Raw genomic sequence first — 1,153,433 nt, 5'->3', positions numbered from 1 at the left:
CTTCTAGCTCACTAATTGGGTTAGTGTATCCTTTTAAGCAGAGGAATAATGAACACTCTTGTTTGTAAAGGAATAGCCTCGTTCGCATGCAAATACGGGTATTCACACAAATCAGCCATTCCTCAAACCTCCTCAGGAACAAAAACCTTTCTGTCTGAAACCGCAGGAGCAGCAGATAACAAGGGGCCTTGATATGGATAGATCAAACAGCCATTTCAAATTCCTGCAAATGTTCATGAATACTGTTGTTCAATATTCATCCAGTTCTGGCTTTTCCTGCATTATGGAAAAGAAAACAAAAAGTTAAAATAGGATGTAAAAGAATGAAGAATATGAAATGGTTGCAATTTCCAAACCAACTCATGTATTCCGGTGTAGTACTTTTCAGGTTGTTGCCTTGTTTTTGAAAGACAAATGATTACAAAAAATAAATTATGTAAAAATACTTTTTGGAATTCATTGTTTGCTCAAATTGGACCCAAACAACTGGTCCAATAAGCAAGAGGTAATCCGTAATTTCAGATGCCTGAAAATTCGAGATACACAGTATCTAAGCAGATGAGAAATAAGAATTGCCATCTGACGGTTTATCAGAAATTCTTTGCTGATTCTCCAAGACCCCTGAAAGAATGAGTTATGTCCTCATCTAGCTACAAAAATAGCTGTTTAGCCATAAAGTATTATACAAAAGTAAGTGAAAAGAAAAGAGCCTTGCAAAGAGTGACAGCTCCAAGGGTAACTTGGCTCCCTTTCCTCACTCTGTTTTTATAGCTGTAGGAATTCCTTATTACTTTTTCTCAAGCTGTCATCAGAGCAACAGAACCCGCTGTTATTTGGGTTTCTCTTCTCTTCAGATGGAAAGAAAGGCATGTAATAAAGGCAGGTCATGAGCAATGGGTTGTAATCTATCCACAAAATGGCCCCGCCTTGCTGTTTGTTCCCTTGTATTGTGTTCGAACAGACTCCCAGTAAATATGTCTGCTTCACATTGATCATCTCTGATAGTAGCATCCATAATAGCTGCTCCATCTTGACAGAAAAATGGTAAGCACCATTGTGCTCTGATGTGTTTCTCTCTTTCTACAGCCACTGCAAAACAAAGCTGTTAATTTATCTGACGAAAGACATGATGGTGAGTGTTATGTACTACCCAGATGTTTCCCCACTGATTTCTTAAATAGGAGCACATAATTGTGATGATTGGGAGGCCATCAGTTCAAACTACTTGCAAGCAAAAGAAAAAGAAGACCTCAGCTTACACTTTCACTGTGACAAGCTTCTTTGCGTGAGATGTCTGTCGTTCTGCTCACTGTTTTATAAACCTAACCAGTCAAATAATTCCCCCAGTTCTTCTCCATCTGTTTTCTCACAACAGTGTTAATGTTCACTTAAATAAGCATAGCAGCATTAACCTTTTGAACTCTTTGTCTCTCGACTCTGCTCAGATCAGATTTGTGGTCTAGAAAGTTGACTCTTCCCTTAACTTTAACAGATTTTCTTATTATCCCCTGCTGACCTGTAGAGAATTGCACTGGCTCAATTCCTGAGGCACCTACAAGTTTCAGATGGACTCAACCTCCCTATCTGATTGCCTGTCATGAGAAGTGTGAGTGGTATGCTTTTTATTTCAGCTTATTCCCTTCCTCTCAATAGATATACTGAATTCTTTTGCACTCTTGTGCTGTACTTTTCAGCAGGCCCTGCATATTACATTTTCATTCACAATGCAAAGACCACTTCAGAAAATCTGTCTGTCTTCCAAAAAAATTTTGACAGCACACATAACAAGTGCATTAATATGTGCTTTATACAGATCTGATTTTACTGATACTGTCCACAGTAAATTGTATATGTTGCATAAGCCATTACCTCTGTGATTCAATCTTTCTATTTGCATAAGCACTATTAGTACTGATAACTAAAGCTGATAAGTTAGGCTTAGATAGAGCAAAATGTTGACAAAATGGCTACTCTTCATGCATGAAAACTGTGGAAGGAATTATGACTATCTAGAGTAAAGTTGAAGCTTTGGAAAGTGCCATTCAACACAGAAGCTGGTAAGTAGCTAAAAGCATAAGCACATTAAAAAACTAGCCTGGATAAAAAAAATTACATGCATTGGTGAATCTCCAGTAACAGTCCAGGTATATATTTTTAACCAATACTGCAAATATGACTAAGGTCAGCCACTTTTCGCTGACAAAGGTTGATCTCTCCTTTCACTGACAGCTGAGCTAATATGAATTACATCACATTAGCTGTACGAGTTATCACAAATCAGCTAGCCTGTAGTAAATTGGGGTGAACTCTAGACCAAGAAAGGGGTTTTTAGATAGGTTTGGTGGTGCTGTTTGAATTATGCTCAGGCAGAGCCAGAAATATAAACACTCAGAAAGCTATGGGCAAAGAGCTGAGGTATGACCTTGGGAGAGTGTTTGGGGGGGAATATAATTGGAAGGGATGCTTAGAATACAGAGCAAGGAAGCTGCTACGTGCTCAATTTCTACCCTGTTTGGAAAACACACCTTTGGTATAATTTACAAATGAACAGAAATAAGAATTTGTCTTTGTCATCTGAGGACAATGATCAAAATAAAGGCTAGCACTAAAAAGAGAGACCCCAAGAATGTGGTACAATGCATAAACAAGTAGAAGAAGAAAAAAATACTAGGATCTCCCCCCTTTTAGTGTAATTATCCCACTGTAGCAGTTTATTTTCTGTGCCCTAGGGTTTATGCTCTTGTCTCTCTGTAGCCTCTACTGCAAGCTTCTCCCCTGACCCAAGATGGGCTTGTTCTGCTGAGAAAGAGCTGTGAGAAAGACTGTACAGAGATGAGAGGCCAAAATTACAGAAAAAGTTGAGATTGCTTAAGTGGGGTCATCTATAACTCAAGGATTCAGGAGGGAAAACACAAGCTTAGACAGGAAAGGGCAAAGCCAGGTGCATGGAGGTTAGGGTGGTGAGGTCCCAGACAGGAGTCCCAGGCCGAGCTGTCAGTGTCATCAGTGGAGACAGTGGCACCTCCCCAGTGCTATGTGGCCTCTGGGAGAGCTGTGGGGGTCAACCCTACCCCTTCCTGGACAGCACTGGTCCAGACAGCAGCAGCTCTTTGGTTGCCTCATTCATCAGGGTGATGAGCATGCAAGTGCTTAGCTTAACATTTATTGATTCCTAGCTATCTTCTGTGTGTGCTAGACTGTGAATAACTGCTTTACACTGTTTCATTGCACATGTTATTCTTGCTGAATATTTTTGCATTTCTCTGAAGATGCCTGAACAAGCCAAGGAAAGAGGGGCCATAAGAAAGACATGGAGCAGAGAAGGAGCAGTGCCATGACTTTGCTGTTAATCCAGCATCTGCAGTGTTTCATGCAACAGGACAACAGGGCTAATACACTGCAGGAGCACCTGCTCCAACCTCAGTACTTACAGACCCCTGGTATCTCATGTCGCCCAAGAGATCCTGTTGTAGACCATGCCGATTTAATACCACTTGCACAGACTAGTGGCACAAATGCCACAGTTTAGCCCCTAGAGTGCAGAGTACAGTCCTCCCCTATTATGCATAGCTGCTAAGATGCGAGTCAGAAAGCCATTCCTCAAGGAGCAGCAAGACAGCTTGCAGACTGCCATACGACTCTCTGTTGGAGCAACTGACAGGGAAAATCAGACACCAGTTAACTGAGGCACTGATCCAAAGCCCCTTTAAACACCTCGGTGACTCTCTTGAAAATAAGATGTAGGAGCTTTTCAAAAGATTACCCTTAATCTGTCACAGTGTGCAAAACAACTTAATACATTTATCATTTTTTTTCAGCTAGTGAATTCAAATGCCCCTGTGACAATTCAGCTAGCAAGTCAAACTCCTACACAGCAAATGTCTGTCCCAAAATTGCAAAGGGTGGGTCCTTTCGTCACTGACTTGTCCTGCACACTCCAGGCCTCCTATCAATGGGAGTTTTGCCACTGAATCAAACAGCAGGAGCACTGGGGGACCACTGGTCTTTGTGTCTCCTTGAAATCTTGGTTTATAAGATCGTGTTTGATCTAGTCACCTCTCAAGCACCAGCGGAGTCGCCCTCAATCACCAGTTCAGGTCAACAGACACGAGCTTAGTTGTTAACCCAGACTCAGCGCACCATGGATTTTAACCATTTAACAGCTTTTCTTCCCATCTTATGCTGAAAGCTCATCTTCTCAGCAAAGCAAATGAGCTGTCTTTTCCCCTTTTAGTAATGATGGTCAGCTTGTGCTTTAAACAAGAACTCAGGCCTCTGTCAGGCTTGTGAAAATCCTTGAGATACAGTGCAATAGAAATCTGTTTTGTCTTTCATTTTATATCCTGCTTCCCAGGAAGTATCAATATTTGCTTTTCAGCCATACCGTTTGGATATTAAGGTATTTCCTTCACCATCTTCAAAAGCTGATTATTCTAATGCAGCTCAGGAAAAGTCTAGTATTTGCCTTCTTTCAAGTCAGAAATACACAGAGTTTTATTTTTAAAAATTCTGTTAGATCATTCAGTATTAGATATATTCAAACCAAAGTCACCTTAATACTAAAAATCAAATTGACAGATATTAAATGCTCTGGCTAGTGACTATTAAAGAGCACTAGTTGCTTTGTAGTAGTGCACATTTCTCAGTGGCCAGATATAATTTTGAAGTGCTTATTACCCATCTGAGCATGGAATTTTTAAATACCTTGTTCTGTTATATCCATTCTATTACATCCATTCTTTCAGCAATTTCCTTGTAAAATTAGATTTGTGCTAGGTTTTTCTCCCTTAAAGCAGTGAACCAGAGAACTGCAGTAATTTCTATTGCCTCTCACGCTGTATTTAACCTTATACATGTATTAGATATAGATTAACATCTTCTCTTGGAGAAGATTATGTTTCATAGAATATGGCAGAGTTTCATTTAAAAAAACAGATCAATATATCCTTCATGCTTTAGAAAAAATAAGAGGGTGTTTTCCCTCACAGGCACAATTCTCAAGCTTTCAGTGTTCTCCCTCACAGGCACAATTCTCAAGCTTTTCCAGTGTGACTGGGCTAATGGCACTATCATGATCAGTGTTTTTACAGCATAATGAAACCTAGTTGAACAAAGTGGCTTTTTTTCAGTCATATAAATCACTATTTGCAACCTACTAAAATGTGACAGTATGAAACTTTTTCCAAACTAACAGATCTCTGCGGATTTAAAAATTTAATTTTGAGTTCAAGAACACAATCTCCAGGAAAGAGGGGATTCCATTCTGGAAAATTTGTATAAATTGTGGGGTGCAACATTTTGTCTCCTACCAAAGAAAGAAAGTGGGGGAGAAACATAAAAGCTATGTAATTTCACCAGGCACCCTGCTAGGCTCCCCTGGGGTTCCCAGGCAGCAATGCTGGCTATACACAGATGTGCTGTGCTCTGGCCCAGATGGACACAACAACCTGCCATGAAGCCACGGTAGTTAGACCAAGCCCTTATATTCAGGCCCACTGCGAGTGCAGTGGGAACATAAGGCTGTCTCCAAATATGCCGATGAAGATACGCCAGCACCACGTAGAGAACTAATTGCTGCGTAGGACCAGCCAAGGCAAAGCATGGTGGGGCTGGTGGATGCAGAATGACACAGGAGGAGTGGGGCAGCTCGCCTTGGGGGAAACTGGGGCCATGAGGACACCACTCCTCCTCCAGCTGCAGCTCTCTCCTCTGCTTGGCTCAACCTCCCTTGCTTCTTGCCAGGCACTGCTGCTCCATATTTAAGGTTTCTGTGCTACCGTGCAAGAAGGGAGGGAGGAGGGCACTGGGGAGAGAGGAGTGGCATGACAGAACCACGCAGGTATTTTTCCAGGTGAAGAGTGAGGGGGAGAAGAGTCTATTTGCCCCAGGACCCAAAGCAGTTCTCAGTGTGGGCTCTAATAGCACTGCTAGAACAACCAGACCTGCAAAACATTCGTAAATGCAAGGGTTTATTTTTCTTTTTTCTTTTTTTCCTTTTATTACTTATTTTCTCTTTCCTTCTTCATTTTTTTCCTTCTTTTCTTTCCTTCTTTTTTCTTTCTTGTTTTTCTATTTCTTTCTTTCCTTCTATCTTTCTCTCTTTTCCTTTCTCTTTTTCTTTCTTTTTGCCTCTCTCTTTCTTGCTCTTTTTCTATGTTTCTCTCTCTCACAGACACACAAAGACACACACAAACACATGCCACTTCTCCAGAGAACACCACTCTACACTTTAATGGCAAAAAGCACCAAGGACTCTCAACAGCATCAAAAACAGTACTATTGCTCCACCAGTTTAATTCAGAGATGCTCCCTATAGAGAAAATGCTATTTTTGAAGCATACTTACTTGAAGAGTTCATTGCAAAATAAGTTAGCATGTGTATATATAATATCAGTTTGGGGGCAGAAATTGTCTGAAAACAGCCCTTCTAAACATTCACAGGCCATGCAAAACATAAGGAAAGTTGCTGCTGACAATGATTGCAGTAAACCACTTTTTCTTTTGCTTAGGGTAAGCGTGCATGCAAAGGTAGTTTCTTCAGAGTAACGGTGTAAATCCACATCCTCACTTATCTCGCAGAAATATTCATAAAATCAAATCCTTTAATACAGTGTTCAACTACTGACAGATCCTGGAGGGAACATTATCTTTGTTTTCTGATAAGTTTAGAAGATTTTATTTTCATGATCTTCAGTCATTATGATAGTACAATCTAGGCACTAAATTTGATTTACAACAACATAAATTATTGCAGATACAGAAAAAAGTACAGAGGGTAAAAAAGAGAACATAATTTTAATAAAAACCTGTTATTTTACTGTTTTTTAGTAAAATTTCTCATTTCAAAATTTTTCTACTAGCAAAATATCTAGCCAAAATATTTCATAAAGTTTCAAAAAAAATTTCATTAAAATAATACACATTTTATTGGGGGGGTGTCAAAAAATTATGTCAAAATTACATCCTTTGAAATACTTTTAAAGAAGTTATGAAAAAAATCAGAAGTACAGGCCCAAGTTTAATTTTTACTATAGTAATGCAGCTTCCTCAGAGGTGTAAATTATTGTCAAAGCTAAATAAAGATTTTTTTGATTGAAGAACAAAATACCAGCAAAAGGAAGTTACAATAATGTTCAGATTCAACACTAAGAATGAACCGATCTAGAATTACAGGTCACACAGTGCTCTGCGCCACTCCTGAAACAGCAGAGGTATTTGAATACAATTTGAATTGAAAGGGTACTTTGAGGTCCTTCCCATCACTGCTTTTCTGTAATGCTGTGGTCAGAAACATCCATAAAACCACTGCTCCAGGTGACACTGTACTGTCTTCTTGCCTGGAAGACAAATTATGCAATCCTAGTACCAAGTAATACAAGTACCTAGTACCAATCCTAGTACCAAGACAATCTTGGTATTGTCTCATACTGTCACTTTCTTAATTTATTGAGCTGGAAGAGACCTTGCTAGTACATTCTACTGTAGTGGGGCAAGATCTACATGATGATGTGTGTTGTCCTAAACTCTACACACTAGATTCCACAGTCTATCTAGGAGGCTATTGCAGACTCTTTTGGTTCTTGTAGCCATTCTTTTCCCTCAGAAATTGTGAAGGAATATGTTTCACATCTTTCCATCAGTGGGTGATTGTGAGCAATTAATCACCAGTCTCTTTATAGCATCTTTTACACATTAGAAGACGTAATCATGCCCTGCCTTAGTCTTTCTTATTTTAGACTAAGCAAAACCAATCCACATCATCACAGGACATCTATCTAATCTCTTATGTTTCTTGATACTATTTTAGGACTCTCACCAGTTTTTCTTGAAGTGTGATAGCTGCATGTGGAGTTGAAGCTTGGGCTGATGAAACTTAAATACTAATGGGAAGCAAATAATTACCTCCCCTTTCATGCATACAATACTCCAATCAGTATATTCCTGAACAGGATTTCCTTTCTTCTTTTTTAGTAGCCATACAACAGATGCTTCAAGATTTTGTATTTGATGAGTGCTTGCTGTAGGATGTCACAGAGTCCTGCCATCATCATTCTGCAAAGAGCAGTGTGGCACAAACAAACTTTCTGCAGATGAATCCAGGGCTCTTGAGATGTAGATGCTTGTGTGTAAGTGGGTCTTGTCCTAATGTGGATTTGCAGGTGTCTGGCATGTACACTAGTACCCGCAGAATTTCTCCTGACTGCAGTAGTATAGACATAAATATTACTAAGTCCTATTAAGGTACAACAGATATGACCCAAGGTAGCCTCCTGCCTGCTTTCTTGCATGTTAGTCACCAGCTATTTAATCCCTTTTTCATTTTTATTCTTTTTTTTTTTCCTTTTTTTTTTCCTCTTCTTAGGCATAGCACTTTATGCTTATCTATACAGGCTTTACTTCACAAATTTCTTTTCACAGTTTATCATAACCATCCGAACGCTACTTCTGTTGTCCAAAGAGTTTGCACATTTCTTAGGTTATATCACTATAAAATTTCCTCTTAAATCCAAGTTCTTAACTAAACCAGGAAGCTGAGCCAAATCCAGGACAGACAAGTCATCATCATTTACCTGGATAACAAGTATTATTAACAAGTATTAACAACCCCATGTACGAGTACAAGTTGGGGGCAGACCTGTTGGAGAGCAGCGTAGGGGAAAGGGACCTGGGGGTCCTAGTGGACAGCAGGATGACCATGAGCCAGAAATGTGCCCTTGTGGCCAAGAAGGCCAATAGCATCCTGGGGTGTATTAGAAGGGGTGTGGTTAGCAGGTCAAGAGAGGTTCCCCTCCCCTTCTACTCTGCCCTGGAGAGGCCGCATCTGGAATATTGTGTCCAGTTCTGGGCCCCTCAGTTCAAGAAGGACAGGGAACCGCTAGAGAGAGTCCAGCGCAGAGCCACGAAGATGATTAAGGGGGTGGAACATCTCCCTTATGAGGAGAGGCTGAGGGAGCTGGGTCTCTTTAGCTTAGAGAAGAGGAGACTGAGGGGTGACCTCATTAATGTTTATAAATATGGAAAGGGCAAGTGTCATGAGGATGGAGCCAGGCTCTTCTCAGTGACATCCCTTGACAGGACAAGGGGCAATGGGTGCAAGCTGGAACACAGGAGGTTCCACATAAATATGAGGAAAAACTTCTTTACAGTGGGGGTAACTGAACACTGGAACAGGCTGCCCAGAGAGGTTGTGGAGTCTCCTTCTCTGGAGACATTCAAAACCCACCTGGACGCGTTCCTGTGTGATCTAGGTAATCCTGCTCCGGCAGGGGGATTGGACTAGATGATCTTTCGAGGTCCCTTCCAATCCCTAACATTCTGTGATTCTGTGATTATTTGCAGATATCAAAGCAGAAAATAATGTTTAGTATGACAGTTTGGGGCTTCGAAGAAACGTTAATGGTCATTGACCATGGTTTTTTGGAAGAATTATGTTTGCACCAATTAAAGAGTCAACAGCCATCAAGTAAGGAAAAGCATAAGGGAAGATGAAATCCACTACAAGAAAGATAACTTCAAATCCTGGCAAGAAACTTGAGGACCTGAACAGGAGGAAAATCTAGTGAAATAATAGCAAAAAAGCAGCAGAGGGAATTAGAGAAAGACATCCTTAACTGCTGTGCCTCATTTGTTTCAAGTTGTTTCTATGGTCACAGAATAAGAAGGTCAAATCGGATCAAATAAAGCAGGGCAGAACTGAACAGTACAATTAGGCCATAGTCAAAAAGCAATTACTTTTCCATCCAGTAGAGATTGCATGTTACTTCTTGGAACTGTACATTTATTATCTAAATAATAGATACTAGCCAGTGAAGCAACTGGGAATGAATTAGGGAAAATCAGCTAAAAAGCCACTTGGCTCAATATTATAACATTACAATTTATATTAAAACTCAGATAAACTTGAAAGTTGCACTGGTGGGTCTTAACCCATTTATTCTAACTCACCAAGAGTCTAGAGAAACAAAGAAAGCAACACAGCACTAAAATAAAATAGTACTGGAAAGAAATTATTTTTAAACTACCAAGACAGATAAAGCAGCATTTCCCTTGCTCTGTACTCTTTGCATTTCAATCTTTTGATATTGTAATTATGATTATGATATATATCCTATCCTACATGGTGTTGGTACATTAGATAACTTTAACTCTTTATGGAGTCTTATTTTTACTTCATCATCCTTTATCCCAGTCATATATTTTTCCCTATTTTCTTCACAGGACGTGAGATGTACTTCACAATGCATGCAGTCTTCACATTTTTGTCATTCGTATATCTCTCTATAATAGTTCACTAAATAAATCAACTATTTTGCAGTGCTGAAGCCAGTCCTTGGCTGAACTAAATAACACAGCACTGTAAATACAAATGGAGCTTCCTAATATATCCTGCATGAAGATATAACTTGGTGTTTGAAAAGCTATACTTGTCCGTACGGATTCTTATGGATATGTTACCCTTAATAACATATCTACATTCAGCATGGCAAGAATCAGCATGCAGCACCTGAAAATCAGTAAGACCACTCCACTACTGATGGAAATAAAGACCAAAGTAGCATAAGTCATCCCCCCCAGTCAACAGCTGTTTTTCTTCAGAAGCCCAAATTATTCTGATATTTACAGCACACCAGTGGCTACCAAATCCAAAGAAAGTTTAGTAAATCATTCCAACATCGGAGACAAACCATGCCATGATGATACTACCTGAGGTACTGTCATCCCAAGCCAGCCGTATTTCTGCACTGCACTATCACTTAAAAGAACTATTCTGAACCAAAAGTAATTCCTTCAGCTCCATCTGCCAGCCCTGGAATCAAGAGGGTTAAAGAAGCTATAATTTATTTCTACCAAGTGAATAGAAAATTAGGATCTTTCACTTTCTCTCTTTCTCATGCAGCCCTAAGAAAAAAATTATTTCACTGGAAATTATGATTTCATCAGCTGAACTGAAAATCAAGAAATAGACCACTTTAAATATTCACACCATCTTGATTAAAGCAGGTGTCTCCAAGCCCTATTATTGCAAAGTGATTGTCAGAATTTCCATTGTAAATCTCTTCCCTCCTTTTCAGTGGTTTTATACTTGTGCCTTGGCTATGAGAGCACATTCCAGGCTGGAATTTAGGCTGGCTGATTATTAAAGAGAGGAGAATTTTCCTTTACAAATTATATTAAAAGAGTTGTAGGACTAATAAAATGTTGGCTTTTCACTATGGGGGAAAGGCAGGGTATGTTTTTTATATATTACATATATTGATCCAAAACATTAACCACAATCTGGTAGAGAAAACAGAGCTGAAAAATTGTCACATTTCCCCAGATGGCAAAGGAATACTCCGACCTGGCAGCCCGTCATCCTACTTTACTCTGCTTCATTTCCTGCAACTCCTGGAATGGAACAAACGGCGTGGGACAGAAAGGGATGCAAATATTCTCTCTAATTACAGAAATCACAGGTCTCACTATGATACCATGTCTAGTCTTTACTAGGCTTATTCTCCTGATACCCTGTGAAGTACAGAAATGCTTTTGTTCATTTTGTAAATAAGAAACAAATATAAGAGATTTTAACCCAGTAAACTCAAGGTTGAACATCAAGACAGCAGTCAGTTCTTTTCTTGTGTTCAGTGTTTAGGTTATATTCCCACTAATAAATTCAATTGTCCCAAGAGACATACCAAGAGGCACACCTAGGCACTGAAAATCAACTGTAGATGCTCTTAAGTGAGTATCAATGTCACAACAGCCTGTGACATGTTTTTGGCCTATGCCAATTAACACCTTCCCAAGCAACTCTTGGGAATGACTCAGGAGTTAGCACTGGCCAGGGACTATTCCTAGCAGGGGAGAAAGAGAGTTTAACAGCATTGGCATTAGCCATTCCCTGTCAGCTGGCCAGAGAACAGTCCCAGACATGTTTAATTTACTGCTACAGAAGCAGCCAAAATGGTCAGCACCAGCTAGTACAGTGCATGGAAGCCTCGTCTTTGTGCTGAATTACGCCCATGCTAGGAGCAGCCTTTCTCAGCTTTGGGTATAAGAATCCCCTCTCTAGCCGTCATATTCTGCAATACTTCACCATGGCTAGAGTGTGGTCTTTTCTCCTCTTTCCATCCACATTAAGGTTATACACTGATTATCAGTGTAGCAGAGATTTTTAGTGCAACTCTGATGAGTGAAAATTCACACTTATTGATACTTTCATGGGAGTAGGATTATAAGTGTCCAAAGGAATTGGCAATAAGACACAGACTGCTTTTTCTGTGCCCTTGCTGTAACAACATTTCATAAGTATTTTATTCTCTTTTAGTAAAGATTCAGTGCTACACGTCCATAAAATGAAAACATGTGTTCTCTTTAATATGCATTCAGAGTGAAAATCGCTTCACTCACATAAAACCTAATAATTGGACATTATGTAGGGAAAGTCTGAAAAAAGAAATGAAGTCTCCTGTGAAGTGACACTAAAGATGTTTCGCAGTCCTGACACCAGCCACAAAAATGTCTAAGCCATCATCCTCCACTGGCTTGAGTGAACACTACATTTTCCTTATATCTCCATGCAAAAACTTCTAGGACACAAATCTACTTCTGACTGAAATAAGAAAAAAAAAGATAGTGTAAGAGCCTATTATTAATAAAACTCATTGTTCATTTGTTTATTTGAAAATTATTTTCAAATACTGTTTTTAATTATTAAGCCTGTATGTGATTAAATGGCATTGATGACATCAATTTAAATGTAGATCGTTGTTCAACCCTTTTTAAATCTCTGGAGTCACAGAGGAGAGACATGAACAACTGTTTCCTAAAATCTAAGATGCACACTGAAGACTTCTCTTCCTCCAACAAAGTAAAGGAATCAAGAGTTGGATTATTTAATACTGGGCACAACTGCATGCATCAAGGAAGGAATTTTTGGTTTAATTCTGGATTCTGTATACACTTTGGTTATATACCCTTCATTTTACATCATTTAAGCTTTAGCATCCCAACCTACAGACCCATCAATACTGGTGGGAGGCTTTTATCATTCTAAGGAGGTTGAGCTAAACACTGACTCAAAGACAGCTTTCAAAAGGAACAGAATGAAATTGATGTCAAATTCAAGCCTACAATCAGCTCCAGAAGACTGCCTATTTTTTTCTTCTCCCCTTTAAGGTATATAACAAGTAGTATTAAAAGTGCCTTAATGTTTAAAACACAGATCCGTTTCAAACTACAGCTTTCAAATTAGAGGGCTGCAGATTCTATAATGTCATTGAATTCTTTTTATGATAACACTGTGGAAATGTTGAGGTAGCAAAAACTCTCAGTAGGATTACATCCCGGCAAGAAAAAAAGCAAAATGCCTGAAGTGATCCCACTGTGTGTTAATCACATAGTTAATTTGTTAAATTTGCATTTCATTTGTTTCTGTAGCTTCTCAGAAATATTATTGAAAAGGAGGTTTTTTTATTGTTTTGTTTGGGGTTTTAGCTTTTTTTTTCCTTTGTCTTCCAAGAGATTCTGCATTGATCAATCTGTTTTATGTCCGCAACTCTATCATAATTAGTGAGTGAGTATGTGGCTAAGTAGGAAGAGTTAATGATAGGGCATAGTCTTTTGTGTATTCTCTTGTTGTGTAATTGTTGCTTTTTTGGGTTCGTAGGTTGCATGCAATTTGCTTTGGTTTTGAGCTTATTTTCTTGTGAAATTGCTTTAAGATAAGCCTCTCTCATGATCTTTTTTTTAGTCTTTCTTCTTTGATTAATTTTCACCCTCTTGATTTCCTTATTTTCATTTATAGCAAATGATTGGGGTGAGAATCCTAATATGGGGCCAGCTGGATAATCCGGCTCTCTTGCTCCCCCCAGCTACTGAAGAAAAATAGCAATAGCAATGTCATAAACTCTGAAATGTGCCCATCACTTCTCTGGGCAGACACCTCACCGAATTAAAAACAATCACTTTTGAAAGAGAAAAATATTTGCACTGGGCCTTAGACACTCAGCAACAAAAAATTCCTGCATAGCAACAACTTCGACCCCATCGCTAACCTAAAATAATACATCAATCCATAAGAGAACCTAAAGCTAAACCAAGCATGTCTTACACAGCTTCTTGCAACCCACTAGAGCCAAGTGTAAGTACATCCTCGGCTAGATCACAGTCCATCTAAAATGTAGGATGTTGCAAACTCCTTAGTGTAACAGAAGAGAAGAATTGATATGTGAAATAACTAGGACATGAATTGGTTAGACTTCTTAGAAAATATTGTTAAATGTCATTCAAAACAGGCAGGCAACTAGTCCTTGGTTATGCCTATGGAGTTCCTCTAGAAGTATATATTTCTTATTACCCTTTGCCTGACTTAAAGGATCAGTACTGCATTTTGCATTGCTTGAAAACTGCAACTACTTTTCAAAGACAGCTCCAACACACAGCATTATACAATGAATTATCCCTCAGGTATGGATCAAAGCCACACTGGTTTTGATTGGACTAGGGTCTTGGACCAAATATTTGGCAAAGCAGGAAAAGGAAAAATAAGTGGTAATGGCAGACTCAGTGTCTCCAGATCTCACAGAGACTTCTGATTTCTCTTTTTTTTCTCTGCGGGAGCTATCACATAACCCTGAACCTTTTTTCAGACAGACTAAGAGGTGACATTTGCATCCCTGATTCATTGCGACTACAGGAATCTTCTTTGGATAAATACAGGGTTTCATCTTTCAGTTATTCAAGACTTCTCTTGCAATTAGTTTCACTACTTCACTCACTGACATTCCTTCTGACACTCGCATTTCACTAATGGATCAGCAATCTCAGTTTCCATAGGCAGAACTGTATTCCCAAACAAAAATCTTTTACACTGAGGAAACCTTCAGAAGATCTCACCACTCACTACTTCATCTGGAAAGGACGAAACTGTTGAACTCAAGTCTCCACTCAATGCCATGGCATCTCTCACTCAAGGGTAGGGAAAATGAGAAAACAATTTCCTTCAGAGGAAAGAGCAGAAGAGGTCCATCTATGTGTGTATGGCATTCCTTTGTACTTGGATATGACATGTGCCTGCAGGAGATGATACCCTCTGTTAGGAGGAATCTTTCAATGATCTGAAAGGAGACTTAAGTGAACAGCAAAGGTCTGACAGAGGCCCTTGGAAGGGGATAGCGAACTGAGAAAAGTGCAGCAGGGATTTCACTAATACAATCTTTTCCCAACTTTCTAGGAAGAAGGTAAATGGTTTGGTCTTTGTACTGTCTTTCAGACAACACCATCCACCATGAACCACCTGTCTTTTGCTTTGAAAGCATGGGAGGGGGGGGTTAAGGCTACAGTACATTTTCTGACAGATCTATTTTCCAAAACAAACATACTTAGAAAATGAACATGTTCAGCAGGCAGAGGAGAGTTTGCAAGGCTGTTTTCACTTTCTCAGAATGAAACAAGAAATACCTACTAGAAGCCAATGTAACAACAACAGCGGGCCACTATCTCAGGGTCTGGACTGTAAGGTGGAAAGGAACGTTAAAAACTGGCTGGATGGCCGAGCCCAGAGAGTGATGGTGAATGGGGCAAAGTCCAACTGGCGGCCGGTCACTAGCGGTGTTCCCCAGGGCTCAGTTCTGGGGCCGGTGCTGTTCAATATCTTTATAGATGACCTAGGTGTAGGGATTGAGTGCACCCTCAGTAAATTTGCAGATGACACCAAGCTGGGTGGGAGTGTCAACCTGCTGGAGGGTAGGAAGGCCCTACAGAGGGATCTGGACAGGTTAGATAGATGGGCCGAGACCAATGGCATGAGGTTCAACAAGAACAAGTGCCGGGTCTTACACTTCGGCCACAACAACCCCATGCAGCTCTACAGGCTGGGGGAAGAGTGGTTAGAAAGCGGCCCGGTGGAAAGAGACCTGGGGGTGCTGATCAACAGCCGGCTAAACATGAGCCAGCAGTGTGCCCAGGTGGCCAAGAAGGCCAATGGCATCCTGGCCTCCATTAGGAATAGTGTAGCCAGCCGGCCTAGGGAAGTGATCGTCCCTCTGTACTCAGCACTGGTGAGGCCGCACCTTGAATACTGTGTCCGGTTCTGGGCCATGCACTTCAAGAAAGATGTTGAGGTGTTGGAGCGAGTCCAGAGGAGGGCGACCAAGCTGGTGAAGGGTCTGGAGGGTCTGACCTACGAGGAATGGCTGAGGGAGCTGGGGTTGTTTAGCCTGGAGAAGAGGAGGCTCCGAGGTGACCTTGTTGCAGTCTACAACCACCTGAAGGGAGGTTGTAGTGGAGTGGGAGTCGGCCTCTTCTCCCAGGCAACTAGTGATAGGACAAGAGGACATAGCCTCAAGCTTCGCCAGGGGAGGTTCGGGTTAGACATTAGGAAGCATTTCTTCTCAGAAAGGGTCATTAGACATTGGAATGGGCTGCCCAGGGAGGTGGTGGAGTCACCATCTCTGGAGGTATTTAAGAAAAGACTGGACACGGCACTTAGTGCTATGGTCTAGTTGACAGGGTGGTGTCAGGGCAATGGTTGGACTCGATGATCCCAGAAGTCTCTTCCAACCTGGTTGATTCTGTGATTCTGTGATATGTGGAGTAATAAAGTCGTCTTCTAGGTTCAGCACTAACATTCAGTCTAGCTTTTAGCATCAAAGCTGATCAACGTCAATGCAAATTTCAAAACATGATGCCACATTTTACTGCAATGCTTACACAGTGGTTGTAGTATCCCTGGTGTTTCATCCCCTTTGGCCACATCCAGATTGGAACCAGGAATAAAGTCCTCTCTAATTTTGGTTGTGACATGGGTCCCTGCCCAAAGTCACAGAAACAAATTCTGATTCTAAGATGTCAAACTCAGAACTAAGTTTTGATTTTACAGTGTGGCTAGAACTCAAACTGATGGAATAATTCAGGCAAACCCCACATAATCAATCAAATGTTTAAACACCAATCCAACCTTTTACACTTGGGCTTGACAAAAATCCCTACCTATCAGTCCAGATCCAGAGTATTCTATAAAAGGGTCCAAAAAGCTTTCCTTCAATATTCTTGATTTGTGAATGCAAAAGATATTTAAAAGAATCAGAATATCACTTTTAGTTATATTACCCCAAAAGAAACAAAGCCTGATTTATTTAATCCCCTGTTATTATCAGAACTACCCAAAAGAATAAAAACAAGGAAAGAAACTATTTGTCCATGTTCATAGAAAATCTGATTAAGGAAGGCATTTAAAAAAAAAAAAAAATGAGAAAAATGTCACATTTTAGTCTACATTGGAAAATGTCCTACAATATCAATAGTAGCTTCACTATTCTAATCACTCAAAAAATGAAGGACTTGCTAAACAGATACATTAGGAGAAAAAAATGTGTTCCAGTAGTGTCCACTCCTTGTGAACTCATATCTGTTGTACATAGAAGACAATGCCCTAAAGAAAACTCCTAAAAAGTGGTTAATTAATATATAAACCACAAATGTCTGAGTATCATAAATATTCAAGTAGTGATGGATAGTGGGATAAACCCTGAGTGCATGCCGTAAGATTTTCATCTCCATAGCTATCTTGAGTTGGATATTTACAGTAAATTACAGCTGCACATGCTTTACTCCAGAGCCATATGTTTTATTATTCAACCAGATGTAACCATAAAACTGTTTTATCTATTTTGTGGTTCAGCCTAGTACTAATAAAATAAACTACAAATACCTGACTTATAGCTTTGCTGGCATTTTTGCACTCCAGTGAAGTGCAGTGCCAATGCCTCATGCAGTGAAATTGATCTAAGAAAATCAGATGTTCTTCCCATTTCTTATACTTTCATAAGGACCTTAAATATTTGAACGAACAGTGTTGAGCTGTAATTTGTTCTTTTATTGTTTTTCATCACATGGACTATCACCATCACTGATAGTTCATTTTTGTTTCCTGCAGATTGGAAAGGACATTGTAAGTGGCTTGCACTCTGTCTTGGCATCTACATCACTGATTTTCCTTAACCATTACAGGGCAGCATCAAATTACTAAAATAATCATATATCTTAGGTAGGATGTATTTAGTTACATAAACAAGATAATGTTGCAATTAACAAGACATTCCTCTCTTTTTTTTTAATCTATCACATTAAACCTTGGACAAAAGAATCAAAAAGTATGAGTTTGTCTTGCCACTATTTTGGGATGAACATTCCTTTAAGCACCTGTGAAAGCTGTCCTATGTGCACACACAAATGTTTTCCGTTTATGTTTTCCATTTATGTCAGGTATGTTGGAAGACAAATTCAGCTTTCATATCACTGTTTTTTCAAAAAAAAAGTGTTCTCAGAGGTCTTAAAATCCTATTTTTGGTGTGGAATACAACCATAAGCAACACAGTATATAATGGGGGTAGAGAAGACATAAAGAATATTGTGAAAAGATCACAAAATACAGCCAATTTTCTAAACAATTTTAGATACAGTGCTGGCCTTAGGCTAATATTCTCAGTCTTGAGGTTGTCATGGACATCTGTTAATAAGTCTCCGTAGCCCAACAACATTCATTTGACTCTCAAAATGCATAACCGTAGCAGACTAATGAGGAACTGAATGCTGAATGTTTATCAAAGAGTACTCTCTTCCATTCCATCCACCTCTTGCATACTTTCAAAGAATTAATCTATTTTAAAAAGGGACTCTCCCTATTCTATGGTCTCAATTCAATCTCTAAAACAGGGGATTAAATCCAACACTCTGTAAATTGAAATTAAAGTGGTTTTGGTGGTTGTTTTTCAAGCTACTCTGAGTGTTAATTGGGGTAAAATCTGCAGCTTCTGGATTACCATTCACATTTTGATTAACAGGGGAGGAAAACTTTGCCAGAAGTACCACAAGGACTAAGGAAAATTAAGTCTTTTAACCTTTTCTCAGCATAGTAAGCAGGTATCACTTAGAGGAACACAGGCAATTTAAAATGCTTTGGTTGTTCTACACACAATAATGAAGAAAAAACAAAATACTGTATCATTTTTTACTCCTCAAAATCCTTCAGATTTCATTATGATTGATTAAAAATAATTGAGCAGATGTTACAGGCAGTAATGCTTTTAAACCCTTTGTGCTTAGATTTAAATTTGAAATAATGCAGATAAAGGAAGTGTGAAAGATTTCGTACCATGGTCCCACAAGTATTCGTAAAATATAAGTGCTGTTTAGACACTTTCTTATGCCCGATACTTTATCATTTTTATGTTGCTGATGAAAGGATAAGGTCTCAAGTGTGAGTTCCTGTAATAAACACATTTTCTTTTGGCTCTTGAGTCATAGACAATGTAAAAAGACATTTTCCTCGCAAAACGCCAATATTGTGAACATCTGGTTCATACCCTTCTTAACAAAATTTGTTCCACTACTCTATTACATATAAACATCTGTCATTTATATCAAGCAGTTGACAAATGCTCTATCCCGAATTTTAAGAACTGGCATGCTAGATTGTTAAATATCTTTTTTATACAAAATGAAAACTTTGTGTTGAAGACTGAATCCTATTTAACAGAGGTGACTTCTTTATCAAATGAGAAACGGGTTAAATTTATATCAACAGTCTTAAATTTTCTTTCTCCTAACAACTGTATGTGATTACTGTAAATCACTCTTCACATAAAAGACAATTATGTGCTACTGGGTGACACTACGTGGATGCCGTTTAGTGAATGGCTTTGTCTACTCAAAAGACTGAAAATTTTGAGAAGTTCCAGAATCTCAGAGTTTTCCAGATATTCATGGTTAGAGAATTAATTTATTTAAAAAAAAAAAAAAAGTAGTTTTCTGCCAGTGTTCATTGCTAAGAGGTTGTTTTGTTCGTCTGCTTTGTTCGGAAGGGATGTTCGCAGCCATTCGGACAAGCAATGCATTCCAGGAAACATTCTTCCTCCAGAGGTGTGGAATCATTTCTGCCTCTCCTTTTGGGACTTAGAGGCCCATGAAATCAAAATCTGGGGCAGTTCTCACTCATTTTTGTAGTGCCCCAATGACTCTTCAAGCACAAGGAGATCATTAGATTTTCCTTGAGGCCAAACAGCTGTTGTGTGGTCCCCTCTGTTTTCAGGAAAGACCTCTTCCACAGCAGGATAGGACAAACTCTCAGGAGGCTTCAGCCAGAATCGCCACAGGATCCTGTCTCCTTGAGTATTTGAAGTTAGAACTGGGACTCAAATTGGAAGGGTTTTCTGTAATTTTGTGATTCATGACTCCAAGAAATTAATCCAAAATCTATGTATGACCTCCAAAACTAGCTGTATTGAGTAGAGTACACTATTAAGAGCAAGTCAAGATGTGTAAATGAGGTGTCTCCTTCTCTCCATTGACTGTACAGACTAAACAGAAAGTCACCTGGCAACAATTAATAGAAAAATGGATTGCATTTCCTAAATGAGGTGCATAAAGTGGGCAGTCTGCACCTGGCTGTACGAGCTTTAAATTTGCCATCCTTATTCACAATGTATGAAGTATTTTTCATAGCTTTTCAGGACAGGCATTGAACAAGACATTTGTAACTAGCTGAAAACAAAGAAACCCTGTGATTCACTGCGAAAAAGGATATTTAGTTAGATGCATGACAGAGCCAGAGGCAACTTCAGAGCTGCAAATGTAATTACTGCTGGCCAGAGGCATTTGCTTTTCACTTTGAAAAAAAATGAAAAAATAGTCTGCTCTGATTTGTCTGATTTCTCTTCAGAGAAGAACAGCATAAAACATGTTCAGTCTTAGGAGATCTGGAAGATCCTTCTTCAGAAGAGAACAATTTCGAAAAGGTCCCTTTACCTATATGTCTAACATGAAAGAAGATAATTTCGTCCTCTGCCTTCCTCCCGCCTTTATTATAATAGGCTGAACATTGCTTTTTCATTGCAGTACGGGCTAAAAATATGGAGCAATTTGATATGCTGCCTGTACCGACATTGAGAAAGCCAAATCTTGTGTCCTAATGAAATCTATTGCAATATAAAAACTGTGTGTTTATTAATAAGGCAGAACATTATTAGATTTTCTTATTGAGCTAGAGCATTTCAAGGCCGTTTGGGGCAGGGAGAGAGAGCAATGCCTTTACAGTACATTCTTTGTTTCCTTAACACTGATCACCTGTCATACTTGATTCCCACAGTGGACCTTTTATAGCAATTTGCTATTCTGACCTTTGCATACATTTTTTGCAAGCTTTACTCTGGGACCATTTAAGCTGGGATGGGTGGACATATGCTGAGGAGGGTAGCAAAGAGTAGGGAAGGATTACATTTCAGTTCTGAATGGTCTGCATCTCTTGAACCATTCATCAACAGATTCCCTAACATTTGGATTTTCAAAAGGTGATGAATTTTTGTGTAGAAAAGGGTATTTTGTTGGCTGGACTCCACTGAAGCATACTTTCAACATTAACTCCCTATTGGCAGCAGTTTCTGCTTATGATTTTTTTTAATGAACACCAGTTTAAACTGGGGTAATCACAATGTCTGCTGGAGAAAGGTTAAACCCTAGCATATTTTAAACAAGCCTGACCCAACCAAAGCTCATGCACTGCAGATGGTAACCATGAAAAAGGATTTTTTTGAGTGTGGGGGTTAAGTCTATACAGGATATGGTTAGAATACATGGGGGAAATTAACATTTTTCCATTTCTTTTTTCTTCCTGTTACCTCAGTTCCCCATCTCCCTAACCACTGTATGCACCCACCACTTCTGTCTCTCTGACCTCCTTGATGTCTCCCCTTTGCCTGTGACCTCTTCTACTCCTACATCCCCCACTGATCTCAGTTCCTTCATGCTCAGTTTACATCCTCTCAATACCCTGATCCCACTGCTCTTCATCGTCCCCCAAACATATGTCTTCTCAGCCTCCTCACACATTTCCGTGGTTTCCTAAATCCTCCCCCTCACATCTCAGGCCAAACAGATGGAACCAGAAAAGGAACACTTTCTAATTAAAAACCCCCAATTGTAAATATCATATATTTAACAACTACTCATTGAATCTCCCAGAAATGTCCCTAATTAAAACCCCTTGAAAATACTGAAAGGTCTTCCTTACCAAAGTCCACAGAACAAAGCCAAAGCAAAGTTGTTATGTTTATTATTGATGTCATGAACTGAAAAGGCATTTTTCATTAAAGTTAAACCATAACCAAATATCATAGCAATAGTAATTTTTATCTGAATTTTACCTCGCTATTCAGAATTAAATTTAGAATATTTACTATGTAGATGTGATGAAGTTTGGGAATCAGCAGGCAATCAGCTTTACAAAAGGACATCAGCTAAACCCCCATTGATAGAGTCCCCGTATCATTCTGCATCTGGTTTGCATCAGTGTTGCATTTCTAATTAGACCTTCCCAATCTATTTGTCAGTACCAGTCTAGGAGCGACAGGGTTGAAATATTTTTTCTATAGAGATATCTGTCAGTATTTCATGTATTTTGGTTTAAAAGAGGTTAAAGCAAGCATGGATCATAACAGAACAGTGAAATTCTCTTTGGGAATAGTAACCATTACAAATTGAGGACAAAATTGAATAGGTTAAGCATTAAATAGGAAGGGATAGATCCTCAGATAACATAAATTGTTATTGTTATTCCACTGATGTCATTAAGGTTGTATTGATCCAACCCTGCTGAGAATATGCTGAAAAGTGGTACCATATCCTGCAGGCAGAAGGAATACCGAAAAAACTATACCTGCCCCTTATCAGAATCCACTTTGCTTACAAAAGAGTGTTATTTCTAAGTAGCTTTATATTAAATTTTATTCTTGTGAATATTTTTCTCTGAGTTACCTTCAACTCCCTTGGAGCCTTTTCCCTTTGAAATGTAGGGGGCTCAGTGTTTCATTATTGCAAGGAACAATAACTTCATGCAATTTACATGTATAACTAAGCACTTGGATTTCAAACCTCAAGAGTACGGTATTGGAACAGTAGAAGTTCCTTCTTGAATACATAACCCTTTTCAATTATACCTATAGTGACTCCATTTAGTTAAGAAAATAAAGCAACACTTATTTTATTTGCTAGTATGCTATTTATTCTTTCTCCTCCTTCTTTCTACTGCAAACATCTCTCTATGTACCACTCTGTTTAGTAACATTAAGAGATAAGCCTGTGGAGGCTGGAAATCCTGTCTCCAGGATGGTGAAAAAAAGGCTACAAAGGACTCAAAAGGGGCTGCAAACATGGAGACCAGAGATGAGCTTTCTAATGTATCAGGCATGTAATTGCATTAATTCAATACAACGATTAAAGAGCTTTGAAGAGATGCTATTGCCTCATCCAGACAAATTCTGATTAAGCAACAAAGGTGTGAGAAACTGTTACAAATCAAAGATTGATAAGACATAGGTTGGGGAACAAAATAGTCTGGGAAGATTTAGAAAAGATATTTAGTGGATCTGAGGAAAAAAGAAAATATGTTAGTTATAAGTTGTACAATAGATTGTTATGTAGCATTACAAATTTGTCATTAAATGCATACTTCAAAGAACACAAAGTGACAATGGATAATTTAAAGATTTTATTTAAAAATTATTTTAAGTAAGAGAAAATAGATAGTTCAGTTGCAGTTCAAACATCAGCTTCTTATACCTCTATCTTAAATATCTAAATTTAAACACTGATGAAATATCAGCTCAACTTCTGAAAGATCTAAAATCATTGGTGGATTTAAGGAGGTATGATAGGGCCTGTAACACATAGCATGATTAGCACCATAAAACCAGTGTTCACTCTGAGCAGCCATATCACCCCAATTTGATTTTCAGGGCTTCAGAGGATTTATCATAATTAGATTTCTTCCTGGCTACAAATGTCTTGCTCAAAATCATAAAAAGCAAGGCAATACATTAAGCCATTCAGTTGTATAAAACTCAATAACTTAGTAGTATCACAAGTCCTGAAAATCAACAGCCAAGCACAGGAATATTGTTTCTGATTCCCTTTCTTTGCTGCTTGTGTTCAGATTAGTGTCTTGTTTTGAGAAGAAGTAGTCCAGAAACAGAATGAGGAAAGGTGGACACCTCGAGTAGCCAAGATATGGCTGTTGATCATAGTTTCTGGTACGCATGAAATGGCCATGAAATGGCATAGGTCTCTGGAGAAGGCAACGTGAGGCTGGTATGCTAGCAAATAAGCTTTTCATTGCCTAGTTTTTTATGGATATAAGTTCACTGGACTGTATATTAATATGGAGGCTTCCCAATACTTCTCAGCAAATTGTTCATATTTTTTAAAAGGTATTTTAAGGATTCAACAGGAAAGGGCTACTGCATAAGGGAGAGAGGAGTAGGCTAAATCATGATGAGGGTTTATGAGCAGCCACTGACATAACAAAATGTATGTACTAGCAGCTGCTACAGGTGAACATTTATATTCCAGAAACAGCAGCTTCCCATCATAAGCTTGTTCAAGAGTTTTCCAATGGACAGTTTCCTGGTTATACAATTTTTCTTGTGATATATAGTTGTAAAAAAATACCTGGAATCATGTTTCTTCTATTATTTATTTTACAAATTTCCTGTTGCTTCAGATCTTTTCAGGATATGCTCCTCTAACAAATGAAGTGAACCTAAACAGTAGTTTTTTGAGAGTTATCCATCAGCTACTACTGTAGAATTGTCAGGTTGTGTTAAATTCTGCACCCTTTCTACAGGAAGATGAAGAAAGTGAAAAATATCATGATGTAAAATGAGAATACTACTACACAGAAGGCCTAAACATGAGCCACATTTGAAACTGTTCAAGGAAGCCATTTTCTATGCCCGTGTTAAAACCCTGTGTTAAGCCAAATACAGCTGGGATGTCTTTCTCAACACATTTTGGCAATCTGAATTAGATGTTCTAACTTTGGCCAAGCTATATCAGACACCAGAAATGGGAAACAGGTGACAGAGATTCCTCTATGTCCATTCTGTGGTCATCCAAAGAACAAAAGTCTAGTTTTGACACCTGCATAATTTTAGCACTCTCAGAACCTCCCCACATTACATCCACCCACAATAGCCTAAGAAGCTTCTCCAGTAGCGGGTGTTTGCAGTGAGACAGCAAGTTTTCCCTTTCAGAATCTCCATCCTGTTTAGGGAATTCCCCCAAAAAACATCACCTTCACTCCCCCTTTTGTCATTTTTCATTAATACTGTGTTGCAGCTGAACTAAAACATAATGCTAATAGATTCCCATATACCAACACTCACTGAAAGGACAGGCTATGGCTCACTGAATGAGCACTGTTGCTTCCTACACTATAAGTGGTTTCTGGCCTATTTTAACATCTCTTCCAAGTAGCGGTCATGTTCCTTTAGACCTAGGACCCAAACCATGCTTCTTTTCTCACAACTGAAAGGAGCATAGCATAAAATAGCATGGCTGCAGAGTCCCAGTCATTGCATAGTTGGTGTTTGGAGTTCTTAACATTATGTTTATCCCCTGAAATTGCTTATATTTGGAGCTTTCTTGTGCTTAGAAGTGCTAATCCCACGGCTTAAAAGGCTGTATAGAGGAATATATGCTTTGCATATAATTATTCTCTTCAGCAAGTTGCCCTGTCAATGTTACAATGTTGAGTCCTCAACACTCTGCATAGAAGTTTTATTAGTATCTGGACGAGTAGCTCCAGAAACAGAGTAAAATATCTCTTCTTAGTGTTCTGTTATCTGTCTCTCTGGTGTGTGAAGGGCTAATTTCAATCAATCACCTGTAATTTTATATTTCCCCACTGCATGCCAAATATCTCTTATTGCTCATTTTTTGGACTTTTGGACTGGGCAAGGATGTTGGTATTGAGTAGATCAGCAGTGTGTGACAGAATCCCTGGTGTAGGGAGGAAGAAAAAGAGAATTATGTAGTTAGCTGTATTGGTCTGTAGGTTTCCATTAAACAGATGTCTCTGGCTTGCTATCATTCACTGTAATTGCAGTGTCTGGAAAGTTGACTTTCCCTTGAGACTAATCTATTTTAAGTTCAATGGATCAGGGAAAGCTTTTGAAAGACTTGTAAAATTCTTTACACTTGACTTCTTAAGTCCAGGGAAAGACAATACTGTGTACAATATGTACTTCTTAGTCAAGAATTTATTAGAATATTAATTTGAGACAATTTCTTGTGTGAATTTCCACAGGCAAAAGCACTCATAGTGGAGCACGACACACACATACAATTATATAAACACTAATTGTTTTCAGAGACTACATTTAGATAAATTTAGCTGTTACAGTTGGAATTGTATTCTTTCTATTTGTTTATATTTCCCATGTTTTACCATCAGCTCTGGCAGAACTATCAAGGCAGTCAAAAGCTGTTGCAGAGAGTATCAGACATGGTCCGAAGGAAAGAATGTTACACTTTATGACATTTTTGGCATTTTGTCTAAATACATATGGTATAAATAGGACTAGCAGTCCTTTAGCCCTTCTTGAGGTTCATTTCTTCACTGAAATAACTTGGAGAGACTATTAGAAACTTATCCCAAAAATCTCAGAAGAGGATATCCATTATGCCCTGAATCTCTAGTGGGCAAAATGTCATCCTTCTTGCCTAGACATTCAAACTATGGCAACCACATCAAACACGCAAACCAAACAACAATGGGAGAGGTGACCTTCCAAAATCTCATTTCTGTGGCTGCTATAATGTCTGTGGCTACTGTAACCTCTGTTCAAGTCTCAAAATCAACCCAAGATTCATCAATACATCAGTGGCATACTTACACCTTACTTACTCCTCTGAACATCACATAGCTTAAGATAAGAGCCCTACATTATCTTCATGGTCAATGGCAATAGAAAGAAAGCACTGGTAAAAAAAAACAAGTGGTTTAATTTCTTTTATCAAAAGCCAAGAGTGATCAACTTTGTGGCTTTCACTGAAAAAACCCATGCCACAGGGCATGTACTGTTCTTGGCCCCATAGCATTGCCTACACAAATTCCTTCTTGAGAGAGGGAGAGAGAACAGCTGCAAGTAATGCTTGGTATGCACGTTGCTTAATGCATGGCTGGAAGGTGCATATTTGCCCTGTAAAAAGAACTGTGTAAAAAATGAAAAATATTTGCTTTCAGTCTTCATCATGGAGCATGCTCAGACCTTTCAGACTCTGTCTTGCTTCCGTTTGTGGGGTTGCCTAGGAATCCCATATAACAAGAAGCTAAGGGGTATTAAGAAATCCTGGTGTTAAACAGGTGCATAAATAGGCAGTGAACTACTGCATTCCAGGTGATAAGCTTTGAAAAGCACCCAGTTTTCTTCTGAACAGCTGTGTTCAGAAGTCAGGAGCACTGGAGTTACCCTGTGCCTGGGTTCCTTTCTCTAGCACCTCAGGTTAAACTCAGCACATATATCTGTTTTTGAAAGAAGGAGAACATTATTACACTCAAAGACTGACATTAAATGTGAACCTCTGAACTCTAATTTAACAAAAACCTAATGTTCCACCTCACCCACTCTTAGAAAGCATCAATATACACCCCTCCTTTATGGGTTTGCAGGAAGAAAGGGCACTGAGATCTTCCCCCCTGAAGGAATGCAAAGGCACAACACTACCTTGCACCAGTGGTCTTGCAGAATACTCTATATCCCAGTGTAGGTTTGCTCTACACTCAACCTGGAAAGGGCTGCATGAGCATGTCTGGCAATGCCCGAGCACGCCCAGCTGCCCATCTGCTCTGCAGTACCTTTGGCTGCTCCAGAGGCTGAACTTGCAAAATGGGCAGTAGTTGAGTCTAATAGTGAGGTCACCGTACGGACATTTTTTTTAAGGCCAGTGTCATCAGTGTAGACTTTGCCAGTATTTCACATGGCTTATGACAGATCATGGTAGGAAAAAACACGTGCCCACTACATCAGCCTTGGGCAGTGGTATCAGGCTCCCTGTTATATCACTGGCCGTAGAACAGGAAGGTCACAGCTGAACCTCAGACCCACCATATGATATAATATCAGGCATTACTGCCATCAAACTATAGCAAGACTGTACTTGCATTTGTGGTTTGCATGAGAGAAGAAGTCTCCCTCGTACTCCTGTTTGGGTAGACACAGATTATACACATTTGCTCAGTCTGTCCCTGTGTTCCCACCAACAGTGCCTCATTGCCTAACACAGCTCTGGTGCTGATATTGCTTTTAAAAGTATTTTTCTACCCTGTTAGCATTAAACATCTTGTGAGATCATTCTTTCCTCCTTTTCTCTTAGGATTGGATCTGCTGTGAACTCAGCAAGTTTCTCCATATCTGGCTGTGCAAATAGGAGACTTTGAAGACTGCTGATTCAAGAAACTGGAGTGATTGACTGGAACAGCAGTACAGTAATAGAGGGAATCACTAGGGGGATGTTGAAGCAGACAGCTGTTATATTATTTCGGACAGGCAGTTTTCCTTATAAATATTTACTGTATTGAAAAACAGACAGCTATTTTAGTAGTGATCTGGAAAAAATTTTGAAAAATTACTGGGATTTTCCCTGTGAGACCAACATCAAAAGCAGTAACTGAATATACTTATGGTCCAATATTGCACAAAATTTGGGCTCAACCTGTATTCAGACAAAACTTCCAGTGAAGTACTGTATTTTTAATGCAAGGAGTCAATGTGACTTTTGTTTGAATAGACATTTCAGGACTCCCACATATTGTTCACAAATTTTACCCAACCTGAGACATAGGCCTGACAAAAATGGCCAAATATTCTTCTGACGTAAAGGGGCCTTCATAGTCCTCACCGCAGCTGGCTTGATTTACACCAGTGGAAGATTTGATCTGGTAGTAGGGATCAGTAAATTTATTAAGAAATCATTTAAATGCATCCAAAATATTTTTCTGAGAAACTACTGTGACTTTTATCATCAACTTCTGAACATCTTAAATATAATAAAACATTTCTAATAGCCGCACCAAACAATTACTTGAAAAAAATCACACTATGAAATTTCAATAACTTAAATATTTGAGTGCCATAATTTAGTTGCTGCTGTTGTTGTTGTTGTTGTTTTTAAATTGGCTCCTTCGTTATGTAAAATGCTGTACCTATGAGATAATTGACTTTTCCATGTAATTAAACCTGCAATTAAAAAATTGTTATCATCACTTAAATAACTGCTTGGGAAACAATTCAATGAAAAGACGAGCTGAAATCGAACGAATGGTCTTTTCTCAGAGTGTGAATAACAAGAAGGTTTCATAGTCTGTCAGTCACAGTACCAGCAAGCTTGTCTTTGAAAGCGCTTCCATTTTTCAAGCTGTTAGAGGGATTGCCATAGATCCTGAGGGCATAAGCCTGAAAGAAAGATCGTAATTCAGCAATAGGAGGTCTGCTTATCTCACTCAACAGTGAGCTGGCAGAGGACAGGGACCCACGCTTTGTTTACACAGGGAATAAACAGCATACCTTCTTCGTGCCTGAACGGGCTTTCAGCCCCCATGGTACAGAGGTGCTGGATGGAGGGAAGAGACTGTGAGGAAAAAACTGTGTGTATGAGTGTGTAGGTGTGTAATTAGTGGGGTTATTCACACCTTCAAAAAAGAAAAAGGAATCTGCCTCGTCCTTACAGTATCCCTTGATCTCTTTGTTAAACTGTATTTGTAGGTTTCTATTGAAATGCCATTCATGAAATACTATTCAGCTTCCCTTGACTCAGAAAGAGGGAGGATGGTATTAAGTCACCTGTATGGTGAAAGGAAAGCTGTGACTCAATTTTATGTTATTTCTAATTAAACAGAGATAATTACAAAAGAGAAGTGGAAAATGGGAAGAAAAAAAAAAAAGGACAGAGAAGAAATTAGATCCTATTTATAACACACATTTCACAGGGCTGAATTCTGCTATGCCTACTTATCCTGAATTACTCTTCCACCTAGGATAGCCCCATTGATTTCAGTGGATTGGTCTACTTGCAAAACATTCCTCTCAAAAACCACAAAGGTGCAGGAGAGGTTAAACTGATTATAACAGGAGTGTGCTGATTTATTTAGTAAGAACTGATCATTTCATCCTTTGAGAAGAAATGTATTTAAAATCTAATTACAGTGGTATATTTTAATTTGGAGTTACAGGTGACACTCGCCAAGTAGAAATATGAGTAATTACCCTAGTTGCCTGCTACAAAGCCAAGAAAACCAAACCAAACAAAAAGAAGTCTTGGCTGAAAAGGAAATATAGTAGAAGAATTTAGACCTGATACCACTATTGTATCAAACAGTGATACACTTTTGACTTTGGCTTCTGATTTTCTCTACACATTTGTAAATAGCTTCCTGTTTCGATATGACAGGAAAATAGACTGAAAAAAACCAATTTATTATATTTAAGTGCATCAGTTTTAAAAATGACCGTTTACAAGTTACAAACTGAAGATAGAAATTAATTATTTTCTGCTACCTATGGTCCAAAAGATAATCTGACTTGAACATACTTTTAAAGGTCTTTAAGAATTTAACAAAGTAAATATTTTTTTTTCCTCAACTGTTTTTTTTACCCCATCAAAGCTAAATGAATGTAAAGCAGTTTTAACTGTTTTAAGTAATCAGCTTGACTGTCTCAGTTCTTCATGAAAGATAATGAGGTATATTTGATCAGAAGGTTCATTAAAAAATGATTACATGAAAAAAGGAAAGTCATTCCAAACAGTGCTGTTAATTGGAAAAGATGAGTTGACGTATGACTGAAGTTTGGATCCAAGTTCAGAGTCAAAGAAAATGTGTAACAATTTGTTTTCCCACGTGCATTAGTTTGTGTGATGTTATGACATTAACAAGTCCCTCAGTTATATCAACTTTCATTTCACTGTGTGATGTTGAAATAATTTACATTTTTTGAAATTACATTTGAGTTTCTGAGTATGAATTACCCAAGAAAGTAATTGGCTGTTTAGAAATCAATGTTTCTAATAACGAAGCAAGTGTTGAAATATCACATTTTCCAGCATCAGTCATATTCTTCATATGATTTCTGAATTGAGCATGTCACATCACTGATGATATCTTATCCCTTTAAAATTGAATTAGAGTAAAAATGGTAGCCGGAGAAAGCAATTATTTTTCATGTTTCATCTGCATAGCTAATGTCATCAGAGTAACAAATAGTATGCTTTCTTTAACTTGTCATGGGCGAGTATTGCTTGAGTAGCCCTACAGACCTCACAGAAGCCACACCTCTGATTAAGATATACAGAATTAAATTTCAGAGGAAAATTTCACCATTTCAGAGGAAAGCAAGCCTTGTCTTTTAAGACATAACAAAAATCATTGCTGTAATAAGAACACTCATAGCTTAACATTTAAGATACCTAAATGCAAGGGAGAAAGGACAATATATAGGACTGCTCAAAAGGAGATCTCCACTGAAACCTATAGCAAGATTTCAGCTTATGGAGACTGGAGTGTGTCATGAACATATGCTGAATAAAATCTTCTTCCTCAGCAAATTACATAGCACTTTGGAGTACAGGTGGGCAATAGGACTGGGAGTTCCTCTCCAAAACCTATCCATCTGAAACACCTTGTCAGGACAGAATGAATAGCGTATCTCTCTCCATTGCTGCAGAGAGAGTTTAAACTAGACTCCTCACTTCTGCACAACTGATGGGTGAAATGAATCCTGAGTGCTCTGGACTCTGTGCTCTTTTTGGGGGTTTTGCAGCAAGTCACCAAAGTTCAGGTAACTGCTCAGGATCTATAGAGGATAGGAGAATAAGTTTGCTTTTAAAAACAGTCAAAGCTTTAACTTGATCAAACAAAGGTGTGAAAGTACAACGTTTCTTGTGCAGAATATGTGTTTGATTACTAGAAAAGTAGATTACTTTTTTAAAAAAATTGTATCAGTGGCGTGCATCAGCTGTCTGTTAAATGTATGTACCTGAAGGTTTCACAGGGCTGTTCAAGGCTAACTTACAAAGTAAGTTGATAAAGTAATTAACTACTTTAGAAAGAAATGTTATTAACTGCTGTGTCTTTAAGAGATGGGAATGTATTCTTTATCGGGGACTCTAATCAAGGAGCAACAAAGAAAAGCACTGTGAAGATGTTTGTTCTACCTTTTTCAAGAAGTTGTACCTTATGTAGTTACAACTGATAACTGCGAAGTAAGCAGTAAGAAATTAGGTCACTCGTACTATTTTTCAAGTTAAATTCTACAGGAAATAAATTCGATTCTAATGCTTTTAAGCACCTGGAACTTGATTGTTCATTGCCTTGCCCTTGAGTAAGGGTATTTTTTGAATGCAGTTTGTACAAGGTAATGACAATGCAAGATACAAGAGTGTGAAGAGTTCAGTCATTGCATCCTAAAGCTTTGGATCCGAACCAGTCTCCCTATAAGCAATTTTCTCTCCCAGAAAATTCAGAGAGGGCATAAATATTATTAAACAGGCATTAGACAGAAGAATGACTTACAGATAGAAATGGTACTGTTGAGACTTGTTTGATGAAAGCAAAAAATATTGATGGAATGTATCAGTTGATGTTAGTTGCACCACCAAATTGTGGACTATATTTTTATAACTGAAGCTGTTAAAAACTTTGTTGGGATCCAGGAAATCATTAAACATCCTGAGACCCTGATTCTATAAAGAACTACTTGGTATTACACTTGCTCAAAAATAGTTTCTTCAGAGAAACATCTAGACAGTGCACCATTGTAGGCTGCAGATCCTCTGAAAAGGCATGGTGCACTGAATATTAACACCATTTCACACATTCCCAAGATGTATGCAATTACCTCAGGGAGAGGAGCTGGGAATGAGAGGTCTCAAGGGCTTAGATAATGACATAAAATAAATTGCAACGATTACCCATGTATTTTTCCAAGAGACATATTATTTAAAACCTGTCTAGGCTTTCGAGAATGAAAGACAGAGGAATGTCCACTTTATGAAATTGCTATTAATGTGTGACCTAGAGTTGAAGACAAGGTTAATTATGGGTTTTTAACAGAAGTATCATTCTGGTTTAATATCAGTACCCAGGCCTTAAATATTGAAGTAAGTCACATTTTTCAGGGACAATTGCCTTTGAATGAAGAATGGCGGGGCTCTGATCTTTGCTGACCCTACTGACTCCTACTGTGTAATCCATAGCAACAGCGTTGCTACAGCAACTGGAGAACACGTCGTAAAATAGGAAAAGACCATGAAATCTGATGTCATACTTCCATGCGATGCAAAATTGCAAATAGTTTATTAAAGCACATTTATTAAATGATTGATATATTGTATACAAATTATAGGGGATCAATCTGAAATGAACAATCATGCTGTGACACCATAAAAAAGACTGGAAGGCAAGCCAATTTTACTGGACACTTTAGTGTTCTCGTCAAATGTTTGGTGCTTAAGACAATTATCCTCAAATCGTGTGCATCTTTCCTTAATTTTTTTGTTCTCTCAATCTTTTTTCTCTCATCTGGATGTAGTAGGTGATCAGGTACAACTAATCTAATCCCATACAGTTATTCCTAAATTAAATGGAGAAGAAGATACAACTGTAATCAGTACTGTGTGAATGACAGGGAATTACTCAGGATATTGTATACAGAGTTTCATTTTGCCATGTCTATAAGCTGATTTTTCCTTGGGTTAGTGTACATCCATCCAACCAACACGTAATTTACATGGATGTTTACAAATACAACAGATAAACTGGTAACATTAAATTATGCTTTCTGACAAAGAAAAATTATTTTTGATCACAATATGCTTCAGAACAAAAGCATAAATGGCATGTTATAGCTTTTAATCATAAATACAAAAAAACTAAGCAATAAAATATAACACTACAGAGGCTGAACTATCAGCAATTTTTAAAAGGCTATGTTTTATCAAGAACACAACAAAACAATCTGACAACAAAAGTCCTATTCATTAGAAAAAAGTTCTTGCTGCTCAACTCTCACAACATTTGTTAATTAATATAACTTTGCAGTAAGCTTAAGTATGTCTCACTGAATGGATGGATTGTGCTATACATATTATAATAGGCTCAGTAGCTACATAGCACAATGCAGGAAATTTTTTAGAAGGATCAGAAGGACTTGCACTAATCAATTTCATACAGTTTTTTTCCCATGTTTAACAATAGTCAGAGCTGAATATTTCAGAAGAAGCTGTAAGACCCTTACATTGTGTGTAACCATAGATTTCTATACCATAAAGCTAAATTTCTGCCAAAGCACAGATGATGATCTACCTATTTCCTCGAGCACAAGGTTTGATGGCTCCTGTAATTTGATTCTCTTTTGTTAGCACAGCTATTCAACAAGGAGTGTCTTTCTCTGAAAGTTTTGCCTGTATATTAATAGCTTGTGATGCTATGCTCTACTGCACATATTATACGGTAGACATTTTGCCTCCATAGGAGACTTTAAAAGCATGTTAGTCCAAAATATTAACCTTACCGACATCTGCATCTTTAAAGATGACTTTTTCAAACACAAAGTTCAAAGAGATGCTCATACAATCACAAAGTCAGGCAACAGTGATCCTGTTCTTACAAAGTCTTAAGGGGATAGAAAGGTATGAGTTGATATATGCTCTTTGAATGCCTATATGATGATCTCTGCAAAACAAGAATGTTATTTTTCCATTTCTTTTTTGATATTTTAAGGCTGTTATGTGAAAAAATATTTTTTTCTCTAAAATTACTTGCTTTTTCACTAAACATATAAAAATTGATCATGCACTTCTAGAAGTATTTTTGCTTTCAATCAACTAACATTCATATTTATGGCTCCTGAAAACAAAAAAATATAATCTTTTCTTTTTCAATTAAAAGCTAAAAAAAAACCCAGTAATTTATTTTAAAAAATCATTACTACTCAACCAGCTCTAACATTCCTATAGTTATCTGCCACAGAAGTTTCATTGAAAACACAAGATTATCTTTGTAAACTAATTGAAACAAGTCAGCAAAAGAATTTGACTTTATGACTGAAATTCTAATGCTGACACCAGATTTAAACTGCTTGTGAAATCCAGCTGCAAACTCAGGGGCATAGAATTAAAAATATATCTATCTACTTTTTTGGGGAGGGGAAAAAATAGGTAAGATATTGACAGCCTTGGTCTCCCTACTGAATTATACAATTATGTCCACTAGCCAGTAATATAGGAAAATCTTCTGGGAGATCTGTTTACAGGAAAAAAAAAAAGATTTTTCCATGTCCATTAGCTGTAATTACAACAATACTTCTTCCAGTGGGGTCAGTTTCAGAGTTAAAATAGAAATTCCTTCAACAACCTCTTTCCTTCACTTTGACTCTAGATTTCTATAGGGTCTGGAGCCCTTTTAGCCAGGTAAAAATATTGCATTAAACTGAAATTACAACATTGTTGGAAAAGCAGGAAGTTTCTTTTAGGTTTGCACTGGGAGGGGGTTTGGGGTTTTTTAATAGTGCTTCATTTTTGAGCATCTCCTTTTGTTTTGCAGTAGAAAGGACAGCGAACGAGTCCTACATCTCATTTGTGAAGGACGTCACTGAAGAAAGTATTGATGTGCCTAGCAGTCAGTAACAGCTGTTCTGGCCTTTGGGGCAGGTGTGATCTAGAGCGTGATCCCTAATCCCAGGTGGCTACCAACCCCTGACTACAGGACTGTCACTCTCCATGGTGCACCCTATAGAGAGGGCCCCTGACCACCCAAACTGGGGAACCTACTGGTGTGTGTGTCAGCACCTTTCCTGCTCACATGCCTGGATTCCTTCAAAGGGAAGGACACCTCTAACTAAAATACAGATACAACCAGGATGATTTAAATGCTTGCCTAGATCCTTTCTTGTATGGACTTCCAGTTCAAGAAAGCATTTAGCTTTCTTGTTTCCTCAACTGAGATGATCTGAGACAGTCCTGAACAGCCTTCATCACCCTATATAACATATAAGATCAGGATTTCAGTCTTCCAAGCTCAGCCGTCTGCCATTTATTTAAATTATCTCCCCATACTTCAGATTTTCCTGACAGTCTGATGAGAATTATCCATTTTGCTTTCTTATATCCCTGGACACACGCACATGTACACGCACACATGCACTCACGCAGGAGGTCAAGCACAGACTCTGGTACTGGGGACTGAGCAACCTGGCCTAGAGGAAAGGTGTCCCTGACTGTGGCAGGGGGGTTGGAACTAGATGATCTTTAGGGTCCCTTCCAATCCAAACCATTCTATGATTCACAGGCAGCAGCAATACCTAAATTAAGAAATACATCCCACCTCTGCTCCTTCCAAATGCAGGGCAGAGTCTGAAGATCTACTGCTTCATGCGACTGATTTGTATAGTCTGCAACCAGTAACTCATAAGCTTTATTTTCTTTACCTGAAATACAATTAGTCACAAAACATCCTATGAGGGTTAAACTATTTTCAGTGGTTATAGTTTATTTTATGGATTACTTTTTGTCTATACGAGTTTCTCCCTTTTCACAGAGGTCCCCTTCCCTGTTATGAGTAGCATTCTGTGTGAAAAGCAAGCAAAGCTAATTGTTCTGCCTGTCCCCCTTATGTTTCCTGCTCCACTGGCATCAGGAGGAACTTTGCCATTAAGCTCAGAGGATGTTGGATACAGCCCTAAACAGGCTCATGTACTGCAGTAACATCGTTTCCTCTTGTTTTCAGTGGCATACCTTGTTCTTTCTATTAATGTCCATCCAACACATGAAAGCCTGATTGAGTCAAGGCAGGTTATAGCTAAAAAGAACATAATCCCCACTAGCAAAGTTTAAGGCTGAAGCTATGACCTACTTTAGCTAACAAACAAAACGGGCTTCACAGGTGTCAGAATTCCACTGCAATCAACCACTAATATTTGTTTTGCAAGAGTGAAATAATAACAAAAGCAATTTATCTGTAAAATGACAAGTCGACTCTTGCCAGTTTTGTGTTAAAACAAGAGACTTCTGTGGGGATTTTTGAATATATTTTTAAACATGAACTTTTAATTCTTCACATATGTGATATAGGGAGGGAATATTTATATTATTTGATTGTTTTATCTGCTTTCCAGGCTCAATTATTTAATCAGCTGAAAAGTTGGAAAATATTCTTATGACTAAATAACTTCATGTTTATAATTCATTTTATTTTTTTTGCCAGTCCCCATGATACCATTCTAATTCTGATAATGTTGATAGAAGAAGCTGGAAACATTTACATTAAGTTATCTAATAATTCTATTTATTCAAAGACATTGTCAAATATATAAACCACTTGCCAATAAACTGGCATAATAAATATACTACATACCACATAGTTCTCTTGCACAGATAGATCCTAATCTTTTTTTTATGTGTTTTACATTTCACAGATTTATATATAGCTTGGTTTTGTATGTAAGCATTGGTTCTGGGAAGAACAAATCATAAATAAATCAGATTCCTATTAACTGTAAGATCTTCAGAGCTGACAATCTTGTTCTAATCTGTGAGAGAGGATGTACAAGAATGCTGGTGCTGGTGTACCAATAATAAATAATTATCATCTCCAGTTTCCTTGCATTTTCCCTATTTTGTAACATGTTGTTATCAAATAGGCCTGCTGAATCAGAGCGAGTCTTTATCTTTCAGGCTATGTAGGTAACTTTGATTTTTTGCAGGCAATTTTTGTGGCAATTAAATTTTGATGGTCTGTCAGACATGTGTAGCCAGTAATGTAATTGGCTGTAATTTTAAAAATAATAATTTTTGCTGTTCAAGTAGCCAAAGAAAACAAAGAAAGGGGACAAAGGGTTAAAATTTGAGCCAACTGCCTTTCCTCAGGAAAAGCCTGTAGTTGAGACAAGGGGAAATAATACATGAGAATCATTTGCTCATTCTACATATAAATAAAGAGAAACTTTACTGTGAAAACATTAGCCATGAGGTTGCTTCTGACAGATGTCCTTACATCTTGATTCCATCATCAGTCCAATGTAATGTTTTTGAGCTCTACCTCATTTCAACATATATTTACTCAGAGAGAGGGAAGAATGACAGCAAAATGTAAAATTCAGAGTTTTTATTATAATTTTAGAGTACAGAATAAGCAGATAGCTGTCCTCCAAATCATTACCCAATAGTGCTGGGCAAGAAGCAATCGCAAGATTTAATATGTGCACAAACGTTTCACATTAAAATCTGATAGACTGTATAGCACCTCCCAGTAAAAGGAAAAGGAGGGGAAAAGAATAATAAAACGGTGTGAAGGGAGCTATAAATTGTTATGCCTGTGTTTACTCTTGATTGCCCCTCTATATTCATAAGAACTCTGACCCTCTTCAAGCGGCTGCTATTTTTTGTGACAGTGCGTGGCAGAAGAGACAGTCACTGCTCCCACTTGAGGTGACTGGATCTTTGTTCTTCCACGTTTCTTTGTTCTGCTTTATATGGTTTCACTTTAGCTATAGCACCCTGAAACAGGAATAAGGAAGCATTCCCCTTCCCAGTATGTATGTATACAATGTATACGAGCCCCTCTACTCCTTAGCTTAGCGCAGCCCTTCTGTGCTGGTTTCAGGTGGATGAACCTTGATAGGTTTTAGTTATGCCCATTGGAGTTTGCACTGAAAAAGATGTGCTTCACTTAACACAGATCTGCATGACTCCTGCAACATTTTATCACATGCCACACTTCAAAAAATTAAGAGTTCTCCACGTCTCCATATCACATGTGGCTCTCAGGGCAAGAGCTGGTTTGTGTCTCATGCAACAGAAGCATCTGATTGTTCAGGCGACCCTCACTGGCTGTGGCCTGAGGGAGTACTTCAAGAGGAGCAGATGCTGCTGACATTTCTCATCTTCTCCATCTCTGCAACACCTTGGAGTGAAGATCTACAGCTACTATGAGAAAAGGGGTTTGGATATTTCCTACTGAAGTCTTACCTTTACCAAAAAGAAACCTCTCCACCACACTGCAGAGAGCCCAGAATTTACCTTTGCCTCCTCATGCTCCACAGGGTCAATGATTGCGCTCCCCATCTTTTCATCTCTGCTGTTCCTTTCATGGCAGAATACAGATTAAAATCCTCAAATACATGCTTTTAAAATCGTATGAGCAGATCTTCCCCACAGCTTTTTTTTTTCCTGTTTATTTTTAATGAAGGTAAAAAATACGATCGTAAGTGTGATGTTAAGGAGGAAAAATCCTGCTGTGAGGAAAAAAAAACAGCCAGAAAAGTACCCTATTGTTTGTTCCAGAAGGATCTTATGGAGGTGACCAACTTCACCTAACATTGGCAGAGGCGGGTTAATTATTTTTTTAAAAAGTAAAAAGTAAATCTGGTTCACAGTCAGCTCCACATGCTGTTTATGAAAATCCTGTCTCACTCATCAGAAACTCATTGTTTAATAGCTGTGAAACAGAGCTTAAAGAAACATCATTGATTAATATGGTACAGACTAATACAACAACCTCCATTTACGTTAAGCGTTCAATGATTGTTATTTCAGATATTCAATAGGAGTCTGGAAATGACAAAATGAAGACATGCTGAAGATCCAGATCTATATCTCTAGGGATCCCTTGGACACCCCATTAGGCTTTCTGAGATGCAAAGAAGGAAAAAATAAATTTTGCCCACTCTCCCAAACAGAATAACCAGAAGAGGATCTCAAGACCAGAAGTTGAAAATGAAGTTGCTATTGAAGTTTGGCTCCCCAAAGGGATTTGCAAAACATCCAAGAAGATAGAAATATTTTTGTCATCCTCACAACGAAGAAAGTCAGAAAAGCCACTGTTAATCAGGAGGTAATGTAATTCCAAACACGCCCTTTAGAATACTTATACTACTACTGTGTTTAACAGTGATGTATGATTTTGATTGCCCTGACTATGTGTAACCATCCTGAGTTTAAAAGGCTTGATTTTCAGAGGATGGAGCTGAGGCATTAGAAACCACTAGCTCAAAAATCTCAATTTTCTAGCATATACAGCAATACCTTAAAAAAATGAAGTTCTGCCATCTGAGACTGCTTCCTAATTATCTCACTGTTCCTAGGGTGTGGCTGCTCAGAACTGAGTTCCCTGAAGCACAGAGCTATCTGGACTAACTTAACCTAGTTAGCCCAGGCATCATTACCACTCTAGTGGCAGCAGTCTGAGCTAATTTCTCCTCCTCAACAGAGCAAATTGCTCTAACTTCAGTGGAGATAGTCTTAGAATAAGAAATTGCCAGTTTCTGTAGACATGGTGTACAACCTTTCCTTAAAGTCTGCTTTTATGGGGGAACAGTAAATCATCATTAGCATTTGTGTAATACACCAGGGATTTTTCAAGTGATGACAGATTTTCAGGTATGAAATAAAACTTTTTTGCCCATGAAGGGATGAGATGGTGAAGAAAAACTGAACATTTACAAATGTTATCATTCATGGTACTGAAAGATCAAGTAGCAGAACTAAAGAGACAAGCAGATGCACTTAGAAAAAAATCAATGCATATATTTCCTTGATGACACATGCCTGGTTTTAGACTCCACAGAGGTGACGGGAGAGGGAGGCCAGCTGCGGGGTTGGAAAAGATGAGTGAAACAGAGATAAGGCACAAGAGAAACAGGATAATATAAAAGATAATGGTTGAGTAATTGTGAAGATAGATATTAAGAGAGGAAGGAAGCATGGCAAAAACAGTGAATGCAGTAACAGTGTCTAATATATCAAGTATTAGATATCATAGATGGTGAATCAGAAGTTTTAATACAACATTTGAAAATAAATAAGAAAAGAAGTGACAAAACAATGTAATCCAAGCTAGAATATTTTTCACTAGTGGCAAAATGAAAGCATAGAAGGGAACACTGAGAAAGAGAGAGGCATTTCAAACAAGAAAAAAATGGAAGCAAAAACATTTTGAATTTTTTCCTTTAATTAAAGTTCATCTTTATTCTTTTGTCTCAGTCAGCAATAGTTGTTACTTGTCCTGGTTTGGCCCAAACCAGGCCAATTAGTCTTAGAGAAACCAAGGTCACTGCTAAATTCCTCACTGCTTACGAGTGAAGAGCCGAAGGGGGGTCGCACCTGCAGGGAGGAGCAGGGAGGAGCAGGGAGGAGCAGGGAGGAGCAGGGAGGAGCAGGGAGGAGCAGGGAGGAGCAGGTGACCCAAGATTGACCAACGAGGTTTTCCATCCCATACACGTCATTCTCACTTTCCTATTTATCACTAACCCACTGCCTCCTGGAGGGAGGGGCCTTCCTGTCTTCCACTGATTGGTACCAGCTTTGCCAATTCTCCAATTAAAAGCCTGCAGGTGTGATGGTAGGGGGAGCTACTGCATTTTCCCTTCTGCCCGTGCTGGGGGGAGCAACTCTGCCTGAGGAGGATTTCCAAGCTCTCGATCTTGGTTTTGTATATATTTGTATATATTTGATTATTTCTATTATTCTTATTATACTCTGTTTCATTACTATAGTTTATTAAAACTGTTTTAATTTTCCAACCCATAAGTCTCTCTCCTTTTTCCCTTTCCCTTTGGGTGGGGGGGGGGAGGGTTAACAGAGAGCATCTGCCACAGGTTTAATAGCCGGCCCAGCTTTAAACTGTGACACTACTTATTACTGAATTATAAATTTTTTACTATATTTTTTTTATTATTATTATTACAAATACGTGTTCAGTTATTAGCTGCGTTTGTTTCACAGGCACATTGCTGCTAGGAAGCATTTCATAAAGACTACTTTTTTTAGTAGTCTGTTTATCCCTCACGTATTGGCCTCCCATAGGTGGGTAGGACTGCACAACCTCAGCAAAGGACAAGTCCGACCAGGTAAACACTTCACTGTGTGACACACAATTTCCATTAAGACACCAGGACGTATGGCACACCTTCATGGCCAATTTGTGTCACTAAAAGTGAAAGGAGAGGTACTCAAGAATAAGTAGAAGACATGTCATGGAGAAGGGCTTGTTCCACAAAGCCGTGAAAGGAGAGGTACTCAAGAATAAGTAGAAGACATGTCATGGAGAAGGGCTTGTTCCACAAAGCCATAGCCAGGGAATATGTCTTCTAGTGGGAGTCCTTTTCACATGGAGCCTGATGAGAAGATACACTCCATCTGTATCTGCACCCAACATCACTAATGCTCAATGCCTCCAGGACGATAGCACAACTGCTGTGGTATCATTGCACCAGCTACAAATTGCGGAGCGTGACTGAACTGCTTGCTCAAAACACAAGATGTGAAAGGTGCACCAGGACTTTTTTCTATTACACCTCTTAGTGAACTTCCAAGAATAAAAACCAGTATGATCTTTATGGATGTGATGCGCCTTGCATTGCAGGGGAACGAGGGTGGCCACCAACTAAAGTTCTACTTCCAGCTTAAAGTCTAATACAAGACCTTGTCTCCAGCTCAGATCCTGACTTTATCATTATGCAAAGAGCTGTAATTAAATGCACCAGAAACCATGGCCCCTTATATTGAATTAAATAAAAAATATCATGTCATCCATGAATCAATCTTATTGAATTTTTAGCTAAGATATAGAACAGAAATTGTCAACATGTGCTATGAGAATGTTTGGTTTTCCAACAGAGAAGTTGATTGCTTGTTGAAAGCAAGAAAAAAAATTACTTATGTAAGTTTTTTTGTCTTACTCTTTTCCGTTCCTCACTAAAGTAAAAAAAAGAAACAACATTTTTTAAAGAAAAATATTTTCTTGATCTAGTTTGAACTAGATCTAGTATGGAGTTATTAATATACAAAAATAAGAAGGCAAGTAGTGAAATTAGCTCGTTCTTTTTCATATCATTATTACAATCACTTTCTTGGTAGCTGCTTCTCACAGTTAATTTAGCTGTAGATAATACCAAGCATGCAGGTGTCAGCTGCTTTTTCTGAAATTTCTAAATGTTTTCATTGTATTGCTCACACTGAAACTACTGGATAATTTGGTCCTGCACACCATTCTGAAACTCTGTAGCAGCCATTGTTTGTCTTCCATACAAATGAAGCTTAAGCATCATATTACCATGGGCTTCACTCACTGCAAGTTGCATTTATAGTAAAGGAGACAGAAAGTTTAGTTGTTTGAAACTACAGACAAAGCTGCAAGTTTTCCAGATGAAAAGAACTTTATCTTAATAGTTAAAACTCACATCTGTTCAGAGGACCACGCCAGGTCCTTAAAATTAATTTAAGCCCTCATAATATTGCTATGAATTTAAGCAATAACTTATCACATGAGTCTTGATCCGGCTCTAGACCCAGGAATGAATTTCACCTGTGGTGAGTGTTGTGTGAAGGGAAAAAAATGTATGAGAAAGATTCCACAGAACTAAGCAAGCTGATAAGTTAAACAAGAGGACTGGCAGAGAGCCTGCTATGATTGGTCATATTGGATAAACAATGTGAGAAAAGTAATCTGAGATATTTTAAAAGCCATTCTAAATCCTTACCTAGAAACAAAGGAGGGATATACTACACTTGCTTTGTGTTAGCCAAGAAGGAGTGAGGATATTGTTCTTCCATTCATGCCTTTGTTGAGGCTCTGAATTTTCAAACGTACTGAATTAAAGCCAAAGGAAAATCTGAGCTCTAGAGATACAAAACAAACCAGTGATAAAGGAAAAGACTGTATAATAGGATAACTATTAAATACTATTTTCCACCAATTAATATCATAACAGATACAACTCTAACAGGATTAGAAAAATACAGTTTGACATGGTATCTCTGTGATATAGAGCACAAAAAAACAAGGGCTATAGCTGAAGCAAACTAAAAATGTTGAGCTCTATGAGCTGACCAAATAGATAAATAACTATCAAAAAACCAAATATTTAATGCAGGCAGTAAAAATCTAGTAGCAGATATCTAAAACCAACTTTCAAAGGCTTCATTGATCTAGTATTCAAGCTGCAAGGCTGCTATTTCACACCTTGTCTGTGCTGCCAACTTCTGCAGGAATTTATCTGCTTACACAACACGAATACTTCATGTCTTTATGCACCTGACCACACAAACTACACATCCAAATGCAGGTTGTACTTTCGTCTTCAAGCTTTTAGATGTGATTGGTGCCTGTAATAAATAAGTGGATTTGAAGTAAAGGTTAAATGAATTATCATATTTATCTGGGCCTCTGAGCTGTTACCAGGCCTTCCACAGGCTAGCACTGTGCTCAGAAATGCGTATATCAAAGTAAAAGTTTAAAGGTTTTATATAGAGAGAAATAATCAAGTAATCAACCAATGCATTTGCTAAGTCAGGTGATAAAGACACTTTATCCTTAAAAGTCAGGATAGAAGTAACATGGTTTGTAAAATCCTTTATGAAACTCAGGAATGTTGAGGGTTTTCTTTAAAACTTCATCTTTCAGTGGGAAATGCAATTTAACTTAACAAGGTAATATATATCCTTTTGAATGACCTGCCTTTTGTTTTACAGTGACATCAGATATTCTGACATAAGACTAGAGCCAAGTAGAATAGAAAGCAGATGGGAACTCTGGGTAGAAAATGAGCAGATTTTGGAACTGAGGTTCACACTTGCAGGTACTCAAATATGGATTTCACTTCAGGAAATACAGCATACAATTACAACATAACTGTCCATACATTACTCCTGTATGGCAACTGTATTTCATTCCTCTATTATGCATGATTTCTGAAACTAGTTTCAAAACTGTAGTCTAGAAATGGCTTCATTCCAAGTCACTGTGTGTTGGATATTACTGAATATAACAAAGCCCAGTTACTGCTGAATATGAAATGGCTGTTATTCATGTATTTGCTGTGCTAGTGACAAGCTTACCCTAAGTTTGTATTTAACCAAAGCAAAACGTGGTGTGTGATGCAAAAAAAACCTGAGCTAATTAATTATCTGAAGTTTATATGCTATCAGCAGTGATAATAAAATGCCTTTATTCACACTTAGAGAGGCTGCATCTTACTGCTTAAATTTAAAGCAATATTTTGAGGGTGTAATTGTGTCCATTAGATAGAACCAGAGTCATCCTTCATCCTCCTGTACCTGAGCAAAGCTTGTAAAAATGAGCTCTAATTAGAAAAAAAGTGTTGCAATCTATCATAGACTGAGTGTACAGACCTTCTGCAAAGTTTGAATGCGTAACATGAAATAATTATAATAGGCTACCTGTTTTTATTTATTTTTAAATATTCTGCATGCTTTTTATAAATGGCTATTGTTCTGAAAAGGAGCAGTTGTGACATATAGTCCTCCTTTTTTCCCCAAGTATTAATTTAATAAGTTTTAGTTAAATACAAGCATATAAAGATTACAGGAATGTGGACATGAAAGTACATACTGTGGCACATACATGCGCACACACTATTTTTAGGAGAGGTTCAATACACCTGCAATTGAATGATAAGGTCTAATTTGAGGGTTCTAATTTCCATCTAATTTGAGGCTAAACCAATAAATAAATGACACATAAGTTAAGGTAAAATTACATACACACTTACTGGCCCAAGCTGTCTTTTCCTCTCTAGCAAACCATAATGCTCCACAGGGATAACAGTAGTTAGCTATTTCAGCCATGTGCAATGGATAAAAATGGCTGAATAAATATTTCTGAATGTTAGTGTTTAACTTGATTTCACCATATGCCACAAGAGCTTATTGGATTTAATTATGACTCTGCATCAGAAAAATTAAAGATTTTAAATGTTCCAAGTAAAACTTTCCAGAGTTCTCCTAAGGGAAACCCATTGTCATTATTATTATTTTTTGACAGGCCCACTGTGTGAAACAGACTTAGCATATTACTCCAGGACATTAAATTGCTCGGCGGAGTAAGTGCATTCCCCTGTCAGTGTGTTGAGTCATACAGCATCTATGCAGGGTTTGCAAAATTCCTTTCTCTCTGGTAACCTCTATGACCCACCCCAGTGACTAACTGCAGCCTTCGCTGTGTGGGGTTAGGATACCTCCAGGCTTTCACTTTGAGGAGCTTTTGTAAACTGTTCTTTTAAAATCTGAACAACGCCTTCACAATTATGAAGTAATCCAGGAACCTTTTCTGCCTTTCTAAGTTCTTGCACAAGAGCCTAGTGTCAATGAACACATGTGCCTACATGAGCTCTATTACAAAAAGAGATAAAGATTACAATTGTAGTGTTTAAGATGACCTGTGATTTTCTGAATCAAATCTGACACAGATATGCTCCATGCTAAAAGTTGCAGCTGCCACTGGCAGATTACTAAACCCTGGCAACTCAACAAACATTTTCATTTTAATTGTACCAAAATGATGACCCAGTTCAAATCTTCCCATTTTCATTTTCTGAGTTGGAAACATCGGCTGATAATGCTGTCAGTAAAATCAGCTGTCCTAGCCACAAAACTGATAGCCCTGGGCAATGGTGCCTTCTTCCAATTAGCACTTTGCCTTGCAAAGTTGGTCCATGTGTAAATTGGCACGAACACTCATTGAGCTAAATCAGATGAGACTAAACAGGCAAACACGTGAGAAGACATGGTATTTATCCTGACCAACCTGCAAAAATAAACTGAAAAAAAAAAGGCAACCTTTTTTTTTTTAATAAAACAGTAGTAAAACAATCTGCCCAATAATTCTGCCTCAGGGAATGGGCATGTGCACAAAGGTACAGACTTGATTAGTTTGGACTTGATTTTTCAAAATAAATGTTCAAATACAAACCTAAAGAGGAAAAAATTATATACCATCATCTAATTTTTGGCTGTGCATGAAAGATACAAGTTTAAAGCATGAGACATAAATGAAATTACTTATTTTTCAATCTGTTCTTTCATTTATATCCTTCTGAAATCACACAGTATTTTCAGTGTGAGCACACCTAAAAAATGAAGAGACAAAGGGAAGATAGTGGTTCCGTGCCTATCCACAATAGTTGCATATTGCCTTAAGGAAAATAAGAGATATTGCACAAAAAGTATTAATAAAAAACAGCAGCCACAATCCTCCTGTAACAGCAAGGTAATGTAAGCCTACAGCCAGAAAGCATTGAAGGGCTAGTGAATCACATGATTAGTCTTGTGGTAATGTATATGTGTTTCCTTGAAGCAAGGTGGCACTAATATATGCTACTGTGTCATTTTTGGTACTAAAAAAAAGAAATTATTTTTGGAAAATATAATAACAAAAATGTAACAGAATAACAAAAAGAAAGAAATATTGATCTGTTCTACACCAGGTGTATATGCTACTACAAAATGAGTAAGGAATCAAATATATCCAATAGAATAGGACTACTTTCTACCTTCCCAGCGCCCCGGATCTTAGTGGTCAAAAGCTTCAGGATATTTCTGATTAGCCGAGACCAGAGTTTAGTATCTTTATGCCACACCCTGTGAACAGCCACGCTGATTTCAAGCTGCCTGTACAGAGAATAAGGAACTAAGAGGACACGAGGTGGATTTCTACAGAGCATTGCTCCCTGTCTACCAGCGTTCCCCTCTGCATTTGTCCTGCTGGATCTGTACAGTGTTGCCCTCACTTACCAAATCCACCCCATCCTGCATCCCAGTCTCCCTTCTCGTCCTTCTCTGGGAATACATCCCCTCTGCACTCCCAGCTCTTCAAAGTCCTAATCTCAGGATGAAACTGTTCCTTGCCGCAGCATTGCACTGTGATAACTGATGATGAAATAGTTGTCTGGTGTGACTGTTTTTCTGGATTCCGCTTCCTTTCCTGAGGCCAGCATTAGTGGAAAAATCAAAGTGATTGTCATGACATTTCTTATTACATATATATACATATTTTCAGGTCTAAGATTAATCAAAAGTTGTATTTTATATATGATTTCACTGCAAAAGAGGATTTTTAGGTTTGGTGATTTTGTTGTTTGTTTTTTTTTTCAAATGGCCAGCAAAAGGGCACTCAGAACATGGACATCTTCCTTAGCTACTCAGTAGCATTTTGCATTGGCATTTACAAGACACATTTACACTTAAAATGGCACAATGTTTTTCCTTATTTTATTAGTCATTATACTCCTGGCATTTTCCTTCTGAACTTTCTCTTCTAAAAGTTTCCTCAAAGGCAGCCAAGTATGTAAGTTCTCTTTTATTTCTTAATTCCAAAAGGGAATATGATAAGTGCCTTCTCTGCTTTTTATTAATGCATAGTTTACAGTGGAGATAATCCACATGATCCAAGGAATAAAAACACCCACTTCATACAGGTGTGTGGGCATGGCTGAGTTTCACTGCACTGCCAGAAATCTAACACAGGCCTTGGGATTTATGCTTACTGGATAAATATGCAATCCTTCAAATGATTTTGATCCAATATATCACTAATTTATAAAAGTAAATAAATAAACATAAAGCTGGCACTTGCCACTTTGTACAGTCTGTGAAAAGCCTTGGTACAATAATGATTTATCTTGCTTAACAAGGGGAAAATAATGCCTAGTACACAGTGGTTAACACTTCTTATAAACCTTTAAAACAATGGTTTTTTGCTCAGTGACAGAAGAAATCTTCACAGGTTTTCGCACAAAATCTCTAAGCAGCTATCCAAGATCTGCAGTTTTTTCCTCCAGCATTCTTCCTTCTTCTGTTTGCTATTCTGCTTGGCTCCACTCTTATGTGTTAATATGAGGTGCCTTTCTAAAACAAAAAGTTTAATCAAAAGCATATAAATTTGCTGATGTGATGGTATATCAAACACAATGGCTGCTAGAGCAGGCTTTAAAGAAAACCCACAACATTCTGTAATACCTCAAGCATATACTGCACTGGAATATGTGTGTGCTTCATTATTGCATCTCAGAAGCAAATTCTCCGTATCCTGACATAAGGAGAGAATAAAAATGAAAAAAAAAAACCCAAACAAAACCTTGAGTAATAACTACTTGTTTCCTGATCTGACCTGGTTCGTGCGTGGTACTGTCTCTCCATCTACTCCTGGGCACCTGCTGCTCTGGGAGGGGTTATTTGCTCAGGTGCAGCAGTGTGTGAGCACAAGGAGCCAGCTCAGGCTACAAGGTACTGTGGCGCTTTTTTTCACCTGGATCTGTGCCCTACAGAGTGAGCCTTCTTATAACTAGAAATATTAGAATACTAGCATATTAACCTTAGGTAAAGGCTGTTCAAATGTGGCTTTATTGTTTCTGGACAATGGCTCCAAGCATTCATGCCACACGATACCTGATCAAACAAATATGGCCAGATCTATGTTGCTTCTGTGGAGTCATATCTGGCTTTACATCATGGCTGTACTCATGTTTGACTGTACCTACTGAGGTCTCAAACCAAGGTTTCCTTTCACCTCACCAGACTTGACCTTGTGTGTGCATGGCACATGAGAAGGAAAGACTGGTGACTACCAGCAGCCAGTATTGTTAATAGAAACCTTATTTCCTGATTCACAAAGCAGCATAGTAGTCTTTTGACACTGCTCTCTCTCATCTTCAAATAAAAGTCTTGGAAAGACAACTTCTACCCATTTATTTTAATACATTTTAATCTTGTGCCTTACTTGGCCATGCTTATTTAAACTTACTCCACAAGTCCTCCCATTGATGTTATTAAAAAGTCAGCATACAGTGATCAGGCTACTTTGAAGATCCTTCCTGAAAAAAGATGGAGCAATTTTATCTCTATAAATTTTGTCATCTCATACAGATAAAAAGCCTCTTCAAACAAATGCCCAATAGAACAGGTATCATAAGGAATTATGTGGGCAGATAATGATGTTAAATTATTATTAGTACTGCCTTTTCCTATTCCTAAATTATTTCCTATTAAGACAGACAAATAATTTCCCCCTTAACAAATGTCAAATAATCTTCATGTTAATAGATTTCTAAAACAGAGGTTCTCACAATATAAGCATCATTGCAAACAATGCATGACCGCGTGCTTTGGCACACAACAGGAGTATCTGGGTGTCACAAGGAGTGCCTACAAAACAGCAGGCCTTGGCAGGGCGCGGAGCGATATGTGGGAGCACACTGGAAAACTGGGGAAAGGTTTTTTGCATAAGATATGTGTATAGCAGTATATAAGTGCATGATGGTTTTGGTAACTCTCCTCCATCTTCTATTGTTTACAATTCTCCATTGCTGTATCACATTTCTCATCAGACTGCAATACTTCTGAGACAGGGCTTGTGTCTAGCTGATCCATCTCTAAGGCATCTAAGATACTACAGGGATGTCATAAGTACATATTTTTAATCCTTTCTTCTCCCTAGTCATATTCTCATCTCTGTTTATTAACTGCCACTCTTTAGAAATCCTGGTCTTGAAGATTTGCAGCTTCCCTGTTTCTCTGCGGTGTTACATGCTGCTTTCAATTCAAGCAACTGAATTAAGTCATGAATTGCACTGAATGGCACCCAGCTTCTCTCTCTGGGCTTTCACCTGCTTGCTTCAAGGCAGAAAAAAAGAGCAGTTCTCCCCAGTCTGCAGCTGTAGGCTAATCATCTCTGGTCTGTCAGCAGAAAATTTAAAGAAATACACATTTTTACTCCTTTTTTCTTTTCTTTCGAGTAAACCACAGGCCAAGTATTCTCCATTTAATTTTCAGTTTAACCCCACTGACTTCAGAGCCTGTACATAATAGCTGAATTTAGTTGGGTAGATTATGATCTACCTAGTTTGCCTCCTCGGGCACTAGATGGGGAATTCTTGCACCAAATTTGGATCTCTGGATTCCACTACAGAAGTCAGACACCTAAAATTTAGGTTTGAGCATTGCCATGCCTACAACTCTTTCTGCACCTGGGGCACAGAGACCTACATCAGCTGTGCCTGAGGCTGCTTTTCCCTCCCACACCCCTTCAGACTGAGGTTTCCTGCCCCACCGTAGCAAATAAATGAATGAAGGGTAATAAAGACACAAGTCTCTCTTTCCCTCTTTCATATTATAAATGTTTAAGATGGCGCCTCTGATTTTAGGGGAAATTCAGCCTCTTTTCTAGGGATAGAGTTTTTCTATGAGCAGGACTTTGATAAGAAATTTAGATGTATTAGCAAGATAAGTTTATTATTCCTCTTCACATCAGCAGGAAGAAATTAAAAAAACAATTAGTTCAATAGAAGACAGCTTCCTTTAATGACCCACTTAACTATGAAAAAATAAGGTGACCCAAAGTTCACACCTGGACTCTTTGAATACCACTAAAAGAAGCATATGGAGCAATGCTGAATTCTCTGTTGACCTAGCAGTAATTTTATTCGTGTTGCCATGGGGAATACACTGTTCATTAATTAGTTTATTTATCCTTAATATTTTTTTTGCATTAGCTTGTAAATAGATATTTCTAGGTTAAATCAATCATTTGTCAAGGATCTGATGGGTCAGCCATGTCCTTGTCAGAGAAAATGGTTAACACTGCATCAAGCAGACAAAAATTGTCATCTCTGCTAATGGAAGAGAGAGAGGAATCTGTCTAAATCTCATGGAACTAATTCTAAAATAACAAGACAAACCAGGGGGACTTTCATACATTTCTTTTCCACCTTGTAGTGGAGAACTGAAAGCATTTGTAGACAACTAAGCAACTCAAGCCTATGGAAAAGACATATGGCATAGGATACAACATGTGATTGCCTGGATGCAAAATACTGAAGACATCTGAAAATGTCATCTGTGAGTCTTGACTGTTGGTGGGAACATCTCTCACCGAGAGCTAAGCTTTTTGAAGTGCAAGGCCTCAGCTGTTTCCTCCGTGCTTCCTGCTGACATCCTTGTCTTTGATGCCAGCACCAGCTCTGCCTCTTTTAGGATAAAGTACATGTCTTTAACATGAGGATAGATTTTCTTTATTGAACCTTAAACAATGTTTTTCTCTTGCTCTGTTTTTCCAACTATTTGTAATGTCCTTTGGTTTAATAAATTCAGGGTTGTGACTGTTAGAAAATAAAAGTTCCCCAAATGCTCCAGTGGGATGGTATTTTCTTCAGTTATTGTACACTTTGTAAAAATGTCCCTGCTGCCTGACCATTCAGTATAAGCCAGCTCGTTCTGGCTCTTAGTGGTAGAAAATGCACAAGTAAGTTGAATTCATAAGAAATGTTTACAGCGGTCTTCCTTTCTGCCTCTCCTCTTGTTGAGAAAAAGAAGGCTATTGATTTCCTATTATTTATTTTCCGCTGTTCTAATTTTAAGACCATTGTATTACATGAACCTCGAGGGATCTAAAACCACAGTGCTGAAGGGGTTAAGCAGGTTTTTAAGCAAAGAAAATATGTGTCCAGACTTGTTGAAGCTTTTAAAATGCCATCTAAAAATCAGTGTATAGGAGTCAGCCCCAGCTCAGCTACTGAACGTAGAAAGCAGTACTTTGACAAGAGGACTTTGTTGTTCAAGTACTCTAAAAGTGTATTCTTAAACATCTGAAGCTGCGAAAGCTGTACGGCTGAGACTGTTCGTTACAGGAGGAGGCAGGGGATGGCAAGCAGCAGTGGGATCAACAATGTAACACCTGTTTTCTGACCTAAAGTGACTAAGAAACTGAAGATCTCATCATCGGCAGCCACAGCTCCCCTGCAATGTGATCTCCTCTCTGATATATTTGTCTAATGCTCTTTGTAGGCCTCCTGTAGGCTCTCACTCCAGAAAACAATCCCTCTGAGTTCTTTCTTTCCTTGTAGAAACTGGCAGAGAGACGAGAAACAAAAGTACGAAAGACGGCAAATGGATCTCGTTGGGGGGAGCTCCTTTCCCCTTATAATGACCAGCCAGCATGCCTGTTGCTCCAATGCAGAAATTCAAGTTTTTTGTCTTTAAAATCACCAGGCGCCTCCTAGACCTCATGGATTTCCTAATTTTTCCTCCATTTCCACATTATAGCATTCACGCTTCCTGCTACAGGGGTCCAACTCCAACAAAATGTTCCTCAGTCTGCCAGAAGGATTGCTTATAAGCACTGTATATTTGTTTCAGTCCTACGCACCCCTGTACATTTTTTGGTGCAGACGTGTACGAAGTCAGTGGGAATTATGCCTGCGTACGCCAGAGCTGAATATGGCCCTAGATTTACTGTGTCATCCAGTATTTGTAACACAATAGCGTTTGTCAAAGTGCCAGTGTGAAGTGCAAGTGGATTTCAAACAGCTGTAGTGCTGCCATATGCTGCCCTTTGGTTAAGCCATGACTTAAATTTCAGCTTCCCATTTAGACCAAAATTTGACAGATTCATCTTTTTTGGATCCTCAGAAGCAGTCAGGCTCTTTGCTGTGCCTTTGCTCTTCTAAATCCTTCAGATGGGCACTGCCGACACCTCCCCCTGACATCGGACCCAGCGGGTGCCTTGATTTCTGAAAAAAAAACAACCTCCTGATGGAGTTCACTGTCTACTATTAATGAAATGTGTGGGATCTCAGCCCAAGCCAAAATCTCAGAGGAGAGCTTACAAACAGGCACATTGCCAGTAAGACTTGATCGCCTACTTAGGACACGTGCCAAATTGGGACAATGTAAGGGTTAGAGCCCTCAGACAAGATTTAGGCTATGTAGATGGGCTTGCAGTCTCTTCTGCAACATGAGCCATGCCCTCTGTGTTAAAGGGGAATTCCCTAAATGTCAGATTTTTTAATATCTTTGATCCACCTCTCTTACTGAACAGCAACAGGATAATGCCACTGCACATTACCGGCGAGGCTGGCCAAGCAGGGTTAGAGCCTGAATCCCTAGACCACTGCTTCATGAATTTTAGTACATTAGAGGCTCTTCTGAGCAGTAGCTGTTCAGCTACCAAAAGTGATAAAACTCCAACAGAAAAGAATGACGGACTCAAAATACCTGGCAGGGCACTAACCAGAAATCATACAACCATCTCTGTTCTGAGTCACACTGGCCATGTATTTAAACCCAGGACTCCCACACCCCTGGTGAATGACCTAAACTGGAAGGCAAATGCATGTTTTTAGATGTGATGAAGATGGTGACAGTCTGGCTGCTAGCAGGAACCCTTAGTATGTGGGAAAGGATCCAGCTTTTGCTCAAAGTGTGGTCTGTCTGCAAAAGACGGATTGAGAAATAAGGCAAACTGTTAGTACAGGAGTGATTCACATGGTCTGTGAGGAGAAAAATTGATTCAGAGGCCTATTTGAAAAAGGAGTTTTATGCGCCAGGTTGTAAGATACAGAGACAGAGTATTCAGAGAAATATTTCCCATTAATGTATTATGAAGGAAACATCCTGATTTTGCTGTAGAGAAACATAGCTAAAAATCTGTTAAGCTTTGTGACTGCAGCCACAAATATAATCCTCTCTTTCTGGATAGGATGCCTAAGAGGTGCTGAGCAGTTTCAAATCCTACTACTATTAGTGCAAGCTTAAAGTGCTTATCACTAGCCAAGGTGTTTTACAGGAGCAGTTTGCCACAATGCTGTGGACACAATAACTGGCCGTGATAGCATCCAAACTGTTTCATGTGCAGTTCCTCCTCAGCTCTTCTAAGATTACACTGTAGGAAAAAGGCATGCAATCTTGACTAGCAAACTATATATATTTCCCATCTCTTTGTTTTTAAAGGATAAAGCAGAACTAAGGGAGAGTTCAAAGTACAGAAAAAAAAATTGTTTGGGGCATGGGAAAATTCACTAAATGGAAACCAGCTGAGGAGCATGGGTACCGTAAGAGTGAGAATGACATGAATGAATTTTTTTTTAAAGGTAGAAATATGCTAAAAAGCGATGGAATTTTGGAGTTGATTTCTCTGTCTCAGAAGAAAAGAATAGAGAGTTTCAAAGGTGGAAACCTAAAAATTGATCAAAGAAAATACTCTTTCATATGATGTGTGATTGAACTATAAAACTCACCTCCACAGAAAGCCACTCAGGCCTAGAACTTAGGAAGATTAAAAAAATCAAATTTGAACACTGATTAGGAGTGCTTGGAGTTCTGATTTTTACCGTTTTTAAAGAAAAAGAACTTGGTACACTCAGCAATTATGTTTATCTTAAAGTAGCTGGCAACAGGTAAGATTTCTGCAAGAGCCATTATTTGTAAAAGACTTGGAAATGTTACTAAATGGGTCTTATATTTTACAGTGATTTAATTGCCACCTCATTCATGGCTGTCAATTGGTTAGTCATCAGGGGCCAAATTCTTCAGGGCACTGAAATCAGTCAACTGCATTAGCAAAGAACTCCATTTCAGGTTTAAGAAATCACGTTTGGGTTAAACACTGTTCTAGGAGCTGGCACTAATGTTAAGTGGAGCCATCAAATAATAAATAGGGGGTGTAAGCTTTCCCAGACCTCCTTCTGCGACCCAGAAATAGCCTCTCCTGAGAAGCTGGTGGCCACCCCTGGGTCTGCAGAAGATGCTGCTGTGATAGTCGCAGCTGTTTCTTCCTGCTTCCATGATTCTCACCACCTGTGCAGCTTCCAAGGGTTTAATTAAGCTGCATCCCCGTCATTGTTCATTTCTTGTAAAGCATGGCTGGCAGAGCACTCAGCATCGGTGCAGCAGACGAGCTAAGGCACACCAAAAACCTTGGATCAGCCCCCGCGTGCCTTCCTTACGCAATCAGCCCACTTCCAAGAAATGTTTTGATTTCCGAATGGTTGCTGCCACAGCTGCGTGCAGGGAGTTGAATGAGCGAACACCATCACTCGGAGCTTCGGCCCTGCATTTATCACACTCTCGGTGCCGCAGCGAGGGCCGTGCGAAACTCCCGTCTTGTGCAACACGGAGCAGCCCCCCCCCTTTGAGAAGGAATGATCAAAGCTCTGGGGACTGAGGCCTCGCCACCTCCTCTCTACCTCCCTTCAAAAGCCTGAGCAGCCCAGGGTAATCCCTCACTGCTGGTGACTGAAAGAGAGAAAATACAATCAGTCCTCATAACTTTTGCAAGCAGAGATAAGGCCTTTCTGTACCAAGGTGTACTGGTGTTCCGATCTGTCAGTAACATGACATAACTAAAATGTGACGCTAAGACATCTCTCAGAAAACTGATGCAAAAATAAGTCTCCCAAGTCTCCTCTGCATGTTTGTAGGCACTGGTCTATTAATGGTGTCTTGAGTGAAGGAACACTGTGGAAACGTTGAAAGCAGCCCGCTACACAGAAAAACAAGGGTGTTGTATAACTTGATAAATATAGTTCTGATGCTATCTTTGAAATATTTAGGCTGGGTAAAAATGCAAAGGAAAAACGTCTGCTGTTTTAAAACGCAGCACTAGAAGGGGGTGAAGGGGAGCTGGCAAAAGGGATTTATGTTTCTCCTGCAGAAACAATGTCTCGGTATAAATCCCTTGTATTGTGTGTAATCACATAGGTTACACGTACCAGTGGCCAAAGCATCCAGACTTCAGTTTTATCACTGCTCGTCATAAGAGACTGAAAGGACAAAGCTACGTAAATAAGCCCCAAGTTGGCTGCCACCAGGCTGGTGCACCGGCAGTAAAACCAACAGCACTTTCTGCTTCTCAATATTGAGCTGACTTAAGGAAACAAAACAAAACCAAATATTGGTTATTGCCAAAAGTCATTCTGTCTTTCAAATATGCTCACTCAATTTTGAGCTGCAGACCAATCACTGTTCCTTAATTCTGCTCGAATGATGCCTTCCAAAGTGAAATGCTTACACTTTTCTGAAAAGGTATTTTGATAGATTTAATTTTTTTTTTAACTACAAGAAAAAAGACAAAATAACCTACAATATTTTTAGCTTAATGTGTTGATGAGTGGAGAAGTAAAACCAACCAGATTGAAATGAGCTATATTTAAATTGTATTTAGGAATTTTACTGCATGCTATTTTCCTTCAGATGCAATAGAATAAATACAAAAAGGAAGAGATAAAGCCACATAAAAAGTCAAACTAAAGCTGATTGGAAAATACGGGGCTTAGAAGAAAACACATTCTTGGTACAAGGACTGTTCCTGTGTTGCATCTGAACGTTATTTTTTTTCATGAAAAAGTTGTCACCAGCTGAAATCCAGAGCCAGTCATATAAAAAGGAGGAAAACCTAGGGCAACATTTGAAAAGAAACTTTCACGGTAAGCAACAAAAGCTTTGTCCAGGAGTGAAACCTTATCTGGGAAGATACGAAGCCCCAGAAAGGGCTTTGGGACTGACAGGGCTGGTGTACTGAGCCGGTGGGTGACCAGGGCATGGCATCGGGGGTGATAAACAGGCTGAAGGAGAGCACCCACCATTTTCTCAATAGTGGAAATTCAAAAGATGACCTCCAGAATCAGCAGTATGAATCTTTACAGCTTGAATGCTGGTTTGAGGCCTGGAAAATTCACATGTGCTTTGTTGGCTATGTACAAAAAGAAAACATGGCACATAATGAAGGAAAGAGTGTGCAGCAAAGGCAGCACATGCAACTATTTTTAACTCTTACATCATCATTTGGGTTTCCCCAAATCTTGAGATTTGTCAGAGTGACACACAGAGTTCTTTTGCATCTTCTTCTGCCTTCTGGCCTCACATCTTCCAGTATTCCTTGCGGTGACGAAGGCTAAAATACTATTGCTTCTGAATAATTACTAAATTGTTCATGTGATCATATACTTCCAACAGCTGAGTTTAAAGAAAGCCAACATTCGATATTTTGATCTAATTACAAGATTTGGAAATACCGTGAAAGTGGCATGTGGGGATGAACAGAAAATGTAATAAAAGCAGACAGCTGACCTGCCAGTTATGCATATGGAATAGGCATATTGAATGCAGGACTCGGAAGGAATGAGTTTAAATATTAGAAGAGAGGACAAAAAGACACATTAAAATGTGAAAAAGTTTTATTATACATTTGATAGTAATCCAACCTACTTTTAATTAACAGATACAGCAAACTGCTGAAGATGTTCAATAAAATACAAATTATATTTTTTATGGCCTTTAATAGCAGTCTCTTATAAGAGCATGTCATTGTTTGTATGTTTTTGAGTACAGTCTTTATAATACTCAGGACAACACTCTTATAAAGCACTTTCTCATAGCTAAGAGGTATAATAAAATCTGGATGAGTATTGCTTATTCATGTGCAGTTCCTAACTGTGATAAGTAGGATCAGATATCAAACTGAATTATGCTAATTTATATCCACTGAAGATCTGATCTAGAAGCAACCATTACCCACCTTCAATGGATTCCCCATAGTATTAAATTGCACTTCCTCAGCAGCCTAAGCATATGAGGCTCTGTCAATGCACTTATGAAACACAAGTCCTATTCCAGAGGTTATGACAGCTATGCACAAGGTTCTCTGCTATATAGACTTTTAACAGTCCTACAGTTATTCAGTTCTTGCACATCTTTGATCTCTTTTTCACAGGATCCCAGCTTGCAGAAAACACTGAGTTCTGGTCTCGGTCCTCCATCCCACGCAGGCTCCTTCTCCTCTCAGTGTCTAGCAGAACAACCTGGCCTGATCTCCTCACCTGCTCAAAACAACAGCCAATGCTTATCAAATGCTACGCTGCTTTGCCTTTCCTCTGTCAACATTGTTCTCTGCTTGCTGTTACCTGTTTTCTACCGAAGCCTTTACCAGAGCTGCAAAGACGCTGTCTCTCTAACTACCTCCACAGCTGGGCCTGTCATCTTGGCCTGATTTCTCCCCAGAATTTTGTCATTACAGATGTCCCCAAGCCTCCTCCTCGGGAAGTCACTGCCCTCTCACACACCTTCCCTCTCGAGTCCTCTTCCCTCTGCTCCACAGGCCTTTCTCCACGAACAGTCACCTCCAGCTCCCCCTCCTCATCCTCACTGCGCATGGGCAGGCTCTTACCGCTGTTTCACAAGAGTCGCCAGCCCCTGTTTGCCAGCACCTCACCCATCACCGGCAGATCCAGGCACAGGCAAGGATATTATCTGCATGCTACTTCCAATAGGAACTCCAGTTCCACCATCAGCCCCATGATTTTATCTGTAGGGTGACTCCTATGGGTTGCATTATGCCTTAATTAAGCATCAAAGTATTTCCGTGAGTCATGTGAAAGACAGATACTATTTTATTTCATAGATGATAGCTCAATCACCTGAATCCAGCACCATTCGGATTATGAATGGCACAATCATGAAATACACTGTGGCATATCTTCCAACACTCATCTTTTTCCAAATCAAATATTACTTGATTTCTGATCTGATGCTTCATGTAATGACATGCCAACTGTATAATGAGTATGTTTGGTGTTCTTAAACCCTGGGCATTTTCCCCACCAAAATTTCTATTGTGGCTATGAAGATGGAGAGTATCTTTTAGAAAGACTGAGTTTTCATTTTCCTTTATATTGCTAACCACTACAAAATTTTAAGCTTTTCTGCAAAAAGAAAATTTACAGTGCTCATAGAATCAAAACGAGCATACTGCTGACTGAGTGAGCATTTGATCAATGCATCACAGCAAAGCTAAAGAGAAAGGCTAAAGGAAGAGGTATAACATTTTAAACCTAGGCAGTAACATCGTTATGCTTACTTTGTGAGGCACCATTTTATGTAACAGATCCTTATTCCACTCTAGATGGATAACAACTGTGAATTATAATTTTATTTTCCACTTAGTGGAGCCTATTGACTTGGACTAGTTCTTGCCAGGGAACCAGTTTCATGATAAAGGCAGTAAATTCTGATTTTGTGCTTGTTTGATAATTACTAGTGCAGTGTCAGCAGCAGTGCAAAATGCAAGTATGATCTTTTTTTCCTCTGCAAGTTATAAAAGATGGGTTATAAGTCAATGACTTTATGCTGAGTGTCTAAGGCACATATAATTTACTAAAATGAGTTTAGTAGACTCAGTGGAGGCTTCGTTACATTTGTGAAGGTGTGTGTGTATTAACCCAGCATCCTTGTCCCCAAGTGTGACTATACAGATAGTTACACCGGCACCCATTTCCCCCCCCCGCCAGTGGAGACATCGTTTATAGCAACACTGTTTTTCCCTTATTGCTGAAACAGTGACAGAAATAGGTGTGTGTGGGTGCCAGTATACATGCTAGTTATAAATATAATATTTATATAATTATATAATATGTTTATCGTAGATGGAAAAAAGCGACACAGAAATGAAAATGCCATGTAAACTTGACACTATCTAATTATTTTTCTTATCACCATCTTCCAGCATTCACCAAGGCCTAAAATAAAAACAATAGCCTTAGCCTTAACTAAGCGAGTCACAGCTCTAACAGATGGTTATACTAGACAAGCTTTTAGCATAGACCAGACCCAAGCACCTCACAGCCATTAATGATGTGGGGACCCTCATGACAACGCACTGACATGAGCAAGTGAAACCCCCCGTGTGCAAGCACGAAGCAGGGAGTGAAGTCTCAATCCATCCAAGCGCACGTGTGCCTCTGAGTACGCAGCACTACATCCTTTTAAGTGGCTCACAGACGTAAATGCAGGATTAGGCCCAAGTGATTTACCTGAGAAGTCAGAGGATGCTCACATGCTCCACCATGGGCACTTACGCCTTCTGCTGGACCACGTAACTCTCCCAAGGACATCCGTAGCAGTCAGGAGGTGAACCTGGGTACCACTGTGTGACTTTCCCTCTAAGGTCAACTTCCAGCACAGATTCTGTAAACTGGACCTATAAAATGAGCTCCTGCAGCAAGAAGCCATGCTAGCCCAACTGTTCAATAGTGTCTAAGGCTTTCTCTAAGTCCGGATTCAGAATACTTGTGCCATTGCAACACATAGTGCCTTTGCCATATAGTCATTTTTCCCTGATTATTCAGAAAAGAAAAAATAATTTGAGAAATGGGACTTGCACAACCAATGCTATAACTAACTGCCTTTCTTCAATGAAAACTCTATGACAAATTGGCACCCGTTGTTAAAGTGACAAATGCATCTTTCCCCTCTCTAGACCTTCCCACCTGTTACTCCATGGATGATCACACCATTTACATTCTGCTAACAAACTGAAAGGTGCTTCACTTTCAAGGTGGCTGGGCCTTGTCAAAAAACAAAGGCATCATTTATTAAATGAGAGAATTGGTTATCCTAGTGAAAATTAGAGCAACAGAACCACAGATCTTGTATTAAGGCTTGTGTCACCTGCACATGTTGGCCCCCATCTCCCTTAAGGCACAGTAAAGCAGGGACAGGACAATGCATGGCCCCACTGAAAGAACCAGCAGAGATGTTTTGACATTGCAGCATTTCCAGTCCTTCGCCATTCTCCCAACATCTTCCATCTCCTGTCCCTTCTTGCTCAGCCCTGTCACCCCAGGCTTTCCTCCTCCTCCTCAGCAGCAGCAGCAACAGCGCCCAGAAGGCTTCAGGTATATTTTTTTCTCTGGCTCTGCCCACAGTGTAAATCCACTCTATAATATCAGGGAATTATTTGTGTGGTTATAATCTCACCTCCAAGATCACCCAGGCAACCTGGCTACTGCACCTGACTGAAGCTCACTGATTTCCAAGGGCATAAGACCCTCGCGTGTTTTTTAAAATCTCCTGATATATGTAAGAGAAAGTCTGGGAAAGAAGTAGGTTAACAAAAGTCAGTGTATTATAAGGAGCTAGCTTTCCTATAAACCACTAGCAATCAGGGTGGAGAGATGGAGGGAGGAAAGAGAGACAGAAGAAGGGAGGGGCAGTGAGAGGCAGTCCTGGTTGCTTTTTTGTTTATTTTCACCTTTTAAAAAAGAAAAAAATGGCAAAACAAAAGAAGAAAATACTTAGAAGGCAAGGTTTCCATAGGAAAAAAATATTTTATTTTTTTAAGAACAAATTCAGTTTGAAACAGATGTGGAATGTGATTTTCATAATTTTCATTTTCTGGGAACTAATTGCAATGTGAAACTAAAGCAGATTTCAAACTTATGACCGGCTAGTTTTAAAACAGAACAAAACAAACAAACAAACAAACAAAAAACAAAACAAAAAAATCCAAAACAAAGAAAGAAGAAATTATTTATAACTCAAGCATAATACTGTGTTACTTACAAACTGGACAAAGAAATTCTTAAATAAATATTCATGGTACACAATTTCAGCACAAATATGCGGCAATTTGGCAACCTTTTATACCATTTTTTTCCTCAATACAGTGCAAAGGGGAATGACACTGCCTTTAAACAAGCTGTAGCTAAATACATTGCAAAATTCAAATTTTATACAAAACATCTTGCTCGGACTTTATAAAAAAACAACATTGCTCTATATACACAATCTGGTTAAGAAAAGCCATTTTTGTCTTGTTTTCATGAGGGTTTTTTTTTTTATTATTTAAAAAGGTGAATAAGGCTACTGTAACACCCCAAATCCATATACAGTAAATCTGAACCTATTTACAGCATCGTCACTTAGACATGATGGTGCAAATTCCAAGTCGGGTGACTGGGGATGATCATACAAGCAAGGCATTTACAGTAACTTCAAAGCTGGACCAACGTCAAATAAAGGAACAGTTGGTAGATTGTCATAATTCTGCACCAGACACAAAACAGACGCACAGTACATTTTTTTTTCAATTGGTTGCAGGTTGCTCTTGAGCAATTTGTCTGATTTTTTTTTCACAGTTTAGTACATAACTAGAATGTAGCCAACTGATGAAGCATAGATTTGATTTAATAAAAATCAGTATCAGTAAACCCATCTTTTCCCTTCCTCCCCTTCCCCCAAAATAAAATCTTAATGACTTACAAGAGAACCTTGTATGGATGGATTCACAGAAAGGAAGGGTTGTTGAAAGGAATTACATATGTACTGTAGTTAGTCACCATGGTAACCTTCCACCAAACCATGGGTTGAGATTTTTTTCTTTTGTTTCTCTCTTTTGGACTGACATCCCAACACCATTTTCAGGTTCAGGAAACAGAGAGAGTGATCATTTCTATGACAGATTCTTTTTTTCTTCCCTTTTTTTTTTTTCTTGCAGGTGCTCACCGGAGTTCTGAGAACCCCAAAATGCTGTTGCTACATTTTCTTTCCAAATCAGAAAGCAAAGTGTTACCATAGTAACATGACTATGTTAGAAATGTCTATTTGCATAGCACATATAAAAGTAGAGTTTTTTTATTTCTTCCCCAGGGTGGGAGCTTTAGGGGAATAGCCATGCTAAAGAGAAAACTTTAACCTGAAAACCCTCCTCTACAAACCTCAACGAAATCTACAGAACACGTCAGTCATAAGGCAAGGGAAAACACAACACAGAAAATAAATGCCGGCACACCTTGTCATTGTTAAATACGTGATGCAGTAACATTGATTTCCTGATATTTTGGGCCTTACATTTCGTAGTTTTCTCTTATGAGATGCTTTGGATTTTTTTTTAAATATGCTCTCGTTATTTTTTGATGGTTGATGTTTTTCCCAGAAGCAGTTCCTTTTTTTTTAAATGTGTGTGTGTATATATATATGCATATATAAACATATATATGTGTGTATATACATATGTACACACACACATATATATATGTAAAACGATGACAAGTTAAGACTATTTAATTGCCGCAAATGAATTTCACATGTTCTGGTGTAGATTCTGTGCAATCTCAAAATACAGCAAAAAGGAAAACAAAACAAAAAAGTAAGAAAGAATGAACAAAAGAAAAACTCTTACTTTGTATCCCTTGTGTTCTATACACCTATTATAAATAAGACATAGCTTCCTTCTCCATCTCAGTGTCATAATTTATTTTATTCTTACAGACTGCAAGAGGTTTGCCATATGTGCTTTAACTTTGCAACAGAGCACCAATGAACTGCTGTGTCAGTCACAGTACCTACACTCACTGTGCAGGGAGACAGCACTACAATAAACCAAAGCGTCAAAAGGCTCAGTCAGAAAGAAATTCTGTCTTACTTTTAGAGATGAGAAAGATTGTGGGTTTTTTTCTTTCACAACTTTACCACTGATAGAATTACAGCTCATTTGACCCGTTGGCTTATAATCATCTTGGTCAGATTTGGCTCTCTGATATTTTCTTAAATGCTTTCCCTGTGTTTAGTATAGTGTGATAGTATAGCAGCTGAGTCTGCTTAAAAGTCATCCAAAGCAGACTACGTTTTTGCTACAGCTTCAAAGCTGTATATTTTATTGCCAGTACCACAACAGCCCTGCCCTAATATATCCTCAGCGGCCTGCTATTGTCTTGTCCTCTCCAAGCTTGTTCACTTACTAACAATACCCCTTTGTTCTACTGTATTGAAGGTATCATTTTTTTTCTGCATACTGGTATTTGATAACCATGAATTCCTTCAAATGCAGCCCTAATCCACTGCGTATGTTATTGTGTTTCCTACTGGCCTCTTAAAACTTAGCATACCAAATTGCTGTGCTACCTAAATGTTTTTTTTTCTTTTTTTCTTCCCAGCTTCTATTTTTGAGGCAGCAGGATTCAATTGCAACTGCAGTCACCCCTTCCCTCCACCACCCAGTCCTGCTCTTGACTTTGTTGACACCCTAACTTTTTGGCTGGAAGGCTCCTTACCATCAAACACAATTTCTATAAATGCATTACCCATTCAAGTGAGGCTGCTGTAGCAGATGGATGGAGCGTGGATCTCCAAACATTAATGTTCCATTAGTGATTCAGGAGGTGGAGTGAAAGGAAATCTTATGTGAAGGATGGCAGAGCCCTGCATAACAGAAACAAATGGAACAGTGACGGACTAAAAGCAAGAGAACTTTAACAAGTCTTACTTGGACACCAAGGTCTGTGTGACAAATCCAGTACGCACTGAGAGACACACACAGTCAGAAGATTGCATTTCAAGCTTGATATATCCTAGAGCACCTTCCCAGGATACCTAGAGCTATTAACATCCACGGATCACTCCATCTTCCCTTGGCTTTTGTACATGCCTGAACGCCCGCAGCACATGGCTTTGAGGATGATGAATGTAACAAGAGTACAGCAATCAGAATGGGCATCTTCTACATTAAAGTCTTCCAGCTTTCAGTGAACACTTATTCACTGAGATAGGATTTCTACAGACTAGGTAAGCTGTCCAGCTTGCGTCGGCTCCCAGAGAAAGAGCTGTTGCCTTCTCCCCACCTGTGCTTGAGTCAATGCTAGCGCACAAGGCGTCATCACAAACCCCAACAGAAAGCATTTGACCAGTGAGTTTCCTCTACGACTCCACTGTACCACAGAGTTGGTTGTGTGTTTCTCAGACCTTGTAATAAATGTTTGCTGGACTCTGAGGAGGCATCTCTTGAACTATGTACACCGGATGTCCATAGTCGCCGCTGACCTTTTCATAATGGGGGCAAAAGACACTGTCTGCAGTCCTTAGAGGAATGATAATGTCACTGGGCTCAGAACCATTGTTGTTGCCACTGCGTTTTGGGGTGGCTAACGTACTAAGTGAGAGAGTTGTCGTGTGTTGTGGGGAATGCTTCCTGTGTCTTCTCCGGTACTTCAACAAAAGAACCACCAAAGTGATGATGATGACGATGAAAATGATGCACCCTGATGCAATCCCTGCAAATAAGGCCACCTCTGAACCCAGTATACTGGAATGCCCAGCCTTACTGCCATCTGTGCTAGATCCTGGAAAGAACAGAAATACAACAGACAAAAGTTATTGCCATCCTGCGACCCGTTTACGCTGCTTAAAAATGTGTAGAGTAAGCAAGACTGGAAGAATTAACTGACAGCTGAACTTTGACAAACCAATTACCCTGTTAGATAGCTAAATGCAAACAGCCGAAGTCAGCAATCAATATTAAACAAGACTTTGTGTCTGTTGGTCTCACTTTTGTGCTGCTCCCAAACCACCCTGTTTCATACATCATCATCCATCAGCAGCGAGGACTGGCACTGACAAGGCAGCCTTTGATGCACACCGCATCTTTTAACAGATGCCGGCCAGCCCCGGGCAGCAGAGAGGGGTGGGATAGGACTGCGAGGGGAAAATAACACAGCGAAATGACAATTCTCAGGACAACCAGTACTGGTCAGTGTCACACTGTTCTTCTGCTATTTTATCTTTCACATACTGATTTAACTTAAACCATCCTTAGTGCCTCTTTATGTGGACTCCTCTTACTTGCACGTGAAACAAAGGAGCTTGAGGCAGTGCAGGAGATAGGCAAAATGGCTATAGCATACATCTGTTTGTATTAACTTATATTTACCTAAAAGAAAACACCACGTATTTGGCAGTCAGGAAAAGCTCATGTGCTGAACAGCCTGTTGAATATTTGGCACCATCACACTGTCATATTATTTGTCACAAAAATTAAATTAGTTTTCACTTGCCACTTTCTCACTTGAAAATTTGAACCGACTTCCCTCTCCTGATGCTCACTCACAGGTAGAAGAATACTGCAGATGCTACACCCACATTAACTGTGAACTTTTGCTACTGGAACCTCCGTAGGAAATGGCTGAAGCCTGCCCAGAGACCACCATATCAAAGATTCATTAGTCCAATAACTAATGACAGAGCTAGCAAGGAAAACTTGCAGCCATTTTCAGGAACCCCAGAATCAACTGTCAGCAAGTTTTGCTTTCTGGCATTCCCAATTCACTGAATTTTCCTCCAGAGACCTTGGGTCTTAAGAGTTAGGTTTTTTCTTGTTCACCTACTCTCTGAAATGCACCCTGAAGATATTTGTTTAGAACCACCTGTTTATCTTGTTTAGATAATTATTTAAAAAAAAAAAACCTTTAAATGTAGTGAAAGACCAGCCGTCCATGTGTAGACTTTATATGGTCAGTTAAAAGATCAGGACATCAATTATAGATGCCTTGAAATAAACTGTATAAATGGCTGTCGAGAACCACTTGATAATGTATTATACGGGAAAAGAAAGACAGAAAGACTCGTTCATCTGCCAGAGAACTAAATGTAAGGCAGCATTTACCATCATAAAGCTGCTTAGCGAATGTCCTATCCAAAAACTTTCCTGTAAGTGAGTGATATTCTCACAAGATGTAATTAACTTTCACCGCAGAGTGGAAGAGGGGAGAGAGCAGCCATTGCCAAAACTTGCAGCTCCCAGACACTATCCACTGGAGCACCAGAACTGGCTTTTGCTTCATCTCCGTACGAAAACATTTGTTTTTCTGGCACTTTAATGGTAAAATAAAATGCGTTTGGGGACAAAGGAGGAGACTCCGCCAGAGCCCTGTCCCAGGTGCAAGCCCCGCTGCACCTACCTGAGTGGTCCTTCACAAAGGGGCTGGTGGTGGAACTCTTCCCGTTGGTGCCAGCTTCCTGCTCGGGGCGCTTGGTGGGATCTGTGTGCCGGGGTAGCCCCGCCGAGTTGGGATCTGGGGGAGAGAAATACGATTCATGCAGCTTTGGCGCTTGATGGTACGGAGCCTTATAAACCAGCTCTAGGTACCTCGTCAGACACGAATGGTTTTGAACAGAAGAATCTTTATGCAAAGGACTGGGAGATATAAGAATGTAATTTTCCTTTTAAAGCAAAATGGTTACATTAGTTATTTCAGAGGTTTAAATTGTGAGGCCATCTGCAGGAACTATAGGGACTCCTGTAATTGGCAAGAAAAGCTTTGCAGATGACATTTCAGTTTAACTGAGGAAGCTGATTGACTACTAAACCAACTTCTACTTAGAAGAATAATTCTTTCTTTCTGCACAATAGGTTATCTATATGTGAAAAGAGACAATGAACAAAAACCCCTCTGTAATCAGAATGCATAACAAGCAAACTACAGAAATATTAGCTTCCCTCCTTTCATGTATTTTAAATAATTTTGAACAGCAGAGTTGTGGCTTTTGTTTTTAAAATAAAAATAAAAATGACTGAAACACACTATTCCCGGGTGACCTTTCCTTCTAGGGATCTCTCCAATGAAGAGATCTTATTACGTTAACGCTCCTTCTGCAGAAATCTGTCAGTAGCCGAAGAAGAGAAAATAGGCTTTGCTTTCAGACTGTAAGGGAGGAATGACCACACTAGACTCGGTTGGCTCTCTGCTCTAAACTGCTAAAAGAAGCCTGAAAACTAAAAGGACACCAAGACTGATCAAAGTGATTTCATGAAACAGCAGATGGTCTTTACCTTGTCCAACTTTCATGAGGATCTTCATGGTTTTTGTCTGGCACACCCCTCCCTCCTGGTTATCCAGGCCCTCCAAAGACCCATTTGATGTTGCTGATTAAAAATAAAAGAAAAATAAAGAAAAAAAAAATAAAAATCAGGAAATCAACAGGCAAAGTGATGTGAACATGAGTGTCTGAAAGTAGAAATCTTTCGATCTACCAGGACCTGTTCTTGTTGCTCAGGATGACCTATGGAAAGTCGTGAAATGTTGAAAGCTTGCAAAGGAATGAATACATTGGTAAGCTGTACAATATATACAAATGGAGGAAGGTGTTATTGAGGTTTCAAATTTACCCAGCAACCTTTTTTTCTATGCACAATTGACTGACTGACTGACTTGGATGAAAACATAGCACCTTGCTAAAAGGTGATGGAGTCAGCTGAAAAGGAAGCCCTGGCAGACTCAGAGGAGCAAAGCACTGAAAATTCACCCTTTTTTTTTTTCCTCAACAATATCTTTATAATCACCACATTACACCTGTTTCCTCTATTACAAATCTCCTGCTGGAAGAAGTGAACGCATACAAAAGACCCAGGTGAAAGCTGAGATTCTGCACTGATTGGAAAACCATTTAATATTTTAAAGTACAATCTCACTTTTCTCAGCATTGAGGAGCCTCCACGGGGGCGGATGGTTGGGGAGGAAATACGCTCTATTCTCACAGAAACCTTTTAGCTCGCCCAAACAAACGGGTGCTTTCCCCTGTGTTTATATTGTTCTCGCTTATCTAGGTGCTGGCTGGAACCGTGCGTCCTGGCGCAACCCCGTCGCAAGCTGACACTGCAACGCGATTTGAGTGCAAAGCACAACTCCCTTGGAGAATCCAAAACGTTGAGTCACGGCCCAGGGGTGTGCCGCCGCTGCTGCCCAAGCCAGCTGTTGGTTGCAAACCCCCGACAGCTGCTGGAAAACTCTTCGGCAACTCCCCAGCTGTGGGCATCGCTGCCACGCCACACCGCACCAGGCACTGGCCATGTCGGTGTGTGCGCTGGTGCCCCAGCCACGGTGGCAAAGCTGGCACATCCACCAACGGTGGACTCCAGCTTTGCTATTTAGAGAACGCTTCAGGTGTTCTCCCACCCCGGTTGTCCTGGGGGTGGAAATTTCACCATCATTTCTTGGAGCTGTTTATCCAAGGCCCAAAATGCAGGTACGAGCGGGTGCATGCATGTGCGCCGGCACTGGGCCACCAGCTGGAGAAGACAAACAGAAAATAGGAGATAACGGAGCTTGCTGCTTGCCATGGCTGTGGTGAACTGCTTAAGAAGCACTTTCCTGACTCTGCCCCTCTCCTTTCAGCTCGGGATCTAATTCAGCCAGGGCTTCACACTGTTCGGATCTTTGTTTTTAATTCTCGCTCCTTCTCTTTCACCTTCCTTGGGGATTTTCTTTCAAATGCAGCCTATGTGTATTTCCTTTTTCCTTCACAATGTCTTCCTAGCCCCATGGCAGTATTTTTCTTGCTCTAATCTTCTCTCTAGCCGTAAAGATATAAACCCCATACCGCTGAACCCTGCTTCCTAGCCTTTGATCTACTTCTTGTTTTTGTTCAACTTCTGCCTCTTTTGTGACTAACTCGAATTACAGCCACCATACAAACTTCCCAAATTGTGCTTTCTTTTCCTAAAATTCCGTTCTCCTCACACATGGTTCCTCCCAGTTCCTCCTCTTGCTCCCTCCCACCCTGTAAAAACATGACAATGGCCTTACGTGCAACTACTTCTTTTTTTTCTAACTTGCAAAAAGACTTTTTAAAATATAAAAGCGCACAACGAGTAATTTAAGATAAAAGCCAATCTGAAATGTGCCACTGCACTGCCAGGCTCAGAAAATAATGGAGACATATAGTTTTGTTTTCTTTTGTGTTTGTGGGTTTTTTTTTTTTCCAGAGGGAAAAAAAATCAATACTAAGAACCAGTTCTGAACATAAATCAAATGTGTCTTTGCTGAAAGTGTTTTTTATGACCTATTTGCCAATGTACCAGCACAAGGACAAGGAATAAAAAGCAGTAAATAGAAATACCAAAGCTGAGCATCAACTGAAAGTACAACTAATAAACACTGACTTTGTCTTGCGGTTTTTGTTATTCTTCGTTTATTTTTTAATCGAGGCGATGGGGGCTCACATCTCCTTAAACACCTTCTACTTGATTTTAATTGAATAGAGTGCTACTTCTTCTGAACATCAATGCCTTTTTATTCTTTAAAGGCCTATCCATTTAACCCACAGCGCAGGAGACCTCAATAAGATGTAGAGCATGCAGTCTGACCTCAGTACAGAATAAGAAAGTAAGGGGGCAAAAAGGATGCAAAATTACTTCAAATACAGTCTCCAAATGGGAAGGCCCAGATGTACAATGAGTCTGTTTGTGTGGCTACGCGAGCGCAATCTGTCTCGCTTGCTTGCTAAAAGGATGCTTGCACAGCTTTGATGTCAGATGAATGAATTTGCAGAAGTATTCACTTTTTCCACAGTTCTTCAAGGGGTTTTCAGATAGCCTATGTTATAGCTCAGAGTACAGACTGCTACATCCCAAGGAACGGGGAATTTTCAAAGAGGAGCATTTCAGTGACAAAGCAAAGTTTCCATCTCAGCTTCTCCCTGTAATTAAACCGACAATTACCCAAGGCCACTGGAGGAAATTATTTCTCAAAATTCATTAAGACTATCGAAATATAACCTCACATATCCCTAGTGTACCAGGAAGAAAGTGTGTAGTTTTAAACACATCGTTTCAAGCTTTGAAAAGCTGCACAGAGCAAAAGAAGTAATCTGGGACATCAGAGAAAACACAGTTTCATACCACTAATGCCCCTTGACAGTTTAGTGCGCAGAAATCAAGCGAGGAGCGAGTACAAAATATTCCTCAAACACTTGCCGCTGCCTTTCTATACTGATCTCCAAATGAAAATTATACCCGCTATCATGTAAGCTCCTCCACCACACTCACACTTCAGCAGGAAAGTGACCCTGTTACCTGGAGCTCTGCTCGCTCTGAAAGGGTACGTCCAAAAAAAAGTGTCTATGACAAAGAGTTTTGGGTATAAACACAGAAACGTAACACAAATTCCTTGCATCTAAAATGCAAACGCTACTCTTTGGTGCATTTATATGATCAAATTTTAGACCTTCCATCCAGTTTATTTTTATATACATATATGTAAAAAAGAACAGGTTTGGGGGGTTTTATATATATGTCAAAATATGGATATATACTAGAGGACATTACTCACACATGAAGTACCATACATGGCCCTGTGCTAAGATGACTAGATACTACTTAAATATTAACATTAATAAACATAGTTAACGATTAATATAAAGTTTCTCATGAGTATCAAATGTTCGCAGGATCCACACTTTGCTTTATATTAATAGAGCAAGACACAGGAAACTAAAAGTAAATACAATGTTGCTAAACAGGTAGCAAAATATTTTAAAATCTGTTTGATGGATAGGTACCTCTGGTTTTCTGAGACCTGTCCTGTTCCACTGGTGTCAATTACAAAACTAGTAATTACAGTGAAAAGCACGCTAAATTATTCAGTCAACCATTTATCCACATCTACAAATAAACACATAATAATTGCCCTAAAATCCATTAATTTTAAGACTTTCTGACAAAATCATAATAATTTACAGGCAATGTTTGCAGCAGTCAGTCAAAAATTATGTTTGAGCTCCGTATAAATACTGTGTGTCTGCATTCCTTGAATACAACAGCAGCTGCCATTTTATAAGGAATATAACTTTGAGGTTTCAACTTTCAGAAGAACTGACCTCTTACGGAATTACGGTTAAGAGCCTGCTGATACATACTCACTTTGGAAAAGCTAGTATAATACATTTCAGTTTCATAAAACGCTGCCTAACATATCATCTCACTCATACAAGAGGAAATGAAATTATTCAGATCAAAGAATTTAATTCCAGCTCTGCCTTCCCTTCTTCCAAATATATAAATTATTTTTTTAAAAAAAGTAAAAATGGGAACTCATGTAAATCAATGTATGATGTTTTACATTTATTTGCTTTTAAAACTTCACAAGTGCTGCTTACTGTATGAAATGCATTAGTCATAAATGCAGAGGCAGGGAATCAGCGAGTGAAGCAGAGTCAGCTGACAAGAATAGTTCCTGGCTATGATTCTTATACAGTCCCCATGGAGAGGAAGTAATATTACATTTTAATATGTCTTCATTTGATTGTTGTTATTACTCTGCCTCCCAGGAGGCCAAGCCACTGCATGGATCTTGGCTGTTTTCAACCTATCAGGTTGGTAACATTGCTCTAATCAGATGGAGAATTAAGCTCCTGGATTTGTGCCTGTATATAGCTTTTCATTCACAAAGAGATTAGAAATGAAGGCACAGTCACAAAAATCCAACTTACTTCATTCCTAAAAACACACATTACAAAATGAAAAAATGCCATCACAATTACTTAAAGAGAAAACACCATCAGACAAAAATCTCAGCTTCTTAATTCTGCCACAATTATTACCCATACTTTTATGTTTTAGGATTATAAAATACATTACCAACTTGTAAATTAAATGTCATATCCTTTGAACCAACACAACTTTATAACACATTTATTTCTAGAGCTTGAATATGAAACGGACTGCATGGCTGAAGAAAGAAATTATGATCGTCATACTTAATATTCCTGTGAAAACTAAATGGACTTTAAACCACAGACTGTAGGAATGAATGAGTGATGTCAACTGATGGTTGAGGGCAAAATTGGTTTTGTCCCCCCTTAGCGTGCTGGATGATACAAGCCATTTGGCAAAAGACATATCACTGATGGAGTCATGAAGAATTAATTGCTGCTCGTGTGGATCTGTTAATAGAAAAATGAAAATTACAGGTTTCTTTGAGGTAGACCAGTACTACCCAACAGTAGTGATTTTCACCTTTTTTTTTCTTAAATACTGCTTGAATTCAGCAGCAGAAAACAGGTTTCTCAAAATCAGAGACAAATAAAATCAAATAACCCTACCCATCTCCACTTTTCCCCAGCTGTGCTTAGAAACAGCATGGAAAAGCCTAAGCAGAAGCAAAAATCCACGAAAGCTTTAGATCCAACAGTAGTAAGAAGTTATTCTTAAAACAAAGCTGCACTTGATCTCCTATGCACTCACAGGATTACTAAGTGCATGTAAAGCTTTTGAGGGTTTTTTCTTTTATTAAGCAATAGAATACTATTTTGGCCAGGCATCGTGTGTTTGCGCTTTAACTGCTTTCATCTGCTTTTGGTCCTTTTAATGACTCTCTTATTAAAGCACCAAATAAATAATTCTTTTTTCCCATAAATTATCTAAATTTATGGGACAGGTTTAAGAACATCAGAAATCACACACTGAGAAACCACAAAACAACACGGAGGTTGTTTCTAGACCAGCCAGGGATGAAGAACAAGGCAGCTGAGGTAATAGAAAGAATATTTTAATTAAATGAAATTAAATTCTTTTTTTTTTTCCCCACTTAGTAGCAATGCCAGATCTGCATGGAGATCTGAAACAACCAAAAAAAATTGTTCAGGCCACTCACCAAAGAACAGGTAGCTTGGCAAACACTATATTGGGTGAGCTGCAGAAAGTTTAGAGAGAAGATAAACATACTAATCTCATCTACTAGCAACTAACGGTTTACCCTTGCTTGTAGGGACAAAAAATGAGACTGACACTGAAACCTTCACTTTTTAAAAAAATGAAATTGTCTTCCAAAATTTAACTATCAGCGGTCACAAACCTGGACCGCAACTGCTAAAACTTGAATGCATTGTGAATAGTTGCATTGTGAATAGTTGCACAGAGTACTGTCAACGTGTTGTCTGTGTTTCTATTTACAGACTGGAGACCTCTGTTTAACTCTTCGTGCTTCAGCAATAACTTTTCTACTGATCTTATAGAGACAAAAAAGGGATCTTTAATAAAAATTATAAAAACCTGCTGAATTTGCTCAATTAATATAATATAGGACACTGAGACAGTAATGAATAACGTATAAAAATGGTTTACCAATAATTTTGCTTTTTTCTAACATGTCTGTTTTTTCATTTGTCCTACTTGCAAAGTCAAAGTGGCAGTAGAATTTTGAGGAGCTTCTCATCCTAAAGACCATTGAGAAACTCTCATTCTCTCAATCATATTCCACACATTTCTTCACATTAAGATAGATTTTTTTTCTTAAACTAAAGCTTATGGAGTGCTTATAAATACTCTTGAAGCCAGACTTTTTTCCCCTCTATCCACACATGAGGCAAAACTTCTATATGAAGGAAAGGACCAGAATTCTCCCTTCTTCTTTTCCAGTTCTCATCCTTGCTGTTTTTTAAATTAAGTCCTATGTTATATGTCTCAGGATTTATACCTAAACAGGATCCACAAATTATATTCTGCACAGCAAGTACGCAGCAGTGCCTTCCCCAGTCAAGCTAAAACCAGAATAAAATGAAGTAAAATAAAAAACAGGCCTCTTCTTGCCTGGAAGAAGGCAAAGGCTCTGCAGTGAAACTTTGTGATTCCCTTTTCTAACCACGGCTCTAAAATGTATCTTGTCCACACGTGAACGGCGTGACTTGTGGTACTTAGATGGGACTCATGATATAGGGGTCTTTACATAATTCCCCACAAAATTCTCCACTTGCTTTCATATGTCGAGAAAGGGACAGATCTTATTACTGTTCACTTTTTCTTCTGGGGGGTGCAATGTGGAGGACAGAAGCAAGACAGTCAGTTCGGTACTGTAATATACCGTGGTATATACCAACTGCTTAATTCCAGGCACACCTCTGGAAATCTCTAGACTCTCCTTCCCACATCTCATGTCGTCCGACTGAGAAGGACCGCCCAAGTATTTAACACAAAACAGGGAGAGAGTTCTTGCGAACTACATTCAGAATGATTCTCTTAATTCCAGGGAGATGTGGTATCATACAACAAGAACACAGGTGGTAAAAAAAAAAGTCCTTTATATCAACAAAGTCTTTCCATAAACGGAAAAAGAGCCAGTGAGCAAGATGGAGTCAGAGAGTATCAAAAAAGCTGTGAGCTCCAACTGGTTTCTGCTGCCTATCATTTTAAAAACAGCACCACTTTACCTCTGGGTTAAGGAATACCATAGCTGAAGTGTACTAAACAGTAAACTATTTGCTGAATTATTATCCATTACAGAAGGTCACAGCATCCACCCACCCACAACAAAATCCTACTTGCTTCACTGCTGTCAAGTGCCCCTTTTCAAAATTCTGTTGGAATGATTTAGAGATCGTAAAAGAAATAAAAAATAGAAGCATCTCAATACTGTACCACTATGAATGACAATTTAAGTCTTTCATTACAGTTAAGCATTTCTAAAAGTATTTCAGTTCTATATTTCACATACTTTGAGAAATGTCAGATAATGATCTACTGCACACATGGTTGCTTCTAGTTTACATAAACAAATTATATATTTGTGAGCGCTGAAGTAACTGTGGCAGATGCAAGCCCACTAATTATGATGTACTCTGTATATATCAGAAAGTATGCATATAAAACAGATTACTAGCTAGTTAACTTCACCAACCACAAACAAGTATTTTACGTAAGTTCTTCCTTTCTCCTGGCACACTACTGGCAAAAGCCTCTCATGGATGGGGAGAAATATCTCCTCACTACCACAGCAAGCTTTGCTTAACAGTTCAGCTGAACAGAACTAATAGAATTAGTTAGCATTCAAGTTACACTGATTGGTGCTAATGACAAGCAGGCTTGCTGGAAACAAAAGCAGAAGCTTTAACATTAAATGAGGACCTATTTTCTGTATCATACAAACTCAACACCATTCTTCAAGGATGTTCATCTGCTGTGAAAAACTCTCTGGTTTCTGTCTGTAGCACTTGGATAAGAACGGGTTATAGTGAAAGTTCATATTAAATAAATAACAAACCTCTTGCTCATTCTACCATCACTAATTGCATGCAATGATATTAATGACCCAGTAATTGCTATACGAGTAGCACTGAAGTGGAAAACATCATTTTGAGGCAGAGTTCATCTCTAGGTGGTAGGACTTCACCAGTGACTGAGTTAATGCCCAGCGACAGCTTAGAATATAACACTATAGATGAGAAAATGTGCCAGTCTCATGGTTATAACAGTTTAGATGGACATGATGTTATTTGCTTTGACCACACAGAGTCCAGCAGTAACCCCAATAAAGTGCCACAGTCAGAGTTTGCCCTGTAGATGAACCTCATTCCTTTCAGGGGAGATGCTCTGTACTATAACAATCTAGAGCAATTTTCCACATGTTTGCTTCAATAAAAGAATACCTTCATCTCCTGCTTTTACATCAAGCACAACAAAAGCGTGCTTTATTGCAAAACACAAAAAGCTATTTACATCATCTAACTATCCTTCAGCAACACAGAGTTTGGCACCTTAGTACTGAGATCAATTATGATGCTACTGGATGACTGTGCACTTGGCAAAGATGATCAGAAGTTAAGCACTGTTTTGATTGCAGTACGCTTGTGTTTGTGTTTAGAACTTTAAAATACCCACAGAGTAAAACTTAATGAGGGAACATTGCTGAAATAAAGCAATCTGAATTTCCAAGGTGCTACAGGACCTCTAGTTCAAATACTTGCCATAAGAAATAAAGGGGTTTAGCTTCTTTAGAAATTATTACATAGGCACATCTCAGTCCCTTTTAAGAAACTCCGATGGGATGGGTATGTTAATCCTCCAGTGTTTGGAATTTTGAAAAGTCATAACTAGACAGGAGAACTGATACTTTTAATAATGACGTTCATACAGTTTTTAATATTTCACTAGTGTTTTAATAGTACAACATTATTAAGGTGTTTTTTTTTTATTTTGCAACACAAATTATTTAATTAATGTCTTGAATCTGCTACTAAATCTGCTGTGGCAGCCTCTGGATGGCAGATGGAACTGATTTCCAGCACAGGCTGAGGCCAAACACCTGGAAAGCAGCTTTGCAGAAATGTTACTGGGGGTCCTGGTAGACATCAAGTTGACCATGAGCCAGTGACGTGCCCTTGCAGCAAAGGTGGCCAACAGCCTCCTGGGACGTATTTGGCAGAGCAATGCCAGCAGGCAGAGGGAGGTGATCCTTCTCCTCTACTCAGCACTGGTGGGGCCACAGCTGGAGTGCTGGGTGCAGTCACAGGCTCCCCAATACAAGACAGAAACGGACTTACAGAACACGGTCCTGGGCAACTTCCCACAGCTGAGCCTGCTTGAGCAGGGGCTTGAGCAGGGGACTAGAACATCTCCAGAGGTGTTGTCCAAACTCAACCATTCTGTGTTCTGCAATCAGCTGCACTGTTGTGGTCTAATGCATTTACATGCTAACATGAAATACTTGAAAAACAAATCCATCTTGGTTTCCCTGGCAGGATTCGGATTCAGACTTCTGTTTGTCTCACAGCAGCTCAGTGAGCACATAAGGACAAGTCTGCTGCTGTGGTTTAGTTATTTTTGCTGTCTTCATCTACTGAACGGAAAACAGATAAATCATGCTAACAAAGATCTGAACATGCTTTTCAAAACCAGCCTTATCAGCTTAAGACGGACTCTTCTCCAAGAATTGCTAAGACTACCTTAAGCCTAATCCTGCTTTTACTCACAGAAATATTCGCATGATTTCCTTGGGACTGAAAAAAAGCAACTGGAAGACTGCCCATTAGGGCTTAGTTTTATAGTTTGATTTATCAGAAATGAATCCTGAAATATTCTTCCTCCAAAGTTTCCAGGATTGACTAAAGTCAGGAAAGAAAGTCCAAACTGGCATTTAACCCTGTTTTTCGACCATTTCAACCCTGTGTTTTAGCTATTGTAGTTCTCAGACAAAAGTACATTTCCCTCCAATCCAGCTACGTGAAGACTTTAACGAGGTAAACAATTTAAAATCAATTTCATTAAAGACTTTATAAACGCTTATGCAGTTCCTGGTCTTTTATTTTAGGACTTAAAATACTGTAATAAGTAATAGATATAATACAAGCAACTGTATAAAATAAAGACTGATCGTCCCACTTGATGAGATAAATGCTCAACACCAAACTTAGGTACAAAATGAAAGTTAAATGTGTTTCAGTATGCTAGTACACTTCTAAGTTTCAGTTTAGACAGATACTTTCCTCATAGCATGTCTCCCCAGTACACACCCCCTTGATTTAAATAGTTAATCACACCCTGCATATAAAGCATAAAATAAACACTCAACCCAACCCTCTTCTGCATGTAGTCCTATTAAGGATGTACATGTAAATTTAAGAACATATACAACTTGTAGAAGATGAGGGTTTAAGCTGGTTTTTTGCAAAGCACTTCAGGTGTCCCTTATTGTTGATATGTATGCTGTATATATAAAGACTTCTAAGTGAGAATATTGTATCCTTCTTTGTGAATGTACTGTATTTCCAGTATTTATAAATTCTTTATGAGGAACTAAAAAATGAGAAAAATAAATACTGACTAAAAATATTAAACAGCTTCCTATGAAATTTTAAAACCTGTTTAATTCATGAATATTTCCTGCATAATTCTTTCTTCCAGTCTGAATAATTATTCTTCATTTTCATCTGCTTCCGTATCTATTTGGAATACTTGGGGGGTATAAGGGAGGATAAATGTATTTTTTCACAAGATGCCATCAATTAACAAACTGGGCATTCCTATCTTTCATTTCCTTCCCTTAGGAACAGAGAAATAATAACAGATTTCCTGCTGAACTATCTCTGTCTACTTTAAAGGAGATAAACGGTCAGTATTGCCTAGGTAATGGCACCGAATATGAACAAAGTCCATCAATCTAAAATAGCCTTATTCTCTTACAAGACCTGTGTGGTCTGGGAGAAAACCCCAAAGGACGACGACTCCATTAATCCTGTAGGTCTTAGACTCTGATAGAAATCTGAAGCTTCACAGACAGTGATTTTTTTTCTCCAATATTATTTGTATGAGCTGTATTTATATTCAATTCAACAAGAGCTAAGTGGTATTGCAGATATATCCCTTAAAAGACTCTCAGCAAAGTCAAAGACTGACCTCTGGATATTATTTTACACTAAGAAGAAATCATTTATCTAATTTTCTGAGGAAGGAGGAGGAGAAAGGAAAGAAAAAAACCTGATCTTTGTACAACGGGAATCAGGGTGGCTATTATCACACAGGCTTTCATTAACACCACCACCACCAAAAAATAAATAACAATAGATTCCTTGACCACAAAGTCTTTAACAAAAAGCATGGAAAATGACATTGTTGCAAAAGAAATGGAATTGGAATTTTGATACAGTTTTTGTCCTGATTTTGGCTAGTTCAGACTCAACCTCCAAACAAAGGAAAACCTACTGTTTCCTTTCGGGTAGCTCTCGCATTTGGGAGGTCACAGGGGACTGCGGACTGAAACCTGCGTCAGAGAGGTGTCAGAATGCCCAGCCAGTCTGATTAGCCAGCACTTAAAACTGTTTGGTCAGAATACTAAGATAACATTTGGCCATGCAAAGAGATTTATTCTTCCCAGCTGGGCCTTATTTCAGGGCACAATTTATATTGTCCTTTAATGTGTTCTTCCTCAGACAGTTATTGCCCTTTAATTGTAACAGAATGACAAAGTGAAAACATAAAAAGCCTTGTGATTTTTTCAGACCCAGCTAATGCTGAAGTTTCAGAATGACTGTTTCGATTTTAAAAGCCACAGTACTGTTAAAGCAGTTATCCAAAATGCAGTGCTACTAGCCAGTATAAACCTTTAAATCAGTCAGGGACCAAATATATGATTTTTAATTTAAGCCAGAGATCAATTATGTAAGTGGGTCACTTGAAAAAAGTTGACAAAATAACATTTAAGGAAAGTTGCGTGTTCCATTTTGCCAATGTCAAAGCCAATGAGCATCATTAGCTCAGCAAGCTTGGTTAAGGAGGTTGCAGGCAGAGCAAGTGTTTTAGATGAACCTTTTCTAGGACCATCCTGTAGCCCTTTCCCCAGTCTCAAGCCATTCTTTTACAAATTTCAAACAAGACTCATTGCAGGGGACTTATCTTTTAACACTGATGATGCCAGCCCATAATCTTCATTTCACTTAAGCAAAAGAAGAGATGAAGTGAGCAGAGTATGTGCTTGCTTGGCCAAACTATCTCAGGAGCATGATGGTGGCTCGAAGGCAAGCAGCACTGCTCCCTTCCCTCCGGCACAGCTTCCCAGAGGCTTCCCCAGGGCGCTCCCTCAGTGCAAACCCAGGGCACCACAGTGCTCTCTATGCTCTCTGACTAAAGGCCAAGTTTGTTGGGAAGGGTTTAGGATAACTCCTGTTCACGGAAAGTAACCATGTTTGACTTATTATATATGCTTTTACTACTCTTAACACGTCTCCATCCCACACAAGAAATGCTGCATCTAAGAGGTGCTGGAGAAGTTACACCACGACCCAAGTACTTGCAGATCAATCCTCTAGTACTGAAAAGATACTCATTGCTCGTTCTGAGCAATCCACAACAGCAGAAAATTATACTTCTTTCCCTAACCATGCAAAGACATAAAAAGACTTTTTAATGCAAACATCAGAGTTGCAAATCTGCACACCCTTCTTCTGCTTAACTTTGCCCTTCGCACAGATATTTATGTTGTTGGGCATGGTGTATCTTCCTTCATGCATCTGATTAAGAATTTCCTTAGAGACTTATGATATGTTAGCTAAATGGTCACATATTTTAGGATAATCTAACATTAATACTTCTGAGATCTCAAGTACATTTGACCTTCTCCAGTTCTGCTGAAAAGAAATCAGGTAGCTGTAGGAAAATGAATCTATTAATTTCCTAGGAACCAAAAAATTGATGATAGCAAAGAAGAGAAAAGCAAGGACACTCTGTTACATCATTTATTCACTTTCACAATACCATTCAGTATCATCTTTCCAAGAACTGCTGCTCACAGAATTAACTCTTTGGATCCTGATACTCACACTGAGGAATATTTTGCCAAGAAATGGATTAGACTATTTTTGGACTAAAGTACCATTAAATGTGAAAAGAAGTATCAGACACTCATCTACATTTTTACTTTTTTAAAAAATTGTGAATTTTGGCATGAGAAAAGTTGTATCTTTCACATGCTTAGACCTAGGGAAGCAGTAAGTAGAACAGATCTCCTTCTGCTATACCTATCACGAATACATCTGGATGATATAAATATTATGGCTTGAAGAATTTCTATACAATCACATCTCCCTAAAGGTACACAGGGCTCAGGAAGCTGCTTCATCCTGTGGTATAACTGCTCATCCCAAAATGACTAAACCCCTAATCTGACTAGAGATTTTACTGTTTAATACAGCTCCACAAACCACATATTATTACCTTAGAAAAACAAACTGTGGTTTCAAATAATGGCAAGATGATAAAGGTACATGATGATGCACAAAACATTTAAAGGCCTGACAAGAGCCTGTCAGCATAAACAGCGTGAGACTAGGCTGTAAACGCAGCCATAGCGAGCACTGCAAAGATGCTGGGCTCAGTAAACTCCCGTCTCAGGTTTGTTTGATGCCCCTTAGTCAAGGGAATACAAGATCCTAAAATACTTCAAAATCAAAAGCTGGCACATAAAATGCATCGTTGCCTTCGCTTCACAGCACTCTCACCCCCCACAAAAAACCCAACGAATCAAGAAAAACTTAAAACTCCCAAACAAACAGAAGGAAGGAAGGAAGGAAGGAAGGAAGGAAGGAAGAAAGGGAAAAAGGGAGACCCACTACATTCCAGGCCTGTGCACACCTGTTAAATTACAGGTCTGCGAACAGGGATGTATGCAAATGATTTATGGTCTGATTTGCATACATGATTAAGATGTATTACATTACTTATAAAAATGACAGTAAACGTCCTGACTACCAGAACCTGCATCTGACAAGGCTGTGTCAGACCGTGAGCTTTTGAACACAAACTGTTAAAATCCTATCTAGCTCCAGTATCTCTGTAAAATGGTGTCCTGGCTGAGCCCTGGCTTAGTTTTCTAACCCTCTTAGTGTTTCCGAGATTGACATCACCGAGTTCATTGTTTTCTCCCGGAATGATAGAAAAGTGAGAGTTTTAGCTTCAGGATGGCTGGATTTTCAGGGTTGTGTTTTTTTTTTTTTTTGTCCGACCTATTAAAATGTATGGGTACTCCTGCTGCAGCTCGGTTAGTATGCTAGCAACGTAGTGATAAATTAGCCATTTGTTTATGCCAGAATAAGCAGGGAAAGTAATATCCTTAGGCACTCCAGTATTACTGCAAGGCCAGTGTGATTTTTGAGGCATTAGGCTGAAGGCTGAGCAAGTTCTTTCAACCAAACTATACTGTAATCTTCCAGGAAATGCAACATCTATTATGTCTTATTGCTATAATGAAATAATTATACAAAACTAATGAAAATGAGACATATTTAATAATTCTCTGGGTAAATCCATGACATAGATATGACAGAAGTGACAGGGTATCAGAAAGGTCCATTTGTGCCCATAATTTTCAGGTGATAATTTTAACAGTGCCACTTGTTCCACTACAGCTGGTCTGCTGTGGACGTTTTTAAAAGCAGCACTAAATACTGAACTAAATATTTCATCATTAAAGCCAGCTATTTGAGCCTGGTCATTTTTACGCTACACATTTTCACCGGAGTTAGACAACTCTCTCTCAACATCTAATCTTGCAGCTTTTACCCTGGTAAGTCTCACCGGATTTCAGTGAGAAGTTTGTCAAAGTTAAATGCTGTGAAAGTGGGATCGTGTTTTTATATACCCCTTGACTAAACAGAGAAAGCACCTGTATCAAGTGATCTTTTTGTCAAACCTTAAAAAACAAAAAATAGTGTTTTGTATCTCCCACAACTGTTATTTAGTAATTTCTACATTTAATATTTAATACAGTGAATTCTTACATAGTTTCTGTGACATACAACTTGTTTTATACACAGTGTGTACCATTATGGATAACTGGGAAGTGCGCATTAATTCATATTAAACGCACTTCCGTTTCCATTTTAAAAGTACTTGCTCAGAGCAGTTGTAAAATTACCAATATTTTTAACTAAGAAATCAATAAATATTTAAAGTGGCAGACATTACATGAAATAGTTATCAGTCCTCCAATTTTCAAGGAGGTGGCAGAAATTAGATGCACCAGTACCTAACTTCATTGTAACTGCCAAAAAGCCAATGCACAGAATTTGTCCATCTCCTACTAACTGGTGATCCTTGCTTTAGACTTCAAAAGTCCCCATGGGGCTAAATGAGATCCACAAGGCACAGTATCACAATGACAAAACCTAAGCTAATGTAAATTATTGCTGTACTGCTGAGGTCTCAGCTTATGCTAACTCCTGATTCACATCATTAACTTTACACATCATAAGTAATTTGAATCACTAAACACAGCAGTTACCTCCAGACTCACTTTCAGCCACAAATCCCTTATCAGACTAAGACTCACACAAAGTTTATACTGTTAGACCAGGCCTGTGTCACGCACATTATTTTTACAAGTCCAGGACCACGAAAAAGGAGGAAACTCAAGAACATGCTAGTCTAAGTTTTGCCCAACAACCCTTCTAGCTACTGTATGGACACAGTAGGTATGTGTTGCAGCTATGCATGCTCAGCTAGAGCCCACCAGCAACCCTTGTGGGAAAATTACACTGTCAAAGTTGGCACCAAAGTGGCCAAAAGATCACTGCAAGAATCCCTGGACCACTTGGAGCGATGGCCAGCCATCTCACAAAGGATGCCTCAGCTCAGAATGGCCAGGACACCCTACTCCTACTCCTGGCGTAACGGCACCTGAGGGCAAGGCCAATAGCATGGCACATCACCAGAGCTGCGAGCAGGAAACACATCACTGTTTAGCTGCACACAACATTCAATGTGAATACAGGACACAATATTGTGCAAAAAGGAGAAGCCCTTGACAGGCGTACAAGTACAATCTAACCAGGTTTACACAAACCAAGGAAAAAAAGAGACAGAGGCCCCCACAGAAGTCAGGAATAACGTTGAAAATATGCTAACAGTAAAATATTTTCAGAGAAAAAAATACAAACCCATTCACATTCTTCTTAGTTTGCTTATAATGTACAACAGAACATACAAAAGAACAAACAACTATATTTAAAAGAATGAACAACTGATATTTTGAACTTACATATGACGTAATAATCTTTGTTCTTCTGAAATTCCAGGCCCCAGAGATTAGGACTGAACTCTTGAAACTTGATGGTAAACTTAACATCTTGATCTGGCTTGGCACAGTTGAGTAGAGGTGTATTGTCCTTTTTAATAGCACAGCTATCTGCTTGGTCTTTATCAACCATGTAGACCTTATAATATTCATACGGGCCAACAGTTTTAGAGTCCACCTTTGGGCATATAATATCCAGTTTGTCTCCTATCTGTGGATATAGTACCAATCCTTGTCCAGGAAGGAATCTAAAACAGAAAAAAAGGCAAGGCGGGGGGGGGGGGGGGGGGGGGGGGGGGGGGGGGGGGCGGGAAGAGAAAAAAAGGGAAAATGTGAGACACTCCATAAAATCTCATCCAGAAAAGTAGCAATTGCAGTGGACAGAAAGGAACAAACACAGAGTTTCCAAAACCAAAATGACAGACTGAGAAAACCGGATCTTAATAGTTTGGGCCTGACTCAATTTAATATCAACAAGATGTTTATTTAGATCTTGGAAATTACAGATGGATTGAGTTTTATAGTCCTTACCCAAGTTTTGGAAACTCTAGTAGGTTTTACGTCTCTGGCACGCACTGCTCTTTCTTCCACATTTGGCCATTTACAGCAGTTGCTACAATGTCTGATGGGCTACAATCCTGTTTTTCTGCTTCGGTAACATTTCTACTACTCTTGCACATATTTTGCTAATTTTGGACATGAGAGAATGACAAGAATAATCTTTCAACTCCCCTGAGCAGTCATGTGGGAAAGGAAACATCTTAGACTTTAAGAGTTAACAACATACTAAGATGTCAATTGATATTACCAGTACAACACAAAGGAGCATCAGTCACTCACCAGGACCATGCTTATGGACCTGGGCTGGACAGAGATCTACCTGATCCAAAGACTACACAAGCTTCTGACAAAATACTTTTCCAAGACAGTGTGACCGCTATACTACAATGATTTCTTCTCTTCGTAAACTCCACCGTGACCATCCTTATTTTACCTTTTTCTTTCTTGTGCTACAAGTGAAACACAGATGTGCTTTTACCTTAGTATAGATGAACACTTCTTACACAAACTGGCAGTGAGCTTTAATATTTGGGGTTAGACTCTATATTGTATCTTTCCTACTTGTATTAATTAATAGGCAAACTTCACCACTTCTTCATGAAAGAAAAATGTAAACAATTACTTAATAGTATTAATTCATCCACAAAACGAGGAGCCTTGTTCTCACAAGGACAAAAGCCACAGCAGGTTTGTTTCTTTTTTTTCTCTGTAAGATATATTTCTTCCAATTACAGCCAAGAAGTGCGTGTTTTAGAACTACAGCCAACCACACAACGTCCTCGAATGCACAGACCTAAAAGCCTTTCTTTCCTCGTTCTCCTGCCTGCCAGCCTTTTCCAAAGATCTTCCTTAATGGAGGAGAGGCCTGAAAAAAACAACTGAAACAACTGCCGCCTAATGAACACCCTTCTCCAAGTGCTAGCATTTAAACAGCACATGTAGTACATCTAGCTTATTCACAGGCAGCCTTCCTGGAAACTTTAAATTAGAGTATTAAGGCCCAAGCAGAACAGAGCTGTAGGCGCTGGTGACCTCCAGCCTCCGTCTTGGCTAAGGGAGCCCACCAGCACACAGTAGTACTGGGGGAGAACTTACTAAATTAGAGAAAAGGATGATGCAACGCCCCACATTTCGAATCCATCATTTACAACCACTTGCTCCCACACAATGTGAGTTTATGATCTGTGCTAATTGAGCGGGATTATTTTCACTCACAAAGCCTGTGTAAGAATTATATTTGTTGTGAAGCAGCACATAGCAGGACAAAGACATGTAATTACAGATTTAGGGAAAAAGAACAATGAAATGTTATGGCAAGAAAAGCGACTGTTGATGTATAAATCACTGCGCTCTTTTGTGTCATGCAGTGTAATTTCCAGACTACAGAAACTAGGTTTGGCTACAGCTGTTCAAACTGAGATGCTCTGGAGTATGGGGCGAAGCTACACCTCCTCCTCCTCCTCCAGTTTTCAGACACGCCAAAGGAATACAGTGACTATCACCTCCGGAAAGCCGAAATAGTGAAACAAATGGAAAGGCGGAAATGCATCCTCCTCGAAGTCACTGGTCTGGTGAGGGATGGCCAAGGGAGAAGCCAGCTCTGCAAGGGTGCCAAGGACATGGTGGGACGAAGACCCCTGCCAGCAAACATTCCCAAGGGAGCAGCACGGATCCTGGCTCAGGCTCTCCTCGGGGATCGACTCTGACCATGCAAAAGCAAAGGGACAGAGTTTCTGAGCGAACCTCTGTCACCTGTGACTGACTTCACCACCTGGTCTGACCACAGCCCCATTTTACTTTGCTCCTGTGCAGCAGTGTTGTACAAGAAAGATGAAAATGACTCGTATTGCCCCATTTGCATGCCAGGACAAAGGCTGGTCACTGTATGATTCCACCACTGCAAATATTTCTTCTTGCCAGTAATTCTTCTTCACGTAACGGGAATGTGTAATATGAAACACATGAGATTTCTGAGGAACGGATCTTTGTTTTTAAATTAATCAGTTTAGATTACCATGCATAAATATGAAATTCATAAGCTTAGAAATGCTCACCTGTCTGTCATTATCAATAATATGACTTAAAAAGCTGCCCTGACAAACAAAAACTGCTGACTCTAGTTTTAGATTTTGTGTGTAATGAAGCAGCAGTGGTATATGTTCTCCATGCAAACTCCAAGCGCAAACAGGATGGGTTCAGAGACGCTGTGCCAGGCAATCCTCAGAAAGAACTACCAGAGAGAAAGCACACTTGTGTGCCTTGGTTAAGTAGCCAGGAATTGCCCCATAAAAGGCAGAGGACAGAACCACCCCCAACAGACAGCTCAAACACATTTTACAAGAGCTTTAAACTGACGCAATCGTTAGACTTTACAGCAGTAAAGTAAATATTCCCGCTATGGCTCCAAAGTCTGTACAGTTTGAGAACCAAACTCAGTAAATCTCCTTCCACTTGAGTTTCTGAACTTGTAGGATCTAATGCTGACAGGATTAGGAAAGACAAAGGCTGAAAATGAAAGGATTAATCAGAGAACTTGATTGTATTTAATTTTTTTACACAGTTTGCAGTTTTGACTGTGACCTTTGCACGAAAGATATTTTTTCAATTTACTTTCCTTATTTTCTTACAACAATAAAGCAAGAATATGGATGGAGAGAATAAAAAAGTTTCACTTCATGCATTTCAGTTCAACCACAAAACTTACAGCGGCTGATTAGTAGTAGGCATGATTATTATCCCTGCATTTGTATAATACTTTTGCTACTGTATTTTCACAGAAACTTCAAATAAATCATTCGCTGGGTACTAAGCATTTTCTGAAGCTATTCATTAAATGTCAGGAGGATTAAGACTACTGTTTTATGATCCTATTTTTGAAAACCTTATTATCGGAAAAAAAAAAAAAGGACAATGTACATTCAGCCTTGATAGTGGTTAACAACAGCTTCAGGATTAATCCTGAATCTTTATTTCTGCAAGTTCTGCTGTAGCCTTAAGCATTCTGGGGTCACATCAACACTTATGAAATGTCTGCAGAATGGCATCTGTAAAAATCAAGTTAATGAACTGGCTTCAAAAGTCTGATCAGAATGTGCCTTTAACTAATTAAAAAACTTTTTTTTTCCCCAAACAGAAATATAATAAAAACAGAGCAAGAGGTTTTCAGAATCCTGTGACTGGTCCCGAGGAGGCTGCGTTACTCCAGTGGATGCCTGGAACAGTGACATGCTCTTTGAGCTGTCAGGACAGCGACAGCACTGGAACCATTGCCTTCTGTAAAAAGCTAACTTTCTAACTTTCTGCTTTTCAGCTCCAAATGTTCTTTCCTGGAAAACCTAAGTACCAACACAGACCCCTGTACTCCAACAGAAACTTAGGAGAAAAGCTTAGCGAGTTTCCTGACTCATTTCTGTCAGCAGTCAGATACAGTGAGACTAAAGCACTTAAAGAATCTTGCTCACAATTAATAACGCTAGTGCTTACTGTGAGAAAGCACAGAAAAGTATATCATGTACAGTAAAAGCTGCTCGATGAAATTCACGCGTTTTCTGTCTGGCACTTTTGGATACAAAGGGCATTTTTACTGTCAGCCCAAAATTGGTGTATTGTGGGTGACATTTGACATCTGTGCAAAGCCCATGCATGTGAATCCCTCCCACACGTCCAACTAGTCATGCAGCTTATCAAATAACAGCAACACACAGAGTTCCCAAACCTTTTTAAAAATAAGTATATCAGACCAAAAATGCATGTGACACATGAACAGAAAATAGGAACAGAGTAGTCCTTTCCCCACTCCCACCAACGTTACAATAATTTTCTGTACCATACTTATTTTAAGGCCCAGCAGTTCCCGGCACTAATGTACCCTTACTGGTCAAAGTCCTAAAGAAGTTAAATTTGATTTTGAAATTTTACAAAAAATAAAATTTATATTATACACAGTTTCCAACTAATTTCTTAAGAATCTGCTTCTTGTTTAGAGAAACTCAGCACATTCAGCCATATTAAATTATAAAGGAGTTTTCCTTAATGATAACCACTCAAACCTACTTAATTTCATAATAGTAAATTCTCAAAAGAAATAGAACTTTATCTGTCAGCACTTTTTCACTGAGAATATTCTACTATTCCTTACTACACAGACATTTCTGAAACTGTAAAATTATCAAAACATAAAATTCTTAGAGAAATAATCTCTTAGAGATTTTGTTAATCAGTACCGACTGATGTAAAAAATGTGTCGTCATGCTTTTCCCAACTTGCAAAACTATATGCGTACACACATACTATAAATATATATATGCACACTTACAGAATCACAGAATCACAGAATGTTAGGGATTGGAAGGGACCTCGAAAGATCATCTAGTCCAATCCCCCTGCCGGAGCAGGATTGCCTAGACCATATCACACAGGAACGCGTCCAGGCGGGTTTTGAATGTCTCCAGAGAAGGAGACTCCACAACCTCTCTGGGCAGCCTGTTCCAGTGTTCGGTCACCCTCACCGTAAAGAAGTTTTTCCTCATATTTATGTGGAACCTCCTGTGTTCCAGCTTGCACCCATTCACTATATCCTAGCAATTACAAAATTAAGTGCAATTTTAGTAACTGTTAGTACTTGTTGAGAGTCTTGTATATTTAACTGGGGAAACAGTGCCAAATTTCTGTGCTTTAATACCTTACCTGAACTAATTGGTGTAGGCAGTTAGCTTAAATTAATGTAACAAAAATAACCCTAAAAATGTGAACAATCAAGATGCTTTTTAAAATGCAGCCTGAAACCTTCTGTTGGGGAATCCTACCCACTTAACTTTATGAAGTTTAACTACCAGCCTGACTATAAAGTTATTCATTGAAAAGTTTTATTAAGGAAATGTCATGAATACTAATAACACAGTATGTTAGTCCATTACTTGTACAAGTGCAAACTGAAATGGAATACAGAATAACAATCCATGTACAAGTCCTTACTGTTTAAAAAGAATGGTTATTAAATAGTGTATGTATTTATCATCTGGCTTTTGAGAAAATAACAACATTCATATTTTGAATAATGTTATATCCACAGGAGAAATATTTAAGCAAGGCAAAAGTTCTACCAGCTTGATGCAAAACAAATAAAAGTTCCAGAAAAAGGTCCTAGTGATTTCTGTGAAGTAGCAGTACCCTAATCACAGCCAGCTGAATGACATGTGAACCAGTTTACTGATTCCCAAAGACTTTCAACTGAACAAAATCCAAAAACGTAGACCAGTGCTCTCTGAAAGGGAGTCCTTTGCTCCATACAGTTTTCACACTAGTTTCTGTCATATTCAACATCACATACAAAGATATGCCACGTGGATATAAGGTATACACCCAGCTGTAAACCCGAAATGCTTTTTTGCAGAAGCAGTGATTTTATAGGGCTGATCTCACTCCAGTTTAAATGGATTAAGTGAACACGAATTCAATGAGAAGAGGATCAGTAACTGCTGTGGAACAGACAGAAAAACAAGCTTCATCAAAAAAGATTAATGTGGAGTCTGTGTCTCAAAATGGGTATGGAATTTGGTTAAAAAGAAAAGCACTACTCTACTCTGCAAGAAAAATTACCATAGTTTGACACAGGAAGACGACAGACTGGCTTTATACACAGACTAGCAAATGAAACTTTGAAAACAAAAGTAGTACAGCATTTCATATTATTAAAATTCTTTTAAGTCAGTTTTGGAAGCTACTTCCCTTTGGCAGTGCAGTATTATTAAATTATTTTAATATTATAACAAAGTTTTACAGAACATGTTAAATAGGCATGTTTTTGAATTTAAATAAAATTTAAGAAGTTTAATCTGCTGACCTTTATTTATATGTAACATTTTTCCATGCAGTTAATGAAACTATTAATGTAAGCAATGGTTTCTTGCATTAATAGGACTTGCAGGACAGAAACCAAATGGAATTCAAACAAACAAATAAATTTATTCATACTCATCCCTTAAGATCTTTAATGGTAAGTACCACATTATATAAAGCCAGATTATAAAATATCATAACAGAATTTTCTAAAGCTGCAGCTCTTGTATTTCTCACTTCCATTGGAAGGGATGAACCTCTTTTCAGGGCTCAGGCTCTTCTGCAATAAAACCTGCACCAAGCCCATAAATGCTTTGAAACAGTCCCCTGAAGCTGTAGCTGATCTCCATCCTGGGGTTTGTGGTACCTCCTTGTCCTCCCCCCTTCCTCACCTCCAAAGGAGCCCGTCTTCTTTTGGACTACTCAGGGGAAATGCCTGCAATGCACTGAAAAAGGGGATGGTCAAGGGTTTACTTTGTTTTAATCACCACCTTGGATACAAAATGGTAGCGATGCCATCATTTCGTGTGTCTCAAGTAGCCACCATGCAAATGGACGCCTTTCTTGGTGGCTTTCCTGGACCTATTCTTACTGAAATCGATTGCAAAACTTCCATTGACTTCAGTATGGCAAAACAACGCAATATATTTACTACTGCAATCTTAATAACTTACATAAGAATGATTCTGCAGCATTAAGATGCTTTCTCAAAATTTTAAGCAGACAGGGAACGAGGAGCATTTATGAAATTTTAGCTGTTTCGTTTAGCAATTCAGCATGTTACCTTTTGCAAAATACTAGAGGAAAGCATTTAAAATACAAAAAAGGATTTTTAATAGGAGTAAAATGAGGATGGGCTGAGAGTGCATATACTTCTCCCCAAAGGAAACATCCTTTTGCATGGGCCTGCAAGATTTGACAGTCAAATTGTACCATCACATCACAGTCCTAAAGGCACAGAGCTTCCACTGCACAGAGAGACACCCACAGACACTATGCCTCTTCAAACACGTCAGAAAATGCCCTGACCAGTCTCCTAGAGAGATGTGTCACAAGTTTCCTTCACCAAATAACTTATGTGACTATTGCTGTTGCAGAGATACAGACACTCACTTCTTCGCTCCATTCAGCTTAGGACAGTCACAGGTCTGAAGGTGCCTTGCACTTGAGAGAGCACAAAACCTGCAGCTAAGACGTGATATTTGGCAAGAGCTGTACCCCTTTGACTCTTCACATATATGGAAGGTCACCTGCAACCTGGGACCAAACACATCTTATTGCAGACAATCTCTCCAAGAGAAAAATCTGGTTCCTTAAAAGCTGTGATGTACGAGGTTACAGATGTGATCTCATTCTGTGGAAAAAGTAAATAAGCCAAAGGAGGTGCAGCAGACTCTCCTTTGAGGCTACCCCAATCCTGGGCTCGGGCAGAGGCAGCTGACTCTGCAGTTCCTGTCCAGGGGATCACAGCATCTCGGGGTGACCACAGACTCGGGGGTGCCGGAAGCCCTTCTTCCCAGCCCACCCCGCCGAGCAGAGGCAGCGCCCTGCCTTCAGCCCCGCAGCACGCAGCTGCCAGAAGGGTTTTGCTGTAAGACAGCGTATCTGTTTCAACTGGACACAAGAGATGGTTTAGTTTTGCTGGAAAGCTGTCCTTTCCCTCGCTTCTTGGCTCTCACTCGCAGAGCAAAGTAAAAAACCCGCTTCACAGCTAAAACCTTCAGACCAATTTGTGCTTTACCCCTCTGTCCCCAATGTAAATCCACGGTGCGAAAATGGATGCGCAGTCTTCATCCCATAAAAGGGAAGCACATTTTCTCCTGCCTTAAAAAAACTCTCTGAGAGCAAACACCTATCTGTTTGTTTTTTCTCTACAATGGGAAACAAGATCTGGGCTTTTTGCACAAGAACACGCAGACTGGCTTAGAACATTTCCCACACAGGTAAGGCTTGAAATGCTGAAAAGATGTACGATTCGATTTTTTTACCAAGGTTGACAAAGGAATTTTTTTAAAAATATAGATTTTGTTTTCAGTTTTCATATATGACCTCCACATAAAGCACTATTAATAGCAATTAACTTTTGTATTATTGTGCAGAAAGCAATTACTGCTCTGCTAGAAGTACTTAAAGCACTAGAGAATTCTGATCCATTTACAAAATCAATTCTGGTTACCACAAAAGAACCACTAATGTGCTTCAGGAGAGTCTCCTAACTAAGGGAAAAAAAAAAGGATGGATATGACCAAAGTTCTATTTTAAAGTGTATTATATTAACATTTCATCAGCATTTACAGAAATATGAACCCTCACAACAGTGCTGGACTTACTCAGCTTCAGCTAACAGGGAATCACTCCTCAAATCATTGCTTGCTCCCTCTCTCTCATGAACAAGCATGGAAACACGCACAGGCGCATTCTCCTTTTTATTGCATTTCAGCAGAAACATGCTTTCTACGTAGAGTTCAAAAACTGCAAGTAGCAGCAGTGGAGAGTAGCAGCCAATCTGTATAAACTGCTTATTCTGAGGAATTTCTGAAAGAGAAAACACTCAGTAGGTGCACTGTAATTAGTTGCTCTTTCTAGTTACCTCTTGACAAATGATGCATGCGGGTCTGAATGGGAGCCCAACGTCTTCACCCATGCCACCACTACGCCCTTTAGTACTTCAAGCAGAAACCCCTAGCCTCAGCATTCTTTTAATTTTGTTTTTCCAGAAACGCGGTGCTGGTAATGCACAACATGAGAACCAGACATGATTAGCAAAGTTGGAATTCTTTCAGAAGTGCTTCATATAGCTATGTCCTAAATATATCTGAGGAAAGCTTCCTGCCTTCGATTCCTTCCAAATATGTAGCATGTTTCAGGACTGGGTTAAAGGACAGAACATGTAAATACACACAGCAAACACTGTTCCCACAATGCTTAACGATACGCTTTGGCAACATTTGTAAGCCTTTCAAACAGAAGATACTCATGTGATCATTATTTTAAATATGGGAGATTATAAACCTATTGAGAAATGCAACTTTCGCCACAAAAAATACCCTCAAAAAATAAACTTTTTTTTGGATAGCACTTTACTGCCCCCTTTTGCACTTCAACATTAGAACAGGTTTCAACACGAACATACATCTGAGAAACACTGTGAAGATATGGGGTAAGACGACAGGGCATCATGTTTACACACTAGTAGAATATCAGGCACTGCTTTGGGGACATCTTCCACTTGCTTACACTGTAAACAAATGAAACATCTAGCTTTTATTGTCCCTAATCTTCCACGGAAGAAATCAGTAATGGATGGTTTAAATTACCATTTTCCATTTTAATCTGCATGTATATGGGCAACTGGGAAAGAAGGGGATATTGCTCATTAACACTAGCTGTCTCTCTAGCACAATTGTCTAGAGCAAAGATCATCTGCAACTTGAATTTTATTTTATTCATCAGGAAGAAAAGAATGACAAAGGGCTTTCCAGTCTGAGGCCATTCATGTGTTAGCAATCCCTTAGCTGAAAGGATGGGTGTATCCTTCAGAAGAAAACTTCACAAACTGGCAGGCAAGAATATTTTCATGATAGGTGAAGACAAGAAGCCCAGACATTCAAATACCCTGCAAGCCTACAGGCATAAACCTGTTCTGCAACTCCTGCACTGCAATTAGAGTCAGTACAGAATCCATGTATGTCTGTGTGTGTCCACATATATCTACAAAAGGTAATAAATCTATAGTCTAGTGGCCAGTTATTTACAAAATACTAATTCATTATGATAGAGCCAGAGGGGGACCCGTCCTGCCCCAACCCTCAGCTTCCATTTGACAAAGTCCATGTGCTGCTGTGTACACTTATATTTAAACTCAATCCATTTTCCTCTGTCATCCTACAATTACAATACAAGTCACAATAATATTAAATTTCACTGCCTACAGCATTGCACAATTGAACCATTACTGTAATGAAAACTGACTCCCTTTGATATTAACACTGGTGTTTTCTCTCATTTGCAAGCCATGAAATACAGGAAGAGACCAATGTTGTTTTAATTAAAGAATTGTTGTTCAAAATATGCTACTGGGAGTATTAAAGTAGTTCTTTGCTCTCGCAGCAAAGATAATCAGGAATTTATATGGTTTGGATTTTTTGAAAAAAATAAAAATAAAAAAAATCTGTGCCATGAATTCAGCGTAGCACAAAACCACTGCTCTACCTGACTTGTGCTCACAGAGGCAGGGTGTGCCCAACCCAAGAAAGATGGCGCTTTGTTGAAAAGATGCAGAGCAGTAGTTAATATGGAACAGAAAGTCAAACCAAACCATGTGTGCTTCTTACACAGGTCACTAAAGCCTTTCCTTTCAGAAAGCTAACAGAGAGCAGTTGGCATTTGCCAAAGAACAACTTTTCAAAAAGGGCACTGTAAATCACCAGAAAGAAACAATAAAACCAGATTGTTCTGTTGCTGTGCTATTCCGTGGTCTTCTCCACCGTTCCTATTACAGAAACAAATCTTACATGTCAGCCACAATACAAGGATACCAACCAAAGTTCGCAGTTTTCCTTCTCTTGCCTACAATTTGTTCGCACCTGTACAGTCTTGTTCCAAGACATGCTCCAAGAAAAGTCTATAAAAGAGGGCGGGGACTGTCTTGTTCCTTGATGAGACATTAATAATCGGTGATTATATCTCAAATTCAAAGAAAAAACTTCAGCTGCTTTGCAGTTGTTAGAAAATATATTATTGCATACCATTTGCCTGCATAAGTAAACACTGGAAGCAGAACAAGTTATTAACTCACAAATTTCAGGAAAAGTTATGCCAAATCAATAACAGCATTGTATGAAAAACTGAACCTATTTTGGCAAATCATTGCTATGCAAAGATTTTCAGAATCCAGTTACTACTCTCTACCACTCTTATACCACATCCTTTTTCTATTTATATTAAAGAGACAGTTTTCAGATGGGAGAAAATTACCTTGAGCAAAAATCCAAATGGGAGATCTACAGTCAGCCTGCACTTGCATCTCACATTAAACCCAAGATTCAGCCACTCGCAAGTGTGGAGATTCTATGTTCTTACATTAAATACAAACTTTTCCAAAGTTTGTCTGACTTTCAGAAGCAGAATAAAACCGGACGGCCACTGCCACCTCCAAGGCACGAGTAGTATCTGACCTACCAAGAAACAGCTTTTGGCCCGCTGCAGGTCTGAGCCTCTCTAATTAAGCTAAACTGACACTGGAGTAGTTTAAAAACTCCTGTAAAGGCCTAGAAGTGCATTCATCACTGGATCAGACATTCCTGCCCTGGGTGGAAGAGTCCATCATGGGGGTCTAGCCGACAGCCGAGGACAGGGCGAGCTCCAGCCACTCCACTTTAACTCGCTGACTACTGGCAAGCTACACAAAAATTAAGACTCATTCCAAGTGCAGACAGGGCAGTAGCTTCTGACATAAATTTCCAATATAAAAAAAAAGTAAGGAAGCTTCACAGAGATCTGTATTTGTCCAACCCCAAAAAACCTTTTCACTCTGGCCTTGATTCAAGACAGCTCATCCTTAAATTCGTCGCGTTTCAGCAAAAATATTCGGCATTCAGCACATGTTTAACGTGAGCTTTTCAGAACAAGGACAGTTTCCTGAGTCAGGCCCTCGGAGCATCGTGCAGTCTTGCTCACCTTGCTGTCACACACCGATCCACAGAATGGAAAGGACTACAACAAGCAATAAATTTATGAAGATTTGGCTTTTGTTTTTTCTTCAAAAAGTGCCTGAAAACTGTCTGATATAAAGTAGAAGGAATTAACGATTACCACTAAAAATCGTCTCTCTTAAAATATTTAACACTCAGACTAGTAATCTTGCCTGCCAACGTGACCTTCCCTGTTCAGCTAATCTATATAGCTTGGAAATACCTTGGAAAAAGAAACCTCAAAAAAACCTAAAGGTCAAGTGTTGTGCAGTGATTAAGCTAGACTGCTTCTTAACTAAACTGAAATTAATTAAACATGAAGAAAGCAATTGAAGTGTGGACAGTGAATGCTATGGGATTGCAAATCCTCAAAAGGAGTCAAGATGTTCCCAACTCCAAATTTACACTTTTATCCAGTCAGGTATAGAAACCAACTGCTGCTCAGGCAGTAGGTAAGCAGATGGCAAGCACCAGCAAAAATGAAAATGTGAAATGATGCACCACTCAAAGAGTCAGAAGCACAGTTATGTGTGCTTTCACCAGTGCTCGATGCATAGGTTCCTTAAACAAACTGCTTCAAACTTGCAGAACATCAAAAGCCAGATGGGCCTTCCTGAATGAATCCACAGGCAAGGAGCCAGGATTCCCGTTTGCTGCAGAAATAGGCCTGGACTTGATTTGAGTCTTCTCAGCTCTGACAGGCTGAAGTCTGGCAGAACTCCCAATCCAAAATAAAATAGCATTCAATTGCAACTGGGCTTTAAGTAACAACAATAATAATAAATTTGAAATCCCTCTTATTAGCTTTAATAAGACATGCACTTCCCTTTACAGTGCATTGTGCATCTTTCCCACCACTGTTCTTTGGTTTGGGTACCTAAGTAAATGCACTATTCAAACAAAAGCTAATAAAACAGTGAAAAGTAATGTGCAGCATCACAGATTTTTCAGCCTAGTGTATCATTCCACCATCTAACCTATCCTCCTGTGTAAGACAAGCCATATAATTCCTCATTTTCTGTTGACACATGTAAAACTTGATTATTTTTTCAAGTGTACACAGCTCTGAATCCTACTAAATAAAATTTTGTAAATCCTATTTTAGCCATTAACCACAAGACACATAAAAAGAACACTATAGGTAGAAAACCCCATCTTATAGTTATGTATATGCCATACATCAGGAATGATTCACCTAGCAACCTAATCCTCTACCAGCCTTTATCTTTTTTGGCTTGGAACCTACATTTAAAAACAGAAGAAAGCATAGACTATTACATCAAAGTTTAAATCAGCTGCATTATAATTGCCATGTTGATACCGCAATAAACACTGGGTGTTGGCTGGCCAGGATTGCCAAAAAAGATAGAGGTCCTGCCCTTATTCGTCGTCTTTGACAATGTTTATAATCACATCAAAGGAAAGTTCTCTGCATCACAGTTAACAGGAAAAAAAGAGAATCTAGATGTTCTGTTTCCTCGAGTAAAATGATAGATTTTGTTCATTATAAGAAAATTAAAATTTTGCCTATAATGTAAAAACATTCATAATGTAAAGCCCTTGCAGGCTAATGTAATACTCGCTGATGTCACTGGAGGTATTTTCATGGAGTTGAACAGGACCTAGACAGAAACCTTGAACACATTTATCTACTTGCAACTAGAAATATAAAATACTAAATGACATTTCAAATATGGAGTTTAAAATTATCTATTGTAATTCTGCATGTAAGTCTGCTTGAAGACTTTTGAAAATCACGCTCAGATTAGACAGGAATTTAAAAGCACAAAAAAAACCAATAACAAATAATTCAAAATTACACTGAAGACACTGCAAGTTTAGGGAACTCATGTGTGTATGCTTTATAGTTTCAGTTTTGAATATCTATCTGTCCTTGAGGGCAGAGAAGCAAGGCGAAACTGTTTTTTGTTCTGCCATTTTGTTTTCATACTTGGCTTTCAAAAACATACTGAGTGCAATGTGCTTGTTTTCTCAAAGCCTCTCCACTGTTTTGTGTTTGGGTTTCGTGGGGGGTTTTTTCCCAATTAGGGAACGTTAAGTGCAAATTGCAAAACCTCTGTGTTTTTAAGTACATCTTCGAGTTAATGTATGTCAGAGGGGAACCTGCAGAGGATGCTGTATGGGAACAGGGAGACCTGGTGTGCACTGCCCAGGATGTGCTCCGTGAAGGGCTGCCCACTCCTTTCTGGGCCCTGCCAAACCTACCCAGCCTTATCTGGTACATTTCTGAAATGTGACATGGCAGGCAGGTTCGAAAGCTAAATGTTGGACAATGGTGGGCAAACAAAGGACATCGGTTTTTGCATTATTTCTTTAATTACTTTAACCCTTGTTCGAACAGAAAGCATAAGGGCAGAGTAATTCAGCTTCCCTCTTTGTCATTTGCCTGCCATAAATATGCACCAGTCTGCATTTGAAAAGCTGAAGGAGGCCGCAAGCTTGCTGGACATTTATCATGCTCTGTTCCCTGTTAACAAGCAAATACTTTAGTTGAATGGCCCATTAGCAATCATTGTCAAATGCAGAATGCAAGGTGCTTGGATGTGACCGGCCTGTAAATCAGAGGGGGGTGCCCCTGTGCTCTGGAGAATTTCAGCAAATGAATTGGATCTTTTAATATAGATTTGTGAAGGTTAAGCTGCAAGAGAGGAAACGTATCTGAGCACTTCAGGCCCCGTATATTCTGCCAATCTGTTCAGCTCCCTATATGCACTTGTTTATTTTTCATTTGTTAAATGACATCAGCAGCTTGACAGTTTTGGGTTTGGAGTTGCCTTTTCAGTCAGTCCAGCTTACTATGGGGTAGGATAAGAATGATAAATTCAAGCATGTAATTAACATCTTTCTAAAAAGCCCAGAAAATGGAAAAAAAAAACTTTAAAAGTGTCCAAGCCACTGCCAAACAAACAGCATGAATTCCATTTTGCCGAGCTCATCCCAGGCTCATTCCCACTAAAGAAAGACACAACTGTTATTGTAGGCTTCGGTGCTTTTTCCTCTTACGTCTAGACTCTGCCTAACAAACGCAGAGTGCTTTCGTTTCGCCCCTTAGCAAACAAATGAGCAGGCAATAAAGTAAATATTTCTCGTTTGAATCGTACCCCTGATTTGCAATGTAACGCTGACTTTAAGTTGTGGGTGTTTACGGTTGTCAGTTAGGTAGAAAAGCCAGTCTTAACTATTTAGAAGGCCCTTTAAGAGAAAAAGCAAGGAAAAAAAATCCAAGTAGCTGCAGTAGGAGAGGTATTTTACTACCTTTACAGCTGCAGATCGTTTAAAATAAATGACAAAACAATGGCTAAATTGTCTGTCGGCTGAACTCTAGGGGCTGACAGCAAACTCATCCCAATGATTTTAAGTTGGCGCAGAGAGGGGGGGTGTAGGCAGATGCTTATCTCATTCATTTCTAGATTTCAGCCTGCCTTTTGGAAATAAATACCACCTAGAGACTAAGCCAGATCAATTTGGTTATCTGCAGCTTTACTGGTGAATAGGAACGGATCCTGGTTTTGTTTGTGTTTTTTTTTTCTTTTATATTTTTGCAGGATGGGAAATGCAAGAGATGCTGAAGTATCACCTGGCCAAGGCACAGACAATGCACCGTGTTTATATGTTTGCTGCTCCCATGGAGTGCGAGATGGAGACCACAGCCTGAAACACAGCTGAAATCAAAAGGTCTCCGTTTTCTTTCCAGATAACCCCCGTCCTACCTATCTGCTCTGTTCTCTGCTCCTTGCCAGCATGCTCCTGCCCGAAGCCCAAATAGATTAAGGCAACAAACCCCAAGTGCAGCTAATTCTTCAGAAGGGCTGCTGCTAGGGCAGGAGTTAACAAGGAAAATCTTCCACACCTAACAATTGCACCCACCTCGAGTTTTAATCGGTCCCCATCTCAGCAGAAAGCAGCAAATGAAATCTATCGTTACCATATTATATGCCACCAATGAGCAAGAACTGAGCAGCTTTTTTTTTACTGATTTAACCATCCCAAGCCACAAGTAGGCCTTTCATACTTTCTAATCCCGGCCCCAAGTCCTGTGCGGTTCTCACATAATACCTTACAGCCCGGAGCAAGGCCCTTAGTTTCTAACACCCCTTTCACAGAGACGTGTCATTTCTAACATCAAGCTAATCTATATGTTGCCATGGCATCACCCTTTATCTGCCTTTACATCTTATGAACTGCATGGATTTACCACATTATTTTTATCTGAAAGACAGAAAATGGTGGTTTTATTGCCATACAATCAGATTACTGCTGCTAGTTTCTCTATGCCTTTTTACCATACTTCAATCAAAAGGGATCAGTTTCTTTATACTCTGCCCTTGATTTACATTACATCTGTAAAGACCTAGTCTGGGTTGTAATCCCCTTATTAACTATGACCAGGGTTGATTTGCCTAAAAATAAAAGCAAATTGTGTCAGACCTTTTCACTTTGTTTTTGATTCGGAACTACAAAATGGATTACTAAAGAAATCTTCAGAGTTCACCCGGCCGTTATAGTGCTGAATTTAAAATGAGAATTAAACAAGTTAAACATGGGAGCTGTGTCAACGGTTTTACATTTTCCATCATGGGAGAAAGGCTGAACTTGCGTTTGTCTTTGTGTTTCTCGGGCTTTAAAAGAGACAATGAAGCCACAGGAGTTTTTCCAAGCTCTTCTAACACTGTCCATTTGCCATCTTCCCTTCCTCTGCTTTTCATGCAACTCCCCCCCAAACTCTTCTCCCTTGCTGCTCCCTCCCTACCCCCCCAAAAACTCCCCTAGCCCAAGACAGCAGTATTCTGGTTAAAAGTCTATATTCTGTGGCACTGCATATTTTAATCAAAATATTTCAAGCAGTTTAACATTCCTATTTAAGTTTCCACAACGCCTCACAAAGAATGAGCTCATAAGCAAATCCATGTAGATGTATGATAAATGACCAGAAAACAGGTTTCTTATGTCGCAGCCACGGCAGGCAGACATAGGCACACATGAATAACATTTTAATCACTATTTTTTACTCAGAAGAACACTTTCTTCTCATGTGCAACAAGCAATTTTCAAGTACTGCAGGTTTGCACGATGCACATGGAAGACCAGATCCTCAAAAAAAAAAAGCCACCCTGGTCTGGCTGCTGCGCAGAGGCTGAAAGGCCTTCTTCGCCAGCCTGTCACAGCAGCCACCTCAGGTCCACCGCTGACTTCCCTTTACATGGCTGAATTTGAGACCATCCTGAGTATCACACCTAAAGCAATGTGATCTCCTTACAATAAAACAGGGAAGAGTAAAAAAAAAAAAGGGGAAAAAAAAAAAGAAAAAGGGAGGGAGACATTCTTGTGTGTGGGAAGAGGGAGAACTTAAGTGATTTTAGCTTGACTTTTAGTCACTGCCTTTCTAAAGGCAATTACTTTATTAAACGAAGTGAAATAACGTAGCACAGCTTACAGATAACATGTTTTAAGATAATTACTATAAATAATACAGCAGTTATACTCCACATATAAAAGGCTGGGGAAAATAACCAGCTCTAGAATTCGGCCTTCAGTTTGTTCTGAATTCATTTTGCTAGTTCACTTGTGCTTCGGAGACCTGGCTACAAACGCTAGAGATATCAAATGGACTGGAAGCCACCACTCAGCTCCTTGTATTAGCATGCCAAGTGTCAACAGCTATGTTTTGGGTACAATTTAGGAGCATGTGTTTAAATCATTTTTAACCTTCCACTCCTGTTTCTTCAGCTTGAAGCTGTAATTGCTGAGGTTAGAAAGTGCAGTCTCATGACACAGGACTCCCAAATAAATTCTTGTCTAGCTGAGAAGCTCCCAAACATGTTGTGAGATATCGTTTTAGCAAGCTCTTTGTGCTCCGGCTGGCTCTCCTGTCCTGTGAAACAACGGCTGTCCATTACCTACAGTTTATCATCCTGACAAAATGTGAGGAATGTGGATGTGAAAGCACTAACAATTCCACCCCTGGTGCTTTCGCCTTTTTTCCTCTCTATATTAAAACCGACAAGATTAACCCAAATGCAAACGGCAGAGCATAGTTCAAGGGGCTATTCAATCGGTAGTGAATTGCGCATTTGTTTACCTACAAAAATAAGAATTTCAGATACAATGAGAAGCAGACTACTTTATATGCTACTGAATAGACCATTTAACAGGATCATCAATTGTAGTTTACTTTATCAGTTTCTGACATTTTAGCATTCATTCAGAGGCGGGCTGTGAAATATCCCATCTATAACTGGTTATCAGAGAGAGAGAAAAACAGCTATATAATCTAACTTAATCAGTGTCAAAGGCACCACTAGTGAGGATAACCTTCCACATGTCACGAAGGGGAACCGCTTTGCTCACCGGCCCGTAGCACGCAGGGAATCGTGACATATAGGCATAAGCGATGGGTTTTTTTGAATGAGATTTCTCTACCGTTTGACTCAAAGGCACCCCACAAGCAACGAGGTACTGTCCTGTGTGCCAAAGGCGGTGCTGAGCCCTTGTGAGGTGAAACCGAGGTAGTCCCCTGCTATCTATATACATTGTTTGTCTTGGCAAAAACAACAGAGGCAGAAAGTCCCCCATTAAAAAGTGTCAACAGGAGCTAAGTCTACAAAGTAATTTTTCTCTGTGTTTTCAAGATCATCATGAGATCTAAGGTTCTTCAGATGAGAAGTCTGTAAAGTCCACAAAAACCCTCTGCAACAATGATGTTTAACCTCCCAAGCAATCAAGTCGCAGGTATAATTATGTATGTCACTTAAAACACACCTCTTGTCATCTGATCGAGGCAATGAAAGCAGATCTCTAAAAAGGGAGAGAGAGGGAAGGAGCTCTGTCTTCAAACAGCTACCGGGTGCTCTCCGTCCCAGCCATCTGCTAGAAATTATAACCTCCAAACTTCAGTGCAAAACCAATTCAGTTTATACGTTCACCCTAACCTAAAATTTATTATTTCATACTTTATATTAACCGGGCTAACAACTTCTCCCAGCATTTAATTGCCTACCTGTTCAGCAGATTTATGTGTTGAGGCTTTCAATAGAGTTAAAAGCACAGCTTTTCTGAATAAATTAACCAGTACCAAAGATAGTTATTACTTTAAACCTAGAAAGGAGCTTTCTTATTACACTACAACAAGATCCATTCAGCAGCTTACTTCTCAAGCTAACATTCAGTTTGAATCCAGAGCGAGGACAACCTCGTCTAAGGAGAAATTATTCAGTATCCTTCAGGCAAACAACTGTGACAAGAATTAGTAAGAAATCCTGCTCAGAGAAGCGGAGCTGTCTCACGGGCAGCAATATCGGTAATGCATTTGTAAGCTTCCTCAAACTATGGGCCTCCAAGTGGCCTATAAATCACTAGCCCCAGCAATTGAAAAGACTAATTTTAATAGTGTACTTCTTCACTGTGGTGATTAAGCCTCAATGAATCACTCAAGAAAACGCAATTACATCAACAGCAGAACCTATTTTTAAGCGTGCATTTAAGTTGAAAAAGTAATTAGATATTATCGTTAGATCTACCATTAACAACATCCAAACCTTTTTTGTAATCAAATGGTTTAGAATTAGCCAAATGGAAACACAACTTGTATTTGATAAAAGAAGCGTCTCCCCAGGCACTGTAAGGCGGGCTGAATCCAGCTGCTCGGATACTTTCATGTCCCTAATGGCTAATAAAAGCTATCAAGGTAAGTAACAGAAGCGAAAGCAGGTGGGAGCCGGCCGGGAGCAGGCCCGAGCAGCCGGCTCTTCTGCGTTGGCAGAGTGACCTCTGTAGGCATAAACCCATCGGGGCCGGGGATGCAAAAGCCTTCCCCTTCCTACCAAGGCTGAGCCCGGCCTGTTTTCCACTAGCACACCAGGCCCAGTGATGCAATGCAACCCCGGCTCGTAGCCTTTGACTTTCAGGACTTCAAATGGCATTATAAAGCCCACTTCATAACAAGCCAGGTCGCTTATTCTCAGATGTCATGTAGGCTTTAACTGTGTAGCATCATAAAAGTGCAGAGCTAGAGACTGGAGCTAAACTTTATTTTAACCGGCTTCCCATCTGGTGCATACAGAAAATGATCATTTATCATGCAATGCTAGGAATAAAAACACTGAACCGAGCAGTCCACAGCATTCCTGTCAGTTTCCATTTTTTTTTTTAGATCAGAAAACTTTTCTGTAAAGAATCTTACAGAGATACAGCGAATATGTCCATTATTGAAAAACACTGGGAGAAATCTACAGCGACTTTTTCCTTCAGTGGAAACAACGGTAGGTAATGGTGACTGTAAAGCAAGACTACTTGATAAACTTGAGATGCTACTCCTAATTCAAACTTTGAAATCTTCACCAAACTCCTGGAGATCCTGCCACCTACACAGAATTAATCCCTGATCCAGGAAATACTCTATTCTTGTCTCATCACCACCTAACATTTCCTCTAAAAAGTCCCCCGGGAAAACAAGACATGTACTTACTGGATTTAATAGGAAATTCTAAATTCAATTAACACAATGCATATGGTTTGCTTTTAAATATATATAATCGAAGATACAGCGTAAGTTAAAAGAAATTACTTTAACCCATTTCTGGTGTAAAACTCATTACAGACTATTTCTTCCTACTGTGATTTGTTTTCTAAAATAGTGGTTTTCATCACAGAAGTTAAAATGATTTCACAACTGAACAAAGCCAACTTTTATTTTGCATGTCAAAATGAAAGGGGACAGAAAGAGAAGCACAAATAGTTTTTCATCACTAACGCAGATTTCTCTTCAGAAACACGGTCCACTTCCCAAAAAGCTCCTCTTCCCAAAGAATTTTGTATGTGTAAGTGAATAAGTTTTTTAAAGGATATGCTTCTATTTTAAGAGTGTGCTTCAATAGTGAAGTCCTGGGAACGCATGTATTTTTCTGCCTGGGTTTGTTAATGAAGAATGACACTAAATGGTTGTGTGATGGGTAATGCTTAGTTCATTACTCACTGACATGTGCCTTGATACCATCAACTCCACAAACAAATTTAGCCCTGTTATAAGCAGATGTAACTTCGCTGAAGTCAATGGGATGAGTTTGCATCTGCAGACGGAGAAGTTGAAGAGTATCACCCCTTCCTGGCAGCGCACCCCAGCGCGGCCCGGCTCCGCCGGCCTCCGTCGCTGCTCCGACCCCGGGGAAGACGGCGGCTCCGCGGGAGCGGAGCCTGGACCCTCCGAGCAGCTTTCAGCCTGCTGCCGCCGCTCCGCTCCCGATCCCCCTCCCGGGACCCTCCCGCCAGGGGCAAGCGGCGGCGGGGCAGCTCCGCTGCGACACGGACTACCCGCCCCGGGAAGTGCCAGACCCTGCTGCCAGCCCAGGCTGAAGTCCCCGGCAGCCGCCGCTCGCTGTGTCCCCCGCCCCGTCCTCATGGCTCCCGGAGGCCGCGGCACCGTGTCCCCCCACCCCCCCAACACGCACCGTCACGGAGGGCAGCGCCGGCCCCGGGGGGAGGCGGCCGGCGGGAGCAGGATGAAAACTTACTTGGGGTTGGAAGAATTCCAGTAAATGGGGTCTAAAACGATGGACCTCGCCAGTGCAGTTCTGCATAAAACCATCACGACTCCCCAACAGTACTTCCAGGCGGAGGCGTCTCGCCTCCGCGCTGCCATGGTCGCAGGCGGCACCGAGTCCCTGCCCGGAGCCTCGCCAACTCCGCCGTGCGGCTTCCCCGCACCTGAGCAGGAACAGCAGGGTGGGTGCCCGGTATCCCAACAGCCGGGACGATGGATAGGAAAGAAATAATTAAAAAAAAAAATAAAAAAATCACACGCGAAGGGTCGACGATGCACTTGGCGAGAGCTGCAAGCAGATCTACTGAGTCATGTGTGCCATTCGCATGCAGGGAACTCTCCTGCGAGGTAAGATCCAATCTACCTCCGAAGTAACGACAGCAATAACAAAAACGCAAACGCCTTAGTCCTTCCTCTTACTGGGGGTCTCCCGGCTGCCTTGGAAGATGCCACTCAAAACTGCCAACTCCCATTTGGATCCAGTGCGCCATACACATTCACAGTGTCTAAGGCTCGCGTGAAAAGGAGTAAAAAAAGGTAAAATAAAAGAAATGGCAGTGGGAGAAATAAAAGGGTTGGGGGAAAGGGACACAGCCTCGGCACGAGGCTCCTCCTGTGTGTGTCTCACTGCTCCCTGCAGTTTGCAATCCGCACAAGCACCAGCCCGGGCTGTTTCGGGGAGCTCGGCAGTAACCGCGAGTCAATAAATCCACTCCGAGAGTCAGCGCCCCCGGTCCCGGGGAGGCGCATCCGCAGGGCTCCGGCTTCCTCGGGGGGCACCGCTGTCCTTGTCGCCAGCAAAGACCCCGGAGCGGAGCAGGGAAAGAAGGGGGGCGAAAAATAATAATTAAAAAAAATATTAAAAAAATAAAAACAGGATGGGGGGGAGGGGTCGCAGCGTCAAAACGTCCCTCTCTCTCCCGTTGCGAGATCCGCAGTGCGCGCCGCGGCGGTAGGAGTAGGAAAGCCGGGCGTGGGACTTGCGCGGCCGCGCAGCCCAGCACGGAGAAGAATGAAGAAGGAGCGGCACCAGCCGCGGCCGTTCCCACCGCGGCACCTTCAACCGCGGCGACGCCGCCTCCGCTGCTCTGCTGCCTCCACTACCAGTCCCCGGCACAGGAGCGCGGCCAGCAGCAGCGCGCCGCCGTAGCCATATAAGCGCGGCCCCGCCGCCTCGCCGCTGCCGCTCATAGGGCCGCCGCCGGGCCGCCGCGCTGGTTGGGCGCCGCGCATGTCACTTACCGCCGGGGCGGCGGGCGGGGCCACGCCGAGCCCCGCCGAGCAGGGCCGGCAGGTAACACCCCCCGGCCCCCGGCCCCGGCCCTGCCGCGCCGCGGGCGGCCGCCGAGGTGAGGGGAGAGGCCGCTCGCTTTTAATCACTCCGGGGGTGAGCGTGAGGCGCGGCTGGCGCTGGCGGGGGGAAAACGGGGAGAAAAGATAATGCAATAAAATAAATCCAAAAACCCTCTTTGCTAAAATTGAGTGTTTTACAAATATGCTGCCGTTTAAAGAGCGGGGAGCAGCGGCAGGGCGGTGCGGAGCTCCCCCGCACCCTCCCCGCTGCTGCAGGGCGCAGCCCCCCGCCCGGGAGAGCGCGTCTGCCGGCGCTCCGCCTCCGCTCCGCTGCGCGGGGAAAGGCCGGGTCTCTGCTGGCGCGCAGCTCCCAGCGCAACTTTCAGCGGGTGCCCTGCCGTGGGAGGGGGGGGGCAGGGGTTTCCCCCACGCTCGGTCCCGACTGGCCCTTCCCACGCGGTCTCTGAGTTGTCAAAGTTTATCTGTTTGCGCGACCATTCGCCACGGGCCGCCCCGGAATAAAGAGGAGTTGGACACGCGGAGCCCCTTCAAAGGGATGCGGGGCGGCGGGTAACTGGGGGCGCTGAGGCCGGGTGCGGGTTCCCTCGCCTTTCCCCGGCGATCACTCAGCGCCTCGCCCTTCCCTCCGCACTTTGCGGGGAGGGGGGGACGACAATTTTCGGACCCAGTTCTTTTTCGGACCCCGCGTATCTCGCCGGCACCTGGCCCTTTTATTTCATTTTATTATTAATCTCTGTCCGGAGGGAACTACCTGCGGGCAGCGCTGGAGATGCTTCCCCGGCGGGTCCGGAAGGCCCCGGAGGGTGCGGAGGGCGCCGGGGGGTCTCCGCAGCCCCCGCGGGTGCTCCCGCCGCCGCCGCGCCGCGCCGCCCGCCGCACTTCCACGGGGCCACAGCGCCCACTAGCGGCCAGCGCCGGCCCTCCGCGGGGGCGGCGGGGGGAGCCGCCCCCCTCGGCCGTGCCGTTCCCCTCGCCTCCCGCCCTGCCCGGCGCCTACGCCGTTCCCTCGCAAAAGGCGCCGGCTGGTGCCGCTGCCCCGGGTGGTGGCACCGGGCCGGGGATGCGGCACATGCGAACGGTCCACGCCAGGAGCTGTACCGTGGCTAAATACTGGTTGTAGAATGTCATGGTCGCTCCTGTAAAATGAAGGGGGTTACCGAATTTCTTCCAGTAGGGATTTCTTGCCAAAATAGCATCTGCAGAAAGGATTAAAAGTTAAATCCCAGAAAATGACGGCGCGCTCTCTGTCATTTCCGTGCCTTTCAGTTCAGGCATGCAAAGAACATACTACAGAAGACCGTAATAAAGAGCAAATTTCGTATAATTTTATTCCCGAAGAAATATGGGCATTTACTTAAAAATCGGGTTAGCGGTGGTGCTCCTTCGGCTTTTAGACGAACACAAAGAAGCCCTTATAAGGAAAACTACTGGCACTGTAATTTATTTCCCTGATCAATTTGGAAGAAAATGATCTCTTCCCCCCCCCCCCCCCTCCTTTTTTAACTCACCCGGTGTTTCAGCCCCCGCCGCCCTGCCTGGCAGAGACCGCTCCGCTCGCTCGCAACAGAAGGGAAAAGGGATTTGAGGCGCGCTCGATGCCCCATAGATTTTGTGTTAATTGCGTTTGGTAGCTCTCTAATGAAATCTACCACTCAAGGAAACAAGGAAATCAGTTTGCTTTTCACACAAAACATCGAACACGTTTTAAGTAAACTGCTTAATTAAATCCAATTTGCAGGGAGGAAAGAATTGCAGATCCGGCGACGCAATTTGGTAGAAAAGGGTCCGATTCCCAGGACGGAAACTTAGCACTCAAGTGGGAGACGGAGCTTGGGTATCTATGCACATCGAGGGGCATCAAAGGAGAGCTTCGCCAGTGAGGGGAGGAAAGGACTGAATTATTAAACTTTTAAACAAATGTGCGGTGTGTATCCAGTCGTGAGCCAATGTAAACACTTAGCCTTGATAAATGCTTCTAGCAACAGAGACGTGTAAAATAGGTTTACCTCAATTTTGTGATGCTGCTGCTTCTGTTTGTTTTAGAGCAAAAGGTTACGAGCGGTGTTTTGTAAAAGCTGTGAGTAAACTGTGACCTCTAACTCTCCGTATCCTTGCTTTAAGTAAACCAGAGGAAATGAAGAGCCCTGGTATTGTCTGAAAATATCCTCCTGTAGCTAAATATATCACTCGACTTCTATTGTCCAGCGGCTAATCATTTCACGTAAATACAGCTGTTTTACTCTACTCTCCAGCAGCCTATTCACAGAATCACAGAATCACAGAATCAACCAGGCTGGAAGAGACCTCAGGGATCATCGAGTCCAACCGTTGCCCTGACACCACCCTGTCAACTAGACCACCACCCTGTCAACTAGACCATAGTATTGATACACACTGTAGGTGTACAAAAATCCACGTTAATAAAATCACTTTTAAGTAAGAACCTAGAGGAAAACGGAAACTTATGTCCGACATAACTCAAGCAACAAAGGTTAAGACATCCAAAGAAATGCGGGTTCGGCGGCTACTCCGCTGAGGTCACCCTTTTGCCCGACGGGCCGATCCCTGCGGCTGGGATCGGGGCGGGGGGCGCTTTCTGCGCCGTGGAGTTATTTGCGGGGCAGGGGCGGGAGGCGGGGGCCGGGGTCGGGCGGGAGCGGCGGGCGGCGCTCGGAGGGGCCGCGGCGGCGCAGAGCCCCCGGGCAGCCGCGGTGCGGCCGCGCTCTCTCCCCGTCCCCGTCCACCCCTCCGCCCGCTGCACCGGCCTCCAACTTTCCCGTCCGACTTCCGAGGAGCAGCAGGAATCGCCTCGGACACGGAGGAAAGGTGAGAGTACGGGCTGGGGAGGGGGGTTTGAAAGCAAAAAAGCCCCCAAATATTACGAAGTTAGCAATGGGCTTCGGGCGCAGTGGCGGCTTCTCCGGGGGCTATTTCAGGAGGAGGTCGCGGCAGGTATTTCGGGTGTCGCGGGGAAGGCGGTTTCCTGGCAGATAAACCGGCCGGGGACAGGCTGTTGGGGGAGGAAATCCTGCCGCGGCCGCGGGAGCGGCGCCGCCGTCCCCCTGCGCCCGGGTGGCCCGGCTCGGCGGGCGAGGACGGACGGACGGATGAACGGGGCCAGCGAGCAGGTGAGACCTGCCTTTCCCTCTGCCTTGAGGGGAAAACCGGGACTCTGCCATTTGCACCTCTTAAACCTTTCGTTCCTGTACTTCAGCCGGCCTTACAGCAAAAATCGGGTTTATCGCTGAATAACCCGTTTCGGCTTCTTTCCGACAGGGATGTCGGCAGTAATTACATAGACAGTGGCTCTGAGCCTGCGAAATCTAGAAGAAAAAGGCTGCTAATCTGAATGGATTCAGGATCGTGCCCACAATCCCTGTTTCTCTTTTAAACATCAGTCTGAACATCGGGAATGAGAATACACAGGACATGAAATTTTTTATGAAGTGGAGAAGCTCACCGTCATTCATCATCACTTGAAAATTTAACAATTTTGAAAATGGAAAAGATACAACTCAATAGATACAATTACTGCTAAATTTAATAAAGACAAATGATTGCATGATTGACACACTGATTTAAATGGATTGTTTATTGTTTGTACAAAAGGTCAAGTGTGCTGGATACTTGAAACAGCTCCTTACACACTGTAACAATGTATTTTCTGCATTTACGGAAGAGTGAGTATTATCTAGGTGTAATTTGTCTTTTCCGTGTCTCTTTTATAACCATAATTTTGGTTAACCATAGCTTCTTACAAAATGAGCTTGGCTCTTCCTAAACACAGCCATAGAATTCAAGCAGCCTCATAATAAAAATCAGAAAAGAAGTTGGTACCTCCTAACCATGCATTTTAAACACTGTTTGACTTATTTTTATACCAATACTCAGTATCACTCTGTGAAAACAAAAATTCTTACATTAATCTGTGGTCTGCGATGAGATATGTGGGGTGGGAAACAAGACCCAGGATCAAATCTCTGCTACATGACCGGCTTTTTACAAGGGTTTATGTCCCCTTGTGCAGAGCTGACCGCTGAGCCAGTGTCACCCTTAGCTCTACCTGTCAGTCCAGGAAAGATGATCAGAAGCGTTCGGTTGTTCAGTATGGAAATGTCAACAGAGGCTCAGCACTCTTCAGTTCGCTAACAAAACAGTGGGATGGGAAGAGGGGGATACCCTGAAATGCAGGCATTTGGTGGCACTAGCACAAAACCAGAACCAAGGTGTGTGAAAGTCACGGTTCAGGCTCCAGCTGGACTGGCCTGTTGGTCCGAAACTGTACCAGCCCTGGCAGTTCGACCATATCCTCCTGCCTTGGAATGAGCCTTAGGCACACAGGCAGCTCCACAGTTCTCTTCTGAAATAAATTACCTCTGCAACACAAACTAAAAAATGTTTATCAACTTGAATTTTACCTGAACTTGCATTGAGTTGAGGCCCTGCAATAAAAGAGCTAATCATTTCCCTCCTGTTTGCCAAAGGGACAACACATCCCCAAATACTCTGAAAACGCTTTATGAGACACTTCATGCAGCTAAAAGTGAATCACAACCAACACCTTCATATTTGGTGTATATGCAAAAAATGGCACAGAAACTCAAAACAACTGTAAGAGGGCACGTTAATAGCATCAGAAAGAGGGGTTTGTGATCTTCAAGGCAGCAAGGGCAATAGACAGGGTGAAGCATATGAGGTGGCACAAAGCTTAAGAGAAAAGGAGAGACAATGAAGATAGATCCTTCCTTTTCAAGACAAGATAGGAGCAGATGAAGTATTGATACTTTAGTAAGATCATACTGATATATCTGTCTATACGTAGGTATGCAGTTGCTCAGCAGCTTAGACATCTCGCCAACCTGTCTCTGGTTTGCTAAGCTTCAAGGACACCAGCTCTCCAATACATCGCCCAGCGGTCAGCTTTCCACTTGTGCTTGGAAAAATGATGATAATGAACACAGGAAGTTCAAAGGGCAGTTTAACAAATCTCCAAAGTAACAGCACACTGCTAGGATACTGCTGTAAGGCCTTCCGCTGTCTCCTGACTCTGCCAGATAGATGCATTGTTTGGTAGTAAAATAGTTCTCCAGGACATTTCTGAACAGGGGTTAGGAAAACTTAAGATCTCTTCTGTCATCGTATAAGGGAAATGAATACTGCTCAAGGCAGGCGGCAACAAAAAATGCATCCCGGGGTGGGGGGAGGGGGGGAAAAAACCCCACCACACAAAAAAACACAGAACAAACCAAAAATTCTCTAACCATCATTTGGAGTTGAAACTTCAAACTGTAATGAAATAAAAATTAAACGCCCAACACAATTTCTAACAGCCATTTCTCTAGGTAGGTTAACATCCTCATGTAGACTCACACACACAGCTCATACTCAGTTTCATCACTACATAAACATCTATGTTTTAACCTACTTCGCATTAGATAAGTATCAAGTTTTAAGGGAATATAAGAACATATCAAATTCCTATCATCAAATGTCACTTTACCCCCCTCCCAAACTGTGTGCACCTCTCTTTTCCTAGAAATCAACAGTATCCCTGAAGTTCTAGTCGTTTTAAAAAGAAAGAAAACACCAGAATAATGCAAATGTGATGTCCACCCACACTGGGTCTACAAAAAGCTATTTAAGAAATACAGAATGCTTTAGGACAGTAAAGAGACAGTAGTGTCTGCCAACAGACTTTTGCTCCAAGAAAAAAAAAGAAACAGGTAGCTGCTTTTCCTTTTTTGAGGGCAAGGGGAAGGAAACACAGGTAGGGAAGAGTGGAGTGGCAGAAGGGGCGATCTAATTGTGACAGGACAGTTTGTGCACACAGTAGTCCTAAAGTCATGACTGAAAACAACCTCTCAAAGTCTAAGCCTACGCAACCTTAAGTGTAAAGAACAAATGCTACTATTTAGCAGCAAATTAGGGACGTAGAACAAAATGCTTGATACCACAGCTGCACGCATGAGAACTTAGCTTCTTGCTTTTAGAAGAGGAGAGGAAACAAAAATGCATAGTTTTGAGTATTGACTTTTAATAGCTTGTTTCTCATAAGGGAACAGGGGATGTTTTCTGTTTTAGAAATACAGGTATCGGTTGAGCTTTAAATACAGCCTGCTCCTGCCAACAGGTCATGTACATCAATTATTTGGCTTCAGCTTTTGTTTTTATGCATTAAGCAACCTTCAACCTTCTTTTGTAATACAATATATAGACAAATTTAATTACAGTAATAGTGTAGGTATTTTACTGTCTTCACATTTTTCTTGACACACTGGACAAAGTGATATACAACAGTCTGCCCCCCCAAGCCCATGTTTCATACAAAGCAAAGTGTTTTCGGTGGCACACTCAACTTGCTCCCACATTTAATTTGCCAAATCTACAGAAACAGACCCTTTGGGAGTGTCAGGAATTATTTCCAGCTCTGTCCAGTGACATTCAAATGCTTAGGCAACTACTGGTAACTTTAATTTTCTGCTTGCTATAGATGTTGCATACCAATAGGAAAAGGAAAGTTTTAGAACTGGACAAGCTATAGTAATCCAGGTTTTGGTAGGAGAATTATATACAAAAAGGGGACTTTTATATATAGTTTTCAATCTGTAGTTTCATTTTTCAAAATAAAACCTGTATATATAAATGGGTAACATTCAAGATCTGTATAGGAATAACAGTTGCTTTTCTGGCTAAAACAGTGTATTTAGACAGAATCTCACTTTCTGTTTTTCACTTCAAGTATGCTAGCCAGTCCAGTCCTTTGGGAAAAAAACTTCCGTTTTTAAATCCTTTAGGATCCATCAGATTCATTATATGGTAATGACCTTAACTTATACAATACACTATATTATGAGGTAAAGTGAAGGGGATTAGATATCGAAGTATTGGTCTGGGTGCAGTAAGCCAAACAGCTGTTTAAACGTGATACTACAGCTGAAATAAGTCTCTGTCAGAATAAAAACCTACATTCATGAAAACAGCAGCAGCCATCAAAAACATTCACAACTGCAGGGATTTTTTACTGTGTGTAATTTTGCATCATAAGTAGGAGAAGCCACAATAATAGTTTAAAGCAAAATTTAAAAAAAAATACCACTATAGTCTTGAATTTAATAATGTCAGTTGTCACTTATAGCTGTTTATAGAAGTGTACTAAAAAAATTTACTTAAACATATGAATTTAAGACTTTCACTTTATTCAGCAAATTGGTTTATTTACACAATGGGGAACGCTGGTTGAATGCTGTCAATGTAATAAAAACAAATCTAACAGAGACAATACTGAACTCTCTCTATGTATTCATAGCAGAAATGACAAACTATTTCCTTACCTGTATCAGGAACATCAAGCGCAACAATGGGACAGTATCATAGGACACTGATTTAACAATAAACCACAGAGGTCCAGTAATACTATGGCAATTTACTCATGTATTTACTGACTTTTTTTAAAAAAAAAAAATAAATTAAAAGTCAGCAATACCCAGTACAAAGTTCTGTCAATTATCAGAGTCAAACTCTGATGAGTAGGTCAGTAAAACCTTATCAGATCATCCACAATTCATAAAGTGACCTGATCTGCTTCAGACCACTAATACAGAACTAAAATTGTTGAGAACAGATTACCCTCTAAAAGGCAACAATGATCTGATAAGGGTTTAACTTAATGGAAGTTTAAAAAAAAATTACGAGTTGCAGAGCACAGCCCCTATTATAACAAGCTAACTTTCCAGACTTTCAAAAAAGACCCAAAAAAAAAAAAATTGAGAGGGGGAAAAAAAAAAAAAGAACACTTCAACATGAAGCTACCATACAAAGTTGGTGGTTTTTTGTTTTCCTTTTTTGTTGTGTTTTTTTTTTTGTTTGTTTCTTTTTTTAAAGAGTTCAGAGTTGCAATTTAATCCTGGCTTTTTAGTGAGAAGGACAGTTTTGGCCTAGACTTTCCTTTGCCCAGGATAATTTTTTGCTCTTCCTTTTGCTGACGTTGTCTCTCTTGTTCTAGTTTCATCCTCTCCTCATGAATCTTTCTTTGTTCTTCAACAATTCTCAATTGTTCTTCAGCCTATATATGAAAATAGTAGAATTTAGGCCAGCATATTTTGTAGTCATGAAAGCAACTTACAAGTCTGTATTAACTTCCAAACAGGTCCAATCTTGCATAGGTATGTAAGCAGTTCTACCTGAGCTAGATGCCATAGTTGGTTTCAGTGAAACTATTTATAAAATGGTTATTTGAATTGAATTTAGAAGAAACACTGAAAACTTTCTACAGCTAATGTATTGAAATCTTGAGTGCTTACATGCGATGTTTTTCAGCATTGCTTTGCGAACAACACATTACATTTTAAGAACTCAGTGTATATACAGAGAAATTTCCATGACACTTGTCATGTGTCAGATGAAGGCACAATATAATTAAGTAACCAACCTTCAAACAGCGTCTCCCTGCTCCAAAACCCATTAAAAACCCCTCCTAATTCAAAACCATCTTTAGTTGATTTGTGACAAGTCAATCGTTACACTGACTTATGGTTCTTACAGCTCTTCCAGTGGTCTTCCAAAGGTGCTTATTTTGTTCATTACATCAGTTAATACTTTACACTTTCTGTTTGTCCTGTTTCCACCATATGAGGTTGAGAAAAGGGTAAACCAGAAAGAGATCTAAAGCAGACGTAGTTCAAGCCAACAGTTCTAAGCAGCATCATCTTTACCTGAAAAAGGTGTAATTACCTGGGTAACTGAAACCAATGGAGTTCAATCAGCATTTAGAAGCAGCTTAGTTTGGCTTATTATTAATTGATTAGAATCAGCTAAATCATATTGAATGTCCTCATGAGGCAGGCACCTGCTTAAATAGGGTTGGAGACCAACATCAGCTAGACTTTCATAACTCAGATATCTTAAGCTTGTGCTGAAAGTCCCTTTCAGCAACTGTATGTATCACCATTATACTAGCCTCCAATCCAGCTTGTACTTGCCCCGCTCAACAAAACAGAATTAGTCACGTCTGTTCTGTGAACGTGTTTGCAAATTTACTTCAGCCCTCCCTGTGAGATATAGTTAAAAATATACTTTTTAAATTCTGAATGCAGCTATCTTCCTCTAAATTAACTGCACTTGAACTATTTTTTTCAGACTAGTGTTACTGCTACACATCTGGTCTTTACACTCAAGGGAAGGAAAGCAACGCTACTGACATAATCTGCAACAGACAAGTTGAACTCTAGAAAGGGTCGATTTGTTTAATTGTGTGGTAAATCAGGCAGAGGGACCTGTATCCCCCTACACAAGGGTTAACTACATCTTCACATACCAGTTTAGCTTGTGCTTCTGCAATTTTTCGGTTATTCTCTTCTAGTATTCGTTCTAGTTCCTCACGCTTTGCACGCTCTTCTTCCTAAAGGGGAGGACAGGGCATGATGTTAGTAAAGTAAAATATTCATTTCTGCATGTTCACTAATCTTTCTCAGAATTCTTTTGTGAACTGACTTAAAGTGGCAGCTTTACAGCCACCTATTTTGTCTCACAACAGTAAATTGTGCAGCCACTAAAACTGGTTTTCTAGTACTCAATTTAAATCATCCCGCCCAATCCAAACAGCAACCAACTAAACCCTCCCTAATCATAGCATCCTGACAATTTATTACTAGAATTTTAATATCACACAAATCAACAAGGACAACTACAAAAACTGGATAGTATTTACCAAATTAAAAAGTAATATAGAAAATATAAATAAAGTGAATAGTTTGTCTCACCAATTAAGTATACCTACGTATTCTTTACCTATACTCCTTTAATCAGCATTAAAAGTTGAATATTTACTGTCTTGTCCAGTGTCCTGCAGAGTGTGCTCCTCGGCTGCCATACGCGCCAGCTTCCTCTTTAAAATGATTTGTACTGTTAGCTTGGCAATACCTGCATCAGCAGCTCAACCATTTATAAAGAAACAACATACAAGGAAGGCTGAGCTGAGGAATGCAGATGTTTATGATAAGAAGGAACAAAAATATGTAAATCATTCCTAAGGCAAACAATTAATAAGAAAAATACATTTACTGTTAGTGAAAAATACAAATGGTAATCCATACTTCATGGAGCTATGGGCTTCTTTCATGGGGAGAGTGGACTTAACATTCAATATTTTGACAATTTTAAGACAGCTGAAACTGTCATTTGCAGTCTGAACTTGAAATTCAGGAGTCCAGGGAAGGCAAGATCAGGAAATAAAGCCTTGTAATTGTTGTTTTCTTGGTGAATTTTATGGAACTCTGTTATGCAACTCATAAATATGAAGACTGCATGGAAGTTTTTGAGGTGTTTCAGTTCACGTAATATATATCCGAATTAGTTAATATTTGGAAGATTTAAAGTTAGCCAGAGGTTTGTGTCTGTGTAAGAAAAAAAAGTTAATACGAACAAAGCAAGCATATGAAGAGAAAACTTCTTACTATGACTAGTAACCAGCTACTAGCTAGCACACTTCACTCCAGGCATGGAAGTTTACTCTGTGTTATAAAGAACTGATGGGACTTCTCCACATCACATTGACAATAGCAAAAATACTTAAAAAAAAAAAAAAAAAAAAAGGTCATCCCTCTGATCAAATGAAAACTTCTATACACAAAGCATTTGCTGACTATAGACTTCTAAATTCAACTTAAATTATTTCATAGCAATGTCTGAATTTGCAAAACAAGTATAATTTAATATTCTTAATACTTGTTGTAACTCAGTGTTCTGTGTTTTTTGCTTTGAATTTAAAGATGGGCGACAGACAAGTCACATTTAGTATGAAGGGGAAAGCTTCATTGCTACTGTCTTTCCTTTTGTAAGCCAATCAAAATATTAATTTAAAATAAACTGTGTAGGAGGTACAGCGTGAAAAAGGCATTTGAGACTTATGACTATTTAGCACAAATTTCCTTTACATTTTAAAGTCTGTCTTGAAATTTCTAGATCCTGGAATGATTGGTGCAGGCAGGCATCAAAGCCTTTAGTAGCAAATTACTGTCTCACAGAAAGACATTTTCAGCTTCTGCTCCAGCTGCTGATTAAAAGAAAAAAAAAAAAACCCAAGTCACATGTTCAGCTTGACTTCAGACAAGGGCAACCTGCTCTTTTATAACTTCTAGGGAAAAAAAGGAGTTGTTAGTAGTTATTAAAAATGGATATAATGATTTGGACACAGATCCTTCGTGAAGACGTGGATGGGCTTATGCTCGAAGTCCCAGAATTAGTCCAATGTATGCTCAACGAAAACGTTCATTTTAAATGAAGAGTAAGAAACCTATTTGTTAAAGACAGGTACTGCAGCTCACTGCTGGACCCTGCTTTTTGCCTGGCTGAAGGCAAAAGCCTCTTACAGTCTAAGTAACAAAAATGAAACAAATGAAGGATACATAATTACAGATTTTCAATACCCTTCCCCAAAAATGAAAGGACCGCTGATAAATCCTGCAGCCATGGCAAAAGTTTCAAACAATTCTGAAATGTGTAGGTCAGTTCCATTAAAAATCAAGTATCCTTGTTCAGTTTTAGGAGAATAACTGTTTAAGTATCAGTGAGCTCCTCTGAATAGGCTAGAAATTAAGTTTCGCAGCAATGCAAGTTTATACGAGAAGGGAATTAGATTTGCTGTATTCCATCTCTTTGTGAACCGAACAGGAGGCACAAACCGACACTGAAAGTTTTGCCATGGACTGTCTCTACTTTCCAAACGACCGAGCGTTACCTCTCTGGCTTTTTGTGCTGCAAGTTCAGCTTGTCGCTGTCGCTCGAGTTCTTCGAGCAACTGTTTTTCCATGATGCGCTTAGCCTCCTCCACCCTGCGGAGAACCTCTCGCTCAATCTCATCCTTCCTTTTCTCCAACTCTTCTTCTACACGTTTAGCCACAAGCTCTTCCACTCTTCGAGCAGTTTCTTCCTCTATGAGTTTCTCTTCGATTTCTTGTTGACGACTACAAAATGCAAACATGAGGATTACCTTTTTAATCAATAAAGAATGGTTGCACTAAAACAAACTCTTTCAAATACACAGCATCAGCCACACTACTGTATCACTTTTAAACAGTTTTATATCTTATACACATGCAGGTCATGTATTTAAAGAATGTTTTGCCCTACATTTAAGGAAAGTGAATATTCAGGCAATCAGTGTTCCTATCACAGGAAACCCATTCAGACCATACCATATCTAGCATCTCTCCATATCTCAACACACTAAGCTTAAGAAGACAGCTTATTATACTACTACTTGACAATTTTTAGGGGGAAAAAAAGGAAAAAAAAAAGATGCTCTCCAATTCTGGCCATCCTTTACCCTTCAGGAATTTAAATAGTCTCAACTTTAAGCCACACGTAGCAATATCATCTCAGAAAACCTTGTCTTAAAGCCACCACCTCAGAACACCAAACTAATCTCTAATAGAAGACACAAGCAATAAAATTTGTAGTTTGAATATTGTAACAAGAATTCCAGGTATTCTATCTGTAATCTAGTTATCCCACCATTTACCTTATCAAATATCAAATACCTCAGCTCTCCTTAACCTCTTTATTGCAGCACTCTGTTCCTACCATAATTATCTAAAATAAAATATACCAACACCAAGCGCTAAATAAATCCTCACAACCTTTACAGTTTTCCATGTTCTGAATTTTGGAAGTATTTTCAAATGTCTTCTTGTGTTTATTTTTGTTTAGCAGCAGCATTATCACTTAGCCTGATCACCGTTTTAAGTTTTCCTTAAAAAGGATACAAAAAGATTAGGTCAATTTGCAGGTTTACTACCAAATGGAGAAAAAAAAAAATCTTCCAGGTAGTAATCACTAGTACAATATCACAATTAGATATCCAAAGACCAACAAAAGTGAATACTGTATAGCTATGTTCCATATAGTATTATTTATTTAGAATTATTATGGGCTTTGTGGAGAAGGTTGTTCTTTTTAACCTTGAAATTGAACTTTCATTTTAAGTATTCTGTGAAGTACGGAACAATCTTATAAACTTGTCTTCTGGCCTGTCAGCACCAGAAATCCATGATTTAGAATAACAACTACTGTTGCAATATCCTAATATCCTGTCATTTTCATAATGTTTCCATTTTCTTATTTATCTTGAAAGATAAATTTTATTTATATTGAGAGACATAAAAACAACTTTTTTTTAAAAAAAAGAGAAAAACCTGTTACAGGGTTTACTAACTTTTAGATTTCCCACTGTACAATTTGCAAACATGCAATAGGAGACAATAAAGTACTGATTACCAATCTAGATAAACACATGAAATACCGAGGTTAAAGGCTCCCTAATTCCCCCTGTTCATGTATCTTCTTTTCAAAAGTGTGCTGAAACAAATGGATGGTCTGTCTCCTTCAGTAAAAAGTTCTGGAACCTCGAACTTAAACATTCATCCCCACAAGACAGATTTTATTCTTACATTCCTCAAGAGATAGCAAAGTTATCCAGTGGCATGTTAGGCCAGCATTCACTTTTCCTAAAGCAACACAAAATATCTTGAGGTAATTTTTTTTTCAGAAAAACAAAAAACCAAGACCATCACCATCCAGAAAAACGCATCCACTCCATTCTGTTCGTGTGTCTCTACCAAGCCACTAGCACCTACAATCCTTTTTGTATGAAAGGCAGGGGAGGTGTCAAAAGTTTAAAAGACAAATTTTTAAACACCCTTTATGTACTAAATACCCTTTTATTTTTAAAGGTTTTACTTCCCTCTTAGGAGTATTTATTTAGCAGCGAGTACCCTCACCATCCTGTACTGATACAGTTTAGCATACATAAGAGGCTGTTCTACATAAGTAATTTTTCAGATAGCTCATATTCACGTGTTTTATTCAACTATTTTAGCTTTACGTTTAACATCAGGGAAATCAAGAATAAAAGCTAGCTAATTGAATAAGATAGTATATAGTTACAAAAAACCTCCTGACACGTCTAAAATAAGTTTTCAAATATCCTCAGCAATTGATGATGTACTGAAATTAAGCACTGTGCCTGCACGTTTCATTCTTCTCACCCCAACAAATTCCATTCAAATTTAATTAAACCAAGCAAACATATCTTTTCACATTCATAGTCAATGACAATATTACAAATATATAGTAACTGTTCAGTGTAAGCAACCACATCTCTTGAAACACTAGAAACAGAAAGAAGTGAAATAGAATAAAGTAAAAATTCATTCTCAAAGTTAATTTATAAGACCACCTTGTGCCTATGGATAAAGATAATATACTTCCAAACGACGGCTTTGAGTTCATCAAGAAAATTAAATTATAAACACAGATATACATCTCAGTGATTTGTTCTGTAGTTTATACCAACTATTCCTAGGGGTTTTTTTTCAAATCGCATGAACATACAGTATTTTGTATACAAGTGTAAGCTTATCATCCTGACCTACTGAGCCATGACTCCAGAAAAACAGGTAAGTCATTAATGCAAAAAATTTTTAGTATACTCCATTTACTTCTTAAAGACTAATATTAGAAAATCTGCAGAAAAGAAACTGCTTACATTTCAGCAGATTTCTGAGGGAAAAAAAATGTCATATTTGCAAAGCTTTTGTGGAAAACTAGCATCATAGGAAAAGGAAAAAGTAGAAGTTAGGCTATGTATTAAGATTTGAACAGACATGAGAAGAAAGTCACTTTCAAATATGAACTGTCTACTAGTTAATTCAGTCAGCAAGACTTTCGTTCCTACACTAAGTATATAGTAACATATATAACATATAACACAATTTACAGATGACTTACTCAAATACCGTAGTTTTCCATTCTATTTTTACAGCTTTTTTTCTTTTTGAAATTTAAAGTGTATTCTAGAAGCATCAAAATTCTATACTAAATCTTTTCCAGTATTCTTTCTCCCTCCGAAGTTTACTATTCTGTTGCCAGTATCACTCAAATGTCATATTCCCTGTATACAGACTTCATGAGTGTATATATATGAGTATAGAAAACTTACTACAGAAAACAGAGTTGAAATATATGTTGCTACATCCAATATCACTGAATGAACTCAATTTGAGCACTCCACAGCAAAAAAAAAGTGATCAAATATTTTAGAGAAATTATTTAAAGATTATAACCACTTCATTTTCCACAGGCACTCTAACAGATTCTCTTTCAACTTCTAAAGCCTAGACACAGACTAACGATAAACTTCTCCACTAAGACTAACACTGTTTAATATTTGAAGTTAGATAATATTTATTTTTTGCGTAATATTCTCTCTCTTCGATCTTTAAATCCATTTACATAATATTTAAAAGAATACATACGAACTAAAATAGCTCCAGAGTACTAAGACAAACTATTCACTGTGTTCTCAAATTGCAAAGCACACTCCAGTCCTTTATGCCCGATATGCATGGAATATTTTTATTAATAAATAAATAAAACTAGAAACCACAAAATCAGGGTCAACAACTCAAACAGCCTTCAACATTTTCACATGTGTCTGTGTTACTGTGCAAGTTTTTGATGACATCGCTGCCAAATTCTGAAGTCAGCAAAGGACATTATAGAGAAGCAAAAATGAAAGTGACAACTCAGGATGATCAAGCTTTCTGAAATAAAATTAATACTTAATTAGAACAATATCGCTGAAATAAAACTGAAAGCTCCACGTCAGAATTAAGAGAACTACTTGGCTTCACAGGTAAAAACAAGCGCTATTTCTGGATTCAGGGCTCCAATGAGCAAGGGTAACATTCAAAGAACAAGAATCACTTTATCACAACTGTTAAACCGTTGTTATCTCTGCTGCATAAACGTCTCTTTCATAACTTAACAATATTGCTAAAGCATCTTAATGCACATCCAGCGTTCATTAAAGCAGATTTTATCTGTCTCTGTAGACTTTATAAATAACCACATCCCCACGACGAAAACTGAAAAAGGTTTCAAATGAAACAAGTCACGGGATCTCACTGTCCCATTTGGCAAGAAAAAAACCCCAACCCTCACAGCTAACATAATCGTTGCACAGTATGTCTTAAAACCCCAAGTCGAACAACTCCTGATGCCTCCGCCCGCCGCGCAAGCAGCTCCACACGCAAGGGCGCGGAGGGGCAGGCCGTGCGGCACATCCGCGGCACAAAGCCTGCGGGGCGCGGAGGCCTCCACCGCAGGAAGGCGTTCCAGAGCGGCGCAGGAGAGCAGGGGCAGACCGGCAGCGTGCGGGACGCCGGCACCCCGAGTGGGCGGCTCCCCACGCACCTGAAGCAGCCGGGCTCTAGGAAGGGGACGGATGGCGGGAAAACGGGCAGGAATTAGGCCTCAGCGAGGGCCTAAACGCTTTCATCCCAGTCGCAGTGGCCCTATCTGGAGAAGGAAGCCGCCGAGATAAAGGCACCGGGGCACAGAGCACCTCCGTTCCTCCCCCTTCCCCCCCCCCAGCTCCGCGAAGCCCCCAGCCCAGGCCCGGGGCTCACATTTTCCGCTGCCGCTCGAACTCCGCTTTTTTCTCCTCCTCCTCCCGCTTCTGCTTCTCGTCCAGGCTGCTGCGCTTGCTCACCGTGCGCCCGAAGATGTCGATGCGGTCGGGTGGGGAGGAGGCGCGATCGCGCTCCCGCTCCCGGTCGCGGCGGGAGGAGGGGGCTGTGTTGGAGCGGGAGCGAGAGCGGGACTCCCGGCGCCGGTTCCGCTTGCTCTCCCGGGACTTGGAGCGCTTCCGCGCCCGCTCCTTCTCCCGGGAGCGGGACCGCGATCGGCTCCGGTTCTTCTTGGTGTGCTTGGAGCTCTTGGTGTGCTTGGAGCGGGACGAGCTCCGGCTGCGGGACCGACCCATCCCGGCACAGGAAAGGAGAGGCCGCGCCGGCGACCGCCCGACCACCCCCGCCCCCTTCGCTAACAGCGCCCGAGAGAGGTGCGAGGAGGCTCTGCACGCATCAGCACCGCCCGGGCGGGCTCCTCGTCCGCTCCCTTTCCACCGCTTTACGCTGTGAAGAGAAGGAGCAGGCCGCGAAAGCGGGAACAAGTCCGGACGCAGGCAAGATGGCGGCCCTAGCAGAGCGGTGACTCTCCTCTTCCGCCCCACAATGCACTACGCCGCGCTCGAGCCGTTTGCACCCCTCCCCGCGCATTCGGCGTCGGGCCGGAGGAGCACGAAAGCACTCGGTTATGTTCGACAGCCAATGGCAAGCGTCGCTCCAGGAGGAAACCCCGTCAGGCAGCGCTTCTACTTCGCGCATGCGCACAGGGTACGCCCGGCGCGCAGCAGCCGTAGCCGCCGGCGTTTCGGGGTGGTTGGTTGGGGCAGGGGCTAGGTCGGGGTTAGGCTCTCGGGGGTCAGCCGGTGGTCGGGGAGCTGCGTCGCTCGCCGGTGTCCCCAGCAGTGGCACTGCGCTTGCCGCGCCGTAGGCTCATTTGCCATTAGTGTAGTGGGGCCTGTCGTGCTTCGGCCCGGCCGCGGTGCGGGCAGGGTCTTAAAGAGCCGCAGGGTGGTGGGCTGAGGAGGGAAAGGTGAGGGGGGCTGTAGGCATTTGGAGGTCCATCCAGCCCGGGAGGCCGCCTAGGGAAGCGGCCAAGAGCCGGGCCGGTGGGTGCAGGGCCGCCTGTGGGTGTTCCCCCGGTGTCCCCGCGTTTGCAGCGCAAGGGCTGCCCGCGGGAACGCTCGGTCTGGCGGGTTCCCCTCGGCAGGTTTCCCTGCGGTGCCCTGTCCGCGCGGCTGCGGCCTGCGTGGGCAACCCCGCGTTCGCCCACGCAGGCTGCTGCGTGAGCAACCCCGTTTGCTGCGTGGGCAACCCCGCCACGGTGCTCCACAGACGAGGAATTACTTTAATTGCAATTTTTCAAGCTTTGATTTTTGTTGGGGGGGGGGGGGGGGTTGATTGGTTGGTTTTTGTTTTGACATAGAGGACAGAGGGAATCAAGGAAGTCATGAAAAACCAAGCCCCAAATAAACTGAAAATTAGTTTTTCTGAGTCCTCTGTTGAACCACATAGTCGCTGGGATCTATTTTGTTGTAGCTAATCTCTAACGTGGTGCAGTGAATGGCTGATTTGACTGTATTTAGGGTGACTTTACCCATACATGTTATTGTACTTTGTTAACAACAGGTAGAATCATAGAATGGTTTGGGTTGCAAGGGACCTTAAAGATCATCTAGTGCCAACCCCCCTGCCACAGGCAGGGACACCTTTCCACTAGACCAGGTTGCTCAAAGCCCCATCCAACCTGGCCTTAAACACTGCCAGGGAGGGGGCATCCACAGCTTCTCTGGGCAACCTGGTCCAGTGTCTCACTACCCTCACGGTAAAGAATTTCTTCCTAATATCTAATCTAAATCAAGCCTCTTTCAGTTTAAAACCATTCCCCCTCATGCTATCACTACATGCCCCTGTAAAAAGTCCCTCTCCATCTTTCCTGTAGGTCCCCTTCAGGTACTGGAAGGCTGCTATGAGGTCTCCCCAGAAAAATGTGTGTAGGCAAAGGAAGCAGCTTTGGGTCAGGTGGAGAGTATGAACTAGTGGTTCAGTAGGCATGTCCGTATCAGGTGTTTATCCCAGTTCTGCCGTATAACCATTAGTCTTTTCTGCCGTAACAAAACTTGCAACTGATGTTACTCGATTTCAGGTGCAAGCTGTAGATAGTTAAGCATGCTCTTTACTTTCAGTGGAAATTAGCTCCTTGATATCTTTCACAATTTGTGCTTTTTTTAAAAATAGGTATACTTTTTTAGTAAGTTTAAGTACATTTTGCAAAACATTCCTTTAGTCACTGGACAAAATCCAATCTCATCTAAAGGTCTTTTCATCTAATTCTTTTGTCTGACTGACTTGTCTTACTTTTCTTGGAGGACTTTCTTTTGAAATTGAGACTTACTTTAATTAGTACCAAAAATAAATAAAATTGGAGCATCTTTCAGACAGACCACTTTGCAAGTAACAGCAGAGCAATGCACAATGTGAAACCTGCATGGCAGGAATTCCAGAGTCACAGACCCTGGGCACACTTGTTTGTCTCTAGCCCTGGAGAAGTTCATGCAACAGGTAACTAAGGAAGTTGACAATCAGACCTTTTAGCTCTGGACCAGGTAGGTGGGTTTCCAGCTGGCATTATTTCTACAGCAACTTGGCTACAATTGAGTACTGGAGCTTTTAAATTAATATCATGCAACAGGTTCCACTTAAATGGTCTATCATAATTTTATTAGTACTACATTCCATATTGGATGTACCAAACCTGACCTGGAATGTAGGAGAAAAAAAAAAAGGGACATAACTAATGGTTTTACAGTCGGTTATAAGTATAAAGGAGTTTTTAAAATATTCACCATAATCTGAGTGTTGTCCTTGGTAAATCACTATTAACAGAACCTATATTTAGCACCTTGGTTGTCTGAAGAAATATAAGTTTGAACTGCAGAGTTATATTCCTGTGTAGTAATACTGATTCATCAGAGCCATAAAATGCAATATACAATATTTTATGAAAACGCTTCATGATGATGGATTGCATGGAATCAAGAAATTATATAATTATTATATAATTATATAATGAAATAATTTTCCCCGATCCATTGTTGTATTCCTCCATTAATAAGAGCATGAGATTTTTAATACCTATACTAGGTTAGAGGTTATTACTCCATTTACTTTGTTATTTATGAGGACTAAATTCTGGTACTTCTGGAAAAAGTTCCTTTTCGTCTTAAAAAGTACATTCCTGAGAGCTGACAAATTGGTAGAAGAACATTCCTAGCTGTGGTTTCTTTTTTACTTCGAAGTCTGGTAGGATTTTTTATCCTATCACCTTGTTTTTCCCAGCTTAATAGTAATAACTTATTAATATTTAGGGCTTTTTTTCCCCCGTTGTAATTACAATTGATATGGAATTACAGTACCAAAACAAAGTTTTAATAAAGTCTAAATTTAAGAACCTTGCTTCATTAAATCATTTCTTGTTTTCAGTTAATTGAAAAAGACGACGGTCATTTCCCATATCAGTTCTCTTTCAAAATTTTCAATATTTGATTAAACTTGTGTAATTTTTTCTGGATTAAATAGTATTAGAATTTTTGACTTTTTAATCACATGTAAATCCATGTGTTGTTCATGGTTTGGTAGCCGTACTTCATTTCTGTGCACTCGTGCTTTTGCATTATTTTTCTCCATTTTAATATATCTCAGTATATTAAAATGCATCATTTGCTTCTTAAAACAGTTGCCTTAGAGTTAGAAAACACCTTATTTGACAGCCAAATGGTGGCATAATTAAACGCCTCACCCTTCTTTAGCTTGGCTACTATCATCACATGAAATCTCTCAACCCGTAGGCGCTTGGGGGTAGCCCTGTGGAGATACTGTGTTCTGATAATCACCAGATCATACTTGCTCTCACTTACACCATCACTTTTGTCATTGGCTGAGTCAAGAGGAATCTTGGGAGATTAAAGGTGGATTATGTTGGTTTGTGTTAGTGTGGTGCAGCTGGATGTGAGATCTTTGTAATAGGTCTAAAATGGAAGAACTCTGGAAGATAAGCAGAGAAAGAAAGCAAGAGCATGATAGGATAAGGTGTTTGGTATATAATTTACTGTCATCTGGCGTAGTCTGGCTCACAATAGTAAGACGGCAGGAGTAGCGCAGAAGAACTAAGTTCTTAGAAGGGAAAAAAGAGTGGTTTAAATGTGTGGTGGTTCTTTCAAAGTAGCTATTTCACCCTGAGTTTATTACAAGGTCAGAAACTATGTATACAGGGTTTGTTGTGGTTTTTGGTTTGTTTTTTTTTTTAAGTATGAGTCAGTGCTGTGATTCATGTCACATAGATCACAGAAGCTATGCAGGTGTAGAAGTTGTATTACTTAATCACTCTTTTTTTTACACCTAATGCCAAAGTTGTTTGTTTTGCTTACCCATTTTCTGTCAGCTGCTTTGTTTCTCTTTTAGCAGTGCTATGGAGTTCTGAGCTGCTAAGCTGCAGAGGTAGGGAGATGAAGCATTTGGGGAGACTAGCAGAACAGCTGTGAGGAAGGCATGGCAGGAGCACGGAATGGTTGGCAGAAAGGGAAGTATCTTGTCTAAAACTTGAGAGAATAAGTTAAAACTTGCTGCTGCAAAGGACCCCTTTGAAAAGAGAAAAAAAAAGTTTAATTGAAAGAATGGAGAGGAAACCCTGGAGGGAAATTAAATAAATAGAAACGGTTTTCACATTGTACCTATACAGAAAGGCTGGGTAGATTGTATACATAAGTATAGTTATTAGCTAAAATACTCCTCTTTTGCATATGTTCAGATGATAATCATATTCATGGAAAATGAACAATTCTGTACAGAATGCTGTTGGAAGTGTTTTGTAATTTGGATATGAGAAAGCACAGCTTGAGTAATCAGGACTAGTGTGTGGATATATGATAATAAAATTAATTTAAAACAATATCTATTTTCATTCCCGTGTGGATTTAGTTTTAGAAAATAAATAAAATTACCAAATAATGATCAATGTGAGAATTTGAAAATTACATCAATTATCGATGTCAGAGGACATTTTAGGATCTTTATTTTGTGTAACTCCACTTACCACTTTTTTGATGTTTGGACTACTTTCTTCTTTCTACATGAAGAAGGAAAAGGAACGTTCATTTGCTTGCTTTGTTCACATTGTGTAGTCCATTTAGGTCCTAAACAAAAGCACTTGAATACTATTAGAAGTGGTGAATAAAAGTTTTGATCATAGCTTAAGACACTGATCTGTAAGCTGTGTATCCATAGTGATATGCCTTTTTGTCATAGTGAATATTTTTTAAAAATCATTGATATTATATGGAGTATGAAAGTTTAATGTCACATATACGTATTTATATCTGGACCTAAGACTTGGTTCATTGAAGACTGACGGTAATAAAAACCCAGCCAACCTTTTTCAGCAGCTGCATAATCATGGAGCTACTTTAACTCTGTAGGCATATTCTGATTTATCTGAAAGACTTCATAGCAGTTGTAGTGTTTGGTACATGTAACTAGGGACTTAAGCCAATCAGAAATGAGTTGAGGTGTTGTCTAAGTCCATGAGGGGCTGATCCAATGTGAATACTTGGATAATTCCTTTAAAAAAAAACAACAACAAACCAAACCGGAGTAGCAACAGACACTGTTATTCAAAGCCAGGTTGCTCATGATCCAGTGGTTAGCATAGAGGTTAGACTAGTTGGACGAGCAAGAAGATTGGATTCGGGTGTGTCCTCATTCATATCAATGTCTCTTCCTTCCCATGACAGTATGTTAATGACCAGGCCAGTGTCTAAGGTGGATGAAGGTGAGAAGGGAGTTGGGGCAAAGTCGCCTTCTGCTTCCTCAGTTGAAACCAAGTGGATTTCACAAAATACAAAACAGACATGTTCAGATGCAGTGGGCAACACTGTTGTAACCTAATGACTGTGGTACTCTGGAAGGGGGGGAGCAAGTTGCCTTGGATTTAGGTGTCTTAAAAAGACTGGTTTTGAATTCTATTAAATAATCATGAGAAAAGAAACAGGGTTAATCTTGAGAGCTAGAGCACAAAACTTGGCAGGTGCTGTAACTGCCCAGGTGTTGCATAACATGCCCCCTCCCATGGCAGCTGTTTCAAAAGGGGTGAGGCATGCTCAGTTCTTCAAAGGCTACTGTAGGCACTGCCCTCAGGACAGGACTCCAATTTTTGGCTCCTAAACAGATGAAGATGCCACCCTTGTGGTGCTGATTCAGACACCTTGGCTTTAACGGGGCGACAGCCACACCTTCCTGTACGGCATTTCCGCTTGGCTTGGTGGCTCCTAGTTAGCATGTGTATTTTATGAATTCCTAATTCTTGTTTAATTTTGAAAAACTATTTGGATGAAATACAGGCTGGGAATTTTTATATCCAGAATATTTTGCATATTTTATTTGTAACCAGAATTTTTCCTGTTTTTTTTTTTCCCCCAATTTCTTTAAATACACGAATATGTTTAGCAGTACCACTTTTTCTGTATGAATATGAAAATGACTATGAGTGATTACTTTTTTTTTTTTTTGAAAAGTAGGCAAGAAGCAACTTGTTTATGATAAAATAGGGTTGCAGGTATGGGAAAAGCATCCTGCCTACACTTAAAAATTAAATCAATGTTACAACAATTAATGGGAATTGACCCTGAAGCATTTTTGAATGTTAACAGCTATTCTGTTAAAATTTTATCAAAAAAAAGGTCAAATGAAACCTTTTTCTTTTTTTCTTGCCACCATGCAAACTGATAAACTTTAAAATTAAAATTTGTACACTTTAGTTGGCAGAAAATAGCAGTTATTACTTTGCTAAAATGTTTTGTTAAAAAGTATAAGACAAGTATGCTGTCTATATGGGCAAGCCAGTTTAGCAGGAAGTCTTCTGAGTGCCAGATTCTGCCTCCTGTATTCACAAAAGTAGCGCTTCATTTTGCAAGTTGATTCATTAATTCATTTCCCTGACTAGCTAGGTTAAAGGTTGAAGGAATAAAGCATTTGGGCATGATGCAATTTTATTATACAGTTTAATTTTAACAGAAGCTTTTAAACTTTTTTTAAAGTTTTTGTGAAAATCTCATTAAAATAGCAAAAGCTGAGAGACTCTACTTTAGAGGTCTTTCCTAATGATCTGAAGAGAAACAAAATACTAGAGAGAAAATAGACGTTTTGAAGTCCATCCTTCTGGGGGTTTTTGTTAGAATGTCTCTTCTCCACTCTTTTTGGAAGACATCGAAAGCGTTGTGCCATGTGTTGTTTGACTCTTAATTATTCCTCATGTCCTTTATTCCTAAATTAGTAGTACCTGTCTGCAGATGATCTGATAACTTTTCAACTGCAATGATAGCAATTGTGCAGGTCAAACTGAATTGTATTTTCATGAGTGATGTGGCTGACTTTGTTGTCCCAGCTGATGATCTGCCACAGAGCTATAACCATGACTTCAGCAATACTAGAACAAGGCTGTCTTGATTGATCAGAAAGCTCTGAACACTGGCCACCAGTAGCACACGTAGCATCTAACCCACTGCTTACATAGTGTAGTGTCACGCTGTACACAGCTATACACTCTGTAGAGTCTGTGCACAGTGTATTTGATCTGCCATCAGCCCTGCTGTGCATTCATTTTAAAATGGGCTTGAGGCCTTGTTCATTTGGGTCTGTGTCTAAGACGGCAATGTGTCAGAGCAGGCTAGGCTTCCAAATGCATGGAATATCTAATGCCTGTATGTACTTTCTTAGAGATATAGCTGACATCAATGTATATGTGGTTACTGGTCACTGATAGTGTTTTGTGTTTGATACAAGTTTGATAAAGTTGTTTTCAGGTTTCTATCACAGATGCTAATTGCAGCTTTATGAATTCTTGGGATATAATCTCGGTAATGTGGGAAATTAAGTAAATGTGGAAGGGAATGTATCAGTCTTTCTCCTTTATCTCTTATTTGCATAATTACCAAGTTTTGAATGGATGAGGCATATCCTTCTATGGTTTAAACCATTGCAAGACATAGTATGGTGCTATATTTGTGTTTAGAGAGTTCTTTGTATTTTACTTTGCGTCCTGGTTTTGGAGACAGGGAAGCAGCTAAGGAAGAAGAAAAAAACTGCCCGTACAATGTTCAAATGTTTCAAGAAATACTATATTGAACACCACTTTTTAAAGTCAGGCACTGCTGATTGTGAATAAGGGTGGCAGAACACGGTTGTAGTGGAAGAACCAGTGAATGAGTCTACAGTAGTATTTCAGCTAAGATAAAGGGTTGTGTTTTAGCTGTTGAAGCAAATCTCTTGAACATCAATTTGATTGCACTGGGGTGGTTTCAGACTGGGTAAACTGTGTTCTTTTTGGATAAGACAGTCTAAAATAAAAACTGAAATATGGTAGGTTCTGTTTGAACATAAAGAAACACTTTTTTTACTGTGAGTGTGACCCAGCACTGGTACAGGTTGTCTGGAGAGGTTGTGGAGTCTCCATCCTTGGAGATATTATGGACATGGTCCTGGGCAACCAGCTCTAGGTGGCCCTGCTTGAGCAGGGCGGGTTGGACAAGATGACCTCCAGAGATGCCTTCCATCCTGAACAGTTCTGTGTTTCTGTGAAATCAGGTGATGTGTTCTAGGACTCTATTTGCTATTGAGGTTTCACTCTGCAGGACTAGTCTAGAGCTAGTGGAAAGTAAGGCACTTCCCAAAAGCATGTGGCATGGGCATTTGGTTTTCAGCAGGCACTGTCTTAGTTCACAGACTTTCTATTGCAAAGTGCTACTTACTAATGCAAACATAGCCACTAACGTCGCATAGATCTGATTTAGTGAGTCCTTTGGTGTTGGCTTCTTTGCTCAGAAGCACACAGATACTGCAGAAAGTGCAGACCAGAAGTTGAAACAATTAGTTTGTGTATTGGATCTATACATAGCCCCTTAAGCCATTTTTTTTCAGGCTAGAAGACTGATATTTGGCTGCCAGCATCTGATAGATAGGCACCAGGCCAGTCTGAATGTATATAACATTGGAGTATCTAGCCAATCTGAATTTGTAGACTTTCTTGCTAGTATGCTAATGAGTTAGCACACCCTAGACTCTTTTCATTTAGCTCCTCATTGGACAATTATATTTTCTTTCTGGCTTGCTAGAGGTAAGTAGAAGAAATGAGTGGGGTAAGGTAATAACTTGAGGTTGAATGGGACTGAAGGCATGGGAAGAGATGAAAGTATTGCACTAGATGGTGCGGGGGGATGTGTGTGGATTAGGGTTGGTATGATGAAGGTTCATCTGCACACTCAAGTCCAGAGCTCCTGCTGTGTGTATTAGGCAATGAAATAATGCACTGACATGCTCTAACTGCTCAAAACAGGAATCCCAGGGCAAAATGCCATCCATGCTTACTCGCCCCGCCAGATAGCATTGTCTGCAATTTTTTCTCAAGCAGTTTCTGCAGGTATTCAGTCATGGTGGTGCAGAGGGACCTGGAATTCTCTAAGAAGCTGTACTTCAGGAAAAGGTGACTTTGCTGCATCTGTATAAAAGCGCTGCTGCAAAGAGCAAATGTGAAAAAAGTTTGGAGCTTCCCTCAGGCTTGCAGCCAAGAGCAGGCTTGCAGCTGATTGTGAGACATCTGTCATCAGCAGGAGTTGCCAGTAGTGGAGCTGGGGGCTACAAATGAGAGTGACAGAAGTACACGATGACCTAGTGAAAGAAAAGGATTTTCTAGGACAAAGGGTAGTAGTTCATGATAAGAAGGCAAAATAAACTACGTACCTGAAAGGGGACGATCAGGTAGGGGGGCGTGGAGGGGTAATTAAAGAGGACAAAACCACACCAAGAAATAAGCTGTGAGTGAATAAGAATGGGGACAGATAGGAAAGTGCATTCATTGGTGAGAAAAGAATGAGGATGGTGAGAAAATAAGTAGGAAGTGAAGAGCAAAAAAGCAAGGAAATGAAGGATGCAAAACCCCAGAAAACACTCACTGCATTAACGAAAGAAAAAAAAAACCAGAAATGTATTTTTGATACTACTTTTCTATATGGTCTATTGCTAGTGTTGCCAGAATGAATGTTAAACAGTTTAAATGGAATGGTGCCTGAGATGAATTCTCTTCAGCTGTACATCTCCTAGGCAAATGTGTGAGAACTGCTGATCTGTTCGTCTTGTTCAGATCACATGAATGTGAACACAGCAGAGATTTGACTTGGTGTCCCTGTCTACAAATACAGAGGCGGGGGGGGGAAATGCAAAGAGAAAGCCTCCCCTGGGAAGAAAGAGAGTGATCCCATTATAAATGAGAGTCATACAACATCCCTTCTGGAGGCGTGTTGAAATTTCCCATGGGAGGAAGAAGAATAAACAAAGGTCGGTATTAACTAATAAAAGAAAAATAGTTGGCAACCAAGGAAACAATAATTACTTGATTGCAGTGTCCTGCAAAGCTAGCAACAGAAACAATACCAGTTTAAAGCAACAGGCCAAATGCATCTCACTTGCAACCCTGTCATTACTCCAAGGATGTGTTTGCCTTACTGGTCTGAGAGTTGTGTTTGCCTTACTGGTCTGAGAGTTCTGTTTGCCAGCAAAATAAATATGCCCTGACTTTGTGCCTTTTCTGCTTTACTCTTCTTATGACCACAGTGTTCCCGAGGGTTTGCTGTGTTTAACTCCATAACACTGTTGTGAAGCCAGTGAGGAGTTGCTGTTATCTCTGCTTCACAAATGAGGAACAGAGCCTGCAGGAGAGCTGTGCTTACAGCTGCACAGTTTATGGTGGGCAAGGGAGTTTCCAAATCACGGACCAGTACCTTTCTTTGCTCACTTTCTGCGGTGGCAGAAAAAGTAATGGAATATTAATACTGGGAGGGCATGTATAGTGTTTTTTTCTTGAACAGTGATGTTTACCTACCAGGAAATAAACAAGCAAAGCTTGCTATGGCAAAAAAGATAGCCCCGAATCGTGACTTCAGCAATTTCAAGAAGAGATCCATATAGTCTTGAAAAATACATTAATGATGAAATATTTATGTTTGTACAGCAGCAAGACCCTATTTAAAACCGGTACAGTTTCATTTTAAGTTCAAACTGGCAAAGCCTGTTAAGGCCAAATTGTAACAGGCATTATTACTTCTTAATGGAGAGGTGTGTGGTGAGCTAGACAGAAGGAAGCTCTGGTCATGTTTCCAGTCTGCCTGATGATACAGTCACAGTCCCAACTGCACTTTCTCAGAGGTAACCTCACTGAATGGCACCATCTAGTTTAGCTTTATCACAGTGCAAACAGTTGTTCCACATTCCCAGTGATCTTACCTTTACTAGCAGCGTATAGCTGAGTTGTGGGATGATTTGTTCCTAGTTCAATGGGGGTTGCGTAGAAAACACGGTGCTATGGCAAGTATCACTTTCTCAAGCCCAAGTGCGTGCTGGAAGTGATTGAGAGGCAGTACTCCAATAAGAGTGCAAGTCAATGCTGTTGGGAAGGGTTAGCTTGTGTAATGTGAGCTCAGTCCTCTTTTGGCTAGAGAATGGAAGGGTGTTGGATGTTCCCAGTTACAATTACTGCCGTTCTATATGGGCTGTAGCACACTGCTTTTCATCTGCAGGAAGACAAATCCATCTGGCTAGATCTTCTTTCCTGAATATTTATTTTCCTTTGTTTCAGCGATGCCCAGTTCTTTCATTCGCTATTAACATTAGCGCAGGTCTTCAAGAGCTTCAGGGTCTTCCCCTTTGCTTTTTTTACTGCATCTTTGAATCTTTCTTCTTTCTCCTGTGCATCTATGTTGGACATCGCTACCCCCTAAATGAGATCAGTCTTTTAGGCTTGGTACTTCCTATTAGAGTAGTTACCTTGGAGAACAGAAGAGAAAGAAAAGCATCACTTCGAACTCTTGAGCTTTTTTGTTACAAAAACAGATTATAAAACTGAATAGCTATTTCATGAATCATCTTTTAGAGCTTAGTTGTAGCATAGGAGTAAAAAACAGACCATGCAAATTGGTGTTTCTAATACTACTATTTTTTTATTATGCTTATAACTTTTTAGGTATTTTAATATTAAATGTATTTGCCTTATTGAAAGAAAGCCAAACCTGAAACTAAGTTGATAGCTGAAGACTGATAGTGGTTATTGTGCAGGAACCCTTTCATATGTCTGTGTATGAAACTGACTGTGTTTCATTTTGTAGTGTTAATTTATGACAGGAATTTATACTACAAATGAAGGTAACTGTTCTTATTTCTGACATCGCTCTGCAAAGTTACATATCAGCAGTCTTTTCCAAAGAGGTTGTAAATTTATCTTTCATTAGACATTTGTATGCAGCTATTTAAAAATGTCAACCTCCTGAATTAGTATGAAAGCAATCAGTTCAAATATGCTGTTTTAAACAGTGATCTGAAAAACAGCATGTGGAAATGAGAATTCCTGAAATAGTTTCTTTCCCTTTTCAGTGACTGCCTTGCTTGTAAGAAAAACACAGCCACATGTTAGTTTTCGCTTTTGGTTTCCCTCTGTGGAAAATGGTTATAACAATGCTTCTCAGTCCCTTTACATTCTTTGAGATATGTGGAAGGAAAATGCAAGCAAGTAATTTAAATATTTTATGATAGTTCTATATGCAGTTTATTTTCCTTTGTCCATAAAATATGCTTGAAAATCTATTTTCTTCTTGCCTGTTTCAAGATGGGATAAAGAGTTTTCCCTATAACTAGATACTTTGGTTAACACTTTTGAATTGAAAAGACCATTTTAAGAGCCCCAGATAGACTCACAGGGGTTGGCAAAAGATTTGCACTCCTGGTTGTGTATGTTGGATGGTGGTCTAACTGCATTAAAGATGAATGCCAACATGATTGTATAAATATTACATTAGCATGCCCTTCTAAAAACAGTCTGCAAGACACCCTTGGATTGCCCTACTCTAGAATTCATAAGCGAGTATGACTAAAATAGGAATAGCCTAAATATGTATCTATTTACATGTGCGCTCAGAGCTCTGGCCTGAGTACTTTGTACACGAGGAGATGCTTGAACAGTCGGTTCATGGTTTCGGTGCCAGTAGATGGCACTCGAGGGCACTTTCCCCAGTTCTACAGGTCCAGGATCGATAACCAGGGTGTGATTGTTGCGTCTGATTTCTGTCTGAAGTTCTTTGCATGGTGTTCTTAATGAAAGTTAAGACTATGTTAAGCCCACTGCTAAAACGGGACCTAGGGAACTTGCATTTGAAAACTGCCACCCTGTGAAGGTGAACTGTATTTTTTTTTCCCGCTGAGGATCACCATCTTCATTGCAGTTCTCAACACTTGTTTTGCTTGTGCAATTTTTTTAAAGGGTAGACGGTTTTAAATGAATGCATCCATTTGAATGTATAAAAGGCTGCAATGAGAAGAATTGGAATGGTACAATTAGAGGAACTCTGCTTCCCATTCTGAACAAAAGCAGTGTCGACAAAAATCTACAGGAGTAGGTCAACCTTTGTTGAACAACATTCCGTTTCCTGTTTTATGGGCGCTACACTAAGCGCAGTCCCTTGCCTTTGATGGAAATAAATGCGCTGTTTGTCAGTCCCATTGGAAGCAGAATTCTTGAATGAGCCTAAAGTTCCCTTTTATAAGAAAGCAAGTAAGTAAGAACAATCCTTGGTGACTAGTCTGACACCTGTTATTACTGGTTTATCAAAGCCTTCACCTATTCCATGTGGATAATGGAGTCACTCTGTCCTTAACATAATTATTAGTCTAGACAGGAGATATGTCAGGTTAATATTTCCAGAGAGCAGGGTTTTCCCCTTTAAAACCAGATGGTGACTTGAATCATGGGACTAAATCTGGAACGTGCTCCTAAAAAGACTACAATTTGGTCTCATTGGCAAAGGTTACTATACTGGGAACCACTCCCAGAAAAAGAAAAAACATGAATCCGAAAGAAGCTGTTTGATTCCCTGTGGAAAGGATCTAGTGAAAAAGTCTTAAGAACAGCATAGGCTAAAGGTATTTTACATTAACCATGAGTTTCATTTCATGTTTGGCCTTGGCCTACTGCTGTACAGAAATTACCGTACCCAAATACCTGATTCATTTCTGGGAGTGTCAGATAGTGCTTTTTGCTGAACTGTAATGAAAACCATGCATGATTTGATTAGATTGTTATTTTTCCAGCTTGTATTGGATAGATAATCTGAAACAAATGCCTTCAATTTGCCCTGAAAAGAGAAAATTAACTTTGCAATGATATTTTGGCCATGATGACCTCTTCAAAGAATGGTCTCTTAAAAAAAGTAGAGAGTGTAATTCATGCCTCATTAGCACTTCTTATAATACATCTTCACTCATGACTTACAATAATTCCTGCTTCAAAGCTGTTCTGGGAAGTCAGGAAATTTGCAAGATAGGGATTTCTGTGCTTATATCTGTACTGAGCTGAAAAGCTGGGAAAGGTGGTCATTCATTTTTGGTTACGGAAGCAGAGTTTATCAAAGAAAGCTTCAGATTCTTACAGAGTGTCTGTGAGCATTTATGTATCTAGCTAGCACTGGTGAAGTAAAGAGTTGGTCAGCATTTCTTTCCAAGTGGAAACTTGGCATGTAAATTCTCAGTCCAATTATTTTTGTATAAATTTGGAGACAAAGCAGTTTGTCCATTTTTAAGTTTTATGGGAGATTTTTTTATGGGGGGTTTTTTATGGCTTCGGATGCTTTATTACATTCCTGTTACAGTGCAGGAATTCATTAAAAAGAGTTCTTCATTAAAGGAAAGTTTTCAATACATACTGTTAAACTGTGATTTTTTTTTTTTAATTAGAAAGTAGCTACTGTGCACCTTATCTTATTTAGTGTATAATATTATTTCACAGAAGCTGCCTTATTACGGAATGCTTGGCACTCTCCTGTCAGTGATCCGTAAAGTAAAGGACTATATTAAGGGTTAAGTATGTGAGAGTAAGTCTTCAATTAGGCCTATGCTAGGAAATGCCTTTGAAGGTAGGCTAAGCTCAGATAACACGTTGCAGCGTTATCTAACTTAGACATTTTCCAAGCTAAAATCCAGGAGATTTTTTTTTTGTGTTTCGTTGATTTACCTAGCTGGCATCCATTCTCAGTGCCCATCAAAATTAAACTTGCCTAGTTAAGCTAAGTTAAAGAGTATTAACCCACACCTTCATGAGGGGGGAAAAAGTGAGGTTAGCTCATGTGTGGACCCACTCACAACTAGTCTTGAATCATTTTCTTAATCTAGATAAACTATTTCTTGTAAGAGACAGTAATAGAATGTAATAGACATTGCTTTAATATCTCTAGAGTTCTTTAAAACTATTTCAAGAAGAAATAGAGTATGCTTTTAAGGGTGCTTTCTGTCACTGAACACTGTTGCAAGATTAGATCCTCATAAATAAAAAATACTGTAATTCTATGTACTTGAGTATGCCAGCTTTATATGTGCTGGTAGTTGGATACAAAACATTTTAAGACATTAACAAGGTAAAAAGATGTAAAAACTTATATTCCATATAAAGCCTAGAAATTCACAAGTAAAATGGAGTATTGTCCTACTTGCTGGTCACGGTTCTTTGTGTGATAAAACCCCTCTTAAGCAATATCTCCACAGCATTAATGTTAGAGCGGAACCACCAGGAAGTTAACAATTCACAGAAATAAGCACTTTTCCCTTTATTGTCCACACACTTGAATCTATGATTCTCTGAAAAGCATATTAACTTCCTTGATGATGAAATAACTTCATCATTGGGTTAAAGTAATTTTTATTTATAGAAACAAAGTGTGTTTGTACTGGCAGGTAGGTCTGTAGATACAACAGCATATTTAAAGTCTGTAGACTTTTTCCTGATGAGAGCATTTTCTTTGCCCATCTGATTTCTGTGCTTCATTTTAATAATGAGTGATAATGGTAGCAGCAGTGACAATGAAAATAATAATGGATCTTAATAGAAATACAATGTCTTGCTTCACAGAAACATTTGAAAGCAAGTGTATTCAGTGAACAAATGCAGTCTGATACTCTGTTTTATAGTACATGTCTTCTAAATACACCCAAATCCTTGTGAAACTGGGGAACTTCAACAGAGGATGGGTCTCAGAAAGACAGGTATGATGATTGACTGGACATGTGTCTTTACAGCTGTTGTTAATAGGCTCTGTAGGTACAAAGACCTACGAGAACAGCATTTTGAATGCTCCTACTGAGCCGATTCTTGCAGAGACCAATGTTTACCCTCAGTCCAAGGTGGTTCTGCTCTGGTCTAATGTCAGGGAAACACTTATAAGTTTGATGATGACTCCAGCATTACTACTTAAGATGCTGGATTTGACTGTTCCAAATGCATTATTGCTATTATCATCATCATCGTTATGACGAGTTCAAAATCAGGCCTCAGACTGAGTAATCCTGTACAGTTCCAGGGAAGATGTTGCAGGTGAATGTCTGTCTTATCATTCTGCGGCTGTCTTCCACTCCTCCACCCACCTTCTTTTTCCTTGTGTATGTTAGGCTGCCCTAGTAGAAAATGAAGCCAACTATCTTGGGTTTAGGAAAGGCAGAGGCTGTTTTCACTAACTCAGACCCAGAGAATATATTTTGCAGCAGAGGCATATGCCACTCATCCTAGAACACTCTCCTTGATCTTTTATAAAGTTTAGTAAAATTTTCCTGTAAGTGAAATGCTTGGGTTTGTAGTATATTGTCTCGTAAGCATCATTATAACATCATTTAAGCCCTAAATGAGCATCATTTCAGCAGGATCTCTTCCAGCTCTGTGATAACTGCATTCCTGAACCCTCCCTTGGCCATTGCAGCCTTACTGCAAATGAAAGAGTGAGAGAATCTTCACTGTGATTGACATCAAGAAGGGATCATCTCCCTGGGGCAGTGACTGTGGGTGACTCACTGTTATCCTTCCCTGCTGGACTGCAAATATGTATAATAATAGAGCTCTGTGAGGGGAGAGACCTTCTGGCAGTCTGTTACTTTTGTTAAGCCACGGGGGCTTCAGATTTTCTTGTGTAATCTTACAGTCGTATCTCTGAACTGGGAAACCCTGGTGGAAACAGAATTATTCCAGTGAAGTGATTCCCTTATTTGTAAAAAATGTAAGAAGAATACAGTGTGACTGGAGAGATTCAATATTTTATGTAACAATTTCTTTAATAACAGTTGTAATGTAAAGCATGTAACTTTTAAAAAATCTGTATTAGAGTCATACTGATTTCTTGTGAAGACATTTAAGAACAGGAGCATGTTAAACATCACAGAGTAGGCAAGTTCATTACACAGAACTTTGTTCTTGGCAGTCATCTCAATTAAGGAAGGGAGTTTGTTGTTTCTGAGGATGCCATTTTAGAGATGTTTGTTGCAATATGATAATTTCCACAAGAAATGAAACCTTTCTGTGTCTTGGCTGTTGTAGCTGCTATTGGACTGCTGGTGGTAAAAAGATGATGAAGTATTTTTCCTGAAATCATTTTGGTTTTGTAATAATACAAAATTATAGTGATTTCATAGGCCTGCTGTAGAATCAAAGATTAATTAATTGGTTTTGTTTTATTGGGATATATCCTAATGCATGTATCCTATATGAGTAATAAGTTATAATAGAACTAAATATGTCCCTTAAAATTCAAATATTTCTGAACAATTTGTTTATTTTTGTTATTGTTTTTAATATTAGTTAATTGATGCGTAGCTTAGGAGATTTAACTGTTACTTTATTCTTAGTTTAGAACTTGGAGTGGAGAAATTCTCATCTAACTTTAGGGGTCAATTGAGTCCCCTAAATAGCTGATGAGAAGAGATGGAGACCTGCTGAGGTCCTGTCCCAGGAAATGTATGGCAATGTAAGTGGGAACCATTATCCCTGGCAGCTGCCTGTCTCTCTTTTGCCTGGGGGGAGGGGGCGGGGGGTTGGTGTCTACACAACTGCCTTGAGGAACATCTTAAGTTGAAGTTTGAATCCCTCTTCAAATGCACAGAAATCAGGGCACCGGTTTAAAAAGTGCAAATTTAAAAAATAAGAAATATTTAGCTCTGGTTTTTTTGTTGTTTGGGGTTATTTTGTTTTTTCCTGAATGTGTAGAGTTTATTTTTTAAATGCTTTTTAGAAGTTTCATGGGATAGAACCTTTTCAAAATTGAACCTGAGGGGTGTAGTATCATCACAAACCCTGGGGGCTAAGTTTTTAGGAAAAAGATATTAAATATCCCATGAATCATGATGAAATTGTGAAGACTGTCCGTACTGGTAGGTAGAGACAGCTTTTTGATTGACCATGTAACTGTGACATGTTATTTTTGTCCTCATTGCTATCATTCTTACTGATACTAGTGGTGTTCTCATTGCTGGTAGTAACGCATTGTTGCAGACCTTATTAAGTTCAAGGGCAGTTGGACTTTTTTTTTTTGTGACTGATTCTGCAAGAAAAGATCTCTTGTGAAAAAAATGCCCTTTATGTGATAAGGTTTTTGTTTGTTAGTTGATTGGGGAAATTTTTTTTCTTGGTCAAGCCTTGTGTCAAGCCCAGAAAGTGTCTGTTTTGCAACCTTTAAAATCTCAGTAGAGCTGTAATGTTACGAGTTAAGTGTATTTAAGGTTTTTTTGTCAGGCTTGCTGTATAAAAAATGTTGCCTCTTGTCCATTCATAATGGAATCTAGAGGGAATTAAGCAATAATAAGTACATTAAATACATTTGCACTATGGTATGCAAAACAGTTAAACCAACTGATATGCAGCATGAAAGACTGGCTGAAAAAATTACTAAAACATCTCTGAAGGTATTTTTGGACTTCAAAAGTATTGTAAGGAGATACACAGTACTACTGCTGAGAAAGATCACTGTTGCTGAACTATATATTACACAATTAATTTGTACTTTATGACATATCATTATTTTTAAGTGCACATCTTGGAAAAGCTGTTTAAAAACAAAACCAAAGAAATGCAATAAAAGTTCCCATCCAGTGTTGTCACCAGAGCTGAAGGTCTAGTGTAGGTTAACTTCTACTCATAGGAAATGATCTGCAGGGAATAGAGCTTTATCTCAATGTCCTTACCAATACGGCTTTTTACTGTTTCCTCTATTCTTGTGGAAAGCTATGACACAAAGTACCTATCTGGGTCAATTTTGACTCTCATTTTATGATTGGAACTGGTAGAGGAAATGTCTAGTGTCCTTGTTCTGGATCTATGCAACTTCAGGTGATACTGAATTTCTCACTGATTTCTTCCTGTGGTGGATGGTGCATACTGGAACCACAGCTGTCCAGAGCGGGAATGACGTGCTGTGCGATTTCACTTGAGTTGTACGTTGAGGAAGCCACCAAAGTTAGAACAGATGTGGGACTGCTTTGAGGGATTTTTCCTCAAAATTACCTATCTCCAGAGGCAAGGCTTTGTAAGAAAGTTTTCACACAGGACCTATAATAAATCTTGTCCTGTACATTTTATGAGGGGAAAGGGCAATCCAAGTCCAAATGTAGTATATCTATGGCATTTTTTTTTTCCACAAATAACCCTAGTGATTGATGACTTGAACTATGAAAAGAGAGTTGGCAAGCAAAATAAACTAAACAACGTCATGGTTCTGTAAAAAAAAAATTTAAAATGGGCCAAATGACTTTTCTTTGTATAATTTTCCTGTCCTTACTCAGAAGAAAAAGTGGCTTTCACCAAGAAATATTTAGTAACTGGGAGAGGATAGAAGACCAGAGGGCTCTTTTGTTATCCTTTATTACAGTTCTTTTTGGAAGGTATGAAGGACTCATTTGGTAGTTGTTGTGCTTCTCTAATTTTTGTTTATTTCTGGAGATGGAGGCAAGATTGCTCCTTTCTTTAACACTGCTATGATTGTCTTTCTTGCTGTACTAACCTTTACATCTTTATTCCCTTATGGCACTGTATGTGGAACACGAAATTCATGACTTAATATGCTTCCATATCCTCTTTTTGCCGTTGCACTCAGAAACAAATAAAATTAATGGGTTTTACCCTTTCATATTTAATTTTCTTGTAGATTTACATTGGCAGAATTTTGCAGAGGGTTTATCTACTTCCAGGGTTGAAATTTGCCATTCCCCTGAATCAAAATGAAATTGTTTTCCTTCATCTGTTCGCAGAAAACAAATAAAGAGGAGGATGTTAGATATGAACACACACAATTTCCACTCTTATTTATTAACTTTAAGTCATGAGTGCATGGCCTGCTTTACATGGTAATGGAGTTAATTAAGAATTTGGCTATTAAATATAAATCTTTTCTTCCCATTGGGTGTTCGTAATTTCTTTTCATTTGTACAGAGTCTCTACAGCATTGTAAACAAGTGAAAAGGAAGGAAAAAAAAGAACTTTTAAAATAATGATATCCTACTTCTGTGCAGTGTAATGCTTCTCAAAGAGTTTTAAAAATAAACGTTTTCAGTTGCGAGGAGTGTGCATCAAAACTGAGGAGCTACATAAATATAGTTTCAACCCACCTTTCCACTCTTACTGAGTGGAAATAATGAAATGGGTCTGGGCAAGCCAGTTCCTTAGGAGAAAGCTGCAGAATAAGGAGCTGCACGACCACAGTCCCCACACTGTTGTGGTGCGATAGACTGGCAGTGTCAGAAGCATTTTGCAATACCACAGATCCTCTTGTGCAGTGAGGACCTGCTCGGGAGCCAGTAGGTCATATTTAGAGCACCTTTACAGCTGCCTTTTTCTAGGAAAAACTCAAATGGCTCAGCCATAAGGAGTACTGCTATTGCTTCATTGGTGACAGCTGTCTAGCTGCTCAGTCAGCAGTGCAGCAATGTGAGATGGAAGTGAAGAACACCTTTTCCAGCTGAAGCTGGGAAATGTCAATCCTCTGGCCAAGCTGGCGTGGAAGCTGCTCTGCAACTGAACTCTGGGGATAGTAGTATGGTGCAGGACAGCACCGCTTTTTTTTTTATATATATAAGGATTCTATGGCAGAGTCACCAGTGCTCAGGAAATCTGTCTGAAAACATGTCTAGTCTTACCATGGGACAGTCTGGTGGGCTGTGCTGTGCCATTCTGAATCGGAAAGATGAGTGCTACTAATGCCTTGCCTTTCCTTCAGCACGGAAATTAAATAAAATGTATGTATTTATTTGCTTTTATGCTCTGCTTATGTCCAATATGTGCTATTGTCCAAGTTGTAGCATGGCCTGGTGCTACCTAATGCATGGTATTTAAGAAGAGCCTAATTCGGGTTGCTATCTGTATATTTTTCTTAGGTAGAAGCTCTTTTGGATTTTTTCCCCCCCCAGTAGTATATTTTCACTGTGCATTTCAAACAGTGATGAACAATATCTCCGATTACTCCACACAGGCTGTGTCCCTTCAGAATGTATTATCTCAACAGGGACTCAGTGAAAAGAAAGCTATTTCCTTGTTTTCTAGCAATAAGTCAATGGACTCTTAAGAGGACAAGCTTTGCGACAGATGCAATTCTTAGGCTATGAGCAAGCAGAAGATAAAAGAGATCAAAAGCTTCAAATTCTGATGAGAGGGAAAAAGCTGCTGTTAGCAAGGGGCCAAAAGCTATAGCAACACAGCTATTCTCTAAGAAGTGAAAACTTAAAAGGAACTTTTAAAATGTGTATCAAACAAAATCTAGTGTATGTTCTCCGTGGACAAAGGAGCATACGCAGGCTCACCACTTTCTATCTCTCAGTGAAAGGTAAACAAAAATCTTGTTTGATTGGTCTCTTTTGTATTTACCTAGTTACATAGAAGACAGTGGGGGAAGGAGCAGCTTAGAAGCTGGAAGGACTGTGCTCAGCAGAAGTGTTTTTATTGTTCAGGGAGCTGAGTTTTAACTGCTGGGTTGAATTGGTATATAAAATACAGCTTTGCAACAACTTAGGTTTTATTAGAGAATTATATTTCATTTGATCACAGTTCTCTTTTTAAGGATTCACAACATTAGCTGACCTAAACAGCAACTGAAGCTGAGGGAGGCCACTAAATTATCCCTGGTACTAAAGCAGCATTCAGGCTGTCATTTGAAGTATCTCGTATTTCTTTCTTGCTGTACATAAAAGCATTTACTGCAGAGGACTTTGAGGTTTGTTACATTAACAAACACATTAAGTTCTGAAGATGAAATCTATCATCCTAAAAACATAAAAGTAATTATGTAATTCATTTACATTTAGATGTGCAATCATATATAATTTGTGAGTCCTTATAGTCTTCTGTGCCTTTTGTGCAGAAGCAGGTTGTTCTTACATGCACCCAAGAGATGCAGTTCTCATCAGTGGAATATATGCTGGAATTCAGAGATACCGCTTCTCACACTGTTCTTGTAGGCAGCATTAGGAATAAAATCTTTTAGTGCAACGATGACACAGAAGTATTATATAGTTGTGACATTTTGTTCTCCCAAATTTTAGTTACAGTCTTGTTTTCTCAGGGAGCACTGTTGCCAGGTCGTTTTTCATTCTGTACAAGGGAATAGTGGAAACTACTGTGCCACTGAGGTCCTAAATTTGGAGGGAAAATTATTCTCAATTAATTGCCTTTTCCCATTGAGGGAAAACATTTCCCAGTTAATTGCAGAGTTTAGGCAATGGTAGTTGATTGTGGAAAGAGATTTCGTATCCAAGATAGATACATGAGGATGTTACCAGAGGTTCACAAGAACTTCTGCACATTGTACACAGAGTGGGAGAGATAGTGAGCTCTGAAATATTGATTAGGACTCTAAACCCATTATGCTTTTTTTTAAATTTTCTTTTCTCCATTTGAACTGGATTAGGGGATGCTGCATTTTTTTGCACCCTTTTCCTCTTCCTAACATAAAATACTTTATAGCTATGTGTCTTCTGAAACACTTGTAAAGCCTATGCATGTACAGGTACACACACCAAAAGTCTGATTAGAATTTGGTAAATACACGTAAGAATTTTTTTTTTCACCCTCACATATACATGTGTTCACCTAAACCAGAATGCATTATTATTTGAGACTGAGTATCTCTTTCTCAGATCACAATATATTTTGTTGGTCAGAGGTTCAACATTAATAGAATGATAGAATGAGAATGACAAATCTCTAAGTAGGTTTTTGGTTTGATTTTTTTGTTTGTTTGTTTTTTTTTCGTTCATTTCATTCTACTCAAATGGCACTGGACAAATTAGGCTGCTGCTTGAGGTCCTTTTTTGTTACTTCGCGTTGTACTACCACAATCCCAAACTGTTCCTTAAGCCTTCATAAACATAGCCAGACCTTTTATAAATCCTTAACAAAGACTCTCACATCATCAGCAGGGAAAGTGATCTTTTTTTCCCGTTCTGATATCTGTATGCCTTCTACAGCAGTAATCCCTTAATTTAATAAAGATAAAAATGCAATAGCTTGGTTAAGTAATACAGGACACATAACAACATTCCTGGTTTATCTGTCTGTTTAGCCTTATTGATCTAATTACAGATTAATTATCCACATGAGTGCACTAGTCTTCTATACAGTATGTAGATCCATTTAAATCTGCATTCTTCTAAAACCTTTGCAGAAAAAAAATGCTCATGAGTCAAATGTCTCACTGGCATTCATGGTCCAGAAATTCTTAAGTTCATTAATTACCTTGGCTGAGCATCCTGCGTGGAGCAATTTCATTATGGTGATCAGCAAACAGTGCCCTTTATTAATCCTGCATTAGCCAAATGAACTAACTTGGGATTCAGAGTCTGAGACTTTCCAAGCCATGTCTTAGGCTTCAGAGTGTACAATATGCAAGACTGAGATGTTGGACTTGCAGTGTCCTTCACTAGGTTTCATATCCCTTTAACATTATCTGGGTAACTATAGACCGTGGAGCCTTCCTTACCTAGCAGTACAGGAGATGGTCTGCTTTATTTTAATTGACCTAATATTTGTTTCAATCTGTCTTGTATTTTGGGCTCTCCCCACCCGCTAATAGTTAACAATTTGGTCACAACCCTACATTTCTCTATATCATGTCCTTTTTAAGTGTCTCACAAAAAGATCTTAATAGTATCTTCGTGAGGCTTGGTTATTCTTTTAATTTTAGTCCATTTCCTTTTACTTTAATAGGGAAAATATATCCTGTGGCTTTGATCAGGATTTAAGATGGTTTTATGTAGTACACAACATTCAGCAGCACTTCATTTTGAGACTCTTCGGTACCTACTAAGTTCCAACCTACCTTCAGTACCTAATTGCCATTGTCGAATTGCCTTCAAATCAGAAGTTTTTCCTTCTCACGTCATTTTGAGTCAGGTTCTTCAAATTTGGCTAGAACAAAAAGCTGTGTATTAAAATTGCTGGTTTGAAATAATGTTTGCAGTATTAATTTTTCTTTTTGATGGCAAAAAGAATTTACTTAAATTCTGACATACTTTTCTCAACTTTTTCACCTCTGCTTTGTTTTTGTGAGTGGTCACTGGAGTAAGCTATCGTCTGAGTAGCACTACATATGGTTTTGAGGTATGGTACTGGAGATTATTATTCGGAGTAGCCCAAAACAGAGCCAGAGACTGAAATAACAGTTAAGCAACATAGATGATCAAGTGTAATGCCTGGGCTCCCTCCCTAGCTCTCCTTTAGTTAGCACTATATGTCCATCTCTTGACTTCAAGGGATGATGGATGTCTTTTTTAAAGATCTCTTACAGTTGAAGTAATGAATTTGCTGAAAAGGTAGCTATTAAGAAACTTTATAAAAATTTATGCATGAAATCAGTCTAAATAAATGCTGTGGTCTTTCCTAGCTTTAATATGTATGAATGTATGTGTAATGACTGAGTTGTTAGCAAAGCATTCTCAATAATAAGGATACTTTATATTTCTCTCTGAAAGATTATGATTCCTATATTTCACAGATATTTTTGACTACTTAGAATAAGAAAACTCCAACTGTTCTGCTCTCTTCCATGTAGCTATAGCATTAGTGTTTTGTCTATGGGGTTATAAAATTGCATATGATTATCCTTGCCTTCTCTACACTGTCCTGCTGGGCTGTACTACCTCCTAGATGCATTCAATTTTAACTTAACTGTTGTGGGGATATAGACTGCCACTAAAGAAACAGGGATATTTGTCCTCTGTTTCCTCCAGTAGTTCAGTATTGCAGATGTTCTTCCTTTTCATGCTTTTTGTTCAAGTCTTCAATTCACTACTGTTTTCATCAGCTGTGTAGTTTGTTAGCCTATTCTATGTCTTATCTTTAATGTCCAAAGGCATTGTTTAACTTTTAGTACAGTTCCTGGGTTGTTACAATGCTACCGTTTGTATTTTCCAGGCTGGAGAGTTTTGTATCTATGGCTTAAATCATGTAATGACTTATACATGCCTTTTATACAGTGGAAATTGTTGCCATTTCAGTGGGAACAGTCACAAGGTACTAATTTTATGGAGTGACGAAATTTTGGTAAAAGTTTACCAGTGGGCAGCATTTTTGATAATGAGAAAATATATTTCTGTAGAGCTGTAGCTTCCAATACTAGAAGCACTTCTATCCTACTGTGGCTTTTTTCTTTATTTGCAGTTGTAAGTTTCTAATCCAATATATGAATACTCCTCCGAGTAGCTATTGTTTTTGAAACACTGCAGTGGGTTTCTGATGAGATAGATGGGTAGTAAGCCTAATGAGATGGAGCAGACCGTAGTGGTGCCACTGACTTCAGGAGGGCCAAGACCGAGCCCCTGAACTTTAGTGGCTCAATGAAATGCTGCTGCATACCCCTGCCCTTTGCCATTTATCAACTGCACATTCTCCAAAGTACCTACCGTCTTGTGCTGTGAACCAGGTAAGTACCCAGGGTGTGGGTAAGTGGCCAATGTAATTGTTGCCAAGAAAAACTGGAAGTCACAATCCTTTCTCCTTATTCTTTTGTACCCCTGCACCAATTTCTAGCCATATGGTTCCACCCCTTCCCTCGTGTCAGCTTTTTCAGTAAGACAACTCGTCTTACTAGTCTGGCAGGAAGCTAGTCAGGTTTTCTTCTGCTATATTTTTCTGCCAGATTAGTAAAATGCATTGGCTTGCCAAGGGATCTGATGACAGCTTACTTTCCATACTGACAACTGTCTGAGAAAAGAGCTCTGCAGACAAACTGTGCATCATCTCTGAAGCAAGCTTCCCCACAGCCCAACTTCTTCCCAAGAGCCCATGAGCTCAATACTGGGGAACACATTCTGGATGTAAGTAGAGGCCAAACACTGGTCTGCGAGATGCTTGGTTAGAGAGTGCTGTTTTCTCACTGGAATTTCCCTTGTGGAGTGAAATCACTTACTTTGGGCAGTTGGATAATCAGAAAAAGAGATCTCATTCATCTTAGAATCATAGAATCATTTTGGTTGGAAAGGACCTTTAAGATCATCGAGTCCAACCATTAACCTAACACTGCCAAGTCCACCACTAAACCATATCCCTAAGCATCACATCTACATGTCTTTTAAATACCTCCAGGGATGGTGACTCCACCACTTCCCTGGGCAGCCTGTTCCACTGCTTGATAACCCTTTCCATGAAGAAATTTTTCCTAATATCCAATCTAAACCTCCCCTGGCACAACTTGAGGCCGTTTCCTCTCATCCTATTGCTTGTTACTTGGGAGAAGAGACAGACACCTACCTCACCACAATCTCCTTTCAGGTAGTTGTAGAGAGCGATAAGCTCTCCCCTGAGCCTCCTTTTCTCCAGACTAAACAACCCCAGTTCCCTCAGCCACTCCTCATAAGACTTGTGCTCTAGACCCTTCACCAGCTTCGTTGCCCTTCTTTGGACTCTCTCCAGCACCTCAATGTTTTCATTGCAGTGAGGGTCTAAAAAACTGAACACAGTATTCAAGATGTGGCCTCACCACGCCAACTACAGTGGAACAATCACTTCTCTAGTCCTGCTGGCCACACTGTTTCTGATACAAGCCAGGACACTGTTGGCCTTCTTGGCCACCTGGGCATACTGCTGGCTCATATGCAGCTGGACATCGATCAAGACCCCCAGGTCCTTTTCGGCCAGGCAGCTTTTCAGCCACTCTTCCCCAAGCCTGTAGCAGTGCATGGGGTTGTTGTGTCCGAAGTGCAGGACTCGATACTTCGCCTTGTTGAACCTCATACCATTGGCCTTGGCCCATCGATCCAGCCTGTTGAGATCCCTCTGCAGAGCCTTCCTACCCTCAAGCGGATCAACACTCCCGCCCAACTTGGTGTTGTCTGCAAACTTACTGAGGGTGCACTTGATCCCTTTATCCAAATCATTGATAAAGATATTAAACAGGGCTCATTAAATACTGAGCCCTGGCGAATACCACTTGTGACTGGCCATTAACTGGATTTAACTCCATTCACGACAACTCTTTGGTCTTGGCCATCCAGCCAGTTTTTCACCCAGCAAAGCGTACGCTTGTCCAAGCCATGAGCAGTCAGTTTCTCCAGGAGAATGCTGTGTGAGACTGTGCCAAAGGCTTTACTAAAGTCCAGGTAGACAGCATCCACAGCCTTTCACTCATCCAGGATGTGAGTCGTCTTCTGGAAGGAGATCATGTTAGTCAAGCAGGACCTGCCTTTCATAAACCCATGCTGACCAGGCCTGACCTTGGTATGAAGGTCAGCCCCGAGGGATACCTGTTGTGTCTGTCTTTAGTGCAGTTCTGTGCTGCCTAGAGCTGAGGCCTGTAGGTGCTAAAACACCATTAATTTAGGGAATATCTTTGGAGGGTTTTTGCAGAAGAGGCTTTTTGCAATGTTGCCTGTCTTTCCTGGAATCTGGTGTAGTGCAAAGCAACTTAGGCCTGACTCTACATGAGTAGAGGTTGCTTGAAGGAAGAGACTGTCCTGTCTACTGCTACTGAGTGATTTCAAGATGACTAAGGACATTAAGGATATAGTTTGTGGCTGGCAGTGAATGCCTGTTCTTCAGCAGTGACAAGAATAAGGAGAGCAATGTATTTGCTTCAGAAAAAAATGCAAGCACAGTATGATTTTATTATTGTTATTATTATTTTGGAGAGTATAATATATTTCATTTTGTATTTAACTTCTAATAGACACTCCCAGAGAACTGTGATTCTCCATCATGAACTCAATTTTCTGTCCCCAACATATATACATACAGTCCTATCCCTTATTCCCTCCAGACTAAAGAGCTATGTTCCTGCATGCTGCTGTGATCTATTCATACTGATCCAGTGGAGGGTCCTGCTGTGGGGCATCTGTGTCCTTAGACACACGCATGAGAAATTATTAGAGAAGGCACAATGTGTAGGACCATCCTCTTCAAGAGGTCTTTAGGCAAGCTGAATTTGCACATGGGAGAAGACTGAGTCTGTAGGGTGTCTTCTTGCTGCCCACTCCTGTGTTGGCACATGAACAAATATGCCTTATGACTAAGGAGCCCAGACTATGGCCAAAGTTTCCTCCTTTTGTTGAGAAGTGCTGGCAGCTACTGATATGAGTCAGACAGAGAATTTTATGTAGGTCTTATGCATGCCAGGTTACTGGCACACAGATGGTGGCATGGGGATGGGACCAGCCTAGGAATATCTTGCTGGGTAAGGACTAGTGGACAAGTACTGTACCTGAGGGTGTGCTGACCTAGGTACGCTCTGCCCATGGTGGTCTGAAAACACTCCAAGAGCCTGAAGTGGAATAGTCTACTCCATTGTAGTGCCATAGCTGAGACCCTTTTCAGGAATAAATCCACTGTGGAAACGGGCAAAGAGAACGAAAAGTACATTCCCGAAACAGAAATTTTCTGGCTTTGAAGGAAAGTGTTTCTTAGAAACTCTCATACGAGACATCTTGTAACACTCCACAGACAGTGTGGACTGAGTGAAGACTTCCCAGTGGGGAAGTTTCAGGCAATCAAATTCCAGAATTTCAGAATATTTCACCAGGCTGGTCACCAAACTGACAGCCCAAGTGTGGTTCCTGGGAAATGAGTCTTTTAACAGAAACACTTATTTTGCCTTTTTTGAGAGGAAGAGGCTTTCCTAAATGCTGAAAGTAGTATTCTGGTTTCCTAGTCTTGGTGGAATCAAACCCTTTCAGAATAAAACTAACAGAGTTTTCATTTGAAGATCATGTCATGAGTACCTTGAAATTTCAGATAAACATCTTGCCTCTTAACTTGTAATCCAAAAAGATCACCATTTCTCATCAGAGTGAGGTTGCCGTTTTTCTCATTTTAGGTGACATCAGCTTTTTGGAACAGAACTAATTTATCTAGAACAAAAATGATTTATTTTTTACAGCAATACAGTCTTTATATTTTCTTTTGTTAATTTATCAGCAAAGCTCCCATTGTTTTTTTACTGATGATAAATTACACTTTTTTATGGAGTGCCGACACATGGTAATTTCCTTGTTCCAATTTCATTAACTTCCTGGTAGTATTGTCTGGAGCAGCCAGATGCTGATGTGTAATCCAACTGTTTCCCTAGTATGTGGGAAGCAGTAAACTTTTTGTTTATCTAGTAAACAGTTCTGGCTATATATCTTTGGCTGTTTCTTTCCCATGGGCAGATTAAGATTGGCATAAACTGTATTCTCATTGGCACCATGTAGTGCCTAGAAACAGGGACAAAAACATCCTTAGACCTATGTCGCTAGTCTGGTTCACAGAAGTTGAGTGGCTTTGTTTTGTTTTTAAATCTGTCTGGGTTATGTTATTTTTGCATATAATATATACATGAGCAGTCTCTGAGAAGCTGGAACTTTACAGTTCATTATAAAATCAAATATATTTTTCTAGAACCTTACCTAAAATCTTCTGCAAAAGGGGAATATTAACATTTAAAACTGATGGAATAATATTAAACAAGATATAGCAGAGAGACATTTTCTTAATTCTCACAAATATATAGCAATTGCCAAGTCAAAAATAACAATCATTCTAAGTGAGTGCTATAAGAAATAGTAAGGCATTTTGCATCTATTGCAAGATTATAAGATTAAAAAAAGTTATTTTGCTAAGCATCAACCTGTATTTGGGTAAATGGATGGATTTTATATCAAATCTATAAAGAACTATTTCAGATTAATACTTTTGTTTTTGAACATCTCTTTCAAAAAAGTTTCATAAGGGTTTTTGGGCTAGTCTTGAAGGGGTTTGAAGTCTTGAATTACTGTTTTTATTGGTGTAGCCAGTAATATCAGGGCCATAATCAATCACCTATGCATCATATTTGTAAGTTGCTGGAACATTTTGGGATGAAATATCTTTGTTTTCCTTAAGATTAGTTCAAAATACATCAAAATCTGGCATTTTGTCCAAGTTATTCTGTCAAAGCTGGATATTTTTAGCAGCAAATATGAGTAGCTATGAGCAGCTATTGCAATAAGATGTGTTTTCATTTTCTAAGTGTTGAAATGGTTACTTGAAAAGAGAGGGGGAAAAAGCAATGCATTGTTCCTGGTTTGGAATTTCTTTGCTTTATGTACTTTGAGACAAGTTTTATGAAAGACCATGCTGATAAAAGTTTGACAGTGCCACTTTCACCAAGGTATCCTTACTTGAGCATTCTCGACCAGAGTTACAATTTGAAATATTTATTTTTTAATTTTTAAGCTTGCTAATAATGATTTTTGGAAGTTAGATCTGAACAATTTGAATTTGAACTCCTGAATTATATTTGCAGGACTGGCGTTATCTTATTCTGTGATTGTGGAGCGCCCCTTTGCTTTATTTTAGCTGGCTCAGAAATAGGCACTCTAATCTTTGCTGATGTGACCAGATTGAGATTGGCATCCAGGCTGATTTTTACAGAGCGTGGCACATTTATCGTGTTTCTGTTAGATGTAGCAAGATTGTGAAGTTGTCTGCAACTATATATAACTATGTACGCAATATAACTACTTGCAGGTCTAGATTCAGTACTGAGGCATATATAAATTAGGCACTGAAATTCTTCCATTTTGGGTGCCCAGATATGTGGTGGGCCAGAATGTGCAGGGAGATCCAAGTGCCTTAGGAAGATAACTGTGCTTATGCAGTACAGTTTCCATTACTGGCAACTATAAAATGGGAGCAGGAGGGAAGAGGGAGAATCATTATCTGCATGAAAGGCCACCTTGGAAGAACGTTAGGTGGACTTTAGAGCTTGGGAGTTCTTCTCAATTTGGTTTAGACATAGCCTCTGAGAGTCTGCATGGCTTTGCAGAGGGCTTCCAGAGCTATGAATTAGAAAATAGCGAGTACAGTGTTATATTTAAATACCTTTCTCCTCTATTGACTGTTTCTGGGCTGTACGTAGGCACCTCCATCAACTTGGGATCCAGAGTTCAGAAGCCACTTCTAGGAGATGTTTTCCACATATGACTACTGGAAGCAGCAGAAAAGAATTTGCACCATATTTTCTTAAGTTTGTAGGATTTTAATGACTTTTTATATTGTAGCCAGTACTATAGGATTCCTTGAAGACTCCCCGAAGCAGTGACTGAGGAGCAGAACTCCCCTGTCCTGCCCACTTGCTTTCACTTCCAGGATATAGATCCATCCTTCTTGGCTCTCTTTCTGATACTCTGAAATTCAGAATTGTTACTGCAAAACAGGATGAGAAGCCTGAGAGTGCTCTTTCTTGCCCAGATAAGTTTAACTATCCTGACAGTTAGGTGGCAGCTCAATATGAAATTGCTGGTTTGTACCTAGGCTTTTGCATTGGCCTATATTTTGCTTCAGATACCTGCATCCTCCCTTGGACCTCACTCATAATTTTGCCTACAAAGTGCAGCAAATTGACCTACGGAAATACTGGAACTGGTTTCTCTGAAAGGTAAGTTAGTCAGGCTGGAGTATCTCCATAACACAATTATACTAATTCTGCTAATTTGGATAGTTTAGTTAGTTAGCTATCTTTAGATGGAACTGAGCCATAAAGTGTAGAAGTATTCTGCTTTATTCAGAAATTTTGAGATCAGAAGCAACTGCAGTTCTACCAGGGCAACTAGAGCAATACCAAAACAGCTATTACTATGTCAGTTCAAAATTTATTGCTTGCAAAGTAGTTATTAGCTTAGTTCGTAAACTGTGTGCCAGAATGGGCATAGCCAATGGAATTTTTTACTATTGTTTCTTCTTGTTCCAACGACGAATAATAACCAAAGACATTGGATTTAAAGTTTTAATAATGCTTTGAGTTGAATTTTTCATTTAAAACATTTATTTATAGGTAAAAAATGCTTCTGTGTCTCATAAAAGTAGTAGTCATGAACATCAGAGTTACATGAACTGATGTTTTTATTCAGCTCCAAGATATTTATCAATGATATTTATACACTTATTTATACAATTATTTGAAGTGCGTTTGGTGAAAAATGTAAGGTATTGCTTAAAAGTAACAGCAAGAGGGATGAAATCGTTTTAATTCCGATAGTAAACATGTTACTGGAAGAAAAGGGCACATTACTTGTATTAAAAATAATTACTACATTAGATGCAGATCTTTCAATTTTACTGCTAGAAGGTAAAATTAGGAGACTCACATACTATAATTTCTAATCTGTAGATATTTTTCCACAAATTTAATTAACATTGACTGAATCAGACCTTGTTCTTCTAATCAGATTAGCATTGCAGGTTTTTTTAAAATTTCTAATGGCAGGAGAGCTGGTATCCACTTCTCATCTATTTTTTTTTTTTAAATAATAAAATTTTATTATGAAAATAATAACTGGAAATAACAAATAATTACTTTATTAAAATCTTCATGCAGCTCCTGCTTAACAGTCCAGTCCTGTAGGAATTTATTTTAAAATGCATAGTCTTCATTTAAATGTGGTCCACAAAATGGATCTGATTAAAGCCAATGGAACTGCAAATCTGAGTGTTTTTTAAGTGTTTGTATGTAAAAAACCTCCTACCTATAGGAAAATTGTCATACTGACTGTAAGAAATTATGGTTTCTACAAAAGAAAAAAGTTCAATGTATGGAGTAAATTAGACATCTCGTAGTTATCTTTTTTTGCTAAATGCCTAAGTAAGGCTTAATTCAGGCACGTTAGTTTGAAAGTGTTTATATAATCTCTCTTTTTCTCTCAAGATCATAACACTGTCGTACATATCGAGCTATATGCCTCTGTCTCATCTGATGTTGTGGTGGAGTTCAGCATCTCTTCCAATTCTTGTGACAACAGAGGGAAATAAGGTGGTTGGAGCCTGGTCTTTGTGAGGGAACGAAGAGTGTGGGGGAGCTGGAAGAGAAGCTGGAGACAGTACCAGATTGAATGCATAAATCTGCTGAAAGTTTTGCATACACACAATACAAAGGCAATTTTTGTATTTTTTTGCTTCTGTTGGCTGGTCATACCAGAACAGAATAAGAAAATGAAGTCCACTGGAGCCACCTTGCATTTCCCTGTCAGTTGCCTTTTTTTTTAATAAAAAAGGAAAAACGTTTGCTGCATGGAAAGCTGTTTTGCAAGCAAAAGGGGATCAGATTAGAAGGTCATAATAGAACTGAGGAAAGGATCTCAGAAAATGCCCCTTTGCCAAAGAGCGGTATTGTCAGTTACCTCTCCCACTATAAAATTCTGCTGTCTGAGGAAAGCTGGAAGAGCTACAAGTAGTGTTTTAATCTGTCTTCAAGCAGTGGGTGCCAGCAAGGATAGAAGACAGCCAGCAGTACGTTTTTTGTTTTTAGACTTTCTTTTCCGACACCAGCTGGCACTGAAGCACTTGATGCATTTAACAGGCAGGAAGGATAGCTATGAAATGGTTTAAAATAAGTTTGAGGAGTACTGAAATCTGTGTAAAAGCTAAACATATGAAAGATGTTTCTATATTTGATAGGAACTGTAGATGAAAAGCCAAGCATTTGTGACTGTTTAGAGGTTGAACATCCTCAATTTTTAGAGGCTGAGTCCCTGGTGATAGGCCAGATTTAACTGCAATCTGGAAAAAAAATCTCTAGAAAATGTGCTGTTGAGATATTCAGAATTAACCCTTGGCAAAGCAAGCGCAGTTATATTCCTTGTTGGTTTGGGGATATGGTTATGACTTATAGGTATGCTTTGCTTGGTTTTTGTTAGTCCTTGTTCAGTGCCCTTATACAAATATGAAGTTTATTAATTATGTTTGTGGGTAAGATTTATCCTTACTTTGTTTTGATGTCTTCAAATGCTGTGGAGGGTCTGTGCAAATTAACACATAGAGAAGGGCCGTTTTGTTTAACAGTTTTTTGGGACTTGAATGCTTTGCTGTTACTCTGCACTGTCTAGCCTTTCCATTTTGGAAAATGAGTGTGAGAAGGTTGTTCTATAAATCTAAATAAAAGTTGTCTCAAGTGGATAGTCCATCTTGGATGTATTCTAGTCTGGCTTTTAGATTTCATCTGGCATTGAGGTTATTTGTGTCTCTACCACAGTTACTGGCAAATTTTGATCCTTGTACTTATGCTAGATCTCTCAGCTGCTGATATGAAGGAAAATTCAATTTTTCCTTTGAGTGATTTTCATATGTACATTTGACTGCAAGTGTGCAGGAGACTTATAAGACCGAGCTTGAAGATATTTTGTTTGGCAGTAGCATATAGCACGCATACATATAAACTGAGGTTTACATTTGTGTCAAAATAAGACACACCCATAGTTCATATCAGAGGTGGTTCCAGATTTCCAGCCAAACCAGCAGATTCACATCACATTTTTCTGAAAATCCCATCATCAAGTGTAGAACTGTCTCTCTACTTTTTGGACAAAAACCTATTTTTTTTAAAAAACTACAAACACAACAAATTTTTATGCAGTCTGTCACCATGATAAAAAGAATCACATGTAAAACTTGTCAGATAGACATGAAATGTGTAGAGATTTGATGGTGGGCTGGACTGAGAAAGCACTCCAACAAAGTTTGAGCAACATTGGCAACTTAAGTGAAAAGGTTAATGTTTAACTGTTTTTTAGTTTTGCAGTAGCTGGAAGCAGTACATGCAACATGCTAATTTGTATGAGCAGTGTGTATGAAAGAACATCAGCAGGTGCACAGGTAGTTAACTTTGTACTGTATATGAAGGGAAAGTTATTTGGTGGAGATGGATAATTCTGTACTATCAGCTTATCAGCAGGAGGTTTGAAATGTCATCCCACCTTTTATATTTCTCACAAAATTCAAAATTAGCATTCTCAAACTAAGGAACAGTTGAACAATTTTATGATTATGTAGAATAAACTATTAAAAAAGTTAATAAGGGCAATTAAGATAATCAGTCATCAGGACTTATGAGCATTATTTTTCAAAAGGAAAATATAATGGGATATAGTAGTAACAAATGTATTTTTCAAGTGCTTATGTTGATACTTGATTGTTTTTTCTGATTCTTCTTCTAAGTGTGTCCTGATTTAAATTGCAGAAAAGACAGTTAGACAAGACATATTTAAGGAATAAGGCATATTTAAGGAATAAGTTATTCCCCCCCATTACTTTCAGCTATTAAGTAATAGTAATATTTGAAACAAATAAGGGTCTACAATAAGCTATGCCCACAGAGCTGTAGATATCACTGATTTTATGGGCTGGTAAGCGTATATGGTAAAAACCTGGCTAAGAATATTCCTCACCCTTTGTACTATTGTCTGGTGGATATGAGTGAGCTGAAAACTAACTGATAAATAATGGAGAATTTTTTTGTAGGCATCCTTAACTAATGTAGATTTTGAAGGCTTCTTGTTTTTTTTCGTATTAAGCATTGAGTGTTTTTCTGATGTTATTGCAGAATGGCTTGTGATGTGTGAGAAAGGGGAAGACATGATGTTTCAACTTTTCTGCTTTAACTTCTATTGCATCTTTATTTGCAGTGTTTTATGAGACTGCAGTCATCTTAGCCCCTTTTGGTGGTATCACTATGGTGTCCTGTAAAAATCTATAACTGGTTTAGGAAGAAGAATGTTGAACAGAGAATGTGTTTCAAGGGAGTTGAAACAATACGTTCGTTAATGGAGGGAAAGCAAGAGAATGTGCTTAGCATAAAAACATGAAAATAGGAAACTTGGCAAACGGTACAAGGCATCCGTATGAAGTTTTAAGTAATGGCATTTGGCACTGTAGTTTTCGGAACTTCAGACAAAACACTTACTTACAAAAAGAGAAAATTACCACTTTTTGACAAGGAGGGGAATTTGAACTTTGAATTAACAAGTGAACTAAAGAAGGATAATAGGTGTGAATTGAAACTAATTGGTGTTTCAGATCATTGAGCTGCTTGAAAATAACATGTGTGGTGAGAACTGTAGAAGTTAAGTCTCTCTTAAATGCCTAATTAAGCACAGTTCTGTCCTGCACGGAGGTCAAAAAATGTTATGTCACTTGCTGCTTTGTACTCAACTGACTGATCTAAATGGACAGTCAGTGAAAAGATTTAGCTTCTGTGTGGTAAAGTTCTCCTTCTGATTAGGCTGAGCTACTGGTCCAAGAAGGGGTGATGCCATGAAGCATACAGCATAAAGATGGGCACAGGTATAATCAAAGTTGTCCAGAAAACATTGTGTAAATCAGAAGGAACGGGTGGTTGACACAACTGGTGAGCATTTTCAAGTGTGTGATTAATGTGGGTGCAGAAGTCCTGTAGCAGGGTGTCTAAATCGGCTCAAACCCTGTGGCCTGATTTAAGCACACAGATATTTGAGTTAGGATATGACAAAGATATTAAAAATGAATTTTTCGCTGGAGAAATATCCATTAAAAAGCATGGAAGAACCTCCCTTCTACTCTCTTGAAAAAGGGCTGACAGTTGATTAAACTTATGTAAAATAAATTTGACAATTTGACATGTAAGATCCTTCACTTTCCAATAAACTATTGAGTTCATTGGCCTCAATCCAACAGAGAAAACAAAATGTGCAGAATAAACACTGTCTATAGCAGGTGGAGGTAATGCCTTATTATACACAAATGCTGTTTTATGTTGTGTAATCTGGGGACAATTTAGCAGACAATTTTGTACTTAGAAAAATCATGGTTTATGCAGAAAAGGAGAACCACGGATAATGAATTGTCTACATCTGAAAATACCACACTAGATCTGAAACACATGTCCTACCACATTGTCTTACGATTTCAAAAGCAGAGGAAGGAAGAGAGATTATTAAATTTAACTTCACTCCCTCATATCACTTTAAAACAGATGTTTAAAACCAAAAACGTATCCCTTCTTTCCAGTGTTTATTCTTAAATATTTTGGTACTAATGTTTTGTCATTGAAGACCAAACATACAGTGGCCCTTATTCATCATGCAACTAAGAAAAGCCTGTTGTAATTTTGTGCATGCAAACCTCAGTTTAACTGTAAAAACAAAACAAAACAAAAAACCCAGAAAAAACTCTGCTGTGTGCGTATGTGTGAATGTGTGTGTGTGCAGGTGTGGCTGGTTGGCTCCAGGGGAAGCTCATCCCTGAGGCTTCCCTTGCCCAATAGTTTTTTACCCTCAATTCCACACTATCAAGTGTCGGTATTTTCAAGGGAATATGAGTTAGCTGAGGTGTGAATTATACATTTAAGAAGTCAGGAGTCATCTGATGTATTTTTTCAACACCAAAGCATACAGATCGTGAGCAAAGGGAAACTTACTGAAGTTTTCAGACTGCTGACATTTTGTGCAAATGAGTCAGTTGTCTTCGCATTCCTACAAAACTGGAAAGGCAAAATTATGTGAAAGGTAGGAGCATGGAGTCCAACAGACTTGACTGGAGTACTAGAGCCTACATCACTGCATCACCAATAGATTACTGCAGTTCTGTGTTTTCAACTTTGAGATGTAAAGGAAGAGGAAACAACTAGTTTTCCATGAAACATGTTTTGCTGATTTCATACAATTTCATAATTATCAGCAATAGCACTTTTTCTTCCAAGTGATTTATAAATACTGACTAATTTGTTCTCACAATTGTCACAACAATCTGGATTTTAGTCTCTCAGAATAAAAAAATGTCACTGAAGACAAGGAAACAGAGTCAGTCAAATATTAAGCAAAGGGTTCATTTCCTCTGTGAAGTCATCCTCAAAATGGCATTAGATCTCATCTGGGCAGTCCTTATTTCCAGTGTAGGTCTAGTCACTAGGCACTTGTTCACTTGCTCATTTTCTGTGAAGCTGGTTTCTCTGGAACCTTATTGCCAGAGGAGAGAAAATTAAAAGAAAAAAAAAAAGAAAGAAAAAGGAATCTTTCCATTGTTCATGCAGCTGGTTTTGTAAGTTTACTTCAGCTTTGTTCCTATCCTTTTCAGTTAATGTTTTGCTCTGCATATGTTCAGGTGGAAATGTTTATAGAAATGATCTTTTCTTCAAATTTATTATTATCTTTTCAAGTGTGGTATGTGTAAATGTTATCCAGAACTTTCCATTCAGGCAAGTGCAAAATAGCTGCTCTTTTTTTCTCTGTGGCATCACAGAAAAGAAAGATGAAGGGATTGAATGAGATGATGCAGCCATGCTCAGCCTGAGCCCTTAATGCTCATCAGAAGATCAGGCAAAGGTGTCCAAGGCTGTGTTCTCCTTCACAGCCAGAGACACCTGGGCTGCATTCCTCAGAGGCAGAGGTTTCCCTACTGCTCTCTCCTGCAATGGCACGACTGTACTGTCACCGGCTCCAGTTATGGCTGCTGTCACAATTGAGCCTGCTGATTGGAGTGGGACTGCTCATGGAGAAGACACTCTTTGTAAACATGGCTGATAACAGTGGGCATGAAATGTGGTAGTGTTGCTCGAAGACCTTACGCGTTGGTACCAGATCACCTTAATCTTCTTTGGTTGGTAAAGTCTCATGGAAATGTAACACAATATATGACTATGATATTGGAAGTCTCAGAGTGGTTTTTGCTTGGAGTGCTGTTCTGAAACCCCATGGATAAGTATTTTTTTTCCTGCCCTGTGCATGGTGTAAATTAACTCCATGAGTAGTGTTTCAAACAAAAATAAGCATTTAAAAGCTTTTTTCTTAGCAAGTGCTTTCCACAATGTGACATCTCCTGTGTACATATCCATGTAAATGTAATGGGATGTTTAGCAGTCCAATTTCCATTTTGCTTTAATGCTCATTTAATAATCACAAGAGCTTTACTTTTTAAACATTTGCTTAAATGCAAATATTAAATATTAGTGAGGTTTTAATCTGAAAAAAGTGTAAGAGCAGTTCTACTTTCATTTTACTCCAACCTTGTGTTCACCTTGCAACTATGACATAGGGAAGCCTGAAACATTATTAGTAGCTATAATTTGTGACAAGCTTATCTCTGAAGAACATCACATGAAGCCCAAAATTGTGACTTCCTATTGTCCACAGGACAAAGAGTTATACCCATTCACTAGGGCAGGAGATGGAGATGGCTATTAAATAGCAATGTTTCAAGGTTTTATAAAGCTACTGTAAAAGATTCAAAGCAGCTAAAATTTTTAATGTTTATAGAATTTGTTCAGGACTTTAAAATAGAAGGTGCAATTTAATTGATGTCATGCTAATACAAATTAGCAGTTTTCAACCCTTCTTCCTGAAAAATGAGGTGTTCTTTAATAATTGACTGAATTCTCCAGCACCCGCTACCTCTGATACATTGTAAGTTATTGTCAAAAGATGACCAGAATACAAAGCCACTAAATATTTCATCTTAATGATAATGTATGCTGCAAAAGGTTTGAACTTTATATCAAGCTTTGAATTGACTTTTGATAAAAGACATACTGGATTCTCTCTCTCTCTCTCTCTCTCTTTTTTTTTTTGCACATTAACTTTGTGCCAGGAGCAGGGGTCAAAGCTAGCATTTAAGTTCAGACTTTTCTCTATTTATTGCTAGTAAAATTGGGATATCAGGGGATTTATTTATTTTTATTGTAATTTTTAAATGTTGTCTGGATCAAGTTATCTGGACGTCCATAAATCCATGGGCCCTGATGGGATGCACCCGCGGGTGCTGAGGGAGCTGGCGGAAGTCATTGCTAGGCCACTCTCCATCATCTTTGCTAAGTCGTGGGCAACGGGACAGGTGCCTGAGGACTGGAGGAAAGCGAATGTCACTCCAGTCTTCAAAAAGGGCAAGAAGGAGGACCCGGGTAACTATAGACCGGTCAGCCTCACCTCCATCCCCGGAAAGGTGATGGAGCAACTTGTTCTTGGTGCTGTCTCTAGGCACATCAAGGATAGGGGGATCATTAGGGGCACTCAGCATGGCTTCACCAACGGGAAGTCATGCTCAACCAACTTGATAGTCTTTTATGAGGACGTAACCCGGTGGATAGATGATGGTAAAGCTGTGGATGTGGTCTATCTCGATTTCAGTAAGGCGTTTGACACGGTCTCCCACAGCATCCTCGCAGCTAAACTGAGGAAGTGTGGTCTGGATGATCGGGTAGTGAGGTGGATTGTGAAGTGGCTGAAGGAAAGAAGCCAGAGAGTGGTGGTCAATGGGACAGAGTCCAGTTGGAGGCCTGTGTCTAGCGGAGTCCCTCAAGGGTCGGTACTGGGACCAGTACTATTCAATATATTCATTAATGACTTGGATGAGGGAATAGAGTGCACTGTCAGCAAGTTCGCTGATGATACAAAACTGGGAGGAGTGGCTGACACACCGGAAGGCTGCGCAGCCATTCAGAGAGACCTGGACAGGCTGGAGAGTTGGGCGGGGAGAAATTTAATGAAATATAACAAGGGCAAGTGTAGAGTCCTGCATCTGGGCAAGAACAACCCCATGTATGAGTACAAGTTGGGGACAGACCTGTTGGAGAGCAGCGTAGGGGAAAGGGACCTGGGGGTCCTAGTGGACAACAGGATGACCATGAGCCAGCAGTGTGCCCTTGTGGCCAAGAAGGCCAATGGCATCCTGGGGTGTATTAGAAGGGGTGTGGTTAGCAGGTCAAGAGAGGTTCTCCTCCCCCTCTACTCTGCCCTGGTGAGGCCGCATCTGGAGTATTGTGTCCAGTTCTGGGCCCCTCAGTTCAAGAAGGACAGGGAACTGCTAGAGAGAGTCCAGCGCAGAGCCACGAAGATGATTAAGGGGGTGGAACATCTCCCTTATGAGGAGAGGCTGAGGGAGCTGGGTCTCTTTAGCTTGGAGAAGAGGAGACTGAGGGGTGACCTCATTAATGTTTATAAATATGGAAAGGGCAAGTGTCAAGAGGATGGAGCCAGGCTCTTCTCAGTGACATCCCTTGACAGGACAAGGGGCAATGGGTGCAAGCTGGAACACAGGAGGTTCCACATAAATATGAGGAAAAACTTCTTTACAGTGAGGGTGACCGAACACTGGAACAGGCTGCCCAGAGAGGTTGTGGAGTCTCCTTCTCTGGAGACATTCAAAACCCGCCTGGACGCGTTCCTGTGTGATATGGTCTAGGCAATCCTGCTCTGGCAGGGGGATTGGACTAGATGATCTTTCGAGGTCCCTTCCAATCCCTAACATTCTGTGATTCTGTGATTCTGTGAAGTTCAACTAATTAGATGGGTTTTTAAAGAGATGGATGGGATAAATGTCAAATGTGTTATGAGTCAGTAGTTTAAGTGAAGCATGTCCTATTCCACTGAAGTCAAAGCTAATTTTGACATCCCTAGCACTTTGGAAGTATTTTGCTGTACTCAGCTGTGCACTCATCTGTGTCCTACCCAGCTATGTGCATTTATTAGTCAGAGAATCGGCATTAAACACCGGTGACATAAGAGGCACATGTCTTATCATAGGCAAATGGACTGTAGTTCAAGGCAGTTCAAAATGTATTTCCTAGTTGTCGTGATTGACTACAACACAAAACCAGGTATTCCCTGCATGTCTAGAGCTGTTTCTTCTTTTCTTTATTTTTAAAAGGAATTTCAGAAAAAAGTTGTTCAAGCTTAACATGGACAAGTCTCACCAAGTTCTCTTTCAAGAGCATTTTACAGTCACAGTCCCATTGTCCGAAGTTGCTTCTGTATATGAAGCAGCAATTAATTTATGCGCATTTAAAAAAAAAAACAAACTGAAAGTAATCTTTAGGGCTGTAGGTATTTTTGCTGATATATTGCTTTTTTCCCCTTTGTGTTTATTGTATGCTTTCTACTGTGGAATTGAAGTCTTACAAAGATACAATGCGCTATGCAAGCTTGAATTCTTTTTTCAGTTTATAAACTTTTTAAAGAAGGTGCTGATTAATCTTGCAACATAGCAACAATAACTTACCACTCACGTAGTTCTCTCTTTTGGAAGAATTTCCAGGAAAATGACCATGATCTCTGCTCTTTCCAAACATGGGTATTTGCTCTTAAACATTGTTTTAGGGAATAAGGCCCTGCATTTGCCCCAAATAAGGTGGTTAATTATGAGTGTTCTAAAAATTAACTATTTTCAGGCATCTACTTAGTGACTGAGTTATAACTTAGCAGAATGGAAAAATTATACTGTTTTGTTGTATTATTGCAAGGTCTAAGTGTCAGTAATGATTTTTTCCTCCTTGCACTGGCCGTTTGAGATCTTCTCTTAAGACTGGTCATGTTTGAAACAGAGAAATGAGTTCGGAGTTTGAAAAAAATGGCAATCCAACCATTTGTATGCTCCATGTCATACTTTCATCTTTTCAGAAACTAAAATACACTTTACTGTTACTTCCTTCGGTTACCTGCATTGCTTTGGCACCAAGATGGGATGGTTCTAGGGCTTTTTGCGCCTTAACTACAGAAATGTGGACCATGATGGAGTCACTTACACTGAAGCATCAATGAGAGGAAAATGCATTCAACAGCTCATAGGCTTGAGCCTTGTGGAACAAATAGAATTTGGGCTTTAACTCCACCTTCATTAAAGCTGATGTCAAAGTTTTTGCTGTCTGGAGTGTTACAGGATGGTGCAGAAAGAGGAAGTTTGGGACTGAAGGATGATGCAAAGGTCTTTGAGAGGTAAGCAGGAAGTCTCAATCATGGAAAGAAAGGAGAAATGGAAAAAAAAACCTCAGAAAGCACAAAATATTGTTTGCTTTGCAATACTTAACTGAATGAAGCTTGGAAGCTACAAATTTACTTGATCAAGGCAGAAAAAAAAGACTGTAGAGGATGTCAAAACACATAAGCTGCAGCAGATCAGTGGATGTGCAGCTGCTGCAATTAAGCTCTTTAAAGGGCATGTGTTAAGTTGTAGAAGTTTGAAGACAGAAATGTTTATTTTGCACAGTTATTCACTGTGCTGGCAGATGAGCATGTATAGCACTGTGCAAACAAGTGCATTTTCTCTGTTTGTCCCAAACATTGACATGAGTGCTGCGGGTGGTGAATTCCTTCATCGCCTGGGGTCCGTGGGAACAGGGAGTGAGGGTCCTGCCTGTTCTCTCAGCAGTGGAAATGGAGTATTTCTTGCTGTCACCAGCACAGTGACAGAGACTGAGTTCTTCTCCACGTGCCTTAAGAGAAGACGTTTCTTACCTCTCCTTTCTGTCTGTGCTATATACTACACCCGATTGCAGAGCAAAGTATGGTAATGTAATAACATTCATCATAGTATATTAGTTTGGTATACACATATTACATTCAAATTACCTTAATAACTTCAATCAAGTCTGTAATTAATGTAAAGCATTAAAGAATGCATTTAAAGCATTACTGTATGGGTTTTGTTCAAGTGTAAGCAGTAGAAAGGAGATGGAGGAGGAAGGCAGCATCAAGGTTAAATTCAAAGCTTCACTGAATGAACAAGTCCTGATCTTCCAAATATTCCTCAGATGTTTCATTATAACCGCTAACAGTAGTCCCATTGCTTTTCTCAGGGTCATTTGTGAATTTGAAAGTACAGCAATGAAGCATAAAGTCTCAGGATGAAAAATGGGAGAGGAAAAAATAGTGACCCCTTCTTTCAGCCCTCTGGCAAATACATATTTGCTGTTGGATATACTGAGCACAGCACGAAAGTCTCTCATGAGAACTTTGTGCGAGGAAATGCACCGTGTCTGCCACTAAAAGAGAAAAAGAAACATGTCATCACTCCAAGTGGTATTGATTAAAACAATAAGGATTTCCTGGTGCCAACAGTTGAAACAACTGTGTGAAAAGTAGTGAAAAGGTATTACCGTATTGTTGCAGCTTTCTCAGGAAAATTCCAAATAAACCAAAGGATTCCTGTCAATATTTGTATAAGGAAACATGCTGCTGCCTGATTCGGAGGCACTTCACACACATGCGCACGCACACACACCCCCCTGCATGCAAAATTCTTGAGAAACTTTATTACAACCGCACAAAAAAAAAGGACACACTCAGAGTTTGGTGCGCTCTTTCTTATGCTAATATTTACAACATCGATCTCTTATTGTCAGTGTTTGATCTACATTTCTCCCAGCTCCAGTCAATGGAAGGCACAGCTGCTGAAACCCCATATTGTGCAGGCAGCGTGCCTTTGTGTTCTGCAGCTGGGGAGTTCTCAGGTCCACAATAGAAAGTCTGAGCACACTAAATTAGGAAGGATTATTGTTTCGTTTATTGACTACACAAGTTTAAAACAGCAAGTATATCGTTTGTTTCATGTTTTATTTGTTAGGGTAATTTTCACCAAAAGCTGGGCACATGGACACAAATATAGGGCAGCTGTACTTCCAGCCACCCCAGTAGGAAGAAAATTACAAACATTATTGAAATGAAATTGGATGGTTGGTTGATTTCATGAGGCACAGCCTCCCACCTGCCTTCTCCCAGCCATCCATTTGTGAAGACTTGCTACAGGACTTTTTTTCATCTTTTTGCATACAAGTTCCTTCCCAATAAAGTGTTTATCCTACTGTACAATTCATTTTAAGCGAAGCTGGTTTTACGGTGGAAGGGAAGACAAGTGAGTTCAATTTTTGAGCTCAGTTCTCTAAATGTTTCTTTCATGGAATGGTCTATAGAAAAAGGAAGGCAGCAATTTTAGCTGGAAGCAAATATCACTTCGGACTAACAAAAAAAGGGAGGGGAGAAAAGAGAGAAAAATCTATTTAACACTTTAGGATATAATGGTATTCAAATAATATATTTTTCTGCCATTTATTCAGTTGTGAAGGAACTCAGTGAATAATAATAGCTGCTGTCAAAGATATTTATATTTAAGAGGGTCTTTATGTAAAACCATTTTTTCTTATCAGGAGTGATTTTTCTCCAGGAGAAGTCTGCCATCTCCTAGCAACCGATATGGCTATCTTTTTTAACAGACGCTGCAATAACAATGGGTGCCTAACCTTTATATGGAAGCATTTGCACATGTACAATCAGAACGCTTACGAATTCAAAACGAGTTGTTAAAGTGCTCCAAGGGAGACACTGGTTACCACTTTGTCTACTAGGCATCTTATCTACCCAAGATTTTATAATGGCAACCATTTTAACTGTATCTGAGTACCTCCCAACGAGCTCCAAAACTAAATCTGCAAATGACCCACACCTTAACTTCCCTCTCTCTTCTCTCACAGGATGCAAGGGGACTCATTTCATTGTTCAGGTTTTATTTCCTTCTCTCTTTTTCTGATTGTGTCGCTCCACTTGCGGAGCATTAGCATCACTTAAACTTGCTAGGTAAAGAATTCTTTAGATTTATAAGTGTAAACGGTAGAGCACAAAGACCTGTATCTGCAAATGGATAATTAATTTTAAAGGTACATGACTGTATATTAAGTACCTCTGGCTAAGGGTAGGTTCTTCCACTTTCTCCACTTGGCTGTTTTTGGACCATGCAGATTCAGAAGATTTGGACAAGGGGAAAATCTGTCTAACTAACTATAGCATGCCCAGGCTCGTTTCAGTGATTCACGCCTGCATGCCTTAAGACTGGTCTGGATCATGAACACCACATAACACCAGGAATGATCTCTGTGAAAAAAACAACCATGCAAAAGTGCGTGTGTGTGGTACCCCAGGAAAATGTGAGATCTAGCTGCCATGAGCTCAGAGCTCTCCAGGATGTCTCCGCTACTGCCCAAAGGCTGTTCTGTAACACGTTTCAGTAAGAGACCTTCCAAATTTCTGCTGTTTTGCGGAAATAGATACAACCGTTGGCTTGGAAAGAGGGAGCAGCAGACTGAATGAATCTTTGGGACATATATCTGATACATGGCTTCTGTTCCTGCTCCTAGGGCTGTTAATATCTTCTTAATATCTTGAACCATTCTTGAACAAAATACAAGAACAGTGTTTGCAGCAAGCATGTTGCTGGTGATAGGAGCAAATGAAACAAGAAGCTGTGTCGTTCCCATCAACAGCATGACTAAACCGATAATTTGTTATCTATATACTACAATGAGTAAACCAGATCCAGATCAAAAGAAAATGAGGAACAATTACAAGTAAATAAAATAAAACTTTCCCTTGAAATCCCTTCTATCAATTAAGTACAGCTAAACATTGAACTCCAAAACCCTCACCCCCAAACCTGTAGCTTAAACCCCTATTTAGCAAATTCATAGGAAGCTATGACAAATCCCCAGGTGTGATGACAAACAGACCATTCATTAAGTTTCTGCATTCTTCTCTGATCCCAGTTTATCCTCCTCCATTCTGCTATTAATTCAATTCAAAAGTGATGCTTAATCTTCATAGCCTGAAAATAAGTACATTTTTTTTTCATTTGTGGTTGACCCAAAATTTGTTTGAAAACAAAACCATCTTATAGATGCATTTTTTGCTCAATATGTTTGAAAGCTGGGGAATAAAATGGAAATCATCCACTGTGGAAGAGATTTTGCTTTCTTGTATTACTAATAACATTTTGTTTTTCTATCTCAAAACTGAAATTTTTACAGTCAATCTGCTTTATATTCCCTTTGCCTTTTCTCCAATTTTTAGCCAACCACAACTTCTTTTTGTATACATATGGATATTCTTTGTTTAGTGGTTGAGCATTTTCAGATCTTTTTTCAAAGCAACCTTCTAGATCCTTCCTTTAAGTCAGAATACAGAGCTTCTGTTTCTCATTTTTGATATCTATCTGCAGGCATTTCCAAGTTGATATAGTAAGGTCTCTGCTTTTGCCACAACATTGAATGTTGTCCGTTATTGATGCTCTCTCCTGAATTTCCACTGATGAATAAAACTATTGTGTTTGTTTATCTACAACTTTGGGATCACAATTTAGACGTTTCCCTATAACTTTACAGATATAGATATAACTTTCATCATATATAGATAGCTTTCATCACAGAGGCTGGGTGCTAGGTCAGTGGAGTGCATTGAAGATGTATCAATACACACAGGTTTTGGACCCAGAAGTCGTTACTTTTAAAGTACGTTTTAACTTTACAAGTTTTTACATAAATCCTTGGTGGAAAATGTGTCTCAGAGGAAAAAAAAAAGAAAACTCCAAAATCTTGATATCAGGGGAGTAAATAGTAGCCAGTGTTCTTTGAGAATCTGATGCATGTCATTTGAGTGCTTAACCACAAATCTTTAATTTAGTCCTACTAAGATTGTTCATTCATTTTAGATGAATTTCATTCACTACATGAGTTACAGAATAATAAAACTGGTGAATAATTTTCAGTGGATAATTTGCTTCTAAAGTGCATTTGACAATTTTAGCCTCTTTTTCTGTTTGTGGAATACCAGCCAGTGCTGGGAGGCGCCTCTGTTTGGCCTCACATCCTTATGTGAGATAAGAAAGGATGTCCTGGGTAATGGGGAGCAGTTATGACCTCCTGGGTAACAATTCTCTGCTATTGCTGGCAACCACGTTGTATAATTCCTTTTGGAAACTTACCCAGTTTGATCTTAAAAGTAGTTAAACTGCTATCATACTTCTCTGGCAATTAGAAACCTCCTAATTTTCCAGTCTAATCTTACCCAAGACTGGTTTTTTTTTTGATCATTCTTGGATGAACTTCTTTTTTTCAGCTTTACTAGCTCTGTCTTCTCTAGAGTATACTCGTTTCTCAGCATCTGGTTTGCTAAATTAAGCAAGCCTCATCTAAATCTTGTTTCTATTCCCAGGACTATCCTAGGAACTCCTTTTTCTACCTCTTCAGACTTCTTACTTGTATAATCATCTGACTTAATTCAGCTATTTTTTCTAACTTCAGAGACCAATCATGAACAGTTGGTAAGTATTTAATAATCAACATTCAGTATTGGTTTGTCTCAAGTATTGTTTTTATTCATAATCTTTCTCTAAGCCTTTCTTTTTATTGTAGCTTACCTGAAATCTATTGATTTTACAGTATTCAGTGGGCTGAATCCAATTCATAATAAAAGGATAGAAATTGTCCCGTTGTTTTCTCTTTTGAAGGTATAATACTTGCAGAATTACCAGATGAGTAAAATCAGGTAATTTTAGAACAACTTAAAGATTTTTTTTCTGGGTCATACATGTCTTGCCTAGGGTTATTACTCTAGAAATCATCCTGTTGTGAATTTATGAGGGGTGATGATTCAAAATATATACAATCTACCTTTCTATGTCTAGCATGTCCTACGTCTATTAAACCTTCGTTTCAATCCTTCTGCGTGTTCTTCTTGTTACCTGCTATACAACTGCTAGGCAGCAATAGCTGGATGAATAATTCCTGACTGTTTTCAGTCATATTTTGGTTTTACTTACAAAATTAACTTCTTTGCCGTGTTACTTGCATGTGTAGCTACTCTATAATTAGTCATTTCCTTTTCAGACATCTCAAGTGTCGCTACTTGATTTGAAGTTGAATGCAGAACCTTGCAATAAATGAGGAAAGAGCTGCAAAGAGGAAATGTGATTTCTAGTGGCAATCTTGTCATTAGTAGATCACAGACCAAGGCATGGTTTGCATTTGGCATATAGGACCACAGGACAAGAGAAGGTTGTGGTGCTGAGCTGCAAACATAAAGTGAAGACCTAAATAAGAGAGAAAATGAGGCAGAAAGCAGTTGTGCATGGTTCTCTTGCTGTGCAACACTTCTTGGATCTCTGACTTGTAACTGATGTTGTCCTTGCTCTTTTCCTAGCTGTTTGCTATAGCTGCTTGCTGAACCAAGTTAGATTTTATGTATTTTATCAAAAAGGCAAAGGTGAGAAGATAATTAGCTGGTTTTCGTGTGTAATCAAACAAACAAGGTACCGTTTTTTATCAGTGATCAAGAAAGGTTTTGATGAAGGGAAGATGCAATTTTAAGAAAACTATTGTGCCAGTAAATGCTGAAGGTCAGACTCTGCAGGTGAGAAAATCGTATCTTTTTCCCAGCTGAAAGCAGAGGGAATGCTGATCCTCCTTTCCTGTCTTGGGAAACATTGCTTCACTGGAGTGTGCTTTCGTGGTTGGCCGGTGTACTGAGAGCTCCCCCTCCTGTTTCATTATACATCTAAGTGCTTGCAGATCTCACACCTCCAAAACACAAATTTCTCATGTCTTCCATTTTTTCTGCAGTATGACGTACCAGCGCAGAGAACACTTTTCATTAGCAACAAAAGGAGGTCTGAGGACAATCTCCTCCTTTATTGGATGTGAGGGGAAACACAGTGACAAAGGATGAGGAAAAGCCTGAGGTACTTAATGCCGCCTTTGCCTCAGTAGTAGTAAGACCAGTTGTTCGCTGGGTACCCAGGCCCCTGAGCTGGAAGACAGGGACAGGGAGTAGAATGAAGCCCCCATAATCCAAGGAAAATGGTTAACGACCTGCTACACCACTTAGACACACACAAGTCTATGGGACTGGATGGGACCCACCCAAGGGTACTGAGAGAGCTGGCAGAAGTGCTCACCAAGCCACTTTCCATCATTTACCAGCAGTTCTGGCTAACCAGGGAGGTCCCAGGGGACTGGAAATTAGCAAATGTGATGCCCATCTACAAAAAGGGCCGGAAGGAGGATCCGGGGAACTACAGGCCTGTCAGCCTGACCTCAGTGCCAGATCATCTTGAGTGCCATCACGCGACACGTACAGGACAACCGGGTGATCAGGCCCAGTCAGCATGGGTTTATGAAAGGCAGGTCCTGCTTGAGTAACCTGATCTCATTCTATGACAAGGTGACCTGCTTAGTGGATGAGCATAAGGCTGTGGATGTTGTCTACCCAGACTTTAGTAAAACCTTTGGCACCATTTCCCACGGCATTCTTCTGGAGAAACAGACTGTTCATGGCTTGGATAGGCATACTCTTTGCTGGGTAAAAAACTGGCTGGATGGCTGGGCCCAGAGAGTTGTTGTGAATGGAGTTAAATCCAGTTGGCGGCCGGTCACAAGTGGTGTTCGCCAGGGCTCAGTGTTGGGGCCAGTTCTCTTTAGTATTTTTATCAATGATTAGATGAAGGGATCAAGTGCACCCTTAGTAAGTTTTCAGACAACACCAAGCTGCGCAGGAGTGTTGATCTGCTGGAGGGTAGGAAGGCTCTGCAGAGGTATCTCGACAGGCTGGATTAATGGGCCAAGGCCAACGGTATGACGTTCAACAAAGCTAGGCATCGGGTCCTGCACTTGGGGCACAACACCACCATGCAACACTACAGGCTTGGGGAAGAGTGGCTGGAAAGCTGCCTGGCGGAAAAAGACCTGGGAGTGTTGATTGATGGCCAGCTGAATATGAGCCAGCAGTGTGCCCAGGTGGCCAAGAAGGCCACCAGCGTCCTGGCTTGTGTCAGGAATAGTGTGGCCAGCAGGACTAGAGAAGTGATTGTCCCCCGTACTCGGTGCTGCTGAGGCCACACCTCGAATACTGTGTTCAGTTTTGAGCCCCTCACTGCAGGGAAGACATTGAGGTGCTGGAGAGAGTCCAAAGAAGGGCAACGAAGCTGGTGAAGGGTCTAGAGCACAAGTCTTATGAGGAGTGGCTGAGGGAACTGGGGTTGTTTAGTCTGGAGAAAAGGAGGCTCAGGGGAGACCTTATTGCTGTATACAAGTACCTGAAAGGAGGTTGTAGCGAGGTGGGTGTTATTCTGGGTCTTCTCCCAGGTAACAAGCGATAGGATGAGAGGAAACGGCCTCAAGTTGTGTCAGGGGAGGTTTAGATTGGATATTAGGAAAAATTTCTTCATGGAAAGTGTTGTCAAGCAGTGGAACAGGCTGCCCAGGGAAGTGGTGGAGTCACCATCCCTGGAGGTATTTAAAAGATGTGTAGATGTGGTGCTTAGGGACATGGTTTAGTGGTGGACTTGGCAGTGCTGGGTTAACAGTTGGATTCTATGATCTTAAAGGTCTTTTCCAACCAAAATGATTCTATGATTCTATGTTTCTATGATTTTGTGAGAATGGAATTGAGACAGGAGTCACAAAAATCTTCCCGCTGTAAGCTACTGAAGAAAGTGCATAAGAACGAATTTTCAAGAAGTATAACTAGGGTTAATGATGTTTTGGATTGTCTGATGTTTCATTTTTCAAGGGTCCTTGCAATTCTTTTTTCCCTGATGAAATTCTTCTGGAAAACTACTCCATTAGTTCCTCATTGTGAGTGAGAAGACAAGCTTTTTTTGCATGATTTTTTTTTCTCACTGAACTTATGTGGAAGACAAGGAAATAAAAAGAAAATTGTTACTTATGTCTGAGGATTTTAGACATATGTATACATTTTAAAGAAACTTGTATGAGCAACAGTACATCCCACCTGAGGGATGGCCTTCCCTAATCTTGTTTGTTTATATGAATTCATGTAGAGCGAGGAAGGAGTCAAGAGTTTTGTTTCATTTCTTTGGTTGGGGTTTTTTTTTGTTTATTTCCAAAAAGGCTCTGTTTTTCCTGTTTACCTCTGCTGGAGTGTCTTTCGTAGCCTTGCAAGAGATTGAGGCAACCTTTGGAAAGTTGTGGGAATGGGTGGATTGCAAAACAAAGTTTTGGTGACACGAGAACTCAGCAAATTGTCGCCTGAGAGCTGAGATAGGGCGCCTGCGAATCAGCACCGATGTCTGGAAGGAAGCAGGGCCTCAGGAAGGATACGGTGAGGCTGGGGCTTACAAAGCACATTGTGTCTTGAACTGAAATTGAGACGTTTCATTGCTTTAAGATTGTGTTTCGGTTTCTCTGCAGAAAGAAAGATTATACTTTTTTGCTTTAGGACTGCTACTTCAAGCTTGATAGTCCATGTGAGTTTCTGGCTCCTTTGTTGCTGTAAAGTAAATAAGATCTGAAGACGCCAGTGCATCCCAGGTGCTGGAGACCTTAAAGTCTCCGACTCTTATGAATGAAGGATCTGCTTTAAAACAACCCTATTTAAGGATAATTTCTCTAGTGAATCGCACAGAAAAAAAGTTATTCACATGCTCTGAAATGCTTAGCTTTTAGGTGTGTTTCCCAGAGGAAGCACTAGTACAGTAACTACTACTCTCCTTCTCTTACCTAGTTCACCTTTTCCTACAACTCCAGCCCACCCACAGGCATCGCCGGCTCGCACACAGAAAGGAGTGTTTCTGGAGCCCACTGCTGCAGGATTGCATAATTGCTCATGCAATTTAGCCAACGAGGACAGGAGAATGAGACTACTTCACTGCTGTTGTGAGTAGCATATGCAGAGGAGTTATGGCTAAATAACAGCAGCAACAGCCAATGATGCATCTGTATTTGGCTGGCCACTCCAAGGGACAAAAAGGAGGATTTTTTCATACTTCTTCATTAACGTAAGCAATTATGTGTTGTCTCTGCTGATTGCTATGTACAGATTACAGATAACTTGGGGCAGAAAACTGTGAGAAGAAGGTAAGAACCAGTGAAACAGAGGAAGAAATATGCTGGAAGGTATCTTTGTGAGGATGAGAAAGAGGAAAGGGAAAAATGAGATCATTCAGGACCTCTTCCTATCAGCCAGGATTAGGATGTTAGGGGGAATGCTCTTGTATATTGCTGTTCATTTGTCTGTTTGTTTGGATACATAATCATCGTCCATACTATTGGATACAGCCTAGGCAATAAACATTTCCTATGGTTTTAAAAGCCATAACACAGATGATGTAACAATGACACTTGTTTTTTCAACTTTGTGATTTTTCGTTTAAGGTGAATTACTAGAAATGTTGAAACTGACTCATGGTTTCTGACTGCATGCTTACTGATATGGGTTCCAGTACGATGGATCAGCCACAGCTGTGTTTCATGGCATATGGCAGCAGTACATACTGACTTCATAATTTCTTTAAGCAATAGTGTCATTTAGTTCCTAAAACCTTAAAATTTGTAACATAGATTTGCATATATTTTACAAGAAATATTTTACATTTTCATTTTTAGTCCTGCAATTAGTTACTCTAAAAGTGTTAGTTACTTGAAAAGTATCTCAAGACACTTTCAGCAATCTCAAACCTATACAGATTAGCAGAACATTCTCTGTGTGTTACTTGGACTGAAATTCTTCATATTGATAGTAAGGAATGACAGTATTAAGGCAGTTCAGTTAATATTTGACTACTGTCTGTGTTTTTTTACCACAACTATTTTTCTTGTCACACGCTGCTGTAAATCTGGGCAGACATATATACTCTTGTAAAAATAAAAACACTTAAAAATTTCTAAATTAGGCATCTAAAATAGCAAATGTTAAGCTCTTCTTATGTATTCCATTTTACTTTCCCAATACATTTCCTAGTGAAAGAAAAAAAATTGAATAGCTTTATTAATAAATTTCATGGTATTCCTGTATTATGGGAACAATATATTCTTAAGCGCTCCATGCATCTGAAATTTGTCTTTATGTGGCCCATTTATTTTAATTTAGGTCTGTCAGTGGAAAAAAAAGAAGTAATTAAACTTGTGACTAGCATGGAGAAACTTTTTACATTCTAACACTATAGCTTGATACCCAGTAGTTTCTTTATATTTCTTCCAGTTGTCAGATCAAAGTCTCTCAAGTACTATAACTCAGCCACGCTTTGATTAATTACTTCACACAATGAATTTGCAAATTATATTTCTGAAGTGATTTATGTACTTTTTAACTTCAATCACACACACCCTCCCCCCTGTTTTGTTGTTTGTTTTTTTTTTTCCTATTCCAATCTTTATTCACTAATGCAGTCAGTCCACACCTTGGAAAAATATTTTTGAAAAAGAACTGATGTTATTTTGTGCTTAAGAAATTGGTACAGGCAGAGGTTTCCAGTAAAGACAGAAATCTTACCTGAACAGTGCAATTAAACAGAGCTATAAGAATCATTTAAATTGCAGTCACCCACCAGCACTCCTAGTCAGGTCTTCAGCCTCAATGCTTTGTACAAATACATGAAGTCCCTCCCCAAAAATTCCCAGCTGCAGGTTTTGTCTAGGCTGGGGTTTTGTTCAAGATAGGGCTACTGGAATAGCCGAGCTAAGGCAACCTTTAAAATACATGTTCAAACCAAACATTTGGTTACTGTAGTTAGACATTGGTAAATAGTATTTAGGGAAGTAATAACTTGCCTGCACCAGTGAGTGCTTGAGTTTAATATTTACATTTGTGGTTTCATTGTACAGACTCACATGACAGACCTCTGTTCACATTCAATACATTTGCATTACATAGTGGTATCTAATCTCTGTTTAGTGGTATTGTGTTTATAGATATAAATATCCATGCCTTCCCTATGATTTGATCTGACAAGCTTCTGAAGGAGTGCTATGAGGTTATTTCTCTCATTACCCCTATCTGATATCCTTAGCTCGGAATGTTTGATCAGGGCACCCATTCGCATCCTTTAGAAGTCACTTTCGTCTAGATGCTGCTTTGGTTTTTTATTCAGGTATGAACGAAACAAGGACAAGTGGGTGGAGGTAAAGGACCAGTAGTAGGGTCCTGACTGCAGACTTGTGACTGAGATACTGTCCCAAATACTATTGTTCCTTGTCACAGCTGCAATGTAATTATTTTGTCCATCCGTATAAGAAACTGCACAGAACGAAATAGGCTGAAGTCTTGCAGACTGGAAGTATTCATTCACTCCCTGGCTTCCTTTGGAATTACACTAATACCTCTCCATCAGACAAAACCCAGCTGTGGTTTGGGGAGTAGTTCACTTTGAAGGTCCCTCATTATAGGAAAAACAGACAAGATTTCAATAAATTTGTTTCTTTGATGCTCCTGGCAACCTTTGCACTCTCAAACACCCCAAATGCTTTCACATCATGCCCCAGGACCTGCAACAATTTCCTTAGTATGTGATGCATAACTGCCATGTTGGTGGACAGCACTGTTGATCTCACAGTATTTTGAACACTTTGAACTGGAAAAAAACATGCACGTAAAAATGATAATAGCTGTGTTTTAGGGCCACCAAAATGGGGCAGAGCGGAGACTCGTAGCAAATGCCATGCAGTATGGAAAAGGCCAGTCTAGCCTAGGTGAGGAGAGCTGAGTAGAGTATATGAAGGTATGCTGCAGCACCTGACCCAGAGGTGAACCATCATTCCCCAGGACAGATGCATTTAGATATATAGATACAACACAGTCAGAACAAGCTGTGTAGCCCAGAGTCATGTCTCCAATGACAGCTAGTAGTGGAGGCATGAGGTAATGGGTATACATTTTAATAAAATTTAGAGTGATCCTTCTCCTTGTGTGCCTTCCCTGTCCTAGCTTGCTTGTTCTTTCTACCTTCAACTTTAAACAGACCCATTACTTCTGGGTCTGATCCTGAACATTGGTAGAGACAGGTCTATTTCTATTTGTCAGCAAACATTTTTCAGATAAATTTTCCTGGTCTTTCTGAAACTCTGTGATATTAAAAAATTTTGAAGGAGTTTCAGGAGACTGAAACCTTTTATGACTCTTGTGCAGAATAGTTTCCTATTGTATTGACATTTTTGCTACTGAAATGCTAATGTCATCTAAAAAACAAAACTTGGACATATGCCTTAACTGATATGAATAGTACTTGTATAGGAATACCCTTTAAAGAGTGCTTAATTTGGTCACGAAAAAATCAGCAGAGGAACTGTAGTTTCTTTAGTTTAAGTCTTGCCATAGACTCATTTAATATTGTGTTCATGGCACTTGTCAAACTTTATTTTAACATTAATATGGGCTCAGCCTGTGCGCAGCTGCACAATGTTGTTATAAGACAGTCATAGCATTGCCTCCATTTTTTTAAAAAACAAATCCAGCTGACTCAGACTGAATGCCCATGGTCATAAAAAGGAGTCTACATGTGCAATACGTTTTCCCATGACTCTCCCAAAGGATACCAAAAATACAGATCACAAGGTTTTTTCTATTGCTAGGTCCCAAATCAAGAAATATGAATGTCAGCAAGCTAAGTGCCGGTTTTGCATGAAATAATAGAGTCATAGGAAGGATCCTTAAAAAATGAATAGGTAGATTTTTACATAGGGGCCATTATAAAATCCTCTCTTTATGAAAAGAAAATTAGTGTCTCCATTTCTGGGTTGAGACTTGAGAAACCAGTGGACCCAGCACAGTAGTAAGGCATTTTAGAATGCTTATTACTACAGTATCAATGTGTCTCATGTATTGAGGCAGGAAGTCCAGGTGTGATGTTCTTCAGCCATGTAACAAGTATGTCAAAAGATTACTATCATTGCAGAATAAATCAAAATAAATAATACATTCCTGGAAGGACCTCATCTTTCTTAAAGTAGGATTCATTCATCTTGTGTTTGTCTTTCATCATGTTTGTATGTATCTGTGATGATCTTTGTAAAGGATCTGCTGGGATACATGAAATGTACTTCCTTATAAATAAAAATGAAAAGATCCAAAAGTAATTATTTCTTTGTATCTGTTATTACCTCTGTTTGTGTAAATTCCTCTCTTGCTTGTTAAATATTGTCAAATCTACCTAAACGTATTTTGTTTTCTCGCCCTGCTACTCCCAATAGCCTGGTAGACATTTTGCAATAGTTTATAGTTTAGCTTTTAATTTAATTTATGTGGTTCTCCCCTTTCAGTTTACAGGTTGTTTCTTAGTAAAGGAAATATTCTTAATAAAAAAGATAAATACCAAAACTAAGACAATATGCTAAACCCCCCAAATCTTCATATGTAATTCATAGTGATGTTTTGATCTAGAAAAGTAAAAGAATAGTGGCAGAAAAATCATTGATATGGCCTGTCATATTACAGAGTAAGAATTATTGTTGTTTATATTGACATTGGAACTGACATTAAGACCTGGATTCAAAGAATACATGTGTCCTCAGTTTTACCAGTTACAGTCCTTTTCCCGCAAAAGAGGTGTTTGTTAGCTCAACTTTTACACATCCTTGTTTGTCTCATGACATGTAGCATGTAAGGTTTAAATGCATGTGTAAACCTCTGAAGATTGATTCCTTGATGGTGAGAATGTCTCTTGACAATTTTCAGCATGTAAAATTAAGGTCTTGCATAAATCTCCAAACTGGAGTGTGGTAAATCCAAATTAGAGTTAACCATCTTCAACATATAATAAAAATCTCTTGAATTAATAGATCTTTATCCTCCTCAACAAAATTTTATTTCTTATCTTCCCATCAGAAGAAAGTCTGATGAGATGCCTATTACCCTAGATTTCATTTTTTAAAAAATAAAAGGTAATATTCCTTTTGAAACATCACCTAGCTGGGAGGTGAGAGACCAGTTAAAGCAGTTGCTTTTATTTTAGTTTGGCTTTTCATATGCTTACTGTCCCCATTACCTTCCCAACACTCCCATCCTTGGGAATCGTGACCTGATTGTCTGTAGGAGCAAATCAGTAGGCTGGAGAATTAAGACCAGTTTCTTTATTTCAATAGCAACATCCAACAAGAAGTGGCTTCCACATTTTTGCCAGCACAACTATCAAACCTGAGGTGTGTGGGAAATATCTGTTTTTACACATGAGGATTCTCAATTGGTTTAAATTGGCACAGTGCTGCTGAAAGGTTCTGTGCTGACTTAGACAAGCTGAAGATTTGTCTGTTCTTATCTGAAAAAAGAAAACAGATTTAAAACTCAAAAATATGAGCACACACTTATTTGTGCTGAACATGTTTTTTTATAATGAGTTACCAAAATCCTGCAGAAAGGTTTGTTGGCTGCCCCCTCAGCCTTAAGTGCTCTTGAATACCAGCGGAAAAAGTCTCTGTCCGTGATGGAGGAAGCAACTTATTGACAAAGCAACTCTTCTCTGAAGGACCAGAGAAAATAACCCTGAAACATCTGGTTTCCGTTTAGACCAGAAGCCCAGAAAAGTTGCCTTCCACTTAATTTCAGCATTTAGGATATGCAAGCATCTATTCTTGTCTGGTTTCCAAAAGAGGTGAAGCTGCTGTCACCATGTTGCCTGTCACATTGCTCACTCTCATTTTTCTCTTCTTAATGACTTTGGAACCCACTAGCCAACTTCCAAATCAGGCAGAGATGTAGATGTAGGAAAGATATGGACTTCTTCAAGTGATTCTTGAAAACAGCAGCCAAGTAGAGAACCTGCTTAATGCCCTCAGTGAGGATAAGGGATGGGGCATGAACTCAGGCAAAGATCAGAGAACTTGGGACAAGTATGTTATGAATGACTTAACTGGAGAGGGGAAAAAAAAAAAAGCTAAGTAAAACAAAATCTTCCTAGTCACTGTTTGTAATTTTTTTTTAGAGATCAAGAAACCTACACGTGATGTTACTCCCAGCTGACAGGCTGGTCCTCTGATGTCTGATAAGGCACAAACAGAGACTCAAGTTTTCCCCACAGTTAAGACATGCGATTGTCTTTCTGCTGCGTGGACTACCCATTATATAAAAAGTATATATAAAAATTATGTTGCTGCTTTATTCTAATTCAGTTAAAAAAGAAAAGAACCACATGATACAAATCTGTTGGAAACTAGGCTTTTGGGGTTTGTGGTCTCGCATTAGATCAAGAGGTAGGTGTGGGTCAAAATTAGAGGAGTTCTGTCCATTTGGGTGCTTACAATAATGCCTGTTTCAGGATCTCTTAGTTTCTTTATGTTTAGCAATTTAACTGCTTGTCCTTATTCAAATTACTTCCTAAAGCATTTTCTCTGTGTTGTCTTTTAACATTTAACCCACAACATAAAATGAATGAGATATGCATATTTATAATCTATTTCAAAGCTTATCAATACCGATTGAACTGTTGTGGCCTTCCGTGTAAGCGTATCCTTGCATGCGATGAGGGACATTAGGCCAAAACCCATTTTCCTCCCATTTTTGCTAGATACTACAGAGAGCTTTGGACATGAACTGCATGATTAGACTGAAACCTCATGGACTCTGGGGAGAAAGGCGGAGTAACATTAGACTGGAACAAAAAATTCATTTCTTGCTGCATTATTAGTCCTTTCCCAAGTTGTGGATGTTTTTTTGCTGAAATTAATACAGCTCACTTGAACAAGGCTGCTCATATTTTCTTGCCTTGCAGTTTTTACTTCTTTACTTCTTTGTCTCCGCACATTTTCAGTATGCTTAGGCAAAGCTGAGGCATTAATGTAAGAAGTCTCCAAGGACGGCACCCCAAGGAGCAGATTCCCTTCTGTGTACCAGCAGGGCTGTGTCTCGAGAACGGCGGGTGGCTTTAAGTGACTTGTCCACTCTGCTGCAGCACTGGAGCTTGCATGTTCCCAGTGCCGTGCGGGGGTTTCTGCCTTCCGTACTGAGAGGAGAAAAAGCAGAAAAAGGAGACCCCTATGCATCTGCAGTCCCTTTCCATGGGCTTGCTGTCTTCCGTGGTCTAGCCCAAGGTATGTAATCTTGCTGTATGATCTGATGCAGAATGCAGTTTGCCTTCTATTTCCTCATCCATATTAGGATATTATATCTTCTTTTTTTTAAATGAAAACTTCAAATTGTGGGCAAATCTGGGGACAAGACACCTTTCTCTTTTCTCTCTTTTTGCGTTGTTTCCCTGCACATTTTTTCGCAGTTTTGTGGACATAAACAGCCCTTACCTTGCCGCCCCTGCCTTTTTGTTCGCATGCATTGCTCTCTGTCTTGCTCTGCTACAATTGTTTGTGAGACAGAGCAAGCACTAGACTAGGATAAAGGAAAAATAACTTTTCTTCTGTGAGAGTTTTGGGTTTTGTTTGCCTTTTTGTAGACCTGGGTGGTTCTCTGACCTGACTCAACCATGCCCAGCTGAAGGAACAGATGGGAGGAAGCTTTATGGTGGAGAAGTAAGGAGACATTTAAGTCAGCCCTGCCTCTGAAAGGGATGTAACCACAGTGTTAGAGGAGGACACTGAGCACTGTGTGCCTGCACTTGTTGAATTTACTGAGAAATTTACTGTGAAATTTATCCTCTCTTGTGATGGACAGTCATAATCTGGCCTTTATTGCACCAATGCCTCAGACTGGGAAAATATTTATACAATGCTGAGCAAACTTGTGATTGCTCAGAAGGTAATTGCAATTATTTTCTCCATTATCTATTAATCTTTAAGCTCCTCCATGATATCTATTTTGGTGTCATGAATAAAATAAAGTGGTAGGAATGAGTGAAATTTCCTGTGTATGGACAATAAATACCTGCTTTGAAGGCCTTTATATTCAGATCCTGTCCCTTCTGTAAAACACTCCCCATGGTATACCATTATCTTAAACCGATAAAGAGGAAAATGGTATTCCACGCACATGTGAGCTAATAACAACTGGCATGCAGCACATAAACACCGCAGTGGGTCATACTAAGGCAGACTGGCAAGCTGCTGTGCTAGCTTAGTTTCCAAATGCCTGAAGATAATTGCCCCAGTATATCCCTGCAAAACTTACAAAGAAAAAAATAAGATTATCCCAAGCATGAAACTAGCTGGAAAATTACTCAGCAGTGTTATTGAAAACTCATTTTACCTGCTGTGATATTTAGCTAATATGATTAGCAACATTAAGACGGAGACTTTTGCTGTAGTTTGGAAATAGACTTCAACCTACCTATCATGGTGGGAAATTTGTTTTGTTCTGTAACATATCAGCGTTTCCTGCCTGCATGAAATCTCTTAAACATCCACCTCTACTTTCTTATATCACTAGTGTCAAGTTCAGTACTGATTAATGTGCAATATATAGTTCAGAACCTCCACAGTCAGTGAGAATGGTAAGAACAGTAAGAGAACCATTATTTCAGTAATTAATTACATGGAGCAAAGGTGAAAATATTTTAAAAATTACTTATATTTACATGCACAAAATATTATTTTCAAGCTGGGCTCTTTTTCAGGCTTTTGCATAGGTGAAGTCTTTTCTATTTATATGGCTATATAAGAAGTTGAAATACTGATGCCTATTTTTAATAAGATATCTCCCTTTTCTTGAAACTATTTCCTTACACTTCAGTCCTCACTGACCATACCATCTTCCTGCTTAATTTGGTAATACACTTCCCTCTTTCTTACAAAGTCTATAATAATATCAATGATCATAATAAAATAATATCATGTAACTATAGCACCTGGGGCCTGCAGCTGTGACAAAGACCTCATGTGGTGAGATCTTTGAAAAAAAGCACAGAACTGGAAATTAGTTTTCCCTTTTACAGTTTCTCAAGAGAATACGTTGTAAGACAAGAGATAAAAGATAATGCACACTTATGGGGAGACTGCAAGAGAACAATGATATCAAAGCATGTACGTATAAAGATTAGACTATCTCTAAATGAGGTAGTGTCCACTTTGGTAATTTAAATACTGTAGCATCTACTAAGTTGAAGATCAGGGGGTTGACACCTTTTTGTAAAGTTTTGCAGGTTCAATTAAATCAAGTTGCTGAGAGACTTGCCCAGTATTTTTTGAGTATCTGCAAATGTAATGACTCCACAGCCTTTCTGGGCAACCTGTGCAGGCATCCGGCCGTCTCCATGGTACATTTTTCCCCCCTTACATCTAAAGAGAATTTCCTGGTTTCCAACTTGTGCCCGTCATTTCTCACACCATCAGTGCACCCCTCTGGGAAGAGCCTGGCTCTGTCATCTGTCATCTCTGCATCCTTCCGTTTGGCAGCTGCAGAGAGCAGTAAGATTTCTCCTACACCTTCTCCACTCAAGGCTGAACAAACCCAGTTCTCTCGGCCTCTCCCCATATGCCACATACTCATCTTGCTGCCTCTCCTCTGGAATTGCTCCAGTCTCTCAACATCTTTCTTGAAAAGGGGTGCCTAAAACTGGAGAGTCCAGATGCAGCCTCATAAGTGCCAAATAAAGGGGAATAAACCCTTCTTTTGACCTGCTGGCTACAATTAACTACTGTGCATAGTGGCACTGCTTCAACAGCATTGATTTGAGACTACCCTTATTTTGAATAATCTGTATCCTTGTGGTTATAGCATTCTCTAGGAGAGATGATAGTTGTGGATATGTATTTTTCCAATAAGGGAGGCAGCTGAATCTGGGTTTTATCTTAAAGGGAAGCAGCACACTTTGTGTGGGTCCTAATGCTGTGTGTGGGTGCTAGGCATTCTCTGAGAATGCTTATTGGATCATGATGTCAAAATAGGTAGAGAAGCATCTGGTATTTTTATTCTGATCTGGTTTAGGTAAGAGGAATGTATTTGTTGACTTAGTCCTGTGAAAGCTGAGATACCTCTGTGCATTCTGGACTACCACTAAACTCCAAGTACTTACCAAAGGAGTTTAGGTAGCTCCAGGATTAGACAGCAGCTGGAAAAGGCTTTTCAGAATACCACATCTTTGTCATATGTGCCTACATTCTGCTTAAATCCAATGTTTGACCTACCTCTGATTGCTTTCAGCTTGCACTGCCCTTAGGGATGTCCCAGAGCACAGCTCATACACAGGTAACACAAGCTTCCCTCCAAAAAGTGCAAAGGAGTGAAGATTGACTATACCACATAGTCAATACATGCATAGGGTCAGGTAAGAAAAATATAGTATTTAGTGTGCCTTGAGGCTTCCCAACATCTTAGGGCACTAGGCAGCATCTTTCCAAGTGCTTCTAAATAGTAAGCCCCCCATCAATTTTTGTATATATTCAACCCCCCTCCAGCTTGTTTCTGGCTGGGTCTCCCCTTTCCACATGGAGCAGATGTACCTGTGCCCATGGAAGCAATGTGGTGTTGCTGACAAGTTGCAGCAGAAAAGAGCGTGAGCAGGAGCAAGTCTCCAGCTTAATACTCCCTACTTTGCATCCCTTTCCTTCAGAGCTGGGATGATCCACTGCTGGCACATGCAGAGCCAAAGGCAAGGTTAAAAGCGAGGGCAATGGTGCCATGGGTACATGCTGCTGGGGCTGGGGAGCCTGTTAAGCCTTGGCAAGATGAACCATTCCCAGAGCAGGTGCTTAGAAGGGTGGCTGTGTCAAGGGCTCTGAGATAGCTTAGGCTGGCCACACCACTCTGATGGCTAATGTGAGATCAAGTGAACTCTTTCAGAACAGGCCAGGATTTTAACAGTCCCACAGTCTTCCTCTCAGTCAAGCTCTCTCACGGTATAGTTGTTTTTCCTTTTGAATAAACCAGCATTGACTTTAGTAACACACTTTTAATTTACCTAAGACTTTATCAATGTTATCAGCTGGATCTTAAAACAAATGCATGTTTTTGTATGAAATTGCATATGATTTAGTCCTTTATCTTTGCTCTAAGGAACTGTACTGACTAAACAGAAACACCGGTCGCTTATTTGCTGCATTTTTATGTTACTGTCTGAAAAGTTTTGAAGGGCGGACCTCCTCTTGTCCCTTTGCTTCAACTACAGGCAGGAAAGTGCTTCAGCAGTAAGTCACGTTTCTCTTGTTTACTCTCATCAAGACCTTTCTGTTGCGTAATTCTTTTGTTTTCCACTGTTGTAATCTCTGATGCACATGAATCTCAGACAATGTAGATGACCCGTGTGGGATGCATGAGGTTCTCTGTCAAGATATTGTTGTCCCTTGCTGGCTGGGATCCAGGTTTAGTACTAAGCAGAAAAAAAAGAAAAAAAAGAACAATGGAGACAAATTTAGATGCTGTTGGGAAAAAGAATCCAGCACACTGTCCATCCCAGCCCTTTGAAGCGACGCCCACAAAGCAGTTTCCTTTGACTTTCTCAGGGATTCCCAGATATTCACAGTAACTTATGCAACCAAAGCAGACACCACCTGACTAACATTTGGCTAACCCTTTGCAACCTCATTCCAAATGCAAGCTATGAAACAAAGCTTGGTGTCGTAGCTCAGAGCCTCACTGTGTGCGCACTGAACACAACTGGAAACAGCTGGAGTGTTGACGTTGGTACCAGAAGTACCAAAGCAAATCGGACACCTGGCTGCACTGAATTCTCTGCACAGCATTACCGGCGGTGCTCTGTAATTTTTCTAGTACAAGAGCATCCACTAAGACTGAAATTCCTGCTAATATCTCCTTGAAAATACTGTTAATCAATGACTTTGTATACCTATTTATTATTTTTATTAATAGCTTAGATACATAATTGTCTTTCAAAGGCCCTGTCAACATATTATTAGCTAAACTGATCCCTACATCCAATTCTATAATACTAGTATTTCTATATAGACGTGATGTTTAGCTGTTTAAAAGGAGGAGGACATGGTGCTTGCACTAAGCAAGCTTCTTCAGCCAAATTCTGGGGGCTGAGGGAGGCCTTGTCCCCCTCCATACCTTGTGCTTTGTATTTTTCTTGAATGGCTCCTTTTTTGAGGGCTCTTTCCCTATGTTTTGAAGATTCACATTCAGTTACTGATGAAATGTTTTTCTTTGGAAAGAAAACTCTGTGTAACATATATTTTTGAGTGGTATATGCCCATTCTGTATTTGGGCATATAATATGGGCACCTTAAGTAATGCAAAAGAATGTTCCTTTTTCATTGTGTGCTTATAAAAGTAAAACCCTGAGTAATGTAATTTTTTTGTAAGTAAAGCTGTACATAAAAACAGTATTAAGTGCCTTGACTTACTGGTAAAAAAGCAAAAGAAGGGAAAATTTCAGTTTGTCATTCAGACACTCAAATCACTGCACTAAAGAGTAGTAGGGAATATTAGACTGGTTTGGTACCATGTATGCTGCCATAACCACGAATATAATGAATTTAGATACTGGCAGACTACAGGTACTTTCATTTTTTCATTAATTACATTGTTTTGCAAAATGTAAGTGTAATTTTCATTTACATGCCAGTTCTCATCCAAGAGGATGCCGTAACAATTTTGATCTGCTGACAGAGGCAGCCCAAAGTAATGTTTGCCAATGCATCACAAGGCTTTTATTTGTTTTGACTTTTTAAAGTTGTAAAATGTTGTTTTGGGTCACATCTCATGAGTTTTTGTCTTATTAGTTTAATTGCTTTGTCCTAAAATGATGGGTTTTTTTGACAAGATAACGTAACTTTCATTTTAACATCATGTAATTGAAATATTTGTTTTTTTTCATTTCAAAATGATATTTTGGTATACAGTTTAATTTTAAGATTTTAAAAAATGAAACCATTTTGTTTCATGTAAAAAAATATAATCCGGTTGCAAATTATTTTCTTTTTCTTTTCATTTTTTCACAAATGTATAAAAAATTAATTATAAGTAGGTCACAAATTTTCTTTCTGATTTAATCAGAAACTAAAAAAAAAAAAGTACTTTCACCAGTCCAGTCATAATTTATTCTTTAATACACAGTTTGTCTATGGGCAAAAACCTCTTTGGGGTGAAATCGGCATGATAGGATTGGGTTTGAAGGAAGGTGGTATTTTCCTGTTTCTCTCATTCTGATGTCAAATCATGTCCCCAAAAAAATTTCCATCATTTCATAGAAAAATATTGGGGTGGAGAGTTAAAGTGAAGAGCTTGAATTGCGTCCCACTTTGAAAGTGAATGAATAACTATCAATCAATCAGAAGGGTTGTAGCTGGAGTTCCAAGCTGGCAAGCTATTTCAGCACACACCAGTCTTCAAGGATATCAGCAGTACCACAAGACTCATAAAATGATTTGATACCTAATTTGGTGAAATCTGAAAGCTTTTCCTGTGCAGATGTTTTGGTTATCTGACTATAATAAGTCTTTGACCTTAACCTTGGTAAATAGGTATTGTGCGTGTTTCAAATCAGTGTGTGTGTATGTTGTTTTCATTTTATTTTTAACTTGAATGCCTATCATTTAATACAAACCTATGTCTTTAAAAGTATCGAACTTTATTAATCCACTTAAAGGCTTAACCACCTATAAAAATGTACTGTGTAAATTGGACTTTTTCCCTTCTTCAGTCATCATTGCCAAGCACATAAAGCTAGGGGAAATTTATGCATTTTGACCATCTCTAAATTGTTAGAGGCCAAACCAATTTAAATAGCAATCAGTGACCAAGAACACCCTTTGCTCTCTGAAGTTTTTTTTCCTTGACATTCTAATTATTTAATTCAAGCTTGTTACATTCAGCTCTGCTGGATGCTCTGCAGTGTGAATTCATTCTGCCTGGTTTAATTTGCCTTTTTCCTCTAACATTAGATTGCTAGCTCTCAAGATGAGAACAGAGCACTAACTCATCACTGCACAGTAGGAGCAGAAGCTGTTTCTTAAAATGTTAAAAAAGATAGGGTGATCCTTTGGATTTGATGTTTGGGACAGAGTTTTTGTGCCTAGTTTAATTGCTTTCCAGGCTAGGATCATTATCCCTAAGTTTTCCCACTTGTAAGACTGGACTCCTCCCATTTTATAAAGTGTTTAGAGGTCTTAAAAAAACCCAAACCAATATGTAAAGTTTTATTATATTAATTTTTCCCTGACTTCAGTTGAGTCAAATTTTGTTTCTGAGGTCTGTGGAGACCATGAGATCTCTGGATGTGGTGATCACAGTGGAAATGGGAAGGAACTCCAAACATATCTGAAGGTTATTTTCAGAAATGGCATTTCAGAGCAGGCTGGAGAGACAAACATGTTGTTCTCAAAATCTGTAACAAACCCAGCTCACTGAAAGGCAGCATTTTCCCTAGTTGACAGAGGCATTTAACTCTGGTGTCGCTTTTACTATCAGTTATTTCATCCCTTGTGCACGATCTGGTCTCTGAAGTCATCACTGGGAAGAGGTAGAAAAATCTACTACTGGGCAGTTTTTTTATGTCTGTGTCACTCATGAGGTACGTAATGTCATATCTTCTATATGCAAAAGATGCATCTTTCATGGCAAGATAGCTCTTCTAATGTCTTGAACTGTCCTGAACTCATTAGAGCTTTTGACTTGTTCCAGCCTTCAGATTAAAATGGTTCAGGTTACATCATTTTAAACTGCATAAAGGGTCAAGAGACCGTATCATTTCAATGAGGCCACCGTTCATTTGCTTTGGCTCAGGAAAGCCAGGGGATGAAATACATATTAATAGTCACAGTTTGAAAGAAGGATTGCAGCCTTGGTATTACAATGAAGCGAAACATTTTGTACATGATGCAGCAAAACAGTCACTGGATTTTTGCCAGTTTGAAGGAGGTAGAGAGGGAGAGAGAATGAAGAAAAAAAAATAATTTAAAAATGCACCTGATACCTAATGCTTTTTATTTAACTTTTCATTATGGGGAGAAGCAATATTTGCTTTTTGCTTCATGGAGTTGAAATCAGTCCATTAAGAGGGTGGGAGAAAAGATTAATAGGTAAATTCAGCATGCTGACTCCTTCACGTAGTTAATGTGCTTAATCTTACCTAGGTGATGAGCTGCATTTGCACTGACAATGAGTGGAGAGAGAGGAAGAGAGGTTAAATATGTGGTTCGGGGAACAAAGTTAATCAAAGCATATTACAGGATTTTACAAAAAACTTATATTACTGTTCATTTAATTTAGTCCTTGGGACAATTACATCCCTAGTGTAATCTCATTAAGCTAATGAGATCACATCAGGGATGAATTTGGCTCTTGTATTTGAAGTTCTAAAATGGTGGTGTTATCATAATTTTCTTCTTTGCTTAGCATGCGAATGAGCTTTGGAAGACTGAGAAAAGTGTTTTTAAGGATGATGGATACCAATGAGATAGGGAGGATGGAGAGTAGAATATTGAACTAGTTCCTTTTTAACTCTCATTGTCCTTGTCCAAATAATTATTTAAAGTTTGTTTATTAGCTTTGCAATTCTATATGTGGAGAAACTATTGCCGTCTGAAATTCAGAGTCTTAAAGATGTAAGGCACCTACTTCTCCCTAAAAAATAACCAGGTTGACCTTTAGGCATGACTGACACCCTCAAAGTCATCCTCAGCTGCATTGATCCGCTCCAATACCTTGTCAACATTTGAGTGTCTAAGCATACACAGCTTGGATGGTGTCTTTGATAGACACTGTGCCTGCTGACCACCCCACAGTATGTTTCCTAACTCAAATAAAAGCTTCCCAGCCTCCAAAATATGGCTACTCAAATGCACCATTCATCTACTTCTGTCTCTTGTGATCTTGATACATAAAACATACACAATATACTCTTCTTCTTCTGATTTCTGTTTTTTGTCCTTGACAGTAGCATGTTCAAGTTGACTGTAACAAGCTGTATCCAAGTCCTTTTGTTTGATGACAGGACTTCAAACTGAACTTTGTGAGAGCTCCAGCCATCAGGCTGTTGGAGTTTCATTTCATGTAAGTGATGAGGTAGTCACTGGAGCTGAGACTTGCACGAGCATCTTGAGGAAACAGCAGGTCTTTCCATCTGTGGTCCAGAGAGCAAAATGGAATTCCTCTAACTGGAAGAATGACATGGACCAGTAACATAATATTCAGTAATAACTGCTAAGGGTAATCTCTTATAAAGTGAGTTCAGATTACTGCCTCCGTGAAGTTACAAGAGAGATTATTTAGATTCAAGTCTCTTAAGGCACAGGTGAGTGATCCAAGAAAGCATCTGCTTGATGATTTCTCTGACTTACTGTGGTTTTCCACTGATAGGGAAAACTAGACATAAAAGCCCTTAGAGTAAATTCATGCCTGACAATCTGTCTCACTGCAGAGAAACATCGGCCCGGTGCTTCACATGGATCATGTCAGTGTGACAGGGGCATAAGCATTGAATCTGAATATTACTGTTGTTAAATTGTGCACAATCCTTCTTAGCTAGTTTTTGAGGTATCTGTCTATTCCCATGTTTAAGGGAAAACAGAATATGGCTGCAGTGTAGCAATTCTCCAATTGTCCGTGTTTGCCAGAACCAACAAGCAGTCCAAAGATTTCTGAGAGTTATGCCAGCAAATCAAATCTGCCATATTTCTTTGGGGTTAGCTCAGTAAGATTCCATATAAAATAAATTACATTTCAACTAAATTTATCCTAAAACCTACACAGTAATAATCCTTCAGCATTTTGGAATTACCCTATATTGCTCTTATTTCTCAATAAATCTGGGAACAGTTAAAAAATCCCTGTAGATTTTTTTTCTGATAATTTCCCTTAAATATTACAGGAATTTTCCAGCTGAGATATAACAACATTATTTCCTTCCAGCCTACCTTCTTGTTCTACTCCAGCAGACTCACAATGAACACGTTCTCAGAACGCACAGCCAGCTGCACTTTCCTTTTATTACTTATGACAATCATCAGAGTGCACAGGAGACATTTATTTTTTTTTCCCAGACCTTATTCTTTATTTGTCATGACAATGACACAATGCTCAAGACCTTAATGATCTTATACAATTTCATTTTTGCTATCAAGAATAGTTCAGACACATATATAATCCCCTCTCTCCCCCTTCCTCCTTTTCCTCACTAGTGTGCTTTTGAATTTTTCATCAAGATGTGTAAACGTGTCATTTTTCTAATTATTTTGATTTTTACCTGGTATTTTAATTTTGTGCTGTTCATTTCTGTTTCAGTCTAGTGCCTCTGCTATAGTAGTGAAGGAGGTTAGGTTATATAATCTCATTCTTCTGTTCAGCTGGATTTTGATCTTGAGCAAAGCTGGTTAAGCTTTGGAATGTCTATTCTTTGGGAAATTCTGAGATTTAATTTTTTTTTTTTTTTAAATTCCAAAGTTGACTGAAATTTTAATCAAATAATGGAAGACTGACGGAGATGCTCTGCTTAGAGACCATTGACATATTGCGCTCTGATTCAGACCTGTAATTTTTTTATTCGAGTTTTGACTAAAAAAAACCATGATATTATGATATTATCAATATTTTCTATCAGAATTTTTTAAACAAAACAGTCCCTGAACCATATTTCCTCACACCTTTTTTTCCAGTAAATGGAACAGCATTTTCTAATGTAAGAATATAATTGTTGGAAGCTTCTTACTCTACAGTGAGGCTGATAAGGTCTTGTGAGGTGTAGAATTCAGTTGAAGTCATAGCAGCCTAATCCTAATTCAGGAGGCACCTTGGCCCCGGGGAAGATTCGGGGGAAAGAGCAAGGAAACCCTGGTGCTGTTTTGCAGGCAGGAAGGCTCCTGCCTGGACGGGGCGGGCAGGACTGCTTGGGACCCTACTGCTGTCTCACCCACCCTTCCCTGCTGATCCCAATATCGGGTTTAAGGTACTTAAGTAAAACAAACAAACAGAAAAAAGAGGTAAAAAGGCATTCTTGGTGCTCAGATAGTGATGAGAAGGGGAAAAGCATACTATTGCAAGCCCGAGGGAGAGAGATGGTTACCGAAAGGTGGAGGCAAACAAAAAGGCTGAGTGAAATTTGTGTCTGTTTGAAAGGTGTTTCTCCTTTTTTTTTTTTTTGTGACATAGCAGTGAGAGGGGAGTTAAGAGTATGGGAACATTTTATTTTGTGTTACTGAATTCAGTAGCCTTTGTGGGTTTCATTTCTTACAATAATAGATGCTTCAGTTTGAATGCTTTAACATCTATGAGCCTCCCAGTAGATGAAGGAACTTTGCCGTCATTTCAAACACATCACTTTTATGTTTTTGTCAGACGGTTACAGTTATTAACAGCAGCATTTAAAATTCACTCTCTTCTTTGAAGAAAGCCCTGACTATAAGATAGAACAAATTACAAGTAGTATGTATAGTGTAACAGTGTTAAAACTGCTGTCAGCATCCCAACGTGGCCATATGTCTGACATAAAGTACACAAAAGAAAGTGTTGAGGGTTGGAGCACTGTCTAATGATAAGCAGGCCGTTTAAACAATAAGCCTCTCAAGTGAGCAATATACATTCTGTTCTGTTTTTCTTACTTTGTGCTGCTTTAAATCAAAGTCCACGGGTCTGCTCTTGCTGGGAGGTTGGACATGTTGTCTGAAAGTAAATAGGCCCTCTGCCAAGTAACTAGAGCTCACTCTTGGTAAAGGAAGAACATTGTTCACTAAAATAGTTTGTCTTTTGATGCCAAAGGAAATCAAATTGTAATCAAGGGCTGAGAACGGACTGAAGTCATAAAGGCTGGCTTGCCTCAGACTTTGGCAGCCTCACTTGTTCCCAGGCATATTAAATATAATTTACGTTTGCAGAGGGGAGAGGCTTTATTGCACTGGAAATTTGTTTTAAATAACACTTAAGTGAAACACTGTCAGGGGCAGCCAGGGATATACTTCCACTGTCATTTAGGCTGCTGAAAATCCAGAATATGTTCATGGGCTTTACCAGATTTGTTCTGAATTTACATCTGTGTAAATGGATATTTATGGTCAACGTTGATAAAACAATCACATTTTCCAGGTTCTGGTCGCCCATGCTGAGCGGAAAGTTCATGATAAAACGCTTACCTCAGTTACAGAAAGTGTTTATATGTTTTTCTTCCATTTTGTCATGCATGTGAAAATTCACAGTAACTATGAATAATCATCTCTGGATGAAAAATCATGAACAGTGTATTAAATGGTTGAATCAATTCTGTCCTTGATCTGCAATGTATGAAGTGGAATCAATTTTACTGATAATTCCTGGGTAAAATGTTAAAGTTTAAAATCTGTACTTTGTAGTTTCCCAAAGTAACTTTAGGAACACTTCAAAATATTTTTTCTTGTTTTTATTTTTCTAAATGAAGTTTATCTTTTGGAACAGTGAAACTTGCTTTTATTTCACCACAGAATTAAAAACTAATTTAAAAATAGCTTCTCCCAAGAAGTGATAATTCTACTTTTCAGCATCTTGCTCATAAGTAGCCACCTGAGGGAAAATATTGTTTTAATTCTTTGGACACTTTTGGACAAGAAATTTTTCTTCTAACCTGATGCCATAATGAACACACATCTGAAACTTGTTTTACAAATTTGCACTGAGTCAAAGCAATGGAATCTGACAACTAAAAAGTAAAAGGTCTTCCATGAACATCTCATTTAAGATCACATTAACTCTTTTATTTTGCAGCTTTGTCACATTGCATATAACATTTGTCAGCAAATCCAACGTAGTTCTATGTGTACTATGTAAAGGGAAATTTGACCCTAGGGAAAATCATAAAGGATAATTAAACTACAAAAGAAATGTTTGGGTAGCTGCTGTCTTTAAAGAGTGGGTTTTTTTGTTTCAATCTTTCTGTTGGAAATAATATTGAAACAGCATGCTTCCACCTTAAAATGGCAATATTTGAATCATTTTGCACAGCTTGCCTCTGTTCAAGTAACAGTTGACATTTAAAGCAATTTAAGGTTAATTCTGTCAAAAGACTGGGCAAGATTTTAGCTCTTGCTGACTAATTTGGAGGTCCGTTGCAAGATTTTAAGAACCTTAAGCATATGTTTTCTGTGTCTCAGTGCTTGAGGGACCAAAATAGGTAGGCATCTGTCTGTGATGTTTCTTGAAGTCCTTCCCCTGTCTGTGAGTGTGTTTACCTAAGGCTTGATGCCTAACATCTAAACGACTAGCTTAATGCCCAAAATCTGTCACTTCAGAGTAACTGTAACCTCATGACTCAGATTTTTCTGGAGGCTCCTTTGAAACTATGTGTTGTTCATGTGTTCTGTACAAGATATCTAATTTAATTTGACTCAGGGTGATGGGTCCTAATAAGAGGCAAGGTGTCTAGAAGATATGACCTGTGTTTTTCACCATTGCCTGAGTCCTTGTGTGAGTCTAACCCAAGGCACTTAACAATAGCTTGATGAAAATATAAACACCACCTATCTTTTCCTGAGGCTGGAACCCTTCCTTTTCCAGAAGGGAGGTAGAATTTAAATGCATTATTTTCTGAACAAAATTGATTAGATTGCACTATGAATATTCAATAATTTTAAGGCAAAATACATGATATTGCCATAGATAAGCAAAATATCAGATTTTATTATGAAGAAATGAGAGTCAATAACTGCAGAAATTCTGAAAGTACCCTTCCTTATGATTCAAAGGTCTATTCTGAGGGGAAAATGACAGGGTAAATTTTTTTTTTTACATCACAGCATAAAAATACCAGGACTATCAATTGTAACCCATGGCTGCCTTTTTTCCTAGCTGTACACATTTGGAAGATATATGGTGAGGGCTAAGAAACTACAAAAGACAGAAGGGTGACTGAAGAAGTAAATGCTATGACACTCAGACATGAACTAATCTTCCTAAGCCACAGGCATTCGTGGGGATTTGACAAATTGGTAATCACTTTAAAATAGTCCATGTCACTGAATAATACCACATGAACATGGAGCATGGGCTTTTGAGACCAATAAAAGCCAGACACCACTAAAAATACAATCAGACTAGGAAGACATTCCAAAAGTAACTGGAGAGACCTCAGGACGTGTGTTCTCCTAAGTGCAGGCAGGGATTAAACTGCTACGTGAGCTTGCATCTGTGGTTCCTGTGAAGATCTGCAGCTCAGATGATACACTCTGAAGTCGGGGAGATGCTATGAGACAGCCCCATGCTCTCTGAAGAAGTCCACACAAAGACCTTTTCACAAAGTGACTTCAGGATCCAAGTGTGTCTTCAATATTCCCGTCTCTAGCACTGCACAATCCTGTATCACACTTTTCAAGTGCCCTCAAACTTTCTGTTGCTTTTCTTTTCCTTCCCTTTCAGTCAAACAATGTGGTATAGTGTATTCAGATGTTAATAGGACCATTTGTGTATTTCTTGAAATAGGAACAAACAGACTGCTTTAAAAGTTTTTACTTTTATATATAGATAGGTATATAGAGATGATTATGCATTTGTTATGTTTTCTGCCTTCCCTTTGTATTGTCTTGTAAGCATGTCATGAACTTGATCCTTTATTTCTGAAAACAATAGGAGCTGGATGCTGACTTCAGGGGAAGCAAATGAAAGACCCATCTCTCCATTGTTGCAGCTTTCTTAAAAAAAGAAGTTGAGGCTTTCAAAGATATTCTTTGAAATAAATATGCGTATTGCAAACAAAATAGGAGCAGAAGGACATATTTCAATGCTCAATCTATAATTGCTATCCCATCCGCCCATAACCAGCGTAATGCTAGGAAGCAGGGAGACAGATATAACAGCCCAGCTGAGTGTGAAAGCAAAAATGTGCAAGAGGTTCAAAGCTTGTAGCCTGAATCTACCCCCCCGCCCCGTCACCATTATCTTGTCTGTAGATGCTCATCGGCAAATCAACTGTCAGTATCCCACTGTGTGTTTGGGAACTGAACAGCTCACAGTTTTTCTGCAGTAGGAAATTGGTCCTATCTAATTCTATCATCTTACACTCTTCTGCTGGACTTGTTTTATGTCTTCTCAGGAGACCCAAAACCAGTCAGTTCAAACTTAACAACTGTTCAAATTGTCATACGCTTTTAGAGGAGATGTGAAAATGAATGTGTGCCAGAATTTTGGTTGAGATTGCAACGAAGTTAACTCATTTTGACAAAGAGATACTCCCCCTAAGCTTCTTTTACATGCTAAGACTTGGTAATATGGGAAGAGCACGGTTGATGGGGGTAGAATTACTAGCTTGTCATCTTAACAAAGGACTTCTGGAAACGTGTTCCCTCCTCAGGAAAGGGATTCTCCTTCATGAGGTTTTGTCTCAGAAAATGTACGAGACTGTGTCCTGGTTTGGCCTAAACCAGGCCGATTTTCCTTTCAGTGATTTTTACTTTCAGCTAAGTCTCCTTTAAGTAACTGCATTTTCTGAAACTAACTGCATGTTTTTGCAGACAGTGTCTGCTTCCAGGACTGATAACGCTCGAAGTTTGTAGTTATCACTGAGGCACCGGTAGGGATGTTGTGCAGAAAGGCTCTTGCTGTACTTATTCTTGAGAGAAACCAAGGTCACTGCTGAATTCCTCATTGCTTACGAGTGAAGAGCCGAAGGGGGGTCGCAGCTGCAGTGGGGAGCAGACAGGGCAGGTGACCCAAAATTGACCAACGAGGGTATTCCATCCCATACACGTCATTCTCGGTATAAAGTGGGGGGATCACGAGGGTCTCCGCTCTCTTTCTGCTATGGCCGGTGTCCAGGGAGGACTCCGTCTGTTTTCCTGCTGCCCCCGATCCCGATCCGTGCGTTCCTGAATCCAGCTCTCGACCATCGCTAGGCCAGGCTGGGCCTTCCCGGAGCCTGCCCTGCAGTGCCGGTGGTGACGTGGCTGAACTTCAGGGGAGCTCAATCTTGGTTTTGTATATATATTTGTATATATTTGATTATTTTTATTATTATTATTATACTTTTTTTTTTTTTTCCCATTATTATAGTTTATTAAAACTGTTTTAATTTTCCAACCCAGAAGTCTCTCTCCCTTTTCCCTTTCCCTTTCCCTCTGGGGGGAGGGGGGGGGATAACAGAGGGCATCTGCCGCAGGTTTAATCGCCAGCCCAGCTTTAAACCGTGACAGACTGTTACAGCAGAAAAGTACATAAAAAAATAATGTTTTAAGATCTGTAATATTCATATAATTCATTCTATATTATTTACTCAATCGTAATTCCTAAGTAAAGAAACTGCTTTTCATCAGTCAAGCAATCAGGTAACATAGGCCCTGTAGTGATGTCTCTGATTAAAACCACCTGAAACTCATGTACAGGTATATGTTTGTGTGGATGTGCATACATCTGTATTATGCCTAAAACCATACACCTCTCTAAACACCAAGTATAATTTCAAATAATTTTGTTTAATTAAAATGCCATTCAGACGAAACAAGTGTCTGTTACTTCTGCTACAGGAGCAAACACTTTTTCTTTTTTTTTTGCATTTGTCTGTGTTGGAATTAAGTAAAATACAACATCCCAAATCAGCTACACTGCAAATATCCAGTTTATACAACTTATAGAAACCATAAGCAGACAAATTTTGGTTTTAATCTGTTGAAAGTCCAATGACATGAAGCAGTGAAAAAAAGAACAGCCTGGCCTTGCTATAGTAAAGGAAGCAGTGATCTTGGTAATACAGCCCCGTGATGCAAATAACTGAATGATTTCAGCCAAAGTAAATTTACAAAAACAAACAACCAACAAACCCAAGCTCAAAATTCTCACTCCAGATCAGGTGTTCGTTACAAGAAATGTCAGAAGCCATGTCAGGCAAAGCATAAAAAATTCAAGAGACTTATTTTGGAATGCTGTCAAACACAAACAAGAAAGCCTATTCAAAGGCAAACGTATCTGTTTACTGTAATGAATTATAATACTGGCTATTCAATTTTTTGTTCAAGCTCAATGGTCCTAAAATAAAACCCCAAACTCTCAATACAGATTTCTTTGCCCACATACATACAAATAAATTTAAAGCTATATATTTTACTCATCCAAGCATTTGCCCGTATATATTTTCATTTTTTAAACACTACCGTTCAATTGCTAAATGCCTTGAGTGTGATGAATCTGGGTGATAAATAAAGGTTTGCAAAACTAGGGAAACTTCTGTAGCAAAATTGTCCACTTTTCCAGTGAAAAAGATAAATAATAAGAAAAAGACTTTTAACAACCTCTTAACAATAAGTCCCTGTGACGCAAATATTAATGAACAATGAATGGTAGCATTTTTAGGACTCTTGAGTGAAACCATTGAATAGTACCCACAGATAGTTTTTACCTTTCTCTATGATAATGTAGACTTTTGTATACCTTCTTATTGTGTACAAGAGATTTATAGTTTGTCTTGTGCTTTGCAGTTCCAAAAGAAGAAACAAGGCAAAACAAGCTCAAAATTCAAAGAAAAAGGATAGCATGTTTTCTCTACTGTATCAAGAAAGGATGAATAACTGTTGTGTACCTAATATGCAGAGACATCTTAGTATAACAACATACAGCTTAACTCCTAGAGTCCTTGTTATTTAATCCATTTAGTTCTGCCCAGGGATCACATGAATTTATGGAAACCCCCTGCTACCCTCTTTGTTGACTTCCATCCCTGCTGGGAGATCCCCATCTGCTGGGAAGTGAAACTCTGTCCTGAACTTTACCTCATTTAACAGAGCGCCACATGTAAATCCAACTTCTTCATTTATTATTTTGACAGAGCAGATGGCAATGGGCTTTTAAAAGACTGTAATGTTGCTTAAAACCAGCTATATTTGTAGAAATAATAGTTTCAGCTGCTTGGATTCTAGTGCCTGATTTTTAGGAAAAGAATCTGACACAGGCAATTAAATTTTTTAGCCATCAGTACTTAGTGATGCATCATAATTTAGCTGTTTTCAGAAACTCATATTGTGACCAAATAATCATTCATTAAGACAGAAAATACTTTTTTAATCGAAATTTGAGACTCGTGTTTGGTGGCTGATATGAGTGACTAGTTTTCTAATAGCCTTAATCACTGGAGTATTTCTTTACTTGTTCATTTAAGCCCATTAATGAAAACGTATGATGTTAAGTCTAATATCTACTAACCCTTGATGACTGTTTTGACTTCCAGCATTGTCCTATAAATAACTGTGAATGACATGCACTGAAAATCAAAGAGTATTATTTCACTGTGATTAAAGAGAACAGGTTCACCCAAGACTTCCTTTTCATCCAGTAAGACCACAGAGAAATTCATTGTTAGCTTGAGTCAGATGTAATGTACTTCAAAATGTCTTGTCCTTAAAAGTCTTACCCTAAATGCATAATGCAGGCTTTAAGAATAACCTGAAAACTCAATCTCGGCCACTGAATTTGCTTATAGAAGGCACGTAATGCGATAGGGAACATCATGCACAATCACAGCGTCCTGGACTGGAAGACTACAAATACCATAAATTACTTGTCCTCAAGATCCAGTCTAATGGTTTGTTCATTCATCTGTTTGTTTGTATTCAGTGACATCTGAAAGGATTTTTAGCCATGAAGAAGGAAAGTAAACCTTAGTTAGCCAGTGCTGACTATGCTTTTCTAACTCAAAATATCAGCTAACTTGATGCTGCATAAAATTCAAAGAGCATGTGTTTAACTGATACAACTGGGATCTTTTGTTATGTTCTTCTTGGCCATGAACCTTCTGATCATATTATAAGTACTATGGCCAAAGGGCACTGGTTGTTGGCATGACATTTGTGCTCTGTCATGCAATCATGTCATCTTGTATGGCAGCTTCAGGGTGAGACCTCATAGGAAGTGAACAATCTGTGTTCTTTGCTGTAAATTAAACAAATACCTCTAATATGGACTTCCCTAGTTTTAAGTCAGGTGTTTTATGGTATTTCAATCTTGTGCATATGCATACACCCACAGATACTGTGGTTCATAACAGATTTTTGCCTTTCTGATGATAAATAACACTGTTTAGAAACAAGGATGTCTGTCCTCAAAGGGCTTTTATTGTGAACTGCGCAGACCTCCTCTGCAACTACACTGGTCAAACTTCTGTGATACAACACCCTGCTTTTATTGATCATCTGGACAGCATTATACCAGAAGGGGTTTTTCTCAGTGTAATTTCCTTTAATAGACATTGTATAATATTTAAAATTTTAGTTCATGTATTGGAACTTTCTCAATCTTTAATACCATGCTGATTTTCCTTGATTTTAGTTTCAGATACTTTTTAAGATTCTTGAGTTAAAAATTAAAACCTAAGAGCATCTCCTGCATGAAAGTCCCCAGGAAGATAATCCTGGTGGCAAATTCCTTTGCAACAATTTCTTGCAATATGGTATGCAGAAAAGTGATGCACCAGAGTAAAAGCCAGAGAGCTTCTGTTCTTATGTCATAAATCACCTAAGGAAAATCTAAAGAAAATTGGAGTCAGGCTATTCCTGCTTTGACTATAACCTCAGGAACACATCTCACCCTTATCAAGGCAGCTGTGATGGAAAGGGCATCAGTGATCTTATCCTGCCCCACTGCTGCTGCCTATAAAAGTGACAGGAAATCAGTGGATAATTACTGGGTATGCATAACATCATCCGGTTGAGAAAGTGGTCTGCAGTGGGAGGCAGTTCGAGTAGTATGAAGAGCTGTGAGGCCTGGGAAACGGAAGACAGACGAGTCCCGCTGGTGCAAGATGTGCTGGTATCAACGTATGCTTGGCTCTCGCTGGTACAATCTAACTGTGGTTGGTTTATGAGGAAATAAAAATGCTTGCCCTTTCTTGTGTTTGAGAGCCCGCAGACTGAACTTGAGTAGGAAAAGCATTTTCACTCAGTATGAAGAAAAACGGTGGAATCAGGACCTTAATTTTTTTCCTAAATTGTCTAGGATTAGAATTGTCTCCTTCTTTGTAATTTATACTTAAAACAAATATAAAAAATGCAGCACATATCATTTACATAAAGAGAGAAATGTAATCACAAATGAAAGTTAACACCGCATGGAATTTAAAGAAAAAAAAAAGAAAATCCCCAGCGATTGCACAAGGATTTAAAAAACCCCCGTGTCGGTAAGCCAGCTGCTTCTTTTTCTGACTGGTTGTGTGTAGGCAGTTTATGGTATTTCGGTAATTCTGGCCTTTGTTTAACTACATGGCTGTATGTCAATAAAATGAGAAGTCTAAACAAGGAAAGCAATCATTCTGTGTACAGCTAGTTAAAATTCATTGCTAGGAGGGAACAGATTGCCACAGGAAAGCCCTCAGCCTGTCCATCTACTGGTACCGTACCACCAGCAGAGCTCCTTTTATTCAAGCTTCTCCCTGTGGTTGCCTCCAATTCTTTTGCAAATCTTCCTCTCTCCTCACAAATTTATAGCCCATTGACAACTTTCTGTGGCTGGCTTGAAACATCTGGGTAGCAATCCTTCAGTCTATGTCCTGCACCCTTCTGTTGAACAATGGCGCGCAGGCCATGGGCAGCGCCAGAGCGAAACCCAGAAGGAAGAATGGAGCTGGTTAACATGTATATTCATTACCCGTGCTCAATTAGGGGGTGAGTGAAGGTGGAGGAGCTCAGGGCCTTACTTTGTCAGCTTCAGAAAAAAAGTTCCTGTGATTGTTACATCATGTTTCATTAGACTTATTCAGTTTAAGCGATGCTAATTTCCTCCTGGTTGTCAGGCCTATCACTACCAGCTGCCACTTTTACAGGACATTTTGCACTTAGATTCAGGCTGAGCTGGTTGAACTCACGTATCCCATATCCCGAGGCCGTCGGCATGACAGAGAGGGAAAAGTCTCAAAAGAGCATCCGCAACTCATTTACAGGAGTTTTACATTTAAATTAATTTGATGGATTTTAATAGAGAGGGTAACTTTTCCTCAGAGTTTTAAAAGCATTAGATAGCTGGGCTAAAGCTCCCTATTGAACTCTAAATTTAAATATTTTATAAGAAACACCTGTATTTCTAGAGACTTATCTGAAAATCTGTGTCTTTCAGTAGAGATTTTTTTGCTTTAGGATAACCAAGCAATGTGAGAGAAGGGAGGGTGAAAGGAACCTTTTCCTGCTTTTTTCTAGATAGCATAATCATGCTAGGAGATAAAATTAGGAGATTTACAGATGCAATAAATATTCTTTGGGGGTTTTTGTGGGTTTTCCCCCCCTTATATATGTATACCTGAGGGTGTTTAATGAAGGGCAAAGGAAGAGATAGCATATTCTTCACTTGTATTTATGTTATTCAGTGTGTAACTGTTCCTAAATGGCACATGCTAAATCAGAGTTACTCAGTTATTTTATTGAGATTAGCTGGATCAGACTGATATTTGTTTAACTTTCTCATTGGACCAGCCAAATGCTGCATGTCATGTTCCTCACTGTGAACAGTGAATGCAGGAGATACCACAACTTACAGATCTTGGTGAATTCTGGGCAAAATTTTGCTCCAGATCTAGGCTAATACTCTTATTTCAGTATGTCAAGTTTAGGTACTTAAATTCTATAAATGTTGTTGGTTTTATTGTCATTATGTTCTATTAGACAGCTGCTGGATTAATTTTGCAAATTTTGGGCAGAGATGTAGAGTTGAGCTTTTTTCTGAGACTGGAAGATGTAGAGCAGCTTATCAAAACATGCTCATGCAGATAGGTTCTCTGAAAACCTCTTCCCCGCTCCCCCCACCCAAAAAAAAAGAGGACATCTCTCACTGTAACCTGGACTGCATCATCCCTTGCTGAACTTTCTTCCTAGATTAATATCACATCTGCATCAGGGTAACCCACTTCATGCTGCTGTTATGGGAAAATAGGTCTGTGACCTCAAAAGACACACTTCAGATCCACCCAAGTGGCCAAGCGGTGGTAGGATGACATACCAACCTATTATTACCTGCAGAACAGTAAATATGTCAAGTGATGAGGCTGATTCAAAGTTAGTACTGATGGGACAAGAACTTGTGAGATAACAGACAAACGTGTCTGAACTGTTAAGCTATAAGTGTTTTTCTCCATCATTGTACTGAAGAACAATGATGGCTGTTAGTCTTTTTTTACAGAGGACTACTAGCAGGTGCTGTAAGTCTCTCCAGAGAGCCTTGGTACAAAAATAATTAACTGACTGAGACAGGAGTTTGAGCACACACACAATTACTGTGTGTCATTGCAGAGAAGATAGTGTATATAATATTAGTTGGGATGGGGAAATGCTTCAGTATTGAGTATCAAATACTTAGAGCAAATCATTAAGACTCAGTCTACAGTGCAGGAAAACACCTTTCTTTAGGAAAGAATAATCAGTTTTCAGTCATTGTCAGAATAGAAAAACTTGCTAAATTTACTGAGAAAATTGTTTCTCTGTCTCTAAAGAAAATATGCATACACAAATGTTAAGCCATGCATTACTTATTGGAGAGTAGGATGAGGTTATTATCGAACAAAATATAACTCATATTTAAGAACATGATAGAAATCCTGACTTTTTAAAATACTTTTTGTAGAAATGTGTTTTCACACTCAATATTGTCATTATTTTGTCAAAAAACATGACAGGCATTTAAGCTAGAATAATAAGTATCCGTTTTCAGCCAAAACAACTCTTGCAAAAACATACTAGCAGTATATTTTTAGTGCTAATTGATTAATAAAAAACAATTTTCAAGGCAGTTCATGTGTTTAGTAGCATATATAAATTACTGTCATGGTTTAAGGCTGGGCCGGCTATTAAACCTGTGGCAGACACTCTCTGCTAACCCTCCCCCCCCGCCGAAAGGAAAGGGAAAGGGACAAGGGAGAGAGACTTATGGGTTGGAAAGTTAAAACAGTTTTAATAAACTATAATAATGAAAAAAAAAGAGTATAATAATAATATTGGAATAATCAAATATATACAAATATATACAAAACCAAGATCGAACTCCCCCGATATTGGCCGCGTCAGCACCAACTGCAGGGCAGACTCCGGGAAGGCCCAGGCTGGGCCTAGCGACGGTCGAGAACTGGATTCAGGAATGCACGGATCGGGATCGGGGGCAGCAGGAAAACAGACAGAGTCCTCTTTGGACATTGGCCAAAGGCTCAAGCCGCAGAAGCAGCCCGAAGCAGCATAAGCGGCCCAAGCAGGCAGAGGCAAAAGCAACAGGCCAAGACCCTCGTGATCCCCTCATTTTATACTGAGAATGACGTGTATGGCATGGAATACCTTCGCTGGTCAATTTTGGGTCACCTGCCCTGTCTGTTACTCCCTGCAAGTGCGACCCCCCTTCGGCTCTTCACTCGTAAGCAGTGAGGAATTTAGCAGTGACCTTGGTTTCTCTAAGAATATGTACAGCAAGAGCCTTTCTGCACAACATCCCTACCGGTGCCTCAGTGATAACTACAAACTTTGAGCGTTATCAGTCCTGGAAGCAGACACTGTCTGCAAAACATGTAGTTAGTTTCAGAAAGTGCAGTTACTTAGAGGAGACTTAGCTGAAAGTAAAAATCACTGAAAGGAAAATTGGCCTGGTTTGGGCCAAACCAGGACAATTACACATGAATGAATTCATCTCTTAAGAGAAAGCAAAGGTGTATGTTTTAGTCCCTTATTGAAATCCTTCAGTAAATACCTGCAAGATACATATTTCATTGGTTGGCATCTGTCTACGCTTTAAACAAAGGGAAAAACAAAGGAAAAAGAATTCCTTGTGGCATATCCCTTGAGGACTGGGGAATTTCTTTCTTTTATCTATTGTGGGTGTAAACACTACATTTCACCCTTCCAAACTAAAGCTTTTGCTCCTGAAATTAGAGATACTTTGCACTTCTTGTCACATCCCAGCTCTCTGTGAAAAGAGGTCCTCTAAGGATCTTCTACTTATCTTGTTTTACTTTGAAACCTGTTCAAAGGAAAGAAGAAAGATCCCACTTAGCTGAGTTAGCCTGAGACTAGATCATTTGGTTTGCTTATGGAAAGGCTTCCCTTTAAAGATAAGAGCCCTTAGAACATATCAGATAATTTGAGTTAAACTTTTGGGTTGTATGTCTTACTGTCGGACTAAGTACTTCCATGGCTGTCTGCTCTAACATGTGAGCACATCACAGTTACTCAGTTTTGTCATTATAGCATCCCAGTGAGATAAGAAAATGTCTTTATTTTTTTTGCCTGGGGAACTGAATCACAGGGTACGTGAAGAATCTTGCCTGAAGTCAAATGGAAACTCTGTGGGAAGCTCTGTGGTTGATACAGGGTACTAAAACTATGTCTGGTGTCCCAGAGCAGTGCTGTCTCCACAATATCAACCTTTCTCTTACTTTTGTCAGCTGTGCTAACACCTAGTAAATGCCTTTTGTTGAGAATCATGTCCAAATCATGCACAGACCTGAATCAGAGGCAGTGCTGATTAGATAGAGGTACAGCATCTTAAGATAATACTTACATTGTGTACGGGCACTTTGTTGTAAGATGTTGAATGCTGTGCATTCTTTAATGATGTGACTACATATTAAGCACTTAGCCTTATGAATAAATCTTTGTGGCTTCCAGGGCAAAATAAGAGAATATATTCCTTTGAAGTTCAGACAAAAAAATTAAGTTAACATGTTTTATCAGATTTTTGAGATAAGAATATATAATGATTTACGGTGATTCTGCTGATTCACCTATCTTAAATTGCAATAATAAGATGATTTGTCACTGAATTTGCACTGTTGTAATACAGCCTTTCTGGGATCAAAGTGAAAGCATCTTCTCCAGTGAAGAGGAGCAGGATCCAGAGTGATGATCCTTCTCTGCCCCCAAAAGACTGCAATAACGTAATTCTGGACTAACTTTTCCTGTAGGCTTAGCAAGAGCTGGTGAGAGCTAGGATTGACTCTTCAATGGTGCAGATTTTTTTTTCAGTTTAAGTGGGACTTGGATATCATCTATGGCAATCCATGAATTTAATTAAGAGAAGCTCTCTGAAGCAAGTTCTTTGTTTCCCCCTGTCTGATGCAGTTACTAGTAACAATGAGAAAGGGAATGACAGGGTTTGAACTGATCTAGGTTTCAACAGAGCAACATCTGGTGCAGAAGCCCATCCCTGCTCTGTTGTCCATGTGAGATACATGCTGAGGGAGAAGGTGCAGTCTATGTTCTCTCCTGGGCTGCAGCTAGGGAGGTTACCAACGTCTCTGTATGTAGTGACTGTGGCTACTGGTGATGCTTGTGCTTGTCACAGTATTTGAGTAAGGGTCTGTATACTGGAATACAGAAAGTGCTACCCAAATGTGCAGCCAACCCCATGAAAGTGTCATGACATTGGAGGAAAGGCTCAGAAGCGAAATGAAGTACTGGCATTTCTGTTCCGGTTTGGGGAAAGATTTGAAATCTCCGTCACTGGAAGTGGTTGTGCTATTTAATAGGAGTAGCATAAGTGTAGTGATACTGGTTGAAGTGTGCCTATATTTATGTGTATATACACTCATATACATATATAAAAATATATATATACAACTGTACTTTAATTTTTTTCTTGTACTGTTCTTCCATACTTAGAAAAACAAATGTCGAATTGATAGTAGATAATATTCTCCTACACTGCCTTCGGAGTCTCACTTATTCAGGTAGTTAGATAAAAGTTATTTCGAGTGTAAGTAAAGTGTCATAAACCATCTTCTCCCATTGTTTTTCTGTCATAAGCAAATTGTTTATTTGTGCTAGTAGACTTTCTACTTTTTTAACATCGAACTTGTGGCAATTATTAGCTCCTAGGCTGACAATGACAAGAGCATTGTAAATTTTTGTTTAATGAAAGATTGCTTTCCTAGGCTATTTGTCTAACATTAGGCACTGGACTGAGTAGTCAGGTTGTCTTGTTTCTATCCTTGCCTGACTGCCTGGCAAATGTATTGATTTTAGGATTTCAGTGTCTAGTGTCTTATGCTTCATGTCCAATGCCTCCTGTGCATTTCCATAATCTTTCTGGGGCAGTTTAGGTGACACAAGCTGAGTTTCCTAACATTGTTCTGAATATGGCTGTTGTGGTTTAATCCCAGTCAGCAACTAAGCAGCACACAGCCTCTCGCTCACTCCCCACCGGTGGGATGGGGGAGAGAATTGGAAGGGTAAAATTGAGAAAACTTGTGGGTTGAGATAAAGAGTGTTTAACAATTAAGAAGAAATAATAATTAAAAAGAAATAATAGTAATAATGATATTGTAAGGAAAAGAGGAAAAACTAACAAAGAGAGAGACAAATAAAACCCAAGAAAGACAAGTGATGCAAATGAAAACCATTGCTCACCACCAACTGACCAATGCCCAGCCAGTCCCTGAGCAGCAGCCCCTCCTCACCAAACTCCTGCCTAGTTTTATTGCTGAGCATGATGTCATATGGTATGGAATTTGGTCAGTTGGGGTCAGCTGTCCCAGCTGTGTCCCCTCCCAACTTCTTGTGCACCTCCAGCCTGCTCACCGGTGGGGTGGTGTGAGGAGCAGAAAAGGCCTTGATGATGTGCAAGCACTGCTCAGCAGTAGCTAAAACACCTCTGTGTTATCAATGCTGTTTTCAGCACAAATCCAAAACACAGCCCCATACCAGCTACTATGAAGAAATGTAACTCTATCCCAGCCAAAACCAGTACAATGGCCCTGTAAGCAATCCAGATACCCCACATGCAAAGCAGAGATGTTATGAAAGTTGCCTTAATGAGCTTTAACTTCTGATACTGTTGTACTTTCCTCCACAGTCTCACTCAGATCCTTCAAAAGCGCCACTGGCTTCAGATAGTTTGTGGCTGCATCATCATCTCCCATAACACAGTAATTCCCAGGTAAATGAATTTACCCACTGTAGACTTGTAATGAATGCTACATACGATTTAACAAAATCAAATACTTTTGAGCATAACAGCAAGACACTGCAGTAGGTCTGTCTACCCTCAGGCCTCAGTTCTGAATTACAGCATTTTTTCAGGTTACACATATGAGAGTGTGATAAATTATTTACTGAATTAACTCTGTTCTGGCTGCCTGATTTTTCACAGTGTGGAGAAATTTACAGTGATGTCAATGAATGCAGGAGATTCTTATAATCTCTAAACATGGAACATTTGTGTTAGGCTTCAAGTTTGTAAAACTCCAGTTACTGATTTTTTTCCCCCTACATTCCTACTATCAAAATAGACACTGGACTATGTTTTCTATATTGACATGATAAATTAGACCTGAAAAGACAATTGAAATATGCCAGTTTTACACTAGTTAAGGATCTGATTCAGCAAATAAAGTAGAAAACATAATCTGGAGGTAATACTCAGAACAATATCACTCTGCAGAGATATTTTTGAGTGGATTTGTTTAGCCTATTTTGTGCCTGCAAACTCTGCATATAGATTCAAAGTTCTGGGAAGTTGCAAGGGAAGAGTTAGACGGGAGGCTTACCTAGTACAAAAGCAAAATGGCATGAGAATTCCTCCTGCGCAGCCACTAGATACCAGAACCTGTCGTGCAATAGTGATTTATTGTGGGAAAGAATGAGAAAGATTGTGTGTATAAATCAGAGTGTTAGCTGAGTTGTGGCTCAACTTCAAAGCTTTCACACTTCCTTCCCTCTGCTTTTTACTCTATTCTACAGCTTCTTTTCCCAGTGAAATCTGTCTTTCTCCTTCATGTATGCGTTACTCAAGGTCTGCCTTCTGGAGTACTTTAAACACCCCTGATTATAGCCGGGGTTTGACCTTTTGCTTTAGATTCTGTGTAAATATCAATGTCCTGCTTAGGAACGTTATAGATACTCTGCTGCACTGGGCTGAGAAGCGCCAAACTGCTTTCAGAGGGCAGCCTCCGTTGCTCTGAGACAACCTAGGGTCATATGATAGGGTAGCCATTGAAAAAACACGAAACAAAACAAACAACTTAAAAATGAGGCAAAATAAATAATGTAGCTTCATGTAGCACCTGATATCCAGCTGTCTTTGCCTCTGCAGATGGACTTGGCAAAATGCCTGAGCAATAACTACCAAAAAGATTTTTCTAACTTTTCTTAGGTTAAATGAACAAACTACTGAAAGAAAATTGTTCACTTGTTAGAGAACAACATCAAAATATTAAAGTGGGTAATATCATGATAAACAAATACTGATTTTTTTTCCTTTACCTCTTATTAGACTTCAGTGACTTCAAGGTTAGTGTAGGAGTAGTTTTTTTGGTGGGGGCAGGAAGCAAGTTGATAAAGACTGAAGGACTTCTGGAGATGGAAGAGTGATTTCTGTCTTTTCTGTCTTTCTGATTTTTAGCAAAGGACAAACTAATGAATGTGTAAGCATGCAACCATGACAACAGTGCAGGAAGAAAAAGCCTCATTACCTGCAAAATTGCTGAAATTACTGTTCTCATAGGTTTCCACTGAAGAGATGCTGTTTTCCCTAGACTGAGTTTCTGTTATTTGTCCAGACTGTGGACTTTTTATAACTTTTTTCGCTTTTCAGCTCTCTAATAAACACTTACCCAAACAGCTGTGCCTGTCTTGAAACTCAAAGTTGTGGTTGCAAGTCATAGAAACCTACCTGTGAAAACTTTAGTTGTGTAGTTTCTAAGCCTGGGTTTCGTCAACATCTGCAAAACTCGCTCAGGATGCTGTGCCAACCTGGCAACCATGCTGATGTTGATCCACCGTTATTAATTGTCAACCTAGCTTGGTTAGAACTGCTTCAGGTAAGCCTGCATGAACTGTAACATCATCTTTGAGTTGCGGTATAAGTATGTACTTTGCCACAAGTTCTGCCTGTTCACTAACTGCTTCCCGTTGATATGTATATGGTGCCCAGTACTGAATGAAGACTCCAAATTTTTGGCAATAGTCCATGGCTTAGGGGGCTATCTGCTTGTCAGAAGTCCTTACATACAGAAGAAACCAAAGTAACTTTTCATTTGCTTTTGCAAGGTAGAGGGGAGTTATGGGTAGATGATCTTTTATCTGTGCACTTTCGCATTTAGTCAAATCTTTTGCAGAACAGCTACTGTTTTAGCCTTCTAGAGAGGAGTGCATGGCATGGTCTTTCCAAAGACCATAGTTTTGCAGATCCTCTTTTGTTCCTCTGCCATCATAGAATAGATTGAGTTCAGTGATAAGGCTCCTAACCAGGGACAGAATCATAGAGGTATTGAAGGGACTTCGGACCATAGAAATGAAATTACTTGTTCAAAACCACACAACCAGGAAGGAGCTGTGGATGGGACAGAACAGAGAAGGTTGTTTTGGCACTTTGTTTGCCCTTTATCACTTGTAGGCAATTCTATGAGAAGACATTTCAGCAAAAATATGTTTGCTACCTTTTTTTTTCTTACTTATTTGTCTTTCTTCTCTGTCTCTACTCTCTGTATTCTCATTCGGCTGCACTGATGCTATCAGACTTTGGTATATCTCGATCCCATTCTTGTCTAGTAATTCTCAGGCTGCCTGTATGCTATATCTGTGAGCTGAATAAAGCATGTCATCTTCCAGATCATAATTTAAAACCTTAAATAAAACTCAGTGTGACACTGATCCCTGCAGTAATTCACTGGCCAGGTCTCTACAGGCTAACACATTGCCATTTATCATTAGGCTTTGTTTACTGTACTTGCTTGACCCTCATTTCTACCATAAAAATCCTATAGATCAGGCACTATCTGTCAGTAATGAGAGTTAAGACATTTAGCTCATTGCTGGTCAGCTCAGTACCTTTATGTCCTTCCTGGAAATCGTTGCCAAAAGAAAAGGTTAAGAGTTGCACAGTAATAAGGTTGTAAGATACAGAAGGACAGCAATACAAGGGGGAGGAGAACAATAACAAGGAGAGCTGGGAGAGCTGAAATAGTAGAAGTTTGCTTGAGAGAATAACATCAGTGGCAATGACATCAAGAGGAAATGGAAACAGTTATGAGAAGAAAAAAGCAGATCATTAGAAGAAGAACGAAGTGTGGGGCATAAAAAGAATTCAGTATTGTGTTCAATTAAACCTGTGTTACACATCTAGTCAAGACACTTTTTCAGAGGTTAAAAAGAAAAGAGAATTGATTGGATAACTGTATTTAACAGCTGATACTTTATTTCAGCTAAAATAAAAAAGAAAAAGAAGGACGCAAAAAGTCTCTTGCATTACTTGTTTGCCTTATAGATTCTGAATTACAGAGGTCCAATAGATCTCAAATGGAAGAGTACCCCTGTATGTCACCACAGGCCTGAGCTGGGGATGTGATTGCTTAATATAGATAATCTAATATTGTGAACTGCATTAAAGATATCTTGGGATAGTCATTTAAGGAGAAGTTTGTGTAATAACATTTGTCACTGTATTCTACAATATTAAAGAAGAGGCATATGTTGAATTATTAAGCTATAGTTCTCTCTTGAGATGTAAATCAGCTGAAGTTTCAGTTCAAATAAATCTTCTCCAAAACCTCTAAGGGCTTCTCTTTTCCTCCTGTAGTCCTCCCAATTCAATTGCATTCTTGTTTACCCTCCAAATTCTATTCATTTATGCTGATTGTTAAATATCCTCTCCCCATTTCCACTAACTACATCATTATCAGCCTTACCGCAGCAGGACCATTTATCCTGTCCTTTACTGTGCTCTCATATTACCAACCCTCCTCTCCTCTGACTACTGACCTTCACCTTCTCCACTGACTCCGCTGTCTTTTCTACTGTCAAAAGCTCCTTCCCTCTTTATTTCTACATGATCTGATTTTGACTGGATTTTACTAAACCTCTGCTACGTGTCAGGTGATGAATAGTGAATCTGAAGATTTCATGTTAGTGAATCCTCAAATTTCTTGAGTCCTTCTAAAGTGTGCTTTGTGGTGATGATATGGTTTGGAAACAGTGAGAAAGGCTGTAATCTTTTTTTTTAATTTTGTATACTATTTTGATAGAATTTGGAATAAAAAAAATATTAAGAGGGGAAAAGTCACAGGCAAATGTGATGAATTTTCTGAGGTAAAGAAGTGAAAGCAGAAGGACTTTTGTTAATTGAACATGTTTTTATTATTTTATCTTCTTTCATTTTTCCATCTTTTCTTTTTCCATGTCCTCTCAGTTTTCCCACATATTTTTCTTCCCTGCCATAGAAAAAATGAATGAAGTGATGTATCACCATTTGGGAGGTTACAAGGCTGGGAATCCAGATCTTATCAGTGCATTGAGCTACTCCCAGAATTGAACAACAGAGTTTTTCCTACCACGCAGTTACAGCAAAGGGGTTTTAGGAGATCTCTGTGGGGTATGGTGATCAACTTTCTCTTCCAAATAACTGTCTGAAGCTTTAAGCATTCCTGCAACTTTAGGTATGATTTTGTTTAGGAACAAAAATTTAGAACAGATGTTTGTTTTTTTCTGCTTCCTTTTCATAAAGGAACAACTTACATTTCTCTATACACAGAGCAGCACAGAATCACTGCAAACCTCTAAACCAGCAGGATGTGCAACAGGCTGGCATGACCAAGTGGGGTGCTGCTTCTCCTCAGCTCTCAGGGCTGGAATGGGGATCTGGACAGTGCAGGAAAGCATGGGAAGCAGTTATGCCCACCATCATAATAAAAAGGGAAAAGAAAGATCTTTTCTCAACTCTTTCACCTGAACAGGAACTGGCAACAGTTTCGGTTTATATTTTTAGGCTCTTACCAGTGCATGAGAGTCCCTTTGCTCCCCCGTTCTGCTTAAATCAAGAAGTCAGGCAAAGGTCACCAGTTTTATGAACTGTATCATGCTAAGAGGGCAGGCATCTAGGTGAAAAAAAAAGTCTGAAAGTGAACAGATGAAAATAATCAAGATTTAAATCCTCTCTCAATGTGGTAAATTCTGTGGGTCAAGCTAGCGCAGCACTGAAATGGGCAGGCGTGGAAGCTCACATTTCCCTGGGGTGTGACTAGCGCAACTCTAAAACAACACATATAATCCCAAAGTAGTCATAAAAGAACACTCCTCTAAGTATATGAATATTGTGTGAAGAATGTGTCTGCTTTATGGGGTACTGTTTCTTAGTCAGACACAGTCCACAGTGTGGAATATCATGGTGCTAATGCACCTCTCTCTGTTTTGCAGTGGAAGCTTAGTGACATTAGTGGATTATCCTCTAGTATTTCTAGATGTATGGGACAATATTTTATTCAGCTGTTTTTTTTCCCTGGCAATAATGGAAAAGGCTATCTGAGTGCTCCTTATTTAAGGCTATCTAAGTGCTTACACTTCAGCAATGTACTGCACAATAAAAAAGTTTCTTACAAGAACTTGTGATACTTTTCTGTCTCTAGATAAGTAGACAGTATTTAATTGCCATGATATTTCACAACACCTTATATTTACCAGCCAGATTTGCTTCTGACCCATGCACTGATGTTCCAGGTTTTCCTTTCAGGTAGACTGGAGCGGTGTCTTTGAATTAAACAGAATTGGCAGTGTGCATTAAATACAAACAGCAGTTCTTCATATTTGAACTAAAAGAGAGAGCACAGGTTGGTGGGAATTTTGTGTATCAAGAAAAAAAAACAAAGCCTGGCCTTGCTGTATAAACTTCCACTTCAAAAAAGAAAACCCAGAAAGTGAGTAGTTTGTTACAATCAAGCGGAAAGTCAACAGAGACTCTTGAACTTTTCCTGTTTTTGTTGTGTCTAATGTCCAGCAATTGGTTGAGACTAATAGCCAGTTTCTCAGGGTTACATTAATACTTCAAAGAATTTGACCAAGCCACAACTGAAAAATGGTTTTTCCTTTTGAAAATGTTGATGGCAAGTTTGATTAAAACCTTTTATTCCTCACAAACAACTTCTGCAGTTAAATAACCCTTTTATTTTGGACTTGTTTAATTTATTAAAGTTTCATCTCATCCGTTTACTTAATGAAACGATTTCTTTGCAAAGGTTTGATAGAAAAGAGAGTCTGAGATGCTTAAGTGCAAATAAATATCTGTAGCATTAAAACCTTTACATCTACTTAAGAGCAAACTATTATTTTGAGCTGAACATTTACCAGATGTCTAAAGGAAGACAGGATTCTTCTGTCTTGGTCTAAGTTTCTGTGGAACTACTGGAACTTGAGATTATTTTTACATAACGAATGAAAGATAATTTACTACTCCTAGCATGATATCTTCTCTTGGATTTTTAGCCCTGCCTCCGGACTTCCTTATTCATACTCTAACTCCTAACTGCCTTAATATGTGAATGCAAGATTCCAGTACTCATTAAGGCATTAACTTCTGTCTTCAGAGAGATTTTAGCAGCTGAAATGTGGACTGTGACAGAAATTATTTTGAAAAATGCTTGTAAAATTGAATACTACAGTACTGAATCATTCTATTTCTTATCATTTGCACTATTCCAAAAGCACAGGGAGAAAGAAAACCACCTGATCACCTTAACAGAGAATTTCTCTGCCATGCAGAGTTTTCCAACAAACACAGTTTGTCTCTCATCAATAGTTTATCTCCATACCAGCAGGTTTCATGTTAAATGAGTTGTCTGCCTGCACCACTCAAATGGGGTTGCTCCATGTTCATGCAGTTGGCCCTGCAATCCCCAGCTGCTCATCCCCTCCTCTAAACCCTCCCTTCTTTAACAAAAAGCATTAGGAACACACCTAGGTGAAAACCAGTATAGTTGAAAGAAGGAAGAACAAAAGGTTAATTTAACCTGGGACTTACTGGTTGTCTGAATAAACATGGTGTTACCACAAGGAAAAAAACAGCATGGGAGTGAGAAGTGGTGACTGTGGTGATGGAAAGTGCAGACTACTTAAATCAGTGGAAATGCTGGGTGAAAATGATAGTTGAGTTACAATGTAGCTTTATTCTGTGTTGAGTGTTGGCTGTCCTCCCACAGTCATTGCAAATCTGGTATAATAAAACTCTGTATCAACATATGCTAGCAAATTTAACAGAAGTGTGTTCATATATCCACTCCCGACCTAGGCAAACTTAAACAGTATGTGACCTGGCAATGCACAGGGCTCGTACAGGTGGGTTTGCAGCCTCAGACTTTTTTTGTTGCCAGTGTGCTCAGAGTTCAGGAGCTGCAACCATCTGTCTGGTAGTGGCCTCTGTCCCACTGCATGCACTGAACATCGGACGAGTTAAGCATCCAGCCTGCAGTTTTGTCTAGGCATCTCATGCTGTCACTCTAAAGCCCCGTTGATTCAGGTAATGTGTTAATGGCACCTGGTACAGAGATTTAATACAGAACATAGATAATCATGTTCAGTTTGCATATGCAAATATTGGTCACAAAATAGTTCCTCAGAAAGATCATTTGGATTTCGTTCCTAAAGCATAATGGCAAAACATGTTCATACTGAAATAGTATATAGATGTTTTGGTTTCAAATGCTAATTCAATTTTTTAAGATCTTGTCAAGTAATTCTTTGAGTTATAGAGCGTAAAGAAGAAATACAAAATCAAAATATGAACATCCATATAATAATAGAGCTGACAGAATGATCAGTTTATGAAAACAAGCAGCCTTCCTGACCTTTCTAGACACACCATTTACTCTGCTTAGTTTTCATTCTCATTCTTATGCCATTACATGGTTTCTGCAATGCTGGGGAAAAAGCCTAGCTTTTCTGAACAGCAAGCACTTTAGATCCGATATACCTTATAAAATGGACGTAAATATATGTCAAGTGGCAAATAACTTTGGGGTATTTAGATCACATTTGCTGCTTAAATTTAAGCACATTCTAGTGATCTAGTACTCTGCTGACCTCTGGATAAAAAATACCTCTGTCTGAATACACCTTATTCCCAATATTGTGAACAATCACGTTGCTGTTTCTTACAATTTTGCTTTCACCATGTTGCTCTACTTTGATTTCCTCCTATTTTTCCTGCTGACATACACACACACTAATGGTTGTTAATATCCTTTCTAGAAACTGAGTCCTGGTTACATTGCTCTTCAGGTAATCGCAAGGGGTAGGCAGGCATGGGACCATAAAAATACAATCTTTAATCTTAAGGACTTCCTGTTCGGGAAGGACTAAGTGCAGACCAAATGGCACCAAGCGAACAATGTGACCTGCACTGACTTTTAACATGAATAAACAAGTCTGATTAAGAGTTATTCACTGCTAGATATTCTCAGCAATTCTGAAAGAAAAATAGTAGCTCTACTGAAACTGAAATTTCAGTTGTTTCCACTAGAATCAAATAAGCCCTGCTCACAGGAGAATTGGAGTGTTGGATTTCCTTTCCTCAGTTAAAGAAACAGAATAATACCTTCCCACTCCCTAACGCTTGCACCTCGTGATCTCTCTCTCTTTCACTTACAGATGCACAACAAACGGCATGTTACTTTCTGGCTCTGTTATTAGATTTACTCACAGAACCAGAGTGTTGCAGTAGCCACCTTTGAAAGATTCTCCTTTCAAAGCTCCTCCTCTATGGGTCACATTTGAAAAACCGTATCTGTAGGCTTAAAGCCAAATGATTTTTAATTGCTTGACTTTACCACATATAATGCTAGGCATTTTGTTTGGAAATTGGATGAAGTCAAGTTAGCTTTGGTTCCCGATGCTCTGTTGAGATGATGAGCACGAGGCTTTATGCCAAGGGAAAGCTGATCTGAGTAGCACAAGGAGAAATCTCTACTTTCTTCCTGAATAATGTATAGCCTGCCTTCATTTTTGCTATTAAGAACATGAATTCCATCTCTATGCTTATTGTATTTGCAGGTTTTTTTGTATTTAGCTTTGCTAAGAAGGAAGTAAAAAGTGGGCAAAGCTTTATCACAACACAGAAGTCATGCCTCACTGACAATTAAGAATAGATAGGCAGAATGGTCAAAAATTAATTTTACCCCATAATTTAATTTTGTAGAGCTGAGATTTTTTCCAGTCAATTGTTGGTTAACCCATTGGTTAAGACATTCGTTTAGTCAGTATTTGGTTAAAACATTCAGATATAGTTTTGTTATTCATATTGACTGTGATGCAGGATTTGATATTTGACATAAGCTTTCTCTTCCCTTTTTAGCTGGAGTCTCTCCTGACAATGTGACATATCACAGAAAGACGGTGTAAGTATGTTTTTTGATACAGATTATTCAGATCCCCCCCCAATTTTTATTGTAAATTACAGGTTTCGTCAGTTCAAAGCTTGGACTACACAATTTCTGACATTCCTTTGTGCAAGAGTTATGCCAACATTATTCCTCTAGCTATCTTGCCATCTCTCAGCCTATAAAATAACTAACCAGGATGAACTATCTTGGCATTTACTTTCCTGCCTGTAATGGATTTTGTTCAAAAATAAAATCAACTCATTTTCAACAGAAAAAGAAACCCCAACAAACTCACCTGAAAAAGTAAAAAGTAACCCCTCAGAATTGAAGTTAGGCAGAAGACATTAAGAATGCTACAGTATATGCCAATTTGCAGGTGTACTGCAGGTATGATTTCGGTCATTCAGGGCTGCACACATGCTTTTTAAGGTAGGACTGGATTCACAGTTGCTTTGAATTCCTTTTATGTGATTAAATTGAACCTAGCTGTCCATATATATATTTTCCCAAATATCACTGTTCTCAGCCACTCAATTGTACAGAATCGAGCTCTGTATTTTGCAGAAATTTTGTATTCTGTTTTTTTAAATTAATTTGAAAGTTCTAAACCTGGTTACTCTCAGGTAAATACACAGTCCATATGTACTCTAGTATTAGTGGGAATAGATGTGCTTTCATGGACCTAATTAGAATCTGTGATTTTGCATTTCATGGGTTTTAAATATTCTCAGGCTTACTAGATGCTTTCAAATCTGATTAATATCTCAGTGAGGTGGAAGGTTGTTAGTAGAGAAAAGGATGAGAAATGCTTAACTTAGCTTTCAAAATTAGGCTCCCACCACTGTTATTTAAGCTATTTTTTTCTGTGTGTTTAATGTTAGACAAAACCAGCTTTTTACTAAAATAGACTGTCCTTGTTCGCGTGTCCCCTGATACACTCAAAGCAGCTTCCTCTCAATTTGGAAAAGCCAAGACTACACTTATCAGAAAAGAGTAAGGCTGTGTGTTTTCCTGTTGTGTCTTTTTTTAAAAAATTTTCTTTCTTTCTTTCTTTCTTTCTTTCTTTCTTTCTTTCTTTCTTTCTATAGATAGCTTGCTTTAAGCATGAGGTAACTGTAATGCCTCTGATTTAGGATCAGGTATTCACAGAGCAGCAAAGATTTGTTCAAACTTAACAAGATGCACGGTAGTTTTAAGACTTTGAAATGAACTCAGTGGATGAGTTTTATTTCATGTAACCAGAAGAAATCTCTCCCATGCAAACCACTGTCCCGATACTTTAGAGAAACAGGAAGCAATTTTCACAGTTCATTCACGCAACCAATGAAATGTGAAATAGGTTCCATGGTTAGATGAGAATCCTGGATGTTCTCTCTATCTCTGGGTAAGGCAATCTTATTCCCAGGGCATTAGGGTAAGGAGATAAACACAGAGCAAAAAATATTTAATAAGACCAATGTTACTGCCTGAATAATAGAGGGAAAATGAAGGACTACCCAATGCTTTATATTCTTATTTACATCAAGGAGGTGCTACTGAACATCTCTGTTGCTGAACAGAAAAAAGAATTGTTTTGTTTCATCCAGATTCTGAACAAGTAGTCTGATGTAAAATCAGTGGATATACATATAGCACAGCAGATTATAACAGTTATCACCTCTTGTATAGCAGAGACTGTTAGAAGACTATAAATCTTCATGCAAAAGCAGATTGTTGTCAATGTTGCTACAATATATAAATAAGGTTCTAAGGTGGAAAAATACATCTCCTTTCCTCATCAGAATTTCATTGACTTAAATGAGGCAATCTGAACCATGCAAATGCATAGAATCATCAGAGGATGAAAGCTAATTAATTTTTTAAAATAGGTTCCCCCCTGCCCTTATAGTCATTTTGACTGACACTTAATAGTTAAGCCAGTCCATTTGTTTCTTAAGAGTGAAGTTCCCACAGCAAAAAAAATACAACACAATAGTCTGTGCTGGAGTCTTGTGGGCAAGTGCAGCGAGCATGGAGAAGTTCTGATGAGTCTATTGAAAAAGCAGCTGTTTCTGCCTTCACTTCTGACCTGGTAGTGCACTCCGGTATAGCTGTGTTCAAAACCCTTTCACTCTTTACTCAGTGCTGCTTGCCATTCAGTGGGACAGAAGCAAGACCTTTACATTGGTTTTAAACTACTTCAAGAAGCAGATGCTGCAATTACCTTTAAAAGCAATAGCTAGATGGACCCTGAATAGTGGCCTGTTTTTATTATTGCTATCTGTCCAGGGAGCACATTTATTGCTAGCAATCAGTGTTACATCTTCAATAGCAGTTCATCATTTTTGCTTCAGGCTTTTGTGTGTCCATATGGCCATGTGTGGGGAATGCAAAGAAGAACAAATTTTACTACTGGATTAGCAGTACTTGTCTTGCCTTTTAATTTTACATTGTGGTCCATTGTGTGCGTACCATAAAATGAAGCAATGTGATTGAACCATAAATGATAGCCAAACCGAAGGAATGCCTCAATCAAATACTACATCTCTGGACTTGAAAATTAACAACATGGTAATTATAGAAGGTCTATAGAATTGCTGACACAGATGGCTTGGAAAATAATGTATAATTACCAAAGTATAAAATGTTCCCAAAGAGTTACACTAAGGGTGGTGCAGATTTCTTCACTTGTTAAATTTGTAATATACAATTGGTAGAGCTCAAAATGATAGGATTAGGAAAGTAGGGCAGGTATTAATAAGTGTACAACCTCTTTCCTTTAGCAATATAACTATTACAGGATTTTGGGTTGCCAAGTATTCTCTGAAATTGGCATACTCATCTTCAGTGATGGTGTCTCTTCAAAGACTTTCATGGATAAAAAGTTGCCATGCTCATGACCCATAGCTTCTCAGATTCAAACATTTTGATTGTTTGTTAGTTTTGCAAGTGGCAGTGAACAACTAAGGACTGAAAGATTCAGGACTAGCTGATATTAAACACAAAATAAATTCTGTGCTTGTTGAGATCCATGTCATTTCATTAACTTAAAGTGAGATTTCTCAGATATTCAAAGGCTGGATGTGCTGTACTATAATTAACTTTGTCAATGCTCATTGGTAAGAACTATGTTATATATTTTTTATTTTAATAGAAAAATTTAGGAGGGTCTATAGAATTTTTATGGAAAAGACAGTTGTTTTGTGTTGGAGTATTATGCCAGGTTTTTCTACTAAAATAATTTGAGTGGTGTATTTTTAATCAAAGCCCAAGCCTCTTCTTTATTTCTCTGAAATTCCAGAAACAAAATTAAAAAAAACCAAACTGTCTCTGACTTCTCTTCTGTGACCGATCTCACAAACTGCAACTCATAAATTACCTAATCCAAAGAACTGAACATCATCCCAGTTTTATTGCTCTCCTTATTTACTCTTAGCTGCATCTAAAAAAAAGTGATGTACGCAGTAGCAGTGATGAGTAAACAGCAACTAGATTTTAATAATGCCTTGTTTATCAGCACTGAAACAATAATGACAAATGGTTATTTGTGGAAACACATTACATTGTGGATGTTCAAACTAACCATTGGCACAGCATTATCTTGAGTTACCTGTGACTGGGGAAGAGGCCTATCTAGAAGCAGAAAAACATCTTTTGCTTTCAGAAAATAGCAGTTTTGTGAATGAACTTTTCAGAGAACAATTTACTGAGGAACATATGGGATCGCTACAGTTATATACCACAGCTTTATATATACTACCCAAATTGTAGATAACTTCACTCCTTCAGAAGTGCTGCTCCTCGAATTGAAATCTTCACATCAACCAATTCTTACACCCAGTGGTGTAAGAAGTTACTGGGAGCAAGCTGTGAAGATTCAGATGTTGAAAAGCTTTTGGAGGAAGAGAAACTTATGGGGTATACTTCTCCATGCAGAGGTGTAACATGCACTTGTGCTGAATCGAGGTATCTTTACAAATAACCCACAATTTCCAGATGTTAAAATACAGTATTTGATTTTGCAGTGTGGGGAAAGACAAATGATTTGATAGTGGTCCACATATTGCATGTATTTAAAGAAACTGAACCAGAGACGCCAGTCTGTGCTCTCCAACAGTGTTGTTCAAATCCCAAATAGGCTATAAGATTTTAGACCAATGGCTGCTCTTTTGGACATCTTTGAATTATATGTGTCAAAGGAATACTGAGTCCAGGAGACCAGGCTAATCCGAAATAAATCCCCTGAGTAGACGGAAGGGCTGTTGTACAGATCTGATTTTGTTGCACGGGTTTGATCCCATGCAGGGGTTCGATCTACTGATCTGTTTTTATTACACCAAATTACTTACTAGAAGACATACCTTTAATCAGCATTAAATCAACATTAAATCTGCAGTGCTAATATTTGATGCAGTAAAATCACTGAAAGAATATGTGAAGAGTGAGGGAACATTATCTGGGGTTTTAATAGCTTGGTGTTAAAGTATTGCCTTTGAACTTCTGGGAGTTAGATTTACAAATAGTTTTCACCTGTAAGTTACAGCCAGTATCCAAGATTTTGTATTTTTCAAGATCTGATGCCAAGCAATAAACTTTCCCCAGTTTATTTGGTGTGACGTGAAACTCACTCTATTTTGTAGAGAAAGACTGGACTTGCGCTCTCAGTCTAAATAACTACTTGTGAAGGACAGGAGGTTGGAAGTAAATACAAACCTGTATTATAATTTACCTACGATAAAATAAAGAAGAAGAAATTATTGATAAAATAATAATTTTTAGTGTTTTTGAAAATCAGAGTCCTGTTGCTTAGGTGAGAACCGATTGTTTTTAATGAAGCTGTATTTATTTAACCAACTAGAGGTCTGGTCTGTGTTTTTTTGCATTGTGGTAATGTCTGTCAGCCCAAGCAAATGCCAGTTGTGTGAGAACAGCTCAAAACAATTGGTTATGTAATTAAAAAATCTGTACATCAGATAAAAATCTGTACATCAGATAAACAAGAAAGATTTAAAAAAAACCCCAAAAACAAGCATCTGGATTTTACACCCACTAGAGTACAGGTTGTGACTTTGCTAAGAAAATGAAATTCCCATAATAAAAATGTAATTTTGGAAACTAATAAATCAGATTTTTTTTTTCTTGGAGGTTTCTTTCAATGGCATATTAATTTCTCTGTAACATGCACCTCCACTTCTTTCCTCTCAGAAAATGCATTGGCAAGACAACCTTTTCCTCTCCTGTGGAGTTTGACTGACAGGGCGCTGCCAAGGAAAGAAAATGATTTTCAAAGCCTGACCTCAGAAAAAACATTTCTTGTACTCTCACTGGACTTTTATTGCTTCAGGTGTTACAGGAAAAACAAATCAACTCAACTGCTCTCGTTCTTAATAAGACTATTATTAAGATACCCAAGCATAGCTGATACTGCTCTTCCAAACAGACCAAGGAACTCCATTCATTTATTGATGCACTCTCCGTGAAGGGATTATGTTTCACTCTGTTTGAAGGACCTGAGAGCCTTTATTATTTTTGTTTGCAGAAACACTGTGGTGCACATGAAAGAGACACAGAGAAAAAAAATCCTTTTTTTGGTGGGGGGAGAATGGCTGGAAGTTGATTGCCTCTTTTTTTTTTTCTTTTCCATTTGAAAAAGCTTCTTGGATGATTGATTTCTGATTTAGATTACCACATCCTCCCTGCTCCCTGTTCTGTTTACTGAAATTTTCTAGCTCCCTTCTTCAGCTGACATTCAGGATATTGATAAGGTTAAAGATAATGACTGAGTTGCTTTAGTGTCTGGGTAGAACTCCGAGTCTAGCTTATTTTGATAAAGTTTTTCCTCCCTGCCATCCAGTAAAGACAAAGATTTACCTAGGATTACAAAAAAGAAAAACAAACACCAAAGGAAGAAAAGAAAACCTCTCTCTTTTAGATTCCCTTTCACCACAGCTGTTATAAGTCCCTGTATAACAATATTTATCATGGAAAGTAAATGTAGCACTTAGTGGAAAGACTGTGTGATTTTATGAGGTATCCCATGCATGGGGCAGAAAACGCACAAGTCAGACATCGTATTTGTCTCTGCAAGCAAATATGCAGCTCCTGGGACACAGCAAGTATGGACAGCAACTGTGTCCAGGCCACGCAGCTCTGCGGAGGCTGCTCAGGTACATGACCTTCTCAGCATCCAAATACCGTGTGAGATCTGTGGGAAAAGGGGGAGGAAAGCCTCACAGGGGGTTTATGGGATCTGGAGATCACAGTAATTCTCCAGATTGGGCCCAATGTGCTTTCAGCAAGCCTGGTTGAGTTACTAAGCTTGAAAAATTGTCTATTCCATATATCTGTATGCAAGTACCATGTTTCTTCACCCCATTTTGAAAGTAACCGAATGGAATATTTATGGCCTAATCCCTTTCTCTTCACTTAAGACTTGGAAAATCCAAATTGGGGGCTCCATTTATTTTGGATTGTCAGAAAACCATTATAATAAGGAGAATGTTTTTCGCACTAGTACTGCTGAAGTACAGTAGTTTGACTTCTTTTACCTAGCTTAAATTGTAGCTGCTCTCGTGCTTTCACTTCTGCCTTCTTTCTCAGCGTGAGTCAGCCCTGAACAAACGGTTAATGACAGCTGAGCAGGATTTAATATAACTGGAGAACGGCATGAGTAGCACAAGAAATTATAACCTTTGCACTGTTCCACCTCTATGTCTGGCATGACGGGGGATTTGCATTTTTGCTGCTTGCCAGCAAGCACTACAGGCTGCTGACAACTGTGGAAGGCCAGGATGCTCCATCCAGCCACAGATACCTCTGTGGATACTTCCATGCTAACTTTGTTTACAATTTAATTTACCTCTGCATGCAAGGCATTCTGCAGGCATGTTAGAGATTTGCACAGTAAAGCAGGTGGTTGTATTTTGGTAAGTAAAGGAGATATTAATTTAATCAGTTATACTAGATCCCCTGAAAGAGTGAGGTGTTGTGTAAAATTTGCAGTCTCTGCCACATATCTCTAGTAACAAATAAAACCAGAAAGAAATAAATTTTATTTCCCAAGGAGACTGCAGTAACTTGACACGACTTCTAAGACTTCAGTGAAAAATAAAAACACCTTTGGTTTTTGTGTATACCACTTTATTAATAGTGCAAAATGTAAGCCATTAAAATATTACTCAGCTTACTAATACATTGGGCCTGATTTTTCTTTTGTTTACTATACCTTTTTATGGACAGAATTTCCTAGGTTTTGATAGTTTTCTTCTGGATTTACAGTGTGTAATATAGCATAGGGTCATGACTTTTACTGTAAAGAGTATATTTGCATTTAAAGGAAGTCTTTACAGACAGCTATTAAGCTAAAGGTTATAGAGAAAAAAATAACAGTGAGTGTTGCTTAAGCTAAAATAGGACCACAGCAAAGTGGAAGAGGAAAGATATTTTTAGGCTTTGAACTGCTGGCTTTCTTCCTGTGTCATGATTCCTGCTGCTCAGACCTGATGGTTTAGACTGTCTGACAAAGAGATTTGATTTTTTTTCACTCCAGTTTTTAAAGTTTTCTTCAAGATAAGGTCAACTTATTCCTGCAGTTATCTATTTTGATAGCAATGTAGAGAAAAACAGTAAGATATGGGAGCATGATAACCTAGCTGAGATTTCAGAGGATTCTTATAAACATAACAAGGGGTAATTTGTTCTGCTTTCTGCTTTATACTTGGTGCACTATAAATCCAAATGTGTGATGCCACCCCCAGCTTGGAAAGAGTGGAGGTAGTTTTGGTGTTTCTAAAAGATAATAATAAGAATAATATGAAATAAATAACAGAGACAAAGTTTCTGCGTTTCAATTCAGGTTCTGCACTGCTGAGTTTCACTAGTAATGTGTTGAAATTTTCCAGATTCTTATTGACTTCTAATGGAATTTAAGGTTCTTAAGAAAGCTCTGTCCTTTATATCTTTAAAGATCATTATGGAGTGATACTCATTCAGAAGTGCTAACATTCTGCTCCAGATCTTTATTCTTGATGGCAGAAAAAGTGTCAGGGAGACCTGAGGAAAACCACAGAAAAAAAAAAAAATTTAAAATAATATATGAAGCAATGCATGTCTTTTATGTGAACATTATGATGAAAAATATCAGCTTTCTCAGATACACGTATGGATCAATCTCCTCGTCAAAGCTGTGAAAATCATCTTAGATTCTCTCATATCAACAGTATGAGGCTGAGAATCTCTCCTGAAATACAAAAAAAAACCCCACCACTGTAAAATTTAGTTTTCCACAGAAGAATGTTTAATACCCTATTGTTTAAAGACAAAACCCTTTGTTTGAATCATATTCTGACTTTTGATAGATAATATGCTGTGCAAATTAACTTCCATATTGATAAGCACTTAAAAGAAGGTTCTCATTACTTGAACAAGAATGAATCCTTTTTTGATCTCTTTCTTTTCTGAGGACCAGTTATGTTCAGACTTTACTTTTCAGACATAATACATTTGATTTGGTTGGTATGCCATAGAGCAGAATTTAATATAACTATAATTAAAGAAAAATAATTTAATTTTGGACTCTCTAATTATGAACATTTTGCCATCTAAAGGTTCCAGCTGATGCAGTTATCCATGATTTTGTGTTCAGCCGGTATTGATCATTTGTTGCAGTAAGCTTAACTTCCATGGATTTGGTTTTGATTTTCTTTTCATTAAGCCTTAGCAGAAAGAAAGAATTCACTATGAACACACAAAATAAAATGGGGAAAAGCCCTATAAATTATGACCATGTTATAATAAATATCTAAATTTGCCTATTGAAAAAAGGGGCCATAATTTCTCATATAGTCTGAGAGGATATTTTGAATAAGTAAATAGTTAATAGCTAGATTGAAGAGAGTATTGGAGATGACACTGCAAGCAATTATTCTGCCTTAGCAGCAAATGGATCTAGATCTTGAATGTGCTGGTGACTTCAGTTCATGAAAGGTTAAATGGCACATTGCCTTCAATGGTTACAAACTGCTTTCATGTCTATCAATCACCTATTTTCTTTGGAAATAGTGTTAGATCAGTTGATCAAAGTCCTGGTGCAATCATTTCTTCATCTACAGAATTCTGTTTATTACTAAGATGTTGCTTGATAAACGTGTATAATCAGTTTTATGTGTTTTGCCTCAGATCCACTAAAACATTTAGATGTGTTGTGCCCACTGACTTCGAGAGCCACTGAATATCTTAAAGATCAGAATACTCCAAAAGAAAACTTTTAAAATGAAAACACTATTATTATCCACAAAATATTCTGTAGCTAATTATTATTTTTATAATTTTCATAAAAAATACATCCACTCTTTTCTATAAAGATCCTGTAATATGGCAGTTTTAGATAACAGTTTTTGTCTTAGATGGGCACTCAGAATACTTGAGACTCCTGCAGAGGATTGGTTGTCTTGGGAAGAAAGTCTCATAACTTTTCACATTGGGAAAAAAAACCCGAACACCTCACCTATCATAATTCTTATTAAAGACTAGGCTGTATTTTAGTAGTGAACTCGGTGGCTAGTAGAGGTGCAGTGGTGGAGCAGAAAGGTGGGAACACAGAGGAGATTCCTCTCTTTATATGTGAAAACAGGGCTGCAAAAGGAAAACAGTCTTCTTCCTTTCATGTAGCAAGCAGTTTATAAATCAGTGAAAGGGAGTTGTGGCCACTGTATTTTCACCCTCTTTGCTGCAATGCTTTTTCTTAGCTTCACTTAGGAAAACCAGTCTGTAGGCTTCCTAAATTAGACGAAAGAAGGTAGTCTGACCCCATGCACAGAGGGTGTGAGAGCACAGCATAAACCAAAAGCTGAGTACTGGACAAGACTCAGGAAAAAGTCCCCTTGCATTTTGCGTTTAGGACCAGAAAAGTGCATTGTCAGAGACAAAGAGCTGGGATAGATGAACCACTGGTTTGATCCAGAAGCTTCCAAATAAATTGCAGGACAACTCTGAAATAGTAACTTGGAAACATCTGCTCTGGCAAATTCACCTGTTGATGGCATGGCATAAAACCTGCATGTCCTTTAAAATTACTTCAATTATTAAGATTTTAAGTAAGATTGATAACTAGCATGAGTCATAACAAAGTAACAAACTATGTGTCTAAACATATTTTCCAAATATATGTCTTATGGCAACTGTTGTACAGACATCTGATGAATATTTTTGTGGGGATGAGAGAACTTGCAAGCATAGGAAAAATCCTGAGGCAGAACTTGGGAGAATTCGGATGTCTTTGGTCAGGAACTCAGACAGAACTGAGTCATCTGGGACCTACTGCTGGGGGGATTTTGCTGCTAAATAAGAATTTAAAAGAATTGGACTAAAATTGTGCGTGGCAAAATAGGAAAACTCTGTAAAGCTTTACAAAATCTGAGGAATTCCCCACAAAATGATGAAAAAATTATCTTACCTCAAAAAACTTTTCATTCCTAACCACTTTATGCCTGTGCTCTTCACTCCAGCCTTTCAGGAAGGCTAGAAGGTGAAACCAAAGATGTAAAAATTACAATCCCTATGTTTAAGGGGCATTTTTGACTCACAGTGCTCATTACATTTCTACATTTTTTCCTGGTATGTCTGCCCAGAGGAGAAGCAGTAATCTGCCTGCTTTGTGACAACTGCGCTCCAAACATTGCAATGGACCTTTTGATTCCCAATTGTGTGCTCGTGGAAAGAAAGAGTTCCTATGTGATGGATCTGAATGAACAGCCTACCCCCTCCCCAGCTGTATCTTTGATGGGAGGTAGTAAGTGCTGTAGAGTGTGCCTTTGCTGGCCAACACAGGCACGAACAAGACAAGCAGCCCCTTAGCCACCCACCCAGCCAACTTAAATGTCCTCTGGCGGAAACTATATAATGAATTTCTGTAGGAAAAAACTGTCAATAGATGAATTTGATTCCTTTTAGAGGAGTGTATAAAAGAAATCCACTCTTGGCCAAATGCAAGAAAAAAATTGACTTCTCTCTTCAAGAGTTTATCTATTCATTTGATTGTCTCTTCTAAGTGAGCTGTAATTAGAGCTAGTCCTCTTCTAACCCTTGTGCTAATGAGGCTTTGCTCATTTCTATTAGTGACAGTACATTGTATTTTAATAAGGATCCCCTGGCCTGGCACGGCAGGACCTGCAGATAAGGGGAAGGAGAGCAAAAGGAAATGTAAAGAAGTGGGATCAGCAGGGGGTCTCCTTCTTGGCACTGGGCTCCACAGGAAGGCGCTGGCTAACTTTGTCTTAGAACTGTCATTTGTATTAACTTCTAACCCATCACCTTCTCTGGTAGGCTAGCTTTACTCAATGAAGCGGGATAGATCCTTGGCTTGGCCTCTCTGTCCCCTATTTCAGCAAACTCAATACAACACAAAAGGTTCACAGGGGAAGCATTTGGGGAGATGGTGTTAAGGATAGGGTCAAAAAGAGCTTTTAACTCATCTTAACATTACTGTCCTTTTCCATTTCAACTCTTATCTGCCCATCAAGGCTTTCAGTTTGCTCACTCATCCATTGCTAAAAAAACCCCACAAAACGCAAAAAGCCTCCAAATGGAAATTATACAGGTTTTGAGATATGCAACACTTCAGTCTATACCTGCATGCTTGCTTGTGTGTTTTCTCTCTGTATGGTTTTTTCCCTGCTGATTGATTCCTGGTTGGATCATAATTCTTTGGCTGATTCCACCTTCACGTATGCTGATGCAAATTGATGTAATTTCTTTGCCATTCAGAGAAGTTAGCAGGGAAAAGAGAGTCAAGCCTTTTGTATCTTCTGTGTAACAGTCTTATATCTCAACCAGAAAAACCCTTTCTAATGAAGTCTTTTCAGAGATACTGGAGGCTGTTAGAATGTGACAGATAAACAGCTCCCTGTATGGCAGAAGGTAGAAAAGCATTATTCTTTTTTGTTTAGTTCCTATCAATGACTTCCCAGAAGCCCTAAGCAAAATATATTTCTTACTGTTAGTACTTTCAGAGCCTACCTTGGGATCTTTCAGACCTCCAAGGACATGATTCTGCTCTGCCTCAAATTCCAGAATATTGTTTACATGTCAGTGAAGTGAATGCAATACTTTACTATTTTCACTCAGTTTGCCGCCCACCTCTCCTTTTATGCATATCTGTAAATGCCCTTACCAAAATGTAAAGCATGTAGGAATCCAAGCCAAAAGCCCTCCATGAAATACTGAGACATGTATCAGATGTTATTTACCCCTTTAAATAACATGATATGCTCAGTCAGCATCCTTTCTGGTCAGTCATACATTACTGACCACCTTCTTGGAGGAGATACTGTTTGGTGATGAAGGAGTTGAACAGACAGCATGCCACCTGTTATTGTAGACAATTAGGATTTATACAGATATGAGATATGAGTTTGTTTATGTTAGCTCAGACTCAAGTTCATACTCAGATTATTAGCTGAAAGCAAGCTGGTATTTTAAGATCTGCCCCTGCCTTGTGTGGTCATGACAGGGATGAGGCTGGCTCCAGGTAGCTTGATCACTAGCAAGTGTGTTCTCAACCGTAGATGCTTTTATTTCCTCAGCTGACTAGCAGGCAGTCCATGGCCTCCACCATCACCTAGCCCAACCTTCCACTGCTGTCACAGCATACTGTCCTTCCCTGAGCACCAGCGTGAGTCTTCCAAGAGGAGTCCAAGTTTCAGGTGTCTCTGTGGAGCATGAGAAAAGGTAGACTATCTTAGGCTAGAAGATCTCCAGAGCCACAAAATGTCTTTTACTGGCAAATCAGAATATATTCAATGCATGTACATGCTCTGGGCCTTTGAACTTTTCCTGTTGTCTGTAGCCAGCTCACACAGTCTTCTTTTCCTTTTCCTTGGCTGTGCTAGTGACCTGCTGTGCCAGCTACCTCAAACTGGCAGTGTGTGTTCTCTGACTGGAAGGCGGGCATGGTGCAGGATCTTAATTCCCTTAACGGAGGTGTTAGCATGTAACGTAGGTCTGATGCTGATGCATATACCTCTCCTATCCTTTCTGCCACTTCCCTAACTCTCTTTCACGTCATTCTCCACCTCCATTCCACTAGAAACCACTAATTCTATCCTGGAAGACCACCCACCACACCTCTGGCCATACCATGGCCGTTCTTCCCATACAGAGTCCAGGTTCCTTTAGGAATAGTGGTTGCAAGGGATACTGAATAGATGGCAATGTCATGAAGGTGGTTTGGAGAGGAAGAGCGTAAAAAAGAGAGAAAATGAGGCAACAGGTTGTACAACAAACTGTATTTTACCCATGGTTGTTACAGAAATTCTCTTTTATATCTCTTGCAAAACAGCAGTGTTTCACGTGGTTTGTTTGGGTTTTGTTGTTGTTGTTTATTTGTCTTTCAGTTCATTACACTACTGTATCTAGGCCAGTAACACAGGAGTCAGAAGTAATCAGAAGTGGTAAAATATTATGGCTAAGTAGTAGCAGTGAATCTATAACAATACTGCAGTCTTCAATACTGTGGACTTTGAATGCCTCAATGTTTTTTACATCCTTACCCCCACAGATTTTCCTTAATGTTTTCTTTGTCTTACAGCTGAAGAACAGATAAGGATTTCCAAAATTATTTAGATGTTGGTCTAATGGCAGAGCAAAGTTTAACCTCATTTAACTTCTTAGTGGAATTATCAGACCTCACTTATCTGGCTGAGTTGGTCACATAGGTATCTATCAAGTAAATACGGATAAGCAAGCACCTAAGAAGGCATAGAATTAGCTATCTGAGCACAGAGCTAAATGGGGGAACACAGTTAACACACTGAAGCAATTGTTCTGACCACTTATTGATTCACAAAGTAATTTTGTGCATACTTTTCTTCAGTCACATGCAAGACTAAAGAATAGACTTGCCTTTTGGTGGAAGGTTTGTAGATAAATGAGTTAAAAAGCAAGGAAAGAATTAATTATTTTTATGGTTTTAGCAACTGATCTTCCCAACAGGCTAGAAATAGGTTCCTACCCCTGCCCCCCACCCCCTGCCCCCCTGCTCCCATTCCACTAGGCTCTTGAACTATGAACTTACTGCTGGAGCTGGATATCCAAGACATACCAGCCGTTTGTTTCTTTGCTATCTGCCTTAGACCATATCTTTTTGCTGTGGTAAGTTATTTGAAGTGCTTGATATAGTTCAGTTTACTACCTTTGTGTTTAGAGATTGTATCAATGTTAATGTCTATGCCTGATGTCTCATTTACTGATGGGTGGAAAGAACAGTTCAGACAATATATTCAGCTGTTCTAGAGAAAGGGAATTTCATTAACTATGAGAAACAGCACAGACACAGCCCTCACTCTTTATTGTCTGTCCTTGTCCCAAAGAAGAGGAATCATGAGCTGAGGAGAAGAAGACTGCCTGGAGCACTGGTATAGGCGTGTCACAGGGAGGGCTCTTTCCCTTCCTCTTTCTGTATTAGGGACACTCCTGCCAGTGAGTGTGACATGCTTAATTTCATGAAGAGTGGTGTAAACTACGTGTCTTTGTTAAGAAAAAATGGTTTCTGATTTCCCACAAGAGAAAATACCCCAACCACTTACATGGAAGTAAGACCAAGCCTGATGTTTCTTTCTTTACTTTTCAATACATACCTGAATGTTGGTCTTGTCCTAAATAATATACAACATTTTCATTGGATTTTAATTTCCTTAAAAAAGTTGGTTTTGTGTTGTAGAAGAAAAAATCATGCCTCGTAATTACCAAATATACTTTGACACTTGTATATTCAAAAGAGATGCCAAGAGATAGAAGTCTTTATCTATGTGACAGCTACTGCCCAAATTGGGAAGAACGTGTTACTTGAATATGTATATTTAGTTCAAGAATAATCAACCATTTGCTCTTTTGAAGTCCTTTACACTTTACAAGCTTTCTTAAAAAATCAGAGATTTCAGTCTCCAGAACTCATGTTTTATGAGTCAGTGAAATCTCAGTTCTTTATTTTTGTTACTTATGTACAGGATAAAAAGTATTTTTGGAAAATAATATTCTAATTAATGTTTGATTGCAAAAGCACAAAAATATGCTACATGCGAAAGTCCATTAACTTTTAGACTAATATCTCTTTAAGGCTTTTTCTCAATTAAAGTGTCACAGCTGTAGTTTTGTATTTCCATCTGTGTAACATTATATTAAAAAGTTACAACATATTAAAATTTTAATTATTAATGTAATAAAAAATACTGTGCGACTGTATTTCTTAGTTTGTTCTTATTCTTAATCAGTGAGGACATATGTTAATTCTGATGATTCTTCATATACAACTGAGTTTAAAGTACTATAGAAGAGTCTCTAATGACAAGATTGTGGGGGAAATTTAATTATATTTTTTTTTAGCCTTTAACTTTTATTTCAGCATTTGTCTCCTCAGTAACTAATATATGCTGTAATCTAATGTATTTGCTTACCGCATTTTAATTTTGGAGAATCAATAAAATTTGAATCTGCTAAATGCTAATAAGAAAATTTATCATTTTACTTTGCCTTCAGTTGTAAAAATAAAGAAGACGATTACTGTTGTTTAGTGCAAAATTTGACAAACTACAAAGTTTTTATAATCAAAGACTTCTTGCCCTTAGGTCAAAGTTGTGTGCTTTCTTAAGTATGTTTTTTTGTGACACTTGTTCTTTTTCAGAAAGAAAGAAGGTAACAACGAAGATCTTTGAAAAATCATTTATCAGACTACAAGTCCTCTGGTGTGTTGAACAAGGAAGAAATCACTGAGGTAACTTCTGCCCCAATGGATCCCAGATCCAAAATCTTCTTTGTAAATAGAGCCTTTCATTTGGTACAACTGGATCATAAAGTGACATGTTTTCCCCTAGAATTTAGCCTAAAGCCTCTTCTGGTCAGATTAACTCTGTTGTATTCAGCTGCAGACCTGGATTAACCCCTAAGAAACTCTGTATTGTTTCTCTTCATTGCATATATCCCCATGTCTCCTATTATCTCCTCTTTACATCAGACAAAGTGATACTAAGTTTAATCCATGATAAGCTTTTTTTTTTAGTTTTGTATATCTGTTAAGACTTCTTCTTTGACAGTTGTTTCCCCTTTTAATGCAAACAGCCCATCCAAATAGAAAACCTTGTCAATAGAATTTGCTAACCTGAAACACAGAGGAGATGATAGTTAACAGGAGAAGTGTCCTTGCACGGACAAAGATGCAAGTGCTAATCCATTGTCCTTTATTGTTGTCTCTGTTGTGAGCAAATTGAAAACACGTACATGTATAAAACACATAGTTCTTGTGATAGGCCTACTACTAGATTGTGTTTTTCAGTGAAAGCCTGCCTGATGTGAAGTTTTATCAACGTAAAAGTATCTCTTTTACTATTTTTTAAAAGCTTTTTTAAAGCTGTTTTTAAAAACTGCTATGTCAGAAATAGTCTCTGATACAACTGACAGGAGGAACTGGACAGGAGCCGTGATGAAAGCAGTTATAAAAGTGGATGCTGGAGTAAGGAAGGGAATGGCATTACTTATGTACCTACCTAACTCCCTGCTTACTAGGAAAAAAATGTAGAAATAATATAACACGGGTCACATTTTTGATTTGGATAATACAGCTCAGTTTGGTCAGTGGTGATTTATATAACAAAGGACTTGTTCCAATATTGCTATTATTATATGATGATATAATATGACATATTAGCAAACCCAGCACTTTTTCAACAACTAGCTAAGATCCAAGGAAGCTTCACTGGCGTCGTCACATGAGTTTTGCTGAGGTCTCTACAAAGCAGTGTTCTCCATGGGGTAGGGTTAGGGCTAAACAGAGATAATCCTGTCAAGACTTTAAGATGTTTTCAGAAACTCAAACCAGGGCACAGTACAGCAGATTATCCCCTGGCCTTTCACCTCCAAGGCAAGCAGACATGGTATTGAGAGATGAGACATAACATTTAAAAGGCATATATCAGAAGTTTCTAAACTGACTGGTATTAGCTCTATTCCTGCAAGTGTTTCCTGCAACCTTTGGATGGCACTGTTATACACCTGGCACAAATGGCCTGGATTTATGGTCTTTCTGACCCCCTCCATAGCTTTGTAGCATCACTTGTAAGAGAGGTTTCTTTCTTCTGATAATTTCAAAATGGCTTTTGTTTAGCATTGTTTTGCTTTTACATTTAAATTTCACACTTACATTTCAAAAAAAGGAAAAATTGGAAACTTATTGTCACTTTCAGGTTTTGTTTTTTTTAGAAATGAAAATAAAATATTTGGGAGCATGGGGAGGCTGTAATTTATATTTTTTCAAAACTCTGGTTTTGACCAAGAATATTTTGTCAGAAATTTTTTAACTATTGGTAGTTCTTACTTTGAGTATATTAATAGACTTCAGAAAGAATATCTCTAGAGATCTAGCACAGAAAGATTGTTCTGAAGCTCAAAATGCAAGATTGTAATGTCTCCCGTTCTTGTCATTTCAAGTTTTATATGTTGTCATTAGGTCCTTTCTACTATTTCCAAACCACTTACAAAAACTCTGGAACTCAATACGTAGATGACATAGAATGTGAACACACAACTAACTTACAGAGGGCATGGTCAACAGGGAAGAGAATACATAGTTTCTACCATAATCTACTTCTGTCTTGATTAGTCCTACATCCCAGTGCACTCTGTCAACCAGTTCTATTCAGGGACACCAGAAGACTTTGGGGTCTTCAACAGGAGTTTAAATATGGAGAAGTCCAGCTGTGGAGCATATTTCTTCCTGAGCTCTGGAAAGATCATCTTTCCTGAATTTACAAGATAGTGACAAGATGAGGTTGTTATCACTGACAGAGCAGTGGAGAAGAATAAGAGAAAAGCAGATCAGTAGAGAGAGGTAAAATTGTACAAGCTTTTGATAGTGTGTTGTAACGGTGTTAGTCTGGCATAGTGGGAAGAAGAAAATCATGTCACACTTCCAAGGAGGTGGGTGTGCTTCTCAGCTGATAAGCTGATCTGAGTTTGCATGGACTGAGTTGAGAAATACCTACCTTAGGGAGAACATGGTGCTGCAGACATCAAGGTGTGACATGATGATGGCTTGAACTGCAAATGGCAGGGTGGAAGAAAGCATTATAGAGATGCTGAGAAAAAGGACAAGTAGCTGGATTTGGATGCTATATGTAATCCTTTCAAGTGTGACATTCTCATAACAAAATATATGAAAATCCTCTTTCCTTGAAAAAAATTTTTTTGTTTGGCAACCGACTCTCCTCTTTCTTTCATGTTAGCTACAAAAGAATTAAATAACCATGCAAATTTATGAAGCTGCCTCAAAGGAATGTCTCTGTGCTGCAGCTTGTACCTCCATATAGAAATTACAGTACTGCTACACTTCACTTTTTTTCAAGGGTTGTGCTAATCACCTCGGTGATAGGGTTTTCCTAAACTGTGTTGATGACAATATCAATGCAGCTGTCAAAAGTTAATATGTTAAAAATTGATAAAAATAAATTTATGAAAAAAAACCCCAAACATCAATGGCTGCCAGACTCAACTCTATGGAAACTTTGCCTTAAGGAATTCCTAATCCTTGGATTACTAGAAATTGGGATGAAATGCCACGGTAAGAATTGTATTATCCTAAACACAATATTATCTACTAGTGGTCATTGGTGGAGACAGCATACCTATGTTAACTAAGCCATTGATATGATCCAGTTTGGCTGCTCTTGTTTTCTTGCTCAAAAATGCTGCATTAGATACATGTTACAATTCATCTAACAGCTGGTTTGGTCATCTAAAGTATATGTATTGATTGAATTTATGTTGTGATAGGCCTGTGTTCTACAGTCTCTTGGTCCTTTTATTGATTGCTGTATTTGTAAAATGATCATGTGCAACTGTAAAATTAACACTGATAAATTTACTAGTCAATTATTAAATTGATTTTCCAATGTGTCCAGCACTCTTGACCTGATCCACTTTGATTTGTGCTTAACCTGGAGCATGTACAAGTTACATTGCTTTTCCACAACAGGGCTTTTCAGGATCTCAAGGTTCTGCAGAGACTTGTTTTGCTGGATCAGCAGCTGAGGTGATCTTTGTTTGCACATCAAATTAAGTTGTTATGATTAAGCATTTTGTTGGATTAGGGGCCAGAATGCACCCATTTTACTGGATCAGTCTTCCAGTTAGCATGGTATGTGTTGTAAACAAGCTTTCAAAAACAGGTGTCTGAAAGTTATGATTATTCCTGAGCTTGTTATTGACATCACCAAATATCCATATCCTCCTGAAGTTCAGTGTTCTGAAACATACATCTGGGACAACATTCAGAAATGTCCCACAGGACTAAAAAGACCATTTTGAGAAATTAAGTTTCCTATCACGAAGTCAGTTACCTAAAAATTGAAGTCACATATATGTGACATGGAGAAAAGGTATGAAAAATTGTAGGAAGCATATGTACATCCTCCTAAGTGAATCAATGCTTCTGGAAGTTTCCTCTGAGGCACTGAGAGTACTCTGTTCCCACTGAAATATCTGTTGAAGGAAGAACAACAAAATATTAACAAAATATTGAATGAAACCTTATTTTAAACACATACCTTGTGGATGCCTTTGAAGATCCTTTGAAAAAGTGTGAAAATCAACAGTAATAGTTGCTGTAGTAAAAAGTAATATAGAAGTACTGATCATTTTTCTTGTTACACTCATTAAAATATGGAACGTATTGCTCATATCGATGGAGTAGTTCCCAGTGAAGGTTCGTTTACAACTAGAAGATTTTTCTTTCAATGGCATTTAAACTATACAGTTTCCAGCTGATACTCCTCTAAAGCAGTTCAGACTTTGTCTGTAAAGTGGAAGTTTGTCCCCAAGCTGAATGCTTTTTTTCTCAACTGTATTCCTATCTGTGTGTAGCTTTCTTTAGCCCTTTGTAAACTCCCTAATTAATTACATGTGAAAAGTTGAAAAGTAACAGAAACAATACCCTTGGTGTTATTTACCATTGATCTTGCCTTCCACCTTCTTCCTTCTCCTTCACCCAGAAAAGTGACTCCAGAAAGAAAGCTACTGTTGTCTTTATACCATCATTAACTAGACTCATAATCAGATGAAAAGTAGTGTCTTTCAGGAAGAAGTGTAGATGATTCTGCCCAAGAAACAAAGTCACTCTCATGACCTATAGAAGACTGAAGAGCAGATTTCTGTTAGATCTCATTGTTTAGTAGTTTGACAGACATTAGCAGGGAGTTGTTCTTTGCACATGTCTGTCTCGCTGGATGCATTATATCCAGGCAGTGGACATTAATCTGTAGCATGGACTTCTGATCTTTGAAGTAGTTACTGCTTTGTAAATTTACAGTAAACAATAGCAGACTCTAAATAAACATGAAAGGTGTCTTATCCAATCCAGTGATGGACACTAAAGGCACAAGAGTTTGACACCTCTCATCCAATTGGTAACAAAAGAGAAATGCCAGGGTCACTGAAAGAATAACAAATTTGGATTATTGTAGTTTTACAAAAAGACTTGCTGCCTGTGCCAATCTCTGGATTGCTGTTTTGAAATACCTAAAGCTCATCTACATTGAAAAAGATCTCACAATAGAGGAGAAAAAGACACTATTTTGGGTAGCAGAAATGATTCACACAGAGGAGATTACTCTTGATTGTGAAAATTATACAGCAACATGTTCCTTGTCTATAAATCAGTACAGAAGTGTAAAATCGTATGAATATCAGAACATCATACCATTATCCCATATTGCAGTGAAATGGGTCACATATCTATGGGATTTTCAGAGGCATTCACTGATGTAAAATCTGTGTATCTGTAGCTAGGTGGGTCCGGGGCAGGAATGAGGAAAAATCCATCTTTATGTAATCGTATCTCAATAAATACTGTGCATTAGTAAAGGTGTACAACTGTAAATACTATGAATCGACAAAAGTTGTCTGATAGCATAAGCAAAACACTGAGCTTTGATTTTACAGCCATTTTTGAGAAGAAAATTGCTTTAATGGAAGGTTGGCATGCACAAATTTTATACCACTATCATTACAGAATCACAGAATCAATATGTTGAAAGAGACCTCTGGGATCATCGAGTCCAACCTTTGACTTAACACCACTGTGTCAACTAGACCATGGCCCTAAGTGCCACATCTAGTCTTTTCTTAAACACCTCCAAGGATGGTGACTCCACCACCTCCCTGGGTAGCCCATTACAATGCCTAATAACCCTTTCTGTGAAGAAATTTTTCCTAATGTCTAACCTGAACCTCCCCTGGTGCAGCTTGAGGCTATGCCCTCTAGTCCTGTTGCTAGTTGCCTGGGAGAAGAGGCCAGCCCCCACCTCACTGCAACCTCCTTTCAGGTAGTTGTAGAGAGCAATAAGGTCTCCCCTCTGCCTCCTTTTCTCCAGACTAAACAATCCCAGTTCCCCCAGCCGCTCCTCATAAGACATACCCTTCAGACCCTTCATCAGCTTTGTTGCCCTCCTCTGGACTCACTCCAGCACCTCAATGTCTTTCTTGAAGTGAGGGGCCCAAAACTGGACACAGCACTCAAGGTGCGACCTCACCCGTGCCAAGTACGAGGGGACAATTACTTCCCTAGTCCTGCTGGCCACACTATTTCTGATACACGCCAAGATGCTGTTGGCCTTCTTGGCCACCTGGGCACACTGCTGGCTCATGTTCAACTGGCTGTCCACCAATACCCCCAGGCCCTTTTCCACCAGGCAGCTTTCCAACCACTCTTCCCCCAGCCTATAGCGCTGTATGGGGTTGTTATGGCCAAAGTGTAGGACCCGGCACTAGGCCTTGTTAAACCTCATGCATGGTCTCAGCCCATCTATCTAACCTGTCCAGATCCCTCTGCAGAGCCTTCCTACCCTCAGGCAGATCAACACTTCCACCCAACTTAGTGTCGTCCACGAATTTACTGAGGGTACACTCGATACCCTGAGGTATTACTGAGGATACAACTTTATACTGCTAATGCTAAAATTTTAAATCCCAGAGCATGATTATAATGTGTATGCGTATGTATATACTCATCAAATGGTCCCTTTATCATTTTAGTGAGGATTTTTTTTCGAATACAGACTTGTTGGGTCTTGTGGTTCCTTGTGAATGGTCCAGAGCTAAGCCAGGATGTAAGGGGAATTTAGCCTTGAGGAAGTCAAACTTGTGGGACAGTGTAGCACAGGCTGTTGTTATCAGGCTAAAGATTTCTATACCAGTGTAAATTGTTGAAAGAGAAAGGAGGAAAGCACTTGTAAAGAGAAATATTTCTTAAGATGTATTTCATATTGTCAAATCTTTTACCTGGGGTACCAGTCCTCCACATTTAGCATTTCTCTCATACTGAGTTTGGTCTTTCTTTTTTTGTTGTCCAAGGAACAAAACCTATCCACATGCCTGCTCAAAGGGAGTACTATTGCACATCTTAGGTGCAGTCTCCTTATCTCCCCCAGACCAGCCTTATTTTCATAACACACCTCAACAGATTATATTATTATGTCATTTTCTACTGTTTTTTTCAGGCTTTTGAAGAGATTTGGCCTAGATGGAATCTTAGCAATGTACTGTTCTTTGCTCCCTTTATTATATGACTCTTTCCTTGAGAGTAACTTATCACCGTATGTATCTGTCTGACAATATGCTACAGAGACAGTAGAGAGTTTTGATGATTGCAGAGAAGGACAAGGGTGATTGGGAAAGTGAAGAAAACAGTTTCTACAGGCAGGGACTGAAAGAACAGAAAGGGAAAGGAAGCCATTCAGAAAAAGCAAAGGAAGAAAATGTGGAGAATGTAAAACAGGAGAATGGAAAAAGACAGTCTATCTCTGCCCCATCTCCTTCCAGCCCTATGCCAATCTCCCTTGAGCCTCTGGATAAAACCTGACAGATCTGTATATCTGCCCAGACAGATGGAAGACATCTGATGCAGAATTACTTAAAAAAAAAAAAAAAAAAAAGAGAGAGAAAAAAAAAATTGTAAAAAAAGTAATTAAAATGCCAAAATAAGCACAGAGATAACCATGAATGCTATCAGTTTAGTCCCTAAGCCTGAAAATGACTTCATTTGCATATCTATGCACACCATGAATAAACCCTTTGACATATGTGGGACTAACAGTAAACATGCAGACTCCTTCTTTGCAAGGTCATGGTCTTACATTGTAGACAGAGCAGAGATCAATCTTGCAAAACCATAAACTGGTTTGGATTCTATTCTCATTTCAGTAGAACATCCAAAAGATGAGAGACGTTACAGAAAATTCAACTTCAGTGCTTTTTTGGTTTTATTAATTCTAACACTAATTATTTTTGTTCAGCTGGATAGTCATCTAGAAATCATGTGCACAGAATCAGTGTATTTTAAAAGAACTGGTACATTTTTCCACAGGTAACAGTAATTCTACAGGTTGCTTACACAAGGGTTGTGAAGATGAAATAGTTAGCTCTCACACAGCATACTTCACTGCTGATGGTTTGGTTAGTATGCTGGAGTGTATGCTCAACCCCTTTTCAAGTTGTTTCCCCCTTCTCTGGATAAATGCTGTAACCATGAAGATAATATACAAAAGGCACCACAACTGTATGAAATTAATGTCATATAAATGAGTATAAGTCCATACCTACATCATAAGGTCACTTTTTAGGTTCCTTTCTGTACATTTTGATTTCCAGCACAGCTTAGGCATCTCTTTCACCAGGCCACTTTATTTCTGATCATATTTATGGCTTTAGGAACTTTGCGATCCAAAATTAAGAAGTAAATTTTAGTTGCAACTGAGCATTTCAGGAGTGCATTTGGATGAAGGTGTTTGATTTACTCTATGAGATGGGACTTGGGAAGGTTTTAGCTGGGCTCACTACTACCCTATATGTCATCACGAGTTTCTCACGGCAGGTAGATGAGGAGAATCCTGTTTCCTGAAAGCAGTTACATAGTTCTTGGTATGATACATTTTTCACTGGACGTGTATATTCCAATTAAGGCTGGATTGTTAAAACACGTTTGCATCAGGAAGCAGTCGGTTGCTGTAGCTGTGAACTCTGGCTGGCCAAGGCTGATGGGGAGAGGTAATACCTTCTATTAAATAAACTGGTGTAATTGGAAAAATTAGGCAAGCTTTCAGGCAAAACCCCTCCCTCGGGTCTAAACAACTTCAAAAAAATTACATAGCTAAGTACAGAATTTTATTCACCATATTCCTCGTATATGTTTAGTGCATTTATTGCACTTACAATACCTGTATTTAACTCCACTCATACACTTTGTCCTGCCTGCAGTGAGGAAAATAAGGCAAATTTTGGTCAGTTTTATTCACCAAAATATTAGCTAAATGAGAGGAAATGCAGCAACATGGTTAGTAGTGTCAAGCAAAAGAGCTGCTTCTCTTTGTATCTGTTATTAGAGGTGATAATTTGAGGGTAAAGTGCCAGAAATCCTAAGGTGAGTACTTATTAAGCCGTGGCTCAGCAAAGCGCTAATAACATATGCAAGCTTGCTAAGTACTACCTTGGCCATAACATCCATTTCCTGTGTGATTTAAACAGAAGACTGTACAAGCATGAGTCTAGCAATGTTCTACAATGTTCAAATTTCTTAATGTGTTTGAGCGAGGTAAGAGTTTTGAGTGGCTTCATTTAATCATACCATTCATTAGTGTTGGTGATTTTAGATTATTAGTTGTCTTGCGTAACCATACCATAAAACCCAAACAATAGAATCAGGTAGAAATGGACGCAGCTATTACATTCTTTCAGAGATCTCAAGAGCTTCCCAAATTTGTTTCCACTTGTCATAGGTGAGTCTATTCTATTTTGAAATATATTTTATACACTGATTTTGAAAAGTCCTTGAGTTCCTTTGGCCAGCAAAAATGAAAATAAGATTAAGAAGAGTTATGAATGTATTTTTCATTTAAAGTAACTCTATATAATAAATAAGAGAGCCACTTTTTTTTTCATAAATCCCAATGTTTCTTGAAGGTTTCTTTCTTTACCCAGTACTGTATTGAAAGGGGTGAAAAATGGGCCTCTTTGTCCATAAAAAACTTACTTATTTTATATATTCTTAGACTATATTTAATGTATTCTTATAAAAGAATCATAGCTACTCTCAAATTCTTTAGCTGAACTTAACTGATCCTTTAGGGGCATCAAATCTGGCATGTGAACTTCCACAGAAAGAGGCAAGTCTGTACCTACAGAGAGCTGCAAATCCTGGATAGGTATAGCCCCTCTGCCATATGGACAGGGGACCTATTTTTCACATTAGGGCACTATAATAAATCATGTGACTTTTACAGCTGTTGAACATGTGAACCCCACCCACTGAGTTCAATGTCTCAATCCCTTCAAGAGCCCAACCTAAAGCCTAGAGAAGTCAAAGCATTCCATGAATTTCAGAACGATTTGGCTTATCCTTAATTAGCACAAACATATCCATTCACAACTGAGTATTGTAGCCTGGAAATATATTCTTTTTACATTAACAAATTTGAGGAACAGTTGAAATGGGGATCAAGATGACTTTTTTTTCCTTTCCATTTTGAATGCAACAGAAACCTTGAATCCCTTCTAGCTCACTGAGTAAATTATCTCATTCTTAATATTTTGACCATCACTTTTTCATTTTCACTTTTTTCTTCCTGAAACTTTTGTTATCTATTTTGCAGATTAATATTATTTCTTCCTCTCATGCCCATCTGTCCACCCAACTGCTTATTGTAGCTACATTTCCTTTCACCCTGTCGGTTCCTCTGTATCCTCACCACACCCCAGGCATGTATCCTTCAACAAGATTTATAATGTGAATCATTTTGAATACCTTCAAAATAGTGGTATAAGAAAATTGGATTCCTACCTTTTGGTGAGTAATATAAAATTATTTATTAGGTTTAAAATTAAAACTGTTGCCCTAAGAGAGGCTTTAGGCTTCGGGTAGGATTTCAAAGAATAAAAAGAAAAGTATAGTTTGTATCTAGAAGCTTAAGTACCAAGGAAAGCTGTTCTAACTGGTATGCACAAAATGTGCTCTCCTCCTTGACCGATGGAAGGAAAGTGAGGCTGCACATCTGGGTCAGATGAGGACTGGGGGCTCCACACCACACACCTTCTGCCTGGAAGGGTGACCAGAAGCTGGGGGCATGACGGGCCATTGGCCACAGGGTAAGTGGAAGCACATGTACAAGAGTGGAAACTTTCTATGTGGCCTGTGTTAATAGACTTTGTAGGCAGATTCTTAGGGGACAAAAAACAATTGAAGAACATTTTCCCACTCTAAGATCTGGCTGCATGTGCACAGTGGTGGAGGTCGGCATTAAAACTAGGAAAGTGAGAGAGTGGAAGAGATTGCCATCTGATCTTTACTTGTGTTAACTTAGTAGAACCAGGAAGGAGAGCCATAACAATACTTCTGCTGCTTGCCTGTTGTTCAGTTTGCAGAGCTCCTCGAGGAGTAGCTTTTGGCATGGTACCTGCCTTAGGAAAAGCCATGTGGGTGGAAGACTGCACCAGCAGCAGGGAGAGGGCTGCAGTCCTCAGCTCCCCATGCTCCTGTTTAGCTTGGCTTGGTCTTTCTGAGCTTTTTTGACAGCCTCACTGGGACAATAACATCCAATTTACTGGTGCTGAGGAGCCTTGCATGGTCCCTTCTTCTAGGGCCAATAGAAAAGTGGCCAAGGCCCTGTCACCGTGCCACCTGCTCAGGGAGGGCTGGCTGGCATGGGAACCTGGCACAAAACCAGGCAAAGAGCTGTCTGTGAATGCTGAGCAAGGAGGAAAAGGCATGCTAGAGCTCTAAATGATGAGATTTTTACTACATACACCTGGTGCTGCCTTGTCTGTTCCCAGCACACACCGCGTGGTGGGTAGTGCTGCTGGCTGGGGTGACAGTGAAGGAGGCTGGGGGCCAGTCTTCAGGCTTCTCTTTGAGGCAGCATGCTCGATCCTGTATCTCTAGCTCGGGGAAGTGACTGGGTGCCGCATTTTTTACTTTCACGCTTCTTACAACAGTCTACTCTTTTGTACCAGTAGCTGTTTCCAGAACGTGCTAATGTTGATGGAAAGTTAATTATATTGGTGGTACAAGAGATGCTCTGTGTTGTAGATAAAAGTGAATTTTTCTCTCTACCCAAGAAAAAGTATGTGTTTTCTTTTATATAAAGAAATATCTTTCTTCACAATTGCTGATAGAGCTTTGATTATTTGTATTTATAATTTATATTTAAAATATATTACTCAATAAAGCTGTTTATCTTACAGTATTGATCTCTATCAGTGAGAAAAAAGCAGTCATATCTCCATACAACATAAAGAAATCTCAGCTTTGTCTTATTAGCAGAGTCTGTCTATGTCTAAATACTTCAAACAGCCTTTAAATTCATAAGTATGACTCCAAAAAATTGAATGACAACACATCCTTTTTATTTGCTGAAGAAAATGGAAATTAACTTAGAACAACTGAAATCTCTTCTAAGAAGTAATCGTTGATAACTGTTTAAGCAGGAGGGGTTGCATGTGTAACAGTATGTGATGTAATTGCCTTGTATTTTAAAAACTGTAGTTACTTTCACAGAGATGATTTTGTTTCCCCCCTTTAGTAAAAATGTTCTTCTATTAAAGTTTATTGACCTCACTTGTGTTAAATCACCACAATCTCCCTTGCCTAAGTCATAGTCTCATTTAGTAACCATTACATGTTCTTTTTTCACACAATTGAAAGTGCCTATAATCTATTTTGGAACAGGCTTCAGTCCAGAAATATATTTTACTTTATTATTTTCTTCTCTCTCTGGGGATGCCATCACAAAATTGTAAAGCCCAAAGACTTCCTGAAGGCTAATCCTTTTCTGGGTCATATGATTCTTTTCAGATTCCATCTTGAGAGAGTTTTCTTATAACAATAGGTTCTGCTGTCTGTGAACTGGAGAAAATCCTGTTGCTTTAGTGCTAACAATGAGTGGAATTTTAGTGCAGGAGGAGTGTTTGCTTAATACAATAGAAGTTGGTACAGGCTGGACTCACAAGTGTCAAGTAAACAGTGTGGGAAAACCTATACTACTGCAACTGAGTCAACAAGGTGCTGAACGCCTAAATGTGACTGAGCTGTAACCACAATAACTATGTGGTTAACTTCATCCTTTCCTCCAGGACAGGACGTGACACATATCTTATTGAGAAAGGGTTAACAAGAAAACAGGCTGCTAACAGGGAAAAGATGAACAAAGAAAGCATTCAGTCGTGCCTTAGAAACACCACACAATATGTAATCAGAACAACTGTGTTTCAGGATTGGATACAAGTCTGATTTAGTAAGCGAATATGATGGAAGATGCCTGTTTAGCCCCTACCATAATTGCATAAATTCACCCAGAAATGTAAAGCAAACGGTGCCTAGGTCACAAAAGGGCAGTTAATTTATTTTTCTTCTTTTTTTTTTTTAAATGCTAACACTCCTCAAATTGATATCAATTCAGATGAGCCAGAGAAATTTGAGTTCACTTGGCAGTAACAGGAACCCCAGTATGCTATTCATGTTTGGATTGAGGACATAGGTTGACTGAACCCTTACCAGAGGCAAGACAAATGAGACAACATACATTTATGTTCAATACAGCAAATAGATAAAATTACATAAATTTATTTGAGCCAGAAACTACCATTCAACCTAGCTTACTCCCTCATTTACAATGCAGAAGTAGTTTTTGTACAGTTGTAAGTTAGGAAGATTTCTAAAAAAAAAAAAAGTCTTATTTGGCTTTTCAAAAGCAGGATGTTTTCCAGGTATTTTGTCCATACTTTTGTTTTCTGATTTGTATTCCTTTGCTCTCATTTGTAGCCTTATTCTTTTTTAAAGATTTATTTGTATTCAGGTTGTGCCTATAATTTCCACATACGACTAAGACTCTATTCAGCTAGCACTGTCATGAAACACCTGTCTTAAGAATAAAGATAAAAAAGCAGATTAGTGTCTTTCAAACTTCTTTATATCAGACAATGAGCTAGTGATGTGGCATAGGTCCTACCTCACCTGCAAGTTCTCCTCATACAAGAAGCACTCCTTGCAACACTACAACTTCCTTCCACTAGAATCACCAGTGAGATGCTTCAGCATCATCAGTGTTGATTTAACCAATAAACCCAGAACTTTCATGAGAGCTAGGCTGATGAATTTTCTTTTGACCCATGTAAAAATGTCTGCAGACTCCAGTACTTCTGTGGTAATGGGGCAAAAACAGTTCAGGGTTAGAAAACTCCAGCTGACTCATGAGAGCTGTCTCTGGGGTAGGAGTTCCTGTGACTCATAGTCAGCTCAGCCTAGGAAAATAACTGCAACGAAGTCGCTGCCCTGTTTCTCAAACCCAGGCTAGCATCCTGCGCAGTTTCACTACCAGCAGTATGCCATGTACCAGCCTTGCTGAGGTACATGGACATAGTGCTGCTTTGTCCCATGCGTACCTGCTCTAAATGCAGAACTGATTCAATTTTCTGTAACCAATTTATATACATTTAGAGTACTTTCTTAAAAAAATTGAACTTTCTCCAGACACATGCACACATGTGTATATCTGTCTATACCTATACCTATATCATCTATATATCTATATAAAGTATATCTGTATTTATATCTATAAACCACATTTTATGGGTGTATATATTGACATATACGTGCACCAAACCAATAAGAAATATTTCCACTAATTAAGCCATTTCTCTTATCTCCTGCTGCAAGAAGAAGAAGGGAGAAAGAAAGATTGGTGCTTGTTTTTATTTTGGAATATTTAGGAAATAGTCAGATGGCAGGGGGTATGGTAGATAGAGATAAGTGCCTTGCAGCACCAGAGGCATTCATTATACGTGTGCAGATTTGTGAGTCAGAGGAAACAGGCTCGGGATTCTCTTACCTTTTGGCATGTTTCTGGATGTGTCTGTAATTCATAGAGTTTATTGTTCAGTGTTTCTTGAGAAAATGTCAAGAATGTAAAAAAAGTGGAAGGTAGTGCCTTTCAACAAAAACTCAGTCAGGTACATAGCGCTACCTCCTGACTTTGTAAGGAGCTGGATAGGTGTTGTGTTTCTCAATGCACCAGCCTTCCATGAGCTCTTCAGTGTCCAGGGCAGCATGCATGCTGTTCTTTGCAGCTGGCCAGCTGAGAGGGTAATGCTGTGGTCTGTTCTCCTTCCCACTGATCCTTGTCTAGCTCAAGATGAATTTAAGACTTTAAGTTTGACAGCTGGTGGAAAAGAAACAAGTGTGGGGGAATTGTTTTCTTCTCTTGTTTGTTGCCCAGACACTATCATATATCGAAGAAGGAGCCAGAGATCAACTTGTTTATAACAAATTAAAGGGCCGTTAATGGCAAACAGACATGTTAAGAACAGCATGCTTTTTCTGTAGATCTCATTATCGACTCTCCTCTGCCCTTTTTTCTTAGCACGTTTTGTAAGCAGCTGAGCAGCCCTACACTTAGTAAAGCTTAAGAGTAAGGTAGGTATATGGAGGGTGCTTTCTATGAACCCTGTAGAGCTTCAGTGACCTTGACAGGAATTGCAAACATTACTTTATTCTAATGTACCAATTACAGGAGTTGGGTTATTGGCCAAATCAAGCCGTTGCCAACCTGCTGTAAGTATTTTTAGGTACCAACACAGAAGAAGAATTAAGTCCCAGAAATCTAGATTGCTGCAAGAGACTTATCAACACCTCTGTTATGGAATACTAATGGTCTTCACTTACTCCTGGGTGCAAAAATGAAGCACGGTTTCTGAGATATGCTGAGACAAACTGGTTCCTTTTTCTACTTCTTAATAAGACAAATGGCAGACAGGGGGAAAAAAGAGAAAGAGCGTGAATTTTTTGTACACAAAGGGATATGCATGTAACTATATTTAAAGTAACCTTTCCATACCTTGGAAAAAGTAATACAGTAGTCAGCAACTTATGGAAGATCAAATTGATTAAAATAAACAGCAGATAACCCTTGAGGAAACCTGGATAAATTTGTTTCTCATACTCGTCTGCCTTTCTGTAACATCCAGATTTGTCTAGAACATATTTTATTAAAAACATTTTTTATTTGTATGTGTTCTCCTAAGTCTGTGAGAGAACCAACTGAGAATTAGAAAACTAATTATATTTCTTGTGTGTGCCAAGGACCAGGCTGACACAAGAAGAAAAAAAGTTATCAAACTTCAGAGGGGTCAACTCCCCATTTTGCAGAAAATAATGAACTGTAGTTGCTGCAAATGAATGGAGAATTTGGCCCTATAGCCTTTCCTTATTTGCTAGTAGCTTAAGACATTTCAGCGACCTTTCCATGGAATATGTTTTCAAACCCATTTCTAATCACAAAAAAGGTTGCTACTGTTGAGCTGTTGAGTGTTTTGCTATATTAATTTAATAATACCAGTATTATTCATACTTTCCACTGCCTGGTTTCATAAAGCATTGAACAAAAAAAATCCCATTTGCATTAACCTCTATAAGGATGTATCATAACACATAATGTGGTTCAATCTCTTTTAAACCACTGCATTGTGGTATCTACACCACATTTTGTTTCATGAATTTACAACGTTCTATCATGCACTATCCTCTTTATGCTCTGTATACACTAAAGAGACAGGACTGCATGGTTTTGTCATAAGAGTATTGTTTCAGCACACCCATGTTGCACTCTTATTCCCTTTATTACAGCCTTTGGGTGAAAATTTGGTCTAAGATTTCTTCGCAATTAGGACAAAATAGCAATTTTGAATCCTTTTCTCTTCAAAAGGCTATTCTTTGTCTCCAGATCTCTAATTTTGTTATTTGAAGGGAGCATCAAAATGACAATCACTGTCTTGTGGTAAACATTTAAAATCCGTGGAACTGTTTTTTAATATAAGCAGTTTGCAGAATGGCCATAATTTGCATTTAGTTTTAATACAATCATACTCAAATATATTTTTCTATGAATTATAAATTCCTTGTATTTCACCTCAATTCTAAGGACACTATGTGTTGAACTTTACCCACCTAAATGCTTTAAATCTCTTCGCTGGCAGGGTAGTATATGTTAGTGTCCTACAGGTTTATTCTGTTATTCTTTCCCTTTATCTCTGTGCAGTTCCTGGTAGCAAGAAAAATTATCAATGAGACTGCATTCTTTTTAGCATTCAGGGTAAGAAAAGATAGCAACAATTATGGAATAAAATTAAGATTTGGGGAGGGAGAAAAAAGCCTGGGAAAAGGTAGAGGAGTCACTGTGTAGTTGTATTTTAATAACGAATTAAATTGTGAAAGTGAAAGGTTAAGCAAAGGTCTTTGCTCTCTTTATCAGGAAAGATGAAAAGAGTGGCTAATTAGATTATGCAAACCAGCAGATAGTCCAATTACAGTTGATGGGCCAGATGTAACCCAGGGGACACTTCCACCTGAAGGAAACAGGGAGTAGCTGCTTGATGAGCCAACGCAGTGCAACCAGCTGAACGCCCTCTGTGCCTGCTGAGGGGTGAGAGGAGAGCTGGTGCTGTCCCAGCCCCCTCCACCTCCAGCCACGGGAGATGAGAGGATCAAGACAGGGAGGTAGATGTTCTCCAGAGTCTGTCTGTCCCCAAAAGAGTTCATCTGATGGACCTTATTTACCTGGTCCACAGAGAGAAGGACTTGGCCAAGGTCCAGGTATCATTCAGAAATCAGGGGACAACGTCCTGCCCCTTCTGGGCAACCAGTGCCTTTTGTCGTAATGTAGAAAGTGTTACCCTCTGCTCTATGTTTTGGGGAGTTTCCTGATGACTTAAGTGTAAGCATACATCTATGCTGTCAGGCCTAGGAAAATGTCCTGATGTCAAGTTGTGGTTTTAGGGCCTGACCACGTCCTGACATTATGTTAGGGTGACAGTTATTGGCTAAAATCCGGCAGTTAATATCCAACATCTTGCTTACTTTATATAGGCAGTTACGGACCAGAGATTTCAGACTCATCTGAGAGCTTGAGTTTTTCCTGTAGGGGGAAAAGATTTTGCAAACTTTACTGTTTCACCAAAGAATTTAATGATGTTTTGATTTTTGGACAGATTAAAGAACGCTGCATAGATCTTCGATAATCTTCAAACTCAGTTATGCTGATTTTATCAATATAAACCTCTTTCTACTTTGTGAAATTGTGTATGAACTCATACATCAGCTCATTTTGAAATTTAAAATTGTATTCAAAAAAGTAATTCAGAGTTTCTTCAGACTAGAGATGAGTTCATGTATCACAGTGCGGTTAGGGCTACTGCTTCTTTTTCTTGAAAAAGAAGGAAGAAAGAAGGAAAAATAGCTAGCATATTTGTATATAGCACATACTTAAGACAAATACAAAGAACTTCAAGCTTTTGATTATTTTCTTTCAGTATAAGCATCTTACATTCAAACCAGTATTATGGGCTGTTTTTTGTTATTTTGGATTGTACAAAGTATTATACTTCATGTGTTTATGAGTCATCCTCAATGAGTATATTGCTTGTGGAATAAGCAGGCTCAACCATATGTTTCATTTGCATACGTTAGTTTAGATAACTGTTCATTCCTTCTCCTCTTCTCTCTTCTTTCTCCCTCCCAGTTTGTTTTTTTTTTAGCATTCATCTACATTTCTGAATCCTTGTGATTTTGCTCAGAGTTGGTTCATGGATAAGAGCATTATGTCTTACATATTCAGCAGTAATATCAGACTAAATTAGTAAAATTTTAGCCAGCTATGCCAGAGCTGATAAGATAGAAGGCAAGAAATGTGTCTTTGTAGATGTAAATCATATAATGCAATTTTGTTTTTTTGTCAACACATTGTATTCTTCCATGGCTGAATTCAGCCACAGTCTGAAAATCTGCCTCTGTTATTTTGTTAACATGATGAATCATTGTGTAGACAGAAAGTCTTACTTTTATAAATTAATTAATTGTTTTGTTTTGTTTTTTTTTTCCACTGGGGAACAAAACAGAGCACTCTTTTGTTTATCTTTGTTTCTGTCTGCCACATATATCAACACACAACATGAAGTTATTAAATTGTGGAGGGAGAGGAGGATACAATATACAAATTCTGAAAGAGAGTGGAGGACTGAGAAAAAACATGCATTGTTGATACATAACATACAGATAGCCTAAACTGAAGTTGGTTAATTTGCTGAAAGTTGTATGCTATAGAGACACTGCTTTACAGTGTCCTAGATATCACACATTCCCTTTCAGCTGGCAGTCTTACAGGGGTAACAGCTTCAGAAGAATGCCTGCTCTTGACTATTTCTTTCTTAGTTTTGGCACAAATGTGGCTTCTGTCAGCAGTCAATATGCCTGGTATTTTTCTCCCACCATCATTTCTTGGAAATTCACATTCCTTGCACCAACACGCAGAAACCCACATTCTCCAGCTGTGTTTGAATTCCCTTGTCTTAAGCTCGTATCAGGCCCTGACAGTTAGAGCTCCATGACCCACACCTGGGCTGGGAAAGACAATCCTCAGAAGACTCTGAGCATTCAGATGACCAGTTACATGAAGCTACGCTGCCTCCTCCTTCTTTGCAGGATGTCAAAGTGATTGTATGTATGCAGGGCCATTGGTGGCAGTGAGTTATGGCACCAGCATTTGAGGGTTCAAGCATTTCAGGGAAAAGCAGGGGATGCAGTTCTAAATCAGACTGTAACGCACTCATGAGTAGAGTGAGGGCAGGTATTTGAGTAGTTTTCCTGAACAAACGAATGCATATAGAACCAGAAATGTTGTAACTCTACTATATTCAGTAATTTCTTATTTTATGAGTAGTCCCATTTACTCCAATAGTTGTCCACATGCAATGGAGCAATGATACTTGTGCTATGGATAGTCACCTAAGCAGCCCTGATGGCAGAGCAGAAAACTTAATTTTTGATCCAATTTACCTCATGCATTTTAACAGCTGTTTCATAAATACTAGTTCATAAATATAATACATCTGAAATGTATATCTGTACAGAAGTGTTGCACTATAAATATATGACCCAAAAAGTAACTGAAGTTGAAATTCTTCCTGGGCAATGGGTTTCCATTAGCATCAGCAGTAAAATGGTACTTTGAGTTGTGTGGAATTTATTCTATAAGTACACATTGTTTAAAAATGCATTAAATGGAAGCAACTTGAGAAGCTGTATGTATGTTTGTATTTTAGGGATTCTGAAACAATGTTTGTCATCTGACTGATAGTTGTCTGCATCCAGATCGAATTCAGTCAAGGTATAAAATCTAAGCCAAAATGTTGTTCCAAATTTGAGCTGCACCTAAATTTAACCTTTTAATTTATAATTTATCTTGACTTAAACTTCGTTTATGATATGTATCTTACTTCATTATTATTCTTATTTAATGCTGGTATTTGGATGGAACCCAGTGACTCTGAACTCCATTGTGCTAATCAATGCAGAAATCTGACCTTATCCATTAATTCTCCAATATTCACTCATTATTGCAGGGTACAATGTTTTCACTGCATTTCACTTTTAAAATGCTGCTAACTAATTTGGCTTTCTTTGTTTAAAATCCTAGTAGCAGTAAGAGTTCGTGCTCATTGTTAGCTAAGGTTAGTGTTATGCTTCTCACATAGGACTTAATATCCTTCACAAGACTAGATCAAACTAATGATTGTGATATAAAACCACATCTTTTGCCAGCACAGACATAGTTTCAGAAGATCTGTTTGCCTCTTAAGTAGAGTTTTACTTTCAGATGTCTTTGTATATACTTTCAGAGTTAAAAAAATGAATGACTCTTTCTTGGAGACAATGACTATAATACATAGAAGTTTTCTATCTTAATTAAGCATGTAAATAATAAGTGAAGCAAATAATAGCTGAAAATGGAGTCAAGTTTGACATATTACGCAATAGACATCCTGTCAGTAGAGCACAGTGACTAGTTACTCACTTGTTTCTTCAGCTGATGGGAATGTGTGCTTAGCAGCGTTAGAAGCATATTTAGCACTTTTTAATAAAAGTTGAGAGATGACAAAGTGGAAGAGACATTTAAAAATATGCTTGAGCTATGAAAGTACAAACAGTGTCCGATAAAAATGCATGAGATTCTGCAGTGCAGTGTTTAAAATAGCTTTGTGACTGGAGGCTAAACTTCTAATATGCAGTGCATAATACAATGGGAATTGGTCCTGCTTGATGTCATTACAAGCACCACAAGATATGGTTATTGGTAAATGATAAATAAACTTGAAGAAAATAAGTCAAATTATTTTTGTAGGCATGTGAGTGCCTTACGATTGACTGGAAAAAATAACCCTCTTCAAGCATTCGATGTCTTTGTTCAAGCTTTAACCAGTAAATATTTGCAGAGTTCTGAGGAGCTTTGCTTTAAAAAAGAGAATCTAAAAATAATCACCAGCAGACTATGATGTGTTATGAGGAAGGATCTCCCGGGGGGGTTCAGAATATCTGCAAGTGTTTACACCTTTACTGAGAACAGAACAAAGTATAATTTAAACCTTCTAGTTGCACATAGATTAACTCTTCATTAGAGAATTCAACCTAGCTAGAGGCTAAGGAAAGTTCATCGTGATCTTTTGTGACATCAAACAAAATAGGATCATGTTCCTGACGCCTGGTGGTAGCAGCAGCAGCTTTCAGATAGTGTGAGAACAGAAATAAAGAAGCAAATTAAGGCTTAACACTATATTTGCATGCAGTCAACCATTTGCTTTTACCACACTGTAGTTACCTCACAGTCCTTCACTGTCTTTATCATTCTTGTAAAATGTGTAAGGGAATTAAGGATATTATTTTCTTTCCTGTGTTTAATCCAGGAGAGATGATGAAAGCTTCCCACCGATCTAACTTCTTTGGTTTATTCCCTCCATCACCACCTCCCCAGGCTGAAGACCTGCTTCCTGTTAAAGAAAAAAGAAATACAGAGCTTAAAATACCGTTACCCTGTCCCTTTCACTTAACTGCTTTGAGGGTTATACCCTGTTAGCATGTTAATTGAGTGATAGAAAATATGCAAACAGTTCCTCTTTTAATTTTGTTAGACACTTCCTACCTCCTTCCTTTGAATATCTATAAAGAAAATCACGGTGACTTGCTTCCTTATTAAAAAAAAAAAAAAAAGAAAAAGCCATTGGATAACCTAGGCTGGCTTCATTATGTTGTATGTAACATATTTGTCTTTGCATCCTTTGATTAAAACGTAGTAATATTTCTCTGAAGGGAGGAACTTTGCAGTTGCAATTACAGATAATGGGGTTGTTTTCTAAACCCCAGTGTGGTGTGAACATCAAAGTAGTGTGGATTATAATAATCCAAACAAATACACTTCTGTAAACTCATAAGAAAGAAGAAGCTGGATGTTTTCATTAAGAGAGAGGCAATTCATTTAACAGTCAGTTGTTGCCTGTTTCTCTGTGGCGAAAAGTCTGTTAATTTGCATAAGAAAATAACCACCAAAGAAATGTAAATGATTGAACTAGGATCTCATTAGCAAAGCCTCTCCAGCTACCTGAAGGACCTACCTCTGCTGGCAGTAGATCGAGTTTCAAGTACCTTCTTACCTTTTAAAAAACAATTATCTTCAGGAATTTCTATCAGTTAAGGCAGGGGGAAGAGAACATGGCAATGTTCTTGGCAACAGATCTTGTAATTTAACAAAAAGATTCTCCAAAATAAGCATTTGAATGACTTGTCTTTTTTTTTTTTTTGACATTTCTTGAACATCTAGCCTTTAAATAACTACCTGTAAAACATATGTATTTATCACTGTGGTAAGGGAGGAGTATATACTTTTCTGGGGAAAAAAACTCCAAACAATAAATTCCAATCAAAATGTTCTAATTTGGAAGGAGAAGTAGATGATGTTGTTTTTCAGTCACTAACAAAGTAAAAATTTCTAAGTAGGGGGGAAAAAATGGTTGCTAAGTTATGTAAGTGGATGAAAAGGAAATGATTGTTCCACAGTGATGCTGGTGAGACACATGACTGTAACTCCCATAATGTATAAAATACAATAAAAATATCTTGAAAGAATATGATTTAGTTCTACTGGAGTCAATAGGTGCTTGCCTGCCTGTGTCAAGTGAGAATATGGTTCACAATATTCTCTCTCAACCCAGCACATATAGATGTTTTACAAATGTACAATTCATAGAAGACAGATCATTCAGTGCGTAAACACAGTGACATTTCACCTCTGGAGTCCTGAGCTCAGCCAGGGCTGGTCAGGTTACAGGCAGTAGGAGTTTGGTAAACTCTGCTTGCCTGTTAATGGAGGTTTTCACTTTACAAGAGAGTCATTCATTTCTGAATTCTGTCTCAAGCAAGTGTTTTACAGGGGCTTGCAAGAGAGGCTGGAAATATGGCACACTCAATTAGGAAGAGATTTTCAGGCATTCAGGTAAAGGTGTGCTGCTGGATTAGCAAGTACTTCCAGGGTCATGGCACAGAGCATGGTTTTGAGGTTGATAGGCAAGGATTTGCCTGTTTGAACATGAGCAGGTAGGGAAAAGAATAAGAGGAGCCTTACCTGGATTGCAATGTGTTAATGATAAAAATGTGTAACTTTCAAAAAAGACTGTACTCAGCAAAGTGAATGTCATTCACTGCATCAGGCTAAATTTCTCCTTAAATCTTTACATGAGTTTACGGTTCAGGTCCCTCATCCTTTTCTGCCTGCAGCTGGCCTGACTGAAGACATTACCCTCCACTGCCTCTCGCCATTTCCTCACCATATGCAGCTTCCGAGTCAGCTGACAATTCTGATGTTCATGTTACTGGCTTCAGTCTCAGTGTAATCAAGATCATCTGAGTCAGAAAACCCTCTCTGTGTTTCAAATGATGAGAGAACGTGGACTGCTTTTACAGAATTGCTTTTTTAGGTTTTTCTCCACCATACCCTTTCACTGGGGGCAAGCTGCAGAAAGACAGACAGACAGGTACCAAATCAAAGTAACCAATATAATTTGTCTTCACACCCTTGCTTACCCTGTGGTAAATTGTTCATTTGATACTGATAAATTTCTAGGCCAATATTATTAAATTGTTATCAAACACATACAAATTAACCTCTCATTAAGCAAGATATCTTGTGGCAGACAAATGCCTGTAAGTAGATACAAAGATGCAGAACCAGTGAAGATATCTGTGAGGCAAAGAAGTCTCTGTACTCAAAATAATAGTGTTTGTTCCAAATAAACAGTAGCGTAAATGTAATTACAAATTAGAGCCTTTACTAAAAAGCTACTATGAATTTCCTAGGAAGAAAATATGAACTCTGTGTCACACTTTGTAAAGATCATTCAGCGTCTGGTTCAAGTCTGTCTGAATCGACAATCTATTTGTCCACAAGCCAGATTTTTTGGGATATGTTTTGGGGGCTTTTTTTTTTTCTTTTTTCACACCACATTCAGCCTTCTGTTCCCAAAAGACATACCAGTAATCCCTTTGACCTCAGTTACATGCAACCGTTGGAGAGTTCATTGTCTTTAACTGCAGAAAAATTATGCGGAGGTCGTTGAGCAGAAATATCAGAGCATTGTGCTGAAGAAGAAAGTGCTTGGAAGACACCAAAGTGAGACTGGGTATTTTAGTGTTGGCTCAGCTCCATCTGCAGTTCCCCATTCATCAGTGAAATTTTTATCTGCTGTAAAATGATAAATGAGCCCTGGGAAGATAAAGAGCTATTTTTAGAAGTTTATCTCTTCTGAAAGAAAGATCAGTACATAACAGGTCAAAAACATTGTAACAGAGACTTGACATAAAATGGAACATTGGTCAAAGGCCAAAATAATATTTGAAAGCAAAATATTACTATTATTTAGAGACACTTGTGTTAAATATGGTGAAATTGAACCATTTATAGAAGATGCTGGATTCCCTCCAAACAGACTCTGGCTGCACCAGTTCAGTGTTATGTTTTTCAGAGACGGGGAATTTTTTTTAGAGCAGCCATAAATGAGAAAACAAAAGGGGAACATAAAGGAAAATGTACTTCTAGGCAGGGGCTCTGACAGCCACTGCCCAGATTACAGCGTGGTTGAATGGCTGGGGGTGAGGTCTGGAAGGGCGGCTGACCAGCGCAGCCGTCCACACGCATCACTCAGCAGCTTCCCGCACCCCATCTGCACATTCCAGACTCGCGCTACAGCAGCGCAGAGGGTTTGGGCCAAAAATGTGGGACGGCAAGATGTCTTGTAAGGAAGTCCGTGTGTCTCTATGCTCAGAGTGGTGGGGGGAGGCATATTTAAAAAATGTCATTACTGCCCACGTGCAGCTTTCAAAATCTCTCCAACACAGTGCTCCAGCTCTTCGGTACAATTCATGGTGCAGGGGAAGGAGGCATTAATATTCTTCCAGTTTCGCTTTTTGATCCAGCTGACTGCCAGCTCAGACGAATGCCAGAGCCCCTGCCAGAGCAAGGAGAGGGCAGTGGGAGGGAGACCTCCCTCCCCTCAGCAACAGCTGGCAAGGGCTAGCACAGCTGTATTGCTCATCTGCACCCTCAGACTCTCCACCCAGCACTGAACCCTTCTTCTGATCACATGAGTGCATCTTTAGAGATTTCATGACTTGACTCCAGGTATCGCCCATGGCTAAATCAGAAAGTAGCACCTGTTCCTCTTAACAGGTTTTACCGCTGGCTTCAAAATCTATGCGAACTTTTCATGTTCTGAGTTGATCTTTCATTTTCAGGACATTGTCTGTCATTTCCCTCTTTCTGCCTCTCTGATTTCAAGCCTTCTATGATCTAAAAGACTTCAGTAAGTTAGTTTAGCAAGTCAATACCTTGCTATTACTCTTAATTTACTCTAATTTTCTTCCTGTTCCTCCTTGTAAGTCTAGTAAGGAGGAGAAAAAATAGCTTTAACATGTGGCCTTAAATACTTCCCAGCTGAAAAAATACAGTTAACCAGCATGAGGCTAATGGGCTGATGTACAAACTGATGATCCACACCAGTTCTCCTGCAGCCAAATAACATCCTCTGGCCTGTATACACAGCAGCTGATTTTACCCTGGATGTTCTAGTTTCTCTTTTTCCTGCATTTCTGATCTCTTAGTACAGAGCTCTAATGTTAATTCAGACTCTCTTAGCCCATTAAATGAATGATACAGCACCAGGCTCCCTGGCTTGTAGAATCCTGCTTTTCTATTTCTCTGCAGCTGATAGTCAGCTACTCATTATTTACCTTGCCCTTTCGTTAATGATGTGCTTCTCCGTGAACATCATTCAAAACAGACAATATAACGTTTTAAACTACTTCTGTAGGTTTAGTAGCTTGTTCATTTTTTTGTTGTTGTTCTTATCTAAACAGCCCTTTATAACAAAACATGTTTGAAATTCTATCTTTCGAAAAATCTTTAACTCAGAAAAGCTGCTTAAAAATGAAAGTTAATAGCTAGTATTATTTGTGCACTACCAGTAATATGACACTGGCTAAGTTTTCCTTTGGTATTGTTTTCCTCTCATATTTTTGACTTTTTATTTTCCTGGTTTCAGCTTGGTTTTGGTATTTGCGGATTTGGATAAGAAAACTTAAATTTAAGAGAGACAGGAATGTTGGAGTTTTTTAGCTTGCTTTCCTGACTGATAAAGAGTTATTACATCTTTAGATAATGGAAAAAGTGTCAAGATGCAAGAGAGCTCTTGGGAACTAACACAGAATTAAAATCTATGGGAATTTAGTGCAGAGATGGAGAAAATCCCAACTGTCTAGGCCTCTTACAATGTGGAACAACTCGTAAGATCTGTCTGTAAATGAAGTCCATAAGAGTAAAGTCAGATATTCATAATTTGCAACTAAAATAAAACAAGAGAAGAAAAGAACGTGTGTGTTCTTGAAAGCACAAATGGCCCAACTCTGCTCTCAGATGTCTTCAAATTAGAAATAAATGGAATCAATGTCATTTAACTGATGTAAAAACAAGAGGGAAAAAATAATTCACTGGAGATTATATGGACCAATACAGGATAAAAACAACATAGCTATTTCACAAGATGTAGTTCAATTATGATGAACAAAAATCTTTCCATATATTTTTTAAACTAGTGTTTAGACAGCAGTGATTTGCAACTAGTGGCCTACGAAACCCTCTTGGATCTGTAGGGCAGTTCTAAAAAGTCTCTGAAATGTAGCTCAGAAAAGCAAACATATTTCAGCAGCCTAAATTCATAAGGATGATGGCACATCTGAAAGGGTTGAAAATCATCACAAAGTGTTAGCAGTACTATTTCCCACTTCTACCTATCAGTAAGAGAAAATTTCCAGCCTCCCCCTTGGCTGAACTGCTCGATTTCAAATCAGAGCTATTCACTGAATCTTAATCAACTTGAGAAGTGTAAGACTTAAGAGGAAGTCATTTGAACTCAGAGCTGAGTCTCCTAGGGTTTTTTGAGGCTTTTTTTATGGTGATGCCCTAGCTGTCAGAGTTTAAACGCTCTAGAGGCTCAATAGCTGTGATATTTATTAACCAAGTGGTTATGATCAGAACTTTGTCACTCAGACTTGCTTGGTATCAGCTGACATACGGTATCATGTTTGAAATACCACTCAGTAAATCACTGATAATGTCAATGTAATTGCTGAAAGCTAACACAGGGTATAATTCTTTTCCCATTGAAGCTGATGGCAAAAGTCCTATTGATGGCAGTGATGCAGGACTGAATCTGCTAACCAGAAAAGTCTTTTCTTTTTCCTAATTGTACAGAAAGAATCAATAATTTTCTAAAAAAACAGTCTTTAAATGAGCTTACATTTATAAACGGTAGCATGTTAAAAATTTAACGATTGACTTTTTTGGTAGATAATGCTGCTGTGACTATTTCAATATGTTTTATTTGTGAGTCAGATGCTAATATTCATAAGTAGATGAATATATGAATGTAAGAGCTCTGCATATATCTCTCTTCCATGTGTTATTTCTTTTTGCCCTGAATTTAAATACCCTGTGTTCAGTGCTAGCATTGTTATTAGTGTTTCATCAAATTTTGCCATATATTAATTAGATGGTGTCCATGGAATAGTTTTATTCTGCCTTTTGGGGTTTGTCTTTTAACTGGTCATTTTCTCATAAAAATGTTAAATTGCCAAAAGTAAAACTTTCCTGTAAAAACACATTTCCCCCCCCCCACCCCAGAAAATTTCAATGACAAGGATTTCTCATGTTCTGGGCAGGTTATCTGGTGGAGAGACACTGCCACCGTTGAGAATTGAGAGATTCAAAGTCATCTCTCTGTTCCGCACAATTTGGAAGAGAGTCTTAAATTTGGGCCTCCCACGTCTGGGAGGTGCTGGGATGCAGACTCAGGCTCTCTCTGGCCGAAAGCGTGTGACGAGTCTGTTTGTTGGGCGACCAGCTATCCTGCAGATTTATTTCTCTGTCTGATGTGTGGTTTCCTAGAATGCTTAGAAACGTCGTAGTTTGTTTTGATGCTGGGCAAAATTCAAAATCCTGAGAGTCTGATGACATACTAACAGTCTCTAAAATTATGATGCATTTGCAGCCTATGACCAAAACCTACCACTGTAAGCAGGGGTTAACTGAATGCTGAGGGTTTCTGCAGTTATGCTTCAGAACTACCGTTTTCACCATATTTGGATCTCTTAACAAAATGTTCATATTATAATGCATTTAAACTTGAATTTTACAAACTCTGATTTATTGGAAGTTTCTTTGTATTTGCCAGCTAATTGTTTGAAAATTTCAAATATTTTGGTGCATCTCAAGACCTTCATGAAATTGACGTTTGTCTACTACACTCAGTCCAGAATATGTACTGACATTTTTGACAAGTATGAAAACAAGTTTTTGTTGGTAAAGATTTTATAAGCTAAGAAGAAAGCGCACAGATGAAGGATAAGGAAGTGGAGGAGTAACCGACAAAATAACACTGTGGTTTGATTACAATAAACATCTTGTCTTGTTTTGTCTGTTCCGTGATTTTTTTTTTCCATTTTTTTCCTCCTAATTGTCTATCTGTCTATCTACTTTCTTACTCAAATGAATGTGGGAAATATTTTTTATCTTTTAAGAGAAGTGGCTGCTGTAGGAGGGAATTATGGCAGTGAAAGTAATGTCCATTGAAAATCAAGAACTTTTCCTTTACACTGTCATTGCAGTCAAAGTTTAGTGCAAACATCTCTGCAGATAAACTACAGATACCATTTTGAATTTTATTTTTCTCTTTCTCTGAAGGTTATCCAGATAATGTGTATGTGGGCTTGTACACAGCAGGGTTATTATTACATTTGCCTGCTGCTTTTGACCATCTATGTGACATATGACTCTTGACTATCAGCTATAATCGTACTCTTTTTCTTATTTTTGTAAAATTTATTGCTTTGATCTCTGGTGTCTTCAGTGTCATCTGGTATTACCCAGGGACATATTCTGGGATCTATAGTATTTCTTTGTTATATGTATGTTGGTTGGAATTACTTGTGTTCACAGTCCAAACTGTCAGACAAATAGCTCTTGGCTGTATTTATCACTCCTTGAAGACCTTGTAATAGCATCTACAGTGCTGCTTGATTGTCCTTCCATTATCAAGGTTTAGATGGTGCTAATTTTCTTAAGCGTAATGCTGAAAGGATGGTATGTAAGTGGAGTAATTTTGGCTGGAAGTGAAGCCTCTTAGGGGTCTTTTATTTTTCTTGGGTTTTAGCTTTTCCTCTTTCCAGTCTTTGCAGTTTCATATTCATGAAAGTGTCTCAACTTTGGCTGAGATTCTAGGCCATTTTGAACCGCCGAGGTAATGTAGGAGAAATGGACACCTGGCTTAAATTTCCAGCTGGATATTCTTCTCATGCAGTGAGAGAAAATGGAAAATGCTTACTCAGGGTCATTCACTTCTGCACCTCCAGACTCTTTACCTAGTGAAAGAGTCCAGATCCCAAAATCTGCTACTTCTAAATAATGTCCTCAGGCTTCTGAGCCTTAAGAGTAACTGACCCTTAGAGAAACATCAGTACCCACTAAAAATCAGACCAACGCATAGTTTTGGGGAGAAGGGAAAGGAAGTATGTGTAATGCTTCCTCAGAACCCTTCTCTTAGATAAATGCTAGCTCAGCTAGAAAACTTTGAAGGTATTAGGAAGGCTTCCACGTCCCCTGCTCAAACATCCTTGGCATAACAGAAGGCCTCTTCAGGTGGTGACTGGTAGGTAAGCTACATTTAGCTTTACTCACAGGCAGTGGCTGAAATGGGCAGCTGGGCTGTGCTTGAGGCAGTTCCTCAGGACCTGAGGGGGAAGGTGAAGCCTCTATATCACAGCAAGTTCACCATCTGTGTTTGAGGAACGTCTTCATACCCATGGTGACTATTTACACTCTTCCTACTATCTCTCTACCTGAACTCTAAACTTCTTCAGCATGGGATTTTTGTCCTGAAACCAGTGGCTCCCAAATAATTCAGATGAACAGTGTTGTGCCAGTGTGCCAACACTTTACAGAAACAGGTGTGCACTCTTCTCAGCAAACTTTGAATTGCCAGTGCCATGCATTTATTATTTAACAAGGTTCTGCAGGTTAACTACATGTCCTACAAGAGAGCTTGGATCACAACAGAGCAGTGCTGTAAGAGGAAAGAGGGTGGCAGATTTCTTTTGCGCTTTTCCCTTACATGTGTACATACAGACACTCATGCATATAGATATGTAATTGATCGCTCTTCTGCTGAAAGAAAGAGCCATGGATTTTCATCTTTGCAGCAAAGATGGTTTAACATTCCATTTTCAGACAAGCTTTCCTCCTTCAGACAAGCTTTCCTCCTTTCGTCATGAAACTAAGAATAATGGTGAATCCTTGCTTTAAATATAGCTGTGGGCACCTTGTGGCATTGATACTGAACTTCACAGAATCACAGAACGTTAGGGATTGGAAGGGACCTCGAAAGATCATCTAGTCCAATCCCCCTGCCGGAACAGGATTGCCTAGACCATATCACACAGGAACGCGTCCAGGCGGGTTTTGAATGTCTCCAGAGAAGGAGACTCCACAACCTCTCTGGGCAGCCTGTTCCAGTGTTCAGTCACCCTCACCGTAAAGAAGTTTTTCCTCATGTTTATGTGGAACCTCCTGTGTTCCAGCTTGCACCCATTGCCCCTTGTCCTGTCAAGGGATGTCACTGAGAAGAGCCTGGCTCCATCCTCATGACACTTGCCCTTTACATATTTATAAACATTAATGAGGTCACCCCTCAGTCTCCTCTTCTCTAAGCTAAAGAGACCCAGCTCCCTCAGCCTCTCCTCATAAGGGAGATGTTCCACTCCCTTAATCATCTTCGTGGCTCTGCGCTGGACTCTCTCTAGCAGTTCCCTGTCCTTCTTGAACTGAGGGGCCCAGAACCGGACACAATATTCCAGATGCGGCCTCACCAGGGCAGAGTAGAGGGGGAGGAGAACCTCTCTTGACCTGCTAACCACACCCCTTCTAATACACCCCAGGATGCCATTGGCCTTCTTGGCCACAAGGGCACACTGCTGGCTCATGGTCATCCTGCTGTCCACTAGGACCCCCAGGTCCCTTTCCCCTACGCTGCTCTCCAACAGGTCTGTCCCCAACTTGTACTCATACATGGGGTTGTTCTTGCCCAGATGCAGGACTCTACACTTGCCCTTGTTATATTTCATTAAATTTCTCCCCGCCCAACTCTCCAGCCTGTCCAGGTCTCTCTGAATGGCTGCGCAGCCTTCCAGTGTGTCAGCCACTCCTCCCAGTTTTGTGTCATCAGCGAACTTGCTGACAGTGCACTCTATTCCCTCATCCAAGTCATTAATGAATATATTGAATAGTACTGGTCCCAGTACCGACCCTTGCGGGACTCCGCTAGACACAGGCCTCCAACTGGACTCAGTCCCATTGACCACCACTCTCTGGCTTCTTTCCTTCAGCCACTTCACAATCCACCTCACTACCCGATCATCCAGACCACACTTCCTCAGTTTAGCTGCGAGGATGCTGTGGGAGACCGTGTCAAACGCTTTACTGAAATCGAGACAGACCACATCCACAGCTTTACCATCATCTATCCACCGGGTTATGTCCTCATAAAAGGCTATCAAGTTGGTTAAGCATGACTTCCCCTTGGTGAAGCCATGCTGAGTGCCCCTAATGATCCCCCTATCCTTGATGTGCCTAGAGACAGCACCAAGAACAAGTTGTTCCATCACCTTTCCGGGGATGGAGGTGAGGCTGACCGGTCTATAGTTACCCGGGTCCTCCTTCTTGCCGTTTTTGAAGACTGGAGTGACATTCGCTTTCCTCCAGTCCTCAGGCACCTCTCCCGTTGCCCATGACTTAGTAAAGATGATGGAGAGTGGCCTAGCAATGACTTCTGCCAGCTCCCTCAGCACCTGCGGGTGCATCCCATCAGGGCCCATGGATTTATGGATGTCCAGATTGCTTAATTGGTCCCTGACCCAGCCCTCATCAACCAAGACAGATTCCTCCTCTATCCTGACTTCTTCTGGGGCCTCAGGGGTCCGGGGCTCCTCAGGACAGCCTCCAGCAGTATAGACAGAGGCAAAGAAGGCATTCAGTAATTCCGCCTTCTTTTTATCCTTTGTCTCCAGGGCCCCCACCTCATTCATCAGTGGGCCTACATTGCCTCTAGTGTTGGCTTTACCTGCAATGTATTTGAAGAAGCCCTTTCTGTTGTCCTTGACCTCTCTTGCAACGTTTAATTCCAAGGAGGCCTTAGCTTTCCTAGTTGCCTCCCTACATCCTCTGACAACAGACTTATATTCCTCCCAAGTGGCCAGCCCCTCCTTCCATGATCTGTAAACTTCTTCCTCCTGAAGAATCAGAATAAAGACTATGTTTTTTTTGTGTTTTTTTTCTTTTGTTTTTTTTTAAGAACCTTCAATTATCTTTTTAAAGGAAAAAGTAAAGACTTAGTATGTCTGAAACCTCTGTTTTCAGAAAGTTTGGGCTTGTATTTTTGTCTGTGTGGGCTTCCTTTCTTAAAAATACAATTTTATATGTTTGTATTAGGGTTATTAAATGAATTAATGCTGATAAATAATTCCAAATTTTGCAGAATAATCAGACTCAATTGTGACTGTTTAACAGTTCATGTATCTGGATCAATATTGCTAAATAACTCCCACTGATAAAATTAAAATTCACTTTCAATTCACATCTGAATGTGCACAGTGGTAATGGGTACACGACAAAATAAAAAGCAAAAGGGAAGGCTTTTTCCTATCCTATGTGCTGCAGCCAATAAAGGTGACTACTAAAGGTCACTGTTTTTAATTATCTCTTAAAAGATGAAATTGTGGAACGTGCAAAGAAATAGGCAGCCTTAGTGAACACTAGTCTTGGAGTAGAGAGACCTTCTTTCTATTCTTGTGTTGCTAACTTCTTTTATGTTTTCTTTATGCCTCTGGGTCTCCTTGTTTTCTGTGTTTATTTAGAGCGTATGAGGTTCACAGCAGAGACATATTCACTTTTACCATGTGCAGTTGCCCACGCCTTTAAAAAATGCAAATAAATAATTCCCCTAGTGTTTTGCATTACACTTTAATGGTAAGGGTTTTTTTTGGAACAGGGAGATAGTCATCTTTGCCTGTGCTTTTAAAGGTCCTACTGCAATATAGTTCTGGTTCATGACAAAGGCTCCAGTTGATATATTAGTGCAAATAATAATAATAATTCTTTTTTCTATCTGTTTCTATGGTTTCTGAACATAACTAAATTCATAGAAAATAAGTGGTCAGCCTGAGACCACTTTCATCCTGTAATGCCAGGAAAATGTTTATGTTAAGCACTTTCATTGTATGTGTGCGTGCTCATGCATGTGTGTGAATAGAGCAAAACATAACAATAGAAGAATGTAGCTAAGAATACAGGGCTGCAGAAATATTTTTTAGAATTAATGCTGTCTTAAAACCTGTGTTTACTTCGATTTTAGAGGGGAAAGAAAAACATTGTAAAAGGAAAGCTGCAAATGGCTGAAAACTGGCCAGATGGAGTGGGAAGAAAAGAGTTGAAGGCTGTAGGACACAGACTGTGTTCTGAGCCAAAAGCATTACAGAGGATAAAACAAAAGGTGGGCAAAAATCAGGCCCAGACAGTGGAAGGAAAGATATCAGAGAGGAGGTGGCAAGAGGATACAGCCACTGAGGCAAGATTTTACTGCAGTTCCAGAGGGGACATTTTCCAGATCCTGTGTCTTTAGTCTGTGGAAAGACTTGAAGGAACAGAAAGAAGGATTGCATAAAAAATGCAACTGCACTAGACTGTCATGAAACAAACATGCTTTTTTCGTTCAATTCTACATTTTTCCTGACCTTTTACACAAGAAAATAAAATTCCAGCTTTTACCCCAGTAAATCCTGCCTAAGATATTTTTGCCTAAAGATTAAGATCAGGCAGAGGGTAGAGGGGGAAGGCTGCGGGAGGAAAGGAAGGTGACCTGAGAAGCTATGATGTACGTGCTGCAATCCTTGCAGCGCAAACATCAGCTGCAACGCCAGGTGAGGTCACCTTGGAAAAGGAATACAGCACAGACTGGCCGTGACAGAGGCTGGGGAGACCCTTTGATGAAGGGCTGGTAACAACTTCCTGTGGTTTCAAATATACTGGGCATCACACGTAAGAGAGATCAGCACGCATTTAGTCTTAAAGGATCCCCCTCTCCGCCTCCTACAAAGCCGTGGTGCTTTCTGGACCGCGTAACTCTGCGGTTACTCCTGGTCTATGCTGCCCCCTACTGCTCACTCCCACCGCCGCATTTGCAGCTGGATGGTGTTTACACCGTGCTGTATTTGCTTCGTATAGTTCCATATAGGAAGCATTTAAAGATGTATGAACTATTTAGGATAATGGTTAATATGAAGCTGGCACGCAGCTCAACAGCTATCCAGGGTGGTTGTTGGACTATTAACGTGCCTCTTCCATTATAGCAACTTATTTCTAGGTAGTGAACAAGTGAAGACTATTTCTGCTAAAAGTAAGAATTCTCAGAAATATTTTATTAAATTAATAGCTTTACTATTCATAAGGTAAAAGGTAGGTGATGTATTTTATTTATTTTGATGTTTAACTGTTTTGAAAGAGATGGAATACACTAAGACATCAAGCAGATCAAGCTGCTAGCACAGAACAACTCTTTATTATACTTTTACTAGCATTTTTTCCAATCTAACTTTGAATGTGCTTGCTGACAGGCTTTCTATCATTTGTAGCCCAGACATCAATGGATCTTTCTGTAAGAACACTTTTATGTGTCTTGCAGTTAATCTGGTTATTTCCCTTGTTGCTAAGTTTTCTCTTTGTTGTTCAAATATTTAGGGGTTGCTATTGTGTTCTGCTGCCTTAGCCAAGTTTAGACATACTTAACTCTGCTATTTTTTAAAAATAATTCCTTGCATGTTCTTAACTTTTTTGTGCTTCTTTTAGAGTACACTGCACGTGCCAGTGATGAAGTACCCAGATCTGAACACAGCACTCTGCAATGACAAGAACAGGGTGATTACTTTCCCTTCTCATTGAAGGATGCCTCTGTCTGTGAAACCAAACTTTATGCACCCTCTTACTCTACTTATTGCCTACAATTTCTTATAATTTTTAAATTTAATTGAGACAATGAGTATTCTCCCTTCCAGTCATTACTTAAAATGACCATAATGCTGAATGCCTTCATAGTGTTGAGTGTCTCAGAATCACACATTCTGTGTGATTCTGTGTCTGTGTCTTCTCACAAGAAGGTATTGAACAGCCGAATCATTGCCATCTAGCATTGCTTTCCATGTGTCAGTTAGCCAGTTTCCATTAAACTGGGCAGTTTTCCCTTCTAGAACAAAAGAAATGAATTATTCATTATATACTGCAAGAGATAAAGTCTCAAGTACTGTACTAATATCCTAGTGTATCACTTTTCTTGCATTCTCTTCAACAATTCATTCTGGAGTACTAGAAAACAAGTAATCCAGTTCATTTTGCAAAATGCATGTTCTTTCTAAACCTGTGCACCTTATTGGTCCTGTGTCATGGTCTTCTATTGATATATGATTCACCTAAAACTAATTGACATAAATTAACTCAGGAACAATAAGAGTGTGTTTATAAGTTCCTGCTGTTGTGTTTTTTTTTTTTCTCTTTCTTTTTTATTTTTTCCCAAAGATATTGAAAGAGGAACTTTTCACTCTACACAGTTTACTCATGCCCCCTCAAAAATCTTTGGTGGGATTCTGTCAGCTCTTTTGTTGTTGAAGAGCAGTGACCTCTAATGCAGGCTATACCTTGCTGCTTTATCCCAGCTAGATATTGTCCTTCAGAGCTTGGCCCCATAAGGTCCTGAGCCTTCTGGGGACTGTCTGGAGATGGACTTAATTTTGTCCTCAGTGGGACTGCTCTCCTGAGCTGAAGTTAAACATTTTCTTCAACTCTTTTGCAGAGCCTGGATATCAAAAAGGGCAGTAAAAGAAAAGTGATTAATACTGCAGTTCCCTTGGGCTTGCAAGGTGTTTCAGTGTCTCCTCGGAAGTACTGCACACTCTTTACTCCCACTCGTTTCAGCTTTCACTGCTCACTTCTTTGAATTCAATAAGATAGCATATGTGCATAAGATGAACAGTATTTAATCCTCAGAGTATTCCAGGTCATCCTCACTGAACAGCAGGTTGCTTCCAGTGTTTTTTAACTCAGATATTGTTGCCATTTTTTGTAAATTTTCAGAAGGAGAGGGCCAGCTCATGTTCAGATGTGATCATTTCGTGTGGGCTGAGAAGCAGACATGGATAGATGATGCAATGGGGTTGCTAGAAGGTGGCTGTTTGTTCCAACTGTGCTACTGTTTTCAGGGCAAGCAAAGGAATCAAACTCTGGAGTTTTGTGCAGCTTTCTAAATCACCTATCCAGCACTGAAAATCTCAGCCAAAGTTCTTTAGTGATGTTTATTTTTCACATGTATTTAGTTAACAGAGAAGGAGCCTTTCAGTGCAGATAAAACTGCCCATTCTTTCAAAACCCAATGCTTTTTGTTATATTTATTCATTTATCAATGCTGTGAAAGTTTCATGTGCTCCAGCCATTGATTTCAGGAGCCAATGCTATTTTTCCTGTTTATTATAATTTATTGTCTCATTGTTGCCGGTAGTTTGCACTTAGTTGAATTTCCCACACAATATACAGGAAACATCTCTATAGCATCAGGCTTCCTCAGATTGATTCCCACAGGGGCCGGGAGGGACGAGCCACTCCCGGGTGCTTTGTGATGTGGCTGCGGAGAGTCATGTTAAATCCACCATTTGGAGACTTCCTTCCTTGCACCTACGGTAGCACACGCGGTAGACGAATCGTGTCTGCTCCTGCTATACGCTCTCCCACACAGCCTTTGGGAAAATTTTACCTGCGTGTGTGCTTTCATAATTGTATCACTTTCTTTTCATGTGGTTAACACGTTTATTACCGGTCTCCAGTGAGACTGTGCGTCTCCGAGGGCGTCTATTTGTATTAGAGCTAAGCTAATGGAATTATTCAGTTAGGGTATTTCATTTCAATTTACCTTTCCTCACCCTTGATTAACTGATGACTTGCAAATGTTGACTGATGTATTAAGTTGTCTAGGTGGAGGTGCTGTGGGTAGTAAAGAGGGCCAGTATACATATGTTCCTTTGAAAACACTCCTTAAATAATACCCGCAAGAGTCTCCTGGGAAAGCTGGGAAATTAACTGAACATTGTCTGTGTCTTCCTCATGAGCAATACTTCCCTACTAACAAACAATGAGTTCAAGGGTTTAGAACAGAGACAACTTTATTGGGAGTGGGAAAGCAGTGGAGGGAAAGGTGAATATGGATTAACTTCACAAAGTCAGTGATTCATACATCAATACTATTAAACTATGTCATCACCCTTTCCTGCTGCCTTCCCTCTTCACTTCCTTCTCCTGCAGCTCCCCCTCTGCCCCACCTCCTAGCCCTCACGGATGTGCTGCACAATAGTCGTGAGCCTACCCTCCTCCCTTGGTCCTGGTGGTTAGTCACTGCTCTACCTCAGAACACATTGCTTATTTTTTTTTTTTTTTAAGTCAAGGTTGACTGAAACAGGCTTTGAGTGGTTCCAGTTCTTGACCTTACAAGGTCACACTGCATGTGAGGGCTATGATAGTTCCAAAGCGTGCTGACTCCAGCTCAGTTGCTGAGAAAGCTGCTGTTGGTAGCCCTGGCTTGAGCACCCTCAGCTCTGCCTAACACACTGCAATTGTCCTGGTGTTTTCTTCGGCTTTCTCAAGTTTTGGCGAGGAGCACTGCAAGCATTGCACAAAGTGGCATATAAGAAATTGTATTTAAACACAGGAAAACACTTTTTTTACCGTGAGGGGGGTCAGACACTGGAACAGGTTGACCAGAGAGGTTATGGAGTCTTCATCCACGGAGATATTAAAAGTCTGACTGGAAATGGCCCTGAGCAACTCTGAGCAGGTGGGCTGGACTACACGATCTCTGGGGGTAGATTCCCACTTCTACCATGATGTGATTCTGTTAAAAGTATGCTGCTTTCAGTAGTCAGGCAAGATACCTGCAATAGCAGTTCCAGAGCAACAAATGCTATTTCATATGAACCAAATAAGTATTAAAAATTCAGTAGCAGGTTCCTTTTAAAAGTGATTGCCAGAAGAATATATATGGAAATATTCTGAGACCTTAAATGCTTATGTGGGTAGCACAAACTTTGGCTAAGTTCATGGTCAAATTCTATAAATTAAGTGGTTAAAATGTAGTGTTCATGCCAGACTTATGACTGTTCAATACAAATTCTTTCTAAATGAAAGTTAACTGAATTTTTTTATTTGCTAATAATTCCCTACTGCCAAAAACCAACAGAGCACAACTTTCCATTTTCCCATTTCTGCTCCTATAGAAGTCAGAGACTATTGTTTTGACTAATATATGACTCCCATGACAAGAACACCGTAATACCTAGGTCTCCCTCAATAAAAAGCCAGGTGTTTAGTTACCTCCTGGTCAGTCTGAAGAAGACATTGTTTTCTAAGTTCTCACTTCAAAGCACAGCGAGGACATGCCATCTGGCTTCAGGCTGCTTCATGTGCCAGAATTAATTTTCACTGACCATACCAGAGAAAAAAAATTAATTGGCTAATGCTTTTTTAATATTTGCTTGTTTATTGTAATACATTTGTATGTGTGTTTTAAAACAAAACAAACCAAGCTAATTCTCTGTCTAGCAACCTTTAGGAGTGGTTGCATTTCTCTTCTGTCAGGAAATTTAGTGAAAATGTATATCATGGGAAGATTACCATCTCCAGAAATAGAAAGCTGGATGAGTTTTTTTTACTCCTGGGACCTTCTGCAGATTTATAAATATATTGACCAAGGTGCTTGATGCTCCATCACTGCTTTCTGTCTTGGCATCCAGTTTGCTCTTTTTATCCACTGGCAATTACATCCTGCTCGGAGGTGCTGCTAAGCATCTCAAACAAACCTGCTACTTTTTCTGACTCTCTTCCTGTTTGTTCTTCTACTGATCTTTGTCACTTTGTTTCTTTTCTTTCCTCCTACCCCCTCTTTTAACTTATAATATCTCTTGTCCTAGCAAGCTTAGAAAGATGATAACATGCAAAGTGACTATTTTCCTCTGACTCTGCTTCCTTTCTTGTCTTTTGTCTTGGTTCAAAATTTGCATATTTGGATCATTCCCCTTTTCAGGCAGAACCTTCTGTAATCACCTGGCTGTGGTTAACATTAGGGGATCACCTGCAAGGTTATCAGCTATTACTAATCATAAGGGTAATGACTAGAAAGACATCCTTATAAAACTTCTATATGTCCTGAAAATGTATAGAAAATTTAGAATATCTGGAGTCTAAAACACTGCTTTGCACATGTCTTTTTTCTATAAGTTCTGCTAAGTTCACAAAATGCTTTTCTGTACTTTACAGGGCTGAGGTGACTGGATGAAATTGCTCAAACGCCTGAGGCAACAGATTGAGTTGTCTGGAATGATAATGATTATTCAAATGATAATTATCCAAATGACCCAGATTTCTTTCTTGCTGTATCTATCTTGACAAATTGCTAAGCAGTGACACCTCTGTTGTCTGTTGTTCTGTGGGCAGACACATTTGGATACCCGTGTAGGTAAACTCTGTAGATCAGCAATGCCAAAAAGACATATCAGGAGTTAAGTGTCTCAACTACAATGTCTTTAGTGCAGTTTTCAAGATTATTAGTTACTGTAACTACACCATTTTTTTCTTTCTATTTTGCTTCATTTTCTTTATGTTACAAATTCATTTTTGTATTGTGCAAATTCAGAATATGCAGTCTATTTGTAATCAGCAGTTACCAATTTACCTGAATTAATTTTATTTTGACTAAGTGTTTGTCCTGAATCATGTACAGACCAGGACCACACTGACAGTTTGTTTAGCTTACAGAGTTTGTAGTTGCAGGCTTATAGTTTAGGTGGGATAAAATATGATTTATACTGGAAACCTCCCCAGTGGCATCTCTCTGCCTCCCTGATCTCCCTGATTATGCTATGAGAAGCTTTCTGTCTAGGTTGGAGTCGTGCATGTTTTGGTGGTTTCTGCTAAACAGATTAAACTTCAAAAATAATGGTACTACAGCAAAGTAAATTATGAAGGGTAGAACTCATGTATTTCTGGACCTTAGTATGTTTAGCTTTTCTTTACATTCTGTGTCTTTTCACACTGTTCTCAAGTAATCCCTTGGTCTTACTTCCATTTTTATCTGTTTATTTATTTGTTTGTTTCTTTGTTTATAGGTAACTTCTCTCCTCCCCTTCTTCTTTGCCAACTTACTGTGGATTCATCTTCCACTCTTGCTTCTACAGCTGTAGGATTTGGAAGTGCAAGTGCTCAGAACAGAGTGTCTAACTGTAGCCAGCACAGTGGTGCACCTAGTGAAAGAGACTAGCCTCTGGGCCTCTGTTTTGTGTATTGATGATTTATACTATTTTCCCCTCTTACACTCATCTTTGATCCTTTAATGGAGAAGGAATAGGCTAAAAGGGTGGAAGAGAAGAACTGAAAAGCAACAGTTGCTCCAGAAACAACAGTACAACAAAGTATGGCTAAAAAGTAAATAGATTGGAAAATCTTAAGCAAAAGGACGAGCAAATTTGTGGAGCATGAAGGAGGTGCCATGACTCTTCTGGCTTTATAGTAGTTACCCTAGGAGTCTCTCCTCCATATGATTATGGGTCAGACAGAGAAAATCTGTACCAGTCCTCTCACTTGTTATCAGTTCTCTGCAGCATTTTTTTCTCTCTGGACCAAAACAATAAAAGACAAAGGCCCTCCTCTCTCTCTCTCTGCAACAGACCCAATGCCATTAGAAGGCACTGTTAAACACCAAAACAAATAAGCTCATGTGTAAACAGTCAATACCTAACATTTCTTTCAGTATGTGGCAGAAGAACAGCTTACACTGATGCTTGCAAAAATCCAAAGCTTTCAAGAGGAGCGCGTCAGTGATCTCACAGGTTTCTAGGCTGGTAGAGAACCACTTGCAGAATACATTCCAGTGGTTGTGGAATTTTGATGAAGCACCAGTTTGCACAAGATATTGTCAGTACATTTTTTTCCCAACTGTTGCACTCAGAATGAAGTGCTATGGATGTAAGGACCATGTACACTATTAGTTACTCAAGTTTGCAGCTCACAGTGATTTTGATTCCCCACCATTTTGACTCTAAAACCTCTGCTTATCTTAACCAATTAAATAACGTAAGAAAGTGAGAAACTCTGAATGGACCATGCACGTTGAAAAGCTCTGACAATTTGACCATAATACCGTGTTTGACGTAGCTGCATAGCTTTTTTATTTGAAACTGGCCTGCAACCAACTGGTTAGGAGAAGAAGCAACGAGAACTGCTGTCTATCTATCTGTAACAAACCCATTGACTGCTTGGAGAGACTTTCCTGATTTGGACTCTTACGTTGCTTATCATTCTGTATGTCAGCTGCCTCCGAAAATAATACGTTACAGGATTTAAGCTCTACAAAGATTAGATGATAAATGAATACAAGAAAAACTACACATAAGACTGCACTTTTTTAATAGGATGTGAATAAGAAAGAAATTTAAGGCAAGAGGAAATGGCCTCAAATTGCACTAGGGGAGGTTTAGATTGGATATCAGGAAAAATCTCTTCACCAATAGGGTTGTCAAGCATTGGAAGAGACTGCCCAGGGAAGTGGTGGAGTCATCATACCTGGAGGTGTCTAAGAGACATGTAGATGTGGTAGAAACCCTGAAACACAAATTAAAATGAGATAAGGTAATTTGAACCAAATGTTCAAAATATTTCCATGCACAGCACTGGAGTTATTTGGAAAATATGTCACGTCTATAAGACAGGATAATTCCTCTCCCTCCCCAACAATAAAACCTGATTTAACCTTGGAATCTTGGGAAGGATTAAAACGAAAGACCTATTTATCCTTAACTGGTAACTTCCTAAAACAAAAGGTCTCTCAGAAGTACCAAAAGAGCAATTGCTGTAGTCACTGAATCTTACTGCAAAGTACCCTGTGCACCACATAAATGCCAATATTTGCTTCAGAATCATTGTCATGTAACCTGTAATTCTGGGGCCCCATATAGGATCTCTGTTTATTTTCTATATATAAAAGTATGTTTCCTAATGAGTTAGTACATCTGTTATTGCAGAGAGAACTCTTAATTTTTGATATTCAAATGAGAGTTATATTTTTTCACCTTTTTTTTAAACTTGAAGATTGCAAAAACTTTGTCCTATATACAAGATTTTGCTTTCCTATTTTAGTACGGTTAAGTGGTATATAAACTGTGCTGGAATTTCTGAAGAGTAGGAAGTCTCCAAAGAGTATATAAAATCTGTAATAACCTCAAAGAAACTAACTTGTATATAGCAAGTAAAAATGTCATCTTATACTGACATATCTGTCTTAAAACAGATGCTGCACAGATGCCAGCATTTGATTCAGTGGAACAGGAGTCCTCTAAGGTTTATGTTAAGAAGTAGTTGTTAGGCTCAGTAGTTAAATGGGAAAACTGAAAATCTTCTTCCAGACCTGGCTGTGTGATGTAGGTCAAATTAAGAAAAATAAATATATCTATTTCTGGGAATGACATTTGTAGTTCCTTGAATCAGGGCATCAAAGAGACTCGATCAATCAGGGCTATCATTAGGCACACCATGTTACACCTAGATTAGACAACACTCTTTGCCATCAAGTTGCCATGTACTAGTTATTTTCCAGACACAGCCAGGGTGGGTAAGCATGGGTGATGATGAGAAACAGAAGGAAGAATTGGTTTGCAAAAGTGGAGTTATATGACAGGAGAATAGGAATAATAAGGACCTTGGAGTTCAAGACCAGACTTTGGATCTTCAGCCTTGAGGTTGATTTGAAGTGTCATGAGGAGGTACTCAGTGAATTCCCCTTACGTTCAAAACTGATAAAGGATTCCATCTTAAATATCACTAGCGGCCCTACTTTCTTCAAGGCAGTGAAGGCATTATTTTCCCACCATAAATACGGGAGATGTGCTGAAAACTGAATGCTGTAGATGAAACACCCCAGATACCTGTTGAAAATTCCACTCCACAAGGAACAGATGGTTGTATGAGAGAATTTGTATTTGCGCCAACAGAATCATTTCAAACACCCACATCGTGAAGGTCACCAAGTGCAGAATTAGCATAGACACCAGCTTCAGGATGATGGTTGCCAAGTCCTAGCTGCACCTGGCTGAAACCAAAACATAATCATCCTGGGTGAGTCATGTTTGGTAACTGTAACCTGAGTAAACCAACCAAGTGCATATCAAGTTGAAATAAAACATTATTGGTTCATTAAATTACTTTTAAAAAGCACTTTAAAGTCTCTTGATCAGTAGCACAAAAAGAGGATAAAGAGCCAAAGACTGGATTCCTGGAATGCACTTGCATGCAGAACTACAACGTCAAAGTATTAAGTTTCCTGCCAAATAACAAAATCTATTACATAAGGAGCTACAAGTAGCTCACTTCTAGCAAGAAACCCTAAACACTAGAAAACACTTGCTAGAAAGCACTAGTAAGAAAATACTACTCTGAAAACAGCAGTATAGTTGAAAGTAAATTTACTGGGAATTTAGGATTTAGTGAAAGGAGGAATTAAAGGCTTATTAATAATTATTATCTTCTAATTCAAATTCTTAAAAATAAGTTAATTTTGTCCTCATAAGCTTCTCTAGATGTCACCTGCTTCACCCTGTCCAAGAGAAATGGCTAATATTTTATGTTTTGAGAAAATGTCGCTCTGCCTTGGAGTGGACTCTTTGAGCAGAAGTCACGGTTTTCCCCCAGTGTTTTGGCTAGAGCACAGTTTTATTCTGACTTAAACAAGCCTCTCTTAGTTTTGGGATACGACTTGTATAAAACTCTTTGTAATTTTGTTTCTTCAAATTTCCAGATTGATTGTCCACATTATTCTTCAAAGAAACCCATGTTAACAGTTTTCCAAAGGTGAGGTTTAGGAATATATATATAAAAATATATATATATTTTTAATAATTTCTTGGCCTTTGTGCCTGGTTCCAGTTGAAAATATTGTCAGAAGTCAATGTTAGCAATATTCCATTAATACTTTTAGCAGGGTAAGGTTAAAGCTTCAGGAACCTGAATTCTCAAGAGACTGAACTTTTGTTAAGCTTCTTGGCACACCCAGCCTGAGTAAGAGAGCTGTTTCTTTACTGAAGAACCATGCAGGTGATTACCAGATCTTTTTGTAGACTTTCTCTTTCATCTTTTGTTCTGACCATGCTATTTGTTTGTCTGTCTTCATTTTCATGTCATTTTCACCCCCATTCTGCGTATTTGTCTGCATTAGTATTGAATTTTTGTCTTTCTCTTCATGAACAATGCTTGGCCTTGCTTAATCAAACTGGTTGCTTATTTTCTGACACTAGGCCTTTTAAGTGGTACTGTGTAGTCTGTTTCCTACCTGTTTTGTTCTAACTCCCAAATAAATCCTTTGTCCCTTCCAGATGAAACTTCTAGCTTACTCAGCTGCTTTCTTCTGTTCATGTTCCTCATACGTAGCTCTGAGATCAACCTCTTCCAGCCCTAGGCTGTTTTTTTTCATGTGGGGCACTTTGTCTCAGATTTGGATTCAGTATTATTGTTACAAGTTTCTCTGGCAAGTTTCACTGAGGCCATCATCTGCAAAGAAGGAAAACAAGTGTGAAGGACATTTATGTCCAAAAAAGGTTTTGCTCTGGGCCTAATCTGCGTGTGCATTCCAGCCAAAGAATATTTATATGCATGTTAAAAATAAGGTTGACAGAGAATATACCAATCGCAGCTAAATAGTCTAGAATTCTCTCCCCCTTCACCTTCCCAATAAACATTGTTATAAACCCTCTTTGTGTTTCAAATACTCCAACAAAGAGTCAGTCTGCTAGGGTATACATGCTGCTTGAATCATCCTGAGAAGGTCTGAAATCCTTACAGCAGATGAAATAATAAACATTGCTCTCATATTCCAGGAATCTGATTCTCCACTTAAATCATTACATTTAATTAATGATGTAATTTAATCATTAAATAATTACATAAAGAAAACCATATTCAGGGATTCCTGAAAGTCCTGGTCTCCACAGAGGTACTATCTAGTGGAAATTATCTATTTCCTAGAGTTCTATTACCTGGACAATTTTGTTTTGTTTAACTGTGTCTCCAGCCTGCTGCTCTTATAGCTTTAGTTTCATTTTCTCCCATCTTAAATGAAGTCCTGGTCTTGAAAGGTGCTCAGTACTTCAGGTGCAATCACCTCTATTTCCATTTGAAGTCAATGGGAAAGGATGATGCTCAGCCGTTTGTGCTACTGATTCTCCTTGCAAGAGAGCAGTCAAAGGTCTGCAATATTAGTCTTTCAGATGATTGAATGTCAACCTCATCAAATTGAAATTCAGCCTTTCTTGACCCTTGGCTAACGTTGTTGACTTCATTTTACATTCTATCTTAAAAAAAAAAAAAAGTAATAATTCAATGCTGTCTCTTTAGAGCTTTCTGTCAGCCTACACAAAATGAACTGGGGAATGTGAATATGTTTTGCTTTTTTAAAGCTATGTCAAATGGCTTTCTTTCGGTGATCTTTTTCTAGAAGGATCTAATCTTTGTTCGGTCTGCTATATTGCAAGTATTAGAGTTCATTCCTATTTCTGACACAGACTCAAAATGAGGAAATCCAGGAGGATATATTCTATGATTGGTCCTGAAATCAGATCTCTTTTCTTTGAGATTTGTCATACTAGTAAGAGCTAGCCATGAGCTAGACAGAAGGTTAAAGTTTTCATTTTAAATTTGAAATGAACAGAATATAACAATAATTAGGGGCAATTGTAGGCATACAGGAAACACAGAGAAGAAAGTAATACCCACTATTCCCATGATTAGAAGGATGTGTCACTGAGGACAGGGCGCTCTGCACTAACTTGACCTCACTGGGAGTGAGATGGGTGGGTTCCTCTCTAGCCAATGTAGAGAAATATGTACCTCTGAAGGACAATCCACCTCACTTATTTTAAACAATTATTCTGGACTACAGAGGGAGCCTAGACAACAAGCTTAAACTGGACACATAGGGAATGATTCAGGTGCCTAGATGTAGATACATGGTGCCACAGAATCACAGAATCAACCAGGTTGGAAGAGACCTCTGGGATCATCGAGTCCAACCGTTGCCCTGACACCACCATGTCAACTAGACCATGGCAGTAAGTGTCCTGTCCAGTCTTTTCTTAAACATATCCAGAGATGGTGACTCCACCACCTCCCTGGGCAGCCCATTCCAATGTCTAATAACCCTTTCTGAAAAGAAATTCTTCCTAATGTCCAACCTGAACCTCCCCTGGCGAAGCTTGAGGCTGTGTCCTCTTGTCCTATCGCTAGTTGCCCGGGAGAAGAGGCCAACTCCCACTTCACTACAACCACCCTTCAGGTAGTTGTAGACTGCAATAAGGTCACCTCTGAGCCTCCTCTTCTCCAAGCTAAACAACCCCAGCTCCCTCAGCCGTTCCTCATAGGTCAGACCCTCCAGACCCTTCACCAGCTTGGTCGCCTTCCTCTGGACTCGCTCCAACACCTCAACATCTTTCTTGAAGTGCGGGGCCCAGAACTGGACACAGTATTCAAGGTGCGGCCTCACCAGTGCCGAGTACAGAGGGACGATCACTTCCCTAGACCGTCTGGCTACACTATTCCTAATAGAGGCCAGGATGACATTGGCCTTCTTGGCCAATTTAGATACCCAAAGACATTTCCTCTGGCATAGGTCTTTCAGAGATCACAGAATCACAGAATGTTAGGGATTGGAAGGGACCTCGAAAGATCATCTAGTCCAATCCCCCTGCCGGAGCAGGATTGCCTAGACCATATCACACAGGAACGCGTCCAGGCGGGTTTTGAATGTCTCCAGAGAAGGAGACTCCACAACCTCTCTGGGCAGCCTGTTCCAGTGTTCAGTCACCCTCACCGTAAAGAAGTTTTTCCTCATGTTTATGTGGAACCTCCTGTGTTCCAGCTTGCACCCATTGCCCCTTGTCCTATCAAGGGATGTCACTGAGAAGAGCCTGGCTCCATCCTCATGACACTTGCCCTTTACATATTTATAAACACTAATGAGGTCACCCCTCAGTCTCCTCTTCTCCAAGCTAAAGAGACCCAGCTCCCTCAGCCTCTCCTCATAAGGGAGATGTTCCACTCCCTTAATCATCTTCGTGGCTCTGCGCTGGACTCTCTCCAGCAGTCCCCTGTCCTTCTTGAACTGAGGGGCCCAGAACTGGACACAATATTCCAGATGCGGCCTCACCAGGGCAGAGTAGAAGGGGAGGAGAACCTCTCTTGACCTGCTAACCACACCCCTTCTAATACACCCCAGGATGCCATTGGCCTTCTTGGCCACAAGGGCACACTGCTGGCTCATGGTCATCCTGCTGTCCACTAGGACCCCAGGTCCCTTTCCCCTACGCTGCTCTCAAACAGGTCTGTCCCCAACTTGTACTCATACATGGGGTTGTTCTTGCCCAGATGCAGGACTCTACACTTGCCCTTGTTATATTTCATTAAATTTCTCCCCGCCCAACTCTCCAGCCTGTCCAGGTCTGTCTGAATGGCTGCGCAGCCTTCCGTTGTGTCAGCCACTCCTCCCAGTTTTGTGTCATCAGCGAACTTGCTGACAGTGCACTCTATTCCCTCATCCAAGTCATTAATGAATATATTGAATAGTACTGGTCCCAGTACCGACCCTTGCGGGACTCCGCTAGACACAGGCCTCCAACTGGACTCAGTCCCATTGACCACCACTCTCTGGCTTCTTTCCTTCAGCCACTTCACAATCCACCTCACTACCCGATCATCCAGACCACACTTCCTCAGTTTAGCTGCGAGGATGCTGTGGGAGACCGTGTCAAACGCTTTACTGAAATCGAGACAGACCACATCCACAGCTTTACCATCATCTATCCACCAGGTTACATCCTCATAAAAGGCTATCAAGTTGGTTAAGCATGACTTCCCCTTGGTGAAGCCATGTTGAGTGCCCCTAATGATCCCCCTATCCTTGATGTGCCTAGAGACAGCACCAAGGACAAGTTGTTCCATCACCTTTCCGGGGATGGAGGTGAGGCTGACCGGTCTATAGTTACCCGGGTCCTCCTTCTTGCCCTTTTTGAAGACTGGAGTGACATTCGCTTTCCTCCAGTCCTCAGGCACCTCTCCCGTTGCCCACGACTTAGCAAAGATGATGGAGAGTGGCCTAGCAATGACCTCCGCCAGCACCCTCAGCACCTGCGGGTGCATCCCATCAGGGCCCATGGATTTATGGATGTCCAGATTGCTTAATTGGTCCCTGACCTCATCTACCAAGACAGATTCCTCCTCTATCCTGACTTCTTCTGGGGCCTCAGGGGTCCGGGGCTCCTCAGGACAGCCTCCAGCAGTATAGACAGAGGCAAAGAAGGCATTCAGTAACTCCGCCTTCTTTTTATCCTCTGTCTCCAGGGCCCCCACCTCATTCATCAGTGGGCCTACATTGCCTCTAGTGTTGGCTTTACCTGCAATGTATTTGAAGAAGCCCTTTCTGTTGTCCTTGACCTCTCTTGCAAGGTCTAATTCCAAGGAGGCCTTAGCTTTCCTAGTTGCCTCCCTACATCCTCTGACAACAGACTTATATTCCTCCCAAGTGGCCAGCCCCTCCTTCCATGATCTGTACACCCTCTTCTTCCACTTGAGTTTGCCCAGCAGTTCCCTGTTTAACCATGCAGGTCTCCTGGTACCCTTCCTTGACTTCCTACCTGTTGGGATGCTCTGATCTTGAGCTCGGAAGAAGCAGTCCTTGAATGCTAACCAACTATCTTGGGCCCCCTTACATTCTAGTACCCTGTCCCATGGGATTTCCCCTAGCAATTGCTTGAAAAGGCCAAAGTTGGCCCTCCTGAAGTCCAGGGTTGTGAATCTGCTAGCTATTCTGGTCCTGCCACATGAGATCCTGAACTCTACCATCTCATGGTCACTACAACCAAGGCTGCCCTCAACCTTCACCTCTTCAACCAGACCCTCCTTGTTAGCGAGAACAAGATCCAGCAATGCTCCTCTCCTAGTTGGCTCATCCACCATTTGCATCAGAAAGTTATCATCAATGCACTGGAGGAACCTCCTGGACTGAGGATGGCTGGCTGAGTAGGCCTCCCAGCAAATATCAGGGTAGTTGAAATCCCCCATGACAACCAGACCCTGTAATTGCGAGACTGCTCTCAGCTGCCTGTAGAAGGCCTCATCACCCTCCTCATCCTGATCAGGTGGCCTGTAATAGACACCCACAACAGTATCACCCCTGCCAGCCTGCCCCTTAATTCGCACCCACAAACTCTCAACTCGCTCCTGATCCGCCCTTGGACAGAACTCAATACATTCTAGCTGCTCACTCACGTAAAGAGCAACTCCACCACCTCTCCTTAGTGGCCTGTCTTTCCTGAACAGGACATAGCCATCCATGACCACATTCCAGTCATGCGAGGCGTCCCACCAAGTCTCTGTAATTGCCACTAGATCATAGCCCCCCGACTGAACACGGATTTCTAACTCCTCTTGTTTATTCCCCATGCTGCGTGCATTGGTGTACAGGCACTTCAGGGAGCGAGCTGAGCACACCGATTTCACCCTAGGGGGATGGGAGGCCTCCTGGTCTACCTCAACACTAGAGCGTTGCCCCAGTGGTGCAAGCCCAGCTACTACCCCATCCCCCTTCGAATCTAGTTTAAAGCTCTCCGAATGAGCCCTGCTAATTCCTGTCCCAGAGCCCTTTTGCCCCTACGACATAAGCCTTTCCCACGTATTACTGTCAGGTCTGGCATCTTATAAAACCAGCCGTTATCAAAGAACCCAAAGCCCTGCCTGTAGCACCAGTCTCGTAGCCAGGCATTAATAGAGAGAATCCTACCATTCCATCCCACGTCATCACCCGAAAATGGAAAGAGGGAGGAGAAAACGACTTGTGCCCCAGACTCTTTCACCAGCCGTCCTAGGGCCTTGTAGTCTTTCTTCATCCCCCTCACACTACGGGATGCAGCTTCTTCCCCACCTGTCTGGAAGATCAGCAGGGGGTAGTAGTCTGTGGCCTTCACCAGGTTGGGGAGTTTCCTGGTGATATCCCTGATTCGGGCTCCAGGCAGACTGCAGACCTCCCTGTGATGGGGCTCAGCTCTTCATATTGGGCCCTCAGTTCCTTTTAGGAGCAAGTCTCCAACCACTAAAACTCTTCTCTTCTTCCTTGTGGAGGAGGTAGCTATACGCCTTTCAGGTTTTTCTGACTGTGGTGGGACCTCTGATATAGGTTGCCTCTCCACCACGTCCCCATTGGAGTGGCTGTATTCCACCAGGGCTTCATATCTATTTCTCAGAGGCACCTTTGGAGGCGAGGTAGGCAAGGAGGGCACTTGCCTTTTGCCACGACCATAAACTTGCCTCCACTCACTCCCTTCCTCTAGGTTATTGTTTTCCACCTGAGAGGGGCAGAGTACAGGGGTCCCTCGATCCTGGGAGCTCTCTGGCAGGTGCTCCCATTTTTGTTGCAGGGAAGGCAGAGCCTGGCTCCACCAGTCTATCTCCATTTCAGCCTCCCGAATGCTCCTAAGCCTTTCTACTTCTGCTTGAAGCCTTTTAACCTGGCTTTGCAGCTGTGCTGCTCGGCTGAGCAGATCATCTACCTGCTCACAGTGCACACAGCCCGCTGCCACCAGGGAGACGCTGTAGCATTCCCTGCAGCCTGTGACCTGCACCATCGCCTCCTTCCGTGGGAGCTCTGTCTGGGTTCCCACATCCATTTTTGTCTTCTCCCGCCGGGTGGAGACCATTGTTCTTTCACTGAGCTGGGAAATACCTGCTGGTGAAACCCCTGGTTCACAGCTCCTTGGCGCCTTCCTCACCTTGTGCACTGGAAGAGAGTCAGTGCCCTCCCTAACGAACTGCAATGGCCATGGCCTCCCCCGTCCCTGGACACACCCAGTCACTGCTGACTCACACAGTCACTGCTTACTCACCCTGTACCCTCTGGGCAGGGACTAGTCCCTGTCCTCCCAGAGGCTCTTTATCACCCAATCGACGGAGGGTGGTGCTATGCCCCCTCCTCTCCTGATTCGTTGCCGGGAACTTCCGGGCAAAGACGCGACTCGGGGCTGCTGCTCGGGGGGGCCCAGAGTACGGATACCGCCCGGTACAGCCCAGTCTCACCCCGCACTCACCTCAGTCGCTGCCGCCGCTGCTGCTGCTGTCGCTGCTGCTGCTGCTGCTGACTGATGCTGTATCATTTCTGTCAGTCCTGTGCAAGATGCTCCCTTATAAGGAGTTAAAGTGTTATAGTGTAAGAAATGCTGCCTAAATATGATGTCTAAAACTTCTGAGATAAGCCCTACCTCAAGGGTGTAAAACTGGTAGAGTGGATGAGGATGGATGAACAGAGTGACCTGTAATAAGGCAGAGAAGGAAAAGCTTCCTAGAGAACTTAACATCTAAGAAGACTATTTGTAGTACTGCACAGATACCGGTCAGAAAGAGAATGTGGCAGTTTATTTTCACTTGCTGATATGAACTAGTCTGGGTTCAAAATTCAGTATCCAAATGAGATAACAAATTGGGAAAATTATAAATAAAGGAACAGGGAAACTGGAAGCAAACTAAGACAAAAAGAAAATTTGCAAGAGTAATAAAATAAAAGTAAAGGTAAATCCTAGTGATGATTTATAGCTACACAGCAGATCAACTGACAGGGAAGATTTGGGATGGAGGAAGGTGGTGGTCATTAAAGATTATTATGTGCTTTAGGAGTATAACAAGCTCTCAAATGAGGGGAATAATAGTCTGCTTTTGAGAGTAAAAAGACATGTTCTGCAAGAAGGAAATTTTTATGACCCTGTACTTGTACTGAAATATTTAGCAGAAATTCAGTGAAATCTGATCTGACAATATCAAGAAAACACAAGAAAAATGATGGGATGTCGAGGGGTCTTTCAAAAGTCTGCGAGACTGCAGATAGGACAGAATTTAACAAATAAGGGGGTTTGGTTTTTTTTTAAGGTTCTGTACTGAAAACAAAGACAAAAGGTGGACAACGAAACACATCCACATCAGTAGAAGGACAATAGAAACTGCATATGGCAAAGGCAAGTTTGAAGGAAGATTCATAGAGAAGAGGTTTCTGTCAGGGAAGTAATGATTGTTCAAGGCACTGTGTTAAACAGATAAGACAACGGAAAATTAGAGAAGAATCACTTTAAAAATTAAAATAACTGCTCTGAAACTGTGACAAACTAATTGCAAAACCCAGATGCCAAACTATGAAGGTTGTTTTTTTTTGGCAGGAGAGTATGGTTGTTTGGCTGACTTCAAAGACAGCTGTACTGGCAACAACTGAATTATTTCTGGGTCAGTCACATGGGTGTATGTAGCTCGTTTCAGCATAAGTGTTTTCTCAGTTCCCTGTTTCCCTCTCACAGGTTTTCCCCAGTGCATTCTTTGATTCTGATGGATATGAATAGTAGCATATTTAATGAAAACACTATGTAAATACTTTATGAAACCTCTGCAAATAATTTTTGTGGCTGAAATGAAGTTGTAAATGTAATGGATATATTTTGTAAAAATTCATTCTGATTTTTAGAAGAAAACATTTGTTCTGTCAATTCCATTTAGCTATAGATAAGGTCTAATGCAGGAAATACACTAAAACCATTTTTTAAAGTTACGGGATTTTTTACTGTGCTATATCAGTGCACAAATGCACATACGAAATTGTTCTGCCCAAGAACACTATGTAATCTTGAAATATGGATAGAATTTCAGAGACATAGAGGATGGTAAGGGAGGATTTAATGGTCAATGTTCTGCCCTCTGAAATGAATTGTGTCTGTTATAACACTATCCTAGATTTATACAGATGTCTATGTAGTTTAATTGTCCAAACTGCACACTGCCAGGAAACAGAAAGAACCCTAGGGAAATCACTTGGAAAAGACCTGATAATCCCTGGATGTAATCTGTGCCCAAGCAGGTAAGGAGCCAGGCAGAGTAGCATCCCGCAAATTCTAGGGATCTCAGGGGACACCCAGTCCTTAGTTCATCCTTTGCAGATTAGGAGCCATGGCCCTGCCTCCTTACGCTGGGTCAGAGACCTCACTTTGTGGTTGGAGGGCATGTGGAGATCAGCTGTGATTACAGAAGGTTTAGTAAGTGTGCAGCTATTTTTTAAAATGCTATTTCTAATCAAATACATGAGGATCAAGGTTTGTGCAATTAGACTATGTGTCTGTCTTACCAACATAATCTCCTTAGGAAATTTGGCACCTATCAGGTGGTTTTAGCTCCATTTAACATAAGGATAGACCAAAATTTGTGATTTTTCTTTTGTGAAACTAATTTTTGTGAAAGTTTTGGAGCAATTACGAAAGGTAGTTGCACATTTTGACAAGTAAGAAACAAAGAATTTTATCATTGTTGTAGTGTCAAGAAACAAGAAGTAACACTGTGTCAGGAACTGATATTTCTACTGTTTCTGATATGATGTCTTCTAAATTCAAGATTATAGAGACTCAGCCTTCTGGATATTTTTTTTCCCACTGAATGGGAAGTTTTTTGTCCCCTCAAATGGGAGCATAGTGTAAGCCAAAGCTTATTTTTTTCAAAAAAGCCCTACCACAAAGATCCATGTTTTCCTTGTTTTGTGGTACAACATTGTACTGGGTTATGCTTTCTAAATTGACATTCTATGTGTTAATCATCACTATTTATATTCATTTGTGTAATGGCTGGAAAAACCCTATTCTAGTCGTTATTTCAAACCCTGGGTGTCTTCTGCACCCAGACTTTTTCTCTTTATCAGGCGTGATTATAGGGTAGGGAACAATTTGTTTAAAAAGCTGAAAACTGAATGGAGTTTGGATAAAGATATTTAGCTACAAATATTAGTGATGAACACTAATGTGCAGATCCATGGAAATCAAGTTGCCATGGAATTAAATTTCTACTTGTTGGCTTTTAAAGTAAAAAGGATGAACTTTGCTTTCAACCTGAGGGAGGGAAAAAAGAGGAGTTTTTTGTGGTTTTTTTTGTTCTGTTTTTTTTTTTTCTGTTTGTTTTTTTTTTTTTTTTTTTGTTGTTGTTTTTTTTTCTTTTTTAAATAAAAAAGTTGAGATCTGATCCAGCTGACTTTTAATGCTGTTAGAAGCTCTTCAGTGCTCTACTAGGTTTGGTACTCAAATTAATGTTAAATGATTTGTGTTTTATCAGCACTGAAAAACATATTTTATGAACTCTGACTCATGGATTAACACATGTGACTTTCAGTATTGAATAATGTTTTGTGAATAACTCATAAAAATACTTTGTATTTGCTTTTACTGATCACGTTTCCTCACAGGAATTGTTGTGTCTAACAGGTAGTCAATGCTTTATAAGGATGGTTTAAGTTTTAAAATCATTATTTTTACATTAGTAGTAGAGTTGTCATATCCTATGGGCCTAAGCAAGATTAGTAGGAAGAAGCAATATCTTTTATGAGATTAATAAATACATTAAAAACACTCAGTGGCCTCCCCCTCAAAAACAACCCCCGAACAAAACCTCACACCTCCCCATCTCTTGGTACCTAAACTCTTATTGTATTGACACTGTTTTTCATGCATGGTAAAGTGGGTCATTTTAAACTCAAATCCGAAGTTTAAAATAATCATAACTACTTCAGTATTCGTTCAATGAACAAGTGTGTTTGCAACAACGAATATTTGACACAGCTTGAACTGAGTGTGACCTGGCAGTGCCAATCTGCAGATAGTATTTAGTTATATAATTTAATGGCCTTCACATTTTTTCTATCTAGGTGTCTGAGGCAGGTTTCCCCTTTCATAGAAATCTTGTGGTAACCTTTGCTCCCCAATGGTTTAAATCACATTCTTAAGGGATTAAACTGTTATGACAAAAGAGGAATGTTTAGATATTCTGCTTTGCAGCTAAAAATTTGTCAGATTAGAAAATGTGTATTTTATAATCTCAAGATCAAAGAAGCTTTCCATCAAAGCTTTATGTCCGCTATAATATTTTCCCAACCTTTGTTGAACCTGAATTGTTTTGGATTATCTCACATTGGGTTCACTGAGTATGTCTAGTCAAATGTGGGAAAAAGCTTCCTGCCAAACATTTTAAACATTTCACATGTGTAGGGCAGAGGCGGTAAGCCACAGGTATTAGTTTACTGCAGTGACGAAGCTTGCTTTAACAGTCTTTTTAACTCTACTTTTATACGAGATGCTTTTTGAGATTAGTATGACAGATAAAACCCCACAGGGCAACCGTTTATCTTCCATTAGGGATACCATTCACTTTCTTTAACCTGGTGACCTAAGTGCTCCTGTAAAGGGTCTCTTTTATAGAGTTTTTACATCTCGATGGATTAAGTATCATTTCTCTGCTGAAGAAAAAAACCCACAATACAATTCCTTTAGAAGAATGGTTTGTCAGAGGAGAATAGTTTTTGTCTTTATCTGTTTTTATATCTAGCAGTCATGTTCCCCAAACAGTCACAAAACAGTGATCATTCAAAGTTCAAATTGTCAGTTAATTTAAAATCCACTCACTGAGACCCATTATTACAGTTTCACTGCATATTTGGCAAGGCAAATAGCATGCCAAGAGGACAGAGGATAGAGGGTTTAGCTATGCTCTGTGCTATGCAGTACCTTGTTAGTCTTTAACATTAATCTTTGTGAAAAATGCATATTTACAGTAATATCATTTTTTTCTGCTAAAAACATAACATTATTGGGAGGTATATATGCTTATATATAAAAGCATGTATAATCAATGTAAATCTGAACAGCCTTCATAAAGAAATAATCAATCAAAGACATTGTTTTGTCATTTTCAAATAACAGCTTGGAATTTAGCATACAGAGAGATGTGCGTTCTCTAGGTTCCAATCAGTATCTTTTGGGAAAGCCAGATAGTTTGACTTTTTAATGAATATAATGGAAGATAATATGCCTAAACATACAAAAATATTAAGTGTTTCTTTCGCATTTGCTCTGACTTATAAAAAAGTAGCAATGCTTTTCACAAGCTGTTTGGTGCTCTCACCTCTGTTCACTTTTAGAAAGACCCATCTATGATGAGAGATCTGTCCCTGTGCTCAGATGCTGCACTGCACCACATTTTAGACTGAGGCTCAGGAACAATTTATTTTTGGTGGCAATTGCTTGAAATAAACCTTTCCCCCTACCTTTAAAATCTTGAATATAAATTGTTTTCTCTTGATTTTTTTCTGTGTTATTCTTGTCTAGCTCCTGCACTGTAATAACTGACTTTTCTTTGTTCTCCAGCATGTCCTTATTTCATTCCCTTTTCTGCAGTCAGTGACCTGTTTCCTTGATTGATTTAGGTACCATGCATGTATTTGCAGGAGTTAGGAGTAATTTTTGATTCCCTGTTCCACCTGCACTATTTTAGGCCCTGATCTTTTCAATTGCAACAAGAAATGGCCCAGTTACTTTGCTGGAGCTCTGCAAAGGATGAATAGCTCACACATTGCAACTTGAAATGCATTCCTGTTTCTGTCCATGCTCAACATTTGATTTAGTCAGAGAGTCTGTAAAAAGCATTGCATATAGCCTATATTCCAATGTTTTTATTTTTTAACTCTTTATTATTTAATAGCATTTTTATTGATGCACTTGAAACACCTTATAGGTGTTATCACCTGTGGAGAAAGTCCACCAAAAGTATAATACTTACATGTGTGTCATTTGTCTTTCAAGGGGTGCACAAATATTGTTAAAAGCAGCACAATATCAATGTCTTTAGCTATTCAAGTTTACACAGGTAAACTTGTAGTGTCTGTACTTTTTTATAAAAAAATTATGAAAAGCTCTATGAGTAAGACAAAGGATTTGACTTTTTTATTCGTATTAGATGATAATTGAAAGATAGATTCATTATATGTACATTGTTATCACATCAAACGTTGAAGAACTCTTCATTTTCTTTTCCCCTTTTGTACCCAATACCACCTTCCTCTTCCTACTCTACTGCTTTCTGTACCCTGACATGTTTGTGCCCGGATTGCCACTTTGAAGGAAAAGATTTTTTTTTTTAATACTAAGAGTGAAACTGCATTCTTTAGGTCTGAATTTGAATCTAAGTCTACTACTTATGGGTCACCTGTACTAAATACCAATCCCCTGTATTTAGTGTTCATATTCTGTTCTCCTGTGCTTATGAAGTCAGAATGAGACATCTGGTCCTATAATAGCATCATCTTAGTGTGTGTCTTCACTTACTGGGCCTATTAATTATGAGATACAATGTTAACATTAACCAGCTAATTTATTTCGAAGTGCCAGAATCTTGTGATTTTGTGATATATGACAAATCTTTTGTTCATGCAGTGGAAAATTATACTAAAAGGCTCTGCAAATACTTACTAATTAGTAGAAAAGCTGGCATTAGTCTAAGAAAGGCAAATTGTGCCAAAACAATGCCATTGCAGTAATACAGTCTTCCCATGCTTGTTTAACTACAGTAACTCTGGATGCATTGGTCCCCATGTCCTGTTTTCTTCACATGCAATTTCCCCCAAATTAAAAGAGAAATTTTTAGATTGAAGAAATTATATGAATGAATGTCTTATGGAGATGCTAACATATTAATGCAATTGTGATTTGGTAGGTGGATATAAAAAGTGAAACCTTGCAGACTGAAAGAAAAAGACTTTAGAGAAGAAAACACAACTTATGCCTTCTGGGATACTTCATCAAACTGTTTTAAAGGACTGAGAAATGAGATTGTACTTGCCCATGGTCAAGGGATTTCTGAACTAGAATATTAAAGGTTTGTTAGAATTAGGTTTCAAACAATGTTGGGCATTTCATGCTTGAGTGACAAAAAGACAATTATTTCCCAGTGTCTTTGCTGCCTCTGGGCATGATTAAATAATGGAATTGTATTCTCAGAAAGATATGGTTTATTACTTTCAACAGCTTTTCAAGCTGAAGTCTCTATAAATAAAAAGAGCTATAATTTAAAAAAGATAAAAGCCGTGTGCCATTTCATCCCCTCAAAACATGGAAGACAAAGAAGTGTGTGCAATAATACCCATAATATCTATAACATTTAGCATGTAGTTTTCCTGAGGTACATATTCTTGAGGGAAAGAAAATGTCATGCTCCCAGGGCCGAGGGACTCTGCTCATGCTTGCTTTGCTGTTTTATGTTTCTCGCAGCAATGGCTTATAAGAAAAATCTGAGTGACCTGATTGGGATTTGCTGAATTTTGATGGTTGTTCCACAGGTGGAGAATAAATTAAAACAAAACAAAACAAAACACCATGTTCAGATACTTTACCTAGCTTTGCCATTTATGAATGTCTCCAAACCAAACTGCAGCATGTGCAAAGGCAACCACTGTTCAGTAGGGTCAGTCCCGAAGCACTAGAAGTATCCTGTGCCTGTAGACTACTTGTAATAAGGTCATTGTCAGGTATCGTTTTTGGCCACATGAGCAAACTGGGGTACTGGGCTCTTTGGTAGCATTATGCTTTGGGGTTCAGCCCACAGAAGAAGTGTTTGTGGTCTTTCCTGTCCCCACACAGGTACTGGCAGGCTGGCTGGTCTCACACACAAGATCTGGTGTGCTGTAGGTGCACCCAGAATCACATCTAAGACCATCCACCAGAAATCAGTGGCTTTCAATCTATTAAAACTGGAATTTCCCTTGAACATTTCCAGTGGAGGTGAAGACTCACATATGAAAAACTGGTAAAAATAGGATTGAATTTTTTTTTTTAGTTTTAAATTAATTTAATTTCTGTCCCTCAGAAAGAGACATTCTGGTGGCTATTGCTTAAAATAATTCTGGCTATAGTTACTTGGTCTTAGTCATGTGGAAAAAAGCAGAGTGACACCAAAAGGGATTGTTCTGCCCTTCCCTGTGGTTAGTCATCAATGTTTGTCCCTGTCTTCTCTCTAGTGCCAGATCTAGCCTCCGAGACACCGTATAATGACTGTTGGGAACAGTCTGTTGTCTGAGAATAAGCTTCCTGCTCCTCTTCACCTCCCCAAGAGTAGTTTAGCTGGTGAGTTCCTTCTCTGAGCTACTGTGCATCTCGACAACCTCTGGAGCTGGCAAAGGTGAAAGGGAAAAAGCAGCTGAGAAGAGGGAGGAGAATCACATTCCTGGTGCTGGGATGGATTTGTGTATGATACAAGCAGGAGTGACATACAAATTAAAATGACTGATCTGTTCTGTTGCTTTACTGCACTGTCAGGATAACTGTGAGGTATTATGGCTCTGTTTGCATGATATCTTAAAGATTATGTATGTTTGTTATATTCTTAGGATTTTGAATCTCTTTCAACAGGCCACAAAACCTTCTTCATAGACTACCAGCTTTCCTTTGTAGTAAGCAAGGTTAAGCTTTGTGACAGCGGCTCAAAAAGCAATACTTGTGTGTCCACTCTCTGACACATCATTATTCTGTGATATATATCAAAGCTCCCCTCTTTTTATCAGATTGCAGAATTGTCCCATTTGTATAACTGCTCAAAGTAAATAAACAATCTAGACAATACTAAGTGCAAAATCAATTGAAGCTATTCATTGTTTGCTCTTACATAGAGGAGAAAACATGTCAAAGAACTTGTCCAACCAGAGCAAGGTGCCAAAATCCCTAGATCTAGCCTTGACATATGGTATTGAACAGATGTACTGGACATGAAAAATCACAGCTGCCAGCTAGCTGATAGCTACCTAAGAATCAGTCAGTGCTAATTTGGTATTCCTATGCTAGATAAGATCTATGTCGTGTGTCTGTGGGTAACTAAAGCTCTGTTTACATTAGGTTGATAAGAACAGATACCATACAGAGTGTCTTAGGAAAGATGTATCCATTTGTGACTGCTATCCACATGACAGCTAATTATTAAAATGAACTCTGCTATTATTGCATCAGAAAACTGCATCTATAAAAGCAGAAGTGTCATCTTCTTCATGAGATCCTCTGGGAGTTACGAACAAGCAATTGTACTTGGAGTCCGAATCTTATTTTAATAAGGCCCTTAACTCTGCTGTGGAGTGCAAATGAGTTTAAAGTGAGTTAAGTTGGTCAGGGTAGCAGAACATTTTATTAAAATAAAAAAATAGGGTCCACAAGGACTACATACAATAGGAACATCTCTGGTGAAACTTCTCTTAGCTATATCTTTCCTTCATCTCTTCACATTCCTCTTTCAATAAAATTATGCAGGCGTAGGCAAGTCTAGAATTTTGTGCCATTTATTGTATTACAGAAAACATTGATTCTACACTTGAAATTATGCCAATAAACGTTTCTTCTGTTGTGGCCAAACCCCCTCTTTTTACTAGCACCTTTAAATGAAATTAGCACTGTCTTAGATGTTAAAAAAAAAGAGCTATTAACTTCCAAACGTAACTATTTTGAGTCCAATAGGCCTGACATCTTCCTCAGTGCCTCCTATCTATTAATTTGCAAGATTTCAGTTCCTCCCTTTCCTATATCTTACACTTGCAAAAAAGGAATATTTCCCAGATGACTTTCAGAAAAAGGGGACAAAGTTAGTCTATCAAATTTGGTCTTCCTTTTTAAAGCAGTGTTCTCTCTAATGTCTACGTTAATTAAATAAATGCATTTTTAATTGAAACACATGAAGCTTTCAAGTCAAACTGAGTTCATGTCCTCAGGCACCCTATTAATGGAATTTTAGAGTGACAGTGCATGCCAACCAGCTGGGTCAGGAGCATGTTAATGCATCATCAAAGTTTTTTCTCTGGTGGCACAAACCTTTGTAGATTCATTCTAGAAGGGAAAAGCCTATCCCTTCACAATTCTTGGAGAAATAACATCTCGTGAGGTCTCAACAGATTCCACATGCAGTTTAGAAGATACTTGCACCAGGTTAGTCCTTTTCAAATGTTTAATTTTACAGGCAGTCAAGTTTTAACAGCAGTTGATGGTGTTCATCAAGAAGATTTGTCTTCCCTTCCAAGGACAGAGGAATCATTTATTCTTCTTTTATTCCAAAAGAACTATACACAAGTGCATTATGTACATAGAACAATAAAAAGTTTCTGGGATTCATTGATGTTATTCTCAGAGGACCAAGGCATTTTCTTTCTTTATAAAAGGGAATAAGGAGAAAACAGCACAAGTAAACCTGAATAGATACATATCACAAGGGGTTATCCTTATGCAAATACAAAGCACAGTCACCATCAGCAATGTGCATGTCAAAAAAAAAAAAAAAAGAATAAAAGAAAAAAAAAGTGAAGGGGTGGTTAACTCCTTTCCATTGTTGACTAATGAAGCTTTCAAAGTTATGCACATGCTGCAGCTGCACATCCTTTGTGTTCTGTATTGTCCTGGGATGCCGGAGCCTGCTCTGCACCTCATCTTTGTGACACCTCCCAGAGCTCCCAGGGGGACTCAGCTACCAGTGCAGGCTCGTTCTCCAATGCTCATCTACATTAACAAACAAAAAAGGTCAGAGAGTCTTATCTGGTCTGGAGGCAAGCTGGTGCAGGCTTATACATTTATGCCCACGTTATTTCTTCACTCAAACTAGAATGGTTATACCCCTACACTGTCTGTAGGAAACTCTCTGGGATATGCTGTATCCTGAATTTTCATCTTCATTGTTTGAGAGAGTTAGTTGATGTGGATAAAAATTATATCAGGGAACTTATTTACAACTAAACATTACAAATGATCCTTGACCAGTGGGCAAACCCATGACTTTATAAGTATCAACACAGGCTAAGAGTGTAGCTCTCCCTGTAGGCATCACTGTATATGAAAGATACTTGAGGGACAAATTACTTACTTACTACAAGACATGCATACCTGAGTGAAAGCTCAGAAGCCTGAGTTTGCTTAAAATATAGCCAGAAAAGGAAGTAAGATGTGGTTTTTATGCAAAGCCTACACCATTTTATTAAGGGAAAAAAAAAGGAATTACCCCAAGTATAAAGGCTAGCAGCTTCTAAATCATTCTTTATCTTCTTTTGGAAAGAAAAATTTAAATCTGGTCACTTCTTTCTTAGTAGGGTCCATGTTGAAGGAGACACTTTCAGCCTTGCCTACTGAGTCTGGTTACAAATTTATTCACTGAATAAATAAAAAAATATGTAGCAGTATAACAACTTGGTGCAAATCTCTGACTTTCCAGACTTCAGAGTCCATCTCATCCTCTACCTCCGTGGCCTTCTGAATACTTAATATCAGAGGGACAAAACGCCTTTTGTACATGCTGTGGAAGACGTATTTACTTGAGAATTTGTAGGTGTGTATTCCAGACCAAGCGAGAATGTATGTTTCTCAAATGTTGGCCATGCAGGGGGAAAGGGAGATGATTTTTTGCCAGACAAAAAAACACGTTTGGCTTGTGAAGAAGAGTTGTGGCCATGAACCCCAGACTGAAGATTGCTGACTTCTAAGGTAATGGACCTTTGTGGAGCAGTACGCAGGACAACCTCATTGCTTACTGTTACTGCTATTGGTCCCTTCCTACTTAGCTTGCTCCTCTCTCTGAATTCTTATTATAGGCTTCTGTCTTGCATCACAGAGGAGCAAGCATTAGTTTGTGAGTTCCAATAAATGGCCTTTTCCTCTCCTCAAAACATTCCTCACACACCTTTTGTAATAATCTGTTAAGATACAAATACCTTTATTAATACTTGTGAATATAAATTTTTGTTTCCTTGCTGGAGAATTTTTCAGGCAGTCGTGATACAAATCATAACAGAAGAGGTTCATAATAGGAATGAAAGAGCAGCCACACAGTTCAGATTCATCTAGTTCAGCAACACTGGCCTTTAAGTGCACATTTAGGGAGAAGGAGAAAAGGAACAAGAGTATGTGATACTTCTTCCTAATGTTTTCCTAGTCTTCAGTTATTTTCAGCTTAAGCATTTCCCTCAGTGTCTGTGGTTTGTATATTTAGTAACCTTCTATGAACCTTTCTTTCAAGTAGTTGGTCAGTCTCCCCTTGAAGTCCACATATACCTCTTATATTGACCAGGTCCTTTGGCAGGTGTTACAAAAGTTAACTGCATGTTGCATTAAAAACTGCTTTTTTATTTCTTCTTTGAATCTAGCTTCTACTAGCTTCTTTTGCCAGCAACTGCCTCTTGCACTAGAAGAGCAGTGAGTAATGAGTGTCTGGCCAGCACTGGTTCTGTAGACCACTGTGCCATTCGTGGTTCTGTAGACCTTTGTCTTACGATCAGAAACCATATCTTTTCTGAGCTGAAGATTTAAGCCTATTAAGTCATGCCTTGTAAGATACCACTTCCATACAACCATCCTAGTAGTCTTTGAACTTTGCTGATACATACTTTTTCTGAGATGAGGTGACTAGAGTACAGAATTAAAAGTCAGAGTGAATAATATATCTATATTCTAGAATAATATTTTCTGGTTTATTATCTATTTCTTTCCTAATAATTCCTAGTTTTTTAATTTCTTTTTTGACTGCCTCTGATGTTTATGTGGAACTACTTATCATGCCCTCAAGGTCTTGTTTCTGCAGAGTGATGGACACCTCGGAGCTCATCTTGTACATCTGAAGGTAGAGGGTTTTTTCTTCATGTTCTTCATTTCATAGAATCATAAAATAGTAGAATGGTTTGGGTTGCAAGGGACCTTTAAAGATCATCTAGTGCAACCCCCCTGCCATGGGCAGGGACATCTTTCACTAGGTCAGGTTGCTCAAAGCTCCATCCAACATGACCTTGAACACTTCCACTGAGTGGGCATCCACTGATGCCCATCTTCTCTGGGCAACTTGTTCCAGTGTCTCACCACCCTCATCACAAAAATTTTCTTCCCTATATCCAATCTGAGTCTACCCTCTTTCAGGTTAAAAACCTTGCCCCTTGTCCTGTCACTACAGACCTTGGTAAGAAGTCTCTCTCCATCTTGCTTATAAGCCCCCTTTATATACTGAAAGGCCACAGTAAGGTCTCCCTGAAGCCTTCTCTTCTCCAGGCTGAACAACCCCAACTCTGTCAGACTTTCTTCATAGGAGGAATTTTTCCATACTGATATTCTTCTGAAATTTTGTTATCCAGTTACTCAGCCTTATTAATCTGAAATTCCTCACACTCCAACCTTGTTCTCACTATCTTGAATAAAGTAGTATCGTCAGGTTATTTCACTTGAAACTTTTTGTTCAAACGGCTTGACATAATTAATGTAATAATAAAACTGGTTTCAAAAATTTACAAATAATTAATAAACAGCTGAATTCCATTAAAACTGATAGCCATGAAATTATGTATTTCTAGTAAGTCATCCTATTAAAATAAGTATAGTGATTTTTGGCCTATATATCACAAATGACCTACAAGTTTACTTATAGATTTCTGGGAAAATAACAGTAAGTTATTATTCAAACCACATTAACAAAAATGTGAGCCTTTTGGAAGTGTGCAGAGGACCTTGCATTTGACTTTGATTCAAGCATCAAAACTTTTTTATTTATCTTTCTTTTAAAAAACTATTGTCAACACACACAGTTGTGTTAGAGTGAGTTTTCCCTAATATAACTACCAAAAAATATGTCCTTAGTTCACAAAAGAGTGCTCCAACCTACTTTGTATATTCACTGGGCATGAGACAAGAATCACTCATCTTGCATGGTATTCACTTATTTAGTACAGTACTTAGTGTGTGTCAGTAAGCGATTCTAGAGTTGCCCATTCCTATCAAGACCTGAACCTTACATTATCACATCATTTAAATGAAGGGCTTGCACATGGAGAAAGTTGCTGTCTGGGACATTGTAGTTGTCAGGGTTGAGCTCAGCCTCTGTGCTGTAAGCAAGGATCAGTCAGCTATGACACCCTCCCTCTCTCCAACATCTCCTCCTTCTCCTCACCTCCCTTGAACTCGTGCTTTGTACGACAGCTGTGGAAAATCAAATTATCCTGCAAACCTGTTTTCTGCTGGCCAGCTGGCAGCGTGGGCCAGGACCAGGAGTGCCAGAACCTTACAGCTGTATGTGTATCGCTGCCTATCCATCTGCAGCATATGCCATATGCCAGTCCCTGAAGTAAGCTGAGAGGAGGATCCATCTGAAACAAAACTCATCAGAACCTGAAAGTGTTCCTTCTCACTTTCTTGCCTTGCTCCTCTGATCTTTTCTGCTAGTCATTTATTCTCTTCTCCCTTCCTCGATGCTCTAGGAATCATACGCAGGGAATTAATTCAAGTTTGTGGCCCACTGCTATTTTTTTTTTTAACGACTATAAAAAATTCTGTGTGACCTTTTGAGTGGAAGGTGTGGCAAGTCCAACTTGTCTTAAGTAAGTAATGTAAATGTAGGATTTACTGCTTCGTGAGTTCAGACAAATCCGTTCAGGCAATTTACAGTTGATTCGATTTTCTTTCCCATGAGGTCAGTACAGCGCCTATGAGTGGGGTATAAGGACAAGAGGTTAATTCAAAGATGTGGTCAGTTCTGTCTTACTAAAATAAGCGTGTCCATCTAAGAACACATACATTTTCTAGTCTAAGTTATTTAAAATGTTTGCTTACTTAAATAATGTTTTTCTGCTTAAAAAGCAAAGGCAGATATTTCTTCAGTTCCCAGATTTTTGAACAGCTTAAAATAGAGGTGGCAAAAAGCCAACATGCTTAGTAATGTGCAGTGGCACTCTGAAGACAAACATGCACAATAAAAAAATCCTTCTGGACTGGCAGGGCTGATCACATTTAACTGGAATGTGGATTTTATTATTTGCTAAAAGACGAAGCCTTCTGCCATTCCGAAAGCACACCCCTCACCACAGGCAGAAGGAAATTGTATGCAGAGAGAATTCAGGGCAGATGTGCTTTTTTTTTTTTTTTTTTTTTTTTTTAATGCTAGATGTAGTTGAGAAAAGGATTACGAGAGCGGAGTAAAGTTCTTAGAGCTCTCTTACTCTGACCTGTATACATACCTCTTCTTGTTTAGCCTTTTCACTCGATAGAAGAAAAAATCAAGGCTTCTGAGTACAGCAATACTACATTTTTATTGCTCATAGGTCATTCTTCTAAGTAGATCTACAGTTAATTTTCAAGAAAAAAGGGAATCCTCCTGTTGTTTCTACTATATTCACTTCCTGTCTTCTCTGAGTGTTACTTGTTTTAAAACAAAACAAAAGACACCAAAAAGTGCAACAACAGTGTTCGTCTGGAATTCTTGACCTGCCTTTTCTCTTGGCTGTTACCTGCTGAGCGGATCTGGATGGTTAGCCATGTGTTGAAGATTTCGCTTGCAAATTATGGGGTTGCTCACAGTGCCCAACTTCAAGTATCTAAATTGAAAGCTCAAAGCACCCTCTCAGGGCTTCTCCTTGCCTCTTCGGGTTGTATGGATAACATGTGCTCCTCAACTGGAAGTCTACCAATTGCTCCTAAACTGCCTTCCCCAAGTGACAGTGTGAATCCCTTCCTTCCCCAATATTATTATTTTTCTTCACTCATCCAAAACTATACCTATAGTAGTATAAACCGTCTCAGAAAGCCAGGCTCAAGTGCTCTCTAGAACAATAATTTAACAGTGTTGATAGAGATTCTTTTTCTCCTGGAATGAAGTTAAAATTTAAAAGACTTAAATCTGACCCTTTGGTAAGTGAGAATTATCCTCTTCTTTCTATTTCCTTCAAATATTTATGTTGAATAAACCAAATTTGTTTGCATAACTCTGAAAAGCTGCCATCTGGCAACCTGCTGTCTCGATTCATGGCAGAGTGTTTTGTTCCTGCCAATTTCTAGCCTTTGTTTTAAAATCTGTGCTGAAAACAACCCAATCCTCCTTCCCCTGAAGTCAGTGGCAGAGCTCCCACTAGTTTCTGAGGGAGAAGAATCAAGCCCAGACAATAAAGGAAGGTAATTTTAAAAAAATTTCAAAGTATTATCAAAGGAATTACACCCCTAATTCTATTTGTCGCTGCTTTGAAAACATAATGGCAAGGTTTTGCATATATCAGTCAATAGCTCTAGGCAACTTGAAACTGTCTGAATTAACTACTGTACTTCTTAGTGAGGTCTTTTTTTTTAAGAATAAATCCCCATGGGAAAATAAAGGAAAACATTTGAAACAATGTCTATAGTACTGTGTTTTCTTTTCTGAAAGCTAAAAGAAGCTGCTAAACAATTCTATTATTCATCAGTGAATAAACAGAGGTTTTCTGGAGCAGGTTGAATTATAGGACATAAGATCATAGCCATACTACTTAGGCTGAAATCCCATCAGATGTCATAACTAAAAAGAAAATGACTTGAGACCCAAGGATAAAGCAACGTGTTTAAGAACAAACTGGTGATTCACTGTGCTCTAACTTCTACAGAAATCTATTTATTTTGGGGGGAGCTGGGTCACTTTTTCCTAATGTTTTCTTCAATGCCAAATTTGAACTATGCCACATTTGTAAGCCCCTATGGCTAGGCACAAAGCTGAAACCTTGATGACCTGTGATCACAGTAATGTGCACATCACCCCTTTCCCAGGGTGAGAAGTTGGCCTCTGTGTTCTGGCACAATTCTAGGTGAATTCCACTCTGTATCCCTGGAATTACCCTGCAGTTTTAGCCATGAATGAATGTATGTTTCATTTCCTTTGTTTAAAAATGTTGCGTAGTGTTACTGGTACAAAACAGCTGTGGTGTTCTGATCTGAGATAGCTGCATGTCACTGGGAAGGAAAGTGATACTTGCTGAGGTCCCAGGGCTTGTAAATAGATCTTATTGTTAGAAATGGTACTGATCTTTCCTTCCCTCCCACAGACTGCCAATTTCAGTCTAACCCCAACATTACAAAAAACCCCCACACATATAGATATTATTTAAAAAGCAAATGCAGAGCAGATGTCCAGAAGTACTTGCTACCAGCAATCAAGATTCACAGAACATTGAGTTAAGCAGGACACAATCTGGAAAGGAAAAGCAGAACAAAAAGAGAGACTGAGATGAGAGGTGGGAAAGTCACCTGCCCCAAGCTGAGAGCAGACCTTAAGGTATGGTTGGTACACAGGCCTTTTTTAAACTCTCACCCTTGCTGTGCCTGCAGGAGATGAGGAGTTTTGGCATCACTATTGTTTTAACTAATGGACTAGTTCTGTGTTTAAGTGATGGAATGTGAGCCATGTTGGCTCCCCACAGGTAGAAGGAAAACACTACTGGTCCCACTTATGCCAGTTAAACATCTGGAGTCATTGTCTATGGAGCAAAGACAATTTAAGTGCGTGGCTGGCAGATGGGTTTTTGAAAAGAAGGGATCTAAATGTTTGAAATTTCACTTTTAGTTGCATTTTTAGTTTCATTCTCTCCCTTCTTATTGCACATATAAAATTATTTTTTTCATTTTAAGTACATGTAGACTGACTCCGTACAGAAATCTGACACACAGATTCTACCATTTTAGTCAGGTAGGTAGTTTATTCTGCTTTTTTTGATGTTTTTTGTTCTGGGAGGCCATGCAGAGCCTAGCCACTGGGCTGTAACTGCATGTTATTTACCCTAAACTTTCTGTGTGAAAGGTGTGCAGCAAATGCAGGACATTGCACCTGACTCCAGGCTGGCTTTTACTTCTGAAATCTTTGTAGAATTCCTCTGAAATTTTTGGAGTTACACACTTGGCACTGGGCTTGCTATCTCTGGCCCAGAGAATTAGCTGTGGGCTGTTCAATAAGACTCACTGTGATTCTTACAAACACAGCGATGTCTTCTCTTTGAAAGAAAATTAAAGTGTCTCAAACTGTTGTAGTTGTGGAAAAATCTAAAATGAAACTGCTAAATTTAATCCATTCAAAGAAAAGGCAAACGTCTGAGAACCGCAAAGCTGAGTTTTTGACTTGTGTGAAGCTGGAGGTATTTGGACATGGGTTTATATTCTTTCCCATCTTTTCTCAGGATGTAAGGATATCCTGAAGTATAGGAATGGAAGTAATGTTATTGATATAACGCTAAAAAAAGTGTTTTTTTCCTGCTGTACGTTAGCTCTTACAGCAGCTTGAAGGTAAACTTTCATTTCCTGTGGCAATAGGAAGTGCATATGTTCCGTTGGGATCAACAGGCAGAATTGTTCAAGGGAGACAGTGTGCTTTAGTAGTTGCAGCAGGGAACTTGAAAAGGTCCTGGCCTGATTTCAGCATCTTTCTGGGTCATTCATTCACTGTGTGACCTTAGATGACTCACTTGACATCAGTCAAACCAGCTGCGAAGGCAGGTAAAGGAGGCCCGCTCTGCAGAGGAGATACAGGATCTAAGTTGAGTCTCCCTGGGGAAAAAACTACGGTATTTTGAACTGGCAGTGTTCGAGTTTTATAGATGTAAAAAGTGTTGAAAGGTAAATCACTTCTAGTATCTGATTATGAAGCAGTGGCTATATATTCTTCTTCACAGATCATTTCATAGTCCACATGACAGCATTAGCTGTTGTGCCCTTCATGTGTATGGACTTAAGCTGCCTAAATGATGATGAGTTAGCTAACAAAGATAACAAGTATTTAAGGAAGATAAATTCTCTCCTAGCTTAACTCTGATGGTCAACAAATATAGAGCCTGCAACATTTCAGTACAGCTTTGCTTGAGCCAGGCGACGTGACAGACCATGCACAGTCAGACTCAGCAGGCCTCCAGTGCATTGCCAGACAGAAGGTGCGGTGAGCCAAGTGTGTCCTCTTACCTGAGAAGAGGCCACATCCATCAGAGAATGTGCTCAGGAGTGTCCTATGGCAAATTACACAGCGAAAGTCACTGCTAGTGTGAACGAGCATGACTATTTGGAGGTTAATGCTGCCGTGCGTTCACTTTGCCCACTAGAATTTTTTCCCCATCATTTAGTTTTCTTCATTAAAATATTCTGATATAGTTATAGCCAAATATTCAATAAATATTAATTCTTCATTAAAAGAGATCCATATTTTCCAGTTCTTAGTGCTGCCTCATGTCCTATGAAGCACAACTGGAAATTGCCAGTTTTAAGAATGAGATGTGAAATATTCAGAAAGAATTTTAAATTGACCTGAAGTGAGCCTTAAATTGGATACTATGACAGTCTTTATCTCAGCTGACACAGGGTGTTGCTAGGAAAAGAGATTGTGTAACATTTGTCTGGTATCTCCTGTATAAACTCCCACTGATAGTGCTGGAATGATCACCTCTGGTGAGATTTAATATTCAAATTATATTTTAAAAATGTAGGGTCATTACTCTATACTTAGTTCAGGCATACTGAGAGCTTCATAAGGTTTGCTGAGAACTTTTTTTCTGCTTCCCCTTTGCCTTCTCATTCCCCTCTTCCTTTCCTCTTCCCCTTCCCCTTCCCTCTCTTCCTTTTCCCTTTTCCTTCTCCTTCCTCTTAATCTCTTCCTCCCTCCTCCTCTCCCAGCTTTGCCTCTCCCTCTCCAGCTCCCTTTTTTTTTCCCCTCCTTCCCCTGCCCTTCCCACCCTTTCTTTTTGTTTTTCCTTTCAAGGAGGGAGGGAGGGTGGTGGTGGAGAAATGTATGCAAATTTTTTTCTCTTGGTTTTCTTTGTTTTCTCAGGCAGGTTTCTTCTTTCTTGTTCTGATTTCAGTCTTGCTGGTGTAAGTAAAAAAGAAACAACATATAGTCAGAGATCACACCGTTAATCATTGGTTCTCATGTTGGGTTTCTAGTCTAAAAGAATCACACAAAATCAAGCTTCAAAAACAAATTTGGATTGGATTTATGGAAGTCCAAATCTTGGGAAATCTGCAGAGGTTTAATTTGTTCTGTGTTATTTTTGAACGGTACCAGTTAAAAGTACCCCTTAAAAATTCTGGGAATCTGTAGATGTGATTGCTTCACAAACAAAATTTTTTGTCAGATTTTAATCCCATGTATTTTTATATTTTTGTAGTTTATCCCTTCTTTAAAATTATATCCACACACAACATTAACTTCTCAGTGTTTTATGTGGGGAAAATCTTAAGTTGGTGTATTTTTACTTCTTACTTAATTTAATAAATTTTCTTGTTTGTTCATTTCATGTTTACTTCTTATAGAATTGAACCTTAAGTTGTTTTCTTGACAACAAAGGACAAGCTGATTGATGGAATTTACCTTCTGTGAAATCAAACAATGGTTTAATCGTGGAGGGGAAGCCTGTGATGTATTTATTACACACCTTAGTCCAAACACTTTTCCATCATATGTTGAAAGATTTTCATGGTTGATGTACTGAATTTTACAAAATATGTGGGTATAAATTGCTCTAGAGGAGCTGCAAAAAATAATGTAGAATTTGCACAGCAACTTAGGGCCGTGGTTTGTTACATATGAAGTCACCTGAGGAGGTGAGTATGCACTGGAGAAATTTGATTTCATGGGCCAAACACAAATATACATACATACATGCATATACATACATATACACACATATAATTCGCTCAGATAACCTCCATTTGCCCTGTTTAGCATAAAACAATGCCTATATTCCAGACATATCCTGGACTGAAGTAGTCAGGATTGGTAGTCATTTTCAAACCTAGGAGTGGACAAACAGTAGTGCACAGAACTAGGCTAAGCCCCCTACTACTCTCTTTGGTCTTTGTCTATGGTCTTTGGACACAGCTGCAGTACAGACAAGTAGTTATAATAAAGTAACAGATCCACTGATAGTGATCTAGTTAAGCAAGACAAAACTTTTCATGAGAGCCAAGAGTAGTGTGTGTCTTCTGAAGCATACCACTTCAACCAGGCACCAAGAAATGTGACTTCCACGGGTCAGTAAAATGAGGAGACACAGAAAGTGTCCTCCCCATATCAAGAGTCACAGAGTTCAAGCCTTTTGTGTAAACGGTGTACCCAGAGAAAAAGATTAAAAATGCTCATCCACATTTGATTTGTTAAGACCTAGGTTTGATTTTTTTAAAAATCTTCTTCCCCCCTCTCCCCCTATTTCATTTCTCCTGTAAGGAAGAAGGCATTCTGAAACATACTTTGCTCTTCCAGTCCTAATGGTTGGCAGTAGTATATGAAATTACTTTGATTCTTGAAATGAGATAATATTGCTTCATGTGATGCATTCTCTCACGGGATGTTTATAAAAATATGTTTTAATATGACTAAGCATACTAATTTCTGTCATGTTTAGGGTTGAACTCTTGTGTTCTCATGTGGGAACAGAAACTATTAGTAATGTGTATTGTCACTAAATACACATTTAGTGTATTAGGGAGGTTCAGGTTGGACATTAGGAAGAATTTCTTTACAGAAAGGGTTATTAGACATTGGAATGGTCTGCCCAGGGAGGTGGTGGAGTCACCATCTCTGGATGTGTTTAAGAAAAGACTGGACATGACACTTAGTGCCATGGTCTAGTTGACAGGGTGGTTTAAGGGCAACGGTTGGACTCGATGATCCCTGGGGTCTCTTCCAACCTGGTTGATTCTGTGATTCTGTGATTCTATGATTCTGTAAATGCCATTTGCTTTTGTGAAAATATGCCAAATAAAGAAAATTTATTGTGAAATTTACAGTAAGTTATGATTTTGCTGTTTGAGTAAAATATTTTGATGACATTTTTTCTAGACAAGAAAGGTCTTTTTAGTGAGGAAGTATATAAAACGGTCATAATGCATCTGTTAAATTATGTAAGGATAATGTATCAGATTAACCGATACAGTTATTTAAAAAAGACCCATTTTCAGATACCACTAATCTTAAGTCATGAGGAAGGAGACCTAAGAAAAGTTTTGGGTCTATGGAAAATATTACACTTCCCTAAGACTGCTGCAATTCATGTGTCCCTAAAAGTGTGTGGGGACAAGAGCCCCAGAGAAACTGAAGAAATTACTTACCTTCCTGTGGTGAGATTAACAAACAAAACTAATTAAAATATAAACCTGGCAAAATAGTTACCTGAGGACTTACCTTTAAGCATTTGGATTATTTTCATGGCCTAATAGTATTTCTCATATGACTAAAACTGAGCAGTAGAAGTAGGTTAAATCATCCTTATTAAAATGTTTCCTGCTTTCCTTTGTTAAAATTATTTTCTTTTTTTTTTTGAGTTACTATTGCTTCAGAATGTAACGTTGAGTAACTTTCGGCATGTATGTGAAGAGAAATAGGAAATTCCAAACTTAAATCAAGTAAATATTGCCTTACAATTTGGAACGTTTCTGTGATTTTTCATTAAGAATTTTGAGGGGCATAAGGTTTTCAAAAACCTTTTTAAAGTATTTTTCTGGGGAAGGACCCAGATAATAATCACAAAGTTTGTTAGGTAATAATCATCTAGGCAAACTGGCAATATTTGACGAATAATGAACCATGAGAGTTCAGATTTTCTCTGTGTCCTGGTTTTATTAGAAAAAGGTTTATTGATTAGGTAATAAGCTGTATACTAACACTAAGCAGAACTCGGAAAGACATTTTTGTTTGCTTTTGTTTCTAATTTTAAGCAGAAATATTGGCATTTCTGAGTTGTGAGGAGCCTTAAGCAGGCTGTATAGCTCGTGACTGCAGTTCAACATGATTTGCTGTACAACAGTTGTAGCAGTTAGGGAGGGCAGTCGTCCATAGCAGCCCCAGGTTGAGCCTAGCTGAAAGCATGAGTGTTCGCCAAATGGAAAAATGGCTCCGTGTTTAGCGGCAGCCTCTGAATGTGAGAGACGTCCGACTGAAAGGCATGGAACTATTACTTTCTAGTTGCCCTGTGGAGCTTGGTCCCATACCAGATTTGTCTACAGAAGTGATTTTCAAATGCTTCCTCAATGCCTGCACCCCTCATGATATCTCATCTATCTCATCTCATCTCATCTCGTCTCGTCTCGTCTCGTCTCGTCTCGTCTCATCGTCTCATCATCTCACCTCACCTCATCTTATGCTTTTGAATGAGAAACTTGCTTTCTAATCCTTGCAACTGATAAAAAAAAAAGTAATGAAAATATTGAAAATAAAACTTCTGTAATGCTACTCACTGGCAAATATGTATGTCTCAGGAAGACCACGTGCTTCAAATTTTATAAATTAGTTTGCAGAGGGTTAAAGACACGTCTTGTGGATATGTTGTAAGATATATCCAGAATACTTCTGTTCCCAGGATATCACTTTCCTGCAAAAAGTGCCTTCAGCCTCATGGCAGTGCCATATCTGTGTTTCTAAGGAGAAATACAGACATAATCCCCCTCAGCTGCATCAAAAATAGTACCCATGTATTTTTCTTGTCATAAGACTTTCATTTACATATATGTCGGAATACATTTTTTCATAATTTAATTCCCAAATTAATACATAATTTTTGCTTTATGTTTATTGATATCACTTCTAACAAAAACAGAAACCTAAATTATTCCTCATAATTCTTAAGAAGAATATTTATGTAATATATTCCTTAATGAATAACATTAAGGAATACGTTATAGAGTACCTACAAGGACTTTGTGATGGAATGTGGCAGAGTCACAGGATCAGAGGCTTGCTTTAGGGTTCTATCACTCGTGTAGGCTGAAATTTAGAAGCTGCATGAAACCATCAACCAACACTTGAAATGAAACATGCAGAAACTATTTTTCTTTCTGAAAGCTGGGAGAGCTTTAGAAACCTTTTCATTGCATTTATCTTCATGGTTTTATTGCTTTTGCTTTCAGATATAAGCAGAAATGGCTTGAGAAATATATGTAGAAATACATGTGTATATGTATGTATATGTGTATGTATATATTTGTGAAAGGCCTCTGTAAGTAAAATGTCCCTGCTAGTGACTAAGAAATTGGAATGGTCTGAAGTTGTGACACCAGACAGCATTTCAATAATTTTTGCCCTGAAACATATTCTTACCAAGTTCATGAAAGGCACAGCAGACCACTTCTCTTATTGTCCAAGCCAACAAACCAAAGTAGTCTGGCGTTCCAATAGGTTCCTGCCTATTGGCCATTAAAAATTGGAGACTGCTGATTTAAAGTGTAACGACTGTGATGGCAATGAAGAGAAAAGTATTATTTTATTATTTTTCCATTTGTACAAGATAATTCCATATCATAACTGTTTTGTCTGAAGCTGTAGACCAGGGATTTTACTTATTTCAGCTTATATATATACTTTATATATGTGTGTGTATATATATATATATAGGCTTTTCCCTAGAAAGTTGATCAGATATGCAACCTGTCTATTTTTCTTAATTTGCTGTGAAGCAGAGGTGCATATTTTTGAAGTACTGAATATTATTGTTGTAGCTGTTGCTAATAATCTGCTTTTCTAGTACCCTTAGTCTCCATCTGCTCTGGAACAAAAAATGTAAATTGCAGCTAATATAAACCACATCAAATAAATTCTCACTGTGTCCCACAAAGTCAGTTATGTTCTATCCATTTTCTATATGTAGAGTATATCTTGCTATTTCATATTTTGTTAGTAAAATTATTTCAATAATATAATTTTGCTACTTAATATTTCAAAATTTTAAAAAAGCCTGTCTATCTCCAGTGAATTCTCTAGATCTGTGAATTCCTATTCATTATAATAAAATAACACTATGAAGCAAAAAGTGCTTTTATGATTATATGAACATTTGTTAGGGAGGTACTTTGTAATTGTTAGTTGTTTTTAATAACGGAATGATTTTGTTGACTTGCTATAAAGACATTTTGACATGAGAAGTAATTTAGTCACAAAAATGTAATTTTGATTAAAATCAAGTTTTATCAGCAACTGCAAGAGGCAATTTCCTGATGGGGCCAGGAACATTTTGTTTTTCAAAAGGCGCAAGTATACTGTTTAACTGACTTTTTGTTTAACCTTTTCTACTCTTTTCAAATCTATTGTTCTCACTGGAGAACAAGGAGATAATGAAAGAATGAAGTCACCACACTTACCAGCCAGACCTCCAGCAAATACATTGCAGGCATTTTGACGGCCCCATATTATAGACTAAAACTCCTTACACTAAATATTTTTTAATTCTAAGTGGCATAAATTTTTCTGGTGCTGCATATTTTTGATAAACCAAAACCAAATAACAACTTATTTGCTGTGTATTAGGTCCTGGGAAAGCACAGGAAGAAAAGGAATGTCAAGCCACTAACAAACGATATTTAAAGAAAAATAGATTCCTACTGACATCATTAAGTCTGCAGAATTGTTTTTATAAGGGTACATACCTATGTCCTATCAATTTTTCCCAAGAAATAGATAAATAAAGAAAAACACTGTGTTGTAGCCTGTCTTGAGAAAATGACCAGCTATTTAAATATGCTGTTGCATTTTCAGCATAGCTGTTTGCTCTAAATTAGCAAATCCAAGTGTGTATATGATAAGTTACTGTGGTTATTGCTATTTTGATTAGCTACTAGTTACCAGCTTCTAAGGGAAAGTTTATTCTAAAATCAGCAAGAAAACTTGTATATAGTGGGGGAAAGTGGAGAAAATTATTTGTGATCTGAAAAAGGTTTTTTATCTAGTTAATGAAAGCTTGATTTAATTCTTAATGGAAAATTATTTCATTGGGTTTTTCATGGAAAATTATAGTCATAGGGTTTAGTAAGGAGCTATGTTCAATAATTAAGTAGTTATTAGGTTGGTCATTATCAGCCAAAATACACTTTTCATCAGCTATTGTTTTATTTTTACTTCTAAAAAGAATTTCTGTTTTTAAACAAATTCAAGAATGTGAGTATATATAAATAGTGCAGGTATTCATGAACACATATTTTAAAATGGAATAAAAATGAGGTGGATATAACTATTCATGGAAGCACAGTATCAGGAAATGAAGGACTGTTATTCTGGGTCTAGAATTAAGTTTCATTGATTGTCCAGGCCAAATGTCTGTGTATCCGTGCTGCTTCAGTTACCCCTTTTGTAATATAGGTTTTATTTCTCAGGTACATTATTAAGAAATTAAATAAGTCAGGTCCACTTTCATATTTAATGATATTGTGTAAATTGTGAGCCTAGTGTTGTATAAAAATACTGAAGGAGCTTTTAAAGCAAGCCACAATAATTTCCAAATGTGTGTGACTGTAAGGCCATATGTTTGTTTCAATTTTTTAAATGCTAGAGTTACTCTGACTTTTTACAATGAATGCAAATAATGAACGTAAAGCACTCCTCCACCTATACCTAGATACCTAGCAAGCAAATTTTGTGGCTAATCATGAACGTGGTTGTTTAGAGACAGAAGAAAAGTGTCATGGGTGTACAGTCTTTAATATTCTTGTAATAAGGCAGTCACAGATCTAATCTTATTGCTGATTACATTTTGAAGGGTTTTGTCCCATAACACTAGAAACAGGAACTGTCTGGGAAATTCTTAATGAGACATTTCCTTAATCAGAATATCTATGGGTTGTGAAGACTAAAAGCCTTCCATTTGGATGCCTTCTCAGGTGAAGGAGAGAATTTATGTTGACAAGAAACACTAATTACAGCATAGTCAAATGGCCAATGCACTCTCCTGGGATGTTCACTCCCTACTTTGCCTGTGTTGCAAAACATTTCATTGGAGAACATCATTAACCGTATCTCTGTGGGCTACTCTAATCTCTCTCAAAAATATCCATTGGTGATTTTTTATAAATGATAGTAACTCAGACAAAATGCACCTGTTTAAGCAGGTGGTTTACATTGGAAGTAGGGACATGAGGCAATTCCATATTTCAGATGAAGATTACAGTCACTGGGCCGCTGATTTTATCTGGGAGATGCTTTCTTTCTTGCATGGCTCTGGGATTGCACCTGGAAAACGAATGGAAATTTAAAAATGCAAAATCAAATACTAAATTCCTCACCAGCCCTAATAGGAACTTGTTTTTCCATAGGAGTTTTAAAGCCATTAAAGCACAAGGGAGACTAACATGATCAGCAGGAAACGCTCAACTCCTTGAAATGTGTTCGTTTTGCAACTACACAGATTTCCATCTGGAATGTCCCTGATAATAATTAATTTCCCCCTACAGCACTGTTTTCATTCCCTTGCTGGGAAGAGCACTACAAAGCCTGGCTCTGCTGTAGCGTCTGGGAACAAAGACAAGACACTCCCACTTCTCACTGCCTCTTTCTCAAAACTAAACTCGGGTGGAAATTTCACTCCCCGATTAATGAGATGATATCAGGTCCAGGGCTAAATACGCTGTAGTGTTCATAAAATGCTTGATTTACTGGAACTTTTTTCTCCTGACAATTACCACGAGTGTAATGGGCTGCCATTCCCAGTTGTTTTGTCACATCTTTGCTACACAACCAGAGCCTACATTGGAACTGAGACTCAGTTTAATTATTGAATTAACACAATTTCATGGTTGATATGCTTCTTTCTCACCTCTGGGTTTTATATTTACTGGTCTGCTGTGATCCTTTTCCCTACTGGTGCAAGGAGAAATTAATGTATTCGCTTGTTTCTCATGCATTACTCTCCATAACAATCCCAAATTAAATTTTACCTGAAGAAACAGAGTCTTCCATCAAAACTTCTCCCCACAACTCCTTATACATTTAAAAATAAGGAAGACATCTTTCTTTTCACTGCTACAGGCATACATTTCCATTGCAGGATACTCATATCCAAACTATATGTTATATATTTCAGTTTTATGTTCATTTCTTGAATCCTGTGGCCCAGATTACTGAGGCATAGTAACTGTGAACCTGTAACTGGCCTGTCCCTGAACATCGCTATTCTATAGCTTGTTCAAAGAAAATAGCAGCCAAAGTTTAAACTTCAGAGTATTAAAGTGTCTGGAATATTTAGATATCCAGAATATTTAAGCCTTCATCCAATGCAGATTTTTTATAATTAGGCCCACATTCAGATATACTTGTGCAGCATTAAAAAAAGGACATCTGTTGTGGTAGTTACCCATCATCTCCAGTAAAAGAATTTGGGAGGATTTGTTCTTTCCTTTTGAAATGATGCCCACTGTTTTCTAAGCACTCACAGTGGGGCAGGCTGATACATCAGGGAGAAACTTGTGCTGGATTTGTGACAGCTCATCACAATCATCTCTTCTTTGCACCCTGTCACCTTTAAGCCATCTGAAGCAAGCTCCTATCATGGTGATGAGCTTGGCTAAGAAGGTAATACATTGCAGAAAAGATAAAATCATACTTACGGAAAACTGAAAATGTGTGTTTATAAAAGCATACAAATTAACCATGAAAAATAAAGCATTGAATCAAAAACTTTTTCCTCACTAGTGTTTCTTCCTTGGTTCTCATCTACTTTCTTTTTCACCATTGCATTGTAATTCTTGTTCTCTCATTTAATTCTCATTTTTTTCTCCCTAAGGAGAGGAGGAATGATGACTACTGCTTTGTCAGCTCACCTGGAAGAGCATATAAATAGTATAGCAATTAACCTATAGAATTATTCAATAACATAACAATATGGGGGAATTGGGATATGCTCCTTTCAGTAACTAGTTCACTTAATATGTAAGCATTTTTCAGAAAGAGCATCATCATCAACAAGCTCTGTAGCTGTCTGTGTCTTGCATGAATCTGTCACTAGTAGGCCATTTAGGGTAGTAGGGGTAGTGAAGGGGTGGCCTTCCTCCACTACCTTCTCTTCCATTTTGCAAATAAATATTTTTTTTTCCCACCCAAAACTGTTCAGTATGGTATGACCCCATTTTGCTAGTAATTTCAGTGAAACCACGAATACCTTTTTAGCAAGAAAATTACTTAGTCTGTGAATAATTTCATGTTCATCTGACACCTGAAGGAAAAAGAGATATATTATGGCAGTCTCTTAGAAAGTTAGTTCCCCCACAAGCCTTTATTCTCCAAAACAGAAAATTCAGACAGATTGTCTTGTGAGTTTAAAAGCTTTATGCTCTTTTACTTACTACTGGAATTATTTTGCAGATAGAAATGTTCAGGGTTACAAGGCCTCCTCTACAGTGTTTACTCAGGGGAATATTTAATTTTTCACAGAAGTTATCCTTTGGAGTTATATGTCATTGAACTTCCTCCAGGAAGAGGGATTGCACACTTGAGTAACAGTTGCCAAGTTTGGTTCTGTGTTTGTCTTGTACTTGTTTAACCTAATACGAAAGAGACACACTACACTGTGTCAGTACAACTGAACTTCAGGTAGCCTTGTTGAAGCAGGAAATCCACATTTTGTATATTCTTTCTTTCAGAGTACATATTGAAGGTACATTTTTACAAACGGATATTATACAATAGGAGGTGGTTTCAGAGCTGACAAAGACCTTGGGAAAGTTAATGTTTTGCTATTATTAACTAATCAAGAAACTATACTCTCTGCTTATTTTTCTATGCAATGAGCCGTAATTCTTTTGTTGTTGGGTAACCTTTAATTTTTATGGAACATTAACTGATCATGAATTAAAAGGAATTTCAATGGAAGATCAGACAGAATCTGCATGCATAGTATTTTAAGATTTTTAGTTGCAATTATTTATTAAAATTCTCAGACTTTTTTAATATCACAGCAAACCAATCATATTCTAGACACTTAGAATAAAGACAAGAATATTCTATACTAGAAATTATAAAAGATTACAATGTTATACAGTGCTTGTACATCCACCTGATTACTGTTGTTTCCAACACATGGATTTTTCTCATAAATATCAAAAGAAAACCCATGTAACTAAGAAATTAAATGAAGAAAATTCAAATCCAGCTGCAAAAGGGTTGTAGTAAGGATGAGAAAAGAGAAAACAGTATTTATTATGTATTCCTCATCTATGAACAACTCATCTTAAACTTACAGTTTTATTACTTTTAACTTTCCATAATAACTACAGATGACACAGTAAAACTTCAGAGATAAGGAACAGGATAGAGTGCTTTGACCAAGCACACCTTCTCCTCTCACCCCCACCATGTACAGACTTACATACACATCCTTTGTCAGATACTGGTGGCATATTTTCACATCTCAGAACTACATGAGAGGGAATTACAGGGCAAGGGAAGTGAGAGAAAGCTGACATGAATGACCTCTTCCATGTTTTGACCACCATGGACATACTACAGTGACTTCCTGTTCACTGGTTCAGGTAGCCCCACTCTTTCACAATAATTTACACCAGTATTTTGCCTTATTTCTGAAAAAAATCTAGCTGGAATAAGTTGTTAGTACAGTATATGTACGTAAGCTATCCAGATATTAATAAGGAATTGCAGCTATGTCAAATTAAACCCTTTAAAATAGATTGAATAATAATAACCCTCAATAGGTAGGTAGGCTGGCAGATCTATATCACTATACAAGATGTATTTCTATTTTCAACAACATTTTCTCATTCATTAAAAATAATAATGAACATATAATGAACATAAAAATGCTGTATTTTTTTTTGGATTTTCCTTTCTTTTATGTTACTTTTAAGATATCTTTTACTTTTTTTTTTTTTTTTTTTTTTTAATGTGTGTGTTTCTGGACCAGAATCTTGAGTTTCTGGCTGGTGAGTGGTTGAGCTTATTTTTTTTCTCTGTGAGCAATTTCCAACATTTTCTACTTAAAAATCACGAATGTGTTTGTATCGTTATTGGCTAAAGAAAACAAGATCGGGAAAGATGGAATGTTAAAGAGGATCCAGGAACTGATTCAGTTTGGTCACTTGTACAATACCAACACACCTGAATCCAAATGAATGATCCACATAGCTCAGCTCTCTTGCTCTCTAGTCTCACTAGATGACATCTTTGGACCTTACATCTTCCTGACACATGCAATCTTCAAGCATACAGACAAAACTTTAGTTCAAATATCCTGTTGACTAAGCTTAATCAAGATCCGGAAACTGTTCCTCTGTCTAAATCCCCTGATTCATTTGTCATGCTCTGAGCATGACCACAGGAGCAGGTTATTCACAGGATAAATTTCATGCCCCTTTTAACTTTTCCATGGCAGCACAGTGCACTGATCCAACTGGTAGGTGACCTAGCTTCAACTCCTTTTCAGTGTCAAAGATTTTTGACCCGGCATTCCCTCTCTTCAACAAAATCCTGCTAACTCCTGGAAAAAAAAAGTGATTCTCTACCTTTGAATTGACATTATGTCTATCTACAGAAAATGTATGAAGTCTAATTCCAGCCTAGTTGTAAGGACCCTTCAAGAGAAAAATTGAGGACCTAGTGGCATTTTCTTCTCTGTGAACTGTTTCTATATTTCATCTGATCATACTTTCATTCCAGGTGCTCACATGAACCAATCACTTTGTATTCTCTTCTGAAGTTATAAGGAAGCCTGCATACCTAAAACAAACTTTAAGCTTTGCATTTAGTGACCTTGGAGCCTAAAACATATTCCAGCCTATGCCTTTTAAAAAGCCCAGCTCTGTCTCTGTCTCTAACTTCTACCCTTGAACAAGGAAGCCAGGTGACAGATGGTAATGCAGGCTGAGGTTTCTCCGAACTCTCTCTTACTTTGCCTTTAACACATTTGAAATTGCACTTCAATGCCTTTCATGCACATGTTCCCTGTATTTTGGGGTGTAACCTCATGCTGATGGCAGTAGCCAAAGATCAGCATCTTTTTCAATGTTTTCTGCAATTCTTATGTTCTGCTATTATAGATATCAGTTAGGTTTCTTTGAAATGAGAATACCTGCACAAAAAGCAATTGTCTCTACTTGTAGTGTTCTACATTGCACTAGATATTGCTGAAGATATTGGTGCCTGAATAGGATTGTTCTCCCTCATTACCCCACATCTCAGCCTGGTAGTGTGATGAATTCACAATCCTGTATTTATGACTTCACAGTCCTAACCATGGAAACAATCTATAGTAGCGCAAATTCAGTTCTGTGGCTTTACTTAAGATCAAACTGGTAAAGCAGACAAGGACTGAAGAGAAAGGCTACTATTTCATCAGAAATAATTTGAAAAGGAGAAATGAATATGTGAAATGATAACAAAAAGTCATTGTAAATACTGGGACATTATTTAAGTCTTTCTTTTTCTTTAATCCATAAACTATCATATACTTCATTTGAATTACTTTGGGTAGCACTAAACCAGGGCTTATTTTAACAGCATTTCAAGGCATTGGCTGTGATGTCTTACCATTTAAATGGGAAGAAGAAGGAAAAAAATAAAAGGTGTGGTATGGGGTGGAGAGAAAGCAAATCCTTGTATGAGGCTCTGTCCCGTAGCCAAATTCTCCACTCTGTGTGCAGTTCATTAGCTTTAGAGCATATAGTGATACCACTACATCTGGTCCATCTGCCCTGGAGGGAATGAAAGATCATGCTACAAAGATGAGGGAGAAAAGTGAGACAGTTGGCTAGCCAGAGGTATAATTTTGTTTTTTGCAACTATTGGCAGAGAGTACATGGGATGTCCACCAGAAAGACTGGCTGAAGTTATCTCCTGTTTCCCACTCCTGACTGTAAAAGAGAGGCCAAGCTCCTCTGGAGCTGTAACTATAACTTTCCATTTGGAAAAAGACCCTCTGATGGGAATGGGAGGATTTCCACTGCTCTGAATGGAGCTTGAACTAAGACTCGATGACTGTAGGAGTCACTACATGCTGTGCTGGTGAATTTGCCAACACTTGCATTACATTTTGTTTGATCTCTACTCAAATGTCCTTATATGTTGTCTAAAGAAGTTACCCTCAAATCTGGTCCAAACTTAGCAGCTGCAGTGGCTGGCTCCCAGTTGCGATCCAGTGGGCTGCAGTTGTCTGTACGTGACTGCAGCCAGACTGCAGTAGCCCGTAAAGGCGTTAGCCACAGCAGGAAATGTTTCCTCTGCTTCTCTTCCTGCCAGAAGAGTTGGATGTGGCAACAAGTTGGAATGGGAATGCTGCTTACAGCTCCTTCCTCCTGTCCCCTTTCCTCCTCCGACCTGTATCCTGCAGCAAAGTTGTTCCTTCCTTCCCAAGAGCATCCATAGGCATTGGGACAGGCAGTCATTGAGAAATATGACTGCAGGATGATGATGCCAAGCCATGCATAGGCAGGGCATGTGTCCCTCCCCTTTCACATGTTCTCAGGGCCAAGAGTTCACATTGCCTTTGAGGAGGTCCTGAGCAAGAGGAGGTAATTGCTGAGGAAGAGGCAACCTGGGATAAATGGAAGAATCTTAAGACAAGCATCTTCATAAACTGTGCACTAAACCACATTAGTATAGACATTTTCAGAAAAATAGTCTTAATGTATAAAGTATTTTTTTTCACATTCCTTGATCCATGCTCAAAATTATGAACTTTGGGGTTTTCCAAGATTTGGACATCTATGGGAAGTGCTTGTATTTGATCAAGATTTATTTTAAAGCTAATTATGACTTTTAAATCTTTATGCAGGCATGTTGTTTTGGGGAAGACCTGGTCAGAAAGCTTGTCACACCTACAATTACACATAACCCTATGATCACCAAGTGCTATCAGAATATTTCACAGAATCACAGAATCACAGAATCACAGAATGTTAGGGATTGGAAGGGACCTCGAAAGATCATCTAGTCCAATCCCCCTGCCGGAGCAGGATTGCCTAGACCATATCACACAGGAACGCGTCCAGGCGGGTTTTGAATGTCTCCAGAGAAGGAGACTCCACAACCTCTCTGGGCAGCCTGTTCCAGTGTTCGGTCACCCTCACCGTAAAGAAGTTTTTCCTCATGTTTATGTGGAACCTCCTGTGTTCCAGCTTGCACCCATTGCCCCTTGTCCTGTCAAGGGATGTCACTGAGAAGAGCCTGGCTCCATCCTCATGACACTTGCCCTTAACATATTTATAAACACTAATGAGGTCACCCCTCAGTCTCCTCTTCTCCAAGCTAAAGAGACCCAGCTCCCTCAGCCTCTCCTCATAAGGGAGATGTTCCACCCCCTTAATCATCTTCGTGGCTCTGCGCTGGACTCTCTCTAGCAGTTCCCTGTCCTTCTTGAACTGAGGGGCCCAGAACTGGACACAATATTCCAGATGAGGCCTCACCAGGGCAGAGTAGAGGGGGAGGAGAACCTCTCTTGACCTGCTGACCACACCCTTTCTAATACACCCCAGGATGCCATTGGCCTTCTTGGCCACAAGGGCACACTGCTGGCTCATGGTCATCCTGTTGTCCACTAGGACCCCCAGGTCCCTTTCCCCTACGCTGCTCTCCAACAGGTCTGCCCCCAACTTGTACTCATACATGGGGTTGTTCTTGCCCAGATGCAGGACTCTACACTTGCCCTTGTTATATTTCATTAAATTTCTCCCCGCCCAACTCTCCAGCCTGTCCAGGTCTCTCTGAATGGCTGTGCAGCCTTCCGTTGTGTCAGCCACTCCTCCCAGTTTTGTGTCATCAGCGAACTTGCTGACAGTGCACTCTATTCCCTCATCCAAGTCATTAATGAATATATTGAATAGTACTGGTCCCAGTACCGACCCTTGCGGGACTCCGCTAGACACAGGCCTCCAACTGGACTCTGTCCCATTGACCACCACTCTCTGGCTTCTTTCCTTCAGCCACTTCACAATCCACCTCACTACCCGATCATCCAGACCACACTTCCTCAGTTTAGCTGCGAGGATGCTGTGGGAGACCGTGTCAAACGCTTTACTGAAATCGAGACAGACCACATCCACAGCTTTACCATCATCTATCCACCGGGTTACGTCCTCATAAAAGGCTATCAAGTTGGTTAAGCATGACTTTCCCTTGATGAAGCCATGTTGAGTGCCCCTAATGATCCCCTGTGGGAATCTGTCCCCTTCCTTTTGAGCATTGTCTCAGAAATCGTAAACCACTTGCTCGGGCAACATCTTATGGCGGCTGCCTGGAATGCCTGAGCCTGGCAACGTAAGATGGCGCAATAAGCTAGGCGCCCGCCCTCCACCCGCCTCCGGATGTGTGTCTCCGGTGACAGCCTGGCAAGGGGCCAATCCTATGGCGCAGGAACCGGACATGTCCCGCCTTCGGACCTGTGATTGGTGCGAACGGTTGACTGACGGCTCCCAGTCACATGACTCTGCTGAAAAACTCTATAAAAGAGGCTGGATCGCTCGAACACGCGGGACCCTCACCGCCATCTTCCAAGTAGGAAGGAAGCATTTCCCGCGGGACGCCGCTGGATCTCAGGGTGGTGAATATTTTATTTTTTCTTTCTCTTTCAACTGTTTTCTCTGTTTCTTTCTTTCTTTTACCTCTCTCTCTCTCTCTTTTCCTTGAATATTGAGTTGCCTCATTGTTGGACCTAATAAAGTCAGAGCCAAGTTTGTTGATACCGTGCCTCGGTTGTGCTTTGTCCGAACTCAAGGATCACGAATCTTTAATATTTCGGGTCAGGATTTTTCGGGGGTGCTTTACCTACAGGCAGGTTAAGCATACCGGGTGTTCGCATTGAACCAGGCACGCCGCACGTGGGCTGCACTGGAATTATTTATATTTTTCGCGGGCCCTGCGCGCGGGCTGTCTGCATTGAACCAGGCACGCCGCACGTGGGCTGCACTGGAATTACTAATTAGGTGGGTCTCTCTCTCTCTCCCTCTCTCTCTCGGGGAGCAGGGGAGGCGGACGGGGATTGTCTGCATTTTATTTCTAGATTTGCTCCTTTTTGACTAATTAGGCGGGTCTCTCTCTCTCTCTCCCTCTCTCTCTCTCGGGGGGGGCAAGGGGGAGGCGGACGGGGGACTGTCTGCATTTTATTTCTAAATTTGCTTTGGAGGCGGACCTTAAATCCGGAACCCGACATTTATAAATTGGCGTAGTCAGCAGGATCCTTGAGTTTTCGGAAGGTATCAATAACTTAGAGAGAATGGGTGCAATTCTGAGTGCATTTGATGTGACGCAAGATCAGGAGTTGGAGGACTCGGCACAGACGCCGCAGACAAAAGAGCTTTTGGTGCGGTTGTTGCAAGATCGGTTGGCAACTTTAGAGGAAAGAAACTGTGAATTGGAGGAAAGGGTTAAAACTCTGCAGGATGAAGTAGAGGATGAGCGGGAGAACGTAAGGTGTTTGCAGGAGGCTTTTGTGGAGAACTTACGTGCTTGTGACTGCAGAGGGCGACGGAGTCGTGCACAGGCAGCTGATGCAGCCCCGTCCCCTGGTGATGATCACAAAGGGGATGGTTTGTACCGCAAGGGGGAACCAGAGGAAGCGAGGACACGATGTGATTTACCGCAGGGTCCTACGCAACCCCTTCAACTGCTGGTAAAGGTTGAATATGCTTATGAGGATAGCGAGGACCATAATCCTAAGATGGTTACTAAGGAGGTGCCGTACACAGCAACTGAATTGGCTAAGTTGAAAAGGGATTTTTCACGCAGTTCAAAGGAGTCTGAGAACGAGTATGTGTGGAGAGTGTCGTTAACTGGTGGTGATCAGATTCTGTTGAGTGAAAGAGAAGCTGAGGGATATTGGGGACCTGGAGTGTTTTTGACTACTGGTGATAATAGAGCCCCTTGGTCTCTCACTCAGCGAGCAGCTTATTGGGCTGGAGGTTTGAATCCCTTGGAGAGGGGAGATCCTCTTGCACTTACAGGCTCGGTGGATCAGCTTGTGGAGAATGTGCACAAGGCGGCTTGTTTGCAAATGATGTATGATCGGGAATTGAAGCTTAGGCAGGAATCCCCAATGATGATACCGGTAGATCCTGAGAGGATGACTCCCCTGGTTAGAGGTTTGCCTGATTCATTGAAACCCTTAGGAATTCAATTGCAAGGCACTATCAGAAATACCCCTCAGAGTGCACGGGTGACAGCTGCTTTAACCAGAGCTGTAACCCCGGATCGCTATATCCCAGGACAAAAAGTGTGGACGTGGGGGGAAGTAGCTCAAGAATTGATTAACTATGGGTGGAAATATGGTCCAGTGAAATCAGGACCTAAAAATGTGAGGCGTATGGAGGCAAAGTGTCCTCTAGCGAGGCCCTCTCACCCAAACCTGGTAAATTTAAAGAGAGATAGTACATCTCAAAGGAGAGTGTTGTGGATAATAGAATTATTTGTGGTAAGCTTAGCACTACTAGTGGCTGAGCACACCATTCATCAGCAACAAATCATTCTCAGAGGCCCCTTTAAGGAAATAGCAGGGACCCCTCCCCCTGACGGGGTGGCACAATGAGCTTCTGTACAGAAATGGCATGCACAAATTGAACATTATTGTAGCATCTTTAACGTATCAGAAGGCACACCTAAAAAATTAGCTATACAGGAGGAATTCTCTCCAGATCATGAGAATAACCTCCCACCTCCTGTCATACAAGTAGTGCTTCCATTTTCCAAGCAATTACCAAATACCGGGTTCACTGATGCCTCAGCCAAACATGAGGGAAAAGTGTGGAAGTATCGAGCCGCTGCTTTACAAGCCCAGACTGATGAGAAAATCATAACAGAAGGTGAAGGTAGTGCACAAGTGGGTGAATTAATTGCTGTTTGGAGTGTTTTCCAACATGAGGCTCAATCTTCTTCTCCTGTCTACATCTACACTGACTCTCTCACTGTCTCCAAGGAGTGCACCGAGTGGCTTCCTTTCTGGGAGAAAAATGGGTGGGAAGTCAACCAGATACCGGTATGGCAAAAGGAAAAGTGGCAGGACATTTTAAGAATTGCCAAACGAGGGAATTTTGCCATAGCCTGGGTGGCCTCTCATCAGGGCGGTGATGGTCTGGCTGGTCGATGGAATGGTGGAGCAGGTGAATTGTCTCGTCCAGCTCCCTTACAAAATGAACCAGTAATAGAAAATTGGGAGAGATTATTGGAGTGGCTGCATATCAGACGAGGACATATGGGAGCCAAGGATCTTTACTATAAGGCTCGGGCTCGGGGCTGGCCTGTCGCTGGGGAAAGCATAACCCAAGCCTTAAAAGAATGGTTTTGCTCACTCCCAAGACCCCAGCTTATTCCACCAGACAATGGTTAACCAAAACCTCACCCGGTCTTTTCACTAATAGGACTGAGAAGTTTCTTTTTCTGTTCCTTTGCAGGTCGGAAGATAGAAGTTCAGAGAAGCAGAAGAAGAAAGCAACATTTAATGGAAGTTTTGATTGAATGTATAGTTTTAAATTGTATAGCCTTAATAATCTTTGCAATATGCCTTTATCGCCATTGACAAATTGTTTTGGGCAGTTGTATGTTGTCTTGTCCATACTGTTCAAAGCCTACCCGGCGAGAACCTTGCTTCCGTGTTCTCAGGTTTAACATGGGGAAAATGAGTTCTTGTTGTTGGGAAAATTGGTTACTCAAGCTTTTAAGCTTATTAATTGCTGGGTGTGTGGCGGACCATTTGGTCTGAAAAGTTGATTGTGGATCTCCATTTCTCTTGCTCATGAGTGGATTGTGAAAAGAATCACCCTCATCTTGGCCTATGCAACACCCTGCTCCTGGTCACTATTGTATTAGTTACAACCAAAAGGGAGGGTGCTACAATCAGTCCCTGGTGGGAGAAGATTTTCTGGTCCCCCACTGATTACACTCACTTTGGGGAAATATTAGGTACAAATTGTGTTTGGAAACAATGAGCAGGAGCATGGTAATGCAAATGGGGATGGAATTAAATTAATTGCATTAACTGTGGTGTGACAGGGAACCCCTTTGGCCTGGGAACCATCTGAGTCAAAGGACTACCGCCCTGCCAGATCATGGCCAAGTCCTTTGCAAATGGGATGCGAACCCTGAAAGGTCATTATTGGTTTTGCGGGCACCATGCATTCAAAATACTACCAAAAAATTGGGCTGGGGTATGTTATATTGGTATGTTATACCACCATTCTTCATACTTTGGAAAATTGGCAGCTAAGAATTGGGAATCAAATTATATGATCCCCAACGAATTATTGAGTATTATGGACCCGCAACCTGAAACACCAATGAACCAATCAGCGGTGCTCGAGAGCCAATCAAGATTGGCTGGTTCTCGATTACCTGCTAACAGAAGAAGGAGTTTGTGCCAAAGTTAAATGACTGTAATTGTTTCCTGAAAATTGATGATAATGGAAATGTGTTTACACTGTATAACTTTTTCTCATTTTGTTTACATGTTATAGTTGCACTATAACTTTATCAAAAGCTATTTATCATTATTGATGATATTGTTGTTGTTAGACCTCTGTAAAGAAGAAGAGGTGACTCATTCTGTTTATTAGAATGATACCAATCACAAGTCATTGGACTTATCTTTATTTCCTTGTATGCTTTACTCTTCCCTTGTCTTTCTTCAAAACCTATTATCTTTTTCTATCCTTACCTTTCTACATTTCCTTGTCTCTTCCCTTTTCCTTCTTTTAACCTGTTATCTTTTTCTGTCCTAACTCTTCTACAGCCCCTGGAATCGAACTTTTCTACACCCCCTGGAATCGAACTTTTCTACACCCCCTGGAATCGAACTACTGACTATATGTTGATGATTTCTGAGCCACGGGGTGGTGTGGGAATCTGTCCCCTTCCTTTTGAGCATTGTCTCAGAAATCGTAAACCACGTGCTCGGGCGACATCTTATGGCGGCTGCCTGGAATGCCTGAGCCTGGCAACGTAAGATGGCGCAATAAGCTAGGCGCCCGCCCTCCACCCGCCTCCGGATGTGTGTCTCCGGTGACAGCCTGGCAAGGGGCCAATCCTATGGCGCAGGAACCGGACATGTCCCGCCTTCGGACCTGTGATTGGTGCGAACGGTTGACTGACGGCTCCCAGTCACATGACTCTGCTGAAAAACTCTATAAAAGAGGCTGGATCGCTCGAACACGCGGGACCCTCACCGCCATCTTCCAAGTAGGAAGGAAGCATTTCCCGCGGGACGCCGCTGGATCTCAGGGTGGTGAATATTTTATTTTTTCTTTCTCTTTCAACTGTTTTCTCTGTTTCTTTCTTTCTTTTACCTCTCTCTCTCTTTTCCTTGAATATTGAGTTGCCTCATTGTTGGACCTAATAAAGTCAGAGCCAAGTTTGTTGATACCGTGCCTCGGTTGTGCTTTGTCCGAACTCAAGGATCACGAATCTTTAATATTTCGGGTCAGGATTTTTCGGGGGTGCTTTACCTACAGGCAGGTTAAGCATACCGGGTGTTCGCATTGAACCAGGCACGCCGCACGTGGGCTGCACTGGAATTATTTATATTTTTCGCAGGCCCTGCGCGCGGGCTGTCTGCATTGAACCAGGCACGCCGCACGTGGGCTGCACTGGAATTACTAATTAGGTGGGTCTCTCTCTCTCTCCCTCTCTCTCTCGGGGAGCAGGGGAGGCGGACGGGGATTGTCTGCATTTTATTTCTAGATTTGCTCCTTTTTGACTAATTAGGCGGGTCTCTCTCTCTCTCTCCCTCTCTCTCTCTCGGGGGGGGCAAGGGGGAGGCGGACGGGGGACTGTCTGCATTTTATTTCTAAATTTGCTTTGGAGGCGGACCTTAAATCCGGAACCCGACATCCCCCTGTCCTTGATGTGCCTAGAGACAGCACCAAGGACAAGTTGTTCCATCACCTTTCCGGGGATGGAGGTGAGGCTGACTGGTCTATAGTTACCCAGGTCCTTCTTCTTGCCCTTTTTGAAGACTGGAGTGACATTCGCTTTCCTCCAGTCCTCAGGCACCTCTCCCGTTGCCCACGACTTAGTAAAGATGATGGAGAGTGGCCTAGCAATGACTTCTGCCAGCTCCCTCAGCACCTGCGGGTGCATCCCATCAGGGCCCATGGATTTATGGATGTCCAGATTGCTTAATTGGTCCCTGACCCAGCCCTCATCTACCAAGACAGATTCCTCCTCTATCCTGACTTCTTCTGGGGCCTCAGGGGTCCGGGGCTCCTCAGGACAGCCTCCAGCAGTATAGACAGAGGCAAAGAAGGCATTCAGTAACTCCGCCTTCTTTTTATCCTCTGTCTCCAGGGCCCCCACCTCATTCATCAGTGGGCCTACATTGCCTCTAGTGTTGGCTTTACCTGCAATGTATTTGAAGAAGCCCTTTCTGTTGTCCTTGACCTCTCTTGCAAGGTTTAATTCCAAGGAGGCCTTAGCTTTCCTAGTTGCCTCCCTACATCCTCTGACAACAGACTTATATTCCTCCCAAGTGGCCAGCCCCTCCTTCCATGATCTGTACACCCTCTTCTTCCACTTGAGTTTGCCCAGCAGTTCCCTGTTTAACCGTGCAGGTCTCTTGGTACCCTTCCTTGACTTCCTACCTGTTGGGATGCTCTGATCTTGAGCTCGGAAGAAGCAGTCCTTGAATGCTAACCAACTATCTTGGGCCCCCTTACCTTCTAGTACCCTGTCCCATGGGATTTCCCCTAGCAATTGCTTGAAAAGGCCAAAGTTGGCCCTCCTGAAGTCCAGGGTTGTGATTCTGCTAGCTATTCTGGTCCTGCCACATGAGATCCTGAACTCTACCATCTCATGGTCACTACAACCAAGGCTGCCCTCAACCTTCACCTCTTCAACCTCCTTATTAGCGAGAACAAGATCCAGCAATGCTCCTCTCCTAGTTGGCTCATCCACCATTTGCATCAGAAAGTTATCATCAATGCACTGGAGGAACCTCCTGGACTGAGGATGGCTGGCTGAGTAGGCCTCCCAGCAAATATCAGGGTAGTTGAAATCCCCCATGACAACCAGGCCCTGTAATTGCGAGACTGCTCTCAGCTGCCTGTAGAAGGCCTCATCACCCTCCTCATCCTGATCAGGTGGCCTGTAATAGACACCCACAACAGTATCACCCCTGCCAGCCTGCTCCTTAATTCGCACCCACAAACTCTCAACTCGCTCCTGATCCGCCCTTGGACAGAACTCAATACATTCTAGCTTCTCACTCACATAAAGAGCAACTCCACCACCTCTCCTTAGTGGCCTGTCTTTCCTGAACAAGACATAGCCATCCATGACCACATTCCAGTCATGCGAGGTGTCCCACCAAGTCTCTGTAATTGTCACTAGATCATAGCCCCCCGACCGAACACGGATTTCTAACTCCTCTTGTTTATTCCCCATGCTGCGTGCATTGGTGTACAGGCACTTCAGGGAGCGAGCTGAGCACACCGATTTCACCCTAGGGGGATGGGAGGCCTCCTGGTCTACCTCAACACTAGAGCGTTGCCCCAGTGGTGCAAGCCCAGCTACTACCCCATCCCCCTTCGAATCTAGTTTAAAGCTCTCCGAATGAGCCCTGCTAATTCCTGTCCCAGAGCCCTTTTGCCCCTACGACATAAGCCTTTCCCACGTATTACTGTCAGGTCTGGCATCTTATAAAACCAGCCGTTATCAAAGAACCCAAAGCCCTGCCTGTAGCACCAGTCTCGTAGCCAGGCATTAATAGAGAGAATCCTACCATTCCATCCCACGTCATCACCCGAAAATGGAAAGAGGGAGGAGAAAACAACTTGTGCCCCAGACTCTTTCACCAGCCGTCCTAGGGCCTTGTAGTCTTTCTTCATCCCCCTCACACTACGGGATGCAGCTTCTTCCCCACCTGTCTGGAAGATCAGCAGGGGGTAGTAGTCTGTGGCCTTCACCAGGTTGGGGAGTTTCCTGGTGATATCCCTGATTCGGGCTCCAGGCAGGCTGCAGACCTCCCTGTGATGGGGGTCAGCTCTGCATATTGGGCCCTCAGATCCCTTTAGGAAGGAGTCTCCAACCACTAAAACTCTTCTCTTCTTCCTTGTGGAGGAGGTAGCTATACGCCTGTCAGGTTTTTCTGACTGTGGTGGGACCTCTGATATAGCTTGCCTCTCCACCACATCCCCATTGGACCGGCTGTATTCCAATAGGGCTTCATATCTATTTCTCAGAGGCGCCTTTGGAGGAAAGGTAGGCAAGGAGGGTACTCGCCTTTTGCCATGGCCATAGACTTGCCTCCACTCACTCCTCTCCTCTAGGTTATTGTTCTCCTCTAGGTTATTGTTTTCCACCTGAGAGGGGCAGAGTACAGGGGTCCCTCGATCCTGGGAGCTCTCCGGCAGGTGCTCCCATTTTTGTTGCAGGGAAGGCAGAGCCTGGCTCCACCAGTCTATCTCCATTTCAGCCTCCCAAATGCTCCTAAGCCTTTCTACTTCGGCTTGAAGCCTTTCAACCTGGCTTTGCAGCTGTGCCGCTCGGTCGAGCAGATCATCTACCTGCTCACAGCGCACACAGCCCCCTGACACCACAGAGACGCTGAAGCATTCCCTGCAGCCTGCGACCTGCACCATTGCCTCCTTCCATGGGAGCTCTGTCTGGGTTCCCACATCCATTTTGGTCTTCTTCCACTGGGTAGATACCATTGTTCTTTCACTGAGCTGGGAAATACCTGCTGGTGACACCCCTGGTTCACAGCTCCTTGGCACCTTCCTTGCCTTGGGCACTGGGAGGGAGTCAGCACCCTCCCCAACGAACTGCAAACGGCTGCAGCCTCTCGTGCCCTGGGACACACCCAGTCACTGCTGACTCACACAGTCACTGCTGACTCTCCCTCTCCCCTCTGACAGGGACTAGTCCCTGCCCTCCAGGAGGCTCTTTATCACCCAATCAACAGGTGGTGGTGCGTTTAAATCGCCTGCGGTGCCTCTGGCTATGCCCCCTCCTCTCCTGATTCGTTGCCGGGAACCTCCGGGTCCGGGGTGGGAGGGGAAGCAGCTCGGGGCTGATGCTGGTGGGGGGGGCAGAGTACGAAAACCGCCCGGTTAAGCCCGATGTCGCCCTTGCTCCCGCACTAACCTCAAGTCGCTGTCGCCACTGCCGCCGCTGTCAGCTGCTTGTTCTGGTTTCACCGCGTTTAAATCGCCCGCGGTGCCTCCGGCTACGCCCCCTCCTCTCCTGATTCGCTGCCGGGAACCTCCGGGTCCGGGGTGGGGGGGGAAGCAGGGGAAGCAGTTCGGGGCTGATGCTCGGCAGGGGGCTCGGGGGGGGGCCCAGAGTACGAAAACTGCCCGGTTAAGCCCGATGTCACCCTCGCCCCCGCACTAACCTCAAGTCGCTGTCGCCGCTGTCGCTGCTGCCGCCGCTGTCCAACTTTTCGAACTAAAATAGAATGAGGTTCGCATAACACTGAACAGTCCCTGTTTAAGTCATTATTAGGAGGTTACCTAACTCCTCACAACTCTGTTGATTCCATCTTGATATTAGCTTTGATTACTGTCATGCTTCAAAGGCTGCGTGTAGCCTGCATGCTTTGGATATTGTCCTGATGTTATGAACACCATATGAATTAGCACCAAGCAGGGAGTAAGAGATTATTTCTGCCAGAAATTGATCTCAGGCACTGAAGGAAAATAAAACATTATTTTCCCCTTTAAGCAGCACTTCTTCCTTTTGCCTTCATATGCTTTGTATACTGTGATTATTCATTGTGTAAATACAAGTATAAGAAGTGCTACGTAGTATATTACACTCGCTAAACCTTAAGCCACGTTGATACATCCTTGAAGCACTGCAGCATGGACTGCAAGATACTTCTCCAACAACTCTCATTATTCATGGATCATTGACATGATAGACCCTAATGGCTCCCTCAAAGCCATTACAGTGTGCTATATAAATGTGAGCCTTTAATCCATGGATCATTGGCATGATAGAATGCAACATTCTTTCAAAACCCTTGCAGTCTATCAAGTGAATGCATACTATTAGAGATCTTTAATTTGTGGATTATTGCCACAATTGATCATTACACTTCCTTTGGGGCTGCTATGGTCTATCCCATTAACGTACATTTGGTGAACGTTAATTGGTAGATTATTGATACAAGTATTTTCATCTGTTTCGTCAAAAGAACTTGCACAGTTGAGGGATCTCTCTCTTATAGGCTCTTCTCGACTCTTTAATTCTTTACTTCAATGACTTGCATTTTCATTTCTTTCTTTTGCTGCATTATCAATTGCTTATGCAAACAAACAAGTTCACATGTTCAAATGGCATTTTATATTAATTCTAGTAAAATGGGATTTCAGCTTTCACTTCTATTATTTGTGAGATCAGGCACAAAATAACACAGGCAAAAACATGTGCTCTGGCTTGAAAGTATGGCCCTGAGACTCCTGTACTCTATGAACACAGATACTATTATATTTTGAGTGGCAGAGATGGTAAAAACATTGATGAAAAAAACATATTGGACTTCTTTTATGTATACCAATAATGAGTGCTTTTAAACAGACTTTCTCACACAATTCCTCTGTCAAAATTCCTAAAGTTATCAACCCAGACCCTATGGATTTGTAGTCTTGAGATTAACCTTTTAATGTTTAACTATTAGAAAAGTTCTTATTGTAGCCCAGTGGCATTCGGCTATTTCTGGCCTGTAAGTAATAAAATGGCTAAATCTCACCTCATAAACCCCCATAGCTTACATTCTTGCCTACTCCTGGTAGTGTTGTAGTGATAGGTGTTTGTGGTGGGAAACTGATGGACTGAAGAGTGGCTCAGAACACCACATCTCCCAGGCTGCTAGGTAGCAAAAGGACTGAATCCAAGTCTCTTATGTTGCTCGTATTCCAGGCTGGGACACAACTGCAGTGAGCTGGCTGCTTACCTCCCCATGAAAACTTGCCTTTCAGTTTCAGCAAACCAACATTTCTCAACAAAAGAAAAAGTCTGCTTTGCTAGAAAATTCCTAATCATCTGTTTTTCCTCTCGCTCAGTTCCCTCTGACCATGCTTTGGATAGACCCTTGGATGGGTCCAATTCAAGTCATTAAGACATACAACTAGTATGGATGCAGTGACTGCAGAATCTCAGTTTTCATTAAAAGATTTTCTTTTTTAGCCTTAGTGGTTGCTAAGAAAAACTTGGAATGTGAACTGAATGCAGCGGCTTTACTTACAGCTGCTTGGAGACAGGAAAGAGGAGCAGCAGATGGTGAAGCAGCAGCAGTTGCTAGAGCACAAAGCCAGCAAGAAAGCCACTTGCTCCCACATCTGCAGAAACAGGCATGGTTCTCATTTTTTCGGGGGGTGGTGAGGGAGTGAAAAGCTGGTTAAGAGGAGAAATCTGCCTGGGGAATGGACATGGGAAGTGAGCAACAACAGCAGGGAACAGGATCAGGAGGAAAGTTAACTCACCCTTACCTGCCTCACCCTTACCTGCCTCACCCTTCCCTGCCCTGAGACAGTCTCATCACCTGTCTCAGAGACTCAGACATTTGCTGCTATCAGCCAGGGTATGCAGTTTCCTATCTGAGAAGTTCTTATCTAGTCTGAAACTGCTGATCTTGTTTTTTTTTAAGATATAACTTCCTTTGTAGGTAAGACTTCTGATTTTGTAAAGCCTGCATCCTTTCACAATGAAAGATTGCCATATAAACTCTGTTACAGCATAGTGTAAGATATGTGAATTCCCTTAGCCCTTTTTTTTAGCCTTCTATGAACAAAAAGATAGCAAAATCAATTTAAACCAGATAGGTCCAATAAATAAAGAGGGGGAGGGGGGAAAGTATGTCAAATGAGAGCTTATGTGGTTTTTCAGCTAAAAGAATGTATTTTTGGAAACCATGACAGCCTCTCAGTGGGACAGCAGTAAGTAGTTTAGGCTCCAGATCTGACTTATGTTAAAATGATCACAATCTGATGGAGATAACCTCAGCAAGTTACTTTATTTGCCTTCCCTCTGTGCTTTTAGAAGAGAAAACCTTAAATTTCCATTGATTTTAGGGAATGTAAACAAATTATTTTAACTAATGTGCTGCTATTTGCCTCACAGCAGTGCTCAGCGTAACTCCACAAAATTACTTTCCAGGGTGTAGTTCCTCATTAGAATTGCTCTGAAGGCAAATCTGTAGTGAGAGGTTCCCACCACAGCCTTTTGCCTCACCGCATTTTGCTGCCCTCTCAGATGTACTCGTTCAACTGCTTGTGTATCTGTGCTCTAAAGCAGACTGGTGAAATGACCTTCAGTGTGCACAGTAGTTGTTTTTTGAACCCAGCTGTTTTCACTGGTCCCATTTGTAGAACAGACAACGTGGTGCTGTACCGGAAGGTAATGCGTAGTGGGGTATGAGCTTGTCTGCGCAAGGGTGGGACAAGGACCTCTAAAACGGTTTTGCTGAGGGACAGCTTGTAATATTGGATGTTATATGGAGGTTATACTTGTACTAGTGGTATTAGAATGAAGCATTTCAGCAGTATTGTCGTGTATATTTTTGCAGACATGTTTTGTGATGTGTGTGTCTGAACAACAAGGATGATGAAAAATGCTCTACTGGCTTTTTCAGAAATAGAAACAAATATGGAAATAATGTAAAAAGACTGTATTTGTCTTCCTTCTTCCAATGGCCTTTAGGACATTTCTGTGACTGAAAAAATGTAATAAAAATTGATATTTAAAAACAGCCTGGAATTTCCCTTTAAATTATAGCGGTGCTACTGGCTGTTGCGACATTAACTGCTCTCATGAAGTTGCTTAATGATATCTTGTTAGTGATGGAAGATAATGAGATGATAAGGGCAAAATTCATTGACCTTTCAAAGCTTTTGATTCACTAAATGACACTGTTAGATAAGCTAATTAAATTTTGCTTTTTCTGCTGGAATGATGGCTTGGTTCTGATCTTATTTGATTAAGAGGAAAAATCAGTGACTGTTTTAGGCTATCATTCTGATTTATTACTATTATTATTGAAAGGTGCCTTAGGGCTCAAGAACTGATTTACTTCTTTTTATTTAGTCCTAAATTATCTCTGAGATATTTGTGATAAGACCTAAATTCATTTACATGGTATTTGACAATACCATTTTGTACAACAGTTCCGTAATATCTCTGCCTTAATATGCTCGCTTCCAAAATCACTATAATAAAAGCATTTGGAAAGATAAACTTGAGATAATGATAAAAGACTAACTTCATCTCAGTTTCCCAGGAGACTTGTCAAGGGGAAAGAGATATTCAGCTAACAGTAGAGCTGTAAGAAATTATCAGAGAATAACATGATTAGTCAGAATATTTTACTCATGGCATTCATATACAAATGCTTCAAGATAAAAGTGTGCAGGCCCCCAGTTCTGCAAAACTCTTAATCATGCATTTACTTCTAGGCATTTGAGCAGTTTAAATTTTATGTCCTTTAACCTATCATTGGGAATCCAATTGGGTTTGATAAGACTTCTCATGCTCTTTAACTCAGCATATGTTTCTGAATCAGACTCATAATTCACAAGAAGAAAAGTAAATGATATATATTGCTAAAGCTACTGAAGAAAATGGTGAAAAGCATGAAGTCTGCTACCTGGTGCATGTGCAATATAAAACCTTCCTGATTTGATGATGGCTTACTATTGCTAGCTACTTTATGATAAATATTAGTTAGTCAACTTAGATATCACTATTTTTAGTAAGGTTATTTTATGAAGTACAATATCTCAGACTGTATAAAATATTTTTTGAAACTAAGGATATTACATCCATTAATCTAACATAATGTCTCAAACTTTTAAATCACTAAAAAATGATACCAGGACTCACAGTCTATTTTTCTTAAAATTATGTTGACAACTACTATTAATACATCTTGTCTTAATTTGTATCAGTTAAGTTTAAAAAGATTTTTTTTTCCCACTGCTGGAACTGGGTTGCTGCCAGAATGACTGAGTTCTAGTTGGTCAGGCGATTCCAAAGACATTGGTGCTGCATTAGTATTCTTCTACTCCTCTGGAATTTCCTGGGTTTATTATTAAAAATAACGCCCCATAAACCAGCAGGATTTCTGGAAGACCCCATGAAACCCAGTTTAGGTGAGAAGTGCCAGCACTTCCAGACTTTCTGCTGCAAAATTAGGACTCAGAGCCTGGAAGTTTTGCAAAGGGTTTTGAACTCTCTAGCTCCAGCCAGGCCATGGGCACTGCAATTCTGTTTGTCTGACTCTGAGACAGACTCTGCAGGAGTCTATCATCTATCTCATTAACCCCACCCAGAGCTGGGGGTGATGCAACATTGGCTAAGATGGTGGGCAGTCTATAAGGATCAATACAGGACCCTGCATGTACTTCTCAGCTGTGATCTCTGCAAATAAAGTTTGTCTGCAAAGTTGAAAAAGAACAGAAAGTTACCAAAATCCGCAGAAGCCACAAAAATCTATGAGAGGGATATAAACAGTGAGAGGCTTATGGGTACACATAAGACAGAGTAGCATTTTGCAGTACATCAGCAGACTTCTGTAGCAAAAGTAGGAGAGACTGATTTATATCCAAGATCAGAGAAGACAAACTGATGAAAAAAGACTGTGTTGTGGAGGAAAGCAAATTGAAGGCTTGTGATTCTTTCCAGGACTTCCCAGCCCCACAGACTGAGTAGAGAAAAGAGGCAGAGGAGCACAAGTAGATTTTGTTATTTTGATCTTGCTTGTGTACTTCACATTCTTGTAAACAAAGAAGAGCATTGTACTGAGAAGCTTCAAGTAACATGTACCCTGATAGATCCAGGTCTGTTTGCTTATATTGTTTACATCCTTCGAAAGTTTAGCTATAAACTCAAAGTTCTCTACCATTGATGGTAACCTGGGAAAGATGCATTTAAACTACCAGAGTAATCTGACTTGTTTATCCTATTTGCCAAATTCTAAATAACTAGAAGACAGGTTTCCATGCCTAAAAGGAGAAAATGATCAAAGGGTAAGAAAGACTATGCCTACTAGCAAGTAGCATTGCACAAGTAAGAGCAGACTCAGAGTTGAAATAAATGGTGCTGAGGACCTGATGTTCTTGTGATACATATTTAAGAGGTTTTCTTTCTTTGGACTAGTTCTAGCGTGCCCGCAGACTGACCAGATGGAAGCTGTTAAGTGAGCTCCTGGAGTACCACTTCTAGTTTAGTTTTGTCTGATGCAAATACTGTTCATGTGCCCTATTATTGTCCCACAGTGCAAACTGAAGAAAAAGAAGTGAGGATGACTGGAATATTTTCTTCAAAAGCATGATTTATATCAAAAGAACAACATACCCAAAACACCTAGAATCCCTAAAGTGGGGAATGCTGTAATGCTGTTCAGAGGCTTGAAATATGTGGTGAATTTAGCAGTGGATCCCTCTGGCCAGTGACGGTTACCAAGAGGAGAAACTCAGCCAGATTCTTTAACAAATCTTATCTAAAATAAAATATTCTATTTTATCATTTCACTTGCTAAACAATGTCATCAACTTCAAATTATTGGATTCTGCCTCTACAAGCTGCACTTAAGTGTGGGGATTGCTACAGATGGCACCTTTCAGAGCAAGCAAGGGATATTTTAAGAACTTAATGGTCTAAAGGATTTTCTGTTTTGCTTTTGAAGACACAAACATGTAGAAATGGTCCTTCTGAAAGTTCTTTTGGAACCTATAGGGGAATAAGACATGTTTTACAATCCGAGTTTAAATAAATAATGAGGCTGTGATTTCTTGGCATCTGTGATAGACTATAGAGTGCAGAACATTGTTACAAAGCTACTTTAATGGGTAAAGAAGATTTTTTTGGAAGTCAGGCAGGGCAAAATTTTACCATAATTCCTGTTAATTTAGTTGATCTATACTTACTGTTTTCTGGTTCCTCATTGTAAGAACACAATTATATCTATATTATTGAATCAGGGCCAGTTAACATTCGCAGGCTCTGGAATTCGAATGCCTATATAGTTAAGTTTTTTGAATGACCCTTGGCATTGTTATGGCCCAAGCCAATCAGTATTCTCCAAAACAAATCTCCAACAAAGTTTTTCAGTTATCATAGGACAGAGGCCCAATGTGCCATTAGACGCATTCCCAGTGTGGACACCCTGTTTTGGAGAGCAAGTAGTTTAATAGCATGGATGCAGCTGTTCTGCTCCACTTGGCCTCATCGTGAGACTGGAGTCCTGGATATACTCAATTTACTAGCTTAGGCATAGCCACATGGACAGAGGTTTGGAGAACATTGCGGCTTAAATCTAGTACATTTTCTACATGACATACAGGACCTTGAAGCAGATTCTGTGTATCACTCTTCTAAAATGCCATTGTGATTATTATAGTGTAACACAGCACAGTGTTATGAACTATGGTGTCCAAAACAGATCTGGAGGCAGCTAGAGCTGTCTGTTCCTCTTTCACATGTCCAAGAATGCGAACACCGCACCTTGCAGTGCTAAATGGTGTGGCTGCTGACATACAATACTGAGCTGCTCAGACAAAAAATGTAACAAGCCTACAGGGTAAGAGCAAATATTACTTTACAGTTCAACCAGTTACACACTGGATTGCTTAAACATAGAACACTAGTTTTGAAGAATTTGAGCAAATTAATACACAATGCTGCAAACACTCTCTGCCCAGAATTCCTATTGGCTTCCCAGAGAGACCAGTATGTGGCAGATTTATAGAAATAGTTTGTAGGCAGTTTGATTGTTCAATAAGCAAAACTGTGTAAGGCACATTTTTTTATATACAGTCATGTCTGCTTTATTCTCCAAAGTTCTCTTTTCCTGTTTCCAATTTCATTTCCCAGTCATGCAGAACGATATGGTGTAACCCAAAAAGGAGACCGAGTAAAATGAAAAAGGGCAGCATACACTGTAGCATGCAAAATGCAGCCTGACAGTGGTGCTGAATGCTAATGAATAATTATTTGATCTCACCCCAATCAGTCTTCATCAGATAATTAATTCAGGAGCTGACCATATGACCTGAATTTCTGAAGGCAATTGCTGTATATTTTTTTTTCAACATGTGAACAGGTGGTTCACAAAATGCATTAGTTTTTAACAAAATAAATTCCCTTCATCTCAGTTTTTCAAAAGCTTAACAACATAATGTGCACCTATAAAAATCTATAAATGAAGGTTAATAATATTTTGGACCCAAACAGCCCTTCTTCAAGATCACTGCCCATGGAGAGGTCTGTTTTATTAGTTTTTAAGCACAGTAGAATTACCAAATAGTTGCTTAGAGCCTCCAGGTTATCTTAAATTCCCACCACTAAACATCTATTTATTAACTAAAATGCTATTCAAACAAAAACTTAGACCTGCAACTTCACCTTGGCTAACTCTCAAAATGTAGATTCTTCCTACGTGCAGAAAAGTAAATGAGTAATGGACTGTGTATTACTTTAAGTATTACATTTTGTGTTCTTTTATTTTTTTTCTTGCTTTGAAGCTTTGTTCAAATTCCTGTGAGACAATGATGGAATAAAGGGTACTGGGGAGAGAAGATAGATTTTGTTTCTTTCAAATATGTACCTAAATATTTTTGCTTCATGAATATAGGCAAATGTGGAATAAAGGTAAACGTAAATGTAGTCTCTGAGGAAATCACATTCCTTCTCTGAGGAAATCACACAGATGCCACCCAAAAATCTGAATTACTGAGTGCTGCCTTGAAAAACAAAGATGGTCTGTGGTGTTACTTGTGAAACTTGATATTTAAAGTCTAACATCCTGTATTCTAGTTCAAGCTATCAAGAATGTCAAGATATCATTTCCTTCTGCTTCTCACATAGCTACAGATTCAGGAGGTAAGTCAGAAAAAAAGATTTAATTGAGCACCCTTGATATGAATAAATATTCCTATGGAGTATTTGGACCAAGTGGACCTGGAGTTGAGGCTATGAATCTTGTTCCTGTGGTGCCTTGGATTTGGGGAGGCTCTACTCTAAGTCAGGAAATAAATTTGGGAAGTGGGGGAAGAAGAAGGAGTGTGAAAGATTTGACACAGGATCTTTAGCACAATCTCAGAAAACTCTTAGCATCAGAAGTTTCGTAGCAGTTTTAGTTAGACCAATGATGGCCCCATTTTGAGTGAAACAGACCTTATCTTTAGAGTGAGGACTGACTATAAATCAGTAAGACAGGTTTGGGAGTGTGTTAGAAGAAGAGGGAAATGGGAAATTACGATGCTCCAGGCTGGAGCATGACCACTTCTGGTGGAATCCTGAGCATGAGTACTCAGGAATCTACCGCATTAAAATCAAAGGAAAATTGGAAAGGAGATGAAAAGAAAGAAATTAACATTTGAAATGTTAGTTAACACGGGTGAGCAGTCATCAGCATGACAGACTCTCCAGTTGAAGAGCAGTATCTCATGTGCAGGAAAACTTGGAAAAATGGAAGACATCTCTGGACTCTGGGGTAATAACGATAGAAGGTAACTGTCAACTGTTTGTATCACATGGGACACATTTGAACATCTTTCCTATCCTGATGTAGACTTCTATAGTTAGTGTTTCTTTTTCCGTCAGGAAAGAATTAAGATCCAGAGGAATCATGATAATACTCCTTTTGGAGGTTCAAGGGATCTTTTCTTTTAGTTTATGCCATCTGGTATTTATTATGGGGCTTTGAAAACTGGTTTATGTGTAACATATATAAGTTTCTCTAATGCGTCAATTCGAAAGTCCATTCGAGCCAACATCCTCTCTCAAATACTTTCCACTTCCTTGTGCTGAAGGAAAAAAAGTAAGAACAGGTGTAGACTGATTCTTTTCCCCTTAAAACCTCCCAGTTTCCTGGAACTTGCTGAGGCAGATTGCATTTCATTCCTTGTGTTTAACAGCTACTGATGGGCCTAATGTCCATAGATTTTTCTAATCCTCTCTTTAAATCTACTTACATTTTTTTGTCTGCCATTAACATAGGTTGTATTTCTTTCTGAGGCAGCACGTTATTGATGTGTGAAGGAAGAATGCATACCTCTATAAAATGTGGGACCTGGAAAAGAATCTGTGCTTGAGTTTCATGTGTCAGTTGTATAGGCAAGGAGATAGATAGCTAGAATACTCTCTAGTAGGTCTGGGTAATGGTAAGCATAGGATATGGGATGTGCTGTGAACTTCACCAAATCTGCATGTTAAAGAGAGCCTTTATATTACCGTTTATATTACACACCTGAAGGAGGAAGTTGTTCTTTTTTACTGACAGTTTGTCAACAGTGGTTTTGGGTGTTTACTTTTTTAATAAGGAATTTAATTGTTTAGCTGTTGTGACCAACAGACCAACATCTACCCTATATTTATATGCTGACATTTATTTAAATAAGAAAAGGTTATGTTTTGAGACATTCCAAACTCAGAAGGAGGTTCTACATTTTTTGGTTGAAACACACATTTGATCATTTTAGATAAGAGATATTTATGTGTTGTTAACCTACGGAGTTTGTTAACATTTGCTTGAGCTGAGGAAACTTATGTGTCAAGAGATGAGATTTTAGGCTAGCATAGTTTGAAAATTAAAATCTTTTTTCTGTCTAAGATTGTTAGAAAAGTCAAAGACATTTTCATAATGTGAAAGAGTTCAGGAGTGTTGCCAAATGACACAGATGAAATGAGAGTTTAAAAAGTAAAACCTGTCGTTTTTTTCTGTGTTCTTTTGCAGGACGCAAATGCATATCTGCTTGTTATCACTTCCTAAGACTGTGGTTGTTAGAGAGACCTACGTCTGGTAAACTGGAACGCACAGACACAATCATCCTAAGAAAATTGGTTATAGGAGAAAGCTGGAGTCAGCTGGATTTGTAAAGGACTACAGATGGCAGAACAACCTCCTTTAGTGTGTTAAGCAACTGAAAATAGAAGAGGGTACTCACACGTAGGATTATGAGAGGCTAAGCATACTGGGAGAATATAGAAAGAAACTGCTGACACACTGAATATAGTTCAAGAGTATTACAGCAAACCTTTTCAAGGACAAACTATTCTTTCTTTACTGCAGAGACATTTTTTCAATAAGTATTTCAAGTTTTCTTATTTTAATGGTTAAAGGTGGAATGGATGGACCCTGCAGTTGGTGGGAGGGATGATGTTAATTAAAACATTTGTTACCACTTGTTTTTCTGTCTCACAAAGAAAATTGTTGCTTACCCTGACAACTATTTTTCAGATGTTCAGAGACAATGGATATAATCCATAAAGCATCTGCTGACCAATTAAAGAAAGGATTTAGGAATGTCCAACACCTTCTTCAGTTTGCTTGACTGAGAGTATAGAGCAGCAGTTCATTTTCCAGAGTCACTAGGAAACATCAAGGGCTTCTCAATTACTTCTGATGGAGGTGGATTGAGATAGCTTTTGAGGACATGTTTGTATTTGCCTGTACTCTGACACTTGTAATTATTATTTTAAAGCTTTTATTTGACAAATGAAAACACTCAAGTTGAAGTGTAAACTGCTTGGCTCAGAAAACTGTAATTAGTTTAATCTAGAATTGAGACATGTATGTGTCTATATGTGTCTTATCTTGGAGCATCCCTTCAAAGGTATTGATAAATGAAATGTGTTGCACATGGCTATGCAATATGCATTTCATTTTCCTTTGCTGCAGATGGCACTGCTCGTCATCTGGATTGGGGTATAAAATTTGTTGATGCACAGATAAGATCCTCTCTGGCCTGAGAAAGGTCACCTTACCAATGAAGAAGTCTTTAACTTGTCTTTCAAAAACCACATACCAATGCCTATTACTGCCAAAGCTAATTACCAGTGTTGTAAAATGAGGAAGGTAGCAGAATGGGAAGAAGTTATAATTCTTTCCTGGCAGCACGATAGAGTCAGAAGCATTTCCATAGGTCACAGATAGATGATTGACATCAAACTGTTCTAAACTGTTCTCAAATAACTGTTTCAGAGGTTAGTAGTTTACACTGAGGAGCCTTGCTGCTTGAAACTACACATCAGTTTCTGATTGACCACTGTCCTCGTACTCCTGTAATTCAGTTTCTTCATCCTTTCCTTGCACCTCTTCTGTTGTGCTGATGTCCAAGGAAGATCACATTTCAGAAATTTTTGTAGATGATGGCAATGCAGAACCTTTTTTGTGGACTCTTTCCAGAATCTAATGAGATTCGTGTTACTGCTAGTATGAGGTTTAAATACGAAAAATAGTATCCAAACAACTCTAACTAACAAAGCACAAACTATAAGTAGAATCACATGCAAATGAGGAATTAAACACTGAGAAGTGGTGTAAGTAGAGTGACTTCACCCAGACATTACAAGGTATGCAATATGATTGATGGTGGTAGCTCTCAATGGTCATAACATGACCATAACATGGGACATAACGTGAAGGTGGGCTTCCCTGTATCAGCTTTGTGTAGCTTATCTTCAGGGCCTTTGTACCTTCTCTCCAACTAGCACCAAAACTCAGAGTTCAGAGTACTGCAGAGGGCTTGACAGGGTTCTGGGCTTGCTATTGGAAGCTTTACAGCCAGTTCGTGCTGTCACTTGGACATGATGACAAATATGTGATGAATAGTATGTCTGGTCCATAGCTGGTAGTTTCAGGCCCAGGCTAAATTGTTTACTTTGGGGTTAGAGAGCTTCTATGGAAATTTATTTTTTTTTTAATATCTGAACAAGGTGTTTGTTTATGATACTTAGAGAGATGTCTGAAACCTGGAAACTCAGGAGGGCCTTCAGGAGGAGGGCAAAAGTGTCTGAATGCAAACTACACTCATAATGAATCACTCAAAGTTTTGTGTTCTCAGCAACTTTCTCTAGATGTTACTTAGGCTACTTCATAGAAGTAGCAATTGGGTAAGTATTATAAATTATAAATTAAAGCTCAGCTTTCATAACCTAAAGTGTGCAATCCAGTTCCTAGGGTTTTGAAAGAATTCTGGTCATGTTTTCCTCCCTATTTTGCCTCTGAATACCCCATGTGGTGTAACTCTGTCTCCACCACTGTTCTACATGTGGAGGCTTTATATGACTGCTCTCTCAAACCTGAAACTTGAAGTGTTTCCTTTGTTTGCTGTATTAGAATTACTGTAACACAGGCTTGAACTTTGCAACCAGTAAATCAATATAATCACTAAAGTCAGTTTTATAATCAGTATCTATTTCTACTGTGAAAGTCACTGTTGTGACTTTAAGATATTAAAGATAAGATATTAAACACAAGTAAGCAAATATTTTCATTGTTATGTACATCTTCTTTCGATACAGACCCCAGAATCACAACCAATGTTTTTTCTATACCTTTCACTCAGTGAAATTCCTTATCTCTGTTTAGAGGCTGGACTACAAATAAAAGGCCTATCAGTTCACTAATAACCTGAACTTCCATAACTTTGATGATTCAAAATATTTGATCTCTGATGTTAAAGAGCTTGTAGTCTTCAATCCAGAGTCCTAGTAGTGAGGCTTACTGTCCACAGCCATTTTCAAGATGCTATCATAGGCATGAAAAAGACACTTACTACTAAATCTTCATGAATAAACATTAGTTTGTTGAAACTGAAAATTCTTGTATGTCAAGTTCTGACTTAAGAAATCAACCGATTTGCACTTTGAATATTTGCATAATGTTTACTGTGGAAGAGCCTGGTGGTTTTAACAGAATGAAGCATTCTCCCCTCATACTCAGTGCCAGTAGACACCTCCACCTAGCTTTCCCCCATCTTGGGTGAATTGTTGGTCTCCAAATGACTAGTCCTGGAGGTCTTTCTCTTCCCCTCCTCTTCCCTTGGGATATCCCTTGCCGATTTCTTGGACAAGAACCATTATTCACCCATCTCCACTCATGCCACTTCTGTACTGCACTCAGTAACATGCACAGAAAGTGAAAAATCTTTCAGTAACTGTAGACTTCAAGTGATGGAATAACTATCAAGCTCCTTGAGAAGCTGCTTAAGGTTTTTGTCCTGTTAACATTATTTGCTTTATTTTCATTTGGAATTTTTCTCTTTTGAGCTTCTTGGCAGTACATCTTGGAAGAACTCCCATCTACTAAAGTGTATATTAGATCAGGCCATAAATGAGCAAAATGGAGAATATTTTCTGGAATGTAACCTCTTTTTTATGTGAATGATTATAAATATTGCCACTTTTGAAATACCAATGTAAAGGAATAATTCTAAATAAAAAAGTTACAGTCTAATGTACTATAAGTTTTAAAAATATATTCTTAGGTAACTATTATGATCACAAGCTATGAGATTAAATCTGTATTACGATTTAACCATTAAACAGCAGATTCCTAAAGAAAACAAAAAAAGAGTAGACACCCTGAACATTTTTACTTTGTTTATAATTTCACAGTCTGAACTGTTTGTAGAATGGCACAAATGTATTCTAAACGTCCATTCAAATACTTTGTTTTATCTTTAATTATATCTCACCTTTGCTAGCAGTTCTGACAAATTATATAGTGATGAAGTAGTTAGATAAGCATAGAATGATCAATAAATAAAAATAGTTTTGAACCTTAAAAATATAATAAAAACCTAAAGGCTAATAATACACCAGGACTTCATTATGCCTTGTTTATGAGTGACATAAAATGGAAAACCTAAATAAATATTGCCTAAATTCTCAGATCTCTTTGAATCAATGGAAGAAGCAGTGCAATGCCTCTAAATGAAGACTGGAAGAAGCACTGATGAAAAGCCAGTACCCCACTTACATTAGAGCCCAGGTATTTATGCAGTCTATCTGTTTTCAACCATCTATTTGTTAGCAAGCTACATCTACAGTATGAAATAGTCTTTCTATGAGAACTTCTGCCTCTCCAGACGAGACAACCTATCAATTGTGTTGTTCCCTTCTCTCTGGGGTGGGAAGGTAAAGAGGGAATGGTCCTATGTCCCACAGGCATAGCTACAAAACCACTTAAAACGAATCAATGCAGAAATGATGTCTGCTTCATCCTAGACCTTTCCCACCATTGCATCAGCTTTATATATCACTGTTTGCCCAAACCAGTCTGCAAGTTGACATGGGATTGCAGCTGTTCACAGCAGCATCTCCCTGTGCCTCTTCCCATATGCCTTAATGTGTGGTCAGCTAAAAGGAGGTGTTGCCAGCACTCTTGCTTTTGTGAATTCAAAACTGTAGATGAACATTTCAGAGAGCTGACAACAAGTGCATTTACTTTACAATAACTATTCAGTCTGTTCTAGTTAACATGAGGGTATAGAGTTGATAAGAACAATTCTGAGAGTGAAAGAGTAAAAACCCATGAATTTTTTTAGGAATATTTCATTAGTTTGTTCGTTCTCCATGGCTTCCCCAAGCCCAGCTGTGGGACATCAATTTATGTTGTGAATATGTCTGCATACATATAGTACAAGGGAAACCCTGAGTAAAAAAACCCATAAAAATAAATAAATAAATAAATTCATCTTTGCTCAGAAGGCATGAGATTTATTTGCTTTTATTTTATTCTATAAAAGCTAGCAGAGAAAGAAAATGCATAGGTATTCCACACTGGAAAGGTACACACACAAAAGTAATATTGAACAGTACAAGTTGCTTGTTTCATTTTTGTTCTGCTCCCTGGATATTTAAAAAGTATATGTGAAGACTAGCGTTTTCAGAAAATTTGATCAGAAAGTATCCAAGAAATTTTATTTAAAATGTTAAAATGTATTATAAAAACTTCAGACAAGAACATAGATTATAGTGCACTGGAGACCTTAAGGAATGTATCTGGAAATAGCTTAGACATCCTCAGAATGCAAGAAACTACTATAAAACAAGGCTTTTACATTAATGTAAACAATATCTTGCTGTCTAATTGCTAAATTGGCTATCTGTTCTCAAGAAATTACTGAGCCAGGTGAGTGCATGTGAACTCTAAACCATGGACCCCTAGGGAAAGACGGCAGTTAGTTGGCCTTGCTTTGAGTATTGCCATAGAATACAGGTGTAAAAAGATGACCTGAAGAAAAAGAAAGGTTTTCCTGGAAGTTGGCAGATCCTTAGATATCGATCAAAGTCAATATGTTTATAATGTGTTCAGAATTGGCTCTCAATTTATTGAGGTAACAGAAAGGCTGGGAGATCCTCATACTGGAAACACCTTGACAATAGGATTTCTAGGAAAACTGAAAGTATTATGAGCAGCTACTTCTGTTTATAAACTGGAGTCTGATGAGCTCTGCACAGCCCTTGTATGAATCCTGGAACTTGTGCTGGTGGTGGAGTTGAGGAATAAGACCATTGACTTAAGCCAGCTCAGCTCAGCTGTGTTGTCACCTCTCAGATTATTTACCAGTGTACGTGTGCTCTGCTGAATTGTCACCTTTTGTATTATTTACACAGAATCACAGAAACACAGAATTGCTTAGGTTAGAAGGAACCTCTTTTGCTTAGGTTAGAAGGAACCTCTTGAGATCATCTAGTTCACCGTCCCTGCTCAAGCACGGTCAGCTACAGTAGGTTGCCCAGGACCATATCCAGTCAGGCTTTTAATATCTCCAAGGATGTAGATTCCACAACCACTCTGGGCAACCTGTTCCTTTTTTTTTTGACCACCCACACGGTAAAAATGTGTTTTCTTGTGTTCAGATTGAATTTCATGTGCTTTATTTTGTGTTGCTTGCCTCTTGCCCTGTCACAAGATACTACTGAGAAGAACCTGTCTGCATCACCTTCATTCCCTCCCATCAGGTAAATGTGCTGTTCCTAATTGTCCCAGTTCCAGATTGGAAGAAACACTCAAGCTTGCTTTGCAAAGAATGGCTGTACTGCATTAAGACATAAACACGCCTGAAAGAAACCTAACTAGGTTTGAATGGTGCTGTGCTAATAAATCTTGTCAGACATGAACAAACTTGCATTGCCTACATCCATTGTTCTGCTGATACAATACACAGATAATCCCTCCCTAGATAACTGAGACATGTATTCATATTTACAATCATTAGCAAGAAGTGTAACTATCGGCTGAGAGTTTTGTTTTAATTGCCATTTGTCTTTAGTGTGTTGTACATCACAATAAATGTAAGCCCAGTAGCTAGTGTTGCATCATTTTGATCCATTGCATTAGGTAGCTTAACAAAGTGACATGCTGAAATGACAAAATACCAAATCTCTGTTGAAGATGTGGAGTGCTTAGAATTACTTTTCATTCAGAAAGAACATATCATTTTAGAAGAATCACAGAATCACAGAATGTTAGGGATTGGAAGGGACCTCGAAAGATCATCTAGTCCAATCTCCCTGCCAGGAGAAGAGGACTTGTGGAACAGAAATAGCAAGATGGAGGATAAGACAAGCATCTTTCAAGGTCATAGGCTGTCAAAGTCAACAAATTCAAACACAATCTCTAGAAGCAGGAGTTTTTAAAATATAAATACTGCAGATTTTTCTCAGAATATATTATGTAATTCCAGTCTTGGGAAAAATATCTTTTCAGTCTAAATGCATAGTTTCAGGCTTTTCAATCATATTATGATATATGCTGTTTCAAAATGTTTAAAAAAAGCAAACTTCAGTTTAATACGTGGGCTTCCTGAGAAGTAAACCTGTTTTTCACCCTAGAACAAAATTTTTTTCATAGAATCATAGAATCATTTAGGATGGAAAAGACCTTTAAGATCATCAAGTCCAACCATTAACCTAGCACTGCCAAATCCACCACCACTAAACCATGTCCCTAAGCACCACATCTACGTGTCTTTTAAATACCTCCAGGGATGGGGACTCACTTCCCTGGGCAGCCTGTTTCAATGCTTAATAACCCTTTCGGTGAAGAAATTTTTCCTGATATCCAATCTAAACCTCCCCTGCCACAACTTGAGGCCATTTCCTTGTGTCCTATTTCTTGTTACTTAGGAGAAGAGACTAACACCCACCTCGCTACAACCTCTTTTCAGGTACTTGTAGAGAGCAATAAGGTCTCCCCTGAGCCCCCTTTTCTCCAGACTAAACAACAACAGTTCCTTCAGCCACTCCTCATAAGACTTGTGCTCTAGACACTTCACCAGCTTCAAGACATATTATATTTCTTTTTCTCCACGTTTGCCCAAAATTTCATCTTTAATGACATTTCAAGTAGGATTGTGAAAATATATGGGTTTCATTACACTTTGCCTTTTGTTATATAGACATATATTAATAAAGGGATCTATTTTATCTGAAGTGGCATATAATGACATTACAATTCGTCTAAAAACTTCACAACACCTTCAACAAAAAACAGGAGATGTAAATTTCAATACAGTGATTTTCTTACTAACAATGAGCTAAATGTACTTTCCTCGTACAGAGTATCTCTATAAGCATTTCCATTTAAACTATGGTTCAGACCACATCCTTCAACACACAGATTTCCACTCATTTTAACAAAAATGATCATGTCAGCATAACTTCCCCTCCAAGATATTATAGCAGAGGAAATTATGTGGAGAGGCTATTGGGAAGAAGGAGGAGGGAAGACCAAACTGAAGAATGAATCTACCTAATGAGGCATTGTTTAATTCCTTCAAGTTGAGCTGATGCAATTTATACCATTTGTGTAAATGTAGCATGTTGAAAAGTAGGGAAAAAATGTTAACACATTTGTTAACGGGTGTTTTGCACTTTCCATAGGCTTTCCATCTGTAAAAGACCAGTAACAGGTCCTGCTGATGTTTCTGAACTTCAAATCCTTTCTGAATTAGGCTTCACCACGGACCACAAGGGCTATGTGGTCAAGAGAAACCTAAAGCTGGCAGAGATTAGTTTGAGAGTTCAGGTGAAGAGAAATGCCAGATAATTTTCTACAGCAAGGTCTCAACTATTGAATTAATTCCCATAGAAATGAATTAACCCACATCCTTAACGTGCCTGGACAAAAATACAAAATGTACTTATTTTTAGAAGACATTCCCATAACAAAGCAAAAATAAGCAGAATACAAGTAAAAAAAAGGCTAAGACATTGGAACAGAAAGGAAAAGGAGACCTCTGCATATGTATGATAGTAAATAATTAGTAAGTAATAATTAAATGCTTGGTACCTGAATGATATTTTGATGGACAAATCAGAAAATGACATAAAAATAGGCAATTAACATGCAATATGACTTGAAGAAATTTAGACATAGTACTCAGATTTTATGTTAGTCCAAAATATTTTTTAATTTGAGAATGCATCTGGGTGTTGTTTTCTGAAGAAATCTAGCATCTATTTTTCCTAGTTTATTTCCTTTCTACCCTTCAGGGATGTTACCTTTCATTAAAGAATCAAATATCTGGTAGATTCTTCTAACAACCTCTAAAAGAGTAATGTCTCCATGTTAGTTTACCTGCCAAAAAAGTAGCAGAGGAAAAAAAAAAAGGTAATCAAAGTTTTAGAATTCACCTTCAAGGTGACTATGCCGGAGTAACTTTAAGGTCACTGTGAATGAAACAACTGATGGATGAGAAGTAATAATGCAGACAATTTTTACTTTCAAATATCAGAATAACTCAAAATGTCCACACTTTAATTACTTTTGTCAAAACGTGTATTTTAGAAGCAATCACATAACACCAGTTTTGTGAAATGCCATGAAAAATTGAAAACTCAAATACTTTTTCTTAAATGATATAATGATATAACAGCATTACATTTTTGAGTGCTGTACTATTAAGGTGGTTGCTGAAAATTTATACTAACAGTTCCTTAGTACAATTTAACTGCGCTCTGTTTTATTAAACATTTATCTTCAACTGAGGAAAATGGTAATGAAAACTAGGTTGACTAAAAAATTAAGTAAAATAGAATGAAGAGGTAGTTAAAATCTTGTTAGTCCTAGAATGCATAGTTTAGTCTAAAAATATTACCTTTCACATACATATCTTGTAATTTTTTATAATGTTACTATTGATCAATGCAGGTTAATTAGAGTTTCATCACATAGTTATCGGGGAGATGGGCTTAGATCTAGTGGTAAAGAATTTAATAGTCTGTCAGTTTGTAACAATAAAGGAGAACTGCGGGAGAAAGATATGACAAAGTAACAAACAAGATATCTTTTGTTTAAAATACAGTTTAAATTATCGCATGGAGCAGGCATAATCAATGCTAGTTTTTTAAGTCTGAGCTAGTTATCCAGACTCCGTCATCAACAGGAGAGAGGCACTTCCAGGGGAAAGATTTACCCCATCCAATGATAAGTACCTAAGATAGTTGGCATGAATCTAGGTTGGGAAGTAATTTCTCTCTCCACTGGTAAAAGCAGGAGTTTTGATTACCAGTTTGGACCAGGTGCCTCACTTTTGGCAGACAGAGGTGATGTAACTGCCAGCCGGAATCATATCTCAACATACTTATCCGGGCAGAAACGATTTGTACCTCTATAAAAGCTCAGAAAATAAAAGAAAATGAAACAGTTAACAAAAAGACACATTGCAATGATTTTACTTATTGATGTTACCGAGAGTGATAAAAGAAGGAACACTCAAGCTATGACTCGATGACATGATTAAAGACTTGTAGTGAAGCTTGTGCTCTAAATCAGTCAAAGAAGTATTATCAGGGCAGAAGAACATTTCTGATACTCTGACATTTTGTACAGCTCACTGTCTAGTTGATAGTGTTGAAAGGTGTACTAGAACTTGACAGTCATAAAATATCATATAAGAAAAAATACTAAGACAAAATTAAACCATAAAGTTAGCAATTATAAGAAAAAAAAGAAATATAAAAATCTCCAATCTGAATTACGACAGGTGACTATAAGAACTGAATTGAATTAGTGGATGTAAAGAGGTACAAACTGTCTTAGCTCTTTGGCCTTTCTGGCCATGGTATACGTCATCAATTCTGTGTGCAAGTGTTTTTCTTTGAAACAATCTCCATAAAATACATGCTTCTGATTGACTGTCTCAGACTGAGGATCAAATATGTGCACTTACTGTACGCTGAATAAAGCTTACATTCACTGAGAGTAGCATCTGTTAGTATGAGAGTTGAAAAGATTTAGGGCAGAGAGCAATAATAACTTGCAGAAAGAAGATCATGTAACAACAGACTATCTGAAATTTTCTTTTTTTCTTACTTTGCTTTGTATTATACATAGAAAACTCAGTAAATGCATACCTCATTAAATAATTTTTTGATGGTTGTTTCAGAATCCAAATCCACTTTAACTAAAATAAGATTTGTTTTCTTATATACAGGTCTCTGTTATCTCAGAATGGCCCTGTAGATAGAAGAAATGGCTTGCCCGCTCTCCAGTGTTATGAGACTTATAGTGAGGATTTCAGTTGCTGTATTTCTAGGGACGTATTGTTTAAATGTCTACACCTAACCTAGTTGTCTGAGCCTCTACTATAGTCAAAGAAAATGAAGAGGCATTTTTAGGGCATGATTTATGCGATATATTTTAAATATTTACTTTTAAATGAGATAAAGAATTCTCTCAAAGGTGCCTTTTTTTTTTCTCTCTCCATCCGTTGCAAAGAGAGTCTGGATGACTAGCTCAGAAGTATCTGTCTACGTTTTAGATATATAAGGTTTGGCGAGATGAATCACGTCTTCAATGACTCAGTCATCTATAAGTCTAACCATTGGGATGTTTGAAAATAGAAAAAACTGTGCAGGTTCGTGGGCTAACATTTCTGCCATGACACTAAGTTGAGCTTTATGCAGTCATTGTCTACAGTTCACCAAGACTCTACAATAACTTCCATGCATATCAACCAGAAGGAAATAATATTCCTCAGGGAGGGTTCATTCTTCATTTACAGTTTGCAGAATATTTACAAAGTCACCTAAAGACAGTCATAAATCTAAATAGAGACAAAAACAGATAGACAATGACAAGAGATTTTCATAAAGACCCAGGAAGAAGGGAAAATGAGAATACAGTTCCTTATCATCTACTCCATGCACTTTCAACTTCCAAGAGTATATTTATACTTTAGAAAGAGCAGAAAGTAAAACTATTGTTGACATTATACTGGTGCTGAGATAATGCCTAATGGATTTTGGCTTTGTTTTCATTTTGTTTTGTTTGTCGTCGTTAACGGAAGTATATTACGAACCTTTTAGCCTCTTAAAAAGTTTCTGCACACAAGTTAGTCAGATATACTGAAGTAAAATACAGCACTTATAATTGATTTAGACCTTGTAAAGATGATGACAAAGTTTCCCCTGAGATTTTTTTGAAGAATCGAGTACTCATTTGATGAGAAATAAAAAACAGTCACGGATCAGAAGCTAGCTAAGAGTGGAAAACAAAGAGAAGGAATTAATTATTATTATTCAACAGGGTGAAGGTTAACAAATCGGGAACTCTTAAACAGTACTGTTAAGGAATTTTAATGGTCCCCTAAAAAGGTATGACAGGCACGTAACAAAACTGCATGGGAGTGTTGAATGCTTAATATCTGTTTGGCCTAAGTGTACTGATAGAAAGCATTTATTTATGTGGGGGTGTAGCAAGCCAGCCCTGGGAACCACACCGTTACCCCAGGAGAAATAAACAGAATTCTACTGATGTAAATTTGCCCTTTACAAATATGATATTTTGCTTGTTGAACTGAGACGATTCTCACCTCTCAAAACAAAACAAAACAAGTCTTCACTAGTCTGGGCAGTTTTAAAGCAGAATATTTACATCCAAGCACAGAGAATTATGTCTGCTTTACTCGATTCTTGAAGTGACAAACTGTTTAGACATGGACAAATCTTAGGATGGCTTATCAGGCAGACTGAGAAACTTAAAAGGTAGCTAGTGTAGCCCCAGTGTTTAAAAAAGTTCTTGTTACTTTTACTGTTTCAGTTTTAATAAGCAACACACAGCACTCTCTCATTGCTATATGGTATCACTTGATCCAAATAACTGTTAATACTCAAGACTGAAAATGTGATACTTCATTTGGATATGTATTACAGCAGACAATTCTACATGAGGCTTGACATAATCTAGCTACTGGACATATTAAAAAGTAATGCCCCTTCAAATAAATTGTATTGTAAACTTTCTGCAGATTTCTGATGATCAGAGAGAAGATACTATTCTAGACAGTCTATCACAATCTGCAAGTTTCCTTCCTGGTAACTAAGTTATGGCATTTTCATTTGGAAAAAAAAAAGGCACACAAGATATATTTAATCATTTCACAGTTATTGATTAACACCTTAAAGCCATCTTCGTGCATATCAGTGGTAGATAAGAAGTGAAAGAACAAGAGCAAAAGAGGATAATAACCAAACTGACCGACGGCCAGAGACAGTGAAGAAGCTGCTGCAGTCTGCTGAGAAAATCTGATGTGCATGCATAGTTACACATACATGCATAGGTACACAAATGCCTACAAGTATCCTGAAAAGGAAGCATTGCCAAGTATTGAAATAAAACTCTGGTTTATAAATACAAATATCATACTATTAATCTCTATGGAAAAGAGAATTGTTATTATATTCCAGACATAGAAATGATACACTTGAAATAAAGACATCCATGTTGCTAAAAACAGGTGATCAGAATGAACTCCTGAAGTGAAATAATCAACAACTACTAATACTATGCACTTAATATACTGGGTATAGGATAGAATCTGAACTGCTATATTTATGCTTGACTGGTGTTTTGCTTCACAACATTTTCCAAACACTGAAAAAAGGTGTTTGCCTGGACAATCTTATGCTTTTTGCTCATGCTAGAATTTTCAAATGCATTCAGGATGTCACTCTTCTCTTTTATACATGCCAAAGTTGTTTTTCTTCAAAAGTGTTTCAACTATATCACTTTAAGACCAACAATCTCTGAGTATATAACCTTTCAGTTAAATGTGTTATTATTTCTAGTTGGTTTCACGTTAAATTGAAGTTTTAAATAAGGAGTGCAAAAATTAAATGGAGTCTGAAATTATTATGAATCAGTAATTCCCTCATAAATACATATATGAATGTATGTATGTATATATACAACCGGTATAAAATGAAAAGAAATACTTTCTAACTATCACTCTTGGAAAAATTCAGTCTGGGATCTGAAAAACAATCTGCATTAGTTTGTATTGCATTGTTTGCACTTCAGCACAGCAAAAGAAATCTGTTCACTTAACAGCTGCCATTTTAACAGACACTTTTCCAGTGTAGAATTTCCCTTTAAAGGTTATCTCAACACACTTATCATCATCCAATAAACAGTTGCACAAGTGCAATTTTGTAAATGGAAATAATTTTCTCACACTCCTGAGTAACATTCTGTTAATTGATACTATTTGTTAAAGCATCTGTAATGAAGAGTACTGTATTTCCATCCAATAAACCGGAATCATTAGAAAGTTGTTAAACACTGTGGTTTTGAAGAATGGATAAGAAGCTGCAAGAAAAAAGTACTTTCCCAGTTCTTTGCTTCATTAAACAGTCTGAAGGACTTCTCCAAAGGGCACAGCCTTGAATGCGTGGGTTATCTCAACTAAACCTCTGCATTGAAGAACTTACTTCACTGGGAGAGACCCCTCTGTGCCTGTATGTGAATGATAAAAAAGAACAAAAGATTCAGCTCATTCGAACAGTAGGCATTCATTGAATCCAGGTTCTGTGTGGAAGCAGAGTTTAGGATGCTTGAAGCACAACAGAACAGCGAGGAAATAATTTACTCTAGTGTTACAAAGTTGGAGAGTGAAAGCTCTACCAAGTGAGGGAGGACTGCTTTGAAAGCAGATGAATCAAATTAATTAGTAGTGTATATATCACAGATAATGAAATAGGCCTTCAGGTTTTAAAAGTATCAGCCTAATACTATAAACATGCAGAATGCATTTTACATTTGCTTCTATTAGAATTTTTTTAAATGAATGAAATGAAATGAAATGAAATGAAATGAAATGAAATGAAAGGAAATGAAATAAAATGAAATAGGGATGTGATTGAATGCCAGCATAATGACCTCTAAGAGCAAATCCCCACACAGAATTCTTTTACTTTAATAAAGTATTATTACTAGGGGTTTTCAAAACGATGCCAAGCTTTCTGCAAGTAGCAAAAGCAAGATAAGCAAAAATACACAGTCAAATAATAAGCTTGACAAGTTCATCAGCAAGGTAATGTAGCTAATAAAGCCCTTTGATCTCGTCAGCACTGGAGGAGAATGAATGACAAACATGAGTAAGTTTCAACAACAGATACAGACGTTACAGATGTGAACCTCCTCGAGTCTGCCTCTCCTCATCCTCCAAAGCATGTGATTCCAGGAAAAGAAAAACAGTACAGTAGGGATTGATTTGTAACTAATGGAAATGAGCGTTGATAAGTTTTCAGTAAACATAAGCAATTCTTAAGGAATCCTCTTCCATTCTTAATATATGTTTTGGTCACATGATTTTGCAATGGCTCTCGCTTATAAAACCACATTTTAATAATAATAATCCTTGCTTGATTTGCTATGGAAATGAAGTTTATGTCCATGTTTAAGTGTGTGTGTGAGTGCTTCTTTCTCCCTGGCCCAAGAGCTTTTAAAATCAGCCCTCTTCAGTCAAATTTAACAAAGGAATAGACGTCTCAAGTTCATTTTGTGAAGTTTTCTGCAAACCGGTAGCAATGAAGGTACCCCAGCTGAGGTAAAAAAAGCAACATGAGCTCACGTATGAGACACCTGAGACTCTAGATCACATCAGGCAATGGAAGAGAGCCCTTATAAATGCCCCAGAAAAGGGAAAGGTTTACATCAGACCTAGAACATTTTTAGGCACCAAATTTAATCAATCATGAGACAGGAAACTGCAGAAAAACAGGCTTCATTAGTTTTAGTGCCTATACTCTTCTAGCATGGATTTGTGAGGAAATGTAAAATTTTCTTCAGAATGGTTCCTCTTAGTTTCCTTCTCACTCCCTTTTATATTTCACTTTTCATCAATAGATCTCACCAAAGTTAAGAAAGTGTCTTCATCACCACATAAATATGGTGACATTTTGAGGAATAATTGTAGTTTAGGTAAAGTTGCATTGTTCATAAAGGAATATATTTTATGGGGAAAATATTGCCTTGTTCCCAGAAGACATGAAAAAAACACATCTTTAAAACTGTATTTTTTGACATCACTTGAAAACTAATTGAGAATCACACTTATACCTGACAGAACTCTAGTTCATGCCAGGCAACCAATTCTTTCAACACACAGCTTAAACAGAGAAGACCCTATTTCATCATAGGCAAGGTAGTCTTTTCCCAGGAAGAAAGAATGCAGGTCCAAGCTACGAGCCCTGTAAACCTACAAGAACATATTTAAAAGCAATAGTTTGGTTTATAGAAAAAACTTTTCAGTTTTTAAATTCCTATCAAAGAATTAGAAATATACACAGAGAAATAAAATTATTTTACAGTGCACATAACAATCAGGACTTTTCAGATATCACAACCTTTAGACATAACTAAAAGGAAGTTAAATATCTGTAGTTGTTTCTACACAGAACACTGTGAAACAGAAATATCTGAGCTAGCCCTGGCACCAAAAGAAATATATTAAGTCAAGAAAATACTTTGTTCTGGCAGTTATTCACTTCTAACTTCAGCCTAAGTATACGGGTAAAATTATGAAAAATTTACCTTTACTTTTTTTACATTTTTAACTTGCTAGGGTGAAATTGGGAATTCTCCAGATGATGACTGAAATGGCATGGAGTTAAATCATGTCAGAAACGTCCATAAACTAATATCGAGGATAGGGGCAATAGGACCTAGACCTACACAACTGCTACAGACAAGTCTCCCTGTGACTTTTAATGTGTATTTTGACTAGACTACTGAGTCACTGTTAATATTTCCCTAAATGCCTATCTGAACTGGTTGCTGTTTTCGATGGAGTTGCATTTCCACCAGAGTGCATATTCACATAAAAAATCTCATATACATATTACATTATGAACATAAGATATTCATATTATATATATAACATATTAATATATAATATTCATACTATGTGTGTAAGTTTTGTTATAAAATAATACTCTTTCCTGAAAGTGACAAGAAGCCACGAAACCATGGCAATCAGCCCCTCTGCTTGTCATACTAATACAATATTTTCTTTTCTTATTTTCATGGTAATAATCACTAGACAGTAAAAACCAAAAGTTTTTCAGTAAAACAGTAAAAACCAAAACCACAAAAGTGTTAGGGGTTGGTACGTAAAACTTTAAGTACATACACAGACAGATGCAAATAATTTAATGTGCAAATTTGGTTAACACCTAGACATAACTTTGGCCAAGAATAGATTGGACAGTTACAAGACTGAGCACAAAAGGTTATCTGAAAAAACTTTGCCTATGGAGTGAAGTTTGGTGTTTCACAAAATTTCCCTTCTGATATATGATGTTTAGACTCAACGATGAACATTTCATCCAGCCCAGAAACATGATTTATACTGTGCTGTTCATCACCATTTGTTAGAATAATGCTTGCCATATCTCTAAGGTCTTTCACCTTCTGAATGATATTTCACAGGTGAATGAGATGACTAATATAACTTACTGTGTCTAGAAAATAATACTGTAATAAATTACAGATCTTACGGCATGTTCTGTAAAGAAAAGATAAGGTTATAGATGGGCAACTATTGGAATACTTACCAGCAGATGAAGAAATATAGTGAAATAGAAACACCCTACTTCTCACCCTGTTTTGAATCTGACCCAGTCTGGAAATAACTCCGTGTTTGAGCTGAAGGCTGATGGACATTGTCTTTTAGCTGAGTTGATTGAACTGAAAACTCATATAGGTGTGTGTAAGTATGTAGGTAGATTAGGGTACGGCGACCGGAAAATCTCGGGCTGTAACGGAAGGTAGGCGTGGCGAAAGGAGCAGGATGTGCAAGTATCGTGCGAGTTCGTACGGGACAAGACGACTATATAAGGCTGTTGCGCAGTTAAATAAACGCCATTTGTTACATCCTCACATTGGTGTCAGTGCTCAATGGCCCTGGGGTGCGGATAGCCTCAGGCCAGCCAGCAACCGAACGGAGCTTGCTGCAGACAAGCGGCAACAAATGGTGACCCCGACGTGATTGCTGGGCTGGCGGACCGCAGGCCGTCGGAGTGGGTTCGTGAACCATGGAAACCTTGATAAAGGTGATTTCGTTACTGGGTGGAGAATTTAAGATTTCTGTGAAATCGAAAGACGTAGCCCAGTGTGTGGACCGTCTCGTTAAAGGGGGGGGCGGTGGCAGGACCGGCTGATTGTTTACAGCCGAATACCTGGGAGCGGTGCTCGATGAAGCTCGCTGAGCGAGCTATGGCAGCGGGTTCTGCCAAAGAATTAAAAACATGGGGAGTTATCTTGTGGCTACTACGCGCTGCGCGGGAGGACTGGGCGACATGGGATGCGGCTCGGATGTGTTTACATGGGGTCTACCCTGACCAAGACAGAAGTGGCAGTGGTGAAACTCCTCCAACATATACTCTCTGAGAGAGGAATTAAATACGATGAAGCTGCGTTAAAGCAGTTACTGTTTTGGGCAAAAGATAAAGGACATTTTACAACCTTTAATGATGTCTTTGAAGTGCCTTTATGGGAGAAGATTGGTGACTCTCTCTGGAATGCGGTGTCAAGTGGTGATAAGGAAGCCTTTAAATTGTCTGCTACATGGAGGCTGGTTAGCGAAGCATTAAAAGGAATAAAAGCAGAGAGAGAAGTCACACATACAGCTTTTATGGCTTTAGGACCTCAGACGTCTACTACCCCCTCCCTGTTTGCGGGACCAACACCTCCCACGGCCCCGGTGGCTGTACCGGTGGCAGCTCCTTTATCGCCGTCGGTACGGACGGCTCTGAAAAAAGCCGAGGAGCGGGGAGTGAGAAAAATAGATACAGATCCATCAGAACCGGTAGTGCGCCCTAAAACACGAACTCAATTTGGACTAATTGATTCAGATGCTGAACAGGAGACTTGGCAGAAACCCCCTCCGAAACCCCTTCTCCCTCTCATTGATCTCTCTATGGATGAGGCTGAGCAGGAGGACAAGAAGGAGGGTAAACATGCTTTGTACCCACCTTTACAGGATTCGCCAATTACGGAGTCAGCAGTACCAGAGTCACAAGGACTTAAAGGACCGTTACCATCACGAAATGGACACGAAGCTCAGTGAAAGAACAATGGTATCTACCCGGTGGAAGAAGACCAAAATGGATGTGGGAACCCAGACAGAGCTCCCACGGAAGGAGGCGATGGTGCAGGGTGCGGGCTGCAGGGAATGCTACACCGTCTCTGTGGTGTCAGGGGGCTGTGTGCGCTGTGAGCAAGTAGATGATCTGCTTGGCCGAGCGGCACAGCTGCAAAGCCAGGTTGAAAGGCTTCAAGCCGAAGTAGAAAGGCTTAGGAGCATTCGGGAGGCTGAAATGGAGATAGACTGGTGGAGCCAGGCTCTGCCTTCCCTGCAACAAAAATGGGAGCACCTGCCAGAGAGCTCCCAGGATCGAGGGACCCCTGTACTCTGCCCCTCTCAGGTGGAAAACAATAACCTAGAGGAGAGGAGTGAGTGGAGGCAAGTCTATGGCCGTGGCAAAAGGCGAGTGCCCTCCTTGCCTACCTTGCCTCCACAGGTGCCTCTGAGCAATAGATATGAAGCCCTAGTGGAATACAGCCAGTCCAATGGGGATGTGGTGGAGAGGCAAGCTATATCAGAGGTCCCACCACAGTCAGAAAAACCTGACAGGCGTATAGCTACCTCCTCCACAAGGAAGAAGAGAAGAGTTTTAGTGGTTGGAGACTCCTTCCTAAAGGGATCTGAGGGCCCAATATGCAGAGCTGACCCCCATCACAGGGAGGTCTGCAGCCTGCCTGGAGCCCGAATCAGGGATATCACCAGGAAACTCCCCAACCTGGTGAAGGCCACAGACTACTACCCCCTGCTGATCTTCCAGACAGGTGGGGAAGAAGCTGCATCCCGTAGTCTGAGGGGGATGAAGAAAGACTATAAGGCCCTAGGACGGCTGGTGAAAGAGTCTGGGGCACAAGTCGTTTTCTCCTCCCTCCTTCCATTTTCAGGTGATGACGTGGGATGGAACAGTAGGATTCTCTCTATTAACGCCTGGCTACGAGACTGGTGCTACAGGCAGGGCTTTGGGTTCTTTGATAATGGCTGGTTTTATAAGACAACAGGCGTGACAGTGATACATGGGAAAGGTTTATGTCAGAGGGGCAAAAGGGTTCTGGGACAGGAATTAGCAGGGCTCATTCGGAGAGCTTTAAACTAGATTCGAAGGGGGATGGGGTAGCAGCTGGGCTTGCACCACTGGGGCAACGCTCTAGTGTTGAGGTAGACCAGGAGGCCTCCCATCCCCCTGGGGTGAATTCAGGGGGTGAATCTGGGATGAAACCGGTGTGCCCAGCTCGCTCCCTGAAATGCCTGTACACCAATGCATGCAGCATGGGGAATAAGCAGGAGGAGTTAGAAATCCGTGTTCGGTCGGGGGGCTATGATCTAGTGGCAATTACAGAGACTTGGTGGGATGCCTCGCATGACTGGAATGTGGTAATGGATGGCTATGTCTTGTTCAGGAAAGACAGGCCGCTAAGGAGAGGTGGTGGAGTTGCTCTTTATGTGAGTGAGCAGCTAGAATGTATTGAGTTCTGTCCAGAGGCGGATCAGGAGCGAGTTGAGAGTTTGTGGGTGCGAATTAAGGGGCAGGCTGGCAGGGGTGATACTGTTGTGGGTGTCTATTACAGGCCACTGGATCAGGATGAGGACGGTGATGAGGCCTTCTACAGGCAGCTGAGAGCAGTCTCGCAATTACAGGGCCTGGTTGTTGTGGGGGATTTCAACTACCCTGATATTTGCTGGGAGGCCTACTCAGCCAGCCATCCCCAGTTCAGGAGGTTCCTCCAGTGCGTTGATGATAACTTTCTGATGCAAATGGTGGATGAGCCAACTAGGAGAGGAGCGCTGCTGGATCTTATCCTCACTAACAAGGAGGGTCTGGTTGAAGAGGTGAAGGTTGAGGGCAGCCTTGGTTGTAGTGACCATGAGATGGTAGAGTTCAGGATCTCATGTGGCAGGAACAGAATAGCTAGCAGAATCACAACCCTGGACTTCAGGAGGGCCAACTTTGGCCTTTTCAAGCAATTGCTAGGGGAAATCCCATGGGACAGGGTACTAGAAGGTAAGGGGGCCCAAGATAGTTGGTTAGCATTCAAGGACTGCTTCTTCCGAGCTCAAGATCAGAGCATCCCAACAGGTAGGAAGTCAAGGAAGGGTACCAGGAGACCTGCATGGTTAAACAGGGAACTGCTGGGCAAACTCAAGTGGAAGAAGAGGGTGTACAGATCGTGGAAGGGGGGGCTGGCCACTTGGGAGGAATATAAGTCTGTTGTCAGAGGATGTAGGGAGGCAACTAGGAAAGCTAAGGCCTCCTTGGAATTAAACCTTGCAAGAGAGGTCAAGGACAACAGAAAGGGCTTCTTCAAATACATTGCAGGTAAAGCCAACACTAGAGGCAATGTAGGCCCACTGATGAATGAGGTGGGGGTCCTGGAGACAGAGGATAAAAAGAAGGCGGAGTTACTGAATGCCTTCTGTGCCTCTGTCTATACTGCTGGAGGCTGTCCTGAGGAGCCCCGGACCCCTGCGGCCTCAGAAGAAGTCAGGATAGAGGAGGAATCTGTCTTGGTTGATGAGGGCTGGGTCAGGGACCAATTAAGCAACCTGGACGTCCATAAATCCATGGGTCCTGATGGGATGCACCTGCGGGTGCTGAGGGAGCTGGCGGAAGTCATTGCTAGGCCACTCTCCATCATCTTTGCTAAGTCGTGGGCAACGGGAGAGGTGCCTGAGGACTGGAGGAAAGCGAATGTCACTCCAGTCTTCAAAAAGGGCAAGAAGGAGGACCTGGGTAACTATAGACTGGTCAGCCTCACCTCCATCCCCGGAAAGGTGATGGAACAATTTGTTCTTGGTGCTGTCTCTAGGCACATCAAGGATAGGGGGATCATTAGGGGCACTCAGCATGGCTTCACCAAGGGGAAGTCATGCTTAACCAACTTGATAGCCTTTTATGAGGACGTAACCCGGTGGATAGATGATGGTAAAGCTGTGGATGAGGTCTATCTCGATTTCAGTAAAGCGTTTGACACGGTCTCCCACAGCATCCTCGCAGCTAATCTGAGGAAGCGTGGTCTGGATGATCGGGTAGTGAGGTGGATTGTGAACTGGCTGAAGGAAGGAAGCCAGAGAGTGGTGGTCAATGGAACAGAGTCCAGTTGGAGGCCTGTGTCTAGCGGAGTCCCTCAAGGGTCGGTACTGGGACCAGTACTATTCAATATATTCATTAATGACTTGGATGAGGGAATAGAGTGCACTGTCAGCAAGTTCGCTGATGACACAATACTGGGAGGAGTGGCTGACACAACGGAAGGCTGCGCAGCCATTCAGAGAGACCTGGACAGGCTGGAGAGTTGGGCGGGGAGAAATTTAATGAAATATAACAAGGGCAAGTGTAGAGTCCTGCATCTGGGCAAGAACAACCCCATGTATGAGTACAAGTTGGGGGCAGACCTGTTGGAGAGCAGCGTAGGGGAAAGGGACCTGGGGGTCCTAGTGGACAACAGGATGACCATGAGCCAGCAGTGTGCCCTTGTGGCCAAGAAGGCCAATGGCATCCTGGGCTGTATTAGAAAGGGTGTGGTTAGCAGGTCAAGAGAGGTTCTCCTCCCCCTCTACTCTGCCCTGGTGAGGCCGCATCTGGAATATTGTGTCCAGTTCTGGGCCCCTCAGTTCAAGAAGGACAGGGAACTGCTAGAGAGAGTCCAGCGCAGAGCCACGAAGATGATTAAGGGAGTGGAACATCTCCCTTATGAGGAGAGGCTGAGGGAGCTGGGTCTCTTTAGCTTGGAGAAGAGGAGACTGAGGGGTGACCTCATTAATGTTTATAAATATGGAAAGGGCAAGTGTCATGAGGATGGAGCCAGGCTCTTCTCAGTGACATCCCTTGACAGGACAAGGGGCAATGGGTGCAAGCTGGAACACAGGAGGTTCCACATAAATATGAGGAAAAACTTCTTTACGGTGAGGGTGACCGAACACTGGAACAGGCTGCCCAGAGAGGTTGTGGAGTCTCCTTCTCTGGAGACATTCAAAACCCGCCTGGACACGTTCCTGTGTGATATGGTCTAGGCAATCCTGCTCCGGCAGGGGGATTGGACTAGATGATCTTTCGAGGTCCCTTCCAATCCCTAACATTCTGTGATTCTGTGGTTCTGTGATTCTGTGATATTTAAAAATAATCCATTGCAAGACTATTGAAGAGTGTTTTATCAGAGAAGCAAGGCTATTACATAGAAATTGCAGCTATTTGTATCACTCTCTTTGAGACTGAAACAAGGTTTCATGAAGTTACAGAAATCTCTGCTCTACCTTGGATGTAGTGCTAGTTATTTATTTAACATTGACTTCTGTTTCCCACAGCATTCTCCTGGAGAAACTGGCTGCTCATGGCTTGGATGTGCCTACACTTCGCTGGGTAAAAAAATTGCTGGGTGGCCAGGCCCAAAGAGTTGTTGTGAATGAAGTTAAATCCAGTTGGCAGCCAGTCACAAGTGCTGTTCCCCAGGGCTCAGTATTGGGGACAGTTCTCTTTACTATCTTTATCAAATGTCTGGACAAGGGGACCAAGTGCACCCTCAGTAAGTTGGCAGACAATGCCAAATTGAGCAGGAGTGTTGATCTGCTTGAGGGTAGGAAGGTTCTGCAGAGGGATCTCGACAGGTTGGATTGATGGGACGAGGCCAACTGTATGCGGTTCAACACGGCCAAGTGTCGGGTCTTGCACTTGGGTCACAACAACCCCAAGCAATGCTACAGGCTTGAGGAAGAGTGGCTGGAAAGCTGCCTGGTGGAAAAGGACCTGGGGGTGCTGATCGATGGCCAGCTGAATGTGAGCCAGCAGTGTGCTCAGGTGGCTAAGAAGGCCAACAGCATCCTGGCTTGTATCAGACATAGTGTGGCCAGCAGGACTAGGGAAGTGGTTGTCCCCCTGTACTTGGCACTGGTGAGGCCGCACTTCGAATACTGTGTTCAGTTTTGGGCCCCTCACTATAAGAAAGACATTGAGGTGCTGGAGAGAGTCCAAAGAAGGGCAATGAAGCTAGTGAAGGGTCTGGAGAAAAACTCTTATGAGGAGCAGCTGAGGGAACTGGGGTAGTTCATTGTTGTTATACGTGCGAGCAAGAAGGTCACTTTAAGAAAAACTGCCATAAGAAGTCGAAGCTGAGTGGGAGAGATAACTCTGTTTTGATGTGTCATTGCTGTGGAAGCTAGGGCATCTTGTGAAGCTGTGCAGGTCTCAGTATAATGCTCAAGGTCAGCTGATAACAACCAGCTGCAGAATGCAGGGAAACTGGAGAAAGAGCAGGGGGGGAACTGTGTGCTGACACAAATGAATCTTCCCAACCATTTCCAGGCCTAAGCAGTCAACTCGCAGCCCGAACAGCAGGGAGCGCAGGACTGGTGTTTCCACGCAGGGTTAACCTGCGCGGCTGCCAAGCCTTGGACCTGTGGCAAACAGGGATAATGCTAATGCTGATTGTCAAAAGATCATTGAAGCTTTACCTGGAAAAACAGATTTGAATGCTATGATAAAGGCATGTGCAAAAGTGGGTACTGTGGAACATAAGGCTCAAGTTATGGCTGCTGCCGTACTTGGGGCTTACATCGTCACAATTGCAGTCTCTATTCCAATTGTTAGCAGGGGACAAAACTTTAACAGCGCCACGACACACTACTTCAGAGGTACAGCAACTGATTACAGAAATAGAAAGCAGGCTACATTCCAAATTTATACATCGTATTGATTTGAATCAGGAAATACAAATTATCACTTTGTTTGATAGGCAAATTCCGTATGCAATAATTGGTCAATGGAATTCAGAATGATCAGATTCGTTACAGAGCTATTGGCACGGATTATTCATCAAAAGACGGATGAGATGTCGGGACCTTGTGGCCAGAGATCCTGCATCACTAACCGTTCCTATTGCAGCTCAATATTTTGAGTGGTGTATGGCTAATAGCTTTACTTTGCAAACAGCCATGGAGAATTTCTCGGGACAGATTGTTTACCACTTGCCCTCCCATCCTGTTATAAAATTGAGTGCAGAACTTCCAGTTGTGTGGTGCGCAGACACTCCTGTGGATGGAATTACCATTTTTACAGATGGATCTGGGAAAACAGGCAAGGCAGGCCTTGTCTGGTATTCTGATGGCAAGTGGGAATCTATGGTAGTACAACAAAAGGGTTCACCTCAGGTGGTAGAATTACGAGCTGTATTAAAAATATTTCAGAATTTTCCCATTCCCTTTAATTTGATTACTGATTCAGCATATGTAGCTGGCATTATAAAGCAATTGGATAGATCTGTTATAGAGCATATATGTAATCAGTGTGTTTTTGAATTGCTGCGAGCTCTGTGGCAAGAAATTCAAATCCGAACTGCATTGTTTTATGTTTTATATGTAAGAAATCATACTAATTTGCCTGGGTTTATTGCAGAAGGCAATGCTCGAGTGGACCCTTTGGTTTCTGACCTTACAAATTCTACTGCAATGACTGTGCAGGTGCCGGACATTAAACAGCAAATAATAGAATGGGTTTTTCCACCTTTTCATCCTAAAACAACAACTTAAGACTGATAATGGACCAGCACACTGTTCATAGATTTTTCGTCAATTTTGTCAACTATGGGGTATTACACATGTCACCGGGATTCCTCATTCGCCTACGGGTCAGGCGATTGTGGAACGTGCTCATAGTACATTGAAACAGCTTCTGCAAAAACAAAAAGGGGGAGAGGAAACTGAACCTTCTGAGAGACTTGCAAAAGCTGTTTATGTACTTAACCATTTAACTTTAGCAGGAGATAAGGAGCGACCCCCAATTGTAATACATTGGGAGGCAGTTTGACAGGGAGCAAGCTATGTGAAAAACAAAGGCGTAGTGTGGTATAGGGAACCAGGTACTAACGAATGGTTGGGACCATGGGAACTATTACTAATGGGTCGAGGTTTATGCTTCTGTCTCTACAGGCGCAGGAGTACGGTGGATTGTCTCTAAAAGGATGGTTAGCCACATTGTTAGAGGGAATAGTTTATGTAGTTGTGATTATAGTTATCATAGGGATCTGCGTGGGTTGTGTTAAGACAATCATTGAGAATAGTATATGGAAGTAGTGAGATAATAAATCTAACTACTTCCAAAGGGGCAAATTGATACCGGATGGTTTAGCAACAGTTTAGCAAGAGTAGGCCTCAGAGTAGGCTCTAAAAGGCCTGCTCTGTGTTACCTTTAAACAGAATCAGCTTTCCTGTCAGTAATTTTCCTTTCAGCTAGAATAATAGAGAATAACAGTATGTTCTGAAGTAAACTGCATGTTTTGTAGATAGAGTCTGCTTATGGGAATGTTTATAATAGGCATTATCCTACTTGTGTTACCCTGTTTGTTTGCATGTTTGCAGAAAACTGTGCAATGAATGGTCAATACAGCCTTTTTGGCACAACAACAGAGAGCAGGATTTATGGGTAATCAAGGCTGGGATTCTCTGACTGGGCTTTGCGAGACACAGGGAACCAGGTTTGAGTAAGAAACAAAAACAAAAAGGACGAGATAGGACATAGCTCGTTCAAAAACAAAAAGGGGGATTTGTGGGGTTCCCACAGGACAATGGTGGGAACAAGGTACTGAACGAGCTATGTCCAGGCATGTCCAGGGGGTGGTAATGGGGTGGTGATGAACTAGCCAATCATAATACAGAACAAGGGCCTTGGCTATGAGACTAACAAGATACGGGGGAAGTTGAAAAATAAGAAAGAATGCTGCACCTGCAAGATATAGCTTTTTAGCATAAGCCAATCAGAACTAACATAGAGGCGTGTGGACACTTACAGTATGATGATTGTAGCCACCCCGCATCAGAAACAAACAGCACGCTCCATTCAGCTACATTGGAATCTTGCAATCGCTTGGCTAGGCCTACCTGTCGAGATCAAAACTGATAATGGCCCCTGTTTTATTGCTCATATCACATGTCAGTGGTGTCAGCGGTGGGGTATCATGCTCAAACACGGCATTCTGTATGGTTCTACCGGGCAGGCCATTGTGGAGCGCGCTGATTGGACGCTAGGACACAGGGTTGAGATTCTTGGGGAGGGGGAAGAATTCCCAGACGTAATTCCTGTCGACTACCAATCTCACATTTTACATCGCGCTCTTTATTCTTTAAATCATTTTGCCCGGGGAGACCAAGAGCGTGCCCCAATTGAGCGACATTGGGGTCCAGGGGTGTTAGAAGTGGGCCCCCCAGTCAAGGTTCGGTTCCCTGGGACAGCGGAGTGGGAAACAGGTTGGGAGCTGCTACATCACGGGAGGGGGTATGCAGCCATCAAACGGGATGGTGTTATACAGTGGGTCCCTACACGCTGTTTGCGCCTTGATTTAAAACAAAATCCTAACCCGAAGTAATATGTACGCTGTCCGAGCTTTATGTTTTGCAGGAGTACCTGTGGGGGAAGCCGAAACAGCACCAGCCTCGACCTTCAGATGTGAGGAGTCATGACAGTACAGAGAGTCTGGTAAAGTGGCGGGGCGCCAAGAAAGATGAGGAACAGCGACCGTTGCTGAGTGAAACAAAAGCTTTAAACAATGCGCTCATGATTAGCTTGCTTTTGCTTTGCATCTCAGGAGTTGCAGGGGAATCTTACTGGAGAACCTGGGCTCGCGATGTTGTATCCGCCAGCTACGCTTACGCTTTGATGCAAGGCTCCAGAATCAGCGATACGCTTTACTTCGCATGACTTGAAGCATGGGGAGGGGGAAATGTAGGTAGATTAGGGTACGGCGACCGGAAAATCTCGGGCTGTAACGGAAGGTAGGCGTGGCGAAAGGAGCAGGATGTGCAAGTATCGTGCGAGTTCATACGGAACAAGACGACTATATAAGGCTGTTGCGCAGTTAAATAAACGCCATTTGTTGCATCCTCACATTGGTGTCAGTGCTCAATGGCCCTGGGGTGCGGATAGCCTCAGGCCAGCCAGCAACCGAACGGAGCTTGCTGCAGACAAGCGGCAACATAAGTACGTTATATGCATATATATACACACATCTATATGTATGGAATCAGCCGTAATCGCATGTACATTTGCATTTCTGCTAGGATTAGTTCCTAAGTACAAAAGCTCATTCCTAAGAAGAATAATGAGTTTAGTTAATCATGCTAAAAAAGAAAAAAGGACTTCTATTACTGATGATGTACTGAATTATCTTCTGATGTTAATGTGGCATACCACTTATTCACAGAAATAAATAATTGGATTCATCAAAATGATTCTTATGCAAAGATCCTCTTCTCTTTCTCTTATTTTCTTAAATAGACACTAAAGGAATAGCAGTTCCTTCACTGAACTGAGAGATGTTTAGGGCAAAGTCTACCTTGCTGTCACTTTTTTGTGCACTCTTTCGTTGCAAACCTTCCACTCTTCCTCAGAAATTATGACAATAATAGTGCCAAAGAGCTTTACTGAACCTGGCAAGTAAGAAGAAAGAGCACAGTGTCACCATTTTGCTCTGAGCCATAGTCTGCCAGTTTAACTGTCTAAATGATAATACACAGGACTCAGTACTAGAAGATCATACAGGAGTTATTATCAAAGTAGCTAGCGGTGACAGTTATTATTGTTGCATCTTTATGGAATAACTGAGTGTGCAATGTTCACTTCTGTCCTGTGACAATCAAGGGGGGTTTCCTTCTGCTTCATCATTCTTGATCTTTTTCTTAAGTGAACCCTATGTCCTGGTTTCATTGGAATTTTGTTTCAGTTTGTGGACAGCCATGGTGATCAGGGCCATTAGCAGCTAAATCCAGGGCAGCTGACCCAGGCTGGCCCACAGGTGTATTCTGTATCATTAACAATCAAGTTCATTATAAAAGGGAGGGTTTGCTAGGGAGAGGTGGGGCTATTTTTGCTCTACCCTCTCGCTCTCCCTCCTTATTGCCAATGATTGGTATTCCTGGACAACCTGCTGCAATTCTGTAGATAAGTATACTTTTGTGTGTTTTGTGCTGTCATTGATATTGGTTTCTTGATTTTATTAAATCTGTTTAATTTTAACCTGTGAGTCTCCCTCTTTTTCCTAATTTCCTTTCTCAGCTTGGAAGGAACAATGGTGAGAGAAAAGCTGTTATTGTTTAGCCCTGAGTGTGGGCTAAATGAAGACACCCTAGTATTTATGTGGTCAGCCAGATAAGACAACTGATCCAACTGAAGATTATCCCTACCAAACATATCGGTCTACCTCTGTGTGTGTGTGTGAAATGTGTCACTGGATCAGATCCCCGTTCAACTAACAGTGTAGTCTCATGAGTGCTAGCAGTGATATAAGAAACAAGGTGGGAAGACATAACCAAGGGCAGGAAGGTGAGATTACTTGCTCTTAAGCTGACTTAAATCAGCTGTGAAATTGCATCCCCCTCATAGACCTTCACTGGCTGAATTAAGTTCAGTGTGAGAGATGAGGTTAGATTCTATAAATGCACCCAAAAGTCAAGTACTGCAAGATGTGCAATATTTATACTTTCATCCTCATTCATATGAATTTTGAGGAAAGATCTTAGCTTTTTTTCTCCTTTTTTTTCCCCCAATTTGCTTTAGTGTGTGAGTTGAGTGCTACACTGTTAGACAATTTCACTATCAAGAATATAAATATGGAACAGCTACTTGCAATGACTACTTATCTCAAAGAGACATCAGATAGGAAGTAGCTTCTGATGTCTTGCAATCCATACTGGGCAATTTAGAATGGTAGTGAAAATTAACTGATCTATGTGAAAATTATGTCCCCATAATACCAATGAGTGTTAGGCAAACAGGGAATTATTTGCGTTTTTAAAGGTGTGTGATAGCTTAGTCAAGAAATCATGCTATAGAGCCCCATAAATCCTCCTTTCATAAAAAAGCAGCAAGGATAATCATTGCTTTTTTGTTAGTTGAAGAGGTAGTCAAGACCACTGGAAAGTAATGGGCAGTATAAAATAATGGATTCTGTACATTTCACATCATTCCTCAATTTTCTGCCACCTGGCCATAATACTGTTTATTTAGCAGCCTCTATGGAGGGCAGCAGTTTGTAAAAATGGTCAAGTTGGAAGAAAAGTGAAAGCACAAGAGCAAGAAGTATGAAGGATGATCTTTACAGAGAGCAAAGGAAGGAAGGTGGTGAAACTTGAAGGGAGACGTCTTTAAGAAATTCAAGGGAAGAAGAAAGAGAGATGAAAAGTAGAAATGAGCAGGTACTTAAAGATTAGAAGATGGGAATATCTCTTGTGACATTTAACAGCTGTATCTGAACTCCCATATTCACGCAGGCATACTTGTAAAGCCCTTTGTGCACATGTATTTGCCATCTGAGGTGAAATATTTTGTGAACATTCTTCTCTCCAACAACCTCCACGTGGCCTGACTGTGACAGAGAAGAAATCCAGAGTGATTTGGTAGAAAGGGAACTTTAGCACACACTGAATCAGGACGTCCAGGTGTACCACAATGCACATCCCTCATGCACACAACCCTCCTTCTCCCACCACCTGAGTGCAAAAGATCACTTTTAAGAGAGCCTTCACACTGGTGAACCTCTCCACATTCAGAAATTATATTCAATAACTATGCAACCTTCTCATGTGAAAAGCTTAGGGCTTGACACAGCTATAAAGCAGAAATACAAATATCAAGAAAACTGAATTCTCAATAGATTGTAAAAATTTTTTTTTTAATTAGGCTAAAATTTAAATGGAACTTTGTTTTGTGACTGTATTTCTGGATTTAAACTTTTTATCTGCAGTTTACAGACTAGAATGACCACAACCTGCAAGAAGTCCTCAAAACCACAAATCACAGAATCACAGAATGTTAGGGATTGGAAGGGACCTCGAAAGATCATCTAGTCCAATCCCCCTGCCGGGGCAGGATTGCCTAGACCATATCACACAGGAATGCGTCCAGGCGGGTTTTGAATGTCTCCAGAGAAGGAGACTCCACAACCTCTCTGGGCAGCCTGTTCCAGTGTTCAGTCACCCTTACAGTAAAGAAGTTTTTCCTCAAATTTAAGTGGAACCTCCTGTGCTCCAGCTTGCACCCATTGCCCCTTGTCCTGTCAAGGGATGTCACTGAGAAGAGCCTGGCTCCGTCCTCTTGACACTTGCCCTTTCCATATTTATAAACATTAATGAGGTCACCCCTCAGTCTCCTCTTCTCTAAGCTAAAGAGACCCAGCTCCCTCAGCCTCTCCTCAGAAGGGAGATGTTCCACTCCCTTAATCATCTTCGTGGCTCTGCGCTGGACTCTCTCTAGCAGTTCCCTGTCCTTCTTGAACTGAGGGGCCCAGAACTGGACACAATACTCCAGATGCGGCCTCACCAGGGCAGAGTAGAGGGGGAGGAGAACTTCTCTCGACCTGCTGACCACACCCCTTCTAATACACCCCAGGATGCCATTGGCCTTCTTGGCCACAAGGGCACACTGCTGGCTCATGGTCATCCTGTTGTCCACTAGGACCCCCAGGTCCCTTTCCCCTACGCTGGTCTCCAACAGCTCTGTCCCCAACTTGTACTGGTACATGGGGTTGTTCTTGCCCAGATGCAGGACTCTACACTTGCCCTTGTTATATTTCATTAAATTTCTCCCCGCCCAACTCTCCAGCCTGTCCAGGTCTCTCTGAATGGCTGCGCAGCCTTCCGGCACATCAGCCACTCCTCCCAGTTTTGTGTCATCAGCGAACTTGCTGACAGCGCACTCTAATCCCTCATCCAAGTCATTAATGAATATATTGAATAGAACTGGTCCCAGAACCGACCCTTGCGGAACTCCGCTAGACACAGACCTCCAACTGGACTCTGTCCCGCTGACCACTACTCTCTGGCTTCTTTCCTTCAGCCAGTTCACAATCCACCTCACTACCCGATCATCCAGACCACACTTCCTCAGTTTAGCTGCGAGGATGCTGTGGGAGACCGTGTCAAACGCTTTACTGAAATCGAGATAGACCACATCCACAGCTTTACCATCATCTATCCACCGGGTAACATCCTCATAAAAGGCTATCAAGTTGGTTGAGCAAGACTTCCCGTTGGTGAAGCCATGCTGAGTGCCCCTAATGATCCCCCTATCCTTGATGTGCCTAGAGACAGCACCAAGAACAAGTTGCTCCATCACCTTTCCAGGGATGGAGGTGAGGCTGACTGGTCTATAGTTCCCCGGGTCCTCCTTCTTGCCCTTTTTGAAGACTGGAGTGACATTCGCTTTCCTCCAGTCCTCAGGCACCTCTCCCGTTGCCCACGACTTAGCAAAGATGATGGAGAGTGGCCTAGCAATGACTTCCGCCAGCTCCCTCAGCACCCGCGGGTGCATCCCATCAGGGCCCATGGATTTATGGACATCCAGGTTGCTTAATTGGTCCCTGACCCAGCCCTCATCAACCAAGACAGATTCCTCCTCTATCCTGACTTCTTCTGAGGCCGCAGGGGTCCGGGGCTCCTCAGGACAGCCTCCAACAGTATAGACAGAGGCACAGAAGGCATTCAGTAACTCCGCCTTCTTTTTATCCTCTGTCTCCAGGACCCCCACCTCATTCATCAGTGGGCCTACATTGCCTCTAGTGTTGGCTTTACCTGCAATGTATTTGAAGAAGCCCTTTCTGTTGTCCTTGACCTCTCTTGCAAGGTTTAATTCCAAGGAGGCCTTAGCTTTCCTAGTTGCCTCCCTACATCCTCTGACAACAGACTTATATTCCTCCCAAGTGGCCAGCCCCTCCTTCCATGATCTGTACACCTTCTTCTTCCACTTGAGTTTGCCCAGCAGTTCCCTGTTCAACCATGCCGGTCTCCTGGTACCTTTCCTTGACTTCCTACCTGTTGGGATGCTCTGATCTTGAGCTCGGAAGAAGCAGTCCTTGAATGCTAACCAACTATCTTGGGTCCCCTTACCTTCTAGTACCCTGTCCCATGGGATTTCCCCTAGCAATTGCTTGAAAAGGCCAAAGTTGGCCCTCCTGAAGTTCAGGGTTGTGATTCTGCTAGCTATTCTGTTCCTGCCATATGAGATCCTGAACTCTACCATCTCATGGTCACTACAACCAAGGCTGCCCTCAACCTTCACCTCTTCAACCAGACCCTCCTTGTTAGTGAGGATAAGATCCAGCAGAGCTCCTCTCCTAGTTGGCTCATCCACCATTTGCATCAGAAAGTTATCATCAACGCATGATCAGATGGTGACAATATTCATGTTCTTATCAAGTTTATGTACTTGATAAAATATATTGATAAAATATACATTTTTCTGGCTCAAATTCAATCTAAATAACTTAATTTTCTGCGGTGGGTCTCACGTCTGAATTTTAGCCATCCAAGAGCAAGGCTTCTAAGCTGAGATGCATTGGCTTTCTCTCTAGCTAGTGGAGGGAAATAAGTGTTTCCAGAAAATAATTAATCCTGCTTAATTTAGAATCAAATTGATTGCTTTTCTGGAGGGGCTTACCTACCTTTCACTGCTGGTTGTGGAAACTAAATGCCAACAGTTTAGCTAGCCAATGACAGTTGCAGGGAATCTAAGCTTTAAACTCTGACTCAGTCAAAGAACTACACATCAAAACCCAGACTGCCGATCCTACAATATCTGGCTCAGCCCCTGGCTATTTATGGAGGTACTGTACTTTTTACATTAGAATACTCAAGGCAGGGAACTACTATATGTGTGTCTGCATTTGTAGCTCTTGCCTGAGAAGAATTCAGAAACAAGATACCGTTCTGCCTGAGTGCCCTGTGGGGCTTTTCTGGGAATGCCTGCTGTACGCCTGTGAGATTGAGTTCCGCACAGAATCTGTTTGCTGTTGCCACAGCTTTTTAAACCATCACCAAAAAAGGTTGATTTATCCTCAGTTTAAGTACCAAGGAGTTACTAGAGTCCCGTGGGAATGGAGAAAGAGATGGTCTCAAGCCTGACACTTTCATGCTCCAGGAAACTGCCTTAACAGTCAGGCTTCAGGCTAATACAGGCAGAGGGAGGAGGAAATGTCCACACACCAAGCAAAGTGTACCAAAGAAAGTAAGGTGTTTGATTTTTTTTTTTTCTTACCTCCACCCTAATCTTTTCCCATTAGCCATACAAAGAATTCATTCATTAACAGCAGCTTGAATAATTTGTATAGAGTAACAAGGTGATGATCTTCTTGGTGACAAACTTCTCTAGAACGTATTTAACCTTATTTGTAGGAATAATTCCAAAATAGGATGTGAGACATTTGGTGTATGATTTCTTGTTCAATAGACAACTGCAAATGGCAGAGTAAATATCTGTATCCAGGATCTCTTGATCCCAAACAAACAAGTCTTTCTGGTCTCTTATTATATAGGAATGATGAGGTGTTCTTTACTTTTTTTTTTTTTTTTTTTTCCCCACTTGCAAAAATGTTGACAGATTGAGTCAATTAATCCTTATTCAAACAATCTTTCCTGTAGAAAGATCTCAGTTATAGGCTTCCTCTTTCTGTACAGCAGTCAACACACTCTTATCAGTTTTACCTTGTGATAAAAACAGGGAAATCAAGGAACCCCAAAAGGTACACTGCACAAAGACACACAGAAACGGAAGCAAAACAAACTGCCTGCTTTTAGTGTTCTAAAAAAATAAAACTAAAATCAAACCCATCAAATGTAGATGCAAGAGTTGCTAGCAAAGGAACAAAACTGAGTCAGTTCAATCAAACAAGCTAAAGACCACCAGTCTTCCTCCCTTCAAGTCCTAGCAACCCAAACTTGTAAAAACATTCCTCTTCCAAATGGTTATCAGTGGAGATAATTGTAGGGACATGAGTCTGAATTCCTCATGGCATTGAATGGCAGTCTTGGAACTGCTGGTCTGTTTACTTTCTTCGCTGCAGGGTTAATTATATAGACAGCAGAACAATTGGAAGGGAATTGAACTGTATATTGCAAGGTTTTTCTCAAATGCCAGGAGGATAGATGACCCTTGCTGTGCTTTCATTTTCTACCCACCCAAAATTATTTTTCCTGAAAACCTCCTACCAATCTTATGCTTGCAATAGCTTAAAATTGTACAGTTTCCTTTCCTTGTGGGGGTGTCTTTTGAGGTGCCATTTCCCATCCAATTTATGATACAGTACTAACTTGCTGTTGTGAAGGCTTGCATTCCAGTTCCAGCCTCTCTCAAAATATTGAAACAATTTATAACACGGAAAGGACATTTGAAATTTCGGAGAAGACAAAAAATACTTTAAACTTACTTTCATTGTCATATCAGGTCATTTTTTCTTCTCTCTTAACACCAGAAGAGACTCACACATATAGGAAGTCTGGGCTGGAAAGCAGAAAAACCTGAAAACACACTTAAAGGTTCATAGAAACCCTCCTCCTGAACAGTCTTCCTAATTCCCTGTTACATTTCATGGATCAAAGGACATGATATGCCAGAAAAGAGAGCAAAAATGCACTTTAAACAGCTATTCCAAGGCAGAAATTTTGTGCATATGTGTCCCTTCAGGGAAAAAATATGTACAGTATGATTTTTCCTTTATTTCATATTTACCTACTACTAAATAAGGAGCTTCACTCTCTCAGACTCTTTCAAAAATCCTCCATCTTCTTCCAAAAGGGTACGGAAGACCTCAGAAATAAATTTAATAGCTTTTATCCACTTCTTGTAAGTCAGAGATTAAATATCTCTCTGTGACCCTGAATCTATAAAAGTCTATCAGGTAGACTATGCAAGTTGCTTGGCAACCTAACCCAAACAAGGATTAAGGCTAAATAGAAGCAAAAAATAAATGTCTGGGAGGCCAGGCATGTGTATCCCTATGTTGTAAAAAAATGAAAAAAGGAATGACCGCTAGGTCTCTTCCTGAAAGCCAGTATGAGATCCCACATGATTACAACTTGACCTCATTTAAATTTAAAAAAGCATATTATTTAATTCACATTTATGTTGGAGGGAGTGCAACACAGCAGACACAGTGATCTGCACCCTTTGATTGTGCCTTACAATTACACCTTCAGAAAAGTAAGCTGTCACTATATAGATAAAACATCCAACTTTCAGATTTTGTCACCAATACTAGAAACCTGCTGTACAAAATATGGACAATTTTAAATTTTCTACTTTTTTTCTCATTCCACTTTTGGCTACAAAACAAGCTGCCATCAGAGAAACATATTGGTCCTAACAATTTAAAGATTGCAGAAAAGAAATCTTGTTGAAGATGTAATTCTAACATTTTAGACTAAATATGTATTTTTCCTGAAAGCAATTCCTCTTCCAGTAAAAAATGAAATTTTTGATTCATAGACTATGGCAATTTTTTTTCTGGGAGTGAATTTTCCCTAGTCAACCAACCAGAATGAGGCAGAAACTTCACTTGGATGAGGAGACTGAGAGTATAACTGTTAAATAATACAGCAGTTCTTAACTGTTGGTCTTAATTATTGTTAGATATCACTTTAGTTCTAAACATTTTCAATTTATTTTTGAGGACATGAGAATGACTGTGCTAACTGGGACCTTAGTGTGGGAAGCCCAGTATCTTGTCCTGAGTGATGGCCAGTAGTAGATGTTTGGGAAAAATGTGTAAGAAACCAGCAAATATTCTTCCTTTGTGTATTTTTATTCTTTCCAGATAAAACCAGAGACTAAGTCAGAAATTTAGTTTTGACCACTCTTTTAGGTCCTTCCCCTCTGTACTCATCTTGTTAGGTAAGCTCTTGCACTACGACTTCCACCACTCTCTCCTGAAATGAGCTCTACAGCTTAATTGTCCATTCTGTGAAAGGCTGTTTCCTTTCTGTGTTAAACTCTGCATGATGATACCAGTAGGTGCTCTTCTAGTTTTGTGTCGTGAGGAACAGTGAATAGTCATTCCTTAGTCATTTTTCCCTGCCATGCATGATTTAACTGATACCTACTTCGTCACTTCTCTATTGTTTTTTTCTAATCAGAAGACACCTACACCTACTCTTTCTAACCTCTGCCAATATGTTGTCTCCATTATCTGTATCTTTTCCAGTTTCTCTGTAAGTTTGTGAGAGAGAACAACAAGAATTTCATGCAGTATTCATTGATGGGGACTTATCATAGATTTATACAATAGCATAATGACAGTAAAACTTCTACTTTGCTTCCAATTTCTTCCTTCATAGTTCTTTATGTTCTGTCATTTTTCCTCACTTCTCCTGACTACTGGGTTGATATTTCTGGGAGTGATATATTGTGACACCATTATGCTTTTCTGAACAGTAATATCAAACTTAGAGCCTGCAATTACACAGATGTTTTTGTGGTTATACTTTTCCACGAGGCACTTTCTGCTCACTGATGCTGAGTTTCAGGTGTTATTTTGCTACCTAATTCCCCTATATGACAAAATCTTCTTGGACTTTTAATTGTAAATTTTATAGCCAAGTTTTGAAATTACTTTTTGCCATCTGCAACTTTTACACCTACTTTTTTTCCAGAATGATTATTTTAGGTTGTAGATATGCTAGGCCAGGTTTGGAGTAAAGCTGTTTATATACGCCATTGTTCTGGAAACTGAATGTGTATTCCTGTCTTTTGTTTCCTACTTATAGACCACTTGCCAGTCTGTAAAAACACTTCTTATGCTAGAAAAAAATTAAGATTTTTCTTTTGTAAGAGCCTTTGACGAAGATTCTTTTAGAAAGTTAGCAGCAGTATACTAGATCATTTGTGATGCTTTCCTGTTGAGGATTTTCTTTGTTTTTTAACCTTATTTATTGTATGTAAGCTTTTATTATTGTGATCATTCTTACTTCCTCTGGTGTTAGAGAAGTTATTTGAGCAACTGTTATTTAATCCAATAGAAGGCCAAACCTGTGTTTTCTGTTAGTTTTCAATTAGAAAGCCAAGATTTCTAATTTTCAAAAACAACTAGTGATTTTGGAGCTTTAACTGCATGGTTGCAAACATAGGACGATTTAAGAGGGTAACTCTTCAACAAATAGTCGTAACTCATCTCATCTTAAGGTACAAGTCATGGAACAGGTCAGATGAGTCAATCATTAAAAATCCCTGTAATTTCCCCCACTAACTAAAGGAGAGCTTAAATGATGACCTTGGATGTAGAAGCCTACATATGCAGGGGGATACAGATATATCCCACCTTGCTTATCTAGCCACAGTTTGCATGAGGAGATAAAATATTTGGGGGATATCTAATGTCATAGCTATCAGGTTTCTTTTTGTTGCTTAGAATGAGTAAACAGGGAAAATTGCAAGCATATGAAATTTGTATGGGGTCAGCTAAAGCCTTCTGGAAGTTTACAGCCCTCTCAGTGATGTGGGGGCGGGGGGAAACAATGGGAGAACAAAAATTCAGGCTCATTTGACAACGGTCTACTTGTAAACCTGTCAGGAACCCATATGTAACATTACCACTTCTCAATAAACATCTTTTTATGGTAAAAGGTGGGGGGGGGAGGGGCTGTTTTTATTTTTTTTGTGTGTGTTGGGGGGAGGTATTTCTGTTCTTTGACTAAAAAAAAAATTTCTTAAAAGTTTCCTAAGGCTAGCATGGACACGGAAGAGCAGATGCATCACCTCACATGGACTGCTTAATGCAGGCAATATTGTAAACAGCACTCTAGGGAAAGGTTTCAGAAGTGCATTTAATTGTATTTTCCACTTCTCGTAACAGCGAGGGATTAAATTGAGACAAAATGTAATGGAACCAGCTCTTTCCTATCTGCTTAGAGAAAGACAGGAAGCTAAGTGAAAACTGTGTTTATTAACTTGCTAGGAAAAAAAAGTCTATCCAAAATTAATGCATTTATAAGCCTATTACTTCTCATGACTAATGGAGAATTCTTCAGCTGGAATCTAAATGAGTGTTATGAGAGGTTAAGAAATGAGTTTTGGAACCTACTGCATTTATTTACAAGTGTTTAATTCTCACAACCTGGTGAAGCTAACTAAGGACATTGCAGCATTCATGTGAAACAGGAAACAATGCTCAGTTAGATATTGTGCATTACTCAAGGATGTAACAGGTGGTATGTGTTACTCAGTATTCATATCTGTTCATGAGAAATACCTGTCTTCTGCACTGCTCTAATACTTGCCCCTGATCTTTATGCTTGCCAGAATGCAAATGCTGGAGGTTCTTTCTGGAAGTTTTCTTCTACAAATTATAGGATTGTAAAAATTGTGTTTATGTTGCTACTTTATTTTTCTGGAAGAATTCTTTGCTGGGACAAACAGCAAAACATGTTTCTTCAGACAAACAGTGACAGTGATTGAACTCACATCTTCAGTGCGGATCAGTGGATACCTGCATGTTTCAAGAAAACAGAACTTAATTGGTAAGCAGTGACAGTCTCCACTGTGGAGAGAATGATGTGAAAAAACTCCAAAGAACAACTATTTAAGGTTCCAAGAAACAGTTATTGTAAATACTCATACTTGATATTATCTTTCTGCTTTTCAAGGTATAGGTTTTTTTAAAATTCTGTATTCCCATACGCAATATCTCTAGAGGTGGAACCCTCAACTGCCTGACTCACTAGAGCAATTAAGAATCATAATATTAAGGCAATAATAAGGACATCTCTGAAATTACTGAAAATGTTCCTAGGCTTACAGTGTCATGTTGTCTTGAGACTTGAGCTATCATATGAGTATATAAGGATGGACATCTTGAATCAGACCAAAGGCCAGAATTTAGTCTCTGACTGTTGCTAACAGCAGAAAGAATAAGGTAGTTATGTGGTGATGTTCCCTTCGTATGCCTTGTCCATTTTGGCAATTTGTTGCTGAAAATTTTCAAGACAGATGGAGAATTGGGCCTGACAGGTCTTGGTAGACATTTCTTCCATAAATTAATGTGATCTCCTTGCTTTTTGAAATCAGTGTGCAACATGGGGCAAAGTCACTTGCTACTGCTCACTCCCAGAAGCGTAGACACAGCACTAGAGGAAGTTAGGAAGTAAATGACAACTTTCCTTGCATAACAGCAGTAAAAATGTTGGGTGACCGTTAAACAAGCGAAGGAAAAACATCCTTTCCTGCACATCTGTGGTGCCAGTCATTTGATACATCAGTTCCTCCTTGCCACCCTCTTCCATCCAAGAAAACTCTATGCTCTAAGGTTTAGTTTAAGCAGCCTTTGCAACAACATAGGTTAACATGCAGCCTTGCTTGCTTCATACCACTGTTGCATGACCGAGTACATTTCTATAAGGCATTACACTTTTGTAAGGAGTTACCTCACCCCACTTTTAAACTGTTAGGCTTCTTATAGGTGCAGAGGCCTCAGCCCTTCTTGCTGAAAGACTCTAGGCTCAGAGCTTGGCATGATGGGTTGGCTATTTTACAGCATAAGTGGGAGGCTAAGTTTGATGGTTAGGCAGCTGGTCTTCACTACTCCTCACCCTCCAGCATCAGCTGCCTCCATTTAGCTGGTGATGAAGACCTGTCCCTGACTCAGACACCAAACCAAACCTGACATACAGTGAGTATTTGCTGTTGTCTGTATACTGATTTGCTGTCTCTGCCTATACCTGGGTGTTTGGATGGGCGTGGCCTTAAGCTTACTATAATGGACTGTCGATTTGTTTTTTCTGCTAGTTAAACAAATAAAATTTGAGAGTTATATTTGGCCTTAGACTGTACTACTTTTTTCATTATTGTAGAGTCCATAAAGCCCTGAGGTTCAAATCCTGAAATCAGTTGCTACTAGCAATATGAAAGATTTTGAAGAATCCTTGACTCTGATTTTTAGTCTTGAGAGACTTTTATTAGACACTGACTTGCAAAGTCCAATGCATTTGTAAGGCAGGTTTTTTCTTCGTTTTATTTTACATTATAATGGAATGAGGCCCTTTTTATTCTATGATCACTTTTTTGTCCATTCTGGGTTCTCTTTCTGATGACTCTGTCTTCTTCACATATGTACGGCCTTATTTCTCTCACCCTGTCATCTTGTCAGTTTTATTTTATCTTGACAAACACAACTGGGAGCTACTTAGTGTTTGAAGTGGAAGAATGAAAAAATAAAGGCAGCTTTTAAACTTCTGCATTCTGCCTGCCCTACACTCTCTCCCACAGCTCTTCAGTGGGTTAGTTTCATTTTGCATTGAAAAATACAATCAGGTGAACAAAGCAGCACCCAATTGGATTTTTTTTTCACCGTTAAATTAAATTACCCAGCTGATCAGATGAAGGAAAGAAGGCTCTGGAAATTCAGGGGAGTGATTAAAAAAAAAAAAAAAGTAAAAGAAAAAAGCCTGTCTGTTTAAAATGTAAGAGCACTAAAGCAAGCTTTCTCCTAACTGCATCCCCAATTACTCTGTTATTCTGGTTATATTGTTTACTACAATATACCTCATTATATTGTTTCATACAAATGCACTGGGCAGCAGAAAAGAGGGTTTCTTAAGAGGTCTTGCAGCAGTAGAGGTAATCTGGACTAGAGAGGCAGATCAACTGTAGCAGCCATGGGCAAATTAGAAACTAAGAGGAAAGGGAGACTCCTGAGTAAAAAGTGAAGCTTTGGAACAAGGAGAGACAGCAGCTTTATTCAAATGTATTTAGCATATTCATACTTACTCTTGTTCACAATCATGATAGGATCTACTTGAAGAGGAGTTTTAAACTGTGGTGTAGCCTACTAATTAAATGCACATACACACATGCATTCTTGGATTGCCTAATCACAACCAATCTCCAAAGAGATTTGAAACTTCTTTCATGAGCCAATTTCTGTTTGGCTTTCTTGCTGATCTGTAAGACTTTTTTGTTTTATTAATCTTAAATATGGAAGACTAGATCCACAGGGAAAACTTAGCAGTTGCATTGTCCTAAGTTGGAGCACCTGATTTTTACAGTATGTAGCAGAATTTTGGCATTCACGTTCAGTATCCAAATTACTTGTTTAATACTAGAGCCAGATCACACTGAGCTGACTAAAGGAGCTGACGAGCTCAAAATGTACCATTTGTAGGGGAAGGGATGGCATTTTCAGTGTCTGTCTAATTGGATCACCCCTGTAATTTTGGGATCTTTAGACTGGAGGAGAGCTAAAACAGGACCAAGGCATGCTGGACCACCTCTGGTAGATCTGTGACCTTATATTCATCGCAATGGGATTCACAAATATGTCTTCTTTAGTAGGACCCTGTATTAGCTTCCCAGATGTGAACTCTGGAGTACCTTAAATCCCTGCCTTCTCTGAGCTTGGACTCTTGACAGTGTGAAATCTATCTCTTTGCAACAGATTTGCAGTAGCCTTACAGGGGAGTAACTAGGGCATAAAGTAAAATGAGAAAATACTGAGAAGGTTTTGAATAAAGAAAATAAAAGGTGTATTTTTCTACTTTATTTGTCTGCCTTTCAAATGTGCATTGCTAAATGAAAAAAAATCATTATAAGATATATTTTACCATTTAAAAATTATGGTTGAAATGCATGAAACAAAATAATGTGGTAAAGAAAAGCATAAATGAAAAATATCTGATAATCTCTCCAAATTCAGCTATTCAGTTTCAAGATCTTTGATGGCATTGCATCTACTTAACCTAGGTCTTTATATGGAATCCTTCTTTTTCTGTTGGACTATGTTAGAGAAATCATGTGACCTAAATACAGATCTGATCTAAGCAGATGCCCATCAGATTATTTGCAATGTGCTTGTATGTGACTTTCTGTGCTTTAAGTCTTTGGAGTGATGGTTGTCCATTAATTTATGTTTTTCCTACTGCTTTTTTTCTTAAAAACAAAATTATAATGTTGTATGCTTGCTCTCTCTCTTTCTTTGTTTCTATTTGTCCACCCAACTATAGTCTGAAATGATCACAAGATTTTAGCACACATTTAACTAATTATAGTCTCTCTGGTTCCTATACAACTTAAGAGACATAATGATTATTTTAAAATTCTTTGCTTGTTGAAACAAATAAAAATTTGAATGCTTATTTTTCAATGTATGAGCTTACTGGGAATAATAAAAAACATGAGATTTGTGTGTGTACTGAAATGAATTACATCTAGTTATATCTATTTGCCTTGACTTTCAAATGTAGATTTGTGGTATATGCGTACACACCACAGAGTGTCAGATAAAAAGTTGCAGCAAAGCTATATGGACCTGTGGGATTGACTGAGAATTCCAATAACTTCCTGACTTGGCCATCAACATACTGTACAGATATGGTATCTTTGCTATGATGAGTTCACTGTGAACTTATTTCGTACTTTCAGTTGTCTCCCTACTGACTGAGGTTTTCATGGTCAAGTGAAAACTGGTCACCCTAATTAATGCAAATGCCTTGGGTCACTCTTTCTTGGACAGCTTTGAATGAGCGAACAAAAACCTTTGAACTGAAACCTGACTTTAAATAGGAACAAGTGCAGAATGGATTTGTAAAATAATATGTTAATGGGACACTATGTTACCAGCTTTTGATAAAGAGGTTCATTTGAGGTCAAAGAGGTCAATACTGACATTATGTTTGACAGGTTCAGATATAGCAGCAGGTCCTCCTAATAGCTTGAATGAAATGCTTTTGGATGAGAGAGGGACCTTTATTTTCTGTATGAGGACTACTGACTGGGGCACATTTCAACTAACTTTAAATCTCCCAAAGTTTGATGTCCAGGTTTGACCTAATCACTCAAGATTTGTTTATAGTTAGCAAAGAGTAATAGGCATTCTAATACTGCAGTTTGTCTGACCTCTCTTAGATGTTTCTACCTTGGGAATATTAGGGTGAGGTGAGTCACTCAAGTTTCTAGTTCTCTCCATAGGGACCCTTGGATGACTATGTCAGGCTGATATCTACCTTTAAGATGCCAGAGTAAGATCCTCCATAATGATCAGTCATAAATATACCATTGTCATTTCTATTCCCTAATTTGCTTTCCCAAGATTTTCATGCATGAAAATCTACATGTATATGCCTCTGAAACACAGGGAGGACGTGGGAGCTGACTCTGAATATGCAGCAATGTGAACATCGATCTAGTAATTGCTTATGAGTAATTGCTAAGATGGAAAATAGATATTATCTGCCTGGGTGTTGCAGATGAACTAAATGAAATTCGTCATGTATTCATGCAGAATCTGTATCAGTTCTTCTGGAAGATATTTTCTATCTGAAGAGTGGCAAAACGTCAACATAATTGTCTCTGAGTTCAGATAAAGTGAATGTACTTGAAGGATTTTCTTGCAAATGAGCTCTGAGGCACTTACGCAAAGAAGAGAAGAGAATGGTTATGGTGTCTTCAGTTTGTTTGTTTATCTGTCTTGGCCACAATTTATGACAGCTGTCTGGAAACGTTCCACTGGGAAATGCACATTTGACAACATTTCAAATGTTCCACCAAAACATGTCAAATTCTTCTAATTTCCCAATTGGATCCAGGAAGGTTTCTCAGGAAAAATCTGTTTGATTAACAGCCGGCTTTCTGCTTCCTTGGCACTCTCCATGGCAAGCTCCTGCGCTGCTGGTAACTTGGGGAGGCCAAGGAAAGATGCTTCTAGTGAAGGCTTCCAGGTTCCCTGCTGTGCACCCAGGCCACTGGGAGCCCTGAGGACCTCTGCTTGCCTTGCAGCTCCTAGAGCTTACAGACTACTGGCCACATGGCAGAAATCCTGGCAGTAGGCCAGTTTAGATTTGAGGAAGGTTGGAAAGTTGTATTAGAAAAAAAAATGGATCCAACTGTATTTTTCCTGAAAGAATGATACCCAGGAACTGCCTTTCAAGGAGAAATATCTGTGTGCTGCACAGATGGCCTTCTGAAATGGGTAAGAGTGGGCAACTATTTAGCAGTTTGATTCAGGATGGTAAAAGGCTTTTGAACAGAGACCTTATATTGATTACAAGACAAAAGCTGAGTTCTGGCACCTGTATTTTGCACTTTTGTGAGGTAACTCTTTACCGGTTTATGGTCGTGGTCTGATTAGGGAAAAGTTGCATACTTAGTAGTTTAATCAGTTTGAACCAATGAGCAATTCATTGCTAATTTGGCTCATTTTGAATAAAACATTTTAGTAATTGGACAAGCTTCTCAGCTGACTCTTCAGATGCAGAAAAAGCTGGTAGAGATTGTTGCTAGGACCTAAGTAAGGATTTGCTGCAGGCGATAACGGCTTACTCAGCCCTGCTATAGCTGGAAGAAGATGTATATTTACAATCAGCAGAAGGTCTTTTATACCAATACAATTGCATCATCACTGTAGAGGGTGGCATTGCAGTCATTTAGTCAAACTGGCATAGTTGAAGTGGTACAAATGAATGTGTTTGTGGGTACATAAAGCAATACTTTTCTGATACTAAGTTCAGGCAACTCCTGGGAAGAATCAGCGGAAATTTGAATAAAGTAACACACCTGCAGAGTCAGTGAAGTAATCAGCAGTGAGCGTAGCTGAAAAATTTCAGGGAGATGCACCAGACAAGTTGTGGAAGACTGGCTAAATAAAATGCTAAGCAAAAGATAATAGGTCTTTTCTGGAAAGGTCGGGAAGCTAAGAATAAAACAGGGTTTTTGTGAAGAGGAAAACAGAGTTAGGCAAATTGGTGTGGAGAGGATGAAGAGCTGAGAAAGTACATGCTATTCCCCAGTTTCTTCAGAGACAAGATTTTGTGCTGTACACGTGTTATAGCTGCACTTGAAATAGTTCCCTGGAGGCTGGGCTGAAAATGAAGATATATGTCTCAAGGCAAAACTAATAAGAAATGTTATTGCTTTGTAAATGAATGCAAACATATTAATTAGATTGCAAACAATCTACAAAAAATAAAATTGATTAAGTATTCTCTTATTTGTGACATATATGCAAAATATGGGTACAGAATAATCCAGTTAGAAGCATTTTCAAATTATTGGGCCAAGCTGTTAGTGAAATAGGATGCATAATTTTCATACTATAAAGTAGTGTTGTCACTGTGGTCTTCATCCCTTTACTTTAGTATCTCCTGTGTAATGATAAACAAAGACCCAAAGATGTCACCAGCACTGCTGAAACGTACAATATGGGTGTCTAATATAATTATAATTAACAGTTTCCATTCATTTGCAGGATATACCCTGATGGCATTGCTCAAGAGAGGGGGAGCATTAGTGGTAATTATGCTTTGACTTTGTAATGTTGGATTGAAATGATGGTTTCTGACAAAACCAGAAATAAGACTGGTTGCTTCGAATAGTGTAACAACACTGCCATCTAACTGCTCCTACAGAGAATCACAAGTTAGCGGAGAAAAATATCTCAGATTCACGAATCTTTAGTCTTTGTATTTTTTATGGTGACTGCATAAAGATAGTGTCTCTCTATATATTTTTAAAATCAGAAATTACCCAATTTTGCTTTTTCAAGGAGTAATATTAAACCTTTCTACTTGGTCTGAATTTGATTGTAAGTAGTGAAATTTAGTTTATCTTTGAATGACAGAGGGGAAGTTAAAACTGTAATGGAAATGTACTTGACTTTGGAAATTTGACTTTGCCCAGGGGCAAGATTCAAGACAGTGTGTATGCTAGAGGGCAGTGAAAAGCCAAAGGAAACCACAGACTGCATGATCACAGGAATTTCTACATCAAATCACACAACTGAACTACCGGTTTGCTACCTTGTGCCTAACAAATGCTCCAGAAAGATGTTGAAGAACTCTTAAAATAGAAAATGTAAATAACGAACTTGCAGATGGTATCTATCTATAAAGTTCTGTCTTTGTGGTACCTCATGTAGATTGAGGTGGTTTCATTATTACTATTTTTTTACATCTTGTTAACACTGCTGCTTCTGAAAGTTACTTTCACCAGAAAACAGGACACTGAATACAGAAGTTTCTTATTTCCGTGCTCTAAACCTGATGCCCTTCAAGCCTGTTGGAGGGTGGATTTTTTTTTTTCCTATACCTGATATAAGGGACTTCCAAGAATTCTTATTCTGCTCTTTTATTTTTTTTTTCTGTGAGTTCTCTTACTATTCCCAATTATTCAACTTTTCTTTTCCAGGAAGTCTCATTGTGTCTAGTTATTTTCATAATCTGCTTTTTTTTTTTTTTGCTTTCTGCCATTTCTTTTTGTTAGAGAAAAAATGTGTGGCGTAATCAAAATACATAATTCCATCAGATTAGGTAAAATCAAAGTACCCCTTACAACTAAATTTTGTTGTCTTGTTTTCCAGTTAGGTGAAATGGAACTAAACATAAGACAGTTTCAAGTGGATCCAAAGGGATGGGAGCTGAAACTGAAAGTTCTATAGGAAAAGGTCTAGATACAATAGACCCGGAAGCAAAACAAAATGAAATAAAAGTGAGGTGACTTTTTCTTTTGGCCCAAAGAGCTTCTCCTCCTAAAAGTCACTGGGGTTTAGGATCTTAAGACACTTAAAAAAAAAATCTGCCGATCTTTAGCCATATCTCAACAGGAGTGTTCAAAATGAAACACGTGTATGGACCAGAGCTTTGCATCTTTACTTTTCAGAGTGTTATGATGATGTTGAGAGCTGACCTGCTGATATACGTCTCTCAGCTCTTTAAAAACCAAATGACATGAGAGGGAAAGTGCAGAATCTCTCTGCCTGCCGTAGATCTGCAATGCCTCACTCAAAGCCCCAATAGAAGACAGAGAAAAACAAGTACTTTAGGCTGAATTATTATTAAATTAGATAATTTAATTGGGTAGAAAAGGCAATTTAAAAATCCATACAATTTTTTTTTTGGCAGGAATGTTCACTATGGTCACTGTCCAGAAGGCTGAAAATACCACATGGATAATAGGCTATCTACAGGTTCTTTGTGAGACAAAGTACATCTTTCAGCAGAACATATTTTTTCAAGGTTAGCTGCTCAGGACTTAATGAGATGAAATATGTAATTTAGAAGCATGAACATGGTTTCATCTAGTTTCACCCATGACAAACATCATAGTATAATAGTCACCATGGAGATACCTTTTTCTGCTTTATGCTTACAGCATATTCTCAGCCTGCAGTAGCTGCTTCAGAGGAGTTGATGGAACAGACTAAGTTTATGATTGCCACCTGGTGGCTACTAAAGAAAAACAATTAGTTTTTGGAAGCTCCAGGGTTATTAAGGAATAGCAGTACGGAAGGTGCTTTAGTAAAAAAAAGTATTTCTGGAGATTCAGGTGGTATCCTGTGGAAAAGCCAGCTGAAGTTATGCAGAGAAATGTATGCAAAATTTTCATTCATTCTATGCCTCACACTTCGTTTTTTTAAAAGAATATTTAGATGTTAAAAGAGAAACTAACACACTGAACACATGAGCTGAGATTCAGTCAATATGTCATTCATGATGGACTCCCTGAACTACCTTCCATGAAAACACAGAGACAGTTTTTTCTTAAGGGCTGGAATTTGTTTGGAGCAAAACTTATTTATAAACAGTAGTACTGTTTATAAACAATGAAAACCAACAACAAAACCCCTGCAAAGCTCATTTCCTGTGTTTGTTGTTTGCCCTAAGTTTACAATTAGATTCTAGGGGAACTTCTATTATGGAAATAACAATCAGAGCAAGCAAAGAACATATGTTGTTAAGATTTAAAATGCTGGATTACAAATATCCCTTCTGTTTATGATGAACTCAGTATCATTGACTGTTCAGGCTTACCATAATGAAAAACTAAAGGAAATTTCATTATTAAGTCACCAGCAAATTCCCAACTGTTTCAAATAACAGGCTAACGGGCTAACTAGCAGAAAATTAAATTCATTACTCTGGGCTCACTATGCCACTTGAAAATAGCTAGAACTGGTTAGAATATTTTTTTCTCCCTGTGATTTAAAAAATAAAAGTATTTGAATAAAGAAAAGTTATGAATGAAAAATGAAATACTGGGATTTGGAAATCCTGTGCCTCATGGTGGATGGAAAGTCTGACTCTGCCTTCCTCTTCTCTGGGCCGGTGTCCTGAGCAGGCACATCCCTGGAGGATCGCCTTTTGGAAAGAGGAGGTAATGAGTCATGAAGTCCCTGGATGAGATGGATGATGTGAAATGTATTATATCAAGACACTGAGACATGGAGAAGAAAAAGGATATGAAGCAAGCAAATGTATTTGCCCTCTTGACTCTTTCATTCTTGTTTCCAGTCTCTCCTTTTCTGTCCCCATTAATTTGGAACTGGAAACATGTCACACATGGTGGCAAAAGAACAAAAAGAGAAGGGGAACAGTGCCCACTAGCCTGAAAGTGGGACCACTTGGATGAAGGATGCAGATCTCAGCCATAGGAAGGAACTGAACCACTATCATCCACATGCTGCATACACTATAAACCACTTAATTGAAAGAAGTATGAGAGTGCGCAGTAATACAAGGAGGGCAAGAGGAAAGAAGATGAGAAAGAGAAAGGAATTAACTTCCCCCCCCCAATTCATAAAGATTGCTACATCTTCTCTCCATTTCAATTCAATCCTTGAGCATTTGGAGAAAAAGCAGGTATACCTCACATAAGGAGAGGAATTACATTTTATATTCTTGCATATATTCTTCCTGCAGTGTTGAATACAGTGCTGAATACAGTGTCCAAATCCTGGGGAGAAAATTATTTTAAAAATATGGAATTCTTACGGATATGGAGAGTAGAGGAGGTTTGTATTTCCTTTGACTAGATTAAACAGTTTTCTCAGTATGTTTATATTCAATGAAGAACTTTATTTTCCCACATATTTTATAGAGCCTGTTTACCTGACTCAGAGCTGTAGATTTGCTGTAGAGCTGGTAGGAGACGTCAGCTAGGCACTGCAAGCCTCAATTTGCATTAAATTTATTTGTTTATTTAATCCATTATGCTTATAATGGATGTATTCATGCATTTTATTTAGGGTAGAAATTTATTTATTCATTTTTAAAATTTGACACTTCAGGGACATCTGTTAAGGAGTGAAATGAGATCTGAATTATAAATGAGACGGAGCATCAACACCTAAATGGGAATTTTGATTACCAGAAGATTAGAGAAGAGGAGGTTCAGCTGTAGGTCTTTGATTCAATTGCACACAATACATGACCTGGCAGAGAAATTCAGTTCCAAGTTTCTAAATGCTAAGATTTATTAAGAAAGAGACTGGTCAGATCATATGGAACATTTGTTTCATGTCCATCTTTGCTTTAAACAAAATATTGTGTAAGTTCAAAGGCGGGATAGACTGGTGTTACTGCTGAACTTAGTGCTCTGGCTGAAGATGAAGAAACAATTCATAACTGCTTTCCTATGGGTAAATTTTGCCCCAAATTCTGTGCTTCTGGAAGATATAGTATCAATATCCATGACACCTCATGTAAGAATGATAAACAGAAAAAAACCACCCCAAATCCCACGAAACTAACACAATCTGGAAAGCCTTCATAAAGCCTCTGTGGAACTGCTTCTTGACTGTAGCAGGAGTCCCCCTGAGCAGTACACCAGCCCCCTGAGTAACCAAAAATTGCCTACAGATATTCAAAATATTAATGAAGCCAAGAACCACTTACTGGGATTATGAGGGCAAAAAGTTTCAGAATAGTTTATTGCAGACAAGTCAGAGTAACTTTGACCCTGTTGTGTTCTGTCAAAAGGGGTAGGAGTAAGTGTACAACTGGATTTAGGACCTAGAGGATTTGAGCTGTATGGATGCCTCAGTACCAAACCAGCCACAGTTCCAGTTTCTTTCTGTTTCCCTAAAACATGAGAGAAACTTCCAGGTTTTTTAAGTCACATGAAACTAAACTGACTGCAACATGGCTTTCATGTAAGATTTGATGTTGCAAAACACTTGGGGTTTGGATGCAGTTCTTAATACACATTCTGTTGTTTTGCAAGATGGATTTTTACAGCTCTGTGTGGAAGACTTGAGTTTTTATAATGCCACCACAATCATAAGACATCTTGAAGAAAATATATAATTATATATTATTTTGATAAAATAGGAATACACAGTGCTCCACTAACTGATATAAAAGGAAGACATATTTGATTCGAAGCTGACACAGATTTTTCCCTGTGTGAATATAATGGTATGTATGATAAAGTTAATATTGACAGGAAAGGTGTATTTCTTATATCGTATAATTTGATCATTCAAAAATAAGTTTATTATGACTCCTTGCTATTCACTACACTCAGTTCTTACTTTAGCACTACAATAGCTTTGCTGTATTCTTCAATATCTATTATATGTAGCAGATTGTTTGTTTTCCTTTTTTTTCCCAAACACTAAATTCTTGCTGGCTCAGAAAAAAAGGCTAGTACACTCATTTGCTGCAGAGATGTAACAGGAATTATATTTTTTTAAGCTAGTAAGCATCTTTTCGATATTTTTTTTTCAATTGAGAACATAATCTCAGAGCAGTGTGTTATCAAGGACAAGATAATTAGTCACCTTATGAAGAGAAGTGATTTTCCAGAGTAGTCTGGAAAATCAGTTTTAGTAGTAGTAGAGGATGCCTTTAAATTGTTGAAGTAAAAAAAAAAAACCTGAAATAATAAACCCCTCAAATTGAAAACAATTTTCATAATGACAAAAAAACATTAAATTCTTGAACCAGCTTCTGGTTTATTTGGGAAATTTTGTTTGTCACTTTTAATTTTGTTCTTACATTCTAGATTCTCACTTGCTAATGTGTCAGACACAGACTTCCACTTGCCTTTTCATTGCTACACAAACTGTGTTCTTAAATTTCATACAGGACTGTGTGCTTATGCCTAGTAGTCCTTTTCCTAGTATCTGACAACGTATCCCTGTACTACATTCAGCTGTACCTCCAGTTTCAGCTATTTCTGAAATCTGTATTTTATTACAGTCCCTGACTGATTTACTGGAGGGAAGAAAGCCTCTACTCAAAAGCCCACAGACAATCCAGAGAAGAGTTCTATAATAAGACTAAATGTAAGGGATAAAATATTTGCCTAAGCATTTTTTCCAATCCTTCCTACTACATAGGAAATCGGGATGTAGATCATGCAACTCCTATAAAAAATTATATTTTCCATGAATCTTCATAAACAGGAAGAATTGAGTCTCTTCTTAGCAGACCATGGAAGGTACATAGGAGTGCAGCTTTGTTCTGAGTAGCTTTCTAAAAATCTTCCTAGGAAGCCAAGGCTTCTCTGAAATACCTGAGGAATAGCATAAGTAAAGCAAAATGTCTAATTATGCGTATTACTCTGGTTTAATTGTCCCTGCTACAAAAATTACCTGATAATCTTTATTAAATCACTGTTAGATTAAAATAATGCAAGCTGAAAGCATCTATGCATTTGACAAGAAAAGACATACTCCCAATCTGGAAAGATAAAGATTTCTAAGAGTGCAGTTCTCGCAAGCCCCTGAACCTCAAGTCAGGGACTAGGAGAACAAGGTCCCACCCATCAAAAGTGAAGATCAGATTCAAGACCACCTGAGGAACCTGAACATGCATAGATCTAAGGGATCCAACCAGATGCATCCCATGGTCCTGAGGGTATTGGCTGATGTAGTTGCCAAGACACTCTCCATGATATTTGAAAAGTTATGGCAGTCAAGCAAAGTCCCCAGTGTCTGGAAAAAGGGAAATATCACACCCATTTTTAAAAAGGGTAAAAAGGAGGACCCTGGGAACTAACAATCAGTCAACCTCACCTCTGTGCCTGATAAGATCATGGAACAGATCCTCCTGGAAGTTATGTTGAAACGTGGAAGACAGGGAGGTGATTAGTGGAAGAAGTGGCCTTCTAGGATGGAGTGACTGCATCAGTGGATAAGGGAAGATCTATGGATGTTATCTACCTGGACTTTTGTAGGGCCTTTGACACGGTCCCACACAACATTCTTGCTGCTAAATTGGAGAGATAGGGGTTTGATGCATGGACTGTTAAATGGATAAGGAATTGGCTGGATAACCAAGTCCAAAGTCTTACAGTCAGTGGCTCAATATGCAAGTAGAAAGCACTCAGGGGTCTGTACTGGGACCAATCTATCTAATATCTTCATCAATGACACAGTGGAATTGAGTGCACCCTCAGCGAATTTGTGGCTGACACCAAGCTGAGTGGGTATGCTTGAGGGAAGGCATGCTATCCAGAGGCACCTTTACAGTCTTGAGGGGTGGGCCCATGTGAACCTCATTAAGTTAAACAGAGCCAAGTTCAAGATCCTGCACCTGGATAGGGGCAATCCTCAGAATCAATACAGACAGGGGGATGAATTGAGAGCAGCCCTGCAGAGAAACACTTAGGGGTATATGTGGATGAAAAGTTGGACATGAGCTGTCAATGTGTGCTTGCAGCCCAGAGAGCCAATCTTTTCCTGGGCTGCATAAAAAGAAGTGTGGCCAGCAGGTCGAGGGAGGTGATTCTCCCCCCCCCCCCACTCTACCCTTGTGAGATGCCACATATAGTATTGCATTCAGCTTTGGGGTCCCCAGTAGGAGACAGACATGGATCTGGCAGCGTGGATCCAGAGGACGGCCACAAAGATGATCAGAGGGCTGGAACACCTCTCTTATGAAGAGAGGCTAAAAGAGTTGGGGGCTGTTCAGCTTGGAGAAGAGAAAGCTCCAGGGAGACTTTGTTGCAGCCTTTCAATATATAAAAGGGGCTTATAAGCAAGATAAGGGGCAGCAGTTTTAAACTGATAGAGGGTAGATTTAGGCTGTACATAGGGAAGAAATTTTTTATGATGCAGGTGGTGAGACACTGGAACAGGCTGCCCAGAGAAGCTGTGGATGCCTCATCATTGGAAGTGTTCAAGGTCGTGTTGGACATGACTTTGAGCAACCTGACCTAGTGAAAGATGTCCCTGCCCATAGCAGGGAGCGTTGGACTAGATGATCTTTGAAGATCCCTTCCAATGCAAACCATTCTATGATTATATGGTTCTATGATTCTATGATTCTATGATTTTATGAAATGTTCAGGGAATATCAAGCAGGAGGCCATAGTAAGCAAGAGGGCATGGAAGAGGACTGGATAAGCTAAGTGGCTAGAAGTGATGAACACATGCTTGAAAAGATCTTTGCTTGGTCTGGTAAATGCATTTACTTTTGAAGAACATAGTTGTCACTTTCAGTCTAGAGTATAGACTAGTGTAGTCTCATGAAGCTTTATTAAGTAAAGTGGAACAACTCGAACTAAGATGGAAAATATGTTATAAACAGAAAAAAGAAAGACAGGGTTCTTGAAATAACCTGTCTTACTAAGCTAAGAAGCTTAATGAGTTTTACTTTAGTCTACACATACTCTGTTTCCTTTTTCTCATCCCCACGTGAATAACGGCCAACCAGAGAAAATATTTCATTCTGCATTCCAAATGGTTTTCTTAAAATAGGAACCACACTTAACTGGCATTTACTTTATGCCTGATGATGTTGCATACATAAAGTGAAACTGTGATCTTGTTGCAGTCAGGGAGACTTTGACCACAGGTTTGAAACAAAGTCAAGGCCTCACGTCTCCTCTTAGAAAGCCAGTGGCCTAATGATGAACTGGCATCACTGGTCCACCTATTTTAATCTACTGAGTCAGTGAAATTACTCCCATTCACAATCTCTGAAGCTATTCATGGCAAGGAAAATCTGGCTTCATACCATTTTGACATGTAAAAGGAGTTTGTAATAAATCTGGATGTTGAAATAGAACAGCCGTGGTGGACTTCATTCACCCATTACATGCACCTACCTGTGTGAGCAGGTGGTTAGGTCAAAAAGGTGGATGGCTGTGAAGGTGTGAGTAGAGATCTCAGATAGGTTACAGGGCTATAAGGAAACTGTGAGACATTTGGCTTATTTCCTCACTATATTCACGGTTCAGATTGTTACAAATGAGTTTTTATTTCCACCTGTTTTTTTTCCACAGTCCCTTATGCTGACTTCACCATATTTTGGCTCTTCTTATCAGGAGGGTCAGCACTGATTTCCACAGATGTGTTGCCATCATTTACTGTCACCCAAAATAGTTCCTAGAACATTTGAAACCTGACTTGTAAACATCTCTGTACTTACCTCTTTGAACTGTGTTTTGTTATCAATCCCTTTTGAGAATAAACAATCCTTGTATGATCAGACAGAAAAATATCTAATACCACTTAATAATTTGGATCCTCATCGTAAACTTTTGAATATCTCATAAGTAGTAAATGAACATGTATTTTTGTAGATGTCACACCATTGAAATTTGACATATACATGATCCAAAAATTGAATGCTGTTCTTTTATGGGTATTATTTTTCATTTCTTGCACTTTCATTCCCTACTGATGCTATGTTATACAGTACAATCTGGAAAAACAGTTGAATACAAGGAAATTACCTCAATCTTTATATTTTTATCAGAGGTATTTTATGAAACAGGTAGCTGCAGTTCAGGCCAGAACATAAGTTCTTTTTTTTTGTGTGTGTGTGTTTGTTTGTTTGTTTTTCTTTTGAGAAAAAAGAAAAGTTGTTTAAATTTAATCATTATTTAAAATCATTTCCCCCTCCCAACACCTTGGGTTTAATTTCATTCACAAATCCCTAGTACCCAAAAAGTCAGACTCACAGTTTGCATCTTTAAATTTATTCTTAGTAGAGCATTATTTTTAGTATTTTTTCACAATCTTCAACATTTTCTCCTGTCATTTTGAAAACAAGTTTTTCTGTGAGTCATTGTAATAAATTATTTCATCAAAGTTCTCTGTAAAAAATTAAAGATAGTATTAGTTGCTTAACTAAAGTTGCTATAATAATACAATATTTAATATATTATTACAATTTACAGCTTTTTTTTCTTTTTTTTTTTTTTTTCCTGACAGGACCACATAGCCCTCTTTTCAACGCTAAGAATCATAGGACATTCCATATAGTTAAAAAGCACTGATGCCAGTTTAGCCCATTTCAAATAAAATCCAGTCCTTAACTCTGATGAGAGAAAGAACAAAAAAAGAAGGAAAGGAGAAAGGAAGATTAAACACAGTTAATTAAATTTGCTTTTAACATGAGCTTTCTGTTCATACAATTTGGGAGTAACAGAAGAGTAGAAAAATTTTAGTTGCAAATCTGTTAACATAAGCATGTAACTTGTAGCTGCATAGTTCAATATGAATCTTTAAAAGGCCAAAAATCTGGTTTTGAACAAAACAAAGGAAAACAAACAAATGAAACCAATCAGCTTCTGAACTACATAAATAAATTGTTGTTAAGAGTTAATAATAAAAAATGCAATTATCAGAATTCTTTAATTTAATTTTCACTTGTAGGAGTGAAAATATTGTCATTTTTTTTCAGTATTTCTTCTTGTATTTATAATCCTGTGTAAGTTTTTGCATATTCAAACCCTGAATGAATCTTGTTAGATTTCAGAAAAAGAAGGGTCTTTCAAATCAAATCTCAAAGCTTTGGCTCAACATGACTTTTGCATAGAGCTGCAGCTAATTATTTGACCAACCACTTGGACAAACCTTTGGAACATTTCAATCTTTCAGCTGTTCACATGTGTATTTGTCTTCTCCATGTGAGTTTGTATGTGCTCAAAGGGACACTGGGCTTTCCAAATCCTCCTTGAAGTCAGTGGAAGGATTTGCACTGAAACTGGCAGGTTTTGATCCATGGCATTAATCCTAGTTCCATCTAAATGAAAAACATGAGTCCCATTGAATTTAGTGGACCTGTGGACTAGTGATGGATAGGAAACTGATGGGAGAACATCCCTCTGTGAATGAAAAAATAATTCTTTTTTGTTTTGTTTTGTTTTTTCTTGTCTTTTTTCTTTATGTGTAGCAAATATAAAGTAGGAGAGCTTTACATCTTATCAAATGCATTTAATTTTTCAGAGGGCTAGTAAGGCAAAAATATGTCCTAGTTCAGACCAGTGACTCTGTCAGAGAAAGGGAAAAGTGGAGGGAGGGAAGGAATGGGAGAAAGAAAAAATAATTTTTTTTTTCTGTCTTTATTTTTACTGGTCTTCTTCAAAACCCACAAAAACTAGTGACTATTTTCCCCATTGTTCACAGGCTTGATATCTTCCAATGGATGCAGCTGCTCTGCTTTCTTTTCAAAGCTCTCCTAGAAAGCGGATTAGTAGCTGACCATAGTTAAGTACCACTGACACATAGGAACATGATCCTGTAAAGTGCTAGGTGCTCTTCAACATCAAATGAAATAAACAGAACTGAGTACATTTGGTTGAAAACCTGTATACCCTGTGCAAATCATAATAAATGCTGTGAAAATTAGGTAATACTACCAGGTTATTGACTGCTTGATATATAATCTGTCAACATTCCTCAGAGAAGGAGAAGAGCATCTCTCTCGCACATGTGTGCAATAACCAGATCTTGCATATTTTTACTAGCCAATCAATAGTTCATTAATTTGTGTCCACTGGAGCAACACCAGAAAAGAAACAGATAAAAATACTTCTTTTTCTTCCTCATTCAGTAAAGAGTAGCTTGCTGATTAGAGAGGGGACTGATGTGCATTCACAAGAAACTCAATCACTGCATTCTAGCTGGTATAGGAGTATCACTTCATCCTCCATTCATATTTCATGTGAAAAAGGTAGTGTAGGACCCTAAGTCTAGTAAAAAACTTCAGAAATGTGAATCTCTGGTGGAGATAGGTACTTCCTGGATGCTCAGAGAATGACTCTGAGACAGTAGGGCTAAAATAAGACTATCCTGTTGAGAAGACTATCACCTGGCTTAGGTGACACCTTCGTCAGTAGATTCTCTTTTTATATCACCAACTCCTATTGTGTATAATTCAGAGGTGCATATTCACCACTTACAAGATACATAAAAGTTTAGTGCTGCAGTGCTTAGTGTTGTCCTGACTAAAGATACGTTCAAATAAATCTTGCAGTGCTGTATGAAGACATTATTTCCCTCTGCTGCCTGCTTTATCTCTCTGACAGAAAGTTCCCCTCCTGTCTCTTTAATTCCCCCCACTGTTAAAGACTCAATGGAAAGGTATGTATGCCTGTGTTATAGATGTCCCAGTTGGCAATCTAATCTTCACCTAGATGCCCCTAATTTAGCATTGGAGTGGGACATCACATTTTCTCTTCTGCTTTTCCTACTCTGGGACAATAAATCCTGGCAAAATCATACAGGGGGGCAGCTGGGAGGAGTAATGTCTGAACTGCCGCAGAGAGATTTGACAGCGATTCGTTGTCAAACCTCTTATTTCTTTGGCTGAGATAGCCCTCGGTGTGACAATTGGAAAAGGATTTGAAGACATACACAGCTGGTAAAATCTTCACCCTTACTCAGAGGGCTGGTTACAAAGCATACCTATCATTTTAATCCTATTTCAGTTGTTTGGGGAGTTCAGCTCATGTATTACATTTAAAGCACACTAGTGATTCCTCTGACCTTTGTAATGGGGTCTGACTGAGACTGAAGGTGTGAGCAGGGCAAGCACAGTCCGCTCTGAAGAGGAAACTGAGTCACTTCGTGTGTGTCCGAGAGATGAACATAGCATTAGGAGAATGAGAGAGTCTAGAGATTGGACTGAAGTGCTGAAGCGCAGTCAAGCACTTTGAATGGAGACTCTCCCTGAGGACCCACAAATGAGACCTCTTGTGCTACTGACACCCACTGGAACTGCTGGGATGGCGCCTGTGCTGGGAACTTTCTGCAAGAGTCAAGGATTTGAATGAAAAGTTCAGAAGAATAATAACTAAGCTTACAGGAGACAGGATAGTGGAATGAATAACCAAATATGCCCCTTCTCCCAGATTTTTTACTTTTCTTATTACAAAATACACTTCTGCTGCTGCTGAAATTCTACCTGAAAATTCACTCTTTATTTTATAGGTCTTATGCTTCAGTGTTTATACTCTACAGTATGCTGTATTTGTAATAATCGTGGAGAACATATATTTGTGTCTCTCTCTTTTAAAATAGAACTATTTCTATATAGATCTACACCTACATATGCATCTTTTTTCCCCACCTCTGTTGTATTTTGAAGTATTTGTTTCTCAAGTGAAGGTTGAGAACACTTGAAAGTTGTTTCTCAAGTGAATTTTTCATGTTCACCCAGCTCTATTTTTGTTTTTTATTAGTTTCATCACTCAGAGTAGTTTTCTCTGCTTTCTTCCCCTTCCAGGGACAGATCAAGCTTGTTAACATTTAAGAATAAGCTGGAAAATACTGGAAATCTTAGAGGTGTTTAGTAGACATGATTGCTCAGAGTTGTTGCAGAACATGTTAGCAAATTAAATCCCTCCATTTAGATTGTGCTCCAGTTCTATTTGCCATCTGAAAATCTAGTTTTAATGAGAACTATCATATTGAGAACTGAACATATTATTTTCCCAAGCTTTTCTAAAATACTGCTGTTTCCTGACAGCTGCTAACAGACGACAGAGCCTCTTTTTTACCTCAGAAAGGCTATTTAATTTCATTTCCGCAGTGACGAGGTTTTCTGTTAGTTTGTCCTCTGTATTCCTAGCTAAATTTTGAAATCAATCCTTCACTGAACTAATACAATAGTAGGCAATGAAAATAAAACAGAACCATTCACCATGACTATGCCATTGCCAGTCTCTTGTTAAGACTCAGTTGGCTGGGTCTGAGCCCAGTGATCCTCTGTTGATGCACTATGCCCACTAGCGATTCCTGAGTAAAGACTATAGGACAACAAATCAAGACCTATGTGCTACAGTGAATTTTTTGTGGATGCATGCCTGTACCTGTATCGAGGCCCACTGAAGTCAGCATGACTCCGAGCCCTGCTCGAAGCCTGTCTGCGCAGGGCTTATCGCAGGGACTGTGGCACTCATGAGGTATACAGTGAAATCTGCAGTAAGGATCAGGCACCTTCACAGACCCCCTTGCTTTGGTGACTGTTTACATGTATCTTGAAATTTCCTAAGACAAATTTGTTTCAGTCTCCTTAAAGCTACCTCTACTCTGCAAACAAGCTTTGCTTGTGCTTTGTATAGTTGCTTAAGACAGGTTTCACTGTGTAGATTTGTGTGCATGTACCTAAGGTGTCTTCAGCTCTCATGATAAGAAGGTATCTTCTGCGCAGAGAGGCAACGCTTACAAAAAGGACATTCATTATCATGACAAATACAGAGAGAGCAGAAGACAATGTCCCTCACTTTTTAATAGAAGAGTATACCAGATGAAACCCGCCATCTCTGCTGTTTGAAACACAGCTCTCATTCTTTCTCCTTTAATCACTTAGAATAACATTATTTTTAACCCTCAAGAAGGAATTTCTTGAACGTCTACGTTTGGTTTGTATCCATTGTTCCACAGATTCTTTGGAAGCTGATGGCTTAGTTTCATCATTTATAGAACTAAAACTTCATTCTAATGCTTTGATGGTTTTTTGTCTTTAAATTATAGCGTGCAGAAGGACAGCCTTCACCTGTTATATTTTCAAAAAAAAGATACTGTCTCTTTAATGAAAGAAAAGCATCAATATAATGTATTACCGAATGCAAATGCAATAAGGAATAACATATAGCTCTAGTTATGTTATATGACATTTGGCTTAGCAGTATTAACATATTGCACAAAATCTGGGTTTTCCCTATTGCAGAAAATAAGACTAGAAAAGACATGGGAAATTTCTCTCTTCCATATGAACATAAAATAAATATTATTCTATTTTTAATTTTTCTTCTCATCAGTCATTTGCAGAAATATTTTAGTATTATTCCTTTTTAAGCCAGCTCATTATCATGTATGTATTAGGAATACAGTACAAGGAGAAATGGAACAAGATGGCAGTTATAGCAGTGGCAAGATGCAAATTTATTCTGGAAAAAAGTAATATGTGCACAATATCAAGCATGCTTAAGTTTGTGCCAGGAAAATTATTACGAATGAGGAATGGATGGAATGGAATTTTGCATCATACATGATTACGTGTTGCTTAACTTCATAGAAGAGTCTTCGTCTACTCCTGATGTCTCAGGTGCCACCAAGAGATGCTGCATACCACACTGCTGGAGTGAAAATGGCAACACATACCCCAGCAGTAGTCACCTCTGCAACTTGACTCTTTGCTTCAAAATTTAAAGAAACAGACCTCAAAAAGATGATAGAGAAAATTCACAGACCATTGAACTGCAAGCACTGACTCCAGGTGAGGAGAGGGGAAGGAATTTATTACATCTTGTACTTGTGTAATAATTTAAAGTCTGTAATTATTTTCTGCTTCATTTTACCCGAGTTTAATTTGGCTACTTCATGCATGTGATGCTGTTGTCACTGTTTTTCCTTATGTTTCTCTCATATTGTACGACACGTGACTGAGGGTAGCCAAGCAGTGGAGGAGTCATATTTTTCACTGATACCACTTGAAAACATTTTTATAGAAAAATAAGAGATGAAGGATGAAGAAGAACAGGAAAGAAGAAAGAAAATGCCTTAAAGATAGCTCTCTACGTTAATTCACCATGAAGCCAATCAGAAATAATAACTCCTCTTCATGTGCCAATTCAATTGGGATGAACCAGTCTTGCTACTGTATTGGTGCAGTGTAAAAATAGATGACAATGAGTAACGGTGTGAACAAAAAAATGTGAGAAACATCACAGAAATGGATGTTGGATGGCCTTTGCACAGCAGAGGTAGATAAAGGTTATAACAAACTGTTTACTGACCATGTACACTTACTAGAATTAAGAGGTCAGTTGAACAAGAGCTCACCTAGTAAGAGCTTTCTCAGTAGCGTGATTCGTCAGCTGTTGTACAGTACCAGAGCACTGCCCAGTTATTGCTCCATCACTTTTCAATAGCATCTCTGTCCTTTCAAAAGTCTACATTCTACCATCAGTTAAGGCTTTTTCATTTGCATTTCTATATTTTTCCCCACTTTTTCCATCAATTCAATATAATTAATACATGTGCCTCTAACAGAAAATAAAATAACTAAAAAGCACCATGTTTTATTGAACAAAATATAGCATGTGCAAGGAAAGGAAGGGAGGAATTATAGAAACAAATCAGTGCTGAAGACTTTTGCATTAGCTGGTGCTTTTTGTTGTTGTCATATTTGCACAGATCCTTTTAGGGTCCTCAGTCCAGGTTGTAGTAAAACACTATCAAGACAAATATTCTTGCAAAATATTTGAGCTTTCACAGCTGAACATGTGCATCTTGAACCGCTTAAACAGTATGGTTATCTTCTTTTTTGTTTTTTCTCCAGAATTTAACAGACCATAAAGTGTATACAAAAACGCATTATGCACCAGTGATTAAATGTTCTTACAACATTAATATTTATCAAGGGGTATTTCATAGCTAGAAAGTAGGTAACTATATTTTATTTCCTAAGAGAACATTTCCTATAGTTTTCCTTCATCTCCCAGCTACACAGCAAACATCTCTAAAGTGCACTTCCCAAGTGTAGTTAGAGAATAGGAAGGAATGTAAAGTTTTTAAAAACAGCCCTTATTAACTTTTCCTTCCATTGATTCTACTGTAAACTCTAAAAAGCCTTTTTAAAAAGCAAATTCTCATACACTCAGCAGGTGAAATGTTCCCACAAAAATAAAATTAAACAAATTAAAAATGACCCCAAACAATGAAAAATCAGCAATCAGATTACAATCTTTTCTCTTGACTACTCATACCCTAGTATATCTTTACTGGTTTTATTGCACATTTATGAAAACAGTTGTCCTATATATTTAAAACAAAATAGTTTCTTTATCTGTGCTAAGACATTCTTGTGCACCCTTAATAACTAGAGTAGCTTTCAACAACACATAGATATTAGAAAAATAATGGAATCAAACCCAAAGAGATACTTAGTGTTATAGATGCTCAAAGGCTTCTAGTGTAATTTTGTTGAGACAAAAAGACTTGGATTTTGGAAGGTCTTTCCTCCCATTCCTTATGGAAAGCTGCTGGTTATATGACAGCAGGAGAACTCAAAACGTAATTCACAATGAATGCCAATCCTTCACCTCCAATATGAAGGCTTCCCAACTACTTAACTTGCTGAGCATAACTGGTTTTACATAGCATATCTAAAAAAGGCTGCTCCTGTTCAACTGACCAGTGAGAAAGGACTGGACTTCTTCAAAACGGGTATTGGAGCAACAGTTTGTTATGTATTTCTTCACATTTTTTAACTGTCCGATCCCACCTTGTAAGGAGAGCACTTGTTTGTTCAGCTAAAAGGAACCCCCTTCATGCTCCTTTTGGGGTTGCTCAGTCAACTGGTTTGTGCAACAGTGGCAGAGGCACACTGGAATCGTGTACCCATTCATTGTGATTACACAGACAGAAGCAAATGTATGTTGTCTGAGACGGGAGATGGGAGGGGAAAGAAGATGAATGGTTTCCATGGGTAAGAGGACAGTTAGGTTTGTATGGGTTTTTTTGTGGTTGCTTTTTTTTGCCTTTTTTTAAATTAAATTTTGTTTTGTTGTTCTTTTTGTGTTTTTTTTGTTTGTTTTTTTTGTTTGTTGTTTTTTTTGTTTGTTTTTTTTTTTGTTTTTTTGCTATGTCATGGAATCATAGCAGTCATTCTTCTAATAGAAACTGACAGGACATAAAAGACAGAACTATCAGATGAACACACACAATGACTAGAAATATATCGACAGAGAAAAGACTTAATTTAGCTTTGAGAAACCGTCCCAAAAATAAAATCCTGTATTAACAAGTGCAAAAAACAAACAAAAAAGAAACTTCAAACATTAAAACACAGTGTATAAAATGGTGTGAGAAATTTAAGTCACCATATAGCCTTTTAGTCAATAAAAAGCTGTGTTCATGTGTCCTTGTTGTTTGGGTAGTGGCCCATTCTTTTCATTTTACCCAAAAGGTCATTCAAGAAGAGATCTGAGGGTAAAGCACTCAGTCCTTGGTATTTTTGACTGTAGTCATTTGGGCCTGTTGTGTTTCTATCACATAAGATGAATCCTTTCTTTTATTCCTCATTGGTTGAATTATCTTCCAAAGTTGTTATGCCTCCAAAGCCCAGTCCTGTTGAGTTCTGTGCTGCTGAGACTGTAAGTACTGTATGTAAGAGAATTAATACAAGAACACACAGTTTAAGTCTGCTGTTACACAGTCTTGATGCTGATGAAACTGTGAGCGGTGTCCTATGACACATTTTTGAGCCACTTGTTTTTATAGTCCCTTTGGATTGATGATCTGATAGTAGTCCCCATCTGACATCACAGCATTCTGGTTCTGCATTGGTTGGATAGTTTTCATAGAGCCCTGCAGGGTAAACACAAGAAAAAATAAACATCAGGCACAAAAAGATTGGCAGAAGTTGGTACGTCAAAGGAACAGTTGATAGTTTAGTCTAAGCTATCAGATACACATCTAAGGCCCTAAAAACACAAGCATTTTGTATAATCGGAGTTGTTGAAGGGATATGCATCGTCTAACAGGAAGCAGTATCAAAAGTTCATTCAACAGAAGTATGACACTGAGCACGGTTGTGTAAAGAAACGGTGTTAAAAAGTAATCGTCGATGTTTGAGTTATAAGGATGTTTGAATTCTTCCTTTCTGGGAAGTAACAACTTATGATGAAGTAACAACATATCAAGCTGGACATTTCCACAAAATTTGAAAATATCTTGAAATTCTTCCTCAGTCTGCAAGTGCATACCAGTAATATCACTGTCCATGAAAAGATAGGCACTAAATAACAAATAATTGATATACTAACAATATTGACAATATTGATTGTTAAACCAGTACAGATCCAACAGCTTCACAGGAACAGCTTCCAAACAGAGATGTTCAGAGTCTACTTGTTTGCCCTGCCTCAGATAAATTCTTCCAGCTGGGATATTCTCTTTGGCATATCCCAGAGGTGAGAGCAATATTTCCGTGCCATGCAATAATTGGATGTCTTTATATTTGTGACTATACATCTAGGCTATTTCTGCCTTTAGAACTTTACTGAGTTACTCAGCCTGATGTGATTATGAATTTTTGAACAGTTAGAGGAATTCTGTCTTTTCCAAAAAACACAGCTGTCTTTTTGGAAATTGTCAATACTGTCTGCATTGCTATATAGGAGACTAACATAACCAGAGTGTTCTGTTTACTTCTCACATATCTTATTTTCTGATAAATTAAAAGAACCTAATTTAGCCTGTTTAACTAATGGTCAAATGCAAGAATGTCTAACATAATGGGCTAACATCTTTTCTCCATTTAAAAAGATCTTGGAATAAATTTTAGAGTAAATAATTACTCTACAGTAGTGCTAGGTTTTACTAGGAAAAAACCTATCTGTGTTGAAATATTAGGTTAAAGATTTTGAAAGCAGCTACATAATGGCTATAATTTATAAATTAACTTGGCTTCTCAGAACAAGAATTACATTTTGTCTGAAGTATCACAGCAATGATATTACTTTCAAAAAGCAATGCCTACAAGTTTAAGTGTACCATTCTTTGGTTCAGGCACCATACTGCCTGCATTTTGTGAATAACCTGTAAAGAAAAGCAGCACACCTTAAAATAAGATAAAACTGAACTTTTTCATTCCTGCTCCATAATATTGATCTGTAACTAAACCAAAAGTGCATTAGGTATGCTGAGCATTTTAAAATGCAGATTAAACCTAGACTAGCACTCTTTTACATAGCTCAACCAACAGTCTACTATGTTATACATGAGTCCAAGTAAAGTTACATCTTTTTTTTTGGATTCAAACAAGTTTTTAAAGATACAAGGATGAGAACAGCTTTGATTTTCTGTAAAGTCAGGGTTTACTCTGTAGGAAATCAGGCCACTTTTGCACCTATGCAGTCAGACACTTAAGGCAGCATGCCAACACTTGAAAATTGTTTATTCTCTCTCAGATAATCACTGAATGTACTTCATGTTTTTTAAGAAATTCTGTTGCATTTTGGAAATTATAGACAGTTGTTTATTGCAAGTATAATAAAGCAATCTTGTTACTAACATCATATTTTCTGAGACCCATCTTTTGATGTTTGTGTGCCTAAGTGTGTTTTTAAACATAGTAACATATAGGAAGTGCCTCCCAAAGCAGGTAATTGTACGATCTATTCTGTGACTGCAGTAGCTCAAACTATTAGTGGTAATTGAAGACATAAAGGGAATGGTTAATGTTTTGATCCCACTGAGGCTTGTCTACTATTCAAACTGTATTTCCTGCCTTTCTTGTTATAGGAAAATCCAGACTTCCTTTGGAATCAAAGCCTATATATACAAGTTGGCAATCAAAAGGTATTTAAATAGTTCATATGTGCTTACTGAATTACAAATAAATTGAAGGCAACTCCATATTCAAAGCTGCATTGAACTTGTTCCTCAATGCAAAATTACCTTTCGCCTTTATTTCAATTCAGCAATTGAATTTACATTTTGAATTTGCAGTTACATATTTAATAAATCAATTAGCTACAGAACCACTATTCATATGACAATTGCAGAACATTTAGATAAATTCAGTCAGAGCTTTTGCACCAAAGTAATAAAACTTCACAATTGTGCTTCACCACATACTTGTTTGTAGCTGTGAATATCAGTTTTAACCCATTGGATCTAATCAATCAGTCTACTCAGTCATAGGGTTACAAACGTGTGACTTACCAGAAACCCTGGGAAGCTGGCTACATCAACCTTGGAAAACCATGGAGAAAAAACCTGGTTTATTCTTTTAGGAAAATAAATTGCTGTTTGTGTGACACATTATGATGCTTTTGTTTAGACATGTATTTTATACCCTTTATATTATAAAAAGTAATAAAATGAAATGTAGAATAAGACAAAGATAAATAAATTATTATTCAATCAAACAGATTATTCTTAAACGGGTAAACAAGGCTGTTCAGCTCTTTTGAAAAGGCTAATTTCCATTTCAGACCAAATTCCAATTGTTGGATGAGATCTGGGTTGCTGTGTTTTAATTTTCTTAAATCACTATATGTTGGTGACTATTTCAGATAGTTGCCTCTGGAACATTTTCCTGTGTGTAAGCGTCTGCATTCACAAAAAAATCATTGTGTTTCTTCACCATGCAAGGATTCTTTTTCCCTAAAATATGTACAGGACCAAATTCCTCCTGCTGGTGTAAATCGGTGTTATCCCTCTAAAACTGACTGAGGGGTTGCAAGTCAGAAAAATAAACAAATAGGTGACTCTCAAGGCTATGCAACAAACCTTTTTAGCTCTGCTATGTTGAGATACAGGATAAGGGTGAGATAACCTGCCTCTAGCAAGCATTTGGCTTTCCCCACCCTCCCTCTAGTTTTGCTTTCATTATGAACAATTTTTTATCAAAAGGATTTACTGCTTTGATATGGCAGGAAAGGGTCATACCTATCTGAGTATTGTGTTGCCATGAAAGTTCAGGGATATCAATAAGTTAATTGACTGGGTTGTTTCTATAGGAGAAGAATGTTTGCAGGTAATAAACCTGTTATAATACGGGACCTCATTCATGGGAAATCCACAATATTCAAGACTAGAAAACACTGGTCTCAAAAACACGAGCTATTTAGTTGACAGATTCTGTTGCAAATCCATGTCAAACTTTCCTTGTAAGCAGATCCATAGCTAGTAACAATTTAAAACATGCTTGTCAAACATAAATAAGATTTGTCCTGCTGTCTGTGCTAGCTTAATATTTTGATATTTTAGGACCTACCAAGAAGTGTAGGCAGGAGGCAAATGACACATTATTATGAGTTATTTTCAGAGTAAGAATTTGGATCAAGTATATATATTTTTTGAGTTTGCCAAGAACAACATAAAGTGGATTGAATTCGGAGATTTTCTCTTCTTGAATTGTTCTACAAAGAAAAGATAGATTGTGATGCATTCTATGCATCACATTTTCTCAAGGAAATTGCTTTTCAAATTGCACTGAAATCAAGGCATCTGCTCTGAAACAGATACTCTATAGCTAAACCTGCTGCAGACACACATCTGCCCCTTGAGAAGAAGCTGCAGTTAAAAGAATTGGTCCCAATACCTTTGTTGAGCTTTGTTAGTCAACAAACCCTTTCTACAGATTGGTGAGGATTCTCTGTAATAATTCTCGCTACATCCTTAGAAACATTAGAGTGGTCTATGAAGCATGACTGACAGTTTCTTTTCTGGTGAATAGTCTACTCTAAAGGAGAAGGAGTTTCTGAGGAAGTGCTACTGCGCATGGATCACATAAGCATATGTTAGTGATGTTTCCCAAAAATTGATATATGGGATAATATTCACACCATGCATTCCAAGCAACTGAGATGTTAATCAGAACACATGAAATTAGAAGCCTAAATTAATATGAACCAAATGGAAAGATATAAATGATTCAAAGCACCTGAATCACCTGTCCTTTCACCTCTTCTCTCCCTTTACTTTCTCCTTCTACATTGAAGTATCAGAAGTCTGTTCAGCACAGGAGAGTAGACAAATTTGATTCTCCTCTTGGTGGCAGTAGATTCGTTCTGATGACACTGCTCTTTAGGAAATACCAAAGGATGCCATCCTGGTTTTGGAAAAAACTAATGCAACACATCTCTGCCTTATTGCTGCTCACTACATTCCCTTCCTTTCCTTCACAAAGGAACTCAAGTGCTCCATTAAATTCCATGACATCTATTGTCTAAGTAAAGAGTGTGAGTATGTGGCTGGGATTTCCTACCTGACATTTGCTGGGTGATGGCCCTGTTATGCCACAAATACAAAGAGACCGTAAGTCTTGGTCAATACAAAGAAAGCCCTTAGCAACACAGGTAGCCCTAACTCTGAGCTCTAAAGTGGTCCAGACTTGGCACATGGATAGCAGTTTTGGGACTGTTCTCCCTGCAGCCAGAATAGGCTATGTCTGTATTAACAAGTAGTTTTGGGCAAAAGGAGAAGATTTCTATAAGGAAACAGCTGGTGCTGAGTATCTCATGTCAACTCTGAGTGTATTTGAGGGTTTTTTTACCTCACTGTAGCTCTAGTCTGATCCTGTAGACAAAATGTGCATTAGTAGCTGGGACATGTTAGGTATGGTCCTCTAGGACATTTCCTAGTTTAATTTAATCCAAAGGAACCCTGTTTGTATCCTCCAAGAACTTTCCCCAGCGCAAGTCAAACAGCAAGGAGCATGAACAGGAGATTTGCTTCAAAAGTACACTCCTGAAATAGACTGCTAATGCGAATGCAACCACAGCATTGGTGTTGATGGTATATCCTGGCTGCTTGGCGAAGGGCCATGTGTGCGGAGGAGAGGTAATCTCTTCTCCCCTCTTTGGACATCTCTGCTGCTCATTTGGTGGAACATGAGTTCATGTTTTCTGAGTTGAGCAAACTGAAGGCCTGAATGGATAGTTTTGGCTGTGAAGAAAATATTTATGGCCTCTGCATCCTCTCTCTGTCTCCATTGGGAGATCGCAGCAAGCCAAACAGAAGCAGTTCATGGGCTGGATCAGTCCTCAGGCCAGCTGCTGGACCACATTACTTTGGAAGGCATGGGAAAAGCAGGAGTTGTGAAGTCTTATCAGTCTCTTCCCAGTGCTCTGTACACAGATTCATACATCTTTCAGCTCTCTTTTCACAAAGAGCATGTATGAAAGAAATCTTCCACATCTTCCATTCACACTGGGGAAAAAGAAGGAAAAGATGTCTACATCTATGAGAGAAAACAGTCCCACTGGTATGCACCCTGTTTTCGTAGGAGTCACAATTAAAAATCTTGACCTGGAACTTTGCATGGGACTCATTCATTGTAATCTACCATGTGTGTGTATGTATGCTTGAACACTATTATTATCTCCTTTAAATAAGGTTCTGTTTTGCATCGGCAATTCTAGACACCTGAGCTGCAGAAAGAAACATTAGATGAAACAACCAGAAACTTTAATCTTATGGATATAAATTCCAAAGGTCTAACCTGAAAGCAACCATTCAATTTTAATGAATATGAAAACCAGTATGTTCCAGAACAGTGCCTGATAGAAAGACCGACTTCTTTCCTTCTATTTCCTAGAAGAAAGAAGGGAGAGAGGAACGCAAACTTCTTTCTAGCTAACCACATGTTTCAGTAATCAGAACCACACTGTGATTCTGATTGTTTTGATTAATCTCCCAAGTACTTTCTTTTGCACTGCAGTTGTCCCATATCCTCACATGCATTTCTACAAAAGACAAGTTCTGGTGATACACAACTAGTGTAACATCCCCTCTTCTTTCCCCACTATCTGCTTTCATTGGAGGTAATCAAGTAAGACTTCTCAGGCTAGAATACTTCTTACTCATTATACCAGTCCTTCAGGAATTTCTAAGAAGTCATTATTAATCCATATTATAAACTACAACTTTTTTTTTTTTTTAATTTGATGGTGTCAAAGGACTGGAAGAGAGCAAGTACACCACCACAATGTGTGATTCTCAGCCACAATTATAACTCCAGCCTGCCCCCTGTAATGACTCTACATATAGCCATATTTACTTTTTTAAAGCGTTTTTTAAAAATACCTATTTAGGAATTCTAAGATAACAATAACTGCAAACTTTCTTAGGGAAAAACAGCTAGTCCTATGCTATTTCCTCATCACATGGACCTCCCAAGGAAAGATAAAACCTTTGTTATGATTTCTTTTTACAGCATCCAGTACCTTTTTTTTTACAGCCTTCAACCTCAAGAAAATTCTGTCTTGAAAGAAAAAAAGGTATGTGGGTTCCCTGTCCGCCGGTGCCGCCATGTCCCCACTTACAGCAGCTATCTCAGTGCCCCTGCTCGCCTCTGCCATAGGATGGGGCTTGCGAGGGTAGGCAGCAGCTCCGTAATGCCATGGTGGCTCGCTGCACTGCTGGTGACATAAGCCACACCAGCCTCTTATCTAGCTGCAATTGGAAAATGGCATGTAACGTTTATAAGTACATCTTGCGCTCTGTGCTGTAGTCAATATCAAATAAAAACAGCTATCCCTGGTACATCTTTTCCTGTTACCTTCCATGATGTATTGAAACATTTTACAGAAATCAATCCTCTGTCTTTCCATTAACATGAATCGCTACTGGACCTTAGAGGAAATAGTCTGTTACCACGGTGAGGAGGAAGGGAAGCCTTTATTATAAAACTATTACTTCTAAAACATTATTAAATAAAATCAGAATTCACAAATACTTCATGTTTCTCAGAGATAAATCATCCTATAAGCAGAGGGGCTCCTTTTTTTTCTCCAGACAATATTTTATAATTAACAGTGTTCCTTAGCTAGCCAGCTATTCTTTCATCAGTTTCATGGGGGAAAAAATATCATACCAACACAACCTAATTCAGTTTCTGCTGGATTTCTCTGACAATATAAGTCAAAATTTAAAAAAAGGACCTGTACCGTTTCTCTCCATGGGATACCATCAGAGTCAGGAGCAGCAGAGAGATTCAAAGCTAATACAAATGAGTGACGGGCTGTGGCAAAATACCATTCAAGAGGAATCCCTGAACATAAAGTGTGCTCCCATTGTGTTTCTTGTAGCAGAGCTCAATGGTGACCAGCTTCATAGTGAACTTAGATCGAATGGAGACACCAGACAACCAGCTATAACACCTAAATATCAAACAGAAATACCTTTGACCTGACTCTCGATTTTTGCCAATGAATTACATCCACCCCAGGAAAAGCAGGATCAGTAACTAGAAATGCCAGAACATGTCTGCCAGACAGGAACTTATAGGAAGTGCAGCAGGAGAAGAGGTCCCTCAAGACATGGGTGACCTACTTTCAGTTGCTTTTCTGCAAAAGGAGTTCAAGTTTACTGTCAAGCCACAAGCTATGCTGAGGTGGAGTATTTTGTCTGCTGTTGAACTCGCTGTACTTTGCATGAAATAATTCTGTTTTCATTAAGCTGCAGAGAAGTGTAATTCTTTAGTTCCACAGCAGATATTAGTCTTATTTCTCATTGTGTAGTTGCAGGAAGTGGTCTTACAGTGAGTTGCTGATTAATAAGAGGGTGGCAATGGGCCTGTATTCGAGACAAAGTTTGAATTGCAGCCTTGTACCTCTCCTCAGTATCTTCTTTTGCACACAACTTCCCAGTATCAGTATGCTGATTCCTATGGGTCCGTGAACACAAGCTCTGCTATGCTGATGCTGAAGGTCTTGACTTAAGTGGACACAAAGTTCAACCAAATATTAGTTAGTGGACTGCTGAGATGAGATTCAGATCACCCTGATTTTAAGTGTCTGCAATAAGACCTTGCAACTACAGCAAATAGTGTGCAGCCAGTACTGTTAGTGGGGCGTAGAGAGATAGCTCATCAGGTGCAGATGCCTACTTAGGCTGAATTAAATAGCTCTCAGCTCTACTGACTACACCAGATCTTCAGTGACTCTAGTGAGAACTTAGTCACAGAGTTTATGTGTAGATACCTACACTGCTAATACCTGCAATAAAATGAGTTTAATCTTCCACTGAATCTGCTTTTCATCCCAAACTCAGAGATATTGACTGTCAGTAATCTTTGCAAAAAGTCATCTATTTTGTGAGTTTTAGGAATGAATTTGGACTCAGAGATACACTAGGAAAATGAAGTGGATATGTATTTCCGAAGAGGTTTTCTGAAATAATTACTAAGATGGTTTTGTTTATTGTTTGTTTGTTCTTTGCCATTGTGTACATGTGCAAGTGTGCACACACATATATATACATGCACACACACACATATATATTGTATCCCTGTTGTAAACAAAAATGTCCTAAGTCTCTCACTTCAGCTTGTACTGTCCTATCTTAAACTGGAAAATAATGCTCGTTTGCTTGCTGTGTATGCGTGTTGGAAGGCTATTAATATTTAGAAATGCATTGAAGTGCTAAGCACCGTTATTTTATTGATGACTACCAAATTATAACTGAGTTTATATTATCTTTTGTATATGAGTGGGTATTGCTCGATTGTGTGCAATAGGTTTAATCTTCAAGAAGAAACATAGTAAATACCTTGCTACCAGAACCACCCTAAATCCAAAGGCTATAAGGTGAAGTGAGTTGCCACAAACATTATGCCTGCCTCTGAGGTGGTATAGAGCATTTATGGGGTTTTATATTTTACTCTGTTTTTAACTAGCTCACCTTGGGCAACTCATTTAGTATCAAGCTTTCCGGTGTAGCCCTAATTAAAGGTGGAAGCTGTCTAATTTCATATATTTGGACCAGGCTGTCAAACAATCTAAGTGTTGAAATGTCTTTTTACCGATTTAGTGGGAATAAGTTACCTAAATATCTTCATGATTCTTGTATGATACTGTAGGCACCAGGAATCTGCAGATTACGTTGATATAAGCTGAAATTTTGTGTGGATGACTCCCAGCCAGTCCTGAAAAAAAGACCTGAGGTACCTGAGATGTACTAGAGGTATTTCTTGCCTACCATGTCCTCTCCGGTTGGATCATTCTGGGATAATGTTTGAAGCAGAATGGAATGTAAAAGGAACCAAATAATTTCATCAATTGATGCACAGACCTGTATTAGCAATACCTTTTAAAATTAAAATGCTCCCAGAATGTAACAAGACTCAAGAAGAGACAAAAAGATCAGTTCTTCACAGGGGAACAACTGATTCTTAAAATTCTTCACTAGTGAAAGATCTTTCCTTAAACATTTACCTTCCAAGAGCTGCTGCACAGTTTTGAATGCTATGCCTCAGATTCTTCATTTACCTGACATAAGAAAGCAGGTGAACAAAGGTGAATATACTGAAAACTGATCTTGTCTTTCTATTTTTTTCTGACTATTGCATGACACAGAGTCTCTTTTCCCTGAGTACTGCATGACATGGAGTAAAAAATTCCTCCACCATATTATTAAGCGTAAAAAATAACCAGAACAAGTTTCTTCTAGTAATTTTGTTTTGTAAAGTTGATGACTGTGGCAAGCTGTAACATAAATGTGCACTGCTAAATCTGGGCTCAAATCCTAGCACCTCCAAGAAATCTTTGTGAGCCTTCAGGCTCTCAGAGCTAATGGAAGAAATATTATGCACACCCTCCTTCACTTTTAGACTTATGAAAACAGGGGAAATCAACTTTTCTATACTATACCTGTACAGATGAAACTTGATAGTCCTCCATAGATGACATCATCATTGTCTGGTAATATAAAGGGACACCTCGTCTGAACCTCCAAACAGTATTGCTTGCAAGGAATTCTGTTGCTGCAGTGAAACTGTGTGACTTCAAAATACTGGGAACAGAGCCAGGCTTTGTAGACAGTCTGGAAAAAGAGAAGAACCAGAAGTATAGATGGATGACAATAGCACGGTCATTATTAGAAGAACATAGCGTACTACACACCTACATTAATGCTGCTTCTGATAGAAAATTTTGAGAGAATATCACCTAGGTAAAACATACTCTTAACTTTTGACTATCCTCTCACTTCAGAAATGAAAATTACAGTCAAGTCACTTAAAAGCAACAGCTAGTCAGGACTAGGCTTATACTATTATTTTATCTTAGTTTGGAAACAGGTATGTCTCTTAGATGTGCTTTTTTATTAGATACATGCACAGATGCCACACACCCTTTTCCTTGTACCTTTTCATGTACAAATTGAGATCCTTACCTAATTTGAAGTCGATCTAGGAAAAACTTATGAAAGACAGTGCAAGAAAGAGTTTAAAACAGGGTTCAGGCCAGCTCTGTTCTTTTTATCATCTAGAGCTAAGCTATTAGGTTGCAATAGATGGTGCTGCTTCCCTTCAAATAAAACCTTATCCAGTCCGCAGCATTAAAACACACATTAGGGTTCCTGAACACCAACAGCTGTAGACTAGGTGATATATCTACAACAGTGAGGACCAATGACTACATTTGGGAGGTAAAAGGAACACATTAAAAGTGCTGTCATCTGATGCTGTGTAGCCATGGCTGCTGGACCTGTGATTATTACAATTATCATCATCATCTAAACAGAAAAGCAAAATAAACATGTTGATTTTAGTTTCTTTTGCCTATTCTCTTTTGAGCAATGGTCTTTGTTGTAAGAAATAAACTAGCCTTTTGGACACAGAAAAGTTTCATATGTGATCATAAAAAAATAGATTGGACACCAGGCTACAAAGGAGATGAAAAAACTGTATGACTGATGACAGAGAGGTTTGCTTCTTTCCCATTTTATTTTCCACTTATCTGTTTTGAAGTACATTATTTACTGGCTAGATACTTGCTATCTATGCTGTTACATAACAAAAATTTCCTTTCTGTATTCATTCAGAATATCTGAAAAACTTAGTAACTATCTTTCCTTTATCACAGGCTGAAAAACAATATAGTCAGCTGATTATTTTCCTTCTTCCTAGACCTGTTTTGAATAAAAAATGAAACTTAGGTTAAATTTTTAAGCACTGAAAATTCAAAAACTGACACCTTAAAAGAGCAATCTAGCTGAGTGTTTGGTTTGATTTCAGTATGTTTCATCTCATCAGTTATAATTGTTATTAGTGTCAGTAGCAGGTTAAATTTTATAATTAATTTCAATCTATTAGTCCCAGAATCACAAAACTTATCTTAGCTTATTTGCAACAGTGGCAGGTATGGGTATGATTGTTAGGTGCTAAAGTGAAGCTTTTATCACTAATCTATCATTTGTGATTACCTCTTTATAGGAGCTTTTTCCTACTGCATTCTGTTGAACACAATTTTTTTTTTCATTACAAATTCAATTTTAATTGCTTACAAAGGTTTCTTAGCCACCGTAACTGATTAATGAGAAGGAAGACTAGGCGATGTGTGTACTTTTTGTTCTTAAATAAACTTCTAAACAGCAAGTGGTTTTCCCCATGTTGACTATATCCCCCACCATATTTTTAATGCTTCAATTGCTGTATTGACACTTGCAACAGTAAAAGAACTAAAGTAATTGTTTTTCTATTTTTAATTAGTCAGTGAGCATAGTCTACTAGTTGAAGACAGGAACGCTGGCTTTGATAACAGATAAATATTCACAGATGTTTCTTCCTGAGCACTAACACTGTAAATGTGTTCAGTATGAATCCACACTTTCTCTTCATAAAATGGATCTAAGAGTAGTAAGTTGGTTTATGGATCATGTTTGAAAATGGACATAATTTTGTAGGGAGTGCATTGCACAGACACTATACATGGTAACAAGAAAACAAGCAAACCCATGTGTCTACTTAAGAAAGGCAGGAAATGTTTATTCAAGAGCAGAAGTAAATAATGCAATCATAGGCTTCTGTGAATATTTTTATGTAACCAATCTCAATTCATACACGTCATCTTCCTGCTCTGATTTACAGCTCCTCAGCTGTGACAGATGCACTTGAACCCCTTAACCAAACCAACAGCAGTTTGGTATAGGCTCCAAAGGAGGTAAAGGCCTGAGCCATAGCTGGGCCAGGAACTCCTCTAGGAAACCCAAAAAGAAGCAGAGCGACAGAGCGAACACCGATAAGTTGTGGGTACAAGGAGTCTTGTGCATACCTCTCCCATTGTATGCAATTTGACTATGAGCCAACCACTTTATCCCATAAATATGACAGCCTAAGTGAGCTGCCTTTGTGCTCTCCCTGCTAGGCAGCATGGCTGCATGGCAATGATCTCCCCTTGAGCCAGGACGCCTCTCAAGCCTGCTCCTCGAAGCAACGAGATCTTTTACCAATGACAGATCACTGGACGAGCCCAGTTTGAATTCTTCCTGGACGGCAACTGGACTGCACTCCAGGCAACTCTCCCCTTTAGCAGGGATGTCTCTCAATGTTAAGAGATATTAGTTGTTTAGCTTAAATAAGTAAGTTTTAAAGAGAATTAATTATTTAGAGATATAATGTTGAGTGATTTAGTATGCTGTTTGCCTATCTTTACTTACTTGGCATGAGTAGGTAGACTTGCTGAAGCCTTAGGCTGCAAGCTGCAAATTTCACTTAGATTTACTGAACGTGTACCTACTTAGTCAAAACAAGGCCTCCTGAGCCAGTGTAAATCAGAAGATACGGAGGCTTCAAGGTTACAACCATCAACAGCAGCTTCAACTAGCCAAGATAACAGCCTGTCTGAAGACAGTGAAGGAATCCAATGAGGAACAAGAAGACCCCAGACCCAAATATTGCTACTGGACCAAACCATCGCGTGAGGGCAGTGAATAGTCTGTAAGGGTATAATTGCCCAGGTATCTTTGTTCATGTGGGCTCCCTCTCTGTTCTTTGTTCAGACTGGCCCCTTTCTGGAGGCACCCAGCTCAAGTTAACCCTGCTGCTGTACCACTCTATTAAATTATTTTTTTTTATAAAATCCAATGCCTGACAGTCTGCCCAGATGGAAGGTAAGTGAATTGGGAATAAGCATGATGAAACTCTGAATTCTTAGCTAAATGATATAAAGAATTAGGTGTGCACATATAATCCTTTAGCTATAAACACATATAATCCTTTAGGTATAAACTGCTGACCAAGTCTGGGACTAGGAGTGGATCCAGCAACACTTAGACTCCTTTCTGAGAAGGAGTTTAGAAAGCAAGGGCGTCCATTCTGAACCTTGTGACTCAACAGCAGGGTCTCCTTTGCCTTTTTGCATCTCTAGTCCCTGTGTAAATAATTCTAAATTGATTCTAACCTGATTTTCCCTCTGTGTGTTTCCTCCATGTAGTAAGTAATAGAGTGAACCCTGCCATCAAACTCTGTTAAGTCACACTTTTATCTAAACACTCCTCAGCGACATCAGCTTTGGCTCAAAATTGCATTTGAACTCTTGTCCATATTTTTAAAGAATGCATGAGTGTACCTGTACCTGAGATCTCTTTCTCAGATAATTGTCTCCCACTCTGTATCTTCTTTTATTGCAGCTCCTTTCAACCTTGTCTACAATCTATATTGAGATTTTTAATATGCTGGTCCTCATTTTGCTTCTTTTTGGCCAGTGAGGCTACATTTTCAGAGTTCTGTCTGGATGTGAACTTAAGTTTTACACAGAAATCTTCCTTTCATGCCTAAATATGTGCTACCCAAGAGAAAGTACAGAAGTGTAAGAACTGATCTCATGTTTGTGCACACCACTCACTGCTCAGCAGCCTTTGAAGAAGTCCCACATATGACTCAACTAAGTAGATCCAGAGCAGTCCAAACTCTTTTCTTTGTTTCAATGCTAATGAAAGGTAGATTCTTTAGCTTAAATATTAGAAGCCCATGATTTGGAACTGAAATGTATTGAAATGTATTCAAATTTATTGACATTTTCCTAATAGCAAAGCAGATATCATGGCCTTTGGTCAACTGGTATTCCTTCTTATACCCTAGAAAATATAGGTTTTCTGCTCTATCTCCTAGCAAGTCCCAAATGCTAATTTCCAGAGTCTTAAAACATGCACTGTATAGCAAGGCCTGAAACTATCAATACATATTGGCTTGTATTTTGAGTATGATGTGCATTTTACAAACTATGCTTTAATAAGAGGATATTTTTCCTTTTTTAAAGGACATCAATGGCTAAAACTGAAGATTTATAATCACAATAAATGCTCCTCTTAAAAGATACTGCATATAGAACTTTTTCAAGTATTAGTTACATTCTATTAGTATTTTTCTATCTCATTTTTCAGTGTGTCAAGTGAAAATGAGTATTAGTCATCTAAATGGAGAAAATGTGGTATGGTATGTTACATATGTTAAGTTTTTCATGTATTGTAAATCGTGCAATTATTTTTTATCTTATTGAAATACAAAATATATTGTATATGACCATTTTGAGGGCAGTTTTCTTTTTCTTTCTTTCTGCTCTTCCTGTAATTAAATATTGCTTCTGCCTGGCTTTTTTTTCCCCCCCTCTTATTTCACATCTATTCTGAATTGCATGATACTAGCTGTTGAACTGAATTGATCCCTAAGTATCTGTGAAAAATAAAGGCAAGGCTCCCACACTTTCTTTTAAAAAATTGAAGAAAGGATATATTCTATTAAAATATAAAATATCCCTGACATTTTTTTCAACATCAATACTTCAACCTTGCAACCTAGCAACCTAGCAAACAATACATCCTCCTCTCAAGCATTAGCAGAATATTCTCCTCCTTTCTCACAAAAACTATGGCATAATGAGAAAGATAAATATCTCCTTTCTGGAATATTTCTCTACAGTGTAGCTTAACTGCATGTATGGGAAGTCTTTAAAGTAACTTCAGGAAATTATGGATCAGTGACAAAAGGTATAAATCTTGTTTGAGGACATTGGTACAATTTTATCTTTGTTTTCCTATGTTGGCATAATCTCTGCCAAAATACAGCCTTCCTTCTTAAGCAGATGTTATTGCTCCAAACCAAAATAAGTCAAAAAAGAAATGAAAAAAACCACACCCCAAAATCTAGAATGATAGCACCTCTTGTAACCAACTTGTTAGTTACTGCCTGTCATGCAAAAAAAAGGTCACATCTAAGGATCAACAGGTTTTGTGTGCTTGTGGTCATATGGGAAAAGGCCAATCTGCCTTATAAAGTCCAGGAAAATGTTCACAACTGACCAAAATGCCCCTCTACTAGGCTTCCAAGACCCATCCATCTTTTCTAAAGTATAAAGTTTAAAAAGGCTGAATTACAAATGATAGCTGATATGATTTGTTTTGAACAGGAAAATTTATAAAAAGTAGGAGCCAATAAAAAATTCATAAATGCACATTTCAACGCACTGTTTTCCCTTATCTCCCATATGTTTTCTGTTTTCTGTTTCAGGATGGTATGCATTCACTCCGACTCTAAGTGATATTATGACACTGCATTCTGGCTGCTGCTTTCATTCTGCTCTCTGCACTTGTATTGGGTTTTCTCTGAAGACAGAGAAAAGATGGAAGGTAGCTGTGAGGAGAAGACCATGTGTTAAAAAGCCAGAGGCAGGGAAAATCCTCCAGATATTCCATTAAGTAAAGTTTTCCAGAGCAACATTATTGCTCCTTCAAAACACGCACTTTCTCAAGATTCAAAGCAATAAAACAAATGTCTTGGATTACATTTCAAGGAAAGCAAAGAGGGGATGTGACAGTGGTAGATGGTGTTTTCACTTTATTATGTCCTCAATTTAAGAAAACAAAAACAAAACTAACTCCTAACATGAAGTGAACTAAACTGAGTCATAAGATTGGGAAGATATATGAATTATAGAGAAAATATAGGAATACACAACTATCAACAGTTTTTGAACGAAAAAAGAGAAGATCTAGTGATTTTCACAAAAAATCAGAATTCCAGGAGGCAAAAGCATCGTTTTTATTAATAGATATTTTGTGAATTTAAGCAAGCCACCAAAAACAAAAACAAAACTAATACACAACATAGATTTTGGATTTCTTGAATTTATAATTTCTGATACATATTATGACCTTGTGTATATCTTGCATGCTTATAATGCAGAAAAATAATTAAAGTGGGCTTGTGATTTCAGCTGGTTTGGGAGACGATACAAACCTTTGAAAAATCACAGTTGCTAATAGAAATCTGGCATACTGATGTCAAAGAATGGAAAAAATCTCAGATTTTTCTGTTGTTTTCATTTTTACTTTTTTCTTAGCAAGGGAAAGTAGTCAGATAAATTGGATTATTGATGAGTCATGGCAACAACATACATACAGTAAATAACTGTATATATCTGAATATCTCATCTTTTTACCATCAACAGAACTGTAGGCACTCTATATATGAAAGAGATACAGTCCTGGCTATCAGACAGGACACTATGTTGGAAAGATAGTATCACGTACGAATAAGGTCATCTTTCAAGTACAGAAGCTTAACTGCAAAATCTCAGAAGGGTTTAGTGGTAATTTTGCTCACCTAAATAAATTAAACCTGCACTATCTTGTTCCTGTAGGAAAACACTGAAAAATCACACTTTTGAAAAAGTTCACCAATCAATGTTGGCTTTATATACCTGTATTCATATGCATGGATGCCTACTCAGACCGATCATCATAAGAATCTTCTCAGTATTTGTAACTGATTAATAATATAATAGTAAAAATATATTATTGATTAGGCAGATTAATTCATTATTTGAGATTATTTTTATTTCTACTGTACAAGTTTCAAGCCAATGTGTGGTAGTAGAAGTATTTTATGACTTCAGTGGCCAAGTACCCATCACAAATAACCAGTTGCTGCAATTCAAGGAATGAATACTTCACAAACAAAACAGACACTAAACTGCATTTGCTTGTCAAATCATTACAGATAATAAATGGATACAGAGTTAAGAGGAAGGAAGTGAGGTTGTGTGTGGAGAATTTTGAGAAACTAAAAGAGCACAGCATGTGATTTTTCTCTCAGGACATCAGGAAGAACACTTCTTTTTGTATTTTTGAGGGTAATAGCAGTCTAGATACTGCCTCTTTCTAGGATATTCTATGTCTCGTATCACCCATGAGGTTAGACAGTGTCTCAGAGTTATTCCTTCTGGTCTTGAAAGACCATCAGACAGAACTATTAGGTAATATGGCTGCATTATTTGACTAGAGAGGGACCAATAGCTGCTGCCCACAATGTGTGCGGTATCACCAGGTAGAATAGTGCATTGGCTGACCGCAGCCCTAGTCATTACACTAGCTGACTTGCAACTGGCTGTGCAATTGCACAAAACTAATTTTAATTGCATGACCAGTATTCACTAAGACTGCAAAAATGATGGGAAGATGAAGTTTTATTTACTATGTATATATACCCACAGTCTCTCTCCCTCCCCCTCTCATTCTCATTCACTCATACATGCACAATACATGTGATTCTAAACCTAATTTGTGTCAAAACAGATTGTGTACATAGCCTGAATCATCTGAGTCACACTGCGTGAGATATATGAGTAGAGCAAATCGAAAAGCTCAATCAGTTTCATTCTTTATGGCTGCCAATTCTTCATAGTTTTCAAGAGATTAATTCAGCTGTCTTCTTCCCCTTCCCCCGTTGTTCCTGACTGCGGTTGCCATCACATTTCTTAAAGAACAGCGAGAAATTTCCAGGAAGTACCTACTCCAGTTCTATTCTCCATGAAAAAGACATTTTTTTCCTCACTGAACAAAGATATGATGTTACTGGCTGGGTTGTCAAAACAATAATACAAAAAGGAACCTAGAAATCAGCAAATAGCTCTTACCATGTAGATGTGGAGGATAGTGGGAGGGAAAGAAAGTACAAAGAGAAAAGTCACAACAGAAACTCTCTCTCAAAATGGGAAATTTTCTGAATCAAAATAAATTTTAACTACTTTGCACTGATGCTTTGCAACCATACTCATTCCTCAGTATGAAAATTAAGTCTTCAAACAGAGAACAACTTAATAATTTCACACACCATTTAAAAAGGAAGAAGACCCTCATGAACTTCAGAAGTGCTCTGTTCATTGACATTTTCAACCACATCAGGAAATTGTACCTTATCAGGATAAAGGTATTAACAATATTCCCTTGAGACAGTGTGATATGATTCCAGCTCAGCCTCTCCCAAAACTTGTGACTATTTTGAGCTAAATTCTGCAGCCTTTATGTATACTGAGGAGTACCTCAGGCTGTGACAGACTAATGAATTGATTTTTCCAAGAATATTCATGGAATAACCTATTATGTAAGCTGAGCTTTTTCAGCAGAACTCGATGCAGAAAGAGCATTCATTAAAAAAAAATCAAAAAAATATCTGAGTTGCAGAATAGTGATGTGGCCTTCAAGTATTTGCTGTGTCCTACTCCAGTGGTCCCCAGCCCATGCTGACCCGTTGATAACAATGAATAAGGTGTCTACGGAGCGCAAAATCCTTCTTTTCCTGTCAGTCTCAGTTTTAGCATAGGATTTTCTGCTGTCAAAAGTAACCTTAAAGATTCTAGTATGCAATGTATATTGCATGTATGTAATGGGTGGTGACTATTTCACTTGTCTAATCTCTGCCTGATTCATAGAATTATGAAAGTATGAATAATTTAAAGGCATTGTATGTGCATTTAAAATTACAGCATATGTTTAAATCCCATGCTTTGTTTTTTTTTGAGTCTGGGTGTCCTGGTTTGGCCTAAACCAGGCCGATTTTCCTTTCAGTGATTTTTACTTTCAGCTAAGTCTCCTCTAAATAACTGCACTTTCTGAAACTGACTGCATGTTTTTGCAGACAGTGTCTGCTTCCAGGACTGATAACGCTCGAAGTTTGTAGTTATCGCTGAGGCACCGGTAGGGATGTTGTGCAGTAAGGCTCTTGCTGTACTTTTTCTTAGAGAAACCAAGGTCACTGCTGAATTCCTCACTGCTTACAAGTGAAAAGCTGAAGGGGGGTCGCAGCTGCAGGGGGGAGCAGACAGGGCAGGTGACCCAAAATTGACCAACGAGGGTATTCCATCCCATACACGTCATTCTCGGTATAAAGCGGGGGGATCACGAGGGTCTCGCACTCTGGCTCGCTCTTGCTCTTTCTGCTATGGCCGGTGTCCAAGGAGGACTCCGACTGTTTTCCTGCTGCCCCCGATCCCGATCTGTGCATCCCTGAATCCAGCTCTCGACCGTCGCTAGGCCCAGCCTGGGCCTTCCCGGAGCCTGCCCTGCAGTGCTGGTGGTGACGTTGCCGACATCGGGGGAGCTCGATCTTGGTTTTGTATATATATTTGTATATATTTGATTATTCCAATATTATTATTATACTCTTTTTCATTATTATAGGTTTATTAAAACTGTTTTAACTTTCCAACCCGTAAGTCTCTCTCCCTTTTCCCTTTCCCTTTCCCTTCGGGTGGGGGGGGGAGGGTTAACAGAGAGCGTCTGCTGCAGGTTTAATCGCCAGCCCAGCTTTAAACCGTGACAGATTTATTGGCGCCCAACGTGGGGCACGAGAGAAGCTCCAACAGGTTCCTCTGATAAGTCGAATCTCGGCTCCGGCGGGAGGAGACCTGGAGAGCTCAGCTGAGAGAGTATCAGATTTCTTCCTTTGAGATTTACGAGGGGTTGGAAATTAAAACAGATAGTGAAGATGGTGATGTCATTTTTGAATACTGTGTTATCTCGTCTTTTTATAGAGTTTCTTTCACAGTTGAGTATTGCAATGATGCCTTACCTGCCGTGGGCACTGTGTTATTGTTTGCTTCTTATGAATGTTTACATGCGGTTTAGCAGTGGGCGCTGGTCGAAATGTATTGTTTTGGTATGGGGTTTGATACTGATTTATGCTGTGATAAACTGGGCAGTTACTATTCCGATCTCTTATCTCTATAACACAATGATGGGCAGTTTTAATCGCGAATCAGTAGCAGCGACTTCATCTGCACGCTCCAGGCGTCCTTTAGCTGATTCTGTTAATGATTCCAATCCCTAACATTCTGTGATTCTGTGATTCTGTGATTACACTTCCAATTTTACTTCGGGAAATAGTACCTTCTCCTTTTCTGCCAAGCTGATTCCTCTAGATTTTGTGAAATTCGGATGGTGCTGTCTAGGTGGCATGTTTTTATTTTCGGTTGTCCTGAATGTGTTTCTGATGTGGGATAAGATTAAATATCGGTGCAGGGACAGGTGTAGGTGTTATGCAGCCACCTCAGATCCTACAGCATGTGCTGCCGCTACAGCTCGCACCGCAGCTGCTACACCCCCCAAGATGGCCACTGCAGCTACTCAGACTCTAACGAGTCTCAGCACTCCCACGACAGCCACTGCATCTACTCAGACCCCAGCATCTATCGAATCTGTACCAATTGCTCCTGTAACCAGGAAGAAATACTGAAAGAAATCAGCTCGTGAAGAGGAGGATGATGACTCAGAGCCTTCTAAGGCAGAGCCATCACATGACCCAGGTGAGGGCCCTTCTCAGGCAGAGTCAGGGCCCGACACAGATGGGGGTTCCCTTGATCGTCCTTTTAAAGCAGACCCATCACAGAAGAAAGGTCGTTCTAAAGCAGAACTATCACAGGAGGAGGACTCGGATGTAGAGATAACCTACCACTCCTTATCCCTGAAGGACCTGAGAAATATAAGGAAAGATTTCAGCCGTTATGATGGTGAGCCAATTATTACCTGGTTGCTCCGATGCTGGGATAATGGGGCAGATAGCATGCAATTAGATGGCAGAGAAGCCAGACAGTTGGGATCCCTGTCCAGAGATGGTGGTATTGATAAGGTGCTTGCAAGAAAGTCAAACGCTATCAGTCTCTGGAGGCGACTCTTGTCAGCTGTAAAGAGCAGGTATCCCTATAAAGATGATGTTATGAGCCACCTGAGCAAATGGACCACTATAGAAAAAGGTATTAACTACCTTAGAGAACTAGCTGTGCAAGAGATCATTTATAGACACCCACGGGACATTGTAGATCCTGTAGATCCTGATGAAGTGGAATGCAACCGATCCATGTTCTGGAAGGTTGTGAAGAATGCTCCACCAACATATACCCATACATTGTCAATATTAGTCTGGGGAGAAAATGCTATGGCACGACCTAGTGTGGATGAAATGGCTAACTGTATGCGACAGTATGAAGATAGTATTTCTTCCCCACTGCAGGCCCGTGTCTCGGCTGTGGAAAAACTGACAAAGGAAAACAAGGACTCAATTAAACAACTGTCAGACAAACTGTCCAGCATAGAGAATAAACTTGACTCTCTACCTACACAGGCACGCGTTGCAGCTGTTAGGAGAAAACGCCCTCCTACAGGACCAGCTCAAAGGAAACGGAACACATCACGAGGTATCCTGTGGTTTGCCCTGCGTGGTTATGGGGAGGACATGAACAGATGGCATGGACAACCTACCAGTACCCTACAGGCACGAGTACGTGAGTTGCAAGCTAAAAGAAATACCAGAGAGAATTTTTCTAGGAGGATGGCTGCTCCAGTTACCAGTGAGCAGGACCCCAGTCAGGGGAGATGGGCCTCAAATTCCTTTTTCCAAAGTGTGAATAGGAGAAATGAAGGTCCAGTCCCTGTGAGCAGCACGAATCCATTTCTTGATTAGGGGGGCCCTGCCTCCAGCCAGGTGGAGGAAAGGGACAACCGAGTTTATTGGACTGTGTGGATTCGATGGCCTGGCACATCAAAACCACAAAGGTATCGAGCCTTGGTAGACACTGGTGCACAGTGCACCCTAATGCCATCGGATCATAAAGGGGCCGAACCTATCAGTATTTCAGGAGTAACAGGAGGATCTCAAGTGTTATCTGTATTGGAGGCCGAAGTGAGCCTAACTAAAAATGAATGGAAAAAGCACCCCATTGTGACTGGCCCAGATGCTCCGTGCATCCTTGGCATAGACTACCTCAAGAGAGGGTATTTTAAGGACCCAAAAGGGTATAGATGGGCCTTTGGTATAGCAGCTGTAGAGACTGAGGACATTAGACAGCTGTCTACCTTGCCTGGCCTCTCAGAGGATCCTTCTGTTGTGGGGTTGCTGAAGGTTGAAGAACAACAGGTGCCAATTGCTACTACCACGGTGCACCGACGACAATATCGCACCAATTGAGACTCCCTGATCCCCATTCATAAACTGATTAGACAATTAGAAAATCAAGGAGTGATTAGTAAGACTCGCTCACCCTTTAATAGTCCTATATGGCCAGTGCGAAAGTCTGATGGAGAATGGAGATTAACTGTGGACTATCGTGGCCTAAATGAAGTTACGCCACCGCTGAGTGCTGCTGTGCCAGACATGCTAGAACTTCAATACGAACTGGAGTCAAAGGCAGCCAAGTGGTACGCCACTATAGACATTGCTAATGCATTTTTCTCTATTCCTTTGGCACCAAAGTGTAGGCCACAGTTTGCTTTCACCTGGAGAGGTATCCAGTACACCTGGAATCGACTGCCCCAGGGGTGGAAACACAGTCCTACTATTTGCCATGGACTGATCCAGACTGCACTAGAAAAGGGTGGAGCTCCAGAACATTTGCAATACATTGATGACATCATTGTATGGGGTGATACAGCAGCAGAAGTTTTTGACAAAGGGAAGAAAATAATCCAAATTCTTCTGAAAGCTGGTTTTGCCATAAAAAGAGGCAAGGTCAAGGGACCTGCCCGGGAGATCCAGTTTTTAGGGATTAAATGGCAAGATGGGCATCGCCAGATCCCAATAGAGGTGATCAACAAAATAACAGCTATGTCCCCACCAACTAACAAAAAGGAAACACAAGCCTTCTTAGGTGTTGTGGGTTTCTGGAGAATGCATATTCCAGATTACAGCCAGATTGTACGCCCTCTTTATCAAGTGACCAGAAAGAAGAATGATTTTCAGTGGGGCCCTGAACAACGACAGGCTTTTGAACAGATTAAACAAGAGATTGTGCATGCAGTAGCCCTTGGACCAGTCCGTACGGGACAAGATGTTAAAAATGTGCTCTACACCTCAGCTGGCGACAATGGTCCTACCTGGAGCCTCTGGCAGAAAGTACCAGGGGAGACTCGAGGTCGACCCCTAGGATTTTGGAGTCGAGGATACAAGGGCTCCGAGGCCAATTACACCCCAACTGAAAAAGAGATACTGGCAGCATATGAAGGAGTTAGAGCTGCTTCAGAGGTAATTGGTACTGAAGCACAACTTCTCCTGGCACCTCGATTACCAGTATTAGGCTGGATGTTCAAGGGTAAGGTTCCTACTACCCATCATGCAACTGATGCTACATGGAGTAAATGGATTGCATTAATTACACAGAGGGCTCGAATAGGAAACCCTAATCGCCCAGGAATCTTAGAAGTGATCGTGGACTGGCCAGAAGGCAAAGACTTCGGAATGCCACCAGAAAAGGAGGTGACACGTGCTGAAGAAGCCCCACCATATAATGAACTACCAGAGGATGAGAAGCAGTATGCCCTGTTCACCGATGGATCCTGCCGTCTTGTAGGAAAGCATCGGAAGTGGAAAGCTGCTGTATGGAGTCCCATACGACGAGTCACGGAAGCCACAGAAGGACAAGGTGAATCAAGTCAATTTGCAGAGGTAAAAGCCATCCAGCTGGCTCTAGACATTGCTGAACGAGAAAAGTGGTCAAGGCTGTATCTTTATACTGACTCATGGATGGTGGCAAATGCCTTGTGGGGGTGGTTAAAGCAGTGGAAGCGAAGCAACTGGCAGCGTAAAGGTAAACCTATTTGGGCTGCTGAACTGTGGCAAGATATTGCTGCTCGGCTAGAGAAACTAGTCGTGAAGGTACGTCATGTAGATGCTCACGTACCTAAAAGTCGGGCAACTGAGGAACATCGAAACAACCAACAAGCAGATCAGGCTGCTAAAGTGTTCCAAATAGACTTGGACTGGGAACATAAAGGTGAACTATTTTTAGCTCGGTGGGCTCATGACACTTCAGGTCATCAAGGGAGAGATGCAACATACAGATGGGCTCGTGACCGAGGGGTGGACTTAACTATGGACTCTATTGCACAGGTTATCCATGATTGTGAAACATGCGCCGCAATTAAGCAAGCCAAACGGTTAAAACCTTTGTGGTATGGGGGGCGGTGGTTGAAATATAAATATGGGGAGGCCTGGCAAATTGACTATATCACACTCCCTCAAACCCACCAGGGTAAACGTTATGTGCTTACCATGGTGGAGGCAACCACCGGATGGCTGGAAACATACTCTGTGCCCCATGCCACTGCCCGGAACACTATTCTGGGCCTTGAAAAGCAAATCTTGTGGCGACATGGCACACCAGAGAGAATTGAGTCGGACAATGGTACTCATTTCAAAAACAGTCTCATAGATAACTGGGCCAAAGAGCATGGTATCGAATGGGTATATCACATCCCCTATCATGCACCAGCATCTGGGAAAATTGAACGATACAATGGGCTGTTAAAAACTACCCTAAAAGCAATGGGGGGTGGAACCTTTAAAAACTGGGATAAGCATTTGGCACAAGCTACCTGGCTAGTTAACACCAGAGGATCTATCAGCCGAGCTGGCCCTGCTCAGTCAGACCTTTTACATACAGTAGAAGGAGATAAAGTCCCTGTGGTGCATGAAAGGAATCTGTTGGGAAAAACTGTCTGGGTTCTTCCTGCTACAGGCAAAGGTAAACCCATTCATGGGATTGCTTTTGCTCAAGGACCTGGATGTACTTGGTGGGTGACGCTGCAGGATGGTGGAGTCCGATGTGTCCCTGAAGGTGATCTGATCTTGGGTGAGAATACTTAATTCTGAACTGCATGATATTAATTGCTGCATAATACTAACAGTGTTCATAAGTGTCTTTCAGGTTGAAGCAGTGGTGATGGGAATGGAGCTAGCTGCAAGTGGGGTCCAGTAACCTCCTCGGGACTGACATCTTTAACCTGCAACCCGTGGGCACGAACTGTGACAAAACTCATACCATGTCTCCTGCCCTGAGAGACTCCTAGCCAGATGGAAACCCACAATCCTGAACTAAATGAACTTGATGAACTTTTTTTTTTTTTCTGTATAGAGATGAATCATAAACTAATGTTATCTGTATATATTTTAAAATGAAAAGTTAGTGGTGATCTGAGTATGACGTGAATGGTATGGAATAAGGGGTGGAATGTCCTGGTTTGGCCTAAACCAGGCCGATTTTCCTTTCAGTGATTTTTACTTTCAGCTAAGTCTCCTCTAAATAACTGCACTTTCTGAAACTGACTGCATGTTTTTGCAGACAGTGTCTGCTTCCAGGACTGATAACGCTCGAAGTTTGTAGTTATCGCTGAGGCACCGGTAGGGATGTTGTGCAGTAAGGCTCTTGCTGTACTTTTTCTTAGAGAAACCAAGGTCACTGCTGAATTCCTCACTGCTTACAAGTGAAAAGCTGAAGGGGGGTCGCAGCTGCAGGGGGGAGCAGACAGGGCAGGTGACCCAAAATTGACCAACGAGGGTATTCCATCCCATACACGTCATTCTCGGTATAAAGCGGGGGGATCACGAGGGTCTCGCACTCTGGCTCGCTCTTGCTCTTTCTGCTATGGCCGGTGTCCAAGGAGGACTCTGACTGTTTTCCTGCTGCCCCCGATCCCGATCTGTGCATCCCTGAATCCAGCTCTCGACCGTCGCTAGGCCCAGCCTGGGCCTTCCCGGAGCCTGCCCTGCAGTGCTGGTGGTGACGTTGCCGACATCGGGGGAGCTCGATCTTGGTTTTGTATATATATTTGTATATATTTGATTATTCCAATATTATTATTATACTCTTTTTCATTATTATAGGTTTATTAAAACTGTTTTAACTTTCCAACCCGTAAGTCTCTCTCCCTTTTCCCTTTCCCTTTCCCTTCGGGTCGGGGGGGGGAGGGTTAACAGAGAGCGTCTGCTGCAGGTTTAATCGCCAGCCCAGCTTTAAACCGTGACACTGGGTCAGTTGTTGCCTTTGTGTGGTATTCTGTGACATTACCACAATCAATAATGCCTCTTCTAGAGTTTCCATCTCAACCTTTCTATGAAACATTTCTGAAGTATCTACTTCAGCCTAACTTCCTTTACTTAATTTTAGTTTGTTTTAGAATCCCACAACCTTAAAGGGTAGGGTCACCAAGTATATTAGAGAGTTAAAAATAGTAGTAGTTCTCTTCATGAGCTGAGATGTTGCCAATAACAGAGTTGGAGAAAAGCTACCGGTACAGGCTGAAAAACCTTCTAAGCCTTTGCTTACCCAAATAAAGACATCCACTCATCCAATCATTCACTCATCCACTCATCCACAATGACTAGGCAAAGATGAAGTTATCAAACAATATATACAGGAAACAAAGGTATGAGATCTTAATGCAATTACGGGTTTCATGCCAGCAATGAGGGACCTCAGAAGAGCACACCTATTTCTTCCTGTGATAAAGCTTTTCTGGTAAAATTAACTTTAAATGTTATGCATGCTGTACAGCAGAGAAGCTACTGTCACATACCAACTAAGACACTGTCTGTGCAGTTCAGTCTCTAAAAGGCTTTTTATATTTAGATCACTAGGGTATTATGTGTTGGTTTGAGTGACAGTGCATCTTCTTTAAGAAACACTTCGGTCAATCTCAGCGTCTGCTTTGTGCACCAAGACCTGAGATATCATATTGTACAAGCAGAGATGTCTTTTAGATAGCTTACAAGTGTATTTTATGTAGACTACACAACCAAAATATAGATGGCTAACTGGTACAAGATCTGATTGAGTCTGACAAGGGTAGTGTTACAACTGTGAACTCCCCCAGGAACTTTGTCAGTTTTGAGCAGTAAGGACTCTCTGACTTCAGGAAAACTGCATTTTGCATGTGTACTATGGAATAAAAATCAGCTCTTACAGAGAGCCTGCTGCCCTTGAAAGCTACGGGACTGCTGGTGGCATTTCTCTTCTGCTGGCTTTTGTTCCCAGTCCCTTTCTGAGACCGTGGGCAGCCTCAGGATAGGGCTGAGTAGGCACACGAATAGTGCAGAAGTCGTGACTGGACAGGAGGGATAAATCCTCTGTAAGTTATCTTTGCCAATGAGAGTCAGTGGTACCATCAGGTGATTAAACGTTCTTCATTACATGTAGTGGAAAACAAATAACAAAACAGTGGCTTTCAAATATGTGGGCTGGTGAAATAAGATATTTCACAAGAACAGGCTTTCAACAAACAAAAGTTTTTTAAAAAAGTTATCATTTTAATTTTATTTCAACACTATCAAAATCAAACAATTTTGACTGGGGAAATATTTTTCAATAAGGTTCAAACATTTTTTTCCAAAGAAACTATTGTCATTCTGTTTATGCAGCCAAATGTTACTCATAAAACATTCATTTAAATACACATGACACTCTTTTGTATTTTATTACAATAACATTGACTCAGAGACGTTCTGCTTTTTGGAGAAGTTGCTTTGTATATGCACAAACACCCCCAACCCCACCCCCATCCTATTTTTTTTTTTTTCTGGGGAATTGCATATATATATATTTTTAATGTGATCCAGAATGAACACAAATTAACAATCTGAGCTTCCTGTAGAACAAATATTATATTTTCCAGTTATTCCATTCTACGTGCATTTTTTAAATTCCTTGCGTTAAAAGACTGCACCAGGAAATGAGAATGCCTGTTTCATATTATGGAAACTTATGCCTGAAATTTACAGTAATTTGGGAACAAACACGTCTGTCTGGTGGTTATTTTAACCTTTGATTTTATTTATATTTTATTATAATGAATACTTTCTGTATCTATGTGGTTGCAATATCATAAGATAACTATTTTAATATTTAATTTTTAATATTTAATATCCAGAAGATCTTGATGCCAATGAATACAAACTATTGTATTAAGAGACAAAAACTTTTAGTGTTTCTTAAATGACAGTAAATTAAATAGGTAAACTTGTTTCTTTCCCTATTTTACCTATTATGCAAATAATTATTTTGAAAGACATGCATGCTATTTTATTTGAAGATTGAGGAAAGGTAAACTAAGGTTGAAATTTATTTGCCAGAACACTGCTGATCTTAGCTTCAGTTTGTAACAAGAGATCTTCTAACCAAATACAAATGAGACAAATGACAATCTGGTCTGCTCACATATTTGTTGTTGGAAAAGATGACTAGAAAGATGCAAATATGCCAGCTCCTAATACAAATATGTTTCTTTGATTATGGACAAATTACTGCAGAGGAGATGACATCAATATCTCACTGTCATTTTGGTAATCTTAAAGAGAAATTAGCCACAGATATAGAAGAAATCTATAATGTTCCTATCTGCCAAAATAAACTAAGCTTTTGCAAGGACCAGTTTTACAAAAAACAGATCCACCAGCCTTATCTTTCTGGTGATTAGCCAACCAATCAACTGAGGTCATCATAATGATTAACTTCACTGTTGTTTTATAATACCCTAAAACCTGAACTCATCATCTGTATTAGAATGTAATCCTAGCTCTTACTTAACATAGCAAAGAAACTTTCTTTTGAAGATCATAAACATCCCTTTGGGTGAGGTTAAAGAAAATTGAAAATTAAATAATTCATTATGGAAATAAGTAGTCTGGTAAAAAAGTAAAAAAGGGGCACTAGTCTTTGATTTTGTGAGCTTGATAGTACTCCATCTGATCAGACACTGTATTAAAATGTTCAAGTGATTAAAATAAAACAAACGAATAATCCTTAAAGTGTCTGATCAGCTTCCCTGGAAGATGGACCACTGACTCCAAGTCAGTTTGCAATGGGCAGGGGCCTGTTTTAAAGTTTTACAGTCTGCTCTAAAAATACATCAGAATTCATGAAACAAGTGACCTGTCAAGGCTGGAAAGTCTTTGTGTTCAACTCTGCTCTCCATCACTTTTAGAATGTTGGTAGTCTATATAAATCAGCTGAACATGACATTATTCAGAAGATTGTTACTGCTGACTACCAGTGCATGCAGGAGGCCAGGATAGTCTCTTTCTTTTATCCACTGCTTCCTCAAATTAAGGACCTGATTTTTTTCTGCCTACAAAGCTCCAGTGCTTTCCAGTCAGAAAAGACAATCCCTTATGGGCCCAAAGGGCCTCCAATCAACTTGTAACAGCTGCTGCAGATTCCTGGCAGATGAGGGGACTTGTCGTAGGCTGATATACACACAGAAATAGTTTTCTGTGCCTGGAATTTCTCTTTTCATTTGGAATTATAACCTCTTTAACTATAAGTTTTATTTAACTTTGATGTTGAATTTTCATCTTGACCATGCAGACCAAAAAGTTCTCTGTCTAAATCCAAACAAGCATCTGAAAATTCAGTAAATAAGTTGAGAAAAGCTAAAGACAAGGAGCCAATGAATCCAGAAAAAATAAGAAAATTAAGGCACCAGAGATAGCAAATGCTTTAGAACCTAAAATCTATTTAAAAATCAAAAAACCCCCAGAACTCATAACAATGGAAGGACCCTGTCACAGCGTAGACTCTATTAATGATGTCATTTGTATCACCAACACAAATTTTTTTTAATCTTCGTCATTTGAAATTGATTAGAAGGACATTATTGTGTTGTAAACTATCTAGAGAGAAAGCAGATTGGTCTTACTCTTTTCTCTAGACATTTTTGAATGCAGGAACAGACCCAGAGACACCACTGCACTATTGTACATTGTTACATTCAATGTCCTCAAGTTGTGCTACCTTTCCCCCTTACATTTAAAGTACAGATTGACATAAAGACCTGAGAGCTGTGTGCTGTTGTTATGACATTGAAGCGAGACATCCAGACATCCACAAAAGGTGAGTGCCTGAGCTTAAAAGCAACTCCCAAGGAGAAGGGACAGGTCCCTGCTTCTCACAGTTTTTTTTCTCACACAGGTCTGGTTTGAGGCCACACAGCTGCCTCAAAACCTGTCTGGAGCCCAGACAGCCAGACCTTGCTGGGTGGGATATATATATGAGGGGATATATATGGAGATATATATGACATTGCAGTCAGATCCATGACAGCTTGTGACCATGCATCCGATAAAACATATTTTCTGGGAGAGCACAACAAGCTCTCAAAAGAGTTCACCAATAAGCTCACCAATAAGCTCAACCAAGAGCAGGTGTCCCAAGTGAGGAGTGTCCCCAGTCTCATGTGGCTCTGCAAGGGACTAGACATTTGCCACATAAGAATGAAGCTTGTTATCACAGGGGAGTAGAGAGCAACAGGTCAACTTGCACACATTGTTTGCCATTTCACCTGCCAATCTGGTGATCACAAGCATAGAGACTGTAACACAATCTTCTCACCTCTGATTTCCCAGAAGGGTTGGAAGAATCAAGTGTCTAAGGATCTATGCAAACTGTCTGCAGTTTGGCCCACAGTGACAGCTCACGTCTATAAGTTCAGCATTCAGAGCTCTTACACTACATAACAGAGCATTCCTGAGACTTCATGATTTTAACCACCTTAGGAAGCCCGTGTTACCTTTTTTTTTTTTTTAGTTTTCTGTTTTCTCTGTATAATCTTACCATAATATAGTTTGAGAAATCCCTTGAAAGCTAGTGTGTATGTTGTTTACCAGCATACAAAACCCATGATGCTTCCGAAGTTTATAATTCATCAGCAGGCTCATAGTTCATTGGGCATCTTTGAATATTTCTTTTTATATAGTAACTCTCCCACTACTGGGTTTACCTTGGAAAGAATTTGAGGTGTACTTTTGATCCTTTCTACTATATTTACTCATGTATAAAGATAAGTAAAACAAATATAAGATATTTAAGACCCTATCCAATGGTTCAAGTACTACAGTCATATACTGTGCCATACATGTAGACAAAGATGACTGATTTAGTTGAACACATAGTTAAATCTTTGTCAGGTAAATTCTCCATCATTAAAAGCAATGTTGGAAGCAGAGATTATTGCCAGATATTCTTGCTGACATTCAGAGATTAAAGTGGAATTTCTCAAGCACTATTATCACTAGAAATACTTATTCAAATACCTAGATGTATCAGGTTTTGCCACTTAAAATCTAATACATCTTTTATATCCTCTGGACTTGTAATGGCTTTTTACCTCTTTAAGCCACTTAATCTTGATTATTGGTCAATTAGAAGGAACAAACAGGAAGATGAGATATTGAATTGCAATTCCAGCACTGGAACAGGCTGCCCGGGGAGGCTGTGGAGTCTCCTTCTCTGGAGATATTCAAAACCCGCCTGGACACGACCCTGTGCAATGTGCTCTAGGGGAACCTGCTTTGGCAGCGCATTAGACTAGATGATCTCCAGAGGTCCCTTCCAACCCTAACCATTCTGTGATTCTGTGATTCCATTGAAGACAAGACAGATCTGTGACTTCTACCTAATTTTGTGAGGCAGACCAGTGATCATGTCTCATACAGGGTAGAAGAGGGGCTCCATCAGGCTCTCCCCAGAAGAGTATGAGATAGATATTACTTTGAGAAAGCTTCAGTCTCAGGGCATGAGATTGAGACTTGGTAGTAGAAAATAAGCTTCAAAAGATTTTGGATCTTGGGATTAGTGCACGGTCATCAGCTACTGTTAGTGATGGTCTGCAGTCTTGAAGAGCTTGTAGACTGCAGGGTCGTTCACTGATTGTTCAACAGTGAGACCAGAAGCAAATTGTGGGTGCAGGATTCAAAGCTGTTAAGCAAGCAGGCAAATAAAAACATTGATTTTCAGTATCTCTGAAACAAAGAATCTCACTAGACTTTCTGATAGAATTTATAAGAGCTTCTATTTTGCTTATGTGGAACATGTTTGCTTCACTCAGTTGTCAAGAAGATGAGAATAATACTGTTCTTTTCACTTTCTACCTATATCCATTCTTTTTTTTCCTTCTTTCTTATCCTGCATTTCTGAAATGCAAATGCTTGTTTACTTTTCCCAGTCCTTCCTCCCATCTCATGTCTGGATGCCTGGAGGTTCTTGGAAGGAAAAAATAGATCTAATTCTTCCAAACCTTGTTGTGCTTCCAGACTTTCCAGAGAAGACCCATGAATATCTCAGTGATTCCAGCCCAAAAGGGCCAGCTTTCAGCATTACTGTACACTTCTGCAGAAGAAATAGATGATTTTAATAATATATACAATGTATATGACACTTCCCATCATCAAAGTGCCTAATATTGGGATCAGTTCTGCATGCCTAGCCCAGGGAAAAAGCTTTTGTTTTATACTAGACTCATGGGGATAGCTGAGGTGGAAATTGCAAGACATTAGGTATCATTTTCAGCTAAGAAAAAAGAAAAGCCTTATCTAATTGTATGGCGAGTGTGACACTATGTGAGTGGCTGTAGTAGCAGTTATCTCCATAAAGAGAAATATCTTTTGTTTTTCCTCTGCCAGATTTCCATCATCTTTAATAGTATCAAATCTAAAATATATGTTTTTATCTGAAATATCAAAATGCTTTCACTACTTGATGCAGTAACTTTGTGAAAAACTGAATGAAACACTATATCATAATGTGCAGCGCTTGCTATAAAATTATTTCTATTTGATCCTGTTGGATTATATGATGCTATTTCAATTTCAGGTATTTTTCTTAAGCATCTATATTCTTGTTATACATTGCAGATTAATATCAATTTACTTACAGCTAAAATGGGCCTTTAGAGGCATCCTATTAAGTGTGGTGTCATCTTAGGGAGACTCAGGGGATTTTGGGCTCAGCATCTTTCATATTTCATTTGTATTCCTTCACTGATGGGTATGCAATAATGATATTCAAAAAGATAGTGTCTTCCACAGTGATATTGTATAAGAGTTACACACAAATGAAGCAAGATAAGCTTGTAATGAATGCACTAAATCACTACCACATTATTTGTATGACATTATAGGCATTTAACTTTGCCATCACAACAGTGTGTTTGTCCTCTCTTTCTTTTCATAAAGGATTGCCTGAGATATGCAAAACTTGTATTTCTGCAAGTTGTTGTAAAGGGAACTTTTTCTCTCAGAACAAAAGTGTTTGCTCTCAGATTTGCAAATATTTACTTCATTGCGGTTTTTCTTAGATGATTTCATGTGTTACATGGGGTCAAGTCTAAATGCAACTATCTGCTGACACATCTAACAATTTGCATAGGTCAGTTACATCAGGGAAAATATTGAGATGCAGAGATTTGCCCTTCAAATCTGCTTTCATTTGTTGTTGCTACAGCTTGTTCAGCAAATAGAAGACAATGTTGGAAGACTGCTAAAGAGCTTGAGAACAAAACACCAGACCCGCTACCAAAAATTGTACAGTCTGACATTAAGAAAAGTTAAGATGGATTGAGAGTAGAAAATATTCTACTTTACATTTCAGAATGTACATTTACTCTGACAAGTAAGCCGCAGACATATTTGGAAGCTAGGAAGTTGCTTAAGATAATATCTCATAGCAGAATAATAAAACAATTGTAAATGGTGATATGAGAAAGGTTAACCAGCCTGATTTCTGCAGTGGTAAATTCTCTCTCTAATGAATTAGAATTCTTCTAAATCATAAAAATGAAAATATGATCCTGGTGGCAATTTATTTAGCCCTTCAAAAACCCATTAACAAGATCTCTAAAAAAGGTAGTAAACAAACAGTATTATTATTGCTTGAGAGTAGTATACAGTCACATATACAAATTGCGTAAGGTGAAATGAAGGAAGGAAAAATACCAATCAACTTTCATCAGTACAAGAAGTTCAAAGCAGGGTGTCTCAGGTTTTCATATATGCTATGTTTTGCTTAGTAGTGTATTAATGCATTAGAAAGAGGGCTAAACAACAAGAAAGCAAGTATACAGAAAGAAAAAAAGTTATTCAAGTAAAAAAAATATTAGATTTCAACTGAACTGAAAACTTGCTGAATAGAGAGTGAAGTTCAGTGCTGAAGAACTGAACGAAATGAAACTTCATGAAGAAAACTTGAACTACTTGTATACCATAAGGGATTTTATGTTTAGTATGTGAGTCCAGGAAGATAATCTCTGTCTTGCTGTTCAGTGAGCTCTGTGCAGTTACAGACAGAAAAGACAAGTGGATGCACAAATGTTGGGAAATGAGGTAGAAACAGTCTCCTGCATAGCCAATGCCACATGCTCACCTGGAATACTCTACCCCGAAACAGATAATCCCACCTCTAAGGGGAGGAACAAAATTAGAGAAAAGCAGACAGTATTTCCATTACTGGGACCTCGGAAGAAAGACTGAAAGATCAAGTTATGAAAGTTCGAAAGGAGATGGTGGCAGGGAAAGATCTATAAAATTATATGGGGTGTAGAGAAGAGGGTCAATTTTCTGATCTCCTTGTTTTATGTTCCAGAACCAGGGAGCAAAGAAATAATAAAACTGAAAAGTCTCACTCTTGAGATAATAGAGGGAAATATTTTTCCATATAATGCTCATGCAATAACACTTTCTTGAGAACAAGAAACCAAGATTCAGAAAATAATCTTTTGAAGATAAGGCCATATATTCCTTTGTATAATTAATAGAGGAAAAAAAGATTTCTGAAGACCCTCAGGGAGCAAAACTCTGTCCAACTTAGATACTTTGTATAGGTGTACTGTCTCTCTCTTTGAAGAACCTGTAGGCATTTCTCATTTTTGCATATATAAAGGTATTTATACTTTAGGGGAGCTACTACACTAGACACTTAAAATGCAGGTGTACACAAGGTGGTTTGGATACCTTATAGTGTTAACAGAAAGAATACTAATATAAATATAAACAAAATCTTTAAGAAAATCTCTCACTTTCAGATTTAATGATTAGGAAATATCTGTGCTGTTGCTTATTCTGAACTTTCTGGCTTCTTCCTATGCAAAGTCTATTGCTGACTACTGTGGAAACAAGATTGTAGATGGGGTGGCTTATTGATAAATTCCTGCAAGTGACAGTTGTCCTGTGGACAGTTGCCTTCTAGGGAATTACTCCTAATTTCAGTGGATGACAACAGTGAATAAATCATGTGTCAGTTTCATTGAAGTGTGCTTGAAGCACACAACAGGTTCATAAGGCTTCATGAGTTTCTACTCCTTGTTGACCAAGCACTGGTCATTCATATTTGTCTCCAAAGCCAATGGGAACCCTATAAAAGCAGCCAATGGAAATACATGGTCCAATTTGCCCACATTTTAAAATAAAAAGGTAAGAATATGTATGTTTACTATACTAAAAGGAGGACTTAAATGTATAGTAAAAAAAAATCCTGAAGGATAAATTAAGAAAGAAAACAGATTAGATTTTTTGTAACACAAGTCCTTAGTTTAGACTCAGGTTCTCTAATTACCCTGGTTCTTACTCTTTCCATGATGAATGCAAGTCAACATAAATACAGACTGTTGTTAAAGTAGCTGAACCACCCCATATCTTTGTGCTAGATGTACGTTTCTGCTATTACATTTATACTGTCAATAATATTAGTGCAGCCATATGTTAAGGCAGACCAGGTCATCTTTACTGACTTCTCAGCTGAGTAAGACCTGTGATCCAGCCCTGTGAACTGCAAGTGTGGGAGAAGAGACTAATTGGTAATCAGCAGTAAGGAAGCCCTATGTCTTTCTGTGCAGTTTTGTTAATTTATAAACTTAAGGTGAGTGTTGAGTCTAAATGAGCACCTTTAGATGGCTTGTGACCAGCTGGTTCACCGGAAGTACAGACCATGTTTCCTGTGTGATATTTCCCCACCGAAGACTGAAGAAGAAAAAAATGCAGAAAAACATAGAAAATGTAACCAAAATGGTTTAATAGCAACAAACTTTTTTTTTTTTAACAAGAGGTATTAACATCTCTCTAGTTAAAATTAGGCCACACGTTATTTTTGATCTTTAAATTTCTGTTTGGAACTTTAGATGCTTTGAAACTTCTGAACATATGGCTATTTTTAAGTTTTCACTGTCATTTTGTGATGATTTTTGTTCCTTAATCAAACCTTTTTATCTCTGAAGGCTCTGCTGTTACTCTTTGTCAAAATGCCTCTTACCTAAATGCACTCAACATAATAATTGCAGATCTTTCTTTGCCAGCCTGTGACCTAGTTAATTATCCTTTTATGAACCTGTATTTCTTCTCATATTGACAGGTTTTATTCTTTTTTTTTTTTTTTAATGAAGATGCTGTCTTTACGAATATCAAAGACACCTTGGAAAGTCAGCACTGGCAGTATAGTCTGTCAGCCTATGCTGTATACAATGGTATTTTGTGGAATATAGAATGGGAAAACAGCACAGAACTAAATCCATTTTTTCTGCAATCGGCTGCTCTTCTTCATGCTGGGAATCTCACCCTTATTAATAACGATCTTTACAAAGGCAAGCCTGCGTGTTTTCTTAAAAAGTTCTCCTCTTAGGAGAATGAGAAAATAATACATTAAGCTCCTGTGCTCTTTTGCCTTTAAAGTTCTAAATTCCTTCAAAGTTGGTTAATCTCAGACACCAGCCTCAAACATCTGTTTTTTTTGGGTGATTACAGTTCCACTGATTGACATACAGAATCCTTCATCTAGGCTATGAACTAGCTGTGTGATGTGATAATTCCTAAAGATCCACTCTCATGAATGCTAACAAGCTGCTTGGAAGCTCAGTAAATCTCCCCTGTCTATTTTTTTTTCTTCTTAATGGCTTCTTTATATTAAATTAGTTCCCAATCATTCTGTGTTAGTCGATTTGTATTTATTTTTTTTTTTTTACTTCATAATTTACTTTAATTTCTTTTGCTTCTTCACTGGCACTAAATATACTCATATTTAGTTACTGTTTGTTCACAACCTTGTCTAGGGGCCACAATTCCTGATCAGAAGCAGAGCCCAGTCATGCTACTTAGGAATTAACTGTGACAGGCAAAATCCAACAGTGAAACAGACTATAGACAAGTCTAGGGCTGAAGTTTTAAAAATAAAGTCTGTTTTCAGTCATCTAATCTTCACGGGTGTTAAAACATCACAGATCTCATTGACTGCAATTTAGTTGATGATTCTTGCTTTCTTAGATAGAAATCAGCCTTTACATAGTTAAAATGATGTGGGAAAACTGGTCACAAAGGCAGAAGCCCCAGAGATACTGAATTCCCACAAATTTCTAAAAGTAGATGACTGAATACAGTAAAGAAATACAATGCAGAGAGAGGTCAAAATACAAACTTAATCCTTATAAACATTAAAGATGCCATCCAGGAGTTTAACCCAAGACATGAAGCTAAGCTTCAATAGTTCTGTTGTTCATGAATATACCTGTTTTGTTGCTATTGTTGTGGTCTTTACATTGTAACAAAAAACTGCCCATGTGATGCTAAATAAATTTTTTTCTACTCTATTTGTTTCCAGAACTGTTACTCTTCAACTAAACAAGCAGTTCCATCATATGCAGCCACATTATGCAATGATTTAGGATATTACAGTGTTGTAATCAGAGTCGATTGTGAACAAGAGTTGGGCAGCTCAGCCTCATTTTGGAGAATTGTGATAATCTATTTTGAGATTTCTCAGTAAACCATTCTCTTGAGGGTTACCAGACCAGGAGCTACACTCTTCCCTGCCACTGGGAAGAGTGTATCTGGATTAAAGGCATTTATGCACTATTTTCTCATGCCTTTCATAGAGAAAAGCATGGGACATAGTGTCCCATGTTGTATCTCCATGCTTTTTGGACCACCAATAACAAGAACAGTATTTAAGGAAATAACTTCTGTATTAATCAACTTTCATGAAAATCCTGTTTGAGAGAAGTTTTGGTTTGGAATATCAAAGGACAACATGGGACCAGAAGTTCCATGTGTTTTTGAGGGAGAGGAAAAGCTCAGAACGTGAGCAGATGGAAGGAAAGAGTCATGGTTCAAACCAGCTTGAAGAGTTGAGCACATGTTTCTGTGGAAGACTCCAAGCCCGCAAGAGAGAGATGGGCATAGGACCTGGACAGAAGATCAGTCAAAGTTAAAGACTCCATATGTCCTTCCATATGGCTTTCTGTCTGGTGTGAACACTGAAACAGAATCACAGAATCACAGAATCACAGAATCACAGAATGTTAGGGATTGGAAGGGACCTCGAAAGATCATCTAGTCCAATCCCCCTGCCGGGGCAGGATTGCCTAGACCATATCACACAGGAACGCGTCCAGGCGGGTTTTGAATGTCTCCAGAGAAGGAGACTCCACAACCTCTCTGGGCAGCCTGTTCCAGTGTTCGGTCACCCTCACCGTAAAGAAGTTTTTCCTCATATTTATGTGGAACCTCCTGTGTTCCAACTTGCACCCATTGCCCCTTGTCCTGTCAAGGGATGTCACTGAGAAGAGCCTGGTTTCATCCTCATGACACTTGCCCTTTACATATTTATAAACATTAATGAGGTCACCCCTCAGTCTCCTCTTCTCTAAGCTAAAGAGTCCCAGCTCCCTCAGCCTCTCCTCATAAGGGAGATGTTCCACTCCCTTAATCATCTTCGTGGCTCTGCGCTGGACTCTCTCTAGCAGTTCCCTGTCCTTCTTGAACCGAGGGGCCCAGAACTGGACACAATATTCCAGATGCGGCCTCACCAGGGCAGAGTAGAGGGAGAGGAGAACCTCTCTTGACCTGCTAACCACACCACTTCTAATACACCCCAGGATGCCATTGGCCTTCTTGGCCACAAGGGCACACTGCTGGCTCATGGTCATCCTGCTGTCCACTAGGACCCCCAGGTCCCTTTCCCCTACGCTGCTCTCCAACAGGTCTGCCCCCAACTTGTACTGGTACATGGGGTTGTTCTTGCCCAGATGCAGGACTCTACACTTGCCCTTGTTATATTTCATTCAATTTCTTCCCGCCCAACTCTCCAGCCTGTCCAGGTCTCTCTGAATGGCTGTGCAGCCTTCCGTTGTGTCAGCCACTCCTCCCAGTTTTGTGTCATCAGCGAACTTGCTGACAGTGCACTCTATTCCCTCATCCAAGTCATTAATGAATATATTGAATAGTACTGGTCCCAGTACCGACCCTTGAGGGACTCCGCTAGACACAGGCCTCCAGCTGGACTCTGTCCCATTGACCACCACTCTCTGGCTTCTTTCCTTCAGCCACTTCACAATCCACCTCACTACCCAATCATCCAGACCACACTTCCTCAGTTTAGCTGCGAGGATGCTGTGGGAGACCGTGTCAAACGCTTTACTGAAATCGAGACAGACCACATCCACAGCTTTACCATCATCTATCCACCGGGTAACATCCTCATAAAAGGCTATCAAGTTGGTTAAGCATGACTTCCCCTTGGTGAAGCCATGCTGAGTGCCCCTAATGATCCCCCTATCCTTGATGTGCCTAGAGACAGCATCAAGGACAAGTTGTTCCATCTCCTTTCCGGGGATGGAGGTGAGACTGACTGGTCTATAGTTACTTGGGTCCTCCTTCTTGCCCTTTTTGAAGACTGGAGTGACATTCGCTTTCCTCCAGTCCTCAGGCACCTCTCCCGTTGCCCATGACTTAGCAAAGATGATGGAGAGTGGCCTAGCAATGACTTCCGCCAGCTCCCTCAGCACCCGCGGGTGCATCCCATCAGGACCCATGGATTTATGGACGTCCAGATTGCTTAATTGGTCCCTGACCCAGCCCTCATCTACCAAGACAGATTCCTCCTCTATCCTGACTTCTTCTGGGGCCTCAGGGGTCCGGGGCTCCTCAGGACAGCCTCCAGCAGTATAGACAGAGGCAAAGAAGGCATTCAGTAACTCCGCCTTCTTTTTATCCTCTGTCTCCAGGGCCCCCACCTCATTCATCAGTGGGCCTACATTGCCTCTAGTGTTGGCTTTACCTGCAATGTATTTGAAGAAGCCCTTTCTGTTGTCCTTGACCTCTCTTGCAAGGTTTAATTCCAAGGAGGCCTTAGCTTTCCTAGTTGCCTCCCTACATCCTCTGACAACAGACTTATATTCCTCCCAAGTGGCCAGCCCCTCCTTCCATGATCTGTACACCCTCTTCTTCCACTTGAGTTTGCCCAGCAGATCCCTGTTTAACCATGCAGGTCTCCTGGTACCCTTCCTTGACTTCCTACCTGCTGGGATGCTCTGATCTTGAGCTCGGAAGAAGCAGTCCTTGAATGCTAACCAACTATCTTGGGCCCCCTTACCTTCTAGTACCCTGTCCCATGGGATTTCCCCTAGCAATTCCTTGAAAAGGCCAAAGTTGGCCCTCCTGAAGTCCAGGGTTGTGAATCTGCTAGCTATTCTGGTCCTGCCACATGAGATCCTGAACTCTACCATCTCATGGTCACTAAAACCAAGGCTGCCCTCAACCTTCACCGCTTCAACCAGACCCTCCTTGTTAGTGAGGATAAGATCCAGCAGCGCTCCTCTCCTAGTTGGCTCATCCACCATTTGCATCAGAAAGTTATCATCAATGCACCGGAGGAACCTCCTGGACTGAGGATGGCTGGCTGAGTAGGCCTCCCAGCAAATATCAGGGTAGTTGAAATCCCCCGCAACAACCAGGCCCTGTAATTGCGAGACTGCTCTCAGCTGCCTGTAGAAGGCCTCATCACCCTCCTCATCCTGATCAGGTGGCCTGTAATAGACACCCACAACAGTATCACCCCTGCCAGCCTGCCCCTTAATTCGCACCCACAAACTCTCAACTCGCTCCTGATCCGCCCCTGGACAGAACTCAATACATTCTAGCTGCTCACTCACATAAAGAGCAACTCCACCACCTCTCCTTAGCGGCCTGTCTTTCCTGAACAGGACATAGCCATCCATGACCACATTCCAGTCATGCGAGGCATCCCACCAAGTCTCTGTAATTGCCACTAAATCATAGCCCCCAGACCGAACACGGATTTCTAACTCCTCCTGTTTATTCCCCATGCTGCGTGCATTGCTGTACAGGCATTTCAGGGAGCGAGCTGAGCACACCGATTTCACCCTAGGGGGATGGGAGGCCTCCTGGTCTACCTCAACACTAGAGCGTTGCCCCAGTGGTGCAAGCCCAGCTACTACTCCATCCCCCTTCGAATCTAGTTTAAAGCTCTCTGAATGAGCCCTGCTAATTCCTGTCCCAGAACCCTTTTGCCCCTACCACATAAACCTTTCCCATGTATTACCGTCACGCCTGGTGTCTTATAAAACCAGCCATTATCAAAGAACCCAAAGCCCTGCCTGTAGCACCAGTCTCGTAGCCAGGCGTTAATAGAGAGAATCCTACTATTCCATCCCACGTCATCACCTGAAAATGGAAGGAGGGAGGAGAAAACAACTTGTGCCCCAGACTCTTTCACCAACCGTCCTAGGGCCTTGTAGTCTTTCTTCATCAGACTACGGGATGCAGACTACGGGATCAGCTTCTTCCCCACCTGTCTGGAAGATCAGCAGGGGGTAGTAGTCTGTGGTCTTCACCAGGTTGGGGAGTTGCCTGGTGATATCCCTGATTCGGGCTCCAGGCAGGCTGCAGACCTCCCTGTGATGGGGGTCAGCTCTGCATATTGGGCCCTCAGATCCCTTTAGGAAGGAGTCTCCAACCACTAAAACTCTTCTCTTCTTCCTTGTGGAGGAGGTAGCTATACGCCTGTCAGGTTTTTCTGACTGTGGTGGGACCTCTGATATAGGTTGCCTCTCCACCACATCCCCATTGGACCGGCTGTATTCCACTAGGGCTTCATATCTATTGCTCAGAGGCACCTGTGGAGGCAAGGTAGGCAAGGAGGGCACTCGCCTTTTGCCACGGCCATAGACTTGCCTCCACTCACTCCTCTCCTCTAGGTTATTGTTTTCCACCTGAGAGGGGCAGAGTACAGGGGTCCCTCGATCCTGGGAGTTCTCCGGCAGGCGCTCCCATTTTTGTTGCAGGGAGGGCAGAGCCTGGCTCCACCAGTCTATCTCCATTTCAGCCTCCCGAATGCTCCTAAGCCTTTCTACTTTGGCTTGAAGCCTTTTAACCTGGCTTTGCAGCTGTGCCGCTCAGCCGAGCAGATCATCTACCTGCTCACAGCGCACACAGCCCCCTGTCACCACAGAGACGCTGTAGCATTCCCTGCAGCCTGCGACCTGCACCATCGCCTCCTTCTGTGGGAGCTCTGTCTGGGTTCCCACATCCATTTTGGTCTTCTTCCGCCGGGTAGATACCATTGTTCTTTCACTGAGCTGGGAAATACCTGTTGGTGACACCCCTGGTTCACAGCTCCTTGGCACCTTCCTCGCCTTGTGCACTGGGAGGGAGTCAGCGCCCTCCCCAACGAGCTGCAAACTGCTGCGGCCTCTCCTGCCCTGGGACACACACAGTCACAGCTGAGTCTCCCTCTCCCCTCTGGGTAGGGACTAGTCCCTGTCCTCCAGGAGGCTTTTTGTCACCAGATCACAGGGGGTGGTGCGTTTAAATCGCTTAAATCGCCCGCGGTGCCTCCGGCTACGCCCCTTGCTCTCCTGATTCGTTGCCGGGAACCTCCGGGTCCGGGGTGGGGGGGAAGCAGCTCGGGGCTGATGCTCGCGGGGGGCTCAGGAGGGGCCCAGAGTATGAAAACCGCCTGGTTAAGCCCAATGTCGCCCTCGCCCCTGCACTAACCTCAAGTCGCTGCCGCCGCTGTCGCTGCTGCCGCCGTTGTCAGCTGACAGCTGTACCTTTGCCACTCAGTGAGGTATGAAATACGAGATGGAAAGTTCTGAGGCCTACAACAGCTCAGCTGTCTAGGTGTACGTAAAGGATCCCAGGATACACTTCAGAAAGAAAACTTGCTAACCCCACTGTTCTGACTACTGTTTTCTATGTCAGTAAACCAGTCTCTGGTGCTAGGAGTTTGTACGAGCTATTGCAAACAGAATAATAAGTAGGATTTGCAACTCCTATAGGGGTTGGTTTGTGAAGGGTCTTTCATGAACTGAATCCAAACATGTAGTTGTCAAGACCAGGAGTTAATTATTTTTTTTTAAGGTGTGTTCTTTTAACAGAATTAGATGGAGGGATAAAAGAGAGAGGAGCAAGAAATATAGCAGCAGATGCGACAACCTCTCTCTCTTTCCCTGCAGCCATATTCAATTCCTTGCAGGCATAACTTCAAAATATAGAGATATATTTTCCTACCTCCATTCTACCCAGTTTGATGTCACTTCACTTCTGTTGTCTAAGATACTCCATCCAGAAATAAAGTACAACATACCAGACTTTGTTCTTTTTCATATGATAATTTAAAGCTTTAGTTATTTAAGTCTCTACATAGTTTTTTACTCTCTCATTTTGGATCTGTTTTGTCAAATATGATTAAATTATTTTTTTATTAATCTCTCTTGATCTGCTTTGTGAAAGGTCACTGTTTCAAACACCTATCAGCAACAAATATTCTTGGCTGTGGTTAAGCTGTGGGAAAGTGAAGTGTAGCTGGAATTCATGCCTTCAGTTTCTAAAAGGAGGTCTTACTTTTAGCTCAAGCAAGGCTGCATTTGTATTGCATGGATAAAGGTTATATCTGTTTGAAAGTTAATGAAGCATTACTAACTGGGCATTTCAGGTATCAGGGTAGTCTTTTTCCGTGGTTTCTGTATAATCAATGGAGACACATTGACTCCTACCATGACTCACTTGCTGAAAAAGCCTGCCTATCTACCCTAGGGATGCAGAGATTTAGAGAGATTATCGTCCTCTACTCTGAACTCCTATATTAGGGGATATAAGTAATTCAGATTCTATTGATAAACTGCTACTAATTCTACAGATAGGAAATAGACCCAAATAAGTAAAGGAAGTTTATTAATATTGATTTTACTGGGGAGACTTGCTTTACATCCACAGATCATGTAGTGAATGAATCACAGAATGCAATGAGATGTCTGTATTTGGGAAACATGGCATTCTCCCTACAAGAAGCAGCTTATGATAGGGAAAATTAGCTATTGTGAAATATATATATATATATTTTTTAAATATGATTTTTCTGTTAAAGAGCATGCATCTGTACAAGCGAGTAGACTTTGTGTTCTGTGGATTTAGGTCTGGACACAGGGGAGAGAGATGGACACATACTTTTTTGTCTGTAAATATAACCTTCTGCTAAGTAGCTCAAAACCATGTTAAAATATGGCCAGTACCAATATTACTGGTAAACTCTAATTCCAAAAAGTGCTGGAGCCACAAAATCAGGAACAACTTTTTGGCAGCGAATTCTGCTTTTGAATTGAATGTGACCTGTTAAAAGACAGGCCAAGGACTCTGCGACAAACTGTGCAAAGCAATTTCTTGTCAAAATTTGCTATATAATTTCCCCCATCAGGAAGTCCTCTTTGTGCGATGCAGAAATAATTCTACTGTCCATCTTACTCCTGTACAATGAAATACTGCAGCTAGACCACAGTGCCTGTTGTTTAAAATTAAAGAATAAATAATTACACTGATTTATGCACAAAAAGAATGCTGGAGATAATGTGTTCAGTCTGCATCAGCCAATGACACACACCACAGCATACAGTATCCTGTCACATTCTAGCGTTGCATATAAATGTCCACCCTGCTATTTATTTTCAATTTTAAATGCATTAATATTAGCTGTATCATGCTGCCACATCTTATAATGAAGACAGTTGATTAATTTATTTTTTTTCCTGAAGGACAGGCAAAGACAAGCACAAATTTCAATGCAATGATGAACATGTCTCTTATTATTTTATTGGGAAATTCATTCATCCTGTTCTTATTCATACTGAAGTAGTTTATAAGCAAAGACATGAAGAAGGAGAGATGGGAACTAACTCCTTAAGAAAAATTACTAGGAAATGTTGAAGAAAAAACAAGAACAATGCTTTTATTTTTGTATACTTTGATACCTAGGATTAATTGCCTTCCATTACGATTAATTGCTTTACCTGTGTTCATCAACTTTTTGCTAATTTTAAGCTGGTTTACAATTCTTGAAGCTTCTACAGACATTATTATTTAATCTCTTGGTTTGCTGGACCACAGAGCAAATAATTGACTTGAGTTATTTATTTATTTATTTATTTATTTATTTATATTTCCTTTGGCTAACAAAAGACAGTGCTATCATGGAGTGATGTGTTTTTAAGTATATGCAAGATCATATTTTAACATTACATATTCCAAACACTCGAAAACCCTGGACTGAGATGGACAAAACGACAAAGCTAGATTAATTATCATGAACTCCTATAAAACGTTGTATTCAGAATTCATCTTCACAAAACGAAGAATCAAATTGAGGAACTGGTTTCAACAACAATTTTTGTGAGCAAAAAGTTTAAGGCAGTTACTGAATGAAAGGATGCTTCCATTGAAGACATGGTCACTAAAGGCTATATATATGATATGGTGATGTTAAAGAATGTCCAGAGAATCATGGAATAAGATCATTGGATAATCCAGGTGGGAAAGGACCTCAGGAGATCTCTGGAGCACCTCTGCTCAAAGCAGAACCACCTGTGAGATGCTAGCAGGTTGCTCAGGGCTTTGTCTTGAAACCCCTCTGCAAAGGCCTGCACAACCTCCCTGTCCCACTGCTGATGGTCCTCATGGGGGAAAAAGTATTTTCTGATAATCTCTTGGAACCTCTTTTGTTTTAAGTTGTCTGTTATCTTCTCACTGCGAAGAGCCTGGATCTGTCTTCTCAGTGACCTCCCTGTAGATACAGTTAGATTGCTATTACACCCTGTGAACTTCAGTGACCTCCCTGTAGATACAGTTAGATTGCTGTTACACCTTGTGAACTTCAGAGACGCTATCACTCAATGTTTACTCTTTCCTAAGTATCAGTTAGCAGTCACACTTAGAGAAAGAGTTTGAGGCTTGATAAACATTTAGTCTGATCCAACAGTTTTCTTAGATTTTTCAGAAATTGTTAAAAAATAATAATTTTCCTTCCTTACATACCGATAAAAAAAGGACTAAGTTCATGTAAGATAATTGCTAAATAAGAGTTTGAGGTGATGGAAAGCAAATTTAAACAATTTCACTAAACTCTTCTGTAACCTACAAATATACTACTTTTTAACAAAATAGGAGATTCTTATCTAGTCAAAGGGTTTGATTAATCTTACACCAGTATAATTTCAGATTTCAAATAAAGCATTATATTTTGTGAATTTTGATAGAAATTGTAAGATATGAAAACTGTCACAAGATGTGCTAGACTTAAATGGTCTTTTCCAAAAGTTGTTCCTCCTCTGTTTCTGTAGAAAAGATGAAGGAAAATTTTCAAGTTGTGAAAGTTTCAAAGAGTTGAGAAACCAGCAGCAGCAAAAGACAAGCAAAGATAAAGAGTTTGTTACTAAAAATAATGAGTTGTATCATGCTGTTACTTTAAAGCATAATTCCATCACAGAACTTAATGATAATTATTTAATGCTAATAATTTGCAGCACGGTACAGCTTGGTATAGATACTTTACACTTCTAAATTCACAGTTCTCAAAGGCACTGTCAACGCTGGGCAACCCTCACCACCCACAGGGAGACATGAAAAATATTTGACAAATATGTAAACAGTAGTAGAGAGTAAAAGGTCAACAAATGTAAATATGGGAGCCTAATATTAATCCATTAAAGTAATATGTATACACACTAAGAAGGATTCTATTTCTACTTCATTCACAGTGACTGAACTGCTCCACATCCGCTGACAAAAGCTTTTCCATAAATAAGCATATAACAGATAAGGCAAGATTTTAAAGCAGAATCTTTCTCTGCTGTATTCTAATTAAAGACAAAAGTTCTGAGGGCACACAGTGTAATTAATTAAAATGAGCACAAGGTGATTGAAAGCAAATTTAGAGATATTCGCTAAATTCTTTTGGAGCTTAGATCAAGAATGTATGTTAAATTAATGCTTAATTGTAAATTATTCTTGTGGTAAAATATGGGTTTGCTTTAAATAAAGAATGAGACATGCCAGGAAATAAATAAGGTATTATTGTTTGGCTTTGAGGACCGCGTTGTTTTCTGGCCATTATCCAATCAGAGGATCGCAACACACGTCCAGGTGCTGATCGATATCTTCTCATCGAACAGGCCTGAACTAAAGAGGCTGATTCTCATGTTTGTACAGGAGCTTTTACACTCCTGCAAGGGTTATGCAGTGTCGTTATGCAATATATTCAAACCATTTTTCAGAGTGTGCAAAGGGACATTTGTGTAAATGCATCCAGGAGACAAGCAGTTACTAAATGTTTTGCTTTGTGCCCTGTGCTGTCTCCATTCTGAAGAAGGTCATGTAGACTTTTTCTCCTAAAGTGGCCTGTACTTTGGCTTATCTCGGTCCTAAAGGATCAGTGAGAAAGCTGAGAGTTAAATCTTCTTTTGTAGTAAACCTTCAAAGCATAAAATAGGAACTGGTGAAAAAACCCAAACAATCTGTGATATATATGCCATCTATACCAAATCTGTTTTCACATTGGTTTCTTAATTTGACCACAATGGATCACTTTCAACTCCCAGTACTGTCAAGATGCTTCAAAACATTTACTTTTTTATATATATTATTATTTCTCTGCAGAGTTCTTCTGTTTGCACTGCAGCCCTTTTTTTTTTCTTTCAACTACATTTTCTGTGCAGGTACATTTTATGCCTGGATGTGACCTCTGGTCAGTCAGAATCTTACATATTCTGTATTTATTATCTGTACTGTCAAGTAAAGCTGAACAACTCATGTAGTTTCAGAGTTAAAAAAATATAAACACTATAAGAATATCAGGAAGCGGAGGGAAGAGCTGTTCAGGGATGTCACTACTCACCTAGGTTCAGCAGCTATTTATTTTCTAAATGGGCCAAATGCAATAAAAGTTAGCACAGGTCATGTCAGTCCAACCAGTAGGAGTCTGGAGGTGTTCCTGGGTGCCTGGCTTCTGGCAAGGGGAAGAAATTAGGGGAAGAAAAGGTTCATATCTCCCCGCCCATCTGAGGATGACAGCCTTGCAGGTTTGCTTAGGCATATGGTTTAGTGGTGGACTTTGTTGTGTTAGGTTAACAGTTGGACTCAATGATCTTAAAGGTCCTTTCCAACCAAAATGATTCTATGATTCTATGCCTAGTCCCACCCCAGCCATGGGTGCTATCTGAGGGCTGCAAGCTCCACTTCACTGTTATTTGGTGGCACTGCTCCCCTTAAGCCCACCTCTAGTCCCCACAAGATAAATTGCATGCCCTGAGACAGCTCAGAGGACTAATCCCCCTTTTTTGGCAATCCAGCAGTTTTTCCTGAGTTATATATCCCCTGAACCCTGTTTGGTCTACCTTCTGATTAAACTGAAAGGTGTTGAAGCAACAACCACAATGGACCACGTGAGTGTCCCCTCACAGGTGGCATGTGGCCCACACTCTGGCAGCTGCAGACCTTTGGCTTTTCCTCTGCAAGTTTTAGCATTTCACAGGTGGAGTGGGCCACCCATTTCTGTCAGAAATAGCTCTGTCCATTTTAAAGTATGTGTCTGTGTATTCCTGTCAGCTTCACTGGGATTTATGCTCTCTGATCTGCATGACTAGCAGTGCTGCTTTCATCACTGTTTCACAAGAAGCCTATTTGTATACCATGTTTTCCACTGATTAAAGGGGAAACTTGTTGAAATTGTAGGATGCTGCAGTGTAACCCAGAATAATTCCTAAATCACTCAGCATTCATGTGTAAAGTACCTCTACTGTCACATTGGGAAAGTAAGTTTCTTGCCAACGCTTAGCCTCACTCAGTTTACTAAGTGTCAATCATTTGGGCACAGACAGATTGCATAAAGAAATCTTATAAAGTCTGAAGAGAAACTATTTGCTATTTATGTCATAAAGTGCATTTGTAGGTCTGAGGAGCTGAAATGTGACCTGTTTGTTTCACTGCAGTGCACAGCAGCACGCATGAGAAATCAGCCAAGAGAAACTTAAAAGGAAATATTGAGCTGCTCTCTGTCTTTTTAAGCACTCTAATCTCTTAGTAAGAGTTGGCAGGTGCTAACAGTTTTGCCCTGATTTCTTTCTCTTTTTTTGGTTATCTCAGTTCTGTGGAGGTAGATTTCATTTTCTGGGTTCAACAATTATTCCTTCACCTGCCTTGAAATGGAACTGCAGCCCCTTTGATAAACAGATTAAAAGGTTATCTAGTTTCACTGTTGCTTCTACAAGTACTTTGTTTTCTCTGATGAAATGCTCTTTTGTAACTTTCTAGAGTGGTAATCTCCATGGATCACAATAAATGTCCCTACTCCTCCCACAGCAAAAAGAAATCGGTGTGGGAAGGAAAGGCTTTGTCTTAATTCTTTAGCAAAGAGGTTCAAAGCAGTGCTAAACAACAGGACTCTCTTCTGTGCTGATTTCAACAGGTCCCCAGTGAAAATTACAATGCCAAATTGACCCCTCAGTAATGCCATTAACAGAGATTCACCAGATGTAATTTCCTCCTGTTATTAATAAAAGCAGTTTATATATCAAAGCATGAAGGAATACAAAGTCACAGGAAGCTCCAGTGCCTTTACCGTATACTCACACAGCTATGTCTGACACAAGCACCAGGCAAGTGGAAAGTTGTGGTAAAATTCAAGTCTCTAACTTAACTAACAGGTTTAAGGTGGTTTAAACATTGGAGACATAAGGTAAGCAATCTGATTAGAGCAACTCCAAAGTAAAACACTTTAGGAAAAATCTAGTTTTTGAGATAGGGATTTACTGAGGGGGACACAGAGGCTGTAGTATGTCATGCCTGACACAGCGTGAGCTCCATGAAGCTCAGTGGGAAAGGAACGATGCTGTTCTATCTGCCCCCTACATGGCACTAGGCTCTGGAGCACACAACTGGGGATACGATTTTGCCATGGCATGAATTGCTCCTGGGAGTTACCACTCAGGGACACACCGTGGCCTCTGGGAGACAACAGGGACATTAGCTCTAAGCCATAACCCCTGGGAGACAACATGTGCCATCCGCAAATGCATTCTGTGCTGTGTTGCTGTTGTCAGTCTGAGACAGCCATGACTGGTAATGTTTCTCTAGATACTGCTCTGTTTTTTCCTAGCATACCTCCTTCAGATGCACTGAAAAAACGCTTTGCCAAGCAACAGACACAGACATTATGCACATGTAAAAATATTGACTTCAGAGGAACTAAAGTTAAACATGTACCTGAGAGCCTTTCTAAATCAAGCCTGAAGGACGCGCTGTGAATGGGAATAGTGTCTCAGACAACTTTCCTTGTGCTTTGTATAAAATAGTCCTATTCCCTGTAGTTTTGCAGACTGGTCTTTCTTCTTCATTCATTCATTGTCTAAAAAGACTGTTAAGCAAGAGAGCAAGCCTGATTACAATATAAACAATGACAGTATTACAAATGATAGCCTCTGTTCTGCTAAGTAAAAGGTCAAGACCAAATGACACCAACTGGCTCACATCCATGCTTCTCAGAGCTAATTTAACCCTTGTGGTAGATTTAAGTATTCACAGCAGTTCAAAGGCAGATCTGAGGGGACAACTAACCATTAAACAGTGTGAATAATTAGGATCTAGAGCTTTGTCTCTTGGGTTTTTGTTTTCTTTTTCTCCTCTCACTTTCTTTTATAAGTATCAGATATTCTGCACATTTCTTATGACCTTAGGAAACATTTGTGACCCTTGTGATTTTCGGGTGTCACATTCTAGGTCTGAGCATAATTTGGTAGCATGCATATAATCAGTATGTGAGGCATTTCATATAACTTGCTGAAATGCAATTGCGCTCTAGTTTCAGCTCCACAGTAAAACACAGTAGTCGTCTTCTGGAGTACTCAGTGAGTTAAAATATAAGACATCTAGGGAAACAATAAAAAATCAAGGATATCTTCACATAATGTTGCAGAAGCTCAGGACAATACAAACAGCAGAGTACTTGAAAGAAGTGAAAGCAAGCTCTCTAAATATATATATATATATATTCAGAAAAGTACTCCAATAAACAGGCATTAGAAAAAAATGTTACAGTAGGAAAAGAAAAAAAAGTTGTTACAAATTCAGGGACATTTATGGTACAGTCACTTCTTGAGGTCATGAATGTAATCAAGGCCTATTACCATGTCAGCAAAGAATTTGCACAAGTACTTTTTACCACATAATTGTTTTGTACAATGTGAAGGAAAAGCCATACAAGATCATGAACTAAAAATAAACAAACACTCAAGGGCAAGAACAATGACAATAGGACATGCAGTTCTTGTAGAGAGTCTTATGCTAATATGTTTTTCTGACAATAAAATAGTGATTTCTTGCTATTATGTAACGTCTGCTATTTTTTTATTTTTACAAGAGCATATATTTTTCATATTAATTTTATTTAAATTATATACAATGCCCAAAGTCTACAATAGACTTGTGGGGGCTTAAGAAGGAGGTAAGGTAGGAGATCTTCCCTCCTCCATACTCGCATATTTAGTGACATCATACCTCACACAGGCTTGAGGCACACTGAAAGGGAAACTGGGACAATTGCCTCTTCTCTTCAAGCCCAAAAGCAACTCTGAAAATCTTTGAGTCATGGAATTTGTTGATATTTTTTTCTTCTGAAATAATCTACAGCTTTGAGAAAGAAAAAAATACAGAAAAAATGGGAATAGCTTTGGAACTAATAATGTCTATTCTGTAAGTAACCATTTGAGTGTATTTTTCTACTATGGTTTTGTGGAAATTATATGTGTAAAGGAAAATAAAAATGTCAAAAGACAACCACTCTCTCACTATGACTGATATGTTATCCAAATCAGTTTTAAATGGAAAAATTACGATTTCTAGAGTTTTGTGAAAGCTAGCAATTTTAATAATCCTAGCAGAGCAATGTTCTCTTTTACAAATGTATACTTTAAGGAAATTCTGTTGAATGTTCCATGGAGATGTGGAAATTTCTTTCTAGCTATTTCAACAGTTTCTGTGCACCCTGGGACACCCACTGATTTTCATTAATGTAAAACATCAGAAAGTATGTATTTACAAGTCAGTTGAAGTAGTAGAACTATATATCAGCTAAGGCTCTGGTATTATCATTTATCTAGGCATCTTAAGAAGAAAAGCCTTGTTGATGTCCTATGACTTTGGGACATAAGTGAAACTAGAATTCAGACCAGGAAAGACATTATAGAATTGGAATGTTGGAAACTGATGTTTCCAAAAGATCCTACATCAATGGTGTGGTCTAGCACAAGATGACCCAGATCCACATTCTTGCTGACTAATGAAGCATTCAAGGCACAGACCATTTAACCTATGCTGGGTCTTATAAGAAGCAGCAAGATAATGACCTGTTCATGTATTTCCTCACTTACTTAAGTTTTTTTCTTTGTTTGTTTGTTTCCAGTGTTTTAGCACTGACATAATCAACAGGTTATTTCATGTAAACCTGAACAACCAGAAGATTTGGATACTGGTTTTTAAAATAGTAAAAATATATAAGTTCATAAGAATTTCATCTGATGTAATACCTTTCATCATGCCATCACACCTTGGTATTATTTTTATGTCTTTTCTTAAGTAATTATTGTCTGTTTAAATTTAAGGGTTGAGATGTCTTTGCTCATCTTGGTGTATGAGACCTAGTTAACTAGAATTAATAGTAAAAAGGGATAATATACTTCACAGTACAAGGTGTATTAAATTAATTTGTTGAAACTAAAATAGGTTATGATGTCAATCTGTTAACAGGCAAATGCTCAGAATCAGGTGAGAATCAGTTTATTTAATTTCACATGCAATGTGTAAGAGAAGAAAAAGAGAAAGCAGACATGAAAGAATATTGTGCTTGGATGGATTATGGAATCCAGCGACTTTAAAGTACCCAGTAGAAAACACCAAAGAGAGCCAATAATTTCACATATGAGTCTACAAACTGACTTGTACAGAAGTAGCACTGAAGGAAAAAGCATCTCTAGAATTTCCAACTCATATAATTATCTTGAAACATTATCCCAATGAAGTGTTATCCTAAATAAGTCAAATATAAGGGAAGTCCTCCAATGAAAATGAAAGCAGAAGATTTGATATGCTTTGAAACTTGAAAAATATAGCAGCAGAAGCTCTGATCAGTGTATAACATCATATAACTAAAGGAAAAAAAAGTGAATAATTTATTCTTTAAAAAGAAACAGGAGATGCTGATATGATGCTATGGCAAAATGAAGGAGACAGAAATTAAATTTAACCAGGAGATGTCAGCAAATTGATATTGATCAAAATTCTAGGACTAGGCAAACAAATTATTTTCTTATTTAATACGGAGAAAAGTAGCTTAGGTGAACACCAGCAAAAGTTTAATGACTAATGCTGCCAGACTACACCCTAAACTAAAATTCCTCTCTCAGTGTAAACATCAATATATAAGCAGGTCATTCTAGGCTTCGTGTTACAGCCAATGAAAAGAAATATATGTTTGTGAAATATGATTCAACTCCTATTAGGAAAGAAGTATAAAAGAGGTAAGATGTAGATGTCTTTGACCCAGAATCTTTTCTGGATGAGTTCCTCTAATTCACAGTTATTGTATCAACCAATGTGCACATCCAACTGGATGAGTACAAACTTGAATTTTAGACATATAACCATGGACCTTCAAGTTGGTCAAACATAACACTTTTTTGGTCTTTTGCATTTGATGGATAAGATACACAATATGACCTACAGCAGCCAGAGATACACACAATGAAAAGATGTTATATTATATTGCGGTAAAGCATATGTGATTCTGACCTTATTAATATTATATATATTAATTTACAACTATGGACATAGCTCTTTAGCTGTCTGCAGGGTCTGTTGGCAAAGGGGTTTCCAGTATAGTCTGTGCGAGAACTACTGCTTCAAATACCATTCCTTTAACTGAAGACTATATCTAAAAAAACAGATTCAGAAACTTTTCTGGATTCAATATTCCCCACACACTGAAATTATGTGCTGACTCTATATTGCATTAGGACATGGACATGCATAAGGAGAAATCTTCACTTTCTCTTCTAAAACATTCCCCCCAAAGAAATCTGTGCATAGAGGGTGTGTTACAGTGTGCTCCTCCTGGTCCCTAACCTCAGTGCAAATGTTGTATTCCCCAGGAGATAAACCTGGAAAGCAATTTCTCTTTGCTCTTCTGAAATTTTTCAGAATCCTTGAACCTATAATGCAGGAGATTGAAGGAAAGCTGAAGAATTTTGCTCATGAGGAAGTTTCAAGCGACATGTTCCGCCAATGAAAACTTTTTTCTCTACAATTCTTTTTTTTAGCAGTACCCTTAAAACTACGGACATCTACAGAGCATTTCTTATTCTGGCTTATTAAACATCAAGAATGAAAGTCAAAGTACGTTATCTTATCCAAAATCACCTTCAAAAATTGAGAAGTAGTTGTAAATACTAGTAGTACATTGTTTTCCTGGGATGCACTGTCGAAAAGGAAGCTATGTTTCCTGGAAGAGAATTTTTCAGTATAACCACAACTTCTTATAGCTGTAACAAGTTCGACAGTTTAGAAGATATTATGACAGAATATCTCTGCTGCTAAAATGAATATTAATGTAAAAAGTAACAAAAAGAGATTACTGAGCATCCTCGATGCTGTTGTGCTTCTGAATTATATGATTTTACAGTCGTCTTCATTAGATTCTATATTTCTCAAAGTCAAACATATAATTTCATCTTTTCCACAAGCTAAGCTTAAAATAGGGTACTGGATTACATAAATTAATTAAAATGACACAATAAAGCACTTAGCTGTGTTTGGCCTATGAGACTACTTCTATGTGTGAATTTAAAAACCTCTGCAGTTTTGCCTGTAGATGTCTTACATGGTTTTGCTTCATGATTACGTTCAGCCAGCACGTGCTACCATTCAACTGTGAGAAAACAGATGTTCTCTATTCATTCTAAATGCAGCAAAATGGATTCATTTTATGCTTTAGAATGAATTTATATGCTGCCTTGGGAGTAATCTTCATGTAATACAGGGCATCTTGTTCACAGTTTGGGCAAGCTAGAATAATTCTGCTTTGTTTTATAGCTTTAACCTAGAGCTAGCACAAAACCTCCTAGAACATAAAAGATTTTCCTTATCAGCACGATATACAGTATTATTGCTATAATTCTCGTAAACAGATAAGTTTAGTGCCATAGTGTGAGTACATTTAATACAATCATTAGCAAACTTCTCATCTTAAGCAATCCTTAAAATCTCCCCAAAAATTTTGCACTCATAGTTTATGATTGCATATGCCAAAACCTCAGTTATCACAGAAAACTCCAAAATTTAGGTTCCCAGTACAGACATCTGGCTTAGGACCCTCTTATGATCGGCAGAGACAGGTATACTGCTCAGAAGGACAGTTCAGATACTTCACGGGCTAAAATTCCTGCTGGAGATATTATAAGCACTTGATTTTGATTGAACAAATTTTGAAACTACAATCCTTGATAAGACTTTCTTACATAAACCCAGGCCCAAATTTAAATATGTTGCAAATATAGGGACATGGTATGATTTAATAAAGGAAACTGAAGCATAAAATGAAATCTTACATCTCTCAAAACAAAATGCTTTGTGAAAGAGAGAATTTCAAAAGTTCTATTAGAAAGTCTTATCTGTAGGAATTGTTTTTTTCTTCAGAATTCTTCAATCCAGGCCCAGAACTGTAATTTTCACTCTAACTTATGAAAATATGGGAGCTTAAAAAAATTATCTAGTTGACACCTGTAGGCAGAAATTCTTTTTAAAGTACATCTGCCAACAGAGTGCAGTATGTTCTCACACGTGTGGTCTCCCGTATTTCTCTCAACCAAAACCAGCTGAAAATAACTGCTTCTACCGAGAGCAAGTAGTTTCTGCTGTTCCTAACAGAAGTTCTATGTAGAAATAAGTACAACAGACAGAAAACTGTTACCAAATTTACTTATTGTTATCTTTAAATACAGTCAATTTGTTTTTTCAAAGCAGATTTAGCTATATGGACATTTTGAAGGGCTAGTAATGAACTATTTCTGTGTTTTATAGGAATACAAAGAAGTTTTAACAAAAGACAATATTTGAAAAGAGTATGTTTTAAACATATAATCGGAAAAGGAGAAAAGAAAAGCAAACTTCCATGTTCTTCAAGGCCTGGAAGAGAGTTCACCTTAGTGTTAACTTTTACAAAAGATAAAAGAATTTTAAGTTTAAACTAAAACCAAAATGTCGAAAGAGGAATTTGAGGAGAAGAATGTTAGCAATTATAGATCTGGGGAGGTTTATTCATTCTGCAATATTATGAGGCAGTCTTTTCCCAGTAGAACTTTGCTGAAGCCAATACAATCGATCTGTGACATGGAGTAGTTTAATTCATTGTTTTTATGTGTTAAAAGTAAAAAATTGCAGCAACTTTTCTTTCCACAAGCAAAACTTACACATACAAAGAAGTCAAATAAGCTTAACAGATATTGTTCTCTAGTTAAAAAGATTACACCTTGCATGCTTTTGTTGTTTATGTTTCCAATTTCTTTCCCAAATCCTCCTTAAAATATACTTTATTTCCATTCTTTGATTTAATTTCCTGTCATTTGCTTACCTAACTTTGTCATTGTTATTTCATAGTAACAGATGTCAGGTTTTTTATGAATAAAATTTTTCAATCAATCATAGCAAAGCACTTTGCAAGACATTAACATAAATCTTGGTGTTTCTGCAAATGAAAATTATTTTCTATCACATTTTCTATCAATCAGCTCAACATATTTACAGGAAACCTCTCCTTTTTTAAGCAGTATCTAGGAAAATAAATGATCTCTTACGTTAATTAAGCATATTATGCTTAATATGATGTTCAGTGTGATCTCTGGAGCTGATGTGCTGAGATGCACAACTTCTTTAAATACGTCTTTATTCATTCTTCATCAGCTTGTGCTTCATTCCTCGTTCAAACACAATTAATTCATGACTGTACCATAAAAAAATGTCTGGGCTACAAATTAAGGTCTGAATTTTCCTGGGCTGAGAGGGCTAATAATGACAGGATACTGAATAAACCATTGCCTGCTTAATCCGTCTTTTCTGAAGCAGATAATGGATCTTTGTTTCCCGTATCCACAAGTCACTGTTGAACAGCAAGAGGTGTTACCACCTGGCAGCGTGGACCAGCAGGAAAGTACCACCATGCTATAAATCAGGGAGCTATTATGGAGCGAATGAAATGTTTCCTGTGGTTACTTCAGGTGTATTTCAGCTTTTATAGTCTTGGTCACTTGAACTCTTAGTATGAAATACTAAATGTAATGCATGTCTCTTAGGCCTGATTAAATGTATTGCATGACTCTTAAGCCAAAGCTAAAGATAACAATGAAAAATAAAATGAAAAGTGGGAAAGAGCCAGAGAGAAGCAAGAGACAGAGATAAATAAGTATTCAGGTGTTCTACTGTGCCAGATTTTATGATTTATATAATTAGGAAGTTATTCCTTACAGTAGGTCTTATACCTTTTAAGACTACTAATATTTAGCCTTCTCTAAGTCCCAGTTACTCCAATAGGCCACAATTTGCTTTTTTTGGATATTACCCCAACTTCCCATCTGTTTTTTTATGAGGTTAAAGAGGTCACCACTTTCAATGAAAGAACTGTTAAAAGCAACAGCCGTTCAGAAAGATTAAAAGATGCAAGACCGATCTTTCTATACAACTCTCGTCTTCTTACATGATTGAATCCTGTTGGGCTGTCACATCCTATTACTGTTTTAAATGTGTACATGTGGTTTCACTTTTGCTTACTTCACAAAGGTAAAGTTGGGCTTCAAAAACCAAAGTTTACAGCAGGCAATTTAATGGAGCTGAAGCTAAAATTTTAGAGGAACCGGAAAAGCAACAATTTTTAAAGTAATTAGCTTAATCTTTTTGATATGGTTTTAAAAATAACATATCAATTCCAGTTGGTGTTTTAAGACATTATTCAGTATAATAAAGATGCTGCAGGAAGTCCAAACAATTATTAATAAAAAAACAACCCTTAAAAATCAAAAGGAACCTTTCATAGGAGTCATTTTATATACAAAGAAAGAGCTATGCTATTAGTCTAAAATTTAGTTGACTCTCCTCTCACCATTCCCTGCTCCTCCCCCAAATCTCTCTTTGACTCTGTTTTCTGAAAGAAAGGTTTTTGTCTGCTTGTCCATCTCATTGAATAAAACAACATAATTCACTCTCCAGGGCTGTGCTCGTCACCAGCTTATCTTCCTGGCCAAGTTTTAACCTAATTCACCAAAGACTACGCAGCCTGTTGTGAGAACAGCTGTGGAACTGTACTGATGCCTACAAGCAGTACTGAATGCAGTGACTCAAAACTGAAATGGACAATATCTTTGTAAAGAGATTAAGTTTCCACAAAAAATATTTTACATTAACTGAAAACATTCACAGTTGGATACTTTCAATTAGAAAATAGTATCAGCTGGAAAAAAAAGAGGTTTATTATTAAATTCAAAAGCTTTGTATGGATATTTTGTTGAAAAAGTGTTTTGATTTTCCATTTCAAAATGGTATTTTTATTTAGAACATTGAATAAATTGATTATTGGCTACAACTATAAAGAAGAAAAGAAATCAAAATTTGACAGCAATATTCTGCTTATATTTGATGAAAATATTTTAATTGATTAAGAATGTATTTTTCTCCAGTTCAGAGTTTGTGTAGTTCTAAGTCAGAACAGGTACAACAAAAGTTAACTTGATTAATTACCTAATTTGTTCTGCTCATAACCAGTAAGTTAAAGAAAATAAAGTACTAAAAGTAAGCATTATACACCTTTCCTATTACTTGAATTTAAAACTTTCTAAAAGGTTTGCATATATGTTTTATCTCACACCTTCCTTCTTAGCTGTCACAACGAAATTGTGTCTCTATAGATCAGCTCTTTCTGCCATAGCCTTCTTTCATGCTTAACTCTTCCTACTACAAAAGGCAATTTTAAGTAGTATGGACCTTTGCTATTTGTTTTCAAATCTGAGAAGTTAACAAGTGCCACCCGGCTGATAGGGACACACAGATGTCTAAAGAATTGTTAAAGTATTTTCTTAAATGAATCTTAATTTATATTAGTTATTTTTCTTTTCTATCTAGTTTTTTAAGAAATTCTTCTTAAGTATTACCTTATGGTTCTTCTAAATTTCATATATTGTATCTACATATTAATATAGAAGGTCATTATATTTCAGTGTCTATAAAGAAGTTTCTTATGATGATCTTTTCATTTACTTGTCAAAAACTTGAATCTCTTTCTATGTAGAATTAGTGTGCTTGTTTAAAAAAGCTACACTTCTGAGAAGTTAAAATGAAATTTTTAAAGAAAAAAATAATTTGATGCTAATGTTTTTCATCCTCAAATTTTGAATTTTTTTTTCTCACAGTTTTTGATGTAGTCAATCAAAACATCTGCTTTTTGCAGAGGTTTAGGCAAAATGCAAAATAAAACATTGATTTGTATATACTGTGTCTACTTTGCACTAAATTATATCATTGTTTTGAATTTTAAAACTTTATTGTCAAATATCTATGATTTCATTCCTCATCTTTAAATACAATTAATTACTAATTACAATTTTGATGACCTATTCATTCCCTACTAACATTATCTTTTTAAGTTGACAGAGGAATATATAGGAGATAGTATATATGAGTGACAATGAGTGTGTGTGTATGCATGTGTACATGTAAGTGTGTGTGTATGACAGTATTTTCATGCCATGACTGTGTCTTTTATTCCTCCCTTACATATATGCAAACCTTTGCTTTCTGCAAAGACACTGAATAAACAAAGCACGAAGAACTAAAGAAAAGCATAGTGTAATATGCACCTCTCTTTCAAAAACTTATTTCTTTTAGAGCAAATAATTCTACAGCATGAAGTGTTGCATGAAGGAAGTCCAGGATTTCTTTGTGGAGTTTTAGGGGGTTTGGGTTTTTTTACTTCTGTGTCTAGGAATTAAAACTTTGCTACAATCCATGGGATAATGTTAGATAACTTAGAATATGAAAATATCACCATAAATATCTTTCAAAGTTATTCCAGGTGAAACCCCTTATTTTATAAGCTCTAACTCTAATACTATGCCAGCCTGACAGTCTTGAAATATGTGCATAGAAAACAAAAGAGAAAAATTTTTTCATAAGAATATTTATTGCTTCAAAAAGTCATCTAAAATTAGAGGGAAAAATCCTAGGACACTAGGGAAAGTTCTTAATAATTTAATAATAGAACTTAGTCAGGGCTTAAAGCGATCACTGGAGTTAATTAGCAAGAAAGAGTGCTTGTAATATGCAGTCAGGCTGAGAAGAACATAAATAAAATGAAGCAATGATTTATGCCCTAAAGATATATTATGTATAACCACAGAGGCCATATACTGTACTAGCACAATAGCATAAAGATTAACTATCGCTAGAAACTATTTCCATATATTCCATCTGTTACAAAATATTCCAATACAATATATTTCTATATATCTGTATATTCCTTCAGGGAGGAATATAGAATGTGTATAGGTCGCTTCTATAAACATAGAAGAAAAAGAAAATCAGATACAGTGATTAACACCAAAGTTATCTCAGATATAAATTACAAGGAAAACTCACGCATGAGCTAAGCTTGTTCTGAGTCATGAAAAAAAAGAAACTTTCTCTGAAAATAATCCTGTATATATGATAACCACTTTCAGAAGGACAGTATAATGGCTATGGTTTTTTTTTTCTCCCATTAAGTAGCTGTCATACAAATGCCCTGAAGCAAGAAGATAATCTAATCAGAGGCATTCCCTGCCCACTCCTGCAAAAGCCGCCTTGAGATGGGGGAAACCATTAGGGCTGAACGATGAGAATGGATGCAATGTAAGTCCTTGTCAGGACTCCTTTTTAGGTGGGTTAGCTCTTTCTTCAAAATATTCTCCGTCTCCCTCTCAGTATGCTTGCTTATTCTCTGTCTGTATAGCCACATTTGCATTAACTGACTAGATGCATTAATGCATAGAAGAGTATAATGTATAGTTGTATCCGTACAGTTGCAGCACGGCTATGTCTGATACAGAACTGCTGCATAACAGGCCTTGCAGCCTTGTGATTTAATGATGGACAATCTGCCACCCAGGCAAGTTTCTCAAATACTGATACAACTGTTTTGTACTGTTTTAACAGAAAGTGTTGAATGATGTTACAGCTAAACCAATCTACAGATTAGCTACTCTCATTGCTGTGAGTGGGAGATCAGGCTAGATGATGGTCAAGGGTCTCTTCCAACCACTTTTTTCTATGTTTCTATTATAAAAAAGACATTTTCTGTCTTACTCAATCCTACTCCCTAATTCTTCTCTGGGATGACCCTTCAGTGAGTCCATTCAGAGAGTTAAGCTTATATAAAGTTACTATGACCAAAGGAAAAAAAAATCCCCTTTATGCCATTTAGCTCCCTGAAACTGGTACAAAATATAAGGGAGAGGTGGAAATGTGTGGCCAGCATGAAGAGTGGACAGAGGAGTGCCCTTTTCTGCAGCAGCTAGCCTTTAGGTTGCACAGCTGTACTATCAAATTGCATGCTAAGGGGTTTTTTTTTTGATATTACAACAGTTCAAGAAAAAGCCCAACAGGTGAAAATTTCCACTGATATGCTATACCAGCTTAATCAAGTTGCAGTAGCATATTCAATACTCTGTTAGCAATACTGTTAACAACACTGATTAAAAAAAGGAAATATAAGAAAAACATATCCTACCGACTGTTAAATTTCATAAAACTCTCATGCCATTGCTTTTCCTGAACTGCTCTATTTAAGTAAAAAAAAAAGATTAATAGACAGAGTATGTTTGTAAAGATGGTTTATATATTTTATTGAGAAAGAAACTTTTCATTAATGATACTTGATGTCTTTGCTGAAAATTAAAAGCAAAATTAACACAAAATCACGTAGGAGAAGGACACAAATCTTTTTTTCCTTTTCTTTACTTTTTTTCCCCCAGATGTTAATCCTTCTGCTTTTAATTATTTCAGCAACTATCAATATTCTGGTTTAGTGCCAGAAGCACTTCTGATTGAAAGTCTGTTCAATTTGTTCAACATAGAAGCATATAGGAAGATATTATCTCTGAAATGTGAACTAAGTTTAGCTATAATATGGATTTATTTAAATCTCCTTAATACTTAGTAAGCTTAGTTTCTGACATGAGGTTAAGTTTTATAGGGATTCTGTTTCTAGTTGGAATAAGAAAATGGAAAATTTAAAATTGCAAGTTGGCTAATATTCTGTGATTTGAAAAAGAAACATAATTTTAGTTAGTTAGTTTAAAAACAAAAAAATGTTTTTAAAACTCTCTCCTACTGCATGTCAAGATATTACTCCTATCACCTGGCTCTTGATTTCAATAATTTCTATGACAGTTTACAGCTTACCTGTTGTATGTCAGCTTTCATAGTTGATCCATATCTTCACCCAGGTAAGGTTTGGACATGGGACTGACATTCTTACAATATTTCTCTAAAACGTCTTGTTAAAATTTACCTGCAAGAAATCTGAATTCCTTTGGAAAAGAATGTATGTGTAAGACAGCAAAGCCTTCACCTTCTGCTGCAAAATAGCAGCATGTTTAAATAAGTGCATAATTAAAATTCTGCAAGTAGCATGCCCAATTGAGTAACACCTAGCATTTTCTTAAGGTAGGCTCATATTCAGCAGAAAAGTAATATGTAGGCTATATATTCAGCAGAAAAACACTGAAGTACTGTGAATAAGGGTAAAAACACAAAGAAAACCTGAATGTTGTGGACAGTTTATGTTGTTCTTCAGTGTGATTTCAGCAGGCACATGTAGATATGGCATGTGTATGTGTATACGGTATGTGCATATGTATATAGCATGTGTATGTGCACAAATTAAACTACCAAACACTGTCATTATTTACTCATAGTGATGTCTATTACCTTTGAATAAAAGATATATGTAGATATATACCTATAACAAAGGATTTTCCACTGATGATAAAATGTAGAACTAAGTATTTTTGTATTTTAGAGAATTCTGATGTATGAGAAATATGCATCATATATTCTAACATATATGTGCAAATAGGAATTATATGTACTTTAACAATGCTTGTTTTACTTTTACAAAATCTAGCTTTGTGTAAGTCTATGTCCACAGAGGTCCAATGTCTGTTTTAATCTGTAAGGCCCTGAGGGTAGATATAAAATTCAACTCCAAGCAAAAGAAATGAAACTTTGGACTTTAAGAAATAAAAATATGTTCTTCTAAAGTAACAATTTTCCAAGGTTATATGCTACATCGTTAAAACATTAAAGATTAACTGTACATAGAATATGATGTTGTCTCATAGTATAAAACCCAGAGTACTCATTTTACATATAAATTTGTTCAAATTTAATGTCCACAACTGAAAACATTAAGGACGTTTTGAAACTAATAATCAGTAATTTAGCCCAATATTACTACCTAAGATATAGATAAATTATGTATAAATGAAATAAACCCTTAAGTTACCTATAGAAGTGTTAATTCGAAAGTTAGCTACTTTCTTTTTTACACAATGTCAATATGAATACAAATCAAGATTTTATTTCATATGTAACTAACTGCTTCTTGACATATGGATGAAAAAATCAACTTCGAAGATCTCTAAAAAAAAGAAAAGAATACGGATGAGTTGCATGCATTTGTTGAAAACAATTGTTCTTTTGTTATGATTGCTTATATGTAGTCTATATATTGTTCAGCAGACTTCGCACATCCAATGTGAAGTTAAAAAAAGCTTTCTATCATTAAGCTTAATTTTCTTCTAACTCAATTTTTTTGTCTTTTTACTCCATCAACTTATTTATGTATTTTCTATGAAAAAAAAATAAGGAAGGGTTTCCCAGCAGCCCTATCTGAAAATTAATATGCTGAAACAGAGCACAGGGTATACGTCAAGTTAATTTCTCATATGAAATAGATTAGGTAATCAGAGAAAAAAAAATGTAATGTGCAAAATAGATAACAGTGATCATTATAATAATAAAAATGTATTATCTTGAAATGTAGTGAGGATATACTGCCCTTGCTGTATAGTGGACATTATTTCATTAATTGTTAATTATTTTTACAATCTCTTATTAAATGAAAAAGCCTATTTCAGACTTTAGAAGTACTGGGTACTCTCTTTACAAATAAAATAGTCATCATAAAAGAGGGGACACAACAGTAAGTAACTGGGAAAACTAATCTGAAGAAGCAAATCCTTTCTGCAACCTCGTTGGTGCCCGACTCTCTTTATTAATGCAGTTTGCTAAAGGACACAATGCATTGGCTCAACACAGTTTCCTAGTTTTTCTCCTTTTCACAGTTATTTTAAAAATCACAAACGGAGATATCCCTGTAGTTTCCAAGTTCTTGAGGAGTGAAACATAAAACACAGAAAAGACTTTCTACCCTTTTCTTCTTAAGATCACACAAGGGTTTGGAACAACCTAAAAGTATCAGTTATGAAATGTCTTTATTGTATTCCAGTGACTGGGGATGAAGTATCAAACACCTTGTGTACTAATATTTTTTTCAAAGGAAAATTTAAAAAAAATGCATATTGCAAGTCTACAGCCCTTGAAATTTCAGGATAATGTGATATGCCACATCATTTTATTTAGAATCATAGAATCATAGAATGGTTTGGGTTGGAAAGGACCTTAAAGATCATCTAGCTCCAATCCCCCTGCCATGGGCAGGAACACCTTTCCACTAGACCAGGTTACTCAAAGCCCCATCCAACCTGGCCTTGACCACTGCCAGGGAGGGGGCATCCACCTCTCTGGGCAACCTGTATTTTCTATTTACAGACCTACTAAGTAATTCACAGGCTTAGAACATTCAAGTCCCAATGTCTACTTGGCCAAAAGTGAGATGTGAAAAGACAGGTTTACTACTCAGCTGTCAGGGAGAAAACTGCTGCACAGGGAGGGCAAACACTACTTAGCAGCAGGACCTACCCAGGAAGCTATCAACACAACCTTCAACTTTTCGCTTCCCTGAAGGAGAGCAGGAGTGACAAATCCAACCAGCCCTCCGGTGTCTTTATTCCATATCAGCTTTTAGTCTTCTCTCGCCACTCCAGGAAAAGAGCTGGGGGGGGGGGGGGGGTTGGGGGGAGGAAGGGGGTGGTGATGTTTGTAAATCAGTGCTGTGTATTCTCCTGAGAAGCTTGAGTTGACTGATTATTTGTGATAGCAATGGTGGCTTGAAGTCTCTGAATACTTGTAGACTCATACTGTTAAGCACTGCAGAAAGATACACACAAAGAGCACAAAGCCCTGTCCCAAGGAGCTTGCCCACTAAAAGGCAAAAAACCCCAATTAGACAAGTAAACAAGATAAAACCAATAACATAAAATGTTTTAGTAAATCCTAACACATTGCTGGTAAATTAACTAACTCACAGCAGTGAGCACAGCTCCTATCCTGCCTTTCCCATCTTACCAAAACCAATCTTTTTGTATGCATTTTGTAGAATTTGGTGTTTACCTTTGTTCCATTTCTGTTTATGTCATTAATCCCCAGATGAGCTGCAGACTTCACTGAAGGAAAACTTTATTCAGAAAAATAAAGAGGTCATTTTGTTGCTGTGCTAATGATATATTCTGGTCAGCTGCTTTGATCATTAATACAAACTGAAAAGCTAAATAAAGCTGGCATGACATTTCCTGAGAACGACTTAATAGTTCAGATTAAAAGGAGGAAGATTGGAGTGATTTCTTCTATAAAACATAAAATGCAATGGGAAAACACCTAGTTGTTTCTCACTCTGTTGGTCTCATTTCGTTTATGAGTTTTCAATTTGCTGAGGGAGCTTCATGCAGTGAATTCTAGATATGTAATATTCTTATATTTCCTAGAATCAAATACAAAGTCTGGAAAAGTAAGACCTATTGCCACAATGATTGAGACTAATGGAAATGTTTCATAGTTTTTAATGTAATTCTCCATTCTTTGACATCTAGTGAACTATTCTTCTGCCAACCAAATGCACAAAATACTTTAAAATTACCTCAAAATGAAGAATTTTATGTCTGTACAAACGTAAATGACTGTGTATATGCAGAACAAGATGGAGAATTACGATGATTATGCCAAAATCAGAATGTCTTGTGGAGGTCATTTGTATTGAAAGGCAGTTATCTCTGGAATACGCTGTACTCAGAGCCTGATACGCACTAATCCTATTGCTTTTTAGGGTATGATACGAAGCACATCTGTATATAAATGCATGTTCATGCATCCACACCTCGAGTACTGTGTCCAGTTCTGGGCCCCGCACTTCAAGAAAGACAGTGAGGTACTGAGAGAGTCCAGAGGAGGGCAACAAAGCTGGTGAAGTGTCTGGAGGGTATGACCTATGAGGAGTGGCTGGGGGAACTGGGATTGTTTAGCCTGGAGAAAAGGAGGCTGAGGGGAGACCTTATCACTCTCTACAACTACTTGAAAGGAGGTTGTAGTGAGGTGGGGGTTAGCCTCTTCTCCCAGGCAACTAGCAACAGGACTAGAAGGCACAGCCTCAAGCTTCGCCAGGGGAGGTTCAGGTTGAACATTAGGAAGCATTTCTTCACGGAAAGGGTCATTAGACATTGGAATGGGCTGCCCAGGGAGGTGCTGGAGTCGCCATCCTTGGAGGTGTTTAAGAGAAGACTAGATGTGGCACTTAGTGCCATGGTCTAGTTGACACAGTGGTGTTAGGTCAAAGGTTGGACTCGATGATCCCAGAGGTCTCTTCCAACCTGGTTGATTCTGTGAGCCTGTGATTCTTAAAGTCAATTCCTCTTTAATTTTGTATTGGTCAACTGATATTTTTATAAACTAAAAAACCCAAGAAATAGAACTGGATACAAAAAAATTATATAAAAATTTGCATATTTATATTTCAAAAGTGATGGAGAAGGCTATTATTTTAACATATATGTAGAGAACTGCAGAATAGTTTTGAGATACTGGAGTTCATCGCTTTATTCTGTGCAATGCAGAATAATATACCCAAGGAGAATCTCCTCCTTCAGCTTTCTGTACATCCCCAAGTCAAAATTTCTCCATTCATAAGAAAACTGAAGCTCATTCATTAAATTTGTGTTGATTCTTTTCAAACTGAGCTTAAGGAGCTCAATATCAGCTACACAAGATCTAATCTATTCAGGAAAGAAAATAGCTCAAGGGTCTTAAAATGCCTTTGAGACCTCAGTGTAGAGACATGAACATTTTGACCCAAAGAGAAGGCGATTGCCAGATTCAATAGTAGGTAAACTTTGGCTGTGCCCAGCTAGTCAAATAATTATCTCAAATCTGAAGGACAGCAGAAGAAACTGAAGGGGGTGGGATTTTTTTCAGTCAGAGTGTGTATAAAGATAGCTCGGTGCTGCTGGTTTTTTCTTAGCAGTAATTCACTGAAGGTACTGTACAGAAAGACAAATAATTGAAATAGTATTCCTTTTTTTTTCCTTGCAAATTATAAGAGTGGGACAGAAACCAGGTCAAGAGTTTTATGTGCTGAGAACTAATAATCTTCAGCTGTCCTCAGAGGAAGCTATTAGATACTCAATGTTTTAGAAAAGCAATCACTTAAGAGTTTAGTATAAGATCTAATTTCGTGTTTTAATTTGTTTAAAAAGTTGAGGAAGTGGTGATCAGCTCCTTGAACTTCAGTAATACTAAACAGTCATACATTAAATGTAAAATTTTACAAGTCCATGTCTGAAATATTTTTTCTATTTTAAGTACTAATCCCTCCAGATGTGCAGTGTGAATAACATGAACAAAGGGATTGAAAGAGTGAAAGCAAGACCCTTTCAATGCTATTTTGGAGACAACTTTGAACCTCCAGGATTTATTCTCTTCCATATAATTTTTCTTTTCAATTTGTTTTGCTGTTTTTGCAAAGTCTCAACATTATCTTATGCCAGGAGCAGTGACAGATTGCAACGATAAAGCCACCCTGACAGAGCTTTTATTGTGAGAGTCCATCCTCATGTTTTTATGGAACTTAAACGTGACTTTGGTAGTCCCTGGCCTCTCTTCACCGCTAGCATTTTTATTCTCCTTAGACCTATGATAACATTAAGTAGTAGAAGCAGTCCGTCATATAACAAAGGTTAATTAACACACTAGATGGAGAGAGAAACCTGTTTAAATGTTCTACAGTTTCTTGGCCAAAGCCTAGGCACAGAGGTTACTATAAGGTCCAGCCGGAGAACCAGATGACAGTGGACTCATGACACCTAAAACACGAGTGAACATACATACAGTCAGTAACCACACTGGGGTATGTGAAACATTGTACCAGGACATCTTATTGTGCAGGAGTTGGAGCAGGCAGATGGACTAGAGGATGTCTTGCTGCCCCTTCCAAGGATCTTTCATCTGATTTGCATGACAATGAAAATGTGCTTTGCTGTCATGTTCTTTTGATATGCATAGATACAATTAATATTAAGCTCATCCCTTCCAAAACTACTAAAATAGTGACTGGCTGAGGCTTCTAGGTTAACCTAGTCATCTAGGCTCCCTCTGAAGACAACAGAAACAGAAAGATACTTTCAAGAAAAATCCATCCCTCTTGTTGCAGACACTTATTAATTATATGGGAAGAGTTCCTAGTTGAACTTTTTCCAGGCTTTCTCACTGAGCTATAGAAGAACCACAGGCATAAAGATTTGTCTGAAAGAAAGTTTCATTAATCACTAATAAATTTAGATATTACATTTATTTTTTAACTGGTATTGAAAGTATTGATAAAGGCTTCTAACGTGAAAAAGATTAATAGGAACTAAATGGTTCTAATGGAACTAGTGGAACTAGTGCTAAATGGAACTAGTGCTTCCAGCATTAAAAAGATTAGAAGGAATTAAATGGTTTTGTTTAGCTGCAGCAAATGCCTATGTAGCAGAGAGCAATAAGGGCATCCTTAAGCAAAATATATGTCTGAAAGGAAAATACTTAAACTCTTGTTAAAATGTGGGAAGTTATTTAAAATTATTAATGATTAAATCTGATTTTAAATTGAATTGTCCTATAAATTCTTTATTCTGCTTTGTCTCTGACTACTCTAGGGGATTTTTCTGTATGTTTTCTGTGCTAGTTAGAAAACAAACCCACACTTAGAGGTCCATTTTGTTGCCCTAGTGGAAGTAAAGGAACTGAGAAAAAAATAGAAAAAGAGAAAAGGAGACAATATTTTTAAAGAAAAGTTCAAAATTCGGAAACTGTCATTTGAAATGCTTGTTGTAGATATCTTCAAATAAATAAAATAATATTATGTATAACAAGTGCAAGTATTGTAGCAATCGCCAACATTTTCAGCAGTGATGTAAGGCATACCTTACCTCTCTCCTTTTTTTTTGCAAACAGTGCCTAGTATTTTTCCTTAAATTCCTTTCGGTTCATCTAAAAGTAAACTGAAGTAAACCTTTTAAAACATAAAAATGCATTGAATCTTGCACTGGCTCTGAGTGAAAAGCCAGGAGTCTACCTCTGCTTTTCACTTATAATCACTTTAATAAAAGGACAATTAGTATTATATATATTTTCAAAACTTAGTGAATTAGAGCCATACAGGATGTCCAAAACAAACACCAAGCAGTTAAAAATGCTTTAGACTGATATATTATACAATTATTTTAAAATCTATTGCAGACAAAAATACAGCAAATTCAGTTAACTGCTTCTTTGATCTGTATATTATTTTGAAGGAGGATCCTCCCCCCCCGCCCCGAGTTTTTACTGGTTACACAATAAAAAGTGACAATTAACAGTTCAGTATGGGGCCCCTTGTTTTTTGAATTGTATTATGTAATTATGGAGGGATGTCACCACTAATGGCAATAAATCTTTGCAACACCTGATCGTCTTGCTTATTTCCACCCTGTGAGGTTTCCATCAGATTAGACATACTAAAATGATTTCATCAGAAATATCAATAAATGAAGGTCAAATGAAATTAAATTTGGTTAACTGCTTGCTATTCCCCACCTTGGGTGACAAAAGTTTGAGCAGTGTTGTAATGAACTTCTGACTTGACTCTCTTCCTTTATATTTATTTATATATATACTTGTTTAAAGTTTAGAAAGACACCTTAAATATACTTTTGGCTACTTTCTATGGCACCTACTGATGGCAGGGGAAGGTGTGGGAGAAATCTCATTTTATAAGATACAGAATATTTGGGTCCCTGTCCCTTTGAATTCCTATAACCCTTTTACACTTATCCTTAATAGACATTTAACTTACTGTTTTCACAATTTTATTATGTTAAAAATAACAAAACCAGTATATTTTAAAGAGGTGTTAATAATTTCAAATAATTCCCAATACAAGGCAAAACACCATTTATTTTATAACAGCTGGGTTTGTCCTTTCCTGTTAGAAAATGTGTTCAAATTTCAACTTATTCATGGTCATTGATTATGCCTTGCAAAGACTGCTACAAAGACATTTGGATTTATACATAGTTTTGGTTATAATGATTTGAAATACTGAAAGTAATATTTGCTAGAAAAAAAATAAATAGAACTTATCTCACATTTGAGAGAAATAATTGTCTTTGAAATTTATTTTTCTATTTTAATGTTACTTAAACATCACAATCTGACAAATTCAAAATACTTTTTATTTCTTGATGGTACAATCCCTTTGTTCATGTTATTCACACTGCACCTTTGACAGTATAAAAGTTAGGAGACTGCTGAAAGTTTAATGTTTCAGTTGTAATGTTTTTTGTTATCTTTGAAAATAGTTTTGAGGTGCACTCCGAACAACATTTCCCATCTGAATAAGTTCAGAATTTTTTATTCATCTCTTAATTTCATAGCGAGGTCATATTTTATTTTCTGTCTTTCATTTCAGTTTTTCCAAACAATGGGCAGGCTCTGGATTTGTGTATAGAACATAGTATGAAAAACCCATATTTTTCAAGTGTTAAATGACACTGATGTTCTTATCATCTCCCACTGGTATCATAAGATTGTTTTCCTGTGTAATCTAGAATGAAAACAACTGAAAGCTACAAGAACTGTGATCATTGACCCTCTCCCAGGCTTGCCATTCCTATTCCAGGAAGTTCCTGAGCTAAAAGGGTACTGACGGAGCTGGCAGCAGTGTTCACCAAGACACTTTCCATTATTTATCATCAGTCCTGGCTAACCAGAGAGGTCCCAGGGGACTGGAAATTAGCAAATGTGACGCCCATCTACAAGAAGGGCCGGAAGGAGGATCTGGGGAACTACAGGCCTGTCAGTCTGACCTCGGTGCGAGGGAAGGTTATGGAGAAGATCATCTTGAGTGCTTTAATGGGTCATGTACAGGACATCCAGGCAATCAGGCCTAGTCAGTGTGGATTTAGGAAAGGCAGGTCCTGCTTGACTGACTTGATCTCCTCCTATGACAAGATGACCTGCTTACTGGATGAGGGAAACATTGTGGATGTTGTCTACCTAGACTTTAGTAAAGCCTTTGACACTGTTTCCCACAGCATTCTCCTGGAGAAACTGGATGCCCATGGCTTGGATGGGCGTATTCTTCACTGGGTGAAAAACTGACTGGATGGCTGAGCTCAAAGGGTTGTGGTAAATGGAATTAAATCCAGTTGGTGGACAGTCACAAGTGGTGTTCCCCAAGGCTCAGTATTGGGGCCAGTTCTCTTTAATATCTTTATCAATGATCTAGACAAGAGTATAAAGTGCACCGTCAGTAAGTTTGTAGATGACATCAAGTTGGGCAGGAGTGCTCACCTGCTGGAGGGTAAGAAGGCCCTGCAGAGGGATCTGAACAGGCTGGATCGATGGGCCACGGCCAACTGTATGAGGTTCAACAAGGCCAAGTTTCGGGTCCTGCACTTGGGTCACAACAACACCATGCAACACTACAGGCTTGGGGAAGAGTGGCTGGAAAGCTACCTGGTGGAAAAGGACCTGGGAGAGTTGGTCTATGGCCGGCTAAATATGAGCCAGCAGTGTGCCCAGGTGGCCAAGAAGGCCAACAGCATCCTGGCTTGTATCAGAAATACTGTGTCCAGCAGGACTAGGGAAGTGATGGTCCCCCTGTTCTTGGCACTGGTGAGGTCACACTTCGAATACTGTGTTCAGTGTTGGGCCCCACACTACAAGAAAGATGTTGAGGTTCTGGAGAGAGTCCAAAGAAGGGCAACGAAGTTGGTGAAGGGTCTGGAGAACAACTCTTATGAGAAGCGGCTGATGGAACTGGGGTTGTTTAATCTGGAGAAAAGGAGGCTGAGAGGAGACCTTATTGCTCTCTACAAGTATCTGAAAGGAGGTTGTAGCGAGGTGGGTGTCGGTCTCTTCTCCCAAGTAACAAGCAATAGGACAAGCGGAGACGGCCTCAAGTTGCACCAGGGGAGGTTTAAATTGGATATTAGGAAAAATTTCTTCACCAAAAGGGTTGTCAAGCTTTGGAACAGGCTTCCCAGGGAAGTGTTTGAGTCACCATCCCTGGAGGTACTTAAAAGATGTGTAAATGTGGTGCTCAGGGACATTGTTTAGTGGTGGACTTGGCAGTGCTAGGTTAACAGTTGAACTTGATGATCTTAGAGGTCTTTTCCAACCAAAACAATTATATGATTCTTTGATAAAAATAGAAGAAAGGTTTATTTCTAGTATTTAGCAAGAATTGTTTATTCTCACCCTTTTCTGACATGTGCTATTGGCCACTTCTGAATACTAAACTAAATGGTTATTTGATCACAGAATCACAGAATCAATCAGGTTGGAAGAGACCTCAGGGATCATCGAGTCCAACTGTTGCCCTGGCATCACCCTGTCAACTAGATCATGGCACTAAGTGCCACATCTAGTCTTCTCTTTAACACCTCCAAGGATGGTGACTCCACCACCTCCCTGGGCAGCCCATTCCAATGTCTAATAACCCTTTCTGAAAAGAAATTCTTCCTAATGTCCAACCTGAACCTCCCCTGGCGAAGCTTGAGGCTGTGTCCTCTTGTCCTATTGCTAGTTGCCCGGGAGAAGAGGCCAACTCCCACTCCACTACAACCTCCCTTCAGGTAGTTGTAGACTGCAATAAGGTCACCTCGGAGCCTCCTCTTCTCCAGGCTAAACAACCCCAGCTCCCTCAGCCGTTCCTCATAGGTCAGACCCTCCAGACCCTTCACCAGCTTGGTCGCCCTCCTCTGGACTTGCTCCAACACCTCAACGTCTTTCTTGAAGTGCGGGGCCCAGAATTGGACACAGTATTCAAGGTGTGGCGTCACCAGTGCTGAGTACAGAGGGACGATCACTTCCCTAGACCGGCTGGCTACACTATTCCTAATAGAGGCCAGGATGCCATTGGCCTTCTTGGCCACCTGGGCACACTGCTGGCTCATGTTTAGCCAGCTGTCGATCAGCACCCCCCGGTCTCTTTCCGCTGGGCCGCTTTCTAACCACTCTTCCCCCAGCCTGGAGTGCTGCATGGGGTTGTTGTGGCCGAAGTGTAAGACCCGGCACTTGTTCTTGTTGAACCTCATGCCGTTGGTCTCGGCCCATCTATCTAACCTGTCCAGATCCCTCTGTAGGGCCTTCCTACCCTCCAGCAAATCGCCACTCCCACCCAGCTTGGTGTCATCTGCAAATTTACTGAGGGTGCACTCTATCCCTACGTCTAGATCCTACCTGGCCATGCTTTACTTTCCTAAACAGTACTAAGATGCGTCTGTTGCCTTTCACTGTCAACAGTAAATGATATAATTGGGCCAGAAAAGAGAATCAGGATGGCACTATTACAACATGGAATGGGTCACTAATGAATTAACCAGATCTAAAATCCCCAAAACACATCCTGTTGGCCACCAGAGGCTCAAGAAAAATGAACAGGCTTCTCTAAGTGTGGCATCCTGCATCACACTGGATTGAGATATACTTTTTAAGTAGCTCACAGCTTGCTGTCCTGCATGTTAAATAGTCCTCTGAAGACAAAAGCTTGACAATACTTGCTCCAAATATCTGAAGGGTTACTTAACCGATCAGTTTGCTTACTTTTTGCTTACATACTTTCTCATCTCTGACGTTGGTTAGACTTGGGTCTTGTTTTCCTGAACCACTCAGCTCAGGAATGAAGTGGAGGAGGTTGATCGATATAAATGAGGCAGTCTGAGCTCATTGCAACTGTGAATTAAAATACAACAAGGCTGACGCGATGACAGTCTATTTTTTATTATTTCATAACATTACGTAACTTACTAACATTATAATCTTTTTTTTCCCCTTCCATTTTACAGGCATAAAATCCTTCAACAACTTCATCTACACTACCTGTCTGACAGCTTTGCCTGGGAAAGTGTATGAATTTCCAATTAAGTCAGACTAGATTAATTTGCTTCTGCCATCATTAACGTGTGAAAATCAAATCAAGTATTCAACATATTGCAGCCTAGTGGCACAATATAAGAGCAAGCTGGTATGTAGCAGAGTATTTCCCAGAATCATAGAATCAATCAGGTTGGAAGAGACCTCTGGGATCGTTGAGTCCAGCCATTGCCATTTGTTATCTAATAGGCAGCTAAAGAAGATTATAGCTAATAATACAGGTTACCAGGAAGGAAGTCTTCTTTCCATTCCTCCCTGCTTCTTTGGTCTGGAAGAGCAGAAGAACATACCTTTGAAGTTGCTCTGTAAAATACCCTTTGAAAATGATATAACTAAATAAGCTGCCAGCCTTATGCTAGGGCACAGGACCTGTTATTTTTATAGCTCTCAGGGTCTTGAAGAGCTATTGTCATCATCTAAACCTGGATTTCTACTGCTCAGTTCTCATCAGAATTTCATTGATAATGGCTTCAAAAAGTCAGACACCTACCAGCAAAATAGGTACCCCAGTGAGCATCAGTAGACTTGAAGCACTTTAGGGCTCACAGAGGCCCTTTCCCTGCTTCTGTAGTTTTGATGCACAGGAAATGAGAAACAATCTGGATTTTAGAAGTGGAATTGGAAAGTGTTATTAACCTCCATGCAGTATCATGCAGAGACATAATCTTTACTGGGTATCTTTCCTTGAGAGGCTGACATATAGCAGCCAGCTTCCTTTGAACTACTGACTGGGCTACTTGTATATTCTGTTTCTACTCTGTTTTAGTCAAAGTTGGTCAGATTTGTCAATAAATATGGATTAAATTATTTCTGTAACTGAATCTATTTTGACTTGAAATGATCACTCAAGCAGCGTGCTCGTGTGCACAGCTGAGGGTGGAAAACACTGACAGTTCAGCTAGTGTTTGTGGATAACAGATGATAGATACAAGCGACGACATGTGCTGTGATCTTACCATAAAAAAGACATGGATAAAGACAATGACACGTTCAAGACTGCTTGCAATATCTGTCATAAGATGTCAAGGGAGTCTTTCCATAACCTCAAATTATTTCTCTAAAGTTCCTCTGGAGTTCAGCAGGAAGCAATTATGAATGTTCCAATTTAGATGCTGGCTTTGGAGGAGGACCTCCACTTCAGAGGTTCTCATACAACAGCTTTGGTTACAGAAGAAACCAATTGTATATGCAAGGGTGTAAGTTAGAGCACTAGAGGTAATCCATACTCACTTCCAGAAATAAAAATATCTGGGTTCTAGATCACTCTTTCCCAACTGCATAAAAGGAGAATCTATTTTTTTGTGCTTTCACTAGCTGTGCCCTTACTCAAAAGTTCTAATTACAAATAGTACTTACTAGATTTATGTCACTGAAAGTCTTCCAGAAAGAAATTAACTGATAGTATGGCTGATTGAACAAATTAATTTTTGAAAACCCATCAATGGATCAAATGATAAAAGAAATTATGGATATTTTGTAACAGCAAACAGGAAAAAAGGGAGGCAAAGATCTGGAAATTCAAAAAAGCTTTGGGTGTTATGACAACTGCAGTACATACATTACACATCTATGTTGGCACCTGTCATGGGTACATGCAGGCTGAGTGAATGGTGAACTTAAGCTCCCACAGAGAAAGTATTTCCTTTGGCTGCAGGTGAGTGATGAAAGTGGTCTTAGGCAAAGAGCCTTTCAGATAATCTCTTAGATCACAGAGTACTCCAGACAACAGTTGGGAATTTTCAAAGACAGTAGCCTTAAAAACTATCAAGAATGGCAAAAAAACAAAGTAAAGCTAAGCCAGGCAAAAGGTTCTAAGATGTGTCACTCGAGAAGGGCTCTCATTGAGTAAAGATTTTCCTCACCACAGATGGGATCTGAGCAGCATGCTGCAATCTATGAGGACAGGCTCGTCTGATGTTACAACAGCCAGCGTTCCCAGCACCAGAAGAGATGTGAGATTGCTAACATCTTTTCTATAATTTTCATCCTTTACTCAACAAACCAGTTAACCAACCTTGAGTGTCAGTGCCTTTCTTACGGAGATCCTAAAAGAATTCTCATCTCCCCTGTGCCAAACAAAATGTCAGCACTCCAAGACTAGGTTCGCAACAAAACTGAGAATAGATAATTCTGGTCTGGAAAAGAAAGGTCAGTAAATTAAAAGTAACTGAAGCTGACAACAAACTCACTAAGCAAACTGCTAATTATTACTTTTAATATTCAAGCTCAGACTTGCTGTAAGATAACTGAATTAAATTAGAGTCTTATTCTATTATATTGGTCAAATGTTATATATAGACAAAGCCCTGAGGCTAGACCTTAGGTTCTATTTTTTGTTAACTTTATCGCTCCTTCATACTACCTGGCTATGCAATGGAGTACTGGAAAAAAATAAAAAGTGTCAAGTTGATCTATTTCTTTAGACAATGCATGTTTTACAATGAAAACTATAATGAATGTTGGGGAGAAAAAAATCTTATCTGCTTTTTATGTGAATGTGGAAAGATGTTCCCTTTCCTTAGCAGAGAATGGAATAGAAACAAATTTTTTTTTTTAAGAAAATTATACATTATTATTCAGACCCAGATAGTTGGTTTTCTGTGTTCTGCTCCCTTGTTCAAAAAATTTTGTTTTGTCTTCCTATCTGAATTAAATTTGTTTGGTTTCTATTGTTTTCTTTCATACTTTTCTTCTAAGAATAAGGATTTTTTTAACTATGTCATTCTGTACAGGACAATCCAGAGCTTGATTTCCTTAGGAAATAAAAGTGATCAAAAATTTACTTAGAAAAAAATTCCCATTTTATAAGTCAAATTATTCCTGTGAATAATTAAAAGTTCACAGTTGTAGTAAGTAACTGGGTTGACATTAAAATATAGCCATTATAAGCTAATCATTATTACACATTAATTTTTGTAGACCTGTAGATCTTCAGAAATGAAGAAAGAGGTGGAAAACCAAACACTTTTCCTATCTACAAACAAGAAAAACCTAAATAATCTTTCCCTGTCCTGTTGCTATAGAATGAGTTGCAAAAATATTATTTGATTCTTCTCTCTATGTGCCTTCTTCAGGGCCAGGACAATGTACTCCATGGCCACTGCCAACTTGACATGTCATAATTCCTGGAAAAGAGGGCTTTTGTTTTCAATATTCTGATGGTAGGTAAGTGAAGGACCCATACTACAGCTTCTTTTGACAAACAATGTATTAGGGGAAAAAAAAGAAAAATATGAAGCAAAAGATTCTGCCAAAAATATTTGAACTTAGTTATTCATTTTCAGGACTTTATTAAAATGCTTTTAAAGCTTTAATCGTCTTCTTTCATCTACTGAAAAGTGAGTATTATTTTTGAAATTGAAAAAGAAAACCCCTAATAATTTAAAATATTTTTGATATAGTGATTTATCTCCTCTTGTTTTAATCTGCTGAATTAATAAATACATAAATATATCAAATTCTTGATGAAAGTACTGATTGTGTTAATTATGCAAGTTGTATAATAGTATCAGAGAAGAACCGGTCGACTTTGTGTCCAGAGATCTTATAATTTCCTTCTAAACATTCTTCATCCATTGGTATGAATTTATCAAAGAATTAACTATATTAAGGTTTTTAAATTATTTGCAAAGTTGCGTGCAAAATTATAATATCTGTTAGGATTCCAAACTAAATGTACTTGTCTAATTTTGTAAATTTTATGTACCTTTTAAAACTTCAAATCATAGTATCAAAACCTTATGTAAACTACAATCCCTTTTTATTTTAAAAATTACTATATGAAGTAGGGAAGTATCATCACAAGTTATATTTTCCAGTGGAGACTGAAAACCCTTTTCAAAGTAAAAGAAAGCCTTTGATAATCCACAGAAATGCACTCAACACCTCTGAAACTTTAATCCGTATAATTAATGACACACTCTTTCCTTACACTTTTTAATATGTTTTGTGTAGTCATCCAAACAATTAATTTGATACATAAGAAGGGCCAGCCCATCTCTCAAAAGTCTCTGGCATCAAGGGAAAAAGTACACAATCTGAACGTGACATAGGGAAAACATCATGACCAAATGATTTCTACATGCATAAATACTGTGGAAGTCAGATTTCCTGACTCTGGATGTTCAGCTGAAAAGCTCCTCTACATAACCTTCTCCAGAGGACTTTTCATTACAAAATCATTTACACAAGGCTAGCATGCATTTTGCATATAGAAGTACTGTCCAACAGATTTTAGCACCTTAAGGCAGAGGCTTCTTAATGCCTAGAGTGAAGTCTGTTCATAATTGCAGACAAATTAAAAAATAAAATAAAATAAAAATAAAACCACAAACAATCAAAGCCCCAAAATTGTGCTATTATTGTATGTACACAGGACAACTGTGTCTGTTCTCGCAGATGTAGTTCACCTACATGTGCTCTCCAATGTTCACATTGAACCAGATTCATTGTGCCTACTTTTTAGAAGATACATATGCATTATATGAACAAACAAGTATACAGGCCCTAAATCTTCACGTTAATTCAATTTATTAATGCAAATGACAGATTTTTCATAGAACAGCGAATTTTTGTGCATGTTTCAGATTGACCTTTTGTTGCAACAGATCTTTTTTTTAGGTCATATTTTGTCTAAAATCAAGTTCACAATCAAGATTTAAAATAAACTGGATTTCTGAAGAGTATATGTAGATCCCATACTTAACCAAAAAACTGAGGCTGAGTGATGGCTACCTTTGGTGGTGTCATATGAAATACAGCTCTAGCTCTTCTCATGTCGCTACATGTAATAGTTTAATCATTTTTTAGTTGCTGAAGAGTTCACCAATTCAAATCTTATGTTTTTTGACATTTTTGAACCAAGTCATTCTAAGACATAGGCCAACCTACCACAGAGAGTGCAGCATATTGACACAGTTGGTGATACACTTAACTAACAATTATTTTGTTTTCTATATTAAGCATTCCTCTCTGTGGTTTGTGATAGTACGTAGAAATACATTAAAAAAAAAAGAAAGAGAAAAAAGAAAAGAAAAGGTGAAGAAAGTCAAGAGATACAGTGAAAAGTTAGGAAATGGGTTCTAATTTTTCAGTGAACCAACAAAACCCTGATAGCATTGGTTTGGCCCCATTGCCACGATGCTTCCTTCTGCCTTTTCACCTGGGGACTAGGTTTTCACTTTCAGGTGAAAAGTCAGGTCACCTTTCCTGGGGAGAACAGTGGAGACAGAAGCCATCTGCCCCACATCTGTTACAGGCTGCTGTGGCTCTGTAGCCAGATCAAACTGTTGGGCATGAGACTGACTCTTTTTTGATTTTAGGCTGCTGTGTTTTTTTTTCATCTGGCATTCTGCTTAATTTACTTTCAGGGAAATATTTTGTTACGACACTACAAAACAGGTTTAAATCCAGCTGTACACCTCTGAGAATGTATCTGTATTTTCTTTTCTCTAGGACCTTTTACTTAAAATATCAGTTCAAGGTGGCAGAATGTACAATTACTCTTTCAAAAGAATTGAGACAACTCTGCTAATAATTTTCTTACACCATTCTATTAATAATTTTATTATTTAAAGTGTTTTAAATCACCTCTTCCCCATATCCTTCAAAAAAGACTGTGTTTTACCACCAGAGATAAAGTTCTCTGGGAGTGAAAGTAACAATGCATGTAACTGGATCCCTCACTTATTACTTTAAAGTACACCAAAAGAACACTTTTTCAAATCTTTAGACAATAATGAAAACACTTCAACAGAAAACATAGACAATTTTATCTCTACAAATTTAATGGGAAAAAAAATTAACAGCATGTATCAGTAGGGACATGCAGAAGTAATGTCACTGTGAATAACACTGTTGGAAAACAATTAACCTATGAAGCAATATCTTGCAAAGTCTTTTGCTCAAGCACTTGAAGTTCTGATGCAAATCTCAGAAGATCAAAAATTCTGATTATTCAGTGTTGACTAATACATTATCACTGTTTACCATAACATACCTTTGCTTTTCATGCAGACTAACACAAATTATCTAGCTTTCCAAAGCCTGTGTTTTGATTTTATATTGAGCTTGTTATTAAGCATAATCAAATATGCAAAGTCATGTTCTAAATTTGTACCTTTTTTCCTCAATGACAGCTATTTTCCAATTAGTCATATTGGTATAATCAAGAATTTGTCAAATTATATTTTGATTAATGATTTTTTTCTGCTATACTTAGTAAGCACAAAATGACAGTCATCACTGAGAGAAGCCTTCTCCCATTTGGGTTTTCATATTATAAAGAATCGATGTCTTATTAACTGGCTACGATTTTCCTCAGAAACCAAAAGATATTATGAACCACAGTCAGAAAGTATGTGTAATGATTGTTTGCATGTTTAAACACAAGTGAGTACTTTGCAGCATCATTTTATGATTGTTAGGGTAACTCTGAAGACAGTCTTCTGGTAGTCTCTGAACATATGTTTGAGGAACTGGCAGCCACAGTGGCATTCCTTGAAATAGTTCCCTTAAAAAAGAGCAAGTTCAATTTTTAAAGACATGGATTCCTTTCACGTTCCTATCTAGCATGTTTACAGCAAATAAAGTGGGAGTGGAAAATGCAATTAGGAAGTTCTTTCACACCCTCTTAACTTCTTTTGCCTAACAAAGAAGAAAATATTATTAAAGAGCTACTGCAGTAAATAATAGATATGAAGCAAGCAGGAAGTGTAGGAGTATTTACAACAGAATAGCTGAATTTCTAGGAAGGATATTGCACGTGCAAGGAAAAAGGTAATAGGAGAATTTTTACATAAATTTGGAAGTAAAAATTAAGTCTAAATTCCGAGCTGAACATAAAATTACAGAAAATGAAAGCGTGTCTAATTTTCTTGATGTTATTCAAAACACTGTAGGAGCTAATAATAAGGTTTTAATGAGCATTGTGATCATGATGAAATGAGAATATGCAGACATTTTGCTTTTGCTACCCGAAAGTTCAATTCAGTTCATTCACAACAGAAGATGAACATTTTGCTGTTGTAGCCACAGTCTATTGAGATATTTGAGCTTTCAGTTAGTCACTCTTGTGTAATTAAGGTGTTTTTACCAGCCAGCCTTGCTCTTCCCAACAGAATTCCCTATATCCCGAGTCTTTGCTTCTGTCTGATGAACAGTTTTGTAGTCTGATGGCAGTGTGCATTGTTTCTTCCTACCCGGCTCCTTCACCAGGCCTGAGGTCACCCTCTCATCTGGATCCAGTTTCTCCTAGAGATGTGAACCTTACCAAACATGCATGTGGGTGTCAGCTATGTCTATACAGCTACTTTATTCCTTTATAGATTTGTACTGTCACTGAGTGAAACGGTCCATCGTTCTCATTCTTTCTCTTTTGCTGCTACCTCTGCCCGTGCACATATACAAAAGACTCAGACCAGGGAAGTGATTTGTCACCTAGCAAAAAATGAATGTTTGTTTCTTTGTTTGCTTTTTCCCGTCTGTATTTTGATGCCTTAATGAGGAAATGAACATACCAGTGCAAGGAAAAAGGAGGATCAAACAGCTAAAGGTACAGGAGAGGAAGAAAAAGCCATTTCCTTCCAGAATATACTTGATTTAGAAGGACACTGAGTTAAAATTGCTATGTGAACATAATTTTGCTGTTTGGAATTGGTTTCCCCTTTCTCTTTTAAAAAATCTAGTCAGCAGAAGGAAGTAATAAGTAACATAGCAAGAGGAACCTTGAATCAAAATGATATCAACAGTATTAAAATACTCAAAAGCTACAAACTACAAGATCTGAAGTTGATTAAACAACTTTCTGATGAGGTTAAATGTGATATCATGTCCTACTTTCTCAAGGAATGTGTCTTTCATTCAGTCCGTGGGATGGGCAACACAAAGTTTGCTCAGCTGATGAAATATCCCAAGGACACAGTCCTCTATGGCAAAATAATATAAGAATATTTAAAATTGGGAGAATGAAGAAGAGGAATTCAATTCGGATCTTATCTGCAATACTTTCACACATTGTATTGCTAGATAAAATGTAAAATTTCTAGAAAAACAGAAAGTATCAAATAAAATACATTAAAAACAGAGTTTGACATCACAAAGGAACAATTGACCTGTAATACCAGATATTCTTAGACATTAGGCTTATTTAGTATTGAAAGGCCAGCTGTTGTCAAGCAACCAGTCTCCATCTTATAATTTTCAATTACTGCAGCTTCCATGTTTAATAGATTCCAGGGTGCTTTTATAAAACTATAACAACAATTGACCTGATAACATACTATTAACATTAAAGAGTAACATCATTCTAGAGGAGATGAGTAAAACAAATAAGAAATTCTATGTTACAGGAAATAGCTCTCATTGGGAAGGGCAACTTTGAAATAAGAGTATGGATACAGAGAGTAAATTCATAGTGCTGCTGTGTTCAGTAAAGGGATTCTCCCTCCCTCAGCAAAACAAAATTGTACACATAAAAATTTGATTGTCCAGTGCACTATAACATGCTGATGCTTTTTCATATCAGGAAGACAGTATTTAAGAGGGAAGACCTGAGACTTATGCCCCAAAATATTGTGCCTTACTGAACTTTTGCAACTGCATTGACAGTAACTGACCACTTCCGTTCTAATAGTTCAGTGAAAAAATTCTTGCATCTCTAAGGAGCTCTGCTATAATGAGTTACAATCTGCTTGATCACAAGGCTTTCAGACCATATCTTGATTATCATTCACTGATTCTGGCCCCCTAAATTCATATTTCTTTCATTAACAATTGCACAAATATATCAACAACCTTGTCATTCAAAGCCAAAATGTAGAAAGTTTTTCATGCAGAATGCAATAGAATTTCTAATACAATCACTTATTGCAATTACTATACGCAAAATAAAAAGCTTCAGAAAAGTTAAATTCAAACCAATGAAAGTTGTATTTTTTCTTGTCATTACTAAATGTCCCCACTATATCTGTTGTTAAAAGTTTTGTTTCTGAACTCAACCTCAGTAGAGAAAACATAGTAACATGTGAAAGAATAAATTTAACTCAACTAAATGAAGATATTCCTCACTGAAACTGGTGAGCAAAGGGGAACTATGGAAGGATATGACCTTGAATTCCTACTTTCAGAGAAGTGCTCTATTTAAATAGGGAATTCAAACATCTGTTTAAATGTATTCTATGGTCAGGCTGTCTACCTGAATGCACACATCACGAGCAGCTTTACAAGAATTTAAAATATTGTCCAAGTCTGCTCTGCAGTCAGTTGTTCTGGGTGAGAAAAAGATGAAACCAGATAAGCTGAAAGAGGTTTTGAGAGTTTAATCAACTTTTTTTCCCAAGACAGAATCAGCTCTTCCTAACATATTCTTGACAGATGTTTGTTTTATCCATTCTTAAATCCCTAAAGATTCTAGTATTCTGGCTAGGCAAGCCATTCGAATCCTTAATCATCCTTAAAATTAACAAGTTTTCCCCTGTGTCTAATTTAAACATTCTTTACTGCAATTTAAACTCATTACTTCTTTTATACCAGGAGGTATAGAAAAGGTTTTCCTTTTATCTTTTCATCAAGTTTCCCTCTGTGAAAACCCTTCTTACGCCACTGATAGTCTTATTTCTTATTTTTTCTAAATCTTTGAGCTTTTCTGAACATCTAAACTTATGGGCCTTTCTTCCCTTGTCCTTTTCAGCCTCAGGAGAGACCCAGCTGCCTCTGAGCTGCAGCTTTACTTCTCAGTGTTTCACGTCTCTCTTGCAAGACGCACCACAATCCTGTTCATGGTATAAAAAAAAATTATATCAACCTTTGGTCATGGATGAAAAATAATAGTATGTAAAAAGCTGAGCTGTTTGTCTTAACTGCTTGATACTAATTTGTATCTGATTAGAAAATTTTTAGTTCATTGAGGGAGGGAAAAGGAGCTAGAGACCTGGTTTTAATTTAAGAAGTTATATTCTGAAGATCGGAATATCTGAATGGCTTTTGAGATCATAATTGATTGTTAGTCAGTGGGAGTCTTTCCATTAACTCCAGCAAGGATATGAATCAGATTCTTAGAATTATAAAACCCCAAAGTACATAATTCTCATGTCAACGGGTGTTAGATGCCCAGCATCTGTGTGTGTTACTGCAAAACCTGTCTTCAGTGCTTATTAATTCAAAGAGCACTGATGAAAAACGTCAGCTTGTCCTATCAAAAATGGGATTAATGCTCCATTTGCACAACATTTTAAAAGCAGAACATATAATATGTACACAATTAACATGATTTTTAGAGTAGAAGTAGCAAAAGTAACAATCTGTACACACCAGCTGCTGGCAGCTTAGCAGAGCACACATTGATTTCAAATGTTTGATGTCTCATGTCATTCAGAAAGCATGAGATTTGGATGAACAGCCCTCTGCAGGCTTTTGACATACTCTAGTAGCCGATCTGTTCTCTTGGACTTAGCTGGTGTGCACAGGACAGGTGTACCAACAACCTTACCAAAGTACTGTAAATTCTAATTTAGTGTCTGCAGAATAAATGAGGTTTTTCAGAAGCAATCTAACTTACTTGCAGGTCACCATATTAATAATTGAAGGATGCTGTCCAATACTACACAGCCTAAGTTTATCAAGTAATCTCTCTGCAGTTCCACCACATGCCTGACCTTCTACTTGTACTCTTAAGGACTAGACCAAGCAAGATGAAAGTGCTAAACTGATGACACACACCCAGGCTCAGTCAACAGCAGAGCACGTATCTATTACTTCCATTGCTCTCTGGATCTCTAAGACCCTAGACAACCTCAGTTACTCTCCTAAGATTTCCTCCAAGTCTCTTCTGTGAAAGATGTATTTTTTTATCACACTGAGTTTGCCTTCAGAGGTTTGTCTTCTGCAATATTATATCTTCTTTATCTTTGAGTACAGATGTACTCTTTTACCCTCCTTTTTTTTTGACATCTACACTTATCTCACATTCTCACGAAACAAGGCTTTTCTGAAGAGTAGTGTAATAAGAAATGTCCATTTCTACCTATTTCATATTTTGCTTGCCTTTCCCTCCATAGAAAAGTATATGCCTGGCTTATTGACAGTAGCTTATTCTAGAGGTCCAAGGATATGTCAACATGATATTCAAGAATTTTGTAAGACTCTGTGAAATATGCTGAAAGGCACCCTGATTTGGAGAGGACACAGATTAAGTAACAATACTGTTGTTCTCCCTAAGATTAAGTAGCAGTTTTCAAGTCATTAAGTGATTGTCAATTTACAATATTCTGGTTTGTCAGTGTTCTCAGGGATGATGGAAAAAAAAAAGTTATAAAAGTGCTACATCTTTTAGCTAATGATTTTAATGTGGTCCAAAACTATAAATTTTAATAGTTTAGCATCCTTTTAACAAGTGTGCTTAATCCCATTTTACTGGTTATGACATCGAGGTATATGAAGGATAAATTATTCACTTTCTTCTCTCCTTCTCTTTTATATATATACCTGATATACAATATGGTTAAAAAATGAATATAGTACTTTAATCATTAAGTCGGGGTGGGAGGGCACTTTCTGGTCCATGGCATGCTTCAGATGGTATTGAAATTAATTATAAAGTATAAGAACAGAAACAACTCTGATATTTTTCCAGAAATTATCTTTTCTCTGAAATAATTTTGCATACCATACCAGCTAAAGATATTTAATTTTAAGTGAGGTTTTTTTAGTAGTTACAGTCTTAGAAAAAAACCAAACCAACCTGTTGAAGTGTATTTGTTTTAGAAAGACCAAAAAATATTATAAATGTTCTTAACCATGTAAATGCTTCAAGAGTTCCAAATTGAGTATTTCTATCCCAAATTTATGTCTGACTTGTGATTTACAAACAGAATATGGCAAAATGTGTTTCATCTGAGTATTTGACATCAAAAGAAAATGCTGTATTTAGCGTAGGTAGCTGATTTCTTGCTGCTTTTGGAAATCAGGTTCTTCATTGTATATGTAAAAGAAAAATAGGTTAAAATTTTAAGTACATGTAAAGAATATCAAAACTTTAAACTAAATGTTTTTGTTCAGTACTGGAAAAGTATTTTTCTGCTTGTTTCTATTTTAAAATTAACTGACATTCAGAGTCTTGTGAGTGAAACAAAATGAAAAGATTTTCTTAGCGACTTTTCCTTATTTACTGAGAAGTCAGATACACAGTCAAAAAATGCAAGACTGGTCAGGAGTTTGGTGTGTTATTGACTATTTAGCAAGACATATTTCAAATTACTTCTGCTTGTTTAACTAACTGCCCTGTCCACTTGAGCTTATGAGAACAATTTTGAAATCTCCTAGACAGCAGACTCAGGTCAATCATGTAACTCAATGACTTTAATGGGATTATGTGCAAGCCACAATGAAAAAGAAGTAAATATAATTCAGGCTTATGATCATCAAAGAACACATGCATACATTTATGAACATCAAAATGCATACAAAGATGTGCGTTCTGTAGTACTTGCATGAATTTTCTGTCTGTCAAAAATACCAGCAAACTGCCACAACTTTCTCTTTGCCTAATAGTATAGGTTCTGTAGGACTGTCTTCTTTCTATGTCTATTTTTATAGAGAAATATTGAAAGATGTATTGAGTAGTTCAATGACAATAAGCAAAAGTGACTAACAACTCACCTAAGAATTCTGCAGAAGTGTCTTATCTTAATAAAGAAAACTTTCAATGTGAATGTATATAACTCAGTTTCATTTTATTCTTTTTTACATTTATCATTCTTCAGTTTATAGTAATTTTTTATAATTTTTGTAATCAACTTGCTGAAATTATAGGTACAGAATTATCTGAATGCACAAATTTGTACAAAGATTTTCTTCCTTGTATTCTTGCAGTTTAAAGAAGCCGCCTTGAAAAATTTCTTCCAATTTAAGAGGAAATACTAGATTATTGAGAAAGTTTTTCCTTCATTAATTTATTGTTTTTTTAAAGTAGTATCATGTTTCTGAAATTTACAACTAAGATAATTTCAGTGCCATGCTGTCACATCAAAAAATTGATAAAATGACTCAGCCATTATCTTGATGCAATACTTATATGCACAGTGATTATAAGAGCTTATTCAGCTGTCACCTAGAAGATGCGTTAATCAAAATTGTGTATTCTTATTAATAAGAAATGTGATTATCTTTTCCTTCAGTTTTCATACCAACAAGTCAAGTATCTTAAAACCAATCCTTTCAGAACTAGAGAAAGTCAAACTATTCAGATCAATAAATATAAAATATTCCATGTATCAATTTATATTATTATATGAATGCATATTATCATATGGGAAAACTTGCAAATGATCATATAATGATTGGAATAGTTTCTTCTGAAGGCTTAGTTTCAAATTACCTTCCAGAATACTGGATATGTTCATTCCAAGTCATATTGTTGGCCTTGTATCCCTATTGTCTGGTGTTCCAATTTTCTTCTCTCAAAAGACACAGGGTTTAGACTGGGTGCTTTGCGAGCCTGGTGGGGTTTTTTTTGATTTGGTTGGGGGGTTTTTGTGTGGTTTTTTGTTGTGTTTTTTTTTGTTTGGTTTTTTTTTTTTCCCAGAGCTGAGACTGAAGAAATTGTATTGACAAGTGCAAATATCTGTGGATCAAAAGGAAAGCCAATTTTTATCCAAACTCCTAAAGACTAAAATTACTGAATTTTATAGTGCTCTGTTCATTTTCTCCTAATAGAATTATTCTTGTAATTTATGTGTCTGTTGGAATTTACTTGACCTATTAAAAGTTTTACCAGAACTGACATGCTTCCATGAGAAGTTCAGGTTCTGATGGACTAAATCCAGCAAAAAGACATTTCATCAGAAAGTCCTCTACCGGATGTAGAAGTCAGACCCTTGAATTTTAGTGTACTGTCAGTTTGGGAGCTCTGGGTAATTGACGTGACGTATTTAGATGTGCCTGATATTGCATGCGTATGAAGAGCTGGCATGCTGTTTGCCATTCACTCTTCTGAAACAGATACCTTAATCTTATGTACATTACTACAAGGTCTTAGGGGCAATCATTTATCTACAGAAGTTAAGAGTACTTTCATAGTTTTGTACTTCTATGCAGTATTATAGCTGGGCTACAAGCAAATTAGGCCTTAAACAAGCATTTCACAGCTGCCTAAATCAAGATATTTAAACATCTGAGAATGAAGATAGACTTTAAGTACAATTTCCACAATAACATGTGCAAATGACTGTTCTGTTGCTTTCCAACCAGAACTAGTAAATAATTACATCTGAAGTGAATGAACTCTGTAATTATCATCCAAGACTTATAAAAATGAACATATAGAAATGAATTAATGAGAAGAACACGTCAAGATCATGCTCTGTATAAGCAGAGAATTTGTATATGGTGTGTAAATGAGTCTGTGAGTGTGCAAGTCATTGAAAAGGCTCTTTCCCCACTGCTGCTGTTTGTGTGCTGTTATGAGACATTACTGATATATTGTCTCTACAACTACTGATCAGAGTACTACCAAAGAACTACTATGACTGAATATGTACAGTCACTGAGGATGGCATACATTTCCAGTTCATGAACGTATATTTACGACTATCTTGTGGACATCACCACCATTGGAAAAGGGACTTCTATCACTCTCTTTCATACTGCTCTGTCATTCAATGCAGTTGTTCAAATGAAAATGATTGCTTGGATGGTAATATAATTCTAATCACATTGTAATCAAAGTCAAAATGAGCTTTCATGAAAATAGTATTTGACTTTGTCACACCATATTGAGAATGACTAATAGAAAAACCTAACCTGATTCCTTATTTCTTTTTGTTTAGTTGATAAAGATATAACCCATCTTATTTTCAAATTCAAGAGTATTTGATAAAATGAACAGACAGCCTTTATGTTTGATGGCTTTTATCCTGATCAACAGATGAATGACATCCAGGATATAAATAGAAAGCACATATTCATACTGTGGTTTATCATTCTGTGTTAAAAAGAGGCAGTTCACATTTGAGCAAGTGAAGGAACTCAGTGTTCCATCAGAGAAGGGTAAAAAATTATTCTTAGACAAATCTTAATACACATACATCTGAAGCACATTATGAATTTAGCAAGCAGCTTTAATTCCTTCTTCTCAAGATGTTACATTTGTAATTAATATGACTCTGACTGGGAGATGGTCTGAACTCTTTTTTCTCTCTCCCTTTCTGTGAAAGACAGGTGGGGATAGAAAGTTTTGTTAGACTGAAATCAGTAATGGTTGTTCTCAAAGGAAGGAGTGGCAATTTGGGCAGGATGGAACCTGTCAATTTCAGAGAAGTAAAGTGAGCAGATAATTGCAATCTTCAACTTTCAAGGGTCACTTGAATCTTTAAATGAAATAAGCAAATTCATGTCATTTCCTCTTTTTCTGTTACAAGAGGCCTAAGTTGACCCCTTTATTTTTCTCTTGTAAAGATACTGACAGGAAGATGGGTGGGAAACCAGGAACTCCTGGTTCTTTTGTTCAAGGTGAATGTTTGGGTTTTTTTTGCCTTAATGGATTATCTAAAAATGATATAATGATGGATTCCATTTTACATGTTTCTTGTTTCTCTGACCTTGGGACTATGGGCCTCTATCAGATGTTACCCAAAACTATTACATTTATCTTGAACCAAGATTATTGGATCATGAGCTATTGAAGCAAAACAACATGCTGATCTTCTCATCAACTAAGACTATGGTCATAGCGCCCTTTTAAGGTCACACTGTCAGATCTTATAAGCTACTGCTTCCTTAGAAGTTACAGTCTGAACATTTTGAATACAGCAGGTACAATGAAGAACTTCCTTGCTTATTGGTGCACATTAGTTGATTGACAAATAACTGAACAAAGACACCTCTCATAATAGACAACACCAAAAATACTGGGCAAGGCTTTCTTGGTTCTATTGGTATATGAAGGAGGTATTTACAGAATAAAACAGAACCCATTAACACTGCCTAGAGAAGCTATGCTATGGCTGTGTCTGTACTGATGGGCTAAATAAAACAATGCCAGAGGCAAAATCATCTGTGCCAGCTAGCTGCCAGTACAGTCCCTAGTATATATCTGATTTATACCAACATAAACTCTTTCAGACAATGCCTTGGAATCATTTGGGATGTTGAGTGATGAAAGGTTGTTCCCAGTATGCAGTATGCATGAGGCCACTCTGGGTAGTTCACCTTTAAGTGAATCAGCAATAGAAAATAAATATTTTTTTTAAAGAAAGACATTCATTATATGGAAAAGTTATAGAGAAAAGAGGAGTTAACCTTTTCCAGTACAGTTTACTCAGCAGATTCTTAAATGGAAAAATTGTTCTTAAACATTTTTCAATTGTACATAAAAAAATTAAGAGAAACGTTACATTAAGAAAGACCATTCTAGTTTTCCTCTAACACTTGTCCTTCAGAGAGAGCATATTTACAAGCCAAACTTCTATTGTAATTGAAACCATTACTTTTTTTTTTTTTAATGCACACAAATTAAAAGGGAGTGAAAACGTTAACCCAGGAATTAGTAGATTTTTTTTAATTGACAGTATGTTAGAACTTTTCAGACTTCTGCCTAGTAAAATTATTATAGAGCAGAAATTAATTTAATCATTTGTACAGAGGAAGAAAGCAGATCATGTAAAGCAAGAAGGAATGTAAAATAGAAATGAATTAACTGAACTGTTGGTTAACTGTAGAGATCAGTGACAATAAGATTAGTCATGGACAGAAATGAGTAAGAAACGTGCTGCAGTACTAGCTTACAAAGCGCTAACAGAAGAATTAAAATTATTAAACGGATATTTAAGATATTTTAATATAGTAGTAAGGAACTATTTTTCTTTGGTTTTAATTTACTTCTTAAGCTTAACATCTAGAAAAAACAGCCAAGTGAAAACATGAAAGGAGGTTAAAAGCTACATGAAAATTGTAATATATTGGCAATAGCGGGGGTGGAGGTGGGGTGGATGTGTGTGTATACACACTTCTTTTTATACAAAAATGAACATACACCTTCCAGCAAATAACATGCAATCAAGAACTGAAGACTTGTATTGGTCAAAGAAGATAAATTGCATTCCTATGATTTTTAAGGTTAATGCTATTTGACTTCAGAACTGAAAAGAAAATTCTTAGTCTGATTAGATGATCAGTCCAGAAAGCTTAAAGGATCGGCTGATTAGCCTAGTTTCCATTGCTTGTGTAATTGCACATATTTGGATTACTTTCATGACAATTGGTTCTAATATCAAGTTTTATAACTCAGGCCTGTTTTTACAGTAAGAATATAGGGAAATTTCTGATGATGTTCTTAATCGTCCCCAATTGACATAAAAATGCCTATTTCACTGAGGTATATGTGAGCTGGGATCACCTATCTTTGTCGCTATTATTGAGAGGGCAAATCTTCTTGGGAGTGAAGATTTTTTTCTTACATTACTCAATTAGCAGGACCACAGTCTATCTGCTCATGTTTTCATAATGATATTACCAAATATATGTGTGAGTTTTGTGTAAATATCTATGTGACTTTTGTCTATAAATCTCAAAAGATAGAAATTGTTAAAAATCCACAAATACTAAAATAACAGAATCTGCAATAGTCTCCTGTCTTTAACCATATCAGGTATCGATGTCAAATGTGAAGTCAGAGCAGGAATTTCTCTCACTTGCATGCTCAAATTTACCAGTTAAGGTCTTTTGTTGCCAGCTAATTCATCCCAATGGCTAACATTTACACCTCAGAACTATCACTAATACTGAATCTGAAGCTGTTTAAGAGCAAGCAAAAAGGTGAAGTTTCATGAAAGACCTCACAAAGAATATTTTGCTTTCCTTGTGAAAATCCATTGTAACGGTCCAGTTCTAAAACCTTAAACTAGATAAATATCTTTGAAATCACTCTGAAGGCAAAGAAAAAAGTCAGGATGATATCATAAAATTTGTGAGATATCTTGTTTTTTTCTTGGGCTACTGATAGACTTGAATTAATGATAAATTGATGTCATCTACATGGACTTGTGCAAAGCACTTAACACTGTCCCACTCGACACCCTTGTCTCTAAATTGGAGAGACATGGACCTGACGGATGGACCACTCAGTGGATAAGGAATTGGCTGGATGGTCGCACTCAAAGAGTTACGGTCAACAGCTCAATGTCCAGGTGGACACCAGTGATGAGTGGCGTTCCTCAGGGGTCGGTATTGGGACTGGCCCTGTTTAACATCTTTGTCGGTGACATGGACAGTGGGATTGAGTGTGCCCTCAGCAAGTTTGATGATGACACCAAGCTGTGTGGTGCGGTCGACACGCTGGAGGGAAGGGATACCATCCAGAGGGACCTTGACAGGCTTGAGAGTTGGGCCTTTGCGAACCGCACGAAGTTCAACAAGGCCAAGTGCAAGGTCCTGCATGTGGGTCGGGGCAGTCCCAAGCACAAATACAGGCTGGGCAGAGAATGGATTGAGAGCAGCCCTGAGGAGAAGGACTTGGGGGTGATGGTTGACAAGAAGCTCAACATGAGCCGGCAATGTGCGCTTGCAGCCCAGAAGGCCAACCGTATCCTGGGCTGCATTAGAAGCAGTGTGGCCAGCAGGTCAGGGAGGTGATTCTGCCCCTCTACTCCACTCTCGTGAGACCCCACCTGGAGTACTGCATCCAGCTCTGGGGGCTCCAACAGAAGAAGGACGTGGAGTTGTTGGAACAACTCCAGAGGAGGGTCGTGAAGATGATGAGAGGGCTGGAGAACGTCTCCTATGAAGACAGGCTGAGAGACTTGGGGCTGTTCAGCCTGGAGAAGCGAAGGCTCCAGGGAGACCTTCTAGGAGCCTTCCAGTACCTGAAGGGGCCTACAAGCAAGCTGGAGAGGGACTTGTTTCAAGGGCATGTAGTGATAGGACGAGGGGTAAGAATTTTAAACTGAAAGAGGGGAGGTTTAGATTAGGTGTGAGGAATAAATTCTTTACTGTGAGGATGGTGAGACACTGGCACAGGTGGCCCAGAGAAGCTGTGGATACCTCATTATTGGAAGTGTTCAAGGCCAGATTGGATGGGGCTTTGAGCAACCAGGTCTAGAGGAAAGGTGTCCCTGCCCATGGCAGGGGCATTGTAACTATGTGATCTTTAAGGTCCCTTCCAACCCAAACCATTCTATGATATAAGGACATAGTCGTTTATTGTTTAGATAGAAGTGGCATAAAACATTCAGAGACAGTAATCTTTTTTCCTACATTAATGCTTTACATTTCAAATCTTGATCATATGTAAGCAGCTTCCCAAAGCAAATAACTCAGTGTCCTTTTTTACTGCATAGGTATATTTTTAAAATACATAAATACAGTTAGCAGGATGACCATGAGCCAACAGTGTGCCGTTGTGGCCAAGAAGGCCAATGGCATCCTGGGGTGTATTAGAAGGGGTGTGGTTAGCAGGTCAAGAGAGGTTCTCCTCCCCCTCTACTCTGCCCTGGTGAGGCCGCATCTGGAATATTGTGTCCAGTTCTGGGCCCCTCAGTTCAAGAAGGACAGGGAACTGCTAGAGAGAGTCCAGCGCAGAGCCACGAAGATGATTAAGGGAGTGGAACATCTCCCTTATGAGGAGAGGCTGAGGGAGCTGGGTCTCTTTAGCTTAGAGAAGAGGAGACTGAGGGGTGACCTCATTCATGTTTATAAATATGGAAAGGGCAAGTGTCATGAGGATGGAGCCAGGCTCTTCTCAGTGACATCCCTTGACAGGACAAGGGGCAATGGGTGCAAGCTGGAACACAGGAGGTTCCACATAAATATGAGGAAAAACTTCTTTACGGTGAGGGTGACCGAACACTGGAACAGGCTGCCCAGAGAGGTTGTGGAGTCTCCTTCTCTGGAGACATTCAAAACCCACCTGGACGCGTTCCTGTGTGATATGGTCTAGGTAATCCTGCTCCTGCAGGGGGATTGGACTAGATGATCTTTCGAGGTCCCTTCCAATCCCTAACATTCTGTGATTCTGTGATTCTGTGATAAATAAAAGCAAGGAAGACTGCATTTGCAGATAGACACTTTTGCAGTTTTAGTCAAACTCTTTTAGTCAAACTCTTTACCACCTCTCCTTTGCTGGAGATTTTGGACATCACAGTTGAGGTGTTGCAACTGATAGTGTTAGCACAACCTATAATCTCATACCACAAAAAAGTTCAGCCTAATCACTACAGAAGGGTGATTTAAGTTAATTTGTTTTATGAACAAGTAGAGCTTCCTTAATAAGGTAGTATTCAGGATGCAGAAATAGTAATTGAACAGATGGGAACAGTAATGTTTTACATCACTCTGTCCAGTTTGGCAAAAATATGTTTGTGCGTAGACTGTGTAAACTGTATATTTTAATCCCTGCCTTGTATGATAAAGAAGGAATATTTAAGAATATGCTGCTCTGTAGAATTTCTTCCTAGCTGATCAACAGGTAATTCAGAAGTTATTATAGTGAAAAAGTCACATTTACATAATTGGTATTCTTATATAGAAAGGCAATAAGTGAAGTTTTATAAGGGCAAATTTATGTGGAAAAAACCACCAAAGGCTGTGAAATACAAAGATACGCTTTATAGCTCCAAAAACCCATAGCCACAAATTACTGGAAGGTATGAGTATGTTCTGGAGAAGTAATGCTATATACTTGACCTGTTCTTAGACTCTGTGGACATTCACTGTTGAATATTGGAAAAAAGGATATTGGGTTATACGTTCCTAATTTGTCTAAAGCTAGAGAAACTTCTTGAAGGTCAGCCTTTCCCTGAGATCTGATAAAAACTGCTTGCAACTTCTCACTGTTAATGGTTCATGTTATCATTATCACTTTACAGACAGAATAATGACAGTCACAGCCCTTTAAATAATTGGATGAAGATACAATACAGATGTTAATTGTCTGTGTAAATATAACCATAAGCACTACTACTTTAATTCACATTAACAGTATTCTCTTCCAGATAGTACTAATACTATTCTGCTACTCTAAACTACAGTATGCAAGTCTCAGCATGTGACCAGAGTAAAAACAAATCCCAATTTTTATTGCACTATGTAAGTCCATAATTCTCTTTGTGGAGTTCAACAAGTTGATTAACTTGTCTGTTTTGCCCCTTCTTCTATTCTGTAATGAGCATAATGATAAGTAGCTTTTAGAGGAGACTATATAAACCAGAAGATATTTCTCACTGATCTTATCTACAGCATTTGAGTGTGTGCAAAGAAGTTATTTGGGTATAAAACCTGTTGGAAAATGCAATGCATTCAAGGACCGTTAGAACAGGTCCATAGAATTAAGAATATTACCTGGAGTTAATTACAGTTCTACTAGAGATTAGTTCTACTTCTGATCAGGTATTCAAACAGATCATTATTAAAACAGTTCACACCCAGAAAAACCTTATAAGTATTGCATGCGTTGCTCAGACGTGCAGCTGCCCAATGGCACACTCCTGATTCACTTGACAGGAGTTCACATAACGTGTAATGCTGCTTCATAGAGATTTGACATGCTAAAAGAAGTGATCACCTGTAACATGTCAGACTTATTCGGATAAATATTAGATAAATTTGTTAAACAGGAGGTTGAGAGAAATGTTGTTCATAAGAAAATGATAAAAAAGTTTTTAGTGAGCACCCAAAAATATTAGCTGCAGTCTCAAATTTATTTTCTGTAAACATTTCATTGGCTGTCTGAAATTCCTTATTCCTTCTTCCAGGAAATTATGTACTTTGGAACTTTCATGTCTCCTTTGGAAGTAAGCTTACTCAAGAAGAGCCAAAAGGCAAAATCACTTGTCACTGTATACTGGCTAGAAAAAACTCTATTTCACCACAGCTTTTTTGATTGGTAGTGTCTTCATACTGTGTGCTTAAATTTAGAAATACATGCACAGCTTACACTTTTTAAGCTTTAAAGCCTGGGTTTGTTCTTCCTCTGTGTCCTATTAATCACAACAGTTATCGTGCATTCATTCTGTTTCTTTGAACAGAGTAGCAGCTCTAATATGAGAAGATTTGGCTTAAACTGCTTTGTTTCTAACCATAAGATTTTTCAAAGCTTGAGTCAAATGTTTAGCCCCTGGGAGTCCAAAATGACAGACCAATGTTCATGAACAGTTTATTCCCCACTCAGATGAAGTCAACCAATAGTATTGCTGCTGTCAGCTGGAAAGACCAAGTTATACAAATGAAAATGCAAGTCCTGCAAAATACAGCATTGTTTGTAAGGAGTTTTTCATTTAGTTTCTGGATTCACTCTAATAAATGCTTATTCATAACAATTTTGCCTGAATTCCAAAACTTTTCTGTTTAAGTAAAAGCAACAGTGTGAAGTTTTTAGAACTTTATGAAAGACCTATCTGCCATACTTATGCAACATTTGCAGTATTTCTGCTCTCCATCAGAAAGATTTGCCATTGCAAGGAGTCATATTGCACCATTTTGGTATCTCATCAGCTGGCAACATAAAAAACTTCTTCATTTTTTATGTGTTTTTAAAATATGTTTTCTGTTGTGTTATAAGTAATTAAAAATCTTCCCTAGCTTTGAGTAACAGCAATCTCATTTTTCATGAATTTTCTTCTAAAAGTAAGCTTATTATTATTTTAAATTTTTTGGGGGGGAGGAATTTATTTAGAACAAGTAATTATTAATTTTATGAACCCAAACAGCTTCTTCCCAAGTGTCTTTTACAGTGCCCTGTAGATACTGGAGAGTTTGCAGGATTATCTGTATCCACCAAACGGTGTTAAGAATCAGACAGACATGTCCCTCTCATCACTAAGTCTTCTGAGGTTATTAAGTGTCTGCATTTGTGTTAATGGAATCTCAAAACTACATTTTCCTCTCACGTTCCTCACATGTGCAAGTCAGCTCAGCATTAAATTGTGTCTACATTGAGCTGCATTTTCACTGAGAATAATAAGAAGGGCTTCTAATCACTGAAAAAAAAGCTCAGCCTAAAATAGAGTTTCATGACTGGGACCCACATTTATGTTGTCATGAGAACCTTTGTTGACGATATTCATTTGTGTATAGAAATATTTCCATATTATGATCTTGAAATACATCTGCTCAATTCATGCAAAGTAGCTTGCTTTTAAACTTTTCCTCATATCAGTTTGCCATGGAAAAAATAAGTACCCTGAAGCTTTTCCTAGATAAAATTTTCTACAGTAATAACTAATAAGTTTAAGTGTCTCTTAAGGCAAAGGATAGCCCTTCATTGAATCCATGTAAGTGTCCTCTACTTTCCAGTTCAGATTCTGCTATGAACTGATCAATATAGCAACACTGATATTCATGTACTTTGAAGAACTCAGCAACCATTTTTCTTTATTGGCTGAGTTATTTTCCTCACAGAAATGTTCTTGAATTATGAAGGCAGTTATCTGAAAGCTCTGCAACTTATTTAATTGTTTCACTGCATAGAACAGTGAAAATCCTTCCAAACTAATTAAAGAAAACCAGAGTTTGAAAGAGGAACCAATATATACAATGAATATTGTTTATGAAAAAAATCGTATTTTTATAATAATTTTCTTAAAGAAATGTAAGGAAAGAGCTCCATTTTGCTATTTATGATGTCCTTGTTCTGTTTCTACCCATATGCAGAAAAGACCTACTTCTGGTATTCCCAAAGATGAAGAAAACACAAAACATCAGTTACTGCACTTCATGGCTTCCTATTATCCATCAGTCCAATCTCTTCTTTGGTTAAAAGGTAGTGTTTCTGGTAAGACTAGAGGAATTATCAATTTTTTTGATGTTGTGAATTCTGCTAAAAAAAAAAAAAAAAATGAAAAATGCTTTAGAACATTTATTGTTCAGCTTCGTGAGAATCCACTATGCTACATTTCTGTAGATCCACAACTATCACATACATTTCAAAAGTCACTTGTTAACATTAGAATAATATAATTATTAGGAGAATAAAGAAGCATTTACATCACTTATTAATCTATGTACTTTACCGGTAATTTTGAAAGAAGAACAAGAAAGAATAAAATCCAAGAAATGAATGTATAAAGCTCTTTCTTTACTTGTATTTTTGAACATAGAAACAAGTCTTAAGCATTCTGATGGTCCAAAAACCTAATACTCAAAGAAATCTAACTAATTGCTGTAATTCAAAAAATACACAGGTAAAAATAGGAAAACATAGCACTGACACATGTGCAATAGCATCATTCATTTTATCTCTAAACTGAAGAAAGTCATTAGAAAACATAAGGAAGGGTGATAAAAGTCATGGAAGCACTTGAAAGAAGCATATGATGTAGAAAGAAAAGAACAAATAAATGTATGTAGTCTGGGAAAGTGTGGGCACCAAGTGTCACTGATTCAAATTATATCAATAAGTAGCAGAAAAAGTAACTGTGAGATACAGAAAATGGATGAACCTGATAAATTTAATTTTTGTTGCCCATATGCTAACCTTCTCTAAAGATATTATTTAAAGTAGAAAACAAACAAACAAACAAAGTATTACCATAAAGGGAGAACGTTGACAAAGCTACCTTTACTGTTGCTGTTCATGTATAGATTTACAAACATTTCATGTGAAGTGTTAGTCAGCTTTGAAAAACAAACATCATAGAAGTATTACATGGAGGTGGCCCTGATAATTATATATCTACTTTAAACTGTTATTGCTGTAATATCCCAAGCAACTGTAAAGAAATGTTATGGAACCGAATAATCATTTATGCAAAATAATCCTATACTACAGGACAAGCAGAAAATAAAATATAAAATTATTCTCTTATTAACTTTCATTTGACTCTTTCTTTAGGGAAAAAAAAATCAAAAACCTAAAACCCTAAAGAAATATTTGTGGATGGCAAGTAGTGTCATGACACAAATGTGCTAGATCAAATCAAAATCAAACAGCTTATGTTAGTAAACAAGACCCTTCAATTTCCCTTTCACAACCCCTCGTGTTCTCCACTGTAAGTTCATTAGGTGTCTATCCTGCGGCATTCATCAACAGGCAATAGATCTCTGGAACATTGGAGCCTCCAACTTTCCTTCAAAATTATTGATAAAATCCTGTTGATTTCAGAAGAAATAAGATTAAAATCTAAAACTTTTTATGATATATAGTTCTAGTTGGAATACCTGTTATCAAATTAAACAATTATTTAAAATATTTTAATTAAAATATTTTTAATACTTGCTATGGACAGAATACAAAATCATGCTTGGCCTACTTTTGATTTCTGATCAGACAAATTATGTGATACTATTTCTATTCCTGAACAAATAAATACATAAACTACTTGCCACATTTTTCTGTTTTAAGCTTTGGATATTATGGCTTTATGAAAATATGTGCCAATAACATGGTCATATGGAATGTTGATGGATAAATAAATCCAAAAGGGTAGAAGACACAAAGTATAGACTGGTCACAGTAAATAGGTAGAATTTGATTTTCTTTTGAGCATAGTCTTAAGCGTGCTCTATCCAAATAGGTAGCACAGTTCAAGTATTTCTGAATATTGTAATGGAATGTTGCTGAACAGTGTACCATAACATAACAGTGTACCATAACATACAGAGCAGCCATGTGGCTGTGTTTTGTCCTGTTAATCTCAGGATTTGCACTCCTTTTTTCCTACCTCCGAGGAAAGCACTATATCCATGGAGTGGATAAAAACACAGGAAAATCTACAAGATAAATCTTACAGATAATTTAACTGCTATATTATTATTTTTTCTGTGACAAAGTGTTCCTTGACTTAAGCGTACATGACCTGGGTGGCCATTACTGTTATTGCGAGAACAGGAATACTAAGGAAAAGGACTTCATGGTTGGATTCTCAAGATCCTAACATCTAGATTCATTTGAACTAAGACTTTAAATGAGACATCTAAGTGACATCCCTTAGGTGAAGAGAAAGAAAATTGAGAGAAATTGGTTTCAGTCCACTTAAGATATGGATGATTGTGAAATTGGATTGGGATGGATAGATTTGTGCCTAAGTGCCTTGGGATAAAAAAATCCATAAATCTCAATACACTTGTCAATACATGGAGTCCGTTAACACTTATGTCACATAGTACTGCTGGACCAAATCCTGAAATTTTACCCTATTTATAGTCAATTTTTCCTCAATTACGCATCCTTTGAATTTAATGTGAGGTTGCCAAAGTAAAAATGAGAGTCAGAAGAGCAATATCTGCCGGATTTACATCATTGATAACAGCAGCAGAAAATTTCTGACAAGTGGAACTGTTCAACTGATTTGCTTTTTATTAAAATAAAATTTATTATGTGAAATATGTTATTCATTTGCTTTCACTGTTTCACAGACATAAAAAGCAGCATAGATTAGGTGAAGGGAAGAGCATGCTTTACTCTTTTTCTCAGTTGTGCTCACTGTGCTACTGTCTTCAGGAGCAGCAAATAAAACATGACACAGTACAACATTAATATTGCCAAGAACTGAAGATTGTTATGGTACCCATTCAAGCAGATTCCTTTGCCACCAAGAAAATTGTTTGCAGAGCCAGAAATTGAAGATGAATACCGAAGGACGATGGTTTTAGGCTTCCTGAAAGACATTCACTGTTCCATATGGGACTCCTTTAGTAAACAAGGATTTCAAGTTGTGCCAAAGTTGTTTGTCACTGAAAGTAGGAAATTTTTATTCTTTTTCATCACTTAAATGAAAAAGAGGTAGGAAAAGTACTTTCATCTGTAGCATAAACTCAAGAATGATGAGAAAATGAAAGCAGATTTCTTCCCTTGCAGTAAACCTGGAGACTGAAAGCTGAATAAATATGAAACACTACAAAATTTTGAGAGACTGTAAATTTTGAAAGAATAATTAATAATTAAAATAATACACTTTGCTAATCTCTTCCCAATTCTAAATTAATCAGATAATTTCACCCCTTTTTTTTTTTTGTAGCTGAAATACATTGATTTATGAATTAGGAACATAATAAAAACCATAGTTGAATATAGATGGACTTCCACATCAGAATCTGTGCAGCATTGGATCTGTCAGTAGGTCTAAGCCAAATAAACCCACCACAGAAATTGATGAACTTCTCTGAACTAATACAAAGGTACTTTCATCCAGCCTTACAGTATTATTGAAATCAGTGGTAAACAGACATGAAGCAACATTGCAACACCTCTCTTTGGCTCCTAGAATACAGCTCTGACTTTTATGCTCCCATTACAGCACAGGTAATAAATGTTCAACGTATCAAAATGAAATAAATCTGGAGAAATTAGGGTTTTGGTAAAAGCAATAGTCAAGTGTTCATGATCTGTAAATGTCTCAGACGAAGTTGTGCATCTCAGAAATATGGTGTGTGCTTAAATATATACTAGAAAATATTTGCATGGATTATAGTATACACTCAAATACATTTCTTTTAGCTTACTGAACAAGTGTACATCAATATGATATCCAAAGCTGATTTAACTACCTAAATGTAAAACTAGAAGATTTCTCTGTTTATGTCTTCAGAACTGGAAGCCAGAAAAGGAAAGATATTTGGGAAAGTCTGAAATTAAAAGTTTTTGTCATGCAATTCTGCTTTTATATTTTACCTAAGCTGTGGTTCCAGTTTTTCTATCACTTTACATCTTACTTTCACTGCACATGTGTGGATAGTACTTTTATATTAAAACAGAAATATTTCTGCTAGATAACAGGAGTTAGTGTTGCAATGATATTATAGGTAAAAAATAATGATAGTGTGTTTCTTGTGGCTGATACAAGATAGAGGTTATATTCATGTTTTAGAGCATGGAATCTTCAGAGTTAGAAAATAGAACTGAGCACTTTAATTTTCTCTTCACCTGAACTGTACTGAAAGGAACTTCATATTTGAGAAGTGTTGCAAATGAAGTCTTGTGAAGGCAAAAAATGTTCTGGATAATCTAGAGACCATCAGAAATCTGAAAATAAACCTCAATTAGCAAACATAAAATTATCTAACCATCTATGGGATAATCATAAATACCCAAGGGAAATTCTCCTTACTGTCTGGATGATTCTTCATATTTTCACTTAAATACAGGGATTATCAGTAATTATAGTAACACTACCATTTGAGAATGCATTTGCCTTCTGAATGTTTTCTGGATATTTGTATACAAGCTGCTGAACTGCATCTTTCAAACTGAATATGAGACTGTTCTGAATTAAAATCCTATGACAAGGAACAAAATATAATGCTTAAAACAAGAGAAAAAAAAAAGACTTATGTTAACATAATTCTCCCAAATACACAGAGGCTTCTACCAAGAACTTGTTCCTTTGTGCTATCTGTTCATCATTCTGCCTTCCATTGAATGAGGTTGCAACTGCAATTTTAATTTCAATAAGTATTCTGATTCCATAGGAAAAAAAATAAAAAGTTATACTGTTTATGAAGAGAGAAAAGACTAAGTAAAATAAGCACTTTGATAATTTAGGAAGAAAGATGATGCTTAATACAATCACTGTATTACAATTATTTACTCTATTGATCAATTGTATTGTGGAATGCAGTTTATCAAATATGTAACTTTTGCTAGAAACTCTAAAAGAGATTAGAGTGACAGAACTGAACAACGAGCTGGTAAGATCAAATTGTTTGCAATAGATCTTTCCAGCAAATTTGGCTAATACTGGGAAAAACTAACGGAGTTTCAAGTTGAAGTCTTTGCTAATCTTTGTTAGAAGATGACAGAAAACTTCCAGAGCTGTTTGTTTAATTCTGTTCATATTTTAAAGTATAATCTTCCAAACTACTACAGAGGGATTTACTAAAGCACTATAATCTTTCCTAGATTACAAATACAGATGATTTATTGTGGCTATATCTAATATACCTGAAGATATGAAAGCTTTCTTAAGCCCCTGTTCTGCAACAGAATCCAGACAAAATGATCATTTCATACTCACTGCTTCTATCATATTGCTGGGCTCAGAGTACTGTAATTCATGGACTAAGAATTCTATAGAGCTACAACACTATTTTATTGCAAAGACTAAATAGTGCAGTGCTGAGTCTTGAGGTTCTACTCATCCAACTTTTTCCGAAGTTGCAAAATACAAAATAAATCATAAAACAGAACTATAAAGATTTCATATATCAAGTCAATGACCGTTCTAAAACCAGTAAACAGAACACTTAACCCTGATAAGTCTGAAGTGGGGAGCCTCTTTTCCAGGTATTTTTGAGGTGTCTGTGAAGGGAGTTCTAAGATAAGGTTATCTGTGAAATGGAAAATGGTACACTGATTGTCTCCAAAATAAAAATGACTTTTATTATCAGAGAGTTTATTTTCTGAAAGCACAGATGGTGTCAACATGCTTCAGTAGCCATCTTTCAGTAGTTGAGAACAGAACGAGATCGCGAAGTAGTGGAATAGACTAGGTATAGAGAGCAGGTCTGTGAAGTTTTGATGAACAAAATGGAGTTTTATTTCATTAAGATCAAGGAGAAAAAGGCTCAGATTCTTTCTTTTCTTTGTTCTAGTTTAGGAAATTTTTAAAACAAAACTACTCTTACATGTCAAAAGGTCATAGAGTTTTACATTTTTCCAACTGTTCTTGGGCAATAATAATTGCTCAAAGCCTGAGTTTAAAAATAATTTTTCTACCCCTAAAACTATTCTCAGTTTTCAGGTTGTTTTCTTCAATCATGCACCCTATTGAAACCTTCCCTCTCAGAACTGGGGTGGTTAAGGCCTTTCTAATGAAGCCTATAAGTCAGACAGGAGCAGGTATTACAGCTGCATATAATCAGGCACGACTCTTACCTGAAGATAGTGGGGTTCAGCCTCAATCAGTCTCAACAGAATTTTATAGACCTTTAAAAAAATAAAATCTTTCTTTGAGGTTATGTCTTAACAGTGACATCCAGTAGCAGCACAGTGCCATGGAGGTCTAAGAGAACAAATCATACAAAACAAGAACTATGTAGCTTATCCATTTCCAAGATAATATTAATAGGGCCAAAATGTTTAATTCTTATAAAGTGGAAGAAGAAAAAATGGACATTATCTTGCAAAGGACATTGTTATTTTGTCCTATATGCCCCTTTTCATGAAATTGCTGTTGAAGGTTAATGGCCATGCTTATTTTCATTTATCTCCCATGTGTTGTCATGTCCAAACTGGTGCAAAAGTGAACCGAAAAGCATGTTTTTTCAGAGTAGGTCTTAGTCAGCCCCTCTACCTGCAAGCTTGTTTTTGAGAGTACACAAAATATCCCACTGCAGTAGCCCTCAGTGGTGATTTCTCTGGCAATTCAGGCTTGCAGAGATAAGTTTGAAGCGGCTGGGGCTGAGCAGGAATAGAGGCACAGGACAAAGTTACAAGCTCCTTTACAAAGCGATTAGCTTTTTTTCTCTTTTCTAGCATATAACAGCTAAGTATTTTTATCTTGGTAGTATTATCTTATTATCTTAAAAATAATAAAATCTACACCATTCTTGTTTTCTTTGATACCGTACTTTTTTTTCGCTGTTATACATACATGCTTACAAGTGCACAGGCACACACATGAAATGCAAACAAATCTACTAAAAAATTATTCTTAATATCACCACCAGCTAAAAACCACTAGAGCCACCACTGAACAAACTGTTCCACAAACCTCTCTCCACCACATCCCCTATGATATGTGAAACCACACCCAATCTTGCACACCCACCCCTGCACCCCAAATCCAAATATTAAGCCGTGAACTCCTGTATCTGCACCAAAAGACTTTTTTCTTTTTCGAAACCTACAGGTGCATTGACTTTACTTTCATGACTCCCTTGCAGAACTGTATCTACAACCAACACCTCCCCTTAAACCTTGAATGAGAGTATGCGAAAATCTCTCACTACTAATAAAATCACAAAACTTCTGCTCAAGGTAAGGAAAATATTTAAATACTAGTTTTATGCCCAACATTTGTGCCTGACCATAAGACAATTGTTCATGCAGGACTTTCGAAGACTTCCCTGAGAAGACCGACTGTGTGACTTTTGACTAATAGGATCCTAATTAAGTTAAGCCAGGACATAAAAGGACCTGTAAGCAGAAATGTTCATGGTCCTCAACTCATTCGACCTGAAAGGCCACAAAAAGTCACCACAAGCCACAGCAGAAATTATTCTCAGCAGTACTTAAAAAACATACAAACATTAAGGGGAAATAAGTTAAAATTGTTCAGGTACAAAATCAACAGATAAGGAACAACATGGGGAAAAAAACATAGCTGACACTCCCCTCCTTACCTCTCCCATTACCGCCTACCGTTTTCCTTTCACTTTCTCTGGCAGATTACATCCCTCACAGCACCAGAGTTATGAAAAAAAGACCTTTTCCAACGCTGGAGGGTATTTGGTCTGTCTCTCTGGAATACGAATGTTAATGCTGTCATTCATGGTAATCACAGCAGTGACAAGACTAAAGCGTGAATGATAATGTCTCCAGAAAGTTTGCAAGTGAAATATAAGTTAAAAATACTCCTCATGGAGCTTTTTTTTTTTTTATCTTTTGCTATTGTGAGGTGGTTTTAAAAAGCTGAGCACTGCGGTGAGCAGTATCTCAAGAAGTACACTGATGTACAGCTGGACAACCACATCAGAAGAATTAGAGATATTCAGGTCTCTTCATAAGGACAAACTTATTTCCTTTCATAGAACCGGTGGCTACAGTGCCTTTACCACACGCAGTTATAACTTTTCTCAAAAAAACTTTCTGAATTAAATTCTTTTGCTTTTATGTTTTACCCTCGAGTGCATTTTCAGAGACACATAGCCTTTTAAAAAGTATAAAAAATTATATTTCTCCTTAATTTTTCTATTGGTAAAATGAAAGTGATTCTTCTTTTAACCCAGAAGAAACGAAGTGTGCATGCACATAAGGCAGATGAAATGGCTGTAGAGGAAAAAGCTGGTGTTATTTTGGAATAGAACAGGAAATAATAGGATTAAGTTGCAATATAAGAGATTTTGGTTAGACAGTAAGGGGAAAACTTAATGACTCTGTAACTTTAGTTTGCTTACTTAGATTCATGCTTAGTTCAGTTCTGATATTCCCAATATTGTTTTACACAAATACTAAGGAAAAAAAAAAAGGTGAGATTGTGTTCTTGGTATAAGGTGACAGAAAGAAAAGTTTGAAAACAGCAGTATGTGGACTTCATACAGACCTAATTTTCTTCACTGGGATTATTTTTACAGTTAATGTGAGGTTAACATTAGGTGGCACATGATACTTCAGTTAGTACTGAAATATTAAAACTTTAATGCTATTGTATTAGTACTCACTAAACTAAGGAAAGAACCCGCATGGTTAAAAAACTTATAAATTTATATAAGTGAGATTTTTTAAAATTTGAGACAATTAGATAGTCTTTCTTTTTATTTTTATTTTTTTGTCGTTAGTTGCACTGCTGCCTTTTTGACAAGAGAAACCAAGAACAAAAGACAAGGCAGTTGTGAGAACCACTACCTATCCCTTTGTGCCATCTCTTATGAACCTAAAGTCAAAGTTTTCCAACAGCAGAAGCAGATCCATAGATGTAATTGAAATCTGGCTATTTCCATAGCACTACATGGAGTCTCAGTTTAATGTATTGCTAGCCTCTAGTTTGCTAGGACAGTGCAGGTCCCTCCCCTGGTTAAAGGCAGAACATAAAGATATTTCAGTGCTAAATGTGTGCAGGAAGCCACTTGTGAGGATTGCTGCCTAACCTCTCAAGAGTCTTAAACACATCCTTAGCAAAAAAAAAAAAACAAACAAAAACCACAGCACAGGAGTGTTCTAGACTAATGCAGACGAACGAGATATATATATATATAATCAAACATACACATCAGTACAGGGTTTCCCATCACCATCGCTTATTGCTTAGTAAGATAAGTAACACTTCGCAAGATAAGAAATAAGAATAGAATAATTTCTGTATTCATCTTTCTGACTCAATTTCCTACCCCTCTGAGCAGTCATCACCCTGCAGCAGGAGCCATCTCAAATTGTTTAAATGCCTTTTGAAATTTGTGTTTTTTTTCCTGATTTGTGGAACCTTTCTATCAGATCTAATTGTTTTCTGACTTTGGCTGTCTAGTTAGGTCAGGCTATTTCTAACCTTGACCTAAGCTCTCCTTGTTCTAAACAATGTTTATCTCTTAAAGATTCTTATTTGTTTTTTCTTCCTACCTGCCTTTTTTTTGACGAAGCTTCCACCAGTGTACAACACCCAGTGGACCACAGACGACTGTTTTTCTTCTGGTAACTTTCCATTGTTTCAAAATAAACTCTTCCCCACAGACAGAGAAGAGAACACTGGCTCTCCTGGGCTTCTGCTAACCCACCATCACAACTTGCTTTTAACTACTCTCTCTGGTCTGGAGTGGCACAGTGTGGTCCTTGCCAACAATACTGCATGCACATTAATATGGAAGAATTTAATAAAAAAAAGCAGAGGAAATTTGTAATAACTCTACTTCATGAAACAGAATCTGTAAATTGTGTATAGACAATTATTCAAATCATCACAGCCAATGAAATTATTTGGACTTGATACATTTTTTTTTTTCTCCCAGTGGAACTATTCAGTTCACTGGCACGGGGAGTCCTCCTGGGACAGAAAATTATATGAGATCCAGATAATCTCTTTGGAAAAATCTCTAGGCACTTTCATCTCTCTAAGCTACTTTTATATGGTGACTAAAGTGACTGTGGCACACCACGCTAACAAAACACTCTCGGATTTTCATCCTCCGCATATATTCTGTCCCAGATAGTGGAAGGGAGAATGAAAATAATGCTGTGCATTTTATCTCTTTATGGAAAGTGCTGTGCATAGTCAGTATTTGTAATCTACAATACTAGTGATATTTAGCAGTTTGAGGATCTGTATTTTGTATAGCATTTCTCATCATTACTACAAAAGATTCGTTGATCAGAAATTGGATGGACCATTTTACTTTTCTATTGCCATGTAATGAGAGAAACTTTGTTTATATATATTTATATAAATGCATATATATGTTAATGCAAACCAGAACATATAAAACCAGAAAATGGATGAAGCATGACTGGGTTTTCAATCTAATTTTAATAATGCAAGTTATAGCTGACTGAAGGTTAGTTTTCACAGCAGCCATTAATAGGAGTTAATATAGTCAAGTTACTCTGAGATCAAACCTTGCTTGAATCATTAAGACCTCAACTTTCATATGCTATCATACTATTTTGCCCTTGAAACTCACCGGTGTTGTACAAACCGCAGAATGAATTTTAGGTGGAAAATTACACATAAGTAAACTAGAACTAGCTCTCTAGTTCCATTTTACAGAAAGGTTGAGTAAAAAAAAAAAGAATCATAATTTTCCCTCCTTTTCTGTGACTCTTTTTCCTGGGAATAGAAAACAAATAATACCTTGGTTTTGCTTTCCAAAAAGTAAACAAGATGATAATATCAACAGCCATTCTGTTAAACTTTTCCTCATACAGAAGGAACTTTGGGATCCTGTAGATTTCTGCCAAATGCCTTTGCTTCATTGCAACAATAAGGCCAAATGAATGCATCATAGTTAGTCCCTAACTCAGCAGGAGGGAACACAGAGCGAGGACACTGACTGACAAGCAATGACAAATTTGCGACAGCCCCCAGCTGGCAACTCTGCCCTTCTGACAGAGGTCAACAGAAGAGTCAGCAGAGATAATGCGGGCCCGCTCGTCAGCTGCTTCAGCACAAAGTCCTTTGCTGGCAGCCTAAACCGAGACGTGAGAGTTTGTGATAAAGCTGAACCAATCTAATGGCTCACTTCTAGTACTTCTAGAAAAATTGTCTGTCCCTTTCTCTCATGTTCTCTCATCCTAGATGACTACTCCCACCTCCTCCCTGCTGCTGACTGTGGTACTCATCTGACCTCAAAGTGAGACAGTTCAACTGCTCAGTCAACAGAAGACTAACGAAGTTAAAACAGGAATCGGTGCTTACTAGTGTAGGTGGCTCAAAGGAGGAAAGAAAACTGTGTCTGTAAGTGAGCAAAGGAGGACTGCTCCCTTTGGTGCAAAGAGTTATTAGATTGGCTGATTCACACTGTGGAGCCTCACCTTGTGAAGTGGAGTGGAAGTGGAGAACTTGCCTCATATGCCAGCTGCAGTAGGTAGTTACTGTCACCAAGCAGGGAGAACAAATAGCCGTGGATGGTAAGGCAGCCACAGCACAATCTGTTAGAAATAGCATGCTGCCTGGGGTTATCCAGTATTTAGATTACATTGGAGTTTGCCATTAAATCAGCAAATTGCCAGGGTTTTCCACTGCTACAGTCTAACTTGCTGCATCACTATTGTGCTACTATGTAAAGCCATCAACAGTTGCATTCCAACTGTTCCCTCAAACAAGCCAGATAGGCTGAAACCAAAGCATCACTTAGGTTTGTGTGTGCTGTAATTATGAAATGCAATCACAACATGTGCAGGATACATGAATTAGCTTTAATCTGGCTATCACTTCTGTTGAGAGCAGTGAAAATGAAGTAGTATGGCTTCTGCAGGAGGCATGTAAGATTGCTTAGGACTCTGCCTACTTATTTGGTTGTGTTATGAATGTCTGCTGAACTCAGAGCACCTGAAGACCCCTTTGTGCTTACCAAAGTTTAATATTAGCCTAGGAACATTGAAATCAGCTTCAAAATGCAATGCAGATACTGCCTTCATTTGAACTTTTCCAAAATCAGTTGCTGTTTCTCCCCATGAACTACCAAGAAATCTATCAGTCCCATTTTCAGGTTCACAGAGTTGAATCTGGCAAGGAAAACTTTGGAAGGCTTGCCTACTTTCTACCGATTTTCTTCATCAAACCAAAAGCATTCTAAAGAAATGTGCTAATTTAAACCAGTTGACATCATTGGACAAACAATTTCTGACTAATTTCATGTCTCAGATTATTTCTGTTGATTAACTGTCATTTGGCCCTTCATTACAAGAATAACAGAATTATCCTCTTAAGTACAACTTCCTAAGCAGAGGAATTGCTTTGCAACGTGTTTGTTCTGGATGACGCAGATGTGGTTCTGGAGCTCAGAACACAACAGAGCCTGAGTACTAGGATGCAACAATATTGCCACGGAAAAACGTAACAAAAATCAGGAAACATCACTAAAGCCAAGTAGCTCTTACTTTCATTTAACTAGCAACAAACCCAATTATTTAACAAATTTATGATTCTCTGTTTTGGATCATAACCAGGCAATTGAAACAATGTTTCCAGGAAGGAGGAGAAAAAGAGAAGGCAGGCAAGTTTGCTCTAAACCTTCTATTCAGATTCTTGAGTGCAAAACATTTTTGTTCTGCTAATTTCATGTTATTCAGACGCTAACTGTGAATGTCAAATGCTGCCACAAGCTAGAGCAGATAATTTTGCATTCATACGTCTCAGCCTAACCAAATGAAGGACCAAATCCATGTCAAAGCCTCACATCAGTTTTGCTCAGCCCCTGTAAAGATGTTGCGTGCATTTCTAGTTGAGTATCATCTCCTAATCCTAGGATTAATTAGGTGTAATGTTGCCACACAGGGCCTGGGTGGAGCTGGAAGCTGCTTCTGGAGGAAGGACCTCATTTAAAGTGGTAAGAGTGCCCTGGTAATACACGGAAAATGTTAGAGGAAACACCTTGGCCCAGGCTAACATGCTTCAGTTAGCTGTCTGCCCTTACATCTCAGTGAATTATGAAGAAATAAAAGACCTGCACAATATCAGCCTCTTCATTTTTCTACTAAATTACTCTAGCTAAAGAAAAAAGACTGCAGGCTTCCTGAGCACTTTTGTCTCAGGCATTTTCATACCTACTTTATGGAAGGACGTGTTATATATGGCAAGAAACTGTGGCAGATGCACATTTTATTTAAAAGCAAACCAAATTCAGATGATTTAAAAAAATCTTTCCATAAAATTGGTTTCTTTCTTCAAGAAATCAGAGTATTTAGGATTGTCTACATAGGAATATATTTTCTTCCTTCCATTTTAATATAATGAAAGATGCAATTATTCCTTTCTGTTACCTGTGCAAGCTGAGTAGCTGAGTATCTTGCTTTAACACTCCAAAGAACAAGAGACAAACATCACGTGGATATAGTACAAATGTTGTCTGGTAAATACAATTTTAATTAACAGTCAAAAATAACCAATAAATAGCCAAGCTATATATACATAAACATCTGTTTGATCTCAAGATGTACAATTTAAAGTCTTAATCAATATTATTGATGAAAATCCTATGAAATAAAACCTTCTGCAGTAAGAATCCAGCTCTTCTTTCTGTTCCTGTGTAGCCTTGGGAAATTTTATTCTCTCTGCTTTAGTCCCTTTGTTTCTCCTGTATCATGCAAGTAACAGTACTGGTAAATAAGCAGATGTTTTCAGTGATGTTTGCATAAGTATTTGCACCCATCAATGCTTGCATTTTCTGTATAAATATGCTTTGCCTCTTATGATACGCTACCTCTGTGAACGTTTCTTTCAGTACACTATTTCAGGAGAATGTGTTAGGAACTAGATACAACAGGAAAGAGTAGCAAGTTTAAGCTAATGTGTATTAAAAGTATGAAGCAAAAAGTCACTCAGTAATTTGTATGACCTCTATATGCCAGTAATAATTATCTTCTCAGCAAGAAGTTTCCAAAACTCCAACCCTTTTTCCTTTAACTTTTACAATGTAAATGGAAAGGTGTGTGAAATAAAAATCAAATCCAGGCATGTTTGTTTTAGCAGCAACAGATCTTCATTTAAGCCTTCATTAATGAAGTTTTGGCTTTTTTTTACTTTGTTGCTGCTTCTCTTCTTCTTCTTTATATGAGACTTTTTTTTTGTCATTAGTTGCCTCCTGTATTCCTCCTTTAACCAGTCATCAAATGCTCCCATAGAAGCATCTGGGTTTTTTATCTGCCATTATACTTTCTTTTATACTTTATTATTTTCACATTTGTTTTATGTTTCTCATCTGCCACATTTTCACCTCCAGAACTCCATCAAAAATACATTTTCTATAATAGCTGACTCATCTAGAGATGTAAAGACACAGTTTAATTATTTTATTTCAGTTTCTGACAAGATGATGATAGGAGCTAAAAGTGTTAATCCCAGGCTTTCAGAGCCCTTGCAAAATTAAATATTACCCATGGACAATAAAACAGATCAAAGAATAATGTGCATAAAAACTCACAATCCACTAAATACTAACCTGCAACAGTCAAAATAATAACAGAAAAATGCAGTTGTAATGAGCATACTATTTTTACTGAGGGAATAAATTATCACCAGAACAATTTACCTAAGCATGTGGTAGATTCTGCACCGTTTGAAGTCTTTATTATTGAGCTACTAGTGTGTTTTAAGGGATATTTTAGTCAGAAACATTTTAATGAGTGGTTTAGATTCATGAATCACATGAAAACCTCAAATGTTCTTAAAACTTATGCAAGAAAGAAGTTAGAACAGGAAGTCTTGCAGACAAAGCATTCACTTTTCTTAAATTACTGTCTTTATAACAGTTTGACTGCTTACAAAATCTCGGAAAAAGATCTAGTGAATGTAGAGAAGAGTGAATGGGACCATAGCAGGATTCAGGGATTTTCCAGACCCACAAAACAAGTTGAAGACGTGTTGTAATTTCAAAGGCCATGCAGAGAAGTCTTCACTGCATAGAACAGCCTTCCTTCTTCTCATGGTCCCTTGCAGCCCAAAGAGAGAAAATACAAGTCAGTTCAGGGAAGGTATAGTGAACAGGATTTGGTGAAGGGGTTGGTAGAAACAGGCAAATGTTACAGAGGCAGCCCAGGTGTTTCTTGGGATACCATTCTGTGCCTGCCAACCTCCAGATAGTTTTACTAATGCTGTGTATTAAAGAAGCAGACTGACAGCAGCATACATTACAGCTGTCAGAGACGGCCCCTGTCTTTCTTGTTGCTGCAGGGCCTGTTGGAGGGTGATGCTACATTAAATCTCTGCTGGGAGCTTATGTCATTAAACAATATGCATACTATTAAGGAGAAAAAAAATCAAATATAAAAGGGCTAGGTACTTCCCTTTATATAATATAATATTCAGCACTTATACACATAGATTCATTTACACATAAAATTATGAAGCACATTTTTGAGGCTATTGCCTTTCCATTGTTTTTATTAAAAAGTTGGGATTATCTTTATATCTTGGCACAGTCTTCTCTCCAAGGGTATATCGAGCACTTTCTTCATGCCCAGTGACTCACCTACCACTATAGCATAATTGCTAATAAAGTTCAAGGAGAGTTTCTGTTAGATACTAATAAGTAAAATGAATTTATCCCCCACTAAAAGTTATAACAGCAGAGGCTTCACCTTCTTCTGAAATTCACTAACATGGCAGATATGTCACCTAAATATGCTTACTTAAAGAATGAGATATTTTACTGAAACCCTCATGAAAAAAAGCTAGCCAAGCACTGGATTTTTAAGAGCATTTAAGGACATGGAGATACAAACAAACCTTTAGTGAGTATTTTTATCAAATCATCTAATTCTCCATCAGATCAGTGGATGTCAGATTCTTTACGGCAGGAGCCATCAGCTGGTGAGTTTTTAAATAGCTTGCAAGTAGCTTACTTACAGCTCCCTTGAGTTGCTCCTCTGCTGAGGTGGTGACGCATAGTCATCAACAGAGCTGAGCTGGCACAGAGACTTTTGGGTAGTTTGAATATTTGGCTCTTTATCTCCCATTAATCAAATACTCCCACACTTCACAGCCTCTTCAGCTGCAGTATGTGTCTTCATGCAGGGTTTTGATATACAATGCCTGGGTCAGGAAGATTGGTCACCTTTGCTTTTAAACAGTTTTCAAAATGCAGCTAAGGTCCCAGTATATCCATGTTCCGTGTTTTCCTTGTTGGAAGCATCCTGTATTTTATACACAACATCCTGCAAGCTTGGCATATTCCCCTGAAGCTACATAAATTTAGCAGTGAGCAGAGCAGGCTGCAGCACATGCTTTGTTCCCCCGCTCCTCCCAGCATGCTTAGAATACATCTGGCTTTACTCAGAAAACTATAAAAAAAACCCAGGTTGGCTATATGTCTGGACTTCAGCCTTTTTCACAGGAAAGCAACGCTCTCTGGAAGAGGATGCCTCATCACTGTGTTGAGGCTGTGTTTGCTAGTTCTTGAGTACATCTCAAGTGCAGTCTCCCAAAGGTCTTGATTTTCTGTGGAATCATCAGCTGTTAGCTCAAATGCCACTTCCCTGGGACAGCATCAGGAATTTGGGTTGAAATCTTTTGAAAAGCACATTTATTAAATAGAATTTATCAGGAAATATGATACTGCAGTAGGCAACGTGCTCATTCCTTGTGAACTTGACTGCATGCCTCTGAAATGGAGGAGCCATATTTTCTCTCCACAAAGTTCCTAAAGATAACAAATAGCCTCTGCAGAAGTATAGGGGCATTCCATTGCCATACAAACAGACACAGTAATCCTTTTATTTTCATTATTAGAAAGTTTCTTGACCACAAAATATTCCAAAATTCAACCTGAAGTCCATAGATCTATATTTAGCTGCTGTTTCACTTTTTTTTTAAAAAAAAGTTTCTAAAAAAGTCCATCATCATGTTTAAGACTATGTTTTGCAAACTTCAGTGGCTTCTGTAATGCAGAGGGCTGTGCACTACTGCTGCTAAAGCAAAACCTCCTCTTAGAAAAATCATCTGCTTTTAGTGAGAACAGATGCTTCAAATTGACTTCCAGATTGAAACAAAAACTCCTGTAAATCAGGGTCATGTTTGACTGTAGGGCAGCTGAACTGTTTTTTCTGTTGTATGTGGAAGGAGTATCTGGAGCTAAGCTTATTTTGAAGCAATGTTGTTTTGTTTTCCAGAACTATATTCAGTCTGTGGGGAAATTTTTCCCATAATTCTAATCATTTGGATGAAGTGTAGTCCATTTATCAGAGTAAATATGCATTAAGTGCAGCAGTTGAATGCTGTTTGAAATTTATATTCATTTCATTCTTTTTTTTCTTATGAAGTAATGCTTCTGTATATGATCCAGGTCCTATCATTTAGTTTAAATCATGTTAGATGCTGTGTTAATTTAAAACTAATGCTTTGGTTAGACTGATCAAAATACTATGGCTCCAATGTCAAATGTTAATGGCCAAAATGAAGGGCACATGTAAGGGAAATACTGTAAGAAACTTGAAATAATTTGGAGTTTGTGTAACAGACCCTATAATTTTTGTTTCATGAATCACTAAGTCAAACCTACAAAATGCATAGTAATGAAAGCAATATATTTTTTGTGAGACAGCAGTAAAAAGAGTTACTGTTTTAAGGATATTGTGTATCTCTCTATCCTTGAATAGTATTGCCTTATCCAAATATCTCAGCTAAAGTATCTCAGTATCCAAAATAGAGTTTAAAAACAGCTGCAATAACCTGCTGTAATCACATTAATTAAGAAGGTCATACTAGCTTTATCTTGGGGGCAAAAGGATGTGCATGTGGTTTATATTGGGGACAGCAGTGCACTTTGATCAAAAACTATATTTTGATCTGCTTTTGTCACAGAAAAATTATATAAGTGAAACTTGTTCAAAGTAAGCTGTTGACTCCTTCCTCTTAACATACTTGTGATACATTTTTGCAAAATGCTGATGAGCTATAACTGACACATTCATTTGGAGTAAGTACACCCCAACTCCTGCTTGAAATGACACTATGTGGCGCACGGAGAAGAGTATACAGCTGAAACAGTGGTATTATTTCAACAATCAAACTGAGGAAATTCCCTGAGACTGGACTTCCATTTAGCCAAGGCTTTCCACAGCACAGTGGGACATAAATTTTAGCAGAAAAGGCTAAGTTATTATTCATCTCAATCTCAGTCCCAATCAATGTGCTTCCAAATACCTTAAATTCATTTTTAATTGCTTGTTTTCCAAGAATCCGCAAACCTTGCTGGATCCCCACAGTGACATTTTACCACAAAGCAGCAAAAGTGTATGGAGTAGGCTTTGTAACAGCATGCTTGCATGAGCTTGCCCTTGAAGCAGAAAAGACCCTAGCATCAACCAGATAAACTTGACAAACATATCACAGTGGCCAGGTTTTCCTTTTCTTTTTCTTTTCTTTCTTTCTTTCTTTCTTTCTTTCTTTCTTTCTTTCTTTCTTTCTTTCTTCCTTCCTTCCTTCCTTCCTTCCTTCCTTCCTTCCTTTCTTCCTTTTGTTCTTATCTATCTATCTACCATGGTTTTCCACAGAAAGAGAAAGCACTTTAAAAAGATCCTGAGATGCACATTCCTTCTATCTGGCTCATACCTCACAGACCAAGTCAGCATAGGACAAAAGGTGACAGTGTTAAGTCACTTTCTTCATAGAATGAAGAAAAAGCAGATGTAAAAAAGATGGACTCCTGTTTTACCTGACCCAGAGCAGCCAAAGTGTCTTTGCCACTGATCTGGATTAGAGGAGCATTTTACTGCTTCAGACTAAGGCAAAATGTTGAGATGTCCTGCAAAATCTATTCCAGGAGTGAGGCATTGTTAGCAATTCTATAGCCCCTACAGAAGCTGTAGGAGGGGACAAGAATGACACCTGTAGCAGCAACGAAGTTACATAGATGTGTTTAGGGATTCTTTCATTAAATTCAGCACTATTTTTTTTTTAAACAAGTCACAGTTGAATAACTATTTTTATTATGCTGCAATTGATCCAGAAAGCAAAAATAAAACATACAGAACAAATTCTGCAATCTTAATCCAGAAACATTTCCAGATGCACAAATATATTAATTTGCTGGCACAAAGCTTTTTTGGATGATGTTTTCAATAATTTCTAAGAGTAATTTGTCATATCAAAGAGAAAAAGTACATGCCCTTAGAAAACTCAATCTCAGTTTACTGCTTTCATTTAAGGTTCAACTCATCTTTATACAGATATGGAGACTTAGGACATGACCAAGAGGTAATGAAATTTCTTTCCATCCACCTCTCAGCTCCAAGCAAGGTTCAGGTTTAACATAGCGATATATCATGATATATTTAGGACTAGTGACAATTCACAATCACTCTGTAAATGGTTTTAGATCGAAGTAAATAGGCTGTAAATAGGTTTGATCTAGAGCCCTATTGTTGCAAGCCAGTATATTTCACAATCCTATTCATAAATGTCACAAAATGTGTTAGCCTTTATTATTCAAGTCAGAAGGTTTTTGTGCCCGCCTCCACCCTGCCCCCCAACTTTATAATTCTGATGATCAGAAATCTGTTTCTAGGCTAGATTTGTTCATCACCTGTATGTACTTATTTCTTTTTGTACCAATATTACCTGTTGTGTGTTTCTTCTCCCTCACAAGTGTTTACGTCCCTGGAGGATTTAGAAAGAACAGTCGTATTCATTTTCAGCTATTCTCTTGTTAAAGTACAAAACTTAGGAATGGATCCTCTAAGGTATTTGTGTGCCTAACTCCTATTTGGGCCTCACATTCCCACTGAAACCAATTACTTCAGTGGGCATTAGGCTCCTCAGTAGGAGTTCAGTGTTTAAAGAACTTGGAGAAGCTGAACTGGCTGAACTGAAGCACCTCTGCTTTTCTTTCATTATCTTTCTTGGACATTGACAACACTGCACCAAAGATAAAATCTTCTCAGTGCTTTATAAAAAGCAATTGATATTCTCCCAAGTATTTAGGTTAACTTTGCCTTTATCTTAAGTTAACTTTGCCTTTTTACAGGCTGAACCATACTTGAGGTACTGTCTGTGTCCAGCTAGGGTAATCAAGCCTTTCTACCTATAGTCATTACCAATAAATGATCTAATAGTAAGATTATAGTTACTAGTCTTTAATTGCATACCTGTAACTATAAAATTTTATCCTGGTTCATCAATGACACTTGAGGACACTCAGGTCCTCTTACATAGTATTTGATCCATTTCTGACTATCCACACTCTCTAGTTTAACATTTCCATGGCCTGATGTCATCAACAAAATTAGTATACCTCTGAACTCTGGTCTTTGAGCAATTCCATTAGTAGCATCTCTCCAGTCTTCCAATTCATGTCTCCACACAATTCATCAGTGTTTGATCCAAGGTGGGCAGTTGAGGTTTTGAGCAAGATTTGGAAAACAGGAAAATAGAGCTGCATAGGTGAAAATTCATTTGATCATGCTGTGATCATTGCTTTGTAATTCTTGTGCTACTGCTCTGCTTTCCCAGCCCAGTTAGTGGTTCCCCATGTGGTACTACATCAATGCTTTACTGAAGTGTCTGTAGATTAGACTAACCACTAAGGTTATTTGGAAGATCAGTTATCAAAGATAAATATAAGCTTATTCTGACATGATCTACCTTTGGTTTGATTTCGTTTTCCATTTACTTCAATAAGTTTAAGAGTTTCGTTTGATCTGCTTGATCTAAGATATAAGTGATCTCTGGAATGGTTGATTTATCAGCATCTTCTCCCCCAGTAGGCTGACTCCAAACTTAGAGTGAATTCTGTATCTGAAAATGTCACCTTGACATATTGGCTGTCCTGGCTGTTCCAAACCTGCAGACCACCTCAAACACGCACAACTTTGCTGCTATCTGAAGCTAGCCAGAGTCAAGATTGTAGCTGCTCTGTTTTAATACAGTAATGGGATGTTAAAGATTTATCATCTGCATCAGTCAAGTAAAGCATTTAGGTGTCCTTCTTGTCTTTATAAAAGGTTAGAAAAATTGTCGCTCTATTAAAAATACAAATGTAAAGTGCACTTAAACACTGAGCAAGTTGTTATGCTGATGAAACTTAATTACCTGTTGTCCATGAAATGTAACATGCTGCAGAAAAATCTCAGTCACTAACGCACAGTCAACACTGTTCTTGCATTAACCAAGTACATAAGTTGGAATGTTAAAGGACTTTCATTCCGTCATTTTTTACATGATCATCACACCAGAAAGGAAAATATTTGTGTACTGGTCCAAAGAACATTTCAAAGAGCAGCTTGAATTCCTACTTGAATACACATCACAGAAGATTTTGCCTTTGTATTTAATATTATAACCCCTGGTGCTTCCCTCCTAATATTTGCCAGTGAAAAATCTCTGGCACTTACATTCTTTCCCTACCACTCCCCCAGATCAGTCCAAGCATCAAATGCAAGAAGCTGGATGTTTTTCATGTACTAACAATATCCTTTCTTAGATGAATGTGAACAATACTTTTAGTTATATTTCAAAAACACCAAAAGAAATCAGGTTTTCTTTGCTCCCATTACCACAGAATCAAGAATCAGAGCATGACTGAGGTTAGAAGGGACCTCTGGAGGTCATCTTGTCCAACTCTCCTGCTCAAGCAGGGCCACCTAGAGCTGGTTGCCCAGGACGATGTCCAGATGGCTTTTGATTAACTCAAAGGATGGAGACTCCACGACCTCTCTGGGCAACCTGTGCCAGTGCTTGATCACCATCACAGTGAAAAAGTGTTTCCTGATGTTCAGATGGAACCTCCTGTGTTTCAGGTTGTTCCCATTGCTCCTTGAAGGATTATAAAGGATTAATTGATCCAGGGGTTTTGAGGTTATTTTTGTTTGAGGTTTGTTTTTTTTTGGTTGGTTGGTTGGTTTGTCTTTGCCCTGCTATCGAGACATAAAAAACATTTTGAAATTGCTTTGCCCTTCAGGAAAATAGATGATATTGCTCTTGAGGTACAGTGATAAAATGTTGGATTTCTCAGTGTGTGGTCATACCTGTAATTTCATACAGGTTTACAGGGCTTCTCCTGGAGGTAACATATCAGCACCACGTAACCTAGGAGAATTTCAGGTGATGGTATAAGAATCGGGGAAAAATAACTCCCCTTTTTCAGTCTGTTACTCTCACCCTCCAAACATGGGTAGGGACATTGACAAAATGTCAACAGAGAATCTCTGTAACATCTTTTGCAAACAGAAACAGTGTCTGTCTTTGTCAACTGCTTTTCTTTGTTATTACTAATATATCTCATGAGTAACTAATTCTAAGTTTTGTTAGCTCAACCTCTAGAACTTGTCCTAGCAATCTTGAAGCTAGTATCCATTGACTAGATTTTAGATGTTTGTGTAATAGGGACAAAACACGATAGAAGCTTATTTGCAAGTCAGTTTATGATTGTCGTAGAACCATAAGGAAAAATATATGATATATCTCAAAGCTCATACCAAAAGAAAATGCTGATGTATGTGCTACTTTTTATTTTTACATTGTTTCCATAATTAATTAAAAAAAAGTTTTGATTTTTAAATAATGTTTTAAGCTGCCTACTAGATATTGTGCTTAATTAAAGTATATTGCAATCACCAAGTCCCATATGAATTTTAGCACAAATAATTCAGCAGATCTTCAGTTTTATTCTCCCGTCTTCTTTCCCCTTGCCCCCGGTTCCTTTCCCATTCAGACAGCCTTTAATGAGCTCTCACCATCTGATGACTGCAGGAGACTGATATCTCTTTAATAAAATACCGTAACTGCTGTTGTAAGGAAGACAGCATAGATTAAACTGAAAAGATTTGCAAAGCTTTTTCTTGGACAATCATCAGTTTTGAATACACATGTTTAGATTTACAATGAAAGTAGGACGAGCAAACTATGCAACTACCTCTATTATAATTTGCTCATTTACACTTTAATGAATAAATTACTATGCCGTATCAGTTCTGTTCTGGTGTCATGATAAAACTTGCATTTATATAACCTGTAATCAGTTTCACTATGGGCACAAGGGGAAGATTGATTTTGAGATGACAACCACAAATATTTTTTTTTACATACTGTTTGGTTTTGAGAATTTATAAATGGTTTGTAGCAATATGCAAAGGAAAAGTGCTATTAGAGGTGTGTCTACAGCAATTACTACTGTACTGAGAGCTAGAAAGAATGGAATGAATAGGCTGTGCCATCCACATTTTCACTTGCCTGAGTTATAGCACTTACAGGATTTGCTTCTTACAATTTACTTTGCTGCTACTCTAACTGTTGGGTCAGAGGGAAGGAAAAAAAAAGACATTTTTATATATACAGGAGATATACAAGTGGATTTCAACGTGATATCAGTTAATTCCAGCAAGGCTGAGATATTCTGTTAAATAGTCCACATGAATTTTTATTAAATAGGTATCACTCTGTTAAGATTTTTTCAATATCGACAAATAAAGGCATTAAATATCATTGGCCCTCAGCCTTGGGAATCTTTTAAGTCCTAATTTTCAGGTCTTCAGTGAAAGTAGAAAAATTATTTTAAATCTTACTCTGTTTTCCCCTTCATAGTACACATGCTGGTTTTCTTTTTCTATTGTCAATTGACTGCTAGCAAAGCAGTTGATAAATTTGAAGGTTAACTTCAGAATATGAGGGGGAAGGCAGATAATTGCCTACACATCATACATAAGCCTTTCACAAAGTTGTCTCACTTTTCTTTCCTCACCAAGAAGAACAAAAACTTATCTGCAGAACGTAGATCTGTAGTTTACCTTTGTAAACTCATCATTGTGCTGACTGAGACATCTCTCCTAGAGGCACAGCCAACATCCTCAACATTTTGCTGTAGTTGTACCTATGGTAGAAAGAAGTTGAGCAGAAAAATGCAGATGTAAGGTTTTTTTAGCTTCTTTTATGGCAGGATAACATGATATCCTTTTGTATCTAAGTTTTTTTCAGTACGTACCTAACCTCTACGTCTTTATATTTACAACTTATCATGACCAGCAGATTCAGAAAAGAGCTTCAGTGCTACAGCCAAGCAAGAGGTAGGGCAAGAATGGGAAGCCTAAATCATTTCACAAATGCAGCACTCAGTGCTTTCCAAATACTGTGAATTTATCTATCTTTACAACATTCCCATGAAGCAGCGAAACTCCCAGTCCTTACACAGACCCCAGAAAAGTGGGACTTGCTTCACCTGTAGCTGGGGATGGTTAGGAAGAAGTAAAAAGGTAGAAGTTGAATACATGCACATACTTCTCAGTCAGGAAAACTCAGCTGATGCTTAAATACAACTTCTAAGGCTGTTTTATCAACTGGGACTGTAAGTAGCCTGAAACATTTCCTACATTCCATATTTTATAAGGACTCAAACAACTCTACCTCCTTATTTGCCCTTATGCTATGAACAGACTTTGCGAACATCCTGTTGGTTATGAGAACTGGTAAATTCCACCCTTCCCGCCCAGTTCAATAGTATCTCAGTAAAATATTTATGTTAAATTCTGGTCATACCAATATAATTTCATTCTCTTGTTTCTTTTCTAGCTTGACTTTTATTAAAGTTGTCAAAAATGTTAGACCTAAAACTATAGAAAGGCAGACAAATAGCAAGATATTTGCTATTTTTTAAACTTTGCTTTGTTTACTTATGCATAGTATGGTGTCAGAATCTGAGTGTTTCTTTAGTATTTACACATAACAGGCAAATTCTTATTATTAGATTTTCTTAAATTTTCCGTCCTTTTATTTAATTTCAGAGTGCTTGGCGGAAATCTAAGAAGTAATAACTAACAGCAATTGCCACAGATTAGCTCTGTTATTGATCTGATTTTTTGGAATATGAATGCCCCATTCTGGAGTATTTTTTTTTAATTCAGGAAAGTTTGACTCAGTTTTAAATACAAATTATCAAACATAGTGTGAATTCATGGTAACAGAGAGAATCAACAAATATTTAGAATTCAGGCAGTGGTATTTCTACATCATGCAATAAATATTGTTTTCACAGCTAGTAACATTTCAATGATTCAAATCATGTCAACTGCTGCCACAGTGGCCCTCTTGAGAGAAGAGGGGTGTAATAAAAGTTTTCAATTTGTCTGCAGTAGTTTAGATGAGTGAAAATATCAAGTGGAGCTTTCACATCTATAATGAATGTGATTAAAGAATGTATTTGTAAAAATGAAAATAAGATTAGAAACAATGTTACAAGCATTGAGCCATATTTGGGAAGAGGGCTGTAAATTTGACTAAGATCTGAAGGGTACTACTTATGTTCAAGTCTCTCAAGTATTTTAATAATTTATTTTTCTGAATTACATTTGATTAACATTGAATTACATTTGATTTGATCGGGTAGTGAGGTGGATTGTGAACTGGCTGAAGGGAAGAAGCCAGAGAGTAGTGGTCAGCGGGACAGAGTCCAGTTGGAGGTCTGTGTCTAGCGGAGTTCCGCAAGGGTCGGTTCTGGGACCAGTACTATTCAATATATTCATTAATGACTTGGATGAGGGAATAGAGTGCACTGTCAGCAAGTTCGCTGATGACACAAAACTGGGAGGAGTGGCTGAGATGCCGGAAGGCTGCGCAGCCATTCAGAGGGACCTGGACAGGCTGGAGAGTTGGGCGGGGAGAAATTTAATGAAATATAACAAGGGCAAGTGTAGAGTCCTGCATCTGGGCAAGAACAACCCCATGTACCAGTACAAGTTGGGGGCAGACCTGTTGGAGAGCAGCGTAGGGGAAAGGGACTTGTGGGTCCTAGTGGACAACAGGATGACCATGAGCCAGCAGTGTGCCGTTGTGGCCAAGAAGGCCAATGGCATCCTGGGGTGTATTAGAAGGGGTGTGGTCAGCAGGTCGAGAGAGGTTCTCCTCCCCCTCTACTCTGCCCTGGTGAGGCCGCATCTGGAATATTGTGTCCAGTTCTGGGCCCCTCAGTTCAAGAAGGACAGGGAACTGCTAGAGAGAGTCCAGCGCAGAGCCACGAAGATGATTAAGGGAGTGGAACATCTCCCTTATGAGGAGAGGCTGAGGGAGCTGGGTCTCTTTAGCTTGGAGAAGAGGAGACTGAGGGGTGACCTCATTAATGTTTATAAATATGGAAAGGGCAAGTGTCATGAGGATGGAGCCAGGCTCTTCTCAGTGACATCCCTTGACAGGACAAGGGGCAATGGGTGCAAGCTGGAACACAGGAGGTTCCACTTAAATTTGAGGAAAAACTTCTTTACAGTGAGGGTGACTGAACACTGGAACAGGCTGCCCAGAGAGGTTGTGGAGTCTCCTTCTCTGGAGACATTCAAAACCCACCTGGACGCGTTCCTGTGTGATATGGTCTAGGCAATCCTGCCCCGGCAGGGGGATTGGACTAGATGATCTTTCGAGGTCCCTTCCAATCCCTAACATTCTGTGATTCTCTGATTCTGTAACAGCTGGCAGGCACATTCACATTTGTTTCCAGACATGACATGTGCTGTCCAGTAGTGAGTAATCTTTGCTTTTGTGGTTCAATTCTTTCAAAGAATATCTTTTGAGGGCCAGGAGAAGAAGCACTGTAGTGCCAGGAAGAATTAAATTGATTTGCATATCTGCCAACTTGGATGATCTTGGAAATTCAAAACAGCAACGAGAAAAGAAGTTGTCTTCACTTGAAATTTAAAATTGAAAGGCAATATGAGACATATCTAAGGACACAGTGTCAGTGTCTGAGGCACAAGATAGTTCGTTCTTTTTTTGATAATACTTCGTTAACTATACCCCAAGTATGTTAAAAGTAGTGGCAAAGCATAGAAAATGATTGATCATTTGAATTCATCACTTACACTAGTGAGGTATTTGGGCCACAGGGACAAAATCCTGGTTGTAGCCACAGCCTTTCATTGGGGGTGCAGAGATTTCTTCCCACCTGTTTGGAACATTTCTGTGGAGCTTTCTCCCCACCTCAGCTTTTCATCATCGATACAGCCCTGTGCCTTGGAAGATGAATATGGAAGCAACGTGTCATCAGAGGTCTAAAAGCATTAATGCAAAGAGTAATAAGGAGTCTGGACAATGACAATCAGAAAGGAGCACAAAGAGCATGTAGAGAACCTATGCCTTTGGGTTACTTTCATATGTCTTCAAAAGCACTAACAAAAGATATTTGGGAATGCAAAGCATAGCTTGCATTTATGCTACTTGTTCTGGAAATGACTCCAAGCGCTTACTTCAGAACATCACCTTGGCCAGACTCCATAAAGTGGATTTATGTAAAACCGGTGTTCAGCTGCAAGAGCCTGCCTTCCTTCTGCTCCCAAGCCTGGCAGAGGATATGTTTAAATTTGATGGGATGACACAATTTGTAAGGTGTCCTCAGCAGATCAGGAGAGGATTGGCATACTGTAGAATTTCCTTAGTTATATTTACTTCCATCTTTCTGGAAAAGTTAACCTTTTCAAATAATTTAAACCATCAACTACTATAATTTTTGCTTTTTCCCCCCAATACTTTAAGATCTTGAATGTGAAATTCCACTTATAACAAAAAAATAACATTGATTAAGCTACAGAGTCATTATTTGATAACTCATAGCAACCTTAAGTTGTTAACCCAGAGACTGAGGGAAATAAGTAACCCTCTACTCTTTTGAGAGTGGTATCACAACCCACACCCCTGGACACACTCTATCTCAACCAAATTCTTACCTCTCTTGTTTTTTCTCTAATTCTCCCTATTTTCCTGTCAAAAACCTGCTATTTATTTTTAACCATATTTCATTACAACACAAACCTTTCAAGCATATACATATTTATATCTTGTACCCAATCTGTCTACAAAAAGAGAAGTTAATTCATGAATAAATTTCAAGTCTGCAAAATTAGACAGTATTCAAACATAGAATATCCATATACAATATGGATATATTTATAAAAACACACATATACATGTGTGTATTTCAGAGTGCATGAAATATATATATATAAATGAGGAGTATGTACTTATCTACGTATACATGGAAATATATGCGAGTGGCTCTACACATATATACAAGTACACTCCTTTAAAATTCTGTAACAGATTATCATTATATCAGTAGTCAGTGATACTCAAATTAATTATTATTATTATTAATTATTATTATTATTTCAAATTATTTCTAATTTTCTACTGAAATAGTGAATGCCAAAAGCAAATGAGATTTCCTCTTTTTCAAAACAAAGCTCTGAAAACAGAGTAATAGCTGTTAACTCCACTACTTTACTTGTATTCCAGTTTGTCTTTCACTCAATTAAAATGAAGACATAGAAATTATGTTTTTTATTCAAATGAGAGACTCTTGCCCATTCATTTAAATTTTTTTTTCAAATTAAAGTGCGCTTTAGCTTACCTTACTCTATTTCCCTCCCTCTCAATATTCTGGCTTGTCTTTGTTCTCTTTGTAGTTTTTTTTTTAGACACAAAAATTTTAATAATATAGACAGATAATCTTTGTGAACCACTACAGTATACAATAGAAGCTGTCAAGATGGCCAGAATTTTTTTTTCAAGCTTAAGTTCTGCAAAAGATATAAAGACACATAAATAGAGACTATTCACTAAACATCCTTCTCCCTACAGCATAAGCTGTAGGGTTGACTGCAGGGCCGTATTTTTTCCACAGCTGGGACCACAGAATATTTTGATCCCCAACATCTCCATGCTACCCCACAATTTTCATCTTCCGTTCCTGAGGGCTTTTAAAACTGGTTACATCCTAAGGTCCTTCCAGCCTCCAGATAAGTGTCCCAGATAGTCTGGCAAAACCTCCCCATGCCCCTCTCCCTCTGAAGGATCTTTACAGTGTGTCGTCTTCTACCTACCCTCTCCCTGCTAGGGTCACTTCTATGTCAAACCTAAATTCTACTCATGAAGCATATGTATTCATGGACAGAACTGGACTCTGTAAGACACTTTTATTTTTTAGGAAACCTCAGTTGATTGATAGGGATATTACCTCTTCCTACCATACTTTCAGCCCCATATCGCTGCTTTTATTTTACTGACATCTGTTAAGGAGAGAATAATCACTCTGGACATTTATCAATTATTAAATAAAACTTGGTATCTTTATTCTCTCCAAAGATACCCTTTACCAGGGAAGATAATATTCCATGTAGCATTTATTTTCAAACAAATTTTTCAACTACAGTAGCATTTCAGCTAAGATCAAGGGTTGTGTTTTTGCTGTTGAAGCAAATCTCTTGAACATCAATTTGATTTCACTGGAGTGGTCTCAGACTGGGTAAACTGGATTCTTTTTGGATAAGACTAAGTCTAAAATAAAAACAGAAATATGGTGGGTTCTGTCTGAATATAAAGAGACTTCTCCTGCAAGAGGTTGGAATCTTTTTACTATAGGGTTAAGTTTTACCTAAACTACATTAGGATAGAAATAAATGAAAATTGAGTTTGCAAACGAAAAGTTTTTGGTGATACCTAACAACACACAATTGCAATTGTTTCATAATGTAGATCATCTGGCAGACAAAAGAGTACATTTTATCATAACGGAACTCCCTTCTCTAAGTGGTAGGAAATCTTCTGAACATATCATACTACTGGTGGGTGATAGCACTTGGAATATTTAAGTTTCCTTTGTCACTCTTGAAGTATGTGGATGTCACTAGTCAATGGAGAAGACAGCAAATATAAAAGGTCTACCTGCTTTAAAAGTATTTGAATTTCTTTTCTTCCTTTCTTCTTTTTCCTACATTGTTTGAACCTTTAAATAACATCAGAAGGCAAACTGATAACTTATGTTTATTTTGCGGATTTTCAAAATTTGCATTCATATAGTAGCTTTTATGCAATGTAAATACATTAGCATTAGAAAAGCTTCTACGTGATATTTTTTGATAATAACAGATGGATTGTGATGCATGTCAAAGGCAAGTAATTTCTGGACGCTTAAAATCATTAGAACACAAGCATATTTGCAGCCTAATCTAGGGTTGTTCAAACTGATTCTTCTCTTGGCAGGTACAAGAAGAAAAACCTAATATATAATGACCATTTCAGGCTGAACACTAAAATGTTAGCCTTTTTTTTTCCTGAGACACAAAAATTTGAAAATACTTCCTTTGTATCAAACAGCATTCTATTCAAGCTGAAAAGAAACTTTTGGATATTTGTAACAGAAGAAATACTCATCCAAAAATTTAATATTCTTTCATTTTAATGAAACCCAGAGGTTGTGGGATATGGAAACCCCAGCTTCAATTCCTTCTTCTGCCTGAGTGGGTTTAAACTCATATCTCCTGTCTTCTATGAGAATATGCTAGACATCATACTTCAAATTATTTTTGAGAGGGGAATGCTTTCAGTCTTGTCTCTCTTTCAAAACCAATCTGTGCTAACTGCATAAACATGAGAGTTTTATAGAAGTAAAAGAGCTCTAGCAGGAACAAAACAAGAAGACCTATATCAGACTGCTTCATAGCCACAAGCTAGGACTTTCAGGTTAGAACTGTAGTAATTTGTTCACATTTCTGGGCCAGATTCTGTTGATAGTTTTAGGTGGTAAGAACGGGACAGCTCTGGAGCAGCTCCCCTCGGTGACTCTCTGTTTCAGAACAAAAGCACTGCTATATGGATTTCAGAAATGTGATAGATTGCACAGAAAAATAAAAAAAAAAATAGAATGTATAATCACTGGAATGAATAATAAATGAATAATATGCTTTTTTTGTACATGATTAATCTAATTTGTCAAATATTAACAAAAAAAAATAAAAAGCTATAAAGGATAAAGAAGAAACACCTGAATATGTCCTGGCTAACCTAAATGTGTATGAAGTCTAGTGTGTGACCACAGGTTTTATGATTTCTGTATCAACAAATGGCATCTCTTAGGCAACTCTGAATTCTTCATCTACATGAGCAAGCTGCAACCTTTAAATTTTCAAGTACTCCCAAAATGTTTATGCTAGATAGCTCATTGTGCATCAAACAACAAAGATATTTTACCTCACTGACAGGAGCAGTGTTGCACTAATTCTAACTAAACACTTTGCTGCAGAGGCAGAGGAAAAAAAAAGGAAAAAAAAGGGCTCAACAGCACAGCTAACCCCAAAACTTTCATTCATTTCAATCAATCAGATTCTCTGATTAAGTTAAATATATTAATTCTTTCTTCTTCCTTATTATCTTAGATAATTTTACATTGAATGTGCAAAGGTTTCTAGTAACATACCACAGTTGGAAAGTGTCATGTCTCCATCTGATGCTCAAGAAACATACGTGAGCAGAAAGTTCTCTGTGTCCCCAGTCACCCTGGAACTTACACGAGCTCACAAGGAAAATAAAAGACAACCTACTTATTAATTGACAGGGAACTTATGTATTTGTCCACTGTGAGTAAAGATAACCTGTGCATTACTCTGCTTTGAAGACCAGGTGAGGAAACATTTGTTCATGTATATAAAGCTACATGAAATCAACAGATCAGAAGAACCAGAAGATCTGGAAGTAAGCTTGGGAACCCAGGCAAAGCAGGTGTAAAAGGACAGACAGCTGCTAGAGTGTTTTTACACCACCTGATCTTCCAGGGTTTTGGGTTGGATTGGGTTGGGTTGGGTTTTTTTTATGAATACTGTATAGTTAGACACTGGTGTGGTCAAAATTTGCATGCTGATATTTTCATGTTTACAAGGCACAAAACTAGTTTTCAGTGTTGGCACAGTAATCACTGTGGGCCAAGACTGAAAATTTGGTTTATATTTTCAGCAAAATGGAATTTGAAAAAGAGACCATCTATCTATGTATATAGTAAATATTCCCAACAGATCGTTGTGACACTTAGGTAGCTAGCTACAAAAGCTTCAACGTACTCTAGAATACCTTTTACTATGTTAGATCTCAGTCCTAGAAATTCATTGCTCCATAACATTATGAAAATGGATAAACCTATAAAAGTCAACAAGGCCACTTATGATTGAAAGTACTGTCCCAGTGGGATCAGGCCAGTACATGGTAGTCCAAGGCACTCTATGTTATATGCTTTAGCTAGGTTTTTTTAATCTGTGCATGAGTCAAGAGATGTATACACAATTTGCTTGAAAGCCATGACAAAAGGACAGCTTAAATGAATACCATAAAGTAAATCTGCTGAGTGATAGCCAGAAAATAACCATGATGATAACTTCCTTGGAAATGGCAGTGTCTGTTATATTGAAGGACATGGAATTAAAACAAATAAGACCTTCAAATACCCTAACATAAAATCTTCATTATAGTAGTAAATCCCAGTGACTGTTTCCTCAAAATTACCTGAAGTTTCTAAGTGGAATGGAGCGAAAAAGCAGAAAAGTAGGAGAATGCATTTTTGTGCCTCTTATTGTAGTTCTTTTCTATTGCACTAGACAGTGTAGTTACAGAGTGTTCACTTTTGCTGTTCTCCTCATTCTGGTTTTGGCCTTTGTTTTGTAATAACCTTTCTGCAGAGTCAGGGAAAAGATTGCATTTGGGATGATTAGCAGAAATTTCAGGAAAAGAAAATAGAGACTTTAAGAGATACAGGAGAAATAGGACAAATAACTCTTCAAACTTGAAAAAAAATGTGAGTTTGAAAAAAATACAAAGGTGAACATTAGTTTTCTTGGGATTATGTATTTGCTCATTCATAAAAAGCAAGTCTAGGTACACCTATACAATAGTCTAAACAACCTTATAAATGCTAGAAAGTGAAATTTCTGTTATGCCACAGCATATACGTATTATTTACATACCATACTATCAACTTTTAGAAAAATAGGAAAAGGTCGGAAAGTGTTGGAATTAGTTTTGTGAGAAGTTGCTCAGCATCTTTCAGATTTTGGTCATATGAACCAAGCTGAAAAAACAGAACTGAGGTTTTTGCTTTTTGTGAACTAGTTAGGTAGGGAACGTAAGAGATGAGTGTACAGTCTCTGTTCTGGATAACCGTCAGTGTTGCTTGGGCAAGTTTCTAAACCTACCTCAAATCCCTATCTGTAAAAATATATCTAGTATGCTTCCTTTACACCATCCTTCTCTCTCTTGTCTACTTAGAACCTAGGCTTTTCAGACCAGGGAACATCTCTTACCACAATCTGTGATCTCTTTGAAGGTTTCTAGAGCACTGATACCCAATACATAGCAACTGTTCTGCTAAATGGGAACCAAAAGGGTGGATACAGCCAATGAATGTAAGCACAAAGAACACAGATCCTTTGATAACACTGTGAGAAAATATTCCTGAAGAAGAGACATCAGTAAGAAAGTGGCATAAAGGAAGGAATAAAGAAAGAAAAATGTTCTGAGGAAGCCCAGAAAGGATTAACATCCAGTTAATATGAATGATTTAGAGCATCTTTTTAATCCTCATTTCAGGGTCTATATAAAACTGATGAGCACAAAATTAAGAGGAAAAAGAAGCTGAGATGTGATTAACACTTCTCAAAATCAGTCTTCGTATTCTGACTGCCACACTGTCAGAGGATAAAATTGCTATGTGACCTATTTGTTGTGCTGCAGGCAGATGATACGAGGAGCATGCTGAAGAGGCATAGTTCTTTCTAAATGTGCCTATCCATGTACTTATTCAACTTGTTTTCAAGAGACACACAGAAGCTGAGGTAAAATATTCCATAACAGTTTCAACTCCAAAAAAAACCCCAATACACAAAAATATGCAATTGATTTGATTTCTGTTGTCCAGACTTCACAATATAATGAATTAATTCAAGCACAGTGAAGTACAGGGCAACACAGAGCAGTTTGCAAATGTTCTTTTGATAAATAATTTGTTTTGTATCTACACAGTTTCAAATTTGCCCTCTGACGTTTGTTTATGCCCCGTAAAACATGCAAGCAAGCCTTGCAGCAAAGACCATGACCTAGACCCCTCTTCTTTTTCCTGTTGTGCACTAACTACCAAATTGCAGAAAGATTTCCCTTTTGTCTGAATCTGGGTTATTACTGTTACTATCAATGGCATTTATTACTCAAAATGGCACAAAGAGTAGTGAGCATTCAACACGTGTATGTACCCCAGTCCAGCTAAGGGCAAACAGCTAGGGCGCTGCTTTAAGAAAAGTGTGTGGGAATCATCTCGCAGGTAGGAAGACACAGAACTCAGTTCTCCCAAATACTGGATTAGTGCTGTAATTGCAGATTTACTGGACAAACTCCAATAGTAGTGCTCCATCTAAAAGCACAAGTGAAATGAATATGGCCATTCCTAATGCACCTTGTACAGCACTCAGTCATGTCAGTGTTTATTAAGGAAAATCTGAGCACACCAATCATGTTATATCCCTCTGGATATGTAAGAAATGAGAATGCACATCTAGTTGGAGGATCTTAAAAGAGGTACCAAGCTGCTCAGTGATTTCAGGACAGTTATTTCCGTACAAGAACTGATGATCCTTAAGCATGCAGTGAATTTAGCCACAAAATCTTAGGCTGCTAGAAGTTAGGTATGTGTTTTTAAGATTGTAATCTTGGACTTAGACAGATAAATTTGACACAGTATCACTTTAAGTACCTTTATAAATCTGCATCTGTGGCAATGAAACAGCATTTCCATTAAGAGGTGGTTTCTCTGGGATTCCCTCTGGTGACAAACCCATTTACTTCACATGTTAACCTTCCAGTGCAGCATTGGTTCACTGCACCGTTTGATCCAAGTATCTTCTCTGAAAACAAGATCTGTATGTGCTGCTGCACAATTTCACATGTATCTTGTTCTTTTGTGAAGAAAACCTTCACTTTTTTTAAAAAAAGAAGCTAATTTTCTAAAGAAAATTCTGAATAAGGACTACTTTTTATGACAAAACAAAAAATTTGTCATTAACAGGACAGTATTATCAGATCAAAAGTATAAGGAATATCAAAGACAGGTATAATTTTCTAGTAAAGCCCTAGTAAAGATTATACCTTTCCACCTAAACAATTGCAACATGAAAGAAATCTCCATTTAAGCAGACTTACAGCAAGTTGTGGAAACAACCCTACACACTACCGTAGACAGGTAACAAGTTTATAAGGATCTGCTATCTGGGCCTCTAAATTATCCTCAAGTGCCACTTATAAGGTTTTCAAAATGGGCTATTTATATTTTCCCTGAAAGCAGAACTATGTAAGCTCTACTTCTTCTACAATATATCCATCCATGATAGATTTTGTATGTGAGAAACAGATATCCTATTTGCAAAGGATAACCTGATACAGAAGTTAAAGAATTGAGACTAGTCCAAACATTTCACTACTTCTTAAAAATACATAAATAACATCCTTCTTTTTCCTAAAATATAAGAATAGCTAGGAAAATGTGCCTGGATCTGTGCAAAAGCCTTGAAATAAAAATGTTCTCTAATATTGTTAAATGACAGAAGGATATTCTGGGGCCATGGAACTCATTTGCTTCCCATCCCCTCCTGAGTGATAAGACTTCCAAGGACAGAGATCTCCTCTCTTCGTACTTGATCAGGAGTCACTGCTGTTAGTACTGTGGCTTAAGTGTATCGACTTCCACAAGACACCCTCTTACAATCCCTTGTAGGCAGGACAGATCTCTGGTGATATAAATGAGCTCTACTTAGTTGGTCCTTAGAAAAGTTTTACTCAAATACATAGCAGAGAATTTTGTCTGCAGATTAAGGAAAGGGCGAGTTCAAGAAAACAAGAACCATATGCATAATTTATTTTTATTCCTTCTCTTCTTAAGTAGCATGAGAAATGCAAGTAGTGGTGCAGGTAATGTAGGGACATCACCAAGAAATGAGATTTAAACAATTTGAGAATGAAGAGACCGGGTTGAATAGACAAACCAGAACGCAGTATTTGTTACAGTCTTATGAGGACAGCACTAAAAAAAAAAAAGAGAGAAGGAAGTTAGTGTGAAAAAGCATCAGCTTACTTCCTTTTTCTTGGTCTATTTGTATATAAAATATCATGTTTAGATGTATATTTGATATTACAGGTGGTTTCTCTCTTGTTTTATATTTTCCATATCAAATGAGATAGATCTATCAGTAATATTAAAATAAATTTATCTAGTATACCCGGATATGCTGGAATTATGAGTAGCTGAAGTGTATTCTGCTTGCTTCTCACTTTGATCACTGTAAAAAAAATTTAAACCTACATTTTTTAAAAGAAAGAAAAAGGGTCAACTTTATCATTATTATATTTCATGCTTGCTTGTAGGCAATTGTGTAACTGCCCTTTTCATAATACTTTGAAGTACTTCAAAGTTTCTTAAAACTTGGAACACTTTGACTGTAACGTAACATCAAAGCACAGAGTCTTGGAGTGTAAAAAGATGAGAGAGATAATGTGTCATATCAACCAGGTCACATAAAAGCCAATACTTAGATATTGATGTAATATATCCTAATGGTGTCTTTTGTGCTAAAATGGTAACTAACTGCTACTACAAAATAGACATGTTTTTTGACAAGGGCAGGAGGAAAAGGAAATCAATCTTTTAAGAAGGCAATAATTTTAAAATGTTAAATTGTGTAAATATGCATGTGTGTATATATATGTGTATATGTCTGTATACTTAGCTATATATAAAGAACTGTTGTCATATGTAAATAAGTTGTCACCTGGGAAAATGAAAATAAGGCTAACCTGTGCTTCCAATTTTTCAAGAAGTTATTTGTGGTATCTTTATGGATTGCAGATGTACCTCTAAATAGGCACGATTTCAAAATGACTTAAAAATGCAAACTGGCTATTTAATTGTCTAACTTACTAAAAGCAGCTACTAATTTATACTGAGAACAGAACAATCAATCAGTGCAATGTCCTCTGTGGTAAAGGCATAGTACTTATGCAGGAAGTACTGCACCTAGCTGATAGTTTGTGACTGTACAGGGAAAGATCTTTGATCTGGTTTTGAAGAGATCAAACAGTAGAAAATTAGTTGTAAGGAATTTAGCCCAATATATATATCATAGAATCATAGAATTGGGTTGGAAGAGACCTTAAAGATCATCCAGTTCCAAACTCCCTGCTATGGGCAGGGACAGCTACCACCAGACCAGGTTGCTCAAAGTCCCATCAAAGCCTTGAACATTTCCACTGAGGGGGCATTCACAACTTCTCTGGGCAACCTGTGCCAGTATCTCACCACCCTCACAGTCAAGAATTTCTTCCTAATATCTAATCTAAATCTACCCTCTTTCAGTTCAAAACCATTACCCCTCAACCTATTACTACATGTCCTTGTAACAAGTCCCTCTCCAGCTTTCCTGTAGTCCCCCTTCATGAACTGGAAGGCTGCTAGAAGGTCTGCCTGGAGCCTTCGCTTCTCCAGACTGAACAGCCCCAACTCTCTCAGCTTGTCTTCATAGGAGAGGTTCTCCGGTCCTCTGATCATCTTCGTGGCCCTCCTCTGGACTCATTCCAACAGCTCCATGTCCTTCTGTTGGGAGCCCGAGAGCTGGATGCAGTACTCCAGGTGGGGTCTCACAAGAGCAGAGTAGAGGGGCAGAATGTCAGGGGCAGGCTGTCAGGGGTGATACTGTTGTGGGTGTCTATTACAGGCCACCGGATCAGGATGAGGAGGGTGATGAGGCCTTCTACAGGCAGCTGAGAGCAGTCTCGCAATTACAGGGCCTGGTTGTTGTGGGGGATTTCAACTACCCTGATATTTGCTGGGAGGCCTACTCAGCCAGCCATCCTCAGTCCAGGAGGTTCCTCCAGTGCATTGATGATAACTTTCTGATGCAAATGGTGGATGAGCCAACTAGGAGAGGAGCGCTGCTGGATCTTATCCTCACTAACAAGGAGGGTCTGGTTGAAGAGGTGAAGGTTGAGGGCAGCCTTGGTTGTAGCGACCATGAGATGGTAGAGTTCAGGATCTCATGTGGCAGGAACAGAATAGCTAGCAGAATCACAACCCTGGACTTCAGGAGGGCCAACTTTGGCCTTTTCAAGGAATTGCTAGGGGAAATCCCATGGGACAGGGTACTAGAAGGTAAGGGGGTCCAAGATAGTTGGTTAGCATTCAAGGACTGCTTCTTCTGAGCTCAAGATCAGAGCATCCCAGCAGGTAGGAAGTCAAGGAAGGGTACCAGGAGACCTGCATGGTTAAACAGGGATCTGCTGGGCAAACTCAAGGGGAAGAAGAGGGTGTACAGATCATGGAAGGAGGGGCTGGCCACTTGGGAGGAATATAAGTCTGTTGTCAGAGGATGTAGGGAGGCAACTAGGAAAGCTAAGGCCTCCTTGGAATTAAACCTTGCAAGAGAGGTCAAGGACAACAGAAAGGGCTTCTTCAAATACATTGCAGGTAAAGCCAACACTAGAGGCAATGTAGGCCCACTGATGAATGAGGTGGGGGCCCTGGAGACAGAGGATACAAAGAAGGCGGAGTTACTGAATGCCTTCTTTGCCTCTGTCTATACTGCTGGAGGCTGTCCTGAGGAGCCCCGGACCCCTGAGGCCCCAGAAGAACTCAAGATAGAGGAGGAATCTGTCTTGGTAGATGAGGGCTGGGTCAGGGACCAATTAAGCAATCTGGACATCCATAAATCCATGGGCCCTGATGGGATGCACCCGCGGGTGCTGAGGGAGCTGGCGGAAGTCATTGCTAGGCCACTCTCCATCATCTTTGCTAAGTCGTGGGCAACGGGAGAGGTGCCTGAGGACTGGAGGAAAGCGAATGTCACTCCAGTCTTCAAAAAGGGCAAGAAGGAGGACCCAAGTAACTATAGACCGGTCAGCCTCACCTCCATCCCCGGAAAGGTGATGGAACAACTTGTCCTTGGTGCTGTCTCTAGGCACATCAAGGATAGGGGGATCATTAGGGGCACTCAACATGGCTTCACCAAGGGGAAGTCATGCTTAACCAACTTGATAGCCTTTTATGAGGATGTAACCTGGTGGATAGATAATGGTAAAGCTGTGGATGTGGTCTATCTTGATTTCAGTAAAGCGTTTGACACGGTCTCCCACAGCATCCTCGCAGCTAAACTGAGGAAGTGTGGTCTGGATGATCGGGTAGTGAGGTGGATTGTGAACTGGCTGAAGGAAAGAAGCCAGAGAGTGGTGGTCAATGGGACAGAGTCCAGTTGGAGGTCTGTGTCTAGCGGAGTCCCTCAAGGATCGGTACTGGGACCAGTTCTATTCAATATATTCATTAATGACTTGGATGAGGGAATAGAGTGCACTGTCAGCAAGTTCGCTGATGACACAAAACTGGGAGGAGTGGCTGAGATGCCGGAAGGCTGCGCAGCCATTCAGAGGGACCTGGACAGGCTGGAGAGTTGGGCGGGGAGAAATTTAATGAAATATAACAAGGGCAAGTGTAGAGTCCTGCATCTGGGCAAGAACAACCCCATGTACCAGTACAAGTTGGGGGCAGACCTGTTGGAGAGCAGCGTAAGGGAAAGGGACTTGTGGGTCCTGGTGGACAGCAGGATGACTGTCCTGGTTTGGCCTAAACCAGGCCGATTTTCCTTTCAGTGATTTTTACTTTCAGCTAAGTCTCCTCTAAATAACTGCACTTTCTGAAACTAACTGCATGTTTTTGCAGACAGTGTCTGCTTCCAGGACTGATAACGCTCGAAGTTTGTAGTTATCGCTGAGGCACCGGTAGGGATGTTGTGCAGTAAGGTTCTTGCTGTACTTTTTCTTAGAGAAACCAAGGTCACTGCTGATTCCTCACTGCTTACAAGTGAAAAGCCGAAGGGGGGTCGCAGCTGCAGCGGGGAGCAGACAGGGCAGGTGACCCAAAATTGACCAACGAGGGTATTCCATCCCATACACGTCATTCTCGGTATAAAGCGGGGGGATCACGAGGGTCTCGCGCTCTTGCTCGCTCTTGCTCTTTCTGCTATGGCCGGTGTCCAAGGAGGACTCTGTCTGTTTTCCTGCTGCCCCCGATCCCGATCTGTGCATCCCTGAATCCAGCTCTCGACCGTCGCTAGGCCCAGCCTGGGCCTTCCCGGAGCCTGCCCTGCAGTGCCGGTGGTGACGTTGCCGACATCGGGGGAGCTCGATCTTGGTTTTGTATATATATTTGTATATATTTGATTATTCCAATATTATTATTATACTCTTTTTCATTATTATAGGTTTATTAAAACTGTTTTAACTTTCCAACCCGTAAGTCTCTCTCCCTTTTCCCTTTCCCTTTCCCTTCGGGTGGGGGGGGAGGGTTAACAGAGAGCGTCTGCTGCAGGTTTAATCACCAGCCCAGCTTTAAACCGTGACAATGACCATGAGCCAGCAGTGTGCCGTTGTGGCCAAGAAGGCCAATGGCATCCTGGGGTGTATTAGAAGGGGTGTGGTTAGCAGGTCGAGAGAGGTTCTCCTCCCCCTCTACTCTGCCCTGGTGAGGCCGCATCTGGAGTATTGTGTCCAGTTCTGGGCCCCTCAGTTCAAGAAGGACAGGGAACTGCTAGAGAGAGTCCAGCGCAGAGCCACGAAGATGATTAAGGGAGTGGAACATCTCCCTTATGAGGAGAGGCTGAGGGAGCTGGGTCTCTTTAGCTTAGAGAAGAGGAGACTGAGGGGTGACCTCATTAATGTTTATAAATATGGAAAGGGCAAGTGTCATGAGGATGGAGCCAGGCTCTTCTCAGTGACATCCCTTGACAGGACAAGGGGCAATGGGTGCAAGCTGGAACACAGGAGGTTCCACATAAATATGAGGAAAAACTTCTTTACAGTGAGGGTGACCGAACACTGGAACAGGCTGCCCAGAGAGGTTGTGGAGTCTCCTTCTCTGGAGACATTCAAAACCCGCCTGGACGCGTTCCTGTGTGATATGATCTAGGTAATCCTGCTCCGGCAGAGGGATTGGACTAGATGATCTTTCGAGGTCCCTTCCAATCCCTAATGTTCTGTGATTCTGTGATTCTGTGATTCTGTGAATCACCTCCCTCGACCTGCTGGCCACACTGCTTTTGATGCAGCCTAGGATATGGTTGGCCTTCTGGGCTGCAAGCACACGTTGCTGGCTCATGTTGAGCTTCTCGTCAACCATTACCCCCAAGTCCTTCTCCTCAGGGCTGCTCTTAATCCGTTCTCCTCCCAGCCTGTATTTGTGTTTGGGATTACCCCAACCCACGTGCAGGACCTTGCACTTGGCCTTGTTGAACTTCATGCGGTTTGTACAGGCCCAACTCTCAAGCCTGTCAAGGTCCCTCTGGATGGCATCCCTTCCCTCCAGCGTGTTGACCTCACCACACAGCCTGGTGTCATCATCAAACTTGCCGAGGGCACACTCAATCCCACTGTCCATGTCGCCGACAATGTTAAACAAGACCAGTCCCAATACCGACCCCTGAGGAATGCCACTCGTCACTGGTGTCCACTTGGATATTGAGCCATTGACCGTAACTCTTTGAGTGAGACCATCCAGCCAATTCCTTATCCACTGAGTGGTCCATCCGTCAAGTCCATGTCTCTCCAATTTAGAGACAAGGATGTCATGTGGGACAGTGTCAAATGTGTCAGTATCACTGTTATTCTGTTGATTTCATTTTTGTCTATACAACTGAAGAATCTTCTAGTACTCAATAACTTCTCCCTACATTAATAAATATATTTTCAACTCCCATTCTCTGAAATATTTCCTATTCTTTTTCATAATAAAATGTATGCTGAAAGGAACATGAACTTTATTCTCCAGCCTGGCATTATTGACTTCCTTCCTGATATCAGAACAATAATAGTCGCCATAAAGTTTCAGCTACGTATTTATTGCTGACACACCATTCACGTTGTGTACAAAGTTGTGGTTAACTGCAATGGAGAACTTTTTTTGATTTAATATACTTAGCTCCACCTGAAGAAACATTGCAGGATATTTCTCAGACTGAGGTGACAATACTAATACCTTCTAGGATGGATTCACTTGCATGTTGTATATCTTCGAGCAAGTTAAGTCTTACTTGAGGCTCAATTTTTGTGAGCAGTTCCAAAACTATTTTAGCATTTGTCTGTTGTAACAGAGTATGAAGTCCTGGTGTAATTGAAGTATTGCAAATGCACCTTGCATTTTATTCATGGCCTTAACAATGGACATAGACTGGATGCAAAACCCTCTGAAATCTTTAAGAAATGAATTTTTTTCTATTGACTTAAAAGAAAGTGTCCCAGGCTTTAGACCTTTCCTGTCAAGAGCTAGCATCTGGATACTGAAAAAAGATCTGAGAAATTATTTTTTGAGAACCTATGCTGCAATAAACTGCCCCAGCTTCCACTGTCGTCCACTTCACAAACACAATACAAAATATAAAAGTGTACTTATTGCCTGCTGGATATGTCTAAAACTGTCTTTGATTGTCAGAAAACTGTCACAAAGACATCATGCTATAATAAGTATACAAAAATGTGCTACTCTTATGACAACGAAAGAGAGAAGTAGCAAACACAGGTTTCATTTTGCTTTTCACAAATACATGCACATGGCAGTTGCCAGGGTGCTTCATGGCTGGCAGGTTGTGGGAATGAAGGGACGGTTTTGAACAGGTCTACAACTCCTTCAAGCAAAGCTGGGTACTGATGTTTTTCATTACTTAACAGTGCCAAAATCTTCAGAATTGCACATAATTTATCTTTAATACTTCAACAGGCTGTTATCAACTTCATCTGATTGTGTTTCACTGCCTGCCTGTCTGCTGCTGTTTTCTTCAATTGACATACATGCTTCAAGATAAAAAGCAGCACATGGGTCTGTGGAGTTTCATTAAAAATGCAATCCTAAAAAAGGGTGGTATAGTAAAACTTACCACAATTCAAGCTGAAGAACACAATAGTACAAGCACCAAGGTGCTAATCACTGAGATTTTACACCTAGAAATCAGCCTTTAAGCCTGAAAAACATGTATGCTTCTGACAATCTATTTCCTCATACATTGTTTCAAGGACTGCTATGCATTTGTGTATGTCATTACGCAAATGATGTGTGCAAACTCATAAAATTTAATCACATGCTTGCCTGTATGTTATCCTGATTTGTAATTCCAAAATTTTGCCCTTAAAAAAAGGTATCTTCTTTCTTTTTGGCCTTAATTTAAGATTGTGGTTCAATGTTTTCAATTCTTTGCTTTGCAATGTGATTTAATATTGAATTCAGAGGAGTCTCACGTGAACATACCCCAGATAGATTAAAAGTAAAGTTATTCTATAAAATTTTCAGGAAAACAGAAAGTTTTATATACCTATATAAGTATGAATAAGCATAGTTAAATTAATATTACTATTTATAACATTCAGTAATACTTACTTCCATCATAAATGAAATGAAATGAAATGAAATGAAATGAAATGAAATGAAATGAAAGTCTGATTTCACCTGAGCTGTTTACAAATGGTCTATATTTCTCTTGAATGTTTATTAAAATCTTTTACAAAATAGTTTCTTAAGGTAATTGAGGTAGGAGATGAAAATTCAAATAGACACTGCAGTGGATAGTTCTCACTGGTCATAAACAGTAGAATGAAATTCATATGCATAACAGAGGATATATCTATTTTTTGAAAAATAAACTTTGCTTTCGTATAAAGATCTCTGGTATGTGACTGAGAGTTTCTGGAGCTAAACTAATTTGCTAGACTATTTACAGGAATGAACACATAATAATTTCAATCACAATAAAAGGTAATACATTTTTTAAAACAGACAGATTATAGTCATTAAGTTCTATCTTGGTTTAATGGTATATCCTATTTCAGCTGCCACATCTCTTTCCTAACTGCCAGGAATCCATTGTGTCATAGGAGCACAGGGGGACACCAAAGCCTGATCAAACATATACATGCTAAAAAAAGATTTTCACATTATGACATTATGACAATCTAACTTCTTAAAGTTAGATTAGGTGTACAAGTCAGAAAGCTTGTTTGTTGATACTTCACCCAGAGCTCTTCGGAAAATACTTTTCCATCCAGAACTTAATGCAGTGAACTAAGATATAGGATCCTTCTCAGAATCACCTTTTAAAGAACTATCTCTTTCCACCATGTATGAATGAAGTGTAGCAAGACAAGTGTCTTAACTGGGACACATAAGCAATTTCTTTCAAATTAGACAGCATGGCAATTCTTAACCTATGCAATCATTCCTAGTACAGATGAAGGAAGAGCATTGCGAGGACATCAGCAATTTTGTTATTCTGCAACTGTTAAATTCATTATTATATAATGGATATGAAATTATGGCACAGTCCAGGAAGCAGAACAGAATCTCTAATTTGTTCTGTCCAGAAGCCCCAAGATTCTCCAGACCCATGGAAAAGTCATGCAGAAATGTGAACTGAGGATGTGATGTACAGAAAACGGAAGGACATCTGTTTGAATTTTGGCAAGATCAAAAAGCAGAGAATGTGAATGCTTGATATTGGAGATATACTTTGGATAGCAAATAAATAGGGAATTTAGATGGACCTAGTAAGAACACATTTTGGATTTAAAAAGGCAAATCAGTGGTATCATTAGCGAAGGGGGTAGGTATGTAAGTCTACTATAACTATTTCCCACAGTTGCATTCTCCTTTAATTGGAAAACACTAGATCCTTATTTGGAAAACACTAAATTGCTCTCAAACACTGAATGAAACCCATGGTCTCAAAGTATTGCTGTATTGCTATGAATCAGAGTGCAGAGAATTTAAATGTTCCATACTTCCTCTGTAGACTACTCGTGGACAGAGTAAGCAATGTTATTTTTTATCAGATGTATGTTTTGACTAAACTGTTTTCTGTGAAGAAAATAAGATTTACAATCCAAGATTTTGATACTATATAGCTAACTCTAATAAACTATCAGTATTGTCAAGTTGCTGATCGCCCATAATGACAATTCACTGGTAAAATGCTGGTAACCTCCACTGAAATCCTACAGAAATAAATGAATTTTGAGGCAAAATTCATGAGGAAAAAATAAAAACCAGGCTCCGTGTAGCTTCAGATCCAATTCCAGAAACATATTAATCACCTATCTCCAGAAATTATTTTTGCAACATAAAAATGACGAAGTAAGTGTTTAGCTTTTCTAGTCACAGAATCACAGAATCACAGAATGTTAGGGATTGGAAGGGACCTCGAAAGATCATCTAGTCCAATCCCTCTGCCAGAGCAGGATTGCGTAGACCATATCACACAGGAACGTGTCCAGGCAGGTTTTGAATGTCTCCAGAGAAGGAGACTCCACAACCTCTCTGGGCAGCCTGTTCCAGTGTTCAGTCACCCTCACTGTAAAGAAGTTTTTCCTCATATTTATGTGGAACCTCCTGTGTTCCAGCTTGCACCCATTGCCCCTTGTCCTGTCAAGGGATGTCACTGAGAAGAGCCTGGCTCCATCCTCTTGACACTTGCCCTTTCCATATTTATAAACATGAATGAGGTCACGCCTCAGTCTCCTCTTCTCTAAGCTAAAGAGACCCAGCTCCCTCAGCCTCTCCTCATAAGGGAGATGTTCCACTCCCTTAATCATCTTCGTGGCTCTGCGCTGGACTCTCTCTAGCAGTTCCCTGTCCTTCTTGAACCGAGGGGCCCAGAACTGGACACAATATTCCAGATGCGGCCTCACCAGGGCAGAGTAGTAAAAATTATTTTGAAAAGAGTAATGGCAGACAAGAAGCGTTTTATCAGAAAGATGGTTAGGTTATCACAGAATCACAGAATCACAGAATGTTAGGGATTGGAAGGGACCTCGAAAGACCATCTAGTCCAATCCCCCTGCCGGAGCAGGATTACCTAGATCATATCACACAGGAACGCGTCCAGGCGGGTTTTGAATGTCTCCAGAGAAGGAGACTCCACAACCTCTCTGGGCAGCCTGTTCCAGTGTTCAGTTACCCTCACTGTAAAGAAGTTTTTCCTCATATTTATGTGGAACCTCCTGTGTTCCAGCTTGCACCCATTGCCCCTTGTCCTGTCAAGGGATGTCACTGAGAAGTGCCTGGCTCCATCTTCGTGACAGAGCTTTTACATTTCTACCTCTTGCAATTTTACATCTTCCTATAAGGTGGGCTGCCACATTCTTACGTTGCAAATCTCCAAAAAATAGCTTTACAATTCAAGTGCTGACTGTTGTGGTAATAGTGGCAGTTTTCATCTCAGGTTATTGCCCTCTGCTTATCTGTTCTGTAACTGAAAACAAGAATCAGACAAATGTTAGGAGTGCTTCAGTAGATTTGAACAGTGTAGTAAATGTCTTGTTTCAGTAATAATATGTGTAAACCAAGATATATCAGTACTTAAAGTGAATAACACCAGAAAATACCAAACCCTAAGTAAATAACTACGTTCTTAGTGAAGGAATCTAGCTTCTTGTAGAAAAGGAATAAGATGTCATGTTTTAATGGTAAAACAGTATTTTATACTAAACTTGGAAGCAGCTATGTCTCTCAAAACTTGAATTTTTTATTTGCACTTTTCTGTTCAAGGTGTCCTTTGTGTTACGTACAAAAGTGAACATATGTGGAACACAGACTTCTCCAAGCTATCAAACAGCTTCAGAAAAGGAAAAGTGTCTGGATGAGGAGAGCAAGGAGGAATTCCTTTGCACTTTCAAAGAGCTCTGAAAGAGAGTTCAGAGGAAGATGGCATCAACAGTAATGCCTAAGAAATTAATGGAATAAATAAAAGGAAATAGCTAGGTCATTTCTAAAGATATATTTAAAGAGAATTTCTGAAATTAAATAAAAATACAAGTTGAAATCCTAGACCGCTCACACCACATTTTCTCTGTAAAGAAAAAATTATAATTTTATCAGCCTTTGGCAGGAAGGAGGCTATTTTTTCTCAGTGACAGTGTCTCCTTGTGGTATTACGAATACAAGAGATTTATTATAGAATCACAGAATCATAGAATAGTTCTGGTTGGAAAAGACCTTCAAGATCATTGAGTGCAATCGTTAACCTAACACTGCCAAGTTCACCACTAAACCATATATTTAAGCACCATATCTACATGCCTTTTAAATACCTCCAGGGATGGTGACTCAAACACTTCCCTGGGCAGCATGTTCCAATGCCTGATAACACTTTCAGTGAAGAAAGTTGGCCTTGGCCCATCGATCCAGCCTGTCGAGATCCCTTTGCAGACCCTTCCTACCCTCAAGCAGATCAAAACTCTCGTCCAGCTCAGTGTCATCTGCGAACTTACTGAGGGTGCACTTGATCGCCTTGTCCAGATTGTTTATAAAGATATTAAAGAGAACATTGTTGGTAAATTTGGGAAAAACACACTGGTTTGTTGCTACCTTAAGTGAACCCAGTGGGATTTTCTGCACTGATTTTGATTTAATAGGATTAAGAGTTCAGTTTTATCAAGTAAGTTATTAAAATTTAAGAGATTCATTCTGAATCCTGCTCTTATGCAAGTAGTGGTCATATCTCTATGGGATTTCACATGATGACTACCTAGTATAGATTTAAGGCCAATAAACCTTGTTGTTGTTGTTGTTGTTTTCACTTGTTGTTATGCAGTGTTTATCCAGTGTTTTTCCCTCGCGTGCTTGCAGTTAAAATTTTGCAGTACTGTGTATTTCAAATACAGAGTTGAAAAGCACTGCATAGTGATTCTAAGTAAAAATCAAACTAACCTTTTTAATTTTAATTTTGCAGACTGAGACAAGTGTAAATGCAATGAAGAACACACATGAAATACACTGACAAATAAGATGTTACTGCCTATTTAAAACATTTTTTTTATGCTGTATTATTATTTAAACCAAGGATAAGAAACCAGTAATATAATTATTTTTTCTAACCATTCTGATCAATGCTCACTACTTAAGTGGCAAAAGATGCATTTTATGGCTTATGTTATATACGGAAAAAGCATGTTATTGATTTTTTTCAACACGTCAGTTTGATAGCTGACTGCACTTTCCGGGGATTAGGTTCAGTCACCAAGATTCTTCTTGCCCTTTCTGGGCTTCCAGATGCTATTTAAAGTTCCCTTAAAAAGTGTAATCTTTTTCCCCCCTCTTTCAACCGTATTAAACATCTGTTACTAAGGCTAGAATATTTTTTGTAAGCTATAACTGAAGAGAAATCTTTATTTTGGTTCTGAAATTCTTCATTCATTTTTCAGAATGACATTATGGATCATTCATTGAGTTCACTGAGGACATCTAGGATCTCACTGCTTCAGAGCAGGGACCTGCTCCATCGCAGTGACAAAATGGTGTCTCTCGTGTTACCATTATGCCTCTTGTCTTGCCTTGAAATATATCCAAATTTGCTAAAGTTGTCAATCTCTAAAACAAAAATCTTAGACTACATAGAGCTAGATTAATTAAAGTCTCTCAAGTATCAGTCTGCAGTAAACATTCTTTCAGCAAACCAAGAGGCGGCACCTCCACTACCTCCCACCGACACTTTAAGACTCTTTCACCCCCAGGATGTGAGAACTTAAGGGACTATCCTTAGAATTGTTCATTCCAGTTTCTCTTTAACCGTCTGGGAATTCATCTCCCTGGTATGAGATCCGAGGTTCTCCTCTCATGCTCTTGCTGCCAGTCTTGTGAATGCTTTATCAGTGAAGTGGAAGGGAATGTAAAAAGATAAAAGAAAAGTCATATATACAAAAGAGAAAGGATAGTGGCCCCAGTCTAGAAACATATAAATATTGTGAAACCCTATTTATTGTAGGCCTTAGAAAATGTATTGTGTACGGGGCAATGATTTAATGAAAAAAAGGAAAATAATTTTTTCTGTAGCCGATTTCATGTATGAGATGATGGATGAATACCATGGCTGGATCTTTTTCATGACAATATTGCTCTGGTGATGAGCAAGTCACCTAAACAAAAGCTTTTTAGAAATGTTTACTAACAGTTTTTCTTATTTCCTGGATTAGCAATTTTGGTTTTAGTAACGAGCATTAGCAACTGAAATGTGAAATGGTTATTCCTATCATATTCTTGTTACTTACTGAAAAAAGAAAAAAAAGCACCGTAAATAGTGGATTTGTTCCATCTGATATTTGATGTTTAAAGAATAGGTTTTTAACCTGTGATAGTTATCTATTTCATTCATCGCAAATGGAAACAATTAACACCCTTAGATGGCAATTTGTCACGATCTAAGAAAGGTGTGCTGCCCCTCTCCATTGATAACAGAGGGCGGTGAGACGACAAACTTAAGCTAAACATACAAGTGTTAGGTAGATATTATGAGACAGATTAATTCAACAGTGATTCATAATTTTGGAAAGTCATTAGAATAAAATCATTACTCTAAAAATGTTGTTTATAATAGTGATGTCTGACTTTCTGTATAAAAAGTATCATATAGTCTAACAAAGACCCTGAAAAGATAAATGCTTCAGAGTTTTTAAGTAAGTAAGATACTGGACTAAAATTACCACCACCTCCTCAAAAAAATCTCAATGGAAATTTTATATTTGACCATGAATTCTGGGAATAAATAAGAATACTGATCAGAGAAAATGTGAATCCTAATGGCCTGTAGGCAAAAATGAGTATCTAGTTGTAATTAGGGAGTTTCTTGTAATGTTTAGGTGCAGATAAATATAATTTTCTGAAAATTTGAAAAAACAAGGTTAAAAATGTTACTGGAATTCTTGTGTACTTTTTGTTTTAGAATTAAAGTCTCAACCGGAGGAATATACCAAAGAAAACAACTGCTGAAAAGATATATTTGGAAACATGTCTCTGGCCTTGTGACTTCCCGTGCAGCATAGATGACCTTTGTCTTTGAAGGTCTGGTGACTTCACATGCAAAATACAGTATGACTTTGTGATACAATAAAAAAGCTGCCACCCAGCCCGCAGCAGAACAAAGCAAACAATATTTTTCCAATATATGCTACTGAGCAGGGCACTATGCACCTTCTGCAAATAAACATATAAAATAATCTTATAAAAGACACAAATGCTGTCACTAATTAAGAACTACCAAATGCTGTGTTAAATTAAGGTTTGGAATCAGCTTAGATATTCAATGATATGAAAACATGACAGGACTCTTATATATAGCAATCTGGTTGAGCTAATCAGTGGTTTTCCCTTCCTTACCCTGCTGAGATTGATGTCATCCGTTTCACTTGAACTCTTCTCTGACATATGCCTTTTGCTGGTTACCAGGCAACCAGCATCATCGAGAAAGCTAAACATGTGCACCAACTATTATTCACATCAGTGCTTTATTTCAAAGTACCTCAAAACATCTTTGCCAATTCACAAGTTTGTTTTCCCTGACTGCAGTCCCTGAGGAATGGCTTCACATCACCAAGTTCAGTAGGATATGTGGATGCAGTTTCTTTGAGCAAATAAAATCCTCTGAAAAGGTTATTGAAGGAAAATACGAACATGGGTCTAGAATTCGGAGGTCTTTAATTTTTTTTCTTAAAAAACCCAAACAAACAAATCCTTAAATATTCATTATTCATTTAGACCTCTTCAGGAAATCTTCAATGAAGTAGCACTACTGAATTATACATAAAGATTTACACTTTCTCATAAGTCATTTTCTGATGGTACTGCAGAGGTTGTGAGAAGAAAAGTCCAAAGAGTGGCATCAATATTTGGCTGTTAAGAAACAAAAATATAGAGACAGTCTGAAGTAATGAGCTGAATGAATCTGTCATGGTTTTTACAGACAGTTTTTTAGGTGAAAAGTTGAAAGCATAAATTAAATCATCATACAGTTTAATAACTCTCTAAAATTCTTATCTGTAAATCCAGTGGCATATACTGAACACATGATTGTGGAGTCTGGTGGTTGGTTTAGAAAGGTCTGTGTATAGGTTGAATGGCTCCCACTCTGAAGCCTAGTAGTTTTATTTACTGTTTATTTCTGGTGGGAAGTGGCTATCGTTACGACAATTAACACAAAAATTGACAGCATTCCAGCTTCAAGAAGATTACATAGTAAACATCCCAAAGCATATGCAGATAGACAGAGAAACACATAAAAAAAGGTGCATGAAAAAATTAGAGTAACAGGTATGGCACTTTGGCAGTATACATAACTGGAAATGTTATTTCTACTATAATATTTATGTATTACTTGCATTTTCTTGCTATTTTTTGTTTTTTTCTTTTAATTTATTATTTTTATATATGAAGTCATAATAAAGATTTCTCTTTCCTCTGTATGTCATATGGCAGCACACAGTTAGGAAAATGACATAACTGTTTCAATTTTTGCTAAATAACAATAAAGTGAAATGGAAATTGGAGATATTTTCTCCCAGTTTTTTACTGTCAGAGAGAGTTCATCAGTAAAATCTACACAGCCTAATACTAGCTCAGTTCATATCATAAAGGAACAAAAGATGAAGGGATTTGGAGTTTTTTTACCAGTTGTACTCTACAGAAGCTAGGATTTTGTCTTCATACAACTCTGGTCATATCAAACAGTGATTTCAGTTTGTTTAACCTGAATACTTTTATGAAGACGGGATTACTTACATTGGACTAGCATTTCACTAATAACAATTAGCTTTCTAAGATTTTGAAAAGAAAAATGTATTTCAGAGTATGAATAAGAATATTCCCTGGCCGAATCTGGGTCCAAATATGTTTTTATATACACACACACACACGTATGTATATGCATACATATAAACATATGCATACACATCCATATGCATGTTAACATACATTCTCCTCTCAATATAATAATCCTGAATGGGAATGCCATTAACTAAGTAATGGGCAGCATCTTTTGTCTTTTAATTGTGGCCTTGGCTGTTCATTTCCTGTGAACAGAAACTCACCATTTCTTGCAGAGAAATTTAAAAGTTTAGAGATCACAGGAATGCAAGATAAGCCCCAGAAGATATGAATATAGATAAATGCTTCAGTTCAACTCTGCATGACCCTCAAAATCTTATTTTAAACGTCCACATTTCATTAAAATACTGTACCAATTAAGAGAGATGTTGTTTTGCAGAGGTTACAGGAGCTCGCTTGTGTAAAGATAAATCCTGGCACAGAATTGACATTGGAGGACCCGGATGGGTCTTCTGAACATCATTTTTAATTTTATGTGTTTTTGTTTGATGCTAAAAGGAAAATTTAATTCATGGGATAAAAAATATGCAGTGGACACACAGTTTGTTATATCTCACAGTGAGGAAACTTCTACCAGCTCATAACCAGGCTAGTAGGAGTTCTCAGTTCACCTAATCATTAAGAATAATTCATTAGTGATCAATTTATGCCTGTAGTAATTGTGGAGACAGTTCAAACTGCAGTTTTATGCTCCCCTGAGTCACACAGTTTTCCTCAGACCTATCATCCAAATGTAGTTTTATATTTGTGAGCATATCTGTTGATTATTTTAAAATCAAATGTTTAATATCCCTAAAATTTATAAAGATGACCTCACAGTTTGTGCATGGAAATATCCCTGATAGAAATGTTAAGGAACACCAGAAAACAAACAGAAACAACAAACAAATTCTAGCAAGTAAGAAATTATAGAAAATATATTACCTTACTCTCAGTAGAAAAAAAAATCTAAAAATAAACTAATCCATTAAAAGCATTTTTAAATTAAAAATTAGATATCTGTTTTCCTCTTTAACTTCCAAAAACTTTTTATTCCATTTTGTTTAAATAAAATCAGCTTGCAGAAATATATATTATTTTTTGTTTCATCCCCTTTCTCTGTTTGCGAGAGTATAAATAACCTGCATATTTGCTCCACAGTTATCCACAAGGGAAGACTGTATCGTGCTATCTCCCATTATAAAACCAGTTGAAATGGCTCCTTTCACAGCTGGAAGAATTCCCAAAGGTTGTTATAAATTAAACATAGGAGGAAGAGAAACTGAAAATTCGTTCCGTACAAAGTCCAGCATTGTTGTGAATGTTGTTGTCTGTATGATGTTCAGCTCTAACTGGTATAGCCTTGTTGTTAGCATTGCCTCTGTTCTCACATCATAAGCAGATAACCCAAAAAGATTTGGAAGTAAAAAGTACAGTTTGCTTCCCTTAATTTCCAAAGATATCTCTAGAAGTAAAATTAGCTGTATTGTGTCTTACGGAGTTCAGTAATGTGTTCTAAATTTTCTGATGTTAACACAAACTACAAAAATCTTACTAAAAAGAAGACTGTCCTTCATGATTGAGGAGAAGTTAGTCAAAGAATTATTCAACAATCTCAAAAAAAAGGTGAGAGAAGATGCATGGTCATTTTCTCTGGGTCCACAAAATTCTTGGAAGTTTCAAATAGAAACTACTTCAAAAAGAAAGAAGTCTGAAACGTTCACCTGTTTCTTGCTGTCCTGCATAATCCTCTGAGTTTGGTAATCATCTAATTCAAAAAACCATAATAGACCTCCTGCCTTCAAAAATCAGTTAGTAACTAAATATCCACAGATTAACAAAATGGGAAAATTCATCTGCTACAACTATTCTAAAGTTTTGGTAAATCTGTAGTAACTAGCACCTAGTCTTCAGTTACAATACCAACAATAATGAAATAGTTTCCTATGACATGCTTTGTAATGCATCAAACAGGAGCTGGTAAGTCTTCTGCCAATTCTTCCCTTCACATCATGCTTGAAATCTGTCAGCAGAGGAGGCTGGGAATTAAAAGCTGAACAGTTAATGCAGCACTCTCCAACTTAATCCACAGTCACTACAGGAGGACTCCTGAACTCCAGGGCAGCCCCATTAGCCTCCTTCCTCTATGATGGATCCTTTGGCTTCCAGGAGTCAATGACAATGAAGCTGGTGTTCCCCAGGGCTCAGTTCTGGGGCCGGTGCTGTTCAATAGCTTTATAGATGATCTAGACGTAGGGATTGAGTGCACCCTCAGAAAATTTGCAGATGACACCAAGCTGAGTGGGAGTGTCGATCTGCTGTAGGGTAGGAAGGCCCTACAGAGGGATCTGGACAGGTTAGATAGATGGACCGAGACCAACGGCATTAGGTTCAACAAGAACAAGTGCCAGGTCTTACACTTCGGCCACAACAACCCCATGCAGCGCTACAGGCTGGGGGAAGAGTGGTTAGAAAGCGGCCCGGTGGAAAGAGACCTGGGGGTGCTGATCGACAGCCGGCTAAACGTGAGCCAGCAGTGTGCCCAGGTGACCAAGAAGGCCAATGGCATCCTGGCCTCTATTAGGAATAGTGTAGCCAGCCAGTCTAGGGAAGTGATCGTCCCTCTGTACTCGGCACTGGTGAGGCCGCACCTTGAATACTGTGTCCAGTTCTGAGCCCCGCACTTCAAGAAAGATGTTGAGGTGTTGGAGCGAGTCCAGAGGAGGGCGACCAAGCTGGTGAAGGGTATGGAGTGTCTGACCTATGAGGAACGGATGAGGGAGCTGGGGTTGTTTAGCCTGGAGAAGAGGAGGCTCCGAGGTGACCTTATTGCAGTCTACGACTACCTGAAGGGAGGTTGTAGTGGAGTGGGAGTTGGCCTCTTCTTCCGGGCAACTAGCGATAGGACAAGAGGACACAGCCTCAGTGTCCTGGTTTGGCCTAAACCAGGCCGATTTTCCTTTCAGTGATTTTTACTTTCAGCTAAGTCTCCTCTAAATAACTGCACTTTCTGAAACTAACTGCATGTTTTTGCAGACAGTGTCTGCTTCCAGGACTGATAACGCTCGAAGTTTGTAGTTATCGCTGAGGCACCGGTAGGGATGTTGTGCAGTAAGGCTCTTGCTGTACTTTTTTCTTAGAGAAACCAAGGTCACCGCTGAATTCCTCACTGCTTACAAGTGAAAAGCCGAGGGGGGGTCGCAGCTGCAGCGGGGAGCAGACAGGGCAGGTGACCCAAAATTGACCAACGAGGGTATTCCATCCCATACACGTCATTCTCGGTATAAAGCGGGGGGATCACGAGGGTCTCGCGCTCTTGCTCGCTCTTGCTCTTTCTGCTATGGCCGGTGTCCAAGGAGGACTCTGTCTGTTTTCCTGCTGCCCCCGATCCTGATCTGTGCATCCCTGAATCCAGCTCTCGACCGTCGCTAGGCCCAGCCTGGGCCTTCCCGGAGCCTGCCCTGCAGTGCCGGTGGTGACGTTGCCGACATCGGGGGAGCTCGATCTTGGTTTTGTATATATATTTGTATATATTTGATTATTCCAATATTATTATTATACTCTTTTTCATTATTATAGGTTTATTAAAACTGTTTTAACTTTCCAACCCGTAAGTCTCTCTCCCTTTTCCCTTTCCCTTTCCCTTTCCCTTCGGGTGGGGGGGAGGGTTAACAGAGAGCGTCTGCTGCAGGTTTAATCGCCAGCCCAGCTTTAAACTGTGACAGATTTATTGGCGCCCAACGTGGGGCTCGAGAGAAGCTCCAACAGGTTGCTCTGATAAGTCGAATCCCAGCTCCGGCGGGAGGAGACCCGGAGAGCTCAGCTGAGAGAGTATCAGATTTCTTCCTTTGAGATTTACGAGGGGTTGGAAATTAAAACAGATAGCGAAGATGCTGATGTCATTTTTGAATGCTGTGTTATCTCATCTCTTTATAAAGCCTTTTACAGAGTTAAGTGTAATGATACCTTACTTGCCGTATGCGCTGTTTGTTACTGTTTATGTGCAGTTTATCACTGCTGGGCACTGGTCAATGTGCATTGTTTTGTTATGGCGTTTCATACTGATTTATGTCGTGATAAACTGGGCTGTTACTATTCTGACTGCGGTAGCAGCGATTTTATCTGCGGGCTCCGGGCGTCCTTTAGCTGATTGTGTTAATGATTACACTTCCAATTTTACTTCGGGAAATAGTACCTTCTCCTTTTCTGCCAAGCTGATTCCTCTAGATTTTGTGAAATTCGGATGGTGCTGTCTAGGTGGCATGTTTTTATTTTCGGTTGTCCTGAATGTGTTTCTGATGTGGGATAAGATTAAGTATCGGTGCAGGGACAGGTGTAGGTGTTATGCAGCCACCTCAGATCCTACAGCGTGTGCTGCCGCTACAGCTCGCACCGCAGCTGCTACACCCCCCAAGATGGCCACTGCACCTACTCAGACTCTAACGAGTCTCAGCACTCCCACAACAGCCACTGCATCTACTCAGACCCCAGCATCTAACGAATCTGTACCAATTGCTCCTGTAACCAGGAAGAAATACAGAAAGAAATCAGCTCGTGAAGAGGAGGATGATGACTCAGAGCCTTCTAAGGCAGAGCCATCACAGGACCCAGGTGAGGGCCCTTCTCAGGCAGAGTCAGGGCCCGACACAGATGGGGGTTCCCTTGATCGTCATTTTAAAGCAGACCCATCACAGAAGAAAGGTCGTTCTAAAGCAGAACTATCACAGGAGGAGGACTCGGATGTAGAGATAACCTACCACTCCTTATCCCTGAAGGACCTGAGAAATATAAGGAAAGATTTCAGCCGTTATGATGGTGAGCCAATTATTACCTGGCTGCTCCGATGCTGGGATAATGGGGCGGATAGCATGCAATTAGACGGCAGAGAAGCCAGACAGTTGGGATCCCTGTCCAGAGATGGTGGTATTGATAAGGCACTTGCAAGAAAGTCAAACACTATCAGTCTCTGGAGGCGACTCTTGTCAGCTGTAAAGAGCAGGTATCCCTATAAAGATGATGTTATGAGCCACCTGAGCAAATGGACCACTATAGAAAAAGGTATTAACTACCTTAGAGAACTAGCTGTGCAAGAGATCATTTATAGACACCCACGGGACATTGTAGATCCTGTAGATCCTGATGAAGTGGAATGCAACCGATCCATGTTCCGGAAGGTTGTGAAGAATGCTCCACCGACATATACCCATACATTGTCAATATTAGTCTGGGGAGAAAATGCTATGGCACGACCTAGTGTGGATGAAATGGCTAACTGTATGCGACAGTATGAAGATAGTATTTCTTCCCCACTGCAGGCACGCATCTCGGCTGTGGAAAAACTGACAAAGGAAAACAAGGACTCATTTAAACAACTGTCAGACAAACTGTCCAGCATAGAGAATAAACTTGACTCTCTACCTACACAGGCACGCGTTGCAGCTGTTAAGAGAAAACGCCCTCCTACAGGACCAGCTCGAAGGAAACGGAACACATCACGAGGTATCCTGTGGTTTGCCCTGCGTGGTTATGGGGAAGACATGAACAGATGGCATGGACAACCTACCAGTACCCTACAGGCACGAGTACGTGAGTTGCAAGCTAAAAGAAATACCAGAGAGAATTTTTCTAGGAGGATGGCTGCTCCAGTTACCAGTGAGCAGGACCCCAGCCAGGGTAGATGGGCCTCAAATACCTTTTTCCAAAGTGTGAATAGGAGAAATGAAGGTCCAGTCCCTGTGAGCAGCACAAATCCATTTCTTGATTAGGGGGGCCCTGCCTCCAGCCAGGTGGAGGAAAGGGACAACAGAGTTTATTGGACTGTGTGGATTCGATGGCCTGGCACATCAAAACCACAAAGGTATCGAGCCTTGGTAGACACTGGTGCACAGTGCACCCTAATGCCATCTGATCATAAAGGGGCAGAACCTATCAGTATTTCAGGAGTAACAGGAGGATCTCAAGTGTTATCTGTATTGGAGGCCGAAGTGAGCCTAACTAAAAATGAATGGAAAAAGCACCCCATTGTGACTGGCCCAGATGCTCCATGCATCCTTGGCATAGACTACCTCAAGAGAGGGTATTTTAAGGACCCAAAAGGGTATAGATGGGCTTTTGGTGTAGCAGCTGTAGAGACTGAGGACATTAAACAGCTGTCTACCTTGCCTGGCCTCTCAGAGGATCCTTCTGTTGTGGGGTTGCTGAAGGTCGAAGAACAACAGGTGCCAATTGCTACTACCACGGTGCACCGACGACAATATCGCACCAATCGAGACTCCCTGATCCCCATTCATAAACTGATTAGACAATTAGAAAATCAAGGAGTGATTAGTAAGACTCGCTCACCCTTTAATAGTCCTATATGGCCAGTGCGAAAGTCTGATGGAGAATGGAGATTAACTGTGGACTATCGTGGCCTAAATGAAGTTACGCCACCGCTGAGTGCTGCTGTGCCAGACATGCTAGAACTTCAATACGAACTGGAGTCAAAGGCAGCCAAGTGGTACGCCACCATAGACATTGCTAATGCATTTTTCTCTATTCCTTTGGCACCAAAGTGCAGGCCACAGTTTGCTTTTACCTGGAGAGGTATCCAGTACACCTGGAATCGACTGCCCCAGGGGTGGAAACACAGTCCTACTATTTGCCATGGACTGATCCAGACTGCACTAGAAAAGGGTGGAGCTCCAGAACATTTGCAATACATTGATGACATCATTGTGTGGGGTGATACAGCAGCAGAAGTTTTTGACAAAGGGGAGAAAATAATCCAAATTCTTCTGAAAGCTGGTTTTGCCATAAAAAGAGGCAAGGTCAAGGGACCTGCCCGGGAGATCCAGTTTTTAGGGATTAAATGGCAAGATGGGCGTCGCCAGATCCCGATAGAGGTGATCAACAAAATAACAGCTATGTCCGCACCAACTAACAAAAAGGAAACACAAGCCTTCTTAGGCGTTGTGGGTTTCTGGAGAATGCATATTCCAGATTACAGCCAGATTGTACGCCCTCTTTATCAAGTAACCAGAAAGAAGAATGATTTTCAGTGGGGTCCTGAACAACGACAGGCCTTTGAACAGATTAAACAAGAGATTGTGCATGCAGTAGCCCTTGGACCAGTCCGTACGGGACAAGATGTTAAAAATGTGCTCTACACCGCAGCTGGGGACAATGGTCCTACCTGGAGCCTCTGGCAGAAAGTACCAGGGGAGACTCGAGGTCGACCCCTAGGATTTTGGAGTCGAGGATACAAGGGTTCCGAGGCCAATTACACTCCAACTGAAAAAGAGATACTGGCAGCATATGAAGGAGTTAGAGCTGCTTCAGAGGTAATTGGTACTGAAGCACAACTTCTCCTGGCACCTCGATTACCAGTACTAGGCTGGATGTTCAAGGGTAAGGTTCCTACTACCCATCATGCAACTGATGCTACATGGAGTAAATGGATTGCATTAATTACACAGAGGGCTCGAATAGGAAACCCTAATCGCCCAGGAATCTTAGAAGTGATCATGGACTGGCCAGAAGGCAAAGACTTCGGAATGCCACCAGAAAAGGAGGTGACACGTGCTGAAGAAGCCCCACCATATAATGAACTACCAGAGGATGAGAAGCAGTATGCCCTGTTCACCGATGGATCCTGCCGTCTTGTAGGAAAGCATCGGAAGTGGAAAGCTGCTGTATGGAGTCCCATACGACGAGTCACAGAAGCCACAGAAGGACAAGGTGAATCAAGTCAATTTGCAGAGGTAAAAGCCATCCAGCTGGCTCTAGACATTGCTGAACGAGAAAAGTGGCCAAGGCTGTATCTTTATACTGACTCATGGATGGTGGCAAATGCCTTGTGGGGGTGGCTAAAGCAGTGGAAGCGAAGCAACTGGCAGCGTAAAGGTAAACCTATTTGGGCTGCTGAACTGTGGCAAGATATTGCTACTCGGCTAGAGAAACTAGTCGTGAAGGTACGTCATGTAGATGCCCACGTACCTAAAAGTCGGGCAACTGAGGAACATCGAAACAACCAACAAGCAGATCAGGCTGCTAAAGTGTTCCAAATAGATTTGGACTGGGAACATAAAGGTGAACTATTTTTAGCTCGGTGGGCTCATGACACTTCAGGTCATCAAGGAAGAGATGCAACATACAGATGGGCTCGTGACCGAGGGGTGGACTTAACTATGGACTCTATTGCACAGGTTATCCATGATTGTGAAACATGCGCCGCAATTAAGCAAGCCAAACGGTTAAAACCTTTGTGGTATGGGGGGCGGTGGTTGAAATATAAATATGGGGAGGCCTGGCAAATTGACTATATCACACTCCCTCAAACCCGCCAGGGTAAACGCTATGTGCTTACCATGGTGGAGGCAACCACCGGATGGCTGGAAACATACTCTGTGCCCCATGCCACTGCCCGGAACACTATTCTGGGCCTTGAAAAGCAAATCTTGTGGCGACATGGCACACCAGAGAGAATTGAGTCGGACAATGGGACTCATTTCAAAAACAGTCTCATAGATAACTGGGCCAAAGAGCATGGCATCGAATGGGTATATCACATCCCCTATCATGCACCAGCCTCTGGGAAAGTTGAACGGTATAATGGGCTGTTAAAAACTACCCTAAAAGCAATGGGGGGTGGAACCTTTAAAAACTGGGATAAGCATTTGGCACAAGCTACCTGGCTAGTTAACACCAGAGGATCCATCAACCGAGCTGGCCCTGCTCAGTCAGACCTTTTACATACAGTAGAAGGAGATAAAGTCCCAGTGGTGCATGAAAGGAATCTATTGAGAAAAACTGTCTGGGTTCTTCCTGCTACGGGCAAAGGTAAACCCATTCATGGGATTGCTTTTGCTCAAGGACCTGGATGTACTTGGTGGGTGATGCTGCAGGATGGTGGAGTCCGATGTGTCCCTGAAGGTGATCTGATCTTGGGTGCGAATACTTAATTCTGAACTGTATGATGTTAATTGCTGCATAATACTAACAGTGTTCATAAGTGTCTTTCAGGTTGAAGCAGTGGTGATGGGAATAGAGCTAGCTGCAAGTGGTGTCCAGTAACCTCCTCGAGACTGACATCTTTAACCTGCAACCCGTGGGCATGAACCGTGACAAAACTCATACCATGTCTCCTGCCCTGAGAGACTCCTAGCCAGATGGAAACCCACAATCCTGAACTAAATGAACTTGATGAACTTTTTTTTTTCTGTATAGAGATGAATCATAAACTAATGTTATCTGTATATATTTTAAAATGAAAAGTTAGTGGTGATGTGAGTATGACGTGAATGGTATGGAATAAGGGGTGGAATGTCCTGGTTTGGCCTAAACCAGGCCGATTTTCCTTTCAGTGATTTTTACTTTCAGCTAAGTCTCCTCTAAATAACTGCACTTTCTGAAACTAACTGCATGTTTTTGCAGACAGTGTCTGCTTCCAGGACTGATAACGCTCGAAGTTTGTAGTTACCGCTGAGGCACCGGTAGGGATGTTGTGCAGTAAGGCTCTTGCTGTACTTTTTTCTTAGAGAAACCAAGGTCACCGCTGAATTCCTCACTGCTTACAAGTGAAAAGCCGAAGGGGGGTCGCAGCTGCAGCGGGGAGCAGACAGGGCAGGTGACCCAAAATTGACCAACGAGGGTATTCCATCCCATACACGTCATTCTCGGTATAAAGCGGGGGGATCACGAGGGTCTCGCGCTCTTGCTCGCTCTTGCTCTTTCTGCTATGGCCGGTGTCCAAGGAGGACTCTGTCTGTTTTCCTGCTGCCCCCGATCCTGATCTGTGCATCCCTGAATCCAGCTCTCGACCGTCGCTAGGCCCAGCCTGGGCCTTCCCGGAGCCTGCCCTGCAGTGCCGGTGGTGACGTTGCCGACATCGGGGGAGCTCGATCTTGGTTTTGTATATATATTTGTATATATTTGATTATTCCAATATTATTATTATACTCTTTTTCATTATTATAGGTTTATTAAAACTGTTTTAACTTTCCAACCCGTAAGTCTCTCTCCCTTTTCCCTTTCCCTTTCCCTTCGGGTGGGGGGGAGGGTTAACAGAGAGCGTCTGCTGCAGGTTTAATCGCCAGCCCAGCTTTAAACTGTGACACTCAGGCTTCACCAGGGGAGGTTCAGGTTGGACATTAGGAAGAATTTCTTTACAGAAAGGGTTATTAGACATTGGAATGGGCTGCCCATGGAGGTGGTGGAGTCACCATCTCTGGAGGTGTTTAAGAAAAGACTGGACATGGCACTTAGTGCCATGGTCTAGTTGACATGGTGGTGTTAGGGCAATGGTTGGACTCGATGATCCCAGAGGTCTCTTCCAACCTGCTTGATTCTGTGATTCTGTGAAGCTAGGGAAGAGAGTTTTTTCCTAAAACGCAATACCCTGGTGCGAAGCCAGGTACTCTACTGATTTTCTTTTCCTCAGTAGGCTGTCCTGGAGAATAGCGACTCTCCACCATGTGAAGGAGTGCAAGGAGATTGAACTGCTCACTAGGTCCCACAATTTTGTGTGACACTGAGGGGCTAGACTTCTGTGAATTGCTTCATAGACAGGGCAGTATATATCGCGACAGAGATTAAGCAACCTAAAGATAAGGCACAATATCCAAACATTCATTTTTCTCCAGGATAGTCTCCACAGCTCAGACTCGGGGCCAAAAGTTCCTATAAACATAAATATAAATGTAGAACAAAATTGAAAAGTTTATGAAACTAATAAACCTGCTACATCTGAAGTCCTTAAAAAATCTATGTATACAAGTTTTTCCTCAATTTAGCTATCCCAGTATAACTAGAGGTGACCCAGCTAGACCTTTTACTTTGCCTGAATGTGTTTCCTGTGATGTTTTTGAAGATGAGCCTGATAATGGGACATCTTATTTTTGTTAAAGCCATTTCAAGTGCTATCAACACTTCTATCAGCCAAGATGAAGAAGTGAAAAAGCAGCATACAGGTATAGACAAGCATTAGTATGAGTAATGTAGAAACATTTGGATATCGACATTGTTTACACAGACAATTGCTTGTCAAAACTGGCCCTGACACCACCCAAGACTCTGTCTTTTGCAGCTTTTTAGCCCTCTTAATCTTATTCCCCTAAATTAGCAAAAATAGTCATTTAAGCAAATTTTTGTCAATCTTGCAATCGCTCTCACAGCTGCTATGGTTCCACTTGAAGTTGTGACTCCTATTTTAATAATTATTTCCTTAAAGAAAGGGAAATGCCTCCAGTAAAGGCATGTTTGATTCCAGAAGGTGCAGAGTGCCATTTCCTCTGTTTTAACACGCAGTCTGAAATAAGGGGTGTAAAGGAATATCAGGTCGCTGGTGTAGGCAGTATCTTGCAATGTAATTTATGTTGCTGTACTTTTAATGAAAGACTGGAAATGATGGCCCCGCTGTTTACACAGTATAGCAACAGTTGTCAAGCCATGCCTGCAAACCATGGGTATAGATTGTGTAAAATGTAGAAGTTGTTCTGGCATGATAATGATGTGCTGTAAATGACGACTAATGAACACAGACATGAATATATTAATGCAGTCAAGATTTTAAAAACTATTGGATGTGTAAGGATACCAGTACATTTATACCTGCCTTCTTGAAAATGTTTAGGAACAGATAGTAAGCAGACACACTGCTTCATATCTGTCATGAATTCAGAAAAAAACATGTTTTGCTTTGTTTCTAAAATCCCCACTGAGTGCTCTTCTGCGTTCTCTCACAAAGAACCTCTACTGAATATTTGTTCCACAGCAAAATTCAGACTGGCTTTGTGGTGAGATCCTGGCAGATTTGGCAGCTGGGTGACACCCTGTGAATGAGGAGCCTGTGCTGGCCACCATCCTCCAGTACCCAGCACTCTCCAGCAGGAGGTTAAGCCAGTTCTGGTAAAAAGCCTCTTTCACAGAGCAGAGAGGGCTTGGAAACTTTTGCAGACCACTACTACATATATCATCACTCCTTATTAGGAATGATTGAGAAACGAAGAGGTCCAGCACATCTGTACTTGCTCATTTGTTTCTTTCAGGGTATCTGGCATGTGCCAGTTCTGGTATGAGGAGCACAGGAGGAAATAAATGGATTTGGGGATTGTTGAAAAGAGAAATGGCATTTTTTCTCAGCTAATTGTTTTCAGACTTTATAGGATACGGTGAGTCTTCCTCCTCTTTCACTAAAAAATATGCGATTTATAATATATTCCAGGGAAAAAGAAGTATTCAAAAAGTAAGTTTAGCTGACCTTTCTGAGCCTGAAAGTGGTCTAACGTGTTATTGATGAATTTTTAATGCTAATGATGTTGGGAATTTTATATAAGAAATAAAAGTCCATTGTTTTACAATTATAAAAAGTCTCTGAATATTTTAATAACAAATATAATACAGTACTTTAGGAGGAGGGCAATCTGACTGTCTTTAAATTGCCCTTCGAACCTGCACAGATCTTTTACATATTATTTTATTTTATTAGTAGTGAACAGAAGGACCTGGTTTAGAATGAAATAGAATAGATGCATACTGGGGCTTCTCTTTCCGTCTTTATCATAGTATAAATAGCATTTCTGCACTCTGAATTAGGGGTTTCTAGTGTATCTCTCATGTTTCTTAGTCTTGATAAGTGACAGCACTAAGCATTGCACCACCATTTTGCTAAAAGTAAAGATGCATATGAAGATATGTATATGCCCCACACAACCTACAGCTTCAGGCACACATGGGCTATATATAGTTTGCTTTGTTTAATGCTTTATAAGCATGAATAATCACAGCTGAAAAGGACTGCAGAAATTTCACAATTAAAACTGCTTTTCAAATTATTTGTAACAGAATGTTTTGAGAATTGTTTAAGCATAAATATTTTCCATGCAGAAGGCCTACTCTTAAATAAAAGAATTTATTGTTGTAGTTTTAAAGTTAATTTTTATTAAAAGGTTTAATTTTTATTCAGAAAAAACCTTCATCGTCCAAATAGAGCTAATAGTCTGATTAGTAGGCTAATTGCTTCAATAATATTTAGCATTGAGATTAGCAATGTAATATGGAAAAAGACTTACGGAAAGCATGTAAAACATACCATACCAGGCCTATGCCTGCACAACTCACTTTCGCATCTGTAAACTAGTTTTAGCACTTTGAGTAGCTGCAAATCAAGACATTTCCTTTAATAATCATCCTTTGGATGACATAATCAATTGGTAATATACTGTTGTTGTATCAGTAATACAACAATTTATGCCAAAAAAAAAAAAAAAGGAGTATCAGGAATTTCTAAGGTTCCTATGACTTTCAAATGAGAGATGAAAGAGTTCTACTAGGTGAAACATATAAAAGCATAAAAAATTGCTATTTACTCTGACTTCGGAAATATTACCTGTGATCAGTATTGTGGGCTAGCAATTGTTTAGTAGTTTGCAGAAATACATTAGAAATACGAAGTGTGAGGAACTTAAGGAAAAAAATAAAAGATTCAGACATGCTAGGTAGAGTGTGTGAAATATTTTTTATTTTTGCAGCTTACTTGTAAAGTTGCTGTGTGCCTCACAGGAAGCTGATATCTGCCTTCATTAAATTAAGAATCCTTCCATATCCCAATACTTATTAGTTTGAACAATTCCTTGTCAAAAATGCAAGCATTCAGGCTCTGGGATTTTTATTATATACTTGTCAAAAAATATCTAGAATATTTCTGATTTTATTACATGTTTTATGAGCCTTGAATATATTTTAAAATATATTTTCTAGGTAGTTTCTCTCAAAATCAAGAATTTATTAAACTAATTCCAGGCTAGCTAGCTTTATTAAAGTGCTGTATATGCAGAAATGATACTGAGTTTTGTTTAAAAGTGAGGTAAATTATTCTCTGTTAAATGCTGTAAAACTAAGTCTTTAACTACTTCAAGTTAATTTTAATATGAGACCTCACAATCTTCTAGAATTTTGTGATAGAAGTGAGAAAACAAATGTGCCCATGCCTATTTCCTGTCTCTTGAGGGAGACTAAGTTCGCAACAAACAGAAATCAGCTAACTTTATATTATATTACAAAACTGGAAATAACATCCTTCCTTTCAACAACAGAACATACTGTACAAGTGAGTGTGAAAATGATTTAGGAATAGTCATGACCCAACTTGCCCAATTTGGCTTCAAACTAATTATTATAAAAGTATAAAAAAAGCTCTAACTCTGCCAGTTCTGAAAGAGATGCCCATAATACTTAGGAGCAAATAAGAAAAACAAATACGGTAATTAACCTTCCAGGCTCAAGCCCATGATTTTAATTTAAAGAAAATAAATGATAAATATCTCCAAAAATATCTTAGTGATTAATTTAACTGTTTAGTCATCGGCATGGCAATTCAATGGTAGTGATAGAAACTGCATTTAACTAACCCAGTCCAGCTCAGCCCACAACAAACAACCACTAGCTCAGTGAAAGAGCTGCTTTAAGAACACATACATTTTTACAGTGCCAAAGAAAATAAAGAGCAGATATCAAAATACTAATTTTCAAAGAATGAGAGAGCTAAAATCTGTCTTCCTAGAGCTTTTTAGTAAAGCTGACTTCCAATTCCCTGCCGTTAGTCTGTATGGTAATATGTTCGTTTGAACCCTCTGTAGTTGTGTCAGGATGCCACCATGCTGTCCAGAACTTCTCACATGCAGATTAGAGCATTCAAATTAATGTTGATAGACCATTACTTAATCTGAATTAAACTCAACTGTTTTCTTTGAGTTTGGTGGTAACCAAAGATCAGACCACATCAGAGAGAAACTGCTGATGCATCTTGCATCCCTGTGCCTTGGCAAGCCATTATTCTGAGTGGGCAAATGCCTTTCAGATGAGAGGAACTGCCACACAAATCACATGTGATCAGAAACTTAAATGTATTTGGGTAATTAAAAAAGGGAGTTACCTGTTAAAATACACTTGGAAATCTAAACCTTCTTCCAGACCTCCCATTTGATAGATTTTACAGAGATTCAGAACATACAATATTTTCCTTTAATTCTCCTGAACTGGCAAGTGAGTCGACAGACACAAATGACTAAAAATCTATGAACTGACAATGTCACATGTCGTAGACTAAGTGTACAAAACGTGTCTATAGGGATGGTCTCTTTAATTTATGACATGCTTTTCAAAATATACCTCCATGCATCCAACTTATTAAAATTTCTCTTCTTCTGTTTCAAAGTAGCACTTAACTGTTTACAATTTTCTGATCTTTAATGCTCCTCCAGAGAAAATCCCCAATGCAGCTATTTAAAAATGGCACTGACTACAGATTTCCTTTTCTTAAAGGGCTTTCATAGATCCTAAAGGGTGCTAACAGTAGCAGCTGAAAACTGACAAAGATATTTTTAAAGGAATGCAAGCAATGTCCTATTTCTTCCTGAATCCTCAGACTATTATATTCAGTCAAGATGAATGAACATTCCTTTTTCCTGAAAGCCACAGTCATCTTCATAAGGTGCCTTTCTGAGGCCAGCAACATTTATCTTCATCACATGAGTGATGAATATCACTTCTTACTGCACTGTATGAATTATAAGTTCTCTCATTCTTGATAGAAAGTGGGCAGTTCTGGTCTTTTCTGTTGGCTTTGGGGCATAAAATAGGAGCAGAAAGAGAAAACAGAGGGCAGAGATAATTCACAATATTTTCAAACATGCAGTGTGTGGATTTGCAATTTTCACTAGCATTCAAGTGGGAATGATTTGATAGAGTATTACTATTAGCATTACTTGCTCCCATAGAAAAAAAACCTCTGTCATTCTACCTGGTAAACCATTGCCTATGAAGCAGTCAGATGTTTTCTTTATGAAACTACTTGTATTCCTAGAAATAAAAAATATGTACCATTATTCTGCTCTGCCTTTTTTAATAAAAAGTACAGAGAACATTTTAAAAACAATTTCTTAATAATGTTTGTCACTGAAGTCTAAAACTAGAGGTGTTTCAGTAACCTCCATAAGTGAGTCCAAAATATTTCTAGTGCAATAAGGAATCAAGACTTGTGGGAAGGAAGCACTGCAAAGAATGACATCCATTTTCTGTTATTGTATTGTTTGCCTTTAAAGGGGAAACTTACATTGAAAATGCTACTAGAAGACAAAAGATTTGATTCTGACTTTTGCAGCCAGCAGAGAATTGCAGGTGAATGACCTGCTGTGCTGGAAACCTCAAGTGGAACATCCACAATCCTAGGTACATCCTGTAACTGAAATAATAAGCTTTCACATGGCTCAGTTTTCTGAGCTTACAGAACTCCCACTTTAGTGCAGACAAGATATTTCTGCAAAACTGATCACCTGTTCTATAACTACATGTCTGTTCTATAATCCCACTGAATTTAAGAGGCATTGGGTTAAAGCTGGAATTTACACTTTTGTGTTTGATTTCTCCCATTCTGTCACCTTCTTGAGAATCTTTGATATCTTCCATTTAGTATCCAAACAAGTCTCAGGCTCCAGGAGACATTGGACTCAGCTTTACCAGACCAACCTAATGAAATCTACAGTTTCAAGGTCAGGAATCCATGCAATCTTAATGATGCTTTAAGAAAGGTCAAACACTGACAATGAGATTTACAGAAGTCAGCAATCTGTGAGTGAACTCAACAATGAGTACTGGAAATGAGCATGAGTAACAAATGCAAATTGATAAATGAACCCCAAAATGAGGAAAAAAAGGATGTTTTGACTGCTTTCTATGAAGTATTTCAGCACTTGGAGAACTCATCCCTTATGTGGGGAAAAACCTGTTTCAAAGTTGACCTCCTCTGATATTTGTAATAGGTAGTTACATCTATTTCAACCCAGATCTCTGACTTGACATATTCAAGGTTTAGGGATCTGGGTCTCTTTCACTGTCTTACTTATACTACAGTTTATTTAAATATAATGCAAAACAGGGACTGGGACCAATGCTTTCTTTATGTAAAGTATTTAATGATTCTCCAGCTCAATATTTAATCTTTTTTTTTTTTTTTTTCCAAAAAAGAAACCATATTAAAGCATGTATTCCAGACAAGCTCTGGAAACACCCAGCAGGTAGCCAAAAGGACCCATTATTAAGGAAATGGGATAGAAGAGGGGTCAACACCATCAAACTGTGGCTGTTCACATACTTATCAGTAAAACTTTAAGTATCTTAAAGAAGCTGACTATTTCTAGAGCATTGAGAACTACTCTTGGACTTTGATTTTTAAAGCAGAATGTAGGTACCCAAATCAGCTGGTGGATCTTGCCCTTTGCCATTCATTCTGTCTTCCAGTGGCTGAGCTCACAAAAAAGTAAGTATAGATTAATTTATGAAATCATTGAAAACCTTTATTTTAACAAGTTTAGAGAGAAAATAAACAGTAATAGATTGGTTTCTCTTTGTTCTTTTTATGTGTGATCATAAATGACACAGCATGTATTCTTTCAGAAGAAAACACCTTACAGAAACTTTACAGGGAAAGCAGTTTCAAAAGAGGTGTGAAAGCAGTAGCCATCCTCAGCTAGGTAAACCTTGATACACATAATTTTGTACCATCCAATGCAATTTGCATTCAAAGTATATATAAAATTTGGTCACGTCAGGATGGCTATGCCTTCTAAATTACATCCTCAGTTACTTCTCTCCAGAAAACCCTGGTTTTCCTTAGATATCAAGCCAGAGAATCAGTGAGACATCTTGGTTCTGGAGCAAGATGTCAATCTAGTGTTCTCTAAATCAGCAATTGCCTCTCAGAAAGACCTAAATCTAGATCTAGGATGTGGACACTGGGGTTAACTGCCCTCCACATATTAGCTGCATCCCGTCTTGCTGTCAATGTAACTGTCACCCTTCAAGATGGAGGACCCTTACTCCTTCCATTAAAACCAGGGTATGGTGTTACTGTGCAGTTAAAGCTACAGTCCTCTTGCAATTCCTATGCAATCTTCCTAACTAAAACCTGATTATAGCTTTTTCTCAGGTACAGTGACAGAAGGACCCAGTCATGAGCTTCCTCATGAGACTCACAGCGTTTTTTTTATTTTTGAAAAAAATTATTGAGTAGAAAAAATTCCTACTCACACTGCATTTTGTGCAATGTGGCAGTTTTCCATGTTCAAAACTGAAGATAGATACAATGTCATGGTTTTATGGAGAGATTTTGTTTTCATAAACTTCGGTAAACACTAACTGCATAAATCCCTCATAAGCAAATATAAAATAAGCTTATCTTCCAGCTTATAGGAGAGGAGCTTAATATTCACTTCTTTCAGATAAGTAGTTTTGGAACTGCACTAGGTAAACATTTCAAAAGCAATTAAAAAAGTAATCCTTGATTTTTTATAAAGAAGAACTCGAACATCCAGTGACCTCTGAGCATATTAAAATATTGTTACATGTTCAAAATGGGTTTTTAATTGAAGAGTATTTTATTGTGTATAACTACATGCAACCTATCTGAAAAACAAGTAAAAGATTATTAACCAGTGAGAGTGGGTATTTGCTTTACACTTGCTTTAAAGAATTCTTTATTCGCATGGAGGTGAAACTGGCCATTTTTGTCAACTGCAGCATAAGCAGCATAGCTTTCTTTTGCAAACAAAAAACAACCCTGAAAAAGGTCAACAAATACATGGGAATTGAGAATTCAGCATCTGGATTCACATAATATTTCAATGGTAACAGGTCCTAATTTATAAGTAAAACATTATTATAACCAAGAAAATGATGACTAATTTTATTACACTGGGACTCGGGATTTGCTGAAGAAACACAATGTCTGAAAAGAAGGTTAACCAACATTGTAACTTTAGATAAGGATGAATAGAAAATTTGTGACATAGTCCTTAATTGTATTACAAATGGCAAAAAGAAGTAAGAAAAAAAAAAAAGAGAAAAAAGGGGGGAAAAAGGGGAAAAAGAAACAGGCAAATGTGTTTTTTTCACTCGTATGCACCCTATTTAAGATCACTGAGAGAGGAAAATTATTCTATAAGGTGTCATATGAAATGACACAGAAGCACTGTTATTCAGCAAAGAAAGAGAAGATGATGCAGAAACTTATACTGTATTTGGTGGAGCTAGAATAATTTGTTTTTTCTTGAGTAAATGGAAGAAAGTTGTCCCCAGTATTTTAGAGCACACATAGCAGTATCAGATTAAGAAAAATATCTAAAGTTGATCGATTAAATTTTTTTTAACTGGGAACAAGAACTTTTTTCATTATTGTTCCATTATTTAGCATCTGATTCTAATCCTTTAGCTGCTGTTTTCTTTTTATCTTTACTCCCTAAATGAGTCTGGCTCTTCATATGTATGGTGCAGTTTAACCATTAAAAAAAAAAAAACAAACCTAAAAAAACCCAAACAACAACAACAATAACAAAAAACCCAAAGGAACCAAAACCTCTTGTTCTTTAGTAGCTCTCTTTTGCTGAAAAGTGTTAGAATTGAATACACTTTTTTATCAGGTTTGGGTGTTCCTGAGTGGGATTCTGTAACAAGATGTATTAACTGTAGTTTTTGACAGTGGTGGGACTGCAGGAGTGGTCTCTGTGAGAAGAGCCCAGGGGCTACCCCATGCCAGATACTGTCAGCTCCAGACAGCTCTAACAGACCCATCACGGGGCACAGCTGAGCCCTTCAGCCAAGGGTGTGGTGCCTCTGGGAAACATATTTAAGAAAGGGCGAAACACTATGTCTGATGGAGTAGGAGGACACCATGTCTGATGGAGTAGGAGGTGCTCTGTGGCTCAACTGGTAACACCTCTGAAGGGAGTGTAACCTGTGGAGGACATGTGCAAGAGCAAGTACTTCCCTGAAGGGAGTGTGGCCTGGGGAGGACCCACACCAAGGCAGTGGAAATGAATAAGTTCATTTACTCATTTGATCAAATGATCAAAGCCACTGTAGTATATGAAAAGAAGAAGGGGAAATCTGTCTCATCTTTCTATTCACTGGCAAAAGTAGTTGTAGTATTGTGAATGGGAGAGAATATTAAGATTACAGCTATGATGAACCATCAGTAGATTATCAATATTAAAATAGGTATGGAGAAGAAAATAAATTAATATTCACAGATGCATTGAAGTTGTTTTATTTAGTACATTTGCACTTAGCATTCATAGGTTTGCACATGCCTAAAGGAAAATTTATTACTTCAATGGTTTTTCAGTGGTGTATGATATAAAATAATTTTAGATATCGCATGATTATAGAAAGAAGTTCTTGGAATACTAGGTAATACTTGAAAAGAAGACATTATGGAGCTTAAACAAGGGACAAAAGTTCTGTCACAACTGCCCTTTTGCTCTCCCCCCATGAGTCAGTCACCTAAAAATCCCAAATTGTGTTGTACGTTTTCTTTATTATTTCAGTGGAAAAATCCTGTAGCACTAATGCTTCAGACAGAGACCTTGATACAGATATTAAGTATCTAACTAATGTGTATACATACACAGAAAAGAAGAACTGTAGAATCACTTGTTTGGTACAAGTATTTAATCTCCTTTCCAGTCTCCACAAAGGCAAAGATAACATGCAGGCAATGCCTTTTTTTCTGATTAAAAAATCAGGAGTTAGTTTACATATATTTGGGAAGATGATGCTACTCTCTAGAGGCAAAAAAGGCTTCTTGAGCAGCTTATAAAGAGATTTTGAATTCAGTACAACAGGGAAAGTAACAAGATATTAGGACACAATGACAGATGAAACCAACATCAATGAAACTACATGGTTATTCAGCAGGATTAGTGCAAGGCATGATGCAGGAAGAACATTACATTCTGCCTTCCATTAGCTTTTTTGTACAAAAGAAAGAAACCAATAGAGCAGACAAATAGATTCATAAATGTTTGCAAATTTCGTTCTGATTACCTCAAGAATTTTGATGAACTTTAGAGAACATTTCTGACAAGATATGAATGTGTGTTTCTGACAAGATATGAATGTGTGTCTGCAATTAAACCTTGTAATATGCAGAGGTTGGGAATATAAACCTTATATACAACACACAGCTGTCATACAGAATTTAATTCCTTGTAACCCATGAGCATCCCTAGTTAGCACCACTGTCGACACAGATATTTAGTAAACTGATGATGAATCGGAGGCACAAGACTGATTAAAAAAAATTACAAAACTGAAATAGCAACAAGAATGTCACTGAGCTCTGAGTAAACAGACCAAGAACACCGCATACCACATACTTTGTGGAAAGATGTGTTATAATAATTCCTTGGTGCTATTTCAGATCTCCCTTTAATGCACATAATGAAAATGAGGAAGAACTTGACTTTCAGCTTTGTTAAACACTGAAGAACTACTTTTGGCATATAGATTGCAAAGAGGAAATTTCTTCCAGCAATTAACATGGGATAATGTATGAATTAAAAATTAACAAAGTATTGCTGTGTTCTTAAAACTAACTCCTATTTGCAGCACCATAGCCTTCTTATAATCTAGTCTTTCCTGATTACTTACGTGTTTCAAACAATGTTTGGAAAAAATAGTCATAATATTATCATTATAGTTTCTTAACACTTTTAAAATATTGACTTGTCAAAATATTATTTCTCAAGATACAAAGAGAGAAGAGGCCCTTCCATCAGCAAGAAAGATATATTACAAATATGCATCCACAGACCAGAAGGGGAGAGAAGAGAATGGGAAAAATAATTAAACTTATTTTTCCCACTATTTCATATTTTTTAAAAAAATAGAGGAGAGGTTATTATTTTACCCCAAACCGGAGAACAGACAAAATGTTTGAGAAACTCCAACGTAAACCATCTTCCAAGAATCCATGAAATATGTCTTTCAGGTCCTTCCTTTGGCCACAGGAGTGAACTTAGGCAAGCAAATATAACTTTGACTTCTGTTATCTGGCACTTTGATTTCTTGAGGTAGAAAATAACTTTATTTTTCAGATAAGCTATTAAGTATCATTATCTTATTTTAATGAAATTCCTATTCCAATAAGTCTTCTTTTTTTTTTCCATCAGTTATCACAAGTGTTGTCAAGAATTGATGTTTGAGTCCATCGAGTTTTAAATGGAGACATCTTTTAGTGAGTGGGAACTCTCATCATAGCTATTGAAAAGAGGTAGACTGTTTGAGAGACTGATTTTAGGTAGGCTATCTGTTTTCCATTAGACAAGCTAGATTCCTAGTTTACACACTCAGTTAAGTGTCTGAGGTTGGGTGGAATAGGCTTGGGCCTTAACACATACATCTTTTCTTTGTATGAATGAAGGGTACACTTAGAAAAATAAGGAGCAGAAAGTTCCACTGACTACACTAAATAACCCTAGCTTTCATCAGTCAGGGATTTGGAAATCAGACCTTGGCACTCCTATTACCAATAAATGACGAGGAATTCAATAACTTTAAATAAAGTGCCAGGTAGTGTTACTTTTATTACTGCTCTACAGAGCCATGTCCTATGCAGTCACAGTTCACACAGCTCAATAGATACACTTCGTTTTGAATTTATCCGTGAGCTGAGAAACTACATGCAGTAGCAAGTAACACTAGACAGGACGTGAAGAGAAAAATGTTTGAGTACTGTTATGTACTGTATTTCTAGCCCTTGTAAATGAAAGGAGACAAGGAAGATCATTATTTACTCATTCACTGTACAGGTTTATTATGGTCTCCAACATCAACACTAGCAAGAGGAAAAGTAAGGAACAGTACACTTCACACTTACTAGACAGTGAACAATTTGCACATTGCTGATTACATGATGTTCCATAAGCCCTGGGTTAAACTATAGCGATTCTCCTAAGAAGGTCATTTGACTTTGAAATCATCAGTCACAGAGTGCAACCCATTCATTTTAGTCCTACCATGACAAGCCATTGTTTTGAAATTAGCATCCATGATCAAGTACTTGGCTAGTGACAGGTAAATGGGAATAAAAGAGAAAATACCTATGTTCTTTCTTTGTAGAAATAACAGTTTAGAATGCGGTTGGCGGAGAATTCTGCCTGTGTGATAAAATCTGTGTTGTGTGAGCTTCCAGGGCAGATGAAAAATCTGCTGTGGTATAAGGTATAAGGTATTCAGCAAAAAATGACTAGTTTAGAAGCAGTTTGAGGTATGCACTAGGGATGGATTGCAAGGCTGGATTGCTCAGGCTGCTCAGGGAGGTTGTGCGGGCTCCATCCTTGCAGGTTTTGAAGACTCAACTGAAAAAAGATCTGGACAGCCTGGTCTGATCTCACAGCTGGTCCTGCTTTGAGCAGGGGTGCGCTAGAGACCTCCTGAGGTCCCTTCCTACCTGAATGGTCATATGACACCATCTCTGCCTCCAGCTTGTCTAGTCACTTTTTTCCTAAACTTATGTATAAAATGAGGCTCATTACTATTCCTTGTCATGGATTATACTATTGTATACTACATAGGATATAATAATGAAAATGTTATTGAAATAAAAAAGAATGTTAAGGGAAGAGTAAATATAAATAAAATGTATGCAAACAATTTGACTTTTTTCTAGAAAAATGTGTACTTTTTTGTTTCAACTTCTTATGGATATTTGTGCAATGGATACTCGTGGAACACGAGTTTCAAAACTTTGCATTCATATGTTTGAATGGAAAACTAATTCTGCTCCTGTAAGCAAAGAATATTTAATCCTGTTCTTATTGCTGTGGCTTAACCACTAATATCCTTCCAACAGGTGAAAAAACAGTATCATATGGCTTGTCTCCTGAGGACTACTTGTTCACTTTACCTGATTCAAAACTCTCTGGGTGTTGAAAGACAAATTGATGAAAACACCATATCCAGTGAAATCTTATTCTGCTTGCAGATATTCCAGGAGCAGAAAAAAGTGGCTAAATTTATCAGATGAATTATTCGTTATGAGTTATTATGAATGCTAATTATTATTATTATTATTATTACTATTTCCATTGTTCCTATGCCACAATTTTCATTGCTGGATGTCAGGGCCATATATTTTGTGGTGTAGTGATTAAAGAGATAATTAAACTCCTTTTCCTGAAAAAAATCTTCCCATACCCTAAAAATAGTTACTTTCATCAAGCCATATTAGAAACACTACGACTGCTGATAATACACTGTCAAAGAAGACAGAAAGGAAAAAAAATATTTGCTTGAAGATCCTTCCTCACGGAGTAGTATGAGATATTAAATAAGTTTCTTTATATTGGATTCAGGAAGGAAAATGTCATTTTAGGGAATACAAAAAAGCAGACAGTTTCCAAAGTGATGGCCAGAGAATACAGATTATCAGTTTTTAAGAGTCATGAGAAAAACAAAAAAAAAAAACAACAACAAAACCCCCTCCAACTCTCAGGATTCTTGGAAGTTTGACTGTAATATTTGGCCCTCTCTTCACGTGAATTACTTGAGCTTGAAAACATAGGGTCACATTAGCAGCTCTGTGCCAGTAAAAAAAATAACGTTAGATTAGTTGGAGGTATTTCAATAACCTTACAGTATTGATTAGACAGGATACAAAGCTGAACAGAGACTTATTCAGGTCAAAACGTCGTAATCTTGTTTTTACTGGGAAAGGAGCAGAATACAGATTAACACCATAGTGTATTCTCAGTGAGAGATATGTGTACCTCCTCCTAGCCAAAGCAGAGGCTTTTTTTCTTCATTTAAGAGTTTTAATGTTTTTAATTGACTTAATCTTTTATATGAAACATGTATGTCCTCTTGTTCCTGTCCTCTTTGTTGAAGTTAACTCAAAACAGCTCTCTATTACTGTAATTTAGCTACCTCCAGTACACTAATTTAGTTGACTTGTGTGATTGAACATTTTTTAAATGTATATTTCTACTGTGTTGCAGCCTTAGTCACACAAGGTTTATTTAGTGTATCTATATTACTTCAAAACATGTTCTGATAAATCCCACAGCATTTTTGTGGAATGTGTCAGGCTCCTCCACATGCATGAAGGAGCACTGAGGCATGACAGCAGATGGGGAACACAATAACTGAGCCAGAGACACGAGCCCCCCAGCCAGCTGTCCCAGGGAAGCCTCCAGCCCCATGGGATGGCAGGACACCCGTAATGAGTCCATGGGAGATGCTCTCCTTGATCAACTTTTGGACTGAAAAGGCTCACTGTCTAGGCTCACTGTGAGACCCATTATGGAATGCAGGGAAAGAGCATTTCAGGATTGCACAAGAAATTATGGGATGTTTGGGAGGAACCAAACATGGGGAAAGAGTGGGATCAAGATGAAACAAACATGTGAAAGGGAGGGATAAGGGTAAAAAGCACTGGTCACATGCAAACCATGCAAACATGTGGCTGATCAGGCCATGTCCTGCACTCGGTCAGCACAGGTTGTCCTGTCTTCGCATTGAACTACATTTCCAATTCCTTTCCTGAATGAGAGGACTCTGTTCAGTGTGCATGTCTGTATGGAGGTCTGCATGCCAGCAACTGGAATCAGACCAGGAGGTCTGTCTATCTGTTTGTTTGTCTGTGGTGCCAGCAACTAGAGAGGCCAATAAGCCTGAATGTTGAGTTGGTGTGTGTGCACTAGTGTGTGATTGCTGGTGAAAATCAAGCTAGACTGGCTGGCAAGTAGGATAGAGGTTTGGGAGACAAGTATTGGAGCAATTACAACTCTGGGCCAGACACTAGAGAGACAAAAGGATCAGCAAATTGGCTACTGGAGAGGCCAATAGGTCTGAATCAGCTAATGGGGAGACCATGGAGGTAGAGGGTCATCTACAGGTAAGGCCATAGGTCTGGTCCAGCTACTGGCAAGACTCTTTTGTAAATGTGTGTCTCTGTGTGTGAGGAAATGAGAGGATCCAGGTACAGACTGGGTGACTGTAACGATCTATATAGTGTGTGGGAGTGTGAGTATGTGTGTGTGCATGCACGTGTGTGTGCAGGTCTGAGTTCCAGCAACAGGAGAGGGGCTGTGGGCTTCGGTGGCTGGCATGCGCAGATGCCAGAAACTGGGGAGACAATGGGGATCCAGGGGCCAGCTACTGGATACAGCTACTGGGGACTGAGTCAGTTTTCTGACTGGGGAAAGACCTTAGGGTGTTTTGGAGTCAGCAGCAGAAGCAGGAAGGGAATGGACTCTTCCATCCTCCATTAATAAAACACTTTTTCCTCATCTCATAGCTGTATCACAACAACTGAAACTTGCCTGTTTCACTTCACCACCTCAAAGAAGACAGTGGGATCACATCAAAGCATGGTGTGTGTGATAAAGGCAGAATTCTTCTTAATCCCCATGGTGGCTATTTTGTGACGTGAGAACTACAATTTTATTTTCTTAGTTGAAAAGCTATTATTACTTAATAGTTCTATTATAAAAGTACCCGCAGGCCCTGCTTTAGGATTGGAGACTGTGACAGGCATTGCCTTCGGAGAGAGGCAGATTTAGTTCTTACTTTAAGAAACTGTGGTCAATGGACGGCCTGGCAGTTGAAGAAAGCTATTACTGGTCCCCAAATCACTTAACTCCTTTTTAAACAATCCAGTTTTGCCTTTAAGCACACAGAAGCAAAAGGTTTGTCTCTATGTATGATGAAACTCAAATCCTGGCAAGATCGTCAAGTAATGTAAACACGTTAAGTGTATATATTTACAATTAATGTTTTTGTTTCTGTATTTTTTATACTATAAAAGAATGTGAAAAAGGAGGACCTGATTATGATTCATTATATACTAATCCATTCTCGCTTAAGGATCTTAATGTTTATTTTCGATATTATAGCTCACTATTTGCAAACATAATAAATAGTGAGCATATTGCTTTCTAAAGTCAGTCAACATATTTGATGATGAAATATCTGCCATTATGTTTTTCAAATTTGCACACAAACGCGCTACCATTTACTGAAAAAATGACACTTTAAATGAAATACCATAGTAATTTTATCATTGCTACTCAGAGACATGAGAAAAAAGGCTTTGTGGTGAACAGTGTGAACCAAGAGCATGATGCACAGCTAAGGGGGAAGCCTGTGCAGATTCTGGAAGTACTCTGAATTGAAGGCCAAGAGATGGGGGAAGTGACATGCGCTTATGCAGGTGAACAAGCAGAGTTTGCAGCATGTGAAAACATCTTCCTGAGACGGCTAAGAAATACCATTAACAATCTCTCAGCTGCAGGGCTGTGAAAAGATGAGGTACAATAATCACTGATGGGAAACCTCAGGAAAAAAAGAAATCAGAGGAAAAAATTAGTCTAGAGTGAGAAGTCAGATGACCCATTTAGTTGACAGTGTTTGAGCCTGCTCTCTTAAATAAATGGAACAGAAGCAATAATTCATCATTGTTCTACCTCCTTGTCTGTCTTGTGAACCCTGAATGTATTATAGCTCTCTGACTCTCCTACATGATTACAGACATGATTATTCATGCATAAAATAATTAATTTTTGTTTTAACTCATGGAATACCCTCTGCTGTATCAATGCTGTGATTAAAAAAGCTCTTCACTGCATAAAGTAAACAGCTTAAACTTGATCACGGTATAATTAACTCCGAAATGCATACAGGTATAAGTGTATCAAACAGAGCTATGTGGCAATGATGCCATTCATACCAGCTGTCTAAATTTATGGGAATTTTCTACTTTTGTTCCTTTTTGGAAAATACCTGTTCATGCAACAAATAATTCTATGAAAACTCATCAGTTTTAAGAAAAAAATGATTGGAATATGTTTCTTATCTCCACAGTAAACATCTCTTATTTACTAAGACATTCTTTTTAACACTAAGCTAATAACAGAGAAGCAGAAGAGACAGGCATGTCTTTCCTCTCAGTCTTTCTGAAGAGGGACCTGAAAAGGATATTCTGTATCCCAGTAAAGTTCTGTGCATTTTTCTTTCACACTTTGAAAGTTTTCTTTATCACCGTGATGTAGAATGAGAATATTTTTTGAGACATGGAAGTTTCACGGGTGGGGAAATGATTCTCCATTCCCTTCCAAATCATCTGAGTGGTGAGATTTGCTACAAGTGAAAGGTAGCCTGCTACAGCATGACTTCAGTCTAGAAACCATGGCCATCGACACCACAGCAACTGTTTATACATGCCATGGAAATACCTTCCAGAAATGACATAGAGAAGAAACAAATGAAAGAACAGATATATTCATACATGACCCACATTCAGATATTAAACTGAGGAAAATAATCATAATCTGCTGTGATACAGAAGAGCAAGAACATTTAGCATAACTGATCAAGAAACTAAATTTTCTAAAGATTTTCTTTGATCTTAATGAGGTGTCGAATGTAGAGCGGTTCTTTAAAAATAATACAGCTATATCAGGAATAAAAAGATGTGCACATTCTCTAACTGTACAGTATTTTTGTGGTATAAAACAGATACCACTAGACCACATATACATGCAAACCTAATCTTCCTTCCTCCCTCTCTCTCTCTCTCTCCTTCTTTCCTCCTCTTTTTGATTCCTAATGCTGTTGCTTAAAGCATATGTTGGCTGAATGATATACTTCGGTCCATACTCAATTCCTGTCTGACTTTGAACAGAAACAGCTTTTTTTCATCTTTATTTTTCTGTGTGATGTGGAATGTTTTACTAGCTTCTTTTCACTGAAGTAATAAGAACTGAATGGGGAAAATGAGGTGAGAAACGTAATGCTAATACTTTCCTGATGATAAATGGACTGCCCACTTACCAAAAATAATAAAACAACAAGAGACTAAGCTAGGGGAAAGCTATTTGTTCTTCATCTCCAAGAGTTAAGTTTCTCTCTCTAAGAAACACAAACATGAATTTACATCACACAGATGTCATTTTGAGTAAGCTGCAATTTCCCTGAAAGGAATTAGTAATGTAGCTCTAAGACCCTTACATAGTTCTGGGGCACTGTGGGGTAGTGGGGTGGTGTCCACATATCTGCTTCATATCTGTTTGGTTTTTTTTTTTCAGAAATGAACATAACTACATGAATTAAATCCAAATCATGTTGTTCAATTAGATTTAGTAAAGACAGTTTATTGCTTTTGATTGCAATGAAGGAAAATTTAGTGAAAAACTAGTACTAGGGAAAACCAATGGGTTAACAGGTAATTTTTAAGGAGAGGATGAAAATCCAGTCAGAACCTAAAAGATTTGATAAATGTTTATTCTTTATTCCAAAAAAAATAAAGAAATTAATTTGATTCCTAGTTCCCTGCCCTTTTCCTTTCCCCCATTATACAAATGGAACTTTTTTATTTTACCATTATATGAATCTGAGCAGCAAAAGATTTCATATTTATTCTATATTTTTAGCTGAATTATTTCAGATATCTGCTTTACTGCAGAGATTCACTAACAGTTGGCAAAGCATGGAAGACAATAGCTTGTTACATGGATGCAGGAATGAGTGTTCAGCTGTTCTTAAAATAGCTTTTCTGCTGGAGAAAACACACTGTTGAATGACATCCTTTGGTACTACGTCTGGAGAAGGATAAAAAGAAAATGGGATACATTCCAATCTTGGTTGCCTAGTGCACATTTTGGTATACAAACATAGATGGAATGATTTCACACACAACATGATGTAGCTGAGACTTGATTTTTGTTCAAACCAACAACTGACAGGTAAAACAGAATATACAGGCTAACATTCAATTAAAAATTGATTGAATCTGTGAGCAGAAAAGACTGCTTGTTTTTTAAACCTTTTATTGGCACAAAAACTAAGACAATTCATTTGTTCCATACAGTGACATGGACAGACTAAAAATGATATATACATATATATACGATATGTCATGACTCAAATGAAGGAACGTGAAAATAAATACTTGTTTTGAATAACACCTACAGAATATAGCAGCCGTTGGCAAATTCTCATAGTTCATTGCTGCCATGATCTAAGTACCAGTATTTTAAAGATATTATCCTGATTATTTTTCACTTGAAACATACAATAAGAGATATATTAGCCAACTGTATAGAAATATTTCAGCATATCCTTGACACTTTTTTGAATAAGACAGTGAGACTATGTACAGGGAAAGTTTTGAAATTTCAGTACTGAAAAAGGAATAATATCTTTCATTATTTATGTCCTTTTCTTGATTAAAAAGAAATCCCTAGAATAAGTTTAACTGTTCACTGTTTAACAGAGCCCTGGATGGGGTAGCTAAGAGAATTTGGGAGGAGGCTAAGATAATATTTTTATGAATTCTGGTAGAGGTTATGAAATGGTCCTGTTGTGGAACACTTTAGCATCATGTGACATCATTCTATAAATTGTCACAGGTGTATGATGTTCTTCCAAGATCCACACCAAAAGACTGATGGCTGCCCTTCAAGAAGGGATAGCCAAAATGCAAGGAAGCATTACTACAGAAAAGGAGATGCTTTGAAGAAACATTATTTCATCAGAATCAGAATAACAGGCAGGAGAAAGAAACAACAAAATAGACTTTCATCTTGTTGGACTATGGAACCAGCCAAGGAAAAGAGAGGAGTTTGTATAATAAAACTTTTTTTAAGTGCTAAGAAGGAAGAATGCTAAGAAGAAAGAGGCAATACATTCTTCAACATGTCTTATATTTGTTTCCTAGCTGGCAAGTTCCTGAGCCATCTACTATAAAAAGTGTTTTCTTTCTTGAACCTATGCATACTTGTTTGCTTCCATTATCAGACATCCCTTAAGATATGGCTTGTAAACACAGGAGGCCTACAAGATTGGATTGCTAGAAAAGACTGTAATTAAGCTACAACGAAACCAAGGATGAATTTATGAGAAAGTAGGAAGATTACAACTAATCTCTAAGTTTAAGGCAGTTGTGAAAATTTCCTAAAAAAATCATAAAAGACAGCTTGCTGAGATCAGAGGGTCCAGTGCAGTAAGAAACAAATAGTGCAGAAGAATTTCTCTTTTTATATATTTGGCTTGTTCATGGCTTCATTTGCCATAGATGGCTTATTGTTTGAATGAAAAGAGAATTAATCCTTTGCATAAAGTTAATATAAATAAAATTATGAGTGACATTTGAATGGATAAGCAATGTGTTGGTCAGTAAATACTTCTAAGGATTCTTAGATACAAAAGTTAGTCAGTAATGAATTGTTTAAATGCAGATTATATGCTTATGAGGGGACAGTATATACCCAAAACAACAGTTATCTGCACTTCTGATTTCAGGAAATTTTGAATTCAGAAAAAACCTAAGTGCTAGGGAGTAAAGCTGTTCTCAATCTGCATTAATTGATTTCATTTCAGTTTATCTTTATTTTTAAAATCTCTAACCCATAGCTCTGAATAAATTGCAGGCTACTTGGGAACATAACTGTAAAACGATACTGGTTTGCCTCAATCCCATTTTAACACGGCAAAACTAGCTGAGCCTTTGGTGGCACATTCTAAACAGGAATTATAGTACCACCCAAGAACAAGTGTGTGTTTCATTTCAAAACCGTAAGCACATCATCCTACTTTAATATAACCTCCCCATGGAAGTAATACCTTGAGAAACAGATTATGCTAAACCTGAGGAGATAAACAACCTGTGAGTTTTGTTGAGACAGGCTGTAAACATCTTCAGTTTCTACTCATGTCAGTGGGAGCTGCCAGAGCTCAATGATTTTGGGGATCAAGTTTTGAATAGAACCACGTTCAAAATAGCCATCTTTCCATTTGGACAGCAGAAAATAGAAACAATGTGTTTCTGTCCAGTTCAAGCTAAGCTGGAGATGCCAAATCATCTCCTATAAGAATCGTTCATTTCAAATTACAGTCATTTCTGGATATATAAACCAAGTTCAGGTAGCGCATAATCTTTTGGATACTAGATAAGGAAATAAAAAAAAATTTATCTGTCGTCGTTCTTTATAGATATGTATCTACAAGATCTCAAAGACAATCTGTCACTAGGACTAGCCGTATAGACTCAAAGAAATCACGGGAGAAAAACAAAATTTAAGTCTAGACAGAGGAGAGTAGGCTGACTGTGCTAAACTATTTTATAGTAGCGGTAAAGTGAGGAACACAAAGGATATGGAAAACACACCAAGCAGCTAATTGATGTGGGAAAAAATGCTTAAAGTGATGCACTGTCTACAAAAGGAGGCTGCTGTCATAACTGCTTTTATAAAATGAAAGAAAACATTCCTATAAGAGATGCTACCAATGTGTTTGTAATGCTTTAAAAAGCCATTTCACTGTTTGTTGTGCATATTATGTATGAAATACTTACATACATACATCCTTAAGCTAGTGCTGGTTTTGTTTACATCATATGATCATAGCAGTTTTCACATGAGGATGAAATGAGTATTGATGGACATATTAGTCAATTTGTTATAAATCCATGTAACTATAAACGGCTATAAATCCGTAATTAAAATGACATAACTTCTATGGAAACACTCCTGAAAGACTGCACGGGGAAAAAAGTATGTAGGGTAGGCTACCTCTCTTCTACCACATGCATCTGCTCTTTAAAATGCATGTTTTGTTCCTCCCAATTTGAATAGCTAATACTGAGTTCATTGAAATCTGAGATCAGGATATTCTGATATTTCTTGGACTTTTCTAAATCTGCATACAATTATATTTCTTCATTTGAGTAGGCACTGTCATGAATATTCCCTATCACAGAGGAATACAGTGCTGCCCTTAAAACCATGGTCAAGGAAAATAAATTGTTCTTCATTTCTGAATATCAGAATACAAAATGGTCATAATTTCCAACGTAATAACTCTGAATCTCTGTTTGTTAGTGGAAAAATTACATTGAACAGGGAGTCAAGCAAGACAACAGATCTTTTTTTTTTTAGTATGCAAGGCATTTTTTCCTAATGATTGGCTCAACAAAAATGTCCAAATATTTATTGTTTAATTACTTGCAGTTTAGGGATAAATACACTGAGCTCTTTCAAAGTGATTTCTTCCTCTCTTAAAATGCATACGATCCTCTATTAAGTATGTTGATTTCCATTTTTATTTGCATGAAAGAAAAACAATTATTTACATAATTGCTGGCATGCCATTGACAATTTGTCATTTGATTCATCCATGGTTAATATTTTCAAGGGCAACTGTTGTGATATGTTTAACATCCTTGTAAAACAGTAAATGGTAATTTTTTTATTTTTTCCTCTTCCTTTTCCTTTTCCTTTTCCTTTTCCTTTTCCTTTTCCTTTTCCTTTTTTCTGCTTCCTTTTCCTTTTCCTTTTCATGATGAGTGTTTCAGAGTTCTTGCAAGAAGTTTGTCTGTGCGTTCATTTACTGTCTTCTTCATTCTCCCTAGTAGTACTGCAGAAATGTTACATTCCAAAAGAAGAAGGAAGCAACTGATTGTAAAACAAGTTATATTCAAATTTAATTTAGCGGTAGCAATTGTAATTGGTTTGAACAGTTGAAAGACTTGCAAGCTTTTACACATAAGAAAAAGCTCACATGAAAATGGAAGATCTGCAATTCAAGCTACTGAATTGTCTGCTATAACGTAGTTTAGGCTGCAAAAAAAGCAGCATCTGCTCTTATTCCCTGGTTTAACTTTAAATATGGGAATCAAAATGTTTCCACAACCACAATAGTAAATAGTATGTTTTCGGTGTTCTTGTATGTCCTTTTTCTCAAAACTCTAACTTTATGAAACACTACCACTGATTTAACTATTCACAGATTTTGTCTGAGTTGGTAACTAAGCTCTTCAGGAGATAATACACTCATTACTAAGAAAAGAAACACTTCAAAGAAGAGTTTAAATATCTGCGGATTTCTGTCACAATGCTGTTTTCAGTATAGGCAATGAAATGTTCTCAAGGATAGCTATACTGCAGGTGATATTTTATCATTAACAACTGTTTAAGCATTACAAATTTCTATGAAAATACTAATTCTGATCCTGAAAGGTGCTGGACACCCTCAAGTGCTATTACATTAAACAGGAGTCAAGAGCTTGAAGTATCTTATGAAGATGCTTGGAATATCCCTTCAGGCACACTGCAAGTTAAAATATAAAATTAATTCAAAACTTAATGTGGGAGTATACCAACAGATGTCATTTTCTCTAAGTACAAACCTTTCAAGCAAAACAGTCACGGCTGTAATAAATGGTACAATGATGATTTTCAAGTACTAGACATTTCCATTAAGCACAACAAGAAATCACACATTTAAAATTCTGAAAGAATATGTGAAAGCAGGTTACCCATGTCCTGATTTTTCCTTCTTAGTGAATAAGTTGTTATTCTGAATTGTTAAGACCTCCAGCATAAAGTATTAGATATGGTTATTGCTGTATTGAAGATTACATACACATATCATTAAAAGACACTATTTTTACACTACTGCATGATGCAAGAAAAGTGGAAAAAATTAAAGCCCATCAGTCCTTCTGAAGAAAACTCCTTCTCCAACTTTCTAATTCACATGAATAAAAGAACTATTTGTCAAATAATGTTAAAAGATCAATTTATTTCCTCATTCTTTTCATTCCCCATTCTTTTCAAGTGTAATTTTAAACTGCATCCATATAAAGTTTAATAAATTAATGAAGTTGTATTATTGAGCTGTATCTGTCTGTGTAAGCAATAAGCTTCATTTAAATCAGCCTTGAATTTCTAGTCTGAATTTGAGTCATTTGTTCTTATTAGTATTTCCTCCACAAAGTAGCAAATATCACTTAGGGAGAAATAAATTGGTTTAGGAATTGTTTTAACTACCACTCTTCTGCTGTTCTGTGGAGAAAAATGTTTCAGCTTTTTCTCATTAACTGCATCTCCTATACCTGTCCTTTTCCTCAGACACAGGCTATTCATTGCATGTTATTTCTAAGTGTACTTGGTCATGACAGAGCAGACTAAGGAAGCACAGTTTGCACTTCTTGTATCTATTCTTCCAAAGACAGTCATTCTCTATATACAGCATCCTACATATGAGTCTGAGAAGTTGGAAGGGATTCTGAAAAGCCTGGGTTTTTTTTTTGGTTTTTTTTTGTTTTTCTAAATTGGGGTGATTTGCCTTCTTCTGATGTACCTCCCCTTTTCACTCAGGAAACTGCTAAATTATCATCTCTGTCATACAAAGTAGTACTTCTGTTGAGAAAATACTTACACTTCTAATAAACCAAATCGCACCAAATGATACAGTTCTCAGAAAAGGATGTCTAAAGACCCTTACAATATTTTCTTAACCAGCCTATTCTCTTGCCTTGACTTGAAAATACAAAATATACCTGGCTGGATATATATTTTTTACCATTTTATGGAAAGGATAAAGTTTTTAAAAATTATTTCAATTCCATCTTGTGATGAAACTGAGACAATTTCAGACTGAAAACATGTCCAGTATCGGTTGTCAGAGTATTCAGATGGGATACAAGAAACCTGTTTCTATCTTTTTTTTTATGTATAAGGATGAACAAGAAGAAGAATCTGAGCCTGCCATTTCCTGAATGTTTGTCTTGCTTGCTGTCCTAGCTGTTTTAGAGATGGGAGTGAGCAGGGAAGAATTTTTCTTTCTTATGAACAGAAATTTCATTTGGAACAATGAAAGAGTTACATTTCGTTAAAAACTCTGCTCTCAGCAAAAGGCTATTTTCTAAACTAAACACGGCAGGTTGAAAAATTGCACACCAACACTATACAAACTCCATATACTTAGTACAGTTCATACCAAAAAAAAAAGAAATATCACCCAGAAAAATGTTTGTTGGTTCTGCTTTTCCCCCCTAATTCTGGATTCAAAATTATGTATTTAACTTTAGAGACAAAAAAAAAAAAAAAGAGCCTCTGAAGTGTTTTTCACTCTACTTTTGTCTTACTTGCAAATTTAAAATGTAGAACTTTTATACTTAAAAGAACATTTAGAGGTGAGACAACTGATGAAAGCTTATACTACATGTCTCCCACTGAAGAGTAAGCTCTGTGGGCATCTCTTCAAACACCAACAACAAGTGCAGGTTCTTTTCCTCTAGAAAAAAACATTCTTTCTCAGCATGCTATCTTCTGTGAATAGTCTTCTGATGTTCACTAACTCCTATATATGTTAGTAATGGGCATTTTATCCAGTTTCAAAATCTTGTGGCTTTGAATCTTTTTCCATCCTTATCTTCTACACCCTTTTCATCTACTCCTGCTGTGAACTCATTGATATGTGGGACAGTAGCTGCTACATGAAGGTCACAGACAGAAGGCACACTTGAATAGACAGCACGTTGTTGAATGCTGGATGCAAGTTTGCTCTAATACGCTTATTAGATAATGAATGTCATACCTTAAATAACAGAAAGAATTCACAGTTTACAAAGGACAAGGTTTTTAGGAGATAGAAAAGTAGGGAAATGGTGAGAGCCTTAAAGGAAAAAGTCATTATTCCTGACATTACAGAATCACAGAATCATTTTGTTGGGAAAGGACCTTTAAGATCATTGAGTCCAACCATTAACCTAACACTACCAAGTCAACCACTAAACCATGTCCCTAAGCACCACATCTACACGTCTTTTAAATACCTTCAGGGATGGTGACTCAACCACTGCCCTGGGCAGCATGTTCCAATGCTTGATAACCCTTTCCGTGAAGAAATTTTTCCTAATATCCAATCTAAACCTCCCCTGGCACAACTTGAGACCTTTTCCTCTCATCCTATCGCTCCTTACCTGGGAGAAGAGGCTAGCACCCTCCTTGCTACAACCACCTTTCAGGTACTTGTATACAGCAATAAGGTCTCCCCTCAGCCTCCTTTTCTCCAGATTAAACAACCCCAATTCCCTCAGCCACTCCTCATAAGACTTGTTCTCCAGACCCTTCTCCAGCTTCGTTGCCCTTCTTTGGACTCTCTCCAGCACCTCAATGTCTTTCTTGTAGTGAGGGGCCCAAAACTGAACACAGTATTCGAAGTGCGACCTCATCAGTGCCGAGTACAGGGGGACGATCACTTCCCTGGTCCTGCTGGCCACACCATGTCTGATACAAGCCAGGATGCTGTTGGCTTTCTTGGTCACCTGGGCACACTGCTGGCTCATATTCAGCCAGCTGTTTATCAGCACCCCCAGGTCCTTTTCCGACAGCCAGCTTTCCAGCCACTCTTCCCCAAGCCTGTAGCAGTGCATGGAGTTGTTGTGCCCCAAGTGCAGGACTTGACACTTAGCCTTGTTGAACCTCACACAGTTGGCCTTGGCCCATCGATCCAGCCTGTCCAGATCCTTCTGCAGAGCCTCCCTACCCTCAAGCAGATCAACACTCACTCCCAACTTGGTGTCGTCTGCAAACTTAGTGAGGATGCACTTGATCCCCTCATCCAGATCATTGATAAAGATATTAAAGAGAACTGTCCCCAATACTGAGCCCTGGGGAACAGCACTTGTGACCGGCTGCCAACTGGATTTAACTTCATTCACCACAACTCTTTGGACCCGGCCATCCAGCCAGTTTTTCACCCAGTGAAGGGTATGCCCATCCAAGCTATGAGCAGCCAGTTTCTCCAGGAGAATGCTGTGGGAAACGATGTCAAAGGCTTTACTAAAGTCCAGGTAGACTAAGTGGCATAGCAGGTCTCTAACCATTTCCCCGTGGATTATTGGGCCTTTGCTCAGCTCCCTGTCCCTGTCCTCCGTCTCAAGAGACTGGGTACCCATAGAACAACTCATCTTACTACTAAAGACTGAGGTAAAGACGGCATTCTTCTGGCAAACATTCTTCCAGTAGAAAGAGTCAGAAATTCAAGGACAAGCTCAGGAGAAAGAGTTTAATCTCAGAGTATCACATTGAGTGCTCGAATTCTTTAACTGAGTGATAGAGATGTATTTCTCTAGTCAGACCACTTCATACGATGAATAAGCCTGGAAATACCTTGTTGTTCTAATAATTTATTGCTGTATTCTACGAGTGTTTTTTTTTCTTGTTATATCTCTTCTATTTTTAGACTTGTTTGTGAATCTGAAGAATTTTATGGTGCTACTAGCAACTCCTTAGATTATATCACAAAGGAAAAGATTCTTCAACCTGCTCAGTTTGAAAGTAACAATCTAAAAAGAAGGAACTAAAAACTCCTTTATACAAACTGTTTTTTCAAGCCTCCAAGTTCACAGGAAATATATAATGACAATACACTAGTACTCAGTATGGCAGCCTAAAATGACAGTGGCATCCATTCACCCAGGTGGAAGGAGTGAACAGCAATCTGACACTCTTTTACTGTGAGTCACGACCACTTTATGTTAGCTGCACTTTATAATGCCATCATCCTAACCCAGCTCAGGCAACTTTATTGCGGAATAACCTCCATTTCCACCAACTGATTATTTCAACAAAAACTTATGTGTTAATGTTATAGACAATCAGACACATCTATCTCTATCTGGAGTCTTTCAAAAGCCTTTGTTTGAAACCTCTCAAGAGGGTCTCTGACAAGAGTAAGACTTATTATTCATTTGCATTGACTGTAATTCCTCCTTGCAAGTCCTTTTCTTCTGTTTCTCTAGATTTGGTTTTTCAAACAATATTTGAGGTACTCAGTATGAGCTTCACCTCTTTCAGATTTGTCTCTATGAGGACACTAAAGTAGGAATCTGTGAAACTTGCTTGAGGCAAGCTGAATCTTTGAGAAATCTTTTAGCTAAAGAGGTGGCAGCAAAATCAGCAGAAAGGAGCAGGAGGGTGATAACCCCAGACTGATCAAGTCAGCTAAGAGATTGTTAGTAGATACTGTGACTATTTGGAGCTGGGGAATAGAAAGAAGCTCTGTAACACCAAAGAGAATGAATTGGAGTACCTATTTATGTCTTCCATACAGAACATGCATCAGGCTCTTTCCAATAAGATGAATTACTTGGTGATAATCAACAAGGAATCAAACTTCGTCTGTTCTTCACAATATGTCTTCCTCTGCCAACAGGCAAAAAATCAGTATTATGAACCTGTCATCAGTTATTTGTATATTTGTGATATACACCTATCATACAACAAAACCAGGAGATCATTGTTCATATTGAATATGTTATTTTTTATGGATAAGAATTCTCAATCTGCTGAATAATCAAGTTATGTGACTGGTGTGCAAACCTCATCTCCAATGGCTGACACTATTGGAAGCTACGAGAAGCTTGTAGCATTATAAATTAACATTGATTTTGTGGTATTTATTGCACTATAAACTAGAAAGAGAAATTTAAATTTAATGTTTATAAGCAGTTTTCTGGATGTAGCTTTCTTCCTTTTCCTTTTCTGCCTTTATTTTCCTTCTTTCCCATCTTTCACAGAATCACAGAATCACAGAATCACAGAATGTTAGGGATTGGAATGGACCTCGAAAGATCATCTAGTCCAATCCCCCTGCCGGGGCAGGATTACCTAGACCATATCACACAGGAACGCGTCCAGGCGGGTTTTGAATGTCTCCAGAGAAGGAGACTCCACAACCTCTCTGGGCAGCCTGTTCCAGTGTTCAGTCACCCTCACCGTAAAGAAGTTTTTCCTCATATTTATGTGGAACATCCTGTGTTACCAGACAATGCTGATGTGTTAGTAGACTATTTTCTCTGTAGTTCTACTGTAGCTATGTTTGCAGAAGATATACAGTTTAAGATGATAGACATATTATTCCTGATTTTTTAAAATATTGTCCTTTTCAAATTCTTCTTCACTAAACATCCACAGTTATGTATCTGATGATAAATTGCTTCCTAGTAGATGTTTTTTAAGACTGTACGTTGGATTTACGTATAGTACGTAGTAGTAGTAGTACCTGTACAATCTTTTCTGGTATTACCAAGAAGTGTCATAGATTGGCAAAATTTTGCTTTGTGTGCATAAATTAGAAACTTGCACCAGAGAAACTAGCCTAATATAGAAACAGATATCAGACTGGCAACAAGAAAGTTAAAAAAAATTTGTTTGATCTGCAATGTTGACAGAGTATATTGGTAAATTCATGTCACCAGGTGAGACACCCAGCATTGAACCGTGAATGATAGCATGAAGTAATTTAAAAATATCTGAAAGTGTGGTAAAATACCATCTGCACATGTCATTGCTATATTAGCTGCAGTCAACCCAGCAACAAAAATTAGCATACCTGCTTATCTTGCAGCAAAGATTTCTTGAAATTCTATCACCACAAAAAACATGTCAGTCACATTAACAGTATTGTTCAAGGCTTTAGCTACTTTAATACAAAGCAATATTAGTAAAAATGACTCAAGTTTTCTGGAGTGCGAGTACTCATTAATTTGAATAGCCATCAATGACTCTGCAGAATTTCTTGAAACTATATTTTGTGTACATGCACCAAGTTTAGGAGCTTATTTGAGTAACTCAGGTTTGAACATACTCCACTGAAGAACTTGGTTCTGCTCTACCAGTCATTGAGTTCAGTTTCTAAGTATATCTCAGAAGGTTAAACTGGATTGAGCACCATGTTCTGTGACAGTAAGAAGAAACACATCTCAGACACTGTTGCACATAATGGTAATAAAATCTTCACAAGGACATCACACATATATGGCTTTGAAGAAATTATGTTTATAAATTTGCCATATATTATATATTAATAAATATTATACATTAATGTTAGAACCACAAATCTGGATGCGTATTTGTCATTCATGTCTGTCCTGGGTTACTGTATTTGAATCAGTCCTTGTCAAGGAAAAAAACCAACCAAACAAACAAACAAAACCAGTCCTGTAAATATATTGAAAATTTATAGTCTTCAGTGTTAATTCTCCCTCTACATACACCTTAAATAAGCTGCTGCTTCATGTTGTGCCAGGTTTGATTTATGGCATTCAAAGTAAATACAAGAATAAAAGACGTGAATACTTGTTATCTCCTAGTAAATTATACGCTTTCACAAGCTTGTATTTTATAGCCTGATGTTAAGGAATATAAATATAAAGCACACTATAAAAGCCTTGTCAGTGATCACCCAAAGGACTTACAATGACTGTTCCTAACAACTGTCAGATCTTTAACTAAAGGTCAAGTAAAATAATACTGGAAGCCATGGGGAGACCAAGTTGTCATGTAACAGGAGATTACTTTTTGGAGATTTCTCTCTTTACAATAACAAAATGGTATGAATGTGTATATATATATACATATATATTACTATGTAAGATGACATCAAAAGGGATCTGTGAAATACCAGTGAATAGGATAAGGAGAAGAATCTCAGAGAAATACTTCAATATTGTAAATGTAAATTTCTTTGTTTGTTTATTGATCTTTCTCAGTGAGTGCCAGGAAGCTGCGAAAAATATTTTCAGAGAGATATGAATCGAAGGCTTTGATAGCTTTTGCGAGGCTCGTAGGTCCATTCTTGATGAAAAGCAGGAAGAGGAGCCAGCAAATTAAAAGGCAAAAACAAGTGGTCAGACGGGAAAAGAAGATACAGCAGTTCATGGTTATAAGGACCTCTCTATAAGGCATTTCAGAGGAAAGCTGGTTGCAATTCTTGCAATATTTTTTTTCCCAGAAAATCTAGGTTGGCTAAAAGTACATATATGAAGCTTTTGACAAGCATAGTATTTCCAGCAAAAACACATCGAAGAAAAATCACTCCTGGACAGCTAATAAATCGGACACTTGAAAACTCTATGCCTTTTAGGAGATCAAATTTCCAATTCATAACAATACACACTAACAAATTGGAACCTCATTCTTTTTTGTTTCTGGTAAATGCCCTGTTGGTTAATTGGTAGAAAGTGTTTGACTTTTTGTTAAAACGGTTTAATTGAGGATGAAACTGCTCAGAGGAGACATCAGCTACAGCAGGTCGCTCAGGGTTGTAACCAGCTGGGCTTTGAATATCTTCAAGCATGGATACTCCACAACAACTCTGGACAACTCATTTTCAACCACCTTCACAAGTAAATAAGTGTTTTCTTATGTTTAAGCAGAATTTCGAGTATGTCAGTTTGTGCCTGTTGCCTCTTGCTCCTTTCATTGGCATCACTGAGACGAATGGTTCATCTTCTTTACTCAACCTATCAGAGATTTATACTCACTGATAAGACCTCCCTGTGCCTTCTCTTCTCCAGGCTGAAGAGTCCCAGCTCTCTCAGCCTCTTCTTGTATGACAGATGCTCCAGTCCCTTCATCATCTTTGTGTCCCTGTGCTGGATTTGCTATAATAGGTCCATGTCTCTCCTGTACTAGAGAGCCCATGACTGTACCCAGCACTCCTGAAGTGACTTATCGGTGCTGAGCAGAGGCGAAGGATCACCTCACTTGACCTGCTGGCAACGTTCTGCCTAAAGCAGGAATTCTTTCTTGATGAAGAATACAGAAAAGGTCTAAATCAAAATATTTTGATGTGTGGGTAAACTTTCCCATAAACACATTCGAAGTGAAGAGATAGGATGACGGGGAAAAAGGAAGAAGTGGAAAGCAGCCAAATTAATTCTCTTTTGAGCATCTAGATTCAGTCACGGGATCTGCAGCTTTAAATACTATATGGTTTGCAAGTAATATGGATCACACATGAATTAATACTAGAGAGGATACCAGTAATACATGTATCTGATTTGCTGAGTTTTTGATTTACTGTTGCTGTTATAGAGAAGCAGATGGTAAGATTTGCTATTGTTATTGTAGGCCAAAAAAAGCTTTTGGAAAATGTATCTTTCATGGGCTTCAGGAATTTCCTTTTTTTACCTGTTATTCATAAGTTAGCTTTGAGAATACTTGTATGTGAAAGGAAATACATTGGTTTGGAGGTATGCACACTATAAGCTTTTTAATGTCTGGCTATGTTGCTATGGCCCAATTCCCAGTCCCTATTCTTTCAAGATCTGTAGTTGAACAGAAATTCTCACTTGTCTCAGTTTTCAGGTGACCATGTGATGTACATAAATTGTGACTTTCAGGAAGCTTCCTAAATGTCACCTACTTGAATTTATGTTTTTGGAGGTGACTAAGTTAGCTGGAGCACACTCTTAGATCTTTCCTGAAATAACTAACCAATTGTACTTACAAGGGCTATTGTTTCCCCTATATAGTTGGCCCATTGTGGAATTAATGCAGAACATACCCCGTGATTACCCACTTGACAATTGTAGAGGACAATCTTCATCGCTGAAGTGATAACTGGAGTTATTTTATCTAATTTTCTAAAATAATAGGGGAACGTTATTGTAGATTACCATGAGCTATTATGTCTAAAGAGAAAAGTGATTTTCAATTACCATGACCTGGGCTGGCTGAGTAAGAAGTCATATGTTGACTATAACTATGAACATAACCTATACTGTTACTGCATAGTCTAAATATGGATGGCTTCTTACACGGTGTAGTCAGTTACATCTTTATTTTCACCCATTTGCAGTGTGAGCAGGAACAGGCAGACTCCACAAAAGAGCTGCTCTTGTTGGCTTCATAACTTGTGGGCTGTTGGCTCATATGGGACTTGTGGGAGGTACGACAGCTAGCTAAGCAGGAAGGGAATCAGTCTCCTCCAGGGTGGCTTCTGCCACTGTTCAACCAATGCTGGACAGCCTCAAACATAGTTATGAAGTTACTTCTCTATTTTGTAACAGAGTCAAGAGATGTTACAGGAGATTGGGAATCCTTTGTGCTGGGCATCATGCAGCACATAATAAAAACAATCTCTTTCCTTATTTCAAAAGACCGGGAAAAGCATTATGTTCAATTTTAATGATGAAAAATTGAGGTTCAGACTTGCTGAAAGCAATTAAGGTCTTCATAGGAGATCTGGAAACTGAGCTCGGACATTTTGAATCCAGCACAGTTCAAGAATCAAGTCTCATTATGGCTAGCCTGAAATACAGGACAGGTCAGGCTATGAACTATAACACTGAGTGAACTTTAAAACTTTTCCAGTCAGCTAATGAGCGCCCTTGCAATATTCAGCTTAACTGTTATACAAGCGCTTTTATTTTTTTTAGTTACTTGGACATTATCTTTAAAACACTTTATGTTTTTGCAGCATTCTTCAGTCCACTTTTGTAATTTTAGGTTCTTCATCAGCTGTTAGCACAGTACACAATTTTTGTATGAAATTAAGTTGCCTAGTTTATTTGATTCTGTATCCAAAAGAGAAAAAACCAATCTTTTCCTAATTCTATTTGTCTTTTAAATTTAGCTCTAAAGTTATACTAAAGTTATAATCGAACAGTTTAACATAAAAATATGAGAAACTGAGACAATTGCATTCATTAACGTGCTTTGAACTCCTAAGCACCAGTTGGCACTTTTTATTTGATTTACATGTTTAAAAGGTTATTACAACATTGTGACATAGCTCTGTTGCTTTTTCTTTTTTTTTTTCACCCCATAAAATCTGAAAAATTAGTTGTCATCACTTCACTAAACATGTAGGATGTTCACTAAACATGCAGGATAACTGATCAGATTGGGTTTGTGTTTAAGAAAAGATTTTCTTGTGCATAAGGAAGAGAGTCTGTGCACACATGTTGATTTTTAACTTAATGCTCTGTGAGGAGTCTTTCTGAAGTCAGCTTCTGCTTGAAGTGTAGGAAACTGAACATACACATAAACCTTCATAAGATCAGACACTAAAAAGATAAGCAGTGCCTTCTTTTCCAGGCTTTAAAATACAGCAATGCATAAGCTGAGCTTTCCCCATTCAGGTAAATTATGGCAACCGGATATGTGACACTACTGCTGCTTCTTTTCCTGACACTATTTTTTGTCACCACTTCTGTATCCCTCACTGTTGCTCTGATTGCTAACATTTATGTTGGTGACAGGAGCAGTGACAGCAGGCACAGCAGCAGGCAGTTTCAATCTGTGAGATATATCTTCGTTTTAGATATCCTTTGGAAAGAGATTGTCTTTCAGATAATAGAATATGGGGAGTAACACAAGATGTGCAATGTGGATAAAGGAAGATCCACATACACTCTACATAAATTCCTTAAAAGCAAAGGATCAGACTGTAGCAGGAAATGTAGGTTATGTCTGGCATTCATATTCTATACATTTTTAATAAGTTAGCTTGTCATATATAAAAACACAGTCAAAACAGCCTTTTCCATCCTCAGGGTTTTTTTTTGTTTGTGTATTGGAACAACTCATTCTCAAGGAATAAAATGCCGAAATGAAGGATTTAGCTATTTTGACTAAAACTCTTTGTGTATGAACTGTCCAAGGGAAAGATAAAGGAAGAACAAACTAAGCTGCAAATGTGCAAAAATAGTTTCGTCTATTTCCCTGTTCATAGATTGCAAGGAAAAAAAGACAAGAGAAAAAAAAAAGAGGAAATTACCCAAATCCACAATCTTCTTTACCTTCAGGGAATACTTTAATTTTTCTGTTATTTTTCTTCCCCCCAGACATAAGACAAGGCAATGATATTTGCTGAAAGGTCATATTTTGAATAAAGTAAAAAGCTCTTAATTTGGAGCCTCATACAGTAGCAGTACTGTGGTCCCATCTGAGTCAAACAGGTGACGTTTTCTGACTTAGTTCATTGGTTTTGTTATCTTTATGTGTTCATGGGTGGCTGACATTTATAGTCCCTAATTTCCTCATGCCCCCTGTAACAAACTATTTGTCAGCTATAATTTGCTCAAAAGCAACCAACCAAAACTGCATACAGCAGCTCAAAGGTTTACAGAAAACTATAAACTTTTAAGGTTAAAGAGGTCTTTGAAAACCACCAGTAAAACCTATGAATTTCACAAACTAATTCTAGCATTGCATTGTTTCCTTTTGCAAATTCCTATTGAAAGGAGTATTTCTCAGTGCTCTGTCCAAGTGTTAAAGAGGGCCACAAACTGCTTGCACAGACCAGGGAACGCTTAGCTCCCTTTATCCTTGGCATCAGCTCAGCTCATTAATGTGGCGAGTGAAAGCTTATAGAAAGTTTTTCCTCCTCCACTTTAAAGCAGCCACACTGCTGTTACTAATCAAGGGCAGTTAGTTGCTACCTGGCTTGCATAAGTACTTGTGTTGGTAGTTATAGCACTTTCTTTCTCCTTTTCTTCCAGGAATTTACAGCTCCCCTGTAGCCTGAGAAGGAGAAGAAAAGAGAGAATGATCTACAGAAAGGGGAGCAGGGAGGGAGTCACAGAAGGACAGCTGAACACAAAAGACACTTGTGATTTCTAAGAGTCTGGGAGAACATAACTGAAACAAAGATAGATATTTTTCTAAATGCTGAAGACAGAAAAGTTACCATTTTAACAGAATCTGTTACCCACTGCAGCTTCAGTCATATAATTCAGAAGTACAATTTTCTAAATTTTAACAGACGTAAATAAAATATAAGAGCATTCACTACAGGGTGATCCTTATTTATATAAAAAAAGTTGAAACAACCTTGGTAAAAAAGTAATAATAACCTGGGCTGACCTTGACTTTATACTGCAATATGTATAGCTCCACTATTACATGTACCAGGCCACATACACATTGGAAGCAAGCAAGGCTTGTAATAAAGGACAAATCTTTTATTAGGCCAAAGCACCATAACTGCGGAAAAAAATTAAACAAGCTTTTGGATACATATGCCTTTCTTCAGGTCTGAAGCAGCTACAATTCTAGAGCAGAATTTGTCAGAGTTTAGCAAATAATGTACTAACAAAATGTCCTCTGAAAGAAAAGGTAACTGGTACCAGTAGAATGAAAGAGATGTTGCAGGGAGAAGGAGAAAAGAAATGAGGGAAAGACATGAGGTAAAGTTATCTTATAGGAAAAAGAGAGAGAGACACATACAGAGTTGTTGGAGGAAGGTTGCTTTTTAGAGATATTAAAAACTAGTATCTCTATTAATTCAGTGATTGCCCTTTTCTTTACTGTTTCTTCTTATCTTCTTAAACCATGATAGCTATAGCAGCACCATTACTGAGATACAATATCCAATACAACTGTTTAGGTAAATAATATGCTATTACATTTCAATTGCAACTGCTGGCTCTGAAGGCATGGCCAAGGCTTTCCTGAACCTCATGCAGTGTGTCAGCACCTTGAGACCTGCATTTAGGAGAATTTTTTAGGACAGTTTTTGAATTGCCCTTGCACTATATTGGTGAATAATCCCAAAGACCTAGTAAGTCTATTCTCATGTGCATATCTTGGTTGTCATTAAAACCTTTTTCTTCTCTGAAACCTAAGGGAAGCCATTGATTTTCCCCACAGATATCCTTCATAATGCCCACAGTTTCTTGGCTGACTAAAAGGAAACACCTCAAACCATAAAACATTTATTTTTGAAGCATTTTTTTGTGTGTGTTTTGTGGTCAGGAAAGCTGGGGATTATGATAAAGTTTACACCATTTTGCTTCACATTTTTGCTGATAATATGAATTATGTTTTGAGCACAGATTAACATGATCCTTTGCATTATCTGATTAACTTTTATAACTCTGTTATAATGAGCTCATACTGTTACTTATCACGGTAATTGGTATACTGTATATCTGTCTTTGTGTTCATTTTGTATTTTTAACAAAATTAAATCAATAAAAATAAATTACCTTCTAAAACTCTGCTTCCTGTTGTTGTCTGGCCTGTTGCCCAAAGCACTGTGAGAAAAAGGATGCTTAGGTAAAGAGGAAGGTGTCTGTTTTCTTATGACCTGACTACTGCCTATATATTTAAGACCATACTAAGGACAGGAGTGTGACTGATCTACTTCAGTGCCATCTGAAACACCATAATATTCCTTGACTTTATGACTATTTAAGATAAATTAGTGTTTTCAGTCCATAATTTACCTTGACAAGTGCAGATGTCTAGAATAGTATGAAACAAACTATGTCTTAGACCTGTCTAAGTTCTTATGGACTAAAGGGGAAATAAGAGTTGTCAGTGAAAATTTACATCTCTATGTTGGAGGTGTTTTCATATGGTCACCCAGGACAATTCTGATCCCAGAATTTTGGGGGAACCTTAGAAAAAAGAAAATCACACAACTGAAGTACTATCTGCAAACTCTACCCTGAGCTTCAAATTTTACCTGCTGTTATGATCTTAAAAGTCCACACCACCGTATATGAGGCATCATTTTATGTGGCTTTACATAGTGACTTTTTCAAAAATTTGCAAAACACATTTTTACTACAAATTTCTGAGATGGGTTGATTTTCACTTGAACCAAGAAACTTTTACTTCTTATTCCTAGGAATATTCTATTTGTTACAAAACAAAATATAAAATTTTCATTTTGAAAGTCCCTAATTTACAATCAGACTTGCATAGTATTTCAGAGATTTTTTGCTGAAATTTTCATTTCCATTTCCATGAATTAAAAAGTAAAAAAATCTTAGATTTCAGGGATTCATTAAATAGCTTAGAAAATTTTCAGTTTTGCTAGGAAAAAGTCCTAGCCTACCCAGAATAGACATAAGAATAATATATATACTCTTCATACAAAAAGATTGTGGGTTTTGTTTTTTTTGCTTAATTTTTCTATATATCATTAATGTTTACAGTAATTGCAACAATAAAAAGTATTTATTAGCTGAAAAGCAGGTTAAGTGGAATTCACATAAACCAGTTGCAATTGGGAAAAAAAAGGGTTTTCTGTGGAACTGAGCAGTCAGAAGCAATACCTGGGAATAGTCTGTAAAGTAAATGTGTTCAAGTGATTATGTATTCAATTCAAGTAAAAGAAAAACTATTTTCAGATATAAACTATGAAGTGAAAGGAAGAGGTACAACCCTAGCAATGGTTTAGATAATTACGGTAGCCTAATAACTCCCAATATTCCTCAACAATGTGAACACGTGGCACCTCAAATGATTCAATAATTGTTAGAAGCAATGTTTTCAGGGAGAAAATGCTAAGAAATGCTAGTTATTAGGAAACTCAGGCAATCATTGTATTAAGATTACTTAGTTTGGATGCTGTACAATAATTTATGGATCCAAAGCACCTAGAAAGGAACCCATGCATGCTATGAACCTGCCACCTGCCCATACCACCTCCTCCAGTGGTAAAAGGCTGAAAATACTAAGATGTTGCTGTAGTAGATCATAAATTTTAAATTGAAGCTGTATGAGACAATTTCATCTTAGTTTTCAACCAGAAAAATCCTGAAACAATTGAAGTTAAATATCCAGCTACATGTGTCTGTCAAGTGTCGCATCGAACTTTCCAAGGAACACAGAGAGGGGGTTTGTGGGCTGAGCACCCAGGGGATGTCTACCCCATCCTCCCATTGGCCACCTTTGCTGCCAGGCCAGGTCCTCCGTGGACTACCCTGCCTTCTGACAGACCAGGTCTTCTCTCCATCTCCCCAGTAAAAGAAGGAGACATCTCAGACAGCTTTGCCAACTGTCTGCCTGGAGGACATCGAGATCTTGCCATTGCCAGGCCACAGGTGAGTGAATAACTAGAAGCAGACCAGCTCCTGGATGGGTGGTTTCTCAAGAGGTACTGCAATCCAGCAGGTTGTCTCCTTACCTGGCAAGTGAACAAATGTGAAAAAACCTCCCAGAAGCCCAGCATCCCATTTTTTTTTTGCTTTCTGTTAATACTGTCACCTAGCTTGTATGCTTATTATTTTTACTTTTCCAGTACTGCTTCCATTTCTATATATTGCTGTCACGGTTTAAAGCTGGGCCAGCTATTAAACCTATGGCAGATGCTCTCTGTTATTCCCCCCCCTCCCCACAGAGGGAAAGGGAAAAGGGAGAGAGACTTCTGGGTTGGAAAGTTAAAACAGTTTTAATAAACCTATAATAATGAAAAAGAGTATAATAACTATAATAGAAATAATCAAATATATACAAATATATATACAAAACCAAGATTGAACTCCCCTGAAGTCAGCCACGTCACCACCGGCACTGCAGGGCAGGCTCCGGGAAGGCCCAGGCTGGGCCTAGCGACGGTCAAGAGCTGGATTCAGGGATGCACGGATCGGGATCGGGGGCAGCAGGAAAACAGACGGAGTCCTCCTTGGACACTGGCCATAGCAGAAAGAGAGCGAGACCCTCGTGATCCCCCCGCTTTATACCGAGAATGACATGTATGGGATGGAATACCCTCGTTGGTCAATTTTGGGTCACCTGCCCTGTTTCCTCCCCCCTGCAGCTGCGACCCCCCTTCAACTCTTCACTCGTAAGCAGTGAGGAATTCAGCAGTGACCTTGGTTTCTCTCAAGAATAAGTACAGCAAGAGCCTTTCTGCACAACATCCCTACCAGTGCCTCAGTGATAACTACAAACTTCGAGCGTTATCAGTCCTGGAAGCAGACACTGTCTGCAAAAACATGCAGTTAGTTTCAGAAAGTGCAGTTACTTAGAGGAGACTTAGCTGAAAGTAAAAATCACTGAAAGGAAAATCGGCCTGGTTTAGGCCAAACCAGGACAACTGCCAATTACCTAAGATTACCTGTAGGAGTATAAATTACAACTTAACATGACTAATTAAAATTTACACATGATTACTTCGTATTTTAAAAGTAAATTATACATCATTATATTCAGTCATGCCGCATTAGTTGATTCAATAAATTCAAAACAAAGGCTTTTATCTCTCTCTCTGCTAAATGACTTCACTCTTATCGTGCCATTTTTTCTACATTGAAGTTAGGAATTCATTCATGTTTCTCTTTCTAATTCAAAATTCTAATACTGAGACATGTCAGAATTCTCACACAGATGAAGTATACTGGTTTCAAATTATCTCTGAAATGTTTTCTTCTTTCAGTCTTAATGAAATCTTCTACAGAGATCTTATCAAGCAACAGCTTATGCAAAGGGAATAACTATGACATTCCTAAAAACATTTCACACAGCTGTTTTTAGCTTCATTAGATATTGATTTTTCAGCCTTCTTTGAGTCAAAAATAAAAGTCAATTTTATGAAATCATTCTTGAACAGTATTAGAAACTGCTGAGACCAAAAATCTAGGGCTTACCAAGAGCTACATTCAAGGACTAGTGAAAACAATATGGAAAGCTGGGCAGGCTTTTTAGGAATATCATCAGTGTCAAAACTTGTCTGTAAAATGTTTCAGAAAAATTAACAATTTCTTCTTCTTCAAAAAAAAACCCCTATTTCATTTCCTCCCTGTCCTCATGATATGAATTAGTTTTAAATATGAAAAACTGGGGATTTTTAGCTTATTCTGTAATCTTCTCAAGAAACATTCTAATTCTTAATTCTTTGCAATACACCTCCTTCCAGTAAGACAGGCTTTCATTTTTAAGATATGCTTTCATTTTTAAGATGCACATATACTATGTGCTCAGAAATTCAGCAAACATGGCCTTCCAATATGGACATCATATTTACTTATTTACTTCATATTTACTTTTCAAAGCATGAAAGAAAGACTTACAGCCCACCCACTGTGCTGAACAATAGCTTGCTCTCAAGCATTGAGAAATTCCAGATTATGCAACATATAAGGCTGACAGCAAACTTTATCCAGTTCCGCTCTCCAGCAGCTCATGATCATTGTAAACAAACAATATTAAGAATTGGGAAAATACACTCCGCAGGAGTCTGTTCTCTGAATAAAATCCATTCTTCCTGAGCAGAGGATGGAACAAGAAAATCATGACATTCTGTGAAAAGAACAATCTCGAGGCATTCTCTCAAGAAGGAGAATAAGGATGACTAAGAGCAAAATTAACAACAGTACTTGAAAAGCAAGATGATAATTAAACCAGCTTTTCAAACTTATATACTTCTTAACATAGTACTGGACTTTTTAAAGAAAGTTATCTTTCCATTGAAAGAAGGCTCATAAAGATTTGAAATGATCCTATAGATGATGTAGGTACCTGCAAGTTAGTTTCCATAAAAATAGAGCTCACATGTGGTAACTCTCCAAAGCAGATACCGAAGCCCTAACTCTGCATACAGGCCAGGGCCCAGAAGAGGCAGAAATCTGTCTTTCCATCCTCTTATTGACTCTGTAAGAAGAAAGAATGTAGCAATGGGAGTGCAAGACAGTAAGGACGGTAGGATGCAAAGGAAGTATACATGTCTGAAATGTAGCGGTTAAAGGAACCAGTAAAAGATGGCAGGGCTTGATTTTCAGCCCTGCACATAACTTATTGTTACCTACTCCTACTTCAGATCCTGGCATTCATGGATCCTGATCTGAAACAACTTACTTTTCCCTTGCATCATACAGAAAGGCTATTTTCTTAACTTCAGACTGAATTTCATTCACAGGAGTTAGGTTTAAAAACATGCACCGTCATCGTGGCTTCCCAGCTGGGTCCTGCCTGGAGTATGGGATGAAAGCCATCCGTGGAAGATGGAAAAGCCTTTCACAATCTTGCACCTATGTTGACTGGAGACAAATAACTGAGAAATCACTTAAACCTCTGTATTACTTCTTCCTGTCAGTAAAATGAAGGTAGTGATATTTCCTTTCTTATGATACTCTTTTTTCTGCTTATAATGCAAGCTAAAAATTATATATAATGGCAAACTACCACCAAGACTAACCTAAAGATATAGAATTGAGCTACAAATATCAGAGGTTTGTTTCTAAACAGCACAGCTTCTCATTGCTATGACTAGCTTTCCAACAGCTGATTTAGAAAGCAGATGCACCACCAGATTGAGCCAGTCAGCAACGGCAATGGCGGCAGCGGCAGTGGCGGCAGCGGCGGTGGCAGCGGCGGCAGCGACTGAGGTTAGTGCGGGGAGAGATCGGCCGTAGCGGGCGAGCAATTTCCGTGTGGTTTCCGTGCTCCGGGCCCCCCCGAGCAGCAGTCCGAGACCTGCCTGGATCCGGAAGTAGCACCAACCCCTGTGATCGGGTGATAAAGAGCCTCTGGGAGGACAGGGACTAGTCCCTGCCCAGAGGGGAGAGGGAGAGTCAGCAGTGAATGTGTGAGTCAGCAGTGACTGTGTGTGTCCCGGGGCGGGGGAGGGCACAGCCCCAGGGGCGTGGCAGTTTGCGCAGCAGTTCTTGCAGGCAGGGCGGGCGAGCAGGGTAGGCGGGCAAGGCAGGTATGGTTTCCACTCGGAGGGGCCCTAAGTCCTTTGCGGGTGCCAGAAAAGACATGGTAACCCAAACGGACCTGCCGCGGAAGCATGTGGAGGTGCAGGTGGCAGGCTGCAGGGAGTGCCAGAGCCTGGCCCTGGCACTCAAGGGTAACGGAGACCTCACCTGTGTGAGGCGCGAACACGTCGATGACCTGATCACGTTGGTGACCCAGCTCAAGGAGGAGGTGGAAAGGTTAAGGAGTGCAAGAGCATCCCAGGAAGAGGATGGCGGGCAGTGCTGTTCCCTGCCTGTCCTGGGGAAAACGGATGGGCCTAATGCTCCCCGGGTAGTGGAGGATCCTCTTCCTCCTCCACAAGGAGCAGGAGGAGACCTAGGGGATGGGGGGGAATGGAGGCAGGTCCCTGCTCGGGGTGGCAGGCAAATCCCATCCCGACCTTCCTCCCCTCCCCACATCCCCCTGCAGAATAGGTATGAGGCTCTGGAGCCTGAGCGTCTTCCTGAGTGTCAGGAAGATACAAATCTAGGTGAAAGATCCTCTACGGGGCTACGTAAACAGAAGCAACCGAGTAAGAGGGTTGCAACCAGCTCCAAAAAGGAGAAAAGAAAAGTAATTGTTATAGGCGACTCCCTGCTAAGGGGAATGGAGGGCCCCATATGCAGGCCAGACCCGACTCACAGGGAAGTCTGCTGCCTCCCTGGGGCTCGGGTAAGGGATGTTGCCAGGAGGATTCCCAAACTGGTGAGGCCCTCTGACTACTACCCACTATTAGTATTCCAGGTGGGTAGGGACGAGACTGAAGAGAGAAGTCCCAGGGCAATCAAAAGGGACTTCAGGGCCCTGGGGCGTTTGGTAAAGGGGGTAGGTGCGCAGGTTATATTCTCTTCAATTCCTTCGGTGTTTGGTGAAAATAAGGAAAAGACTATGAAAGTACAACAGATTACTATGTGGCTAAGAGACTGGTGCCGTAGGTGGGATTTTGGGTTTGTTGACCATGGGGCGGCTTTCATGACACCGGGCCTGCTTATGCCGGATGGGGAACAGCTGAATCAGAAGGGGAAAAGGGTTATGGCCTAGAAGTTGGCAGGGCTGATCAAGAGGTCTTTAAACTAGGTTCGATGGGGGAGAGGGATAAGACCAGGGCAGTCACAAATAAACCTAGGGGTGACAGGCCTGCACTGGGGGCAAGGTCGCTAGCCCATCTGAAGTGCATTTACACCAATGCACACAGTATGGGCAACAAACAGGAAGAGCTAGAGGCCACTGTACAGCAGGAAGGTTATGATGTGGTTGCCATCACAGAAACATGGTGGGATGACTCTCATGACTGGAGTGCAACTATGGATGGCTATAAGCTCTTTAAGAGGGACAGGCGAAGCAAGAGAGGCGGTGGGGTAGCGCTATATGTTAGGGAATGCTTGGACTGTGTTGAAATTGAGGAAGATGGTGAGGATGACAAAGTTGAATGTTTATGGGTGAAGATCAGGGGGAAGGTCGGCAGGGCGGACATTACGGTGGGAGTCTGTTATAGACCACCCAACCAGGATGAGCAGGCGGACGAGGCATTTTACAAGCGGCTGTCAGAAGCCGCCCGGTCGCCGGCCCTTGTACTCGTGGGCGACTTCAACTTGCCGGATGTCTGCTGGAAATACAACATGGCAGAGAGGAAGCAATCTAGGAGACTCCTCGAATGTGTGGAGGACAACTTCCTCATGCAAGTGGTAAATGAGCCCACTAGAGGAGGGGCCCTGCTTGACCTGTTGTTTGTGAACAGAGAAGGACTAGTGGGAGATGTGAGGGTCGGTAGCCGTCTTGGGAGTAGCGACCATGAGATGTTAGAGTTTTCGATAGCAGGGGAAGTAAGGAGGGGCAAGAGTAGAACTTCTGCCTTAGATTTCCGGCGGGCAGACTTTAGCCTGTTTAAGAGGCTGGTGGACCGAGTCCCTTGGTAGTCGGTCCTGAAGGGCAAAGGAGTCCGGGAAGGCTGGACATGCTTCAAAAGGGAATTGTTAAATATTCAGGAGCAGGCTGTCCTGGTGTGTAGGAAGGCAAGCCGTCGGGGAAAAAGACCGGCCTGGTTAAACAGGGAACTTAGACTAGAACTTAAGGAAAAAAAGAGAGCCTACTTGCTCTGGAAGAAGGGTCGGGTAAATTGGGAGGTCTATAGGGACGTGGCCAGGTCGTGTAGGGAGAAGATTAGAAGGGCCAAAGCTCAATTAGAGCTCGATTTGGCTGCTGCAGTCAAAGATAACAAAAAAAGCTTTTACAAATACATTAACAGCAAAAGGAGGGTCAAGGAGAGCTTCCACCACTTGCTGAATGAGGAGGGTAGTGTAGTGTCAGGGGATGAGGAAAAGGCAGAGCTGCTCAATGCCTTCTTTGTCTCAGTCTTTAATGTCAAGATCGGTTGTCCTCAGGAGACTCGGCCCCCAGAGCCTGAAGTTAGGGACGGGGGGCTGTGTGAACCTCCCATGATCCAGGAGGAGACGGTTAGTGACCTGCTGTGCCAGTTGGACACCCACAAGGCTATGGGCCCGGATGGGATTCACCCGAGAGTAATGAAGGAACTGGCAAATGAACTTGCCAAAACACTCTCTATTATCTACTGGCAGTCCTGGCTAACTGGAGAAGTTCCAGCTGACTGGAAATTAGAAAACGTAACGCCCATCTACAAGAAGGGTCGGAAGGACGATCCAGGGAACTATAGGCCTGTCAGCCTGACCTTGGTTCCAGGCAAGGTGATGGAACAGATCATCCCGAGTGCCATTACACAGCACATGCAGGACAATCGGGGCATCGGGGACAGCCAACATGGATTCATGAAAGGCAGGTCCTGCTCGACCAACCTGGTCTCCTTCTATGACAAAGTGACCCGCTTAGTAGATGAGGGCAGGGCTGTGGATGTAGTCTATCTAGACTTCAGTAAGGCATTCGACACTGTCTCCCACAGCATCCTCCTAGACAAACTGGCTGCTGGGGGCTTGGATGGGTGGACTCTTAAATGGGTTAAAAACTGGCTGGATGGCCGAGCCCAGAGAGTGGTGGTGAATGGGGCAAAGTCTGGCTGGTGGCTGGTCACTAGCGGTGTTCCCCAGGGCTCAGTTCTGGGGCCGGTGCTGTTCAATAGCTTTATAGATGATCTAGACGTAGGGATTGAGTGCACCCTCAGCAAACTTGCAGATGACACCAAGCTGGGTGGGAGTGTCGATCTGCTGGAGGGTAAGAAGGCCCTACAGAGGGATTTGGACAGGTTATATAGATGGGCCAAGATCAATGGCATGAGGTTCAACAAGAACAAGTGCCAGGTCTTACACTTCGGCCACAACAACCCCATGCAGCTCTACAGGCTGGGGGAAGAGTGGTTAGAAAGCGGCCCAGTGGAAAGAGACCTGGGGGTGCTAATCGACAGCCGGCTAAACATGAGCCAGCAGTGTGCCCAGGTGGCCAAGAAGGCCAATGGCATCCTGGCCTCTGTTAGGTATAGTGTAGCCAGATGGTCTAGGGAAGTGATCGTCCCTCTCTACTCGGCACTGGTGAGGCCGCATCTTGAGTACTGTGTTCAGTTCTGGGCCCCGCACTTCAAGAAAGATGTTGAGGTGTTGGAGCGAGTCCAGAGGAGGGCGACCAAGTTGGTGAAGGGTCTGGAGGGTCTGACCTACGAGGAACGGCTGAGGGAGCTGGGGTTGTTTAGCCTGGAGAAGAGGAGGCTCAGAGGTGACCTTATTGCAATCTACAACTACCTGAAGGGAGGTTGTAGTGAAGTGGGATTTGGCCTCTTCTCCTGGGCAACTAACGATAGGACAAGAGGACACAGCCTCAAGCTTTGCCAGGGGAGGTTCAGGTTGGACATCAGGAAGAATTTCTTTACAGAAAGGGTTATTAGACATTGGAATGGGCTGCCCAGGGAGGTGGTGGAGTCACCATCTCTGGATGTGTTTAAGAAAAGACTGGACCTGGCACTTAGTGCCATGGTCTAGTTGACAGGGTGGTGTAGGGGCAGCGGTTGGACTCGATGATCCCTGAGGTCTCTTCCAACCTGCTTGATTCTGTGATTCTGTGATTCTGTGAGTTGGAGGCAGTAACAGACGCCCGAGGACTCACGACAAAATGAACCACAGCCAAGAAACATATTCAATGAGGCTTATTCAATCTCTGATTTATTGATCTGGCACATTGGAAGATGCAGGGATCCTACTATTACCACTGAAAGTAACATGCGTTGTAACTTGATAATCTCCCTCCATTCAAAGTGTATATTTGCTCTGCAGTTAAATTAGCTATGAACACATACACAGCACAGGCTGCCTTTCTTCTGATATGACCTTCTTAGAGCATTCTTTTTTAAACAGTTATTGTACACATAGAAAGTGTGAAGGACAATATAGCCTAACATAGCCTACTCAAAGTTAGTGTTTGCAGAGTTACAACATATTATTAGTCCAGCGCAGAGCCACGAAGATGATTAAGGGGGTGGAACATCTCCCTTATGAGGAGAGGCTGAGGGAGCTGGGTCTCTTTAGCTTAGAGAAGAGGAGACTGAGGGGTGACCTCATTAATGTTTATAAATATGGAAAGGGCAAGTGTCACGAGGATGGAGCCAGGCTCTTCTCAGTGACATCCCTTGACAGGACAAGGGGCAATGGGTGCAAGCTGGAACACAGGAGGTTCCACATAAATATGAGAAAAAACTTCTTTACGGTGAGGGTAACTGAACACTGGAACAGGCTGCCCAGAGAGGTTGTGGAGTCTCCTTCTCTGGAGACATTCAAAACCCGCCTGGACGCGTTCCTGTGTGATATGGTCTAGGCAATCCTGCCCCGGCAGGGGGATTGGACTAGATGATCTTTTGAGGTCCCTTCCAATCCCTAATATTCTGTGAACATTCTGTGAACATTCTGTGAACACCATATAACTGAGACATCCAAGAGGTTTATCCTTCATTTCAAGTGTGTTCTATTGCAAGAAACTGAAACCATCATTTTTTTTTTTGGTTGCGTTTTTTGGGCGGGGGTGTTTTTTTTTGTTTTCTCACATTGTCAGAGAAGTATTTTTCTTATTTTCTCCTTGTGTCTCTTCTTCTGTTAATACCGTACACACTAGTTAACAGATGTGTTTCCTCACAATTTACTAGTGATTTCTATTCCCTAGCTGCATGTTGCGGTGTTCCAAATAATGACTTTCTTGAAAGAATGCGTCTAAAGCCTTGAAAGAAAAGATGAGATATGCTATAATAAAACTCAATTTAGAAAAATATTTTTATTTTAAATCCTTGTATTCATACCGGTTCAAAATCCAATCTCAGATTAGGTTCTTTCCAACACATTTTACTCCTCTGTAAAATACTAGAGAAAACACAACATCAGCGATATGTACAGATTGTTTGAGTTCAGTGGATAAATATGGCTCTTTGGGAAATGTACAATGTTAATTATTTATGTATCTCTTTTTAAAACAAAATAGAAGGAATAGAAATGCATACAGCACTGAAGGGAAGAGATTAACCAGAAGTTTAGAGAAAAACAAAGAAAATTATCACAAAACCTTATATATAGCAGAAAATACATTGTCAAAATTCTTCCTGCAAAATAAAATTTGCAACTTCTTGAGCAGTATGTAGGAAAACAAAATTCAGGAATAATGCTAAAATTCTGTCCTTTCCATGTCCAATTTTGTAGCATTTCATAAAAATGGAATCTCTTTGAAATTCAGTGCCATTGAGTCAGTCTAAACTAAAGATCTTTTTCACAAATATAGAAAACATGGATACTGAAATAAATAAATTAATCATAATTAACCTCTTGTTAAGGATATCAACATTCAGATAAGGAGATATAGGGAATCAGGAGTTTCTCTGCTGAGAGTGGAAAAAAAATAATTAGTACGAGAATGCAAATATCACTATCCCATGACTTTCAGAGATCAGGGATTGAGAATGAATATCCAAGAAATGGGACCTTATGTAAGCTTATTTCCAAACGAAGTGACCAGTGTATTGGCTTCAGGGGTTTCAAAATGTACTGTCTTGCTGTGCTGGATTATCACATTTGCTTCATACTCTTCTTACAAGGCATCATTACAAGTGTGAAGATATAAGTATTTGGCAGTTAAATCACTTACTATATATTTGAGAAACTTTCAAATACTAGTAATCTAAATGCTTCTTTGAACAAGATGGCAAAAGATACTACTTCATGAATATAACAAGTGTCTATGTAACTCATCTATTGTTGCATGTGTTCAGCGTGAAGTAACAATATAATTTAATTTTAACTAGCAAATTTTGCTTGCTTGGAGATGCTTTTGAAAATAGTAAATCACTGATAGAAAAAATACACTAAACATTCCAGGATAATATGTTTTATAGCAACAGTTTCTTTGTTCTTAAGGTCATTATTGCAAAAGCAGTATATGTGGAAATAATGTGTTATCATATAGACCATGTGGCTGAGCATTAAGGTTTAAGATCAGATTTTTCATATTGTACAACTAGAAAAAGATCAGGCTTTAGCACTGGCGATTGCATAGGATGGAATTCTTTTCCTTCTCATCAGTGATTTGAGGTGAGCCATGTTATTAGCAAACAAAAAATGTAAATGACCTGTTGTCATACTTAATTCACAGAATCACAGAATCATCTTGGTGGGAAAGGACCTTTAAGATCATCGAGTCCAACCATTAACCTAACACTACCAAGCCAACCACTAAACAATATCCCTAAACAATATCCCTAAGCACTGCATCTACTCGTCTTTTAAATATCTCCAGGAATGGTGACTCCACCACTGCCCTGGGCAGCATGTTCCAATGCTTGATAACCCTTTCCGTGAAGAAATTTTTCCTAATATCCAATCTAAACCTCCCCTAGTGCAACTTGAGGCCTTTTCCTCTCATCCTATCTCTTGTTACCTGGGAGAAGAGACTAGCACCCTCCTCGCTACAACCTCCTTTCAAGCAGTTATATACAGCAGTAAGGTCTCCCCTCAGCCTCCTTTTCTCCAGACTAAACAACCCCAGTTCCCTCAGCTGCTACTCATAAGACTTGTTCTCCAGACCCTTCTCCAGCTTCGTTGCCCTTCTTTGGGCTCTCTCCAACATCTCAATGTCTTTCTTATAGTGAGAGGCCCAAAACTGAACACAGTATTTGAGGTGTGGCATCACCAGTGCCAAGTACAGGGGGACGATCACTTCCCTGGTCCTGCTGGCCACACTATTTCTGGTACAAGCCAGGATGCTGTTGGCCTTCTTAGCCACCTGAGCACACTGCTGGCTCATGTTCAGCCGGCCGTCGATCAACATTGATGTCATATGTAAAAGAAATGCATGATTACAAATTTCTAAGCCATATATATTGTAATGTAGGAAGTCTTCACCAAAAATAACAGATACTGAACCAAGGCAGTCACAAAAAAGAAAGATGTGTTTGGCTGGCTGAGGAGGAAAAAAGAAAAAACCTGACAACTATCACACTTTCATGCAGCCTCTATAAAATGAAAGAAATATGAACATGGTAGTATGCAAAACTGGCTATACTGCCTCTCATGATGTATCACATCTATAAATTATGAGCGGTTCCTATACGATTGGAATCTCTAGATATTGCCACAATTAAAAAAATAATAATACTGATTATGGTTTATTACAACTTAAAGGCTACTAATGAATATTTCTCTTTGGCTGGTTGTTTCATGCAGACAAATTGAAACACACAACATTGCAAGCGCAGTCTCTATTATTCAGCTAAGTCCATGTCTAAAGCAGATATCCACAGCAGAGGAAGACATGCACAATTCTCTTGAAATACAAGACACAGTTTTAAAGACTTGCTTTCTCTAACACACAGTACTGTGAAAAAATAATTTATTGAATAATATACTACACCACATATCACATACGATTCTGCCTTTTCTGTGAACATGTCAGTCATGTCGCTCACATAATACACTACTGAAGGACTTTAAAATACTGTGGTCATTGTCAAAGCCTATATAATTTTGAATAAAATATTTAAGTTCTTTTGTCTTGCTTTTTTTTCCCAAGACATTATACTCAGTTTTGTAGATTGTGGCAATTCAGCTACAGGCCATTTGGGGGAATGAAGTTATCACATTATAGCCAATTTCCAGATGGACCAAACAACACCAGCTGCTACATCTGGTTTTGGCCAGAAGCCTAGGGTGTGAATGCTCAGTATTTTATGCAGTCAATGAATATTTCTTATCTCCTGATTACAGCGGTGACTGGCTCTTTTAAGAGATTTAAGCTGAAATATAAACTCCCCAAAATATTCTGACTCAGAGTGGTGATTAGAGCGAGTCACTGGTAACAAGTGACAGAATCAGACAATCCTCACAAACTCTTTCCTCTAATATTTGACTGCCTATTTAAAAAAAAATCAGTGTAGTTACAAACTTAATACTAATAATTACAGAAGAATATTATATTGGCCTCAGAGGTTTTACTGTGACTGCAGCGACAGTTGGAAGTGGGGATCAATTCTGAGCTTGACAACAGCCGCTGCTTTGAAATCAATCTTTAAGAACTGTATCTGTGCACATCTGTAATTACATGCATTTACCAGTAATAGTAGGAGCATAATAATGCTAAAATCAATAAGACACCTTCCTTTCATTCAGGGTACCATGGGATAAGGCCCTGCTATGGTACACAGATTTCTCTGTCTTCCATAGAGAACATCATAGTCTACTGCAATCAATTTACAGCTCTCCTGTAGCAACCAGAAACAAAAAACAAAGCAAACATAGAATTAGAATGCAATATAATTAAATAATAATGATAACTATACTAAATTATTAAATATTACTAAATTCAATAGTGCTTTAATAGTGTTAAAATACCAAAAGCTTATGTCTTCTAAAATTTTAGAGCAAATTAATTTCCAAGAATTAAAGTGAGTAGATTAGGTTCTACTAATACTCACTATTGGGAAGAGTGAAGAAAGGCCAAAGTTAAAGCTACTCAAATCTCTAGGTCTTTGTCATGTTATAAGAAAGTCAAAATGCCTATACGTCTTTTCCTCCTTTCCCATTGTTATATGGGACTGTTCCATGCACAAGTATATGGGGGGAGGAGTGACATAAAAGTGATAACCTCCACAAAAACGACAGAGGAGGAGTTGGAGGTTTCTGTGGGAAATGAGGATTACTGCTAGTGAACACTAGACACCGAACTAGAGCCTTAACAGTCCTGAAGAACAACTTGCATCTGAAGGTTCAACAGAATTTATCTTTGAACAATAAGGGCATTACAGCTTCTGTCCTCTTCCAAAACAAACACTGGTGTCCTGGTTTGGCCTAAACCAGGCCGATTTTCCTTTCAGTGATTTTTACTTTCAGCTAAGTCTCCTCTAAGTAACTGCACTTTCTGAAACTAACTACATGTTTTGCAGACAGTGTCTGCTTCCAGGACTGATAACGCTCGAAGTTTGTAGTTATCGCTGAGGCACCGGTAGGGATGTTGTGCAGTAAGCCTCTTGCTGTACTTCGTCTTAGAGAAACCAAGGTCACTGCTAAATTCCTCACTGCTTATGAGTGAAGAGCCGAAGGGGGGTCGCAGCTGCAGGGGGAGCAGACAGGGCAGGTGACCCGAAATTGACCAACGAGGGTATTCCATCCCATACACGTCATTCTCGGTATAAAGCAGGGGGATCACGAGGGTCTCGCTTCTCTTTTCTGCTATGGCCGGTGTCCAAGGAGGACTCCAACTGTTTTCCTGCTGCCCCCGATCCCGATCTGTGCATCCCTGAATCCAGCTCTCGACCGTCGCTAGGCCCAGCCTGGGCCTTCCCGGAGCCTGCCCTGCAGTGCCGGTGGTGACGTTGCCGACATCGGGGGAGCTCAATCTTGGTTTTGTATATATATTTGTATATATTTGATTATTCCAATATTATTATTATACTCTTTTGCATTATTATAGGTTTATTAAAACTGTTTTAACTTTCCAACCCGTAAGTCTCTCTCCCTTTTCCCTTTCCCTTTCCCTTCGGGTGCGGGGGGGAGGGTTAACAGAGAGCGTCTGCCGCAGGTTTAGTGGCCGGCCCAGCTTTAAACCGTGACAACTGGGTACACACATGCACAGAAATTTTAATGTATTTGTTAATTGTTTCTTCTTTCTCTAGGGAAATTTTTAAATAAGTGAAAGAGAAGATGGTAAGAAGCAGAGTTTCACTCTGCAAAGGGAACTCTATTGGACAAAATCAGAGGACATGCTGCTAAGTTAGGCCTGAGATAATGATGGTAGTTTAGAAAAATATGTTTGTATAGCTTAATTCAAGGATAATTAAAATCAGAGTTAATTATGGATCTATACTGAAGAAAGTATTGGAAAACTATTTTTAGATATGCTTTCAATTATGTGTTATATTTTTGTTAAATTATGAAGCTTCCTTCAGTTTTGGTCCAGATTATTATTTTGTCCAGCTAATACTATCTGTCTCAAAGAATACAAACAATTGCTGGAATTCATACAGAGAGCACAGACTTTATGTTGGAATTAATAGGAGGTTTTGCCAAAGAGATATTTTAGTGCTATTTTGGGTGCCTGTGTTTACAAAAAGTTGGATAAATTACTTTTAGTAATCAAAACAATGGATTATCGAAACTGAAGATTCAGTATTGTTTTTATAAACTAATTTGACAGCAGGTTGAGGGAGGTGATTCTGCCCCTCTACTCTGCTCTCGTGAGACCCTACCTGGAGTACTGTGTCCAGCTCTGGGGGCCCCAACATAAGAAGGACATGGAGCTGTTGGAACGAGTCCAGAGGAGGGCCACAAAGATGATGCGAGGGCTGGAGCACCTCTCCTATGAAGACAGGCTGACAGAGTTGGGGCTCTGTGGAGACCTTCTAGCAGCCTTCCAGTACCTGAAGGGGGCCTACAGGAAAGCTGGAGAGGGACTTTTTAGAAGGGCATGTAGTGATAAGATGAGGGGGATGAGTTTTAAGCTGAAAGAGGGTAGATTTAGATTGGGTATCAGGAAGAAATTCTTTACTGTGAGGGTGGTGAGACACTGGCACAGGTTGCCCAGATAAGTTGTGGATGCCTCATTATTGGAAGTGTTCAAGGCCAGATTGGATGGGGTTTTAAGCAACCTGGTCTAGTGGAAAGATGTCCCTACTCGTGGCAGGGGGATTGGAACTACATGATCTTCAAGGTCCCTTCCAACCCAAACCATTCTGTGATTATATGGTTCTATGATTCTATTTTATGCGTGCCACATGCTGGAAGCCACAACAGCCACACATCGATATGTCATTAAAAGAATATATAGTGCAATATGAAAATATCTTCATGTATCTCATGTCAAAAAACTCACAACTATCAGATAGAATCCAGTTTGAGATTGCTTCCACTCAAACTATTATAACAAAGCTAAAATTATAGCACAGCTAACATTACAGCAGCTATGTCCCTGGTGGTTCATGTTTATGTTTTACATGTGTTATATTTTTGTTATATTTATGTTTATATTTATGTTATATTTATATTTTGTTATATTTGTTTTACATGTGTTATATGTGTAATTGCAGCGACTTGAGGTTAGTGCGGGGGCGGCATCGGGCTGTAACTGGGCGGTTTTTGTACTCGTGACCCCCCCTGGAGCAGCAGCCCCGAGCTGCTTCCCCCCCACCCTGGACCCAGAGGTCCCCAGCAACGAATCAGGAGAGAAGGGGGCGTAGCTGGAGGCACCGCGGGCGATTTAAGCGATTTAAATGCACCACCCCCTGTTGATTGGGTGATTGATTGATTGACTGGGTGATAAAAAGCCTCCTGGAGGACAGGGACTAGTCCCTGCCCAGAGGGGAGAGGGGGAGTCAACAGTGACTGTGTGAGTCAGCAGTGACTGGGTGTGTCCCAGGGCAGGAGAGGCTGCAGTTGTTTGCAGCTCATTGGGGAGGGCGCTGACTGCCTCCCAGTGCACAAGGCGAGGAAGGTGCCAAGGAGCTGTGAACCAGGGGTGTCACCAACAGGTATTTCCCAGATCAGTGAAAGAACAATGGTACCTACCCGGTGGAAGAAGACCAAAATGGATGTGGGAACCCAGACAGAGCTCCCATGGAAGGAGGCGATAGTGCAGGTCGCAGGCTGCAGGGAATGCTACAGCGTCTCTGTGGTGTCAGGGGGCTGTGTGCGCTGTGAGCAGGTAGATGATCTGCTCGGCAGAGCGGCACAGCTGCAAAGCCAGGTTGAAAGGCTTCAAGCCGAAGTAGAAAGGCTTAGGAGCATTCGGGAGGCTGAAATGGAGATAGACTGGTGGAGCCAGGCTTTGCCCTCCCTGCAACAAAAATGGGAGCACCTGCCGGAGAGCTTCCAGGATCGAGGGACCCCTGTACTCTGCCCCTCTCAGGTGGAAAACAATAACTTAGAGGAGAGGAGTGAGTGGAGGCAAGTCTATGGCCGTGGCAAAAGACGAGTGCCCTCCTTGCCTACTTTGTCTCCACAGGTGCCTCTGAGCAATAAATATGAAGCCCTAGTGGAATACAGCCGGTCCAATGGGGATGTGGTGGAGAGGCAAGCTATATCAGAGGTCCCACCACAGTCAGAAAAACCTGACAGGCGTATAGCTACCTCCTCCACAAGGAAGAAGAGAAGAGTTTTAGTGGTTGGAGACTCCTTCCTAAAGGGATCTGAGGGCCCAATATGCAGAGCTGACCCCCATCACAGGGAGGTCTGCAGCCTGCCTGGAGCCCGAATCAGGGATATCACAAGGCAACTCCCCAACCTGGTGAAGGCCACAGACTACTACCCCCTGCTGATCTTCCAGACAGGTGGGGAAGAAGCTGCATCCCGTAGTGTGAGAGGGATGAAGAAAGACTACAAGGCCCTAGGACGGCTGGTGAAAGAGTCTGGGGCACAAGTTGTTTTCTCTTCCCTCCTTCCATTTTCAGGTGATGACGTGGGATGGAATAGTAGGATTCTCTCTATTAATGCCTGGCTACAAGACTGGTGCTACAGGCAGGGCTTTGGGTTCTTTGATAATGGCTGGTTTTATAAGATGCCAGACCTGACAGTAATACATGGGAAAGGTTTATGTCGTAGGGGCAAAAGGGTTCTGGGACAGGAATTAGCAGGGCTCATTCGGAGAGCTTTAAACTAGATTCGAAGGGGGATGGGGTAGTAGCTGGGCTTGCACCACTGGGGCAACGCTCTAGTGTTGAGGTAGACCAGGAGGCCTCCCATCCCCCTGGGGTGAAATCGGTGTGCTCAGCTCGCTCCCTGAAATGCCTGTACACCAATGCACGCAGCATGGGGAATAAACAGGAGGACTTGGAAATCCGTGTTCGGTCTGGGGGCTATGATTTAGTGGCAATCACAGAGACTTGGTGGGATGCCTCGCATGACTGGAATGTGGTAATGGATGGCTATGTCCTGTTCAGGAAAGACAGGCCACTAAGGAGAGGTGGTGGAGTTGCTCTTTATGTGAGTGAGCAGCTAGAATGTGTTGAGTTCTGTCCAGGGGCGGATCAGGAGGGAGTTGAGAGTTTGTGGGTGCGAATTAAGGGGCAGGCTGGCAGGGGTGATACTGTTGTGGGTGTCTATTACAGGCCACTGGGTCAGGATGAGGAGGGTGATGAGGCCTTCTACAGGCAGCTGAGAGCAGTCTCGCAATTACAGGGTCTGATTGTCGTGGGGGATTTCAACTACCCTGATATTTGCTGGGAGGCCTACTCAGCCAGCCATCCTCAGTCCAGGAGGTTCCTCCAGTGCATTGATGATAACTTTCTGATGCAAATGGTGGATGAGCCAACTAGGAGAGGAGCATTGCTGGATCTTATCCTCACTAAGAAGGAGGGTCTGGTTGAAGCGGTGAAGGTTGAGGGCAGCCTTGGTTGTAGTGACCATGAGATGGTAGAGTTCAGGATCTCATGTGGCAGGAACAGAATAGCTAGCAGATTCACAACCCTGGACTTCAGGAGGGCCAACTTTGGCCTTTTCAAGGAATTGCTAGGGGAAATCCCATGGGACAGGGTACTAGAAGGTAAGGGGGCCCAAGATAGTTGGTTAGCATTCAAGGACTGCTTCTTCCGAGCTCAAGATCAGAGCATCCCAACAGGTAGGAAGTCAAGGAAGGGTATCAGGAGACCTGCATGGTTAAACAGGGAACTGCTGGGCAAACTCAAGTGGAAGAAGAGGGTGTACAGATCATGGAAGGAGGGGCTGGCCACTTGGGAGGAATATAAGTCTGTTGTCAGAGGATGTAGGGAGGCAACTAGGAAAGCTAAGGCCTCCTTGGAATTAAACCTTGCAAGAGAGGTCAAGGACAACAGAAAGAGTTTCTTCAAATACATTGCAGGTAAAGCCAACACTAGAGGCAATGTAGGCCCACTGATGAATGAGGTGGGGGCCCTGGAGACAGAGGATAAAAAGAAGGCGGAGTTACTGAATGCCTTCTTTGCCTCTGTCTATACTGTTGGAGGCTGTCCTGAGGAGCCCTGGACCCCTGAGGCCCCAGAAGAAGTCAGGATAGAGGAGGAATCTGTCTTGGTAGATGAGGGCTGGGTCAGGGACCAATTAAGCAATCTGGACATCCATAAATCCATGGGTCCTGATGGGATGCACCCGCGGGTGCTGAGGGAGCTGGCAGAAGTCATTGCTAGGCCACTCTCCATCATCTTTACTAAGTCGTGGGCAACGGGAGAGGTGCCTGAGGACTGGAGGAAAGCGAATGTCACTCCAGTCTTCAAAAAGGGCAAGAAGGAGGACCTGGGTAACTATAGACTGGTCAGCCTCACCTCCATCCCTGGAAAGGTGATGGAACAATTTGTTCTTGGTGCTGTCTCTAGGCACATCAAGGATAGGGGGATCATTAGGGGCACTCAGCATGGCTTCACCAAGGGGAAGTCATGCTTAACCAACTTGATAGCCTTTTATGAGGACGTAACCCGGTGGATAGATGATGGTAAAGCTGTGGATGCGGTCTATCTCGATTTCAGTAAAGCGTTTGACACGGTCTCCCACAACATCCTCGCAGCTAGACTGAGGAAGTGTGGTCTGGATGATTGGGTAGTGAGGTGGATTGTGAACTGGCTGAAGGAAGGAAGCCAGAGAGTGGTGGTCAATGGAACAGAGTCCAGTTGGAGGCCTGTGTCTAGCGGAGTCCCTCAAGGGTCCGTACTGGGACCAGTACTATTCAATATATTCATTAATGACTTGGATGAGGGAATAGAGTGCACTGTCAGCAAGTTCGCTGATGACACAAAACTGGGAGGAGTGGCTGACACAACGGAAGGCTGCGCAGCCATTCAGAGAGAGCTGGACAGGCTGGAGAGTTGGGCGGGGAGAAATTTAATGAAATATAACAAGGGCAAGTGTAGAGTCCTGCATCTGGGCAAGAACAACCCCATGTACCAGTACAAGTTGGGGACAGACCTGTTGGAGACCAGCGTAGGGGAAAGGGACCTGGGGGTCCTAGTGGACAACAGGATGACCATGAGCCAGCAGTGTGCCCTTGTGGCCAAGAAGGCCAATGGCATCCTGGGGTGTATTAGAAGGGGTGTGGTTAGCAGGTCAAGAGAGGTTCTCCTCCCCCTCTACTCTGCCCTGGTGAGGCCTCATCTGGAATATTGTGTCCAGTTCTGGGCCCCTCAGTTCAAGAAGGACAGGGAACTGCTAGAGAGAGTCCAGCGCAGAGCCACGAAGATGATTAAGGGAGTGGAACATCTCCCTTATGAGGAGAGGCTGAGGGAGCTGGGTCTCTTTAGCTTGGAGAAGAGGAGACTGAGGGGTGACCTCATTCATGTTTATAAATATGGAAAGGGCAAGTGTCATGAGGATGGAGCCAGGCTCTTCTCAGTGACATCCCTTGACAGGACAAGGGGCAATGGGTGCAAGCTGGAACACAGGAAGGTTTCCACATTAAATATGAGGAAAAACTTCTTTACGGTGAGGGTGACCGAACACTGGAACAGGCTGCCCAGAGAGGTTGTGGAGTCTCCTTCTCTGGAGACATTCAAAACCCGCCTGGACGCGTTCCTGTGTGATATGGTCTAGGCAATCCTGCTCCGACAGGGGGATTGGACTAGATGATCTTTCGAGGTCCCTTCCAATCCCTAACATTCTGTGATTCTCTGATTCTGTAACAGCTGGCAGGCACATTCACATTTGTTTCCAGACATGACATGTGCTGTCCAGTAGTGAGTAATCTTTGCTTTTGTGGTTCAATTCTTTCAAAGAATATCTTTTGAGGGCCAGGAGAAGAAGCACTGTAGTGCCAGGAAGAATTAAATTGATTTGCATATCTGCCAACTTGGATGATCTTGGAAATTCAAAACAGCAACGAGAAAAGAAGTTGTCTTCACTTGAAATTTAAAATTGAAAGGCAATATGAGACATATCTAAGGACACAGTGTCAGTGTCTGAGGCACAAGATAGTTCGTTCTTTTTTTGATAATACTTCGTTAACTAACACTATCAGTTGCAACACCTCAACTGTGATGTCCAAAATCTCCAGCAAAGGAGAGGTGGTAAAGAGTTTGACTAAAAGAGTTTGACTAAAACTGCAAAAGTGTCTATCTGCAAATGCAGTCTTCCTTGCTTTTATTTATCACAGAATCACAGAATCGCAGAATGTTAGGGATTGGAAGGGACCTCGAAAGATCATCTAGTCCAATCCCCCTGTCGGAGCAGGATTGCCTAGACCATATCACACAGGAACGCGTCCAGGCGGGTTTTGAATGTCTCCAGAGAAGGAGACTCCACAACCTCTCTGGGCAGCCTGTTCCAGTGTTCGGTCACCCTCACCGTAAAGAAGTTTTTCCTCATATTTATGTGGAACCTCCTGTGTTCCAGCTTGCACCCATTGCCCCTTGTCCTGTCAAGGGATGTCACTGAGAAGAGCCTGGCTCCATCCTCATGACACTTGCCCTTTCCATATTTATAAACATGAATGAGGTCACCCCTCAGTCTCCTCTTCTCCAAGCTAAAGAGACCCAGCTCCCTCAGCCTCTCCTCATAAGGGAGATGTTCCACTCCCTTAATCATCTTCGTGGCTCTGCGCTGGACTCTCTCTAGCAGTTCCCTGTCCTTCTTGAACTGAGGGGCCCAGAACTGGACACAATATTCCAGATGAGGCCTCACCAGGGCAGAGTAGAGGGGGAGGAGAACCTCTCTTGACCTGCTAACCACACCCCTTCTAATACACCCCAGGATGCCATTGGCCTTCTTGGCCACAAGGGCACACTGCTGGCTCATGGTCATCCTGTTGTCCACTAGGACCCCCAGGTCCCTTTCCCCTACGCTGGTCTCCAACAGGTCTGTCCCCAACTTGTACTGGTACATGGGGTTGTTCTTGCCCAGATGCAGGACTCTACACTTGCCCTTGTTATATTTCATTAAATTTCTCCCCGCCCAACTCTCCAGCCTGTCCAGCTCTCTCTGAATGGCTGCGCAGCCTTCCGTTGTGTCAGCCACTCCTCCCAGTTTTGTGTCATCAGCGAACTTGCTGACAGTGCAAGTTCAGACATGTGGTGCTTAGGGACATGGTTTAGCGGTGGTCTTGGTAGTGTTAGGTTAATAGTTGGACTCGAAGGTCTTAAACGTCCTTTCCAACCAAAACGATTCTATGATTCTTTGGTTGGTTGGTTTTGGTGAATTTTTCCTTTTTGCCTGCGTATCTGTAAACCAGTTTAATTGACAGACCCACACTTCTCCAGCTCTCTAAGGTAAACTTTATAATATTTTTGCCTTCATGCTGCAGAGAAAAATTTGAAAAAAGTATTCTGCTCAAATATACTTTGCCCTAGAGGAAAATTTGCAAATACGTTTAATGACTCTGTTTATCACATTTCCTGATGAGCGTGGAAAACAATATGATTTCTCTTGCAAGTTTTTTTTCCATTTTTTTTCTTCTGCAAGTGGGGAAAATTAACTGAGAAATAGAAACACTACTGAAGCTGAGAATGCAAAACTGAATGAAAGAATGTGATCTGGCACACAGTAGTGAAGATTAATGCTCAAAGGCAGTCAAATTTTGCTCCTTTTGAGCCAGCCATTAATAAAGGAGCCAATCACTGTTTATAAAACATAGTTGCATTAGTACATGAAGTTACTAATTACAAGACAATATATTTTAGAAAGCAGTTAATTCACCCAAATTCTAATTTTCTCATTATCCGGTGATTGACTACATTTGAAATGTACTTTCTTATTAAATATGATACTGAAAATTACGAACTCAGTTAAAGGTATAATATTATACAAAATCAGTATTGAAAACTGCATATAAAAGTCATATTTTATCTGATTTCCTCTTTAACTGAAAATAACAGTGTTCTTTGCATGCTAAGTATATTCAGCATTTGCTCGACTACATTGTGGCATTGGAGAAAAATATCTGCTTTGAGCATCTGAACAGAATCTAAACACCAGGGATCGCCTTATAAAGACAGGCTTATAAATTCTATCAGCACAGAATAATCTTAAACACATTAAACTAGGTCCTCAGTTCACATATACTGCCATAAATTGTTGCTAGCAACAGAGAAAAGTGGAGGAACAAAGGAGTCATACACTGAACATAGGGTATGAAAACACAAGGCAGCTTAGGCTACAGATGACAGGGAAATAGGTGTTGTTTAAAGCAACAGCCGAAGCAGGCAAAAAAGAACATATATCTGAGAGAAAAATAAATTCTAAAACCAGCACTAGCTAAAATCAGATGGGACAACAAGAAGGATGAGTCTTCAGCTGCCAAGAACATACAATAAAATTGTACAAAACCAGATTAATGATGAAGTCATTGGCAATCCAAAACATTAGAAAATTCTACAGTAAACATAACTGATGATTACTAGAGATAAAATATCTGGATTGGAATATTTAATTTGTTTGCAAATATGTTTACTGTATTTGCCAGGATAATCCTTGAAGTTCTGCTTACATAAAATTAAATCTAAATATTCAGTTGCCATAACAACATAATACATTAGTTCTCTAGTTTTATTTTTGATCATTCGACTACAGGATTGTTTGCTAGGATCTTTGTGACTTAACTCTTCAGTGTTTCTCAGTATTACTTAAATGAAGACTCTGTATATTTATTTAATCTTGAGGATACTTCATAACTTCTTTTCCTTAAAGAGGCAAGGCAGGCTCAAAGAATCTGATACTTACTTAAATAAAAACACCAGAAAAAATATTGCACTTTCATTAGTAGAATCATAGAAAGCCTCAGAAAATAAATTAGATAAATATATTTCATCCTTTTGTGTTTTTATTGTCAGTATTAGATTACAGCATCACATTTCTGCTAAAAAGAAAAATACTGAATTAGACTATCTACCTAAGAACCGTACTTTTACACACAGCTCTTAAGTATAGTATTGCCCATATCATTTTGCAACAACCACACTTTCAGGGAGTGCTGTGTTTTGAAGACTGCATTTCAGTTCCCACCTTTGCAAGGTGAAACCAAATTTGTGTTTAAAAAATACAAAACAAAACAAAAACCCCTGGCAATCTGGATAGTTTTTGCCAAGGGAGGAGATATATCTTTCAGTGTGTCTATCCCCAGGTGAAAACCCAAGTGGAGGCAAATGTAACCGGTGTGAATTTCTGTCCATGCCACCTGTCTAATGAAAGCTGTATCAAGACTCCACAACAGTCATGAGGAAGAGTGAAATCTTCTGCATCAGTGAGGCTAAGTTCATGTTAGTGTTTGTAGCAATAGGAAATGGGACTGCATGCAAAGGCTAATGTTAAAGCTGATCAATTGCTAATGCTAGTAACAGGTATGCTAACAGCCCGCAGAATAGTCATTAATATATTAGTATACGTTTAATTGTAAAACTTCAGTCAGAAGAAGTCTTAACTTTCCACTGATGCATCAAGTATCTATCTACTGAAGGATCAGCAAATAATGCAAATTGTTTACATAGTAATATGATTACATTCAAAGAGTAAAGTATATTCCTTCTCTTGGCATATGTTAATTCATGTTCTTTCTCATGTTCTTTCCCATGCTCTTTATTTCCCCCAAATACACTTACCTACATATAAATTATGTTCAAATATGTTTTCTTATTGTCATCTATAATGATTACATGGCAAAATAAAACACATTCAAGTAGACATAGCCAAGAGAAAAAGCAGGGAAGGCATGGAAAACATTTATAAGCACCAAAGCTGCCAGTGGGACTAGACTAAGACAGGTAGGTAAAGTCTTGCTTTTAACAAAAAAAACCTAGACTGTGAGAAAATACATTCAACTAAGAGATAGAGGGGAAAAAAACCCCCACAAAAAAAAAAAGGAACTAGCTCAGTATTTGGGGAAGGAGTTCTATGTTAGTTATTGTAGTTTGCCATCTTTTTTATCTTCTTCAGTTTTACATTTTGACCTGTCACATTTCCTTGTTAACTGTTTTATACAATGAAGATTCATTCTTCTCTTGTTCTTAAATTATAATAAAAACAGTAAAAATGCTTGATCCCTTATAAGCAGAAATACCTGACCATCCCAATTTAACCTCAGAAAGGTTCACCTGGTTCTGACATTCACGGAGCAACTAAAGAAAATTAGTAAGTGCTGAATCAGACATAAACTAATCTACTCTTTCAAAGGCATTTCCTAAGCCTACAATGGGAAATTGTGTGTGATTGAGACATCTGAGCTAACACCAATCATCTCAGTTAGCTTGTTCACGTGGTTCAGCTCTGTGGTCCCTAGACAGGGCTCTTTCAAATCTTGCAAGCAGTAAAACCTCATTAGTACAGCTGACGGACTTAGTCATAACATACTCTTAACAGTTCTGCAGATTGTTTATTGTGTTCATTGTGTGAAAGATATGTGCCGTAAGAGGTGTAAAGAAGATGAACATTAAATGATAAAGAAAAAAGGAGAATCTTTCATATTTAATATCCGGATAGAAATTTCTCTTTAGTTAAAAAAAAAGCTAAAATTTGCAGATTTATGCATACTTTTCCCAGGAAAAGTTTCCCATTAAAACATATGAGGAAAACTTAACAACATATTTGGCCATTTTTTGGATCATCCATAAATACTTCCAATTCAGCTTCATACGTTACATAAAATGACTATAAGAAGTTGCAAGGCTTAAGATAAGATTGTGGTATTATTAAGGAAAAAAGAAAAAAAAACATCATACAGAAAGTGTTTCTGTCAACAGTTTTGTGTCCCACATTTATTAGCTGTGGTAGTGTAAAATGAAATCATCAGGAACCTATAAAATACAGTAAAAACTTCACATCAATTTTGTATATGAGTAGCTTGGATAATTCTATTATTATGCTGTGTGAAACTCTACAAACATAAATCAGAAATTAATAAGTTTTGAGAATGCCCTTAAACAAAAAAAAAGGACTCATCTGTTATCTAAAGAAAGGGTTTTGTGGGTGAGATAGGGTAAAAGGGGTGCTGTGAGCGAATTGCTAAAGCAGACAAGTGAAAGATGGAAAGGCACAACATAGAGCAACATCAGTGACTAGGGAGGGTAGGGAAGTGGCAACGGAGCTCAGCTCAGAAGCTGCGAAGAAAGAAAAAAGCTATTTTGCTCCTATATTTAAAGTTGTCATGAATCCCACAGAATTTTGGGATAGTGACTAAAGAATTAGTTTTTAATTACTCTTATTTAAATTTAATACATCTTTATTTAGCTGTCAGGGTCATTACAGCTCTGACATGACACTGCCTCTAAAAGAGAGGAAGCTGAACAAAACCATTTGTGGGAGGATAAGTTGGCAATACATGTTCCCATGCTAATGCCTTGGAAGAGTGAATACAAACATGTGAAATATCGTCATGTCACTGTCTGAATTGCGCAAAGCTTTCTATTACTTTCATCTTGTAGAACTAGAAGGCAACCCTGCACCAGAAAATTTCTGCATGCCAGGTGATATAGTAGAAAAGAATTCTCCACTCTCGGATGTTCTCTGGCAGTAGAGACTAATTGTTTGCTGTCTTGTGAGAAATGGGAATTCAGCATAGTGCAGAACAACAAAAGATATAATTGAGCATATATTAAAAAATCACTGCCTTGAAGTTCACCATTAACGAAGGAAAGGGAAAAGAAGATTAAATTACTTTTACTTGGATCTTTGGTTTCAAAGTTGCCTATTTTGTGCAATTAAAATACCTAGAGAGGATTTTTTTAGTAGTTGCTGGATTAAAGACAAGAGCTGGAACAGGAAACCAGATGCTATTCCATGATTAATATGTGCCCTGCCCTCTAAGATATAAACTGTGGAATTGTTTTTTTCATTTCACAATAGTGTGCTGAGAGGAGTAGTCACTAGACTCATATATGTCCCCAGGCCCACGGGTGGTAATAGCTGGGCAAAGCTGGGCGACTCGTGAGGGTGGGTTGCTTAAGCTAGGACTACCCTCACATGGACGGAGATACATGGCTTTGCGAAGTCGGGATGGAAGTGCCCTTCATTGGAAGCTGTCAGAGGTTGATGGTTTCACTTCTCATCTCTATGTTATAATCAATGAGTAAATCCTATCCCTGTCTTTTAAATATAATTATGGGCACCAACCCTTGGGAAAGGATCCCAGGAGCACTTCCCTCCTAATGACATTAGCTCAGATAGATACAAGTATGAAGAAGACAAGAGTTCAGTGGCATCCTTCTTGTTAATATTTTCAGTTGACTAACTTAATGAATCTCTCTGCTCAGTACAAGAGTTCTTGTAGATTAACTTTCTCAGACTGCACTGGAGGGTGGTGAGCCTACGTATCAGACATTGCACCACATATGTCCAAAAAATTCCACTGATATTGACATTTCAGATTTTCAATTTTTTTTTTAACCTGGAAGTTCTACTTCAAAATGTCCAGAGAATTGCTTCAATTCTGGAATGACTGGATGGATTGCTACTGATTTCAGCTACCATTTTCAGCTCAAAGCCTAGCCAGAAATCAGAAACGTCTTTTTTTTTTAAAAAAAAGCAGCTTTTCTAATTTCTCGATTTATCAAGTTTGTGTTAATTTACTATGCTTCTCCAAGTTCAACATGCTTACTGAACTCTGATAGAATTTGACACATTAAATTTAAGCTGCATCTTCAATTTTGCTTTTATATTTTTAATGAGGAGGTCCTAACTAGTGGTTGCAAAACTCAGGTAGGACATGTGCGAAGACCAGCTTTTCTAACAGGATTTATACTAATGCTTCCTCTGTTCTCTGCTTCATTCACTCCTGTCAAATGTCCTGCACAACCAGGCCATAGAACATTCAAGGAATGTCATACATGGGAAAGAAGTGACACTTTTATCTCTTCTGTGCTGTGATAACAAACTAAATAATTTGAAATAATTTGAAATTCACTGGACCAAGACAAAAACAGAAATATGATGACAACCATAGTGCAATGTTTAGGACACATTCCTGGAAGCTCTGGGTTCTTGCCTAACCAGGTCTCACAGAAAATATAGAAGAAGATCACAAACCAAAGACCAAAAGCAGTCCTCCATCACTTTCTAATGATATTGTTGGGTACCAAGGAAAATACAGAACTGGGATGCAATGAACATCTCAGCTATGTTTTGTAACTATGAGCCCTCATTTCTGCTCTCTGTGGGCACTAGCCATCATTTATTTATGCTCATTAAACATGAATAAAATGATTAGTATTGTCAACCTGACGGTCACCATTCATTAGTCACAATATATGTCCCAAAGAACCTCCCTGAGGAGAACTGCTGTGTTATGCACCCCTCTGCTCATGCAACCCAGAATTCACCACTTCACCTTCACAAAAATTAAGCAGTGCTCTCATATTCACGCTCAGGTAAATCCTTTGTAATAAAAAACTGTGAGACCTGAAATCCATTTTCCTCTGAAGAATATCCCACGTCCTCTCATACAGTTCACTTTTAATTACAGTGGAAACATTTCAAAAAACAGATGTTCATGGACTTGAACAAATAACCTCACAAGAACCTAACAGCTTCCTTCACTGATTCCTTGCCCCTCTTCCTCCAGGGCCTCCTCTGGCCATGACTTCCCAAAGACTCTCCATGTGAAAAGCAAAAATTTTTGGCAGCAGGGAACTTTTTAACGGCACAGATTTAACTTCCAACTTCATTTGGCAACTGTAAGGAAGGAAAGTGGTGCTCAGCTTGGAGCACCATCCCTAAGGCACTACATGTTTTAATACACCATTATTACTATCTGCCATATATCTGCTTATTTGAACCCATTTTATCTTGTATCTCTGCTACTCTGCAATAGTTGTTACCGGTCATAATGCATCTGTATTTTTTTAAGAGGTACTTTTTAACTAGAACTGTAAAGATAACTCCATACTAGTTTTTCATACACATAAAGTCTTAATTTTGCAAAATTTAAACACACCAAGCTCAACATTTGGGGTATTTTTCTAGCAGTTTTATATCAGCAGAAGAGCTTATTTAACATTAGAAACATGATTTCTACATGCAATAATTGGGTGGATCAGTCCCTTAGCATAACTTATTAAACAAGCCATTATTCGATCCTGACTCTAAACTTACAATCCATTCATTGTAAGTATTTGCCTAATGATTTCAGTTAAAGATTATTAGCTATCTTTTCCCCGAAGCATTCACTTGGAGTACTCAAGGGCCACTATATTGATGTTCTGTAGTTGTGAAAGGCAGTGGCAAGCAATTATCCAATTCCAAAAAATTAATGAGGCTCAGGTGGATTTAAAACCAAAATCTGATTTGCCCATTATATTCAAGGTCTACATGCTGCAGGTTCCATGCTTTAGAAAATTATGCACTAGGTTTGTTGTTCAAATGACTTGCTTTTTTTTTTGTTGCTTGTACCAAGAATCTTAGGCACTTTCTCAATATACTTCCCTAATCTATAGCGTGCTATGCTACTTTAAGTTTGTAATACTTATTCCCATGCTACTTACTTATCTAGTTTCAGTGCCCTCTGAGAGAATCAGAATGTGTTTTGTTATTTAAGCCATTAGCAATTTTTCAGCACGGCTTAGGGATGGTTTTATCTTAAAACTGACAAACTGCTTATCAGTTGACATCAGTGTTAAATAAAAAAACAAAGCACTTTAATTTATCTCCCAGAAAACAAATAAATAAATAAATGTAGCATTCAGAAGTTAGCAGCAATTAAGTTGAGCTTTGTTTAGACAAATGCTTCCTGATTGCAGCAAAGAGGTGATACCAACATTCAGGTTTTTATGAAGGGTAGAAAGTCACTTCATTTTCTATTATGGCATTCATTTTGAGGGGAATCCATGGTGTTTCAAGGCAGCCTGAAATTCGAGAAGAGCTCTTTTTTTTTTAATAAAAAGTCTTATTTTTGTAAAAGGTGTGGACTTTGAGTACATTTATTTAACCACATTGTTGAAACAAAAATGAAGCTATGAGTGAGATGATAAGTGAAAAAGCACAAGGATGGATGGCACCTAGGATTATCAGCCTTGATATCTATTCGCAAACCATGCAGCTATAGGTCCCTCAAGCATACCTTTGAACATTTGGTCACTTGGAGTTGAAGGCAAAGCACTGAGGGTTATTTTGGCTGTTAGCTTTAAATAACAACCCACTCCCGACTCCCTTTCTATTTAGTTTGTGCTTCACAAACAAGAAAGTTCCCACTCAGCTACAAAATGTTAGGCTGCAGTGATGGGCATAATGACCTTTATAGTGTGTCACATCCTGCAGAAGGTTATGTGCAGTGATGTATTAGATTATGTTTTCCTCTCTGACCGTACCACTCTCTACTGGAGTATTTTTTTTACAATTGCTTAGATTGCCTGGGAAATTGAATTCTAGTTTGCAAGCAGTCTTTCCATTATTTTTTTGTAACTAGCGGCAATACATTGGAATTTATACTTCATGTACTGCACTGTACATTTCTGGAAGTGTTAAGTATTTTGTTGCTTGTATAACTACTGACATCTGTTATGCAAGATATGCTATTGTGCTCCGGACTGTTATACGCACCATTATTACATAAAAGCACATCCTTATGCCCATGCATTTTGCCACTAGTTTCATGTAGTACAGTATACTCTTTAGGGACTCTGCTTTTCCAGGAAGGCTTTAGACAGAGCAGTAAGTAAAACACAGCAACACCTATTTACTAGAAAATGTTATTTCAAAATATTCAAAACCCTTTTGGAGTGCTTGGTTCAGAAAGATATGGACACTAACCATGTATTAGAGAGTATGCATAGGCTGGGTTTGGGGTTTTTTTTGTGTGTATTTTCTTTTCTTCTCTCTACTATAAAAAATAAATCTATTCACACTGAACCATTAGCAAGCTTATAATCTCAATTTTACTAAGAATTTGTTTCAGGTAGACCTGAACAAATGTTTAATATGGTCACATTTATTTCAGTGAGCTTTTGAATGTAGAAAGATTTCATGCTACAGAAGACACACTATGCTTAAATTACATGTTAATACATACCTTTTGACATTTCAAGAGTTGCCCAAACTGAGGAAAGCCTTTACCCACCTTAAAGTACCCATTGGAATAATCAAATCTTGGACAGGAATAAACCATCTGTTTAAATATTTCAGGGATTCAGTAAGAACACAAATTAAAGGAAGCATTGGTTTTATGTCCTTTGATAGAGTGAGACAATTGTGAGGTTTGATAGCTCATAAAGCATCTTCACAGATCTTTTGCTATCAGCTCCTTTTCCCAGTTAGTGCTAGGGCATAGCCCTGAGCAACTTAACCTGTCATCAGCGCTGCTTGGAGCAGGGGGTAGACCAGGAGACCTCAGAAAACTCCCTCTGTCCCTAAATCTACCACAGCAGAAAAGAAGATTCCTGGCAGTTTTTCTAGGACGTTTACCAAGTACTTTAAAAATTACAAGCTGCTAATCTATAACGCCCTCAGTATAAAGAGTGCGGTCTTAGGGGTATAAAATTTTAGCCATACTGAATGCATTTCCTTTTAATATACTGGTAAAGTCACTGCAACTCTTTAAAAAGGCTAAGGGAAAGGGCTAGAAATTACTGGCCAGTGCCTAATAGCTCTATTCCCTAAATAGAGGCTCTGTGTACTTAGCTGCCTTCTGCTCCCCTCTTGGCAAGACCGTGCTTCTACACCGGAATTTCTCCTTCTGCTCCTATGTCTCTCCTTAACTATCGTGCTCCATCTTCCTATTTACACATCTATTTATTTTTTTATTTTCAGGAATTTTTTCTTCTTTTCAGAAAGGAAACCTTTCTGAGTTTTAAATAGCAATACTTTATTTTAGAATTGGTTTGTAAAGTACCAGGAGGAAAAAAAATACTGGGAATTCCCGAAATGTTCCAAGAAAAGTCATTCCCCATCCTTCTTCCCCCATTATACATTCATGTATAATAATATAATAAAGAGGTACTGTTGAGTTAAATATGGGAGATCCAGCTTTGCTGTAACTCAACATATTCAATTGAACTTGTTCTTCTGCTTCTCACATTTTCACCAAGTCAAACATGCTGTGTGCATATCCTATTGGTAACTATCTTATTTCAACAAGAAATTCTACCTCAGCTACAAGAAATCTCTCCTATCATGGGCCCCTATGAAAAGTTTCTTTTTCAAGTAGCTGATATTTTTCTTTCTCTCCGGTTTCTAACCCCCTTCTAAATTTTTCTCTATGATCAGGCATTTGATTTTCTTATAATAAACTGATACTGCATTAAAGGAAAGAAAAAACCCACATTTCATAGGACTTACTCTTTTATTCTCTGTGAGATATCAAAACTAACTGAATCAATTGTGACAATATTTCTTCTAGTTTCTTCAGAGCTTGCTGGGATGAATTTCATCCAAATATATGCTTATATTGCCATTTATTCAACTTTTCTTTCTCATTTCTGCTGCAAATGTAACTTTTTTTTTTCTTTAACTGTTAGATTACATACCACTAAATTGAGAAATAGCCTTAATCAGGACATTTCCCAAGGAATGGAATTAAACCTAATGATACTTATCAGCAAGAACTGCTGCTTAATTGGGATAGTAATTCGCTTAACTGGGATGCCTGTAGGTTATTTACTGTAATCAGATAAGGACATCTGATCCTTATTTTCCTGAGAAGGTTATCAGAAGTGCTAGTTCTAGAAAGATGTCGTAATTATATCAATGCAGTATTTCAAGTGTGATACCCTCATTTGAGTTGTTGTTCACCTGTTCACAGCTGTACTGTATCTATATTCACCATATAGGCCACACTACAAGTATCCTCCTTTGAGGCACAGGGGCTGAGGAGATGACAACCTGAGCATTCCGTAACCCTTAGGTCAGGATAAAGTATATAGCAGCTCATGCTATGAATGAACTGGGAACTCATTCATGAAAGCCAGGTGATCACTTGATCCACCTGACAGCAAGATCACATAACCAGCATTGGACTAATGGAATAGTCTAATAATGGTTAATAAAAACTACAGAGTAACTAATGTCAGCTAAAGGACTGTTCTTGAAAGATCCTTGAGGATGCACATATGCAACAACAACTTGAGCGGTGTTTCAGTGAGATGCAGCCGTTTTGTAACTGCAAATGTGAACTGCTCTCTCTAAGCTATTTAGGAGACTGTGCTCTCTAGGATGGCTATATTAAAAGAGTGTTTAAGAAAGTGTTTCAATACTCTACTTTAATTCACTATATTTTAGTTCACTTGGTCAAATATAACAACAGTTGAACTGCTGATAGAAGACGTGATATCATTTTCAGCTCCTTAATGAGACAAGACTTTTGAGATGGGTAGGGCAACAGAAAGCTACTTCAGACTCAAAATAGCATTTTGCTAATTATACTCCATCACAGCATTATGCAGATGAAAGGATTCAGCCTCTCAGTGCTAGACATAATGGAACCAATCATGCAAAGCATCACTGTCAAAATAGAGGTTGCTACAATTATCTCTAACACCAACAAAGAAACACCTTTTATTTTTTTCATTATTAACAATTTTACTGCAAGTTGGGTGCACCAGAGCTTTAAAAGTTATAGCTAATGGACAATCCATTCTTGATTGTTCTCGTCCTGAAATTCACTGTTACTCTTTTCACTTGGTTGAGTGTCTTGCTTTGCTTGGAGGTCAGGAGTTGACTTCATCTAAGCCTGCTACTCAAGGATCTCGAGAATGGAAAGGGTGAAGAATGACTGATTCCATTAGCACAGATCACTTGTTCAGGCATTCACAAACCAATAAGAATGACAGTGAACATGAAACCCATGCTTTCTAATATGCAGAGTTAATGCCTGTCACCCTAATTTCAAAGATCTTAGAAAGCAATTACTCTTTCTTTTGCTTTTCATTGTCCAATGGACATTTCTGCTTCATTACATAGGTCTGTGCTGAGCCCAAGAACCATTTGCAGACTTCGTCTGAAACTTTAATTAAAAAAAGAAAGTAATAAAATCTGGATATTTCTATAAAGCAGAACTACATCTCTTTCTCTTCATTTTTTTGCAGCTACTGATGTAAGAAGGAAGCTTTGTAAATTCATTGATAGTTAACCTGGATTCACAACAATCTGCATGAACGCTACAGTTTCTCGGATAGGGGAAAGATAATGTTAGCTTATAAGAGTGGTGTGATAGCCATTTTTCAGCTGCTCAGGTTATGTCTTCCACTCAGCAATCTCACCCCAACAATAGCTCACAGCGTCCATACGTCTTCACTGCAGGACCTCACAAAGATATATGAAACAGACAAGAGAATGCATAAATGTGCAGATAACTTTGAAGAAGTATTTATACACTGAATCATATAGATATTCTTTTTGGTCCTACTGCTCCTGACATCATCTGACATAACATTCTCCACCTGACTCATTTACCCAAATAAAGCAAGGTATTTCTCTTTAACAGTTCCATTTCACCAATACATTTTGGCATAGATTTCTAGGGCAGTTGAATAAAGAACAACCTCAAGCTATTTTTGTATGTTTTTAGAGTTTGATCAAGCTTTTAAAATGACTTTGTATAGCAGGGGAGACATTGAGCTCCTTCTAGCAGCCTCCAGAGATGCTTTGCTATGTGCAGCAATGCTATACAGCTTCTACAGAATATTCCTAGACATCAGTCTTTTGATGGACATTTGTAAAAAAAACAAAGCTTTTTTAGGCAGCATGCAGCCTGTACCCTGACCCAGATCTGTTAGTGTGTATGGACTGGTGATGATGACAAAGGCTATAAAGCTCTGGCAGCTCTTTTCCAGGAGTCTAGGGCTGCTGTCACTACTGGAGATAATTTGAATTCCATGTTCCTGCAGCAGAGCTCTGCTTGCACTTTTTACAAAGCAGCAAATAATCATGGAGCAAAGGCTCCTTGATCTTACTGTCAGACGTATGTTTCCAGTCAAAAACACAAGCAGTCTCTAAAATCTACAGTAAATGATACGGAGATACCAGTCAGTGGTGTAGCCATATCATATGGATATACTAGTGAGTTCTTTTCGAGCATGAACCTAACTATATGCTTGCCTCTCCTTTGAGCTCTCTGTGGGAGCCATTTAAACTACATAAACATGGTGGGACAGAGGTTGGATACTTCTTGCTCTATATTATAATCAGTCATCCTTCTTACCTAGTAGCAACGTACTCTTCACAGTAATCTTATTTAGGATTTATGTCAGATTGGTCCTCTTCTCTCAGAAGGGCATGTGAACATTAAATATACTGTTCATTAAACTCCAGAGTGCTAATGCTCAAGAACACTTTTCTGTTGTATTGGATATGTATCCTAATTGCTTACAAAACAATACTGAAGATTTTTTTTTTGTTAGTTTCAGAATAAATGCACAGAGTGAAGTCCTCCTCTGCTGAATATGGTAGAATATTTTTATTTGATTTCATTTTGATCAAAGATTCATTGCAAGACAATAATGTCAGGCAAAAAAATCGATGCAATTTGGGGAAAGGATATTCTATCTCATCAGGGGAGAAAAAAACCTGTTTTGGTCAAGGGGCATATTTAAATGCATACCTAGGAAAAGATAGACCTAGCATGAATAACAGATATGGTGCTATCACAGTATGCAACAGATAGCACTTGGATCATATGACTACAGTGATATGCCTGTAGAAAAATATCCCTTCTCTTAGGTAGAGCTTCAGATTCAGTTCCATTAACAGTCAAAAGCAACAGAGAAGTAGTTTGCTGATGGAAGAGATCTTCACCTTCCAGCCATCTCCTTTGTGCTGGCATTAGCTGTGGTATAACTTTGTGGTGAGACACATCAGAGAACAGATCTCATCAAGAACACACAGACTGAAGGGAATAGAAGAAAACTGACCTGTTTGATGATAGCTTACAGTCACATAGAAATCAAGTTATTCCAGATAACATCTAAAGTACTGCAGATAAACAGACTTTTGGTTAAGTTCAATAATTATGGTTACCACACTGTGCTGTGTGGACTAGCTTGTGTCAATCTATCTGGAGCTGGTATGACATCTCATTGAACAATGCAGATGTGTGTGGGGAGAATTTTCAGGCAATATGACAAAAATGTTCTTTTTATTTTTTTAAAGTTAGTGGTTTATGGCATAATTACAATATCTACTCTATATAATTAGTATACTAGGAATAATTATTAGTATTAAAAATTTATATTGGTGTGGATCTTTGCCAAGTTCAGGATTCCCTTGTGCTGGTTTTCTTTTCTATGTAAAATAATTTGCTAATTTCTAAATGCAAAGAGTTTTTGTGGAGTTGAAACAAAAGAACAAACATAGCAGATGGTTACTTCCTTACTAAAATCACAAGTCAAATTAATTCTACATTTTCTACAGTTGTTGTCCATATGACAAAACAAACACTCAATGTTACAGAAGTAGCTGTAGCACATTAGTTACAACTTTATGTTTTGAGATAGTTATTATAATTAAGTCAACAGAGTTAATCATGTTTTAATAATTCCATTTCATAGCTATTTCCAAGGTTTCAGAACTTTTTTTTTAATAGTGGAATACTGACAGCTGAAAGGCAGTATTTAAATATACATTTGGGGATTGAAAATCAAGCTCCTTAACACAGGAACATATTAGGTACATATTTTTTTGATTGGACCTAACCTCAGTCCTCCTGAATGTTCACAAAAAAATGTCCACATGCCATAATGCTTAATTCCAAATGGAGACGTGTTTAAAGGAAGCAGCTTGGCTCTGCACTCTTGTGGTTAGGACACTGTCTGACTGAGGATGTGAAAGACCTAATGTCATGTACCACTGAAGTGTACAAAAGCACTGAAGGGTTTTTAATGGGTTCCACCTCAAGACAAAGAAGAGAAGAAAAAAGTCACAGTACATATGGTCAGCTGTGTAATACTGGATGAAGAGACAAATATTATTTCTTGATCCAAACACTGATCTGTTTATTCCCTGGAGCATGAGATTATGAAGATGAATGAAATTCTCTTTGTCATTTTTCAACACAATATGACACCTGCATCATCTGACATTCACAATTCAACAGTATTTACATTTTAGAAAGTACATCAAGAGCTCACTGCTCTTTTCTTCAAAAATATGAGTTCAAGTAGATTCGTGGTTTTTCTTTAAGTGAAAAAAAAAGACAAAATATTTTCCTATTATGAGCTTGGACAGTTCATATCTACTTAAATAAGAGGTATTTCTACAGCATACTTTAAAATATTTTTCCAGCTTTAAAGATTTTATTTACAGCTGGCTTTGCACTTAGGTGATCTTGAATTTATACATAAATAAAATCAATAACCAAGACTAAATTCTTCAGGCTGTTAAATCTTTGCACGTTTAAAGCACTAGGAGGTATAATTTAACGTGACCTTGATGCAGAACTGCATTACTAGCTATATTAACTAGTAAAACAATAAAGACATCAAATTTAATTCCAAACTAAGAATATATTTAATTTTCAGTACAGAACTGCAGGATTTATCATTACAGCTGAAGAAACACCTTGCCCTGAAAAACAGTGTAAAAAATGAGATACTTTGAGACATTCAAAATTAATCATAAGTTTTTGCCAAATTTGCAAATAACTTTGGCTAAAAAAATCAATTCTTTCATCCAAGCAAATATTTAATGTGGAAACAAAGATAAAATTAATTAAAAAGAAAAACATTTCAAAAATGCCAAAAGCCAAAACCAAATGTTTTAGATTGAATGTCGTTTTAATCCAGCAACCTAACCCTGTGCTGCTTGAATGACAAATTCTTTTGTATTTTTAAAAATTGATCTTACAGCCGGTGTAACAAGAAGCTATTTATTCTTCTTGTTTGTTTTCTTTTTTTATATATATAACGTATCTACAACTGAGAGAGAGGGTAACATTTTATTAAAGGAATGATGTCCAAAAGTCCCAAACTGTTCTTATTATTTAGCTTTATCGGAGATATTTTATTGCTTGCTTTTTAGCTTTGAACAAGCCAAAATAAAAAAGAAGACAATAACTGTGATTGTCTCACAAAGATTTTGTCCACCATAAAATATGGGTAACTGTTTGTTTTTGATAACCTCTTTTAACAACTGAGTTCAAAAATTCCAAGAATGCCGAGTGCACATAATTACATTAGTACAGTCCTACAGGGAAAATCTTAAAAATCTGTCTCACAGATAAGTAAAGTTTAGCAGTGGTAATTCCAGTGGCTTCCACTTTCAGCTAACTTTGTTCCCAGGTGCATATTGAAAGTCATGTCTTTCACATAGGGATGGCTCAGTGGCTCATGAACCAATTTACAGCCCTACTTTCTAAAGTAAACAAGCCTTCAGTTTCAGTTTTCCTTAATTCACCAGAATGTAATTTGCAACACTTTAGTAGCTGTCACACAAGCATCTGAACTGTTCTAGCAATAGATGCAGAGAGATAATTGAGAGGGGGTTTGGAAGCTGGAAAGCAATGCTGCTAGGGGCAATTCTTCCCAGCTAAGCCATTCCCAGAGCAAATCGGAGCCTTCAGATAGTAATTCAGTGCACACCGAGAAGGCAGGCTTCACTTGAGTCATCAGTGATGATCCAAACACAAATACAGATGCAATTATTAATTTATTAAACATTAATTATTTAATAATAATAATATCTTAGTTATCATTGAGGCAAATTGTTTTTCATTGAGTCTCACACAAGCTTGTAAAGTCCATGTACTTTTTGAGCTATTATAATAGCATCTTTTGGGCAATGTGTACTCCTTTGCTTAAACCTAACATTGTTCTGAAGAATGTGTCTTCATCCAGCTCAAAAGTAACTATTATAAAATGCATTATTAATTCATGAAAATGCTTTTATTTTCTGTAAGCACCACACTGTAAACTGGTGTTCACTGATTTGCTTGTGAATCTGTGTGTATTACTAAAGTGCAGTGATGTTATGTCCAACTGGGCAGCCCAAAATGGCAGAAACTTTCCCTAGGGAAACTGAGTTAACATTAAAGGAGAAAATCCATAATCATAAATTTTCCTTAGACAGAATTCCTAACTACATGAAATAAAATACTATTATTATTAAAATTGCAATGTAATAACTCACCTAAACTTTTCACCTAAAGAATCACTTTCCACACTTAAAGCCATTATCTCAGTGATGTTCTCATTTAGGTATCTGTGTTTGCATGTGTTTATAATTTCTAACTGGAGTGCCTTCAGTGATTGTACTCCAAAGTAGCACCTTGACACTACTAACAAAGATCAAGGTCAAAAAATGCTTTTCCTTTACCCCTCTGAAGCAGCATTTTGAAAGCTGTCACATATCTTTTATTAGTTACTTCAAAGCTAGTCTGGCACGCCCATTACCATCTGATTACCTCCTAAAATCCTGATAAGCATAATTAGTATTTTAATATCTTTGCACTGTACAATTGCATTTTAATATCTTTGAGATCAAGAGGACAATGTAAACAAAACATGTCTTTTCAATGTATAAATGAATGAATCTCATTACTTAGCTCCTTTTATAAGACTGAAATATTCCAAGCTTAGAATTCCTACTGAATAAATTTGCACTTGAAGTGGCTTCCCAGTAGTAATTCCCTTTTCAACTGCTGCTTTAGAAATAATGTAGCTGTGCAAACACTTTTTGCTGTACTACTAAAAACAAACAACTACAAAAAAAGAGTCCAAAAAACAAAAATATGTGATATGTATCCTTTCTACACATTAAACCAATTTGTTGGGGTAATGACTCAAAATTAAAAATAAAATGCATAGTTATTACCCTCCCTACTCCCTCAAAGACTGGAAAACACTGTATCACTTCTCTTGATTTCTGTTTTGTTTTGCAGAACACTTTTATGCTGATCATACATGTAAATGAACTTTAGGACATAAAAATTTTAGCACATAAAATGAAAATAATTCATTGTTGAAAATATGTGCATTAGAATCATAATAACATAAAACACAACAAGCACATGAAACCTTGCTTTGAATTCATTTGTGAAAATTTTCCATAAGCAGAGCTGTGGAAAGGAACAGGACTGCTACTGTAGCTCTTGCTTTTTTTGTGGGTTTTGGGTTTGTGTTTTTTTTTTGCTTCTGATAGGTCAGGAGTCTCCTGGGAAAACAGAAACATTTGTTAAATGTTCAAATTGTTAATGACCTAAAATTCAGTTAAACATTAATTAATTCAAGTAAAATGGTCCTTTTCCAAATTAAAGCTTTCATAATCAATATACTTTACTCTCCTAACAGAGAAAACTTTAAAACATGCTCGTGTTACATCCCAGTAGTTGATAGACACAGCAGGTATTTTAAGAAAACACTTTGTGTACTAAAATTGGCTTTGAGATATCCAGTATATGTCTGGAAACCTAAACCAAAGAGATGCATGCCTGAGAGAGTATAGTCCCCGAAATACTCAGGCTTTATCTGTACATGTCAACAACTTCAGTGCATGGGATCAGGTCTGGACACTGCTCCACAGGCTGCAGAAGTGGTAACTTGGTCTCTGGTGTAGGGTTTTGGCCCATGCAGTTGCTGCTTTCCCAGAAATTCCTCAGCCCAGGCCAGTAACTGGTCCAAACAGGCAATCTGAACGTAGCCCCCCACTTTAAAGGGTGAGTGATTTTAGCCAGGTGGATCTGGCTAAACAGGGAGTGTTGAGATGCCCTGTCATCACCTCTTTCTGGTCACACTTTGTCTATTGCTGTGTAGCTTTGAAGTCTCTCATAGTTAAAAGTCAGAACATCTATGTGTAATGGCAAGGAAATTAAACAATGGGATCCTAGGGAGAAGATGGATGGAAGTGATAAGATGTTACTACAGTAAGTTACTCCTTTTCCTCTCTCAATAGTTTAACAACAGTAATCTAAACTTAGACTTACAAATTACAGAATGGTTACTGTCATGCGGATACAGCTGGGTTGGTCTCATACTAAACAGATAAGGTAGCACAGGTTGTGGCATCGAATGTTTTTGTCTATATTGTCACTGGTTTTTAGTGTTGCACAGAAGTCAAGAGAAGGGATAGGAAAGCATCATGTAAAGGAAGATTAGTTAGACTGCTATAGAAAAGTAGATCTAGTCAATCACCTCTACAATCAAGTAATTAAGAAGAATGTAAAACATATTTACTGATACATATATTTTTGTTCTAGTGAGATGAGTAACAAGTTTAACATTTACCATACTTCATTTAACTTTGTAGCCAGCTGGTATTATGTATATATGTATATGTATACATGTATATAAAAATACTAATCTTGCTGAAAAAAATGGCTTGTAGTTAAGTGAAACTATACACTTAAATCTAAGGGAATATTTTTGCCAAGTTCTTTTTCTATTGCTTAGGATTCTCCCCAGTATACAGAACTAGATATACGAAAATGCATTTTCTCAATATTTCGTTTACTGTACAAAAGGTTATACTGGCTTTTAATTTCTCTGAGAGACAAAAATGTAGACAGAATAGAAAAAAATTAAATGACTTTTCACTCATGACATTAAGTTAAACTGGCTGCTCATGGTTTGGACAGGAGTACTCTTCTCTGGGTAAAAAACTGGCTGGATGGCCGGGCCCAAAGAGTTGTGGTGAATGGAACTAAATTCAGTCAGCAGCCGGTCACAAGTGGTGTTCCCCAGGGCTCAGTATTGAGGCCAGTTCTCTTAAATATCTTTATCAACAACCTGGATGAGGGGATCGAGCGCACCCTCAGTAAGTTTGCAGACGACACCAAGTTGGGCAGGAGTATGGATCCGCTTGAAGGCAGGAAGGCTCTGCAGAGGGATCTCGACAGGTTGGATTGATGGGACGAGGCCAGCTGTATGAGGTTCAACAAGCCCAAGTGTCAAGTCCTGCACTTGGGGCACAACAACCCCATGCATCGCTACAGGCATGGGGAAGAGTGGCTGGAAAGCTGCCTGGCAGAAAAGGACCTGGGGGTGCTGATCAACAGCCGGCCGAATATGAGCCAGCAGTGTGCCCATGTGGCCAAGGAGGCCAACAGCATCCTGGCTTGTATCACAAATAGTGTGGCCAGCAGGACTAGGGAAGTGATCATCCCCCTGTACTCGGCACTAGTGAGGCCGCACCTCAAATACTGTGTTCAGTTTTGGGCCCCTCACTACAAGAAAGACATTGAGGTGCTGGAGAGAGTCCAAAGAAGGGCAATGAAGCTGGTGAAGGGTCTAGAGCACATCTTACAGAAGCAGCTGAGGGAACTGGGGTGGTTTAATTTAGAGAAAAGGAGGCTGAGGGGAGACCTTATTGCTCTTTACAACTACCTGAAAGGAGGTTGTAGCGAGGTGGGTGTTGGTCTCTTCTCCCAGGTAACAAGTGATAGGACAAGAGAAACGGCCTCAAGTTGCACTAGGGGAGGTTTAAACTGGATATTGGGAAACATTTCTTCACCAAAAGAACAGGCTGCCCAGGGAAGTGTTGAGTCCATTCAGAGGGACCTAGACAGGCTGGAGAGTTGGGCGGGGAGAAACTTAATGAAATATAACAAGGGCAAGTGTAGAGTCCTGCATCTGGGCAAGAACAACCCCATGTACCAGTACAAGTTGGGGGCAGACCTGTTGGAGAGCAGCGTAGGGGAAAGGGACTTGGGGGTCCTAGTGGACAGCAGGATGACCATGAGCCAGCAGTGTGCCCTTGTGGCCAAGAAGGCCAATGGCATCCTGGGGTGTATTAGAAGGGGTGTGGTTAGCAGGTCAAGAGAGGTTCTCCTCCCCCTCTACTCTGCCCTGGTGAGGCTGCATCTGGAGTATTGTGTCCAGTTCTGGGCCCCTCAGTTCAAGAAGGACAGGGAACTGCTAGAGAGAGTCCAGCGCAGAGCCACGAAGATGATTAAGGGAGTGGAACATCTCCCTTATGAGGAGAGGCTGAGGGAGCTGGGTCTCTTTAGCTTAGAGAAGAGGAGACTGAGGGGTGACCTCATTAATGTTTATAAATATGGAAAGGGCAAGTGCCATGAGGATGGAGCCAGGCTCTTCTCAGTGACATCCCTTGACAAGACAAGGGGCAATGGGTGCAAGCTGGAACACAGGAGGTTCCACATAAACATGAGGAAAAACTTCTTTACGGTGAGGGTGACTGAACACTGGAACAGGCTGCCCAGAGAGGTTGTGGAGTCTCTTTCTCTGGAGACATTCAAAACCCGCCTGGACACGTTCCTGTGTGATATGGTCTAGGCAATCCTGCTCTGGCAGGGAGATTGGACTAGATGATCTTTCGAGGTCCCTTCCAATCCCTAACATTCTGTGATTCTGTGATTCTGTGAGTCACCATCCCTGGAGGTATTTAAAAGACGTGTAGATGTGGTGCTTAGGGACGTGGCTTAGTGGTGGTAGACTTGGCAGTGCTGGGTTAAGAGTTGGACTCGATGATCTTAAAGGTCTTTTCCAACCAGAACTATTCTATGATTCTATGATTCTATTTCTAAACTCCCCTCCCACACACATACAAATTTCTGTATCTCTCATAGGCAAATTGGGGGTCATTTGCCTTCAGAACAAATGTTTTCCAATACAACGATGAATAAATAAAGAAAGTCAAAAGCATACTCAGTTTTCTGACTAAAACTAGACAACAGATTTCAGTTCAGGACACTCTGATCTCTTTCAAAGCCTAGAAAGTCAAGAAAGAGCTCTGGCAAGAAAATAACAAAAACATAACAAAATCAATGGAGGATAGATTCTTCAAAATGCAAGCAAATCAATTCCAAAGTAATACATTCCTAGGATATATCATTACTGTGTTGTAACTTCAAGTTCATAAAAGAACAGTCACTGCTTTTTTTTTCTGACTAACAAGGACAGAACCACCAGACAATAGCTTTTTTTTTTTTTTTTTCCTGAGAGATGTAAATTCAGCCTCAAGCTGTTCCAGCTTCGTATTCCTGACAATGTGGAAAACACAATGCTAGCCAGGGATTCAGGTAAGTGGTCCGGGAATTAAATTCTGGGATCAGTCCTAGACAAACCATCCTAGAAAGGGAAATTGCATGAGATCTTGGAGTTTCCATAGGCAGGCAATGGAAGTACATAAGAGAAGTGAAATCTGTGTGCAGCTTGTAAGTTATTTCTGCCTGGAATATTCCACAGAAATACGATGCATTTTCACAGAGCTGGCATGAATATGAGAAGGAAGAATGCAAATAGGAAGTATTTTCAGCTTTGCTAAATTTCTCACAAGAATCCTGAGTAAAAAATGCAGATTATACAGTAGTCCATATATTACCTGGGATCAGAATATCATCTCTTTAAGTAACTGTTAACCTAAGTATGATACTATAAACATCATGTTTTCTGCAAGACTTAACCAAATGTTCAACTATAATATTAGTAGCTTTATTAGATATGGTCTCATGGATAATTGCCATCGATATGAAGTTAAAACTTCATCAATTGTGTTGTGCCTGGTTGCCTTCTTAGAAGCATTTAAAATAGTGTATTTCAGCACTCTTAGTGACTGTAGATTAGTAAAAATTAATTAGACACTTTAATAGCACTTTGGCTAGAGCATCAACAAGCCTAGTATTTTGATCATCTTAGTTTGTGTTTTGCAGTATGATACACACCCACACAAACATGCACTCCCACAAAGCAAAATCTGGCCAAAACCTGAGAAGACATAGATTTTTTTTTTCTGCAGAGCTTTTATTCAATTTTGTAGAATAAAGAAGCAATCATTAAGAAAGATCTCTTGACCGTTTTAACCACTACCAGATCTTAGTTTACGTACAACTTTAAGAAACTTTTCTACTGTAAAGTTTTTTACAAGTATTTTCATACTTCAGATATCGTTTGAAAATACATGTGAGCTATGGTGAGCTATGTCTCAGTGAGCTTAGTACTGCAATTTTTTAACAAGGATAGTGCTTTTTACAGGGGGATTTTCTCCTCTAGAGAAGTGTGCACACCACATTTGCCTCATCTTGTGATTGAAATCATTGTTGTTTTAGCTGCCCGCATGGAGATTAATGCTGTCATCAAAAGAGCAGTTCCTTTGATTATTAAATGTCTTGAGAATTGTGTCCCAATCACTAACAGACAAAGAAGACACCTAAAACATTCATTTAGAAAAGTTGTGGGCTGTAGAAGTCAAATAAAACACCAACTGAAAAAGAAAAAAAGAAAATCTACCAGTATGCTTAACAGGTCACCTCTAAAAAAGCCCTGCTAGGAAAATAAGTTACCCTTTCTTTTCTTATATAAATCTCATCTCTGTTAAGTACTCAGATCAAAAACCATTACTGAGCTACAAACATTATGGCTTTTTTTGTATAGTGTTTATCAAAAAAAACCTCTTCAGTGATGCCCTTCTTTATAAGTATATGTTACAATAAAATCTAGAAATAAGGATGTATGTAGATTTGCCCTTAGGCAGTCCTGACTGTAGACAGGTCCAAAAGTGTGAGATTTATCTAGGTTTCCCTCTGTCAGAATATGCTTATGATATTAATGTTATTAAATATTAAGATACTATTAAATATAACTATTAAATGCTTTAACTTATTAAGATATAAATATTAAGATAAAAAGATTAAATTAAAATTCTCCAAATATAATGTATCAGTTAGTCACATGCATAGTCTACTACGTATTGAATTCCATGATTGGTACCATCAATCATAAAATGATATATAGCATAAGATAACTTTCTAGCATGTTAATTCTATCTAATAAAGTTGTCAGTCAAAATTATTTGAGAGAGAGATGTGAAATTTCCCAAAAGACGCCTCCCACTAATTTTAGATCAGACACCCTGCAGGTTCAGGTGGTACTGTTAATAACATGCCCATCAAAATAACAATGAGAAATAAGAACTTCATGAAGATTTTCAGAACCAAGCTTTCTATCAAAATAAATCTCTTCCTTCATCAATTTACAGGAAAGCTTCTGAATGAACTGTTTTCCACTGCTTGTCTAGACCGTGCTTTTGCCAAGAAATGTTGGACCAGATGATCCTTGAGGTCCCTTCCAACCTGGTATTCTATGATTCTATGATTCCCCTTTTAAGAGTTTTACCCCACTTTCCTCTCACTTCTGAGTTCACTTGCCTACCACACATACAAGTTTAGCACCATGACTAAGAGAGTTCTGAGTTCAACATGTATGCAAATTATTATATACAGAATATGACATTGCAGCAGCACTAAAATTGCAAACTCATGTCCTTAGAAGTTTTTTAATTCCCATTACTTGAAAAGGCTGGTGAAGATACTGTCTAGATAAAGTCTAAAGAAGGGCCTCAAGGATTTAAATGATGACTGAAAACTCATATTTGGTTACTGTCTATCCATATAAACACCTCAACTTTCCAATGTTCCAATTGCCAGAAATTCAGTCCATTAGTTCTAAAAATATCTGACACATAGCATCATTACAGGAAGTAATACATCAACTGAACAGTCGAGCACAGCTATTGTCCACCGCAAAAGTGTTTTCCTCTTCCTTTGATTCCTGCAAATCAACTAATGAAACTAATGCTTTTCAGGGTGGGTAGGAAGTGAGTGGGGACAAACTCACCTCTCCTCTTCTAGATTATTAAATTATTTCAGGAGAGGAATCCTTTTGATCCCCCTCCACTCTCCAGATAGAAGTTACAATTCATTGGGCTAGAAAGCAAGGTGGCACCTGGAACAAAATTCCAAGTTTATCTTGAAGCCCAGCTCAGCTCCTCACGCCAGGCAATGGTCTGCTGATCGCTGACCTTGAATTCTTCCTGGAGTTCACAGCAGAGAGCAGCACAGCCTCAAAGGGAGATGTGGAGAGCTTACCCCACAGTGGCACATTCCCCATGACCAAGATGCTCTCCAGAGAAGTGAGAAGTTAGTTGGGATTATTTCAGGATAGAAGAGGATACCTAACTTGGTTTCCAATGTCCCAAGTAGTGGGATCCTATCAGTTAATGTATTAAAAGAGTACCTCTGTTTTTTGTGCATGGACATTCACATTCAGATGGAGATTTAGGGGCTCTAAACCCCAGGTATCCTCTTCTGGGGCCCCATCTTGAGCAGGCTGTATCATACCACGGCTTTTGAGACTGAACCAGTTGGGCCAGGGCAACTGAGCATGTTGACTTATACAGACCTAATGCAGAAAACAGGATTAGCTGCCACTGCTTAAGCTGCTAGCCTTTTTCTACAGGCCATTTGGATGCATCAGGTATCATTAATTGAGCAAGGGAAGTAGCTAAGTTATTGTAGTATCACAGTTGGTCTTTGCAGTTGATGAGAATTGAGGTTGCTTAATTCCAAACATGATAAAGACTTCAAAAGTTAATGTGCAGCTTGTACTGAATAATAACAGGAAAATATTATAATGAATACTTAATCATCACTTAATTAAATTTTCAGGATACAAGGGCTACTAAGCAATTAAGCAAATATTCTGTACTTAAGGGCATAATTAAAGGACCTTCCTGCTTCCTGCATATAACATAATTTAAAAAACTTTACATTTCTCATTATCATTTCTACCAGGAAATACCTGTGAGGCAGAAGGCAGATTATGCAGCAACATTTCATTGTTTCCTCAAAGCTGTCACAATTAAAAATAGTGCCTTAAAAAATTTACATAATAATCAGTCACAAAAGCAATTGTTCATTAAGTCTAGTATATTAAGGGTCAATGCCGTTTAACTAAATCGCTGAAATAATAGAATGTGCTCTGTTCAACAGTTTGATACCTGTGACTGATTCATCACACCCTTCCATCTGTAGTTAATAAAGTCTGGCTGGCACTCTGTTTTTGAGCCTTAGTTAGCTGTAGAGTTTATATGATGGAGCATTAGCAGACTGGATGCTGTTTAAGGAGAACAAATATGTACACAAACACTGTAATATTTCAGCAAAAAAAGTCAAGATTTATAAATCAGAGTTTATGAAATCTAGCAGCCTTTCTCAGAAGGGGTTCTGGTTTGGAAATTTTACACAAGCACTCTTGGGATTCAGGCCACTAAAGTCAATTCTAAGTCTCATTGATTTTCACGAGTATGAATAAAATTAACAGAAAAAGACATTTCAAATTATTTCAGTGCAAATATTTCAGTTGATTCCAATTCACTGTTTCCTTCTTTCTCAGTTCATCCCGCTATTTGAAATATTCCTGTCTCCATGCTATCATAAACTGCTCAAAACAACTGGGGACTTTCACAAGAATTCCAATAAAATAAGCAGCCGTCTGGTTTTGTAGAATCTGCTACACAGCTCTGTTTGTCGCAGCCTTATTAAATCAGTTCAATAGGATGCTATGACAGTGGTATTGACTACTCTGGTTTACCTTACAGACTCCTTTTTATTCCACTGGCTTCTTTAACAATACTGTTTATTCCATTTCACATGACACAAATTACTAATAGAAGAAAGACCAGCCTAGTTATCTTACCACACAATCAACCTTTCATACATTTCCTGAACTTTGTACATAAAATTTTCCTAAGTTGTATGGGGCTGTGAACAATAAATAACGTAATGTGATTATGATCCTTTTTAATGCGCTATCTTTAAAAGAATGGTGAAACTGTATCATGTTATGAAAACGGCCAACTGAGAAAATGCAGAAATAAAGGAACCTTTGCAGATTTTTACAGCTGCTTTGTTCTATTTGTGTCTGACATGTTGATGCATATTTCCTTGGGTTTCCTCCTGGAAGGCAGGTAGGCCATGATTATTCTAATTTTAGCATGTGAAGTGCAGAATGAAAGCACACACAAAGAAAGCAGTTCTTCACTGTTCCTTCTCAGAAAACTTAGGAACTCAGTGAGTTATCAAATTTATTTTCTCTTTATCCTAACAGAACAGTATATTTGGATGTCAGGAAAATCATAACTCAATTCCAGTCTACACTTTCCTAAATATAAGCGGTTGCACAGTTCTCCCCTCCTACTCATAGTCTAGTGCAAGAAAAAAAAAACACCACCAACCCAACAAAAAACAACCACCACCACCCCCCAAAACCCTCTGCAATAGCAACATTTTAAATCTCCCAGTGCTTTCCTCTGTCTCTCACTTTCTCTCTGGTTAAATACTCATGTCATCAGTAGCAGACACCATCTCATCTCTTCATGAGAACAACTGCCAAGATCTAAGCTGCTGAGACAGCAATGACTTTGTAAAATAAACCAGTCAAAAGAAAATTAAAAGAAGTTACATTTTTTCAGTGATGATCTCCAAGTTCAAACCAGTGTAGAGGTTACATGCGCTAGTATTCAGTCTCAAGAAGATAATTTAGCAATAGACAGACGCTATAAATTAATGATATAAATTGATTTCATGTTGAAACTTTCTTAGGACTTTCTACAGTCCACATTAGCATTTAGCAGTCTAGCACTGTTTTTTATGACAGAATGCTAATTTGACAGCACACCTACTTCCACTCTTTCAAGTCTCTCTACATAATAATTTGTAAAATGCAGAAGAAGTTTTATAGTAACACAGCATTTGAAAATCGCTGAGGAGTTCTACTTTGAAATTACAACTTATAAAACAAATACCTGAGCTACTGAAAACAAGCACAAGCATATTGATTTCATGGAGATAATTTTCATTAGTCAGCTGTATGTCTGTCTGTTAGGACACAACAACACTTTCAACAGGACATTTTCTGAGGAATTTTTGTTTCTTCAGAAAATGTCCTGTTGGTGTTATCCAAGTGATCTATGGAAAGGAACTTACTGTGTTCTAAAAACTTACCTAAAAGTTTGAGACATCAGTAGACTGAAGACCGTACAGTCTGGGATGTCTTTTAATAAAATATTCCTTGAATTTCACCTTCTTAGCATCTCTGTAAGGTCATTCATTTCCCAGCAGCACCACTGAGCCTGTAAACTCTGAAGGTGTCCAGCTTCCAGAGAACGGTGTGCTTTGGGAATCCTATTTTCTACAAAAAGCACTTAAACTAAGAATTAAGAAGTAAATATGCTGCAGCCCTTGTCGACTCCCCTTAAAGTCCACAGTGGACGGTGCTACATGGTCAAGGCTTGCAGAAAGCCATATACATGATCTATTGGACTCCAACATCAACTAGGACCTTCAGAAAATTATTTCCTGCCTAGGAGAACTCCATTCCATAATTACCAAAATAAAAGCAGAAAGAAGGACGAATATTTGTATCACTTATCTGTGGGTATTTAACATAGCGTGTAAAACTTCCTCAGCCCCTTTTGCAATCCATTGGGGGAAAAAAAGGAGGTGGTAGGAGTGGAGTATTACAAACTGTCCTTTGGATATTACTCTATCTCTGTTAATTTTTTCCTGGCAGAAGAGACTGTGGAAAATATTAGGGCAACTAAAATGGGTGATGTGAATATTCCTCAAAAAAGACTCTGTTTAGTGGATTTCTATTTTGGCAGAGCATTTTGAAATCCAAGCATCTCATTTTTGTATTTTAATGAAAACAAATTCTGAAACCTTGACATTCTTCGTAAACCCTTCAGGTGTTTACTCAGGTTTAGTTATACACCTGGGCATCAAAATCATTCTGATTTTGTGCGATATCTGGCATCATTAATGTACACAATTAAAGGATTTTTAAATCAATTGCACACATGAATCTTAAAATCACTAAAGAGAGGGTAAATCAACACTGGAACAAGATTGCACATGATGCTTTAAATTCTTCATCACCTGAAGTATTTATACTAAAGAAGGAACAATTTCTAAAGGCCTTTCCAACCACACCTACTACCAGAATTCATCGTATTTGAAGCAAGCATGTGAACAGAAATGGAATGAAGTGCAAGTTATTAACAGCAAGCGTGAAGGAAAAGACAACTGTGTAGGAATGTCAAAACATTCCTTCCTTCCCCCAGAGAGTATCCCTGAAGGCTAACTGAAGTCACTGTCATTGTTCCAACTAAAAGAAGAAATGTCTCTGTGTTAAGTACCTGAGTAATAAAAATGAGAAGGAAGAAAGAATGAACTTTGTTGTTTTTTCTTTCTTTTCCCTTGCTTTTGTGTGTCAGATTGATGTTATATAAATGTCCTTTTTATTCAATGATGATCTCATCAGTAAAGTCTGAGCTTTTAAGAGTTGCAACAGTGAGATGGGATTCCTGTTCATAGAATTTCATTTATCTTTGAAGTCTGCAGCCTCCAGTCTCAGAAATACAATATGGAGTGTCTGAAATATGAACCTGAGGACCAGTAGCAACAGCATACTCAAAATACACATTTCTTAGGGACCATTGCGAAAAAATGTCAATTAAACAAGATACTATTACTAGTTGTCATATGACAGAGTTCCCTTCTCATTATCTGTTATGCTGTAAGCAAAACTGACATATATTCAGAGTATGTTTGGATTATTCCTCCAAATAATTTCTTACCCAGTGATATGATTCTGTTATCAAATTTCTCTCTTCTTCATCCATTGTTCGCTCCTGAATTTCCTTCCAAGATCCTTGCTAAATACTGCTAATGCTCTTTTAGATTAAATTGAGAATTACGTTTATAAAATTCTTGTGCAGTCTTGTCTTCTAGCTGCCTGGAGTAAATGTTGAAGGAATTTAATGTTTATTTAATGTCAGTTTTAATTCTGGCATACAGAATTTTGGAAATATGTTGTTAACCTAACTATAATTTATCAAACGGAATTTGAAATGGAAGAGGTCTCTAGTTCAAATTCACTGTTAGGTTTTGATAGCACAAAGCTGTGGAAATATTACTTTTAGTGGAAACCCATGAAGAGCTTGATATAAACAGTAAAACAGAGGTAATCCCTTCTAATCCAGGTTAATTAGGTCATTAGTTCATGATTCTGAAAAAGGTTAATAAAATTTATGCCAGACAACATAGGATAATGGAAAATATAGCTTGTTCAGCTTCTTTGATATTTCTTTTTCTTTTTAATGAGATAACAAAACTGACTGATTAGGTTAGTAGAGTCAACATCATCTTCATAGGTCTTTTCAAATTAGGGATATAGCTGCTATGTAATTCAGAATATATATTTGTACAGCTTTTGTTTCTAGTTCTTATTTGTCTAAGTTTGCTTTTCAGATGCCTAATTTAATTACACGTAATGTATAGTCATGAGGGTAACCAGTGGAATATAGATTCTAGTGTGGCACTATTACCAAAAAGACTGTCGCAGTTCTTCGATACCTGAACAAGGGAAATATTAATTAGGCATGGATCAGTTATTTTATCCATTTATTTTCAGTGGTATTAAGCACGTTTTGCAAGCAGTTTAAAGAATAATGAAAAACAATTGGAGACAGTTCAGAAACAAGGATGCAGAATGATGAATGGACTGTAAAACATGCCATTAATGTCCATTCAGCAACATTCACCCCAAAATCTACGTAATTTATCACATTGAAATTAAATAATGAATTAATCACACGTGATTTGTAAGTTAGTACAACCAGACCCAACGTTTGAAAGTGAAAGTTGGGTGGATTCTTATAGAGGATTTAAAAAGCACTTTTTTTGAATCATGATAAACTTCTACTAAATTTTTTAGTGGTTCTTTAACTTCTCAGTTAAAAATGGTCAATGAGATTTTTGAATTCTTGGGAACATTTTACTTCAGCTTGGTTGCCAAATGCACATTCACTAGCTCTAATAATAATGGACTGAGTGAAGTCCTATGAGTTCTGTTTGCGTACATGACCATAGTCCTCGTCCTCTGGACTTCTAGTTCATGACTTTACAGAAAGACACTGAAATTAGTTAGTTCCCTGAGAGATGCAACTTTACAACTCTGCTAATGAGGCATGTTGATAGAAAACTAAATTTTTAGCTTTGTTCTCCCCTTTGTATGCAAGCACCCTCTGCTTGAAAATATGCCTAGTTTGGATTGCTCATTGTAGTTTTACTTGTGCCTACCACTCTTTTCCCTTCTCAGGAAGAGTGAATCTGGCCTCATATAATTGAATATGCTTGTTACACTACTTGTACTGTTAATCTAAACATACTCAGGAACAATCTTGGTATCCTCTTACACTCTTTTGCTTATAGCCAATAAAAAGATGTATAAAAATAATTTTTAAATGGATTGAATGCCACTGCACTGAATGATAGCTGTTTTTTTATATTTACTGACTTGGAAAATTTTTTGATAATATTTTAATAAAGGTATAGTCCCTCTTTATATGAATCTTGAAGTTAACATCCATGATTGACTGTTATTGAAGGAAAGAAGAACATAAAATATGCTTTCAGAGTTAAGTGTTTGTTTTATGTGCAGGGCAAAGCAAAACATCCATATATTAAGTACTTTTAATAATGTAAGAAGGTCAACTCACAGATTTAGAGGCCCAACTCTGAAGTACCAAAGTGTAAAGAGGTTTTTTTTAGTAAAATAAAGCATTCCAGAACAAAGGTGATTTTCGCCAAGCATAGAGCTGTAGGCACAAGGAAGGTTCGGAACCTTGCATCCGGTTTAGTACTGAATAGGAGCATTTCCCGGGCAGAGTTTTTCAGGGGTGAAAAGAACCGCCAAATGAAATCAGAAATTGGTGTGCAAATTAAGAACTGTAGAATGCTATAATTAACTGAAAGGACTGGCAAGCTTGGCCTTGATGACATTAGTGACCAAAAGTAACCTCAGAGGTTTTGGGACTTTGTTCTTATTCTGAAATCTTAGAGATAAATTATTTGTAGCTACTATTTTTCTGTATCTGAATCAGTTCTTGTTAGACTATGGTGTTAAATGATTTCTACATTCTTTGCAAATTCTTTTATTGCCACAAAAGTTAAAAATATGCTCAACGTAAAAAAAACTACCCTCACATTTATCACAGAATCACAGAATCAAGCAGGTTGGAAGAGACCTCTGGGATCATCGAGTCCAACCATTGCCCTGACACCACCATGTCAACTAGACCATGGCACTAAGTGCCATGTCCAGTCTTTTCTTAAACACATCCAGAGATGGTGACTCCACCACCTCCCTGGGCAGCCCATTCCAATGTCTAATAACCCTTTCTGTAAAGAAATTCTTCCTGATGTCCAACCTGAACCTCCCCTGGTGAAGCTTGAGGCTGTGTCCTCTTGTCCTATCGCTAGTTGCCCGGGAGAAGAGGCCAAATCCCACTTCACTACAACCTCCCTTCAGGTAGTTGTAGACTGCAATAAGGTCACCTCGGAGCCTCCTCTTCTCCAGGCTAAACAACCCCAGCTCCCCCTCAGCCGTTCCTCGTAGGTCAGACCCTCCAGACCCTTCACCAGCTTGGTCGCCCTCCTCTGGACTCGCTCCAACACCTCAACATCTTTCTTGAAGTGCGGGGCCCAGAATTGGACACAGTATTCAAGGTGCGGCCTCACCAGTGCCGAGTAGAGAGGGACGATCACTTCCCTAGACCATCTGGCTACACTATTCCTAATAGAGGCCAGGATGCCATTGGCCTTCTTGGTCACCTGGGCACACTGCTGGCTCATGTTTAGCCGGCTGTCGATCAGCACCCCCAGGTCTCTTTCCACTGGGCCGCTTTCTAACCACTCTTCCCCCAGCCTGTAGAGCTGCATGGGGTTGTTGTGGCCGAAGTGTAAGACCCGGCACTTGTTCTTGTTGAACCTCATGCCGTTGGTCTCGGTCCATCTATCTAACCTGTCCAGATCCCTCTGTAGGGCCTTCTTACCCTCCAGCAGATCGACACTCCCACCCAGCTTGGTGTCATCTGCAGGTTTGCTGAGGGTGCACTCAATCTCTACGTCTAGATCATCTGTAAAGCTATTGAACAGCACCGGCCCCAGAACTGAGCCCTGGGGAACACCGCTAGTGACCGGCCACCAGCCAGACTTTGCCCCATTCACCACCACTCTCTGGGCTCGGCCATCCAGCCAGTTTTTAACCCATTTAAGAGTCCACCCATCCAAGCCCCGGGCAGCCAGTTTGTCTAGGAGGATGCTGTGGGAGACAGTGTCGAATGCCTTACTGAAGTCTAGATAGACTACATCCACAGCCCTGCCCTCATCTACTAAGCATGTCACTTTGTCATAGAAGGAGACCAGGTTGGTCGAGCAGGACCTGCCTTTCATGAATCCATGTTGGCTGTCCCCGATGCCCCGATTGTCCTGCATGTGCTGTGTAATGGCACTCAGGATGATCTGTTCCATCACCTTGCCTGGAACCGAGGTCAGGCTGACAGGCCTATAGTTCCTGGATTGTCCTTCCGACCCTTCTTGTAGATGGGTGTTACATTCGCTAATTTCCAGTCAGCTGGAACTTTTCCAGTTAACCAGTACTGCCGGTAGATAATAGAGAGTGTTTTGGCAAGTTCATTTGCCAGTTCCTTCATTACTCTGGGGTGAATCCCATCCGGGCCCATAGCCTTGTGGGTGTCCAACTGGCACAGCAGGTCACTAACCGTCTCCTCCTGGATCATGGGAGGTTCACACAGCCCCCCGTCCCTAACTTCAGGCTCTGGGGGCCGAGTCTCCTGAGGACAACCGGTCCTGACATTAAAGACTGAGACAAAGAAGGCATTGAGCAGCTCTGCCTTTTCCTCATCCCCTGACACTACACTACCCTCCTCATTCAGCAAGTGGTGGAGGTTCTCCTTGACCCTCCTTTTGCTGTTGATGTATTTGTAAAAGCTTTTTTTGTTATCTTTAACTGTAGCAGCCAAATCAAGCTCTAATTGAGCTTTGGCCCTTCTAATCTTCTCCCTACACGACCTGGCCATGTCCCCACAAACCTCCCAAGTTACCCAACCCTTCTTCCAGAGTAAGTAGGCTCTCTTTTTTTCCTTAAGTTCTAGCCTAAGTTCTCTGTTTAACCAGGCCGGTCTTTTTCCCCAGCGGCTTGTCTTCCTACACACCAGGACAGCCTGCTCCTGAATATTTAACAATTCCCTTTTGAAGCATGTCCAGCCTTCCCGGACTCCTTTGCCCTTCAGGACCGACTACCAAGGGACTCGGTCCACCAGCCTCTTAAACAGGCTAAAGTCTGCCCGCCGGAAATCTAAGGCAGAAGTTCTACTCTTGCCCCTCCTTACTTCCCCTGCTATTGAAAACTCTAACATTTCGTGGTCGCTATTCCCAAGACGGTCACGGACCCTCACATCTCCCACTAGTCCTTCTCTGTTCACAAACAACAGGTCAAGCAGGGCCCCTCCTCTAGTGGGCTCATTTACCACTTGCATGAGGAAGTTGTCCTCCACACATTCGAGGAGTCTCCTAGATTGCTTCCTCTCTGCCATGTTGTATTTCCAGCAGACATCCGGCAAGTTGAAGTCGCCCACGAGTACAAGGGCCGGCGACCGGGCGGCTTCTGACAGCCGCTTGTAAAACGCCTCGTCCGCCTGCTCATCCTGGTTGGGTGGTCTATAACAGACTCCCACCATAATGTCCGCCCTGCCGACCTTCCCCCTGATCTTCACCCATAAACATTCAACTTTGTCATCCTCACCATCTTCCTCAATTTCGACACAGTCCAAGCACTCCCTAACATACAATGCTACCCCACCGCCTCTCCTGCTTCACCTGTCCCTCTTAAAGAGCTTACAGCCATCCATAGCAGCACTCCAGTCATGAGAGTCATCCCACCATGTTTCTGTGATGGCAACCACATCATAACCTTCCTGCTGTACAGTGGCCTCTAGCTCTTCCTGTTTGTTGCCCATACTGTGTGCATTGGTGTAAACGCACTTCATCTGGGCTAGCGGCCTTGCCCCTGAGGCAGGCCTGTCACCCCTAGGTTCATTTGTGGTTGCCCTGGTCTTATCCCCCTTCCCCATCGAACCTAGTTTAAAGACCTCTTGATCAGCCCTGCCAACTTCTAGGCCATAACCCTTTTCCCCCTCTGATTCAGCTGTTCCCCATCTGGCATAAGTAGGGCCGGTGCCATGAAAGCCGCCCCATGGTCAACGAACCCAACATCCCACCTACGGCACCAGTCTCTTAGCCACATAGTAATCTGTTGTACTTTCATAGTCTTTTCCTTATTTTCACCAAACACCGAAGGAATTGAAGAGAATATAACCTGCGCACCTACCCCCTTTACCAAACGCCCCAGGGCCCTGAAGTCCCTTTTGATTGCCCTGGGACTTCTCTCTTCAGTCTCGTCCCTACCCACCTGGAATACTAATAGTGGGTAGTAGTCAGAGGGCCTCACCAGTTTGGGAATCCTCCTGGCAACATCCCTTACCCGAGCCCCAGGGAGGCAGCAGACTTCCCTGTGAGTCGGGTCTGGCCTGCATATGGGGCCCTCCGTTCCCCTTAGCAGGGAGTCGCCTATAACAATTACTTTTCTTTTCTCCTTTTTGGAGCTGGTTGCAACCCTCTTACTCGGTTGCTTCTGTTTACGTAGCCCCGTAGAGGATCTTTCACCTAGATTTGTATCTTCCTGACACTCAGGAAGACGCTCAGGCTCCAGAGCCTCATACCTATTCTGCAGGGGGACGTGGGGAGGGGAGGAAGGTCGGAATGGGATTTGCCTGCCACCCCGAGCAGGGACCTGCCTCAATTCCCCCCCATCCCCTAGGTCTCCTCCTGCTCCTTATGGAGAAGTAAGAGGATCCTCCACTACCCGGGGAGCATTAGGCCCGCCCGTTTTCCCCAAGACAGGCAGGAAACAGCACTGCCCGCCAACCTCTTCCTGGGATGCTCTTGCACTCCTTAACCTTTCCACCTCCTCCTTGAGCTGGGCCACCAAGGAGATCAGGTCGTCAACCTGTTCACGCCTCACACAGGTGAGGTCTCCGTTACCCTTGAGTGCCAGGGCCAGGCTCTGGCACTCCCTGCAGCCTGCCACCTGCACCTCCGCATGTTTCCGCGGCAGGTCCGTTTGGGTTGCCATGTCTTTTCTGGCACCCGCAAAGGACTTAGGGCCCCGCCGAGTGGAAACCATACCTTCCTGCCTGCCTACTCTGCTCGCCGTGCCTGCGCGAACAGCCGCGCAAACTGCCACGCCCCTGTTTGCGTGCTCCTATTCGCCGTGCTCACCAGGGGCCCTTCAAATCTCCCGCGGTGCCTCCGGCCCCGCTCCCTCCTCTCCTGATTCGTTGCCAGGAACTTCCGGGTCCAGACGGGACTCGGGGCTGCTGCTCGGGTGGCCCTGAGTACGGAACCCGCCCGGGACAGCCCGATCTCACCCTTGCCTGCACTCACCTCAGTCGCTGTTGCTGCTGTTGCTGCTGCCGCTGCTGCCACCGCTGCTGCCAACTGACATCATATTACATACTGTATTATTTGGGGAAGTCAATTTCTCTCTTTTAACCTCATTTGCCGTCTATAAACAAGAAATTTCATGAACATGCTAATTTTTATTTTGGAAGGAAGGGATTCTGCTGCTGTGTAAGCGTTCATGTGTGTGCATTGGGTTTGGAGAAAAGACAGATAAAAGGTACAACGTTTGAATGGAAGGATTCCTCTCTCCAAGACACCAAAGCTCTGTGGAAATCAAGCACCATCATCTACTTCAGAGTCTGCTGAGTAGCAAGGGGCTGGACTCAGTCCAAGGTACCCTTGGAGGTGACCACCTGGAGCCCCCCTGCTGTTGAACATCACAGCTCTGGAGCTCTGGAAAGCAGATCAGAGCTGGATTTCCCACTGCACACCTTGCAGTAGGCTCCTTCAGTCCTTTTTCTGTTTCCAGAAACTGCCTCAGCAGTCTGTCCTCAGCCTCTTCACACTTTATACTGTGGGTAAGTAAGCCATGTTCGCAAGCACAGAAAATCTTTCTTCTGCATGCCAAGCAGAAAAGGACATAATAGACACAAGCACCTAGGCTCTACTAGCGCTTCCTCAGTTTGCAATATTTCAATATTCAAAAGATAACCACTTGATCTAATCAAAGCCTACTTCTTCCAGAGGCAAGCCTTCATTAAGAAATATTTGGGTTTTTTCCTTTCACAGTTCTCTTTATGAGAGAAAGAACTTTACTGCCGGGCAACACCTTCAAATTTCACTGTCTGCTTTTCCCCTTCCTCAACTAGGAACACAATAGGCACTGAATCCAGGGTAAATATTTTGGAACACTGAGAAACAGAAATCAGCATGTAGAGTTACAGCTTGCATTTAACAGCAGACTTTCTGGCTGTGTTTATATTGGTTGTTGAAAGTAAATAAAAAACATTTCAAATAGCTGATAAGTAAGATTATGTAAATAATTCACCAGTCTTGTCCACTGCAGAAATTAGGTGTTTCAGTACTAACTGGGAAGTTGAACTAGTTTTCAGCCTCTGCACAAGAACATTAGAGGGAGCAAGAAGCAGCACACTCACGGGTGATACAGAGGCATCTGGCAGGCTGCCTGGTAGGAGGTGTAAAGCAATACCACCCACAGGGTCCAGTGACAAAACCAACTCCTTCCACTTTCTAGACTGTGCCTTAGGCTCTGCCAGCACCAGGTGAGCCGTAGTTACAAGCAAAATTTCAGCAAAATTAATATAACTTCATGCAGAAAAAGCTGAGGTGACACATCTATGCTTCATCTTATGTATGCAAATTAGCAGACTATTTAGCATCGTTCCACAGTGCAGCTTGTTGCCTATATCAGGAACCAGTCAGGCGAGCAGTAGACTGATTTCAGTTTCCAAACCTGGAAATCCTAGCAAAGCAGGTAATTTGATCTAATTTTCCATGAACCTTGTGTATTTCTAAAACTATTGTTTATGACTTACTCAAGCAGCACTCTATAACCTGTTAGATGCATGCATAAATTGTTATTTTGGTGAAAAAAAAAAAAAGGCAATTGAATTGAGTGAAATTATCAGAAGTTACCATTCCTTTTAACAGCAATATTCTGCCCAAGGTTTTTTTCTTCCAAGTCTTTTGTTCTGCATATTCTTTTCTCCTAATCCAAGTTCTAAAAAACAATTGAAATTTTCCTTTTTTATTTTTTTTTTTCCGTAATCCCTGCTGGTATTCACGAAACTCTGAAACTTTGGCACCCTAAAAAAGACAGATGGAATAAATATCACATCTAGAAAATAGATGTGTACCTCTGTGTCAGTTGTTGACACTTTATTTGTAGACACTGAAGAGAAAAAAATCATGTCATATCTGATCCTGCAAGACAGGTGAGTTGAACACGTTGAACTCAAGTAGTGCTTACTTCTCTATGTTAACTATGAAGGGATTTCATAAAATTAGCTCAGATGCAGTCATGTATACCCTCACAATATTCCAGTAGATGTGTCAGATCATTTGTCAGGACACGTGCATAAGGTAGGATGTACCAAGTAGGGAACACAGAAAGACAAATATTTCTTAAATATCTAAAATAACTCCTCTGTGGAATGTCCCTGTGATTTGGGTGTACTGAAATTTAGCTCTAAGTTATTTTTCATGTTTCCTTTTCATTTTACCTCTAATTGTTAGACAGGTTCCAAAGACAAGAGATGGGTATCATTCCAGAAAACAACAAGCATGGCTTGCAGTATTTTACTACTGAAGTAGGCTGAAACTTCTCATATAGAAGCTGTCATATTTGGATTTTCAGAACACAGCTTTGAAGTAAATGGTGGTAAGCAGGCACAGACTGCAGATAGCTTGCTGGATTAGATGAAGAAGTAATGGGCAGAAGAAAAGGGTGTGATTCTTAAAGAAGTCCAACACTTCTGCTTGATTTATCTTCCTAGTCAGGCTGAGCTTACAATATTAACTTTAAACAGCCTTTTGCTTCATTCTTCATCTTCCCTCCTGCCCATGTTCCCCAATTTCCTTTGACATCAAGGATGTTCAGATCTGGAAAGGACAATCACTGGATGCAAATTCAGCACCATGTATAATAGCCACTTGTTTCACAGCAGAATAAGTATTCACTTGTCCCTTAAAAATATTTCACCCCAGCTTGTATGTGTGTTTCTAAAAAGAAAAAATACAAAACCTAAAACAAAACAAAAAACTCAACCAAACAAAGAAGTTTGTTTTTTTTTACTGACGTTATTTGAAATTTCATATATTTCTTATGTTTATATTACTTCCTTCATGACAGAAAACCCTAACAGTTTTAAAAGCATTCCATACACAATCATCCTCGGAAGAGAAACACTATAAGTTCCCTGATCTGTTCTACTCGCATGGAAAAATGACACTTTCTAATCAAGTAAATCTAATATTTATTTATCCTCAAGATTGTATCTTTCTCTTACAGCAAAAGCAAGAAGTGCTATTTTCATTGTTGTTGGATTTTAATACTCTCAATAACAGTGTAGTGTTTATAAAGAAATGAGACAAGAATTTTCCTTATCACACCCATTAGTAGAATAGTTAATTGATTTGATCCTTGTCTGTATTATCTTTCTCCACTGAAATTTCCCAGCATTACACAGCTCTTTCTAGCAATATTAGTCAGGAAACACCTGCAAATTAAGAATGATGCCTTTCTTTGAACTTAGTTTACAACATCATAGTTAAATGTCAGCCTCATTAGTATAAGAGTATTTTCACCATTCCAGTTATTGCAGCAGCAGTGAAGAAGGATAGGGGAAGCAGGTTACTGTAGATAACAACTTCATTTTATCTGTACAATCCACATAAAAATCAGCTGCTCTGGTATAAATGAATGAAGATAGGATAATAATTATTGATAGATTTAGATAGAAAAATAAAAGAACTAAGTTCACATTTTGATTCACAGGCTGAGTTTCTACGTATGCCAACTGAAAAAAAAAATACATGTATTGTTGCTCTTGCAAACACATTTTATTTGGGAAGTCATTGAGATGTGAAGAATCACTGAGAGATCAGGAAGATGAAATCACTTCTTCACAGGAACAGCAGAGTCACTACCATGCTGCCATGAGAGAGAGATGCTTGTAAAATATTTGCTAGTGGATGAGTAATTGCTATGCAATGACTGAAGTTTATAAAACAAATCACAGTCACCTGTTATCTGTTTTTCACTGCATCCATAGACTGCAAATACTTTGGGACAGGAACTCTCTTCAATACACAAAATGGACTCTCATCATTGAACTGAGGCACAACTGAAACAGTAAATCTGTAACTAAATAATTTATTTAATGCACTTGTAACCAGATTTAACATATTATTTCGAAAGTGGTTTAACTGAATGTGACCCTGAATTTGAAAGACGTGTTTGTTTCTGTTCCTTTTTTATTTGAAAATATGCATCCGTGTTTTGACCTAGCTAAACACTTCAGAAAAATGAAGAGAATATTTCTGTGATAGTGTTAAAAGTTATTGTGTACAGAGCTTTGAAAGTTTTCTTTTTAGATGCATGTAAATAAATGCATAATCGTTCTTCATCCATTTGATTTGTAGATTTGATATTTTCATGGAATGCTCATCAAATGAATTTTAAATTTGCCTCCGAGGTCATGCATACTTATGTTTCCCTATTGTTTATTAGTCTAGCAGTTCCCCCAAGACACTATTGAGGATTTTCATATTTAGTAAGTTTATCAAATACATACTTCGGGAAATCTAGAATGAAAATGCTACTGAAAATCATCCATTTTCTCTCAGTTATTTAAGAGCTAGATCTATTTCATAGTTATTAAAGGTCTCATTTTGAGAGATTGATCCTTTTTTCACTTGTCTCATTGGTATAGTGGCATTTCATTATTCCCTTCTAACTCATCATCTGAATCATATTCAGAATCAAACTGGAAGTGCTTGAATCATGGATCTGAAAACCTGACAAAAAATTTAATGAGGTATCTTTTTGCAGGACATTTTTAAGCTGATTAATTTACTTTGAACAGGATAGGTGCATTCAGAATTTGGGGATACAGCAAGACTGCAAGACAAAATTACCCTAAAGAGCTTTGGGGGCATATTTGGTAGAACTCTTTGGCAAATAATTACTCTTTGGCAAGTAACTCTAATTTATAGTCTTAGTGAGCAAATGAAACAGTTATTCAAGGACTGAATAGGTCTTAAGGCTATAATGAAGGTAAGAAGCTGCCTTCATATTTGCTTATTTTCCATTTCAATTAAGTAAGAGCTTTTCTTTTTTTCCCAGAATGAAATGAGCAAAAAGATATCATGGGAAAGAGAAAAAGTTAGGACAGAGAAGGAGAACATATTTCTTAAGTGCTTTGTTTTGGCCTTTAGAAAAGGAATAACACAGCTCAGTCAATGTTCTTTGTGGCACAGAGCATAAAAATATCATACAAAACATCTCACAGCATTTCATAAAGCTGAAGACATCTTAATTGGCTGCTTCTGAAGGAAAGGCTCTTTTATTCTTCAGTATCATATGCCTACATTTTAATAGGCATGCATTTTGCTAAGAGATTTTGTTCAGACATTTCTCCTCCGATTTTTAGGAAAAAAGTACTTGGCATATAGAATCCTGTAGATGGAATTTCAAAATCCTGTTTAGTGTGTTTTTTTCTCTAAGTGCTTCCTTCTTCCACAGAGGAAACAAAGCATTTGCAAACAAAAAAAAGAATGTCCTTATTCAAGGCTTCATCATGAGTCTCAGGTTATGTACCATCCCTGCAACAGAGGGTAAAAATGCAGTTCTGTTTCGAAGAAGTGGTGGATCCCAATTGCAGGGAGTCAGATATGTGTTAGTGTTTCCTGACCACATTCCACTTCTTTATGAGGGCTAGAAGGATCATCTGACTGCATTTTGGCTGAAAAAAATCCAACCAAATATCATCTTCCCAACATGAACAAAAAACAAAAAAACCTTTTCCCCAAAGATTTTCAGTAATACTATCCTCTGACTTAAAAAAAAAACAAAACCGCATGCATAGTGGAGTGGAGAGACAGGTCGAGGCTGTTACCTTTAATTTCTCCGGACCTATACTGGAAAATAAGCCCAGGGGTAAAAAAACCTATGAAACATCACCCTGTTTACCACCTAAAAGGAAAAAAGTTGGCATGTACAGATTGCTTGTGATAGTGAAATTAAACAGCAAACAATTCTGACAGTGAAATTAAACAGCAAACTATCACACATCCATAAAAGAGAATACCCATCTGAGCAGATGATGGCACACATTTATGTGTTGAAAACCTATATACACCCAAGCACTAAAAAATAGAGAGATCTATAAAAATAGATTATAAAACTCTAGATTTCTGCATTCCTCTTGCATAACACTCGAAAGTTAATTCCAGTAGAGCTAAACTGCTGCAGAAACATTCAATACACCCCCAAAACAATGAAACAGGCAAAGAAAATACATATGCTGCTGTACAAAAATTGGCTGCATTCAATCTCATTGTTACTGGTTAGGGTGCCCCACTGCATCACACTATGTCAGACTCCAATGTCTTGATCTGAGTGATGTGGTTTAGATTAAACTAGAATTATGTACGGCTTTTCGTTTGTATTGTTCAATTGTATATTAACTCCTGGAAGACCATCACTACAATTAGACGGATTAACTGACCCTGAATCAGTACTACATGTGCCTGTATTGATATTTGAAGAATAAATTGTTTATTTTATTCTTGTACTGGGCTTTCCTCTCCTGCAATCCACAACTAAAGCTATAATGCTGGGCTAATGAGGAGACCCAGAAGTGCCACATATTTTCCACATTTCAAGTAGCTGAATATAATCTGCCCTGTAACTTTGCCAGCTCATATGCAACATTCAGAACAGCATGGGTTCCTTTTTTGGCTTGGCTCATGCATAACAGATAGAGGGACAGGAAATCACTGTGTAGTTCAGTTGAAGTTTGTGTCATGGAGGACACTGAAAATAGTTGCAGGATGTAGAGCGCTAACTGCTGACAGGCTCTTGGTCAAGAAAGCCTAATAGAGTGAAGAGAACATATTTTTTGTGAACAGTAGGTTTTTGAAATCTATTTCAGATGGTTACAATACAGAAACTTTACAAAACATTCCTTCTCATATTTTAAGATTACTACAGATCAACTGTCTTAACTTGGCGCATAGTGCCTTCCACCTGTGATGGTTACTATCTGAGGCCTCAAGCAGGACTGAATGAGGTAAATCTATTTAATAATGTTTTTTGATGTCATCAGATATATAAGCAGAGTAATATAATACCTACCACTAGCTGAATTTTAGCTAATAATATCTCTTAATAAATGCAATTATATTCCTGAGGCATTTCATCTTGTAACATTAACTTTTATCAGCCTGTCCATTCTGTAGACAACAAAAACATTCATCAAATGCAATTTAAGCAAACTAGGGTCTGTTTCTAAGTGTGATATATCACTGGAACTCATAGCAATTTATTACACTGGATACATAAACCCAATTTGTTTTCCATGCACAGGAACTAATGAAGCTTGTTTTCTTTTGGATTTATATCCAATATCCTTCACGTCATATCACCATAATAGCTCTGTGGTCTCTTCCATCCCACCAGATTTTGCACCACTAAGTGGTTAGTTCCTTCATATATCCCTGCTCCAGTTTTCTCCTAAAACATATGTTTTGCAGTATATGTACCTCCCTTTTTTATCCCCTAACTAGAGCTAGACCAGCAGCAGCGTGCACGATGGCTCTGGGAGCATCTGCTGACTGGTCTGAGGTCAGGGAACTACTGAGCTCACTTTCCATCTTTCCATCTATTGAGGTATTCAGTGGCAATGCTCCCCTCTCTCCACCGACTTGCACAATACTTGTGTAACATTCTACCTTTGAGGCACTTAATCTTTTATAGGAATTAACTAAAATTGTCAGTAGGTTCTAAAATTAAGGGGGGAGGAAAGTCAGAAATAATGAAAGCAAATTTGCACAGGACTCATTTCCTCAAGAACCACAGTAAGGTTTGATTCACCTAAACATACATGAATCTTCACAGAGTACTTTAAGAATTATAGGTGTGTTAGAAATTTAGTACAGGAATATAAAAATATCTAAGCTTATCATATCAAAGTTCTTTAATAGCCTCTGCAGATGAAAATACATGCAAAATACCTTCTAAGACCATTGCAGGCTTGTAGTACATACTGAATAACTTACTCTATTTTTTCACTGACTGTGATTTAAAACGTGCATTTAGAAGTATGTCCCCAAGTCCTATGTTTGCATGTAATCAAAGATCTCTTAGCAAGCCAAATCCTTGCACAATTCTCTCTGTCCAACTTGAAGCTACATTTGATACGACTTCTTCTAGACAGAATGTAAAAAAAATTGCTGTTAATAGTCAGAAGTCAGAGTTCCTTACGGTCAGAAACATTAATTTTGCTGTGTGAGATTGTTTCACATTAATCTTAAAATTATATTCCCAGATATTTTATGTGGGAATATAATCATCAGCTTCTTGATGATCATAGTCCAAGATGAAATTTCTGTTTAAAAACAAACAGGAAACCATTCCAAACCATATCTGAACATCCATCAACCCAGTACTTAGGGCACACTTTTAAGAGAGAGAAGAAATAAACTAACCCCCCTGCCTTCCTAACTCAGGTTCTTTAGTTTCACAGGTAGAAACCCTAACTTGACATCCGTCACATCTGTAAGAAGTGAGTGGCAGATGCTGCCTCTTCAGAAGGGTAGGATTTTATGTTCGTTTTGACTCACTTTATCTTGGCACAAATGCCTGTGCAAGGTTCAGACTGGTAGGGAGCCCACAGACTTTCAGCTTTGGTGGACAGACCAGCTTTCTATTCATGGAAAGGCAGTCTATAAAGATACCTAATGAGATTGCTTGAAAATTTATTTCCTGGATTGCTGCGTAATGCCACTCAGTTGTTAAGTAACTGTCACATCCCTGTGTGGGCTGAGAAGATTTGTACACTGGGCGTATTTACAATGTGCTTCAAAAGGAGAGTAGCAACAGCAGCAAGCAGCACAAACACAGAGAGCATCCTCGGAGCCGAAACCTGACTCAGTGTCAGGCAGGGGGCACACTATCAGCTGAGCTGTCCTATTTGTTACCACGTGGAAACACATTCAATAGGTGTTGATAACTTGGACTTGTTCTCCTAGTTCATTAGTTCACATTCAGTAATAGAAAATCTATTGCCCATGGCAAAGAAAAATAGATGTTACATTATAGAGGATCTATATCTGTGTAACTGGCTTGATTTCATGAACTCTCACTACCCTGAAGCAAGTGACATGAACACAGCATGCTGCACTGCACTATTAGGAGTAAGAACCTCCTCTATTTGCTGCCCAGGAACCTACACAGACTCCTTGTAATTTCTTTGAGTCTCTGCTTTCCAGTCACTTTGCACCTTCTGTACTCTACTGCTAATATGCATTTTATATAATAAACTGAGGATGTGTTGAGGAAAGGCATGGCAGGTAAAACATTGTAGTGTTGTTTTCAAACAGTGGAAAGGTAAAGTTAGTCACTATTTACTGTTGAATCCTTATGTCTAGCACTTCTTACCATGAGTAAGCTTTCACATGTGTCTGTACCTGCCTCTCTTAATTTGTTGAACTAATACTGACCTTTTTATCTCCTATATCGCCTCTGCAAAATTTAATTTCATGAGTTCAATACGCCTTTTCTGCTGGAGTAGCACCAACAAAACTTAATGAAGGACATGAACTTTTTAGCTAAGCATTTCTGCAAAGTCTTTATTTTCCACTGATACAACAAAGGCATACTTTCATAGATAGACAAAATTTGTGTTTAATTTTGAAAGGGTAGCAGCTGAAAGAAGATGGAGCTATAACTAAAACAGAGATGTTAGAAGTGTTCAATTCAGCTGGAGAAGTGTAAGCAGCATGGTGGAGAGGGGAAGACTATGAATATTATGATAATTTTTTTTTTTTTTCAGTCTCCATTGTGTTCTTCGTTACTTATTTTGAATTTTTATTCTTTTGTTTGAAAATCAAGATCATTCTTCTGTATTCATGAGAGCAAATTGTTTCTTCTGTCTTTTCTAACCAGTTTGTAGTGATACACAGGAAAGACATCAACTGACAAATAGAAAATTTTTAAGAGTAAGGTAACTTGTATAATTTTAAACCAGAAGAAGGAAAATGCAACTGACTCTAACATGAACCCCCAGAAAACACCATATGATCTGTATTACGGGCTGCTTAGCTCACTTTGTTTTTTTCCAGTGACACCCCTATGTTTTTTTGTGATATGGAAACATAAATAAAGCCACATCCTTTCAAAAAATGAGAAAAATCTAACCTAATGTTTCCCTAGTAAAGAGATGATCAAACATCTAGTACTTTTCTTGAAACACATATATATCAACAGCCTGTAAAATTTTTTTTCTGTACCTCTGTTTCTGTGTGTGTGTGCATTTTAACTATTAAAGATGTATAAATATAATGTATCACGGGCTATATTACACAGTTGGTGGACAAAACTGATGAGCTGTAGTCTAGTGAATTCCTGTGAAAAAGATACTGCTACTGTCTGACACAATGTTTAACAATCTATTGAGTCAAGTAAGAAAAAAACCCATGTATATTGAGAAAGCTGTGGCTCTGATGCAGGTATGATATCCAAAAAGCAATATTCACTTCCAAGAGAAATATATGTAACAGAGATGCCCACAGGACACAGGTGTACATGTTGTTCTTAAAGGCATTGGTCGCTTAATACTGGAAGTGACAACCATAATTTTTGACATTCTCAACAAACTCTCCCACCTTACTTATCTTCATTTTTAATTAACTGTACAAATATTTTCCCACAAATTCTGAGACATCTCTCTTTTATGTGATTCAGGTTGGTACACCAAATAACATGTCAAAGCAAAGCTCTTCAAGAGCTTTAACAAAAACTGCAAAACAACAATAAAAATGCTACTGTGGAGAGTACTAGGGATAGTTCTTTTCATCTTCATGATATATTATTACACTATTTGAGCTATAACATTTTATTAAACCAACCCCAGAGTACTCCAGATCTCTCATAAATGGGGAATATTTTTTTTTGAAGTGAAGGCAGTCTTTTTCCTAATGATTAATCGTCAAAATGGTCCATAGAGATGAAATATCAGATTCATACCAAACCTGCATTTTTAAAACCAGAGATTAAGAAACCCTACCTAAAGAGGCTGGGAAAGCACTTTTGTCTTGGAATTTATACATAAGATTTGTATGATTCCAGAGTTTTATCTGTAATTTGCTTATAAGAAATATATAAACTTTCTTGAAAGAAAGAACTGCCACTACATGAACTACCTTTTGTGGAATATTAATTATGAAAACATTTAAATTTTGCCATTGAATTGGAATTATAACCTATTCGGGTCTATAACCTGTTTCATCATCAGAACAACAATTTTTTTTCTCTTTCCTTTTCCCATAGATGATTCAGTAAAGCCTCTCAGTAACCTAACCCACTCATCAGCCTGAAGCAGCGCTACTAGTTTTTTTAAAGGGTTAGATGTTGACCCTGGGGAAAACTGATCAATTCATACACTTTAAATCAAATCAGTATCAAAGCACTTCAATGACATAATAATGACATGTAATTAACCGGCAAACACTATGCTCAGGATCAGTACCAGAAACACAACAAAACACAGTAATAGACACTTGCAAATTCTTAATACATTCCTTCAAATTTCATAATACCATTTATCTCATCACAGGAAGTTCTATACCACTTCACCCCAGTCAGGGTCGCCCCAGCTGTGGGGGTCAGAAGCTCACCTCCCACCCCAGAAGTGGGTCCCCTTTGTGCACGAGTGGGTGCCCTGATCTTGTGTTGTCCCTGTGCTGTACACTGCACCCACTCACTCATGTGCTGATGAGAAAGCCCCGTGCCCTGGTGGGATGGCTGACCTTTTACCCCTCTAACAAGGTGACTGCTGCTGTGTCAGAAATCTCTTTCTAATTCTCTGCTTGCTGTTTAATTTTGTTGATGTTTATCTTCCACTTTAGGGTGATGAGAGCGGGGTAAAGGCCCTTTTGGACAGTTTTGGGTGCCCCTCACCTCTCCCAGACACACACAGGGCTTACTCCCATGTTCGGATTGTATCAGCTGTGGTTATAGAGGCCTTTTTCTCAAGGGTCAGCAATATGACCACCCTCACGATGTTTGAGTCAGTCTAAGCGACAGAGCACTTCCAGCTACACTTGAGAAAACAGAGGCAGACTGAATACAAAAGTCCCAACAGCCATTCAGTGAAAATATTAGTGGTTTAACTGCATGCTGTTTGTATCTTTATACTGATGCCTCATAGGCATTTAAAAACAGGCTTTATGACAGAAGAAGGGAAGGCTACCTGTAAGGATCTTAACACAAAAGCACTAAACTTATTTGCAAGTCCTTGCTATGCTACAATGAGGCAAAATAAAAGTTTAGAGGACATAAAGGAAAGAAATGGTAGAATAAAGCACTATATTATCTTTTGGCTGCCTACCACCTAAAGTGAATCTCGAGCTCTTGGAGATGTGTCCAGGAGCTCACTCCAAAGGCCCAGGGAGAGAATTGAGCTACTCCAACATGAGACTGTTACTAATGTAGACCATAACACAACTCTGACATTACCACATTTCAGAATAGGAGCTGAAGTAATGCCTGCACTGAGCCAGAGGATCCAGCTAACAAGAAAACACTTGGCTAAAAGGTGAATGATAAGGCAGCGGAAGGAATAATCACGGCCAACAAGTAACAGAAGCAGCAAATCTCTAGAAGGGTTGAAATAAAATATGGAGGTCACATGTGTTGAAGAGTGTGACTTGACCAAAGGTAAGTCAAGATGAGGATAGAGGAGCTCTTGCATAATACTTATGCATTGGATAAGTAATGCTTTCCAAGATAAATGCAGAACTAATGCAAGGTTTATTAGCTCCTTCAAGGCCTCCCTTCTTCATTCCCTTCCGTTCTCTCTTCCTTCCTTCCTACATTTTCATCAGTATACTTACAATATTACCTAAATATCTAAAGGATTTTAGCTTTGGACTATTAGACAATTGTCCAAATGTGATTGGACAATCACAGTATCATAATGCACACAGAACATAGGCTAAAACATCTTATAATTGAAAAATGGGGCCAAAACTAATAAGTCAAATGTATTTATTTCATTCCTGCATGTGAACCAAAGATGCCTGATGGCTGATTAGGCAAGAAACAGATAAAAGCAAGACTGTTTGTGAAGATCTTCTTTTAAATATGGTGTGACTGGTGTGAACTGTACTCACCTACAGCTTCATACTAACTTATGCAGTATCTACAAGTTCATCCAAATTAAATTAAAAGATCTAGTTGCTTTGCTATTGTTAATAGTTTGAGCAAATTATCTTAGAAAATCAGGTCCTCACAGTTTATACCAACCTTGCCATATAAATCTTCACTAGAATTTTATTTTTCCAGTTTGGAAAATATGGTTTTGAGATATAAAAATTTGGTTTTGAGACATAAAAATCCTGGGAGTTTATTAAGAAAACTCCAGAAAATATTGGATAAATAAAGACTTCTATATGTCAGAAAATACTTCTTAAGTAATTTCTTCCAATAAATATATAGACCAGCTTGGTAGATAGTTACTTCCTGGATAAAATGGGAATGAGTTTTGCCTAATCTACTTTAAGACCAGAACAGAGTCCAAGTTTTGGGTCCTCAGAGACTGACACGAGCCCAGAAATAGGACAGAAACTTGCCTGATTTTTTCTCTGAAATTCTCCTGTTAATTCATATTACACAGCAATTTTAATTTTCAGTAATAAGAACAATAATAAAATGATATCAACATTAAGATTAGATTTTATTTTGTTATAATTATTATAATATTTTCCTTAAATCGTTGTTGTTGGAGGAGACTGAGAATTTTGAACTAGTGAAATGGAAAAAGCTGGAAAGAGAGATTTGGCATTTTAATAAAACTGCTCACAGCTATGAATCCTTCTCTGGAGACATTCAAAACCCGCCTGGACGCGTTCCTGTGTGATATGGTCTAGGTAATCCTGCTCCGGCAGGGGGATTGGACTAGATGATCTTTCGAGGTCCCTTCCAATCCCTAACATTCTGTGATTCTGTGATTCTGTAATGCTTTTATGCTTTATACAATAATTATAGGTACCCACTAGCACTGTGATACTTAAGGGTCTGTCATCATTTCTGTTGTAAATCCAGTTTTTCAAACATTAAAACTCAGCTGTGAAAATTTTCTTCTGTCTCAGATTTGGCATTGAAGACCCAGCTTGGGAATGCATTTCTTTAGTGCCAGATATCTTGTATATCCTGCTAGCCCCATATCAGCTTTGAATGTCATGTTTAAATTTTAATGAATAGGAAAAAAAATATTGAAAAATTAAATTCCAGTTCTAAATGGTTTTGCAAGTATATTTTGTGAGGAATGCAAACAGAAAGGTTGAGAACCAATCATACAATGTTACCGTAGCAGCATCTAGTATTTTGGGAAATAGATCAGTAGATGAAAACGTCATTCATGCTACTTGACTTTTAACCTAGATCTGTATTTTTCCTTTGAATTATTGTTTTTATCTTATATTTCTCTTGTGCTGTCTAACCCAGATCATCTGAATCATAAGGGATGCAGAACTAGAAACACTAGTAGGATTCACTCACCCTAAATTAGGCACTCAAGTGTCAGGCATCCAAGTTTGAGCTAAGTCTCCATTTTAGTCTATGGACAGACACACCCTTAAGAAAAATTTCTTTCAAAGATGGGTGTTTAAGATAGGTTACAGAAATTGACTTATTCAAACTTGCTGCTCTGAATAGGGTCAAAATAAAGCAAGGACTGTATACTGAGCACTTTAGCACTCCTTTTTAATGCTCTGAAATGACTAAATGAATAGATATGTCAGTTTGTAAGTTATCCCCAAATTTAAGTGTCAGAATGTTAAACTTTGCTACCTTTAAATACTTGCCATCACTTGGAAGCATTCAACAATCATATTTTACTGAAAAAAATAAAGAAATTCCATAAAATTTTGACAATAAATTGATTATGAATCAAACCAGCAGTTTTGTGATGCTGATTTCTCTGCTGTATGAAGTGATCCAAGTTATTTGGAAAATTCCTCATGGAATTGGTATTGCCAGCAGATGTTTAATGATACGTTTAATCTGCAACTTTGCTAGAAATCTACTATCTCTGGGCAATATTTTGTCAAGAAAAGCTTGGCTGAGAGGCAACTGGTCTTGAACAACCAGCATCCATTGGTACTCACCTAGCAGGCCCAGAATTATAGTTCTCACGCAGTCTGTTTCAGGCTGAAATTTGAGCCTCAGCCTCCTGAATCTCAGGGACACCCCAGACCAAGAACTGCTGAACATATTGGATTCTTTTTTTTTGTTTTTTACATTAAAATGAACAAAGCAAAAATCTTTGACAGGTCTCATTTCATCATGTGGATGAAGTAGGAACACTCTTAGATCCTGAAACTTTCCATTTAACCTGCATGGGATTTTGTTGTTTATGTTTTGTACTCATCATACAATTAATTTAGTGAAAGTGTATCCAAGATAACACGTAAAAATAGTAAAAATAATCATAATTAAAAACCTATGGTAGTGTTTGGGAGGGATTATTTCATGTGAACCTCAGAGAAAAGCAAATGGAAAATATGTAGCTAAACGATGTCCATGAAATGCTAAGCAGAAAATGTTAAATGCAATAGGATAGTAAAATTTTCATACCACTCCATGTCATAATGCAGTCATATATGATATGTAGATTTATGTGTACATATGCATATACATTTAGATAGAAACCCCTATGTATATACATGTTTATACACACATATTTCACAATTTGGTTCACTTCTGTAGAGTCTACAACAGTAAGACAAATTCAATTAGGAAACTTATTTTTCTGGTCTTTTACATGATCTTTTCAGAGCTTTACTGCTATATCTATGTGTGAGTGGGGGGGAGAGAGAGAGAGGAAGAGGTGTAGGAGGATGAGATAGACTGCTTTGTAAGTGTTCCCATTGGACTACACTGTAAAACAGAAAGTAAATTGTTCAAACATCTTCATTCTTCATTGAACTAAATAGTCCTGTCTTATGTGGGCAGTCTATGGTACTTTCATGGAGCATTATTCATTAATTTGGAGTATTACTGCAGTAAAATACTAAATGTGAGGAAGCTGGAGAAAACGTGAGAAATAAGATTGTACGCTCCAGGTCTGGGGACTTGTCTACACTGATGCTTTATTGCACCCAGCTTAGGCTTAATAAAATGAATGCAAGTGTCAATAACAGAGAAGAAGCAGCACTCAGAACTGGAGTCACAAGATGATATCTGACTATCATTTGAATGGCCAATACTGAAACTTGTATTGAAAGTAGCTGAGGTATGTCTACTTGCCTCACATTGGTAACTGTGGTTATGTTTTTCCTCCTAATTGTTTGAAAAAGAACCAGGCATAACAACATTTAGAAAGATATAAATGCATATAGTAGGTTTTGTTGCAATGCCAAGGCTCTGGGCATTGAAATTTTCACTTCTAATATATACTGGTAAGAGTAAAGTTCAGATAAGCTACCAGCAATAGATAACAAAAACGAACATGCTGCAGCCATTCTTGGCTGTGGTTTTCTTGTGTGCCAGTGCTAACCTGTGCATGCCACATCTGTGATGTTCGTAAGAACATTCTTCCCTCCTATATCTTCATTTCAATTCATGTAGGGCTTTTTTGTACATTTAGGGACACAGTTTCATCATGCAGTCTTTAAAGTAATGTAAAGTTTCACCACAAGGATATTTCAAGTTATTTTCCACAACTAGAAATGAGAAGAAAACTTGGCTTTGTCTAGTATCAAAGGTCTAGACTATTTTGCCTAGTCTAGGCCTTGACTATGAGGTTTGTCAAATATAACTAAAATAGATATGTTTATGTTCTTCTTAGAAGAAACTATAATAAGTGGATTTGTAGGTGTGTGAGAGCCATCTGTGTGACTGGGATAAAAAATACAGGAAGGCATTGTATTTTGATGTGGGGATATAGTAAAGGGAAGACTGAAGAACCTGTCCCTGTAATTCTATGCAAGTAAATGCACGAATACATATAAAAAATAGTCATATTCATTGTTTCTCACAGAAGAAATACATTAAGACAATTTAATATTAAATTGGAATAAACTTTAATTGTATATGTTCTGATAGTTCAGAAAAAAAAAATGATCACTAAAAAAAATTCTGGAAAAGTGGTAGTCATCAATAGGTATTGACGTCAGTAAGTAGTTGGAACACTTCTGTATCTGGATCCACTTTTTGATCATTTTGAATGAAAGCTGAAATCCCCGCTTCAGACAGATAAGTGTATAATTCTGCCTTTAACACTGCAGGTTTTGAGGAAGTTAGACAAAGATTTTTTTCTCAATATCATGAGAAAACATGAAGTGGAAAATTCAATAACAGATAAGACTAACAATTACGAAGAAAGTCAAGCTGTTGCTGGAAAAGACACTAGATAGCTGTCTCTGCAGAAGACGACTAATGTAAGCCAACATAAGAGGTGCCAGAGAAATAACGAGATATGCTTTTTTTCTTCTTTTTCTACACCAGGAGTCCTAAATCCTAGCTAATCTTGTTAATCACAGGAGGTAAGTATAGAAATTTCGGTGTTATCTGTCTTCATATTCTTAGCATAGTCACATGCTCTCAAGTTTCAGACAATCATGAACTGAAATACTAGAATATCATAAAGGTACTTTCAACGTTGATTGTTAACTTCTCACACCATTTAAAAACAGAAAAAAAAAAAGACATGTTTTGAGAAGAGAACAGGTCCTTAAAATTTTCATGTTGTCGTGTACAGAAAGTCTTTAAAACCATGCTTGAACAAAATTGACTGTCTTTTTTAGACTCTATAAATAGGAAGAAAACATAGTTCTACTACAAAAACAGGTTGTGACTTATTTTTGGATACTCAGAATTGCTTCAACTTATAAACTTGGTATAAACACAGCCTTCCATGAAGAAATCAACTTGTCACATGAGTTTTCTTGCTTCATATATGAAATAAACAGTGATCTAGTACATGCACAAACTGTGCAAAAAACTCCAGTAAAGACTGTCCACTGTGCAGAACTGCAGTGTATATCATAACTTTAGTGAGAGAGGTAGAAAGAATTGATTGTGCAGGGACATGTGAGCAAAAATCCTGTTGTTCTTCACTTATCCCTCTCTCTCAGCTCCCAAATAGAGGTGGAGAAATTATTCTTCTTATTTTCTGAATCAGGTTAGAATAACTGTCTCTGAGAACTGGTGGAAAAAAGGTGAGGTGATGGAAAGCCTACTCCATTTGCACAAAGTTATGACCACCTTGCAAAAGAAAGAGCACGTCTCCAGTGAGGGAGTGATAGGATGTGCACCCTCAGTATTAAGACAGATTTTTGCAACCCCATGGTGCAAAATGCCTTGCTGGGCTCCTGCCAGGGTCATGTCCATGCCATGGTCCTTATGCCAGATTTAGATAACAAACCACCATCTGTCCTGGAGCTTATGCGTAATACCAGTTAGCCAGGATATTAGATTACCATTCAGTTATTTGTTTCCAGCTATAGGTACAGACATTCTGTCTAAATATATTTATCTTTACAATTTTCAGTAGAGTATAAAGGAACTCAAAATATCCATCTTGTAATGCTAATTAATTGTGCATGTGCCTACAACAAACACTTCATCTCAATGTGCTGTAATAGCTGTTTCCTTAACACTTGTTTTATTTCAGAAGTATCACTCCGAATTTCTTGTTGTTCCAATAATTTTTTGGGAAAACACCTAATATGAGTTCTCTCATTTCAGAATTATTGTCCTGATTGAATAAATGGAGGATTTTATGGTGTTCTAAAAGTGGCTCTCACAAACCATCACCTAGCTTTTAATGACAATAAGAAGATTAACAAAATGTATTGCTTTCTAGATTTAGCAGAATATAGATCATCCAAGGAATTTGTACTTGAGACATAGAGTTACTGTGAAAATGTTAACTATTGTAGACAGTGGAAATGTCTGACAAAGAATCCCATAAAATCTGTCATATTCATTTTTACTAAACAATTCCAAGATTTACCCAGTTAAATTAGCATTATAGACTTCTAGGGGATTTCTTAATTGGACAATGTTATTAAGAAGAAAAGTAAATTGATTACACAGAGAATGGGCATTCCCTTTCAATAAACAAAATGAAAATTAGGATTTATGCCCCCTCCCCCAAAACCTTTCTCAAATGCCCTGCAATTAATTGTTCACCTGTGAAAGATAAAATAGAGAAAGATCTGCATGCCCATGTAGGGAGTCTCCCATCTGTGACTTCAAAGGGAAAATTCTGTCTTCTTGTGTTGCTTCTATTATTCTCTGTTCTGCAGAGGCTACTGCAGTTCTGGTACTGCATAATCATATTTCTCTCCTCTTCTAGCAGTGCTCTTTCACTTCTCAGCATCCTAGCAAGGCTGTCTCCTCACTCTTTCCTCCCTCCCTGTGCTGTCTCTTTTCTTGAGGAGTTCCTTCATAGGTCCTAAAATATTATTTTTATTAAGGACGTTTTCAGGGAGGAAAGGCACAGCTCTGATCAAATCAAAGGCTCTGGAGCAATCAGGCAGCCTGGGAATCCCTGGTGATTGTAGAAATTAAGTAAAGCACTTCCCCTGTGCTTGCAGAGGTAAAGTCACAAATCCCTTGCTATGGACTATATAGATAGGTATTATAGCAACTGATCTTAAGTTATATGATCCTTGACTTCTTGAGAAAAAACATTTACATATACAGGAGAAGCAAACTATGCAGTGCAATATGCAAACAAACTACTACACACATGTGACAACCTCTGGCTATCAGCGTAGTGTTTGACATGCCAAAACCACAGTAGATATTCATGAAGTAGACAGGCACTGGCAGAGGGCTCTAGATACCTCGAGAAAATGAACAAACACACAAAAATAAAGAAAAAAATCAGAAGAATGTAAAACAAAATATCTTCAGACAAATATTTTGCTGTGCATGTAAGAAAAATAGGAGTAAAAAGATTCTGCCCCATAGAAGTGACAATCTAGAACCTTGATCATGAAAATAAAGGGCTGAACTTAATTCAGACAAGGTGCGTTTGGGGTTACTCCCATGTAAATCTGTACTCATAAATGCAGAACCTCAGAAGAACAGGGTCAGAAATATTTCCACCATTCTTAAGATATTTTTCTTCAAACTGACTGTCATGATGGTGGTGCCACCACCTTCCTGGTCTCTGGCAGGGCTTTGCTGACATTTCAGAAGAGATGCAGTGTTAAGCCACCACTCCTTGTCCTATCCCCACTGGATACAAAGAATAGTTCCCTCCCTCCGAAAATAATCTTCTTTTAACTTGGCATGCTTATGTGGAAGTAGACAGGATAGATAGATTAAAGCAACATACGTGACAGGAGCGGGGGAAGGACTATAATTGTATCCTTTCCATATGCCAGCTATGCTAAAGAGAGAATTTTGCACATTATAGTTCATAAAGTCATTGTACACACAACTGTTATCAACAATCAGCATTTCTATGTACCTCTCCTAGCCATCACTGTTCTTTGCTGTAGGAAAAGTAAAAGTAAAGCTGAGATTTCAGTCGCTGCTGTGGGAAAATACTATATATTCTGTCAGTGACTGCTGTTGTTCCACAAATTCTTTGTAAACAGGTAGTCATGATCATTATGACACCAAGAATTATACTAGAGGACATGTTTTGAAAAATGATACATAATCAGAAAAGAGGGCATCCTACTAATTTTAGAGCATTATGGAATACATAACTAAGGAGCTTTTCCATATGATAAAAGCTCATCATTCTGGCATTCAGCAGTAGGAATCATTGCTAGAATGTTACTTAAACAGTATTTTAGAACAGAATTTAATAGTAAAAAGTACTTCCTTCTTCCTGAGTCCCCTTTTTTGATTTGAAAGAGGAATATTCAAAGCATGAATAATACAATATAATAAAAGTGATTCCTTAGTTTTTAGAGGTCAATTTGCTTTGCAGTCCATTGGAAATGATTAATAGAAAGAATAATACAATAACAATGTGCCATTAAATTAATCCATTTGTCCAAACAAAGTCATTCCACTCATTATTAGATGCCTAACTACTTTGTACAAATTTCTCTAGCAGAGATTAAAAGCCAATATTAAAAAAAAGAAGACAAAGAATGAAATGGAAACAATGCTACAAAATTGTCTTCTGGCTTTAGATTCTGCCATTAACTGCATTTCCATACAACAAAAGGAAGATGCTTACAACCACTATTTGATTAACAATATTTTGGTTGCTCAGTACCTAATTCTTTGCTGGCTTTTACAGGAATGCTCATATGCTCTCTCCTGCTTCTGTGGTCCTGTTCTGTGAAGCAATTACGTTTTGCAAATTACATTTGCAACCTGGTCCTGTATAGCATTTGGACACGTACTTGGAGCTAATCCCCAAGACATGGGGTGTTGATTAAGGCTGCTTCTAGATCAAGAGCAGTCTTGAAGACAGGCTCCAGGGAAAATTTATAGGCCATTCATAGTGATTATTCCCAGGGCTACATACAAGGTTTACTTCTTGGTGAACAGGATGCATACCCACAGGGAAAAAGGCTCAGCAGAACAGCAGTGTATGCTTACTGCTTGGTGCAGTCATAAAGTTACATCACTTAGATCTAGGTGACAACCTAGGAGTGTCCCATCTATCTATTGGTGATGTCACATGAACAAAGTTTGGTAGGAGGATGAGTTAATTACAACATTTCACAGCAGAGCTAGGATACTGCCTGCCACAAAGCAGATTTTTTTTTTGTAAGAAACCCTATTTCAGTCTTACGCAAGAGCTAATTGGATCTGTCCTGACATGTCTCAGAGATGCATTAGGCTCTCTACCACACTTATGTCAAAGTGAAGAAGGTACAGTGCTGACATAGTTGAGGTGACTCCATAAGTTCCTTTCCAGCACTTCTTTTCTCTGATAGTCCACGAGCTGACACAAAACCATGAGAAACTGAATATTTATCCTCTCAGAAATCCACTGTTCATCCTGCCTTTAAAAATCCAACCCAGCCTCAATCCCAAACCAAACCTAAAACTGGAGAGATCACTAGATTACTCTCTACAGCTGAAGGTATTCAGGAGAGGAATGTGATTTCCTGGCCATCTACCCACTCACAATCAGGATGACTGACAGTAGCTTTTTGAGTCTGAAACACAGTTCTAATTCAAGTCTCTGAGTCTGTAACAGCATGCTTTAAACATGCTATTTATTTATGCTTAATCAAAATGAAATCATTAAGCCCTCTTGAAACTTTACACTAAGCAATACTTCACTTACTGAACCACAACTCTTATAGTTTTGAATACCTTAACAAAATGGATCTTGAATACATCACCCTGATTTCATCTTTCTGATGTGCATGAAACACATTTCCATAAGCCTCAAGTTTTTCTCATACATTTCTCTTGGAACCTAATCTTTGGATGACAGGTGAAATGACTTAAAGCAGAATTCTGTATCAACTTTACGTTACCTTTGTCCTATCCGTGGTACAAATATTTTGAAACAAGAAATCCGAGTCTTATTGTCTAATCATAATTCCATTTTTTGTGAGAAACTATTCATCATTCTGCACATCACGTTAAAGAAAAATGGGATACAGTGTCTGAATTTGCCAGAGAGGGAAAAAATCTTGCAAGAAAAATAATTGTTTTAAGTCCAGTTGCAACCGCAGAACAACTGTATTCCTCTGCTGAGAAAGCTGTTTCTAATATCCCCTGTTCAGTATTTTTACAATCATAGTTTTTATCTCTCAATTTGAGTGCCAAGCAGACAGAAGAGTGACAATGAATTAGCTAAAGCATGGAAATTAACAGCCAGTGAGAATATTCACTCTGGCAAGATGGTTTTCCCCTGTGCTTGGTGCAGAAGTCAAAATATATATGACCTACATTAATAACTTTATATTAATTTGACTGAACATGATCACAGGAAGCAGTGACACAATCATTCACACACACGATGCAAGTCATTGTCTTTAAAAGGAAATACATTTCATTGTGCTACTCAGTCGTCTGCCCTCTGTCCTTGTAATGACCATGGCACCCTGTTGCAAACTGTTTTATCTAGTAGCAGTCCAATACTGGTGCCTATAAAATAGTTTTTAAAAATCACAATAGAAGGTGTACAGTAATATCAACACAACACAATGTCTACTTGGACAACGTGGGTGCAGTTCCCTACAGTCATATTTGCATGTGGATTTACGGCTGTAGTAAGTTACTTGGTTTACCAAGTTCGCTCTCTAATCTAGGCAAGTCCACACACACATTATTTCTGTGAAATATCCTTTCTTTGCCTATGTACCTCACACTCATCAAGGTTTCTAATTTTATGAGCAAGATGATACCTTTGTGAGAATTCACGTTAACTGGTAAGACAGTCTTCACTAATGACTTAGGATACACATTTATAACTTCAACATGTTCTGGGGACCAAATTTCACTACATCTCAATATTCAAGTCAAGAGGAACATATGGATATTACAAGAATGTTTTCTGTTGCTTTCAAGGGATATTCATTTAGCAGAGATTTAAAGCACATGCTTAAATGGTAGGCTGAAAAGGGATCATCTGGAGAATCAGAGCTGAAGACAGGAGAAAACATTAAGGTAGCTTTAACAGTTATCTGAAATTGCTTTTAATCATAATCAAAATCTGTAAACATCCACATATTATAGTTCAAAGGCTCATACATTCTTTTAATAGGCAAGTCCATAATGTCAGGAGTATTTTAGATTCAAGATCAAGCTGTGTAAGATTCCTATGTAACTAATACTGCATCTCTCCCTTAGTAAAGTCCACAATTACAGTTGTTATTTTGTCCATTTTGGGGTGATTATTTCTTAGTCTAGCTACCAGCTGGCTTTTCTGAGGCTCTCTGAATAATGGAATGTCCTCCAAGAAGAGAAGACTTGAAAAGCAATTCATCATCTTACAGTTGCAGTAATTTCAATACAATTGATGTATTGAAATAAACCCATACAAACTATACTCAACTTAAATAATTTCAGTACCCAAGTATTCCTGTATTAACTAATTCACTGTGTTAAACTGTTTACTTGTCAAACCAGTAAGTAAGATACTAGTCAGTTTGACTTTACAGTTGCCATTATCTAGGCCTAATTATGAATTCCTTGAACCTTTCTGATAAGAATTTATGGTTATTGAATCTTTAGGCAATGGTAAATACTTGGAAAATTTGAAATTAATTCACACTATGTGAGTCAGGAGTTTGAAAAATTAGAGTATTTTTATATTTTGAAAAGTCTCCTGCTTCTTGTTTCAAAGCATCATCTTTCAAATTTTCTCACTCTACTCTAGGAATTCCATATTTATTTTACTTGCTCATTTATTTCTGGAATTATTCTTTCCAGATTAAATTTTCTATTCCTTATTCTCATCTCAAAAAAGAGTTTTTTTCTGTTAAATTTGAGAAAACTCTTCAAATGTAACACATTGGGAACTAAGTGGAAAAATAATTTTTTTTCTGTAAAAATAAACTGTGAAACAAGATATTTTTAAGGTTATTTCTTCAGTTACTGCTCTGACAATCTGCTAGGCAACATGAAATTTTAGAAATTAAGTGAAATAGCAATAGGCAGTGAAATAAATCACACTGCAGCAATTAAAGTACATCATGCTCACTAAGTTTTAGAGTAATGGCAATCTTTAATTAAGCTTCTGTTCCTTTCCCCAGCTTTCCTAAGGAATAAAGAACGCTGTCAGAAGAGAATGGACAAATATGGGGCAGAAGCCCAGAAAAGATAAGTCATTCCTGTGATAAAGGAAGCTTTCTTTCCCCCGGCATGTCTCAGATCCATACAGTTAACAGGCTGAGTCCCTTTGCTTTCTAAGAGATACTTTCTTTGTTGGCAAATGTGTTCTTTTCTTTTTTTAGTGCTAGAGTTAATTACCTTTAGTTATTTTATTCCCAATTGCAGGAGCTTCATGTTCAGGACATTACTCAACTGTTTGCGTTCTCATCAGTGTTTCCCTCTTTTTATAATCTAAATGAGAGTTGTCCAAGTGCAGAGGAAGATATATAACCTCAGATTCTTAACTGTAACATGATTCCAAAGTTTCATTCACTTCAATGAATATAAGCTAATCTGGCACTGAATGCATCAGCACAAGAAGCTCCTTAGCTTTGGAGTGCTAACAAACACTGTAATTTGGCATTTGATATATATTTTAACTTCAATAAAGCGAACATAGAATTCCATGGACATATAATTTATTTTAACACAAAATTCAATATGGCTGTAAATATGCCTATATCAGGTACAAGCAGAATATGGTTTCTCAAACACAAACTTGGTGACATGAAAGGCCTTTTATGGTGAACAATGCATTTTCTTTATAGAGATTAAAATATTTTTTGAAAATTATCCTATAAAAACAATTATTCACTACTCATCATTGGAGATCCTCTGTATAGTTCCTGTTTGCTCTCTTCTCTTTCCAGCTGCTGCTGTTGAGGACACTACCAGATTCCCAGGGAGGTAAAATATATTTCACCTCAGGACCCCTTCCTTCCCAAGGCTGTTGTCAAATTAATGACACTTGGAAAAGGAATTTACAGGGGTATTAGCTGAAACACTGGACAGCCTTTCACAAGATAAAATACAGCAGAGGGCACATTTTAATTAAACAACTTCTGCAGGAAGATTTCCTCAGGCAGCAAAAGCTGGACTCCCCCTTGCCTCTCTGGTCCTGATGATAAACTGCTGAATCCTGTGTGTACGAAAGGCTACGGACTCCCATGTGGGCAACCTGTGAAGAAATAACGTTTATGCTATTTTTCCAGTCACTGTCATTCTGCCACAGCTTATATTTTCTCCAAGTTTGTTCTCAGTTTTAAAGCTATGCTCCTAAAATTTGCCCAGCAGACATAAAACCAATAAAAATTAGAGCTTCTAGTTGAATTTGCTCCTGGAGTGGGATTGGCAGGGATGAAGGAAAAACATATGCTTTTGCCACAGTCTAAAGAGCAAATTTTTCTCCTCAGTGACAGTATTGGCCTGAGAGAAAAGACTATCTCCCCTTAACCCTCCCCTCACCAAACTCTTCGGATATATTGCTTGTTGATGCACATTGACTTGTATCCTTTAACATAGCCAATGTATAATATCAGACCTCATTTCGTAAATACACATAGATTTCATCTTTGAGTAAGCAAATGATATTGATTGTTTTGCAACCCATAATATAATAGAAAGCAAGAGTAAAAATATACTTAAATATTAATAGCGCAGCAACTGATGAACTACCTTTTAAATTATCTACTAAATATGAACTGTTGGCCAGATACATTATCAGGCTTTCCTTCTGAGGCATATAGTAAACTAGATCCTGTAAATCCTCATACATATGTTGGTCATATGGATAAAACGTCAAAAGTCATTTCAGTGAGAATTCCCCTGCTTAAAATCAAATGGGGCCAGATGTTTCAGGATCAAAAACTTATTCTTTAAGTAGTCTTTCCGTTTTCATTGAGATTATTTGAAAAATAAGATACTGCTCAGAATAGGAATGTAGAACCTGTTCCACCATTTGTGCTATGTAGACAGCTTAAAACTCAGGAGATACTTGGAACACAAAAGCTGAATTTTAACATCCACAAAATGAATAAACATATTTTATTTGACATTAAACTTGAAAAATGTTTTAAATAATACATTGGAATTCTAGGCACAGTAATCCCCTTACCACATCAAAATTAAATCTGGGTTTGGGACATTACTGAGAACGAACAAGAAATATTTGCAAAAACTGACTGCACTGAAGTGTGAAAAATCAATTAAAGCTTCCAGCCACCCCTGGATATAAATGTTTTCCATAAAATAAATGTTGCTATAAAACTTATGTTATGGTTACATAGCTAAAAAAAGATCCATTTTATTTAAAAAAAAAAAGATGCTAGGAGAGAAATTTAAATTGAATAGGCACAAAAGATTTTAGTTACAGTTTTAAATGGGATTAATTTGGTCTTTCAATATCAAACCCACAAATATTTTTAGCATACATTTTCTGCTTTATACTTATACATATCCTTCCTCACATAGCCAATTGTCCTTGTTTCATGGGGATAAAATTTATAGAATCAAGTGTCTGTTACATTTTGTTTCAGCTTGTGACCAACTGTGGTATGGTGATCAAGGCCATTAGCAGTTAAACCCAGGGCAGCTGACCCAGGCTGGCCCACAGGTGTATTCTATAATATTAACGTCCCATTCACTATAAAAGGGAAAGCTTCTAAAGAGGGGTGGGGTTCTTTTTGCTCTCCTCCATTCTTTTCTTACTACCCTCTTCCCAATGGTTGTGATCCCTGGAGTGACTTGCCACCACTCTGTGGGCTAAGTATAATTTTGTGTGTTTTGTATTAGCATTGATATTGGTTTCCTTATTTTATTATATCTGTTTAAATTTTAACCCTTGAGCCTCCCTCCTTTTCCCAATTCCCTTTCTTGGTTGGGGAAGGGACATTGGATGATAAAAAAACTGGTTAGTGTTTAGTCCTGGGTGTGGGCTAAATAAAGACACCAATGTACTTGAACCTGACCAGGCAACCTTAGATAAATGAATATTCCATTTGATCTGTGGATCCAAAGGCCTACAATTGCTGCTGTGTAACCAAAGCCTCTGTAAAGCTGAACATCACCAGATCTACTGTATTGCTCTGCAGCTTTGTGTGTAAAGCCTCAATATGCCTTCACCAGTCTTACCCTTCAGCCTTCCCTGTGTTTTGTGCTCTTATGAAAACACCCTTCTTACAGCAGTATCTTAACTCTGCCACTTCATTTTTTAATCTCATTCTGCTACATTTGGAGTCTCCTGTACTGAGGGGTAAGGAGCTGGAGTGATTGCCTCAGTAACTCCTCAGTTTAGCGAAGCATCTTCTGGCAAAGGGCAGTGGTCTCAGGCATGTAGTAACAGGGGACAAGGGGACAATCCAACTGTTCCAGTGATTGAACTGGGGGGACTTCACTAAGGAATTGAGTCAAGATGAAGGGACGTTGGTTGCAACTCCTACTTTTAATAGCTAGGTAATTGCCAGTTTGTAATTCCTGAAACTCTGGGTGACTTTTAACTTTATTTTAACAAGGGAAAACTTAAACAAAAAAAACCCAAACAAACCAACTTAACTTTCCTTTACTACAGTAATGTCTACATTTTTCAGAGTAGTATTTTTATACTGACAGATCTGCTGAGAGACCTAGCACTTACTCCTCAAAGCAGATTAGAACAGAAAAATTAACACCTTACTGGATAAGACCAGCAGGTTCAGAGAGTTTAGTGTCTTGTCACTGACCATATGTATATGGTGCAGTTGAGGGAACATTTACTGCACTTATGGAAGTACTAAAATTAAATTTAATCTATCTAGTTTAAGAAAAAAAATGCTGTGAGAATGTGTCAAGATGGGTTTATACACACCTGTCAGAGACTGGGACTACTACTCTACAGTGAATACCATACTGCTGAGGATTGTTTGCATCTGTTTTGTTGTTGTGTATTTGTGGTTTCTTTTTTTAAGATAGATGGATTTAGAAGAGTGCTAGTGTGCTTATTGATGCTGTCATTACACTCCCAGCTATGGTAGAAATCACAGGCAACAAAAGTCTGCAGAAAATATTTGAAAGGGAAGTACAAGAAATTCATCATCACAGCAGTACTTGAATCACACTCATGGTAAAAATTTCTTTGAAACCTAAATGGTTAAATAAATATTTTGAGACAGTTTAATACACTTTCAAATATTGAAGCATAAAAATTACGGACAACACAATATAGTTAATTGACTGAGCTAAGGCCAGAAAATTGGACATAATGTCCATTGGGAAAATTACTGATTTTGCCTGGTTTTTTTTCTTTTTTTTAAATCATTAATAAAGTGAAGAAAATAAACAGCACATTTGGGAATATGAGGCACATGGATTCGTAGGGATATCTGACGTTCAGTTCTGTAAGTTATTGATCTGCTCTAATCAGTTTGTTATTTGTTAATGCAAACTCAGAATGGTTTAACCTGACATCCCTGTACAAGTAAAGTATTCATTTTCTATAAGCAGAGAAGAACACGTGATTTCAGGAAAGCTAGCTGATGAATAATAGCCTGCAGCTGAGGCTATCCTGTCACTGCTAGAAAGCTCATATCAATTTATCTCCAGCATTTTTATGTAGGTGATTTTCATACTTTAAATTGATTGACTTTTTCTTGAAATCCATGTCCCAACAAATCAGCTACTGCTACATACAGGGAGTACATGCCAGCCTGTGCTGTAACCGCCTCTGCTCATCTCTTATTAGCCTGTGCCTGTTAACTTTGCTGCCACACAGAGAAACATTTTCACCAAGGAAGAGAGACATGAAGGAATGGAAGGGAAAGTCAAAAGCTGTAGAACTTCTGCTGGGGCTTCATTCTCCATCTGTTCTTGGGATAGCTTCTTGCTTCTTCCTTCCCTAATCCAAACATGACTCAGCTTGAAAACAGGCCGTCTAATTTATACAACAGACCCCAAATGCAGAAGCTGAGCGCCAGGATAAAAAACAGGCCATGAAGGTAAGTGTGCAGGAAACAGCTGTGGGGTGTTGGTGTTTCCCTTTGCTAGAAGCAGCACAGGCAGCTGCAGTCATGAGGAGGGATTTTCACAGGTCATTTTCTTTTCCAGCACTCACCTTTCAAGAGCAGCAGCAGCAGAAGCAGCAGTCAAAGCAGTCGGCTAAGTGTGACAGGTTTATATCACACAGAGCCTGGCACTAAGCATCTGACAGGCTCTAACAGAGTCCTACAGGAAAACAGTTTAGGAACTTCTTGCCTTTAAAGCTAAGGGAAACAAAAAAAAAATCACAACAGCAATCTTACTATATGTACTTAGACATAGAAATGATTATTGGCTTTATACAACTCACGTTTTCACTTGTTGCAGGATTTAATTTTCTTGTAGTGGCAACAGTTGACCCAATGAGTCTATTTGGTGAGGCTGCTGCACAAGCCTAGGAAATGTAAGAGTTTCTGGTGCTAACACTGTCTTCCCTATCATCTTAAGCACGTGCCAATGCTTCTTATTTTTTAATTAATAATCACAGGCTACACATTACAAACCATCAGATCTCAGCTACTAGCAAGCTGTTCCATGTTGCCAGCTATCCTTGATATTAGATCATCTGATAGTTGCTTGTTGGTTGCTAAGGCAGAGTCTTGCTGAGTCTCATTCATGCGCAATAGGATTTATTCACTGCTTCAGTTTCCAAACTACCTGTCTTCCAAAATGAGATTCACAATGGATTTGATGACAAATACAAAACCTACATTCTTGCTCAGAGTTTTTCAAGAAATCCCTCTTATTTCAGTGTTCACAAATGAGCACGACTTGATTGCGACAAGCTTCAGACAGAAATCCACCACCATACCATTCAGATGGTATGAACTTTGCATACCGTCTGCTTTACTGCTCTTCAACCTTATCAGACAAACTACCCTCCTATTTCCAAAAGCATTTCTAATCAGATTACATCAAACCATATATTAATTAGCAGAATCCATATTTCCCCAGTACAGGGTGTAGTTTCTAATTCAGATGGAGATTTGGCTAAGGAAAGTCTAAACTGTTATTTACCTCACTGCAAAAAGAAACACAGTATTGCAGTCCTTATTTCATTCATGCTCTGCTGAGCATAGGAATCAAAGTGATATCAGGAACACGGGAAAGCCACTTTGTGTTCCAAAGCTCATCTATTTTTAATACATCATTTAATCTTATGATCAATTTCACACTGTCTGTTCCATTTTAGCAAAACAGTAACATGCTTGTGCTTTCATAACAAAAAATTCTACTATTAAAAACAACTAAACAGATTTAGATTTAAATTTTTTCTTCCAAATTACTCAGTTGTTAAGGGAAGACATGCACAGGTATAACCTTTAACATATTGATATACTTTTAAAATATTCCTTTACAGATGACATAGACATGTGCCTGGTACTGAGAGCTGGGCAGATTTTTGGCTGTTAGTTTGTTTATCTGCTGTTCAGATGTGCTAAAGTTGGAAGAAAGCTGTATTTACAAACACTAAATTAGCCAAAATATGCGTTTTCCAAAATATGCCATCAACATCTCAAAATCATGTATGCTTTTGACTGAAATTATCATACAGTTTCATCTGGGGAAAAACAAATGCTCAGACACAACTAGATTCAGAGAGGAGGAGGAGTGACCCCCCTGCTTGGCACATCAGGGATTAGAGCCATTCACCATGGCTGTGAATGGCGATTTTTATTTTTTCTCTCTCAAATGACAACATTTCAATCCAAATCTTCTAAGAAATACTCCTAAGAGCAGTTTTTTGAGTCTCTTTTCATACCAATGACCTCTACTCTTAAAATTAGAACTAATAAAATTAGATTTAACATGTTTTGTTTCTTTCAAATGAAGTCATTGGTAGAGTAAAAAGCCTGATATATTTATATTACTCACTCATACAGTAAAGTGTGCAAAAAGGTACTTGTCTGGTTGCTAACATTTTATTTAACAAAGCTAAAAGCTTGTGTGGCAGGGACTGGTTACAGGGCAGGAAATAACATACTTTGTCTCAGAAATTATTCTTTTATTAAAAACCTGTTTTATATGAAATATAACAATTCCAACTAGAAGGATCATTAACTCTATGGCATGCCGGATTCATGTCTCCAAAGAACAGAGGAGAAAAATGAGATGTCCTTTCCTGTGCTTTTGGTTAACTTTGTAATTATCAGTTATTCAAATTAATGGGAACTATACTTTTCTCCAGAAGTTCAGTAAAAAAGGTTGAAAGTAATGTGCCTTATTTTAAACTAAAATATGGGATTTTCCCATGTTTTTTCAAGAATCGGAAACTTTTCCCCATAGTAAAACTACAACAAATAAGTTAACCCTGTGGTTTGGGAATCAAATTAAGATATGTATTTGTGCTTTTTTTTCTAACGCTAGACAGCACATTGCTATGATATTTCAGTGTTCATTTTATGCTCCTTGAATTTTATATTAAGCTGCTTCTTTCTCCCACATGAAATTTTAATAGCAAGTATGTGAACTTGTGATTTGATCAAAAAATAAAGGGTCAAACTGCTAAGGACAGCATCTGCTCTCTATTGCAAAATGTGGTCAAGATATAAGGAAATCTGCCAGAGAAGTGTATTTTAAGTAAATCTAGTGTAATTTATATGTTTGGAGGTAAGTAAAGAAAAGCTGTTACTCTTTACAAGCAAAAGTAATGCAACAAGCAATGCTGCAGGGCACGATCCTGTTGTACAAAATCTGCCTTGCAATGCAATTTTCTATTATTTTCTTCATGCTTACGCATTACAGTGCAAGAAGGTTTTATGTGCACTAGCCAACACAAAACTGTTGTGGGCTGCAGCTGTTCCCTGCTTGACCTATCTAAGCCTTTTTGTTCTTGCTGAAGAATTTTTTAATACGTGAAAAGGAACTCTGCTGCACTCAGGTGGGGCTACACAGACAAAAAATCTGTCCCAAAATCACCAAAAAAACATGTAAAAAAGAAAAAAAAAAAAAGAAAAAGAAATGTGACATCAATTAGGAATAGATGCCAATTTATGGTATTGCCTTGCTCATAATTGCTGTGCCATCACAGCCATGCATTAATGAACTGACTTGCTGTTGATCTCCCTTTACTAAGCCACCTTCTCTCAATACAACAGAACCAAAAGCCAATAACTGTAACGAATACAATTAGAATGACGTTACCTACTTATTAATACAGTAGGTTGAAAGCACTGAATTTGGGTTTTGATGTGTGTCTGTCTTTTGTACCAACATGTGCCAGAATATGAAAGCATGTATCTGTATCAATAGGCACACAAGGCACTTTGACAAAATTTGTTGTGCAGAGAGCAGACAGGAAAAGCTAGCACTGCAACTGGAAAAAGGCATTTTTTTCCTTTGGGGTTTTTTGTTTGTTTGTTTATGAACGAATCGAAGTTAGAGTGCAGCATGGTACAGCATAACAGAACAGAAAGGCTACAGAAACAGACAAGAAAAGGAAGCAGGAGTTATTGTGAAAAGGAAGTGCTGAATAATAAAACAAATATCGAGCTATACTAGAAGAATGAATGCAAGTAGTGTAAGTTGTGGTACGTTACAAAATCTTAAAAGAGCAACAGGAGGTTTTACTTGAGTAAGAAAAAGGAAGATGCCAGGGAAGGAATTATTGCACAAACAGACATGAAAAATGTAATTTTTTAAAACATTGGCTTTTTTTGTTTGTTTGTTTGATGTCCCACAGAACTTCCCTAGTCTTCTGATTGGTTTTCTCCTTCTCTCTACTTCTCCATTTTTGATATACCAAAAGAAGGCTTTTTCAGGTCTGGTGGAAGTAGTATCTCAAAACCACCTGAGTTTTGACTCAAACGATTAGGCTTTTTGCACCTTAGCTGTGATCCAAAACCCTTGCTTCCAGCGGAAGATGTACAAGCCTACGACATCACCCCAACCATACGTGTGTGTGTCTTGACCTTTCAATTTCCTTGAGAGCAAGCTAAGAAGACAGCCACATCCACTAGATATAATTATTAAAACAAAGGGAAGAAAAGCTTTTCAGCACTCTGGCATTTTCAGAAAAAAAATCCAGCTAATGGAAAGTGCTTGACAATGCTTGTTTTTGTCTTTCCCCTTGCATGTTCAGCTGTACCTAATCTTTTGTTTGCAGTGAGACAAAAGCCAGGACAAATTACATGTTTGTCTACACCTAGTCAAAGAAAAGGAACAAAGGGTTCAGAATCAGCTATAGAAAATGGAGTTATTCTTCCCACTCTTTACAAATATTTAAATTGCAAGTATTTAGCCTGTAGAAATAGCAGGTCTAGCTGAAACTGCCATTTCCCAAAAAAACCTGAAAAGACCTTCTTAAAAAAATAAGAAAATTCTTTTCATTTGTCATGCAAATACTTTCAAGAGTAGTTGTAAGGAAGAATATTTAGGTTTGAATTTACAAGATAAGACTCATTTTAAATATACCAGTTTGGTTTTAGCTTTCTTCTGGTGAAAGAATGCAAAAAGTGGACAAATCCACTAAAATATTTCTTTTATTTGGAAAGTATTTGTTTACTAACAATTCTGAGGTACTCCTGGTCCTAAGAAATATCATAGTTCACAAATTTATATAATTCTAAATTAAATACAAGCTGCAATTCTACAAGAGAATTTTTACCAGTAGTTCAGCTGCATATTGCTGTATTTATCCCTGACTCTTTATTGTACAACCATGTTGCTTCTTGCAGCATATCTTACGTGGTCTGTAATGTACTAAGCCCAAAAGACACACATTGTATGGTACAATGTGGAGAAATGGGAGTGAATAAATGTCTTAATGGAAAGTTTAGTCATTAAAAATTTTTAAATCTATTTTCTACTGCATAATTTTCACTGTTTTGAAAAAACAGATTTTGGCAGTGGGGTAGGTGGTAGCCTACTGTATCATGACATGAACCCTGCTACCTGTACACACTTAAGTTTTGAAATGGACTTGTGATCTAGCATGGTCTTTGGTAGTTATACCACATTCATAGTTGTTGTCCACCATCATGGCTCTTTTCTTCTGGCTGTATGCCATGTCAAGGGATACTGAAAAATATTGCCATTTGTGGAGTGAAATAAAGGTCCTCATTCTTTTGCAATGCAAAATCAGGCTGCTGCAGACCAGGATTTCAATTTGCCCAGCTCTGTGTGGAATACCTGAGCAGGAATGCAGCTACGGTATTAAGACAGAAGGGATGGCAACAATTTGCCTTTGAGCACCAGAGATGCCAGATTCTGATACATAGATATAGATATTCAGAAGAAAACCTTGAACTGCTACTATCATAGGATACATGCAATTAACAAGGCCTTGTTTTAATAAGACAGGTACACAGAGCTTGGAAATGGGCTGAAAAAATAACTTTATTTTAAAAGATGGTTTCTATGCTATAATTATCTCATTTGTCAGCAACTAGGTAAATCAATTGATCGTTTTGCAGATTGCATAATTGCTTAATGATTCACCCTCTAAGTACCCCCATATAGTGCTAGAGCAGCAGAACAATACCAGTTCTGTAAAGAGTGAGTGTTCAATTTTGTGTAGCCAAAGAGATAACGTCAATCCATTTAACACAACCTAGTATGGGAAAATGAGAGTTGGATTTTCTTCTGGAAAAGTGTCTCAAGAGAAGCAAATGAGATCTTGGTCTAGGGAATGTCATGAATATCTGAAAGTACATATGTAATTGCATATGCATATGTGTCTGAGATGAGTGCAATAGAACAGTGTTCTTTGGTGACTGACCAGAATAGCAGAAGGGCAAATGGGTGTTTAACCTTTGTTCTAATGTTCTTGCATGTTCAGTATTGAATAAAAATCATCTTTGCACATAGTCTGAAATTATGAAGCCACTTCTTCAAACCAATTGGGGACTGAAATGGATTCTTTAAATCTTAGTTTTGTAACATGAGCTGAATTTGTCATGGCAATAGTGGGCAAATTTTATGCTCTTGTGTGTGTTATTAGCTGCTCATCCACTGCTTTTTTTTAGGTGAAAAATCTAAATGATTAGAAGAGGCTTATTCAGCCTAAAGAATACTTGGTTTTCTGTGATGCGTAAGCTCCAGAAGTTTATGATTAGTCGCTGTGCACTCTTCACAAAGGTTGACACGAGGTTAAGCTGTCATAAAAATCCCTGCTCTGTACTGTTAGGCAGAAAAGATGTTCAGGCTCAGAGGGACTGAGTTACCTTGTCCTCACAGCTGTCTGTAGCTCTGACCTGTTCTTCTGCCTTCTGCTAGACTAAAGGACGAATGCTTTCTATAATTCTCTTGGTCAATTATAGCTAAACCTGTCCAAAAATTTTGAATTCAAAACAGTGTCATCTGGGAAGATGCCATTTCATTTACATCCCACTGTTTATATCTGGCAAAATTTATTTAATATCTTTGCAAATTTTTTTGATAACATGACATGTCCCATTCCCAGAATTTTTGTTTGTCATCATGAGCATTTCAGTTAAAGTGAGTCCTGGTTAGAATCAAAGCCATTTTCCAAACTTCCCTATATGCAACAAGCTAGTTTTTGTCGTGTTCTTTTTTTTTTTTTATAACTTCAGCCAAAAAGAAATTACAGGGTAGCTAAATATTTTATCTCTATGTGAAGGAGACAAACAATAAGAAGTTAAGTAATAGACCACAGAAGCAATAATCAGGGATCATTTGGTCAGTCTTGTAGGTTATATTCTAAAATGTACTGAATTCTTCCTTAAACTGGAAGGCGAGTGCTTTTACCTGATGGAGAAAAAAATGTTTGGCTGATAACCTGCAGCTTGCTGGAGAAAAGACCACTGTGCTCAATGCGGCCAGTAAGCAATATTCTGGGCCCTCGCTCTGTACCTGCCTTTCCTCGTTATGAGTGGCCACGATAAACCATGCTGTTCTTCGCACGCAAACAACATACTAGCCCACTCTGCCTATAAAAGTTGTTTACATATGTGTTGAAAAACAATCCATTGAGAATGAAGGAGAGGAAAAATATAAGCCTTCTCCATACCTGTAATACTATTTTACTAGTGGAGTTTCTGTGATGTGGAGCACTTTCAACTACCTTTAGCTTTAACTGGAGTTTTAGGAAGACTTTGAAGGTTTGGACCACTCTCTTTCATAATATAAACTACTTTTAAACACCCTAGAGCTATATGTACTGACTTGCTTTTCACAGGCAGCATGAAAAAAGAGATCACACATAAATTTACCTTCAAGCAGTTGTTCCAGTAATTATTTCTCTCATTTATTACATTATAATGACTGTATTTTAAAAGAAATTCTGATATAATCAATAAAATAATTTCTAATAGATTTAATTTAGAATATGTGTATTGGCATCTCCTTTTATAAACTCATACACCTTAAGCTCGTCAAATGTAACCTCTAATTGCTAAAAAAAAAGATTTGCCAGTGAATTTCTTTTAATTGTAAAGTGCAGCATATTTCATTTTCCTCAGTATAGATGTCTGTAGGCACTGGATTACATTTTCTCAAGTATCTTCTGGAAACTGTAGCACGAACCTATCATTTTCTTCTGGATTAAAGCTAGGAAAGTCAACAGCTTCAGCAACCATCAGGATACAGTCCCACCTGATGTTTGCTTGCTATTTCTTAATAAATCTCTCTAAGGGCAAGAGTGGACCTGTGCTTCTAAGACTTGTATTCTTCTCTGTTTTTTAATGAAGTCCTGATGCACAACTGGCTGGAGCTCCCTCAACAGTGCTCCCCAGGGATCTCCCTGTGTCTCAGAAAGTTAGGTACACAAATGAGAAGGGCAAAATATAGCATGAATATTAATATCCTGGCTGTGCATCTTCGAGCTGGCAGGGCTCTTTTACCTGGGCAGCTGCCAAATGGGATCATTTGGAATGTGAAACTACTTTAGGAGAAAGGTATGAAATAAATCAAAAATCCACTGGAAAGCACAAAGCTATCATTAGTTTTTACAAAACTATGCATTTATTTTTGGCTACCGTCTACTAGGATATCTGCTAGAAACTTAAAAGAAAAGTAGGTATTGCCCAAATTTGAATAAAATGCTGCAAGCCAAAATTAAAGAACTAAAGATAGGTCAAGATGCACAGAACCAGAGCTAGTGCCTTTGTTTCCTTTCTCTGAGACATTGAATAGATAGTAGCAATATATTTAATGGACATTTGAGTATCAATATGTTGCTGCTTTTTTTTGCTTTTTTCGCTCCTTTTCTAGGATGTTTTTTTGTGGGTAAAGAGAAAACAAGTCTCTCTGCAGACTGGCAGTGGCTAACCCCAGCCGTTTCCTGTATATCTCCGAAGCCGAGCACCTCATGTTGCCAGTTGCTGTGACACGTGTAACGTCATTAGACAGGGAATATTCAACTTCAAAACCATCTACAGAGTCCAACATCTAATTAGTCAAACAAGCAGGCTGGGAAATCAGAAACACCAGAGACAACTCTATCTTGCAATATGTTGTAAGAAAAACTTATGCCAACTGCATCTATGTTCCAGGGCAGTACTGAAATTACTTCAGGTACAAATAATTACAATCAGATAAAACTCAAAAAATATCATTTTTGTAATTCTTGAGAAAAAAAGATGGAATTTTATATGCTATGACTGTGTAGTAGAAGGAAGGGGAAGAAAAAAGAGAAACTTCAGTGGTGAGTGAAGTGATATCACCTGGAAAGACAGTAGGTGGAGGATGCCAGGGCATTTTGGGAGGGAAGTCTGCGATTTTCTTCTTGGTAAATTAATATAAGAAGATTGTAAAATATGCAGCAGAAATCCAGTTCTGACTGTGATGGGGCTAGGAAAGAAGTGTAACTTTCACACTGGCAGGGAGACCTTCAGCTAGATTGATACTGTGCCTTACCCTGAAGGGCTCTAAAACTTGCCTACATGCATGCACAACCCGTGACTTTATAAAGCACTGGAATCCACTACAGAAACTGGGGTAACAGAAATGACAGAACCAGGCTCTTCTCTGAGGTGCACAAGAAAAAAAAAAGGCAATAGGCTGTAGCAAGGCAAATTCTGACTGGAGAAAAGGGGAAAAAATAATCCAGGTGCAAATGTTTATAAACACCAGGCTGTATTTCCAGAGAGGCTCCTGGAGATTTTCAAAACTGAACTAGAAGTCTTGAGCAGCCTGATCTACTTTGAAGTTAGCTCTGCTTTGAGCAGGTGACGAGGCTCGATGAACACCAGAGGTCTCTGACAACCTGAATTATCTTGTGATTCTGTGATAACCTACCATGTTTCAGGGATGGGGTCCTTGAACTTTAGTCAGAATTGTGTGTCAGGACTGGAATTTATATTTTGAGGGAGGTTGTTTTGACACAAGGAATGAGATTGTTATTCTTTAAAGGTGAAGCAGTTCTTAATGTGTTTGTAGATTTGATTTCATTTCCAAATCTATTATTTTCTGTGTTCATTCTTTGTAACTAGAACTCTCTGCAGCATTTTGGGCTGCTTTCTCCACCTGGACACCTTTTCTTGGACTATTTTTTAATTACGTGAGTCAGAAGTAATGTATTCTATTGTCTCTGTTCCTTAGGGGACTGTAGGACTGTTTGGGCTTATTACTTACATAGTCTCTTTGCTATATGCTTTCTCCTGACAACTGTGAATGCCATCTCTAACTCATCCTTATATTTCAATAGCCACTTGAAAAAAAAAAAAGGAAGGGGAGAGGAGAGAGGAGTGGGACAGAAAATTCCCTAAATAATAAAATATATGTGATAGCAATTACTGACATATTTTATAATTACAAAAATTAAAAGTTCTTTTTTTTTGTAATGAACATGGATTTTTTTTTGTCTTACCTGATATGCTGCAATGTTACTAGGGTAGGGTTTTTTAATACAACATTCCAGGGGCAAAAAGGATGTGGCAGAGGAGAATTTATCTTTTGCATTGATCTCTAACTTAAGTCAACCCTTGAACTCTTTGGCAAAGTTACTCCTGTCAGTCCAGGTCTTGCTACTGTAGATAAAATAAGATAGAAATTCCTTCCTTTCTGTTCAATTCCATTCATTCTAGACTGAAAATATACATAAATGGAAATAAATTATTCAGAATATATACAGACTCTCTCTCTGTTTCCTTCTCCACTGAGAAATCAGACTGTAACTGTGCTTACATATTGCTGCTCAGAAGTAAGGTAACATGCTGTTCAAGAATTTTGTGAGAAATGCTAAGCTAGTGCCAAACAAAACATCAAAAATTATAATAGATTTCTGATTTTTCACTAGAAGTTAACACGTAGACTTGATTGACGTTTAATTTATTTTTAATAGAAAAATGTGAACAAAATTATTTTTGAAAAAACTTACTGCACATTTCTCCCAGCTCTAATGGGAGGGCATCTAGAAATAGAAAATTCCTCTAGTAGCTACAGCTAGAATGGATTCAAGGTAACTGAGCTAAGCTCTCAAAAGTTTGTCTAAGGTATGTCTTGCCTGAAAATCAACAAGATCCATGTACATCTTATTAACAGCAACATGTTTTAAGCATGAACACAGGCATTATAATATAAAGACTTTCTCCAACGAAAGTCAGTCCTGTCCATGGACTGAGAAACCACTTCCTGGGCAAAGAGTAATAAATACTTTGTTATACCTGGTAAATATTAAGTCTTAATATCAAATTAACTCCTTTTCTAAAATGAATTTCACTGATTCTGAGCTAATGTTTGTAAGCTTACAAATGTTTTGTACAGTACTTCCTTTAGCAATTTCATTTATAGAATTTATTGTATATAAAAGTTTGTAGGTAAAATATCTCTTTTTTTTTCCCTCTATATTCCATTGATGTTTACTAGCACATGGATATCTAAATATTTGCATTAATACTCTCCTGCTTGTATCTCTTCCTTGATCACATTATCATTGCATTGTTGCTCAGTATTCATGATCTTTGTTTCTTTGGAAAATATAATACTATTTTTTTCCTGGTTATGACTTTTTTGTTCATAACTTAACTGACCCAAAGAAACCAACTTGCCTTCACTTTCCAGCAGTTGTAACTACATAACTATACTGTTTGTAACTATATAACTACGTTACGATCCATACATAAAACACAACTCTGACAAAATCATCTTATTTCTGATTTGCAGACAGAATTTTTGGTCTTTCAGAAGCAATGATGTTATATAAACCAAGTATCTATTTCATTAGGACCTGAACAATCACTTGTCATTCTAGTGATCAAAAATAAAACAAAAAAACTAGGGACCAACACTGATTTACTGTACAAAGAAGACATTTCCAGGTCAAAATGAAAGAACATAGGCTGACTTACCACTTCCATATTTTCATGTGTCCCCTGCATCTGCTTCGCTCCCCGCCTCCACTATACAACCCGTTGAAGACAATACTATTAAATAACCCTTATTGCTACATGAGAGAGAGAAAACATTATCACGCTGATCACTAGTGATAGCAGCTGTTATATAATTTTGTTATGAAGCTATTTCCTGCTGCTAGAGGGCTCGAAATAACATTTATTTTATTTATCCTGGCCTAAATAAAAAGCATAAATTAATCCATATTGAATATTTCATGGAGATAACCTCTTTAGAAAAAAGGAATTAAATGTTTTTACTAATATTTGACATTTTATCACAAAATAGCTGGTGGTAGAAGTCATATCTCAAACAACTAAAGTTATACTAACTTCAAATATCAGTGTGTCCTCCTCATAGGACTAGACTTCCATCCAACTACCTTTCATCCATCAGTAAATTATTTGCTTATCATTTATTTACTATTATTTATACATATATACAAAAATACATATATGGGTCATAATACCTGCTTTAACCATCTGAAAGTTTGACATCTGCATAAACCCAGTCATCCAAGTTATCTCTATGGTGAATGAAGAGATATAGTCTCTAGAAGCCAAAAATAAAATCCTGTAAGAGGTGTCTCAAGACAGGTGTGCTCTTATAATTATTTTTCTCTTCAGAAAAAACTAGCTTTAACTATCTGTGCAGCTAGTGTTCATTTTAGGTGAAGACTGCTTATCTGCTTTCTCTACTGGTTTTCAAATAATTGACTCTGCAAAGAAAATTAATGAATGAGAGCTCTCTACTTCTCTGCTGGTTTCCAGGTCCTTCTGCTTTCCACACAGCACTAGATTTACATTCTTCATTTACTTATCTGTACTATTAGTAAATCAGAGAATAAAAAGGGAAAAAAAAAGCTGCTATTCAGACACAATTATACACAAATTAAGACTCAAAAAGCTATTATCCCTGCTGTTGACTATAGAGCTTCATCTTGATCTCAATGCATTGCTCACATTAAGTACCATCTTGAGTGACAACAATAGGAACTTGAAGCTTGAATCACACTTTAATCTGTGATTGCATCTGAATATATTTCAGCCATCTCCCTGAATATTTATTTTTAATCTTTCTGTAGCACGATCTACCAGAACACAGTGAAAAAAAAGAGATGAGAAGACAGAAAACAAAAGAAAGGGTTCCTGAGCAAAAATCATGCTATTGCTTCTTATTTTTTTCTCATTCTACACTTGTAACATACCTAGTAGTCCAAGTACTTGTCATAGGCTTCTTATCCAAGAATAAGGTGTTTGTGCTCCACTACAATATAAAAATTAGATAATGAAAGTATTCTGGAGTGTTGGGTTATAGCCTACAACCAATATGAATATAACGTAATACCAATGGGGTTATAACTTTCAACCAATATTTTTCTATTGATCTAGGTTTAGAACACACTTCTAAAATCCATCTTTTAGAAGCTGAATTGTTGGTAGCAGACAATTAATCAATTAATGATGGGAAACAGAAGAAATGTACAGGGAAAGAATAGGTTAAGGGAGGATGAGAAGCAGGAAAAGACAAAAGAAAAACAGAAAAAAAGAAAAAGAAAGAAGGAAAGGGGGAATATGAGAGAAAGGTAGTGGCAGAGAATATTATTTACATGAGATAGATGAGAAAAATGCAAGAAGAAAGAGAAAACTGTGACATAATAACAAAAAAAAAAAGGCTTAGAAAAGTTAAGGAGAAGAAGAAAACAAAACAATCGAGAAACCAAGGGAAAAGAATTAATGGGGGAAAAAAAGATTTTTGAATACTTTTTTCTGTGCATCTGTAACTAAAGGAAAGGAAGGTAGATGGAATAGGACAAAAAATAAACTAAAAAATTGAATGGAAATCTGTAGAGATACTACCAAAGAAACAAAAGGAAGGCAAAGAGCAAAGGAGCAGAACGTTATATAGCTTATGCTGCAAATATCACCATTTAAAATATATTAACATTTTACAATATATTTTACTTTCTTTTCTTTCCCATTCATTATATTCTATACTCTTTTTTAGAAATCTCATCTTCAGCTACATCCTGCAAATTTTTAGATATGAAACTACATCTACAGTCTTAAATAACCTTCTAAAAGTAGAACATTGGTGCTAGATATTTCCTATAATACAGCAGATATTTTATTTTAGTTTCAAGTCAATAGGAGGCATTAGTTTATTATAATAATGATATTTTATATTTTGTATTTCACACTGGTATTTGTGATAGATTTGAAATATGATGCAAAATACCTCAATACACCATGAAAATCTTAAGTATATATTTCCAATGGTGTGCATCATTAAGATTACATTTCACTGCTGTTTAAAACAGCTGGAAATAATAAACCCTTGAAATACACATCATTTACCATTTAGGTTTGATTTTCATGAAGATTTCATGAAGATTTTCACTTGTACAAACTACAAAGATAACTTGTTAGTTGATGATTTCTTTATACATTTTAAAATTTGAGAGGTCCTTTGCACCAATAAAAGTATCTTCACACCATGTGTAAGGCTATATAAAGAAATAAAGACATCTCAGCAGGTCATGTAAGAAAAAAATACCAATCATTCATAGATTAAATCAGACTGAATTTGCTCACTTCCACAAAAGTAAGAAACAAAAAGAGTAAACTTCATTGCTTGCCAAACTTTCCTCCATTTATATGTATTTCGTCAGCATAACTGGAATGACAAAGGTCTCTAGCACAGAGGCACAGACTCAAGCAAGACCAGTTTTGCTCCAGCTGGGGTAAGATCAACCCAGTCCTTCATCCTGTTTACAGTACTTGCAGATTTTCATCCGTATAGCTGAAAGGTAAGCAGATAATAATAGCAGAACATTTTAAATCATATCTGCCACTTCAGTAAGATGCATGTTTTTATAGGGAGATTCTCTGCAGAATAGCATTAGGTGTCTTGTATATATGTCTAAATCACAATCTGTGAACCTAAAAAAAAATTTACTTTGACTCCTTGAGTACAATTCTGCTGGAATTATGCCATTTTAGACTTGGTCCAGAAAAGCTTTTCACTCCAAATGAAAAAAATTATCCCTTTATTGTATTTCTTTTAAGAAAGGTTGAAAAATTGTACTCAAATCTTGAATGAAACAACTCAGGTTTCGGTTGCCAAAACAGACAGCTGATCACATTTTTTCCCCTTCTTTTTCTCCCAGTAAGTCACAATTACTTTTAGGCCTGCAGGTAGTTTCTGCAAAACTGCCAAAGTCCAAATTCTTTTGTTTTAATTTTTGTGAACAAACCTCATTGTTAAAAGGAAAAAAAGAAAGCTCATTCAGATGCAATATTGCCTTTGTTGAAAAGCATTTCAGAAGTTTCACTCCAAGTGTTAAATATTTACATTCCTAGTTACATATCCTTGGTGTGTTTATACAGTCTTAAACACTATCAAATAATCCCTGTAAGGGTTACTGAAGAATGTCTTTCCTGGGATGTCATGCTGGGAAGTATAGGTACAGAATCCTGACATCTTCTGCTTTCTAACATCTCCTGCTCTCTAACATCTCCTGCTCTCTAAATATTACTATTCGGTGCCCTAAAGCTCTCTTTTTACCTTAGCTCTTACTGATTTTTTTCTATATAAGAAATGTCCAGAACAATCATAGACATAACCCATATCTTGCCATCTGTGTTTAAAATGCTTAGATTTCTGGAGGCTAAAAATATTGTTATAGTGCTCACCGGCTAAAGTGATAGCAGAAAAATTAACACCTACAAAATTAAGTTTTTTTCCTTTGAAAAATAGTTTGAAATCGAAACATGAAAACATAGCAACACTGTGTTCAAGGTATGCAGGATCAAAACCTTGCAGTTTTAGATGTTATTAGACTTCGCTTTGAGTGAGATATAAAGGTCTATTAAAATCATGTATTTGTAATCTTGCATGTTGCATAGGCAGAAGCTGTACCCAAGTATTCTTGTTTTCTGTGCTCATATTTGTTAATGCCTCAAGACATTAAACTCAGGGCTTTATGGGACCGCATCCACCACCAAATCCAGTCTCCTGCAACTGTGGGAAAAAATGTAATAGGGATTGAACTCAAAAACATTCTCCAGAACATCTTCCCTATTATTTTCTGTACAGTCAAGGCATGAGACACTTCTAAAATATGACACATTTAAGACTGCTATACAAAGGACTATATGCCTCGAGGTATCAGAAAAGGAGCAGGGGATAAGAAGGTTGCCAGTAATGTATGGAATTGCTGAAGTGCAGAGAATTTGTTATCCAGAAGTGAATGCAGTCACTTCCCTAATGATCTCCACCCATCGGCCCAGAGGAAAATTGTTTCCTATTTCCTGACATGAAATATCTGGTATTATATTAAACTTGCTTGTAAATATGGGAGAAAATAACACTAACCAACAACTTAGAAATTTGGAAAACCGCCCCTTGTATGGAGAAGCTGAAGAATCATATTCGTCCTTAATTCTTGGGATTTGATGTAGTCATTGCTAGAGTAAGCCAATTTCTTTCCAGGAGTGGGATTTATTGCTTATATATGTTGTACATATTAAATAGATATTTAGATTCAAACAATTGACTGTGATGTAAAGACCAATATATTCAGGTCAAGGGTTGGGGGAGGAGAGGAAATCACAAATGGTATTGAAATCCTTTGCTGTTGAATTATTAACACAACACTCCAGTGACAACTATTAGAACAGCACCTTCAAAAATTCAAGCATGGATATTTGTAGTCAGCTTCTCAGCTATGGAAAAAACCCTTCATTGATCATTTCTATGAACTGTTTTCTAGGATGTTGTTCAAATGTTGGCTTGTAAAATCACCCTTTTAAATTCAAAGACATATATTTAGATTATTATACTTTAGCAACAACCATAATGTGATCAAGGGAAACACTGGAACAAAAGAGTGACAGAACCTGATGACCAAATCAGAAAGGAGACTTTTTCCCCAAGACATGTTTTTCTGTGATCAAAGAAAATTTCCACTCTAAGAATCTCTGTCTTAATTACGCAGTCAGGAATACATCATCAACTAAATAGACAGAGCTACCCATTCTATTGCTGAATAAGTGTTGATTTGGATGGAGAGGAGTGAAAGAGAGAGCAAGAACCTTTTGGGATGGGAATGCATATATGGCAAGAAAAGTTCGTAGCATTAATTAGAATTTGCAATATTTGAGATATTCTAGAAATAAGGAGGGGACTAAACCAAGCTTCCTACATAATAATATGCCATTAAATACCATCAAAACAAATCTGACCTTTTATTACATCTCATAAGTATTTTCCTTTCTTTCTTTCTAATCCCCATTAACTTAGAAAATGTTCCTTCAGGAGACACAACAGATCATAACCTTCCCAATAAAGCAACTGTTGAATATAGGGAGGTTTCCAATATGATTGAGATCTAGTCTCAACTAAACCAGCAAAAATAACATCTGCACAACTTCCTTTTTTTACCCATTGACAAATCTTTTCTAAATCCACATATCTTTCAGGATGAACTGTGCCATCAGGATTTTTAAAGCAAAACCACAAGATTATGCTTCCTTTAACTAGCATTTATGTCTTAAATATATAATTTGAGTTAAATAATAACTCTGCTGATTGAAAAAAGAGAGACTTTTTTTCCTGTCTCATAGTCATAATATTGTTTAACACTACACATGAATAGTTAGATCTATTCATAGTAATGGTGCATCCACAATCAGTGCAGAGCAATCGTCTATCTGTGAGCAGAAATGGCTACAATCAGGTGTCGAGCTGAAATGTTTTCCAGTAGCAAAAGCCTGCCAAACACTATATTTGCCACTACAGATTAGGTCTAGTCAGAAATTATGTGAAATGGTGTTGGGAAAATTCAGTTTGACAAAATCCAAACAGTATTTCCAGCAAAATTCTGAAATTCTGCCATGCATTTTGGAGAACTCTCTAAGCCTGGGGAATCGATGCTTTTGGCTTTCCTTATTCCAAGGCATTCATCTAGTATGTCTGCTTGCAGTGCTCAGGTCCTGGAATTCCTCACCTGGGAGTCTCCTTTGGATCCAGCTTGAGCCATAGGTACTGGAGACCTTGGCTGTAAGGTGACCTTGTCCTCAAACCATGAATGAGAGTCCTGGATCTGCAGCCCTCTACTTGATAGACCTTTAGACTGAAATAAAATTTAAAATTTCCTGACATTTCCCAGCTCTGTTCTGGACAGTTCTACTCCTGATTTACTGTCAGAGCAAATTAAAGTTACTTCTTTTGAAATACAAATTTAGTATATAAATAAAATATTTAACAATTGTAGGCAGGACAAACTATAACAATAAGTTTCATCACAATCTGCTTGCAACAGGGAAGATAAGATGAAGATTTTTGTCCTGAGTGATGAGAAAGAAGGGAAAATGTCTGGTTTATCTTTAAAACTTCAAAGACAGGTGATCATATCTGCAATGCACTCCCACAGACTTCTGGAGAGGTTTGATATTTTGCATACATGGGTGACAGTGAACCTACATCTGCAACTGAATGCATCACAATTTTATTTTGTTTGCTAGGAAATATGCAATATCTCCACTTTCCAAGCTTGCAGATTGTACCAGGTAAACCAGTGAACTGTGTGGCCTGACACTTCTTAATAAATGTTCATGGTGGTTCTCATTATTAATGATTGTGAAGTGCTCACCTAAAAAAAGTATTCATGAATGCTGGTTTCTAACACAGACATGTATCACCTAATACAGGAATAGTCACCATTTGTTGAAAACATAAAAGCAGCATAATTAATGTAACTAGCAAGAAAAACTAAAGCCTCATTTATTTCAGGATAAACTTGGTGCATAACTGTATATAAACAAGGGAGCAGAAAGAAGTGACTGGAATGTCATTATTCAAATTCATGCTTCATAAAACTAACACAAACAAAAATCAGTTACTCTGCTCATTCCTTTTATTCCTCATTTCTTCACATGTTTTGTGTAGAGATGACATCCCCAGCCTGTCCTCAGCTTGTTCTAGGAACAGATAATTACTGCACTGATTGCCTCAGTTCTAAGTTATTCTGTACATAGTGACTGCTAGCTTGTTTTAAGTGCAAACTAGATGTGAAAAAATACAGAAAAATCAAAACAGAAAAGTGTCAATCATTTTCTCTTTAAAATGCTAGCTTGAAACAGTACGAAGAGCTTTATGGCAGGTTTCTTTTTTTTTAATGTGAGATAAGAATCAAACTGTTTAAAGTACCAGGGGACCTTAACTACCCTGTCTGTCCTTGTTCAAGTGATAAAAGACTTATGATGGCCCTATTGCTTAAATATGATACATATATACACACAGTAGAATTTTTCTTTCCCTGTACTGCAGGAAGAAGAGAAACGGCAAAGCAAACATCTACTCATAACTGAAAGCTACCCAAGCAGCAGGATCCTTTTGTGAATCTGTACAATAACAGTGTTGACCAGTCTAGAACAGCTTAAGATAACTCTTTAGAATGACATGGCAAAAAAACATACCCTACAGGGTAAAAAATATTGCCTTGCTGTAAATATGCAAACTTGCTCTGACAAACTGTTATAGACACCGCTATCTCTGATACTAAGAAATCATCTTTATAAACCAGGTAACAACTACAGCAATTCGAACAGCTGTATTTCTTCAAAGGTGAAACAACAAAAAGGATCCTACAAGGTGCTACAGAATAATGGTGCCACTGTAGTAATGACATAAATCTGAATAACCAACGTTGCCTGAATTCTCTTGTTACAACAGCAGCATTCATCTTTTGAGAACCAAATTTTAAGTTTAATCTTTCGTGAAACATAATATTTGCTGGCTAACAAATATAACCTTTAAATTCAAGCTTTTGAAAGTTTTCAATTCACCATATATATATACACAGAGGCATATTAATCTGAACTTTTTGGAGACAACTAGTGGAATGAACAGGTGGAAAAGAAAAGGCAGAGCTCTGTACTGAAAAAATATTATTAGACAAAGTCTAAAAAAAACACACAAATAATAAATCTTACTCACATTTCATTTTAGTAATGATAATTCTGTATTATTTTTAATTACATAAAAGATTACATTTGTATGTTTTACCTTGATGCACAATTATGTGCAATTAGAACACCTGAGAACTTTATTTAATTTCCTATGTAGCTATAGTCATCTGGGACTGGGAAAAAATTTCAAAAGACTTGAGTTACTTTTTTTTTACTTAAACTTTTCCAGTTCGCTTAGGGTTTTCCTGACTTTGCTTAACAGGCTTACACATGTTAAAGTTTGTTTTTCTAGGTATGCTTGCTCTGGAAGTCCTCAGGTATGATTTGTATTTATAGACCTTGACATTAAATATACTTCATTTAATAAATTAGACTATATAGTTCATACCTATATTCCAGCTCTGCAATTTAAAATGATAAAGAGCTCTGATTTAATGAACCAAACTAAACTAAGTCAACATTGCACACACAAATTTTCCCTATCAACATTTCAGTATCAGAGATGTAGAACACACTAAAAAACAGTAACTGTGAAACACACTTTCCAGTATTTCTTATCAGAAAAGTTACAGAAATAAAATTAAATAGATAAATATCTAAGTACTTCCTAGTTCTTGAACCAGTATACATTTGCGTCTAGATTACATGAGTTTTTGTTTGATTTTTGATTCAAACTGAAGTTTCTCCTTCTCTTCAAATAAAAAAATGAAGTTATTTGAAACATGAAGGTCTTTTATTTTTTAACTAAACCTTTAACTACTCTTTTGTAGGTATGTAAATTAAGAGGAACAAAGATTATTTGTTTAATAAAGATATGGCTGGAAGAAAAAAATCCTAATAGCATTCCATGCTTTGGAGGAAAATAGCACAAAACATAACAAACCTTTCCCAAAAGTCAGAAGATTGCTTAAATGATATTTTATCCCAGTCTCAATTCACTTTCCCAAAGCCTTCTGGACTGCACTTCCACTGCGGGAAAGGAATCATCATTTATCACAGCCTGTTCCTTGCTTGCAGAGCCCATATTAACCTCACTGTCAGGCCCTGCCGTTTCTTCTTCGGTAACAATGAAGGGCAGCTTTCTTGTCATCAAAAGATGACAAAAAAACATTACCTTTATTAGTCTCCTTTTTCCTAGTTTTTCCTTACCAAAAATAGGCAAAGCTGCACAACTGTTTCATGCCCATAGTTAAGTCAATCCTGTCCTTTGAAATGTTGTCAGGTATTTAGAAACTGCCAACATGAATTTGTTTCTTATCTCTTCAATATGTCATACGTGATATTAAAAAACTGAGCTAAGTATTTGAAAGGAAAAAAGGAAAATCCAAAGCTAAAGTTTATGCTGTAGGGACCTATTCTGTTCAGAAAACCAGAAAGATCTCTGATGGTAACTTTCGTCTGCCCAGTTCAATATATTTCCAAATACGTCCTATTCGTGTACAACCTTCTCATCCAAGGCACAGCAACAAACACCTTCTTGGTGTGGACTCTTCGCTCCCAAAATCGCTCCTCAGTATTTTCCAAAACCATCCTTATTGCTTATATCCATCTGCTAATCTGATCTATGCTTTCTAATAATCTCAAATTGTAAGTGTGACGGTGTACATGGCTGGGTCCTTATAACTCCTCACACTATGAATTCTCCCAATTTCCCATGTGCTGCAACTGGCCCCCCTTCCTGCCCTCCAGGAAAAAGGGCAACCTGCATCCAAAGATGCCGCAGGGCCTATTTTCTAAGCATGATCCCAGCACAACCTTGATGCCCACAATCAGGTACCTTAAAAAGAAGAAAACCAGAGAGTATTGTGGAATTAACTATCAGGGGGGCAATTTACTGAAACTATTGGAGACATTTATTGAGAGTAAAGTTATATCCACATCTTATAGAACTAAGCAAGCATCTAGAGTGGGACGTGGTTGGCATGTACCATAACAGTTCCCCAGGCAACCTGGCCTGCATTCTTAGATGTTCATGCACCAAGGGAGCTTGGCGTGCTAACTCTGCGAGAACGGAGGGTGGAATGGTGTGGAGATAACCATGGACAGGCTCTGTTAACGAGGCAGGTATGAGAACTCCACAGTACCTTGTAGCCGATAAATCACATAGCCATTGTCCAACAAGAAATTATGCCCTGTTCCACCCAGAATGCTGGTTGAATTGTGGCAAAATCATGTCCTGTGTATGAACTTTGCTCATTATAAACTCATTATAAACACAAAAGCTACTCGCTTCCCTCTGTGCCTGAGCATGCTCTCTGAATTTTTCTTAGTCTATACATTTAAATCGAAGTGACAAAATTTTGCAACAATCAAAAATAAAGGTATGTATGACTAGAGTCACTCAAGCTCCACCTAAACATAGGAAAATAGTATAAAATGCCTTTAAGAAAGAGGCAAGGTAGGGAAGATACCATCGCTAAGAAGTCAGCGAGACATCACGATGGACTTCTGGGATCAGTTTACGGGCTGAACCTCTCTTCCCCACCCATAGGAATGCCTTTGGGTAAGATTCGTACACTTGGTTATACCAGGTGCTTGCCCAGGAAACTTAGAAATCAAGCTTGTATTTGTAATCGTATTAGTAGCACTATATAGTCATCCTGCAAAATATATATGTTCATAGGTACCTAAGCGTGCTTTGCAGACAGTGTATTCATCACCGGCAATCTAAAAGAATCTGTATCTGTTGCTTGAATAAATTACCTTAGTTGGGGAACTGGTCGCGAGGATTTTATTTTGGTGAATGTGCCCAGATTTATGCCATAATCTGGAACCGTGTTAGCTCATTGACCGCGTCTGGGCCCTGTACTGTTAGTGCATCCAGACCCGTGCTAGTTCAACATATTAGCTGTTGAATGCAGCTGGACTGATAATGCCAATTCTGGCCTATTTCAGCCAAAACTCAAGGTGTCAAATTGGGCATCACTCAGAGGCTAAGATCAGCCGCCCTCAACCCCTCTAATATCTGAGGACAGGCTGGAACGCAAGGGCGTTTAGCTTCTGCCAAATTAGCCCTCCTAAATGCAACAAGTATAAACACTCATCATATGATTCTTTATTATGTGGTTCACTTAAGTATATGCTTACCATTGTATTCAGTTTACCATACATGCAGCCATACAAGCATAACACAACCAAACACACCACAAGGCAAATGCATGGAAGGATTTTTGATTAAGTGAAACAAAGTTTGATTATCAGTAGAACAGATAAAAATCCTTCCCACTGAAGCCTATTTCCTGGCCCATTTCTACTTTCTACCCCCAGCTGCTCTGTGGTTTCACTTACTAGCAGAGTATATCTGAAATAGGTATGTAGCACAAAATAGTCTTCGCATTTTTAATAACAGACCTATACCCTTGCTCATAGTTTCCAGGGAGGACAAATGAATCAGGAAGTGCCTGTGGAAACTTTAAGCTCAATTATTACCATTTTAATTAAAACTGAGTTAATGAGAATAGAACTAGAATAAAAATACTGATAAAATTTAACTGTAATAAACATTTTCATACAAACACAATATGAGTAAAGGCATTTAACAGTTTCACACTGGGATGAGCTGCAATCGAGAGGGAATCACAGGGACAGATAGGAAGAGAGTTTTCAATAGGATCCCTTGTTTCTTGAGCAGAAATTGTGTATAATACATGTGAGAAGGTTCTATGAATATCCTTGGACAAGGCTGAAAGGACTGGAGCAGAGAAGTACATGTCTTATTGTTTCATACCTAACAAGCTGTTTGCTGCTTTCTCTAATATGTATTCCTTGTCAAGCTGTGGAGGTGTTGATAAAAGTATTCTCTGTATCCTTTTCTCATCCTCTCTCATAAAACATTGATGAAAACAGAAAAGGAATTGTACTGGGGAAAAAAGTACATTCAAAACATCAACTCAAGCTGAAGTATTTTTAAAGCATAAGCCTCAATTTTCCATTAAAAAGTGCTGAAAGGGTGTTTTTTTTGAAGTATCCTTATCCAAAAGGAGTTCTGTCTGACAGAATATTTCACAGAATCACAGAATCAGAGAATCACAGAATGTTAGGGATTGGAAGGGACCTCGAAAGATCATCTAGTCCAATCCCCCTGCCGGGGCAGGATTGCCTAGACAATATCACACAGGAACGCGTCCAGGCGGTTTTTGAGTGTCTCCAGAGAAGGAGACTCCACAACCTCTCTGGGCAGCCTCTTCCAGTGTTCAGTCACCCTCACCGTAAAGAAGTTTTTCCTCAAATTTAAGTGGAACCTCCTGTGCTCCAGCTTGCACCCATTCCCCCTTGTCCTGTCAAGGGATGTCACTGAGAAGAGCCTGGCTCCATCCTCTTGACACTTGCCCTTTACATATTTATAAACATGAATGAGGTCACCCCTCAGTCTCCTCTTCTCTAAGCTAAAGAGACCCAGCTCCCTCAGCCTCTCCTCATAAGGGAGATGTTCCACTCCCTTAATCATCTTCGTGGCTCTGCGCTGGACTCTCTCTAGCAGTTCCCTGTCCTTCTTGAACTGAGGGGCCCAGAACTGGACACAATACTCCAGATGAGGCCTCACCAGGGCAGAGTAGAGGGGGAGGAGAACCTCTCTCGACCTGCTGACCACACCCCTTCTAGTACACCCCAGGATGCCATTGGCCTTCTTGGCCACAAGGGCACACTGCTGGCTCATGGTCATCCTGTTGTCCACTAGGACCCCCAGGTCCCTTTCCCCTACGCTGCTCTCCAACAGGTCTGCCCCCAACTTGTACTGGTACATGGGGTTGTTCTTGCACAGATGCAGGACTCTACACTTGCCCTTGTTATATTTCATTAAATTTCTCCCCGCCCAACTCTCCAGCCTGTCCAGGTCCCTCTGAATGGCTGCGCAGCCTTCCGGCGCGTCAGCCACTCCTCCCAGTTTTGTGTCATCAGCGAACTTGCTGACAGTGCACTCTAATCCCTCATCCAAGTCATTAATGAATATATTGAATAGAACTGGTCCCAGAACCGACCCTTGCGGGACTCCACTAGACACAGACCGCCAACTGGACTCTGTCCCACTGACCACCACTCTCTGGCTTCTTTCCTTCAGCCAGTTCACAATCCACCTCACTACCCGATCATCCAGACCACACTTCCCCAGTTTAGCTGCGAGAATGCTGTGGGAGACCGTGTCAAACGCTTTACTGAAATCGAGATAGACCACATCCACAGCTTTACCATCATCTATCCACCAGGTAACATCCTCATAAAAGGCTATCAAGTTGGTTGAGCAAGACTTCCCGTTGGTGAAGCCATGCTGAGTGCCCCTAATGATCCCCCTATCCTTGATGTGCCTAGTGACAGCACCAAGAACAAGATGCTCCATCACTTTTCCGGGGATGGAGGTGAGGCTGACCGGTCTATAGTTACCCGGGTCCTCCTTCTTGCCCTTTTTGAAGACTGGAGTGACATTCGCTTTCCTCCAGTCCTCAGGCACCTCTCCCGTTGCCCACGACTTAGCAAAGATGATGGAGAGTGGCCTAGCAATGACTTCTGCCAGCTCCCTCAGCACCCGCGGGTGCATCCCATCAGGGCTGTCCTGGTTTGGCCTAAACCAGGCCGATTTTCCTGGATTTATGGACGTCCAGGTTGCTTAATTGGTCCCTGACCCAGCCCTCATCAACCAAGACAGATTCCTCCTCTATCCTGACTTCTTCTGGGGCCAGAGGGGTCCGGGGCTCCTCAGGACAGCCTCCAACAGTATAGACAGAGGCAAAGAAGGCATTCAGTAACTCCGCCTTCTTTTTATCCTCTGTCTTCAGGACCCCCACCTCATTCATCAGTGGGCCTACATTGCCTCTAGTGTTGGCTTTACCTGCAATGTATTTGAAGAAGCCCTTTCTGTTGTCCTTGACCTCTCTTGCAAGGTTGAATTCTAAGGAGGCCTTAGCTTTCCTAGTTGCCTCCCTACATCCTCTGACAACAGACTTATATTCCTCCCAAGTGGCCAGCCCCTCCTTCCACGATCTGTACACCCTCTTCTTCCACTTGAGTTTGCCCAGCAGTTCCCTGTTTAACCATGCAGGTCTCCTGGTACCCTTCCTTGACTTCCTACCTGTTGGGATGCTCTGATCTTGAGCTCGGAAGAAGCAGTCCTTGAATGCTAACCAACTATCTTGGGCCCCCTTACCTTCTAGTACCCTGTCCCATGGGATTTCCCCTAGCAATTGCTTGAAAAGGCCAAAGTTGGCCCTCCTGAAGTTCAGGGTTGTGATTCTGCTAGCTATTCTGTTCCTGCCACATGAGATCCTGAACTCTACCATCTCATGGTCACTAAAACCAAGGCTGCCCTCAACCTTCACCGCTTCAACCAGACCCTCCTTGTTAGTGAGGATAAGATCCAGCAGCGCTCCTCTCCTAGTTGGCTCATCCACCATTTGCATCAGAAAATTATCATCAACGCACTGGAGGAACCTCCTGGACTGGGGATGGCTGGCTGAGTAGGCCTCCCAGCAAATATCAGGGTAGTTGAAATCCCCCACAACAACCAGGCCCTGTAATTGCGAGACTGCTCTCAGCTGCCTGTAGAAGGCCTCATCACCCTCCTCATCCTGATCCAGTGGCCTGTAATAGACACCCACAACAGTATCACCCCTGCCAGCCTGCCCCTTAATTCGCACCCACAAACTCTCAACTCGCTCCTGATCCGCCTCTGGACAGAACTCAAATTTGGAGCAACAGTCTTTAGGCTGTCATTGGCCACCTGAAATTTTAAAAAATTACATATTTTTAAGACACAACACAAAAAGAGGGAAATCCATCTGGGACCACAAATACCTCTCTCCTCGCTACATACATATTTCAGTAACTGAAATTTGGTAACAGCTTTGTACAACAAGCTGGCAACTATTTTAGTTGAAGATCATCTAGGTATATACGTAAAAAAAATGCATTTTATGCAGTTGAAAACATATCTAAAAAGGACACAAATCTACCTTCCTATGGTAAAATTGAAAGCATGATACTATAATGAATTGCATGTGTTTGCCTTTGATTTATTGTCTCTTCCTCAAATATTCATTACAAAGTCTGCAACAAAAAACACATGGTGTTTGATAAAATCTTCATGCTTCTGCTGGGCAGAGACACAACACACAGCAAAAGTACAATCTACACAGCAGAAGTAGAATCTTCTACACTGTTTTCTTTCTTCTTCATGGTTAAATGTCTTAGAAGGGTATTTTCCTATAAAGTCCATCAACAGTACCTTATGAAAGGGTGTCTAGTTTATACTCAAATCATGCCCACAGTTTAATAAAGTAATTTTCCCCAGTAAATTTTCAGTAAATGCTGAAGTTCCTTGATGCCCCTAGTATCAAATCCAGCATCAAGTATGAAAGCAGCAGTGTAAGGACACCTGAACTAGAGAAGTGCGAAGAGGAAGAGACACTGAAATCTGCTTCCAATCTATCTGCTGAGAAGCAACCTGCAAGGAAGCTGAAATAGCAGCAAAGGAAAGAACTGGAGGCATAGTCACAGGAATATACAGGTGATACTTCTGACATTTTATGTTTTATAACTCTTTCATGATTTTTCCAATTTCTTCACTCTTTGCTTTGGCTGAGTAAAGGTGATCTAACCCTTCTTTCAAAGCCTGCCTAATATGAAGTATGATGCCTCAGCCTTTTCACTCCTGCCTTGAGATTCTCTCTTATTTTACACGCATTTTGGAATTCTTGAGAGTTGAGAAATGTGTTTTCCAGTTTTTTTGGCTTTCCTTTCCAAGAAAGGTTTGAGGTGGTAATACTGAATACTATGCAACAGCCAAAAGAAATCTCTTCTCTAGACAGTTCTTCTGTGTTAAGAAGGAGCTTACAGCTCTGAGAGTACTCTTTTTTTTTATATATAAAGAAAACTAGCACATGTTCCTCTATGACTGCACTTCACAAATAGAAATATTGAAACAAATGGAAAATGAAATTTATTTAACATTTTGCTGTGTATTCATAAGATGCAATATTCTCTCCCCAAAAAATCTGTTTTCTTGTGTTCTCTCTTTTGTGATTGTCTGAGCTGTCTGACGCTAATAAAAATAACTCACTGGATTCCTTACTTTATAGAACTGGGGTTATTCTGAACTCTCATTTTATTTTGTAAAAAATTCAGTGAAAATCTCTCTTGATTTTCTGTGGAAAAGTCGTACAAGAAATTTTTTTTTTGGCCTTTGGCCATCATTCTGTGAATCAGTGTGGCCTTCAGGTATTGACAAAAGTGTCACCAGTGACAATGCTGAACAAAGGAATTAATACAGGAAGACATTTCTTGAACTATTTGGAAGGGAGGTTTTGGAATTGAATTAAATGTGACTTCACAGACCGTAGACTCGTAGAGATTGACTGTAGTGGTGAAGATCTTTTCCCTGTGAATGTCTGTTTCTCTTGAATGGTGTACATTTGGCACTATTGAAATGTCATTCTGTTTGGATAATAATTTAATAAATCGCATTTCTCAGGAGGAGAAAAAATGTTTTGCATCTCTACACCAGGCAACTGACAGCACCAAGTGGCTCATAAAGCGACCATGGAATTAATATTCGTAACTGTGCAAGAAAATGATACTGAGTAGGGTCCTGTTCACCAGTCACACAAATGTGCCAAGGAGTGACAGTGTGATGCAGTTTTGATATAGATTAAACATTTTAACAAGCTGGAAGTGATCAGCTTAACCAAAGGTTAGAGTAGGATACTGATAGAACTGATTTGATTCTAGGCCAGTTTAATTTAAATGCTGGCAAGGAAACCTGAGGTAGTAAATGACAAACTGGTCACTGCCAAGATATTTTGGACCTCCTTTTTACAATATGAAATTGTTTGTTTCTGTGTTTTTTCCTGCCCCCATGCAATGTTTATACTATTACAAATGTAAGCAAGTGAGATCTCTGTCCAAAACATGGACATTTGGCTGAAAGTCTATGTTTTCACAACATTTTATGAGAGAAGTCCTACTGTGTATTGTGAATGAATAATAACTACAGAGGTACCCACACAAAAGAATATCCCTGATTTCCATCCCCTCGGTGGTCAGCCAGCACTCTCTGTCTTTTACCGTTCCTCTTGGACCAATTGTTAAGGACAAATGAATTCATTCACCTGTCTTGTATTACTCAAAGGACTTGTTGATAAGAAACTTCACTTCTGCCTTTTCACTATGCATGTTATAGTCTTGTAACAGGCTGATACAGGAATTCATACCCAAGGTCAGTTATTCTGGCAAGCCACAAAGCTGCCATTGTACAGACAATCCAGCTTTTAGTGGTAGAGAACGCAATGTTTGTTATGGTCAAAATCCATTTATAATGTGTAAAGCAGCCTTTCAAATCAATCACAGGCAGTGAGCTGTAAAGGAATTGCATCCCAAGGAATCTCCTTGCACTTCCATTTTAATGCACAGCATCATTACAGATCTCACATCACATAAAATCTGACTTCTGTGAGAACAAATGAGGGCATTAAATTCTTTTAACTTCCACTGACATGACTGCAACTATAAATCATGATCAGAGTTGCCTGGAAGTCACAAACCTAAAGCAGAAAACAAAATAAAAACATCAAAATTGCTTCATTTTTGTCCTGGCTCTATATTATGCACAAACAAAATCCTGTATGCAGGACTGATGCTCAAACACTGCAAGCGTTTACCTGTATGACAACCTTTATGCTCACGAGTAGCCTGAATTCAACCAGCAAGGAAACCCAATGGGACAACACTCATTCATATGTGTTTGTAGCTTCAAAGTATTAGATTACTTTAAGGTGTGGGGTGCAGGTACTGTCTTTTCCTTCCAAGTTCTATTTAGACATTATAAACTGTAAAGACCGTATAGAATTTTAAAGTTCCATCTATGAGATAGTGCAGTATTTAATCCTCTAGAACATTTCCATGTGTCAGTGAAGGCGAAACCTCCAAGACACCAATGAAAAGTTTATCAGCTCTGCAAGGATCTGACAGGCTTCTCAGCAGTCTGTGAAAGCTTCTACCACTGCTCTAGGAAACTGAGCGGATGGAAGGAATTTAAAATCTCAGCAACAAACACAAAAACAGCCGCTGGCAAAAGAAGAGCTAGTTACAAACTCAGTACAGCAAAAATACTGATGCTCTAGTTCAAGCATCAACAGCACATTCCCTGATGGCATAGCTAGATGACTTCTACTAATTCCCATATCTCCTACTGAGTACGGGAAGACTGTTGTTCCATCTGTCGGCAGTGGAGGGAAGAGGGATAGGGGGGAAGTGACTTATGCCAGTTCACTAAGAAGAAATAATATCCATCTTACAGCAGCAACAGCAGCATAGCAACAATATGACAACATGCAAATAGCAGACCTAGAGCCCTGCGTTTCAGAGGTTTCTTGGTTGTGCTAAAGACATATGATGAATCTTGTCTCTGTAAAAGTCAGTCCCACTGTTACACTTATTGTTGGCATTGTTGAAATTACAAATACTAAATTTGCAAATGCTGGCAAAGCTTAAGGTACACTCCCTTAGACCGTAGGGAGTAAAGAGTTACGCAGCCTCCAGAGAGGGCTTCATATCCAAAGACAGCATTTCATGGGGATAGCAAGAATGAAGTGGTTATTAAAAATGTGGTGAAACAATTGCTCCAGGGTATGGAGCAAACGTATCAGTATGGCAGAAAGTTATGATAAGCAGTAGTAGTTTACTAAATATCTGCTTGTTTTATTCACTGTTTGGGGTCTGCACTAGAAATTGTCCAGCAGTGTGCACGAGTTCCTGTGGCAAGCACAGATGCTCCTGCCATACTGTCTCCTGTGCAGTGCAAGAACCCATCTAGTCTCCTGGTCCTTGTGTGTATTTCAGTGGGAGATGGCAAAGGAGCTTTACCCCAGTTATTTTTTGTTTCCTTTCATGCACTGTGAAGGGAACCATCCCCTGTCATCCTGCGGGAAAGACAGTACAGATACACAAGGGTTTTGTGTGAATGAGAAAATCTTGTGTTTTTTGGTTTGCATCTTCCCTTTGGTCAGAGCCTGCTCAAAAGAGCACAGAGCATGGCTGAGGTGTTCTTGTTTTATGGAAACACCTCCATACATTATTTCCCACACACAAAAAGGATATTTTAACTAATAATTTACTTTTTAAATTTCTTTAATTAAAAATATTCTTTAAAAGTAGTAGAAAGAAAGTGGGTTAAGGCAGCTCCTGGAGAGAATGAAGATGAAATGATTCAAAAGACAGTGTTTTCCTGATTTTAAACAATAGGACTTTTAAAATTCTTTAAACAGTTGAAAAATTCAGAGGTAAAGTGTTAGATATTTATCATGATGTTATGGTTGCAATCAATAGTAAAACTCAGAAAACTGCAGCAGTATGAGATAACAGCAGACAGAACCAAAAGCCTCTGCCCAATAATAATAAAACAAAATCTGCATACATGAAGGCATCAGATATATCAAATAGAAGTCAAAATTAATTATAACAATATCAGAAGAAAATAACCTAGTGAAACTATGGAAAACATTCATAATTTGTAAAGTAGGATACTCCATTCACATAGAAATGTACCACTGAAATTTCTTCAGATCCTCTTTATTGGGGAGAAACAGGATAATAACTACTTTACCTGTGAAGCTTTTAAATACCTATGAAGGCTGCTGAGGCACAGATAAGAAGGTGTGCCAAACCCTCAGCTACAGAGGAACTCTGCATGAGCCGAAGAAACTAAACACAGCCTGATGCTTACTTCTTCCATTCCTGTGTCACTGGGATGAAGTCTGATGTATTGTGAGTTATCACAGAACTTTGTGGATATAACTTGAGCATCATTAGGGAATATCAAAGTTCCTTCCATATATTAGATATTACAGAGAAGAAAAAATAAAACTGTCTTTCAACTTAATAGAAAATCACTTCACCGTACCCAAGTCTTCTGTGTCCACGAGCTCCAGGTATTATCTATTCCATTCCTTTCTATAATATTTCCATTACTGTACTTCTCATTTGGAGTAATTGAACCCCACAGATGTTAGGACTTAAGAATGTAAATATAAGAGATTGTAAAGAGTAGAAGCACATATCGTGTCCTTAAAACCAGCTGCTATCGCCCTGTATGCCACATTAACTTAATTAAACCTCTTATATGGTGTTCCGTATTGTTTCACTAGTTTTTGCTCAGGTTAGTTCAGACAGTTCTGAGGAGGTAAATCAGCGAATCAACAGTGGAACAAGGTGCAGATTATGATCCTATATGCAACAAAAGTGATTTCATTAGTTTAGAGAATGTGACTTCAATGAGGAAGGCACACAGGATACATGTTAAAGTCACTATATTTATTTGCAGAAGTGTGACATAAGGAAAACACTTAAATGAAGGAACTTCATCATGGAGAAGCATCTACTCAGCTACAGGAACAGGAATCCCTTCCCCAAACTTCAAAAATTACAGGAGGTTTTTTAACAGTGCAATAAATTTGGAGTAGCTTGACAGATTCTTGATCAAATAAAATAGTACCAGGAAACAAGATGATCTGAACAATTTTCCTTGGGGGGAAAAAAGTTAAAGACAAAATCGTTTTAATTTGTATCAAAAATATGACTGGATCTCAAATGACCATCACAAATCCCATCAAATCTAAATGCTATAGAATTTTGCTGTCTGAATTTCATAATGAAGTTAGTACTTCAACAAGACAAAAAATATTTAGCTTTTAGGAAAAAAAGGCAGAAGATTAAAGACAAATTTATTTGACCAAATTTTTGTACATGTTCAGTATGGTCTGCAAGAGTAAGTTAAAATTCAATGTGTCATTAACATAGATTTATGAACCATATTCCAGCCAAAATATGTACCTTAACTGAAAGAATAATTGAGTTTGGAAGGTGTGTGAATGGCTAGAGACATCTCTGCTGTCAAATTAAATTGTCATTCTTTTTTAAGTGCAAACCTAAGTATTCCTCAAAATCCCTCAGTTTAGCATGGAAGAAAAGGAGCATGATGGGTGAACTTTTTGCTGATTTTGAAGAGAGATAAAACAAAAACTATGACTTGTTTTCACTGCAGCTCATGCCAATGTCTCTCCCGGCACATTTTGTTTGAATAATATCTCGTGGGTTGCTGTGGAATTTGAGTATTCAAACGCTTCCCAAGTTTAGGAAAGCACAGCAACCCAACTAACAGTTATCCACGTATAAGCATCCAGCACATGCACTGTAGCTCTTTTGAGTTTCGTGGGGGACTTAAAGCCAGTCTCAGCCATGCTGTGTTAAAATAGCCCTTAATGACATGCTCTTGTATCCCTTCTAATCAATCATGTGTCTTGCAGGGAGTGCCTGATGTCAACTAAACAATAACAACTTGTCCTGGTTTGGCCTAAACCAGGCCGATTTTCCTTTCAGTGATTTTTACTTTCAGCTAAGTCTCCTCTAAGTAACTGCACTTTCTGAAACTAACTGCATGTTTTGCAGACCGTGTCTGCTTCCAGGACTGATAACGCTCAAAGTTTGTAGTTATCACTGAGGCACTGGTAGGGATGTTGTGCAGAAAGGCTCTTGCTGTACTTAGTCTTAGAGAAACCAAGGTCACTGCTGAATTCCTCACTGCTTAAGAGTGAAGAGTTGAAGGGGGGTCGCAGCTGCAGGGGGGAGCAGACAGGGCAGGTGACCCAAAATTGACCAACGAGGGTATTCCATCCCATACACGTCATTCTCAGTATAAAGCAGGGGGATCACGAGGGTCTCGCTCTCTTTCTGCTATGGCCAGTGTCCAGGGAGGACTCCGTCTGTTTTCCTGCTGTCCCCGATCCCGATCCGTGCATCCCTGAATCCAGCTCTCGACTGTCGCTAGGCCCAGCCTGGGCCTTCCCGGAGCCTGCCCTGCAGTGCCGGTGGTGACGTGGCTGACTTCAGGGGAGCTCAACCTTGGTTTTGTATATATATTTGTATATATTTGATTATTTCTATTATTATTATTATACTCTTTTTCATTATTATAGTTTATTAAAACTGTTTTAACTTTCCAACCCGGAAGTCTCTCTCCCTTTTCCCTTTCCCTCTGTGGGGAGGGGGGGGAATAACTGAGAGCATCTGCCACAGGTTAAATAGCCGGCCCAGCTTTAAACCATGACACAACTTTATTTTGTAAATGTTTATGCTCAGTCCAGGTCACCACATGTCTGTATGTTCAGCTGTACTTAAACAAAAAAGGTGGCAGAAATATGTGGTGATATGGAGTAGTATCACCCTTCTGGGCACAGCACATCTTAGAGCAGCCCCATCTGTAATATACCACAACCTAAACAATGATGCTGCAGTGCTCATTTCTACTAAGTTAATAGAAATTTTGTTACCAGTGTCCATGGGGCCAAGATTCCACCTGTAATTTCTCAATTGACCAAGGTTCTCTAAGCCCTTGTATTGATCAGCATGTGTGAACACCTTCAGAGGCCTTGACGGCCACATGGTATCTTTGCATGACATATTGGATTCTCATTTTTGGTTTATCATTTGGGAAAGCCCCTCCTGAAGCAAACAGATAGAAGGAAGAAGCTGTTTCTAGCTTACAAGCATTTAAATGTTATTTTTAAGTTGTCTTTAACTCTGAAGAAATTCCAGATTTATGTTTCCTGGAAAACGATAATAGCAGCAGGCTTTCTGAAACAATATGAACAAAATATAAATGTGTTACAAGAGGAATACATAATAACCTACTCATAGATAACCTGAAGAAGTGGCTCTCAAAATATGAAAAACTGACTCTGTGAAATAATTGCAGTATTTTTCCAAATTACTTAACTCTTTTCAGAACCAGAGAACAGTCAGAATAAGCTTCCCAAATATATCATAATTTCCACTAAAAAAAAGAAGAAATGTAATTTTGCCACAAAACATATAACAGAAGAAACCTTCACTGGTTGAAATCTGCTCTTTTCTGTTTTTCAACAACATATTCACTTTGAAATTGTACAATGAAAAAGAAACAATACATACACCCTATCCATTCTAGCCTGCTTTGGTCAAAGAAAGGTTTTAAAGGCAATGATCAAGAAAATATACTTGATCACTTACAGAAGAGGTATGACACATAATACCTCAAAATTACCATTACTGCTTTTCCCACGACTGAGATTAGAATATCCACAGGTTCTAATTGCCTGCATTCACTTGTTAAAAATCAGCCTTTTATATGCATTCATTCTACAGTAAATCCGAATTTCCTTACCCACTTTTTAATTCAGGCAGAACTCCTACAAAATACAAAAGTCAGGATAAATGCTACACTAATCAAGGTTACTTAGTCATTTTTATTGTGTGTTTTACTAATATTCCTGTTCCGTTCTGACTTTTTTTATTATTTTGTAAAATAACTTGCATTTTGTTCTACCTTATGGAAAGGGTCAAAGTTAAAAGTGGATTTTTGGAAAGGTTGTGATGAGAAGGCAGATAATACACTCTAGTTTTAAAAGACTTTCCATCATGTATTTTCATTGTTTCATGTGTTGTATAAGCAGGTATAAAACTATTTCAGTGAAGAACAGTCATATGTATAGTTACGGTTTCCACAAAAGGCCTGAATTTAGCATTTTGCAGCAGACATGAAAATGTTTTCTTTAGGTTTACTTTTTTTCCTTTTTTTTTCTTTAATTTTCTCTCTTTTTTCTTTTTTTTTTCTTTTTTCCTTTTTTTTTTCTTTTTTTTTTTTTTTGGCCATTGTTCAGCTGTTGCTTACAAATGCAATTCCTTACTGTCCAGTTTCCCTGGGAAGGCAACATTAAGCAAGACTGTTCTTTGAGAAACAATCCAAATCTACCTATGTTCATAAAGGTTTTGTGTATTTATGTTTGGCAAAAAAAGGAAGCCTGCCTCCCCTAATTTTAAAGCTATTTTCTTCCTTCTTTCAAGAAAGAGTCAAGATTCTTGGGTCTTTGAACAAAATGAAAAATACACACAATAATATTTTTATTCACTGGAACTATTACTGTAAGTCCAGTAACATCACAGTATTTATCTTTTTACTGATGTAGTCATGAAAAGTTTAGGCACTGAGAAACTACCATTTTTTCTTAATACTTCTGTGTTTTTTCTTATTATGAGAATCCGTAATGTTAGGCCATCTTTGGTTTTAAGTTAAATCCCTGCTCTGGCAGCGTTTCCTGTTATCCATGGCTTAATATAATACAAATCAATACCGATCAAGGTTCAAAAGTAACTAACCTTAGCTATTAATGCAAAATCTGTTAGAACATGTAAAGTATATGTATAAGGGCAAAACTGTAGCTTAGAACTTTTCTCTACACTAAGTTTAGAAAACATTTGTGTATTTAATAGCTAGTGAGCAAAGGTCAATTCCATCAGCAGCACTGCAGTAATGCTACATAGAAACCTGCAGAATAAGACTTTAGTCTTTCTGGTGTGGAGATCACAGCGGTCTGCCTACTGTTGAGGCCTAAGGCATAACTAAGCTGACTAGAATTCCTGTAGCCCTCCTAAAAAAATTAAATTGGTTGCTACCGTCTAAATCACAACACATTAATATGTACTTCTCAAAAGCAAAAAGATGATCAAGAATGTAAAATACATGAAATTATAAACCCATAGGAAATTAATTACCAATCAAGAAAGGAGACAGACGAATGTAGCAAAATTTAAAAAGTAAGCACTAGAAATGAATTTAAATTAGTGTCCTTTTAGTAGAAAACCAGTAAGTTTTTGCAGAAAAAACAGTTGCCTTTGAAATGCATGAGTCTTGTGCAGCTATACCTTTACTCAGGTAGTCCCTTGCTCGCTAAAAAGAGAATTTCTTTCCACATCTTGAAGATGCTTAATGCTGGCATTGTAGAGAGCAGGATCTTCAGGGAGATGACTGTTGTTAATCAACTCGTACCACTACTATTTTTTATTTTTAATGAAATATTCACATTTTTCCCTGAAGGCTCCATTTGATTATAAGAATATTTCAGATTTACTTCACAAGATGGGAAACCTGATGGTTGTTTTTCTAATTAGACATAGAACCATACACAAAAAGACATGCAACTGAACATAAAGAGTGGGTTTTTAACATTCATAGGTGATTAAATGTGACTTAAATTACTCACATGTGCAGTGAAGATGGTTCTATGCATGAGAAAGCACCATGAATTCACACAAACCAAACTGTCTTTTTAGTATAAATATCCTGGATTTGTACTGAAAAATAAAGATTCCAAGGACTGTGACTCAACTTTTGAAAAACAAAAAACAAAGATCACATCCAGAAATCTCAGTAACTGGGGGGGTGTGATCGTAAAAAATGTTTCCTGAAAATGATTCTCACTTGAACAAAGATTTCATTAGAAATATTCCAGAGGACTCAGCAACTGGAAGAATAATTTGTTTCCTTTTCACTGACTTGTAGCTAGTCTGAGGTCACTTTTCTTTGTGTTTTTAAAGAAGCTACTTCATCATATTCTTCCAGTTTGCCAAAAGGCAAAGGGATTTATTGTAAAGTCCTCAGCTAAGCAAAAAGGTGAGACAGAATAATCACTGGGTATTTCTAATAGCAACCACAATAAAAAGTTACTCCATTGGACTGTGTGAATAGTACCTGAATATTAAATTAGATTCCAATCTTGCATTCTAACAGCCAAATTTAAACATGCATATATGTATACACACATGCACACCTTCATGATCAGATGGACAAGCATGCACTCCGTATTACTTTTATTTCTCTTCTTTCCAGCTCTGCAGAAGTGCAAGAACACAAAAAGGCAGGGAAAGAGGAAAGGAAGTTTGATCAGCATGTCAGAAAACATTCAACACACTCATAAGAGACAACTGAAAAGTCAGATTACAGCCACAGACCTCTTACAGAGCTAGGAGAGACAACGTAGCCAGTTCCCAGCTTCTACAGCTATTTGTTCTCTACAGTACAGATGCCAGCAGCCACTTCTAGGTGATGGATTTCAACCATGATCACCGCACTGTATCACATTCCAGATGAAGGAGCATCTTAGCATTGAATGACTGGTAGTAAAACAAATTTATTAACAGTGGCTACAGAAGTCATCAGTTCCTTTTCAGTCCTTCCTCCTTTTCAAAAGGGAAATTCATGAACTGGAGTTGAGTAATGGTATGGCTGCTAGCACAATGTATGAAATGAAGATCATATCTTAGAGGGTGAGCAGTTTGTATAAAAACAGGTTCAACTGAACTATTTAGGAAGAAATCTTCACAACCAAAAAGGCTTTCTTTACCTTTTATTGTACATAAATCATCCAAACATACCAGGGATTAAAAATGTTGGACTGAGGTGGGCTTGTCAGGGAAGTGCTGTTTCAGCAGAACACCATAGCATGTACCTCACCCTCAAGCATGTGGTTACCCTGACTGAAGTCAGAGACAGCTTAGTCACAGAGCTGGGAGGGGAATTACATTCCCAACTCCAGAGAGTTTATGACTATAGAAATGTTCTTCTCCCACAATTCTAAGTGCTTTCAACACGTAAAAACATAACCCACAATGATATTAGTATTCTATGAAATACAGTATTATTACAGAAGGAAAGTCATCTTATTTGTGATGTATGAGAAGCGAAGGGAAAAGGAAAAGAAAAAGAGGGAAAGGGGGAAGGGAGAAAAGGGGTGAAAGAAAAAAAAAGAAGAAAAAAAGATTCATATTCATGCCAAGGAAAAGAATATAAAAAATGGAGAAGAAAGCCACAAAGCAGTCTCAGGCAAGCATGAATAGCAGAAAATTGTGGACACAAAAAGGCATTATAGAGAAGAAAAGGAAAAGCATAGTAACACCAAGAAACAGGATGAATCAAGACAGGATGAGGATAAAACAGAATAAATGGAAGGGTTATATAGAGATGATGAGTCTAGGTGAGGGGAATGAATAAGATGTTGGGAAGCCCGGAGAGAGTGGAGAGAGGAATGAGTTGCACTTATTATTGATTATGAAAATTTCATGAAAGAGAGTAGTATAGGGACCATCACCTGCTATAAGAACTTTGTTTGGCAGACTTGCTTTCTGGAGTAATTTATAGAAGGTATTTCTTTTTTTCTCCCACTTAGTATATCCATAATATTGCTTTGGTCTTTGCTTGTTAAAGATACTGTGACTGACTTCGAGATAAAACCATGCATGTCTACGAAATAAGCTTTCATGTGTTATAGTTCTCATGAAAGCTCATTATTTTCCTTTTAATACATTATTTTTCCTACAACACTGAAGTGCTACCCTGGGACATACGTTCAGAGAACTCTTGCTCTTCTTGGGTATGTAAGGTCATTATAAAGCCACTTTAGCCTCAAGCCTTGTGAATGATACCGCTGGAAACGTGTTAACAGACAGATTCACTTCCAATTGCTTAATTATATTCAAATCCAAGAACCTGATTATAGACACATTCATATCTGATGGACGCTACCTCCTATCCAAAGGCTATCTTTCTATGTACTTCTAAATTTTCCCTGTAATTGAAGATCCAGAGTCCAGAACGCCTATGTGGCAAAATGGTTTTCACAGTTGCTTTGAGAATTAAAACCCACTACAGCAGTATTTTCCTAATGTTTACAACACGAAAATGGCACTCTTGGGTGGCAAACCTCTTTAGCTAAACAATGCACACCTTTATTTCTTCTACTGTTTCTTTTATGAGAGGCATTTCTAATCCATTGGCTAGGATGCAGTATATAAAACTGAACTGCTGGGCTGGATTATTCATGTATGGGTTTCCTGACAGTGCAAATGACATACAGCTAACAATAATCAAACTAATTAGCACATGTATAGCACTTTATATCTTGGAAGCTCCATACAAACGTTAACTAATTAATTCTCACAACACCCCTGTGAGGAAAGGAAGTAATTATCCTGAGCCCCATTTCACACATGGAGAAGCTGAAACAGAGAGGTTAAAGTATTATTCTGGTCGGAAGACTTAAACCATGGCTTGGTATTATGGTGCTTTAAGTTTGCAATTTCTCAGTGATATTGCTCTTCAGGAGGCAGGCTGGCAAGCTGGGATTTTGCTCTGGCAGGAAGAGGGGACGGCCTGACTGGTACAGGCGGCACTTTGCACCCTCATGCCGCTGCCGGAGCAGCCAGGGCACGGCCCACTCAGGCCGCACAGCTGGCAATGTGGGTGGGCAGAAGACACCCTGCCTCTCATCACCTCCTCCCTAAATTTTTCCTTCAAGTCCTTTTCCTTCAGTTCCACTATGTCCAACACATTTTGTGGTCCCAGTGAGACCTTTATGCCTGTGGCGGCCTCCCTGCACTTCAGTCATGGTCCGAGTGGCACTTTGGATCGGTCTCCAATGTACGGGGGGCTCTAACACCCAGCCTGTGCATCAGGGAGGAACAACAGGCAAATCTTCCTTACTTGACTGTGAGGATTGAGGGAGAGAAAGAAGTAAAATTATTTCTGACATTAACATAAATAGATTTGCCTTTTCTATTCTACACATAAGGAACAGACCTGTTACGCGAGAAGAGGCCATGTTCTTGCAATCCATTTTGGGAACAAAACAGTTTTAAGATACTTCCTTTCAGTGAAAACAGGTTACTGCGTGACTGCAGAACTAAAATCTGCCTTCTTGCATGTGAGTAAAATAAGCCCACGTATACACGTAACACAATATTTATCTACCAGATTAATTTTGTGAACAGATCATACAGAGGTAAAATGTGCAATGCAAACAAGCAGCCCAGGTGTTGAGACAACAAGTTGATAACTACAAGAAATACCCACAAATTAAAATACATCTAGGTCAAGAGTAGGTCAGGACCACATCTCTTTTCACTAGGCTTTTCATTTCTCTAGCATTACTTTGTAATCCAACTTGTTATAGTTATGGAGTACTGCTGATGTAAAGGTTATGCATTTCCACTACCCATTTTGGAGGACAGACCACTGCACTGGACGCTACCTTCAAGAACTTACAAGTTCAAAAATGCAGAGCAAGAAGTAAAGGACTACAATGAGAACAGAATAACATGTCCAAAGACACCCAAGAGGCAGTCTCACTGTTTTCTAAACCTGTGCTAACATAACTTTGAAACTACAAACACACAGTGGCTGTATTTTTCCTCTCTGTAAAGCATGGAAGCTCCAACAGTTAGATATATTTTTTTTGCCATTCTAATAAATTGGAAAATGGAATGTGTTACAATTTTCTACTCTTAGAAAACAATGACAATAGATACAGTAATCACAAGGGATAAAAGAGTAAGGCTTTTCTGAACTTTGCTTTGTTTATGTATTTTTCTGAAGAAGCAACAACTCATGCAGTGCTTTATCTCAAACTTCCAATAATACTTCTTGTTCAGCTTAACTTTTAAATGCTACCTCTTAGAGAGAAGTACGCTGACAGATGAAATATCTACATGTAGACCTTTCTAAGAAGTCAAATGAGTTCAGAAATCAAGTCAGATTTTACTCTATATCAGAATTAAACAATTAGGTAATTCACCTAATTAAGTATTATATATTTGTGAAACAAAATTGATTTTGTAGTGTAGGTATAACAAGAGAGGCACTTAATCGTAATTAATCATCTATCGTCATTGCCAGGACTTCAGTTGTCAACCACAATTACACATAAATTCCTCTCATTAACACAGACTAAATCACGTAAATCCAACTTAACTTATAACTATGTCAGGGCCACCAGATGGTATAATCCACAGAGAAGTGTCTCACAAGTAAACAAATGAGCCAAAATAATCTCCCATAATAGAAAACGAAGGTGGGGGGGGAAAACCCCAACCAACCCCTCAAAAGTTCAATCCCATATTTTCAGTATCTATGTTTATGAAAGATTTGATGCTTTATATTCAGCTTCATTAAGTGAGTCTTGAATCACTCTCATAACTGATGAAATCCTTGGGCAGGGAATAGTCTAATAGCCTGGGAACAACATTGTGCCATTCCTAAATCTCTTTTGCCATGGGGTGCTGCTTGGAGAAATAAAGCTTCTTTGGGATACATGAATTTTCCAGTCATTTTTATGCTTGCAGAACCACCTACGAGATCTGCTCCATAGTCACTTCAGACTGACTCATTGTCTCTTTTTGTCAGACTGGGATCTAGCGTCAGAGTGAATGGGCCAACTCCATTTCTGATATTGTATTTGCAGCTCTGTAAGTTCACCATTTCTGCACTGTCTGTAAAGTAAAACTGTCTGTGCTCAGACATGCGCTACACTGGACTCCCTTGTTGCTATCTACTTTGACCCGGTTGGTAAAGTATGTGAAGTTGCATTCCCCACATAAATCAGTAATTTAATAGCTTTCTGCACAAAATTTTATCTATCAAGTAAGACTACATATTAAAGAGAAAATAGTCTATATGTATATTTACATCCCTATAAAAAAAGTCTGTTTCAAATCACTGATTAAGATGGGGTTTATATTTCATAATGAAATGAGTCTACACAACTGCTATTATGGGAAATGTTTTTAAAATGCATACACACTCCTAAGTAAAAATGCCAGATTAACAGAGAAGAAATTAAGAGAATCTGGAGCTGCCATATTCAGCTTTCACAACGTTCAATCAGTGAATTTTGCAATTGAGAAGGAGTGTTGATATTTATTTGTATCTTTTAAATACAGCAAATACTTTAAAACTTTATAAAGTTACTAGAAGTTAGTAACGTGTTCTCTTTAGTAATCTACATATTATCAATACATATTTAAAGTTAGCATGTCTCTAAATAATGAGTCTGACACAGACTCATATACACATAAGAATTTTAGTAATTAACTATTAATATATGGCTTCAATAGTTATTTCCACAGCCAGCTTTGCTTTTATGCTAGAGTTGCTGCTGCATTTCTACATTTTAAACAATAGGTGGCACCAGGAATTTCTAGAAAATATCTATAAATTTAACACATTTTTTGATTGCAAATTAGATTCCAGGTGATCAGTAGCCAAACTAACAGCTAGATATAATTAATAATTATGTAGCAGTAAATGGAGCATGAGGGAGGCATACAAGAAAAAAAAAAGAAAAAAACTCCAACTAACAAGAGCTATGAAACTCAAAAACAGATGGAATAAGAAATGATAACCTGATCAGAGACTGTCAGAATACATTTACAAGAACCGAATCCTGGCAGCAACAATACAATAACATACAATTTGATACAAATTAGAGAGGCACAAATTAGCGAGGCACACATTTCTGTGATATAATTGCTGTCCAGTTCAGAAAAAAAAAAATACCTGTTATGTGGCTCAAGCTAGACATCAAAACTTAAAGCACTTTAAATAAAGTTTTGGAAAAATAGGTGAATATATGAGCATTTGATATGTATGCAAAATTTTAGATTGTGCCAAATCTAAAGGAAAATTAATGTCTGAAAGGACAGCTCAGAAAATGTGAAATATACCCAAAAGTTGGCAAACTGTACCTTCAGTGTGGAGAAGGATGTACAAATACCAGTCATACGATGTCCTGACCCACAAAGGCTTACAACGGTTTGTGCAAAATAAGTAAAACAAAAGACAAGGTGTTGCCATGCCAGAACCCATTAAAAGGGAAAAAAGGATAATGGGTACTTCAAACAAAAACTGAAACAGTAACCAAAGGAATTGACTGCTGGATACTAACTGAGATGCTACCACCAAGTCAAGTACTACACCAAAAGTAAACAAACATATATCCATACACACACTCACACATGTACATACACACACAAACCCAAGTTTTTAATGTATTCTTCCTTCCTGGCCTCCCTATAGAGACAAATATTCATATGGAGACCATCACTCACTGGAGAAACTTTCCCCCAGAAAGGTAACGAAAATTTTTGTTTCCAATATTTAGCTTAAAAGATTAAAAATAAATAAGAAAAGTAGCAAGAAATTGAATGCAGTATGTTATGTGAATCTAAAGAAAGAGTTCATTAAAAATGCTTTACAAATCAGCAGATGACATATTAAAGAAAGTTTACTAGAAAGCAAAGCCTTTCAAACAAATGTAGGAATATTTTCTTAAAGACACAAAGTGGTGTTTGGAAATAAGAGGGTGATGGAAGCTATAGATAATTATTTAGACATTTTTTGAAACTCAGACACTTGCATTTAATCCACATGCTTGCGTTCCTTCAAAGCTGAAGTAAAAATAGTTTATACCTAAATTTTGTTTAAATATTAAGATACATGACTGCACTTTTTGGAAGGAACATACTGCCATTCATTAACAGAATAAAAAGCTTTTTTGTAAGTGCTCAGGAGCAACGTAAGGAATAGGATAATGTGAAAAACATATTTTTTAATTCACATCCTAAATCAAAAAGTCTAGAAGTATATATTAAATTCCTTTTTTTTTTTTTTTGTTCCCTAGCTGGCTGCTACAAACCAGTTTCTGCTGGTGAGAGACTGCCATTTTCATCTAACAGGGAAAACCTTTCTACCCTATACAAGCCAAAACATTGCAGAAATCCCCTTTTTCTCTAACTGAAACACCATGTCTACACCCCACAGGAGAAATTTAGAGTTTAAAAATATTAGAGCCACATCTTCATTATACATCACCTGAACATTTAAGTCCTGCTCCTCCACAGAGCTAATGAGCATTCAGTGCTCATTATTCATATGCTCTCAGATACGTTTTAAATCTTTCTGCTTATGATAAACTGTCATTTAAGATGACTAGCTGTTTGTCTAAAATTCTTTCCCAATTAATTGCATCCATGCCAACTGGTACCTGGCTATTTGTGCTGTATTTGAACTTTTTTTGTAATATATTAAAACCTCTAAGAATTAGCAAAATTTATCACACTAAGGCCATTTGCAATTTCATTATAAGTATTCAGAAGTAACAATAGGTCATGACTTGCTTTTGCAGATTATTTGGTTGTCATAAAATAGAGCAGGATCAAGACCTATAAATGGAACAAAAAACAGAGAGATATCCAAACTAAATATAAGTTATATTTGGTACACTGTATTCCTTCTGCACATCCCTTCCGGCTCAAGAGCCTCGTTTTGTTCAGCTTTAGAGAACCTTGATTCACACAGCTATACAGCTTAAGATAGACTTGTGGTTTCTAATAGTCCTAGAGATAGATATTGAGAAGGAAATCCACATCAGTATGGATATTACCATTTGAACTTAAGTGTAGTCTCAGCTCTCTTCAGTTATACTTACTACAGTGAAGGTCAGCACAGTTCTTCTGCTCTCTTTTTCTGGACATCAGAAATACTTTTCCCTATCCCAAAGAAACTGTGCAAAGGAAATTGATGATTTGTGTCTGAGCTGATCTGAATCAACTTTTCCTACCTTAATTTTCTTTTGAGAGGGTGTTGGTTTACTTTTTTGCTGTTAATTTTGTTTAAAGGGTTCAATACCCAGAAGTGAAGGAAGTCATCTGGGTAGAATGTGGTAGACACAAAAAGTCTTTGGTTATCATCTGCAAGCAATGTTATAGCAGAACTGATGCGGGTATGGAAGTAGCCCAAGCATGTATATAAAATCAGGTATAATGGCATGCCAGACCGTTCATACCCTGTCTAAAGAAGCCCCTGCACAGCACTTTCTCACTTGTAGAAAGGTTAATCTGAACAACACAAGCATGAGTTCGATTTGCCTTGTATTTGCCTTGTAGCAAATACTGCCACTAACAACACGTCGCCCATTCAGAATTGTAGTGTCCCAACAATATGACCACATTAATTTAGGAAAAGAAATACAAAAGAGAACTTAATTTATTGAGAAATACCATGATAATGAAATACTAGATCGTTGAAAGTTCACTCAGAATAGCCCGAGCAGATGTCAGCAGATGGTAAGGAAAAAAAGAAGGTATGGCCATCCAAAGGCAAAATGAAAAATCCAACATACTACAGGTTGAAAAAGATATCCATGATGGCAAATGCCAAGCAACATTCAAACATTCAAGATATATATATATATATTATATATATATATAAAAGACAGGTACTTCAGGGATCAGAGCAACACAGAAATAGAATTAGCTCCATCCTAGGTACCTCCCTTGGCACATTACATCAATACACAAAGGAATTTATCAGCTTGGGACCCAAGAGTGTGCATCCATGCTGCTACACTGCCCTTCAGCGGAACGATTTTATTTGGCCTCCCTGCTATGTGACGTGGCTGGACAGTTTCCATTTCAAAACAAGGAGACACATTCCCCATTCCAAAAGACTTCTGTAGTGGAAGTATAGATTTTTTCTCCCTAAAAGCAGTGCTTTTCTACCATAAGCAACCTAAGCTTAAAAAAAGGCAATGGCTCATTTTGACATCCATATAAGGGGTTTGTTTTGTCAACTAGGGGCAAAGTCCTTTTGCTTGTGCCATTATAATAGCTTGACGATTAGAAAGTTTTCACCAGGTCCCTGGCCTAGAGTTCAGATTCTTCTACAGTCTAGGGTAAATAAAAGATTCACCCTTATCCTCAAGTCATTCCAACCCCTCTTGCTGAAACCTTTCTTCTGGATGTTGACTTTGCAGACTATATCTTCCTTAGCAATCAATGTGGGGCAACAGCAATGGATCTGTAGTGCAGAATGTCTGGTACAGAGCACCCGATCACCCCACTGCATGTGATTCAGGGGAAGTTTACTCTCTGATAGCTCTGGTGTGGTCCTGTAAATGGAGCATCAGTTAGCAGTCAGAGTGCAGTAGAAAGGCTTCTGGAGTGTATCTTGCTGTTTAGTTTAATTGAAAGGACTCCACTGTGAGACCACAAAACCAGCCAGCAGGTACTGAGAGATTCCTTCAAAAGTGCATGTCTGACCTGAACCAAAATGCTAAGGTCGGCAGATCAGAGAGTATCACCACAAGAGCAGGCTGTGAGCTATGTAGGATTGCACAGGCTGAGAGGATAAACTTGAATGCTAAGGACCCTCTCAGGAGAACAGGGGATGAGCAAGAGCATTGTCTTGTTCAGTTTAAAGGTTACACTAGAAGGAGCACAGACAGTATCAGTGATGTTGAAACATAAATAATAACACATTGGTCTATAGATTGTAAAATACACCTCTAATTGCTGCACTCTATTAAAAAAGAATAAATCAGGCTACTAATATGCCCAAATACTGCATAACTAGTCGCCAGCAGCTCTGGAAGGAGGATAGATAGCTTTGTCCAACTACAGTCTGCTGTTCCTTTTGAGTCTGGCCCTCAGTTAGTGAAAGCTATGGATATACCATTCAAGGGCAATGGAGGAAAAAAGAAAACATCCCTCAGCTCATTTTTTCTGTAATTATCACTGCTTTTGTTGTTAAGGCCTGACAAAACAATTATTGCTTTACTCTTCTACATCGGGTTTTTTGCTTGCCTGGTTATGTCAGGCAGGAGTGTGTTATTTTTTTCTTGCTTTTAGATTAGGACTCCTTCATTTATGATCATAAATAAAAGCTAGAAATCTTTTAGAAATATGCTTTTTATGTTTTAATTTTATACTTTCTAGTTATACTTGGCTCATATTGATTATAATTACAGTTTACAATTCATCAAAATAGCAATGTTCCTATACATAATAGAGGACAACAACTTTCACCATGGATAGCTGCTAAATTCACAATCACTCACTTTATATAGTTTTTACTGAACTTTATATTTAAAGTTTGCTGTGAACTGTAAAAGTTTTGTCCACTTTAGCTCAAACAGGGAATTACCAGTTCTGGGTTTATCACTGTAGCATGCAATATTTCCTTGAATTTTCTGGAGAAATTCATAACATTTGTTTATGTTCAAAAATGACATAACTCAAAGATTCAAAGCTCCTGAGCTTTCCACAGTTTTAGAAACAAGACAGTTCTTAAAAGAGTGGGAAAACGAAAACAAGGTGAGACAACAGCAGTGTTTTAAATCATATTTACCCAGAGGCTCAGCTGCTTAGAGCAGGTAGAGCTCCACTGGGTAGCTACATGCTATTGCACTGCTTTAGGACACAGTCAGGATTATACAACATGCCTCATCCCACTTCCACAATTCTGTGTTACGCTCTTGCAACTTGAAAACAGGCTGTTAGAAATGCTTTGCATTCCAATGTCTATTTAATGATAGTTAATTTATTTTAACAAACTTTTCAAACACTGTTTCTGGATCTCTTTATTTTTAATTTTATAAGGCTATCTAAAAAGCAAGTATAAATAAAGTCCTAATACAATAGTACTACATAAACACGTGTTTTGCTCAGAACAAGAACTCTGGAGAGATAATTAACTCAAATTGCAGGGGTTTTATCCAAATGCTCTGCAGTTACTGACAATATCCCCACTTTTAACTACCTTATAATTATAAATGGTCTATATGCCAGACCACTTTGTCATTTTTCTATTGGCTAGTAAGAAATAAAAGCTCAAGCTGTAGCCTGCTTTCTTTCTTTATTTCATATTATACCATCTCCATGGTTGCTATTAGAAATGAGAGAAAAAGATAACTCTAACCTTAAAGTCCCTCCAGTCAAAATGTTGCTAATTTGTAAATCTCATTGACCGTCACTAATAGCAATGAAGGTTTACCTGCACTCGCATGCCTTAATTTAATACACAAATTTCTTTTACACAACCGTTATATTCACATCTAAATATCCATTCATAATGACAGTGAGCCTTTTTAATGTTAGTTGTTTTTTTTTTTTTAAATAATTTAATTATAATTATTTAACAGTTTAACTCATGTTCAGAACATGATAATATTTTCTTTCCCATGTACCTAACCACCAGTCCATGAATATAGATTGATTTTAATAATGATGAACTGCCAATGTTCTGTGAGACTATGTAAGCCACATGTTCCAGTATGTAACAGTCCTTTGCGGACCGATTTTCCCTTGCCTTGTGGGGTTCTCTCTTTTTAATGAGCCTGGAGGGCCAAGGGAATCACTTATTCAACACTGTTCACACTCCAAGTGTCATTATTAGATCCCAATTAGCCAGACTCTTACTAAAATTGTTTCATAAAAAGTCTTAAAATGAAACTTTTAAAAAGTAATAAAACATCAATAGCGAATTGTTTCCTTCTGTCAGAGAGTTACCCAAATACAATATCTTACATTAAGAGAAAGAAACAGGACACATGAATACACATTTGAAGGACTGGTTTTTATTTGTTTTCTACTGGCACAATGAATACGCATAAAATTAATTATTCTTATAGCTAATGGAACTGATTATATTGCAGACAACCTCCAAATTTATGCATCAGTACATATTCCTAAACAAGCATTATGTATTTGTGCAAGATAATTTCAGTGCATACCAATGCAACACAGTTGTATTGGTAAACAAAAAACCCCACCCCACTTCTATTTTGCATCCATGCAGATCTAAAGCCTGAATAACTAGCCTGGCATCTGGAAGGGTTCCTTTGATATGAATGACAAAAATCCTGCTGATGTTATTGGATCTAATGGCCCACTCTAAGCAACCTCATTTCTTTTAAATAGATTTTGTCTTTTTTTCCCTTCATTTTAAAAGTATTTTGAGCATTTTAAATTGTACTGTATGTTTTTAATCATCTCTCAGTCACCACTCAGGCAAAAATCCCAACAATATGAATAAAGGTCATTAGATCAGACTGTAACTAATGGCCATAGAAATGTATCCCAGCCATAAATTTATAAACTATGGGCACATAAACTTTGACAAATATTTCAAACTCAGTCCAAACCTATTTCAATACCAGAAATAAAAAAGGTTTAATCTTACCATAAGGTGTGTGACGTTGGTGAGGTATTCTTTTTTTATCCAAATTATGTACTCATCTCACATTTATACAAGCTAATATTTGTCTTTTATGTTATGCCACTTTCTGGGCTTGTTACTAAGAAAATCAACAAAAAAAACCCTACCCCAAATCATCTTGGATAAGAAAAATACATATATTAGACATCTACAAGAAAAGCAGAAAACTTCCTTATTAGCAATGATGAGAATTCAATGAAAAAAGCCCACATTATGCTATTTAGTTTCCCGTAATAGTCAGAAATTCCAGTTTGCCCAAGACTGAGACTACGATGAGTTGACATTGCTACTTGCTGGTAAAGAATGTGATTATAGGATCTTCCGGTGCTAGTTAGATGTAAGCAAAGTACTTAACTCTTAGTCTTGCTCCCAGTTTCCTTCCCAGTGAAAGCTATGGCATTATCAACCCCTAGAAGAACAGTGGAAAGATAGAGATCTTCCTCATGCACTTCTGAACATGAGAGAAGAAAGACAAAGTTTAATGAGATAAAATACTGACCCCAGTCAGTAAAGCCGCTTTAATAGAATTAGTATAGGGGTCCCATTAACTGTAGTGAGGTCATTCCCTCCCTAGATTTTAAAGATAGCCACTATAACAACCTGTTATTAAAAGCAAAAAGATTGTCAAAAAGCAAAAATGTGGCAGAAGGATAAAAGGTAGGGAAGGAGAAACAAAACAACCTTCAAAAAGGTCAATAGGAGGGACAACAGGGAGAGAACAAGGGAGGTCAGGCTCTTGAATCCTTTTAGTCACTAGTGTCTTATACCTGATTAAGATGAAATGATTGTTATGTTTGACTTTGTGTCAGAAGAGATAGGAGAAGTGTTGTATGATCTTTTTTATGAGGACTGGAGGGAGAAAACCCAGTAATGAGCATAAATGAACAGGAAGAAGGTAAGAGAAAGCTCCGGGCTGTAAGCTTACAAAAATTGCCGGGGGAGGGTAGTTTCCTTCCTAAAATATGGGGATGAAGAGGTCTGAATCTTTTTATATATATAAATATTTATATACATAAACATATATATATTAAAAATGAGGATATATACCCTGCCTCCTTGGGGAAGTAGCTTAGGATAGTAAGCATGAGTAAATTAGAGCTTCTTGTAGTAGATAGGATGGTGTAAACCTCAAAGATATTGTCAGTGGGTTTGAACTTGTTTTGGAGTACGACAAGAAGATTTGAAATAGCCATCTATTTCTTCAGAATATGCATACATCAGTACAGTTGTCTCAAAGCTCCGCTTTTGTGTAGAATATTTCCACAATATGATACAAACATTGGCCAACGTGCCATTTTGCCGAAGTGGTCCCTTGGTCCCCATCCCCTTGTTTAACTTTAATCATGCTTTTAGGTTTCTTTACTTCCTCCTCTTGGGAAAGGAAACAAAAAAAAAATCCTGTGGTAGCTGAATCTGACTGTACTGAAACCTACTGAGAAAAGAACTGACCTGCTGCTGAACTCAAGATAACAAGCGGCTTATGCCTACAGCAGATAGCTCAAGCCCTTAGAGAAACAAGACAGACAAACAGAGAAAGTTGCACTGGCAAATGCACTGGCTATTCTTCTATCTTCTCTTCATGAAATGAACACATAACCTGGCTCAAAATCCAGTCAGAGGCATCAGGAATATGCAGTACGGTAGCTAGCTCTGAAAAAGCAATGAGGAAGACAAGAAAATAAGTTTTTGATTCACACGGTTGTATTTATATGGACTATGCTGTCCTTTTTCTTCCACATTTTTTCGATTTTGTATGTTGTCAAAATCATCTCAAGTAAATGCAGTCAACTGACTTGGATACATCTTAGCCTGCTCTCATTTCTCACAGTGGAAAGAATAAAGATGTGTCTGTTAGTGGATGAGAAGGCAGTACAGTCAACGTGTCTTATGTATAAGCAAATAATCCTACCTTCCCAATATATTTTCAGAAACATCTAAGTCTGAAATAACACTTTCACATATGTATCCAGGAGCTGCCAGATTTTTATAAAAAAATACATGGCACTATTAAGTGTCAGGTTAAATCTGATTTCCTGGTACAAGAAGTATCTATGAGGTATTTCATCTAACAACAGAAGTGAATCCAAATAACTTCCTTCTCTATATAACATTTTTTTCTAAGATTTTAGAAAAACAAGTCAATGAAAACGGGGTGTTTGTTGAAAAGCAGAAGCACATTGAATGACTGGGGCATGAGAAGGCTTCTCTAGACCTGAAGGGGCTGTGTAGAAAGAGTGACTTTTGGATAGGCTAAATACAAAAGAACAAAACAGGTGTCTTCTGTACAAGCTCTGTGCTTTAGACACAAGTTATCTAATGCAGGATGGTTTAAAACATTTTTAGCACTAATTCACAATAACAACAGGAAAAGATTCAGCCATAAAAAGGAGGAATTAGAAGAATTTCTGAAAATGTGAAAACCATTTCATATTAGCTTTGTTCAAAACGAAATATTTAATTTCATTACCATAAAATGTTTCCTTTCAAAATCAGCAAAACAATAAAACTTTTTAAATTTTGAAACAGATTTTTTGATCTTGCAAAAATATTTTAAGACACCATAAAATGAAATGCATTTACCCAAAGCAGTTTTGTTGACAATGTGCCATTTTATAAAAAAATCTTAGAAAAAATGTTCCAGTTCAAGACATTGCCTATTTTTCTTCATTTTGTTTTAGCTACTGAATTAAAAATTTATTATCTGCTTAGCATTAACCCCGAATTTATTTAAAAACTCAGGTAGAAACACATATATACTTTTTAACAAGAAGTCTTTTTAATAATCTTTCTGAGCTGGATAATACAGAGTGTATAAAACAATTAAAGTTTAATGCATCCTTTAACAACTGAGACAGAGAATTTGTCTTATTACAAATTGGGCCATGTTTTCTACAGCTTAAGGAAAATGGGACCTCATCTTTATTTATGATATGTCAAATCCCAGGTGTATTATATCTGAGGATTGGGGAGATTATTTGGATACTGAAGACCAGGTAAAAATTAGTATGTTAACACCAATAATGTATTACCATAGTTTGGCATTATGATGGTATTGAATTAATGATTTAAGACTGGTATTGTGATGAATATTGCTGTTTCTGTTAATAAATACAACTTCAATAGTTCTGTTTATTTATTTTGGGGGACAGCTGCCTACAAAACTAATTTTAAATCAAAGGGATTTAGTTAGTCATTTTACATTTAGTCATACCATCTCCTTGTCTTCCAGAACCCTGTAATTTAGAATATGAATAAATCTATGTTCAACTCTTGATAACTAAGAGTAAGAACCTTCTCTACTGTAATATCATGTGGAAGCCCCAGGGCACAAGGTCCAGTTGTGTCTGGTTTAGCATTCGTATTAGAAGATAGCTCTTTAGCAGGAGATACTGGGGCATGTTGGTGGAACTAGCAAACGATCATGGTACCTATGAGCTGATTTATTAAACTGTAATCTGCTGTTCAAGCTCTCTCTGTATCGCAGTGACCTGTGATGGATTCAGTGGCACACATCCCATAGTTCACTCTATATTCAATATGGAACTTCCCCAAAACAAGTTGAGATAGGAAGGCCCTGCATTCGTGTAAAATACACAGTTGCAGACTGGGGGCACAGCTGAGGCCAAGTAGTATTTTAGCATGTTGAGACACATCTGAGGCAGAGGTTTTTTCTTCAGTTGTAAAAGGAGTGTGAATGGAGAGAAGCAGGTTAATGGGGGACCATGAACATGTGTCTGTTCTGCTGAACAGTGCTATACTTGTATAAATTTTGTTAGTATTTTTATCCACTCTGATCAAGGAAGGAACAAGAATCATGCCATAAGGAAAAACACACATTTCTTTTTAATGAATGAATCTTCTCACCTTTAAAATGTGTTAATCACCCAATAACCAGGGACGTTATTTAGATAATTATTATAGACTTATGAAACAGAGGTTATTGAAAATGAATGCTTAGCCACTAAAATTAGTTCCACAGCATTTACGCTTCCCACATTAACAAAATGTATGTCTTGTATTTGGGTTTCAGTATGCATTTACAGATATGAAGTGAGGCCATTCATGATTTATTCATATTCAATTAAATACGTGCTAAGAAAGAAGAGATGTCACTTTGCCTATAAAAATGTTAGCAAACAAAGAGGAGTTTATAGGAATTTCAAAAATGTTTTAGTCACAATTTTCTGCACGTCTGGTATGTAGCGTAGAACTGAAACATTTTGCCTACAAAACTAGAGCCATGATCAAGATGATCTGCCCAGGGTTACCATTCCAGAGGCTTTCTCATGGAACGGAAGCTGATTTGTATTCAGCACATGTGTGTCAACCTAGATATTTGTTCCAACCTTACCACCAAGACATCTAAGGATGTTTTGGCCTGGATGAGAAACTAAGTTCTCAAAGAAAAGATGGCAAAGCATCCACCTTATTCTGAATCAAAGAAGCCCAGACACCTTAAATATCACCAAAACAAGGAAAATGGAAATATTGTGATGGAGGGCCGCTAAACTGTAAAACAATAATAGTACAGCTGGTAGCAGAAGCAGCAATACAGATGTATTCAGTATGAGACTGTACTTTTCAGACTAAAGGAAAAAGACTTCTGACCATAAGGAATTTACAATCTATAGAAGAGTGATTGGGCAGAGATTTATCAAGAGATACAAAATAATTTTAAAAAATTGCTGCTCACATTTTAAATAGACAACAAAATAGTCTATGTGAGGAATTGAGAGTGGTGGGTAGAATTAAAAAAGTTAGTTAAAACTTTATGTTTGGGGTATTTTTCCAACTTACAGATCACCCTTAGCCTCAGCACAGCTTCCAAATACTTTCCAAAGAAAAAAACATTATCAGTTTCATAAAAAACTAGGTCTGCCAAGAACAGTGAGCTACATTTTATGCTTTAAGAGAGTTCAACTTTGCCTGGGTCACTCGTAGGAATTATTGAATATAAATAAATTATAAATTAGGTCTTCTTTTTTTTTTCTTTCTTTTTTTCTTTAAACCACTGATTGCAAGCTTGAGAGCATATGTTATCTATCTGTGTAGGAAAGTCAGCTAGCTTCATTCTTCTCCCATAGCTCTTGACAGGTAGCTCTATATTTGTCATTTATAAAAACACCTGCAATTTTTTTTCTCCCCTGTGGACATTATTCTCAGTTAGCCAGAGAAAACTCAGTCTCAATATTAGAATGCTAAATACTCTGTTTTACTATCTGACACTAATAGAACCATTTATCTAGATACAGAGGAGCTGGTTGAGACAGGTACTGAAAACATTGGATTGAGAGTCACACACTAGATGTACACTAGGAGCTACTTGTTCCTGTTTCTTTTCAAGCCAGTGTTTTCTAGATTTCTACTGATTTTGCTTGTAGCTTACCAGCAATATAACTCAAAACCAGATGTCTTCACTCAACTAAAAAATGCCTATTTTTATCTACACCATAAAGCAAATACAGCTAAGAAGTGCAAAAGAAAAACTCGCAGATTCTTCAGCACTGTGCATATGTGCTAAAACACATATTATGACTCCGAAAGGTAATATGTCAGCTCCAAAGGAAAACAAAAATCCCTGATCTTTGTAATTCCCAGCATCCTCTGGATATTGTTTAGTGCCACCAGCTCTCACTAAGGTAATCAGTTTTTTTTGTGGAGGAGTCACTTTCACTTTGGAATGGTACTGAAATAATTCGTCTACGACATGACGAAGGCTGGCTAGAGAAAGTTCTCTCAGCTTGTTTGTATGACTTCCTATCAAAGGGCTTCCAAAGAAGTGACCATGAAATCATTTGCAAACGGATTTTTAGTTTTAGTGGGCAGATAAACATACAGAGGTGAACACTTCACATATTCTCGCATTTAGGCATTTTTTTATTACATTGCTATCAAAAAGATAGGTAATCTGTAAAGAAAATAACAGGAATAGGGTAATACAGAATAAGTTCAAAAATATTGATAAAATGTTCTAGGAATCCTTCAAAGCTTCACAGTGGTTCTTCCCTTCGTACACACGTGTGCACATGGTTTTTTTCCCATTTCTAAGTGGGCATTTTCTGAAATCAAAGGGTCTGCAATTTTTCTAAACATATAGGGTAATTTCAGTACAACTCAGGCAGCACATAAAGAAAACAACCAAAACAGCAGGAAAGGAATATCCTTTACTAAGCTATTTACTAGGCTTTATACAACCAAATGAGGTCTGAAATTTACTAATTGCATAGACAATACATGAATATTTCCTCTGGCCTGTGGGATTTAAGGAGTGAGCTGGAAAAGATATGAAAGGAAACGAGCACCTTGAGAGATTAAGTATGATACCAGCTTCATTCCATTACAATAATTTATCAACTGCTATCTGATTAAAATGAAACAGAATACTCAGGCTCCTTTTTTTTTTTTTTTATTATGATACTTGTTATGACACTTATTAGAAAAAACTTATAATGAAGGTCAAGACTTTGTGTGATGACTTACTAATTTTCAAGTTATTTACTATTATTCCTTTTTTTCTCAGAGTTTAGCAAAAGTCCAGTCAATATTTGTTAGCCAGTAGGAACTATTTTTTCGTTACAAGAAGCCAGAAGCAATTTTGTGCAAAAAGCAAAGCTGTTTCTTGAAGCTTTATGTAAGAGCTTAAAACCATGGAAATCTTGAGAAAAAGGAAAAACTTGTTCAGAAAAGGTAAGGGAAGAAAGGGATACGAGGTATATGTGCACTTTTCTACAGAGTGTATAGAGTTGCATGGTCACTTTTAGTTATTCAGTCGTGCTCACCTACCAAGTCTCAAACATTCCATGAGATAGGAGGATCTTGGTGACAGTTTACATAGGCAAGCAAAAGCAGGGCCAAGCAATGCTGCTGGCTGTGTGGCAGGACCAGTTTCATTCCTTTCCAGTCACAGTCAGTGCTAACTACCCTGTTTCCTGAGAATTGCTGTTCCTGACAGTTCCTAATGTTTGCATAGATTCCACAGGGCAAACCAAAACACCTTTCATATTTCCCTTTTTCTTTCGTCCTTCTCTCTCCCATCAATAAATATAATTTCCTGCTAACAAGTTAGATCAAATATTTTAAAGTGTTTATTCATACTGTAGTGGACTGTATACATATATACACACACACACGGAAAAAGAAAATTGGGGCAGTAATATCTTGAGTAATCAAGATGCTTTTGCTCTTCTTATATGAAAAGATTAATTATACCTCCAATACGTTCAGATATAATGAGCAGGACAATAGCTAAATATTATCTTCACGGTCTCCTGTACAGTAGAACCTCATGAGTCTACATGGACTAGATTTTCCAAAGCTACCAGAGGTGTGAAAGGATAGGGAAAGAAAAAGACAGAATTGGCCACGAACATATATAAACTGAAGCATGGCTCACCTATTCTTACCTTTAGTAATGTTTAAGTTCTCAACTCTAGTGCATGTCATGAAGCATTACTGTGTCTGCCACCTTGCAAGACAGATGAGTACAAGGCGCATTTCTTTACAGATAGGACTGTGTAACAGAACATCTGTATAACTTGAGGTATTCACACTGTTAGCATATTCCTTTGTGGGAAAAGCTGGACTTAAAAGCAGTGAGACTACATCTTGCCAGACAGTCCATATAGATTTCTTACACACTTAAAAAAAAGTTCTAAAGGCAAGAACTGTACTTCAAAACTATGCAAAGGAGGTATTACTACTTTTTTTTTTTTTTTTTGGGAACTGAGGAAACGTCCTGTGCCATCTGCTTTGCTAGCACAGACTGGCTATTTTTCATACCAAATTGATGCAAGCCTATTAAGAGTCTAATGGAAACCTGGTGCTTCTATCTCACACAAGTTCTCATTTCAAAAAAGACTGGAAAAGATAAAAGACCAGGCTTCAAGTACAGGTCAATTTCTTAATAAATCATTTGATGTTTTAAATCACTTAATTTGCACTTCTATCACTTGATTTGCAGGCTACCTGAACTCTAAACTGTATTTCACAGAGCATCTTCTACTATTCCCGTTAAGGCGTGCATGTGCATGTTTAGAGTCAGGCAGGTGGCTGGATCTGAATGGTTTTCCCCTTTTCCACCAGCACAATGTCAAGTGGCCACAGTAACTGATTTGTGGCAGCTCAGTTAGAAACTTAGGCCATTAATGATTTGTTAAGCATTTTATTCTAGGCAGGATGGCCCTTTATCTAATTTGTTTTGCATTTGAAAAGACAGTGAAATGTTTTATCCTTGTAACATTCCATAAAATATGTTTCACAATATTAAATATGTACTAATAAAAATATGCTTGCATTAATAAGACAAATTAGAGATAATGAGCTAAAATAAATTTGCAGAAGTATTTTACATATCAAAAAAGTAATAGGAGCCTGCAGTTGCTTCAAGTAATTTTGTTTGTTCTTTTCAAATGTGAGATTTTTAGGCGGCGTTTTAAATCCTTCATGCAAAGGCATCCTAAAGCTGATTTTTAAACAACTTTATTTAATACCCTCATTATCCCGTCAAGCTAATGTATTTAGGGAATGACCATCATCTAAATTTTTATTGTCAGTTTGCAAGATTTTCTAAAGCATGCAGTCCAAGCAGTGACTAACGCACCCAAAGCTTTTGTGTGCACCTACACAGGTGTGCATATTATTTTTCATATAAAAGCCTCACAATTATTTCCTTAGGTTTTTTCATTAAAAAAATCCACAAATGAAAAGCATAGACCCTTTTCCATGAGATATGCAGCAGGTCTTCAAAGAGCTTTACTGATCCACACAATTTAAATGTCAATAAATCTTGTATGTCTTTCATGATGATAATATGTGTTGACGAGCATTGCTTTTTTCCCGAGTCAACCACCACCACACAATTATTCTTTTCTAAATCTCCCTGTTTAACCCAGGCAGTCAAAGCCACATTATAATTTCCTCAGATTTATTATGCAGGGCTCTAGTTTGGGGTTTTTGGAAAGGGGTGTTTGTTTTTTTAAATTTAAATCACTCTCTAATACTACTCTCTTGAAAATATATATTTGACAAGACTGCAGCCTCAGTATAGGTTTGTCAAATACCTTTCTGCTCCTCAGCTGTTTGGAGAAATTTGCAGGTTAAATAACCTGCAAAACTACATAAATCCCACATTAAGTGTGCTGGCCCTCAAACTCAAGAAGCCATTAAAGAGTCTGTAAGCTCTTCAGTAGGAACCTGTTTGAAGCACACATACAGAAAAACACCTACTTCCAACAACAAATACTGTTGCAGGCTTCTTTTAAGTCAATGTGTGTGACTGTCACCTTGTGTCACAGTTTTCTCTACTAGATACTATGATAACTAATCCATTTAGCATTCACAAGAGCTGAACCAAGGATAGAAATTGTTTTCCTGGGCAACTTCTGAGGTTTTCAGAATTATCTTTGTTTCTTAGTGAAACAGATACATTTTGAGCATGTTAGTTAAAACAGTGTTTTGCAGGGTACAGTTTTCCACAAAACAGAGCACTGTGGGAAAAAAATGTACCCCTCAGCATTTGGAGTGGTTTTGTAAAAGTCTCCAGTTCAAGTCTATGGGCTGCATGATTCACAGCAGAATTTTTCATTTCAGATCAACAGAACAAAGATTTCAACTACTTCTCACCTCTGCAAGTCAGAATTTAACGATTTAATTAAAGCTAGAATTTTCTTTCTCTGCTCTCATACCTTCTTCACGTTTGACTGACTAGACACATGAAGAAGATGACTGGGAATAGTCTGGATGGATTTGCCAAGGATAAATCATTCCTAACCTACCTGATTGCCTTATGCACTAAAATGACTACATTTGTGGACAAAGAGAGAGCAGTAGATGCCATTTACCTGTACTTCAGCCAGGCTTTTGACAATGGGGGCCCTGGGTGCTGGTCAGGAGCTGGCAGTGAGCCCTGGCAGCAGAGATGGCCAGCAGCATCCGGGGCTGCTTCAGCAGGAGCACTGCCAGGAGGTCAGGGCAGGGGTTGTCCCCTCTGCACAGCACTTGTTGTTAGACCACATCTAGGTAGTGTAGTCAGTTGGTGCCCCCCAACACAAGAAAGACACTGATAACCTGGAGTGAGTTCACCCTCGTGATGCTCAGGGCTGGAGCATGTCCCTTTGAGCAGAGGCTGGGGCAGCTGGGCTTGTCCAGCCTGGGGCACAGTCAGCTTTGGGAGCACCTCACAGCCACCCTCGTGCCTACAGGGAGGGGATGGAGAGGGGGCAGCTGGGCCTGTCACAGCCACGTGAGGCAGGGCAACAAGGTACAGCAGCCATGAACTCAAAATGAGAGGGGTTCAGGCTGGGCACTGAAACCTCTGCCCCATGAGGACAGGCAGGACAGGGGCAGGCAGAGGGTCAGGCTGCCAAGGGAGGTCAGGCAGGCTCCATCCTTGGTGAATTTCAGGACCCATCTGGGCAAAGCCCTGAGCAATCCGGTCTGATCTCACAGCTGGCCCTGCTTGGAGTAGGGGTGTACGAGGAACCTCCTGAGGTCCCTTCCAGCCTGAATGTTCCTACAAAACCATGATTTTTCAGTAAAATATATTTTTTTTCAAAGAAAGTGTTCTGATCAGCTTTAGTGCTTACGCTTCCAGGTTTTCTAAAGAGAAAGCTCATTTAATATCCATGCTCCCATAAACTGACAGGGACTTTTTAAGGTTCTAGAGGACTGCTAGTAACCTTTTGGCTATTCTGCTAATGAATTATGATAATTTCTTGATTAAAATGTCACCAGGACAGACTCAGAGGATACTCTGATGTATGAGATATTTAATACATTATAATCTGATAACTTAATATTGTTTATGAGTCAAAATCATAAGCATAAGAAAATAAAGTGACAATGCAACCAAATTTGTTCTTTCTGGTAGATTTAATTTAATACATCAGAAGACTGTGCTGCCATTCAGCAAGACCTGGACAGGCTAGAGAGTTGGGCGGAGAGGAACCTCATGAAGTTCCAACAAAGGCAAATGTAGGGTCCTGCACCTAGAGAGGATTAACCCCATGCACCAGTATAGGCTAATGGTTGACCTGCTGGAAAGCAACTCTGTGAAGGAGGACCTGGGAGTTCTGATGGACAAGTTCACCATGAGCCAGCAGTATGCCCTTGTGGCCAAGAAGGCCAATGGTATCCTGGGGTGCATTAGGAAGAGTGTGCCAGCAGGCCAAAGGAAGTTATCCTCCTCCTCTACACTGCCCTAGTAAGGCCACACCTGGAGTACTGTGTGCAATTCTGGGCTCTCCAGTTCAAGAAAGATAAGGAACTATTGGAGAGAGTCCAGTGGAGGGCTACAAAGATGATCAAAGGACTGGAACATCTCTCTTATGAGGAGAGGCTGAGGGAGCTGTGTCTGTTTAGCCTGGAGAAGAGAAGACTGAGGGGCGATCTTATCAATACTCACAAATATCTCAGGGGTGGGTGTCAAGAGGATGGGGCCAGACTCTTCTCAGTGGTGCCCAGTGACAGGACAAGGGACAACGGGCATGAACTGAAACATGGGAAGTTCCATCTGAATATGAGGAAAAACTTGTTTACTTTGAGGGTGACAGAGCACTGGAACAGGCTGCCCAGGCAGGTTGTGGAGTCTCCTCTCTGGAGATATTCAAAACCCGCCTGCACGCGACTCTGTGCAACGTGCTCTAGGGGAAGCTGCTTTGGCAGAGGGTTGGACTAGGTGATTTCCAGAGGTCCCTTCCAACCCTTAACCATTCTGTGATTCTGTTATTCTGTAATTCTGTGAATTTGAGCACTTCATTTTATACTTTTAAGTGATGTCACCTTTTCTTCTTGTCTAGTCTATATTTAAATTGCGTGATTGTTAAAATTGGACTTGCTTATTGAAAAAGCTAAAAAGTTTTTTGACTAAAGGTCTCAACTTTTGTTGTTTTCAATTGAAAATTTCCAGAGAAAGACTAAAAATCAAAACGAAGCTGTGTGATAGTTAATGTTCTTTTTTAATATTTTAAAAAGCAAACACTAAATTATGTATAACCACATTAGTGGGCAGTGGTATTACAAAGGTAATAGCCAAATAGTAGAGAGAAGCATAATCAAGTTTCCTTGAGATCAAGCCATAAAGATTGTGAAAGTATATAAATGAAGATCAAAGCTGGTTTTTTTCTAAGTCACAGTAGAAATTCTTTGGAGTTCAGTCATTAGTCTGGGTGCTTAAAGGCTGTTATTTTTCTCATCATTAAAGAAAAATATTTGGATTTATAACAATATACACATATTTTACTTGAGAATTTGGTCACAGCCATTTATTATGCAAAATCCATGCGTGCACGTATCTGGAGGAATCAACATTCACTAAGGACATACAATTGTGAACAGAGAGAAGAAAAACTCCCAAGGCAATAGAGGAGACCTCTCTCCAACTACATGTTAGGAATATTTCATTATCATTTCTGACACTAGAAATATACTTCAGGTTTAGACTCAAGGATTTTGTAGAACTAAGATGTGACTTTTTTATTTTTCAAGATCACCCTGTTTCTCTATGAACTTTATACTATTTTTTCTCTCTTCATTATTTTAGTCAGGTCCGCATTCATAAACACAGCAATGTTATTGTTGAAAGAACACCACCTAGAAAGCAAACTCTATAGAAGCATGAGTGTTAATCATCTGTTTAACTCACTTGATTTTCTACTGAAACTTCCTCAGACTAAGAAGGAATTTACATTTCTACAACATGTTAATCAAGGGTAAAGAAAACAATTAAAAAAGCCAATATTTTTCTATAATTCAAAAAAAAAATTAAAATGTACTAAGTGATTAAGATAAATTCCATTTCACAAGTATGTGGATCATATCAGGTTAAGGTTATTTCATTTTTTCCACTTCCAAGTTATCATCACGAATTAGCAAACGTATATAATTTGACAGCTTAACCCTTAAACAGAGCCAAAATATTTATTTACAGAAAATAAGGGACCAAAAGGAAGATTAGTGACAAGAAAAAGTAGTTTTGAAGCAAATGTTGGTTTTATCTTTAACATTTCTTTGAAGACTGATGATCCTATAAGAACCATTGGTATGTAAAAAGTATCGATGTTGTCATATGATCTTTTCCAAACACACACATTTTTGGGGCAATTCCTCTTCACCTTCTAAAGAACAGTTCCATTAACTTAAAGTGGATTACTTATTTCAAGAACATCATGTGTGCTTAGCCATAAATTCAGTATTTCTCTCTGCTCTGGAACACAAATAAGTGTAAGTGTAGAACGCGTGAGGGAAACCGAGGTACAGTGAGCAAACATGTACTGTCCTGCAGTTCAAACAGTATTACACATTCCCTCTCCAGCATCCTATTTCTCTTAAGAATTTGACAATATTTAGATTTACTATTCTTATTATTACCTAACAACTCTATTTATAGAACATTTTCCATTAATTCAACATTCTTTACACATGCAGAAGCCATATAAAAACAGATGGGATGTTGAAAAGATGGGGATTTCATGCATGTATTAGGTCAGGTGAATCTATTTTCCCAAATAAACAAAAAGCCCACAACTTTCTTCAATGTAACACTCACTGCGATGTTTCCTTGCAATACTCTTCTTTTCTTTCTAGTTCACTGTAGATAACATTGAATGTTATCCTAAGATAACATTCATAGCAGTAAGACTATTTTTGTGTAAACAAAAATGAACCCACACTGGAACATGAAAAATTCACAAGGAAATTCAGTAAGATTTATTGAACTGACCTGCTACTTTGAAAGAAGCTGAGGAACTCTAACTCTACCTCTCCATCATCTCGTTGTGAATTCCTCTGTGTAAAGTTTTGGATCTTTTTTTTTCCTTTCCACGGAATACATGAAGCAGATCTGCAGCACCAACTCCCAGCTTTTCTGTGGATCCAATGACTTCAAAGTAATTCAGTGTCACTGTTTATGAAAATGCTGCAAGAATTTTTAGGCATCTAGGAGATTGTTCTCATACTTGGGGTCTTAGTGTATGAGCAATATCATTTTTATCAATTTCTGCATACCAAGGTAAATAAATGTTGTAGGTGGTAAGAGTCCATAGAAAAATAACAAGGCAATGTACACATAAGTATAAACATTTTTCTTGTTCTTTTTGTTGTTGTTTTGGCTAAGAGATAGAGCAACAAATTTGTTTATCAGATATTTTCTGGCAACTTTTTGCAAGCAGGCATTGTCCACAGGAGGATAATAGGGCTTTTCTTGTGTTTCCTAAACTAGCTGGTTTTAATCAGATCCCAGGTACACCAAATATCTGTCTTCCTTTCCATTCAAGACAAATTTCTGATATGGGTTGTGAATGACTCCTTGCCTACAGAACGCAGTTAATTTACAAAAGGTAATAGGAAGCCCTTAGCCTTCGCCAACAGGACATATGACTAAATTTACTGATAACTGAAATGTGAAGTCTTTCCAGATGTCTTAAGACTCACAAGCACAATAGTCTAAAAAAAAAAAAAAAAGAAGCAAAATGTGGAAGTAGAAACTGAGGACTGAATCCTACACATTTTGCTAGGTGAAGAAAGGCAAATCTAGAAAAAAATAACCTGCATTAAAACCTGGCTGTACAGAGTGTGTATATGGTGGTCATTGTTAAAATATATAGAATTATAGAATCATAGAATGGTTTGGGTTGGAAGGGACCTTTAAAGATCATCTAGTCCAACCTTCCTGCTCTGGACATGAACACCTTCCACTAGACCAGGTTACTCAATGTCCCATCCAACCTGACCTTGAATGCTTCCAGGGGTGTAACATCCACAACTTCTCTAGGCAACTTGTTCCAGTGTCTCACCACCCTCATTGCAACAAATGCCCTCCTTACATCTAGTCTGAATCTACCCTCTTTCAGTTTAAAACAGTTACTTCTTGTCGTATCACTACAGGCCTTGGTAAATAGCCTCTCTGCATATTGTTTATAAGTCCCTTTATATATTGAACAGCTGCAATAAGGTCTCCGCAGAGCCTTCTCTTCTCCAGGCTGAACAACCCCAACTCTTTCAACATTTCTTCGTAGCACAGATGTTGCAGCCCTCTGATCATCTTTGTGTCCCTCCTCTGGATCCGCTCTATCGGGTCCATGTTTATCTTGTACTGCGGACCCCAGAGCTGGACACAGTACCCCAGGTGGGGTCTCATGAGAGCGGAGTAGAGGGGCAGAATCACCTCCCTCGACCTGCTGGCCATGCTTCTTTTGATGCAGCCCAGGATACAACTGGCTTTCTGGGCTGCAAGCACACGTTGCTGGCTTATACACAGTTTTTCATCCACCAATATCCCCAAGTCCTCCTCTGCAGGGCTGCTCTCAATCCTTTTATTCCCCAGTCTGTATTGATCTTGGGGATTGCCCAACCCAGGTACAGGACCTTGCACTTGGCCTTGTTGAACTTCATGCAGTTCACATGGGCCCACACCTCAAGCCTGTCAAGGTCCCTCTGGTTGCATCCCTTCCCTCAAGCATATCAGCTGCACCACTCAGCTTGGTGTCATCCGCCAAATTTGCTGAAGGTGCATTCAATCCTACTGCTATGTCATTAATAAGATACTGAACAGTTTTGGTCCCAATATTGGCCCCGAGGGACACTGCTTGTTACTGATCTCCATTTGGACATTGAGCCATTGACTGCAATTTGTTGGATAAAGCCATCCAGACAATACCTTATCCATCAAATAGCCCATACATTAAACCCATATCTCTCAAATTTAGTGACAAGGATGTTGTGTGGGACCGTGTCAAAGACCTTACACAAGTCAAGGTATACTTGACTTGAACTTGCAGTTAAGAATAAGTTTACCGCCTCTAAAATAAAGAATCAACTCTTTCCTCAAAACTCAGGAAACAAGATCTCTTTCCACATATGGTATGTCAATGATTTCATTGCATTAAATAATGCAGTAGTAAGTTATGGATCACAAATAAAACATGAAGCAAACGTTTATTCTGAATGAAGGCCTTTAGGCTCAGTCAGTTTTAATTCCCAAATGCACTAGGAACAGACAAAGCACATTTACTAGACCACATAGTTGAAGTAAAGGAAGTCCTGGCTCTAAGTCAGGCTGACAAGACCCCTATAAAGAAATGTGGAGACACTTTTCTAGGACACTGCAGCTAGCTTAGTCACCTTTAAAATTAATTCACATCGAATTTTCTTTGGAGACTTCAATCAGATCCTACATGTGGGAGGGACAGAAAAAAAGCAGGTAGGTTAAAATTTTTACCCAATCTTTTAGCTATCATCAAATATAAGCTCAATCCAAAATTTTGGTGTTTTTCTTCTTTAATTCTAAATATTGTTTGATTAAATACAGATACAATTTAATGGTTTAGCAACAGATATGAAATAACATTGACCCTGGGCTTTTCTGATATTTCATTTTCCTGACACATCTGAGACCATCTGTTGCTATTGATTATTTTTTCTCTAAGTCAAGTCTTTCAAAAGCTCACATCTTTGCTCTGGTTGTTTTGTTACACATTCCTCTCCTTTTTTAATCTCAGCTTTATTTCTTCCACAGTACCAGTGTGATATATTTTGCTATACTGTCTATTGCCTTTTTGCATTTCTCCTCAGTGGAAAAATAAACTACTGTTGTACACTGCTGTCTCCTTCATGCTTGGAGCCTTAGCAGCACAGAAGTGATGCTCTGCCTCCTTGCAGAACTGCATCCTTCTAGGAGCAACCTGTCAGGGAATCCCTTTATGAATTCATGAATTTTGAAGTACAGTTGCTATCTTCCCAGTTACAATAACTGTAAGTGTGACTCTAGGTAAATAAGTATTAAATAAGTAAATAAGTAAGCTCCATTAAGAGGACATTCCTCCCCTTCAAATCCCTTTAAATATTCTCCTGGAAATTTTTCACCTAAAAGATTAGTTTATTTTTTTGTTTCAAACTTTCAACATAAAGTGCTTTCTCCTCCCCAAATAAAATAATAAACTTTAAACCATGAGGTTTTACATCTTTTTTTATTTCTTTTTTTTTTTTTTTCTTTTTTGTTAGCATAAAGGTTTGTGTGCAAAGGCAATATTTCCCCAGATTTATATTCCCTCAGAATAACTGACAACTTTCAGAAAGCTCAGTCAAAACCAAGAGATGACGAAGGGGTTTTGTAGAAAAAGCAGAAGTTCACAGCAAATTTTTTTATTAGGACACTATTCCATTAAGCATCTTGAATTTTATGAATACTAGTGTAAATGACATTGCCAATGTATGAGGTTTTTCTCATCACTGGTGTTTTACATTAACATGAGATGAACTACAAAATAGGGGTATTTGTTACTTTTAAAAGAGCTAACGCTATGTTGTTTACCTTTTCTTTTTATTGTCATGAAAAGTAGATTTCCTAGGTTCTCTAACACTAGTACGAACAGAAGAACCAAAAATGAAAATCCCACCTCAGTGCACAAAAATGTTATCTGTTTTCACTATGTAACCATCCTGTCATACAAAGCAAATGAGATTGACTAAATCAAATAGCACAATTATGGTTGTTCAGATTCTAGCAAGCAGCTTGGAAGTTTCTGCCATGTAACATTTTTGTATACGAGGCCTTATCATTAGGCTAGCGGTTTGAACATAAAAGTTTATCTACGATACTGAAAGATCCTCCTGAATCTTCCTTCCTGCTTACCTCTTCCTTCCAACAGGTCAACATGCAAAATTTCTCTCTCTTCCCCCGCTCCTCTTTCTACACACATATTGCCTATACATTTAATTACCTCCACGATATATATGTCTTCCCAACGGATTAATTATGGTTTAGTCTGTGATTGTTAATTTTTATGTACTATTTGGTATTCATTGTTGTTTAAACACAGATGTTTTCCTGTCAGGATAGCTTAGGAGAGGTGGAAAGAGGAACATGAAAAAAGAGCAACTAAGTGAAAACTTTGAGTTACTGAAAGAATGTCAAATGATACTTTATCTAATTATGGGTATTGCAATAGAAAAAAAAAACTCATAGAAGTCATAATTAAAAGAAAACTTTTATTTTGCTTTTTGAAATAACATTACAAAAGGAGTATCAGAATAAAATGTGAAAAATTACATGGATCATGATAATGAGTTCCTTGCTACTTCCTTTTTTTTAAAGGAGTCAGCTATGAACCATATTTGCAGCAGTCCTTGTAGGATTGGCCAACAGAGAAGATCACTCCCCTTGGAACATGCAAGATGGTCTGATATAAAAATTGCCTTTGTTTTCAACTTTTTCCAAACTAGCTAAAACCATTGATCCCCCAAAACTCACAGGTAAAAACATGAAGTTAACTTGAAAGATAATTCATTGGGTTTGACTGTTTCTTCACTGACCTGAGATTTTCATCTGAGTGCTTCATCTTGTGCCATTCTCACCGATACTCTTTCAGCATTTCCTTGCAGAGATAAATTTTGCTAAGAAGATGTGAGTATAACATGGACGAAAGTCACATACTTGCTCCAGGGTCCAGAACTGTCTTTTCTTCTGCTCTGCAAGTTGAACTTTTATGTCCTTTTCTCATCAGTTGAAGTCCATTATGGTAGACAGGGCATGTTCTCCTTTGTGTACATCCTCTAAGCATCTATGTATAATACCTGCTTGTCTCAAACAATTGGAAGTAACATACACCTCTGCTTGAGATAAACTGGGTGGATGCTGAAGAGGGAAAATAACTTGAGATCAAACAGAAGTTTCTGCTTCAAGGCTGTCTCTGCTTTACTGAACTTTACAGAGAACAGCTGTCGCCTCATGCTTTTTCTTTCAAATTGCTCAAGGAGCCTTAGTGTCCAGCGACTCTCTAGTGACAGCATGCGACTGTGGCTTACAGGAGAATGTCTGCTGACAGATACAGAATCGGCAGATGAAGAGTCCTGTAAATTAAAACAAATAACAAACTTTTTAGACAATAAAATCCAATATCTTCACTTTTTATTTTATTTATTTAGTATTTGCAAAGTTATATAAAAGATGCCACTTGCTGGATACAGACTGAACTTACTTCTGAAGCCAGGAGAAGTCTTCACCAGTAAGGAGCAGGATCATGCGCTCTGCCTGGCTACTTCAAGAACACGGAAGGGAAAAGAGCATCTCCAAGGTAGATGCTGAAGATGGCTTTAGAGATAAAGCTGATGACTAATAACTACCCTTTTAACAACATTCAAAGAGCACCAGAGATTTGTGGTAAATGTTCATTGTGTGTTTGCTAACAATACTCTCTTCTTCCAGAAGACAGAAAAACAAATTAGATCGACTTACAGCCTACCACTTGGGATAGGCTTTTATTATATACTCTGAATTTATATATTTTTATTAATATTTACCATTTATAATGCATTTAGAAGATGGTCACTGAAACTATTTCTTCTTGATGATTTCTTGCATATAATACAATGTTCTTCTCTCCCTCTGTGTCTTGTAGGGAGAGAGAACAAGAGGCTTTGGCCTAACACCTGAATAATTCCAGTAGTATTTTTAAGATAGCATTCCTGCAAGGTAACATCACTCATTAAAAATAAGTGATACCACCACTACCAACAGCAAAATCATACCGCTGAATGGATTGTCACAAAAACCAGTACTTGCTTCCTTGCTCAGTTTTCAAGAGATAACAATTATTTTCTTGTTCAAAAGGCCCTCAGGTCTTCTAAGGAAAAATTCATATACTAATTGTTTCAATGAAACCATCTATTACAAGTTCTCCTCAATATTTCTTTGACATCAAAGTTTCCTAAACACGTTTACATTCCCCAAGTCCTCTTGTAGTAGTCAAGTTAGTTGATGCCAATCAGAATTACTATCACTGAAGGCCTCCACTGAAGTGCTTCAAATCAACAGAGGCAGCTGGACCAAATTCAGACTGCCTATTGTAGCCATTAAAGCAAACTCAGGACTTACAAGAGCAGTTAAGTTCGAGGCAGCAATGACTCATTGCTTAACACTCAGCACACAGATTCTAATTTGGTAACATGGATAAAAGTGGGCGTGATGCCTAATATACAACCATATCACCAATGTATGGTATCTCTCAGATCAGTAAAATGTAGCTGGGGCTAATAGGAATGTGAACATATTCTCTTGTGCAAACTCCTTACATCACTGCTTCACATTCTGAGTTAAAACTGCTTCAGTTCACTGAAAACACCACTCTTTGACCCTCTGTAACATGTGTTGGATTCTTTCTTTCTACTCAGTAGAGAAACGTCGAAGTAAGAACACTGCTAAAGCAGCAGGGATTTCATGCATGGATCTTGGAAAAAAAATCACAACTGTGTTCTGGTCTCTTTCTCTCTCCATCTCACTTTTAAAAATAATTTTGGTGGCATACATTCATGATAAGGCAATATTACCTCAGCAGTCTATGAACGAACCCAGAAACAGAGCAATGGATTCTAGCAACATGGCTTGAAATCATTCTCATGAGAAATCAAAGCAAACACTCTTTCTCATGATCACACAAGCAATACACTAGCTAAAAATAAGTATAAAAAGAAGGCTAATGTTTATCTAGAATATAAAAGTAGGTGGTCAAGATGAGGTACACTGTGAAATAGTTCTAAAAAGACTAAAAATAAAAACTTACTTTTAAGATTCTGACATAAAATGTTTAATTATCCTGTATGAAAATTCAAATATATTTTAGCTAAAATGTGTATGAAAACGCATTTCTAAATTGAGTCACTTATCAGTACTTAGGGACAACACATCACAGGCTCTGTCATTTTTGAATTTGTCTACCTGAATCATTCACATGAAATCTATCTATCTGGCTTCTTTTAAATATTACTGTTCAAAGCAATTGTAACATGTTCATTTCACCAAGGACTTTTTCATCCATTATATACTTTGTTAAAACTGTGTTACATGTCTATAAATAAAATATTATCCTGCAGGTCAACTTAAATGTTAAGATTACAGCTCAGTTAAGCAGCTCATACTATATTGAGTTCTGGGCCATCCAAGGTCAAGGCGGCTGTCCAGAAACCAGAGATCAGGGAAGGGTTAGCAAGAAAGTAAGAGGACCTAAGAAGAGAAACTGAGAGCTCATTTATTCTGACAAAGAACTCAGGAGATAGTCACTCCTAGCAGCCTACTCCTACAACAGTTACATAAGTGGAAGACTCGTCCCAAGTAATATAGCAAGTGGTATAGGGAAACACAACAGTCACCTGCACTTTCAAACCACAGTTTAGGAAGAACTTTTTCACTATGAGGGTAGTGTATGACCGGAAAAAGCCGGCAAAAGGTGTTGTGAAATCTCCATCTTTCCAAAACTCAAACGGAGAAAACCACAGGGAGCTGATGTAGTGTTTGAAAGTGCTGCTATGACAGGGCAGAGAAACTAGAGGACTCCTAGAGGTCTCCCCCAACCAGCATTTGTATGGTTATGTGAGGTAAGCTCATTCAATTTTTTTATTAGTAGAGCTCCATTGCATATGCCTAAAGGAATAAAAGCAGGAAAGAAATGTCTTTTTTTTTTTAATATTCAATCTCAGACAGCAGCAAAAACTATATAGGCCTGGGAAAGACATGAAAACCCTTACAAATCCACGAGCTTGAGACAGTAGGAACATGGACCTGTCTTCCTAACCTCATATTATTTATTCTTATTTTTATATAATGCTATATATTGTTATATTACAGAATCACAGAATCACAGAATGTTAGGGATTGGAAGGGACCTCGAAAGATCATCTAGTCCAATCCCCCTGCCGGAGCAGGATTGCCTAGACCATATCACACAGGAACGCGTCCAAGCGGGTTTTGAATGTCTCCAGAGAAGGAGACTCCACAACCTCTCTGGGCAGCCTGTTCCAGTGTTCAGTCACCCTCACCGTAAAGAAGTTTTTCCTCAAATTTAAGTGGAACCTCCTGTGCTCCAGCTTGCACTCATTGCCCCTTGTCCTGTCAAGGGATGTCACTGAGAAGAGCCTGGCTCCATCCTCTTGACACTTGCCCTTTACATATTTATAAACATTAATGAGGTCACCCCTCAGTCTCCTCTTCTCCAAGCAAAAGAGACCCAGCTCCCTCAGCCTCTCCTCATAAGGGAGATGTTCCACTCCCTTAATCATCTTCGTGGCTCTGCGCTGGACTCTCTCTAGCAGTTCCCTGTCCTTCTTGAACTGAGGGGCCCAGAACTGGACACAATACTCCAGATGCGGCCTCACCAGGGCAGAGTAGAGGGGGAGGAGAACCTCTCTTGACCTGCTAACCACACCCCTTCTAATACACCCCAGGATGCCATTGGCCTTCTTGGCCACAAGGGCACACTGCTGGCTCATGGTCATCCTGTTGTCCACTAGGACCCCCAGGTCCCTTTCCCCTACGCTGCTCTCCAACAGCTCTGCCCCCAATTTGTACTGGTACATGGGGTTGTTCTTGCCCAGATGCAGGACTCTACACTTGCCCTTGTTATATTTCATTAAATTTCTCCCTGCCCAACTCTCCAGCCTGTCCAGGTCCCTCTGAATGGCTGCGCAGCCTTCCGTTGTGTCAGCCACTCCTCCCAGTATTGTGTCATCAGCGAACTTGCTGACAGTGCACTCTATTCCCTCATCCAAGTCATTAACGAATATATTGAATAGAACTGGTCCCAGAACCGACCCTTGCGGGACTCCACTAGACACAGACCTCCAACTGGACTCTGTCCCATTGACCACCACTCTCTGGCTTCTTTCTTTCAGCCAGTTCACAATCCACCTCACTACCCGATCATCCAGGCAACACTTCCCCAGTTTAGCTGCGAGGATGCTGTGGGAGACCGTGTCAAACGCTTTACTGAAGTCGAGATAGACCACATCCACAGCTTTACCATCATCTATCCACCGGGTTACATCCTCATAAAAGGCTATCAAGTTGGTTGAGCATGACTTCCCGTTGGTGAAGCCATGCTGAGTGCCCCTAATGATCCCCCTATCCTTGATGTGCCTAGAGACAGCACCAAGAACAAGTTGCTCCATCACCTTTCCGGGGATGGAGGTGAGGCTGACCGGTCTATAGTTACCCGGGTCCTCCTTCTTGCCCTTTTTGAAGACTGGAGTGACATTCGCTTTCCTCCAGTCCTCAGGCACCTCTCCCGTTGCCCACGACTTAGCAAAGATGATGGAGAGTGGCCCAGCAATGACTTCCGCCAGCTCCCTCAGCACCCGCGGGTGCATCCCCTCAGGGCCCATGGATTTATGGACGTCCAGGTTGCTTAATTGGTCCCTGACCCAGCCCTCATCAACCAAGACAGATTCCTCCTCTATCCTGACTTCTTCTGGGGCCAGAGGGGTCCCCCCCACAACAACCAGGCCCTGTAATTGCGAGACTGCTCTCAGCTGCCTGTAGAAGGCCTCATCACCCTCCTCATCCTGATCCAGTGGCCTGTAATAGACAACCCACAACAGTATCACCCCTGCCAGCCTGCCCCTTGATTCGCACTCACAAACTCTCAACTCGCTCCTGATCCGCCTCTGGATAGAACTCAATACATTCTAGCTGCTCACTCACATAAAGAGCAACTCCACCACCTCTCCTTAGTGGCCTGTCTTTCCTGAACAGGACATAGCCATCCATGACCACATTCCAGTCATGCGAGGCGTCCCACCAAGTCTCTGTAATTGCCACTAGATCATAGCCCCCCGACCGAACACAGATTTCTAACTCCTCCTGCTTATTCCCCATGCTGCGTGCATTGGTGTACAGGCATTTCAGGGAACGAGCTGGGCACACTGATTTCATCCCAGATTCAACCCCTGATTTCACCCCAGGGGGATGGGAGGCCTCCTGGTCTACCTCAACACTAGAGCGTTGCCCCAGTGGTGCAAGCCCAGCTACCACCCCATCCCCCTTCAAATCTAGTTTAAAGCTCTCTGAATGAGCCCTGCTAATTCCTGTCCCAGAACCCTTTTGCCCCTACGACATAAACCTTTCCCATGTGTTACAGTCACGCCTGTTGTCTTATAAAACCAGCCATTATCAAAGAACCCAAAGCCCTGCCTGTAGCACCAGTCTCGTAGCCAGGCGTTAATAGAGAGAATCCTACTGTTCCATCCCACGTCATCACCTGAAAATGGAAGGAGGGAGGAGAAAACAACTTGTGCCCCAGACTCTTTCACCAACCGCCCTAGGGCCTTGTAGTCTTTCTTCATCCCCCTCAGACTACGGGATGCAGCTTCTTCCCCACCTGTCTGGAAGATCAGCAGGGGGTAGTAGTCTGTGGCCTTCACCAGGTTGGGGAGTTTCCTGGTGATATCCCTGATTCAGGCTCCAGACCTCCCTGTGATGGGGGTCAGCTCTGCATATTGGGCCCTCAGATCCCTTTAGGAAGGAGTCTCCAACCACTAAAACTCTTCTCTTCTTCCTTGTGGAGGAGGTAGCTATACGCCTGTCAGGTTTTTCTGACTGTGGTGGGACCTCTGATATAGGTTGCCTCTCCACCACATCCCCATTGGACCGGCTGTATTCCATTAGGGCTTCATATCTATTACTCAGAGGCACCTGTGCAGGCAAGGAGGGCACTCGCCTTTTGCCACGGCCATAGACTTGCCTCCACTCACTCCTCTCCTCTAAGTTATTGTTTTCCACCTGAGAGGGGCAGAGTACAGGGGTCCCTCGATCCTGGGAGCTCTCCAGCAGGTGCTCCCATTTTTGTTGCAGGGAGGGCAGAGCCTGGCTCCACCAGTCTATCTCCATTTCAGCCTCCCGAATGCTCCTAAGCCTTTCTACTTCGGCTTGAAGCCTTTCAACCTGGCTTTGCAGCTGTGCCACTCGGCCAAGCGGATCATCTACTTGCTCACAGCGCACACAGCCCCCTGACACCACACAGACGCTGTAGCATTCCCTGCAGCCTGCGACCTGCACCATCGCCTCCTTCCGTGGGAGCTCTGTCTGGGTTCCCACATCCATTTTGGTCTTCTTCCACCGGGTAGATACCATTGTTCTTTCACTGAACTGGGAAATACCTGTTGGTGCCACCCCTGGTTCACAGCTCCTTGGCACCTTCCTCGCCTTGTGCACTGGGAGGCAGTCAGTGCCCTCCCCAACGAGCTGCAAACAACTGCAGCCTCTCCTGCCCTGGGACACACTCAGTCACTGCTGATTCACACAGGCACTGCTGAGTCTCCCACTCCCTTCTGGCCAGGGACTAGTCCCTGCCCTCCAGGAGGCTCTTTATCACCCGATAACAGGGGGTGGAGCGTTTAAATCGCTTAAATCGCCCGCGGTGCCTATATATAATATATACATTATTATATATTATATATAAAGTGTTGACCCTTAAAATCTGTATTAACTATTCTTTTTATACTAGTCAGCCAAGGAAACTGCACATGCTTACTGTAGAGGGTTGATGGCAGACTGCATTCAAAGGAAAAAAGAGTCCTGTTTATTTGAAGAATAAATTGATATAAATATTCTGATTTCCTTATGATAAATATAATTCCATCAAGCTTTAGAGAGTTTTTGTTATCTATTTCTTAAGAAGTTAATCTTATTATTGACATTATTAAATGGTTTATTCCTTGTATATGGTTAAATAACTGAACCATTAAGACAAGAAACCTGTGTCCCCTGCTGGCTAAACTTCCTCTTAAGATACACAGTTGTTTGAAGAAGTTATTCCTATAATACATATCTTCGCTTTGTTTCCAAATTGCAACAATTTTGCTTCTGTTCCCTCTTTATCTCCTCAAACAGGGCCTTAGCTATATGTTATGAATTATTAACTTGATTAAGTATCTTTTTCTTTCAATGATAAACTGACTAATTTCATAGTCTGAAAAGCCTGTCTTTTGCTTTTCAAGAGGAAAACCAGGGACTTCAGCTTGAATTTTTCAGCAGATGAAAAGGTAAATTCTGTATTCCTGCAAAACTTGCAGGAAAAAATTAATTAAGGAAAAATGTTCCTGTAATTTTGGCACAATATGCATACTATTTTGGTCAAGTATATTTAATCTATATGTGTTTCTGTTGCATTGAATTTCTGTAATATTTCACTGCATTCATTTTTCAGTTAAAGGGCTATGAGGGAGGTAACTTACCATTGATCCGTTCTGCCACGGGGCATAAACTTAATTTGAGCTACAAATTATTGATTTCAAACATGTTAATGAATATGAAACATTTTGTCTTCTCTATTAACCAAGAAATTTTGTAATTGTGCCTATTGTAGCAATTAAACACTTTTTTAAACTTATAAATTGATTTTGAGCATAGCAGTTTGTTGTTGTAATCCTCTCAGTGCAATATAATGAGTACCAGGGAGAATACAAATGGAGTTATGACAATTAAAAGGAAGAAAGTATTATTCTGAGATTCAAGGAAAGAAGGAAAGAGTTCCTTGAAAAAGATGAGGAAAAACACTTACTTTAGCAAGCATCTTGAAAAGAAACTTGCTGCTGAACCAAAACATTAAAGACAGCCATATCTTACCAACCAACTGAAGAATCCCAGAATCACAAAACGGTTGAGGTTGGAAGGGACCTCTGGAGGTCATCTGGTCCAACCTCCCCTGTTCAACAGGGCCACCTGGAGACAGTTGTCCAGGACTTTGTCTAGGCAGCTTTTGAATATCTCCAAGGATGGAGACTCCACAACCTCCCTGGGCAACCTGTGCCAGTGCTTGGTCACCCCCACAGTGAAAAAGTGTTTCCTGATGTTCAAACGTAACCTCCTGTATTTTTCAGTTTGTGCCCATTGCTCCTGGTCCTGTTACTGGGCACTGCTGAAAAGAGCCTGTTTACATCTTCTTTGCACCCTCCCTTCAGGTATTTATACACACTAATCAGACTCCCCAGACCCTTCTCCTCTCCAGGCTGAACAGTCCCAGTTCTCTCAGCCTTTCCTCATAAGAGAGATGATTCAGTCCCTTCATCATCTTTGTGGTCCTTCTCTGGACTCTCTCCAGTATGTCCACATCTCTCCTGTTCTAAGGAGCCCAGAACTGGACACAATACTGCAGGTGTGGCCTCACCAGTGCTGACAAAAGAGGGGAAGATCACCTCCCTCGACCTGCTGGCAATACTATGTCTAATGAAGCCCAGGATATCATTAGCCTTCTTTGCAGCAAAGATACTTTGCTGGCTCATGTTCAACTCGGTGTCCACCAGGACACCCAGGTCCTTTTCCACAAAACTGAATACTTTAAGGTAAAGGACAATAAAAACCTCAGTTACTGTTTCACAGTCATTTTTTCAGCAGATTGTGAATGACTTGACCAGAGAACCTAAAATCAGGAATTCCTGAATCTTTTCGCTTAATTTTACAGTTATGATGCACAGTAATGTTACCCAGCTTGTCATGTCTCTTCATGTAGATAGGCCAGGATTTTAGGGGATGATGTGTGCCACTATGTGAGGCTGTGCACTTGGCAGCTTTTACAGGATTATTATTCTTTAAAGCTTTAACATAATTTTTCAGTTAAGGTTGCTGTCTCCCATAAAATGAGAGCCAACATGAATCTCATTTTTTCCTATCAGTTAAATTTTCTGTCTCATCAGTTGCTTTCAAAATCCCTTTCTTCAGCAACTTTGGTATAACAAAGGAGTCTATTGACACTTCATATTTCCTGTATGGTGCCAAACATAGGCACTCTAAAATGGAGCACACACTTTACTTCCTACAATTTCTACAAAAAGAGAAGAAGAAGAAACACCCTTAGTAATGTGAAGAATCAAAATGTGGGAAAAGAGGTGGATTTGAATAGTCATCCCAATCTGTCACTGTTTCTTATTCTTTTCTTCTGAAAGAAGCTTAACTGGTTTTGCATCGTATTTGGTTCTCCTGTTGTTCATCTTGTTCTTTTCTTCACATTTCTTTTTTTAGGTTTGCTCATTTTTTATTTTCTTTAGCAGGTCAGGAACTCATCTCTCAACTACCCCTTCCTGCAGATCTCCCCCAATGTACTTCTTTTCAGCTCCCTGGTGCCCACAATACACTTTATCCTACAACAAAACAAGAACAAAATATTACTGGTCTGTTTTTTACAGACAATTTGCTATAATCACTTTCCTTTGTATTATATAACAGAAAGTACAGTACATCATCTTCGAGAACAGGAAGGCTTCATCTCTACTATTTTTAACATATTTCTGTTTGCACTCTCTTTCTAACTTCTTTTCTGCAACTCCCCTCTTGTCTTTCTCACAATCTGCAGTGCTTGGTTTGACAATAAACACTGAATTGCTGAACCCATGTGGTCAAACACTGAAATGCTTGACCCATGCGGTCAAGATAAATTGAGGCAATGAATTATTGAGTGTGGATAAGTAGGGGTTTTTTTACATTTGTTAAAGATTTAAAAAAATACGTAGCCTGTCACATAGGTTGTAATATGTAAAATACTGAAGTTACTTTAAGTTTACATATTTTATTTTTCAGCAAATGACATGCTGAAGTTTTATTCTTTTTAGCTGTCTTGATAATGCCACACTTCTACATTTATAAAAAATTGACTGAATATTGAGTAAATGGAAATAAATATATATATACTGCCCTGCCTTTTGAGAAACATTGATAAATATACATAGTCCTCAAGTGGAAAAAACTTTCATACCTTAGAAGATTATATGTGAAAGCTTTTGAGGGAAGGGGGCTTCCAACATGGCCTGCTTTCTTGGAGAAATCGTTCTCTTCTTCCTTTGAGGAATCTTTATCTCTTTCCCTTACACTTTCATTTTAATTGAATTATTGAGTACATTTTTCCCTCCCCTCATCTTTGTTTCTTGTATAGTTTTAGTGGTTTATTGTAACCCAGCACAGAGCTTAATTATTTTATGATTTTGGGCCTCAATCGTTTTATTCTTTGCAATGTCTTCATCAATGTCAACTCATGGTTTTAACTGGTAAGATCAATGGGCTCACAGAAAACCCACCCTGGAAGTTTATCTTAGGAGGCAAAATTATGGGAATCTCTAAGGGTTTGGTTTTTTTTTTTCTAGAAAGGAAACTCATGCAGCTTCTCTCCTTTATAGCTTCCTGATGAACTCCTATAATACAGGATTTAGGAAAGGGCAGGGAGTTTTCTTTATGAGGTTGCTAGGATCACATTTTATTACTGGATGTAAACACTGAGTAATGCTTGAATTATAGTGAGCATATGCAGTTAGGAAATTAGCAACTGTCTCCATAAGGCTGAAAAACCTAAATGACAGGCACCAATTAGGCTGTGCCTGTTTTTAATTCTTATCTCAACCCTGATGATATTTGAAAAACTGAAGCATTTCCTTTCTATTCTGGTATTTTTATTTCTTCTGTTTCCGATTCTTCCAGCCCTCCTCAAATCTACAATGCCAACCAACAATGGGTAAAACTAAAGATGGTGGAACCTAAAAGTGTTTTTTCTTTGTCAAGCAGAGTTGTTAGATGACTTACTGAGCTCGTTCACAAGAAAACTGAACAACATGCAAGTGCCCACTGAAGATGGACTACTGCTTTATTCAGCAACAGTAAGTTTATCAGACATACATTACTGAAAGCACCCTTCCATGCTTGAGAGAGCACAAATGAAAATCATGCAGAATTTTATATGCCGTGGCAACTAGTGCTTACTATTTTAAAAACAAAAGAAAATAAACAAGTACAATAATTTAAAACTATGTATGTGACTCAGGGTTATGAAAATTAAAAAATAAATTATTTAACAAGTACATTCCATTCTTCTACCTGACAGCCACATGTTAATTCAGCCACAGGTACCATGAAAGCATGACTATTTCCTTTAGTTCTACTCATTTAGGAGTACCAGATGTCCTGTATCCCATTTTGCAAGCTCCATCCTGCTAGCACATTCAGATCACTATATTAAACTTCCACTTATGATAGTGTGTATTTGGGGCACGGGAGGAAAGATGGTTGAAACAGATTAGTTCTATAAGTTTGGTATACAAAGTGCTAAAAAGCTGTATTTCTATAAGGGGAAAATTATAGTTGGGTTACCAGAAGATGTTAGCAATGGGTGGAAAATAAATATGGTTGTCATTTGGAGTGGTATGCATTTCAGCGAACTTGAGTTACCTGTAAAGTAGGCATGTACATTGGGAAGTGATCAATTACCCCTTCTAAGTGTCTACTCCTCTGAAATGACCATTTTAGGAGAGTCTAGCCCACTACGCTGTACTTTTCTAAAGTTAGGCAACATAGGTCCTATCTTAGCTTACTATTCATTGGCTTTCTTAGTTTTCTAGAAAACACATTATGTATGCATCAACAGTAGCTTTTCTGTGTCAAGCACTGTTGGGTATCAATCTATTCTAGAATTTTTTATTTGGAAAAATCATATCAACTTGCACTTGAGACTGTTTACATGCAGCTCCAGTAAAGCCATATTTTCCCCTTCTGGAGGCAAATTATATACTTTCAAAATGTGCTAATTACTCTAAGAGTGTCATTGAAAATATGACAGTCTATATTTATGCTCAAATGCCATGTTTATAGTTCGACTTTTTTTATTTTATATTCTTAGAACTAAGTGCATCCTTCCCTTTCCCTCCTCCACACACACGCTGGCCCAGAACTAATAAGAAATGAATCAGCTTACTGAAATGCAATACAAACTTCTACACGCTTTATATCTTATTCTTTCAGCTGTTACCAAGACAAGGCTAAATCTCTTTAGAGCACGTAGCTTTAATATATAATCAACTAGAAGAGTTTTACTGCAAATGCTACACAAAGTGACTGTTAAATTTACTAGATACTAAACTTCTCATAGTTTTCACCTATATGCCTCACTTGTGCATTGCTGTGGTCTAGAAATTTATGAGCAAGGGCTGTTGCAGTTCCAGAATGGGACTGGTGTAACTAACTCTGGTATATATATACTCTCCACTGAGCTCAGTCCTGCTTTTAGAGATTAAATGGAGCATGTAGGAGAAACAAAGGTTTTATGTTATTGCTCTTGGCACATGATATAATAAGATGCAATATGGCAAGACTGCAGTATTGGAATGGGTTCATGAGTCAGAACAGACATAGAAACAGCAAAAATTGAGCAATATTTCAATATGGCTGCTGTTACATTATGTATCTTTAATGCCATTCTTAGAATTATCTCAAAACAATGGTATGTAACTAGTATGTTTCTAGAGTTAACCAGTACCTGCACTTATGCAAGTTTGCTGCTGGTCTGCATTGGTGTTACCATAACTTAAATCTGTACCCTCATAAACTGAGTAAATTCTGACACAGTGTTCTCTCAGATGGAACATTCTCTAGTAACGTAATATAATGGATATTCAGCCTATTACAGGTATATAGACTCTAGCTATAAAGAACAGATTGGTTCTTTATTTATTTATTTAGGTATTTATTTATTGATTTATGCCAGAAACTGTTGAAAGAATGATGAAATGGGAAATGACATTGACTTCCTACTAGATGGCCTCCTTGCCCCAGAGTATCATGAACAAACCTGGCCTAAATGGCTCTCCATAAAAATACTATGGCCCAAGGTGAGAGTTTGGAGAAACACCTGATATCCTTTTTGAGTTGTGGTCATAACAACTAAGCTTGGAGAATCAGTCTTCCATGCTAAAAATATAGGCCGTGTAATGGACAGTTGTGGACTGTGCCTCACCTCAGTAGGTAGGCACAGTAGGGTAGCAGTTCAACAAGTCGTCCATACATTGAAAGTTAATTTCAATTGGGATGCAAGTCAAATTTCAGCAAAAGTTGCCAGTCAGAAAAGCGGTCACATGGTGTGAAAGACCAGTCCAGCTTGGATACCAACACTGTGTAATGGCATACAGTGTGCTAATTACGGACTTAGGTCTAGCCTATGCATAACAAAATGGGCAACAGAGTGAGAGGAGCTGACTGTAGGCATAGACATCCATAACTCTACTGATGGCCTTGCCGGACCTCCGGAAAGCTAGGACGACTGCTTCTACTGCTGCCAAAATGCTGAAGAGTATGTGTTAGAGGTTATTCTTAACAGCAAGACCGTGGTTCTCACCTCCCCACTACCTACCATAATTTGCAAGATTGCTTCTCACACTCAGCTGCACCTTTCAGCCGATCTTCTTTCCCTCTCACAGGAATATCTGTGATATTCTCATGGGATATCACAGACAGAAATAGACTCTTGTGTATTATAACAGCATATTTAAAAGCTGTTTATTCAGTTCATGCATAAATGGAGCAAAGATTACCATATCCATATCAAAGTGATCTTTTTTCTCCATTTATACATACGCTGTTTTAAAGTTTATGGCCAATGGGTAAAGAAAATGAAAGCAATTCAGAACACTGCTCCCGTCTTGTTCATGCAAAGCTCCAAATTAGTTCAAAGGGAGTTCGTGCAGTAGCAAGATGACCCAGCACTTCGCTTCTTCACTTACTGCATCCATGCACAGTGGCATAGTAAAGAGTTTCCGTAACATCAGAATTCACTGGGAACAAAGCAAAATACTACAAAATTTACAAAGCTACCACTGGTGTGATGGTCTTAAATTATTCTACAATCTCATGAATAGTGTTGTAAGGAAATAAAGGATACTATGCTTTGCTAACATACTTGGATTTTTTTTCGTATTGGCTTGTAAGTTTTATTTATTAACTTTTTTTCTCACCACAACTAGTGTGAAGATTAGGGTGCACAGGGAATGGATACATGAATGCTATAATTTTCTGGAGAAGGGAATGGAAAGGGGTATAAAATATACCAATGGATCACAGTCACAAGAAATTTTGAAAGTACAATTTTCTGTTCAAGGAGAGAGCTGTAAGAGAAAAAGAGTGGAAATAAATGACTGAAATGACGGCAGCAATCAGGAAAGAAAAAAGTATGTTCAAAAAGAGATTGCTACCAAAAAAAAAAATAAGGGGGAGGGGGGCACTGGAAGACAAGGGTTTTAAGCCATTATGTGAAGAAAGGTTAAGTCCTAGGAGAATTTCAACAACTGACTCCTGTACAAAATACTTCCTCTGTCCTCCATAAAAAGTGACAGCCTACAGCGATAGTGGTGAGTGTATGTTCACATTACGGATGGAAGTCGGTGAAGTGAGAAAAAGCATTACAGTTCTCCTACCTTAAACTAATTGGACCAAGTCCACTACTATTCTACTCCCTCTCTATTAAAAGTCAGATTCTGATTACAAAAAACACACGAACTATTCATACAGTTATATATTTCAACTTTTGAGTTGCATTTTTTTCCCTGGGCTGCTGACTTAGCTTCACTGTTTCCAGTCACTTCACTGTTATAGTTTCCAGTTCAGACTACAACAAAGGAGCAGCTCTAATGAAGACAGCATGATCTAAAGCCTTGTCTTGGGGAGTGGAATCGAAGTGAAAACATGATAGTAATTTTAACTTTCTCACAGCCTTTCTTTTTTAGCACTGACTGAATATGAAAACAACAAATCACTTAATATGACTGAGATTTCACTTTTACATTAGTTTATGTAAGTGAAGACCATTAGTTTTTTCCTGACAAAGTAGTGCCTTTGGGTTGCTGACTATGAAAATGAAGGAAAAATGTGTGAGGAATATATGATTTATTTTAATCATGCAATTAATGTCAGCATTTTTTAAGATATCCAAGGAAATGGGTAAAAAAAAATCACAACTCACCCAGGCATGACTCTCACCTGAAAACAGGAGATACTTAGTTTCTACAAAGCCTACAAACATGTTTTAAAGAAGGGTGAGCAAATGCTAGGTTGATGCGTAACCATACAAAATCACAATATGAAACTCTTCTCAGCAAATGTAACAAAAGAAAGTTCTGTGTAATGTACAAATTTAATCATTAATTGCCTCTCAAAGGGGATTGAACCGATTTCACACTCTGCCTCTAATATTTTTACACTTGTGCTTTTGTTTTTCTGTCAATATCCTCCAAACTGACTTCATTAAGGAACCCACTCTGGAAACATTTGAGTTCGTGAAAAAAAAGCGGTGAAGTCCACTCTTCATATAGGGGAGGGGAAAAAAGTGAAATCTCCCTGAAAGTTAACACTGTGCAGAAAAAGCTTTTTCATACTGCAACAGTGCATTCTCAAACTACAGAACTGTTTAAACAAAAACTCTCCTTGATGTTACTTGCTTTTTCCAGCTCTTAAATGTGGTGTTAGTTAAAAGCTTGATCCTTGCACAACAGGTTGCAGTACATGACCTGGTAAACAGGATGTTAGACACGTTCTCAACTAATTGGTGTAAAATCATTGATGTTGCGACATGAAGAATCGGAAAAAAATCATAGTCTGGCCATATGAATGAGCAAGTTCATTTCTTCTTGCATTGTTGCTACCACAAAATCACTATCACCTACAGAGAATGGAAAGATTTTAAACTAATGTTCTGATTGATACAGAAGAAACAAACTTAACACTGGACTTAACATGATGCTCGACTACTTCTTCTAAAGCATTTGAAAAATGAAAAAAATAGAATGAAAGAGAAATAATTTCCAATTTCATATCAGAAATATTTTTTCTCATTCCATTATACTGGTCAGTTTGGAAAATTAAGTATCTCTTCTTCTCAGATGTTGTCTTGTATGATTATACATAATAGCTTTCTCCCTGTGTGTATTCTAATTTAAGATGTTATTATGAGATTAATCAAATACCAATCTGACATTAAAATCAGAGAACAATTCAATATTTTATATCCGGTATAACTCAAGTCTTCTGAATTCATCCTGTCTCCCAAAGAATCTGCTGCTTTCTTGGTGATTTTTTTTTTCTTTCAATTTGTTTAATATTATACTCCTTGGAGCCTTTCACTGAGACTCTTGAAACAGAGCCCTGATCTTACAGTTCCAGATTCTGGGTAGGGGCTATCCCTGTCCCTGTTAATAATGTATGAAATGATATCAATATTGACTTCTATTTATAATAGCCTTAAAGTTCTGCAACAATTACACTGTGGTACTGTCTTTAATCTTTACTACCCATCCCTAAACAAGCCCTGGCGGTGTGTGTTACAGTGAACACACTCACTAAGCATTCACTGCTAAACAATTATGTTATAGCCGTGCCTGAAATGGCTTGAGATCAAGTTGTCCTGACTTCCCAGCATGCCTTAGCCAATTAAATACACAAAAACTACAGTTTCTTTTGCTTACTACTGCCTTATTTGATGTATATATAGCATCAGAGACTGTACTCAAGAACTTTTTCTTCTTCCTCAAAGAAAGAAAGGAGATAGAGAAAGTAAGTAGAAGCAGATAGAGAGGAAAGCAACATTCATGGTTTATGAGGGTGACAGGAAGGAAGGCAACATGTTTAAAACACATAAAACACTATGAAAGCAACCTGGAAGAAGGCTTTAAGGTCTGAACTACTGATGTCCCTTGACACTCAGCTGGTTTCACTGCAGTGCCGGGGATCTGTGACACATATCGACTCCAGATCTGCCAACTCTTCCTGCTGTCCTGTCATGTTTAGCAAGACCACTCATGTGTGCAAGGTCTTGCAGAACCAGATCCAGGCAGTAAAAGGTGATTCAGAAATGTGTCATGAAGGAGCACATCCTAGCAGGGCCAGTCTTGACTTAAGTCATATTTTCCCCTCCTTCAGTATATGAGTTAAAACAATATTTAACTCATCTTAGCTGCACCTGACATATTTTCCCCAGGCTCAGTACTTGGATTCAGAAAAAGACACACCTCTAAGCCTGTGTTATGATGCTACTCGTAATAGCTGCATATAACAGAATAAACTACTTTTCTGTTTTTCAGACTCATTTTCATTCATTTTCTAAAATTCAGAAATGAAAATAATTATTTGTCTGAAAACAGATGGATGTAAAGGTGTGTTGTATAGGAGCTGTCAGGCTGGCTCAGCATTTCCCTGGTGAGCCATGTGTTACTGTAGTACTTGTAAGGAATAGTAATAAAACCATAAGAAATAAGTCATAGTTTTCAAATGGTTTATTTTAAAAAATTAATGTTACATATGTCAGTTTTCATTCAGCAAAACCACAGTTGTTTAAACATTGTAACATTCCATAAATATTGATATTTGATTACAGAATCATAGAGAAGAAAGAGGTATTTTTAGGTAAAGCCTAGTTTACAGCTTTGGAGTTTTTTCTTTCAGGAGGTTTGGGACTCTGCAGTCTGGGAAATCCATATAAGTTCTACTTCCTTAAGCAAGGATTGAAAAAAAAATCAGATGAAATCACAGTATCATGGTCTTTCATTTCACTTAGTTTATCCTTTTTTGGTTGCCAGAATATTTCAAGGAACCTCCTTGGTTCTAGCAACTGAAGCTGTTCATTGTTTAAACAAAATCTACTGATATAGCCATATTTAGAATAAACCTTTATAGTTCAGTATTTATCATTTACAAGACTCATGTTTGTGCATTTCACGTAATAATAAATTTCTTGCTTGCAGTTTAAATTTGATCTCTTTAAGAAACCTGTATGGCTTTTTTTCCACAAACGAGTTTGAACAATATCACCATGCATCTTTTCTCTGCTTAGCAGTCTCTGAACAGAGCTGAGTTCCCAATTAATTTTATGAAGTTTATGTGCTTAATGATTTCACAACGTTGTGTTTTCTTTGAAGAAAATACAGTTGACTAGGTAGCATTTTGGTGCATCACAAGACCGAAATCATTGTAATCAGGAAGAAACATGACTGCGGCACAGCAGACACATACAAATTATATTTCACTTCATTTACTGTGTCAGACACTGCTAGAAAATGGAAAATCTATTCTTCCTTAAAAAAAAAAAAAAAAAAAAAAAAAAAGCTGTTTATATCAAAAGGTTTCAGTTTTATATAGAAAACACTTTTTGTTATAGAAAATGTAGTCTAACTGAGCATTCCTGACCAGCTGTAGTCAGTACAACAAAATTTTTAGTGCTTGCATCAACAAGCTGCTCATGTTTCCCCATTAACTTCTAATGCAGCATGAGGAAAAAAATCTCTGGAAGACCATGTTCCAAATCTATATTCAATATGCAGGAGTACGTAAAAAGTTATTTTAAAGCTAGCAAAATAGAATGATTCTCAAAGTTGAAGCAATACGTACCTTGAAAGCAGCTGTAAAATGAGCTTAAAAATCTGTTGTTATGATTAACTAGGGAGATTACTTTGAGTATACAAATCAAACCTTTTCCCATTTAATGCCAACAAAACAGAGCTCCTTATTCTATTCTGAAACTCAATTTCCACTAAATAATAAGAATTTTGAAAAACGAGGACAGAAATTTGACTTTGTGTGTGATGCATGCGTGAAAAATCATATGCTGCTATTTGATTAATCTTAGTACCTCAACGTACACTTTTTTCCCAGATAAATAAATTATACTCATAATAAATATGCCACTATTAACTTTTTAGCTTTCTAAAAGAAATAATAGCCTTCGAGTTTCTGTGCTTTGATATCACTTGAAAAAAACTTTTTTATCTGAACTTTTTTTTCGTTTATGCTTACTCCACTTTCCTAAATACCTTTAGCTAATTTTCTACTGCCTAACAGCTGTATCATAAGCGTTGGGAATGTGAGCAGGAAAAGAGCTTTTAATTCTAGTCACATAGATCACTTTCTCACAAACACACACATGGAAACACATACACACAGATCACTAGTGAACAGGACACAACTACGTGTAAATAAAGACGTACGTATATACATACAACTGCATATTCCCAGTGAGTAGTTATTTAGACTACCCTTATCAGAGGAACTCAGCTGGTTCCGGGCATAGAAAGAGAGCATTAAATACCCACTCAGGGTAGAAAATATGCATTACACAGATCTATGTTACTTCATACATATATACATAAGCTTGTCTGTATAAAAACACATGCATGTACACATATGTAAAAATATATACACATATTCATATAGAAACATCTGTGAGTATGTGATGAGCCACATTGCCACAGTTAAGTATCTATCCTGTGTTCAGTGACCAAGCACTATTTTTGTCGCCATAAAATACCCAAGATGACCCGCTACGTATAGGCTAAACAGTCTGCTGCTGGTATTTAAGACCAATCAGGTCCACTCATTGCAATCCAGGAGTGTAAGAAAGAGATGATCCAGTCTGCAGCCAAAGGAAGGCCCGTCAGTAGTTCCCTCCTTGCCATATCTGCTCAAGTTGCATGTTGAAATTAAACACAATTGTATTGAACAGCAAATTTTCTAACCAGTAGGTTAATCAAACAGGTAAAGTTTAATCAAATGCCAAATAAATAGTAAGCATTCTAGAAAAATCAGTCACCCCAGAATAAAAAAAAAAGAAAAGGTGAAATAATTAAAGCAAGCAGTATTTTATATATCCACTAGAGATGTCAAATGAAACCCAAAATAAAATCTGATTTAAACATATCTTTGGTGTGTAATAATCCACTCACAAAAGTTAGTCTTGATGCCTTATTGTACACTTACTATAAATTTAGAACCAATACACTGTTAAAAACTAAATCATATTAAGCTTTCGCCGCTGTGCTTTCTACTTTAATATCATGGATTAAAAATTCCTTGAAACCTTGTTTCTAAACAAAAGTAAGCGGGAAAAGAACAGACTGAAGAGACGTGATTTAGCGACATCGTTCATTATTAAAGACATAAACGAAAAGTGGGGACAATGTGAGAAAGCGATGGTCATTTCAGAAAGTCAAATACTTCTTTTCCTTTTTTTTTTCCTTTTTCTTAGGGATTAATGATTCAGGCTTCTTTCTTTCTTGTATAGCATTTTGGTTTATGGTTTAAAGCCAGCATCTCATTGGCAGGAACAATCTCAAGGCTTATATAAAAGGGATCAAAGAACTATTTTCTGCTGAATATGAGAGAAGCATCATTGTCAAAAAATCCCTGCTTTCTTTTCCTGACTGTTCTCCAGATGACTTTGCAATACTGAATTATTTACATTTTGACAAAGGCTGTGATATAATTCCAGAAATTTTACAAGAGTCTCTCTCAAAAATTTTCCACCTCAGTCAACAAGACATCTGATATTCCCTGAGCATAACAACTTTCCTGCCAAAAAATAAAATATGTTTCTATTTACTGCCAACCCACCTGACTCTACCTAAGTAAATTCCTTGCCAAGTCCATGAGCCTTTCCATCCTAAACCTTAAAGCCATTCATTCTTGCTCAACTTAATATGCATTCCCTTACCCACCAAATCATGAAACACCATTTGATGGATCTAAAATACATTTAAGTGGTATCTCTCAAAAGTGGGGCAGGGGGACTTTATTATATGAATGTTGATCTTGTCATGTGAAGTACGGACTGCTAATTCAGAGAACAAGATCTCATTTGGTCTGAACAGGTTTCCTCTGACTGAAGGCAATCTGGGCAGAAGAAAGACGTTGGTGTAAAAGTGCCAATATGTTGGAAGTAGGAATGGTCCTCCACAGAAGTCAGGGAAACACAGCCAGCAGTTGCCAAATAGCCACTTTGAACAACTAAATTCAAAGACCACGTCTTCTCAAAAGCCATATTGGGAAAATTTCAAGCTAGAGATGACTTGTATACTTGTTTAGTATATTCTAAGAACTTAGAATGAAAGGAGCTTTGGATTGATTATGATTAGTGAAGCTAAAGCAAGCAATAAGTTTTTCCCTCCATCTCCTTCCCATCTACTAAAATTATAATCTCTAAACAGGCAGGAAAGATTCAAAACCCTTTTTGCTTTTCCTTTTCATGGCTGTTTAGCTCAGAATCATGGGAACACTCAGGAGACTGATACTACTGTGTAGGAAGCCAGAGCAGCTAAACACAAATGATGGAAAAACAAACTTAGGAGAGTAAGATCCTACTAAAGGCAGCTCTGGCTATTTAAAAACCTGGTTGCAGACAGAGAAAAAGTTGCAGAATCAACTGGGTTACTTAGTCTGGCTTGTAACCTTACCTCCTGGTTGTAAGTGTTGACACAGGAGGAAATGCTGGTGCTAGGAGGACAGGAAGGGAGCAAAAGCAAAATGATAGAACAAGCAATAAAAGGACAAAAAGAACTTTGAAAGGTGAAAGGCATGGAAAAGAGTGAGAATTTTATAAAGGCAGAAAGAAAAAAGGCCTAACTAGATACAGCCCACCCCACCTAAATACAAGCATGTAGTTAAGTAGTCTTAGTTGAGTGGTGAGCTCCCTACACAGCCAAACAAAGGCGGCAGATGCCTTCAAAGCAGTGGTATAATTACAGCTTAACTCTGATATTGTGAAACCCCCTCCTGAAAAAAGTCAACTCTCTTCAGTGACTGCACCTAGAACTGCAGGGCACCTGCGCTGCCTGAAGAGGATGACAGACAGCTTCTCTGCATAAACAACTCTGTGTGGTGGGACGGTTCCTCCTGTTCAAACAATTGGACAAGAAACAAAGAACAAACCCAAAAAGCAAAGCTGAGATTTTACTTCAGGAAGTTTCAAAACAGTCTGAATTTATCGATGACTTCACATCATAGCTCTCCATTTGGCTAGCATGCAAAATACATAATAACAGTTTAAAATTTACTCTTAGTAGAGTGAAGCCAATTTTTTTTTTCCAAATTCAGGCATCATTTTCTTTCTAGAAGGTAGCATTGCAGTACAATTAGGTCCTTATGATGCTAATTTGTCAGAGAGAATGTTTTAGACACTTTTCCAACTATGGTAATCCAACCAGACAGATACTTACTGCACAATATTTTATGAGCTGAAATTTATCTGGTTATATATGTACATACACAGTCCATACACATTTTGTGTGATATATTATAAGCAATACTCCTAGTTACATTATAGGTAATTATAACTTTATTTTCCTTTCATGTCCTCTGTGGATTTGAGCACTTTGGCTGATGTTCTGAACACTGAATTAATCTCTTTCTCATAGTAATGACAGATGAAAAGAAATGACCTATTTTTACAATATGATTATTATTTTTTTTCCAGAATTCATTTTTATTGCTTTCTAAGCTCCCCTGGTACCATGTGTTTTCTTCATTTCTTAAATCTTAATGCTCCAGTCTTCCATTTCCTGTATAAAATACCTATAAGTAGATTAAAAGGCAAGCATTAAAGATACAGTATGTACTGCATAATCAGATGATGAATGTTAGCAAAATACAGAGCCGATGCTCCTAGGTGCATCTTAACTCCTTCTAATTATATTTGATCCTTTCCAGAAGCACCTGAACAAAACATTTAAAGGAAAAATGTGGAAGTCCTTGAGAAATTTTGTTGCTTTGAATAAGCTGCATTTTTCACAAGACTTTTTTTCGTTGTCTGAAGGAAAATAATACACAAACAGTTCATTTTCAAGGAAAGATGATTTTTAGCTCTCCTCAACATACATTTTATTGTAGTTCAGGAATTATTAGAATGAATCAGTATCTTTGATCCTGTCTTTCAGTGTTGGCCGAAGTCAAATATGAGTTATTAAAATAATATATGAGTATTCAGATATTCATATTTTAAATACACAGGATAGGTAAATATGGAATAATATATTCTTCTACATAAACTTCCTTTGGATAACTAGTCAAAGGAGAATTGAAGCAGAAACTGGATAATGCTTTTAAAATATAAAACAAAGTAACTTGTAATATCTAGATAGTTCCAAATATATTTTAAAACTCTTATTGTGTATGTTCGCACACTTTTTTCTATACTAGTACACATTTTTAATGTAAAGCCATATATTGTATTAAATTTGAGGAAATACAATACAGTCTTAAAGACTATACTTTACACTATATTACAGACCTGAAAAATATGTCAAGTTTTATTAAATATAAAAGTTATGCCCCATAGAACCAGGAAAGGGTATAATTAAATATGCTGTCTTGTACATGTGTATTATGACTGTGTATGAATTTTTCTCCCATAGAGACCTTGCTATATTCAATACACACTTTGCTTATTAAATGACTATCCAGTACTTTCTTTTTCTTAAATTGTTTATTTATTGCATATTTTTCAGACCTACTTTGAAAGCATAATTTGTTGTTTCTTGCAGGAGTTTAGAGTGATTATCTGTACAGCACAGGACTGTTTGAAGAGACTTTTTTTCCTCTGCACCTATTCAATGAGGTTACGATTTAGTGAACTTCCATCTAGGCAAAAAAGAAGTATTGAAGTGAAAGATTTCTTCCAACATTGGGTAACCAGCCGTGCTGGTTTTGGCTGGGATAAAGTTAATTTTCTTCATAGTGGCTGGTATGGGGCTGTATTTTGGATTTGTACTGAGGACAATGTTGATAACACAGAGATGTTTTAGTTATCACTGAGCAGTACTTGCACAGAGTCAAGACCTTTTCTGCTCCTCACATCACCCCACCAGTGAGCAGACTGGGGGTGGACAAGAAGCTGGAAGGGGACACAGCCAGGACAGCTGACCCCAACTGATCAAAGGGATGTTCCATACCATATGGCACCATGCTCAGCATACAAAGCTGGGGAAAGAAGAAGGAAGGGTGGGACGTTTGGAGCTATGGCATTTGTCTTCCCAAGTAACCGTTATACATGATGGAGCCCTGCTTTCCTGGAGATGGCTGAACACCTGCCTGCCAATGGGAAGGATTGAATGAATTCTTTGTTTTGCTTTGCTTGCGCACACCACTTTTGCTTTACCTATTAAACTGCCTTTATCTCAGCCTACAAGTTCTCTCACTTTTACTCTTCCAATTCTTTTCCCCATCGCAACTGGGGGAAGTGAGCAAGTGGCTGTGTGGGGCTTAGTTGCTGGCTATGGTTAAACCACAACACCAACTCAAGGTGCCTAACATCTAATTTTTCAAAGTACTTTATCCTTCAGAGATGTGTTCAATGTTGCTTTGTCTGAGCAGAACATTCCTGAGATCACAGGACAGACTAAGCACTCTTATTTTAGATGATTAGGCCAGTCTTCTGGGAGATAACAGCTAGTTGGAGTCCAGAAATTGCTGCTGAGCATATGCAAACTAGGATTTTTGCCACTTGGCCAAATCTGGATGGAATTTTACAAAGGCAACAAAAGATTCCTCTCTAGCACAGACATCTCTCAACATCTCGTAATGTCTATTATCCTGTTCCAAATCTGTAAGGTTTTAGAGTTTTAAAAAGATTTATGACTCTAGCCTTTTTCTTGAAGTTTAATGAACTGAACCGATATAAATTCAGTCAATCTGAATAAATTACCGGTCTCTAATAGTTCAGATTGCACAGTCAACAACTGACATGTAGTTCAGAAAGTCACCTGCTGCCAGCCCCACCAGTAACTCTGTTTTTCTAAGGTAATTCTATACTAACACAAGAATAGTAACACTATTTATAGGCAAACCATACTTACCCACCTCACTCCTACTCATCTCCTTGTCTGTTTTCTTAGAAGTGAAATTGCCTGTTTTACATACTCAGAGTACTTGCTGATTTGCTCATTTCTGCAGGTAGAGCACAGTAAGTCGCACTAAGTTATTTGCTGTTAGTCTATATGTTGCAGTCACTGTAGCTGACATCCAAACCATTGAATACCAAATTGTAGCAGAATCTGCAGTAATTAATTATTAATTAAGCAGACTGAGACAAGGGAAAAAAGAAGAGGCAAAAAGTGATGTCAAAAGCACTGATTTCTGAAGTTTTATTAAAAGATGTAATGAACAGGCAGCAGTTCACCTTATGCATACAGAGCCATGTAAGTTACCTACTTACAGATCTTAATTTCTGACTAAAATGAAGGATCTGAAATTAAACCTAAATGCACAAATACATAGGTTTTCAGATTTATAAACTAATCATCTGGGAAACTACAGGATTTCCCTCAAAACTATTCAGGACAATGAACTCTGAACTTCTGAAACTACTTAATCACAGAATCACAGAATCACAGAATGTTAGGGATTGGAAGGGACCTCGAAAGATCATCTAGTCCAATCCCCCTGCTGGAGTAGGATTGCCTAGACCATATCACACAGGAACGCGTCCAGGCGGGTTTTGAATGTCTCCAGAGAAGGAGACTCCACAACCTCTCTGGGCAGCCTGTTCCAGTGTTCAGTCACCCTCACCGTAAAGAAGTTTTTCCTCATATTTAAGTGGAACCTCCTGTGTTCCAGCTTGCACCCATTCCCCCTTGTCCTGTCAAGGGATGTCACTGAGAAGAGCCTGGCTCCATCCTCTTGACACTTGCCCTTTACATATTTATAAACATTAATGAGGTCACCCCTCAGTCTCCTCTTCTCCAAGCAAAAGAGACCCAGCTCCCTCAGCCTCTCCTCATAAGGGAGATGTTCCACCCCCTTAATCATCTTCGTGGCTCTGCGCTGGACTCTCTCTAGCAGTTCCCTGTCCTTCTTGAACTGAGGGGCCCAGAACTGGACACAATATTCCAGATGCGGCCTCACCAGGGCAGAGTAGAGGGGGAGGAGAACCTCTCTCGACCTGCTGACCACACCCCTTCTAATACACCCCAGGATGCCATTGGCCTTCTTGGCCACAAGGGCACACTGCTGGCTCATGGTCATCCTGTTGTCCACTAGGACCCCCAGGTCTCTTTCCCCTACGCTGGTCTCCAACAGGTCTGCCCCCAACTTGTACTGGTACATGGGTTTGTTCTTGCACAGATGCAGGACTCTACACTTGCCCTTGTTATATTTCATTAAATTTCTCCCCGCCCAACTCTCCAGCCTGTCCAGGTCCCTCTGAATGGCTGCGCAGCCTTCCGTTGTGTCAGCCACTCCTCCCAGTTTTGTGTCATCAGCGAACTTGCTGACAGCGCACTCTAATCCCTCATCCAAGTCATTAAAGAATATATCGAATAGAACTGGTCCCAGAGCCGATCCTTGCGGGACTCCGCTAGACACAGACCTCCAACTGGACTCTGTCACATTGACCACCACTCTCTGGCTTCTTTCCTTCAGCCAGTTCACAATCCATCTCACTACCCAATCATCCAGTCCACACTTCCTCAGTTTAGCTGCGAGGATGCTGTGGGAGACCGTGTCAAATGCTTTACTGAAGTCGAGATAGACCACATCCACAGCTTTACCATCATCTATCCACCGGGTAACATCCTCATAAAAGGCTATCAAGTTGGTTGAGCAAGACTTCCCATTGGTGAAGCCATGCTGAGTGCCCCTAATGATCCCCCTATCCTTGATGTGCCTAGAGACAGCACCAAGAACAAGTTGCTCCATCACCTTTCTGGGGATGGAGGTGAGGCTGACCGGTCTATAGTTACCCGGGTCCTCCTTCTTGCCCTTTTTGAAGACTGGAGTGACATTCGCTTTCCTCCAGTCCTCAGGCACCTCTCCCGTTGCCCACGACTTAGCAAAGATGATGGAGAGTGGCCTAGCAATGACTTCCGCCAGCTCCCTCAGCACCCGCGGGTGCATCCCATCAGGGCCCATGGATTTATGGACGTCCAGGTTGCTTAATTGGTCCCTGACCCAGCCCTCATCAACCAAGACAGATTCCTCCTCTATCCTGACTTCTTCTGAGGCCTCAGGGGTCCGGGGCTCCTCAGGACAGCCTCCAACAGTATAGACAGAGGCAAAGAAGGCATTCAGTAACTCCGCCTTCTTTTTATCCTCTGTCTCCAGGGCACCCACCTCATTCATCAGTGGGCCTACATTGCCTCTAGTGTTGGCTTTACCTGCAATGTATTTGAAGAAGCCCTTTCTGTTGTCCTTGACCTCTCTTGCAAGGTTTAATTCCAAGGAGGCCTTAGCTTTCCTAGTTGCCTCCCTGCATCCTCTGACAACAGACTTATATTCCTCCCAAGTGGCCAGCCCCTCCTTCCACGATCTGTACACCCTCTTCTTCCACTTGAGTTTGCCCAGCAGTTCCCTGTTCAACCATGCAGGTCTCCTGGTACCCTTCCTTGACTTCCTACCTGTTGGGATGCTCTGATCTTGAGCTCGGAAGAAGCAGTCCTTGAATGCTAACCAACTATCTTGGGCCCCCTTACCTTCTAGTACCCTGTCCCATGGGATTTCCCTTAGCAATTGCTTGAAAAGGCCAAAGTTGGCCCTCCTGAAGTTCAGGGTTGTGATTCTGCTAGCTATTCTGTTCCTGCCACATGAGATCCTGAACTCTACCATCTCATGGTCACTACAACCAAGGCTGCCCTCAACCTTCACCGCTTCAACCAGACCCTCCTTGTTAGTGAGGATAAGATCCAGCAGCGCTCCTCTCCTAGTTGGCTCATCCACCATTTGCATCAGAAAGTTATCATCAATGCACTGGAGGAACCTCCTGGACTGAGGATGGCTGGCTGAGTAGGCCTCCCAGCAAATATCAGGGTAGTTGAAATCCCCCACGACAACCAGGCCCTGTAATTGCGAGACTGCTCTCAGCTGCCTGTAGAAGGCCTCATCACCCTCCTCATCCTGATCCGGTGGCCTGTAATAGACACCCACAACAGTATCACCCCTGCCAGCCTGCCCCTTAATTCACACCCACAAACTCTCAACTCGCTCCTGATCCGCCTCTGGACAGAACTCAATACATTCTAGCTGCTCACTCACATAAAGAGCAACTCCACCACCTCTCCTTAGCGGCCTGTCTTTCCTGAACAGGACATAGCCATCCATGACCACATTCCAGTCATGCGAGGCATCCCACCAAGTCTCTGTGGTTGCCACTAGATCATAGCCCCCCGACCGAACACGGATTTCTAACTCCTCCTGCTTATTCCCCATGCTGCGTGCATTGGTGTACAGGCATTTCAGGGAGCGAGCTGAGCACACCGATTTCACCCCAGGGAGATGGGAGGCCTCCTGGTCTACCTCAACACTAGAGCGTTGCCCCAGTGGTGCAAGCCCAGCTACTACCCCATCCCCCTTCGAATCTAGTTTAAAGCTCTCCGAATGAGCCCTGCTAATTCCTGTCCCAGAACCCTTTTGCCCCTAAGACATAAACCTTTCCCATGTATCACTGTCACACCTGTTGTCTTATAAAACCAGCCATTATCAAAGAACCCAAAGCCCTGCCTGTAGCACCAGTCTCGTAGCCAGGCATTAATAGAGAGAATCCTACTATTCCATCCCACGTCATCACCTGAAAATGGAAGGAGGGAGGAGAAAACAACTTGTGCCCCAGACTCTTTCACCAACCGTCCTAGGGCCTTGTAGTCTTTCTTCATCCCCTTCAGACTACAGGATGCAGCTTCTTCCCCACCTGTCTGGAAGATCAGCAGGGGGTAGTAGTCTGTGGCCTTCACCAGGTTGGGGAGTTGCCTGGTGATATCCCTGATTCAGGCTCCAGGCAGGCTGCAGACCTCCCTGTGATGGGGGTCAGCTCTGCATATTGGGCCCTCAGATCCCTTTAGGAAGGAGTCTCCAACCACTAAAGCTCTTCTCTTCTTCCTTGTGGAGGAGGTAGCTATACGCCTGTCAGGTTTTTCTGACTGTGGTGGGACCTGTGATATAGGTTGCCTCTCCACCACATCCCCATTGGACCGGCTGTATTCCATTAGGGCTTCATATCTATTGCTCAGAGGCACCTGTGGAGGCGAGGTAGGCAAGGAGGGCACTCGCCTTTTGCCACGGCCATAGACTTGCCTCCACTCACTCCTCTCCTCTAAGTTATTGTTTTCCACCTGAGAGGGGCAGAGTACAGGTGTCCCTCGATCCTGGGAGCTCTCCAGCAGGTGCTCCCATTTTTGTTGCAGGGAGGGCAGAGCCTGGCTCCACCAGTCTATCTCCATTTCAGCCTCCCGAATGCTCCTAAGCCTTTCTACTTTGGCTTGAAGCCTTTCAACCTGGCTTTGCAGCTGTGCCGCTCGGCCGAGCAGATCATCTACTTGCTCACAGCGCACACAGCCCCCTGACACTACAGAGACGGTGTAGCATTCCCTGCAGCCTGCAACCTGCACCATCGCCTCCTTTCGTGGGAGCTCTGTCTGGGTTCCCACATCCATTTTGGTCTTCTTCCACCGGGTAGATACCATTGTTCTTCTACTGAACTGGGAAATACCTGTTGGTGCCACCCCTGGTTCACAGCTCCTTGGCACCTTCCTCGCCTTGTGCACTGGGAGGGAGTCAGCGCCCTCCCCAACGAGCTGCAAACGACTGCAGCCTCTCCTGCCCTGGAGGAGCCTCTCCTGCCCTGGAGGAGCCTCTCCTGCCCTGGGACACACCCAGTCACTGATGACTCACACAGTCACAGCTGAGTCTCCCTCTCCCCTCTGGGCAGGGACTAGTCCCTGACCTCCAGGAGACTTTTTATCACCCGATAACAGGGGGTGGAGCGTTTAAATCGCTTAAATCGCCCGCGGTGCCTCCGGCTAATCACTTCAAGCATAAATAAAAATACAGTAAGAAATTAGGGCATACATTTCTTTTACTTGAATAATGAGTGAAATGAAGTAATAGAATTACTTCATGGGAAGGTTTTGGTAGGTAGTGGCAGTTTTTATGTTCTGTTTGGCTACATCTAATGTATGTCTGTTATTCTTAACCCTGAAAACTCAATAAACTACCGTCCATATACAGAATGGTAGACAGGGTAGTGAAAGACTACTTTTCATGGTATCTTTTATGTTGCCTTTTCAACGAACACATCTTTCTGGAAGAATATCACACACATAAAATAAATGTACACCTATTCCTGGCAAATGATCTTCTTCTGCAGTGCACCAATGACATGCATGTGGATTATGAATGAAGTAGTTTGAAAGCCAAATTATCTGCCAACAAATAGAACCTTAAACTCTGTGAGAATAAATGCAGCCCCATACTGATCATGCTGAACTAGGACTCACTTTAAAACAACAAAATCAAGAAAAAAGTATGTGATTTGTTGAAACTAATTAGTCATTAACATGCAGATTAGTTAGTAACATGAAGTCTGCTGTGGTCAAAATCGACAACAGTCACAATGTGAGGGAAAATAAACAATTTCAAGTGAAATTCTGCCAAAGAATATAGCCAAGTGGTGAGAAACTGTAACAGTTTGAGACCCTGATTTCTTCACTTTACTTAGGCTTCTAAATCACGTGTCTGAATCAACAGTGTTGCAATAGCCTTCAATCCAATTAAGAGCTGAATATCATTTCTAAACTAAGAAAATGTTCTCTGGGCTCTTCCTCTTTTATTATTAAACATTTATGGAGATCACCATGCCTATTCTTTTAGTTAATGGTAGGTGACCAAAATATGATGGGCTCAGCTAATTACATCTAGTCAGATCCCTCACATTAGAAAACCTATGGAAGGGCTACACAAAGCAACTGTCACCCTGTAAAAGGTGAGGAATACTTTTGATTTAATTCTGCATAGCTACTTCACCAGCACATGCCTTCATTTGACAACTCAGTATACGGAACAACCACATCAGTTTTACTTCAATCAAGTACTGCATTCACAGAGAGGCAAAGATGTGTCACCTTCTCATGACGTCTCATGGCAAACTGCACACACTTCAAACAATGTATATCAACAAATAGATGGTTTAGTTTCACAGTGTACATTACAGGAAAAATCTTCCCTGACAGCCTATTTGTCAGTGCATCGGATGCAGCACTGTAACACCAGACCATCTGGAGGTTCCAGTGAAAAAAACACTTAGGGTGAAATTCCTGCTTCAGCTACGGCTCACTGAAAGAAGACAGAATAATGGGCCTTCTCTGTGGTTTGTCATAACATCAGAAACCAGGGCTTGATTGTGCTACTTTTATTTGTACTGGTTTGAACAAAGATAGGATATGCTGTAGCGATAAAAGCAGAGGATAAGAAACTAAGATTGAGTCATGACAAAACACTGCTAAGATTTACTCCTCCATTTTCACAAAGGGAGAAATGTGTATTCCATATACATGCATTTTCAGTCTTCAAATGTCATAGCACAAAACTCAGCAGACTACTCAGATTCAAATAGCAATTTTCACCAGATTTCTTGATGAAGCCATGCACACTACTGAATTATTTTGACTTATTTGCATCTAATGACCCACAGTCACCAATGAGTTGTGAACTCCCAATGCTCAGAAGATAAAACTCATTAACACGTTTATCCCTCTTATAGGCCAGGTGGAGTTTTTACAGCAATGTCGTCTTACAACAAAAAATAATTTTTATAATTAGACAGCATGAAATCTGTCACATATTACTTTAGACCAATCTGTCTGATAGACACAAAGAGAAAGAAAAGAATCTTCACAGTTTTTGCAGTGATTTCTACTTGCTGAAAAATAACATTTAATACTACTGTTGGGGTAAGAAGTTATTGGGACTACTGATGGTTATATAAATCATGCCTAGGTAAACACTCTGTATGAAATATCAGAAAGAATGAAAAATATTCAGATATAGTTGGATTACAGCTAACATTGTCCTCAGGGAAAAAAAAATCTTGATCAGACTATATATTTTTGAAGTAATTAAACAACAATCCCACAGTAGTCATGATATACCTAGTTTAGTAACAAAATACTGATCCATTTAAGTTTGCTCACATTTGCTGTTAGATAAATTATAATTGAGGAATACCAAATGCTGTGCTTTAGTCTGATTTGCTGCTGATTAACAGCAGAAGCCAAACTTAGAGATTTGAAGAACAGATGGTGCTTCTTTCCTCTTCTTACTGGTCAAAAATTCAGAGAAATTAAGGATGAAGACGGATGTAGATAGAGAAGAGAAGAAACCGAAAGAGAAAAAAAAGTTTGGCATATCCCATAAGCATCTATAGAAACAAATTATACCCATTTTCCACTGTGGGTGTGCAAGTTTGAGGATTCACAGATGGCTTGGGATTCAGCTTCTTGTCAGAGCTGAATCTGTTTCCAAGACAGTCTGAAAAAGGGGTGCCGAGGGATTGCAAAATGTTTCTTTTCCCACTTTTACTACTTGATAGATTCCCATCTTTCTGTCCTTTTTCTCCAAATTAACAAAATATGAAGCAAGAATGGAAGTTTATTGAGGTACTGGGAAAAAATGGACGGTGCTAGTATTTGCCCAGATCAGACAACTAAAAGTTGCTTTCACTGTGGATTTCCTATAGCCTAAGGGGATTTGAGGAGTTCTCATATCCTCCCACCTACTCCTTATAAATAAAACCATGACTCACTTTTAAAAAGTTGGTATCAAGTGAGTCATTCTTTTGCATGATCATCTTGAGACACCTTAAAATGGTGGTCTCCTTTCCTGTACCAAGAGGACAGGAACACTCCAAAATTTTAGGAAATACAACAAAATGTAAAGGGAGGTGCTCTGTTTTCTGAGAATCGGTCATAAAGATAAAGAATACCATCTCAACTGTGCTGAATAAGTGTTCAGTCAGTAGTTAGCTGCTAGAGTCAGTAATTAGGTGCCAGAAACAGACTTGCTGCTGTTGAGAAGGTATTGTCCATCTTTGTTCCAAAGCACAAAAAAAGCCAGTTTGGATCCTAGGATTGCCACCTGTATACTGAATGTAGCCCTTTCTTCAAAGTCCACCAACCTATCAACACATCTTTTATATCTGAAGATGCTCTATTTGCCATCCAATTGCACCAGGTTCTGTCTGCTAGGACTTGCATTAGTCTGTTCTCTAAGCTGAAAAAAATCCAGCAGTTCTCCCTCCTAGCACATCTTCCTCTTGATTATTAATATAAAAGAAGTGAGAAAGTTGTTTTAATCTCTGCCAGACTCATCAGTGGACCAAAATCTCCTCTTGCACTGACTTACTGATTTTCATTCTCTGTGGTGATCCACTTGAAACTTCATCAATACAGCTCAGCTAGTGGATCTGTCAGTGAAAACCAACTGCAACAGCCTTGCTGAGCCCTTATTTGCTTCTGTCATGGCCTTCATGGGGGTTCTTAAGAATGGGAAAGGCAAAGGTGTACACATGCCCTGCTTACGACAGACAAATCTCCCATGTCCTATCAGATGGAAGCATTTAGTCTTTCTGTAAAGAAAAGAATTAAAAAAATGGGATTTAACGCTGTTTCTTACCACAGAATACAGGCAAATACATTTCAACTCACTCTGTTTAGAAAACAGATAGGGATTTCATAACAAGAGAAAGGCAAGACTGCTATGAAAAATGTCTTGAAAGACTTAAAATGCTTCCAAAGCTGACAGCTGCAAGGAAGATTTCTCTGTGGTCTGCTAAGTTTCCACTGAAACTCTCCTGGGGTACATAGTAACACATCTCCTGTTTCACAGGTCTGACCCAGTCATGTTAGCAGCATGTAAATGTTTTGACGTGTCAGACACCGAAAAAAAGACTGTTAATTGGAATCTTAATAATATCTGTAGGTTAAACTACCAATAAATAAATAATGCCTAATAGTTTCATAAACAAACATCTGAAAACATGACACATATAAACCAGCATGAAATTAAAGTTTAGAATCCAAAATAGCAGGCAGATTCTCTCTACACATGTTGGTGTTTGAATTACAGACAATTGTTGTCTCCACAAACCTTTACTTCGCTAAAATCACCCTGGACGTGAAAAAAAGATGGAAATGTTTATTCTCCTTCATTGTTTTTAATGAACTGCTGAGAAACAAATTTAGCAGAGGGGAGAGTTAAACTGAGGTTTTCATTTTCTGAAACGAAACTATTATGTTAACAATTATTCCCTTCCTATACATGCTATCATGTATTTCAGAAATTTTAATAATTTCATGCAGCAATGAAGCAGTTACTTACTTATTGCATCTGTCAGCAAAATGTTGGGTTTGAATCGCCATTTGCTTTCATTTACAAATATTGTCTCATAAAGTCCATCTTTCCTTATAGATTTCCAAACTGACCTACACAGAACCGCAGGTTTTTTATGATGGCGAAACATTTTTATCATTTATGTTTATGGTTTAAAGACAGTCTTTTCCACAAAACACTAAAGAAAATGCAAAAGATAATACTCAAATCTCAAAACTGTAGAGTGTACTTTCCAGTCTGTGGAAATACCTCTCTGGACCTATGACGCCTGTGAATACCTAGAAGGTAGTAAAACGTCTCAGTCATAAATAAAAGCAGCGAGCATATAATGCCGTACACAAGACATGACACATATCTTAAATGTTAATTCAATCAGCATCAATAAAAGTTCTGTGAAAACTGAACGACCTTCCGTCTCACGGTTGGAGATAACATCCTGTCATGTCTAATCACTGGGAAAAAAAACATAGATGTCACAGGACAGTTCACATTTAGTTAATTATGCTTAACTGTATAATAAGAACTGTCAATTAGTAATTTTTTTTTACAACACCAATTTCTTCTTGTATTTTACAAGCAGTCCCTGAACTTCATGAATCTTCAGAAGGGTTGAGCATGTTATCTAGTAGGTCACGAGATGATAGCCCATTTTTTTTTTATGTATTTGCTGTTATTCTTTTTTCCCATTCTTTGAAACTACATCTCAAATGACAGAATACATCTATAGAGAGGCTGTTTAAAAACCTGAATGTTTGAAAATCCCCAGAAACAAAAGAGCTATAGAAGTAATGGCTCAAATTATTGCTGCTACTGCTTCTTATTTGCTTACATTCATTACAGTACGAAATGCTAGAAACACCAAACTGCAATTTTACTACTCGCAGTAAAGTTATTGTTGCAAGTAGAAAGACTGTGGGTGAGACTTACTTCAGGGTTCAAACACCTACAATATATATCTGTAAGAGAGCTTGGAGGCTAATCCATTGCAGTTAATGAAATGTAGAAAACAATTCAATAACTAACCACTGGGTATCTTCTTCAGATAGATAGTCCGAATTACTTTCTAGACTCCATTGACCACATGGGGAACTTAAACTCCCTACAAACAGCATATTCTGGCACTGAATCTCACACTTGGTCTGCTTGACCAAAAAAAAAAAAAAACGAACCAAAACAAATTGATATTATACCACAGTCAATGCTAGAAATATAACCATTGTGGTCCATATTTAGCCACGTATAACTCCGATGATTACAACAGCAATCACGCTCCATTATAGAAGGAGTACATTACCTTGCAATTATACAATCATTATGTCCAAGAGTACAAAGTAATTGAAAGCATTCAACATGTACTAGAAATAGGATGACAAATACTTTGAAGTTTCATGTGACTTGGAAAGAATGTCGCTCATACTGAACGATCTGATTCTCAAGAAATGCTTTTTATCCATGGCTAAAGTTTTCCCTTTTACAGAGAAATTTGGGTGTTAATCTAGTAGATTTCCAGATATTCAGCTGCTCAGGGCACATATTGTCTAGAAATCCTTCCCAAACAACCCCTCTGCATATATCAACCAACTTCATAAAATTCATAGCAAGGCCCAGCTGGTCAGCAAGAGTCAAGCAGGACTGGACACCTCCATATTGGCATGTATGTTTATGAACTGCTGTGGCCAGACCTGCAGAACCTTCCCGTGCATTGCACGAGGATACCAAATAGCAGCTTGAGAACAGAGACAATTAATGCAACCAGTGCAGAGAGACAAACACGCTTTATTGGAGAGTGTCTGTTGAGAGAGTGTGCACAAAGGCACCCCAGAATGTTGAACAGAGGCAACCAATGTGCGAAGGTTTTCCAGTCAAGAATTTTTTCTCACACAAATTGGATATCAGTTTTGATCAATTCCAGGTGAGAAAGGACATTCTCCTAAAAGTATTACTTTTACTGGTGTAAATAATTAACAGGTCAAGTTAGTATAAGTGTCATGTTCAACAGTATTAGATAGGAGTTACTTCTTCACGTAGCATTGGATTCTGTATTAATTCCTAAACTGCGAGTTCCAAAGTGTTATGCTAAGTCTACTCCTGCCAACAAAGAGAAGTTGCTAATAAGCAAATTCAGGCCCTTTTATGAATTTAGTAGAACCTTAAGAAAAATGCAATTGCGTGTTTTTTATACACAGACCCCTGAGATGCTAGAACAGTTCAACATATTTTTATCATTTACAGGCACACAAATTGCTTCCTATTTTACAAGGAATTCCAACATGCTAAAATGCTAATAATACAAGTAGCAATAGGTTTTTCTCCTAAGCCACAGATGCTTGTTTTTCAGCCCCCCAAATCCTTTCTCAAAGACCTTTAAAGTTAATCTCAGTGATTAATTCAGGTGTTTCTGTTGTATGTGTTAAAGAAAATTCTGTTGACAACACCACAATTTAGAGCTGATCTGTAAGGAAAAAGAGGGGAAAAAATGTAATCTCAATTTAGGTTGGCTTTAAAATCTGTGGGAAAAATTTCAGCTGCTCCCCAAAATATTTCCATTCTCTTTTTATTTCTCATGTTTTTTATGCTGCAGATATATACAGTTCTTTTGTAATCTTTTTCTTCCCGGCTTCTGCAGGTTGTGAGGACTGTTTTTTGGTTTTTTTTCGGTCCAGCATTTCAGTTTCTTACACTAAGGCCAAGTATGAGAGACGAATTGCATCCTGCAGTTGCCTGTTTCATTTTTCAGTGATTAGAGAGGGAACTGTGCATCTAGTTGAGACTAGCTGCCTAATTTTTAGAGTTGAAACTAAATTAATTCACAAGATTATTCCACCCTTGGATATGGCTCTAGCTGGAGGGCAGAGGAGAGGAGCAAGGGAGTGATGCTCTTAACTTTCCACAACCACACAAATGCAACCCGCGGCTGCATGTGCATCCTGAACGCTTTTCACTGAATTGCTGAGCCCACCCCCTTATTTCACCATTCAGAAGAACTGGAGTACATTTCACCTGCATGCTGTGGCACTCTGCCAAGTTTAAAAAGAAAGCAACCAGCTGGGACAGGATTGCACTCTCAGACTGATATGAGTTTGACTTTGTCCCCTCTTTTGTAATATCTCCTTCAGGACAAAACTGTCATCTGCGAACACATAAATCCAAGGCTCAAGGTTTGTTTGTCTCTGACCTTCTCCAGCTGAAAACCGGGGTCTATCTATATGTGGCTGTGGCAGCCTTCTAGTCTTTCAGCAAAACTGCTTGTGTGGTTCACGCTATTTAAGTCACCTGTATATTTTCAGGCTTGCTCAACTGCAATGTCCATTATAACAGCTACTTTTTATGTGTTGCCTCAGGTTTCATACTAGTAAATTATTATCCTTTTACTTGCCTTAACATAATTTTAAAAGGTATCTTATCATTACAAAACTGTGCCTAAACACATTTCAAAGAGTTACTACTTAGAAAAAAAAAGCACAAAACAAACACAGAACTGCATTTATATTAAAAATGCAGTGAGAGGAAAATTATGAAAAGATATCACTTCTGAAGGAGTGGAAATGACATAGAATAATGCACACTAATCAATGACACTAATGAGGCATGCGAAATCACAATTACGCAATTGTGCCTGTGGGTACAATCTCTGTTTATGACTTATAACATTGAGCAGGTAGTAACACAGATGTGTTTTGTAAATCTCTGAGAGTTACATCCAGAGTTATTTAGCTGAATCCTAGGAGAAACATTTTGTCAAAATACCATGATGACCATTATTTATTCCCAGTGTACACTGCATTTAAAAAGCTTATCAAAACATTTTACTATTGAACAATATTTTACAGAGGTGAGATGCACAACATTTGTTTGCAACATAATAATTATGGATCAATTAGACATTTAAATGTGATTACATACTTCTCTTATTATTTTTGACAGTGCAATAAGACCCAGAAGGCTTCAGACAATATCAGATCCTTATTGTGCCAGACAACACAAACAGGCAATGAAGACAAACACTTGAGCATGAACGAACTTGACAGAAAAGCATTATGAATCTTAAATCTGCAAATCAAATATCATCAGAACTATCAGCAACAGTTCTGGAGACTGTAATACTATATTGTATACCTTGTAAGAATTAAACTTTAGTAAATGTAATAAGCACTCATAAGTGCACTGTCCTTCTGGGATGTTCTATCTGTTTTTCTCTACTGCCCATGAATAATATAATAGATTAATAAATAAATAGATTAACAACTACTAGATTAACAACTAAAAAAAAAAACCCCACCTCTAAGAATCCTGTATTCTAAATAGAAAGGAAACATTTCCAGAACAAGTTTCTAAATCAGATTAGCTTTTAAAAAGGCTTTTATAAATGCAATTTGTTTGCCTAAGAACAATCAGCTTGGCAATCACATCTGTTTTTCTATCAAACTGGTTAACATAAATGTGAAAGGATCAAACATGTCTTTGATTTTCAGAAATCCCCATCAAAATTTCAATTAAAAAAGGTTAGTTCTATAGGTGGTTGAAAAACAAGAAAATAAAAAAGCAGTAAATATAAAGCTCCTGGAACATTTCAATAATCAACTTACATTGTAGTAGCAACCACACTGTATTTAACTTACTGCTGGGCTGACTGAACCAAAAAAAAAGACAAATAATTTCCCTAATTTCACAGAGTAAAAGATAATTTTGTAAATTATCTCAAGTATTCGGATACCTATAAAAATTTTACACAGTATGATTGCGGCCAAGGGTCAATTGACTCCGCATGGTGCAAAATTAGGCTATTTCACTGTAAAGGAGCCATTTGCACAGACTTCTCTGGACCAAAACTCAGCTTGCAAGTTTTCTGAGGATAAATCCTGAGACCCTCATCACTCCTTTTGGTCCTCTGAGCTCTTTCGACTGCCACCTCAAGCTAGGGAGAGTCATTTGTTTTCTCTAATTTGTGACAGCTGCATAGATTGCCTTTAAATGAAATAACATATTTTTAAGATCAGATGAAAACCACTGGGAAAATAAAGCTCAGATTTAAAATCCAGAAGCTGCAACAGTTGGTAATGATATCACCTGATTCTGAGATATTAAACACCTTCAGCTCTTTGACTGACACCAGTCTATATGCTAGGTTGAAAATAACAAGATGAAGGCCTCCTATTAACACAAAGGAGATGACTGTATTAGGCTACCAAGAGCAGCATAATAAACCTTTGGTCCAAATTCTGCTACCCTCTGTTGGCATTCTGATTCCCTCAAATACTTAAGATGCTTATTCATCTTTGAAATCAATGACCTGTTGGTAGCTGAAATACTGTTTTGAATTTGAGCAAGTTGCACAAGTTTTTGCCACTCGAATTTATTGGTAGCTGAAGTGACAGAGCACCACCTGTCTTTGCTGCATGCATAAAGTGGTCTTCCCTCTGCAAAAGCAACAACGGTTGCTAGCTTTTAAATTAGTGCATTATAAATATAAGGGTTTGAATGACATTCAGAACATGGGAGTTAACGTCTTAACATGACTTAATCCAAGTTGTAAACCAAGCCATAGGAGGAATTAGAGGCAAAATCTGTGTGCTTTGCCTTTAAAGGTACCATCTCAGTTCCACTAGCAAGGCAATTTCAATAGCTTTCGGTGTCTGTACAAATGACAGCAAGGGGACTAAGACTAAATTTGAAAAATGGCATGACCTTACATTCTCAGTTAAAGTCACTAGAAGATTACCAGGTTTTCCACTTGCAGAACCACATCTTCCTGCCCACATCCTCAGGACAAAACATCCGATGACACGGAATATTTTGAAGAATGAGTTAAGGCCTTCTGTTGTAAAGAGCAACACTAATAAGAACAGAATGGGATGAGGAAAGTATTTATTTTAAAGATTCATGTTATGATAGTTAATACAAATACATAGAAAGTAATTGGAAATCATCACCTGGCATGATTGGTGCTAGTGGACATCTATGGCACTAAACAATTCCACCAGAATAATATCAGAGGAGTGAAATGTAAAAAGCCAAGCAATTTCAATTTTTAGCACAACAATAAATACTCTCCAGAAGTAAACTATTATATTAACAAAAAGAAATAGTAAGAGAAAAGCAAGTCACGGTGCCTGCACCCTCATTTTGTAAACGTTTACTCATTTCTTTAACAACTGTTAATTACTGACAAGATCAGGCCCTCAGCAGGCACAGATACATAGTTACAATAATATTTTGCTAAAAAAGAAAAATTCATAGCTTGCATGTATAAAAGTTATATTGGTTTTGGTTTGGGACCCCTTAATCTTTAATGATAAAACTGTAACACAGAAAAAAAAAAGAAACATTGTTGCTCTTATGAAGTTTAACCTTTACCCAAGTCTGGCATCTCAAATACAGAACAAAAAAAAGAGGCTCCTAGCCTAAAACCAGCCTAAAAATTCAGACTAGACTACGAAGGAATGAAATCAGTGTTTCCTCTGTAAATGAATTATGTCCAGTAATAAAAAATAATATGGCAGACTACTTGATTTATAAATTTTGGTTTATTTCAATATTGAGAAACAAACTATCTTTATTCTCTATGGATCCTTTATAGTTTATCTTGCTCGTGAACTTAACAACCTGGGGACTAGTTTGTCTGGGTACAAGTTAACAGTTGGCGCTTTTTCCATAACGCTACTTAAGGAAAAGGGGGGAGGAAGGGGGGAGAAGAGAAAAAAGAGAACTGAAGTAAAGGTCACTGACATCAGAATGTTCAATAGTTTACAGGTACTCTATGCATTTGTCTTCTGCCCTGAAACATCTTGGGGATTTGAGCCCAGAATGCTATTTATCCTGCCAAAATAAGACTATCTCTTTCACTGGGCATGTAGAACATCTTTACACTCAGAGCTTAGGCAAAAAAATGTTATATGTCTTTTTGCCAACATAATTCTCCAGCAAAAATCTTCCCTGGGTAACAAGATTTATATGCAGTAAGGCTGGATGGCAAAAGAAGACAGGCTGCGTAGAGAACAGCTCAGAAGTATAAGAAATTCAGCAGAAAGCTGAGGTATGAAGAGAGCATTTACGTCAGGCTTCCAGAGACTCAGCTGTCTATATACCTCTCTGGATTATTACTAGCTAAAAGTGCCAGCTAGATTTTAATCTTTCCCCCCGCCCCATCATTCTTTTTCCATGTTCAGCAAGTACTCACCTTCCACTGTTTGACATTGCAATCTGCTATTCTGTACTTTCACAAGCTCTTTACAACCTTTGCTAATATTCATACTTGAAGTGAAATGCAAAGGGTGGGAAAAGTCAGGCAATTATATTTTGAAAGTGCAATGTTCTGAACAGTAACCCCATATAAGCCTGGGCACTTCCAAAACATATATTCTGTCTTGGTGATGAAGAAATTAAAAGAAAAGTATTCAGCATTTGTACAGGTCTTTCCATTTTGAGCTTTATGAATATTAACATTCCTGAAGGGAATCATTTGTGTCCAACTACTAAAAATAACAGAACAGAAATTGACAGTTCCTTGAAAATAGGTCAATAATATCATCCATATTCTGGAAAAGAAGAAACTGTGATATCCAGAAGACTAAGAAAAATGTTTAATCTAAAATACCTAGAGTTTTTCTCTCTTAAAATCCATCCTTAGATGCTAGACAAATGGCTTGATTACCAGGGATGTCAAATGCCAACTAATCATCTCATTGATTTCATATTAACCAACAGGGTCAAACAGCTGTGCGTGGGTCTGCCATCACTGTCAAGAGACAGGCAGAAGCTATTAGGGTGCAAGCATGGCCCTCAGGAGACGTCACTTGCTCATTCTGTGTGTCATGAACCTGGCAATTAGATGAGCTGGTACAAAAGTCATCTCTCCAGTTGGCTTGGTCCACTGTTCAGAGTTAGGAAAGTGAACACTTTGGAAACAGTGACCCATTTTTTTGGAGTAATGAAATATATTCAGAATCATTGCCTCCGTCATTTCTCCATAAGTCTCTAAATCTTGTGTCATTTGTTTCTAGGGCCTTGCCAGTTCCTTTCTTGTTTACCAAAACCCTCTTTTTTCTTGCTTCAGCAATTCATACATAGCACTCATCAAAGACATTCAAAGTACTTTTAGCTACTTTATTTTTATTAAAACTATGTTTCTTGTCTGTCTACATCCTTGTTCCAGCTTCTGATCTCTTTCCATATCAAGTACCAGATGTTCATCATGGCCTCAACACCAGCAGGAAATCTGGCAAAGACGCAATGGGGCTGACAGATAAGCAAGGTGTAAAAAGTGCACTCACTGTTAATAAGGTCAGAGGAAAAAACTAAATAACTTCTTTGTATCAGCATTGACTGCAAAAGAGCTTAGGAAGCTTCCAAAACTGGATTTTTCATTTAAAGGAGAAGGTATCAGAAGAACTTTGCTCAACAGAAATCTCTGTAGAAGAGGTTTTGGAAGGACTCAGAAAAAGAACATTAAAAAATCCACCACAAACTGAATACATCACTCAGTTTCTCTAGGAATTAAAGTAGGAAAGCACTGAGCTAACATTCAAACCAGCCTAGGTATCAGAGGACAACAGGTAATAATAACACCAATTTCTGAAGCACTCCAGTATACCTGATTTCTAGCCAGCCCACTGATAGTATAACACAGAATAAAATTAGTAGACTCCTAGTAACTGTGGTGAAGATTCAACACTATTTTTTAATTAAACTTCACAAAATTATTAGAGGGCATTTTGATAAACTCAGTGAGCATAGGAGATGAGTGAAATGGACGAAACAAGGAACTGGAACTTGCCAGAAGAAGCTTCAGATGCCAAGAATAAATGATTGGTTTTCACAATTTCAAAATTATTCACAGTAATCAAAAATAAAGTTGACAGTAAAGAGTTAATGAAGGAAGCCTTTTTATTAAGGCATTGAATTTCACCTTTCATTTTACTGACCAATAAAGAAGCATGCAAAGCAACATACATGGACAAAAACAATTCTAACCGTACATACATGATGCATTAAATTATCTGTTGCCATACAAGAAAGAGATGTTGAAAATATTGTTGATAGTCCTCTGAAGATATAGTGGTTTTCATTAGGGATCAGAAAGACAAACAGAATGCTAGGAACTGTTAAGAGAGAAATGCAGAAAGAAAAGAAATGCCTCTATATCAATTAGTAGTTTGCAATTCTGGTTGCCCCATCTCAAAAAGAATAAAGTAAATTTAGAAAAGGTTGACTGGAATGATCAGAGGTAAGGAACGACATCCATCAAAACTGAGGAGAAACAAAACATCAGGATGGCTTTGCTTTGAAATCAGAAGATGTAGGAATCTATAAAGTAAAAAATTATATGGAAGGAGGAATAAGGAAGGGTTTTTTGTCTTTTTTGTAATGGAAGGACTAATGGACACTCAAAAATTTGCAAAACGTAAGACAATGGAAAACATTAGAGAGTATACTTTCTTTTGACAAGTAAACAAATTATGAAACTCATTGCCACAGGATGTGAGAGAAATCAAGGTGTTAACAGTGTCAAGAACTGTTTATTCACGAAAAAATGATTATTTCTAGAATTTCAGATTTTCAGGAAGATTTACTTCTTGGAAAAGTCATGAGAAATTTAGCCCTGGATTGCTGATTCAATTCAGTCTGAACTCTAGAGGTCCCTAAACCACTGATTTCTAGTCTTTCAACAGGAAGGATTTTTCTGTACTTTCCCATTTCTTATCCTCTAGCCTTAAGATCTTCTATTGGCCAGTAAAAGTTAGGCTATTAGGTAACATGGACCATTATAGCTGCTGCTACATTTTCATCTTTTCTTATGTTCTAAAAATTTTTTAAGCTCTTTCAGTGCTTACATATGCAACATCTGCTCTTCTGCAGTATTATGCCCTAAACTCCTAGCTGTACAGTGAGATTTCTCTCTTTCTCCCACACATGATTTGATGTTGTAAAGCTTCTGTTTGGTTACTGATCCTCTGTGTATCACATAGCCCACTATAATTGTCACCTTTCAGCTCCTATCCTTACAAACCCCTTCCTTCTGTCAGCCTGCTAACATTAATTTATGCTTATAGTTTCTGCTCCAATTTAATTTCCTCAAATTATGTTTCCTTCTCCTTTAGTCCTTTAATATTCTACCCGTCCTCCCAGTGACCCTTGTCACTCTTCGCTACCTGATGTATTATATCTATTTAAATTGCTGGCTTTCTGGGTTTCCTTTTCGCTTACTTGCCTGGAAAACTAACTGCACACTGATTGTGCTGCCTGTATGATCCATGCTGTTGGAAGTGCTAATAACTACTGTGTATGTTATTGAATAGGTCACATTTCCAGTCCCCAGCCAAACTGCAGAAGTAACAGAGGAGCTACATTTTTGATCTCTGTTTTATAACCCATGCTGTAGCCTATACTTTAGGTAAAGTATCATATACAGCCTCATAAAAGTTTTCACAAATAAACATGAAAATCATATTCTTATATTCTGTTAGATTTCAGTGCATAAGAAGTGGTATTACAGTTCCTGTTTGCAGGATTCAGGGCATTTTATTCAATTATTCAGTGATCCTATTGCAGCACCGCCTGTAGGTCTGTAACACTCATTAAATCCTAGGAAGCAGAGTAGTAGCAGGTTTATCAGGCAGCGTTCACTCACTAACACTAACTGCTTAAATCTACCTCTAAGAGGCACATCACCCAGCTAAGAGGCCAGAAGAATCAGCCAGAAGCCAAACAGAGCAGAGAGAGTGAAGATCAGGGTGAGAAAAGAGGCAGCAGATAGAGGAATATGATCTGCCAACTGACTGCTGAAAGCTACCAAAAGAGAAATCATAACTTGATTTTCCAATTTCCAGAGGCATAGAAGTGCAGGTTACAGTAAATGGAAAAATAAACCAGAAAGTGCTTAAGCAGCCGAGTGTCATACTACACCAGAACCTCTACAAAGAGGAAAAAGATGTGCTTTGCCTGAATATCTAAGTTTTTAGACCTCACAATGTAATGTTTCTTGTTTTAATGGCAAACTTAATAAAATCTGTCTGAATCTTGTACTTATGTCCCACATTTTGAAATCTTTAATAAACCTTTTGGAACATTTTTGAAATGATTGACTTCACTTTTGGAAGTAATGTTCCTTGAAATTAGATGAATGATTCTACAAACAATAACACAGTTATCAGGAAGAGCCATCAAAATATTATCACTAGTTTGGTAACGGAGGCAGAGTAGTGTTATAAATGCGATTCTTTTGATATGCACTGCTATATGAACCAAAACATCTCACTATGATATTAAACAATAGCAAAAATCTATGGAACTGGAGGTAACAAAATAAGATAATAAGCTGTATATGACACAAAAAACTTACGCTTCTATTTATTCCTGCCATTGCTAAAACATAGGAATGTGAAAACACTGCAAGCAGGTTCATCTATTCCTGGGCCAAGAAACTACAACTGTTCTGCTAAATAAAAAGGGCAAGGCCTGGGAGCCATTCTGGGAGCAAGTGGCAAGCAGAGCTTGCGTCCCTGTGGCTAAACCCTTTCACACCCCAAAACGGGTGGTCTCACCTATGCCACTTATTGGGAATAGGTCTTGATCATGATACCTTTGAAGCAAACATGAGCACTATCTGGAAATGTGTCAGTATAGCCAAAAGCTCTGTCAGGGCACGTGTTATCAAACTGTGAGGATGATTGTTGAGGTTGGTTGTGTAACAGTGCTCAAGCCAGAGTCCTGGCTCTGCTGAGTTTACAGATGCTGCTGTAACTAGAAGAACCACCTCCTCTTAATTTCTGTGCTTGACCCTTCTCAAATTTTCATTCTGGACACATCAAGGAGAGCAACCTACTTGATTAATATTTCTTCTTGTATGCCAGTGTAGATACTCCTTTCCAAAACAAGAGGAGTCTAGACTTTACTCATTGCACTCCTTCTACCAGTTCCTCAGCCAGAGCACTTGGGTAACACCACTGCATCCTTCTGACACACAATACCAGCTGATGCAGTGGGAGCTACAGCTTCCTCAGGTACCTCTTGCTTCCTCTTTCACCTCCTCTCCCCTCCTCCTTCTAAACCTGTTTCTGTGCTACCTGTGGTAGGAAAGTTAACACTTTGTTCCCCGCAGCTGGCTTTGCCTAAGTAGGAGTCTAGCCCCAAGTCAACACTCAGATAATGGCTCTGCAAAGTGCTGCTCCTTCAAAGTTATTCAAATGAGTTGGCGGTACTTAGTGTTCATTCGAATTCTGGCAATTACTCAGTGATTTAATTATGTCTGTTAATGGGATTTCTAGGAAAAGTATTATTAAGTGGAGACCAAAAGCCATTGTGAGATAAAATGATGCTGAAATTATATTGGACTCAGTATTAAAAAATCAAATTCTTTCTTAGTAAAATAGGTATTATTTTTACTAGTAGCTGGTTTTACCTTGAATGTAAATTAAGGTTGTTTGGAATCAACAATTTACACAACTTGCTCCTTCGTATAACTCTAAGGAAGTCTTTAATTACGGCAAACATATAGCTTCCTACTATATTTACATATAGGCTTTAATGGACACTGGGAGAGTTCTTCCTCTTTTATTAATTTCTATTTAAATGCAAACACTTCCTGTTCAGTCGTAATCTTAGCTGAAAGAACTATGTCTGAATTGTCTATTAAGCTCAAACTATTTTAGCCAAATTTAGGTGATTTTTCATTAGTAACTGCATAGCCTGAATTAAGAAGTATTCTTTTAACAAATCTCTAAGTATCTTTTAATGAGACAAAACTCAAGTGATAGCATTTGTCTAAATAAGTAGTTGTTGAATGTATTTCACACTGCTTTTGCATTTTTATAGGACTTAGTGTAACATTTCCTTTTCATTTGTTCTTCACTGAAAGAAGAACAGTCATTGACCAGAAAAAAAATATGTGGAAACGAACACCCAAGTCTGTAATCCCAGCAGAGTGCTCTAATCAGTTGTAGACAGAAACATGTTTCCTTTCGATTCCTCTTTCTTGGAAAATCCTGAATAATTTTCTGGGGGAAAAAAAAGAAACAACTTGACATTCCAAATCCTGCCTCCTCTCTCCAGGATTACTGGGTGATTAAGAGACTCTTGAAGATGTGTCTGAGTATCCTAATCAGAGAACTTGGGTCTCTGAAACCATCAGTGAGTATCTTAATCACAAAAACCTTGAAAAGAAAGGGAAGACACCAGCTGTATTTCTACTTCTTGAAAGACTGATCTCTGCCTGGATTCAGGAAGAAAGGAGAAGAAACTTAGTGTAGGATCCGGTTGCCAAGCCAAAGAGGGTGATGCCGCTTGGACACCACAGTGCATTCAGCAAGTCTTCAGCTGCTGCTACAGGGAGGTGCAGCTCTCATGCAAATCCTGGACCATACCTGCAAGCTCTATGCATGTACCTCAAGCACTCTGGAGGAATTAAAATACCGCTAGACATGAAACACTAATGTTTAGGCGACAGAATTGTTTTCCTAGAGGTGAATAGTGGAAATTGTTTCCCTGTTGGTTAAGCCTAGGTAGCCAAGTTTTTAAAAAAATCTCACAAGGAGCCTCAGCACCTAAGTATCCTGGATGTCCTTTTTGTAGCCTCAAAACTAAGCACTGTTTGGCTGAGAAAGTCCAAGTCCCTTCTGGAGCAATGCCTTCGTGTTTTTGTGAGATACTTTTAGCCAAAAATTTTAGTAGATTTTCATATTATTTTTATTTGAAAGTTACAGTTGAGATGTTAAAATGTTTTCTGTTGAACATTTTCAACAGAAAATGCCCCCCCCCCCCCCGCCTCCTTGAGCATCAGTCCCTAGCTGCTGCTTCCCCCCAGACCTGGACCTGGAGGTTCCCGGCAACGAATCAAGAAGAGGAGGGGGCGTAGCCAGAGGCACCGCGGGCAATTTAAGCGATTTAAACGCACCACCCCCCTGTGATCGGGTGATAAAAAGCCTCCTGGAGGTCAGGGACTAGTCCCTGCCCAGAGGGGAGAGGGAGACTCAGCTGTGACTGGGTGTGTCCCAGGGCAGGAGAGGCCGCGGCCGCAGCCGCAGCCGCAGCCGTAGCTGTAGCCGTAGCCGTAGCCGTAGCTGTTTGCAGCTCGATGGGAAGGGCTCTGACTCCCTCCCAGTGCACAAGGCGAGGAAGGTGCCAAGGAGCTGTGAACCAGGGGTGGCACCAACAGGTATTTCCCAGTTCAGTGAAAGAACAATGGTATCTACCCGGTGGAAGAAGACCAAAATGGATGTGGGAACCCAGACAGAGCTCCCACGGAAGGAGGCGATGGTGCAGGTCGCAGGCTGCAGGGAATGCTACAGCGTCTGTGTGGTGTCAGGGGGCTGTGTGCGCTGTGAGCAAGTAGATGATCTGCTTGGCCGAGCGGCAGAGCTGCAAAGCCAGGTTGAAAGGCTTCAAGCCAAAGTAGAAAGGCTTAGGAGCATTCGGGAGGCTGAAATGGAGATAGACTGGTGGAGCCAGGCTTTGCCCTCCCTGCAACAAAAAAAATGGGAGCACCTGCCGAAGAGCTCCCAGGATCGAGGGACCCCTGTACTCTGCCCCTCTCAGGTGGAAAACAATAACCTAGAGGAGAGGAGTGAGTGGAGGCAAGTCTATGGCCATGGCAAAAGGCGAGTGCCCTCCTTGCCTACCTCGCCTCCACAGGTGCCTCTGAGCAATAGATATGAAGCCCTAGTGGAATACAGCCGGTCCAACGGGGATGTGGTGGAGAGGCAACCTCTATCACAGGTCCCACCACAGTCAGAAAAACCTGACAGGCGTATAGCTACCTCCTCCACAAGAAGGAAGAGAAGAGTTTTAGTGGTTGGAGACTCCTTCCTAAAGGGACCTGAGGGCCCAATATGCAGAGCTGACCCCCATCACAGGGAGGTCTGCAGCCTGCCTGGAGCCCGAATCAGGGATATCACCAGGCAACTCCCCACCCTGGTGAAGGCCACAGACTACTACCCCCTGCTGATCTTCCAGACAGGTGGGGAAGAAGCTGCATCCCGTAGTGTGAGGGGGATGAAGAAAGACTACAAGGCCCTAGGACGGTTGGTGAAAGAGTCTGGGGCACAAGTTGTTTTCTCCTCCCTCCTTCCATTTTCAGGTGATGACGTGGGATGGAATAGTAGGATTCTCTCTATTAATGCCTGGCTACGAGACTGGTGCTACAGGCAGGGCTTTGGGTTCTTTGATAATGGCTGGTTTTATAAGACAACAGGTGTGACCGTAATATATGGGAAAGGCTTATGTCATAGGGGCAAAAGGGTTCTGGGACAGGAATTAGCAGGGCTCATTCGGAGAGCTTTAAACTAGATTCGAAGGGGGATGGGGTAGTAGCTGGGCTTGCACACTGGGGCAACGCTCTAGTGTTGAGGTAGACCAGGAGGCCTCCCATCTCCCTGGGGTGAAATCGGTGTGCTCAGCTCGCTCCCTGAAATGCCTGTACACCAATGCACACAGCATGGGGAATAAACAGGAGGAGTTAGAAATCCGTGTTCGGTCGGGGGGCTATGATCTAGTGGCAATTACAGAGACTTGGTGGGATGCCTCGCATGACTGGATTGTGGTCATGGATGGCTATGTCTTGTTCAGGAAAGACAGGCCGCTAAGGAGAATTGGTGGAGTTGCTCTTTATGTGAGTGAGCAGCTAGAATGTATTGAGTTCTGTCCAGGGGCGGATCAGGAGCGAGTTGAGAGTTTGTGGGTGCGAATTAAGGGGCAGGCTGGCAGGGGTGATACTGTTGTGGGTGTCTATTACAGGCCACTGGATCAGGATGAGGAGGGTGATGAGGCCTTCTACAGGCAGCTGAGAGCAGTCTCGCAATTACAGGGCCTGGTTGTTGTGGGGGATTTCAACTACCCTGATATTTGCTGGGAGGCCTACTCAGCCAGCCATCCTCAGTCCAGGAGGTTCCTCCAGTGCATTGATGATAACTTTCTGATGCAAATGGTGGATGAGCCAACTAGGAGAGGAGCGCTGCTGGATCTTATCCTCACTAACAAGGAGGGTCTGGTTGAAGAGGTGAAGGTTGAGGGCTGCCTTGGTTGTAGTGACCATGAGATGGTAGAGTTCAGGATCTCATGTGGCAGGAACAGAATAGCTAGCAGAATCGCAACCCTGAAATTCAGGAGGGCCAACTTTGGCCTTTTCAAGCAATTGCTAAGGGAAATCCCATGGGACAGGGTACTAGAAGGTAAGGGGGCCCAAGATAGTTGGTTAGCATTCAAGGACTGCTTCTTCCGAGCTCAAGATCAGAGCATCCCAACAAGTAGGAAGTCAAGGAAGGGTACCAGGAGACCTGCATGGTTAAACAGGGAACTGCTGGGCAAACTCAAGGGGAAGAAGAGGGTGTACAGATCATGGAAGGAGGGGCTGGCCACTTGGGAGGAATATAAGTCTGTTGTCAGAGGATGTAGGGAGGCAACTAGGAAAGCTAAGGCCTCCTTGGAATTAAACCTTGCAAGAGAGGTCAAGGACAACAGAAAGGGCTTCTTCAAATACATTGCAGGTAAAGCCAACACTAGAGGCAATGTAGGCCCACTGATGAATGAGGTGGGGGCCCTGGAGACAGAGGATAAAAAGAAGGCGGAGTTACTGAATGCCTTCTTTGCCTCTGTCTATACTGTTGGAGGCTGTCCTGAGGAGCCCCGGACCCCTGAGGCCTCAGAAGAAGTCAGGATAGAGGAGGAATCTGTCTTGGTTGATGAGGGCTGGGTCAGGGACCAATTAAGCAATCTGGATGTCCATAAATCCATGGGCCCTGATGGGATGCACCCGCGGGTGCTGAGGGAGCTGGCGGAAGTCATTGCTAGGCCACTCTCCATCATCTTTGCTAAGTCGTGGGCAACGGGAGAGGTGCCTGAAGACTGGAGGAAAGCGAATGTCACTCCAGTCTTCAAAAAGGGCAAGAAGGAGGACCCGGGTAACTATAGACCGGTCAGCCTCACCTCCATCCCCGGAAAGGTGATGGAACAATTTGTTCTTGGTGCTGTCTCTAGGCACATCAAGGATAGGGGGATCATTAGGGGCACTCAGCATGGCTTCACCAACGGGAAGTCATGCTCAACCAACTTGATAGCCTTTTATGAGGATGTTACCTGGTGGATAGATGATGGTAAAGCTGTGGATGTGGTCTATCTCGACTTCAGTAAAGCGTTTGACACGGTCTCCCACAGCATCCTCGCAGCTAAACTGGGGAAGTGTTGCCTGGATGATCGGGTAGTGAGGTGGATTGTGAACTGGCTGAAGGAAAGAAGCCAGAGAGTGGTGATCAATGGGACAGAGTCCAGTTGGAGGTCTGTGTCTAGCGGAGTCCCTCAAGGGTCGGTACTGGGACCAGTACTATTCAATATATTCATTAATGACTTGGATGAGGGATTAGAGTGCACTGTCAGCAAGTTCGCTGATGACACAAAACTGGGAGGAGTGGCTGACACAACGGAAGGCTGCGCAGCCGTTCAGAGAGAGCTGGACAGGCTGGAGAGTTGGGTGGGGAGAAATTTAATGAAATATAACAAGGGCAAGTGTAGAGTCCTGCATCTGGGCAAGAACAACCCCATGTACCAGTACAAGTTGGGGGCAGAGCTGTTGGAGACCAGCGTAGGGGAAAGGGACCTGGGGGTCCTAGTGGACAGCAGGATGACCATGAGCCAGCAGTGTGCCCTTGTGGCCAAGAAGGCCAATGGCATCCTGGGGTGGATTAGAACGGGTGTGGTCAGCAGGTCGAGAGAGGTTCTCCTCCCCCTCTACTCTGCCCTGGTGAGGCTGCATCTGGAGTATTGTGTCCAGTTCTGGGCCCCTCAGTTCAAGAAGGACAGGGAACTGCTAGGGAGAGTCCAGCGCAGAGCCACGAAGATGATTAAGGGAGTGGAACATCTCCCTTATGAGGAGAGGCTGAGGGAGCTGGGTCTCTTTAGCTTGGAGAAGAGGAGACTGAGGGGTGACCTCATTAATGTTTATAAATATGTAAAGGGCAAGTGTCAAGAGGATGGAGCCAGGCTCTTCTCAGTGACATCCCTTGACAGGACAAGGGGGAATGGGTGCAAGCTGGAACACAGGAGGTTCCACTTAAATATGAGGAAAAACTTCTTTACGGTGAGGCTGACTGAACACTGGAACAGGCTGCCCAGAGAGGTTGTGGAGTCTCCTTCTCTGGAGACATTCAAAACCCACCTGGACACGTTCCTGTGTGATATGGTCTAGGCAATCCTGCCCCGGCAGGGGGATTGGACTAGATGATCTTTCGAGGTCCCTTCCAATCCCTAACATTCTGTGATTCTGTGATTCTGTGAATAAAAATAATTACTCAGCTGCACTAACTGTAACAAATAAAATTTTTTCCTTATTAGCATGCATGCCTAAAAGTGTTTCCTCTTAGTCCTGTCCTCAGGTAAATTTTTTTGGACTAAACAAACTTTTGATTAGAGGCACAAAGGACTTTTAATCAGCCAAACTTTAAATGTTCCCTGATATTAATCTATCAATACTATATGCTGCCTGTATATGTTAATAATAATTAAAAAGAAAATAATACTTTCAAAACTTGATTATTTAAAAACTAACTACCTGTTGCTGTCATAATCTATGGTCACTACATATAACATGTAATAAGTAGCAACATTCCATCACTGACTTCAGAAAAAAAAAAACTTTTAGCAAAAAAATTCAGGAAATTCTGGAGGAAGAAAGTTTGTCTGGAAGCAGAGGCAGAGGGACAGTCTCCAAAACTCTTATGCCTCTTTGTGACTCCACTGGCATATCTTGTTTCACTGGACAGGTCATGTAGTTGTTGTCTTTAAAAATGAGAACTGTGACTGCTGGTGGACATGTGCACATAGGGGCAGGAACCAAAAAAGTGGATCCAGGTAGAAGTTGGAGGGCTCAGGATCTGATAATTTGTCATAACTGTTTCTGATAGCATTTATATTGAACTAAAATCAGTTCAAAAGTGAGACTAGAGGGTTAAAATATTGGTAACTGTGCAACTTCTCCACTATTGTACACAGGCAAACGTGAGCTTACATATACATATTTCACAGATACAGCTTAAGGGACCCGTCTGTCTAAAATTCCCAGAAGCTCAGCACAAACCCGTTCAAAGCCAAATTCAGAGCTCATACAAATAAGACACAAATTTACATCTGCTACATCTTAAACTTATCTTCCGTGTTTAAGCTATCGTCCGTGTTTAACCTGTCCTGACTTGCCCAGCGGTTGCAGATCAAAGAAAATCCACAAGCTTTGTCTTGAGATTCTGCAAATCTCACTGTAGAGCTACTTCTTCCAGCTCTTCTTCCAGAACATCCAGCTGTATCCATAGATCTCCCACAGTGACTGAGCATAACTACACCTGTCACAGTCCACTGGGCTATCAATATCCCTGACACCATTGCTTCCCTCACAGATTGCTGTTTGCTTCCTATCGTTCGTTGGAAACTTCATTACAAAAATAATCTCGTATACAACCGTAACTTTAACAGTACAGAACAGAATCCCCAAAGTCATCTATCAGGAGCACCACCAAAGTGTATGAAACTAAATCAAAAATGGAAAAACAAAATCAAGTTTTCCCTTTTTGACTACAGAATAAGATCTGACAGTCAAGCACAAGTAACTCTAAGGAAAAAAAAGGTGACTTTGGCTATGTTCTCAAATTCTATATTATTTAATAATCCTAGTGACATGATGGTAATGGAAAGGAAAACTTGAATTTACCAGAACATACAAGCACAAACATACAGAAGGAGAGGTCCAAGTAGTTGTAAAAAATGATTCTCCAAAATTACTATCTATATAAACATTCAGATTACTATTGACTTGATAGCATTAGCACTCCTTTGAATACCTTTGTATGTGACATTGTTATGACAATACATGTTGCTGTTAGATGGGTGCTAGATGGGTACAAGATCATGGTTTACGCTCTGTAGTGGGTTTGTATCCTACAGTCATTTTTACTGCAGTAATGTATTCCTTGTTTTCAGAATAAGATGAAATTAAGGATCGTTAATCAGTCTGAGAAACCTAGAAAAATTGTACATCTGTGTGCTGGCATTTTTGTCTGGTTATGTGCAAAGGCTGTATGACATCCTCCTGACACGAGACAGAAGGTGCAGTCGAGAGTGGAAGGGCTACGGCACCTGTAGGACATGGATTCATTAGTGGAAATTTGGCTGATCCTATGCCAGTTTAGATAGTCCCTCTAAGAGACTGATCTGAATTTGTTGCTGCAGCTCTCTATGGACATGTGTGTGAAGTGCACTTTGCAGTGAAATCGTGTCAATACAATGAGGGTGAAATAGGAAATACAGGAGGGAGATGAGATAGATTTGGGCTTTCAGTGTAGGTGGGGGGCAGGGGAGAGGCACTGAACTGGGCTCTCTCCCTTCCTGGCCAGTGCTCAAGCTGCTCTGGGCAGCCAGTGGATGCAGAAATTCAGCTCAGCGATATTGGAGACTATATGAGCACAGATAGCTAAAAAAACCTGCCCTGTCCTCTTCCTGGGACAAATTCATTCACAAATAACTCTGTTGATCTAATTGAACTGCAGAGAGGATATAAAAAGCCTAAAATTCCTGCCTAATCCTGTATGGTCTATCACTTCTGGGAGTTCTTCTGATGAAGGAACACAAGTCCCTCTTGTTTTCTTCTGTTATTCATTATAAATAACCCATATGAATAAGTGTGTTATTTTCTTGAATTTTTTTTATTCCCTTAAATGTGCATGGTGTTTTCTCTTGTCTCAGTTGGGAGTAGGTCTTTTGCTGCCTCATTATTCCCATTAATAGTAATAATAACAACAACAATAAACCACCAAATTATTTGGATATTTTCATCTTTAGATTCTCAAAAGTTGCACTCTGTCACTTTATGCCATAGGCAATTTGTTATCAATAAATGAGACATTAATTAAACGGACAATCTACAAGGTGGGTGTAAAACAGCTCTTTAAGTAGACTGCCCTGAAATATGATAGAAGTCCCTGAGGAACTGGCATCTGCAAAATTATGAATAATACACCACTGAAAATACTGACTTCTCTGGACCCATAAGGGAGGGAGGGAAAGGAGACAGAAATTCCTATTTCTTTCTTCTTAAAAAGAAAAAGGAGTGTAGCTTGCTTTCATTACTTACATAAAAAACAGCTGTCTTCCTTGCCTCTGAAGCCAGTGCAATTCTTATATTTCTAATTCAACATAAACCAGACTCTTCTACTGTGTTGCCTTCATAGACAGCAATAAGCTTCGACTAGCTGTTAGCCCTTTGCACTACACCAACATATGCATGAACATGTAGGATTACCATTTTTTTAATATTAGGATTGCAAACTTAATCCAAAGTGAGCATACTTGGTTTTAGTATCCATGCATCTAGTTAATAATGATAATTAATAATCAAATTTGGAACACTTACTGCTAATTTTCATTTTATTTTAACAAGAAAGACATGATGGATGATGCCATGGGAAGGAACTCCTAACTTGAAGGCAAAAAGTGGTAAAAAAAAAATTAAAGGCAAGACTTCTATTTTTTCCATTTTCAGTGCTGGTAACCTCAGACTCTGACTTCTTGTTCTTGCTGTCTTTTGGTGTTTTCCTTCTTGTCTTGTCCTTCCTTTCTCCCCCTTGACAAGGCGTCTAAAATGTTCCATTTGATGTTCTCCATTAATAAATCTAAAATAAAAGTTTACATAAATGCATTTTGAAGGAAAATCTATTTTTCACTGCAAAGAGTTTCTAGTAAAGTTCAGTAAACAAATAAACAATGGGCACTATCTAAATATCATGTTTTCCAGAAATGATGCAAGGATTTTAAAGATGCAAAGTGCATCTACACCATGCTTTTATATTTGGTCTTCTGTCTCAATGTTATCAAGTTTCTCAGATGAAAAACAACAGCTGTCAAGCCAGTAAAAGCCCTACAACTTATTATTCAGTTGGAAAAATTGTCTCCCTATAAATTCACATAGAGAGAGCAGCGAAGATTAGTCTTTTAGGGTGATTCCAGGAAAATGCTTTGTGTGCTGGACCAACAGGGCTAAAAGACATTGTTTCACCACTCTTCTCCAGTATATCCTGCAGCTACCGCTGATTTTATGGTGGGGTTTAGAGACTGGATCCCGTAATAAAAGTATTGGACAATTGTTTTCATACTACTTAAAATTTAAAATAGTGAACCAGTACTAATGCATATTCTCCAGAAAACCTTCAAAACTATTGTTAAATTTTAAGTGGATGTAAAAGGCTTTTCAAAAAAATTATTAAAGGAAAGGGAAAAGGCCATAGCTTGCCTATAGCTATTGGCAAATAAAAGCACAAGAAGCATCAATAAAAAGTACAACTACAAAATAATGCAGCAGAGAAAAAGAATAACCAGCTTAACATGTAAAAAACTCAGGCATTTCGATGTTATATTTTAAGTCACAGGCAAAGATATTGCCATTTGGACTTTGCATACCTAATAATAGTGAAATTAGATAATTATCTAGCTGAGAAATAGGCAAGTTTTCAAATGTCCAGATGGTTCCACCACCCACCTCATTTAGCAAAACTTCCTTTATTCACACTGCTCTAACATGCTGCCCATTTCCTCAATTTGTACCCATTAGCTGACAAGAAAAGGGCTGAGCTCAGAAATCAACAGGCTCTGACAGGAAACCAGTTCCCAGGGGCCCTCTGAGAAGCAGGATTTTAACTGATGTTGCCCAGGAGACAGCTGTAACAACTAAGTCCCTATCTGAAGCAACATTAGTGAAGCAGGTGAAAGGAATTACAGTACAAAGACCTCTTAATATTCATGGTAAGCTTCAAGAAATGATCTTTAGCCCATGGGAAGGCGAGTGTGTGGGCTCAGGATAAGAACACTAACATAACTTATTTCCCGTTCGCTAGTGAATAAAACTTCCATGTGTCACTCAGTGATCCAACTACAAAATGCAGTTTACACAGTTTGGCAGATATAGGGGGCAAGGTCAGATTTACGGTGGAAGGCATCTTTGTGTTTCTGCAAACATCTGAGAGTTCCCCACCGTGCTGGTTCTGGCTGGGATAGAGTTAATATTCTTCATAGTAGTTAGTAGCTGTGTTTTGGATTTGTGCTGAAGACAGAGTTAATAATATAGGCATGTTTTTGTTATTGTTGAGCAGTACTTGCATAGAGTCAAGGCCTTTTCTGCTCCTCACACCACCCCACCAGTGAGTAGACTGGCGGTGGACAAGAAGCTGGGAGGGGACACAGCCAGGACAGCTGACCCCAACTGACCAAAGGGATATTCCATACCATATGATGTTATGCTCAGCATATAAAGCTGGGGAAAGAAGAAGGAAGGGTGGGACGTTTGGAGCTATGGCATTTGTCTTCCCAAGTAACCGTTATACATGATGGAGCCCTGCTTTCCTGGAGATGGCTGAACACCTGCCTGCCGATGGGAAGGAGTGAATGAATTCCTTGTTTTGCTTTGCTTGTGCATGTGGCTTTTGCTTTACCTATTAAACTGTCTTTATCTCAACCCATGAGTTTTCTCACTTTTACTCCTCCAATTCTCTCTCCCATCCCACCTGGGGGGAGTGAGCGAGTGGCTGTGTGGGGCTCAGTTGCTGGCTGGGGTTAAACCACGACACCCAGGTTCTGGGGAGGGGTTGCCACCTTGCTGCATCCACAGCCTTGCTGTAGGCAAGGTCTTGATTTGGTATGGGTCACATTTGTAAAAGACCCAGACTTCTGACAGCAGAGGCATGTGTTGCCTTAAAAGGGACGACAGGTAAGAATGTGCAAACAAGGTCATTTGACCAATGTCATCTTCCAAAATATAAAGAGATGCTAACTTCCAATTAATTTTCTGTTTTTGAATATTACATCAGGGCACACCAAATTTGGCCTGTATTTTCACTAACGCTTCTCTGTTTAACCTAGTAATCCTGAAAGATATTCCAAAGTGGTATTGCTTTAACTGCCTTTAAAACATGAATGTTCATTACAACAGAATGGCAAAGAGCTCAATTGATTTAATTTGTAGTATGTAGACAACAAAGAATAAATAAAATGTTTGGAGTTTTGTTTTGTTACAGTGAAAGCAATCAGCAAAAAGTGAAAGCTTCATTTCAAGGTCCTTAACAGTAACTGCCTCAGAGAGAAATGTAATTCACCTGACACTGAACAACAAAGAGGAGATGCTGCAATGACTGCTATCTGTTACACAGCCTGGGAAACATATTAGATAATTATCTGTAGGCATAATGATTCCCTGACAAAACGTAAATTAAAATGGAGTTGCAACTGAGACCACATATTAGTAGTTTAAGGTAAATCACAAAGCAGACTTTTTATAATTGTCCTTAAATCTTGTGTTTTAATCTAAGACATGGAGTGAAGGTTAAAAGAAGGCCATGAATGTGGCAAGGCAGAAATCCAATGAGGGGACCAGAAACACCTTACTTCAGCACTGTCGAGGATGCCAGAGATTGCCAATGAAATAGATTTTGCATTGAAATCTAGTGCCTACATGGCATCAGATAGCAAAAAATTCATTTTGCTTATAAGTGGATGTGTCAAACTATCAAACTTTTCTAATACAGCATAAATAGGGGATGCTTTGGAACTGACAACGTATCAGTCAGTACTAGGTGGCAAATGATCAAATCTTTAATAACTACAAAACTAAAATCTTAATCTAAAATCTTTAATAACAAATAATCTAAAATCTCCTAAGAACAAAATTTGCATTGGGCACCCTGTAGAGAAGAAAGATACATCTCTGAATAAGAAAAAGGAGAAAGACACACAGAAAGTTTAATATTTACAAGCCTTAAGAGTATCAGAGGAAGTTCATCTGACCTGCAAAATATAGTCAATGTGGAGTACTGAGCTGATGGATGCTTTCAGTTACTTCTACCTTCTGCTACAAAATTAGTCAGTAAGAGATTACCAATATGTACACAATACCCTCAAGGAGAAAAGGAAAACAAATGAGACAAATCAATATAATAAACCTCAAAAGGGAAAGAGAGAAGTGCATGAGGCACTCGAATTTACCTGTTTGCATTATCAGTTACCTGCTTAAAAGTAGCGGTATATAAATACTATCATCCTTTTTTGTCCTTCAGCTGTGTCTATTATCCCAGGTAAGCGAAATATAAGAACTCATAAATTCAGTTCAAAGACAACAACATATTTCTTTAGTTGGCTTAATAAATGTCTGCTTTAAAAATATTAATCTTTAAAAGACTCCTTTGAAATAGATATTCATATATACCTCTTAAAGAATTACATTTTTATTCCTTTATTACACTATATACATTGAGATGAACTGTCATCACTTCTGAATAAGAAGAAACTTGAAAGAAGTTTTATAGTGATGTCTCACACATTTCAGAGTAAATATCTCCCAGAATGTCAAAAGAATCAAGAGGCAAACACAACCAGCTTGCTATTTGTCTCTTTTCATTTAATTGAACAGAATGGGAGAGAGGTCGCAATCAAGGTTTTGGATTATTACAATCTGCAATACTGTAATTTCCAAAGGGATTACAACAGCTTCAGATTTCATTATATTCCTTTAATTCTTTCCTTCATTTGTTGGAAATTCAATCAGGGAAGTGAAGCTTAATTCACTTTCCTGACAAATAATACACAAGGCAACAATACAATTGCACTCCCTGACTCCTCAGAGTTATCAAATCCACTCTGCTTGTCCTCCCCAGCTATGATGGCAACAGTATTTTTCCTCCGTAACTGGTGAAACATGAGGATGGAAGAACAGATCACATTATGATATGTTTGCCTTGGCAACTATTGTCTAACACCAAAGTGTACCTATCAGAAGCCTGATGAATTGTGCATTTGTGATGAAAAACTATAATCACCTTTAACCTGTAGGGTTTCCTTGGTGTCCCTGACTCAGTAACATATTAATACTAAAGTGGCCAGGGCTCAGCAACAAGCTGCTTTGCCACAGTTAACACAAATTGCTCACGGCTGTTTAGCGACACTGTTTGACTCAATCATGCTGAGGAAATATCCTCCTTTCTCTTTTTCTTTAGATTTCAAAATTTACCATCTAGAGGAAAGGAAAATGTCCAGCTGTTAAAATAGCTATTAGTTCCATTTTAGCTGTTAGGTTCTTTGGAAAAGAAATTTGTAATAGGCTGTGTAATGACATTTCTCCCTCTTCACATAATTCCTGACTTTCAGGTACTGGTCATTCGGTTTGGTTAATACTCAGTATCAGAAAATCATGCCTGTACAAAGATGTAATTCATCTTTTTCCACTTGAGGCTCATCTACACATAACTTTTGTACCAGTTTAGTTCTACTATCAGGAGGCTGCTTTTACCAAATTAATTAAGCAAATAAACATTCAATTTTTATTTTAACAAGCTGGTGTTAGATTATCTCTTACCAGACAAAACTTATTTCTGTTTAGTATCAAAATAAGCTGTCCTGATATAAGCACATTTTAATTTGTATTGCATTAATAATATAAGGGTATGGGTTTTTATACTCTACAACACATTAACTATATAGCTAGTAGAATAACTAGAAGTACTGTGTAGAGAAGCCTCTAGAAAGCACAGATTTCAGTGAAATGAAGATGTGCTAGGACAAGTAAAAGCCACCAGGTATAGGTAAATATGACTTTGTTATGTAAAGGCAGAACTATAAATCATGTATTTCACCTAAAAACTGAAATAGACTGCTTCAAAAAAATGTTGTGTTTACAATCGTGATATGGAAGGGGCCTCTGAGTCCGTATCTACCTCACACAACCTGCAACTTTCCCAAGATACTCTCTGAAGGTGCATTCTGATTTTCTTAGGGTGAAGCGTCCTCACAAGTGTGTCTCTTGCCGAGTGTGTCTGGTTTCCAGTCCTGTGTGTTCCTCCAGAAAGGACTGCAGCGTTCTCTGAGAGGTACCTGGCTCTAAAATGTGCTGTAGCATACTCCAGCATGTAAATACTGAGAGTCTCAAAAGGTTATAAAGACTCAAAAGCAATGTATGTCTTTGTCTGACTCTTGACATTCTTGTGCATATTTCCTTAAAATGAAGAAGGCTGTCTACAATATACAGTACTAATAACATCCATCTGTTTACCGCTTCATACATTCAAGCACACATTCATTTATTCATGACTAAATCAATAACCACATTTTCCGCTTCCACCCAAGCTGAAGAGTTCTTTGTTCACAACTTGAAGGAGAAATTCAAGGACAACGGGTTAATGCAGTTAGAAGGCAGGACAGAGAAGGGCTGATCTCGCTAATGCTGTGTTACACTGAAAAGTGTTGGAGTGATTTCTGAGTAAATCACTGACAACAAAAAGCTGTATGGCTATATACCCACAACAAGGCAAGGATGGCTGTTCCATTGTTCTATTCTTTGCCCCACTTTCTCTTGAGGGACAAATGTAGCTAAAACACAACTTTTTACCTTTACATTAAAGGTTTTGTTGCCTTTGATATTCATGAAAACTCTCTTATTTTCAAGCTTTCCAGACTTGAGAAGTTTCACTGCAGGAACTGAACAAGTGCGGAGATGCAATATATTAAAATGCTGGTAATTATGATGGGGAGTTACAGAGAAGTGTGGATTGGGATATAGAGAACAATGAAGTATGGGCTTCACTTTTCAAACACCTTATTTTTATAATTCTAAACATTTCCCCAAAACAGCAGAAATATATAATATACTATTAATGCATACACAATCTAAAGAAAACATCTCAATATAACGTGCAAGGTTCCTACGGCCCAGTTCACGTCATCTTTAATGGATGTCAAGCTAACACAATGTCCTGGTTTGGCCCAAACCAGGCCAATTAGTCTTAGAGAAACCAAGGTCACTGCTAAATTCCTCACTGCTTACGAGTGAAGAGCCAAAGGGGGGTCGTACCTTCAGGGAGGAGCAGACAGAGCAGGTGACCCAAAATTGACCAATGAGGTCTTCCATCCCATACACGTCATTCTCACTTTCCTATTTATCACTAACCCACCGCCTCCTGGAGGTGGGGCCCAGGAGGGACGGGCCCTCCTGTCTCCCACTGATTGGTACCAGCTTTGCCAATTCTCCAGTTAAAAGCCTGCAGGTGTGATGGCAGGGAGAGCTACTGCATTTTCCCCTCTGCCCGTGCTGGGGGGGGGGGGGAGGGGGAGGGGGAGGGGAGCAAGCAAGCAAGCAAGCAAGCAAGCAACTCTGCCTGAGGAGGATTTCCAAGCTCTTGATCTTGGTTTTGTATATATTTGATTATTTCTATTATTATTATTATACTCTTTTTCATTATTATAGTTTATTAAAACTGTTTTAACTTTCCAACCCGGAAGTCTCTCTCCCTTTTCCCTTTCCCTTAGGGTGGGGGGGGAGAGGGTTAACAGAAAGCGTCTGCCAGTCTGCCACTGGGTTAATAGCCGGCCCAGCTTTAAACCGTGACACGCACCCTATCAAACGACTGCACAATCTCTTTAAATTGAAACCCACGTGAATACATTCCGTATAAAGGACACCACACCATTTGCTACGCCCATGGACATGCTACGCTTGTTTTCTCAGGTGGGTTCTCAACCTGAAACAAAATTGGACAATATTTAAAGATCTATACTTTCATAAAAAGAGATTCTTCATTTTCTTGTAAAATCTAAGCTATCGCAAATAAACAGAAAAACATACTTGTGAGCAAACATCACAATACTGCACAATAAGGAAGATTAGGAGGATGAAAGGAGGTATAAGCAGTTTCAGTGCTCAGGACCATGTATTTAGGAATGCATCCTGTACTGAGGCAAAGTGAAGGACCTAGCTATTGACTTCATTTAACATCAGGAAACCAACAGCACAATCCTGAATATGAATTAAACAGATGCCTCAAATTCAGAAACTGTTGCTGAAAACTTGACAAGAATTTTCTTTTCTGCCAGCAAATGGTTATATTTGAGTAGAGGATTTGTAGCAGTGGAAGAAGAATTGGCTGCTCTTCCAGTCAATACATACTATGGCTGTTTGCGACACCAACAATAAAAGAAGCTGTAAATAGTAGTACAGTGGCTTCATATGCTGAAGAAGCTTTCAGAGCTTAACAGTGCAATTTAACCTATGAGAAACCATGCCCACAGAGAATGCCTGGCAAACCTGGTAATGTCCTGATTACAAGGACTGCACTCCTGCTCAGGAAACTGGGAATTGAAATTGGTTGGCACTTTTAAGAAGTAGTCTTCCACAACAATGATAATGCACACTTCTCATTCCCTGCCTGGGAAAGGAACTCCTTCTCAAACAGGCAGAAGAAACCCAGAGAACTCAGAAAACTTCTAACAATTTTGCATTTTTTTTTCTAAAACAGACAGACTACAAAACACATTATCCTGGAGTTTAGCAAGACTGGCAGGCTTGGCTGGGCTCATTTGCCATCGGTTCACTAAGCCTGATCTGATTTGAGCACACAGAGCTTGTGGGCTGTTCAGCTTTGACTAGCCTGTCTTTGTCAGCCACCTCTTGACAAGCACTCCGTGAGAGGTTTGTGCCATCTAGCTGGTTAGGAACAATTCACATTAAATCAGACCATTACACTAAATGCTAGCCTCCCACACAAAACATTTGACAGAGAAAGCTGTCCTGGAGGAAACCACAGCAGGCTCTTGCACACAGGCAATTTCTGTGTTAACATTTCATTAGAATGTAGGCTGATATAATGGCATGAATGAGAGAAACCAAGGAGCAAACCCCAGCCCTTCAAATCAGAGCGTTCCCATTTTTATTGTTACTTCAGCATCCTCAGCTCAGCTCTGATGACTGGAAACACTGCTTGGCCTTGGTTCTTTTCTTGCTTTTAAACATTTGCCACACTCCTAGGAAAATTATTCAAAAAGTTGAACATTAGCTCTAAATGTTCAAAGTAAATATTCAAGAAGTTCTGATTTCATTAAGATGCACTTAGAATCTCTGTCTCTTAACAAAAGGGAGGAAACATCGGTTTTGATTTCAGTTTCTATTAGTAAACATATCTGATTTCATTTGGGACATGCCACATTTTCATTATTTATGTGTTTAAAGAGTGGATCCTCAAGTAGTGGACATGCATGGACTTCACAGAAGCCATCCTTTGAGTGAAGCTACATTACATTACACCAGTTAAGTAACACCCTTTAGTGTTACTGCAGGTGGTAGGTGCTTTCTAAAAACATTATGCAGGATTTTGCAGTTTAGCATCTCAGAGTTTGACCATAACTGAAAGTATCTCCAACAGGAGATAGAGTGAGGTCTGACAGCAGCGGCAGCAGCGGCAGCGACTCGAGGTTAGTGCGGGGGCGAGGGCGGCATCGGGCTGTAACCGGGTGGTTTTCGTACTCGTGACCCCGCTGGAGCAGCAGCCCCTGCAGCAGCAGCCCCGAGCTGCTTCCCCCCCACCCCGGACCCAGAGGTTCCCGGCAACGAATCAGGAGAGGAGGGGGCGTAGCCGGAGGCACCGCGGGCAATTTAAACACGGTGAAACCAGAACAAACAGCTGACAGCGGCGGCAGCAGTGAAAGCGACTTGAGGTTAGTGCGGCGGCGAGGGTGGCATCGGGCTGTAACCAGGCGGTTTTCGTACTCGTGACCCCCCTGGAGTAGCAGCCCCTGCAGCAGCAGCCCCGAGCTGCTTCCCCCCCACCCCGGACCCGGAGGTTCCCGGCAAAGAATCAGGAGAGGAGGGGGCATAGCCAGAGGCACCGCGGGCGATTTAAGCGATTTAAACGCACCCACCCCCTGTTGATTAGGTGATTGATTGATTGATTGGGTGATAAAAATCCTCCTGGAGGACAGGGACTAGTCCCTGCCCAGAGGGGAGAGGGAGAATCAACAGTGACTGTGTGAGTCAGCAGTGACTGGGTGTGTCCCAGGGCAAGAGAGGCTGCAGTCGTTTGCAGCTCGTTGGGGAGGGCGCTGACTCCCTCCCAGTGCACAAGGCGAGGAAGGTGCCAAGGAGCTGTGAACCAGGGGTGTCACCAACAGGTATTTCCCAGTTCAGTGAAAGAACAATGGTATCTACCCGGCGGAAGAAGACCAAAATGGATGTGGGAACCCAGACAGAGCTCCCACGGAAGGAGGCGATGGTGCAGGTCGCAGGCTGCAGGGAATGCTACAGCGTCTGTGTGGTGACAGGGGGCTGTGTGCGCTGTGAGCAGGTAGATGATCTGCTCGGCCAAGCAGCACAGCTGCAAAGCCAGGTTGAAGGGCTTCAAGCCAAAGTAGAAAGGCTTAGGAGCATTCGGGAGGCTGAAATGGAGATAGACTGGTGGAGCCAGGCTTTGCCCTCCCTGCAACAAAAATGGGAGCACCTGCTGGAGAGCTCCCAGGATCGAGGGACACCTGTACTCTGCCCCTCTCAGGTGGAAAACAATAACCTAGAGGAGAGGAGTCAGTGGAGGCAAGTCTATGGCCGTGGCAAAAGGCGAGTGCCCTCCTTGCCTACCTCGCCTCCACAGGTGCCTCTGAGCAATAGATATGAAGCCCTAGTGGAATACAGCCGGTCCAATGGGGATGTGGTGGAGAGGCAACCTATACCAGAGGTCCCACCACAGTCAGAAAAACCTGACAGGCGTATAGCTACCTCCTCCACAAGGAAGAAGAGAAGAGTTTTAGTGGTTGGAGACTCCTTCCTAAAGGGATCTGAGGGCCCAATATGCAGAGCTGACCCCCATCACAGGGAGGTCTGCAGCCTGCCTGGAGCCCGAATCAGGGATATCACCAGGCAACTCCCCAACCTGGTGAAGGCCACAGACTACTACCCCCTGCTGATCTTCCAGACAGGTGGGGAAGAAGCTGCATCCCGTAGTCTGAGGGGGATGAAGAAAGACTACAAGGCCCTAGGACGGCTGGTGAAAGAGTCTGGGGCACAAGTTGTTTTCTCTTCCCTCCTTCCATTTTCAGGTGATGACGTGGGATGGAATAGTAGGATTCTCTCTATTAATGCCTGGCTACAAGACTGGTGCTACAGGCAGGGCTTTGGGTTCTTTGATAATGGCTGGTTTTATAAGACAACAGGTGTGACAGTGATACATGGGAAAGGCTTATGTCTTAGGGGCAAAAGGGTTCTGGGACAGGAATTAGCAGGGCTCATTCGGAGAGCTTTAAACTAGATTCGAAGGGGGATGGGGTAGTAGCTGGGCTTGCACCACTGGGGCAATGCTCTAGTGTTGAGGTAGACCAGGAGGCCCCACATCTCCCTGGGGTGAAATCGGGGTGCTCAGCTCGCTCCCTGAAATGCCTGTACACCAATGCGCGCAGCATGGGGAATAAACAGGAGGAGTTGGAAATCCGTGTTCGGTCTGGGGGCTATGATCTAGTGGCAATTACAGAGACTTGGTGGGACGCCTCGCATGACTGGAATGTGGTCATGGATGGCTATGTCCTGTTCAGGAAAGACAGGCCACTAAGGAGAGGTGGTGGAGTTGCTCTTTATGTGAGTGAGCAGCTAGAATGTATTGAGTTCTGTCCAGGGGCGGATCAGGAGCGAGTTGAGAGTTTGTGGGTGCGAATTAAGGGGCAGGCTGGCAGGGGTGATACTGTTGTGGGTGTCTATTACAGGCCACCGGATCAGGATGAGGAGGGTGATGAGGCCTTCTACAGGCAGCTGAGAGCAGTCTCGCAATTACAGGGCCTGGTTGTTGTGGGGGATTTCAACTACCCTGATATTTGCTGGGAGGCCTACTCAGCCAGCCATCCTCAGTCCAGGAGGTTCCTCCAGTGCATTGATGATAACTTTCTGATGCAAATGGTGGATGAGCCAACTAGGAGAGGAGCATTGCTGGATCTTATCCTCACTAACAAGGAGGGTCTGGTTGAAGCGGTGAAGGTTGAGGGCAGCCTTGGTTGTAGTGACCATGAGATGGCAGAGTTCAGAATAGCTAGCAGAATCACAACCCTGGACTTCAGGAGGGCCAACTTTGGCCTTTTCAAGCAATTGCTAAGGGAAATCCCATGGGACAGGGTACTAGAAGGTAAGGGGGCCCAAGATAGTTGGTTAGCATTCAAGGACTGCTTCTTCCGAGCTCAAGATCAGAGCATCCCAGCAGGTAGGAAGTCAAGGAAGGGTACCAGGAGACCTGCATGGTTAAACAGGGAACTGCTGGGCAAACTCAAGGGGAAGAAGAGGGTGTACAGATCATGGAAGGAGGGGCTGGCCACTTGGGAGGAATATAAGTCTGTTGTCAGAGGATGTAGGGAGGCAACTAGGAAAGCTAAGGCCTCCTTGGAATTAAACCTTGCAAGAGAGGTCAAGGACAACAGAAAGGGCTTCTTCAAATACATTGCAGGTAAAGCCAACACTAGAGGCAATGTAGGCCCATTGATGAATGAGGTGGGGGCCCTGGAGACAGAGGATAAAAAGAAGGTGGAGTTACTGAATGCCTTCTTTGCCTCTGTCTATACTGTTGGAGGCTGTCCTGAGGAGCCCCGGACCCCTGAGGCCTCAGAAGAAGTCAGGATAGAGGAGGAATCTGTCTTGGTTGATGAGGGCTGGGTCAGGGACCAATTAAGCAATCTGGATGTCCATAAATCCATGGGTCCTGATGGGATGCACCCGCGGGTGCTGAGGGAGCTGGCGGAAGTCATTGCTAGGCCACTCTCCATCATCTTTGCTAAGTCGTGGGCAACGGGAGAGGTGCCTGAGGACTGGAGGAAAGCGAATGTCACTCCAGTCTTCAAAAAGGGCAAGAAGGAGGACCCGGGTAACTATAGACTGGTCAGCCTCACCTCCATCCCCGGAAAGGTGATGGAACAATTTGTCCTTGGTGCTGTCTCTAGGCACATCAAGGATAGGGGGATCATTAGGGGCACTCAGCATGGCTTCACCAACGGGAAGTCATGCTCAACCAACTTGATAGCCTTTTATGAGGACGTAACCTGGTGGATAGATGATGGTAAAGCTGTGGATGTGGTCTATCTCGATTTCAGTAAAGCGTTTGACACGGTCTCCCACAGCATCCTCGCAGCTAAACTGGGGAAGTGTGGTCTGGATGATTGGGTAGTGAGGTGGATTGTGAACTGGCTGAAGGAAAGAAGCCAGAGAGTGGTGGTCAATGGGACAGAGTCCAGTTGGAGGTCTGTGTCTAGTGGAGTCCCGCAAGGGTCGGTACTGGGACCAGTACTATTCAATATATTCATTAATGACTTGGATGAGGGATTAGAGTGCACTGTCAGCAAGTTCGCTGATGACACAAAACTGGGAGGAGTGGCTGACACAACTGAAGGCTGCGCAGCCATTCAGAGAGAGCTGGACAGGCTGGAGAGTTGGGCGGGGAGAAATTTAATGAAATATAACAAGGGCAAGTGTAGAGTCCTGCATCTGGGCAAGAACAACCCCATGTACCAGTACAAGTTGGGGGCAGAGCTGTTGGAGACCAGCGTAGGGGAAAGGGACCTGGGGGTCCTAGTGGACAGCAGGATGACCATGAGCCAGCAGTGTGCCCTTGTGGCCAAGAAGGCCAATGGCATCCTGGGGTGTATTAGAAGGGGTGTGGTTAGCAGGTCGAGAGAGGTTCTCCTCCCCCTCTACTCTGCCCTGGTGAGGCCGCATCTGGAGTATTGTGTCCAGTTCTGGGCCCCTCAGTTCAAGAAGGACAGGGAACTGCTAGAGAGAGTCCAGCGCAGAGCCACGAAGATGATTAAGGAGGTGGAACATCTCCCTTATGAGGAGAGGCTGAGGGAGCTGGGTCTCTTTAGCTTAGAGAAGAGGAGACTGAGGGGTGACCTCATTAATGTTTATAAATATGTAAAGGGCAAGTGTCATGAGGATGGAGCTAGGCTCTTCTCAGTGACATCCCTTGACAGGACAAGGGGCAATGGGTGCAAGCTGGAACACAGGAGGTTCCACATAAATATGATGAAAAACTTCTTTACGGTGAGGGTGACTGAACACTGGAAGAGGCTGCCCAGAGAGGTTGTGGAGTCTCCTTCTCTGGAGACATTCAAAACCCGCCTGGACGCGTTCCTGTGTGATATGGTCTAGGTAATCCTGCTCCGGCAGGGGGATTGGACTAGATGATCTTTCGAGGTCCCTTCCAATCCCTAACATTCTGTGATTCTGATGAAGGTGCTGCCTCCTGACCTGAGATTCGGTGGACAACTGTGGCGGTAAAATTCAAAGTATGCAAAAATCAGTTTGGACAGACATCATCTGGCCAATACCACTCGCTCAATATTTTTAAATGCTCACGCCATGCTTGTAATGGAGTTTCTCAAGTTGTAGCAAATGTGGCAAAAAATGATGTGCTGGCACTGAGGCACTCCTGTTCAGAGGGGGGACCCGCAGTAAAGGGTCTGAACCCTCTGAACTGGGACATCTGTTGGCACTTCTTGCTACCTCTTGTGGTTGGATGTAACCATATATACACAGAGCTGGTAGTAAGATGACTTTTTCCTACTTAGGGTGTCAAAAATGTATGTGACAACACTGCCTTTGATCTGGGAAATTCAGGGAGTGGTATCATGTACCTTGAATTCAATACCCCTCTCCTGAACGTTATAACTCTCAAACGACCTTTCAAAACAGTGTCCTAAAAACAATTTTCATTATGTTCTATAGTTTCCATAGCAGGTTCAGACCCAGTGCAAGCTCTACACTGCTTGAATGATTGCTTTCAATAAAACTAGCATTTTAAAGCAAATGGTATCAAAACATGCTGTGTTAAGGCCTTGCACCTTGGACACACTAGCTATGTAAGCCAGATGTCTTAGTTGTGGATTTTTTTAGTTTTGAGTCAACATGAGAATAATGAAAATATGAATGATAAAAGCGATTCTCCCTGGAATCAACATCAATTTGGGATTTACAAAATATTTCAATATTGTGGATTCATTTGCTTCAATATTTGTTTGTTTCAGCATATATGTCAATATTTGTTTCAATAATGTACAAAGGTTTTATTTTGTAATGTTATATGTTTGGCAACAGTGTTTGTGTTTACGTCATAATCTTACCTTGTTTCTGTTCAACTTGCATATTATATTAAGTTTAACACATATCATATACAGTATAGTTACTGAAGTGTAATGCAAAATATATTAATTTTTTTTAAAGACATTAGTCAATATTGGCAAAGAAATGTTTTATATTATGCAAAGTTACACACTGGATGTTATCAAAATGAAGGTTTGAAATAATAAAAAGGAATTAAAAATTTCTTTTTTTTTTTTTCACAGTGTTTGTGATCTATGTATATGAGCACTATGCTAAATATTTCATTTCAAGCAATTCTTTAAAATCTGAAAACTTTGTCAAAATTTCCTTCACTGCTCTATTTATGACAGAAAGATGGAAGTTTGGAAAGAAAATTCCTGAGCCTTTTGGATCTCCAACCTGTCTTTACAAGGCAGGACAAGCTTCTCCATAAAAACATCATTGATGATTGTGTTTCATTATTGGAGCCATGGTGGGATCCTGTGTAAAAAATATTTAAACTCTGTCTACGTGGAGAAAGCCAGAGCACCTGGGAAAGAATAACTACACTAGACAAAAAAAACCATAGTATGATTTATTGAGAAAAAGGACACAACCGATTCTTTCCAGAGGTCATTATTAGGGAGGCTTCTGAAGGATCAGATATGCAATTTGCAAACTGTTTGTTCTAGGACCTTAGAAATTTTTGGGGTTGTGCAGATCTAAGAACAATGAGTCCATCTTATCTATGGTCTTTAGTCGGTATAGTAATGCAGGCATTAACTCCTCAAATCTTATAAAAAGCCTGTGGAATCGCTTTTCCTAACTGTGTGTCTCAGTTTGACCTCATTCTTCACAGTCTTCTAGCAATGTTTGTATTATGCGATATTGCATGAGGATTTACACTGAGGTTTTAATTACACTAGTGTCCTGTGCTCACTCTTGTAGCACCTGAATGACTTGCACTTCTTATTAATAACCCAAGAAACTATTTGCATTCCATAGATTTTCACTTACAACACTGAGCCAACTACTTCTGTTACGGTAGATTGATCTATGTTACCTTGAAGTGAGAAAAGTCTAGTGAGCACCTGATACACTCTTGGAAACAGGATCCTCAAAACTCAAATCCTTGGCAACCTTATCCTCGAAACTCAAAATCTTACTTGCTAGAAAAGAACAGTAGGTGATCATTTTATAGGCCTGCTAAATCCATCTTTACATTTCCAATTGAATGAACATTTTAGAAGGACAAAGGTACTGAAAATTACTTCAGTGTCTGATTACTTCTCTGCACCAGTGCAAGTGTCTGTGGGATCAGGGACTATGGGTCTGACTCAACAAAATATTTACATTAGTAACTTTTAAAAGACATTATTTTTGTTTTCATGAAGGAAGTCGTCTAAGGCAAGATTATAAGATTTCTACAAGCAGTTTCTCCCACTTATTAGCTCTGGTTATTTATAAGCAGTGGAAATCAGACACGTTTCTGTTTTTTTTCATTGGAATCTTATCTAGGGTCAGTAAAATTTCTCCCAGCATTAAAACATCACTTTTTTTTCTGGTTTATCAGTCAGTTCATCCCACCAGTCAGCTTTAGGCTGGAAGGATGGTGCAATGGTGAAAGATGTAATCTAAAACCTGGTGAAAAATGGATGCAATTCTTGACTGCAAGACTAACTTGTTGACAAAACTAACTTCAATAAGGTAATCAGATGCCATGACACAAAAATTACAATTATGCTACTATGGTTTAATAGGCTTTTAACACTTTACTAGTGGGGTTTTTTTTCTTAGTTTTATACTATATGAAATCCTGTCTGGGAACTTCTTATTCTTTCTTATGCCACTCCAAACATCTTTCCAAATCTTTACATAAATAAGTTTCAAGGTTTCTTGAACTTTGATATCTCCACTGCTTTTCCAGAATTTCATTACAAACAGTGCACAGGAACACTCAGTACAAAACCTGCTTCAAACAATGAAAGATACGGGAAACATTTAGATGTACGAAGGTGCCTTCGTCATGGTGCTGACAACAGCCTGAATTACCTGCACTGTTAAATGACCACTTTTGTCTTATAACCTAAACTGAAAATTGTATCTGAATTGGTTTACAAGGGGCATTCTGTAAAGATCATTAAGTATATTAATTTATTTTAAACTTGACCAGTCAGGTTTTTTATTTAAAGAGCAAGTTGTTAACTTATTCTACGCTCATTTGGCTGTTCCACTCACTCACATCACTAATAATATGGCAGTAAGCAATATCCCCATCTATTGTGCAGAATCCCTAAGGTGAAAAGGTAAAACAACTATACAGTGCAATAGGAAAACAAATGCAGTTTTTCACATGAAAATTAAAGGATGCATGTGAATCAACAGAATAATTGTGTAATTGTGACAAAGCTGTCCAAGCTGGCCACCCAGAAAGGCATTGAGGTTAATTCTTATGTCCCTCAGCTAATATAATATATTCTGCAATATCCTTTGATGCTGGCAGATTGGAAGACTTCTATTTTTTTTCCTTCTGGCATGTGTCCTGAACACAGGTCCTCTGTCTATTTCTTCTTTACAAAATAAATTAGAAGCTCTCTGAAGCAGTGCTGATACTTGGCACCTTGCAACAAATAGCGTAAGCACATTCTCTTGTCTACAGCTTCAACCTTGAGAGGTATCCTGGATTTACAGCTCACCTCTTCAGCGGCCTGTGGCAACTGAAGCAAATAGAGAGGAAAGTGTCATAAGTGCACTGCGACCCATTCCTACCTTACTTAGTTTCTATGAGGAAATAGGGCTAATAAATGTCTATTTGCCCTCAGAAATCTTTAACATTTCATGGTCCTAGAACATACTCCTCTATAGCATTGAAGATATATCTCCAAAAGTGTGTGACTTCTCAAAAACCTTTGTGCTTTTCCTACTGTTTTACTCAGATTTTAGGCTTTTGATTTTTATTTTTTTTCCTGGTTCTAATATGAGGAGGAAGACACCCTGTGCATCTAAGATGCCCATTCTTTTAAAAGGAGACTCCTGACAGTTTTATATAATTCCTCATCAATAACAACAGTGTCGTTTAAATGTAAAAGTCCAGTTTGCTCTGTATGATAGCCATCCATTTATTCATAAGATCTGTTTGACTGAATAAAAAACTGTATTTAATGACGTTCCATTATGAACCCTGTGACAGGCGCAATCTTTTTTCATGTCACTTCCTATTGACTTTGCAGCAAAATAGATACACAATACAGAAAAGAAGGCAACCAAACCTTAAATTCAGAACAGAATTTTCTGGCAGATACACATAGCAATCCCCCAATACCAAACAGAATGAATAGCCCATATGTAGACTCCTCACATCATTGCAGCTGATTAAATGTGTTGTCAGCCTGATTCTGCCAAGTCCTTCCTGCGTAGATTTCCCAAGTTAAATGCTCCTTGTTTATCCTATGTCAGCCTTTACATTTTGAACACAGAGAAAATATTTTAGAGTATACATTTGGTTAAGGAATCTGCATAATCACCACAGACACTGTAATGAGCAGTGAAGCCCATTTTTAGTCAACAAGGTATTGGTTTTCGCATAGGGCTTTTACATGCTTTTCATCTCTGCAGAGAACTTCAGGCACTAACTCTCTTTGACAGGATTTCTGTTTTCCCGTGTTTCTACTTTTCCTTTCTGCTTTTATTTTTAGACGTGTCAAAGGCATGAATTATGCTTCATGTTTCTGAAATGTGTTTTGTTGTAGCATTTAAATTCTAATTAAAGTTTCTGATTAGCTACACTGAACAGAAATGCAAAAGACATTAATGCCAGTATTTGGAGGAGAGGACAGGCTCCCACGATAGGATGCTGCAGCATAGTGATTTTATATTTTCTAGGAATACTCTCACACAAGTCACATAAAATATGATTCTTATTCATATGTGCTCTTTTAGAGAGTTACAGGAATCAAACACACAGCAAAGCAAAATTCTGAAAACAGCAGCTGATGGATAGGTGAAAAACTAATGTTGAAGAAATAATATCAGAGTTCTTATTTAAATAGAGCTCAATATATTACATAAAAAAATCCAGAAGCTTGAAGGCAAGGGCAGTGTATCCTTACTCAGGGAATCTATTCATCATAATTCACATTAGCTGTGGTGGCAACTGATAAGAGACAGGACAAAAAAATGTTTCACGGTTCTAAACAAAATATGTAATTTAATATACATACATATGTCTTCGTATGCACAACTCTAGCCAGATTTTTATTTACATGAAAAAAATCTATAAGACTCAGATCAATTCATTCATATAGACTCTAATTAACTGTTATTACTTCTCTAGTCACAGCACAAGAGAAAACTTGCTAATTTATCCCAAATCCCAACTAAGCTGAAGGTGAAACAAAGAACTGCTGCATGAAGTCTTAATAGTCTATACACTAATTTCAGAGAAGTTATTGCTATTTGAAATTGCCCTTATTTTTTTAATACTAGGAATAACCAAACTCTGAGCTTATTCTTCCACTCCAGGTATGGGAAGTGTAACTGCAAGGTAGTCAGTAATGTGTCTTGGCATTATCTTGAAGCTCAAGTGTTTATCTTCAGTTTTTCTCTCCCCTTCTTGTCTCATTCTCTTTACACCTAATGGGCCAATATCAAAGGCAAGTAAGTCTTTCCACAAGTTCAAAGTCAGCAGTTTAATCTAGAGCTGCCTTTTGGTCAGTATTCAAAGAATAGCTTCACAAGGAATAGCAACATTGTCTTATGAATGGCTCCACAATTCTGTAATAAGCAATCAGTGAGCACCACAACAATGCTGAAACATTGCAATGAGGTTATTGGGCTATAAACACTTACTTGTGAGTTCCTAAATTATTCATTTTGCACTTCTAAGTATTCAAGAACGATATCCAGAAAATACATACTTTCTGCTCATCTCTCTGCTTTTGTAGTTTATGACATCTTTACCTAAATACACTGTATTATGGAGTTGTATTACCCACTGCAGTTCTTTTTCCATTATATAAATAGATCTCCACTAGCTTGTTGAAACTCTCATATCAATAAGAACGAACCTCAGTCTTAACAGTCACAAAACATTATTTGGAAACCCTAGGCCTTAGGGGCAATTTTGCCAAAGTGTAAGTTCAGCTACTCTGATTTCATTTAGCAAAGAAAAGAATGTGTGAGAAAATGTATAGTATATTGTATATTGCCTATTATGTGCATATGCATGATTGAGCTAGCCGTATTTAACTCAGTTTCTTAGCCACCGAGTATTTAAAAATACTAATAAAGCAAAATTCTGTCTCCTAGTGTGTGCGTTATGCTGTTCAAACTAGTTGAGTGACAGCTGATATTATTATGAACAGTAAATTATCAAGTCTTTTTCACATAGCAAAAGACTTTTCAGATACATGGTAACCAAATAAGGTTAATTTTCACTCCACCAGCAGTTGTTAAAAAAATATATAAAACCCAGTAATTGTCTATTATGTCTTTCTCACATGCTAATGGAAGGAGGGCTTGAATTTAAGTTTTCCATACTTTTATTCCTAATACAGAAAAAAGTAAAAAATAGTAGCAGCACAGAAAAATTGTCCCTCCCATCTGCCAAAGTAGGTAAAAGCCACTATTCAGATCATTTGGTTTAGACCTTAATCTTTTTCCATTTTCTACATTTTCTATTCCTGTGAAACAGCTAATGTTTTTCAACTCCATCATTTTATACCAACAAAACACTATAATTTCCCATGCTTCCCTCTCTTTGCCCCCACACCCATCCATATTAATTTTGAATAGACCATGTGAAATTCACCCATCTGCTACTTCTGTTTAACTTGTATGCTGCTGATTTTACATAGTGGCTGCTTATATTCATTTGAAAAACAAAGACAAGGGCTGGAAGCCTGAATTTATCTATCTACTAATAAGCTGTATGTAAAGTTATTAGCTCATACAGATTTTAACAGAGGGAGAGAAAGAAACAGAATATTCCTGACAGGATCCTCTAGCTCTTTTAAAAGGGATCTTTTTTTAGTATTTCTCACATAGAAGGAATTAGGAATAAGAAAAGATTATTTAGTCTTAAATGTTTTACTTCATGAAATCATTATGAATTGGCAACAAAAATCTGATGCTATTAATGGTTGTTTTAGCGCTTTGTGAATATTGATGAAAATAAGCAACAGTGGTCAAAATTATTTAACATTATTTTGGTTTAGAATATCAGATTTTTTGTAACATGGCAACCAGATGTTGTTTATGTGTATAAAATAACTGATAAGAAAGATAGATCTTTTTTTTTTTTTAATCCAAGGGGTGCAGTGACTCAGAAGACTGACTATATAGTAAAAAAAACTATAAAATTCCAATTGCAAAGGTCAATTGGGACTTAAAAATCAGTACAAACATATATATATAAACACACACGTATATAGTATGCATGTACGCAGTACACAGCTATATGTTTTCTCTTTTTCAAGATGTATTTTGATCTGGCTAAAGATTTTATATTTTGGTGAAATTGTACAACCAAGTGGTCCAACTCGCATGCCCCTAATTGCGCATTTTTGCTCCCTATAGCCAGATAAATCACTACATCAAAATTCTGTTACATTAAAAACAGATTAGATTAGACAAAACAAACAACAACAACCCATTATAGTTAATTAGGAGATTCTAGCTTATTCATTTCTGCTCTCAGTAACAGGGATTCACATTCAAATAAAAAGATATTTGTCAATAAAATAAAAATGAATAGAGAATGTAATAGAGTTGTATAGCTTCCCTGGCTCTGAAAGACTTTATGGTGCCTGATTTTAAAAGCATGAATATTTTGCCTAACTAAATGTTCTGTTTTGTGAGGCTGAATCTAGCCCCAGCTAGGGTAAGAACACAGCATTGCATTAGAAAGGAATGCAGTGACTGAAAAAAATTATACACGTGAGGACTATGAATACTTTGTTGAAGTCAAATCTTAAGTTTTACAATTTGGAACCAAAGCAACTTCATTTAGAGCAATCTGTACAACAAATGTGATAGCTAGCAAGTATTCCTGACTGAGGAACAAGTTTGCACTGTGCAGACCTACTCACTAGTATAAAAGGACTTGGAAAGATCATTTAATATTTTCCTTCTCCTAGTTTAGCTGTGTAGCAACTTCATGTTTTATGAAACTTTTTAGTAGGTTTAATTTTGCTTCTCCCTTTGTCTACATTTAGCCCACACTCAGGGCTAAACAACAATTTTTCTCTCATCCAATATCCCCTTCCCAGCTGACGAAGGGAACTGGGAAAAGATGGTAGACTCATGGGTTAAAATTAAACAGATTTAATAAAATAGAGAAACCAATATAAATGATAACACAAAACACACAAAATTATACTTAGCTACAAAGCTGCAGCAAGTTGCTCCAAGAATAGTAATCATTACAGAATGAGAAATAGAGAGACTAAAAGAAAGGAGAGCAAAACCAACCCCACCTCTCCCCCCCAGGCCCTCCCTTTTATAGTGAGCTTGATGTTAATGACATAGAATACGCCTGTGGGCCATCCTGGGTCAGCTGCTCTGGATTTAACTGCTAATGGCCCTGATCACCATGGCTGGCCACAAACTGAAATAAAGTCCCGGTGAAACCAGGACACCCTTATATTCACGTTGATTGCAATCACATTATTGTTCCACACCCTGAGTATATGTGATTTTGAAGGGAATTTTTTCTTATCTGATCCATATTTGAGAATAATTTGGTTTCTCTGTAGTTTCTGTGCTGAAGATTATTGTCTTGAAACACAGCATTGCATTAAAGAATCTGATTTCTAAAGGATAAGATTAATTCCACAGCAAACCAGTTTACTGGTGTAAATATATTCACCTGCTCCTTTGCTTGGAAATCTCTCACAGACTGTATTAACCAGCTGAGATTTTGCAGGATTGAAAGTACTTTTCTGTCAACAGACTGACTTGAAAAATAAGATAACAGCATTTCAGAATAACTGTATTAAACAATTTTGTTCACTCTTTTTTAACAACAATATAGATGAGAACAAAAAGGACAATCTGAGGTTCCTTCTCTTTTTGTTTTATTGGATGCTCTAATTTAGGTGTGAGTTAATGAGGTCCTCAAAAATACCGCTATTTTGTTATTTTTATGTTCTTCAAAATCATTTGTTTGTCACTTAGAAAATATACTCCGTTTGCGTGTATTTCCGAATTATTTTTTTCAGTTATGTGCTGTTACATACAATAAGAGATCGACTTATCTGTGTATTTTAGCTGCTGTTTGCAACTCACTTTGAAGCTAGGAAAGAGGTCTACACCTGATCAACCATTCAGGACATTAATAAAGCATTACATTTAAATAAATTGGGGATTTAGGAATGGTTACAGATTTATTGTGCCAAAATATCAGCCAGGCAGAAATGAAGAGTAAGAGAGAAGAATCAATCTGGACTGCCAAGGCTCCCCTAAAAATAGCCTTCCCTATAACAGGGCTGTCCTCCAGCAGGCTCCCCGCTGCCTGCCCATAGCAGAGGGCTATGGTTCAGGGTATTTTAGTCACTAATGGCACACCATTGATCCTGATCTGTTCGACCGATGTTGACACCCAGCTGGCAGCCATCCTAACAGCCACCTCGCAGGAGCAGCAATGCGAAGCTGACATAACTCTGCAACCCTGGGCAGTGCTTTCCAAGTGGGGATGACATTAACCATCAGTGCCCAGTGTCCTTCCCCGGTAGCGCCATGCGTGTGGCTACCACTGAAGTAAGATGGGGGAAACATCAGGCTACTTGCTGAATCGTTTTAACACAACAGAGTTTTCTCCAAAATGTCTTTGCGACTTCCTCTCTCAGTTTTGCAAAAGTGAGTTCATTAAAAGCTGAAGCCTCCCTAATGAAAACACAACTCCTTCATTTCTCTGTATTTAAATTTGTACGTGAAAATAGCAGTGATATAAAATGTTCCCAGATTGCTTCGCTGGTGTCAGAGTAGGGAACTATCTGAAGTAAAAATAACATCTTTTAACATATTTTCTTCTCTTTTAACTAGCTTTGCAACTGCTCTTCTGTTGAACTGCAGTGAATTTACGAAATACATGTCACTGGTATGAATTAAATTGCACAAGTGGAATTTTTTGCCCAGGTTCCCTCAGAAAGTGGAAAGACATCAAGCTGCTCCATCAGTCTGGGAGAACACAATTAATTAAGCATTAGTCTGGAAAAAAAAAGTGAAATCTCTGCATCTACACAATCTGCCACAATTATTTCTCTAATTTATTTCCGATACCTAAAGATGAAAATGGATCCAAGAATTAAGACTGTCAGCAAAAATGTTTTGCATAATTTAAGTTTTTCTTCCACTTGAAGAAATACTTTTGAAATTAAGAAATATTAAAGATTTCCATGCATTAAGTACAATTAGACATTCACACCTAATTTATCATCTCACTAGAGGAATAATTTTCTTAAATTATTATAAAATTAATCAAGTTTTCATCTTTTATTTCCAGAAATACACCATCAGTTGTAAATGTGTGTTGTAAATTTACTTACTGTGAAAAGTTAGCCAAAAATGGAAACTACATTATGAATTTAAAAATTATCTATACTTTCTGAACTGAAAGTTATTACTTTTATTTACTCTATGAAGTCCTACTCAGAATTCGTCATCTCATCTGTCCCATTTCTTTGTCATGTCTTCTGGTTACTCTTTTGAACTAGACAGGAAGTTGTTTGATTTGTCGCTATTAAATACTTAGCTTTCAGACAACCGATGCTAACTTTGCCATTTGCAACCCATCCTCAGATTACTTTTTGCTGCATTACTGATATATAAATACTGGCTGTAAGACTAATCTCGATTGCAGCCTGAAGTGTGACAGTAGCTTACTCTCAGCTTTAAATTGGTTTGGGAATTGCTTGTGGCACAGCTGCTATACCATCGCCTATGTCACACACCGCCACGTACCCTGAAGCAGCCCAGTATTTCGGCAACTGCAGCCTGCACTGAGCTGTTTCTCCAGTCACACCTCCAACCACAAGTGAAGAAGAACTGAACTACAAGTGAAATCAAAAGTTAAGCTGAAGGGATGATCTTGATTTAGCCCTTTGTTGAAATATCATGATTTCAGATGCTGGTTTGGGGGAGCTGCAAGATTTTCTGAAGAATACCCACCACATAAACAGACATGGCCCTGGTGAAAGATGACGGCCTTGAAACTGTCAGTGGTAGACCTACTACACAGCATTTCATTTCTTTGGATAGCCAAGCAGTTAAGCTTGTGCATCGCAGTCCTAGCCAAGACAATGAAATCACTGGCAGCTCGGCAGACATTGTCTGATGTCCCTTACTGCTCTATGGAGCAGAGCAACGCAAAATTAAAGAGATGTGACTGAAATATTTCACTAAAGGAAAGTTCTCTCTTACGTAGTGTATACAGTGTTGATGGGCATGATAGGAAGAGAGACTTGTTATTTGCTAATAACAAATATGATGTACAGAGTACCAAGAATTCTGTTGCTGTGTGGAGGATTTCTAGCCAATGTCTTTGGGCTCAAACATCAGTGAATACGACAACACCACTGATGTTTTGGAGCATTTAGAATGTAACTCTGTAACTCCTCCTACCAAACTCTTCCTGGTAGCAGAAGTGAAAATAAAGAAGCCAAGTGGCTCATTTCAGTTCAGATCCGATAAATCCAACTGACAAACCACCATTAAGAGCCAAGTAATCCTTGAAGGGTTACTGCAAGTCCCATGTGCAAAATCCTGCTAGACATTAGAATTAAGGAAAAGAGAGGAAAAGAAGACACTACCTTTTTCTAAATAACTACAGCAGATGTCCACATGATGCATGGAGATTGTTCAGGAATATAAAAGCAAATCCAGCCTCCCTAATAGCTTAACTAGTTTATTTTACAATTAATGAAGACTTCAAAGAAATGGCAATCGATATCGCTGTAGTACTTTCTTTGGCCTGGGAAGCACACTGTCGGCTCTGAGGGATGTCACAACCCACACAGAGACGGGGTTTTGAGATGTGGGGAAAGTTCCTTCCAACACTGTGTAGTGTATTTATGCTCTATATCACCTCCCCCCATGCACATATGCTTTGGGAAGGGATGAAACCTGTGGGAGGGAGGTGGGGGAGGAGGGTACACAAGAGTGGGAGGCAAGGCAGGATTACCTCACCTAACATGTTCTCCAAACAGTAGGTGTGGAGGCCTGAATTAGTCACCTAGCCTCACTATACTTGTCTATGTCTCCTTGTTGGCCTCAGCAGAAGTTTTAAACACCACCTCATGTTTGGGCATTTACTGGGATCAGACAAATGCCACTACAAGTTTCGGAATCTTGGTTAGGGGACATGAGGAATGGAGTTCAGAACTATCAGATGTCTGGTTATGCCCAGGATATGAGTCACCTTGGAAGATTTAAGGTTAACATTTGAGGCACCGATGGGAACAGGGGGTTTCAAAGGTAGGGCAGCTCTGGGGAGGGGGCTCCCCTGAGGGAGGAAGGCACTTCTGAAAATCCCACTCCTTCCTTAGCTAAAGATTTGCTAGCAAGTATTTAGTATTGTGGAGGATACTCTGAATAGCATCATTTGTTTATTCAGGTGTTTGTCTTATTAGTTGCATTTACTGAAAATAATAAATATATCAGAAAAGTTTGTTTGTCATACATTTATTGTAAGAAGAAAACTTAGGCTAGATATTTATAATTTTTTGCTCAGACCAGGTGTCAAACTGAGAAAATAGATATAACACATTTGCAGCGTAATTGGCAGAAACTGTGCCAGGCCATAGTAATACAGTAGTATGGATCTGTGGCTGATTAATTTGATTTTAGCAGTAACTGTGCCTGAAACCTGTAAAATTTGGTCCACAAAATTCAGATTGACCACTAGGAGTCTGGAGTAGTTTGAAAATGTGATTAATCAGCCCAGGGTTACATAGGACATGGAAATGCACAGATAAATTTGGACAAATAGAGGAATAAGTTTACAAAGGAAAATATAACTGTATTTTAATATATTGTGTTTAGTAAATTATATTAAAATTCAATAATATTTTCATTCACATGTGTAAAAATATCTTAACAATTGTTACTTGTGAAGGTAAAAGGTCTCTCCTAAGAGGACTGATCTAGTACTCCTTAAACTTGGCTAAAAATCTGCACCTGTGCAAAAACAGCTGTAAGGTACTGTTTTTCCCATTTTGTAGTTTTTAACACCCAGACTGCACGTGATACACACAAGATGAATGGTGAAGTAGAAGCAAGTAGAGAAACCATGTCAGCTGACAGTGAAATACCAGGTAAATACAAGTTTGAATGTTAGCAGCAGAAAAAAAAAGGTTAATGTTGATCTATCAGAGGGCTGCTTATAAAGCCCATTGAACTTCAAACACCAAAAACATAACTTTGTCATCCATACTAGACAGGAAACCTTATTTCATGGTTTCAGAAACTTAAAGCAGGCATGGGAATGTCACAACTATTGGAACAATGTATTTAATTTTATAAAGGTGTAAGCTACTAATAAAAATTTAGTTGTGATATATTAAAGTCACATCCAAGGCCCCAGATGAAACAGGGTCTGTCCATGAACAATTTAACCCTGCATCACTAATATTAACTTGAATAGAGTCAGATCAAACTCCAAATCCTGGAAAAATACTTTTCCTACTTTTGCCCACAGACCTCTTTCTTCATCAATTCTTTCTAGTTGGCTACTTCTTCTTCCCAGAAAACATATATTTTAAATATATTGCAAGTTTCACAGTTTTGGACTTTTTGAAAATATATGATGGTAAGAAATATAGGGGTTTTAAACTGTATTATGGAAACAATCAGTAAGTTAAACTAGTTTCTGTAAGCAATTCATTTTTGTGATCTTGGAAATGTTATTTCTGTCTGTAGTCAGTTATGCAGCCATTTTTTTCCTTAATGCAGTTTGATGACAGGAAATAACCCTGTGGGAATTGCCAGTAGAGCAGGGAACGAAGGAAAACAGAGAATATAAATATGAAGGTATTTTCACTTCATGAGAATTAATTACGGTGCTTATGAATAAATATTTGAATAGCATTGTTAGTACAATGCAATAAGAGCTCTCTGGTGGCAAAAAATTATCATTACATTGCATCTCATTGTTTTACAGCCAATAGGGGGGTTTTGACCTGCCCATTTCTTTTCCCCTCTCCACTTGAAATATAAGCAAACTGTGTTTACAAGAATATGGTTTTTGACTGCGTTTTTTTTTTCCTGTTAAGAATTTTAACTTAATAGATTCTACACTCCTAATCTTCTATACCCGCACTGGGTTCCTAGCACAGTTGTGATTTCTTCACAAGGCCTGCCTCACAACATCAGTTCTGAAATTTCTTATTCATCTTATCAGGTGTTCCTAATGGCCATATTTTATATTGCACTATTTGATACCAATTGCATTTTAAAATTATTTTTAGTGGAAACGGAAGACATGTACTACAGAGTAAAACAAGCTGTTTCTTAACAGTATGCAAGAAAATGTATGAAAAAGCCCTACTGATTCCTTTCTGACAGATGATGAAACACTCAGTTTTTGTTCTGACAATGTTTACAATGCAGGCAGGATGTCAATACAAAATTGTATGTGCAATGCAAAACAAGTAACAATATACTCAATAATGTAACACAAACAATGCAATGCAATAAGAACTGGCCCAATGTTCTAGTCATGAACATAGGTATTTCTACGTCAGCAACTTAGCTGAGAGATAGCCTGCCTGACAGATGCATCTCAGTCCTAAATTTTACATCCCTGATGCAGTAGTCCTCCCAAAGTGATTCCCTATATACCCTAGATAGTAAGTGACTAGATAGAGCTACTTTTGAAAATATCAGATGAAGATCCTGCCCACCTAGTTAATGGGCTTAAATTGCAAATGGTGTCTTCTTTCAGAGCTTTGGAGACATGTGCATTGTTAACAAAGTAATTAAGACAAGAATGGTGAAAACTAAGAGCCACTTTTAAGGATATTAATACCTATTAAGACTTAATGCACGATCAATGCTTTTCATCTAGATTTTGTAAAATTATCTGATTTATGTTCCATGCGAAGAACATGATTCATAATATCACCAGCAGAAGTTAGGAGATCAGAGACCACAGTCCAATTTTGTCAGTCTGTCCCAACCTCTTACTCCTTCAGGTCATTTAGAGCTGGCCAAAACCTAGTAACTGAGCCAGACCAAGAAAAGAGCGAGGATTTTCTGCAGTAAATCAGCACAGTTATCAGGCAGTCTCTAGCAGGGCAGCTCTTCAAGTGAGGTACAACTTACACAAACTACAAAGACTTCTTCTGCCTATTCTCCCTCTTACCCCTTTTGTACTTTTTTTGTGCTAATAGTGCACAAGCCTGTTTAAAAAAGTACTAGAAATGACGTAGAAATGGCTGAAGTGTACTTTGCTACTGAAGCTCTATTAGTGTTAGCAAAACGGTTGCAACTTACTGGAACAGGATCTGTAAAAATGCAAATGGTATGAACAGTTCTCCAGGCCAATGGCAGCTATTTTTTGTCAAGAACAGAAAGCTTACACATGCTTAAATATGCCAAATTACTCCCTTGCAAAGTGCTCAAGGTTGGATGCGTCTAATGCATGCTCCTGATGAGATGCAAAACCTCAGCAGGTGTAGACTCTGGATGGCTACTTGTAAAGCAGAATTTCCTTGAAAAAATATAGTTTTTGTGTCCTACAAACCACAGCAATGTTAGCATGTACAGTTAAAAGCTTCATTCACATTTATAAAACACTGTCACTGGACTTGCTATATCCAGATTTACTTTTTTTTTTTTCCCTTATCCAAAAAAATCCACAAATAGGCAAGAGAGACCAACAGTTTTCCCCTTGAATGTCACTGGAGAAGAGTCCAAATTTTGATAAATGAAAACCAACTCCTATACTATCTCCTTACATGGCTTTAGCTCATCCATTCACACATTTCCCGAGATTTCTCTACCTTTCAGTATCTAAAAGTGAACAAAATACAAGTGTGATAAGTAGCAACAAATATCTCATATTGCAGTTAGTGAAAGGTCTGCCTTGGCTGTGAATTCAGAACAAAGAATATAGTATTGAAACTGGCCACTTTTAATAGATTGCAAAGATATATGTTCCACCCAGAAATTCCTAAAAAAAAATCTTAAAAATTCAAGTTCCTCTCATAGTTCAAAATTCTTTCCACCCACTTCCTTTCAGCACATGCTTACTCAATTAGTTGATTCCTTTTATAAACCACAATGCTCTCCCTAATGATGTCCTCCATTGCCATTATCATTATTACCATAAGCTGTGTAGATAGAAACATGAATAATGGAGAGAGTCAAATGTTTTAGAAATCCAGAAAAAAATGAAAGAAACAATCAAAAAAAAAGGAAATAATTCTTGTCTTACTGAGCTTTATAGCCTTTGCACAAGATTAAAAAATCAAATCAAAACAAATCTTACCTTTTTCAGTGTTTATTTTGTTTATTAGGCATGAAAAGCGCTTTGACAATGTAATTACTCTCCTTAATTTTAGAATACTGGAAATTGTAATTCATACATTGAAAACCCATATTTTCCATATATAAATAGTTAAAATACATTTATGTTACTGTTTGTGGGGTGAAAGCTCATAAGCTGTGAAAAAGACCCTGATAAAATATCCAGTTTAGGTCACAGAGTGTCCTTGGTCAGCTTCTTTGCCTCTTTAAGAAAGGAGGAGACATAAGTCAGACAGTTCAAGTGGATATTTTTTCCACTTGATCACGCCCAAATGGCATAACAGAACTTGGTTTTAGGAAATGCTGTAAGATTTCTCTTTGTCTGCAATTTGAGGAAAGGAACGGGAAGAGTGTCCGTGGCACTTAATACATTACTGAGGGGAAGCGAGCTCAAAATGTGTGTCTGATGCAAACTTCTCATCTCATAATAATCTGTTACCCTTCCCTGTAGTGGCCGTTGAGGAACCTCAGTTCTCCCCAGGAACCTCCACCACAGCTCTCTGAGCATATGCTGCTCCCTTGCCTCTCCAGTATATATATAGTTAGTCCTGAGAATGTGTATTTTTAATGCAGAATAGAGTATGAGAAACAGCATTATTACAGAAGAACAAAACAAAGAATGAGACTGAAAGCAAACTTCCAGGAATGAATGGGAGTTGCTGCACCTCAGATCGAAGTATGCAGACTGTTTTTCAATTAGAAGCATCATTCACAGCAAACTCCATGCATTACTTAGAAAGCATACTAAAATGAAAAAAAAAAAAAGATCTGCCTGTTGATAACATGATTTTAACCTGAGAATATAAGGCAGTTTTTGTTTTCAAAGGATTTTAAAGTACCTTTGTGACTCCCCACTGACATTTCAAGGAAACGTAACATGACATTTAATTATTGTTGATTTTTTTTTCTGTATACAATCAACAGCATATTTCTTAGAACATGTTTGTCTCATAAAATGCAGTTAATGCTTGGAATATTAATACGCAAGAAGGGAAATCGTCACCAAAGATAAGGACCCAGAACATTACTCAATAATCGAATATTTGTTCTGATAGAGAAGTCATGCAAAGCAACCAAAAGCGTATTGAGATGCATTATAATTTCTGTAAATTAGTTGACCTGGCAGGTTAAAAAGAAAATAAAAATTGTGCAGAAGGAAATTTTGAGTTCTCCTAGCTGAAACATTTAAATATCGATTTAGAATGAGATGAAGTTAGATGTGGGAAAGAGCAGGCTCTTATTAGCAATGTGGCAAAGATTTGATGTCACTCATGCAAAAAAAAGATTAACTCACAATTGTAACACTTTTTGAAAGAAAAAAGATGACATCTTTCACTTATCAGTGAATGGAATGGAAAAGTAAAGTGCTGTAAGCAAAAAAAAAGGCAAAAAAAGACAAAGGTTCCTTTTAATTGCAACTTAATGTTAATACTTGAAGGGGTCATGGTATTCACCAGGTTGTTGCGTTTCTTTACTAAAAGCTGAAATACTGACAAATTCATGTAAACCTAGGATCTGGAGCTTTCAATTAAATTATCTGTCATGAGATAAAAATCACAAGAACTGGCAAAAAAACTACTAAAATAATAGACTGAATTTTATTAGGTGCTGTATGTTACATGGAAAAGAATCACATTTTTTTTTCTGTGTATATTTGCTCCAGTCTCAGAGAGAAAATAAATTTGAGAATGCTCTTTTTACATGGAAAACTATAAACTCTAATACAGGATCATTACAATTTAAATATTAACACTGGAAAAAAGCACACATTTACAGCTGCTTTCTTGAATTTATGTATGTAAATATGTAGTTCTTTGAAGATGCAGTTCTCTAGTCTGAAATGATAACACCTGTTTCTCAAAGTGATACTGCAAATGATACTGGGAGCCAAGATACATGTGTCTCTGTTTTTCTATCTGTAAAATGAACATTAATAGGTATTGCATATAATACAAATTTCAAAGTCCATATAATATTTTTTAAAGATTTAAGTTCTTAAATTTAAGTATGAGTGTGTTTTTTAGTACATTTATTACAACTGAAAATTATTATTTAGCTGTAAATTTGCAGTGCACAAACGTGATTAGCTCTTTGTGAATATGTTGAAATCTATGTTACACAAGTAATTTATTATATGCAATTTAACTCCAAGGTGAAGTCCTCCATTTCTTAAAGGTGTTGAATTCAAGCACCAGGTTGGCTGATTTTAGACTTTTAATCTTTATTTTTTTAGAAGTCTGTTGTATACTTTCTCTCTTACTGAATTTGCTACACCAAATAGTTCTCTCAAAAGTAACACCAACAAGAACAAAAACCCAATTAATTGCATTGCAGTCTCTGGGATACCTGCACTTCAATCTGTCTAATTTTGTTACAGCATAGGAATCTGTCAGTTCAAAATGGCTTCATATTATAAACTAAAGATCTGATTTGTACATAGAAAGTTGTCATAGATTTCTGTATGCTCCCAGTCTGAGCCCCTGAAAGCCTGCATAGTCTCTCTTTGAGATGTGGCTGGAGTATAAAGAATTCATAGGTTTTAGTGGTCATTAAGAGGTGAGAAAGAGAAGCACTCATTATAATGGCCTTATATCTAGATAGTGATGATGGATTTTTTTTTTTCGCTATTGGCTTGGAAGTCCTTTTTTTCTAAAAGCAATGCTACCTTTCCCTACCAGGTGTATAGCTGGATATGTGTAACACCACCTCAGATTGCCCTGTTTTCCCTTTAGGATCCTCTTCCTGACCTGAGATTATGATAATTCTCTCTCTTGATAATGGTAAAGATGCCTAAAGGAGTGTTTGATACCCACATGTAGAATGAAGGATGCTGATACAATCCTGGATGCCCTAGGTACTTATGACTCAGAAGGACATCCTTATTACAGTCCGCTGTTGTTTACACCAGCAACAGTCTGTTGGCATCAGAAAAAGAGAGAAATGGTGTACGTCACAAAATAAGATGAAAATAGAAAAGGCAGGTGGACAGTAAGAGAAAGTGAAATGCAGTCAACGACAGGTGGATAGCCAGGATGCCATGAGTATTGCATGCAATAGCTACCAAGCTCTTATTCTTTAACGTTCTTCCTCGCTTGATGAGTTTGTATCAGTTTTCACTTTAACAAGTCATAACAAATCTCCTCAGCATGCTTATGGACTGCTCTACAGTTTTACAAACCAGAAGGAATATTCTTTCTCAGTTCTCTTCCCCATACCATGCCGTTCAAAAGTTGTTACCTGTGTGCATAAGTACATACATTGTGTCCTACAGCAGTAGCCCACAGAACTGTAATGTATATTACAGCCCCCTTAGTTCTCTGAACTTCATTAATCTCTGTTTATACATTACTTCCCAGAAAATATATAACATTATTCCACAGTAGTGTAATACCACTATTGTCATGGTTACATAAGCTACAAGACAGCATTACCGCTCTATAAGTTTATGATCATGATTCAGAGAAACTAGTCTTTATTGTATCTGCAATATATGATACTGTTACCATGTCTTTGTCATTGATATATGTCCTAGTGATACATTTCCTTGGTTGTGTCCTCCTTTAATTCCTACATAAAGATACTGTTGGCTCACACTGAGGCTCTCAGAAAAGGAACTGATCTAAAACTGCCTCAGCCAACTCGATTTCATCAATTAGAATAGTAGCAATCAATTACGTCAATTACAATAGCAGTATCTGGGTCTACATGTTTAGACCCACCCAGGGCTGGAGATAAATACATATCCAATGAGTGAGCTGATTCTTCAAGACTTTTTTGATGTCTAAAATGGCATTTAAGTATAATCTAGACACTAAATTTCAAAAAAACAATGCACTGACTCCTAGTTCTGGTGGCCACTGCATACTAGAGGTACCTATAGTCACTTGGCATCTCTCTTCTTGGCATGAGGGCTTCCTCAGTGCAAGTGTTCCACCTCCCGTAAAATTTCCATGTGTGCAGTACCATGACCAGAGGAAGATTAAAAGGGTTCAGTTCCACCAGCTCCCTGGACCGTTGAGCTCCATATGAATTGCAGCAGCGACAGTCACTTATGTCAAAAAATATAACTAGAAGAGCCAACTTTGCCCACTTTTTACATTAGTTCATCTTCTAATGCCAGTGTTATTAAATAATATATATATTCAATGCTATCCTTCTCAGTTTTACTGAGAGTGTCTTAACCACAGGTTGACAGAAACATTCAGAAACTGGAACCACATCTTCAAACATTTGCAGCTAAGTGCTCTGTCCAGCCCAGTTATTCCTGGATGAGATACCCAGTGGATTTCATGAAGTTACACCATTTGAAAGCAAAGGCTCTGGCAGATTTTTAATATATATTAGAAACTGATGGCTGATTGTTTCTCCACACACAGGGACTTCTGTTGCATATTGAAAATCACATTGAATCAGGAGGTGGCTCAAAAATGGAATAAAGGACTCTGTCCAGGGAGGTAGGCAAAATGCATCAGAGCCAGGCTGTATAATGAAAGGTGGTGATAGCTTCACCTATTCATTTCAGTGCACCATCTGTGACAGTCTTCCTAAGTATCAAGGAGGTTTTTAAAGATTTGGTGACAGAAAATAAATCTTGTTGAAGTGATCATGATTTAATTCCCATGTCAAATTATTTAAATTAAATAATAAATTAAAACAAATTAGTAATCAATATGTTTGACTTCAAAAGGGAACTGAGAGAAAAAAGGTTACTCAGCAAAACTAAAAGAACTAAAGAACACAGGAACCTACATGCAAAAATTGCCTTAAATTTCTAAAATCAAAGCTTAAAATCCTTGTGGGAATCGCATTCCATCCAAGAAGAGAAATAGGTTAAGAATGAAGACTGGGGAACAAGAGGCCAAGAGCAGCCCTGCGGAAAGGGATCTGAGGGTTCTGGTCAACGGCAAGTTGAACATGAGCCAAGAGGGCCAACCGTGTCCTGGGGTGCAACAAGCATAGTACCGCTAGGCAGTCGAGGGAGGTGATTGTCCCACTCTACTCTGCACTGGTGCAGCCTCACCTTGAGTACTGTGTGCAGTTTTGGGTGCCACAGTATAAAAAGGATATGAAGATAGTAGAGAGTGTCCATAAGAGAGCCACAAAGATGGTGACGGGTTTAGAGGGGAAGCCGTACGAGGAGCAGCTGAAGTCACTAGGTCTGTTCACCTTGGAGAAGAGAAGACTGAGGGGAGACCTCATTGCGGTCTATAACTTCCTCACAAGGGGAAGTGGAGGAGTAGGTGTTGACCTCTTCACCCTGGCGACCAGTGACAGAACTCGAGGGAATGGCAGGAAGATTTGCCAGGGGAGGTTTAGGTTGGATATTAGGAAAACGTTCTTCACACAGAGGGTGGTGGAGCACTGGAACCGGCTCCCCAGGGAAGCAGTCATGGCACCAAGCATTCAAGAAGCATTTGGACAATGCCCTCAGAACACATGGTGTGAAATCTAGGGCCGTCCTGTTCTGGGACAGGAGTTGGACTTGATGATCCTTGTGGGTCCCTTCCAACTCAGGACATTCTATGATTCTATGATTCTATAATGCAGTGAGGATGTATCTGAAAGCAAAGTTAATACAGATACTGTTGGAAAGATAAACAAATATTACTTTAGATTTCAACAAGAATGACGTTTTCTATTACAGCTCCTAGGAAAAGCTGTTTTCACATATATTCCCCACGTATATATTTAGCCTCATCATTGTTTTCTCATCAAATAACAATTATTTTATAAACACTGATACTCAATATGCTGCTATGAAAATGAACATATTCTCAGTGATCCTTCTGGTTTTCATCCATTTGAGGAATGACATATTTGCTGTGACTTCTTATATAAAATATGAAATTTCTGAGTTTCATTGTTGGAGGACATATATAATTGTTACCTAAACAGCACATGAAGTGGTTGTCACTTCAGAATTCCATTTCCTAGAGAATAATTTCCAGCACAATGCAATTATGATCAAAAGTACTTTAGATCTTGGAAGTCTATTCTTTTCCTTGGGTCTTATTTAAGTTATGAGTTTGTGGTTTAATATTTTAGAGGTTAGAATTTTTTACTGTATCATAAAAATATATTTATAATAAAAATATATTTTGCATGTAAACATTCCATAATTCAGTCTTGATATTCTCTTGGCTTATTATACACTAAAAATTCTATCTTCAGAAATTAAGATTTGAAAGAGTATTATCATTAAAGAAACAATGAGCAAGTGTGCACATACTCTACTTTTTACAAGAGTGTAAAATTAATACTATATACAAACACACTTTCAAAAAGTCTAATATTAAGCTAAATTTAAATTTTTCATATAGTCTTGCATTATTTTTCATTTCATACTGTATTCATCATCACAAAATTTTAGCTTTCTTTTCAATATTTTTTAGAGGATTTGTTTATTATTAAACAAAAGGATGGGATCCATACTCAAGTCTTTTATACTCCCTTCTGTCATATAGAAGTTTGTTTTAGAAAGACAAACTTGCAAATGTAAGTTTCTGCATTTTTCAAGCCAAACGGTACATAATTTGTAGCGTCTGAAGAGAAGAAATAATGGTAACTAGACTTTGTGTGGGATTTATCAGAATCTATAGTGCAAGTATCTTCAGGCAGCACGAGGCACAGATGCCAGGTCATATGCAGCTGACCACAGATTTTCTCAGATCCTAAAGTTAGGTGAGATGATTCTAAGCTTTGTGCCTTCCCAGGCTGAGCTGCTTTAGTGTAACGAGGTTCCCATAGTTATTACTAAAGTACTCTTGAAATTCTGTCTAGATAAAGCCATCTCATAAGATTACCAAATAGATGGCAGCATTGTTAAGAATTTCTGCAATGCTGCAGCTCACCTTCTCTGTAACTCTGCTCTCCGTACATTTCCTGTATACAACTAAGATTAAAGAATTTCTTAGAAAACAGCTCTTCTACCTTCTTACCTCATTGCTAAAAGGATTTTTCTTTGATTACATTTTGAACTTTTAGAGTTCTTTCATGCATATTTGACCTTTATATGCATTGTAATTGCATCACAAAAAAATCTAAGCTTTTCTTCATGTACATATATAGTTACTCTGTTATGTATACCTAGAAGCTTACGAGCTCTTAAAAGTTAGTCACAACCTATGAACTACTTAATATAGGAGTTGCTGAGGCCTTGGAGTCCTTATCAATAATGCGTAGAATTGTGAGCACTCATCACTGAAGATCAAGCCCACAATATTTTCAAATTATATTATTTTTGAAAAACAGTTAAACATCTAACACAGCATTAGAAAAAAATGAGCAAAAAACACAGAAAGCCAGGAAATTCAAAGCAAAGATGAAATGGTAAAGAAATTAAAAATTTGGACTGGAAAAGATAAACTTAGAAGCAAGGTAACCATGATCTGTTAATTATGTCTCTGCAAGAAAATTCTTCCAATATCAGCCCACTTTAACGACTTGCAGTTTGTGTGGGGTGTGTGTGTTGGGAACTCTAGAACTGAAATTGCTTACTCTTTAATATGCATGACATGGATGCTTCATAGCCTAAAATACAATCAGATAAACCTTTACCCAAACTTAGCCTGAATGTGAATGATAACATTATCATTTAAGGCACTATTGTAAGAGAAAGGTTTTGTTTTAATTCTTATTTTACTGGGTTTTTTTAAGTTCTTATTTATCTCTTTTTAAAAAGCTATGAGAATGAGATTTCCAAGTAATATATCACACCACACGTGTTTTAAGTCTTCTCTTTTTCTTCCCCCAAATCATGTCTGTATGCCTGTTGTATACCTAGATATTTATGAGTAATGTCCACACAGGATACTGAGCTAATTCATAGGAAGACCTGTCCAGATCAGACAACAGATGTAAGTGTATATGCAGCTTGTCTACACTTATATAAATGTGGTCTGTGGTGTTAGCACCCATTAATATTAATGACTTATTTTGTAAAGCACACAGAAATTCTGGCTGGGAGCAAGACCCCATCTCCATAATCACTAAGGTTACCTATTAGGCCAACTGTTAAGCAAACAGAATAGAAAGCACGGACCTACTTTAGGGACATCAGCTTCTAAACTCCCCCCGCTGAAAGCCTTTCATTACATGTTCTGGTAAAAGTAAAGACATTTTTAAGACCAAATGATCAACACAGTGAATTCATGAAGACCACAGACCAACATGGAGACCTATAAGAGGTTATCAAATTGTCTGTTTGATACTTTTTTCCTTCTCTCCCTAAGCCGAAATTGATTTTTAAATCCAAACCAAATTTATAAGCTCTAAAGACAAAATTACACACATGGGTCTATGTAGCTACCAACATTAATGCAGAGATTTAGCAAAGCAAAGCAATTTACCATTCAGGAAGACATCTACCCCTCACCCCCTTGAAAAATATTTCTAACCATTTATTGGTGGTGTTTTGTAAAACTGTAGTCAGAATAGGCCAACCTCCAATTGCCCACCTCAGAGGTGTACAGTAAAGAGGACAAATTGATCCAGCATGAGCCTTTCCATCTTCTCCAGTAACACAGCTACCTACAGTGCCTCATAAAATTATGGAGAACACTTGAAAATGAACTCCTTGAAAAATAAACACCCAAGTAAAAAAAATGCTCTCCTCCCAAGGAAAAATAAAGACACAGCAGCAGCAGATTTCAAGCATATCAACACCTGTGTTTGCTTTTCAGTTCTTTAAAAACAAACAAACAAACAAAAGCCTAAATTTTCATTCAACAAATATAGTCATCAAGGCAGCATTGAAATCGTGACCATAAAACAACTTGACATGAGTTTCTGAATAAAAGCCTGATAAGTAGCAAGTCTAATTTAGGCCATAGCTTGACTGAGTGATAAAACATACCTGAAATAGATTAATTGTTGTGAGCCACACTGCTCAGCTGATTGTGTTTTTAAAAAGTTCAAAGCACTAACTCCATCTTCTGTCATCAGAAAATCCACCCTCCGCTCCAGCAGTACAATTAGGAATCTTTCTTCTCTTTCCTTCCTTTTTTTAAAAAAAAAAAAATTACGCAATAATCTGTTGCACCTAAGAGTTTCATTGAATTTGTAAGCAGAAAAATAATAATTTAAGGCAGGCTTTTTCCCCTTGTTTATCTTGAAGTTGTTCATATAAATGTGTATATCTACATGCAATGTGTAAAATTACATTAAATATTACGTTAATATTTCTATTAGGTAAAACCATTTTTATGCCTTGGGTAAATCAATTTCTCTTCCTGTCTTGTTTTCTAATATGTTCTTTCAATGAAGTTATTTCCTCTCTTGTATATATTTCCATACAGAACCTCTACATGATTTAAAGAAAAATGCACTACTTGAAAATATTGGCTTCTGTCAAGATGTATTAATATCTACCTTACTGGCATCATAGATCTTCATTATGAGAAAACTCATGCAGCGGTGCAGAAATCCTCTCCTTTCTTTAGTTGGTGTGCTGAACTAGTGTTTCTTAGGCAGGAAAAAGCAGAAAGACCAAGAAGTAAATCTGAGGAAGAACCACCTAAATATAGTAGCCCAATTCAGGTAGCAGGTCACCTAACCTCCCTATATTGTCTATGGGAAGAGAGAAAATCCTTGAGAGGGGACTGAGAAACTAACTTCCTAGTTTAAGATTTTAAATCAGGTGGAATGAACACAGTTTTTGACTCTACAATAGCTGCTTCTGTGGCAAGATGTTCTCTGTATCTCGACTGGAGAGCTTTAATTCTATATTTAATTTAAATAAATTGTTCTTCGACCAGCTGAAATAAAGACGATAAATGTCATATCAATGTGTTTCTTGCACGTCTACACTTCCTCATTGCAGTAATCCAGATACCTCCCCTGGTGTTTTGCATCACTTTCTGCAGGCCACATTCCTCCCATTTCTTTGCAGTCCTGGGCTCCTACCCAGTACCGTGATGAGGAGCAGCAGAGGGTGGCGAGCGGTGCCCAAGGGTTGGCTGCCAAGGCAGTATGTGCTGTCACACACCAGGCAACTGCTGCGTGCGAATGTCAGCCATTCCTGTAGTCTTCCTCCTCTGTGTAAGAACCATTGCTCAGAAACCTCATGGGAGTTTCAACTCCTTGAGAGGTCTTCTTGTCACAGATAGCAGAAACTGGCTAACAGGTTCAAAAGTTACTTAAGGGTGGAAGGAAGAGCAAGCAGACAAATACCGTGATTACATAGGCTTTAGAAAATGGAGCAAAAAAGGGAAATCAAGGCAATTATCTCTGCTTCACTGAGCTGATTCCCAAAGTCAGTATGCATTCTCCTAATGCGAACCATACTTACCTTCTAAGTACTTTTTTTTCTTTCCTTTTTTATGGTAGGAGGTGGCTAAGCCCATTTAGCGTGAAAACCTGGTGATGCTAAAAATGAAATATAGGTACAGGATTGGACAGAAACATATTTTTTTAAGTAATCACTCATTTAATTCACTTTCACAGAATCACAGAATCACAGAATCACAGAATCACAGAATGTTAGGGATTGGAAGGGACCTCGAAAGATCATCTAGTCCAATCCCCCTGCCAGGGCAGGATTACCTAGACCATATCACACAGGAACGCATCCAGGCGGGTTTTGAATGTCTCCAGAGAAGGAGACTCCACAACCTCTCTGGGCAGCCTCTTCCAGTGTTCAGTCACCCTTACAGTAAAGAAGTTTTTCCTCAAATTTAAGTGGAACCTCCTGTGCTCCAGCTTGCACCCATTGCCCCTTGTCCTGTCAAGGGATGTCACTGAGAAGAGCCTGGCTCCATCCTCATGACACTTGCCCTTTCCATATTTATAAACATGAATGAGGTCACCCCTCAGTCTCCTCTTCTCCAAGCTAAAGAGACCCAGCTCCCTCAGCCTCTCCTCATAAGGGAGATGTTCCACTCCCTTAATCATCTTCGTGGCTCTGCGCTGGACTCTCTCTAGCAGTTCCCTGTCCTTCTTGAACTGAGGGGCCCAGAACTGGACACAATACTCCAGATGCGGCCTCACCAGGGCAGAGTAGAGGGGGAGGAGAACCTCTCTTGACCTGCTGACCACACCCCTTCTAATACACCCCAGGATGCCATTGGCCTTCTTGGCCACAAGGGCACACTGCTGGCTCATGGTCATCCTGCTGTCCACTAGGACCCCCAGGTCCCTTTCCCCTACGCTGGTCTCCAACAGCTCTGTCCCCAACTTGTACTGGTACATGGGGTTGTTCTTGCCCAGATGCAGGACTCTACACTTGCCCTTGTTATATTTCATTAAATTTCTCCCCGCCCAACTCTCCAGCCTGTCCAGCTCTCTCTGAATGGCTGCGCAGCCTTCCGGCACATCAGCCACTCCTCCCAGTTTTGTGTCATCAGCGAACTTGCTGACAGTGCACTCTAATCCCTCATCCAAGTCATTAATGAATATTTAAATATGACACTTTGTAAAGACCTGTCATTAATTTACTCATAGTGACTATGTTGTAAATACATAGTTGTGTGCATATATAATTTTTCTCCAAGCAGATCACTCATAACAAGCCTCAATGTGAATCTATTTAATTTTCCTCCATTGATTGTCAAGACACAACACCTGAATCATTGAAGTACCCGTCAGAATTAACTGATACTACACTAAGGATCTAGGATACCACTGTTTCTCTTTTGCCTAGTCAGGCACCAGCTGAACATATAACTTCGAGCAAGTAGATTCAACTCACTGTCTCATTCCCAGATTTCTCACTGCCAATGCTTACAAAATTGAGACAAGACATAAAAATGTTTCAAGATCTATAGATTAAATACACTAAGAAAAATGCAAAGCATTGTTGTCATGTAAGGGACTGTCTTCCGAGTGCTGTCAATTCCAAATAAAATCATGGTAGCTGAAGTTGTCTGCAAAGTCATTTTCCTGGACCATTAATTCTGAATTGCCATTTACAGAATAATTGCACTTTTGTTTCTCTGGGGATCTTGCTGATGTGCTTGAACCTGTGCTATCTTTCTTAACCCGCACATCAAAATATATACAACAGAAATGGAAGTCATGAGCTTATAGGTCATTAATGCAGAGCTGGGCCTAAGGGTATCTTTAATAGTTCTGTCCAGGACATCCTCACAATGACTGCATTTTTAGGAGAGTGGAAAGATTTTGCTCAGAAGGGCACAGCTGGATCTATTCTGAGAAAGGTTAGCTGGGACAGCTGAATGTCCCTGAGGAGATAACAAATTGCATTGGCCAATTTGATAGAGCTGATTCTGAACTGGAGGAAATCCAAATGGCAAAATCCTTTTGAAAGGTAAATACTTCCCCCATTAAATGCTGAAAATACAGGTAGGCTTAAGGGAGTTTCAGTTCAACTATGCTTTTTTTTAAGTAACTTACAGATAAAAAAGTACTGCACTTAAAAATGACTCTCGTGACTTTGATGAGGTTCAGTTGAGAAGAATTCCTCTTTTTTTTTCCTTTTAGGAACCACCAAGGGAGAAGCAAGGCTAACAAAGTTAATGACTTGATGTCAGAAGTCAGGACTGGCAGATCTGAGGCAGGAAGAAAGAGCTTCTGCATCCCGCTATTGTACAGGGTAACTAGGAAGGCACTGCATTAGCAAGAACATTGTCCTGGCTACACTTTTGTCAGGATCTGAATAGAAGGTCACCATCTCCCTCATTTTTCCCTTCCAATCAATATTTAGCCTGCTCAGCAGCCACCAGAGCTGGCTGCCTCTGAACTTCATTGTTGTAAATTACTGAGAAACCGGCTTATTATGACAACTCAGATCTCCCATCAGATCTGACCTGCAGTGGCTGCCCTGTCTCTTTCAATCTATTCCAACATACAAAGATTACTCCAGCACACAGCATTTACTCTACAAACCCCTGCAGAGAAGCTCCTGATCAACAGGAAAAGTAACAGGCTACGGAAGGAATTGGGGGCCAAGTATGTTACATAGGACAAAAAAGTGTATCTAATAAGTTTAAGGTAACTAGTTGTTAAAAAGTATAGCTATGAATACTTACTGGTTAAAAACATAAAATTTAACTTCCTCATCTTTTACCAATCGAAGTTCCAGCAAAATTTTTTTTCGAAGGTTGCTTCACTTTTCACAAGACCTTGGGCAAGACACATGGTATTTGTAATCCCACAAGCTAGCCAGTAATTTTTGGGGGAGAAATGTTGACTAAACACACAGTAACAGAGTGATTTCAGTAAAAATCATCATGCAGACTCCAGGATTTACAGGTTCAAATAGCTGGTAACAGTATACACAACTTTTAGTCCCTTGGTTATAGTTGGATGGGAGCAGGGGTCTAAAACCACCATGGCAGCAATTTCAGGAAATGCTAAGAACTGAATGAGCAAGGCAAAAAAATCATGTGCCATGTTGTTATGTAGGTAGCCCACAATAAGTTATCCTGTCCAGGCTACTAGCTTTACAGTGCACCTGTTAGTACATTTTACAACATTAAAATATTTCCATTCATTTAATCTTGCCTGATTTTTACATCAAAGCAGGAGCTGGAAAAGAATGTTCTGTCTTTATCAAAATTAATTTTTTAATCTCAAATCTCAGATTATCTAGTTAGGAACCAGATTTTTGCTTTAATATAACATAGTAGACCTTCATCCACTACAAATGGACCTTCAGCTTCAGTCAGATCAGTTATTCCCTGATAATGAAATTGCTTCATGAATTATACACTGTTGAAAAGCAATATGATACCATTACAAGATTCTGTTCTCTTTTACTTTACTGTACAAAATGCAACTAGTTTTACAGAAAAGACCATGAAAAGGTTTTATTTTCCTACGGTAATCTACTTTGAATTATTTTGGCTTTCAAGAGACCAACCACAAATCTGCCTGTAAATTTGCAGTGGGACAAAAATGCTTTTGGATGGCATCTGTTTAAACTCTGTCTGAAGCAAGATAGTAGAATTGGTTCAAAAAAGCAGGACTGAGGCTAAATCTTTGACCAAAGCAAACTAATGATGAAAAAGATGATAGTAACGATATAGCTGTGTATGTAAAATCCTAAAAGCAAAAATAATTCCAACTGGCCTTCTTCATTTACTTCAGGTAGAAATTTCAAAACACTCTTATTAAAGAATATTTCTAAAATATCTCATTCAAGTAGGAAGTACTGATACTCCTACTGAAACTAAACTTTTCAAGGTTTACCTGCTACATGTGGAGGAGTTTTGATTCACCAAGAACTGTGTTGTGACTACCTTTGCATAGATACCTCAGGGGGAGGGAAGTGATATATTAGTTAAGGCACAATTTTTGAGCTAGTCTCTATTCCAAGTTCTGTCCCAACTTCCTCTGTGACCTTGAACAAAGCACCTAATTCCTCTGTATTTCAGTTCCATTTCTAGAAAACGAGGACAAGGAAATTGTGCTATCTCAAGAGTCCTGTGAAAAGAAATTAATTAGCAGTTGTGAAGCAGTCATATGCTGTGGCCATGACAATCTTCAGTCTGTCAAAAATGGGGCAATGTAGTAAGGGTTTTTCTGTGTTCTGTACACCTATAAAAGCGTCAGTGCTACAAGCTTGATTCTTGAGCACTTGGCACGGACAAAATCAATCACAGTCTGTTTCCATCCCCTGTTTGCCTCTGAAGGAGTGCAGCTATGTAAAAACTGGATTATAAAGCAGCATGCTTGCTGTACAAACATATATTTTTTTATTTGTCTGCCAATCCAGAGACAAGAAGAAAAAAATTCAGTTAGAATTCTTATTTCTCCCCTAAAACAAGCTTCTCCAAAATTGTTTCATAGAAAATGTATTTTGGGACACACTAAAAACAACAAAAAAATCTAACAAACAAAGGAAAAAAAAAAGAAAAAGAAAGAAAAAAGAAGGAAAAAAAAAGAAAATGGAGCATCAAATTCAGAAAATACCTAGCAGAGGAGATTCCCTTTTACCTACTATTTTAGTAGCTAGCATACTCTGCAAAATATGCACAATGATCTCTCCTATGGGAGACACAGCTTTAAATCTCATGGCTAACTCACACCTCCCACATCCCACATTTCTCACCTATTCCATTATTTCCTTTTGGTGACTCCCTACAAATTCATCACAGAATCATAAATACTTCGGGGATGACTTAAACTGGGGGTGGGATTGGTATATTTAGTATTCATGCCACATTTTTAGAGATTTTGATGCAAAAACAACGTTTAAAAAAAGTATTGATAACTGTTGAGTGATACTTCATATGTGTGTAGAGCTATTATTAATATGTTTATATATTGCCTATTTGTGTTACCTGCAAGTTAAACACTCAGCTGAATGCTTTGGTCTGTTTTGAAATTTTAAATAGGTAATTCTCTGTATTATGAGTATTCTCACCTCAAGAATATTCGGTATGTCTGGAGAGGTTACACTATTCTAATTCATTCCTGTGAGGTGTGTACTATGAATATCAATTTCACAAATATATCATGGGACAGTTAATGTCTGAAAGGGAAACAGGAAAAAAACACATCAACAGAAGAAATTTTTAAGCCTTAGGCGAAATTGGCAGTTTCTGGAAATGTACACTAGATCTCTGTAAAAATAACTGTTCACTCAAATTTAATTTTAAGGATATACTTTGAATAATATTTTGAGTAATTTGAATAAAATTTGTTGTAATATAGTTTCAAACTATGAACTACTACTTTTTTCCCTGCCAGTACTGGATGGCAAATGCTATTGCTGAAAGCCTTAGTTTCACAGAGATGATTCTGTTGTTAAAGATCTCCCTGACGTTTCAAAACGGTAAGAATTCTTAAAGACTATTTTATGCACACATATCTGTAAATGCTCAGAAAACATATGATGCTTCACTACTGGTCTATGTACACACACCTACAAATGTTCATCATATTCTCCTCATTCAGGGAAGCATATTTACATGCTTCCATAACTTTTGGCATTCCCATAGCACCAGAGCATTTTCCCATGATGTGTGTGTTCAGGCACAATGCCTGACTAATCCCACAGAAAAAGCTGCAACAAAGATGATCAATAAGACAGAATGCAATGATGGAATACAGAAGTTATAGACATTGTAGACTGAAGAATGCTAAAGTGTGGCCGATGTTATTCTTCCTTTTCTGACACTTCATTAACACTCACCTGCCTTTTTTTCCTTGAAAAAGAAAGATTATTACTCTCTAAATTTTACTGCAGTAATTTCAGATACTGATAGCTTGGTAATATATAGTCTCGCTGTAAATGCAGGAGTTTATAAATGAGTTTTTGAAAGGCAGCACAGAAAGGCTGACACTCTAGATTCAACATAATTTAACATACATGCACAACCGGATTTGAGAGGCAAAAAATGCATCCTTCATTTTCTGTAGAAATTGCCTGAAGTTTTTAGCTGAGATGCTGAAATAACCAGAGCCCCTAATCCAGGTATTACTCTTGTTTGGCACTTATTGGCAGGGCTTTCAGTAGCCTCTGGGTAACGGACAGGGTTACCAACTTTCCAGGCTCCTGGTGTACCTTTACAAAAGCATGCTTCTTTCTTAATTTTTTTTTCTTTTTCTGCAAGACATGTATCACTATTAATACAAAAAAAAAAGCCTTGAAAGATGAATTACAAGCATATAACTAATGTTATTTAATTGGAAGTTACTTCTTTTCTGAACTTGTTAGGAGTTCATGACAATTGGAATTTCTAGAGACATAGATTCTTTTATTAGAGAGAAAAAAACATTTTTTGGTGTGGAAACCTATAACTTCTGTTTATTTTCTAACCAGGAATAAGTTTGTGTGGAAAAAATATTTTTAATTCAGACTACCAACAAAAAAAAAAATCAAAAAAATCTATCTTGTCATTAACCAACTAAGAGGATTTTTCATTCTATCTTTGATAGCTTAACTTTCAAATGCTAACTTGAAAGGGAGAGGGAGAAATTTATTGTTTCATTGGTATTGCACCTGTCATTCCTCAAATTAATTTTAAATACTGACTGTGGATCCTTGGAAAAAGCAAGTTTAAGCTTTTCTCTCACTTCTCCCTAACTCTGTAGTTATACAATGAGAAGACTGATCTGGGACATGGCAAGGACATACCTGTAAACAACACTTTTCATCAGATCAAATTAGAATTTTTTGCTTTCAGTGGGATCCTGAAAGATGTTAAATCCCCAGACCCTTTGTTGCTGGAGGATACACTCAGAGCTTTGAAAGGTCAGATTCTTTCTATATATATTAGAACTAGGTACAAATCCCATCATTATGCTGCAGTGATGTGTGAGATTTAGATATCTGTTAACACTGTAGGAAACACTCAGGAGTTGTCATCCTTCCCAATAATGAAGCCAGCTGTGCAGCATGAGGTCTAGTTGTGTATTGCAGATTACTCACCATGCAAACATTGTAGAAGTCTTCAAAACCAGAACTTTTCCCCAGCCAAAGGAACTAACCAGAATTAATAAGAGATCTACGTAAAACACCATACAACTGCGGGCATTGTCCTTGCACGTCATGATCCCATTCACAGGCTCAGCAGGCTCCGCAGATGGCAGGTTACTTGGTTGTGTTCCTTCTTCAGCCTTACAGCTCCATTTGTGTCGGAGAAAGGAGGAAGCCCTGGCATTTCTGTGGGCAACATGTGAATTTGTTGCCTTGTCCTGTTGTGGATGTAAGGCCTGATCTTACACTGAACTCCACGTGAGTATGGGGCCTTTTGGAAAACAAAGTATTGCAAGACCAGAACTGAATTCCCAAGTAGGGTTTGTTTGTTGGTTGGTTGGTTTGTTTTTCAGAGGAATCTATTTGTCAATTAGAAACCAACTGAATGTCCCAGGAGCCAGAATGGTTATGTTTACTTGGTGACCCATTGCATATTTATGGTGGTTGCAATAATTCAGAGCTGGATTTAATAAATGAGGGTATAAAACAGCAACAGCAGCATTTAAAATCATGCATCTGACCCTACCCTACCAAGGTCAATAAAAATGATTTTTCTGGTTTTTACACTTACTTTGTTATACAAGATGATACAAATGAAGGGGTTGAATTATTGCCAAAAACACAGTGCCGTGAGGTTAGAAGGGAAAAACTATGGTTAAATTTGCCTGATCTCTAGTTGCGATTTCAGTCAAAACTACTGGCAGGTGAAAAGGTGATGGAGGATTGTAAGGGATCTAGTAGGAAATCTGTGTAGGGTAAGACGTTTATTATATCTTCTGCAATAGGAAAGTAGACAGTGACAGTGCAGAAAGAAAAGTTCACAGCAACCACTCGTCCTTCAGATTATAGATACTTTTGTGGAACAGAATATACATATCTCAGTACAAAATCTAGCCTTAAATTTGAAACCCAAATGAATATTCAAGTACCCGTCTCCCTGGGCTGCTGTGTATGATTATGCTGTTAAAGAGGCAAGCTGGCTTAAATGACATAAGGAAATACCAGCCTGAATCTCCAACCAAATTAATCTTGATTTTGAGGTAAAAAGATGTTTTCAAGTGCTGTTTGAAATATCCATGTAGTTCTAATTCCTTTTTGCTTGTATGCTTGTTTAAAACAAGCCCAGAAAAATATTACATTGTAACTCCAATGAACTCAGGAAACTTGTAGTTTCAATAGAAAATGTATAATGGGAAAAGCTTTGTGTAATTGCATGTTTTTAGACATTTATTTCTATGTCATCTTGTGTAATATCATCATCTTACTAAAATCTATTGTACCATTAGAATTAGGATAGTCTACAAAATTACGCTATAATCATATCCTATATCTATCCCGAATTTAATTACACCGCCCAAAGAGTGAGAAATATATTTAAATAAGATAAATATCTTTAAATATTTGGTGAGGTGGACTTGAAGGTCTAATTATTTAAGAATTTTTGGAAACTGTATTTAAACACACAAATCTGGAGTGTTATGTCACACCAACCTGATGTGAATTCAATACAATTCAAATCAATGTTCCCACTATTCCCGAAATTAATCTTGAAAGAATATTCTGTAATCAAGACAAGAATATTGTGTAATCAAGAACGAAGCTGAACACTTTCCCCTAAATCCATGAAGGAGGAGGCTTCAGTTTCATAACTACCTTTTTGTAATCTTGTTCCCTGTTTCATTCTGTTTCATTAATAAGGCATTGCTTTTTATGACATCAGCACCTAAGGTCAGGTAGCAATTGTTTCTAATTTTTAGTAGGCTGCCCAAAAAGTATTCTATGCTAGTTCAACCAGACTACCAGGTGCAAAGCTACCAGTCATTTACAACATGACTTGCATTCATGACTGGAATATTGATGGGATACTGCCCACAGGTTGTGACTACTCCTCCTGCAATGTCATTATGGAGCACTCACAAAGGATTCATCACCAGCAGGGCACTCTCACACACACAAAAAATTGTTAGGCAATACACATCTTCAGCTGAGAAGTACAACTGCCACACACCAGACAGACATGCATGTTTCTATGTTTTCTTTGTCCTCCTGAGAACAACAGCCTAAATGCATTGGGTTTTTTCCCCCTTTATCTGCAACTATACACCTGATTCTGTTGTGCTATAACATGTATTCTTTTATCCACCTTTCTACTATCTAGACTTGCATTGTTTCTCTGGAAATATTCCTCATCCCTTGCTCCCATGGGTTTCTCCACTGACGTCTTACATTAGAAGAAACTACTCACATAGACTAATCGATGTTTTGTAGGACTCAAGCTTCTATTTTCTTTGCTTTCCATACTAGCCATTCACCATATCCCCTGCACGTCATTCAATCATTCTTTAAATGACATGCATGATTTTTGTCACACTCTCATTGTCTTTCATAATCTTAGAAAATAATGCCAATGGCATCTTCCTTTGAGCCAAAAGAGTTCAGAGAAGTCTCTCCACTGGTTATGCAAGTAGTGGAAGGAGACAGGAATTACTGCCAGGTTCACTTGAATTTTTTGACTCAGCTGAATATTAGTTTCACCTCGCTTCTAATATTTAGCTACTCCTATTCCAAATGCTTTGCACCACCCTACTGTCAGCCTTCCAGCTGCTGATATCAATTTCACAGGTGTCTCTGCATCTGTTCTCCTAAACAACATACTCATTCTCTCATACAACAAACTACACTGGCTTTTAAGTGCCTTCTAGCCTTGATGCATAACCCCCAGAAAGCATCACAATTGCAAGGAACAAGTTCAAGACATCAATAAAGTCCCTTGGGCAATAAAACTTTCGTGCTCTTAGCTAGGTCTACACACAGTGTTGGGTGCTTTTGTCAGCATGTTACCTACATTTTTTTTGCTGCTGACAAGACTTCCAATAACACTTCATATGCACATCACTGGTTCTGAAGTCACAGCATGTGCATCAGGCAAAACACAATAGATGATATAGCATCGAAAGCAATCAAAGAGAAATCTGGCCAAGATTTTGCCAGAAATCGTCAACAAGAACGATACACAGTAGTTTCTGCAGTCTGATTTTATCTTTTCCTCTTTTACATGGTGAGGTTAATGGCATTTTGATATCCCCCAATATTTCCTGTTTTTCTATATGGAGAAAGTAATCACCAAAAGGTCCATATGTCCCCTGGATACCATCAAGCCCTGGGTGATAAGTGATCATTATGATCATTTTACCAAGTTTTGAAATGGACCTGTGTCTGTCAATGCACTATCACTACTGTTATAAGTGATCATTTACAACTTTTGATTAAGTGCTGGGAAGATCATGGAATTAAATCACTGTTCTTTAACTAATATAGTTTAAAAAGTTTCCTCTTCCAGTCCTCCCCTTGCCTATGCACCCTCCGTTCTACCACAGTGGGCTCATGTTTCTTTTCTTCTTAGCAAATAATTTTCTGCATCTCATCTCCTTTGTAAATGTTCACTTTCTGCTCTGGGACTGGATGACAGTTTCATCACTTCTGCATGACTAAATACAAATGGAACTCTGAGACATTTTGGGAAAGCCCTTCTATCAAGGAATGACATTCCCATTCTTCAAAAGCAAATTTAAAATTAAATGCTTCAAGTACAGGTATTTAAAGTTATTTAAGCATAATGAAAGATTTTTTATGTTTTTCTCTACCAATACTATAATACAGTTGTGTTCAGGTTTTCTACTTTCATCCAAATGGAGAATGCCAAAGTATTCACTTATACATTTCACTTTTGTCTAAAAAACATTCTGATGTCACCTCTAAAAGGAATATTGTAGTAACAGACATCCTATTTTACATTTCCTCTGCGTGACCCATATTATTGCTTCTTATTTGTATTTAAGTCAGGCAGGTTCTTTATCAATGAGGATGGCTTTTAGGCTCCTAAAGGCACCCATAAGAATGAGAAGTAGAAATAAGTAAGCCTGGAAACACTTTATGTCAGCTTTCCCAGCTACAAGACTGTAGTCTAGAATCATTCCATGGTCATTTCTGTGTGATTTGCAGTTGCTTCCTAGAAGAGACGGGGACCAATGGTTTGTGTAGGTAGGTCTGCCCAGCCACTTGTCAGCTCTTACGCCTGCCACAGTCTGATTCAGAGAATGATGCCCTTACTGTTAATGGGAGTGAGGATGACATACAAGCCCATTGAAAATCAATAAAGCTTGCTGCATGTGCATGAGGGATAATTCTGAGAAAGTGTGTTGGAAAGAGCAGAAAGAAAGGCAGGGGAGAAGAGGGCACCAAAAGCCTCATCAGGCTCCAGCAGTTTCCAGCTAGACAGCCCTCTCTTGCCTAGCAGGTACCTGCTTTGAGAGTGCACACAGTGTTCACTGCATGTGGGTGTCTGCTCACACTGTGTCCTGCAGTTGAAAATAAACTATTAGCTGTCTGATACAAAAATGAGAATGTTACAGGTAACCTGATCATGGAAAGAGAAGAGATTTACATTAGGAATCTAACAGCCATGAAATCAAATCCTATATGTTATCAAAAATCTTAAACTAGCTATATCTAAACTGTCTTATCCAGTGAGTTTAATATAATTTTAATCAATAAGAAAATCTAGGCTTCAGATTTTTTTTAGAAAGTGAGAAAGCCAACTACAATATCCTTTAAAAATTTATTATAAAATTTTCTAGTTTGGCATGTAATTAGGAGACATCTTCCCAAATGTTAAAGGCATCAAGTGATTCAGTGGAAACTATGAAATGACTAGGACTACCTACAGTCAAGGCATTTATTTAAATGCTTTCCTAACAAATTAAAGCTAATTTAAGGCAATACATCATACATTGCCAAGAGTCTGCTGAAGAACACCTCAACAGAAGTGCTCTTCTGTTCCAGCACGCTGCTTGTAAGCAAACTGTAAACTGCCTGTAAGCAACTGTCACTTACATGTACTAGTTTCCAGGCATACTTAGTACTGACTAATAACCTCTAAGTTTGTGTGGTGTAGCTGTTCATCAAAAATCACTAACAGCATATCCAAAAAGTGATATACAAGAAAGAGCCTGACCAACGAAATGAATGTGAAACAGGGGGTTGAGCATTTTACTTGTTGATTTGGTTTGATTTTGTTGTCTTAGTCTCACGGAGGCATCAGGTAACTGGGCTTTCATCCAGTTCTAACTCACTTCTCAGTTAATCCTGCTTGGCATTCATAACATTTACATATGGACAAGAAGAACAGAGCAATCACAGAAATCTGCAAACATGGAAAAGCTGTCATTTTTACCACAGTAGCATTTGCTGCATGGATAGAAACCTAAACCCCAAACTTCAGATCACAGTTATGCAAGTATTTGCTCACACTTCAACACTGAATAATATTGCAGCAGGCATACTAGACCTTTACTGATGATACTGCCAGCATGACATAAAAATAGTTTACAGTCCATTTTAAGATCAACTCAATATGCCAACCATTATTTTACAGGAAACTCACTAGCTGAGAAGACAGAATTAAAGAGAGTTCTATTCTCAAACCTTTCATCTTTTTTTTTCCTTTGTGTTAATTGGAATTTGCAGGTTTTCACCACACCACTAAACTTAGACACTCCAAAAATACCACTGAAAAAACACACTTTTTAAAAAATAACCAAAATGAAGGTATTTTCAAGCTTGTAGTATTCTTCTGCACATCAAAGGTACTTGTGGTACTGTAGTTATGCAGAAGGTACGTACATTTGATCAGGCAGAAAGGCAAAACAACTTGTATGAACAAATGCTGCAAAGCACTTAAATCACCAAGTCATTCCAACATGATAGCGGAATATAAAGAATCAAAGCAAAGGTAGTTCTGCTAATTTAGTTTTTACATGTATATTTTCAGAAGACCTGCATTTTACAGAGGAAAAAAGTAAATGTGAGCAAGAACTACATTATTTTGCTTATTTGTTAATAACAAATAATAAGAAAGGGTATCTTTTCTCTTTGCCTTTTAGAAGCAGTAGCGAATGTCTTGACTGTATTGTTTACAAGGCAAAGTAATATTGAGCTTGTTCTGAAGTATTGCTTTAGTTTATTTAGTTCTACCAGCCTAGTAAATACCACAAAGTATTTACAAAGTTGTCATAGTTTAACCCTGGTAGGCTGCTAAGCCCCACACAGCTGCTCACTCACACCCCATCATTGGGTGGGGGAGAGAGTAGGAAGGGTAAATGTGAGAAATCTCCTGGGTTGAGATAAAGACAGTTTAATAGGTAAAGTAAAGCTTTATAAACATCAGTGTGTTATCATCAACACCATTTTGGTCACAAATCCAAAACATAGCACCCTACAAGCTACTATGGAGAAAATTAATTCTATCCCAGTAAAAATCAGCACAAAAGTAAATACAGCACAGAAGTACTTGTAAAAAACTGAAATATTTGGAAAGTGCTTAAAATGAAGCTTATGTAAATATAGTGGCAAAGCACTATGTGTGACAAATTATTTTCCTTATCTTCCTGCCAGTCTGCTGGCTTAGATTCTCATATACATGCCAGTGTCTATCCATTTCAAGTACATACTAGTACATTAATAATTTCTGTCATTTTTAAATATATTGGCCTAGTGCACATTACCATGTAGCAGTACAGGAATCTATACGGCTTTGTTACCAACTCTTTTGACAATGCAATTTTTACTCTGTCTCTATGGATATATGTGAGTCTGTGATACTGTAGATGTGGATGTACCTTTGGATGCACCTTTGCATTTTCTTTAGGGTTTGGTTTAACCCTGAAAGTAAAGGACACAACAAAAAAAAAAAAGAGAATGTCAGGACCAGTGTGCTAGCTTGAGAAGGCTTCTTGTGAACCCTGTAATTCAGAGGTAAATGCTGGCAGAGAAAATCAAATGGAAAATCAAGTCAAATCAAATTGGAGACTAAAACTGTATGCCGCAAGGATTTCCTAAAAGACCTCATGAAAATCTCTGCCATAAATTAGTGCTTGCTTAAGAGGGAAGAAATAGCTTTGGGAGGCTAGTCAGAAAAATAATCTTTTTCTTCCCTTACTCTACAATTCAGGGTAATTGACTTTCGATTACAGCGGTATATACTCCTTTTCTTCCCTATCACCCAAGAGTCTAGTCTGAATAATACAGTTTTTCTAGAGCTACACCATTAAGACACACAAGAGCGTGCGTGTGTGCCTGTGCCTGTGTTCATATCTGAGCAAGGAAGCAAACTAATCTCAAAATCTCATTCTTCAGAATGTCTCAAAGAGTTCACTATATATAGCAATTTTAATTCTACCAGAATTTTTCCATACTTTGAATGGGAAGCTACTTCCCCTGCTACCTCAGAAAAGAGAAAGAAAAAAGAACCAGCTCCTGAAAATAATATTATTAACAATGGCATGTCTTTGTGGCATGTTTACTGTCTTTAACTGAAAAAAAAAGGTTTTTTATGTTCTTCATCAGCATACTTCCTTTACTTTCATCTTAATATTGTATCATACCTGCCTAGCTACTGAAGTATTCCATATTACTTTCAGCTTCAGTTCCGTTCTCCCTTTCTTAAGTTCCTGCATGTCTCCTGCATGCAGCTCTCATGGGCTGTATCAGAAAAAAAGATGATAGTGCACCTGGGAGGTGCACTCCAGCCAGAACATCAGCCAAGAATAAACCAATGTAGACACTGAATAGCAACAAATCATACCTAACACAACAGAATAAGGCAGAAATTTTGCATAATAATTTCTTTTTCCCCTGTGGAGAATTACAGTTTTCCAAAAATCACATTCCCCTTCCAAATTACTCCTAATCATCTTGGCTAGTAGCAACACTTTAAAGTGACCAATGTAGAAAAGGTAGTTGTTGGGAAAACCCTTTTCTCCCCAAATTCCCTTGCTTTGAAAATGAGCCTCAGACTCGAGGCATAAATGTTTATCAATAACACTACAAGACAAGACTGAGCTTTATCCATGGCGTTACACACTGCTGCACCGGCACAGGAGGAAGGGTACCCTGGCTGCCCGCCTCCCCATGCACTCCAATGCCAGTGAAGCCATTTGCTGCATCCACCTCCCTTCGCTTTCCCTCCCTCCTACATGGACATGGACTGAATCTGTACACCGGCCTTCTCCGCTCCCTGACGAAGTGTGCATAGAGACTGCATGCGTTGCACCTGCAGTTTGAAGGAAGATGTAGCAGAAGGGGAATCTGTGTCCCTGCCTGTGCACCCTTATTTGTCGCGTAGAAGGTGAAGATTAATTTGACTAATAAACAAATTGTAAAGTCGTTTTTTTTTAATAAATCTGTTTTTCCTTTCATTAGGACTATCATTCAGTTAAATATTTCAGAACATAATGTTTCATTTTTTTCTGTTAATATTGTTCCCTTTTCATTTGTATTAACGTTCTACAATCTCATCAGTGTTTTTGACATTTGTTCTTCTATTTCTTCCTCGTGGTCTTGATTTCTCTGTCACTTATCATTTTATACACATTATGAATCATTTCAGAGTCTGCCCATTCCAAAACATTAATCATTAACTTTTTTAATAAACAAGCATTTTTAAATACCTGCATATAATGCTTTTTTTAAGAACAGTGTGTAAGATTTCCACCAGAAATTCCAGTCTTACCCTTCTATAGCAATGTATAGGACTGCAACAGTCCTGAATTGTGGGGGATTTCAAGGGTCTTGTGTAGGTAAGGCAGAACCAGCAATCTGCAGAGCAATGCAGGAATTGTTGCAATAGCAGCTATCACAAAGGAAAGTTATCACACAGGAAAGTTATCACACAGTCTTCACATATCACATCATCTCTGAGCCTGTTCGTTGTACAGGAAAACAAAGAAAGTCTTGTCCTGTCTCTTTTTGCTTGTCCTACTTTCACTGACCTGGGATGATGGAATCGTAGTTTGCTTATGTCATTAGTTTACGAAATCACAACAGAATGACCTCAAGTGTCTAATTAAATACTTATGTGACTCAAATCTCTAAAGTCATTTAAGTCCTTGACTAGGTAAAGGTTAGGCACCTGCATTTCTTTGTAATCTGAGTCCACATCCTTTTAGCAGTAACAAGGCCAAATCCATCCTGAGACTAAAACACATTGCTTTTTTTGTTTGTTTGGGGGAGGAGAGAAGTTTCTTTTGCTTTTTGGTGGATATTTCCAATGAACTATTGTCTCCGATTTCTTCAGATTGCTAGTTCTGCTTATATAAATAGCCTGACTGCCGAATGCATATCCATGGTAACTGACTTAATACAGAATCAGACTCCAGTGGTGTTAACTTGGTGTCGTTAATGTCAATGGCAGATCTCCTACTGATTTCGGTGCCGCCAGTAATGCTACTGTTCTTATAAATTGCACACAGAACCCTAACTACTGTCAGTAGTATTATCAGATAGTGAGCATATCTAAAAGTATAAACTTAAGAAGGTTTCTATCTCAGAGGTTTACCTGCTATCATTTACATATTAATGTCTCTGCGACTCTGTACCTGACATACATACACCATGTATCTGATGTACATGGAAGCATCCTGTTCAACTTGAGCTGGACCCTGGTATCACTGATGCTTCTCCTGTACTTGCAGACAGTGCTGGATCTATCTATCTTTGCCATTCTTCTTGTCTTTGAGACTGTTCCTCCATACCTTCCAACTATCAAAGTAGTATCTAAAGTTCTGATGCCTCAAGTGGTCTTCAACTGACACAGTCATTTATTGATTGCATTATTTATGATGTTATTGATGCTCAACTATAGCATTAACTCTCATTATTCTTCCCATCTGCTTTCCCCGTAGTTCAGTCAACGAAGAAGAAGCCTTGCCTTAATTTTACTAATATATGAACTCTAAGCAGGTTGCTCCAGATGACCAATCAATTTCACACCTCAATACCAATCACAAGGCCCTCTTTGGAGACATTACAGCAGAAATCCTTATTGTTCTGTTACAGCCTTGAATGCTCTCTGTTTGATGATGTCAACTACATTTCACTGTTCCTAACTCCACGCCGTGTGAAGACTCTCAAAATGATTTTTTACAGTGACTTAGCGCACATAACATTTCCTGCGAATTTCCCACAGTATCATATCTTAGTTTACTAATTTTCCAATATATCTGCCCACATGCCCACTTTCTCCTTATTGACAGACAAATTAATATGCTTATGAAATTTATGTTCAATGACCTCACTGGTAAGTATAAGTACAACTCAAATTTTTTTACTGTAGTTAGTTGTTGATTTATGGCTGCTCAAACAGCTCTAGTACTGTCAATTATTTAAATGTAAAGAGAAAAAATAGAATGGTTTCAACAAATAATATGAGAACCTTGCTGTATTTTCAAGGAACTTCTGCATAGCACAAAACATTGTGCAGCACTTAACCTTCACATTTGCCCAAAATAGTCCAGGAGCAAGTAGGAATATCATCAATAAATTAATCCTAATTAAAGAAAAAGAAACAATTGTGTCCTCATTGTTACAGAACTACCAGCATTATAAAACAGGCATACTAAAAGCGCATGAGTTCATTTGATTCATAGTATCACAAATTCTTTGTGTCTGTAGATCTGAGAAGCTTTAAAAATATTCTGAAAGGTCTTGGGTGCAATCAGCAAGGATTTTGTACATCTGATTGTATATCAGAAAAGATATCTGTCATCCACTGTAATAGCTGCATGAATAGTAATAAATACGTTCTCTATGAAAAGTAAAGAATGTACCCTTATAAAAATGTATGTTTTTCTCAGATTTTTTTTATATGGGTAAAAGCCTAAGGTCAAGTTTGGTTTGAGATAACTCTCAAGGAATTACAGATTAGAAAATTTGATTTTACACTGCTACATACTACAGATCCAAGCACACATATACTTTTTTGGATAGACTTTATTTGTACTGTGCCAGACCCAGTCGTGTGGGTACCATCTGTTTCTGGAATGAAATTACATAATCTTAAAGTCTCTCTGTGAAAGACTATGCCATTACCTGCCAGAAAGTAATAATAAATAGGATTTAGAGGACACCTCAGTTTAGCCTGCTAAAGAACAGCGCAGATACCAGCAGTCGAGTGCCATTTTCACAGAGGATAAGCAAAGATGGGTCTTTTTACAAGGACTTTTTGCAAGGGCATGTAGTGATAGCACAAGGGGTAACAATTCTAAACTGAAAGAGGGTAGATTTAGACTTGATATTAGGAAGAAATTCTTTACTGTGGGGTTGGTGAGAGACTGGAAAGGTTGCCCAGAGAAGTTGTGGATCTCCCCTCCCTGGCAGTGTTAAAGGCCAGTTGGATGGGGCTTTGAGCAACCTGCATCTAGCGGAAGTTGTCCCTGCCCATGGCAGTGGGGTTGGAACTAGATGGTCTTTGAGGTCCCTTCCAACCCAAACCATTCTACGATTCTATGAAGAAAATAAATGCAAATGCAGATATATTGAATAAAATGTAAAATCTTTTTAAAGATACTCTGCATTATAGTGATAATAAATTAGCTGAAATTAATTTGCGTTGTTCCACAGATATTAATGAAAATTGGCCTCATTTTTTTTAGGACAGAAATCATTACATAGTTCTTTGTGTAAATTATTTAGCTCTCTATCCACTTGGTCCTGTAGAAGATCAGCCTCAAACATAGGTAAAGTTTTTAATCAAAGATCAAATAATCTGAAGACAATTTTTAAACACCTTTTTTTGAGCAAATATTTTTCTATCTGGTATCTTTATTACAAAAGGGAAAGCTGAATAGTTATGAGCAACTATTAAAGTCTAAAATCTCGGTATCTTTTAAATAACTCAATTACAGAAAAAGAGTGTGACTTTCTGTAAAACAAACACAAAGAAAACAGACCTAAGAAGAAATATCTTTAAAAAGTAAAAACAAAAATTCAAAATCCAATCTAAATATCTAAAAGTCTGCCTTTTCTTCATCCATCTCACAACATTCTTTAGACGTATCACCACTCAACTATCCAAGGATACCTTCCTTATTTTAATGATCCACAAAAACTTCCTGATGAAAAGTATGTGATATTTGCAGTAATTTAAAAAGTTACATAAAGCTGTTGAAAATTATAGCAGTAAACAACAATCAGTGACTGCTAAAACAATACTGACAAAGGACGAGTTGGGAAGAAAAATAAAACACAGAGTACAAAACTCACATTTTAGTTTTGAACATAATAGATGAAATATTCACCTTGGCCCCACAGTCAGCATACACATTTTTTGTGTGGATCTGAGCTGGGGCAAACAATGGTAATAAATACAGCTGTTTCTAAGGCTAAATACAGTAGACTGATAACTCTCATTTCCAAAAATTAAATACTAGTTTTACAAACTTTCTATTGACTCTTCTTACAGGATGGCAAAGACATATTCTGAGAGGTGTATGTTTTGATGCGTGAGGAAAAAAAACGAGTTGAAGATGTGATTGTATTACTATGTAATAGGCCATTTGGTTTTTGAAAACCCCCCAAATTTGCTTGAGTTTCTTGATATTTTGCCTTCAGGAGATGGAACTGAGGGGAGAAAATGGCTGTAATCCTGACATGTAGCACATTTCCTTCGCTATCTTCTTGGGTCTTTTGAGAAGAAAGTCTTTCACAAAATGGAAAGCAGTGGTTATAAATGCAATGTGAATCTTCATGAGGAAAAAAAAAAGAAAACCCTCACTGTGAAGAATAATTTTAATTTTTACAGCCTTGACAATACCCCATTAGCTTAGAAGACAAAACTACAAACAAGTCATACCGTGCTTTTATTGTCAGGGTATGAAGCAGAGCAGGGAAATATTAAATTTTCAAACTGCATTCACTTTCAAATCAAGATTTGGTAAAAATGCTTTTTTAAATAGTGGTTATCCTTAACTGTCAAAATGCTGCTTATGTGCTGTCTGGAAAAATTATCATTCATATTCTTTTATCAGTACTTGTCCCACTCTTCACAGTCAGGTAAAGAGAGAATGTTGTAATTCAATTCAAAGTTGTTTTTTGTCAATGATATTTATGGTTCCTAAATACCAATATGCAGACAAACCTTCCCTGATTTTTAATGCTGCTTGCATGTCTTCCAGTGCTGTATTTCAGGCTAATCCTTTATAATTTCCAGAGTTATATCTGGGAGGGGAATGGGATCTTCTGTTATGAAGGAGACAGTATGTGTCTTTTGATCTTTCAATTTAGTGATATACATTATTTTTCTGACATGCTACAACATCAAAGAAAGCTATTCTCCAAAAACCTGACCATCACATTTCACAGAACTTGCTTTGCATAATGTATCTCCATTAGTGTTTCCATACAAGTTGTCAGTATGACAGTTAAATGTCTTCATGAATTTCTATCACTTCGTGTAATAAAATGTCAAACTTCCTAAGCACACTAGAGACAAAAATGTACAATAAGTAATGCAAAATCAAGACATGCACAACCAGCGCATGACAATATTCTATAAACAGGGGTAGTTGGTATCAGACTGAAATCTAGAAATTACAGTCTCTTAGGTATAATGGTTTCATTAGAATGTTCAAACAGTGTCTCCAAAGCTAATTTTCTTTCCAAAGTACCCATGCATAGAAAGTATGGCAATAAGACATCCCCCTGCTATGCCTTTCTGAATAGCAGATTAACTGCAGAACTAGAATGATGTCAATTTGTTTCAAAATATTGCAGCAAAGCTTTTGAATGGATGAGCAATTACTAACAGAGGGTGCAATTATAACGGAGTCACAGGGAATGCTTTAATATTCCTTCTCCTATGTACAAGGAATAACAAGAAAATGTAATGAAAGAGGAATAATGAGACAGCTGGGTTTGGCAGCACCTTGGCAGCTGTCACTAAGAAAGTAAGTACATTAGTTCAGTGCAGTCCATTCTTCAAGAGATCTCCTAAAGAAGGATGAGGAAAATTAGCATCTTGTCAGAGAGTAGCTGAAAGCATAACCAAGAGTTGGCTGCAGAACATTTAAACTTGTTGGAGCAAGTCCAGAGGAGGGCCACGAAGATGATCAGAGAGCTGGAGCACCTCTCCTGTGAAGACAGGCTGAGAGAGTTGGAGCTGTTCAGTCTGGAGAAGAGAAGGCTCTGGGGGGGACCTTATAGCAGCACTCCAGTACCTGAACGGGGCCTACAGGAAAGCTGGAGAGGGGCTTTTTACACGGGCATGTGGTGATAGGATGAGGGGGAACGGTTTTAAACTGAAAGAGGATAGATTTAGATTAGATATTAGGAAGAAATTCTTGACTGTGAGGGCGGTGAGACACTGGACCAGGTTGCCCAGAGAAGCTGTGGATGCCCCCTCCCTGGCAGTGTTTAAGGCCAGGTTGGATGGGCCTTTGAGCAATCTGGTCTAGTGGAAAGGTATCCCTGCCCATGACAGTGGGGTTGGAACTAGATAATCTTTAAGGTCCCTTCCTACCCAAATGGTTCTGTGATTCTACGATTTACTTTAATGAAAAAAAATGTTAACTTTCATACTAATTAACACTTAAAAGGCAGTCACTTGGGCAGTTTTAACCAGAAAATCCTTGCATTTTTTCTCCTCTTATCCCAGAAACGCAGATCGGTTTTTGTTAGCTCTTTGGAGAGGATATAAAAATCTACTCACTTGTGACCTCTCTTCCCCACAAGCTCTCTCAACAATTCACTCTTTTGTTTCTGAATGAAAATTTTACAAAGTGCTTTTTGCCATTTGTCACATTAAGGTAGCTTAATACTATTTCTACACTTAAATAGGTCCTTCCTGGAGCCAGGCTGGTCTGCCTAGACAGGTTTAGAAGGAAGAAAATTAAGTTTCAGAAGCAATGGGCCAAATTCTCCTTTCAATTATCCATTGTAACTTCATTACATGCAAAATAAATGATACAATGTGCTCCTACATTTTGCTAGTAGAATCAATATAATTGTCTTTTATGGTATTCAAATGCTACAAATATGGCAAATGTTTTTATTAAAGATAAACAACTGCTACAAAACCCCCAAATAGAAAAAAGCTTTATCTAGACTACTGCCAAAGTTCATATTTTGAACAATGTTGTTCTTAAGTTACCAAAAATTACATGAAACAAAACTATGAGATCAAACTGTACTGTGTCCAGTTCTGGGCTCCTCAGTACAAGAAAGACATGGACATAATGGAGAGAGTCCAATGAAGGGCCACTAAGATGTTTAAAGGACTGGCGCATCTCTCCCATGAGGAATGGCTGAAAGAGCTGGGATTGTTTAGTCAGGAGAAAAGAAGGCTCAGGGAAGATCGTTTTAATGTGCATAAGTACCTGAAGGGAGTATACAAAGAGGACAGAGTCAGGCTCTTTTCACTGGTGCAGGACCAGAGGCAATGGGCATATACTGAAACACAGGAGGTTCCCTCAAACATCAGGAAAATCTTCTTACTGCGAGGTTGACCAAGCACTGGCACAGGTTGCCCAGGGAGATTGTGGTGTCTTCATTCTTGGAGATATTCAAAAGCAGCCTGGACATGGTTCTGGGCAACTGGCTCTAGGTGGCCCTACTTGAAGAGGGGAGTTGGACCACATGACCTCCAGAGGTCCCTTCCAACCTCAACCATTCAGTGATTTTGTGATTCTCGGAAATATTCATATACTTGGTACAAAAATCTGAAAAAAAAGAGGCATGAACAAAAGATATCCAACAGCACAAACTGCTTCTTCAGCACACTACTTCTATGCCTACTAAGTAATAAATTCTCTTTGGAGTGTCCCTGTCTAAATAACTCACCCAAGAGAAGGAATGTTTCACCACACCTAATCCGATAGTATACTTTAAATTTGAGGGATTTTGTTGTAGGTTTGTGGGTTTTGAACACACTTAAAATTATTTGCTATTTCAACTTCATAAACATGAAAAAAATCCTTTAAAAATGTATTCCATCTTTATTTATGAAAGAGAAAAACTTTTTTCTTTTTATTGCAAAGGAACAGATAATTGAATTTGAATTCTTGAACAGTCCCACTGTTCATAAAAGTGCTAATTCCAGTCCACTCAGCTACCTGTGTAAACTATAATCATCAGGTTTCAGAGATCCAGCACAGCTGTTCATTGTCTTTGAAGCAAAATCAGATAGACCTTTACCATCCAAACACTGGGTATCACAGATAAGATTCGTATGAGTAAAAGTTACAGCATCAGGTGCAAAGTACTATTGGCATATATATACACACCACAGAAATTGCCCTTTTTATTACCATCTGGAAGTATGCCTTTTGATTTTCTCCCATATATAAGTTTCTTGGCTCCTTATTACTAGTTGATATTGTTACTGGTACTATTTGTATGAGCAAGAAATATTATTTTACCATTAAATCTATAGTTATTAATACAAGGAATAATAATAATAGAGTACCTAGGAGCATAAGAGAGACAGATCATGACTCCATTGTGCTATGCACTCTAGAATTGCAGGACTAAAATATGGTGAACTCCACTAAAAATCTTTAAAAAGTCTTCCTTTCTGTACTTTCATGTTGTAATTCATACCTAATTTTTACTTTGTAGAACAGGAAAAATATTCTTAAAACATGCATAACCACAGCAGATATCTAGAGGCAGAATTAAAGCACAAGAGTATTTTCTTCCATATCTCATCAGTAACCACGTACATTTCCCCATTGTTATACTACATACATCCCAGAGCAATCCAAACAGGAAATTGCGTCTTCTGGCTTTCTCCACCATTTTTCAAAAGAATCTGTGCATGAGAAGATAGCCTACTTCCTAGACTATATTAACACATGATAATTACATTTTGAAAGCAAAAGGAGCACATGCCCTTTGTAGTCTTTGATGGTAACTTTAAATTGCACTCATTGTTTTATAGCAAGTATGTCACTCTAAAGGAAAATAGTTATAATACTGAATAATTGTTCACTGCTTTCCAACTTCAAAGTGCTTGTAAATATGACCTAATTCATCACAATTTTCAGTACTCAAGGGAATTAGGTACACAACAGCAGAGACAGGAAAATCAAGGCAGACAGGGCTAATGGTCAAATTCCATATTTTTGCCCAGGCATGTCTTTGCTCAGGATTTTCCTTAAATGCAAACTGAATCTAAGAAAGGAGGTAAATTTTTTCAAAATCAAAAATTGTAGCTGAAAGTGCAGCTGCCGTGGATTTGGTGTTTCGTGTCTGGCAATAGCGCTTTCAGAAATCTCCATTAACTCCACACAAAACCTGAGGACAAGGACATTGTGCCAAGCCCTCACAATCTGCATGTAGCAGATATAACTTCCTTCCTTCACACCAGAAAGCAAGTAAGCTCCTACAGAATTCTACCAGTTTTGGCTTGCTTTTATCTTCCTACAAGAAGATTGGCTAGTCGGTTCACATTATACATGGGCCCCTTAACAACCCGTTCAACTTTTGCCCCAAAAGCTTCCTATCCTGCAAGTGCAGAATACTTCTTCCTTGCAATCACTGCAGCATGCAAACACAGGACTACAATGTGTCTGTGGCTTTGAAGCCATGCACATCCATCTAAAGGAAACAGTATTATTCATGAGGATTTAACCATGCAACAGAGGAAGCGTCATTACCACGATTTGCCCATCTCTATCTATAAACTTATGTGATAAGTGAAAACATAAATGAAAATAATAAATGTTTCAATAGATGAATTCTGGAGTCAGCAATGATATTTGGTGTCAGCAATATTTCTTAGTCTCTTTTTCCAAACCTTACTTAATGCACAATAACTAATGCATGGTTTTAAGCCATTTTTAATAGTGGAAGGATATATTCAATTAATATATATATATTATATTTATATTTACACATATACATTTCAATATATCTATATACACACATTATACAAGTATTTACATATATATAATATGAAGAATATTAGAACACCATGAAACAAAAACAGTGGGGAAAGCAGAATTGCTGATATTGAAGGTCATTAATAAATATCATACATGACTGCTCAGATAAAATGTCTGTTTATCATTAGATTATGCATTTAATTGCTGTGTAATTAATTGTTTGGAGAACACTGGCTAGGCTTCCAGAATGTTTTTTTTTAAACATCATGTTAAAAAATAAAATAGACTCTTCATGGTTTACATCTGAAACAACCAAAAGACAGCTGATCTAAAGACAGGGTCTTGTTCATCTCCTTTTGATATTTTTTCCAGTATTCCTGTTAGCTATGGCTTCCTATGAAATAAGGAAGGAGGGAAAGGGGGAAAGAAAGAAAGCAAGCATGAAAGTAAAAGAAAGAAAGCAAGAAAGCAAGCAAGCAAGAAAATTACCCCATTCATCTCTCCTGTGCTAAATGCTTGGTTTCCTCATAACAGCTGTAGATAATATGGGATCACCTAACTCAGAGGAATTATCCCTCAGTTTGCCAGAATTAGCTAAACCAATAAGTAGCTGGAAATATGGAGGAAAATGAATGGGAAAAAATGCATCCAGCTTTGTACAGGAATTATCTAAACTAAACCACCCCTGGTGTGGGATGTTCCCACCTCTTAAAATTGGATTAATGACTATGACCATAAACAAAGCCATTATGTTTTATTCTAATCCAGCAGGAAAGCATGTATTAGTACTGTAAAACACTTTTTTCATGAATGTTAGGCCACTCGAGCCATTTATGCATATAAGACCATACATGCTGGGAATTTTCACAAATGCTTTTGCCGTTTTAATAGCTGTAAATGCTTGAGCATTTCTGTGAACATGTTCATTGGCCTAGAAAACAAAACTGTGTTTTCATTTACCAAAAATATGTGTGCAGTGGGAGATAATCCACTGCAGTGGTGCTGGAAGATGTCTGCTGCCAAAGTGCTTCTCCTTCCAGGAAACTAGATAGAACAGCAGTATTGGGCATATAATAATTTGATCTCTTTGTTAGTTTCAATAATGCCATATTTTACTCTTCTTGTAGCTCATTTTATGTGTTTAATGAGCTCAGATGTAAGTAGATCAATAGAACACACTGTGTAAGTAAATCAGTAGTACTTAAAAGGTCAAAGTTTGGATCTGATCAGGGAAAGAAAAAAAAGACTCTTAAAAATGACCATATGGCACTATATATATCTACTACATGTGTCTGACTGTCCTGCCAGCATCCCTGAAGCAGGAAAGCCCCACAAGTCAACTGGATCATCTCATTAAACAGGCCGTATTGTGCAGGGAAAGAAGCAGGTCTACAAAAGCTACAGGATAACATCACTGCTATGCAGTTTCAACTTACCATCCAGAAATTACAAGAAACAAATGACTGGTCTGCTAATTTAGGTTAGTCACAAGCGTACAACATTTGGTAACATGGATTCAATGGGAGAAATACTCAGACAGCATTTACTTGGTGAACATGCTGTGGAATTGTGACCGCCATCTGGAGTGAGATCAAGTCTGCCCTCCTCCTTGCCCCACAAGCATCCCAAAAATATGATCTTCTTCCCCCTCGGTCTGCCCCAGCTAGTTGGAGGGAGGAGCATTGTGAGGCCTTGGCAGTGTCTCCCTCTGCCTGGCTGCATGGATTGCTCACCGCCTGGCTCTGGCAGGTGTGGGAGAGAGTCGCTGCCACTGCAGTACACAGACATACAAGATGGAGCCTTAGTGGCAGGGATGTGTGAGAGAGGAGTCACTGCTGAGTTCCCACCATGCATGAGACTGAGGAACACGCTGACCCAAAATACCCTTTCCACGGGCAGTAACTTTCTTGAATGAAATCACTCGTTAATTAGCAGCCACCTGTTTATTAGTAATAGTTAGGAAACGAGATAGGAAAACTCAAAATTTATTCTATCAAGCTGTAAACTAAAACGCAAAAAAAACCATTTCACATAATTGAGTCCTGCCATTAGTTGGTGGTAGTTTGGGTTTGGCTAGAGGGAACATGTGATTGTTTTTCATTTAATGTACAGATTTATCTCAGTTGTAATGTTGTCATGATGTTTTTTTGCAGAGGAAATCAATTGAAACAGTTTACTTATTGTTTTTCTTGTTCCTGCAGAAATGGAAACCTGAGCATGCCAGTGCTGTGCTAATACGTGTAAACCATAAAATTACAGTGGCTGGGGACAACAGCTCGAACTAACTGAAACAGACAGCAGGCTACTTTCATTATCCAAACTAAGTGAAACTAGAATACTGAGAAGTAACAATAAAAAGTGAAAAGTAAATTAGGAATGGAATTTATAAATCCCTGTGAGCAGCCTGCTAGTCTTCATATATAAATAACAATCGAATACAAAATACTTTCACGAATAAGGATTTGCAGGATCAGAGCAACAGATTTCAAACAATGTTAATAAAAAAGGGAATCTAAGGTGCTATTAGCAACAAAAAAAGAAAGATTTTTGTGGTGTTTCTAATTATTGCAGTCTTGATTAGGTCTATTGAAATATTACTACGGTTTAGCTTATTGTGCTTTTTTCCCTTTTTGAATGTCTTTCCTGATAAGATACATTTTTTACATTGAACACAAATTTTAGAAAAAGTACAATCTATGATTCTAATATGCATTATGCTAAGGACATGCTGAATTTAATTTAATTGCTCTTAATAAAATTAAAGAAGGTAATCAGAAAGTTTACGAAGGAGGATACTAACAGAAAAATCCATCCAAAATTGATCCAATCAATTACTTTTCATCAATCACACAGCTGGGAGCTAATTTGTACTATTCAGCTCAGGTTAACATTTGCTTAAGCCCTATCTACATGCTCAGTGTTGAGCATGTGCTTATGAGCCCTGGTGAAAAAATGTTTAGAGACAGAAAATTGAATCAGGATATTAGTCTTCCGTATTCCTACTCCTACAGAATCCCTGCAAAAGATGAACTAATTGCCAAAAGCTATGTCTAAGCACAGAATTTGATACTAAAGAGAATTCAGCTTTGAAATAGCTTGTTAGATCAAAACCAGCACAAATTCATGATGCAAACCATTGATCATGTGCAAATGTCAGCTGCTGGTTCAAATGTGTTCAAAGGGATATTTTGACAAATTAGCTTTACCCTGGCAAGCTTGAGACTGCTCAAATACTGTCTGTCCACTGCTGCCCATATAAAACCAGCATAAAATTGTGAGGCCAACATAAGATCTGTATACATGCTCCAGTTAATTTGACAGAAATGCAATTGTGTGTCCATTCCTCATCCAGATGAAATTAGCGCTCCTGGGTCACTCAGTAGCACACAGATCAGGTATTAACAATTGCAGAACGAAAGCCTAATTACATTCACTGTAAAACGGGTATATTAATAGTCCTCACCACAGCCAGGATATAGAGAGGATTAATTCAAATCCCTGTAAATCCCAGGGGCCCTTTATCTCATTTTATTGTGGAAAATTCAGCAAAGTAGTAATATTTCAGAACTTGATTTTTTCTACTTTGAAATTGTCTTGACAGGAATATATATCAATATTATTGTTCACACTACAGAAGCAAAAGATAACAGTAGAAACTAGACTACAAAATCCTACACAATGTACCTCATTCTGATATCTTCATTATCCAAACTACAATTCAAAATGTCTTCTTATCCAAATGACTTATTAGAGAGGGATTTTTAGTCAAATTCTTATTGGAAAGCTTGCCTCAGTGGGAACAAAAAATGATATACCAGATATTCCCTGAAACATCTGAAACTTTACTTAACTTAGTCTATGAACTGATTGGAAAATTGTAAATAAATTATTACTGTAATTGAAAATGGTCCACATTTATACAGTCGATGCTGAAAATTACTGGCAAGGAAAAATGCAGAGTTTCTTTCCTTATTTGGAAGATAAATAAATTGACAGCAACAATTATCCTGTTTTGGCTAGTCATCTTTGCAGGAGGATGAGCTACTCGACTCAACTTCAGAAGCTGAAGGCTACTGACTTGGTGTAACTGCCATTTTCCCATTTGCCTTTCATCCCATCATAATAAGAATTGCAACATCAAAGCTCCACCCCTCATTTCAAGTGTAGAGCTACTCGAAGTCAAGCCTCCATTTGTTTCCAAGGTAACAAAGAGAAACTCAACTCCAGCCTGTTTCTGGATTTACAAGTAAAAATTAACCAAGTGATGGATATGTATGCCTTGCTTTCACTGTATACTTGTCAGAAGTTAATGATTGTACCAAGTAGAATGAACAAATTGAAATGTATTTCAAACAAAGAGAACATTTTTGAACAAATAATATCAACAAAAGATTGCAAATGCTAAGATACATTTACATCCACAGCCCTACCTCTGTAAAGAGAGTACATAATTTAATGAATTACATTGTCTTATTTTACAGCAGCCATTTAGGATAAATGTGAGTTCTGCTTTAACAGCTTGTGTGTAACAAAAAATATATTGGACACACTGGCTAACAGTATCTCAAAATAGCTTACTATGCATTGTTAAAGCTGGGAAACTTACATCACTGATAGTGATCGTTCCATATTTAAAAGCCTTTTCAACTTGGAGAGACGCAATAAGATAATCAGAGCCAAAACAGAAGCAGGAATCTTTTTGCAACCCTTGGAGCCTAGGCAAATTTCAGTGTACCCCCAGACAGAACTCAGGGAATAAATATGATTGCAGATTTTTCTTTGCCATCTTGCCATAATTCTGATCTCCATCTTTAACCTTTCCCATCCAGTGCTACCTACCATTTTCCTTAACAGATTTCATTTCAGCTTACCTCAGGTACTGGCAACTCATACTCATCGTGGTAAATTTCAAAGTTAGCATACTTCTGATGTTACCTTTACTTGAAAACAACACTCTCTGGTAGATCATTGGGTCACACACTCAAAATCCAGCTCAGTGTCTTCTCCCACCCAGATGCAAGCAATTTGATTTTTTTTTTCTGAGAGAAAACACAGAGAAATACAAACCTCCAAGCTGCTTTTGATACTCCCCAAACTCAGAGTGCCAGAGTGATTACTTTTGTCCTTGAACTTTTGCTTCCTACTTTCAGTGTATATTTTGTCTGAACTACTTCAGCCACAGAAGTGGAAAACAAATGACTAAAACCAATTTTAATCAAACCAATTTGAATTATACTCTCAACCTCATTCGTGATTTAGATAACTCCAGGCAAGCAACTTATCCACTTATATAATCCATGTGCTTGTTTGTGTGTGAAGACTGAGCTATACAAATCCACTCATATTTAAAGACACCTAAAGAGAAAAATGGTCTAAACAGGCACAGACCAGATAAATAAGACATATAGATGCCAAGCTGCAGGAAGTAGAATGGGCTTCTGAAGAGATATATGAATAAAAATTCCAATTATCCAACTACAACTCTCCCTCATTTAACTGTTTTTCTCTCAAATCTTCCTGATCTCCAAGAATTATTTCCTTTCCTTTCCCTAGAATGAAGAGGAATATTAAAGATCTAAGACTCAAGAACATATCTAAAATTGATCATCCTGACTTTTGACAGAAATCTCGTGGTCAAAGAAAACACCCTGAAAATTGACACTGGAGGACTCTGCTTGAGAACTTTAGCTTCAGCCAGAAGAAAATTACTTCCTTCAGATTCATGCTGCATCCTAAGTAAACACTGGATAAGAAAAGAATACAACAAACAAACTGAACCAAAAAGCTCCAACCCAGAAAAATCTTGTCTGCTAGGATTGCTTAGCCAAACAAGCACTTCTAGTAAATCCTTTGGTGCTGTTTCATCTCTCCTTCCAGACCAAAAGATAATGAGCTGTCTCAATACCTACAAAATATTTTGTTAAAAAACTGTTGTACATAGGTAGAGAAATAAAACTTCCCAGTGGTCCCTAGACTGTAAAGTGGGAAAAAGGGAAGTCTTTTGATGGAGTAGAGGAGGCTTTTAGAGTACAGGTAGATGCAGGATGTTGAAAAATGTTATAAGCATGTAGAAAGGGAGGTGGCTTGACAGGTAAAATTAAGATTCAAGTGGACTTGTTAGTTGCTTTGGGCAGTCAGACAAGTTAGAAAGAATAGATTATATTGTGGTCAACGAAGAAGAGCTAGATCCTGACTGGAAGAAAGTGAAAAATTACAAATTAGTGGCATAATAAGCTATTTCTCTGTGCTAAATGGAAAAGAATCTGGTACTGATCCTTGACCTTGAAGCCAAGTCACTCACATGGAATCTGCCTAAAGCTAGATCCTTCTCAAGAGGAACTGTGCTGGAAAAATCCAGATGTAGTTGTTCTAAACAGACCCAAGAATTGAGCTAACCATAAACTGCAATTATAGACCATCACTGCTGCAATGCCCTCACCCTTTTTCATTTTTGCATATATTCAGCAGCCTAAATGTTTCCACAAATTGCAAAGAAGGATCACGATAAGAAGGGATTAAGCTATGTTGAAACAGTATATGTTAAACACTTAAGCGTGTTAGGAAAAGGTATACTCCTAGCAGTAGGACACGCAATTCCATTGTGTGAGGTGAAAAATCTGTCCAGGTCTTTATTAGCCAATTCGGAAGTCCCACCCCAGCTTGACTTCAAATGGACTAATCTAAAAGGATACTGTGTATCACTGCATGTCTCTATTCCTTCCTAATTCATCAAGGGCTAAGCAGTTTCTGTAGACTTTTTGGTTCTCGCAAACTATGGCCAAGGTAAAGTGAAAATGAGAACTTCCAAGTATCATCATGCTTGGGGAGCTGGCTGACTCCCTGAGGGCCCAGTGCACGCTGGGCTGTGATATCACAAAATTTACTTTCAGTCAAAATCGAGAGTGAGAAGCAGAGAAGCTCAACACAGTCCACACAGGATCCTGAAATGACGAAGAAGGACCAATACCCCCAGAAGCACAGTCCTTTCCTGATTGTCTGCAAGTCCCAGGCTAACAAACTACACCTTTTGCTATCCTTAAGAGGAAACTGCACTATCATTTTCCTGCTTTCATTCACAGAAATCAAGAAGGCGTTTTTAGAAGGTGATGTAGATATAAGATGCAGACAGAGGGGAAAAATAAATCTAACATACGTGTTTTTAAATATTTTACAAATAATGTTCCCCTTCTGTCTCATTTACTGCAACATTTTCTCCCTGTCCCATCTTTAGCTGAACAGCAGGTGGAACAAAAAAGGAGGGACGTGTTGGTCTAGTGATCAAGAAAATCACTCTGTTGGCACAGGTGTCTCATGTTTATTGCTTTTTTTCCTGTGCTAGGCAGTAAAAAACAGTGATTTTACAGCTGGGGATTTCAAATATAATTTTGTTTACTTATACTTCCTGAGATGATTTATCTTTCTCCTTTCTATTTTGAACAGATTGTATCTCTTTATCCTCCACAGCTGATATATATAACTTCACAGGTATTTCCCACTTCCAGGCAAAGGCTGTTTAAGTGTATTTTGCAAGCATATTTGATAGACAGCTTCAGCTGTGGAGAAAAAAACATATATCAGAACTGGATTAGATTAATTTTTCAAACAGTTTGAGGTGAAACCACTGACTTACTAACTTATAAAACAGTATCTCTAATAGAAAATAAGAATTTCTGTGGCGTTATGTAAGTGATGAGCAGAGCTTTAGAGGAAAGTCTGAGTTAACTTTGCAACTTGTAAGGGGAATTGAATAATTTTAGTCACAGCATCCTTCCAGAAATTACAGAATTTAATCTTTCAGTACAGAATAAATTTTCTGTCAAGTTAAAAGCAAATCTTCTATTTAACTGACTGATTACACTGATTTTAAAAGCACCATTCCAAATACTAGCAGGGTATATTAAAAGTGTTCATTTCAGACAGCTTGTCTCTGAGAAATTCAGCAGAAAGTTGTTTCATCATGAGCAGTGGGTGATTTTCTTTGAAATAAATCTAGGGTTAATTATGTAAATATACTTGTGTAAAAATTATACGTGATCAGAGCTAAGCTTGAGGCCTTTATAGAATCACAGAATCATAGAATTGTTTTGGTTGGAAAAGACCTTTAAGATCATCAAGTCCAACCATTAACCTAGCACTGCCAAGTCCACCACTAAACCATCTCTCTAAGCACCACATCTACACGTCTTGTTGAACCAACAGCATGAGGTTCAACAAGAACAAGTGCCGGGTCTTACACTTCGGCCACGACAACCCCATGCAGCTCTACAGGCTGGGGGAAGAGTGGTTAGAAAGCGGCCCGGTGGAAAGAGACCTGGGGCTGCTGATCGACAGCCGGCTAAACATGAGCCAGCAGTGTGCCCAGGTGGCCAAGAAGGCCAATGTCATCCTGGCCTCTATTAGGAATAGTGCAGCCAGCCGGTCTAGGGAAGTGATTGTCCCTCTCTACTCGGCACTGGTGAGGCCGCATCTTGAGTACTGTGTTCAGTTCTGGGCCCTGCACTTCAAGAAAGGTGTTGAGGTGTTGGAGCGAGTCCAGAGGAGGGCGACCAAGCTGGTGAAGGGTCTGGAGGGTCTGTCCTACGAGGAACGGCTGAGGGAGCTGGGGTTGTTTAGCCTGGAGAAGAGGAGGCTCAGAGGTGACCCTAGTGCAGTCTACAACTACCTGAAGGGAGGTTGTAGTGAAGTGGGAGTCGGCCTCTTCTCCCGGGCAACTAGCAATAGGACAAGAGGACACAGCCTCAAGCTTCGCCAGGGGAGGTTCAGGTTGGACATTAGGAAGAATTTCTTTACAGAAAGGGTTATTAGATATTGGAATGGGCTGCCCAGGGAGGTGGTGGAGTCACCATCTCTGGATGTGTTTAAGAAAAGACTGGACATGGCACTTAGTGCCATGGTCTAGTAGACATGGTGGTGTCAGGGCAATGGTTGGACTCGATGATCCCAGAGATCTCTTCCAACCTGGTTGGTTCTGTGATTCTGTCTTTTAAATATCTCCAGGGATGGTGACTCCACCACTTTCCTGGGCAGCCTGTTCCAACACTTGACAAGCCTTTCCATGAAGAAATTTTTCCTAATATCCAATTAAACTTCCCCTGGAGCAACTCGAGGTCATTTTCTCATCCTATCACTTGTTACCTGGGAGAAGAGACCAACACTCACCTTGCTACAATCTCCTTTCAGGTAGTTGTAGAGAGCAATAACGTCTCCCGTGAGCCTTCTTTTCTCCAGGCTAAACAACCCCAGTTCCCTCGTCTGTTCCTCAGAAAACTTGTGCTCTAGACCCTTCACCAGCTTCATTGCCCTTCCTTGGACTTGCTCCAGCACCTCGATGTCTTTCTTGTAGTGAGGGGCCCAAAACTGAACACAGGATTCAAGGTGTGGCCTCACCAGTGCTGAGTACAGAGGGACGATCACTTCCCTAGTCCTGCTGGCCACACTATTTCTGATACAAGCCAGGATGCTGTTGGCCTTCTTGGCCACCTGGGCACACTGCTGGCTCATATTCAGCTGGCCATTGATCAACATCCCCCCAGGTCCTTTTCCACCAGGCAGCTTTCCAGCCACTCTTGCCCAAGCCTGTAGCGGTGCATGGTGTTGTTGTGACCCAAATGCAGGACCCAACACTTAGCCTTGTTGAATCTCATACAGTTGGCCTTGGCCCATCGATCCAGCCTGTCCAGATCCCTCTGTAGGGCTTTCCTATCCTCCAGCATATCAACACTCCTGCCCAACTTGGTGTCATCTGCAAACTTACTGAGGGTGCACTTGATCGCCTCGTCCAGATCATTGATAAAGATTTCAAAGAGAGCTGGCCCCAATACTGAGCCCTGGGGAACACCACTTGTGACCAGCCGCCAAATGGATTTAACTCCATTCACCACAACTCTTTGGGCTTGGCCATCCAGCCAGTTTTTTACCCAGCGAAGGATACGGCCGTCCAAGCCATGAGCAGCCAGTTTCTCCAGAAGAATGCTGTGAGAAATGGTGTCAAAGGCTTTACTAAAGTCCAGGTAGACTAAGTGGCACAGCCAATACATATTGCTGCTTTTATGCTGTAAGCATGAAAAGATTTTGGGCTGGCATTAATATACCATATTATCCATTCTATATGAACTTTAAATCTGCAGTATTTCTTAAAAATAGCATTTGGAGTGTGCAAGCACTAAGAGTAATGTCACTCACATTTATACCATACAGCCCAAGTATCAATCATGCCTGCTCTACACAACAAGCAGAGCAGATGAACACTGCTTCCAGTACCCAAACTAATTCTGCCCAGCACTGTGATATTCACAAGATGCTTATACATCTCAAAAGGGAAATAAAGGAAATCTAAGCAAATACCTATGTTTCAGCAGATGGACTTGCTTGCAGGAGAACTATCATTAGACCAGATTTTTCACAGGTCATTTAATATCAATATATGATATTAATATAATATAGAATTATAATATAATGATATTAATTTTGCAACCAGTTGAGTATTCAGTATATCCCTAGTATTGTGTGGCCTGCTGTCCTAAATTAAGAAAGCACCTAGAATGACCAGCTTCAAACTCCCCTGTAAGGCCATATTTTTCAATACAAAATCGCAAGAGTTTTACATTGGTTTTCTAGTGGAGATAAGCTCTGTTCAGTCACTTACTATACAAACTGCTCACAAATACTCACCTGAAGCTATGACTTGGCAGGAGTGAGGAGATGGGTAGAGAGAGGTGCAGTAGAAAGGAGAGAAAGGGGGTGCTGCTTGGTAATGAGGAGGGAAGTCCAGGCAGGGGAAGGGAGTTGTCCACGCTTCCATAAGTTCAAGATATTTGGGCAGCCTTTCTGCCATGGAGACAAAAGACAAACCTCCTCCATAAGCCCTGTACCATCTCCCATGTCTCCTACTGCTTGCTCAGTCTTGCCCAAAATCTATCTCCCAACAACCTGACCTCCAATGTTAAAAAAAGGTTTGTACAAGGCAACTTGTTTCTTTGCCCTGGAATACGACAAGCTTCAAATGACCTGAGCTTGAAGCAGAGGCATGGAGTGTCTATAGCGCAGCTCATTGCTCCACCTGAAACCTGAAACACTTTTTCAGTTCTCTTAACCCCAGTGGAGAAGTGGGTTTTAAAGGGATCAGGATCAGGCAGAGTAGGCAGCTTTGCTTTTAAATGTGACAAAACCTGAACAAATACACGGACGCGAAAGGAATTCCATGCAGGAACAATTTTAGAGTGTGTAATAGACTTACATTTCATGACTTCTGATTTTCATTAGTTATGTACACCTTTTGTAGTTAAAAGTAAAGTTTTATAGGAAAGGATTGCTAAACAAAAAGGTCATTTCACAATCAGATGGATGAGATTGTTTAAATTTATGAAATATTTAGTGCACCTAATTTTTCTTTGTCTTCAATACTACAAAGGCATAAAGCTCAGCTTTTTTTCAGAACAGTGAATGCTCATTTCCAACCACCATAAACCAAATTAGTCTACTCAAATCTGACATATAAGTAATTTTTTTAAGTTATCAAATAAATACTTTTTTAATAAAAAAATTGTTACTTGTGGTTTTGATATTCTGTTACAACTGAAGCTTCTGTTAGTTTATATTTAATTGCAGTTTAAAGTCTAAAGCTTAGCAGTACTCAAAAAAGAATTACTGGTTTGGTAAAAAAACATCAGCTCATAAGCCTGCCTTAATCAAAACCCAAAATCTGGCAACAAAATATTGTGAAGTGTTTGCTTTATATACTGCTGGGAAAAGGTTTGCAATGTTAATATTTCAAAATGAATAATTTTGTAGAGTTTCTCAATGATTAAGATTGCCATTTTTAATTTAAAACATGAAGCACACATTTGTATTCCAAATAATAAGTAGATGGAAGATTATAAGCAGGTCAAGAAAATAAATTATATTATTTTTTAATGTCATATTCTCTGACATCATGAACATCAGTCCAGAATGACAATGCAGAATCTTCCACATTATGTGGGAAAAACAAACTAAATGTTTCTGGGCTGGCCATGAGATACCCTAGTGTACTCACAGAACACGTTTCGATTTTTAGTTTTATCTTGCTGCCTTATCTCTTTCCCTTTAGCAATTTTGGTGTCTGATATCTGTTTACAACCCTTAACAGGGGCTATTGTGACAATTTATAATACCAGAAATTATTATTATTCCTCTGGTCAAAAGATGTCTGCTTATCTACCTAGGTTTTCATTCTAAACCCATCTCCATACTATTTCTGTGCCTACTACAACTCCACAGCTAGCAGAGTGAGTGCCACACAGCACAGGGAAGGTGGAAGCGTGGGGTCTGTTTCCAGATGCTTCCCTCTCTGCTGCTCTGGCAGAAGGAGCGAGCAGGGCTCGCCTGCCAAACATAGCAAAACTCTGCTCTTAGCTCAAGTGAAATCTTAGATTTGCTGAAACCCATGGCACGATGCCCATCCTCTTCAGCAGAGCTGGGCTTCTGGCTCTGTAGTGGTGATGGGGAAGGACATGACAGCCTAATAAAAGCAAGGAGGGCACTGGGTGAAGGAAGCATACACGCGAGTGAGGAGAGGCTGTGAAGAAAGTCAGGTAGCAAGAGATCTTAGGCATTTGGTCTCACGTGATGTGGTATATAAAGATCGATGATATTCACAACATTACTGAAATTATTTATTGACCTGAGTAGAAAAACAATGCACTCACCATTCTATTTTTCTTTATTATCTTACGCAATTTATTCTTATGCTTAACCTGAGCCCTGTAACATTTCATCACTGTGCTCTTCATCCCTCTTTACCCCAGCATCTTTCTTACTACATGTCGTCCTCATTCATCATGTTGTATTTAAAATTTAGATGGTAAGATCTCTTGGAACAAAGCTCTATCTCACTGAAGCTCCTGCACAGAGCCTGCAGCACATTCTTCTTTGCATGTAAAATAATAAAATCAATACAAGATTTTTTTCATTGTTCTCTTCCTATAGCAAGAAATGACAGAATTAGTTTTCCCATAATCTAATACTTTCCAGATATCATTTGATTTTGTTATCCTTGGACCCTCTACATTATGCAGTATTCCCTTCATCTTTGTATTGCAGGTCTTTAAGAGAGCAGCTGAGGCAAACAATTTATCCCCAAAATGCACTTTCCATCCTTCATCCTCACTTCAGAAACCAGAAGATCACCATCAGCTCTTCCTTGGTGAGAGACCACAGAGCTGCTTGCCACCTGTCACCTGCTTACATCCCCTGCTAGTGACCAGCCCTCAACAGTTTGATTTTTGTTCTTTTCAATCTGTGACATGTCTCTCAACATAGTAAAAGCTTTAAAACACCAAACTCTTCACTTTGTAAATTCTCCTTCCTTTTGATGATGTGATCCGGATTCACAGCCTCATCAAATGTATAGTGGAAAAGGATATGGGAGTCATCTGGCCAACAGACATGTCTCGAAGCGAGAGTAACTGCACCTACACCAATTCTTGCCTAATCTCCAGTGGCCATGGAGAACTGGATATTCCTTTTTTCAGTAGCAACCTCACTTACTTGAAGATTGAAACCCATGTTTGTTAGCTTACCAGTGCTAACTCAGCTGATCTCCTGTGATTATTTTGCTACCAGACCTGACATTTCTGGGCATTTTGATGCCCTTTCCTTGATTTGTTTTAAATGTAATTTGTTCTGCACCATTGCATCATATGTTTGATACTTCAGTGCAGACTCCCTAGGGCAGATGTCAGCGACCCGGCTAGAACAGTTTGCTGAACCGCAGGTTTATTTCTCAAACTCAAGATTATGTTTATTGCCAGTCACCTTACTCATATAATCTTAAATGTATTTGCCAGTGATTCCTGCTTATCTGGACCTCCCAGAGGGCCAAGAGCTGCACTCTTACTAAGTTGCCTTCCTCAGGAAGCAGAGCTCTCATCTCCCGGCCCCAAAGTTGCAGCATGGCATCCAAAATCTACCTTCCATATTATAGGTGGTGACTTCTTCCTAAGTAGACTGTTAGATATTCCCACCACTGCAGCTTCCCTGGGACTTTAAAAATAAAGAGCATGTAAGCTGCAGAGGGGACTGGCAAACTCAGCATGCATACTAACAACATTTTAACATGTATTAATTCACACACAGATATTCTGCAACCCTCAAAAAATATCAGCACTTGAAAATAAATTCACAGGAAACTAGCAGCCTTGGATGTTTTCCATACCCTTAGATGACTACCGTAGCATTAAAGGCCAGGGGAAAGTCTGACAACTGTCAGGGTGGAGAGTAAAGGCTACAGAAGACATTTACAGGGAAAATGAAATGATATGGAGTAGCACAGGTAAAGATGCTACAGACAGAAGGGATTTTGGTAAAGTTTCCCTCTTATTCCTTCAGTATTACTCCCTAAACTACCACTGAATTGAAAGGATGGCAGGACATTTATAATAATAATAATGATCTTGATCATACAAGTTTGTTGCTATGTCTAATAAATTCTCCCTCTCCTACTAATTTGGTACATTAACAAATATAAATTTGATTCTAGTTCTCAGTAATTTCACAAGTGAACACAAATTAAAATAACATATTTTTTAAATTAATAAAAAGAATCTGTAAAAGTATTCTGAGAATTCTGTAATAATCTACGTCAGCTCTTGTTGCTTAAAGTTGCTGATTTCATGTGAAACTATTTGGAAATGGAAGACTTTAAATGCAAAAGAGAGAAACTTTTGTTTTCAAAATCTCAAAATTATAAATTGAATATATCATTTTTCTGTAAAGTTCAGCCATGAGGCTATGGCTTAACTTCCCTGTTTCATTCCCTCCTTTGTGTTCCTTTGCCAGGCATGCCAGTTGGAAGCAGTAAACATCTTCCCTATCACAGTATCAACTGCAATGTTACTTTTTCAAGAGAGACCTTCTTTAAAGCTCTGGTGGTTGATATGCATCAATGCTATAATTTACTCCAAGAAATTATTGGCTAGACTGTGAAATAAATTATGGAAGAAACTGGGTTTTTTACTCATAAAAACTTCAAGACTTTAATTAATCTTTCCACTCTGAATGGTATGATTTCATGAATGTAAACAAAAGAAAAAAATTAATCAAATTAAGCAAAATACTTTAATAATTTATCCTAACTTAGATATTCTAGACTTTTTTTCCTTTAATTTTAGACTTCTGACATGAAAAATGTTTTTTTTTAACTTTGAAACTCTTAGCATGCAAAATATCAATATTTCGTTTTAAAAACCTTTGATCATTAGAGGCATGCTAAGTATCAGTTGCCATTCATACCAAAAGTATTGAAACTAGCATATTGTCTGAACTTTCCACTTCCCTACAAATGTTTTAAATATAAGAACAAAACAAAACTAAAACCCAAAACAAATATGTTCATTGAAAAATTTATATCCATTTATAGTTTAAAAAAAAAAAGTTCCATAATTAAATTATTTCCCCTAAGAACATAATAGGTAAAATGAGAGAAGGGAGGACAGAAGACAGTGAGAAAAGAAAAAGAAATCAGAATCTGGGGGCCTTTGGGAAGAGGCAGCACCTGACATGCTTTAAAAAACTGTATTCTGCTCCCATTGTGCCAGATTAGCACTAAATACCAAAGGTCATTTTTTCTACTTTCTGGGAATCTTTCCCATGTCACGCTAATGCATTTATGTTTTACACAAATTAACATGTGACTGTTAGACTAGATGGCTAACGGAATACATGTTTAATAATGTGAAAGATCAGAATCACTTAAGACTGTTAAATGAGGTAGCATCACCTCCCCTGCCAAAAAGGCTGCCAGTGACATATCAGAGACAACATACTTTCCAAATGAGTCTGCTAGGAAACAACGGTGTCTCACTCTAGGAGGACGAAAAGATTCCCAGAAAAGAGGCTGCCTCATTCAGTCATATCCTCCACATCTCACAGAAGTGCTGCCAGACAGTTACCTTGTGCAGAGGACTACACGTGAACAGTGCAATACATCACTCAGCTTCACTGTCCTTATAAACCGCGCCAGCTTATCCAAGAAGAGACACTTGTAGCAGTTGCCAGTAGAATCAATAGACTGAAATTAATCATCTGCTGGCTGAACTCAGTAGGAGCCAATGTGTGCTAGAGTCGGAGGAAACACAAGAGAGACGCACTTTTCGTCTGCCTCAAGTATTTGACAGTCTCACAGTCAAGATAATTTGAGAACTCCATAATATTGTTCAGCTATGCCAAGCCTGAACCATCACTTTTGGATGTTTACATAAGACAAGGGCCACCAGAGGACCTCCTCTTTTCCTTTTTCCCGAGGGTGTAGGGAAAGGAGGAGAACCTGATGTCCACTGTCCCTTGAGGGGAAGACTCTCATGGTTCCCAGTAGAGCATGAGGGGTACAGCAGAAAGATGAACGAAACCCAGGACTGATTTCATCACAGTTGTCTTGTCTGATCTTGAGGAGTCAAGCTCTGTACCTAGTGACTCACTTTACCATCTGCTCAACATCATAGTAGTACTGTGAAGATAAATACATTATGAGTAGGAGGCACCAAGTTACTACAGTGATGAAGGCAATATAGTATGTTGGCTATCAAAATGAAGGTGTAATTGTAGCTTATGCTACATTCTTCTGCAAATAGTAGTAGAGAAAAGCCAGCATAGGCTTTAGTAGGTGGTAGCCACCACAAAAAACTATTTTCCAAAGAAGCTGAGAAGCTACATAAGAGATATTGATTCTATATAGTGATAAATTTACTCACCTCAGAAGAAGAGACTCAGGTTCAATTTCCCATACCATCAGCTGTTTATTTACATAAACTGGAAGAGCTTCAAAAACATAAATATAGCATAATCCACAGTCAGTCCAGAAAGTACCCAGTAGGTGCTCAGTTGGGCTGGGCTGTACTTGGCTTCAAGATCTTCTTCTGAATAAGTCGAAATAAAAATTGAATCCATGTCTTCTGTGTTCCCTGACAACTACTTTGTTTTTCAGTTTCAGTAATGTTAAAAAGTACCATTTTGATATTTCCCTCCACAAAATATTTATTTTTGAAATTACATCCTTGTTGACTGCATCCTGATGAGCTTTTATTTCTTCTGTTGTGAACAGGATAGCAAGGGCAGCTTTGAATCTGAGAGACAAGTGCCCCTTTGTACCCTCAACAACTTTTTAGTTTCTTCTATACACCATCACAGCAGTTTTTTATTTCACTCTGTTACTGAGAGCATCTTGGTTGCTAAGGTATTGTGTTGTGGTGAACAACACACTCTTCTCTTAATAGTTGCTTAGTATTTTTAATTCCGTGGCTGAGCACTCACTGCCTAAATAAAAATCTATAAGTCCAACTTGGCCATGATCAAAGGAATTATTCCAATGCCTCAACACTTACTCCTTGTCAGACTGACACCATGGGAACACTACCTTGGCCCAGTGTAATTGAATTACAAAGAGATTTACTTTGTGCCTTTTGCTTTTTTTTTCACCAACTGGTATCTGTATAGGTCTTATAAAATAACAGTTTTGAGAGGAGACAATTTACACAGAACAATGATTTCTGGTAATTTTCACAAATATAAATGCATATATTCTCCTTGTGGGTTTAAGCTCCTAAATTATATTCCTTTCTTCAGAGTACTGACTAGTATAATACTCCTATAATGTTCTGTATTTGGAGAAACTTTATAATTTTCAGGAAGGATTAGGTAAAAAAATAATTTCTTCTATGAACAGCAAAGATGAAAAGAACATTTTTTCCCCCTCAAAATTTGAAACCCACATTTTTATTTGAAAAACAGATCAGCCAATAGTGTCGGGAAGCACTCAGTCCCACTGTGCAAACCTACGATGCAGCAGTGTGAAACCTGTCACTCCAATGTTTATTCATACTTCCAACCACTCAGCAGGTGGTAAAGGCCTTAAAGCACCTGAGTAAACAAAAAGGGGTTTTGAACTACCATTTCATGTTATCTATTATTTGGGCAAATTTCCATTTAATTTTAAAAAGCTGATAGCACTTTAAAAATATCTTTTTCTGTCTTTTTTTTTTTTCAGATTACTTATCAGTAATTATAACTAACATGGTCTTCTCCCAGTTTGCATTCTGAATTGCAGGTATCTGCTATAGGCCTTGCAGTCATCTTCATGAGTAGTAATGATTCCACATGTGCTTGAAATATCCCTTCTACTCTACATGGAGCTGCTGCAAAAAATACTCAAACAAAATACACAAAAAAAATGTCTAGCTGTGATAGATCACACAGGAAGTGATCTGACAGACTGACAATCTGGAAGAGGTTGCCCAGAGAAGTTGTGGATGCCGCCTCCCTGGAAGTGTTCAAGGTCAGGTTGGATGGGGCCTTGAGCAACCTGGTCTAGTGAAAGATGTCCCTGCCCATGGCAGGGGGGTTGCTCTAGATGATCTTTAAAGCTCCTTTCCAACCCAAACTATTCTGCGATTCTGTGACTCTATGAAAATGATATACACTTCAGCTAGCAGCTGATCTTTGTTTGTTCACAAAGCTTAGCCTTTTTTCTTTTTCTTTTAATCTTTATAAGCTTTATTCCCATATGCTAGGAAAAACAAACCAAATACAAATAGGACTGAACAGGTTGAAATACGTCAGGAGCTTGTGCACTACAATGCAAGCATCTTTGAAACAGCAATTGCTAATGACATGAGTAGCAGCAGGCCGGTAGATAGCGATACAACAACAGCCTAATGTAGCCTAAAGTGACAGTCTTCTGGGAAGACATCAGCTCTCAGGCCAGATAAACACTTAGGAGATGAGCAGAGGGGTGACTAGTTAACTAACCTGACATCTAGGTCTTCCTTCCCAGCACTATACCAGGCAAAACAGGACTTTGGCTACTCTGTTCAAATACAGCAAATGAAAACAATTTTAAAATAGATGGCATATGGCAATTTTTCCAGATTTGTTTACACAGACTATTTTAGTTCAAAACCTGGGGTATATTAATGTGAACTAAATTAAAGTGCAAGTACAGAGGTGGTTATTGTTGGCCATCAACAGCTATAAGCGCTAAAGCTAACTGATCCACTGTTGCAATTAATTTTTTAGATTTTCAACCTTGTGTAACAGGACCTGGGGCAGACCAATGCAGTAAAACACTGAAAACTATTCCTGCAGAGATACAAAAATATGCAGTGATTCTACACTAGAGTTCTGCATTTTCCTGTTTGGCTCTTATGCATGCACTATACTTCTTAAGACACGTAGGTTTTGCAAGTACCAGGCTTTTTTTTTTCTCAAAAAGAGAAAGTAAGTTCAGCTCTAGATTTACCAATACATTTAAGAAATTTTCCTCAAATTCATGCAGTGAATTCAACTGGAAAACATCCTGAAAAAAATGGTCCAGTTGTGTGTTTATGGATTTTAAATTAAACACTTTTTCATTTTACTACAGCTTGTTACAAACACTTCAGTTTAACTCAGAAAATGTTAAAAACCACTTTGAAAATTAAATTAAACATTTTGAATCATCTGAATTATGATATTTTCATTTTTTTGTTTTAAAACCGCAAACATCACTTTGGGATGAATCAAATATTTTTATAGTCTTTCGTAATTTAACTGAAGAATATGAAAATCAAATATTTATAGAAATATACCTCAGACTAAGCCTTCTAGAATTTTTAAAATAAAAGGTTGAGAGACACTAAAAGGCATGATGCATTCTGATTCATATTAGTTTGCATAAGGGAGTTACAGACTCATATATAACTGAAGGATAGATAGTCATGCCAATATTTAGCCTGTTTAACCATTTCATTGGGTAAACAGGGCATTTTAATCTCCAACATTATCTTCGTAGCACTTTTCCTAATTCCTCTCAGTAATAAACAAAACTCTTCTCTGCCTTCATCACAAACTCTTACATCTAAGGCACATTCCATCCCATTTAGTTTGAAGAATAATACTTAAGAGAGAGCATATTTCTAGTGAGTCATTAGTTCTTGCATGTTTTGCAGTAAAAGAACTAATGATCAAGGTTCATTAACTGCATGAAACATCGTCAGAAAGAGGATAGCTGGAGCTACAGTTATTATGACTGTGATGTGAAAATTATTAAGACAGTAGAATCTTCTTTATGGATTAGTGTCATAAATAAGATGTTCCTAATAATTAGTCAGAAAGGTTTTGGCTTTTACAGTTAAGACCAGCACACACTTCACAACAGCACAGCAAAATACAACAGAACATGACTAATTAATGGCACTGCATTTACCTATTTTATTGTGAAAAAGCACTTTGCTATTACTTGCAGTAAACTACACTGCAGATATGTTATATAAAGGACTCAGCAATCTACACATTACTCATAGTGAAAGGCTGAGCTATAGATTAATTCTTTAGAGTGTCTAGAAAATGTTAATAAGAATTTTATAGCCAAAAATTGAAATCATGCTTTTCCTATTTTATGTTGCAAATAGCATAAAAATATTCAGTACTTGAGAGATTTAACATTTTATTGGAGCTATATCTGTGCCCTTAAAACAGGACTTCTTAAAAGAATGTGTCTGAGAAGCTTTCCAGTTGGTGAAAGGAAAAAAAGCGGTAACAGAAATTTTCAGATTTTCAAAAATATGCTTTATAAAATATTCTATAAACCTTGCAACATGTCTCTTTATGTTTGCAGGTTTTATAGACTATTATGTGTTAGATATCACCGAGATAGGTGTAAATACATTTGTTAACGTGTATACTAGCAGAGGGATGAATCAAAATGGTGTTATGCATGATATCTCCTCAACATGGATCATTCATCAAGAGGGTATTGCCCAGGAGAATACGAAGAACTCTCCGAATTTCCCAGTTTTCGTTCAATAATCACATCTGACATCAGATCAGTTATCTTTATGGAGATAGAGCTGCTAGTGGCCCAGATTTTAATATCACCTGAAAGGCAAATATGGTTTGCATAGGAACTCTCTAATTTCATGTGAGCAAAATCAAAAATATTTCTCTTACAATGGCTTTAAAAACAATCTGTTTAAATTCTGTCCCTATTTGAAATATCGGAATACTAATGGATACTGCTCAGCTATTTTTGATCACATGATTTGCCTTATGCTCACAAATTCAAATCAATAGTGATAGGGCAGAATATTAATCTATTTTATAATAGGCATATGTCAGCCAGAAAATTACAAATGTAATAATAAAAATTTTTTCCAGCACTCACATACACTTTTCTAAAGCGCTAACTAGTTTTTAAAAGTTAACAGCAGCAAAGTGATCAGTGACAAAGGAAAGGCTTCATCCATGTAAGTTTTATTGCCCAGCAGCTCTAGCTTTTAACTTGGGGGTTTTATACTGCATCATATAAAAGCCCAGAACTAATTAACCATATCACCTCACTACATTAGCCTACTACTAACTGTGAAGTTACATATTTAACTTGTAAGTTTTTACCTGTATACATTTTTAATATATCACAGTATGTATCCATACATGTAACTTATCTTCAATGAAAGGTTTACATTTTAATCAATACAAAATCCATTTTTCTTACTTCAAAAATGCCATCCAACTTGCTCTCAACTCTTGAAGAATTCATGATGCACTGTTAAACTTGGGAGGGCAGAATTGTTCTGATACATGGTTTTCTACAAAGAGACCTTTGTATGTTTTGCATTCATGGGTATACTATCCAGCAATTAATCCTCAGTTAAACAGTGCTGGGAATCTTGGGTTTCAGTAGGATACTCACAAAATTTCAGAGTAACAATTTTAGAAGTAAAGGAAAAAATCAATTGACATCACAGGCAAGGAATAATAGTGTATATTAGGAGGGAGAGAGAAATGCACCGCTATATTTTAATCTCATATATTTTGACCACAAGGGGCACACACTACCAAAGCAAGCATCGGCCTCCCCAGTGCTTAAATATATATGAAACTGTATCATTAGTGTGTTTGCCTTAAAAATAAAATATGGAAGAGAAAAAAATAAAAGGGAATAATTATGCATATTATGACCAATAGTTTCAGATTTTATCTGAAACCAGAAATGCTCAGCTCATTTAATTTGAAGTAGAAAATCCAAGAACATTACTTTTCATTATATACATTTAATAATACCTGGATTAAAAATGTCTACATTATAGTCTTGTGGAAAGCAATGCCTTAGAGATCATTGTTAATTTTGAAAGATTCACAATGTATTGGATTATTTTGAGTGAAGAGTTCATGGCTGTGGGCAATTGCAACACATGACATTCAATTTATCATATAGGATATCATTATATAATATAGATAATAAGATATTATTTATCTTAATATATAGCCTATCATATTCTTTAATAACAACTGTGTATCTAAGGCTTTTTAAAATTTTATTTACATTTTAGCAAGCAAACTAAGAACAACCAGCGTAACACCACAGTGTCAGTAAAACAGTGGCATAAGGCACCCACACTTCTGTACACAGGGGTGCAAAAGCAGTAAGAAAGGAACAGATATAAATCTGCTACAGATGCTCCCGAGCAAGCTGGATAAAACAAATGGTTCCACTCACGTCCGAATTCCTTGCAAGACCCATGGTATCTCAAACTACTGTCAGTCAGTGCAAGCAAACCTGTCGATTATGAATCAGAATCAAAGCCTTAACATCCCCAAGTGATTCTTGACACTGCGCTGGAGACCAAATTCTGAGACAGCATAACTTTTGACAAATTGCATGCTGCTGAAGTAAAGGCTGGTAGCAAAATTTACAGATGGTGTAATAACATTTCGTGAGTCTGATGCAAATGTCTGGTTTGTCACTTAAAAAGGCTCTAAAACAATCAGATTTACAAAATGAAATTACTGCATATAATGTTTCAGTGCCTAGATTAGCCATGACCTTTCTTCATCGGATGACTTTCTAAACATGATGGACATTGATCTGCAGCTCAAAATTGAAGAGAAGGAACTTAGAATTTGAAAATATAAATTAGGCTAATTCAGATGTGGTGCTAAAGTAAGGTGTGCAATTTAATTTTGATAATTCTGTCAAAACATTATTCAGTTGTAACTGTACCTTCCTAAATGTGGGACGATAGTTTCCTTTACAGGAAATCACTCAGAAAGGTTTCTAAGGAAACCAGGCAAGCACACCAAACTAATATTACTTTTTATATGACAGTGAATGACACGTAAGGAGAGCTGGAAGAGAATTTTCAAGGGAAAATGCTGTAAATGTGAATAAAGATAAATCTAGGTTTAAACACTGACTCTGATAGAGAATTCTCTGCTTCTTACTTGAGATATCTTACTAGGTTAAGCAAAAAGAGGTATCCAGCACATGAGAAGGAACATGCACATGAACACGAACAGAGGCATGTGGGAGAAAACTTATTTGGCAAATCAAATGTAACTGAAGGAAGATGAGAAAAGGAAAATGTAGATTATTTTAATGATAAACAGTTTTAGAATGGGCAAAGCAAGTGAAATGGGAGGAATCTCAACACTGCAGTAATGGCAGATGCTTTCGTGGTTTGACTACAGTGAGCTAAAAATATGGCCAAAGGAGACAGAAACTGCATGCAAGGAAACTAGATGGGAATCTTTTTTCATGTACAAAGCATGTCCAGCCTGAATGATGTTAAAAATCAGACTCAAAAAAAAGAGAACAGAGGAGAAGGCATGTCTGGATTTTTGTTTTTTCAAACTTCAAGGGTACTTGAGTGCTTCTAATGCAGCCTTCAATGTCTTCAATTAAATACTCCTCTGCAGAGGCTGTTCCTTCCTTTCTTCCCCAGCAGAGCTAAACTACTCCCTTAATGTGTAAGGGACCAGAGGGAGAGGGTGGTTCAGGCAGCGTAGGGCACTGACCAGGATTTAAGGTGTCTTGCTGTTTAGGGTGCAGGTGCAACATCTTAAAAAAAAAAACAATAATCAGGCTGAAGGCATGAGTTTTTTCCCCTAGATGAAGGCAAGGAGAAGGGGCAAGTGCAGTCATCCTTGCTGGGAACTGGGAGCAAAGCAGGTGAATGTACACAGCTCTAGTATGGCAGGTGCTAACCATGAATAATAAAGAGGCTCTGTGCTCCAGACTGAGCACATTCTTATGAATGAAAAAGAGAATAACTGACGTAAATGATTGTGATTACATGAGAGGTGAGCTTTCCAGGCAGAATTAATACCTTCCATTAGATCATCTCATATTGCTTGGAGAAGTCACACTTCTGGGGGATGCAAACGTTCCCTCAGGCATCTACAGTTACATCCAGACTGGGGGCCAAATGGGAGATCACCTGCAGTGCAAGGCAACTCACTTTCCACCCATCTCCCAGGCTTTCTTCCTGTTGAAACCAAGGTCCAGGAATGTGAAGGACCGTGGTGGTGTATACTGTACTTCCAAATAAAATAACCCTGGGGTATGCCTTAGTGGTCTTAATAACTGGGAAGATCTCTGGTCCCATAAGTATAACCTAGCTTTGATTACGTAGGTGTCATAGCATATCGTACATATCATATCATATTATATATACTTATAGACTTACATTTTTCCAAAGATATTTCAGAGTCTAGGCCCTTATTGATGGGATCTAGATAAACAAATATCAAGTTTTAAGTTCTCTGTTTATCCAGGATACAGTCTTTGGGTTTCTTTTCAATAGATTGTCTCATGATTAATGAAAATATATTGCTTTCTATATGACTTTGGTCTTTCTTTTGCTGGGATACTAAGTAGCTAGTTGCATTTCAAGTTCCAATCATAAGACTCTCTATAATTTTTATTTAATATCTGAGTTGCTTAGCTGGACAGCTTTCAGCTAGTATGATGCATCAAAATCACTCTTAATATCATTATTAGTATCTTAAGAGCACACAAATCTTTGATTTACAATATTAGATAGCTCTTCTTTCATGATAAATTGTATAAATTATTTATTTACCACTGCTTGGATATCTTTATCATATTGTAATCCACCAGGATGTAATATGTCATTTGCGGTTTCAGGTACATGTCCTTTGGATCACTCAATTATAAAGAGATAAATGCAAAAATATTGAACAAATTATTTCATGTATAAACTATTTTATCACATACCATGAATGCAAATGGAACAAAATAATAAGGTTGCTTCACTACATCTCCTGAAAGTATTCACTTATTAATCATAGAGACAGCTTTTTTACCTTCCTTATCCAGTGGTGTGTTTGATTAGCAACCTACTATTTTTGAGATTTTTGAGATCCATGCTGAAACTGATTTAGAAGTAAAATTATTTTACAAACAAAAATATCAGGATATGTTTAATTGTGCTTATCAGATCTTTATCCAGGAATTCATCTATGCAGGTGGCAAAACCCTAAATGCTTTGGGTGTAACCACCTACAGGGTCTTAAATATGCCCTTATAAGCAGGGAGAACATGCACCCTTCAACTGAACTTTGCAGAGAATAAATACTTTACCAATCTCTATGCCTTAAAAGCAGGAAACAGAACACATTTTTTGTCACAGATGAAAACTTTTGGTGAGAAGAAAGCTTTTTTTTTGTTTGAGAAAACAACAAAAAACAAAAAGCAAGATTTTTCCCTCTCTGAACTTACCAAAAGGGAATCCCTGTTTATCAACCCATCTGCAGAAGAAGAGATGTTTATTTGGATCCTGCTGAAGAAGGAAATTAATTAACTATTTGCTTGTCAACAAATCTAGCCCTCAAGATTTATGTTTGATCTTAAAGTAAAAGATACATCCTTATTTAAAGACATTTTAATATATATTTGTCCTTTTGAAAGTAATTTATTTTCTCCCTTTTGCAAACATATATGCACACACATATTTAATGAATATCTAGGCACCTGGTCTTTTAACGTCATATGGACACAGGAGAAGAGAAATTAAGGTAAATCATAAACAAAGTACTACTCCTCCCTAAAAAAAGCCTTTAGGCAAAACCAATCAACAGTTTAACTAGTAAAGGCAGATGCTAAAGGGTCACCTATTTTCTGTCTTGCCATCATTGCCAGAATAGTTCTGTACATATAAGGAGCAAGACACTGAGCCAGATCCTGCTGTTCAAGAAATATGTTTCACAGCCAGGTAATTGCTTTCCTCAGACTGTTGTACTGAAATGAGTGGAAAGACAGACAAAAACCTAACTGTAATGTGATAGACTGCTTCAAGAGGATCCGGTCAGAAAATGTTTTGAGTAGCTTTGTTTTATTGCAACAATATGTAACTGCACATTATATACGATAAAAAAGTAAACTGTTAAAATTCCAGCAGTGTTAGACTATAAGCAATACTGTAGATTATAATGTACCATAAAGATCAATAATGCCACTTGGAAATGAAAGAATGCTATCAAAAGATAATCAAATTACTGTATATACACACATTTGAGAAAAATGTCTGCATACTATACATATAGATATTTATGCAGACTTCAGTCTTAGCTTATATTATTTTTCTTTTTTGTCTTTTTTTTTTTTTTTTACGTTTTACTCTACATCCTTTGACAAACATGATTCTTGTGATATCATTTCACTACAGGACACTTCTAAATATTTTCATAAGACACTTACAAAGCCTAGATGATGATGTTAAAAAGGAACAGGCAAGTACCCAAAAAAAGTTTCACTTCTTTTAAAGGTGTTCATAAAACAGGCTGAACTGTTCCTCTACCCTTCAGAAGCTGACCATATCTCAACAGGTTGTGAGGCAATAGCACTTGCAGGGACAAGTTGCTACTAGTCATTGCATTCTGTAAAACCCTATTTATAACAGTGCCACACAGTTAGAAGGTGGACTTTGAAGGAAAACGGATCTCCATCAGGTTCCTCTTTTAGTAAAGAAAGAAATGAGTAAGTTATGAATGTCACAGACTTATATTTTCACATTGATGAACTATTTACCTAAAACACTATTTTAATCTCTAATACTGAATATGAACATTAAATCTGCCTATCTGTTTGATGTTCTTTAAAATTATAGGTCAAATCCTATACATTGTAAAATCATTTATTTAACCTTGCTGGAAAAAGAAATAAAATTATTATTGCTTTGAAGTGTAGAAATTATTTATATGTGACAGATATTCATTATATTAATGGCTGTTTCTAAATTATGGATTTATATATACGCAACAATATATCAAAAGAAGCAGCTCAGGCTTGTTCGAAAATCTGATATTGTCATGCTACAGCATGGTCAGATGCTGCTGTTTCTTTGCCCTGAAGAACAGATGAACATTGACTTTGTGTAGGTGTCATATTGTCACGTTTCCATTTTTTTACGGTTTATGCAAAGAAATTAATTTATTATGTGTGCCTTTTTATCAAATTATGTGCTGTAATTTTGTCACAACAACACTTGTGGTTGTAGTCAAGTAAGTTGGAGACTTATATTGCAACAAGGTACCCAGGATAGAGCTCTATATCTACTCTGTCTTCAGTGGCACATGCAAAAGGGATTCAGTACAGCATCTGGTCTTTTTTATTGTAATTTTTGTCTGTGCAGGAAGGAAAGGAGCCAATTTCTTGGATGATAGTTTCTTATATATTTTCTACTTAGAAAAAGTAGGAAAGAAGCTTTAGTAGCATTTAGGTGCTACAGATATAAATTGAAGAGCAAAGAGTAATGCAATTATCACAATAATTCAGTAAGCCGGGAACTGGTCATGGGTTTTGCCATGCAGAGCATCTATACATCTCCTTCACACATTATAAATTTCTCCCACTGTTGGGTTATCTGTTGAAAAATTGCACAAGTGCATATCTGCAGACTCAGATCTGCAGTGCATTGAAAGCAATAAAATAGTTCCTTGTTTGATATCGAGACAGATATTCTAGACAGAAGCCAAACTTCTGGCTCTTTTTTCCAACTTCAGAGGAACGATGCCAGTTTACAATAGAAAAGAAATTGGCCTATTAAAGAAAAAGATGGATAAAATCTGAAAAATGAAAAAAACCCTCTGCCTCTAATTTAGAGATGGCTAAACCAATTTAAAATAAAATTCGTTTTCCAGACTCTCACAGGATGAAACCCCTTCCTAACAATTTTGTTGCTACAATAAAGCCTTGAAAAATCAGAACTTCTAATGGAAGCTGTGATAGATCATTAACTATAGTGGATGCTGCCATAAAATAGCAGGGAAGCTGTCAGTGGGAAGAAAACTTTCAAGGGATTTACTTTTGTAGTTATGTAAGAATATTAAATAAAGGTAATATAATACAGGAAACCCTACTGCATTAATTTTACTTGACAGGTTTTACTGTACCTGTTTTCCTTCAAAGCCCCTTTTCTCATTTCTTCATCAATATTCTTCTCAATAGGTAAAAACTCTTCAAACAAGTGTAGCAAACTGGACCCTTATACAAAGATGAACTCAAAGAAGCATGCTTAAACCTGAGAATTCAAAAAGCATTCTGGTCAATCCCATGTGTTTTCAAAAGCTAGCGCTGTCTTGCTGCTGGGACATACTTGACGGGATATTTCCAAAAGATGATTCATGTTGGGAAGAATACATTAGGGGTGAAAATGAAAGGTGCCTCCCAAACTCCATAGAGTGCACTGTCAGCAAGTTTGCTGATGACACAAAACTGGGAGGAGTGGCTGATGTGCCGGAAGGCTGCGCAGCCATTCAGAGAGACCTGGACAGGCTGGAGAGTTGGGCGGGGAGAAATTTAATGAAATATAACAAGGGCAAGTGTAGAGTCCTGCATCTGGGCAAGAACAACCCCATGTACCAGTACAAGTTGGGGGCAGACCTGTTGGAGACCAGCGCAGGGGAAAGGGACCTGGGGGTCCTAGTGGACAGCAGGATGACCATGAGCCAGCAATGCGCCCTTGTGGCCAAGAAGGCCAATGGCATCCTGGGGTGTATTAGAAGGGGTGTGGTTAGCAGGTCGAGAGAGGTTCTCCTCCCCCTCTACTCTGCCCTGGTGAGGCCGCATCTGGAGTATTGTGTCCAGTTCTGGGCCCCTCAGTTCAAGAAGGACAGGGAACTGCTAGAGAGAGTCCAGCGCAGAGCCACGAAGATGATTAAGGGGGTGGAACATCTCCCTTATGAGGAGAGGCTGAGGGAGCTGGGTCTCTTTAGCTTAGAGAAGAGGAGACTGAGGGGTGACCTCATTAATGTTTATAAATATGTAAAGGGCAAGTGTCATGAGGATGGAGCTAGGCTCTTCTCAGTGACATCCCTTGACAGGACAAGGGGCAATGGGTGCAAGCTGGAACACAGGAGGTTCCACATAAATATGAGGAAAAACTTGTTTACTTTGAGGGTGACAGAACACTGGAAGAGGCTGCCCAGGGAGGTTGTGGAGTTTCCTTCTCTGGAGACATTCAAAACCCGCCTGGACGCGTTCCTGTGTGATATGGTCTAGGCAATCCTACTCCGGCAGGGGGATTGGACTAGATGATCTTTCGAGGTCCCTTCCAATCCCTAACATTCTGTGATTCTGTGATTCTGTGAAGGAGAAAGTTACCTGACCATTTCTCCATCTGATGCAACAACCATCTGATGTGCAGTAAATGTTTTGCCCACTACTGCCTTCTTTATGGTATACACTGTGCTGTTAAGGAGCTGTGGCTTTTCAGTCTTTCTCTGGTTCAAAATTAACACACTTTCTAGAGTGAGTGGGATTTTTTGGTGGTTTTTTTTTGTGTTTTCTTTCTCTTTTATTTGTTTTTGTGCAGGCATAGACCTGAACTAAAATACAAGGCAGACATAATCACACACGTGGACTGCATGAAGCAAACTGTCTCTTCTAAATCAAAGCAGAAAGTAAATCACAGAGAAATTAAGTTAAACTAAGGAAATTTATAACTTGGTTTCTTGCTAAATTTTATACTGTCTCCACCACATTTTTACAGCCTGTTGGTGGAAGAAAAAATAAATAACGGATTGTCATTGAAAGCATACCTGAGTCATCACAGATCTCCAGAGGAAATGAGTTTACAGGTAAAAAAAGCTGTTGGGTCTATCTGGTTAAGGGGAATATCTGTAGGAGGCTGAACCCAGACACCAAGCAGAGACTGCGGTTCTAATCAAAACAGATGCAAGTCCCTGTGGTGGGGGCTGCCCTCAGTCAAGTTCAGCCTGCCAAAAGAAGAGTTATCACAGCCCTATCCACAGTCCTAACCTTGACAGACAATTTTTTAGTACAGGACCACTTAACAACTTCAAAACCTAAATGGGCTTTGAGCAAGTTAAGTTGTACTCTGCTAATTTATACTTTTTTTCTTTTTCTGCATTTAATTTCCTTTATGCCCTAATCAATAAGCAACTTTGTTCTATACAAAAGGGCTGGGAAAACTGTAGTTCAAAATGTGGTACCACCAGCTTTAAATTGCAGGTATTTTATACTTTACTCATAAATATAACTGATGGAAAGCAGTCTCTGAAATTGTGTTATATTTGCGTTGTTCTCTCTCTACTTCTGCTTTAACAGGAGGATCAGCCTCTTCACAAATTTCTGATGAAGTAGATTCAACTGGTACTTTTCACACTCTGTTGGGAAAAAATAATAATTACTGACGTATGAATACCACTTTAGTGAGCACTTCTAGTGTTGGGTTTTTTTAGGTATCAGCTTAAGTTTCAAAGAGAGTTTAATTTTGTTTAAATTTCCAGCAAAAATACCACATATTATATGTGTGACTGGTTTTTTTTTTTAAAGAAAACATTAAAAGTGTTTTATTTTTGTTTTGTATATTTGTTTTGCCTGCTCAGAGTCTCCTCTTGCCCTGACTCCCTTTTTGGCACTCAGTTTTGTGGTGTCATAGCAAAAATTGCTAAATTTGCTTTTTTCACTGTCATACCATCATCACCTCTCTTTGCCTCCATAGGTTATCTGCACTATCCATCTGTACTGTCTGTACTATCAACAAAAAGTGACCTTTACAGTTTTCTCTAGCAATAAGTAGTGCAGCTCAATATGGGTGAATTTATGGATTGAAGCATTTGGTGCTGATGTTCTGATGCAGACTGTATATATGTTTTGGGGAACAAGGATTTCAGAGTAGGTCTATCCTCGTTGCGCAGACTGAATGCCTATTAGCGTTGAAGCACATCTTCCAGTTGAATTTCATCCCCCCAAAAATCGGGTTCACATGCTCTGAGGCCGCTTAGTAATGTGAACCAAAGCTCAAAAACAAGATCGATCAGGAGATTCACTTAAAAGAGTAATCTGGGTCATAACTAAAATACAAAAATATTTGTGAAAGCCAAGTCCTATGTCCACTGTAGTACATTAAAAAATAAAACAAACAAACAAAATCAAAAAACCAATAAGCTTCTTGAGAAGGATTGATCTAATTTATTTTTGGGTGTCGACAACTGATGTCTACTTTTAAGCCAGACACTTGGACTATCTTTATAATCAATTTAAGAAATAAAGACCTACAGAACTTTCCAACTTAAACATCTACCACAGATCTGATAAATCGCACCTTCCTGTTCCGATTTCACCTCATTGACTTTAAAGTTTAGATTAGGTATTAACATAAGAGATGTTCACACTGACCAAAGGACCTCAGTGAGTTTTCTCATTGTCCATATTAACAACTAAAAAAATATTGGTACTCATGCTAATTTTGCTCTCCCAGTAAAATGTGTTTTTTATCTTATATCATTATTAAGCTTAGAGGGAGCACATATAGATTTGTTTTCACTATCACAAAGGCAAGCGTAGGGTCCTGCACCTAGGGAGGAATAACCCCATGCACAGGCTGGCAGTTGACCTGCTGGAAAGCAGCTCTGCGGAGAAGGACCTGGGAGTCTTGATGGACAACAAGTTCACCATGAGCCAACCATGTGTCCTTGTGACCAAGAAGGCCAGTGGTACCCTGGGATGCATTTGGAAGAGTGTGGCCAGCAGGTTGAGGGAGGTTATCCTCACTCTCTATACTGCCCTAGTGAGGCCACACCTGGAGTACTGTGTGCAGTTCTGGGTCCCCCAGTTCAAGAAAGATAAGGAACTACTGGAGAGAGTCCAGCAGAGGGCTACAAAGATGATCAGAGGACTGGAGCATCTCTCTTATGAGGAGAGGCTGAGGGAGCTGGGTCTGTTTAACCTGGAGAAGACTGAGGGGGGATCTTATCAATGCTTACAAATACCTTAAGGGCCGGTGTCAAGAGGATGGGGCCAGACTCTTCTCAGTGGTGCCCAGTGACAGGACAAGGGGCAACGGGCACCAACTGAAACATGGAAAGTTCCATCTCTAATATGAGGAAAAACTTGTTTACTTTGAGGGTGACAGAACACTGGAACAGGCTGCCCAGGGAGGTTGTGGAGTCTCCTTCTCTGGAGATATTCAAAACCCACCTGGACACGACCCTGTGCAACATGCTCTAGGGGAACCTGCTACGCCAAGGGTTGGACTGGATGATCTCCAGAGGTCCCTTCCAATCCTAACCATTCTGTGATTCTGTGATTAAGACACGTCCTAAAGTCTGGTAAATGAGTGGCAAATTAAGATCACCTTTGCTCCTAACTCCATCCTTAGTTTCAGCTGTCTGATTTGCTATACAGAGTCTTTGTAACTATTTTCAGGTTTAGGGATGAGAGGTGCTTGTGTTGCCTCTGCTTTCTGGGTCTTCATCAAGTAAACTTCTATCACTATAGGTTATAATGCAGAATCTGACCCTTTGACTTTTTATTTTCTTCCAATATGAAATGTGGAACAGTGTGGACACATTCTTCAACTGAATGGTACAGGGAGGAATAAAGCAGCTTGTACAGACTCAATAAGTGCAACTGTATCCCATGATGAGGGAAAACACGTGATGGAGTAGGAGGTACTTACGTGAAGTGGGGGGCTTCAGCCTTCATAAGTACCCTGAATAAAGCGATTCTTGAGCCAAATAGAGAGAAAAATATAGTTATGTCCTGAACACTTCTACTAATAAGGAAACATAAGTAAAACTCTGGTTTACAGACCAGTTCAGAAATGTAAAATACTGACATTACTCAGGAGACACAGCTGGGTTTAAAACTAGTTATAAATGTGATATTGCCAGTTAATCTTCCTAAACAACAATATTTCTCCGTTTCTTAATTCTTGGCCAAAGCAGTTGTAACATGGATTACCTATGCAGAAGTAATGCATACTTAATAACACAAGCTCTACTATTCATTGATCTAAAAAATGATAGCTCTTCTTTCTTTCTCTGCTTCGTTTCTTTTGTTGACTTGAGCATCATTCACATACATATTTAACAAACATTTATTACATATGGTTTTAGACGTTAAATTACTTTTCCCAGATAACAAGAAACAGGTAGCAAGTGGATTTTTTAAAGCTGACAAAACCAAATATTTTAGATGTTTCCATGAAAGAAACTGAAGTAAGTAAAACCAATCAACCAAACAAATAAAATCACTGCAAGGATGTTCTAATTATCTCAATAATTAGAATAGGTTGGATTTTGGTTTTTTATAGCAAATTCTTCTGTCTATGAGTCTTTGCCTCTTGGGTCTTGATGGATTCTGTATCACAGATTATGTTTACTAAAAGTTTCAAAAAGTCAGAATGAATAATCTTCCATTCAGATATAATCTTGAGAGAGAAAATGCAAAACAATGACTGAATTCATTTAAATACTGAATGTAGCAGTTCCCTTCAAAATTATTTTTTCATGTTTAGTTTCCCTTTTATTTGTCAGAAACCTTTACAGAATGTTGAGTCCTGTAATAAAAATAATCATAACACAATAATTATATGAATCATACTTTGATTTAAAGAAATCTGCTGGTAATTTGACAGTGGAATGAATACACTTTCAAAGAATATGAGTTGTTTAATATTTCTCTCAACTCTTCATTTACTTCAGTCTAGCTTCTGCATACTTGCCATCTTGACATTGCCCTCTTCCCCAACGCCTCATGGTGGCAAATTTCCTTCCCATTTTCACATACAATAAGGGTGCTTATGCCTGTAAATATCTCAGTCAGGTGTTATTCAGCTGAAAGAGAAATCTCCAAGGTACGTTTTCTGATGCCACATAGATACTCATCCAAGCCTCTTTCATCTGTGACTAACTGCTTGCAACTTCAGCTAGGCACTGGAAGCAGCCTCGCTGGGAACATTTGGTGCCCTGACTCATGGGTGCTGGAATGAGTGAATAGGAAAAAGCTGATACATCCGGAAGAGCCTGAGGCTGAATTCTCAAATTCAATTTCCATTCCTTTGGACTACTAGAGAGATAAATTGAGCGATACAAAATCGCTAAAGACTCAAAAAAGACATTTAGATTTTTTTTCCCCCCAGAGCGATCTGAGTAGTCAAGAGAAGCTATTGGTAAGAATATTCATAGAAATGGACTGATAATTATATTTAGGGTTTGTTTTTTTTTTTTATATACAGAGTATAGAAAAGACCAAGTTCAGCTTACACTCTGCCTTGGGGATCTTTTTGGTCAATCTCTCTGAGAGCAGAAATTTATCCAAGTACCATAAAATTGATGGGTCAGTATACAGTAGCTACAATGAAGCTAAAGTATTTTTCAGCAAAGCATGAAATTTTCTCTATTTGAACAAAATCCCATGCTTAGAGAATACTTCATATTGGTTATAGAAGAGGAGCTTAACCTTCTAAAAGCAGACTTTTTCTTAAGAGTAGAACAGGGCGGGGGGAAAAACCCACAAAGGTTCCCAGAGCCACACTTACTGCTTTGGAAATGTAGACTCATGCGGGATATTGTAGCAGAGAACCATTTTTGAAGAAAAGACATTTTTAGGATTTTAAAAGATAAATTATTTAGATGTTAATTTTCTGTCCCTTCTGTTCTGATTCTTACACGTCCCTGATAAAAACATGGGATGTGGATTTTTCCTCTTTTACAGTTTCCTCTAAATTTATAGTCAAACTCTTCTTATTTTATTTCCCGCTTTATTCTCGTTTTCCACATTTTCTTTAACTTTTAGCCTAGCATAACGTCAGTGGTTTCAATTGTGTTAGACCTGAACTACACGTATGTAGAGGCCAGAAGAATCCAACACATTTTAACAGAAGTTGCACCAGCTTTCCCACTTTCTTCGAAGTCTCAAGTTATGCTTTTGCCTCACTGAGTACAATTAGCCAAACATTTCCTAATGCCACTTTATTTGAATCGTTCTTGATCAAAATCCATGTGGCACTCTCCTCCTGCTCAGGTAAATATTTGGTAGCAATGTTTTGGGAAAAAAATATCTGTTTGTCTCTGTGAACGATACTCAAAAGACAAAGCTCAAAGTGAAGCAGAATGATTTCATTTCAAAAGGTCTTTTAGGTTTCAGCCACTAACTTTGGCTCCTAGATACAGATTTGTTCATATTTTTCACTAACCTACAAATTCTCTGATTCACACTTTAAGTTTATTCCATCTCCTGCTTGAAGACAAGCAAAAATAAGAGCTTTTGAAGGTTCCACTTGGCCATTTTCCTGGGAAGCAGATTTGTAGCATTAGCTAACCCATTTTTCAACAGCATGAATTCTCACTGCCCTGATTATTGTGTGCTCATTTGCACTAATTCAAAGTCAGTTCACAAAACTAACACAATCTAATTTGGTAACAACATCTATCCACCTATAAACTGAAACAAATTATTAGACAAGGTTCAGCTGTGTAGAGAGTCAGATTTGGAAGTCTATTTCTCTTTCTAAAAAAAAAAAAAGTTGTAAGTTATTTTAGAAAAATCTTTCCAAGACGAATGGCTAGGCTACAGTGGCCAAAAAGTGGTGTCTCACATTTCTGGGTAAAAAATGGTCTCTCTGTGGCCCAGTTTTGCTCCCAAAGATATAAAACTTTATATTCATATTGATTTCAATTGAGAAAAATCCCATTCTAAATTAAACTCTATCTTTTTAATGTATTTCTATCTAAATGCTGTTAAGGTTTATCCAATGAAATATAAAAACAATATTCTAGAACAATGTAAGTAGTTGATAAAAGATACGAACTATTACTTTCCCTGAACTGTATGACACAAGAAGCTTTTTAAACAAAGCAAACTTCAATATCTCAGCTTCACACAAACAACTTGATGTGATTCCTCATACCCCGCCTCAACGAGACAATGTCCTAAGAAGAAAGACAGATGCTTAGAGTCAACAGTCTGTGTTGTATTATCTCAGCAGCGCCATAGACCCTCGGTAAGGAATGTTCCTAGTGATATTCTGCTAGCACGGGCACTCCAGGTAATCTCAGCTGCAATTGTTGTACACAGTAAGAAAAGTGATATTCCAAATGATACATGCTTATGCTATGTTTAGCTATCCCTTTTAAAGCCTACCCTCAGCCACAAAAGCTGCTCCTGTGCAATTGTGAGAGGATCAGTGTATTGTGCTTCCTTTCGCTAACTCCACCAAGTAAGCTGAAAGTTAAATGAGCTGAAGTATTTGAGTGCCAAATTTTCAATTATCGTTATGGCTTAAAAAAAGCCAATGCTATTTTGAGTGCAGTTACAATAGCAGACCACCTGTGAATAGCTCGTTGGAACGCCACATTGACAGAAGCTTCATTGGCTTATATGAACCACCCTCTAGCAATAACCTAAACTACTCAGATATGAAACACTCTTGTCCTTCACTGCTCTCTAAAGCTACATCTGTCCACCAGCTATTTTTTCAAGCATTTTTTCAAACATTTCCTCAAGAACTTAAAATTATTAGGGACATGTATATATGTACAGACAGACATGTTAACTGACAGCACTCTCAGGTGGAAGCACCTATCATGATCTTCACCATTTTGATGGGCTGTTTTGATGATCAGATTTATCTGATAAATAGTATTGGGGATCGGAGATTAACATAATTTATACCAACAGAGCATTTCATTGCCACCATTAGTCTCTGTCTAGAGCAGTGAACTTATTTGAAGCTGTAAATCAAGAAAATGATGACAGACATGATATTTTACTGACATCTGATAGGCAGAGATGCTTCCAAGGTTCTAGCTCAGTGATACTTTAAATTCAGGATTCTGTCTCACAAAGACATATGCACTGTCTTGGTTTGTCTTTCCAGGAAGTACTCACTGTGCATAAAATTAAATCCATATCACAGCTCTAGTAGATCCCTCCAGATGAATTTATCTCTATATATTTTACTCTAGTATAGGTCCATCTCTTCTTAAGCATCCCTTGGTTAACATGGTTTCCCTGGAAGATTTCCTGAAAACGTGGAAATCCTTTGCCAGCAATGAGACCATTCAATTTCCCTGACCAGCACCATCCACTGCCACTTCTATGGTAGCTTTAGTTTGTCCTTTCTCAGAGTTCAAACTGGTGGGTTTATAATTTCCTTCTTCAAGAACAGGCAACAAAGAAAGTAAACAAAGTCATGATTTCTCTGTTTAAACTAATACAGTCTACACAATTAGATAAATTATAAATATCTAAACCTCACCATTTTCCTATTTTAGCTTTACTGTAATTCATAGACATCTGAGCAGTTTAGGATGTCCTTTTTTCTAGATATGGCTTTCCTTCTGGATCACGGTGTCTCTCTCCCTTTCTCCACATCTAGCAAAGTCCTTAATTTAACCTTTTCTCTCTGCTATACAATCATGACCCTCTTGCATATGCTTTTCTTGCCCTTTTGAAGAGAACTTTAAATTTTTCTTCTCCGTGTTGCTCTTCTTCATAATTTTCTCTCTTGTTCTTTTCTTGGGGAGTGGAGGGAAGGAGGAAAAAGTTTGTTTTCAAGACCGTGCACTATTATCTACCTCTGTTTTCCATGCTCCATACTATAGATGGGAAGGATAAAATTGCTTCACGTAGGATGGTGCCATCCTGGTAGCCTGATACGCTTTTATGTCAATGGGATCAATACAGGTTTTAAAGACCCTCCAGTGTCTTGGGGGTCTCTGATCCCCTCCGGTGTCCTCCTTCTGAGAGATAAGATACCATCCCAACAGCAGACAGTGACTCCCACATACGTATACTCAGGATATTCAGTGATTCAGTAGAATACATCCAGTTGTCCACACACATATTTCCTAGACTGTCACAACACGGTTAAGTCTTTTTGAAGGTAGTGACTAGCCCATAAAAAGATTCTTTCTATAGATAAGGTGCATCGCTATATTCAAGTTTGTTACCGTGTTGTACCTCATGGAAACCAGAAGCTAAATTCCTTGACAAAGCCCATGGGTTTATGTAGCATTCTTAGGGTGATTCTGTGCCATAACTGCTGTTTCTGCTATAGCTTCAAATACGTTCTGAAGCAGGCTTTGTTTGCTTGAAATTGAATTATAAAATCTGACATTCCTTTTGGCTTTTAATACTGCAATCATATATTATCTGGATTTACAGACAGTCAAAATAAAGTATAGACTTTCTAGAGTGTATTGATTTTTTTATTGTGACTGATATAGTGGGCTGGCATGTTCTTTTCTAATCTGTTCCATTCACAAAATGGATGCATCTTCTGTTCTTGGCACGAGAAATCAAAGCTAAAATCAGGAAATAACATCTCAGAAGTACAATTGAAACCTGCAGGCCTTAAATCTGCCCTATGTCAGTCCACCTGCCTAGTGATGTAACATCGTTGATAGCAAAGGGACCACAGGAGTTCAAAAATGAAGTAATATCATAGCAATTTCTGCCCTATTTCCCTGTCATGTTTAGTGAACAGCAGCTGACTGTCTGCTTTTGAGAAGACAGCAAACTGGAGATAAGGCAATTCGAGTTCAGGTGCTTGCTTGCATCTGAGAGGTCAGATTAAGGGTTTTTTAATATTATTTTTGACCAAGATATTAAACTGCTTCTGTTACAAATGATCAGTGTTAAACTATTTGAACATGTATTGTGAGATTTCAGAGTTAGTGAACAAGAAGCTATAAACATTCTTGTAATGCAAGTTAATCACTTCATATGCTGTGTTCACAGACTTCAAATAGCAATATTTGTTTATGGTTGGTTCAGATTCAAGCTTATCTTGAAAACCAGACTATGGAGTTCTCTTTAATTTATTTATTTAATTCTTATAAAGAAAACTTACTCGGAACATAATATTTCTGAACAGTCTGCATTCTGCAATATTTTCCCAGAATCAGAAAAAAAAATCCCATGGCTAACGCTCTTTCTCATCTGAACTTGAGAGCAGAGGTCCTGTTTCTGCTCAGAGCTCAGAGTATAAAAAAAGGATAACATGTAAACTTTGAGATTTAACCATATAACATTTAAGCTTTTCTTCAGTTCTAATACCATTTGATTTTTCCATTCAAGACTCACTCCAGCTTCTTTTTAAAATGTGAAGTCCATTCTTGTTGCTCTACACAACGCTACGATAATCAATGCTGTTATTATTGTTTCAATCAACTATATAGTGTTGTTCTAAAAGTTTCGTAATGCAATCTACTATTTTTTCAGCTACTGTTTTATTTATGTTGCTTCTTCCCTTTCTGAAAGTCATATGACCACAACACTGTGTTGTTTCAAGTGTTTCATTAGCTCTATGTAGACAGAGGTTCACCTAGTTTATTGTGAAATTTGCTTGCTCTGGATGAAATTACTATAGATAATATAAAATTCACACCTGACTTTCAAATTGCCTCTGGGAGACATGAAGGCTGCCTTCAGTTTCTTTCAGTCTGGCAACAGATAAAGACTTCCTTATCTTTCTCCCAGATTTCCTTCCTTCTTTTCTCTTCTCTCTATCCCCCTTCTCCATCACAGCTGCCTATGACAAAGATGAACCCAGAAGTGCAATAGCAAAACCCCTGGAACAAATGTATACAAATGTGTCAACACGGACGTAAAACTCTCCCTAGGTTCATTAGCTGTTTCGTAGCACTGCAATACCAACTTTGTAAACCTACACTACATGCTACATCTCCATATATTTTTTAAAAATCATTACTCCTTTTTTTTCCTCTTTTCCTCAATTCTTTTGATTCCTTATTCTTTTTCACCTGGAGTATGTAGCAACAGTGACCACTTTTCCAGTGGTCTCTACTGTAATTCCCCATTATGCCACTATTAAGCCTAATTATGCCTTATACTTCCCCCTGCCATATGCTGAAATTTAACATCCATTTGATGGGACAAGAGATGATGTAAGTCTCAGTCAGGAACAGATTGTCGTTCAGGCAAAAGTCGGATAGCCCAAATGGCAAGCCACAAAACTGGAGATAGGTAGAACACTGGATCATTGCGAAAAGGATAAAAAATAGACAAATATTGTCAAAGAAACACAGAAACCACCTGGAGAAATCTTATTTATAAATATCCCATCTGTGATGTTTAGAACTTGAAATCTCTTGTCACTTCAGTATAATAAAGAAGAAATTCTCCTGCCTTTCAGAGAGCTCTGCACAGTTCTCAGTCTGATCTCTCTGCTGCTTACATTTGTGGTGCTAATCAGGCATATATCTTATGTTTATCATTCCCTCTCCCTAGCAGCCAGAGTACAAGCAAAGGAAAGAAATCTAATATACACGTTTCATTGAAGATTCCCTAAAAAAGATTAATGCTTAGTAGTACCAACCACATTGAATTAAGGCTGCCTCTTAACATCGCATTTTTCTTCCTGGAAGTGTCACATCCTGAAGTTGTGTTCTTTGGAGGTAATTTGGAGACAATTTTCACACTAGAAAGAAAGAGGCAAGTACTCATCCGCATGCTCTCTGGGGAACACAAGAAAATATAAACCTTTCTAAAGCAAAAACAATATCAGGTAAATAAAAATCATGTAATTTTAGAAAATTTTCACGTTCTTTAAATATTTTGGCTCACCTTGTTTTTTTTGAGAAGCACACTAATTTTTAATTCAGAGGGATAGCTAAACTGCTAGTCTCTGTTCCTTTCTTATTTTGAGCTTCGGCTAAAACAGTCCCAAGAGGGATGATGATACATTCACGGAAGGAGATGTATGGAGTCTGAAAATAAAAAGATCAAGTCCAGGACTGAATAAAGCTATGGAATAAAGTCAATAAAATACATTATTATGATCATCAGGATTACTTTTAAGGATAAATTACTTATTACAGTTGCCTTGGTGAGAAAGGGTAGGTAGATGGAAGACCTTAAGTTCACCTTTACAGCTCTACCTTGTATTTAGATTTCCCCACTCCAGTGTTACTATTCAACTTTTAACCTTCTCCTCTTCTATGAACAATTGACTGGAGACAATTAGAGAAGTGTTTGTTTTGTCTTTTTGTGCCCCACACTTTTCTGTGGGTGATCCTGTATGAAAGGCAGGGGGAAGGTGGGGGAGAAAAGAGGGAAAAAAATCACCTCTTAGTATATCTTCCAGTATCTCCTTATGTTTGCTTAACTATACTGACAATGGGGCTAGAATAGGTAGTGTTGAACTACTCTCAAAACTATCAGAATATAAGCACATGTGTACAGGCAATTACAGTATAGTAGCTGGCACCATGGACATGAGCATTCCTCTTGAGACTGCGGTAATTTAGTCATGACACCAAAGCCTTGAGAAATAGGTCTGCAGTCAGACTAGGCAGCAATGACTAATTGACAGTAAATTGTTGATGATTTTCCCCCCTAAAAAAAGTAATACTGAAATCCAGAGTGCTGCTAAACATAAGCTTGTCTTTAAGTGTGGGTTACAAGGAAATCACTGAATGGTAGAGAAGTGCAAAGAATATTATGCAGAACGACATCATTTGCTAATAAGGGGAACCATGTACATCTTGAGTGATCCACTTCATTAGATCCTCTAATCCTTGCTTTTGCACAGGAAATGATTGGAAGCTATATCCCATGGCACTTAGGAAATGTAGTATTTTCTTTTATAAAGTCTCGTTGCAAACAACAGCCCCACCTCCTTTAGATATCTAATCCTGCAGAATGTCCGTGGAAAGCCTCCAAAGGCACAGCACTCAAGAGCCTCCACTGTGCAGAAGGCTCTGATGCAGAGACATCCTGCAGAGGCACTTCACTTCTCAAACATATTTTGAAGTACCATATAGCTTTGCTCATAACACACAAAATCAGGAGAAAAGGCAATGGGAAATCAGCAGCACATCTGTAACGTGATGGATTCATATCCTTACGTTCCTTGGAGAGCAGAAGCACGTGATGTGCAGTTATTGTGGCTGACTTGCTGTCCAAGTAACCAAGGAGAAATTAATCTCATTTGATTTTAGCTATCTAGTCTAACCTGTCATCTTTTTTGGATATCTGTCACCCTAGGCTCCCTTTATAGATTCATTTGCCCTGTCACAAATGCCTGTGTTAGAGGAAGATGGATGACTCCTTGGAAATGCTATTTTTCCCCATTTGATACACTGAGTTTAACTAAGACTTTGAAATCTAAATTTTAGACACAAAAGTTAGAGCTGGTCTCTCTCTAATTAATGGAGAGAGTGCAGAAACTCCAGAGGTTAATTCAACCCATCTATTTTAAATGCCTATTTATAGAAGAGAAGAAACCATTTTCTCCCTATTAACTATGTAGGGAGCCAAGTTAACTCGCTTAACTAGACACTTAGCTTTCAGAGAGTAAAAGTTGCTAAGATGAATTATATCCCAAGCGTTCTGCAGCCCATAAGGGGATTTTTTTCAATCCCTTCAAATCCTGGAAAACCCCTCTTAAAGCTTGTTTATTCAGACTTTACGCAGAGGTCATGATTTAGCTCTCTGACAGTGAGAAAAATATAATTCAGGCATGCCTGAGTGTGGCCTGAGTATAATTCAGGCATGCTAAGTATCACTTCTACCTTACTAGGTCATTTTCAGCTCCTGGATAAATACATAGCTGGAATACAATTGTGAAGGTCATCTTGGAAAAATCCCACTTCAAAAAAAATTCAGTATGGAAAAAAGGTAACTTACAAATCTCTTATCAAAGGCCAGTACTTCAACCCATTTTCATATTAGCAAATCTAATTATTCTATGAGTGATCAGCATCTCTTAGATGCTAAGTACTGCAGGAACGCATTATTTGCTTGTAAATCCCATTCATAAGTGGAATTCAAAAGGGATTTAATTGACAACACTTGTATTCTTATGTTTTACAGCACTCAGACCTTTTAAAAGGACACTGTCTTATTGCTTTTTTACACTAAGAAAACATGAGTTGGTTTGTGTTTTTATTAACTGAATAAGGGCCAATTATCCTCCTAAAGTGTGTAGTAGCCTTAAATACAAATTAGAGACAGAGAACATCATTCATCTCCAGGTAAAACTCTTCAGTACAATATAGAAATTCTAATCTTTGAGAGGGTGCTCTTAACTTTTCCTGCCATCATGCAATTGGTCCCTCCAAAATTAAGGTGATGTTTCTCTGTAAGCAAACTATTTTGCCTTTTTGGAAAAAACTGGTCTGAGAAATAATTCCCTGGGGCTTAATGGAAACCTACAAAATTAATAGACCCCCACTAACCCTCATAAAGTCTGAAATAAACACACTTGATCCCCTAGACCTGAGAAATTCTGGGATCCCATAGTTTATCCCTGAATTAATAAGACAGAGGACAGCCTTCACAATATAATGTGCCTTTTTATTATATACTTTTTACTTAGTAAACCTATCCAGGTTTTTATTTAAGATTTTCTTGGAAGCTCCATTACATAAATAGAATATTACAGATATTGCAGACAGAAAGCATCAAATTGTAGTCGGCCTAAATTTACTGTAATGGCCTGTCAAGTTTTCAGTTTAGAAACATTTGAGAGTTTCATAACATTACTATTTTAATGTACATTGAATTCTGACTGTTTACGCAGATGCTCAATCCAGATGTAGTTTTAAAGTCCTCAAGTGCAGTGCAGTTTATGCATTTTAGAAGTTAAAAGATGCATGAAAACATATCATCTTCTGTTCATAAAACAAACAAACAAACAAAAACAAACAAACAAAAAACAACAAAAAAACCCCACCACAAGTCTTGTAGTAAAAACAGGCAGGCATTTTCCTAAAACAGCCATTCCCTAGGGAGACCTAACTGATTTCCTTTCTGGACACAGGGAGCTTATCTTATGCTTTTAATGTTAATTGTGTTGATTTAATGGAAAAGAACTTAGAGAAGTAGGTGCTGTGTACAGAAAACAGTTATTCTGCTCAAAAAGTGAATTAACCCTTTTCTCCAGCACTCATTCAAAATGCTGTCTTTTGGAGCTTTATCTTAGTGCCAGCCACCAGCAAAACTATGAGCTGCTGCTATTTTATTCTTGTTGCCAATGATCTCAAGGAACTGCTTCAGCTGCTAGTGACTGCCAGCACATGGAAACATCTTGTACATGGAAACATCTTATAGATGCACTGGACAGAGCAAAATATATCAGTTTTTATGGTGGGAAACCACAAGGGATTATTTTAAACCAGTCGATTGCTTTCCTGAGGAATGATGCATGAAGCGATAAATGTACACACCCGTAGTATGCTCCAGAGGATCTCACCTGAAATGCTACAGTCCCAGGGTGTCACCTACAAGGAAGCAGCTAGCACTGCACCTGTTTCAAAAGCCATCAGTATGGAAAATGCTCTTGCTCTCTATATATGGTGTATATGCTCTCTCAGTCTTTGAATGTTGAGATTCTGCAAGAGGAAAGTAGTCCTGGCAAGCAATGTTCTTCTCATGGTGATGACTATTAGAAGAAGGAAAAAAACCCAGCCTTTTTAGGTGTATTTTAGAAGAGAGGCTTCTATTAACTGAAATATTTCCTCAAAACATTTGGGCTCACCTTGTCTGTGATAGTCTTTTGGAAGATGTTTGGGTAAGAGAGTTTTCATTAACATGGCATAAGGAGGTAGATGGTAAGTGAAAATTTTTCTCATTATGGAAAGGAAGAAAACAATATAGAACTTGTTCATGAGAAGGAAAACTGTGTGGTAAAAATTTTGACCTTCAGTAGGTCTTTGAAAAGTAATGTATAAGGAAGGATTTCCCCAAGCAGTTTCTGTTGTCACTATTTTACACAGTGAGTGCAAGAACTTCTTTTAATATGTCACTTAACCAGGAAGGCAAATCATATGAAACAAATTTTTTATTATAATACCTCTGCGGCCGCCCATCAGTTGACTTTTGCTAGCTAAACAGAAAGCAGAAATACTTTGTCACAAAACCCCTAGCCCTGGCGTGGGCTGATCGCATCCAAACAGAATGCAAAACCTGATATGATGTCAACTTAAAGTGAGCTGTTTACAAGCACAAAATTCCTACTACTAAGCCAGCCAAGCAGCTCAGGTTTGTGTTAAAGGGATCTGCACACCACACTGTCTGGATTTCTTTTCCATCTAGAGACCCCATTGGCAAGCATACATAATAAAAAAAAAAAATCCCACAACAAAAAACACCTTAATGTTACTACAGACTACTTCATTCTTTATCATGGCAGTAAGAAGGTCTTTCAAAAATTCTGAATCAATATTTCATATTCTGCTTCATTTTAGTCATCTGTATTCAAAAAGGACTACGTTATTTCCTACCAAGTACATTGATCTGTCTTATGTATATTAAAAAGCACTTCCTCCTGGGTTAACTTTTTTCACTTGATAGAAATTAGAACTTAATTTGTATCCTAACTCAGGATATGAGTGCTTAGCGCCTCTGAAAGCCAGGTCATTTCTCTTATTTTCCCTTGGACACTGTTTCCTGAGAGTATCCTCTTAAGTACTTCCTACTTGGATGCTTCTGAGAGTATAATAGAGAAGGAATACTATTACCATCTCTGTAAAACATCCCTAGAGGGAAATGAGATGGACCCTGTACCCACTGAGCATGTTTTGATGTTTGTAAAAGGCCCTTGTGTATGCTGGAAGACCCAGAAGAAGTTATTACTGAGGCAAAAGTTCCTCTGGGTCTTTTGCTGCATGTATATAACTTTAGTAAAGTTTCGAACCTTGTAACCTTTAATGGTTTAAAACATTCCCTGGAGTGCATATCTTGAGGTAGGTATGCTCAGATGAGAATTACTTCAAACAGGCTAGCTGTTCCACTATTGCTCTGTCTGAAGCCTAAAATCATTAATGGGATAGCTAGGAGAGTTTGAGCAATTACTTCACACTTCTTGCAGCAGAAGAGCACCTTTCTTTGCTCAGAGGATGAGGGGTCTTGTGCAGCAGCAGCAGAAGAGTTTTGTATGAGGCAAAAGAGCTATCTGAGACATATGTGATCAAAAATAAATCAATAGATCTGATTGGACATTTTCTATCAAAATACTTAGAGAATTATTACTAGTACTAGACATATTAAAAATAGCTCCCAGCAAAATCTAACTTCAAATTTGGAAATATGGAGGGGAAAAAAAAATAAATTTGAACACAGAGCAATTTATCGCTAAATAATTTTCGTCCAAAACCCATCAACTACCACTTGATGCTATTCCTACTGTTTCACTATGTTCAAGTGACTTTGAACATCTTCAAGCTGTGGAGGACACTGAATATACACCAGCAAATTCCCTACATCTTAACTGAGTTCTCCAACTACTACGCAATTGCACAAATGGTGGAGAATGGCATCCCCTAGTCTGTTTTTTTTTCCAGGGGGATGGTTTTTAAAAAAAAAAAATGCAGTTTTCTTCTCTGAAGGAATAGGTGCAGAAACCAGGATATTACAGTGGTTTTAAAAAGCAGCACCTCAGAAAATGAGATAAGTGTGTGCATAGATGCTGCAACACATCCAGGCAGGGAGATACTTGGAAAAAAGGCTTCCTGGAAACACTATCTTGGTAAAAATTTCCAGGATTCTTTTTTGTCTTGGATTTCTCATCAGAATGTAAACTTCAACATGTAAGTTATTTATGGATTTACCAGTGTACCTGGCATAGAGCACTTATGGTCTTCAAGATGCATAAACGGTGACAGGCACATCTTAATAGGGAAGTGGGATGGCTAAATGAGAATATATGGAGTAGCTAGGTATAAAAAAATATGGCTCTTTCAAGAGATATCATGATTACCCTCCCAAGAAGTTAAAGAAGAAACTGGACAAAATAAGAATATAGAAGAGAAAACAAGTTTTTTTTTACATCACTTTTTGTCAGAGAGAGCACTGAGGAGACACCAGCCTTTTCAGGTAAACATAAGGAGTTTTTGACAATTCAGATATCATAAGAGGAATGGCTGGAGCAAATCAATAAATAGAAGATCAATGTATCCCAAGAATGGGATGCTGTTTATTCAACAGTCCCGAAACAACTTAAGACTAACCAAAGAAAATCCACAATTATGCAGTCTCACATTGAAAGTATTTTGTATCCTGAGCCACACAGGAGAGCAGTCATCCTGATGTAACTACTGAGAGAAATCAAGGAAGAATTCAAACAGCTCCACACACGTATTACTGCGGTAATAAATACACTAGCTGAGGTACCAATTAAAAATAAAAGTGTTAAATACCTGGATTAAAGTTAGAAGGCTTAATGCCTTGTACGTTTCCTTGACCTATTAGAACTCTTTTGGCATCTTAATAAACAGCAGATAAGAGAGAACTGGCTGATACAATTTTTCTGGACTTTTAAAGAGCCTTTGAGAATGCAAAGGCTGTTAGAGAAACTAAGTAATCACAGGGTGAGAAGTAAAGCATTGTCATTGATTAGAAATCAGCTACAAAAAGCAGAACACAAAAGCAGAATACATTTATTAATAGTCACTGCTCCAAGTGGCTAAAGGTTAACAGCAGGGTGCCCCCAGGTTCTTTATTAGGGATGAGTGTTTAACCTATTTATTAATCATCTGGAAATGGGACTAACAATAAGATGGAAAAGTTTACAAGTGACACAACAAGTCTTAACATTAATCAAGGCAAAAGCAGGCCAAGGAGCTTTTGGATTGCTCAAAAGAGCTCGGTGAAAGGGCAAACAATGGCAGATGGAATCCAGCACTGCCAAGCCTAATAGATGCACACTGGAAAGAACCATATGAAATACTTTGTCTAGAATTAAAAACTTGGTATGACCACTGAAGGGGAGGAAAAACCTTCTTGATATGCATGGATCAGTGAAAACACTCCTCTGGGACCAACCACAATCTAAAATAAAGATGTTGCTGAGAAAGAGACGAAAAGGAAAGAGTAGTGGTATAGAGATTATGAAGGCTAAGATTTATTTATTTAGGGGAGAAGCCTGACACGTCTAAAGGAAGAGGCTAAAAGGACATAATGAATAAGTAAAGGTAAATCACAAATAAAATAAATTATATAAGTACTTATGTCTCCTCATAAGACAAATGAAGAATTCAGCAAAACTGAAAATTGCTTATTTAAAACAGACAAATATTTTTTATTTTTCATTTAAACCAAACAGATGGAACTCCATATTTGGTGTTACCAAGCCCAAAGGTAACATCATTTTAATGAAGGACTTTGACTTTTCTGTGGATTTATACATAGAAGTTCTTCACAGTAAAGCGCTGTGTTCTGTACAGCAAGCCAGAATCAAACCAACACAAATAATAAATAAAAAGTCAAGCTGCCTCTGAGTTACCCTTTTCTGTTTTGCACGCACACAGCTTATCCTTATCCCAACTTCTATACACTATAAACTACACTTTTCAGTTGCAGGTCTGCTGTCATGGATACCCATCTTTCATTTCCTCTTTCAGAAAATTGTCTGTCTTAGCACAGCATATTACTATATCAAAGATCCACAGTCAAACATATCAGCAGAGGTCAGTTTGGTAGAGAGCTTGAGGAGTGGGAAAGTGTAACGGCTAGGTAGCGGCAAACAATAAAGGGAAAAGAATAGCTATATCCTAAAAGATATTTTAAATTGTCATCTTTGCCACTGGCGAACGTGAATTGGAAATGTGTTTAGCACAATCCTGACTGCATCATAACAAAGCGTGCTGTGCACCGATGTCCTTTAGAGTGTTAAAGTAGGTAAACAGTAACATGTAAAACTGTGTCTATAAGAAACTGTTAATAACAAAAGCTTAATGAGTGAGGACCTGTTGCATGAGTCCTTTTTGTCAAGAATCATAGATAAATGCCTACATTGTAATGTGTCGCAGCTGCAGAGAAACTCTTGTATTACAGCAGATGTACAGATGTTCCCATTTGTGTCCAATACACAAACAAAATCCTTCTCTGTCGTGCAAGAAACTACACTTAAATGCCTTTGTCAGTCAGTAGCCATTAATACAGCGCAAAAACTTTATGTGAAAGGCGTATATAAGCAGCAAATCCCTCCACTAGTGTTTCAATACATTCAAAAATATATTTTTTCCTGGTTTTGATTACTAGCTTGACTATACCACTTTAATATATTTTACATAAATATAATCCTTTCCTTCTACCATAGTCTCCACTTTCATCCAACAATTTGCCACTAGATATCAGAAAAAAAATCCTATAGGAGCTATACAAAAAAATCCATGAGAATTATAGGAACAGAAATCCTATCTTAATTATTACAAGGAACCAACAGAACTAATGCATGAAGCATAGCAAGAACCAAATTTTGATGAAATTTCGGTGGGTTTGCCGCACATTTAGAGAAAATTAGGATTGTGAATATCATTATAAGGGCCTTTGAAAATGAAATTTATCTCTAACAATAAGATACCCTCTCATGTATGAAATTATACTAATAGGAAAGTATATGGAAAAGTGACTTCTTGAATCATAAGCATGATAAATTGGCTACTGCCTAATATGAGTTAAGAAGAAACTCCGCAAACTAGCCAATGATTTTCTAACTGTCTGATGTAGCATTCAAGTCACCTCCCAAGCTTATTCCCAGAGATAGGACATGACACCAAGCAGATCACTGAGCAGCATAGTATGTCAGTTCCTATATCCTGATTACCAAAAATACACTCTCTTCAGTTTCTGACTCTTCAGTATCGGCTCCTTCAGGCTTCAGGATAAAGCAACGTAAGTACAATCTGAGATACATCCAATTGAAGCCTTATACGAATATGTTGTCTATCTACTCTTATGATGACCTAAGTTAAACTTCTGCAATTTTGGCTACCTGCCACGCTGATGGCTTTTCCCGCTGGCAGGACAATGCCCTCTGCAACTCTGCTAGCTCGTCTCCCTCACAGTTCCTGGTCAGCTGAAGTAAGAGTTGATCACCTGCAGGTCTCCCCCTGATGTTTCAATCAATCAAACACACTGATACTATTGCAGCAAATGATTTGTTTATCCATTTTTGCTAGGTCACTGAATCACTTTTCTTGCCTCATTTTAGCCCCACTGGAGTTGTGAGTTGGGGAAAAAGTAAGAAAGCTTCCCCGTGTTTAAAAAAAGGCTAAAAACTTTAAGCCCCACAGATCTTCGGGAAGAGGGTTGTTCATGACTCAAGAACTAATTTTTCTCCCAGAAGTGCAGCAAACTTACTTAAAAACATCTCAATACGTGGCATGAATTTTTGGGGTTCAAAAGCAATGACCACCTGTAATTACTGGGAGTATTGCAATAAAAATGTCTAAATAATCAAAACTGGAAAGGTAGTATTCTCTATACTGACAACAAATATTCTATGAGGAAGGCAATATTCTTCTAGTGTTATATTTTCCAAAGAACTGCACAGTACTTTTTTAATCTTTCAAATAAAATCTTTACTCTGTGAAGAAAATTAATATCAATTCATACCATAGATATAGTTTTGTTCTCAATGCTGAAAAACCCAAAGAAAATAAAGTCTTCACAAGTATATAGAAAATTAAATAATTGAAAAAGAAAATCAGTTACTTAGGTTTTCCTGCGTATCTGGTTGTCAGTTCAGTGTTTACCTAAAATCCAGACTGAATGCTACCCCATGATCTTTTCTTCTTTTAGTAGAAAACAAGTAAATAAATTAGAAGATAGGGAGGGCATTATTTTATGAATGAAGGTCAGCCTTATTCCATTCCTGCTGATTTCCCTCCTTTCCCAGACAAATTCTTCATTTTCAGAATTGCTTAGATATTTTTGCACCATTCTGAAACTAAAAACTCAGGAGTTGCCATAAAGAGGCACTGAAAGGTCTGTTCAGCCTTATGTCCGTGTGCTGGGAAGGTGCTGTGAATTCCACAGCGAGGACAGAGGCAGCCCAGAGAGCCTGAAATGCAGCAGAGCTGCAGTGGTCCTGCTGCACAGAGCCTTGGCAGCTGCAGGGAAGGCATAGAGCAAAAATCTGCACCATGCTGTGCTTCACCTCCATAGGCACACTAGCAGAAGATGGTAGGGAAAAAAAAAAGAAAAAAAAAAAAAGAAAAAAAAAGAATAATAGATGCTCACCATGATATCAATTACCTAGTGCTTATTGCTGAGTTAAAAGTTAACCATAGCTTTTGGAGGTTGAGCTGATTTTGAAAACAATAAACAATTGCTGAGTTAAGGCCAAGAAAATGTAAACCGATTTCTGGAATGTCAAGGTCCAGAACAAAGACAAAATGATTTGATTAAGATTTCTCATGCATATGGCCAACTTGGCAAAGAAAGCAGGGATTTAAGTGTCCTTAACTGAACTACCTTCACTATAATACTAAAATACCTGCCCACAGGTCAGGAAGACCCTTGCCCAGGTGAGGACCCTTCCTCTGGGCAGGTGCAGTAGTGTGAGAAATGATTAAGCAGATATTATAATTATATGCCAATTGTTAACCAATCATTGTAGCTGGGAGTGTATGATCCTGTAATGCATGTGTATGAAAGATATCGCTGTGATGATTTCTAGTGTGCTTGATTTGTGGAAAACCACCGAGCACCGAGGACTACGCAAACCTGAAATAAATAAGCAATGTCTCTCCTGAGTGTGTGACAATTGCACACCGGGCCACAAATCCACTTTTTGGACAACAGCTAGTGCCATGATTATATAAAGCCAGGTGCTGGCTTTAAATCATTTCAGAGATTTGGCTCAGGCTCTTGAACTACAGTCCTGAAGAAATTGCTGAGATACTTTGAGAATTATCTCCACGTGAGGATTGACTTTGAGTTTCATTAACTGTGACCATGTGAATATTAACAAGGAGCGTGGCTCTGTAGAAACACTCTGTAAACTGAAACAGTGCTCAGACCCTGGCATCCACATTATATATGTTTCATAGGTTTTACTTAGGGCTAACCCTAGTCCTATAGACTGCATGTCCCTTAGTGCTCGCAACTCATTAGATGGGCTCTGGGGCACTTCTTCGCTTTTACTTTCAGCAGAAAGCAATCCAGTTTGTGTGCTCCCGTATTGCTCTGTGATGTGAATCAAGACACAGTGAGAGTGGGAGTCAGTAGATTTGTTTCAAAAGCACACCCTCGACCTGAACTAAAATGCTAATATAGACACAGCCTGGGGGCAGCTGCCTGTACACAGTTCAAGCACTTGAGATCTGTGAGCTGCGTGCCCCAGGGTGTACAGACTCTGTAAGAAATAAATAGTTTCCTTTTAACCCTATTAAGATACAAAGTGAAGAAAAGAATTTGAAGCAGGACCAGCCCTTTGAGGAACGTAACAGGCACACCTCATCGTGCACTGCATGCTATGGGGCCCCTGCGTTGCTGATTTACTGTAATGTTTGAGTTCCCCAATAGTACCATTACTTGTAGAAAAAAAACAACCAAAACACTTTCAGGCCTTTTGCTTATCTTTAGAACATAACACCAAATTATTTTAAAAATGTCTTTATTCATATATACTTTAAGTTCCATTTTCTATGCTGTACACAGGACCACAAATTTAGAGTAACCCCAAAAAAAGCTTATTGATATTCACAGATCTCTTATTCCTCCCTGTGAGCCTCCTGAATTTCCCTGCCAGTCATAATTTTGGTAAAATCCTGAGATGTAAATATTTCCTGCAAGCGGCAAAACATATCTTCTCCTCCTCTTGCAGATTGAAACAACTATAAAAGAAGAAAAGATCTCTTCCATCCCAAATACCAGCTCTCTTCCAATCAGGCCTGTATTTAAAACTATGAGAAAAAAATCATACTATAAATATTGACATTCATACCAATATTTAAGGAGGAATGTTTCTCCAGTGATAGAAAAGAAACAGCCACAAGTAGACAGAAAACTGCAAAAAAGGCTTAAATAAATATTTGGGAAGTCACTGAAATCCATGCTCATATTGCACAAGCTAACACAATTCTGCCCTTTAAAATATCCCAGAAAAAAATGTAAAACTCAGATGATACAACAGTAACAAAAACCTGATCTCCCAGATAATCACAGCAATCAAAAGATCCTGCTCTTAAAAAAACTCCACAAAAACAAATAAAAAACCTTGTTATGTAACGTGCAAATAAAAAAGCAGAAACAAAAATAATCTAAAATATTCCAGTTAAGCAAATAGAACATTTAAGGTAACTTCTTCCATAATCTATTAATATTAGGTAGCAGAGATACATGGACTTTTAGGTGGTTTTGTTCCAACCAGCGATACAAATTTCAGTCCAAACACACAGAGAGTCCCTACAAAAGAGTTGCGAAGATCAATGTAAAACAGGGTTAGTGCGCATATGACATTGGCAATTGATGTTTGTGTATTCCACATTTACTCTGGGGCCTTTCTGAAGTCCCGATGAAAGAAAGAACATACTCTAAGTAATTTACATTTCCAGATCAGTCAGAAAACAAACAAATCAGTGACTGCAAAAAAAGGAGAAGACTGTTTAGAAACAGTCTAACAATTGTTACATTTTTCTGTACTTTCTAAACTACTTCTTAATTTTAAAGACTCCAGGAGATTTCAAAGATTTCCATAGGACTCTACTTCAGGACTGCCCTAGCCTCCCCAAGATGCTTGATCCTATTTCAGTGATTTCCTTGTCGCATCTCCTGTGAGACATACACATATATATATCTCTCTCTCTCTCACTCACACGTATATACATACATGTGTGTATAATACCTGTAATTTTTATTTAAGATGAGTCATTGTTAAAATTACTACCTTTTTTATGAGTCTTGAAATGTACTACAGGCAAAACTTCCATTACCTGATCAATTTTCCAACTTACGCTTAAATTCTAACTGTATTTATCCCAGCGTAAATACAGAGTGTCTTTACAGCAATCAAAGCAGCTTCTCTGGATTTAAACTAGCAATACTACTGATCAGCATCTCTCCTTTTAACCCTGGCATATGACCTACACTCTTGGCTGGAAAAGACAAATTAATTCTGCTTTGTTGTCTTCAAGGTTTTTCCTCCCCTGGATAGCTGAACAAGTTAAGCTCATAATATTTTTCTACAGTGTGCCTGAAAAATCAATAGAGTAAGAGAATGGGATCAAGACCAAGTACAACAACAAAGAAAAGGGAAAAAAACATCAATCTAACAACAATAACAAATTAGTAACATCAGTCAAAGACAAGGAAATGAGCATTTAAAGCGCTCTGCATACTGCTTTTTGTAGCAAAGTTTGTAAAGCAGATCAGTCTGAGTCAAATCTGTCCCTTAGATTTCATATATTTGAGTTTTAAAGTTTGTCATGTGCCTCCTTCTGCTCTCAAAACAGTATTACATTTAAGTAAAGCCATTGATTTCAATGGAGTTAGTCCTGGTTTATGTCATTGCAGATTCCTGATTAAAGAAAATTGGTCTATATTTACAAATGAAAATAAAACAATATTTTAAATTCACATCTGTCATACAGAGATTGGCTTGCAGTACATTTACTCAGGTCCATCCCAAGAATTAATCTCAGCTGCTAAATTTTGAAAAGCTACCGTTACAGTAATGATTTAATTTTGTTAATATAGTGAGGTTGAAAAAAATGTATATTTATAAGGTTCAGCTTTAACATTTATAAGATTTTAATAGAGACAAAAGAAACCATAATGCACTTCTAACTGAATTGGGATATAAAACAGAAGCCTCATTTCCTGAACTCCAGTGATACACTCTATCTTGTTAGCTAAACTTAGCTTATAATAGGGGTCATTTCCCCAAGGATTGTATATAAGAAAGCATAGAAGAGAAAAAATAAAAAGAAAAAAATTAATTCTGCTTTTAAGAGAACTTGCCCAATATTTCAAATGTACCTTGTTCAGAAACTCCTACTTCTTCATAATACTGGCCCAAGTTCTGGCAGGTTCTATGTAGAAATATTTACAGGAAGACTTTAACCCCACAGCAGAATGGGACTGGAAATGAACATCTTTCATCTCTGAATGCATGAAGAATTTTAAAAACCATCCCACAGGACCTTGGCTATGTTTTTGTTTTGCTTCCTTTTTTTAAGTGCAGAACCTCAAGCCAGTGGAATCTAATCCCCGTATATCCTCTGCCCTGGCCCTGCTTCAGCTGTGTAGCTGAACGGGCAGAGCCTCTGTGTTCCTGGCAGCACGTGCTGGGGCATCCTCACGAGCAGGGCGCTGGGCGCTTCCCATACTTGTTCGCTTCTGTAAAAAAACTTTCATACTATCAAAACTGCCCAGTCTCACTTTAAAGCACTGCACTGCAATATTAACAGCTTGAACACAGTGTGAAAGAAAAAAACATGAAAGGATGGTTTTGTACTTATAGGGGTATAAAATTTGCAATATTCCAAAATAGATGCATTTAGAATATTTTACTTAATAATAAAGAGGTCAATGAATTAGTCTCTGACAACATGGATCTTTCTCCACCGATTGCACTATTTGCCTGATTTTAACATGGCTGGAATCAGTAGAGACATATCCCACCGGAAAAACACCAGATACTTGCTTAAGGAATTTACTAGTGATTAGTATTCTAAATAGATATTACAATATTACTTCTCTTGAAAATTTTCAGAGGTTTTAGTCTTTACCAAGGCATAGATTTCAGATTACTTGTAGCTGTTTTTAATAAAAAGATTATGACTGACATACATAATTTTATTTTTATCATTTTGATATTATATATTGAAACTCAAAGATATAGTTTTGCCATATTCTAAAAAGAATTTACTTTTAAAGTGAGCTGTACTATACCAGATTTCACCATGAAGTGATCTTCTTTTAAAAGTCCATTTTTACTTGCAACTGTGAATAAATAAAATGTTATTAATCTAAAGCTCTGCTATACACAAATCCAGTTTCAACAAATATCATATGTGAAGGCAATGTTAAGAGTGTTCATGGGAAATTTACATGTAATTTTTATAACTACATTTTTTGAAAATATATACATGTATTATTTATTCTACAATAAAAATAGCCTAAAAAAATTTTATTGTTTATTTGTTATTTTTTTCTCTCCTTCTACGAGCTGGGCTTTATTTTAAAGATCATCTATTTTTTAATCCAGTGTGCATGTATATGAATATAAAAATTTATCTAAACGAATGCATCTCATACAAATTAGTTTATCTGAGAAGAAACTGTGAGTGTAACCCCTGAAATCCAGAGACAAAGCTGACCAATGTAGAGCAATGATCAGCAGATCATCAATGAACAGACTCTGGAAACTCATTCTCCTAAAAGAAGGAATAAAATGAGAACAGCTATTTTTCTAACTATCACAGACAATCCATCTTTTCCCCTTCCCTTTAATAAAGAATGTTCTCTGGTTCTAGATTGCTAATATCTTAAAAATGTAAGAAAGATACTTCATTATGATGTTTTACAGAGATGAAGTGTGTTGACAGGCCCTAGATACCATTTACATAACCATTCAGGCAAATTGAAGGCAACATCTAATCTAACATGCAGAGGATCAGCAAGAATTAAACATGCATTTAAAAAGCATTCTAGAGATCATATTTGCTCCCTGGAAAATATCTCCTGAAAATATCTCCTGAAAATATCTCCTACAATATATTGCACATTCTAAAATACAAAAATAATATAATTACTTTTTTCTCCCCAATTTTATAATGGATAAATTTGAGAATATAATGGCTTGACTACAGAACTTGTCTAAATTGTAACATTAAAAAAAAAAAATGAAAAATGCTACTGTCATATCCCAAAAGTGAAAATCTGAACCATTTTTAATTTATAATCTCTCATCTACAGTTTCCTCCTAATTTCATTGAAATCTTTTGAAACATCCACAACAACTTCCAAACTGCTGCAGAATTTCTAAACACCTGGACTCATATATATTGCTTGTTGTTAGTTTCAGATAATCTTTGCTACTGTTTTTAATGAGCAAGTTTACTTCTAATGCAGAAATCTCTGAACAATCTCTCAACATCAATCTATATGAAAGGTGAACATTCCCATCAGGATCTCCAAGACACTTCAAAGGACCGAGACATTCAGGTGGAACTGCTGAAGCTTATCAGTTCAACGTTTATCATCACCATTCATTCGTCCCAACAGTTTGGTTACATTCGACCAGTGCTTCAAAAGGTCCTACCAGGTTCTGCCATGAAGGCTTTAGGACAATGTTACTTCAAACACAGTTTTCAAGACATGTCCATCAGTTTGGATGAAAGAGATGAGATGAATGGTAGGAGAATATCAGGTGTTGATCAACTGCACTTCAAAGCCTCTTACATCATGACCTGTTCTCTTTGTCGTTATGGACTGGGAGCTCATTGGATGTAGCTCTTCAGTGTGTGTATTCTAAAGGAGTGACCCACTACTTTCATATATCTACCCTGTTTGCAAATAAGGTCAGATCACAAATCCAAAAATAAATCTGCTTTTTATTTTTTTTAACATATCTTCAAATTAATAAAACCTCTCTATGAGCCAGAATATGTCCCTAGTGCCTCACTAGATTTGCATTCATCTAACTGATTGATGCTGTAAAGTAAACCAAACTATCACACGCTCTCACTTAGCGATGTTTGCTCTACAGTTCTGACAAGAGAAAAGTACAGTGAAAAGTACATTGAAAAGTACAGTATGGTTATTTTAGTGAAGTGACATAAACGTCTAAGAATATGTGCTTCTTGAGTGAGAGAGATTGGGTAGGCTTGGGAGTTCCCTCTGATTTCGTTAAAGGAAGAAAATTAAACCCAGTGTAATGTATAGGAAATCTCACACACATAGAACACATACCTCCCCCCTAAAAGAAAAAAACAAAACAACAACCTTCCTTGTAAAGAAAGAAGGGAGAATAAGAGAAATAATCTGTAGCAGATTTATCTGAAAAAATTGCTATTACGAGGATGACCTACAATTGCTATTGTATGGTTTTTCGGTAGAAGTTAACAACTGAATAAAAGTAGTATGTAGAAGCTCTTGGCCTCCCCTTTCTCAAAGAAGTGATAAAAATATAGTTATGTCATACAAGGACCTTTGCTATTCTCATGTCTAAGAAGCAGACTGCATAGCTCACACATTTTCAGTGACAGAATATATTTATCAGAGAAGTGCAAGAGGCTTGTGATTTCACCAGGTTGGTGTGGGACAGCACAAGTAGCAGGATTTTACAAACTTTCTCACAGTTAAATTTTGCGTATGATCACAATTTCATGCAACCTTATTTTTTATACCAAAATCATTTTGTTAGGATTGATCTAATATGACTTTAGAGGTCCACTGTGGAGGTGTTTGTATCTGAGATAAAATGACGGTATGTGCTCTTTAGAGACAATGAACAGAAAACAGGTGTTTTTAGGTCACAATCCACCTGACCTATTTAGATGTCCACTTTATTGTGAACTAACTCAGACTCTAGAATTACCTATGATCTTCATTGACTACAATGAGAGTCTGAACATTTATATTTGATGTGGACATCCATACTGGACATCTACTTTTTGTTGTTGTTGTCAGATGAATTATTTAATTTTTCTATCATCTTCTGGAGTGTTATGAGTGGTATTTATCAAAAAGTAATATTTAAGAATTCGGCTTCTAAGTTACTTTTTCCCTTTTAGGCAATTCAACAGATCCAAATACATTATGGATCTTAGTGCAAGACTGAAGTGATAAATTACTAAGTATAGACCAAATGATTTTTAGGCAGGTTAAGTGATAGAACTATAATTTGCATTTTGATTACTTTTCCTAGAAGAACATGAAATGAAAGAGCAAGACTGCCACATTCTCTTCAAGGTGCATGTGAAGTGTACTGCTTGATGTGAAGAGAATCAGTGAAAAAAGTAGAAGTGAGGGCAGAGCCATGAGGTCCCTAGACATGTGATGCTAATAACATCAAGTGTTAAATGGTGGCTGCTGAACTAGGGTGGAATCCACTTCAACTGCTCTGTGCTAGTCACCTGCAGGCCTTTTTTTCCTCAATCAAGAATGAAGTACCCATAAATGGGATTAATATCTAGATGATCAACTAGTGTAAACTTTTAAAAAGTTAGGTGGGGTGAACTCACTTCTGTAAAGAACACCCTGAGAAATTTGCTTTTTTAGGAGTGAATAGATCTGATCCTGATCCAACAAAGAATTTAAGCAACTGAATGACTGTAAGCTCATGAATAGTCTTCTCTGAGTGCAGTGCCATCCATCTAGCTCAAAACAGGTGACTGAAGCAGATTGCTGAATCAGGATTTTAGGCCAAAATACAAAGTCCATTAGTACAGTCAGTATTGCTCCTTATATTAATAAACCAGTGCACTATTACAGGAATAGTTGTACTAAATTCATCCACATATTTATCTTATATTAGTTTTGAAAAATAAGTCAGTTTTTTTTTTTTTTAAATCAACTGAACAAATAGCATGTGCAAACATCCGTTTATACAGCCACATTAGTTTCACAGCATTTTAAACGAAACTTTTTAAAAATATGTACATTTAAGAATCATGGGGGTTTTAATACAGAATTTTATTCATTTCTAAAAGAGCTTTAAAATAAAAATTTAAATCTCAACACATTTTGAAAAGGCATCATTTCAGTGCTTAATGTTTATTGTTTCTCATTTCCATTAGATGTTGACCATCAGTGCAGATTTCTGAAGGTTTAATTTGTAAGAGTTTCTTCTTATTAGCTTAGGTATCAGTCTTGCATATAATATAAATATTGTGTGATTAAGATGTGCAATTGAAATGTCTAACTTTATGGCAGACACTGGTCTATGTGACTGTTTGTAACAGAAGGGTTCTTCTATCACTTAAACTTTTGGTTTTGTATTTCTCATCTGCTCTTTTCTGCCAGCTTAAATGAGAGTTTAAATCAAAACCTAATTAGAGTACATATGCTGTTTAGGAAAAAGTTCTTGGAAAAGTCATGATTCATATAAGCTTTGATATTTCCAGATAAATGAGAACAAATGTGATTTTAATTGTCTTAAATAACTTCTAATCATCTTCTTACTCAAATAAAAGTAGTTGAACACAGCTCTTTGATCAAAAAAAGAAAAAAAAATATCTAGCAACAGAAACACCAGCTCTATATTCCTATCAAATATACCATCTATGTTTAAAGATGAAACCTTTAATTGATATGCATGTTTTTCAACTAAGTAGTATTATAACTCAGCTATTTTCTTACACATTTCTGATACCAATATCACAAACCTCAAATCAGAAGTTATTAAATGATATTTAATTCCTGGAAAAAAAAAAAGTCTGCATGTACATGTTGAGCACGTAGAATGCCAGTTAAAGTTTGTTTTTTAGTAATGTTGAAATAAATAAAAAAAATGTGGTATATTTTTATTTTTCTGCTTTGATATTCTAGGAGGAAAACAAAATTATTTTAATGTTATTTTAATTATAATGCACTTACCTGGATTACAAATTTCAATATTTCAACTAGCACTAAGGAAGGCCACACTTTAAACACTCTCAACTTTCACTGGGTTAAAGAGACCTGTGTCAAAAAATGATAACTGATGTTTTGTTCAAACATTAATAAATACATCTGCCAAGAAAGCCTTGGCCTCTGATACTTTTCACAAAGACATAAGTTCTATCTCTCAAAAAAAAAAATGTAAAAACCTTTACATTTATATGTCCTACTTAGTTATTTGACCCAGTTCTTAATCAGAAGTATCCAGAATTTTCTTTTATTCCACAGAGCACTAGCCTGCTGTCTTAAGAATAAGAACTTGAGTATTTCCCCTGATAGAAAGCTGGCAAGTCATTATGAGGAACTGTGTCTTCCAACATCAAGCCAATACAATTCCCTGTTAATTGTTTGAATACAGTCCTGTGTCACACTGCATATAAAAATGATATTCTGTAAATCAAGAAACTATAGATATTGCCAAGAACAAACTTTGTAGATAAAACCACTACTTTATAATGTGCAAAAGCAAAATTTCATAACTAGTAAAAAATAAAACTGAATTAAATTTATAACAGAAAAACAGAAATGTAGATCCAGATTCTCAGTTACTCTGTAACTTTAGTAATTCAATAAAGCTACATCAATTTAGTTATGTCACCTTTGTTGAATATGTAATACATTAAAATATTTCTCTTATATTTATTGTTTAGCCATTACTGATATATGACTATTAACACAAGAAAACAATACATAAAGACATCAGACTTCAAGGATATTTTTTAAGAAATAAGTTGAAGATGGATTTATAGTGAGACAACACTGATATCCATAACTTTTAAACAACATACAAAGTCTGCTGACATCCTAACAATATAAAATGCATGTGCATGTTTATTGATACTATCAAAAATAAATACTGATTTTCCAAATGTTCTAAAATTCAAAAGCCTCAACATTTTCTACAAAATTTTCAAAAATACCAATGCAACTCAGTAAGAAGTTTAATAGTAAGACCTTAAATACAAGACAGCATTCTTTTTAAAAAAATGAGTGAATATAATTATATAGTAAAACAAAAACCGAAGCTCATCATGTAGAATAGCTAAATGTGAACTGATAACCTAAACAACTCATTGCAGACTTCTGCAATGCAAAGCAATTTATTTAAAATATTCTTCAGAGACCAGGAGACATGTAGTGGAACACAGAATATTTTGAAAGCAAATTTCATTTTCTTCCGGTTTCAGATAAAGGAACGAATATTTAAAGTCTTTAGACTCATACATCTAAAATATTTTCATTGTACTATTTTTTATAAGCAGTAGTCATTTCTTGAAAGGCATAACTTGGTGGACTGAGAAACCTCTATGATTTTCACTCTTTACTGTGAGAACTGACTGTGTCAAGGGCAGGGGATGGTGGTGGGGAGAATTGGGGAAGGGGAAGTAATACCCACTTACAAGTTTTAAGTTGACTGTTTTCAGTGTAAATTTTATTGATTTTTTCATCAGCCATAATTGATCAACTGGATGAAAAGCTCTCTTTTTCTGTGAATGAAGCAGCCCTCCCAGAATACTAAAGATGCCATAAATAGAGTTCGATTATTTAACAAGCCTTTCATTGTATTAAGCCAGCGCTTACATACGTGATTATTGAGTAAAGTCATTGTTTTTAGCATTTTGTTTAAAAGAATAGTAAAAACAGCTCACCACATAAACCAATCAAGTGGTGTATACCTAAAACATGTAGTTAGATGTTATTTTCTGTTCTGATTCTTAAGCTAAGAATTATCTAGATGTCCAATGCTCAAAAAATTAATATTTACTTACACAAAAAAGCTATTTCCTGATTGAGTTTTATAAATGACATATGTATAAAACACCAGAAAGACCAGTAAAATATTTCAATTGTCCAAAGTATTCACCACGAGTTTCTAGTTTCACCTCTACGCACTTCAGGGTAGACCACGTACAAGCGTGACACACACGTCTATCAGGCCGCTGGACCTCCCAACCGCTTGGCTCTCTCAGCCACCAGAATGAATCAAAAGGCTCCAGAGGGACCCAGAAGCTCCAAGTCAAGGGGCAGGTGGCAGAGAGCGGCTTCTCCACAGCCTGGCCGCGGACTGCGGGCGCTGCCTCTGCAGCACCTTGGACAGCAACCTCGCCGGCAGCGGCCGCCGGCCCCAGCCCAGCCACGCCCGGCCACGCCCCGCCGCGCAGCCTGCTGCCTTCCCCGGGGGGAGAAAGAAAACACGAAGTCGCAGCCTTGGTTTGGGTTTTGCTTTTTTTTTTTTCTTTTTCCTGCTGGAATATCCTTCATTTTTAACACAGACTAGTTGGCCAAATTCTCAAAACATCGAGCAATACCGCCTAGCACTCTGAACCGGAGAACTGCAGGTCATTGGCACAGCATTTGTCTAGTTCATTTGTATGTTTCACACAGTCATTTTACTGGCAACTACTTTTCCCCTATCAAGTATTTCTCCTTATTCAGTCTCTGAAGGATAAATCATTATACAGTGCGTACTTGCTATTCTGTTCATTTTCGACACCTCTTACACCATGATATACTGTAAAGTAACTGCACATTTTGTGGTAAACGTCAGTGAAACTAAACTGTGATACAAAAAAAAAATGACTTTAAGCAAGCAGACGTTGACTGTTTGGCAACACAGAGTAGCAGGTCAATTTCTAGTTGAGTTACTGAAATGGCAAAGATGTCCTCACACCAGTGGACATCTATTTACATTTGATATGCTTTTTACTTATCCAATTCACTCTGGAAATAAAATACACGTCCATTATCAGTAACTGAGTACATAACATATACACAATAGTTTATAACCTAGAAACAGTGGAGTCAAAATTACTGATGAGACTACTTTACTTTTGGCAGGCTTAACAAGAAAAAATAAATATGGCAACCTTCCTACTTTATCCAATTTGATAACAGGATATTTCAGCTTCTGGAGAAATGGTGGATTGATTTTTGTGGCAAAGATATGTGCAAATTACACTAACTTATTGGTGAACGGGATTCTTTAGGCATGGACTGTTACCATGAAACGATTTCAGAAGGCCCTGGTGAAGTTACAAAGCACGAAGGTACTGCTAGGCCTTCTTTTCAGGGCGGTCATTTGTATGTACTCTTGTGTTCCACGGCTAAAGCAGGATTTGCTTCAGACTGGTTAATGTAGTGCTACAGTAGTCAAGATAATCCAGTTCTGAGCAAAACCATTCACCTGGCCTGGCTCTCAACAAATAAACAAACGGGGGGAAAAAAGCATAAAGTTAGCTCTTTAAGGCACCCAGGAAAACCTTTTTTTCTGTCCCTTCCTGTCTTGAGAGCTAGGCCAACTAATCTTGTGCAAAAGCATAGAGAAGACAACAACTACACAGAGCCGAAGTGGGACCCTGCCTTCGAACAGAAGAAAAGGAAAAACCTTTGGATCTCTCTGAGCGGTCACCGGCAGCACCAAAAAAAAAGGCTTATTGAAATGCTGTCACCTTCACTTCCCAACCAAGGGCCACCGCGGTGCCCTCTGACGTCCACCCTCGTCCTCCAGCTCTCCCCAGCTCCACAGATTTTGACAGAGCGCTTGGAGACACGGTCCCGCTTCCCGCTCCCGAGGCGGCTGGCAGCCTCCCCGCTCCGCTGCCCCGCACACAGCAGCCCCCGGGGCCAAGCGCCCGACGGAACCCACCCGGAGCCGCCGGTGCGCGCCCCCGGCCCCCGCGGCGGGGCGAGACACCCGTTCTCCGAGCACCGCGGCCACCCGCCGCCCCGGCCCCGGCCAAGCACTGGCTTGGCCGCGGGCCCGCAGCCTCCGGCCCCGGCCCGCCCCGGACGGCCCGCGGGCAGGGAGGGCAGCGCCGTCGGGCGGCCCTGGCCCCGGCTGCCCTCCCGGGCCCGGCTCATTGGCATGCAGCCCCTGTCGCTGCCTGCCGCCAAGCTGCATGCCAGCCCGCTGGAAGCCGGCAGCCGAGCCGGAGCCAATCGCATATTCATAAAGAGGGGGAAATCCAGCGCCGCACTCCCAGAGGACCGAGGATCGCTTCTTTTTTCTTTTTTTTCTCCAGCCTTCCCCATCGCTCTGCCTTCCTTTCAGCAGTGCGCTAACGGGGTCTCCCCGCCTGTTTCCTCCGCAGCTCTGACTGCACCCTAAAAACCGCGGCTGCCGGCGCCAGGAGCGGAGACCGAAGCAGCCAAAACACGGGCCACGGCAGGCACAACAGACGCGAGCGGCACGCCAGCCCGCCAGCCAGGGACGGGGAACACAGCAGGGGCTCCTACCTTACAATCCTCAGGACACGATTTCACCGAGTACTCATCCGACTGTAAATATTTCTGGAGCATAACCTCAAACTCTTCGTATTTCTCCTGAGCGTGCTGGTCGTAGCGCTGGTAAGCCTGGACGCACTGGCTGCAGGAGCCTCCCCCCCTCAGCACCACATCCAGACTGCAGTTCAAAGTGTCCGGATTGGACAACCCGGAGAACAACTCCCAAAGTGTGTAGGAATTACAAAAGGAAAGGTAAAAATCCATCAGGTCCCAGCCAGGCGCCGGGCTCTGCCCCGCGCCCCGCGGCGGCCCCGGCCCCCCCCGCCGCCGGCACACCGCCTCCGCGTCCCCCACGCTGAAGCACTGCCCGGACGAGGAGCTCAGAGGGGGGCACGTCTCCAGGGGCCTGGCGGTGGAGTTCCCCAGGAAAGCAGCCTTGCCGTGCCGGGGCTCGGTGCCGTTGGTGCGGCTGCCGCGACTGCCGCCGCCGCTGCTGCCGGGGGAGGGCGGGAGGGAGGGCGAAGGGGGGGCGAGGAGCCGGGGCGCGGGGGGCGCCGGCTCCCCCATGCCCGCCAGCAGCTCCGGCTCCGCGGGCTCCGGCTTCTCGGGCGGCGGCTGCTCCTTTTCTCCGGTCCTCGTGAATTTGGCCTCGGCGCAGAACCACAAGTGATCAGAGAGCAGGACTGTGAAAAACAAGAGCGATGCCAGGGACAGTCGCCATTTCTGAGCCCTCTCTGAATCCGTGAAGGGTTTCTCGTTCTCCCGGGGTGCGAACCAGATTTTTAAGCCGTCATCATACTGCCGACTGCACATCCAAGCACCCCTGGTCATATTTTGGGAACGCACAGCCCTGACCGACTCCACCGTGAGGGCTCCTTTGCCAGTGTCACCACAATATGCATTGACTTAAAAGATTGGGGGGATTTTCTTGCTTGCCTTCCCTTCTCTCGCACGCTCGCTCCCTCTTCCACTCTCTCCCCCTCTTTCTCCCTCTTCTTTCTTTCTTCTTTTTCTTCCTCTGAGATATTGTTGGGTTTCGCCGGTGGCTCTTGCCTTGGTCTCACCACAAGAAGCAGCCCCAGTCCATCCAACGCGGAGTGCCTTGGAGAAGATAAGAGCAATAACGCAGACAGAGGAGGAGGGAGAGGAGATGGTGGTGGTAGTGGTGATAGTTGGTGGTGGCGGGGCTGCGCGGCTGGTCCTTTCCCCCTCTCACCCAGGCATGGTCAGATCGCAGCTCCCCATCTCCCTCCAGAGAAAAGCCCTCTGCCCCTGGACAGCTGCATGCCGCGTCCCCCGCTGCCGACGGACGGCTCCGGGGGGGCTCCTCGCCTCCTCTTCCTCCCTGCCGCCGCCGCTGTTCCTCTTCCTCAGCCCCGAGCCGCGGCACAGACGCCCGCACCGCTGTCTCCGTCTCCTCTTTCTCCTCTACCCCCTCCGCTCTAACTGGAGAGACGCTGCTGCAGGGCTCCCGGAGCGCTGCCGAGGATGCTGAAGAGGAGGAGGAGGAAGAGGAAGAGGAGGAGGAGGCTGCCGGGGCCGCCGCCGCTGCTGGTGACAATGGGCTGCGGCTGCCGCCGGGCGCGGTGTCCCCGGGCGCACGGGGCGGAACTGCCTGGCTGGGGGCCCCCGATGGGCACAGGCATCTTGGGCCCCTGGGCTAAGTTGCCGCCATCTTTGTCCTGGAGAAACACTTTTTTGAGGGGAGCTCTGCCTTTTGCGTCATCTCCTCCCGCGCCGAGATCTCTCTATCCTGGCGCATTGGCAGCAGCAGCAACTCTGCCTCCTCCTGCCTGAAGAGGAGGAGGAGGATGTGGGAGAGGCACTGGGGACCACATGGCCCCTCCAAAGGGCTTGCTCGATGCACCTCTTTCTACTCGTCTCACCGAAAGGACTTCTTGGTACCACCCTCCAGCCCTCTCTCCTTCAAGATCTCCTTCCCTTTGTGGTCCTAAAACACCATGTCCACACAGGAAGGTGGCTGGAGAGGTCTGTCGCCGTGTCTGTCCTTGTCATAGCAAATCATGAATGGCATATGAAACACCAGGCACTGGTTCCTTGCAGGTTTTGGCCCCTCAGTAGAATGTTTGAACACAGCTGCCTGTCTTTCAGTCAGTGAGCTGGAAAGCAAAATGCCCATAAACCCCAAGCTGTTCCCCCAAGAGAAGTTTTGAAAACCCTGGTTGAGCACAGGCTGGGTAAATACTGCCAGTCTTTGTGTTTCACCTTTTAGATGCCACTGCCTGGAGAGAGAGACAGAGAGAGCAGGCTTAACTCTCCTGCTAGGTGATGAATCACTGATGATCTCCACTCAGACCCACAGCAGAGATCTCATCACCTTCTGGCCCCAAACAGCAGGGTCTCTTGCTTAAATAAACATACTGTTTGGTCACTCCTAAGTTACCTTCATCTTGCTTGCTGACGCACCTTAATGTAACCATAACAGAAAAACTTGGATCCCGAACAAGACGAGAGAAGGTGCCAGCTAGAGGTTGAACAGTATCAGATGATGACCTGGAGTTACCAGGTCTTCCTCTGAGACATCAGGTATGCTATCTGGCCATAGCATAACCAAGACGAATATTTTAATTTCTCCATTGGACTGGGGGAAGGTTTAGAAGCCGTACTTTTCCTTGTTCTGGAGGCTTTCTCCATCCTAGGATAAGGGACCATTTAGAACTGCTAATGGCCCTTGAACTAGGTGTACAATGTACTCCAGAAGGTGGCTTTTCCCCATTATTTGGTTAAAGAAAGCTTTATTCCTTAATAAACATAGCCACGGTCTATAAGCTGATATAGATTGATGACAGCTCTCTAATTCAACTTCGGAAGGTATAGTGGGAAGAAATCTAAACCATATCAGAGAAGGACAAAGCTTGTACTTTTTCTCACTGCAGTTGTTGTTAACTGAGGGGTGAGCTTACCAAGGAATGTGCTGGAATTTCCATCACTTTGAGTAATAAATCAAGGCTGGATGTCTTTCAAAAGGAGATAGTATACCTCAAACAGAAGATGCAGACCGAAAGGAGGAATTGCTCAGTGAGGTTCTATGCCCTGTGTTATGCAGGGGGTCAAAGCGCATTATCATAATGGTCTCGTCTGGCCTTAAAAGATCTATGAGTCAAATTCCACACTGAGCAGAAGTTATCTGTGGATTTTATTTTAATAGACTATTTAAAGACACCAAAATAAGTGCTAATGTTATAAGAAAAAGTCTACGGTACTCAAATCAGAATACATCTTTGCAATTCTCAGTCAATCAGCTCACTCCGTCTGCTAATGGTATGTTATTAATTTTGATCTTGAGCTTTGATTGCAATGATTTGACATACTGGGCCCTGTACTGTATCTGCATTTTCATAATGCTTTCTGTTGTGGGACAAGATCGTGACCAAGCTTTTAAAAGGGAATCAGAACAACTTAACTTTTCTAATATGTAGTATCATTTATTTAATTATATTTTAATTTTTTGGGTATGTATTTCATGGTGGAATAGAGGGACTGAAACAGAAATACAGGCAAAAAAACCCAACCTGGGATAATCAACAGGTTCCTGAAAACAGATCTGAAGTTTTCAGAATGTGCTCTATATGTGGCACTGATTGCATACTTGTTCTCTGACACCCAAACTCAGGGTGAACGAAGTCGGTTTTGGAGTCCTGTCCTGGCAAACAGGCTTGATTTTTTTAAAAAAATATTGTTTTCCTGTTGTCCTGTTGAGAAAATGAGAGGGTAATAGGTAATTTTGCAATCCATGAGGAAATGAGAAATGTTCTTTATCTCCGTAGTGGAATTTTAAGAATCAGTAATGAAAAAATGCTGGTTTCCAGACCTCATCCAAAACTTAACAGAAGAATGAATTCCTAAGTCTGTGCTCCTCTGTTTACACTTGTCTAGGATCAAAGCAAATAAAGTCAATCTGCTAGGATTTTTTAGATACACTTTTCTTCTCAAAGAAATCCATTTTCACATCATGCAATATTTTCACACATTTCCCAACTTTTGTCTGGAAAAAGAGAGAAGAGAGCAAGAGTTCTTTTTCAACACCTAGCGACAGACTATAAGAAGCCATTCAGCATTCCCGAAATGAGCATGTCCTTGCTTTTCCAGTGATAGTTTTCTGTAACAGAGACTGTGTCATGCAGAACTGTTGTTTCACCTGTTACGTTTCCCCCAAAGACCCATTCCCTCTCCACCTAGTACGGCGAGTAACTTACAATGCTAGTTGCAGCAGCTGGTTCCTGATAGATCTGAACAGATGCAGTTCAGTTCTCTGGTGCCCCTTAGTGTTAGGTCTTGGAGCTCAAGGGAAAAAAATAAAGCTATAAAATATCTGAAAATCAAGAAGCTGATTGCATGCAGTGGGGGAAAGAATCTGAAGTATATACTATAGCTGCTTTCTTTCAAAGCTCCTTCAAAATTTTGTAATCATAAATCTGATCTAAATAACAGAATTTTATTTAAACTGGGTTAATGAATTATATGAACATGAAGAAAAGGGACAAACTTTCCTCAAGAATATCATTACACAAGTATGTCCCTATATTCATCATTCATCCTAAATAATTATAGTGGTGCAAAATACTGGCTTCACTTTGAAATAGCACTTTTTGTTGGGAATATTACTCGTGTTCCAAAGCTTGGCAAGTGTGAGGAACTCACGGACTTCTGTCTCCCTAGCTGGTGGGGTAACCACATATTCCACAGACTGATCTTCTCAAAGTAGTGTAGTTCAGAGTCAGCTCTGCCATACAGTGCTTCGATCGATATAATCAGAGTTGTTGTTCTTTAATTCTTTGACTCATAGTATGTAAGATGATAGCTAATTTATCGAGCACTGAGGACAAAGTCTAACAGAATGAGCATGAACAACATTCAAGAGACTTGAAGCTATTGCTTAACCTATATACCATGTGTTTTCTATGTGAAAATACTTTAGCTTACCAAGTAGAAATAATTCTTGACATAACATGTTAATGGTAATAAACACTCATCAGAATAAAAGGCTTTACTGTTTCAAACTAAATGTTCTTAAATTTTTGCCTAATATCATGCATAAGAGTAATTTCCTGCATTAGTCTCTTGCTTTACTTTGATTTCGTTTGATACAAAATTATAAGGTCTGAAGAGCTATGTATAGGTCTTTCATGCAATTTTAACAGCTTTGAGAGCCATGTCTTGTCTTTGTAATGGATATTCTTTATATAACAAAAAATGTATTTTCTAATTGCTAAACAGTACTCCTTTTTGTAAAATCTTGCAGCTGTTTTTTTTTAAAATAGTAGATTTCATTTTATTTTGGGGTTGACTCATTCTACTGATAGGAGCAATTGTTGCAACAAATATTAAAAGAAATAGTCAGTTAAACCCTTGCATTGGAGTGTCATTCTACACTTTTAATACCCAGCAAACATTTATCAGGTCCTTTACTAGTTCCTCTTACATTTATTTTTTTTTACACATTAAACAATTTGTATTCAATAAGAATATATATACATTCTTTGTAGGCAAAATGATATGTCAAGTATGTGCTTTAGCATCCTCAGACTTGTGTAGGTTTTGTTTTATTTTGACTTCTTACAACGAATTGTGCGTATTATTTTACCTATTACCTGGGAAGGGAGTCAGAGATTTAATTATCCGAGTCTATTTGCTAAGAATAATATCCATGACGGTTTTAAGACACAAGCAAGTTAAGAATACTTAAGAATTCATTTTATTTCCCATCACACTCCTAATGTTTTAGTTTCCCATTCAGTATTTTTCAGAAAGCTGAATTATTGTGAGAAAGCTTTAGGCATCTGAGCCTGATTGCCCCAATGCAATGGGAAATTTATGTCAATGTTAGCAGGCACTGAAGCTACTAATCCCTGTTCAAACAGCTCTAATTCAGATTTTAAGATTCTTGCACTCTCTTTTGTTCCCACTTTCCACATTACCTTCAGTTTTGTCCCTTTGGATTGGTTTTTTTTAGCTTTTCTTACAAAATTAGAGGATTAACTATCACCCAGTAAGTTATAAAAGTTTGTCAGACTAGATTTTGAAAGGCTGTGCAGTACAAATTTGGAAGATACTAATGTCGTTAAGTTGATTGAATTATCTTGCAGATGTTTGCTCTGTATCCTATGGTGACTTCTTGTTAGAGAATGAGAATATGTTTTTGTTTGTTGACATTTTCAGCCATGGAACAATGAACAGATAACATGGGATCTGGAAGTCCAATAATTTCTCTCCAAAAATTGTAGGTCGTCTTTATCATGACATATTTATAATGAGAGCTCAGTCATAATATTACATCCAGCTGGTATATTTGGGCATGAGATGAAATTAACTGAGGCTATTTTTCATTAACTGAAGCCATCAAACAAGTGAAATATAACTTTTGCACGTGACTGCAGCAGGAAGAAGAGAATATAAATGTCTCACACAAATTAGCCTATGCCTATTAGAGTAAGGTCTGATCCAAAGCATGCTGAGATCAGGGGAAAGATTGCAATGGGTTTTTAAACCAGGCTCATAGAAAGAAAGTAGACAGAAGAATAAAGATTCCCCCGATACAGGGATGGAAGAAAAAAAGGATTGAAAGAACACCAAAAGGTAGATTACAGTTTTTAAAATATTTTTCCTCCTTTCCCTCTCTTACTAATTGTATACATTTACTGTCTTCTAATAAATGTTATAGCCTAATTATGTTTTTTACAGACATCAAAGGCATCTTTTTGTCTTTTCTACTTGGTTGCCTTATAGATACCCTAGGCCTTCCTTGTGTCAAAATTCACTTCATAGGAAAGAGATAATACTTGTTTTTTTCTCAGAAATACTCTTTTATAATCTTTTTCTTAAATAAAATTTTTAAAAAGTGTGCACTATGTAAAAAGACTTAAGTTTTGGTTGATCAGCAAAATAGTTTTCATTTGCTTTCTCTCACCCTCACTCAAAGAAAAAAAAGTACTTTTAGATATAACCTCACTGTTTAATTCATAGTCTGATTTTCTGTTGAAACATGTTGCTGTAGAATATTTTTTATCAACTTAAGTTATAATGCTTACTTTAGGTAGATTTTCTTTGTGATGTACTGATACGATGCTGCTATTCTGGAATTCACCCTAACTTATACTTGCAGCCCTGCTTCCACCTGTGTCCGTGATATGAAGAATGTGGAAAAGAGGGAAAGAATAAATTTAGAAATAATGTCTGTTATGAAGGTGATTTCTCCCTGCTTATTACCCGATATTTTATTCCACTTTCCAGGAAAATACGCCACCCTAGAAAACTCTTTTCAAACTGATCACATGAAAATTTGGCAATAACTATGTTTCGAGTACTCATAGCTGCAGTGGGAGTTTAAAACACATTTGAGAGTGTGGGCATGCAGGATAGAGATGTAGCAGATTCTGCTCTGAGATTGCCACATGTGGGGGTTTCTTCTTTTGACCAGAAGAAATACACCTGCTAATAAAACATATGTAATTATGTAAAGTTTTGATACAGAGCTTGACCATAGGTTGTATAATTATAATTGTAATATGTAGATATCTATCTTCTCAAAAATGTAAACATTTTTCTGGAACTTTTCGTCTCATCTAGCCTTAGCTATCTAGACTTAAGCATCCGGTCAAAGCTTATCCTTTCATCATCTTACTAATAAAAAGATACAGCTACCTCCAGAGCACAGCTTATTCCATCCTTTAATAGGTGTCTAAGACAGGGACTCTTGTATGGCAAGTCATCTTCTGTCATCTCTTTCCACTGATTATGGAAGAAATCTCCCTGATTAACTTTAAATTGTTGCCTATCGAACCTAGCTTTAACTCTCTAAAAGATAAGTGATAATTTTAAGTTAATCACCCAGATTCCTGGCTTTGTTTTTGTGTCCTACAAAAGATTCTTCCTGAAGAAAAAGCTGCAAACGAGTGTGGAAGTACATATTTGAGACTTTTTTTCTCTTTCCTTTCATACCAACTTTATTCTGTTGTTTACTAGAAAAGCAGACATGAATGAACCATACATTGACAATCCTTATTTTTTGACTTGGGACATATCCTTTTCCACCGAACTGTAATATCCTGCCTTCTGGCAAATGGCTGCAATGCCATCTGCCAGCCAGGGAGAGAGAGGGTGGGTTTTTTCTCTCTGCCTCCCCTGCCTTCCAGGGTATTCTTGTGAAAAAGGCATGTAACTCAAGTTGTAGGATGATTCAAGCTCTTGTGGTCTTCTTGGAGTGGTCCCACAATCAATTTAACATGTCTGACCTGAAGGCAGATGTCTCCTTTTGTCTGCGACATCACCAGCAATTCTCTATAAATGCTTTGGCTTCAGTTCCATGCCCATTGCGAGAGATACGGAAAACTGAATGCAGGCTGCAAGTAAAGAGCTCCTGAGATTTTATTCTGATTCCACTCTTTAGATGGGGCATGGTTCTGGCAAAACATTCATTCCCTCTTCCCCAGCATCTCTATTTATAAACAGGTGAGGCTGGGAGAAGTAGCTAATGTCTGCAAAGTGTTGTTTTAAATAGTAAAAATAATGAATTCACCTCTTGATGGGCTACTATATAGGTCAGCATATCATGTTATTTCTTATCTTACTTAGCTCCTAGGGACTGAATATTTGCTATTGTTTCAAATCAGGTTGCTCTCCCTTTCCAAGTGGCATGCATGCTTTTGTGAATAAACAAATAAAGTTTTTCTACAAAAGGGATCTCATTCAGATCATTCTCAAACTTAGTGTGAAAGAACAGTATAGCTTTTCTATTTTCCAGTAAAATACATTACTTGATATTTGGTGATATATTACATTTTCATTACATTGCTGGGAAAGCAGTGATTTATTTTCATGCTTTTTTCTGAGAGGGGGGGAAGACAGACAAAGGAAATGCAATTATAGTGGGTACTTCAGTCTCCTAATTAGCTTCTCTGGGTCTTAAATTTAACTCTTACATTCTGTTGAAGTTCATTTTTCTTCTCTTTCCTTTTCATCTTGTTCTCCTTTTTGCTTCTGGAGTCAGCTCCTGATGGCCAGCTGTGGCTGTGTAATACTCACTTCCTCCCATAGCACCAAAGCAAATACAGCTTCCAGCTCGTTACCTAGCATATTCAGAATCTTGCTAGGGGCAGGCGGACAGACTCTGCCTCTAAGTGCCACCATTATGGCTATAATTGCAAATACAGCTGGCCCAGGGCCAGTGAAAATGCAGTGTGTGTTGCTGAGGTGACCGCATGCTCTCAGAGTTCACAGACCATCATTTCATACAGTGTTGGACGGCTCTGCTGCACATGGGCTTCATGAAACAATGAGATGAGACACTTCAGAAGGGCAATGATCTTCAGCTTCTTTCTGGTATTTCTCAAAAAAAAAAAATCAGTGCAATTTCACTGTCATTACTTTTATTTTTTTACCTTTCATAAAATTACTTATAAGAGAGAACTCCTTGCAAGCCTGAATTACAGACCAGAATCCCCTTTCACAGAATCACAGAATCACAGAATGTTAGGGATTGGAAGGGACCTCGAAAGATCATCTAGTCCAATCCCCCTGCCGGGGCAGGATTACCTAGACCATATCACACAGGAACGCGTCCAGGCGGGTTTTGAATGTCTCCAGAGAAGGAGACTCCACAACCTCTCTGGGCAGCCTGTTCCAGTGTTCTGTCACCCTCACTGTAAAGAAGTTTTTCCTCATATTTATGTGGAACCTCCTGTGTTCCAGCTTGCACCCATTGCCCCTTGTCCTGTCAAGGGATGTCACTGAGAAGAGCCTGGCTCCATCCTCATGACACTTGCCCTTTACATATTTATAAACATTAATGAGGTCACCCCTCAGTCTCCTCTTCTCTAAGCTAAAGAGACCCAGCTCCCTCAGCCTCTCCTCATAAGGGAGATGTTCCACCCCCTTAATCATCTTCGTGGCTCTGCGCTGGACTGTCTCTAGCAGTTCCCTGTCCTTCTTGAACTGAGGGGCCCAGAACTGGACACAATACTCCAGATGCGGCCTCACCAGGGCAGAGTAGAGGGGGAGGAGAACCTCTCTCGACCTGCTAACCACACCCCTTCTAATACACCCCAGGATGCCATTGGCCTTCTTGGCCACAAGGGCACACTGCTGGCTCATGGTCATCCTGCTGTCCACTAGGACCCCCAAGTCCCTTTCCCCTATGCTGGTCTCCAACAGGTCTGCCCCCAACTTGTACTGGTACATGGGGTTGTTCTTGCCCAGATGCAGGACTCTACACTTGCCCTTGTTATTTTTCATTAAATTTCTCCCCGCCCAACTCTCCAGCCTGTCTAGGTCCCTCTGAATGGCTGCGCAGCCTTCCGGTGTGTCAGCCACTCCTCCCAGTTTTGTGTCATCAGCGAACTAGCTGACAGTGCACTCTATTCCCTCATCCAAGTCATTAATGAATATATTGAATAGAACTGGTCCCAGTACCAACCCTTGAGGGACTCCGCTAGACACAGGCCTCCAACTGGACTCAGTCCCATTGACCACCACTCTCTGGCTTCTTTCCTTCAGCCAGTTCACAATCCACCTCACTACCCGATCATCCAGACCACACTTCCTCTGTTTAGCTGTGAGGATGCTGTGGGAGACAGTGTCAAACGCTTTACTGAAATCAAGATAGACCACATCCACAGCTTTACCATCAGCTATCCACCGGGTTATAGTTCTTTAATACAGAAACAAAAATACAAAACAAAGGGAGACTCACTGCTGTACTTTAGGTACCTAATGTAACACTGACAGAGAGGGAGTTCGTGAAAGTAATCTAGTTAATCTCTCTGAAGTCCTTCCTTCGTCAGTGTAGAGAGATGGGATCCTTTACAGGGAATGGTTTTAGTTAGACCCCTTCTCTGTCTCACCCTGCAGAAAAACCTTGTTCTCTGTCCACTGAGCCTCAGGAGGGAGCTGTTTTAGTTTGGCACCTAAAGCAAGGTTTAAGACTGCTCTCCAGAGTCTCTGATGTGGAGGACACATCGGTTAAAATCATGAGAAGATGTAATAGGTGATTAAGAGACATGAAGGGTCAGGAAGGGTGAGAGTGTTATGGCAGTAGAGACATAGTTAAGGAGTAACCTGTGGGGAGCCCGTAATTCATACTGACATTACTGAAACTTGGAGACATCCTTTTGAAATTGAAAACTATTGTTTTTCTTTTTCCCTGTTTTTTAATTGAAATAAATGTTTCTGGCTTCCTTATTAACCAACTGATATGAAAGCTGCACTCTTTTTTTTTCAGTCTGAACTTTCTGCAGTGACTAGCTTGAATAAACAGGACAGATTTGGGGGTTCAAAAGAGTGAAACTTGTGTTGCTCATAAAAGGTGTCAGGGCAGACAAAATTAAATAATGCTTAGGTCTTCAGGTTTTAAGTTTACCAGTAGAGTGAATATAGTCCTGTCTTAAGGTATTGTAAACACAAAACCAACCTAGCTAGGTTAAGAAGTGGCACAAAGAAAGGACAAGAATAGTGGAGAATTTATTTTGCTTTATATATACAGTGATATGGAGAACTTAAAGTTCTTGATGGAGAAATTCCATCCAGAAATGTGGAGTTAAGACTTGTAAATTTCATGATTTCTTTGTAACCTTGTGGCAGAAACTTGATTTCTTAATTGTAATTTATCTACCCTTTGGATGATGAAGCTACAGCTGAATAAATGAGTATTCCAAAAATGATGTAATGTTTTTAATATTAGGCATTTCAAAGAAGTTAATCAGATGTTAAAAGTTAACCAGATGTTTAGACAGTATGTAGGTGACTGAAATGTTTATGGTATTCTACTGAGGCACAAAATCAGTCTATGTATTTTACATAACTTCAGTTTAGAGGCTTTGTCTTATTTCCTAGTCAACTTTCTCAGTCTTCAGGTACAGTAATAGTAGAAGCATATACAGTGGTGATTCTTGGGGGAAGGAGGAGTTATTTTATAATAGCTAATTTTACCCCAATGAGGACTTTTCTCCTACTTGCCAAGAAAAAAAGGGAAAGACTCTTTCAGGTGACTGAGAGAATGTGAGTTTAACTCTCCAGTGCCAAAATGATTTTGGATATGAAAACTAAACCTTTTAGTTTCACAGACACGTTTGAGAATGCTACTCCATTTTAATGTACAAAATTCTGCATGCACAACTTTTTTTTCCTGAAGCACCAATGCAAACAAGAACATGATGAAAAGTTATTTTTTAGGCATTAACTGTGTCTATTAGTAATTTTACATTATGAAGAATGAAAAATATGTTTTTATCATAAGCACATACAGACATTTCTTCTTGGGAAGAGATGGGAAAGGTAATCTGCTCTTGACTATGAACAAATGTCACAACTTATGCCACTCACCTACCTGTAATTATTGATACTATGAATTAAAAAACTTTTAAGACATTGAAAAGCAAAACGCACAAATCTAAGGTGAATTTAGGAATTTCCTTCCCTTCCACACATGTAACCGTTCCAGGCTACCTTCACAGTAGAGGATCTCGATTTGCCCATCTTCTGTTTTAAGGGTTTGATGAAGGAGCTTCATCTTGTGAAAATGTTTCCGTAGATGCTATACATATATTGTCCAAACGTACAAATCTAAGGTGAATTTAGGAATTTCCTTCCCTTCCACACATGTAACCGTTCCAGGCTACCTTCACAGTAGAGGATCTCGATTTGCCCATCTTCTGTTTTAAGGGTTTGATGAAGGAGCTTCATCTTGTGAAAATGTTTCCGTAGATGCTATACATATATTGTCCAAACGTACTTAATTTTAGGCAGCAGGAAAAGAAAGGGAATGTAAAACCATCCTAGGGTTCACAGTAGATTTTCTCTTACGGAGTTAAGCTTCCTCAGTTGTTCCTAACTTAGTAGTTTTTCAGTTCTTAAATAACCGATTCTTGTGCACCAAGGAGGGGCACAAGCATTCTATATGCAGCAAAAAGTGGTTCTATCATTATTCTAATGTTACGACAAGTAAACATACAACATAATTTTAACACATAAACATAAAAAAAAGATAGAGAAATAAGGTGTTGTAGGTATGAACTTGGATGCTCTATTACTAGATTGTTTCCCTCAGTGGAGCTATAGGAATTTCCTAAGTAGTCTCTCTGTTCTCATTCTAAACATGGAAGAGTCATTCAGAGTGGATAACACACAGACAGTTTGAGCCTTATTAATAAATCAAACAATTGTATTTTCAATTATGTTGTTAATTACAAAACAAATTAAACATTAATTTTGAAAGGACTCCATAATTCTTGGATGTATTTCTGCACAAGTATCTTGGTGAGACATCTGCCCAGATAAATATTTCTCAAAGCTTTTCCTTAAATCTAAGCTGGCAAGGTGGGCAGAGTATGAGTTTTGATATTAATTAAAACTATCTGCACTAATTTACAAAATGTTGTTTCTTCTGCCTGTATAAAGCCTGAATTTCTTGTTATGTTTTACATTCCCTTAAACAATCTATTTCTGTCTCTTTCTTTTTAATCTATTAGTCTCTTAGAAAATGCGCGTATTTAGAAAGATTAATCAGAAATACGTGCCGAATTCCCTATCATATTACAAAGACCTACACCTCCATGCAATCATTGTTGGCATATGTCTATTGTAATTTTAACTTCAGATTTATATCATCTGAGTATCAGACTCAAGGCTTAAACTACTGATGGACATTTTTCAGAAAGCTGTAAAATACAGGTAAAAAAGGTATGAGAAACCTTTATTCCATAAATAAGTTTGTCATGATGTTTGTGATTTTTTCTTTATAAATCCATTTGTCTTTTGGTCTCCAAGCATGGACAAAGTGTGTGGCTATGAAAGTTACAAGTTAGATCTGGGGAAATTAATAGTGAAGATTACTAAAGTATATTAAAAAAATAAAGACGGTTCACAGAAATGTCGACATATTTTTATTATGTTTTAATCATGTAATAGTATAAGTGAGTGACAAAAGCGATGAGTAAGAAGTGTGATGAAAATAGTGCTTATTGAGACTACAGTTGCCATTGGAATATCTTCATAATTACTGTGTTGGACACCACAGTGCACCTTAGAAATGGTAATAAGAATTAAAAAAAAAGGTTTCAGATGAGACTTTCCCTGGTGGCAATGCTAGTTGAATATCATCCCACCATTTCTTCCTCCAGGTTCTTTTTCCTGTCCCCTCACTTCCTTCATTGCCCAGTCCCTCTGGGCCAATGCAACCTCTCTTCTGCAAACCGGACTAATGAAATGATGGTAGTAACCCAATTTATTTCAGTAGTGCAGTTTATTGTCTCATTCAACAACCAGTTTGTCCAACTGAGTGCAGCACAAGGCAAACTACAACACAGTGACAGTAACTTATTTAAACAGCTTTACTGCTGAAGAGTTGTATTTTCAAACTTACCCTGAGAGAGAGTTTCCTTGTGGAAAAAAGAAATGTGAGTTTGTTCAAATGCTATTTAACAAATATACATGAAGGGCCCTCGACTTTCAAACCTAGTAACCTGTAATGAAAAGACTATATTTGTTTTATATGAAGATCTGAAATTATGCAATCAGTGCAGAAGTGAAAGGCTACTTCAAGTGGGAGAACTTGTAAGGACATAAGATGAGGTGGAAAACTAAAACTTTTACTGACTGAAAAATTGGAATAAGATTTTTGATTTTTTGGCTTACTTGCAAACAATATTTTTAAGCAATTTGTTTATTTTACACAAATAATACTTGGGTTTACAGTTCCAGTAAGTAGCCTGATTAATTTACTGCACTTGACACTATTGGCTTATTTTCTCTCCTATTACTACCCCATCTGTTTTTGCCAATATTCCACTATACGTGGGTAAATATATATTGCAAAACAAAGCAAATTATTAATTGGAATTCTTAAATAACTGCTTTCTATGTGTTCATGCACCCTTCCTAGAGATTTTTAACTAACATAGGTTCCAGCGCAAACATTCACAGGAAATGAATAATAAAATAGAAAATATACAGAAGCATGAGTTGGAAGGGCTTTCTAACCCAGGAAGAAAAGCCACGTCCTGTGTCTTGTCTGAACAAGCATGTTTTGACAATATAAAATTTCTGAATAAGCTATGAAGTGTGGAAAGTAGTTCTTAAATAAATATGAACAACAAACATTTCGGGAGCCCGTGATCATTTAAAAAAACCTCTCTCAGACATGAAAAACAAATCAAGTAAATAACGTGTTATTATTCATGCAGACCTAATTATACATTGACATTCATTAGGGATTTTCTGTCTGTCCTATCTGTTTTCTCTACTTCTGTATAAATTCACCTTTTTTCCTCCTCGCTGATGCAAATATGTCTTACATCATCCCCCCCCCCCGCCCCTTTTCTCTTTCTAAAGACAGACTATAATAGCATTGCTGCTTGAATAACAGGGCACTTTCATTATGTGCTCATAAGGACCGTTTGTCCAACTTTTTGTGTGAGCAGAACCATTGAAATGCTCTGTAAGTATTCTGATTAGAACACCTTGCAGTACTCTAAGGAGTATAAATTACTGAGCAGAGTCCATATCAGTCAGGACTAGTTGCAATCACTGTGTTAACAGCTCCTTTTTTCACTTCTCTTAACCAAGAACTGTTGTAATAGATCACCTGTTTTGGAAAACATCTCTAAAATGCACTTCACTTATTCCTTCCAAGAATTCACTAGCCCTCTTACTATAATTGTCTCTGCCTGGACTATGAGAACTAACTATCGCAATATACATGTTTCACTGACTAATTCTGTGCTAAGAATATGAAAGCTTGCTCTCTACCCATCCTTCCTATTACACTCGTAGTCTTCCAAAACAGAGCATCCTTGTCCCAACTGCTAGCCAGCTGGCACATGCCCCGTGATCTTACAAAATGTATTCCACAAGACTTACATGCTGTCCTTTGGCCCATGCATGGCAGACAAGTTTTACCCACATGCATCACGTGCCCAAATCAGCAGTCTGTGTTGCGTCTATGTGCAGGGTGCATATGTCGCCTTGCAATACAACACCTGTCACCCAGAATAGAGATTTGGCAACCCGGAGAAAGTGCTCCACTGGTGGGATATGTGGAGCAGCAAACAGGATGATCAGTAGTGGGTGCAGAACATCCATGTTCCACAGTCATTCTCTGCAGGGAGCTCTGGCCATCCTCTAAGTCCATCCTAGCGGAGAAATGAGTTGCCATCACCTTCTGAACCTTTGCTGCCTCTGACTATCCAAAGTCTTCTCTGGCAGTCATTATGGCCAGCACTGTTAGCTATGCCAGTGAATCCCACCACACCAGATACCTCAACATACACTGCTCTCCACAGGTGAAGCAAAATGGCAAACCTTGGATAAAAGCATCAGCCTGTGTGTGGTCCTTATTCCATTCTTCATCATGGCAGATGTTACATACTCATTACAGTTGTGAGTTCTGAAGTTACTTCAGGACAGTCATGGACCCTGCTCACTTCAGTCTTGATAGGTCTTGTAGAAGTGTTCATTCAGCCACTTGACTGAAGAAAGGTTAGTCTTGAGAGACAGCTTGGACAACATGGTCCTTAATGCTAACTGGATCATCGACTCTTGCTCTACTTTATGCCCAAGGATGCTTACAAGCCATTCTGACAGGAGGAATCATAGCTGGACAAAATCCTTCAGTTCTTGTTTGTCCATCCCAGATGTGAGTGACAGGAGGACAGAAGTGTGCATGTAGCCAACTGAGCAGGGTATAGCTTCACCGAAGGTCTCAAGAGCAACTGGAGAAGCAATGAAATGAGACCTTTCAGTCTTCCCCCAACGCTGTCAAAAAGTTGATCTGACTCCACTTCCTCTTTCACACTTCTCACATTGGTAATTGTTGCCAGTTCCTGGCTTCTCTGCTAGTCTTCCCGTGGTCTTTTCTTCAGAGAGCCTTCCTGCCAGCATCCTTCCCAATCCCTTCGCTTTCCCTAACAGCTATATAGTCATGGTCTGCTTGCCTCTGTTCCCTTGATCATCATTCTTTATCCACAACATTTCTTTGTCTGTCTGCTTTCCTCCACATTTTACACAGACAGAAATAAGAATTTCTATCCTTCTGCTGCTAGAGATGCTTAACATGCAGGGCACTGTCATGACCAAGACTCTTGGTTATTCTCTCCATTCTCCTTCCATCAATACCCCCATGTCTTTGATCTCTGTATCTATCTAGACCACCTCTACCACGACATCTGTACATCTCGGTAGACAGCAACTTCTGTTTTAACAAAGGCTTTAACACAAATCTGAACTATGTATAAACTTTACTTTAAAACAAGTCAATATTTAGGAAGCGGAAAAATCATGCAAGAAAGCCATCCAGATTTTGGAAAATCAATAAAAAAGAATGTGAGGGGCAATGTATGGTGTCTTACATCTCAGTCAAGGCAAATGATCTGGGAGTGGCACCAGCACTGTGTTAGGCACCTGCCTGGATGGAGTCACTGAGGATGTACTTCTGGCACCCTTTGAATGAGGTGAGGCCCTCTTTGAGGTGTAAGAATACTCAGTCAGGAGTAGAATCTGATAAACCTTAAGGTGCTCCTTTTCTTCCTCTGACCTTTAGTTGATGCCTTGAGCCACTCCACTCCCTGCCATGATCACCTTCTCAAAGTGGAAGACAGTCCAGAGTGTCCAGTGGGTCACTTCATAAGGGCTGCAGCTCTCACTTTGAGCTGTTTTTCTGGAGCCATTTCCAGCCCTTTCAGGCCAGCCTCTAGAGTGTGGCTATGTAACCCTGTGGCTGTGCTAAGACCGTGAGTTGGGGTCACACAACATGTATGAGGGGAGAAGGTTGTGGCAGCAGCAATGTTCTCCACGTGGAGATGAATTCAGGAACGACTATTTTTTCTAGGTGCACGTCTTCTAGGAGCACGTGGAAAAAACATACCGCTGTCTAGCTGTGATGCATGTGCCATTTTTAAAGATAGTGTCATGTCCTCAACCAGGTGGAGCACCCAGTTGGGTTGTTTGCTGCCATGTTTGGGTGCTGCCAAGGCCAGCCTTATTCAGGAGAACTGTGCACAGGAAAACAACATTAGCTGTGATCTCAGCACACATGGGTGATGATGTGGGGTGTAACTGCTGAGATGCAGACTGACTACCCGGCAGCTGCTGTTTTCTTGACTTCAGTTTAGCTGGCAGGCCGTCCATTGAGGAGACTCCCTTCCCTCTTTCAGGTACAGTGTCTGTCATTGTATTTGCTGCCTGCTGTCATCAGACATTGTACTAGTCTTCTGAGCTGAACCCAGAACACTGTCCCCTTTCCTCCACTCCTTTCCAACAAATAGAGAAAACAAATGATCACTCCCCACTGCTTCTCCTGGGCTCCTCAGCTCAAGCCCAGGTTGGAGGGGACTTACAGCAGCTATACCAAACTGTATCAGGTCAGTGGTTATGACTGTGGGCCCTGACATATGCAATTTCACATACTTTTCAAACATCTTGCCAATCAAACTCAATGTTTTGCAGCTTATCTCCATATAAGAGTCAATGGGAAGTCTGCTATTCTTTTTGCCCTTCTCAAACAGCTTTCTGGCTGCTTTTCTTTAGGAACTGATGAGACTAGTACAAGACAATGTGTTCTAGAGGAAATTCCAGCACTGACTTGTATCAGGGAATTATAATATTCTCTACCTTATTCATTGTTTCTTTGCTTATGCAACCTACTATCTTGTTTATTTTTGACCACAGATGCCCATTGAGTTGTCTGCAGTGATAACCTGGTATGTTTCTTGTTTTGATGCACTGAAGTTTTAAGTCCTGTGAAGTATTTGGGTCATTTTTTTTTTTCATATCTAAGGTGCCTTATTTTGCATTTGAGTTACATTAAATAGCAATTTAATATTGCTAATTAAAAATATAAATTTTCTACCTTGTTCAAGTAGGTAAATTATGTCCTCAGTATTTATTGCGATTTTCTTTGGTCCTGACTGTCCTATACAACTTTACCCCTTTTGACAAACATAAGGAAAGCTGGAAGGCCAGCACTGACAATTAAAAGAAAATGTGACTCCTACTGTAAAATGTGTGTTGGTGAAAATAAAGATAAGAATATTCTAACACTTGCTACAGCTGTGCTTATACACAAAGAGAACTGATCATTTCATGCAACTAAGAGGAGATGAACAAGTACTTGTGACCATATGGAATCTAAGATTGAAGATGCAATAACCCCATAGCAGGTATGTTTATTGGCATCTCAGCAGGACATAGGAAACTGATAGTCAGTTGTTTTCAATGAATTTACAGTCTCCTAAGCAGACTGGAGTCTTTTCTTGTACCCATCACCAGAACCAAGGCATTTTGGGAGGAGAAAATTAGCTAACACTCAGAATGTTAAAAATATATATGTGAAGATATATAAAACACGTATTAAATAACATCCATCTGATTAAGCTGAGTTTATTTTACAAAGACTATTTAATTTCATTCCAGTGACTGTTTATGCAAAACATACAAAAAGACACATTTTTCCTTTATATTTTTCTGAAGATTCAGAACAGTTACTTCCTCTATGAACTCTTAATTCCTGAGCACTGCTTGAAAGTTGGGATGAACACACAATTTATAAACACAGAAGGAAGGAAAAAAGGTCACTTCCATGAAGGGCTTTACCTCTGCATAATCCTAGTACGGGATAAGTTTCTACCCTTTCTATGGAATCAGTGCCCCTCCTTTTTTTGTCTTTGTTTTTTTTAATCTTGTCTTTCTTCATTATTTAAGCTCTGCAAATATAATCTCTTCAGGATTTATAATGTATCTTTTTCTTTTTTAATTGTTTTTTTCCAATCATGCTCAACTCTGTCACAGAAAATATTTTTTTAACGTGAGTCACTGGAATTCATAACCCTTCCATAACATTATTGCCCCAAAGATTCTATAACTTCCTTACATTTTATCTAACCAGGTCATTCGCCTGATTGATTTATCTCTTTTTCTGCACACCTAATTATTTTGAGAATGTACAGCATCTCTATTTGTCAAGTATTAGCTCTCATTTTGGTTTCATTTAACTTCTGGAACTCCTCTAATAATACCTTCAAATATATCTTCAATCATGTTCAAAAACTTTCTATTTTTGCTGGTTCTTTCTCTGAAATTAAAATTTTACATAGGTGAAAAATCTTCACAGTTTTTACAGATGAATGATTTTGTAAGGGGAAAAAGTAGTAAAGGAAATTAACTGTTCAGAATAATGGCATTTGTGAGAGCTGGTTTTCAATCTGACTAAAATCCCAAGCAGAGAATATTGAATTGATTTTATGAAGCAAAAATGAAAATACATTTTGGGAAAAAAAAAAAGAAAACAAAAAAGGAAAGAAACAGACTAAGAAACTAGCAAAATGCTTTTCATAATGAATTAAGATCTTATAAGCAGTATAACAAAAACTGAGTTCTACCATTTTATAGTATGACTGGGGGAAAATGAGTTGGAATCAGAATGTCATGAATGACATGGCTATATTAGTTTTTGTGAGTTAAGCTTAACTGTTTGAGACATCTGCTCATGAATTTGACGGATGATGCACATTTGTTGAAAGCGACTAGATGATTGTCTTTAGCTATTGCTAAGAACCATGTTTGACATAATTTCTATTGAATTTCCTAAAGGTGTTTTAAATTTTTGAGCTGATACTTAACATACTTAAGTAAACTTATTCTTGCAAAAGTTAATGTTTTGGGGTGGTAATTAAACACAGTAATTATTACAGGTAAAGATATACATAAGGTCTTCATTCACTCTGTTATTCCATAAAAGAAGAAGATATATGCATATCTTCCTTTTTTGTTTTCAGTCATATACATAGAAATCAAAGCAAAAGTAACATCATGAAAACCAAATTATGCCAAATACAAAAGTCAAGCTGGTATTTTAAAAAGTTTAGATGATTAAAGAGTCATTATGATTTGTGATTTTCTGTCAAAACAGACAGGCAACTAGGTGTTTTTTGACTAGACATGTAACACAAATTTGATCAGGCTGAGTCCTGAGTTATGATTCATCTGATCAAATGTAGAAAACTACCTTGCACATATTTATATCTGAGCTGGTCACCCTTGGGTCTCTCCATAGTCACTGCAGAGAAATAGGCACTTTGGTGGTAAAATTTATCTTTTCCTGACGTAGGTATCTACATCAACTTGGATGAATCGCACTTTCGCAGTGTTTATTTCTCCCCATTGACTATAACTTGGTCTTCAGTGACCTGTATGGATGCAGATGTTCTACACTGACATAAAAAAAAAATCAAATGAAGCTGATTTTAATCTTAGTCTGCTTAGTTTTGTGAGTTAATTTACACCATCAGTATAGCCTACTTTAGCCAATATTAGCAATAAAAACAGAGCATACTTATTGGTGGTTTATTTCTGTGGTCTTTAATACAGAAAACGTTCAGGTAGAGTCCAAATAAATTTTAACTAAGGAATGCATAACCTCACTCCTTAGAATTATTGCATTATAGAAGGATAGAGGTAAGACAATAATGGTGTCAGTCACAATGAACCAAGAGGGAAGAACGCTGTCTTTAAAGCATAAAACACCAGCTGAAAAATATGTGTTCTGTCCAGCTTGTGCTATCTGTAGGATTTGGGAATTCTTGTGTATTTGTTTTGTTCTGTGTGCAATTTTAAAGGAAACTTGTGGCCTAAGATAATAATAAAAAAATAATAAGCAAGGCCTTAACTCCACTGCACAACATAATGCTGCTTTTTTAAATTATGTGCATTGCTTTATTAGGTTTTTTTCCATTGAGTGTGAAATATTTTCAGATATGAAAATCTATACGAAAATCAATATAGTCAATATGAAAATCTTAACTAAAAGATGTGAAGGGGAATACACTACAGAATTAAATTTGTAGAATGAAATTAAAGTGAAGTTTTGTGCATTTTCATTTGTTTAAAATGGTCTTACTTTACAAAACACAAATTCTTTATTCCTACGAGTTTATTTTCTCAATATGTGAGATGTCTGGCTTACATTCATTCTGATTAACAGGACTAGATTTAACGTTCATGTTTTAATATCTTAAAAATATCAAGATTATAGATGGCCTGACACATTTTTACCCTAATCTTGGGAGGCGGTGAAGCAAAGATTTCTGTGAGCAAACTGATTACTCCTTCATATCCCACATAAGTTGTCATGATGACTCAGACCAATTATTTTGTTTGGAGTAAAATTTCCAGAATGTCTTAGTAAATTATGAGTCCTAGTTTCATTTTCCAATTTAATTTCAGGATTACTATTTAAATATTTGTGAAACTTTAAACAACAGAAATCCTGTCTTTAAATTATGTGGCAATAACTACAGGTTTTCAGATCCAAGTTCCTTTGCTTCTGCAGAGTTACCTGTCTCCAGTAAATTCCAGATTTCCTGGTATTGTCTCTTTAGACAGTATAAGTTATTCTGTTTAGTATATGTAGAAACTAGCTTGCAAAACAGAGGAAGAATGCCAGCAAATGCCAGCAAAATAATAAATTCCCTTTCCCCAAAAAAAGTAGTGATAAGATACGAGCTTTAACAATTATTGAAAAACCTCCACAATATTTCTCTTTCACATGTTAAAATCCAGTCTGTTTTAAGAGATCAGTTTCTATCAAAAGTTGATTTAAATTAAAATCGATTAGAAGCTGTCCTGGTTTGGCCTAAACCAGGCCGATTTTCCTTTCAGTGATTTTTACTTTCAGCTAAGTCTCCTCTAAGTAACTGCACTTTCTGAAACTAACTGCATGTTTTTGCGGACAGTGTCTGCTTCCAGGACTGATAACGCTCGAAGTTTGTAGTTATCACTGAGGCACCGGTAGGGATGTTGTGCAGAAAGGCTCTTGCTGTACTTGTTCTTGAGAGAAACCAAGGTCACTGCTGAATTCCTCACTGTTTACGAGTGAAAAGCCGAAGGGGGGTCGCAGCTGCAGGGGGAAACAGACAGGGCAGGTGACCCAAAATTGACCAACGAGGGTATTCCATCCCATACACGTCATTCTCGGTATAAAGCGGGGGGATCACGAGGGTCTCGGGCTTCTTGCTCTTTCTGCTATGGCCGGTGTCCAGGGAGGACTCCGTCTGTTTTCCTGCTGCCCCCGATCCCGATCCGTGCATCCCTGAATCCAGCTCTCGACCATCGCTAGGCCCAGCCTGGGCCTTCCCGGAGCCTGCCCTGCAGTGCCGGTGGTGACGTGGCTGACTTCAGGGGAGCTCAATCTTGGTTTTGTATATATATATTTGTATATATTTGATTATTTCTATTATTATTATTATACTTTTTTTTTCATTATTATAGTTTATTAAAACTGTTTTAATTTTCCAACCCAGAAGTCTCTCTCCCTTTTCCCTTTCCCTTTCCCTCTGGGGGGAGGGGGGGGGATAACAGAGGGCATCTGCCGCAGGTTTAATAGCCAGCCCAGCTTTAAACCGTGACAGATTTATTGGCGCCCAACGTGGGGCTCGAGAGAAGCTCCGACAGGTTGCTCTGATAAGTCGAATCCCAGCTCCAGTGGGAGGAGACCCGGAGAGCTCAGCCAAGAGAGTATCAGATTCCTTCCTTTGAGATTTACGAGGGGTTGGAAATTAAAACAGATAGCTAAGATGATAATGTTATTTGTGAGCCTTGTGTTACCTCTTTTCTTTATAAAGCTTGTTTTAGAGTTATGTGTAATGATACCTTACTTGCCGTATGCGCTGTGTGTTAGTACTTTCATGTGGTTTAACAGGGCGTGCTGGTCGAAATGTGTCTTTTTGGTATGGGTTTTGATACTGATTTATGTCATGATAAACTGGGCAGTTATTATTCCGATCTCTTATCTCTATGATACAATGATGGGCAGCTTTAATCGTGAATCGGTAGCTGCGCACACCGGGCGTCTTTTAACTGATTTTGATAGTATCTGCTCCTTTTTTGCCAAGCTGATTCCTGCAAAATTCGAACAGGGCGTGCTTTTATTTGTGTGTGTCCTGAATGTGTTACTGGTGTGCTATGTGATCAGATGTCAGTGCAGCAACAGCGGGAGGTATCATGCTGCCCCTGTAACCAGGAGAAAACACCGAAAGAAATCAGCTAGTAAAGTGAAGGATGATGACTCAGAGGCTTCTAAGGCAGAGCCAGCACGGGACCCAGGTGAGGGCCCTTCTCAGTCAGAGTCAGGGCCTGACACAGAGGGGGGTTTCCTTGATCGTCTTTTTAAAGAAGGCCCATTACACAAGAAGGACAAGAAAGGTCCTTCTAAAGCAGAACAATCACAGGAGGACTCGGACTCGGAAGTAGAGATAACCTACCACTCCTTATCCCTGAAAGAACTGCGAAATATAAGAAAAGATTTTAGTCGTTATGACGGTGAGCCAATAATTACCTGGTTGCTCCGATGCTGGGATAATGGGGCAGATAGCATAGAATTGGATGGTAGAGAAGCCAGACAGTTGGGATCCCTGTCCAGAGATGGTGGTATTGATAAGATGCTTCCAAGAAGGTCGAACAGTATCAGTCTCTGGAGGCGACTCTTGTCAGCTGTAAAGAGCAGGTATCCCTATAAAGATGATGTTATGAGCCACCTAAGCAAATGGACCACTATAGAAAAAGGTATTAACTACCTTAGAGAACTAGCTGTGCAAGAGATCATTTATAAACACCCTCAGGACATTGTAGATCCTGTAAATCCTGATGAAGTGGAATGCAACCGATCCATGTTCCGGAAGGTTGTGAAGAGTGCTCCACCAACACATGCCCATACATTGTCAATATTAGTCTGGGGAGAAGATGCTATGGCACGACCTAGTGTGGGCGAAATGGCTAACTATATGCGACAGTATGAAGATAGTATTTCTTCCCCACTGCAGGCCCGAGTAATAGGATAAGCATAGGATAATATGAAAGAAGCAACAATGCAGCTGCCTATTATTGAACTATGTCTCTTGTAACAATCAGTCCTAAGTCTGGGATCTGAGTAATACAGATGAATTTTTTCCTTCAATTATTTAACCATTCGTAAAAAGGGATTTGCAGGAAAATTAAAGTTTAGAGACCTGAAAAGACTCATGCAGATGCCTGTCTTACTGATAGACCTTCACTTTTTTTCTTAGTGTATAAATAAGCACATCCTGAAGTGTCTGGAAGGCTGGGACCCCACTTGTCAGCAATGTGTTATCCATCATTCAACCCGGGGGCAGGGAAATAATGACTGCATACTGAACAGTCATCAGCACCCAGATTTCTGCTGGTAAAGTCTCCTTAGTGTCAATGTTTCTTTTTATGGGAAGGTACAGAACTTCCTCAGTCCAGTCATCATGTAACTGCTCAGGCTCTACCGCAAGCCTATATTCCAGCATGGTTCTAAGCACAGATATTACCCTGCCTGTATTTCCAGAGTGCTTAATATGAAAGCTATTTTTCGAAAGTGCCCATCTAATTGGAATTCACATAAAAAAGAAGAGCAGCTGAGGCAAGAAAAAAAGTTCAATTTCATATCCCAAAACTTAAAGTATTTCCCTGGGAAGTGAGAATTCAGAATGGACTTGGGATGATTTAACACTGACTCTCTGGTAAGACAGTCCAGCCCTCATAGAAGAATGGTCTTCAGTATAAACTGCTTCTGAAAGGGGGCAGTGGCCTTGTTTCTTGTGGTGACAGGCCACAGAGGGGAATTTCAAAGCCTTGTAACCGTTATGTGTATGTGATAACATACCGTACACCCAAATAGCGTTAGTAGTTTTGAAAATCCCACGTCTTCATTTGCACCTTTTATGGAAAAGAATATTTAAAAAATATGTACTAGAAACACAGTAAAAGAAGAATAATACTAATCAAAATAGTTCAATGAATAATTTCAATAAGAACTGAAGAATAAGTATTCTTTCTCATATTATGATTTGTGAAGATGGCCTGGTGGGAAGAGGTTTTTTCCTGTCTCTAATAGGAATTCAAAATGTAATTTCAAACCCCAGGAGAAATAACTAATTACCTGAATCCTGAAAGTCTTCTAGGCTTGACATTTTCAACAAGCCACCTCTTCTCCGCAGGCTTGAGACTTCCATTTTAATCTTCACCAAGAAAATCTCTCTTAATTCAAAAGTTACTAGCTGTTAATCAGTAGTTGTGATAAGCTTAAAAATGCCCTTCTCAGAGGAAAGTCCATCCCTGATGGACAGACTCTTAGACATTTTAGTCCTGGTTATTATCCAAGCAGCCTTTGTATGATGACCTAGAAGTAGTTGCAAGGTCTTTTTTTTTTTTTTTTCTGAACAGCAAGACCTCACACACTAACTCTAACAATTTATTCTCTGTTTGGAGAAGCCTGACCACATTATTTCTCTAGCTTCAGCACAATGAAAACAACTTACATGAACTATCAAGCCTTATCATTTGAATAACTCATAAATACTTCACCACATAAAGTAAAACATGGTGATTAATTCTCTAGCATCTGTAGCACATTGTCATGTATCCTGCAATTGCCAGCTAGCTAAAATGGCAGCACATTTTACAGACAGATGTGTCAAACTTTCATCTGTTTCTTCACTGGAATTCTAGGAAGTCTAAGACCCTACATCACTTATATTCTAAAAGATAAGGCTAAGAATCAAAAGTTTTCTCTCCAGAGAAGATAAGGTGTGTGTTTTGTCAAGTGTAAAGAGTTGATGTCCTGCTTTGAGCTTCTCTTATCTAATTGAAGACCCAGTTTTAGAAACATTTACTCACAATAAACGGTTGAGGGGAATGCCTCAAGACATTCCTGCTTTGATGGATTATAAAGTAGAGGGAAAAAGATCAAAAATCAGCCATCATATTTGTTTGGTCTGAAGAAATCAGTTTCTTGGAAGGATTTCTACAGTTAATAATAGATGTGGTTTTGAACGTATATTATGTTCAAAATAGCCCCAGCCCCTGACACCAAACATTTCATGAACTGAAATGATTTTTTAAGAATAAGATCACAGCTAGCCTTCTTGTCTCAGCCTGATTCTTTATGCTTGAGGTTTGCATGTATTATCTCTTGCCAGGGGAGGCTTTGTATAGTAATTTCAAAGTAAATCAGCTGAGTCCTACTGTCTTACATGAAACTTAAATAAGAAAATATTCTATTCTATTCTATTCTATTCTATTCTATTCTATTCTATTCTATTCTAAAATGGAGCAGATGTTTCTTACTTTGTGAAAATTCTTCCAGCACTTGTTTGTCTTGTCAGAACTAATAAGACAACTTTGGAGTCAGACTAGCTGCAGTTCAAATAATTCAGTAGAGTTAATTAATAAAAGTGTTCCATAATACATGTTCTCAGCAGCAGAGAATTGATGGAAATCTTCAGGTACATAAGCTTTAGAGAGCTGCCTAGTGGCATTTACCAAATACCTAAATTAATAGGGTACCTAATTCTCCTCGTCTAGCAGTATGTATTAAATGATTACATGACTTGTCTGCTTACAGTACTTCCATAAATCCTAGGATGTATAAATCTAAATATTGTATTTTAAATTTATTGGCATTTCCTATTACATAAATGTTCCTAATAAAGTTGGATTTTCCAACAGGTTCAGAGAAACCACACAAAAAGCCTCTTCCAGTCATGAGTTATTGTGGACACCATTTTATAAGAAATGCTTCAGTTTCCTTTTACTATGTCTATCTTTTCTGATTGCCTTCTTTGGAAGACTAGATAATTCACTAAATTTCAGATGATTATCGGATTCTTATTTTTGCTATTTTTAAAAAATATCTCATTTATTTTAATCTTTGGCCATTTGATCTTCATTTTTATTTTATACTTTCTTTAATCTATTCTATAATTTTCTTTACATGTAAGAATCACACTGACAGAATTTTTTATTTTAATATTTTGAAGAAACACTGCCTTAAGACATACCATCTTATACGAGGATCCTATCAGATCTCATAAGCTAGGTCAGGTCAGGATGAATTAATATTTGGAACAGACATCTCCTAGGAATATCTAGGCCTCTTAGAAAATCTAAATCAATATACAGCACAGTGCTAGAGGGCAATGTACTGCTAAAAGTGTCGATTTTTATATACATTAAAAACTGAAGTCTTGACATTTGTAAAATGTTGTGACAGAAATAGTATTGATTTTTCATGCTTCAGTTTCGGGTATCGCCCTTGGAACCTTAACATTTTCAAAAGTTGGGCTGCCAAAATACAATATTTCAGTTTTCAAAAACCAGGCCACCTTAGTTGTCCCAAACTACATTTGAAAAAATGGAGGCTTCTAAGATAACAGTTATTTCTAAAACTTTTGGCCAATGCCTATTGAAAACCTCTCCTCCAATGTCAAATAAGTAGTAACTGACATTTAAGTACCTCTAGGATTTTCTTTGGTGATAAAGTCAAAATTACAGGATTCATCTTAAGCTAGGACAGAAATTAACTCTTCTGGTTTTTACTGATTACTGTTGATCTTGCTTGCCAAGAGCACAGATTGATTTGACACATGCATTATCCCTGCTTACACTGTCAACACAGAGACTGGCCCAAGTTATGACATTTTGGTACAGTTTCAGTTTAAGCTCATCTCTAACTGAGAAGAAATAAAAATGGTTATCTTAAGATTTCCTGTCTTAGATACTTAATGAAGAGGCATGCCAAAAGCCTCCAAAAGCAGATTCTTTTTCAGAGTACCATTTACACTACCTCAACATTGTTATGCAGGTCTTAGTATATTTTTCTAGCAAAGAAGTTAATACTGTTTTGAAATATGAATTCAATGAGCAAACCAATACACATTAAATGGGATAAGACATAATAAAAAACAACTTTTTTGAACTGACTCCACATAAGGTATTCACAGCACAACCAAGCCATCAGGCCTAGTCAGCATGGGTTTATGAAAGGCAGGTCCTGCTTGACTAACCTGATCTCCTTCTATGACAAGATGATCCACTTACTGGATGAGGGAAAGGCTGTGGATGTTGTCTACCTGGACTTTAGTAGAGCCTTTGACACTGTTTCTCACAACCATCCTCCAAGTTCATGGCTTGGATGGGCATAAAATTCGCTGGGCAAAAAACTATCTGGATGGCCGGGCCCAAAGAGTTGTGGTAATTGGAGATAAATCAGGTTGGTGGCCGGTCACAAGTGGTGTTCCTCAGGGTTCAGTATTGGGGCCAGTTCTGTTTAGTATCTTTATCAATGATCTGGAAGAGGGGATCGAGTGCACCCTCAGTAAATTCGCAGACGACACCAGGTTGAGCAGGAGTGTTGATCTGCTGGAGGGTAGGAAGGCTCTGCAGAAGGATCTCAACAGGCTGGATCGATGGGCCACGGCCAACTGTGTGAGGTTCAACAAGGCTAAGTGTCAAGTCCTGCACTTGAGTCACAACAACACCATGCAACACTACAGGCTTGGGGAAGAGTGGCTGGAAAGCTGTCTGGTGGAAAAGGACCTGGGGGTGTTGATCAATGGCCTGCTGAATATGAGCCAGCAGTGTGCCCGGGTGGCCAAGGTGGCCAACAGCATCCTGGCTTGTACCAGAAATAGCGTGGCCAGCAGGACTAAGGAAGTGATCATCCCTCTGTACTCGGCACTGGTGAGGCCACACCTCAAATACTGTGTTCAGTTTTGGGCCCCTCACTACAAGACAGACATTGAGGTGCTGGAGCGAGTCCAGAGAAAGGCAACAAAGCTGGTGAAGGATCTAGAGAACAAGTCTTATGAGGAGTGGCTGAGGGAACTGGGGTTGTTTAGTCTGGAGAAAAGAAGGCTCACGGGAGACATTATTGCTCTCTACAACTACCCGAAAGGAGGTTGTAGTGAGGTGGATGTCGATCTCTTCTCCCAAGTAACAAATGATAGGATGAGAGGAAACAGCCTCAAGTTGTGCCAGCGGAGGTTTATATTGGATATCAGGAAAAATTTCTTCACCAAAAGGGTTATCAAACATTGGAACAGTCTGCCCAGGGAAGTGGTGGAGTCATCATCCCTGGAGGTATATAAAAGACATGTAGATGTGGTGCTTAGGGACATGGTTTAGTGGTGGACTTGGCAGTATTAGGTTAATGGTTGGACTTGATGATCTTAAAGGTCCTTTCCAACCAAAACCATTCTATGATTTTATGATTCCATGATTTAAGCTCAATACATAAGAACCTACATGGCACAACTCAAAATCCAATTTAGGTAGCTAACGTCCCCCAGTACACCATAAGAATAAGGTACTGAAGGGTGAGATACATAGAAGTTAGCTACCAGAGCTGCAAGCTGCCTAAGTTTGCTTGTTAGAGGCTCCCTCTCAACTCCCATAGTTTGATCATTCTTGTGGGAAAAATATGTATTACAATTTATAATTCCTAATCCTGTGAATCCTCTCCTAGAGTTAGATGAACTCACTCTTATACAACTCACAGCCAAGAAAAGAGATTTGAACTTTACTCCTTAATATACTCACTGTCTTTTTGTGGATCATCATATATTTAATTACTCATGTTGGAACCGCTTAAAAAAAAAAAAAAGAAATGCCTTCAGAATATTCTGTCTCCCATCTTGTAAGGACATTCTCTTGAATGAGCCACTCCATGAGAACAGGCACATAAATTGCCTAACTGGAGTCTTTTACAAAGCTATTTCTACCCTAGGCAAAGGGAAAGTGGAGAAGAGTATGCTGGAATCTTTCCTCTTGCATTTTATGTGAGGCCTAACCTAGAATCATCTTCTGACAATGCCAATGGATTCAGTATTTCTAGGTAAGATCACATGAATTTCAATGGAGCTTTCGAATCTGATGAGTGTAAAGTAGTTCAGGGCTGCCAAGGGTGCAAACACATGGAAGAAAGCAAAGAAAGATATTCAAGCCATCTCAGACACCACAAGCAGCATACACTAGTGAAGTTAATGCTTCACTTGGCTTAATATATATATAGCTTCTCAGCAGTGCTAACTAGATCATTCAGAGCACTGTGCCAATACAGCTCTAATGCCACTGGAAATGAACTGAGTACCTGTAGCACAAACTCAGATGTATTGCCGTAGCGTCCAGTTATGCCCTACTGATATCCCTGTCTTTGCAGAAACGTGTATGGACTTGGGTTATGAGTACATAGCAAGTGTTTATAAGAGTGCATCTTGGGAAGGACTGTTGCTTTCTCCTGAACTCAGTCAGTAAGATTTAAGCAATAACTTAAGTTTGATCACACGGCAGGGTGTTTTGATGAGTAAGAATGGCAATGCTTTCATTCTTAACCCCTTTGCTTACTGAACTGTAGTTTCACAGAATTACAGAGTAAGTTAGATAGGGAGGGGATCATCTGGTCTCAGGGCCTCGTCTGGGGCCTTGTTCCTTCAAGTTCTGAATACCTTCAAGGCTGGAAATTCCACAAACTCTTTGAGGAGCCCAAAACAGCGTAACAGATGTAGTCTCACAAGTGCCAAAGGAGAAAACAATCACTAATTCTTGCTAATACAGTTCAGTATGTAGTTTTCTTTGCTGCAAAAACATACTGCTGGATCACCTACTTCTTGTCCACCTGGAAGCTCAGGTCCTTTTCTGCAAAGCTGCTTCCTAGCTAGTCAGCTGCCAGCGTCTACTTTTGCATGTGGTTATTCAATCCCAGAGTCAGGATCTTGCATTTGCTGGACTTCATGAACCTCTTTTCTGCCCATTAATATTTCCTGCTAAGGTGTCTCTGAATAGCAGTTCTATTTTCTGGTATATCAACCATTCCCTCACAGTTTGGTTTCATCTGCAAACTTCCTGGGAGTACCTTCTACCTCATTGTCCACACCTTTAATAGAAATGTTAAACAGTATTAGCTCTTGTATTGTCCCTGAGGGACACCACTAGTAATCAGCTGCCAGCTGAATTTCATATTGCTGATCATGTCCCTTTGAGCTCAGCTGCCCAGCGAGCTTTTCATTCGTTTATTGTCTGCTTATCCAGTCCATATTCACTAGTTTGCTTACAAGGGATACTATCAGAAATGATGTTGAAAGTCTTGGCAATGTCTTCAATTCACTACTCTCATCTGCTTAGTCATCTCCTCATAGAAAACTACCAGGTTGGTCAAGCATAATTTGCCCTTTAATTTTTGCTGGTTGTTCCCAGTTACCTTCTCGTTCTTCTTTGGCCTAGAAATGGCTTTGTGAGGGATTTACTCTGTAACTTGCAGCAGGACTGATTTAAGGCTGACTTGCCTGTAATTCTCTGGATCATCCTTCTTGGAGGTAGGTGTGATGTTTGTCCTTTTCCAGTCACCAAAAAAGGTCCCCCAGCTGGTGTAAGCTTTCAATGATGGAGAGCTGGTTCTACCAGCACCCTGCCTAGTCCCATGGACTTGTGTATGTTCAAGTAGCTTAAGTGCTCCCTAACTCTACCTTCCTCTAATATGGTTAATGCTTCACTTTTTCTTCCTCTTTACTTAAAATCTGGCTCTCAATCTGTAAAGCCTACTTGTCACCAAAGCTTAACAATGTTTCTTTCGTGGTTTCTTTTTCATGACAAATAGAGGCATTTGTAGGGATGCTGGCTGTGCTGTCTACCCCCATGTTAGCACAGCCCAGAACAGCAGGTACTCTGGCACGAAGATGGAGAGGAAGCAGACTGCTACAGGGGCTTCATATCCATACCTGAACTGCATCCAGCCCTATTCGTGACAGTAGGAATATTTGATATATTCATTCCTCACCACATTTTGATTTTACTTTTTAATGGGAACTTATATTTGTGTTCTTTTTTTTCTTTTTTGAGCATCCATAGATCATGGGTAGCTGTATAAGTGAAAGAAAGGGGGATCATGAAGATTGTGACACAGTGAATCACTGTTTATTCTATCTCTAAAAAAGCCTGGAGCCACATAATTTGACTTCAACATTTGTTGTGCTCTACAGTGAATATACTATTATTAGTCATCTTTTCTGCATAATGCTAGTACCAATTGCTCTGATGAAAAGAATACAAGAGTTATCTGAAACACCTGGATTAACTTTAACCTGTTGCTTGCTGAAGAGAATTTGCATGCCTTCTATAGAATCCCAAAGAGTTTCTGTTTAAAAGGATAGGGCAAGAAGAACAATTTCTTCAGGCAACACTCACTGAGCTTTTCTGGAAGATTATGATTCCTTTGACTTTTTTTCAAGCATAAAAGAGATTAATACTATCGAGATTGTAATGATAAAGTACCTATGAAGCAAACTTATTTTGCTTGTGTAGTTTATTGTTTATGGGTGAAAGAAATCAGGATATTTTTTCAGATGTAAATATTATTCCAATTAGTGAGAGTTTGTTTGAATTGATTTTTTAAAAGTTTTTATTTCAAAGCCTCCAAGATAAAATCATTATTAACAGATAACTTGGAATATACTTAGTGTTTAGCAGCTGAATGGTTCAGTTTAGCTGTGATAGGATATATCTGTCAAGTGAAATTGTTTCCCGTCTCTAAGTATATGAAAGAAACTGCTAGGAAATGTATTTTAAAACTTAGAAAAGAGTAAAATCTTTATTTTCAGACCATCTAGACCTTGCCTAGAGCATTTTTCTTACAATATTTGGTTATAACGAGATTCATAGGGATAAGTGCAGTGAGCAATTGTTGTGTCTTGTCCCCAGATTTAAAGAAAGCTTTGCATGCAGAAGATGCCTGCATGGCCTTCTGTGGCTTATTTCCCTGCCCCTGGCAAGAAGATTTGAAACTTCCCTTGTCTGTTTAAGACTGTAAATCCTAGGTTAGCTTTGGCTGGGAACTGTTGTGCTTTGCCATCCCTTAATCTCACACATACATAAACACACAAAAGGCAAACTAATTTATTTTATTTCCTTGAAGAATTATCTTCGTACTTTTAGCTTACAAGAAGTTTAAAGCTAAGCAGGTAAAAGTAGCCATTTCTAGCAAAGGTTTTCCATTTTCAGAAAATTTAAAAGTTAATGGCACCAAATTTTACCCTAAATAGAAAGCAATTTCCATTGTAAACATAATGTAAATAGCTTTTTCCCCTCTGTTACAGATCTAAGTTACTAAATATTTTCAAAGCCTCTCACTAATGAAAAAATCCTTTCTTACTTATTCATTTATCATCAGGTCTTAAGCAAAGACTTGGAGTTTCCAATTGCGAAAAAAAAGAAAGATATTATTATGGACGTTTTTCAGAAGCAGAACTTAAAATTCTCTTTCCACAAGCTTCCATAACAGTAAAATTTCATCCAACTCTAGAGTAAGAGAGTACATTTCCACTATTAAGCGCATAAGTAATATGTTGGGAGAGAACACACTGCTGTTCCTCCAATGAGATATTGATTTAATATCAGTAATCTAGATGATCACCATCTCTAAATTAAACCTAAGAGAGTGACTAGTTTCTTACAGCTCTTAAGGGACTCCAAGTCAATAACAGTAATGCTTGACATTTGTATAACACAAGATTTTGAGATACATTATAGATGTTAATTATATCTCACAATAACCCTTGTAACTAGTAATAAATCACATACCACATTCACTGTCTAAAAGTCAACAACATCTGCTTTTTCTCTGATACTCAATGTATCCTAAAATATTTTTGACCTTCTAGTCACATTGACATAAATATTGCATACAGAAGGTGAACAAAATATAAAGCTACTTGGGCACCTGATAGTAGCTCTGTGTTTTTACCACTAATACAGAGGACCTGGTAGCACCCGTTTTAATAACACCTGGCGCATCCCCTGCCCCAGCAAGGCTAGTTCTGCTCTGGCTCCGTGCTGCCCAGAGGTCACAGCCGAGCGCATCCAGGCAGCTCGGAGGTTACTAAATTATCAGAGCTCACAATGCAATGTCTTAAGAGAAGCAAAAATGGAAAACAGCTTAACTCAACATGCCCGAAAACTGCAGTAATCTAGCAAGGAGTTGGTCCTCTTTCCACTTTTCAGGCATGAAGGGGGGCAGCTCATCGACTTCCCCCGGCTCAGCTGCCACCCCTTCCAGTCAGAAACCCAAGCACTGCAGAGTGCCTTGAACATGAAAGACAGAGGATGCTAACCACCATGAAATTACAGCAAACATTTGCCAATATTTTTCCTTGTCTATAAAAAGAAGTGCTGACCCCTTTCATTGGTGTAGGTTAATAAACTGTATTCCCAGAGAAATGATTTCTTGAGGGGAAAAAAAAGAGGTGTTTTGTGAAAAGTTTTTAAGCTCCCTAAGTCATGCGTTCTTTAAAGAAACTAGTATTTTTCTTTAATGTTTTTCTCCTTCCATATCTTTCTTTTAAAAAATAAGAAAAGAAAAACAAAATTAAGAAACGGCAGAAGAAAGGAGGAATGAAAAGAAGAGCAAGGAATGGAAAATGTCATTTTAAATGTTGATGGAGAACTTTATGTCATTCATGGAAAATTGTCATATTCTGAAGGCTGATGAACTAAAATTTTGAAATCAAAAAGTATAAGTGCTTGTAAAACTGCATTTTTTCTAGTTAACACTATTTATGAGGTTCTGTTACACACTAATGCATCGAGTTAGTGTTACCCTAAGAAAAAGACTGTGGACTGAGATTCTCAACTTTGTGCAAGCACAAAGGAGACCAGGCACCTGATTGCCAAAGAGGCCACTGTCTCCTTAAGATCCTTGCCCCTCATTGCAGAGCCTGTCTTTCACCTATCTCATTCAGTAACAACTGGCAGTACTAGAGCCAGAGCAGGATCCAGGACTTTCAATTTCCTAGTATCCTACTTGAATCACTGCACTATTCTCTTCTGTACATTCTTTTTTGATTACAAAAAAAGTGAGGAATTTCTTTCAAGACAGGCATTTAATTTTATGACCTTTACCTGTGTTGGCCCATGAAAGCCTGAAGTGGAAAGATCTTTATTTATGAACCAGACTGGGTTATAAAACAGAGTATTGCCAGTTTCCCCTCACATTAGCATTCATTTCATGATTTTTATTTTTTTCACTGACTGGAAGAACTGCCTACACCCCTGCTCACCATGGCAACTGAAGAATCTAGCAGCAGACTCAGGGTAGGAAAAACATAAGAAAAAAACTTGAAAATATCCCCTGATACTAAAATTGGTTTTGTTTTCACAGCAACACACTATGCAATTGCAAGAGAGAGCAAGCTATCTACTTACATTTCAGTTGGAATCACCCAGCAAGGGAGGAGTACAAAAAAAGAGTGTGTATGTTTGCATGTAACACTAGAGTATGTTAAGGGTAGGTGGCACTTATTTTCAAAGTATATTTTGACTGCTGAGGATGAGATGTTGACAATGATATGTTAGTGGATGGAAGTCACAGAAATTTTGTTTGAAAAGTTTTCCTTCTGTTCCTGAGTTGGTACAATAAATATAACTGTTGACAAATATTTATCAGCGTGTCTAAACATGGAAAGAATGAACCAAAGTCCTTCAACCACTGTCAGAATGAAAACAGGCACTGATGCATTTGCTAACAGCATAGTCAAATGCTCTACTAGGAATATCAGCTTCTTAGGTTATAGTTACTTAGAACAATAAAGAATCTGAGTTTATAGGAATAATTCCACACAGATTGCTAAAAAAGGAATTTTAAACATTACCTGGACACGAATTTGAAATTAGTGATAATTAAAACAATACTAAATTATGTTGTTGCTTTTCGAAGTAGGAAACCACTTATATTAGAAATGAGAAAGGAAATAAACCCACCATACTGAGTCACCTTATTAAAGAGGAAGGAGCCAATATCAAAACTAGTGTGTAAAAAAAAGTCAATGAAAAGCTTTCTTCATTTCTGTGGGAAAACCATTTGATTCACATGAGTAAGGAAAACAGTCTGACATGCATTAATCTAATCACAGCAGACAAGCTTATTGGAAGTTTTCTTCCATAAAACTAATTAAACAGTCTTTATTCTTAATGAGAGGACAATGTGTAAAATAATTTTCCTTGTTTGCCATCAGTTGCAAATGACTTGCATTTGAGTACAAAAAAATAAGGAACAAATTGACCTCCAATATAATTTTCTGCTACCTTTTAAAGACAAATTATTCCGTATAATACAATGAGTGCTGTTAAGATAGACACTGCTATCTGGAGGCCAGAGCTCACAAACTCCTTGTGTGCTCAGTAGATCTGCTGAAACACTGTGTTTCCCTCCAAGCACACCCTTCACGTGGAAGGAAAGCAGTGGTCGCCCAGTTTTAGCCCATCACCGGAGAGTTGCAGATGGGGAGTGCGGTTGGACTCAGAAGCTGAAAAGAACACCTGTGTCTGCAGTGCAGATGACAGCCATTGTCAAAAACTTGATGGTCATCATTTTCTCCTGCACAGAAATTGGAATAAGTGGTTATCAGGTTTGACAAACCAGATAGTAATGGGCATATGTTCAGAAATAACTGGATGAATTTTGTTTATTTTTTCAACATTCAGCTCACTGCAGTTTAATTTCATAAATTAGCTCTCTGTTGCTATTTATTCTCTAATTCTCTGAGTTATTCTTTCTCAGTGAATGTAAGGTGCAGGAGAATGAAGGACAGGATCAAAAAAATGCAGAAAGCAGGACTAGTGCTGCAAGAAATAGAGCCAGAGTTGAAGACAATCAAAGGCAAGTATGACAGAAATAGAGGAGTGGAGAAGTATGCATTGATAAGGAAACAAAATAGTTAAAAACTACGGCAGTGTTGCAAATTAATGATATGAAATATTGGTTAAAAAATTTACTTTTTTTTTTTTTAAATGGAATACTTAGATTAAAACCACTTGGGTAATGACTGCAAAAGAATTAATCTTCAGGCAGTTTTAGAACAATGTTCTATATCTCCATGCAAATTCTGCTGTAGTTAGAAGTCCTGAGGGATAAAGGTACTTGCTAGCCCTCAAACATAGAACCAGCTTTGAATACCAAGTTAAAAGCATTAAACTAGCTAGAGTTTGCATTACAAGCAATGGGAAAAAAATTTAGAAATTCTCCAAAGACAGTGCTTGAAATCACCCAAAGAAAGACATTATGAGTTAGCCAAGAGACAAGGGGGAACTGGAAAAAGGACTCATCAAGAAAGTATAAGAATGAAGGCAGACATGCCAAAAGTTGAATGATAAAAGCTATTTTATTTATGCAAATAAAAGGAGAATAGTGTGTAAGTGGATCCCCTCCTGCGATTATCTTCATCTTCTTGACATTAAAGATGATCAATGTATAGTACTAAAACTAAAGTAATCATTTGCATTTGTGTTCAAGAAACAAGGATGTAGGACTTGGGAGTGAAGGTAGCATCGGTGATACTGAAATCTGTGAAATGTTCATGAAACATCCTTGCCTGAAGTAGCAGGGGTTTGAATCAGATTATTTATTCCTGTGTATGACTGACCTATCTTTTCTATTTCTTTCATTTTTTCCTTTTACTTAATATTTACAGTTTCTTTTAATAATAACTTAGTCACGGAAAGATGACTAATCTGGACATTTTCTCAAAATTAGTTTTGTAAACACTACAGAAACACTTAAATGGAAGCACTTCTCTAGTTTCCAAAGATACTGCTGAATAATCAGCTGGTATCAGTAAAGTTTGAAACATGCATATTTGCCCAGGAAGAACTGGACTTTTATTTTCTGATTTTCCCTGTTTGTTACCAAAGGAATGTATTTCCTAATATTCAGTTGCACCTTATTTGTAGTATGCCAAAAAGAAACAATTCAATTTCTTATTATCAGACCATTGTCAGCAGCGCAGCAGTAAGTACTTTGGATAAACTCTGCAGTTTGACGTTATAGGATGACTAATGAGAAATAGGAAAATTCTATATTCTTTATTTCCATTAATCAGGAGATACTTTAAAACACTTAAATTAACTATTTTAATTCAGTTTTTTTAATTAAAATTAAATTCTCTGGATCAAGAACTTGAATTTGACATTAAAAATGAGGGGGAAAAATCTCCAGAAGTATATTCCAAAACTGCCAAAATGATAAAATCGTCTTTGGGAAAATTTCGTGAGAATTTGCCTCTAAAAGAAAGAAAAATATTTGCTGGAAATTTGCATTCATGTTAGTCCCCTTTCATTATGCAAAATGACATCTTAAAATGCCTCAGGCAGGCATTTCTAATAGAAACCAAAGAAAGAAAAAGTGATAAAGAAATTAAAATCTAATAACATATTATGGTAGAATATTTATAAGTGATCAGCAGTGTATTAAGCTGTAAAGAATACTCATCACAGTCACTCTGACTGGTTATATTCTCTCCTACAGAACTACCTAACCCAAGGCTAGATTACTTTGAAATCTGAAAACAGGTTTCTGAGTATTAGACATTAAGCAAGGTGTTATCTGCAAGTTTTCTTATTTATAGATACACTTTTCTTCCAGGTTTTGTGTAAATTGTTTTTTAAACAAATGATACTGAGGAAGACAGCTTTAGTACAAACGAACAAAGAGTTCACGTCAGTCCGTACATGGCATGAATCAGAGTAACTGCATCAAGTAACTTAGCACCAGCTGAGTATCTACTCAAAAACATCATTCATAACAAGGTAATATCCCAAAATCTTCATCCCAAACCCAGTATCTAACCGCTTTAAATTCAACCCTTTGATAATACTATTCCTCGTGCCATAGTGAAATTGCATTTCATTAAGACATCATTTCAGCATAGTACCTTTCTTATAGAAGTAAAGCAGAGCACCAAATCTAGTTTCAAAACCACCAAAACAGATGATATTTTACTAAACAAAACCTGAGTTTGGTCGAAATCTACATGTAGAATTCTTGTATTTTAAAAGGAGTATTCTAAGTGTTTGGAAGCGAGAAGGAAAATTTGGGCTGCTGATTGTTTTATTTTTACATTTTGGAGCTTTTTGAGGGGGGATTTTTTGGCCATACCTTATTCATAGCCACTGCCCATAAATTAAGGAATTAAAAAAAAAGTGCCAGCTTTCTTTTGAATTTTCTTGGATTTCTTTTTATAGTCTCAATTAACATTCAGTGGCAGATTTGCAGAAAGTATTTTACTTAGGCATGGAGTTGCTATTGTAAGATATTAAATTTCAATTTTATTGCTACAAATCTGTCCTGGCCTACATGAAGTTATTGTTTGTCAAGAAGCCAAGAGCACAATAAACCTAGTTTAGCTGGAAAAGTCCATCAATAGTACGCAGTAGGTCTCTGACAGTACACCAGAAGTGATGGAAAAGCATACCCTCAGCAACCATCAGCCATTGCTGAGAATAGGATTATGCCTGACCTTTGGAATTGTTCGACAAATTTAGTAGGTAACCTGTAAAATATTTGGCCTGGAGTTCTTCAAGAAGCTTGAGGTGGTGCTGACATATGGGCAGCATCTGATGAGGTTAATTCCAGAAAATTTGAAGGATATTTTGGAGTACTGACAGTTATAAAATATGGTTGATACTGTGACAGACAGAGTTTGTATGCCTTAAACAACTTGCTTGACAACTCTGGCTGGAGGAGGGTATGTGTACTACAGAGGCCTGCAAGTCTGGCAAGAGATAAGGGCCTTGGGAACAGAACAATATCCCTGCTGTGCCTTAATTGTTGTGATTTACAACTCTGGCTGAAGGAAGAGATAAATCCTGTGGAGGCAGGATGGTATCTTTTCCTTGGGGCCAGCCTACATGTGCAACAACTTTGCAAGGCCTCAGCCACACTTGTGCAGAAGCGGGGTCATACAGCGGACACCACAACTAGAGGGGATCACGACCACCAGACACCCCTTGGGGGACCACCTACTCATTTCGAGAACAATCTAAGACTACAAAGCGCAGGCGTCCCAATTAGCATAGGAAGCGAGCAGAGGGGGGAGACAAGAGGGATGTTACCACCCTCTCCTATCTCGCATGCAAATGACCTAAAGTATTTAGACCTTCTCGCTTGGGATGCTGGTGCGCGCTCCCGCCCGCCACCTGAGGACCGATCCTGCAAGCGATTTACCGGAGGAGCAACTCTGCAAGCAACTTACCAACTCTACAGACAACTTACATCGCTGGATCCAAGGGTGGTGATCTCTCTTTTCCTCTCTCTCATAGTCTCTATCCTCTTTCTCTTTTCCTTTTCCCTTTTCTCTCTTTTCTCAATGCCTTAAGAAACCCAAGACACTTACAACCATGCAACTTTCCCTGTATTAATAAATTGTTCTTAATTTCATACCAGTTATTTGGTGTCGTTTCACCTTAATTTACTCCAAGGGATTTATGAACTAGTTGCGACCAGGTCGTAACAGATACCTAAGAGATCTCTCAGGAAAACAAAAAAGACTCAGTGAAAATATGAATTAAACAACCATTTCTCTATTACTCTCTGAACATGACTAATTTCCAATTTTCTCTTTTTCTTTCACTTAAATTGTTTTCTTATCATCCTGAAACTGGCAGTTCTAGCAGGATGACTTGCTTAGTTATCCTCAGTTAATAGGCAAAGAGGAAATAGAGCTCTGTATTGAGGGGAAAACACTAATGAATTAAATATTTGAGAAGAATTTGGGGGTCAAGGGAGTCCTGCATGGTTACTTATGCTGGGTGAAATATTAAATTTGAGACATTTAGAATGATATCCAGTGAAAGAGGAAATTCACAAGGTATGTTTATAACCTGTCATGGCCCTGAGAGCACTGAGGTGCCTACCTGTCCCTGCCCAGCCTCCCCCCGTGCCTCCCTCCACTCTGTCCATGTCCTGCAACCCCATTTCAGCACATCTTGGAGCCATCAGTCCCTGCCCCAGCGATGCTGTGGGAGTACCAGTCTCCAGATCTGTTCCTGCCAATCCTGACTTGCTCACTGGATGTCCTAAGCTAACCTTGGACTTGATCCATTATTTCACCTTGTCTGTCCAAGGAACCTCTTATTACCCTGGTCCTGGCCCTATTCAGGGTAGCAGAGCAAGCCTCACACTGGCTCCTCCCTAACAATAACAAGGAAAAATACACAGAGGGACACCATTAGAGAGTAAGAAACTAGCCATACAGCCGGGAAACTGTGAACTAGGCAAAAGACAGAAGTGTGAAAGGAGAGAGAAAGCAAGCAAGCAAGAAAAAAATTCATTTTCCTCTTTATTTCCATAGTTTTACTGTACCATTGCTAATACTGGTTCAAGGTTGAATGACTTCAGAGGCATTTCATCCACAATGACTTGTCTGTGGTTTGTAATTGCTCTTCATAGAGCTGAATCAAATAACAGTTTTGCAAGCTAAAAATACTCCTTAAGTAAGATCAGAGGTATACAAAACAAAGACAGGAACTAAACTAATGGGAAAGGAGAGATGTCTGAGGAACAGACTGAGATTTGGGGTTTCTGGACTAGTTTCTCTGACTAATAAAGAACCAAAGGAGGTTGTGAACAGATGTGCTGAACAATATGTATACAATATTATTTCAGAGAACAGCAAAATCTGAAAAGCCTGAGAAGAATGAGATATAACTCTGCCTCTGCATATAGCAAAGTTGCATCAATGCAATATTTTGTTTAAAATAATTCACAATATTTTTTTTCCCTAAAACCTAAAATCTCATTACTTTTTCTTCACAGACAAAGCTACTTTGTCAGACAATGTGGAATATGATCATGGCCTGGACCAGGAGCAATTGGCTTTCTTCTGCGAGATTGTGGTACCACAGATTATTCAGCCTAGTCAAGCAGTTCATGTTGTCATCATCCAGCCCATCACCTTCTCCAGCTCTTCTTGAGCTGAAGTCAGAGACATTTCAGTGTGAGTGAAGGCAGTCATATGGTTAGCATCAGTTTGGTTGTCTGTGAATACAAGGATTGCTAATTTGTCCTACTTGACTAAAGGAGCTTTGTTACAGGATTTTCTCATTCTTTGATGGACAGGATTGTATGCAGAGCCAGATCTTCAACAGCAACCAGCATTCAGCTCTTCACCATGTAGAAACTGTTGGGCAGCCAATATCACATTGAAAACAATGGTGTCCCACACTTGTGTTTGGAAGTACTGTGATCCAGGTATTTAGGTATGTCACCATCTCCTTTTGAACTATCAAGCTGAACAAATCTAATCCACACCTCAGTTATTTCCTTTCTCTGTTTCTTTTTGAAACTAAAGTTACTTTGTTTAAAAGTTTGAGGTTTTCTCAATCATGATTAAATTTCCCTCTTAAAAAAAAAGAGAAGGAAGACATAGTAACTAAAAGAAATGATCATTATAAACTTTTTTTTTCCCCCAGCTAATGATAGCACTAAGCTCAAACTTGGCCAGCAGTTTTTCATAATTTTAGAGGAAGTGGGGTGAAAGAGATACTGAATCTTAACAGTCTTAGGCAAAACTTTTAGTCTGATTTAAAGCTCTGCATAAAATACTATGGTATGGGGTTTGTTTGGCTTTTTTTAACTCATCTGCAGATAATTTCATAAATCCTTTATATCATGAAAGATGGAAGTGAAAAATTTGTGTGCCTAAAATTTTAAAAGAATCCAAACAAATAGAAAGAGTTTTCAGTAAAGGTGAGCGTGGTTTTAGACTTCAAAAAGGAGAATCAAAGGGCAAATCTTTCATTCTTATAGACATTTCTGTGATTCACCTTCCATGAAGACAGAGGTCTTCAGGGGAAACAAAAAGAAATGTCAGTATATATAGGGTTTTACAAGGAAAAGTGATTTCTGTTCAGCTGAAAAACCAATATGTCTAGAGCCAACAGTAACAGTTTTTTTTTTCCATGTAGTTTTGGGCTTTAAAATATCACAGAATCACAGAATCACAGAATCACAGAATCAACCAGGTTGGAAGAGACCTCAGGGATCATCGAGTCCAACCGTTGCCCTGACACCACCCTGTCAACTAGACCATGGCACTAAGTGCCATGTCCAGTCTTTTCTTAAACACATCCAGAGATGGTGACTCCACCACCTCCCTGGGCAGCCCATTCCAATATCTAATAACCCTTTCTGTAAAGAAATTCTTCCTAATGTCCAACCTGAACCTCCCCTGGCGAAGCTTGAGGCTGTGTCCTCTTGTCCTATCGCTAGTTGCCCGGGAGAAGAGGCCGACTCCCACTTCACTACAACCTCCCTTCAGGTAGTTGTAGACTGCAATAAGGTCACCTCGGAGCCTCCTCTTTTGCAGGCTAAACAACCCCAGCTCCCTCAGCCGTTTCTCGTAGGTCAGACCCTCCAGACCCTTCACCAGCTTGGTCGCCCTCCTCTGGACTCGCTCCAACACCTCAACATCTTTCTTGAAGTGCGGGGCCCAGAACTGAACACAGTACTCAAGATGCAGCCTCACCAGTGCCGAGTACAGAGGGACGATCACTTCCCTAGACCGGCTGGATACACTATTCCTAATAGAGGCCAGGATGCCATTGGCCTTCTTGGCCACCTGGGCACACTGCTGGCTCACGTTTAGCCGGCTGTCGATCAGCAGCCCCAGGTCTCTTTCCACCGGGCCGCTTTCTAACCACTCTTCCCCCAGCCTGTAGAGCTGCATGGGGTTGTTGTGGCCGAAGTGTAAGACCCGGCACTTGTTCTTGTTGAACCTCATGCCGTTGGTCTCGGCCCATCTATCTAACCTGTCCAAATCCCTCTGTAGGGCCTTCCTACCCTCCAGCAGATCGACACTCCCACCCAGCTTGGTATCATCTGCAAATTTGCTGAGGGTGCACTCAATCCCTGCATCTAGATCATCTATAAAGATATTGAACAGCACTGGCCCCAGAACTGAGCCCTGGGGAACATCGCTAGTGACCGGCCGCCAGTTGGACTTTGCCCCATTCACCACCACTCTCTGGGCTTGGCCATCCAGCCAGTTTTTAACCCATTTAAGAGTCCACCCATCCAAGCCCCGGGCAGCCAGTTTGTCTATATTGCCATCCTTTTTTGATATTCATTATTTGGGAAAATTATTTCTTAAAAATCTACATTTATATTTCCTTACATGCAGGTAGATATTCTATAAATAGTGGTAGGTAATCATAGACATGATAATGATGAATACACACATACACCCACATAAACTCTCTATCACTTTTTAAATATTTCTTTATCTTAAGTATTAAAGCAGGGTAACTACCACCATGAAGTTGCCACACATACAGTGCAGCCTGAGATACCTTTTTTTATTTGGGTTTTGTTCATTCTCTCTATAGACCTTACATTTTCAGAAAGTGCCATATGGACAAAACAATTCCTGGTAAAATTTTGGACAACAATTAACATAGGCACAGCAGGAGATCCCAACTGTTGACCCCTAAAAGGTGGTTAATCAACAGCATATGGGTTTATTTATCCCAGCATGCCCTTTTAATTAACAGTTCTGGAAAGTGTACTTTTTAATGAAAACTTTGTTGTAATATGTTGAGAAAATACTAAACAGTGTAAATGAAACTCCAGCTTGAAACAAAACAACATTGTTTATAAGGAAAAAAAATCTGTCAAGAAGTCAACCCATGAGAAACACTAATACTAACCTTAAACAATGCTAGAGTAACAATGTTTGTGTCTAGAATCAGAGCTGAATTTATAAGAAAATCTCTAAATTGTAGAAAGTTTGGATTTGGTTTTTAAACTTGTCTTTATAACATAAACATACATTGTAATGTTCATGTTTAGAGTAAAAAGTGGAAGTAGGACAGGGGGGAAGGTCTCCAATCCTGTGTTTTGGTCTGAGCCCACCCTCTGAACAATACCGTGACATTTACTTTCAAGCTGACAGTAAAAGATACTTGATAATAGGGTAGGTTGAAAGGAAGAGAGGGTACAAAAATAAACAGTGATACCAAACTACAGAAGAGAAACAAACACAAACAAGTGCGCACACAGTACAGGGTAAGTAAACATAAGAAAAGAAACAAACATTCAAAGTCCTTTTTAATAATATATCTTTATTAATGCAATGCAAATTATTTAAGATAAGCTTTAGGTAAACTAAAGCCTTAAGGTAAACCAAAATATTTAAGGTAAATTATTTATGGAAAACAGTAAACTAAATTTTCAGTTCGTGTAAATCAAGGTACCTACTTACAGGGAACTGATTTACATGGGTCTTGAAAATATAATCAAGTCCTTCATACTAAAGAAATTCAGACAACAAACCAAAGAGCCTTTTCTTTATCTTCGATCCACTAAAAAAGAAAAATGTCTTTGATGGTATTGCATCGGCTTATTTTGTATATACTTATTCAGCAGCAGAATCTGATCCGTCCTAGGAGGCAGAAACATGAAAGTATTTTACAGCATACTGTGCTAAATTAAAGGCATTTTTCCTCGTAGAAAATGATTTTCCAATACCGGGAGTATTGGGGTCTCCTTAGTTGAGATCTTCGATTGCCTACAGCAAAATGGAAGATTGCCTTACAGAAGAATGCAGATTTGAAGTATAGTAAACATCAGGGCAATTCCAAAATGTAGCTATAGCTACAACCTTCTAAAAATGTTTACCAAAGAATCTGTTAGTAAGCTGAGACTACACTGAGGTGTTACATTTGTCTTCAAAACAAAACACAAAAGGTTTCTGCTTTATCATTGACTTACTTTGCCACATCTGAAATAATAGAAAGCACAATCAAAATTGTCAATCATTATCTATCCTGTATTATGTGCTAATTAAGAATGAGAAAGCAACCACAATACGAGTCGTCCACTACAAGGAGTAAAGATTACATTCTCAGAAGGAACCTGTGTAGGGGACGGTTGTCTCCTCCTCTGTTGAATACCATACAAGACCAGCTCAGTGCAGCAATTTTTTAGACTGCTAACCCTTGTAGTTCTGTAAAACTGTCAGGAGAAGTAACTACACCTCACAAAACTTAGGGTAAATATCAAAGACAGGGGCGGAAAGACATCCTGATAGACATATAACTGTACTATCCTCTATAATACACTTTACCATTTCATTTATTTGAAATTGGTGGGAGACTTACTTTCAGTAACGACTTTCCACACAAAGAAGGATTTTCAGGATTGGCCACTACTAAATAAACATAAAGACTGTGACTTTAATTACAAAATGTTCTTTTTCTAAGATGGGTGTGGGGCTCCAAGTGTCTGATTGTTCTAATTTCGAAAAAAGACCGTTGTGAAATGCCCATAAGAATATGATTAAGCACTGAATATGATTTACAACTTCTGAGTAAATATGGCTATCTTCAGCTATGCAGATAGAACAATGAAAGTATTCTTGAATCTACGTAAAGTAGGAAAGAGAGAAAGAAAGAAAGAGAGAAAGAAAGAAAGAAAGAAAGAAGAAAGAAGAAGAAAGAGAAGAAAAGGGAGGAAGAAAAAGAAAAAGGAAGGAAGGAAGGAAGGAAAAAGAAAGAAAGAAGGAAAGAAGGAAAGGAGGAAAGGAGGAAAGGAGGAAAGGAGGAAAGGAGGAAAGGAAGAAAGGAAGAAAGGAAGAAAGGAAGAAAGGAAGGAAGGAAGGAAGAAAGAAAGAAAGAAAGAAAGAAAGAAAGAAAGAAAGAAAGAAAGAAAGAAAGAAAGAAAGATGTGCTGTATAAATTACACCACCTGTCAACCTCCTGCACATTGAAGACTAATTCTTGTAAAAAAGATAAAAAAGCCATAGATTAGTCCAGAATGTAACCCTAAGTGAACAACTAATTTCATAACACTGAAGTCAGTATCCTGTATAAAAATACAGAAAAAATGAAATCCTTTGTGACAATGAAGTTAAGTGATTCATGCAGAGCTGTTGATTTTCAAAAGACCAATGATTAGACAAATCTTCTCTCTTGGATTCTCTCTGTCATTGCTAGTGAAACATTTTAGTTTGAAAAGATCTTTTACTCCACTAGAAGATATTTCTGGTTTTATTTTTTAAAGTACCAGTGAGTAATAAAAGCATACTTCTTAAGGTAGAAGTATGCTTCATTAAGTGTATTTTAAAGATGTCATCATTGTTTGTTGTTTTTTTTTAAAATTAACCAATACATGCTTGAAATTACATCTAGCTTATACATAAGGACTTCTCTCTCTATAAAAATCAGAAAGAACTACCCGTTTGGTACATGCTTAGTCCTGCTGTATGAACTAGGTTACAATTCAGTTTAGATCCCACCTTTTCTTTTTGATCATTTCTAGGAAAAGAATAAATACCTAAGAGCTATTTTAGGTCTGGGCACTGCTTCTGATTTGTACAAAATGTTTCTTGCTCATGTGTGCACCCAGTGAGACACATTAAGCAACCTCATATAAATTATTTAAAGGATTAATCCAGTTCTAGTGCACCAAAAGTAAAAATCAACTATGAGCTACTTTCAGTCCAGTTATCTCAAGGAGTTTGTTCCCAAGACTAAAAATGAAGACCTAGGAAAGATATATTGAACATCTCAATCCTGCAAGCACAATAGAGCACTAAAGGGCTAGATTCAATTTTTGGCACTGTCAAAGGAGCCTCGTCCCTCGTTCCTTCCTAACAATGTGAACAACACGGATTTCGCACATTTCTGCTTTAAGAAATGGGTCCCAGTTTAACTCTGTTAGAAATAAAACTTCTGAATCCAACAAGTTGTAACAAAGAATATTAACAAGGTATTACTAGTTACCTTTTGTGATGATGCAGCAAGCTATGTGTACATACTCTGTAGTATGATACTATATATTTTAGAAAGGTAATAATTTGTTACTGATACAGTATTCCTACGGCTCTCTGTTTCTTAATCTTATTGAGAGGAAGGGAGAAATAGCATTTCCTTTAAAATTACAGAGTTTGGGAGTTAGCCAAGTGAAAATTAGTGAGCTTCCACTGTAACTAATTGCAGTTAGATATTGTTTTCATTAAACTCTCATCAACTTCACATTTTGTTTAATTTCAAGTGTAGGTTTCAAGTGTTGCAGATGTGTTGGTTAGGTCTCAGGGAGGGAATATCTACTGTCACACGTGGTTCATTTGTTATGTCATGCCTTTCTGATACTGAGCTGCAGGACACCCTTTCCTTCTCTAATGCTTGGGAGGTTTTTTTTGGGCACCTTATCACTCATCTCACTTTCTAGTGGTTAAAAAACAATATCTAGGGCTAAGTGCAGATAATTTGAATCAAGTACGCAAGCCTACATGATTATTAGTACCTCTTGTTCACGACAAAAATCTGTGTAGTAATGTAGACTCACACTACTGATGGTTCATTTTATTTGACTATCTACATCTTTATGTTTTCAGAATCTGGCCGAACTACGTAATGGTTAACATTGAGCATCCTAATATTTTAAAGGAAGAATTGCAGTATACAAAAAAGAGACATAGCTTTTGTCTTTCCAAAGATAAAGTGATTTATGTTTCAGGAAATATTGAGCTGCCAAGTAAAAATTTCTCTTTCATTCCAATATAATGCTGATGAATATATGATGATATAGCATTAGGAAGATTTGCCTTGTTTTCCATATTTGAACATTCATTGTCCTTGTCAGGAAAAAATACTTGTGAAGGATTCATTTTATTATTATTTACCTTAGGCTATTCATCTTGTTCCAAACACAAGAAAAAAGACAACAATGCTTCAATATGGAATAGACATAGCAGAAAGAACATAAGAGAGCAGTTCTCCAAACTATTGTGGACAAGAAGTGTGGTAAAGGAAGAGGAGATAAAAAAATCAGCTGTCTATGTCAAGGAATGAAAATTTGTACAGAAGGAAGAAACAAGCAGATACTGATGGCTAAATAATTTCTCTCAGATAAAGGCAAATTAATAGTAATCTTTAATAACTTGAATTTTAATGAAACTAGTGTCACGGTTCAAAGCTGGGCTGGCTATTAACCAGGTGGCAGATGCTCTCTGTTAACCCTCTCCCCCCCCACCTAAGGGAAAGGGAAAGGGAAAAGGGAGAGAGACTTAGGGGTTGGAAAGTTAAAACAGTTTTAATAAACTATAATAATGAAAAAGAGTATAATAACAATAATAATAGAAATAATCAAATATATACACAATATATACAAAACCAAGATGAGAGCTTGGAAATCCTCCTTAGGCAGCAGTTGCTCCCCCCAGCACAGGCAGAGGGGAAATGCAATAGCTCCCCCTGCCATCAACCTGCAGGCTTTTAACTGGAACTGGCAAAGCTGGTACCATCAGGTGGAGGCAGGAGGGCCCCTCCCTCCTGGGCCCCACCTCCAGGAGGCAGTGGGTAGTGATAAATAGCAAAGTGAGAATGACATGTATGGGATGGAATACCTCGTTGGTCAATCTTGGGTCACCTGCCCTGTCTGCTCCTCCCTGCAGGTGCGAGCCCCCTTCGGCTCTTCACTCATAAGCAGTGAGGAATTTAGCAGTGACCTTGGTTTCTCCAAGACTAATTGGCCTGGTTTGGGCCAAACCAGGACATTCCACCCCTTCTTCCATACCATTCACGTCATACTCAGATCACCACTACCTTTTCATTTTCAAATATATATACACATATCACTAGTTTATGATTCATCTCTATACAAAAAGTTCATTAAGTTCATTTGGTTGAGGATTGTGGGTTTCCATCTGGCTAGCAGTCTCTCAGCAGTCTCTCTGGCTAGCAGTCTCTCTTTTGTCATGGTTCGTGCCCACGGGTTGCAGGTTAAAGATGTCAGACTCGAGGAGGTTACTGGACACCACTTGATGAAGCTAGCTCCGGTCTCATCACCACTGTCTTAACCTGAAAGACACTTATGCAGCAACAACATACAGTTCAGAATTAAGTAGTCTCACCCAGAATCAGGTCACCTTCAGGGACACATGGGACTTCACCATCTTGCAACATCACCCACCAAGTACATCCAGGTCCCTGAGCAAAAGCAATCCCACAAATGGGTTTACCTTTGCCCATTACAGGAAGAATCCAGACAGTTTTTCCCAATAGGTTCCTTTCATGCACCACAGGGACTTTATCTCCTTCTACTGTATGTAGAAGGTCTGACTGAGCAGGGCCAGCTCGACTGATAGATCCCCTGGTGTTAACTAACCAGGTAGCTTGTGCCAGATGCTTATCCCAGTTTTTAAAGGTTCCACCCCCCATTGCTTTCAGAGTAGTTTTTAACAGCCCATTATACCATTCAATTTCCCCAGAGGCTGGTGCATGATAGGGGATGTGATATACCCATTCGATGCCATGCTCTTTGGCCCAGTTGTCTATGAGACTGTTTTTGAAATGAGTCCCATTGTCCGACTCAGTTCTCTCTGGCGTGCCGTGTCGCCACAAGATTTGCTTTTCGAGGCCCAGAATAGTGTTCTGGGCAGTGGTATGGGGCACAGAGTATGTTTCCAACCATCCGGTGGTCGCCTCCACCACGGTAAGCACATAGCGTTTACCCTGGCGGGTTTGAGGGAGTGTGATATAGTCAATTTGCCAGGCCTCCCCATATTTATATTTCAACCACCGCCCCCCATACCACAAAGGTTTTAACCGTTTGGCTTGCTTAATTGCAGTGCATGTTTCACAATCATGGATAACCATGGACTCTATTGCACAGGTTAAGTCCACCCCTCGGTCACGAGCCCATCTGTATGTTGCATCTCTTCCTTGATGACCTGAAGTGTCATGAGCCCACCGAGCTAAAAATAGTTCACCTTTATGTTCCCAGTCCAAATCTATCTGGAACACTTTAGCAGCTTGATCCGTTTGTTGGTTGTTTAGATGTTCCTCAGTTGCCCGACTTTTAGGTACATGAGCATCTACGTGATATACCTTCACAACTAGTTTCTCTAGCCGAGCAGCAATATCTTGCCACAGTTCAGCAGCCCAAATAGGTTTCCCTTTGCACTGCCAGTTGCTTCGCTTCCACTGCTTTAACCACCCCCACAAGGCATTTGCCACCATCCATGAGTCAGTATAAAGATACAGCCTTGGCCACTTTTCTCGTTCAGCCATGCCTAAAGCCAGCTGGATGGCTTTTACCTCTGCAAATTGACTTGATTCACCTTGTCCCTCTGTGGCTTCTGTGACTCATCGTATGGGACTCCATACAGCAGCTTTCCACTTCCGATGCTTTCCTACAAGACGGCAGGATCCATCGGTGAACAGGGCATACTGCTTCTCATCCTCTGGTAATTCATTATATGGTGGGGCTTCTTCAGCACGTGTCACCTCCTTTTCTGGTGGCATTCTGAAGTCTTTGCCTTCTGGCCAGTCCATGATCACTTCTAAGATTCCTGGGCGATTAGGGTTTCCTATTCGAGCCCTCTGTGTAATTAATGCAATCCATTTACTCCATGTAGCATCAGTTGCATGATGGGTAGTGGGAACCTTACCCTGAACATCCAGCCTAGTACTGGTAATCGAGGTGCCAGGAGAAGTTGTGCTTCAGTACCAATTACCTCTGAAGCAGCTCTAACTCCTTCATATGCTGCCAGTATCTCTTTTTCAGTTGGGGTGTAATTGGCCTCAGAGCCCTTGTATCCTCAACTCCAAAATCCTAGGGGTCGACCTCGAGTCTCCCCTGGCACTTTCTGCCAGAGGCTCCAGGTAGGACCATTGTTCCCAGCTGAGGTGTAGAGCACATTTTTAACATCTTGTCCCGTACGGACTGGTCCAAGGGCTACTGCATGCACAATCTCTTGTTTAATCTGTTCAAAAGCCTGTCGTTGTTCAGGGCCCCACTGAAAATCATTCTTCTTTCTGGTCACTTGATAAAGAGGGCGTACAATCTGGCTGTAATCTGGAATATGCATTCTCCAGAAACCCACAACGCCTAAGAAGGCTTGTGTTTCTTTTTTGTTAGTAGGTGGGGACATAGCTGTTATTTTGTTGATCACCTCTATCGGGATCTGGCGACGCCCATCTTGACATTTAATCCCTAAAAACTGGATCTCCCGGGCAGGTCCCTTGACCTTGCCTCTTTTTATGGCAAAACCAGCTTTCAGAAGAATTGGATTATTTTCTCCCCTTTGTCAAAAACTTCTGCTGCTGTATCTCCCCACACAATGATGTCATCAATGTATTGCAAATGTTCTGGAGCTCCACCCTTTTCTAGTGCAGTCTGGATCAGTCCGTGGCAAATAGTAGGACTGTGTTTCCACCCCTGGGGCAGTCGATTCCAGGTATACTGGATACCTCTCCAGGTAAAAAACAAACTGCGGCCTGCACTTTGGTGCCAAAGGAATAGAGAAAAATGCATTAGCAATGTCTATGGTGGCGTACCACTTGGCTGCCTTTGACTCCAGTTCGTATTGAAGTTCTAGCATGTCTGGCACAGCAGCACTCAGCGGTGGTGTAACTTCATTTAGGCCACGATAGTCCACAGTTAATCTCCATTCTCCATCAGACTTTCGCACTGGCCATATAGGACTATTAAAGGGTGAGCGAGTCTTGCCAATCACTCCTTGATTTTCTAATTGTCTAATCAGTTTATGAATGGGGATCAGGGAGTCTCGATTGGTGCGATATTGTCGTCGGTGCACCGTGGCAGTAGCAATTGGCACCTGTTGTTCTTCAACTTTCAGCAACCCCACAACAGAAGGATCTTCTGAGAGTCCAGGCAAGGTAAACAGCTGTTTAATGTCCTCAGTCTCTACAGCTGCTATACCAAAGGCCCATCTATACCCTTTTGGGTCCTTAAAATACCCTCTCTTGAGGTAGTCTATGCCAAGGATGCACGGAGCATCTGGGCCAGTCACAATGGGGTGCTTTTTCCACTCATTTTTAGTTAGGCTCACTTCGGCCTCCAATACAGATAACACTTGAGATCCTCCTGTTACTCCTGAAATGCTGATAGATTCTGCCCCTTTATGATCCGATGGCATTAGGGTGCACTGTGCACCAGTGTCTACCAAGGCTCGATACCTTTGTGGTTTTGATGTGCCAGGCCATCGAATCCACACAGTCCAATAAACTCGGTTGTCCCTCTCCTCCACCTGGCTGGAGGCAGGGCCCCCCTAATTAAGAAATGGATTCATGCTGCTCACAGGGACTGGACCTTCATTTCTCCTATTCACACTTGGGAAAAAGTGATTTGAGGCCCATCTACCCTGGCTGCGGTCCTGCTCACTGGTAACTGGAGCAGCCATCCTTCTAGAAAAATTCTCTCTGGTATTTCTTTTAGCTTGCAACTCACGTACTCATGCCTGCAGGGTACTGGTAGGTTGTCCATGCCATCTGCTCATGTCTTCCCCATAACCACGCAGGGCAAACCACAGGATACCTCGTGATGTGTTCAGTTTCCTTTGAGCTGGTCCTGTAGGAGAACGTTTTCTCTTAACAGCTGCAACGCGCGCCTGTGTAGGTAGAGAGTCAAGTTTATTCTCGATCCTGGACAGTTTGTCTGACAGTTGTTTAAATGAGTCCTTGTTCTCCTTAGTCAGTTTTTCCACAGCCGAGATGCGTGCCTGCAGTGGGGAAGAAATACTATCTTCATACTGTCGCATACAGTTAGCCATTTCGCCCACAGTAGAACGGGCCATAGCATCTTCTCCCCAGACTAATATTGACAATGTATGGGTATATGTCGGTGGAGCACTCTTCACAACCTTCCGGAACATGGATCGGTTGCATTCCACTTCATCAGGATCTACAGGATCTACAATGTCCCGTGGGTGTCTATAAATGATCTCTTGCACAGCTAGTTGTCTAAGGTAGTTAATACCTTTTTCTATAGTGGTCCATTTGCTTAGGTGACTCATAACATCATCTTTATAGGGATACCTGCTCTTTACAGCTGACAAGAGTCGCCTCCAGAGACTGACAGTGTTTGACTTTCTTGCGAGCGCCTTATCAATACCACCATCTCTGGACAGGGATCCCAACTGTCTGGCTTCTCTGCCATCTAATTGCATGCTGTCTGCCCCATTATCCCAGCGTCGGAGCAGCCAGGTAATAATAGGTTCACCGTCATAACGGCTGAAGTCTTTCCTTATATTTCTCAGGTCCTTCAGGGATAAGGAGTGGTAGGTTATCTCTACGTCCGAGTCCTCTTGTGATAGTTCTGCTTTAGAAGGACCTTTCTTCTGTGATGGGTCTGCTTTAAAAGGACGATCGAGGAAACCCCCATCTGTGTTGGGCCCTAACTCTGCCTGAGAAGGGCCCTCCACCTGGGTCATATGATGGCTCTGCCTTAGAAGGCTCTGAGTCATCATCCTTCTCTTCACAAGCTGATTTCTTTTGGTATTTCTTCCTGGTTACAGTAGCAATTGGTACAGATTCGATAGATGCTGGAGTCTGAGTAGATGCAGTGGCTGTTGTGGGAGTGCTGAGAGTCTGAGTAGCTGCAGTGGCCATCTTGGGGGTGTAGCAGCTGTGGTACAGGCTGCCGAGGCTTCAGTGGGTTTAGTGGCTGTAGCGGCAGTACACACTGTAGGATCTGAGGTGGCTGCATAACACCTACAACTGTCCCTGCACCGATATTTAATCTTATCCCACATCAGAAACACATTCAGGACAACCAAAAATAAAAACATGCCACCTAGACAGCACCATCCTAATTTCGCAAAATCTAGTGGAATCAGCTTGGCAGAAAAGGAGAAGGTACTATTTCCCAAAGTAAAACTGGAAGTGTAATCATTAACAGAATCAGCTAAAGGACGCCTGGAGCGTGCAGATGAAGTTGCTGCTACTGATTCGCGATTAAAGCTGCCCATCATTGTGTCATAGAGATAAGAGATCGGAATAGTAACTGCCCAGTTTATCACAGCATAAATCAGTATCATACCCCATACCAAAACAATACATTTCGACCAGCACCCACTGCTAAACTGCATGTAAACATTCATAAGAAGCAAGCAATAACACAGTGCCCACAGCAGGTAAGGCATCATTGCAATACTCAACTGGGAAAGAAACTCCATAAAAAGATGAGATAACACAGCATTCAAAAATGACATCACCATCTTCACTATCTGTTTTAACTTTCCAACCCCTCATAAATCTCAAAGGAAGAAATCTGATATTCTCTCAGCTGAGCTCTCCAGGTCTCCTCCCACCAGAGCCAGGATTCAACTTATCAGAGCAACCTGTTGGAGCTTCTCTCGAGCCCCACCTTGGGCACCAATAAATCTGTCATTGTTTAAAGCTGGGCTGGCTATTATCCCAGTGGCAGATGCTCTCTGTTAACCCTCTTCCCCCCACCTAAGGGAAAGGGAAAAGGGAGAGAGACTTAGGGGTTGGAAAGTTAAAACAGTTTTAATAAACTATAGTAATGAAAAAGAGTATAATAACAATAATAATAGAAATAATCAAATATATACAAATATATACAAAACCAAGATTGAGAGCTTAGAAATCCTCCTCAGGCAGAGTTGCTCCCCCCCAGCACAGGCAGAGGGGAAAAGGCAGTAGCTCCCTGCCATCACACCTGCAGGCTTTTAACTGGAAACTGGCAAAGCTGGTACCAATCAGTGGGAGGCAGGAGGGCCCCTCCCTCCTGGGCCCCACCTCCAGGACGCAGTGGGTTAGTGATAAATAGCAAAGTGAGAATGACATGTATGGGATGGAATACCTCGTTGGTCAATCTTGGGTCACCTGCCCTGTCTGCTCCTCCCTGCAGGTGCGAGCCCCCTTCGGCTCTTCACTCATAAGCAGTGAGGAATTTAGCAGTGGCCTTGGTTTCTCCAAGACTAATTGGCCTGGTTTGGGCCAAACCAGGACAACTAGTTATTCTTAAGTCTGTTCAGTAATGTTGAGGATTAATTTACTTCTATGTTTAAAATGCATATAATCAATTTATGTCACTTTAAGATAATGATTTTCCCATATCTGTCTTATATTTTGATACAGAAATCTCGGAGAAGTTAAACTTGGAAGACACAGAAAAATAAACGTGTAAGTACACAGCCTTCAGCTACTGAAAACTGATGTGGGTTCACTGAAATAACAGTCAAAAATTGGTCGGAATGTATAATCATCATGCTTTTAATCATGTTAAAACATTGTTGTTTCTTGCTACTAACACACACTTATGTGAACTGACTTCTAACATAGCTGCACTACTTAAAACTCTTCACATCCAAACCAGAAAACTGTTTCACATCTTTTTTCCTTGATCACTCACAAAAATACCACCACACTTCTTGGAAGAACAAAATATGTGATGCGTTAACTCCAGTCTTCAAAAAGGGCAAGAAGGAGGACCCGGGGAACTATAGACCGGTCAGCCTCACCTCCATCCCCGGAAAGGTGATGGAACAACTTGTCCTTGGTGCTGTCTCTAGACACATCAAGGATAGGAGGATCATTAGGGCCAGTCAACATGGCTTCACCAAGGGGAAGTCATGCTTAACCAACTTGATGGCCTTTTATGAAGACATAACCCGGTGGATAGATGATGGTAAAGCTGTGGGTGTGGTCTGTCTCGATTTCAGTAAAGCGTTTGACACAGTCTCCCACAGCATCCTCGCAGCTAAACTGAGGGAGTGTGGTCTGGATGATTGGGTAGTGAGGTGGATTCTGAACTGGCTGAAAGAAAGAAGCCAGAGAGTGGTGGTCAATGGGACTGAGTCCAGTTGGAGGTCTGTGTCTGGCGGAGTCCCTCAAGGGTCGGTACTGGGACCAGTTCTATTCAATATATTCATTAATGACTTGGATGAGGGAATAGAGTGCACTGTCAGCAAGTTCGCTGATGACACAAAACTGGGAGGAGTGGCTGATACACCAGAAGGCTGTGCTGCCATTCAGAGAGACCTAGACAGGCTGGAGAGTTGGGCGGGGAGAAATTTAATGAAATATAACAAGGGCAAGTGTAGAGTCCTGCATCTGGGCAAGAACAACGCCATGTACCAGTACAAGTTGGGGGCAGACCTGTTGGAGAGCAGCATAGAGGAAAGGGACCTGGGGGTCCTAGTGGACAACAGGGTGACCATGAGCCAGCAATGTGCCCTTGTGGCCAAGAAGGCCAATGGCATCCTGGGGTGTATTAGAAGGGGTGTGGTTAGTAGGTCAAGAGAGGTTCTTCTCCCCCTCTACTCTGCCCTGGTGAGGCCTCATCTGGAATATTGTGTCCAGTTCTGGGCCCCTCAGTTCAAGAAGGACAGGGAACTGCTAGAGACAGTCCAGCGCAGAGCCACGAAGATGATTAAGGGGGTGGGACATCTCCCTTATGAGGAGAGGCTGAGGGAGCTGGGTCTCTTTAGCTTGGAGAAGAGGAGACTGAGGGGTGACCTCATTCATGTTTATAAATATGTAAAGGGCAAGTGTCATGAGGATGGAGCCAGGCTCTTCTCAGTGACATCCCTTGACAGGACAAGGGGCAATGGGTGCAAGCTGGAACACAGGAGGTTCCACATAAATATGAGGAAAAACTTCTTTACAGTGAGGGTAACAACACTGGAAGAGGCTGCCCAGAGAGGTTGTGGAGTCTCCTTCTCTGGCGACATTCAAAACCCGCCTGGACACATTCCTGTGTGATATGATCTAGGTAATCCTGCTCCGGCAGGGGGATTGGACTAGATGATCTTTCAATGTCCCTTCCAATCCCTAACATTTTGTGATTCTGTGATTCAGTGATTCTGTAATGATAAGATCTATTTCATGAACTAATGGAGGCCCATTCAAAACCAAGCTTAATTCTTTGCCTTGCCATTCCTATTGGAAGTTTTCTCCAGAAACAAATTCCAAACATGGTTGGAAATTTGAAAATTCAGGCCTGACGCTATTCATTACCAATTCATAATCACTTTTTCTCTTTTCAATGTCATACTTTAAGGAATGCTTTCCCCTGTTGGTGTTTCCTTCCTGGATTTATCCACCAACATCCTCAACCTTTGTTTTGCTTGACCAAAAAAGCTATGTATTTTAGGTTCACAAGATATAGGCTCTCCTTTTTCCTGGTCATCTGAATAATATTTTCCAAGCCTATTCCAGTTAGAATTTCATGGATTTTAGAGCTGGGTGACCAGAATTCCTCTGCTTTCACATGAATATTGCAATGGCACTACTCCTTCCTCTTTTTAAAGAAATATTGCAGCTGGTAAATGTTAAGATTGTCTCTGCCATTTTCACAGACACATTACACTGATGCCTGGCTGTTCTTCATGGCTGAATAATACCCTTTGTTTTTCCTCTACCTCCATTATTCAGCCCAAATTCTTGTCCTACAGCAGAAATTATTAACATGACCCCTAACTGAATGATATTGTGCTTGATAACAAGATAATTTCATCGCATTTTGTCTTTTTTAAGTCACTTAGTTATTCACATATTGACAATGTATCCTGCCTTTTTGATGGCAAAATAAAATTACCAGAACACTGCTAGTCTCTGTGCTATGGTCAGAAATGAAAATATTAAACAGCATTTACCTCTATGACAATTCTTAAGTAGTACCATTACTAAATTCCTTTCAATTCAATATTAATCATCATTCTTATACTAGCTTTTTCGGTGCCTTTATATTTCTTAGACTATTCCATTATTTTCTTTAGTTTAACCAGTAATGTTGTATGTCCTTTGTCTCGAAAATGACATACCTTATCAATTTAAGTAGCAGATGAGTACAGCTTGATGGACTTGTCGGACTATGTATTATATACTTTTCTCAGTTTCCTGCTTTCTCCCAAGGCTGATTATTTTTTCTCTTTCTTTTTAAAGAAAAGACTTTTCTGAAACATTTACATCATTGGAGTAAGACTAATGGTGTTTCTTATGTATCTGTTCTGTGCCTTCTTAAACATAGCTACCACATTCACTACCTTCCAGCTGCATAGTGCTATTTAAAAAATACAGTTATTAAAAATCTTTGCCATTGGACCACCTGCTAACAATAACAATAAAGTGACAGTTTCTGTTGAGAAACACTCACAGCTACCAGGACTCTGAAGCACTGACTGCTTTTTCTACCATGTGTTTTGGAGAAAAAAAGATGTAAAATTATATTTTCTCATTCAATAAAAAAATAACTGTCTCAGAGGCTTTGACTAATCACTGCAGTTCTCTTTTAAATGCAGAATTTTCACAGAGGCTCCCAGTACCATGAGCATGCACCAGCATCCTCACTGTGAGTGTCAGGAAAGATCTCGTGTTGATCAAGTCTCACAATGCAGCTGCAGTCTGGTTGGAGTCTCACGCAGCTACACAACTAACGCAGCACCACAACAGTGAGCAATGCACCACGCTGGGGGTCACAGTTCTTATCAAGACATTAACTGGCAGTAAGCAGATATCAAGTAAATAAGTAGTATGCTTCATTTATATACATAAACATATTCACATCTTCTCTTCCTTTAAGTGGGGTCCATCTTTTTCTTGTGTCAATGGACTGATCTGTTACTGATTTCAGTAGGGATAGGCTCTGCTGTGTTACCAGCACTTTCAGAGGTTCTTGGGATACAGACTGATTAATTCTGAGAGTTATGCTCAAACCAAAATAAATGTTCCATAACAAAACACAAAATGATACAAATCTGCTTTGAATATTGCTTGCTATATAGTAGCATTTTAAGTTAAGCAGTTGTTCAAATTTTGCTGAAATGGGTATGTTAAGCATAAACGCAGAACTTTTGTTGAGATGAACAAAATCATCATTATGGATTTTGATAGTATGATCCAACATTTTACATTTTAAATATGAAATCATATCAAAGGATTACAATATAATTTGCTCAAAACTAAGGTACATTTTTTTACCTACTTACAGGAAGATCACATAATAAAGGTAACCATCAACATTGGTGCTGGAGCAATATTTTTAATGAGTTAAATCCATATTTTATATTTAGGTTATAGAATTAAATGTATTACTTAGGCTGAAATCCATCTGGGCTTATTAAAGCGTAGTCCAAAGCCCAAAATATAGCTGGGAAGGCAATAATAAGTTAGGCGAACACAATGTGACCAACACAATAACAACACAGACAGCTGCAAGCTGAATGTAGTAGAAACCTCTCAGCAATTAAAAATCACTCTGCAGGCACAGATTCTCATCAACCATTTATAACTGCTTCCTTTATTTATATTAAAGATAGAGAAAATGTAATGATGTCCAGCAGCATTTTGTTTTAAAGAACAAAAACCAGTTTAATAGGTAAAATTATAAGAATCCAAGCAAGTGAATACAGACTTTAGTTCCTTAAACAATATTCCACTTGTAAGAGGAAAGTTGTCAGGGCCTGCGTCACGTCAGTAATGTCATTATAGGACAGTAAGTCCAGAAAGTACTTTATAACAGCCAAGGTAAAGTCAAGCACGCCTAAGTTGTCTCTGCAGATATCTCGTAAAGAAAACTATGCAGGGGTTTGCTAGCAAACTAAAATGAACAAATCCTAGGAGAAGACTTGACAAGTGTGAAAGCTGCAACAAAGATCTGTGGGTCAAATCTAGGTGGGCAGGGAGAAATATGAATCACGCAGCAAGATAAAGATTAGATGTATGACTTCTGAGAAAGTGAGCAGTATAGAAAAAGCAGGTGAGATTTTTATTTAAATGGTTGACTTTATCAGACTGTTTCAGCACTTCCTTCTCATTAATGTATTCCAAAGTTTCATGCATGTTTAAACTGGATATTAAGAAAAACTTTATTTTTTGAGGATAAACTCCATGTTCTCCTGTACATTTTTTCATTGAACAATCCTTCCTGTCAAAGCCCCTTCAAACAGAAATGTTTCATATATCATAATCCTTCTGACCTCCCTCAGATTTGTTTCTCAAGCTGAATGGAAGGAATTACTTCAACCTTCCCCATCCAACTTTGTAACAAATATATGTTCACAAAACAAAAGCTACCTTTGATGTCAATAAGCGTTGTTGGAAATGCTTCAGTTAATAATTTTTAGTCATCTAATAGAAAATTCTTGTCCATACTTATAGTTTCAACCAAATTTCCTTAAAAATAACCTGAAAGATGTCATTGATATTTTCAAGCTATACAATTCTTTTTTTTTTTATCAAAGCTACTGTTAATTTTTAAAATGTTAATTTATATTTAAAAATGGGAAAGAGTATAAAAAGTTCAACTTAAAAAAAATTACAAACTCATTCCCTTTTTCTTTCTTTGTTAATTTTCAAGTTGATTGGGTTTGGGTCCTAGAGAAATTTACTTCCAGTTATAATTTCAATTACATTCTTAGCATACAACACCAGCATTTAAATGTTGGACTTCTGTCTCTAAAACACAAGCCTTCAGAGCTTCCTTTTATAGGTTGGAGCGGAAAGATTACTACCACGGTTAATCATTTCACATAGTGAAGTAACTTCATCCAGCTGTCCTATTTCATCTTGTGGAGTACAGACATATGTGTGTGTGTTTATGTGCGTATATGTATATGTATATAATATCTCAATCACAATTATACAAACTTGAAATTCATTGAAGCATTCGAGACGTCCATTATATTAACGTGGGGCATATTACAGCTTTTTGAAATGGCACAGCAGTGACTGTCAGCTAGCCAGACTGCCTAATGTGGAGAATTTCCCTTGTTAGGTATCTTATTAAAGTTCTCAGCAGGGTTTCTGATTCGTCTCAACATCAAATGAATAGCATCAGCCTTTATTCAAGAAAGAGATAGCTACAGTCTAACTAGATTATGCCAAATTCCAGAAATGTGCTTTCACAGTTGCCAAAGATTTTTTTTCTTTTTCTACTGTGAGTATGTCCAAGGGGCCTATCACTATGGACCGTATTCATAAGAAATATTACCCTGGGTTAGCTGCACTACCACACCAATGACACCAGCTTACCTTCACAAGGTGATTTAATCTAAGATAAGTTGTTTCTTCATTTTGGAGTATCTATGCAATTTTTAGTAATTTGGAAGTAGCTACTACAGCAAGTAAAATGATGAAAGATCATAGCAGCCTCTCCTGTTACCCTGCTTTTTTTGAAGATCCTCTTGAAGGAGTAGAAAATGCTGTTAGTATATCAGTGTTAATGTAATTCTAGGCCTCAGTTACCAACTTTTATTAAAAGCTCTCTAAGCAAGAGTCATCGTTGCATAGCACAGAATCAGATAATACACAGACAGGAAATAAATAGCCGATCTCCAAAGCAGAGAGAATGTATGCCCTACATTCAGCAAGGAAGTAGTCTCTTGATAGATACCCCAAACGAAGTAGAGTTCAAGAGCTTCAGTCATTAGAAGACGTGAAACCCATATTTAACTCCCTGCTCTGCCAGACTGGGCTGATGAGAAAGCAAATTACTGAGCATCAGAGCTATTGAAGGACCAAGCTGCTGTGACAACTGCCTTTCAGGACGCTGCTCTCAAAGCCCAAAGTTAGATACCAATAATCTCTACATGAAATACAGAGATAGTTAATATCTCAGAAAGGCTACTTAAAGTTGCTTCAGGGAGAGTGGGGAGGTGCCAATCCAACAGTAAATGCTACAGACAGCGTCTGTAATCCCACTCACATTTGAGGTTTGAGCAGCTCATTAAAGGCTGCAAACAGATGCCTCTATGTCTGATCAACATCTGGAGACAGGAATACTGATGGTAGATGACTACAAACTGTTCTTGCAAAGAGCTAAGTAAGGCTTGTTTTTCTTCACTGATGGTGGCTGTTAACTCTTCATGTTAGACCTTCATGGATAAACTGTTCAGGGAGATCTGAGCACCTATCCCATGTTGATATCTATTTTCTACCAAGCATCTGATTCATACAAAACCATCCTGGGTACAGACACTATTTTTCTCCTTCCTATGAAGATACAGTTAAGCTACCTTTTGACCTCTTTCTTCCTAGTCCCAGAAATCATGCATTAAGGGATACACTATGGCCCAGATTCAGCAAGAAAGATGCAAAGACTCCCCACCCTACCAAGGCTACATACAGGCTGGCACTTGACAGATATCTAGAGAGAGACATTGATTTGATACTTGCAGAATAAAGACTGAATTCTCTATTTCTGTAGGCTCTGCAAGTGCTCTAGCTCCCTAGAGTAAAAGAATGTGCAAAAGGGTGGTAGAGACACCACAATCATTTTAAAAAGAAATAATCACAACCATATTTTCTGGGAGGCCCATTGTAGCCTGACTGCTTACAGAAATTGAAGTGTTATGGGAAGTAAGATGCTGTTTTGCCTAGATCCCAGTGCAGGAGCTGGTTATCTAGCTGCTCAGGACACATATAAACAGACTTGGGTGCATATCAACATCCTCGCTCAAATGCTCCAGGCTCCCAGTACCTCCAAGCAAAGGGGAACTGGTGAAAACACTACAAAGATATCTAGTAAACTGCCTCAGAAATGTTTCTCATTTCTTCCTGAAAAGCATTACACAAATTTCAGTTCTCACCACCATGTACTGCTGAGAATTTACTTGCCTGTACTTCTCAATGGACAACTAGTCTTTGGAGTTTCTTGAACATCTTTGAAAGTATCATTTTATGATTTTGTCACCACGTGCAAGATTACAGTCATTGCTGGAACATAAATACACACACGCAAACATCAAGGGGGATCCATTCCTCATTTATAGTTAATGTTTTCCTGATTAGCTAAAAATACATCTGATGAAGAAGTAAAAACATTGATATAAAAATATGTTGCATGTCTTGCATTCATTTGATACAGTTCAGGGCTGAATGGTGTTTTTCAATAAGGTTAATTGCAAAATTATGACTCAATTAAATTTTAATATATCACATCATGATAACAGTGGAGAAATTATCCTTTTTAAAGGATTTGAAAAGATTACTGAAGTTGGGGTCATGAAGTACTTAAAAAGTGCAGTGGAAAATTCCAGTTTTGCTCCCTCACAGAATGCTTTGCTTATATAAACTTTTGTCATCTTGACACAACTTTGACAATTTTAAATCAGCATATAAATCATAGTATATAGTCACTGAAAGTTGACAGTACTGAGTAAAATAAATTAGTTTCTTCAAAGTCAGTTAGCACAGGCTATTCTCTCATCTTTAACACACCTTAAATGCTTGTGTGGCCTGCAATTTAATTTCCTTGGTGTTTCAACAAGGGACTGTTTCTGCAGGGTAATATAAACATTAGCCAGTGATGTCATTAAGAGCTTGAGACTCCTCCTGAAGGCTTTACTTGAGAGGTTAGTGGGAGGCAGATTGTTCAGACAATCAATTTCTCTTCTTTTAAATTAAATTTCTTTCATAACAACAGTTTAGGTTATAGCAAGAGGGAACCAGAGAGTGGTTGTGAAGTCTTAGGAAGAACTATTTTTAAAGTGATGGTGGGAACCAGTGTTTGGACTGTAGTGTCCCCACCCCCAAATCATCTGCTCTGTCCTGAACTTCTAATATAACCTACTTGGTGAAGAATTTGCCTGGTTTAGGTTTTAACTTTTGAAAGGACTTTAAAAGTGCATGTGATAAATGTTGACATAGTTTTCCATGTTGAGCCTGATCTGACATTCAGCTATTATTAAGAATTTAAAATAAATTTGGACTAGGCTGTCCCCTATATAAATAAGCACATATCCCCACCTGCCATCCCCACCTGGCATGTTGTGTTCAGCAGATGATAGACTGGATGTAAAACAAACTAAATGAATGGAGAGATTTGGGGTGTGGGAGTGGGGAATACCAGAGTTACATCCTGCAAAATTGTATAGAAAACTGTAGTATAGTGGTGGTGCAGGCAGAAGGCTTTTAAGAAGATAGATCATAGTTTCAAAGAAGATGAACATAAGCTGTTGCATAAAAACAAAACCGGTTCAGATAATCAGGCTCTCACTTGACTTAGCATCTTGAGAAAGAAAGGAAGAAACACATTGGAATTGAAAACAACACATTTCGGGAAAAAACTCTAGTTTCAACACAACCAACCCATGGAACTCGCTGCTGTTAGTTGTTGTTAAAACCAGTATCTTGGATTTACTGAATTCACATCAATTTTTAGCATTTACATAGATAAAATTTAATTTGCAATTAAATACATATAGATTTTTCAGAATAAATTGACCTCCGGACTTCTGCTGTTTCTATTATTTACTGAAGGCATATTGTACCAGTCACAATAGACAGTGAGAAATCAGACTACTGATCTGATCCTGGAGACGAGTGATGCTTTCAGTGATACTTATGTTTGCACAACTAGTCGTCTCCTGGCTCATTCAAAACCAAATATGAAAGTTATGCAAAGAAGCAACAATTTTCCATTGTTGTTTAAAAAAGGCAATATTGAATAGTCTGAGCACAAAGAGCTGTTCAGCTATAGTCTGTACTACAGAGAAGACAACCAACATCTCATCTTCATTGTTTTTTTCTGCTCAATATTCACTCAGCTGTAGAAGGATGTTTTCAGACAGCAAATAGTCAGAAGAAGAGCTGCAAAATGAATAACACTGATTCCATTAGAGAGAGCAATAAAAGTCTCATTGGACTTCTATAGAAGAAGAATTTTGACAATGCAGATGACTTTTGAATATCTGTATATATTCATATTTGTTTCTCCTATCTTGCTACATTCTGAGAACCTAGTTATTGTATTCCTTAAATGAGATCCTGCAAAACCAAAACTCCCACGGCTGCCAATTTTAAAAATACAAAGAAAAGCTTTTGCATAAAGAGCACAGACACAGTCTTTTTTGTAAGCCAAAGGTTATACAGCACCACAGGAATATAACACTCAAACCCAAAATAAAGGTTACTTATTTTGTCAGGAAGTCTCTGACATCTTGCTTAGATAATAGGTACACTGCTCATTATCTGTTGCTAGAAGAAGGGTGCTTCTTGTTCAGAACTGGTTACTTATGGCAATTTTGGTTAAATAAGAAAAATAAAGTATACATGAGAATGTACATATAGAAGAGAAAGAAAAATTTATTTCCTCTTGGAAGAAAATGCAGATGCATTCCCATAGTTACACAGAGCAATAATTGTTGGAATACAGGAGGAAAAAATCTATTAATAAATTAAACTATGCAACTTCTCCAAGTGTTATTATCTGTTGAGAAATTCAGAAAATTTCAAGCTAAGAAAAATAAACACCATTTTTCTGAATCTGCAATTTCTGTCAATGTAGGCAGCATGCAAATGAATATTAACCTCTCTGTCTTTAATGCATAACATATGGTTGTTGCTGCTGGGCTTGTTGAAGGAGTTGGGCTGAGGGTATGGGGGAAGGAGGGAAAAAGAGATGAGCGATTCTGGTGAGCATTTGCTGTTTGTACTCTAGCTGCAAAAACTGAATGTATTTGCAAGAGGGAAGAAAATTCAGCACTGCTGAAAACAAATGGCCTCACTTAAAGAAAACTGGAGGTGGTTAGGGAAGGGAATTTCTTTACTGAAAACAAATGTATTCTCACTGTAGAAAAAAACCCACAACAACAAACAAGCAAAATTAATTCAGTATGAACTCTCAGGATTGCTTAATACCTAACTGGGAATCAATTTCTTGCTGATTGGAAGAGAAAGGGCAATAGGAGGGGTTGCCTCGAATTTCTCCCAAACTGAAGGATTGTGGGGGTGGACTAGAGGGGGCTGTAACATCAGGAGACACATTTGCTCAGTCTGCACTGGCATTTCCAAGCTGAAGAGTTTGTTTCTGCAAAAAAGGTTAAAAACTGTTCTGTGACTTGGATTAAATTAATTTCTTTGGCATGAAAAGATAGAATTTTACTTCTCTCTGCTTGGTGCCCAAATCAGAGCAATCTTATTTTGTTTCTGTTTGCTGTTTTAGTTGGCCAGCATTGTTAGGCTTCCTCTTGCTTGCACAGAAATATTCTATCATTAAATCTGATTTCTTTCCCCTGTTATACATCCTAATTCACATCTTTGTCTCCCACTGGTCCTTGTCATCTTTCCCACTCTAAATGTGGGAAATCTAATTCTGATTAAAACTTGTTCAAATCTTTCTCAGGGCTTGCTTAGTTCTCCTTTCTGTCTACTGCAGAAAAAAAAAATGTAAATACGAGAAGCTAGAACTTTCCTAAGTTTCAACATCTGTTACGTTTTTTTTTCTTGTTAGAGGTATTATTTTAAAATGCCGCATTACAGAAACTGTATTCTGTTATCTGAAACATGTAGCTCAACTAACAATCCATGTTTTAAAATATTTTTCTCACCTGAGATCACAACTAGTTAAAAGTATATCCAAAATGAATCTAAGGTCCAAAGAGTCTGCATCATTCTCTATGAATTCCACTTTTGCTACAGTTATGCTCAATGCCTGCATAATGTTTTGATGATCCTTACCTAACAAGTTTTTGAAGACCTCCAATGGTGGGGACTCTACAGTTCTCCTAAGGACAGCAGTTCAATGTATTTATATCAACAAAATTTGTGGTTCTTTTTTTTTTTTCTCATCTCCTCCTAATCTACAACAGTTTCTTGCTGCAATTTAAACTCATTATTTCCTGTACTGTCTCACACAGACATGAGAATCAGATTATTTCCTTGCTAACAAGCTATTATGTTCCTGAAAGCTGTCCTCTTTCTCTTATGAGCAGCCCTAATTCTCATACCGGTGAGATTCACAAGATATATGGGTTTTCCTCTTTGCAACTTATGTAATACTATTGACATATATTCTGCATATCATCATGAACCTAGATCTGTTTATGAAAAACAACCAGATCTTGATGAAATGCACAATGATAATGTAGACTGCATCTTCTAATACTTAGTTTCAGATGAAAACAAAGCAGTTTTATTTTGTCTGATTCTTTTTAACATATGCTTGTCTAGTGTTTTGGGCAATATTCTTGGTAAAGCAACACTAAAAAAGAAAGAAGTTACTTCATTTTTTGGTATCCTGGAGTACATACCTTCATTAAACAAAGAAGGAAAAAAAAAAACAGGTCAAGTGTATGTCCTTTCCAGATATATTTCTTGTTTCATATTTAGCTATTTCTTTTCTGTCTCAAGCTTTTTTCTTTTTCCTGTGGGTGACACCAGATTTACTGCTGTCCCTGTGTCACCTCTGCCTCATGCTGGATGGTACCATCAGAGAGAAACCCAAACTGGTTCCCTGGGGAGTTCTGTAATGTTGCAGCTGCCCCTAACTTTCCATCTAAGTAGACATAGACTAATTTAATGGTGCATTATTTAATTTTCTCTTTCTTGCAGTGTATGTTTATTTCATCAATTTTCATGCAGTTAGTAAGATCTATTTATTGATATTGTTTTACTTGCATGGCTCTGTGCTGTCATCATGACAAAGAATTACTCTTGAGAGGTATTCGAAAGCTTTCCAACTTTTCTGAATGTGACAGGATAGGATGCTGGAAATGGTTGAAGTCATGGAATGAAAAACATCATGGGAATATGACTCAGGAGTAGTCATCACCACCTGGAAATCTGTCATTAAAAAAAAAACACGTTAGAATTCAACATACAGTTCTGAGTCTTGCAAAGTTGCTGGAAGGCATGTTAACAAACAAGAATCAGGTTCTGGAGGTTTACATAAGTTGTCTTTCTTCAGGTAAAAAGTTTTGTCTTAAAGAAAGAGATCTTCCAAAGTCAAAATTGACCTCTAGAATGGGTTTTCAGAATGAGGTCAAAGTGGGCTTCAAACTTCCTCTGCACTACCTTGCTTGCTTCTAAGTGATCCAGGCTATTGCAGGACGTGAAGCAGCATCTGATATTCCAAATTAAGCTGGATAAAATATGCCTGATAACAAAGCAACTGTAATTAAATTGAGATCACTCTCAAGTCACTATAAACTCTTCTGTGGTCTTGAGGCATAAACCAAAAACCACCAGTTGTTCTCCCAAGCTAGTTTCAAGGTTGGACTTTGTGTTCTATTAGTGCTCAAAGAATTCATGAGGATCTGCTCTAAAGTATTTAACCATAGAAACTGTCCATGTACACATCTTAGAACCATCCTATTCTTTTCATTTTTGTCTATGTTGAATCATACTTTACTATTTTAAGCTGTTTCAGTATTCGATTTTATCTTTCAAGCAAATGGTTTAACTTAATTTTTTTCGGCTTCTCGTGCTGTTCTACCAGTTCAACTCTTTACTATTCTCTTAGCCCTATTATTTTATTTTCCCCATTAACCATCATAGTGATAGAATTGATCTAGTGTGCCAAAGTACTCTGAAGTCCAAAAATGTGGGCATACCTCTTCAGGAGAGGTTGCACTTGATACCTGACCCTTGTTTTCATTTCATGCCAGGTATTTCTAGGCCTTGAAATTTTGCTGTGGGCTCAAATGGACAGTTAAGTTAGATCTTTCAGGATGAGGCCGTACTTAAGTTCAGTATTAAAATATAAATGAGAATATTGAATGGCCCCTGAATCTACGTGAGAAGTACTAAAGCATTTTTTTCTTTAATCTACAATATTTACTCTTCTTTCTTCCTAATCTAGTCATAATTCTTTGGAAAAACATAATTAAACTAAAACTAGAAGCATTAAAACTGCTTTGGATTTTAGTTATCCTTTTTTCTTTTATCTCCTTTCATTTCTAGCTGTCTCATTAGCATAATGGCTGTATTGGCAGTCACTACAAGAATGAGATTATATAGTGATTAACGCTTCCATAGTGAAGTATTTAAACTAGGGTGTGAGTTCATTAGGAACTCAATGGCTGTAGTGGGAGTCAAGAACACTCTGCACCAGCTAAAAAATACACAGCCTCTTGCAGAATCTGGTCTAACTGTTTAATTCTCAGTTCCATTTCATTTCCATTGCATTTGTTGTTCTTTTTTATCATTTACTTGATTTTTTTTTTAACTTTTTCCAGAGGACCTTGTAGTTTACAATCTAAATCAGCAAACCTACATAATTTTGTCAGGAGAAGGTGCTCAGCACATCATGAACTGATGTAATTAGAGTCTCTTATCTCTACGGTATTAGGGTGCTTCATAAATTTTAAAATATTTACTTTCACAGGCTGTGCTCAGCACCTCAAATAACCTTCCCCTGAATATTCTCAAGTTGAGCTACATGCATCCTATAATTTCTTGGCTTTACAGTAATTTCTAGCTGAAACTGTAAAGTGCACATCAATTATAAAGCATTTAATCTTTTTTTATGCAGCTAAAACTAAAAAAGCCCTTTTTTATCTTTAATCCTCTTTTATTTGCCCTGTCCATTGATTACTATTTTCTAGCTATGACCTTATTAAACATACCTACAATTCTGAGATTTTATTATATATGTTTGTATTGTTGTATTATACACCAATCAAGAACAGAGAAGACCCATACAAATGATTACACACAATTCCTAAATGACATCACACTATGTAAAATGTACCACCTCGGTGAATGATCTTCCCATTTTCATACTATTTCACACTATTGCACTGGAATTTGTAGAGTAGTGGAAAGATATATATATATACCATCTACTGCAATTAGGAATAGGTCAGCAGGAATCCCTGAGCTGCTGATTGCCAGAAGCCAGTAGGGCATTTCAAGGAAGGATATTTAATAGATTCCTTTTACTTATGCACTTTATTCAAGCATCTGCTACTTGCTGCTGTTAGAGCAAGGATATTGGACCAGATAGACCCCTGGGCTGACAAAATTTGGCTGTTTCTATGAAGAGAAAAGACTCTTTATTTTAGAACCAATAATGTTAAAGCAAGAAAGCAGTCGGCTTGAATGCCACAAATATCAAACTTTACTGAAGGCGACAACGTCACACTACTGTGAGAGTAAGGATGTGCTATTTGACCAAAAGTGTGATAAGACATTTGGAAATTAGTATAAGATGTGTCTCCGAAAAAGAGACTCTCAGCTTTGGAAGGCAGTCTTCACAGTGCATTCTCTTCGCCCTTGACAGAATATATGGTTTTAAGAAGGACCAGTGTGGCAGCCCAAGAACTTAAGTCCTTCACATATTCATAAAGAAGAGCTGGTTTGGGAATTACACTGTTGCTTTCCCTGAGATGTTCTGCTAATGCAGAAGGATAGTCTGGAGCTGGGGCTTCTGAATTCTCTCTTGCCCTCTCCAGAGACCATTTCACAGGAGCTCCAACAGTTATTGAAAAGAGACAACCCTTAAACGCTTGGATTGAGTGATCTGCTCTATGTCCTTTTCAATAAGAAAGCCAACATTTCTTACTTTGGAGCGTTATATACATACTGTACATACCTGTGTGAGCTGACACAGGCAGGATGCAGGAGCAACCACAAAACCATGGATAAAATGTAAAGACCAAATTTATTCCTGTTACTTCACAAACCGGGGGATCTCCAAAGCAGCATCCGGGGCAAAGGCACACAACTGGGGACGCAGGCACTGCAAAGCTCAGTCCTTGCTAGAGAGAGAGTGAAAGATTTCAAACCTGCTGCTTTTGTCTGTATATCAGGTGTTTTTTGCAGGTGGTAGTTTTCCACTCTGCTTTGTTCTTTCTCACAGGAGGGCAGGAATCTCAAGCATGTTCAATAAGGTGCCTCTGAGTCTATCGCAGGCCTATGTTATCTAAATACAAATGTTCTACTTGTCAAGCACACAAGACTAAACAACAGTTAGTAGTATGGTATACGTGTTTTTCAACACCCCAGGTGCAAGACACTTGAGCGTGTTTACAATCCTCCTCGGCAATCTTCCGTTATATTACCACAATAATCTTCATTGACAAGTACAGCTAGAAGAGGTGTCTAACAGATGCAGCATTTTGCGCAGCAGTCTCTGGGTTCTGTTTTGGGAGCTTCTGGATCTTCTAGGGACAAGATCCAGCCTCGCTGGGAAACATCTGGATTTCAAGTCTGAGAAACTTGAGGGTAGCTGTTGCTACCAGGTAAGGATGAGGTAAGCTCTATCAGCTTCTAAGAGCTCATTCAGCTGCCCTTGACCTAAAGGTCCCTGAAGCTTTTGTTGAAGCTGTCCCCTGATTACAGATGGTCAAGCACTGGTTTAGGTGGTGCTAGGGAGAGGCTCGTAAAAGAGCTAGGCCTAAAGTGCAACTCACAGATGCAGCAGTTTGTACAGAAGTTGGCACAGCAAGGTACAAAGAGGGGATCCTCATCTCAGTGCAGACCAGCATAAACATTCTCACATATGGTTTTAACGTGCCACATTGCACATTTTCCAGTAGATGCTGCAGCAGCTGTCCCAGACAGAGTGAAGGCTTTGATCCAGACAGGGTTTTGGGTGGTGGTCCCAGACTGCAGATAGTGCCTGGGGCCTCTTGCTGAAGATGGGAGAGGTGGCCTTCTTTCCTGCAGGAGGTGTGCCATTGTTGAGAAGCTGTGTCACCAACTGGAGGAGTCATGGGAGCAAGTCAGCAGGCTGCACAGGATCAGAAAGGATGAGAGAGAGAGGAACGCACAGGATCTTCTCAGAGACTCAACAGCCTGAAGAGCCCCAAACTCCAACAGCAGTGGAGACACAAAGTCCGTCACTCAGAGAAGAGTAAGGCCAGCTTGTAGATGAGGATGAATCAGTGCATATTGTCTACCTAGACTCCACTGAGGCTTTTGACACTGTCTCCCATAAGATACTCATAAAGAAGTCAATGATGTATGGGCAGGATGAGCAGATGGTAAAGTGGATTGAAAACTCGCTCAACAGACAGGCCCAGAGGGTGGTTTTCAGTGTGAAAAAGTCTAGTTGGAGCCCAGTAACTAGCAGTGTACCACAGGGGTCTCAATAATGGATATAATTATGTTCAACATCTTCATTAATGATCTGGATGATGGAAAGGAGTGTACCCTCAGCAAGTCTGCAGATTCAACCAAACTGGTAGGAGTGGTTGATACACCAGAGGGTCATGCTGCCATCCAGAGGGACCTCAACAGGCTGGAGAACTGGGAACTTCAGCCTTCACCTCTTTAGCCAATACACACAATGAACACAAACACAGATCTTTGACATATACCATTTATGCAAAGTAGCCAGAAAGCCAGCCTAAATAACTGGAAGAAATAAAGTAAAAGCAGCATTCCTTGGTGACACAGATCTGGTATTAAACGGAGAATTGCCAACTTAGTAAAAAGTCCACAAAGTAGGTTACAAAAAAAAGGAGAGAGACCTTTTTTATAGAAATGGGTAGAATAATGGGATATTAAAATGGAGTCTTGGGTAAGATAACATTAGGTGTCTGTACTCTGAGTACAGGGATCAAATGGGAAAAACGAGTATACTTATAGAAACCGTACCATGGCTTGATTGGACCAGAGAAAAAAATTAAGGGATAAACTGACTGAAATCAGTGTAGAAATAGACTTTTACTATAAAAAAAAAATGAAGTGTTACACAAATGAGTGCATCATCTGCTTTTTTTCTTCTATTTCAACATTTGTTCAACAACCTCTATCCTCTCAGGCTTTTTGAATTTTACAAAGAATTGAGAGAAATAATTATCGAAAGTATCTGGTTGAAAATAAAACAGAACAAAACAGGCTTGATTTAATTTTAGATATTTAATAAACAATTGAAGTAAAAGGATGTGTGGGCTGAAACAATTTTTTTCATGAATTATCAGGTGAAACAAAAAACATTAATGGAAGTCTTTGCCACTATATTTTTGAAGGAAAAATAGAGCAGTATATGTTTGAAAAAGTAGGTTTGAAAAAGTTGGAAGCAACAATTAAGAGCAGCTCTTTTACAGTACATTTTGAATAACAAAGCATTAGCTCACAATGTAGAAAAAAACAATGGATAAAACTGATCACAAAGCAATAGAGTCTGTGATTTTAAAGTGAGGAACAAGTGAGAGCAGTGGAACAACAAAAATCTTCAAACAAATGTAAATTTCATCATAGAGAATTACTAGAATAGACCCCAGCCAGGGGAAAAAGATTCAGAAAAAGCTTTAGTTTTGACAAATGTCACTATTAAGTCAAAAGAACAAGTGGTTTCAGTACAGAGAAAAGATGGAAAATTATATGCCATTACTGCTACAAAATCTTGAAACTAAAAAGAATTGTATGTAACCTGTCCCTACCTCTAAGACCCAGTCCCAGAGAAAATGTGTACCCATATAGAGGTATAAAACAGAAAAAAGGAAGAATGAAAGAAACGCTTTGTAAGGGACACAAAGTTAGGAAAGCTTTTATAAGCAAGACAGACAAACAAGGAGAGCAATGATTCTCTTACTGGGTAGCAAGCAAACCACAGATGACTCAAAAAAATTTAAATGCCCATTTTGCTAAGTAAAAAAAACCCAAAACATAATTGAGTGTCATTGTTATCTTATGGCAGGCAATTATTTTGCATTGCTCCATGCAAGGTAAGCCTAAGCTGGAACACGGTGTCTCGTTTTAGATACCACACTAAGAAAGATGCCAACAAATTGGAACAAATGGAAAGAACAGCAGAAATATAAGGTTTTGAAAACATAATCCAGAAGGAAAGATTTAAAAGTAAATTGGATTTGCTCAGAGAAGAATGAAAGAGTATGTAATAGGTGTCTCCAGGTACATATTAAATTATTATAAAAAGAGAAGGATGACTAATGTTTCTCAGTTATGTAATCTGCCTAATTTGCAGCAAGGGAGATTTAGTTTAGAAAATTGTACCCAATATCTATTTATAAGGATAGCGAGCCAAAGGAACAGCTAGTGAGGCTATGAAACCTGATCAGTGATTAGGTCTGTTCATGAAATGATCAGTTGTAAAAATAAATTGGATCAACATACCTCAGTAGTGTTTGAACCATACCTGGTTCTTCAACGTGGATGAAACATTTGCTTATTCTTCCTACTCTCCCGTATATTACCACATCATTATATTTGTTACTTAAATGTCAATCCCTTTTCCCATTTTTTTCTACGTTGTATGGTATTGTTACAGGATTTAAGAGCCTCCTTTCCTTCCTCATCCAATTGCTATTTATCTTGGATGAACTGTGTCAAGAACCATTTCAATGTGCTAATTCTGTAATTTTTTACTGAAACGTTTTACAATCAAGTATTTTGCAGCTGAATCAGTAACCTGATTCTGAAGGTGAGCTTCTGGCATCAACGAGCAAAACTTGCTTTTTACTGAAAAAATAATATACCTGTTTTTCACTCCTGCATTTCACATGACAGCATGCACCCTTGTGTCTGTTTGTATGACAATCCTTACAAAGACAAATATAGCCACTTTTACTTTAAAAACTAAACAAAGAAGATAAAAAACTTCCAGCTCATGTGTTTTAGCTTTACCTTTCAATGAGTCCTCAAAATTAACCTCTATTCATTCAAGCTTCTGAGTTCTGAAATGTAAAACAAGTTTAGTTCGGTTTCAATTTATATTATAGAATATTATATTGCTGTAAAAAGAGATAGATAATTAATATTTATCAATTATGTAATCTGCCTAATTTGCAGCAGGAGAAATTTAGTTTAGAAAATTGTACCCAATATCTATTTATAAGCATAGCAAGCCAGAGGAACAGTTAGTGCGGCTATGAAACCTGATCAATGATCAGGTCTGTTAAAATATGTTAGAATATTTAATATCAACATTGTCATAATTTAACCATAATTATATTTAATATAATTTGTATGATCATAAAAATCAAAGGTTAACTGGTAAATTAAAATAAATTCTGTACAGTAGCAATTGTATGTACCTGTGACTTTTTTGAATTAAACCATTAATTTCGCAAAGTAATTTGTAAAATTAAGACATGTATCTCACAAATCGAATGTTTCGTTTTCCAGTAGCAAAAAGACATTTTGCATTTAGGGGCATCTTTGCATTTAGGGCAACAAATGAAGCTGTCATTTGCCTTTCGGGCAACAGTAATTCCTTGAAAAACTCTTTCTAGACTGCTGCTGAAAGCCCTAATCCAGGATCTCTGCTTTCACCTTAGTGGTCCCTGATAAAAGACTGTATACTGTTTGTCAGTCATTTTTTGTTCTCCTGAGTCCTTCATTCTTCTTTATTGTCACACATTATCTACAACATTATCAGCAAGTAAATCTTCTTGCTGCTGCTCTGTTCAGCGTAGTCTTTTCTACAGCAGCAGTTTCCTTTGCTCTGTTCCCATCAGCTATTACATCCGACCATGCTGCTGTGAGTTTTGTCGATCAGCTTGCCCCTACTCTTCCTTGTTCAGGCAAGAAGGAAATGCCATCCTTGTACTGTTGTCCTAACCTGTGGAATTTTCCTTTGGCATGTTTTAATGTAGTGTAATGCAGAATGGAAATAATTTAAGATCTGTAAAGAAAGCTAACAAGTATAGTAGTGTAAACCCTTTGGAGGTGAAGCTAGAGGCATTCCAGAGACCAGTGAAACCAGCTTCCAACAGCTTCCACTTCCAAACCATATACAGTCACAAAAGCAACAACAAAAGTTTTCTTTCTATTGGACCCAAAGAATTTATTGATGGAAAAATAACTCTTGTTGTACTGAAAAGAAAATTTGTCAGTCATGCTGCAGTATTTTTGCCAGGTCAGTGACTAAACTTGAAAGATGTACTGCTGTCACTTCACTTGAAGACAGAGGGGGGTTAGTGTAAATATGGTAGATGTTAATTTTTTTTACTCCTTAAGCAAACTTAATATGAGGCTCATGCTGGGATCAGAATGACAGTTCTTATTGAAAATATGCAAAACACAAGGCCTAATCACCTGTAAAACAGTTGGAGCTTGGAGTCTCCTTAAACATGAGATCTAGTAATCATCAGTAGCAGATTTACACAGTATTTAAAGAGATACTACTCCATCCTACAAACTTTACTCTATTCTGGGTCTACCAGGGTCAGCTGGGTAATTTTTATAAAGGTGTGTTCAGACGAAAACAGCATAGTGCCCCCAGCTCTACTGGGCAGCCATCCTCCCACCGCAGCTGAAACTGCAGCAGCGATGCACTGCGGCTACTCCTGAAGCAGCCCAGGACACAGAGAAGACTGTGATGGCTTTGAGAAACCCCAGAAGCATCACAGGAAGATTTATTAAACTGAATTGCATATGTCTGTAATGTGAATGTCTACACCTGACCATTAATTCTGTCAGGAGCTGGGGAGGAAGAAGCCATTTTTTGTGAACAGTTCACCTAATCATTTCACATTTTTATCGCAGGGTACTTACATTTCTGCGCTGCCTATAAAGGGAGGTATGCATGTCTAATTCAGATGTAACTGTCTATACTGTAGAAGTTGAAAGTAACGCAACATGAAGCCTATTCGTTTTGAGAAAAGCTTGCCAACAGAGTTCAGATTAATCCTCCATGTTTGAGAAGACCTGCCATTGACTGTGAACCACTTCTTATTCTTCTTTCAAAACAAAGTTTAAGACTATATGCACCATTAGCAGTGGCAGAGTAATTTGGTTTATAATCCAGTCTTTCCAGACAGATGGAATTTTACATTAGCAAAATGATGTGCTACCTGTTGGAAGAACTTTACAAATATAGGCTTATACGGTGACACTTCTGGATTTATTCAAAGGTATTCCACTTCCATGATGTTTTTACTTCTTTTCTCTCTCCTCTGTTTTTCTCCTCAAAAACAAGGAGAGCTAATTTCTGACTTTAGGAAAAGGAATTACTGTGCTTTTTGAGAACAAAAGTAGTTGTTTCAAGATGACTTTCATTTCAAAACTGATCTTAAAAAAATTTAAAAGCATATCACATAATTCCAAAGTGAGATCAAACACTTTAGGTTAACTGAAATGCTTGAGGATACTTCTCAGAGTTTCCCTCCCCATCATCGATCATGGAGCTTGTTTTATCAAAGAACTTTGAAAAACATGCTTTGGCTAGTTTGCTTTTCCCTAATATGGATCTCCCTTTCTGCTTTCCACCCCTCTATCACACACACATAAAAAACCATGCACCTCCCCACCCCTAATAACAGACCTATTATCATAGGCAGTCTCCAAAAGCAAACTGATTCCCCTTCTTCCACGGCCACTGTGAGAGCTCTTTGATCTGATTTTGCCTCTTAATTAATTCAGAGTAAGGACTGCCACACCATACACTCAGCCCAGAGATTCACTGACAGCTAACCAGAGAGCTGTTTACTATCTGTGCATGAAACAAATAAAGCATATAAATAAGGAGACAAAGGAATAAACCTGATTGACTGATAGTCTGCACCCACTTAGCAATATCCAACTGTAAACCAAAGAGCAAAACAAAACTAGCTGGCATCTGGCACTTCGGATGCTGCAGAGTTTGCTGCCAGCCACAGGAGCTTCACAAAATCAAACTTTAAAAAAAGAAAAATCTGTGGGTTAGTGTCTGTATTTTGTAATGTTTACAAGCACTTGGTTAATGACACAGGATGCTGGCACTATCATGCATATAGCATTGGTAATATTATCTCCTTCCTATTTCATATTATTTCCAGTGGAGATGCATGAATGTATTTGTTCTCATGCTGTTAGGTTAAAATGCCACGCTGTTTTTCACGGTAACTCACTGAAAGCACTACCAGCATAGAGTGAGTCAAATTTTGCTCAGTGTGTGGCACTGAGTGAAGAATGATTGAAAATCAAGATGAAGCTGCTAGACTTATGTTTAATGTATGTGGTGGAAATGCAGTATAAAACTACTTCCCCCTGCAGGGAAGTATAAACCTACCTCCCCAAAACCTCCTCTAATTTCTGATAGAGGCAGGCTTGCCTTTTCTTAGAGGAACTGGAGAATATTCTTTTTTTTGTGTCCTCACTGTCTGTTTTCCTACTGGTGAAAAAAATTATTGTTTTATTATCCAACATGTTACAGTCTCTGTAGTGTTTCCAGGAAGACATAAAAAATCATATATTTTTTTCTTCTAGAAAAGCTTGATTTGGGGAAATGAAAACTTGTATTTAAATGCTGAAGTAGGAGCTGTGTTTGAGAAGTTTCCTGCAGGAAGCATTTAGTATGAAGCACTCATATGAGAGAGGGCACGCTGATGGTGCCATGCCACAGAGCAAAGCTGTGGGCTAAAATCATCACCGTTGCAAACGTCATCTCAAGTAATTCATCCAATTAGCTGTAAATGTAACTTTTCTATTACATCTACTTTCAGTCAGTCTCTGTCCTGGTTTGGCCCAAACCAGACCAATTAGTCTTGGAGAAACCAAGGCCACTGCTAAATTCCTCACTGCTTATGAGTGAAGAGCCGAAGGGGGCTCGCACCTGCAGGGAGGAGCAGACAGGGCAGGTGACCCAAGATTGACCAACGAGGTATTCCATCCCATACACGTCATTCTCACTTTGCTATTTATCACTAACCCACTGCCTCCTGGAGGTGGGGCCCAGGAGGGAGGGGCCCTCCTGCCTCCCACTGATTGGTACCAGCTTTGCCAGTTTCCAGTTAAAAGCCTGCAGGTGTGATGGCAGGGAGCTACTGCCTTTTCCCCTCTGCCTGTGCTGGGGGGAGGTACTGCCTTTTCCCCTCTGCCTGTGCTGGGGGGAGGTACTGCCTTTTCCCCTCTGCCTGTGCTGGGGGGAGCAACTCTGCCTGAGGAGGATTTCCAAGCTCTTGATCTTGGTTTTGTACATATTTGTATATATTTGGTTATTTCTATTATTATTGTTATTATATTCTTTTTCATTATTATAGTTTATTAAAACTGTTTTAACTTTCCAACCCCTAAGTCTCTCTCCCTTTTCCCTTTCCCTTTCCCGTAGGTGAGGGGAGAGGGTTAACAGAGAGTATCTGCCACCTGGTTAATAGCTGGCCCAGCTTTAAACAATGACAGATTTATTGGTGCCCAAGGTGGGGCTCGAGAGAAGCTCCAACAGGGTTGCTCTGATAAGTTGAATCCTGGCTCTGGTGGGAGGAGACCTGGAGAGCTCAGCTGAGAGAGTAACAGATTTCTTCCTTTGAGATTTATGAGGGGTTGGAAAGTTAAAACAGATAGTGAAGATGGTGATGTCATTTTTGAATGCTGTGTTATCTCATCTTTTTATGGAGTTTCTTTCACAGTTGAGTATTGCAATGATGCTTTACCTGCTGTGGGCACTGTGTTATTGCTTGCTTCTTATGAATGTTTACATGCACTTTAGCAGTGGGCGCTGGTCGAAATGTATTGTTTTGGTATGGGGTTTGATACTGATTTATGCTGTGATAAACTGGGCAGTTACTATTCCGATCTCTTATCTCTATGACACAATGATGGGCAGCTTTAATCGCGAATCAGTAGCAGCAACTTCATCTGCACGCTCCAGGCGTCCTTTAGCTGATTCTGTTAATGATTACACTTCCAGTTTTACTTTGGGAAATAGTACCTTCTCCTTTTCTGCCAAGCTGATTCCACTAGATTTTGCGAAATTAGGATGGTGCTGTCTAGGTGGCATGTTTTTATTTTTGGTTGTCCTGAATGTGTTTCTGATGTGGGATAAGATTAAATATCGGTGCAGGGACAGTTGTAGGTGTTATGCAGCCACCTCAGATCCTACAGTGTGTACTGCCGCTACAGCCACTAAACCCACTGAAGCCTCGGCAGCCTGTACCACAGCTGCTACACCCCCCAAGATGGCCACTGCAGCTACTCAGACTCTCAGCACTCCCACAACAGCCACTGCATCTACTCAGACTCCAGCATCTATCGAATCTGTACCAATTGCTACTGTAACCAGGAAGAAATACCAAAAGAAATCAGCTTGTGAAGAGAAGGATGATGACTCAGAGCCTTCTAAGGCAGAGCCATCATATGACCCAGGTGAGGGCCCTTCTCAGGCAGAGTTAGGGCCCAACACAGATGGGGGTTTCCTCGATCGTCCTTTTAAAGCAGACCCATCACAGAAGAAAGGTCCTTCTAAAGCAGAACTATCACAAGAGGACTCGGACGTAGAGATAACCTACCACTCCTTATCCCTGAAGGACCTGAGAAATATAAGGAAAGACTTCAGCCGTTATGACGGTGAACCTATTATTACCTGGCTGCTCCGACGCTGGGATAATGGGGCAGACAGCATGCAATTAGATGGCAGAGAAGCCAGACAGTTGGGATCCCTGTCCAGAGATGGTGGTATTGATAAGGCGCTCGCAAGAAAGTCAAACACTGTCAGTCTCTGGAGGCGACTCTTGTCAGCTGTAAAGAGCAGGTATCCCTATAAAGATGATGTTATGAGTCACCTAAGCAAATGGACCACTATAGAAAAAGGTATTAACTACCTTAGACAACTAGCTGTGCAAGAGATCATTTATAGACACCCACGGGACATTGTAGATCCTGTAGATCCTGATGAAGTGGAATGCAACCGATCCATGTTCCGGAAGGTTGTGAAGAGTGCTCCACCGACATATACCCATACATTGTCAATATTAGTCTGGGGAGAAGATGCTATGGCCCGTTCTACTGTGGGCGAAATGGCTAACTGTATGCGACAGTATGAAGATAGTATTTCTTCCCCACTGCAGGCACGCATCTCGGCTGTGGAAAAACTGACTAAGGAGAACAAGGACTCATTTAAACAACTGTCAGACAAACTGTCCAGGATCGAGAATAAACTTGACTCTCTACCTACACAGGCGTGCGTTGCAGCTGTTAAGAGAAAACGTTCTCCTACAGGACCAGCTCAAAGGAAACTGAACACATCACGAGGTATCCTGTGGTTTGCCCTGCGTGGTTATGGGGAAGACATGAGCAGATGGCATGGACAACCTACCAGTACCCTACAGGCATGAGTACGTGAGTTGCAAGCTAAAAGAAATACCAGAGAGAATTTTTCTAGAAGGATGGCTGCTCCAGTTACCAGTGAGCAGGACCCCAGTCAGGGGAGATGGGCCTCAAATCACTTTTTCCCAAGTGTGAATAGGAGAAATGAAGGTCCAGTCCCTGTGAGCAGCACGAATCCATTTCTTAATTAGGGGGGCCCTGCCTCCAGCCAGGTGGAGGAGAGGGACAACCGAGTTTATTGGACTGTGTGGATTCGATGGCCTGGCACATCAAAACCACAAAGGTATCGAGCCTTGGTAGACACTGGTGCACAGTGCACCCTAATGCCATCGGATCATAAAGGGGCAGAATCTATCAGCATTTCAGGAGTAACAGGAGGATCTCAAGTGTTATCTGTATTGGAGGCCGAAGTGAGCCTAACTAAAAATGAGTGGAAAAAGCACCCCATTGTGACTGGCCCAGATGCTCCGTGCATCCTTGGCATAGACTACCTCAAGAGAGGGTATTTTAAGGACCCAAAAGGGTATAGATGGGCCTTTGGTATAGCAGCTGTAGAGACTGAGGACATTAAACAGCTGTTTACCTTGCCTGGACTCTCAGAAGATCCTTCTGTTGTGGGGTTGCTGAAGGTTGAAGAACAACAGGTGCCAATTGCTACTGCCACGGTGCACCGACGACAATATCGCACCAATCGAGACTCCCTGATCCCCATTCATAAACTGATTAGACAATTAGAAAATCAAGGAGTGATTGGCAAGACTCGCTCACCCTTTAATAGTCCTATATGGCCAGTGCAAAAGTCTGATGGAGAATGGAGATTAACTGTGGACTATCGTGGCCTAAATGAAGTTACACCACCGCTGAGTGCTGCTGTGCCAGACATGCTAGAACTTCAATACGAACTGGAGTCAAAGGCAGCCAAGTGGTACGCCACCATAGACATTGCTAATGCATTTTTCTCTATTCCTTTGGCACCAAAGTGCAGGCCACAGTTTGTTTTTTACCTGGAGAGGTATCCAGTATACCTGGAATCGACTGCCCCAGGGGTGGAAACACAGTCCTACTATTTGCCACGGACTGATCCAGACTGCACTAGAAAAGGGTGGAGCTCCAGAACATTTGCAATACATTGATGACATCATTGTGTGGGGAGATACAGCAGCAGAAGTTTTTGACAAAGGGGAGAAAATAATCCAAATTCTTCTGAAAGCTGGTTTTGCCATAAAAAGAGGCAAGGTCAAGGGACCTGCCTGGGAGATCCAGTTTTTAGGGATTAAATGTCAAGATGGGCGTCGCCAGATCCCAATAGAGGTGATCAACAAAATAACAGCTATGTCCCCACCTACTAACAAAAAAGAAACACAAGCCTTCTTAGGCGTTGTGGGTTTCTGGAGAATGCATATTCCAGATTACAGCCAGATTGTACGCCCTCTTTATCAAGTGACCAGAAAGAAGAATGATTTTCAGTGGGGCCCTGAACAACGACAGGCTTTTGAACAGATTAAACAAGAGATTGTGCATGCAGTAGCCCTTGGACCAGTCCGTACGGGACAAGATGTTAAAAATGTGCTCTACACCTCAGCTGGGAACAATGGTCCTACCTGGAGCCTCTGGCAGAAAGTGCCAGGGGAGACTTGAGGTCGACCCCTAGGATTTTGGAGTTGAGGATACAAGGGCTCTGAGGCCAATTACACCCCAACTGAAAAAGAGATACTGGCAGCATATGAAGGAGTTAGAGCTGCTTCAGAGGTAATTGGTACTGAAGCACAACTTCTCCTGGCACCTCGATTACCAGTACTAGGCTGGATGTTCAAGGGTAAGGTTCCCACTACCCATCATGCAACTGATGTTACATGGAGTAAATGGATTGCATTAATTACGCAGAGGGCTCGAATAGGAAACCCTAATCGCCCAGGAATCTTAGAAGTGATCATGGACTGGCCAGAAGGCAAAGACTTCAGAATGCCACCAGAAAAGGAGGTGACACGTGCTGAAGAAGCCCCACCATATAATGAACTACCAGAGGATGAGAAGCAGTATGCCCTGTTCACCGATGGATCCTGCCGTCTTGTAGGAAAGCATCGGAAGTGGAAAGCTGCTGTATGGAGTCCCATACGACGAGTCACAGAAGCCACAGAAGGACAAGGTGAATCAAGTCAATTTGCAGAGGTAAAAGCCATCCAGCTGGCTTTAGGCATTGCTGAACGAGAAAAGTGGCCAAGGCTGTATCTTTATACTGACTCATGGATGGTAGCAAATGCCTTGTGGGGTTGGTTAAAGCAGTGGAAGCGAAGCAACTGGCAGTGCAAAGGGAAACCGATTTGGGCTGCTGAACTGTGGCAAGATATTGCTACTCGGCTAGAGAAACTAGTTGTGAAGGTATATCACGTAGATGCTCATGTACCTAAAAGTCGGGCAACTGAGGAACATCGAAACAACCAACAAGCGGATCAAGCTGCTAAAGTGTTCCAAATAGATTTGGACTGGGAACACAAAGGTGAACTATTTTTAGCTCGGTGGGCTCATGACACTTCAGGTCATCAAGGAAGAGATGCAACATACAGATGGGCTCGTGACCGAGGGGTGGACTTAACCATGGACTCTGTTGCACAGGTTATCCATGATTGTGAAACATGCACTGCAATTAAGCAAGCCAAACGGTTAAAACCTTTGTGGTATGGGGGGCGGTGGTTGAAATATAAATATGGGGAGGCCTGGCAAATTGACTATATCACACTCCCTCAAACCCGCCAGGGTAAACGCTATGTGCTTACCATGGTGGAGGCGACCACCGGATGGTTGGAAACATACTCTGTGCCCCATACCACTGCCCAGAACACTATTCTGGGCCTCGAAAAGCAAATCTTGTGGCGACACGGCACGCCAGAGAGAACTGAGTCGGACAATGGGACTCATTTCAAAAACAGTCTCATAGACAACTGGGCCAAAGAGCATGGCATTGAATGGGTATATCACATCCCCTATCATGCACCAGCCTCTGGGGAAATTGAACGGTGTAATGGGCTGTTAAAAACTACCCTGAAAGCAATGGGGGGTGGAACCTTTAAAAACTGGGATAAACATCTGGCACAAGCTACCTGGTTAGTTCACACCAGGGGATCTATCAGTCGAGCTGGCCCTGCTCAGTCAGACCTTCTACATACAGTAGAAGGAGATAAAGTCCCTGTGGTGCATGAAAGGAACCTATTGGGAAAAACTGTCTGGATTCTTCCTGTAATGGGCAAAGGTAAACCCATTAGTGGGATTGCTTTTGCTCAGGGACCTGGATGTACTTGGTGGGTGATGTTGCAAGATGGTGAAGTCCCATGTGTCCCTGAAGGTGATCTGATTCTGGGTGAGACTACTTAATTCTGAACTGTATGTTGTTGCTGCATAAGTGTCTTTCAGGTTAAGACAGTGTTGATGAGACCGGAACTAGCTTCATCAAGTGGCGTCCAGTAACCTCTTCGAGTCTGACATCTTTAACCTGCAACCCGTGGGCACGAACCATGACAAAAGAGAGACTGCTAGCCAGAGAGACTGCTGAGAGACTGCTAGCCAGATGGAAACCCACAATCCTCAACCAAATGAACTTAATGAACTTTTTGTATAGAGATGAATCATAAACTAGTGATATGTGTATATATATTTGAAAATGAAAAGGTAGTGGTGATCTGAGTATGACATGAATGGTATGGAAGAAGGGGTGGAATGTCCTGGTTTGGCCCAAACCAGGCCAATTAGTCTTGGAGAAACCAAGGTCACTGCTAAATTCCTCACTGCTTATGAGTGAAGAGCCGAAGGGGGCTCGCACCTGCAGGGAGGAGCAGACAGGGCAGGTGACCCAAGATTGACCAACGAGGTATTCCATCCCATACATGTCATTCTCACTTTGCTATTTATCACTAACCCACTGCCTCCTGGAGGTGGGGCCCAGGAGGGAGGGGCCCTCCTGCCTCCCACTGATTGGTACCAGCTTTGCCAGTTTCCAGTTAAAAGCCTGCAGGTGTGATGGCAGGGAGCTACTGCCTTTTCCCCTCTGCCTGTGCTGGGGGGAGGTACTGCCTTTTCCCCTCTGCCTGTGCTGGGGGGAGTAACTCTGCCTGAGGAGGATTTCCAAGCTCTTGATCTTGGTCTTGTACATATTTGTATATATTTGGTTATTTCTATTATTATTGTTATTATATTCTTTTTCATTATTACAGTTTATTAAAACTGTTTTAACTTTCCAACCCCTAAGTCTCTCTCCCTTTTCCCTTTCCCTTTCCCTTAGGTGGGGGGGAGAGGGTTAACAGAGAGCATCTGCCACCTGGTTAATAGCTGGCCCAGCTTTAAACTGTGACAGTCTCCCAGTATTTCTTTTCACTTATGTCATGTGCTTTCTCTAATTTTTATCTTGAAATATCTATTTTTACTTTGACTGTTCCTTTTCAGTTCCCTCCCTCACTGAGGCTTCATTAGATAGCTTTCAGATTTCGGGCTTTTTAAAAATGGGGCAGTTTTTCCTCTGAGAAAGGCATGAACATCTGTGTATATTTATATCTAGTTTGTTTGTTTTTTTTTAAATCAAAATGTATACACAGTATTTGCTGAACTTGAACTAAGGTGGCAGAAGAGGCTGAGGGGAAAAAAAGGAAAAAAAAAACATTGTTACAGACTTAAGAAAGCCCCTGATATTAGAAAGACAAATGACCTGGTTCCTGAAAAAAATCCTGTCAAAGCACAGGCAAGGGTTTCTATCTGGTTACCCCTTCAAATTCCATTCCAGCTCTCTGGTTGGAAACTTTGCCCTCCTTTTATTTTCATGGTTTTTAACTGTCCAGCTTCACCACAAAAATTTTGATTCGGTCAAAAACCAAAAGAAAACACTATACCTGCCTTCCAGACTTCTTATAAAGACATATTGTAAATCACAATTTCTAATGCTTTGTTTCTGCATTATGTCAAATGGCTGAAATTCCACATTTTCCCCATGTTTTTAATAAATGGACATGTCACCGGGAATGCACCAGCCTGGTTAAGCAGTTGACTGGTGTCACAAATGTTAGTGCTCCGCTCGTTTATTTTCATGACTTCCACATGCTCTACCTTGAGTCCTGCTGCTACCCTATTTAACTTGACTTGTTTCTGTTTATGCTGAGCAGGTTCGATCTTATTGCATCCATTTAGGAACAGATGTTACCTAGTATACCCTGCACTCCTTTGTGCCACCTTTTTTCACAGCTCTCTGAGAAGCGACTGCAGGTAGTGCACTCTCACTTCTGTGTCACCCTTCCCACAACAGCTCCTGGAAAGAGAGCAGAAGAAAGATGAGCTTTTAATGTTGTTATGAAACCATATGCACCCTGCTGCCACCATATCAGAGAGTGTGTTTTCTCCCAGAATGTTTAATACACCTCTTTTGACACTACAGAAAATGAATTGTGAAGGGTACTGCAGTTAGAAAAGTGTTGATTTTTGCCTGGGGAAAAGAAAATCAGAAAAGGTTATAAAATTCACTGTTCAATATTAACTTAATCACAATACATATTTTAGTAATGTACAGTGTGTTACTTTTAATGCACAGCTACGGTTCCGTGCCTGTCTCTTTCTCTAGTCTAGCCTGCAGCTCTCGCTGGAAGTGAAAGTTAAGATTTATAGCAATAATATTTGCTATCTGACAATGATTTTCAAAGCTAACAGCTTTGTGGTGTTTTCCCTATCTTGTTGCACATGTTTTTTCACTTGCAACACCCATTAAAGTTTAATAGGAGAATTGTGCACATCATGAACATGAAAATGAGAATATAATTACCCCTCTGTTTTCAGATCACGAAAATCAATCTTCTTGTTTTGTTACAAAGTCTCAGGCTGGCGGTAGTTGAAACTATTTTCACAGAAATCTTCAGAAAACCCAGTAAGTATAATGACTGCCTGTGCTACAAGTCAGAATACTTCTTCTTATGTCTGAACTTTGAAAGCCGTTCATACTCTTCTCATAATGCATTATCCAAAACCAAAATTCACAAAGTACGTAAATATGATGCTGTTTGTCTGAAGTGATTTCAAAATAAATGTAAAAATAGTACCAGGAAAATTGCTAAGCAGCCTTAGACCACCTGCTAGACTGCCATGGTTTTTATAAGGGACAAGGATTTGTCTTTTCTTTAAATAACTTTTTAAATTATGCATATAACTGATACGGAATTCTGTCTTCAGGAAATAACTTGTGCTGGTAACAGACATATTTAACTTGGAAATATGACTGCATAACCATTACCACAGTACCACGGCAGTCGCTGGAGCTCAGACGACTCCAGAGCAGAGCTGTCAGCTGACAATATGGTCAACAAAGCTTCAGTCACCCAAAGCAACACCTACAATTGATTTGGCTAATACGTCTTCTCTCCTTGAGCGGCATTTGTCCCAGGATAAAGCTTACCCGAAAGCATTGCTCGGGGAGGTAGGACCTTGACCACAGCTGCCCAGCCCTGACCGATTAGGCAGTTCTGGTGTGTGCACCAGAGAGATGCACAGATAAATGTCATGGGGATGCCCAACCGAGAGCACTGCTAAATGAGACATGGGCTAATCTGTCCTGCTCTAGTGGTTTCTGTACGTGCAGGAAAGAAATAAAGAAACACAGGCGAGCTATTAGCGGCTTGATATCTGTGTAACTTGTTTGGGGCAGGAGGATGGAAGGTGAGTAACACAGGTAATGAATTGTAATTGGCTTTGGAGATGGGGAAAATCACAGACATCAGCCTGGGGCTATGTAAGCAGCAAGGCCTTCAGCAGCTTATTCTGAGAATCTGTTTTTAAACAGCAATAAAGAGTGAAAACAGCTGCCCCTCAGGAGGCACTCAGTACCTGGATGTCTGGCACCCTGTATCAGTCTGGATTTGAGGTGCAGCTACACACAGGGGCCAGGGCTGCTGGCCAGTACCCAGTTGGCATGAGTGTCCTCTTTCCCCAGGTCCACAGTGCAGGTCTGAGCTGCACCAAAGCCAGGGGCAAAGCCAGGGCCTGTGTGGGCATGAGTGTGTATTGTGCTTGTGTTGAGGAACAGACGTCTTAGAACTGACATCTGAGCACAGAAATCATTATCCCATCTTCTGCATAAATAAATCATATTTCGTACCACTGAGTGGTACGGTTCTGTTCTTGTGGTTATGGCACCCTAAACTCCCCTATGACAAGCATTGCAATAAATATTTAGTTCATTCATAGGCAGTAGCTGTTTATCTTCGTTGTTGATTTCAAACTGTCTCACATCAAATTTCCTGAAACCTAGGATTTCTCATGCACCGAGTAATATTTATTTCTGTTGTGTTTCAAAACAAAATCCATCATGAAAATCTCACCATTATGGCACAATTTTATTTCTAAATGAGATAAATATCTGATTCCTTCCCTCCCGCCTTCTTCCAAACCATCTGCAAATTCTTTACTTTTGGCTAGCTGAAAGCATAGAGAAAAGTGCATAAAATGTTTCATTTGTTTCTCCACAAGTGTTCAACTTCAAAGAGAATTCTTAATCACCATTTGCTCTTCATGCAAAATATGGTTTCAGAGAAAATTTTGAACTTGAAAAAGGCTTTTTAAAGGAGTTGTTAAAAATGTATTTCATAAATGGTAGGTGTTCATATGGTCTTTGCAAACACATTTTAAAAAATTTAAAATATCTCATGAAAGAAATCTGTAAAAACATGACCAATCAGAGAATCTTCAGTACAGATACTCTGCAATGATAAGTTACTACCTGTAAATAGCAATTATATCTATCACTATATTGCCTAGATATCCTTATCTGGATCAGTCTCCTGAATACATACAATGGAAAAAAAGACAATGGATCAGGTTCTCATCTGGTCTTTCCAAGCATACTTCTACTGACTTTAAAGGACCCTTTTCAAATGAACCAGTGAAAGATCTTGTCTACTAAATGAAGATTTATGATAAAGAGTTTACATTTAACCTATTGGGAATATCCTATTCAGACTTGTTTGAAACAATCCATTTTGATAGCATTCATTATCAATGTCCCCCTTTTATAGTAAATTACTGTAACCATTTGACTTTTACTTTGTCATTGGAGATGTTTATCAACTAGTATCAAAGATTTAATCCAGTTGGTCCAAATTTTTAATCCAGTAGATCATCTGATGTTTTTTATTCATGGTATGCTGGTCTTTAACTAAGCCATTAGGTCTTCTGTTGGATCTTTTAATATAGAAGGATTTTGAAGTATAGGGGAAGTATGTTTAACTATTTGTTCCACCATAAGCTTCCAAAAGCTACATGACAGGTGTCAGTAACTCTGTGACAGAGTGAATGCCCTCACACCTCATTTTGACTGGCACTCTCAGTTCTGGTCTTCCCTTGCCTATGGCCCCTGGAGCGTGCTATTTGATAGATGAATCCTGCACACAGCTAATACTCCAGCAGGTCACTAGTTCCTGTTCAATACCACCATAGGCACATTAGCTTGAATTCAGCTCCTCGCTGAGCTGACTGGGATGTGGCTGATGTTGAAACTAAAAGTGAGGTAAGCTCTATCATGTAGGTACAACCTCTTTCTACATCTCACTTGCCCTGCCTGCCTCCCCACCACTGCCTCCAGCTCCTGCCTCCCTGCTCCCCTGCCTACGCAGGGTGACATCCTAGCTGCTCCCTGGCAGTAGCTCCTGGCAGTCAATATGAAATGGAAATCTGTCAAAGGCTGTACTGCCTATATGACTTAATATTGATTTTACCAGGATGAACATTGACTCCAGGTATTGTCAAAAAGTAGATTGATGATTGATACCCTTAACTGCTGGAAGATCATTTAAAAACGCCTTCCCACAAAGACCATTTTCAGAACTCACTTTTGGACTCAGGGCTGCTATTATTCTAAGGACCAGCATACAGAGATGACAACAATTTGCTATCTCTGCTGTAATCTTAAGAAGGCTATACCAGTTCTTTGAGAAAACTTATACAAGTTTTCAAAATATTAATTAAAGAAAGGTTGCTTCATTTTGACTAAAATATTGTTTGGCATACTGACTTTTTAAACCAGATAATTATTCTTTGATTATTTTTTTTACTAAAATTTTACAATCTCTTCTAGTATAAACATGAACTTGTAATAGGGAAGTTGGGAAATAGGATATACAGCATTCTTTTTAAACTTCTGTTTAAAATTCAGTGTCTCTAATTAGAAGAGCTTTTTAATTCATACTCTATTTTGTAAACAATGCTATAACTATAAAGGATTTCTAATACCAAATGAATTAATAATGTGTTTCATTTTTTCAGTATTTAATAACTTTTCATAGTAAGTAAAAAATTTTACAATGTATTTGAAATACATGTTGGTTTTGTACAGTATACATGTTGCCGTAAGCGCAAAAAGATGTCTTCGTTTAGTGGATGACCACTGTGTATAGTCATTGCATAACTCAAAAGGGTGAATAATGTCAGTTTTATTTCTCAATTGTAACTAAATATAAAGTGAAAAGAGAGGTCTACAAGTAAATCTAGGTAGCTTAAAATTGAGGTTAAACATCTTCACTTTTGTAATCATAAATAATTGTCTAATAACAGCTTGAACTTCTGGGGGCGAGGAGTGGGTTTTGGGTTGGTTTTTTTTTGATGGGGAAAATTGGTCATCATGAAAATGGTGGCAGTACAATGCCACCAGTATTAGTAATGTTAACTTTTTACTTATATTATGAAGCATGTGGTATTTAACTTGTAAATATTAGTTCAGAAGAAAAAGAGATGTTTAAGTGCTCTGGGCCCTATGCCAGTATTTCCCCCACTGTACATTGAATCATTCGAGAAAATTATGCTGTTGTGAAGATAACCTGCAAGCTTGAACATTGCTTTGTATGGGGCACCTGCTGACAGAACTGTGCCCTGAAGGCTGAGGTACCTCATTAGAATCATCACCAGAAACGTACATGTAGGAGTTGTCCCATAAGAGCAAATATTTAAAGTCACAAAAGCATACAAAGCCAGTTTGCAGACTGTAGATGAATAAATATTAGAGAAAGGAAGAAGAAATAATAAAATATATTACACATACAAAATCTGTATTAGAAGAACATTATTAAGGCAAAAAAGACTGAAACAAAAAAGTTAGGAAATAGGAAATACCAGCATGATTACCACTTATGCAATGCCACTAATTCATTCACTTGCACATGTTTCCTAGGATTAGAGATGAATGACTTTTTAAATTAATTATTTCTGAAAAAATAATTCTGAGTGACCAAAAATATTCATGCTCTGATATAAAACTCTGTGAAGGGTTTTGAAAGAAACAAGCGTTAAAAATCAATCATTGAACCAGTTCATTTGGACTTTTCCTAGGTGAAACATTTTGGGAACCGAGGTCAAAAGGATCCATTCCCCGAATCAGGGACTAGAGGTGATATGCTGCAGCTTTCTCTGTCCCCCTTTGTACCTGGTGCTCAAGATACACATCTATAAAATGGGAGAAAATTTTACATAAGGCAGCGAAAAGACAGAGTTTCATTCCAAAATTGTTTATTATTAAAAAAGATGAGGCCATTAGCTGGTAACTTTAGAGGATCTAATCTTCTAAAGAGCTAATCTTGCCTAGCTTCCAACAAAAGCAAAATGACAATATGACATTTACGAAGGGAGAGGTGAGTGTGATCAGTCACCCTCACCAAAGACCCACATTGAGACAATACAGGTTCTTTGTAGAGATTTACCCACGGATGCTACTGCAAGACAAGTAGTTTAAAAGTTTAAAGAGATCAGGGTTCCCTACTGTGAAGGAGTCCCCAGTTTCAAACATCGATGGTCAGGGCAAAAGGGATCCTGGTAACTGCAGTTGCAATAAATGTGAAGTTTCTGTATCATCTAAATTAACTCATCAGCACATTAGTCACCATTCAAGCACACGGAATTGTAGTGCAGATTTTGTGCTTACTGTTTTCTAATAGCTGGCTGGAGGGCTTCAGAGGCTGGAAAACCAGTGCATACAAGGCAGGGTAATTAATGTATGAGGCGAGAAGTAGCATTCTCAGGCAGTCAAACCAGCCACACAACTCAGAACTGAAAGTATAAACAACTGTGAGAAATTTTCAAGAAATAGTTAATCTGAGGGAACATATATATTAATTTCCTTTATATATATATTTATATTATCTATATATATATATAAAATAAATACACGGCTTGGATTATAAAATTGCAGTATGTAACCACAACCTAAAGTGCATTGAATCTTCTAAGAATGGATGACCTACTAAAGTTTCGTATGCCAAGTTTAATTTTAGCTAATCATGCAGAAAAATTGTCCAGGCTTCTTTGCTTCCAAAACTGAACTTGTAGATTTGCACAATGTATACTAATCATTACATTACCTTTAACAGAGACACCTCCTGTCATTCATCAATGGCACACTTGTAATGCAAATTCCTAACTAATAATACCCCAGATTCTTCTGCTAGGTCTATCTGTGACTTATTTGAACCACATGTTCTTTCTAAGAGAAATGCTAAAGAACACTAGCCTAAATCAGCTAACTAGCCACTTTTTTACAACGTTCTAAGATTTTATTTCCAAGTCAACCATAGATTTATTAAGGAAAAGTCATACAGGAAAGAAAACACAGTGTGATAACTCTTGAATTCTGAAATCAGGCCAGTATCTTCGAATCTGAACAGTAGCCTTGCCTCCTAAAAATGTCTTTCTTTACCAATTATGTCATAGCCTGAGCAGAGATACAAAAGATATGAATGTATTTCTTTATAACAGACTTACGTTGAATGTTGTTGTATTACTTTCTTGTGTCCCTTCTTTTCTTATCCTGTCCCACCTTTTGTTTTACCTATTTGTCAGCTGTGCTTGTATACTTACATTGTAAGATCTTCAGAGCAGAAGTGGCTTCACTGAATGACAGGGCTCTATCAGAGAGAGGTGGCCTTCAAATGTCACCATGATGCAAAATGTAATTTGTTACTAAGGTTGGTGGCAAAAGAAAAATTTTATTGAAAACACTGTGGTAAGATATTCTCATGAAATGTTTCAGATTTTCTGAAATTAGATCAAACTTTTCAAGATGGCTTTAATCAATACAGCTTGTGCTCACTGTTCGCCATCTAGGGTTTCTTGACCACGCTGCCTCCTCACACAGCAAGAAATTTTGTTGTTTTACGGTTGAGCTGCTGTGGCAGAAGGGAAAATTTTCTGTTTATCTCAATCTTTTAAGCTTATGAAAGACTAGATTGAAATTGGGTGATATGATGTATATCTGAACTGCTTGACATATTATTCTCTGATCCTAAGTATGTGTCACTTCATTTCTGGATGCTGTGTGACTTACTGACAGCTGTGGCCTGATTTGACCACATGTGAAAAACTTCTAAAATAATATTTAAGTATTCATTACATTTCCTATTTAGTGTCATGGTTAGCTAGTAGCAATTCCTCTCCTAAGACTTAATTTGCAATCCTCAAAAAGCTAAGACTGTATTTGTTGTTCCTTACCAGAAGTAGTTGGTCCAAAGTTTGGCAATTTGCACTTTCCAAAAGATGAATATCAAATGTCAGTGTTGATTACAAGATATCTTATATATTCTAATTGTGGAAGCCTTCTTGTAAATGTAGATGTGCACATCTTAATGACAAATTTTAGCTTATGATTCTTCCACATACATTGTGACTGAAATGCTTCAACCTATGCAATCATCTTGCAATCTGCTGTACACAGCATGCTCAGCTACTTAACATAGCCAAAAGGAGTGCGTGTGCCTTTCCATGCACACTGCACTAACCTTCAAACCTGTAGCATGTTACTGCAGACAGATTTAATGCTGCCTGACCAACTGCTCCATTAGCCTCACATAAAAGCTGTCTGTCCACTCTACTGGGTGGAGATAAAAGGTCAAAGTACATAGATGTTAGAAAATATAATTTTATGTGCCTTGTGCTTAGACAGAGATGTCAGGCTGCTGCCCTGAGCCAAGTGCTTATATTCTACCCTGTGGCAAAATTTCAGGGTGTTCCCAGTGTTTTTTATCAGCCAGGTTTATGTGGTGCCCTGCTCAGTAGTCGGATTTCAGATGTCCTCTTTGAATGTCACTTCCTCGCATGGCTCTGACTTCAGATTTTGGATGTCACTGTAGGAGCAAGACAACTCCAAGTCAAGCATTGCTTTCAAATAGGGAGTTGCAGTTCTCCTCATTGGATTAAACTCCTTTTTTGAGACTGAAAATATTGTAAACCTAAGCCTCTAAAATCCTCTGTCAAGGCTCTAGTCATCTTGGAGATATTACCACCCTGTATTGCTGAACACACCCTCATTTTCCAAAGCCTTTATCAACTAAACGTTTCACCTAGTCTCTGCAACTGTCATATATTTGAACTGTATGAACGCTAAAAACCCAGTTTTCCAAGAAGTCATGAATTTCTAAGCATCAAGTTTCTACTTTATGTATTTCTCATCTTATTAACTGCTAAAACCACCTCAGAAGTAGGAGATAGAACAGATGATTAGAGAGATGCAATTTTAGATTAAACTACCCGATTTAGTGTTCTAAAATACAGTACAATACTTTTAATACTACTGTGTTTATGAGCAGATGAACTCTAATTCTAATGTAACTGAAAAACAGTTCTGTTTAGCAATTGATAGGGTTTAGCCCAGTGTTTGTTTTTCTGTGTTATTTTAAATTGCCAGCTATTTATTTCTTAAGAGACTATCTCTAAAGGTAAAACAGTAATTGTAAAATCTACTGAATTATGTCCCATTAAATAATTCATTTGCATTTGAATACAGAACTACATTTAACAACAGAAACCATTTACGAGTGGCCATTCAGGCATTTTAAAAATACATTACTGTATTTTCCCCAAATGACGCTGTACATATCAAAAGGAATGATCAGAAGGCATTCAGAAATTCTATTAGCAATACTTTCAATAGCTGGAATATAAGAGCGTACATGTAGCCTATATATCTTCAATGAAAGAGCTATGTGTTATTTTGTATTCAGGGCTATTAGTTCAACAACCAACAAAACTAAAGAAAATCACATTAAAATGAGTTAATGATACTTAAAACTTTTCACGTTTCCCGTTGCCTCTCAGTTCAATAACTTCTATCTCAACAAATGTTTTCTACATATTGCTTTAAAATTAGTCTAATATTAGAGGTGTCTAGGCAGCACCCATTTTACTGGCTGAATTCTTTCTTCCTATCCATTTCAAAAAACTAACTTTTTATTCGTGGTCCAATATCATCTGAACTTATTTCCCTACTGCTCCAAACTTCAGCACAACAGCAGCAGAAGTAGATCAAAGCAATTGCTGAGAACTCTACATCTATAATAAATGTAATTTGGGGTTTTAATTCAAGGTAGTCAGTTCCCTGGACTTAGCACCTCACCACATGTGATTTGAATCTGCTGGAAGAAGCAGTCTTTCCTTTGGACCATTATTGTCCCCTTAAAGTCTAGAATGCATTTGGTGAGCACCTGAGGCAGAGTTTCTAATGTCATTATCCCCGAAAGGAGTCTCATCTGTGTGAACCAAACCACTGTTAGGGGCAATCAAGGGATTTGTTTCAGTGTTGCATTGCTGCCCCAAACAAAAATGCTAATGTAGACAGAGCCTTAATGTTCCAATTTTTATTACTTTGATTTGGCAGTTCTGCTGTGCTTGCCTCTCCCTGGGTTCGCTGGGTACTGCTCTGTGATCCAGGCATCCCTGCTTTATCTGTGTCTCTGAGGCAATGAGTCTTTTATTGGTTTTTTTTTTCAAAATTAAAGAAGTTCAAAAAGAGGTCGACCCAGAACAGCTGATGGTTGAAGAAACATCAGTTAAGTGTGAAATACATCTCCTTAAGCAAAAGAAGGCATTGCACCCAGGTCTCTGGTCTTCACAAACTGGTAAACTCATCCCACTCAATTATCATTTTCACTGGCCGCTTTTTTAAGACAAAGATGTGCCCTAGCCCTCCTTATTTTTCAGAGGAACTCTAGTGACGAGGCTAAGGACTGCAGGACAATGTAAATCTCTCAATTCAATCCCAGCTGTGTACTGAAGTAAACAGAGGAGCAAAATGCAAGTTGCCTCTTCCACAGTACCCACCAGCCAGCTAGGGAAGCTCTGTGCTCAGTGCTCTGGACCAGTGCATCCCAGTTGGCAGTGCCTGCCTCTCCTCATGCATTGCAGGATCAGCCACCTAACACATTGCCAAGCTATTTTTTGTTAAAGACAAATAAATGTACCGAGGACTTTCTAAGTCATAAAACATCACAGTTTATAGCCAGAAGAGCTTACATTTTTAAGAAAAACATATTTCTTGCAGACAGGAAGCACTAGAAGTCTACAGGAGGTGAAGACTAGAAGTTTATTTAATATTATTGACTTCCTTATTTTCAGGAGTGCAAACACAGCAAGTCACTGGAGTAACATAGCATCTCTGCAGGTCACACCAACTGATCGAAAAGACTGAATAAAAGCACAGTAAGGTGGTCCAAGAAATACAATTTCAGAGCTCACAGTCCCTCTATGAAGTAATACTGGTAAGCTAACTCCTGAAGTCTTCATTCACTTTTTTCTCAGCTAAGAAAACCAAATGGAGATGCATGGAGTATTTCCTAGAGTTAAAAAAAAAAAAAAAAAAGGGAAAAGAAAAGAACAGGTATAAGAAAAAGAGCAGCTGAAAAAGAATAGCATGCTTTAGTCCATTTGAAGTCACAATTTCTAAGATGCAATATAACTCCCAGTACAGTAGTTATTTGAGTATACCCTTTACAAATATACTAGAGAGGCAGACAAGGCAATAGAAAATCAATATATATTCTGTGACAATATACAGAAGCCGGATACAATTAACATTGCCATACTTTGTGAAATACAAACCCAAAAGAAAATTTAAACACATATAGAGACTTATGAAGATGTTGGGAGATACAAATGTTTGCTCTTAAGTGGTCCTAGAACTCCACAATACTTGTGCTTTAACAATAGTTGTCATAGATTAACTTTAGTTGTCATCTGCTGCATAAATCAAAGGAAAACTAGGTCAAGCTGCACTAACAAGCATATAATTGCCATTGTTGTCTATAGGATAAACCCACCTCTGTTTGTGACTTAACTTCACAAAAGCTGCCAGGTTGGATCAAATCATTAGTCTGTTTTACTCAGTATCTTGTCTCGTTGTGGTTAACACTGGATGACTTAGAGAGGACCAAGAAATTCCAGCATTGACAAATACAGAATAAATTGCTCATAGGACATATTTCTTCATACTTCCTGTGACAACTGATTGGTTTGTGCAATAAGCTTTAAATATCATGTGTATTAGGCAAGATAAAAAAAATTTTGTAACTGTTAATTACAGTATGAAATGATTTGCACAAGGAAACATCAATATTCTGAAATGTGAATTTGGTCCGAAGCTGAGATGAAGCACTGCATACTGTTTTGCTCGCAACTTTCAGTTTAGAAACCTTCAGTTCTGGCATATAATTGATGTTAATGTGCGTTTCCTAAATAACTCTAACATTTTATGGGACACCTAGAAACTGATGCTTCTTCATCTTGGTTTCTTGGATTCTCAAACTGATCCCTGCAGCCTTGAAAGCACAACTTTAGGGATATCATAGAGAAATACATTAGAGGTCCAAGCTGGGTATGATTATTCTAGAGCTTCAGCTAAAGCAACTACCATAAAAAATGGGAGTAGATTGCCTTCTGTGTTAGAGATATACCTTTGAGCCACTCCCTGCTTAATTTAAAGGCAAATAGAAATAGGTAACACATTTAGAAAGGTTTGTAAACATAAGAAAAAGAAGAAAGCTACACTTAACCTACTTTCTTATTTGTCAGTTTATGTCTTTTCCACAGGCAGTGCCAGCTTAAATACTCACCGTCTGTCTCATTGCATGCTAGCCTCTTTTCAACACAGTGCAATTTCTGTATTCCTCCTCACCTCGGTGTTCCAGCTTGAAAATTTGGCCCCACATTAAATTGAACTGGAAAACTGATGTGAACTGAAGAAAAAAATATATTTTTTTAAAATCCACCTAGGTTACTATTTTTAGCTGGATCAACTCCATAGCATGAAGTTTTTCTAAACACTGAATATTAGATTTCATAGCTCTTCTCAAATTTGCAAGTAGACTTTATTCCAGATATTTACATGGGGTTAATACTCCTAGTTAATTGCCAACTATGCCAGATAACCATACAAATAATTTTGCTATGGTTAAATCCCAAGCAAGTATTTTAGGTTTATCAAAATATCATAGAATCATAGAATCATGGAATGGTTTGGTTTGGAAGGGACCTTAAAGATCATCTAGTTCCAACCACCCTGCCACAGGCAGGGACACCTTTCCTCTAAACCAGGTTGCTCAAAGCCCCATCCAATCTGGCCTTAAACACTGCCAGGGAGGGGGCATCCACAACACCTCTGGGCAACCTGTTCCAGTGTCTCACCACCCTCACAGTAAAGAATTTCTTCCTAATATCTCATCTAAATCTGCCCTCTTTCAGTTTAAAACCATTCCCCCTCGTCCTGTCACTACTTGCCCTTGTAAAAAGCCCCTCTCCCACTTTCCTGTAGGCCCCCTTCAGGTATTGGAAGGCTGCTATGAGGTCTCCCCAGAGCCTTCTCTTCTCCAGGCTGAACAGCCCCAACTCAGCCTCTCTTCCTAGGAGAGGTGCTCCAGCCCTCCTATCATCTTCGTGACCTTCCTCTAAACTTGCTCCAACAGCTCCATGTCTTTCTTATGTTGGGGGCCCCAGAGCTGAACGCAGTACTCCAGGTGGGGTCTCATGAGAGCGGAGTAAAGGGGCAGAATCACCTCCCTCGACTTGCTGGCCATGTTGCTTTTGATGCAGCCCAGGATACAGTTGGCCTTCTGGGCTGCAAGCACACACTGCCAGCTCATGTTGAGCTTCTCATCAACCATCAACCATCTTGAAGGAGCTATAGTTTAAGCACTTTATGCCCTCAATTTTGCCTTATGATCAGGCTTCCAAGACAAATTAGTTCACTTCCATCAAACCATATCAATCTAGAGTATGCTAAAACCTGTTTGTAAGACTGTTATTTGTGAGAAAAGTTTAAATTTTATTAGGAACTAGAGGCTGGTTCTTGTAACCCTAGCAAGACGCTTTCCTTCTCCAAACCCATTTCCTCCTTGCTTGCAATGAGAGTTATGATAAATATGGATCTTACTAACCGTCTAAGACTTGCTGATAGCTCTGAGATCTCAGTATATCCATCTATGACCTAGCCAGAAAACCAGGTTGGTTAAAAGCCTGTCTCATCAAAGCATCAATCAGGCAAGTTAGCATCAACTTAACCGGAAAGAAGTGGAGGTCTTCTGTCTTGTGGCCCCATGGCCCAGCAGGACAGGGCTCTGAGGAGCTGGAGACCAGCCCTGATGCAGCATCACTGGGGCAGGGACTGATGGCCCCAGGGGGCTGAAATGGGGTCCTGGGCCATGGGCAGGATGGGGTGAAGCCCCAGGGAAACTGAGCAGGAACAAGAAAGTCCTTAGTGCCCTCAAGGCCCTAACAGGACATATCAGAAATGTGGTTCAGAGCAAGTATTTACTGTGTGGGGAAGATAGGATCACTGAGAAGTCAGCGAGACATCACTATGGAGTTCTGGGGTCAGTCGACGGGCTGAACCTCTCTTCCTCACCCATAGGGACGCCTTTGGGTAAGATTCGTACACTTGGTTATACCAGGTGCTTCCCCGGGAAACTTAGAAATCAAGCTTGTATTTATAATCATATTAGTAGTACTATATAGTCATCCTGCAACATACATATGTTCATTGGTACCTAAGCGTGCTTTGCAGACAGTGTATTCATCACTGGCAATCTAAAGGAATCTGTATCTGTTGCTTGAATAAATTACCTTAACTGTGGACCTCATCGCGAGGATTTTATTTGTGTGGACGCGCCCAGATTTATGCTATAATCTGGAACCGTGTTAGTTCATCAACCGCGACTGGGCCCCAGTGTATCTGGGCCCCCGAGTGCATCTGGACCTGTGTTAGACGACATATTAGCTGTTGAATGCAGCCGGACTGTTAGTGCCTATTTTTGGCCTATTTTCAGCCAAAATTTAAGGTGTCACATTGGGTATCACTCAGAGGCCAAACTCAGCCGCCCCCAGCCCCTCTAATATCTGAGGACAGGGTGGAACACAAGGCAGTTTAGCTTCTGCCAAATTAGCCCTCCTACACACAACATACCTTAAACGCAACAGAATGACATGGCACGCATAAATAAGCAGCTAGCCTGCACTTAATTTAGATCGAGTGGATCAAGCTGCAGCTGCTTTATCTTTTGCATGAGAATAGTACAGGATGACATACAGTTTTGTGGACACTGATTGCAACAAAACACATATTTTTTCTTTTTCTTTCTTTTTTTTTTTATTTTTGAGTTTGAAATATTTGACAGTTAGGACAATGAAGGGAATATATGGATCACTTTTTGTCATGCCCTAAAAGAAAGAATTGCAGTAGTGTAATAAAGAGTGTATTGTATTAGTGTAATAAAGGCTGTGTAAATATTGCAATAGAGTAAGACTGCAGCCAGTATCGCTGTTGGCCTCATCATCCCAAATCAGCATAACTGTCTAATAACAGAGGTAGAAAGAATTGAAAATAAGGGCCAAATAATTTTAATGATAGCAAAGACCTAATCAACAATTTGCTTCATTAAACACAAAATGCATCTCAGCCTGACAGAAATTCAAAGCTGATTAAAAACAGGCCAAGTGGTAATTTAAATTGCTTGTCAAGGAAGAAATCAACTGAAAGTATAATTTTCAATCCTTTTATATGCATCAGTGGGATACTAATACATTTGTTCAAAAGCCACTTGACTATGTTCAAGCTAAACGAACTCAAACTGGGTAGAGGGAGACCACTACCAAGTGGATTTTTTAATTACTGGATAAAAGATGGAACAGCGGAGCCTCCAAGCCTGCCATTCAATGATGATACAATACAGAAAGTCTGTTGTAAGGTAACGCAACAAACTCACCCAGGAATGCAAACCTTTGGGACAAATGTTTGTTAGAATTTCCTACAGCCATGCCCTAAAGATCCTCAGATGTTAAAATTTGTCAGCAGATAAGACGTTTCAAATATAAATTTGTTGTTATGGATGAGGAACAGATATTTTCCTACAGCTCTGAGGCAAATTGCAGAAGTCATAGCGGAACACTTAAATTTCCTAGCTCCATCAGAGACACTCAAATCTGTCTTGGGAAAAAAAAAAAAGGATTTAACTATTTCATGGGAAGCACTGGAATTATAAATATGGATATTTGTTTAATCATGTCGCCCATGGAAAGTTTTTCTCAGCCATATAACAAATTAACAGGCCACCTTTCTTTCCATCCATGAAGTGGTTCTTCTTCTCCTAGATTTCAACTCCCTGTAAGAAATTGCTAGACTCACTAGCTCTCAAACTTTCTCTTCTAAGAAAATCTTATGCTTAAAAGTTTCTTTGACAGCTGCTCCTGAGGATTGTTTGTAAAAAGCAAAGGTCTGGCAGAAACTCCACCTTCCATAGCCAAATTATTTCCTTAATTTTGTGGCCAATCCATTCATACTGAGTTCTGAAGTGCTTCTGTAATGTTCCTCGTCTCATGTCAGGGCAAGACAAATATAGTCCTTTCTGATTAATTAAAAGAGAGGCATGTAGATCTTCAGATTAAATTATGGAAAATATTTTCATATTCTCCACATTCTCATATTCTCCACATCTTTTTGACAATGGAAAGGACAAGAAAAAATTCTTCAGTCAACCACCTTATTCACAGAGCATATACCTTCTGAATAGAAAAAATATCCCTTCTCTTCTGGGAATTTCAACAGTATTTCAACAATGGATGCTGTAGAACAATTAGAAATGAAAGATCATAAGTTAAAAACTTAAGTGTTTTGGAAACAGTATAGCAAAGCTTCTTAAATGCTTCGTATTAAGCACCACCTGGAGGGTGATGTTTTGGAGATGGGAGGAGAGAGATCATGCACTGTGTCAGCAGAGAGACACCCATTTTGCTAGCTTCTCTCTTCCTTCTTGGTAAACCTACGCCTGCAGTCTGTTTTAAAAATTTTGCCGTAAAGACCACAAGTAAAAAGAATAAATGCAAGAGAAGAGATTAAAAGACAGATTTTATTTTTCTGAATGGCTGAGAAAGAAAAGTTCTGAAAAATCAAGCACAGATATTTTTTCCCAGCAGAAATATTTAAAAAAAAAAGATATATTATTACTGTCAAAAAACAGAAAACTTATCCCACAGCCATATATAAATTAAATTGTCCTTATTATTAGGTAATACATAAAATTCACAGTAATTACATGCAAGACAAGGCTCTACCTACCAAAGGTCTATATTTATTTCAGTATTTCCATCCATATAAATGCAGTACTCACTGCCTGATTTTTTTTGCCTTCAGGCAACAGTGGTGGTAGAAAGACCTCCACAGCCTTCTCGTGCCGTCTTCAGGAGACTACTGCTTCAATGAGTTCTCCCAGTCCACTACTCAGGAAGGAGCTTATATTAGCAAAGTTACTAGTGCCATTTCTTGAGATGGTGATTTTAGTTTTTAACAGGCTGGAACACGTACTGTAGGAGGAATTGTAGCCTCAGATATACTGGGACACAAAATACAACGTTTCACGTATCTTCAGCATTTCTATACCCAAAAAGCTTTAATACAAAGTATGTCAGAGTTCATTTTTCCCACAAAACTCACAAAAAAACACATTCCTAATAGAGTTTCCTCTAATCCATTTTCCTACCTAATCACTTCCAGTAGAGGCAACAAACTGCTCTTTTTTTTTCTTTTGTATTTTCCAGGCAGGTTACCTGAATGACTAATGAGAGCCATTGTGTTGGGCATGCAGGCAGATAAGACACAGGGAGCATGACTTAATTAGACCATATTTTTATTAACTTGCTTCATTTGGAAGCTGCCCACCAATAATTCATGCTGCATTGGTCATCACTCCTTCCTTAATTGTTTGTACATGTAGCTATCATCATCTTTAGATACAGTCCCCAGGATATTCTGGACACCATTATCAGCCCTTTGCATGAAATCTGAAAAGGTGAATAAACTGTTTCCAGTGTAGTCTATACTAGACAGTGACAGCTCTAGTAGGAGTCGTCTTCTTTCTACTCTTTGATGAACTAAGCCTATAGTAAGGCCCTGTTAAACTGCAGTAGATTGAACTTAATTCATGAACTATGTAAATGATTCCTGGCAATGACAGAGTTAAGATATCACACATAATTCTGCCTTGATCAACCTAGCTGTGAGAAAAAAATTGCCTCACAATTAAAAAAAGTATTTACCATTAAAACTGGCCTTTAAGGATCCCAGGCCCCTGAGGCCAGAGGGAAGTTCTGGAACAAGATTTACCCTTGGTAGAGGAGGACCAGGATAGGAAGCATTTAAACAAACTAGAGAGGTGGGACTTTTCACTCTGGAGAAGAGAAGGCTCAGGAGAGATCTCGAGGTGTGTAAATACCTGATGGGAGAGAACGAAGGTGAGGGAGCCAGACTCTTCTCAGTGGCACCCACTGACAGGACAAGAGGAAATGAACACAAGAAATTCCATCTGAACACAATAAAATTATTTTTTACTGTGAGGATGGTCAAGCACTGGAATAGGCTGTCCAGATAGATTGTGGAGTCACCTGTCTTGGAGATATTCAAAACCTGGCTGAACAAGCTCCTGGACTGTTGGCTCCATCTGATCCTGCTTGAGCAGGGAAGTTGGACTAGATCTCAAGAGGTCCCTTACAACCTCAATGTTTCCTTAAATATGTGAAAATATTACTATTTTCTATTTGTGTTACAAATTGAACTGAGCAAACATTTGTAATGCACACAAACCATTAGAGGAATTTATACAAGATTTGATCCAGCAGCGGTTTCAAATAGACATGATAAAGTGGTTTTACATAGAGGCCATCAAAAAGGAGGACAAATCAGCCTGCTTTGTGCTGCCAAATGGACTCTGCTTCTTAAACTAGCTCATATACAGCCATCTTTCACTATAATTGACAAAGCAGCTCTGCCTTTAACTTTTGTGACCACTTTTATTGTGCTTTAGGACCTCTACCTACCAATTTTAGCAGAACTCCCTAAGGTGTAAGCAAGGCCAGACTTTGACTTGTGAATCTGATCACAGATAGTGAAAGGTATGGATTTCCACTTTAGGTGGGCATTCACATCCACATAAAGTGAATATTCACTGGCAGCACTGAATGTCAGTGCTTCAAGTACGGAGCTAAATTATCCATGCTAGATGCAGAGCACATGAAAATCTAGCTTGACTGTTTGTTTATGGAAAAACCCAGTAGTGACCAATTTGACATATGATTTCAAACAATTTCACTGAATCAGTGAGGTTTGAAAACTCATCATTTTAAATAGGACTTCTTTTAGTTTAGCTGAAGTTGCCTAGGAATCAAAATTAAATAAGGTAATTCTAATCAAAAATAAATCCTTCTATACATGGAATCTGTACTATTTAACTAATACTGTTTTAAATCGATGTAAACTCCTGTTCTGTACATAAACCAGGCAAGCACTGGGGAAGAAAACTAGCAAAGACCGTCAATCCTTTTGTATGTAAAGGAGAAGCGGTGTGGAACATGTTCAGTAGTATTTAGTCGTGCAGTCACTGACATTGCTTAATTAGCCCCTTCATGCAAACTAGATGTTTTGTTAATGGCATACAAAGTTGGCAGCTTGTTTCTTGCTGTCACAATGAATCAAAAGATGAACAGCACTAGATAATTTTTGTTTAAAAGTGTCAGTTAAAGAGTATTTGACTTAGGTCAATTTTATTTGTGCATTAGGAGCTTTAGATATAAGAATACATATACCTATGCCTTCAAAAAGAGAGCAAGGTATGCAAACAGGGAAAATAGGGTCCCAAACCCTGGAGTCCCTTACAATAGACTTATTTGTGCAGACAGAGTTTTTGTACAAACATGACTGTCCTTATTGAGACAGTGAACTGATTCCCAGGTGTAGGTATTTATTAGAACTAGGTCATAAATTGCTGTTGCAGTGGTAAAGCCATTGTCAGACCAAAAAGCATCAGACTCTTTCAGATGCCCCAGATAAGATGGATCAGTGGAGAATCCCTCCATTCTAACTAGGTTAAGCTCTGTCTTTACCTGGGGCCATTGCTTTGATGCTCCATACAAGACCCTGGGCATCAAACTCACTGAGGCTGAGTCAGAGAAAGAAAAAAAAATAAGTAATAGTAGCTTAGGCTCCCCAGTCTAAGCGGTTGTGATTCCCCAACAAGAGAATTCCAGTGTACGAGAGCATGAGGCAAATCTAAAAGCAGACAGAACTTTTAAGAAAATATTTTTATATTTACGTGATATTATTCAACAATCCTGTTCCAAAATATAGTCCAAACATAACTTTATCCTTTGCTATGGCTGCACAGCCCTTGACCCCAGAACAGGAAGCTCTGGAGTATATGGTGCAGCAGTGTCTAAGCTGGTTTCCCTTTTGGGCTCAGAAGGCAGGAAAGGTGATTTTTCTGAGATTGCTTGAGCTTAAAGTCACATTCTCAACACTCACAACAAGCTTTTCTGTTTCTTAATATGGTCCAAAATGTCTCTGGACCCCAGCTGGCATATTTGAGCTTACCAGCAGGTTTTATTTAACCTAGAGATCTGTACAAAGTCCTATCATGTAATATAGATATGTCCATAGGAGCCTCAGGGCGTACATGCATAAAAGGGAAATAAAGTAGTGCATTATTGCCACTGAACACTTCAGTAGTCAAATCAGCTTTGAAATAGCAATATGTTTTGAAAGTGTTTTCCTTGCTTTCTGTAGTATACACTTTGGTGATGATTCATTTTCTTCAACTAGCTGATAGAATTGCTTGCAAATGAATTAAATTACTTGCTGTTATTTAATTTAAAGGGGAAAGTTACTCTTCTGCTCACAGGCCTTGTACTACTAGATATTTAAGAAAAGCAATAAACATTCTGATACCCACAATAAAATCTGGAGATTGGCAAACCTGGCTGTTTGGCAGGTAATTTATCTACGCAGTTTTCACATTTTTGAGCAGTGCTTAGGTAAAGACGTGCTAGTTAAATACTTACTGATTAATATGTCTGTGTACTGTATTATCTGATGTTATCACAATTTTAAAAATGGTATGAGAATTCTTACCAAAGGTGGTATGATAATACCACATGCTATGTGCAGCAGTCAGACTATGAAAGCTTTCTTGTTGTCATTTCATGACTTCTCTAATGTGAGAAAATGTAGGTGAAGAGCATACTTTCATGTCTGTAGGAAGCAGGACCTTTTCTTCCAGGCCAAGCCCCGATCTTTCCAATGGTAGCAATATGAGTCTAACTGCGACTTCTTGTCCGCTCTCGCAAACTTTCATAAGCAGAGGGGACTGTAGGTTTGAAGACAGGATTTGCTGCCTGATACAAATTCAGCTAAGTCACTCCTGGAGAAGTATTTTGGCTGAGAACTGTGGTGACATGGCTCTCTCCTCTGAAAGAATCAGAAGTAAAATAGAATGAATCATATTTTTCTTTATAAAGGTGACGTATGCAACAAAGACTGCATTTTCAAATCTTATAGCCAACCTTTGTATTTTCCATAGCTGTCAGTTTACTAAAATAATTTAGAAATCAAGCACAAATAACAGTTATATTAATAAGGGGAGCTCTGTTCATTGCCTGCACAGGAGGCCATCAAAATGCCTCAGGAGTAGGTGTAAGACCACTGTGTCCTTTCCCCTTCCAGCTGGACCCCCAAAGCAGGTGGCCTTTCACCCTATTGACTGCAGGCTTCTGCCTCTGGAGCTCAGAGGGGACAAAAGGACACAAGTCACTATTTCAGTAGAGTTATATATGCTCCTCATGTTCAGTGTGATAATGAAATGCCCTCAGATATGTATGGATCTAAGGGCAGGTTTTCGAAGCTGCAACTTCCAGTAGGCTTCATGTCCCTGATTGTCTTCCAAATCTTTCTCCTCCTAAGTCCTGCTGGCTCCCAGCCTCCACCTGTTATCACCTGATGCAGGCATTTCAAAAACATGGTGTGGAAAAACAGTGCAATGCACTAATATATTTAGCCATATATAACTTAGAAATTACCTCTTTTGACAACATGTTGCAACTAGCATTACAGTGTAATTTGCCTGCAGAAACACAAAGCCACAGATCTTAGAACAGGTTTAACCTCCTAGCTACTCACCACCTTCTGAATTTACAAAGGAAGCCTGTTATTAGAGACATTTTAGCAAACCAACTCACAGCAGAAAGGGGTGTGTGTACAATGCTTGTTAGTCCCAGCACCGAGCTGAGCGTAATACCTGGACTCAGAGGATCCCTGTTGACTTGATGGAATGACTAAGTTCATTAACAATTCTGAAAGGCAGAATTAGATCCTTTTTCCATTCATATTCTGGAAAATTGTGGTATTACAAAGAAAGTTAAAATATTAGTTTGGAGCACTAAAACTGTTTTGTTTCTGGACAGGAAAAAAAATATTTATTTTATTAAATTCATAGGAGATAGATACATTGTAAAGTTGCAGTCTTCCAGCAGGGGAAAAAAGCATCTGGTATAATGCCACCTACACTGTTCTTTTGCCCTGCTGTGTGCTCTTAACAGGACTAGGGTAGAATAGTACATTTGATTTCTGCATTTGTCTGCATTCTGCAACCTGCTGTTCTGCAGTGTTCACTGCAGAAGATTGACAAAGCGAAGACTCTATATGTTTAAGATAATTTCTCAAACAAGCACTGTACTTTCTCAACTTTTATTTAAAAACTAAACAAGGTATAACTGCAGCCAACAGGTCTGTACTCTGCAGAGAAGCTATATTTATAGAGCCTGCAATTGTCTTACCAAAAAATGCAATTTTTCATCATAAAAAACAATTTCCAGGAAGCAGCATTAACAAACATCTAGGAAAACAAACAAACAAAACAACCAAAAAAAACCCCTATTCTTGTCCTGGTTATCTTTGTGCTTGAGTTTCTGTATGGAAGTCGTAACTGATGATTTTAACTGTAAAGGTTCATCATAAAGCCTTTCCAAAGAAAAACCCAATTAGCTACATGTTATCTCACTAGTAAAGAAAAGATATTTGGAATTTAGGCTCCCATGTGCCTTACTGATCTGAACTGCTTATTCTGGAAACACCTTCTCCCAAGGCAAGAATTTTGAAAATTACTAATTCAGTGCTGAGTAGGCCTCAATAGTACCTCATTGCAGGTGTCATATCCGGAAAGAAAATGTGGCAAGAGTAATTCATATCGTTGGGCACAATATATATGTGTGTGTATATATATAGATAGGTTTCATTCGAAGTTGGCTTAAGTGAGTCAGATAAATAGAATGAAATGACAAAATGGGGGGGGGGATGTTGTGGTTTTTTTACTACACTTTTAGCTATATTGCAAAGTCACTATACAATACTTCTGGCTTTCATAGCCTGTTTGTTTTACAAACTTGGGTTCAAAATAGACCTAAAGGTAGACATGCAGTAATTTTGCCAGGTCTAAGAGGCAAAGGAACAGGTGAATACTCAAATCTACTCAACAACTGCAGTTCTCAGAAACAAATGGATACAGCCCAGAATCAGGTATTAGCCACAGGAAAAAAAAAAAACAACCTCCAATGCCAATCTGAAAAAGTTTCTTCTAGTTTTTTCCATTAAGAAGAACTTGTCTTCCCATAGCAATGGTGGGAAAGCCTGACTGCAACCTTGATGTTAAGTAGTATATGAGAGTCACTAATGATGGCACTGCTACTAAAATGGAAATTAAAATACTTTTTTGTGCACTTTAGCTATTAATACTAAGAAGAAACCTTGATTTCCAAATGATGGCTGCAGGTTACTTTGAGAGGGGAAAAAAACAGAAAAAGTCTGTACTGGATTCCATGTCCTGTAGCAAGGTGTCATAAAAAAGGCAGTCATCAGACTCTTTTGTTAATGGGCATGTGCTGGCAGAATCTGCTCTGAATGTTATGTAGGCTGTATAGCAATCAATGCTCCTGAATCAGAAACACTTACTGCAGTGCTAAGTACCTCAGCAGACCCAACTGGAAGTAACAGCATATGCAGCAAGACAAAATAATGTGCAAATAATACCTATTGTATTTTTTTTCCACTTCTTCAGAACTGTATTTTTTTCATTCAATTTTGAGTGTTTAGAAAAACAGTGTTTGATTGCCACTTGAGAAGAAGCCCTCTAATTTACAGTACAGGTTTCTGCTGGGCTGTCAGTCTGATGAAGGCATCTGTAGGGATTTGTCCCTTCAGCATACTTTTTGGATTTCAGTGTTGCCCTGATAAATGTTCATTGAAGGGGAAAAGTAAGTTGTAAAGGAAGATGTGCAAAGCTGTGAGGTTGGGGGAGGAGAGCTATATGTGCCAAGTAAATAGGAAAAACAGACAAAAAAACAATTCCTCCAAGCGCAAAAAAAAAAAGACCCTCAAAATGCTGCTTCTGAGCTTCTTATTGAGCTGGTTGAGCTGCTGACTGTGCCTTTACTGTGATGTCCCCAAATGTTCCTTGTTCATCTGAAATCTCTACCAATCTTTTCTTTTACCAGAATTGAAAACAATAGGTTTGATATTTAGTTATCAGCTGATATTTCTATTACCTCTGTGTCTGACAGCTATGAATATGCTGGACTTCTGCAGAGTAATGCTGTGCAAACATCTAACCCACTATCCTGATGAAGAAGGAAAATCAGGCAGAGTGGCTCACATCATGTTTTTTTAATGCACAAGGTTATTGGGTTATATGCATTCATGGGCTCACCAAGTACGGCCCTGCTGATATTTTTATACTCCTCCTAGAAAATCACAGCACTACAAAGTACAGGCATCCTAAAGTACAGTAAAGAGAAAAAATCCTGCAACATGTATTTTCAGTAGCTTTAAATCTTCTTCACCAGAGCAAATTAAAGTATTTAGGTAGTCTTGTTACTGCTCCAATGATAAATGGTAAAATATAAAGCTGTCCTCTAAAGAATATCAGGACACAGAAATGTTGTGCCCTGGGATTGTTTTCATGCAACAGAAGAATCCTTGTTTGTCTATGAGAAAAACAACTTATACTACCACAGTTCATAATGAAGTTACCACAGTCTATAAAGAAGATTTCATCTAGTCTACAATTAGGAGTAAATTTTAAACATATTTTGCCTCATTTGAAATTATTTTCTTTAAATGTTTTATTTTTATTTCCTTTTCATTATGGGTTTTTTTTTGGCCTTCTAATCTCTACCCTATTTCAAAAACACAGTACAAAATTTTTATGAGATTGAAACTTCTGAATTTCACACAGAAGTTAATGGCAATGCCATACTTTTCTTGATTTCAGCTAGGGTTTTGTAGTGTGTGTGTATGCAGATGTTTTCTTCCTGCAATCCAAGAGCACTGCTAAGCTGCTAATGCAACTAATTCAAAATTTGGAAATATCAGAGTTCTGTTTTCCTGTCTGTTATTAATATACTCCCTTTTTTCTCCTGTTCCTCCTTCAAACACAGTTCCAGCTGGTGCCCAAAGCAGGCCTGCAGCTCTAAGAGGCTTTCCGTGGGTAACAACAGGCTAATCTAATATCAATGAGAATCTGCTTGTTGTGTCTCTAAATCTGCACAGCAAAATACATGGTCTTATATTTTATACACTAAACACTGAACTCAATATAGAATTATTACCTCCCATCCTGCATTTTCTTAAGGTGTTCAACACCGAAGTATCTCATCATTTTACCAAGATGCATTTTTTTCACAGATTCCTCAAGAGACAGCGAGTCATCTACAGGGTGGAGGGTTGAAGTGTATTAGCCGTGAGTAGGGTAGGGAATTTCAGGGAAAATAGAGTAATTCTCACATTCATTTCTGTAGATTAAAAAAAAGTGAGTAGAAATAACTAAAAATAGAATCACAGAATCATAGAATGGTTTGGGTTGGAAGGGACCTCAAAGATACTTTAGTTCCAACCGCCCTGCCACAGGCAGGGACACCTTTCCACTAGACCAGTTCCCCATCCAACCTGGCCTTGAACACTGCCAGGGAGGGGGCATTCACAGCTTCTCTGGGCAACTTGTTTCAGTGTCTCACTACCCTCACAGTAAAGAATTTCTTCCTAGTATCTAATTTAAATCTAGCCTTTTTCAGTTTAAAACCCTTCCCCCTCGTCCTATCACTACATGCCTTTGTAAAAAGTCCCTCTCAAGTGTTCTTGTAGGCCCCCTTCTGGAAGTGCTACAGTATTTTTCTAATTATGCTTTTTATATCACTGATGATGCCATAAGTTAGAAGTTATGATATATTCTAAAAATATGTAAAGAAATTACCTGAAAGAGGGTTTTTTGGAAGATTGGTAGAGTGTTTGATTTTTCTATAAGCTTTGTATAACTTTCCATATCGCCAAGGCTTTTCGAAAACTCTTAGTATTCAAAACATTCATTATTTCCTATACATATATTATATACTATTTACTGTACACTAGAATGAGTAGTCTTCAGATATACTCATCTATATGCAGTTAAACTTCCCAAATATCCCATTGCTTTTTTAAATTTCAATAGCTTTTTCCACATTTTCTTTTTAACTTAAGCAACATTTCTTTCTCAGGTTAGAAAGAATAACAAATATGTAAAAGGAGTCACCAAAAATACATTTATTCTTGAAATTCAAAAAATATCTGTATCTTTTTGCATGAAGAATGAGTGTTATAACGTTCCTTGAACTATGATATCCCATGAAATCAAGAGCTAGCATGAGCCAGGCTAGGGGGGTTGCTAGTAGTTGATATCACCTTCCCATGCTTTCTTCTGCAGTGGGATAACTGCTGAGGCAACCCCTCTATTAAGTATGCTAATTTCAGCTTTATGCAATCACTTTGACCTGCAGGAGGTGAATCATTCAGCCATTTATCTGCTAATCCATTCTGACATCTTCCAAGAACAGGCATAATTAATCACACCTCCCTTGGTTTTGTGTTTTCATAAACAACATTGTTCTGCTGTCAAGAACTCTTGGTTCGATATAGTTGGGAGCATGCCACCTGTGATTCAAGACTGCTTTCTTTCATGACAAAATATCATGTTGATAAAATAACCCTTTTATTCTAATTTAATTATACTATAGCTTTGTTTAAGATTATACTTATTTTGGCTTCCATTGAAAAGTAATAAAATATACTAATTCTGTGGAAAGAAAAAGCATCACAAATACTGACTCATTCAGCTATAAGACCTGTCCCCGGATACAGGAATAGGTTTTGCCACACTGCTTAACCTTCCATTCATGCTTATTATTCTGTGGCTATTTTGGATAATGGAGTCTACTAACTGTTCCTGTGTTTCAATGTTATACATCATTGTTCTGGGAATGTTATCTGCCTCATCTTTTTATTGTGGCTTCTGGTTCCAGAAAGCCTTACCTGAGATCTTCCATGTATTTCCAGAAGCAGACAGATATATTTCAGGTTGTTTTGGTGATTTTCTTAGCAGTCTTTCTCCATATTTGCAGCCACATCACATTAGATATATCCAGCTGCAGTTTCAGAACGTGATGTACTGCTTGATGCTGCATGAGGTATACAGATTTCATCATTTCCTCTCAGCATGTTACATTTCAACACCCCAGATCTATCTGATCTTAAAAGACTTCGTAAGTCCTCTATTACAATGCACTACATGATAGCAAATCCTGAACAGAAGTGAGGATGGTGAGAGATGATCAAACTGTCTCTCTCAAATGTCACTAATGGATTGTTCCAACTATCAAGCTGAATAGGTCTCAGACTTTTAGCAACCAGTTTCCTGTATTCCACTCAAATAGACCACTTATGCAATCTCCGGGGTGGCAAAGTCCACCATCAAAACTAATCTGGGTTAAAGATTTCTTTACAACCTTCAGCAAAAAGTCTTAAGACACTTCGCATGTCACAGGGTAAAAATACACACATGCAGACAGGACCTGTGCAACAGATGATGCTACCCATACCCAGACTTACAATAATCATCTAATTGTCTAAGTCACATTGAGATCTTAGCTGTCAATATGGTGCCCCTCTACATCTCTTGACACCTAAGCAAATTTGAAAATAGAGTCTTCTAAGTTTAAAATTCTTCCTGCTCAAATTAAAGAGACCGAGATATTTCAGTATTTTCCCTTGTCTTTCAAAAGACAGCATACAAACTCATTTAAGTTGTTCACTTACCAAATCATTGCTGAAAAGCATGAGGAGTTAAGAAAATATAAATTCCTCAAATCCATTTTATAAATTTACTGAATGTGTACTGAAAATAACAGAGATAGAGAGAAAAAATGGAGCAGAGTAATTGTCTAACTAATTGGTGTTTAGTTGTTCTATGCTGAAGTAAAAAAAAAAAGAAAATAGAACTTCAGAATACCATAAAAAATGGTATAAACATCAACTGAAAAGTTAAGCTATCTCCTAGCACCACAGAGCAATTGTAGCACAATGATACATTCTTCAAATTGTAGAACATCCTGGTTCATAAGTGAAAACACCTACACGTAGATATGGCTAAGAAAAAGGATGTGAAATACAGAGCAGAAATCAATCAATCACATCTGTTTTGACAGTTTCACTCAAGGATCCAATGATTTTAGCCAGTATTAGTTTTTAACGTTGAAAATTAGGACAAATAGCAGGATCCCAAAATAAGGTTATATTTTGCCCCTACTTTAAAATACCTGACAACCAGATAGTTGAACAGAATGAAGGCCATATACAAAAAAAGCACCAAGACAACCAGAAGAGAACAAGCACAGAAGTCTAACATTCAAGAACTATCTGAATCAATAGGTATCACCTACGAGTTTCTTTAAGCATCTGCTTCCCTATGGGGCTAGATTTGCCAGAATAGTCTCTTTGAATTAGGCATTCAAATCAAAACTTCTACTCACAGGAGAGTTCCTTAGTTGTTGAGCTAAGTGGAGTGGTACTTTCCACCCTGTCAGGTGACGCTGATGCCCCTCTAATCCTGAGCTGGATCATAGGCAAGATCACTCATTACAGAGCTTGATATTTAGGTTCCCTTCACTTCTCCTCTCCTAGTCTACTTTCTTAGCCTACTAAGCTTCTCATTCTGTGCTGCCTCGTTAAAATACTTTGTTAGGAACACTGGCAACAGCCCAAGACTTGCAGAGCATTTAGTGCTGGAAGATATAACTTGGAATACTTACAAGGCTGAGGATATATTAAATCGAGATCTGAGGATATATTAAATCTAGGTCTCCCATTTGCCGTTCAAAAGCTGTAAATATCAATAACTGCATTTTAAAAGAAAGAAGCAACTCTAGTTCATTCTCTAAATGAATAGTTCTAGCTACGTACCTTCAGGTTTCAAGTCCCAAGGAAGAGAGAAATCTATCTGCAGCTTTGCCTCTGTTATCTCATTTCCAGAGAAGATGGAATTTCAGAAATACTCCAGGCTTAGTGTTTCTCCTTTGCCTTATTTCTAGGAGTGTCCTCACTCGGCAGCTTATAAATGTCTTCACAGGCATACAACTCTCTTCAGACATTGCAGAAGGAGCGTCGGCACCCGATCCTAGATCTTGGATTCCTCTGTGATATTCAAAGGTGTCTAATTTAGAGGCTTTTTTCACTTCATCACATATTGTACATACGATAGGTATATGCATCTAAAGATAGACTGCATTGCCAGGTATAATACAGACCCAAGTAAATCTTGTTCTGTGTAAATAGCAATAGTGTATCGACTATGTCCACAAAAAAGTGTAGTTTGGCAATGTAAATATTGAGCAATTTATTTACCAATGTAACATGAAGAGATCAGCTTCAGAAATAGATTATTCCTGTGCCCTCAGCCTGTGAACAATCTTAAAATAAAAATCAGCTGTTTCGGAAGTGTGATATAGAGGAGACACAAATCCTGCAGAAATGCTTGAGAAAGCGATCCTTTTTATTACATTCAGCCCATGAGTTGCCAGGTAATGGAGACTGAACAGCTGCATCTATCACTTTGTGGTAGAGGTCTGAATGATGGTGACTCATGAGATCTGACAAAAAGTCATTACAAAAGAAAGCATTGATTGTAACTTTAGCAAAAAAAAAAAAAAAAAAAGAGAATAAGATCTATATATGCAAAGACTCCAATGTGTGTTTACTGCTAGTAAACTGTCCTGAATATAGCATAGTGGATGTATGACTGGATAGTTGTATAAATAGGAAGAAAATCACAGGGATTCAGGTCCTAATTCAAGTGGTATGTACAATCTTCCAAAATCCCCATCAATTTCATAGGGATTTAAAACCCTATGTAATTTTGAGGATCTATGTTGCAGCAAATACCCGTTTCTGACTTCTGCATTGTTCTATCCAATATTGATTTAACATCTAACTCAGCGTATCCTTAAATCTGCTTCCACATTGCTGTCAATAGTAGTTATGTCCTGGCAGGAGTGTGTAGTAAAGAAAAAAATCACATTTCTCCCAAATACATGTCTCTACAACAAATATGAGGAGGCTAATTCTAGTTTGTCTTTGAAGTTTAAGCAACTTTCAAACCAATTAGCTATGGAAATAAGATATTTGTGGTCATTCTGCTTGCAGTCACGTCCGTCTGCAAACTCTCCCTTCTCCCCAGTAACTTTTGAGTCTGTTGACTGAATTCCATGCTAACTGATACAAAAATAATAATCTCAAAGGTAAGACACTATGTGTTTCAGGAAACGGGGAAGAAGGTAGAAGAGTTTATTAATGGTTTTCCTAAATGAAAGGAACATGACATGATACAAAGTCACGAAGCATGAGAGAGAAATCCATGGAAAATCCACCAATTTCAGGGTTTTCTGATTGAAAATTTAAGATCTACTCCAATAAAAACTTCATATCTGAATTCCATTTTGAAGGTAAAAATGTAATTGAGTATAGTGGTTCAACTTCAAAAATAGGTCTCCTATCAAGTGAATTCTACGTTACTCCTCTGAAAAATCAAATTGGTGTTTTGCTTTCGACTTATTTTGATAGTGGAGTAGGTACTCTACTATGTGTCTTGTGCAGCTAATGTTAAAATAGTGCCATATGCATACTGCAAACGCAGGCTTCAGACATATCTGGCAATGTATGTACCACCACTTACTTGCTGTCTTTTAACATTTGTGTGGAATGAGTACACTGACAATTTTAGAACAGAGCTTTCATAAAGACTGCACTCAAGTAAAGAAAGGTAGCTGTACAAGTGTCCTGGTTTGGCCTAGACCAGGACAATTTTCCTTTCAGTGATTTTTACTTCCAGCTAAGTCTCTTCTAAGTAACTGCACTTTCTGAAACTGACTGCATGTTTTGCAGACAGTGTCTGCTTCCAGGACTGATAACGCTCAAAGTTTGTAGTTATCACTGAGGCACCGGTAGGGATGTTATGCAGAAAGGCTCTTGCTGTACTTAGTCTCAGAGAAACCAAGGTCATTGCTAAATTCCTCACTGCTTACGAGTGAAGAACCGAAGGGGGTCGCACCTGTAGGGAGGAGTGGACAGGGCAGGTGACCCAAAATTGACCAACGAAGGTATTCCATCCCATACACGTCATTCTCAGTATAAAGCGGGGGATCACGAGGGTCTCGCTCTCTTTCTGCCATGGCCAGTGTCTGAAGAGGACTCTGTCTGTTTTCCTGCTGCCGCTGATCTCAATCTGTGCATTCCTGAATCCAGCTCTCGACCACCACTGGGCCCAGCCTGGGCCTTCCTGGAGCCTGCCCTGCAGTGCCGGTGGTGATGTGGCCAACATCGGGGGAGCTCGATCTTGGTTTTGTATATGTATTTGTATATATTTGTATATATTTGATTATTTCTATTATTATTATTATACTCTTTTTTCATTATTATAGTTTATTAAAACTGTTTTAACTTTTCCAACCCGTAAGTCTCTCTCCCTTTTCCCTTTCCCTTTCCCTTTCCCTTCGGGGGGGGGGGAGGGTTAAGAGAGAGCATCTGCCACAGGTTTAATAGCTGGCCCAGCCTTAAACCGTGACAACAAGCTATCATATTTCAGCCAGAATATTTTGTTTCTCCAGAAATGCTTGCTGTTTATTGGTGTGCTAGAAGTCAAATATCCACTTAAGTAAGTTATTATTGGCAGTAATACAAAAATAACTACAATAGCTAAATCCTTCTAAGTACATATAGTAAAGAGGAGTGAAAATGAGGACATTGATAACTACAGAGAGCTTTGCCTGTAGGATTGAGCTTTCTACAGTAAAGAAACAGACAGTAAAGAAACTTGCCTTGCACACACAGAGTCATCCTATCGGCTCAGTTTGCCCTCAGCTTCTAGACAGACACTTTGAAAAGTTGCAGTGTTACAGTATGATGACAGCAGCAATGAAATCCCCATTGAAACTCATGGAGTTTGCTTGGGTAATGCAGAAGACCCATTAATAGATGAATCTTGCAATTTTCTGGAGAGGGACATTCAGAAGCAGTAAGCTCTCCATCCCCAGAAATATTAAGTAAAAATTCCACCCTGGGATTTCTCCATTTATGAATATTGGCATCTGAGATTATGTCCAAGAGACAGCATTTCCTCTGTATGTGATTTACTCAAACTAGGAAGACTTTTTATTAGTTTGCATTTTAATTTTTTTTCCTCAGGATAAATATCTGTCAGAGCACAGTAACACAGAAAATAAGAGTTTTCATCATCTAAATTCACCTTTTCACTCTGTATAGTTGAATTGGTCCTTTAGGTCTAGTAACACATTTGAGAAGAAATGATGAGGTAAAGCAAAAAAAATCAAGAAAGATGAGGCCGTAACTGTGTAAAGCTGTGCATCTTCTGTAATTATTTACTCCTATGTAATAGTGACATAAACAACGTGTTCCTTGGGAATTTCCATCCATTCATATGGTGACAACATTTTTCACTCAGTATACCAAAACTTTTACCATAAAATACTGTGCAAGGCTAAAGACTGAAAAAATCAGATTCCCTTTGCAATTCTGCCACAAACTTCCTGTATAATCCTAAGAAGTAGTTTAATTTTTCCCATTTACCCACCTGTGAAATATGAATATAATTGTTTTCATAAATGCTAGCATGGCTGAACATTTGTTTCCTCATATACAGGCAGTGCTTGTAATCTTTGGATGGAAAGAACAAAGTAAGAGTTATAATAATATTACTGCATAATAGTAGGAAAACTACTAACTGACGAGTGAAACCTGATACTTCAAAGTCTACAGCTAGTTAGAAAATTCATGCCTGAATTGCCATGTCCAAGTCACAAATCTCATTTACTATATTGTCTCCTATTCTTTTCCAATCTCTTAGACTTCTGACTCATCTTGTTTTAATTTTAGTACATTTCCTTTTTCTTTTTTGTTCTCTTTTTCTCTCTCTTTGTTTTTTTTTTAAAAAAAAAATTAACTAACAACCCCAGAACTCAGGCCAGGCAGCTCCCTGATGTGCAAAGGTACAGCTGGAAGGGAAATTCAGGCACCCAGGTGCACTGAGGTCATTACCTACATCCTGATAGAGGCAGAGTGCCTACTCACAGTAAGTGCATGGGAGAAACTGGATAACCGCAAATCACAGCTGCCTTCTGATCTCCTTCCGAGAGTCAGTTTAGCCAAAACAGTTCTCTGGCATCCAGGTCTCTGTCGCTTTTAGTTAAACACAAATACGGATTTTCTGTGGTTAAAACTTGGATAGACTATTAACAGAAGCAGATGTGCAATATGTGCAGCTGTACCTCAAATTTACATCAGAAGTACATGGGCTGTGTATGCCTAATGAACAACTGCAACAATAATTTTACATCTGACCACACAGTTGATTCGTGTCCATAAGTCTGGTGGTTGTGTTTTCAAACTAAGCATGTTACTGACACCATCTCCCACAGCATTCTCTTGGAGAAACTGACTGCTCATGGCTTGGATGGGCATACGCTTCACAGGGTAAAAAGCTGTCTGGATGGCCAAGCCCAAAGAGTTGTGGTAAATGGAGTTAAATCCAGTCGGCAGCCGGTCACAACTGATGTTCCCCAGGGCTCAGTATTGGGGCCATTTCTCTTTAATATCTTCATCAAGAATCTGGACGAGGGGATTGAGTGCACCCTCAGTAAGTTCGCAGACAACACCAAGTTGGGTGGGAGTGTTGATCTGCTGGAGGGTAGGAAGGCTCTGCAGAGGGATCTCGACAGGCTGGATCAATGGGCTGAGGCCATATGTATGAGATTCAACAAGGCCAAGTGTCAGGTCTTGCACTTGGGGCACAACAACACCATGAAATGCTACAGGCTTGGGGAAGAGTGGCTGGAAAGCTGCCTGGTGGAAAAGGACCTGGGGGCGTTGATCGATAGCCTGCTGAATATGAGCCAGCAGTGTGCCCAGGTGGCCAAGAAGGCCAACAGCATCCTGGCTTGTACCAGAAATAGCGTGGCCAGCAGGACTAGGGAAGTGATCGTTCCCCTGTAATCGGCACTGGTGAGGCCGCAGCTGGAATACTGTGTTCAGTTTTGGGCCCCTTACTACAAGAAAGACATTGAGGTGCTGGAGTGAGTCCAAAGGGCAATGAAGCTGGTGAAGGGTCTAGAGCAGAAGTCTTATGAGGAGCAGCTGAGGGAACTGGGGTTGTTTGGTGCAGAGAAAAGGAGGCTCAGGGGAGAGCTTATCGCTGTATACAAGTACCTGAAAAAAGGTTGTAGCAAGGAGGGTGCTAGTCTCTTCTCTGAGGTAACAAGCAATAGGATGAGAGGAAATGGCCTCCAGTTGTGCCAGGGGAGGTTTAGATTGGGTATCAAGAAAAATTTCTTCACTGAAAGGATTATCAAGCATTGGAATATGCTGCCCAGGGAAGTGGTGGAGTCACCATCCCTGGAGGTATTTAAAAGACATGTAGATGTGGTGCTTAGGGACATGGTTTAGTGGTGGACTTGGCAGTGTTAGGTTAACAGTTGGACTTGATGATCTTAAAGCTGCTTTCCAACCAAAACGATTCTATGATTCTATATTAATGAAAGGATGGACTATGAAATCACATGTAAATCATATGTTACAATTTGGCTCAGAAGGTAAGTGTCCATTTAAGTACACTATTAAAAAATCATTATTAAAAAATATCTGTGATAATTCTGGTATAAGCATACATATATAAATTCCCTTGTTAAATGTAGGATGAGTAATCAGACAGTATTTTTCTGGATGATTGTTGCGTTATGGATTGATATTACATCATCACTGCTCCCAGTCAATAACAAGACTTGATGGTGTTTACCACTGGAATGAGTATGAACTATTTTTTCAAATACTTACCACAGGTAGTTTGCTATACATGGCACTATCTATTCCAATTTAAAAGTTTGAACACTATTGAAGTAACCAAAACAGAAAAAGTATGTCTAAGTAGTTCACAAAAAGCTTGTAATTTCTTGAACATACAATGATACGTTTAATGAAGAGTACTGTGAAAGAATGGTGGATCAGTTCTCCTCACTTACTTTGCAGCAATGGAATGATTCCCAGGGTATATACAATAGAATACCTACTCTAATCAAAATAAGCCATTAAATCTATCTCCTTGTCCCAAAGCAACATCAATTACTAATTCTACATTATTCAAAACAGGGTTTTCTCTGAATTATTCTTAAAAAAAATGTTCTTGGAAGGAAATTCCATGATTCCTACTAAGCAGTACATTCTATTGCTTAAAAAACATTTGTTACTGTCTAGCTGGACATCTGCTAGTCTACACATAAATAATACTACTTGTTTATGTTGAGTCAGAACACACCGTTTTGGCAATTTTAACCCAGTTTTGTATTTTGTCCCTGGTGGATGTGGAGAACAACTTATTTCCTTTCAACGTGTAAAAAGTTTCTACAAACTTTGCAGGACATTAGAATATGAGAGATTTTGCCTATAGTCCACTGATTGCCCCAGTGAAGCTCTTGCTCCCACCTCCATTGACCTCAGCAGTATACATCCTGTGTCTAACCCCCATGTCCTCCATACTCCACCAATTTCCAAGAGTGCAAGGTACCACACATTTATGCTGAGACCTTGGCTCCTTTATGAGTTGTTTACAGGTGCCATAGCTCTTCTATGACTTAGCTCTGAGCCCAGTGTTTAAAATAACTACTCTTCTGCTCCCCCTCACTGTGGCTCTGCATCTTGCCACAGTTTTCTCATCTCAAGACCAAAAAGCCCCAGTGCATATTTTTCGTATGTGTTAAAAATCTAATCAATCCTGTTTCTCTCTATTGAGCTTTTTTATTAGTCCACAACTTAACTGCAATTGGGTGCCTAAAACCTCACCAGGCACTTCAGCTGAGATCCAATACAGGAGAGGAAAAAAGATATTATTTCATGTGTCTTAAAGAGATGAGAGATGGTGTTACGTCGCGGGTTAAAGTACGCATTTTTGCAATAGCTTGACTTTTCTGACTGGCATTCACTACGGGACCCACTAAAACCCTCCTTCTGCTGGGCTGCAATCTCTTCTGTCATTCCCCACAGTGTAAGGGCAGCATGATTAACCATAACCACAAACAGCAACCTTATGGAAGGTAGGCTTTTAGTATGAAGTCACGTCCAGCAGTCACTTTTTCTGTGATGCCCACAAGTAATGTATTAAGTCTATATCGGAAAATATTTACACAGAATTATTTTTTCTGAATCACTTTGTAGTTTTTCACTTTAACTTCTGAAAGCAAACCCTCTGAGATTTTTTTCCCTCAAAAACAGTGAGCACTGACTCAAGTTAACATGTAAACAAAATTTTGCAGTGTCCCCTAAATCTAGAAACATAATCACTGTGAAGACACAAAGGACTATCTTTTGAAGGCTAAATCCATGATCACTGATACATGTACTCTTTTCCATTTATAAGACACCATGAAAATGCCAAGCTACAGAGAGAGCTTCCAGAATTCTTAATTGCACTGAAGACAACTGCAAGGGTCACTATTTCTGAAAGTATCTAAATAGGATGAAGAAAATAACAAAAATAATATTGTGCCATGTTGATCAGCCTACATCTGCTTTTAAAAAAATGTTTTTATAATTTAAAATAGACTTTAGAAAGATTGGTTTTTTAGCATACCTTAGCTTTTGTCAGTTGTATCAGTATTACATTTCAGTTTACGTGTTATTACTACAGGTTTTCAGTAATCCTGTGCAATACACAACAGAAAAATTCAGAAGACAATATAAAGTCCAAGAGTTACTTCACAGTGAAGATAAAATTTACCTAGAAGTCAAACAAAATACTTCTGAGATCTAATAGGCAACCTAGATGGTATAGATACCTAGATGGTATAGCAAACATTGGTGACAGAATAAGTAAGAAAAGGAAGGATAGCTGATATAAGTGAGGTCAGAAATGAACAGGAAAAAGGGAAAAGAAATGTGTACATATCCACTGAAAAATTAATTATGCCCATAGCTTTGAAATAGTTGAATTACTTATGTATCCTCTATTCTTTTCACTGGAGATATTTTTTATTATTTATTGAAAACTAAATTCCTAGTGTTAACTTGTATAATAATTTATAGCTTTTCAGTTTAAAAAATTATTTGACTTATCTGAATTATTAAACTAAAAGAAAAAATTAAACAAATACTTTAAAAAATCTGAATTATATATACTGTACTGTTTCTGATCACTTTTCTATTTTTTTTTTTAATTTAGCTCAAATATTAAAGTAAAAGTTCCCTTTTTAAAAACACAGGGCAACAAAAAGTTCCCTTATTAAAAACACAGTTTGTGTTTACTACAAAAAATTGCAAGTGATTTCTTGTCATACTAAATGCCCTGTATTTAAAATAATTTGTTTTCTGCATGATTTTTAGTCTTAAAATAGGCCTACCATGCTTATTTATATTAGAATGTTGAGATTCTGCTCAGGGTTTTATCGACCTGGTAATGAATTTGCCTGATGTTATAAACCATTAGTTTATCATCTTTTTCGGCAATAGACTACAATATGCCCTGGAATCCCTAGTGAGAAAGAGATATCATGTAATGCAATTATATCGCACCTATTTCAGTGGCAGTTCTATGGCTTGAGCAAGGTCGCCATGAGAGTTTTGCAAATATTCAAAATTCTGATCTTCTCCTGGTACTAGAAGAAACAAAGAAATGTAGACATTTTCTTTACATCTTTTTAAACTGAAATCCATCATAAACAACTCCTTGCACATATATTGAAATATATTTGATATCATCACCATTGGCTTCAGGGGTTATTCTTCAGTCTTTCCTCTAAATAACAGCATAGACCTCATCTAGTCTGTAATCTTTGCCAGATTTAATGTTTTTTCTCTGTGGCATCTTTCTTCAAACAGTGTCATTTAATGTGGTCTGCCAAATTCTTTGAAAGCAGACCATGGCTACTATGAAGACAGATTGTAATTTGTGGAAGTAGTCGGTATTCTGTACTACAGAATTAAGATGCAAACAGATGGGGAAAGCAACTGCAGAAACAAATTAAAGGGATTTGAGCCTCTGTGGGAAATTCCTGGTGTGTGCTAGAGCTGACGTGCCAACAGAGAGGTAAGAAACACATTGGGAGAGTCTATTGTATGGCAGGAGATACAAAGACGACCCTTACACAAATGCTGGAGAGGTAGTGGCCGGGAAGGTGGCAGCTGTAAGTTGGTGACCTGTTCTGAAGGGATCCTGATTTCTGTTCTCATTTCTTCTTTCCCAGTAGGAGGTAGGTGGAAGCATGTCTATTATCTCTGCCAGCTTGTGGTCCCTGGCCTTCTCAGTGAACACTGCGACGAGGATTCATCTATTTCTTCCCCGCATTGTCTACTCTTATGTCAATAAATTATTCTTATCTGTTAGAGTTCTTGTCATCTCCTTTGCTGACCTTTTGTTCTCTATTTACTTGAAACATTTCTTATCATTTATCTTAACCTCTGGTGCAATCTTCCTGTCATTCTCCGCCTTTACTTCCTTCTCCTTTATTTCACAGTGGCTTAACTTAATTTTGTAATATTTCGAGTCCTTTATAGTTTTTGGTTTAGATCTTTTGAATGACCCTTTTGTATTGAGAACTTATTGTAGCTCTTTCTGTATTGACCTTTCTGGCCTTTTCATTTTCTTCTTTTTTAAAGGCAGGAAGGAAAAAAAAAAAAAGGAATTTGTTACTACACAGCTAACATTCTATTTACAGGTAGCAGTCAGTTTGCGAAAGCGTAACTGTTGCATGAACCACCTTTCTTTTCTTTTTTTTTTTTCTTTCAGCTTTTCTTCATTCCAGAACTCATGGGAAGTTGGTGGTTGTTACATTTGAAATTTGTTGATGATCATATGTAAATATATGATCCTTTCTAAGTTACAAACCATCAGTGCAGTGTCAGACCACAATAGGAGACAATTCCCAAAATTTCAGGGATGGTCCTGGAGTTCATCATCTCTTCACTCTTTTTTCTTCTTTCTCTGGATCATCTCCACTATACTCTGTCTACTGATTACATTCTTACTAAGGTAGTCCAATATTAACATGCTTTCTCCAATTGGCTACACTCAAAATATCTTTGATATTGAACAATGGGAAATAAATTTATTTATTTGATGTGAAGTTTGAAGAAGGGATTTTTTTCCCCTTGTCTCCACTTTGTCAGAAACAAAACTCCCCGCTATAGGTGATTCTGACTAGTATAAGTCTGCAAACATTTTCACTCAGTTCAGTCTACACCAAGTCCAAACTTTCAGCTATCACGGCTCTGGCTTTCTTCAGCTGTTACAGGAGCATAATACAAGTGTATACTCAGTATTCACAGGACTCATTAAATAACATGTCACCTTAATATATTTAAAATAAAATTCCCATGCCTATGGTCTTTAAAAATGTGTATGAACACATGTAATTAGATAGACTTAGAGCTTCAGGTGTTTGACAGCCCCTTGTTAATTTTACCTTCGTGTATCTAAACAACAACTAGAGGTATTTTTTTGGGGAGACATACATAAAATGTCAGCAAATATGCCAGACTGATACATTCAGAGATTTATCAGTAATGCCTTGTATTAGTTGCAGTCTTGAGAGCCTTATTTTCTTGGTTTCTTCTGTTTCCTAATCCTCTTGAATATCTCTATGTGCTGCTTTTCACTTGAAGTGTATAATTGTTTTCAGTGGCACATAGGCAAACCCGTTTCTTCAGGAAAATGTTTTTATTTTCAAAAACTGTTTCAGTGTGGGGTTTTTTGTTGCAAAGCAGGTACGTAAACGTATGGTATATAGACATGAATATGGCATTGATGAAAACACCATATTGTGATGGTCAAGCTACCATGCAGCCAGAGACTATTTAAAGGCCTGTCATTGCTCATTATCTAGGGCTAGTACCTCAGCATTGCTAATAGTCCATCATAATTTAGAGAAGCACATAAACACTGCACACAACACAAACCAAGGTGGCATTTTTCATTTCCTATAACATAATCTGAAGCACCCTTTTTTGTGTTTCCTTACAATGCCTACAGACATTATTACGAAATATCTGAAACAGAAGAAAAACTAGACTTTCAAAATCTGCATTATTATCAGAAGACAACTTCCCTCTTCCTATTTTATTTTTCCCCTCGGGATTCTGTCAAAAGCTGTAAAGCTATCCTGCCATTTTAACACTGTTTTTCACTTGCACTTGTTCTGAAGATTGCATATGTATCTGAGGTCTGTAATTGCCCTAATTTAATGCTCTGTACTGTTCCAAACTCTTTCTGCGTTTAAGTTTTTGCACCTCTGCATTGTTTTGTGTTGCAAATTGCAAATTTTCCGGATTCTATAATACATATTTTTGCATCTTGCTTTTACTGTATTCTCAATGCATATGCTTAACGTTTTTGCTTCCTCCTATGTTACATCATCAAGCTTTTTCCCGGTGTGATGGCTTTTGTTCTTTGCTCCTTCATGGCCGTTGCACAGATTGCTGTAAGGAACTGCACCCGCTCAATTCCCAAAACGTTTCAAGCTTTTGTTCACTGACCAGATACATATTCGGACTTTGTTTTGGAGTATGCAAATGCATCTGAAATGTGAATCCTCTCCTTCATATGCCCTATCCTAAAAGCTGGAGTCATTATTTCAGCTATCAGTCCCCAGCCCGAGCTCCTCAGTTTCTACCTCTTTGCTTGAATACCATTCCCTGCTAACCACATCCCCAAAACCGAACAAGTTTTTAAGCATTGCTTCACTAAATCTTGCCAAAGGCATGAGGCGAAATGCTTTCCAGAAATTCTAAGCATACTGAGATAGAGAGGCTCTACGTAGAGCACAAAAGATAATTCCTAAGAAAGAAAAAGAGTTTATTTTAAACTTTCTGATGGGATTTCCTTTCCTTTGGAATGATTTCTTCTTTCTTTTCGTTGGGCTTCAAGGTTGTCCTGATTTAGACTAAAACAGACCAATTTTCCTTTCAGTGATTTTTACTTCCAGCTAAGTCTCTTTTAAGTAACTGCACTTTCTGAAACTAACTGCATGTTTTGCAGACAGTGTCTGCTTCTAGGACAGTAACTTTTACGGTTGCTTCTACCTGCTCTGAAGGCTCCATTTATTATTATTATTATTATCATCATTATTATTATTATTATTATTATTATTATTATTATTATTCTTTTTCGTTATTATAGTTTATTAAAACTGTTGTAACTTTCCAACCCATAAGTCTCTCTCTGTTTTCTCTTTTCCTTCCCCTTCTGGGTGAGGCGAGGAGGGTTAATAGAGAACGTCTGCCATTGGTTTAATAGCCAGCCCAGCTTTAAACCGTGACAAAGGTACATCTCTCATCTTAATTGTTAAAAAAACCCTACCTTTTTCTCTCATGTTAAAATATCTTATTTTTGTAGTTCTTTCCTTTTTCTTCATTTATCACACAAGTTTTTGTTTCATTGATAAGTGTACACTCTTTTCATGTCTTCCTACGAACTTCAAAAAAGATTTTATGTTTGTTCTGTCATTTTAACCCATAATTCTATCTTGTGAACAGGCAGTCAGTACAAACCATTTATTAGCTATTGACTCTAGACTGATAGATACTTGGTTCAGTCTTACTCAGCCACCATGAATCTCCAAACAGGAATTCAGTAATCTGAAAATTTTCATTATTACAGCTTTGTAACAGTGACCAGAAGCTGAGAAGGGAGATTTCCCAGATAGTAACAAAAATTGGGGAGAGTTCAAAACTAATGTGTGTACATTAATATTCTTTCCAAACTATTGCATACAGAGACGCTAACAGAAGGAAAGTTCTTCATATCCTGAAGCATGTGTTAATATCTTGAAACAAGAGAAGCAGCAGCATCCAATTATACTGTGTTTCAGGGATCACTTGTCCTGTGTTCTGAAACCTGCAGTTTAGTTATACCAAAGGGTGGCATTTCATTTCCTTGATATCAGTGTTAGGTATTGGTTCTCTAATTAAACAGTTCCCTTCTAATAAAAAATTAAATTAGTAAGTGTGACTTGTTAAAGTTAGCTGTACAAATTGTCTCTGTAAAATCATGAAGAAATTAACAATTGCGTACTTCACACTTTGCCTCATGTCAATAGTTTACAGAAAATTATCTGAAAATGTAATTAATTACAGCAAATTATCACATTTTCGGAGGGTCAGTTGAATATTAGAGAAAGTTCTTTTCATGGCACAGTACTTATTTTTACTAATGCCTTCCTTAAGACTTACTCTTGTAATGCATTTTCTGAAATCAGTTTTCATTAAAGTTCTAGTTCTTTATACTCAGTTTTATGATATGCATATATTTAAACTACCCTTAAGTCCAATGTTTCCTGTCATATCATCTCATTACAGCCAACGTCAGTTTTGTCTTTTGGATTTTAATAAAATAATGATACCAATTTTGCTGCAAGGGAAATGAAAGAAAGTGATGGAATAAAGAAAGAACATTTGATTGCTTTGCTTAGAAGAATCACTAAATTGTCATTTTAGGCATACACTACTTCGGAGGAAATAAATAAAAACACTGATCAATAATTCTAGGTACTTACATACAAATTCTCAGCACCTATTTTTAGGAAAGTATGCTAGAAGGTTCAGTGTAGCTGGCAAGGCAAGAGGAAATATCCTAAGGAACTAAAAAGAAACAGACCTTTCTGTATGTTCCCCAAGTATTTTCTTTGAGTTCAAATACAGTGTTGCAAAACACTAATGTCAATTGCAATTAATATTGCACAATTTAAGTTTATTTGCCCCAACCTCTCGTTGAGCTGGGACATCTTCCTAAATCCATTGTGCCATATGGCAGGGCAAATGACCAGATCATTTACGTATTTGCCAAGATGTCATGAAACTCTATTTGTGCAGTATAAAGCACAATCTGAAAAAGACTGAGAACTCATTACTTTTTAAAAAGGCACTGGACAAAAATGCTAACGTACATCGTGCTATAGCACGACAGAGTTGTATACATTAGTGAAAGTCAATCTAATAAGAAGCAACAAATAGACTCTTTCTTACAAGTTGCTCACTGGTCTACCTTTATTTAGTTTGAAACCCAGCTCTCCTCCCAGCTCCTTGCTTCCACTTCCCTTTTAAGTTCCCTTAATTCCCACCAGGAATTAAGAGTGGGCATTTATTTATTCTGAAATCCTATTGAACAGTGATGAACTATATCAGATTGAAAAGAGACAACTATTCATTGTCTTGAGTACTGACCATTGAATATTTGATGTCTTGAATAAATTCCTTTAATAGGGAATAGAGCAGTAAGCTGCATCAGTCTGTTGTTTTGTCACGGGGAAAGCTAATAGGAGTCAAGCAAACCGAAACACACATTTTTGTCTCCAACTTCACATCTAAGAGGTTTTTCAGGATTCCACCAAAACATGCATTAAGGTTTGCCACCAGTAGAGGTATTCAGTTTTAAGAAGTAATCTTTTATTGGCTATTTATCTTACCTTGCTGTGTCTCCAAATAAGCATGTGTTTTATGCAATCTAAACTTAATCAGGATTTTTACTTAAAGGAAAATCACTATGATCTTTGAAAATTATTTTCTGGTGTTCTTCAGGTATTTGATTTTAAAAGTAATAAGCCAGGAAAGGGCAATAGCTGCTATGCTCGTAACCAGAAACTACACTGAAGGGTTACAGAAATTAGACATCTTCTTTTGCACCAATTACTGTGTTAAAGAACTTTCTGCTTCACATAGTCTAGGGGACAGCAGGTACCAAAGAGAAGATAAGCTATACAGACTAGAACCATTGATCCTTTCCAGAACGACATTCAGAACTGAACTTTGGGAAAAAAGGGCAGTGAATAGAACTATTGGGATAAACACATAAATTTCTTGCATTTTTGCATGTGAGAAAAGCAAATGTGTACTGTATCATGTGTGCTGTAGTCTGAAGATCAGGAAAATGGAGCCTTCAGAGCAGGTAGAAGCAACAGTAAAAGTGGGAGCCATTGACAGGATGGTGGATGGTGAAGAAGGACAATGGAGAGCAGTCTCAGTAAAAAGGAGGATGCTCAGCAACAGCAACTTCAACAAATTGAGGTGAAAAGTTAAATTGTTTGAAGGACAAAGTGGCTTTTTAAAACAGATAATTTACAAGCAACCAGCATTCCCATTATGAGGAATTCTGAAATTGTTCATAAGTTCCCAGAAAAATATATTTGTTCCTCATATCCGTGCGAGGGGTAATTTCTTGACCTAATGTCAGCAAAAGCAGTGGAAAGGGAAATTTTTGTGTCCTATAAAACATACTAGCGATAAAGGAAAGAAAAATATCTCTCTAGTTCAACAATACCCTCTGCTATCTAAGCATTGAACAAAACTTTATGTCATATGAGGAGGGTAAACTTTTGTTGTTAAAAATATTTATTATTCTTTATCCAAAACAGGCTTCACTGCACAAGTTTAGGGACACTACAGGGGCTCTAATGAGCTTCCCCAATACTTCTGTGGAAGAGCTTTGAAGAGCTTTTGAGATGAAAGTTCATTCTGGTTGTTATCATGCAAACAAGAACACCACATCTTGTAAGTCTTCCGATACAAATAAAACTTCGATTGTAATGTAAACAATTTACTACATCTGTTTATTTAGCCCAAATGGTTTTATTGCTGTGCCTAGAATATTGAAAATCCTTTGTGCTATCAGTGTCCTTTGCTCATAACACATGGGATTGAAGGTATCTTCTGTACAGTTCTCTTCAGAGTTAAAACAGATCTCACATCAGGAGTTCTTGGATGACTGTTTTGTACATGGAATAAACTTAAAGACACCAAAGCTAAACCAGTTTTCTGCTAATTTTGGTTCTATCAACATAAAGGAAAGAGTAGGTGTTTTTCAAATGAAAAAGAAACTAGGTAAACTAAATATTTTCTTATTCCCAAGAAATGGCAAGAAAGGATCCTAAAACCAGGAAAAATACTCTAACAACCTTTTATAAAAACATCAGAAACACAGAAATTTATGCTATATTGACTGCATGGAATATTTTTAAACAACATTGGTGGCTACTGCTGTTACTTCTTGTATGTTCTTGACTTAAGTGTAGGGTTGAGAATTTTTGTGAGGTTAAAAATTGAACTACTTCATTACGATCTTAAACTTTAATAAAATTGATCCTTCAGTATAAACAATTCTAGCACATATTTACTTAATTGCTATAACTGCTTAATATTACCATGCATCATTTTGATTCTGTAGCCATGGAATAATTAGAAATACTAATGCTATGAAACCAAATTGTGATGAAACACTTCCGATGAGATTTGTCTGCATGCTTTTTAAATATAGTACAAATCATAGCTGTAAACCCCTACCTTGGATGTATGGAATATCACAGGTTATTCTATATTAAGAATACAGAGCTTCCTCTCAAACAAATATGCACTTACAAATCAGGTTAAGGCAAGGAGTTTTGCAAACAACTCAGTAGACAGCGTATTTGTCTAATAATCTCTAATGTTACTATGCTTGTGGGCAGGATTACGAATTGTGAGGAAAAAAACAACAAAAAACAGATGAAGGGTTGGAAAAGAAGATAAAACATTACAACAATGGCACTGGTCCTTTCAACTCATTTCACTGAGATTTGTGCATTTACACAAAGTTCTTTCCCTTAATGAATTATTTTATACATATGTAGACTTAATTTCATTATGTTTTGCTTGACTGTGAGGCATAAGGAAACCTTTCAGAAAAAAAGGAGCTTTACTTTCTCAGTATGGAATATTGTCATTTAGGCAATATTTTGCCCATGTTTTTGCTTATATTTTGCCTATTTTCCCTCAATAGCTGAACCTTTGCTTTCGAGTTGTCAATATGAATATGACTATGAAATAATTACATTGCATGTATTAATATGTTGAGTTGATGATGATTATAAAGATTTTATGATGATTATAAAATATAGTGCAGTAGTAAAAGAAAATTATTACAGAATGAGCCAACATTAGGGATCAGCATTTGTTTTTCAATATAACCATCTGCACTCTAAAGCAAAAATGATGGTCCTTACAATATTTCATTGTAGTCATAAAAAAATAGCAGTTTTTCTTTGGTCAGGTTCTTTGGCAATACAGCAGTCAGACTGTTCATCAGCTCATGTAATTTGCTACTGTGTCTCACTGCAATCACAGAATCACAGAATGTTAGGGATTGGAAGGGACCTTGAAAGATCATCTAGTCCAATCCCCCTGCTGGGGCAGGATTGCCTAGACCATATCACACAGGAACGCGTCCAGGCGGGTTTTGAATGTCTCCAGAGAAGGAGACTCCACAACCTCTCTGGGCAGCCTCTTCCAGTGTTCAGTCACCCTCACCGTAAAGAAGTTTTTCCTCAAATTTAAGTGGAACCTCCTGTGCTCCAGCTTGCACCCATTGCCCCTTGTCCTGTCAAGGGATGTCACTGAGAAGAGCCTGGCTCCATCCTCTTGACACTTGCCCTTTACATATTTATAAACATGAATGAGGTCACCCCTCAGTCTCCTCTTCTCCAAGCTAAAGAGACCCAGCTCCCTCAGCCTCTCCTCATAAGGGAGATGTTCCACTCCCTTAATCATCTTCGTGGCTCTGCGCTGGACTCTCTCTAGCAGTTCCCTGTCCTTCTTGAACTGAGGGGCCCAGAACTGGACACAATACTCCAGATGCGGCCTCACCAGGGCAGAGTAGAGGGGGAGGAGAACCTCTCTCGACCTGCTGACCACACCCCTTCTAATACACCCCAGGATGCCATTGGCCTTCTTGGCCACAAGGGCACACTGCTGGCTCATGGTCATCCTGTTGTCCACTAGGACCCCCAGGTCCCTTTCCCCTGCGCTGCTCTCCAACAGCTCTGTCCCCAACTTGTACTGGTACATGGGGTTGTTCTTGCCCAGATGCAGGACTCTACACTTGCCCTTGTTATATTTCATTAAATTTCTCCCCGCCCAACTCTCCAGCATGTCCAGGTCTCTCTGAATGGCTGCGCAGCCTTCCGGCACATCAGCCACTCCTCCCAGCTTTGTGTCATCAGCGAACTTGCTGACAGCGCACTCTAATCCCTCATCCAAGTCATTAATGAATATATTGAATAGAACTGGTCCCAGAACCGACCCTTGCGGAACTCTGCTAGACACAGACCTCCAACTGGACTCAGTCCCATTGACCACTACTCTCTGGCTTCTTTCCTTCAGCCAGTTCACAATCCACCTCACTACCCAATCATCCAGATCACATTTCCTCAGTTTAGCTGCGAGGATGCTGTGGGAGACTGTGTCAAACACTTTACTGAAATCGAGATAGACCACATCCACAGCTTTACCATCATCTATCCACCGGGTAACATCCTCATAAAAGGCTATCAAGTTGGTTGAGCAAGACTTCCCGTTGGTGAAGCCATGCTGAGTGCCCCTAATGATCCCCCTATCCTTGATGTGCCTAGAGACAGCACCAAGAACAAGTTGCTCCATCACCTTTCCGGGGATGGAGGTGAGGCTGACCGGTCTATAGTTACCCGGGTCCTCCTTCTTGCCCTTTTTGAAGACTGGAGTGACATTCGCTTTCCTCCAGTCCTCAGGCACCTCTCCCGTTGCCCACGACTTAGCAAAGATGATGGAGAGTGGCCTAGCAATGACTTCCGCCAGCTCCCTCAGCACCCGCGGGTGCATCCCATCAGGGCCCATGGATTTATGGACATCCAGATTGCTTAATTGGTCCCTGACCCAGCCCTCATCTACCAAGACAGATTCCTCCTCTATCCTGACTTCTTCTGAGGCCTCAGGGGTCCGGGGCTCCTCAGGACAGCCTCCAACAGTATAGACAGAGGCAAAGAAGGCATTCAGTAACTCCGCCTTCTTTTTATCCTCTGTCTCCAGGACCCCCACCTCATTCATCAGTGGGCCTACATTGCCTCTAGTGTTGGCTTTACCTGCAATGTATTTGAAGAAGCCCTTTCTGTTGTCCTTGACCTCTCTTGCAAGGTTTAATTCCAAGGAGGCCTTAGCTTTCCTAGTTGCCTCCCTACATCCTCTGACAACAGACTTATATTCCTCCCAAGTGGCCAGCCCCTCCTTCCACAATCTGTACACCCTCTTCTTCCACTTGAGTTTGCCCAGCAGTTCCCTGTTCAACCATGCAGGTCTCCTGGTACCCTTCCTTGACTTCCTACCTGTTGGGATGCTCTGATCTTGAGCTCGGAAGAAGCAGTCCTTGAATGCTAACCAACTATCTTGGGCCCCCTTACCTTCTAGTACCCTGTCCCATGGGATTTCCCCTAGCAATTCCTTGAAAAGGCCAAAGTTGGCCCTCCTGAAGTTCAGGGTTGTGATTCTGCTAGCTATTCTGTTCCTGCCACATGAGATCCTGAACTCTACCATCTCATGGTCGCTACAACCAAGGCTGCCCTCAACCTTCACCTCTTCAACCAGACCCTCCTTGTTAGTGAGGATCAGATCCAGCAGCGCTCCTCTCCTAGTTGGCTCATCCACCATTTGCATCAGAAAGTTATCATCAATGCACTGGAGGAACCTCCTGGACTGGGGATGGCTGGCTGAGTAGGCCTCCCAGCAAATATCAGGGTAGTTGAAATCCCCCACAACAACCAGGCCCTGTAATTGCGAGACCGCTCTCAGCTGCCTGTAGAAGGCCTCATCACCCTCCTCATCCTGATCCGGTGGCCTGTAATAGACACCCACAACAGTATCACCCCTGCCAGCCTACCCCTTAATTCGCACCCACAAACTCTCAACTCGCTCCTGATCCGCCTCTGGACAGAACTCAATACATTCTAGCTGCTCACTCACATAAAGAGCAACTCCACCACCTCTCCTTAGTGGCCTGTCTTTCCTGAACAGCACATAGCCATCCATGACCACATTCCAGTCATGCGAGGCGTCCCACCAAGTCTCTGTAATTGCCACTAGATCATAGCCCCCCGACCGAACACGGATTTCCAACTCCTCCTGCTTATTCCCCATGCTGCGTGCATTGGTGTACAGGCATTTCAGGGAGCGAGCTGGGCACACCGATTTCATCCCAGATTCACCCCCTGATTTCACCCCAGGGGGATGGGGGGCCTCCTGGTCTACCTCAACACTAGAGTGTTGCCCCAGTGGTGCAAGCCCAGCTACCACCCCATCCCCCTTCGAATCTAGTTTAAAGCTCTCCGAATGAGCCCTGCTAATTCCTGTCCCAGAACCCTTTTGCCCCTACGACATAAACCTTTCCCATGTGCCACTGTCACGCCTGTTGTCTTATAAAACCAGCCATTATCAAAGAACCCAAAGCCCTGCCTGTAGCACCAGTCTCGTAGCCAGGCGTTAATAGAGAGAATCCTACTATTCCAAACAACGTCATCACCTGAAAATGGAAGGAGGGAAGAGAAAACAACTTGTGCTCCAGACTCTTTCACCAACCGCCCTAGGGCCTTGTAGTCTTTCTTCATCCCCCTCAGACTACGGGATGCAGCTTCTTCCCCACCTGTCTGGAAGATCAGCAGGGGGTAGTAGTCTGTGGCCTTCACCAGGTTGGGGAGTTGCCTGGTGATATCCCTGATTCGGGCTCCAGGCAGGCTGCAGACCTCCCTGTGATGGGGGTCAGCTCTGCATATTGGGCCCTCAGATCCCTTTAGGAAGGAGTCTCCAACCACTAAAACTCTTCTCTTCTTCCTTGTGGAGGAGGTAGCTATACGCCCGTCAGGTTTTTCTGACTGTGGTGGGACCTCTGATATAGGTTGCCTCTCCACCACATCCCCATTGGACCGGCTGTATTCCATTAGGGCTTCATATCTATTACTCAGAGGCACCTGTGGAGGCAAGGTAGGCAAGGAGGGCACTTGCCTTTTGCCACGGCCATAGACTTGCCTCCACTCACTCCTCTCCTCTAGGTTATCGTTTTCCACCTGAGAGGGGCAGAGTACAGGGGTCCCTCGATCCTGGGAGCTCTCCGGCAGGTGCTCCCATTTTTGTTGCAGGGAGGGCAGAGCCTGGCTCCACCAGTCTATCTCCATTTCAGCCTCCCGAATGCTCCTAAGCCTTTCTACTTCGGCTTGAAGCCTTTCAACCCGGCTTTGCAGCTGTGCCGCTCGGCCAAGCAGATCATCTACTTGCTCACAGCGCACACAGCCCCCTGACACCACAGAGACGCTGTAGCATTCCCTGCAGCCCGCAACCTGCACCATCGCCTCCTTCCGTGGGAGCTCTGTCTGGGTTCCTACATCCATTTTGGTCTTCTTCCACTGGGTAGATACCATTGTTCTTCCACTGAACTGGGAAATACCTGTTGGTGGCACCCCTGGTTCACAGCTCCTTGGCACCTTCCTCGCCTTGTGCACTGGGAGGGAGTCAGTGCCCTCCCCAACAAGCTGCAAACTGCTGCGGCCTCTCCTGCCCTGGGACACACCCAGTCACTGCAGATTCACACAGGCACTGCTGAGTCTCCCTCTCCCTCTCCCTCTCCCGTCTGGGCAGGGACTAGTCCCTGTCCTCCAGGAAGCTCTTTATCACCCGATAACAGGGGGTGGAGCGTTCAAATCGCCCGCGGTGCCTCCGCGGTGCCCCCTCCTCTCCTGATTCGTTGCCGGGAACCTCCGGGTCCGGGTCCGGGGTCAGAGGGAAGCAGCTCGGGGCTGATGCTCGCGGGGGGCTCAGGGGAGGCCCAGAGTACGAAAAACCGCCCGGTTAAGCCCGATGTCGCCCTCGCCCCCGCACTAACCTCAAGTCACTGCCGCCGCTTTCGCTGCTGCCGCCGCTGTCAGCCTGACACTTAAATCCAAATTAAACCTCAAACCCAGACCAGGAAATCAAAAAGAAATTATATCTGGTCTGCTCCAATTGGATATTTTCAAAAGCAGAACAATATTTCAGTAAATATTACTCAAAGTGGTTTTGTTTTAAAACATATCGTGTGAATAGATGTTTTGAATACCATTAGCAATCATTTCAGATACCTCCTTTTTATAAGACACATCTCTTTGGGTTCAGTCCATATCCATTCCATTGAATTAAAAAATGCCTCTGTGTAAGACCGCTGCATATTGCTGTCAAGATTTTGTCAAGCATGTTAGAAACAATACATACGCAGAATCATGCAAACTACAAGAGGATGCTTCATCCAGCAATGTCCACTCTTATTATTATTTACCACTGGTGAACACCTGCATGATTGGCTTTTGGTTCTGGGGGAAGTTTGGAAAACACCTGTGTGCTTGACAATTAGGCATGGCCAGTCACTTCACTATAACAAGGTCCAGTGGGGCTGGTAGAGGCTGGAACTGAATTTGTAGAAGAGGCAATGGGAGCTTTGTTTCCCCTCTTTAAGGGCATTGCTATATTTTATATGCATGGTTTAGATGCTACTACACAAGCTCGCATTTTAATGGAACAATCACAGTCACAGCAAGAGCCAAGCTAGCTACCTTACTTCTAAGGGCTCCATCAAGTGGCCCACATGCTCTACTACAGCCAAGTATGTTTGCCTTTGAACTAGCACCTATCTTCTGTTCTAGCCAAGTAAATAAAATATCAATAAAGTTGAGCAGAAAAATATGGCTCAGTGGTACCAGTTGGATATATTTCGTTCAGATCAGAATGACTTAACAAAAACATTTTGTCTTTTTCTATGTTCTCAAATGAGCAGCTTTTGTAGAGCAAATTAGATGTCAGGAAAGCCTTTTTATTCCCATTAATATATTCTGAGTACAAAAGGAAAGCTTACTTCTGGGTAGCCCTTACGTTTCTCTACTCATGGGTAGCTTTGGGGGGATATGATCAAACAAGATTTTAAAAAATGAGAGTTGTCATCTTCAGTATTATTTGTGTCTCCTAACTTTTGATGGTAACAACGCAGACATCTCTCCCATTTCAAATGTTGGCTCTAAGACAAGAACAGTGACCTAAAAGTGCCTGTTTCTCTGCACTGTTTGTAAAGAAGACCTAAGGACAACTAGCTAAAATATACATATCTATACTGTATATGGTTACACCTAGTCAGACAATTTGCACATCTTTTCTCATCAAGGGGCTTCGAAATATTCCAGGGACACAACAATAATTGCATATTCATAACCTTTAGATTCAGAGAGTTATCTCTCTGAAACATCCTCAGAGGCAGATTTTGTTGAAGTATCAGATTCTTATCTTCTAGGTCTTCTGCACTACAATTAGGGAAAGCAAATAAATTTATTTATGAAAGAGGGATGATTTTTAAATCCTCTGAACCCTTCCTTAAAACACTCTCTATGGAGCTTAATTTCATTTAGCAAACAGGTTTTATGAGGAGTGACTTGTGAGGAAATGCCATCAAAATTAAAACTGTACTTCAGCAATTTAATCTCCGTATCACAATCAAGATTCTCCATGTGCTGGAACAGCAAGCAAGTGTGCTGATTTAGGAATTGTGATCTAAACTCTCTTGGGAGAACCAGATTTTTAATATTTGGATATCTCATGCTTGCTTAACCTTCTTAGTAACTCTATTAGAAGTCAAATAAAACTGATAATGTCCAGAAATAAGACAAAAAATTGTTAACTCCAGGAAACTGGACTAACATTAAGATTCCTTTTTTTTTTTTTTTTAAATATATTACAATTCTGATCAGTAATCTGGCATATGCTTAAGACAATACAGGGACGAGACTGGAGATCCTTCACTGTAGCATACAAAGCAGCATCACTCACTTCTTTTATTTTTCTTTACTTCTGTATGAACACAACAGCATCAGCCAAGTAACTTTTCAGTATCCATTCTCTTTTTCTGGATCACATGTAACACTGGATCCTGCCCAGTCAAATCAGAAATATTAGGTTTTCTGTGTATAAGAATTTAATAAATTCCTTGAAGATTAATATCAAAAAGCATCCAGATGTGAATTTCCATTTGTCATCTGGGTATTTAACTGTGAAAAAAACAACAGTTTGTTCCCTGTAACACTCACAGATAGGACCCGCTTAGTTTTGGCTACTCTGCATTTACACAGAGAGGATTAGGATTCTTACTGGAAACTGTTTCAAGAAAGGGAGGATAACAGCCATACAACACATTAGTTTGATGGGGAAAAGGGTTGGAAATATGCCTTAAAGCTACTTAGAAGCTTAAACATGCAAATAGTCATAGGAATTTTTAAAAAGAGCCAAGGCGTCTAACTTCTTATGTCATGAGTCATATAAATGAGGCATATTTTAGCATGTGAACTATTCAGACATAAATCTACAAATTGAGAGATTACAGAGTTATAGAGACAGAGAGTAATTCAGGTTGGAAGGGACATCTGGAGATCATCTGTCTGGTCCAACCCACTGTTCAGCTTAGATCAGGCTGCTCAGGGCCTTGTCAAGTTTTTAATATCCCCAAGGATGAAAAGTCCACAGCCTTTCTTAACAACCTCTTTCAGTGTTTCGCTACCCAGTTGTGAATTTTTTCTTTCTCTAGTATCTATTCAAAATTTCCCATGTTGCAACTTTTGTCCTTGAGCATTCCCTCCTATTAAGTGTCTGAAGGCAGCAACATCTCCCCTTTGCCTTCTTTTCCTCAGACTGAATAAATCCATCTCCCTCAGCCTCTCCTTGTGCGTCACACACTTTCAAACATCCTAATCATCTCAGTGGTCCTTTGCTGGGGAACCCAAAACTGGACACAGCACTCCAGATGAAGCTGATAAGAGCTGAATAGAGGGGAATAATCACTTCCACCAACCTGCGACCTACACTCCTTCTCACACAGCACAGCTTGCAGTTGGTTTTCTTTGGTGCAAGGGCACACTGTCTACTCATGTTCATCTTGGTTTCCACCAGGACACCCAAAGCCTTTTCTGCTAAGCTGCTTTCTGGCCTGTCAGTCCCCAGCCTGTACTGGTGCATGGGCATATTCCTCCCCAGGTCCAGGACTTTGCATTTGCTTTTTCTGAACCTCCTGGTTCCTGTCAGCCCATTTCTCCAGCCTGTTGAAATCTCTCTGAATAGCAACCCTGCACTGCAATATATTGACCACTTGCTTACCTGCATGTCCCCAAATTTGGGGGACAAACTCTAAAAATGTATATATCTGACTCCGTCATGATGACTCCAAGCACCAGAGCTAGACATTTCTACTGCCACAAGAGAGAATAAAGCACCTCTGACAACTAACTAAAATTTAGAGTAAGAAGACAACGGGAAACACCAAAAAATATATATTTTGCTTGAACCTCTTCCTTCCAGAGTTTAGGTTCAATAGCTGCATTATGATCCAGGATGAGGGGTCTCTTAAGAACAGTTCCAATAAAGCAGTAGTAATCTCTCAAAAAACACCCCATAGATGGTGGTTTATCTTTTGCCTAGCAGCCTAACACAGCACTCAGACAAGAAAAAAAAATGGAAACACAACTTCAAAACTCTTCCTCACCTGAGGAGGGTCCAATCCCACATCTATAAACTTCCAGGAGAGTCTCATAATTCTCAGGCTTAAATCCAGAACGAAATACGAGAAAATATTCCTGACTTCTCCTAGTAAAAGACCTACTGGATTGCTATGAATGAAAGCATTTCATAAGACAGAAAAAAGTAATGTAAGTACAAGAAGGAGCTAAATAAAGCAGTTCAGTACTCACCTCAGTTCATGATTTTACTCAGTGCTCTCTGGACAGAGAATAAGCATATATTTTACAGTAAACAGTCACTGGATAAAGGAGTGAGAACTTAATTTCAAAAGGAAACGGTAATTACGTTGAGGCACAATGAAACTGCTCATTAGTAAGTTACATTTGTGCTGATTTGTGCTGATTATCAAGCATATATCAACCTATTTAAATTTGTGATCGATATACAATATTGATAAATAATTCTAAACGTTACTTTAGTATTCACCCTGAAGCTTGTTTAATGATTTAGATTTGGCATATTTCACCTTTCAAAATAACTGCTTTAAAACCTTGGGCTCCTGTGAAACATGAATGAAGTTCTGCTGAATAACAGGATCAGAATCTGATCACCATGTATTTAAAAGATCATGTATATTTTTAAATACTTCTGATTTCTGTTGAGTGTGCTATATTGTTCTGGTATGACATTAAAAAATTAGTAAATATTGTTGTAAAGATGTCAAAAATCATGTGGTGTGGATTTTTTGTCTTCTTTTAGTAGCATGACTTTACTTACAAAGTGATTATTACCAAACCTAGTAATTGCTACAGGACTACGATAAGCTAAGAAATTCTTCATTTCTAAAGCCAGTCTGTTTGGGATAATATTAAGATTAATTAATTTTAGTGCTAGTTTCTGTTTATTTAATTTTAAATTTAAATATTAGAAGCCAACTTGATTCCTAATGTAAATCAGTTACAGAAGACATGAGTCTGTTTCACGTTTCAATCAAAGTTAGCTACAAAAATGATTGCTAAAATATAACCAGTCCTAATGCTTTTTAATGATTAGAAATGGCTTCCACTACTTAGTGTGTCTCTGCTATCCATTCTAATCTGAATTTGGTAATTCATTAAAAAGAATGAATAAATAAAGAGAAATCAAGGCACAATATCTCATCTTACCTCAAACTGTAGAGATGATTTTGTGGGACTGTTTCTGATACTTCCTATGATAAAGCCATAGATCTTCTGCGTCATCATTCTTACTATCTTTTTCACCTCTTGAATGGTGAGCTCCTCAGCCAATTTTCTCCTTAGCAAACAGAAGCCTCCCCTTTTAGGCTTTGTATTCTTATTTCTGTAGAATCTGAGAGCAAAAAATAAAAAATGTAGTGAAAATTAAAAGGCTAGATTCCCAAAAATATTTTAGTTACTTAAGCAGGCCATGCTCCCCCTTGTTTGTTCCCCTTGGTTTCAAGCATCTTTTTACCCTCTGTTACACAGTATCAAAGATTTGGCAGGCAGGGTTTAAACCGTACAAGATCTACCTTGAATTTTTTGCAATTTTGTGTAAGAAAAACGTGAGCTATACGGGTAATGTGAAATTCATTGATAGCAAATGCCTACTGACTTAATGGGACAGAAGTTCTGCCACAGTCCCTATTGGTTGCAAGCCAAAAACTTTCCAGGACTTCGTTACAGCAAACTAGCACAATTACAAGGAACACAGTTTGCACTATTTATATGGTAGTTCTTTTTTTCTGAATATATTGTCCAATGCTAATAAAGACAAATTGTTACAGACACTAATGACAATTTCCTACTGATTTATGACTTTCATCATGCTGCCTTTCTTGCCACAATAAGCACAGCTCCCTAACACCCGCAGAGCAAGAGAGAGCACTGAATGTGGCAGTTTGAATCTAAATGCATGTTGACTGCCTCACCAATACATGTATTTTGACTAATCAAACACTATATATTCCACTTAACAGAATATAGAAAAGATGTATTGGGAAATCATCCTAAGACTCGTGATATTATAATATGTATTACACTACATTCAAGTGTTTAGAGATTAAAATCTCCCAAGGCTAGAATGAATCTTTTGGTTACATTCATGCATTATTTCAACATCATAGGAATTTTTTAATCTTTCATTAGAAATTAAATACATCCTTGTAACACAAATATTTTACAACATTACATTTGGGGGTTATGTCTACTTTACATGTGAAGTGCAAATCAAGACACAGAAATGTCAAAGGCTTGGGTAATTTTCCTTTCAAATTACATGTATAATTATAGCTGAGTAACTTGGTAATTAACTACTACACCTGCAAACATTGAACCACCTGAAACTTAAGATTTTCATATCTTTATATAGGTATATAAAATCAAGTCTTTCATTATATACCTGTGATTGAACAAAAATAACCTTTCTCTGTCAAATGACTACACATACTTTTGACAATCGTGTAAAAATCCATACAATTCAAGACAAGTACTTCTGCAGCTTATGAAGCTTATGGGTCACATACAGAAGAAAGGCTTTTGACCGTTCTGTTGAAGTACGAGGACCTTCAGCAAGAGACAGGTCACATTCATAGCATACTTTGGTAGGAACTAGCCAGCAATACCTCAGTATCCAACAAAGCAACCTGATCTAGCTGTACATAGGTTGCTCACAACTCATCAGCCTCCCCATGCACTGCAGCATATGACACTGAAATTTCCATTTCTCTTTGCCTGACACTGACTGCACAGTCATGTTGCCTTTTTTTTTTTTTTTAATGCAGTTGCTGCCAGTGAGACTGCCAACAGTTGAACCATAGAGAGTGGACTACCCTTTGACTCCTTGGACTAACACACCAGGAAGATGATCCAAACTCAGAAAGGCTGAGCTTGGGATTTCAGTTCTCTGGATTTTGAAGTAAAAGAGAGAGTTGTTCTTTTGCTTCCTTTAACCTCTACCCAGATAATGGTCTAGTATGGCCAACCTCTTGACAAAGGGATAAATTAAAAAAAAAAAAAAGCAGCGCAATACATAGGGTTACATTGTCAACTCCACCTTGGACTGTCAGTAGTAGGTTCAAATCCACTCTATGAGTTTGCCCACAACACATACCCAGAATGGATCCATACCCGCTGGGAAGAAAACTGAGTGATTGTTTAAAGAGGTTGATCAAAGAGTTCACTTTCTCCTTCAAACCCTGGATCAGAGGAGCAGAGCCTCTTCCATGAAAAAAAAACAAGCATGTCCCAAAGTGTGTCTTTCTTTTGCTGAAGTCAGGAGCAGCTGCTGATCACAGAGTGCATCAGCAGGCCCTGACATGGCGAACAATGAAACAGGTCCAGTGTCCATCCAGGCAGGTCTGTCAGGAACAAAACGAGACCGGGTGTCACGGTTTAAAGCTGGGCTGGCTATTAAACCTGTGGCAGATGCTCTCTGTTATCCCTCCTCCCCTCCCCCCAAAGGGAAAGGGAAAGGGAAAAGGGAGAGAGACTTACGAGTTGGAAAGTTAAAACAGTTTTAATAAACTATAATAATGGAAAAGAGTATAATAATAATAATAGAAATAATCAAATATATACAAATATATATACAAAACTAAGGTTGAGCTCCCCTGAAGTCAGCCACGTCACCACCGGCACTGCAGGGCAGGCTCCGGGAAGGCCCAGGCTGGGCCTAGCGACGGTCAAGAGCTGGATTCAGGGATGCACGGATCGGGATCGGGGGCAGCAGGAAAACAGACGGAGTCCTCCTTGGACACCGGCCATAGCAGAAAGAGAGCGAGACCCTCGTGATCCCCCCGCTTTATACCGAGAATGACGTGCATGGGATGGAATACCTTCGTTGGTCAATTTTGGGTCACCTGCCCTGTCTCCTCCCCCCTGCAGCTGCGACCCCCCCTCGGCTCTTCACTCGTAAGCAGTGAGGAATTCAGCAGTGACCTTGGTTTCTCTGAGACTAAGTACAGCAAGAGCCTTTCTGCACAACATCCCTACCGGTGCCTCAGCGACAACTACAAACTTCGAGCGTTATCAGTCCTGGAAGCAGACACTGTCCGCAAAACATGCAGTTAGTTTCAGAAAGTGCAGTTACCTAGAGGAGACTTAGCTGAAAGCAAAAATCACTGAAAGGAAAATCGGCCTGGTTTAGGCCAAACCAGGACACCGGGCCAGAAACAGGACTGAAGAGAAGGTAGCAATGTGAGTCCAAAAGGGACAGTCAGGGAGGCAGAGCCATATGAACCAAGGGGCCTATCCCATCCAGGAGTCAGGCTATCTACAGGATAGGTCTGTGGTCCATCCGGGAGGTAGGACCAGAGATGGGAACACCTACAACACAGCTCAGGAAGGGAATTAAGGCTGAGCTGAAATGGGGCTCCAGGACCTAGGGGCCAGAGGAGAGCGGAGGCCCCAGGGAAAACTGGGCAGGGGCTGAAATGCCCGTTAGTGACCTCAGGGCTTGGACAGCCTGCTACCCGAAAGCCTTGTGCAGCTCTGCAAAAGAGAAGTCAGCTGCGGTGAGCTATACACAGAAGCTCAGCTTATTTGAATGCGTGCTGGTTAAAGATTAAGTGCTGTTTTCTGGTTTAATTGACTGAACCAGCATCACTCTTTTTCATCATACTGCTGCTGGGCAATTCTCCAGCTGCAGAGCTGTCTCTGAAAGAATGGTCCCGGCATGTATTGACAAGGGTCCCATTCTCTTCTGGACCAACAAGTCGTTTCCCTCTGCAAATGTGTCATTTTGTACAGTTATGCACAAAAATGAGACAGCCGCTTTGGAGCTCAGCAGAGGCGTTTGTTTGTAGCGATCACCTGTAAGGCAAGCAGGCATTGCAGATATCCCTGAAAGACAGGAGCTAGAGAGCTAGGTGGTTTGCTGCTATCTAGTACCTACAATCAGGAGACACTATATCTAGGGAGGAGAGTTTGCTCTACCTCATATCTGCTCTTAAGTTGGCTTTCTGAATGGAAGACAAGGTCAAAACCTGGGTGTCCCACGGTGACAGAAGGGGGCACCCACTGATAACAGATGCTAACTGGTGCGGCTTTTGTAACTGAAGAGTTATACTGCTTCATCTCTCCTGTTTTTCATCTGTCAGCTTGTCATCAGTCAAATTACAAACTGAGAAACCACTTATTGTCAAAACTTGATGATCTTTTCATATTATGGATCATTAAATCACTTTTCTACTTTTTAAAAAATGTTCTTCTGTTTCTATTTTAAGAAAAATCTTAAGAAACAGCGTGCATTGGTTTCCATATACTATATATTACCTAAGACAAGTAAGATGCACATGTATAGATAGCTAAAACACTCCACTGAATGGTAGGACATCAAAATCCTTGACACTCCCTACCAAGTCATCAAACCTCCAGGGCATACACTCTACATATTGGCAATACATGCAGCTTTCCTCTTCCTGCCAGCAGTGCTTTGCTCAAGCCGGGAGCACCCATGAAAGAAGGGACCACAGACAAATGTAGGTGACTCCTCCCTGCTCTCCTTCCTGGATGCTCGTGTTACATCACCAATAAGCACCCTGGGCCAGTTCAGAGGATTTCACTTAAATGCTCATCAAACATGATGAGAAGTTTTTACTTTTCGAAGTTCCAGAAAGAAGGGATAGTTCGAAAAGTAAAATTACTTTTGAGGAAGAATGCTGAAATAGAGTCATTTGTTCCCTGAGTCATGAAATAGTAATACACTTCCTGGCTCCTAGACAGGAGCAAGAAAATACAGCGGAAGTAAAGCTCTGCAAAAAGTATAAATGCATTGATTTTTGAGTAAAACCCAACTGAGAAAACAGGCATGCCAGGAAAATGGTTGCTGCCAGCTGTCCAGGAAATGACAACAGCATGAAAAAGCTTAATATAGGTAGAAATGAATAGGTGACAAAATGAGAACAGGAAAGAGATGCTGTCCTCATGAGGAGCTAAGTGGACTAATTGTTGCATTCCTTGCTGTCTTTGCTTGGTCTTTTAAAGATCATTACAGCAATGCTACTATCAGCTTTGGATGTAAGCACCTATTATTCTTTACATTTAGATTTAGACACTGAAGAAAGATGGTGAATGCAAAAGAGAAGAGAAAGGAACTGATGAAGTATGAAGATAAAGATTGAATGAAAACAAGACAAACAAAAATTACCAACTTAATAATGCAAACTAATTTCAACAACCTGATACACTAAGCTTGTTGACATTTCTGAACATCTTTATGCAGTTATCTGATAAAAGAAATTCGTGTGAACAGAGGCATACTATAAAAGTTAAGGAACTTCATTAACTTCATTTGGTTATTACTGTTCATGCTTTGGAAAGTCTTTGTAGTTTCAGAATATAATTAACAAAACCTTACATTACTAGATATTCAAAATTGAAAGCAATCATCCTCATACTTTTATATCAAACATATAGTTAATTATTCAGGCACTCCAATGTTCTTTCAGACACTCTGCAGTCCTCTAGAGAAACATATCTAGAAAAAGCCAATAGGTCAAGGAAAATTTTATTGTGGTATTTACATAAGTGTCTCAGTGAATATCCTTTTCCGTAACACTGGAAAATCTGACAATATTTCGTATCAGGTTCCCTGAAAAACGTACAGCAAATAAGCTGAGATCATCTATTTAACACAGACATGGGTCTGAACGAAGCAAATATTAACAAATACAGCAAACGAAACCTCATTGTCCCAAATTTAATTAGGTAGTCACCTAATTAACATTGCTTGGCTAATTAATTCATATTAGTATCTACCCATTTTCCCTTTCTTCTTTTATTCTGTAGAAGCTAGTATGTGCATTTGAATATGCTGTTAATTACATAAATCATTTATTCAAGTCTTTAACGCGGATACTTAACTTACCAGCATTACTGAGTAACCTAAACCCAGTTTTTAAAAAGAACTCCTCTGAATTTCAGAGTAGTTTCATTTTTGTATATTTTTCAAATGTGATCTGAATAATGGGTTAATTCAGGGAAAGGTCAGGGGGTCAGAATAAATTTGAACCAGATCTTTCTCATAAACTGGGGCTCCAAATTAAATTTACAGAATAGTGCCTGGCATGACCCAGCCTGATGCAGCAGCTATTGATAATGGCTCCCCATCCTAACTGCCCTTGAGGGTGGGCAGAACTGTTTTCACCACTGCTAATAAAATGCAGGATTAAAGCTAGTGACTCTGGATTGAACACATTTCAAACTGGCTTCCTAGGTATAATAAGGAAGAGCTTTCTATGTGTGTATTATGTAACAACATCTGAGACTGTAATGGACAGAGTTTGTTTCCTTTCTGTAAGGTTTGCAGACAGTTTGGGTGCTTTCTTACAAAAGCAGTGTGCAGATCTCTGTCTCACTCAGTGTTTGGGGGCTTCATAGGCTCTTGCACATTATATGCATGCATTTTTTTCTTTGCTGTCACATTTATAGTATAATACTTAATCTTAATGTTCTAATTGGGAAAGGGCTGAGTGAACAGCCAGTTGTGAAGAGAATTGAAAGAAGTAATTTCACTGAGTCAACTTGATTAATTTGAGCCTTTCTACTTATGTCCTACTCATCTACTTTTCTTCTTAGCTAAACAGGTTTGCTTTATGAGGGCCAGGTTATTTGTAGTGCTGGGTAATAATGAACTTTCTCTCCTGCCATCTCACTCATAGCTTTCCTGCTCATCATCTCCTTTCCAAACGGACTCATTCAGGTCAGCACACATGAGGATTTGAGCCTTCTGCATTTCAGTGGTGGAGCTGCTAGCACAAAACTACTAGAGCCATCCTCATACTGGAAGACAATTCTTAGCTGAACTCTAGCTCTGGTGCTCTGCTCCACACCTTGTTAACCTGGATGATACATGCAATAATGGATTTTCTTGCATCTACCCACTGAATGTCTAGCCACTTTTTTTTCACCTTTTTTTTTTTCCAGACAGAACATGAAACTGATCCAATTACCACAACCTCTTCCGGACATCACCTACATAAGAAAGGAGCTGGACAGAAGATTCAGGGACACACTAGTTTTTTTCTCCACCCTCCACCAAACACACATACAATGCAATGCACAGGGTGGACAATACCTGCAATAACTGAAGCAGTTAAGAAAGGATCAGGCATTGTCGCTTGCTGACAGATCAGCTTGACATATTTTAGTATTCAGTGGGTTTTAGTGCTGTTCAGATGTTCAGGCACTCACACCTGCCTCATTCTGTTAGATTTCAGCTTTTCTGCCTTTTAATATGAAAAATCAGACAGGAAATTTTGCTGCTTCTGTCACCTTTTTGCTGGTAAGCTCCTTTTTAGCCTCCTACAGTAGGCTTTACTTCACCTCATTTTACAGCGTGAGCCTAAGAGACAAGTTAACAGTTTTTCCAAGCAACACAGCTCCCTTAATGTGCTTGCCCAGCCACTCCCAGAGGTAGGATCAATATTTCTATATTAAAAGAATGGTCGTGGTGTGCATGTAAAAAAAAAGTAATGGCTGTGGCTTTTGTGTACAGCAGAAGCAGATGTACTGCAGAGAGGCACTACACTACTTCCCCTGACAACTTTCAATATCTTTCAAATCATGTAAAAAACCTTATTCTAGTCCCAGCATCTCCAGCATGAGCAAAGAACTATTTATGCATTGTATTTAATATGGAGTTCAACGTAAAGTACAGTATAAGTCTTGACAACAGGAGCTCCCAGAGCTTCTCTCCTCTCCCTCCAGGCAGGAGGTGGCTACTTCAGCTGTTAGTCCATAGGCTCATACTGACTGCTTTTCTGTGGCCTAGTCTTACTGTTGAGTGGAACAGCTTCAACTAAATGTGTAGAAAGTAGCCCCCCCCATCTCTTCCCTTCTAGCCTTGGAGTGTGGTAAAGCTATAGAAAAAGAGGATTTCAAAGGTAACAAATGAGCAGCCTGATGGATGAGTGATTTACCTGTTAGGCTACTATAAAAAAAGTGGTAATCACAGGCTTTCCAGCACTAATGCCTTAAAAAGCAAGAGGTGATTTCTGCTCTGTTACCAGAGTATGATTTAAAGGCTGGAGCCAAAGAAAAAAGAGTCATCTCCCTGTAACCTTGAGTAGGCATCAAAGTTCTGGATGGCATCAAGAAGTGAGTATTGCCCACTGCCAAACTCCCTCCATTCTCTGCAGGTGCCCTGTGCAGGACTCTAGATCACCCTCCAGGATCTGAGCTTCTGTAAATTATGTAGTGTAAATCACAGCATAGCAGCACCTACTAGTCTCTTGGGCACGGCTTTACGAGTTGTATTCTCTACTATCTCAATACCCTCTCCAGCACAGTCATAGTCCCTGCATAATTTCTTTGTGTTTATAGTTTTTCCTCTATTAGAGTAGCAGTTGCTGGGACTGATAAAGATAACACTTGCTTCTAGCTCTAGTCTTACCTAACCCAATATAAAGGGGATGTTTTCACCTTTAATTTAGACACAGAGACTTCCACTAACACAATACAAGCATGTTGCTGAAAGATACACAGACTGCTTGATAGACCACTTTGGTACTGTATTTCAAGTGTTGCATGATAAGCTTATTCCTCTAACCTGAATGCATAAATGAAGGAGACACCTGGCATGCGTTTACTCATTAGGTCAAGATATTAACGTCCTTAGCAGCAGCAACCAGCAATGTTCTACATCAAGTGCAGATGTTTTCTCAATTTGGCTCCACATGACCTTTGCATTTATATCACAGATGGTGCCATTCCTACATTTTTCCACTTTTCAGAGGCAGATCTAAATGTTGTCGGTCCATTCGCAACAAAATCTGGTGAGTGACTGCAAGGAGGGGATATCAGGACCCTGTTCCCTGAATAGCACAAGGCCGTGGGTCAGTCTGGATGACCGACGGCCAAATTAATCCTGAAACACAAGGTAGCATCCAAATATTACAAAAGACAGAGGTAACCTGTTTGCCAAAGGTGGCTTATGGGGAGAGCAGGCCACAGGTCTTAATTCTTTTGATCTTCCCCACTTTTAAGAAGACAACTCAGATAAAGTATCTGTTGAAGAGCTCAATGGGCTGAAGTGGGGTGTGCAGGAATGACCACAAAGACTTCAAGGGTTCAGACAGAGTGTTTCAAATCTTGAAATTTCCAGTTCCAAAGTGTATTAAGCGGTTCGTTAGACGTACAGGTCTGTTTAGTAACACCGAGGCAGCTTCACCTTGCTTTCTAACACACTAGGCTGCAAGTATTTAAAGGGTAAATCCCCCTTCTGAGCAGTAACGTCCACTGAGCATTGATAATATGACCTGCACAGTAGAGACCTGACAGAGTGATAGGCTAAGTAATCATTAGCAGTAAATGATAATGTACATAATAACAGTGAATAATCAGAAAGAAAACAGTACTATTTAGTTCTAGAGATTAATTAGGACAATTTACTTGCTACACTAAACAAATTTCCCTGAAGTACTTCAGACTGCTTGGTTTTCATATCTTCAGATGCATCTGCTCCTCCCAAGGGTTGCTGTAGTCACTCTGCTGAGCTCCTGTTATATAAACAGAGAAGTCATCTCTCTTACCCTGCCCTTCCCAGCTTGTCTCCGCATATGCTGCTAGCTTTCACAGTTGACAGACACTCTGACAACTGGCAGTCTGTCTGTCAAGAAGATCCTAAAAGATGAAAGCGTTAAGTAGAAAGTTCAGTTCAGGATCATCTCAGTGGCCTTAGGAATATGTTTGCAACATAGATATTGTAGGAGAGTGCTGATAAAATCACATACCTTGTTTTCCTGTGAATGTGAAATCTACTTTAATGTGGCAATATTTACTTTATGCAATGTTTAATCACCAGAAAATCGATGTTTTAAGAACAACCTCTCTCTTTCTTTCTCTGGGTCAAGTACAGTCGTCACAAAATACAAATAACCACCTCTCACTGTGCTGTGAGAAGTGGGTGCTTTGCCTCAAGGTGACCCTCCTAGATTCACCTCTCTCTCCCCACACCCTTCCTGGACACTTTGCCAGGCTGCTGTCACCTTCTTCTTGCTTCTTCTGACCTTTCAGAACATTGTCTACTTTCCTTCTGCCTGGCTTATGTCAGGTGCGGAGCTGATCCAACACCATCACACCAGGCAACTGGTGCCGGGCCGAGCAATATTGTCCCTTTGCTGCTGGCAGCCAAGAGCACGAGGAGAGGAGGTGGTGACCTGCCTTGCAGTACTGACAGCAGGGGAGGGATGCCAGCGGCAGGGCTGGGATGGTGCCAGGAGCCTTGCTGGGACGGCTCTGGCTCTGCATTGCGAGACCTCTGCAGGAATGGGGCAATTTCACTGATATCCCTGACAAGCACTTACATTTTATTCTCTCAAGTGTAGTCCTTGACAGAGTTTAGGAGCTGACCGAGTAAAGCAGCTTTGTGCTGCTGTCACCGCTTCTAATTACCAGCTCTAATAAGGCTTCAACCTGATTCCTTCTCCCTGACTTTTAAAATGGTGTTATGGCCTGCTCGGTGAGTGGGCTATTCTTTCAATAAACCATCAGCAAGAGCAAATCTACGATGCCTGTTTGAACGTGAACCAAACTGATTTATAGTAAAATAGAAGTGCAGAATGTTATGCAAAATATTAATCCCAGAAAAATTAAGACTTAATACAAATAGATGATGGGAATGCTACCCAATTCTCTCTGTCATAAGTGGTTTCTTTAAGCCAATTCATTTCAGGCATACAACAAATTTTGATCACAAAGAAACAGCTTTGTATACTGTATGCTACCCTCTTCTTTCTGAATAAGAATAGCTCTGCTTAAGTAGACCATTTGTCTTTGATAGCAATCTGAAGGATTTTTGATGCAGTCACCTTGTAAGGCTGCAAACTGGCAATGCTATGCAACTCATCCACAAGCTGTGGTGCACTTGTCTTCAGAGGAGTCTCTTTTTTTTTCCCCTCATTTAGACTCTGTGCTGTCAGATTTGGGGATTTTTTCAAAGTGGGTTTTTTTCTTTCTTTCTTTCTTTCTTTTTTTCTTTCTTTCTTTCTTTCTCAGGGAGTTGATTCACTAAGTCACACAGTTCATCTCAGTGTTTTATACGATAAATATGAAAGATAATTTAATTTGGCACAGAACCTATAAGATATGCCAATCAATTCTAAATGCCATCTGTCACAGTACTCTCAAAGTGGAGGACAGAGGAAAGCACCTACTGGTTCAGTTCCCCCATGCTACCTGGCAGGTGCCTGACTGCCCATCAGCAACCCTGCGTCTTCCTGCTTTATGAAGCTTAATAGGACAACCAGCCGTCCTATTTAATCATGGGATCTACAGCAGACTTGGTAAAACTTACAGCCAAAGTTAAAGTTATACCCAAGCTAAGGTTATACCCTGTCTTCTCAAAGGAGGAGTCAGAGCAGCACAAATCCTCTTACTTTTCCTTACTAAATTTAGAGGGTAATTCTTCCCTTATCCCCCTTTTCCTTACAATTAAGCACAGACATATAACTGTCTTATGGTTTGTACATACACGGCTCTTTTTCAACCCGAGAGCATCTAGACTTCTCACTTCCCTGTAAGAGGGAGGTCTGCTGCCCCAGAGCATCATTTACCTTTCGGCTTCTATGTCTCCAACCCACAAGTGCTTAAAAAAAAGTGGCTTGTGGTTTTCTCACTCCATGCTTATCTTGGGTTTGCTGTGGCATGTAAGAGTGGTGTCTTTTGGGGTTTTTTTATGGTAGGGGGAAATGGTGCATATATGTAACAATAATGGGCTAAATACTGAAGTGCTTTGCTTTACCTCCATTCCCTCATCTGTACAGGCATTAGCTGTAACGTAACTTGTAACTTGTGCCATCAGCAGTACCAGCACACCAAGAGCAGACTGGCTGGCAGAGATGGGCCATGTCACATTCCTCCCTGTTCATAAATCAGATATTCCATTTAGCGGGCTAACCTGCAAAATCTTTTCTTCTTTTTTTTCCCCTGTCTGCTGCTACCTGCAGCCAAAGGAATGCAAATGCTGCAGACAGAGTTCTTCAGGCAAGCAGGGCTTTTCTTAGATTTTCCAAATCCTTCCCCCAGGGTGCTCTGGTCTCTAAATGGACCTTACCAGAGAGTCTTTTTTTCCTGTTATTTCCTGACTATTAAAGGACAAACACCGTATGAAGTTCTTCGCATTTTTATCCCCAACTTTCCCCCACCAGCTGTCTTTATTCAGTCTTTTCAAATGATCTATAAGTTTATTCCCTTCGTTCCCTCATGAAATTAGCAACTTCAAAATCCTTCCCACCTTCTCTGAAGCTTTGGTGAGTGCTAACAATAGAGCAGCAGCCAGGTTGCTGGGATTTTGGCAATAGCTGAGAAATGCTCTGAAATGGCCGTTCTCTGCCTCAAAGGGTTGCTCAGAGTAGGTGAATTGCTCAATATCTGTTTCCTTGCAGGACCTTTAATTTATGTGCTGGGAGATTATGTCCGCTGCCTCTGAAAGCAGTCATGGTGAATAGAAACTGTTATCTTCTTCCAAAAGCATTATTGATTTACTAGCAACAACAAAATTATCACTACAGTGTCTTCAGCTGAAGCTAGAGCTTCACTGTGTGAGGGAAGAGGAAAAACTAGTTCTTGTCCTAAATAATTACGTAAATAAATAAGGCAGTGGAATGGTTGAGGAAAGGGGTATTAGATCTGTGAGAGCTTGATCATCCCTCCTTTTCAGTTTTTATGGATATTTTGTGCTTGTTCACAACTAGATACTGTTTTCAAATATAAATATAAAAGACAGTTACGCTGGAAATCGGGACAGCTACGGATCATTAAAGAACATATGTTGAGATTCACTGATGCCAGAAAGCACCCACTTAGTGGATAATGTACAAGATACAACCTAATTTTATACTTGCTGAGCAGAATGTATGCTAAGAGTGGGCAGGTGGACAACAGCTTATTTTTGAATAATAGTTGGTTTTCCCTAATCAAATAATATCTGCCTTCACTAGAGAAGTGAAATATACAAACTTTAAAAAATTATTTGTAGAAACTAGCTAGATGTTAATAAAATATCTTATTTTAACTATATTAAAATAGATGAATAAGCTTTTCTGCCTTATAAACCTGTAGCTTCATTTAAAAACTTATAGACATTATCCCACTTTTTTCTAAATTCTGTAGGTTTCAAAACAACTTCTACAGAACTTACACAGACCCTTATTGTTATCGTCTCTTCTGGAGGACTGTTTGAGAAAAATGCTTAACGACTAGACAAATAGTACAGTTTGTAATTCCGCATGGAGATGAGTTTCATTAAGGTTTGTCCTCACTCCCTATGCTAAATAAATTAACCTCAATTTATTTTCTCCTCAGGATGAATCTCAAATGAAAAGATGGAATCCAAGTTGCTTGTTCTTACCCTCTTGATTTCACTTTCCTTACACAATTACTAAATTACAACACACTTCGTCTTGTGGAGTGTTCATACATTTGGATCTATTTTTTTTAACAAGCACTTTCTCATTTTCATTGATAAGGTGTCCACCTCCACCCTCCCCATCCCCATTTGAACCAGTTGCCACATTATTCAGCAAAGTGCTTCCTGAGGGAAGGAGCACCTATAAACGTTTCAGCAGTCCCCCTTCTGAGTCAGAAAGTTCCTGCACTCTGTTTACGCAGTGCTCATTCTCAGCAAGGAAAGTGCTGAATCAACCAGATAGAAACATTTGACAAAGGGATTATGATCTCTTTTTAGTATAGCCCTTCTTACAGAGACTGTCTTTTCTTCAATTAATTATTTAAAATTAATTTTATTCATGCTTTTTTATTACACCATGACATCCCCTGACTTCTGCAGAGTTCCTTTGTAATGTCTGAGAGGTCTAAAAAGACTAACATCTATCAGCCGCACACCAGGTTGACTGAGGCCTTCCGTCGTATGCTATGAGCAGCCTGCTTCCCTGCTCCAGGGCTGCACAGCAAGCTTCTCAACTGCAATCAACTCCAAAAGCTGCCTGTGCTCTACCAGTGCTCAGAAACTCTGCAAGCATGATGTGAAATATATTATCTGTAATCATGCAAATTTGTACAGTCAAAGTTGATGTTGATTTTTATTTGCTTGGCAGGAGAATCCACAGGCTTGTAATGCTCCAAAGCTTTAAAATTGCTAGGTACAACAGCTGTGACATTTCAATTCAGCTGTGTTCATCCCAAATGATAAAACGACCATCTCTGACCTTTCACATGCATGTATATGCATAAAGCTCGACAGTAAGTAAACGTTTGAAATCTCTCTCGGAGTACCAAAAGCAGCTGCTGCCTTGCATGTGTATGTGTGAAGATTTAGAAGATTTTCATTAATATTCTGCTAAAGTAAGCCTGTGAAATTTTATTGTTAGCAGTAGGCACTCAGCCTCAGAGAAATAATAGGTGAAAGACAATATATGGCATGCATTCACATCAAACCTCAACAGAAAAGCAAAGCAGTCTCTATGGCTACACTCCTCAGAAAGGTTCATCTCTCTTACATCCAAGTAGAGCTGCCAGGGTGGTGCAGAGCTGTCTCACCTGCGTCCCACCCCTCAGCTGTATTATGTCAGCGAATTTCAGGCAGAGACCTGCATCCATGCTGTGCCACTCCATTATTTCTTTCCTCATTAGGCCAGAGGACCCAAAGTACATTCCCCAGTAGAGGAAAGTGCTAGTTGTCAGAAAAATTTATGAAGGTGTATGGGGATATGGCATACGAGAAATTAACTGATTTAGCGGGGCTCCTAAGTAATCTCTTGCAACCACAGCTCCTCAGAAGTACTGCCCGTTGATCAAAGCTTGTTCCTCTACCAAACAGTGGCATGTAAATAACTACTCATTTCCTCTTTCTGGCAGAAGATTGAAGGGAACCTTTGAGAGCTGTATCTACTAACATACATAAATTTTCTGTTTATAACCTTTCATAGGATTTGATATAGCAAAAAGTGACCAAAAATGCTGCCTTTCATGCTGCCCTCTATAACAAGAACATCTTTTTCTCAAATGTAACTGACTTCCTACAAGAATAAAATAAATTACTTTATAACCCTTCTATGAGAGGTGTCTAGCCCAAATCTCTCAGCAATACTTCACACAGAGGAAGCTGAATAACAAATCTGCAGCCTCCTCTGTGTGTGTGTGAACAGAAACATGATCTTTGGATCACGAAGAGAAGGACCATCACAGACCCTATTGCACCTCTTTAAAAGCCAATGAATTTCAATAAAGACTTTGTCAGCAAACACAGTTTTGATTTATATCAGTGTTACTTCCTAGAACCCAGGCTTACACATAAAGTGCCATGCATGCCAGGGGGAATCCCAATTACTTGCTGCTTGAATCAACAAAGAAAAGAATAAAGCAGAAAATGGTTTTCCTAGGCTGTGATATATTTTGACACATCTTTCAAAAAATCTTTCCCATTCTACAATGACAAAAATCCCAGATTACAAGATGTTCCTATAGTATAAAGGAGACAAGAAAAAAAGTTACTCTGACCTCAAAATAGTCATTGGCTCAATAGTTTGGAAAAAAACAGAGACTTGGGACCATTTATCCAACCCCTAGAGGCTTTGAATGAGCACGGAATCATTAACTTCCTGGTTAGTAACTGCATTTCTGCCTCTGGATTTGATTTTTTTCTTGTGAAAAATAAAATATTCCAGCAAGATATGTTTTGCTTTTGAGGAATATTCATTTTGAAACAAAACTTCTGACAAGATGCACCTGAACAGAGCTCTTCAGACCGAAATCAATATAGAAAGTGAAGTGCAGTTCACCAGAACTTTCAATCACAATAAACTTTGTACACTACCATGATATTTTGGAAAGCCAAACTGTAACCATTGAGGCAAAAGTTATTTGTCATCTGCATTTTTTATTCAACATACGAACAACATACATTTTCCTCTACTGTTTAGAATTTAGGATTATTATATTGATCTTAGCTGTTGTATTGAAAAATTACTTAGCATTCAGCTCTTTGCCTGCTAGAAAGAGGTACAACATGAACTCAAAAATCTCATTTTAAAATGTGAAGGGACTTTAGGTTGACACTTCAGGAACGGCCGAGGGAGCTGGGGTTGTTTAGCCTGGAGAAGAGGAGGCTCAGAGGTGACCTTATTGCAGTCTACAACTACCTGAAGGGAGGTTGAAGTGAAGTGGGAGTCGACCTCTTCTCCCAGGCAACTAGCGACAGAACAAGAGGACATAGCCTCAAGCTTCACCAGGGGAGGTTCAGATTGGACATTAGGAAGCATTTCTTCTCAGAAAGGGTCATTAGACATTGTAACGGGCTGCCCAGGGAGGTGGTGGAGTCACCATCTCTGGATGTGTTTAAGAAAAGACTGGACACGGCACTTAGTGCCATGGTCTAGTTGACATGGTGGTGTCAGGGCAATGGTTGGACTCCACGATCCCAGAGGTCTCTTCCAACCTGACTGATTCTGTGATTCTGTGATTCTGTGATTCTATATTGCTGAGGTGAGGTCTCTTCCCTTCCACTCCTCCTTGCCAAGTTTTTTTTTCGTGGTAGTGGACTCCCAACAAAGGAGGAATCTCATCAATAGTAAGTTTTCAGAACAACTCCAAGGAATTATGAAAGCTCTAGAGAGCATGAAAAATGTTGAAGTGGTAAATCAGTGGGAACAAGCAGTAGGATTTCAACTGTTTCCTGAAGAACTCTAAACCCAGAGAGGAGAGTCCACCTTCTGCCACCCATTATACTAAAGCAAAAGGCTACTGGGGAAAAAGATGCCTGCCTACCCTCCTGCAGCAGTAAAACTCAGCAGCTGCAGACAAGTATGAGAGAGAAAAAATACTGCTAGGGGATTAAGGCCATTTTGGAACCCAAAAGGAAGAGGAAAGTGAATCCCCCTTCTCAAATCTTAGGAACAATGTGGTTCAGCATAAACTTAGACATTGTTTTAACTCATGCATGTACAGTCACTAAACTAATTGAACCATCTAGAAATTAACATAAGAAAACTATTAAATGTAACAAGTTTAAGACATGAATTGATATTTCTTTTAGGTAGAATAACCCAATGTAGATGAAGGTGGGTGCAAACCACCTTGCCCTCTGCAGAGCAGGGATTGCAGGGATGCAGGGAAACAAGGATGCAGGGAAACAAGGATGCCTGGAAGCAAGGATGCAGGGATGCAGGCTGCAAACCACCTCCCCCTCGGTGGGGCAGGGACGCAGGGGTGCAGGGCTGCCGGGATGGAAGGATGCAGAGCTGCAGGCCGCAAACCACCTTGCCCTCCGCGGAGCAGGGGCTGAGGCGCGGCCAGGGTCCCTGTTTCGGGAGGCAATGGGGTTTGCTCGGGGCTTTGGGAAGGGGCCAGCCGCCCCCCGCCCCCGCCCCGCCGCCGCTCGCAAGCGCGGAGCAGGGCGCCCTCTGATGTGTCTCAGCGTGGCATCTGGGACCCTTCCCAGCAGCCCCTTTACAACAGGATGGTGGGCAAAAAAAGCAGAGCCCCCGCCCTCCCTCCACCGCAGCAACCGCTTGGAGAGGCTGGATCCCACTGAGCCCCCTCTTGCTCACCCTCAGTCCCCCATTCCCAACCAAGGATGCTGTGACAAGCCCCCCACCAGTGTCCTCCTCCACGTGGAGTGCAGCACCCTGCCGTGGAGTGGGACCTTTCCCCTCAGGGGAAGGAGGAGAAATGCGTTCGTGCTCCCCGGCTTTTCCTCACAGGCTCTTTTCTGGCCGTGGCACCCAGTGAGGTGCTTTGCAGCATGTCTGGGCTAGGGAGTTTGGCTGCTGAGGACTCTTCCGAGTGCTTCTTGTCTCGTGTGGCTCCTTCCGTTGAGCCCCACCACCTCCCGACCCTCCGCGCACACCCCATCTCACTCGGGTCCCTCCTCAGAGGGAGCTGCACATCCTCCCAAGCATCCCCACGCCGCTTTATGCACCCTGCTTTGGCAAACCAGCTCCAGCAAAGCTGGCAGCGCTGAGCTGAGACATCACAGCGTCCAGCTGGCTCCTCTCCTCCGCTGCCGGAGGGCCCTGCATGTCCCTCGTGTGTCCCTGATCCCTTTTTTTTGAACCTGAACGTGGCCGTGGATTTGTACTGGGGCCCCGAGCTGCAAACTCAGGCTTGAAGAAACATCCCCTGCAGCTGCCTCCGCTTCCCCAGGGGAACGTCTGGCAGAGCCCAACACCAGCCACAGGCTGATTTATGCCGCTGCCTGAAATCAAGCGTTGCCTGTCCTGCTCTTCATGCTGGGTGAGCCGAGCCCATTCAAAAACCATCTTCAGGACCAGTTCAAGTCCTCTAGCATCTGGCCACTGGCAGCACAGGGACATCGGAGCTTTTGTATCTAACAGACTTCCATGGATTTTTCTTCCATGACTTTGTCCACATCTTTATCAGCCACGTGCAAACCTCTGAGCACCCGGGGCCTCCTGCAGTGAGGAGTCCTGTGGGGAGCCCTTGTGTGACCTATGCCGCCTGTTTTGCATTTCCACCTTCAGTCTCTATTTGCTGCCCCAATCGCTCTTCTGTTGGAGGTGGCAGGAAACCCTTCCCACCCTTTCCTTGCCACTTGGGATATTTTAACCTTCTATCATCTGCCACGGAATCACAGAATCAGTCAGGTTGGAAGAGACCTCTGGGATCGTGGAGTCCAACCATTGCCCTGACACCACCCTGTCTACTAGACCATGGCACTAAGTGCCATGTCCAGTCTTTTCTTAAACACATCCAGAGATGGTGACTCCACCACCTCCCTGGGCAGCCCATTCCAATGTCTAATGACCCTTTCTGAGAAGAAATGCTTCCTAATGTCTAACCTGAACCTCCCCTGGTGAAGCTTGAGGCTATGTCCTCTTGTCCTAGTGCTAGTTGCCTGGGAGAAGAGGCCGACTCCCACTCTGCTACAACCTCCCTTCAGGTAGTTGTAGACTGCAATAAGGTCACCTCTGAGCCTCCTCTTCTCCAGGCTAAACAACCCCAGCTCCCTTTCAGCCGTTCCTTGTAGGTCATACCCTCCAGACCCTTCACCAACTTGGTCGCCCTCCTCTGGACTCGCTACAACACCTCAACACCTTTCTTGAAGTGCGGGGCCCAGAACTGGACACTGTATTCAAGGTGCGGCTTCACCAGTGCCGAGTACAGAGGGACGATCACTTCCCTAGACCGGCTGGCTACACTATTCCTAATGGAGGCCAGGGTGCCGTTGGCCGCCTTGGCCACCTGGGCACACTGCTGGCTCATGTTTAGCTGGCTGTCGATCAGCACCCCCAGGTCTCTTTCCGCTGGGCCACTTTCTAACCACTCTTCCCCCAGCCTGTAGCGCTGCATGGGGTTGTTGTGGCCGAAGTGTAAGACCCGGCACTTGTTCTTGTTGAACCTCATGCCGTTGGTCTCGGCCCATCTATCTAACCTGTCCAGATCCCTCTGTAGGGCCTTCCTACCCTCCAGCAGATCGACACTCCCACACAGCTTGGTGTCATCTGAAAATTCACTGAGGGTACACTCAATCCCTACGTCTAGATCATCTATAAAGATGTTGAACAGCACCGGCCCCAGAACTGAGCCCTCGGGAACACCGTTAGTGATGGGCCGCCTGTTGGACTTTGTCCCATTCACCACCACTCTCTGGGCTCGGCCTTTAAAAGTTATAATATTACAAAATTAAGAAACTGTCTACTTTTAAATCTAATTTCTGATTTAGTATTTTTAAAGGATATGTTTATTTGCTTTAATACAGCTTATTTATTTTTCACACAATTAGAGCAAATTCTAATGTTGATTAATATTCACATAATACTAACCTAGGCTAAAGATGGATTTGATTTAATAATAAGTGTTCTTATTCTCTTCACTTATATTTACATAAATATAGATATTATTAATACTAAACCATTATCTATTATAATAGCTGGCTGTATAAGCAATTGTGTCACATATATCACGTCCAGTTTTCAACTGAAAGAGGCATTTCTTTTATCTTCAGTGTTCACCTGAAGGGCATGTTAATCTTGAAAGCAGTTTATTATATTAAGCTGACAAACAACTTTTGCTTTAAAGAAAAGGAAACAAGGTCAGAAACTTGTAAAAAATGTGTGTTCCTGGTTCCTATTCTTCAAGATTTGTTCAAAATTATTAACTATACATGCAAGTAAGATCCCCACTAGGATAAGGTAGTTCTTTAAATGATGCTAAACTGATACACTTGGTTAGCTATCATCTCTGAAACTAAGATTGTGAAACAACATATATCTATACAAATTAAACTAAATTTGACATCTTTACTTGCCTTGAATACTACTGGATAATCTTACATAAATATTAAGACATAGTACAAGGACAATAGCTCAGGCTCCTTCACTGTCATACAGGCTTAGAACCAGATCAGTCTTTCAAGCATCCTCGACAACCTACAAATAATTCTTCTACACAATTGTCATTGCACCCAAAGGTGAAAGATGAATTATTATTTCTGCCAGGGAAGGAATGGTGGCAAGATTTTTGAAATGATGTTATGAACATTCTTCACTTGATTGGAAATGATTGAGAGATTGGCTGATTCAAACCGACTTCTTTTGTTGAATTTTAGGTGATGGATAGTTCTGTGACTGCAATAGGATGATGCTGACAGAACAATAACTGCAGACATTTCGATATATGTATAACTATGCACAGTTAAATTGTGATCAATATATCTTGTTTATTTCTTGGCAAGAACACAGTCTTACTAGACATGATTAGTGTCTGATCTACCTCCCACACTATAGTATACATACAAGAAGCTTTGGTAGCAAGCTGGGGAAAAGGAAAAAAAAATAAACTGACAGATGAACAACAAATGAAAACTTTTGAGAATTTCAATATGAAGCTGAAAGAAGTATTAAATGCAAGCATGAATGAAATATCCTTGTGAAAACTATGTTCCTTTACACTATTTCTCTATGTGTTTGAATCAAAGTACAGGCACTGCTGATCTGGCTGGCTCAGGAAGGCATTCACACCTTTTGATTAAACCCGGCAATGCGATTTACACAACCAGATGATCAACTGGCACAGACGTTTATCCAAAACGAAGGCCACCTTCCATTCCCCTTTGTGTTAAGCTCAGCTTTCTTTAGAACAGCTGTGGCCACTCCCTATACCCTTCTTTTCAGTTCCATGTCTTGCCTTTTGAGTTTTGTAAACTGCCCACAACCTCTCAAAGGCAGATAAACAGCATCATTGCTCTTTTCTATATGTAAATTGCATGAATGGACAACCTGTTCCAGTACTGAATCTTAAGGGGTTTGGACAGGGTTTGGGGGTAAGCATGCACAAACACCATTTCCACAGGGATCATAAATGTATGTCATTCCGGTACAAGAGAGAAGCCTGCAAGACACCTGTGTTATCACCGTTACCACCACTCAAGTTTGCCCTCATTCTACATCAACTTTGGACACTGAAAGACTCCTCAGTTCAAGTTCATAGCTGAAATTACTCTGTAAATTGTGGTATTTCTGTGGCTTATTGTCTGTAAAGCTACTTGCTACAGTTCAAGTGTGTTCCATGCTCTGTGCCAGGTTGCACCTAGCCACAGCTCATCAGTCACTACATCATAATTAATTATGTTTCAAATGATGCTAGCCTTAACATGTCTGAAGTCACCAGTGTTTTTTTAGCAAGACATGGCTTAACATGGAAAACAAACATTTTATCAGGAAATCCAAATGTGCAAGTGTGGTTTGGAGATCCTAGATATGTCTGCTTGTCCTTAACAGTTGTATACGTTTAAGCCCTCACCAGCAAAGGAAGCCTTCTTAATATGCCAAACAGGTTCAGCTGAGATGGAAAGCTGGCTTCTTAAATCAACCCTGTTAATGCTGATGTGGAAAAATGAGTACTGAATCCCACGAGAGCAAGTGAAACCAATTCCACAAGATTTGTTGCTTATCACTTCCCAAATAGAGTTTAAGATTTAGGTTTGATTTAGTAAGACACAACTGTATTGGGAGTAGCTGTCCCAAGGCAAAGCTTTTCTACGTACCTTATCATGGCAGCTGTGGTCAGCAAAGACATGTAAGTTAGAGCCCTCTGTTTAAAAAATAAAATATTCAGACTTCAGCAAGTTATTTTCCTTCAGTTTTAGAACTTTCCAGGATATTTTTATTAGAAACTTGTTTAAATCAGTGGCCTTCAGGAAAGGCTATACTTTGCACTTATTAACTCTATCTTCTGGGGTAGAAAGGACTGATAAGAACACACATTTGGGAGTTTGGTGGGGAATTTGGTGGACCCTTCCATTATTTTTTTTTTTCCAAGATGAGGAGAAGCTGCTATTGCATTTCTTATAAGATGCATTTGTTGTTCATGGTTAGAGGATTAAAGATCAAAAAATGTGCTAAATGTTTTGGAGATCAGTCCCACCCCCAGCATGTTTTTCTTGGGCTACAGTGCTATATCTTCACCCACTTGATATCTTTGTGGGGAATGGCCTTTTGAAAGTTGAGTATCTATTTGGAGAGACTAGCCATGGTTACAAAAGCAGGCCCTAAATTTTGCATTCAGCACAGCAAAATGGTCTTCCTTCAACAGGAGAGATGTGCAGTGACCCTCCTCCAGGAATACCATGTAGTCTTGTTGTTCAAACACTTTAAAAAAAATGGCAGTAGGTACTTCAACAGGTGTCAAGCTATGGAGAGCCTGTATCTCAAATTACTCACTTGCATATTCACACGCTGCAACTACACAAATTGTGCCAAACAGGAGATTTCCTCTCTCTTTTGTCTACACTTAGACAAAGACTCAGCTTTATGAAATAGAGAAACCTACTGTGAACTTCTGAATCAGGGACGTAGGTTTTTGTATAAGAAGTACTGAACCCTTTTACAGAAAACCTTGGCTCTTTACGCAGTGAAGAACAAGTGCCTTGCTCAGACACCTGAAAGCACTTCTCTCTCTCCCCCTGCTTTGAAAGCCTAGGCACCTCACCTTGACTTAGCTTGTTAGCAAAGAGCCTACCTTACCTTCAGTACATTGCCACACCTGTTTTAGGGGCCCAAAATATGTCTGCAGATTCTGGTCTTGAACATTTCCCCTCAGACAGCTTCCACACTGAAGTTTCTGTCTCTGTCAGTGTTACAATCTTCATTACCCATCTGAACTTCTACAGTGTCTTTGACTCTCTACAGGCTATTTTTTTCTTCCTTCTGCGTAATTCAGTATCTCTAGCATTTGTCTTATACTCCCTGCTTTTAATTTTGAGGCACTTGGTGCTAAGAGATAAGCCCGTGGCAGATGTAATTATCCAGCAGAGTATTAATCACTTGTTACTGCCACCTACCTGCCTTTGTCATACCAGAGTGGTTTGGCTGGGAAGGGAGAGCTTGGAAAGCCTTTCACCTTCCTTACAATTATTCCTTCATAATAAATAGATGTGAGGAAGCTAAACAGAAAAATCAGAAGTTTAAACCTTAAACCTGAGACTCATCTGTCCTGTAAATCAATAAACCTGACTCACAGAACCTACCCCATGCTTTATCTCTAATGCTAGCATCACCATGTTGACTTTTTAAACTGAAAAGAATAAATACGATCATCTAGTTTGTCCTTAGGCTTCTACTGCTTCATTCAGGCCTGTATCTTCAGCTGGAACTGGGTACATCTTTCAGAAAGTCATCTATCTTGATGTTAAAGCTTCAAAAACTGGAGTATAAATGAAGTATAAGCTTTACTGTTTATTTTTTGTAAAATTTTTGCATCCATTTTCCTAGTCTCCATTTGCAGTCTTGGCAGCTTTTTACAAGACTTGTTAACATACTGCTGTAGGCGAAACTCACATTGCATTTGGACAAATAGATGATGCATCTGAGAACCTGTAGCTCTCTCCCATCCAGGGTAATGGGGTGGATTGGGACAGGGGGGTAAGCAAGCAAGTAAACCACCTCAGATCACAAGGGTGCTAGGGAACACTGTACAGAGGCTTCCAAATAACTCTGTGTAGACTCAGGTCACAATAATCACTGAATCACTGGCTGGACCTGAAATAACTCTCACAGTGGCTTCCTTGCATGAGGCTTCTGGTTTCACACAGGTTTACTAGTTCAGATACAGCACTGCATCTGTGTTGGCTCCATCCATTTACCTCATTCTGCATCAGAAATGGAAAATCCTTTTACCAAGACTGCTGGAAAGTGATTCTGCAGAATTTTTCTCAGACACCTGTGACCTTATTCACACTTTCCCTGCCCCCACCATGCTGGATCTGCACTGGCTTTATGCAGCATCACTTTGGTGGCTCTGTGCCACTCTTCCCAGAGCTGCTAGTAATGAGAATGAGTGTGAGGGGGTCTGGGCTGGGTTTGCATGCAGCAGTTCAGGAGCTCCCGAATGGCACTACATTTACTGACTCAAGATCCGAACTGTGCAAAAGTGACTACTTCTGGACACACATAGCCAGATTCATATGGCACTGCACTTGCGTTTAGAAGCCCAGCTCACAGAAATTGGCTCTGCACTGAGTTAGCTCACTGTCTTTGCAACAATTAATGAAGTGATTAATCAGCAACCCAGCAACCGGATAAACCACCCACAGATAATTCACAGTTGATTATAGTTTCTTTTATCTGACTGTGCTCCAGGACTGAAATTTTAGGGAATGCATAAGCCAAGAGTGTTTCAGCTAAACTCCTAGTGGGTATTTGCAATCAAGATACCACAACACTGCTTGATACAAATGCTAACTTTTGCTCAAGGGAGTATGGGAATGATGGGGTTATTGAAGGTCACTATAAAATGAAAGGATGTTAGAGAAACAGCACAGCTTCAGCCAAACCTGACACTGAAATTCTTAAGATGATGTTCAGTGAAGGGCAATCTTGCTCTTTTGGGGACTGCAATTTGCAGAGGTTTGGTTTGGATTCATTTGGTTTTAAAAATGAGCCTCCAAGTTGGAAGAAGACAAAAATGCTTCTCTGTTTTGCAATGGAAGCGCATCATCTGAGGAAAAAACATTTCCATTGTACAAAACCAGTGGCACATAAGGATGGAGCTGTCTTGTAAAGAACCTTTGCTCTTGGGTACCCCTGCAACTCTTTATTATTTGGTACCCTGACATTAACTTAACCAAAGGTCCTACAGGTCCTTCTTTTGCCATGTTTGAGCAGAACTGGTAGCCAAAAAATTATTTTGAGAATTATCAAAACCTTAGTTTGATATTTCTGTGAGAACAAAAATTACTTTGTTAAATTAACTGCTGGTTTTGTGTATTTGCAAATGACTATGCAGACTCCAAGAAGATGGCTCAGTTAGAGACCATGGTGTGCTAAACTAATATCACGAGGGGAACAACCTTTAGACATATCATATTAATGTAGTAATTGAGGGCAAAAGGCCTTTTTAGACTGAAAATTAGCCTACAAAAGGACTCATGCTCGCAGCTGTGTCTTTGAGCTGCTCAACAGCTATCTTTACTGCTTTATGACTCTTGAAGGCATCTGAAATGCCACGGTAACTCTAATTTTATGGATAAACTTACCCTAAATATCTGCGGCTAGCTTCACCCTGAATCAACTGCAACCTGGAAACTGGTAGACATCTCGCTGATTCTAATTACTCATTAATCATACTGCTCCTCATCTCACCTCTAGAATCTAGCCTCAAAGATGCTGTCAGAATTCACCTACGCAATGGAAAATATAGAGTAGCTGACAGAGGACACTGCTGCTGATCACAGCATCTCATACTGCATGTGGGAAACCCATGTTCATACCCATACAAAACTAGGTCCGACAATAGAAGTGGGTATCTCAGTCCCTGTTTTTCACGTGGTACCTATGACAGGAATTCATGATCCTGTGGAGGTTCCCTCCTGAGGGCATAGGGAAAGATCTGAATCTGTCTGAAGTCGGTATAATCTGGATGCAGAATACACATAAAGTGAAAATGGAGACATGCAATGAGTCCATCCCCAATCACCACAAGAACCTATCTTTTCTACTCAGGATCCATGCAGTTTCCTTTGTAAGCAGCCTCACCTTGTTGGCTGTATGCATCATGTGTACACACATATTGGTTCAGGGATATTGCTGTAGGAACATCTAGTCTCTAGACCCAGTAATTTTTTGATTAGTCCCAACTGAGCTTTGGGCAACATTGAGGAACAGCTCCACATGTACAGAAACAGCACTCCCAAGCCTCTAGCGGACTCTGTAGCAGAGACTCTGGGGATTCAGCTTACCCCAGTCTCAGGCAGCAACTAAAAGAGGATTATCAGAATTACCATTTTGCTTTTACCTACCTGAATTCAATTTACATCTTTTTCTAAAGTGCTTCATGTCTGTCTTTTATAAAAGGCTGTGGGATTAAAAAACTCTGGGATTTATGGATGAAAAACATGCTGTAAGAGTTAGGCTATTTGAGTTATTTTTGGTAAAATGTCTGTGGCTTGTCCATAACTGTCTCCCAAGATGTTAGTGCTGTAGTCATAAGGCAGAGGAACAGGAAGCTTTAAAAACAAAGAAGTAATAACCACTTAATTTTCTAATCTACAAGCTTTCAACACATTTATAGCAGTCATTTTCTTGCCCATTCTACTCATGTTCTTATTAACTAAGCAGCAGTCTTCCGTGGAAGTAAATATTTTATTTTAATGGCACATACTACCACCTGCTGTAAGCAACTGAAATTGCCTTTGCAATTTTAGAGCTTTTAAAGCTGCATAAGGCAGATAGCCTTAGATTTAAAATACAGCTAGATTGCTGACATCTCTCTCTGATGCTAATTTAATTAGCTATTCATCCAAATATTTTCTGACCATAGAAGTTTCTTAATTATATATGATTTGTAATAGCTGGAGCTTGACTGTCTCTCAGATACAAGGAAATTTAGGAAACAGTTCTGTTATAGATATGAAATAGTACATTATTTCAATAACAATTATGAAGATTAACCATTTCCAAATACAGAAAATTCAGTTAAGAAATTAAGAATTGCTCCAAGGTGAGCAGAAGTCCTTTAATAAATCAAGCCATGAGGGAACAAAAATTCAGAATATAAATTATTAAAATATTTATTGTTTTACTCAGCTGCCCATTTCCCTCAAAGGAAAGCTGAGAAATATTCAGGAAACCAAGACATCTCTTCATGACTTGTTAGTATAAGAATATTGTAGCGGTAAGTAGCACATTCTATATGGCTATTTTAATGTGTGCCTCTCTGTTTTCTTCCTGGTATGTCTGTCTGCCTCCAATTAAGAAGTTGAATTATGTGTAAACAACTCTTTTGCCAAATACTCAGCAGGCATAAATCCATGTAAGTGCTATCAAGTCAGTGGCTTAGGCTGTTTGTCACAATCTGGAAAATGGTTTCTTATGTCTACTAAAGATTTTGGAGGGGAAAAAAAGGGATTAAGTCTAGGGGAGAAGAGAAAGAAGGTAGAAAGAGGTTTATGTTGTATCTATAAGTATGTATGCGTATATGTAGTACTTACCATTACATTAGAAAGTACAAGTACAAAAGAAGCTAATAAGAAAAGTCAAGCACATTGTCCTGTAGCAAATCCAGTTTCTGTTCTAGCTTCTACAGGTTCCTTTCCATTGAGAAACAATCCCAGTCATCTTGTCCCTTCTGCCAATCTTTCCAGTACATGGCTGTCTTGTAGCATGTGGAATTTTCTATTCTCTGTCCATACAGGGAGCCCAACTCCACACCAGCCACAGACTGCCAGGAGGTGATGCAGAGCAGAGTGATCCCCTTGGTGAGCTGAAACTGGCTGTAGGCTTATATTACTCTGCTGTCTGGAACTGATGAAACACCCTTCTGGTGTTTCCACAGTACAGCCTGTGGTGTGGCAGGAGCTAGCAGAGCCATAAGGACAGCAGGAGGCTATGGCAGCTCTCTCCAGACTCCCTTCTCCTCCTGCCCATGGCAGCAGCAGCCCTCCAAGAGTGAAGCCCAGCAAGGAACACTCTTTCCTAAGAGCTGGTGTGTTTGGTGCCATAAGCACATCTGAAGACTGGTGAGAAAAGAGCAGTCTGTGCAATGTACACCCAGCTACTTTCTCGTGTGCTGCTGGCTTTGCAGTCCACATTCCACTGAGGTTGATGTAGGCCAGGCAGTGGGGAAATGGTTCTCCCGCTCCAAGGGTAGTGTGACCACACACACAAGGGAAATTTGTTTTTAAGAGTAGTGCTAGAGCTGGGTGCTTTTCTTCCTCCTCATGTCATCACCTAGGCAACCCCACACACAGGCCTAAGACACCAGCTCCCTCACAAGCCCATGTAGGTATCCTGTTAGGGTATTACACTGGTTAGAATGTAACTAAGGCACAATTAGCATTTGGCCAGAAACATGGACAGGCTTGCCCGCCCTAGTGCAACCTGCCGCTCAGGCCATTGTGTGCTTTTTCACTACCTACCCATGCTAATGACAGGAACAATTTGTTTAGTTCTAAGTGCTATTATTAATAACAACAACAATAAAAGTAAAAAATTATTCCTTTTCCTTGTTATTTATTTAGGTTCTATGACCACTGGTCTTGTCACTTTACCTTTTCTTTTCCTTACCAACTCCATTTGCTCCCACTGTTTTATCCTTCAACCCAATCAAAATGACTCCTCTCACTCTTTTCTCCCTTTGTCCAGGTTGACATTTAAGGCAGCCTCTGGACACTTTTTTCGTGGAGATTTCAGGTGCCATTTCAGGCATAGCCTCTCCAAAACTGAAAGCCTTCTCTTTTTTTTTCCTAATATCTCTGTTCTGTTTTTCTTCTTTTTTTCCTCCACTATATTTATAGAATTAAACTCATAACCATTATCTTTCTAGACTTGATTGATTTACTCATGGTGTAGTAACTCTCAAAGCTCCCCTTTTCTACCTGTTACAATGTCAAAACATTTTGCCATATGTTTGTGCATCACTTTCAAAAGCCCCATTGTCTTCCTCCTTAGAGCAGAGCTTCCCAAGACTTTTTGTCTGAGCCCCACTGCCAGCAGCAGTAGAGCCAGCAGGTGTCATCCCTGAAAAGATGGTGGAACTCACCTCACCTGGGACTTGTCCATCCTGAACATTGCAGAAAACTGTACGTGCTGCCTGGGATCCACTGTACCAGGAAATCCAGAGCTCTTTCCTTCCGTCTGTTGGTGAATGGGGAAAAGAAAGGCTATTTCGGTTGGCTTTCCTTGCGTATCCTCATTAGTAAGGATTCCTTCAGTGTTACACTGTGAGTCACCCTTGAGTCAGAATTAGCTAAATAAACTGAAGTAAGGAAAGATTCAAGAAAGACTATGCGCAAAGAGGCTGCTGGGAGACTCCAGGTGATTTGTGCTCCTTGTCACCTTTTAAGATACTTCTGTCAATAAGACTTTTCTGTGAGAGAACAAATCATGGCTGAAAACTTTAGGCTACCTAACTGAGCTAAGGATAAGATGTAATGGAGCTGTTGGCCATGCCTCCCTTCCCTAGCCATTAATGGCAATAATTCTTACCTTAGTTTTCTTATCTCCTTTCTGTGCACTCTCTCCCCATTTCATTATTGATCTGTTTCTTCACAATCTGTTTATAGTGGTTTTGTCCCTAAATTAATTTTCTTCCTTTTTCCCACTCTGTCTTCCATATCCATCTTTAAAATACGTTTTATAATGATCCTTCTTTTATCTTAAACACAAATCCTAATACTATCTGTTCCCTTAACACCTGTCCCATATTTCCACTACTTTAAACTGGGAATAGACCACGTGTTGTTCCAGAACGCACAACGCTAGAAACTGCATTGCACTAGGAACAAATAGGACAATTACTTATTCTTTTTTTTTTCCACATGAAAAAGAGAAGAGGAAAGGAAGAAAAGAAAAGAAAAGAAAAGAAAAGAAAAGAAAAGAAAAGAAAAGAAAAGAAAAGAAAAGAAAAGAAAAGAAAAGAAAAGAAAAGAAAAGAAAAGAAAAGAAAAGAAAAGAAAAGAAAAGAAAAGATGAAAGAGAAGAGAAGATAAAAGAAAGAAGGGAAGGGAAGGGAAGGGAAGGGAAGGGAAGGGAAGGGAAGGGAAGGGAAGGGAAGGGAAGGGAAGGGAAGGGAAGGGAAGGGAAGGGAAGGGAAGGGAAGGGAAGGGAAGGGAAGGGAAGGGAAGGGAAGGGAAGGGAAGGGAAGGGAAGGGAAAAAAATAAAAGAAAGAAAAAGACTGGAAAACAATGGCCCAGAAATACCAACATGTTCTTTGGGTGATGGAAGTTAAGCAAGCCTCACTTCTGCTTTAGTGATCACCTCTGCTCACTCTAAAAATCCCTGCCTCTCTGGAGAGGTGCATAACTCTCCAAATACCTAGGCCATTTCCTGTCATCTTGTTGCCACTTAACAATAGTAATGTTTGTTGAGACATGTCTCATCTTGATGCATTTTCCTTCCCTTTCTACTCTTTTTGTAGATGTCTTATAATTTATGAGGCACATGTATGTAGGTGCCTCTTAAATTAAGTATGTTAATATTTATGGGTACATGTGTTTGATACCACCTCAGTGGCAGTACATTTTCTTTTAAAGCAAGTACCACTTCTTTCATTGTCAGACAAATACATACGCAAGATAGTCCAGAGAATCTCTCTTAGTAACATTCTTTCTGTCCAGATCTTTTTATTTTTCCTTTTATTTTGCTTTGGTTTAGTCAAAACAGAGTGGAGAATAGATTGCCTGCACTTCCGTTTTATTGCTGCTGTTTCTGTTCTGCTGAACTCTTGCAGGTTGTCTCCAAAAATACTGTCTGACAAGGAAATTGTTTCCACACTGTTTTGTGCTTTCACCCGCAAGAATCTATCAACCAAATCCACCAAAAATTTACTGTGCTCTAAACTAAACAAAGTAGTTTGATCACAGCTAGTGTAGAACAGTACCATTCAATCAAAGTCAATGGCTGTACCAGGTTGACTCTCGTAAGTTAAAGGCTTGGCTCAAAATGTTGCTTGTGTATAAAGATGTCCAGAATAATATCTGCGTATCAGATGTGAAAACTAAATTTTAAATTTTAATCCAATCCTACATACACTGAAATATATGACTTTTAAAAATTAATTTAAAAGTACTTGAGTCAATAGAACTGCTTCCACCCTTAAAATTAACCACACGCTTAAGCAGTTGGCAGGATGAGAAAAACGAAAACACTACAAGCCAAAGCACTGAATTTCTTTGCCTTTTTTGATAGCCTCTGATCTTTCATCTACGACAAGGCTGACACATGAATGAAATTGTTTGCTCTTGATGCATTAACTGACATGGGAGTTTTTGCTTGTGTTGATTTGACTTAGCATAAACAGAAAATGCTGAAAGAGCAATGTATCTTCAGGCTCTTTGAAATGTGGAAAACAGAAAAGGTCAATCATTACTGCAGATGCACTGCTTCTTCACTGATAATACTATCAGAATAAAAGTGATGCTATTCTCAAAAGTCAGTATTTTGATACAAAGCAATGTCCTTCTAATTTAAAAGAAACACAGATGTATAAAACCATAAAGAAGCTGAGTATCTAGATATGTTTTACTTTTTTTGATCTTCCTTTTATTAAAATGTCATTTCTATAAACACAATCATTTGGTTTTCTGTATGACAGTAAGGTCAATTTAAATTTTAACTCTTGATTTATGTCACAAATATTCTGCAATTCTTTCTACACATTAGTAATAGTGAGATGTGGCTTGTCTCTGAATATCTCTTGGAAACATTCAGTATCTTTAATTCTTCTCTTAGTATTTATACAAGCATAAGGAAACAAAACTATACACAGGTGCATATAGAAAAGGATTGCTTTTTCTGTTTTGACTACTAAGGAGGCATGACCCAGTAAGCAAGGACGTGGGTGTGTCTGAGAGGTCACCTACCTCCAGGGCTTAGACACAGGACTCTAGGCTATCCAGAGGCATTTCCATCTAGTTAAAATCTACGGCTGTGACTTTTTTTGTAGGAGGACACCTGGTTTATATATGTTTGTGCATATAAATATATACAAAGCTAATGTGTATATTATATACAAAGCTATATATATATGTACAGTCACAATTTAATCCATTAGCTTTGTGATGTTTTAGGATGCAGAAGCTCTAAACTTGAATCCATTTGTGAAGCATTATTTATGCATTCTGCATTAATCTGTTACCAGATAAAATGTATAAACAGCTCTTGAAGCAGAGTCGGCAAAGCAGCGCTCCTGCACAGCTTCGACAGGCAAGGTGAGGAACGCCCATAGCAGCCCATGGCCTCCAGCCTGCTCACCTGGGTTTCCCCTGTAAAGCTGGCACAAGTGAGCCTGTAGCCTCTCAACCACAGGATATTCAACACAGGTCACCCACATCCTGCATGATAACGTTTGCTATAACAACAACCAGCATCACTTTAAAGAAACAGTGAATTTCATTGCATGTCAGGCTTTAGCCCCACCAGGAGGCTTGCTGTGAAGTGCTCACTGGGTTGAGTCCTTGCAGAGAGATGGATGGAGTAGTTGTGGATTATTATCAGCCTTTATCACCAACAATGCACAGTGCTGTGAAAAGCGAGTTGTTGCTCTCTATATGCAATAGCAGGAGACAAAATGCTTTTTAAGAGAAGGTAACAAGGAATGTGCAAAGCTTTAGTAGCTTTTGGCAGCAATTAAACAGGTCTTCCAGGATTGCAGTGCTAATTAGAAGTCCCTAAACTCTGCCTAAGGTGAGCTTATAACAGCTAAACACCATTTTGCAACTTTAACAAAATGAGGATAACAATGTACTTGTATGTTGAAGGACTTAGAAAGCATGAATGAAATAAGGTGCAAATTCCCACATCATTACAACTGCTACAAATTAGGAGTTAAAGGCCAGCCTGTACAAGCTTTCAAACATGGATTTTCTTATTAAATGTTTCACTCCTGTAGTGCTGTAGTTCATACCCTGATCTTGTTCACTGCCGCACGTGGGAATGCTGGCTGGTGACTCAAGACCTGTGGATTCAATACTTCATTCATTTAATCTTTATAGATCCTAGGTAATCATTGTAATTTCAAAAACATAAACAGTAGTACCTTTGCTTTATTTTTTGTGCTCAGGACATTAAAGTTATGTTGCTCCAGCGGATTTTGTGCAGCTATATGTCAGCTGAATTTTCAAGTACAAATGTATTCCCTAAGTTGATTTCTCAGAAGACTTCAAATGTCAATTCAGTATTCGTAAGGAATCTTTTGTCTGCATTAAGAGCTGTCTGCTGTCAGTGATATTGGGTTACAGAGAACAAGAACAGACAGCCAAAAAAAAAAACCCAAAGTCATTGCTTGATTTGATTGCTATTCATTTTTAAGTACTTTCATTCAACTCTGATTGCTGTAGAATTTGTCTGCTTTATGAGTGTCTTTAAAAGGAGACACTGAAGTTTTATGCTGCCTTAAGTGCTAATAATCATCACTGTTGATGAACATGGACTCATTAACGCCTAAATCATTCACAGTACAAGGACATTTCTTTCCATCTTGAGTTTGCTTTTCGTGGGACAATTAATTTTTATATTAGCTACTACATCTGTTTCTAATACAATCCATGAATTTTAGTTTATCCCTTGGATCACAACATTAAGTTTTGCACAGTAAAGGTGGCATTTTTCAGTCAGGAGAAGAGCTTTTAGAACCCCTCTCTATCTATAGAAATATACACTTTTATGTTTACTTTTTAAATTCTTAAATCTATGACTTCTAGCTCTTTTAACTATTCCTTAAATGAAAGCTGCTACTATTAGTGTAAATAACATTACAATGTGAACCACAGAGAAAACAGATATTCCTCTTCAGCACAGGACTATTAAAACTGACAGTATGACACTGTGACGTTACCAAATCATGCAGAATCATAGTAAAGAAGGAGTGATATCATCATACCTGCTCTTATATTGATTTTGGATCCCAAAGAACATTTTTTTTTTAAAAATGCTCTTTAGTGACATATTATTGAAACCATTTCAGGAAAAGCAAAGCAATGCCAAAGAAAGACTTGAGCTGAACCCAAGCCCTAAAGTTTCTAAGGAAGAAACTGCATTGTCCTGAGAAAAATGAATACTCTGAAACTGCATCACCAACAAAAATATAAAATGAATAGTTATCCTATAGGGTTGGACAGTGCTGCATCCCTTCATCCTGCACAATACCCAGTAACTCCTGTGAAGCACTGGAATACCACCTAAACCAAACCATAACTGAATCATATGATTTTGATGGGAATGGCTGTTGATGACCAAATCACCCTTGGTATGCTGTGGGTTTGGCAATTATTTGGTTTGTGGGACTAAAAGGAATAATCTGTGGAACAGTTTTCAGTCTATCAATCTGTTTTGCTCAGCTTTGGTTCTTTCTGTCCAGGTAGAAACTGCCTTCTGATATGAGTACTCTCCTTTTATTTCCACAGGATTTGGATTCACTGAATGTTCAGAAAAAAGATGTGAAAGCATTGCATTTTCAGTATGTTTCTTACTAAATAAAAATGACAAACAGCACCAGGTTACAGCAGACCATAACATAGCTGTAGTCTGCTAGGTTCTTAGAGTCTGCATAAACATAGCAAATAAAAATGGCAGCATTTGCAAGAGTGTCACACATCAGGATACATCCCCCAACCAGAGCACTGCACTGCAGCAATGCCGAGCACATGCACTTCTCTAAGCAACAGAACCAGATGAGAGTGGTTTCAAAGAGTTTTGTGGCTTACTGATTAGACACTTTGATGCCTAATGAAGTATGAGATTTTCCTGTGGCTGGGCGTTCGTAGTCGCCTCTTCATGTGAGCGCTAAGCAGCAGACTGGAGCAGGGAAGGCAGTGTCACGGCCAAAGAAACTTGTTTCCATATTTCTGTGCCTTGGGTGGACTGACTTTATGAGAAGATGAGAAAACTGGGGGAGTTCTTTCAGCATCTGAAATATTCTTATCATTTCTTCTTTCTAGGATGGGTTCACAGACCCTTTCTCTCACAGAGGCCATTAATGCCTTCTCTTCTACTCAGGCACCTACAGTACTGGAGCTTGGGCAGAGGAGTGGGCAGAGAGAGGGATATTACTATTCCGTTGTGAAATTTGGTTAGAACTGGCTGGTTGGTTCAGAAGCTATTAGACATGAATAGACACAGACACAGGCATTCACGCTCTGATTGCTCAGTGCTCATTCTTTTCAGGCAACTTGATTAAAAATGTGAAGGGAGGCAGAGGGAATAAGTAAATCATCTGCTTTCTGTATGAAGAGGTCTGACTCTTAACAAGTTGCAGCTCCCTTCAATTTGCCTCTGATTTCTCACTTTATGGTTAACATAAAATTCTCCTAGTGAGGGAAGAAAAGAAAAAAACAGGTCCACGGAAAGCTGATTTTACTACACACAGCCCTTAATGCATGTAGCTTTTCTCTGAATTTATTCCAAAAAAGTGGTTGCCTTTCAAGTTCTATTAAACATATATATATGTTTTATGAATGTAGCCCCTATTTATCTCCTTCTTACAGCTTTCCCTCCCTCCTTGTAGGATTTTTACTGTCTGTGTTTCAAGAATCCAAGGTTTAGCTCTAGTAGGGAAACCTGGCTCAAATTTCTGAGGAAATTACTAAATTGCAAGAAGGAGTAAAGATTGAGCACACGTATGTTTAGCCTAGTTCTGTATTAGGTAGCTATCTTTTGTATGTGCCAAGCAACGAATAATTGCTATATACTTTAAAGCTGTATATATTATGCTGTTGTAATGTCTTTGCAAATAGCTAAAGGTGTCCAAAACAGTCAATTGGTTACATCAAGCAGGTAATGACTTAGTCATGCTGAGCTTCTGTGGATGCCACCCAAAACAAAACAGGCCAAAAGCAATTGGTTGTAAAGCTTGAATGGGGAGAGGCTTTTGAGGTATAGTTTCTAACAGAAAAGGTGTTAAATGATCTGTACTATCCATTGCATGGTCCAGCCTTTGAAATCTGGCTGTTGAAGGGGAAATTCTAATTTTAACTGCTCAGCGGTGGTAATATGTGACCGAGGAATGATTTGGCATGGAGAGCAGGAAGGCTCAACTGCAAGAAGGGGTTAAACTGGCTGGAAGCAGGAATGCCAGAGACAGAATGACTCCTTGCAAGGGAGTGAAGTTTCCCTTGGTGCTGAGATAAGAAACAGCCTCAGCATTGTCTTGTAGACCATCCTGGAATGGGAGCACTCAGGGGCCCAAGCTCAGGAGACACCTTTGGGCAACAGAGCTGGGCTGAGTGATGGACCCACAGCCACGCCATGCAACCGCTCTCAGGATTGGTGCTGGTGCAAGTGTAATAAGGAATCTGCTTGTGCTGCATTCTTGCAGACTCCATGTAGAACTGCGTATTGTGGTAGGACTCTGCCCAATGCATTGTTCATTAAATTTTTCTTTTATATTTAAGCACAAACATCTGTTTAATTCACCTTGAGGGGTACCATAAAAATTCCCCATCAGTGCATATGTCCCCCTTTCAGATTGGACCATTGTACTTTTAACATTTCCTGATCTGTCAGAAGCAATATGGTAGCTGATGGGTAAGCTATTGTCCCAGACTGAAACTCTGAGCTAACAGTTGGGAGACTTATACATGTCTTCAACCAGCAGAAGAGCTATGACATGTGAAGTTTCTTTCCTCTACCTGAGAACTTCGTTGGAAATACAGTCATCTTTGCATCAGCCCCAGACCTCTCACTAGATCCTGTGGGCCAGTGGCTAGGGCATTTATCTGTATTACTGTCTCAGTTCCCATCATGATTTCTCCTCTTATATAAAGACTCTATGATGTAAAACAAATAAACAGCTTTGAGAGCAGAGAATTAAACTTCCCATGGCAAGTATTTCATCCATGAATCCAGGTTATAAAGGCATTTTAAAATCTGGATGTTAGCCAGTCCTTTTCAAAGAATAATTTATGTTCACCCAAGTTTAGGAAGCATCCAAGCTCTGTGCCAGTCTTGCCTTAGATATCTAAATTGGGGGGAGGGAGTAAATTTCTTCTGGTTAATGAGATTTTTCTTTGCCTTTAACAGTGTTCCACTCAGTCTGTGGGGTTTTTAGAGAGAGACCCCTTTTGGTATAAGAGTTCTGATCACCATTTGTAGCTAGGTACATATAATGATGGGTCAACATTTAAGTTAGAAGGATATATTGGCAGAAATTATTTCTTCCTGGAGATGGTCTTGAAACTGCTCACAGTACATTCACAGATGTAACACAGACAATCTAGTAACCTCGTACACAGAAATTATTTCACACCATTTTCAGCACATACTGCTTAATGACAGTGAGTGAACTCCCTTTTTACATTTAACTAACTTCCAAGTCACCCTGCCAAATATATGTTAATTGAAACAGCCTATCTCCCTCTTTCAACAGCATTTAAAACCAGACCTAGCACGGGATTCTGCAGGGTGCAATCCCACCTAAAAGGAGTAAGTAGAGGATAAAGGGGGGGAAGGTTAGGCTGACTAACAATGCAAAGACCATTTCTGCTTGAGCACTGATGAGCCAAGCTATCTATGCTGGCCACCTGCCTAACTACGTGGTTCCTGCCAGTGTTTCATTGCTTGTGCTGTTCTTTGGGGAACCGTTATTGTATGAATGCTGCTAAATTATTTTAATCTTTATTTAATTCTTGTTAGCTTTTAATATAAAAGATAATTTGTGATTTGTGCATTGTCTGATTGCTAAAACCTTTGTGAGATAATAAATGAATATTAAAATTCCCTACGGGAATTTTGGAATTTAGTCAAAGGGCAGGCAGCTGTGGGTGAAGGCTTACTGAACAGCAGGGAAGCCCTGCCACTGCCCTTGCCGGACATTCACACCTATTGGTTCGGTTGCATCAACCCAGCATTCTTCATCTCTCCTTAGCCTGCATAAGAGGCAGCTATGGTCTCGTCTCTTAGCCTCCGGACACTCATTCCATTTTGACATTACCTATAATTGCATGGCCAACAGTGAACACTTACAAGTCTTCCCATGAGCTCAAATTTCCACCACAGAGCTCTGCCTCTGCTCAGGGACCACAAAACATAACTCCCCCCCCGTGTTTCCTCTCTGCTCCTGAACATAGCCCAGGCTCAACTCTTCATCCTGGATGGACAGAGCCATGGCACAGGCCTGCCACCACCATGCTGTTGCCCGTAATGCTAACTGTTTGGCCTGGCATTCTCCAAAACAGTGATGAAGCACCAGCTGGAAGGGCCTGCCCAGGGCTAAGGGTGCAGCTTTTAAATGACCAGCCTATTTCAAGAGATGAGAATGTTTACTGTATGAATGAGGAACAGCAGTGTCACCAGGACCTGGGAACAGTCCCTGGCACTGTTTAATTACTAGAGCAGATGTAACCTGGAGGAGAAAACAACTCCAAGCAGACCTGGTCCTATAAATATCACCCAGCCTTCGTTCTCACCTGGTCTTTGTCCCTTATCCGGTGGCTTGCTGCTTGGTAACTTTCCATCTGGCATTCAGATTTGAAAGAGCAGTTCCTCTACATTCCAGTCACTTTGAGATGCTCTGAGGGCAGACCACACTTAGGTGGTGGCTGAAGTTACAGATTAAAGAACACCCCTCCTGTTTAGCGTAGGCAGCAGGATGCAAGAAATGGTCATACAGGCTGCACCTAGTCCTGGGAACTTTTTATTTCTGCTGATCAAGTCAAACTTCCATGGTCCTTTTCTGGATGGGGGGAAGAGGTCTGTGTGTAAGGCACATCTACACTGTAGCAGCAAGTTTGGTTAGCCTGGGGTATGAACAAAGTTATGGGACAGTCTGTAGGTACCAATGTTAAGACACCTCCCCACAGATTCTTGCCATCTTGCATTCCCTTCCACTTTTGGGATCTCTAAAAGTATTCCTCAGCATTGGTAAAGGACAAGGAAGAAAAAGAGGTGAGGGCAGAAGACAGCCATCATAAGCACCATATAAACATATCTATATCTCACTCTCTATACAGGTACACACACATATAGTGTGTATATAAATACACATTATATATGTGTGTGCACATTTACACATATTCTAGCAAGTTTTGGATGCTCTGATTTGGAAACCTCTCTCCCCTCCATGCAATCCCTGGAGCTCACTCACATGCTAGACAGACAAGCATGAAGCAGCAGAAATCCAGAGCAGGGCCATGACCGAACCATAGTCCATCCCTGGGCAGCAGCCAAAACATGGGTCAATGGGACAGCATCCCAACATAACCACAGAATTGTGTAAGTCAGACCAGAATTCAAAAACAAAGACGACCCACCACAAAGCATGTGCATTCATGCATATGGAGACAAACAGTATATAATTCTAAATAGATTTTACGCTAAAAAATAAAGCACTATTGTTGTATTTAAGAGGGATAATTTGACAGAAGCTGAACCCCCTTGCATTTCAGCCTGTCCTCAGCTGTCAGAGGGGCTGGGGGTGGCTGAGCTTAGCCTCTGAGTGATGGCTGATTTGACACCTTAAATTTTGGCTGAAAGAGGCCAAAGTCAGCACTATCAGTCTGGCTGTGTTCAACAGCTAATATGTTGAACACAGGTCCAGATGCACTCGTAGTGTGGGGCCCAGTCACGGTCGATGAACTAACAGGGTTCCAGATTATGCCATAAATCTGGGTGCGCCCACAGAAATATAATCCTTGCAACCAGGTCCACAGTTAAGGTAATTTATTCAAGCAACAGATACAGATTCTTTTAGATTGCCAGTGATGAATACACTGTCTGCAAAGCACGCTTAGATACCTATGAACATATATATGTTGCAGGATGACTATATAGTACTACTAATACGATTACAAATACAAGCTTGATTTCTAAGTTTCCTGGAGAAGCACCTGGTACAACCAAGTGTACGAATCTTACCCAAAGGCATCCCTATGGGTGGGGAAGAGAAGTTCAGCCCGTCGACTGATCCCAGAACTCCATAGTGATGTCTCCCTGACTTCTCAGTGATCGTATCTTCCCCACCTTGCCTCTTTCTTAAAGGCATTTTATACTATCTTCCTATGTTTAGGTGGAGCTTGAGTAACTCTAGTCATACATACCTTTATTATTGATTGGTGCAAAATTCTCTTGCTTTGATTTAAAGGTATAGACTAAGAAAAATTCAGAGAGCATGCGGCAGAGGGAGGCGGGTAGCTTTTGGGATGGAGATGTGTTTTTGTATTATAATGAGATTATAATGAGCAAAGTTCATCCACAGGACACGATTTCACCACAATCGCTGGCTCAGTGACCAGCATTCTGGGTGGAACAGGGTATTATCGCTTATTTGACAGTAGCTATGTTATTTATTGGCTACAAGGTACCACGGAGTTCCCGTACCTGCCTTGTTAGCACAGAGCCTGGCCACGGTTATCTCCACACTGCTCCACCCTCCCTTCTCTCAGAGTTAGCACACCAAGCTCCCTTGCTGCTGAACATCTGAGAATGCAGGCCAGGTTGCCTGGGGAACCATCACAGGGCAGACTCCTTACACGCTGACCACATCCCACCCTAGACACTTTCTTAGTTCTGTAGGATACAGATGCAACTTTACTCATTTTCTCTCAACAAGTGTGCCTCCAATAATTAATTAGTTTCAATAAGTTGCCCCCTGTAGTTACTCCACAACTATGAGAGAAAATGCAAGCATGATTTCAGAAAGGTTCAATTTGCTGTGTCTGACAAAAATACAAGTCAGGAAGGCAGGTTATCCAAAACATGCACAGCAGAATATTTTTCCTGTCCCATTATTTGTTAAGAGTCAGGTCTCTTCCTAGTGGGAAGATGTCCCTTTATATCCCCCCGTCACTAAAAAAAAGTTAAATATTTTAGTCTTAAATTTTTGACTATCACCTGTACCACACATCAGATGCCATTTACTGAGTGTCTGACAGGAATCTGTATGAGATCTGTATCCAGCAGTTGGTGTGTTTATAAAACTCTTCATCAAGCATAAGAATTTAGATATATCAATACAGAAAAAAAAGGCTTCTAGAGTTACCACACAAGTCAGAGGAAAAAAAAAGGAGTAAAATTATGTTTTTCTTTCTCTTAAATGTCTTTTATTTATTAATTTTGTTAATGTCATTATAGCATGTGATCCCACTGCTCTGCCCTGGTTGCTGTTATAACACCGTGTCAGGCAGCCTGCTCACAGCACCTGCTGCATTTCAGTTACAGCTAGATGGAACGAACAAAACTGGCTATCCTATTTATTTCTGTCTTGTTCATACAACCATGTTCACAGACCCGAACAATGTGACACCTGTCATATTCATATTTATTTTTGCCTTGGATAATCTTTTAATTTTTTATTATCCCAATAGCACTCAGAGATTTTAATTAAAATAACATAAAAATAAATCCAAGACATATTTAACTATGCATGGTATAAACATATGTGAGCATGTTTACAGGATAGACTGAAGCATAACACAGAGGAATGCAAACTAGCTTTAAACTGGATGAATAAAATCATTCTGCTTTGGCAGCACACAGGTCTGATATTTAAAAGCTACAATACACTAGCCAAAAGAGGCTAAGGCTGGGGAGAAGCTGGGGGAGAACAGGGAGGAAAAAAGCAGCCACAAAACCTAACCTGAGACTAGCTGTTACACATCTATTGCTGTCTTCTGCTTGAACACACGTATCTATGCACAGGCACGCACACGTGACCCGTTTATCCACCTGCCTTTAACCAGACCGTTAGCTCATTAACAGTAGGTGTAAGATGCGGAGGCTGAAAACATGGATTTGAAAGAACATGTCGCCTCTGGTTGCTGCTGTAGCAGTGCCTGCTGAGCAGAGGCGGGTTGGAGCGAATCAGATGCAGGAGGAAGCTGCCACGTGCAAGAACATGAGGAAATTGGACTCCTTCCTTTGATCCCCGCCTGCCTGCAGGGACTTGAACTGTGGTTTGGAGTAGTGCTTATGTTTGTAAAGTCTACCACCGCAAGAAACAAGCTGTTATTTCAGCACCCCTGGACCAAGGCTGTGGGCAATCAGGTGAAAGTGGTTAAGTTACTGGAACCTGTTTTCACTTTCAAAACTGATACAGCTATGTTTCACCTCAAATCGAAAGCAAGCTCTTCTGTTCTCTCAGATATGGCTATTTAAACATTTATACACGTTGCTTAGAGAGTTCTTTCCACCGATCATGAGATTTTGAACAACCTTGGTGTTCATGTGCAGTATAACTCAATTTCTGGCATTCAGAAATAAAATTTTATGTTTTGGTTTTGGTGGGGTTTTTTTGGAGGGTGGTGTGTTTTTTTGGGCTGTGGACTCATTAGCTTATTATCAATTTTACAGTACAGGATTACATAAATTCTATGGTTTTCCTCCAGCTTAATGTGTAGCTGTCAGAATCACACTGAAAAGAGTTAGCTATACTAATGTTGTACTGCAAATGAAAAAAAAAAATCCATTAAGTTTGCAATGTATAACATGTCACCATGTGACAGCTTGCCCATTCACAAGACACCAGAAATTAGACTGGGAACTTCAGGTCAGACCTGACTCACAGAATCACAGAATAATCAAGGCTGGATGGCACCTCTGGAGATCATGTAGTCCAACTGCTCTGCTCTTGAAGGGACAGATAGAGCAGGTTACTCAGGACTGTATCCAGTTGGGTTTTGAATGTCTCCAAGGATGGAGACTCCACAGCCTCTCTGGGCAACCTGTTCCTGTGTTTGACCACCATCACAGTTTAAGGAATTGTTTTCCTAGCTTTAAACAAAATTTCCCCTATTTCATTTTGTGCGCATTCCTCTTACCCTGTACCTGGGCTGCTGATGACAACTCTTCAAGCCTGGCAGTTCAACCAGTTTGCAGTCCACCTCCCTGTCCATTTATCTAGCCCATACTTCATCAGCTGTCTATGAGAATATTACAGAAGACAGTGGCAAAAGCCTCACTAAAATTGAGAAAAACAAAATCTAGTGCTTGTCCATCACCCTTGTCCACCAAGCTAGTCTTATACTACAAAAAAACCACATAACGCTAGACAAATTAAAAGAAATTAAATCAGAACCACAAGTGCTTCTATGAAAAAAAAAACCTTGTATCTGAATCTATCCCAAAAGGCTAATTTGAACATTACAAAAAGTAACAGTAATATCATAGTTAACCTTTTCTAACTGACTGGTACAACTCCACACAGAACCAGACAATGTATATTGGTTCTATTCTGGGAAAGACTGAGGACAAGAGTGTGGAATACACAACCCCTCACACCATACACACTTGTTCTGTGCGTAACAACCCATCTTTTTTCCCTGCTATCTTATTTCTGGTAACTTCCTCTTGAGATTTGAAAGTCCTGAAAACTGATTTTACTATGTGTATGATACATGACACAGGAGAAAAATGAACTCTGGTTTCACAGTTTTACATAGTTCCTCTATCTGAAGCATTAACAGAAAAATGAATTTAAATATATTTTGTCACTAACATAGCGACAAATATACGTGTTGAAATATTCTTGTTATATCAGTTTTTAAATACAAACACATGCTTAGGCATTCTACATCTTTCTGCATTCTTTGCAAAAAAAAATGAAGAACGTTAATGCTTGCAGTTTAAACTTGAAATTCTCTCTTATATGTTCTTTCAAAATAATCTTCCCCAAAATTACAAAGAAAGGAAAAGCTGCATCTGTTGAAAATATCCCAATAAAATGCTAGATATATTTTATCTAAAAGAAAATAATTTCAAGACAGATGCCTTTTGATTTCCTTACTTCTAGAAAATAACATGGAGAAACATTTTAATTACATGTACAAGCTCCACCTTCACCGTTATGTTTGTCTAATAACTCAAACATATAAACTGTTCCCTCATTCCTATCCGCTCATAACAAAAAGTAGTACAATAAAATTTTATAGGCCCATCTACTGTTTTGTGGTACAACAGCTGTCACCAGCTGGAGATGCTTTATGCTTGGTTGAACTGACTATGTTAAAAGGCATTTCCCTAGTCACCTTCAAACGAACACTTTTTTCTCCTTTGCAAGAAATTTTATAACTTACAGCTTCCAAGACTTTCTTTTGAAACAATTCAAACTGAAATTTTATATGGATTGAAAAGATTGAACAAATGGGGGTTTTTTAACAGAAAGACTGAACCTGAATATTACAAAAAACAGTGTGTCAACTCACTGGCAAACTAAAGAGCTTTTTAAAATATGTCAACAGATCATTAAATCAGGGCACCATAAACAGAGTAATACACTTTACCTGTCTTTTACCATAGCTGACAGAGATTTTGACTGATTTCTCTTCACCTGAATAAATGGATCTTCTTCTTTCAAAGATATTCATGCAGACTCTTTCAAAGCATACAGATGTACTATTTCAAGGAAGAGTAACTGGAAATTGTGCAACAGGGACCACACAGTTTTTAAGTGTTTCACCAAACAGACGTACTATGGTAAAAATTTATAAGATTTTCACAATTTTTGAATTCAGTCCTGGAAAGAAGTTCACATCCAAACTAAATATCAGATGAATATCAGAGGGGACAAGGAAAGGGGGTTCTGTGAGGGGTGAGGATTCCCATAAATCAGAGAGGCAAGGAAGCCAGGTTTCCTTTGTTCAATTCCCCATAGTATCAACAGATGCAAACAGGCTGCTTTGCAAGGGGATGCATGCTAAGAGCCAAGGGGACAGCAAGGCGGGCACGAGGCAGTGTCTTCACCAACAAATGGCAGAGTGCCCCCCCATACAAGTCCCACCCAAGAAGATAAGCAAAGGAAGCCCGGTGATGGTAAACTTGGTCAGCTAGTGATGGCTAGGTAAGCCCATAGTGATGAAGTAGCTCCAATGTCAAGCTAGGAAGCCAAGTCAGTGGGTGAGGATTGGGAACAGCTACGTACATGGCCAAGAACAGCTGTAAGATAGCTATGGTGTGGACTAAGACCACGGGCCTGAACTCAAACACAGCTTCCAAGCTGATCAAAGGAGGTCCCTAGCAAGGTTTGTCTCAACTCTTTTTGCACACAGCAATTTTCACAGCTGTCAGAGCAAGGTAGCACAGCTACACCACCAAAAAGCTGGCCTTGAGCACAGGCAGTCATACCCAGAAGAAGGCAGATGCACTGAGGGCTCTGGCAGCTCCTTCCCATCTATGAAGTTCTCATACACTAGAAATCCTACTCAAGTGTATGGTTGAAACAGTTTCCCTTGGAAGTTATCGTTGTTGGCGTATGCCAAATATCAAAATAAATTGACGATATAATTTAGCTAGACAGTTTAAATATGTGAATCATCCTTGTTCTTCAAAAACAAAGAAAATGCAAATTAACTAAGAGGGGATGGTTTTCGTTAACTGTTTAAATAATAATGATTTTTCATCTTATTTTATGCAAAACACTATTTATAGGCTCCTGCCTAATTATTCATTTAACTAGTTAGTGATCATTTCATGCAGTATGTATAAAGACCAGTTTATATGAAGATAGTGTCTCATGTTGACTCACTGCAGCTTCCTGCCTTTTCGTTCTCCAGCAACTTTTCTAAAAGCAGGAGGTAAATGAAGGAATTTGGTTCTGCTATTCACTACACTTAAAATAGAGTCATATAAAGAGACCCAGAGCTACAATACTGCTACAGCTAAGTCATAGCAAAAAGAGAGGGAAGCTTCTTTTCATCCACGCAATTGAGCTTCCCCAGTGTTACTAGTTACAATATTTTAAATGTGAAATTGCTAGGATAATACATCTTCCAACACAGACTCAGCAGGTTGCAATCTGCTGTATATGCACAGTTACTTTCAGTATTACTAGCTTTCAGGTCTTCAAAGGATAATTAAACAGTTAATAGTATGATGTTTTGCAAGACTCCCTATTTTAAATCCTATCTGCAGATGCAAGAATAAGATCTTTTCAAGCCCCTTAAAATTGCAAGCATGTCAATTAGTTATTTTCAGTCTACAGGCACAAGCAGAGGAAATGTGAAATAAAGCAAGAGCTGATTAGTTGTGCTGATGTGCAAACACCTAACAACTAGTCAAGGCTTTCTTGCTCTCCCACTGGTGCACAAACTACTCAGTTTCTAGAAAGCAACCTTACCCTCCTAACCTCAGTGAATAATTTTTCTTCATATGTTTAGGTTTCAGCTTATTCATATACTAGTGGTTTCCTTAAGAAGGCAGGCGCATTTCAAGTGGAATTAGAATTCAGTGACATATCCTAGGAATAAGTAGCCCTTGGCAATACCATATTCCAATGCCTTCTGAATGTCAGCTACTTCTGATTTTGGCTTCTTACGTTCTCATAAAACGATAGCAGAGGCAATACGTGTGAGGTGGAAGTCATCCTCTATTGCCATATTTTCATCCATCAGCATATGAAAAGGGTATAAAAGAGCAATAACAGCACTTGGCACTTGCTTTATACCTGGCATAAATGTCTACAATATTAGCAATCATAGTCTTTCATTTTACATTGTCAGTTGTGAAACTGAGGTGTGTATTTTAACGTATGAGAACATCTGAGATTTCACCAGCTCTGTATGGTCAATACATCCTGTGTTCCCACTGACAAGTCAGAGGAATCATATGAAGAAATAAAAAAAAAAATTGCTCCTTGCAAGATTCGTCATACTTTGTGCAAACTGCCTACAGGCTTTTTTTTTTTTTCCAAAATTGCACGGCATCAGTTTGAGTATATCCCTTTCAGAGTAGAAAAAAGTTAGATGTGCACCTATTTTATTAAATTGTTTAATAAACAAAGTGAACAGTGGAACTTTCTCCCAGGGACTGTGAAGTCTATTGCCTGTGCAGAACTGCCTTTGTAACCAGCCAAGAAATCAGACCATCATTCACCAGTATACTTCTCCTATTTTCCTGTCATTACTGTTCTTTCATGAGAATGCCTTTGCTTAGAGGCTCCACAGATTCTCCTGTCCCCTGCTTTACATTCTAGATACATGCTTTAATAACAGCTGGGTCCAGTTTCATCCACAGATCCATGCAGTCCATCCACCTAAGTCGCCATGTAAAAGAAACATCTCAGAAGAAAACCTGACTTGCAATACCTGTATTTTCACAGTGTAGTAGCAAGATGCTCTTTTTATGCTAACAGATTAAGTACAGCATTTCTTATTCAACATTTTAAAGTAAATTTACAAAACAGTAACCAAAAGAAGAAATACATGCCATCTAAATTGCTTGACATTATCCAGCATGCTAATTATCATGCTACATACAAATATGCATGATCATCAATTAATTTCTAGTTCTAAATAGAACTGAGACAAAATACAAAACAAGCTAGAACAGCATACTGCATCTGCAAGGTTTTGGGTTTTTTTATTTGTGAAAAAGCAAACCTTCGGTTTAAATAAAAATAAACCTTCAGTACACTGTGTACTGAGGAGTCAGTAAAAAGAACAACAATTTTGCTGGTAAGTTACTAGTTCTAGATTCCCCAGCCTTGCATTGCTTTGAGAGAACAAAAGGACAACATGGAACTAACATTTTTTAAATGCATCTCTGTTAACAGCATTTAGAACTCAAAGTGAGATTTTTGACAATGTCTCAAGAGTCATCTGTAACTCCTATTTGCTGGTTTTCCTCTTTAATTTCCTAACTAGGATCACCTAAAATACATATTTTACTAACACCCATTTAAGAGAAATCTGTGTGGGTATGAAGACAAATGCTTTGTTAATTTTCTATTTATAAATCAGAATATATGATAATTACACAGAAGAAGCCAAATAAGTTAAAACTGAAGTATTATATTTCACATATACCCATATTCTACTTGAATTATTAGAAGAAAATAATGCACTGTTTTTCAGTATATACTATTTTATGTAGACAAAAAATATTCTGCTTTTTAACAATTTATATGGTGGCTTAAGAAAAGTTATCATCTTTTATCTATTTAGTATATTTCAAATTATAAGGGAGCTCCTAATGCTTACACTAAGAGATAAAAATAAACTTCCTTCCAACTAGCCTTTCATATAACATTCCCTAATTCTTTTTACAGTAATTTTTATATGAACGCAACCACACAAAGCACGGAAGAAATAGGTCCAAAAACTGATTCTGTGCGATCAGCCCAACAGCGGTTCTGTTCGATACCAGTATTGACATAACAAGAACTGAGGCTTGAACCTTTCTCCCCTCAAAGTTAATGCATAAATTATCTAACAGAGTAAAATCAGAAACTAAATTTCGTGTTTTTTCAAGAGTTATCTCTTGATAATAAAAAAATACTAGGCAGACTTGAAAAATATATTTTATTTAGTAATTGAAAAAAAAATATACAATGAACTGGATATTTGGAAATTAATCTTACATTACTAAAATAGCTTATGAAATATTTTTTGAAAGATAAAACTGATAGTTAAGTGTAAAAGCCTAGCTCTGACACACTTCACAGTTTAACTGTAATGAGCACAGGAGGTCATTACAGTTTTTAAGTAATTGATTTGCATTTTACAGATCTATAGGTCATTATTAATTTATTAGCACCTCAATCAGAAGTTTAGGGTTTATTTTACATTGGTTATTTATAAAAAGAAACATGGGATCAATGCAATATCCTAAAACTAAAGTGCTACTGAGGGTGTCTGGGGCTCTGCTAAAAACAATGTAAACAAATTAAAATAATACAGACAAGGTTTATAAATTACTGAATTCTGTAGCATATGGAATATACACAAAACAATTCTACAAAAACATATATGTGATTGTAAATTCATAAACAATGTTAAATAGTAGAATCTCCATAAAATAGTAAATTATTGTCTCTATTTTGAACAATAGAGGCAAGCACTATTAACAGCTAGGACTTCTCTTACATAAAATATTAGATCTCTCTTAAGACCTGTTTGTGAAGTAAAAGGCTTACATTATTTATCTGGTGGCGGTTTTCTTCTCGTCCAACATAGCTTAGCATCCTCTTGCTTCCGCAACAGTGTAATTAAAAGCCTTCCTCTAATCTCAACAATACAGTGTTATTCTTTAGCCAGAGCCAGCTTTAAATAGACCTGAAAACACACAAAAAATTTAAGGCAATCTCATAATATCCAAGCCCAATCATGCCAACAAGAATGCTTTCACTCCAAGCTTAAAAACTACTTTACATTAAGTACTGATTTTCATTCTTTGGGATTCCTTCCTTCACTGATTCTGTTACCCACAGCTCAGATACGATTTTAAATTTTTTCTCAAATGTTCTCCTGAGTGCTTTCACCTCTTTTACCCGGGAATGATCTTCTCCTACAACAACATGGGAGATGCCCTCTTCAAGGTGAGAAACTACTTTTGCACCATAAAAACGGAGCTCCAGAGCTCTAATTGATAGTGTTGTTCCATGGATTTTGGTTCTGGGCTCATTAACAACAGCGTAACAGTCCACATAAATAGTGTTTCCTCTGAATACACTGAGCTGACAGCTGTTCCATGAATAACGTTCTTCCAACTTTGCAATCATGTCCAAAGGCATCACCTTACTGTTTTTCATTCTTGAGAACACTTCCTTGAGTTGTGCAACATCTGTGTCTGCTGTGTAGCTGTCTCCATAACAATCATACTCCCGAGCAAAATGTGCTTTTGTGTCAGGAGACATGTGAATCATAAAGGCTGGCTGCCAAGGCACCAGCGTTTTGGTTTGAAAACACTGAAGGAGCCACTCTGCCCTCACCACATCATATTTGTTGGAAGCGATGATGTTTTTCACTCTGATGTTCTCAGCTCCTACAATGACACAGTAAGTCTCTGGCCCTGGGTTCTGTACCACGCTGCCACCACATTCGGCTATTCTGCTTTCCAGTTCAGACTTTGAGTATTTTCCCGTTCCTGTCATAACACAAAACTCAACATCTTCAAATACATTTGAAACCTTGCTTACATTAGAAAGATCAGGAGCTTTAAATTGCTCAGCTATTCCAATTATCTTCTTCACCTTTGATACAGTTTTCCTTTTTTTCTCTTGTGGCTCATCATACTCATCTATATGAAGGTGCTTAGATGCCAGCTTCCCTTCTGCTTTGCTTCTGAGATCTTTTAGCATGTCTGAAGTCATGCACTCGTACCATTCTTTGTCCTCTCTTATCTTCTCAATTCGGGGGAATCTCAAAGTACAGTCAGTCTTATACATGTCACTGTTAACAATCTCGGCTGCCTTGATCTGAACTATGACAGAGTTGCAAGGTTCAATGTACATTTCAGGTTTTTCAGCTCCACACAAAATGTTACAGGGAGGGTCCTTCCTACGGTAGGGCTTCCAGTGCTTAGCCAGTTTCAAACCTAAATCATACAATTCCTTCATAGTATAGCCAGAGCCAACACGACAAATGGAGTGGAAAACGGTAGGTTTTTCATTTGGAGGCGGTGTCTCTGCAATAGCGCACAGAAAATGAGACATCATTCCACCACGTGAGCCCTTTCCCCAGTAACCACCAACAATTAAAAGGTCTAGTTCATCCATCAGCCCGTTGACGTATTCTGGCTTGATTTTTAACCAGCCTTCCCCACGTTTGTCAGGCTTGTAGGTGGACATGGGATCTTTCACCATAATCCCTTCCTCTCTGTTATCTATTGCTTCATTTAAAGCATCAATTACTTCTTTTCTCGTTCTGGCACTTTTTTTATGTACAATATGTATCCTGCCCGGTACTGGGGTAAATACGCTACTTAAGATTTCACATCTTTTGCTTAGTACTTCGTGACCCAACTTCTGATCGTTAACCATCAACACATCAAACACACAGAAGCATGTCTGCAGATCGGAGTCCTCCACCATTCTTTTTATGTCAAATTTGTTTCCTTTTTGCATAAAGGTTTGCGTCTCAGGATTGTAAGCCATCATTTCACCATCGAGAATGCAATTTTGTATATTGCTCTTAAATACATTATGAATAAATGGCGTTAATGAACCATCAAGGGGGGAAGCACCGAACTGCTGAGTATAGTCAAACCCATTCCGGGAAAAATACTTATACACATCTCCATCTTTGTGCATCTGCATACGTTCACCATCCAGCTTAGTTTCTATGTAGAATACCTGGTTATTCATTTGCTTCTCAATTTGCTGGACATCAGCAATAGCAGCAAGCATTGGCTTAAAGGCAGAAAACAACATGATAGAAACATCACTAAGTGAGACAGAGGGATCATGCAGTTGTCTGCAAACTTTTTCCAGATCAGTTGTGACGTTGTGTAATTCAAGAGCATCAGGATGAAAAGTGGAAAATATAGTTTGTTGACTAACACCAAGCTTGAGATCCTTTATGATCATCCGGATGAGCCATTTTTGTTCCAGTGCTGTGCTCTGGGTAATTAACTGAAGAAGACTTTTCTTTAACAGACCCTTGTTTTTAGCAGCGTTATTATTAGCTATCGCATCTAAGTGTTCATTGACTTGTTCTATTGTCAGTCTGCCTTGTTTTGGGCTCCTAGGTTTTAACACAAAGTACGCGATCATTGCAAAATCTCCAGCATCTCCACGTGAGCCAGTAGGTGTTCTGTAATTTAAAAGCTTTGCAGCATCTTTTCCATCTTTCGGTAAATTAAGCAGTTCAATATACAGCTTTGCAAGCATAGTTTCTTTAATTCCATACGCCATCCTTTCTCTTTCCAACTGGGGAAGAATAAGTCGCATAGCTGGATAAAAAGAATCTGCGACATCTTTCTCTTTTTGATGAAGAGCATCATGGAATTTTCTCCAGGAATCCAGGAAATCCTTGAAATACTTGGTTTTCTCCGGACGAGATTTACACGTCTGTATTCGCTCCAGAGTAGAACACAGATCTGCAAAAGGCACGTGAGAGGCCACTGTTTTTTTGGGAGGAGGTTGCGAAGCAGGCGTGGAAGCCATCAGAGTCAGTTTTTCACTAAGAAGAAAAAAAGTATATATTTATAGAAAAGAAAATGCCAGCACGTTATTCTGTTTTGAAAAAAAAAAATCTCTTTTGAAAAAAAAAAACCTTACTGATTTTTTCATTTTTCTAATTAGGATTTAACTGTTATCTTTACTTATGGGTCACCAGCTGGTACCACCGTCCGCAGTTATGGGTGAAACTCAGCAGCCAGGCTGCGACACCCCAACACAAGGCACCAGAAGACAGGAGAAGGCAGCGCCCACGCCTCCCGCTGCTGCCCAGGCAGGAGCTGTCACTGCTCGGTGACAGATTTCTCCCGCCACTCTCCCCCGGAGCACGTCCCGTCCCCGACGCCACCCCACCCTCGGCCCGCTCCTCTCCCGGCTCCTGCCGCCCGGAAGCTCCCCGGCGGCTGCGGAGACGACGCTGAGGGAGCGGGGTCCTACGAGGCCGGGTGCCGCTCTCGGTGGGGACACAGCGGCCGGGCGGGCCGCGGCCGGGGCGCTCCCGGTGCTCTTCCCGCGGGCGGGCACCGCATTCTCCCCCCACCCCCCAGAGCGTTGACATGGCCACTAGGCGGGGGGAACAGACACCACCCAGGGGGCACCTGCCGCTCCGCACCGGCCGCCCCCTCCCCAGAGCGGACTAGCGGGGAGACAGACGGGACGATTCAGGAACGCCGTCCCCAGAAGAGACTTACGCGGAACTCGGGGTACCCGCGGAGCCCGAGGCGCACCGGCCGCCCTCCGCCCCGGAAGGGAAGGACTGTGGGCTGCGGCGTCACCGGGGCGCTCCTCCCCCGGGCGCAGCGGCTCCAGCCGCGGGGGAGGCCCCGGCTGTCGCGGGCGGCGCCTGCGCAGTTACCGCCGCGGCGGGGAAGCGCTGGTGGAGCCCGGCGCGGCAGAAGGCGGGGAGAAAAAAGGAGAGCGGCGGGGCCATGGCCCGGAAGCGGAAGGCGCGGCGGGCCGCACTTCCCGTCTCGGAAGGAGCCGGGGGTGAAGTTGCGCGTCGGGATCTGCGCTGGCCTGAGGCACCGCCGGCGGCGGCCGCCGCGGGAGGATGCGGCGGGTGGGTCTCGCTTGGCCCCGGGCCGGTCCTGCCCCGCGGGGAGGGGGTGGCGGGGCCGATCCCGGTCCCGTCCTCACAAGGCCGGGACGGGGTGGGCGGGAGCCGTGTGGCGCCTGCGGGGCCGAAAGCTGTGCGGGGGAGCCGGGTGGCGGGGGGCGGCTGGCAGGCTTGTATTGGTTTGGCGTTTGGCGTGTCGCGGTGATAAACGCGTCTCTTGCCTTGGGCGCAGCGGGTGGCAGGCGGGGTGCTGTGCCCTGGGCGTGGGTGGCTCCGGTGCCCGCCTTTCGGGACGTCTCTCACGAGGGGCTGCTGCGCTGGCGCTGGCGGCGCCGTTAAAAGTTCATTCAGGTGCCTCCGTGCGGAGCCCTGGGAGAGCGCGTGCGTGTTGGCAGCAAGGTCCTGCGCTGGTATTTCGTTTGTCTGTGGTGCCATTTGGAACAATGCCTGCAAAGGGGGATGCTTGTAGGAGATGGGGCAGATGATGATAACTTTCACAGAATCATAGAATGGTTTGGGTTGGAAGGGACCTTAAAGATCATCTAGTGCCAACCCCCCTGCCACAGGCAGGGACACCTTTCCACTAGACCAGGTTGCTCAAAGCCCCATCCAATCTGGCCTTAAACACTGCCAGGGAGGGGGCATCCACAACTTCTCTGGGCAACCTGTTCCAGTGTCTCACTACCCTCACAGTCAAGAATTTCTTCCTAATATCTAATCTAAATCTACCCTCTTTCAGTTTAAAACCATTCCCCCTCATCCTGTCACTACTTGCCCTTGTGAAAAGTCCCTCTCCCGCTTTCCTGTAGGCCCCCTTCAGATACTGGAAGGTTGCTAGAAGGTCTCCCCAGAGCCTTCTGTTCTCCAGGCTGAAGAGCCCCAACTCTCTCAGCCTGTCTTCATAGGAGAGGTGCTCCAGCCCTCTGATCATCTTCGTGGCCATCCTCTGGACTCGCTTCAACAGCTCCATGTCCTTATGTGGGGGACCCCAGAGCTGAACACAATACTCCAGGTGGGGTCTCACAAGAGTGGAGTAAAGGGGCAGAATCACCTCCCTCGACCTGCTGGCCACACTTCTTTAGTGTTGCTTAATGTGCCAAGTTAGTAGATTGAAAAGGCTGAGCAGGATGTTTATTTTAGGTAAAAAAGGAAATATTTTAACATGCTTGGAAAGTAATATGTTCTAGGAGCCCATGCTAACTAGGAAGTTAAGGCTCCAATATGATAACCATCCTTGGTTTGTTGTTTTGAGTTTTTTACACAGTACTGTCATAATTCAAGATAGGCTTGTAAGGTTCGTTAAGATTGGTCAGTTGGGAGGGGAAGTATAATAAGAGTTAAGGGGAAAACCCTTTCGGTTATGAATATGTACCACTTGATGCAGAGCTGTGGAAGCTTGCCGTTTGAAACAAGTAGGAGAGGTGGTTCGCTGATTTTAACAGCCAGAGCCCTTAAATGTCTGACACATAGTTGTTCTTACTCTACTTTTTGCTTGGCTAGGAGTAGCGACTTTTCTGTGTTAACTTTTTTTGTAATGAGAGTCTCTCTGTAAGATTTTAGTACAAAGAAAGTGTATTTTTACTGTCCTTAATAAACTTGTAGGTTTTCTTCCAGAGTAGTTCTCCCTCTGAAACTAATTTTTTTACAGTTGAGGACTTAATATTTCTACTTAGAGAAGTCTTCTAAATAAATACGAGTAAATGTAAATCTTGTCTGTGTCTGGAGGAGGTGGAGTGTAGGGGAAGTGCAGTAAAAAGAAACAGGTGTCTTCAGATATTTTTCTGTGTTCTTAAGAAATACCTCATTTTGTTTGTTTTTTTTGAAACCAATCTGAAGGATTGCAGTGAGTGTTAAACTAACTTTTTTTTTTAAAGATCTTTAATGAGAAGGCAGCCGCTTAACACCTGAATGCTCTTCTTAGCACTAACTTTAAGGCTACTCAAACACTAAAAGTTAGCTTTAAGGAGGCAATGTAAATCTATCATAACTTTGTTATTATGCACTATGTATTATACTGTGTGTTGTATGTATAAAACATTGGACATTTCGACGTGATTCTTGTAAACTTCATTATAAGACGTCTTTAGGTTTGTCAGATGTTTCAAACAAGAGCTAAGCTTGATAGGAGGAGCATGAACATGATATGCACCATTTCATCAGTAAAGCAGATGTAACTTCTACGGGGTGTTGGCTGTTAGCACGTCTTAATTCTCTTTCAAATAACTGAAGACAAACAATAATTATGTGTGTAATTCAAAAGCAATTTTACTCAAAGTTCATAAATGGAATTGTCTTTCAGGCAGAGATGAAGCCTGGGAAACCATCACATCCAAAGGTAAATGTTTTATAATGTGATTAGTATGTGAAAATAGCACTTTTTAATATGAAAAATGTAAACAAAGACAAAAAATACAACAGAATTTGTGGCAAATATAAGAGTAATTTCAATTGCTGTTCAAAGTGAATGAAAAATTTTTCCCAAGTACTTCTAAGTATGCACTTGAGTTTTTATGATCTTCAGTTGATAATGACATTAACCATTTAAGAATAGCATTTGGGCACAGCAGAATATTCTTAAAATGTCTTGATCATAAAGACTTTATTTTTTCCCCAGAATTGTTATTGTTGTGAGTGATTTATATTTTCAGTAGTTACTTAATTATGGTATTAGTAGCTCATCTGATAGGACATAGAGGTCTGCAATAGTTCCTGGACCGTGGATTCAGCAGTGGAGATGTACAGGTACAGATGTGTGTGTGTGTATCTACATATGTGTATATCCCTGTGGCATAAAATTGAAACTCATCTCTTCCAAATTTTATTTCTGTTTTGAGAGGCAATACAATTCTGTGGCTGTGTAAGCTGAACTGATTTGTAATGGCCTTTAAGCCAAAGGCACAGCTGAATTGAGCCTCAGTGCTGTTCTTCTGTGTTAATGGTTTCCATGATAGAACTTTGTATTTCAGTGTTGTCTTCTCCTTGTCTCCTAACTTTACTAGCATCATCAGAAAAAAAACCAAACAAACAAACTTGTAGGACCCACGGGTATTCACAAAGGTTAGCCTTTCTAATGCAGTGTTATCAGAGGGACAGAAGGAAATAAGAAGCATATAGATGCTTGAGAAAAGACCTCTGATCATATCTGTGACTAAGAAAACATCATCTGTGAGGAGAAAGCAGAGGAACTGAGTTAATAGTCTGGAGAAACTGAAGGTAGGTTACATATTTGGAGGTTAATAAACAGAACTATAAGTAAAGAACTTAAGTTACTCAGTCTCCCTTTCTGTTAAGTATTAGGAAATATTTTCTAGTAGCAAGAGTAGCTAAGAACAAGAACAGCTTATGTAGGAATTTCCATTAATATAAGAGTTACATAGGAAAACATCTACCAGATAAAACTGTATGGGTCTGTTCTTGATTCTGTATACTTGTCACAGCCATTGACTTCCATAACAAGTTTAAAGAACAAAAAATCTCCCTTATGCTTGTTTTCATAGTCTCTTAGTTTAAATAATCAGCAGTTATAAAATACTGTTGCTGTGTATGCTGTAAAATGGGATGTGAGTCCTTGTTATAGGAAAACCTTGTCATTGGCGAAGTTATGAGAATTACTTTAAATATAGTGCTGCAATATAATGTTTCTTCAAAGAACCGAGGGTTTTTTAGTGAAATAAGAATGATTTCCAAGGGGTTAACGTTTTATCCAGGAGATTTGAAAAGAAAATCTGTAGAGAAACCTTATTTCCTTGACGGAAACAGAAGACCTTCCACTGGCCAACTTGCGGATTTCCCTTGGTTCCAGTGTCTCCATCTGTAATACATGGATGATGTTTCATGCCACCTCTCTGTAGAGCTATGATGCTTCTAACAGTAGAAGGCAATATAACTGAGATAATCCTGTTAAACAGCTATTAAAAAAAATAATTAACTAGTCTTATTTGCAGGTGACAGAAATTGATTAAAAAGTTCTCTTTTAAAAGATATAAAGGGGTGCATGCTTCTTGCCTTACCTGGGACGTCAGGCAGTTATGGAGCAAGTCCATAAATGGTTCTTGTAGTCTAGGAACAGAAGTAGTCTTCTCTAGAAAGAGAAATGGGCTTGTCCAAGTGGCGGGTCCACTCTCTTTCTCAGGTTGACCGGCTCAGACATCAAAGTCTAAATATGTTGTTCTCCCTTTCCTTCCCTATTCTTGCCTTTCCCTGGGTATTCTGGCATCCTGTTAGTCACAAAAGTTAGAGACATGGGAGAATCACAACATTTACTCTTCATAATTCAACACAGAGTTTTTGTGTCATAAGATGCTATATTGTAAACTGTTTGAAAGGTTTGTAACTTCCTATCAAGCACAACGGTAATGGGAAGTGAAGACCAAAAAGAGACTTTTTTTTTGTTTTTTTTGGTGTGGTCTTGCAGTATGCTGAGCAGTCTCAAATCTCATACACTTCAAAAAGTGTTAAAAAACACCTTATCACTCACTGAAAATTATTATATTAGCTTATTCTTTTTATTTATGTCCTTTAAGTGGAAATTTGGTTCTGCTTCTATCATCTACTGTTCAGGTCAAACAAGATAATGCTTGGAAGGCCTGCTACTTTGGACTCCATAGAAAGCATGGTTTGTAGCTTTATTGAGACTGAGCTTGTGTTGACTTAGCTTAGAGTCTCTCCTATGTGTGTGTGCTTGTTTGAGAAACCATCATTTTCCTTTCTAGTGATCTCTCAGTTGGTATTGGAAGGAGGCGGGGAAGGACCTAGGAGAAGTTTGTATCTTCGTTCTCTCGCTAACAAATCTTGCAGTAAGATGTGAAGTAAAAGACATGGTCTGATTCCAGCCTGGAAATGGACGGAACTAGAATTTTCACATAGCTGGGAAGGAAACTTTAATAGTCATGTAGATGTTCATTAGTGCAGAGTAGTCAGCTTTACTTAAATATGTAGGTGAGTGTGAAATGTTTGTGGCTGTATAGTTTACCCTTCCTGCTGACTACCACAGCAGCAGTATCTCAGTAGTATAGCATTTTGATGATAACATCCTACTGAAATGAAAATAGAAGCAGTGCAGGAATGAAACTAACATGGCTTATAAAATCAGCTGTGAGTATCAGTCTTTAAATAGCAGTCCTTAGTGTATATAGGATAGCCATCTGCGAAACTTAATCACCTTAAGGTGATTTTTATGACTACTTTGGTTTATAGTAGTTGTTTTTAATGATGGGTCTCTTAATCTTTTCTTAATGTCTTGTTGAGAAAGCATTTTTGGAGTCTCTTTGATTTTGTAAGAAAATCAGCAAAATTTTTAATAGCATAGGTAAGGAGAGTATTTTTACTATGTCGTTATCAGTGTTCAGAGTCTTGAAATGCAGTGCAGGAAATGTTTGTCAGCTTCATTAGGAAGTTCTCTTACAAATTAAAGTGCCTACTTTGTGTCTCCTAATTACTGTGACTTCTTTACTAGAGAAATGGATAACGAATTAAATTTTCATATAGATAATATTTGTGCGTACTTGTATGTGGATATTGAACATAAGCTCATAAATAATATAAGGGAACACAGTTGGATAACTGCTCTCTAGACTACTTTGTATTTCACCAGTTCTACATATTTGGAGTAGAGACACGATATAAAAACTTAATTTTACATTGCCTTTGGTTAATATGTGAATCTTAAGATGCAACAGCTTTATTTTTATTTCTGATTATTTTACGTAGACAATTATATATTAGAGACGGCAGTTTTTCCTGGTCATATTGTATGCTTGTCATATTTGTGGAGTGCAAAGGCTGCGACTGCGGAGGTCACCTTTTATCACTCGATCCTACCAAGGTGGCTGGTGCATGTCAGACTCCTTTGGAGTTAATTCCACTTCTTACTGCACTACATCATTTTAGGAGGCTATAAGTTTGAGTGTGTCTAAACTGTAATGGTTATCTGCTATATAACTTAAGAGTGTTCTTAAACAAGTGAGCTTGTGTTGTCACTTCCAGGCAGTATATTTGGACTTCTCAGCAGCTGCGCTTTTCATCGATCAGAGAGTAATGTAGTTAGCTGACTTTTCAGTGGTGTTGTATGATGATGCAATCTTTCGTTCAGCTAAAGATTTAACATGGATTACTGATCTGATAGTGGAAAACTATCATTATAAATCAGAATCAATCCAAATATAGCAAAACAGCTGCCATAAATGTAACTATGGTGTGATATCTTACTATAGAGGAGTCTCTTTCTTTTGACCAGTTTACGTGTTGCTCTGTAATCACAGTTGATCAAGATTCTGAACCACAGCTACTGAACAATAGCAGACCTGGTATGCATTGTGAGCCTCTGCTGGTTGCAGAGTGAAGTGCACAGGCTTACTGAATGCTCCTCTTGGCTTTAATCAGTAGGAACTGAGAACTAGAGGCTATTTTTTTTATGTTCTCTGGATTCTAGAATGACTTACGTGAGAAGCCTTGACAAACTGGTGATACAGTCTGTATGGTTGTTCTCTTGGTCTGTAGGGATGACTGAAGGAAAGCGTAAGTTATGGTCCCAGCCAACCATTTTTCTTGTGCTACTGATGGACCTTGCCTGCTGAAATAATGTAAATGGGATTTTGAAGACTTCTAAAGCCTTTTCCTTGTGATTGCTGTTCTGCTTGGTTTACAGAATTGAATGGTTTCCAAAAATTCAAAGGGAGTTTGCCACCAAGTTTGATGTTTATGCTTTAATGTATTGACTTGCTATTAATCTTCTGCAAGTATGAATGCTTAAATAGCTTCCATTTTCTTTCCCCTATATTTATACGTATATGTTTGTGGTTTTTTTACAGGATTTACTTGGAGTAAAACATCACTGACTTCTACAATGGAAAAGTCATGGATGCTTTGGAACTTTCTTAAAAGATGGCTACTAGCTTTGGCTTCCTGGTCTTGGAGTCTCTGCCGTATTTGTCTTTTACCCTTGATAGTAACTTTTCACTTGTACGGAGGCATTCTACTACTTATATTAATATTTGTATCAATAGCGGGTATACTATATAAATTCCAGGATGTGCTGCTTTACTTTCCTGAACAGCCCTCTTCATCACGCCTTTACGTTCCTATGCCTACTGGTATACCACATGAAAATATCTTCATCAAAACCAAAGATGGAGTTCTTCTCAATCTTATTCTGCTGAGATACACAGGGGACAATGCAGCCTATTCTCCAACCATCATTTACTTTCATGGGAATGCAGGCAACATTGGCCACAGGTTGCCAAATGCTTTGTTAATGCTCGTAAACCTGAAAGTAAACTTAATTCTTGTCGATTATAGAGGGTATGGAAAAAGTGAAGGAGAAGCAAGTGAAGAAGGTTTGTACTTAGATTCTGAGGCTGTGTTAGACTATGTGATGACTCGGTCTGATCTTGATAAAACAAAAATTTTTCTTTTTGGCCGTTCCTTGGGGGGAGCAGTAGCTATTCACTTAGCTTCTGAAAATTCCCATAGGATTTCTGCCATCGTGGTGGAGAACACCTTTCTTAGCATCCCATACATGGCAAGCACTTTGTTTTCTTTCTTTCCAATGAGATATCTTCCTTTATGGTGCTACAAAAATAAATTTCTGTCCTACAGAAAAATCTCTCAGTGCAGAATGCCTTCTCTCTTCATCTCTGGGTTGTCTGACCAGTTAATTCCACCAGTTATGATGAAGCAACTTTATGAATTATCCCCAGCTCGGACTAAGAGATTGGCGATATTTCCTGATGGAACTCATAATGACACTTGGCAGTGCCAGGGTTATTTCACTGCACTTGAACAGTTCATCAAAGAAGTAATAAAGAGTCACTCCCCTGAAGAAATGGTGAAAACATCATCTAACGTAACAATAATATAATTGATATTCTTCTATGGGGTGGGGTGGAGGGAGTACCTGCACTGTACCTTGATTTGTGAAAAGTGGTAAAAGAAGGTCCAATTTTAAATGTATGTCACGTCTGTACTTGCCTAAAGAGTGAAATTAAACTTGGAAAGGTCTCATGCTTTATTAAGATGTTCCAGATAACTTTTACATTTGCAGCATTGTAAATGAACCATTTTATGTCTCTCTCATACTTTTTTTGTATCTCTGTCGATATATTCCATTTGTTTGATATGTACAACGAATATTAAAGGAACTTGCTACAAAAGTAGTACAGAATGTATTAGTTCAGAACAATGCGAGGCTCTTCAGGATTCACTGCTGTATGCATGAGCTTTTTGGACAGCCATGGTTAGCACAATGATATGTTGTTTCTCTTAGAGTTTATTTAAAGTGTACCATGCATGAGATTAGTGTTTTATTCCTTGAAATTTTATATTCTGCAAGGTGGGAATTCTTTAATGTGCTAAATAATATAAAATAACGTTAATGGTAGAGTATACTTGCAGGTATACTATCCTGGGTTATTACTGGTTTTTATGGTCATGCATACATACATATTTCAAACTGCAGCTGAAGAGAAGACACTTTCCATGTTTTCACTATTTGTGTTATAATAGTGCCCAGAAAATTGTATATGCCTAAACATCATGGCTTCAGCATTTTGCCCAGGCAATTTCTTCGTAGAAAATAGAAATAACCTTCAAAAAGAGAGCAGTGCAATCTAAGCTCCTTTCCGCCCCAAGCTCTCCTCACTAACGTACAGGCAACCTATTTCTTGGTATTAGTCTGCTTGTGCGTTTGAGGTGGGATTTCCCAAGGCAAAGTGGGTGGTGTGATTGATAGAAGGGAGTGTCATACCAAGGTTAAAGTATGTATTTGTGTTCGATTTTCAGGCTGATGTAGTTAAGTGTCTGTGCCCTTTATTTATACCAACAAAAGAAACAAATCCAAGTAATTATCAATGATCACATGATTAGAGGTTAATGTATACAGTTGTAACAGTAAGGATAATAAAAATGAGCAGTGGATTAAATTTAGTAGACCTAAGCTTAGTTAGTCTTTAAAAAAGATGACATTTATTTTAACACTTTTACCCATGTGCTTGCACGAAGTCTTACACTTCTGTTGTACCATGTTGAATTAGCCTAAACATCAGCAGAAGTGAGTTTTCTTGAACTCTGCTGGGATTTTTGAAGCTAGTATCACCATTTTGGAGCCAGCAGTACTTAAAATGAGTGAGTTTGATTCTGACTGAATGTTGGGGTTCTTTTGTTTGGTCTTAGGAGTCATTATCCTAGGCAATAACATCAAAGCTGTATGCTGTTAGCTCAGTCCGTATTGGAGTGTGGGGCTGTTTACATCTCTTCTGCAGTTTTAATTTTCCATTTGCTGCAGCTGATAGTTTGCCGCTTCAAAATATTTTTTATGGGAATAACGAATTGTGGAAAATCTTCCACACAATCTGTACAACTGCCCTTCGGATTGAAATTTTTAAATAAACTTTTCTGCCATGTTGTCCTGATTCAGAAAAGCTTAAGTTCTCCAGTTGAATAAAACTGCTTTCCTGAACTGGTGCCTTAAGGGTTATGCCTCCTAAAATTTATTACATGGAGTTACAGGTCTTAAGTACACATGGCAATAGTTGTCAGCGATTTATAGATAGTGATACATCTCTACTTAAATGTGATTTTTTTTTTTTAATTTAAATAAACACATGCATACCAGAAGTTGCTGCTTTCTCTGGGAAGTATCTTTTGTCATACTATTGTTAAAGCTTTCTTAGAGCTGATTAAAAAAGCTGTAGACCTTTTTGCATCTATAGACCTAAAATCATTGTAGCAAGAGCACAGTTTTAAATCTGAGCGAAACCAAAACTGGTATTTTTTTGGTGGGAGGTGGGTGGGGAAGGTACATTGGTGAAGTTTGGTTGGGGGCGTTTGTTTATATGGCAGAAGAGAGTTAATAGACTTAGCATTCCCTTTCCCTGATGTATTCTAAAATGACAGTGTGAGCTGCCAGCATATACTGTTTCAGCTACATCACATAGTTTTAAGGTGGAGAGAGAGAGGGAAAATAAGTGGGCAAATACTGCTTTTCTGAAAACAAGAATAGATTCCTTGTTGGAGACAGAATGAAGAGAAAGTAAATAATTGTTTCAGAAGTTGTCATAAATTGCCATTAAATGCTATTTTTTTTCCTAAAATGTCAATTTCTAAAGTAACGTGACTTCTTACCCCACTCCCCATCAACCAAAGACAAAGGAAAACCTCGACCCAAAATAACCCCACTATTATGTGGGACTTACATACAAATTAAGTATTCTTAGTTGGGCACACAGTTGCTAAGTGAGAATCAAATGTGTGGCTTTAGATTATGACAGTCTGGAGCTGTTCAAAGTGGACTGTATCTAAACATTAGCTTTTATTATCAAGCCATATTGTTTCACTATATTGTCTGCAAGACATAAAGATGAAACTTTGTGTGATTTTGCAAGTATTGGGTATGGGAAGACACAATTGCGTGTGCATCTTTTACAATTAATGTGGTTTCTTCCACATATGCACATTTTTACTTCTCAATGGGTTGGGCGCATACGCTTGTGAATGAATGTCTGTTAGCATTCTATTTTTCATTGCATTGGCTGTGAAATCCACTGAAAGAAAATAGGAAGGAAATTATTTTTTTATGCAAATGTTCCACTGCTGTACTTACGATCTTTTAAGGGAGAGAGAAGGGGGAAGAAACTTGTTTTGACAAGTCAAGACTTGTTTTTATTTTATGGTCTGTGTGATGGAAACCCACAGTTATCTGCTGCTAAAAGCCATTTTCAGACTGTGAACTGCAAGCAACGTAGTAGTAATAACTTTAAATTGCCAAAAGGTGTATTATGATACTGTTGCATTTATTCCCCTTAATACCATTACATGTTTTCCCTTAACAGTTCTCTGTCTGTGTGTAGATGTTTCACAAGTATTTGTCCTGTATATATAAATTTCTGGTTTGGGGAGAGGAAGATGAGTTATTTTCACAGGTTTGTAAGGAAACTTCTTTGTTTAAAGATGCTCATTAAACAAAATGTCTCTTTTATAAGGAGAACTTTAAAAAAAGAAAAAAAAAAAAAGGAAAGAAAAAAGAAAAGAATGGAGGGGTCGGGAGTTGAACTGAACAGCTGTAGTAGAGTACTTGTAAGGAAGCATCCAGAATAAGACCTTCTGTGTGCACACGTGTGTGTGGTTTTAATTAGTGGAAATACTTGAGGCTTCCTGCTAACCCAAGTTTACATTCCCAGTATTTGTTTCTGAACTGTGAGGTGCAGAGAGATAAGCTATGCTTTCATCTGAAGAAATGTTAACTGGTGTAGCTGGCCTCATGTCCATTTCTCAGGTAAAATTAGAAATAGAGCACAAACACATTTGGTAGGCTACGGACAATCTCTCAGTTGAAGGACAGATGGATTAACTATTTATACAAAATATGCATATCAGCATCCCTAAGCTAATCATTTGCGTCACATTGGATGTTCACAGTGAAGAATGCAAGGCTGAATTGAGGGTCCAAGGTATGGTCTCTTCTATTAGCAAAAAGATGCAGACATACCTCCATTTATATTTCATAATTCAGTTCTTGAGAACTACATTTTTATTTTTGTTAATGACAGGTGATTTTGGTAGGGGCACTTCTGCCAAATATAAAATCAGTGCCTCATGCATGTAGTGGGATCTGCCTCATGTATCCCATTAAGAAAAGTTTGCAATGCCATCCTGCTTGAACCCCGCAGAAGTGTAAATAGAGGTAGCACATTCAAGTTCTAAATAATACTTGTGTTTTGAATTCAGAAACAGTCATTGAATATATGATGCAAGCTTTTTATTTGATTTTTCTTTAGTATATAGTTAAAGCAAAAATGTCTTATAAAGTATCCTTAAGTTTTGTGGACAAAACGTAAATGTCACTGTATATGTGCTAATTGTGGCAAAGTTTTACATTCTCATTCTAGTCTGGTTTTTACAATAAAATTAATTTTACAAAAAACACTTTTCTATTTTTATGTACTGACATATGCAATAAATTGATACATTAAAAGTGCTGTTAATGTCTTGTTCTACTTTGTGGCCTGTCTTCAGTATGTCTACAGGGGTATTGTATGCATGGTAACTGTCAACCTCAAGGTACCACTTTCAGTTACTGAAACCAGAGCACACAGAATAGACATCTGCATTGTTTGTGGAAAGCTGTTAGAGCAGGGAAAAGCTATGTTACAAATATCTGTTTCTAGGCTTTGTCACATATCCTCACTTTCAGGAAGCGTTAATAAGTAAAACTGATATGCGGTAGCTGCGCATCACTTTCTAACATATTCTGGGTTTTAAAACTTCCCTTTTATCTGGGGGACTGAGAGATGGTCTGAATAGTACGTCACTTAGGAAATATTTTTCAATGTTTCTAACTAGTTTTACCACCTACTGGTAATATTTTAATTGTCAATTTTAAGTGCTATAATGCCACTCTATCAGGTTTGTAGTTAATCCATGTAGCTGCAGTGGGATACTTGGGCTGAAGGAATTTCTACTTTCTTTCAGAGAAATGCGTAACTAAGCTTATATCACCTCTGCTCCCATCCTGCATGGTTAATGTGAAATACCCAGAAAAGAACGATTTAATGCTGTCTTTTCTAAAGCTGCAAAATGTGTGTCCTCTCCTGCATTACTGCAAGGTTTATAGTTCAATTTTCAACCCAATACCTAGGAAGCAGGGATAAGGGGGTGAGTGGTACATTTTGACACTTTATTCAAGATACCTATTAATTTTGAATGGGAAAAAAAAAAAGATATTTGTAATTCTTGAAAAGGAAGCGATGACAGTAAAGGAGCAACTCAGATTTGGGTACTTCATGTGAATACTGCCCGTATTGAATGAAAAGCAGTTTGCTGTCTTATGAACTATGTCATTAACCTTACTTGCACAGTGTTACTCTGAAGAATACAGTCTTGCATTTGCTTTTTTTTTTTAGTTGAAAACTGATAAGCAGCTGGGCTACAAAGTGCAACATAAGCTGTGTCCTGGAATGCCTCATGATGTTATATTCATTTGCTTAGTAGATATGTATAGACCTTCACATCAGATAGATAAAGGTAAAATATAGTGTTTGAATTTCTCTCAGAATTTGCAAGTACTGCTTAAATCATAGTAAACATTCATAAGGGCATATGAACATCTAAACTAAAATGCTAGAAATGAAATCTGAACAAAAGGCAAGGGAATTGCTGTCTGTTAAAAAGATCAAGTAAGATTTTGGAAGGTAAGATTTTGAGAAAACACTGAACCATCAGCATTATTTTCTCTGAAGATACTGAATATGCCTGAGCCTAAATCCTTTGTTGGAGCCTATTCAGGGTCTTCATTTTAGACTTTTTAGAGAGTTCTGTCTCTGTACGTAGATAAGGAAGATAGACTGAATATTTTCTGGAAATATTTTGAAAACCCTAATATGATTAATTTGTTATGCTTCGGTTTGGGTGGAGACAGAGTAACTCTCCTATGTTTTGGAAAAACAGCTATTTTTGTTTCTCTGAAAGGCAATACAGCTTAAGAGGAGACCTGGTTTTAATGCATTACAGAACACGGTTTCACTCATAATAATTGGAGATACATCTTTAATACTCTTAAGCAATGAGCTGAATACTGCAAAACTGCAGGTTGTTGACATAAAATGTGTGTTCCCACACTAAGTTCGGAGAGATGCTGCTGCTAGTTTTGACGAGCAACTAAGAAACTGATTTTACTGCTTGAAGACAGAAAGGAAGGAAGTTCTACAGCTGTTTTGCATTACGCTTACGTCTGGTATGGGCTAGTTATTTACAAAGATTCAAAGGGAAAGGTCAGGCAGAGAACCCATCCCTTTCTGTCCTTGAGGACTCAGGGACAGTGTAGCAATTAGATATGAAGAAATAACGCTATGATTTGAAAATACTTGGATCCCTGTCCTGTGTCCTCTATTAAAAGGTCCACAGATTGTAGCAGCAGCAGAGTGGCCACTCCCCCATGGAGGGCCATGGCTTGTTTATTTTGCTACCATATAAATACATTTTTAGTCCATTTGTGCAAAATCTGTCAAATTGCATGGTGTCGAAGAGGTGGAGAAATGCAATACTCCGTGTTGCTGGATAGCCAAGCCAGTGAGACTATAAGAGAAGTGAGCTACAGCTGTATGACAGAGCTCCTTTTTCTCTGTGCAGTAAGATGGAATTGCTATAACATTGTCGCGGTGGGGGGGAAGGGGAGGAGGCTGGCATTAAGCTGCTGTAGTATATACATCTTGTGTTTTCTTTTTGTGTTTTATATATTTTTGAAATTATTTTATACTTCTTGTTGGTTCTGCTGTATACTTTGTGAGACACCTGTAATAGTTGCTTGTCCTTCCTGTGCCATTTCCTATTCTCTTTGAAAGCACTGTAATAACCATGTAAAAAGTAACGATGGCTGCAAGTCAGCTGTGTGGTTACTTCATGTAGTATGCATGCCAGCTTTGGACCCAAAATTGTCTAGAATTCTAGAGAAATAAAGCTTTAGGCAAGGAATAAATCAAGCATGGCAGAGACACTTGTGTTATCCTAGGCAATTTCTGAAATTAGGAGTCAAAGAGAAAAGAATACCTTTTTTGCCTCAGAAAAATCTCATAGGATTTTTTTTTCCTTTTAACAAGGTAATACATCAAATAAAGCTTTAAGTGTTTGTATAACACATCCTTTTCTTGGAAGGTATTCAACAGCTTCCTAAAATTTAAGATAATAGGATGTAAGATACACAGCCACAGGAGCACAGTGTCCACAAATAGAGTGATTTTTGGTTCCATATGTGAGGCAGGAACTTGCCTGATTTTGCTACTGTGTAAATTGCAGTTAATGGCTGAAAGAACTAATTAAGTGTCCTTGAAGGGAATGTGTACTGTTTCAGAGGGCTATCTATGAATACTCTTAATACAGATATCTGTAATAGTAGAAAATTGTCATACAGGATTTATTCTGATCTCCTCCAAAATAGTCTATCCATTTTGTCCATCTTCAGAAAGGACTTGAAATTAAATGTGGTTAAAATGGAACTTTGGCTTATTCTTTGCTCCTCTATCTGTTCTGCACTGTCTTGGGTAGTAAGGCAAGCTATTGTGGCCTCTTTCTTTTTATAATAACCACAGAAACCAGTTTGATTTTGTGGCTACTTCAGAAGTATGTGAATGCGGACCTTTGCCACTGGAGGCATGCTTTTCGTATGGCTCTCGACATTTGCCTAGATCTCTGGGTTGCAGCATCTGCACAACTCCCTTTTAAAAACAGAACATTTGTTTTTAAGTAAACTTTTACATTTCTTCAGTAAATTGGGGTTTTATCCAAGCCTTTGTATTCAAATAATCTGTTTCTCTTTTGTACATTAAACTTCATTATGGGGTTTTCCTCCCCCTCAAAGAAGATGCCTTTGTGGTTAAAGTACAGTACTGGATTTCAGGAAATCAAGAGTTCAGTTTCTGGTTCAACCACAAATTTCCTGTGTGATTGCTTACTATCTCTGCCTTGGTTCCCCACAGATGTAGTGATGGTGTTTCATAAATTTGCAGGTTAGCAGGGCCCATCTTGATAATTTAATCTGATACTCTGCATAACGGAAATGAAAAAAAAAATTGCTTGCAGAAATTAGAGTTTGTTTCTGCTGTAACATTTTGGAAGGTTTAACCAGCCTTGACTTTGTTCAAAACCCATTTCCCCTAGTGAATGTTTCTCCAGTGGTAATGTTTCTTTTTTCTTGTTGTTTTGAGTTTTACCTAAAAATTTGCTCTTTTTCTCAAAAGTAAAAGACTTTGTTCAGTAAAATTCTTAGACTAGCCAAGGCATTTCTTAAGTTTTCCTTGGCTAAATTAAAGAGGTTCCTTAGTCAGTCAACCTGAGTGGTCAGCATAGCTCATTCTTTGGGTTAAGGAGGCACTAAATGTTTGGATTCACTGTGTGTGCATGGATGAACTGTACTGTGCATGCAAAATAGGACAATACTGTCAGAATACCTTTATTATAAGGGTTTATTCCTATTTGCTTCCAGAGTTAGATGGCCAGGACTAGGTTTCTGCAGTTTAATGCAGTGGCATTTTCTTTTCTAGACATAGTTTGGAAAATGCTGCTTTGAACAGAGCTTGAGGCTGTCACTTGTTGCCCTAAGGTTTTATTGCATGCATGTGTAGCATAGCGTGTGTGTCTTGAGCCAAAACCAGTTAATACAGTACAAACTTTTGCAAAAGGGTTTTCAGGGCAGCTGGCCAGTAGAAGCAGGCTGCTAACCATGAACTGAATACTCTTTCCGTGGTGAGTTTTTTAGGCATCTTATATTCATTCTGGATTTTTGTTCTGAACCCTTTTCACTGTTTGATTTTGGCATTCATAACTATATGCAAACAGCTTTGTAGGTATAAAAGCACAGTTTCTGTTACCTCTTATTTTTGCTTAATAGTTTGCTCCAGCATATCCCTCCAAATATTACACTTCTGTTTCAACAAGAAAGTTCCAATGAGAGCTCATGTTCGGCTGGAGTCAATACTCTTCCATGCCTGCTAATGGAAGGCTAATCTGAGCACTCCTTAGTCCTATTGATTCATACCTTAGTTTAAAACACAGAAGAAACTGCACGTGTGTTATCTTTCTGATTTTGCTTTAAGCAGGTTAAGGACTACTTTGCAGCTCTGCCAACAAGAGGAATCATAAGGACAGTATGTTATGACAAGACATAGTGGCAAGCATCGAGGCACCGACTCCACGCTCTAGGCTCTGCAACTAGCATGGGGTTTTTTGGTTGGTTGGTTGGCTTTTGAAGTCATATTTCTGAGGTTTTACTTTAATGCAATTAGTGTTCTGCAATTTACTGAAGTTTCGTTTGATTGTGTTAAAATGCAAGTTGTTCAACTAAGTATGTTTCTAGGCAATTCATTTTGTTTTTCATGATGGATCTCTCACTGTCATTATTGATTGTTCCACTATGTTTTTGTCATCACAAAAGTTGTCTAAAATTGTTTTATCTTTCAAATCACTGAACTGCTTATGAAGCCATAAAACAGCACAAGGTTGCAAACAGAGTGATCCCTTTGATAGTCAACTAGAAATACCTGTTGAATTTAGCAATTTGCCATGTGGGGGCTGTTCTGATTTTCCTCATCTCCCCTTTGAAATTCTCATTTATCAGAATGATAAGCAAGACAAAGCCAGATGTCTTACAGAAGTCCTCTGTGTCACCACAATTATTTAGTCAGCCCAAATAATGACCCCATTTAAGGAAGGTGTGGAGGCTGGGAACAGCCTATTTTCTCTAGAAGTGACTAGAGTGATGCTAATTATATACCTGTCTGTTATTTTCTTTTATGTTAATGACTTCAGAGACCTCACTGGCCAATTGTTTCTCAGTATTCCTGGATAGCTAGTTATAACTTTCATTCTCTTACTTGGTTTAATTTTCTTAAGTAGCACTTCTTTTCCAACTGTCATATTATTTTATTTTTGGAACACAAGTCAGTACTAGGCTGGTAATGTTCTGATGTCTAGTGATACTTCAAGGCATGTCTGCTTAGTTCTAATAATTGCTTATTCTGTTCCAAAAAACCTACCTTAGTTCATCGTAAATCTCCTTCAAAATGCTGCCCCATTTACTCTTCAAGTTTGCCTTGAAATTAGGTACAGAAATGGTATGGTATTCTGCTCTTATTCCCTGCGCTGATTTCTGTATCATTTCTTACAGTATGTACATGGCTTCTAGGGACATGTTAAGATACGTGGTATAAATCTTTTTCATCTTCATTTAGGAAAATAATTACTTGTCATGCAGGATATTGCGTGGTTGCTAGAGGTGGCAAAGTAAGGAGAAGAGTACCTTGCATCACAGCGGAAGATGATAAAGCTTATAATAAGACTTAATTTCTCATAGTCTTAAGAAATAGAAGTGAGAGAGGCAATGGAGGTTGTTACTCTATTGTTGCTCCTTCTTCTTTCTTCTTCCCAACAGAATCAACTTGATCTGAACTACTCTGACAAGTGTTGTTACCATCAGGATTCATTACACAGTATTGAGACAGAGCTGTAAAAGTTCTCTCTCTTGCAAAGATAAAGTTTACTTACAGGGTAAAAGAATTTAGATTTGGGGGGGGGGGGGGCGTTGACCTGTTGATTTTAGCTCTAATTGTCATGTTTTCTGATCTTTTT

The 1,153,433-nt window shown here is 39.0% G+C and overlaps 5 protein-coding genes across 7 annotated transcripts; 1 reads left to right on the top strand and 4 right to left on the bottom strand.

Annotated features, from left to right (window-relative positions):
* Positions 1-61,571: 61,571 nt before the first annotated feature.
* EFNB2 (ephrin B2) lies at positions 61,572-106,579 on the bottom strand. The gene is made up of 5 exons (XM_068422102.1): positions 105,718-106,579; positions 84,063-84,346; positions 67,817-67,909; positions 66,945-67,058; positions 61,572-65,330 (listed from the first exon to the last, which is right to left on the bottom strand). The coding sequence occupies exons 1-5, from the start codon at positions 105,843-105,845 to the stop codon at positions 64,948-64,950; spliced, it is 1,002 nt and encodes a 333-aa protein (XP_068278203.1). The 5' UTR covers positions 105,846-106,579; the 3' UTR covers positions 61,572-64,947.
* Positions 106,580-114,235: 7,656 nt separating this feature from the next.
* On the bottom strand, positions 114,236-124,125 carry ARGLU1 (arginine and glutamate rich 1). Its single transcript, XM_068395172.1, has 4 exons — positions 123,527-124,125; positions 118,795-119,020; positions 116,374-116,457; positions 114,236-115,122 (listed from the first exon to the last, which is right to left on the bottom strand). Exons 1-4 carry the CDS (start codon positions 123,880-123,882, stop codon positions 114,958-114,960), a joined length of 831 nt encoding a protein of 276 aa, XP_068251273.1. The 5' UTR covers positions 123,883-124,125; the 3' UTR covers positions 114,236-114,957.
* A 278,541-nt stretch (positions 124,126-402,666) lies between these two features.
* On the bottom strand, positions 402,667-941,442 carry NALF1 (NALCN channel auxiliary factor 1). Its single transcript, XM_068395422.1, has 3 exons — positions 940,624-941,442; positions 412,760-412,931; positions 402,667-402,962 (listed from the first exon to the last, which is right to left on the bottom strand). Exons 1-3 carry the CDS (start codon positions 941,440-941,442, stop codon positions 402,667-402,669), a joined length of 1,287 nt encoding a protein of 428 aa, XP_068251523.1.
* A 189,209-nt stretch (positions 941,443-1,130,651) lies between these two features.
* Positions 1,130,652-1,135,094, bottom strand: LIG4 (DNA ligase 4). 2 transcript variants are annotated; one of them, XM_068425017.1, is made up of 3 exons: positions 1,134,958-1,135,094; positions 1,131,519-1,134,269; positions 1,130,652-1,131,422 (listed from the first exon to the last, which is right to left on the bottom strand). In XM_068425017.1, exons 2-3 carry the CDS (start codon positions 1,134,251-1,134,253, stop codon positions 1,131,413-1,131,415), a joined length of 2,745 nt encoding a protein of 914 aa, XP_068281118.1. In that variant the 5' UTR covers positions 1,134,254-1,134,269; positions 1,134,958-1,135,094; the 3' UTR covers positions 1,130,652-1,131,412. The 2 variants fall into 2 exon arrangements, with proteins under 2 accessions (XP_068281118.1, XP_068281119.1); XM_068425018.1 differs by having other exon boundaries at positions 1,130,652-1,134,269.
* Positions 1,135,095-1,135,129: 35 nt separating this feature from the next.
* On the top strand, positions 1,135,130-1,143,475 carry ABHD13 (abhydrolase domain containing 13). Of its 2 annotated transcripts, XM_068425019.1 has the most exons (3): positions 1,135,130-1,135,325; positions 1,137,622-1,137,657; positions 1,142,132-1,143,475. In XM_068425019.1, the coding sequence occupies exon 3, from the start codon at positions 1,142,167-1,142,169 to the stop codon at positions 1,143,178-1,143,180; it is 1,014 nt and encodes a 337-aa protein (XP_068281120.1). In that variant the 5' UTR covers positions 1,135,130-1,135,325; positions 1,137,622-1,137,657; positions 1,142,132-1,142,166; the 3' UTR covers positions 1,143,181-1,143,475. The 2 variants fall into 2 exon arrangements, with proteins under 2 accessions (XP_068281120.1, XP_068281121.1); XM_068425020.1 differs by lacking the exon at positions 1,137,622-1,137,657.
* Positions 1,143,476-1,153,433: the final 9,958 nt, after the last annotated feature.

The sequence above is a fragment of the Nyctibius grandis genome, chromosome 2, assembly GCF_013368605.1.
Source record: "Nyctibius grandis isolate bNycGra1 chromosome 2, bNycGra1.pri, whole genome shotgun sequence".
Classification (NCBI taxonomy): domain Eukaryota; kingdom Metazoa; phylum Chordata; class Aves; order Nyctibiiformes; family Nyctibiidae; genus Nyctibius; species Nyctibius grandis.
This window is presented reverse-complemented; position numbering and strand designations above follow the sequence as displayed.

What these genes read in the sequence shown, in the direction of transcription:
- EFNB2 (XM_068422102.1), bottom strand. Translation starts at nt 105,845, where the DNA reads ATGGCAGCGCGGAGGCGAGACGCCTCCGCCTGGAAGTACTGTTGGGGA. An exon ending in TGGAATTCTTCCAACCCCAA is followed by an intron (nt 84,347 to 105,717) that starts GTAAGTTTTCAT and finishes TTTCTGTTTTAG; the next exon opens with ATTCCTTCCTGGACAAGGAT. An exon ending in CCTCATGAAAGTTGGACAAG is followed by an intron (nt 67,059 to 67,816) that starts GTAAAGACCATC and finishes TCTCTCCCCCAG; the next exon opens with ATCCCAACTCGGCGGGGCTA.
- ARGLU1 (XM_068395172.1), bottom strand. Translation starts at nt 123,882, where the DNA reads ATGGGTCGGTCCCGCAGCCGGAGCTCGTCCCGCTCCAAGCACACCAAG. An exon ending in TTCGAGCGGCAGCGGAAAAT is followed by an intron (nt 119,021 to 123,526) that starts GTGAGCCCCGGG and finishes TGCATTTTGTAG; the next exon opens with TCGTCAACAAGAAATCGAAG. An exon ending in CAGCACAAAAAGCCAGAGAG is followed by an intron (nt 116,458 to 118,794) that starts GTAACGCTCGGT and finishes CCTCCCCTTTAG; the next exon opens with GAAGAAGAGCGTGCAAAGCG.
- NALF1 (XM_068395422.1), bottom strand. Translation starts at nt 941,442, where the DNA reads ATGACCAGGGGTGCTTGGATGTGCAGTCGGCAGTATGATGACGGCTTA. An exon ending in CGTGTCCTGAGGATTGTAAG is followed by an intron (nt 412,932 to 940,623) that starts GTAGGAGCCCCT and finishes CTCTTTTTCCAG; the next exon opens with ACTGTCTACAAAGCCTGGCT. An exon ending in ATCAAGTTTCATCTGTACAG is followed by an intron (nt 402,963 to 412,759) that starts GTATAGTATAGA and finishes TTTACCCTGCAG; the next exon opens with GGCTCTATGAAAACTATCCA.
- LIG4 (XM_068425017.1), bottom strand. Translation starts at nt 1,134,253, where the DNA reads ATGGCTTCCACGCCTGCTTCGCAACCTCCTCCCAAAAAAACAGTGGCC.
- ABHD13 (XM_068425020.1), top strand. Translation starts at nt 1,142,167, where the DNA reads ATGGAAAAGTCATGGATGCTTTGGAACTTTCTTAAAAGATGGCTACTA.